General features: G+C 42.7%; 14 protein-coding genes and 1 non-coding gene across 35 annotated transcripts; 8 read left to right on the top strand and 7 right to left on the bottom strand.

The window, feature by feature from the left end:
* Window positions 1–4,268: 4,268 nt before the first annotated feature.
* Window positions 4,269–61,225, bottom strand: EVA1A (eva-1 homolog A, regulator of programmed cell death). Of its 2 annotated transcripts, XM_035110345.2 has the most exons (8): window positions 61,088–61,225; window positions 42,350–42,513; window positions 19,939–20,071; window positions 19,721–19,845; window positions 16,855–17,016; window positions 13,975–14,101; window positions 11,720–11,782; window positions 4,269–7,246 (listed from the first exon to the last, which is right to left on the bottom strand). In XM_035110345.2, exons 2-8 carry the CDS (start codon window positions 42,414–42,416, stop codon window positions 7,117–7,119), a joined length of 807 nt encoding a protein of 268 aa, XP_034966236.1. In that variant the 5' UTR covers window positions 42,417–42,513; window positions 61,088–61,225; the 3' UTR covers window positions 4,269–7,116. The 2 variants fall into 2 exon arrangements, with proteins under 2 accessions (XP_034966236.1, XP_034966238.1); XM_035110347.2 differs by lacking the exons at window positions 4,269–7,246; window positions 11,720–11,782; window positions 13,975–14,101; ... (1 more) ...; window positions 19,721–19,845; window positions 19,939–20,071 and adding an exon at window positions 30,794–34,496.
* Window positions 61,226–68,931: 7,706 nt separating this feature from the next.
* MRPL19 (mitochondrial ribosomal protein L19) lies at window positions 68,932–75,427 on the bottom strand. 2 transcript variants are annotated; one of them, XM_060272356.1, is made up of 6 exons: window positions 74,390–75,169; window positions 74,096–74,213; window positions 73,885–74,003; window positions 73,117–73,251; window positions 71,050–71,231; window positions 68,932–69,757 (listed from the first exon to the last, which is right to left on the bottom strand). In XM_060272356.1, the coding sequence occupies exons 1-6, from the start codon at window positions 74,418–74,420 to the stop codon at window positions 69,530–69,532; spliced, it is 813 nt and encodes a 270-aa protein (XP_060128339.1). In that variant the 5' UTR covers window positions 74,421–75,169; the 3' UTR covers window positions 68,932–69,529. The 2 variants fall into 2 exon arrangements, with proteins under 2 accessions (XP_060128339.1, XP_034966250.1); XM_035110359.2 differs by lacking the exon at window positions 74,390–75,169 and adding an exon at window positions 75,216–75,427 and having other exon boundaries at window positions 68,936–69,757.
* Window positions 75,428–75,444: 17 nt separating this feature from the next.
* ITSN2 (intersectin 2) lies at window positions 75,445–148,224 on the top strand. Of its 3 annotated transcripts, XM_035110351.2 has the most exons (40): window positions 76,478–76,616; window positions 82,438–82,501; window positions 85,161–85,253; window positions 87,016–87,079; window positions 89,601–89,764; window positions 90,924–91,118; window positions 93,595–93,691; window positions 93,889–94,031; window positions 94,868–94,931; window positions 98,042–98,179; window positions 98,268–98,356; window positions 98,967–99,229; window positions 99,970–100,119; window positions 101,946–102,086; window positions 102,951–103,038; window positions 103,649–103,788; window positions 106,515–106,595; window positions 107,652–107,788; window positions 108,966–109,393; window positions 109,742–109,863; window positions 110,033–110,211; window positions 110,873–111,014; window positions 111,517–111,722; window positions 112,605–112,669; window positions 113,736–113,902; window positions 115,911–115,956; window positions 116,944–117,065; window positions 119,559–119,655; window positions 123,259–123,450; window positions 137,014–137,135; window positions 137,994–138,100; window positions 139,096–139,279; window positions 140,880–140,978; window positions 141,319–141,486; window positions 141,711–141,923; window positions 142,465–142,586; window positions 142,674–142,756; window positions 143,327–143,410; window positions 144,844–145,017; window positions 145,560–148,224. In XM_035110351.2, exons 2-40 carry the CDS (start codon window positions 82,474–82,476, stop codon window positions 145,715–145,717), a joined length of 5,355 nt encoding a protein of 1,784 aa, XP_034966242.1. In that variant the 5' UTR covers window positions 76,478–76,616; window positions 82,438–82,473; the 3' UTR covers window positions 145,718–148,224. The 3 variants fall into 3 exon arrangements, with proteins under 3 accessions (XP_034966240.1, XP_034966242.1, XP_034966239.1); XM_035110349.2 differs by lacking the exons at window positions 76,478–76,616; window positions 106,515–106,595 and adding an exon at window positions 75,445–75,574; XM_035110348.2 differs by lacking the exon at window positions 106,515–106,595.
* On the top strand, window positions 135,697–135,883 carry LOC118083271 (U2 spliceosomal RNA). Its single transcript, XR_004692353.1, has one exon. It is a non-coding gene; the product is annotated as a U2 spliceosomal RNA (small nuclear RNA).
* On the bottom strand, window positions 146,774–178,690 carry LOC118082609 (protein FAM228B). 7 transcript variants are annotated; one of them, XM_060272353.1, is made up of 11 exons: window positions 178,489–178,690; window positions 175,331–175,441; window positions 173,907–173,990; window positions 171,927–172,031; window positions 169,900–170,016; window positions 168,677–168,751; window positions 165,607–165,804; window positions 156,647–156,724; window positions 155,369–155,456; window positions 153,753–153,897; window positions 146,774–148,573 (listed from the first exon to the last, which is right to left on the bottom strand). In XM_060272353.1, the coding sequence occupies exons 1-11, from the start codon at window positions 178,585–178,587 to the stop codon at window positions 148,522–148,524; spliced, it is 1,152 nt and encodes a 383-aa protein (XP_060128336.1). In that variant the 5' UTR covers window positions 178,588–178,690; the 3' UTR covers window positions 146,774–148,521. The 7 variants fall into 7 exon arrangements, 5 of the variants coding, with proteins under 5 accessions (XP_060128336.1, XP_060128335.1, XP_060128338.1 ...); XM_060272352.1 differs by having other exon boundaries at window positions 146,774–149,017; XM_060272355.1 differs by lacking the exon at window positions 165,607–165,804 and having other exon boundaries at window positions 146,774–149,017.
* A 4,044-nt stretch (window positions 178,691–182,734) lies between these two features.
* KCNRG (potassium channel regulator) lies at window positions 182,735–186,033 on the bottom strand. The gene is made up of 2 exons (XM_035110360.2): window positions 185,444–186,033; window positions 182,735–185,102 (listed from the first exon to the last, which is right to left on the bottom strand). The coding sequence occupies exons 1-2, from the start codon at window positions 186,016–186,018 to the stop codon at window positions 184,850–184,852; spliced, it is 828 nt and encodes a 275-aa protein (XP_034966251.1). The 5' UTR covers window positions 186,019–186,033; the 3' UTR covers window positions 182,735–184,849.
* Window positions 186,034–188,445: 2,412 nt separating this feature from the next.
* On the bottom strand, window positions 188,446–191,112 carry TRIM13 (tripartite motif containing 13). Its single transcript, XM_035110352.2, has 2 exons — window positions 191,007–191,112; window positions 188,446–189,678 (listed from the first exon to the last, which is right to left on the bottom strand). Exon 2 carries the CDS (start codon window positions 189,670–189,672, stop codon window positions 188,446–188,448), a length of 1,227 nt encoding a protein of 408 aa, XP_034966243.1. The 5' UTR covers window positions 189,673–189,678; window positions 191,007–191,112.
* A 534-nt stretch (window positions 191,113–191,646) lies between these two features.
* On the top strand, window positions 191,647–203,033 carry SPRYD7 (SPRY domain containing 7). The gene is made up of 5 exons (XM_035110361.2): window positions 191,647–191,996; window positions 197,219–197,335; window positions 198,248–198,414; window positions 198,950–199,052; window positions 202,174–203,033. The coding sequence occupies exons 1-5, from the start codon at window positions 191,861–191,863 to the stop codon at window positions 202,269–202,271; spliced, it is 621 nt and encodes a 206-aa protein (XP_034966252.1). The 5' UTR covers window positions 191,647–191,860; the 3' UTR covers window positions 202,272–203,033.
* Window positions 203,034–210,635: 7,602 nt separating this feature from the next.
* KPNA3 (karyopherin subunit alpha 3) lies at window positions 210,636–247,440 on the top strand. The gene is made up of 17 exons (XM_035110362.2): window positions 210,636–210,774; window positions 219,238–219,282; window positions 224,292–224,381; window positions 226,352–226,381; window positions 226,470–226,522; window positions 226,611–226,706; window positions 227,601–227,686; window positions 229,422–229,508; window positions 229,846–230,015; window positions 232,327–232,371; window positions 238,037–238,168; window positions 238,967–239,095; window positions 240,750–240,854; window positions 240,958–241,029; window positions 241,112–241,274; window positions 243,820–243,914; window positions 244,822–247,440. Exons 1-17 carry the CDS (start codon window positions 210,691–210,693, stop codon window positions 244,918–244,920), a joined length of 1,581 nt encoding a protein of 526 aa, XP_034966253.1. The 5' UTR covers window positions 210,636–210,690; the 3' UTR covers window positions 244,921–247,440.
* A 5,360-nt stretch (window positions 247,441–252,800) lies between these two features.
* RCBTB1 (RCC1 and BTB domain containing protein 1) lies at window positions 252,801–287,296 on the top strand. Of its 6 annotated transcripts, none has more exons than XM_035110366.2 (12): window positions 252,801–253,087; window positions 256,212–256,414; window positions 259,577–259,727; window positions 260,850–261,016; window positions 261,567–261,725; window positions 264,334–264,441; window positions 265,210–265,352; window positions 273,623–273,813; window positions 278,440–278,566; window positions 279,054–279,205; window positions 280,302–280,432; window positions 283,434–284,323. In XM_035110366.2, exons 2-12 carry the CDS (start codon window positions 256,289–256,291, stop codon window positions 283,485–283,487), a joined length of 1,509 nt encoding a protein of 502 aa, XP_034966257.1. In that variant the 5' UTR covers window positions 252,801–253,087; window positions 256,212–256,288; the 3' UTR covers window positions 283,488–284,323. The 6 variants fall into 6 exon arrangements, with proteins under 6 accessions (XP_034966257.1, XP_034966255.1, XP_034966256.1 ...); XM_035110364.2 differs by lacking the exon at window positions 283,434–284,323 and adding an exon at window positions 286,037–287,296 and having other exon boundaries at window positions 252,802–253,087; XM_035110365.2 differs by lacking the exon at window positions 283,434–284,323 and adding an exon at window positions 286,037–287,296 and having other exon boundaries at window positions 252,802–256,414.
* Window positions 287,297–287,510: 214 nt separating this feature from the next.
* Window positions 287,511–329,294, bottom strand: SETDB2 (SET domain bifurcated histone lysine methyltransferase 2). The gene is made up of 24 exons (XM_060272260.1): window positions 327,476–329,294; window positions 327,256–327,378; window positions 327,013–327,078; window positions 324,501–324,603; window positions 322,920–323,477; window positions 321,787–321,906; window positions 319,552–319,721; window positions 317,932–318,142; window positions 317,012–317,117; window positions 316,136–316,235; window positions 314,961–315,283; window positions 313,455–313,543; window positions 311,783–311,897; window positions 310,924–311,057; window positions 309,369–309,655; window positions 305,339–305,472; window positions 304,769–304,876; window positions 301,878–302,011; window positions 294,620–294,666; window positions 292,181–292,245; window positions 291,668–291,737; window positions 290,367–290,489; window positions 289,812–289,883; window positions 287,511–289,179 (listed from the first exon to the last, which is right to left on the bottom strand). The coding sequence occupies exons 1-24, from the start codon at window positions 327,507–327,509 to the stop codon at window positions 289,016–289,018; spliced, it is 3,456 nt and encodes a 1,151-aa protein (XP_060128243.1). The 5' UTR covers window positions 327,510–329,294; the 3' UTR covers window positions 287,511–289,015.
* Window positions 329,295–331,133: 1,839 nt separating this feature from the next.
* Window positions 331,134–343,422, top strand: RAB20 (RAB20, member RAS oncogene family). The gene is made up of 2 exons (XM_035110369.2): window positions 331,134–331,545; window positions 341,255–343,422. Exons 1-2 carry the CDS (start codon window positions 331,374–331,376, stop codon window positions 341,773–341,775), a joined length of 693 nt encoding a protein of 230 aa, XP_034966260.1. The 5' UTR covers window positions 331,134–331,373; the 3' UTR covers window positions 341,776–343,422.
* Window positions 343,423–343,818: 396 nt separating this feature from the next.
* COL4A2 (collagen type IV alpha 2 chain) lies at window positions 343,819–489,633 on the bottom strand. 2 transcript variants are annotated; one of them, XM_035110370.2, is made up of 48 exons: window positions 489,563–489,633; window positions 489,248–489,336; window positions 489,081–489,141; window positions 460,769–460,849; window positions 432,132–432,266; window positions 432,009–432,053; window positions 430,693–430,809; window positions 427,369–427,440; window positions 426,416–426,451; window positions 426,251–426,313; window positions 425,927–425,962; window positions 422,660–422,701; window positions 421,663–421,749; window positions 416,701–416,745; window positions 413,528–413,590; window positions 412,823–412,867; window positions 411,599–411,652; window positions 409,829–409,895; window positions 408,854–408,955; window positions 406,261–406,416; window positions 402,364–402,456; window positions 398,257–398,423; window positions 397,010–397,082; window positions 396,810–396,916; window positions 392,231–392,432; window positions 386,650–386,709; window positions 385,533–385,595; window positions 384,112–384,219; window positions 382,123–382,344; window positions 380,941–381,102; window positions 378,338–378,508; window positions 374,216–374,359; window positions 372,742–372,867; window positions 372,184–372,365; window positions 371,196–371,259; window positions 370,534–370,608; window positions 369,945–370,052; window positions 367,630–367,737; window positions 362,540–362,611; window positions 361,590–361,715; window positions 359,856–359,972; window positions 357,904–358,065; window positions 357,716–357,814; window positions 356,762–356,908; window positions 355,856–355,972; window positions 352,532–352,723; window positions 348,907–349,193; window positions 343,819–345,743 (listed from the first exon to the last, which is right to left on the bottom strand). In XM_035110370.2, exons 2-48 carry the CDS (start codon window positions 489,289–489,291, stop codon window positions 345,489–345,491), a joined length of 5,160 nt encoding a protein of 1,719 aa, XP_034966261.2. In that variant the 5' UTR covers window positions 489,292–489,336; window positions 489,563–489,633; the 3' UTR covers window positions 343,819–345,488. The 2 variants fall into 2 exon arrangements, with proteins under 2 accessions (XP_034966261.2, XP_060128341.1); XM_060272358.1 differs by lacking the exon at window positions 426,416–426,451.
* Window positions 489,634–489,770: 137 nt separating this feature from the next.
* On the top strand, window positions 489,771–671,816 carry COL4A1 (collagen type IV alpha 1 chain). Its single transcript, XM_035110373.2, has 52 exons — window positions 489,771–489,992; window positions 525,978–526,028; window positions 539,344–539,433; window positions 539,526–539,570; window positions 539,965–540,009; window positions 540,106–540,168; window positions 540,260–540,313; window positions 540,507–540,533; window positions 543,598–543,681; window positions 547,311–547,373; window positions 550,553–550,588; window positions 552,185–552,226; window positions 555,726–555,815; window positions 557,262–557,297; window positions 557,932–557,991; window positions 559,482–559,526; window positions 560,810–560,863; window positions 560,978–561,019; window positions 565,705–565,798; window positions 573,401–573,436; window positions 574,337–574,501; window positions 576,835–576,930; window positions 577,456–577,539; window positions 578,636–578,706; window positions 581,452–581,643; window positions 583,341–583,509; window positions 591,613–591,705; window positions 592,004–592,108; window positions 594,900–594,997; window positions 599,909–600,059; window positions 600,927–601,040; window positions 601,803–601,970; window positions 615,492–615,581; window positions 616,304–616,456; window positions 618,812–618,910; window positions 619,088–619,177; window positions 619,313–619,452; window positions 625,335–625,461; window positions 625,561–625,641; window positions 626,810–626,908; window positions 629,440–629,490; window positions 638,558–638,743; window positions 641,472–641,605; window positions 650,101–650,173; window positions 650,531–650,602; window positions 651,256–651,384; window positions 659,749–659,847; window positions 660,214–660,426; window positions 661,161–661,338; window positions 665,260–665,374; window positions 669,699–669,871; window positions 670,915–671,816. The coding sequence occupies exons 1-52, from the start codon at window positions 489,888–489,890 to the stop codon at window positions 670,994–670,996; spliced, it is 5,052 nt and encodes a 1,683-aa protein (XP_034966264.1). The 5' UTR covers window positions 489,771–489,887; the 3' UTR covers window positions 670,997–671,816.
* Window positions 671,817–687,055: 15,239 nt separating this feature from the next.
* IRS2 (insulin receptor substrate 2) lies at window positions 687,056–711,958 on the top strand. Of its 5 annotated transcripts, XM_060272362.1 has the most exons (5): window positions 687,056–690,754; window positions 707,503–707,555; window positions 707,664–707,768; window positions 707,887–707,989; window positions 711,160–711,958. In XM_060272362.1, exons 1-5 carry the CDS (start codon window positions 687,733–687,735, stop codon window positions 711,228–711,230), a joined length of 3,354 nt encoding a protein of 1,117 aa, XP_060128345.1. In that variant the 5' UTR covers window positions 687,056–687,732; the 3' UTR covers window positions 711,231–711,958. The 5 variants fall into 5 exon arrangements, with proteins under 5 accessions (XP_060128345.1, XP_060128344.1, XP_060128343.1 ...); XM_060272361.1 differs by having other exon boundaries at window positions 707,887–711,958; XM_060272360.1 differs by having other exon boundaries at window positions 707,664–707,989; window positions 711,160–711,217.
* Window positions 711,959–1,153,433: the final 441,475 nt, after the last annotated feature.

Below are 1,153,433 nucleotides of genomic sequence, written 5' to 3' on the forward strand. Positions count from 1 at the left end.
CCTATAGCTCTCAAACATGGGCACACTTTTTTAAAAAGTACCTTTTGGTAGAACTGTTTCCTTTGTTGCACGAATTTTGCTCTGAAAGAAACAAACTTTGCAGTGCTAGATGGAAGAAAATTTCAACATGTCCATTTATCTGACTGAGCTATACACATAATAGAAGAACAATTATTTAAAGATCCAGTCATTCTTGCTTTAAAGGTAAAGGTACCCCGACAGTTACCGGTAAGTACAGTCACAAACGACTCTGGGGTTGCAGCACTCATCTTGCTTTACAGGCCGAGCCAGAGCAGCACACGGAAATGCTGTTTACCTTCCCGCTGGAGCGGTATCTATTTATCTACAGTACTTGCACTTTGAGGTGCTTTCGAACTGCTAGGTTGGCAGGAGCTGGGACCGAGCAACGGGAGCTCACCCCGTCGCGGGGATTCGAACTACCAACCTTCCGATCGGCAAGTCCAAGTGGTGCAGTGGTTTAAACCACAGCGCCACCCGCATCCCCATTCTTGCTTTATTTTCCACTGATAATTTTCTAGGGATGTTGCTAAATTCTCCTACAACAAAATTATATTGGATTTTGGAGGAAGGGGTGATCTAGTTCAGATGGAATTGGATTACTGAAATATGTCAGTGGGTCTGGTGACTTCCAGTGGTTTATTGATGCAAATGAGACTTCATGACACAAGCACACAGGGTCTAGTTCAGCTCCTGGAATTGTAATTCTGGAACCCACAACATCCCATATTCAGTCAGGAAATACCGTAACAACAAATTTGGATTGAAGAATCCAGTTCTACCAAAATAATTCTTCAGCAGAACAGGGTAGTTTATCAAAGTCTGCTGCTTTAAAGAGGCATTTTCCCCTGTCTAGAGCATTGGTTAGCTAGCATGTGAGGCTACTGAAAATAATGTGGGAATGTCCCTTAGGATTGACAGGACTTAAAGATATGTCAATCGTCTTCAAAGGAATGCTATAAAAGCATGTCACACCATGAAATGAGTTTTCTAAGGGACAAGTGTGAGTACAGCATTTGTATGAGGAAAAAAATGGATATCTGCCATTAAGTAATGCCATTGCTCTGTAGCACCTCCAGGAAATGGTGGTAAATTCTCAGATTCATAAATACAATTAGAGATGCATGAGAATTTTGCCAAGTTCAGGACTGGATTATGTATTCTGGATCCCTGAATTCTGCTCCAGAGTCGAATCATCCTTCACTGTAATTTTCAAAAATGTGCTCCTATTCCTTTTCATGTTGACCCACCCTTTCCTCTCAACCTAGCACCTGAGGGAGCAGACCACTGGCCCCTCTCATCCAGCACGCTGCTCTCACAGAGGCTGTGGGGAGCCCCCAGGCAGGGGGGGAGAGCAAGAACAGCTCTTTCCTTGGAGGTTTTGAAGCAGAGGTGGGATGGCCACCTGCCACAGATGCTGGCAGCCCTGCATTGCAGGAGGTTGGACCAGATGACCCTTGAGGTCCCTTCCAACTTTACAATTCTATGATTCTATGACACAACTTTGAAAAAACATTTGAATTATAAATGTAAAACCTTAAAAACATACAGCATGGTGTGTGTCGTCTTTCTATAGTAAGCCATATGTATAAAAATCGAATATATTTTAAACAAGTAAATGATGGGGTATATTAAAGTGTTCATTTTCTTTTAAAGCTCCTGTCCCAGCCCCCAGGTGGTTGTTGTTTAGTCGTTCAGTCGTGTCCGACTCTTCGTGACCCCATGGACCATAGCATGCCAGGCTCTCCTGTCTTTCACTGCCTCCCGCAGTTCGGTCAGACTCATGTTCGTAGCTTCGAGAACACTGTCCAACCATCCCATCCTCTGTCATCCCCTTCTCCTAGTGCCCTCCATCTTTCCCAACATCAGGGTCTTTTCCAGGGAGTCTTCTCTTCTTAGACACTTAGAAGACACTTAGTTACACTCAGTTACATGTTAAGTAGGGATAGAGTTACCTTTTCTGAACCTGTTGATCTTCAGACTTGGTCTGTAGCACTTCACATTTTGTAAAATTTATATGATCTCAGCCTGGTATGCTGATTTGCAACAGCAGTTATAGGTTCCTGTTAACAGAATATGGCACACCTCCCCTCCCTCCCTGGCCTCTGCTGCATTGACAAAGCTTGATTCAGAGATCTACAGAATGACCCCTGCAGAGAATCAAAACCCGCCCTTTTGGAGGAGGAAGAAGAAAGAGATTTACTACAGCAACTACCATGGTAATCGGTCATAACTGGAAGCAGAGACCAACTACAACTGAGGAATGGGATGACTAGAAACTGGAAAACTCAGAACAAGCATGGGGCAAAAGGTTTACTAAACAAATCGGTTCTGTTGCATCATCACAAAACATTATTATATCATTATGGTAAAAAAAAAAAAGGTAAAGGACCCCTGACAGTTAAGTCTAGTTGCAGACAACTCTGGGGTTGTGGCGCTCATCTTGCTTTACAGGCCGAGGGTGCCGACGTTTGTCCGCAGACAGTTTTTCTGGGTCATGTGGCCAGCATGACTAAGCCGCTTCTGGCGCAATGGAACATCGAAACCAGAGCAGCGAACGGAAATGCCGTTTATCCTCCTGCTGGAGCAGTACCTATTTGTCTACTTGCACTTTTTGGCGTGCTTTCGAACTGCTAGGTGGGCAGGAGCAGGGACCAAGCCACCTACTTCACACATGGAAACAGCAAGGAGTCAAGCCTGTGAAGTTTTGATGTAGTGCTTGATAAGCTTCATCAATATTTTTTAACTCTCTTGTTCCAGTGCCAGTTTTGACAAAACATTGAGTGGTGTTTCAAGTTTTGAAGAGTGAACCAGTTTTGAGAGCCCATTTATGGGCCAGAATGGCACCATCCTTCCATTGCCACAACATCTTGGGCACAAGGGACATGGAAGGCAAGCCCTTCTCTCCGGTGTCTTATCACATGAGCTCCAAGACAAGCTGAGCCTCTTTCAAAATGGGGCTGGAATGACCAACATGAGGGGTTGTTTCAGTTGAGTTGAAAGCTTTTGAACTGACCTTTCATGCAGAATCCATGCCTCCCACAGCACCCTAGTTTTTCAAAGCCTCATGATTCATTAGTCACTTCCTAAATGTTCCTCTCATTCAGGAAATGAAAGGTCATACCAATTAATAAGATCAAGTCAGCTTCTGTTACACACACAAGTATAATAGAGATGAGACACACAAGCAATAAATAAGTCTCCTTCTTTGGAGGTCTTTAAGCAGAGGCTTGACAGGCATATGTCAAGAATGCTTTGATGGTGTTTCCTGCTTGGCAGGGGGTTGGACTGGATGGCCCTTGGGGTCTCTTCCAACTCTATGATTCTATAAATACGGAACTAGGTCTGCACTGCAGCTTGACCTCATTGTAAGGGAAACTATGGATGACAGTTACGTCAACTAGCTGCTTTAAATATCTCTCACTGATCTCTCAACCATTTATTGTTACATAAGCACTTCATTGTTTTCAGTATAACATAACAATGATCTCATAAACAATGTTCATGACAGACAAATACAAAAATGTAGAAAATAAATGTGAGCCTACAACAGTCTTGTGGCTCCTTAGAAATGTTGTCCATTCTCTGCCCTGCCATTTCCACCAGTTCTGAAATGTGCATGGTGTATTACTGTACTTGCAGCTTCCAGACCTTCTTCAAAGGGAGACCAGGAGAGCCTACATAGGAGTTGACAAGGGCCTACAACACCCTGGCAAAGCTATCTTTATTCAGGAACACCCATAGCCAGCCAAGCAGATGGAGCTGGGAAAAGGCACTCCTAGAGGTCAAAGCCACCTAGACCTCAGATGGCAAAACTCAACCCCAGATTAGGATCCTATTTGTGCAGGGGGGGCAACATTACCAGGAACCCCCAGTTCCCAGACATGAGAAGCTCCTGCCCAAAGTGCCTCCATCTGATGATTGCACCACATGATTTTATATAGATGTTATGTAGAACTGGAGACAGAAAAGAACCTTGCTGCTCTGTGCTGCTGCCTCCATATTTTTCTTAAAACAAAACTGTAATATTCTTCTTCTTTAATATGCACATTGACCAATTCACTGGGGGATAAATACAAAGCCATGAAATTTGTGTTCTGCACCACTCTGCAAAAGCTTAAGGAAATTATTTAAATGATTAAAGACATAGTAAGCCAATCAGTACAGACTTCAACTAGAAATTGTACTGAGTGTGAAACACCACAGACAGACAGACAGACATTCATCAGCTTGTAGAATTGGTAGAATTTTTTTTATTTTTCCCCCTTTTTTCTTTTATTTTTTGGTAAAGTTTATTATTGTTATTAATTCATCTTATAATACATATAAAACAAAGAGAACAATAGAAAAAAATTAAAAGATGGAAAACAAAACTATAAAATAGGCACATAGATCAAGAAGTTGCACAAGAGTTAAAGTAATAATGTCCAAGTAAAGAGGTTTCTTTCCTATTTCTGATCTCAAGCAAACATATAAACAGCCACCAATATTTGAACACCTATTCTATTTCCCTCAGTGAATATAGTTTTTCAGGTTTTTTAATCCCTGTTTAGCTGGAATACATTTGTCAAACAGATTTCTTATCAGACTCATTTGACAGGTTTCATAAATAACAATTTTTCAAAAGCACAAGTCGAACTTCTGAAATGGAACGTTTCTATGGGACAGAGAGCCTGGAAGGGAACTTGTGCAGGAGAGAGCCCCATTATACACCCTCGGTAATTTCAGAAAAAATGCAAAAGCTGGAACAAAATTGGAATCCCTTTGAAGCATTGCTCCTTGGGCCGTGTCACTTGCACAACCCACGTTAGCCCCACAGCTGCAGCCCAGTTACCTGGGAAAAATCCTCAGTGAACACAGCACGATTTACTGCTCAGTGGGGATGCTGAGAGTTATGCTGCCTATCTTTCCTTTCCAAAGCCAATATAGTTTTTTCATAGTCTGTAAGTTTCCAAATCATTTTTGTGTACTGTGCATTTTTGGTAACAGTTGTCATTCCTTTGCTCATTTCATATTTCTTTTCTGTGATCTAATTATTTACATACTAGCTTAGCTTTGTGATTATATACTACATATAAATTACTTTTTTATTTTTTTAACTATCTGTGGAAAGTTGTGGGAATCCTAGGAAGGCTGTGGCTGTTGGAGATTTATTCCCTGTGTGCAGTCCTGGGTTTGTTGTCTATCACATGACTGTATATGTGTTTCCTTTCCATAGGAATGGGAAGTGATGTAGACAGGATGTTTGTCTTACTGTAGGACTATTGTCCTTTGTTCTTTCCCTTTGCTGCCTGATGCTAGAGAGAGAGGGAGCCATGTTGCAGTGCTCCATGTGTGTTTAGACACTGTTTCCTTAGAGAAGGAAGCAGAATCACGTTCAGAGGCCGTGTGTGCCAACACTGATTCCTCAGAGAGGAACGAGGCTAGGGTTCGAGTCCCAACAAAGCCAAGTGTGAGACTTCCTGATAGTCAGAAGGGCTATGATGCCAAGACTAGTCAGAAGTGCAAGATGGTAAGGCCCAAAGCTAATCCAGTTGCAGGTAGTTCCAAGGGTGGAACGGGTGATACAGAAGTATACTGTGCGTATGACATCTGTATGGTTGTGGCAGTTACACTGATGACTGCAGCACAGTTCATGAATCGGGGGGGGGGAGGTTGTTGGAGTTTCATTCCTCGTGTGCAGTCATGGGTTTGTTGTCTATCACATGACGGTATGTGTTTTGTTTCCGCAGGAATGGGGTGTGACGTAGACAGGATGTTTGTCTTACTGTGTGTTCCTGAATTAGGACTATTGTCCTTTGTTCTTTCCCTTTGCTATCTGATGCTAGAGAGAGAGGGAGCCATGTTGCCGTGCTCCATGTGTGTTTATATGTAAATAAAGTAGATTAGCCAAAATCCTGTGCTACTGAGTTCTGTTATGCAACTGCGCAAACCTCTGCGGATCCGAAGTGTGCTGATGTCTTCTGGCATCAGTCGCTGTGATGTTTGGGCTGAGGAATGCTTTTGAAGTTCCCGAACGATCGCCCAGGAGGGAGGGAACATGCCAGTCAGGCATGTGTCTCTGCCAAGGTTCTACTCGTGTGTAGGACAGCCTGACAGTGGCAGTGCAACCTCAGTGGCTGGCAGCTCCTCCTCCTGCTGCTGTGGAGGGGAAAGAGGGGGGAAGCAGGCCCTGGCCCAGAGGAGGAGCGGCCCACTGCCATGTTCCTGACGTGACGTCAGAACGTTGTGGACAATGTCAGCCCCAATCTCCCTCCCGTTGGCGCCTGTTTGTAGCTGTCCTACCACGGCCCTCTCCACCAGCTTCCCCCAAAGTGGGTACTTGTAGCTGCTCAATAGTTGCTCCGGTCCAAATGGGTCCAGAGCCAGTTTCTTTAGGAGCTGCTGCATCACTGCCTCTGTCAATGCAGCAGGGACCACCTCTCTCTCTCTCTCTCGGGCATCCTGAAGGGTGGGTGCTGGCTGGAGTTGTCACTTACTTGCCTTAATGGCTGTATGAAATGACTAAGGCTCTGGTTTTTAATTGTATGCATTTATTGAAGGTTTCTTTAAAATTAAAAAAAAGTGCTTGGATCTCTGCAGCTTCTCAGCGCAGGAACCACCACCTAGAATGACCATGAGAGGATTTCACATCACAAGTGGCTGAAAATCCTTGGCTGAAATTATCAGAAGAGAATGAGATGATATCCAAGTTCCTTCTAACTCTAAATTCTCTGTTCCATGTCCACTTTCTATACAAGAGTTGTATGCAAATCTGCTATGCAAACTGTTGGCATCTAAACTCCTGGCATCTACCGGTAATTTAATGTCTGGGTTCAGCCTTAGAAGATATTAACTTTGAATAGATGAAGGTACCACTGAGCAAGTGTAAAGTGTATTATTTTCATTTGTGAATGCAGACTAATCGTTTCAAGAAAGTAACGTGATTTATACTAAAATGGCTAACGTCTAATTTTGTTTTTAAAGAAACCTGTACCTGGGCTTCTACAAATAATGACAATTGTTCTAGGACAATAAATTGTTAGCAGGTATATTCCCAGGGACCTTATGACATGCGACCAGAAGCTGCATTTACGTCTAAAAATATTGAAAAGTCGATCATTTGGTCGGTCCAGTTGTAAACAAAGACTGCAGCAGAGACGGAGAAGGCTTCCATATGTCCAGGCGTTTCACTTCCAATTTTTCCCTTTCTAATTCTTGCTGCTTCTCCTTTATGCGGAAAGGGATGCTAGAGAGGGAGCCCACAATGGGAGAGATAAAAAATACACAAATTAATTGTAGAGTTTCACTGTCACAACAGAGTGAATTCAAAGCTGTGCACCCAAAGTTCATGCTCCTTGGCATGTAAATACACATGTAGGTGACTCATAAAACTCACCTCAAAAAGCAGACAGGCATTACAAGCTCAGAAATTCGTGCTTTGTCTACTCAGAATAGCAGTATTAGAGACATTTCATAGAATCAAAGAATCGTAGAGTTGGAAGAGACCACAAGGGCCATCCAGTCCAACCCCCTGCCAAGCAGGAAACACCATCAAAGCATTCTTGACATATGGCTGTCAAGCCTCTGCTTAAAGACCTCCAAAGAAGGAGACTCCACCACACTCCTTGGTAGCAAATTCCACTGCCGAACAGCTCTTACTGTCAGAAAGTTCTTCCTAATGTTTAGGTGGAATCTTCTTCCTTCTCTTCTCCAGGCTAAACATATCCAGCTCCCTAAGCCGTTATTTCATCTCTGGTTCTACTTTAGACATGTTTTTCACCTGGGACTGCTGCCTAAGCTCCTTGAGGCTGTTTGTCCCCTCCCTTCCCTTTGGTGCAATCTGAAGGGCAAGGGCTACAGACCTGTTGCTTTTTGCATGTGGTCTGAAGCTTCAGATCTCTGCAAGGGGAGCAAGAGCCCAGGGGGTTCCACCAAACAGGGAAGGTACTGAAGTTTTTTCCAGCTGGAAAAATGATGTCAGACAATCTGGATCTTCGAAGGAAGCTGCTCACCCTGACTCTATGGAGATAGCCCAGAACTGACCAATTCTCCATGGGTGGAAAGTGAGGAGGACTAAAGAAAGAGAAGGACAATGCCAAAGAGTGGCAAATGTTGCTTGAAAATAAGTTCTATCCATACCCCAAGATATGGATTATGTGGGGGCAGAAGCAGAATGACTGGAATATTTGCTGTCCTCCCACTCTGATAAAAAAGGCCATGTTGCCAGTACAACTGAGACAACTGACCAACTTTCACTGCTTCATGTTTATGTCATCAGTTCCTCTCAACGGGAAAGTCAGCAGGAAGTCTTTGTAGATCTCATGCCTCAGCTGAGATGGTAACAGAATCACTAGGAGCTATTAAACTTGATCAAATGCCCCCAAAGAAGCCTGCTATGGGTCCTAGTGTTCCACCAGTTTTCTTGGAATCCAATATAGATCCATTAGCAGTCAGGCTGCAGAAAGAGAAAGAGTAATAATAGATCCATTAGCAGTCAGGCTGCAGAAAGAGAAAGAGTTGGCTCCTTCTGAGCTACAGCCATTCCCTGATGAGGTTGAGAAAGAACTGTTTGGTTCCTTCAAAATGACTTTGGCCACAATGCAGGATGATATCGTAAATAGACTGAGCAAAGATACAAAGTAAGAGGTCAAAAGTCATAAAGACAGTAGTGAAACAGTAGAACAAAAGCTTATAGAAACAAGAATTCAGGAATTGAGGGAAATGAAGGAAGGATGCAGTGTTGTTAGTCAGGACAAGCCTGAAGTTGCTGCTTCACAAATGGCAGAGGGACGTGCACAGCAGCACAAACAGAATTTCCGCTATGCACGAAACCTGGATGTTTATAGAAACTGTAGTTAACTGTAGTTAATCTACAATTTACTGTTTGTTGGTATACTATACTAGTATAGTATACTATGCTCCATGGGTGGTATACTATACTATACTATACTATCATTAGTGCTACCAAAAGTAACTCCCATAAAGAGTGGCAGACCCTTTGAGAGCCACAACATCCTAAGACACAGTAACCTCTAGAAGCTCTTGGCCCTATTGCATGGTATCTCCTGGTGAAAATACAATCCTTGCCACTTATTCAGCATCTATTCTACCTCAGAGCTCCACATTTACTAATTCTGCAAAATGAGTATCCAAGTCCACAGGTTGTATCAATGGTATATTTTAGTGTCTGAACTGATGACTTGGGTTGCAATGAGTCTTAACCGGACTCATCTTGAATTCAGCAGGATTTGCTTTTGAGCAAGTGAGGATTCTGCTTCTGGGTGCCTTAATTAGTATGGAGAAGGTCTTTTCAGATGAAGAGCATAGGGAGAGGAGGAGGAGGAGGAGGAGGAGGGTGGTGCTGGTAGTGGTTTCCTCCCAAAGCACCCAGGCTGAGCAATCGGACCTCAAAGGACTGGTGAACTGTTGTTTTTGCTGCAAAAGACTCTTTGGAAATTCATTAACTGTGCAAGGGAACACCCAGGAAAACTGATTGATTTGCAAGTACTGTATCTCTTGATGACTGAGCTAAATGCATGTATTGTAGTTTACGATATACATTTTTTAAAACTCCATATATCAGACAACAAAACAGAAGACAGACTTGTAAAAAATAAAACTGCAGCAGTTTGGAAAATACCAGCTGGAAGTGGGAATGAATTTTGGAACCACTTGAAGCACATCCATATAACCCTAAGTGAATGTAGAGAGGATTTCATGAGGCCTGTGCAAGAGGCATTTGTGCAGCACAGCAGATTAAAGGTTTCAAAAATGCAAATGACCTTGCACTAACATTTTTGTGATCATCTCCAACATGATCTATCAATCAAAGGAGAAATCCATTGTATATTCAGGTCAATCAAAGGGAGTTTTAGGCAAAAAGGGATTACAGGTATATATTTAAAATGCCTCTTTATATAAGCCTGAATTCTTTGTGGATGCTGTCCCTTTTATATTCTCGCTATAAGCTGCAAAGGGCTTTAGCCACCACAGGAGGGTGGTAAAGCTACAGTTTTCCAGCTTGCACGATGAAAACTAAAGAATTGGAAACTAAAATCAAGGAAGTAGAACAATGAAATATACATACTCTCCTCTCTTTTACACTCTAAAAATTATAAAACCTCATAACTCCAAGGTCTTATTCTATTCTATTCTATTCTATTCCAGCTGTTTCAGGATTGGAGAAGTGTTTTCTAGGGCCATTTCACATGAAACAAAATATCCTAGCAAAAAGTTAGTTTTGTTAGTTTGTCAGGTGTGTGTGTGTGATTAACATAAGTATTTTCCAAGTATCCAGCAGAGTGCCTCTACCAAGCGTGGCTTCCTATTGTTGCTGTTTTTCTGTGGCAAAACAGATACATTAATTCATCATGCATTTCCTACAAGAAAGGCCTTCTTCTTGCATGAAGAATCCTAGAGGGTCCCGGCATCCTGCCTGAGACATTGTGAAGCAAAGTAGGACTGAGCTCATTGCATGGTTGGTGTATCAGATGTGGGAGCACACGCTACCCAAAGTCACTCTGGGACACCCATTCCCAACTGCTACCACCCACCCTGCCTGCTGAAATATACCCAATGCCTGAGCCTAAGTTCCACCAACACATGTAATCAATAAAGTTGTGGCCATTTGAATTCCAGATCATTGTCTGCCTGAGTCTGTACTCTCCCTCTTTGCCTTAGAATGAGAGCAGGGGGCGCGGGGAGGCACTGTGACTGAGACTGCAATTGCTGGTCCTTATATCTGGCTGTTGAATACTAGGTTTTAATACACTAGTTTTTGGTTTTAAGATATTGAAAACTTGCTTTTAATACTTTTGCTAATTTCCTTTATTTGTTAGTTGGATTTCAAGATATAAATAAATCACCAACTGAATCACATACACAAAAAGTAAATAGTTACTTTCTTAGTTTTTCGTTGCAACCCTGTTTCTCATATTTTAAGACATACCCATAAAATAAGCCATAGCAGGATTTTTAAGCATTCAAGGAATATAAGCCATTCCCCAAAAATAAGACATAGTGATAGGCACAGCAGCAATGCCGGCCGCGGCAGGAGGAGGAGGAAAAAAATAAGACATCCCTTGAAAATAAGCCATAGTGTGTTTTTTTGAGGAAAAAGGAATATAAGACGTGTCTTATAATATGAGAAACACGGAAGTTTAACAGCTAGCTTGACCTCTTCATGTCATGCTTAAAATAAGCTCTTAGAAATCTCTTTACTAGAGGTGCAAGTGACTCTTAAGTGCTTCACCAAAAGCCCCTGAAAGCATAATCTGGATACTCTGTGACTTAGTTCTACAGATAAACGTCTGAACCAGGACAGTGGCATATCAATTTCCCTTGCTGCTCTCTAGCTAGGGACAAAGGCTAAAGTTTGCATTTAAAGGTGAATCGACTGAATTCACACTTTCCAATGAGAACCAAAACTCAATCATTATGCAAATTTTGCACTTGTTCAAATTTTTCAATTCTCCAACCAACCCATGGATTGTATTAGGAGAAAATGCTTGCAAAAATGTATACATTAGTTGAAACTGCATATGAAACTGTGTTTATTAGGATAAATGAACATAAAGCGCTGATTGAAAAATGAGAAGCAGAGAGAACTGAAATTGGCATATCCTCCCCTATTCTCCAAAGGTAGGATTACTTTGTTTTAGAGCATAAAACAACAAAAGCATACAATGGCAGAGTATTAAATGAAATGCTAGATACATACCAAGGAACTCCTGGCAAGTGCTGGAGAGGAATAAACGTATCTGACTGCTTTATATACTTGGAACTATTAAAAAGAAAACAAAAGCCATTTGGAAACAGACACATCATTGATTTTGATTTGATTTGGTATTGCATAGAATCATAGAGTTGGAAGAGACCACAAGGGCCATCCAGTCCAACCCCCTGCCAAGCAGGAAATGCCATCAAAGCATTCCTGACAGATGGCTGTCAAGCCTCCGCTTAAAGACCTCCAAAGAAGGAGACTCCACCACACTCCTTGCACTACATGTGCAAAATCCTAATGCAGTTCCTATGAGGTGCAAGTTCTTTCAATAATAGAACCCACATTTCTTGTTCAAGACTGTAGAAGATATATGGATTTGTTTTTTCTTGGCAATAAAATGAGTTCACTTGTAAAGATTGCCTCTGAGCTTCTACAAGTTTGGAAATTTCTCTACGTTATTTAAATCTATGGCTTTTTGCTTTGATTCCAGAAAGTCACATACAGGTCACCATAGACATCAAATATTTCTCACAATATATGTACTTAAATAGACTGCAGATTGATGTTTTTTTAGAAATCTCTATTGAAAATAGCAAAACAATAGCATAAATCCTACTAACCACATCAAACATCATTATTGCAAAAATCTCTAGGTTCTTAATTCTCCTTTCTTTTCACAGGCATTGTCATGCACAGGTATCCTGTCTGTCTTTTTTAAAAAGGACCATCAAAAGGATGCTTAGGAGATATCTGCAAGTCACAGTAACAGTTTAGATTTTTTGCCAAAGAAATTTATAATGTGGTGGGACTGGCTTGTCTTTGCCCATTCCTTTAGTAAAATTGATTAGTTAATAAAATGAAACCATGCATCATACAATGAATCCACTTCAAACTGGCCTCTTACCTTCTTTGAGATGGTATGTGATACATCCCATTGCCACCTTGCAGTTTTTGTCCCACCCCCCACGTTAGTTCTGCAGCATTTTCTCAGTGAGATGAACAATCCAGCAGCCAACAGCTGCATTTTCATTATCAAAATCAGATAGCCAGTTTAAGGGTTCAGACTTTTCATTGTGCATCTTCATTCCAAAAAGAGTGCAAAAGAGGGTTTTGATGACCAACAGTGACACAAAAGGCATGTGTTAATGCCCATGAGACAACTGTCATGCTGGGGGCAGGAAATCTGGGTTAAACAATGTAAAGACAGATCTCTCCTTTGGGAAGACAAAGATTTACAGGACCAGTCTGACAATATTTTATTCCATTATCAAGATGTAATTTCCTCTCCAAGATCCCATTCCCATTGTAACTTTAAGTTTATGAAAGACTTGTGTATTAGCATCTAACATTAAGCTATACATTTTTTAAATGAAACCTTTGCAATGCTGAACAGGGTGTAAAATAAAGGATTCAAAACAATAGCTTGGGCCTTAATAGGGATGTTAGTCATAAAGTAGGATATGTGATGGGATTGCACTCCAGGGACCTCTTGCCTGCTCTGTAGTTGAGGCCCACTTAGAGGCATAGGCTGAGTATAAAAGGTTGGCATGAAAAACAAGCACTGTTTTCCAAGGTGGAAGATACAGATATTTGTCTAAACAAAAAGGATGGTGACACAGTAGTAACAAAGGGGAGAGACTTGAAGAAAGTCTAGATCAAGGTGGGGAAACTCCATCCTGCGGCCCTACTTAGAGCTGACATGGGTCCCAATTTGGGCTGCAAATACTCACCTGACACTGTACGTCACCATGTGCGGGAAAGGAAGGGATGCAGCAGCCAAGGAACAACCAGGAGTCTTAGAATTATGTCATTTGATTGAGATCGATATTTTAGTCATGTTGGACTCAGGTGCTGTATCTTATTGCATTTGTACCTTTGTATATGATTCACTTTTTATAAATGTGTGTACGGTCGTACCTTGGTCGTGGAACGGAATTTGTTCTGGAAGTCTGTTTGACTTCCGAAAACGTTCAAAAACCAAAGTGAAGCTTCCGATTAGCTTCAGGAGCTTCCTGCACTCAGTCGGAAGCTGCGTCGGATGTTTGGCTTCCAAAGAATGTTAGCAAACTGGAACACTTCCTTCTAGGTTTGTGGCATTCAGGAGCCAAAACGTTCAAGTCACAAGGCGTTTGGGAACCAAGGTATGACTGTATATTGTTTAGAGAGATTTATCACTTAATTGTGTCACTTTAAATGTGGAATGTGATTATCACTGTTATCATCAGCCATCATAGGCTGCGTGTGGAACTTGCCTCCCAAAATTCACTGGAGGCACGGTTGGTCCCAATTTGTGGAAGTCTTTGCTTTGTTCTGGATAGGCGTAAGGGTGGTCTCCCAGTGTCACCAGTGGAATACCATTTCTGGAGGCATCTTTAGTCACTGTGATGACAAACAAAAACACAACTAGATAGGACACTGGGGGCAAAAGTTTAGTTTCTATCATTTGAACAGTAGAAAAAGATCCATTTGAGTCATGCACATACGTAGATAACATTAATTTAGAGCTATGTATGGCACTATAACCCCTTCATTGTTGTGGTGAAGAGGCTTGAATAACTCCAAGAAGCTATGAACTATGCCGTGCAGGGCCGTCCAAGACGGACAGGTCATAGCCAAGAGTTTAGACTAAATGTGATCCACCTGGGGAAGGAACTGGCAAACCACTCCAGTATTTTGCCAAGAAAACTCCATGGGCATAAAAAAGGAGAAGCTTTGAGAAGAAAGTGAGAGTTTCCAAGGCATGCTCTGGTTCATGGGGTCACGGAGAGTCAAACACGACTAAACAACAAATGCCACTATAAACCTAAAACCACTTTCTTAAATTTTAAATAGAAGCATCTGCAGTACCAGATTATGGTGAAATCTACACACATATACCGTAGAAAATGCTGTGAAAATGTTCTTTTAAAAAGTGTTTTGAAAAATCCATTGAATTTGGCATAGGTCACTGTTGCTATCTAGTGTCACTTTTGTATATTGCACTTTACAACACATTTATTTGCAGCTGTGTAGATGAGTCCACAGTCACTCTTGAAATGCTACAATTCTGACCCATGATGCCTGATGTCCTTCTTTAGGAGAGGGTCAGAGGGGGTGGGGGCAATGCAGTTGCTCTCGCGTGATCTCCTAGTGGCCTTTGATACCTTGGTGGCATTGGATCTGCAACCAATCAGGGCAATGAATAACAAGGAACTAGCAAAAAAGTGGCAGGTTTTCAGAAACCTTTCAGTAAACATTTCAGGCCCACCTTCTTGATCACAAAAATATTCAAGCCAAAGCATTTGCTGTATTTAATTAACCCCATTTTCACAGAGTATAAAGCACCTCACAGAAATGAAAACAAAATTTAAAATAACGTAAATAAACAAAAAACAATGTTAAAACAGCAACAGATTTTGAGAGCCTTGGAGGCAGGGAGCAAGGCTATAGATATGGGAAAAAATGATAATCATCTATACCAGGGGTAACTAACCAAGGGCTTGAAGGTGGCACTCAGTCCCCTAAGAGATGTTGTGACCCCTGAACCATCAACATTTCTCATTTGAAGATTGCTTTGTTCTAACAAGTGTTGACTGCTCCGATGGATCCACAGCAGTTACAATATGCTGTCAAATGGGTGTGCATGGGTGTTCACTTCCAACCCTGTTTAAAAATCACTAAAAAGTTGTAAACTTTTTTTTTTAATGCTCATTGTTCCCACATCTCCCATTGCAATACTGTGGTGCCAGAGGTTTTATATATATATAAACTGGGCGTGTGTTCATCTCCAATGTTCAATGGAACCGCTTGACTGATTGTGTTCAAATTTTGACACAAAGTCAAATGTGACTACAAGAGCAAGCCCATACCATTTTCAAAGACAGATGTCACACCTGTGCAACGCAAAACCCCGTGTTCAAAACCTCCCCACTCAGACGAAAGTGCATGCTAGGAAATAGAACGGAGAAGCAGCGTCTCCATTGGCTGCAGACAATTGGTGACATCACAAAATTCCACGGCAACCAACTGAAAACAGGCCTTTTGCAGCAACAAGGCCCAGCATTGCCCAGCCAACTGAATAGGCCGCAGCATCGCCCAGCTGGGAGAACTGACTAGGCTGCAGCATTGCCGAGCTAGGAAAACTGACTAGGCCGCACCATTGCCCAGCCAGGAAAACTGACTAGGCCGCACCATTGCCCAGCCGGGAAAACTGACTAGGCCGCACCATTGCCCAGCCGGGAAAACTGACTAGGCCGCACCATTGCCCAGCCGGGAAAACTGACTAGGCCGCACCATTGCCCAGCCGGTAAAACTGACTAGGTCGCACTATTGCCCAGCCGGGAAAACTGACTAGGTCGCACCATTGCCCAGCCAGGAGAACTGACTAGGCCGCAGGCAACAACAAACTAAATATGGGCCTTTTACAGAGCCATGCCTTTGGGTAGGATAAATGTGTCGGGGGGATTTTACAGAACACACGTGGGTAGGGGAGTCAGGGTTGGGACAGGGAAATTTTTTACAGAACACGCGTATTGGTGGAAATGATTGTGTGCAAAATGAAGGGGGACTCTGAAGGGAGACTCTGAAGGTCCATTTAACAGAAAAAGGTCCATTTAACACAAAAAGCCACAGCAACGCGTGGCAGGGCCAGCTAGTGTGTGTGTGTGTGTGTGTGTGTTTTACTTATGGTACACACACCCCACACCCACACCCCACACACTGTAATGCGTCAGCTTTGTGGCTTCCCAAGGAGCCCCAAAGTGGTACTATTTGAACTGTTTTATATTATCTATCTATATTTACAGAGCACTCTTGTGGGGCCCCGATGCAATTTGGTGATGCCAAAATGTTTTGTGACACCCCTCCCCTCATTCCTCCTTTTTAAAAATGGCAAATTTGGGGCACATACACTTTAACACCCCCCACTTCACTTTCAGCTGTGGCTCACAGAGACTTGACCTCAGTGCAGTTTTTGGCCTGAAAAAAGTTGAGTGACCTATACATTGAAAAATGAAAAGGAGACAAAACTCACATGTTGCTGGTTCCACCTTGGAAAATGTGTATGAAAACATGAAAACTGAACCTCATAGTTTTGGTAGCCCAAAACTTTTAAGATATTAAGATAAAGAATTAAAAGTTTTCTGTGGTGTTACCATGTTTCTTCTTTCCAAAGCACATTTCCAGTGTCCTTTCAGATGTTGTGGTTTTGGTTCTGAGGTGTACACCCTCAAAGAAACATTTTTTCCCCGTGTAATAAGTGTGACCAAAGGAACTTGGATAAAATGTCCATTCTGTGTCTGAATTCTCATTATCTCCTAAAAAAGAGAGAGAAATTGTAAGAATGGCCGAGCTTTCTTTTCTTTTTATCTATTTACAGTAATATGAAAAATAAAGAATAATTCAACAACATTTCAAATTTAACATTCAGTCATTCAGCCTACGACTTCCCATCCATCCCTCCATGGTTCCCCCAAAATTCCAACTCCTGCTGCATATTATAATTATTCGAAGTCTTCACTTCTTCCCCAAAAATCCCTTCACCATACAGTTGTACCTTGGATCTCAAACACCTTGGCTTCCGAACAAATCGGCTCCCAAACGGTCAAAACCCGGAAGTGAGTGTTCTGATTTTCGAAAGATTTTTGGAAGCCAAACATCCAGTGTGGCTTCTGTGGCTTCCAATTGGCTGCAGGATGCTCCTACAGCCAATCAGAAGCTGCACCTTGGTTTTCAAATGGTTCCAGGAGTCAAATGAACTCCCGGAACGCATTCTGTTCGAGAACCAAGGTAGGGCTGTTCTTTGCACTGCTGTCCTTTCTCAAATCCTACTTGCGTTTTATCATGTTTTCATGGAGTTTTTAAGGAATCTTATCTCAAATGTATACATGCTTGCCATGAGGTAGAGCAGTGTTTCTCAACCTTTTTTGGGCCAAGGCACACTTGTTCCATGAAAAAAATCACGAGGCACACCACCATTAAAAAAGTTAAAAAAATTAACTCTGTGCCGCCCTATATTGACTATATAATTATGACTGTAAGAAACACTTGCCAATTGCTGTGTTGGTTGCAATCTCCTGTAATAAGGCTTCACAAGCCGCTGATTTCTCTGCCAGCACAATCCTTTGCTCAGCAAGTTTCAGGTTGAGCTCATCCAGCCAGCTTCTTTAAGTTTGTCTAAAACCACCCTCCCGTGGTGGTGGCTGTTGAGAGCTGCGCTTGCCCCGCGTCGTGACCCGGCCGGCTTCCTTTCCGGCGGGTCAGTGCTGCATATTGGCGGCCGCCAGGCACGTGACAATGCAAATTGCCCTTCTCGTCGCCGCACGTCGCGGCACACCAGCCAGCGTCTCGCGGCACACTAGTGTGCCGCGGAACAGCGGTTGAGAAACGCTGAGGTAGAGGACATCACATACTCTACACAATGCCCAGAGGGAAATTGGCTTCCAGGTCGATTCGCACAGGAAGTGCCTGTTGAACCCCTAGCAGATAATCTCCCAAACATCTTTAGCCACTTTACATGTCCACCACATGTGGGAAAATAAACCTTCTTTACATTTCCAACAGACATTTGATGCTGATTTATACATCTTTGCCAATTAATATGGTGTTAGGTACCACCTGTATATCATTTTCAGGAAGGTGGGCAAACCATACTAAGACTATGGTTTCTTCCTGGACTTGCTCCAGGGCATGGGAATTGGGGCCACAGTCTTATAGGACCAAGTCACCTCTCAGCAGCTATTTAATACCTTTATGAAGCTGCTGGGAGCTGTTATTAGAAGTTTGGGGGCAAGGTGCCATCAGTTTGCTGATGACCATCCGCTCTATTTCTCCACCACACCTGAATCAGGAGAGACCATGCACTCCCTGGACACAGAGGTGAAATGGGTGAGACAAAACCAGCTGAGCTTGAATCCTGGCAAGACAGAGACACAATGGTTGAGTAGCTCCCATGTCTGAGAAACTGGTCAGTTGGGGCTGCAGGGTTGCAGTTTGGGGGTGCTTCTAGCACCAGCTCTGTCCCTAGAGACTCAGGCAGCCTCGTTGGCTAGAAGAGCTTTTTATCAGCTGCAACTGGTTGGGCAGCTGTGGCCCTTCCTGGACCCGGAAAGTCTTACTGCAGTACTTCATGCATTGGTGATTTCAAGACTGGATTCCTGCAGTGCGCTGCATGTTGGGCTCCCCTTGCACCTGAGCCAGAAGCTGCGTTGATTGGCGGAATTGGCACTAAAACAGGTGCCAGGTGACACCTGTTCTGCATTTGTAAGAACTCAGTCATTTCATATGGCAGCAGCTCCACTCTGGAACTCCCTGCCTGTTGAGGGAGTTTGCTGTACAGGACTCATTTTGGCTCTTGCTAAAAACATCATTGTTTAGACAAGCCAACCCAGATGCTTAGAAAGTTGAGGTAGCTTTCATTTGTTTTAGCATTTTAACTTGTATGGCTTTTAAGCCCAAATCCAATTTGTCATGACCGGTGGCTAGTACAAGAAAGTTATTTGGATTTGGCTTTAAGTATAGTTGTGATTTTTTTCCTCGATTTTATTGTCTGAACAAAGAAACACTTTGAGGTTTCTTACAATCAAGCGGTGTATACATTTTCTGAAACAAATAAGATGTAGGCTAGGAATGATTTCTCTGGGAGGTGGAGACCTGCAATTGAGGACCCCGAATCATCAGCAATTTCCCACACAGGCCACCTCGACACACGCCAACATTGTAATGCTGCCCCCAAGAGGTCATGTCGCCTCCTTTGTTTTGGCTTCCACAAGATGCCGGAGGAAGCCGGTGACAAATGTATTTGCCATTCCAGCCTGCTAGGAATGCAGTCAGGGCCCCTGTAATGCCACAGCCCTGGAGCAGCCCTGGAGGGGAGTCTCACGGTGCCAACTGGGAGTCATTTCCATGTGAGCCGCTTGGACCTTTGTGCACATTGGGGTGGCTTCATGTCTGGAGACCTTGGCAGAGACCTCCATGCAAACTGCCAGAATTTCCTGGGACTATTTCTTCAGCGTTACTCACGAGAGGACTTCTTCTGCAGTTGGACCTCCGCAAATCGGTCGCTTTCTTTCACCAGATTTGTTTCAGCTGAAGGTTCACTGGAATGCTTAAGAGAGGCTGAAGAGGAATTTTGAGAAGGATCATGCCTGACAAAAACAAAATGGAAGAAAAGGATCACTTACTTATTAGTCATCAGAATAAACCAATACTGGCTGAATATTTATGCATCTGGAACCTACCCAGAAGGATCTGCTTCTTGGGAGGGCTTACAGGATACATCTGGATTTTCTTGACTGCCATCGTGCTGGAGGGATGTTAATATTGCGTCTTGTTTCTGGGGCTCAGTGGAATTTCTTGTTGTGTTGCTTAGTTCTGGAAGGCAAGCAGCAATAAGTAAACTTCCTCTGAAGTCAGCTGAAGATGCCTAGACACATGGCAAATAAATAAAAAACACTTCTGACTTTGCAGGATCCTGGTATTATACTTGCAGGAAGAAAACACCCTTTTGTGGAAACATACAAGACTACAACTCTTTTGCCCTGCCTTGACCAATTGCAGAACCACAGTTGTACTTCATGTTAAAAGGCTGCATGTTTCCCGTTACATGGAGGCAGCGAAAGGTAAAGGTAAAGGGACCGCTGACCGTTAGGTCCAGTTGCAAATGACTCTGGGGTTGCGGTGCTCATCTCGCTTTACTGGCCGAGGGAGCAGGCATTTGTCCACAGACAGTTTTTCCGGGTCATTTGGCTAGCATGACTAAGCCGCTTCTGGCAAAACCAGAGCAGCACACAGAAATGCCATTTACCTTCTTGTTGCAGCGGTACCTGTTTATCTACTTGCACTTTTGACGTGCTTTTGAACTGCTAGGTGGGCAGGAGCTGGGACCGAGTAACGGGAGCTCACCCCATCACGGGGATTTTAACCACCAACCTTCTGATCAGCAAGCTCAGTGGTTTAGACCACAGTGCCAACCGCGTCTTTACTTACTTACTGGCAGCTAAAACATATAAAAACATATAAAATATATTAGTTAAAAAGTAATTAAACTACAATAAAATTAAAATGATTTCAAAACAAGCCTATAAAAATACAGAGAGTAACAACCAGGGCAGTCTCTAGCAGGTTGTGTGCCCTGGTGCTGAGGGGCGGAGATCGCTCTGGCGCCCCCGCCCTTGCAGGGTGCAGCATGGTTTCCTACCGGCCCGGCACCCTAGCGCACTGCGCCACCGGGGGTCTACCTAGAGCCGGCCCTGGTAACAACTGCACAGCACAGTTCAAAGCCTTTTCCTTCAAATCAGTTGGTTCCCCAAAGCCTGTCAAAATGAAACTGTCTTCCCCTGCAGGTGGAAGAACCATGAGGAAGGAGCCGGTTTGGCCTCCAAAGTCTGGGAACTGCTGCCAAAAAGGCCCTCAGGTGAAGCCCTCCCCCCCTCTGTGCCTCTACATGAGGTTCCTCTGGAATTGGGGTCCAAGGGTGGTGTGGCCTTGACACTCCTTTGTTTTGATTGGTTCATGACACACTCTGATTTCTTTTAATTGCACAAGAGACTTGTGTCCCTTAGCATCCAGCAAATTTTATTTGCCCTGTGTGACATACCCTCCAACATTTCTGCGATGAAAATAAGGACGTCCCATTCCATAATGATAATTTTACTATTTATACCCCACACATCTTACTGGATTGCTCCAGCAATTCAGGGCAGCTTCCAACATATATAAAAACATAATAAAACATTAAACATTAAAAACCTTCCCTAAACTGGATTGCCTTCAGACGGCTCGGGGTTCAGATAACTCAACATTTTTCCAGTGAAAATTAGGACAGCCTAAGGGAAAGTGGGGCATTCCGGGATCAAATCAGAAACTGAGATGGCTTCTCTAAATCAGGGACATTCCTGGAAAATGGGGACACTTGGAGGGTCTGCTGTGACCCCCACCTTTTCAGAATGCAGTGGAAACTCGGTTTATGAACACCTCGGTTTATGAATTTTCAGTTTACGAATGCTGCAGACCCGTCTGGAACAGATTAATTCACTTTCCATTACTTTCAACGGGAAAGTTCGCTTCAGTTTATGAACGCTTCAGTTTATGAACAGACTTCTGGAACCAATTGTGTTCATCAACCGAGGTACCACTGTATCTCCTTGTGCTAGAGATTGGCAAACCCTCGCTCAACAACCAAGCAAACAAAACAATAAACAATAAAACCAAAAACAATAAAAGTTACACACACATCAAAATTACAAGCAGAGCAGCAGCGGCAATGTTCCAGGCCTCCTAGGAGCCTTAAAAGCTGTGGTGGAGTGTGGGGCCCACACACACCCCAGGCCCAAGGTGGAAAGTGGGCTTCGGGGGGAGCAGTCCTTCCAGTACTCACAGGCAGAGCAGCAGCAGATGGCACAAACACATGGGAATATGTCTCGTCCCAAGTCAGAGCATTCCACACTTGAATTCACTTGTTAAATGCAGCAGTGCAGCAATTCAACATTAAGCCACGGAAGGCACAGGAACACAGGAAGCTGCCTTGCACTGAATTAGACCAGGGTTGTCTGCACTGACTGCCATTGGCTCTCTAGGGTTCCAGGCAGGAGTAATTCCCAGCCTTTCCTGGCAATGCTGGGTTCAAACCTGGGACTTTCTACACAAAGCATGAGCTCTGCTGCTGAGTTATGGTTCCCCCCAAGTCCTAATGGCAGGCAACAAAATCATTCTGATTCAAGCCTTCCTAGTTTCATTTTGCCCTATTAGAAGCAACACATATCTACCTATTTGCAATTTCTGAACAGTGGTCTCCTAACCCATTTTACTAATCTCATAGTCCTCAGAAGGCTCTGAGCTTCCTTTGGGCTTCATTGTGGCGCCCATGTGGTTGGCATTCAAAATTTAGCTTGAGACCAAGAAACAATGCATTACCAGCAGCCCTCCCCATGCTTGTTCTGCTGGGCACTCATTGGATTCTAAGCTGCAAGGGCCCAGGGGGCTTTGCAACAGGGAGTTTCAGTACAAACCCCCACCTGCCCCCACCATCCTGTTGTCCCTGGGTGCCAAGGAAACAGAAGCAAACAAAAGAAGGGAATTCCGCTGAGATTGTCTGCTCCCTACTTGGATTTCTCAAGGACTGTTCTCATTCAACATGGTCAGGTTCATGACCTTGTTCCTTCAAACACCCTGCAAAATAGACATCCTGTAACTAGATGCAAAATTTACAAAAACCATTCATCAAAATATATAAACAAATCCAAACTTATGATTTTAGCATAACCTACAGTGGTACCTCTACTTATGAATAACTCTACTTATGAATGTTTCTACTTACGAATGGAGCTCCGTCCGCCATCTTGGATGCGGTTTAGATAGGATTTTTTCTACTTACGAATTTTTTCTCCCAATGCATTCCTATGGGATTCGACTTAAAAAAATTTTCTACTTACAAATGTGTGTTTGGAACGCATTAAATTCATAAGTAGAGGTACCACTGTATATCCATACACAAACCTATGGCCACCACAGTCCTGAGATAAAGTCCTGAGGAGTCTGTGCTACTAGGAGAAGGCTGCTCTGACCTGTTTTTGTGCAATGAACCAATCAGTGGCCCTCCTGGTGCCCCCTACGCCCAGAAGCTGAAATGGGGATGGGTCCCTGAGGGAAACGTGTCTAAGGGCATAGAAGTTATGGAAGCGTTTGACCCAGCAGATCAGGCCAAGGGGGTGAAGGACCTGGGAGCTGACATGGCATCTCTCCAACCTCCAGGAGAAGCCCTGCACCCAGCGAGGTATCCTGTCAATGGTCAGTGGCTCATTCGGCCCCTCGGGGCCCGCATCTCCTGCGACTCTTCAGGGGAGAAGGCACCTCTCAAGAAGGCTTTCCTTGGGAACTAGGGATCGGGATGAGCCTCTTCCTCCTGACCAGAGGCAGGAATGGAAGAGAAGCGCCCTTGAGAGCCTGCAGGTGGTGCACATTCTGCATACTGGTGTGCCCACGCCTCCTGTTGCCGCTTCCCGCAAAGAACTACACGTGTTTTCAGTTGCATCGACTAAAGCAATAGCAGCCGTGGGGTTTCTAAGGGCACACGGGTTTTGTCTTGGGAAAAGCCAAGCCGGCCCTTTAAGAAAGGATTGTGCCTTCCCCCCTTTTATACCCCAAGTCAGGTTGAGAAACGTAGGCACAGTCATAGTCTACTTTCTATTTCTATTAGCGGAAGAAGCCTCCCTCCCTGCTTGGTTTCAGTCTAGTAGTGCTTGCATAAGCAGGAAGAGGGGCGAACTCGCTCGTTCTTGCAGAGCTCCACAAGGAGCTTCATAAAAAGCTTCCAACCACTTTCATTCAGAGCCAAAGAGCAGCCTATTGGAATGTGTTATGTATTGGTGTATATAGTTTTCCCTCAGGTTCTTGGCAGGTGTTTTAGGAGGGAACTTTTGGGGGGATCTTTGAATTATGTTTTGTTACATTCTTTGAGCCAGCCTCTCCAAAAGCAGGCCAGGTCAGCATTCTGTTCAGTTCTGTTCCAGCCTCCAAATAAAGAGCAGCTCATGATGAATCACTGTGTCGTCGACTCAATATTTAATAGAATGTGAGTAAATGTTGCTACATGTGTCTTGATTCTCTTCAATAAATCTATGTATGAGAACTTCGTGAAGGTTTGTTGAATGCTATCCAGATTGAGAGAGAAGCCTCAGGACATAATAGATGCCTTACCTTCTAGCATCCAATCAGTGATATAACTTGCAGGTCACATCACAGCAATTCATCATTAGGCAAGTAAGTGCATATAGGGATGTACTAAAACAGTGATTCATCCCAGAGTTTGTGGAATTTTCGTCCCCTCTCCAAATTTTAAATTATGATCAGGCCAGAAAAAATAAAAAGAGAATAGATTCAAAAGGAATTGTTTAGGTGTGATTCCTGCATTACAGGGGGTTGGACTAAATGACCCTCAGGGTGCCTCTAGTATTCTCTGATTCTGTGATTCTAAGTTGGCCCACTAGCAAAAGCCAATGCAATGGAGCTTTTCCCTCAGGGTCCCCCCAGTTCTGCCCCCCCCCAATAAAACACTGCAGAATCAGAAGAACCATGCAGGAGAAATGCTGGTGAGTGACGGAGAGAAGGCGGAATTGCGCAGCACCTACTTTGCAATTCTTCATCTGGCAAGCAGAAATGCTTGTGCTGGCTGAACAATCCTCATAGTGCAATGTTGAATTCCACCCTTAATTTTCAGTTCTAGCAAATTGTTCTTTGCCATTCCTCTTGGATATATTTGCGCAGTTGCAACTTACCCCACCCCATTTGCCTTGTTGCACATTGAGAGTCTTGGCCACCACACGGGGGTTCCTTTGCACCCATCAAGTATTTCAGTCATGTTGAGAATTTTCCAACCCTCTTTGGAGGATGTTCCTTTGCTTGCTTTTCTCAAAAGGTACTGAGCCATTTCCCCTTCTCACTGTAACTCAGCCCTATTTGCAAATGGGTGATAGTCTAGTGTAACCATTTATTAATTTGGGGGAGTTCTCAGGGTGCTGTGCCCAAAGCAAGGCCTGGATGTTCAGGGCTCTAATGCCTCTCCCTTTCCTGCTCAATCTGCATCTACAGTACGTCAGCCAGTTCAACTGAGGTGCAAAGCTTTTAAGATTATGCAACTGAATTATTTCAGGTTAATTTGGCTGCGGTTCAGGCTGCAAGTAACAAGAGCTGTCAGCCTTAAGTAGGTCGATTTGTTTATTTAAGCCAATTCATTTTTGGCATTTTACAACTGATGGCTAAAACAACAAAAATGTACCGAGTGCTACACACACACACACACCCTCAACATAACTATGTACTGAACAAACCTGGAGTAAGTTTAAGTCTTAGTACTTTGGCTTACTTATAAATCACTCTTCATAAAATGTGGTATTTTCATAATCACGACTACAGATAAGCCATACCAGGCATATTACAGTTCCGCTAATGGTTGGATTCATCTAAATGTGACGAATCCCACTCATGTCTTTCCTCTTAGAATAAAAGTTAATCATAATACACCAAATGTGCGGACAGTGAGCAACAGTGACCTGACTAAAAAATTATGTAACTGTCCCAAAAACTAAATGAGAAATGGCTTTGTGACTCCTCCGCCAATCTTCCTGCCACCTTGCCTGCCCGCCACTGCCATTTTCACAATTTCACAGGGCATTGACTGGCAGAACCATTCTGAGTCAAAAGAAACACTATCATTCTCTGATTTCTTTCATTCCCCAGAGGGGACAATGCATTCTTGGACAGAGCTTTCCAAACCACCTGCTGCCACTGGCAAGACTCTTGAGAAGAGGCAGAGCTTCTGTTTAATACTGTTTATTAATTTTCAATTATTAAAGTCCAATATAAACCACATTTTATCAATGTCAAATTACAACTCAGATTCAAATATATATATCAATTATAAAGCCAATTATACATTTTGTGACTTTCCGCTTGCTAGATTTCTAGGTGAAATGATTTTATTTCATCCTGCTTCCAAGTTTTGATTCTCCTTCTTCTTCTCTTCTTTGGCGATCACTCGTAGCCGAGTAAGATTGTCTTCCATAAACACGGTTTTAACAATTCTGGATCCACATGTCCTTCCACACTGGTTTCCAGGCGGGAATTGATCACGGTGTGGATTTGCCAAGCGTGCCTTCCTCTTAGACATTTCTCCCTTGCGTCCTGAGATTGAGTGTCTTCAAAGCCCATGACACCTTTGGTAAAGGCTGTTCTCCAACTGGAGCGCTTGCAGGCCAGTGTTTCCCAGTTGTCAGTGTATATGCTACATTTTTAAAGATTTGTCTTGAGACAGTCTTTAAACCTTTTTTTGACCACCAGCATTACACTTTCCATTTTTTAGTTCGGAATAGAGTAGTTGCTTTGGAAGACGATCATCAGGCATCTGCACAACATGACCAGTCCAACGAAGTTGATGTTGAAGAATCATTGCTTCAACACTGGTGATCTTTGCTTCTTCCAGTACACTGATATTAGTTTGCCTGTCTTCCCAAGTGATGTGTAAAAAAATTTGGAGACACCGTTGATGAAATATTTCGAGGAGCTGGAGATGGCATTTATAAGTGGTCCATGTTTCACAAGCATATAGCAAGGTTGATAAAACAATAGCTTTGTCAACAAGCATTTTGGTTTCCCTGTGAATGTCCCAGTCCTCACACACTCTGCACTTCAATTGGGAGAAAGCCGCACTCACAGAGCTCAGGCGATGCTGGATTTCGGCATCACTGTTGGCCCTTGTGGAAAGTTTTGATTAATCCCATTACATTCAGTCTTTATCAACAGCTACAGAGTTTTTGACTTCCATTCGAAAAACACATTTAATTTTAAAAAAATCCTGCAAGAAGAGTTCTGTGTCCCAAATATTTCCTGCGTGTGATGTTTATCTTATCCATATTGTCTTTATCCTTCCTGTTCTCCATTTGTTTTGCGCAGCAACTCTACTTCTGCTCTTTCACTCTTTCTTTTCCTTTGTTCCCAGAAAATGAGGCTGTATTTTCGACTGCGTCACATGCCATCTTTTTTTGTTTGTTTGTTATTGTTTGAGTCTAAATTAAGAGTGAACTGCATCCCACCAACACTTTAACAAGACTACAGTTTCTCCTCCTTGGCCAACTCTCTCAATAAAGATCTGGTGTCCCACCAAAGCTTTGGCAGATCTTCTAAGCCCAAAGTCCAGGTCACCCCATAGCACCCAGTACAGTGAAAGTTTGATGCTTTAAATCCATTTCAATTTTCTCACACAGTTCTAAATTTATTTGTAATCCATAAATATAATCCCATTCTCTCTTATCTCTTCTTGCCTTTTAGCAGTTTATTAGCATTCAAGGGGTGTGTGTGTGTTGCTGAATCATTTATGTAGCAAAGGGTAAAGGCTCCCCTATACACACATACCGTATTTTGCATCGAAGGAAGGCTTCTTTTCAATTTGAGTCGTAACGGCTTTGTAGCTGTTTCAGTTTGGCAGTTTATGATCTTGTCCCATGTATTCAGGCTAGCATCTATATATTAGTCCTAATTTCACTCTAATACACAGAAGTGCCTCTGCTTCATTAATGGCTGTGTAGGGGGGTTACCGAGAGGCGAAATGCTTTTGCACTCAGCAACTCCCTGCCTCCCAAATTCCATGCCAGACAGAGAGCCAGGTACTGAGACAATCTGCAAGTGAAGCTCACTCCCCCTGGGCCCTGGGGGGAGCTTGCAAGGACAATTACCCTAAAATCATCCTTGTTTATCTTCGCTAACGGTCTCTGCAATCGTGGGAGCGGCATCCGTAAGGCAGACCGGAACCGGAAGTGAGAAGAGGCAGAGCTTCCACCATCTCTGCCACCTGGACTCTAAGGGTGGTGGCAGTGGAAGGAAGGAGGGCAGGCAGGATGAGGCCAATTCCTGTGCCAACTTGAGAGCCCTGGCAGAGGGATAGGCCAGCACCAGCTGGGAGAGCAGCTAGTAGATTCCCAGCTAACTCAGACCCGTCCTCAGAGAGCTGCACTTCAGCACCTTCCACTGAGCTCCACTGGCAGGAATACCAACGAGCTTTCTGCCTGTGTGCATGTTTGGGAGGCAGAAGGCAGAGGTCTGCGTTGGTGGAGGGATGCAAGTTTCTTTTTTTTTTAACATAATTTTTATTGATTTTACAAGTTACATAAGATGGTACATACATGAACACCTTTTCCACCTTCTTCCCACCCCCCTCCATGGGTCCTCCCCTGCCACAGAAGTATCCCACGCAGGTGAACAGTCAGAAGTGGTCCATTTTATGATTGTATTTCTGTCCTCCTCCCCCTCCCCTGCCCCCGAAGCCCCCCCCCCTGCCACCAGGAAGCTCCAGTAAACCAGGGCAGTACGCAGGAGGTCATCCATCCAACCATCTATTGTCATACCGAAAAAAGAATAAAAAAAAGAGAAAAAGAGAAAAAAGAAGAGAGAAAAATGACAAAAAAGAAAAAAGACAACAAAAAAGAAAAAATCTTTCTTCCATTCATAATTGTTAAACCATATTTTGTGGGCTTCCCCACCCTCCCCCCTTTCCCGGTTTTCCTCCCTTATTTATCATCTTCAACAGTTTCATGTTTTATAAAATATACCTTTATACCTTATACCACTTTTAAACTAACTATTATCATTCTCACCTAATATCCAATCACTGAAAAATCAAACTCCCATTTTTCTTCCCGTGCCTAGTTTTTACCCCCTCTATAGGCCTCCATATTTTCACCTTTTTCCAAAATCAATTCACTTTTAAAACTATAACTATTCCCAATCTAACCTTACACCCCCGAGTACCGGCTCCACCCCACCAATCCAGTAAGTTCTGTAGTCAGCAGTCCAGTTATAATCCTATTAATCCATCCTTACAATCACCACTTCACTTTCCCTTCACCCCACCCCCTGTTTACAGTCTTTTGCCATCCAGGCCTCCATACCAGACCCCTGAGCTTCTTCTCTTCTCTGCTTAATTTTTCCTTCTTCCCTGTGGGCATTCTGGAGTTCCAGTAAATCCAATCGTGCCCCCCTTGAAGGGGAGACACTCCATCCGACTTTTTGTAGAATAAAATCATCCTTTTTTTCCTGGTGGGCTTCATTTTGTGTTATATTATCACAGTCCTCATCTTCCTCTTTTCCTTCCAAATCACCGTCCCCATCATTGTCATTCTCTCTCTCGTCTTCTTCAGTTTCAATAGCTTCATCCTCTATAAAGTCATATTCTGCCATCACCATCCGGAATTGTTGCTGTAACTCTCGCTGTTGTGTCTCCTCTTGACATAGTTCTATTCTTACTTCCCACATTAAGGTCAAAACAGTCCGCTGGAACTCAGGCGAGTACCTTTTTGTTGACATAGTTCAATCCTGTCAAGGTCAAAACTTGTCACATGGGGTGGAATATGATCACAGTTTATTTTCACGACTCCATTTTAACAAGCTGGCTGCATTCTTCAAGTCTTTTTAAAAATAAAGTTCGAACTCACATTTCAAAAGCTTATAAACCAAAAAGGAATTTCCAAAAAGTCCAGAAATAAAGATAGAAATAAAATTTGACTTATAAATCCTGATCAGCTCACTGGGTTGTCTGGGCTGCCGGCTCCCGAGGAAAAGAAAGGTCTTTCTTGGTCTTAACCTCTTTCTGCAGGGCACTCACAACCACAGTCTCTCTCCCCTTTTACCCTGCATTTAGGGGAGATTCTCTTTGATGCCTTTGAGGGATCCTTATAAGTTAAGATCTTCTGTTTACGGCTTCGGGTTTCTGTTTACTGTCTCTTATGTTACCGTGGGGGGGGGTGTGGCTTCCTCTTTTCCCCCTCTCTCCCAGGTCCAAATTATTGCCTTAATTTAAATTCCAGACAATCCAAATTACTCACAGTCTATTCTTTTGCTGAATATTCTTGGAAGAATTGACCGCCTCCACTTCCCAGACACGCAGCTTCGCGCTCTCAGAGCAGCAATGTCAGCCTGTCCACCGCGGTTCACCTCCTCGCTCTCGGGGGCTTAAACAAAGCCGATCCGGGGGGGGAGAGAGCCCGCTTTTGGCGCCGCCAGGCAAAATCCGTCCCCAAAAAGCTCGATTTGGGGCTTTTAAGGAGGTTTCGCTTTGCTGGAGCGATTCCCTCCACCTCTGAAGCGCCGAGGTCAGCTCCGCTGAACGGACCCCCATCTGATCAAGATGGCGCGGTCAACCGGAAGCTCCGGAGGGATGCAAGTTTCACTTTCTTAATCACTGCCCATTCTTGGAAGGGCTCTGCAACACGGCCTCTCTCAAGGAAAATGTACTTCTGGAGCAATTGCCTTCTCTGTAAAAGTGTGCATGTGTCTGCAGTGGATCTCTAGTTAGCATCTGCTCTTACCACTATTACTTTCCAAACTCATCTCCAAACTACTTTTTTGTGTCCAGGGGATAAACCCTTCAAGAACATGAGCAACTGGGAGAATTTAGCTCAGATGCCCATTTCCCTCTGCAGCTCTGCCTCTTTTCCAGAAAACAAGCTGCTGTCTGTTGGTTAGAGCTTAATCACAACCAGCATATATATTTTCATCCAAAACAGAAGAATCAAGGGATTGTGTAGTCAAAAAAGTTGAGATCAGAACTTTTCTGGAAACTTTAGTTTTTATTGAGAAAGTCTTACAAAATAGCAGCTGAATGGGTAACGACTGGAGGCTTCCCATGAAGGGAGGGAGAAATTGAGGGAAATTTGCACTAAAGGCAGAGATTCAGCGAAGGAGATCATTGTAGCCAAGCCTTTATTCAGTTCTGCCAAGTGCAGGAGACAAAGAGGAACGCTTCAATGGGATCCCATGGCCATTTCATCAACAAATTGGCAAACCAAAATAATCCCTGGTGATCGTGGTCATTTCAAGCCAGCCCCAACTTTGTTTCCTCTTGCTGATTCATAAGTCCCATCACACTCAGTGGGACGTTTATGTACCGAATGTCTACTGCTGCTCCATAACATAAAGTCTCTGGGAAGCTTACAGAACAAATATAACAATTAAACACAGCACAATATGGGGAGTGGGGGGTGGAAACAGGTAGAGTCCTGGACTTCTGCCGCAATTGGTACCAAAGATTATCGGAAGTGGTTAAACACATAGGACTTGCCTGGAATGTGGCTAAAGATTCCCTAAATTTATGGACATCAAAGAGAAGCAAGCTCATTAGCAGTTGGAAACTTGTCAAGAAATTTCTGAGATATGACGCAGTTACAAAACCAGCCTCCGCCATCTTGGAGACAGAGCCGGCCACAACAACAGTCAAAGGGGGAGGGAGCCATAAATAATGACAATAGATGTGTGTATACGATTGTGACCTGGCAAAACCTCCCCCGGAAAGGCTGTTTTGAGTAGCGGCTTGGAGAAATCATCACAGAGGCTTAAAGATCTGATTTACTAGGATTATTTGAAGATCGTGGCTGCCGGCTGTGAAAAGGATTTTTGGACGGACTTGGCAAGATACCAGCGTGCGAGGAGACAGTGCTAAATTTACAGAAGGGAAATATAGATATAAATTCACACAGAATCATATATGGTTTGATTAAACTTGCTTGCTGGAAGAACTCAGTGACTTGAAAAAAGAAGAAAGATAATAATAGATGATGGAATAAGACCTGGACTATATTGAAAAGAATTGCAGCGACTATAAGAGGACTAGGCCTTCTGAGCCTGAAGCAGGGGAAGTCGATAAATTTGTATAATTTGGCAGAGGATTGGGATTAATTGTTTACAGTAATTGATATTTGCATAATTTGTTTAATTTGAAAATGGATTAGATATTTAAATTGGAAAATCTAATAAAAATGTTTATTAAAAAGAAACGCAGAAAACATTTCATCACCTTTAATATATCTAAGGCCACTGAGCAGTTTCACATCCGGGATCCGTGTATGCAAACCAGTCAACAACTTCCAGCAGAAATGACTTGAACCGGTTATAAAAGCAAGGAGCCTAGTTAATGTTTACAGGATGGGGCATGCTCCAATCCTGCTGAAATCTTGGGCTGTGCCTTCTGAGAATGCTTCACCACCGAGGAAAATTTTGGTTGTGTTCAGGCCCTAAGGCTAGATGAACAGGATAAAACCGCTGTTTTCTCAGTTGCAGCAACTTCATACCCTCCAAGGGCCTTGATTTTCCAGGGACCATCATGGAATTACAAAAGCCACCCCGGCTCCTGATTTGATCCCAGAATGTCCCTATTTCCCTCCCACCCCCTCCAGTGCTCCTGAGTGATGGTGGCTGCAAGGGAGCCCCCCCCCCCCCCCGGTGGCTTCTCCACCCTTGGACAGCTTGTAGTGGCTGCTGGAGAGCAGGTGAGGAAGAGGAGGAGAGGATGCCGCCACCAGCATGATGCCCTTGCTCTAAGGGGCAGGCAGAGGGCAGGGCCACCTGGGTGGCAAAGAATCTTGATTTTTTTAATTTAAAAAAAACCTGTTGTGCATCCATGTCTAGCCTTGCTCCTTTGTAAAATGTAAGTTTTGGTGTGTGCTTTTCTTGTTGTGAATGTAGCAAAGAGTAAAACAAAACAAAATCAGGATTAAGGGGTTTTCTCAGGGCGCTGGAGGTGTGCTGTGCCCCATTGGCATAGGGGTGACAACACTCACCTTTCTTCAGACAGGAAATGCTCCTGGAGGGAGGAAACAAAAATGGGAGGGGAAATGTCCCTATTTTCATCTAAGGAATGTTGGAGGGTATGCAGCTTTGGGGAACCTGTACAAAAATAATTTATGTTCTACTGCATTTACCTGAAACAGAAGATTGATATTTTTAAAAAATTGAAGCAAGTAAATTCATTTGGCATCAAATTCTTATCCTTGTGTGGTTTTTTAAGCCACTCTTGCTCCCATTGTCTTCCTGCAATGCAACTGTGAAAAAAACTATTTTTGGTGGGAAAGGGGGGATATAATACATATCTGAAATACTGATGCATAACTGCTAATATGAAAACTACAATTTAGTATCAGTAAGGCACTGCACAGCGTGCACACTCTCACAAACACAAATCCTTTCAAACTCTTTGAGGTTTTAAACAGTTTAGTCCTCACTGACAACTTCTGCAATAACAAGCCCCCATTGGAAAATATTGGATGGGGGGAAAGGATGGGGGAACTTGAATTGGGGGAAGGATTTTTTCCCTGAGATAACAGTTTTTTTATTAAAAAAAAATTGCTGCCACTAAAGCAAGATTTGAAACAGCCTTAAATAACAAGACAGAATATTGAGCACCCAAGCACCAAAATAGTTTCATAGTGTGAGAATACTCAGTTCTGAAGGTTTGGGTTTTTTGTACATGGGTTAATTCCACAATTTCCCAATGTTGCAAACCTTATCATGACTTACTGCTTCAGTTTCCTCTTCACCATCATTGTATTTTAATCACCTCTAGTCAGAGCCATAGCCAGGGGATCCGGCCCCCCCAGCCACGGAGAAATTAGCTCTTCTTTCTGCCTCTCTTTCACCACCACCCTTCCACCCATTCAATTCACCCTCTATTTAAAACCATTTCTTATGAGGCAATAATCAATATTTATATTTATGGACATATTTTTCAGACGATTTTGCTCCTCCCAACTGCCTATGCCTCTGGCAGGGCCCCCCTCACCACCCCCTAGCTACAGCCCTGCCTCTAGTAGGATCCTTATTGTTAAAACAATATACAAGCAAATCTCATCCTTGCCAGGTATGTGGTAACAAAAATCCATGATAAAGATGCTTTCAAATCAATATAAAGTGAGTTTTTTTGTCTGGTATGTCCCCTCTGTTCCAAAAAAGCAGCAACAGCAATAGATGTCTGTGAGCAAAATGCTGGCTGGCAATTTGCCTGGGGAGAGTGGAGACAAGGCTTTGGGTTAGCTTGCCTTGGGAACTCTGGAGTGCTCCCTCTTCCCTGAGTAGCAACAAGTTTAGAGGATGCTGTGACTGCTGGACCAGGGGGTAGCATTGGCCAACTGTTAGTAGTAACGGTTTAGGCTCCTGGTCCCTGGGATATCTGGCTGCCCATTCATCCAAATCTCTCGTATGATGCGCTCCCTTTCTTCCAGCCTTTGAGCTCGCTCTAGCTCCTCAGCCGAGGTGAAGATGTTCATATTCAGTGTTCTTTCAAACCTGCGGTGCCGTCGAACAGACAGGTCGGACGCAGTGTCTGAGTCATCGTCGCTGTCGCTGCCCCACGATGGCTTTTTGGTTTGCAATGGTTTGCAATCAGTTTGACAGGAGATTCGGAGTACTAAAACCAGCAAGGTCAGGAGAAGGCCTGCACAAATGCCAGACACAAAATACAAAGCAGCTCGCTCAGGATTTTCTGAAATGTAGAAGAGGAAATGCTTTTTAAAGTGTGCAGAGGGATAAAATGAAATGCCCAACAGACAAAGAAAACATGAATTCTAAACAGCTTTGTAATCATTGCTTTTCCACCAGACAAGGTGACAGAGATAAGTTTGAGCTACATGACAACATGACCTGTGCCTTTCATGGTTTCGACCACAGCGCCAAATCTAGCCAAATGCTATAATTCTATAATGCTATAATTCTTCCACTGAAAGAAAGAGCAGTGAGCATATCAGAAAAGCATTTTAGCAATAATTAATATGAATGATAATGGAGGCAAGGTCATAAAATGGCACCATCCACATAGGTTATACTGAATTTGTGCTGAGCTTCAAACAACCCTGGCCGCTATGGCAGACCTACTGCTGTGGGCCGGACACAGGACAGAGGTACCAAACCCATACTATCGGCTTCCCTCTGCACCAGATTACTTGAGGGACAAAGTGAGACTGCAACCCGAAACACACACATGCCAATCATGCAGCCAAAAGCAGCTCCATGCCCCCTGCCTATCATGCAGTGCCTCCAAGAACACAGATCCCCATCGCAGCTGCAGGAAGTTTGACTGAAGGGAGCCCCATGAGCTAAGCACAACAGAAGCACCCACGTGGGGAGGAGCCAAGCTAACCTCTTCTTCTTTGGCGATCACTTGTAGCCGAGTAAGATTGTTTTCCATAAACACGGTTTTAACAATGAGTCCGTAAGTGACTGTGGAAGCCAATTCTGGATCCACACATCTTTCCACAGTGGGGACATTGGTTTCCAGGCAGGAGTTGATCACGGTGTGGATTTGCCAAGCATGCCTTCCTCTTAGCACGTTTCTCCCTTGCGTCCTGAGATCAAGCTTCTTCAAAGCCCATGACACCTTTGGCCAGAGGCGTCCTTCCCATAGGGGGTAGTGGCTCATTGCGCCAGGGCGCTGGCCTCTCAGGGGCGCCCCAGCGAGGCGCAACAAGCCACTAAGCTCTATGGCTCCTCCTCTGCCGCCTCCTCCTCTCCCTCAGCCACGGGAATCCCCTGCCCGCTGAGCCGCTGTCGCCTGAGGGAGCAGCGGGTAGCTAGGGGAAGAATATTGCAGGTGGGGGAGCCGTGCAGCATATGCCAGGCATCCCCAAACTGCGGCCCTCCAGATGTTTTGGCCTACAACTCCCATGATCCCTAGCTAACAGGGCCAGTGGTCAGGGGAGATGGGAATTGTAGTCCAAAACATCTGGAGGGCTCAAGTTTGGAAATGCCTGGCATATGCCTTAGGGATGAAAGGCTCCCTACTGCTGCTGTTTTTGTTTTAAAAAGAGTGAAACTATAGGGGCAGCCTTAGTTTTAATAGACAGAATCCTCACAACACTGTGTAACCTACTTATATACTGAAAGAATAAGAATATACTGTATTAACTTGAAGCCTAGAAGTTAAAAGGCTCTCTCCTGTGGCACTTGTGCAATTCAGCAGAGAGGCTCTGTTTATAAAAAGCCGAAGGAAGAGGCATTTCCTCCTTTCATAGAAACAAGGTTTTGTTTTGTTTTCTCCTTGGCAGTGGAGTAGAACCCAAGAAGGAGCAGAAAAGCAACAGAATAATGCAATAAAACGGGGCAATCTAGCAAATTTAAACATAGGTATGAAACCCATACGGTGTCAGGAGTATGGGCAGGAGTCAGGCTCTGGGGCCTGTAGTGCTTTGCAGGACTGGGGCCTGCCTCAGCTTGTGCTGGGGAAGCAAGGCGTGGCCACACAGGTGAAGACCTCAGCTTGTGCTGGAGAGGCAAGGAGTAGTCACCCAGGTGAGGCCACTTGAGATCTCACTGCACCTGGTGGCAGGAGCTGGGAGGGATAAAAGCCCAGCATTTCCCTTCAGCTCTTTGCCACAGCAACGCTATCCCTGCCTGGTTGCATCTGGCCTCCTGCTCCTTGGACCCTCGCCTTGTCGACGCCTTGCTTCTCGACCCTTGGACCTTCGCCTTGCTTCTTGTTCCTTGGACCTACTGAGGGGTACAGAAGCAGTGATCTGTGGGCCTGACAAGATGTCTCGAGAGGTGTGCTGTCTACCTGGGGCCAAGATCAAAGATGTAACAGAACGGCTGCAAGGAATCATAAAACCCACCGACAAATACCCCTTCCTTTTGGTGCATGTGGGAACCAATGACACTGCAAGCCATAGCTTACAGAAGATCAAAAATGATTATGAGGCTCTGGGCAGGAAGTTGAAGCAATTAGATGCACAAATTGTCATCTCTTCTGTCCTCCCAGTTGAACGACATGGCCCAGGGAGAGAGGGAAAAATAGGGGAAGTGAACAACTGGCTTCGCAAATGGTGCAAACAGGAACGGTTTGGATTCCTAGATCACGGTCTGCAGTTTCTTGAAGATGGACTTCTGGCAAGTGATGGACTGCACCTCACAAAAGTTGGGAGGAATGTTTTTGCCACGAAACTCAAAAACCTCATCAGGAGGGCTTTAAACTGACTTATGTGGGGGAGGGAGACAGTGGTCCTGAAGGTAGGAGTCTATCAAATGCTGAAGATGATCATCCAAATGTCAAGGACCAAATGGAGCAAGCAGCATGCAGATCTAGTGGTGGGACGAAAATATCCTTAAATAAGAGACATGGGGGAATGATCAATGGTCTTCAATGTCTGTATACTAATGCACAGAGCATGGGAAATAAACAAGATGAACTTGAGCTCTTGGTACAGCATACTAAATATGACATAATAGGCATCACTGAAACCTGGTGGGATGAGTCTCATGACTGGAATGTAGTAATAGAGGGATACAATCTATTTAAGAGAAATAGACCAAACAGGAAAGGAGGAGGAGTAGCTTTATATGTTAGGGATATGTATACCTGTGAAGAGATCCAGGATTTAAAACTTCAAAGCCAAATTGAGAGTATCTGGGTCAAAATTAAGGGAGAGAAAAACAACAGTGATCTCATTGTGGGAGTTTACTATAGATCCCCAAGCCAAACTGAGGACACAGATGATGCCTTCCTGGAACAGATGGCCAAGCATTCCAAAGGAAGTGAGATAGTAGTAATGGGGGATTTCAACTATCCTGATATTTGTTGGATGTCAAACTCAGCCAAGAGCATAAGGTCGAACAGATTCCTCACTGGCCTTGCAGACAACTTCATTGTCCAGAAAGTGGGAGAAGCAACAAGAGGATCAGCCATTTTAGATCTGGTCCTAACCAATAGTGATGACTTGGTTAGTGGGGTAGAAGTGGCAGGATCATTAGGTGGGAGTGACCATGCTCTTCTGGAGTTTATTATCCAGCGGAAAGGAGCAACCAAGCATACTAAGGTCCACATTCTAGACTTTAAGAAAGCCGACTTCAGAAAACTTAGGGAAACGCTGGGTGAAATCCCATGGACAGTAATACTAAAAGGGAAGGGAGTTCATGATGGTTGGGAGTTTGTTAAAAGGGAGATATTAAAAGCACAACTTCAGGCAATACCAATGAGACGGAAACATGGAAGGTGCCTAAAGAAGCCAGGCTGGCTATCTAAAGAACTTTTGACTGAGTTAAGATTTAAAAGGGATATGTACAAAAAATGGAAAAGGGGGGAAATCTCCAGAGAGGAATTCAAACATATAGCCAGCACGTGTAGAGACAAAGTCAGAAAAGCTAAAGCACAGAATGAACTCAGGCTCGCCAGAGAGGTTAAAAGCAACAAAAAGGGCTTTTATGGGTATGTCCGTAGCAAAAGGAAAAACAAGGAAACAGTGGGGTCACTCAGAGGAGAAGATGGTGAAATGCAAACAGGGGACAGAGAAAGGGCAGAACTCCTCAAAGCCTTCTTTGCCTCAGTCTTCTCCAAGAAAGAAAACAACGCCCGACCTGAAGAATATGGAGCAGATGATTCAGCAGGGGAAACACAGCCCAGAATAAGTAAGGAGGTAGTACAAGAATACTTGGCTAGTTTAGATGTATTCAAGTCTCCAGGGCCAGACGAACTACATCCAAGAGTATTAAAAGAACTGGCAGAGGTGATTTCAGAACCACTGGCAATAATCTTTGAAAATTCCTGGAGAACAGGCGAAGTTCCAGCAGACTGGAGGAGGGCAAATGTTGTCCCTATTTTCAAAAAGGGAGAAAGAGAGGACCCAAACAATTACCGCCCAGTCAGCCTGACATCAATACCAGGAAAGATTCTAGAGCAGATCATTAAGCAAACAGTCTGTGAGCACCTAGAAAGAAACTCTGTGATCACTAAAAGTCAGCATGGGTTCCTGAAAAATAAGTCATGTCAGACTAATCTGATCTCATTTTTTGACAGAATTACAAGCCTGGTAGATGAAGGGAACACTGTGGATGTAGCCTATCTTGATTTCAGCAAGGCCTTTGACAAGGTGCCCCATGATATTCTTGTAAAGAAGCTGGTAAAATGTGGGCTAGACAATGCTACCATTCAGTGGATTTGTAACTGGCTTACTGACCGAACCCAAAGGGTGCTCATCAATGGCTCCTCCTCATCCTGGAGAGTAGTGACTAGTGGGGTGCCACAGGGTTCTGTCTTGGGCCCAGTCTTGTTCAACATCTTTATCAATGACTTGGATGATGGGCTTGAGGGCATCCTGAGCAAGTTTGCAGATGACACCAAATTGGGAGGGGTGGCTAACACCCCAGAGGACAGGATCACACTTCAGAATGACCTTAACAGATTAGACAACTGGGCCAAAGCAAACAAGATGAATTTTAACAAGGAGAAATGTAAAGTACTACACTTGGGCAAAAAAAATGAAAGGCACAAATACAGGATGGGAGACACCTGGCTTGAGAGCAGTACACGTGAAAAGGATCTAGGAGTCTTGGTAGACCACAAACTTGACATGAGTCAGCAGTGTGATGCAGCAGCTAAAAAAGCCAATGCAATTCTGGGCTGCATCAATAGGAGTATAGCATCTAGATCAAGGGAAGTAATAGTACCACTGTATTCTGCTCTGGTCAGACCTCACCTGGAGTACTGTGTCCAGTTCTCGGCACCACAGTTCAAGAAGGATACTGATAAGCTGGAACGTGTCCAGAAGAGGGCAACCAAAATGGTCAAAGGCCTGGAAACGATGCCTTATGAGGAACGGCTTAGGGAGCTGGGTATGTTTAGCCTGGAGAAGAGAAGGTTAAGGGGTGATATGATAACCATGTTCAAATATATAAAAGGATGTCATATAGAGGAGGGAGAAAGGTTGTTTTCTGCTGCTCCAGAGAAGCGGACACGGAGCAACGGATTCAAACTACAAGAAAGAAAATTCCACCTAAACATTAGGAAGAACTTCCTGACAGTAAGAGCTGTTCGGCAGTGGAATTTGCTGCCAAGGAGTGTGGTGGAGTCTCCTTCTTTGGAGGTCTTTAAGCAGAGGCTTGACAGCCATCTGTCAGGAATGCTTTGATGGTGTTTCCTGCTTGGCAGGGGGTTGGACTGGATGGCCCTTGTGGTCTCTTCCAACTCTATGATTCTATGACCTTCGCCTTGCTTCCTGTTCCTTGGACCTTCGCCTTGCTTCCTGTTCCTTGGACCTTCGCCTTGCTTCCTGTTCCTTGGACCTTCGCCTTGCTTCTTGTTCCTTGATCCTTCGCCTTGCTCCTTGCTCCTGGGACCTTCGCCTTGCTCCTTGTTCCTTGGACCTTCGCCTTGCTTCTTGTTCCTTGAGCCTTCGCCTTGCTTCTTGTTCCTTGAGCCTTCGCCTTGCTTCTTGTTCCTTGAGCCTTCGCCTTGCTTCTTTGCCCGTGGACCTTCGTCTCTGCCTTGCTCCTTGACCCTGCATCTGCCTGCTGCTGGACCCTCAGCCCTGCACCTGTTCCTGCTTCTTCACCACCATCTTGCCTCTGGTCCTGACGCCTGCCGACCGGACCGTGACATACGGTAATTCCCATGTTGCAAAGGAATAATTATATGGGGAAAGGAACTGAAATATATCATGCAAGGAGTACCGTATTTTTCGTTCCATAAGACGCACTTTTTTCCCTCCTAAAAAGTAAGAGGAAATTCTGTGCGTCTTATGGAGCGAATGCGTGGTCCCTGGAGCCGAATTGCCCAGGGGCAAAAAACAGATCGTGCTTTTGTTAAAAAAAAAGAGAAAGAAAGAGCTAAAGGCTAACAAGAGGGAAAGAGAAAGGAACCCGCTCAGCAGCTGATTGCAAGAGATCAGGGAGGGAAATCCTGGGCCCTTGCCTAGGCCTCAGTTGTTGTCTGCAGAGGGAGACATGTGACTGGCTGATTAGATTATCTGTCTGGAAACTATAGAAATGGGTCCCTTTCCTTTCCTTTCCTTTCCTTTCCTTTCCTAGAGAAACTGCAGAACTGTGAGTTGAACCCCATAAAACAGGATTTTTTCCCCTTTGCAAGGAAACTCAGCAATTTTGAGCTGATCCTAAAAATGGAGCTTTCCCCCTTTGCAAAATGATGCACAACTCTGAGCTGACACCCCCCCCCAAAAAAAAAACCGGGGCTTTTCCCATTTGCAAAAAAAGATGCACAACTTTGAGCTGATCCTTTAAAAAATGGAGCTTTCTCCCTTTGCAAAATAAGCTTCCTCAAATATTTAATTGGTGGGGGGCAAAGGCACCTAGGCCTCTAGGAGTTGGCTGCTATGCCTAGGACAATTCAAGAAAGCAATTTTTTTTCTTGTTTTCCTCCTCTAAAAACTAGGTGCATCCTATAGTCAGGTGCGTCCTGTGGAGCGACAAATGCGGTACAACACAAGGGTAGATGAAAGATAAATGTTGTAAGCCGAGGAAACATTTATTCAAAATGTTGACATTCCATCAATTACTTAATTTTCACACTTCAGTTGAAGAGAAACCAAGTTTTCTTGAGCCAAGTAAATATACCTGTATCATTAATTCTCTAAATTACAGGACAGAGAGTTGGCTCCTCAGTGAGGAGGTCTTTAATCTTAAGAATAAAAAAGGAATGTTTGCCACTTTGAAGTTCATAAGGGGATAAACTTCAAATAAGAGCACATTAATAAATCGCTACTACTACTGAAATAACACAGCAAAATAGAGTACAGTGGTACCTCGGTTTATGAACACAATTGGTTCCGGAAGTCTATTCATAAACTGAAGCGTTCATAAACTGAAGCGAACTTTTACATTGAAAGTAATGGAAAGTGAATTAATCCGTTCCAGACGGTTCTGCGACGTTCGTAAACCGAAAATTCGTAAACCGAGGTGTTCATAAACCGAGGTTCCACTGTAGTATGATCAAGTGTGAGTCCTCTTCTGTCCTCTCTTGGTGAAGCATAAGTGTGTACAAAACACAATGAGCTAGCATGGCATCAGAAATCACAGAAAATACACACAACACTCCCTTTTCTGGACTCCTTTGGTTCACCAGTTGCAAAAACAAATCAAAAGGCTATAATAATAATAATAATAATAATAATAATAATAATAAATAATTCATCCAGCCTTGAAATGTGATCTTCAGATACCCTGCTACAGCCTCATGAAACATCCATTAAACACAGGGGTTGGCAAACTAAGGCCCGCGGATCCTGCCGCCTGCTTGCTCAGTCCCCACACGCTAAGGATGCCTGGTGTAGCTTTGGGTCGGCTGCAGGAGCTTCCGAAGCCATGAACGGCCCTGGGCAGGCGGCAACGCTGGCACAGCTTCAGAGTTCCTACAGCCAATCCTTGCCTTGCCACCAGTGCGCTGTGGGAGACGCCTCCAGGTCCGGAGGCAGTTGCATGACAGCTTGCAGGGTATTTATATTTTTCAAAATATAGTCCGGCCCCCCACAAGGTCTGAGGAAAAGTAGACCAGCCCCCTGATGAAAAAGAAAGCTGACCCCCGAGTAAACAGAAGTAGTGGCCAGAGGGGGGCCCTACCTGTGACAAAGGAATAGGCTGCCAGGACGTTGCTGAGCAAAGCCATCTCGGTCCCCACAGGCTCCATCGTCTGGCTGAATACTTCCTTGGTGCCTCATTGACAGGAAGGAGGACGGTCTGGGTGTTTAGTGGGCAAAAGGCAGCATGCCTCCCTTTCTTCTTTTCTGTTTGGGAATGCAAAGCAAATGGGGTGAATCACGCCTGCTCCTAGGTTCAAGCAAAGTCTTCCTTCTGCCTTTAGACACCCACATTTAGGAACTGAATCCGTGCTGTGAAATGCTTTGGGATGAAGTCTGCTGTTTGCCTTTAGTCAGTGTCTGTGCTTGGTAGCTGGTTCGTTCACTTTCAATCCCTCGGGAAACACACCTGAATGATTTAGTACAGCACATACATAAACAGAGGCCCGTTTTTTCTTTCCTTCCTCTTTTCAAATCAAAAGATATGGTCATGAGAGCCGAGTTCCCTCAAACTGGTAATAATTCAGTGCTGCTTTAGAAATATTAGAGAGGGCAAGTGGCACTCTTTTTGCAATTGCAATGGCAATTCTATAGTTTGAGATATCGGGTTCTCCATTCATTGAGAGTACGTGTTGCGGAACCTAGCAGTTCCCTTTCCCTCCAGCCCCTATTAATCCGAGGGAGAATCTGTAACTCCCAGCATGGCTTCCTGGAGGAGCTAGCATTCTTAATGCCTCCCCTTGAGCACAGAAGAAGAGTGCAGTGGACATACCTTTTGTTTTGTTTTGTTTTGTTTTGTTTTGTTTGAAGGTGGTTAAGTCTTTGATCCTGAAAGCCAACCTTTCTGATCTACTCAGATCACTACTGATAACCTACCACATCTTGATTGGTTTGGTGACAGCCCAGTCACCTGGGGAAACCACGATCATTATAAAACATGTTAGACAACCAGGCTGGTCGCCTATCCCCCAAAAGAGGGGCGGACAGGGTCCATATATGTAAGACAGAGAGCCTTATAAGGTTGTTTGTCAAAATGCCCTTGTTTCAATAGCTACGTACGTGCGCTCAAGGAATCAACCACGTGTTATCCTTTGGTCCAATTTCTCACAGAAAGATGACAAATAATTGATTACAAACAACTGGCGCTAGAGGTGCAGAAGATTGTGAATCCCAAACTGGTTGATTTAAAGGGATTCTGGGCTATTCTCAGACAAAGCACGATCCGTATGAAGCACCCCAAACCAGAGTGGGAACCCCAAAGCACACTTAATGATGCCTCAGCGATTTTTTTTTTAGATTTTAGAGCTTTGGCCAGGAATTGATATTTAGTTATGGATGGGACTGAAGTAATCATACTAAAGGAGATTCCACCGAGGCTGATTCACAAAAGGAAAAAATATCAATTCCTGGCCAAAGCTCTAAAATCTAAAAAAGTCTTCTTCAAATGGGAATACCCGCAAGGGATGGCATTCTCCTTCAAAGGTAGATGGAGGAGATTCGACAATCCAGAAGCAGCAGATAGATTCTTCAGAACCTATTCACAAGAACTGGGTGGCGATAAAGTGAAAGGGAACAGAGATCGAGCTCCCAAGTCAGAAGAAGAAAACGACGACGACATTAGCGGAGAGGAACAAGAAGGAGAACAAATAGAAGACGAAGAAACATCAGCAGCAGAAGAAGAAGAAGAAGGAGAAATGAAAGAATAAATCAAAGTGAGCGACTGAAAAAAAAAAACACAACAACAAAGACTGCAACCCTTGTAAATTTGTAAATTAATTATGAAATTTAACAATTAAAATCAATGTAAATCACTGCTTAAGAAAATGACAGCAAACCCTATGAACCCCTCGATTCTGCTTAGTGTAGGTATTTGTTTTTTCTGATATATTTTTTTCTCTTCTTTCTCTTCCCTCTTCCCCTTTCCTCCTTCTCCGTTTCCCCCTCCCCCCCCCCTTTCCCACATTCTCCATTCTTCTCGGTATTCTATTTTCTTTTCTTTTCTTTATCCATCTTTTTAGAGAAATTTGACTAGATTAGTATTAAAGCTTTTGTAGAATTGTCTAATAAATATGAATTTTAGAATAATATCTTGGAACGTTAACGGCTTGAATAACAAGAAGAAAAGAAATAGAGTGGGACACTTATTGAGAAAACAAAACTGGGATGCGATCTGCCTGCAGGAAACCCATATAAATAAAAAACATTCGAGGGTATTGAAAAATGAAAAATTGGGGAAAGAATTCATTGCGGCTGACGAGAGAAAAAAGAGAGGAGTGGTAATTTATATTAAACAAAAATGGAATCCCGAATTGATCTGGACCGATAAGGAAGGTAGAATAATAATGGTTAAAACAACGTATGAAGGACAAGACTGGATATGGGTGGGAGTATATGCCCCGAATGGAAGTAAAAAAGCGTTTTTGCAAAATTTAGAAAAGCAATTAATAAAATATACAGGAGAAAAGTTGATAGTGATGGGAGATTTCAACGGAATTATTGATCCGGAACTGGATAAAAAGAGAGATGAAGGTGGCAAAGGGAAAAAGATAATAACACTCCCAAAAAAATTTATGCAAATAATGGATAATGTAGACTTAACAGATGCATGGAGACATAAAAATCCTGTAGCAAAAGAATACACACACATATCTGCACGCCATCACACGGCAAGCAGAATTGACGCCATTTGGATTTCAAAATAATTATTAACCAAAATCCAGAAGATAGAAATAGGACCCCAGACCTTGTCGGACCATAATCCAATGGTTTTAACATTAAAAGAGGAACCGACAGAAAAAAGATGGAGATTAAACACCTTCCTTCTAAATAACTCCCAAATAATCCAGGAAGCAAAAAAACATTTAAAAGAATATTTTATGTGGAATAACAATGGGGAAGTGGACCTGCGGACTGTATGGGACGCAGGAAAAGCAGTAATGCGTGGGTATTTTATACAACAAAATGCCAATTGGAGGAAAGCTAAAGAGGCCAAGAAAGAAATGTTAATACAGGAAATTAGGAAAAAGGAAAAAATATTATTTAAAAATTATTCCAAAAAAATAGATCAGGAATTAAAAATATTAAGATTGGAATTTGAGAAAATAATAGATCAAGAAATAGAATATCAAATACAATTTTGGAAATATAAAAATTTCCAGTGGGCCAACAAACCCAGCAAATTATTGGTTTGGCAAATAAAAAAGAGAAGGAGTGAAAAAATAATAAGTAGAATTAAATCAGAGGGGAAATATGTCACCAAAACTGAAGAAATCATGGATGTATTCCAGAAATTTTATGAAAAATTATACCAAGAAGAAGAAACCCCCGAGCAGGAAATAGATGATTTCTTTAAAAAATATAGATTACCACAAATACCTCCAGAAAAAATTGCACAAATAAATAAAGAAATCACAACCTTTGAAATAGTCGAAGTAATTAAAACCATGAAAAAAGAAAAAGCACCAGGTCCTGACGGATTACCATTAGAATATTATAAAGAGGTACAAGAAATTATATTAGACCCCCTGAAAGAGTTAATGAATTTATTGTTAAAGAAAGGATCTATCCCCAAATCATGGACTGAAGCACAAATTATTCTAATCCCCAAACCTCAGACTGACACTGACAACCCTGGTAATTACAGACCGATTTCACTATTAAATAGTGATTATAAAATCTTCACAAAAATATTGCCCAATAGATTGAGCACAATTTTGACGGATACAATACATAAAGACCAAGTAGGGCTTATTAAAGGAAGATTTGCAAGAGACAACATAAGAAATGTAATAAACATCCTGGAATGCCTGGAAAACCGAAGGGACAAAAAAGCAGCACTACTTTCCATAGACGCAGAAAAGGCTTTTGACAGGGTCTCATGGCCCTTCATGCTGAAAACACTAGGGAAGATGAAAATAGGAGAGGAAATGGAAAATGCGATAAGAGCAATTTATAAAGTCCAGAAAGCAAATATAGTAATTAATGGAAGATTGACAAATAAAATAAAGATAACGAGAGGCACCAGCCAAGGTTGCCCTCTATCCCCCATCTTGTTTATTATAACTTTGGAAATATTATTAAAAAATATAAGGGAGGACGAGGAAATTAAAGGAATTATAATTGGCAATAAAAAATACAAAATTAAAGCTTTCGCGGATGATATAATAATAACTACGGAAAACCCTATACATTGTATCCCCAGAGCAATCGATAGAATAAAAGAATATGGACAGGTAGCAGGCTTAAAAGTAAATTATGAAAAGACTAAAATGCTTGTAAGAAATTTGGAAATAAATGAGAGAATAGAACTTCAGGAAAAATCGGGCTTAAAAATTGTAAAAAGAATAAAATATTTAGGTATACAGACTACAGTCAAGGGTATTGACCTGATACAAGAAAATTATATAGAGATTTGGAAAAAAAGTTTAAAAAGATCTGGAGATATGGAGTAAGTTAAATTTGTCATTAATGGGGAGAAATTCTTTAGTAAAAATGAATGTGGTTTCCAGGATGATATATTTGTTCCAAAATTTGCCACTATTGGGAATAAGTAAAATTTTTAAGGAGTGGAAAAGAGACATTACAAAATTTATATGGAATGGTAAGAAGCCAAGGATAAAATATAAAATTATGATTGATCATAGGGAAAGAGGAGGGTATGGGTTGCCTGATTTGGAAATATATCACGATGCAGCAGCCTTAATATGGTGTAAAGAATGGATGGAACTTAAAGACAGTGATCTATTAGACCTGGAAGGTCAAGGGCTTGGTTTCGGATGGCATCATTACCTAATGAGAGAGAAAATTGAAAGAAAAAATGTCTTTATGTTAAATATTATCAGAAGATCTCTTTATTCAATTTGGACAAAATATAGAATTGAAATTTTGGCGGTACGAAGAACCAACATGGAAGACAACTGGCCAACATATAAAATATTATTAGAAGAAAAAGAGGGAAATTTAAAATTAAAGGAATATAATGAAATAAAACCATATTTAAAAACCTGGCTACAATATTTTCAAAATAAACAAAGATGGCAATTAGATAAAAAAATTGGCTTCGAAAAAGAAATATCTAAATTAGATGAAATACTATTGGCAAAAAAAGATAAATATATGAAAAATCTTTATCAAATAATACTAAAATGGAAAACAGAGGAAGAATTAACTAAGGACTCCCTGATTAAATGGAGTCAAGATTTGGGTAAATCGATCACAATGCAAAAATGGGAAAAATTATGGAAAATTGATTCAAAATACACACCTAATTATGATTTAAAGGAAAATCTATTAAAAATGCAGAATAGATGGCATTTAACACCGGCCAGATTGGCGAAAATATACCCAGATACGAACAACACATGTTGGAAATGCAATAAAGAAGTTGGTACCCACATACATATGTGGTGGAGATGTGATAAAATCAAGGTGTTCTGGGAAATGATATATAGGGAATTAAAGAAAATTCTGAAATATTCATTCAAGAAACTACCGGAAATGTTTTTGCTGGGTATGATACCAGATGACATCAAGATACAAGATAGATGTTGCATAAGCTATGCTACAGAGGCTGCAAGAATATTGATCGCGAAAAATTGGAAATCGGCAAAGGTCCCGGAAAAAGAAGAATGGCAACAAAAATTATATAACTATTATAAGTTGGCAGCAGAATATGAACGAATCAAGGGGATTAAATCAGAAAATTCAAATAATAATTGGAAGCCATTCTTTAATTACATAAAAGATACAATAGAAAAACCAATCCTCATATCAGATATTTAAAAGTTCTGTAACTAATTAATTATTAACCAATCATTAATTAAAGACTCTTATAATACCATTTAGGTATGGTACAAATAAACAATATGAAGATGAATTTGGAAAACAGTATGCAGAGATTATACACGGAATCAAAAGGGAAAAACTCAAGAACGGCTGAGAAGTCGCCGGGGATGGGAGGGAGGGCTCAGAGGGGAGGGAGGGGGGTAATTTACAAATAAGACACATGTAACACAATGTTATAGATGTATTTTATTTTCTTGATTTTTATTGAACCTGTTTTGTCTGTTGTATATTGGGAAAAAATAAATAAAGGTATTTTATTTAAAAAAAAATGATGCCTCAGCGATTTGGACATTAAAAATAAAAACTCACAGGCAAGTATCTGCTGAAAGCGACACCAGTGTCTGTAACCTTACCATAGAAAGAAAACACCAGGGTGGGGAAAGATCCATAGTGACTGACAGATTTATTTTGTCATCACAGAAAAAAGCCAATGCACAGCTCTGGGAGAGCCCTCCCCCAGCCATGTGGTCAGAGAACTCCTTGGCAAAGTCCTTCCCTGATTGGAAGCCAGGGCTGTCAGCCACAAGATCACACTGCCCTCCTGGCCCTTCTCCCTGTCTGCAACTACATGGCAGAATATGTCCCAGGCCTGCTAACAGCACCGTAGGCAGTGCTTGGAGCCAAAGCTGAACCTCGCGGAGGAGCTTCCAGTAATTCTGTGCCACATTTCTCAGAACCACATGCATTCTCCAGAAAGCACATCCCCTCGTCCCTGGGCTGTAGCTCTTGGACACAGAGCAAAGGAAGCCTCTCCCCGTTTTCTGCTTCTGGAAGGAGACCTGCTCACAGCCTGCAAGGCCAGTCTGGGTCAGACAGGCAAAGAATTCTCCCCCCCCCCTTGCCTTGGCTTTCCCTCCGCTCCTCTACTATGGTTATTTGTTCCCTCCCCCCCCCCCACCAGCACTGCAGTTACGTCTTTTGACAACAGCCCTTCAAGGTTGGTCTCAGTCACTCGCATACATTTGGAGGCAAAGACTCATTCCTCTCAACCCAAAGCCCTGTTTGGATGCTTTTTGGCCTGCATGCTGATGAAGGGGACCGTGCAGTGATTGAGAATATCATCATTTATTCATCATCATTTATCGTTATTTACCCTTAAGTAGTAGCAGTTGCCAGGATGTTATCCTGCTTGCCTCTGCATAATTCCATCCTTATTTCAGACATCATGATATATTGCAATGTTTTGCTGGTGATATATCGCAATGTTGAAAACCAGATATCACCGAGCCCTCACAAATGTTGTGATTCGCGATATATTGCCAGGTCAAATATTATGAAACAGTTATCATGAAGTAAAATTCAAGCCGGTTTTTGACGCTATATCACCTAGTTCTAATGTCAACAAATGCCACTTGCATTTCCACTAAGTAAATCCAGTTCTGACCACAAGCACATACGTAATCTGAACTGCGGTGGTTTCCCTGCCTGCTTTCGCTCCCTTTCAGTGCCATTTGCCATGATGCCCTTCTGAGCCCTCCTTGCTTCACACTCTCCTGGTGCATATCTTGGCCCAGATCACCCAGTAGAGCGGCCAAGGTGCTATCCGTGCCACAGTGATGCTGAAGGCTAGACTGGAAGCAATATTGATCATCCGTTCCACCCAAAACCTCTTCGAACTGTGCCACAACCCCGCTTGCACACATCCCAGAAAGGATGCTGGGTGCTCAAAACAGACGGGTCCAGAGATTTTTCTTTCACTATCAAGGTTCTGGAATCCTCTCTAAGGAAAGCCCTTACAGCTGCCAACCTGGTAGACAGTCCTGGCAAGGGCTGGGCCACTTTCACAGTAAAAGCCTCTGCACAACTAGCATTGATTGAGGTTTAAATTATTAAGTACAGTAGCGGGTTTACCCTAAGAAAAGGAAATGTTAGCAATTGAATTTTAAGACAACAACCACAACCACATGGAACCATGTGAGGAAAACAACTCTTCCTCTCCTCAAAGGAAAGGCACCTGCCTAGAAATCCTGCTGGGCAGAGAAGCAAATCTGTGCCGTTAGAGACAAGCGGATTGTTTCCATGCGCATGGTAGGATTCTTCCAGTGGCGCATTCATGCGTGCGTAACTGCTGCTAGCATTGGCAAACAATTCCTGAGCACAACGACAAGGACAGAAACACTTTGTGACAGATCTAACTAGAACACTGTAGTTTCTTGAACCGTTAAAATATATGTTCCATTACAGTAGAGCAGCAGTCCAATCCTATACATGTCTCCTCAGAAGTAGGGGCTGTTTTGGGATTGTAGACTTTGCTGCAAGTGTGCTTTGCATTCAGCAATAAATCATGTTGCGTTTTCCCTTATTTAGCCTTTTTGTAGGTTGGGATCATTCAACTGAAAAGAATTAGGGCTGGCTGAGCCAGAGGCTGCTGGAGCTGGGAAAGAATTAGGGCTGCCTTAGACATCAAAACGCCTGGAGGGGAATGAACACTTGTCTGGCCATGCCAGGGGTCCCAATTCTGCTGGCCAGACAAGAGGCTCTCCTCCTCCTGAGCAGCCAGCATCAAGAGAGTCAAGACAATGCCAGCGCCCTCTCTTTTTCAGCTGGCATGCTTTGGTGATGCTGCCCAGCTTGCAGGCATTTCTTATCTATGCCAGCTGTGGCTTCTGGTGAGATTTTGCCAGCACTCTCTTCACTCTGGCAGCGCTGGTGGAGGGAGTGATGAGCAATCTGTTGGGGGGGGGGTCAGATTGGCTGTCCCTGTGGCTCTAGCTGCCTGAAGTGGACTGCTGTGTACTTGTTTGCCCAACAGACTGGCGTCTCTATAAATTAAGGTACGTTCAGAAGTTCAGAAGGAGTTCAGAAGTTTGAGAAACTCTGACTTCACCCACAGAGGCATGGGCTGGTTCAGAAAAGCCCTCCACAAGGCACAGAGGCTCAAGGACACAAGCAGCTAGACAGCTACTGATCCCTCTGGCACCCAGGCTATGCCTACTCGGCAGGAAGGCTGGCTGAGATTGCTGAGAATAGGTGAAACAATAGGTCCATAAACCTGTTAAGCCTAGTAATTTATAAACAGACACATTCAACAGCTCCAACATCCTACCAGCAAGGTTGTTACTTGTCAAAACAAAACACTTAACTGAAAGGTTCTCTGAACAAACTGTAAGTTTAAGAAACTTGTTCCCTGTTCTTTCCTTTCAGAACCCAGCATGCCCTAAACACTCCTCATGCATTGCAGACTATTGACATGTTGAATCCTGCCTTCCGTCTGCCAACAATGCCAGATTGTATCACACTTTGAGCAAAAAACTCCTAGCTGGCACCTTTGCTTATTTTCCATTCCCACCCCACGTGGGAGGCATGTACACAATGATCAAATATTTTTCTATAATGCCTTTTCCCTAAAAATGAACCACAGAGGATGCGCCTGTTGCCACACTGACCCATTTTTTGAGTCTTCCCTATAGGTGCCCTTTCAGTTTACTTCCCGTTTCTGGGTTTATGCTGATCCCTGGTGGGCAAGGTGACGGCTGGCAGCTACAGCATCTACCTCTCCACCCATGATGCAGTCTGACTTTCTTTTGGGCATGATGATGTTATAAAATCATATTGGGGGGGGGGTTGCAGGACACCACTATTAATGAACAGAGAGGGGTGACAGAATTTGACAGCTGCAATACCCAGAATCCTGTTCAATGCCATCTTCCCTGTCTCCCCACCCCTCCCGCTAGGACGTGACCCTGCCTGAAGGAAGGCTTAAGGATCTGCATATGCACAACAGTTAGCATAAACTCACACATTTCCCCTCTCCACCTCCCCTCTGCCCAGAACAAAACAATGTTTCCAGAAGAAGGGGGGGGAAACCGCCCAAATCCAAAGTGACACTTTTCTACTCAAGTTAATAATACTGCCTATTATATGTTCTCTTACCATGAAATCTCTATCCGCTGCCTCTGTATTAGAATTGCTAGTATCTCTCTGTATTGGAATTGCTGTTTTATATCTTAGAACTGTATATGTCAGGACTGCTACCTTTTAATTAGAAATCCCTGTATTAGGTATGTTTTCCAGGTATATTTTCTGTATGAACCCTGTATGATCCCAACCCACCTGAACCTTGCCCTACTACCACCCTATACCCATTCAAGGACACACGGACAATAGAGGGATTAGCTGGAACAACTTTATTCAAATAAATTGCCATCCTCAACGTAGCCCACCCTTCCATGGCCTGGAGGAAAACACCTGCCGGGCGGACTTCCACCCCACGGAAATTGCCAGGAACTGCCCCACCTCTGCACCCATCTCGACTGATTGCCCTTCCTGCCAAACAACAGGGAGCACCATCAGCAACAGGAGAAGAGTGATTGACATCTCTCCATCTGAAAGGAAAAGTCATCTCCGCACCCAGCTAATCCGATCCCCCACCCGTCGCCCTTGTCTCCCCCTCCCTCCCAGTCCAGAGATTTCCATGCAGGGACAGGAGGGTATATAAGGGGACTTTACCATTTTCCGGGGTCCTTCCTTTTTCCAGAGGCAGGGACCCTACAGCTGTAGTTCTACATTTTTGCAATAAAGGGATCTGTTTGTTTTTCCTGACAGCATCGTGTGGTCTCTGTCATTTTCCTGGCGGAGCTGAACTTAGTGCAAATTTTGGAGCTTCCGACCCGCGTCTGTCCTTCTTAAAAGGCAACGCATTTTGGGGTACATTTTTCATAACAATGACAACTCCCCAGCTTGCCAGCTCCTACTAACTCCTTTCCAAGCCTCCAGGTGCAGACAGCAGAAAAACAGCCTTGCCTCAAAGCATTTGAGGACAACTTCCAGATCACCCTTTGGAGATAAAGTGATTAACAGTCAGACTGTTATCAATCACCATGTAGTTATCTTCTGTCAACAGGAGCAGAGAGACAGTCAAACATGGATTTCTACACTAATTATTCAACAAATGTCTAATATTCAGCTACATTTATGGTATTTTGTTGGAATCCTCATGAACCTACCTAAAGATACAAAGAAAACAAAAAACTGAGCCAAGCACTTGGAAAAACCTAGTGAAACCAGATGTTACAAGTTCATTTTAGTTTGGGTAGTTTGTAAGTTTCTGTGGCATTGTGTTAGGTTTTGCCTTTGTCTCATAAGATCGATAAACAATGTATATCATTTTGGCAATAATTGTGTGAATATTTTTCGCCAACGTGTTGCATGAGTTGTACTACTACTTTTGCACAGGTTGCATTTTTCTAGCACTCTTGAATTCAATGGCACTTATTCTTAGGTAAGCAGGGTGTGGGCTGTTACAGAACAAGCAGGGTATAGTCATACAAAGACCAACGAAGCAGGTTTCTTCATTGAGCCCTTCTCAGATTGCATTGGGCTGATGAAGCAATAAGGGGGACGTCACTCGAACCAGATAATCGGTTGGCTGAGGAGAAAGACACAACATTCATCAGGATCTGGTCCAAGAAATGAGGCTGTCTAAAGTCAAGAAGATTGTTACTCCTTGTGCTATAGAGGAGGAGGAGCTGGAGTAAATTGTGCTGTCCTCTTTTAGGTGTCCTTTCTAAAATTTGCTATAGATATGGGGTTCCCAATTGGTCTTGCTCAAAGCATGCAAGGAGGGGAGGTTTATTTCTTCTTGCCCACTGCTGCAGTTGGGATGAAAACACACACACACACACACACACACACACACACCTTGCCCGGGCCGGATGCCTATGATATGTAATGAGGATGGGAGAGGAGAATTTTTCTTAGAGGGAGGTAGAGAGAAATCCCCCCTCCCCACAAACTTAGATCAAAAGGGAGCCCCTCATCGGCAAGGAATTTTATAATAATTGAAGGTGCAACAGTGTGCTGTGCATTTGACAATGTGCAGTTTGGTCTTGTTCTGAAGACCAGTGTAAAACTTTCACCACCCTGGACCACTCAGCAGAAAGACCCTTCACACTTCGTACTTCACACAAAATATTGCTGAATTTCTTCCCCACTTTTCAAGGCAATTCCTTTTTGCCATCCCCTTCCAGAATGAAAACAGTCAGATTCTGTTGGCCTGTCTTAGTCTAAAGTCCACCTCCTTGCAACTTAGCCTTCAACCTTTCAGCCCCAAACTGCTCCCTCTCTAGCTCAAGGGAACTCCAGAGCTCACAGACTCCCTGCTTTTCCCATCCAGTTCAGCTGGGCTAGAGAGAAAGCCCCGTGGCACGAGGGAGAAGGGCAAGCTTGCTGGAGGACGCAGAGAGGGACAGAAGGACATTGAGGTGACACACATCTGCAAGAGAAAGTAGGCAGGGCTGATCTGAAAGTCCTCACAGTGGAATATTGGTCATTTTTCGGTGGGAGAGCAAAATCCATCCCAAAGATAGCAAAGGGAGCTACGTTCCCCAGGTGGGCTTTTGAGTGGGGGGTACAACTTTGCTTACAATAATGTGAGGTGATGCACAAGCCCCACTCCCAGTCATTCCCCCCCTTAAAACTTCTGTAAAGGTCAGTTCTGCAGCTGCTAGAAAGCCCAGAGGTTCTGCAGCAACGGCAGCTGAGGACACGCAAGTCTCTTTTCAGAGGCAGCAAGTGATGCTACCTGCATTTCTTGGGACAACCTGTCCACAGGAAAGCCAAGCCACCTGGGAAGTGGTGGTGGCTGGCCTGAACAAAGCAGCCAGGATCGCTAATGCCTTCAGAACTGGCTTTAGAGAAGGCTGCACACACACACACACACACACACACACACACACACACACACGTACCTTCTGCCACCACCTTTTCTAAAAAGAGAAGACCCAATCCCTGAACACTAAAGGAGAGTGGGAGGAGGGCTCTCCCTTCCTCAGCTCATCTGCTGGATCAGAGGAGGAGGGGAGGCCTGGAGAGCACTACAAGCCTCCCTTAGCCTGAGCTCTTATAGAGTGAAGAAGATATAGGCTGCAACATGTATTAAGGTGTGCTATACTACTGACTAGGGTCAGTGTGGTCCCCACCTTTTAAGGCGGGGGTGGGAAGCCACTGCACCACAGGACACATGCCAGGGTCTTGCAAATTTGACCTGCAAGGCCATTTCCCCCAAGCCATGCCTACCTGCCCATCAGGTGTGGTGGAGGTAGAGACAAGAACTGAGAGCCTTCAAGTGTGCTCTCGGTTGTGCATTGGCAAGGGGCAGCAGGAGCTACACAGCTGGAGCTGTCCATAAACTTGGGGAGCTGATGCAGATGGAAAGCAGGCTTTGGCTTTACCACTTACCAGCTGATGGGCAGCACCTCAAATGCTTTAAAGGGCTCTTTGCAAGTCCTACATGATGCTGTGAAGTCCCAACTTTGGGACTTCAAAGCACCCAAACACCAGGTGTCATTATGATGCCAAGTCCCTAGAGACTGGTCCATTGGGGCAGGTAGGGCACTGCCCACCCTAAACCTTACATGTTCCTTACATGCATATCCAATATCTTACATTAAGAGATGCTCTGGACTTGTTTCTGACCATCTCCTGGGCTGGATACTCATCTCTGGACAGCACACACAACCGCAACCATGTCTATGTCCCATCCCTGTCTCCAGGGTTGAAAACAACATTCCAGCATATTTCATTAGGAGTGGCTTAGGAAGGGCAGGGGACCCTCCTGAGCCTCTATTTTGATTTAATTCCTTGGGGAAAAATTGAGATATGAATGCAATAAACAAACAAGCAAGAAAATCTCAATTAGCTGCTAAGTATTAATAAGTGAGGGACACGGGTGGCGCTGTGGTCTAAACCACAGAGCCTAGGGCTTGCCGATCAGAAGGTCGGCGGTTCGAATCCTCACGATGGGGTGAGCTCCCGTTGTTTGGTCCCTGCTCCTGTCAACCCAGGTGGCACTGTGGGCTAAACCACTGAGCCTAGGGCTTGCTGATCAGAAGGTCGGCGGTTCAAATCCCTGCGACGGGGTGAGCTCCCGTTGCTTGGTCCCAGCTCCTGCCAACCTAGCAGTTCGAAAGCACATCAAAATGCAAGTAGATAAATAGGAACCGCTATAGTGGGAAAGTAAACGGTGTTTCCGTGCGCTGCTCTGGTTCTCCAGAAGGGGCTTTGTCATGCTGGCCACATGACCTGGAAGCTGTATGCTGGCTCCCTCGGCCAATAATGTGAGATGAGCGCGCAACCCCAGAGTCGGTCACGACTGGACCTAATGGTCAGGGGTCCCTTTACCTTTATTAATAAATGCCTTCTGTTTCTTTGCAAATGGAGAGGATAGAGAAAGAATCAGAAAAGATGGAGAGAAGCGGCACTTTTCAGTTTAGTTAGCTGCTATTTGTAAAAGTGCTTAAGTATCCACAATATGTTTGCAAGGGAGGAAGGTAGGGAGAGAACCAGAACTTGGCCTCTTCTTTGGGGTCTCATGCTGAGGCGGCTTTAGGGTAGCTCAACTGGTTCTGCCGTACTAGATAGATGAGTGTGTTGATGTGTTTTTTAAACTAAGGGGCTGCTGCTGCTACTACTACTGCTGTTAATTTTAGAAATCTCCTTTCTGCCACTTTACATATCACAGATACCTGATCAGTTTTATATCTTAGTGCTTTTCCCAAGCCCTGGCCCTCCAATCATGACCCAGAAAGCAAAGCAGAGTTTACAGCTTATGATCTATTATCACAATTGAGCCAATGTTTGCTTGTGCTTCTCTCCTCCAGGGAGAGCTGTGGGGAGAGAGAGAGAGTCAGCCAGGCAGAAAGACATAAAATTAATAGTAATTATGATTCATCTTTATGCACCCATTTTAGAAACTGGATTAAGAGTCTGTAATGAGGGGGAAGCCCACATATCTGATGGTGATGCTTGATGGTAAAGTGAAAGTAGCTGAAATCCTGGCGGGATGTCTCCCTTGCCTGTGGGTCTGTCATGAAGACATCCTGAACGTTTCTCAGCTAGATACGTTCTGTCCATGCTGACAGACTCTTAATCCAATTTCTAAAATGGCTGAATAAAGATGAATCACTCACTTAAAATGTTTGGTCTGCAGTTCTGGTTACTGTAATTGCATCTATGTTCTTATCATTTCTGTTTTCTTATGCACATGACTTTGAAACCATGTGCATCACATTTGAGAGACATAAACATTGTAGCAGGAGTAATAACAGCAGCAGCAGCAACCTGGAAGCAGAGCCATCCTTGCAGCAGGCCCACTTTCTAGAGCAGGGGTCGGCAACCCACGGGGGTCATTTAACTGGCCCATGAGCCGCCCCTGAACCGAACCCCCTGCTCAGCAAGTCCCCACGCGCTACACTAAACCAGCACAGGGACTTGCTTCCGCAGCGCCAGAAATTGTGTCTGTGCAATCCGGCCCGCAGAGGGATCTCCGCTAGAGTGAACTGGCCCAGGGGAGGTAAACCTTGCCGGCCCCTGTTCTAGACCACCCACTACAACTATGCAGTTGCCATATAAGCACCATCATATGTCACAAATGTACTGACTGCTGCAAATCTCTGTAGGCAGCAAGCTTCTGCTCAGCACACGGCACACTGTCCCTTGTCTAGAGCTATTTGTTCTAGCTTGTCTGACAAAGATCCACAATCAAGAAAAGGAGGCAAACGGATACCTGGGAGATCATTTCCAAATCCAGAAAAGAAAGTGACAGAATACCACTTGTTATCTACAGCAAACACCAGAGCCAGAGCTATGGGGGAGCAAGGGAGAGGGAACAGAGATTTATTTATTTATTTATTTATTGCTCTGGGTAACGCCTCTGGGACGCGGGTGGTGCTGTGGGTTAAACCACAGAGCCTAGGGCTTGCCGATCAGAAGGTCGGCGGTTTGAATCCCCGTGACAGGGTGAGCGTCCGGTGCTTGGTCCCTGCTCCTGCCAACTAAGCAGTTCAAAAGCACGTCAAAGTGCAAGTAGATAAATAGGTACTGCTCCGGCTGGAAGGTAAACGGTGTTTCCGTCCGCTGCTCTAATTCGCCAGAAGCGGCTTTGTCATGCTGGCCACATGACCCGGAAAAACTGTCTGCGGACAAACGTCGGTTCCCTCGGCCAGTAAAGCAAGATGAGTGCTGCAACCCCAGAGTCCTCCGTGGCTGGACCTAATGGTTAGGGGTCCCTTTACCTTTACCTTTAACGCCTCCAGAAGGGGCTCCCCTGAGGCTCCCAGCCTGTGTGTGTACACAAATGCACATGGGGGTTGCCAAACTGCATCTTTGACTCAGGTGAAATGAAACCTAGATTCACCCCTGCCTGTGACAACACCATATTATCAGTGACATACACCCCATTCAGTGTGACAACATTTATTTCACAAAGGCAGAGCCTCCAAAATTTCTCTGATGAAAATTCCTTAATGATGATTTTACTGTTCATACCCCACACATCTTACTGGGTTACCCCAGCTACTCTGGGCAGCTTCCAACATATATAAAAATAATAATAAAACATTAAACATTAAAAAAATCCCTTTACTGGATTACCTTCAGAGGGATCAGGGGTTGGATAAATCCATACCCTCCAACATTTCTCCAGTGAAAATAGGGACGTCCTAAGGAAAATCAGGACAGTTTTTGTAAATCAGTGCTGTCCCTGGAAAATAGGGGCACTTGGAGGGTCTGCATAGGCAAAGGCCCTCAGTCATATGCTTGCCCTGGTTTACAGAGAGACCTGAAATCAAAACTTGCTATTTAGGCGCAACAACAGGCAACTGAAGCAAAGGCTCCAATACAGACCCTGCAAATAAGATGCACCCAAACACCAGACAATTACAAGGCCAAGTAGCAGAGCATGAACTTTAGGCTTGGTAGTAACGTAAATTCTAGGAACTGTTCTGCCCAGGGAAGTTCAGCTGGCGCCTTCATTAGACATCTTTAAGTGCCAGGCAAAAACGTTTCTCTGCAGTCAGACAGATAAATATTCTACAGCTTTTTAAATGTTTTTGTGGCACGAGGTGGGTGTTGTTTTTGTTTTAACTACCGTATTTGTTTTGTGCTTTTATCCTGTACTTTAATCTTGTGAACCACCCTGAGATCTTCGGATGGAGGGTGCTATAATAAATGAACAAACAAACAAACGAATGAATGAATTTATGTTCTAACAATCCCAAAAACAGTAACTACCGTGTTTCTCTGAAAATAAGACACCGTTCTTATATTTATTTTTCCTCTCCTCAAAAAAACCAAAAAAAACCACTATGGCTTATTTTCAGGGGATGTCTTTTTTTTTTCCTCCTCCTGCCACGGCCGGGATTGCTGCTGCGCCTATCACTATGTCTTATTTTCGGGGTATGGCTTATATTCCTTGAATGCTTAAAAATCCTGCTATGGCTTATTTTATGGCTACGTCTTAAAATAGGGGAACCAGGGTATCTCTTAGCTGTAATAGATGAACTAGCAAAAACTACTTAAAAGGCAGAACAGGAACAAAAGCATTTTTGAACACATTTGTTATTTATCCAAGTATTTCTATTACTGCACAGCCTCAAAATATTAAACACCGTTTAAGAATAAAAATACAGTTAATAATTACTGTGACTGGCTAATCAGAACAAAAAACAAAAAACCCAATCAGCTGCAAAGGTCAGTCCACATTAGCAGGAGAAAGGTCCCTTTCTTGGGCAAATGACAGGCAACCACAGACTGAGATCCAGGCAGCACATCAGCCGGTGCCTCAGGGAAGCCTCCATGCTCCTAAGTCAGGGCTTAGCAAAGCCGTCAGACCAGTCCAGGAGACTCCAATGGGAGCCTCTGATCCCCTCAATAGGCTCATGAATGCACATCTCTAAGGGCTTCTTTCCCCTATGTTTGGGAATGCCTCTTCATTTCTTACTCGATCACAAAGGGTTCTTGAGTCCAGAGCTGAGTGATATTCTCATTCTTCGTCTGAAACCAGTATGAAATTCACATCGTGATACCAGTTTCAGACTTCTTGAGCTGGCAATATTACTTTATTAGATATAAGCTGTTTATTTTAAAGTTATTGTGTCTTTTTGTGTTGGATCAGAATGTGATTATGTGTGTGATCTTTGCTGTCTATTTTCTTGTATCTTCAGCTTGTAAACCACCTTGAGAATAGTAATATAGAAAGGCAGTATACAAATTAAAAGTGAAAATGCAATTATGGGATCCTAGGATGTCCCTATATCCCCCGCCAGTGCTGTTTGTAAATCTACCAAAGAAAAAAATGAAATCAGGATTCAGGATTCAGGGACTTTCTCCGGACAGTGGAGGGGGGGGCGTGCTCTGTCCCATCGGTGTAGGGGTGGTGGAAATGCTCTGCAGCAGCAGGGGGTTGACAAAAAATGGTGGGTCAAGGAGGGTCAGTTGGCAGGGAGTGATAAATGTCCCTATTTTCATCTGATGAATGCTAGAGGGTATGTATTAAGCACAAGCTCTGAAGACCTGTCCAAAACTAAAGCAGTGTCGTAGGTCCATATATTCTCCTGGAAACAACCATATACAGAAACTAAATAGCACACATTTCGAGCGCCATGCTTGCTGGTATTCACAGCTTCTTTCCAGCTCTGAGTGCTGCTTTTTCTCCTGAATTCGTCTTTTCTCGAATTATTCCACGGCGAATGAGCCACTGCTTGCCAAACAAGCCTTGAAAGAGGTCTCGCTCGAGACCTCTTCCAAGGCTCTCCTGAGGAACCTCCCCTCCCCTCCCCTTGGGGTCTTTCATTCTGAACTGCTGCCTTCAGCTTTTCCTCCTCTTAATCCAAATGGAAAGTTAGTCCGGAACCTGCTTCTGACCAGACGGGAAATCCCTGGTTCTGGAAGCAAACTCCGGGTGCTCAGCAGCCAGCGCCCCACCAAAGGGACCTCAGGCCCCCAAGTGCTAGCCTCGGCTCCCCGGCCTTTTCTTGGACGGATCTCGCGGAGTGCCCGCCCGGCCATTGCTCTCCTCCTCTAAGAGCGGCAGACCTGGAGCTGTCAAAGGTCCCAGTTGCTCCGGGGAAAAGCAACGCACGCGCCCCGCTCTCCCTCCCAGCCCCCTCCCGTGGCTTTGTTCTCCCAGGAGAGACAGGGCTTCCTCGTTCTTTTTTACCTTTCACGATTCCTCTCCGCGGAGCTGCGCGCAACCAAGGAAGCCTCGCCGGAGACCCCCGGCAGCAGGAAGGCGAGCGCCAAGGGGGTCCTCTGCACGCATCCGAGAGAGAGAGAGAGAGAGAGAGAGAGAGAGAGAGAGAGAGAGAGAGAGAGAGAGAGAGAGAGAGAGAGAGAGAGAGAGAGAGAGAGAGAGAGAGAGAGAGAGAGAGAGAGAGAGAGAGAGAGAGAGAGAGAGAGAGAGAGAGAGAGAGAGAGAGAGAGAGAGAGAGAGAGAGAGAGAGAGAGAGAGAGAGAGAGAGAGAGAGAGAGAGAGAGAGAGAGAGAGAGAGAGAGAGAGAGAGAGAGAGAGAGAGAGAGAGAGAGAGGTGTCTGGGGCAGAAAGAAAAGAGGGAGCGCGCATTTCAGGAGAGCCTGAAATGTGGGTGGGTCATGCTCTGCTCAGGAGGGCAGCAACAGGAAATGACATGGAAAACTTCGCCAGCCTCGTCTAATCTAAACTTGGCCCTGACATGTCGGGGGGGGGTCCCACTTCTTCGTTAACCAGGTCAAAAAAAAGAGAGAGATCTGCCGAGTGAAAGCATATAAAAAGGAACACAGCAGCGAGCCGTTTTAAGAGAGGAATGAATGAACAGAGGGAGAAAAGAGAAAAATCCCCTGCGAACCCCAGCGAGGGGGCTGCCAGCGCCCCAGCCAAACGCCAAGGGGAAGCTGCACCCAGAGGACACCCCCCTTTTCCTGCTGAGCAAAATAAAAGTTTGCATCGCCACCCCCGACACTCACCCCCCCACTGGCACCCCCCTCCCCACCCCGTGTCATCCCCGCATCAGGAGGAGCCCCGAGCGCTTCCCCGGAGACGCGCGCGCGTCCTCTGCAGTCCAAACGATCCTTGGCCCGCCGAGAGCGCGCCTTGCTCCCTCGCTTGCCAGACGCGCTGCCTTTGGCTTGGGTGCCCTAGCTAGACACGGACTTTCATCTCCAACGCTTTTGTAATCGAAAACAAACAAAAAATAGCAAGCTGTATTTTTAAAATTCTACGTGACAAAGAATTGGCTTGTGAAAGTTTGCAGGAAACTGAGAAACACCCTCTGGCCCTCCATCAGGCTCTTGTTGGAGGGATCAGAGACATTGCGGCACCATTTCAAAGCTGCTACAGAAAATGGAATGTGCTCACACTCCTCTCAACCCTAAATACGTAGTGCGCGCCCTATCTAAACACTGCTACGTTTTGATGCACATTTTAGGCCCTTGAGCCCCACACTGGGCAAAAGATCCCTGCATGGCCGGGGTTGGACTAGATGACCCTTGTGGTCCCTTAAAACTTTACAGTTCAAACGAATTTAGGGCACAATTCTAAGTGTGTGTGTGTGTGCTCGTGCATGTGCAAAAATAACACCATCAACAACAATAATAATAATCTGCCACTGCTATATAAAATATGCCAAAGCAACCTTTGGCTGTGCTGTCAGAGCACTCTGGCCCTGCTCTGCATCTTCTATGCCAACAAAACTCCATCTGCAAAGCAGGCGAAATGGGGCAGAGTTGTGGGTGAGATATGGAAAGCAGAGAGACTTACACCATAGCTCTATGCTTCTCCTGAAGGCGAGGCCAGCAGAGCCACAGAGCAGCCCCGGGAGGCTACGGAAGAGGACTCGCCATCATTGCCCGCCTGGCATTTCCCTCCTGCTGCTGCCGCCACCACCTCTGTAAATCATCTAGCCTGGGGAGACGCTCTGAACTCCTCAGAGTACAATGAGACCAGCACCAGAAACGTTGTCTATTGCTTTTTGCTCTGTACTGTGTTGTTGTTGTTTAGTCGTTTAGTCGTGTCCGACTCTTCGTGACCCCATGGACCAGAACACGCCAGGCACTCCTGTCTTGCACTGCCTCCCGCAGTTTGGTCAGACTCATGTTCGTAGCTTCGAGAACACTGTCCAACCATCTTGTCCTCTGTCATCCCCTTCTCCTTGTGCCCTCCATCTTTCCCAACATCAGGGTCTTTTCCAGGGAGTCTTTTCTCATGAGGTGGCCGAAGTATTGGAGCCTCAGCTTCAGGATCTGTCCTTCCAGTGAGCACTCAGGGCTGATTTCCTTCAGAATGGATAGGTTTGATCTTCTTGCAGTCCATGGGACTCTCAAGAGTCTCCTCCAGCACCATAATTCAAAAGCATCCATTCTTCGGTGATCAGCCTTCTTTATGGTCCAGCTCTCACTTCCATACATCACTACTGGGGAAACCATAGCTTTAACTATACGGACCTTTTTTAGGCAAGGTGATGTCTCTCCTTTTAAAAAAAGCAAAAAAAGCAAAAAAAAAAAGCAGAAAAAGAACATACAGTAACCTGGTTTTTTTAAAAGAATCTTCCTAAATCTCCTCTGTAAAATTGTACAATAAGAAAGTGCTGAATCTGGGGGGGAAATAAACCCCTGTATGTTTCAATACTCAGTCTTTTGTTGTTTTCTAAATGTTTCCCTGCCCCTTTATCTTCCTTAATTGTCAGATTAGGAGTGAGATCCAACACTCCCCTTTCATAGTGTGGCCATATAAAGTGAGTGGCATCATGAAGTGCGGGGCTCAAGTGAACAAAACAGTTTTTGACTTCCGGTTCACTTCCTTCCATGTTTCCTAATGCCACAAGACAGTATGATGTCAAAAACTGAATAAAAGGAAACGGAAGGATGTAAATGTGTCACTTTTTCTTAACGGTTGTGCTTGTAGATGTCGCCAAGCTCAGTAAGAACCAGATAAACCCAAAGGCCCTCTTATAAGATAAGTGGGTACACTAAGTCATTGGGTGGCTACAGGCTTCCTTTTCCAAAGCCACAGCTCCTTCTACAACCTGTGAGCTGTACTCACCTTGTCAATTGGCTTTTAGTAGCAAGTTTACAGACAACATCTGAATCATGAGCAGGTAGCTAAGCTCAGCTTTTCAGCTTTTTCATGCAGCTTTTTTTTTCATGCAGGTCCAGGCATATCTGTTCCATAAAGTCCAAAATTCAGGGGCATCCTTTCCCTGACCTGATGGCTTAAACTTGGGACAATAATTTTCAAGCATTTATTTTGGAAAGGTTGATAGGATTTTCTCCTTTAAAACACTCCAGCTGCTACGGTTAAGTCCCCTTTTTAAACACCCAACAGTTGAGCTAACTAGAGCTCTCCTTTAGAAGGGAGTTGAGGAGCCTGTTGCTTTTTTGTTTCTTCCATTTCTCCCCATTTTTCCTAGTTCCTCAAAATTCCTAAAAGTTGCTCCCCAAAATCACTGCAAACCACTCTCCACTCCGCATGCAAAACCACAGCACTCCAACAATTTAAAAATGTTTCTAGGAAGCGCAAAAGGAAAAAGGGACAAGTCTGCCTTGAGTCCTGAAGTGGTCATTGGGGTTGGTGCAAGCAAGGCAGCGTTTTGAACCCTGGGCATGGCTGCCTGTTCCTGAGAGGGAAAGTGGGAGGTGCAAGGCATGGAGAGCTCAGTGCAGTGGGTGGAGCCTAGGATGGGCCGAGCCATGTTGCCTTACCTGCCCCCCCCCGACATAAAACACCCTCAACTAAGGAATTCTTGGCCAAGATAGGTGGCACACACCTCTTCACACAACTGCAGACCACCCCATGTTCTGGGAATAAAGCTTTCTGGAACACAGCTAATTGGGGGGGGGATTCATTTAAAATATGTATAGGGATCTGTTTCCCACTAAGACCCTGGCTCTGCTCCGCTGGAGGGCAACCGTGCCTTTTTTCAATGGCCCAGAAACACAACAAAACAGCCCAGAGGAGGAGAGCAGCAGTAACACTGGATCATGCAGTTCACATAGCAAATGGCCCTAGTAAAGTACATGGAGCAGCAATACAGGCAAGATTGGAATTTCCTGGGACATTTGAGTTTTCTTGAGAAAATATAATAAAACAGCAATCTATTAGTTAACCAAGAAAGTACTCCCAGAGGAGGGATGGAGGAGAGAGAAGGAAGGGAGGGTGCAGGGAAAGCTGCCCTCTGCTGCACACTTTTCTCTCTGAATACCATTTTAGATTAAAAGGAGGTAGGGGGGATGCTACTCGAATTGCAAAGCTGAAACCAACTTTCATCAGTTCTAGAGCCTTTTCCATGAACCACAGAAAATTTAGTAGTCAACATTTTGGGTGTGAGAATTGACATATTTGTTCTGAAGAAATGTGATGCTCATTAGTGGATGCTTTCAATTTTGGGTGGAAATACAACTACAGTACGACCTGAACTCAAAATAGCTGATGCTGAACAAAGCATCAGGAGGAAGAACCACACACACACACACACACACACACACACACACCCTCTGACTGCCAGACCAGCAACCACAGCCCTCCGTTTCTGGTGTTATTTTAGCTGGCATGAGTGACATGGCTGCAGAGCAGGAGAAAGAAGAAAATGTCACTGCAGCTGAATGACATTTTGCAAGTCTGGAAATGCGACACTTCCTCCTTCTGCCACTTCTTCCATTCTAGTTTGGAGGGAGGCTGAGCTAACAGTATTTTGCACATCTGGCCAACGAGAGCCAGGAATGTTCTGGGTGTCAGCTGACTCTTGTCTGTACCTGCATCCGGCAGAGAGGCAGCTTTGATGTGCACCAATACACAGCTGCACCAAACATCAGCCCTCCTAAACCAGAAACCAGCACAGGAAGCAAATGCAAAATAAATTGACATTTCACTCTAAAGTCTGTGCTAAAGGCAATGGACGTGTGTGTGCATGCTGCTCCTGTAAAGAAGGTTTCCATGTTTGTTCTGGATTTCCAATGCAAAATGAAGAAAGAGAGCCAAATTGCAGGGGCAGCTAATATGGTAGAATGTGGGGACGGAGTAGTCATAATCAACAGCACACTTAATACAAACTGGATAATTATTAATAATAATAGAAATAAATAAATAAACAAATAGCACATAGACTGGCAGAGGAAGGTGTTCTCACCTCTGCTTCTCCTCACTTTGCTTAAGGTGTGTGCAAAAGACAATGCATACAGTGCCTGGTGTCTGTTGTTTGAAAAGGAGCCACATGCTGCAATACTAAACAGACATATTTAGAAATAAGCTCCACTGAAATGATGCTCTGAGTAAGCATACTTTTAAATTTTGGTTTCAGTCCCAAACCTAAAACAGAATAAGTCTATTGAGCTCAGTAAGTAAATAGGTTTAGGGCTTATTACTGAAAACATTTATACCCTATACCCTGCCATTTTGTATACTTAGAATCATAGAATCATAGAATGATAGAGTTGGAAGAGACTACAAGGGCCATCCAGTCCAACCCCCTGCCAAGCAGGAAACACCATCAAAGCATTCTTGACATATGCCTGTCAAGCCTCTGCTTAAAGACCTCCAAAGAAGGATATTCCACCACACCCCTTGGCAGCAAATTCCACTGCCGAACAGCTCTTAGTGTCAGGAAGTTCTTCCTAATGTTTAGGTGGAATCTTCTTTCTTGTAGTTTGAATCCATTGCTCCATGTCTGTTTCACTATGACCATAAATTTGTGTCCTTGTTTCCACACTGAAAATTAAACTTTCTCCTACATCCCTCTCCAAAAATACATGTCGTTTGTATGTTGACCCAAAATATAATTTGCACTTTAGATAAGGGAAACATTGGGAGACTTCAGACTGTTTTTTGAGCTTGTGTTTGTTTCTCCCTCCCCTCCGGTGTTTATGGGATCCACCAGAGTCTGGGGTCACACTGTGGCTCCACCATTCTGATTCTTCATCTGTGATTCTTGCATTGCCGGAGGATGGACTAGATGACCCTCAGGGGTTCCGTCCAACTCCAAAATTCTACAGTTCTAAAGTTGAATTGAAAACAGCAGAAAACCAGCTGCCTCCCCCAGCTCTCCAGAATTTGGGAATGAGGCGGGAGGGAGAGCAGCGAGCTGGGGGCGTCCCATCTGAGATTTGTGCCTCTGGTTCTTCCTGCCTGAATGCAGAACCTGACATTTGTCCCTGTTGAAGGTCACTTTGTAAGCTGGGACCGAGTTCTCCAGCTGGGGAGTGTGCCGATTCTTTTACATTGAATAGATTCACAGAATGGCCGAGTTGGAAGGGACCCCGAGGGTCATCCAGTCCAACTCCCTGCAATACAGGCATCTTTGTTTTCCTCATGTGGTGTTCGAACCCACGATCCTGAGATCAAGAGTCTCCTGCTTTACCAACAGAGCCATTTGCTCCCTAGGGACTGGTCTCTCTCAAGTACCCTCCTAATATTGTATGTTGACCCAAAATATAATTTGCACTTTAGATAAGGAAAACATTTGGGAGACTTCAGACTGCTTTTTGAGCTTATGTTTGTTTCTCCCTCCCCTACGGTGTTTATGGGATCCACCACTCTGGGGTCGCACTGTGGATCCACTCTCAGCCAGGCACTCTCAGCCAGTGTCACTTTTCTTGGATGGGAATTGGAGGCATTCAGTGATTACAATGCTACCTGGAAGATAGTTTTCAAAACATGGTATTAAGAGATTCCTACTGCATCCTGCGTGGGTGGCGCTGTGGGTTAAATCACAGAGCCTAGGACTTGCCGATCAGAAAGTCAGCGGTTCGAATCCCCGCGACGGGGTGAGCTCCTGTTGCTTGGTCCCAGCTCCTGCAGCTTGAAAGCACATCAAAGTGCAAGTAGATAAATAGGTAAAGGTAAGGTAAACGGCGGGAAGGTAAACGGCGTTTCCGTGCGCTGCTCTGGTTCGCCAGAAGCGGCTTTGTCATGCTGGCCACATGATCTGGAAGCTGTACGCCAGCTCCCTCGGCCAATAAAGCAAGATGAGTGCCACAACCCAGAATCGGTCACCACTGGACCTAACGGTCAGGGGTCCCTTTACCTTTACAGTACTTTGAAAGAGATAAAATAAAAAGTGTAACACTGTAGTTAACTTCAGTAACTCCACTATAAACAATTTATGAAAATTGACATGACCTATTTAGTTGCCTCTGTTAATACTCAAACTGATATTCTATAAATTTATAGGGTAGGCTAAAGCTTGGGTCTTATTTTTGTATAGTTTATAGTGTATATTAAATTATACATATTAAAGGTAACTCGTAACTCAGTGTCCATTTATTTCTCCTCCTCCTGTGCTTTAATTTGCTTACTCACAAAAACAGCTGCTCATCCCTCCTTTACTACAGTATTTTGCAATTTCCTTTTGGTATAAAATTGTGAAATTGTTAAGCTTCCTTGCCGCTTCATGCACATGCAAATGACATGAGATTCTGCAGTGCGGTTTCTGACAATAGCTGTGCCCCCCATGGGAAGTTGTGTTGTAATATATGCAATGTTTTGTACCACTTAGCTCTGTGGCATAGGCCGCTTCTTACAGTAATAATACTGAATGACTCTACTAATTAAAGAGCGGGGAAGTTCTAGAAAGTATACTAATCAACTGCTCTCCTTTGGACCTTCAGTGAAGAAACCTCTTTTTTACAAATGTAGTTGGATGCATATGAAGAGTTGTAGTGAGTCAACATTAACACCTTATTTCTTCTTTAACCAACTCATTGTCAGCATTAGGTTATTGTATTTGCAACTAAAGCTAAACTTGACATGATTAAAGTAATGATGATTGGCAAATCCTATGCCTCAGAGGAAGGGCATCCACCTATCTCCTTACAAAATCTCTAGGAAGAACTGTCTCAAATTATTACTGTACACGCTTCACTGTCATCTTCATCATTACAACTTAATAACATCTTCTCTTATGTGAGCACAGAGCCTGGCTCTGACAGTGGCTCTGAGGAGACTCTTGAGAGTCCCATGGGCAGCAAGGTCAAACCTATACATTCTGAAGGAAATCAGCCCTGAGCGCTCACTGGAAGGACAGATCGTGATGCTGAGGCTCCAATACTTTGGCCACCTCATGAGAAGAGAATCCTTGGAAAAGACCTTGATGTTGGGAAAGATTGAGGGCACAAGGAGAAGGGGACGGCAGAGGACGAGATGGTTGGACAGTGTTCTCGAAGCTACGAACATGAGTTTGACCAAACTGCGGGAGGCAGCGGAAGACAGGAGTACCTGGTGTGCTATGGTCCAGGGGGTCACGAAGAGTTGGACACGACTAAATGACAACTGCTATCAGTGTTGACATGCTACTGGCTTTTTCATAGTTCCATCTAAACCTCATAAAAGTTAGTAGACACATCCACTGTTCATAAATTGGAGTTCTACACCTAACTTCAATCCAGTTTCCTATGATCATAGATGAAAAAGTATTCTGCATGCCCTACAAGTATTTCTTGATCATCTTATTAAACACAAAATGAATTTATTGAAGAATATAAAGCAAACAGCAATAGTTGGTGCTTTGAATATACAAGTACAGCTGACACTGCAAAAAGCTAACAGTTTGAAAATGATCATACGGGTGTTTATTATTCAACATAAAAAATGCTAAAATTAATGGTGATAGTTGTTACATGTAGTTTTCCACAATTTCTATACCTTTTTTTTCAGCTCTTCATTCACTTCTTCCCAGATTTTCTTCTCAATTTCTACTGTATCGTACTTTTTCAGCATATCAAATTCATCCCAAGGCATTTGCCATTTTTCTACTTTTGCTTTGTGTCTTTCATTAAGATACAAGTCAAAATTAATGCCCTGGATATTGAATTTTGGATGTTCCCAGCGTTTTGACCATGGTTTCGGTTTCATTCGGACTTTCATCTAGCATAATTGAAAGAAATGTATGTCAGATCATATATTTGATATTCAGCGAGTAGTTTTCTTTCAGTTATATGTACTCAATGGACCAGGGATGTTGGTGGCGCTGGGGTCTAAACCACCAAGCCTCTTGGGCTTGCTGATCGGAAGGTCAGTGGTTCAAATCCCTATGACGGGGCGAGCTCCCGTTGCTCTGTGCCAGCTCTTGCCAACCTAGAAGTTTGAAAGCATGCCAGTGCAAGTAGATAACTAGGTACCACTGCAATGGGAAGGTAAATGGCATTTCAATGCGCTCTGGTTTCTGTCACGGTGTTCTGTTGCACCAGAAGTGATTTAGTCATGCTGGCCACATGACCGGGAAAGTTGTCTGCAGACAAACACTGGCTCCATCAGCCTGAAGCAAGATGAGCGCTGCAACCCCATAGTTGCCTTTAACTGGAATTAACTGCCCAGGGGTCCTTTACCTTTTACCTTGTTTACTCTATGGACCTTTAATGACATCCCATTTATACCTGCTTGGCATAAGCAATGCTGTATGCACAGATACTTCCAACGATCCCCTGGACTGCCCACTGAGTTTCTTTCTCAGTTTGGTGCCAGTTATGCTCAAATTCTTATGACATTTTAGCACTTAGCAATATTTTTTGGGAACGACATTTTAGGAACAATTCCCATCTTTGTGCACGTAAATTAACATCTTCTTTATTTTGCTATGGCCTACTTGAAGACCTGCAGGTGTTTATCATGGTTGCCTTCAAGAACGGCTATAGCAGAATGGAGATGTAGAGGACAGAAACTAATTAAGGATATGTAGCAAAGACAGCAACTAAAATATATATATTATAGAAGATAGCAATTAACCATATTACTGATAGCAATTAACCAATTACTGATAGCAATTAACCATAGAGCTAAACTGCAATATCCAAGCTTGATAACAAGGAGTTAAGAACTCTGTACTTCAACCTTTCTGCTGTGTTAGAACTCCAGTCAACATCTAAAGGTAACCATTTCAGACAGCTCAGGAGTTCATTGGAGCTCTAACGTGCCATTGCTTGCTAGCAAGAAGAAAACGCTGTTCTTTTCTGCTGGTTTTGCGCTCTAAAGGAACTAAGCCATCTCGAGTGTAATGTAATCTAATGACCAAAGGGCAGAAAGACATTCCCATGGGGGCCTCTTCCACTATCACAACACCAAAACAAATTAATAGAACAATGCAACAACTTCATATTACAAAACAATGTTTCAGAATAACTAGTTGCCAGTCACAAACACCAGTTATTCCTTGCTACTACCTTGTTGATAGGAACTTCTTCCATAGCTGAAAGTGGGACAGCCTTCATGTTAACATCAACAGTGCTGTACTCTGGAAGGGCATCTCGTAAATACATCAGGTTATCATCCAATCTTTTCTCCAGTTTCAGAACCTTGATCTCTTGGATTAGAGGATTGTATAGTTCAAAGCAAATTTCAATACCTAAAATGAAAATTTTATTTCTCTATCAATACAGAAAATTACAGGTAGGTAGCCATGTTGGTCTGACGTAGTCGAAACAAATTTTTTTTAAAAAAATCCTTCCAGTAGCACCTTAAAGACCAACTAAGTTGGTCATTGGTATGAGCTTTCAGTGTATCTGAAGAAGTGTGCATGCACACGAAAGCTCATACCAATGACAAACTTAGTTGGTCTCTAAGGCAGTGTTTCTCAACCAGTGTGCCTCCAGATGTTTTGGGACTACAACTCCCATCATTCCTGACCACTGGTCTTGCTAGCTAGGGATGATGGGAGTTGTAGTCCCAAAACATCTGGAGGCACACTGGTTGAGAAACACTGCTCTAAGGGGCTACTGGAAGGACTTTTTATTTTTTTGTTTCGAATACAGAAAATGATATTATAAAAGTAGGTGACAGTACTCATTGTTATGCTACGGGAAGCAGTGGAAGACAAGAGTGCCTGGCGTGCTCTGGTCCATGGGGTCACGAAGAGTCGGACATGACTAAGCAACTAAACAACAACAACAACTCTTTGTTATGAACCAACTTTTGTTGGTAGAAGAATAAACAATATTTGGAGTTATACAACATTTGGGGGCTGATGGAATGGAGAGTTAACTAGATTGTCAAGAATAAAAAGTGTTCCTAACACTTCAGGTAATAGACTGGATCTGCAATACAATGCATATTTTTAACTAAAAAATCTAGACATCCCAATCCAGTGTTTTCCTGCATGCAACCTAATGCCAACTTAATTAATTCTTGGTAACATTATTTTAATTGTTTGAACCTGGCTTCAGAGCCGTCCTTCCCATTGGTTTTACTGGCATGTTGCTACAGGGCGCTGGGTGCTGACAGGCGCTGAGGGGCGCCCCAGCAAGTGGGGGAGCTGCGTGGCCGCCTGCACACCCGCCAGCTGCGCCCCATCAACCATATGGCTGGCGGGAGTGCAGAGAAAAAGGTTGCGAGAAGCAAAGAAAAGGGGAGGAGAGCTTGGAGGCAACCCAATCTGTGCATGCCCCGTCGGTCTTTGTGCTGACTGTGCACACGCCGACACTGCGCTTGGGACCCTGCCCCTCCCTCCCCTCAGCAACCTTCACTTTCCTGCTGTTGCTGGGCAGGGCTTCCCTGGTGCCTGGAAAGAGGCGGAGGCTGGACACGGCGTTCTCGGCCGCCGCACCGAAGCAGCGCTGCGCCCGGAGCCTCCACCTGCCATGGCCACCGAGGCACGGGTGCCAGGGAAGAGGCGGAGGCTGGATCCGGCGCCCTCGCCCGCCACACCGAAGCAGCGCTGCGCCCGGAGCCTCTGCCTCTTCCCTGCCAGAGGAGCCGCCCTCCAGCCCGGCCGGGATGGAGAGGCGAGTGCTGGTCCCAGTTGGCGGACCTGGTGCAGCGCAGAGGAAGAGGAAGGAGAGGCAGGCCCCACGCTCCCTCCCTCCGCCCCTCCCTGCCCTCCTGCTCCCCCTTTCGTTGCACGCACCCCCGGTGGCTCCTGCACCGCGCAGCGCGGCAGTGAAGCCAAGCCGGAGGGGAGGGACCAGAGCAGAGAGGAGGCGGAGGGTGCAGGGAGGCGAGCCTGGACTCCTGGGTCTGCTCTATTCCGCACATGCACACACGCACCCCAATAAAGGGGGGGAGCAGCACGCTCCTCCAGCCCCAGCAACTATGGGAATGGGGGCGGTGCACGGAGGGCTCCTTGAACCACGGCCCTGCCTGGCTTAAGGACATCCAACAGTTACCCTGTATGGAATATATTTTCATCAAATCCACATAATGTTGCTGAAAAGCCATTAAAGCCATTGTTGGGATTCCAGGACTTCCCTCAGCCCATAAGCTGGAAAACACTGATCATTAAAGTATGCACCCACCTTGTCCTTCTATTATATTGCGAAGTATGAAGGTTGCACCAAGTCCTTTTCCTGATCGCTGAATACAAAGTCCTACAAAGGTGCTGCTTTTCCCACTAGCATGGGGATCTGCGGTAGAAACAGCAAGTATACTTCCTGCCAGAAAAGAAACCATTTAAAGCTTAGACACTCAACAACAGAGGCAGAAAGGATTAAAAAAAAACTTAGTTTTTAGTACATTAAGAAGCATGGCATTTATTATTATTTACCTTGGCATATGATTTGATATTAGGCAAAAAAGATTAGTTCCATATAGTTTCTTTTGCATGTTGACTGTTTTTGGCATAATGGAATGGTTGCTTTGCAATAGCATTCAAATTATTGTTTCAATAGTACACACAATCATACAGCTCTACAGTGATGTGGAATGATGAGTGAGGCAAAGTTTTCTAATTTCTAAAGCTTTCCTATAGCTTCACATTTCATCTTTTTCCCACTAAAATGTGCTCAGGAAAACAACAGGGACAAATACTATGCACCATACCAGGGGAGATGTAGGTAATGTAATTAAGGGACCATTAATTATCCCATTCAGGAAAATTCAAACTGATTGATAATCTCAATGGCCAAGTACAGAATTCCGCAAGACTCAACAGTTGTTTTGTTAAAATATTTGGGAATGTCTTTTAAATTAAAGATAAAATACCAAAAGAATTGGTATTGAATTCATTATTTTTGGTAACATATCCAACACACTATTATGAAAGTTTCACTTTAGACATAACTGACCAACATAGAACTCCGGAATATTCATTACTTTTCTCCTCTGTATCATGTCACTTCTTTCAATGTAGAACTTGAAAGGATTTGTTCTCTGCCGAGGAGGGATGAACTCAGGACTCAAGAATCTGTCAGACACACAAATAATGCAAATGCTAACTTGCTATTATAATAAATAACAAATGCGATACAGCTGAACATATAATTAAAAATTCATTACCGTGTCTCTGTTGTTTGGGTTTTTGATTCATCAACAATGACTGGCTTTGGAGGTGGCTTAAATTTTGCCGGTTCTCCATCTTTAGACTTGAGGTGTCCAACCGAGAAAGAAAAGTTCCCTTCAACAGACAAAATTTGGTTACAACATGGCTGGAAATAAATCATTCAGCTTCCATGATCCTTTTTGCATTACAGCAAAACAGCCTTGTGCTACATCTTATGCATTTTTTTAAAAGAAAAGATCAATTTGATTGAATGGTGGTTATCGGGAGGAGAAAGTGTAAAATCAACCCACCTGTTGAGGAGATATCTGTGCTTAATCGCATTTGAGAAACATTTGGACTAGTAGTGATGGCAGGGCATGACGCTGGGTCACAACACCAATTCACAGGGTTTCAGATATACTCCAATACCCATAACAGGCAGAAGAAATTATGTTATAGCTACACATGAAACACTTGCAAGTATCATCCTGTATTTTAAACTGAGGCCTAAGAAGCAAACTCCAACCGTGACACAGAAATAAGATGGGTTGACATGTTGACACTGGACCACGCACATAATATAACTAGTAGAAGTTGATGTACACTTCAATAAATCATGAACAATGATGAAGCTTGTCATCTGTACACATTGCCACTACAGAATGACTGTTCTACATATAAACAAGGTGCAGAGTTTTAGTGTGTACAATTCAATTAAGGAGCCCTTTCAATCTGCGCTGAGAAATTATGGATACATCCTTAGGCATTACTGTATCTCCAGGATAAATGTTACCCTGCATTCTGTTCCAAAAGAAAATTGTAGCTTTCATTACAAAAAAAGAAAAAGAGCAATTTGAGTTGTGCTTAAACTTGTCTGGGATTGCATATTGCCAAAACATCTGGAGGGCCGCAGTTTGGGGGTGCCTGTTGTAGCCCTTCGAGCCCCCGCCGGGCACGTGGCCGAGGGGTCGGCAGCTGCTCGTTTAGCAGCTTCTTTGAAACGCTAACTCACACAAATAGCAACCCTCGAGAATTGTCTGACACCTTCCGGTTTTGTGAGCAGAAAACCATTTTATCCGCTCCCCCCAAAACATCGCCTCCGTCTCCCCCCCCCCCTCCGGCCCCATCCCCACTTACTGCATCGCAGGCCAAGCAGAGGCGGGAGCCTCCTGCGAGCAGCTGCCATGACAGCTACGGGCAAGCGCTTTCGCCAGCAATAGGAGTGCGCATGCGTTACGCGCGGCTACGACAGCCTCAGCGGGAACAATCTTAATCCAAACGCGAGCCCACTCGCGCTGCGCCTGCTCGGAGCCGATAGTGAACACAGAGCTATTCGTTCGCGAAGAGACGCGCTTCTGCCGCCTTCGTCTCGTTGCCGAGTTCGGCTGTCGCACTTTTCTCTCCGGCGGGACGGAGCATCGCGGCCAGAAATTCCGCGAAGGAATCGCGACTGGGAACACAGCAAAACACAGTTTAAACAGAAGGCAACAACCAAGGTCCTTTTTCTTTGCTGTTTTTATGGCCTTTACTTTATTTTATTTGATAAATTTCTATGCCGCCGCCCTTCGCCCGAGGATCACAAGGCGGTTTGCGATATGAAACACAAAAATGCACAGCCTCGTAACACACGAAACGACGGGGTTTAGCCTAGAATCTTAGCGAGGGGTCTATCTCGCCCCACTCGCCCAAGGCCCAACGGGAGCCGGCCTTGCCGTTCGAACAGTGAGCGCGCTCCGGAAGGGGGCTTAGGTGGGGCTCGGCTCCCCAGTAAGCACAACTTCAGCACAACTTAGCTGGGGCTCCAAGGTGCCCCCCCCAATCCAGTGGTATCAGCCTGCTCCCCCACCCACGCAGACCTCCGCGCATCCCATCCTCAAACTCCGCTTCAGAGGGTAGTGGGATCCCTGGAGCAGATGGGGGGTGTTGCAGGGGGAGGAGAGGAAGGGGGAACCACCTGCTGCATCCACCGGCATCGCCTGTCGCACACTGATCCCCCGTCTTAGAGAGCGACTACCGGACCCGACTACCCGGTTCCACGAAATGGGCCCGTTCCTGCGCACGCGCGCGGGGGGAATGTGCCGCTGCCCCCGGGGAAGCAGACAGGTCTGCTGAGACTCTGAAGCGAGGCGGCGGGAGGTTCTCGGCGGCTCCGAGTGCGCAACCTGAGGGATAAGCCGGACGGGTTCGCCCTCGGCTGCAGGTGCTTGAGGGGAGCCTTCCGAAGCGGGGCTGCCTGCCTCCGACGGGGTCCGAGCCCGGGTCCCAGACAGAAAGACCCTCGCTTCCCGCGTGGGGGGGGGCGCCCCCGGCCAGCCCTTGCGAGGCCCGGCGGCTCCGCTCCCTCCCTCCCTGGGCCGCCTTCCCGCGAATCCCGCCATCTTCGGAGGTTTGACGCAGCCCTCACAGCAGCCAGAGGAGGAGCGGGCGCGGCCGAGCAAGGAAGGGAAGGAAGGCAGGCAGGAAGCCGCCCGGCCGCGCTCTCGCTCGGAGTAGGCGAAGGAGGAAGAGGGGCCACCGGCAGGCGAGCGAGCGCAACAGGTAGGTGCTGGGTGGGCGGCCGGCCGGCCGAGGCCTCTGCCTCTCGCTCCTCCGCGGCCCCGCTCGCTGCAGAAGGTTCCGGGCGGCCGGGGCCAGGCCGGCAGCGAGGCCGCGTCTCTGGGCGGGAGCGTCGCGCGGCCTGTGGGCGCCGGCAAAGGGCCCAGCCGAGCGCCGAGAGCCCCCCTGTCTTGCGCGGCCTCCCTCGCTCCTTGGCCGCCGGTGCCTTCGCTTGGGCGCTTTGGGCAGCTGGAAACATCGGCCTGGCACGCCAACAGTTAAAACGCCTGCGCCCTAAAAAAACAAAACAAGGCCTTTCTCGCGCTTCCTATTAAGATGCGCTTTTCTGTCCTGTTCGAGAGCGGCGCGGCACAAAAGGTACCTCCGTTAAAATGCGGTTAAAATGGGTCGGAGGTCCCTGTGAGATAAAGCATGGAGAACGATGGTAGTAAGAGCATATTCTGGTCGCCCCCTTCCCACATGTGTGGCATCTTTCCTCGGGTGGCAACGAGACGAGGGAACAAGGCAAGGAAACATAGGCATTTATATTTTCAATGGAGTAAAAACAAAATAATTTTTTTAAAAAAATCCTTCCAGTAGCACCTTAGAGACCAACTAAGTTTGTCATTGGTATGAGCTGTTGTGTATCTGAAGAAGTGTGCATGCACATGAAAGCACAACAGCTCATACCAATGACAAACTTAGTTGGCATCTAAGGTGCTACTGGAAGGAATCTTTTTATTTTTTGTTTTGTTTCGACTACGTCAGACCAACACGGCTCCCTACCCGTAATGAAGGAGTAAGTTTGTTTTATTTATTGACATTAATCCCCATTTAATATACTGGAAAGTATCATCAAACATAAAGGGACGCATGCATAAGGATTCTGATAGTATTGGAAGTCCTTGCCAAACCAGGTCGTCAGAATTATATTCTATTTTTAAAAAATGAAAACCACCATGGTGGTAGTAACAGAAAATGAGATTTGCCAGGAGTAGAATGACTGTATCCTATTGATCATGATGATCAGCAGTAGCTGAAGGTGTGATGCATATTTAACTTTAAGAGTTAAATTTGTATTTTTGCAATCATGGGGATGTTTTTTGATGTAGAGTGCACACCTTTTCTACAGGTGATTATGGGGAAGAAGTTGTGGTTCTGAGTTTACAATTGGATATAATAGTTTGTGGTGGACAGAGCTTGTCTTGTCAGTGTTCAGAATGCAATCCAGTGCTTTTTTTATCCAGAACTTGTTAGAACTCTGTTCCAGCAGCTTTCAGGCGGCCACCATTGCCATTATAAAAAAACAATGGGTGGAGGCATTTGTTGTGAGTTCCAGCACTTCTTTTTCTAGAAAAAGAACACTGACAATAACCTTTTAAAATTGTAAGGATGCAAAAATACAATAAAGATAGGGGCAAAAAGGTCCCGTCCCCCCCCCCCGCCCGGGCTGTGATTTCGGCGTCAGTGATTGGTTATTTCAGTGTCACCTGCAACCAAAAGGTCTGGAAACTTTATTTTTGAAACATGAAAGACAACATTGCAGTACTAATATTCAAAGTTCCTTGTGGCTTGTATGTCATAGCTTTCCCACAAAAGGGGGATGTGTGGGTTTCCGTAAATCACTCAACCCTGCCCCCCCCCAATGAATAGGACAACCTTAACAGGCATATTGAGAATTAACCTTAACAGGCATAATGAGAATTCACATTTTATGTAATTGTACTTATCTATATGCTTTGTATAAGATGCTATACTTTCATGAGAACAGATATAAAGATCAATAAAAGGTCATATTTAAAAATAATAAAATGAAGGAAATGGTCAGGGTGATCCTATGATCTCACCACATCAGAGTTTCATCTAATAGTAAAGCCAACTGCATAGGCCCTGTAGAAACTATAATTAAGCAGTCAGCAAACATGTCCACAGTATTCCTGGTTACTACAGCACCTCCCACCAATCGGCACTGCAACAATAGCTACCGGTATGTAACAGAAGCTGCAATCCACGCTTTTTTGTCTCAGGCATGATGGTTGCAGAGTATGAATCCAAAACATGAGTTTTGCCTTGATTCCACATTTTTCCATGGTGGGATTTAAACGAAATCCTATTTCAGTGCTTTTCTATTGACCTACCAAGGAAGACATAGGTTTGTTTCCAATGAGTGTGCAGTTGTGTTGGCCCTTGTTGATTCATTGTCATGGTGTCTTGCTGCCCCTGCACAGTGGTGTCATGGGGCTCATAGACCTTGAGGTTGTATTTACGGGTATCTAATTTTGAGACCTGCTAAGGAACAGATGATTGTTATTATGTCCTGATATGTAAAACCACAGAATTCAAATAAGGTGTACTTTCTTTTCCCCATGACTGTCTACTCATGGTGGACTCATTGAAATAATCCAGTCCCGTCTATTAATTTCATTGGTCTACTCTGAGTATGAATAACATTGGATAACATGGAAACTAAGAACAGGATAGGAAGAGAGTTCTGCTGTCTAAACTTTCCTGATACAGTACTTTTGAGAGGCAGACCCACATGGAGCATGTTACACTTGCTCATTGAATTGACGAGGGCATCTGTGGTAGTGATCATATCTGTTTTAACAAGCCAAAGTTCTGCTTGCTACAGTTGCCACCTGAGGATCAGGCACCAAGGACAGGCCCACAAGGATTCCTAAGCTGTGGACCTTATCTATCACTCCTCCCTATTCAGCTGTCCTACTTACCAGTGACCTGCCTCTTGCCAAAGTTAAGCTTCCATTTTATTAGCTCACATCCAGTCCATTATTGCACTCAAAACACCACTTCAGAACTTCCAGAGTTTCCTCAATATGAAATTAAAAAGAGAGAAAGTTGGCTATCATTCACATATTGCTGAAAACTAAACCCTGTGGTTTTAAGATTTTAAGAAGCATAACAGAATCATAGAATTGTAGAGTTGAAAGGAATCCCAAAGGTCATCACTTCCATTCAGATTGTCATCCAACCTCTGCTTCAACACCTCCAACAAAGGAGAGGCCATCACATTCCAAAGTAGTCTGTTCAACTGTCGAACAGCTCTTGCTGTCAGAATCCCTTTCTACCAGCTGCAGGATTGTTTCGAGAGAACCAATTGGGACATTTTTGATCATCCAGACCTGGAGGAGCATACGGTGGCAGTTCGGAGCTATATCAATCACTGCACAGATTCTGTCACAGTAAATAAATAAATATATCCGGGTTTATCCCAGTCAGAAACCCTGGATGAACAGAGAGGTCCAGTGCCTGCTGCGGGATAGGAACAGGTCTTTCAGGCTTGGCAAAGAGCAGCTTTACAGCACCGCAAGAGCTAACTTGAAGAGAGGTATTTGACGGGCAAAGCTGGACTATAAGCAGAGGATTGAGGGTAACTTTAGTAGAAACAACACGAGGCAGGTGTGGCAGGGGATTCAGCAGATTACCAACTACAAACCGAACCTTGGTGCCATCGATGGTGACCCTTCACTGGTGGAGGAGCTTAATCTCTTCTTCACTCACTTTGAGAGAGCCACCAGAGACGGCTGTATTACAGCTACCAGCCCAGAGTAGCCCCCCATTTATTGTAGAGGAGCATGAGGTGAGGCAGGTACTGAGGTCGGTGAATCCAAGGAAGGCTGCTGGCCCTGATTGCATCACTGGACAGGTGTTGAAGGGCTGTGGGGATCAGCTGGCAAGGGTCTTTACTAAGGGCAAATAGATCCATGGAGGATGCCATCACTACCACTCTCCATGCCGCTCTGGAGCAGCCAGGGAGTTATGTGAGGCTGCTGTTCGTGGACTTTAGCTCTGCTTTTAACACTTATCCTCCCTCATAGACTGATGTCCAAACTAGAAGCGCTTGGACTATCTAACTCCATTTGTCTCTGGGTTTTGAATTTTCTGTCAGACCGCTCCCAGAGGGTTAGAGTAGGATCATATATGTCCACAGCGCTTAGCCTTAACACTGGCTTCCCACAGGGTTGTGTGTTGAGTCCCCTGCTCTATACCCTCTACACGTATGATTGTACAGCTATCCACTCTAGCAACAAAATCATCAAGTTTGCTGATGACACCACTGTGGTGGGGCTCATTTCTGGGGGGGATGAGTCCGCCTATCGGGACGAGGTGGAGCGGCTCTATGGTTGGTGTGAAGATAATAATCTGGTCCTTAATACTGCCAAGACCAAGGAACTGGTGGTAGACTACAGGAAGAAAAAGGCGGACATTCAGCCCCTGTATATTGGCCGGGACTGGGTGAAGAGTGTGGCTGTATTTGAGTTTTTGAGTGTTACCATCGAGCAGAGTATGACCTGGAGTGCAAATACCACTGCTCTGGCGAAGAAGGCCCAGCAGAGAATATATTTCCTCAGACTTTTAAAAAGGAACAAGCTGAGTGAGAGAATGCTGGTGTCCTTCTACCGAGGCGCCATAGAGAGCATTCTTACTGTATCTGTGCTTGGTTTTCCAGCTGCACAGTCATGGATAGGAAAGTGCTCCAGAAGGTCATAACCATAGAATCATAGAATCATAGAGTTGGAAGAGACCACAAGGGCCATCCAGTCCAACCCCCTGCCAAGCAGGAAACACCATCAAAGCATTCTTGACATATGCCTGTCAAGCCTCTGCTTAAAGACCTCCAAAGAAGGAGACTCCACCACACTCCTTGGTAGCAAATTCCACTGCCGAACAGCTCTCACTGTCAAAAAGTCAACCACAGCCCAAAAGATTATCGGTCATCCTCTCCCACCTCTGGAAGAACTATACAATTCCCGTTGCCTTAAAAAAGCAAATAATATTTTACAGGATTCATCTCATCCTGGATATAGTCTTTTTGCACCGTTGCCTTCGGGCAAGAGATACAGAACAATTAAATCAAGAACTAATAGATTAAAAAACAGTTTCTATCCAAGAGCTATAACCATCTTAAATGTTGTAACTAAATAATATGATCCCAGGGTGTTGTGATGGGTGTGTGGCTGTGGCTGTGTTTGTATTTCCTTTTTTAAGGGATGGCATTCGATTTCGTTCTACTATGTACAATGACAATAAAGTATTCTATTCTACTCTGTTCTATTCTATTCTAATGTTTAGTCGTAATCTCTTTTCTTGTAACCTGAATCCATTGGTTTGGGTCCTACCTTCTGGAGCAGGAGAAAACAAGCTTGCTCCATCTTCCATGTGACAGACCTTTAGATCAGGCGTCCTAAACTCGGCCCTCCAGATGTTTTTGGCCTACAACTCCCATGATCCCTAGCTAGCAGGACCAGTGGTCAGGGATGATGGGAATTGTAGGGCATAGGAATTTGTTCATTTTTCCCCAAAATATAGTCTGGCCCTCCACAAGGTCTGAGGGACAGTGGACCGGCCCCCTGCTGAAAAAGTTTACTGACCCCTGTATTGGAGCTTCAGCTTCAGGATCTGACCTTCCAGTGAGCACTCAGGGCTGATTTCCTGAAGAATGGATAGGTTTGATCTTCTTGCAGTCCATGGGACTCTCAAGAAATATAGCTGCAATATTTATTCTTGTTCCAAGTTGGTTTTTTGTGTTTTAATCTCCATCTTTTATTGGTTTTCATCATTCCACAATTGGTCCCATTCTCCATTTAAGAAAAGCTTTCCAGTTTCCATACTGCATCATATACCTAGTAAAAATCACATTCCCCACCCCTTGTCAATTCAGCAACTTTATTGGTGGTATAAAATGCTGTATGGTTTGTTGTCAGACATGTCAGCTGAAGGGGTAGACCTTGGTTTTGCTTAGCAGGAGCTGAGTGACATCCTGCCCTTGCTGCATTATTCATGGTCCAATGTTGTTATGTTGCAGATGGCTGAGAGCTAGGAAGAACCATTCCAGAGCAGGATGACTCACATTCCCACAGCCATGAATGGTAAGGAGCTCTTGTGCAGGGTATCCTCTGAGGAGGAAGATCTTTTGTCTTTCTCGTATATTACAGTATTATTGAATAATTCTAAGATTGATATGCCTCAGAATTTGGGTAAATTTGCTGAATAGCTACTTTTGCCTACAGAATTTTGTTCTGGGTGTTTTCCATGATCCTTCTGCAGGAGCTAAGTAGCTGCTAATTTTACTGTATTTTAAGGCTTGAAACATACCCTATGAAGAGTGTGACAGCCTTCAGAGCTCTTCAGCTGTGTCCTCGGTCATCAGGCCGTGTCACATAAATGGTACCTCCCCCCACCCCAATTTCCAGCTAAAATTGGCTTCTCTGCAACTTCCACCCATTGGATCTTGTCCTGGCTTCTGGAGCAACAGAGAGCAAGTCCCCTCCATCACATGAGCTGCAACACTTTAGAAATTTAAAAAGCTCTGTGATAACGTCACTGTATTTTTTCCACTGACTACTAAAAACATTATTGATTAGACATGTCTACCCAGATGCTCAGAAAGCCACGGCAATTTTAATCTGTTTTAGTATTTTAAAGTAGATTTGTATGTACATTTTTGTTTCTTTTGCTGTTTTATCTTTGTGTAAACCATAAATAGATGTGGCTCTTAACCTCGTAGGGTATGCGACATTCTAGCCACACAGAAGTCAGAGCTTTCTGCATTTCTCTCTCTAGGCAAGCTAGAGGTGCAACCACAATTCAGGGCCCACAAGAGGAGTGGCCTGTGGAGAGTCCTGGAGGCTGGGAGAAGGGGGAGCTGCGGGTGGGGAGCTCCATTTGGCCTCCAGGCTGGGAGCTCCCACCTTCAGTCTGGGAACAAGGCTTCTGTTAATGCAGTCTAAGGTGGCAGTGGCTTTTTAAGAACAGCCTCCCACTGCTGGTTTATGTTCAGATTATTTTTTAAAATAAATGAAAGACTAAAAAATTGTGCACGCAGTAAATCAGATCTTCAAAAAATAATTTTTATTGTTAATATTATCTTTAAAAATGAAGATGTCAGCACCACTTTAGAAGCATGCTTCTTCTCTCACACATATGAAAGGAAGGTCTCTTCTAAGATGATGACTGCTCTGACACGTACATTGTATCACCAAAAGCTAAAGTCAGTACAGGTATGCTTCATGTGACAGAAATGCTGCCACAGTGTAAATGCAAGTTTAATCAATACAGTGGTACCTAGGTACATAATCTGTTCTGGAAGAGCGTTGGCCTTCCAAAACAATTGAAAACTGAGGTGCAAAGGGCGGGCTGCCAATTCAATAGAGAAAATTGTGTAAAACAACAGATAAACACAGTGGAAGGTGTTTGACTTCCAAGGTGCGTTCGAAAATGGAAGCATTTACTTCTGGGTTTTCAGCATTCGAAAAACAAAACGTTCAGCAATGGAAATGTCTGAAAACCGAGGTACCACTGTATATTTTTAATAGACTAAGGCTTCAATCCTAATCCCATTTACCTGGGAGTAAATGGAATTCACTAGGACTTACTTCTGAGAAAACATGGTTAGGATTGTGCTTTTAGAATCATAGAATTCTAAAATTCTATGATTGGAAGGGACCCCAAGTGTCATCTAGTTCATGGGTAGGCAACCTAAGGCCCGGGGGCCGGATCCGGCCCAGTCGCCTTCTAAATCTGGCCCGTGGACAGTCTGGGAATCAGCATGTTTTTACATGAGTAGAATGTGTCCTTTTATTTAAAATGCATCTCTGGGTTATTTGTGGGGCATAGGAATTTGTTCTTTTTTCTCTCTTTCAAAATATAGTCTGCTCCCTCCCCCCAAGGTACAGTGACAGTGGGACAGTGGACCGCCCCCCTGCTGAAGAAGTTTGCTGACCCCTGATCTAGTCCAACCCCCTGCAATGCAAGAATCTCGGCTAAAGTATCCATTATAGATGGCCATCCAACCTCTGCTTAAAATCCTCCAAGGAAGGAGAGCTCACCTCCTCCCAAGGGAGACCGTTCCACTGTAGAACAGCTCTTAGTGTCAGAAAGTTTTTCCAAATGTTTAGTCAGAATCTCCTTTCTTGTAACTTGAAACCATTGCCTTGAGTCCTATCCTCCAGAGTAGGAGAAAACAAGCATGGTTATACATTTCAATCACATTACAGCCTGATTTATAAGGTCATGAGCTGGTAGCTAGTGCCTATTTGGAATGGTAGTATTGGGCAAGAAGTAAGTAAAATGCTGAAACACTTCCTGTTCCAAATTCATGATCTTGAGAAAGAGAGAGAGAGAAGGAGAAGGGGCTGAGATAAGAGTAACTGTCTTCCAAAAATCATTTGAATGGTAGGGATTTCTGAGATGGTGTTTGAGCATACATAGATCAAATGTAAATAATGTTTAACTGAAAAGTCAACAATGGTGAAAGCATGTCCGCTAATGCTGTAAAGTCCATATAATTGTGTTAAAGCTGAAAAAACCTTGAGAGAAGAACAGTCAGCAAATACCGGTACGTAATTGCACATCTAGGGAACAAGATACCATGAATCATAAAAGCATTCCTGCCAAACTGGTGAGGGTAAAGTGTGTTAAAAGCTCGTGAGCTTAATAGTATCACTTAGGAAATAAAGGTTCGTTTCCCCCGGTTGATTATACCCATTTAAAACTACTTTTTAAAAAAGCATTCCCTTTTGCTTTCAGGAGGATCAAACATTTGGGCCATCACCTTGGAAGAGAGAGTGAAGTATGACAAGCAGTTTGATGGCCTTAAACCAGTTGGGGGATATGTCACAGGTTGGTGTGTGCTTCTGCAGTGAATTGCCTTCCTCATTATAATCTGAAGATTTAAATCATGAATTTGCTCTTGGTTGAAAATTGGCATAAAATGCCTCTTGAAGGAAGCAAGGGGTTCCTCCAGATTGATAGCAGTTACAAGTACAGGACGGCCACACCTTACGTGGGAACTCTGTTCCAAGAGTTCAGTGTATACAAAAAGGTGCATATTCAAGCCGTCGCCTTGGAACTTGGTCTTCTACCATCAGTTGGTGCTCGGAGTGAACCTCGCTCCACAAGTTCCCCACCTTGCTTGGGGAAGGCCCGTTCAACGCACGGGCTCTGAGATGCTCTCATGAAAACTCGCAGAACTGCCCAAGTTCCCGTGAACGAGCATCTCCCGGCATCTGGAGCCAACGTGCTGAGAGGGCCTTGCCTGCCCCCCAAGCAAGACAGAGAGCTTTTCACCTTAGTTTAAAGAGGTAAAGAGTCTAGTCTGGTAAAAAGGGGGTTGGTGCTTGGAAGTAGGGCTGGCTCTGGGTGATTTGGGGGTGTTGTGTCCCCATCCTCAGCTGCATGCCTTTCATTCCCCACATTCTTCCAGTCAACCCAACCCTCCCCACCATGCTTTCAAGCAAGGGTGGTATACAAATAATGATCAGATAACTCACGGAATGTGGAAAATTGGCCCCTGTATGCTACCTGGTGAGACCATTCATATTGCTTCTCTTCCTGGGGAGTTCAGTAGGGAAGGTTTGCCTCACTTGGCAGGCAATTAAACCCAGAATTGGAGAATCATGACAGCCTTTTATTGGCTTTTGGAAAATTGGATGTAAAATTGCTTCTGTTATGTGATTTATGTGTTTGATTAGAAAGTACTAATTTTTATGCATTTTCTTTATCTTTATGCATTTTCACTTGATTTAGTCTGGACTTTATATAAAATTGGATATGCTTAGATTGTATTCATATTTTTGTAAAATTGTGTATGTTTGTTCGACTTGCTTGCAGTGTGTATGTGTGTGTGGTGCCGGGTGTAGGGGGCAAGGGGCTTCAGCCCTCTCCATATTTTGAAGAAGGGGGCCCAAGCATCTCACCTATCAATCACAGCTCCAACACTCATTGGCTAAAACTACTGATAGGCAGGACCATCCAGTCTGGCTCCTTCCCCAGAAGTCACTTGGAAGGGTGCCTGCACATTTTGCTTCATAGCTTTTCTTCTAGGAAGCCTAGATATGTTTTTTCCTTTTCCCCCCCTTTTAAATAAAAGCTCAGAGTCTGCATTCCCTGCTCAGGGACATAGTGTCTATGGGCCAATGTTGGTGAACACCGATCAAGGATATTGTTGGTTCCTATGTTCACCACTCAGATATAGATACCATTAGTCCTCATTGTTCCCTCTGGGTCTTTACGGTGCCCTAATGGCAGTGCCGTCACTTTGGAAGGAGATGAGCAAAGGAAATCTAGTATTTCAGTAGGCTGATGTGGAGCTGTGCAGCTGTGCTGTGTGCCTGCTGGAATAGGTGTTTACAAATACATATGTCCAATTAATAATAGTTCTTTCTCATTGTTACAATTTTCATCAATTGATTTGAGAATCAAAACATTAAATCCACTCAGTAATTTTGCATTTGCAATGTCAAATAGTTGAAGCACTTTGATAACTTTTAAAAACATGGTACAGTATATTAATGAGTCCTTTAAGGAAAAAATCACCAATGGAAAGTAGAGAATTGTATTAATGATGATGACTCACCTTGTCCCATTTTTTCCTTCCACATAGGTGATCAAGCACGTACCTTTTTTTTACAGTCGGGTCTGCCGTCTCCAGTCTTGGCTGAAATATGGTAATACATACATACATACATACATACATACATACATACATACAGATACATTTAATATTGTTACATTGATAGCACAAACATCTATATGTTGACTGAATGTGTTTAACTTAGCTTCTCACAATGAAGGAACCATCAGAAGGCCCTTAGAGCTGGACCTCAGTGTCTGGGCAGAACGATGGGAGCTGATATAGGTCTTTCAGAACCAGTGTTATATGGTCTTGGCGGCCACTCCCGGTCACCAGTCTAGTTGCCGCATTCTGAATTAGTTGTAGTTTCCGGGTCCCCTTCAAAGATAGCCGCACGTAGAGCGCATTGCAGTACTCCAAGCTGGAGATAACCAGAGCATGCACCACTCTGGCAAGACAGTCTGCAGGCAGGTAGGGTCTCAGTCTGGGTACCAGATGGAGCTGGTAGACAGCTGCCATGGACCCAGTATTGACCAGTGTCTCCATGGACAGCTGTGAGTCCAAAATGATTCCCAGGCTGTGCACCTCCTCCTTCAGGGGCACAGTTACCCCACTCAAGACAAAGGAGGCTCGATGTTGAGCTCTCCGTGTCCGGTCTGATTCAGAATGAGTTTTCCGCCATTGGCGCTCTAACCATCTCAGCGATTGTTTCATTGCCCTCAGATCCGTGGAAAACCACGGGGCTGTCCAGGTTCCATGCAATTGGAGAGGGTGCTTTGTAGCCAGAGGTGCGTCCCATGCTGGCTGTGCGCGGCAAGGCAGCGGGGGGGGGAGCGCTTCTCCCTGCCGCCGCCTCGCCTGCCTTCCCCGGCATGGGACGGACCTTTGGAGACCACCGAAGCAGCGTTCCATGCCGGCTGTGCGCGCCGAGGCGGTGGCAGGGAGAAGCTCTTCTCTCCGCCACCGCCTCCTGCCTGCCTCCCCCGGCATGGGACGCGGCTTCGGAGGTCTCCGAAGCTGTGTCCCATGCCGGCTGTGCGCGGCGGGGGGGAGAAGCGCTTCTCCCCGCTGCCGCCTCGCCTGCTTTCCCCCCACCCCGCCTGTCACACAGCAGGGATCAGACAGGTGGCGAGGGGAAAGCGGAGGAAGGAACGGATCCATTCCTCTGCTTCTTCCCTTGTTAGTGTTCTGCTGGTCTCTGCCGGTTGCCCCTCACTGCTCTTGGCAACCAGCAGAGACCAGCAGGACACAAAGGGGAACCAGCTGCAGCACGGAAAGAAGGCAAAGGAAGATCAGCTGAGAGGCGCTGACAGCTGATCTTCCTTTGCCTTCTTCCCTTGCTACAACTGGTTCCCCTTTTGCTAGACAAATGCCTTTTGCAAATAGGTTTTGTGATCGGAGGTTTTTATGGCCACACTTCGCAAGACAATGCGACGGCCATAGAAAACCTCATCGGCTTACGAGGCAACCTCTGATCGCAAAACCTATTCGTATAGCGAAAAATTCGTCTAACAGAGCATTCGTTTAGCAAGGCACCACTGTATAATGTTTTGGAGCACACTCTGAATTTAATGCAGCTGTGGTGCTAGCAGCCTCTGAATGTGCCATGTGCTGTTAACTGAGTTTGGAGTAAAAGCACAAAAACTGTAAACAAGCAGCAGAGTTTTCATGCTTCCTGCCATGATGGTTGCATTTTCTGATCCTTGAGTGGTGCATAGTACCCTTATTGCCTTAGGTATATGGTCTGCCGTTTTTATTAATCACTTACTAGAATATACAGCATTATGCTCTTATCACTCTGCAAAATTCTTTCTGGCAACGGGATGAAACAGAACAGATTATATTGTTTTTGCTTCTTGGGATTCTGAATAGAAGCAACTGCTGAAGACTTAAACTCTGTCAGCATATGTAAATTGCTTTTCTGCTGTGTAGGGATTTTAAAATCCCTACTGTTGTGTAGGGATTTTAAAAAATATTTTGGAACTTTTAAACTGCAGTAGGCCACTCTCGGCTCTGTTTCTAATATGGAAGGGTGGAATATAAAACCTAATGTTCTGCGCCAAGTGATTAGAGCTGCTATCCCACTTCCATATAAAGGATGCGGTGGAGTTTTTGAGCTTAGAGCAACTCAGGTGATTAATGTCCCTAATCTACTCTTGCCCAATTTCTATCATTCTCTGCTCTGTTGTTACCTCTCTCCAACCTAGGTGAAGGATAAAATTCGGTAATTCATAGGTTTGCCTATAGCAACCTTGCTTTCTTTTCCCGTAGATGCTGCTCCTGAAGAGTTAACCCAGGGGGTGGGGGTGGAAATACTAAGAGCTCCCTGCCAAATAGGAGTAATTGGCAAGCACAATAGTCTTCTGCTACTAAACTATAGAACATATACAAATACAGTCATATCTCAGTTTAAGTACGCTTCGGTTTGAGTACTTTCAGTTTAAGTACTCCGCGGACCCATCTGGAAACGGATTAATCCACTTTCCATTACTTTCAGTGGGAAAGTTCGCTTCAGGTTAAGTATGCTTCAGGTTAAGTACAGACTTCCAGAACCAATTGTGTACTTAAACCGAGGTACCACTTTATATAGACATTGTTGTATTGTTGTTTTTAAGGGCACTTTCAGACCTGAACAAGGATGGGAAAATGGATCAGCAAGAGTTTTCTATAGCTATGAAACTCATCAAACTAAAGCTACAAGGCCAGCCTTTGCCCGTGGTTCTCCCTCCACTGATGAAGCAGCCTCCAGCATTCTCTTCCTTGATTTCTGCTCGTTTTGGTAATCATGAATATGAATCAATGTACAGGTGTTTGGAGAAAGACTGCCCCTCTTAAATTACCGTATTATTGATAAAGAAAAATAGCTATGTGCAAATGTATTATATTAGACCATAGATCATGATGTTAAAGATATGTACAGAAAATATAGCTAAATATTATCATAGATTTTTGTCATAAAAATGAATAATGAGCATAGCTGCCAAGTTTTCCCTTTTCTCGCGAGGAAGCCTATTCAGGATAATGGAAAATCCCTGAAAAAAAGGGATAACTTGGCAGCTATGATAATGAGTACTTTTGAGGTGAATCTCCTGTGCTCTGATGGGCCTCAGAAGAATGGGCCTCAGAAATAGTGCAGCTAATTCTATGTGCTGAAAAGGGGTTAGGATTTGCATGTTTCAAAGTGCAACCATGCTTGCCATACGGCACGCTCCTTTAAAAAGTAGGGTGAGTTTTGAAAGCAGTTTGTGATATGATGTTGGCACCTGTCTGTCTCGAGAGACAATGGAGTGTGCATCGGGGGGTGAAGGCAAGCCACTGGAAAATTGCAGCGCCTGCTGTGGCTGCAGAGACCACAGAACAACTCGTAACTCCTGCCTCCTGCATTGGTCTGCTGTTCTAAGTGGGTTTACAAAAAACAACCCTACTTTTTTAAGGCAAACCTTTCAATGTGCCTAAAGTAGCTCTTTAGATGCCATTGAACAAAATTATTATCTTCCTCTAGAATCGTACTGTATATTAGACATCTATTGGTTTAAAACAAGTACTTCGAGCATATTGCTTGTTCTTTTTATCTGAAGCCTGTGGCAACAGAGATGTGTTATGATTTTCTAAAGTATTAGGGAGGAAACCATGGCTGTATAACTGCTCGAATGAAGCAAACGTGTGTGAGCATAGACCTCTTAACTAAAACTAGTGTGTGTAGCTCAGGGTTTTCCCCAAACTTGGGTTTGCAGCTGTTTTTGGACTACAACTCTCATGCTCCCTAGCTAGTAGGACCCATGGTCAGAGATGATGGGAATTGCAGTCCAAAAACAGCTGGAGACACAAGTTTGGGAAACCCTGGTGTAGATCTCTCTAGAAAAAGTGAGTCATGGCTCCCCAATTCCTGGCTGTTCACAGCTATATGACTATAACTAAAAACTTGGTTTCTCTTCCAGGCATGGGCAGTATGCCAAACCTGTCTCTTCCACCATCTGTTCCTACAATGGCACCTTTGGCTCCATTGTCCTCTTTTGCTTCTGTGACGTCCATCCCCCCCCTTATTATTTCTGCTCCCCTGCTGCCTTCCACCAGCACACCTGCATTGCCAAATGGAACAACCAGCCTCCTCCAGCCACTACCATACTCTTCAAGTAAGTATCATCATGACCGACAATAGACATACTTCCAGTCTGGACAATCTGAGTTGGATGTCGGCCAGTGCCTTGATTCTGAATGCAAAATCTCCTCCTAGAAAATACCGTATTTTTCGCTCCATAAGACACACTTTTTTCCTCAGAAAAAGTAATAGGAAATGTCTGTGCGTCTTATGGAGCGAATGTGTGGTCCCTGGAACTGAATTGCCCAGGGGCTAAAGTCAGATCCTGCTTTTTAAAAAGAAAGAAAGAAAGAAAGAGCTAAAGACTAACAAGAGCTGATTGCAAGAGATCAGGGAGGGAGATAAGAGAGCTAGCTCCCCTCCCGGCCCCTTGCCTAGGCCTCAGTTGTTGTCTGCAGAGGGAGACATGTGACTGGCTGATTAGATTATCTGTCTGGAAACTGTAGAAATGGGTCCCTTTCCTTTCCTATAGAAGAAGCTGTAGAACTGTGAGTTGAACCTCATAAAAACAGGATTTTTTTCCCTTTGCAAGGAAACTCAGCAACTTTGAGCTGATTCTTAAAGATGGAGCTTTCCCCCTTTGCAAAAGAAGTTTCCTCAAATATTTAATGGGGGGGAGGCAAAGGCACCTAGGCCTCTAGGAGTTGGCTGCTATGCCTAGGACAATTCAAGAAAGCAAAAATAAATCTTGTTTTCCTCTTTAAAAAAAACTAGGTGCGTCCTATGGTCAGGTGCGTCCTATGGAGCAAAAAAATACGGTGCTAAACTGATTGTTTTTCCACCTAAAATTCCTTCTTCTTGCTACACTAACCTCTTTCCACTAGAAATACTGTAAATTTTCCTGAGGGCTAAACTATGCATGATATGCAACAACAAATATTTTGTTGTTTTAATGAAAGTTTGGATGTTGCTATGGAGAGCAAGATGGAGGTGGTACTCAGCCTTTTCCCTTGCCCTGTTTTCCCACTCAAGGTCACACATCCATGGAAGCTATTTCTTTGCTTGTGGGGAAAAGAGGAGGAGATTAGTTTTGAGGGGACAAATGTCAGGAAGGTAGAGGATTAAGCACCCCCTTACCTCGCAAGTCCTCCTGCTCAGTCTCTGAGGCTCACTGTTATTCAAGAAGAGCCCTGCCAAATCATGGTGCTGCCCATAGAGAGTGTATTGAAGGAAATGAAAAAATAAAATGGGGCTATGAGTTAGGCATAAATTATTAGAGTGTTGTAGTTAGACTAGTTCTCGAAGCTCGTCAGGTTTGTGGTATGGAGTCAATTTTTTATTGTTTTGCTTTTTTCTCTTTTTTGTTATTTTTTATTTTTCTTTCTTCTTTGTTTGCTCATTTACCCACGTAATTTTTTGAGCTTTGTGTTTTGCACTTAGTTTTTTTTAAAAAAAGTTTTGTTCTATGTTTATTTATCCATTTTATTCACTCACGTAAGCACAGTTTAAAATAATTCTTATTATTTACTTAAGGTTTATTTCTGGGAAATAGAGTGTGCATATATCTAATAGAATCAAAATTAAAAGTTAAGCTTAGTGTTTGTGTAATTTCTGAATTTGTTAGAAATTCTAGGAGTTATGTTGTATATTTAAATACAGGGGAGAAATTGAAATTTGGTTTATACGGTTAATTAGTAAACTGATGAATGGAAGAATGTTCATAAAGGGGCCAAAACTGATAATCCAAGAAGCAAAAGCTAATTTTGACATATTTGAGCTCAGTTGGTAGAGCATGAGACTCTTAATTTCAGGGTCATGAGCTCAAGCCCAACATTGGGCAAAGATTCCTGCCTTGTATGGGGTTGGACTAGATGACCTTTGTGGTCCCTTCCAACTCTACAATTCTATTATTCTGTGATTGCAAGCTGGCATAGCTTATCTACAAGAGACCCATTTAATTGATAATTTATTATAGAAAGACTGGGTGGGGTAAGTTTTTCTTGCCGGAAATGCAACCAGTGCAAGAGGGGTCACCACTTTGGTCAGAAGTGGATTTCCAAATGATGTACTTATGAAAATAAGCTTAAAAATAAAAGACAGAACCATCTGAAAAATGAGTTGAAAGAGTTATGGGCACAAATGTTTAAAAATACGCTTGAAAGATAATACTATTGTCCCCTTTGAACAATGTGTATAAGATAGGACAACATTTGTAAGATACAAACGGATTGGGTATGGATAAATATAATGATGTTTGGAATGCATATGGAATGATATTTGTAATGTGTTTATAAAAAGCATATTGACTTTTTAATAAGTTTATACTTGTTAGAATAATTGTAATACTTTTATACATTTTAATATACTTTCAGTAATTTTCTCTCATTTTGTTTTTGGTTCATGTTCACTTTTCCTCACTTCTTTACTTTATTTCTCTACTGAAAGTTTTCAATAAAATAGTAATAATTTTTAAAGTTTTTGGTATGGAGTTAGGTTGCTGCCCAAGTGATCCATGGAGATCCTTTTGCCTTGCAGTGTGGACTATGGACTCTGCTCTTCTCTTGTTTCAGCTTTGCCTCACTTTAGTTCATACAGTCCCAGGACGGGAGGATTTGGTGGTGCCAACATCCAGAAGACACAGTCCCTGATAGATCTTGGCTCTAGTAGGTAGGGATCTTCAGGCAAATTTATGTCTCAATTGCAATCTAACTGGTTCCCCACAAAAGTGAGTACTTGGAAAGACAGAAGTCATTTATTCACATAAACTGTTGCTGCACAAAAACATAGGAACAATGTCCCAGTTTGAACATATCTTTATATAATACCAGATTTCTAGAAAATGTGACCTTCTTTTCATATTGCAGTTCAAATTCTTCTTCTACTACCTCACTAACTGGGAATTCACCAAAGATTGGATTTTCAGACTGGGCAGTTCCTCAGGCTTCCAGATTAAAATACAGGCAGAAGTTTAATAGCCTTGATAAAGGGATGAGTGGATACCTGTCAGGTTAGTATCACAGTATTACAGTATTATATTTAAGCTTGCAAAGGTAAAGATTCTTGAAATAATCTTTTAAAAATGTATACACATTTCAGCCAGCATTGTTTAGAGTTTCTAAGAGAGAACCTTTTAGCTGGTTCTTTGGCAAGAGTGATTAACCCTTGTAGAAATTGCAGTAACTTTACTTGTAACTTTATTTGTGGTTTATGAGTTAATTGACAAAAGGTTTTCCTCCTGTGCATAATGCAGTATGTTCTAAGGGGGATTTCTTTTTAAAGGAAAGGGATTGCCATTGAAGATTAAGTTTGTAATTAATTGATTGATTTTCCTATATAAGAAAATGAAATCCCAGTATAAATGTAATATTTAACTGCACTTGCGTGTTTGAAGATTTTTATAAATAAGTGTATCTTTGCAGGCTAAGACTTTTAAATTCCATTTTGAGTTAAACCCCATTTCCCTTTGGCCTGAGGCTTGTAGGCCTAGGTCTGAGAGGTATTCTTTGGTTCCATCGCTTTCCCTGGGAAACCCTGCTCTTCATGGCTGAATCAGAGCAAACGCACATCCGGTTTTCTGCAGACTGACATTTGCTCCAGTCCAGCAGTAATCAGCAAGTTTTCATCGGGGAAAGTGCGGGACAAAAGAAAAACCTCTCAAACCCGTGTCTAGAAACCACAGACCAAACGGAATAAATCACGGGACAAAGGAAAATGTGGGTGAGCCTTGGCCTGTAGAGGGTAAAAAATAGCACTGGTTCTTGGGTGCAATTAGATTTATATATTAACATGACTTATATATTATATTACTTGACTTATATATTAACATACTTTTGATTTACTCAGGGTTTCAGGCAAAAAATATTCTTCTGCAATCAAACCTTGCCCAGACACAATTAGCTACTATCTGGTAAGTCTACACATAAATTGATGAGACTTTGATGTTTTTGTGCTGCTCAATGTTAATAAGCATAGAGTAATTTTTAAAGAAATATAATAGTCTACATTGCATACTGTATTGGTGTTATTGCGGCTACTCTTGAGTAAAGACGCCCAAGTCCGCTCTGTCTTTAAGAGTTTTATTGTGCATAGTATTTACAGTGCAGAGATAGCAGAAAACATGACCTCTTAGTCACTCGCAGAATCTAGGAGTGGACGTTTCCGGCTATGGGGCCAGCATAAGAGTTTGGCCATCCCGAAACACCTCCTCCCGACCTTATGTTTGGTGGTGCGCCTTAATTCAGGCGCCAGAAGAGGCTGTCTGCTCCCCTCCACCTCTTGGTCCTGGCGACGCAAGGGCTTTCCAACATCGTTGAGCCCTGACATCTCCATCCTGCTCACTTCCTGATTCCCCTCACCTGACCCACTGCTGCTGCTCTCACTGGGCGAAGTGCTGAGGAGGCTCCCTGTAGGAAGGCCCCCTGACGCATACTTAACGCTGTACTCTTTTATTTTATGCTTATTCTTGAATTGCAGAATTCTGGTGTTGAGATTATATCTGTTTAATTTCTTTTGTTTTATTATCTTTAATTTATCTATTTTACTTTCTTTTGTGATGTTTATTACAGGGGCACCTTGGTTCTCAAACTTAACCCATTCCAGAAGTCTGTTCCAAAGCCAAGGAACGGACATTACTTTCCTATAAAAAGTCATACCTCTGGTTGCGAACGTGATCCGTGCAGGAGGCACGTTCGTAACCCGCAGCGTTCGCACCCTGAAGCGCCACGTCTATGCGCTTGACGTGATTCGGAGCGCATGCACATGACATCATTTTGTGATTCTGCGCATGCGTGAGCGCTGAAACCCGGAAGTAACCTGTTCGGTGCGGTCCGCAACCCTAAAACTCGCAACTTGCAGCGTTCATAATCCGAGGTATGACTGTAATGCAAAATGGATTAATCCATTCCAGTTCCGAGTTTTCGGCGTTTGAGAACCAAGGTACACCAGTTTTTCATTTATGTAGATATCATTTATGTAGATATGCATCTCTGAGTAGGTAGCAGTAAACTATAAAAAGTCTGTTTCTTTTTCCAAATGAAACATTTAGTAAAATCCTACTGCAGGGGTCCTCCAACTCTAAACCGGGGGCAGGTTCACTGTCCCTCATACACTGTCGGGCCCGGACTATAGTTTGGAAAAAATAGGAACGAATTCCTATGGATGCTGCACATATTTTATTTGTAGTGCACACAAAACAGGGAAAACAATACAATATTTAAAATGAAGAACAATTTTAATCAACATAAACTTAAAAGTATTTCAATGGGAAGTATGGGCCTGCTTTTGGCTAATGAGATGGTCAATATCTGGTTAAAAATCCACAATAATAAGTAGCCTTTAGGTTTAGATGCCAGACTGGCACCCTGGTTCTGCACTCCACCTTTTAAAATTTGAATATCAAAACAGATCCTGACTTTCAGAGCATGTACTGACCCAGCTTTCCCAGCCTGGATCACTCTCTTTTTCAAGGGTTGAACGCCCCGGCTCATTTGCATGCCCTGATAGGGTGGCCACATGCAAACGAGCCAAGAGACAGTTGGCTGGGGCTTGGAAGAATAACTCTGGCCCGGGGAGCATTTTTGCCCCTCAGAGTGGAAGCGCTGTGTGGGGAGAGGGAGGAGTGGGGAAGTGCACGAAGGGATCGGCCTGGGCAGAGGGGCTGCAAGTGCCCAGGTGGGCGAGGAAGGCAAAGCAGCAGCAGCAGCAGCAGCGGTGCCCTGAGGATTTGACTGCTGGGGTGACACTTACCATGGGTTCCCCTGAGGGCAGCCAGAGGACCAAAAAAAGCAAGGGAGCAAAGCGAGGAGGAGGAGGAGGATTAAAAGCTGCCTCTCCTGTCCCCCCCGTTGGATTTGTTCCTTTGCAGGGATTTGCAGCTTCAATATGACTTCAGAGGAGCTTTCGGAAAGTGCACGATAGCAGCAGCTGCAGCTTGGCTTTGCGATGTATGGTGGGTGGGGTGGGGGGACAGGAGTTTGCCTGGTTGCGTGGCAGCAGCAGCTCTACCAATGAAAGGTCGTGTCGGGGTTTACCACGGGGACTCCAATTGGCTGCAGGAGCTTCCTGCAGCCAGTTGGAAGCTGCAGAAGTGTCGCCGCCCACACAGTCAGTCCCCGCGAGGCGACGCGTCCGTGGCTTCTTTTCAAAGAAACGCCTTGCAGCGCCAGGTTTACCTCAGCGTGCGGGGACTGACTGAGCAGGCCCCAGGGTCTGCGGGCTGGATTTACGAGCCTAGTGGGCCAGATCCGGCCCACAGGCCATCATTTGAAGACCCCTGTCCTACTACTTCACATCACATGCCTCTGGGAGAATTAAAACGGGTGTTTAATTCTCCAGTTAAAATCAGCTGGACTCCAAATTAATATCCTTCAATGCATTAAACATCAAAACATTAACGATGTATGGGTTTAGAACAAGAATGGGGCTAAATTTGACCACAGGATGGACTGCTCACCTGACATCAAGAATTGGGGCATGTAGACATTCTCACAGTTGTCAGCGCACCGCACAGGACATTGATCATCAGCTTTCCAGAGTGCTGCATAAGGGCCTTTGCAAAGCCCTTCAAGGATCAGCTGCACCAAGAAGTCCCACGTTGGGAACTCAGTGGCACAGCCAATCTCACACAACTTGGAACCAACGCCTGTTACCTGACTTTGAGTTCCACCTCAGCTGCACAGACAGTCCCAGTGGGCTTGCTCTCACTGTCAGTCAGCCGCTTGGCAGGGAGAGCAAGCCTCTCTTGCCAGTGCAGAGTTGGGAGCCCATTTCAAGACTCTTTGTTAGAGCCTCAACTTTCCCCTCACCCAACGTCACATGTGAATTCGGGTGTGGGGCAAATGAGCATGATTTGGGGGGAACTGCCATGCAGGCCCAATTATGTTTCAAATGTGCTTTTGTGGGTATTTGCTTTTTCAGAATTGTTCGAGTTAATAGGAGGTATCTTGAAGATATTGTACTAGAATGTTGCATTGAAGTTTCAGATTTCCTCGGTTCTTCTAATGCAACTGTCTTTCCTAGGTCACTTGCTGATGTTGATGGTAATGGACAGCTGAAAGCAGAGGAATTCATACTAGCCATGCATCTGACTGATATGGCCAAAGCTGGGCAGCCTCTCCCACTAACTCTGCCTCCAGAGTTAGTGCCACCTTCTATGAGGTGCATAACACAAGATGGTATGTTATTAAAATTGTATAATAAATGGAAAAGATGCCCTTTTAAAAAAATCCCTGTTTCTTCTCGCTAGAAGTGGAAAATGTGCTGAAAATACTGATTGTGTTCTGCCAACATACCAGAGAATAATGCAGGAAGAGGAACCCCCCCAAAAACCTCCAGGTAACAGTTGGGTTCTTTTTTATGTTAAGAGTGCAAAGTTGACTTTAAAAAGGCATTAGAGCTGAAAGAAACATTGTTTTATCCCCTATATTAGATATTATGTGTGCCTGACTTCAATTTGCTTGATAGAAGCCATTTGAGCACTTAATAATAATTGTAGGACTTGAGTATACATTGTTTACAGTAGCAGTGGTACGTTGTCAGGACCGAAGAGCAGCAGTACATTGGGCTATGTGGAGTCAGAGTGGTTGGACTGTGGCAGTGTTTCTACAACTTGATCCCCCAGCTGTTGTTGGACTGCAACTCTCATCATCCCTGGCTGACAGGACCAGTGGTCAGGGATGATGGGGACTCAAGCTTGAGAAACATGGAGCTATGAGAGCAGCAGGCAGGGTGAAGAAACCCCAAACTACGTTTATTTACTTAATTTCCTTTTTGAATCGCTTCAGTATCAAAGCCCTGTGCATATAACAAATGCTTTTCCATTTGTCAGTGATCTTATTTGAGTGTTATCTACCTCCTTATTTCATACTGCTGTACTTGTTTTAGAAATGAACCTGCATTAGATCAATTTTTGCACTCTGGTGCCATTTCCTATTCTTTAATCTAGTTACATTTGAGGACAAGAGGAAAGCAAACTATGAGAGAGGCAACATGGAGCTGGAGAAACGCCGCCAGGTGTTGTTGGAGCAGCAGCAGAGAGAGGCGGAGCGTAAGGCTCAGAGGGAAAGAGAAGAAAAGGAGCAAAGAGAGAGGGAACGGCAGGAGCAGGAGCGAAGGAAACAACTTGAACTGGAAAGGCACTTGGAAAAACAGCGGGAGATGGAGAAACGGAAGGAAGAAGAAAGAAAGAAAGAAATAGAAAGGCGGGAGGTTGTTCTACTAATTGCTATTGTTTTTAATCTGTTCCATTTATTGCTGTTTATTGATCTTCACTTTAGCATGCTTTTGCCCCCATGCTGGAACCCGCTTGTCCCTAAAGATGACACCAAACCCAAGAGCCCCAGCTGTGTCTGGGGCAGCTGAAGCTTAACCTCCAGCAGCTTAACACTCCATTGAAGTGTTCCAGGCAGTCAGCACAAATAGCTGGGCTGCCTTCATTTTGAGGTGAAGGCCCTTTCAGGGCATTGCCTAAGCACCTCCAGAAAGAGCCTGCCAGGTGCCTGGCACACAGAATTGCAGTGCCGTGCATGCGCTAGCAACCTTGTCCAGGTAGGCAGTCCTGAGTCCCTCAGTGACCTCGACAGGAAGTCCAAGGCTGTAGTGTCACCAGCTAAGGGGCGAGGCTGAGTTCCTCATGGTGAGACAGATGCTGGTAATCAAGGAACCCCTGAATCTGAGGCCCAGAGGGAGGAGTACATGGAACTTCCTGCAGCAGAACCAGGACCCTCATGGCATGGGCCCCTTCTTCTGGGCTTGGAGAAGTAAGGGCTTCCTGTATGACATTGCCAGTGCAATAGGACAAGGTGGGAGGCTATGGAAAGGTAGAATAAATGCTTGTCTTCAGACCAGAGGCTCGACCTTTAAAGAAATTGAAATGCACATTCTCCACAATTCATTGCCCTTTAACACTTTGGAAAGAACTGAACATTTAGTGGTTATTTTATCTGCAGGCAGCAAAGCAGGAGCTTGAGCGCCAACGGCGTCTGGAGTGGGAGAGGATTCGGCGTCAGGATCTTCTTAATCAGCGTAATCGAGAACAAGAAGAAATGGTCAAACTGGCCTCTAAGAAGAAGAGCCTCAATCTTGAGATGGATGCCTTGGTGAGTGATAGCACTGCAAAGGACCTAGGGAACTCCACTGGCAGGAGTAGGTAACACAGCTCCTGGTCAGGTGGGATGGGCATTCCAAGCCAGCAGCACCTGGAGGACATCCCCTGGGCTCACCCAAACAACAACAAATGGTCTTTTCAAACATCTTTCTGTATTCAGGTAGGTAGCCGTGTTGGTCTGACGCAGTCAAAATGGAAAATTAAAAAAATTGTACAGTAGCACCTTAGAGACCAACTAAGTTTGTTCTAGGTATAAGCTTTTGTGTGCATGCACACGTCTTCAGTGGCTATTGACCCTGAGAGTATCTCCCAGCTTATATAATATTTTATCTTAAAAATTCTTGTTAATTGGTTTTGACTAACTTTCTGTTTTAGGGGTAGTGATTAGCTGATACTGTTTATATTAGAGGCATGATTTTATTTTCTCAAATCAGATGTTTGATTTTAGATTATTTTCATTTGTTGTTTAGTCGTGTCCAATTCTTTGTGACCCCATGGACCATAGCACGCCAGTACTCCTGTCTTCCACTGCCTCCCGCAGTTTGGTCAGACTCACGTTCGTAGCTTCGAGGACACTGTCCAACCATCTTGTCCTCTGTCTTCCCCTTCTCCTTGTGCCCTCCATCTTTCCCAGCATCAGGGTCTTTTCCAGGGAGTCTTCTCTTCTCATGAGGTGGCCAAAGTATTGGAGCCTCAGCTTCATGATCTGTCCTTCCAGTGAGCACTCAGGGCTGATTTCCTTCAGAATGGATAGGTTTGATCTTCTTGCAGTCCATGGGACTCTCAAGAGTCTCCTCCAGCACCATAGTTCAAAAGCATCAATTCTTCGGCGATCAGCCTTCTTTATGGTCCAGCTCTCACTTCCATACATCACTACTGGGAAAACCATAGCTTTAACTATACGGACCTTTGTCAGCAAGGTGATGTCTCTGCTTTTTAAGATGCTGTCTAGGTTTGTCATTGCTTTTCTCCCAAGAAGCAGGCGTCTTTTAATTTCGTGACTGCTGTCACCATCTGCAGTGATCAAGGGGCCCAAGAAAGTAAAATCTCTCACTGCCTCCATTTCTTCCCCTTCTATTTGCCAGGAGGTGATGGGACCAGTGGCCATGATCTTGGTTTTTTTGATGTTGAGCTTCAGACCATATTTTGCGCTCTCCTCTTTCACCCTCATTAAAAGATTCTTTAATTCCTCCTCACTTTCTGCCATCAAGGTTGTGTCATCTGCATATCTGAGGTTGTTGATATTTCTTCCGGCAATCTTAATTCCGGTTTGGGATTCGTCCAGTCCAGCCTTTCGCATGATGAATTCTGCATATAAGTTAAATAAGCAGGGAGACAATATACTGCCTTGTCATACTTTCCCAATTTTGAACCAATCAGTTATTCCATATCCAGTTCTAACTGTAGCTTCTTGTCCCACATAGAGATTTCTCAGGAGACAGATGAGGTGATCAGGCACTCCCATTTCTTTAAGAACTTGCCATAGTTTGCTGTGGTCAACACAGTCAAAGGCTTTTGCATAGTCAATGAAGCAGAAGTATGGTAGACGTTTTTCTGGAACTCTCTAGCTTTCTCCATAATCCAGCGCATGTTTGCTATTTGGTCTCTGGTTCCTCTGCCCTTTCGAAATCCAGCTTGCACTTCTGGGAGTTCTCGGTCCACATACTGCCTAAGCCTGCCTTGTAGAATTTTAAGCATAACCTTGCTAGCGTGTGAAATGAGCGCAATTGTGCGGTAGTTGGAGCATTCTTTGGGATTGGGATGTAGACTGATCTTCTCCAATCCTCTGGCCATTGCTGAGTTTTTTTTTCATTACAGGATGACAAACACCAACAGATCTCTGGGAGATTGCAAGATGTTATAAAAAGAAAACAAGCTCAAAAAAATGAGCTGGATGTTCTGGAAAAGAAATGTGATTTGGAAATTATTGAAGTCAAGGAGCTACAACAACAATTTCAAGTATGAAATCTCACTTTAAGTTTCAACTTGTTGTCTTGTGGTTCCAGAGAATGAAGGACATAAATGAATTGGAGGGGGGTATTTTTAATGCATCTGTATTGAGGTGTAGCTACAAAATAATAACAGTTTTTGCTTCTGATCAAACAGTTCTCCTCAAATAACTAGATTTCTCAAAATAATACAATTAAACTTTGGTTTTTAACGCTACAAATGACCTAACAAGGATAAAGGCTAGTGATGGGTAAATTATCAGGTTTTTCTAGTTTTTACAAGGTACAGCTTACAGAATCTTAAATGCATGTTGTTGCATGTAACGATATTTGTTATGCCAATATGTTAAAGTGTTAAGAAAAAACTGTCAAATCCTAAATCTTTCTTTATTCTTGGACGTGTCTCTTATATAAGCTGGTTTCTCCATTTCTCTTGTGGGGTCATAAAATACTATCTATAAATAATTTTCACCTGAGAGTTCTTTACATTTAAGCATATCAAAATTTTATCTGAAGTATGGAGAATCTGTGTCACTCTTATTTGAATTGATAGGTCTCCATATTGACCATAGTACAATATCAGGATGTACTGTGAAATACCAGAAATGGAGAAATACCAGAATCAAGGCTGATGTTGCACTTGTCCCAAGTTTCTCTAACTTCCTGTAGAATTACTATTATTGGGTGAAATGCAGTTAAGTCATACTCAGCATAAATCTGGTGAAATCAAAGGGCAGTTGATTTCAGGAGATGTCCCGTGGTTACATACCATATATATTTCTAAGAAGGTAGGGCTGTAATGCATTAAGTTATTAAATATGTGAAGAAATTATACTGATGATAACTCTCTAAAATTTTATCCCTGTCTCTGCAGGAATATCAGAATAAGCTGATCCTTCTCATTCCTGAAAAACAGCAGTTAAGTGAGAGAATGAATCATATGCAGATGGGCAATTCTCCTAGTAAGTATATTCAGCATTATTTATCTTTATCCTTCTCAGTCATTCTTTATTTTTAATTACCAAAACAGTGATGGGAAGGAAGGAAGGAGAAAATGAAGGTGAGGGATTGCAAAAGACAGTTTGAGCCTCAATCTAGAAGGGGACCCTTGGAACATGGGGTGCTCAGAAAATGCAAATACATAGAACTGATAGATGGTGATGTACTTCTGATTTGCCCCTGAGGACCCCTGCTGGATCAAAACATGTCTGGCTATGGAAAATATCTGCCTAGTGCAAACTGCATCTCCTCCTCCTCTGGAGGAATTATAGGTGCTGAACCATCTGCTGGAGATACTCAAGCATGGAATTCCCTGTGTCAAGCAGGGGGTGAACTAGATGGAAAACTAGGCATGCTCCAACTCTTAACAATTCAGGGTAAGATTAAGCCATCAGCTGAAATCTCTTTCCCAACATGGATTTATTGACTTCAAAGAGTATCAAATGATTAATGAGCTGATGAGATTGTGGCAGGGATTAGTAAATGTAAAGCAGGTTATTAATTACAAGGGCCATATAAATGAAGGGGGGGAGTTCTTAAGATGAAATATTGAATTTTGGCTTTCATCGGCAGAAACAGACCTTAATTCAATACAGAAGAAGTCCTCAGAAAAGGAAAAATTATGCCAAAGACTTAGAGAACAACTAGATGCACTAGAAAAAGAAACGGCTACCAAGCTTTCTGAAATGGATGCTTTTGATGATCAACTTAAGGTACAACCTTGCCTCCTATTTGTGAATCAGAGTAATAATTTGTTGTATTCCCTCCCCTCCCTCCCTCCTATGAAAAACTTTCTTGCTTCTGGTTTTTCTTCTGTTTCTCAAGCTTAGTTCAGTATTTCAGCCAATGAAAGGTTGCGTGCCGTTTCTGTCCTTTCCATTCATACTGTTTAGATGTTCACAGATTGGTTTCTTATTTGACATTTATAATGTACTAGCTGGCCCTGCCATGCGTTGCTGTGGCTTTTTGTGTTAAATGGACCTTTTCCTGTTAACTGGACCTTCAGAGTCTCCCTTCAGAGTCCCCTCAGTTCTCCCGGCTGGGCAATGGTGTGGCCTAGTCAGTTCTCCCGGCTGGGCAATGGTGTGGCCTAGTCAGTTCTCCCAGCTGGGCAATGGTGCGGCCTAGTCAGTTTTACCGGCTGGGCAATGGTGCAGCCTTGTCAGTTCTCCCGGCTGGGCAATGGTGCGGCCTAGTCAGTTCTCCCGGCTGGGCAATGGTGCGGCCTAGTCAGTTCTCCCGGCTGGGCAATGGTGCGGCCTTGTCAGTTCTCCCGGCTGGGCAATGGTGCGGCCTAGTCAGTTCTCCCGGCTGGGCAATGGTGCGGCCTAGTCAGTTCTCCTGGCTGAGCAATGGTGCGGCCTAGTCAGTTCTCCCAGCTGGGCAATGGTGCGGCCTAGTCAGTTTTCCCAGCTGGGCAATGGTGCAGCCTAGTGAGTTCTCCCGGCTGGGGAATGGTGCGGCCTAGTCAGTTCTCCCGGCTGGGCAATGGTGCGGCCTAGTCAGTTCTCCTGGCTGGGCAATGGTGCGGCCTAGTCAGTTCTCCCGGCTGGGCAATGGTGCGGCCTAGTCAGTTCTCCTGGCTGGGCAATGGTGCGGCCTAGTCAGTTCTCCCAGCTGGGCAATGGTGCGGCCTAGTCAGTTTTCCCAGCTGGGCAATGGTGCAGCCTAGTGAGTTCTCCCGGCTGGGGAATGGTGCGGCCTAGTCAGTTCTCCCGGCTGGGCAATGGTGCGGCCTAGTCAGTTCTCCTGGCTGGGCAATGGTGCGGCCTAGTCAGTTCTCCCGGCTGGGCAATGGTGCGGCCTAGTCAGTTCTCCCGGCTGGGCAATGGTGCGGCCTTGTCAGTTCTCCCGGCTGGGCAATGGTGCGGCCTAGTCAGTTCTCCCGGCTGGGCAATGGTGCGGCCTAGTCAGTTCTCCTGGCTGGGCAATGGTGCGGCCTAGTCAGTTCTCCCAGCTGGGCAATGGTGCGGCCTAGTCAGTTTTCCCAGCTGGGCAATGGTGCAGCCTAGTGAGTTCTCCCGGCTGGGGAATGGTGCGGCCTAGTCAGTTTTCCCGGCTGGGCAATGCTGCGGCCTATTCAATCTTCTGGGCAATGCTGGGCCTTGTTGCTGCAAAAGGCCTGTTTTCAGTTGGTTGTTGTGGAATTTTGTGATGTCACTGATTGTCTGCAGCCAATGGAGACGCTGCTTCTCCGTTCTTTTTCCCAGGATGCACTTTGGGGTGAGTTGTGTGTTCTGGAACACGTTTTTGGGGTTTTACGTGGCGCAGGTGTGACATCCGTCTTAGGTAACTTTCTAAGGTCCTTCGGACATTTGCATGTGATGTTGTGTCAAAATTTGAGCGCAATTGGTCAAGCGGCTTCGATGAAAATCGGCTACCCACCCACATGCCATTTTTATATATATAGATGGGTCAGCATTTTGCAATACGGGCCTCATGGCCATAAATTGGTATGGGTGCCATTTTGAATGTTGTAAACTGAATTAAACTGTTTGTCATTGAATACTGCCATCCCAAAGTGGGTAACAATGAAATAAAATTATAATAAAAATATACAGGGGGAAATATAACATTGTGCAAAAATGGCAGAATTCATAAAATTATTAGATATCCTATTCAGAACAAAACTGTGGGATATGCAAATTAATAATTTGAGATATTTTTCTCTCTGGGCATAGTTAGGAAGGCCATCAATTATTCTCGACCTCTTCACCATCTAAGCAACGACCAAGCCAGTTCTCATGCAGCTTAACTCTTTCTGTCTGGTGCATTATGGCACTGGTGTAAACAGATAGCGCCATTCCGTATGTAGCAAAATCAACTTCATCACATATAAGAGGGAGTTGGTAAAAGGCTTCAGGGAGACCCCAACCTTTGCTGAAAAACCTCAGAGAGAACCCAACAGCCCAGTAGAAATGAAAAACCGTAGGGGCATAGACTATGTAGTGAAGTAAATTGGAAAAAACTATGACGGAACAAGAGCACTCTACTTTTCCAACACATTTTGTTTCGGGTTGCACTTAAAAACAATTAATAGTATTGTGACAAGTTCTGTCTAATGGAGACATACATTTTAGTGTTGATACCTGCTGAAAGGTTAGTGGCAGAATTTGATTTTTTAATTTATTTAAAAATTATATTCCATTTGCTTATACTAAAATCTTTAAATGGTGTATGGGAAACATTAAAATTCTCACTAAAACAGTTAAAACATTTTAAAATAATTAGAAATTAAAAAAGATTAAAACACATCAGTAACTGTGTCTGGATAGAATTGATATACTCTTCAAGAAAATAATGTTGAGATTGCATGATTCATACCTAACATGCTAATTGAGAGTAATTTAAATCGACCAGTTACAACACCATAAGTTCCCTATATATAAAAAGATTGCTGTGCAAAGTGTAACAGCTTTTTATCTGCCTTATCTTACAGTCTGAGACTATGGATGCGTCTGTTCTTCAGTGCCTTTTGTGTCTGCTAAGCTGTCTCAACAACCTCTTCCTCTTACTTAAGGTTACTTTCTAATCTTTGGCTTTGTTTGCTTATAATCATTTCATAGTTTTTTATTTTTTTTAATTGCATTTAAATCCCTTAACTCAAAATCCTGCCTATTCACTATAAGTGCAGTACAGCACAGTTTGTTTTTTCCTTCACATTTCTGTTTGCTTTCAAATCTTGTCTGCTCAACAAATGCTTGAAATTATGTACAGGGGGTACGAATCAAAGTACTGTATTAATAATAAGCTTGCTAGCTTACTAACTACTACCAGATACTTGATCTGATTGTCATTGTTTTTTATGTGAGATTTAGTTGCACACAGCTTTTCCTTCATTATTTAACTCTTACTAGCACTTCTGAAATGGAATCAGTTCTAGTGCTCCAGATTGATTACGGAAAGGTCTGAAATTGTCACGTTATTATCACATCTCAACATTTCTCTTAGTAAAGTGAGTGTCTCATGTCTGAATATCACAATGGGTCCACAGAGAAGTTGAGAGCGCACAGATTCACCTCCTGCTCTAAGGTCACCCACTTCCCCCACCTAAATGTCCCTGTCTGTTTTGTTCAGCTCTTGTCTCCGCAGCCTCTTAAATCTCCCCGTGTTCAGTCTAATGGAGTGAAATATAAATTATCAGAGAAGATTTGGGGGACTTGTGTCTCCTTACACACCATTTGTTGCACAAGATTCCTCTGCTCAGTATCTAGTAGTTGTCCCCCGACCCCCCAAGCCCATTACAATGCAGCTCACACAGTTTAGGAGAGCCCCCCTCCCCCACCTCTGGAGAGGCTTTTCATTGCACACAAGCATCAGCTAGAACCACTCTTCTAATTTCTTCCATAATATCTTGCTTCCTCCAGTAGCTAAAAGAAAGTTGTGTTGGAAATGTAAACTTCAGATGTATTCTATTTAATTTTGAACCTGCTCTCTTGATTGTATTAATACAGAGATTGAACACTTCTCAATGTAGGATTGCCTGACTCTTCATACCCAGACTTGGATTGCAGAACACTAAATCAAGTTTCCCCCCTGATTTGCTCATTTGATGTGTGTTATATTTTCTTGTTAGGAGCTAAGAGAAACCTACTCTACACAGCAGTTAGCTCTTGAGCAGCTCCACAGGATCAAACAAGATAAAATCCAAGAACTAGAAAGAAGAAGAGCTGAGCTTGCACAGAAAAAGAAAGTGGAAGATGAGGCTGCACGGTAACAGGATAAATTACAACAATGCAGGCTTTTCTTTTTAAGGGCCTCCGCTGCACTCGCTTAGATGACAGGCTTAGACCTCCTCTTACTACGTGGGCTGTCATTCTGGGTTTGATTTCCCGCCCCAGTACATTTATGTACCTTGGTTCCATTTTTGTGTTGTATTGGATATTGCATTTTAAAATGTCACTCTTTTTATTGATGCAGTTGTGACCCACCTTGATTGATGCTATCAGTATAAAAGTAGTCACAACTTTTCCCCCCTTTTTTTAGCATGGGTTCTTTTTAATTTCTTGGCAAACACAATTCTAACTACATTGAAATCTCATTGGGCAATTGTACATTTTTAGAGAACTGCACTTCAACAAGAAATGTTCAAATAATATTGAAACTGCGACTCCAAAAAAATTGCTAACTGTGAATTACAAAATTAACTTGGATGAAAGATTTCCATTTTATGTGACATAATGAGCCTCACAGTAGTTTTGTTTTAATAATAATAATAAAAACCTTTGGAATTGATTCTGAAACGTACAGGTTAGCAAGCCTAACTTCAGCATATGGCAACAATCTTTGCAAAAAGTTGCTGTTTCTGAAGATGCTTATGGAGCCTGTATTTTCTATACCCTACTGCAGGGGTCAGCAACCTAAGGCTCATGGGCTGGAAGCAGCCCGCAGAGGTCATTTGACTGGCCCACGAGCCACCGCCCCCCAACCGAGCTGCCGCTCGCATGCTGCGCTAAACCAGCGTGACGCGGGGACTCACTTCCGTGGCACTGAAAATCACATCTGTGCATGTGCAGACGCCGAAAATCACAGGGCGGCGTCTGATCCGGCCCACGGAGGGATCTCCGCGGGGCCGATCCGGCCCAGGCATGATAAACCTTGCTGACCCCTGCCCTACTGGTTCTTTTTCTGTGACAAAAATAAATAAAGTGCCAGTTCTTAACCATTGTAAGATTGCATAACTGAAAAGTTTAGGGCAGCACATATCCTCTTCAGCATTCCTATCGCTATTATGATGCTTAAGTTGTCCTAGGACTTTCAGAGCTTACAGGAAGATAATAATGTAAACTGAGAGCAGCTGATTTAAGGATCTGTGGCAAGTCTTTTCTTTTCAGTATCAGCATAAGAAATACTTTTTTTGACAGTGTTTTCACTGCTTTTTTTTCTTAAGAAAAGCAAAGCGGGAAAAAGAGAACTTGTGGCAGCAGAATATCCGGAGGGAGGAAGAAGAGAGGAGAAAGCGACTACAGGAAGAGCGAATGCAGGGAAAAATCCAGGAGGAAAGACAAAAAACGGAGGAGGCAGTTGCGCAAGAAAGGGAAGCCCAGTTGCAAAAATTGGCAGAGGAGAAACTTGAAGAGGAAAAACAGAACAAACAGGCTGAGATGTTGAGAGATACTGAGCAGCAATGGCAGAAGCAAAAAGAAGACAAAAGAAGGCAGGAGCAGCTGGCAAAAGAAGCTGAGGAGAGGCATAAGCACTTTGATGAAGAGAAGAGAAGAAAAGACATGGCCAATCAGCAAGAGTCTGAGAAACCCAATGTAGACATTCTTAAACAGACAAAGGGACAAAGTCATAAGTCACCATTGAAAAATGAAGGTATCTTACTCACGTTTTTGTAAGGATATTAGCTACCATAGTTTAAAACACTGAAGTTTGGTAGTCCCACACTGTCTACTGGTGTTGTTGTTTAGTCATTTAGTTGTGTCCGACTCTTGGTGACCCCATGGTGTTACCAGTCCATTAATATGTGTGGCCTTAATGGGAGAGATCAGTTCACAGGTCTAAATTACGCCTTAGCTAATGTTAATATTCAGCTTTTCTCATGGCTTGAAAGGCCAATGTTGTGCAGTTATGCAAATCCCAAAGTGGGCACTGACTGCTGCTTTGAAATGAACATAACTGACAAGATTAGTAGTCAGTAATAGTTCCTCCTTGACTTTCCAGGCCATGCTGTGGGTTCCTCTGAGTCTAGGAAATCTGTTGCCTTTGTGAATTATAGAGCTTTATATCCATTTGAAGCAAGGAATAATGATGAGATGAGTTTCAGTTCTGGAGACATAATTCAGGTAAGAAATGGCTGATAATCCTTGAATTCTTAATAGGGTATTTATTTCAAATTAAATCCTTTGTATTCTCTGCAAAATACCCAGAGTGCCATGCAGTAAAATAAAGAATTAAAACCTATCCAATAAGCTAGTTGATAACATTTTGTCACGCTTTCATCCTTTTTTCCAGGTTGTTGAGAAAACTGAGGGAGAGCCTGGTTGGTTATATGGGAGCTTCCAAGGCCATCAGGGCTGGTTTCCAGGCAATTATGTAGAAAAAATTCCTGAAAATGAAAACACCCTTTCACCTCCAAAGAGAGCCTTACTTCCTCCTACGGCATCCTTACCAACTGTCTCAGTTCCTGTACAGTAAGTGCACCTTAATACTCTGCTACCACACAAAATTGATGATGATGATTCACCCTAAAGTCCTCGGGTTTAAAATAACTTAGAGTCTCAGAAATAAAGTGGGTTCTAAAAATATGCTTCTCAAGTGTCAAAAGCCAGAGAAGGGTAAAGAGGCGCACCTTGAGCATTCAACAAAAGCTGAATAAGGAAGATGCCTGAGGCACCTCTGTGGTCAGTTCCACAACTTAGTGGCTGCCACAGATCATACCCTCTCGCAGGCCACGGCCAGACGGGTTTTGAGGACACAATTTGACAGAGGTCTACAGAACAGCTTTGGCCAACTCAGTTGGCATGCTGCTTATAGTGGCTTCAGTCTAACAAAGATTTAGGCTCTAACTCTGTGATGCTTAACTCTGTGTTGGAATTTTTGCCATTGTGTACCAGTTTATGCAAAAATGTGCTCTGTATATTAAGAAATAGTGGCAGTTATTGTAGTTGTGCTGCTTTTCAGTTCAGAAGCGATCTTTCCCTTGTTTAACTTAAGGCTTAATGGCAGTGATTGATTTGAAATTCTGCACACAGCTTCATAGCTTATGAATCTTACATGCATTTTGGAGGCTTTGCTGCTTCACAACTATGTGCTTTAAAGTGCTACCTTTATTGTCCTATATTGAATTCGCAGGCCGCTTTCGCCAAGTAAGCCAGCGGACGAATCCGATTACCAAAATATATCTTTTTCAAGTTTAAATGTCAACACATGTCAGAAAAAATCTGCTTTTACTCGTACGGTCTCCCCAGGATCTGTTTCTCCCATCCATGGCCAGGTATGTTCTTCCTATCGAAGGGTGATTTATGTCCCAGTATCTTTGTATCCTGCACTGTTCCCCCACCACTGAATACTTGGGGGTATAAGGCTTAGGGTCTGCAGAGGTGGAATTGGCTAACCATTTATGTTTATTAAAGGGATTGCTTTAGTTGAGATTCCAGCATTGCAGAGGGTTGGGCTAGATGACCCTGGGGTCCCTTCCAGTTCTACAATTCTGTGATTCCTAACTTGCCCTTCAAATAAATTTGCAGAGAACCTGTGGCATCAAATTTGTCACAACTGTATTTGCTGAAATATGTGTAACAGAAAAACATAAGTTGTGGCAGATGAGGAAACTATTGATAGTATCCTAAGCCTACCTCCTTCCTGAGTATCTGGTTTGGTTTTAAATAATCATGTACAAGTATTTCTTCTAGAAATTACTCTGTCTAATAAAGTTCTTTAAAGCAGAGAAACTTGCGTAAATGATTGGCACCTGAAACCTTTTTGTTTTTTAACAGGGGCAAGTTGTAGAAAACCTAAAAGCACAAGCACTCTGTTCCTGGACCGCAAAAAAAGATAACCACTTGAACTTTTCAAAAAATGACATTATTACTGTCTTGGAGCAGCAGGAAAATTGGTGGTTTGGAGAAGTAGGCCGAGGAAGAGGGTGGTTTCCCAAATCCTACGTGAAGATCTTGTCTGAACATGAAAGCCAGAAAGAGGAGTAAGGCTCTGGGAATTTTGGGGCTGAAGATGCATGAAAAATGTATTGGGTGGTATTTTAAAGGATGAACGGAAACATGGGCTGAGGTTCAGAGCAGTAGGCACACAACATTTGCTCCCTGGAGAGTCTCTTTCAGAAAGTATCCCTTGTTGTTAAAACTGCAGGCTACAAATAACAGATTTGGGAATTAGGTAGGCAGGCATAAGAACAGTTAAAAGTGCCCTTTGACTTTTTATTCTAGGCTTCCCTTTCATTTCTTATTGCATTAAATCCCCAAGCTCTTTTGAACTTAAGCGATTTAGAGATAAATTTGGGGATGAAGGATATATTTTGAGAAAGGAAGCACCAGAAAAGGTGCATGCCCGCCCCCGCCCCCCTGCACCCATCAGTGTCTAGGCAGGAAGCCTTTCAGACATGCCTTTTACTTCTGTTCTTTTTAAATAAATAAAATCATGAATGCTTTCATCCTAGCTATGTGAATTCAACTGGCAAATCACATAGATTTCTAATTATGGTAACCTTTGTACCCATCCCAGAGTTTGCTCTGAATGCCCATAGCCGGATTTAGTACTATCTGGTTTATTATATGGGTGCTTGAAAAATGTAATTGGAGACAAAGAGATAAGGCTCTGTTGAGATGCTTTTAGATGCCTAGTTCTTGGAGTAGCAGATGGTGGATGATGATGATAATAATAATAATTTTATTATTTATATCCCACTCATCTGGCAGGGTTTCCTCAGCCACATAGTAAAATATCAAACATTAAAAACTTCCTGGTACACAGATGAGTTGCTGTGTAAATTTTGAGTCACTGAATAATGAACATTGTATCTTGCAGTTGCCAAAATGACTTTATTTTTATCTTTATAAAAAATCTGCAGGCCAGAAGCTGTTTATGCAGCTGTAAATAGGAAACTCCCAGCATCGTCTTACACGTTGGACGAGGGTAAGATTTTGAATTTAAATAAACCTTTAGATTTCTATGTGTTTAAGGAAAGGTTACAAATTCTTTGAGACTTCTGCACCTCAAAACTGGCATGCCTTTAACTGTGTGCTATTGTAAAAGCCTCGAAATTATGAGACTTGTAACAAACTAGCAATGAAAAACTCTGTATTGCGGTCTGTATGTATTCTATTTGAATACTTTTTTTACACCTTTTTTTAGAAAATGAGAAAAAATGTAGGTCAGTGCAAGCTAGTGGGCAAGGAACGGAAAGAGCATAAAGGTTTGTGAAGAGGTGGCCTTGGGCATAGGTAGAAGGCATATAGAGGAAAGACTGACAAGACACACAACACTCTGAGCTCCTCTAGAGATTGCTTGCCCTCATGTTCGACAGTTTTCTACTTCAACTGAAGTGGGTAATAAACTTGCAATGCCAACCCTGCTGGTCTTGAAGTATGCAGTGCATGCTGTCTTGCCTGCTGTTCTGACGATAACTATGCCCTCACAAATTGATTACTTTTAAATTTTTAATATTTGTATTGCCTTTTGTATAATAGCAAGTATAACATCCTTCCCCCCCCACCCCAGCCCCCTACCCCATCACAGGTGTTCAGTTATACATTAGCAGGAATGTTTGGATAATCCACATGTGCGCGTTGATTTCAGTGCTTCACTTGATTCCATGGTGAAATTCACTTTCATTAGATGTAGTGGTCCACCAATTAGGATATCTTTAAAAGAGGATTAGATTAGGGTCTTGACTTCTAGCTATGACACTGGAAGTCACAAGTGTGGAGAGCCTGCAGTTGCACCCAGTTCCCGTTTGCAGGTTTCCTATGGAAATCTGGCTGGTCACTAAGATAGCAGGATGTTAGACTAGTTGGGCCTTTGGCCTGACCAAGAACCTCTCATCTTATATTCTTAACTTCCCGCAGTGTTGTTGTTGTTGTTGTTGTTGTTATCTCATCAAACAGCTGTTGGTTCAGAGTTTGAAAAGTGAAATGAATTGTGTGGATAAATATGTTCATGTCCTCAACAATGTCTTCATTACATTATTCTTCTTTTCCAGAATATATAGCGCTATATTCTTACACAGGTTCTGAACCTGGTGATTTAACTTTCATTGAAGGTGACGAAATATTAGTTACTCAGAAAGATGGGGAGTGGTGGACTGGAAGCATCGGTGATAAAATTGGAATATTTCCTTCAAACTATGTCAGACCAAAAGATCATGAAGTAAGGATTGTGTAGTCTTTTCTTTTTCTTTGGGGTGTGGGGCAGTATGGTATCCCAAGATGAACTCAGAGGCCCTAATCCTAAAACATCCTAAAATAGCTTTTCCTTCTCCCTTTTCATATGTCTCAGATGATCAAGTGATCACAGGAGAGGCGGGGAAGAGGGCAATCACTGCTTTGCAGCAGAGATGTTCAATATGCTGGACTCTGAATGTCCCATTGGGGCAGAGTTGCGACCAAGTCTAATACCGTGTTTCCCCCTTTTTAAGACGTAGTCATAAGATAAGACGTAGCAGGATTTTCAAGCATTTGAGAAATATAAGCCACACCCCGAAAATAAGCCATACCTAAGACGGCCCTGGATAGAGCTCCTGAGGGTGGCCAGCCTCGCTATCGCCACCTCCGCCACCCCGCACGCTCTTCGTCCCCCTGTTGTTGTTTTAGTTAGTTTAGTTTTTGGGCGCCTGCCGCATTCGCAGAACGCGAGAGAGTTTTTATCTCTGCTGAAGCGGGCCCTCCCCCCGCTCCCTCTTCCGAAACCACCACCAAAACCTCCGAGCCGGGTCCGCAGCATGGTGGTAGGGGCGGAGGCGGTGGGTTTGTCAGGGGGCTGTGAAGGGAGGACGCGAAGGCGGAGGGAAGCCCCCCGTGCTGCTGCCGGGCATGTGCGGCGCCCCAGAAAAATGGCAGAGGCGGTGTGAATCCAAGCGATGGGGGCAGCTAACAGACACGCGAGCCACGTCGCCAGCATGCTGGGTCCTTTCCCTTCAGTGAGTGCCGGCTGGCGGCTCCCGAGCCCGAGGTTCTGCCTTCCGCTGGGGCTGCCAAGGAGCCTTGCAAGGGAGGAAAGGAGGCGAAGCCGGAGCCACCTCCACCGCCTCCTCCTCCTCCCCCTTTGCCACCGCTGCCTCTTCTCCCCGCTGCAGCGTCTCCCGGGTCCCGCATGCTGAAGCACGGGCAGATGAAGGGTCGCTCCGCAAAGGATCGGCCTGCCGCGGCTGCAGAGCGGAGCACCGAGCCAGCGGCCTAGCTTCTTCTTCTTCTTTTTTTTGCCCAGCCGAGGAGGCCTGCAGCCCCGCCGCCGGAATCGGCGGCTGCAGGGCGGAGTGCTCCGCAGCGCCGAGCGCTCGGAGCGCCCAGCAGCAGGCGGAGCGCCGAGCCAACAGCCTGGCCTCTTCCTGCCCCAGCCGAGGAGGTCTGCCGCCCCACCGCCGGAATCGGCAGCTGCAGAGCAGAGCGCTCCGCAGCGCCGAGTGCTCGGAACGCCATGCAGCGGGCGGAGTGCCGAGCCAGCGACCTGGCCTCTTCCTGGCCTGGCCGAGGAGACCTGCCGCCCCGCTGCTGGAATCGGCGGCTGCAGAGCGGAGCGCTCCGCAGCGCCGAGCGCTCGGAGCGCCCTGCAGCGGGCGGAGCGCCGAGCCAGCGGCCTGGCCTCTTCCTGGCCCAGCCGAGGAGACCTGCCGCCCCGCCGCTGGAATCGGCGGCTGCAGAGTGGAGCGCTCTGCAGCGCCGAGCCCCCGGCAGCGCTGGGCAGAGCAAAGAGCCAGTGGCCTGTCGCCTCGGTGCGTGGAACCTGCTGCTGCTGCAGCGCCACGCAGAGCGCCCAGCAGCACCATGCAGAGCACCCAGCAGCACCCCGAGCCCTCGGCCCGGCCCGGCTAAGGAGGCCTTAAGGTACCATAAAAACATAATTAAAAAAATAAGACATCCCCTGAAAATAAGACACCGTGTGTTTTTTTGAGGAAAAAAAGTTATAAGACGGTGTCTTAAAAAAGGGGAAACACGGTAGTTACTGCCCCTGGACCACTGAGTCAGAAAAAGAAGAGCTGCTGAAGGGTTTTCTTAAAACTATTTGCAAAACAGCAAGAAACACAGACACACTCCCTTATTTGTTAACCCCCCTCCTCCCCCAAGCAAGAGCATGTCAGCTGAGTAGGCTGTCACTAAGAAAGTTGAGTTGTGCTACTGCTACAGATTAAAGTGGATTGTTTTATTTCATTTTCTCGTAGAATTCTGCTACTGCTAGCAAAACAGGGACATTAAATAAAAAACCTGGTGAGTATTACCAGTTTTAGAGTACAGTGGTACCTCGCAAGACAAAATTAATTCGTTCCACGAGTTGTTTCGTGTTGCAAAAATTTCGTCTTGCGAAGTGCGGTTTCCCATAGGAATGCATTGAAATTTAATTAATGCGTTCCTATTGGGGGGGAGCGCAAAAAAAGACGCCGACTCACCCGCCACGGCTGGATGTTTTTAAGGGAAAGCGGGCACCTGAGCTGGACAGAGGGCCAGGCGGTGGTGGTGGTGGCGGCTTCACTGCTTTTGGCGTGGCGGTGGGGAGGCGCGGACGAGGCCTGCTGCTGGCTGCGCTACCCACCCGCAGCTCAGGGCGGTTCCAAAATGGCCGAGGGCCGAGCCCAGCCCACAGGCCTGAGCCCGTCTCCTCCAACCCTCATTGGCCAGCCAAGCCGGACTTGCAGTAGCGATTGGCTGCCTGGGAGACGGTTGCGTGTGTGGCGGAAGCCCGGCCCAAGATCCACGGCACGGCTGGGGAATGTGGAGAGCGGGGATGGCTGGCGGGGAAGGCCTGGGACCGGCGCTCAGGGCAGTCCAGGAGTGGGTGGAGCAGGCGGCGGTCAGCAGGCCAAGGTGCAAGGCGGGCGGGGAACACGGTGGCGGGCAGGCGGTTCCTGCCCTGGAGGCGGCAGCTTCACTTCTTTTGGCATGGTGGTGGGGAGACGCAGACGAGGCCGGCTGCGCTGCCCACTCCGGCCGGCCGGAGGGCCAGGCGGCGGCTTCACTTCCCGTCGCCGTCAGAATCCAAACCACGGCCTCTTCTGGAGCGCAGGGTGGCAAGGCTACTGTACTTCGTCTTGCGAAGCACGGGCATAGATGACTTCGTTTTGTGAGTCTTCACAAAAATCGCAAAACGTTTTCGTCTTGCAATTTTTCCGTTGCCCGAGGCGTTCGTCTTGTGAGGTACCGCTGTATGTTAGCTCATTGTAATGATTCAATTTTTCATGGATACTTGTCTCCTTTCAGAAATTGCTCAGGTTACGACAGCCTATACGGCGTCCGGAACAGAACAGCTGAGTCTTGCCCCAGGGCAGCTGATCCTTATTTTGAAGAAAAATTCTAGCGTATGGTGGCAGGGAGAACTGCAGGTAATAGGAAGGGGAATTATTGTACATTTGCCAAGCTAAGTAGGATTTCAGATTGGATGGGGGTGGAGTGTTGAGATTCCTGCATTGCTGGGGGTTGAACTAGACGGTCCTTGGGGTCCCTTCCAACTCTACAATTCCGTAACTCTAAAATTGAAACTTCCAGCTGAGTGAAACATGTATTTTCTACTGTGTATGGTTTCTACAGATGAAAAGCAAAAATGTGTTTTTAACAAAGATGCACTGACACTTCAAAAATAAATTTCTTCCTGACAGTAAGAGCTGTTCGGCAGTGGAATTTGCTGCCAAGGAGTGTGGTGGAATATCCTTCTTTGGAGGTCTTTAAGCAGAGGCTTGACAGGCATATGTCAAGAATGCTTTGATGGTGTTTCCTGCTTGGCAGGGGGTTGGACTGGATGGCCCTTGTGGTCTCTTCCAACTCTAGGATTCTATGATTCTATGAAATTTGGAAATTAAAGTGCTTTGAAAACAAGGGGGGAGCAAACAAAGCCCCATGTCATGTGTTTTTGTTTTTAAAGCACTTTTCATCCTGAAAGATAATCGGCCATCTTAAGATATACTGGCTTTGCATAATTGTGCTTACCACACACATTGGTCACTTTTAGTTACTTTGTGTGTTTATTCCAACTATTTATATCCCACTTATCACCCTGATATCATAGTCTGGTAGGAGAAACAGAAAAGCCCTAATGGTGGCAGGATTGTTGAGGTGGCATTTCCTGTCCTCCATGGTGGTGTAGCCCTTTGGGACCAGGGAGTGATGTTTACTGTGTAATGATTTATCCACAATGACTCCTATATATGCCACATAAATAGCAGTAAGTCAATATTTTCTATGATAACATTTGCATATCCCTAACCTTGCATATTTTTAAATTTTAGTATGCTCTCATAAGTTTGGCTTGCAAAAAGCTTGATGTGTTCTTATTAAAATCTAGGCCAGGCATCCCCAAACTGCGGCCCTCCAGATGTTTTGGCCTACAACTCCCATGATCCCTAGCTAACAGGACCAGTGGTCGGGGAAGATGGGAATTGTAGTCCAAAACATCTGGAGGGCTGAAGTTTGGGGGTGCCTGATCTAGGCGCCTTTTAATGTCATTCAGGCTATAAAACCCAGAGTGTCATGAAACTTAAAGGTAAAGGGACCCCTGACCATTAGATCCAGTTGCGAACGACACTGGGGTTACGGCGCTCATCTCGCTTTACTGGCCGAGGGAGCCAGCATGACTAAGCCACTTCTGGCAAACCAGAGCAGCGCACGTAAACACCATTTACCTTCCTGCCGGAGCGGTACCTTTTTATCTACTTGCACTTTGACGTGCTTTCAAACTGCTAGGTTGGCAGGAGCTTGGACCTAACAACGGGAGCTCACCCTGTCATGGGGATTCGAACTGCCAACCTTCTGATCAGCAAGCCCTAGCTCTGTGGTTTAACCCACAGCGCCATCCGCATCCCTATCATGTAACTTACCTGCAGTTAATTTCAGCTGATTTACTCACAGTACTTGCAACTGATGCTACTTTCCTCTGAGCTTTTAAGAAGCTGGGAAACTTAATAATAATAATAATAATAATAATAATAATAATAATAATAATAATAATAATAATATATTATTTATACCCCGCCCATCTGGCTGGGTTTCCCCAGCCACTCTGGGCGGCTTCCAACAGAAAAATAAAACACAATAATCTATTAAACATTAAAAGCCTCCCTGAACAGGGCTGCCTTCAGATGTCTTCTAAAAGTCTGGTAGTTGTTTTCCTCTTTGACATCTGTTGGGAGGGCAGGTGCCACCACCGAGAAGGCCCTCTGCCTAGTTCCCTGCAACTTGGCATCTCGCAACGAGGGAACCGCCAGAAGGCCCCTCGGTGCTGGACCTCAGTGTCCGGGCAGAACGATGGGGGTGGAGACGCTCCTTCAGGTATACTGGGACTACTTTAACTTATTTATTGCATATTGCATATATATTGCACCTTTCCTTGAAGGAGGTCAAGGTGGTCTACTTTGGGGAAGGGGAACTGGATCCAGCCACTTTGACAGGTGGGCATTGTGAGAACTGGTGACAACTTCAAATGGGCTCACCATCAGCACTGGTCGGCACTGATAGAAGCTCGGATTTAGATTCAAAGCATAACTGCAAGTAGGCATCTTCCACCTGCACATCAGGAAAGCTGGTCTCAATTTTTAAACATGTCCTATTGCAGGCACAATTTGAGTCCAAACTGTGCAGGCAATTCTGAGTGCACTTTTATGTTCACAGTTGCTCCTTTACAGCTGTGTCTTACCTGACATCTTTCCTGATATCCGTTGTGGGGCAGGCAAGTGTTGTTTGGGGAAAACAGCCTCATAAGCCAATTTAGGACCTGGCCAGACCCAATTAGGCCTCCAGGTTGGAGGTTCCCCAAGCTGGCCTGCTTGGTTCTTCCTTCTGTGGTTTGCATGTTGGCTGACAAAAGCTTAAAATTCTCCTTGCAGGCAAGAGGGAAAAAGAGGCAGAAAGGGTGGTTTCCTGCTACCCATGTGAAGCTGTTGGGTCCAAGCAATGAAAGGAATACACCGGCTACTTACCCAGGTGCGTGGCTAAAGCTTACTTTCCCTTGTGTTTAGATGTAGGGGTGAACCACGCAATATGCTGCATGTGTTGGCCCCAGTAGCTGTTTTTGTAAAAGGCAAACAGCTTCATGGCGCAGCAGTTCTGAGTGGAGAAGTAGCAGAGGGGAGGACTAAATGGTTTCTTTCTCAGTTGTTTCTGTGGAGTCATTTCCTCAAGCTGGGTTTTGCCATGTCCCCCAGTGTCTGTGCAGGGCATAGCTGAGGTAATTGAAGCTGCTTCCATGGGGAGAAATTCTGAGCACACTGTGCCAAGTGACAGTGAGCTCCTAAGCCCAGGCTTCCGTTTTTGGTGCTCATTCAGCCCTGGTCCAACACTTGAGCAGCCTTTCCTCTAAGTCACTTGGAATGGAGAGAGTTTGGCGTCATCCGCATCCTGTTGGCACTTTACCCCAAAACTCCAGATGACAGCTCCCAGTAACTTTATATAGTAACTTTATATAGATCCCAGTAACTTTATATAGATGTTACTTGATGGACAGGATGGCACCCTTCAGAACCCTACAGCTTAAAAGCCATGGGGCTAAGGATCTATCCCCTAAACTGTGTTTTAGAAGGATGTGGCCCTGCAGGTGGGAGTGAAACTACTGCAAATTTAGTCTCCCAACTCCCATCCTGCCAAGCCATCCCAGAAAGAGACTGTGGTCAACATTATTGAAAACCACTGACAAGAAACAGCTGGGAAGTACTCTGCAACCAGATGTGGAGAGCTGAGTCTTTTTGGGGCCCCTGCAGTTCCTTTCTCATTGCTTGTTTCTGATGTGTTCTTGCCTAATCAGTTCTGGGACACTTGAAAGGAGTACAGTTTTTACTAGCTTCTGAAAGAGGAGAAAGGAGATTTCTAGACTTCCACCCTGAGGTGGTTCTTCTTTCATTTCTAAAAAGTAGCTGGGACACAGAATTAATTTTCTTCAGTGATGGAGTGCTTAGAATAGAATAGAATAGAATAGAATAGAATAGATCTTTATTGTCATTGTCCCCTTGCGGGAACAACAAAATTTCTCCTGGGCCTAAAAAATAGGTATGAAATGACAAGTGGGCAACCTTCCTCTGTTACCAAATCATCCCCCTGTTACCTCCCTTCATCCATTGATATGAAGCCAGCTGGTTATGGCAATGGGGTGGGTGCTCTAGCAGGAGAAATAAAAGTACCATATTTTTCTGTGTGTGTAACACACCCCTGTGTATAAGACACCCCTATTTGGGGGGATTCTGGGGAAGATTGCCCAGTGTTGTTGAGCTTTTTTTATTTTTATTTTTTTCAAATAATATTTATTGATTTTCAAACATTACAAATTACAAAAATTCATAAAAACAAAAACAAAACAAACAAAAAACAAGAATAAAAACATAAAAAAGAAAAACATATCAATTCTAACATTTTAATTAACATTGTAGACTTCCTCGATTCCCCTTGCACTGGGTCCATTTTTAACTCCAAATTAAGCAATTTTCATTTATTATCTTAAATCATTCTAACACATTTTTTCATTATCTCACAACTATTTCTATCTATCTTCCACCCATAATTCCTTTTAGTCCAAATCTAAATTTATTTTCCCATCCATCCCATCCATCTATCCTCTATTTCTCCCCTTAGCCTCAAATTTATACCCAAAATTTTTCCATACATTCAAATATTATTTCTTTTATCATAATAACATTTAAACACTTAAATCTAATTCAGCCCCCCCTCCCCTGGACTCAGGGTCTCCCAGATGAATCAGCCAGTTCCAAAGGTCATTCCAGTTTCGGGCCATCTTGATCAGTCAAAAAAATAACATCCATTATTACCCCTCACCCCACTTTCACCACCTATCCACCACTCTCCGTTCTTCGTCCCCTGCTGCCTCCCCAATTTCCTAGCTGTTCCACAATACCATCCAACTACATTTCCACTTTTCAGCCCTGTCTCAATTTTGGTTCCCCTTAAGTTCTGGCCCCAGTATGGATCCTGTCCTCCCTCTCTCATTGGGAGGGCATTATTCCATGCCGGTTCTTCTTTGAAGGCTCTTTGAATCAAGCATGAGTCCTGTTCTCCCCCCCCCCCCTCACTGAGGGAACAATGTTCCATGCAGCTTCTTCTTCATCTTTAAATTCAATTACATTGTCTGTGGCTGATTATTGTTCATCTTGCTTCTCTTCATACTTTGTTGGGATTAGTCCTTTTTCACTTTCCGCACAGTTCTGTTTTATTTTATCAATCTGTATAGTATTCTGACGCAGTTCACTTTCAAAATCCAAAAGCAATTCCAAAAGTTCCTTTTGAAAGTCAATAAAGTCAGATGATGTTGTGTCTACTGACATCCTGGTCATCTCCAATTTCGTGGGAACAGCACAGATTACAGCAGGAAATGGCACATTTTGTATTTCCAAACTTCAGAAACAGAAATTATGCCCGATCTGGTTTCAAACTCTCATTTTAATTCTTCTTCATATCTTAAAACTCATATATCCATTTATGAAAAGAGCATCTGTCAAACGTCTTATTCACAACCTTATATTTTACGCTCTCTTCAATGTTGACAGTTTTCAGCCTCAAAGAGATAAACAAATTCCATCCTATTGTGATGTCATAATGGTGGCTCGCTGATCCCTCCAGGGACCCGACTCCAGCTTCCAGGGGGACTTTCCCCAGACCAAATTAAATAACCTTTACAGGGATTTTGCGAAGTTCAACTTTTCTCCCCTTTACCCTGCCTTAGGGTGAAAGTTTTAAGTCAGATTTTGGGTAATTAAAAACTTCCTGTCAGCTTCCTGGCTTCGGGCAAGCTATCTGTGTCTCAATTCGCTCAATGGGGGAAATCGACTTCCTTTTTTAATCTCCCGTGTCCAAATCTTTTCAATTGAAATTTTAAAAAGCATTTTCCTTTACTCACGGTGTCCAATGTTTTCAAATCCTTTGAATCTGGAAAAATCCACCACTCCACAGGCTGCCGGCTCGGAGCTTCACGTTGCGAGGGTAGCAGATTAACTCAAGGCTCCACATCTCCACTCTGCTCGCTCTCGGCTCCCTTAATAGGGCTTACTGTGGAGCGGAGGAGACAGAAAAAGGTGCTGCTGAGTCCCCACGTCTCCAGAACGCTCGATCTGGAGCTCTTTTGGGGGTCCGCGGCGCTCTCGTGGCTCCCCCCCTCCCTCAAAGCACTAGAGAATCTCGGAGCTCGAGATTCTCCTGCCGGTCAGCAATGGCGGTAGACCGGAAGTCGTTGTTGAGCTTTTTTTAGGGGGGATTGGCAAAGATCACTCACCCGCCAAACCTACGCTCACATTTGCATGCATCCCAAACGCAACCAATCGGCTGCTCAATTTCCACGGCAACAGCCAATAAACACCAGCCCTTGCCACAGCCACCAGTAGCCAATTACAGCAACAAATTTGACGTCCATGTATAAGACGCCCAATTTTCAACATTCTTTTTTTTGGGGGGGGTCTAGTCTTATACACGGAAAAGTATGGTACTTTCCCTCTGCTTTGGAAAGGACCTGGAATTCTGAAAGAATGCTGGGTATCTTTGCTGATTCAGGATAACACAGCTGCTATTGTGGGTTTCTATTTCTTCTAGTGTGTCAAGTGATAGCAATGTATGACTACAGGGCAAACAATGAAGACGAGCTCAGTTTCTCCAAGGGGCAGCTTATCAACGTACTGAATAAAGAAGATGCAGATTGGTGGCAAGGAGAGATCAATGGCTCTTCAGGCCTCTTTCCTTCAAATTATGTTAAAATGACCACAGACTGTGACCCAAGTCAGCAATGTAAGTGAAATTTGTTTAATGCATCAATTCATTTGTTTTCTCAGCTCACATGCTTGTAGTTCAGGATCATTATTATCATTGTTATTATCAGAGAGTTCTAGTTCACCAGAACATCCTTCAGTCACTTCATTCAGATCCACAGGTAGATGCACATGTTTGCCTTTTTCCTGTGTGTTCAGCAGCCGCGGCTGCATTTCCCTGTAGTAGTAGTAGTAGTAGTAGTAGTAGTAGTACAGTGGTACCTTGGTTCTCAAACTTAATCCGTTCCAGAAGTCTGTTCCAAAGCCAAAGCATTCTAAAACCAAGACGTGCTTTCCCATAAAAAGTAATGCAAAATGGATTAATCCGTTCCAGATAATTAAAAACAACCCCTAAAACAGCAATTCAACATGAATTTTACTATCTAATGAGACCATTGATCCATAAAATGAAAGCAATAAACCAGGCTGCAATCTACTACCCAGGATCAAAAACTGGCAGTGATCTACCCATTGCCATTGGAGGGCCGAGGTGGTGGTGGAGTTTAAGGGGGGCAGACACAAATTGGAGGGACAAGGACCGCGTGTGGGGAAGGAGGTGGTTAACTGGATGCGGGGAAGGGGAATTTAAGTGGGGGGGAGGAAAGGGAGGCAAAAGTTCTCTCCCCCCGCCCAAGCCAGCCCTCCCCCCCCCAAGCAGCTTGCTTGCTCATTCTCCCCCCTGCATGCTTTTTGGCATCTGCCCATGCTCCCCATGCTCCTGGGCGAGTCCCAGGGATTCTTGCCTCCACTTTGGGTTGCATGACAAAGTGGCAGCCGCAGGCCGGTCAAGGCGGTGCTGCCTGCGCACCCCTGGCATGGTGACACCAGGATGCGTGCAGCACCGGAGCGTGAAGAGGAGGAGGAGGAAGCGACGGCTGCTCTCAGCTAGAGATACACAACCAGACTCTATCTCCAGGCACTGTGATCATCTGCCAGGGATTCACATATTTTTGCCAACCTTCATGTCATGTTTGCAGACATTTTTGTAACACAGAGTTGGTCTGTCAATGGGTCTGGTGTCTGAAGCCATCTCCCCTCCTAGAGCGGGTCCTTGGGGATCTTGCCATCTTCCGTTCTGTGAACATGACCAAGCCAGTGTAGATGTCATTGATACAGAAGTACAAACATGCTGGGAATGTGGGATTTGGGAGAGCACATTTTTGCTTGAGGCCTGTCCTGCCATGTGATGACCAAAATCTTCCTGAAGCAATGCATGTGGAAGGTATTGAGGCGTCGCTCCTAGCAGTTGTAAGTTGTCCATGACTCTTTATTACCGTTCTTTATAATGAAGGCATCTGAGGATGAGCTGTTTTACTGGACAGTCGTGCTTATTCTCATGGAAGGGTGCAATCTTTTTGTGAAGCTTTTGTGAAGCTTAGGCAGACATCCTACCTTGGGGAGCCGTGTCAAGAGTCTTTTTTGGCTGATGAGGTCAGGTCTATGAAGGCGATATACAAGGGGCATCTCTGTTCTCGGCATTTCTCCTGTAGCTGGCGCAGTGAGAGAATCAGACAGCTGTTGACCTCGGCTCTAAAGCTGCATTGTGACCCAGGATAGACCCTGTCAGGGAATGACTGTAATCTCTTGAGAAATACATTAGTGAAGGCTTTCCTCATGGTGCTCAGCAGGGAGATCTCACGGTAGTTGTTACAGTCTTGATGGTCGCTTTTGTTCACAATGCTGGAGTTCTGCATGTCGCGTGGCATGGATCCTTGTTCCCAACACTGCAAGTGGTTTTGTGGAGGTGCGTCATGAGGGAAGAATTTGAGCCAGCTTTCAGCTCTTCTGCTGGGATTCTCTCCTGTCTTACTGGACTGGCTGGACAAAGAGAAGTGGTCGGAGGCACCAGCCAGGGAAGCCTCCTATGAGGAAGGCTCAGAGCCTGGGGTGTGGTGGTGGGACAAATGAGAGGATGGAGGGGGGCAGAAGGGTTGGAAGCTGAAGAAGCAACAGGCTGGAGTGAGAAAGAAGAGCCAGATGCAGAAAGCAGTGCAGACTCAGCACATGAAGCAGATAAGGAGGGACCAGCAGCTGCAGACGCATACATGGAGTTTGCCTGTCCTACTGTAGTTGGCTCCCCTCCCCGCTTGTCTCCAAGGTCAGGGAGAGCTTTGCACATAGCAGAAGAAAGAGCACAGGTGGCCCCTCCCCAGCATAATTTAAGGCTTCTTGGGAGACATCTGGCAGGGAGGAGACTTGGGGGGGGGGGAAGTAGGAGATAGCTCCCACCCAGTGCTGTCTGTCAACTTGCCCTTTTTTGCGGGAAATTCCCTTATTCAGCGCCCTTACTTTCCTATCTGGGAGTTGACAGCACAATAGGATTTCCTTATCTTCAAATCCGGAGGTTGACAGCTATGCAGTCCCACCGTGGATGAAGAGCCAGGTGAAAATCTGTGATTGTCTCACTTTGTACCATGAATCTGTGCAGGTGCCTCAAGACTCTCTAGATATTAGGGAGTATTGTTCTGTTGGAGGAACACCATAAACATTTTTCAAATGTCAAAAGCCCACTGAGCAATCTTAGAAATTTTCCTGCTTCCCTTATTCTCCAGTTAAGCAGTTGGCAGCCTTGTAAAGCTGAGCCATTTAGTATTGGACAGATAGTAAAAATCAGCAGCGCATTATTTGCCCATATCGTTTTCATTGAAAACATCACAAAGCAATGAGGCATGGTAATTCCTTGTTAATAAGAAATTGTTTTTCTCTGCCATCTGATTGGCTCCTTGCAAGGTTTCACTCAGAAAATCTAGTTGTGGTCTTTTATCTCTAATTTTCTTTTCTTTTGTATTTTTTAAGGATCCCATGTTGTCTTCCAGTGTGAAAGCACCTCAGAGACCCACTATCCAACTTTGACTATAGCATGGAGGCAGGTGGACAGCCTGCTCAGATCTCTCTGAAACAATTGATTTGCTTCGCTTCAATATTAAATCCACTCAAGACTTCAAATTTTGTTCTGTATTGTACAGTTACAGTTTCTGCAAACTGACTAGATAGTGGGTCTTTGTGTGGCTTTCTGCACTGTCCTATCTTGTTCTCTCTACTCCCTTTATTTAGGAACAATTAGTGCACTTGTCAAGGTATCTCTTGATGTGGTGCAGCGTTAGGCACACAAAGACCTACTACTGATTGTACTGTTTCACCTGCTTAGTTGTGCTCTTGGGATGTTGCACCTTTCTTGATTTGTGGTTTGCTGATCTCTCCCCATGCACTTCATGTATGATTCTGGACACGATGACTGGGCTATTGAACCGAAAAGGAACAGAGGTGGAATAAAACTTGGTGTGCTTCTTATGCACTTTACACTTCCACTGTATCTGCTGGCTTTCAGATCTTAAAACTCTTTTGTCTGACTCAAACACCAACTTGTCTGTAACATGCTTCTTTATATATGGATTTTGAGAAAAGTCTCTATCTCTCTAAAAACCCATTTTATTATGTGTTAAAGTAGAGAGCAAACCCGAACCACACCTATTTTGGTGGGCATTGTTTTTTATGTGGTCCCATTTTAGATTGAAAAGAGATGTGGGGAAAGGTCTCTCTTCTGTTCCTCCCACTGCTCCTGACAACACCATTAGGAGCCTAATGGGCTTTGGGCTCTTAGGCTTGGCTCATCCCTTGCCAGATGCATCAGTGCTGATCCTTCAGGTGATGCTGGGTGCGGGGAGCAGCAGGGGAGGGAGGGGAGGGCCAGTCAGCTACTGGATGGGGGCAAGCTTCTAGGCCCCATTGTGTTCCCAGGGGTGTAAGAAGGAGCACGACAGGACCCCCAGGCCTTTCTCTCAGCTGCTCCTCTTCCTTTTCCAACCCAACTTCACATTACTTAGTATAGAGTCCCATGCAGCATGGTGGGCTGCAGAGAGACCCCCGGACACCCCTGCACCAACGCTATTTGGCCAGGTTTTCCATCTGAAAGCTGGTTGAGGGCAGCAAGTGGCTTGAAGCATGGAGATTATTAGGAGCCTGGAGGCTCCGCTCCAACTTGCCCTCTCGCAACGGTTCTTCCTGGATAAAAACAAAATGCCTCTGTGATTCAGTGACACATACTTAAATGTGATGTGTAGTGGAACCCTGAGAAACAGCAAGCTATTTCCTTTTAACATTCTATAGCTACACTTAGTGCCAAAGTTAACTATCTCTAACAATAAAACATGGTTCTAGATTCAGGTAGGTAGCCGTGTTGGTCTGACGCAGTAGAAATATATAAAGAAATAAAAAAATTGTCCAGTAGCACCTTAGAGACCAACTAAGATTGTTCTTGGTATGAGCTTTCGTGTGCATGCACACTTTCAGATACACAGATAAAACATGGTATTAATGTTGTCTCATACTGAATATTTTATAGATCTGCAATTGGCCTCTGGCAATTTCCTAGTCAATGACACTGTCAAAACGAGATTCCTACTGAGAGCTGCTATTATTATTATTATTAATTATTATTATTATCCTGCAGCCGTTCAAATATCAGTTGAAGTTCCCTGTTTCTGCCTCTCCCTCTCCCTTGGAAGGGGAGGATAGGATGGCAAGATAGATCTAGAACAGAGGCAGTCTGACAGAATGGCCCTTTTCACCAAATTTAGTACATATCCACAAGTGATTGGATCCCCAGTTTTAGGGAAATTTCCATTTAGATTGGTCATTTTAAGGCATCATTAAGCTAACATGTGGTAGAGTAGTATTTTGGTTGTAATTCTTTAGTGATTTAAATATGTTATTTTCTATCATGCATACCACTTCAGTAATTTAACTTCTTTACGATTACGGAATGTCTTGGGGAAAGCTAGTATTTTTTTAAAGGATGACAATTTTGTTAGGCAATTAATTGAGGTAAGACAATTAATTTCTTAGAATTTGAGAGTGCAAGCAACAATTGTGATATGTGCAATCTGAAATGTTTACAGTTTGGATATGCAAAACTTAGGCGGTACTATCAAAAAGTGTTAATTTCATTAACTCGGAAGTATTTTGTTCAGCATTCTAACAGTGTAATCCTGTTACTTGGAAAAGAGTTCCATTTAAGTTTGTTTAGGGTTCTCACCTCAATAAAATGAATATTATGTATTCTTAATAGACTTTTATCAAAGAAAGAAAGAAGGAAAGAAAAAGATTCCTGTATATACTTTTATCAAGTAACAGATTGTGGGGAGGGTTTTATGTGCAATTCAGGAGAGTTATGTGCCTCAATAAATTATGAATGGGTTTTCTCTTACTTGTGTTTTCCTGTGATCATATCTCAAAGAATCAAATTATCAATATTGGTTGTTCAGCTGGTTCCCCCTCCCGTCTTTCTGCTGGATAGTGGACATTTAGCAAATGTTATGATGCTATATCAATAAAAATGCTAATTGTGCAGTATTGCATCCTCTTCTCACAAACTGTGATTGCGGCTTAGCAACTTTCAGCCAAAAGATCTCTGATGTGCTCTTCTGGAAATGTTTCTAATCCAAAGTCCAGCCTTCCAGCCCCACATGGCGACTTGACGGGCTGGAGCTCTCTGTTTATAGCATCTCAATCACGAAGTTCATCAAGCCCTTGGCAGACTTCAAACATTGGTGCTGCCATTTTTGCTGACCTGAATTTAGCCACATACAAGGGTTCAGACAAAATCTGAGTTCCCAGTAACTTGTGAAAGGGTTTTGTTTTCTGTTTTTTATTTGTTGGCTAATCATTCAGAAACTGCTGATCAAACCAATTTAGTTGCTGGATGAATTATCTTTGAAAAGTCCTGCCTGCTGAATTGCAGGGTGAGATTAAAGAACCTCTTCATGCCAACTGTTAGAAGAAAAGCCAAAAACATAAAGCTTTTAAATCCATACACTGTATTGAGTAGAGTTTTTAAACTCCTGCACCCCAGAGAGCAGTAATTTAACAATTGCCTATTTACAAATGCATATCAGGCAGCTCTGACAGTTCCAAAAGTTTCTAGGTTGCCTCTGCTTTTCAAACCAAAAGCCAAACGTTCTGGCAGACAGACTTACTGTAGCTTTTAGGTGTGCATACATTGGGCTCTCTGAACTGTAGGCCTTTCGCTTTAAATACAAATGGCTTTGTTCTTGCAGATTACTTTGGGTACCTGTTATTGTTATGTCTACCCACTTGTGCAACAGAATAAGCTTTCCCTCCTCACCTTGCATCCTTGCACTCCCAAAATCTCCCTCTGAGGCAGATTTTGGTAGTATGCTTTTTGGGTGTGGTGGGGTGAGAACAAGAGGAGAATTAGCCAAAGAGTAGGATGCCCATAAAGATCTCACAAAAGTAAGGGGGGAATTAGGAATTGAGGGTTCTTGGCTAAACCTGGAAATTACAACCCAGCCTAATTAAGAGTTCTGGAGAACTCAAAAGATGGTTCATGATTTTGTGGATATTTTGGATGGGCACCTAAGCAGCTAGAAAACTACAATTTTTATTTTATTTTATAGTTCAACATAAAATGATTGAACCACATCATCAAATTGTGATTTGTTTTAACAGTTATACCAGGACTTGAGGCTTTGTGCTCCTTCTATGCAATCCAACCATAAACTGATGTCAATCAATCTGTTACAAGAATGCTGACAGACGTATGATTTGTAGTGGTGTTTTTGGCTGCCACAACATGCTGCTGCTTTACAGTGCAATCTTGCGCATGTGTCCTCATGGATGAGCCCCGTCGAGATCAGTTGGGTTGCTTCCAGTTAAAGATGCATTTTGACTGCAATTCTTTACACACCTGAGAGCAAGATCCTCTAAACTCGACGAGTCTTAAGTCTAAGGACACATAAATAGGGTTGTATTCCTTTTATGAGCTATGTTAAATTCTTACATATTATAGTGTTGTATGCTGCCTTAATAACTTTTTTCTTCTTGGACTCTGTAGTATTTGAAATAATGTTTAGTGTCTCACCACGCAAGCACAGCATATGCTGTATATGAGATTATGGTTATTTGTTTTTGTTTTTTGAAAACTGGAAATAACTATGCAAAAATACTTTATTAAAGAGACACACAAAGTTATATGCTTGTGTATGATTTCTTTTCCATTACGGTTAGCCTAATTAAATTTATCTCTGGGCGTGGAGAGCTATTGTGCTAGAGTGGTTCAGTGGTCAAACTAGGAGGGTCAGACCGTGTTGACAGTGTCAGTAACTCGACTTACCTTACTCAAAGAGTTGTGTCTCTAGAGATGGTGAGCTGTCACTGCCAGCCAGCAGAGTCAAGGGGGTTTCTCCCAGCTCCCATCAGGCTCAGCCAAGTGTGCTCAAATGTGCACTCAGTGACTGATGGCTCAATTCTAACCATGAAAGCCCTCTTGAATTCAGTGGTGCTTACTCCCAGGGGAATGGAGCTAGGATTGCACCCAAAGATAGCAACTGTTTCAACAAAACAACTATAAAGGCCCCATTTCTTCATGCACCAGTGGGTTGAATTTAATTGGTTAATAGTTTTGCGTCAATATGTTAGACCTTTCTAAGATTTAGAAAACTTGGGTTATGGAAGAGGTTAAGGTTAAAGGGTCATGGAAAGCTTGATGATTCCCCTACAATTTGGTTCCACTTTTCTTTGTCGGTTATCCTTTGAGAAAGAAATGGAAAATGTTTCTAGTAGCAATTGTACTGGGGAAAGTTGAAAGCTTTCCCCACAGTTCAGGTTTGCAGCATGGAGGTTCTTACAGAGCCAATATGCTGAGGCCAAGTCAGCAGAGGCCAAGTCAGCACCTGTTACCACCTTTGACGGGGCTTCGGAGAAACCTGGATGGAGACAGCTTGCCCTCCACTGCCCAGGCCGAGGTAACCTCGCAAGTTTATTGCAATACATTGCATATGGGCCTCTGAAAATGGTTCTGAAACGTTTGGCTGGATTAGGGCTGCAAGAGGGCTTTGTAGGATTCCCTGGTTTCCAGTACAGCAGGGGTACAATTAAACTTGACTCTTTAAACATCACGATAGCAAATTGCATTTACTGCCCGTCAGTAAGTTGCTTTGCTCATCAAGGAATAACTGTGTGCTTTACTAAGACAATATGTGAGTTTTTCGATGGAAACGAACGTGTATTATATGCCTGGGAGTCTGAGGGCTTATATAGACTGTCCTTTCAGAGCTATTCACAACCACCTGTAAATTGCAAAGTAATACAGTCAAGACAGGGGTTGAAAAATGTAAAACCACATTCTGGATGTATCCATGAAGCACACAAACTTCTAGAACATTTGAACTTTGCTGACGTGATAAAGACAAAGAATATTGTTGATGGACTGAATTTAAAGCCATTTAAATACTATATGCAATGTATATCCTGTTGTAAGAATAAGATAAAGGTTGCACGCAAGGGTAAATGCTCAGACAGAAAAGTATCAGGGCCATTTGAGCACGTGCATTGTGATTTAGTTGAGCCACTCCCACCATCATTAGGAGGTTCAAAGTATTGGTTAACTCTGATAGATCAGTATAGTAAATTTTCCTGGGTTTATACAATTGCTGAGAAGTCACAAGCATTTGAGAAGTATAAAGTTTTTTGCAACTGGGTAAGAACACACTTTAACAAACCTATAAGGAATCTTTTTTCTGACTGGGGAGAATTTGTTTCTGAAGAGTTTGAGCGTTTCCTGGAAGCGCAGGAGTTATCTTGCCCCCGAAGTCCTTTCCAGAATGGGCTTGTTGAGGTTGTGCAATGTGACTTGCAGGCAGGTGTTAAAACTTATCTGTATGATGCTAATTTGCCCAAAGGGTTTGGGGCTGAAGCTCTCATTGCCTATTGTTATGTGAAGAACCGCAGTTATCATTCTGGTTTAGATGTCACTCCTTATGAAATGTTGTTTGGAAAACGCCCTAACCTAAAATATCTACGCATTTGGGGTTCAAATCTTATCATGCATTACCCTGCTATTCAGAAATTGGATGAGCATAGTGCTCAGGGAAGATTAATGGGCTACCAGGAGTTTATATACCAGCCACTGGCATGTTTCATATAACCAGAAGCATAATCCCAACTGTAAATTGGAATGCAGTTGCTGTTTTCCAAGATACTTATGGTATAGATGATACTGAGGAGGAAATAGAAGTAGCAAGAGAAGAAGGAGCAGCAGGGGATAGTGGTGATGCTGAAGACAGAAAACCTGTTGGGTCTGGTGATTTATTTGAAATTTTAAAGCTACAGACACCCGAGCGGAGGTTAAGTTCTTTTGAGTTTCCCGATCGTAAACGAAGCCCTCAGGAGTTTCAGCAGTCCGACAAAAATGATTCAAATCTGAGACTAGTAGTTCAAACGGTTCCACTGAGTCTGAAGGGTCAAGTTCTCCTTCTGGACTCAGACGGTCAGGTAGAAAGAGACAAGAGCCTAAACGTTTTGCAAATGAACAGTTTAACACTGTGTATGCCAAGAAGGCAATTTTTGAGCCTAAAAGCTACCATGAAGTTCAAAACTTACCTAAGCAAGGAACTGTGAATTGGTATAAAGCAATGGATTCTGAGATAACTTCTTTAAAAGAGCATAACACTTGGTCTCTTGTACCACAAACCCCAGATATGAGAGTAATTGACTCAAAGTGGGTTTATAAAGTTAAAATGAATGACAAGAATGAAGTGGTAAGGTACAAAGCAAGATTAGTAGCCAGGGGATTTCAACAAGTTCCAGGCGAGGATTATGATTTATGTTACTCACCAAGTGTAAAATATGAGACAGTTAAGCTTTTGTTAAAAGACGCATCCCAGCGTGGACATTCTGTTTATCATTTAGATATAAAAACTGCATATTTGTTTGCAGATTTAAAAGAACAAATTTTTATGCGAGTTCCTGATGGCGTAAATGCCGCTGAAGGATTGGTATGCAAACTAAATAAATCTCTTTATGGTTTGCACCAGAGTGGAAGAAACTGGCACCAAACATTGGCGAAAGAATTACTGGATTTTGGTTTTTTGCAAGGAAAAGCAGACAACTGTGTGTTTGTAAAAGGAAATGCAAATTCTGTAACAAAAATATGTGTTTATGTAGATGATGTGTTAATTTCTACAAAAACTAAGCAGGAATATAAACAAATAGTGTCACAGTTACAGAGAAAATTTGATGTGGTTGAATTGGGCATAGCTAAAAATTACTTATCCATGCAAATTGAGAAAGGCAAAAATGGATCTTTTCTAGTTCATCAAACTGTGAAAATTGATGATCTTACAGAAATGTTATGTTTAGACAATGCAAATGGAAAAGAAACGCCTGTGGTGTGGGGTTTCACATTTACAGATGAAGATAAGCCATTTCTTAACAAAACTTTGTATCGTTCTGCCATAGGCAAGCTTAATTTCATTCAAAGAATTTCAAGACCAGATATAACGTATGCTTTTCATTTTCTGGCAAAATTTGTGGAATTTTGAGCCCACTACGCAATGTTTTCCTGCTCTTAAAAGAGTGGTAATGTATCTCAAACATACAAAACATTATAGGTTGCAGTTTGCATCATGTGTTGACAAAGGTTTTGAAATTTTCTGTGATGCATCTCATGCAGTGGAGCAAAATAATTACAGAGGTGTGTCTGGTATGATGTTTTGTTATAACGGGTGTCCTTTTGAATGGAAGTCTCGAAATCAAACAATTATTTGTCTCTCCACAACTGAGTGTGAGCTATGCGCATGTGTTCAGGCCATTTGTGATATTGAATGGTATTTACAAGTATTTGAAGATTTGAAGATGCAAGTAACATTACCAGTGAAAGTTTATCTTGATTCCCAGAGTGGACTCACTATTCTGTGTTCAGAAACTAATACACAGCGCACTAGAGTATTAAGATTACGTTTGCAATTTGTAAAGAAAATGATTGCTGACGAAACAATTGTATTTCAGTATGTTCCAGGTGAGTCCAATTTTGGATATTTTCACTAAAGTGCTTCCGAAGGTCACACATGAAAGACATTTACAAAATATGCTTAATGTTGTTCCACAATAATGAACCGCAGGGGAAATGTTGAGTGATTTACAGTTTGAGGTTCATTACTGTTCCACAGAAATGTGTATCTCTTTAAAAGAAAGAAGGAAATGTAATGACCTAGTTTTGCAGCTGTGGGGCAGGACAGCAGTTGTTGTTAAGCTTGTATTGATTTAAGGCGTGTCAGCAATTGCATACAGTATATGAGGAGGTCTGCGTACCTCGCTCAGTACCCTGGGTGGTGGGTCATGATTCTGTAATGTTCTTATGATTAGTGTAACTTGTTCTTTAATTAAATCCACTCCTGATTATACTTTGCAGTTTCCTCAAAACACTTTTTGTTGTGCAATAGTTACTCTGCTTAAATACGCCAACATTTACTGGGCTCTAAATTACCCCCCCCCCCCAACAGATGGCTACTCTACCATTAAAACTCCAGGAATTATTTTCTTCAGCCCGCAGTTAGAGAACAGAGTCCTTCATTTTACCAAATTAGTCTCTTGTCCACTCCAGCCCAAAGATAATTTCAATATTGTCTATTTCAACCTTGGTTGGAAGGAGAAGGTATATAAAATCATTGTGAGAATCTTTGTAGAGAGTGTTTCCCCTTTCTTCCCTCAGTATTAGACAGAACATAGCGACTGCGCACGATTCTTTCATTTAGCAGGGGAGGTCAAGAAAGAAAAAGACAATTTAGTAATCATCATAACAAGCATTGCCTTGCCTTCCACTCCCGTTCTGGCTGCTGCAAGTATTTTTGTGCTTGTAAAAAGTCATTCAAATACCTTCACAGCTCAAGTCCAGTCCTTTTGGCAGCTGATTAATTGCAGCCCATTATCATATGCCCTTTCAGGAGCACCCCTTAATTAAAGCCCATGTTCCAGATTCTTGGGGAACTGATCATAGCTCATGCCGGAGACGGAGGTTCGTCCATGGCAGGGACACACTTCCCAGGTCGCACCTGTTCTGCCTTTCCAGCTGGCAGGTACAGGCTTAAGCGACACCGCAGGATAACCCTGAGGAGCATTGCCAGGAATTTTACCTCGTAAATCCTGGCTTCCCCCTGCACAGACAGCTACACTGCCCCGACATGGCCATGATGTCAGGCCAGAAACCCATTTTAAAGTTAAGAGGAGCTGCCGCCTGCCAGCAGAGAGAGGCTGGGTTCATTTTTTTTATTAAAAAAACCCCAATGTGTTGTTCTTCACAAAAACAAAATGTGTGCACACAAACACGGAGGGAGGGAGGGAGACACAGACAATTGCACACCCACAATCAGCGATCCCAGCAGGGGAAAGAGGGAAGCAGCTCTTATGTTAAAGCAGCATCTTTTTCATTTTCGCTTCTTGGCTTTTTGGCTAAGATCATGTGTAGTATGTGCTCTTATCAGTTTAATATCTGACATGTTGAGGACTATATATTAAATTGAATTTTGATGCTAGGGAAGTTTTTTAATGACTGTTTTAATGTATTTTTAATATCCTGTTGGAAGCTGCCCAGAGTGTCTGGGGAAACCCAGACAGATGGGTGGGGTACAAGTAATAAATTATTATTATTACTATTACCCCAGTTAATATTTTTATGTGAGAACAGGGGAAGAAAAGGGGCTCCAGATTCCAGAAGCCATGCTTCTCCCGAAGCCACCTACCAGCCTGGTGTCTCTGAGGGAGGGACGTTCCTGCTTGCAGGCTGCTCAGCTCCACCTGCTCAGGAGACAGAGCCCCCAGGAAGAGTTAGGCTGCACATGCACGCACACACACATAATATACAGTGGTACCTCAGTTTAAAAACAGTCTGGTTTATGAACTATTCGGTATAAGAACTCTGCAAAACCAGAAGTAGTGTTCCGGTTAGCAAACTTTACCTCGGTCTACAAATGGAAGCCGAATGGTGGAAGGACCCTGGCAGTGGGGGGCCTCTTCAGGGAAAGCGTGCCTTGGTTTAAGAATGGACTTCCAGAAAGGATTAAGTTCATAAACCAAAGTACCACTGTATCTCCAAGGACGATTTGTGCCTAGGGAGTTAAGGCAGAGAATGACCCTGCAGCGCACACACCATTTCTCAAAGAGCAGCGGAGGCAGAATTCACAATTGCAACGGCTGCCCAGGACAGGAAGAAGCATCGGCTTCCCAATTTTTGCAACAACGTCCTTTTTGACTATCACACACAAGCACACACACAATTCACAATAGATTGCCAGGTTATTTTTTTAAAAAATGGTTATCACAATTTGCTCTTAATATAAATATAAGACAATATATTGATATATCGCCCAGCCCTACTGTGTAGGAAGGAGAGGGGCAATTCATCCTCTTCTGCCATGTCTCACCGAACAGATTCTAACGTTAGCATCACCACATGAAGGCTCCTGGAAGCACTTCTCCAAGCCTTTACTGTGACAAGAGCAGTGCTGCATTACATGATTCTTCTGTCGAGAGCAGATGCTTTGCCTCCTCTCCTGTCCCAGGGCTGGTGAGAGACCCACAGGCTGCTCATGGAGAAACTCTGCCACAAGCCACACGTTGGGGTTCCTACCCAGCTATTTCAAAGCCAGTTTTCTTCTCCACATTTATCAAAAGCGTTCCCTGTCTATTTTTTGCTTGGTGTTAAGTTGGCACTTGGGCTCCAAGTGACTCGGACTGTTTCCTCCCCCAGGGTGTGCAGATCTCCAAAGTCTTGACACAATGCAGCCCATGGAAAGGAAGAGGCAGGGCTACATACATGAGCTGATCCAGACCGAGGAAAAATACATGGAAGACCTTCAGCTTGTCCTAGAGGTGAGATTTCCCTGAACACAAAAGGTAGTGATAAATGTATTGCCTTGAATCCCTTATTAAAGGTAAAGGACCCCTGACAGTTAAGTCCAGTCACAGATGACTCTGGGGTTGCGGTGCTCATCTCGCTTTACAGGCCGAGAGAGACAGTGTTTGTCCACAGACAGTTTTTCCGGGTCATGTGGCCAGCATGACTAAGCTGCTTCTGGCGAAACCGTTTATCCACTTGCACTTTGACGTGCTTTCGAACTGCTAGGTTGGCAGGAGCTGGGACCGATCAACAGGAGCTCATCCCATCGTGGGGATTTGAGACGCCGACCTTCTGATCAGCAAGCCCAAGAGGCTCAGTGGTTTAGACCTTGAATTTGGTTTAGACCATTAAGACCTTTTTTCTCAAATGAAAGCTGTGCAAAAGCTTTAACACAAATTCACAGACTGCACCTTCAGCTGCAGTTTTTGTTTCTATTTCCCCTGATGATCAAAGAATGTCAGGCAGTCCCTGAGACAGGATCTCAATTCAGGGATCCATCACAATAAAAGTACCATTGGGACTCATTGCCACTGCTTAATATACATTGTCAACATGAGTTACTAGGATCTTTAGATATCTTGTGGTCTCTAAGGAGATCACCCATAGCAGACTGGATCTGTGGAAACCTTTTGATCCTGCTCTTATTTTCTGATCACCTCAATTAGACTAAGTGTTTTGGAAGAAATATCTGGCAGCAAAGAAACAATAATGTTAGGAACAAAGGAAAACTTAAGTTTTGTGACTGTGAGTTATCAAACAGTTCTTAATTTGAGAGGGGAACATCACACTGTATTTAAAATTCCTTTTCCCCTCCTTGTATCTGACTGTAGGTTTTCCAGAAACAAATGACTGAAACAGGCTGTCTCTCAGAAGCAGAAATGGGATTAATTTTTGTTAACTGGAAAGAACTCATCATGTCTAATACAAAGTTACTGAAGTAAGTGCTACTACTCCTTTCTTAGCTTTTGTGGCTTTAGCTGTTTCAGTCCAAATAAACAAAATAGAACCATTGAGGCTACAGTCTACACCCACTTACATAGGAGTAGGCTATACTGAACTCAATGGTACTTATGTCTGTGTGGACATGTATAGCACTGTGGGCAAGCCAAATTTGGCCTTAATATTTTTCTCTTAAAATCATTCAGAAAGACTAGGGAGATTGACAAATATGTTGCCTGCACTGACTCCTCTACAGGGTCTCCGAAGTGTTTTCCAGTCCTGCTACTTGAGGAATCAGAGGTGCAGGGGATGGAACCTGGCACGTAAAACATGTCTTCCACAATTGGGCTGAAAGAAAAGTATTTCGGACATCTCCGAAGCATCTTAGCTGTACTTTTTAACGTTTTGTCAGAAAAAAATGAAAGTGTCTCTCTCTGCTCCTCAGTTTCTGTTTGGGAAGCTTTTGGTTCAATTTGTAGTCTTATGTGATATGATTTCAAATTCACTAAATGCAACCTTGATTGAGAAGAGTAAAAAAACATCCCTGAAGAAATGAAGTACCAGAAGCAAATAAAATAAGCACATGTACAATGCAGGGAAAGCAGAAATCTGGGCTTTTGAAATGGCCTTTTTAAAAAGCTTGTTTTCACCGTGACAGTGGATTGTCTTGCTGGGTGTATCAGTCTATAAACGCCACAACCAAATAGGAATTGGGTTAGCAGTCCCTGTGTTCTTGGATATGTCCAGCCTTCCTTTAATGGTTCCTTAAAGAGCCGTCAAACAGCAAGTTAGGTTGTGACCGTGGGTGTGACCTCCAGGTTCTGAATGAGCTCCTGGGTGAGGTAGCCAGAGCCACTTACTTCATCTTCTCAACAGAGTTGACCCTGCCACATGGGATCTCTGTGTGACAGTAACTGGTGAGCCCTTCCGTAGCTTGTTCCTGTTGAAAGCTCTGGATTCAAACTGCTTCCCTGTCGTTTTATTTTCTTCCAGAGCCCTGCGTGTGCGTAAGAAGATGGGGGGTGAAAAAATGCCCGTGCAGATGATTGGTGACATTCTGGCTGCTGAACTGTCGCAAATGCAAGCCTATATCCGGTTTTGCAGCTGCCAGCTGAACGGGGCTGCCCTCCTGCAGCAGAAAACGGATGAAGAACCAGATTTCAAAGAATTTATGAAAGTACAGTAGCTTCCTAATTCAATCATGTCTCTTTTCTCTCTGAGGCTGTGGCAGATGTAACACAAGCTCTCCAATAGCCACATCTACCTTGGGAACAGGCTCTTCCTTCTTTTGTACAGTATATCACACCAGTCTCTGCCCAGGCATTTAGCTAAAAGTGCCCCTTGGCTGCATGCTCACTTGACTCTCAGCCAGCTTCTCTGCCACGCTATCAAACCTCAATTCTCCTTGTTCTTTGAATAGGTCTGACTGTGGCTGCAAGTAGTCTCCACAAATGGAAAGGCTCCTTAGGAGGAGCGGGGATCTTGCAGAATCTCCCACTGGAGTACAAGGGAGAGCAGATCTTCCCTTCCCCCACAGCCCTCTGTGCTGTTCCAGAGAGGTCACCAACCCTGCAGAGCGGATTCTTGAGGGAGGGAGGATCAAGAGAAAATGCTGCCCCTTCCATGTAACAACCAAGGAAACAGGGGAAATGTGACCAAGGAAACGGAGGCATCTGGCAGGCCCCCAGCTGGCTCCAGCCCAGCCGGCCAACATGCCGGGCAATCTCCGGTCCTTGGTGCAGCATAAATCAGTGACCCAGACTTGCTCAGAAGCCTGGGCGCACTCTCTTCCAACAGATTCCACTATGCAGCAAATGTAGCCAGAGAGAGAGAGACTGTGGTAGCATATTTACAAGCAGTTTATTAAGCGCAAGTCAGGACAAAAGGGAAACATGTCTGATCTCCTTTGTGTCCTGTCAGAGATGCTGGTGGCTACCCTCGAGTAACAACGCTCCACACCGTCGTGTCTTTAAGACTTTTATTGGTGCATGCTTATTTACAGTGCAAGAGATAAGAGAAACATGACTGTTCAGTCTTCATCAGAATCTCGCAATGGCGCTTTCCGGCTATGCGCCCAGCAAAGTAGTTTGAGGATCCCAAAGCGCCGCCCCTTGCTCCTACGGGAGCTGCCACGCCTCAAATCAGGCGTTGGGGGGAAAGGGCGCCTGTCCGATGCTCCTCTGCTGGCCATTTCCTGTATAGGAGCTCTAGGCTGCAGTCGCGGCTCTTGGATGCTGCTGGAGCCCTGGACCGACCTGCTCACTTCCTCCTGCCCTTCACTGGACCCGCTGCTGGAGCTCTGACTGCTGGAGGAGCTGGACTTTATGATGGGGGGGGCTGTTCTCTGTAACTCCGCCCCCTTACATGTCCAGAGCAAAGCAGAAAGTTATACACAAATGGAAGTTCCAGCATGCAGCGCTGGTGTGTGTTAGGCAGACGCAACACTTCCATGTCTGCTCTTAAGGTGGAATGGAAAGACCTCTTTACTAGAACTCCACTCATGTAAAGAGTTTTGCTTCCCTTGGGAAATGCTGCAGGGAATGGAGCCTTGTTCTAGCTCTGCAGCAGGTTTTCCTTTTTCTAACGGAGCAGCCTGAGATAAGTCACACTCTCCCCCTTCATATTCTCCCTCTAGACAACAGAGACCCAAGGGGCTGCTCTTTTGCAAAAGATAACAAACTGAAGCTTGTACAACTGTTTGCACCTTTTAAAGCCCTCTGTCAATGTTGATCAGTAGCAATAATGCAGCCTCTCAAAAATACCGGTTTACCTTGTAGAAATTGGCTTCGGATCCTCGCTGTAAAGGAATGCCACTCTCCAGCTTCCTGTTGAAGCCTATGCAAAGAATCACTCGCTACCCTCTTCTCATAAAGAGTGTGAGTATCAGCATAATTGTTCTCTGAAGCACTGAGGGATCCTTTGCGAGGAAGGGTGGGATGGAAATTAAATAAACTAACTTGATTGACAATATTGTGTGAGAACAAGCAGAGAACTCCAAGTGTATTTATTAAAAAAATCAGAAAAACTGCTCATATTGGTGTGGATAACACCTAGGTTTGATCCCCATAAGGGACAGCTGTATATTTCTGCCTTGCAGGGGTTGGACTGGATGATCCTCAAGGTCCCTTCCAACTCTATGATTCTATGATATCTCTCCCCACCCTCCCCCCATTTAACTAATACTGCACTTTTCTTTGTCTGTTTTTTTCTAACCAGATTCTGGAAAATTCCCCTGAAACTCACCCAGATCACAGTAATCTGAAGCTGGCTCTTGAGCGGGCTGAGGAGCTGTGTTCCCAGGTGAATGAGGGAGTGCGAGAAAAGGAGAATTCAGACAGGCTTGAATGGATCCAGTCCCATGTTCAGTGTGAGGGCCTTGCTGAGGTAACTCTCTGGGGTGGGAAGGACTGGATAAAAAGGAGGAAATAGGTGCTGGGAATGCTATTATTAGGGGTTCTTGATAGAAGTGGCCCTGTTGATGACAGTTCAATGGGTATAGCCCAACAGCGTACATTAAGGGTAGCAAAATGGCTTTGGTTTGGAGTAGAATTTTCTCTCTGATGGTGAGAAGTCATTGTATTGCCGCATTGGTTTTCTTTTCCTTTTAGCAACTGATTTTTAACTCTCTGACCAATTGCTTGGGACCAAGGAAGCTTTTGCACAGTGGCAAACTCTATAAAACAAAAAGCAACAAAGAATTATATGGATTCCTCTTCAGTGACTTCCTACTTCTCACCTACATGGTCAAGCAGTTTGTATCCACGGGGTCAGATAAATTGTTCAACCCAAAATCAAATACTCAGTTCAAAATGTACAAAACGGTGAGTAAATTAAAGCATCTTAATTGTGCATTTGGAAAGGGGAGGAGAGGGATGTTTTCTTTAATAGAAATAATAACCTTTTTACTATTTAATAGAGTTTCTTGATCTACTAGGATGCTGAAGTTAACTGTACAATTTCAGTCTCCTATCAGTACTAATTTTGACTGTCAGTAGAGACAGATCTTCTATAATTAAAACAAAATTAAAAAATTCCCTCCAGTAGCACCTTAGAGACCAACTAAGTTTGTCATTCGTATGAGAAGTGTGCATGCACACTTCTTCAGGTATCTAAAACTAAAACAATCCAGGAGAAACAATTTACATTATGAGTTGCCAACTGAAGACGGTTTTCGCCCTCTGTGTATGCCCAGCCCCATGGGAAATAAGTTCCCTTAAAGATCTGGGGCCTCTTCCCCAGTGTAGCAGGGGATTCTCTCTCAGTGGTAGCTGCAGTGGTCTCTTCGGACACAATAAATTTAATTATAATTTCGTTTCAGCTTGTCCAAGTGTTTTTTTGAAGCTGCCTTTGTGTTTCTTTCAGCCTGTTTTTCTTAATGAAGTCCTAGTGAAACTGCCGAGTGACCCTTCCAGTGAAGAGCCAGTTTTCCACATCTCCCACATTGATAGAGTATATACACTAAAAACAGACAACATCAATGAAAGGTGAGCTCAGAGAATGTTCATCTCGCTTTGTTTTTGTTGTTCTTATTTTTGTAAAAAATAAAAATAAAATAATGTTCACTTCTGCAGAACTGCCTGGGTCCAGAAAATTAAAGGAGCATCAGAACATTATATTGAAACAGAAAAGAAGAAACATGAAAAGGCTTACCAAGGTGCTGAACGTTGGTTGATGGGAACTTGAAGGAACATTGGATTCTGGTGTGAATGGAAGCCTACCTCATGGGCTTCTTGGGGACATCTCCTGGCCTGAATCTAAATGCCACATATTCCTATTCCCACATCACATTTTCAGGCTTCTGGACATGTGGGCACATTCATAAAATAAGCCTCTGGCTTTACAAGTGGCATGAAGGGGTTTTGAGTTGCAAAACAGTTGTGCTGTGGAAAGGATTCTGTTCATGCAATGAAAGAATGTTGGTGAAACTGAACAGGGAAAGTTTGTATTTTGTAGGTCTACACTTCTGCCCTGCCCAGGCAAATTTATACAAATTGCAGATGGATCCTGCTTCCTCCAGGGTAGTTTTTAAACTTAATGAGATTTCAAAGCAGCTAGTTGGCATGTGTGCATAATGCAGACAGATACCATAAGTTGGCTGCTGCAATCCAGCTTCTGCGCAAACATGCCAATTTAGATGCCTTGCGTTTTGTTCCATATGTTGCTCGGCCAGCTTTCTTTTTCCGTCCAAGTGATTTACTGATTGAAAATTGGTTTTGTTTTTCAGCTCGGTCACAGAAGAGTTCAGGAATAGGACGTTTGATGGTGCATGTGATTGAAGCAACTGAATTAAAAGCATGCAAACCTAATGGTAATAATTTAGGGGCGGATGTTTGTCTTTGGTGATATAATTCCAAGTTCAGCAAGCTAATATGAGAGTGTCTAGTGCTACAAATAAGTTGTTGCCGAGCAATTTTCTGGAACTGAAATACCTGTGTATTTATATAGTTAGAGAACTATGGGGGGGGGAGATAGATTTGCAAACAACCTGAGCAGGGACTGGTTGTAATGGTTGCAATTGGAGCAACAGCATCAGGGCTCACGCCCACACTTGGAACTTTCAGTTTTGTTTTGCTTTTTAAGTCTCTAGCCCTTCTCGAAAGTAAGTTATGAAGCTTAATTTGCAGGCAACATTCCAAGCAATTTATGTGCAAGGAACCATGCTGACATTTCAGGCTTTTCTTTTTTAAAAAAATTTCAAGTAAGCCAAAACTATGCAATAAAAATAATAGAGGTACAAATACAAAAAAAACAGAAGCAGCCAAGTATCTCTGGAAGAAACTTAAATCAGATAAGTAGAGTACTTGAGACAATTCTTTTCAAAGCCTGGATTTCACAAGTATGAGGCATGGTGCTCGTAGACAAATAAACCATTTCGCAAAAGGAATATTGATTATTATTTTTTGGGAAGGTGGTGGGTAGATTCACACCTTCTATACGATATGGTATCCATTTATTGACTTTGTTATGGCAACCGAACATGGTTTTCACCCACCCAATTAATGGAACCTTATGGAGGTACACTTTGATTGAATTGCCTTTTGGGGGCTGTCTAAAACTATAACCATCAGCCACTATTTTTCTTTCTTTTCAGTACAACTACAAAGCTCTGTTTTCCTGGTGTGAATAAGTTTTGTTACTTGAAATTAAAAATCTTTTTTTTTTTTTACAAAAAAATAACTAAAATTTTATGCCTATGATACGAGCACTAAATCCCATATTGCAGCCATTTAACACCTCCTCCTATATCTTCATGACAGCTGCATGAAGTAGGTTAGGCTGAGAGTTTATGCCTGGCCCAAGGCAGGAAGTGAACAAAAACAGTGGGTGTTTTAAATGTGAACATGAGCATGTTCAGAGTTTTTTTTTTTATTTTTACTGTCAAGTTTGGTAAAATGTTGTGTTTTGCCTTGAAAGTTGTAAAATTGCACATGCTCTGAGTATTTTATTTTTATTTTTTGTAGTCAGACAAAGTTTATGTATCCCATAATAAATTTGATAAGTCTTTTAAGACCCTACAGGATTTAGTTTGTGGCACCTTATTTCAGGAATGCTTTTTCGGGACCTGTCTGGAGAACTGCACCAGGGCTCCCAGCTGCTTTAATCTGAACTTGAATCAGAGCCATATAAATACAAAGTTGTTGTTTTTTACCCTCTTGTGAAAATAGTGTCCTTAACTCTGCTCTGATTTGCCTACATTGTTCTTTTTGAAAGTTTATGTGTACACTTCTGTTTTATGCCAAGGGAAGAGCAACCCCTACTGTGAAATCAGCCTGGGGTCTCAAAGCTACACCACAAGAGCGCTGCCGGACACTTTGAACCCCAAATGGAACTTTAACTGCCAATTCTTCATCAAGGATCTCTATCAAGATGTTCTGTGTCTCACCATGTTTGACAGGGACCAGTTCTCACCCGATGGTAAGTGCTGCATTTTGTCTGTGAGAGAGATCATGCTTTGTCCCTTGTTAAGGATTATGAGGTGAAATGGCGTGGGCTGGAGCTTAAGCACAGTGGCCCCATTTGGGCTGTTTGTTGTGTACTCTACACCCCAATAGAGCTATTTGGGAAAGAAGAGAGGTGCTCACTGCCAAGCCCATCTGTACCATTCGTTTGTTGCTCCAGTGCATTATAAATACACCCCATTTTCAACAAACAGATCTTTATTCCCTGACTCCGACCATGTTTGTTTACTGTGTCCCAAGCGTGAAGGAGCCCATCATCAACTGTTTTGAGGTTCTTTTCCCACATGACAAATTACCTGCCCCGCTGCTTTTTGCTCCTCCTTCGAGTTCCTTTTTTGGGGTTCCCATTTTTGTTGCATTTTGTCTGTTAGGGGAACTAAAGATGAACAAATAAGCTATAACTTTCATTGAGTTTAATCTCAAATTAGTGTGCATTGGGTTGAAGCCTTCGTTATTCAACACAGATTTGAGTATGATTTGTGTGTTGTTGTTAAACAGATTTTTTGGGTCGCACGGAAGTTCCAGTAGCCAAAATCAGAACAGAGCAAGAAAACAAGGGACCTACAACTAAACATTTACTGCTGCATGAGGTACCAACAGGGGAAGTTTGGGTACGCTTTGATTTGCAGTTATTTGACCCAAAAACACTTCCCTGAAAAGAAGTGTTTTTTTTGTAATATTAGGAACTACAAACTGCTGCCATTTGAATTGAGTGTTTTGCAAATAATCCTTCCTTCCAGGCAGGTATTGCAAAATCACTTCACCTGATCACTTGTACATTATTTCTCGGGGGGGGGGGTGCTTACGTTTGTGACAATATGCAATGTAAAATGTACTGTATATAGAGATCCTGTAGCAGTGCCTTTCTTTAGAATACGGAAATTTTTGAATGCTGACGCCAATGTATCTTTTCAATGTAATTTTCAGAGCTCTTTAAAGTTTTAATTAGGAATGTGGCATTAAAATGTTTAAAGTGTCGCCACTTGGATTAATATGTGTGTGTGTGTATGCACATGTTACTGACATACATGCTGAGGGAATGATTTCGTTCAGGGCTAGAATAATTGAATCTCACGCCTGAAAAATGTAATCTGCTTGAATCTCACCTCAGGATATTAATTGTAGGAAATATATGCTGAAGTCTTAGCACTTCGCGATCCTTTAAATACTGTTTATCATTAATAGGAAGTTTATTACAAAATAAAAAAATTCCTTCAGTAGCACCTTAAAGACCAACTAAGTTTTTATTTTGGTATGAGAAGTGTGCATGCACACGAAAGCTCATACCAAAATAAAAACTTAGTTGGTCTTTAAGGTGCTACTGAAGGAATTTTTTTATTTTGTTTCGAATCAGACCAACACGGCTACCTACCTGCAACTAGGAAGTTTATTAGTTATTAGTTTATTAGGAAATTTCAACAATTTCTTCAGTTCTGTTAAGCATTTTATAACCAGATTTTGGTTATAAGAAGGAAAAACTATAAAATATTCATTTAAAATACTTGTTGATAATCATGAATATGTTTCATGTGATTTGTTTAATATATTTATGTAAATAAATACTTGGGTTTCCTGGAAGATGCCCGTAAAATGTGCACCTTTAAGCTTCGCCAATGGGCCCAAGGCAGTGAAGGTTACGTCACCCTTGGATCGGCATAGAGAATAAAATGAGCTTATTAAAATGATTTGTCTAGATTCATATGGAGGCATACTGATTTTCAAAAGTATATTTTATTGTACCTCTGAATGTGAAAAAACACAGGAACTAAATTCAAGAAAATATAAACAAAATGTAAATCATATTTGTTACGGGTACTGCTCATAGGATATAATGGAATTAAATAGATCTTCCTCTTCGACGCGAACAGGCAAAAGTGCCCACCGGATTGCCCTTCTGTGCAAAAGACCTGCAGCACAGCTGCACCTTGTAGAAGAAGTACAAAAAGGCTGGCAGCAGTAGTTGCCAGTTTCAGGCATTTGACAAATAGGCGGGCCCTCCTGTGCATTGTTAAATCGACTCTCTGCTACTTAAGTACTGTACTGCTTTCAATGCAAAGTTAGTGCGAGTTGTATCCTTTAGGTGCTATATTGCTTAACAAGTTTTAACAGAATTGCAAACTTGACCTGAATAAAAGTTTTCTGTGTTTAAGTATTTATATTTTTATCTTATCTTATTTTATTTTAATGCAATTTTCCTAGAGCATCTATTCAATTCAAAGTCAGATCCCACATTCCAAAAACTGACTTGTGACAACTTTTCCTGGGCGGGAATAAAAACAAAACTGCTATTTCACATTTACTTGTGCAAGTATCTACATCTAACTCAATACATACTTGAAATATAACAAAATCACCACACTTCTGCAATGAGTAAACAAATGAATGGTACAAATTTTAAATCAACAAAGGCCTTCAATATTACTATCTTAACAATACCACTATTAATCATTTCAACTAGTTTGCCTAAATTGTGTGTATGTTGCAAGGTATCTGCAAAAATTTCTCAACAATTGACACACTCCTCCTTTATATACGGTATCTATTTTGTACAGCTGCCATGGTCATGCCAACCGGATGATACCTGAGCAAATGGTATCTTTCACATTACAAGGGACTAACAACTGTTGTAAGAGTACTGTGTCCTGAATAACTTGGCTGTCTCTTACAAGATCAGTAACCTTTTAGGACCTGGTTTTGGGTCACACAAGGTCAACATCACCAACTGTTAGAGACCAGTGCATAATACTTGGTCTAATGCTCCCTTCTGCTTTTCAACTGAACCAACTGCAGCAAGGTAAGTGGATGATCTACACCAAAAGCATCTTCTTCTCCACAAGCCCCTCATTTTGGAAAGTAGATTCCATGAAAGAGTCTTGTCTTCAATTAAATAGTGCATTTAGTTGTGTAGATAGAAGAGTGTAATATATCCCTCACTTCCCTACTGTTAATAGGTTTGTGCTTTATGTTATTGTGCTGTGGCCAGAATCAGTAACTGCTCTAGTGCTCAGGTTTGTGCACATCTTTAGAGGACCTAATCCATGTGTTCCTGGAACATTATGCCAGACAAAAACAGTTTTTGCTCTAGGATGTTTCATATGTATGGCACTGCTATACTCAAAAGTAAAAAAGTGCTATACACAGGGTAGGACTCCTAACCTGGGGGGAATAAATATACAGTATCACTGCTGTTGCTTGCCATGCATCTTCCTGAGCTATCTGTCTAATGCAAAAGCTGAGGCTCTATCCTGGTAACTGTGGCTCAGAATCCACACTGCTTTTGGTTTGCATCTTAGATAAGGAATCCATTTCAAAGGCATATCATTGGGAAGCAGATTTTATTGCTGGTTTCCAAACTGATGAGCCAGTTAGTATCTGATTTGTCAAAAGACTGGGCATGCAGGTGAAATCTGGTTTCCTGGCAGAGCCATCTCTCGTTCAGCAGAAGCCAGGACGGGTCCCCCTACCTCTTGAAATCCACAGAAGTCAGGTTTCTAGATGTGCGCATTTTTCTCCTTTTAACAGAACGAAATTAGACCATTATCAGGCACTAATGCTTACTGCTACTGCAACAGTTGTTCACTGTTGTGTTGAGACTGTGTGGCACAGAATAAAATGTAAAATGGCAAACGGACCAGTACTCTTAACATTCCCTTTCCACTTCATTGACATTGAGAACAAAACCTTGTTAATGTGTAGATATACTGGTGAACAACACATAGCTATTCTATTAGGGGTGGAGTGGTAGGAAAATCATCTTCAGTGGGCCATCTCCTTCCCTCGTCTTAGAAGGCAGACGGCTATAATGCTGGCAGGAGGAGTGGGGTTAGGCCAAGACCAGTCCGTGCCTCTCAGGGCTCCTGGCTTTCCCGGTTGGTGAGCCCCTACTGGCTAGGATATTTTTCTTCTTTTGTGTTCTCGCTTGCTCTTTACCTTTCCTAGCTCTCATATGTGCCTTCCTACAAAAAAGAAGAAGGAGAATAGGAACGACTCACCTTGCCGAGGGTCTACTCTTGTCACATCCCTCCCCTGCTTCCGAAGGATGAGATTGCAAGTGCTGTCTACCTGCTATGGGAATATGCCTAGGCCAGTTGGGAGTCCAACTCCCAATAGCTCCAACTCCCAATTGGCCAGCATGGCCAATGCTCAGGATGAAGAGAGCCGTGATCCAGCAACAGCTGGGGAACCACAGATTCCCCATCCCTGCCCTGCATACTTCTGTTGTCCCTACAAAAAACAGGGAAACCTGGGACTATGTGCTTTATAGTCAAAGGTGCTCTGCTCTAGCTGGGGTGACTGAATCTGTGTGGAAGAGAGCGGCCAGGCTGGTAATAAAAAGAACCTTTCACAATGGAAAAACATCATTTACCTACTAGATTGGTGTAATGGGGACAAAACTATTGGGGTGAGAAAGGAAATTATCTTGCCACTTTTAAAAGTTCTCTCTCACTCTAAATTATGAAAAAAGGAGAGAAGAAGGATCACACCAGGCCCCCAATTCCATTCATTGCTCTCCTGAGATGACCTCTAGGATGACTTTCCAGAGCCAATGCACCAAACAAGACTTAATTCCCCCAAGCAAAGCAGAGAGTTTTAAGTTATCTACCTTGCTTACTGGTTTCTGAAAATCTCTCATGAGATTTCACAAGGCTGAAGAGATCTCACGAAAGCCTCCCTGCACCTAGGAAGCAAGGCAGGGAACTTAAAAAGTTTGTATCCACTTCCGGTGCTTTCCGACATGGTGAAAAGTGGCTCCCACACTAGCGGAGATAGTTTGTGCAGCTAATTAAGGATAATTTGAGAGTAATTATCCTTACAAACCCCCCTGCCCCCAAGTCGGGTAGGGGGAGAGGGACTTTCCAAGCCATAGTGTGTAACATGAAGCACTTACAGATCCTCAGAATCATAGAATTGTGGAGTTGGAAGGTAACCCCCCCCCAATGGGTCATCCAGTCCAACCCCCCGGAAAGCAGAAATCACAGCTAAAGAATCCTGACAGATGATCATTCAACCTCTGTTTTAAAAACCCCAGTGAAAGAGAGAGGTCACCATCTTCCAAGGTCATCCATATGTTCAGAAAGTTCTTCATAATTTTTAGTTGGAATCTCCTTGCTTATTTGAATCCATTGGTTTGAGTCCTACCCTCGAGCAGCAGAAAACAAGCTGGCTCCATCTTCCATGGAAATCTGAAGACAGCCATTATATCTCTCAGGTTCCTCTTTTCCAGGCTAAACATACCGAGCTCCTTCAACCATTCCTCATAAGGCTTGGTTTCCAGATCCTGGATCCCCTTGGGCACATGTTCCAGCTTGTCAATAGCCCAGAACCAGACACGGCACTCCAAGTGTACTCTGACCAAGGCAGAGTAGAACAGTACTACAACTTCCCTTGATCTGTACACTAGGCTTCTGTTGATGCAGAGTTCTCAAAGAGATTCTATTATGACTGAGCCACTGGCTCATAAGAACATTTGCCCAAGACCTGAAGACTCTTTGCAGCCCTGACTTTGGAAAGAGATTATTTCCAGAAAACCACTACAGTGGTACCTCAGTTCTTGAACGTAATCCGTAACATTCGAAAACTGAGGCGCAAAGGGCTGTCTGCAAATTCAATTGAGAAAATTGAAAAACGCAGTGGAAGCCATTGGACTTCCAATGCATATTCGAAAACAGAAGCATTTACTTCTGGGTTTTCAGCGTTCGGGTTCTGAAAGTTTGTCAACAGAGACGTTCGAGAATCAAGGTACCACTGTACCACAAAAGGCACTCATTTGCCAAGATGAAGGCCTCTTCCTCGCTCTTGTATTGCAGCTGTAACTTTCATCTCTACACATTAATAGTCTGCATACTGCCCAACCTCATATACATTTCCATTGGAACTGGAAGACAAGAGTGCTGAAAACAAACCAGTTTCTTGCACCATGTATTTCTCAGCTGAGCTATCAACTAAGCCTTCTAAGATTTAAAAAGCCTAGCAAACTAATTTTGCTAGAGATCAAACCTGAATCTCCTGGCATGACTCAAAAGATCTACTTTCATATCACATAACTGCCATTGGACTATACCTGTCAGACCAAGGATTAGACACCTGAATGCTTTCCTACCTAACATTCTCCCTTTGAATATTTATTTATTATATAAATACCTCACTCTTCTCCAAAAGGTAATTGTTCAAAACAACTTAAAATTCTCCATCATGTGCTAGTTGCCAATACGCTCCCAGGCTAAGTTTAAAGTGTTGTGATTAGTATATAAAGCCCTTGACAGCTTGGGGCCCCATATATTTGGAGAGAGGTAGCCTCCACTGTGGGAGCAGGGCCGGGGCGGGAGAGTGCTAGAGTCCTGTCTAGTCGAGTTGCATGGAATCAATTCTAATCTGTTACCTCCAAGGGTTCTGTCTTGGGCCCAGTGTTATTCAACATCTTTATCAATGACTTGGATGATGGGCTTGAGGGCATCCTGAGCAAGTTTGCAGATGACACCAAATTGGGAGGGGTGGCTAATACCCCAGAGGACAGGATCACACTTCAAAATGACCTTAACAGATTAGACAACTGGGCCAAAGCAAAGAAGATGAATTTTAACAGGGAGAAATGTAAAGTACTACACTTGGGCAAAAAAAAATAATGGAAGGCACAAATACAGGATGGGAGACACCTGGCTTGAGAGCAGTACATGTGAAAAGGATCTAGGAGTCTTGGTAGACCACAAACTTGACATGAGTCAACAGTGTGATGCAGCAGCTAAAAAAGCCAATGCAATTCTGGGCTGCATGAATAGGAGTATAGCATCTAGATCAAGGGAAGTAATAGTACCACTGTATTCTGCTCTGGTCAGACCTCACCTGGAGTACTGTGTCCAGTTCTGGGCACTGCAGTTCAAGAAGGATACTGACAAGCTGGAACGTGTCCAGAAGAGGGCAACCAAAATGGTCAAAGGCCTGGAAACGATGCCTTGTGAGGAACGGCTTAGGGAGCTGGGTATGTTTAGCCTGGAGAAGAGAAGGTTAAGGGGTGATATGATAGCCATGTTCAAATATATAAAAGGACTAGCTGGCCCTGCCACACGTTGCTTTGGGTTATTTGTGTGATTTCCCCTACCCTGTGTCGATCCCTGAAGTATCCCTGTGATTCCCCCACTCCTCCCCTCACCCCCCCCGACTTTACCCTGTGATCCCCCCTCATCCCTGAGAATCCCCCAACTCTGTCCTGATCCATGACCTATTATGCCCCCTCTTCCCCCACCCCGGCATATCCCTGTGATTTCCCCCCTCTACTCCCCCTAACCCCCATTTAACCCTGTGATTTCCCTCCTCTCCTCCATCCACCCCCACCCCCCCGGGTTATTCCTGTGACCCGTTCATTGCACACAATCACTCCCCCAATGCGCGTGTTCTATAAAATTTTGCCCTGTCCCAACCCTGACTCCCCTACCCACGTGTGTTATGTGAAATAACATTTATTCTACCCAAAGGCACGGCCCTATAAAAGGCCCATATTCAGTTGATTCTATGCTGCAGCCTATTTGACCCCCCCCCCCCATCCCCGACCCAGGCAGGCCCCTAAAGCCACTCAGCCTAGTCTGCAAAGCCGAGGCGAGACACTGTGGAGAGGGCAGGTTTCATCCCTGTGTCTCCCCCACCCTGTTCTGACCCATTACCTATCCCTGCCCCCTATTCGGGGGGCCCATCCCCCCCCCAGGCAGGCCCCTACCTCCACTTGGCAATGACGGGCCTTGTTGCTGCAAAAGACCTGTTTTCAGTTGGTTGCTGTGGAATTTTGTGATGTCATCTGGTGGCGCGGCTTTCGAGGCAGCAGTGGGCAATCTGCCTTTCTATTGAATGCTGCTGGAGTATTCAGAGGTTCTGCTGGAAACATCTAATTTAGGCGCCACTTTTTGTGTTTAATCATTATTTTAGGTATGAAAGGTTTGGTTTTTTGGATTTTTTTATGCCAGATCCCTCACTGATGGGCATGGAACGTTGTGGCCAAATTTGTTACATTACAGTTCAGCAGTTACGGAGAAAGGCTGTGACCTCTGCGCACACAATGCCTACGTTTATATATATATAGATGTCATATAGAGGACGGAGAAAGGTTGTTTTCTGCTGCTCCATAGAACAATGGATTCAAGCTACAAGAAAGAAGATTCCACCAAAACATTAGGAAGAACTTCCTGACAGTAAGAGCTGTTCGACAGTGGAATTTGCTGCCAAGGAGTGTGGTGGAGTCTCCTTCTTTGGAGGTCTTTAAGCGGAGGCTTGACAGCCCTCTGTCAGGAATGCTTTGATGGTGTTTCCTGCTTGGCAGGGGGTTGGACTGGATGGCCCTTGTGGTCTCTTCCAATTCTATGATTCTATAAATAAACAAATGAGTGGTCAAACAAGGAAATGCCAGCCAATTCCTGGTTAATGATGGTTTCAGGGGGGGAAATAGTACAGATGAATGCAATTATGCTTTGTGATTATGACAGCATTTAAAAGATGGAGAGTTCAGATGATGAAACATCTTAAGTGTAACCAACAGCCCCTTCTTCAACGGAAAAGAAAGTATGCACACATTTAAGCTTTTATATTAAAGCCACTGGCTATGTTATTCACATGTTCCATGGTAAGTACATAAAACAGCTCTATTCCCCCTCTTGTGTGAAATATGGAATAAAGAGAATTTGTTTAAAAAGCAGTGACAAACTTTACCGGCTCTTTTGACGAATCTCACTTTCTATGTACCCAGCTGGAATTTTTAACCACTCTATTGGATTCATAAGTTGCCGACTCAATGGAAGGAGTGGCAGTTCTGCCTTATGGAGCTCACTCATCTCTTTGGAGGAAAATAATTTTCCTGTAGGAAGTCAAAAGCATGAAGGTTATTTCCATAAACTGGAGTGACTACTTTCAGAGATAAAGGCAAAACTATGGTCAAATTCGGGACGCAGGTGGCGCTGTGGGTTAAACCACAGAACCTATGGCTTGCTGATCAGAAGGTCAGCAGTTCGAATCCCTGCAGCGGGGTGAGCTCCTGTTGCTCGGTCCCAGCTCCTGCCAACCTAGCATTCGAAAGCAAGTCAAAGTGCAAGCAAATAGGGACCACTACTGTGGAAAGGTAAACGACGTTTCCGTGCGCTGCTCTGGTTCGCCAGAAGCGGCTTTGTCATGCTGACCACATGACCTGGAAGCTGCACGCCGGCTCCCTCGGCCAATAGTGCAAGATGAGCGCACAACCCCAGAGTCGGTCACGACTGGACCTAATGGTCAGGAGTCCCTTTACCTTTACCTATGGTCAAATTCACCCCTCCCAGATATATAGCACCACCAGCTTTACCACTTCATAAACTTTGGGGGAAGACCAAACGACCCTAAGTGATTCTATCTGCATCCTTCAGTTCCTCCATCCTGCATCTTGAGTCAAAGGGCCATAGCCAGAGGATGGAAAACAGATCCTGACTTTTATATCCACCCTTGGTATAGTTGCCTAGCCCCTGTGGAAAGGCTAGCCGATGATGTGTGGTGGGCTGAGGGCCAAGCCAAGCCAGACATGTTTCATGCAGCAAAGTTCCCACTCTTTATAAATACTTCCTCCAAGAGTCTGAAGCCATCCAGTGCTCATGCTGGGTTCTGGAGAAGATACATCAGATAATTCTCCTTTTAAGTGCTTTTCTGTCCTTATTAGAGACGAGGGTGGCGTTGTGGTCTAAACCACAGAGCCTAGGGATTGCCAATCGGAAGGTTGGCAGTTTGAATCCCTGCAACGGGGTGAGCGCCCGTTGTTCAGTCCCAGCTCCTGCCCACCTAGCAATTCAAAAGCACGTCAAAGTGCAAGTAGATAAATAGGTACCACTCTGGCGGGAAGGTAAATGGCATTTCCGTGTGCTGCTCTGGATCGCCAGAAGTGGCTTAGTCATGCTGGCCACATGACTCGGAAGCTGTCTACGGACAAATGCCAGCTCCCTCGGCCTATAGAGGGAGATGAGCGCGCAGCCCCAGAATTGTCCGCAACTGGACCTAACGGTCAGGTGTACCTTTACATTTACCTTTCTACTGTCCTTACTTATGGGATTTAACGATGTAAAATTATTTGTGAGAGACCAGGGTGTGTGGGTTTATTCGTGTTGCCTATATTCTATTGTTTTTTACAAAATCAATAGAACATATCGGGGGCGGGGCTAGTCTGACTAACCTGACAGGTTGGTGCAGAGAGGGAAAGAAGAAGAGAGCAGGGCAAGGGCCCTTCCTTACCTAGGCTATTGGGCATTAAGTCTCGAAACAGAATGTGCCACAGAAGCCCATAGCCAAGCACTGCAGCATAGAAATACCTGAGTCACACTGCTGAATAATGCCAGCCTCAAGGTATCTTCCTCGTATCTCCTTTAACAAAGGATCGTATAAAGGTGGAACTGAAACCTATTAAAAATACAGGCAAGTTCTTACTTCCTTCCCCTTTTTAAAATTATTTGTGAAGTATTAACATTCATAGCACATGAACAACCAAACATAAATGTTACACAGTGCACAGTAATTTTTCCAGCTTGTTTTATTATTATTATTATTAGTAGTAGTAGTAGTAGCAGCAGCAGCATTAGTAGTAGTAATAGTAGTTCTTTGCCCATCTTACTGGGTTGCCCCAGCCACTCCGGGTGGCTTCCAACATATATAAAAACATTGTGCATTAAAAAGCTTCCCTATACATGACTGTCTACTCATTTCCTTGACATCTGCTGGGTGTCCCACAGGGAGGACGCCACCACTGAGAAGGCCTTCTGCCTGATTCCCTGTAGCTTCACTTCTCACAGTGAGGGAACTGCCAGAAGGCCCTCGGAGTTGGACCTCAGTGCCCGGGCTGAACAATTGGGGTGGAGATACTCCATCAACTATACTGGGCCAAGGCCATTTAAGGCTTTAAAGCTCAATACCAACACTTTGAATTGTGCTCAGAAACGTATTGGAAGCCAATGTGGGTCTTTCAGGACCATCTAGAATAGACAGTATATTAGTACATAGGTCCAATCCATGCATATAGAACAGCAGACTCAAATCCAAACACATCTAAGTATTTGTAACTCATGGCATACTTGAGAGTGGGCATTCTAAGGATCTGGGGGTCCACTTAAAAATCCCTTCAAAACATCCATTTCAGAAGAGAAGTTTTGGTTTATGGCATATATAGTTTGGTGCTTAAGAGTAAAAGTTCAGATTTGGGAGTTTCTTGTGAAAGTACTATGGTCACTCCCACTTCCCACTCTTCTTCTCCCCCCCCCCCCCGAGTCCAAATTCAAGCCACTGGGAACTGAGAAAAGAAAGTCCACAGCCACAGTACTGTGGGGAATTCATCTAACGGCACAAAATGTGAATTGTGTATGTCCAAGGGAGGGGAAGAAAATGTGAAGATCCTGATGAGAAAGGAGGTCAAGTGTGTGAAGATGTGTTTACCAGTGGGCAATTCCCTAAACTGCCAAATAATTCACAATGTGTTAATTATCTAATTTGTAAATATTGTTAATGCATACACATCCCTTCACCGGCTCTGCCTATGATGCCAAGAAACCAATACAATTCTCATCAGTGCAATAAATTCAGCATGTTGGCTCTCCTACCTTGCAAGTGTCTGTAGAACATTTCAGAAAGAAAGGATCATAAGAGGAAGTATTATAGCTTTCTAAAAATGCACTGCCCTGTAAAAGAAGAAAAAGTGGAAGTCAAGCAAGCTATGGATGCAACATAATATTTACGTAGCAGGTAGCTAATATTTTCTATGTAATCCCTAAAGTGGGACGCAGGTGGCGCTGTGGGTTAAACCACAGAGCCTAGAGCTTGCTGATCAGAAGGTCAGCGGTTCGAATCCCTGCAACGGGGTGAGCTCCCGTTGCTCGGTCCCAGCTCCTGCCAACCTAGCAGTTTGAAAGCACGTCAAAGTGCAAGTAGATAAATAGGTACCGCTCCGGCGGGAAGGTAAACGGCGTTTCCATGTGCTGCTCTGGTTCGCCAGAAGCAGCTTTGTCATGCTGGCCACATGACCTGGAAGCTATACGCTGGCTCCCTCGGCCAATAATGCGAGATGAGCATGCAACCCCAGAGTCGGTGACGACTAGACCTAATGGTCAGGGGTCCCTTTACCTTTACCTAATCCCTAAAGTACACCTTTCAGATAAAGTATCACAGATGAATATTCACAGTACCTCAACATTTAGCTAGCATTTACTCCATCATCTTAATGCATAAATGGCACCATTCATTTCATAAATCAAGTCACAATAGTAACTTTTTTATCTTTTTTGTCTTTCAGCATTACCGAGGTTGTCATTTTTTGTACAATAGTCCCCAAATTATGAATTATGTGTATTAAGCAGGTGTCTCTGTTACCAAAAACAGGTTTTGTGGTCACTAAGCATCAAATTACATAATGCATGAAGCACGTATTTTTAAAGTGTACTTATCACCAGCAATTCTCCGCCCCCCCCAAAAAAAGCATCCGCCCCCCCCCAAAAGCCCTCATTCCACAAAGGTGGAACAAGGGCCACCCAAAAAGGCCTCATGGGCCACATGCGGCCTTCGGGGTGTGGGTTGGACCACCCTGAGAGAAACCTTTCTCCTCGCACTGCTTTCTTCTCTAAGTTTTTATCAAAAGGTGCTATTTGCAGTATGTAGAAACTTCAGAGTAAAAATAAGTTGTGAGGTATTTTCAGGAGGAAAACAGCATGTGTCCATGAGGCAAGAGATAGGTTTTTTAAAACAAATATTCCCATCTGACATGGTCCTGATCAAGAGCAAGACCCCCCACAGAAATAATTTGTCTGAAAAAATGAAGTTGTCAGTGCTAAGTATGCTAAAAAAATTGTGCTGAACATAACATTTGATTTGAAGGACTTCTTAATCAAAGAGTAGGACACATGACAAAACTACACGGTTTTAAGCCTGTATATCTGCTCCAAAACAAGAAACCTTGCAATCTGCAGCATCATGGAGGAGCTAACGCTTTCCAACAAAAACGAGTTAGCATCCCCACTTAAGTGCAACACAGGATCTTTTGCCAATGGCACTCACAGGAGAAACCACACCACAAACCAGGTAGCACAGGTGTTATCACATCCAGGTGGGGCCTTCAAGACACAGCTTGGAAACACAAGTTAAGCTTTCATTTCATTGCAAGGATTGTAGGCCCGCAAACAAATGTAGGACACACCCCTGCTCCAAGGAGCTTACAATCTTGTATGGTGTACACCTTTGTGTAGTACACACCTTTTGGAGTCAAAGTGTTGCATCAGACAGTTGATAAACGATGTCCTTAACTGTCCCGCTTGGTTCTCTCTTTCACTTCATGATATCCATAGTGCAGGTAACACTGAATACAGAACATCTCACCACACAATTCAGCAGCAGCATTGACAGAACATGTGAGAAACCTTAGAAAGTGTGAGCCCCTGAACCTTGTCTACCGTGGCTGGCGCTTTTGCAGGCCATGGCACTGAAGGGACCCCAAGCGTCTTCCGTCTTCAAGGATATTTTGTGGTGTCACTATTCTTTTGCCGAGCCTGATATCTCCTGTAGGACTGGATGGGTGGAGGTATAGGGAGAAAGAAAGGGTTATGGGAATGGTAAGCGCTGAAGTCACGAAGAGGCTCGTGTTCTGAAGGTGGAGGCTGCTGTGCAGGCAGAGAGAGTTCAGAAGCTGACGCATCGGAAGGCGGCTCAGAAGCAGCAGCTGGAGGAGGAGCAGGAAGCTGCAAAGCAGCTGAAGGACTGGGCGGTTGTGAGGAGGTCAGCTGTAAGAAGGGAGACTGAAAGAAAAGAGAAGGCGAGTGGAGGAAAGGGGGAACGGGAGGAAGCAAGTGAAAGAAATGAGCTGGGACTGAGGGAGGAAGCATGACGGAGGGGAGAACGACGATTGGTGGAGAAGTGGAAGGGGAGACGGAAAGGAGAGAAAATGGAAACGGGGGCAGAAAAGAGGGAAAGTATGAGCCAGAGGAAGAAGACTCAAAAAGTGGGTGGAAAGGAGGAAGAAGCACACAAAGGGAGGCTGGGGGGCCAGGATCAGATGAAGCCTAACGGAACAGAAGACACAAGCAAAGGACAAAACAAATACATGAACAGAAAAGCACAGGAGGCAACAGCTAATACAAGGAAGTTACAATTCCAGCATGGTAAGCGCCGCTCTTCCTTTGTACAAAAGGTGCATACTGATTTATTTTAGCCATGTTGGTCTGATACAGTCGAAATAAATAAATAAATTGTGTGCATGCACACAAAAGCTTATACCCAGAACAAACTTAGTTGGTCTCTAAGGTGCTACTGGACAATTTTCTATATTTATTTTATTTTATTTGTATACCACCCTTCATCCAAAGATCACAGGACAGTTCACAACATAAAATTAGAAAATATGGACACAGTCCTAGGAATCATTTGTAAATATCCCTCCACCTGTCCCTATTTACGTGGGGCAGCCCCTTTTCCCTACTACATTACATTCCCCAATAAATCAAATCACTGACCCAATTTTTGCAGATGTTTTGTTGAAATGTCATTAGTGTGAACAGCTGGTTCTCAGTTTTCAGCTTCAGCAACCTGCACCTGGTCTTCAAAAATATCTGAATGGGAGGTTGAAGTTTGCCTCAGGCGCACAAGTGTGTGCACTCTAAGGGAATTTCACACAGCAGTAGCTGAAGTTCATTATGAACAGACTGCAGGACATTCAGTTTCGTTAATATTATCTTTTATAGCCAAAAAGGGAACAAGTTGTTGAAGCATAAATTATATAATATGCAGCAGATAGGTTAGCATCTTCAGCCACATGTAAACATAACTACTTTTCTAGTTTCATCTGTAAAAAAAATGGCTGGGTAGGTAATTGCTTGCTTTGTGTTCCAAAAGAAAAGGACTCTTGTCCTTCAAAACTGTGTCTGCCACAAACATGCAAACAGATAAGCAACCACAAGTAATTTGATATGGTAGTACACAGCCCTAAAGAGAGTATGAAATCTGAAAACTGATTTTTAAAAACTGGAAGCTGTGTACATTGGAAAATGTGCCATCATATGTTTTCAATATTGGATTATGTCTTTTTGTTTAATCCTGTGGTCTTGAGTCTCTCTCTCTACAAAACCCAACCACTGATCAGCCACTGGCCTCTGTGGTTATTTGCTAATTTTGTGGTATTTTCATTAGCAAGAAGCAAAGCCAGGAGGAGAGAGCAAACGATGAGACTGCTTACGTAGAACAGCATTATATTTCAAAGAACAGTGACTTGAGCTTTGTCCATATTAGGGTGTAAACATGCATGTGGATTGAAGAAATCTGATTTTTCTGTGTGTGCTTTCGCCCACATATGAGAACTTTGAATTTTATGCCTCTGTCTATCTCAATCTTTCTCACTGACCATTGTGGGCAGTGCTTGAGGAGATCTATCTGTGCTGCGTTCTTGTCTGCTCAGCTTCCCCTAGATTACTGCTTCCGCAATGTCCATTTCCCCCTATTTAACTTCTTTCTTGATTTTGGTGCATTTATCTGGAAGTTCCAGACATCAGGTCCTTCATGACACAGGTGCACACACCATTTTTGTCCACAGCATTGTGCACCCAAGAACTTCCAGTAAAGCAAACATTTCCAACATGTTTCACAGTGGGCAAAATGAGGGTTTGGTGTTCTTAAAAATAAAGGAATGAAAATAGATGCATGGGGTTTTTATTTTTTAGTTAGTTGTTTAGTTATTAACCTTGTTAGTCATGTGTTATACAAAAAGATCTCAAACAACTTACAACACATTTAAAACATAAGCATGAAAGGCCCTTCTTGATTCCTCCCCACATCTGCAGCTATGGAGGGACCCAGCAGTACCAGCAAAGAGCAACTAGGGGGGAGGAGTTGTGGGTCCCTCCAGTCTCCCGGCCCTCCCCCACTTCAGAAAGACACCATGCAGTGTGGAAAACATTGCCTCTAACAACCATTGGAAGTAGCATCAGGTTTGTGCATTACAAATACAAACATGCATTACAAGTAAAAAGAAAGTAAAAGTAAAATCCATGCAGTCACAAGCGTGTTCAAGGCAGGACAGGGAGAGAAGACCTATAGGGGGAGGAATTTGGAGAGCGTTTGTTCTTTGTTCTTCTCATTCCCCTCCTCCTATACCTGCTTACATCCTAAGGGGACATGTGCAAGCTGGATAGGTTAATAGGAAGCACAAGGTTCTGAAGAAGACAGGAAGTGCTGGTAGTGTATTTCGCCACTTGAGTTAATGAACTACAAGCTCCATGATTCCAAGAAAATGACAATGCCAGTGCCACTTGCCTTAAAGAAGAAAGACATCAGACCTCTGCCATGACTCACAAGCCAAAGACCTGCACTGTGTCCATAGGCTGAAAAGGACAACGTTCTGATCCCATCCTTGGGGAAGAACTGCCAGGACTATCTTCAGGACTCACAGACCTGAGGATGCCACCCTAACACCCACCTATGATTCAGAGGAGCACTCTCTCATGGTACCCGTCACCTCAGCCAATGGCTGCAAGGGCACTTAAGCCACCCAGCTCCTCTGGGCAGACAGAGCCAATCTATTGTAGGCTTTAGTCAAAAGCAGGCATCCCCAAACTTCGGCCCTCCAGATGTTTTGGACTACAATCCCATCATCCCTGACCACTGGCCCTGTTAGCTAGGGATCATGGGAGTTGTAGGCCAAAACATCTGAAGGGCTGCAGTTTGGGGATGCCTGGTCAAGAGACGCAGCTCACGCATACACATAGCTGTCAACCCTCCCTTTTTTTGCTGGAAATTCCCTTATTCCAGCGCCGCTTCCCACTGCTATCCTGGATTGTCAGATATACCGTAGCGTAGACTGTCCCCAGGACAGGTGAGGCTGCTGATCCCTTATTTTCAAATCCGAAAGTTGACAGCTATGCACATGCAGCTACCATAGTAGGACCCTGAGAACTCTCCAAGGTGCTGCAGGGGACTTCAACTCCTGACCTGACCTCTTGACTGGGCACCAGCAGGCTTCTCCTGTGTGCCTTGAGCTCACATAGAACATGGCACCTTGCTGACTACTATCCCTTCCCCAACATTAGTGTAGCAATAGAATAGACAGTGTAGAATAGACAGCGTAGCAGCTAGCAGAGGTCCTGGGGAGTGAGCAGAACCATGATGACGGGCTGTTTGACATGGGTTAGGCTCACTCCAATTCTCCTTGCAAAAATTGAAACAGATGCTCTCAAAGTTAAGCATCCCTGCTTTAAATTTCTGCCTCATTCCTTAAAACAAACACCATGGATTACTGCAACATGCTCTATGTGGGGCTGTCCTTGAGACCTTGAGGATAGTCCAAAAGCTGCAGTTGGTGCAAAATGCAGCGGCTCAACTGCTCACAGGACAGATATCACCAACATGTTACCCTATTGTTGAAATAATTGCACTGCCTGCGAATTAGCTATGAGCTGAGTTCAGGCTACTAGTCTTGGTGTATAAAAGTGCTATACACCTTCGGACCAGGGTACCTAAAAGATTGTCAATTGATAACTGCACTCTGCAGGTGAGGGCCTCCTGCAGTTACTTATCAGGAAGATCTTATCGGGAAATTCATTTCACACGGTGTAGGAATCAGGCCTTTAATGTTGTGGCACCTAGCCTTTGGAATTCCCTGCCCTTGAATATTTGATAGCCACTGTCTCTGTAATCTTTCTGGTGCCCATTCAGCTAGCCTTTTAAGCTGAGTTTTCCCCTAAATTCAATTGCTTGAGCCTTTGGAAGCAGACTGATAACTTTCAAATTATTCCTCCGCAGCTGAGATTCCAGTAGGGTGATATGTTTATCTGAAATGCTTTGATACATTTCAGTAATCCTCTCGTGTGTTTTCAAACACTGCACAAAATCATCCATTTTTTATGCATCTCCGAAACTTCTATTTTAAGAGCGGTCATATCAGACTCAACCTCAGCTGGATCTTTCTGAATTGGCTTGAGAGCTGCTAAGATCTCTTATACAGCACCAGAGCTCAGGTCTGTTCCAGTCTCCCCTGCCATTACTTGTGCAGTTGAACTGGCAGCAGCTCCCGTTTCCTTCCTTTGGTATTCCTCTTATCAAAGATAGCGTAGAGAAGCAAAGAGAATATCTGCCCAATTTGTGAAGTTTTTTTGCTCAAACAGTCTGGTAATCAAGTTGTCCTGAAGGCAGTTAGAAGACAGGAGAAGGGAGTCACTGCTTATGGCGCCATGTGCAGACCAGAAGATTTTTTTCAAACAGGACATTGCCAACACTATAGACATCAGCTTTGATTACCACACACTTGAAGTGTAGGCAATTTTGTCTACCTGGGATCCACCATAACCAGCAACCTTTCCATTGATGCTGAGCTGGACAAACATATTGGCAAGGTAGCTATGGCAATGGCTTGCCTCTCCAAAAGAGTTTAGGAGCATGTGATGCTAACTTCCAATACCAAGATGGAGGTCCACTGTGTTCAGCTTGCTGCTTATGAAGTGAATAATGGGCACCTTACACCCACCAGGAGGGATGTCTCAATGCCTTCCACGTGGGCTGTGCCAAAATCAGATGGCAGGGCAGTGTCTCAAACAAAAATGTTCTCTCCTGAGCCCACATTCCCAGCATGTTCACACTTCTATCTCCACAATGTCTATGCTGGCTTGGTCAAGTATGCAGAATAGAAGATGGCAGGATCTCCAAGGACAGGCTCTATGGAGAGCTGGCTTCAGGCACCAGGCCCATTGTCAGACCCTCTCTGTGTTCCAAAGATGTCTGCAAATATGACATGAAGGCTGGCAACATGAACCCTGCCATGAGGGAATCCCTTGCAGATGATTGCAATGCCAGGAGACAGACAGGTTGTGTATCCACAGCAGTGACCAGAGAAGAATTGACTGCTGGAAGGAGTGCTGAGAAGAAATGCCAGGCTGTACCTGTAGCAGCAAAACAAGACTCCTTCATTTGCCCCACCTGCAAAAAAAAAATGTCTCTCCTGTATCAGTCTCTATAGCCACAGCAGGTGCTGTAACTCTCCAACAGTTTGACTCATCCCCCAATGCTTCACTCTTCCACTGTCTCCCAAGACAGATGAGTGACAACAACGATTCTATACCTGCCTATATAGCACTTTTTCACCCTCACAGCAACCTGTGAGATAGGTTACTATTATTCCCATTTTACAAATGGGGAGTGAGGATGGAGAATAGCTGTCAGGGATGTCAGGCAATAGCAATGCTCAAAGCTATGCAATGAGTCCATAATATCAACCTGAACCTGATTATCTGTTTCAAATCCAAATATTTATCTGACAGTTCATGGCTCCATGGCTAGGCTTTTTGTTCCATCCTTTAAGGTATACTTGTCCAGTTCCATCTACTTCACTGAGTTTGCAAATTGGAATTTTCAATCCAGTTCCCTTTGCTCTGCATTAATGTTCCCACACCATTTCCCTCAAAAATATGGGCTTGTCTTCCCTCCAGTTATGTTGACAGTTTTCTGCATTTGTCTTGCAACTATATTTTCATAGTTCTGTATACAAAGTCCTTTGTGAAGAAGTCATCTAATTCTTTGAAGAAGAAAAATGTATCCAATTTGATGAACCAACAATACACTTGGCAATTCTGTTGGCAAATGATGAAATATATACAACTAGCAAAGAACATGCCACACATCCAACCTCCATGTTTCCCTCTCTGCTAGTCACACACATCTGCTGAAAGGAAAACAGTAGGTGGGTCCCACTCATTCTGGAATGTAGCAAAGGGAAAGCAAACACTGCCAGCCACTAAGGAGCCTGACTGCCATACTCTGCACTCTTATGCTCTTGCACCTATAACTTGCTCTTCCCTATATGACCAAATCTCCCCCAGAGTGAGAGGCTGGGAAGAAAAAGGAGGGATCCCAGGGGAGAGCTTGGGGGGGGGGGCTGAGAATTGCCTCCAGGAGAGGACTCCATATTCTACTTGTTCTGCTTTTAGTTTTTGGAGCTGTTATTTTAGTGTATTGTGAAAATCTTTAATAGAATAATTGATTTACAAAATAAAACCAAATCAATCTTCAGTGCAGAAGGAAATGTGTCTTTATTTGTTAAACAAATTGAATAGAGTCCTCAATTTGTCTGTTCAAACCCAGATAATGCTGAAGATAATGCTTGTTTAAGAAATGGCACCACAGTTCAGATTTATGCTTCAGATAACACTGTATCCTCCCATTGCTCGTAAGCTGTTTTGAATAAAAAGGACACAATCTAAGTCTACTGAGCCATTCAATTGTCTAGACTACATGTAAACATTATGAGGGTTACATTAACCACTGGGGTTGCTCATTACAGCACCTGAATTTTTGATTCTTTTCACTCTTCATTGGTACAACAAACAATATATTTTCCTCACACAAATACACTTCTCTACGATGAACCTGTAAGAGCTCAAGGCATGTTCTGTGAGCCTTTTGTTATTAAAATAACTATTAATTCTTTGCAGACAATTTTGATCCCAGCCTTAGTCAAAGGAAACAAACTCTACAATTTTGCTAACATCCCTCCAAGTGCCTTTCAGAAGAAAAAAAACATTTTTTTCTTTACCAATACCTTCTTATTACAGTAGTTTAGGTAAAGGGAGAGCTGCTTTCGCTTCCTTTCCTCTATTTCTTCACTTGACTGGTTGTCAACTTTGTCCTGAATTTTCTGTAGTAGCGGGCTTGAAACATTCTCAAACCACTTCTTGTACAGCATTTCCCTCCTCCTTAGAGCTAAGAAATCATTGTGCTTCAAATACCTGTCTACTTCCTAATTGATAGAGAGACTATTGTTAACAAAGCTGGGTCGCTGTTGAAACAAATTACTTTAAATCAGACACTATTCAAAAATGATATCTGAAAGAGGCAAGTCATTACTGTAATCAACTAAAACCTAAGGGGTGCTTGACACACTGAAATATCTGTACACAAACGACATGCATTTTAATCAAATGTGTAGCCCATTTATGCTGAAAATTGCATAGTTTGTTTTTTTGCTGCACCAATCTCTGCTTTGAAACCATAGCCAATCATATGACAACTGAATGTGAAGATTGCTACTCTGTATGGTTTGCTACATGGAAACAGCTTATCTGTAGGACTTTTGTAACATGTAAAGCAACACAATGTTCTCAACTAGAAAAGGTGCATACTGTATTCAGAAAAGGTTGCTTTGCAGATAGGAATAAACTAATTAACAGCAATGCTAGAATTTCATAGTTGAGAGATGCAAAATATACAGACCACATGCCACAATTCTGTTTGGCCTTAAGGACTCCTGAATACTTTATGAGAATCTTGATGATTTTTGAAAATTTACATTTCTTGCTATTATAGTTTTGAAGAAAATCTTGACAGCCTGGCTTTCACAGGTGGTCTGACAAGAATGAGGGTGGGTTTAGGAGCTAGCCCAGCCTCCCTCAACCTTGAGTCCCCAGATGTTGTTGAACTACAACGCTTGTCACCCTGGACCACATAGCTAGGGATGGTGGGAGTTGTAGTCCAACAACACCTGGGGACTCGATGCTGAGAGAGGCTGGGCTAGACTATGCCTGAAATTCTGGAATGGAGCGGATTGTCATACTAACTGGCTGGAAGGACCCAAATAAGAAGCCAGAGCAGCTAAAGATATGATGACACTATGATATCCTGATGTCCTCTCTGGCCAAGAACCACCTTAAAGAACAAGGTGAGGCATGTTTGATGGGCAAATACATCGCACATAACGGCGTTTTCCAAAAGTAGCATACAAGACTAATAAAGGCACAGAATTGTAGTTGGAAGGGACCACAAGGGTCATCTAGTCCAATCCCCTGCAATGCAGGAACATGCAACTGTCCCATACGGGGATCAAACCTGCAATCGTGGCATTATCAGCACCACGCTCTAACCAACTGAGCTAAACAACTCCATTATTCTTATGTGAGTAGTGGAGCCAACCACAAGAAGACGCACACAGCCCAGCAGCTGATGCATTCGCAACAGCTCACTTCTAGGAGCTGGAAACCTACGATACCCCATTCTTCACCTAACTGAACTATGACCAACAACACCTGGTGCAGAGTGGCCAAGAACAGGTGTCAGACTCAGTCCCAGGGCCCAAGTAAGTAACACAGAGTGGAGGTAACACAGCAAAGTTTGTAAAAGGAACTTAAGGTGATGCAATTGTAGAACTGTACAGAAGAAGAATAAAGGAGCAGGGAAGGAAATACATGGGCTAAATATATCCAAGGGTAAGTTAACACAAACGGAATAAGGCAACCTCCAATTCTTTCTAGCTAATAGGAGAGATGGCATGCATGACTGCATGAGACTCTCATGTTCAAACTAATGAAAACTGATGTTTAAGGTTTTTAAAAATTTAAATCTTTTTTTAAAACCCACATAATTTGGGTCTTTAAAAAAGCAAATTATTTGTTAACTCCGTTTCTTACAGGGGAAAAGACACATGGGATTTCTATAACCAACACATTTAACAGTCCTAATTTTGTTCTTTAAATAGCATGCATGAGAGAGGCAATCACAGCACTTGGGGAGGGAGCCTTTATCTCTTTTCCCCACACTGTGTGGTCCTGATGGAAACTACCCTCTTTAGCCCCAGGACAGTTTTCTCCACTCATGGCTGCTGCTTATGGAACAAAATGCAGACATGCTAACCATTACATACATTTAACATCATGGCTAGTTTGTCCCACAGTAGTTTCCACATACCACATCTATAATGCCACTAGAAAAACAACATTTCAAGACCCAAATCAAACATATGAAAGGTATCAGATTCAAAAGATATTTCAGCAACCATTGTTGTAGGCGAAGGCATGAAGGCTGGGCGATACTCCAATTTACTGTCTGAAACTGGGATGGTGTTCACTCCCCAGCCACCATGATGGATCGGGAGCTCAAATTGCCTTTGCACAAGCAGGCAAGCTGCACCTTTCCTCTTGGGTCAGTTGGTCGCTCCAGGAAGAAAGACGCAGTCTGCCCACTCAGGTGAATGTGCTTCTCAGGCTCCGTGCCTGCCTGCCTTTGCCCGGGAGGGCAGGCTGCATCTTTAATCCCGGAGCAACCACCCACTCCAAGAGGAAAGACAAAGCCCGCCCGCTTGGGCAAAGGCAGGCAAGTGCCTTTGAGGGAGTTCCAATGCCCTACCAGCTTGCGTATGAGCCAGAGCGGAATCAGGGCCACCCTCGAACTGCTCAGCTGGGCAGGGGGAAGCCTCTCGACCCCCAGCTGAGCAAGCGCTGACACCTTTCCAGCTCGTGACAGAGCTTCCTTGAACCACTCAATTGGGAGGGAAGCATAGACGCTCACTTAGCTGTGGGGCAGAAGGCTCTCCCCTCAGCTGAGCAGTTCAAGGAAGTCCTGGGCTCGTGCAAACTGGAGAGGCATTGGGGCTCACTCACCATGTAGGGCTGGGCAATGTATCTCAGCTGCTTTTTCCATCCTAAGATGGGGAGGAAGAAACAGCCTAGACACATTCAAGACATCATGCTATATCAGCATATCGCAGTATTTAGCTGCTGATATATCACAATGTGGAAAGCCAGGTATTGCCCAGCCCTACTAGGCTTCTTCATAGCTGTAGGTCTTCCTCAAACGTTAGAAAGACATATTGCAAACTGACACTGTATTTTGTTTCTTACCCTCACAAAGCAGTTCTCTCTTTCCAGCAGGGCCTGGGTGGAACCAACAACATCCTGTCTTTCATTAACTATAGCCTAATAAAATACCAGCAAAATCTGTGAAGTAAAACTGCTGAATGAAAAGCAGTAATTAAGAATTAATTCTATGAGCAGGACAGCACTGTAGGATAAGTAGATCCATGATTAAAGAAGACACAGGAAATAAAGCTACATAAACATCTTTTAAAAATTAATGGGATTTGGGTGCAACTTTGAGGCTATATTGAATTATAGATAATCTTGGAGTAGAATAAAAAGTGCAAAGAGAAACAAAAAGTGGTGAAAGAAGTTGCCATTATTACTTCTTGTACAGATCAGAAGGTTAGAAGGAAAGCAGACTTTTCTGGTTGGAGCTATTAATCCAACATGCTTTAAGATATTTTATATTAATTTAGAATAAGTAGAATACATATTTAGAATATTTAATACTATTAGTATTTACTTTGAGAATACATCCTAAAATTGTATAATAAACATATAAATAAAACATTCTTATTTTGAGTTTTAGCACAAGTCAAAAAAAATTCCCCAGAGTCTACAATAGTGTGCTCCACTTCAATCCTATTTTAGAAATGCTGCACCACTGAATCAAAAGGTCAATAATTTGGTGATAAGCATCTATTCTTAAGGAAATTCAGGGGCAAACTTACAATCTTTCTTTTGCAAAGCAGACCCAAAATAATTCTAGTCATTAAATCGTCCTGTGGGAAGGATCCTGGTGTCTTTTTATTTTTTTTGTTGCTGTTTTAAATTGTGTTTTAAAGCTTCTTGTAAACCATATTGGAAATATTGCAGAACATAAACAACTGTAATAAATGAATAAATAACTTGCAGTCCTACATACATATATTATTTACCCAAATAGATGTCACATTTAAAAAGTTGTTTCATTTTAATTTTAAAAAATAATTAAAATATAACTACAGTATAAAAATCCCCATGCAGAGCAGACAAGAACTGAGCTTTATCTGAACCCCAAACTATATGGAACTCAAAGTACAGATGACTTTACAACAACAAAGTGGCTGTCAGTCCTTGTGTACCTTGTAGTAATATATTTTGTCAGCCTCATGCTCTACGAAACCTCTTAACAAGAGTATCCACCTTCTCTCCAAAGCTGAGAAAGCTTTATTAGAGTAGTGCCAGTACTGATTTCTTACTACTGCCGCCAAACTCAGGTGTACCTGCGCTATGGAAAAATGTTTCAGCCAGTTTTCAGAATCTTTGGTCCCTCCAGGTTGAAGACTTCTGCCAGCCTTGCTGGGTGATCTACTCAAGGGTGTAGAGACTGCTGGAAGAGACTTACAAGAAAGCAGGGTGGAGTGAGGAATCACAGTGAATACACCATATTCTATCAACCCAAGATTCAAATTTGCCTACACAAAGTATTATCCTCAGCATTCATCCAAAAGAAAATAAAAAAATTTCTTCAGTAGCACCTTAAAGACCAACTAAGTTTTTATTTTTTTTATTTTTTTGGTCCCTCCACTACCATGGAGGGACCTGGTTTGAACAGAGATATCGGATTCTTATCTCATTATACATGATAAGCGATCTTCAGCCATCTCAACCCTTGCTTTTTCATGCAAAACCATTTGCAGTCGTTTTCGGTCATCAACAGCTATCGGTCCACCACCCTTCTGAGTGATCCCCCATCCCCACCCCCTCCCCACCCCTTCTCTACATAAGTGCCTGGGGACTCCTATTTCACTGTATCTGAAGAAGTGTGCATGCACACGAAAGCTCATACCAAAATAAAAACTTAGTTGGTCTTTAAGGTGCTACTGAAGGAATTTTTTTATCCAAAAGAAAGTTGAGAAGGATGGAACACTACATCCTGAAATCTTTTGCTTTCAGTTCAGTGCAGTCAGTACTTAAATGAAATGTAATTCCTTTCCCATGTCTCTAGAAAATGGAGTGCCCCTCTCCAAATGGAAACAGGGCCACATGTAGGCCACCATAGTCTTCTTGCTCACACCAGAATCTGGCCACCATTTCAGGGCTATAATGGTCTGGCAGCCACATTCTGCAACCACTGACACACCTGCACTTAATCAACTGACCTGCTTGATTTTTCTTAAAGAAAAGACTAGCTTAAGACTAGCTTTCCCACCCACCCCCACCACCCTCTGTATATATACATAAGGGTCTGACTCTTCTGTTTCAAGTGTATCTGACGAAGTGTGCATGCACACAAAAGCTCATACCAAAATAAAAACTTAGTTGGTCTTTAAGGTGCTACTGAAGGAATTTTTTTATTTTGCTTTAGACTACTGTATGACTTACAAAGTAACCACATAAACATTGTGAATAAATAAAATCCTGTGCATTTCTCTGCTACTACAAACATTTGGAAACTAAACAGGACTCTTTTTTGACATGATGAGTAATTATATAAATTGCCTTCAATATATAACTGCCTTAGCTTAGCCACCGATGGAGCTGACAGTCCATTAACAGGAAAAGCATGCAGCTCAATAACAATGCTCAGCATTTGTACAGTACTTTGAGTCTAATTCCTTGCAATCCCTGTCACCCCCCTGTGTCCGATGGGGGCCTGAGGCTGAGAGAGAAAAGCGTGGCCAAGGCCATGTGATGCAGTCATGGCAGAGGTGACATTCAAAGCCAGGATGCAAATGCTTAGCTCAGTGCATTATTTTTATTATTTATTTCAAGTATTTATATACCACTTTTCATCTGAAAATTTCCCAAAGGAGTTCAATAGCCATTGTGTTATGCCTGCTTGTAAATATGAAGATAACCCTTCTGAGCAGGATAAGGAAAATTTCCCCAGATTCTTATTTATATTCCAGCTTTTCTCCAAGGACCTCAAAGTGGTGCACACACTTTCCCCTCCCCTCTCTGTTTTATCCTCACAGTGACCCTGTGAGGTAGGCTAGACTGAGAGACTGTGAGTGCCCCACGGTCATCTTTGGGGAAGAGTGGGGATTCAAATCCTGGTTCCCCTGGTCCATCACTCTTGCCAGTACACCACCATTGGCTCTTTTGAAATGTAAAGAATCAAGGTCTAGCTAAGGAATTTGGCTACTTATGTTGAAATCAGTTGACCTCACAATGGGAGTTTTAGATTTATTAATTTTTTAAAGAAACTTAATTAAATCAAAATGAAACGCTGTTTTAACTGTTTTGCACAGCACTGCCTATTTTGTGATAGTGGATATGGTCCCACGTTAAGCACCTAGTCACTCACTTGTTTCCGCTCCGCCCTCATCTGCTCCATTTGGGCCCTTGGACAGCGAAGTCTTATGAGCCACTCCAAGTCTGTACTTTCCTGCCTTGGCACTCCAGGATAGACCTAGGATGAAATGGTTAACTTTGCAAAAAGGGAAAAAAAAGAGCCCACTAGTCTTAACAAACAAAAATATCCAGAGGCCTTTAAAGAATATACTGGCTCCTCTCAACAGCTCCAGATCACAGCTTGTCAAGCCAGACGTCAACTTTCTAATAACTCACTCTAAAACTATATGTATCTTGTAGGCTACTGAGTGGAATGGGGAGCCTGCACTTAGTACAACAGAACTTCTCTACAATAGACAATAAGTGTTCCAAAGTTAGGTCATAGGACTGTGACATCAGTCCTGAATTCCAACTTATTCAATTCTTTGTGATGCTTTTCTTTATTCCCTAAAAGTTCTTTCTACCTGAAAGAACATGGCATAATAGCAAAGGATATGTAGAAATTAGATAAGGTGACTAAGCAGAATGTATTTGGCATAGTGTTATGGAAAGTGCTGTATCTTAGAAGTACAATGCACACATACAGTGCTTCCCAAAATTCTCGTCTTCTGCTATAGTTCTGAGAAACTAAGAAACAGGCCAATTACAGCACAAACATGCAATACATCCTTAATGATACATAAGAAACTAGTTTAACAATGTTTCTATGTAGCTATCACACTAAGATTTAAATAGCTGTACAGTAGTACCTCGGCTTACGAACAGTCCTGCTTACGAACGCTTCGGGTTACAAACTCCACAAACCCGGAAGTAGGTGTCCCAGGTTGCAAACTTTGCCCCAGGATAAGAACACAATCTGCTTCCGGGGCCGCAGGAGGCCTATGTAGGGAATGCACACCTCGGATTAAGAATGCTTTGGGTTAAGAATGGACTTCCGGAATGAATTAAGTTTGTAACCTGAAGTACCACTGTAAACGACTGCATTACCACATCTCAATTTTTATGCTTTTTTTTTTAAGATGCTCTGGGAGCTACAACCAAAAAAATGGCTAATACTGTATATGTTTTAAACATATAAATAAATAGTCCTTAAGGGAGCTGAAAGGGGGTGAAAAGAATTACAGCTTCCCATGTTTAATTTGCCTCACTTATAACACTTTCAAACAGATGTTCCAAGTTTTGTAATCAACACAAAACCCGTAAAACCTATTTGTTGAGTTGAAAGTTAAATGTATAAACAACCAACAAACCATAATTCATTTCCAAATCACCAGCTCTAAAAATACTAGCATCTGTCACCAACCTTAGCCACAACAGGTTTCTGAAAATTAATTTCAGTTTAACTTGTATCTGTTTCCCTTCACATAACATGTGATAAAGAATATATAACAAATAAGTAAATGATTATTTTTTAACAATATCCAGCTCCTTCTTATCATTTATCTTTAATTGCCAGTTTAGTTTACTTATAGAATGTGTTGGCTGCTTTTCCATCCAAAGGTGCCCAAAGACAATATTTATTGCTATTTATTGAGCAGATGAAGTTTTGTGGTACATTCTGTCTCTTTAATGTTATTGTTGCTTACTAAATTTGTATACCACCCTTCTTCCATAGATCTCAGGGCGGTACACAACATAAAACAAGATACAGAGGATTGCTTCATGGGATCAGTAGGAAACTAAGTAGCAGTGCTCTCTGAAATCCCCCTCCCAAATCAGACACAGCTTCTCCTAACAAATTTCAGGAGACAATAAAAGCCATGTATTTAAGAAGGGATAGCATTTTTGAAAATTTTAGAAGCATTGTGGAGACATATATAACACAAATCTTAAATATTGTGAAAGAAAGGAAAAGCAAACAGAAGAAGGCTCTTATGAACTGATGCACTGTTACCATCATCATATCCATCAAGAATTAAAAATCAGTATGTCTGGAATTCAGAATGCATCAGCTTTATTGCATTTATTCAAGAAAACATTTGACCTTCTGTACCTGGTAAGGTGTAATGGGCATCCATTCTGTAAGCGCTATAAAATCCTCTTCTTTATCCAAATGTGAGAATCCAGTCTTTGTAGGCTGTAATGATATTTGATGGATAAATTTGAAGTAAAAAAAGCATCTAAAGCAATGCTTGCTTGAGAGTATGTCTCATTGTCACATCTTTCTGACTTAAGAGTGAGCAGTGACAGGCTGATGTGCTTTAAGTTCCAAGAGATCTCCCAGTTTCCTCAAAACAAGTGTGTTTCTTTAAAAAGCGTGAGAGCCAATGTAATGCAAGTATCACACAAGGGTTTTTTTTTCTTTCCTCTCCTCCCTCCTGAGTCCTCCCAACCCCCTCAAACAAGGGGGCTAGATGCAGAAGAGAAACTGAAAATCATGTTGCACAAGCTGATTTCCGTTGAACAAAGGGACATACTGTATATCACCGCATGTTACCCCAAGAGTATAAACTTAGTTTCTTTCAGTCATTAAAAATATCATTTAATTGGCTTGGGGAAAATGCCAAAAAATTTCACCTTCACAGGACAACCAAGCACTGAGGAAAATAAAGTCAGTGTTGGAGTAGGAATTTTTAAAAAAATCTGAGTAGAAAAATTGTCTTCTAAATCAGATGCTTTAAAAAATCAGACTATATGCATTTTAAAAATCATACTATATGGTTGGAGATATTGTGTGTGTGTGTGCATCTGACGTGGCACAGCCCTTACTACTTTATGCTCACAAGGTAAAGGAAGCCCCAGCTGACACAGTGTCCAGGCGAATTAAGCAGATGTGCAAGAAGAGGGTAGGTAGAGCCCCTTAGGTTAATTAAGTTTATTAAAATAAACAGTGAGACAGCTCAGAATAGTAAGGGCATTATGTGCCAAGACCCAAATCTAGGGGGGAAAAACTTTTAACTCAGGAGCTAAATTCTAAGGGTAGGAAGTCTTGAGAAAAGCTCTCAGGGGAGGGGAGTTCTCACATGCCCATGTGCTGCTTGCAGGTTTCCCACAGACATGTGACTGGCCAGATCCGGCAGAATCTTATGTTCGTATGACATGGGAATTTCATGGTGTCTCCTACATTTTCATGTATCATATTAAATTTATTTTGAAATATTCAGTGTTGTTAAGATGCTATACTTTTGAACTGCATATGCAGTCAACTGGATCCAGAAGGAATTTAGAGCAAGAGGAAATGAGTTTATCCCAACTGCATGTTGAGTATATGTGGCACATGAATTTGGCTAATTTTTAAAAGCAAAATCTAAATATAGAGGCAGAATTCGATCAATTATGTAGTTCTTTACTAAATCAACCCAATGCCCAATTATCCAGGTTGCACACTGAGAACTGTTGTGTCACAAAGGTTCATACACATTGTTGTCCTCTTCTCAAGTCTTAGATACATAAACGTCAGGTTACTAAAATATTGACCTTTTTTGCTTGGGCATATCTACGATATCGATGCCGGGCTTTTGGACAGCAAACTTTTATAAGCCAGTCTTCTCCTGAGTTGTCACTATCTAAAGATGTTGCTGAATCAGTCTAGAAAAAACAACAAACACATTAAAGTGAATGATAAACAATGGAAACTTTCTGCATAGATGGCTTTCCCCAACCAACTAGAACTGCCATTTGTAGAAATGCCGGTTTGTTTAGAAGCCTACAAAGAATGTTCTTGATAAAATTCTTCTCAGATGTCAACTGCTAAAAGTAATGGGGAAATCCTCATAACTAAATAATCAGGTGTGATCCCTACCTCTTGCTGAACTGCCCATTCTAGAACAGGGATGGGGAACTTGAGGCCCTCCAAAGAGTTCCTGGGACTACATGCCTCACCACTGGCCATGCTGATGAGGCCTGCTGGGAACTGAAGGCCATGGAGATCTGGAGGACCAAAGGTTCCCCATCCATGTTTAGAACAATATCATTTATAGAGGGAGTTGGGTTGGGAACACGACTACCTCAGTGCTTACCGAACATACGTAAGCTGCAGGGATACATACACCACTTTGAGAAAATCTGCTGTCTACTTCATGGGGGTGGGGGAAGAAAAAAACCTCTTTGCGTATTCATGTTATCACTAGCAGGGTATTTATAACAATGATGATTTTGCAGCTTCTGATGTTTTGTTGTTTATTATTACATTTTTGTGCTTGTAATTATGTATTTTTTCACATGGCTTTATCTATTGAAAGGCGGCTAAGGAATAAAACGATGAATGGATGGGTGTAAAATACAGATACTTTAGATTATCTGTGCAATTATGTGCATGTTTCCTCAGAAGTCAGCCCCACTGTACTCAATAAGATCCCCCCCCCCAGGTTTAAGATTGGAGCTCGTCACCGTTTGCCCTTTGTAGTTTTAAGCACACATGTAAATATTTTGCCCAAGCTATGTGCTTTTATGGTTCTGAGACTCTTAGCCCCGAGTTTAAACTTTTATGTCAGTGGTTTCCTCAACCTGCCTTGCCTTGTAGATACAAAGGAAGGTCTTATCCCAAAGATGCTTCGTGTGGTTTAAAATCTGCAAGCGACAGAATGTGATGCTTGTACCTTTCATGAACTTCAGATACTTGCTTAGATATGCTTTTAGTAGCAATGTTTACTCGTTTTTGGAAGCCAGCAAGTTGCCCAGGAAGCCAACTACACAACTTCAGATGAAATGTGCAATGGGTAGTGCCTAATACCAGTATATCGGCATTTCTTTTAAATCAGGATTGGTTTAAACTTAAATGGGGCTTATGGTAAGTTATCTTGCCAGTGGTGTTTTAAGTATTACACATGGATTTTATTATAGTTTTTGAGTGGAAGCATAACTGTAATTCTGCTTCCAGCTGGTTATGGATGGGCAATGCTTCAGCAGTGCTAAAGAGTCCTAGTGCTCAAATGACCGAAATCTACCGGTAGTTTGTGTGTGACAGACAGCAGAGCCAGAGTCTCAGAAATTCCAGCAGAGGGCTGAAGCCTCTCTCTGATTGGCTACCCAGCCAGCCTGCCAGGTGGAGCCAGCAGAATTGTGGCATGTGGTTAGGGTTGCCAGACTTAAGAGAGGACAGGACTTCTCTGCCTTTAATTGCCCTGCTCTCTTTTGAATCTGGAAACCTTAGAGAAACCAGCAGACCCTTTGTTTGGAAATTAAACAAAGGGTCTGCTGGTTTCTCTTTAAGGTTTCCAGACTCAAAAGAGAGCAGGGCAATCAATTAAAGGCACAGAAGTGCTGTCCTCTATTGAGTCTGGCAACCCTACATGTGGTCTGTATATTTTGCATCTCTCAACTATTAAATTCTAGCATTGCTGTTAATTAGTTTATTCCTATCTGCAAAGCAACCTTTTCTGAATATGCACCTTTTCTAGTTAAGAACATTGTGTTGCTTTACATGTTACAAAAGTCCTAAAATAAGCTGTTTCCATGTAGCAAACCATACAGAGTAGTAATCTTTGAGGGGTCAGACAGGGTTCAGGCTGAGAAATAGGGCTTGGTCTGAGATGGGAGGGTGAAAGAGGAGAGCGCAAAATATGGTCTGAAGCTCAACATCAAAAAAACCAAGATCATGGCCACTGGTCCCATCACCTCCTGGCAAATAGAAGGGGAAGAAATAGAGGCAGTGAGAGATTTCACCTTCTTGGGCTCCTTGATCACTGCAGATGGTGACAGCAGTCACGAAATTAAATGACGCCTGCTTCTTGGGAGAAAAGCAATGACAAACCTAGACAGCATCTTAAAAAGCAGAGACATCACCTTGCCGACAAAGGTCCGTATAGTTAAAGCTATGGTTTTCCCAGTAGTGATGTATGGAAGTGAGAGCTGGACCATAAAGAAGGCTGATCGCTGAAGAATTGATGCTTTTGAATTATGGTACTGGAGGAGACTCTTGACTTGAGAGTCCCATGGACTGCAAGAAGATCAAACCTATCCATTCTTATGGAAATCAGCCCTGAGTGCTCACTGGAAGGACAGATCCTGAAGCTGAGGCTCCAATACTTTGGCCACCTCATGAGAGGAGAAGACTCCCTGGAAAAGACGTTGATATTGGGAAAGATGGAGGGCACAAGGAGAAGCGGACAACAGAGGACGAGATGGTTGGACAGTGTTCTCGAAGCTACGAACATGAGTTTGACCAAACTGCGGGAGGCAGTGGAAGACAGGAGTGCTTGGTGTGCTATGGTCCATGGGGTCACGAAGCGTCGGACACGACTAAACAACAACAACTGAGATGGGAGAAAGGGATGAGGGGAGTGTCCCAGACGTGGTTGGACTACAGCGCCCATCATGCACTGCGGTGGGGGGGAGGTGCAGCCCAAGGGCGGCCCAGCTGCTTAGAGCGCAGGTGCTGAACACGCCGAGGATGCAGGTTCGATCCCCGTGTGGGACAGCTGCTTCTTCCTGCCTTGCAGGGGGTCGGACTAGATGTCCCCCAGGGTCCCTTTCCAACTCCACCGTTCTAAGGTTCTGTGCCCTCTGAGGAACCGCTTCTCAAGACTGAGAAGGGCCGGTCCGCAGGGGCGGCTGCGGAGATTCGGCGGCCTTAGGAAAGCGAGGCTGAGCCGGTCAGCCCGGCCCCGGGGGTCCCTCTGGCCGTCGCCACTCACTCGGTCGGGGAGGCCCGGAGGAGGATGGTGCTCTTTGGGCGTGGATGTCATTGGCCCCCGCTTCCCTCCGGGGCTCTCGCTTCCCTCGGGGGCCTCCATGCCCGCCGGCCCGGCCCGGCCCGGCCTCGCCCAGCACAGCACAGCCCGCCGGGGTTGGACGCCTCTTCGCCGCGCGCCGAGGAAGGACGCCGCGCGCCGGCCTCGGAGCGTCCCTCCGCCGGGGAAAAAGAGTCCCTCGGGTTCTCCTTCCTGGAACTCCCTACGGAGTTCCGTGGCCCCCGCGAAAGGCTTCTCCCGGGTAGTGGTTGCCTCTTACCGGGCTGGGAACGGGGCTTCGGTTGGAAACACACGCGAGTCCCACCAGCCCCAAGAAGAAAACGGCAAGTCGCCTTGCTGTATTCATCCGCGCAAGGCGGCATCGTAGCCATGGCGATTTGGGGCGAGGAAGGAGCTCCAATCAAAAGGGAGCGCGCTGCCTGAGGAGCCAATCGCTGGCCTCTGCCATTCATCCGCTGAAGAGGCTCGTGGTTGCAGCGATTGGCTTTGGAGAGACGACGGGGCGGGCTGGTCCTGCAATCCGCTTGCATGTACTTTACTGTAATTATTTATCACTCAGCCGGGGATGGTGCGCCTGAGCATGTGCAGAGAGCCAGCCCCTCCCCAAGTGCCTCCCTGAAACAGCTGGCAGCAAGGATGTGGGGACTAGCCACTTGATAACTAGTTATAAATTATCTGGAGAAACCAGAGTTTCCATAGCAGTGGAGACGCCCAGCGGACACATACGGACATTACCCAAACATCATGGATAAACAACAGGAAACATTGATTGATCTGAGGTGACTGTTTAATTTCACAAAGTCACAGTGTTCTCTTGCAGTGTGTTGGCCGGGTATTGCACAAATAGGTAAGAGTTTGCAGAGAAAGAAGATAGTTGGGTTTTGGATTTGCATCAGCAAAACCCTGACAGAAATGAGGTTCTGGCCAATCAACCTTTTGTGGGCTATGCTTTCTCAAGCAAGCAATTAAAAAAAAAACATGTGTTCCAATTATTGCTTCCAAAACTAATGAAGAACTAGATAAAGAAGTTTCATCTTGGGGAGCTTTGAAGACCTATGCTATACCAGCCCATCCAGTCAACCAGTGTTGTTACCTTGCTGGCCTTGTCGCCTAACCTGTGCAACAGCAAGCAGGCCATCCGAATACTGGTGGTGAATTGGTGACCATGAATAAAAACTATCCTTCACAAACTTTTGGCTGCCCCCTCTTTTCCTCTTGCTCATATCCTTCATTTACGTTGCTGTTTCTCAGGCCTATCTTCCTTTAGAATGACCCTTCCTGAGCTCCCTGCCTATTTGCTTCCTTATCTCACCCTTCTTCCTTGACTTTCCCGTTCCTGCCCGCAATGCTACTTCTTTCTTTGGGTTTGTTATAAGCAAAGTGGCCTTTCATGGTTCTATCATCAAGAAGCCAACTTGCCTATGATGCCTGATTTGATTTACAGTAATTGATTTATTATATTTCTTTGCCGCTTTCCATTCACATGAACCGCAAAGCGGCTTATAAACAAAAAATAAAAATAGCAGAATAGAACATAACAAATATAACATAAATCACATAGAATAATTAACAAATCATTAGTATAATGATTACAAATCACCAGTAAACCAAATACAATCTATATAGCACAAAACAAAACAACAACAAAGCTAATCAGCACATTTACAACAAAAGTTATTAAAGCTTTCTGCACCCAGGGATAGAAAGATGCAGAAAGCTTTAATGGCTTGGAAAAATAGCCAAGGGGACTGGGTTGTCAGCTGAGGAGCCTCTCAGGAAAGAAGAAGGAACACCAGATAGCTATGCTGAACTAAAGTAAACCCACAGAAAACAAACACTCCCGCAGCCTTGGAATTAGTAAGAAGGGCAGCACTATGAAAAGAAGAAAATGAAAAATATTTTGATAAAATGAACGCACAGAATAAAACTCATGTGTTGTAAGAGGAAGGGGTATGTTGCTGTTGACCATGGAGAGGAGTGCTGAAAGAAAGTCAATTTTGTGAATCTGCAGCCCTTTTCCACCTGCTGCACCCTGGAAAGCTTTCAAAGCCACCTTGAGACAGGAAATGAGTTGCAATCCAGACACTTAATGGCCAATTCTGGATCAAACTTAAGGCCATGTTCATATGTCAGGTTTTCATGCTGCTTGGTAAATTTGGTGAGGGGTGTTATTTTGGGGGGTGGGACACAGTTGACTGACAGTTCCTTCTCATACTAACATTCCTCCCATTGCTTCAGACTGAATGATTGTGTTTATACAACCAAATACTATTTTTAAAAATGGAGTGTGGCAGACAAGAGAGTTTGTGAAGCTGCATAGGATATAAACATCTGAATTACAGTAGGATGTGGTAGCAATGCAGTTTTTGTAAAGCAGTGAGATGTTCAACAAGTGTGCAGATTCCAAGGGGGTGAAAGACCACATAGGAAGGCTCCAACTAGATCAAAACCATGGGCAAAGAGTTGATGTATTGCTGCACTTTGCCATTTGAAACAATAATTCTACCATGGAATCTGAACGGTTGACCATTAATAATATCAACCAGGATCCTATTTCTAAGAGCTTCCTGCAAAATCTCATCTTGGGATCTCAATGGGATCACATTATTAAAAAAAAATGCTTTGAAAGAATTATTGGTATTACTTCATCTCATGAACATTACATGTGTATCAAACAAAATTATTGGGGGGGGGGGGCTTACACGTGAAATGTGTCTGGAAACATTTACAGTCTTCTTCCATTATTTATACTTTACACCAAACACTTTTCAAGAGCATTTGTTGCACACATTTCATTTTTGGTGGTTTTAGTTTTGACATATCTCAGTCCTGGGCTGAGCTTTAAAGGTTTTTGCGTAGGCCAAAATTATCTCTCTCTCTCTTTACATTTCATACCCTCATAATGGGATGAGATGAAAAATTGAAATTTGGACGGCATGAGGTAACAAAGTTGGATCACTTGATATGGAATGACCCAGATAGCAGAACTTGCAAACATAGATTTGACACAAAGATTGCAATGTAGCCACAGGTAGATGAGATGCAGGCTATGATCTGAATTGTGATGATATATGTAGAATGCTGATAAAACAGCAGACTAATTATTCATCTGTTGAATTTTAAAACTTTTCCCTTTAGCTGAACTCTGGAAAGTGTAGTCTGCTGACACTCTGGAATTGCTTAGTGGAATGCTGATCAAGGGGAAAACCCATTCCAATGGGCAACAAAACAATGGAGAAAACCACACACATTTTAACCTAGCCAATGTTTTTCTGCTGACATAAACATTGTGGCCAAATTAACCTGTGGAGGAAGATTTGTAGGGCCACAGATTTACAACTCCTTCATTCCCAGATAGGAAAGTACTTGGACAGGTGATACCTCTCTCCCAATAGCACCTGAGATTCTGGGAAGGATTCGGCTGAGGGATTCCTGGGGAACAAATGGTGGTGGGCTGGCTCCTAGGATCGAAAAGAGGCAGGTGAAAGATCTAGCACTAGTGTGGGTTGCCAACCACAACATAGCCTGGGAGTAGCAGATATTGCAGAATGGCTGAAGTGATGCAGGTTGGAAGAAAGACCACTGACCAGGGCTGGCCCACCCATCAGGCCGCTGCTTCAGGCAGCAGGATCCACAGGGTCAGAAGGTCCCAATGCAGCCCTTCATTCACCCCTTGTGCCTAAAGTAGGTCGTCACTCTCTTCTTCCTCCCTGATGGGGAGAGGGGCACCATTTTGTGGTTCACCTCAGGCACCAATATGTCTTGGGCTGGCCCTACCACTGGGAGCTCCATGAAAGAGCTGGCTGTCGCTTCCTCCCTTAATGTCATGCTTAAATAATAGAATTGTAGAGTTGAAGGTACCATGAGAGAAATCTAGTTCAACTCCCCTACAATGCAGGAATCTTTTGCCCAACATGGGACTTGAACCCACGACCCTGAGATTAAGTGTTTCATGCTTTGCCCACTGAATTATCCTCCCATTCCAGCATTTGCTTCCGGCCTCAGTATCTTTTTGTGTCGTATGACAGAGAGGTAGACTCCAATAAAGACAGGATACATTTTGAAAAAGTGAAAAATTATCCTGCAATGGAAAAGTTAAAAACTGTTTTGAGTCCCCCTTTAAAACAAAAATACCGAAACTTTATTTATTTTATTTATTTATTTATTAGATTTATATACCGCCCTTCATCATAAGATCTCAGGGCAGTTCATAGAATAAAAAACAGGATAAAAACAAGTAAATAATTAAAAACAAAACAGCAAAACAATAACCCCCCTTCCCACAGACACATTTAAAAGACTGTAGAATATTAATCAGCCAAAGGCCTGGTTGAAGAGGAAAGTTTTTGCCTGGCGCCTAAAATATATAATGAAGGCATCAGGCAAACCTCCCTAGTGAGAGCATTCTACAAACAGGGAGCCACTACAGAGAAGGCCCCGTTCTCATGTTGCCACCCTTTGGGCTGCACATGGAGAACGGCCTCAGATGATGAACATGGAGTCCAGGACGGTTTATATGAAGAGAGGTGGTCCTTCAAGTATTGCGGTCCTGAGCCATTGAAGGCTTTATAGATCAAAAGCTGAGGAGGTCTTTGTCTCCTACCCAATGTGTGTTTGATTTGGTCACCAAACTTTGTTTTAAAAGTACAGTTTACACCCCTCTCCATAATACTGGGAGACAGCGGTCTTTTGTCTCCCAGAAGCCCTGCATTATTGCATCCTTCTAGCTCAAGAGCTTTTGGTGTTTCCTTTCAGTCATAAGGATGCTTAGGAAAAATATTTCTACTACAGTACACTTATGAAGAAGTTGTGCTCCCCCCCCCCCGTACTTTACAAACACGTTGTATCATACCTATACGAGTCCTTCACACTTTAATCTGTTTCTTTCTTCCTTGTAGCATCATCCTGTTATCTCTCCTACACAGAAGGGCGGCCTTGGTTTGGGACAAAACACAAATGGGCAGCCTGGAGTTGACAGTGCCAACACTTAGGTCCTTCTTCCTTTCCTGTTGGAAAGGACAAAATGGGCTACCTACGTCTGCCTGCATACTGGTAGGAGCCATCTCCTAGGGCTGAGGTTCCTTCTTCCTCCACCCCAATAAAATATTTGAGGGGGGATTGCCATTCAAATGGTGTGTGTGCACCATGTCATGTGATTATGTGGGGTGGGGCAGGGCTTACCTCCCCCAACCCCAATATTTTATTCAAGTTGGCTCCCCTGCCTGCCTGCCTAATCCTGCACTAAGGCAAGGTATATATCCAGTGTCCCAGGTGGGAATGGGTGATAGACTGATAGGTGTGGAAATTCGTTGATGACTGTTAACGACGGCAATTGGTCCTACAGGAAAAAGCAAGGGGTGAGATGGCTTTATAATGAGATAATAATAACAACAGAATGAGATAATAATAATAACAGAAGTTGCTGAACTGCAACTCATTACCAAACTTAAAACCATGGAAAGACCTGGTCTGAATAAAGACATTGGATTCTTATCTCATTATACATGATAAAGCTTTCTTTAGCCATCTCACCCCTTGATTTTCCCTGTAAGACCAATTGCAGTCATTAACAGTCATCAACGAGTTTCCACACCTATCAGTCTATCACCCATTCCCACCACCCTTCTGAGTAATACCCCCACACACCCTCTTTATACATAAGGGTCTGGAGACTTCTGTTTCAGTGTATCTGAAGAAGTGTGCATGCACACAAAAGCTCATACCAATGACAAACTTACTTGGTATCGAAGCTGCTACTGGAAGGATTTTTTTTTTTTTGTTTCAACTACGCCAGACCAACATGGCTGCCTACCTGTATTTAGGACAACATGCAGGCTTAGGGGGTGTGGGGATCTCCATTCAGAAATCAAAGATTACAGATTTCAGTTCCTTTCCTAACCAGAAAATTCACATGAAGTATAATCCTGATTACTGTAATGCTGTGATACAAGATGGTTGCTAAATATGGAAAGTGCAAATGAAATGTCTTGGTGCACTTATTTCAGGTCAACCATTCAGACCATGATGCCCTTGTTCTCTCACTGGATTTTCCTTGCAATAGTAGCATGTGGTAAAAGCAAATAAATATAGTAGATAGAAAACTATTTTTTCATTGGATGTGAAAAACTTGGGTTATTGTAAGTTAATGAAGTAATTTAGACAAACTTCCATATTTACCATTCAAATATCCAGTATCAGAAATCCAACAAATATGGCATATTGACAGCAAAAATATGTGTCCTGCTATTGTACTCATTCTTAGCCTTGTTAATTTCACACTCGGCTTAAAAAAAATCTTCATTATTCATTTCTGTTTATGCACTTGGATTGGCTGTGTTTGTGATATAGTGGTGCCTTGTTGTGTTTGGCACATACTAATGGAAAAGGTGTCTGGCTGCCTTTTTCTTTCAAAACTATAACATTCAATTTTTTCTTCAGCGGAGACGGTCCTAGTGCTTATTAAACGAAATCCTTCTTTGAGTAATAAGTCAACCAGCAGGCCAAGCACATTTGTTCCATTAATCAATTTCCTCTGATCAGGTTTTATAGAAACATATCTGGAAAAAATCATGAATAAATGTTAGTGCCAACATGTACCCAGATAGTATACACCTACACTTGGTATTTTGCCTACCAGTGCAATAAAAATGATCAGTAGCAGTCTTGCCTTAGTTATTGCACATGCCTAAATATAAACTAGAAATGGATTAAAGCAGACAGCTGAGGTGTAAGGTATATAATGAATGTATATAATGAATGTAGTAGAATTAGGAAGAACCTATTTGTATGAAGCAGGGTTTAAAAGAGAAAGTCTGAAAAAGGTATGAACATTTGTCAGAGTTGCATGAGAGTACATATGCTATTTGTATTGTGTTAGCTTTGGAATCTAGAAAAATACCTTGCTATAAACTGATCACTGTAGTCAGTGCCACACTGGAAAATGACATCATGATGGGAAGGCCTCTCCAAAGAAAGGGGAATCAGCGACTTCTGTGAAGGGTCATTATGGCTTTTCCAAGTTGTTCCAACAAGCTTTTCTGAAAATACAGTGATTCGTCCAGCCAGTTCACCAACAGTGATGCTACAAGAGCCAAACACCCGGAAAAAAGCTTGACTTTCTTGGAGCAAGAATCGTATTTCCAAGATCTCTAGCTTTGGTTTCAACAAACTTTCTCGACTCAGAAGGTCAGCCAGAGAGGAAATTTCATAGAAATCAGCCTCTCTCTGCAGCCTCTGGTAGTCTGAGAAGTCACTGGGCAGAGAAAGCTGCCGTGTTCTTAAGAAGTCCAGAATATAGCTGAACAGAACTCCATCACGGTCTATAAAGAACTGGCCATTCACCAACCTACATTCTAAGTCATTGCCACCCAACATCCTTGCCAATCTAGATTCAGGGAATTGCTGTAGCGTAGAACGCCATGTTGTGAATTTCACTCCTCCCACATTCAAAATGCTCACATCTTGATTGTTCATTTTTCTCTTCTCCACAGGAAAACAGTGTCTTCTGGCAGAGTGTCTCCAAACTACATATGTAGAGGCAAAGAGCAAATCCTGTCCTGTGTTATGGGAGAGAAAGGCTGAGCAGACAGGATTCCCCAGCAACAACGTTGAAGTGTATAGTTTTGTTTACAAGGCTGGGCTGGTTGCTTGGGAACCAAAATACTGCAACTGAAATAAAGCATCATTATAAAAAAAAACATGTTGAAAGCCAACCAGTGAGATCCTGACTGGCCAGAACGGCATCCAGTTTAGGACAGATCATGACCTACTTCCTTCACCCACCACAACAACCTACCCAAATAAGCTGCCTATTTGTGAGGCAGATATTCACAAATGCTACTATAGCTCAGATTTATAATCAAGGAGATACATAGGTCTGTCCTGGAAGCAAACAAATTTTTAAATTCCTATCTTGGGCTACAATTCTAACCCCTTACGTGGGAGTAAAGACTTACTTCTAAGTAGACATGGTGGATATTTCACTTTACAGCCTTTGGGGACAGCAGCTGATCTTAGGAACAAGTTCAACATTTTTGTTAGATAAGCAGCAATTTGGTATTGGAGTTCTCAAAGAACTCTCAGGTCACTCTAAAGGATACTAATATGCCAAACCCTGGGTATGTGTGGGGTCAGGGGATGGGTAGTACCTCTGGTGGGGGACATGTCATGTTCATTTGGGGGCAGTTTGTCCACCTCTGGGCCCCACCCTGTACTTCGCTCTTACCCGCAGCTCCTAGCTGTCAGCATGAGAGTGGCCACAACTCAGGAAATGCCTTCGACTTGCCAGTTAATCCAGGTAGGGGTAGCCAATGGGTCTCAAAATCCTTTGTGGGTTAGGGGCTTCCTTTGCATGTGAAGACTGCCTCCAGTAGATTAAGCAGACAGGAATAATAGTGGGTCCAACAGTCAAGGAGGTGGTTTCTGCACATGCAAGTGAGGGGCAGATGGGGGTCGTCAGTCTGGGAAGGGAGCCCATGTACTCATCTAGGAGGACAACTCTCTGATCCTAACCATCTGCTGACTTGTAGGATATCTTTGGGAGAAGAATAAGTTAATGTGGAGAGGACTAAGATGGCTTCTTGTATGCCTCCTTCCACAGTTCCTGCAGCCAGGCTGATGCCAAACATAGTGCTCTGCTTTCCTTTGGACCCCATCAGTGAGGCCGGTGGGTGGGTTTGTCTGGACAGCGCTGGACCTCCAGACCCCCTTCCCCGCTATGCTGGCAATCAGCCCAACACCATCAAGTGACAATAATGGGTCTGACTCAGAAACAAATGGATCCCAAGCTGGCTGAGTGTCTCCCAGAATGCCCCATTTTGGAGCTTCCCATCAGCGGTATTTTCACTGTACTTTTAAACTAAGGATTTCTGTACTTTATAGGACAGAGCTGTTTTGAAGAGGGCAGAGGAAGACTTTCCCTCCATCGAAACCTCTGGAACAGTGTTTGGACAGCAGGCTAAGATGGCCTGATCAGCACCAGCAGCCTTTTTTCTTCCTCCACCTTTTAACATCCATCCTGAAGTTTTCTCAGGAATTCAAAAGATTGCACACCACTTTGTAACAATTTGGTTGGCCTAATTTATTTCCCTAATATGAATTTAGATCATATATTTTGGGTGGCATTCACCTAAACAGACCTGTCAGCAGAATCCCTGCATAAGGACTTCCACAACAGGGCTTACCCCCTCTTCTGCCCCTGGTACTCCCTGGAATTGGCTTGGCAGCATGAGGGAACCCCCAGAACAGCACGTGCAGGGGAAGGGGTTATCACTCTGCCTGGCAAGTTGGGAGTATTTGCACGGAATGAACAACTGGAAAAGTGTGAAGTTGAATTCCACCCTTTTGGATCAACACAGCTACCTTTAAAGCCAGCGAGACTTACTTCCAAGACGGGTACCGTATATTTAGGATCAGAGTCTAACTAGAAACTATTTTTTAGAAGTTAATAGTATGTATTTGTTCTTTCACATGTACAGCCAAATCAGAAATTGTTTTGCAATGTGCCATACTTCTGAAGTTTGGTACACCAGTGGTTATTACTTATATACTTGACCTCACAACCTATTACTTACACATTTTCTCCCCCCCCCCCAAATGTGTCCTTAACATTGAAAATCACTCAACAACAATGCACATATTTCATGAATTCTTTTACATAATCTGCAATGCCTGTTGATTCATACTGTACACAGAACTGATGCCTTTCACCTTGGGAAAAACAAGATAAATTGGCACTTTTTACCTAAGTAGGTAGCTCCTTTCAAATTCAATGTGCAAAATATTTTGAAGTATCAGTGGTTGCACCATAGAAAAATGACATCATGATTGCTTAATCACTTTTTTAAAAACTTCCAAAGTAATCACTTCGAACATACTTTTCTTATTATACAAGGGTAGAAGTTACAAAATTTTGTATTTGCACATAAATTGGGCAATATTATCCAACATCACAAGGGTGTAATTTACACATGTTTCACTTAGAGTGGCGGCACCATCAGTCATCTTCTCCCAGTAGATGATAGCATGATCTGCCATCTCTGCTGTGTCTGCCAGATAACTTGTGCCAAATGCAGATATAAGTATTTTCCAGTGCTGGAGAGTGTTAGATAGAAAGTCCATAAAAGACATCTGTGTGGCAGCAAGTATAAGGAAGGAAAGCAAAACCATCACAATAAACTTATGTAAGGACAATGGAGAAAATGCCCAGTTAAAAGTACTTTTCTCCTGAGGTAAAGAAAGTTTGTCCACATCTGCAAGCTTAAATTGTTCCCACTGGCTTGTATCAAATCCTTTCATTGTGGAACTGATGTTGACAGTAAGACAAGGCAATTTGGTTTCCTTGATCACTTTGATTTTCTCTCGGAATTCTTGCATCTGTTGCAAAAAAACAATGGGTTCAGACACCTCTTTAAAGGCTTCGGCAATATTAAAAGCGGTTCGTTGTTCTCGTATAATAGTGTTCAGTTTATTAATTTCTGGATCGTATGCCTGCATGACTGCAAGCTTCATTGTCTCAAAATCTGAAAGTATCTCATTCTTTTTTTGTTCCAATGTATACTGCAATTTCTCAAAAAAATCTTTTACTCTGTCATAGTCCTTTGTCAGCATCTGGAGGGCTTTGCGCTTGCTGGCTTCCAGGGTGTCTAGCCGAGAAAGTGCATCCCCACAACGCCATGATTCAAAACCCTGGAACAATGTTTCAAAAGCAAGTTTTTCCTGAAAATAAGCATCTTCAATAGAACAAAACACATGTTTTATATGATCTCCTCGAGTTGCACAGATACCACATATCAACTGTGTGTCTGTTTGGCAGAAAATGTTGAGAGGCTGACCGCTGTGTACTTTGCACACAGGCATCTTTGAGGTGACCTTAATCTTGTTATATTTCTCTACGATACCTTTGAGGGAATAGTTGACTTGCAGGCTGTTAACCCCTGTCACAGTGGTTTCCTTCCGACATGTTGGGCATTTGAAGAGAGACTGTCTCCAAATTACAGTCCGAGCATTTCCCTCCAAAATCCCTTCCAAACATTTCTTACAGAAGTTATGTGAGCAGGGTAGGGCTCGGGGATCCTCAAACAAACTACAACAAATGGGACATGTAAGATCTTCTTCAAGGAGCTCCATTGCGGTCTGTAATAAAAGGAGAGAATTCAGAGAATTATATGATGATCACAATCTAAGAAAGTCCAGTATCTTGTCTGCCATCCTACAGGTGTATAACTTCAGCCAAAGCAGTGAATGTTTAAACACTTTATTTTACAAGAGATGTGGATAACAGAGCAGCTAGAGGCGAGGAAGAGTGTTTTTAGAAGAGTGATAAGATTTGGCCTGGCTATTTTCTCGCTGGAAAAGCTGTAAATCTGTCTTCGGAGGAGCTATGGAGTAGAAATTTGGACATGATGTGTAATTTGTGTGCTTTGTTGGATTCAGATGACCAGCGATCAGAGGGAGACTAAAGACACAATTCCACGCAGCAACAGAAAACATTTTGGTAAAACCTGGCTGGCAACACAACTCAGAGGCTTGAAGAAGATTGAAGGATGTCAACAAAGACTGTTAGCAAAGGACTGCATTATTTTGGGACAATATGTGAAGGTTTATATCAGAGGCTGAATAACAAGGGAGAAATTATTAAAAGCAAATGGCAGTAGTGATTAGCAGGTAGCTCTAGAATCTGAGGCATGGGGACTCGGAAAAATTCAATATAATTAGGCATAATTGGAATGTTTCTTTTAATTAGAATTGTATAATTAATTTGGATAAAGTGTAATTGGGAATAATTTCAATGTGATTTGATGTTTAATTGGAAAATTTAATAAAAAATATTTTTAAAAAGAGAGATGTGGATAACAAATTCTACACCTGTAAAAATTCTACATTTGCTTTTCACCTTCCTTTCTCAGAGCTAGGTAGGGCACAACAGGGATGGGGAGGGGCCTGGTTCATCCCCCCCTGATTGTGCGCCAGGGGCAACGGGCCCAACGGCAGCCTCCCCCTATTATATGCTGTTGATTCGAGCCCCCCACATTGGGCAAAAGATTCGCGCACTGCAGTGGGCTGGAGTAGATGACCCATGAGATTCCCCCCCCCCTTCCAGCTTAACACTTCGGCGATTCACTTTCGGCGCTAGGCGAAAATGTTCCCATATAACCTGTAGCCTTTCCGAAGCGGGTGGGGGCGTTTTTAACGCCTTTCTCTGGGGGATTTATTCTCTTCGTCGCTCTGGGCCACATAAGGAGACCCGCCCATTCAAGGAATAAAAGGAAAGTAATGTCGCCGCCCCCCCCCCCGAATGACCAGACCGGCCCTCGCGCGAGGGGCTCCTGCGGGAAGGAAAGGGAGCCGAAGGCCGCGCCGCCTCCTTACGCCCCGTCTGCCTCCTTACGCCCTCCCTCCTCCGGGCGCCGCCTCCCTCGCGTAGCCCCGCCACTTCTCCTTCCCGCTCGAGTCCAGCTCACCAGCCCGTAGCTCAGGAGGCCGCGCCGCTGAGCCGCCTCGGTCGCCCCGGGAAGCGAGTAGGCCCGTCTCTAGGCGCCTCGCCCGGCCCCGGCCTGCGCTGCTGCGCCTGCGCACAAGTGCTCCCTCCCTCTCTTCCCGCCTCAGAGATGCTTGACGTCGCGCGCGGCTCCGTGACAGCGCTGGAGCCACAGTGAAGTCCCCGTCCCACCCCCGTGGTTTGTGGCACAAAAAAACCCACGGCGACCCCTTATAATTATTTATTCAATCATTATTAATAAATTCACATGCTGCCCTTCTGCAAGGAAACCCCTTCGGGGCACAGCGGGGAATGCGGCATGGAAGGAAAGTCCGCCGCTTAGCGACGTGACAGGGTGGGTAGCGCCTGAGTGACGCGGGGCTTCTGTGGGGATCTGGCGCAATACGGGGCTGTTCGGGGGCAGACGCGGGCCAAGAGCCTCGGGAGATGAAGGGCGAGTCGTTTCGTGGGGTCGCCCGTCCTTCGAAGCCCCCGGGAGTCAGTCTTTCGAGAGACTCAGCCCAGCCGGGGGGGGTGTCCCCGATGTCGCCGGGACTACAGCTCCCATCATCCCCGGCGGCTGGCCCTTGTCGCTGGGGTTGATGGGAGTTGCAGTCCTGGCGACGTCGGAGGCCGAGCCAGGGCACCCGCGGGCGGTCGTGTGGGACTCGGGCTCGCGCGGATACGGTGCGGGCGGCGATGCGGAGCCTCTCCCGGCAGGGCCAGCAGTACCGGGCGGGCGCCTAGGCCGGGGCGGCGAGGGGCGGAGGGCGCTTCCTCCACATGGCGGCTCCAGCTGCGCTCTGAGCGGAGAAGCCGAGGGCAGGAGAGGCGGCCATGGCGGGCTCGTCGGGCTCTTCGGCGCCCGGCCCCGTGTGGTGCTGCCTGCGCTGGGCCTGCTGCGGAGACGCCGGCGGAGGACACATTGCCCTCAAGGAGATGCCGCTCGTTCAGCTGGACACGCACAGGATGGGTAAGCGGCGGCGAGGCGGGCGAAGGGGCTCCGGAGCATGAAGAAAGAAGCCGCGCAGCTGTGGCGGGCGAGGAAGGACCCGTCGCCGTGGCCTTAAGGCGCAGTCCGGGGGGAAGGCGGCCTTCAAACACACATAGCATGATCAACAACAACAATACCCCCCCCCCCATTTTTCAAACGAGCTATTGCAGCGAGCCTTGGGGTTGAGGCAAGATTTCTCTGCCCCCTGCCAGCCGAGAGCCCGACTCTCCCCACTGGGCCTCACTGCCTCCCACACTTAATATCTATCGGCTCTCAACACAGCTAAGGGATGGTGGGAGCTGTAGAACAACAACATAGTTGAGAAAGGACGGTAGATTTTAGTAATACTGTTTAATGTTAGACTAGAGTGAATAACTTTGAACACCCCCCACCACCCCAGAGGGGAGGACACACGGCCCACCTGGGGAAATGCTTCGGCTCTGGCAGGTCCTGCTCTATATTTTCTCTCAACTGCAAAGGGTGCTAGTCTGGGAGAGACAACGATAATTTCCTCCCATAAATTGTTACCCGCCCACCCTGTCATGTCAGTTGGGAGATAAATTCTTCCTTTTATTTTACACCTTCCAAGGCTTAGCAGAAGAACAGAGGCTACCTTGTTATCTTATTTATTTTATTTTTTATTTCTTTAACTTGTACACTGTCCTTCATCTGTAGATCTTGGGGCAGTTCAAAACCTCCACTCGCACTAGGAACATCTGGTCAGAATCCCAGTTCCATCCTATTAAAAAAATAGGTTTGATTAGCAAGAAAATTAAGTGGATGCCAATAACTGATTCAGCCCTGACTCCTCTTTTGATACCAGGCTGTGTCCAGTGGTATCTTGTGTTGCATAACCTCCAGGTTACGGCATCTTATGGTTACGGCCGCGGCAAACCCGGAAGTGTATACTGAATCAAATTCTTTGCTGAACTTCAAATAAACTGGATCTACTGCATTTTTCTGGTCTGGAGCACTAGACACCCTCTCATTTCTATTTTCATCCACATCTTTACTTTGTTCTTTGTTCTAAGGTAGCAGTAGGGAATCTGTGATTACCCAGGTGTTCATAGAATCATAGAACTGAAATGACCACAAGGGTCATCTCTGGCTCAACCCCCTGCAATGCAGGAATCTTTTGACCAATGCGAGGCTTGAACCCACGACCCTGAGATTAATATTACAAGATTGAGAATCTCATAATCCCTGGCCACTGACCATGCTGTCTGGGGCTGATGGGAGATCTGATCTGGAGGGACAGAAATTCCCTATCTCACTGACCATGGCAGGTTTGAGATAATGGGGATAAAACAAAAGGGGTAGTAATTTGAGCATCTTTTTTCTCAGCTGTGGGGTAGGCAAAGCAGAACCACACAGATCCAAAACACACTTTCTAGATCCTTCTGAAAGAGAAACTAGGAAAGTTTCATAAGGAACAAAAGATGTCAACTGAACTGTAGTGATAATCAAAACAAAAACAAATGGGCACATAACTTCTTTCACTGCCCTGGCAGGTAAGTTTTTGATCCTTTCACTCTTGATTTGAAAGATAAAGTAGGAACTCCTGCTTTCTATTTCTTCCCCATCCGTGTTTTTTCTAGGGAAACATATTTCACAACCTGGGGACTGCTTCACACTTGTTGAATTTCATACTCTGAAGTGATGTCTGTGTGTGCTCCTCTGTGTGTGCTCCCTTGTGTGACAACTCAAAACACCTCTTTCACAGCGTGAACATTAAAGCATGATTGCAGATGTATACTTTTTCTACTTTTTAAATGTGGTAGGAGCAGTCAGGGTTCATTCACTCCAGGAGTGTATATAATATGTTAAATGCTATATTTAAAAAATCATTCCAGTAGCATGCACACGAAAGCTCATACCAATATCAAACTTAGTTGGTCTCTAAGGTGCTACTGGAAGGGGAAAAAATTATTTTGTTTCAACTACAGCAGACCAACATGGCTACCTACCTGTAACTAGAGCTATAAAAAAATAATTGTGTAATTGTCATGTGAGCAACCATGGGCCTTCATCATGTCCAGGAGTGCCTGTCCTGTGCATATCAGGTTTCCTCATCTTGGATTTTTGCCCCCTTCTGTTACAAAACAATGTGAATTATTGCTGAACAGTGTGAGGAAAATCTAAGGACAAAACTGGAGTTATACTGGGAACAGTTTTTTCTCTGTCGAGGCGTTCCAGTCTCTTTGGATTTTGAATGCTTAACTGGAATGAATTTAGAGTACTGTAAGCGTCAACCCTGTCTTGTTTTGGGAGACTGCATGGATTTAATTCATAGACAAATGAATCCTTAGAATTTTACAGTTTAAAATTAAGGTAATTCAAGGGCACCTATAATCCTTAACAAACTATCACACAGTATAAAGACTGGGCAGAAATTGTAACTCCCTTGCCTTCCCAGGGCTTGTCCACGGTGGAATTTAATGAGGGTTTGAAGCTTTTTGGATTCTCTAATAATTTTTGTCAGCAGCAGCCTCACAATAACCTCTATCCAAGTGGCAGCCTGCTCTCCCCCCACCCACACCAAATACAGATGTTCCCACAGTTCAAGGCTACATTCTTAAACATATTTATAAGGTAGAAAGACACAATGAACATAGTATGACTTAGTTCTGACTAGATAGGAATAGGACTGAGCTGCAGAGCTGCAATCCTAACCATACTTTAAAAAAAATTGTGACAAAAACAGAACAACAATAAAGAGGGGACATTTCTCTTGAAACTTTCATTTTGTCTTTTAAAAATTGTTTCTGTCTTTTGGGTCAGTTTTCCCATCTGCGTCATTCCATGGTAACTCATATTACATTTGACGTATGATTACAACAATTAAGTAATATTTAAAGATAGTAATTGAGAAGCAATCTTGAATAAAATAATTGTGTATATAATACATACCTGGTTATTATAAAAGCTTATTACCTTTTTCATATTAATTTCAAAATATGAAAAATAAAAATATGAAAAATAAAAATAAAAATTACCATCATTTCGTACTACTGTTTTTACATCCTTTCTTCCTGTCGACTTATTTCATCGCGGTTATAGAAATTTTCTACTTTATTAATAGTTTCAGTCCTCAATGCAGACTTAGATTGAACAGCTTTCTTTGCTAATGGTTTCTGTGATCCTAAACTTTCAAAAAGTTTACATATAACTTTACGCTTCTTGCGTGGTGACTTGGGTAGAGCTCGACAAGCCTTAGCTCGGTCGACGGCCTCGGTCCAGTATACCTGAAGGAGCCCCCCCCGTCTCCACCCCCATCGTTCTGCCTGGACACTGAGGTCCAGCTCCGAGGGCCTTCTGGCGGTTCCTTCGCTACGAGAAGCCAAGTTACAGGGAACCAGGCAGAGGGCCTTCTCGGTAGTGGCACCCACCCTGTGGAATGCCCTCCCACTAGAGGTCAAAGAGAACAACAATTGCCAGACCTTTAGATGGCATCTCAAGGCAGCCCTGTTTAGGGAAGCTTTTAATGTTTGATGGATTTCTGTATTTTAGTGTTTTGTTGGAAGCCGCCCAGAGTGGCTGGCGGAACCCGGCCAGATGGGCGGGGTATAAATAATAAATTATTAATTATTATTATTATTATTAGCTGTAGCCTTGCCCAGGGCAGAGTTGTATTTGAATGCTGATGGTGAGTCTTTCTTTGTCCCAATAGGAGTAACTGGGACTTTCTTCTTCAACTCTCTATGTTTGGAAACTCTTTCTCTTACATTCTTTCTTCTGGCACTTTGCAATTTCAACTGTTCAGCCTTTGGCAACTTGCTTTCTTTGGCATTTTTCTTCTCTCTGCTTTTCTTCATAAATTCTTTTTGCTTGGCTTTGTATTCATTATATTTTCTTCTTTCTTAATTTTTCCCTCCTACGTTTCATCTTTTCAGCAGGTGTAAGGGCCATTTTAAAATATTTGCTTTAATTCCTAAATAAATATAAAGAGAGCGATAAGAATGCAAAATTTGAGCACTGTAACGTGAGTTACCATAATTGCAGTAACTTACATTACACATTTTGACAGTGTTTGTAGGGCACAAACTGCAACATAAAATTAAAATGTTTACATGATTACATTGCATCTACTGCGTAGAAGGAAAATGCAGAAAAGTTTAATTCTGAAGCTCCCATTCAGAAAGATATTCTAAAAATAACTTGTTTTGGTAGCTCATGTTACAGCTTCATAATCTATAATTAAAATCAATCAATACCAATTAAAAATGTAATTGGAGCAATATAGACCATTTGCAATCAAAAGATGACATTTTAAGCTTTCAATATACATATTACAATAATGGTTTTGTCAGAGGGCCTGATGTGGCTACTCTAGAGTAACGACTCCAGCATGGTCTTTTTAGGCTTTTATTAAGTGCTGATTATTTACAGTGTTCAGAGCGGTTAATATACATCCTTAAGGTGAGGTGTCAGAACCTCGGAATGGTGATTGGCGGGTTTTCCTCCAGCATAGAAGCTTTGGAAGACCCAACCTCTTCCCCCTACGTTTGCGTCGCAATTCCGGAGTTGGGGGAATTGGCCTTCCCCCCCTGCTCCCATCTTCCTGTCCCACCTGGGGCATGGGCTCCGCAACCTTGCCTGAGCCTCGGACACTACTTCCTGACTCTCCGCTGGAGGCAGAGCTCTCCTTGCTCTCTCCAGCGCTTGGGGATGGGCTGGAACTTAAGATGGGAGGGACTTCCCTGTATCCCTTGTCCCTCACAGGTTTGAATAGATTTTATCTTACCTTTAGTGTATGTCTAACTTCAAAAACAAAATTCATTTGCAATATGTGCTACCGGTACATTCAGGTGGTGGCCATCTTGGAATGAAGCATTCTGGGAATAATTTGTTTTGTTGCCAAAACACTTTGATATACATATGCACACAAACTTACCATGTAAAAAAAGTATTACATTTTTTTTTACAACCCCCCCCCCCTCATTTTCATGGAATGACCCATCTATGCAATTATCCAATTTTGCTGGTATCACTCATATACCAAATTACCGTATCTCCTAAATCTTTCTGCCTTCTGTCAAGCATGCTGCTGATAGTAAGAATTTTAATAAGTTCTTGCTTAAATGGGAGTAAGTTCCTCTGAAATCAGTTGGACTTATTTCCAAACATACTTGTGCAGAATTGTGCTGCATGTCTTAAATGGAAGTTCAGAATGTTTCAGTTTGATGCTTTTAATTCTGCAGGAACAGATGTTGTCATTGTCAAAAATGGACGACGAGTATGTGGTACGGGAGGCTGCCTAGCCAATGCCCCTTTGCATCAGAACAAGAGCTATTTTGAGTTTAAAATCCAATCTACAGGTCAGTCAAAAAGTTGACGCTCGCAAAAATTCATCATGTTTTGCTCAGATTGGATTCAAGTCGCTGAGTAAAATTAATTGTTGCATGAACAGGCTCCTGCTCACACCCTGGAACTTCATCCTCCTCTCCCCTTCCATCCTGTAGCCCCTTACTGCTCTTCAATTCTGAGAATCATAGATTTATATGAATGAGAGCTGAGACACTGTTAGTGGGCAGTTTCCTAGACTGGTTGAGGACTTTTACCCTTTTCATTAAATTATTCACACCAGGATAGCAGTTCACAAGATACTTTCTAATGTAGCTATTGCAATAAAGTTTTTTTTTCCAGGGAGGTGTCACGAAGAAAGCTCCTTGCTAAGGGTGCAAGGTATCCTAGAGAGGCTTCCGCTGGTTCAGTCCTAGCACCTCTACTTAAAGGGTCAGAATGCCTGAGGCCTTGGAGAGCCACTTCCAGTCAAAGTAGAACCAGTTGGAGCTGTTGTTAGCCATGCTGATTTGCAAAATGCTTTGCTGGCAACCAAGGGTTCCTTCAACTTCCTTATGGACCCAAGTTGCAGCACCTCATTGTCCAGAAATGCTCTACAAGGTGGCATTTCTCATAATTCAGTGTAGTTGGGACCAGTTCAAGATGCGGGTTCATTAAAAAAATGGCAAGGGCTTTTTAAAGGGTTCTGTTGCAGTTGAGCAGGGGCGGGATGATAAAGGTTTAGTTTGATTTCCTGATCAATATATGCTCATTATTTCACTTACTGTCATGACATAGCACAGTCAGATGTTGTTTAATTGGAAGTAAACTATTTGGGCAAGGCTGGGGGAATGTCTTGCACGGTACTGCACTAAAGTACATTCTCTCTCTCTCTCTCTCTCCTCTCTTCTCCCATGGCTGTGCCATTCCATTTCACCCCTCGCCAGGAATCTGGGGTATTGGTGTTGCGACTCAGAAAGTCAATTTGAATCAAATTCCTCTTGGGTGTGATGTGAATAGTCTAGTACTGAGAAATGATGGAGCCCTGTACTACAATAATGATGAGAAGAACAGGTTGCCAGCAAACAACCTTCCACAAGAGGGTGATATTGTGGTGAGTTTCTTTCAGTATTGCTTATATGAATCTGACCAGAATTGATGGTGTTTCCTCCTAGCCAAAGCTAACTTCACAGCAAATGTGATAATCTCTGCTATATTTTTCACCAACACAGTCCAGTTAAGCTGGTCTTTATGGAAAGTTGGACCCAAAGATCCTTAAAAGGAACCTGTTGCCATAATTCAGGCCAAAGGAAGAGCACATAATCAAATTTAATTCATAATAATAAATCTATGGCCTTTACAAGGTGGTGGGGTGCGTGGGCTTTTATGTATTTTGTATTCTCATTTTGTATTTTTATGTTGTGAACCACCCTGTGATACTCAAATGAAGAGTGCTATACAAAACAAACAAGGAGGGCTATGGGTACTTGATGTAGTAGGGTACTGGATGCAAGTAGCTCCCTGAAAATGTTCATATTTTTAAAGTAAGTTTGTAAGATAATGTTGAAATGTTGTCCACAACATTCAGATTTAGCTATGTTTTTCAAAATGAATAAAAGTGGAGTCTAAATGTCACATTTCCCTTACAGGGAATTACATATGACCATGTAGAACTAAATGTTTATTTGAATGGGAAAAATATGCACTGTCCAGCCTCAGGAATTAGAGGAACTGTCTTCCCTGTGGTATATGGTAAGTTGGGGTTCTCAGGAGTTGTTAACACTTTGACCTCCCTACTACACAGCTTCCTATTTTCCACATAGTCCAATATTCTGAGAATGGGCTTATCTATATACAGTGGTACCTCTACTTACGAATAACTCTACTTACAAATGGAGCTCCGTCCGCCATCTTGGATGCGGTTTAGATAGGATTTTTTTCTACTTACGAATTTTTAGATAGGGTTGCTTCTACTTACGAATTTTTTCTCCCAATGCATTCCTATGGGATTCGACTTACAATTTTTTTCGACTTACAAATGTGCGTTCAGAACGCATTAAATTCGTAAGTAGAGGTACCACTGTATATAAAAATGTAAAAATGGTGAACTGCAGGTTCCACTTTTCTCCATAACCGCTTGACCGATCGTCCTGAAATTTTGACACAACGATCCAGGCCACTCCCCGAGCGTTGTTGGAGACAAAAATCCCTCAAATCACACACCTGCCCAGGTATAGACCTGGTTTTCCACCAAGTCAAACAGCGCCCTCAAGTGGAATTCCTCCCACAGTACACCCCCTCCCTTCCTGTGAAATCTAAGCCTCACCCACAAACCAAATGACATCATCAACCAAGCAACTGAAACCACCAAGTCGGCCATTATCAGACCCCTAGGCCCTGCTATGCTGCTAGGCCTCCACTAGGCCCGGGGGGGGTAGATAACCCACAGCAACGCACTTGGGGGCACGGCAAGGGTTTTTACTTTACAATTTAGCACCACTATCCCCCCCAAAAAAATCCCCCACCAAATAACCACAAGACAAAAATAAATACCATCCTTCAAAACGTCATGAAATACACCAGTCATTGGGGGGGGGGGGACAAACAGAATAGATCATGGATCGGGTCACGTGGGGGCACTCACAGGGATTAGCCACAACAACGCGCCACACCCATAAACCCCGCCTCCGCCACGAGATCCTGTAAAACAGGAGGCCTTGGCTCCATTTTACAGACTAGGCCTCAGCTCTACAGCCCTTTAAATACTATCCCGAATGGAACCCTGGGTGGGAGGAGGAGCCCAAATAGGTCATGGGCTGACGTAGGGTGGGGGGAGCAACTGTCCAACAGCCACCAAAACAGCCATTCCACCCCAAGCCCAAAACCTCTCCCGGCGGCTGCATTAATAAACGCCTGGCAGCATTAGGCAGTCGTTCATCATTTTTCCTAACACACACTTGGGGGCACAGCGAGGGGTTTTCGCTTTATAATTTAGTGGGTGTTGTGTCACATGTGAGGCTCCGGTGGCCATTTTAAGTAAGGGCAATCGTGACCCTTTTAACCTAGGCTTTACCGTGTTTCTCCAAAAATAAGACACCGCCTTATATTTATTTTTCCTTAAAAAAACCCCACATTGGCTTATTTTCAGGGGATGTCTTATTTTTTATTACGCGTCCAGCCTTGCCTCTTCCTTGGGGCCCTCCAGAACTACGCCTATCACTATGTCTTATTTTCGGGGTATGGCTTATATCGCGCAAATGCTTAGAAATTCTGCTATGGCTTATTTTATGGGTATGTCTTATTTTAGGAGAAACAACTGATTGTAAGCCTCTGTGTCTTTAAAAAAAAACAATTGCACTTTCTCTCACCAGTTTAAGTCCTCAGATATTTGCAGTGGCCACCCCCACCCCATTTATAATCCCCTACCTTCCCCTTGCCAATTCCTGGGTTTTTTATGGAACTGAACAACTCGGGTGCTTCAGAACGCGCCTTCTGTTGCCAGGCCCTACAGGGCCCGGTCCAGGTAGATAATGTGGCCCTGTTTTTAAACCTTTTGTTACTTTTTTCATTTTACTCATTGTGAATATGCTGACCGAGGCCCCCTTTAGATTCGGAGGCCCGCGCCAAGTGGCCCATATGACCCCCCTCCTTCTGTCTGGGCCTGTCTGTTGCTACGGGGCTATGGGGCATCGCTATTTGACCCCCCCCCCCGGGTTGGGATTCTTTAAGTAGTTCTCTGTGTCCCAGGGCGCATCATCACCCCCGATCCTTAATCTAAATATATAGAAATGTTCACGATGCATGCACAGGGGCCAATGTATGGAGACACAAGGGGGAGGGGACAACAGAGGGCTCAGACGAAAGTAAATACTGGGAAATGGAACCCAGAAACTGACAGCTCCTTCTCCAAGGCTGGGGGCCAATGTAGGAAGATACCGGGGGTAGGGGCCAACACTCCCCAGGGACAACAGAGGGTTTAGACAAAAGTGCATGCTGGGAAATAGAACCCAGAACCTAACAGTTCCTTTTCGAGGGTGGGGGCCAAGGTATGGAGATACAGGGGGGAGGGGCCAACACTCCCCAGGGACAACAGAGGGAAGGGTATCCTACCGAAACACAGGGATGAGCCGGGGTGGAGGGAGGAGGGGCAGGATACGTCATGGATCGTGACAGGGTGGGTGGGGGTCACAGGAAAGAACCACAGTAACGCGTGGCCGGGTCAGCTAGTATTTTAATAGAACACTCCTAGCCCCAATGTAAGGTTCCTTGTAGTCTCTAGGGTGGTCTGGTGGAGAGTTGGACAACAGCTTTTCAGTACATCCACTTGAGACTTGTTGATCAAGAACTTGGACCGATGGCCATAGCTGCTATTCTTTTCTAACCCAAAAAGGTTCCTATCATTGCTCTGCATAATCATAAGGACCAAAGGTGGTGGTTCCTTTGGGATTCAGGCCACATCATCTTTTCCCCCTGCCTTAGCAACAACAAAAAGTAGTTCTTTGTGCTCAAGTGGGTAGTGCTGGGTGAATTTTCCTATTATGCAAAGGTAATTTGCTGTTAAGTGCTACTCGCCTGCTCACTTGTAATGTGTAAGAATTGCTTTCTGGTGTACAGGTAGAGAGGCTTTTGCAAGTTGGATGAGAACAGGTCAGCTCTTGATGTGCCACAAATATTTGTGAGCTATTAACTTTTGCTGTTTGAGTTGCAAGGCTTTGTTAGACTCCATCCTAATTTCCAAGAGTATTGTTCTGCATTTTGTCAACATAAGTAATATTTTAATCAAGAAAACAAAGGGAAAGTCTCTGCCAAGGCTAGTTGAATGTGAAGTATGCATATATGCAAGTTTTTCACTATTTTCTTCTTCTTTTTCTAGTGGATGACAGTGCCATTTTGGATTGTCAGTTCAGTGAATTTTATCACACTCCTCCAGCAGGGTTTGAAAAGATACTCTTTGAGCAACAGATTTTCTGAATGTTCCTACTGAGGATTTACTCCCTAGCACTTTCTACAAAACCTATTCTTTCAAAGCTTCACATTATTCCTAGGACACAAACTTGTATTTAGTAATGTTTAGGTGCTTGGGGTGGACAACTGTATTACCAGGGAAGTATGTTGCAAGTGTTAGATTTGACTATGGTTTTGTAACATGGACAATATTTCCATTTGATGTAAAGGGATGCAGTCCACTACACTGTGATCCCTGCATACCCATGGTGACACTGTGCAATACATTAGTGTTCTATGCTGTTATGTTCTTAACAAGTCTGAGAAACCACACAACAATTTATGAATTTAAATATTGTCCACAGCAGCTCACTATTTCACTACTGTCAGGTGTTTTATCTTATTTTCTAACGGGATTTTAATAACATGTTTAGTTCTGAGTGTTCTTGTGTTAAAAAAATTAGGGCAAAATGCCAACTATAATAAGCGAAGCCAACCTCTCCCTTAAAGTCTGCTTACTGGAACAAGCAACAGTGGTGAATAAATTATTTGATTTATAAATTGTTTCTTTGGAACTCTTTAATTATTTGGGGAGGTATTTCATTTACTTTCCCCCAGAAAATAATAAAAAAAATAGGTTGCTTTTTCTTCTGTTTTTGTGAATGTTTTAGGTTGATTTTCTGTGTACTCAGAATATCAAGAATTTTGTAAAGCTAATACCTGTACTATAAATCCAGCAATCTGAAGCATGTTGTACATGGACTGCTACATTAAACTAAATACTTTTTACCTCTGAGAAAGATTTATTGGGAATAGTACAGCAGTTTTTTTTTAAAAAAAGTTTGTACTTCAACATAGTTGCCCCCCTTTCTCTGCTATTTTTTTATTTGCTAATTGTTGAAAATTATGTCTTTACATTTCAGACCCTTGAATATATTATCTTAATTCTGTTTGCAAGTAGATTGAAACAGCTAATTGCTTTATTGTTACAGTTAACACATATGCCTACCCCGGCAGGTTTTTCAGCCTTATGAAGGAAATTATTTTGGATTCTTTATAATCCACTGATACTAGAAATACTTATTTTTCTGTGCTATTCTCCAGAGAAGGATCTTTTCACAGCTTTATTGGACTAGTGCTAGAAGCTATGTTTATGCCAAAGGCTTATTAATCCAATTCCTATCAATGGAGAAGATATTCAGAATTCCTACATTCTGCTTTTAGAAAGATGTTTGTGCAACTACTTTTGCCCACTACTTTTAAGATTCGGCATGTATTGCAAAAAAACCCCAAAACACAACTTTACATCAGCCAGACTTTTAAGAGCTTTACTTATAATGGTGCAGGAGCTTGAATTAAAATCAGTGTACATTGCCAAGGGGGGAAAACTTGCACTAAAGCTACTGAATATGTGTTGAGTGCTTGCCCCAATGAAGCATGTGCGGCAAATGCTATTCGCTGGTTTCCTAAGCCAGGAAGGTGTTTTCCCAGGGGACAAACATATATTTACATTTTGTGTATCTCCGCATCAACATCATGAATAGCCACGTTATGACCTTGGTACAGCAGCATTTTCTTGCTACTAGCTCCCAACACCTTCAAGACTGGGACAAGCTACAAACCAGGAGGGGGGTCCAGGTTGCTGATTTGCACATTTGAGATGCACCGTATATTTATTCACAGGTAGCTGAGACATGGGTGCCAACTCCCTGGGTGCCCAAGCACCCACAAAATTCCCCCTGAAGGGCCAGGCACCCATGGTTGCAGGGCCAAGCTGGCACTCACTCCTGCTAAGAGCACTTCAAGCATTAACTCTGAATGCTCAGCTGACCCATAAATTTGGGCTGGGCACAGAACAACTTTTCAGAATATCATGGGTTTTCTTAATGCTGCACATGATGTATGCACTCATCCCTAATGCATCTCTACTTTAAAAAAAATTATTTCAAAATCTTAAAAAACTTATTTGATAGGAAAGAGGTATAAAAAGAGTGTACACATCAAAGCAAAGCAATGCCTCTATCAGAAAAAGTTGTCTCCATTCTAAAAAGGAAACACTAGCAGTACACCAAAATGAACAAGCTGGAATGTCGCCTGTCAAAACAAAATTTAAGAACCCAGCAATTCGGGATTAAGTACCACTGGTATACATATTCCGCTTCCACTAACCTTGTTAGCTGAACACTTTGAGGGCCAGGCAGAATCTTGCATGGGTATGGAGAGCCAAATGTTTTTACTGCCCCTCAATGCTTCCCCTTCCCCTTAAAATTGAGAGTGCAAATCAAATACATGCAAACAAAGTCAAGTGCACAGAGCAGAAAGCTCCAAGGAACACAGAGAGTACAGTAATCTCATAATTTACATGGTTACATTCCAGGGGGATTGTAAGGTTACCAGACATCCCTGTTTCCTGGGAGCAGTCCCCGGATTTGCAAATCAGTCCCCTGACAAAATCCATTGAAGTTGAAAAGTGTCCCGATTCATTGGGGGAAAAAACCTGGTAACCTTAGCCTAAAGCCAATGTTGTGTTTGGTCAAAATACATTGGGTTCATTGGCGGGCAGGATTGCAGGGTCTCACCGGATTTTTGTTAAGTAAATAAAGTTCAATGTGCGCAAGTTGTGGGCTTGCTGTGTAGTACATATTTACAGGACACATTTTGGGGAATAGTGGCTTAGTTCTGGTATTTAACAACTTGACGACCGTCTTATTAGTTGTTAATCTGCTACAAAAGCAGCCACCTTTGGTGCCAAAATCAGGTCCTTGAAGAATTAAGGATGTGGACATCAAATAATTGCCATTTTGCTTTATGGTGGAAGTGAAATGCCAACATTGCTCCAAGACTTTGGTGAACCCAGATTGGCAGCTGTGAAATACTGGTAGGGGAGGTGTTATTTTCATCAGCAACTCTATTTAGTGAATAAAGCTCTCCAAAAACCAACAGGCTACTATTCTAAGCGCTTATGCACCAACACTGGATGCCGATGAAGACAAAGAAATTTTTTACTTTCAGCTGGATTTCATTTCACATATACTACGACTGAATGCAACCCTCTGCATCTTTTTTTTTTTAAAAAAAAACACCAACCATGCACTTTCTCTCCCCAGTTTAAGTCCTCGGATATTTGCAGTGCCCAATTCCCCCCCCTTGATTTACAATCCCCTACCTTCCCCTTGCCACGTCCTGGGTTTTTTATGGAACTGAACAACTCGGGTGCTTCAGAACGCGCCTTCTGCCCCACAAACAGTACTTCTGTCTTGTCAGGATTCAACCTCAACCTCAATCTGTTAGCCGCCATCCAGCCTCCAACCGCCTCCAGACACTCACACAGGACCTTCACCGCCTTCACTGGTTCTGATTTGAAAGAGAGGTAGAGCTGGGTATCATCCGCATACTGATGAACACCCAGCCCAAACCCCCTGATGATCTCTCCCAGCAGCCGCATGTAAATGTTGAAAAGCATGGGGGAGAGGACAGAACCCTGAGGCACCCACAAGTGAGAGCCCAGGGGCTTATAGCTTGTAATCCATTGTTGTGTGGGATCTTGGTGTACTGGGATTCCACATCCATAGTGGCTAGTATAGTATTGTTAGGTAGATTGTTCAAAGACTGTATTTTCCTCAGAAGGTCTGTGGCTAGGAGTACTGATGGCATATGCTTTCAGGTTCAGAACAGAGGCCATATATCCAGAAATACCCACTGTGATAGTGCCGATACCTGAGATGACAGGGCGCCCTAAGGCAGTGGTTTTCAGCCAGTGTGCCATGGCACTCTGGGGTGCCTTGAATGATGTTCAGGGGTGCTGTGGGCAACATTAGACTCTGTCCCTCTTTCCTTCCCTCCTTCCTCTGATGCCCTCTTGCTTCTCTGCCTCCCAACAGCCTGCACAACTGTTTATTGCAGCAGCCCTGGCTACAAGCTCCCCAGGCAAATGATGCCTCTCTTTGGGGCAGGGGGGCACCTCAGAGAGGCTGTTCACATAAATTGTTACATCCACATGTAACAAGAGGACCCCCAAGGAGGGGAGGAGAGAAGCCTCCACAAGGAAGGGTGTTTGAGAAGGTTTGAGGGGGTGCCAGTTCTGCAGGCAAGGGGTGACCTAAATGGGCTTTTGAGCCCCACGGGGGCCCTGCAGAAAGAAGGTAGGTAGTCAAGGGAGCCATGGACCCAACAAGGTTGAAAACCTCTGCTCTATCACATAGCATAAAGACTGGCCAGAAACTGTGACTCCCTTGCCTTTCCAGGGCTTGTCCACAATGGAATTTAATGTGGATTTGAAGCTGATTAATAATTTTTGACAGCAGCAGCTTCACAATAACCTCCATCCAAGTGGCAGCCTGCGCTCTCCCTGCCCCCCCCCCTAGGGATTTTCCAGATCCACAGCTAATACAACATGGGGATAAAATCCAGTGTTGAAGTGCATGTTTCCCAGGGGATGGTCTATTGCCACACCCTCTACTCCCATGTTATTTCCTTTAGTTTGATGGGAAGGATGTGTCATGTGACAAAGACGCATGAGAGCAGGAACAGCAAAGCAGGCTAGAATCCCAACTGTCATAACTAACTGCCTCAACTGTCATTCTAGGCTCAACTGCCAGTTCCAGGCTGTGTGACTAAACTGAACAGTCATGTTTATCTTTGTCTCAGAGTATGTGCCAGTATAGAGCTGAGTCTGTGTTCTGTAACTGTTTACTATTTTATGAAGAACTTTATTTTAAACTTAATAAAGCTTTTATTATTTAAATGAAGTACTCTGCTTAAATAATTCTCGCTGTGCGTCAGGTTATGGGCCCAGAGTTTGTCTTTGTCACATGGAAAAGCTGGATGAGAAGGCCGACCGGGGGAGTTCCAGTCGCTCTGTCTACCAGAGACCCAGATTCTCAGGAGGAGATGGGACCAAAGTACGCTCCACGGATCATGCCATGTTGGCGAATAAATGTTTCCAGTGTAACAAATTTGAACACATGAAGAAAAATTGAAAATCCCAGCAAGAGCGAGTGGTTCATGTGAGACAGAAAAGTGGACGCATTTCGTCTCAGCCGCTGCAAGAAAAGAAAAGAACTTTTCCCCCAGACAGCTACATTTTGGACTCTGGTTCTTCCAGAATCATAATGAACAGCCCTGACTGTTTTACCTCAGCAAATTACCAAAAGGCAAGGACAGCATTTGTCTTGCTGATGGAATGCATTGCTCAATTTCAGGTATAGGTACGGTTTTTCGACCAGGTCTAGATGTAGAATTGAGTGATGTGTTGTTTGCTGAAAAATTAGAATTTTATTTAATGTCCATTTAATGTCTTAGAAAGGTTGGTTTTGCATTTATTTTTGTGGGTGATTCTTTAACTTTACCTAGTGTTTTATTAAGAAACAGGGAAAGGCGATTACTTCTACAAAAATGGTGGATGGTTTGTACTGTTTACAGAATTTTTTGTGATGGGGTCACAGAGAGATCTAAAACTGTAAAAAAAAAAGATGTGTTAATAACTGAGCTATGTCAGCAAAACTCTAACTGCCTACATAAAAACTGCATTCATGTTCTACACAGAAAAATGGGGCATGCAAGTTTTAAATATATGGTGAACGTGCAAAAAAGGTAAAGGTTTAAAAGTTACCAGTGCAGCACCTACCTTGATTGTGCTATTTGCAAGCAAGCAAAATCAAAGTTGCAACCAATACCAGGTATAAGTGATAGAATTTCTACACATGTTCTGCAAATTGTTCATTCTGATTTAATTGGTCCTTTTCCAGAGAGTGAGGGAGGCTCTAGATTCGGTCTGATTATTGTGGATGATAAAACAAGATATTCATGGCTATATTTATTGAGAAACAAATCAGAATGTGCTGATGTTTTTAAGTCCTGGAAGGTATGGGCAGGAAAATGTTTTCAAAGGCCAGACATTCAACTCCAAAGTGACCAAGGAGGCGAATATTTAAGTAATCATTTCCAGGCATGGCTTAAAAGCCATGGAATAACACATCACCTCACATGTCTAAATAGTCCTTGGCAAAATGGGCTTGCAGAAGGACATGGGGGCATTATACAAATCGTAAAGGACAGCTTGCTAACTGATGCTGGATTGCTCTTGGCTGAGTTTGACATCCAACAAATATCAGGATAGTTGAAATCCCACATTATTCAGGGGTAAAATATGCAGAGAAGCAGATGGAAGTTTCTTAATATGCCAAGAACAAAAGATTAAAGATTTGCTTGAACAGCTAGAAATGCAGAATTGTAATGCTGTGCTATGACTGTAGATTTTCAAAAGACTGAAAGTGATGTTTTGTTTGATCAACCAGATTTATATCAATCAGTAATAGGATCTCTTTTGTACCTGAGGTCAAGGCCTGATATTTCTTTTCATGTAGGTATTCTAAGTAGAAAAGTGAGTAAGCCTAGTTTAAATGATTGAGCTGCTGTTAAGCGAACTTTGAGATATTTGAAGGGTACACAGAATAAGTGTATAAAATTATCTGCATCCAATTCAAATGATTTACAGGTGTTTGTGGACAGTGACTTCGCAAATTGTCCATCCATGAGAAAATCAACCAGCGGATTAGTGGTCATGTTTAGAAATTCACTAATTGGTTGGAAATCCAAAAAGCAAGGATTTGTTGCCACATTGACTTGAGAGGCAGAATTTTATGCATTATCTGATGCGTGTAACGAAGTCACATGGTACATCCAGGTATTACATGATTTGGGATATAAAGTACAGCAGCCTGTGACAATCTATGAGGATATTAAAGCTTGTATTGCAATCGCTAATTCAGGAAACACTTCAACACGTGCAAAACATGTAGCAATTACCGTAAGTTTTTCAATGTTAAAGATTATATACAACGTAATGTGATTAAAGTTAGTTTATTGTCAATCACATGATAATTGTCTGATTTATTTACAAAAGCGTTTCCTAGAGTACAACATGGTGATTGGATTGCAAAGCCGACTCTTGTAGACAAAAGTATATACTGTAAATAAGTTAGTTTTCCATGTTTATATTACTGCTCTCCAGGTCCTTGGGGGAGTGTCGTGACAAAGACGCATGAGAGCAGGAACAGCAAGGCAGGCTAGAAGAATCCCAACAGTCATAACTGTAACTACATCAACTGTCATTCTAGGCTTAACTGCCAATTCAAGGCTGTGTGACTAAACTGAACAGTCATGTTTATCTTTGTCTCAGAGTGTCTGCCAGTATAGAGCTGAGTCTGTGTTCTGTAACTGTTTACAATTTTATGAAGAACTTTATTTTAAACTTAATAAAGCTTTCATTATTTAAATGAGGTACTCTGCTTAATTAATTACCGCTGCGTGTAAGGATAGGGAAAGGTAAAGGGGCCCCTGACCATCAGGTCCAGTCGTGTATGACTCTGGGGTTGCGGCGCTCATCTCGCTCTATAGGCTGAGGGAGCCAGCGTTTGTCCACAGACAGCTTCCAGGTCATGTGGCCAGCATGACTAAGCCGCTTCTGGCGAACCAGAGCAGCGCACGGAAACCGTTTACCTTCCCGCTGGAGCGGTCCCTATTTATCTACTGCTAGGTGGGCAGGAGCTGGGACCGAGCAACGGGAGCTCACCCCGTCACAGGGATTCGAACTGCCGACCTTCTGATCGGTTTAACCCACAGCGCCACCTGGGGATACTATTTATTAAAACAGCTCGCCTGGCACACACATCTTTTGCGCGAATCTGGCACATAGTAAAACCTTTTATTTCAAGGTTGTTGGTTTTAAAAGAACATTAAAAAGCATGCATGCCTAGGTCAACAATTCCCTGGGTTCAGATGTCAGGTTTCCGGACCATATTGTGTGCAAGGAGTGAGCGAAGGGACAGCAGCGCACCGCCTCCCTGCCGCGGCCATCGCAGGGAGCGCAGGGGCGGGAGCGAGGACCCGGGCGAGTTACCGAGCGGCGGTGATCTCGCTTGGCGCTCGCCTCGGAGCCCCGCGGAAAGGCCCTCCGGAGGCGGCGGCGGCGGAGCCTGACGTGCCAGCGCCGGACTTGGGCCACCTCCCTTCCGGCCTCCTTCAGGCCAAAGCAGCGCCGCGCCCGGGACTCCCTCGCGGGGCTGTCGGGGAAAGACACGCTCGGCTGCATGGGGGCCACTTCTGGACGGTTGTTTGCAACCGCCTCCTGTCCCTTGGCGCTGCTTTTCCCGGCCCTGAGCCCTCTTTCTCCCCGGGCGCCACGCCCTTCGAGGGGGCCGTCCGCTCCTGAGCAGCAGCGCCCAGGGGATCCCGGAAGCGAGGCCTTGACTCAATTCCGCTGCCGCTCTGGTCTTTCTCGCTCTTCGGTAGCCACCCTGCCGTCGGGACACGTCTGCGCAGGCGCCCAGGAAGCCCCGCCCTCTCGTCACTGGGCGTCACCCCCGTTGCCCCGCCCCTGCCCGCCTTCGCTCCCGCGCGCGTGCGCGCGCCGTCTCCGCCTCAGCCCGGAGCCTCTGCCGCCTTCATGGCTGACAACGCCGCCCCCGCGGCCGCCGGCCTGGAGAACCACCGCTTCAAGAGCTTCAAGAACAAGGGCCGAGACGTGGAGGTGGGTGCCGGCCGGCCGGGCCGGGAAAAGCCGCTCTGCGTAGGCCGCAGCCTGCCTCGTGGGGGGACGGGACGGGCGCCCCGCCGGAATCTCGCTTCTCCGGCCGCCTCCCTCCCTGCCTGCCTGCCTGCCTGCCTGCCTGCTTGCCGGGGCGGCGCTGCGCCCTTTGGCGGGACCCCCAGGCGCCTCCCCGGCGCCGGTGCCGAGGCTCCCTGAGGCGGAGGCCGGGCAGCGGGGTTGGCGGGGAACCCTTTGTGCTTCTGCGCCTCCCCCCCTCCCGTGGCGGCGGGGCTTTCTTCTTTCCCTCCCGGCGCCTGGCGCTGCCCTTTCTCCCTGTCGGCGCCGGAGACGGGACCGAGGGCTCGGCCGTGTCCCTCTGGCCCTCTTTGTCCTTCGCTGTCGTCTGGGACGCCGCCTCCGGGGCTTCAATGATCCCGGGGCGCGGGAAGTGGCGGCGCCTCTGGGGGCTTCCAGCCGCCGCCGCCGCCTCTGCGCCGCTTGGGGATCCTGACAGCCAGTTTGCACCTCCACGGATCTCTCCTCGAGCTCGGCCCCATCCTCCCTGGAACTTTGGACAAATGCACACATGTCCTTTCCCATGTGTTGGTTTTGACAGGCGCCCCCCCTCTCTCTCAGAATAGCGGTGTTTACTCCTACCTGGGCTGTGGGTCAGTTAAGTGCCCAATGAACCCAGATACAGTAATACAGTAACTGTATTTTGAAGACGGGTGATATTTACTGCCTCCAAATAGCAACGCACCCCCCCCCCCCCTGGTTGTCCATCATCACCTACAAATGTGAAAGTGAAGAAGAACCCATTCCATCTCCCTGTTAAACACTCTATTTCCAATATGCAGGATTGGTAGGAGCTGACATTTAATGGGAACTCCTTTGTTTAGCCCTGTAGGCCTCCACCCAGCTGCAGGCTGGAATATCTCAATGTACCTGGAACTGAGTTTATAGAGACACAATGTATAATGAAAAAGATAATGGTTTACTTGCTTAGGCTGCCATTGTATGCATACGTACCATATAATTTAATGTGGGTTTTCTACTTTTAGTAAGAATGCAGAGCATTGTATTGTTAGTTTTGTGATTCTAAGTAGCAGCTAGTTTACAAGATGGTCACTTTGGTGAAGAGATGGAATAGTAACAACAGAATAGCTGACTATTGCCATAGATGTCAGTGCTTCCTCTCCAACCTGCCTTTGGGTTGTTAACGGTGGATCCAGTTGGCATGGAGCTCAGTTTGGTTGCTGGTTCTCCAGTTGCTGCTCCCTATAAAAGAGAAGCAATTGCAAGGGTACAGACACACTGTACTATTTCTTTAAATTATAGCAGATCAGTAGTGGTGTTTTTTCTTTGATAAATAGATGTAGTGTGGCCCAAAGGGAATATTTGCTTCTAAGCCAAGTGATATTGTGGGGAGGGGGGCCCTATTCCACCCTACAAGGGCTCTGGAGGGCCTAAATAAAGTCAATGTGGCTTTCACTGTGTTTTCAAATTGATTGCTATAATTGATAATGCCCTCAGAAAAGGGTATATATGCATATTATTTACTAAAATATTTATACCTGCCTTTGATTTGAATCCCTAAGGCAGCCTTCCTCAATCTGTAGCTGTCCAGGTGTTATTGGACTCTTACCAGCCTCATCCAGCATGGCCAGTCTTCAGGGGTCATGGGCATTGTAGTCCAAACCATGTGGAGGGGCCTATGTTGGGAAAGGATGTCTTCCAAGATAATCCAGAAAGATGCCAGGGTTAATGATGCAAGATTGCCTAGACGAGCAGGAGAACCAACGAGAACGCCCCTGTCCATTTTCTACTATTGATGTTAGCGGGGTTACCAAGGCACTCTTAGTTTATTGAAGCCAGACTGAACAGCATCTAGGCTATTTTGCTTTGCTTAGTGGTGAGTATCATAACACCATACATGTTTGAAGGCAAGAACTTGTAATAGTTCTCATGTGGTACTAGCAGAGTGCATTTCTAGTAGGCTTAAGTTCTTGCCTATTCTAAATCTCAAAAACCTAGTTCTTACAATCAGTAGATGAGATGGTAAGCTTATTCCTGGAAGGTCAGGCTATTGAAATGTATTGGACAGCAGCTGGAGTGTAGGTGGCATCAGGCACACAGTGAGGACAACCAGACACACTAGGGCACATAATTGTGATTTTTGCATGGTTATTTGGGTGGCAAGAAAGCTTGCTTTGCCGCCTCAATTACATGCTCAAATTCTAGGCAAGTTTTTCCAACTGATGGGAGGATTGTTCTATATCTCAACAAATGGGATGATCAAACCCTTGAAAGCCCATTGTGATACATTTACTGGGCCCTTTGATAACATTGGTTGCCTTCATAGGAACTTGAACACCGTGGTTGTGACAGGTCCAAATAATGTGATAAACATATCAGCTTGTCCAGTTCCAGCTTGGTGATGTGTACAAGGTACTTAAATGACTTGCCCAAATGAAAACATGCCCCTTTGACCCTTGCCCATCTTGACCATTTCAAACTAGCTGAGGGGAGCTGACAAGGTGTTTTCACAATATGGCCAATGCTCTTTTAAGGTATGGAGAAAGAGGTGGGAGTGCATCCACTCCTAAAGAAATGTGACTTGGACCCTGTGGGTTTTTTGACAACTACTAACTTCATAGGATGGGTACTTGCGAGGTGGCCGCTCTTACATGACATAAGATCAAAGGCATGTAAGACTCCTTAGAGGTTCTGATGGTTAAGCAGCATATAAATCCTGTTCATAAATACAGTTGTACCTTGGTTCTCAAGTGAAATCCATTCCGGAAGTCCGTTCGACTTCCGAAAACATTTGAAAACTCAGGCACGGCTTCCGATTGGCTGCAGGAGCTTCCTGCACTCAATCGGAAGCTGTGGAAGCCGCAACTTCCAAAAAACGTTTGCAAATTCCAGGTTTGTGGTGTTTGGGAACCAAAACATTTGAGTCACAAGGCGTAAATGGATCCTTCCCAATCTGGGTGTGGGACTGGACTTGGTTGTTCTTGACATGTATCACACCGTTGTTTCTGCTTGATATCTCAGAAGCTTTTAACACAGTGGTTTTCAAAGTTTTGTTCTTTGGGCCATGCTCTCAGAATAAAAATATGCTCATGCCACACCAATTTTTTAATTTATATGAAATACATTGGGAAACAAAGAGAAACAATTCCAGCTCTAGGGAAGCTACAGGATCATAGAACTGTAGAGTTGGAAGGGACCACCAGGGTCATCTTGTTCAACCCCCTGCACTTGTACTGTGGGGTGCTGCAGGGAACTGAAACTGAATTTTGAGGCCCTCAGACTTCGAGAACACTGTCCAACCACCTCATCCTCTTTCGTCCCCTTCTCCTTGTGCCCTCCATCTTTCCCAACATCAGGGTCTTTTGCAGGGAGTCTTCTCTTCTCATGAGGTGGCCAAAGTATTGGAGCCTCAGCTTCAGGATCTGTCCTTCCAGTGAGCACTCAGGGCTGATTTCCTTCAGGATGGATAGGTTTGATCTTCTTGCAGTCCATGGGACTCTCAAGAGTCTCCTCCAGAACCATAATTCAAAAACATCAATTCTTCGGCGATCAGCCTTCTTTATGGTCCAGCTCTCACTTCCATACATCACTACTGGCAAAACCATAGCTTTAACTATATGGACCTTTGTCGGCAAGGTGATGTCTCTGCTTTTTAAGATGCTGTCTAGGTTTGTCATTGCTTTTCTCCCAAGAAGCAGGCGTCTTTTAATTTCGTGACTGCTGTCACCATCTGCAGTGATCAAGGAGCCCAAGAAAGTAAAATCTCTCACTGCCTCCATTTCTTCTCCTTCTATTGGTTGAACACAATTTGCTTTTAAAAAATTAGCCTGACTTATTTTTCATTTTTGCACAAGTTAACACCAGTCCAGGTACAGATCTATGGTGGTAACTACACTCCTCTTTTATTTTGAGAATGGTTTAATCCTGGTATTTTCCTTTTAGTTGACTAGCTCTTAACCACTTATTCTAGGTTTGTTTATTTATACAAAACTATTTATGTATACATTGTGGCCCTCTGGTAAACCTCTTAGAAAGGTCCTTTACATCAATGGTCCTCAACCTTGGGCCTACAGATGTTTTGAGACTACAATTCCCATCATCCCTGACCACTGGTCCTGCTAGCTAGGGATCATGGGAGTTGTAGGCCAAAAACATCTGGAGGTCCAAGGTTGAGGACCACTGCTTTAAATGATGGGTTATAAAGCTGCTAAATTAACTAGGGTTTGTTTTAAACCTAGCCCAAACAGAATGCTATTTGAGAATGCAAGGAGAAAAAAAATGAGCAGAATTTTAAAAAACACATGAAACTGTGTGGGAAGGCCAGGGAAGAGGGAGCATGAGAGCTTGTGCTTTGCTTGGGCTTATTCAGCACAGTGCTAAAACCATGGTTTAGGGTTTAGCATTATGCACAAATGTGGTCGATATAAAGTTACTCTACATACATACATACATACATACATATATATATAATTATCAATATAAATTGTAGTCAGACAAATCATATAAAAACATAAAACATGGAACATATGTTAATCAAATTGGGCTTTCATCTATAGTAGAGTAAACAATAAAAACTTACTATTTTTAACTACAAAACTCAGTAAGCATGAAGTGCACAAATCGACTCAAGACAAAACTAGTAGTATAATTAGTACAGGTCCTTTACATATAATAAACTAAAAGGAAAGGTTGTATTGTGAGCATGTGTGGGGAAAATTTTTCAGGTCAAGGGCCACATCACCGTGGTGGAAAGATGTCAGATGAATTTCAGTACCAGAAACAGCAATAGACCAAGACAAAGCTATTTCCCATGGAAGCAGGCATATACGTAATTCTTAGTAACTCCACTCAAGTTTTATCTTCCATTTTCACTACAGACATTTCAAATAAAGTTTTTTTTTCAAAAAAGAAAAAAAGCTCCCCATACCCTTTATCATAGCTGCCAAGTTTTCCCTTTTCTCGCGAGGAAGCCTATTCAGCATAAGGGAAAATCCCTTAAAAAAAGGGATAACTTGGCAGCTATGCCCTTTATGTCCTTGCTCAACAAATAAGTTAATAATCCCAGCAAAAGAATAGAAATAATGACACTGCAGAGTTGAACTCTAAGCACTGCCTTAAAGCTATTTAAAGCCTCAAAAATACAATTGCAGCCTAATAATTGCATGCATGTGATTGCAAAATGTGTGGCACTTTTTGCATATTTGCAAGGAATACAGATCTTCCTCTCTGTTGAGACAGTTTCTCTCATAAGAAGAGCCTGCTGGATCAGGGCAATAATCCATCCAGCCCAGCATCCTGTTCTCACACTGGGCATGGGCAACCAGAAGGTTGCTGGAGACATGCAAGCAGGACATGAACATAAGCACTCTTTCCTCAGGTAGTTTCCAGCAGCTGGCACTCAGAGCAGCAATTGCACATTATGCACAGCACCAACACCTTCCCCTCTGTCAGGTGCTCCTTGCTGAGCAGTTGATGGGGAGGAAGGGACCAAGGGGAGAAGATTGTGTTGGGCCTATGGGTTGAAGTTTATTCACTCCTTTCTTAAATTCTTTTTTTTAGAATATTTAAATGGAGGGAATTAAAAGACAACATATATAAGCAAAACCAGAAATAGCATATATATACACACTTATACTCAATGACAGCAGAATAATAAATATTTTCATCCAAATCAATTGCTGCTGCACAGTTAAATTTTCATATCCACATACCGTAGCTGATATGCACACACACACACACACACACACACACACACACACACACAGTGCATTGAATTAAGGTTCTGTTCCCCTGAGGAAGGTTTCTATTAAAACACATCAGATGGTTGATCTTTTTATTAAAGTTCTTCATATATTTTGACAACATTTTGAAGCTTGTCTCTCTTTTCTGTACTGGTTTTTTTTTATGCTGGCCTCTTCTTTCTTTTGAAGTGAATGTTTACCACCTCATCTCCTTTTGTGTGAACCAAATGTAATTTCCCAAAACAATGGTTCAGATGTGTGTGATCTCTCCAGCAAATTTCGTACAATTATTCTACAATTTTTCTGTTGTCCTGCCAGGGGCGTAGCCAGGATCAAAACTAGGGGGGGGCAAGCCATGGTCATACAGGGGCGGGGCCACGAAGTGGGAATGTGGGCGGGGCTACAGGGCCAGCTGGCCTGACGAAATTGTGGTGGCGGCGGCGGGGGTGACAGGGTGGGCGAGGGCGAGGCAAGGCACGTCCGCAGTCACGACGGCTCTGAGGCGTTGCTGCATATCAGCATAATATTTCAACCATGTTGTGGGTTCAAGCCCCACCTTAGGAAAAAATTCCTGCATTGCAGGGGGTTGGACTAGATGACCCTTGTGGTCCCTTCCGACTACAATTCTATGATTCTATTGATATATTGCCATAGCATATGTATCATTCTGCTTTCTTGAATTGTCCTACTCCTAGGCATAGCAGCCAACTCCTAGAGGCCCAGGTGCCTCTCCCCCCCCCCCAATTACTAGTAAATACCGTATTTGAAAGAGCCATCCCCCCCATCTAGATGGGCTTTCTATGTGAGGCTTATCTGCCCCCCCCGTATTTTATTAAGAATGGAAGAGGGAGGGAAGGAAGGAAGAACAGAGAGAGGGATACCTCATATTTGTGGGTGCCTCTGGGTGGTGCTGTGATGCTGGAACTCTGCAGCAAGAGGACGGGAGGGTTGGGCAGGGGAGAGGGGGTGGCAGGGCGAGGGCGAGGCAAGACAGGGCCACAGTCACGATGGCTCCGAGGCGTTGCTGCGATGGCTCCGAGCCGTTCCTAAAGAGTCATCCCCCCCCCATGTTGATGGGCTTTCTATGTGGGGCTTATCTGCCCCCCCCAGTATTTTATTGAGGATGGAAGAGGGAGGAAAGGAAGGAAGAAATAGAGAGAGGGATAACTCACATTTGTGGGTGCCTCTGGGTGACGCTGTGATGCTAGAACTCTGCAGCAAGAGGAACACTGTACACCTGTACGGGAGCCTTGTAAGCAGCTTTCTCTCTGCTTGATTTACAGCAGGCACGTCCAACAGGTAGATTGTGATCTACCAGTAGATCACTCGATGTCTGTGGTAGATCACTGCTAGATCACTGGCACCCCTAAAAAAAGCTCACCCAAAATTTTCCTCCTCCCTAAAAAAAGCTGATCTATGACCTGAAGCCCTAAACAAAAATGGGCCTCCCTCCCTCCTAAAAGAAGCTCAACAAGTTTGACCTAAACCCCCCCAAAACAGGGCTTCCCTTCCTTAAAAAAAACTCAACAGCTTTGACCTGAACCCCCCCAAAAGGGGGTAGATCACTCCCAGTTTTTAACTCTGTGAGTAGATCAGAGTCTCTTGGGAGGTGGCCACCCCTGATTTACAGTATACAGGTGCAGGAGGAGGGGCAGACTGGAACACCACTGCTTTTTATAAACATCACTGTGTCTATCAAAGCTACAGCCCCCCCTTTCTTGTTCACTTCCTTTTAGCCTTGCAGGGCCACCTTAGTCAAATTGAATCCTCTGCGCCCTCATTAAATCGCCAATAGAACTGTTTATGCGATCCCTGAATGCTCATTAACAACTCCCACTGAAGAACAATAGGGTGAATAGGGTGAACCTTGCCTGAAGGGATATTCTGCTCCATTGTCTTAACTGCTTAAGTACCAGTAGCCACCTTGCTTTATTTATTTGATGTGTTTTTGTTACAGCTGTGTTCCCGCCCCGCCCCCCGCCCCCAGCAAGTGGAGAGCTGCTCTTGCTAAAGCAAAGCCCTTTCCACTTGTTTTTGGAGGGGGAAAGTGCTGGTTATGGTCTGTAAAATACAATATTTTTTTGCTTCTGGGGGGGAGGCTGCCCCCTCCTGCCCCCCCGTCTACACCCATGTGTCCTGCATTGCTACATTTTGCATGTCTTTTTTCACCGTTCAAGATTCATATGCAAGGCAGACCAAACAAGAAGCTACATTGCTGCATTTGGTGTGTCACGATGTCAGCTGTGCCCGTTTCCTTTGAGGTGGTGCTGGTGGTAAATGCAGGCACAGCAGCACTGGGATGGGTGTACAGAGCTCTTCCCGCATGCAAAAATTCTCCTTGAAATTTCCTCAGCTATTTTTTCTCTCAGTGAAAGTTACTTTTGGGTTCACTGCAGAAAAACAACTTGAGCAAAATAGTTTATGGGAGGATAAAATGATGGCATTAGGGATGGTTGTGGTATTCCTCCCCACCCATGTTTTACTTGAAATGGTCTCCTCACTCTGCTTTGTAGAAAATTAGTATGACCCATCTCATAATCTGTGGAATAAAGTTCTGTAACATCTAGCCTGGTGTATAGTTGTAAGTTCCCTAAAATTGGTTAAAGAGAGTTAAACTGAATCATCATAGGCTTTGGTACTATTACTTCATTTGTGTGTTGTATGTTTCTATTTTTCTCCTTTGCAGACTATGCGACGACATAGAAATGAGGTGACAATTGAACTTAGAAAGGTGAGTACATTACTTTGATTTTTTTATGCTTTGTTTAAAGCAGCCATGGGAGGTTTCAGCTATGGAGGTTCATGTGTGACTTGGGAGAGCACTGAAACGATTGTGTCCTCACCAGACACTATTATGTCATGTATCTACAAGGAAAGCATCAAGTGCAGTATTGTGTCCAGATTTCTGAATCTGGCAGAGCAATGGTTTGTTTTTGTAAGATATTCTGCCAGAGTTCCATTATGTTCTCCGCATTTTTAATTTGTTTCTGAGGCTTTGCTTCCTTTGTCTGTGGTTGTCTGTGTTGATGGTGCCTTTCCTCTTTCTCAGAAGGACACCACCCACATTTGTGCTAAGGCCCCAAACCCCTTAAGCCTATGAACAGTGTTTCACTGGGTCAGACTTCTGAAAGAAAGAGCTGGAACTGTTTGGTTATAATCCTGTACACACTTTCCTGGGGGTAAATCCTGTTGAATGCAGTGGGATGTACTTCTGAGCAGATATGTTTAGGATTGTACTGTGAGTAGTTCCTAAATAAAGCATGAATTAGTGAAGCAGTGTGTGAAGTACAAACAATAGTGAATACTGGCGTGATCAGTTTCACTATGTTTGCTTACACAGGATTAAGATACATAGTATTGATATCTGAGTTTGAAATACTCCTGCTCATAACTAAATTTAAATGTGTTTTTCATTACTAATGGTTTTAAATATGAATATCTAGTAAATAATTTGTTTTCAATAGACTATATACTAGTGGTCAGCAGTCGGAGGCATCTGGGCCAAATCTCTTGCGGTCTCTGAAATAGTCAGTCAGAGGCAAAAGAAAGCTGTTGAATTGTAGCTACCTAATTTGCGATCAGACATTGGGCTTTGGGCTTTGGCCCTCTATCACTGAGTCCATTCTCAAAATGTCCCAACAGAAAATCTAATTGCTTATCAAACAAAGATCAGTTAGTTGATTAAGTAGCCCATCTAGGAGAACGAAAACTCTGATCCTAACCTTCTGCTGCCTTGCGGGAGATCTTCAGGAAACAAAAAGGCCAAGGAGTACTAAACCCTACACAAATCCGGATGGCACCTTGTTTGTCTCCTTCCAGCAACTATTGCAGCCAATCTGGTGCCAATCGTATAGCTCTGCTGTCCTTTGAACCACATCAGTGAAGCTGTGAGGGGTGTATGTGTGTCTTGTCATCTGGGCAGCCTAAGACCTCCATACACATCTCCAAGGCTTCCACCCGGAGGAGGTCACTTCGGTGTTGCTAATACAGCAGTTTGACTCCCCCCCCCAAAGGTGCACTCCATTGTCTCTCAAGACAAACAGATGCCAGCAAGTTGACCAGTTTGTTGGATTATATTGATTTAGCACTCATTTGAGACCAGTTTTCTTTCCCACTATACTTCATAAATTAACATAGTAGTAACTGAAAATCTCTCTCACAAATCTTGATTGCTCTGTATAACCAGAGACCAAATAGCAAACATGCGCTGGATTATGGAGAAAGCTAGAGAGTTCCAGAAAAACATCTACTTCTGCTTCATTTACTACACAAAAGCCTTTGACTGTGTCGACCACAGCAAACTGTGGCAAATTCTTAAAGAAATGGGAGTGCCTGATCACCTCATCTTTCTCCTGGGAATCTATGTGGGACAAGAAGCTACAGTTAGAACTGGATATGGAACAACTGACTGGTTCAAAATTGGGAAAGGAGTATGACAAGGTTGTATATCGTTTCCCTGCTTATTTAACTTATATGCAGAATTCATCATGCGAAAGGCTGGACTGGATGAATCCCAAACCGGAATTAAGATTGCTGGAAGAAATATCAACAACCTCAGATATGCTGATGAAACAACCTTGATGGCAGAAAGTGAGGAGGAAATAAAGAACCTTTTTAATGAGGGTGAAAGAGGAGAGTGCAAAATATGGTCTGAAGTTCAACATCAAAAAATCTAAGATCATGGCCACTGGTCCCATCACCTCCTGGTAAATAGAAGGGGAAGCAATGGAGGCAGTGAGAGATTTTACTTTCTTGGGTTTCATGATCACTGCAGATGGTGACAGCAGTCACGAAATTAAAAGACACCTGCTTCTTGGGAGAAAAGCAATGACAAACCTAGACAGCATCTTAAAAAGCAGAGACATCACCTTGCCGACAAAGGTTCGTATAGTTAAAGCTATGGTTTTGCCAGTAGTGATGTATGGAAGTGAGAGCTGGACCATAAAGAAGGCTGATCACCGAAGAATTGATGCTTTTGAATTATGGTGCTGGAGGAGACTCTTGAGAGTCCCATGGACTGCAAGAAGATCAAACCTATCCATTCTGAAGGAAATCAGCCCTGAGTGCTCACTGGAAGGACAGATCCTGAAGCTGAGGCTCCAATACTTTGGCCACCTCATGAGAAGAGAAGAATCCTTGGAAAAGACCCTGATGTTGGGAAAGATGGAGGGCACAAGGAGAAGGGGACGACAGAGGACGAGATGGTTGGACAGTGTTCTCAAAGCTACCAACATGAGTTTGACCAAACTGCGGGAGGCAGTGGAAGACAGGAGTGCCTGGCATGCTATGGTCCATGGAGTCACGAAGAGTCGGACACGACTAAACAACAACAAGCAGAGGCTTGACAGGCATATGTCAAGAATGCTTTGATGGTGTTTCCTGTTTCACAGGGGGTTGGACTGGATGGCCTTGTGGTCTCTTCCAACTCTATGATTCCATGATTCTAAGGGCTGGGCAATGGGCTCTGCGGGGTAGTCAATGCTGCTCTCTGTGAGGGAGCATTCCCAGACCCACTGAAAGAGGCAGTCATTAAATAGCTTCTTAAAAAACATCTTTAGATCTGGCCAGTATGGCCAACTATCGCCCAGTCTCAAATCTTCCATTCTTGGGCAAGGTTATTGAGCGGGTGGTTGCTGAACAACTCCAGGCACGCCTGGAGGATGCGGACCATTTGAATCCCTTCCAATTGGGATTCAGGCCTCATCATGGAACTGAAACTGCCTTGGTCGCGCTGGTCGATGATCTCCGGTGGGCTAGGGACAAAGGTGAGAGTTGTTTCCTAGTTCTGTTGGATCTCTCAGCAGGTTTTGACACCATCCACCATGACATCCTTCTGGACCGTCTAGAGGGGTTGGGAGCTGGGGGCACTATCATACAGTGGTTCCGCTCCTTCCTCCTGGGCCGTGTCCAGAAAGTGGTGGTGGGGGATGAGTGTTCAGACCCCTGGGCCCTCACTTGTGGGGTGCTTCAGGGTTCCATCCTCTCCCCCATGCTTTTTAACATCTACATGAAGCTGCTGGGAGGGATCATCAGGGGTTTGGGCTGGGTGTCCATCAATATGCGGATGATACCCAGCTCTACCTCTCTTTTAAATCGGAACCAGTGAAGGTCTTATGTGAGTGCCTGGAGGCGGTTGGAGGATGGGTGGCGGCTAATGGATTGAGGTTGAATGTTTAGCCTGGAGAAGAGAAGGTTAAGGGGTGATATGATAGCCATGTTCAAATATATAAAAGGATGTCATATAGAAGAGGGTGAAAGGTTGTTTTCTGCTGCTCCAGAGAAGCGGACACAGAGCAATGGATTCAAACTACAAGAAAGAAGATTCCACTTAAACAGTAAGAGCTGTTCAACAGTGGAAATTGCTGCCAAGGAGGTCTTTAAGTGGAGGCTTGACAGCCATCTGTCAGGAATGCTTTAATGGTGTATCCTGCCTGGCAGGGGGTTGGATTGGATGGCTCTTGTGGTTTCTTCTAACTCTATGATTCTATTCTGTGAATCCTGATAACACAGAAGTACTGTTCTTGGGGGACAGGGGGCTGGCTTGTGTAGAGGACTCCCTGGTCCTGAATGGGGTAACTGTGTCCCTGAAGGACCAGGTGCGCAGCCTGGGAGTCATTTTGGACTCACAGCTGTCCATGGAGGCGTAGGTCAACTCTGTATCCATGGCAGCTGTCTACCAGCTCCACCTGGTACGCAGGCTGAAACCCTACCTGCTTGCGGACTGTCTCGCCAGAGTGGTGCATGCTCTAGTTATCTCTCGCTTGGACTACTGCAGTGTGCTCTACGTGGGGCTACCTTTGAAGGTGACCCGGAAACTACAACTAATCCAGAATGTGGCAGCTAGACTGGTGACTGGGGGCAGCCGCTGAGACCGTATAACTCTGGTCCTGAAAGACCTGCATTGGCTCCCAGTATGTTTCCGAGCACAATTCAAAGTGTTGGTGTTTACCTTTAAAGCCCTAAATGGCCTCGGCCCAGTATACCTGAAGGAGCGTCTCCTCCCCCATCGTTCTGCCCGGACACTGAGGTCCAGCGCCGAGGGCCTTCTGGCAGTTCCCTCACTGCGAGAAGCAAAGCTACAGGGAACCAGGCAGAGGGCCTTCTCGGTAGTGGCACCCACCCTGTGGAATGCCCTCCCAACAGATGTCAGAGAGATAAATAAGTACCTGACATTTAGAAAACATCTGAAGTCAGCCCTGTTCAGGGAAGTTTTTAATGTGTGACATTTTTATGTATTTTAATTTTTTGTTGGAAGCCGCCCAGAGTGGCTGGGGAAACCTAGCCAGATGGGCAGTGTACAAATGATAAATTATTATTATTATTATTATTATTATTATTATTATTATTATTAATATTCTCAGAGAGGCCCACCTGGAATTTACCTGATGCTCATTCTGGTGCCAGGTGAATACTGTTTTTAAGCGCTGGGGAAATTAAAAACAAAACGAAAACCCTGTGATTTTACTTTTTTAAGATAATAAAAATGTTTAGGTGTTGTGATTTTTTTAAAAAGTAATTTGATTTTATTCTGCTAGAAATGTTTTAGACAGAGTGTTTTATGATACTGCTATTTTATCATACTGTATTTCATTATATTCTACCATATTATGTTTGTGAGTCACTGTTACTGGGCAGTCCTGTAAAAATATAATTGTTGTTAACATTAGCATTTTAATAAATTTACAGACAAACAAACATTAAAGGCATTCAAATGCACTATCTTGGTTCTTTGTTCTTCAGAATAAAAGAGATGAACATCTTCTGAAAAAAAGAAATGTGCCCCAAGAAGAAAGTTTAGAAGATTCAGATGCTGATGCTGATTTCAAAGCAGTAAGATTGCATCTACATTGATGTGGCATTGATGTGTATGTGGGTCTATGTGGAATATGTATGGTATATGGTATTTATGTGCATACACACACACACACGCCTTTTTCAAGGCAGTTCACAGCTAAAAAGCAGAGTCACTAAAAACAGAGGAAACTGTCATTAAAAACAATTAAACATTGATAGAATTAAAACTACATACATATATAAAATTATTCACACCATGCAAATAATTAGAATTAAAACAGCACAGCACCAGCCCTTTCACGAAAATGAGCCAGTTTCCAAAATCCTCTTGGAGCAATAAAGGCTTCCCTTGCACCTGTAGGATACATGGGATTTGCATGACGATCTCCTTGTTGGGCCAACGTTGTGGGCCTGTCTAAAGTTGCAGTGAGCTCCTGGTGAGACTGGAAAAGGCAAGAGAGTCAGAGAGAGGGGTGGGCGAGGTCTTCAGGGACACTGTAGTTCTGCTCCGCTCCCATGATGAGAGCTGCCATGCTGTTGAGAATGAGGGTCTTGGGGGAGGAGGGTCTTGAGGAAGAGGAAAACATTCCCTTAGAACGGTAACCCGTTCCTTGGGGAAGAACATCTATTCTCTCATGCTGAGCGTACTTCTCTGGTAGGTGCAGGGAGTGTGCTAATTGGGCGATACGATCCTTAGGAATCCTCCTTTCCCTCCACCTAGATAGCCTGGTACATAGCGCTGGGAAGGAGTCAGTGGTCGTAGTGCATGTTGGCACAAACAACGGGGAAATGTAGTTGCGTGGTCCTGGAAGCCAAATTTAGGTTGCTAGGTAGGATATCTCCAAGATTCTTTCTCTGAAATGCTACCAGTTCCATGCACAGGGCCAGCTGAGGCAGGCACATCTTTGTGGTTTCAGTGCATGGAGGAGATGATGGGGTCAGGAGAAGCAGCTTGGATTTGCTAGGCTCTGGGGAAACATTCTGGGGCAAGTCAGGCCTGTACAAAAGGGATGGGCGCCACCTGAACTGGGATAGAACCAGACTGTTGGCAGTTAAAACCAAAACGGTCACAGAGCACCTTTTAAACTGATTGAGGGGGGAAAGCAGACAAGCTGAGGCGACTCTGGTTTGAAACTATCCTCCCTGGGATGACATAACTGATGAAAATTTAAATGGGAGTGCAGGAGCCCAGGGTAGTAAATAAAGGTAAAGGGACCCCTGACCATCGTGACCGACTCTGGGGTTGCAGCGCTCATCTCGCATTATTGGCCGAGGGAGCCGGCATACAGCTTCCAGGCCATGTGGCCAGCATGACAAAGCCACTTCTGGCGAACGAGAGCAGTGCACGGGAACGCCATTTACCTTCCTGCAGTACCTACCCTGTTTCTCATATTTTAGGACATACCCATAAAATAAGCCATAGCAGGATTTTTAAGCATTCAAGGAATATAAGCCATACCCCAAAAATAAGACATAGTGATAGGCACAGCAGCAATGCCGGCCGCGGCAGGAGGAGGAGGAGGAAAAAAATAAGACACCCCTTGAAAATAAGCCATAGTGTGTTTTTTTGAGGAAAAAATAAATATAAGACGTGTCTTATAATATGAGAAACACGGTATTTATCTACTTGCACTTTGACGTGCTTTCGAACTGCTAGGTGGGCAGGAGCTGGGACCGAGCAACGGGAGCTCACCCCGTCACAGGGATTAGAACCGCCGACCTTCTGATCGGCAAGCCCTAGGCTCTGTGGTTTAACCCACAGCGCTACCCACAGGGTAGTAATTGTGAGAGACCAAAACACTGTAAGTTAAAATGCAAGTGTTAAAGACACTTGAAGAGAGACAGACTGTATCTGAGTGTTCAGACACTAATGCTGGAAGCCGCTGAGCCAAGATGGGTGAACTGGAGTGCTTGGTCTTAGAGGATGACACTGATATATTTTGCAGAGAATAGTTGATTTATAATAAGAATTGTAACTAAAACTAAAATTTGTCTTTTGTTTAAAGCAAAATGTAACACTAGAAGCTATATTACAGGTAAGTTGCTAAACAATATATTATTTCCTTCAGTTGAATTTGTTAATGCTTAACTCCTGAACTTACTGAAATCTATGTGGTGTTGCAGAATGCTACAAGTGACAACCCTATTATCCAACTAAGTGCTGTCCAAGCTGCAAGGTAGGCATCTATTTTTTTTTGTGGACTAAAAGACATGAATGTTGTCTATACTATCTTTTTATTCACCACCTTCACTTTAATTTTACAGAAAGCTGTTATCAAGCGACAGAAATCCTCCTATTGATGACCTAATAAAATCTGGAATTTTACCGATATTGGTTAAATGTCTAGAAAGGGATGATAAGTAAGTAATGATTCCTTTTTCTCAGTACTTCCTCAGACATAATTTGAATGGTTATCAGCTGAGGGTTGCAGCTAGCTTGCAGTTTTGAACATTGTAACTGGGTATTTACTTTTGATATGCTTCAAACTCTACTGAAGCTTATGTCAACATTCTGGTTAGGAGCAGGTTCTACAAAGTGTCTTGCAGGTCTGACACAGTCATTCTAGAAGACTGTGCACAAGTTGTGATCCTCCAGGCCAGACGCAGCCCACAATCCTTATATTTTGACCTGCCCAGTACTTAAGAACCCTCCTGTGTGTGTATTCTTCCCCTTCCTCACTGCCCAGAGGGCACATGAGGACTGTTTTCAGATTCTAACCTGGGGAAGGGTTCCTCATATTAGCCCAGTCTTTGGGGCAGAAAAATCAAGCCCCCCCTTTAAAGTCTCTTGAGCTTTGGCCTTTTCCTTCACACTTTTCCTTCTTGTTTTTGAAGAGCACCACTCTTCTATCCTTATTCAGGGGTTGTTCTGTTGTATTATTGTGACTAAATACTTAGCTTTGGAAGTCTGATGTGAATGTCTTGTGCCAGTTTATTCTGTTCTAGGGTATTCAGGTGATGTAGCTATCAAAGAAAAAGTGTCACAAGTTTTGTATGTGTTGATGTTATGCAAAAAATCTTGATAGAAGGGCTCATAATTTTCAGAAACAATAGTTCAATGTTGGATTGCATTTTCTACCTTTATTTCAAGGAAGTTGTAGCAGGCATAAGAGGTAGAAATACATAATGGCATCTGATTACAGTATATAGAATTATTATTTCAATAGAAATTTGGCATGTACTTTTCTGCTGGTATTTTTTGTGAGTTGCAAATATTATTGCTATTCTGGTGTTTTTGTTTTTTTGTTTTTTTAGTCCTTCCTTACAGTTTGAGGCTGCATGGGCCCTGACTAACATAGCTTCAGGCACTTCTGCACAGACCCAAGCTGTTGTACAGTCTAGTAAGTGCTCTAAGTGTTTAACTTTGGGAGTGGGTGCATTTTGCAATTGAAGATATAACTTCATAGAATCATAGGATTGTAGAGTTGGAAGGGACCCCAAGGCTTAGCCAGCCTAACCTCCTGCACTGGAGGAACCATAGCTAAAAATCCCTGACAGATGGCCATCCAGCTTCTTCTTAAAAACCTCCAGTGAAGGAGGGTCCATCACCCAGCATATGGGCAGGTGAGGAAGCTGGTGGTCTGGTTTCTGGGAGCAGTTGCTAGACCTCCACCTGCCCATTCCTCTGAGCAAGACGGAAGCTGGATTAGGAGCCTGACACTGAAGTCTCACAAGACAGAACTTCAGTTGCTGGTGCAGTGAACCAGCCTGCTCTGGATGAGGTTACTCTCTCCGCATAGGGTCGTTTTGCAGTCTGGGGTTGCTGACAGATACAGCTTTCTCAAAAGAGCCCCGGGTGGCACCTGTGACACAAAGTACTTCCCCTCCAGGCAGAGGTCACCCTGCCACAGTCACCCATGTTCTAAATTGGACTACTGGCATGTGTTGCACATGGGATTGTCTTTGAAGAGTTCTTCTTTGTAAAACTGCTGTTAGTCCAGAACAGAGCTGTTAGGCTCTACAAATGGGTACGTATCACAACCATTCTTAAACAACTGCACTGGCTGTCAGTTTGTTTCTGAACAGAAATTCAAACCTTACCCTAGAGACCTTAAAGCAAGCCGCCTGGCGGTGCATTGAGACCATCTAGTAGACATTTCGCCTGCCTTTTGAGATTAGGTGGTATCAACCTAATGCCACCTGATGTGAAATTTGTTGTTCATTTCCAGAGGAAGACCTTTTGATTTTCCAAGACTTTTTAATACAGTCCTGGTTGTTTTTAATCTTGGTTCTTTGTGCTTCTGTTGTGCTGCCTTAAGTTGTTTTCTTTTCATTTTTTTGTATCCTGTGATTGCTCGCCACTCTAGCTTTTCCATTCTGGAATACATAAAGCATTGCTGAGAGTAGCAGGCCTCGTTTTGCTCATGGCAATAGTCTTAGGGATGGCTAGTTAAGGCTCTTTATTGAGGCCACTGCTGTAAGGTCAAGCAAGCGACTAGGTGAAACCAGCTTTTACAGACCATGCTGTACCTCAGACATCAAAGTGGAAAATGCAGTCTGGCAGAGATTCGGATAGGGAACATTTTACCTGATCATACAGACTGGTATTTGGAAGTATGCAGGGGGTATACAAATTACTCTGACCTTGGTTAGTTCTTGGGTTGGGGTGGGGAGAAGCTTTAGAGATACATCCCTTGCAAGGTGGGAGATGGAGAAGGGAGGCACTGAGTCTGAAAGAAGTTTCTACTAGTTGAAGCCCATGGGTTTCCGATACTTAAAATTGTCCTCCCACAGTTTGGCTTTTGAAGGGGGACATGAATAATTAATTTGAAGGGGGTGGATAGGCCCTTTGACAAAATATACACAGATCTTTGTAATGTGAGAAGACAGTTTTAACTTTCTTGAAAAGCCTTCATGTTACTTCAAATTTTCATTTAGAATGGGAATGTCAATATCTTCTTTCTGTCTGAAAAAATTAATTATGCAAAGGTGCACTTCTAGTTTAATTTTGAACAAACATCAGAATAATTTCCTGAAATTGTAACGGTATAACAGTATAATTCAGTTATGTGAAATTTATCTATCAAAAGAGCTGCATTTTATCATTTCAATGAATCGAGTTTTCTGCTGTTCTAGATGCAGTACCTCTCTTCTTAAGACTGCTGCATTCACCACATCAAAATGTTTGTGAACAAGCTGTTTGGGCCCTTGGAAATATTATTGGTAAGTGTCAACTATATTTTTTGAAAATAAATCACAGGCATTGAAGGCTTTTAAATCATACATTGACATTACCCCGTAAAACTATGTTTCCTCTAAATTGTCTTAATAGTCCAGTTGATTTAAATAAGAAAACACCCTCAGTTTCAAAAACTTAGACAAAGTTATTCTACAACAAATTGTGTTCTTCAAATTTCCATTGAATCGTAACTTTTGTAGTGTTCGTAGGTTACCAGTGGGGGAAACATAGCGCATCAGGACCCCAACATAAGTCACTGCATACATTTCAAGGTTTCTCCATCATGAATGTAATTTTTTTGTGAAATTTTCACTTTTGTAGGTGATGGTCCTCAGTGTAGAGATTATGTCATATCACTGGGAGTTGTCAAACCGCTTCTATCCTTCATCAACCCCTCCATTCCCATCACTTTCCTCCGGAACGTCACATGGGTCATTGTAAATCTCTGCAGGAATAAGGATCCCCCACCACCTATGGAGACAGTGCAGGAGGTAAATAAAAAATTACATCTAAGATTTGTTCCACCTTAGCTTCACTGCAAATCAGTTTTCCCATGATGGCATATGTACTGTGTGCACTTTCTTAATGTGTATTTATTTGTACCTCATTCTACTTAAAGGTAAAGGTACCCATGACGGTTAGGTCCAGTCACAGACGACTCTGGGGTTGCGCGCTCATCTCACTCTATAGGCCAAGGGAGCCAGCGTTTGTCTGCAGACAGCTTCCAGGTCATGTGGCCAGCATGACTAAGCCGCTTCTGGCGAACCAGAGCAGCACTCGGAAACGCCGTTTACCTTCCTGCCGGAGCAGTACCTGTTTATCTACCTGCACTTTGACGTGCTTTTGAACTGCTAGGTAGGCAGGAGCTGGGACCGAACAATGGGAGCTCATCGCATCACGGGGATTTGAACCGCTGACCTTCTGATCGGCAAGCCCTAGGCTCTGTGGTTTAGTCTTGATTTGAAGTCAGAATCTAATTTCAACAGCTAAACAGTACAGACTAATGAGGCATGTAGTCTTCAAAGAGACAAGAGACCTTGCAGGGAACTACTTATTTACAGATTGTTACAGATGTAGGCCTAAAGCACAAGCAGCACTAACTTACATGAGAATCCTTTTAGTCAGTGGGATGTGTATCTTATATAAGGATATATAGGGTTATGGGCAATGTCAACAGTCTTTAAAATGAAGCAGTTTCACTGAGCGGTGAGTGTGAGAGAAGTCTCCTTCATTCCTCCCAGAAATGCTGGGATGCAGGTGTAGTGCCTTCCTTGTGGGTTATTCTTGTGATAAAATTCCCTATTCCCCAAGCTGCTCTCCTCCTCACAGGAAAAAGATACAGGGAATCTATGTCTCTTCATGTGTGAGTGGGAAAATAAGGTGGCAGTTCTGATTTTAGTTAGAATGTTAGATAGATCAGCCTGCCTGCCTACAGGAAAGGATCAAATATTGTCACCACTGTTCCAAATAAATTCACAGCCCTGTGCAGCTGCTTTTTAATTAAAAAAACACCCAAACAAACTGTTGAAAGGACTGATGGCATCTATAATATGATAGAGGGAGTGATTTAACACTACCTCTGCTTTCCCATGTAGTGGATTCTGTGGCTCAGTGGTAACATCTACATTCAGGAATAATGTGAGATGCCAGAATGTTAGCTTTGTACTTCTGGGCCCAAATAGGGAACAAAACAGATTTATGGGGCAGTCTTAACCATGTCTGGGACGCAGGTGGCCCTGTGGTCTAATCCACAGAGCCTAGGCGTTGCCGATCAGAAGGTCGGCGGTTCGAATCCTCCCGACGGGGTGAGCTCCCATTGTTTGGTCCCTGCTCCTGCCAACCTAGCAGTTTGAAAGCGCGCCAAAGTGCAAGTAGATAAATAGGTAAGGTAAACGGCGTTTCCGTGCGCTGCTCTGGTTCACCAGAAGCGGCTTAGTCATGCTGGCCACATGACCCGGAAGCTGTACACCGGCTCCCTCGGCCAATAACGTGAGATGAGTGCCGCAACCCCAGAGTCGGTCACGACTGGACCTAACAGTCAAGGGGTCCCTTTACCTTAACCATGTCTACTCAGAAGCAACTCCTATTTAATTCAGTGAGGCATACTCCCAGGTAAGTGTGTTTAGGGTTGTAGCTTTAGTCCTGCATTGCAGGGGGTTGGACTAGATTACAATTCTGTGACTCGACCAAGAGTGGAATTCACATTGCATGCCGCGCTAAAGCAAGTGTCTCATAGCGCAAGCATTTCTGCTTGCTAAGACCAAACCATCTCCTTCCTGCATGCTGTTCTGAGGGTTCTCCCGCCTCCCCAGATCCAATTAAGGGGGTGCAGGGGGAAGAAACAGGGAAAGCCGCATTGTCCCAAGGGGACTTGAGCTGGCTTCCACTGGGGCAACCATATTTTTATCTCCAGCCCTAAATTTCACTACTGCTCTCAGAAAAGATCACAATATGTAGCTAACTGAAAAACAACATAATTAAAAACATTAAAGTTTGTGTGTAAAGGAGAAGCACTGACTGTGGGCTAAAAATGTGTTAGCCATTGGCAAACTGGTTGATAAATATAAATTTTCAATATTATATGTGTGAGTTGCTTGTTATTGCTTGTTACTGCAATAAGTAATTGACAGTGCAATCCTGTGCATGTTTATTCAGATGTAAGTCCCGCAGTGCTCAGTGGGGCTTACTTCCGGAAAAATGTGCACAGGATTGTAACCACAGATTTGCTTGAGGTTTTATCCACAGTGTACTTTGGCTTTCCTTAGGATTAATGACCCATTATAATAAACTTATCTTTACCAGATCTTGCCGGCCTTGTGTGTTCTCATATACCATACAGACATAAATGTAAGTAAATTCTGAAATACCTTATTCTCCAATCTAAGGTTTCCTTTTAGTATTTGAGAGTTTTCTTACTTAAATTTTGTTTGCCTTGTGCCATACAGTAGCTTCTTTGTCTAGAGAGTCTTTCCCCAACTTGTTGTGCACTAGATGCCTTAGACTACCATGACCAGGGATGGTGGGAGGGTAATTTCATGAAAATGTCAACTTACAGAACCAGCCTTCATTTCCATATACAGTGGTGCCTCGCTAGACGAAATTAATTTGTTCCAGGACTCAATTCGTCCTATGAAAATTTCGTCTAGCGAGGCACCGTTTCCCATAGGAATGCATTAAAAGTCAATTAATGCGTTCCTATGGGCTCCGGGGGAACTGGTGGCGGTGGCGGCGCTTGCTCTCTTGGCTCGGGGAAGGCAGGCAGGCGCTTCCCTGAGCCAAGAGAGCAAGCGCCGCTGCTGCCAACGACAGAGCCGGATCGGACGAGGCTTCAGAAGCTTCGTTGGATCTGGCTCTGTCGGGCGAGGTGGGGGAAAGGCGAAGGAACGATCCTGCGCCTTTCCCCCACCGCCGCCAAGCCAGTGCCAGAGCCGAAGTGCGGCGCTGTGGCCAGGGGCTTTTCGCCGTCTGCCTCCCCTTGGCTGGGGAAGGCAAATGGCGAAAAGCCCCCGCACCGCTGCACTTCGGCTCCGAGGGGCGCTGTGTCAGTCGGGATGGGGGGACTCCGCTTTCCCCTCCCCTCGACTGACACAGCCTTGTCCCATCCCCGCAGTGTCTGGCGGTGGGGGGGGGAAGCGGAGCATCATCCGCTTTCCCCCCCCACACTGCCCGGGGATCGGACGAGGCTTCAGAAGCCTTGTCCCATCCCCGCAGTGTCGGGCGGTGGGGGGGGGAAGCGGAGCACCGTCCGCTTCCCCCCCCCACTGCCCGGGGATCGGACAAGGCTTGAGAAGCCTTGTCCCATCCCTGCAGTGTCGGGCGGTGGGGGGGGGAAGCGGAGCATCGTCCGCTTTCCCCCCCACACTGCCCGGGGATCGGACGAGGCTTCAGAAGCCTTGTCCCATCCCCGCAGTGTCGGGCGGTGGGGGGGGGAGCGGAGCATCGTCCGCTTCCCCCCCACACACTGCCCGGGGATCGGACGAGGCTTCAGAAGCCTTGTCCCATCCCCGCAGTGTCGGACGGTGGGGGGGGGGAAGCGGAGCATCGTCCGCTTTCCCCCCCCACACTGCCCGGGATCGGACGAGGCTTCAGAAGCCTTGTCCCATCCCCGCAGTGTCGAGCGGTGTGGGGGGGAAGCGGAGCATCGTCCGCTTCCCATCCCCGCAGTGTCGGGCGGTGGGGGGGGGAGCGGAGCATCGTCCGCTTCCCCCCCACACACTGCCCGGGGATCGGACGAGGCTTCAGAAGCCTTGTCCCATCCCCGCAGTGTCGGACGGTGGGGGGGGAAGCTGAGCATCGTCCACTTTCCCCACACACACTGCCCGGGATCGGACGAGGCTTCAGAAGCCTTGTCCCATCCCCGCAGTGTCGGGCGGTGGGTGGGAAAGTGGGATGTCAAGCCCTCTACGATCCCCGCTGTGTGACCGGGGGGGAAATATCCTGCCTTTCCGCCCTATCCCGGCCGACACACAGTGGGGGATCGTAGGGGCGCCGGGCGGGTCTCTTTTCCTGGGGAGGTGCGCTTAGCCTCCCGCCGCCGCCTGTCAGCTGTTGAGCGGCTTCAGGCCGCTCTCCAGAGGCGCATGCGCACCTCAGGAGAGCGGCTTGAAGTCGCTCAGCAGGTGACAGCTTTCTCAGGGAGGCAAGCGGGGGACACGTAGCCCGCCCGCTTGCCTTCCCAGAGAAGGCGCCTGGCTTTCTCAGGGAAGGCAAGCGGGGGACACCTAGCCCGCCCGCTTGTGTTCCCTGAGAAAGCAGGGCGCTTTCTCGGCGAAGAAAAGCGGGCGGGATAGGACGTCTCTGAACTTGCCTTCCATGTCGGGGGAGGCAGGTGGGAGGTGGCGGAGGGAGACCACCGCCTCCTCCCGCCTGCCTCCCCCAACACAGAAGGCAACTTCGGCCGTCTCTGAACTTGCATTCTGTGTCGGGGGAGGCAGGTGGGAGGCGGCAGAGGGAGACCGCCGCCGCCTCCCCCGACACGGAAGGCAACTTCGGCCGTCTCTGAACTTGCCTTAGGTGTTGGGGGAGGCAGGCAGGAGGCGGCGGTGTTCCCCTATCGCTAGATGAATGCCCTGATTTTCTGATAGGAGATTTTTATGGCCACTTTCGCAAGACGAAGCGGTGGCCATAGAAAACCTCGTCGTATAGAGAGGCAACCTCCGATCAGAAAATCCTTTCGTAAAGCGGAATTTTCGTCTAGCAGGGCATTCGTCTAGCGAGGCACCACTGTACTGTATAGTTAACATGCTATATCACTTGAAATATAATTTTACAAAGTTTCATTATCTGGCTACAGTTTTTCAAAATGGCATTTTACACACGAGTAAACCAGCCAGAAGCATTACATGCAAGGTGACTCAGGGGTGGGGAATCTTTTCTGGTCGCTTCCGTTTAATCACTTGCATTTGCCCGGAACTCTCTGAAGCCTCGTGAGAGCCTCCCAGAGCCCTATAAGCAAGGCAGAGCAGTTAAAAGCTTTTTGCACTGGATAAACTCTGCACAAAAAGAGCTTTAAAAGTCTACCATGTGTTTAATTTGTGTGATTTCAACTAGCTGGCTATGAACCACATAAAGTTGAAATCGTGCAAGTTATGTGCATATAAGCTGTGAGTTAAACTTAAACTTTTTTTACTATTTAATTTGGCTGCCATCCTATAAACACTTAGAGGAGAGAAATTGCTCTTGAGCACCCTGGGCCTGTCTTTCAAATAGACAGATAAAGAATTGTGTACAGTTTACGCTTTGTTTAATCACAATGCGTATTTTGCTAGTTCTTTTTTAAAAATAAAAAAAACAGTACTAAAAAGATTTTTGTCTTATGTATATTACAAACTTACATTACAAACCACAAGACTGGTGTTGTTCCCAGTTTATCTGGAAACTTAGTTCTTGTAAGACAGATGATTTGCCTGAGAATATTGAAATATATATATATATATATTGTGTGTTCAACCTGGTTTCATCTCAGGTACCTGTATATATTCAATGTTCCTTGTAATTAGAGAGGTCAAACCTCCTTCCTGAGACTCTTATTTCTCCTCAATCATGATATGGCATCCAAAACTGCTGTTACCGGTGTGTTCTAACATACCAAATTTAATTCTTAATACTTTTTATTAAATTGTTAAGATTTTATTTTCCACATTTATGCCCCACATTTCTGACAAATGCTTGGTGTGGCTTACAGCAGTGTTTCTCAACCTTTTTTGGGCCACGGCACACTTGTTCCGTGAAAAAAATCACGAGGCACACCACCATTAAAAAAGTTAAGAAAATTAACTCTGTGCCGCCCTATATTATAATTATGACTGTAAGAAACACTTGCCAAATATTGCTTTCCGGCGGGTCAGCGCTGCCGAGTTCTTAGAAGATCCGGGTTTCTGATCCACCCCACCCGACCCCGCCGTCCCGTATCTTACCCTGTGCGTGTTCTCGGACTTGTGAGAGGACAATTTGGTCTTCATGCCTCCGTGAATTAGCAACAAACTACCTTTTGAATGATGGAGATTGAATATTTTAAAAGTAGCTACTTGAAGTCCGCTCGATTTTCCAAAAAAGAGACACACGTGCGGCATTATTAGCTGCTAGGGGCTGCCATCTTGGCTAAAGGATTCTGGGATGATCCTGTCACGTGAGGCATGGGGAAAATGGAAATAATGAAAGCTGATTGGTCTGTGGAAACTAGAAGGGGCGAAGAAATAGGACGCCCAGGGAGGTGGAGTTTGCAGCTGCAAAATTGCCCTTCTCGTCGCCGCACGTCGCGGCACACCAGCCAGCGTCTCGCGGCACACTAGTGTGCCGCGGAACAGCGGTTGAGAAACGCTGGCTTACAGTCTTGTTTACAATAATATATATAACGTGTGTGTGTAAATACAGTGGTGCCTCGCTAGACGAATGCCCTGTAAGACTAATTTTTCGCTTAACGAAGAGATTTTTTCGAGCGGAGGTTGCCTCGCAAGACGAATTCGTTTTGTGAAAAATTTGTCTAACGAATCGCAGTTTCCCATAGGAATGCACTGAAATTCAATTAATGTGTTCCTATGGGCAAAAAAAATATATTTTAAAAAAATTCAGTGCATTCCTTTGGGATTCGCTAGACGAATTTTTCACAAAACGAATTGACTCACAGAACGAATTAAATTCGTCTAGCGAGGCACCACTAAACAGCAGATGATACTTAGACAAATATAAGGAGATAGGAGTGTGGGTAAAGGTAAAGGGACCCCTGACCATTAGGTCCAGTCGCAGACGACTCTGGGGTTGCGGTGCTCATCTCGCTTTATTGGCGGAGGGAGCCAACCTACAGCTTCTGGGTCATGTGGTGAACCAGAGCAGCGTACGGAAACGCCGTTTACCTTCCCGCCGGGGTGGTACCTATTTATCTACTTGCACTTTGATGCACTTTCGAACTGCTAGGTTGGCAGGAGCTGGGACCAAGCAATGGGAGCTCACCCCGTCGCAGGGATTTGAACCACCAAACTTCTGATCGACAAGCCCTAGGCTCTGTGGGTACACACAGTCAATAAGAGGGCATGGATGCTTTGGTTTTTTACAAGATGCAAAGACCGTGTTTGTGTAGCTGCCCAAGTGCCTAGGCCTCCCAATGAGATGCTTTTGTTGATATACCACGAGTTCAAAAGTAGTTAGTGCACAATCTCATGCTATTTCTACAGTGATGGTTAGATTCCTGCATCCTATTGCAACATTGTTCTGCACTGGTTTTATCTGAATGTCTGTTTAATCCAGAGCTTTTACGTTAGAAATACATTTCTAGTCACTTTGGGGGTAGCTGACCTGCCCTTAGGGCTGTTGAGACAGTTTTATTATGGTGCTAAAAGAAGGCCTAATAAAAAAATCAATTCTGCCTTTAGAAAAATAGGTCTATGCTGAGGCAGGCTAAACATATTTTATTCCTTTGCTGGAATTTCCTAAGGTCATGCTGATATCATTGCTAATCTTTGTGCCAACAGCGCCATCTACGGTGGCACCTCGGTTTTCAAACGTAATCCGTTCTGGAAGACTGTTCGAGTTCCAAAATGTTCGCCAACCGAGACACAAAGGCTGGTCTGCAAATTTAATAGAGAAAATTGAGAAAAATAACATATACACTCAGCGGACGCCATTCGACTTCTGAGGTGCATTCAAAAACGGATGCATTTACTTCCGGGTTTACGGCGTTTGAAAACCGAAACATTTGTCAACGGAGATGTTCGAAAACCGAGGTACCACTGTACCTTGTTTTCAGAATAAATTATATAAATTCCCCCAGAGTGGCTGGGGGAACCCGGCCAGATGGGCGGGGTATAAATAATAAATTATTATTATTATTATTATTATTATTATTATTATAAAATTCCTTAAACAGTGTGGAGAAAACACAAGAAAACAATTTGAACATGCAGAATCCTCTTTCACAGCATGTAATTCATTTCAGACATGTTGTGTAGGGGAATCAATCCCATTTGGGTGTCTATTGCAATCTTACATTGACAAAGGAAACTTCCCTTCTCTGCAGATCCTTGTGGACACTGTTTGGGCTTTGTCCTACCTGACAGATGGTGGTAACGAGCAAATTCAGATGGTGATAGATTCTGGTGTGGTACCTTTCCTAGTTCCCCTTCTGAGCCACCAGGAGGTCAAAGTTCAGGTAATCGTTTTTTGGATGCATTTTTTAATAACTGAAATTATCTCCTCTGTATTGTCCAGCTTTATTGTTGTACATAAAAACTAAAGTCATTAATTCAAATGTTAAATCCATTTGTTTAAAGACACTTAGACAATGCTTTTTAATTATTCATATGGTCTCCTAAAGCTTCATTAAAAATAGGACAATTTATATTTCTTTTTAAATGTAACCCACGTTTCATTCCACTGTGGGTTAAACCTGTCCTGGGTAATATGCCTGTTCTGGGTGAGGTTGTCCTCCATCCTGCAGCCCGAGTTAGGCCTGCCAGGCTTCCCCATTTGACCACCTGCCATACACCTGGTACCATAGATGATGCCCAGTGTGGGGCAGGTGAAGCCCTGACTCTGCTGAAAGTGGGATTGCAGGTTGCAAAGCTCTATGCTTCAACGGGATGTCATGGTCATGTAGTTGGCAGGTCTTGCTGAGCCTCTTGCAAAACACCGTGCAAAAAGCGGTCATTTGATGTCAGGTGATTGACAGGGGGACGGTTCTGTCTGCCTGTTGGAGGGCCTCTGGGCTGTGCCACAATATCGTGGCAAGGACAATATTATTTTGTCCTTTTTCCAAGGAGCTCGAGGTGGTGTACATAGCCATGGAATGCTTCCCCTATTTGTTTTTAATTTAAAACAAATCCACTTTTAATAATCTTACACTTTGGGTGAATTCAAATTTTAACCCATATGAACTAATCTAGGGAATGAAGCCTGGACCTTGTAAGGCAATCAAAGATATTACTAATATTTTTTTCTTCAAATGTAGACAGCAGCATTAAGGGCAGTTGGCAACATAGTAACTGGTACTGATGAACAGACACAAGTTGTTCTCAACTGTGATGTCCTCTCCCATTTCCCAAATCTTTTGACACATCCAAAAGAGAAAATAAACAAGGTTAGTACTCATTGAATTTTTTGTATACAGTAATCTGTTCTTTAGCTACAGGTGTCTGGAAGGAATTTTTTTATTCTGTTCTTTAGCTTAGCAGAACAAGCAGTCTCAGCTTTTGCACTGAACAGGAAAAATGACCCTCTTTTGGAAGAATAATTTAAATGTTTACTCCGTCCCAGTGCTCCTGGAAAATACATTGTGAAGGGCAGTATACAATTGCCATCAGTAAATAAATAAGGGATCTAAAAATGCCAAAGGAAATGTTTCCCTCATTCTCCTTTATATTCCATTGATGCACTTTTAATTAGTATGTAGTTGCGTGCTCCCATGAAGTATCATTGTTTGTTTCTGCCATAGCAACAAACTTCTGTAGGGAATTGACTGTGCAGATCCCATTTTGTACACCAACACTGGAGCAGTGTAAACCTTGAAATCCTCCTTAAGAATTGGGATTAAGCTTCTCAGTGGTAAAGACTTCCAGATATCCCTTTAAGAGACGCTCATGGTACTCTGATAACTTTTCTTTCTGTGTTAAAAATGGATGCAGCTGCTTCAGAGGCCGGAGGATATGGCTCTGTTTTAGTTGATTTCATATAGAGTCCTCTGTTCCTTTTCTCTCTTTTTTACTTCTCATTACTTTGATTTCTCTCAATGCAGACTCATTAACTTTTATTTGAAACAAAATAAAAATACTCCTTCCAGTAGCACCTTAGAGACCAACTAAGTTTGTTATTGGTATGAGCTTCCGTGTGCATGCACACTTCTTGGTATCTGAAGAAGTGTGCATGCACACAAAAGCTCATACCAGTGACAAACTTAGTTGGTCTCTAAGGTGCTACTGGAAGGATTTTTTTTATTTTGTTTCAACTATGTCAGACCAACACGGCTACCTATCTGTAACTTTTATTTGTTACTTGAGGCAGTCTGGGAAAACAAATGTCTGATATCAAGTCATTTGGGTTTTTATGTGTGGTTAATATACACTCACATATTTCAATCCATTTCACACCTTGAAGCTTGCTTTCCAAGAAGCTGTTACTCATTCCCTGCTTTAGGAACATGTCTTCATGTACTTCTTCCCCGCTCCTCTCATGAAGTGTAGAAGTGAACACTCAGACTGGTCGATCAGTGCTTCTCCAATGGTTTGAAACAGGACCCCACCTTTGGAGGACCACTTCTACAGTCACTCCACGTTTTGAAAGGCAACACACCTTCCCTCTTGCCAAAGCACATCCTGACTCACAGTCTACCACAGTTACCTCACTAAGGGGACACACACACACACACACCGCCCAAATTCTGTCTTAAATTTAAAACAGATTATACAATATGCACAACATATCCCTTCCTGTCCTATTCCCACAACTCATGAACATCCATAAATGTATCATCCACTCAGTTTTTATTAACAAATTTCCAGAAGAAAAGTATCAGTTGCTTGAAATCTCATTTTGTCACCATGCAATGTTTCTAACTGGAAACAGGCTGAAATTAAAAGTTTAAAAGCTTGTTGATAAAGCATGGTTTTTTTATGTCGAAGATTCTACGTTCAATCCCTTCTATCTCTAGTTAAAACTGTCAAGTTAGCAGGCACTGGTAAATGTCTCTGTCTAAGACAACTTCACATGCAGGGGTTTTTTCCCTCCCCACCCCCCAGGAAGCAGTTTGGTTCCTTTCCAATATCACTGCAGGAAATCAGCAACAAGTTCAAGCTGTAATAGATGCTGGACTTATCCCTATGATCATTCACCAGCTGGCTAAGGTAAGTCAAATGCTGAATCTGACTGTTTGTCTCATTTTGGTTGCAAGATCATATGTCTACACATATTACTTTGCAAATTCAAATCACCTTTTATATCCTTTAGGGAGACTTTGGCACACAAAAGGAAGCTGCTTGGGCAATCAGCAACTTAACGATAAGTGGTAGAAAAGATCAGGTATGTGTCTTAAGTAGTCAAATTAGTAAACTTGGAACCATTTCTAAGGAAGAAATTAATCATAAGTATCTCTTCTGTTTAGGTTGAATACCTTGTGCAACAGAATGTGATCCCACCATTCTGTAATTTGTTGTCAGTCAAAGATTCTCAAGTGGTTCAGGTGGTTCTGGATGGGCTGAAAAACATTCTAATAATGGCTGGTGATGAAGCAAGCACAATAGCAGAAATTATAGAAGAATGTGGAGGTAAGATGTCATTTGGTAAATGCGATATGCATGGGATTTCACTTCACCTCCAAATAGAGTGTGTTTGGGGTGTTTTCGGTCTTACGTGAACAGCATTGATAAAGGTGGTGAAACAGAAACCTGGTGGAATAGAGAGAACCAGTGGGGCATTGTTATTTCTGGATACTAACTCTACAGGAAGTACATTTGAGAAGATTACAGACACAATAGCCAGGAGTCCTGAACTAAAGTATTACCATTCAGGTTTGCAGTTTGTGTGTGTGTGTGTGTGTGTGTGTATTCATTCATTAATCCATTCCCTGCCCATCTGGCTGGGTTTCAGTGTGATGCACCTGAGACAGGGCTAGGAGCTGCCCTGCTACAGAAACTGCAGCCAGTAGCATTGCCCAGTAGAGCAGTATCAGAAACTGAAATAGGATATGCACAGATTGAAAAAGAACTGTTGGCTGTAGTGTTTAGAATGGAATGCTTCTGTCAACTTACATTTGGCCAGACAGTAGACGTCCAATTGGACCATAAGTCACTGGAAACCACTCTGCAGAAGCCATTGTTGAGCACCCCAAAAAGGCTTCGGCACATGTTGATGCAATGACAAAATCCTGATGTGCACATCCAGTATCACCCAGGCAAAGATGTTGTACTTGCAGACACTTGCAGACATTCCTGCACAATTGCACTTAGACATAATGAAAAGGGTACACTTCTCACACATAGGAATTGAAAGCTCTCTCTGAAGCACAAGGAAATGTGTATATTGGCCTGGCATGAATGCCTAGCTGTCCAGCTCAAGGGAAGTCACAGTACCACCCTATAATTCCACCTGGAGTCCTGTGTCCAGTTCAGGGCACCACTGTTTAAGAACAATATGAACAAGCTGGAATGTGTGCAGAGGAGTTAGACCAAGATGACCAAGGGTCTGGAAACCAAGCCTTATGAGGATTGGACTCAGTTGAGGGAGCTGGACATATTTAGCCTAGAGAAGAGAAGGCTAAAAGGTGACATGAAAGCCATCTTCCAGTATCTAAAGGTCTGTCATGTGGAAGATGGAGCAGCAAGCTTGTTTTCTGCTGCTCCGGAAGGTAGGACCCAAACCAATGGCTACAAGTTATAAGAAAGGAGATTCTGACTCAACAGCAGGAAGGACTTTCTAACAGTAAGAGCTGTTAGACAGTGGAAGGGTCTCCCTCAAGAGTCTGGGGACTCTCCTTCCTTGGATGCTTTGAAGCAGAGGTTGGGTGGCCATCTGTCATGGATGCTTGAGGTGAGATTCCTGCATCGCAGGGGGATGAACTAGATCAGGGGTCGGCAACCTAAGGCCCATGGGGGTCGTTTAACCGGCTCATGGACCCCCGCTGCCCGCTCGGTCGGCTCCCATGCACGCTAAACCAGCGCGGAGCAGAGTGAGGACCACCTTCCACAACACTGGCTGGCTTCCCATTGGCTCCAGGAAGCTCCTGCAGCCAATGGGAAGCTGCGCACGCCTCCTCCGCACCAGAAGGAGCGCCGGAAATAGTGTTTGCACATGCGCGCGCCCACACACGCACACACACACACACACTCCAGCCCACTGTGGCATCTGCGGGACCGTGAACCGGCCCAAGCCACAAAAACTTTGCTGACCTCTGATTACTAGATGACCCTTGTGGTCTCTTCCAACTCTACATTTCTGTGATTCCATGTCTTCATTCCCCTGGCAAAGTGCTGCATGCTGCTTTGTGTATAAAGAATATACACACATTTCCTTGGGCGCAGACCAAGGAATTTATTTTTTTCAACAAAAATGAAAGGCACGAATACAGGATGGGTGACACCTTGCTTGAGAGCAGTACATGTGGAAAGGATCTAGGAGTCTTGGTAGACCACAAACTTGACATGAGTCAGCAGTGTGATGCAGCAGCTAAAAAAGCCAATGCAATTCTGGGCTGCATCAATAGGAGTATAGCATCTAGATCAAGGGAAGTAATAGTCCCACTGTATTCTGCTCTGGTCAGACCCCACCTGGAGTACTGTGTCCAGTTCTGGGCACCACAGTTCAAGAAGGATACTGACAAGCTGGAACATGTCCAGAAGAGGGCAACGAAAATGTCAAAGGCCTGGAAACGGCTTAGGGAGCTGGGTATGTTTAGCCTGGAGAAGAGAAGGTTAAGGGGTGATATGATAGCCATGTTCAAATATATGAAAGGATGTCATATGGAGGAGGGAGAAAGATTGTTTTCTGCTGCTCCAGAGAAGCAGACACGGAGCAATGGATTCAAACTTCAAGAAAGAAGATTCCACCTAAATATTAAGAAGAACTTCCTGACAGTAAGAGCTGTTCGGCAGTGGAATTTGCTACCAAGGAGTGTGGTGGAGTCTCCTTCTTTGGAGGTCTTTAAGCAGAGGCTTGACAGGCATATGTCAAGAATGCTTTGATGGTGTTTCCTGCTTGGCAGGGGGTTGGACTGGGTAGCCCTTGTGGTCTCTTCCAACTCTATGATTTTATGATTCTAACTTGCAATTTCTTAATTCATTAAACTTTTCATTTTTCTTGCTTCTCTTTGACCAGGCTTAGAGAAAATTGAAGCATTGCAACAACATGAGAATGAAGACATTTATAAGCTAGCATTTGAAATAATAGATCAGTATTTCTCTGGTGATGAAGTAAGTACCTCTGACTTCTAAAATGTAACAGCAGTAAGTGGCTGCTTTGAGTACTCTGCACATATATTGGTGTGGGCCAATGTAAAATGCTTTGAAAAAACACTTTTTCCTGTACACCGGAGGCACAGTTTCCATTCAGTGTTCTATTCCAGCCAGTGTTACATCTGTGCAGTACTTCATATTACCAGCAAAACAGAAACGTGCTGGCTTGTTAAAACAGGATGCAAGAGCCTCTGCTGAGGTTCCTAAGATATGCATTACTTGCAACTGAGATAGGTGCTCTGCACATAGTTTACAGCAGCACCTGAGGATGGAGATTATGAAAACTTTAAAATGTGGAACAAATACATATGCACACAGCGTCTCGTTCCTGAGACTGCATGCATGCTGGGTAATGCTGGAAGACTACGCTTAGCACCCTCTCCCCAATAACTTACAAATAATTTGCCGGTACTTTGCTAAACAAAGATAAAATGATACCCTAGCTTTCTCAAAGCCTCAAGTTGGTTTCAGAACATCACTTGATGTATTTATTTGAGGAATTAGTAGCTCTCTTCATGCATTACTAATAACATTTAAGTTACTATTTGAAGGTGAGCTGCAGGGTCTAGTGTGTTAGGTCCATCACCAACTCATTGTCAGGAGCTAGCCAGCCCGGTGTAATTATTGGCATTAAAAAGGAGTTGGGAGGAGCTGCCACCAGCTCAATGCCCCAAGAGATTGCTCATAAGAGTAGCAGTTTTGAAAATGTCTCAACTTTTGTAACATGTCCAAGCCTTCTGTATGCATGGTGTGCATTTTTGATACCTGCTCTTGTACTGTTGGGCGGAATATGTTGTCTGTGAGTGGGCCTATTTATAAGGTGAACAATGAAATCCCATGGTATGCACTTTCTTTACTTTTGTAGATTGATGAAGATCCCAGCCTCATTCCTGAGGCAACACAAGGAGGTACTTACAATTTTGATCCAACGGCCAATCTTCAAACAAAAGAATTTAATTTTTAAGTTCCATACAATGCAGCTTTTCTATTCCACACCTGTAAAATGTACCACCTGATGGTTGCCGTTGAAAAAAGGACTCCAAGCATATGCCTCTTTGTCTGATGCTTCTAAAGCAAGTTGTATCTCCGTCACTTTGCCGTTGCCAAAAGTAACTCACACGGACCATAAATGCATATGCATGATCTCATAAACTGTTCAGAGTAGTTGTTTTTTAGCAACCCCTGCTACCTTTCCTCTCTTGTTTTTGCCTTTTTTGCCCCTGGTGCCACAAGCTGACAACTGCAGTCTGCAGTTTTCAGAATATCCCTTTGTGGTGGCGGCTCATTGGCTTCCCACAGAAGTGTAGCTTTCTTTCTAAAATAGTGCACTGTGGATCAAGACTCTTTAGTATGATGCTTACATTTTGGAAGACTTCCAAGAGGCCCTGTTTATTTTTAAAGCCTCTACTGTTGTCCTCTACAAACATATTTTCATATATTTAATGTGGAAGAATAAACAAAGAAAATGCAAGTCAAATTATTTTCATTGGTGAAATTGAAATTTTAAAAGAACTTGGTAATTGATTAGTGTAAAAACAGACTACATATATCAGTAATTGTGTTCATTACTGCCTTAGAAGCTTGGGTTTGAAGAATGAAATTTGCATTTGGACTAGTAAAACATGACCAGTATACCTAATTTTTGAGAACAGCAAGCTGTACTTGACCACTCTTCAGCCTGTGTGTTCCTCCTGTTTTGGAAATAATGAAAATGCTGTGCATGGTATTTTACCTGAGCTACAATCTGTTACGGACTTGAACTTCGTTTTAAGTTGAAAGCAAAATCCCATATTAAAGAAACAAAGCTACCCCAAATGAGCATTGGATAGCAAGAATCTTGCTTTCATCTTTTAGTAGGCAATGCATTATTTTTGTTTTAAATTTATAACTGAATAATGTTGATTTATATTGGTTTAAACTGTGGAGCTTTCATGTTTACTGTAATTTAGTCTTAAACTATTTTTTTACTTGCCAGTGCTTATGATGATGGGGTTGGCAACAAACTAGCAACTATTTTAGGAGCATCATAAAAGCTTCATTCTTGGAGTATTGGAAGGATAATAGAAAAATTAGTCTCTAAACCTATTCATATAGTTAAGATATGTCTTTGTGGAAGCTGCTACTATTCAGAATAAGCGTAACATGCAGCTCACCTTGAATAAATTTGCATAAGCTGGTAACTTGGGAGATGATTAATATTGGGGTAATGTCCAGCCTGGCTTTTCAGATGATCCTGGATTGCTGTGGGTAAAGATGAAATTTAAACTTTGTAACCTGTCACACAAACTGGTATTGTTGCTGTTGTTCACTGGATGTACTTTCCCCAATGCCTTGATGTGAAGGGATACTGAAAACGTTAAACTAATGTAGTTATTGGATGTGGGTTGTATTTACTGTGATGAAGATAAGGACAGATGCCATCACAAGCTTTGTTGATCAGCTGTTTTTCCACTGATGAGCAAAACATTGCAGGTGTTCATTCATTAAATCTATCTGCCAAGGTGGAGCCACTTTAAAGAGTGAGTTGTATTGTATCTTAAAATGATACAAGTATGTAACTGCAAGATTTTTACTTGCTAGATACTCTGTTTTAATACAGTGGTTTGGCCTCTATTTATAGGTTTTATAAATTTTAAAATCAATTTCTCTTTAAGGTGGCTCAGACTTTTCAACTCTTGTGCACATAAAATTGAGTTGAAGTTCATTGTGCCTTTTTTCTTTAACCAGACATTAAGTTCATTTGGTAACTGTGTCCTATATTAACACATTTTACTGGAATTGTGTTGTGCTTGCTAAAAACTAGACATTTCAAAATCAGAATTAGATCTGGTCATAGGTTTTGGAATTTCAAAGCAGGTATGCAGTTGATGATGTGAAAAAATGCCCCTCATTTTATAGTATGCCTGTGTCCGCTGTCTTAGATGCTACACACAAAATGAGATGATTTTTTCACTACTGTGAAGACTGAGATGAACATAGGAAAACTTGTTTGAAGCAGTAACTTAGATTTTTCTCATTCTTCTGTCACCTTATCAGCCCTTGATTGGGATCCAACCATTTTATAGTTAAAGGAAACAAAGGCTTGAATCCAAATATCCTGCTGTGCAAGAGTGGGAGATTTTTGCAGTTGGGCTGAGAGAGTTGCCCCCCCCACCTACTAATATATGTGATATCAGAGTGTCAAGAGGCCTCCAGAACAGGAGGCTGCAGATGGAGGAAATGGTCTCCCTTCTCTCTTACCCCTCTTGCAGAGTTTCTTCCAGTCATGCCATTTATTAGGATCTTTGTATGCAAGCCAAAAGTATATTGCTGCACTTTTAAGTTTTCAGAAGTGTTTTAAAATTGCATTGTGTTATTTTTTTAACTCTCAATTAATAGATTAAATTGTTACTTCAAAAGAGGCATCTAAATGTGTTCCTAATTTTGTATATGGGCTTAGGTTTTATAACCAATAAAAAGCTGCTATCAAATACTGTACTACAAACCTGTAAGACCTTATTTTGAAAACAGTGATGTGCTTTAAGTGGATTTGTAGGCTTACTTTTCTCTGACCATTTTCAAATGACAATATGTCCTCTAGTGACCTGAACTGACTTCTTAAAGCATTACCAAAAATAAAACAGTATTTACAGTGGTCGCCGTAATATATAATAATTCTTTTTTTTTGAATATGCATCTAATAAGAAGCTTTGTATTTGGCAGAGTTGTACACATTCATGTACAAGAAGGTGTCATAACTTTTGTCTGATATCTTTGTTCTGTTAAAGAGTCGTCTGTCTGAAGGAAAAATACAGTGCCGCATAGCAATTTGTGGTCATTGTCAAATTAATCAATCCTCAGTTTGATGTAAAATGACAATGGCAGGAATGTGTTTTTTTTTAAAGACATAGTAGAGTTCTGAGTATTGTCCTATTCTGTATGTGATAGGAAACTAATCTCAGGGAATATACTTGCAGTGTTCCACATATGCAGTAATCCAACACTAGTGTAACACAGAGGATAACTGTTGCATCCGCATTTCCTAGACATGTTGCCAAACTAGTTTTAATAACTTTTCAATGAGTGCTCGGTTTGTCTGCAGTACTATGGTCAGACCCAAGCACTGAAGTTCAAGGGATCTGTCCACTGCTGCAGAAATGCGAAGGGCTGAAGTGGCTTACTGTATTTTAAGATCCAATCCTCTGTACAGTCAATTTTAACGTACCTTGGAATGTGGTGTGGAACTATTTGGGACTTGGATTTTTTTTAATGTTCTGTCACCCTCAATTTTGGTTTTGGAGGTTTCTTATTACTTCAGGCAGTACTTCAGAAAAACCCAAACTAGCTCCCAACAGCATGACATATACACCTGCAACAGGTGTAAAAGTCTATCAGAAGCAACTGGGGGTGGAAATAAGGGGATGTATATGCAGCCACCATATCTGACTAGACTGAAACTGCTTCTCAACCAATCTGGTAAATTTCACAATTTTGGTGACTGGAATGGAGCCCAGATAAGCTGTTGAAGTCAGATAAGGGGTAGAGGTTTCCTGTGCAACAGGCCCCCACCATTACGTTTGCAACAATTACTAAGCTAATAACATTACTTGTATTTTATAATGGCATTTTTTAAATGTAAGCTCCCCTGAATCCCAATGTAGATTAAATAAGATACATTAAATAAAATACTTATAAAATGATCCCAATGCTCAGTGATAGACCATCTCCAGTTAGGAGTCAGGTAAGAAGGGGACGGCGAGATGCTGATACTCTGGAGCGCTATTGCGAGTCAGATGATGCTTCCTCACTATTTTTGTATATTCATTAAAAGGTTTACATCCCACTTTTCACATAAGTATCAAAGCAGTGTGCAATAATAAACAGGATGTTTAATGTGGAATTGTCTTGCTTTGTTCATTCCCTTTTAAAGCGCATTGTCAAATTGTCCTGTGTTTTTGCTGTGGTTCTTCTGTCTTTCTTGGGGTGCTTCCAGACAAAGCTTTAAATGTACCATCACCTTGCCTCCTTGCCACAATTGTACGGTGGTCCAACGAACATTGTAAGCAAATTGTGATCTCAGAAAATCCATTAAGGAAAAAATGGAATAGCTGCACAATCTCTTTGCAGCTGTGAATAGGGAAATGTGCAAGTGGGAGAAGCAGGAGCAGTTATCCCTAGGGAAGGTGGATAACCACTCCTTTCTATTGCCTCTCATGTATTTCTGGTTTCACAGCCATCTCATGCTTTGCATATCTTTTCCCATGAACTATTATCACTTAGCCTTAATTGTTTCCTGGAATAAGGGTTACTCAATGTACACACTATTTAATTAGTGGATTTCAATGAAAACAGCAGTGGTTACCGTACTTCCAAATACAGATGTGTGTATGGAAGTGAGAGCTGGACCATAAAGTAGGCTGATCACCGAAGAATTGATGCTTTTGAATTATGGTGCTGGAGGAGACTCTTGAGAGTCCCATGGACTGCAAGAAGATAAAACCTATCCATTCTTAAGGAAATCAGCCCTGAGTGCTCCCTGGAAGGACAGATCGTGAAGCTGAGGCTCCAATACTTTGGCCACCTCATGAGAAGAGAAGACTCCCTGGAAAAGACCCTGAGGTTGGGAAAGATGGAGGGCACAAGGAGAAGGGGATGAGATGGTTGGACAGTGTTCTCGAAGCTACCAACATGAGTCTGACCAAACTGCGGGAGGCAGTGGAAGACAGGAGTGCCTGGCATGCTCTGGTCCATGGGGTCACGAAGAGTCGGACACGACTAAACGACTAAACAACAACAACAGAATGAACACTGCAGTCATTCTGCCCTGTGCTGCAGACACGGTTTCTTAATCTGCATTTCCCTTCTGTTAAGGTAGAATTGTGTAACTAACAAGTACACAATTCACAAAGTAACAAGTTTCCTATCTGGGTTGTGAAACTGATCAAATCAGGTGGTTCCACTAGATCCACATGACAGATTCTCAGGTGAAATGAATACGGCTTGTAGCTCAACTTGCAACCATGTTTACTTAGAAGTACCGTGTTTCCCCTCGGTGCCTGGAACCCAGCAGTGCCGCGCAGAGCGCCCAGCAGCACCCGAGCCAGTGGCCTGGCCCCTCCAAGGAGGCCTTAAGATACAATAAATCCCCTGAAAATAAGACACCGTGTGTTTTTTTTTAGTAAAAAAAGGTATAAGACGGTGTCTTAAAAAAGGGGAAGCACGGTATATATGCAGCACTTTAAGCCTCTGATGCAGAAACTTTTTTAAAAACACACACCTGTAAACGAGTATTTGGCAATTGTGAAGGCCCACACAGAAGGTGCAGTAATGGTTTTGAGAAGCACCTGCTTTAAAATGTCAGCAGGGTATATAGAATCAGAATTGTAGAGTTGGAAGGGGTCCCAGGGTCATAAAGTTGCACCCCCAATATGCGGCTAGTAGAAAGGGGGGGGACACAACGGTGCCCACGCAACCAGCATTTCTACCGGGAGAGGAACATCGTGTGATGTGCCAAAAACACAATGAACTGAGTGTGTCAAATTGGTAATGTAAACAAAATGCCCGTATTCCTTTATGGGGTATACAAGAGCCCTTATAGAGTTCTTTGTAGGTTCTCCATTGGTAGGAGAAAATAACAGAGGCCATCCAGAGAATCTTGAGAAGCAAAGCAGCTAGTAAGCCTGATCTTTATTAGAGCTGTTGCAACAGGGTGCTACCCTCACATGCAGGAGAGAGGAGGAGGACCCAGAACAAAGGTGTGCCTGCCCTTATATAGACATTTTTAAATTCCCTGCCCTGGAGCTCAAGACCACCCCTCCATACATCATACAAACATCATAGAAAAGGTGGTCTACAACAGAAATCTGAGTGCTTTATCTCCTGTCTGCCAGGTTATCTGATAATGCCTTATCTGATTGCCTTTCCTGGTAGTTTGGCTATTCCTTTGAGATGGTAATCACTTAATTCCTGAGACAAAGGGAAGGTTCCCTCACCCCCTCCCTCCTTGCAGAGAAACATTTGGTCAGTTTGGGAGTCAAAATGGTTTCAGGACTGTCTTTCTGTGCTGCTCCAGACATGTGGTTTATATATTTACTAGCTGGCCCGGCCACCTGTTGCTGTGGTTCTTTCCTGTGATTCCCCCCACTCTGTCCAGACACATGACTTATCCTGCCCCACCCCTCTGGCACATCCCTGTGACTGCCCCACCCTGTCCTGACTCATGAGCTACCCTTCTCCCCCACCCCCCTGTCTGAGCCCTCTGTTGTCCCCGGGGAGTGTTGTCCCCCCCCCCCCCCCGGTATCTCCATACATTGGCCCCTGCACACACATTGTGAACATATATCTATATCTATATATAACATTTTTTGAAGTAAGAACGTGAGAAGCAGAAGTTACTATTATTTTACTTTATTTTTGGAGTTGTCATTTATTTTGGTGGGTACTGTATGATTTGGGCGTTGTTGTGTGTTTTGTGGTTTGTTTGTTATTTGGTTATTTGGATTTTCTAATTTTGGAGTAGGTGTTTTGAATGTAGGATGTGGTGTTAGTTTTTTTTTTATTGTGCTGTTTTGCAATGTTTTATTTCCCCAGTTGGGGTTGTCATTTATTTTGGCGTGTAGTGTATGATTTTGGTGTGGGTGGTTGTTTTTTGGTTTTTTTATTTTTGGTGTAATTTTTGGGAATGTAAGATGGGATGTATTTTGTTTTTTAATGTCTTGTCAAATTTGTTACATTATGGTTCAGCAGTTACGGAGAAAGGCTGTGACCTCCGCGTGCGCAATGCCTATATATATATATATATATATATATAGATAGATAGATAGATAGATAGATATAGATATATAGATGTACATGTGTGTTTGCTACATTTATGAACATTTATTATATATCTATGGGACGCAGGTGGTGCTGTGGGTTAAACCACAGAGCCTAGGGCTTGCTGATCAGAAGGTCGGCGGTTCGAATCCCTGCGAAGCGGTGAGCTCCTGTTGCTTGATCCCTGCTCCTGCCAACCTAGCAGTTTGAAAGCACGTCAAAGTGCAAGTACATAAATAGGTACTGCTCCGGCAGGAAGGTAAACAGAGTTTCCGTGTGCTTCTCTGGTTCGCCAGAAGTGGCTTTGTCATGCTGGCCACATGACCAGGAAGCTATACACCGGCTCCCTCGGCCAATAATGCGAGATGAGCGCCGCAACCCCAGAGTTGGTCAAGATTGGACCTAATGGTCAGGGGTCCCTTTACCTTTTATTGTATATCTAGGACCTTAAAATTCTTATAACAGTACTGTAATTACAGGTAGGTAGCCGTGTTGGTCTGAGTCGAAGCAAAATAAAAAAATTCCTTCAGTAGCACCTTACAGACCAACTAAATTTTTATTTTGGTATGAGCTTTCGTGTGCATGCACACTTCTTCAGATACAGTACACACTTCAGATACAGTACACACAGTACAGTACTGTAATTGTGCTTGTTGCTTGCCGGTGGTACATCAGGAGAGCAGTGCTTGGAGCTCCGCATCCTCAGAGAGAAGGATCTCTGATGGTTGCGGTGGCTGGAAAGAGTGGAAAGGAAGGGAGTGCGAAGGGACCAGGAAAGCGTCACTCTTGATTTCCACTCTTAGTAGCTCTACGGCGATAAAAGGGGCGGGGCACACGAGCAGCTTCTTTCCCGCCACGCGGAAAATTCCAAGGCCGCGCATGCGTCTGTGTAATCGTCGGGATTCCGCCTTTCCCGCGTGTTTGATTGGCTGTGGGCCCCACAGAGGAGGCGCGTGATAGGTTCAGGCAGCGGAGCCCGAGGGAGGGGGCAGAGCTCTCTTGGTCGCCGGGAAAGAGCCGAGCGGCGCCTGTACGCGCGCCTTCCGCTCGCCGCTAGGTGGCCGCGCGGGTCCTTGCGCCGGGCGTGCCTCTTCCGCCTCCGCCTCGGGGCTCCGTCGAGCGGCGCCCTTTGGCTCGGGGCGCAGGGTTTTCTCGGGGCGGGAGCGAAGGCGCGTCTCTCCCGGGAGATCCCTCCCTCGGGGCGGACTCGGAGCCGCGTCTCCAGGGGGCGGGCGGGCCTGTCCTTCGCGCACCAAAGACCAAGCCGGGCCTCGCCGTCGCCTCTCAGGATCCCCCGGACGCTCAAGAGGCTTCCGGGCTGAATGCTTCGCTTTCTGGTGAGAAATGGGCCGCGTGGAGATGCTTGGGCCCTTGGTGCCTCGGAGCCTCCTGCCCGCCCCTTTCGGCCTCCTCCCTGAAGTCCTCTGGTCCTCGCCGTCCACTTTCCTAGTCAAGGCCCAGGGCCATATTCCGCAGCCCTTCATGATGTTGGTGGCGGGGCGAAGGAGAGCAGCTCTTTTTTCATCCCCCAGAGGCAGGATGGGCGTCGGCTTTCAGGGCACTTAACTAATAAATAGAGTTGGAACAGGAGCAAGTCCTGCCTGCCTTCCTGGCAAGAAAGCAGAGTAATGTTTGCTGCTTATCAGGTGCTGTAGCATAAAAGACTAAAAATCTGAAGGTGTGCTTTGGATTTAAGCAAAGTTAACAGGCAGGAGTGTTTTTGTGGCTGCTGTTAGTAATGAAGGCGATAGAAGTTACATATGTGTACAAATTATAAACGCAGTGCTTGCCTCCGAGTATAATAGAAGGGATCAAGATGGCTTTTCTGACAACTTGACAGTTTCGCTATTCAAGCTCTTGCAGGATACGTCCATATTTATCCTTAGGCTATGTCTGAAAGAATTTAGAAATGTCACATGTTTAGATGGGCAGCTAAGACAGGAGTGTACTCAAATCTGTTTTGCAGTGTGTAATTAACACTCTATATCTTCCTTAATGGTTCAAATGATGTAACATATTCTGATTTAAAATGGAACCCAAACCAGTAGTATCTGATGGGGACTGGGGCTGTGGTTGTGTTTAGGTTGGGGAGGAGAAGATTAAGGGGGACATGATGACAATGCTTTTTAAATATCTGAAGATCTGCTCTGGAAGGCAAATCCAGAGCCAGTACCGGTAGGTGGAAACTACAGGGAAGCAGATTTTCAGTGGGAGACAGTAGGCTCTGCTTCCCTAAAGGTTTGCCTGTGTTGCTAAATGGTGTTGGAAGGTAAGTCCTGCCCTGAGCAAAAAGGCTGCCAGGCTATGGGACTTACAAGGTACCCACCTTCCAACACCATGGTTTGCATTCAGCAATGCCCTTTTCAAGGTAACCCCATGGAAATGAATGTACCTAAGCTGGTCATGTCCATGAGTCTAGTGGGATGCTTGAATCATTTCATGTTTTGTGCAAACAAATGCTTTGATTTCCTGGGGAAATGTCAGGCCCCGAGTTTTTTTATATCAAAACTTAAATGTCTTGCTTTGTTCTTTCTTTTCTTTTTTTTCAAATAATATTTTGTTGTTGTTGTTTAGTCATTTAGTCGTGTCCGACTCTTCGTGACCCCATGGACCATAGCACGCCAGGCGATTTTCAAACATTTCAAAATACAAAAATTCACAAAAACAAAAGCAAAAAAATAAAATAAAAATAAAACATAGACAAAAAGGGAAAAAGAAAGGAAAAACATATCAATTCTTACATTAACTTGACATTGTGGACTTCCTCGATTCCCCCCACACTGGGTCCATTTTTAAATCTAAATTAAGCAATTTCCCTTTATCATCTTAAATCATTCTAACACAATTTTTCCATTATCTCACAACCAATTCTAATCTATAAAAAAATAAAAATCAACTATCCTCAACCTATAATTCATTAATTAATCCAAATCTAAATTTATTTTCCCATCCATCTCTATTTCTTACCTTAGCCTCACAATTTATACCCCCAAAATTTCATTCAACAGAAGTCACCAGACCCTTATATATAGTGAGGGGGTGGGGAGGGGTATTACCCTTCTGTTTCAGTGTATCTGAAGAAGTGCATCCACACGAAAGCTTATACCAAGAACAAACTTAGTTGGTCTCCAAGGTGCTACTGGACATTTTTAAAAATAGATATATATTTTGACTGTGTCAGACTAACATGGCTACCTACCTGAATTTTCAATCCTAAAAACAGCTCAACAACTTTGGTCGGCCCTCACGCATGTTCACTTCATCAAATCTGGCCCTCTTTGAAAAAAGTTTGGGCACCTCCTGGTGTAGGGGAACAAAAAGCATGAGCAGAATTCAAGGCCTGGTAAAAACACGGACCCTACTTACCGGTAGTACCCTCCTTGAGCAAAGGATGTGGCTGTGAATGAGGTGAGGTCTGGAGAGAATCCTGCATTTGGTCTCTGCGCTTGACCATTTTGGGCCAGTGGATAGAGCCTGGGTTTGGGAGGCTGAGGATGCCTCTTTGCCACAGGCAGGTGGTGACCAGTTAGCCTCCTTTTTTGTTACATAATCACTTGCCTTGGTCCACATGTTTCTAGCCTAGTGTCTGGAGCCATACAGATGTGTTGGCTGCTTGTTTCCTGATTCATAGTGTCTTTCACATGTTGCAATTCCCAGCAGCCGTTGCAGGAAATTACAGTGTGTGCAGAACATGTTTCATGTGACATTATCTCAAAGGTTTGTGCTGCACACAGGTTTTATCAACAAGGTAAGATTAAAAAAAAACCCCACAATACTGAGATATGGAAACAACTTTTGTCACTCCTGGTATTACAGAGAGTTAAAGCTTTAGGTTTGAAACATCCTTTTGTTTCATGTAAACATGGTTGTCTCTGTTTAACTTTCAGTGGTACTAAACTTGCAGGCTTTCTTGTTTTGAGCTGGTTTGTACACTAGCATTGTTGGGTCATTTCAGAGATGTCATCTGAGCAAAGGCAACAAAGCTTGCTTTTGATGTTTGTGCTGCTGCTTTGCAACAGTGGAATGCCGTTTCTCAAGCCTTTTCATGTTCTGTTCAGCACCAGATTTAGTACCAGATTTAGTAAGTCTCCATAGCAATGTTGTAGAGGCTGCCTGCACAGACTTAGCTGACGTTTTTGTCCGAAATGAAATGGCAGCTGCAACTCTGGCAACTCCCTGTAGAAATGGGAAGACAAAGAGTAGTGGACGGTCTGTAGGGGATAGTAACTCCCTCTCTGCTTTGGGAATGGGCTGGCGGGTTAACAGGTGCATCAGGAGATGTGTGACTGCTATCTCTGATTATTTGCAGGGCTGCCTAGGAATACATCCCTGCAGCTGCACTACACGCCTGTGTAAATCTGTGTAACCCAGAGTTAGGCATCACTGTGTCTACACCACAATTTAGAAATAGGTTTTCCATATCTGAAAATCCAGTTCTGTCTATCCTTTCTTCTCTTCCAGGTGATGCCATGATTTTGTTTTAATTGGAGACAAAATGCCAGCATAATTATAAGTCTGGTATAAGGAACTGTGGAGTCATGATGGATGTTGGAAAGTGGCCGATATTTACTTTACTTTCGCCACAAGAAATAGCAACCATCCAAAAAGCATGTGTGTTTGGAACATCTGCCAATGAAGCAATATACATCACCCACAGTGATGAGGTAAAGATTGGGTTGTCTAGGTTAAATGGCTTAACTTTTTAAAAAAAGTTTGTATATCTGGCGCATAAGCCAGAAACAACGCAAGTGATTTGCAAATGTATGTATGCTTGGATATATTTTTTTAAGATAGTCTTAAGGCTTTAAAAAAGTTGTACCGGTATATTAGCTGATAGAAACAAATCTCAAAACCACGTTGCTGGTTGAACAACATCAGAATATTTCTTTAAAACTATTTGAAAAAGTTCTTTAAAATAAATTATGAGATCTTCTGGTTCATTTCCTCTTCTGTTTGTTTTACTAGGGCATTCAGTATGATATTAAATAGATTGAGAAGAGACTGTGTATTTTAAATGAGAAGAAAAAAATGATTAAATTAAAGTTAGTTGAGAATGAAGGGGGCAGCCGGTCTCATGGAGGCTGCCCTGGCTATCAGAGGTGTTGGCAGACACACACCTACGCCACTGAGGCCAAGATGCATGCCTGAACCATAGTCTCTGGCTGATGGAGCTATCCAACAGAACAAGAGAGAGGACAAGGAGTGCCAGCCCCCTTGGGGTTCTGGCCCTGTGGCCCACAGCTGCCCTGTGGCCTGCAACCGGAGGAACGAGGCCCTTCGTAGAAACAAGTAGTTATTATTATTATTATTATTATTATTATTATTATTATTATTATTAATACACCGCTCACCAGCCACTCTGGGCGGCTTCCAACAAAACATTAAAATACACTTAATTCATGAAATATTAAAAGCTTCCCTAAACAGGGCTGCTTTCAGATGTCTTCTAAAAGTCTGGTAGTAGTTGTTCTCTTTGACATCTGGTGGGGTGGCGTTCCACAGGGCAGGTGCCACTACCGAGAAGGCCCTCTGCCTGGTTCCCTGCAACTTGGCTTCTCGCAGTGAGGGAACCGCCAGAAGGCCCTCGGCGCTGGATATCAGTGTCCGGGCAGAATGATGGGGGTGGAGACGCTCCTTCAGGTATACTGGGCTGAGGCCGTTTAGGGCTTTAAAGGTCAGCACCAACACTTTGAATTGTGCTCGGAAACATACTGGGAGCCAATGTGGGCTGCTCCCAGTCACCAGTCTAGCTGCTGCATTCTGGATTAGTTGTAGTTTCTGGGTCACCTTCAAAGGTAGCCCCACATAGAGTGCATTGCAGTAGTCCAAGCGAGAGATAACCAGAGCATGCACCACTCTGGCGAGACAGTCTGCAGGCAGGTAGGGTCTCAGCCTGCATACCAGATGGAGCTGGTAAAGTTATCTTCCTTTAAACTTCATGTTGCGTCAAAATCTCTCAGCCAACGAACAAGAAACCTGAATTGCTCACTGCTCATTCTTAGAACCTTACATTTGTCCCTATTGAAATTGACTTTGTTAGTTTTGTCCCAGTTCTCCAAGAGTTGGTAAAGATTCATGGCTTCCTGTATCAATGTTATAAACATGTAAGAATAAGAAAAATAAAATATTTCTCAGTCTAAATGATGTGTATGTGGAATAATTTCAAAGAAAGAAAATTGAACATACAGGGGCTAGTTAAGTAAATTGTACAGTGGCTTTCATGGGTATAATTCCAGCCAAAATGCGTTTTGACCTTGGATGTTTAAAATCAGAGTGTTCCTTCCATATTATAAAAGAAATCCAATTTCATAAAATGATCATAGCTCCAGCATTCCTTATTCCTTATCCATCGCATACTATGTTGAGTTTGGGAGATTTTGGCCAGTCAGCCTTCAATTGTGAATCCAGGTTGTAAGGACTTTTAACATGTTTGTTTATTACATTTAGAGTTCATTGCATAAGGAAATCATGATTAAAAATTTGGAAAAAACACAAAAGTATATTAGAACCAAGGACGCCGTGGTGGATATCACCAATGGAGATAATAGCAGTAAAAAGGAAAAATTTAGAAGGAAAGTGGCTAACATATAAAGTATTATTGGAAGAAAATGAAGGGAATATAAAATTAAAAGAATATGAAAAGGTTAAAAAATATTTAAATGTTTGGCTGGAATATTTCCAAATCAACCAAAGATTACAGAAAGATAAAATATTGGGATTTGAAAAAGGATATTCAAAATTTGATAAAATATTACTAGAAGGGGATAAAAAATATATTCAAAATTTATATGATTTGTTATTAGAATGGGACACTAAAGAGGAACAAGTGAAAGAAGTCATGATTAAGTGGGGACAAGATTTAGGAAAAGTAATAATGGTAGAGAAATGGGAAAAATTATGGATTAGAGATATTAAATTTACCCCGAATTACGATTTAAGGGAGAATGTCCTAAAAATGCAATATAGGTGGCATCTCACCCCGGCGAAACTGGCAATAATATACAAAGGAAGTGATAATACATGCTGGAGGTGTCATGAGGAGGTGGGCTCGTATATACATATATGGTGGCAATGCAAAATGATCAGAGAATTTTGGGATAAGATCTATATAGAAATGAAAAATAAAATAAAATATTCTTTTTAAAAAGTTCCTGAATTATATCTGCTAGGAATGTTAAGTGAAGATATAAAGGAAAAAGATAGGTGCTTAATAGGGTGATGACTTTTTTACAACCTCATTTCCCCGTATCATAATTTGATGATCTTACATTAAAGATTAGATAAAATGGATATCATAGCAGAAAATTGATCAAGATTGAAAGAAATTTGATGAATACAAAGCAAAAATTGTGAAAAATGCTGATCTTTTAGCAGACAGGTGAAGGCAAGCAAAATAAACAGAATGAAATTAATATGCAAAAGGCATACAAAAGAAATTTGGATATGTAAACTGAAACAGAGAATAGGCTGGAAGTTAGCACAGGGTGGAGGGTGAGAAAGGGTGGGTAAGGGGTATTTCCTCTCTTGTCAGTAAATATCTTTTTTATTTGAATCTGTATTTTTGAGTTTGTATTTTCTGATTTGATCTGAGTCTGAATCTGATTTTTGTAAAATTATTGAAGAATAAATAAAAAAAATTGAAGAAAAAAAATAGAGTTCATTGCAAAACCATGCTATCGTTATAAAGACACTATAGCTGAAATGTATATAGTAAGAATCCTATTAAATCTTACAAATTGTATATTTACCCTGATTCACTTTCATCTTGATGACTGTTGCTATAAATATATGTATTGAAATATAGTGTGATTGGTCTCTCTTTCCAGGTATTTGTATTTGGACTAAACTGTAGTAATTGTTTGGGAACTGGAGATAACCAGAGTACCATTGTGCCAAAGAAACTTGAATCTTTATGCGGAAAGAGGATTCGCAGCCTCAGTTATGGAAGTGGACCACATGTAATACTTAGTACAGAAGGTACTTTTGCTCTTGAGCAATACTAATTGTATGCTCCCTAAATTTAAGCAAAGGTCATTAGAAATGGGGCCCAAGGGTGGTTGTGGCCTTGCGCTGTTGGCAAGTCCATTCCAACAACAGGTTGTTCCATCTTAACCTCCCTGTGTGGCTGCATCTTCCCCTCAACTCCTACACACAGTATATTGATACTCTTTCCAATCCAGTCTCCCATGTCAAAGAATGCATATCTTCTCTTCTCATCTGATTTTAAGTAAATTGGATGAATAAATTGGAATAGCTGTAATTGGATGAATGAGTGAAAGTGTATATTGTTCCTTCTCTGTGGCCATGAAAGTTGATTACTTTGTCGGGCAAGACACTAAATTACTTAACTATGTTGCTTCCAATGGGATGTGGACATGGTTTTAAAAATATTTGCCCAGCTTAAATATTTGTGGTAAGCTTGGGCTGCACATTTCTGTTAGGCACTTCCCTCTCGCCAAGGGTGGGAACCTGTGGCTCTCCCGACGTTGTTGAATTGCAACCCCCATGGATCTTTTCCTGCCTTCACACAATGTTGTCTCCAATGTCAACCCTAAGAATGAGAGCAGTCTTTTGACATCTTCCTTTGATGCTTGCCTGCAGCTTGTGCTAAAGGTGGAGCCTGTGGGTGCAGTTCTCAGTGTTTTCCTTTGTGCTGCAGCATTCAGCAGACCAGGGAGGAGTAAAGTTATGCAGATGCTGCAGTGCTTCCTAGGAAAAATAAAATCTAAAGGTGTCTCACTCCATGTGTGTGTGCACACCCCACTCCCTCAAACCTTTGGGTTGTAATTCAGGTACTTCTCTTAAGACTTAGGGCTGTGTTCCACACCGTACAAGCAGAATTCTGCTTGTGAAATAGGACATGCATTTCTTATCCTCTCCCCGACATGCCCCAAAATTCTGCTTTGGAGCAGATTTTGAAGCCACATGGTGGCCTGGAGGGGGCAGAAGAGGAAGTTGCATTGTGGGCGTGCATGCTCTGGATGCAGTCCCTTATATTTTTTCTGACCTGCTTTTGTCTGGTGGTGTTTGGAATTGGGAATCATCTTCTAGGGTTAGATAGATAAATTATGGACATTTGTGCTTTTGTGCCTTGCATAGATGGTGAAGTTTATGCCTGGGGACATAATGGATACAGTCAACTTGGAAATGGGACCACCAATCAGGGTGTTACACCCATTCAAATCTGTACCAATTTGCTAATTAAGAAAGTAATTGAAGTAGCTTGTGGCTCCCATCATTCTCTAGCACTATCATCTGATGGAGATGTAAGTCTTTTATATATGTATATTATTACTTACTAAACTTTTGCATTTGAGAACCTCCTGTTCTGCAAATGTCTCCCTGTATTTATTTATTTATTTAAAAGCATTTATATCCTACTTAATATTTCAAAAATCTCTCAACTGTCTTAAATTTTGGGAAGCCCTCAGAGAAAAGTGAATCTGATGTTGCTCTTAATCATTGTATTGCGTTTTCCTAGTGAAATATTTTGGACTGAAATCTTACCTTAACAGATGTAACATGATGTTTCATGATGTAAAGTTACATGATGTAACTTCACATCACGAAGCATGTTTGCAGAAGGAACAGACTACCTGTGGGCACATGGCAGTGTCTGTTTTTGGGCAAGACTTTTGATGTGACACCTGCATATCTGAAGCAGTGGAGTTAAAATCGGAAGAATTCTAGGGTAAATTTTAAAAAAAAGGTAAAAGGAGATAATCAAGTCAAAGCTATTCAGGCAGTATTTTTGTTCTGAAGGAAGTTTGGAGTGTGTTCCCATGATGTCTTTTCATCTTCTTTCCTTGTGGCAAGGTATATGCCTGGGGCTATAACAACTGCGGACAAGTTGGGTCAGGCTCCACGGCAAACCAGCCTACTCCCCGCAAGGTTTCCAACTGTCTGCAGACGAAAGTGGTGGTCGGTGTTGCATGTGGCCAAACCTCTTCCATAGCTGTAGTGGACAATGGTGAGGTAAGCATTTCAAGGTGGCTCTGCTTCTAGCTATGGAAAATGCTATGGAAAGTGCAGAACAAAGGGCTAATAGAAGATGCCCCAGAAATGTTTGTGAAGCTGATGAGCTGCAGTGGCTTTAAACTAGACACCTGCTGGCTGTTCATTGCCATTAGGACTTGTTCCGGCACCAATATGTTCACTTCATCATCTAAAATTCATTTCTGAAGGTGATGCTGGATCACCTGGGAGAGCAAATCTTGTGGTTAAAGGGAAAAGTAGGATTTGTGATTCATTTGATAATTATTGAAAGCTCAGATGCAGTTGGTAAATAATTAGTCAAGGCTTAAGTCAGAGGAAGTTTATCCTCAGGAAATGGGGAGACTTGAGCTATAAATGGACGACCGCCCTGCCTCGGCCCCGGACACACTGACCAGGTGTTTGGAAGCTGTGGCTGGATGGCTACGTGGGAGCTGGTTGAAGTTAAATCCTTTGAAGACAGAGGTCCCCTGGCTGGGTCGGGACGACATGGGGTTGGGGGGGCAACTCCCATCTTTTGCAGGGGCTCAACTAGTGCCAGCACCTTCTGTCAAAAGTTTGGGTGTAACCTTCAATGCCTCCCTTTCCATGCAGGTTGCAGCCACAGCTAAGGTGGCATTTTTCCATCTCCGCCTCATTAAGCAGTTGGTCCCTTACCTCTCTCGCCCTGATCTGGCCACAGTGATCCATGCAATGGTCACCTCCAGGCTTGATTATTGTAACTCGCTTTAAGCAGGGCTGCCCTTGAAGCTGACCCAGAAACTCCAGCGGGTGCTGAATGCCGCGGCGAGGCTCCTTACGGGGTCCCTGCCGCTGAACCATATTCATCCAGTGCTTTACCAGCTGCACTGACTCCCAGTGGAGTACAGGATCAGATTTAAGGTGCTGGTTTTGACCTTTAAAGCCCTATGCGGCCTAGGACCCTCGTACCTACGGGACCGCCTCTCCACGGTATGCCCCGTGGAGGACGTTAAGGTCCACAAATAGATTTGAACAGATTTGACATCTTTCCACAGGGCCTGCAAGACGAAGCTGTTCCGCCTGGCCTTTGGCCTGGACTCAGTCTGACCCCTATGTTTTCCTCCCTTAAGGTTTTTGAATTGGGTCTTTTAAAAAATGAGGCTGCATTTAAAATTTTAAATGTAAATTGTATTTTAACCTGTATTTTAACTAATTGTTTTCTTTCTTTATGTCTTATTGTAATTTTATTGGTGTCAACCGCCCTGAGCCCGGTTTCGACTAGGGAGGGCGGGGTATGAATAAAAATTTACTATTTATTATCTATATATATAAAAATGTAGGCATAGCGAGCACGGAGGTCACAGCCTTTCTCCGTAACTGCTGAACCGTAATGTAACAAATTTGGCCACAACGTTCCATGCCCATCAGGGAGGGATCTGGCATAATTCCCCCCCCCAAAAAAACCACACCTTTCACACCTAAAATAATGATTAAACACAAAAAAGTGGCGCCCAAATTAAACATCACCACCAGAAGCTCTGAAGACTCCAGCAGCATCCAATAGAAAGGCAGATCGCACACTGCTGCCTCCAAAGCTGCGCCGTCAGATGACATCACAAAATTCCACAGTAACCAACTAAAAACAGTCCTTTTGCAGCAACAGGGCCCAGCTTTTTCAGTAGGCCGCAGCATTGCCAAGCAGGGAAAACTGAGTAGGCCGCACCATTCAGTAGGCCACAGGCAAAACTGTGGGCCTACAGAATATGGGGCTTTCACAGGGTGGGGGAATCACAGGGATGAGGCACAACAAAGGGAGGGGGGGAACACATAACCATGGTGGGGAGGTAGGACCCTGAGTCAGCCAAAGCAGTGGGGGGGTGGGGACATTTTCAGGAACACACGTGGGGGGAGTCTTCTTTTTGAAACTTACAGTAGGGGAGTCAGGGTTGGGACAGGGCAGGTGAGGGGACTCTAAAGGGAGACTCTGAAGGTCCATTTAACACAAAAACCCACAGCAACGCGTGACTGGGCCAGATAGTTATTATTATAAATAGTGTTGACATTGCTGCTTCCTTGCTCTTAAGTGCTGGAAAGTCAAACTTGTTTTCTTATGCTATGAATCCAGTACATTCAAAACTGTCCTGTAACATGTAGGGGAAGGGCAGAGTAACCAAGTAACTCTGTAGGCAGATTAAACTAAAAGGGACAAAACCCTTCATTTTACACTTTAGGGGTCAATATGCAGTGTTCATTGTTCACAAAAGGAAAAATGAGTTGGCAACAGGTAGAAAAAAATAGTTGAAATGTATGTAGGTGCATTTTCAGCCTGCCTTTCTCAACATCTCTCCCTGAATTAGAGCTATTGTAAATTCATTTTTATTGTTACATTTATATCCCACCTTCAAGGAGTTCCATGTTTCTCCCTCCTAACCATTTTACCTTCACACCAACCCTGAGAGGTAGGCTAGAGGGAGAGACTGGCCCAAGTTACCCACTGAGCTTTGTGACTGAGTGGGGCTTTGAACCCGGGTCTACCAGATCATAGTCTAACGCTCTCACGAGCACACTGCACTGGCCACCTCTTTCCCTGGACTGCATCCAGATTAACTGTTCTTTCTCCTGCATGAAGGTATATGGCTGGGGTTACAATGGCAATGGTCAACTAGGTCTGGGAAACAATGGCAACCAGCTAACCCCATGCCGAGTGGCTGCGCTCCAAGGCCTCTGTGTAATGCAGGTGAGTACAAAATGGTGTAAGTTGTGTTGCTTAATGGTCCCCTGGTTTATTATGAGCTTCTGTTTTGAAGAGGCCTAGTAACTATGAAACTGTAAATGGCTGCCATCTTCACTACAGCTGGGGCAGCTTTCAGTTGGTGGTTTTCGCCAAGGGCAGGAAAGGGAATAGCCAAGATGCAGCTACCTCTTCCAGACCTTAGATTGTGTCAACATTTTATTGGTGGTCTTTTGGAGACAAAATGTCTTGGGTTATTTCTCAGTTGTTCTGCAAGTATTTTACCAAGCCATCAATAATCAGTGAAACCTTTTCATACCTGGGCCAGGGAACCTACAGTTCATGTGATGTTTGTTGGGCTCTCTCCACCCCCAGCCTCAGCCAGTAGTCAGAAATAACAGGAGTTGCAGTCCAACAGTATCTGGAGAACCGTAGGACACCCCCCTCCGCATTTCACAACCTGTGTGCAGACTCCCTTGGTGTTTAAAACTGGCCATCTTAGAGAGTTTGGATTTGGATTTGATATCCCGCTTTATCAGTACCTGAAGGAGTCTCATAACATTCTCCTTTCCCTTCCTCCCCCACAACAAACACTCTGTGAGGTGAGTGGGGCTGCGAGACTTCAGAGAAGTGTGACTAGCCCAAAGTCACCAAGCAGCTGCATGTGGAGGAGCAGGGACGCGAACCCGGTTCACCAGGTTACAAGTCCACCACCTGGCTAGACCACACTGGCTAGAGTGATGCTAGCATTGATTTCCATTTTCTTTCTTGAAGGTTGCCTGTGGCTATGCACACACAATGGTGTTAACGGATGAGGGCTTGCTCTACGCCTGGGGAGCAAACACTTATGGGCAGCTGGGAACTGGCAGTAAAAGCAACCAGCTAAGCCCTGTGCAGATCATGATGGAAAAGGAGAGGTAAATCTTGCTGTGACTAATCCTTGGAACTGGGAGGCAGGGATGTTTGAGGTGTCTGTTCATGGCCCTGAAATGCCTTTGACTGAATGCCTTGCTCCGTCTTTGGTGTAAAGGGTAACTTCTCCTCGCAGGCTCTGTGGGCAGGTATTCACCTGTCTTCCTTTCTTCTCTGATCCCCTCTCAGTTTCCACCCTCCCTTCAGACCATGAAGTCTGTGCGGCAAGACTGGTTATTTCCACTCTGCAAAAAATGTGTGTCTTGTCTCAAATGCAGCTTTGGAATAAACTTTACTTTTAGTTAAAGCTAGGCAACTAAAATGAATGAAAACCACCTTAAGTTCAGGACAATCTGTTTTTGTTTTCTACTCTAGTGATGTAGGGAGGAAAAGACTGGTGTCACTTGCTATACCTGCCTAGGGACCGGATTCTTTCTACTGGGTTGGTTGATCCAATAGCCCTCAACTGGTGTGATTCTGTGATTGTCAGGTAACTGGATGAGAATGCTCTGGAGTCGGAGGAAGGAGAAGTGTCTGAGCAGGAGCAGGAAGGAGGGGGAGAGCAGGAAGTGACGCAGGGGGGAGTCATGAGGTGTTAAGGCTCTCGGATGCGGAAGCAGAGGGTCAGCACCACCCAGCCAGCTCTAGCACTGACATAGAGATGCTGCCAGTCCCTTCAGCCCAGCAAAGGAGGAGGTTAAAGAGCAGGGATCAGAGGCGTCCTTTGAGGCTGAGGAGACTGTTATGTTGGAGGCGGAGTCAACAAGCAGCACTCCCTGATTCTGACTCTGATGGGGAAACAGCATGAAAGGGAACTGTGCTTTGTACATATATAAATAAAGCCTTGTAAATAAATATCTTTCTAGCTCAGCCAAGTGATTTGCGAAGGGGAGCTACAAACCTTACAGTGATGCACCATGAGAAGCTTCTTTCAAGTCTCCATCCATTCAGAGTTTCCTGCTCCTCTCCTGCTTCAAGTGCCCCTAGTAAACTGTATGCCATTTCATAGTCAAGGGACATAAAAGTTAATTTTGTCATGTTTTAAATGTGTTCTATATTTTCACATTTAAACGCTTGCCCAAAAAACCTGATGCTACGCTGTGGTAACCAGATACGGACCCTGAGGTATCGGGCACAACCTCACAATCTTCCTTCCTCTCATTGAACGTCCTCAACATGGCCTTGGAGGTAGTGGCAAGGGGGCTGGCCATTGTCAGAGCTCTCAGAGAACATGTTGGGACCCCAAGGTGAGGAACACGGATCTTTACCATCTGAATCTTCTCTCTGCTCTCCTGGCATCCATCTGGGGCTAAGGGGTCACTTTTTCATGTCTAATGGCAGTGGCTCAAAGTCAGTTCATTTTTGGTTAGGATTTTGCCTGTTGTTGTTGTTGTTTAGTCGTTTAGTCATGTCCGACTCTTTGTGACCCCATGGACCATAGCACGCCAGGCACTCCTCTCTTCCACTGCCTCCTGCAGTTTGGTCAAACTCATGTTCGTAGCTTCAAGAACACTGTCCAACCATCTCGTCCTCTGTCGTCCCCTTCTCCTAGTGCCCTCCATCTTTCCCAACATCAGGGTCTTTTCCAGGGAATCTTCTCATGAGGTGGCCAAAGTATTGGAGCCTCAGCTTCAGGATCTGTCCTTCCAGTGAGCACTCGGGGCTGATTTCCTTCAGAATGGATAAGTTTGATCTTCTTGCAGTCCATGGGACTCTCAGGAGTCTCCTCCAGCACCATAATTCAAAAGCATCAATTCTTCGGCGACCAGCCTTCTTTATGGTCCAGCTCTCACTTCCATACATCACTACTGGGAAAACCATAGTTTTAACTATACGGACCTTTGTAGGCAAGGTGATGTCTCTGCTTTTTAAGATGCTGTCTAGGTTTGTCATTGCTTTTCTCCCAAGAAGCAGGCGTCTTTTAATTACGTGACTGCTGTCACCATCTGCAGTGATCAAGGAGCCCAAGAAAGTAAAATCTCTCACTGCCTCCATTGCTTCCCCTTCTATTTGCCAGGAGGTGATGGGACCAGTGGCCATGATCTTGTTTTTTTTGATGTTGAGCTTCAGACCATATTTTGCGCTCTCCTCTTTCACCCTCTGGGACCCAGGTGGCGCTGTGGTTAAACCACTGAGCCTAGGGCTTGCTGATCAGAAGGTCGGCGGTTCGAATCCCTGTGACGGAGTGAGCTCCCGTTGCTCGGTCCCAGCTCCTGCCAACCTAGCAGTTCGAAAGCACGTCAAAATGCAAGTAGATAAATAGGAACCGCTACAGCGGGAAGGTAAACGGTGTTTCCATGTGCTGCTCTGGTTTGCCAGAAGTGGCTTTGTCATGCTGGCCACATGACCGGAAGCTATACGCCGGCTCCCTCGGCCAATAATGCGAGATGAGCGCGCAACCCCAGGGTCGGACACGACTGGACCTAATGGTCAGGGGTCCCTTTACCTTTACCTTTCACCCTCATTAAAATGTTCTTTAATTCCTCCTCACTTTCTGCCATCAAGGTTGTGTCACCTGCATATCTGAGGTTGTTGATACTTCTTCCGGCAATCTTAATTCCGGTTTGGGATTCATCTAGTCCAGCCTTTTGCATGATGAATTCTGCATATAAGTAAAATAAACAGGGAGACAATATACAACCTTGTCGTACTCCTCTCCCAATTTTGAACCAGTCAATTGTTCCATATCCAGTTCTAACTGTAGCTTCTTGTCCCACATAGAGATTTCTCAGGAGACAGATGAGGTGATCAGGCACTCCCATTTCTTTAAGAACTTGCCATAGTTTGCTGTGGTCGACACAGTCAAAGGCTTTTGCATAGTCAATGAAGCAGAAGTAGATGTTTTTCTGGAACTCTCTAGCTTTCTCCATAATCCAGCGCATGTTTGCTATTTGGTCTCTGGTTCCTCTGCCCTTTCGAAATCCAGCTTGCACTTCTGGGAGTTCTCGGTCTACATGCAGTGGAACCTCGGTTTATGAACACCTCGTTTTACATATTTTCGGTTTAAGTACTCCGCGGACCCATCTGGAACGGATTAATTCACTTTCCATTACTTTCAATGGGAAAGTTCGCTTCAGTTTATGAACAGACTTCCGGAACCAATTACACCCATGCTTCGGGTTAAGTACGTTTCAGGTTGAGTACTCCGCGAACCCGTCTGGAACGGATTAATCCACTTTCCATTACTTTCAATGGGAAAGTTCGCTTCAGTTTATGAACAGACTTCCGGAACCAATTACACCCATGCTTCGGGTTAAGTACGTTTCAGGTTGAGTACTCCGCGAACCCGTCTGGAACGGATTAATCCACTTTCCATTACTTTCAATGGGAAAGTTCACTTCAGTTTATGAACGCTTCAGTTTATGAACAGACTTCCGGAACCAATTGTGTTCATAAACTAAGGTACCACTGTACTGCCTAAGCCTGCCTTGTAGAATTTTGAGCATAACCTTGCTAGCGTGTGAAATGAGCGCAGTTGTGCAGTAGGTGGAGCATTCTTTGGGGCGGCCATTCTTTGGGGCGGCCCTTCTTTGGGATTGGGATGTAGACTGATCTTCTCCAATCCTCTGGCCATTGCTGTGTTTTCCAAACTTGCTGGCATATTGAGTGTAGCACCTTAACAGCATCATCTTTTAATTTTTTTATAGTTCAGCTGGAATATCATCACTTCCACTGGCCTTCCACTTCACTCTCCAGGATGTCTGGCTCAAGGTCAGCAACCACACTACCTGGGGTGTACGAGACCTCCATATCTTTCTGGTATAATTCCTCTGTGTATTCTTGCCACCTATTCTTGATGTCTTCTGCTTCTGTTAGGTCCTTACCACTTTTGTCCTTTATTATGGTAATCTTTGTACGAAATGTTCCTTTCATATCTCCAATTTTCTTGAACAGATCTCTGGTTTTCCCCATTCTGTTGTTTTCCTCTATTTCTTTGCATTGCTCATTTAAGAAGACCCTCTTGTCTCTCCTTGCTATTTTTTAGAAATCTGCATTCAGTTTCCTGTATCTTTCACTATCTCCCTCGCATTTTGCTTGCCTCCTCTCCCCCGTAAGGCCTCATTGGACAGCCATTTTGCTTTCTTGCATTTCCTTTTCCTTGGGATGGTTTTCGTTGCTGCCTCCTGTATAATGTTACGAGCCTCCATCCATAGTTCTTCAGGCACTCTGTGTACCAAATCTAAATCCTTAAACCTGTTCCTCACTTCCACTGTGTATTCATAAGGGATTTGATTTAGATTGTATCTTACTGGCCCAGTGGTTTTTCCTACTTTCTTCAGTTTAAGCTGGAACTTGGCTATAAGAAGCTGATGATCTGAGCCCCGGTCAGCTCCAGGTCTTGTTTTTGCTGACTGTATAGAGCTTCTCCATCTTTGGCTGCAGAGAATATAATCAATCTGATTTCTATGCTGCCCATCTGGTGATATCCATGTGTAGAGTCTCTTGTGTTGTTGGAGAAGAGTGTTTGTGATGACCAGCTTGTTCTCTTGACAGAACTCTATTAGCCTTTGCCCTGCTTCGTTTTGAACTTCAAGGCCAAACTTGCCAGTTGTTCTTTTTATCTCTTGACTCCCTATTTTAGCATGCCAATCCCCTATAATGAGATGAACATCCTTCTTTGGTGTCATTTCTAGACGGTATTGTAAGTCTTCATAGAATTGGTCAATTTCAGCTTCTTCAGCACCGGTAGTTGGTGCATAAACTTGGATTACTGTGATGTTAAAAGGTCTGCCTTGGATTTGTATCAAGATCATTCTACCGGTATCATTTTTGAGATTTTTTTATTTACCGTGTTTCTCATATTATAAGACACGTCTTATAATTTTTTTACTCAAGAAAATAAGCCTATGGCTTATTTTCGGGGGTGTCTTATTTTTTTTAAAAAAATTACAGTATGGTACCTCCCCTGTCGCGGCTCGGCACCCGGAACTGGCTGCTGCTGCGCTGCTGGGCGCGTTGTCGGCGCTTCAGCAGGGCACGCTGCTGGGTCCCGCTGGGTCGGGGCTTCACGCGGTGCGCGCTGCGGCTCTTGCCAGTCCCGCCGCTGGGTCGGGGCTTGGAGCGGCGGGCGCTGTGGCTCTTGCCAGTCCCGCCGGCGGGTCAGTGCTTGGCGCGGTGCATGCTGCTGGGCATTTTGGAGGGGCAGCAGCAGCCGGTTCCGGGCGCTGACAGGCACCTTCCTCTTCCATGGCGCCATCCAGACCTGCTCCCACCACTACGCCTTATTTTTGGGGTATGTCTTATATTTCTTCAACTCAGGAAAATCCTGCCATGGCTTATTTTGTAGGGATGACTTAAAATATGAGAACCACGGTATTAATTTTTTATTATTTATTATTTATACCCCCGCCCATCTGGCTGGGTTTCTCCCGCCACTCTGGGCGGCTTCCAACAAATACCAAAATATATTAAAATATCACAGATTAAAAACTTCCCTAAACAGGGCTGCCTTTAGGTGTTTTCTAAATGTCAGGTAGTTTTTTATCTCCTTGACCTATGATGGAAGGGCGTTCCACAGGGTGGGCGCCACTACCGAGAAGGCCCTCTGCCTGGGTTCCCTGTAGCTTTGCTTCTCGCAGTGAGGGAACCACCAGAAGGCCCTCAGCACTGGATATCAGTGTCCGGGCTGAATAATGGGGGTGGAGACGCTCCTTCAGGTATATAGGACCAAGGCCATTTAGGGCTTTAAAGGTCAGCACCTTGCATCCCAGTACAGCTTTTGCCACTCTTTGGTTGACTGTGAGGGCCACTCCATTTATTCTATGGGATTCTTGCCCACAGTAGTAGATATGATAGTCATCTGAACTGAATTCGCCCATTCCCTTCCATTTTAGTTCACTGATGCCCAGGATGTCAATATTTATTCTTGCCATCTCATTTTTGACCACATCCAGCTTACCTTCCTTCATGGTTCTTACATTGCAGGTTCCTATGCAATATTTTTCTTTACAGCATCGGACTTTCCTTTCGCTTCCAGGCATATCCGCAACTGAGCGTCCTTTCGGCTTTGGCCCAGCCGCTTCATCAGCTCTGAATCTACTTGTACTTGTCCTCCGCTCTTCCTCAGTAGCATGTTGGATGCCTTCCAACCTGAGGGGCTCATCTTCCAACGTCATAACTTTTATATGCCTGTTGTCTTTGTCCATGGAGTTTTCTTGGCAGGGATACTGGAGCTTGCCAGTTCCTTCTCCAGGTGGATCACGTTTGGTCAAAACATAACTTCTCTAAGTTATTTAAGCCCCTTCGGCACGACAAGGCAGTGATCCATGAAGGGGATTTTGCCATTTATCAAATCTATTACAGGCCATGCAATCCTTTTTAGGCCCTCTAGTGATACTGTCCCGTGGAATGCATTGGCTACATGTACCTGTCGTACGTTTTTTTATCCCTGTAGAATGCAAGAGCATTAGATGTCCATTTATAGCAGCATAGGGGGAGGGATTCTAGTATTTGAATGTATGGTCAACATACATGCCCACCTAGCAGTTCGAAAGCACGTCAAAGAGCAAGTAGATAAATAGGTACTGCTCCGGCAGGAAGGTAACCGGCGTTTCCATGCGCTACTCTGGTTCGCCAGAAGCGGCTTAGTCATGCTGGCCACATGACCCAGAAACTGTCTGCGGACAAACGTCGGTTCCCTCCGCCAGTAAAGCAAGATGAGCGCCGCAACTCCAGAGTCGTCTGCAACTGGACCTAATGGTCAGGGGTCCCTTTACCATTACCATTATGGTAAACATGATTCTGTCTTCAGTGACTTAGTATTTGGCAATGTGGTCTTTTCATACCTTCGCTTAAAACAAAACAGTACTGAGAGAGAGAGAATAGCACTGAATGTGTGCAGGCAGCTGTAAGCCTCAGCAATACCTTTGATGCTCAAAGCTGAAAATATTGGAATGGCTTGGTGATGAAGCTGCTGGGATTGTACAATATTAGAAGCCTTGCCTCCCCCCCCCCCCGCCCTCCATAGTTATCTGCAATTAGCATAGCAGGACTTGTTGCTTCTAAGTAAATATGTATCGGGTTGTGTGACACAGATCTGTTGCTTACAATGCTGTAGTGATAGAATAAGATTTCTGATAATGCTTGCATATACGGCAGTTCTGCCACTTTATACTGAAATGCTACTGTTTGGGCTTCTGTAGATGAGGGGGAAAAGAGATAACAGGTTTTAGATAAAACAGCCATAAAAAAGCAGAAGCTTGAGTTTTATGGACATCATACTTCATATTCAGGTATGTAGCATTTTACAAAATGCTGAACTTCCAAATTATTGGCTACGGTCAAGTGTCCAGTCCCAGGCTGCCATCTATTCCATTGTTGAAGTGATGGGCACTTGCAGCAAACACTGCATGGAAAGTCTGCTCATGTGGTTTTAAATCATGCTGCATCAACAAAGGATATGGGTTCTGTAACCTCCACCAATCCACTGCTGCAAATCCTGCTTTGGTTGCCGTTGTGCTTTGATTTCACATCACGTGGGCAAAGGAAGCATAAAGGGAAACGGTTCCTTTGCCTGCCCTCTCTGAAATCTAGGAGGCTTGAAGGCCAAGACAAATCTGCCTCCTGTTTGCAGAGGCAACGGGAGGGAGGGAGGGAGCGAAGGGGAGGAGGACTTCTCTCTTCCTGCCATTTGCAGATTTTGGTGTTTTTGGCAGGTTCCCAGCTGGATTATTTAATTGCTTAGATCTGGTGGAACAGGCACACTCCGCACCCCCCCCAAGCAGGGAGGGGGAACCTGTGGCCTTGCAGATGTTAGCCGACTGCAGTTGGTGCCTCCTCTGTGTCTCCCGCAATAGGCAGCCGGAGGCAGTTGACCTTCTTTGCCCATTACCACTTATATATGGCAGTTGTTCATTGATGCACATCACCTCTTAAACTGGGAATGAGGCAATAAATGTGTTAATTAATTTTATTAAAGGGTAAATATTCCTTCTTGGGCAATTGAGCATAAATACTGTGATAAATGCCTTGAGGTACATGTACTTTTAGAAGAAGAGGGTGTGCATCGCAAAGATATTATGAATCTCCCTTTTTCAGCTACTAGTTATGTGATAATTGAATTTTTTTATGTCTTGCGTAGTCTGTTATGATACTTCCTGTAATCTCCATGTATACCTTCACGACATATTATGCAATTCTTTGTGTATTGTAAATGTCTGGTGTCAGCAGCTGACTAACCCATAGCCTGCTTTCTTTCTTTCTTTCTTTCTTTCTTTCTTTCTTTCTTTCTTTCTTTCTTTCTTTCTTTCTTTCTTTCTTTCTTTCTTTCTTTCAGAGTAGTAGAGATTGCCGCTTGCCATTCTGCTCACACTTCTGCTGCCAAGACCCAGAGTGGCCTGGTATACATGTGGGGTCAGTGTCGGGGGCAATCGGTGGTTCTCCCCCATGTTACCCACTTTTCCTGCACTGATGATGTGTTTGCTTGCTTTTCCACTCCTGCTGTGATGTGGCGTCTTCTCTCAGTAGGTGAGAACATGCTCAACTTTTTATTATAAAACACTGACAACAAGCTTCTAGTTTCGCTGGCTTGGGGTGGGAGGAAGCACTGGCTAAAGTCTGTCAAAGGAGGCAAATGCCAAAAAGGGTTTGAGTCAGAAGGCACAGCTTTGCTTGCTTTCATTGCTGCTTCCCCCTTGTCCTCCTCTATGGTATTATTATAGAGTGAATTTCATGGCAGGACCAGGGGTGGGCAGGCAGGGAATTGAACTTCTATTGTTGACCAACATGCTAACCTCCAGGCTGCAGTGGCTCTAACACAGCTGCTGTTTATTTTTACGGAGCGTGGAGACTCTGTCCAGGCTTGATAGTCAAGCAATCGCTTCTGGTACCCAGTGAAAAATAGTAAAAATGTCTCTCACCCCATTCAGAACAAGTATAGCTGGCTGCTCCCTGCACAGAATAATGGTGAGGAGGTTATAGGACCAAAGGCATTACTCTCGTATCTCTCTCTCTCTCTCAAGTCTCAGTCCCTGTGTGTCCTTTTAAAGAATTTCAGCACTCTTCTCTCCACCCTGGGAGTGTACCATACATAAAGAACACCTCCAAAATCTAGTCCTGCTCTCAACCACTGACACTTCACAAAATGCTTTCCTCTCTTCCTATAGGCAGGCTCTTGGTTCTTTGCACCCGCCCTGGCACAACATCATTTGTACGAGAGCAGAGTCCAACACCAGAGCTAACAAGGCTAGGGAATACCATCTCCACAAAAAGTCCCCTCAGTGACTTTCTGCCAACTGCACCACCACAGTTTTCCCCAAGTCTCTTGGTTAACATCTCTCTGTGTTGTCCACCCGAGGCTTCCAATAGCAAGATTTAGCAGAGTCTCCAGCTTTAGATCCCTTAAGGGTGAGCTGTCCATAGAAGGCAACCATGTAGCGCAGTTGTGATTGGACAGCAGTGCTCCTTAATTGAGCAAAAGGAAGGAGCAAAGATGAAAGTTCACGCTATTTAGCATGGAAAATGTAATTTTGGTTTGTTTTTTTTAAAAATCCTTAAAAGTGCATCATGTCCATATGTAAAGAACAGAAAGCCACGCAGTTTCAGCTGAGAGAAGACCTGAGAGGGACTGACCTCTTGCTGCAATGTGAGAGCTTTGGGCTAGATGTTCAAAACAGCCTCAGCCCCATCTCTGATTTGCAATATTAATACTACAGTTCTCAGTGATAACACACACCTGCCACCTGCACTATTGCATTTTTTCAAAATGCTTGAAACTGAAACTTAGATCATCCTTTATGTGGGAAAATACAACTTGAAGTATTAACTATTCTCTTTTTTGTTCTAGGCAGGCCCACTGATGCTCAATTACAGCTGTGCTAATGAACATCCTGGGTTTCTTTCCATTTTCAATGGGCAGCTTTCACTTATTTCTATGAGAGGGGGAAATAGCCTCAAATGAACCAAAAAGTTCTTTTTTTTATAATCTATTTTTATTAATTTTCCAATTAAAACACGATTATATCACATTCATTATTTCGAATTATACAAATACATATCAATTAAACCGAATATTATGCCAAATCATATAATATTTTCTGGAGTTCCCATGCTTCAAAAATTTGGGGATTCCTCGCACCCGTCTACTGCCGTCTTTTTCTAAAGTCCAAATCTTCTCTCAAAGTCCAAAATAAGCCCGATCATTCCCCACCAGTCACTAAAATATTTTCTTCATTCATCCGATTTTTCCACAGCTGCTGAAATAAGTATCAAACGAGAGTTCACATATATTCTTTCTCCTGTGTGAGTTTTAATCGTCCTGCCCCCCCCCCCATATATCTTCTGTCTGGAATGTCCTGTTGCGCCAGCCTTTCAACACGGAGCAGCGCCATCTTAAAAAGCTTAGATCACTTTCGTTTTCTTAAGCTTTTTATTTTTTAAACCACCGATCTTTGTAAAATTTACAGCTTTTTCAGGCAAAGAAACAGCAGTCACTTTATGCATAGACTCTTGATAAGTTTATAGCTCTCCTTGCCCTGTAGCTGAGCTTAGCTTCAGATCGCTGTTCAAATTCAAAGTGCGTCACAACCATAAATCCACCGAGCGCATTCCAGGGACTCCGACCATCCAGTTAAAGGGGGGCTTCTCTCTTCAGTAGTTTTCCAACTTCAAAGGATATGCTCAATAAAATAGTTTATAAAGTTCATTACTCACTCAGGTATTCTTTATCTCTCATTTGTTCCAAACAAACAAGGACGTCCCGTCCGGGAAGGTATGGAGTAACTCGTAGAGTATATGAAAAAAAATAAAAAAGTTCGCTTCCCTTCTCGTTACGTCCCCATCAATCTTTCTTCCAGATAAAATACAGCTTTGACTTCTCGCCCTCAGCAGCACAGATTCCTTGGCAGTAAACAGAGCTTCTTCCCCTCCTTCTGAAGCATGTCCATGAATACGCCTAATTATCTTCTTTAATCATGGAGATCCCGCCATGCAGGTTAGCGTCCGGGAGTGCCGACATTTCATGAGTGCTCTCAGCCCAAGCCCCCCCCCCCACTCCTTAAACAGTCGGAGTGGGTTTGGGGGCATCGCGGGCCCGCGGCCCCTCTCCGTAACCCCCGGAGAGGTAGGGGGGGTTGCCTTTAACTCCCCTGGCAACCGCCGAATTCCTCATGAAGGTCGGAGAGATGGAACAAGGGTCAGCCATTCCTGCAGGCGGAAGCGGAACTCCTAAATGAACCAAAAAGTTCAGCCTCCAAACCATTGGATTGTCACTCTTGGCTTTTCCTGTGGATAGTGCAAAATACCCGTTGCCTTTGATACAGTGGGGTGTGAGAGAGGTCAGCTAGTGGCACCCGCCCTGTGGAACGCCCTCCCAGCAGATGTCAAGGCAATAAGTAATTATTTTACTTTTAGAAGACAACTGAAGGCGGCCCTGTTTAGGGATATTTTTAATATTTGATGCTGTACTGTTTTTAATATTCGGTTTTAATATTCGTTTGGAAGCTGCCCAGAGTGGCTGGGGAAACCCAGCCAGATGGGCGGGGTATAAATAATAAATTATTATTATTATTATTATTATTATTAGCTACAGTGCATTTTAGCAGAGGGCGCTTGCTGGGAGAAGTTATCAGAACTGGGGGAAAGGGATGGAGCAGGATTCTGTTCAAGGTTTGGTCACACCTGGCCCCATTCCAGCCACCACACATTTGGACTGTTGGCTTGTCAAGATTCCCTGTTTTTAATTTAAAAGAAAAAGCAAGTCTCCAGCTATTTTAGAATAGTAAATAAGAGGCAAAATATTTGCATTTGATCCATCTATTTTATAGGAAACAAGAACTTACTCTTGTCTTTCATTGCAAGAAATAAAACCTTTAGTGACATGCCCACTGTCTGGAGAAAGGACTTTTGGTTCATTTTAAAACTCTTATTTGCTCTTCCTGTGGTAGAAGCATCCATAGAGAACAATGGAAAGAGCTAGAATTTTAGTGTCGCTCTGGGCAGAAAGAGCGACGAGAGAGAGCAGCCAAGGCAGGAGGTCCGGATCCCTCCCTCAAGTTTTACTTGGGCAAAAAAATGTGACTTCTCATTTGTAAAAGTAGCCTGACAATGAAACTGTGAATGCCGGCCATGATTATTATCTCCATATTGGGTTTTTTGGCAGGCAGTGCTGGGAAGCTTTAGCTGAGAGACTTTTAATGCGCTCTGCTCATTGCTGGAATGGGAAGCTGAGGGAATACTGTTGTGTTTCCATTCTCCTGGCCAGGAATAGGAAAACCCCGGCCCTCCAGATGCTTGGGACTACAATTCCCATCATCCCTAGCTAACAGGACCAGTGGTCAGGGATGATGGGAATTGTAGTCCCAAACATCTGGAGGGCAGGAGTTTGCCTATGCCTGCTCCTGGCTTTGGATTTTTTTAAAAAGAGGGGCATGTATTTGTGTGAGGTGCTGTGAAGTTAATTGCGGCAGCAGCACTTGGGAGAATAGGAGGACTCTTGCAAGTGGCTTTCAGCAGTTTTAAAAACAAACAGCTCCCCTAGTGCCGCTCCAAGCAAATTCATGTTCCCAGGAGTGCATTTTCCTTTTTCTTAAAAAGAAAGAAGAAGTAGATTGGGTCTCAGGGCTGTTTTGCCACAATCTTTTAACACACTCTTTAAGTTGTTATTGCAGCTGCCACCCTCACCCAGTAAAGCAAGCAGCAGTGGAAATGAAAAGGCTAAGGAAAATGAATGCTATTTTAAAATGACAGAGTGGGAGACTAGGGACACAACAGCAGAGGCTGGTAACTTAATTTACCTCCTGCTCACTTAGAGCAAATGCTGGCCTGGTTTTTTTTTAAAAAAAGGAACACATGAACAACAGAACATATTTTTCCTTGATAGAGATTGCCCCCAATTATGACAGCCAGAATTTAAACAGTCAGCTAATCAATGACAATTCTGTGGATTCCTGCTTAATGAACGTGTGGAAAACTATCCCCTCTCTTTTTAACATGTATTTGCATCTTTAATTAAGATTGAAGCTGCTTTGTGGGGGAAAGCGCTGTGTGTATGTTGCTTCTCAAACCTGCAGTGAAAGCACCTTGGATGCAGAGTAGACCGGACTGTGAACGGAGCCTTAATGTTGCTTTTCGTATAATGATGTTTCATCTTTGCAGAGCATGAGGACTTCTTAACAGTGACAGAATCCCTGAAGAGAGAGTTTGATAGCCCTGAAACCTCGGATCTAAAATTTAGAGTAGATGGAAAATTCATTTATGTACATAAAGCTGTCTTGAAAATCAGGTAAGACTTGTGTCTAATGCCCTTTGGGCAAGTGCTAATGCTATGTCCAAAGTGTCTAAACAACTTGATTGTTCATCTTTGTTTCTTTAATCAACCAGCCCTTTCCCACTCCTTTTATTTTAATTTGTTTTATTCTCATGCCAGGTTCATCCAAACTTCACCAGTCTCCCACTTCCTATTGCAGATCTTAGTGCAGTATACACTTTCAACAACATTAAATTAACATTTCATAGAAATTAGATAAAAACAAAAGGCAATTGAGTAGGGTACAAAACAAAACAAAACTCCACTTTTGCAAATGTAAGTGCTTTTTTGGGGCACAACGGCACCATCGGATACAACCCCCTGTCATGATGAGTATGTCCCTAACTATTGGGGGCAGGGGAGGATTACAGAACATTGCGATGAATTCTTGGGTGGTACTTTCCCATGTTCCTAATGTACTCTGCAGAATCTGGAATGTAGTTTTTTCCCTCCCCCCCCCCAGATGTGAGCATTTTCGTACTATGTTCCAGTCCTATTGGAATGAAGACATGAAGGAGATGATAGAAATTGACCAGTTTTCCTACCCGGTATACCGTGCTTTTCTGGAGTATCTCTACACAGACAGCGTTGATCTGCCACCTGAAGACGCAATAGGTAGCACTTGGGGACTGGGGCTAAATTGTGTAGAGAAAGGAGGTTTCCCAGAGAGCTGACTTTGTTTCAAGGAAGGGAAGGGAAGAAGAAGTAGACGTGGAGGCACATCCCCAGTGGCAATTAAACTAGACAATTCAGCCAGTGCACCGTCACCTGCCCTGCTTGCATTTTGACCAGGGATGGGGTTTGGGAAGAAGGTGTCTGCAACAGCTCTTGAGGCCTCTGTTGTCTTACGGACCCTGTCAGCCAGCAGTGCTGGTCTGGGGTGAACCGACCTTAGGTGATGGAAGTAGAGCAGCTTGCTTCAAGAAAACAGATCTGGGCTCTGAGCACTGTTGTTTCAAATTGGTGCTAAAAATGAAAATTCATTTGGAGAGTTTTTACTTCAAAAAGAGCAGCTTGCAATTATGGAATCATTAATTTGCTGTATTTATTTGCCAATACATGGGTGGTTCCTTCTAGGCCAATGGAAGCTAGTTTTAAGTGGGGGGCCCTTTTAAAAACTGGATTCTATCTTGATGAAACAGCAGGGGGGAGGAAATCTAGGTGCTAGAAATGAGCAGGGTTTTTTCTGGCAGTACTCAATGGTATTGAGAGTGTGAGAGAAAACGGGGGGGGGGAGGATTATGCAGCACCTCCCCCCCCCGAAAAAAGCACTGGAAATGAGTTTTTTCTGGCATGTTTCAAGGGAAGAAATCCTTTCTTCAGTTCATGTTTCCAGCAGCCACTCTCAGATTCAAAGGACAGTTGACCCAAATGCAATGGACTCAACAGGAGACGCTGTAATGTTGCTTGTATAATTGCTGTGGGAAATGTCCCTCTGAGAAAGGATCTCCCCCCCATCCTTGAGCATGGAATAACTCTTGTATTTCATCTTTACTGCCTGCTGATTCCCGCCCCCTTTTTCCTAGCCTTCCAATGCTGCTATCCTAGTTTTGTGGTTGGTTTCCTACCCAGTGGGGTGAGACGTATTTACCTCTTACTGTTATTTTATGATTCAGCTTCCTATGTCCTAAGTTGAGTGTACAGAGAAATGCTGCACTGGAGCTGCTAAGAACAGAAAAAATAACATTTTAATGTGGCATTTTGATTTTAGGGCTTCTGGATTTGGCAACATCATATTGCGAAAACAGACTGAAAAAACTCTGCCAGCATCTTATCAAAAGAGGGATCACTGTGGAGAACGCTTTCTCCTTGCTCTCTGCAGCTGTTCGCTACGATGCTGAGGTAAACTATTAGAGCCACCAGTGAGCAAAGTAACACTTATTTTTCCTTACAGATAAAATAAAACCAAAGCACTCTGTAATTCTGCAATCAGAAATGTGAAATGTGATACTGTACTTAAGATGTACTTGGTGAAGAACTAAATTTTGGTGGAGATTTTAACATTTCTGTATGCAGAGATTTAATCTAGTTTATTGGCTGAGGCACAGTAGCAAGCATTCCTCCCAGCTCCTGCCAACCATTTTCTGGATATCTCACACAGAGCAGCCATTGGGTGCTGTAGCAACTGTATGTCAGCTGCTGAATTTCATGCAGTCAGTCAGTCAGTCAGGAGGTGTTTTAATGAGCATTGCTCTATGGTGCTGTGGTCTAAACCACAGAGTCTAGGGCTTGCAGATCAGAAGGTCAGCGGTTCGAATCCCTGCGATGGGTGAGCTCCCGTTGCTCGGTCCCAGCTCCTGCCAACCTAGCAGTTCAAAAGCACGTCAAAAATGCAAGTAGATAAATACAGGTGAAACTCGGAAAATTAGAATATCATCAAAAAGTGCATTTATTTCAGTAACACAACTTAAAAGGTGAAACCTATATATGAGATAGATGCATGACATGCAAAGCAAGATATGTCAAGCCTTTATTTGTTGTAATTGTAATTATTTGTCGTTAGGCAGGTCAATTATAAATGGAATGTAATTAATGAAATGTAATAGCGATGTTTATTTTTGTTTATTTTTGTATTATTGTAACTACCGGTATTTGTTTTATTACTGTGGAATTTCCAAAAGAAAGCATTTGTAAATAATAATAATAATAATAATAATAATAATAAGTTGCATTACTGAAATAAATGCACTTTTCAATGATATTCTAATTTTTCAAGTTCCACCTGTAGGTGGGAAGGTAAACAGCGTTTCTGTGCGCTGCTCTGGTTCGCCAGAAGCGGCTTTGTCATGCTGGCCACATGACCTGGAAGCTGTACGCCAGCTCCCTCAGCCAATAACGCGAGATGAGATGAGCACCGCAACCCCAGAGTCATCCGCGACTGGACCTAACGGTCAGGGATCCCTTTACCCTTTACTTTTATATGCCCATAGCTAGTTCAGGTGCCGAGTCTTGGTGATGTCTGTGCTGTGGATATGGGGCTTCTGAGGAACGAGTGTGGGCCTCCTCAGTCCGTGAGGCAGGTGGCAACTGTTGTTGATGGGCACTTTCAGGGTCCCTCTTTTCCATTTTCAGGATTCTCTGCCTTTAAACTAGGCAGCTCTTCCAATGGAGGACTGCAGCTGTACCAAGCCAGACTTTCTCCAGTTTGAGGGGAAAGTAGATTTCACAGCAGTGCCATGTAGACCAGCCTTAGAGGGATTCTCCTTCACATCCTCTGCTTGGAGGCCTTTTTAGCCTTGCTGTGGACATGTGTTTGCTGGGCTATGATCTGATGCAAACTAAACGGAGAGGCTGGCAAGAACACAAGGCTGGCTTGAAGAACGGAAGAAAGGGGCCCCTTTCAGTTGTTCAGAGTTATTGGGTGGGAGTGAGGAAAAAGCAGAAGCGAGCTTCAGATGAGGGTTCTCTAGGTGTCTATATTGAATGGTTAAGGGATGTGGGGACATTTCCTAAAAGAGAAAAGCAAGTGCCCCTTGTCCTGTTGGCCTTTCTCCTTTGTTCCACTTGCTGGGTGCAAAAGCTCAGAGGCTCTTTGTATATTTCTGGTAGGTTGGCTGCAAGCCCAGCCACAACTTGCATAACTCCTGCTTATAATTCTGTCAATCCGATCAAATTACTTTATTCTTTTACTGCTTCCCTTCACCCAAAGATTTCAGGGCAGTCCACAGCATAAAAATACAAGATAAAAACACAAAATACACAATAAAAACAGGAACAAAAGGAACAAACCAACAACCTCCCCCCCCAACACATTTAAAACAAAACAAAACAATACCTGCCCCGCAAACACACATTAAAAGGTGTATCGAATGTTAATCAGCCAAAGATGAAGAGGAACATTTTCATCTGGCACCAAAAGGCGTATAATGAAGGCACCAACCAAATCTCCCTGGGGGAAACATTCCACAAACAGGGAGCACTGCTCCAAAAGCCTGTTCTCATGTTGCCATATTCCAGACCTCTCATGGAGGAGGCACATGAAGAAGGGCCTCAGAGGAGGATCTCAGGGTCCAGGCCAATTCATAGGGGGAGAGGCAGGCCTTGAGCTGTTTAAGGCTTTATAGGTCAAAGCCAGCATTTTGAATTGGGCCCAGAAACTAATTGGTGGCCAGGGCAGTCAGACCAGGATCGGTGTCTTATGCTCAAACTGTTTTGTCCTGGTGAGCAACCTGGCTGCCAAATTTTGTATTATTTTGGTTATTAATTCTAATTACAATAATCCAATAGTAACCACATTAACACAATACCAAATCAAAATACAAAAGAGCCAATTACTCCAACCAAATTTTGGGTGACTTCCCGTGTGCTGGGTTTCAAAGTTCTTATTACAACAGTTCTGATCTTGATCCTTTATTTGACAGCCACTGTTTTCATGACTTTCATTCATAATTTCATATTTAATAAATTTTATTTCTGCAAAATGGAGTTTATATCCTGTAAATTTCTGAGTGAGATGTTTATTTTAGTCTTTAAAGAAGCTTTTAGTCTTTATCATCCAGACTTCATTGAGCAAGCATTCATTCCAACTTGCTTGTGGAGTGTTTGCAGGTTTTTCCATTGACAATTTGTTCATCCCACAGTTCTCAGTGGATTTCAAGTTTCCAAACAACACAAAGTTCCAATTAAAAAAACAAAGTGGTTTTGTTGCACTAGGACAACACAGCTCTTTAATCCACTTTAATTGTGCCAAACTTAAAATTGCAATATGCTCTCGAGTCCCCTGTCCTGAGGTGCCAAAATTTTATCTTTTTAGCAATTTCTGGAAGATGGCAGGAATGTGTACCGGTATATTGACACCTAAAAGCAGCCATTTATCATTTTTCTCTATCCCCCCCATAACCAGCCAGAAACAACCCCCAGACAAGATGGCTGCAAAAAGAAGGAGCTATACAGTTGAGTACAAGAAAGGAATTGTGGAGGACTCCCAGGGCAAGAATCTTACAGCTTCTGCAAGGAGAAGAATTTGGATATCCAAATGGTCCAAAAATGGGGGGCAGAATACGATAACCTCAGTCTACAGGTGGTCAGAGGAAATGCTAAGAAGCGTAAGTGTGGTGCAGGTCGGCAACCTTCAGTTCCTGAGCTGGAAGACATGATCAGTGAGTGGATCGCTGAAAGGAGAGCAAAGGCTTTGGTTGTGCGCAGGGCTGATATTCAAGCATTTGCCCTTGAAATGGCATCACAATTTGAAGTATCCCCTGACTTCAAAGCATCACAACACTGGCTGGATGGCTTCCTTCAGCGATATGAACTGTCTCTCAGAAAATCAACAACACTGTTTAGGTTGGAAGATGCTGAAGTTGTTAAGCGAGCACTTGCATTCAAGCCCTTTGTTGATGGCATCGACTTTTCTAAATACCAACTTTGCAACATGATTGCTATGGATGAAACTGCAGTGTTTATGGGTCAAGGAGCCCAAACGACAATTGAACAGAAGGGTGCCTCCTCAATCTACGTTCCCTCCACTGGTCATGAAAGTTCTCGAGTTACCTGTATTTTGGCAATTCGTCTGGATGGAAAGAAAGCCACACCTGTTATCATCGCTAAGGGCAAGAAAGAGAAGATTGAACGTGTTTCCGGCATTTATGTTCTTGAATCCGAAAAAGCCTGGTGCACACAAGCAGTTATAAGGAGGTGGCTTGATTTAATGCTGCCACTTGTTACGCGAGGTGGCCAAAGAGGTCTGCTAGTCTGGGATTCAGCCAGCACTCATCGTGCTAAAGGCATGAAGAAGTTCCTTCCAGAGAGAAGAATAGATCAAATAATGATTCCTGCAGGAATGACTGCCTATCTGCAGACTCTTGATATTGCAATAAACAAGCCATTCAAAGACCATTTGCATATGGAAATCAACGACTACATTGACAACAGAATGACAAGAAATCAGTGTGGAAACTTTGTGAAACCTAACCTGCAAGAGGTCGTGAATTGGGTGAAGAATTCATGGGATAAAATCACTGACAGTGTTGTTGCCAATGCACTCTGAGCAGGTTACCTGGATAAGAGGTGCTCATTTACTGAGAGCTCTATTGCTCAACATGAAAGACTGGGGCCAGTGGTTCTAAAGGAACTGGAATTGCAAGAAATGAAGGATGGAATTCCGGGTTTGGAGAGTTATGATGATGTTCCAGAAGAAGACGACTTAACTATAATTGAATAAATGTTGGTTGCTGTATGCTCCAGAAGAAGATGACTTAATTTTAATTGAAGAAATGTAGATTGCTGTACCGTACCATACTGACGCAATAAAAACAAGACATCCCACCGAAAGTAAGCCACCCTGTGTTTTTTTGAGGAAAAAAGTTTTAAGACGGTGTCTTAAAAAAGGGGAAACATGGTAAATGGGGGGGGGGCTTGGCTACTGCAAGGAACTACTTGTTTATTTCCTCTGATGGGAGGGCGTTCCACAGGGCGGGCGCCACCACAGAGAAGGCCCTCTGCCTGGTTCTGCATCTTAGGCCAGGGATGGGGAACTTCTTGATCTGCAAATGTTATTGGATTTGCAACTCCTAGCATAGCCACCAGTCAAGGATTATGCGGTTAGTAGTCCAGCAACATTTGGAACCACCCCCACTTTAAGATGAAAAGTAGCTACTACATATAAACTCATACTGAGGTATTAAACCATTTCTACCAAATGACGCAGGAGTTGTTATTTACTTAGTGGATAAGCACATTGACCTGGATCCAGACTTTATGCTTAGAATAGGCCTATTGAAATCAATTGGATATGTCATTAATGTGCTTGATCTGTAAAATGTGACTGTTTCCTTGCAGAATTCTGAAGACAAACGAATGTCTATGTGCAATACATATTTTATCCTAGAATAAAAATATCTTTCAATACATGATTGTTCTTTGTTGTTTTTGCTCTGTAATTTTCAGTTTCTAATCTTACATTTGCATTTTTTAGAGCTGTATAAATGTAACATGGTAGTTAGAAAACAACTCTATGTAACAGACTAAACTTTAAAATCTGCCTTTGCGTACAAATGCAGCTAACACCAACTCCCTGGCCCACTTGTGTGTAAAGGCCAACTCCCTGGCCCACTTGTGTGTAAAGGAAATGTTCACTGCACGTTAGCAAGTGAGAGAAGGTGGGTGTTGTTTCTTGTATCTTGTGGCTGGAACAAAGAATTGTCATATGGCATGGTTAAAACTATTAATCAATTCTAAATACAGCCATACCTCGGTTTAAGTATGCTTCGGTTTGAGTACTTTCAGTTTAAGTACTCTGCAGACCTGTCTGGAACAGATTAATCCACTTTCCATTACTTTCAATGGGAAAGTTTGCTTCAGGTTAAGTACAGACTTCCGGAACCAATTGTGTACTTAAACCGAGGTACCACTGTACGTAACTTTTTAATGCTGACTTCATTTGAACATGGATGAGAGAAAATTTATAAACTTTGAAGCTAATAAAAAGGTTTTTTGTTTTGTACCTAGGATTTAGAAGAATTCTGCTTTAAGTTTTGTGTCAATCACTTGACTGAAGTCACCCAGACTGCAGCTTTTTGGCAAATGGATGGTTCTCTGCTAAAGGAATTCATTGCTAAAGCCAGTAAATATGGAGCCTTTAAGAACTGAATGGATATTGCAGCCATAGCTGGTGTGATTTCATGGCCAGTGAGATACATCACATGCTGTATAAAAACACTTGTCCAGCAGTTGTTTTTAAAGGAGTTCCAAATCACAGAATGGAAGATTTGATTCTAAATTGCTCTAGATAGCTGGATACCTCTACAAAGGTTTGAACAACTTTGGAAAGAAAAAGATGGAAGGAACTGAAGGAGGGTGAAGAGAAGACTGTGATCAATCTTTCAGAAGTTGGGCTTGCTCAATTGTTAATCTATGTGGTATAATTTAGGATTTCAGGGACTCTTACTGATTTTTGCTGGCATGAAAATGCTTCATCACCTGGAACTACGGTATGTAGCAGCAGTGTGAGAAGGAAGCATCTTTGCCTTTTTGTATCTTCCATTTGCATGCATATGAAGGAAGCTTGCAGAACCTGCCAGTAACAAAAGACTTACTTGTCTGTGAAACAATTATGTATTGAATCTGTTGAACTATGTATCTTAAAAAGACTTGATGAATCAGTTATATGGTGTCTCAAAATCTATTTGGAATTAAATTATTGCCTCCACAGCTTTTTGACATATAAGCTGTGACAGGCAGCCTTGTTGTAGAGATTTAAAGTTGTTGAAAGCAGAATACTCTTGGAAAATAGTTTGCATTAAAATTATTATGAATTCTGTACAATTTTTTGTGTAAAATGTGTGTTCTAAATGTATCCCATTAAAATAATGCATAAAATTATTTTTAGCAGAGGGTGGTGCTTCTGAGTTAGAAAGGACATTAAAACATCTGTTCCTGCATTGCAGGGGATTGGCGATGACCTTTGGGGTTCCTTCCAACTCTGCAATACTATGATTCTATACTGCTGTTTGTTTTGGTAGCCTTCACCAGAAAGGGGCGAGGCAGAGTGTGTAGTAAACATTAGTAACTTCTGCAGTGTTGCTGAAAGAAAAAAAATCCTTGATAAATCAAAACTTTATAGGACTGTCTACCTTTCATTATTGAGGGTTATATACCCAAGCCTAATATCTAGACACATATTCTTTCTTCCTCAAAGCTGTTGTGAGGCTGGACTTTCTTGATGTAGAATAGTGGTGATGCTCAAAATAAAAACTTGATCGATGCAAATACTGAGGTAGAAAATGTATTAGATCTGTGTTGTGTTGTATGAAAATGTTGATGACTTTCTTAGGGGGGGAAACAGGACTTAAGGGCACTTTTCAAAGCATATTCTTGTAGAAACAGAAAGTGACCAGAAAACCCCCCACTAACTTCTGCAAAGGAATTGTGCCCATGCAGGCAAAGTTCTCATTGATTATTCCAGTATCCACAGTAAATGTGCAGCAGCCACAATGAAGATACAGCTTTTGGTGCATCTGCTAGGATTCAGGTAGAGTCTAACAGAGATCTCTCTCACACACAAAATACACAGCAACTTTTATGTCTGTATTAGCAGTGCAAATTCTGAAGTATAACTTCTAAAGACTAAATTATAAAAACCCACAACCCTCCTTGTTTGAAGCTGGCCTATAAAAACATATCTGGTGTTTCTCCTCAGTGCTGCAGTGCACATCTCCAAGCTGCAGTTGATTCTTAGTGCCACCCCATCAACATATATTTTCACTAATGGGACAAAAACTGCAATGGAAAATATTATTAATTCCCCTCACAATTTGCATCAGAAACTTCAACCAGCTACTTGCATCATCAGTTTGTTAAAAGTTTCCACATTCACAATCTCAGTCCTGTGTATTTTGGCTGCTTGAATGTATACATCCGCCAGACAGATGACTGGTGTGATTTATGTTTTGAAAGCACTTAGATGGCAAGGTGGGAGGGATGAGAGGGCTGGATTTTGCCTTGTCCTATCTCCCCCCTCCCTCAATCCCTTATTGAAAGTTAGCAGACCATGTTTCTGAAATGGGAAGCATCCTGTGACACCCTAAAGCCTCCTCTATAGACAGTAGTTGAAGGTAGAAAACACAGATTTAAATCGCTGTACTTTGTTAAAAAAAACCCCACTTTTATTAAATGATTATTTACAATTCTATAATCAAACAATTGCAAATATTCTTTACACACACACACACACAACTACCTATTATTCTAAGAAACTGATTCTCTGAAACATTTTAACATTAAGCCCTCCTGAGGTATCTGAAACATCTAAGGTTTGGGCTCCTCCTGCAAGCCCAGGGTCATTTTACAGACAGGATCTATTCTGTAAAACTGCAAGTAGGACTTTCTCTTTGGAAAGTGAAACTAGGGTGTTTAATTTCAGTCCCAATTGTGGCCTTGAAGGAACAAATAGAAGATATTTCCATTGATTTAAAAAGTATGTGTAGTGACAACTATTATAGCACCACAGTGCAATCCTTTCCTGTGAGAGTAGAGTGGCTGACCTTTGGTTCTCCATCCCATCCCGGATGCCTCCTGGCCCTGCTGGCTGGGGCTGATTGGAGTGGAGAATCAAACAAGAAGTGGAGAGCTGCCCTGGTTCTAGAGACTCAGTTGCAAAGAACATGTGGTAAATACATCTGATTCTCCCTCTACCGGAATAGATGAGAAAGACGACGATACAGCCATGATCTTGGAGATTGCTATTATCATAAGGACACAGGCTTTCCCTTGCCTTTCCAAATAATCACATAAATGAATTGGCAATAGACAAAAAAAGAATTTGACTATCAAAACCAAAAGGAAAAAATGTCTTTGCTGGAACAAAAGTGTCTCACAGTCATGATTAGTGGAAAAGAGCAGTTATAACAAATGTGATATATAAGGGCAAGCAGACTTATCTAACTGGAAAGTTGATTTTATGCAAGAACCAGATAGGAGAAATCATGATCAAGTATTACAGAAAGATGCAGGTTGTCCAGAGATACTATTAGATACACTAGCTGTGTCTTCTGGGGCAGGTAGTACTACTTCCTTCAAATCTTTCAGAAGCTCAATCTGAGTATCCAGACTTTCCCGTGTGTGCAGTAGCTGCTGAATTTTTTCTTCAGCTCCTGTAGAATTTACAATTGATGCTTAGTATTAATGTAAAATGCAAAACTTTGTTATTTTCAAATGATTCCTTTTGTGAAAAGTTCTCTAATATCTTCTCCATTGTGACTGTCCTTTCAATCAACTGATTTCTTAAAGGCAATTTCAGTTGCCTGAATACACAAGCATAATTCTACAAAAGGTCAAAATATTAACCCCCTCCCAAAAACTTTTTACAGGGAAATGTATATAACTATTATTCATGCCTGAAAAGGCACAAAGGGGGAGTATGGATTGGTAGAGCAATGTAGCAGTTATGCCAGGCAGCCCCTTCTTACAGCAGGAAATATATATTACTGATCACTCATTTCCTTCTCCTTCCCACTCCTTAAAAATGAACAATGGCATATATATCTACTTATTGAGTTCCATAAGACTTAGTCCCAGAAATGCAGCCTAATGAGCAGACTAGGCAAGTGGTTTTCTTCGTAAGATCAAAAGAATAATCAAGCCAAATGGTCTGAATTATTTCCGCACCAAGTAACTGATCTATTCTACTTTGGTGCTGGGACATTTGTGCTTGGGTTTTAGTGCCAAACCAGATTGCCCAGGCTCATCTGAGAGAAGTTCCAATTTTTGCTTCATGCATACATACCAGAGTGAGCCGTTGCAAGTATATTTTCAAAAAGGCCACAATCAAAGAGTGACATTACTGTTTCTTCATATTCTGAGGGTAGAGACAAAATCATGAACACAGATTTTAATATACAGTACACACAAGGATATACTCAGTAAAAATAGGTTACTGAGCTGTATGTAACCCACCCTGGACATGCTTGGTGAAGGCTGGGCTATGAATGCATAAAATAAATAAAGTCCTGCCAGTGTATAAAATGGTCATGCCCTCCCCCCCCTGCACCCAGGGGTCTTGGGACTGTTGCACTTCACCAGTCTTCTCTTTCTGTTTGCACTAAAATCTGTTGCAAGGGAAGGTCACAGGGTGCCCCAAAGTCCAGTTGCACATATGTGTTCTGTAGGGGAGAGTCAAATACTCATCCTGCAACAATAGGCTTGGGTAATAAACAGGGCCAAGCAGTCTTGTTCCTGAGAGGTAAGCCCTACTGAAGCACTCACAGGTCATGACTAGGACCAAAAAGCTAAAATTAGCAACTGACCCAAATGGCTATGACTCAAAAGCACTCTCCAGTACCTGCTTCAGGAGTGTTGTCATCCATCAGCTTTTCCTGCGCAAGGTGAAGAGTGTCTAACATTTCCTCAAAGATTTCATCAAGAAGCCCAGCCTCCTTGCACTTCCTTAAAAAGTCTATCCTTACTGTTAAGAGATAAATACATCCTTTTTCAGTTCCATACCTACTGGCATTGTGAAGCTCTTTCTAGCAAGAGTAGTAATTTACTTCCAAGACATTTTGTTTTTTAGCTTGCAAGATACTCTCAAGTCATAGTTACACTAAAATCCTGGATGCTTTAAATATTTTTTGAAGCAGCGATCACTTCTCCACCAGGGAAAAGCAGCAGCAGAAGAGGCTCAAGAACAAGCCAAAAGTTTAGATAATGGGTGTTTCCCCTGTGGCTTCCCCCTCTGCCACAGAAACCCAGGGGTCCAGGTTATTGATCTGCTGCTAGTGGTCACAATGTGATTATGCTATTTTTGCATTATAGAAAAAAGTGAAAGTAAAGTATAGAGTGTGATGATGCCTGAAAAAAGATTATCCTATAATGTGCAAGGCCTGGAAACTCCTATGAAACAGAATTGAAGGTAAATTTAAAACCAGTGTCATGTGAAGATTACTCAAAAGCTGAAGACTAGACCAGGGGTCCCCAGACTTACCGGGCTTCGGGCCGGTGCCCGCCGCGCCAACCGTGCGGCGGGCCAGAGGGCGGGGGAGTGTGCACCCGTGCGCATGCGCACATGCACACGGGCGGGGGGAAAATCGCCGAAAATCGCTTGTGCGCATGCGTATGGGCCTCCCCCGACCCGGAAGTGCATCGGAAATGACCTCTTCTGGGTCGGGAGAGGCCCATACGCATGCGCACAAAGGATTTTCGGTGATTTTTTACCGATTTTGAAGATCGCCGCCGCGCCGCGCGCTGTAAGAGCGGGCGGCGGCAGCGGGCGGCGGGGATCGTCGCGGGCCAGATTGGGAGGCCTAAGTGTCCGAGACCATCCAGCAATGAATTAGGAACAATTCTGGGAGAAGAGAAGAGAGAAATGCTGAAATCAATGAGTTTGGTGGGAATGTTTGCAAAGGAAGATTTTTTGGCCCAAATGTCTAAGTAGTAGTTTGCCTAACTGTATACTTCTCAGAAGAAAGTATGTTTCTGTATCAAGTCACATTTATATATATAGGAAATGGTCTCTATAATAATCATGAGTGGCCAAATTAATTGCTCTACAGCCATCTTTGTAATTTGAGTCACATTCCTGGCAAAAAGCTGCAGAACAGGCTATACTAGAAATTGTAACAAGTGCCAAACACAGTGAAGTCCTACCTTTCTGCTGGTCATTTTTTCTCCTAAGGACCTGTTGTAGGCTCTCTTCTGCAACTGTTTCATTATCATTCTGTCAAAAGTGTTTTTAAAAACAAGTTTGCATATTTATCAGTATTGTTCAGAACACTAACAACAATGTTCATGTTTTTTCCAGTGTAACAATCCCCACCTTTACACGTTAACAAGCTTGGAGCTGAATCCTATCCATGCTCTGCATTTGGCATATGCTGTATCTTAAGCTAAATTATCTCCCAAGTAATCCATGTATTAATTCATATCACTTTTCCTCCAAGCAGCTCAAAGTGGCACACACAGTTCAACTATGCATATTTTATTTTCCAAGATTTAGCACCTAGCAGCAGTCAGAAACTAAAATAGGTCAAAAAAGAACAAACTGAATTAGAACTCAGTCTTAAATCACATGTGAGACCAACGTAGCAAGGAAGCATGGCTCATTGGAGGAAACTTGCTGTGGAATGTAGACATTAAAAAAGGCTTTAAAATATATATTACCATTTTTTTTCTACTGCAGGAAGAGTTCATTAGGATTGGGGGCCGTCCCTTCTTGCTGTCCTCATCTAGGAATAAGATAGCTGCTGCTTATATTGATTTATTATAGTACTTCAGTAAGTTATAGCAAGATACACTATAAAAACAGACAGAACACATTAGAATTACTTCTTTTTAAATTCCTCTTAAGAGTTACGATGATAAGGACTTAGGAATCACCCAGTGAATTGACATAATGGCAAAATGGAGATTTAGTGTGTTTTTATTTGTTAACAAATACTACTTCTTGTATCTTGAATATCTAAGTAATACTGGCACAAAAGAGTGCAATAAATTATTTCCCCCTCTTTGCACCTTGGGCCAAGTCAAAAAACTACCCTATGCGGTCACACACCAGTCTTGAAAAAACAATCACAGAATTGTGGGACAGTATTGTTAAGTTTCATGCTATTCATGCTTTTACTTTTTAGCCACAGAACACACTGTGTCCACAACCTGAGTCTCTCTCTCTCTCTCTCTCTCATTTCAGTTATGAGCCAAGTACTAAAAGCTTCTCCCAGCACAATTCTATCCAGAAACAAGAAAAAGGAAAACATGGGTCAAATCAGAATGAGTTGGTGGTGGAAGTACTCTCTGAAAAGTGTCTTGGAATTGGCAGGAGCAGAAACAAGAATGAATAAAAGTATTTTGGTGTGTAATACAATTCGGCGGATAGGAAAATACCACCATTTGAAAGAACCAACATTTACTTTAAACTGTAAACAACAATTTTAAGAAAGCTAGATAAGCAGCAACAATAACCATTCTTGAGATGTTCCCATCTCAGTGGCCAGCTGCCCTTTCGCCCTCAACTGTCCCTCCGTCCTACACAAAATGTGAAGTTCAGAGTCTCTGAGCAGCTGCACATATTTTGTAGGTGCAATGAGCAGAGAGACAATATCAGGCTGCCTTGTGGGCAATTTGTGTGGGCTTTTTGAGAAAATTAGTAATTTTCTGTGTCTTGGAATCTGGCCATTTTCTGAATAATTAGGAATAATGTCAGCTGATGCGTGATGCCAACCTAAGTGAGCAGGGAATTATCTACAAGGCACTAGTTGATGTGGAGGGCAGAAGAGAGGGGGGCTTTGCTTTTCTGAAGAGCTGCACAGAGACAAAATCAGAAAAACAACATTTGTTGGGTCCAGTAATGAGCACCAACCACTGGAAAACTCTTCCAGGTGGAACTTGAACTGGATAAATCACTGCTGAACCAGACCAACCTCTGACAAAAAAAAACCACAAAATCTGCTATGGTATAGTGAGTATTTTGTAGTTCTCTTGTTCATATGGGTAGGAGAAAAAATACATTGGTTTTCAGGGTTCTATAAAAGCACTGTTGACACATTTTTTGTCACGTTTCAATAGTGGGGTATGTCTAAACCAGTGTTTCTCAACCTTTTTTGGGCCAAGGCACACTTGTTCCATGAAAAAAATCACGAGGCACACCACCATTAAAAAAGTTTAAAAAATTAACTCTGTGCCGCCGTATATTGACTATATAATTATGACTGTAAGAAACACTTGCCAATTGCTGTGTTGGTTGCAATCCATAGCTGCCAAGTCCGGATCGTAAAGATCCGGGATCGGCAGCGCATGCATGACCGGAAGTTGCGTGACGCAACTTCCGGTGGCGCTTTGCCCTTCTATGGGCACCAGAAAATGGCGGCGCCAGTGCCAGAAGTCGCTTCCGCGCATGACCGGAAACACGTAAAAGCGACTTCCGGTGCTGGCGCCGCCATTTTCTGATGCCCATAGAAGGGCGGAGCGCCACCGGAAGTCGCGTCACGCAACTTCCGGTCATGCGCGGAAGCGACTTCCGGCGCCGGCGCTGCCATTTTCTGGTGCCCATAGAAGGGCAAAGCGGCACCAGAAAAATGGCTGCCGGGAAAAAGCGAATTTAAGGGACAATGCCGGGATTTTCTGCCAAACGGGAGACCGCCGGGAAACGGTGAGAAAAAAGGGGTTTTCCCGGCGGATACGGGATACTTGGCAGCTATGTTGCAATCTCCTGTAATAAGGCTTCACAAGCCGCTGATTTCTCTGCCAGCACAATCCTTTGCTCAGCAAGTTTCAGGTTGAGCTCATCCAGCCAGCTTCTTTAAGTTTGTCTAAAACCACCCTCCCGGTGGCTGTTGAGAGCTGCGCTCGCCCCGCGTCATGACCTGGCCGGCTTCCTTTCCGGTGGGTCAGTGCTGTTTATTGGCGGCCGCCAGGCACGTGACAATGCAAATCGCCCTTCTCGTCGCCGCAGGTCACGGCACACCAGCCAGCGTCTCGCGGCACACTAGTGTGCCGCGGAACAGCGGTTGAGAAACGCTGGTCTAAACAAACATTCCATTACTGCATCAGCTAAAAATGACTATTTGAAGCATGGAGAAAAGTCTGATGAGGAAAAAAACTCACCATAAAAGCTTGTCTTCTTGACTGGGTCATGGTTTGGACAGAACATTCTAATACATTGGAGAAATAATGAGAGAAAATAAATTGAATTAATATATAAACAAAAACATTCATTGCTATTAAAATGTACATAAAGGTAGTAAGACACAGTGAAAAGAGTTCAGTTCTGCAAGAATGGTAACACTGGTACTTGCCTGAAAGGAGCACTAAGACACCCCCAAGTGCCGATTCAAGAAAGGGTTTGATGTGCTATTTTTGCAAGAAAGAGTCATGAGTGTCTGGCAAGCTATGTAGAGTGGAGTGATCAGTGTTTACCAATGAAATAGTGATATTGTTTTTCAGAGAAAAGAAAATTCCTTACTATAGAAGTACGTAAGTTCTCCATTCCAGAAACTTTCAGAAGTAGGCACCTCTCCTTGACGAGGAGACAAAGCCCAAAAGCTTCTGAGTTGTATCCAAAGCAACACTAAGTCAAGGTCCTGTCAAGGCAAGGATTTTCACTTGTGCCCTGGCCTTCTCCTTCCCTTGCACTGTTGCACACAGAAGGGTGAGGGCAGGCTCACAGAGCAACAAGTCCCAAAGGCAGGAAGGGAAAAGGGGGAAATATCGTAAGGGAAAATTTCAACATCCTCCCACCAATCACTATTGCTCTGATGATTAAAACTAGAGCCCCACACGCCTGCTTTTAAGTTTTAAAACTATTTTAACATCTCATGGACCCTCTTCCTACCTCCGTGTGCTCAGTCTGTCTCCTGAGCTTGCTGCATTTATCAGACTCAAAGAATCATAGAATCATAGAGTTGGAAGATACCACAAGGGCCATCCAGTCCAACCCCCTGCCAAGCAGGAAACACCATCAAAGCATTCCTGACATATGCCTGTCAAGCCATATGCCTTAAAGACCTCCAAAGAAGGAGACTCCACCACACTCCTTGGCAGCAAATTCCACTGTCGAACAGCTCTTACTGTCAGGAAGTTCTTCCTAATGTTTAGGTGGAATCTTCTTTCTTGTAGCCTAAGTCCATTGCTCCGTGTCCGCTTCTCTGGAGCAGCAGAACACAACCTTTCACCCTCTTCTATACAACATCCTTTTATATATTTGAACATGGCTATCATATCACCCCTTAACCTTCTCTTCTCCAGGCTAAACATACCCAAGTTGTGCTTTTAATATATCCCTTTTAACAAACTCCCAACCATCATGAACTCCCTTCCCTTTTAGTATTTCTGTCCATGGGATTTCACCCAGCGTTTCCCTAAGTTTTCTGAAGTCGGCTTTCTTAAAGTCTAGAATTTGAGTCTTAGTATGCTTGGTTGCTCCTTTCCGCATTATAAGAAGAGCATGATCACTCCCACCTAATGATCCTGCCACTTCTACCCCACTAACCAGGTCATCACTATTGTTTAGGACCAGATCCTCTTGTTGCTTCTTCCACTTTCTGGACAATGAAGTTGTCTGCAAGGCCAGTGAGGAATCTGTTCGACCTTATGCTCTTGGCTGAGTTTGACATCCAACAAATATCAGGATAGTTGAAATCCCCCATTACTACTACCTAACTTCCTTTTGATTGGTTGGCCATCTGTTCCAGGAAGGTTTCATCTGTGTCCTCAGTTTGGCTTGGGGATCTATAGTAAACTCCCACAATGAGAGCACTGTTATTTTTCTCTCCTTTAATTTTGACCCAGATACTCTCAATATGGCTATGAAGTTTTAAATCCTGGATCTCTTCACAGATATACACATCCCTGACATATAACGCCACTCCTCCTCCTCTCCTGTTTTGTCTATTTCTCTGAAATAGATTGTATCCCTCTATTACTACATTCCAATCATGAGACTCATCTCACCAGATTTCAGTGATGCCTATTATGTTGTATTTAGTTTGCTGTACCAAGAGCTCAAGTTCATCTTGTTTATTTCCCATGCTCTGTGCATTAGTATGCAGACATTGAAGACCATTGATCTCTTTTTAAAGGAATTTTTCCTCCCACCACTAGGTCTGCGTGGTGTTTGCTCCATTTGGTCCTTGACATTTGGATGATCATCTTCAGCACTTGATAGACTCCTACTTCAGGACCACTGTCTCCCTCCCCCACATAAGTCAGTTTAAAGCCCTCCTGATGAGGTTTTTTTTAGTTTCATAGCAAAAACATTCCTCCCAACCCTTGTGAGGTGCAGCCCATCACTTGCCAGAAGTCCATCTTCAAGAAACTGCAGATCGTGATCTAAGAATCCAAAACGTTCCTGCTTGCACCATTTGCAAAGCCAGTTGTTCACTATTTTTCCCTCTCTCCCTGGGCCACGTCGTTCAACTGGGAGGACAGATGAGATGACAATTTGTGCATTTAATTGCTTCAGCTTCCTGCCCAGAGCCTCATAATCACTTTTGATCTTCTGGAGGCTATGGCTAGTAGTGTCATTGGTTCCCACATGGACCAAAAGGAAGGGGTATTTGTCAGTGGGTTTTATGATTCCTTGCAGCCCTTGTTACATCTTGGATCTTGGCCCCGGATAGCCCAAGATATTGACTACCTATATTAAAAAGGTATACCAGAGATTGTATTTCTTGCAACAATTAAGGAAATTTAATCTACCCCAAGAATTGTTGGTCCAATTTTATAGAGGTACTATTGAAACTGTTCTCTGTAATTCCATTACTGTCTGGTATGATACAGCCTCTAAGCTGGATAAGAAGAGGCTTCAACGAACAGTAAGAACTGCAGAGAGGGGAATTGGTGTTAGTTTGCCTCCAATAGAGACACTTTATGCCACTCGAGTTAGGAAGAGAGCAGAGAGAATTGCTGTACCCTTCACATCCTGATCATCACTTGTTTGTTTTACTCCTATCCGGATGTCAGTACAGGACTCTATATACAAAAATGTCTAGGCACAGGAGTAGCTTTTTTTCCTTGTGCTATCAAAATGTTGAATCTGTAGTTGTGGGTGGAAGGGAGGCCAGTTGGTGGTATGGGGTCTTTTCACTGTGCTGTTGTATTTTGAGGGGAATACTGTTTGTATGAGGCACGCTTTTCCTTTACATTGCAATGTAGTCGAAGCAAAATTCCAAGTATGGTTGATACTTGGCCAATAAATTATTCTACAGTGGTGCCTCGACTTACGAATCTAATCCGTTCCGAAGGCACCTTCGTAAATCGAAAAACGCCATTGGAAATGCGATTTCCCATAGGAATGCAATGAAAAGGGAAAAATTCGTAAGTCGAAGCAACCCTATCTAAAAATTCCAAAGTCGAAAAATCCCTATCTAAAACCGCCATGGTTTTTCCCCAGATGTCGAGACATTCGTAAGCGTGCGACCATTACCCCCATTCGTAAGTCGAAAACTTCGGTTGTCGAGTCGTTTGTAAGTTGAGGTACCACTCTGTCTGTCTGTCTGTCTGTCTGTCTGTCTGTCTGTCTGTCTGTCTGTCTGTCTGTCTATCTATCTATCTATCTATCTATCTATCTATCTATCTATCTATCTATCTATCTATCTATCTCCCTTCTCCTTTCAGTGTTGTGTCTTTTAGCTTGTACACTTCTAAGCCATTATGGGATGCTTTAAATAAACAAAACAAACTATTGTAGAAACGAAAACTAGTCAGGTCTGTAAAATTCCATTCAAATTAGCTCTCGCTAGCTATAAATTTCAATTCTGCCAGACAAGGAGCTCTTCACAATTTAGAAGGTGAAAACAGACAACTTGGTGACCACTTGAAAACAGCTGCACCCTGGCATCTCAATTGCCTCTGGCCCCTCCATCATGCCAGTAGCCCAGTGACTCCAAAACAAGAGAGGACATTCCATTATCTGAATTCTTAAGACTAGTCACAAGAGTCTCCACCTTCTCATGACAAAAGTTCCTGCACTTCAAGTTACAAAGACTCACATCTCTGTCTATCAAGCCAGCTAATCAAAATTATTTAAAATGAATAGATTGGGTTTTTCCTTGGCCCTCTCTGCTTAGAATTTATTCAGCATATTTCCCATGAAATCCAATACAAGACTTTTAATGCCTACTGAGACGTAAGCAGGTATAGAATGGCATCCTAAATGAATCACTTTTGTTGACTCTTCAGTATCTCCGAGTTCATACCAAGTGCTTGATTCTGCCACCTTGTAGGTGGATTTGACAGCCAAGGTGAGCAACTTATAAAAGCGGGCATACCATGAATTTGCTTACTCACATCTTATTCTGGGGGATATAAAAAGCTTATTTTGCTGGTTCTCAGCAAAGCTTGAGACATTTCAGGATTGTTTAGGTTCGGATATTGGGTGGTAGCCAATTGAAAGGTTTTTGGACTGCAGAGGAAGCTTCTGTGAAAAGAATGAGGGCCAATTTTTCTACCTTCCCCTTATTTCTGCAACTCTGCTGGGCTTCCACAAACTTCCTTGAAGCCCCTGAACTGAGCTGCCCCTGTGCTGCACTAAATTGGCGCAGTGCGGCACAGGGACTTGCTTCCTGCGCTGACACCGATGCTGGAAATCGCGTCTGCGCAGAAACCGGAAAATGCAGGCGCACACGCGATCTGGCCCACGGAGGGATCTCTGCTGGAGTGAACCAGCCCAGGCAAGGAAACCTTGCCGACCCCTGGTCTATTATCTGGCCATTAGGTGCCACAGCAGGTGCTGTGATCTTCCAGCAATTTGACTTCCTCCTCCATTGTCTCCCCAGACAGACGGGTGCCACCAACAGGCAAAGAGAATACCACCCAACTGTCAGGGGACCATTGGGGTCAGGGGAGAGTCCGGTGAATCGCGAGTGGCCTCAGACGCTGCCAGAGCCCCAGAGCTTAGCGACCGGTAACTTCCTCCGGAAGGTGAGATAGGGGCTCAGGAGGAGGAGCAGACCCTGGGGGATGTTGAGAGGAGGTTTCCAGAGACAGAGCTGCAGAGGGCAGACCAAAGCACTCAAGAGGGGGAGGATCCACAAGGGGCAGCTCTAGTGGAGAGGGCGCTCCACCAGCACCCTCACCCCAACAGAGAGGGGGGGAAGAGGAGGGACCAACGGAGGAGATTCCTGGGTGCCCAGGAGGTCACGAAGGGAGGTGCTTCCGGATTCTGGATCGGATTAGAACGGTCATGCTTTTTGACGCTCTGTCTTGTACATACCGTGTTTCTCATATTATAAGACATGTCTTATATTAATTTTTTCCTCAAAAAAACCCAACATGGCTTATTTTCAAGGGATGTCTTATTTTTTAATAAAGTGCACGCGGGCGCTGTTTGCCGGGCTTGTCAAGCCCAGCAAACAGCGCCCGCCGATCTTCGGTGACAGGCGGGGGTGGGGGGAGAGCGGAGAACGATCTCCGCTTTCCCCCCCACCCCGCCCGTCACACAGCACAGGGCCGAAGATCGGCGGGCGCTGTTTCCCGGGCTTGTCAAGCCCAGCAAGGAGCGCCCGCCGATCTTCGGTGACAGGCGGGGGTGGGGGGAGAGCGGAGAACGATCTCCGCTTCCCCCCACCCCCGCCTGTCACACAGCACAGGGCCGAAGATCGGCGGGCGCTGTGTGCCGGGCTTGTCAAGCCCAGCAAACAGTGCCCGCCGATCTTCGGTGACAGGCGGGGGTGGGGGGAGAGCGGAGAACGATCTCCGCTTCCCCCCCACCCCCGCCTGTCACACAGCACAGGTCCGAAGATCGGCGGGCGCTGTTTCCCGGGCTTGTCAAGCCCAGCAAGGAGCGCCCGCCGATCTTCGGCTCTGTCCCCCGATGCGCTACAGCTCGGGGAAGCAGGCAGGGAGCTCCTGCTGGGTCCCGCGGCTTCGCCTCTCGCTCGGTCGGGGCTTTGCGATAGTGCTTATTTTCGGGGTATGTCTTATTTTTCACCAACCCTTTGAAATCCTGTCATGGCTTATTTTTTGGGGATGCCTTAAAATATGAGAAACACGGTATCCTATATAATAATGTCCAAGTTGTCCCTGCGTCCAGTTGTCCCGTGTGTCCCTGGGGTACTGCGCATGTACCCCAGAGACACAGGGATTGGATGGAGGGACAACGGCCAACCGCCGCTCCGCCAACTGCCGTTCCGAAGCCCAGTCTCATGCTGGAGGTGCGCGGCGAGGCGGCGGGGGAAAGAAGCGCTCCCCCCCGGCAGCCTTGCCGCGCACCTCCGGCATGGGACGGCGCTTCCTCGGCCGAAGCGGCAGCGGGCGCCGAGGGAAGCCGGCTTTGGCTTGGCGGCGGCGGGAAGAAGAGGAGGAATTCCTCCTCTTTTTCCCACCGCCGCCAAGCCAGTCCCCAAGCCGAAGTGTGGCGCGGTGGGGGCTTTTCGCTGTTTGACTTCCCGGAGTGAAGGGGGGGGGAAAACGGCAAAAAGCACCCGCCGCGCCGCACTTCGGCTCGGGCCTGGCTTGGCGGCGGCGGGAAGAAGGGGAGGAATTCCTCCCCTTCTTCCCGCCGCCGCCAAGCCAGTCTCCAAGCCAAAGTATGGCGCGGCGGGTTTTTTCGCCGTTTGCCTCCCCCTGGGGGGAAGGCAAACGGCGAAAAGCCCCCACTGCAGACTGGCTTGGCGGTGGCGGGAAGAAGGGGAGGAATTCCTCCCCTTCTTCCCGCCACCGCCAAGCCAGTTCCGGAGCCGAATTGCGGCGTGGCGGGGGCTTTTTGCCGTTTGCCTCCCCCTTAGCTCGGGGAAGGCAAACGGCGAAAAGCCCCCCCCCGCGCCGCAATTCGGCTCTGTCCCCTGCGCGCTTTAGTTTGGGGAAGCAGGCAGGGAGACGCAACAGCCCGGGAAGCTGCGGGCTGTTGCGTCTCCCTGCCTGCTTCCCCGAGCCGTAGCGCATCGGGGGACAGCCGAAGATCGGCGGGCGCCGTTTGCCGGGGTTGACAAACCCCGGCAAGCGGCGCCCGCCGATCTTCGTGTGACAGGCAGTGGGGAATGCAGGCAGGCAATAGAGCAAGCGCCTGCCTGCCTTCCCCGCTGCCAGTCCCCCGGTGCTTCGTGCAGCGCTGCTGGGTGCCGACCCGGCAGGCCGCTTCCTTGATCTGGCGGCCTGCCGGGTCGGCGCTGATCAGCGCTGCGCGGAGCACCGGATCGAGGAGCCGGCATGCATTCTAGCGCCCGTTTATTTAACGGGCTGAAGACACTAGTGTATATAATAAAACCCTGTAAAAACCAAGCACGGGGTTTGGAGCCGCTTACTCGTGAGGAAGCTACCAACACCATTACACCAACCCCCCCCCCAATAATGGTGTCAAAGTAAAAGATAAATGGAAGAAAATTCTCAAAATGCCACAAATTTTAGAAAAGAATTTGTTAAATACCGGTAAATGCCTTGAATTTCATTTGTTTCTATTGCAGCATCATCACACAAAGCACAGAAATAATGGTAACTTCTGCGACAGGTTTTTATCTCACAGCCAACAGTAGCTCCTTTCTTGCGACAGAAATTGCATATCTGCAAAAAATGGATTTTTTAGTCTAACAAACTATACCATATCAGGTTGGTTCTGATGTTAGCAATCCTAGCTTTCAGTGAACCAAAAATTTTAAACCACAGTCTTTGGCATGGCTACTCATAAGTAAGTCCTACCTGAATTCAATGCAGCTTACAGCCAGGAACAGGGGTTAAAATTGCAGTCTAACTTTGTCCAATCATTACTAACTTTCTTTTGCAATTTTAACTACAGAGAAACATTTTTGGTTAAGAGAAATGCTGTGCTTCTGTCAAGCTAATGGTTCGGCTAGCCTATGCCGCTACCCCACACTTCATTACATTTATATTCTTTAATTTAAAAGCATGTGGTCGCAGCCTTCATGGTATCTCCATACTATTATTAGTCAGCATTATTATTAGTCTATTGATAGCATCCCATATATTCAATTTGTGGGGTGCCATGAGTGGGGTAGTACCTCTGGTGGGGGACATGTCCTGCTCCTTCTGGGGTAGTTGGTCCACCTCTGGCCCTCACCCTGCCCTCAGCTCTCACCTCTTAGAAGCTGTCAGCGTGCAACAGCAGCCCCAACCCAGGAAATGGCTTTGACTGGGTGGCTAAACCAGATGTGGAGCCAATGGGTCTCAAACTCTTAGTGGGTTAAGGACTTTCCTTACATGCAAAGAGAGGCTCCAACAGATTGAGCAGACAAGACCAAGAGTGGGTCCAATGCTTAAGAAGGCGGTTTTCTGCATGTGCTGTTGAGGGCAGTGAGGGGCAGATGGGGCTCATCAACCTGGGAAGGGAGCCCATCAAGGAGGAGCCTTCTGCTGCCTTTGTACCGTGTTTCTCATATTTTAAGTCATCCCTACAAAATAAGCCATGGCAGGATTTTCCTGAGTTGAAGAAATATAAGACATACCCCAAAAATAAGCCGTAGTGGTGGGAGCAGGTCTGGATGGCGCCATGGAAGAGGAAGATGCCTGTAAGCGCCTGGAATCGGCTGCTGCTGCCCCTCCAAAATGTCCAGCAGCATGCACCGTGCCAAGCGCTGACCCGGCGGCGGGACACAGCAAGAGCCGCAGCGCGCGCTGCTCCGAGCCCCGACCCGGCGGCGAGACCCGGCAAGAGCCTCAGCGCGCGCCGCGTGGAGCCCCAACCCGGCGGGACCCAGCAGCATGCCCTGCTGAAGCGCCGACAACGCGCGCAGCAGCCGCCAGTTCCGGGCGCCGAGCCGCGACAGGAAGAGGAGGGACGCAGCGGGACGCAGCTACAACGACAAAAAACACCCGGCCGAGCCTTCATTGGCCGCCGCGGCTGCCACTCGCTGGTCCCTCCTCTTCCTGTTGCGCGCGCTGCAGGTCCCCGCCGGTCCCGCTGCTGGGTTGGCGCTTGGCGCTGGCGCTACGGGACGCAGCAAGAGCCGCAGCGCGCGCTGCTCCGAGCCGGGATCCGGCAAGAGCCTCAGCGCGCGCCGCGTGAAGCCCCGACCCGGCGGGACCCAGCAGCGTGCCCTGCTGAAGCGCAGACAACGCGCCCAGCAGCGCAGCAGCAGCCGGACAGGGGAGGTACCATACTGTAATTTTTTAAAAAAATAATAAGACACCCCCCGAAAATAAGCCATAGGCTTATTTTCTTGAGAAAAAAAGATTATAAGACATGACTTATAATATGAGAAACACGGTAGGATACCTTCGGGAGAAGAAAAATCCAAGGAACAGTAAACCCTACATCAGCGTTTCTCAACCGCTGTTCCGCGGCACACTAGTGTGCCGTGAGACGCTGGCTGGTGTGCCGCGATGTGCGGCGACGAGAAGGGCGATTTGCATTGTCACGTGCCTGGCGGCCGCCAATACACAATACTGACCCGCCGGAAAGCAATATTTCTCCTCCTCTTTCCCAAGGCTCAGTGCAAACGAGCCTGGCGGCCGCCAATAAACAGCACTGACCCGCCGGAAAGCAATATTTGGCAAGTGTTTCTTACAGTCATAATTATAATATAGGGTGGCACAGAGTTAATTTTTTAAACTTTTTGAATGGTGGTGTGCCTCGTGATTTTTTTCACGGAACAAGTGTGCCGTGGCCCAAAAAAGGTTGAGAAACACTGCCCTACATAAATCTGGAGTGTAGTCCCAGGACAGTTGGATGGTGCCTTGTATGCCTCTGCTTTCCTTTGGACCCCATCAGCGAGACTGAGAGGTGCAGGGGACTTGTTGTCTGAGCAGCCCAGGACCGTCAGACCCATTGCCCAGGCATGCGCCCAGGGAGGTCACTTTGAGACAGACAGGTGCCAGCAGCAGCTATTACATTTCTAGTAGCAAAGCATTAGATAATGTAATTTGCAATCAAGACTACAGTTACCTTATATACAATGGGATGTTGTTAAGGATCACAATCTGATGATGTAAGAATTCAGACTTCAAATTGGCGCGAACATTGTTTATCCCTTTGATGGCATTTTAGGTACAGTTCTTAGAGTGCACAAGGGATGCTTTGAGGGAAAAAGCCAGACATTTAGCCAAGACTATTGCTTCTCCCTTCATTTCAGAGAAATCTAGTGAGGAAGAGTGGTTGCCAAAGCAAGTCTTTCATTGCTATTACAATGGCAGGGTTTGTTTTTTTGAGCAGCATTACGTTAAAGTGTTCTTTTCTCAGAATACTTGCCAGTATATGCCTCTTAACTAAACACCCCTGACCTAAGCATCAAAAGAAATAATTCTGAACTAATTCTTCATAATCTGCTTTTATACACATAAAAATGTAAAAGGTTGGTGTCTCACCAGCCTCTTTCCTCTTTTTATCTCACTCGTTACTGAAGCCACATCAAACCTTATATCGAGATTCTCAGGGTTATGTTCTTCAGATTCCACAAATCCGGAGGAATATAGCTAAAAATAAAAACATAAATGAAAAGAAGTAAAAAATCAAACCAGGAGATACTACAATGAAGCAATAAGGAACAGCAGCAACAGTTGGGAAGTGATTTAATTTAGTGTTCTATCATATATTTGTTTCTTTTGCATGGTTCTCTGCATCTTATCCGCAATTAAGAACCATTCAAAATAATGTATATACAGTACTTGGATTTTATTTTAACTACCACTTTTCCAGGTTGAGCATGCAACAGCCCTCCCCAGCCTTATGCCCTCAAAATGTTTTGGAGTACCAACTTGTTTAAATTATTGTTTAAATTAAATTATTGTTTAATATGGAGGAATGGTTGTAGAAGTTATTGTAGATAAAGTTGATGTGTTTATTAGAGAAAAAACTATTGCTGAAATTTATTAGTAACAATAATTAGCGAACCATTTTTGGTTTTTCTGTAAAAAGCAAAATGAAGTAATCCTCACCAAACAATCTTGATGAACTGCAAGGTTCTGTCCTTCAGCCACATACATAATGGCACATTCTTCACCATCTGGGCAAAATGCACATTGTCTTCTTACCATCTTTGCCATTATCCAAATTAGCTTAGCAAAGTCACCTTAGAAAAGGATTTTAAAGATTAGCACAACACAAACACCATCCCTGAACTCTAGATGCATATAACTAGAATATCCTCAATGTTATCAGTGAACTTCTTTAAAAGCCTTACTTTACTCCCCAAATGTAATGGAACTAGAGGCCTTTGATCCAGTGGAGGGATCCAGCGGCAAAAGGGAAGAGATTTCGCTGATCTCTCCCAACTCTCCAGAGCTAATTTTGGGTACAAGGCACTGCAGGGGGAAGGAAATCAGCAGTCATCATCTCTCTCTCCCTTCTGCTGGTAAAATTATTCCCTGAGCAGAACTCTACTTATAGGTGCTACTATGGATTTTAGCCAATGAAGGAGATAGTCTACATGATATATTTTACATTTTATTTAAAAGCATTTACTTAATTTTTTAAAAAGCATTGCTTAAGTTTTTAGAACAAAGAACAGTACAAATAAAAATCTTAACTGCAACCACTGAGCATCTGAATACAGGTCAAAATAGTTATAAATATACTAATAGATCTTAAATATGTACACTTGACATAGGGGAAAAGGTAGGCAAGAAAGGAACATTCCATAGATGAAGACCCTCAGGAATGTTGAAGGAAGACTCACTGTGTTTTGTTTCTGATTTTTCATTTATAAACAAGATACAAAAAAACTGCAACAAAAAATCAAAGCACTCAGATATTAATTCATATAATGAAGACATAAAATACGAAGCATCCAATGCTAGATGTTTGAGGGATAAAAGGTAAAGGGACCCCTGACCATTAGGTCCAGTTGCAGACGACTCTGGAGTTGTGGCGCTCATCTCGCTCTACAGGCCTAGGGAGACGGTGTTTGTCCACAGACAGCTTCCGGGTCATATGGCCAGCATGGCTAAGCCGCTTCTGGCGAACCAGAGCAGTGCACGGAAACACCGTTTACCTTCCCGCCGGAGTGGTACATATTTATCTACTTGCACTTTGACGTGCTTTCGAACTGCTAGGTTGGCAGGAGCAGGGACCGAGCAACGGGAGCTCACCCCATTGCGGGGATTCGAACCACCGACCTTCTGATCAGCAAGCCCTAGGCTCAGTGGTTTAACCCACAGTGCCACCCGCGTCCCGTTTGAGGGATAGAATAGAATAGTAATTTATTTGCCAAGTACTTACATACTTGGAATTTGCTTTGGCTAATTTTACAATGTAAACATACTTTATACAAAATACTTTATACAAAATATCTGTGTGAGGATCAGAGTATGCAGAACACTATTTCAAGCAAAGAGGAGCCACTCCGACTGCGCCTGGAGCTTTTGCTTTCTGTCCCTGTAGTGACTTCAGAACAGGTTGAGGTGGTTGTTGGTGCCTCTGGCGCCGAGTGAATTGCTCTAGTAGTTGATAATGCTTGACTTTGCTATAAAACGGATTCAGGTCATTTGCCAATTTTTGACTCTCCGGAGCAGAAGAATATGTTCTCTTATATTCAGTAAAAGTTGTTCTCTTATATTCAGAAATGTTCTGTAAATTCTTCTGAAGAGTAGCCGAGACATGTTTGAGAATTGAGTCCGAATCATAGGTTCGTTTTGCCACTATAATCTCCTTCGTCAGTGCGCTCTTAGCTTGGTTGTACAAATTTCTGTCTCCTTTCCTCGAACCCTGCTGTCAGGGAGGTTGCTGGCTACCCTCGAGCAACGACACTCCAAACCATCTTGTCTTTAAGACTTTTATTGTGAATATTATTTACAGTGAAGAGCTTCATGAAAACATGTCTACTCAGTGCTATCAGATTCTCCCAATGGCGCTTTTCGGCTCCTCCCACAGCAGAGTAGTTTGGGGACCCCAAATCTCCCCCCCTGTGTTTGCAAGCCGCTGATCGCCTCAGTTCCGGGGTGAATTTGAAAGGACGCCCCTCTGGTGTTTCCCCGCTAGAAACCTCTGCTGGCCCCTCCTCCCTTGCTGGTATCATGGGCTGTAGGCGGGGCTCCTGGATGCTGCCTGAGCCCTGGACCCCTCTGCTCACTTCCTCCTTCCTGTCTCCTGCCCCTCCTTTGAAGAACTGGATTTGATGAGGGGTGGCTGTTCCCTGTAAGCCCACCCCCTTACACCTCCTCTTTAGCATATCAGAGTTTCCTTGATTAATAAGGTGCAGATCATCCATTTTATTGTCAAGTGTTTGAAGATTTAAGAGGTACAGTATATAGATGGTAAAGCCTATCTCATTCCTCGCCTTTGTAGCTTAATCAAAGCGCTAGCACTTTTTTGACGTCGTATCCAGATCCTGCAAGGAGGTACAACTCCTTCATCCAAAATGTCTTCGCAATTTCCCTTAAAATTGGAGCACAAGTACATGAAAAGGCTGCTCTGGTGTTTATAATCTCAACCCTGGAAAATGTAATCCGGGGTGGTTAGCCATAAGCCATAAGCAGTGATAATAATAGTAAAAAATCCCTTTCACTCTAACAATTCCGTTAGGCAGTGGCCTCTTTAACGGCTCACTCCTTAGCAGTCCTTATCTCCAATCCTTGTCTAGACGCTGTCATAAGAGGCAGTAGGAGCCATAAAACCGTAAACTCCTAAACTCTTAAAACAAAAACAGTGAAACAGCACCTTAAAAACATTCATAAGCATGTAAAAAAGCCAGGTACGTTACAGAGCAAAAGCCATGGCTGCCCTTCTCTGCGCCATTTTTAACTATCTTTCTAAAAAGCCCCCACAAGATGCTCCACAGTTTCCAATGACTGCTCTTCAGCTGCATATACATGTTTTAACAGCTTTGGAGACAAAACCCCGTCCCACATGTACTATGGGGTCAAGGAGCCATCCTTCAATGCCACTCTTGGGAACTCAACTGTGCAGGTCGGAATGGTGCCACTGGAATACCTGCCTCCAATACAAATCACACACAGCTGATCCAGCAAGATGAGTGAGAGATCAAGAGAAAAAGGTCACCCCCCCCCAAGATAAATCCAAGAATAATTCAGTTTCAGGTCACCCAGCAACACTTGAAATAGGTAGTTTTGCTCTAACCCTCTCCACCCCCCCACTCCCACCCCTGGGTCCAGTGTAGGCTTTTTAAGAAGCAGGCACCCCATGGCCACGTAAGACAGTGAGCCCCAGCCCAATCCTCCACGAGGCAGGCACAACCTGGTGGACCCAGGAGGGCACCCAGAGAGCTCCTGGTCAGAGGGGGAAGGGAGGGTGGAAATGTCCGGGGATGGCTTGAAAGGGAGAAGGCGCTCAGCGCAATGGGGAGAGAGGCATCCCAAACAACGAGGCCTCTACCTTCCACTTCTGCAGCCGCCGCCCCCCAGTTTCCCCTTCTCTTTCTCACAGGCACCGGCTACCCCCTCCCCGCCTTTCTCCCCCTCCTGAGGGGTCCCTGCCCTGACGGAGCAGCCCTTCGGACGGGCAGTGCAGGCGAGAGAACGAGGGCGGCGGAGACGGGGCCGGGCCGCCCTCCTCCCTCGCGCCCCCAGAGGCCTCCTCCTCCTGCCGCCTGAGGGGCAGCCGGAGCCCGCGGAGCAACGCCTCCCCCAGAGGCCCGGGTCCCGGGGAGGCGGCGCGCACAGCTTCGCGCGGGAGGGAGAGGGAGAGGCAGCAGCAGCCGCGCGCCCGGGCCTCCCCTCGCCGGGAGCAAAAGCGCGCGACGAGCCCGGGCCGCCGGAGGGAGCTGGCGGGGCAGCCGAGAAGGCCGAGACCGCCCGAGGAAAGGAGGGGGGCAGCCCGTCCCGCCCCCCCCCGGCACTCACCGTTCTGCAGTGGCCCCAGCGGCGGCTTCCGCAGCGCCTTTTCCGCAAGGCCCGGGTGACGTCACCGGCTGAGGACGTTTCCGCTGCGCGCGCACGGGCGGGGGGGCGAGGCGGGGGGGGGATCCCGCACCGCTCGGGGTGTTTCCCGCCCGCGGAACCCCGAGCCAACGTGGCGAGGCAAACACGCCGAGGTAACCCCGGAGGGAAGATCGCAGCGCGGTGGGCTTGGCACTGTGTGAGCTGCTTCGCGGCCTCAAGCCTTCGCGGGAAGGCGAACAAGCCGAAGAGAGGAGCCGCAAGCCTTTCCGCCGAGACTGCCGGCTCCCCGACACGCCGAGGCCAAGGACGCGAGAGGGGCGCTGCTTCACGGCTGCATGGCGGGCAGTGAAACGCCCGTTCCAGCCCGATTTCAGCCCTTTCCAGCCCAAAGGCTTGAGCCGCGAGTATTGGGGGTGCCTAGAATGGGAGCAGCAGCCAAGAAGGGTTAATTTAACCCAAGTTAGGAAGAACGTCAATGAGTCAACATTGGAGAAGACTACACTTAGTCATAAGTTAGGAAGAATTGTTGCGGAGCTGGAAAACACCCCAGCACATGCGCTTTGCCTAAATTCCCAATTGGCTTCGATTTGCCAGTGGGTTGTAACTACTACAGAGTAACCATAGAATTGGCTAATAGTAGACGCACATGGAGCACAGAAATGTGTAAGAGTACTGTTGAGGTCAGTTCTCTGCTGACTTTCCAGCATACAGTGGTACCTGGCAAAACAATTTTAATTCAATTCGTTTTGCGAAAAATTCGTATTGCGAATTGCGGTTTCCCATAGGAATGCATAGAAACTTAATGCATTCCTATTGGCTCCGGGGGACTAGCGGCAGTAGCGGGGCTTCCTCTAGGAAGGCAGGCAGGCGGCAAGCAGCCCCAGAGCAGCGGGCGCTGCTTGCCGCCTGCCTGCCTTCCCCGAGGAAGCCCCGCTGCCACCACCAGATGGCGGGGAAGGCAGGCAGGCGGCAAGCAGTGCCTGCTGAGCTTCGGCTCCGGGGCTGTTGTCGCCTGCCTGCCTGCCTTCCCCGAGCTTCACTTCGGCTTGCACTGACAACTGTAGCACGGCAAGAAGGCAAAGAAGATCAGCTGTCAGCCTTCTTGCCACACTATAGCTGGTTCCCCTTTGCATTCTGCTGGTCTCCGCCCATTGCTGCTTGCGGAGAGCAGCTGTTCTGCAGCTTCGTCTTGCGAAGCGCGGCCATAGAAGGCAAAGCGCGGCCATAGAAGGCTTCGTCTTGTGAGTTTTTCATTGCGCGATGCATTCGTCTAGCGGGGTACCTCTGTACACTAGTAGTAATAAAGGCCTAACTTCACTGAGTCTCATGATTGGAATGTAGTAACAGAGGGATACAATCTATTTCAGAGAAATAGACAAAACAGAGCCCGGAGCTGCGCGGCCGGGCTGGCGGGCGAGCACAGCGCGGCGGGCGGGGGTGCAGCTCCGCAGTGGGCGGGTGGGCGCAGCTGTGCAGCGACCCCCTGGCGGGCTGGTGCCCTGCGCCACCCACCCTGGCCATAGGGCCGGCCCTGAGAGTGCCTGTCAATTGGATGCACAGCTACTAAGAACACAACACACCTGTTCTGAAACTTCCAAAATGGTTTACCACTTTATTTGGATGACAAGCACAAGGTGATAGTTGTTACTTTGGGGAAATCATGAAGATCTGTAAGAGCATCTCACAGAATGCCTTTTCCCACACAGATTGGCAAATAACGCCATGCTCCGTATTCCTTTATCTCATAAAGTAAGTATTGGTGGATCTTACGCCGATCCTCCTTCAGCAGACACCCTGCAAGGCTGTGCAGCCCAGTGCACTGGTTCAGGAACAGAACTTCAGGAACAGTAACTTGATTTCCAGTTGCTTTTATTATATACAGCAGAGCAAAACCAAAAGCAAAGTATTTACAAGTTACCATACTCATCTAACACACACCAACTATCTCCAGACTCACTCAAAACTCTCAAAACAACCTTGCAGTATCATGCTGCTTATCAGGAAACTTTAATCCAATCACAGCCTGTTGCTAGGCCTCTAGGTTGCTGGGCCAACTTTAGTCACATAGTCCAGCCAATCTGGCTGCTTGCCAGCTTTCTAATCGCTTCTCCAAAGCTGCCTTACTTTCTCAGATTTTAACAGTAAGATGGTCATCTACAAGGTAAAGGTAAAGGCCATCAGGTCCAGTCGTGTCCGACTCTGGGGTTGCGGCACTCATCTCGCTCTATAGGCCGAGGGAGCCGGCGTTTGTCTGCAGACAGCTTCCGGGTCATGTGGCCAGAAAGTTTGAAAGCACGTCAAAGTGCAAGTAGATGAATAGGGACCGCTCCGGCGGGAAGGTAAACGGCGTTTCCGTGCGCTGCTCTGGTTGGCGAGAAGCAGCTTTGTCATGCTGGCCACATGACCTGGAAGCTGTACGCTTTACCTTAAGGTGCTACTGGAAGGAATTTTTTTATTTTGTCCCAAAATATGTTTGGGTTCAAAGTGAGTATTGGGTCTGGAAAACGTTGAAGATACCTCAACTAACAAGACTAAAAAACTCTATAATATTTTTTTCCTGCAGTTATGAGCGCCACACTGACAAGTAGTCTCTGTCTCAGGCATGCTTCCAGCTTCATAGCCATAATCCCATGTGAGTTCTGTTCCAGCCTTTACATGCCTAGGATGCAAACATATCACACAGTGAATAGAACAGCAACCAAAGGCAGTTGAATATTTTATGCTCAACAGCTAAAACAGGGTGTAAAACTACCCACAAGCCCAACTTCACACACACCTATTGCAATGGGATTATTCTGCGGTGAGGGAAAGGCACTCTACATAAGATCAGTCACTTTTACCTCGTGAGCAAAATTTGGGGAGGTAAGAAGTTGACAGTATCATGCAGAGAGGTCTTTTGCCACGAGGGTCCCATACAAATGGGGACCCGGTGGTGTGATGCCTCCTCTCCTTTCCTAAAACCAGCCCACTGTGCCAGCCTTTTCTATGCATAACACAGCCTGACCAAAATGAGGGACGATTAAACCTATGTGCGCTCTTTCTCTGTGGCTTTCCTCAAAGCAAGAGCAGGGAGGGAAGAAAGGTCTGGATTACCAAACAAGGAATAGTGACACCTAAAGGAATTGGGACCTTTTCTTTTGCAGTACCTTCTGACTGAGTCTTGGCTCAGCATGACCAAGAGATGGCAAATTTATCATGTGGGATCTTCCAGATTTGGAGGAGATTTGGGGGCTGAGCAAACCCTACCAAATTTCAAGCTGGGAACTTTCAGCAACACAAAACAGAACAGTGAATATTTAATAAACTAAAGAAGCTGGTCAGAAAACTGTCTAGTGAAGTGTCTTTCAACTGAAAAACGAAGTCAGTAAATTCTTGTGTCCTGAGCTGAAAGCCAAATCATGAACTGTACGGACATTATCTTTTAGCCTCAGTTTGCAGATCTGTCAAACTACAATTCATTTTGCAGGGTTGGGCAACTAGAGATTATAATTTCAACAAAATTTCTTACATTTTCATTTACAAAACATTGGCTACACAAAACAATTATAGTTATCAGCAAGCCAACATTCCCAATATGCAACTGAAGAGATAGTAGGTAATTGAGAAGGGAGAATTTTTAGTTATGTACTTGCAGCCCCTTTAAGCAGGGAAACAAACCAAGAATTAACCATAGCTTCCCATTACAATAGTTTGTTCATATCTGAATTCCGGCTTCTTTGTGAGCCATACCATACTTCCTGATTTGCATGCAGTGGAAAACTATAATTAATTGCAGTTTCTTGGTTTCCTTTTCCTTTTCTACAGGTACACAAAGCTTGTGCAAATCCAGTTATGGCTTAATTATGGCTTGTTTCCTTAACCAGGATGAAGGAAACAAATCATTAATCAGTTTAGTGTACTGAGCTGTTCCTTGAAGTCATGTTAGTTAATCACCCACTTCTGTCATAGTGATGCACGCAGAGATGTGCCATTATGGCTTAAGCAGCAACCGACAATCACACAGACACACATTTTGTCTTTATAAAAAGAACTCCTGCCACAGTATTTTTCTAGCAAAATAAAGTACTGTTTGGATGGCAGCAAAGTGTGTGCTGAAACCTAGGCTGTAAAGATCAACATCAAAGGGGGATGACAACTCCTTCCCCCCCCCCTAGTTGGAAACATTTTTTTTTCTCTTTCAGCGGGATGAAGATGAAAGCAAGAAAATACATCAAACCTGTTTGTGAAGAATGCCACCCACTGGAAATTTCTGTTGTGGGTCTCTACAAATACACTCTGTACAAAGAGATTAGGGGAGCAGCTGTGCTGTAAACAGAACAAACCAAGGAAAGTTAAAATGACAGGTTCTGCTTTTAAGATACTTTCTTGTGTAAATGTTAGTTTAGAAAAACATCTCTAAAGTGCTCTTGTTTTACAGTAAGATCTTCCCTTTGATCCCAAAACAGATACTTAACATCAACAGTACAGGAGGCAGAGCAGAGATCTACTTTTAAACGAGTAATATTTTGTGACAATAATATTGAGATGACTATGCATTGCTTTATTGCCCGTGTTCCTGAAGAATCTTGATCTGACAGCCAAGGGCAATCCTGCTAGAACAACACAGTGTGGGTGCTTGAAAATGGGGGAGAGGGAGAGAGAGAGAGAGGCACCCTTCTGAGTGCCAAACTGCAAAAGCAAAAGGATCACTCTCTCTGGGATGCTAGGCAGTAAAAGGGAAGAACATTGCTCAGGGACCACGACCTCTGGCTCCGTGGAGGGGGCTGCCAGCACAGGACTGGGTTGGAATAGCAGCTGCAGACATGCAGAGCAAATAACAGCTGTGCTAGTAGCCATAAATCCTAGTTAACTGTTGAATGCAGCAAGCCTCCTATGTCCGAGCAAAACAAGCATTTCAAACCTGGAGCCTGGAGAAGAGAAGGTTAAGGGGTGATATGATAGCCATGTTCAAATATATGAAAGGATGTCATATGGAGGAGGGAGAAAGATTGTTTTCTGCTGCTCCAGAGAAGCGGACACGGAGCAATGGATTCAAACTTCAAGAAAGAAGATTCCACCTAAACATTAGGAAGAACTTCCTGACAGTAAGAGCTGTTCGGCAGTGGAATTTGCTACCTAGGAGTGTGGTGGAGTCTCCTTCTTTGGAGGTCTTTAAGCAGAGGCTTGACAGCCATATGTCAAGAATGCTTTGATGGTGTTTCCTGCTTGGCAGGGGGTTGGACTGGATGGCCCTTGTGGTCTCTTCCAACTTTATGATTCTATGATTCTATGAAACTATCTTGCAAGCTAGGCCTTGAGGGTGAAACACCCAGCCACACTCAGTATGAAGGAGGACCTCCGTGAACTGCAGGCAGAAGGCCAGGCATGAGATGCACAGGCCAACTGGAAAACTGACATGGGTGCTGACTGAGGATCTTGGGTGTTAATGTAGGGAAGGGTGGGGAACCTGCTGGACTACAGTTCCCATCATCACCGACCACTGGCCTTGCTGGCGGGAGCTGATGAGAACTGCAGTCCAATAACATCTGGAGGGCCACATATTTCATGCCTCCTCGCCTTGTAGGGAAGCAGTAAGCCAAGGACAAGACAGATACTGGCATGGGGCAGCCCTAATGCCAAAAGCAAAAATGGGGCCTGGGGACCAGATGTGCACTATTTTCAAGGGAGGGAGGTTGTTCATATTCAGAATAGATTTCTGCAACACAATACCACTGTCACTTACATTAAGAAATCTGCCCACATTGCCTTCCTTGGTTGCATCCAGCAAACATGGGATCTCCTTATTCTTTAGGAATGCTTTGCTATCTTCCGTTGCTTGCTTCTCATGAGCAGATTCTCTTCTCCCTCTCTTGAAACTTTTCTTGTGTGTGTCTTGAGTCCAGAATAGGTCCTTCCTTTTCTTTTTAATCTCTCTGTCATCTTGCACAGCTGGCTTACTGCTCAAAGTGGTGATGAAAAGAGGATTCTCTTTAGGGCACTTTAGGGCACTCCCTTCGGACTGTACGGGGCTCACTATTTCACCAAGCTCTTCTTGTAGACTTGATTCTGTCAACACACATTTCAGGACAGGATATCAATAGCGAACATCAAGTTAAACTTGTCCAACAGTTTCAATATCAAACATTCATGCCGTTATTTAAAGTCTCCAGTGTACAATGACAAGTTGCTGTTTGGATGTTGAACTCTCTTTTCCAGTCTCTATAATAAGGATCTTTGTTCTGATTGAAGTTTCAAGTCATGCCAGACTACTGCTCTTTCTTTTCTTTTTTTGACAAGAGTGGATCGGGGGATGCTGTGGACGTAGCATATCTTGATTTCAACAAGGCTTTCAACGAAGTGCCCCACAATATTATTGTGGAGAAGCTGGTAAAATGTGGGTTAGACAATGTTATTGTTACCTAACCCAATCATTCCTCACTGTCCTGGGGAAAAAACTGACGAGTGGGGTGTCTCAGGGTTGTGTTGAACATCTTTTTAAATAACTTTGATAAAAGAATTGAGGGGATACTCATCAAATTTGCAGATGACACAAAATTAGGAGGGGTAGCTAATACCTCAGAAGATAGAATTAGGATTCAAAATTACCTGAACAGATTGGAGAACTAGGCCAAAATGAATTTCAACAGGGACAAATGTAGAAAGCATAGGGACAAATGTAAAGTTCTATACTTACGCAGGAATAACCAGCTGCACAAATATAGGATGGGAGACACCTGGCTTGAGCACAGTACATGTGAAAAAATCTAGAGGTTTTAGTAGACCACATGCTTAACATGAGTCAACAGTGTGATGCAGTAGCAGTAAAAGCTAATGCTATTCCAGGCTGCATCGACAGAAGTACAGGGTCCAAATCAAGGGAAGTCCAAGTGCCACTGCATTCTGCCTGGAGTAACTTACTTTCATCTCCTTTCTTGGCTGCAGCAGTTAGTTTACTTCTTGCTGATTTCTGGCACACAGAACGTCCATCATCATCATCTGAACTGGCATCAGCAATTCCCTCAGAATAAAAATTCATAATCAACTGTTTGCTCTTTGCCCAAAGCCTACACTTCTTTTCTTAACAGATTACCTTGACATGGTGAGGAATAAAATGGCCACTTTCCAGAGCCCAATGCCTTGCACACTGTCATGCAGAATTACCTGAAAATAGGGTCTGGAAATAAAAGGTATTTTATTTACGCTCCAATGTGCGGAAAGTATGTGATAGAAATCACTTTCCCCACTCCTCCTAGCAAGACTTAAACATTCTGTGAATATTCTTTTGCCACCGTGATGTAATCAACTAGTAAGATTTGCTAAGACATCCTCAGAGTAGACTGTAAATTTCAAAGGGTCTACCCTAAGGATGACATAGCTGGATACAATTCACTGTCTACTGTAGTATCTTTCCCATGATCCATAGGAATTTTAGAATAGTATTTTCTGCCCACTGCACTCCCCTTTTCAATGGGCAGACTGAACAAGAAAGCTTTTATCCACTCTCTTTATCACTTCGCCTATGGTGACTTGAGGAGTAGAAGCAGCAGCAGCCGTCGGACGACATAGACTTGGCTACCTGCACCCTGTAATAGGAGTGGGCAGGTCATCCCCTCACTTCTCACAAAACAAGGGTGCACTTGTTTTGTAGAAATACACATTTTACATTGGGGGGGGGAGAGAAGGAAGTAGCAAGCTAGTAACAGATTTTACAAATCATTTTGATATCTGAAAAAAGAATAGACAGAGAAAGCAGGTGAAAACTCATTGAAGACAAAAAAAATGTAGAATTTTTACTAGTTGCTGCCGATGTTTCTGAAGAACAGGTGTTCGAGTTTTCGGTCTTGTGACAGCTTCGTAAGTCTGAGTACTGTTACAGTTGTAGCTTTGACAACACTGAATTCTAAAGAGAAATAGATAAAGGACTTTATGCAACTTGCACAATGAATTATAAAATATTCTTCCTATAAATTTTACCATTTCAAAAGGACAAACAAATTTTCCTAATAAACATATTTATGTACACTTAAAAAAAACAAAAACAAAAAAACCCTTAATATTGGCAAGTGTGTTAACCTTTAGCCTGCTTTAAAACTGTGTGATAGGAAATTGTCTTCAAAGTATAAATGTTCTAATATGCTAGTGTTTCTGTCTTGCAAAACTTCCATATAATAACTTCTGGAATCTCAGATAAATGAGGGAGTTGGGGCATTAGGACCGAGTGTTCAAAATCCTTTGTGGCTTTTAATTCTGAAGATGCAATCATACTGGAAGAAATGCTGAACTGAAGTTGACAAGCTGTCCTCTACTATTTCATTAGATATGTGAAATGTTATTTCTAGCCTGAAAGGTTTCCAACAAAAGACATTTCTAGCCTGAAAGGTTTCCAACAAAAGACATTACCATGCTGCCACTACTATTGTTATTAATATTTTTTGTGCCAGTGGAATTGGGAAGGAACAACACAAAATATAAACGGCTGACCACTGCACTAGCTGGACAAGGCCAGGGTCAATGTCAGCAACTGATAAGGCCAGTCCTTCCTTCCCAAGTGAGGGAGGAGGATGACCAGAAAAAAGGAAGGGAAGCCTGGGGGGAAAAGAATGCCTGAGATATTCACTTGCTGTGTTGCTGAGCTTTCCTTTGATGGAGTTTCCTGGCCATGGAGATCTTGGATAGCACTCACATTGACTCCTAAAATTGTTACTTGAACTTACACACTTTGCTGATCTTCACCTTTTACGGGCAAAGATTTTTGCTTTCTAGTGGTTTGGAGAACTTCAGTCTCTGAATCAGAATAGAGCATATCCAGTTTTATCCTTTTTTTAAATAAAGTGTGGCTTCTGTCACCATTCCCTGTATCTTCCTCTTTAACCTCACCACCTTTATCTTTAGGTTGCCTAGATTCATCTTTGCTCATCAGTTTGCCTAAAGAAAAAAAAGGATATATTCAATATTCTAGTATTTGCAGTGAAAAAGATGGTTATGGGTGCTTGCAGAAGCAATGAATGCATTCAGATCTTCCAAATGTAAGTATTAATCCTAACATTACTGACTCTAAAAGTGAGCTCAGGTGATTAGTTCCAACATAATAGTCCAAATGGGGCTGCTGAGAAACAAGAGAAAAATATCAGTATGTTCAGGGGAACTTCAGGGTCAGCACAACACAGTGTGTGCTCTTGAAAGGTTTATGGCGAAACTCTAATGAAGACTGAGGATGCTCAGCAGTCACAGAATGTGAAAAATGGGCAGAGGAAACCAGGCTGCCGGTGGAGCAGTGTGTTCTGGAGGTCAGCATGGCTGCCTGGGTCCCTGTCCATTTATTCCCTTGAGTACTTGAGTTCCCATGGGTTTGGAAGTGAAACTGGTCCATCCAGTCCATTCAGTGTGGTTTACATCCCATGGTCAGGATAATTGTGGTTGTTTAAATGAATCAAATTGATTTCTCCATATATGGAGGGATCCATGCTGGCTGCAGGCAACACCAGCCTTACATGTTTCTTACAATGGGTATCTGGGATTTGGACTTCCTTTTAAAAAAACTAAGCAGGAGTTGGGGCATGATCTATTCAAGTGTGGGCAAGACACCCACCTGTCTTCTCTCTTGCTGTGAATGCCAGAGGTGCTGGGCCATTATGCAGACTGAGAAGACTTCGTGCATCTCATGTAGGTCTATCCAGTCCTCCCTTTGGACCTCGTGTTTGGTTGTTTGAACTTGGAAGAGGGCCAGCACATAGTTAAAACTACAGAGTTAGTTCCCACAAGAGGTAGGGATGCCCACCCAAGAAGAGGGATGGGTTCTGCCATGTTTACTGTACATATGTATAAGCTCATAACACTTGGAACCTATTTTTACCATCCATTTCCTTTTTGGATACTCAATATTCCAGTTACTGCCTCTCAAGTGTCTAATGTTAACTGTGAATTTTATACCAAGTTATATCAAGTTACAGGTAGGTAGCCGTGTTGGTCTGGGTCGAAGTAAAATAAAAAAATTCCTTCAGTAGCACCTTAAAGACCAACTAAGTTTTTATTTTGGTATGAGCTTTCGTGTGCATGCACACTTCTTCAGATACAAGTTATATCAAGTTTGCTTTGAACTATTTGAAGGACAGTTGTTCCCCCCTCCAAGGTGACTTTTGGGTGGGATTTGTATTTTGGTGACTATTTTAGTATGTTGAAAAGGAAAATGCAATGAATGTAAGTAAGACTATAGTTTATATAACTAAAGGAAATGGAAGAAGATATTTGCATATGCATATCTATTTGTGAAAAAGCAAGTAAAAAATAAAAATAAAGTATGAATTTCCATCCCTTCCTGGACTACATTAAATTACCTGCGTATGTACAAACAAAAGTTCCTTTGTCAATGTCATCAAGGCAACGGACTCCCCAGCCCTTCTTTTCAGTTTTGAAGACCTGCAGCCGAACCTGAAGACCGTGCTGCACTAATCTGTTCTGGCACATCATCTTGTCACAGCTGCATAACACGCTGCATTCATAAATTCTGCCACAAAAAGAAAACAGCAGCATTACAGGTTGAATATTTCAGAGAGTGAACAACATTCAGGACAAAAGAGGATCCTCTTGGAGCTCCAGCACTTTGCTCAGGAGCTGCTGCATGTTTTGATGAGGAAGCTGAAGCAGCAATAGGCACTGCTGGCATAACTGCTAGCACCTACAAGACTTGGAACACCTACAGAAGGAAATGCAAGCCTCACTGCAAGAGATCCACATTGCTATAGGAATCAGCAAATTTACGAATAGTATGAGGCTGAGTTACGCTTAATTAGTGCAAGGAAATGAGAAAGCAAGAGGAGTAGCAATCTATATAAATAAAAATGTAAATGTCTGTTTGGACATGGCCAAAAATCTTCGAAAGTGCTTGACTGATTGCGTTGAAATTTTGACACAATGTTGCATGCGAATATGCGAGTGTTTGTGTATACTTGGATTATATAGATGTCACACCTGTGACAGGTAAGAACATGCTTTTGTGCAAAACAGTGCCATCTGTTGGACATCAAAGCAACACACACTATAGTACATTCTTGACTCCCAGGACGCCGTGGGGAAGGCGGTGGTGTCCTTCTGACGCGAGCGTGCAGAGGGTACTGGGAGTAAAGAGGCATGTTTTCCAACTCAGTATGTTATGCTGTAGATTGGATAATATGTTTGGGGGGAGACTGTTGGGTGCAAGGCTCTATTTTGAAGCAGCAGGTTTCTCTGACTTTATTCAGTTCGGGGGGAAACATGGGAGACGTTCTCAGTTTGATGCTGGGAAAAGCTAAACAAAAGAAAGGTGAAGACGATTAAATCTGGGATGGCGGGATCGGGATCCTGTCCCTCCGCCACCGGCGCCTCAGCTCTCCCTGCCGCCCTCGACATGTCCGCCTTCCCCAAGGAGCTGCAGCTGGACCGCCTGCCCCCTCTCCCCCGGAATCTGCCAGGGGAACCAGGCAGACCCTCCCCAACATGTCCATACGGGATGCGAGGGGGAGAGAGGGGTCGGGGTGGAGGTGGACGTCACGCAGGGGGAATATGACGTCACACACCGGGGGCTACAGAGGGAGGGGTGTTGGTACATCATGTGTCTGTCCTGGGAAATCGGGCCCCTGACGGAGCCTAGGGCTTGCTGATCAGGTCAGTGGTTCGAATCCCCGCAACGGGGTGAGCTCCCGTTGCTTGGTCCCTGTTGGTACCTAACACAACATTTCAAATACTTCAAAAAGATAAAGCAGTATTATTAACTTAAAGTACTCATCTTGCAATAACATATAAACTTTTATCTCAGCTTACTAAAAGTTGAACATCAATGCAGGTTAGAATATCATACTATTTGACCCCAATTAAGAGTCAAATGCAGGAAATTACTTGCCTGGCATCTAAACGTTGATACTGATGGTGCTAGGCCAATGTATCTTGCAATAAATTTATAATATAAATAAAAGAAGTGCTAGCACAGGGGTCCCCAGACTTACCCGGCTGCGGGCCGGAGGGCGGGGGAGTGCGCGCCCGTGCGCATGCGCACACGCACACGGTCGGAAAAAAAATCGCTGAAAATCGCTTGTGCGCATGCGTATGGGCCTCCCCCGACCTGGAAGTGCACCGGAAATGACCTCTTCTGGGTCGGGAGAGGCCCATACGCATGCGCACAAAGGATTTTCAGCGATTTTTTTTCGAATTTTGAAGATCGCCGCCGCGCGCCGTAAGAGCAGGCGGCAGCAGCAGTCGCCGCGGGCCGGATTGGGAGGCCAATTGGGCCGCATCCGGCCCGGGGGCCGTAGTCTGGGGACCCCTGTGCTAGCACATGAGAAATACAATTTCCATCATATTTGTTGCCCAATATTATCTAGGATCCAGGATACCTTTTTAAAAAAGTTTTTTTCTTCCTGGGGCAAATTCAATGCTACAGTTTCCTTCTGTTAAGCTGAAAGCTGCCACTTAAAATAGAACAGCAAAGCAATGGGGTTCCCACCTTCTACATGACCAAAACAAGACACCTTGAATCAAGGACACAATGGAACCACCATGTCTGGCCTTCAGGTAAAAATAAACTTGGGGTTGCATACCCACTGGGCACAGGTCCATCGAGTCTTTTATAATTATATCCATTAGATGCTTCTTCTCCTGAAGACACAGAAGCTTCATGGCAGTTTCTTTCAGTAAGAAGCAGACATGCACATTTTGTCCTAGAAAGCACACAGTAGATCTAGTGCAAATAAGGATATGAAATAAAGCAATATAGCCCCTTTACTCTCTGGACATGGGTTTAATCATTAAATTTTCAAAGGAGCTGATAGGTAGCACAGCAAGCCAATAGCTGTCTCAAGAAAGACAGCTTAGCCAGCAAGTTAAATATTACGGTCCTTTCCATGTAACAGAGCTGCTTATTTAAAACTTTTTATCTTCTCTCCATGATTAAAAAGACTTTTCAGTAAACAGTTTTGAAAAGTACACTAGTGTACCCCACTGTCAGGCTTCAAGGTATCCAATTCCTCCCCCGGTGGCAGCCAAAACGCAGATAAACAAGAAGAGTTCTTGCCACATAATTTATTCAGTATTCAGAGAGAGAAAGAGAGACAAAGGAATGCAGTCTCTATTAAATAATGACATTGCTCAGAGTAAAGTCCAACCCCCTCCCGTCTCTCCTATTCTACGTCATCGCTGCACCAGCTAATCTGAGCTTTCTGCCTCTGAGCTTTCTGCCCTACTACTCAATGCCCGCCTGGACCTGGGAGACGGGGGATCAGGAATGCTTTCCAAGGACATGGAGTCTGCCAGCTGTCTCTTCCCCAGTGCTTCTTCCTGTTGTTCCTCTCCCAATATTTCCTAGCTTTTCTCCTCTGCAGCCTCTGAACTATGGCCTTCTGCAAACCACTGTTCTAAATCTATACTGTCCTCCTGTTCTTGGGAGAAGGGGGGCAGCTCCCACCACTCCTCCTCAGTCCAGCCCCCGACACCCACTCTTTAAATTAGACCCAGGACAGGGATTGCACTGGTCTAGGCCCTTTTTATGAAAAGCATAAGAAGAGAATACAGTGTCCATGCTTGAACTCTGATTATTTGTAGAAATCCGTAAGTCCTCACCTTTGGTAATGCAGTTTAAAGCTGCTAACTCTTTGCAAATCTGTAGATTAAATGCTGCACACCACTCTGCCTCAATATACATGTAAATATGTCCAAGGGTATTTGCAATACATACCTGTCTGTGCAGCCATCTGTGCAACTGCAAGAGTCCAAAAACAGGCTGGAGAAATTGTTCAAGAAGTATCCATGAGGCCATGAGACCTTCCGATATTTAAAGGAAGGGAGTCGATCGTGGTCTAGGTCATTACAGAAAGAAACTGGTATTGTCTCTGCCCCGTTGCTGATATCAAAATCAAACACAAAGGGCTGGCAACTAGGATGGTTTCTAAACACCTGTACATAGGTATTGAAAGAAAAGTGATCTAAATATAAGTAAGTGCACTCTGTCTGAAACAAATAATTCTGAACATCTTGAAAATTTCTCAGACTCCTTCCACAGGGAGCTTTGTATATCACATTGTGTGACTTGGACACAGAATCTGGTTTGGCATGCCATCTTTGGAAGCGACACAGCATTGGCCGATTAAGAGGGTTTTCATCCTTGTATGAATTCCATGGCCTTTTGGCAAGACATTCTTTAGAGCAGACATGATCCTCATAGGGGAATTTTGAAGACACTTCTGCAAGTTCGCCTTTACTCCTTGAATGTATCGCCTCCTTTATCTCCATTCTTCTGTTTACAAGCACACATGCAAGTGTTGAAGAAAAATATGTCAGACAATCAGTAAGTTAGTTAAGATTTTGTTCAGATACAAATGTTGATTGGATTCACTCATTTCGATGCGCATGTTTGGTATCAGCCACACAACAAGCCACAAAAGTGAGCATTTTGATCAAATTTGCATTCTGCATCTATCTTATTAATAATGGTCATAGGAGAACATGTGTGGCAATTGCCGACATCAGTTATGAATGTTTTTCATTTGGTATCCAGAAACCTCTGCTAAAGGAACTCCGGGGTGGGGGTGGAGGAAGAAGGGTTTAATCCAGCATGCCCCAAGCACTAGATTCTGACTTTGTCCACCTGAGCCAAATTCACTTTCTGGTGGGGAGGAGAGAAAGGGATCCCTAGAGGCCTCTGTGTCACCTTTAGCCTACAGAATGAGGATTGGGTCCTTTCCTCCTCCTAAGCAGAGCTGCTCAGATCCTGAAGGGAGGTTAGACAGGAAGACTGGTTTAGAAAACGAGGCAGAATTAGGGAGGAGGGAGCCCAGAAGCGGAAGGCCATCTGGGGAAATGAATGGGCAGAACAGAAAGGGGCAGGCACTGCGCTAGAGAGGACGAAAGTCTATATGCAGGTCTTGCATAACCAGTCACTCTTGGACTAGGGATGAATGAATCACCACTTCACTACATTTCCGTATCGGTGATCCATTCCTTCCTTCCCATTATGGTGCTACAATGAAGGGCAAGCATACTAAAATGTGACCTAAAATAGAAATTTTGGGCCATATTCCATGCATTTTAGTCTGTACTCTATGAGGTGCTGTTATCCTACTGACTGCTTTGTTTACATTCTGCACAGTATTCAGGTGGCTTAAACTGGTTTTGTCTACCTCAAAATGTGGCATGAACAAAATCCTCAAGCATCCCTATATCTGACTGCAAGGTTCTAGTTGGTTTTGTTGTTCCTAATTTTTAGAGTAACAGAACAAACTCCTAAGAAATAAAAGCAACGAAAATATGGTTTACTCACAAAGAAAAATCATCTCCAGGATTTTCTATAATTTCACTTGAGGCAGAAGGATGTAAACCAGGCTCAAATTTCTGTGTATCTTCTTCAGCAACAGCATTATTTACTTTGAAAAGTAAAATATAAACTCTAGCAATATACATTTTAGATTACAATTAAGAACAGTCTTAGGACAGCAAAGACTATTTTAAGTGCATTGTTTTAATACTGAATTATTTCCCACATGACAAGAATCTTTTGCTGTCATCAGCTTGAGTGTCTTCAGTTGTATTACGCCAATCCCACCCTCATGCTTCAAATCATTGTGAAACTTAGTGGATCTGAGGACATATGGGGTATATTTTATCCTACCTCATCCCAGACTCCAAGAGAGCTGGTGATTTTAAGGCAAAATAATTATGTGACTATTGTCAAAACAGAAATCAAAACAGAAATCAACATAATGGATTAATTTGCCACTCCCAGGACTGCAATATATTTGCACAGAATGGGGAGTGGTGGCTTTGTCTTTTGGAAAGATAAAATATGTCAAACACTGTGAGTGGCATTCAACCACGTTTTGCTCAGAATAGAATCATTAAAATCAATGAACAGGACCAAGTTAATTAATTTCAGTGGGTGTGCACTGAGTAAAACTTAGTTGAACACCACCCAAATGTTAAAGATTTCTTCCAACACTTCCAAGAGTTCAACGTTAAGGCCAAAACAGAGGCAAGGTTGGTGATTGATGTGTTGGTGATTGTACACCAGGGTGGATTTGATTTAAATCAAATTGATTTACGTAAATCATGATTTAAATCACTAGTCAGTAAGACTTGATTTTTTATAGAAAAAATCTTTCTATAAAAAGAAAGTCTTTCATTTTTATAGAAAGACTCATTCTTGCTGGTATAATCTTAATATTTACAACCAGATGAAGGTTTCATTTTTGGAATAATAAATTTTCAGAGTAGTTTTTACAGTTATATCAAAAATTACTGATTAGGTTATACTATTGAAATACATAGACAGATAATTGTGAAATTATTGTGAGGTTTAATAAGTTAACTGTTTATATTTGGACAACATTTCTGCTGTACTTTATTGGAAGGAGAAAAATAATAATTTCCTTAATAACAATTTAAACAATTTATTTAACTAAAACAATAGCATTATAGCATATGTATTCATGTTTGTTAACTGATGTGGTTAAATGTTTAAAAACTTAAGACTGAATTTTAGCACACATGAAAAACTTAAAACAAATTCTTATTTCCTTTGGACTATAATGTAACTTAAATAGAAAACTATATTTAAAAAGATTTTTCCTCCAAAAGCATTTTATTTTAAAAATCCAATTTAAATTTTAAAAAACCTTTTTTTAATTAAAAAAAATCATTGGTTTTTATTCACCCTGTTATACACTATGCGCAAGTGGGGAACAATGATTAAATTCAGTGTTTAATTATTACACAAGGAGATTAAGCAGTATGGCCTGGAAATTCCTTCACCAGAAACTCTGGAAAACCACTAACTGCCTTCAGTTGGATGGAATATTAGTCTGACCCAGTAAAAGGGGAACAATTACGTCCCACCTAAACAGAACTCATGTGACCTTCAAAGCAGGGGTGGGAAACCTCAGGCCCAGGGGTAAAATGTGGCCCTCAAAACTCTCCCCAGGCGGCCCCCTCCCTGGCCCAGCTTCACATGCTGCGCTTTGGCCTGACTGGAATGCGTCCTTGAACACTGATAATGCCTCTTGCTGTCTGGATGTGTAAACTAGTCTACTGCAAAAAGGTAAAATTTAAATTACCATATTTTTCCATGTATAAGACTATTTGGGGGGACTCAAAATTAAGAAAATGGGGGAAGATTGCCCCTGTGTATAAGACTACCCCCTTTTTAACATTATTTTTAGCAAAAAAACCAAACACCTAGTCTTATACACGGAAAAGTACGGTAGTTGCTCTGCCCACCTTTTCATCTGACCCCACCCACCAGTAGCATGCGGCCCTTGGAAGGCTGTCTAGAAGAGAACGTGGCCCTCAGATTGGATAGGTTCCCCATTCCTGCTTTAAAGCTTTGGGATGCAGAGCCCAGAGGAAAGGCAGGGCCACCACCGATGCCTTGCAGCTGTAGGTTGGCCGACATGGATGTCACAACTCTCAGCATTCCTAACCTTCTCACGAGAAAATCTAAAATTATTCTCCAAGTTATATACCGCAGACAGATTAAAAGATGTCTGTAACTTGTCAGTGGGGATCAGGAACATATACACCTGCCTGACTTCTACACATTGGACACTATGTTTGAATGGAACAGAGCCCAAGCATCCGTAATCCTAATACTCGAAAGAGAATTGAACAAATCAGGCTACACAATTAGGCTCCCATAGCAACAGGAAGCTCCAACATGCAGGCCAAAGGATAGGGATGGACATCATCCACATCCCAAAACCCAAGGAGTGCCATATTAGAATGGGTTTTCCAGCTTAGTAAAAACCAACACACAGAAAATATGGAAACACTTTTCATACCATTTGTCAGAGGCAGGAGGTTAGTCATATCCACTTGATTCACAAATGCCAAAGCTTGGCAGTACTCTGTTTAAATAAAAGTAACATTGACTTTTAAAAAACTGTACAGCATTAAAAATACGGTCTCTAAAAATGATAACCATACAATAAATGCATGGTAAATCTTAGCTTGCAGCGTTTATTTTGTGTGCAGTATCAATTAAGCCATTCAAGGTTTGACTATGATAACAAAGGATTCCAAACCTTCCTGTGTTGCAGTTCTGTCCTTGATCTTCTGCTTTAGAGACCAAAGTACCTTCTGCATTTGCTCAAATATCAAGTCCACCCGGCTATCTTCCATCTGCCTCCAAAACACTGTTGCATCATCTGTGGGGCAGGGGGGAGTTCTAAGTTACAACAGTTTTTTCTTTAGAAGAAACACCCAAATACCGCCTCTCCAGGTTTATTTCATTGTAAACCTCACCTTCAATCAACTGGGATTCCAGCGCAGTACCCATCCCATCTAAACTCAAATGAACAATTCTAGAAAAACCATTTTTAAAAATTACCGTATAGGTTCTTCTCTTTCCTACTAAAGTCAGCGGACTAACAGCAGGTGCTGTAACACCCCAATGGTTTGACTTCTCCCCAAGGCACACTCCTCCCGAGATAGGCGAATGCCAACATCAAAAATACAGTAGTGCCTGTGTTGGCACCAGGTAGATTTCCAGAGACAGGGAATTCCAAACCCATCGAAGTCCTTTTGTGAGTTTCAAGGTACTGTACATGCCTCACTCAGCAATGGAGAAGAAAGGCATCCACAGCAGATCTTAACATATGGGCACAATGACAGCAGGAAAGGCATCCCTTCAAGTAACTGTGTGCCAAGTCATTTGACTCCTTCTAAATTAGCATTAGGACCCTGAGTAGCTTACAGGCAGACAGTGCAGGATTTTCAGAACTGGTGTTATATAAGCTCAGCTAGACAAGTCAGCCAATACTCTTGCTGCATTCTATACTAGGTGCAGTTTCTAAACAGTTTTAAAGGGCAGTCCATGTAAAGCATATTACAGTAATCTAATCTGGAGTCACCAAAGCATGGATCACTGTATCCAGGTTATTTTTGCCTCCAGTGTTAGAAATTAGTCAGGCGCATTTTCCAGCTGGCACAGGTCCAATAGCAACCGTGTGGAGATCTCTGGGTGCCAGGTTGGCAACTGACATCCCCATCTCCGGCTGGCTTTTAGAAAGTAAGCAGGTAAGCAGAGGAGCTTATTTTTTGCATTAAATCCCACCTTTTTCTCCAAGGACATGGTTCACACACACAGACACACACACATCCCGCAGTGACCCTGTGAGGTAGAGGTTAAGAGGCTGTGACTGGCCCCAGGTCACCCAGTGAGCTACATGATCGAGTGGGGATTTGAACCCTGATCTCCCAGGTCCTCGTCCGACACTCCAGCCTCTGAATGCGAGTTATTGGGGTTCATAAGTGGATGGGCTATGCTTGCTGGCCTCCAATAAGTATCTGGCTGGCTAGTGTGAGAAATGGATGCTGGACTGGATGGGAAAAGAGGGCCCTTCTGGCATTGTTAGAATGTGCAGTGAATTGACACTCCCTGTTGCTTAACAACAGACACAGCTGTTTCCATAATGGAAAAGCATGGAGACCCGAAAGAGCCATTACATTTCAATGCTGTTTTGGTGAGATTTTATTACTCGCTAATAAAAAAGAATCTTCCAAGAATAGTGGAATTGTAGAGCTGGAAGGGGCTCCGGGGGTCCTCTAGTCTAGTCCAACCTCCTGCGAAGCAGGAATCGCAACTAGATCATCCCTGACAAGTGGCCAGCCAAGCTCTGCTCAGAAACCTCCAAGGAAAGGAGGCCACCACCTTCCGAGAGAGTTTATACTGTCAAACAGCTCTGCCTGTCAAGACTCTTATTTTTCGGTTTTTTTAGACTGCCACCTGTGTTTTGCATTCCCTACAAAACCGAACAAAACCATTTTTAAAACAACAACAACAACCAGCTGCAACTAAAAAGTCCCCTTTTTCCTGTTCGGAAACATGGCCGGGGTTCGGGCAGGAGAAGCGGGACGTGGTGGCTGCCCACCCGGTCCTAACGCTGGCGCCGGTCCCGTGGGTTGTGGGAAAGGGCTGCCTGACGCGCAGCGGCCGACGCGCGTCCTGTGAGGGAGGGGCTTAGCAGGCTGCCTCGCGGGTCCCCCCCCCTCCGGCTCAGGCAGCTGCGAAGGGGAGAGAGCGAAGTGCGCGGAAACGGAGGTGGCCAAGCGGGATTTATGCCCCCCTCTCCCCGCCCGCCCGGTCGGTACCTGCCAGGGCCATGGCCGCCCGCCCGCCTCCCTCTCTCTTCCCGGCGGCCCTCGCTGGGCCCCGCCTCCCGCCTCCGGAACACCGCCTCTCGTCGCTTTCTGCGCACGCGCACCGGAGCCCAAGCCCCGCCCCCGCCGCGCTCTGTGACATGCGCAGTAAGCAACTGAGCCCACGGACAGAAAACCGATCCTCGACGGGGGAAATCTGCGCTTGGAAGAAAGACCAAGGAGCCGCGCTCTCAAAGAACGCGAGAAAGGCTTTCCAAACAAGCGCTCACCTCAGTGTCGTCTTGAATTCCATGCTTTTTTTCCAGGGCAACCGAAAGAAACCAGCAAGACTTTAAGGAAGAAATAAACGCACACGCGTCCACACGTGCTTTAAGGCCAGCATTAAAAAAAAAAGAAACCGTTCTTTTTTTTGCAAAAGAAAAAAACAACCACCTCTAGACGAAAACACGATCCCAACCCCTCAGAAAAGACACCGGCCATTCAAAGCCAAAGGACTGATTTCCACCCCGGGGGCGGCGGCGGGAAGGAGGAGGGTGGAGGGCCGCCTGCCTGCCTGTCACAACAACCCTGCAAGGCAACCAGTGCTCCCTTTCCAGAAAAAGGGGCTGGAACCGGGGATGTAGCCAGGATTTGGGTTGGGGGTGGGGCAGAACTTGGGTCAGCTATGTATTTTTATTTATTTTTATTGATTAGAGAATGGCTCTGGCGCCCACCTGAGAAGGGCCAGCTCAATTCTGGCTGAAGAAAAGCTCCAGAGGTCACCCACTGAAGTCAGGCCTCTCTCCTACAGTAAGAGCTGACAGTAAGAGCTGTTCGGCAGTGGAATTTGCTGCCAAGGAGTGTGGTGGAGTCTCCTTCTTTGGAGGTCTTAAAGCAGAGGCTTGACAGCCATCTGTCAGGAATGCTTTGATGGTGTTTCCTGCTTGGCAGGGGGTTGGACTGGATGGCCCTTGTGGTCTCTTCCAACTCTATGATTCTAATGAAATATGATAGCGATGTTTATTTTTGTATTATTGCAACTACCGGTATTTGTTTTATTACTGTGGAATCTCCAAATGAAAGCATTTGTAAAAATAAAAATAAAAAAATAAGTTGCATTACTGAAATAAATGCACTTTTTGACATTATTCTAATTTTCCGAGTTTCACCTGTATTCTGGATATATAGTGACAATAACCACTGAAGAACCATTTTTGGACTTTTTATGTAGAAAGGAAAATGAATGAATCTGAAGCGACTGGGATTGAAAATTGATAAAACAACGTTTAGCAGATTGAGGAACAGTTGGGCATTGCCCTGGTATACAGCTGGACACTATTCTAGAGTGGATGTTTGGAATACTTTGAATAATCAGATATCCATAATGGAAGTGCTTTCGACTTCTTTCCTTTCTCTCTCTTTCCCCATTTTCTTTTTTTCTGATTTATAAAATGCTATTCAGGCAGAGACTGAATGCAGCTCTTTGGGTTTCTCTGCCGTTAGACGGCTCCCTTTTCCTAGGTGCCCCCTTCCTGGGACTCTGACGCGACGCCCCCTGTCTTTTGTCTGGGGAGGGAGGGAAGAGCGAGTGGGTGTCTGCAGAAACTCGCCTAGGGCCAGGGGGGGCAGCTTCTTTGCCCACCCACTTTTGCGCCTGGCCTGTGGCTCCCTCCAGGGGGTCCGGAGAAGGTTCCTCCCTTGGGCTCAGCCTTTCCCGCTGCCCGTGGGAAACGACCCACGTCTCTCCTCGACTCCAGGGATGGAAGGCGCCCAGCCAGGATGCTGATTCCTTGGGCTGGGAGCCCCGACAGCCTCCCTTCCGCGCCTGGCTTGGCTGGCGGCCCAAGAGGGATGGAGCTCTTCTTCCCTCCGGCCTCCCGTCGGGGCTCCCCGCCTGAAGCCGAGCGAGAGGCGGGAGAAGAGCCTGAAGGCGCCCGCGCCAGGGCCCCGGCCGGCGGCAGGAGGCGACCAGCGAAGCCCCTGCCCAGCGCCCGCCCCGCCCGGCACCGCCCTTCCTCTTCCGCGTCGAAGTTCCCCTCGGCGGCTCCGGGCCGGAGCGAGCATGAAGAAGCCCGACGGGAAGGTGGTGCTCCTGGGCGACGTGAACGTGGGCAAGACGTCGCTGCTGCAGCGCTACACGGAGCGCCGCTTCCTCGAGACCGCCAGCACCGTCGGCGGCGCCTTCTGCCTCCGCCAGTGGGGGCCGCACAGCATCTCCGTCTGGGACACGGCAGGTGAGCGGGACACCACGCCGGCCCCGGACCGGGAGCGCTCTTGCCCGAGGAGAGGACAGGCCGGCCACCGGCCGCTCTTCTACCTGCTCCTCGCCCGGTGCCCTCGGAGGGGAGGGGCCGCGGCCTCGCTCGGAGTCGGGGAAGAAGCGCTTCGACGGCGCCTTGCGTGGCTCTGCGGAGCGGCGAAGGCGCCCTCCCAAGGCCGGTCCGTCCTCTTCCCGCCCCGGCCTCCCTCCCTGGCAGCGAAGACGCCAAGAGTCTCGTCACGTCTGAAAAACGGACGACGACGCCTCCGACCTCGGGGCCTCTTGCCCCAGAAAGAGGACGCGTCCGTCCGTCGGTGTCACGAGACTCTCCGCAGGTTTTCCTGCCATGGACTGGATAACATTGCTGAGCGCTAAGCCTGTGGCATTTAGAAGGGCAGGAGCTTTTGCGGAGCAGAGTCCGCTCTAACAGAAGCTTCCATGTTGCGCTCAAATCGCAAATATGCACGGGGGCAGAAGGGGGGGGGAAGTAAACGGAGAGACACAACGGCCGTGAGATGCAAGAGGCACAAGTCCTTGGCAATGCAAAATAATCTTAGTGTGGATTCATCCTACTTCCTCGCCTCCAGAACGCATAAAATGTTTTGTTTTGATTGCAGCCTGCATGCTTTTTTACCTAATACTGCAGCAGCATTGGGTACATATTTGGGTATACAGTAGGCTTCCTCTGTGGATGCACAAATTGTCTTTGGCAAGACATCTCTGGCCTTATCTCTAGTGTGACATGTTGTTGACATCTGTCTGGAGAGACAATGGAGTGTGCCTCGGGGGGGGGTGAAGTCAAACTGCTGTATTAGCAGCACCCAAGTGACCTCCCTGGGGAAGAAGCCTGGGCAGGATGTCTGGATGACAAGACCACCCTCTTGACCTCACGGATGTAATCCAGCGGAAACCAGAGCAATACATTTGGCACCAGCTTGGTTGCCGGAGTTGCCGGAAGGAGGCATACAAGGTGGCATTCATGGGCATAGCCAAAGCGGGGCAGGGGGCAGAAATACTTAACTGACCAATCACTTTGGTTCTGCCCGGCCAAAACAAAAATCCTGGCTAAGCCCATGGCGCCACCCAACTGCCTTAGGGACTCCACTCCAGATTTGTGTAGGGTTTACGAATCCTTTTTCTCTCCCAAAGTTATCCTGCAAGGCAGCAGAGGTTTAGGGTCAGAGTCTTCCTTCTCCTCGATGGGCTCCCTTCCCAGGTGGATGAGCCCCACCTGCCCTTCACTTCCCTCTACAGCAGTGGTTCCCAATTAGGGACTCAGGGACCCCAGGAGGTCCACAGAATGCCCCGGGGGTCTACAGCCCCATCTCTTGCCTCCCCCAACTAAATGTTTGTCATTTTTGCATTGCAATATCACAAGTTTTTTATGGTCTGTTTTAACGCTGTGAGATTTTTCAATGTATTGGCCAAAATTGGTTTTGAAATCACACCGTGATAACGATTTTGACCCGGCAATACGCAGCAATATATCTCTCCTTGTGAGAGGGAGAGCAAGGCAGCCGATGTCGAGGCACCGCTGATATCAAACGATGATCTCAGCTGATAACGCTGCTGATCTGAGCTGCCTTCCCTGAAGCTGAGGAAGACCAGGGCAGCTGTCGCCCTCCCTTCAAGGCCCCGTGCCACCACCTCCCCCTGGCACTGAGGTGGAGCAGCTTTTCTCAGCCAGCAGGAAATCAAACATTAAAAGCTTCCCTAAACAGGGCTGCCTTGACATGCCTTCTAAAGGCCTGGTAATTGTTGTTCTCTTTGAGAACTAAGAGTTTGAGTTTGCCCTCACCTGGTTTAGCCGGCCAGTTGAAAGCATTTCCTGGGTTGTGGCCACTGTGCCATGCTGACAGTTTCTAGGAGCCGCAGAGGAGAGCTGAGTACAGGATGGGACCAGAGGTGGACCACCTGCCCATGAAAGAGCATATGTCCCCCACCAGAGGTACTACCCCTCCCTTAACAACCAATACACCCCATTTCATCAGTTGAATGATTTCATTAATGTTAGCATCTTTTATTTTTCAGTTTTAGGAGTTGAGTTGACTGAGACAGGCCTGTGCCTCAGTGGAAGAGCCCATTTTGGCAGGGCTGGGAAAGGACCCTGCAGGAAAACCCTGGAGAGCTTTTGCCAGTCTGTAGGTGATACTGAGCCTAGATAGGAAGGTGGGGTGGACACTTACCGTGTTTCCCACATTTTAAGACACCGTCTTATATTTATTTTACTCAAGAAAATAAGCCTATGGCTTATTTTCGGTGGGGTGTCATATTTTTTAAATTAAGCAATCTACATTTTGACCTTTGGAGCTGGGCGCACGTCATACTTTTTCACAGGCGAGCGTGGTCAGAGCCAGGAGCGCGCCCAGTGCTGCCCGCGCTCCTCCTGGGGCCGCCACGCTCAACTCCCATGCCCAGCCAACCCAGAGATCCTCCCTCATTGCCGCGGGGCATTTCTTTTCATAGAATCATATGATTCTATGCCTCTTTTCAGGAGGAGGAGGCAGATGCCCGGAACCGGCTGCTGCAGCTGGGCCAGGCGGAGGCGAGGCCGCTGCTTGCCCCTGGGGGCTGCGGAGGCGGCTGGGCGGGGACAGCCGGAGCCCAGCCAGGTACCGGTAGCAGCAGCAGCGGGAGGACGAGTACGGTGCTGCTGCTGGCCACGGCAGGAGGAAGCTGGCGCCCGAAAGCGGCTGCTGCTGCAGTGCCGCTCCTCCCGAGGCAGCAGGACCCAGCAGCAGCGCCGCCCTCGTCCTTCCGCTGCTGCCTGGCTGGGCTCCGGCTGTCCCCGCCCAGCCTCCTCTGCGACCCCCAGGAGCCACCTGGCCCGGCAGCAGCAGCAACAGCAGCGGGAGGATGAGGACGGCGCTGCTGCTGGGTCCCACTGCCTCGGGACGAGCGGCGCTGCTCCGCGCTCTGTTGGGACTGCAGCAGCCGCCGCTTTCAGGCGCCTGCTTCCTCCTGCCGTGGCCAGCAGCAGCGCCGTCCTCGTCCTTCCGCTGCTGCCTGGCTGGGCTCCGGCTGTCCCCGCCCAGCCTCCTCTGCGACCCCCAGGGGCGAGGCGAGCAGCGGCTCGCCTCCACCTGGCCCGCTTTCGGGCGCCTGCTTCCTCCTGCCGTGGCCAGCAGCAGCACCGTACTCGTCCTCCCGCTGCTGCTGCTGCCCGGCTGGGCTCCGGCTGTCCCTGCCCAGCTGCCTCCGCAGCCCCCAGGCGCGAGCAGTGGCCTTGCCTTCGTCGGGCCCAGCTGTGGCAGCCGGTTCCGGGCGTCTGCCTCCTTCACCCGAAAAGAGGCAGACAACCTCCTCCTGCTGCTGCGGCTAGCATGCTCTGTATCACTGGCTGGCTGGGCGCTCGTGGTCTCACTCCGCGCAGCGCGGAGGTATGGCTTATTTTCAGGGGGTGTCTTCTATTTAACAAATACTTTAAAAGCCTGCTACGGCTTACTTTATGACTACGCCTTAAAAAGGGGGAAACACGGTAGGAGTGTCTTTGGTCTTAGACGTAGGTGCTTCAAATTATTAGTGTTGTTTATGTAAGTCTACTTCTGTGGCATAGGGACGCAGGTGGCGCTGTGGGTTAAACCACAGAGCCTAGGGCTTGCTGATCAGAAGGTCGGCGGTTCGAATCCGTTGCTCCCGTTGCTCGGTCCCAGCTCCTGCCAACCTAGCAGTTTGAAAGCCTGTCAAAGTGCAAGTAGATAAATAGGAACCGCTACAGCGGGAAGGTAAATGGTGTTTCCGTGTGCTGCTCTGGTTCGCTGTACGCCGGCTCCCTCAGCCAATAATGCGAGATGAGTGCTGCAACCCCAGAGTCGGTCACGACTGGACCTAATGGTCAGGGGTCCCTTTACCTTTACCTTTACTTCTGTGGCACATGGCTTTTATTTTCTCACATTGTTTGGGTGGCATCTAGAATGAGTTGGAAGTATCTTGACTGTAAGTTTCACATCTTTTACAGCAATTTATGTGTGTCCTAAAAAACAGAATGCTGCATGTTCACAAAATAATTTAACAGTTGCTCTTTTGAACTTCTCATTTTAAGAGGTTTCACTGGCTGTCCATCAATATGCAGATGATACCCAGCTCTCCCTCTCTTTTAAATCAAAACCAGGGAAGACAGTGAAGGTCCTGTGTGAGTGCCTGGAGGTGGTTGGAGGATGGATGGCGGCTAATGGATTGAGGTTGAATCCTGATAAGACAGAAGTACTGTTCTTGGGGGACAGGGGGCAGGTGGGTGTGGGGGGCTCCTTGGTCCTGAATGGGGTAACTGTGCCCCTGAAGGACCAGGTGCACAGCCTGGGAGTCATTTTGGACTCATGGAGGTGCAGGTCAATTCTTTGTCCAGGGCAGCTGTCTATCAGCTCCATCTGATACGCAGGCTGAGACCCTACCTGCCTGCAGACTGTCTAGCCAGAGTGGTGCATGCTCTAGTTATCTCCCGCTTGGACTACTGCAATGCGCTCTACGTGGGGCTACCTTTGAAGGTGACTCGGAAACTACAACTAATCCAGAATGCGGCAGCTAGACTGGTGACTGGAAGTGGCCGCCGGGACCATTTAACACCAGTTCTGAGAGATCTACATTGGCTCCCAGTACGTTTCCGAGCACACTTCAAAGTGTTGCTGCTGAGCTTGAAAATCCTAAACAACCCAGTATCCCTGAAAGAGCGTCTCCACTCCCATTGTTCTGCCTGGACACTGAGGTCCAGTGCCGAGGTCCTTCTGGCGGTTCACTAACTGTAGGAAGTGAGGAAGACCCTCCCAGCACATTTCAAGGCAATAAGCAACTATCTTACTTTGAAAAGACATCTGAAGACAGCCCTGTTTAGGGAAGTTTTTAATGTTTAATGCTGTACTGTGTTTTTCATATTTGATTGGGAGCCGCCCAGAGTGGCTGGGGAAACCCAGCCAGATGGGTGAGGTATAAATAATATATTATTATTATTATTATTATTATTATTATTATTAATCACACCCTTAAGCCACATACTTCTCACTGAAACGACATGTTTCATAGTCACAAGGAACTTCTATAGAAGATAAGGCATCTTTTGTACTTAGTCTTGTGGAAATGCAAGATCCATCACATGTGATCTTAAGAATGTGAGGATTTAACTTGAACTCTCTCTTGAGTGATGTGTAAAAACATGCATAAGATATGAGTGAAGTTCAAATTGCTGTGCAAGAAAGAAAAAGCAGCTCACAGGGAAGGAGGTCTCCTTTGCCACCAAACTAGTAACTTAGACGTGTACTTTTTCTGTTTCTTATTTCTGTAGCACTTTCCCTTTCACACCCAGTTAAGATAATTGAGCTTTACTGTCAGATGTCCCATTCTTAAATGGCAGTTTTAAGGATATTTATATATAGTTAGGAGCTTGAGATCATTTAGGGTGGATACGGAATGTTTCAACACACCAAAAGTTGGCCAGAATATATGGAACTTAGGTGAACACTTAGAGCCTCTCACCTTTCTCCTCTTCCTCCTAGCAAGATGTGCTTGTGCACCCCCTTGAGCTCCTTGGAAGATAAAGGTAGTAGATAAATGTAATAAATGAAATAAAATGAAAGACTTCTGCTTCTGCAGTGGGGCTTTCTTCCCCTCCTCCGCAAGCCCCCTGAAATTGGCTTGGGGTTGGAATTGGGAGTGCCCACCCCATGTGTGGCCAGAGAGGAGGGGATTGTTCCATTTGGCAAGTCAAAATGATGTTTGTGTGGTGCTGAATTCTATCCTTTAAAAATCAGTGAGGCTGTTTATTTATGGCGGTGGTTTTGGTTACTATTTTGACTAGACACTTCACTGTGGCCACTGTCCTCTAGGCTCAAGGTGCCATGTGGCACCCAGTTTATATATCTTGAGTTTCTAACAATGCGCAATAACTACTGCCTAGTTCATTTGGTTTGGTGTTTGGGCTGTGTATAGGTGAAATGTTTTATTAGCACTGTTGTGCAAACTTAACAACAACAACAAATATATTTGCTTACCTTTTGTTTTTGAGTGCAGTGAACCAGGACGTGAGGTGGACCCATGATTCATACCCATCATATTGGATATGATGGAGGCTCTGTTTTCCAATGCAAAAAACATCCCAGCCTGGCTGCCCCACGGAGACTCTCACAGAGACAGGCCTAACACTGCCTGCTAATACATCTTCTAATTTCTTGTAATATACAGCTGAGAAGCCATCCGAGGCAGAGGATTTCCCTGATTTTGCCTTAGATATTGATTGTTGTATCTCCATCATCGTTATTGTTGAATTTAATTGTTCAATTTTCTCACCATCTACTGTTGGTAGTCTATTCTGAGTTATATATATATTTTCATTTCTTCCTGATCTTCTTCGGCAAGATATAATTCCTTATAATAATTTATAAAAATTTATCTGATTTCTTTAGGTTCATCTATTATTTTCCCTTCTACTATTTTCTCCTTTTGTCTTTTCTTTAATTGCCATGCGAGCAACCTGCCTGGCTTATTTGCGAATTCATTTGTGTGTGTGTCTTGCCCTCTTTATCTTTTGCTCAATTTCCTGGTTCAAAATCATGGAGATTTGTGTTTGCAATATCTTAATATTATTTTTTGGCCCTTCCTCCATCGGATTTTTAGCCAATTCCAAGCATTATCTCTTATCTCTTTCAAAAGCTTTTTGTTGAATGAAGAATCCTCACATAACTGCCTTGGTTGCATCCCAGACAGTGTTGATATCTGTTCCCTTATTCAAATTAAATTCAAAATATTCTCTTAAAATTCATTTTGCTTTTTCTAATAATTTTTCATCATTAAGAATGGATTCATTAATTCTACATCTTCTTACTGTATTCCTTCCTTCCTTTATTTCTAAAGTAATTGGATTATGATAAAATACTGTCTTTGAATAAATTTCAGCCTTCTTACATTTTAATAATATTTCTTTTGATACCCATATAGCATCTATTCTTGCCACTGATTTTTTTTGCTTCTGAATGATATGTGAATTGTTTTTCATTTGGATGTTTAACCCTCCAAATGTCTCATAAGACTAGGTTTTCTACTAGCTGTAGGAAATTTTATGGCAATCTTTCTCTTGTGTTGTCCTATCCATCTCCAATGAAGTAACTCCATTAAGGTCTCCCATTAATATAATTTTTGATTGCTAAATTCCAATAATTTATCTTCCATCTTCTTATAAAATTCCACTTTTTTATCATTTGGCGTGTATATTCCCACTATAATTATTTTCTCTCTTTGGTTTGGGACTTTTATCGCCATCCTCCTCCCTTCTTCATCTCTGAAAACCTGCTCCGGATTTAGTTTTGGGTTTGCATAGATAATGAAACTTTTTTTCTTTACCACATCCGAGGAAATAAACTCATCCCGATTTTTTTATTAACACCCTTCTGTGTTTTCTCATAACATGCGTTTCCTGTAAACAAATTACTGTATATCCCATCTATTTGTTAAAAGTAAGTGTTCCACCTTGTTTATTTTTAGTCTTATTGTTTAAGCTGTTAACATTCCATTAAATGATTTTGAGGTCCATTGGATTATGAATCGTCAACACCTTTATTTTTAGTATCTTACAATGAACAGTTAAAGTGTCTTTGGGCAGGCAAAATGATTAAGGGACTAGTGAAATTCTCCTATGAAGAAATGTTACAATAGTGGGGGGGGTGTCATCTTGCTTGGAGGGCAGGAAGTGAATAAATGTATAACATTATCATGCTGTGGAGAAGCTTTTCTCCCTCTTACATAAACAGTTGTTTAGGGCTGAGCTTTGGCACTGAAATATTTCCCAAAGATCCTTTCAGTCATGGGAAACTTCTGAGGAGCAGCTGCATCTAGCAGTTCTTGGGCTGGAGAAAGTGTTGGGTGGAGTTTGAGACCCCTGTTTGCAGCCTGCCAAGACTGGGAGGGGCTTGGCACTCAGCCAGGGACATGTTTTACCCACTCCCACAAGGGAGTGAAGGAGGGAGCCTGCAAGGCGCTCCTGTCTCTGTAGTGAATGGCAGGAATAGTTCCAAAGGTTGTGGGACGCTCTTCTGGAGAACAAGGGAGGGAATAACGTAAGCATCAAAATCTGGTAGCAAAGCTGCTCTCTGTGGTGGAAGCCGAGTTTGTTATGAGTTTGTACCGGTAAGTGCAAGACACTCTAAAATCCAGATCAAGCTAGTGTTAGAATTGAATTAAGGCTTCTGTGTTAAAACTATGTGTTGGACTTCCACATATCAGAATCTAGTTCATTATTAAGCTGTGTGCCAGACACCTCTTTAAACCAAGGGAATTGTTAAACATGCTAGCAGCTAATTAATTCAAGCTCCTTTCCTTTTGGGAGGATAGCATGGCACCGCATTAAGACAATACAAAGGATCAAGGGCAAATCTCATTTGCAAATAGTGGGCTCCCTCCTTCCTTCAACAGAATTAGTTTAAAAGACAATGCCAGTTTTAGGTTAGAGTTCAGGTAGGAGTTATGCAACGGAGATAGGAAGCAGCAGACTGGAGAGAGTCAGGACACAGAGCAATGGATTCAAACTTCAAGAAAGAAAATTCCACCTAAACATTAGGAAGAACTTCCTGACAGTAAGAGCTGTTTGGCAGTGGAATTTGCTACCAAGGAGTGTGGTGGAGTCTCCTTCTTTGGAGGTCTTTAAGCAGAGGCTTGACAGGCATATGTCAAGAATGCTTTGATGGTGTTTCCTGCTTGGCAGGGGGTTGGACTGGGTGGCCCTTGTGGTCTCTTCCAACTCTATGATTTTATGATTCTATGATACAAGTTTGAGAGCCATGTTTGAGGTCTGCTTAAAAGTTCAAAGCTGAGCTGGAGCTATGGGGGAAGGCAGAACCTCTTGGGGGGTGAATGCTGGGAGCCCCTCCATCATAGAATCAGGTGATATATCTGTGTAAATAGACCATAGATCATAAAGAAAAAGAGAAGAGTTTGGATTTGATATCCCGCTTTATCACTATCTGAAGGAGTCTCAAAGTGGCTAACATTCTCCTTTTCCTTCCTCTCCCACAACAAACACTCTGTGAGGTGAGTGGGGCTGAGAGACTTCAGAGAAGTGTGACTAGCCCAAGGTCACCCAGCAGCTGCATGTGAAGGAGCGGAGACGTGAACCCGGTTCCCCAGATTACAAGTCTACCGCTCTTAACCACTACACCACACTGGCTCTCAACTCCAGAGTTGCCACTGTGCCTCATTTCCCAAAGTACCTGGAACCCCTGGAATCTCACCCTGCTGTGGGGATTGGGGTGGCATCATGTAACAATATGTTGTGCAAGGCTGAAGGCCCAAATATGTTTTTGGAGGGGGTCCTCATGGCATAGTGAGCTAAGAGACTGCTCAGTATTGTCAGGTAACGCCTTCCATTTCTGTCTTCTGTGGATGTCAGGTTGGGGTGGCAAGTTCAACTCAGTTTAAAATCACCCAAGGTCCTCTACTGAGCAAGTGAGAGAGATATTGTTCCCTAGCTGGAAAGAAGGAGGTTAAAGGGGACAAGAAGCCCAGAAACCCTGTGACTGAGCGGCAGAGCAAAAAGAATTAGGGAAGACTCACTAGGGGAGAGAGGGTGGCCAAGGCAGACTTTTCTCTCATACAACATGCTTCTGTGATGCTGCTGGCGAATCTGTTTGTTTGATATATACGTAATTGAATATAGACTGAATGAAGTTGTGCTTCATACATCCATGCTATTTTCTGTCTTCTAGGTCATGAGCAATTTCATGGACTTGGATCTATGTACTGCAGAGGAGCAGCAGCTGTTATCCTCACTTACGATGTAACCAACTTGCAGAGCATCTGGGAACTTGAGGATCGGTTCCTGGCCTTGACAGACACGGCCAGTGCAGACTGCATCTTTGCTATTGTGGGGAACAAAGTGGATCTCACAGATGCTTTTGCCTTTTTGCCAGAAGCAGGTGAACGTCAGCCCGACAACAGTCTCATTTCTACCAAGTTGAAAAAACAAGTGCATATGAGTGATGCCATAGCACTTTATAAGAAGATCCTAAAATACAAAATGTTGGATGAGAAGAATGCTCCAGCAGCAGAAAAAATGTGTTTTGAAACTAGTGCAAAAACTGGCTATAAAGTGGACCACGTATTTGAAACTGTATTTGAGATGGTGGTACCAGTAATTTTGCAGCAGAAAACTGAAGGGTCACTGCAAACTGTAGATTTAAATAATATCAAGACAACTAAAAACATACCATCCAGCTGCTGCAAATAAATAACAAATGAAGGATATATAAAAATATATATAAAGATGAACCAGATCAGCTACTTTTTTGGCAAAACAGATCTATGAAACTGAACTTGATTAATAGAATGGATTAGCAGAGGCAAACACTTAATTGGGGAAGATTTGAAACAATGGTATAAAATTTGATTTTTAAGTAATGTTTCCCTCTAAAGTAATTATTTAAAACTTCTATATTTAGCTGAGTGTGATTTATCCACATTAAATATGTTATATTCACCTGTCTACTGTTTTTCACATTCTTCTGTCCTGTCCATTTTAGCAGTGCCACATATTTTTGCATACAGTGTGTAGCAAGAGAGAGTTGCTAAATTGTACTTTTGCACAAGTACTAACTAGAAAAGACTGATGTGCAGAAAAGATACGAGTGCAGAAACAGAATTTTTTTTTAGTTTCTTAGAATCATAAATTGTAGAGTTGGGTGCTTTGGATATGTAGCCGTCCTGATTCAAACTGGTTAACCCCCCCCCCCACTTCATTCTCATAAGCTGTAAGGTTGGAGCCACAGTTGGAAGGGAAAAGTCCCGCACACTTCTGTCAGCATAATGTACAAGAGCAGTGATAATTTAGAAAGCTGTCTGTAATCTTAGTCTGGAAGGTTCCCAAAACCTTTATCGCCATGTGTCACATTTCAAACGCGAGAACCCCCCAAGTTGGTTGAGGATCTTTGATCAGGTCATGAGAATTTCTACCCGCCTATAATTATATAAGACAAGTATTTGCATTTTTTAGAGTTACTGGGAATGGCATTCTGATGGAACTGCTGAGATATGCTGTGGTTTCCTATATAAAGCACTATGTGAATTCAAGCGAGACTTAGCTAGGAGCACCTGCAGCTTTTGATATTGACCATGGTATTGTCATGGATTGATCCTGACTACCTACGTACCGTATTTTTTTGCTCCATAGGACACACTTTTTTCCTCCTAAAAAGTAAGAGGAAATGTCTGTGCGTCTTATGGAGCGAATACGTGGTTCCTGGAGCTGAATTGCCTAGGGGCGAAAAGCAGATCGTGCTTTTAAAAAATAATAATAATAGAAAGAGCTAAAGGCTAACGAGGGAAAGACGGTGTTGAAAGGAAGCAGCTCAGCAGCTGATTGTAAGAGATCGGGGAGGGAGATAAGGGACACTAGCTCCCTTCCTGGCCCCGGCCCCTTGCCCAGCCCTCCATTGTTGAATGTTCTGCAGATGGAGGATGTTTATTTCCCCAGCGACATGTGACTGGCTGATTAGATTATCTGTCTGGAAACTGTAGAAATGGATCCCTTTCCTAAAGAAGCTGCAGACCTGTGAGTTGAACCCCATAAAAACAGGATTTTTTCCCTTTGCAAAGTAAGCTCAACAACTTTGCGATGATCCTCAAAAATGGAGCTTTCCCCCTTTTAAAAGACAACTGAAGGTGGCCATGTTTAGGGAAGTTTTTAATGTTTGATGCTGTAATGTTTTTAATATTCGGTTGGAAGCCGCCCAGAGTGGCTGGGGAAACCCAGCCAGACAGGCAGGGTATAAATAATAACTTCTTCTTCTTCTTCTTCTTCTTCTTCTTCTTCTTCTTCTTCTTCTTCTTCTTCTTCTTCTTCTTCTTCTTCTTCTTCTTCTTCTTCTCCTCCTCCTCCTCCTCCTCCTCCTCCTCCTCCTCCTCCTCCTCCTCCTCCTCCTCCTCCTCCTCCTCCTCCTCCTCCTCCTTACCCTTATCTTTATCATTATATAAAGATACCAGTCTCCAACATCATTCAAAGGACATCAGACCCTGAGTAAGTGCCTGGAACCCCTGGAATATTGCACCACTTGGAGTTTGGCATGGTGTGCAACAATATTTACACACATAAACTAAATGTGCTCATTGGCAAAGTGTGAAAACAGCAGTAAAACCCCTATGGCTTGGTGGGTTTGGGAGTGCTAGACTTTCATGCTGAAATGCTTTCTTTTGCTAAACTCAGGCCTAGTATGTTTGTTTCATCATATGAGATTATTTATGGCTTAAATACTGCAATAAATCCAAACACAATAAATACAATTTTAAAATACAATCTTTTATTTATGATACAAAATCAAAACTCATTGATCACTATTTGTTCTGTAGGTCTTGCCAAATAATTGCCCAGAACCACAAATCAAATCATAGTCGTGTGGAAAGTGGTGCGTTCTAAGGTCTCTCCAGATGAGTGTTTTTTGCAGATGTGTTCTGCAACATATTGATGCAATATTATTAGTGAATTGGTACTGAACTGCTTATGCATCAGTCTGCTATATTAGTCTTGCTGTCTAGAGGGGGACTCTTGTGCTACAGCACAAACAAAGCGGAGTGAACACAAACACACACACGCCCAAACGTATGTGATAAGGAAAGCTACAGGATTTCTCAAGAAAGCTGTGGGACATTCACCTGTGGGAAATGAAGCAATATGTCCACCCTGGAACTTCTGTAGGCACAAATAGTACTGAAAGCAGAATGGTGTACAACTGCCTCAGTCATGAATGTGTAATAGACAGGATCTCTGTAGAGGCCCTAACTCTCCTTGGGTGGTGAAAATTGTGCCATTTGCAAAATTTGCTTCCCTTCCCTGTGGTTCCCATCTGCTTGCACCTGGGAGCAGTGGAGGAAAAGATTGGCAGCACAATCCTAAGCATTCAGAAGTCCCTCTTGGGTACAATGGGAGAGAGCATGTATGTTTTGAATTAAAGAATGATCCACTCCAGGGAAGGAGCTCAAAGGCACCTCCTGAGCCTTATGGTCACCTGGGAGCGGCAGCAATAAAGGCAACATTTTCTTATGTGTTCGGTGGCATGGCTGAAGAAAGCCTTGCTGGTATCTAACTTCCTGCAGCAATATTGAGGGACAACTAAACTCTCCGCTTGGTGCAGTGCATCTGTTGGTTGAGTTTTGGGCCTCAGTGAGCACAACATATATTTTATTTTATTTATACGTTATTCTTCCCAAAGCAGCTCAGGGCAGGCTACAACCCCACACTTGGTTAAATATGTCAAAATTTTTGGTGTGTTACCTGTCAAAAGCAACACTTATGTAGGTTCTGTAAGCTATAGAGACAATTATGCATATGAAGCAACATATTGTGTAATAAAAGCATTTAGGTGGAAAAATGTGGCCCTGAAATGAAGTTTCAACATAAATACAGCAAGTAGGTGCAGGTTTAAAGTTCTATTGATGTTGGTGGCTCTGAAACATGCTGGCTGAATTGTAGCCTGGCTGAATTGTAGCCAAAGTCCTACAGAGGCAGAGCGCAACTTCTATTTTCATCATTTTTATGTTCCAATATGGTACTTAAACTTCAGCTCTTTGAGCCAATTCCCATGTACGTTTGCACATCCATTTTAATGTATGGTTACTATTCAATGACTATGAGCTGTTTTCAGTGGTTAAGTATACAGTAAAAATGCATAAAATCCTTTTAGTGCTATAAATCAGACCTAGTGGTCAGCAAATGTGTTAGGGAATTATATCCTGTCAGTTATTCCAACCCTGAAAAGAACCTTTTTGCAACAATAAAAAGCTACTTAGAAAATGATGGGAATGAAAGCGGAACCAACTTGGTTGTAAACGCTTGCAGTGGTTTGTTCTATAGGATAAATGGCGATCAACTGATAGTTCAGTTTTTGAGGTAACAAAGTTAAAGCACCAACAAGATTTGTTCCTTGCCATTGCAAGATGACTTACTTTTTCTTACAAATTTTTCATACAGACTTGGCATCGGCTGATGTGTGATCGGATGAGTCCAGCCTTGAGTGTATCTGCTGAAGGGGAGTGTTGAAATTGATTGTCAATGGTGGTCAGCCAGAAACTGTATTTGTTTGCAAAGTAGTGGCAGGTTCCCTGAGCACCGTTGCATTCAATGAATGGTGTTGCTCGGAAGTCTTCCAAACAGCTACCTGGAGACACAAGTGACTGTCCGCCACCTTCGGCACCAGCTGCAGTGTGCTAGGAGAGAGCAGATAGGAGGCTCAAATACAAGGCAAGTAAATAATCTGTACTAGCACCATCATTGACTTGAATGTCCGGTTCCACAGGACTCTTTTTTGTCTCCTACACTTCTAACGTCAATATGAAACTGCTGAGTGAGAACAGACATTTAGAGGGAGGTGACACCACTATGCTAATGACACTCAGTACTATTTATCTTAATTGGAGTCAGGTAAAATGGTAGAAGTGCTGAATCTAGAATCAATAATGGACTGGATAAAAGCTGATAAAACGAAACCCAATCTAGAAAAAAATAAGAGATTATCTCAGTAGGTAGCCCATCTGGTCAGGGTACAATCTTCTCTCTTGCAACTTAATGATCAAAAGGTCACCAACAAAGGGGGGGACGACACACATCTGCACAAGCAAACTGCATCCGGACACATTTGCAGATACACTTTACCGAGGGAAATTCCTTCCAGTGCTTCTTGGAAAATCTACTTGAGACTACTCTGTGGGAACTGGAAGAGACGTAATTGCAAGACCTTTCTTCATTAAGTATTGAGATAAATTTTCCTTGATATACAGAATTATTAAAAATGAGTCAGATACCAATATACTTCAGCATTGTGAGAATCAGTGTGAGAAAGCTGTAAGATCTGGCCCTTCCTCCAGATGCTGACGTGGCAACAGCTTTCTGGCAGCTGAGGCTGGTGTGGCAGCTGTGCCTTGTACAGACCCAGGCCAGACTACTGCTATGAAAATTGGTCCAAAACGTATCACGTCATCTGATTGCTGGCAAAGCTCATGGTCCCCCGTTCAAGCAGCTTCCCTGTCTTCCTGTGTATTTCTGAGTGCAATTCAAGGAAATGTTCACAGTGCTAACTGTGCTCTCAAGCCAAAGAGGGCTTTCACACAAACACAGGAGATTTGGTGAGGCCCTTCTTCAGGTTTCTGAGATCTGATGCCAGAATCCAGGGATGGGTGAAAAGGCTGCTTGCCCAATGCTAGAAGAGGCCAGGCATGCCTTTCCTGTGTTTTTCCATTTACTGAAGACAGCAGCACTTTTTTTCCTACTGAGAACAAAGGGGACTGAAGTTCAATTCTCTGTTGCCTGGTGGAAAAATGCACTCCTAGAATTGTCTAAAATGAAAATAAATATAATTAAATTGCAAGGAACTGAGAAGATCTTCAAAGGAACCTCCAATGTTTGGTATTCCTTCCTGGCACCCAACTTCCTGCTAACAGAACAAAAGTGGACTCTGCTGTTCACCTGGATTCTGTCTGCAGAATGTAAGAACCTCTCCTTGATTTCTCACAGCACCAAAAATGGGTCGTCTCTGTAGTTGCAGATGTTTTTGCTCCCTAGCCAGCTGCGTTTGGATACGTCAATAGCAGAATTCTGAGTATGGGAAGGTATTGAATTGTACTGCTCCTGTTTTTATTCTCTGGTTTTTATTTGAATTTATTCAGATTTGTCTTGCTGTTCTGATTTTTATATGGTTTACTTTCTGCTATTATATATTTACATATCTTTTCTGAACGGACTTTCATAAGAGGCGAGTTATAAAAATAATTAAACAAGTAAAATAAGAATCAAAGTGGGTTGGGAAACTCCTATACTTTAGATGCACATAAAAGTTACTGAGTTACTAGGGAGAAATTGAGACGTTTGGTCTTGAGCATTTCCGCGTCAGCAAAATCTGGGAAATGCTAAGATAAATCATAACTCTGTAGCTGAAGTTCACTGTAGCCCTTGGAATATATGTACATGTGGCATTGCCCATTCCTTGTGATTTTGTTTGTACAGGGGGGTGGAAATGGGGGGGTCCAGGTCAAAGTTGTTGAGCTTTTTCAGGTAGGAGGTAAAATGTTGAGCTTTTTTTTAGGGGAGCCACAGTTGTTCAGCTTCTTTGGGGGAAGCCAATGATCTACCAGTGATCTACCGCAGATGTCCAATGATCTACCGGTAGATCACGATCTACCTGTTGGACATGCCTGCCCTAAAGGATGCCCTGACTACCGGACCAGTCCTTGTCGCGCCAAACTACGACCTGGAGTTCACGATCTTCACAGATGCATCGAATGCAGGGATCGGAGCCATACTGTGCCAACCGGGAGAGGGAGACACCTTACATTCAATAACATATGCCAGCAAAAAGTTGTCACCCAGGGAGAAGCACCTCTCCACGACTGAGGAGTGTTTTGCCATTGTCTGGTCCCTACAAAAGTTAAAGCTATACATCTGGGGCCAGAAATTTGTACTGTGCACTGATCATTCACCCTAGCTGTGGTTAAGGACTATGAGATCCAACAGAGCCAGTAAGACAAACATAGCGGTTGTGACAGCTAGAGTGAGAGACGGCTAGAACTGAGAGAGAAGAGTGTGAGAGTGTGAGATAGTGCCACATCTAGTTAAGGGCACAGATTTGAGAAACCGTTCTGAATATGTTTAAAACTCGTTGTTCTTCAATAAACTTTAATCTTCGTTGTTGACTTTACAACCTGACTGAGACTCAGTATTTCACCAGAAGAAACCTGGTTGGTGGCAGCGGAATAATAAAGCAGTAGTGTACAGGTCAATAGTCTGTGAAACAACCGGGGGCTCTGTACGAATGCCACAGTACATGATTTAAACATGTGATATCTTCTTGGACGCAAGCTATACTTAGCATTTTAGATAAGTTATCGTGCTTTGACCAATGATTCATTTGTCACATTCCTGTATATGTGGGTTGTGATCCATGCCATGAAAAGCAGCTCAGCACAAACCCAAAGGCACTCTCAATTACAGTAATATTTTTATCACCATAGGGGAACTTGGGTTCCCCTCTTGGCAATCAAATGGTTATATTTAGATGCCTCAGAGGCCACCAGCAACTTTGGGTTTCCAGTTTGGTTTTAACATTGCTATTGGTTTAATACTACTACTACTACTACTACTACTACTAATAATTTATTATTTCTACCCCGCCCATCTGGCTGAGTGAGAATTTATTTCTTCCCCTCGAACACTGAACATCTCTGTTCATGAAACACCCCCCTTCTCATTCCCGCTTGGAAGAGCTGCTTCTCGCTGTGCCAACTTTCAAAGTGCAGGGAAGGGAAGGCATGCATGAAGGCAGGACATAGTGATATATTTTAAAATCTTTGTTTCCCAATTAAGAAAACAAGCAAATACCATGAGGAAGGAATAGCCGATCCACAAACTGCGCCATCCTTCAGGACAGTGTGGAATATTGGCATCTTGGCTGTGAATGGCTATGGCAACAGCTGGAGCTTCACAGACGGAGCAGCGGCTGATATATGGCTGGATTTCGTCCTCTTGCACAGGCATCATTGGAAGAGGGGCTGTCGTTGAGAGCCAGTAAGACTTATCATTGCGACTTGCGTAATAGCAGACGTCCCCAGGATTGCAGTAAAGAAAAGGCATAGTGCTGAATCGAGTCAAACATGAACCAGCTAGACCTGAAAAAGTCAAACACAAACCTTCATTAGTTCTGGTTTTAGATAATACATTTATGGTTCTAGCCAAAGGCCATGACAAACTTGTAGCAATAGTTTTTGGCACCTGTCTTTCTCAAGAGACAATGGAGTGCACCTCTGGGAGTAAAGTCAAACCGCTGCATTGGCAGCACCAAACTGACCTCCCTTGGGAACAAGTCTGGGCAGTGTGTGTGGGGAGGTCCTGGGCTGCCCAGATGACAAGGCCTCACTGATGGGGTCCAAAGGAAAGCAGAGCAATATGTTTGGCACCAGCTTGGCTGCAGGAGTTGCCAGAAGGAGGCATACAAGGCACCATCCAATGGCCTTAGGGACTCCACTCTGGATTTTTGCAGGGTTTACTCTTTAGCCTTTTCTTCTCCCGAAGATATTGCACAAGGCAGCAGAGGGTTAGTATCAGAGTAGTCCTTCTAGATGGGCTCCCTTCCCAGATTGACAAGCCCCATCTGCCCCTCACTTTCCTCTACAGCATGTGCAGAAACCGCTTTCTTGACCATTGAACCAACTATTGGTCTTGTCTGCTCAATCCACTGGAGCCTGTCTTTGAATGCAGGGCAAGTCCCTAACTCACTGAGAGTTTGAGACGCATCAGGACTTCCAGTCTACCGCCAGTGCTGATTGGCGAGGAACCCTCAAGCTCTGAGGTTCCTGGCACTGTGAGGGAGGGGGGAGCCGCGAGAGCGTCGCGGACCCCCCGATTAAAAACCCAGATTGAACTTTCTGGGGACGCGAGAGCTCGGGTGCGCCCAAAAGTGACTCCTCCACTCCCCGGTAAGCTCTTTTAAGAGCCCCGAGAGCGAGCGGAGTGCAGAGTTGCAGCCGCCATTTTCGAGCAAATCGCTACCCTCACAGAGCGAAGCTCTGAGCCAGCAGCGGAGGAGTGGTGGATTTTTCCTAAAACAAAGGATTTGAAGACATTGGACACCATGGGTAAGGGAAATAAATTTTAAAAATTGTTAATTGAAAGGAATTGGCCATGAGAGGAGATTGAAAAAGGAAGTCGGTCTCCCCCATTGAGAGAACGGTGATGCAGTTAACTTGCCTGCAGCCGGAGAGTTTGTCAGAGGTTTAATAACTTCCAAGGATTGGACTTAAAACCTTCCCCCTGAGGCAGGGTAAAGGGGAGAAGGATTGATTACATTAAAATCCCTGTAATTTTTTTAAGTTGGACTGGGGGAAGTCCTCCGGGAACTGGAGTCTGGTCCCTAGAGGGATCAGCCAGCCGCCATTATGACATCACAATAGGAAGGAATTTGAGGCTCTTTGAGGCTGAGAACTGTTAACTTTGAAGAGAGCGCAAATATAAGGCTATGTACAAGAAGTTTGACAATGCTCTTTTCAGAAATGGACATAAGATTTTAAAAATATGAACAAGAATTAAAAATGAGAGTTGATAACCAGATCGGACGCAAACTTTGTTTCTGAGGTTTGGAAATACGAACAGCGCCACTTCCTGCATTGCAATATGTGCAGTTCCAATGGAATTTGAGACGAGCAGGATTCAGTAGACACAACATCATCTGGCTCTTTAGACTTTGTGGACTTTCAAAAACTTCTGGAACTGATTTTGGATGTGAGAGATGAATTGCGGCAGAATTATATACACAGTTGCAAAATAAGACAGAACTGTGTGGAAAGTGAAGGTGGATTGGTTTCAGTGGAGAATGAAGCAAAGCAAGATGAATAAGCACCAGCTGAGGACAATGTAAATGACTTTACAGAAGAGGAGGAAGATTCATCAGTCCTGGACAATATAATTGAACTTAAAAAAGAGGAGGAACCAGCATGGAATATTGTTCCTCCAGTGGGAGAGGGGGAACAAGACTTATGTTCAATTCAAGGAGTCCCCAAAGAAGAACCAGCATGGAATAATGTCCTCCCAGTGAGAGAGGGAGGGCAGGATCCATGCTGGGGCCTGAGCTCAAGTGGAATAAAAATTGAGATAGGGCTGAAAAGTGGAAACATAGCTGGATGGTACTGTGCTACAGTTATAAAATTGGGGGGGGGGCAGAGGGGAGAGTGGTGGATAGGTGGCGAAAGAGTGGAAATAGGGTGAGGAGCAACAATGGGTTATTTTCTGATTAATTAAGATGGTCCAAAACTGGAATGTTTTATGGAGCTGGTTGATGCATCTGGGAGATCTGGAGTCCAGGGGAGGGGGGGGGGGTAGAATTAGACAAATGTGGTTAAAGGTTATTCTGATAGAAGAAATAATATTTGAATGTATGGAAAAAATTTGGGGTATAAATTGTGATGCTAAAGGAAGAATTAGAGATGGCTAAAGGAAGAATTAGAGATGGATGGGAAAAGAAATTTAGATTTGGATTAATTAATGAATTATAGGTTGAGGATAGTTGATGTCCCCCCCCCCCTTTGTGTAGATTAGAATTGGTTGTGAGATAATGGAAAAATTGCGTTAGAATGATTTAAGATGATAAAGGAAAATTGCTTAATTTAGATTGAAAAATGGACCCAGTGGGGGGGGGAAATCGAGGAAGTCCACAATGTCAAGTTAATGTAAGAATGGATATGGGTTTTTTTCCTTCTTTTTCTATTTTGTTTATGTCATGTTGTCATTTTTTTTGCTCTTTGTTTCTGTTTTGCTCATTTTCTATTTTTGTGATTTTTTTGTATTGTGAAATGTTTGAAAATCAATAAATAGTTTTTGGGGGGTGGGGAAAGAGAGAGAGAGAGTTTGAGACGCATCGGCTCCCCTCACCTGGTTTAGGCAAAAGCATCTCCCCTGTCACCTGCTGACAGCTTCTAGGAGCCACAGGTGAGAGCTGAGTGCAGTTTGAGGATGAAAGGTAGGCAAAGTACCCCAGAAGGAGCATGATGTGTCCCTAGCAGAGGTACTACACCTCCCCCAACACCCCACACAATAGCTTTTGGATGCTGCTGGAGTCTTCAGAGCTTCTGGTGACGACGTCTAATTTGGGCTCCACTTTTTGCGTTTAATCATTATTTTAGGTGTGAAAGGTGTTTTTTTGTGTGTTTTTTTAATGCCAGATCCCTCCCTGATGGGCAAGGTACGTTGTGGCCAAATTTGTTACATTACGGTTCAGCAGTTACAGAGAAAGGCTCTACGCGCTCAATGCCTAATATATATAGATAAATTTATGCTTGTACCTAACATCTCAAAATAGCTTTTCTTCATCCACATATGTAATTTCTATTAGTTGCCTGGAAATTATTTGTTAGGTTTTAAATGCATGTTGTTGTTGTTGTTGTTGTTGTTGTTGTTGTTGTTGTTGTTGTTGTTACAAAATCATGTGAAGAGTGCTCAGCTCCTAAATGCATACCTAGATCCTGATTGTGTGCCTTATCTTGTCCTTCAAAGTAGAGCAAGCTGTATCCACTCCAGAGTTTGCTCATGCCCACTGGACACATGGGCTCTTGATCCGCCTGGCTGTGCTTCACCAAAAGATATCCCATGTTGATGCTGCGGCCGGGCATACCTGGCAGCCCAGGAGTACCTGGGTCACCTGCTGCACCTGCAGAGAGGAAAAAGGAGCATAAATGTTGCAGGAAGTAAACTTCACTGCTTATGGAAAGAATTCCATAGGAACCTCTGTCTGCTCAGTGCTGAATAAACTAGGAGAAGAGGTTAGGTGTTCACAGCTACTAAGCTGAAGCCATTTTCACAGTGGCTCTGACATCCAAGGATGAGAGTGTTTGCTTTATGTGCATAAAAACCCTCCTCAGTGTCACCTGACATCATGTCGTCCTCTTCTACCCTTTTGTTTTTTTAAAAATAATTTTTATTAGTTTTATACAAACAAGACAAACAAAACATATAATGTAGACTCTGTCCCTTCCTTTTCCCTCCACCCACCAGTCCACTTCTGCCACCAGTAGAACCCGCGGGCGTTGAGAATCAAAGGGGTCCCTTGTAAGCTGGGTTTAACCTCCCCCCTCCCTCCTCCCCCCTCCTCCCCTCCCTGCCACTGAGAGGACAGGGATGGTGGAGCTCTGAGGTTTGGTTTCCCCCCCAGCTGTTTCTTCAGCACAACAATCAATTTAACAATACACAACAAAAAGAAAAAGAAAAAGAAAAAAGAGAAAAAAGAAAAATACAATAAAATATCCAGTTCTTATTTTGTTAACATTATAATTGTGACTTCCTCGACTCTCTTCCTCCTGGTTTTCCTAACTTCTTTAATTAATTATGGCGGGTTTTCTTTTCTAGTTCAAAATCTTATATCTTATAATATTAACTTAATCCTCCTCCTTCTTCATGCTGCCCCCCCACAAGTCCCCTCCTGCCACAAGAGTAACCTGCGGGACACCGCACTTCAAAGGATCCATTTTTTGTGTCTGGGTTTCCCTCCACCCCCTCCCCTCCCCTCCCCTCCCCTCAGAGCACCCCCTGCCACTAGGTGCCTCCGAACAAGGAGGGGAAGACAGGCGGCTCTCTACCCAAACACCTATCTAAACACAGAAATATTCATACTTATCTAAAATTTATTTCCTCAACCATTCTTCTTCCTCCCTCCAGAAAACTCTTAACCTTAAAGCTAAAAACACTCTCCTTCTCCTCTCCCACTGCCTTTTCCCCCAATTGGATCAGCATTTCCTTTAACAAGCCAAGATTTCAGAAACCGTTGTTTAGCAACCAAAAAAAGCCTTTTAACTAAAGTTGTCACCCCACACCAGTTCTTTCCCACTCCCAACTCCAGGCCCTTGTCCCCCCCTCCCCCTGCCTGTCCCATCCCTCAATAACACCACTCCACATTTCAGTCTCTCCAGGCTCCTCATTTCCGTTAATCTTCATTTCACTTTGGTTCTCATTGTCGGCCTCTTCTTCCTTTTCCAGTCCTTGTTTTACCTCGTCCAGAAGAAATTTTTTATGGTCCAAGTCATTTTCCTCAAATTGTTGCTCCTCACACCCAGTCTCAAAATCAAAATTATCCTCTGTGTCCTGGTCTTGAACCTCAATCTCCAAGGATGATGAATTAAAATGTTGCCGTTCCTTGTATATATCCTCCCATATTTGTAGATAGTTCAGCACAGCCTCCTGGAAAGCTCGAGAGTACTTTGTTTTCATTATTCTCTTAACCACAGGCAGGCAGAAGATAGGGGACAAAGGGTGCTGGAAAATTCCTTCCTACAACGTGGCCGCCTGCATCTTGGCTGGTCTTCTCCTTTGTCTTTAACTCCATCACAAATCCACTGAAATCATAATTCCAATAGCTTACTTCTGTCTCATCTTCACATAAATTTTGCCATCCACAGCCAATATAATGAATTTTCTTAATCTTTTGACAGCTTGACAGCTTTTGACAGCTGTCAAAACACTTTCCCCTTATTAATGCTGAGCCTCAAGGGGTGCCAGCGTCGGGAGCTGAGAAGGGTTAGAGAAGTCTTTCTTTCTCTCGGGTCCACAGTCCAGAAAACTTTTCCCCTTCGGCTTGGGAATATTTAATGCGCCTCCCGATTAGCCATTAGGAAGAGATCGACTTCCGTTTTTTAAAATCTCTCCCTATTTTCCAGATTAAATTTTTTAAAGTCCAAATGGAAATTTCACTTACTTTCTAAAAATCTTTTATTTTCTTGGAAGAATCCGCCGCTTGCCGGGTAAGGACTCGGAGCTTCGCTTCTAGGAGGTAAGATGTAACCCAAAATGGCTCCCGCGATTCCACTCCGCTGGCTCTCGATCGCTCTACTGAGCTCTCGGGCAGCGGAGGATTCGCAAAACGGAGCAGCCGCTGGGTGAATAAGTCACCGGGACGCTCTACCCGGTGTTTCTACGGGGAGTCCGCTCGCTCTGCGGACTTCCCCCCCCTCCGCGAGGCCAGGGACTTCGGAGCGCGACGAACCGGAAGCCCCCTCTTCTACCCTTTTGGCCTGTAATGCTGGGTGCTGTGTGGCTGAATATTCTCATGCCAGTAGCTCTTATCATCTTCCAAGTTTTCCATATGCAGGGAGTTTAAGTGGGGAGCAGTAGCAGAATTACTCTTACTTTCCTGTCACAACTTTGAACTGAAGTGTGACAGTTTTGGCGGGGGAAGGGGGGGCTATATCTCCCACAGCTCCATGTCAACAAGTTACATTTTGATTTCATTCTACCCTGTTACCCTATCCAATTCTATTGCAAAGCACAAGAACTTCACTGCATGTATTGTGGTCTCCCATGCTGGAGTTGTCCCTAAATGAGGTTGACAACAAAGGAGTTCACCACTTTGTGTTTCTTTTCGGGGAGGGAATGGGAACTGTGAGCCAGGCACTGCAGGATAATCTGAAATGCATTTGTTTGGGGTTTATTCTTAAATCCAGGTACTTCTAAAGCTACAAACTGAAAATGGGTCCCCCGTTTGTTTAGGAGAGAAGGTGGGACCCCTCTTCCAAAATGATGCCCTGCTGCAACGACTACTAACAAAGTGAACTTTTTAAAAAATTTAGAATGACTGTTTCCCCCTCATATGGAAATAAATTTATGCAGATTTGGTTAACAATTAAGGCTGCAATCCAGTGCCACTTACCTGGGAATAACTTCTGAGTAAACATGCATAATATTATGCTGAAAACTCATATAATTTGTTGATGTAGATTTATTTTCAAGTGAGCGAAAACCCTAGTGGATAAGAAAGGGGGTGGGGGTGGGGAGTTCCAGGACCAGTACTTACCTTCCAAGCCCCCTGGGCCCTGCAGTCCTGTTCTCCCTTGGTCACCTCGGAAGCCTGGAGCTGCAGGTATCCCCCCTCTTCCTTGCAGCCCTTGCTTACCCATGGGGCCTCTAGAACCTTGAAAGTAAATTTAAACAGAATCATAATCCATACCATGTTGGATTAAAGATGTCAGAGGGAACAGAGTTCATTCAAGCTCTCTGAATACTAGATGTGCAGATATGAAGTCCAGACAGTCATGTTTTTATGAAGGAACAATGCAATGCGGCTTGCATGCAGAAATGGTTGAATAAGGATGGAAGAGGCACACATTATTTGAAGGAAGAGGAAACCATCCTATTGAGGCCTCTTTGTCATCAACAAGAGCAGTGCACTGAAGGCAAATACCTCTGACTGCAATTATGGCATACATGGTTTGAATGAGGGTGGAATTGCCTACAGATTTCAGTCTTATCAGGGACAGGGACAGGCGACATAGCTGTGCCAGAATGGGATCTGGAGAAATAAGAAAAGATTGAATGTGTTTTTTTTTGTCTAAAGCTCAGAAGGACAGGTCAGAAAGTACTGAGCATCATTTCTGAAGCTTGGCATGCCAGCAAAACAACACTAGCTTGAGTCATATGGGGGCAATGATCACATAATGGTTTTTCCCCTTCAGGGAAGTACTTCTGGAATGATTCCAAAGTGGCAGAAATATGAAACGTATTGGTACAGAGTTGTACATTCATGGGGAGTTTTCAGTTAGGTTCCCCAAAGTCACCAACTAAATTTCTGTGAGCCCCTGACCTGATTTGGAGAATCACTGCATGAGCCTTCTTCATTAAAATTCCAATTTATTGGGAGAAAATGTTATATGCAAAACAGGATTGGGCTCACTAAGGCCATTTTGCATATCCATGTTCCTACCTGGAGATCCTGGTGGGCCTTGAGGACCCATCTCACCCAACGTGCCAGGAAGCCCTCTGTTTCCAGGAGCACCGGAGATCCCTTGTTCTGAAACCAGTTTAGGAAGGACAGGAGGTGGTCCAGGGGAACCTGGAGGTCCCTGAAATCCTGAAAGTTAAAAATGCACAACAAAGTAACAGACAGAATATTCCACTTGCCTTGGCGCTCTTTCTCGTTAGTTGACCCAGGAGCTTATTGCTCATGTTCGAAAGCAGTGTTTGAAACTCCCATTGTTCTAGACGCATTTTGTGACAGGGAATTTCATCAGCGCAAGCAGTTTCTGAGCTCTGGGCGCAGTACTGTGCTAAGATTTCAGATTAAAACTGCAGAGTGGAAGGAAAGGAGGACCGTTTTCTGCCTCCTCACTTCCAGCTACTCTCTGAACACTGGAGAAGAGACCCTCTGAAGAATATTAGGGGGGTAGACCATGTGAAAAATGAACACAATACTTTAGCTGTAGTTCATTCATTTTCAGCTTTGTATTCTTGTTATAAAAAAGTATGCCTAGACATTCTGTTGTTGTGCCCATACCTTAGGTTTAAAGTGCCATTTAGCTCCTAGCTTTCATATCTCAGTTTCTAGCACTGGTTAGAAGCAGTGGTGGTGTCATGGCAGACTTAGACATGGAAGTCCAAGAAGTCCAGCAGAGTAAGTAGGAGGCCTTTAAACCAGAATCTATGTCAGGCTTCCTCAAACTCGGCCCTCCAGATGTTTTTGGCCTACACCTCCCATGATCCCTAGCTTTCAAATTCCCCTCTCATGTTTCACCTTCAAATTTCTGCTGAGATTTGTAGGAGAAATGTGGTGTGAGGTGAAAGCCCAGCGGTCTGTGCTGTGTTTTGGTCTATAAAATGCAATAGCTTTTGAAGATTTATAATAACTGCATGAACTGGCATAGTAGAAATAGTTACTCACCAGGAAATCCTCGGTCTCCTTTGGGTCCAGTGGGGCCAAAGTCACCAGGCATTCCCAATATGCCAACAAAGCCCATGACTCCTTGTTCCCCTTTATATCCTTCAAGGCAAAACAATGGTATGGTGTTACTGCATGTCTGCTTAATCTGTTTCGGTAGCTGCTCTTAATACTAGGTTCTGCCATCATACCTTTTGCCCCAGGGAACCCTGGAATTCCAGGTCTCCCATCTGGGCCATGGTCTCCTCTAAATCCTTTTGAACCATCTTCTCCAATTATGCCGATCTGCCCCACTTCTCCTTTGCTTCCAGGCGGAGCAGCTATTCCTGGTGGTCCTGGTGGTCCTGGGTAGCCTATAATATATACACAAAGCTTAAAACTTGGACTGAAAGACCACTTAGGCAACATCTTGGGGGGGCTGTCTTCTCCTGATTGTAGCAAGTTAATGTAGAGCTGAATTAAATGGAAGGTGCAGCCTACCTGCAGCATCTGTGTCAATGAGCAAAAGGAAAAGGCGGACAAGCTCTGCATTTCTGATAGTGGGAGAGCAGTTTATATCACATTTCCAGACAAAAAGCTTTTCCTTGGGGTAGCTTCCAATGCTAAAATTCTATGTCTACGTTTGTGCATCTGGTTATTCCCTGTATTCCTTCTGATAGTGCCTTCTGAATACAGTGTCTCTGAAGCTTCTGCTTTGCTCAGAGTGGCTGGGGCAACCCAATAAATGGAATAAAATATATATATGATTTTTTCATCAGGCCAAGACTTGTGCCCTGAACCAAAACTTGTTCCTAAGACTAAGCCTTTCATTGGTATCAAACTGTTGTCTTAATATCAATTTATCCAAAACCCATACAACCATGTATTGGATGTATCAATACATCTTTGCATATACGTAGCTCATACAACTCAAATAAAGAAAAAAAGGAGTCTCTCTTTGTTCCCTCCAGAGACTCCTCATTGGGGAAGAACACCCCCAAACCTAGTCTAGACCCAGAGACTAGCAAATGCTGCATAAGGAAAAAGCCTTCCTGCAGGGAATGATGGATTGTTCGACCCATGATTGATGTGCCCTCTGGAAGGGGAGGGGCTGCAGAAGGGAAGGGGCATCATAAATTTGTATCCTGCTCACAGAACAGCCTTCCACCAGAGGGAGGAACACCACTGTATACATGACAAATGTGTAAACATAGGCAGAAGTTACAAAACAGACACCTATGGCAAAATTGTCCATAAACTCATTCTATGCATAAGCACCCAGTCCATCTGCTGAGACCCAGGACAAACCAGTTAGAAGCCACATGGTCCCCGCTACTCGCCACAAGTAGCTATATAACCAGATATATGCTGCTCTCTGTAATCCATCTTCCACCTCCATTTCTAACTCTGATCTCTCTCTCTCTCTCCCCTCCCCACCATACTCTGTCGGTGCAACCCAGAGCGGCCCAGGTGGGGTGGCAAGGAAACACCTTACAAATCAGAGAAGCAGTAGCATTAAACACGAGGGGGCTAGGGAACCCTGTCAAAAGAAAACATATTGTCTTCCTACAAGAGATACACAAACCGCTTAAGGTAAAAGGTAAAGGTAAAGGACCCCGGACGGTTAAGTCCAGTCAAAGGTGACTATGGGGTGTGACAATCATCTCACTTCAGGCCAAGGGAGCCGGCGTTTATCAACAGACGACATGTGGCCAGCATGACTAAACCACTTCTGGCACAACGGAGAACTATGACGGAAGCCAAAGTGCATGGAAACGTCCTTTACCTTCCCACCACAGCAGTTCCTATTCATCTCCTGCACCGGCCTGCTTTTGAACTGCTAAGTTGGCAGGAGCTGGGACAGAGCAACAGGAGTTCACTCCGTTCCACAAATTGGAACTGCTGACCTTCCGATCAGCAAGCCCAAACCGTCTAAAGGTAGCAAACTTCTAAACAAACCCTGCTTATCCAACAGTGGGTGCCCCCCAGCACCGGAAAAGCATAGTGCTCAGTAGAGACCTAATGTTGAAGCCACAATGCTAAAAGACAAAAAGAAAAAGAAAAATATTCATTTTGACCAAGGGAACACTAGGTGGCAAAACATCAAGATAAATCACCACTAAAAGATCTCTGTATCAACTGAAAGTAGTGGGATTGTGTTTACCTGGCACACCATCCAAACCTGGTGATCCCTCATCGCCAGGTGCTCCAGATATGTTTGAAACCCCAGGAAGGCCTGGTCTTCCCTCAGGTCCAGGGCTGCCGGGTGAGCCTCTCTGTCCTGCCAGTCAGAATTCAAAGAGTTACTCCTGGAGATTGATGCACAGGGAAGCTGAAGCGCACCCTTTGTTAAATATTTTCAGAAATTCTGAGACTATGTTGTTTGTTTTTAACAATGCTGTCATTGTGGCTGCTTTCCATCACAAGAAATTAAGTTTCACCTATACTCTTGTCTGCAGTTTTTGTTATCATGATTGTGTGTCTTTTTTGCTTTTTTCTGGTTTGGTATTGTGAGGGGCAAGGGATATCGCAAAGCCCCTCCCCTCCTGAGTTCCAGCCCAGCCCAGAGCACGGCGGGATCCAAGGCTCTGGCAGGGTAGAAGAGCCATCGTCTCAGGTGGGACAGGAAGGAGGAAGAAAGGGGGGCAGACCCATCCCCCCAACTCCGGAACTTCGCAGAAAGCGTCGGGGGAAGAGGATGGGTCTCCCCAAGTTGTTATGCTGGCGCAAGACGCGCCAAACGCCATTCGGAGGTACTGATTCAAGCTGAGAAGATGTGTCTCTGTAAATAGCTCCACCTTCAGCACTGTAAATACGCAGCACCAATAAAAAGATAAAATGCAGAGCGGTGTAGAGTCGTTACTCTGAAGTAGCCCCATCCGGCCACTGTGACAGGTATTATATGCTCGTTTTATTTATTGTTTATTTGTATGACGCATAAGTGTCAATAAAGTAGTTAATAAAAAATAAAAAGAAAGAAAAAATAAAAAAAGAAATTAAGTTTCACCATATCTGGAGGTGACGCAAAACATATTGTTTCTTCCACATGAGATTACTATACATGCAGGTCTTGCTATCAGAACACTCTTTAGCCCAAACACAAAGACCTCTCCAAACACAATTATACCAAAGCATGATTCAGTTGATACTTGAACAGACAGAGTTTGCCCACTCCCTTACCCGTTGGTATTTTACTGGTCGGCAGCAGCTGTGTGGGCAGAAACAATGCAGCGAAAGAGAGACATCAGACAAATCACAGATTAGAAGTGTTCCTTCCCATAGGAAATAATGGAAATAATCAGCTTGTTATGTGAACGCTTGCTTAACAAACAATTTCCTAGGAATGCCTTGTGTTCGGAAAGCGGAACCTGCATGTAACTTTGTGGGATGCCAAATAATATAATGGTAGCAAGTGATGTAGGATTACCAATCTTGATAACAATATTTTCTTTAATAACTATAAATTAATATTATAAATATATTTAAAATTCAGGGGTTCACATTTTCAGATTACAGGGATAAATTGAGCATTCGGTTTTAAATCAGTTGTTAGGAAGCATTTTTATCCCTCTGCATTCCTACTCCTTGCCTTGGCCCTTTGCTTTGCTCTGCCCTCCCCCCTTCTCCTGGAGGGGAGTCCCTAAGGCGGTTGAGGGGGCCCTGGTGCGCCTCCTTCTGGCAGCTCCTGCAGCCAAGCTGGTGCCAAACGTCTTGCCCTGCATTCCTCTGGACTCTGCCAGCCAGGCAGAGAGCCACACATTCTGACTTCCATGTGCCTCTACCCTTTTCACACACTAATTTGCCATGAGAGTACTTTCTTAAATGAAACCTATAATTTGTTAAATATATTTTGCTAATTGGTGGTGCCATGTATGAAACCAGTGAACCAAGGACTGACCTGGATCTCCTCTTTCTCCTTTCGAACCAGGAACTCCTCTGCTGCCTTCAATTGGGCTTGGCTCTCCTACAGTACCTTTGTCACCCCAAATACCTGGGAAACCTGGCGGGCCATATCCATCTGGACCTGTTGTACAAAAACTTAGATAAATTAATATCACTTTTCCAGACCTGGAAATGGGCATCTTAGCAATTTTCATTTTAAACCAGGCATCCCCAAACTGTGGCCCTCCAGACAGGGCCATCGCTACAGGGGGGCGGGCCACCCCAGGCACTGCCCTGGAGGGGGTGACAGACACTCACCGGGGCCCCGCCCCCACGATCAGCGACTCAGCCGATCCCAAAAAGCAAGGAGGGGCGTCACACCAGCCTCAAGCATCGCCTTGCTGGCCCGCCCCTCAACTCCACCCAGGGAGAGTGCGTGCTGTAGCAGGAAGGGAAAGCGCGCGTTGGCCGAGGGAGCAAGCTGGTCCCGGGAGCCGCCCGGCAAAAACATTGCTAGGCACTGCAGGGCTTGGCTTACTCAGCCAATGCGTGCTCTCCCTTCCTGCTGCGGTGCGCGCCAGGGCGGAGTCGAGGGGCGGGTCAGCGAGGTGGCGTCACGTCCGCACGTCATGATGTATGCGCCGTGACGTCATGATGCTGCGGAGCGGTGCCCCGCCCCCGGGGGTGCCTCCACATTTGCTGCCCCGGGTGACGGAGCGGCTAGCAACGCCCCTGCCTCCAGATGTTTTGGCCTACAACTCCCATGATCCCTAGCTAACAGGACCAGTGGTCAGGGATGATGGGAACGATAGTCCAAAAAATCTGGAGGGCCGAAGTTTGGGGATGCCTGTTTTAAACTATCCTATGCATCCTGTGTGGAAAGCTGAAATGTTTAGAAAGACTCCCCAATTAACCTACAATGCAAGATAGCCAACCTCATTAACCGTCAACATAATGTGAACATACCTGGTGATCCTGGAAAGCCCTTGGTACTTGGCAAACCATGTAATCCAGTGATTCCTCTGGTGCCAGCAGCGCCTGCCAAAAAGCCACTCATTATTTGTTATTCTTCAATGTGATTTACCAAACGTTACAGATTTGTCTGGAGGCACTGCAGTTTTTGAAATGAAACATCTTCATGTGAGCCATTTGCTTTGGACTGATTGCTGTATCAGAAAAGCTTGCTGCAATTACTTTAAACAATTGTGCTCACTAGGATGAAGCAATTAAAGTATTTCTGCTTCAGATGAAATGTTTTACCTCAAATTTAAAACTTGAGTGCTTTATACAGTAGCTCATGAATGACAGTTTGGCTGTTGCTTTTTAAAAACAAATTTCTGACTGGTCAAAACCAAACCATCCTGGAGGCTAAAGTGAGTCTTTACAAGTTTTTAGTCTGTCTGATTCACTGACTCTGAGAAAACATTTAAATTGATTTTATACAGCAGCAGCATTTTAGCAATAAGATCATAACAAATATTTCAAAAAGATGGAACTACATTGTTAACTGTACAACCTCATGTAACCAAGACACTTCACTCAGTGGCGTAGCGTGGGTTGTCAGCACCCGGGGCAAGGCAAGTAATTTGCGCCCCCTAACCCGTGGATTTTAGCACTCGAGTCTCTTCCACTAGATTAGTTAAAGAAACCCTTACCCCCTAAGCACATGTATGAAAATACTGATGTAATTAAAGTAAAATGCATCTAAATACAAGTTTATTTTCAAACACTTTATTGAGTGCGAACATGCATTACACATTCTCCACATTCATTATCTTTGTCCTTCTCCAAGTGTCCCACCCGTGACAATGGAATGGCCCAAATGCAATTTAAGGTAAGAAGCTGGGACAGTGATAAGAGAAGTAAGATCTTCTCAGTGATGACCGCAATACTTCATAATTATTTGCTCATGAAAGACACTTCAGCCCAAGTTTGTTTATTTTTCAAAAGCAAAGTTTTACTACAACAAATTTTAACTGGGGAACTTAAAAGGGTGTTTTAATGTGCTCCACTGATTAATAGTGGAATATATAGGCTGTCATGTTTACTTTTTTGTATTTGTGATTCTATGCATAGCTGCCAAGTTATCCCTTTTTTTAAGGGATTTTCCCTTATGCTGAATAGGCTTCCTCACGAGAAAAGGGAAAACTTGGCAGCTATGATTCTATGATTTTATGTATGGAAACCATATATAGAGCCCTGCTGGATCAGATCAAAGGACTCCAGTTCAGCATTATGCTTCCCACAGTGACTACCAGATGCCTATGCAAAGCCCATGAGTAGGACATGACTGCAGTAGCACTATCTTCCAACTCTACAATTTTATGATTCTATGATTCAATCCTATTATTATACCCAGCTGGCATTCAGAAGCATACATACTAGCTCTGATACTGGAGGAAATATAGCCAATACTTAAAAAGCCATTGATATTTTTATATCCCAAGATAACCTGTGGAAGTAAGTAAAGTATAAATATAATATAGAATGACATAGTAGATCTCACCTTATGAATATGCAAAGTGTTTAAAAAATATCTTTCATTCACAGAACTCTAATATACATGACACTCCACAGTAACAATACAAAATCAAGGAGCTTATAATCTAAATTTCAGCAGGAGGAGTTGGGAGAACAGAAAAATACATCAGATGGAATAAAATGCAGTTACACTAACATAAGGAGGGCTGTAAGCACTCTGCACTTAAAAAATAAACCCTGAAAATCTGCTCCAAGGTGACCCCAAATCTGCATCACACACACACACACAAATATCTTGTGATCTGTGTGAGTTATGCAAGTGTAGGAGAGTTGCTTATTTTCTTGTTTTAAATATCATTCCGTCACCACTTTAGGTTCTGAGATTCCATAAGGCATTAACCATTCATTTTCATACCTATATTTGTAGTCAACAAGGGCTAGAAACACTTTTAAAAAAAATCTGGAAGCTAAATTCTGTATCCACTACCATGTACATGTCAGAGCCCTGAACTTCAACTTCTTATAATCCATGCAAATTTGTTATTCCTGAGGTTGACTGCAACAGGGATACCTCTCAATCATGGTCCCCCCCCCCTCCCTAGAGAAGAGACACACACTATGACCTTAGAAGGATGTTGGCTTAAGCAGAAGTCAGTGAGGAAGGTTAATCATGAAAATTGCAGCTAAACAATCTATGTTCTCACTTAAAAATCCTCTCCTTTCAGGAGAAAACCAGTGTTCTTGTGAAATCCTTGCTTTCAGTTGTTTCATTTGAACTTATGCTTTTGTAACTATCTTATTTACATGGGTAAACAATGTTATAAAAATGAATAATTGCATCTTATAAAAATATAAAGATGCATATGCAAAAATATGATGGGGATGAATATTTACGTGTTGAGCTTGAACATGTGTAAGACCCACTTTCATTATTCCCGCTCAGTTTCAAAATTTATTGCACAGCCTTGGGCAAATCACCCTCTACCAGTTTAACCTGAATCATGACATTGTTTTGGAGCTACATGTATCCTTGCCGTACATGTGCCCGGCCACCTGGTGCGACAGCGGCACGCAGCCGTTGAGCAGCCAGGCGCTCCTCCCTCCTCCCTCCGCCGCCGCCGAGGAGCCCGGAGGCACGTCCGCCTTGGCTCCCCGAAGAAGCCGCTCGGGCTCCCTGCTCGCCGCACAGCGCGGGGGCTCGGTGGCCATTTCCTCGGAGGCTCCCGCCGCTGCCGCCACGTCCTCCTCCTCCCTGCCTTCAAGGGCCTCCTCCGCTGTTGCCTCCACTGCCACCACCCGCCGTTCGCAGCCCAGGCCAGGCCCGCGGCTCCATGGCGTGCACCCCCGCCCGCAGTGCTTCCACCCCCTCAGGCGAGCGGAGCGGAGGCTTCCCTCGGCCGCCTCAACCGCTCGGGTCGACTGACTAAGCGGCACTGAGGAGAGAGATAGGCAGCACCTCGGCGCTACTGGGCCTGCGCGGCTCGCAGCGAGACTGCGCAGTAGTGGCGACTGAAGCCGCTCGTCCCTGGCTTGGGTGGGGGGCGGCTTCTGAATGGTTTTCCCTACGCGGCTATTCGGAACGCGAGGAAGAGGCAGTGCTGCTGTTATCAAGAGAGCCCCTGGGCTCAGCGCTACGGTAGGGGCAGAGAGCTGCGAGTGCGAGCGCGCCCTCCCCAGATGTGCGCCCGGGGCTCCGGCCCCCCCTGCACCCCCCACGCTACGCCTCTGACTTCACTTAACTTATGAAGGGTTATATATCCTGCCAGGCTTATCTAGGCTGCACTCCCTCGCCTTGGAAGGAAGAGTTACCAAACTTTTCATCCTCGCTTCTTCCCACCAGGTGAACCTTCCAGTAAGGATGTCTAAGCTAAATGCTCCAAGCTTAGATGGCATGGCTTAAGAAACCCACCTTTGTGCTTCTATACAAATAATATAGGAACTCTTACTGCTGTATGGAAAAGCCAGTGAAACTGATCTATGATGTGTTTTTAAGTAAACCATTTTTAACTTACCAAATGTCTCTTTCTATGCTAAGGGAAGTGGGGGGCTTTGTAAATGACATAAAATGGGATATTTTAAAGGTCTAATAGCCTATATTTCCACACTTTACTTTGCTGCATGTTTTCATCTTTTGTTCTTCTAAATTCAGGGAATATTATCCCCTCTCCTCCTTCCATCACATTCCTGAGAAGCGGGAAGCACACACCCCCACGATATAGCAGCGCCAGAGCAGCTGGAAGTCCCCGAGCCAGCTGGCAGTCCCCCGGAGCCCATAGGAACGCATTGATTAAGTTTCAATGCATTCCTATGGGAAACCAGGACTTTCTAGACGAGTTTTTCGTAGGACGAATTGAGTCCTGGAACGAAATAAATTTGTCTAGCCACTGTAGTTGTTTATCTCTTTGATCTCTGATGGGAGGGCATTCCACAGGGTGGGCGCCACTACCGAGAAAGCCCTCTGCCTGGTTCTCTGTAGCTTTGCTTCTCACAGTGAGGGAACCGCCAGAAGGCCCTCGGCGCTGGACCTCAGTGCTCAGTGTCCGGGCAGAACAATGGGGGTGGAGACGCTCCTTCAGGTATACAGGACCGAGGCTGTTTAGGGCTTTAAAGGTCAGCACCAACACTCGGAAACGTACTGGGAGCCAATGTAGATCTTTCAGGACCGGTGCTATATGGTCTCAGCGGCTGCTCTCAGTCACCAGTCTAGCTGCCGCATTCTGGATTAGTTGTAGTTTCCGGGTCACCTTCAAAGGTAGCCCCACGTAGAGCGCATTGCAGTAGTCCAAGCAGGAGATAACTAGAGCATGCACCACTCTGGCGAGACAGTCCGCGGGCAGGTAGAGTCTCAGCCTGCGTACCAGATGGAGCTGATAGACAGCTGCCCTGGACACAGAATTGACCTGCGCCTCCATGGACAGCTGTGAGTCCAAAGTGACTCTCAGGCTGCACACCTGGTCCTTCAGGGGTACAGTTACCCCATTCAGGACCAGGGAGTCCTCTACGCCAGCCCGCCTCCTGTCCCCCACAAACAGTACTTCTGTCTTGTTAGGATTCAACCTCAATCCATTAGCCACCATCCATCCTTCAACCGCCTCTAGGCACTCACACCTTCACCGCCTTCACTGGTTCTGATTTGAAAGAGAGGCAGAGCTGGGTATCATCCGCATATTGATGGACACCCAGCCCAAACCCCCTGATGATCTCTCCCAGTGGCTTCATATAGATGAAGCATGGGGGAGAGGACAGACCCCTGTCTTGTTATATTACTGGCTCAGTAGTTTGGTGAAATATATCTCTGACAGTTTGCCAAGTTGCTTCTACAAACTTGTGCCAAGATATGTCTGTTTGCAGGACAATTAGCAGAAAGGTTGCTGTCAGAAAGTCATTTAAAGAGACAGAAATGTGTCTTTTTCATAATGTGTAGATTAACTCTAATTTAAAACTTGTGTATTAGAACATCAAAGAAAGTATTACTAGCATGTGCTGGAAATAGGCAAGACAAGAGCACATAACTTCTCCTTAAGTCTAAAATATACAATGATGTGTTACTGACAACTAGGATGAATATAATTTACCTTTACTTCCTGGAAGCCCAATCCACCCAGAACTTCCTTTTTCACCTGCTGATCCAGGAAATCCTGGATCTCCAGATAAACCTTGTTCACCAACCTGGCCTGGGAATCCTGTAGAACAAGTAGAGAACCATCACTAAGCAACCTTTGAATTGTTACAATATAAGTCAAATGGTGGTGAAAGTGATACAGTGGAACCTCTACTTACGAATTTAATCCGTTCCAAATGTACATTTGTATGTAGAAACATTCGTAAATTGAAACGTGGTTTCCCATAGGAATGCATTGGGAACGGATTAATTCGTTCCGGACCCTCACCTCCCTCGCTGCCCCGCGCTCACTGCCGCCGCTGCGAGGCCGGCCTTCTGCCGGCCTTGCAGGATCGGGCCCTTGCCGCCACCGCAAGTCCACGGCGACGGGTCCTTCCTCGCCCGCCACAGCTGCGCGGCTTCTTTCTTCGTGCTCCGGAGCCCCTTCGCCCACCTCCGCTTACCCATCCTGTGCGTGTTCAGCTGCACGAGCAGCATCTCCTTGAGGGCGATGTGTCCTCCGCCAGTGTCTCCGCAGCAGGCCCAGCGCAGGCAGCACCACATGGGGCCGGGCGCCGAAGAGCCCGTCGAGGGCGCCATGGCCGCCTCTCCTGCCCTCGGCTTCTCCGCTCAGAGCGCAGCTGGAGCCGCCATGCGGAGGAAGCGCCCTCTGCCCCTCGCCGCCCCGGCCGAGGCGCCCACCCGGTACTGCTGGCCCCGCCGGGAGAGGATCCACATCGCCACCGCTGCCCGCATGAGCCCAAGTCCTACACGGCCGCCCGCGGGTGCCCTGGATCGGCCTCCGACGTCGCCAGGACTGCAACTCCCATCACCCCACCGGGAGAGGTGGCAGCGAGGGTCCGATCCAGTAGCGGCGGCAAGCACAGGGCAGCGAGGCCATTCGGATGTTGAAAATTTTGTAAGCGCGCCGCTATTTGTTACTATTTTTTTCTCTTCGTAAGTAGAAAATTTCTTAAGTAGAGTCATTTGTAAGTAGAGGTACCACTGTATTGGATTTCTTACAAGAGTGAACTATTCTAAAACTCTTAATGATCTGATGTGAAAAAATCTGATTTGGCCTGTATTTGACTAAAAATATCTTATACAAATCATTTTAAGATTTAATAAATAGGACTCTTCATCAGTCAAATCTCCCTTAAAGCATAACTGTAGGTTCTATAGTTAATTTAAATCCTGCAATTTCTTATATAATATTACATTAATCCAATACTGCTTTCTTACGTTGCAGTCCCACTAAATATGTCTATAATGTGTGAGATATTGTTTGTATCTCCAGCAATATACTGTGCATCAGAAAGCTGAAACTTTTTTGAAGTCTATGTAGAAAATATCACCATACATAAATATAGTTGTGATTTCCCCCTCTGCTGCAATGAGATCCCTTGAGTAATTAAAACCTGCAAGTGGTAAATATATTGGTACAAACATCTTTTTCCTTTTAATGAAGGCTCTTTATTCTGGGTTGTCTTATCTCTTATAGAACTTTGTTTTAAAATGGCCTACAGCTGATTGGAAATTATATGAAGTCTATGAAAAAAGGAAGCAGTAACCATAGGTAAGGGAGATTTCTTCCACGTATGGTGGAATTGTACAAAGAATTGTGTTTACAGAACCTGGGGGTTCCCTAGTTGGTGCCTCCCACCGTTCCGAGGCATCCAGGCAGTTGTTTGGGGTCTGGTAGTGGAGCCACTGGGTCCATAGCTGGTCCATTTTCTGAAGAGGTATCCAATGTGGGCCCCTCTGCTGCCCCTGTTTAGAGCTAGTACAGTACAACCCCCCCACCATTATCTTCCGCCCTGTGGCTGCAGCAGTCGCTTGATTGCTCTGGTCACCACAAGGGCTGAGCTGGGATTGCTCTGCTTATAGTGAAAGCCAGTGCTTTTTGTTCTGGGGGGACGAAGGGGTACACATGCCCCTAAACATTTCGTGAATCTAAGTTTGGCTTCATTGAGAGGCAGTATTTCAATATGGGTAGGAAAATGAGAGTGACCCTAAACATTTTTTTAGAAAAGAAAGGGAAAAAAAACACTGGTGAAAGCAAAACAGGGGTTAAAAAAATGCCCTCATAGCCAAATGGACTGCTTTAAACTTCAGAATATGCATCAAGTATCAACATCTGTTTTAAAGTCTATAATGAAAAAGCATTCAGTATCCAGTATTGCTTTTACTTTGCTGTATTTTTAATCAACACTTTGTTATTCACTTTTAGTGTATTTTTTTAAAAAGTGTTTTATATAAGCACATTGTATACAAAACAGGGAATCCCACCTCTTTGCCCTTGCAATCCAGGGGAGCCTGGGGAGCCCCTCATGCCCTCAAGGCCAGGAAAACCTGGATCTCCAGCATCACCTTTTCCTCCTTTGGCTCCTTCTAGCCCTGCAAAAAACAAAGAGAAATATGTACGGTTTCCCACCCTTATACTGTATGCATGTATTGCTAAACCATATCCTTGGAAAACAGATTTTTAAATTTATCCTTTTATCTTTTTAAAACAATTTTTGAATTAGATGATTTCTGAATTTATAAGAAACAACTCAAATGCTGTTATATTTCTGTTCACTCCTTACTGTGCTAAAAAGTTTAACTTGAAAATAGAAATGGTCAAAACCTTACAATTAACCAGCACTCTGCGCAGAATTTTTTATCCATACCCTATAACCAGTATATTGTATTGATTTTTTTTTAAATAAGACACACTGTGGTAGTTAATTTTCCCTTCTTTACAAGTTTCCTGTTAATGTTGTTATCTTGGTGAAATTGTTGCCATGTTGGAACCTGTTTATATTTGAGCTTTTACCAATGGATATTTATCAATATACCGTAGACAATATCTCCTTTTATACAACATGCAAAATACCTGTGGCTCCAGTTATGCCAGCATCTCCTTTTGAACCTGCTCTTCCTGGCAAGTTTATAGTATCTCCCCAATCACCTGTAAGAGGCAGAAAATTGAGATAATACACACAGAGATTTATATATACCAAGTATATATATCAAGATCATCTGTTGAACATCTTTTAATGTGATAATTGTAAACTCCTCCATTTACATGTTTTTGGTATATGCACAACCACCTACCCACCCATCACGCTGAACCCATAAGTGACCCAAAAAGCCACAAAAGGGTCGGAACAGGGTGTTTGCAGGCCTTTTCAATGGGGTTTCAAATATACACAATTTCACTGATGTGCACAGTGCCTCAGAACGTTACACCCACTTAAATGGGGGGTGGGGTGGAGGGTGGTTGCCTGTATTATTTTCTCTACAATTCAACAAGACTATATATACTTCCATTTTGACTTCATCAAAAGAATGAAAAGATCTGAGAAGTCAAGATCAGTGACTCACAAAAATGAGAGAAATCTTTCCTTGTAGTGGACTGGGTCACTAGCCTTTCATTTTATAAACAAGTCTCTCTCTCTCTCTCTCTCTCTCTCTCTCTCTCTCTCTCTCTCTCTGTGTGTGTGTGTGTGTTTTACATACACATAGTTTAGATGTACAGAATATAAATGGACTCACCAATTTCCCCAGGCTGGCCACTTTTGCCAAAAATACCATCAATCCCTGGAATTCCCTTTTCCCCCTGTCACATAGATAAAAAGAACATCAAACTTTTAATCAGAATATTAACCAAAGTTCTCATTCTCTCTGGACTTCCTCCTCAACTATCTGAATTTGTTTTTCTGTCATAAATCTTGAATGTACTCTTGTTGAACAGAGTGTGCACCTGAAATCAACTTTATTTAAACTAAAAAATAACTCAAGGGTGGGGGACTATATCTGCTTGCTGGGCTGGATACAAACACCCCCCCCAACTCCAGTGGGCCATTTTGAATGGGTGTCAAACATGACACCACAATGACACTGGGTGATATGCTTTCCTTTGCCAGGGCAGTCTGAAATCAAAGCACAGGGGGTACTGATTGGCAATATCTGCAAACCCTCCTCTCAGCAGGGAACTATGGAGAGAATTAAATTTAATGCCAAGGCAATTACTGGTGTTTTGTCAAGGAAAGCCTTGTGGTTTGCCAGATGGAACTATCTCTACTCTTATGCCCCTGAGTTCTCTTGACCCCCTTCTGAGCCAATTTCATGGGTGCACAAGGGGAAGAGAGGAGGAAAATCTCACTGTGCAAAAGAGCTCCTCATGCAGGATGCTGACAGGACTCATTACCTGAATCCTGCCCAGCGTCTTTACCTGCCCCAGACCTGTTGTCATATATGTCAAGTGTCAGGCAGGTGAGCATGGCTTTTGGAAAATGTCCTCATGGACCTAGTTAGGGCTCTTGCTAGACTCAATTAGGCCTGCAGGCTGGAGCCCCCATTACACCCGAAATAAAGGAATCAAATGCATAATTTGCATGCATTGAATAATCTAGTCTGCTTTTGATGAAATCACAGGATTTGGTTTTTGAGGTTCTGGTATTTTGCTTTTCAAACTACTAGAGTAAACATACCAGAGAAAACAAAACTTGGTAGTTTGAGTCAAACAACAATATCTGCTCACCCTCCTTCCCGTTGCTCCAGGGAAACCAGAAATACCACGACCTCCTGAAACACCTATATATCCTGGTATGCCTTTTGTTCCTTTAATTCCATAGTCACCTTTTTGACCTTTTTCATAACCTGGAAAGCCAGGTGAACCTGGCCTTCCTGTCTGCCCAGGGTAGCCTAGTGCTCCTTTTGTGCCTGTAGGAAACACAGTTCAAAATGTTAAGTTAGGCTGAACCTGGCAACTAGCTGAACTTCAGGAGAGCAAATGTTGGTTTCAGCTGCCTGAAGTATTCATTATGGGGAATGAAGCCCTCGGCTGCATTCTCCTAATTAACTACCACTAAAAATTGCATTGTTAGGGGTATATATATTTCTATATCATTTTGTGGTCATTTTCTATTATTTATAATCTGAATAAGGGCTTTAGAATGTGTGCATTTTGTAATACAGAATGAAATGTTTGTAAATAAAGATTAAATTCTCATTTGCTTCATGTGACAAATGTTCAAATGCTGTAACACCAGTTTGTAATATATTCTACTCCTTTTCTGAATATGGCATTGCTCCTTACCTTTGAAACCAAAGCTCCCTTGGGCCCCACTTTCTCCTTCAATTCCCTTTTCGCCTTTCACATCAAGCATCATACTTGGCACTATTTTAGGGGGTGATCCTGGTGGGCCACGTTCACCACGGTCACCTATGGAGAGAGAATACATTATATATCCAGATTGCCATGTCAATATAGAAAACTGTTTGCAGGAGTCCCCAAACTTTTTTCAAAGAGGGCCAGATTTGATGAAGTGAACACGTGTGAGGGTCAACCAAAGCTTTCTTTAGGGTTGAAGTTGTTGAGATTTTTTGGTTTTTTAGGGTTTTACCCCAAAATTGTTGAGCTTTTTTTTTTTTAGGAATGAACAGGGGACAGAGAAAATGGACTTTGGACATGCCTGGTTTACAGCATTGATCCATCCTTACAATTTAAAGGCAACACATTTGGGAGGAACGGAAAGGTAAGAATGCTTTGTCTCCTTAAGTGTCTCCTTTTTTATGAAGTGATTGTGATCAGCCCTTCTCATGTCTCCCAGTGTGGAATAGTGGTGAGATGGTTGTATTGGAATTAAGGAGACCTCGGTTCAAATCCCTACTCAACCATGAAACTCTCTGGGGAATCTTGGTCTCTTTCAGCCTAACCTCACAGAGTTGCGTGGATAAAATGTGAGCAGGAAATAATACTAATACTTTACTACAGGGGTCAGCAAACTTTTTCAGCAGGGGGCCGGTCCACTGTCCCTCAGACCTTGTGGGGGGGGCCGGACTATATTTTGAAAATATATATGAATGAATTCCTATGCCCCACAAATAACCCAGAGATGCATTTTAAATAAAAGGACACATTCTACTCATGTAAAAACATGCTGATTCCCGGGCCATCTGCGGGCCGGATTTAGAAGGCGATTGGGCTACATCCGGCCCCCGGGCCTTAGTTTGGGGACCCCTGCTTTATTATTTACATCTTCAAACCTGTGTACTAAGGATGCCTTACAACAGAATATACAGAATAAAATACAGTAACAATAACAAAAACCATACAGTGAGTAGAAAATCACTCCTTGCAGGAAGTGTGGAATTTTTTTATTTAAAAAACCCTACATAAATTATTTAAATAAATGTTCTCAAAAAAGTATATGAGAATGTAGCAATAAAGAGTGCAGCCCAGCAGCTACTCCCTTTCCAATCATAGTCCTGAGATTTTGTTAGGAGAGAGCAGCCAGGGGCCTTTCTGCTGACTGATGCTGCTGAAAGCAAGTCCCTCTGGAAACTAAGGCAGTAATAAACCTTCCCTGCTTGATGAACACCCTGATTAATTACCAGCAAAAGCCAGCAATAGACTGAAAACACAGTAAGCTGTGAGATTAAAGCTGCCAAGAGAATTTTTTGTATAAAGAGAACAATTATATTTAATAACCTTTCTTTCAAACTGCTTTGCCATTGTGTCTCACGTACACTGAAAGACAAGCAATACTTCACAATATGAAGGGCAATACCTTTCAATCCCGAGTCCCCAGGTAAACCTCGAATCCCTGGCAGGCCAGTGAAGCCAGGCTCTCCTTTGATTCCATTCTGCCCTAGTCGCCCTCTGACGCCCATCGCACCTTTGAAACCTCCAATTCCAGAGGACCCTTTAGCACCTGTTGGTGGAAAACATAAAAGAAAACTGTTCCTGTTCATTGAAATGGAGATTAAATTCTTTGTTCTAAGGTTCTACTTTGTTCTAAGGTTCTAAATTTAAACTTTTTGTTTTTCATTTTCATTTTAAAATACAAATGCAAAAGTAAGCAATAAGTAAGGCACCTGCCCTGCATGCTGAAGGCCCCACATGTTGCAGGAAGGACTCCTGCCAGAAAATGCAAGGCAGCCACTGCCAATCAGGACAGATAATGCAGAGGGAGACTGTATGCTGAGTCAACCCCTGGTCTACCCAGCAGCTAGAGATACCAATGGCCTGACTGTAGTGCACTATGACTTTAGGCCCAAGATTTTAGGAAACACATTTTTATAGAGAGCATATGTTTACATGCATGTTAGCATGTCCTGTGTGATTGGGAATGTGTCAATGCTAACAGCTACCCATGGCATCACATCTGAAGAAGGGCCTCTGAAGAAGAGCTCCAGGGCCAGGGAAGTGGGAGGGAGGGATGTGGCCACGGAGCACGATCCTTGAGAGAGGCTTGATCATTGAGAGGTATAGGGGGAAGCACAAGGGCGCTGTGCACCCCCAGAAGAAACCCAAAGGGGAATTTTGGGTGCTTGTATTGGCAGCGCAAAATTATGAGCTCTCCTGTCATTCCTGAAGCTCCAAAAGGAACGGGGGAGGGGCAGGATTGCGCTGAAAGCATGGCTATCTACAGCAAACTCCCGACAAGAAGCCCCCAGCCTTTGACGTGGTAACTTTTTCAATTAATGCAAAGCAAGAGAACTTTAAAATTGATTGAATAAGATAATTAGGACGATTTTGCATAGTGACGGGGTGAAAGAAAGGAAGTCCGCCCTGGTCATGGCTTGCTCTACTCTGCTTGGGGACACTTTCCTGCTAAAAAAAACTTGGGCAAACTCTATAAGCAGTGAACTAAAGAAAATTGGAATTTGAACCCCACCCCCGATTCCAATAGGAAGGGGGGACGTATATGGTTACTTTCGTTCCTAGAACTGGTCTTTCTGGTGGAAAAAGCAATTGAAACAAGATATTTCTTTATATTAATTTAATTTTTATTTTGGACTCTGGGAGAAATAAAGTGGTACCTCGGTTTAAGAACAGCTCTGTTTAAGAACAATTTGGTTTACAAACTCCACAAAACCGGAAGTAGTGTCCCAGTTTGCGAACTTTACCTCAGTCTAAGAATGGAATCCGACCGTTGGAAGGGCACCAGCGGCAGGAGGCCTCAGTAGGGAAAGCGCACCTTGGTTTAAGAATGGTTTCGGTTTAAGAACACGGATTAAGTTCGTAAACCGAGGTAGTTGGCGGATCTGACTTCTTTTGGTGGGTGAAATAATTGAAACAATTGAAACCTGTGTGTCTGGACTGACACTTTCTATTTTATTGGTTTTTTCCTTTTCTGAAAACACTTTTTTACTATTATCATTGTTAATTTTGTAACTGAAGGTTTTTTTTTAGACTGTTGGATAACAATTTGGATTAGACTTTAGAATAAGTCAAAGAAGACTGGGCTTTATTTGTTCCTACTATCTTCTCCCCCCATTTTCTAAGGGAGGGGGAAGAGAAATAGACGGAACTTTGTTCTTTCTTTTTTATTTTTGCCTAAAACTATGCCTGTGGGTTGCCTTGCAAAGTTGGATTGGCTTTATGAAAAATGCTGAAGAATATCATTAATTTGGATTTACTTTTTCTCTCTCCCCCCCTTTTGTCAGTCCCCCCATTTTTTTGTGGATTACAAAAATACAATGGTGCAAGGAGTTGTAGAGAAGTAGAGAGATTTGTTTTGAAAAGATGGCCTTGCTTTGAGAACTCACCTTATCAGCAGGCAACAATGAGTAGACCAAACAAGTTAAAATAGAAAGGAAAGGGAAAATAGAGAGGAGTTGGAGGGGGAAGATAGGAAGGGGTGGGGAAGAGAGAGAAGAAAGGACACCTCGTGGCAAAAAGAAACAACTGCAGGAGGAAGGAATTATTTTTATTTTTATCAGAGAAGGAGTAATATTTAAGGAATATTTAAGGAATGGGAAATATAGAAGATTGGAGATGAATTATATAAGTGGGATTGGTGAATAAATGTTACAATCTTTAAAATATTGCATCAAAAACAACTGTTGGTGGCTGGAAGTATAACTACCACACAAACAAGAAGGGGATCCTCCCTAGAGATGGAACCTAAGGTAGATATAGCAGATATATTAATGGATCTGAAAAAAAGACTTAAGAGAGAATGCAGATAAATTGGAGAAAATGACTGGGAAAACAGAACAGAACACCAAGACTGTGGAGGGCTAACGGTACAGGTTAAAGAATTTACAACTAAAACATCAGATTTGGAAAAATCCATGCAAGAGTTGAGGGGAAAAACACAGGGCTTAGAGGAAACAACAAAAAAGACTCAAGCAGAAGGAAGAGAGCTGAAAATGGAACAGGAGAGGAAACAACAGAATTAGTGAAGGCACAGGAAGCAACATGGGACTCAATGGTGGTTCTGGAAATGCAGCAGAAGGAACAAGCTATACACCTCAGAGGGATCCCTGAGGAGGCAGAGGAAGACGAAAGAGAGAAAATCATAATGGGACTGGCTAGTTGGCTGGAGGTAGAAGAAGAGGGATTGGACCAATTGATTGACAAAGCCTTTAGAGTAAAATAAAGTTTTGCAAAAAACAAACAAAAAACACTACCATGGATTGCCTGATGATTAAAATAACATCATAATCCTTAAAGAAATCCCGAATATATTGCTTTAAAAAAGGAGAAACCATAACATTCCATATAGATGGGAGGTCCCTGAGGGTGTCTCGTTTACATATAAAGGGAAAAAGCAAAGATACAAAAATGTACAAGATATGGAGAAATTTTGGAGAAAATATTAAAAAAAAACCTTGGAGGAAAAAAAGCCTGAAGCAGTAGGTGCAGAAGGGGGGAAAGATCTGTCAGAAGAAGAAGAAGATAAACAACACCACATTTAATTTGACCTTTTTAATTATAAAATATATAAATAAAAGAGAAAAATGAATTTGAAATTTTTAACTTGGAATGTTAGCGGGCTAAATAATAAAAGGGAATAAAATAGAACATGTATTACAAAAAGAGAATTTGGACATAATATGCTTGCAAGAAACACATGTAGCAAGAAGACACAGAAGAGTCTTGATAAATAAACGATTGGGGATGGACTTTATAATATTAGACAAAAAAGAGGGGTGGTAATTTATGCTAAAAATAAATATAACCCGAAAAAGTTATTTAAAGATGAGAATGGAAGGATGATAGCAATAGAAATAACCTTACGTGGCAATTATTATTTTTGTGATAATGGAATCTATTCGCCAAATGATTAAAAATTGGATTTTTTTAAAAAAAGAACTGAAAGAAACGTCGTATGAGTTTATGGCTCAAAAGATAATATTAATGGGTGATTTAAATTGACAGGACAATTCAAAAGAAGGCAAACTACCTGTCACTTTCTTTAATATGGTAGAGAACTTAAAATTGACATTTGGCGATTTAGACACCAATCTGAAAGAGAATATACCTTTCAACTATATGACATTTGGAAGACTGGTAATGGTAACCATGGAAGAGGGGAGGGGAGTCGAAGGATTCAGGGAATCCTAAATGATGATGGGGATGTTTTGTTTGAATTTAAATTTGTTATGTAAAACTCAATAAAAATGTATTTTTTAAAAAAGAGAGACCAAGCATAACTTCAGGTAACTGGTCCCAAACTGTTCAGGGCTTTAAACATCAAAAGCAGCACCTAATGTTGTACTGCAGATGGAAAAGTCCCCGGGAGCTTTTGGAGTAAAGAGCCTGCACGCAACCAGTGGCTTCCCCACTTGCATTACCGCATCTCTTGAATCTATAAATACTTTGCACAAGATGTATTATGTATTACTCTGGGAGCAACTGCTCATGTAATTCTGGGCTCAGAATTGTTTTGTTGTTGTACCTTTTACACCTGGAAGACCGTGCATTCCATCCAGCCCAGGGAGACCAGGCTCACCAGCCTTGCCTTTAGTTCCAAAGAAACCGGCTTCACCTCTGTCACCTGCCAGACCTTTCATTCCCACAGGACCAGGTTTCCCTGGGTCTCCTGCATCTCCTCTGGCACCTGGTGAGCCTATAAATATATGTAGAAAAGAAACAGAAGAATATAATGGATATAATGCAGCCACTGGAAAGCAGTCATTGTGCAGCTTGTACTGATAGAAAACACATCAAATAAAGAACAAAACCAGGAAATTATTGATGGATTTTTTTTTCCAAATTCTAGACATGCCCCCCTTGGCCTCATCCCACCTTGAACAGCTGTGAGTCCTCCACTCGCTATGTCCTGAGTGGTGCAAAGCCTATTTCTGTCTGTACAACATGGCAGTCAAGGAAAAAAGCAAAATGGGACACGGAGGGAGGGAAGGTGTGGCTCCCAATACCTTTGGCCCTGCCTCTTGCCGACTTTGGCCCCTCCCACCACTGGTGGGCAGTCCTAAAAAGTTACTATTAAGGGAATGCTGCTCTTGATATAAAGTTTCCCAAACCCTATTTTAGACCTCAAAAACCTGCAAAGCAAATCTGGTTACAGTTTATAAATTTGTGAACTAGGGAAATTCACTGACTTTTCTTTCCATTTGATGGTGAAAAAACGACATAGTCCTGTCATCTATGCATTACTTATGTAAGAGAGACTCAGATGCAGAAGACTCAGGGATAATAAATTATGTTAGACGTAAGTATGATTTTCTAAGCTATTATACACCTGTGGTTTGTTGTCTGTGGTCAATCAGAAGCCACGCTTTGGAAGTCAAACGTTTCAGAAGTCAATGGATGTGTATGGATATAAATGACTGTTTGACAATATACTGTAGCAAAGATCTATCTGTATATCTAAAACACACACACACACACACACACATGCATGGAAGGATACTACTTTTGTTTCTAAGACAATGCAGTCATGTGTTACAGCAGCCGCTGTAATAAGGCACCTTATTTTTTCACACACAGAAGTGAATGTCCCTTAAGACCTGCAGTTATTATAAATACATATCGTATTTTTCGCTCCATAAGACACACTTTTTTCCTCCTTAAAAACAAGAGGAAATGTCTGTGCATCTTATGGAGCAAATGCATGGTCCCTGGAGCCAAATTGCCCAGGGGCAAAAAGCAGATTGTGCATATATATATATATATATATATATATATATATATATATATATAGCTAAAGGCTAATGAGAGGGAAAAAGAACCCGCTCAGCAGCTGACTGCAAGAGATCTGGAGGGAGATAAGAGAAGCTAGCTCCCTTCCCTGCCCCACTCCCTTGCCCAGGCCTCCATTGTTGTGTTTCCCCAGCGACATGTGACTGGCTGATTAGATTATCTGTCTGGAAACTGTAGAAATGGCTCCCTTTCCTTTCCTTTCCTTTCCTTTCCTAAAGAAGCTGCAGAACTGTGAGTTGAACTCCATAAAAACAGGATTTTCCCCCTTTGCAAGGTAAGCTGCACAACTTAAAGAAGCTGCACAACTTTGAGCTGATGCCCAAAAAAATGGAGCTTTCCCCCTTTGCAAAAAAAGCTGCACAACTGTGAGCTGATCCCAAAAAACCCAGGGATTTCCCCCTTTCCTCCTCTAAAAATTAGGTGCGTCTTTTGGTCAGGTGCATCTTATGGTGCGAAAAATACGGTATATGTGTATGTATGTATGTATGTATGTATGTACATATACATGTGTGTGTGTGTGTGTGTGTGTGTGTGTGTAGCATTTAATTGGTGACAACTCATTAGTAAGCCTGAAGTCTGTAAACCACCAATCCAATAAATATGGCATCCTCAGTAATAATGCTCATGTGCAGTCTACCATATGGTTCAGACTGGACTGAATTATAGTGTAGTCAGCATACAAACATCCCATCTAGCTAGACGGACAACTGACAAGCAACAACATTTTGCAAGGATCTCTGCATTGGTAGCATAACATTTGAATCATGTAAGAAGCTGGTATAATGCAAACGTTAAAAGTGTGCACCGAATTGATGCTTTTGAATTATGGTGCTGGAGGAGACTCTTGAGAGTCCCATGGACTGCAAGAAGATCAAACCTATCCATTCTGAAGGAAATCAGCCCCGAGTGCTCACTGGAAGGACAGATCCAGAAGCTGAGGCTCCAATACTTTGGCCACCTCATGAGAAGAGAAGACTCCCTGGAAAAGACCCTGATGTTGGGAAAGATTGAGGGCACAAGGAGAAGGGGACAAAAGAGGGCGAGATGGTTGGACAGTGTTCTTGAAGCTACCAATATGAGTTTGACCAAACTGCGGGAGGCAGTGGAAGACAGGAGTCCCTGGCGTGCTCTGGTCCATGGGGTCACGAAGAGTCGGACACGACTAAAGGACTAAACAACAACAACAACAACAACAATGAAAGTTTAATGGAATGACACTGCACTCCCAAAGGTCCCACACCAGTAGTTTGAGATCATCTTTCCCCAGAAAAGTGCTAAAGATGCCCAGGCAAAGTACGAGGAAAATCCCATTTGGGAAGCACGCAGGATGATACTCACCCACAAACCCTGGTGAGCCGGCTCTGCCCATGATGCCTTGCTGGCCTGGCAGTCCAGGGAATCCAAATTGTCCTTGTGGTCCTGGCAAACCGGTCAAGCCAGCAGGGCCAGGAGATCCATGATGCCCTTTAGCTCCAGGCTGACCTGGAATGCCATCACTTCCTAAAAATAATTACAAGTGTCATTAATTGTTATGCTTTGGATATTGAGTGCATATAGATACAGAGTTGGATCAGGATTTAATTAATTAAACTCAGCCCCCATTTAAATCAGTGAGATTTCAAGGTCATGACTAGCTTAGCTCCAACTCACAGTCCAGAAAATATTTATAAACATTTATTCTGAAGCCTATGAATATGAAAAGCTGCCTTCTGAATAGGTCCTACACCAGGCATCCCCAAACTTTGGCCCTCCAGATGTTTTGGACTACAATTCCCATCATCCCTGACCACTGGTCCTCTTAGCTAGGGATCATGGGAGTTGTAGGCCAAAACATCTGGAGGGCCGCAGTTTGGGGATGCCTGTCCTACACACTCATAAGGAAAACCAGCTTTCTGGTTTGCAGTCTATACACAATGGGACTTATAGAGTTCTGCTTTCTTAACAATCAGTAATTTTCAATTCCTCTACTGGTATTATGTGCAACATCTTAGGTGAAAAATCTGGTAATACTGATGATGGCAATGGACCAGGCTGCTCATTTTCAGCAAAACTGCAGGACTGCTGCTGGCTGCAATGCAGAGAACCTTCTTAAGTATATGTTGCTTGGGAGCAAACACGGTGGCTTCACTATTTCTCCAGCTACAGCTCTTTGTGCAAAATCACAAACTGATTTTGAAATTCTCCGGAATACCAAAGCAACATGACAGGGTGCAGAGGCCTGTTTGAAACTAGGCTACAGAACATTTGCCGCATGCAGAACTCATTGCATAACTCTGCATCATCATAATTGCTGTCACCAAATTTCCTGAGTCTCTCTAAAGAATCATTCCCATCAAAGGTTTGAGAGAACCTTTGGGCACAGAATTTCACATAGATGCAAGAGTGCAACTGAAGTGATTTTCATTTCTGGTCCAAAGCTGGTGGAGTGAAAACCAAGTGGCTGGATTAACATAATAGAGCCTTTTCTAATAAATGCCACTCTTCTTTAAAATTCTCCATTGGCCAAAGCAGGAGCCTTACCTCTCAGTCCTGGCAAGCCGTGATCTCCTGAGGGGCCTTTCAGTCCCGGGATTCCTGGTGGCCCAGCATCCCCTTGGGGGCCTGGGGGCGCTCCAAGTCTATCACCTGCAGCTCCTTTCACTCCTGGAGGGCCTGGCCAACCTGGCAATCCTGGACTCCCAGGAAAGCCCTGCTCCCCAGGCAATCCAGGTGAACCTCTATTTCCTCTGGGCCCAGGAAATCCTAAATAGAAAAAAGAATCCAGTTTCGGTCCATCTTACATCAAAAAATAATATCCATTATTACTTCTCACCCCACTCCCATTCTGTCACAACCTAACAACCACACTTCCTTCTTCCCCCCTGCTGCCCCCCCAATTCTCTAACTGCCACACGATGCCAACCACCAAAATTACCACTTTTCAATCCTTTGACAGTTTTTATTCCCCTTAGGTTCTGACCCCAGTATGAATCCTGCTCTCCCTCTCTCACTGGGAGAGCAATGTTCCATACTGGTTCTTCTTTGAAGACCTTTTGTCCCAGGCATGGGTCTTGCTCCCCTCCTCTCACTGAGAGAACAATGTTCCATGCTGGATCTCAATAGTTTTTTTCAACGATTTGGTCTAACCCTTCCTCTTATTCTTTATAATCATTTGCATTGTCCAGGACAAATAAGTGTTCAATTTTCTTCTCTGGACTCTCTGGTACATCCATTATTTTTTCAATTTCCACACACTTCTGGTTTATCTTTTCAATCTGTATTGTGTTCTGTTGTACCTCACTTCTAATTTCCCATAACAATTTTAAGAATTCCTCTTGGAAATCAGAAAAGTCAGATGTTGTTATGTCTGCTGGCATCTTGCACGTCTCAGATTTCATGGGCACAGCCAAGGTTGCAAAACAGGAAATGGCGCAGTTTATATTTCCAGACTTCAGAAACAAAAATTATATTCGAACTGGTTGCAAATTAGCATTTTCAGTTCTTTTTCATACTTTAATACTCTTATAACCATTTATGGAAAGAGCATTTACACAGTCCTATATTCTGAGCTCTCTTCACTGCTGACAGTTCACGACCTCAAAGAGGTAAACAAATTCCTTTCTTTTGTGACATCATAATGGTGGCTTGCTAATCCCTCCAGGGACCCGACTCCAGCTTACAGGGGGATTTTCCCCAGTCCAAAATAGATCTTTGCAGGGATTTTACTTAGGTTCAGCCCTTCTCCCCTTTACCCTGCCTCAAAGGGAGAATTTAAGTCCTATCTTTGGAAATTTAAAACTTCCTAACAATCTTTCCGGCTTCGGGCAAAATAACTGCTTCTCACTTCTCTCAATGGGAGAGATTGACTTCCGTATTTAAATCTCCACCCGTGGCCAATACCTTGAATCTTATAATGTTGATATCCCTTTTCTTTTACTCACAGTATCCCAATGTCTTCAGATCCTTTTAATTTAGAAAAATCCACCGCTCAACAGGCTGTCGGCTCGGAGCTTCATGCTGCGAAGGTAGCAATCAACTCACAGGCACCCACGTCTCCACTCCGCTCGCTCTTGGGGCTCTTATTAGAGCTTGCCGGGGAGCGGAGGAAACGTGTCTGGGTGCAGCTGAGTCCCCCCAACCCCAGAAAGCTCAATCTGGGGTTCTTTTGGGGGTCCGCAGCGCTCTTGCAGCTCCACCCTCCTTCACAGTGCTAGGAAACCTTGGAGCTCGGGATTTCCTCACCACTCAGCAATGGCGGTAGACCGGAAGTCCCAGTGATTGCTTTTTGCCAGGGTCTTGGCCTCAGAGCCATGCAATATTTTTACATGTTGAAACTACATCTAAAACCACCCTCAGTCTATAATCAATTACATTGTTCTATACTGTATATTTTGCAATTCTATTTGTGTGCATGACCAACTTGATTTTTATTGGAGAGGCAAAATACAAATGCAATATATAAACATGGATACATAAATTGAACACTTCAGTTGTCTACAGTACGAAGTGTGTTTTGGTTTTTAACCATACCTGGTGGGCCTGCTAAGCCCTCGCGACCTTGATCTCCCAGAGAGCCTTTCAGCCCTTTGGATCCATGCAGACCCAGTTCGCCTGCAATCCCTCTTGTACCTTTGGCACCTACATTATTGAAGATATTATGCTAATGAAATGCAATAAATAAAAATATGTACATATTAAAGGAGAAAATACAAAATAATAATAGTAATATTGGTAATAGCTAGCCTTAGGTAAGTTATATCTTTTAGGGCATTTCCAGATGATGAGAGAACTATTCCTAGTGGTGGAATATCTTATTTCTATGTAATGTAGATTTGCTGCATGCCAGTTCTAATGTATATATTTTTAAGGGCAACTGAAGGAGGGCTGCAGTGTTACAATTTGCATAATATGGGTAATGGGAATACCTTTGGAGACATTTTAAAATTATTTGTCATGTAATTTAAGTGCTGGGGTATTGTAATAGTGATTTTGTTGCAGAAGCTGTCTACAGGAAAGTTGAAAGAACAGTTAAAACAAGAAAACCAGATCGTCAGTTCAGGAAAATGCATCTCCAGGAGCTAGAAGAAATCCAATACTGACAGCCCCCGCTCCTATTTCTGCAGTGAGGACACCCCACAGCGCTGCTGCCACCAGTGAGAAAGCCTACCTCTACATCACCACAAGCCAACCATCATCAGGCCAAACTAGCCAGGTTCCTTGAGCTGACTGTGGTGGCCTGGCAGCGAAGGGGAGGCTGGCTTTCCAGTTCATGCCTAGTGAAGAAAGCAGCCTCCAAGACCGAGGCAAGGAACTGAGGCTGTTGACTTTGGACAGACACTTTACCAAAGTACTGTAAAAACAAATACTTGCAGGGGGGGGGGGAGAATCCTCTGAACTGTTGAAATTTTGGATTGGAATATTTAGCCTTTTGCCTTCCTCTTAGGATTACATGTAAAGCAGTATTATTCATAAAGGACACGTGAGACGACCCATGACTGGCAGGCTGTAAGTATTTGGGTAACAATTGTAGCATTGTTAAATAAACAAGCAAACAAACAAAGAACAAATCTTATTAGTTGCAGATTATTCAGATAAACATTTTGATAGCAAGCAGGAAGATAGAATTCAATGTGCTGCTGTACTTTTACATTACTTTCAAAGCTATATTTGCAGACTGATCTGCAAGCTAATCCTAAATCTTTTGACTGAAGCAAATATTTTAGTTCCTCATTCCTGGAAGTTGCTGTCTGCAAACTCTCCAATAAAATGTGAAATAGCACAGATATACAAACAAACATTGTCAACTATAGATATGGGCAAATAAGAGCTAATAATTATTTTTATAAATAGTTTCAATTTATTTCCTTTTGGAATCATAATTATGGTTTAGAACGATTTGATTACATATTGTGCATTGTAACGTACTGTATTGTTATTGTTATGGCATTTACCTCTTGGTCCTGGAATCCCTGGAGTTCCTGGAGTTCCTTTAGGTGCCTGAATACAGCTAGTTCCTGCAGATAAACAATACAGATGAAAACAACAAAGTGGCTCTTCAAAGACTTAACAAATGTATTGTGGCAAAAAAATGTAGGCCAGGGGTCTAAGGGTGGGGGAGAAATTTTGTTCCCATCTTAATGCAAATCTACCAGATTCACCCACATGAACCAAAATGCAGCTATTCTTTGAAATTCATGGTGCAGTTTTCCAACACAAAAATGTATACAAAAACGTGTGTAGTAGGTCTTTGACTCGGGTGAATTAAGCATAGTTTCACCCCTGTGTCTGTGCAACCTTTTAACGGTAAAGGTAAAGGGACCCGTGACTGTTAGGTCCAGTCGTGGACGACTCTGGGGTTACGACACTCATCTCGCTTTACAGGCTGAGGGAGCTGCCGTTTGTCTGTAGACAGTTTTTCCGGGTCATGTGGCCAGCATGACTAAGCCACTTCTGGAGAACCAGAGCAGCGCATGGAAATGCCGTTTACCTTCTCGCTGGAGTGGTACCTATTTATCTACTTTCACTTTGACATGCTTTTGAACTGCTAGGTTGGCAGGAGCAGGGACCGAGCAACGGGAGCTCACCCCATCGCAGGGATTCAAACCACCAACCTTCTGATCGGCAAGCCCTAGGCTCTGTGGTTTAGACCACAGTGCCACCCGTGTCCCGTGCAACCTTTTACTCAGCAGCAATACTGTCCAAACTAAGGGCTAAAACTATCCAGTGTCCTCTGGAAGGAAGGAGGACAGATGGTGTTGGTGGTCAAGGAATCTGGCATATCAGGTAACATGTGAAGGAGACAGAGGGGAGGACGTGGCAATGGACTGGGCTGTCTGCTAAAAGCTTGATTAGACTGGATGTAAAATAGTAAGATTAATGAAGTTGTATAATACTATTCACTGGAGTTTTCAACAGTTGCATGGTAATACATTTTGTTTTTAAAAAATTGGTGTGTCAAATTAAAACCCTCTTCAGTTTGCATTAACTTCTTCAAAATACAATTCTTGTTATCATTCAGAACCACAAATTCTGCATACAAATTTACATTTTTTAATTATCTTATTTTACCTGACTGAATTGGCTCAGTTCTGTTACCTCTGAAAAAGACTTTGACTGTCTGTCCACAATCTGAAATATAAAAAATTAAAACAAAATAAATTTGGATTTCTTAAATTATGACCGGACACAGCAACTGTATCTGCAGTGATCTCTTGAAATAAACTTGTTTATTTTGTGAACCACCCTGAGATCTTCAGAAGAAGAGTAGTATAACTTTAATAATTAAAAATAAAAATAAATAAACAGGACTGTTCTGGGGAATGTATTTATTTATTTATATTTTATTTATTAAATTTATAGACCTCCCTTCATCAAAAAGATCTCAGGGCAGTTCACAGAATAAAATACAAGAACAACATTATCCACCGCAGTTCTATCCCATGAAATGGGATTGCCATAACTGCTCCATGGCATGCCAGCAACTGCCTTTGATTTTTGAATTTGCTGGAAATACTTGCAGCAGTGGAGGAAAGAGTATACGGCTTTGTTGGGGGGGGGGGGAAACAGTCATGAATGGGCCCTTCTAAGTCTACAGAGTGAGACATCCACATCAAGCGTTGTATGCTCTGATTCTCCCAAAGCAGGAACATGTGACTTAAAGGCTTGCAGAAGGTTCCCTTTCCTTTTTCGTCCAGGACCAAGTTCAAGCAAAGCAGACAATTCAGAGTTGCTTCTGCTCCTCCTGCTTCCACCCTCGCCTGGTTCTGGGAGACAGTGGAGCAGGAGAACTGGGGGCAGGAGGAAGAGGAGGTGGGGAAGCCCTTGGATCTCCACCTGCAGACCCATCTCACCCTCCTCCTGCCCCTGTTCCTCACTCTTCAGTCCCGCAGCTTCTCCTTCCTCCAACTCTCGTCTCCTGGCTGTTACAGGCTCCTCTCCCAGTTCATGGACCCCTTCTTCCAATCCAGTCCTGACCTCTGCCTTCTCGTGGTGCCTACTCATCAGTGTCCAGCCAGGGCCTGACACTTGGGTGAATATGAGAGATATCTGGATGTTCTGAGATCAGGGTGCCAGGTGCACTGGGTCACTGCAGCAACATCAGTGAGGTTGAGTCATTCACCCTCCCATTGGATGGAGGCATCCTTGGTCAAACCACTGGCACCTCTTAGACTATGTTATTGTCCATGCTAAAGATCGCTGTGATGTGCTCCTTGCCAGAGCTATGACGAGTGCCGACGCCTGCTGGACAGATCACAGACTAATACGCTCCACAATGGCTATCAGGATTATACCTCAAAGCAGGCTTCAAGGAAGGAAACCAAGGCACAAAACGCACACTCAAGGCCTTCAAGACCCCATTAAGCGGGATTGCTTCCAAACGACTCTTAAGGACCACCTGCTTTCAGAATTCCCTGATAACATTGAGGAACACTGAATCAAGCTAAAAACATCCATTATTGCAGCCTGTGAACAAACTATTGGATACCAAACCAATAAACACCAGGACTGGTTTGATGAGAATGACAGTGAGATTGAACGCATGATTGACAAGAAAAGGAAGGCCTTTCAGATCTGGCAAAGAGATAGAAACTGTGCCACTAAGAAAAAACCTATGCCAACGCTAAGGCTGAGGTTCAGAGAAGAACCAGAGAACTAAAAACACCTGGTGAATAAAAAAAGCTCAAGAGATCCAGCACTTAGCCGACACTCATGATGCACAGAGTTTCTTTAAAGCCACAAAGACCATCTATGGGCCAATAAATTATGGCATATGCCCCCTACGCTCAGCAGACGGTATCACACTTCTAAAAGATAAAGGGCCAACATTGATGCCGAAATTCAGCATCGCCTGAGCTCTGCGAGTGCGGCTTTCTCCCGATTTTAAGTGAGGGTGTTTGAGGACCGGAACATTCGCAGGGAAACCAAAGTGCTTGTTTACAAAGCTATTGTACTACCAACCTTATATAATAATTTTTATTGGTTTTTTTATAGAGACAAAACAAACAAAACACACAATACATGCTCTGTCCCTCCAATTTCCCTCCCCCCACAAGTCCACTTCTGCCACCAGTCGTACCCGTGGGCATTGAGAATCAGAGGGGTCCATTGTAAGGCTGGGTTTGACCTCCCCCTCCCCCCTCCCCCCTCATCCCCTCCCTGCCACTGAAAGGACAGGGATGGAGGGGCTCTGGGGATTGGTTTCCCCTCAGCTGCTCCTTTAACACAAGCCTTAAACAAAACATAAACACAATACCTATAGAAAAAAGGAAAAAAACAACACCAAAAAAGAAAACAAATAAAAAATTTAAAAATTTCCAATTCTTATTTTCTTCACATTATAATTGTGACTTCCTCAAATCTCTTCTTCCTGGTTTTCCTAACTTCTCTAATTAATTGTGGCGGATTTTCTACTTCAATTCCAAATCTTATCCTTATAATATTGACTTATACCTCCTCCTTCTTCATGCTGCCTCCCCACAAGTCCCCTCCTGCCACAAGAGGAACCTGCTAGGCGCAGCACTTCAAAGGTTCCATTTTTGTGTCTGGGCTTCCCTCCCCCCCCTCCTCTCCCCCCCAGAGCACCCTCTGCCACCAGGTGCTTCTGAGAAAAGAGAGGGGGGAAGGCGGCCCTCCATCCAGACACTTATCTGAACACAAACATGTTACTACAAATCCAAAAATTGTTTTCCAAGCCATTCTTCTACTCCCCTCCAGAAAACTAAATTTTTATATCTATTCACTCTCCTTTCTCCTCCCGGTGTCTTCCTTTAAGCAGGCCAAGATTTCAGAAACCGTTAGTCAATCACCAAAATGCTTTTTGACTAAAAATTTTCAGCCCACACCCGTTCTTTCCCACTTCCAAATCCAGGCCTCTGCCTTTCCTTTTCCTCAGTTACCCATGCCCAATTTTTAGTCCCTCCAGGAGCCTTCTTTTCTTGATTCTTTAATTCATTTTGTTGCTCTTGACAGCTGTCCTTTTCCTTTTCAAGTCCTTGTTGTGCTTCCTCCAAGTCGCATTTTTTATAATCCACCTCAGTTTTTGCAAAATCCACTTCTTGTTCTTTGCACTCAAATAGACTTTCCACATTATCCTCTAAGTCCTGATCTTGAGCCAAAGTCTCTGAACATGTTGGACTGGAGTGTTGCAATGTCCTGTGAATGTCCTTCAGAATCTCTAAATAGTTCAAAACTGTCTCTTGGAAGCTTGGTGAATACATTGTTTTCATTCCTTCTAACCACAGACTGGCAGGAAAATAAAAAAAATTCCTTCAGTAGCACCTTAAAGACCAACTAAGTTTTTATTTTGGTATGAGCTTTCGTGTGCATGCACACTTCTTCAGATACCAAGACTGGCAGGAGATTAGGAGGCAGGGTACACTGGAAATTTCCATTCACTCACGCTTTCCTCCATCTTGGCTATTCCTTCCATTGTCTTTAACTTTTCCACAATAAATCCTCTCTTAAGTCCAAATGCTTCTCTTTTAATAAGATCTTACAGCCAGTTAAGCTCTCAACGAATTTTTATAAATTTTTATTGTCTTTTAGCAGTTTTGACAGCTTTGACAGCTGTCAAAAAAAATTCCCCCTTAACGCACTTGCTGTTCCTCAGGAGGTGCCGGCGCCGGGGTTTGAAAAGGGGTAAAAAGATTGTTTCTTTCGGATACAGAAGAATAAAGTATCCCTTTCGGCTTTCGGCTTTGGAATATTTAATAGCCTCTTGATTGACCATTAGGAAGAGATCGACTCCCGTTTTTGAATCTCTCCCTGTTTTCCGAATTGTTTATTTTTAAAGTCCACAAGTCCAATGAAGATTTCACTTACTTTAATCAAATCTTTTATTTCTTGGAAGAATCCGCCGCTTGCCGGGTGAGGACTCGGAGCTTCGCTTCTAGGAGGTAAGTTGGACCCCAAAATGGCTCCTGCGGCTCCACTCCGCTAGCTCTCGATCGCTCTACGGAGCTCTCGGGCAGCGGAGGAGCCGCGAATGGAGCAGCTGCTGGGCGCTTCAGTCACCAGGACGCCCTTCCCGGTGCTCTTGTGGGGAGTCCGCTCGCTCTGCGGACTTCCCCCCCCTCCGCGAGGCCAGGGACTTCGGAGCGTGAAGTCCCTGCGTCCTTCTTTGCCGGCGCGACGGACCGGAAGTCACTACCAACCTTACTATATGCTTGTGAAACATGGACCACTTATAAACGCCATCTCCAACTCCTTGAAAGATTCCATCAATGGTGTCCCTGAAAATTTTTACACATCACTTGGGAAGACGGGCGAACTAATATCAGCAACGGTCACCAGTGTTGAAGCAATGATTCTTCAACATCAACTTCGTTGGACTGGTCATGTTGTGTGGATGCCTGATGATCGTCTTCCAAAGCAACTACTCTATTCCGAACTTAAAAATGGAAAGCGTAATGCTGGTGGTCAACAAAAGAGATTTAAAGACTGTCTCAAGGCAAATCTTTAAAAATGTAGTATAAACACTGACAACTGGGAAACACTGGCCTGCGAGTGCTCCAGTTGGAGAACAGCTTTTACCAAAGGTGTCGTGGGCTTTGAAGAAACTCGATCTCAGGATGCAAGGGAGAAACGTGCTAAGAGGAAGGCACGCTTGGCAAATCCACACCGTGATCAACTCCCTACTGGAAACCAATATCCCCACTGTGGAAGGACATGTGGATCCAGAATTGGCCTCCACCATCACTTACGGACCCATTGTTAAAATTGTGTTTATGGAAGACAATCTTACTCGGATACAAGTGATCGCCAAAGAAGAAGAAGAAGAAGAAGGTGGTTCAGGAAATATGTCTATGTGTAGGTATAACAGTTTCTAGGGCATTGCTTTCATTACGTCTTGCCTATGTCCTATCCTGTTTGATGTCAGGGTCTGACTCTGAATCTGAATCTGTGAGAGTCAGGGAAGAGGCTGTGGGTTTCATGCAGCAGCATTAGCTAACATGGTGATAGTGTTAGCGGATCTCTCTGTGCATACACATCTTTATTTCAAAGACCAGGAGAACAGTACATGGTAGATAGCAGTGTTTCGCTTTGTCTTGTGTCTGGAGACAGTGAATACTTTGCTACTTTGAACTGTGTGGAAGAGGAGTTTCCCCCTTAACTGAGGATTCTGGAAGAAGCTGTTCTGCTGGGAGCAGGAAATCTCTAAGGCCTCTGCTGGGATTCCATATACCCTGCGGATACATCACACCGGCTGAAGTACCAAGTGACTTCTTTCACAAATCACCAACAGAGCATGCAACCCTCAGTGCGGATGACTCACGTGGCAGCCTGAAGAGTTGCTTGATGGGAACAGTGACAGCAAGCACAAACCCTCAGTGCCTGCAGAGCACTTCTCCATAGGCCCTCACAATTTTTACCTGATTTATGAAGGGTGTTACTAAAAAGTAAATTGTTGCAAAACACACGAAAGAAAGTGGTGTCTAAGAAATACACAAGCTATGTAGATTTTGAAGACACAACTCAACAAATGTTCCCAGAAGGCAGTAAGGAATTTTTGTATCAGACCAAGTCTAATAGGTTTTCAGTGATGTAATCCTATGGCAGTGAGGCAAGGGCAGGTGAGGCTCCCCACCTCAAGAATCCCCCTATTTTATATGCGACACAATCACAGTTTCTGACTAGTTTTCATACATACCTATTTCAGCAGGAGCGCCTGGAGGTCCTGGGGAACCTTGGAAGCCAGGACTCCCAGGGACCCCAGGGTCACCCAGAGGGCCAGGATATCCCTTTGGGCCTGGCAAGCCAACACCTGGCAAGCCTTCTTCTCCGGGAAAACCCTTTGGACCTAATGGACCAGGTTCACCAGGATCCCCTGGTTCACCTCGTACACCATCACCCTGCAGGGGAAGGAAACACACCTCAGCCTGCTTACAACATATTAATCTCTTTTAGCACTGAAATTTCATTCTTCACTTTCTCAGCAGCCTCACTAGCATTAAACAAGAATTCTGAGCCAGAGGATATTTTGGCTTTTTTGACCCAGCGATCACTATAACAACCAGCAACAAGAGAACCATAAGCATAAGCTTATGTTCTTAGATTATGCTACCTGATCTTCCAAAGAAAGATTTCTCATGCTTATCATGCTGGTGGCTTTGGTCAGGGTATCCTCCTAGAAAGGTATTGGGAATTGTAGTCTGAGGTCCAGTGCTGAAGGCCTTCTGGCCGTTCCCTCACTGCGAGAAGCGAAGTTACAGGGAACCAGGCAGAGGGCCTTCTCGGTAGTGGCACCCATCCTGTGGAACACCTTCCAATCAGATGTCATAGAAATAAACAACTATTGAACTATGACATTTGAAAGACATCTGAAGGCAGCCCTGTTTAGGGAAGTTTTTAATGACTGATTTTCTGATGTATTTTTAACCATCTGCTGAAAGCTGCCCAGAGTGGCTGGGGAAACCCAGCCAGATGGGTGGGGTAGAAATTATTATTATATTATTATTAGTCTGACACCATCAAGAGAGTTACAGGTTGCCCAACCTGTCAGTTTGCATTTCTTAGTACAGAAAGTATTGATCTGATGTGTAGAGATCTTTCCTATTCTAATTAATTCAAGAGGGTTCTGGAAGCTTCTCTGTGTGAAAGAAAGAAGCAGAAAGTTCATGATGTTTGAGTTATTCCTTCAGAGAAGTTGAGTACAGCAGGCCTAAGCTGGTTCTGTTATCTCTTCTTCAAGGTCATACTGACTATAAAAGTAAGGCCAGAAGGAGCCTGGGTTTCGGTTTCCCTTTCTATCTCTTTTCCTTCTGGTGTTCTGTACATACGGTAGTATGCTTAGTGTTAAGATAAATTATTGCAAGTTTAAGTTAAGTCTGCTGCAACTGGATTTCTTATGGACAGTGCTAATCCTGAATGTATTAGATTTGTGACCATTATGCTCATTCAGTAGCAGTAAAGCTCTGCTCGATGAAATATAATTGCCTCTGGTCTATTTTTGGGGAATCCTGAAACGTGTTTCAGTTTTTAGTCTGCTAACTATACATTGGAGTTCTGCTCTGTCCATGACACAACCCTGAGACTAATTCTAATCGGCCAGATGCTTGACACTCAACGCCCCTTCACTCCTCATATTTACAGTCCTGGTTGACTGTCTGATGATATGCTGGCTGTGAGTGTATTTCTCCTTAACTCAGAACAAATCACATAAAGCATATGAAAACTAAATCACAATGAGAATGTTAATTCATTATTTGGCATTATGCATGAGGAAAATAACAAGAGGTGGCTTTAAAACATAAAACTTGTCCTTGAACATACTTTTGCCCCACAGAGTTTAAAGCTATGAACATACATGCTGAATCAGATCCCAGTGCCATCTAGTTCAGCACCATGTTCCCTCGGATGGCTGTGTCAAACCCACATGCGGGTGTGAGGGCAAGAGCTCCACTTGGGCTCCCTAGCAATTGGTATTTAGAGACCTCCCACCTCCACAGATGCTACACAGCTTTCATGACTAGCAGCCACTAATAGATGGAGAAAAACTGATCTATATCCTTTCTCCCCACATCTTACATAATTGTACGCACCTCTATCATGTCCTTCCTTGTGTGCTTTTCCCCTAAATTAAAAAGCTCCACATGCCACCTTTCCTCATAGGGGAGTAGCTCAAGCCCCTTGATTATTTTGATGCCCTTTTCTGAACATCTACTTTCCAACTCTACTATATCTTTTTTCAGGTGCAGAAATCAGAAGTGTACACAGTATTCCAAGATTTATGTAGCAGCATTATAATATTGGTAGTTTTATTTTCAATCACTTTCCTAATGATCTCTAAAATGGAATCCAACTTTTTTGCAGCTGCTGCACACGAGGTTGACATTTTTACTGAGTTATCCAGCAGCACCCCCAAAGTCTTGTTCCGGGTCAATTACCATCAGTTTAGGACTCATGAATATATATGTGAAATTATTCTTGTGCCTCACTTTACACTTGCTTCTGCTGAATAGCACTTGCCATTTTAATGCCCATTTATCCCATCTGGAGACATTCTTTTGGCATGCCACACAATCCTCTCTTTTTTATCAGACTGAATAATTTGGTGCCACCAGCAAACCTGGCCATCTTACTGCTCATGCCTAACTCCAGATCATTTAGAAATGATCTCAATGCAGATTATGCCTGGGGGAACCTCACTTTCCATATCCCTCCACTGGGAGAACTGCCCATTTCTCGGTGTTTGCTTCCTGTTATTTAAACATTTCTGGCTATCCCATGGCTTCTAAGTTTACTCAGGAGTCTTTAGTGAGGCACTTTATCTAAAGCTTTTTGAAAGTCCAAGTACACAATGTTTAGTAGAATACCTCTATCAATATATCTGCTGACACTCTCAAAGACTCCACAAGGTTAAATAAAAAAATATATTAAAAATGTGTTTCCTGCATGGCAGGGGGTTGGACTGGATGGCCCTTGTGGTCTCTTCCAACTCTATCTATGATTCTTTTATTTATTTATTTATTTAGACTGCATCAGACCAATACGGCTACCTACCTGAATCCACAAGGTTAGCTAGGCCTAACATGCAAAGTTGTGGAATTCTGTGCCAATAGAGGTCATGATGGCTAACATTATATTTGGGTCTCAAAAACAACGCTGAATATAAGAGCAGGTTATTAGTTAAGACAGTCAGCTTCAATTGGCCTCCTGTTGGAAGCAGGATATGCTTTATTTATTTCATAAAATTTACACTGCTTGATTGAAGAAAAAACCTCAAAAAAGATAAAACAATAAAACAATGCCTTAAAAATTACAACTATAATTTAAAACATACAGAAAGTTAAAACTGCAGTAGAATAAACTACTGTAAAACTAAAACTCATTAATCTTTCTAAACACCTGGGTAAAGGTAAAGGGACCCCTGGCCATTAGGTCCAGTCCTGACCGACTCTGGGGTTGCGGCGCTCATCTCGCGTTATTGGCTGAGGGAGCCAGTGTACAGCTTCCAGGTCATGTGGCCAGCATGACAAAGCCACTTCTGGCGAACCAGAGCAGCGCACGGAAACGCTGTTGACCTTCCCGCTGTTGCGGTACCTATTTATCTACTTGCACTTTGACGTGCTTTTGAACTGCTAGGTTGGCAGGAGCAGGGATCAAGCAACAGGAGCTCACCGCTTCGCAGGGATTCGAACCGCCGACCTTCTGATCAGCAAGCCCTAGGCTCTGTGGTTTAACCCACAGCACCACCCGCGTCCCCAAACACCTGGGTAGGCTTGTCTAAAAGAATGCAGTGAAGCTACCTGCCTAATATCAACAGGCAGGGAGTCCCAATAGCTCTTACAGACTATTTGTGCACAGGTCTGAACTTATGCTCTCATGAACAACAACCTGAGTCTGAAGCACATTAATGTTTAGTATAGGATGTACCTACTGCTATGTCAAGGATATGAGAGAAACCACCATGTTACACTAGCACTACAGAGATCTATTTTGACCATTATGTAGGCATGTCTGAATTAACAAATGGCCTTCAATGTGACCAATTAATATACAGTAGAGGAAACAGTAGCTCTTCAGATGTTGTTTATCATTTATTTAAAATATTTCTTAAAAATTAAACAAATAAATATAACAATATACAGAAGGTGGCGCTGTGGGTTAAACCACAGAGTCTAGGGCTTGTTGATCAGAAGGTCGGCGGTTCGAATCCCTGCAACGGGGTGAGCTCCTGTTGCTCGGTCCCAGCTCCTGCCCACCAAGCAGTTCGAAAGCACATCAAAGTGCAAGGTAAGGGAAGGTAAATGGCGTTCCCGTGCACTGCTCTGGTTCGCCAGAAGCAGCTTTGTCATGCTGGCCACATGACCCGGAAGCTGTCTGCGGACAAACGCCGGCGCCCTCGGCTTATAGAGCGAGATGAGCGCCGCAACCCCAGAGTCAGACACGACTGGACCTGATGGTCAGGGGCCCCTTTACCTTTAAGAGGCAAGCTTAAAAAACCCCTTAAAACTAAGGAGTAAAATAGGGAAAAATTACAAAACACAACCTAAAATGCCTGGGCAAAGAGCATGGTGCCAAAAATATTGTAATGCCAGCACCAGGCATGTCTCTTTGGGGAGGGCATTCCAGAGACATCACAGAAAAGGACCTTTGGAATGGTTAGAGATGACGAATGAGGAGTGTTAGACCAGCAACAGCTGCTAGGCTATGGACTCCCCATCCCTGAATTCAAATAATTATCTTCCTTGTCACATTGATAAGAAGAAGGTGAAGTGGTTACTTACTGGAAGCCCAGGTAGTCCTGGCAAACCATCTGCGCCGTCTCTTCCTGGCAAACCATCTTCTCCTTTATATCCAGGAATTCCTGGAATTCCTTGGTCTCCTTTACTACCTAAGTGAAACACACCTCATATAGTAAATATACTGCTAAATGTGGTACGTTTGCAGAAATAAAAATAAATTGAAATGCAGAGTTAGGCCATACCTCTCGTGGTCACATATCGTGAATCTCCTTTTGGCCCTTGTTGTCCAGGTGGCCCAGGTACACCAGGGAATCCCTAATAGTCAATATTATGAGAATTAAGTTAATCAATCATATTAGTAACATACAAAAGTGTAAGGGTAAACCCGTTTCCTCTTGCACGAAAAAGGCATAACCCTCTTGACAAGATGCAGAGAAAATAGGTTTCAGGTGAAAAGATGAAGAGGCAACATCAATTTCCTGTGTGTCTGTATGTGTGCGAGAGAAGTAATTGCTCTGTTGCAGGCAGACTACGTCACATAAAGTTGGTTTATAGTATGATCATATTTATGCTTAAAATGTGAGGGGAATTAGGCAGAGTATGGAAAAATATTTTTTCACAAGGTTACAAATCAGTTTAGAAAGCAATGGTTAGCTTGGCCTAGGTTTAGGCTGAGTGTGTGTCAAAAGGTAGAATACCCACACCTCTGTCCCTACAAAAGCAAACAATATTCCAAAAACTGCCCTGAGCACTGAAAAAAGAATTATCACACACAGACAAGCACACCAAAAGTATCCTCAGTAATTAAAAGAGATTAAAGCAAAATAATTAAGAACTAATGCAAATTACAAGAAAGGAACAGAATAAAAAAATTCCTTCCAGTAGCACCTTAGAGACCAACTAAGTTTCTCATTGGTATGAGCTTCAGATACACTGAAACGAAAGTCAAAAACAAGAAAGGAGAGTTTCTGACTAAACATCAGGAAGAACTTTCTGACGGTGGAATCAGCTGCTTTGGAATGTGGTGGACTCTCCTTCCTTGGAGGCTTTTAAGCAGATGCTTTAGTCATGCACAGCAGGAGCTTGGACTAGATGACCTTTGGGGCTCCTCCCAACTCTGTCATTCTATCATTCCTTTCATGACTCATTGATATTTTACAAACGGGATCATGATATGTGTGTGCAAGTGGAATTGATATATTTTTTTGTGGTACGGTGGAATATATGCCTAATCAAAATAAATCCACATTTAAATAAATTGCATAGGAAACATAGTTAATGGTATGTGAAAAGGTGTTTAATAATAATAATAATAATAATAATAATAATAATAATAATAATATATTAATTGTACCCCACCCATCTGGCTGGGTTTCCCCAGCCACTCTGGGCGGCTTCCAACAAAAAAACAAAATACACTAAAATGTCACACATTAAAAACTTCCCTGAACAGGGAAGTTCATTTACATTTACAACATAAATGCCATACTTTTGCACCAGGAAAGCCAGGCACTCCATGTGGGCCTTGATCACCAGGGTCTCCTTTTCTCCCCGCCTGTCCCATTGGACCCGGAAATCCTGGTGGACCAGGTTGCCCAGCAGGGCCTCTTTTTCGTTCGGTACAATTACAAGAACATTTACAATCTCCTGGCTCTCCTGCAAAACAATATTCAGAGAAGGAGACCTAAGAATTGCCCTCTTGAAAGCATATTGTGTAGAACAGTGATGGCGAACCTATGACACACATGTCAGACGTGACACACAGAGCCCTCACTGCTGGCACGCGCCCCATCGGCCCATTCATGTTGTTGTTGTTTTCCCCCAATTTGTTCTCCCGCTCCTCCTACAGCTTGTCTCTGCTAGAGCTTGTCTCCGCTGTTAAAATCCAGATCTTTTTCGTTGTTGTTGCTGCTGGTAGCCAGAGATTTTTTTAACCCTTTCTGTGCTGTTTTTTCTGGCGCTTTGGCAGACTATGATTGGGTGTAACAGTGTTCGTTTTTTAACCCGTTCTGTGCTGGGTTTTTTGCTGCTTTGGCAGACTATGTTGGTGCTTTGTGTTAGTTCCAGAAAAGGTATTATTTGTCATTTATTTCTGTTCTCTCCCCCCCAAAAAGCGCAGCAGTTTGGGGCACCTCCCCCAAAAGCAAAGCAAATTTTGCACCCCACAAAAAAACCCTCCAAAACTTTGGTTAGCAGCTCCCCCAAAAAAGCTCAACAACTGTGATAAATAAGGGTTTTTTGTTACAGGTAGGTAGCCGTGTTGGTCTGAGTCGAAGCAAAATAAAAAAATTCCTTCAGTAGCACCTTAAAGACCAACTAAGTTTATATTTTGGTATGAGCTTTCGTGTGCATGCACACTTCTTCAGAAGGGTTTTTTGGTTTGGTTTGGTTAAATAATTAGTTTTTGGTTATATATTACAATTATACATTTTTGTTATTTAAACTATAAATATGCGAAATTATGCTTTTTTTCTCGAAGTGACACACCACCCGAGTTATGCTTGGTTTTTTGGTGAATTTTGGCACCCCAAGCTCAAAAGGTTGCCCATCACTGGTGTAGAAGGTAAGAGTGAGCAGGGGCTAAAGTGCTCAAGGTCGGCTTCTTTGCCCTTTGGAGCCTCAGGGACCAGAGGGCTACGTCAGTGTCTGGATTTACTATAATTTAAGGTTATTTTTTACCTTTTAAAAAAAGTGGTAATTTCTACCATGGGAACTTTGGTATAAATTAGTCTACACTTCCTTATGTTTTATCATTGCCTCAATAAATCACATTGCTGCATCCTATACTTCTTTACTGGCAATGGTGACAACTTATCATTAAAAACAAAAGTATTTCATTTCTTGTTTGTTTATATTAACATTGAATTAAAAAGAAGAAGAAGAAGCCAGTCTTGTTCCTGTAAATTACAAAAAATCTCTAATGTTTCCCTGCAAAAGAGGCAGAATTTACAGTGCATCTGCCTTGATACCTGCAAACCACTTCTCCAAGCACTGCAGTTATTAGCCAGGAGTCATTTTGGCTTCATTTGGTAACTGATCACTGGATATATGAGTTTGTTTTCTTCTATTATGGTTGTTGTTGTTAAATAAGAACAACAACAAACCAATAATCCTCACTCCCACAACACATTTAAAAAGGCATCGGATGTCAAAAGGCCTGGTTGAAGAGGAACGTTTTTGCCTGCGGCCCGGGGAGAGTATTCCACAAGCAGGGAGCCACTGCAGAAAAGGTCTGTTGCCACCCTCTGGACCTCTAGCTGAAGCTTATTTGCAAATCATCTCTCCATCCTTGAATACTGTTAGACTGCAGAGCCTAAAAATTCAGCTCAGCTCTCTGTCTCCCTCTCAGGCCAGCACACCCCTAATAATAATAATAATAATAATAATAATAATAATAATAATAATAATAATATTCCCCAGCCACTCTGGGCGGCCTCTATTGTTTTTCATTCACAAATAGCTTACGCCTCCCTTTGACTAGTGGGGTGGTGGTGGAACAGGAAATATTTCTCTTTTCCTTTTTCCAGCCTTCTTAGGCTATTTTTACCCATTGTTCCCCCAATAAAATATGTTCCTGGTAAGGTTGCCACCAACTATTAAGGGAACTACAGCTGTCTTTCTGGTTCCATTAACTTCCTCCTGTCCAAACTCCTAATCCTACAACAGTAATCTCCCTTCATGAAGAAGTCTAGTTCTCCAGACTGTCTTTAAAATATAACAACAGATAATCAGAATATATCAGAGTAGTCCTGTATCAAAAAGCATCTTCTAACAATTGGCACCTATGGAATCAAATCCTGGGCTATTCACAAATCTTTGTCAAGTCCGTAAGGCAAATTTACAATAGCAACCCTATTCACAGGTATTTTATAGCAAAACCTATAATGTTCAGAATTATCCGATTCAATTTATGGGTGCATTAAAACTTTGAGCTGCTATTTGCACATTTAGGGTTCTGTCCAGATTCAGAACAGTATTATTTGGGCACAAATACATGTTAACTCTGAAAACTTGTATCTGGAATCCCATGGCAAGTTGAATAGATCTCTATTTGTATGTGTGTGTGTGTGGGGGGGGGAAACTATTTTGGGGAGGTGACAAGTGAAGAAACATCTCCCCCCCTCCTCTTCTGCTTCTACTACTACCACTATTGAATTGGTTTGATTCTTTATCCCACACAGGTAAATACTATTCAGGCTGCAAAAAAGTTTGTCTCCTGAAAATAAGGGAATCTTGTGATGGGACTGAGATTTCAGGGGTTGCTGGGTCCTGGATTGTGAATTATTTCAGCATTATCTTTTACTTATTGTTAACCTTTATACCTCCCCCCCCCATAAAGTCACATGTCAAATTACAAGCGACATAAATATTGTCATTAGTCACAAAAAGAGGGAGGTCTTCAACACAGCACTAAGCAGATCACTCCACCAGTGCAGGAAGCTCTGCTGGTCTGATGGAACAACCTCCCCTCCCCTTATGTGCTGTTCTGATGACCCCCCAACCCCTAAGGAGAGTGGGGGGGAACCCCACTGGGCTTTGTTAACTGAATCTAGCTATAAATAATCAACCCCCCCTAAAACTAGTAAATCCAACGCCATGGGCGTACCCAGGATCAAAACTAGGGGGGGCAAGGGGAGGGGCCAAGGCACGGAAGGGGAGGGGCCACAAAGTGGGTGGGAACGGCGAACTCGCGCTCCGCCGGGCTGTGCCCCTCCCTAGAAGCAGGGCTGGTGGGCGGAGGCGGAGCCCAGCCCAGCGGAGCGCGAGTTCGGCGTTCCCGCCCACCGCGCCGCGCTCCCTGGTTCCCCGCCGCGCTTGGCCTTGCCTGAGGGCGCGCCGGGGAGCTGGAGGGAGGGTGCGGCCCGGCGGGAATGGCGAACTCACGCTCCGCCGGGCTGTGCTCCGCCTCTGCCCACCAGCCCTGCTTCTAGAGTAGGGCAGCTGCCCTAACTTGCCCCGTGGTGGGTACGCCCTTGTCCAACGCCCTCACTCACAGTATTTCTCACATCTGAAAAACAGACAATAGGCAGTGCCGGAAGCCGGAAGTGGATCCTGGAAATGGGGAGCACCCTGGAGATTCCTGGTCTGCGAGGAGACCCTTCCAAGAGCCCAAAGAGGAAATCCTCTTCAGGCTCTGGGGAGGGTCTCCTAGTGAGCAGAAGACCTCCCTGCTTAGCAGTTGATGTGTGAGGTAGCGCAGAAGCCACCGCTTCCTCACACGTCAGCTTTGCAAGCCACACTGCACCTCTGGCTTCCTTGACAAGCTCAGCTGCCGTGCTGGGAAGAGGCTTCCCGGCGTGGCTCCATGGAGCGGCAAAGCTGCTTCAGGCGACTCCCCACCTTAGACACTGTCCCTTCAGCTTCTGCGCAAGAGTCAGAAGGGCAGTCCAGCTCTGTGGACCAGCATAGCTGGTGTGGAGGGAAGAAGGGTTTTTTAAAGAAAGGTTTTAAATGAGGAAGGCTGAGACAGGGATAGTATAATCTAAACAAGGAGAAAAGTTGCCTGGTCTCAGGATATTGTGCAAATTAAGCCTCTCCCTTTCACGACAATCCACAGCAGACACCGCATGAAAGCACCAGTCCATGTGTGCCTTACCTTTCCACCCCTTTGGCCCTCGTGGTCCTGGGTAACCTTGGTTTCCTGGAGGACCAGGAAACCCTGGAAGACCCTTCACTGCAACAGAAGTATCTGTAGAATGGGATCATTCATTTATTAGATTTTGCAAATGTAACAAGAAGGGAAATAAAGCAACAGCATTAGGTCATTTTAACAATAAACATAATCAATTACTCCTGACTTAAATATACAGATCAATATAAGCAGTCCATATAATAGATATCCAAATGGAATACCTATTTTCCAATGGAAGCCAAATGCAGGGGAAAGTGGACAAAAAGATTAGACCTCCAATTAAAGCAGGTTCTAGCCGACAAATCCATTATTAGGCTAAGTCTAAGACAACAAATGATGCTATCAGATCAAGAACAAAATCCAGTAAGGCCTTACGAAAATTTGGTGCAAGAATTATTACCCTACTTAGGCCGTGATGCAAAATTGACGCCTCTGTGTCTCGACCTTGGTTCGACATGGATTGCATCAAGGGTAAAGATGATCTTATGTCAGCATACTCAAGCTTTAAAGCTAACAAATCAATAACACCAAATATGGACATTGCACAAATTTATGAACTCTAAAAATGCTACAAAAGTACCCTGAAGCAGAAAAAGAAGGAGGCAATGATGGACACATGGTTCCGTCTAATCCAAGCTGCCAAGAAAAAAGATTCGACACTATTCTGGCAAATTGCCTCCAACAGTAAGAGCAGACAGCCAATGCTAGAACAATATATTTCACCTGATAGATGGGAGCACCATTTCAGGCAAATGTACGCTGATACAGACTGTGGAGAGACTTTTGATGCACCGAATATGGAAGACCTCGCAAAATGGAACCCGGTCACCTTGTCAGATATAGAATCTCTATTGTCAAGATCTCGGACTGGGAAAGCGCCTGGCGTAGATCTAATCCCACTTGAGCTCATCAAGGAAAACAAAGAGTGGTGGAGCCCTGTATTATCTTTGCTTATGTATATCGACAGTACGGGACATATTCCAAAAGACTGAGGGGTGGCCGTTATAATTCCCATATACAAAAAAGGGAGTAAGTCAGATCCTGGAAATTATAGGACTATTAGCCTACTTAACATCGTTAGGAAATTGTATGCGTTACATCTCAAAGATAAATTGCTAGATTGGCTTGAGAAGGAGTAAAAAATCGCGGACGGACAGGCTGGTTTCTGAAAAGGGCGAGCAACTATGGACCATTGCTTAGTGTTACAACACCTTATTAAAAAAATATTCAGCCAATAAAGCTTCCGCCCCATATGTGGCTTTTATAGACTTAAAAACTGCTTTCGACTCCATTTCAAGAAGTAAACTCTGGGAGAAGATGAAATCCTCATCTATAGATCCATGCCTTTTTGTTGAATACGAGTACAAATACTAGCCTCATGGTCTGCTGTTCCCATCAGGGCCATCTATCCCATCGGATACGTCAAGCAGGGATGTGTATTAGCTCCCCTATTGTTTAACTATTACATAATTAAAGGGATCAGAATTTCATTCTCCCAAACTGGCAGACAGGACAATCTCTATTCTCTTATATGCGGATGATGCTCTGATTTTATCCAGGACTCCAGTCGAGCTACGGCGGGCACTACGGTCATTAGCTGAACATTGCAAAGAGGCCCATCTTATCATAAATTATCAGAAGACAAAAGTAATGTCTTTTGCCAAACGCCCTAAGATTTGTCCGTGGAGCATAAATGGCCGGAAAATTGAACAAGTTCACTGCCTAAAATACCTAGGTGTGGTTTTCCATGATAAAGGGCTGAAGAAAGCCCATATAACACAGGCAGCGGCAGCAGCCCATAAGTCCTCCGTAGCTATTTAAAGTTTTTTCAGATCAAAGGGGGCACAATATATACCTGCGGCCCTAAAACTTTTTGAGACAAAAGTGATGACCCAATTGTTCTACGAGGTCCCACTATGTGTCCTGCCACCGAATCTGATTCCACTTGAAAGAGTCCAGTCAAAATTTATTAGAGCAGCTCTTCAAATGCCCCCCTGCATGGCAAATGCTGTTCTACGTCTAGAAACAGGCACGATCTGTGTGAATCATAGAGTTGGAAGAGACAACAAGGGTCATCCAGTCCAACCCCCTGCCAAGCAGGAAACACCATCAAAGCATTCATGACAGATGGCTGTCAAGCCTCTGCTTAAAGACCTCTAAAGAAGGAGACTCCACCACACTAATGTTTAGGTGGAATCTTCTTTCTTGTAGTTTGAATCCATTGCTCCATGTCTGCTTCTCTGGAGCAGCAGAAAACAACATTTCTCCCTCCTCTATATGACATCCTTTTATATATTTGAACATGGCTATCATATCACCCCTTAACCTTCTCTTCTCCAGGCTAAACATACCCAGCTCCCTAAGCCGTTCCTCATAAGGCATCGTTTCCAGGCCTTTGACCATTTTGGTTGCCCTCCTCTGGACACGTTCCAGCTTGTCAGTATCCTTCTTGAACTGTGGTGCCCAGAACTGGACACAGTACTCCAGGTAAGGTCTGACCAGAGCAGAATACAGTGGTACTATTACTTCCCTTGATCTAGATGCTATACTCCTATTGATGCAGCCCAGAATTGCATTGGCTTTTTGAGCTGCTGCATCACACTGTTGACTCATGTCAAGTTTGTGGTCTACAAAGACTCCTAGATCCTTTTCACATGTACTGCTCTCAAGCCAGGTGTCACCCATCTTGTATTTGTGCCTTTCATTTTTTTTGCCCAAGTGTAGTACTTTACATTTCTCCCTGTTAAAATTCATCTTGTTTGCTTTGGCCCAGTTGTCTAATCTGTTAAGGTCATTTTGAAGTGTGATCCTGTCCTCTGGGGTATTAGCCACCCCTCCCAATTTGGTGTCATCTGCAAACTTGCTCAGGATGCCCTCAAGCCCATCATCCAAGTGGCACATCCCTGTGGCACCCCACTAGTCACTTCTCTCCAGGATGAAGAGGCGCCATTGATGAGCACCCTTTGGGTTCGGTCAGCCAGCCAGTTATCAAATCCATTAAATGGTAGCATTGTCTAGCCTGCATTTTACTAGCTTCTTTACAAGAATATCATGGGGCACGTGGATCTCCCACCGTGGATCTCCCGCCCTTCCACCCTTTGTTCAGGCTGCATCATTGGTCTTGCTACAGACTTCGGTTGGTTGCCGTTGAGGGGCTTGGTAGGACTTTTTCCACTTGACAAATTGGCACTGGCACTGGTGACTTGGTTTTCGCCCACCTCGTTGCAATTATCACAACTTTGTAAGATTAAGTGGTTAGGCATTGGAATAGCAATGTGTGGGGGAGGGGAGGTGTGGCCATCACCTGCCCCTCTGTGCTCAAGGGTATTCCGTTAAAGGAATCCGGGGGTGTGGATCTCATCCGAAGCCCAGGGAGGGGCTAGGGCCATGCCACAACCCCAGCAGGAACCCAGAGGATGCTCGAGTCGATCCACATCGGCGGGGCTCCCCCTACTGGTGGCTTAACCTTACCAGACTCCCTGCAAGGGGGCCAGGAGTCAGATATAGTCTGTTGATGCTACTGCCTAAGCCAATACCGCTCACATTCTGTAACCAATAAAGTTGTGGCCTAAATTTTGCCCATTAACATTAACCTAAAATTCTGTGTCCTTATGTCTTTATTCTCATAGGGGTGGCTTGGGCCTTTGACACTCAACAGTCCATGCAACCAGTACAAGACAGAAAAGTCTCGTTCCTTCACACTCTGCTTTAGGATTCATTACCAAGTGGAAAGTTTAAAATTCTCACTCGTCTTCTAAATAGTTTCTCAATACTTAAATAGGAAATTTCCAAGAATATTATTGTCAGCACTATCATGTAACTTTTTAATATTAATTGCTGTAAAAAGTTCTGGGTTCCTACCTGGACTTCCTGGAGGGCCAGGGACACCCGGTAATCCAGGTAATCCAATATCGCCATCTAATCCTGGAGGACCTGGATAAACAGCTGCAAAACCTGGATCGCCAATCAGGCCTTTGGGACCCATTTCTCCAGGCAAACCTCTTCCCACAGAGTTATCTGAAATGAGGAAAGCAGGTAGGTATGCATTACTTTAAGAATGCTCTAGATAAAAAAAAGATACATGTCAAGGCTGCAGGGATGTGCACAATTATGTACTTCAGATACCTGTCAATACCCAGACACTAAATTTTGATCAGAATAGTAATAAGAACGGAAGAAGCAAACTAGGGTTTTCATTTACTCACATAGAAAACAGAGGCGAAGCCAAACTGCAAACAACTCTCTCCAATGCCTCTGGGATATATTTCTTTAACACGCAATTGCTACACAATCTTTTACAAAGATTTTCAGGGATGCATTGTATTAGCACTTCAAAAATTACATAATGTCCATTGGTCCTGGCTATAATTCAGCTGAAGCATTGTCTATTAACTAATACTAAGCTCCTCTTTAAAAAAAAGAAAAAGAAAAAGTATAGATTGTGAATAATGGTAGAATCATAGTTCTATAAAGAACCAAAAGTCCAGATCCATTCCTAATGGGTAAAGTCAGGTTAATTCCTACAAAAACAGAATGCCAAAGGTGTTTTTCATTATTTTTCTAAGTTAATCACTCCCCCGAGCTGATTTCTCAACTGAAATCTAAAAATCCAAGCTACACTTATGTAGTTTGTGTGTATACGTGTATGTGTCACACACACGCACACGTCCAAAATGGTCTTTTGTGTGTGTGTCCCAAAACTGGGAAAACTTTTTGACCTGAGAATAAGCCGGTTCACCACACCACAAACTGGCGGAGGAGGAAGGAGCAGCCCGAAAGGGCTACTTTCAGGCTGCTCGTTCCTCTGCCAGCGCAACAGCGGCAAAGGCAGCAGAGGAGGAAGGAGTAGCCTGAAAGGGCTCATTTCGGGCTGCTCATTCCTCCCCCGCCACCTCTGCCACTGTCGGCAGCGACGGGAGAGGACCGAGCAGCCCGAAAGCAGTCCTTTCGGGCTCTTTGGTCCTCCCCCGCTGCCTCTGCCACTCTCAAGAGCAGGACTCCCAACCGCGGCTGCTGTGCCTGCCCTTGCGAGAGGTGGGCGGCGGCAGCGGGACCAGCAGTGAGAAATTTCTCCTTTCTCGCCGCTCGTCCCTCCGCTGTTGCCCGCCTCACTCGAGTATAAGCCGAGGGGGGCTTTTTCAGCACTATATATATATATACACTCTCATATATATATGAGAGAAGTCATGGCATGTCCAGCTTCCATTAGGCTGTGGTCTATCCAATATTTGACATCTTTCCACAGGGCCTGCAAGACAGAGCTGTTCCGCCTGGCCTTTGGCCTGGACTCAGTCTGAGGCTGCATTTTAAAATTTAAAATGTATTTTAACCTGTATTTTAATTGTTTTTCTTTCTTTCTTTTATGTCTTATTGTAGTTTTACTGGTGTCAGCCGCCCTGGGGAGGGCGGGGTATAAATAAAATTATTATTACTATTATTATTTGAAAAATGGGCAGTGATTTACTACCCTCTCCCATTGTCATTCTTCAACTGATACATATTGTATTTGGCTGGGGAAACCCAGCCACATGGGCAAGATATAAATAACAAATGATGATGATGGGGGGGGGGAATTGTTTTTACTCCCACACCAGCCCCCTCCCAGGGCCCTTGGTGCACATGGGAAGCCAACACCCTCCAAAATGTTCAATTCCTCCTTTTCCAGACAAAGAGCTCCATGGGGGGGGGGCAGCGGTTTACTTTCGCGTAAACACAGCTAGGCTGGAGCTGGAAAGTTGGGGAAAGTTCAGCATCCACACAGAACTAGGAGGGAGAGGGCGTTTTCTTTCCATGGGAACCAGTGGGGGGGGGGAGAGGGTTTAGGGATGTAATTGTCTCTCTCGCACGCTGCCCTTCCCACGGCTCCCTCCGCAGCACTGCAGCCCATGTGGAGCCCACGCGCCTCCTGGGGCTTGGCTTGCAGGGGCTGTCTGGGTGGCTCTGCAGCGCTGCAGCCTGTGTGGAGCCTGCGCGCCTCATCTTTGCCTCCCTGCCCCGGGGCTGCAGCTTGCAGGGGGCAGAGGCAGGCACCTCCCGCCTTCCCTGGCCAAGCCACCTGACTGGCCATTGGGCAAAGCTGGCAGCTGGATGCTTGAGGTGGCCAGTGCCAGCCTGAGCGCTTGCTGCAGCAGCCTGGCTAAATGTAGCCTCAACTGCCCATGCGGAGTTTCTCCAGTCGCGGCCAAGCATGTGCTGAGGGCACCTGGTGACCATGGGAGAGAGCGGTGGGCAGAGGCGTGCTGAGGCCTTGGTCGGGATCGACAAAAATCCATTGCACGATTGATGTGTTGGACGTGTCTGCTGTAGATGATTCAAGCTGCATAATTGTTTGCTGCGATTCAGATAAGAGCAACAAATATGAGAATGAAATAAAAATAGTGTAAATGTGAATGTGAAATAAGTAAATTTACTATTCCCAAGTCAATATTGGCGTAAGAAAGTGGCTGGAAATTACCATCTGATGATCCTGGCGGACCAGGACTTCCAGGACTGCCTTGCTCGCCTCGGTTTCCCTCGGGCCCAGGAGCACCATGGAGTCCCCAGTCACCTCTTGCACCTGAAAATATTCCCCAAAGTACAGGCTTAAAGATACAGATATAGAGATGTATCATGTCTCCCAGATGGGCATTTAGCCACTACCCATTTTTGCATGCATACTACACATTCTCAGAGCACACGCAACACCATCACAACCATAGTCCAGCTGGATCAAGGTCCATGGAGAGGAATCCATCAAGTTTCTGTGGCCCATACTGTAACCCACTTTCTCCATCTCCCACCAGTCCCCCAAATCTAATGTCACTGAGTCCTCTCCACCCCTTGGGAAATGCTGGTTTCCCCATTGTGGCATGGAGTGTGACAAGTGGGGAGGGTCTGGGTGCACAGCTCTGTGCCCACATTGAGTAATTAAACTCACCCACAATAAGCTCCATTTTCTGTATCTGGACTGTTCAGTTACTTTCCGTCATGGTTTGGCTTAGTATGCCATCCTTGCATATGTAAGAGCCAAGAAAGTTTACTTTGGCCACTGCACTAATAACCCTGGCAAGTACTTCATACTGTCACACAATATAATCTAATAGGGATGTTGCCTTCTTAAACCCAAGCAATGCACATGCCTCCCAAGCAGTGGACATTGAGGAAGGTTAGTTGCCCCAAGAGGAGCCAGCCATGTATCAAACTAGGTTTACTAAAGAGTCACAACTCCCACCCCACTTTATTGCATGAAAATAATAGGCTGCTTCAAACATATTCAGCTGCACTAAAATAAGGGGTTTTGTGACTATACACAATGGCAAGGAGTGCCAGTACCTCTTTTTTCACACCAATTACAACCATTTTGTGCTGGCACCTGTGGAATTCTTATCAAGATATGACTACAATAATATTTTTTTAAAAAAAAATCAGAAGAAGGACTGAAAAGCAATACCTTTTATTAGTTTGGGGTGTGGTGCATAAGCTGGTGGTCCTTGAGCACCTTTGTCTCCTGGCTCTCCCTGTGTAATTGCAAATTCAGTTCACTGGTTTTATTTGTGGTTGTATGTAAAAGACTTTACTTATTCTGAACAAATAAAAGAAATACAAACATCTCCCCTCATGCGGCAGGAATATGTCTAAGATTGCCTCTCATTCCCCACAAATTTCTGTAATTTCTCTTTGTCGTCTTTCTGCACATGATCCATGTGAGTTAGAATGTCTGTACCAAAGTAGATTATTGCTAAAATAAATATATTTTAGGAGTGCCATCTCCTCTGGAGTGAGCAACACATTGAAACCTCCTATCTTCATTAAAGATGGATGCTGTATTTCTGTTCTCTTTTCTTTTTATTCTTGTAAAAGGTAAAAATAACATTTACTCACTCACAATACTTGTTGAAGAGTAACAAATACAGCATCTTTTTTCAGGCAGGCTTAAAATGGTAATTCGGTTAAAAAGACATACTTAAGTCTAGCTTAAAATGGAGTCTGAGTTTGGAGATCAGACACGGCGGGTGTTTTCACATTGCTGGTAGAGTAGATGAAGAATGGCAAGGGCAGGATGTAAGGAGGGTGAGGACTGCGACAGGGGAGAGACTGGGCTGGAACCATCAAGGGAGGCCTCTGCCTGGCCCCACAACCCCAAACATTTTTTGAAATGTTAAGATATCCTTTTATCATATGTATTGTTCATATTTGAATTTGTGGATTACTTTTGGGGGCAAAATAAATAAAGAGTAATGTAACATAAAAAGTTCCAATTTCATCAAGCTGCATGTCTTGGACACCACTTGCTCCACCCTGGGATGGACACCACGGGTAAGCAAAGCAGCTGGCGCCAGGGCACAAACGTATCTCCCACAGCAGACAGGGCAGCTCATGGACCTCTCCCAGGCATGGTTCATACATAGAACTCAAACCATGCTTTTTTCAACCACTGTTTATTAAACCATGATTTAGCGTTATTTGTGAACCTAGCCCAGCATCTTAACTATGCTTTATTAACTATGGTTAAGAGTTGCTTTCAAGTTAACGTTTGCAGTTGGTTTGAACATTTACCATTGATCAGCGTTATGTGTGAACCTGGACCTTCTCCTTAAGCAGCTGTCGTTACCCAGAAGCTACAGAGAGAAGAGCGGCAAAACATTCACCTGCATTCCAGGCTCAGCAGCTCTCACTGGTGCTTTTAACAATTCTGTTTAAGTGACTGTCAGCCAGATGCCTGAGTTTTAACTATCACTTACATATGACTAACACTGACTGTTACATATGACTAACCCACTGACATCCCTCCAGCTTGTTCTTGGCCGGTCTCTCCTTCCACGGACACTCAGGCCAACCCCCTCCATTGCAGGAGACATGTGGGCTGCGTCTTCCTTCCTGCCTGGGATGTCCAGGTTTGGTTTTATTTGCCGCACTGGGATTGTCTGGCTTACCCGAGCCCTACTCTTCCATCTGTGCTTGGGTGCTATGCAGTTGTTGTACCTCCCGCCTGGGTCTCATGGCTGGCCAGACTCTCTTGTGCTTTCCTACGGGGTCCGGAGTATAGTGAAGGAATGGAGTGCTCAGGTGATCCCCTACAAGGTGTTTCTCACCTTCACCAGGCCACAACACTTGGGATATCGACCAATGAGGCACAGAATTTGAAAAGAGCCATTCTATACAACTTGCTCCATCCCTGGAATTAACATTGTGCAAGCAACATATTAGAATAACAAGCTACCTTAATTCCTTTTTGACCAGGGATGCCAGGGAAGCCGTCATGTCCTGGGAAACCCTGAAATACAGTTCAAAACAACTGCAGGTAATTTCAGGATTTTATCAAAACCCATCTCTCCATAGAAAATCTTTCATGCTTCACCTCACCTAAATTCGCTCTCTAAACTCTCTCCCCACCCCCATTTGTTAGTTGCTGCTGTCTCCTTTTTAAGATAAGCTTTCTGCAGGGCCGTCTTAAGCTTATCTGGCGCCGTGGTGCAGGGATCCCTCGGGCGCCCCCACCCCCACAGGGGTCCCCCCACCCTCCCACATGCGTGCCCGCCGCCTGAATCCCAGTATGGGACAGCTGCATATTCCTGTCTTAATAGGCACCCCACCCTCAGAAATCCCATCGTGGGAATGGGGGTGCACTGGGCAGAGCCAGCTGAGAATAAAGACCCCGGCATTTCCACTGGGCATCTAGGGGGTCACTCATGCAGAGGGGGCGGCTTGGATCTCTATTAAGACTTTCACTTGGATCAGTCCATAGCCACCCCCAAAACACTGGACCACCCTGGAGCAATGCAGCGTGGCCATGATCCAGACAAGGGAGCCGGGCGGGCAGGCAGAGCCGCCACCCCGGAAGCCTCCTCTGGCAGCTCTCGTGAGCCCCTCCAAGGCTGGGAAACTGCACCAGCTGCACCCACTATAATTACAGTGAGAGGCGCGGGTGTGGCGGTAGCAGCCCCTACTCCGAGGCCCTGGCAGGAGAGCAACTCCCTCGCTCGGCCCCTTGGGCCTGCTGGAGCGCTGAGCAGCACTTGGCCCGGCGTGGCATGGTGGAGGCGCTCTCCAGAACTTCGTGCCGTTGTGCCTTGCGCCAGTAGCCTCTGTGGCTAAGATGCCCCTAGCTTTCTGGATATTGCACAAGTATGCACTGCAGCAGAGGAAGAGGTGGGAATTAAGACCATTTTATTGGCTGTGCTAAAGGAGCTCTGAACTGTTTTCATCCAATCTGTGTGGGATAACCACACAGCCTCATATAACCAGCATGCAAAAGTCTAATGAATGCATGAAGAGGGTAATACCATAGAGTAAGCTGTCCTGCCAGGCTTAGCTAAGTCCACTTCCCCTCACCTTGGGAGGGCACAAGTGGGGAGGGAAAGGAGATGGAATGGGAATTTTCCCTCCAACTAGTTCCTTATTTCAAGATCCAAGCCACAATCTGATTTCAGGGCTACAAACTTACCACATCCCCTTCTGTTCCTGTGAGACCGTTGATTCCCGGCAAACCCTAGGAAATTATGCTTGGTTATTTATTTATTTATTTATTTAGTAAGTAAGTAAGTAAGTAAGTAAGGTAAGTATCCTGTCCTTCCTCCCACAGGAGCGCAGGGTAGTAACTATCAAAATGCTAAAACAGAACGATTTAAAACAAAATTATATAAAACCATTTAAAAATAAATTAGAACTAAAAAACATAAAAAACAAGCACATGCCCTCATAGTTACTAATTTCACAGTTGGTGTGTAATTTACCAGTCATCAAATGCCCTGGTGAACAGGAATGTTTTTTCCATTTCCACGGAAAGTCAATAGTGAGGAGTTAGAAAGAACCACAATAGCCCTTGAGTCCAACCCTCTGCAATTCAGGGTATTAATGGGGGGCTTTATTTGAACCTGCAACCCTGAGACTAAGGGTCTCATGCTCTACAGACGGAGCTATCCTAGCATGGGGGGGGGGATTCGTTTCTGATGCCAAATATGGTAAAAAGCCAGAACCAACAGTATCATCCAAAATAAAATTTGACTGGATGCATTCTTTAAATCCACACTACACAAAATGTTACATTTGATTGTGACACTCTCTGATGGTCTGGTAGAATGACAGGGAAAATATCATACAGTATTGGGAATGGCAAACCATTTGCTCTTTATTTTGACCAGATACTTACTCGTTGTCCTGTAAAGCCTGTTATTCCTTCCTCTCCCTTTTCTGCTGGAAGTGCATGATGACCCTAACAAAGGAAGAAAGAACTATTTGCTCTTATTTCACATCACAATTAGATTTAGCACGATAATCAAATTGTACGCATTGCTCGCCTCCTTCTGGCAACTCCTGCAGCCAAACATATTGCTCTGCTTTCCTTTGGACCCCATTGGTGAGGCTGAGAGACTGGTCCTGTTGTCTGGGCAGCCCAGGACCTCCAGACAGACAGGCCAGGCTTGCCAATGCAGTGGTTTGACTTCACCCCAGAAGGCATACTCCATTGTCTCTCAAGACAGATGAATGCCAACAATCCAATTGCATGGAGAGGATCTTGACAATAGCAGAGAGAGCAGTTCCATGAACAAGTATGGGCCAAACATACTCTCTTAAGCATATGTTTGTTCTGTTCACATATAAAGCACAGGCCTCCTTTTTACAACAAAAAGGAGTGTGAGAGGGAAGCCTCCCCAGCGAGCTTTGCTGTCTGCTGCTGCTTTAAAGCAGTTTTCTCCAGTCCTGCTCCCATTGAGCAAAGCAGGAAGAACTTTGCAGAAAGATAGGAAGTTGTGACAGACAGCAGTGCAAGGCCAGAGTCTGGTGATAAAGCGCCTCAAACTTCCACCAGAGGGCGAGAACCTCTCTGGGATTGGCTACCCGGAGCGGAGGGGCGGAGCAGCACTTTCAGAGGGCCAATGACAGGTCTTGGTCTAAGATGGGGGAAAGGGATGAGGAGAGTCTTGGACGGAGGGAGAACTGGCTCTGATCCGAGTGGTACATCCGCTCTGAGGAGACCAGAGGAAGGAGGAGGAAGAGCGGCTGGAGGGTCTGGGGAAAGTATTCTGACAGGAACTAACTGGAGGGCTGAGTCTGAGCCAGGAGAGGGAGAAGATGGAGGAAGACAGACTCAAGCCCTTGGGAGGGGAGAGATCTTCTAGGCCGGAGCTTGATGACACACTTTAAAGAGATGCCTCATTTGTGACACACGACTTCAGATTTACTAGCAAACTGGAGGGGAAACAAACTCCTTTCTAGCACGACACACGTCTTTGGAAAGCTCTGTTCTAGGCAAAGAAGACCCCTAAGCCAGTAACAAGGGGGGGGGGGATCCCCTGGGTCTGTTATACTATTTGGAAATACCTCCGCAGTGGGAACTGAGGGAAAGTGCCCCTCACTTATGAACCAGGGTATTCAATTGGGAAACACTGGCCTGTGAGCAGCGTTCCTTTGCTCAGGTACCAAATTTATAAACTGTGTTAAAAGCAATGACCTTAAGCATCTGCTTGAGCTAAGCATAAGGACAAAAAAAAGGAGTAACACAAACTGAAGCAGAACAACAGGTTTTGAGTAAAGGGAATTGAAGAGAAGCTATGCCTCTAGTGTTGTGTTTAAGCCTGTGACATCTTTAACCTTAGTTTAAGTAATAAGTTAACTTCTCCCTGAAAAAACATGTCTCCTGACTCAAATTTGTTTCACAAGCTTCTTTTTGTAAATAAAACTTTTCTTGTTTGATCTTGGCTAAAACTCGAAATTACTAGGTTTTTCCTCACACAAGACCTGTGGTAAATTGTAGACTTCTATTTAATTGGCATACTGTGAGGTGGGTCCGCTATATTTAATTGGGGGCAGTTAGAGGGGTGAATCTGCTGCATTTTAATTGGGAGTTAGCGGTGGGATCCACTACAGAAGTGCGTCAAGATAGCGAGGATCCCACATGCTTTCCCTTTCCATTTATGAAATAGATCCTCCTCCACTTTAATAATTTTTAACAGTGAAATAGCTCCATAAACAATGGGAGGAAACTGCAATTAAAATCTCATGTACGAACAGAAACTAATGCTGTGGCAAACAAAAGGAACTATTGAAGGGACAATTAGGAGGCTATTAATCAAACCACCAATATATATTCAACAAGTAATAAAATTATGGTAGTTGAACAAGAGAACAGAACATATTTAATGACAGACACCAGAACCCTTAAAAGTCTCAATCCTGTTTCACCTGGTGCTGTAATTGCATTTTATTATAAAAATGGCCACAACTCAGGCCTTAACATGCATGGGAGGACAATGTAGGCAATACTGGACTGCAACAGGTTGACAATTTCATTGTAAGAAAAGGGTGGATCGGGTGGGGGCCTCATCCATCCATCCCCTGAACTTTTTATGACCCACAAAGACCCCACTGATTTTGGAGGTGTCAGCAAAAGGAAAAAAAAACTCAACATCATTTAAGTAGTGAGTTAAGATCCACATCAGGAACAAGTGGGCAATAAAGATCTGCATCAGAAACAAGAGGGGAATAAAATCAACAGCTGAAGTGGGAATCAAAGGTGACTGTTTTTGGGGGGAGGGAGAAGAGGCCCCCTCTTAATCACACTGGATGCATGCAGACCCCAGGAGACCCCAGAGGGCAGCCCTTCCTATTCGCCCTGAGGCCACTGTAGAGGTGGCACCGGGGGGGGGGCATCGAGGCGGGGACAGATCCAGCCTCCAAGGAGTGCACCACAGTCATTGCTCATTGCTACTGCTGTGGAGGCTGCAGCAGGTGATGCCCCTGTGGATCCAGCAGCCTGAGGAGGCCGCCTCACCTTGCCTCATGGGTGGACTGGCCCTGTCCCAGATCAGCTGGTGAGGGGGCCGGTGGGCATGTGAGAGTGTGCCTGGGTTTACATGAGAGGATGAGGTGGCCACCTCCTATTGGCATACATTATACAGTGGAAAGGGAAAGCTGAGTGTAGTCGGACACGGACTCTGACTTTAAGAAATGTCATTGCAGGGAGAAGGCAGGCAGGCCAAAGCTCAGAAGGAGCTCAGGCTTGCAAGAGAGGTTAAAAATAATTTCTAAATGTTTATTCGGCTATATTCAAAGCAGGAGGAAGAACAATGAAGTAACAGTTCCTCCTCTGTGTGGAGAAGATGGAGAAATGCTACTGACAGAGAGAAGCCAGAACTGCTTGACACCAACTTTGTTCCTGTCTTCTCGACCTGGTGCTCATAACCAATCCCATTTCATTAGGGAGAAACAAAATGGATGAATCAAAGTATGGCATATGGTGCCTTGGCTCTTTCCCATGGACATACTACTGATTATCTTGAACAGAGGAGTATAATTGTGCTGCATTTCTTTCTGTGTACTTACCGGAATTCCAGCGTCTCCCCTTTTACCTTTTATTCCTTTCTCACCCTAACAATATATTAAAAAGAACAGTTAATGCTTGAGCAAGACATTTGTATTAATCAAAAATCAAATTTAGAGTTCTGTCCTAGGCTAAATTTACACTGGATAGAATATTTAGATGCAAGTAACCTGTTACAGTGGGATGCAGGTGGCGCTGTGGGTTAAACCACAGAGGCTAGGGCTTGCCGATCAGAAGGTCGGCAGTTCGAATCCCTGTGATGGTTGTGAGCTTCCATTGTTCGGTCCCTGCTCCTGCCAACCTAGCAGTTTGAAAGCACATCAAAGTGCAAGTAGATAAATAGGTACCGCTCCAAGCGGGAAGGTAAACGGCGTTTCCGTGTGCTGCTCTGGTTTGCCAGAAGCAGCTTTGTCATGCTGGCCACATGACCTGGAAGCTGTGCGCCGGCTCCCTCAGCCAATAACGCAAGATGAGCGCTGCAACCCCACAGTCGGTCACAACTAGACCTAATGGCCAGGGGTCCCTTTACCCTTTACCTTTTAACCTGTGACAGTGCATCTTTGATACAACAACAACAATCTTTATTACGGTCCATAGACCCATCAATTCGTTACAAAGCAATACCCAATAAAGACATCCTGCTTTCAGGTTTCAGAAGCATTTTGTTCAAACTTAGAGTTGGGATCATTGATTCTTGCAACCACCAATAGAAACTTCACCACTGCTAATGTTCTAGCATTTGATACACTGACGGTGACGGCAATGCCACCAGCAGAGGAACCAAAATGGATCAGTACTAGGAACAGACAGTACCCAGTTTGAACCCTTACATGCAGTGCCAAGCCCTTACACTGGCATAACATTACCCGAGGAGAGAAGGTAGTATAAAATAGAAGAATCTTGCTGAACCCAATGGAGAGCAAAACATTGCCCCCATCTCTTCTACTCCACCCACGGTGCAACAAAGGAGCATAGGATTCAAATGAATTCTGTACCCAAACAAACCCACAACTGCATGTAAATCCTGGTCAAAATTCATCACTCAGATGCGAAGGCACAAATCTCTCTCTCTGGCCGCATGTCATGCAGATTTACAGCAGACATGGAATCTGCTTTGTTTTTCTACTAGAACCCTGAGATGTACCAGGAATCAGAGCCAGGAATTCTTTGCTGAGTTTAAGAACTGAATGTTACTTACAGTCCTTCCAGAAAAGAAATCCATCCCTTGTTATCACCTCACACCCCAGCCAGCCTTTTTTTCATTTCCGCAGTATAACATGGGGAGGTGGAGAATCATTGTGTTGTTGACTGATAAAAAACCTTTATTGCCTACTTCAGATTGCTTGGAGATGTACTGTCAAATCCTAATCCTATAGCATGTGTGCCAGAGAGGGCACTCAGAGCCCTCTCTGGGCACGTGCACTGTCGCCCCAGCAGGGCTGTAGCTTCTGTGCGGGGGGGGGGGGCTCACGCCTGCTGTCCAAAGCCTGCAGCACCAGGGCCTGGCAAGCATCGAGGGGGTGAGCAGGCATTGACTTTTGATGCGCCAGGGCCTCCCGCTGGTCTGTTTCTCCTACTCGGGAGTAATCCGCCTTGAGTTCAGCAGGGCTTAACTCCCAGGTCAGTAAGCATATAAAGATGGCAACCTAAAAAGGGGCTGCTGGGTTTACATGTTCACTGGGCTTTCCCGTGGATGCCAACAGAGAAAGTCATTCCATGGAGGCTGTGATCAAAAGGAAGCCGAAGAAATGGCAGATAATAATAATAATAATAATAATAATAATAATAATAATTTTATGCCCTGCCCATCTGGCTGGGTTTATTTATTTATATTTATTTGTATGTGAGCACGCAGAGAATCATTATTATCTCATATTAAAAATTGGGAGAGGGTGGCTCTTAGTGCAGTCTTGCAGTGTACACTAGTGGCCAAACTTGTGGAACCTTCTGGAAAAAATGTATTTCTGAGGTTTGATGGCTCACTTTGATTTGGAGTAATACCAGTGCTTTTTTTCTGTGGGGACACAGGGGGAAGCATATCCCTAAACATTTTGTGAATTTAAAGGGAGAAGAAATTCACTGTATTTATTTCCCCCGATTTGAACTGTATTTTCCCCTGGTGGTAATTTTCTTGAGTCAAAATGAAAGTACCCCTAAACATTTTTTAAAGAAAAAAAGCACTGAGTTATACCATAAAATTATATATCAATGGAAAGATAATTTAATGAAGAATGTAATGCAATAACTTTTATGAAGGATTATTACTTGCAAACCAACATTCATAAAGTCCTGCAGCAACCACTATGTCATATGATATACTATAAACAAACATGTACAACTAATGAAGCCCAGGAGGGTAAAACAAGGCCATTATTCTGGAAATCCTTGTCAAGATTCTGTGGAACTGTAGCAAGCTCCTATTTGGACTTTACGAATATACAAAGACATAACGTGGAACGTTGTTGTTTAGTCTTGTCCAACTCTTCGTGACCCCATGTACCAGAGCACACCAGGCACTCCTGTCTTCCACTGCCTCCCGCAGTTTGGTGAAACTCACATGGAATAATGTGGAATAGAAACTAGCAAATAATTGGACTTTATGAACAAACTGAACTATTGGGATTTCTGTTTACTTTGTTGAACTTTATATGTTGATTATGTATGAGAGAAATATTTGATGCTGTGGAAAATATAGAAGAGCAGTATTTATGTGAATATACAACCAGTTACGTATTGTGTGTTTGTTGGATTATTTATTACAACAGCAGTCATAAAGAAGAAACGTGAAACACACAGAAAAAAATGAGATATACAGCTTAAGTTGCCGTGTTGACAATTGATAAATAAGTGGGTTTCGGGTTGCAGTTTGGGCACTCAGTCTCCTATATTTTGCCCATCCCTGACTTAGGACATGTAAGAAGAAACTTTGTTGCTGAGAACCATGGGAAAAGACCCTTTGCATAGTGCAAGGACAAAGCACTCACACAGGTCAAGCAAGGAAAGGGGGAGTCCATGATTCAGTCTGGTTGTTTAAAGCACTATAAGGTCAGAACACAGATCTTTGGTCAGTCATTTCTTGACATGTATTTTAACTAGCAAAATTTCTGGAGTAAAACCTTGTACAGTGGTACCTCGGTTTCTGAACAAAATTGGTTCCGGAAGTCTGTTCATAAACTGAAGCGAACTTTCCCATTGAAAGTAATGGAAAGTGGATTAATCCGTTCCAGATGGGTCCGCGGCATTCGTAAACCGAAAATTCGTAAACTGAGGTGTTCATAAACGGAGGTTCCACTGTACCAGCATTGAAGAGATCTGGCTGTACAAAATATAGAATACTTGCTGTGGCCCAGTGAGGGGGCGATATCCCAGTGGAGGACGGTAGGATAGTCCCCCCTCTGTTGTCCCCGGGGAGTGGTGGGGTCTCCCCCCTGTATCTCCACACCTTGGTCTCCACCCCTGGGGTGGTCTGGGTCTCTGGGTGGTGTGGGTTTTTGGGGGGTGGAGGGGAGGGTCGATGAGAGGGCAGGGGTTCTGGGGTTTCCTGGTCCTGGTATTGTGGGGTAGTGGGGAGGGATGAGGTGTGAGATGGGTTTGTGGAGGGTGGGGGTGGGGGTGGTGAGGGATGAGGAGGGTGTTTTCTCTCGGGGTGGTGTGGGTTTTGGGGGGCTGGAGGGGATGGTTGAGGAGAGGGTAGGATTTATGGGGGGCCCTGGTCCTGGTATTGGTGGGGGGTGGGGAAGGAGGAGGTTTGAGATGGGTTTGTGGAGGGTTGTGGTCTGGGGTGGGGGTTGGGGAGGGATGAGGAGGGTGTTTGGTCTATGGATGGCCCTGATGTGGGTCGGAGGGGAGAGGTTTATAGTGGTCTGGGTCCATTTCCATCGGGGGTCTTGGGTGGAGGTGTGGTCTCTTCAAAGGGGTAAGTCTGTGTGTGGTCAGGATTTACGGAGGAGTTGCAGTCTGTTGAACGATCCAGGGAGTGGACGGTTGTGGTTTCGGGAACCGTAGCAGGGTATGGATCGGGCTGGGTTTGTGGGCGTCGGGAGTTTGGGGCGGCAGTGAGGCTTGTGGCAGGGTGTGTGGCAGGGTCCAAGGGAGGGGACTTGTTCCCGAGGAGGCGGCATTGGTCCCGAGGAAGCGGCCACGGTGGTGTCAGGGTCTGTCAGGTGGTGTGGGAGTGTCAGAGGGAGCGGCCTGGCTCCCGAGGAGGCGGCCGTGGTGGTGTCGGCTGTGTTCGATATTGTTGGCGGATGGATCTCCCTGGCTGGCATAGCTCATGGCGGAGGTGGGGTCTGTGGGGTGTGGGAGGAGGAGGAGCTGTGGAGATTATGCCACTGGAGGGCGCTATTTTTGTTTGTGTTTGTTTGTGTAAAAACACGTTTTTACCTTTGTTAGGTCCCCTAACAAAGATGTGAACAATCCGAGGTTATACAAACACACGGGTAGTAGCGTGGACCGTTGTGTCCAAATTTCAACACAATCGGTCAATCGGAGAAAAGTGGAGCCCACAATTCCGCCGTATCTACATTTACATATATATATATATAGATTTCTTGAATGATTCTGTGATTATTTAATCACAATAGAAAATATAAAGCTATTGAGTCCTTAAGATTAGGGTTTCATTTAAAAATGTGTTTTGGGAGGAAGGAAATCTAGGCAGATCATTCTTTTATTTCATTTACAGCAGGCATCCCCAAACTGCGCCCCTCCAGATGTTTTGGCCTACAACTCCCATGATCCCTAGCTAACAGGACCAATGGTCGGGGAAGATGGGAATTGTAATCCAAAACATCTGGAGGGCCGAAGTTTGGGGATGCCTGATTTACAGCATATGAGATATGGCCACAGGATAATATTCACCTGCTGTTTTGATGAATAAGAGCACTCAGGAAACATGCTTTGCTCATTTCTGTACTCTATGAAATGAATAACTGGGAGTAATTTTCTGTAAGATTTTTAATTACCTTATATTCACTTGAAATTACATCTGTTGAAGTGACAAACTCTCCTGTTGACGGGCGCCCAGGGAGACCAGGAGGCCCAATCTCACCCTGCAGGAAAGCCACAATAATATAGTCAACAACAAGTAAAGGAAAGGTTTAAAAGTGGTAGTACATTTTTTTGAACTACACCAGAATGAACAACATAAAGAAAACAGTCGTAGTTATACTGATTTCAAATCTGAAAAGCTGGATGATCTGCTGCTATAAATATACCAAAGTGCTAAGGACAACAAATGGATTCTGGTCTCATCATATCAGGAAGGATTTCATGTGACAAAACTAGAATTGCGTTAAAACTCTCCAATCACTAGAAATGTTACTTTTGTTTGCTTGTTTCCTGCAGTTTCACTTTGGGCGTGGCTTTGCTTTTAAATCATCATACAATTTCCTGCTAAAGAAGATCCTTGGAGGGCTAACATATTTCTCCTTTTGATATTGTCATTTATATATATGCACTGCCCTATTATTTTAGGTTCTCCAATGTTCTTTATTGTGGATTGATATTTTGGTTGGTGGTGTAGATAAATTTAGCTTAATAGATTACATGCTGTTTCTATATTTGTTCGTTTGTGCTACAACTCCTATCACCCCTGACTATAGTCCTTGCAGGCCGGGGGTGACTGCAGTTCAGAATCCAAAAGCCCCTGTATCCCTTCCCCATGAGCACTTTGGGATGCCTGGACTAGACAAATTATTATAGAATACATCTTTTGAAGCCAAATAGAAATTCCATTTTCAGAAACATCATAGATACATGATAACCAACTACTGAAGACAAACAGGCAAGGACCATCAATTTCATGCCTCCTGTATGTTTTTTCAGAGGCCACTGGGCAAGCACCACAAATTCTCTAACCGGTAACAGCTGTGCTTCTGGCACAAGTCAATGAATTATCACTCAAAACTGTATTCATCATATTCCGATAGAAATGCAAACTAATTAGAATATTCCCTTTACCTTGTCACCCTTTTCTCCATAAAAGCCAAGGCCTCTGTTGCCCTGAAATGACAAGTACTTATTATTAAGTGGGTGTTTTTCCGGCATATGAAGTACTTTTCCAAATGGTAATCTGGAAATGGTTTTTCTCTCTGTTTAACTGTTTTACCAACAATTAAAATAATTCTATGACATTTAGACTATAAACTATCGGTTGTGACTGGCATTTCCTATAGTATCTCCTAAATCTATACTGATTAAGAAGTAGAATAGTCAATACATGCTTGATGATGATGATGATAATATATTTATTTATACCCCACCCATCTGGCTGGGTTACCCCAGCAACACTAGGCAGCTTCCAACAAAGATAAAAAATACATTAAAACATCAGTCATTAAAAAACTTCCCCCAACAGGGCTGCCTTCAGATGTCTTCTAAATGTCAGACAGTTTGACATCTGATGGGAGGGCATTCCACAGGGCGGGCGCCCTCCGCCTGGTTCCCTGTAACTTGGCTTCTCGCAGTGAGGGAACCGCCAGAAGGCCCTTAGTGCTGGACCTCAGTGTCCTGGCAGAATGATGGGGGTGGAGATGCTCCTTCAGGTATACTGGGCCGAGGCCACTTAGGGCTTTAAAGGTCAGCACCAACACTTTAATTGTGCTTGGAAACATACTGGGAGCCAATGTAGGTCTTACAGGACCGGTGTTATATGGTCTCGCCGGCCACTCCCAGTCACCAGTCTAGCTGCCACATTCTGGATTAGTTGTAGTTTCCGGGTCACCTTGAAAGGTAGCCCCACGTAGAGCACATTGCAGTTGTCCAAGCAGGAGATAACTAGAGCATGCACCACTCTGGCGAGACAGTCCGCGGGCAGGTAGGATCTCAGCCTGTATACCAGATGGAGCTGGTAGACAGCTGCCCCGGACACAAAATTGACCTGTGTCTCCATGGACAGCTGTGAGTCCAAAATGACTCCCGGGCTATGCAGCTGGTTCTTCATGTCAGGGATGAGCCAGAGGTCTCGTTTCCCAGAGGGAGGGGGAGACGTAGGGGTGGAAGGAGGAGGAGGTGTGCCCGAGGGGGGTGAGGAGGAGAGAGCTATTGAAGTCAGGCTACAGGAACAGCCAGGAAGTTCACAGGAGCAACAAGGGTTAAGTTCTAGTTCAGAGTTGGACGGAAGGTTTAAGCCAGCTCCCGCGAGGCATGTTGAGAAGAAGAGAGGCGAAAGATGGAGCAAGAGGGTTCACCATTTTCTTGCGTGCTGGCAGGGATCTGAACTGAGTGACTCTGATGAATGATCATTATGTGCTAATGACCACTTGTAAATACTGTAAATAAAGACTATAAAAATGCCAGAAGGCTCTCGTGGTGATTGTGTGAAGAGAGGAAACCTGTCAGCTGACACTTCAGGACCAAGGAGGAAGGGATCCAAATGGTCCGCTTCTTCCAGGCGTGCCTGGAGTTGTTCAGCAACCATCCAGTCAATCACCTTGCCCAAGAATGGAAGATTTGAGACTGGGCAATAGTTGGCCATATTGGCCAGGTCTAACGATGTGTTTTAAAGAAGTGGTTTAATGACCGCCTCTCTCAGCAGGTCTGGGAAGGCTCCCTCACAGAGGGAAGCATTCACCACCCCACAGAGCCCAATGCCCAGCCCTGCCCAGCTCGCTTTTATAAGCCAGGATGGGCAAGGATCAAGAAGACAGGTGGTCGGTTTCACTCGTCCAAGCAGCCTGTCCACATCCTTGGATTGAAATTGATCCCACACAACTTGACTAGACAGGACTCTAGTACTTTCCCACCCCGGCCCTGCTCCCACCTTGGAGTCTACCTCTTTCTGAATCTGAGCGACTTAATCTGCAAAAAAACCTTGGCAAAATCGTTGCAGGAGATCTTGGGGTCTTTACAAGGCCCCGATTGTGAAGGTGGTTTACCATCTTTGTTTCAATTGGAAAACCGTAAGACGAAATTTTCGCATTTCAAAATGACTCGCGGAACGAATGAATTTCGTCTTGCGAGGCATCACTGTATTGATTTCCCCCAGAATTGATGTCCTTGCCAATGGCCATTCCTGCCTTCAGGCGTGGCAGCCCTCTGTGGCGCACTCTTTTTCTTTCCCTCTGCAGCATCAGCCATTTTTCTAGGGTTGAAACTGTATTTATTTCTTCCGCTTCGGTGTGCGTGTGGTTATGTGCTACTTGTGTGACTGCTGGTGTGGTGTTTGCATTCTCCTGCCCTAATTTAAAAACGGCTTGGCCACCTCCTCCTGGTTCACTGTTTTTACACTAGCAACAGAGTGAGTGTTCCTATTACGTCCCTGCCTGCCTGCTTCTATTGGCCTTTGAGATTGAGTCCTGCCCGCCTGCCTGCTGGTTCGCTTTGGTGGCGATGGAGGGCCTGCCCCTCGTCCTGGTCGGCAGCTGTGGCAAGGAGTGTGTGTGTAGCTTCTGTTTCCCCCCATTCCCAGTTCGCAGAGCGGCAAACAGAGTGTGTGGTTTGGTGTGAGGCTTTTGCCTGCCTCTTCTCCAGGTCCATGGAGTGGTATTCACCACTCTGGAGACCTCTGGGGCTGAATTTCTATAATCCTCCTCCGGGTCCACAGTTTAGTTTATTTGGTGAAAATCAGAGGCTATCTGTGTGCACCTCTTTGCTGTCTTAATGACAGCCATGGAGAACGCTTGTGGCTTAATTGACCCGCCTCTGAAAAAGCAAAGCAAAAACTGAAACACTTAGGTGTCCTCTAAAGCTGAGGGATGCGCTAAGACTGCTCCCCCAGCGCCTTTCTTCCACAGTTTTACCTCAGTCCCAGGCTCGCAATACAGAGCAGGCCTTAGCTCCTAAAAGTGCTTCCATTCAGTCAAATGCTAAGACTGCACCACCATCTGCGGGTGAGGTGCAGATTGATCCTTTATCTTATTCTGAGCCAGAACGTTTAGGTTTTTCTGAGGATCAGAGACAAAAGCATCATGACCCCTCTCCAGCTACTCCAGATGCTCCACCTCCCATTTCTCAAACCTTTCCAGCCTCATTGATTGAGCAGTTGAAGGAAGTCCATATTGCTCCACTGTCCTCTGAATTGCATGTAAACTTATCTCCAAAGAAGCAGCCTAGGTCAAAGAAAGTAACCCATTCTGCCACCCAGAATTGTGCTATTCCACTTTATCTTGATGGCTTAAACTCCTCAACTGACCAAAGGAACTTCTATAGCAAATTTGTATTTGCAACAGACCTGTGGATCATGTTCTATGGACCCAAGATGGTCCCAGTCATCAGAAAGAGACTTACCTGAAGTCCTGGAGATCCTGGTGGCCCTGGAGGTCCCTGAAAACAGAAGTTAGACAGTAATGGATCCCTTCGGAGTGTTCATATAAATATATGTATTTCACAAATGGCTTTTAAAATGTAACTAGAATCTAAATATTTTAATAACTGTTTCAGCACTCCAGGGTCCTTTCATGTTTTAATACTAATTAAAAAGCATTAATTCTAACTAGAGGAGTTCTGAGATTTGCCCATGTGCAGTCATCTGGATACCCCGCTATCTGCATTAGTGTAGCCATTCCCCAGGGCAGCCGATGAATTATAATTTATGCATTTCATTATACTTACAGGTAGACCTGTGCTTCCAACTGGACCATATATACCCACTGCACCAGGAGCACCTTGAGGTCCCTAGACAGCAAGATAATTGAATGTTTTAAAAGTCAAACTGTTCCTTAATAGTTTATCATAAAGCCACTCTTAAAAATTGTTATTTATCATGTTAGTACTTACCGGGAAGCCCCTCAAACCTGGGTCACCAGTGTCTCCCTAGAGAAAGATATCTGAGATAGTAAATGCAAGTCTAACATAAACAGCAATTTCTACTACATTGAAACAAAAGGTACACATACATTATTTACAGAGCTTTGTGATGATTTGCAAAATGCAAAATATAAAAGTAATTAGAAAAGTAATACTTTGTAAGTATGACAATGTCTTCAGTTCATATATGTAACAGAAACAAAACATTTAACAACTAATATGCAAATACTTATTTCCTGTAAAACATTAAAGCTATGTCTATACCAGGGGTAGGCAACCTAAGGCCCGTGGGCCGGATGCAGCCCAATCGCCTTCTCAATCCGGCCTGCGGACGGTCTGGGAATCAGCATGTTTTTACATGAGTAGAATGTGTCCTTTTATTTAAAATGCATCTCTGGGTTATTTGTGGGGCATAGGAATTCGTTCACCCCCCCAAAAAAAATAGTTCGGCCCACCACATGGGCTGAGGGATCGTGGTCTGGCCCACAGCTGAAAAAGGTTACTGACCCCTGGTCTATACAGTATACGATTTGTTTCAATATTCACTTTCACTTGAAAGAGCATGGAAAAGGACTTTTCTTGACCAAAAAGATTTGTATTGCTATGATTAACTGTTACAGAACTTTCATAGGATGGTTTTACTTGCATTGGATAGAATCCATCTCTATAGATACACACTGAAAAATGAGACGCAAGATTTTCAATTGACAGTCTACATTTGGGCACATGATGAAAAAGCCTTCCTCCTGAAAATGTGGCTTCAGAACATAACTGGAAGGTTTCAATCTTCTCACAAATTCAGGAAGAGCTGAGACTCTCAAAACATTTGAAAGGAGGTAGAGTAACCAAAAAACCATGGTACCAGAAAACATGCTAACTTTGTACAACATCTTATTAAGTTCTTAACAGCAGTGCAAACTTACCCTGAACTGCACGGCTAATTCCGGAGTAAAAACAAAGGGCTCTCCCTTCTGACCTTTGGGTCCTTGGATTCCCTACAGTGGTTGAAAACAAGTATTTAGCTCTCTGCCCATGATCACTAACAGCACAAGGGTTTTATGGAGCTGTTTCAGTAAATCTATGCATATCCATATGTAAGCACTACCATTTCTCTTCTGATACCTGGGTATGGAGTAAAAGCCTTCCTAAACCCTCCCTCAAGCCAACAGAAGGTAGTGTGGTAAATTTAAATGAAGGTAGGATTTGTGGCCCATATTGGCACTACTCCACATGCCACATAATACTTGTTCCGCATTTGTAATAACTTGGGTGTTTAGTGTGGCAGAACCTGCAATATGGAACTCCCTGCCAACTGAGATGAAGAAGGCACCTTTGTTCGGTTTCTGGCTTCGTCACGAGTCAATGGTGTTCACTCCTCACTGCAGGGGAAGTTCAGGCAGGGGAAAGTCGGGATTTACGAGGCAAAAATCCTGACCATGTTCCCCAGTGGGGTCTGGGGAGCTCACTGCATCCTGTTGTGCCACTCAAGCCCGTGTCTGCCAACTTGAAAGGCAGAACGGGTATGACCTGGGAGCGTGTCCCTGATGTGGACGAGCCTTTGTTTCTGGCATGATTTGGGTTGGTTCATCCTTAATCTGGAATTGGCGTTTAATCAAGAGGTGCTCCTGGATTGACATATGGTAATGGGCTACAATCAATTAGCTGCCAAAAGGACTGGGCCTGACTTTTTGAAGGTATCTGAATGTTTTTTCTAAAGTTTGAAAATCTTCACAACAGCCAAGAAAGGAAAGGGGAGGACAAGGTGGTCTTCTTTTTCTTGTCCTCCCCATATAATGAAAGAGACGTGTATAGCCACGGCTATGTTATTCTGCCTGTTACCATGGAAAAGAGGAGGGAAACTTTTGATTTATACTCAACAATGAATTTAACAAGGTTTTATTATGCCCTCCTCCCTCGACCAAGGTTGAATGGACTCTATTTAAAATTATCTTTGGATTGGACCAGGAGTGCATAGCTGCCAAGTTTTCCCTTTTCTCGCGAGGAAGCCTATTCAGCATAAGGGAAAATCCCTTAAAAAAAGGGATAACTTGGCAGCTATGGGAGTGTGAGGGAGCAATGCAGAGCAAGAGGAACGAACGACTGCTGAACAGATCTGGCAAGAGGCCGAGTTTGATAAAAGATCTTGCATTTAACTGTGTGCCAAGGAAGAACTCCAGAGTGGAATTTTAATGGCAGAGACTGGACATGTACTCTGTGAGTCATTTCTGGCCACAGCCCATATGCTAGTTGGTGAACAGTGGAAGGAATGGAATATGACCTTGAACCATCCAGATAAACACAGCAAAGAACTGAACAATGGAAGATAGTAATTAATTCTCCCAGCACACCAGGTCTGAAACAACAATGTACATGAAGGACTACACACGTAGGCACTGTTTGTAAGGAGGGGGAAAATGTGGTCAGCTGCAAGAATGGACTAACGCTTAGTGAAGGATGACAACCGGAGATGATGTGGCTATGGGAAGAAATGATTGACATGTTTGCAACAGGAGTGGGAAACCCGATTTTAAAAAATTAAAATTTTATTTGTAATAATTTAGAAAATTAATAAAAAATAATTTTAAAATAAAGAAAAAAGGTGCCTTCATTGTATACTTTTCGGCACCTGCTATAAAAATGTTCCTGTTTCCAATCCAATCCAAATAACTTTATTGCATGGAGATCTAAATAGAGACTATTATTTGTGGCACGACATCCCTTTTGCTTGTAATTAATTTTTATTCAGATTTGTCATGGCCAAATACTAGCACAATAAAGTTATTTGGATTGGATTGGCAAGCCTAGCTAGATGCTTAGAAAGTCTATGTGAATTTTAACTTTTGTATGGTTTAAACCATGGTCGTGAAAATTTCTCATTTTTTGTTCTATCTTTTGGAAATTGTTTTGAGGATTTTTACAATCAAACAGTGTATACATTTTATGAAATAAATAATAAATATTAACATTCACCCTTTAAATCTGGCAGGGGATGGCCATCTTTCTTTAGATGCCATGCTGTTCTCTTAATGTCTTTTGCTGCCTGCTGGCTCTCAGCCAGCAGCACATGGGCTCAATCCCCATGTGGGATTAACTCACACTTTGTTATGTAATTACAAGCTAAAGCCTGCTTCAGGGATCATACTGTGAATTGAATGTGAGTAAACATCATTACTTTTAAAAATAATAATAATAAAATAAATCTGGTAGGGGAACCCCCCCCCCATCTTTAATATCTATTAGCAATTTATGTTTAACCCTGGGGCTTTCCCCCTGCCAGGTAAATCTAGAGATGTCCCTCTGCTATTCCTTGAATCAGCCTGCTCCCCCAATCACAGGAATTGATTTAAACAGAAAAATCATCTTTGATAGCACGTTCATCTTTATGATAGTTATTCTCCTCCAAAATGATAGGTTAAGTCTATTCCAGATCACCAGGTGTTTTTCTCTTTATAAGTCCTAATGTAATTGTCTTGGAATAAATTAATGGGGTGTTTTTTTTGCTCCAAAAGTTGTTATCAAAGGCTTTTCCCATGATTTGAAATTATATTATGTGGCAGCCTGTCTCACCTGGATTCGTGAGTGGTTGTTATTCCTGGTTCCCAACCTTTTTTTGGCCATGCCCCACCTAAGCATCTCTAAAATCCTGGTGCCCCCCCGACATATAATTCTTATTATTGAATAAGTGAACCCCCATTCACATGTAGGAAGCCTAAAAGGTCTAAACAACATGGTCTAAACAAGCTTCCAAATTGCCCCCCCCATAAAAATCAAATTGCCCCCCTGTGTGTGGGGGGGGTGCACTTGAGCAAGGTGTGGAGAAGGAGTGTGGCTTGGAGAAGATGTGGGACCTAGAGGGGGCGAGGCTCCCTCACGCTGCCTCCCATGGCAAAGTGAATGCATGGTTTTGGTGGTCCATGATTTGTGACTGCACAAGTTGAGGGAGCTCCATGTTAGCCTAGAAGCTATTGCTGTACAAGATGAATGCTAGGGATCCTGGGATTTATCACGAAGCAGAGCTATGGAGGAATTATAGTTTTTGCAGGATTTTAAGACATAATGCTAACAAGACAAATTCACAGAAACACTCCACCAGGCTTCCTCCCATGAGGGAAAATCTACTACTCTTCTCCTGACACTGGTGATAAGGACCAGCGTACATTCTGCTGTGGTTTACAAAACATTTGCAAAGGTTGCATTAACTAAGATGTAGTTCCATTCCATTTATTCATTCAGTGTTAGCAACTTACAAAGAATCCGGGCATGCCTCCAGGTCCCTGGCTTCCCTGCTGACCAGCGTCCCCCTTGGTCCCATTGCAGCCATCATGGCCTGGTTTGCCCCTTGATCCTGCTTGACCCGGATGACCCTGCAGAGACAGAACAAACACAACAATGTTGATCCAACCATCTGTTTCTAGTTTCTACTTCCTAGTCTTCACACAGCTCTTAAATGTTCTCACCATTACCCTAAGCAATGACTCCATGAGAAAACTGAGTGGGGGGAAATTCTTTAAAATATCACTGTAGTTTAAACCAGATACGCCAGAAAACTTGAAAAGCCATCAGTGGGAAAGGGAAGTGGACACATGGACAATCAGTGGGCTGGGAAGAGTGGAGAAACAAAAGAGAAAAAAAGAGATGTCAATCTATCATCAGTTCCCTCTCTTCTATTTCAAAAAGGAAGCTCACTGAGGCAAAAGTCAAATGTGCACAAGAAGAACTGCATGAATCCAGGCTCTGCTTTGAGCCAAGTCACCTTCTCTAGGCCCCAAACCTGGAGTGCCAACTTGGACAGGCCCAGTGGTGTGCAGTGCATTCAAATTCAGCTTAAACTGTCTGGTTCCATATTTAAAATTGGGCTTGAGAGATTTTGTGTCAAGAATCAGGGGAAATCAGTATGGAGTAAGCCAGTTCTGGGCTACAAGTCTGGGTAGCTCTGGAAAAGAGTCAAACCTCTTTGTTTATTATTTTACACAACACATTATCAATTAGAAAGTTCAAAACCAAGTTTTACTTTGACAATAATGCCTCCTCATTAATTTGTCATGTTCAGAATTTGGTGAAAGCTATTTTCACCATTTGCCCAAGGTTATTTGCACTTTAAATATCCTCCAAAACTTTCACTATCTGTAACACAAAAGATTGATTTTTATTTCATAAAATGGCTTGTATACCTTCACTCTGTGAAATTAGACAGGTAGGCAGGAGAGACGGGGGTGGACTGGGAAACTGGTGGAGATCCATGAAACTTTTTTTAAAAAAAATCCAGTCAGCTTTTACTACAGAATCTACAGTTTTAAATTAATATTTAGTTTTCTATTACTATCTGTTTAAACTCTATTTATATCTTGCTTTCAACCTTCATTTTATTTTGTTTATATTTCTGATGTGTTTTTAAGTTATGTTTGGCAACCACATGGTTGTTTTAGAGAAACGGGGGGCTATTTTTACATGTTACTGAACTCAATAGGCAGCAGATATTTCATATTGGAAAGATTATTTGAAACCAGTCTGAACTATTTACAGAAAGACTTTATTTCAGTAGATTAAATGAGTGTCTACTTACAGGAATGCCATCTGCACCAGAAAAACCAGTGATGCCTCTTTGCCCCTAAGAAGAAAAAGGAAACATGATGAAAAAGCCCAGTCTTCCTTTACAGTTAAGTTAGCCTAATGGAAGTTGTATTACCGCTTCTCCCTTTGGTCCAGTTATTCCTGGTTGGCCTCTTTCGCCTTTATATCCTTTGTGCCCTGGAAGTCCTGGGATACCTCCCACTCCAGGCGGTCCTGGGAATCCCTGCTGCCCAAGAAGTCCTGGTTGGCCCTGAAAATCACAACAAACACCATTTTTAGAAACTACGCTAATGCATGCAACACTTGATCTCTGCAGTAATGAAGAAACCTGTGCTTCTCTTAATAAAGAAAGAAGCTACCGGTAGCAAATTTTACAGAAGTCTAATCATAGCTGCCAAGTCTCCCGTTTTCCCTGGGAAATCCCCGTTTTTCCAGCTGTTCCTAGCTGAAAAAACGGATTTTTTTGTTTTTCCCTGGTTTATTCTAGCGCGGTGGCCATTTTGGAACTGGGCGGAGCATGCTCAGAAGCGACTTTTGATGCTGCTCTGCCCAGTTTCAAAATGGCTGCAGTCCCAAAATGGCAGCAACACTACTTCTGGTCTGCTATTTCTGGCCCGGTCCCTTATTTCTCTGATAGCAACTTGGCAGGTATGAGTCTAATTCCTCTGAATAGTAACATCCACCTAAATATTTTGCAGTGCAAATGAGTAACAAATGCAAGGAAGCCCTATATTTCACACTGTATTCTAGAGAAGTCTTTCTGCTTGTTGACCAAGCATTAGAGAAGTCTCTTTTGCTATTGCATTTCAACAGTACACACCAGTGCGTCAATACCATACAGGTTTACTTAGAAATAAGTCTCACCGTATCCAATGAAGCTTACCCCCAGGTAACTGTATAAGGTTGCAACATGTATAGAATTGTGAAGCCCACTTAATTGGGGAGTGGTTTAAAAAAATATAATTATATATATAATTATATACATATATACATATACATATACATACACACACACACACACACACACACACACACACACACACACACACACAGTAATACCTCTGTGAAAGTCTGCCTTGTCTAGCGTCCGTTCCAGTGAATGTCCACGGCAAACCCAGAACTACCGGAACGCGTTACTTCTGGGTTTGCTGCTCGCGCATGCACAGAAGCGTTGAATTGCGTTTCGTGCATGTGCAAAAGCACAAACAGCTCCACATGCATGTGCAGATGCAGCGCTTTGCCTTGCGTCCTTTTCGGCTAGTGGCCAGGGCTCCGGAACAGATCCCGGTCACAAGACAAGGTACAACTGTATTAAAACAGTATAAAAATACACAAAAACTGGGGATTCGCTTAAGCAGTCTGAAACAGAACAGTATGGTGGCTGGAAAACTGGAGAGAATTCGGGATCATAGAATTGTAGCGAGGGAAGGGACCCCAAATGTCATCTAGTCCAATCCCCTGAAATACAGTGGTACCTCGAGTTAAGTACCTAATCCGTTCCGGGGTGCTGTTTGCACCCCAAAAAGTACTTAACCCAAGCGGCGCTTTAGTGCATGTGCGAAGCGCCAATAGGGTGCTTCTGCGCATGCGTGAAGCGCGCAGAATGCTTCTGCGCATGTGTGCGGGCGGAACCCAGAAGTAAATACTTCCGGGTCCGTCGAGTATGCAACCCAAAAGTACGCAACCTGAAGCATACTCAACCCGAGGTATGACTGTACAGGAATATCAGCTAAAGCCTCCATGACCAATGACCATCCAACCTCTGCTGAAAACCCCCCAGAGGCTGTTGCAGCGGAAGGAAGTATCCTCCATCCTTAATGTCGGGCTACCAGGCACACAATGCATGATACAACACACTCACTCCGTATATGATTTACCACAACCAGCCTCCGAGCAAGTCAAGCCTGGGAAAGGCCTGTGGGACACATCCATTACTTTGCCTTCTAATCCCTAGGAAGGGACTGTTATAGGAGGGGCTGGCTGAAGGGAAACCTCCATTCTTCAGGGAATCACAGAGACTCTTGGGGTCTGAAGGAACCTGGAAATCCTCATAGATGTAGTTCTATTTTCTTGTGGTCTTCCTCCCTGTTTTGGTTTGTGCTACTCAATTGAGCTACCTTTTGAAGGGGAGTAGCTGAATGCTGATACCACCCCCACCCTGTTATTAAAAGGTTGTGGTACTCTGCCCCCCCCCCCAGGGTTGAGGAAATACCACCAAGCTCTCTGGTGCCTCATCCACACACCCTCTGTTGGGTGTCTTGCAGACTGCAATCCTGGCACACAACTCCAAAGCAGCCGTTATTATTTATTTTACAAAAGCATCTCCTGCAGACAACTAAAGGTAAACGCTAAACGCTTGTCCCATTTGTTGCTGGCAGAAACATCCTAAGAGTCATTGCACATTATTTAGAATTTTCATGCGAGGCAATCTTCCAATAGTAATAATAATAAAAATAACAACAACAATAATTGTCTGTCTCTCTGTCTGTCTGTATGCTGCTCATCTGATTGGGTTGCCCCAGCCACTCTGGGCAGCTCAGTGTCCAGGCTGGAGGAGGGGGGTGGAGACACTCCTTCAGGTGTATAGGGCTAAGGCTGTTTACCGTATTACAGATGACAAAATAGATAAATAATTTTTATTATTAATTAAAGTTGTATACCACCCTTCATCAGAAGATCACAGGGCGCGTCATAACATAAAAATACAAAATAAACAAGTAAAATAGATCCTTTACATTTTGATAGTTTTATCTTTAAAACAGACCTGTAGATGGCACTCATCAACTGCATCAATAGCAACATCAGAAAACTAGAACCACAAATGCACTTTTAAGGAATACTTCCACTAAATTCATGACAGTTTGAAGTGCAAGACTGTTTAGTAGGCAAGCAGGTCAGGCTTGGAAGGGAGGCATTAGTCTAGTCTGGTCCCACGTCACCGTGACTCTTAGGCAAGAAGATTTGTCCCTAAAATGGTCACCAACAGCCTGCCTCTTGTTGCCATATATTACAGAAAGGAAAGCAATGTCTTGCGTAATGAAATGTGATCCTGAATAAACAGACAGCGCCTTACATGGGCAATGTAAACGAGAGCAGAACAGAAGGACTGAAGCACAAAGGAAAGTGTGCATTAATAAGTCTGATGCGGCTGTGTTGGGAAGTTGTATTTAGACAAGAGAAGCGTTACTGTTTATCTACCGCCATCTCAGGTATTCATTAAACAGTGTCAGAAGCCCAAACTACTCCACAGATGTGGCCGTCCTGATATTGCTGGAGTCCAATTCCCTTCAGCTCCAGCCTGATGGCCAATGGAGAGGGATGATGGGAATTGTAGTTCAACAGCTTCAGGAGGACTATAGGTTCCCCCTCCCTGCTACAGAAGATCCAGCAAGGAGATGGGGCTCTTGGGTCAAGAAACCAAGGCCAAAATGACAAAGCTTCCCTACCCCGAGAGCCCAGGGACTTCTCAAAATAATATGTTAGTTATTTATGTTTACAAAGGTATTTGTATACCTTTATCATAAAAACATATTAAAGCAATTTCCAGCAATAAAACCATAAAACCATGCAGCAAAAGCAAAACAAGCGAAAAACAAGAGAGTTGAAAAACAAACATCAGTAAACCATTGCTAAGGGATGAACTGTTAACTGCCTACATAGGCCTGGCAGAATATAAAGGATTTCAGCAGGAGTTTAAAAGTTGGCCCAGAAGGCACCCAATGAATCTCTAGTGGCAGGGTGTTCCACAGAACTGGGACCGCCACCCCCAGCAACTGGCTTCAAATCTTTCCCCTTTACCAACTGGGAAATGTTGGAGGGTAACAGTAGTGTATGGGATTTATTCCTGTGTGGTTTCTAGTGCCAACAGCAAGACTCCTGCTGCATAAGAGCAGGGCACTCTTTGACAAACCCCCCCCCCCCCGCCTTGCTATTTACCATCCCAGTCTGTGTGGACTGGAACCACCGATTCTGGGAGAACATTTCTTTGTGTGTGCAGAATAAACTTCTGTAGCTGCTTCCTGGCTGTATGCCTTTCCCACCATGGGGAATGGGGGAGTAAAATGTTCCCCTTGGGAGAGATTTGACCCAGGGATCCTAGAGTACCAGTATGTTGCAATAACATGTGTGCCAATGCAACTGTTGCGGCTATTCATAGCATCATAGAGTTGGAAGAGACCACAAAGGCCATCCATTCCAACCCCCTGCCAAGCAGGAAACACCATCAAAGCATTCCTGACAGATGGCTGTCAAACCTCCGCTTAAAGACCTCCAAAGAAGGAGACTCCACCACACTCCTTGGCAGCAAATTCCACTGTCGAACAGCTCTTACTGTCAGGAAGTTCTTCCTAATGTTTAGGTGGAATCTTCTTTCTTGTAGTTTATTGTAGTTTCATCATGTCAGACTAATCTGATCCCATTTTTTGACAGAGTCACAAGCCTGGTAGATGAAGGGAATGCTGTGGATGTAGCCTATCTTGATTTCAGCAAGGCCTCTGACAAGGTGCCCCATGATATTCTTGTAAAGAAGCTGGTAAAATGCGGGCTAGACAATGCTACCATTCAGTGGATTTGTAACTGGCTGACTGACATGGTGATTCCCTTGCTAGCTGTTCATACAGTAGGAACATCAGAAGGACTGCTGGATGTGCCCAGGGGCCCATCTAATCCAGCCTCCTGTCCTCACAGTGGCCAACCAATTGCCCCAAAGGGAAACCCACGAACAGGATGCAAACCATTCTGCGGTTTCCAGCAACTGGTATTCCGAAGCACAACTGCTTCCCCTGTGGTCGCCCTCTTGTCCTCCATGAATCTGCCTGATTCTCTTTTAAAGCCATCCAAGCTGGTGGCCATTGCTGCCTCCTGTGGGTTTAACTCTGTGCTGTGTTATCTGTCCTGAATCTTTCAAAATTCACTTTCATTGGACATCCGCAAGTTCTAGTGTTGTGAGAGAGGGGGAAAACTTTTCTCTATCCACCTTCTTCATGCCACACACAGTTTTATAAACTTCTAGCATGTTGCCTCTTACTTGCCTTTTCTCTAAACTTAAAGGTCCCAAATGCAGAGGTGTTTGTTTTGTGCTTCAGCAGACAAGGCCACAGGCTCCCCAGGAGGTCCATGGCCATGCCTGGCTGTCTCCTTCTGCGGAGCTGGAGGCAAGGCAACGTGGGCCGCCTCCCTCCGTCTCTGTGCATATGGGATTTTGCCATGTTGGGGGTGCACTAGTGGAGTTTCTAGGGGTGTGGTGGGCATGCCTGCCACTTTTCCTACTGATTTGCTGTGTTTGGGTCGTTTAGGTTTCCCCTTCCCTGTTGGGCTAGAAGAGCATAAGAGCATAAGGTAGAGTGACAGCATACACCCCCACCCTGCATAATGAGGGTCTGGGGGTGATCAAGTAGCAGCTTGATACTAAGCATGTTGATACTTGGGATGGAGTCCGGAATTTGTCTCTTTTGCTGCTCTAATTAATATGTTGGACCCTTCAGACACTGCTGCATTCATTCGCTGCCAGAAATTAAAGCTTATACATGAAAAATAAAGGCAAATTAAAATTTATTTTTCTAAAATGCTAAAGAATAAAATCTCACCAAGTTTAGTCTAATAGTCAGGTAATTTACTGTTCATTTAAACTGAGTCATCCAGACATATGACATTTACTCCCAGGAAATTAAATAAATTCCAGGGAGTGATTCAGCCCTTAGAATGATTTTTAAAATTGCAAATAAGGTCAAAATTAACATTAAATTCTCATAAAAGTGCCTGCTAAGAAATTCTCTCCACTGAGATTCTAAAAGTCATGTTCTTGTTTGTGAGCAGTAAATTTGACAGTCATCCAAACAACTGAAGAGGCTCTCCTTTCTCATGATTCAAATTCATTTATCAGATGCTTCCCCAGACTGTTTCATCCTTTGGAAAATAATCATGTCACCATATAATGTCACCAATTTGTATATTCTAAGTATTTTTTATCTTAATTTTCACATCAGAAGTCACATAAAATAGTTCCAAAAGATCACAATAGTAGAATAATGAAAAATATAACATACTGTATACTATTTGTAAAATTTAGCATTACTCTCAAAAACCTTGGCCTAGGATTATTCTTGTGTATATTAGAATCACTGGCCCCAATCCAGAGTGCAGCATGCACCTGGGGCTCCCCATTGTCATCTATGGCAGCTGGACCGCTTTGAATATATGGGTTCCTCTTTCATACCTGGCAAGAGGAAGCAGGTGTGTGCATCTCCTCTGATGTGGATCACAGTCCTTCTGTTTACACAAATTTAGTCAAGCCACTTATCCAGATAGGATTTACAACTATCACTCATGCATGTTTTTCCAACATTCTCACCTAAATTTATTGAGCATCTTGCCCAATTACCAAACTATTCTACAGGAACCAAAACAAATTTTGAAGCCTGAAAGGGTAACAAATGGGTGGTTTTAGAGATGTGACGAGTGAGCAAGAGCTGTTATCTTAGACTCCCTCGGCGCAAAACAGGTGAAAGGGAAATGTTATTGGTCAAAAGAGATTCAGGGCAAGTTGAAACACAACCACCAAGCTTAATGCTGCCCTCACACACAGCCTCTGCGGCAATGGCAGAGCACAGGATGCTAACTCTCTTGGCAGTCAAGGCATGCCTGCTCTGCCTGGGCCTGCTAATGGAGCGGATGAGGCCCATGGAGCTGAAACTCAGTTATGAGAAGAGCTGGTTCTCCAGCCCTGCATAGAGCTACAGGATTTGGAGCCTGGAGGTAATTTATCCAGCATTTAAAATGAAGGCCCAAGTAGACATTGTGGCATACAATGCCTTTGGCCCACTTCTGCGGACAGCCCATTAGCCACCCTTTCTAGACAGTTAATCCTGCTCTGCTAAAGGGCTGCCTTTGAAGCTGCGCATCCACAACAACAGGCCCCAGACAGACGCTGAGTGAGGCAAACCACTTGCCACTTTTTAAAAATCAGCGCTTGATATCCAAGTTCAAATGCTTTCAGTGACCTTTTTCTGGGAAGTGGCTTTTAATCTAGTCATAAAGAAAATTGGTTATAAATTTTCAAATATGTAAATGCTGCTTGGTTCATTAAGACAGCATCTGGCACCCGTATCTTGCATTAAAACACTCCTGCCTGGCCAGCTCATGGCTTCCTTTTCAGGCTGTGTGGGAGTTGTTCTCAAGGCTGAGAATGTTCAGGAAGTTTAGCACAGATGTTTTCTTTCAGGAGGCATTAAAGACACCAGTAACAACATCTGTTCTTTTTGGTTGTTGTTTAAAAACATTATGAGAACATAATTTTCCTTCAAAGCTACTGATCATTGAAATTTCCAAACTATGCTTGTGGTGAAACTTGTAATCTTAGACAAGAATCTCAGACATGAACTGTGCAGTTTCTATAAGGAATAATTTCATTACTTCTGTTCTGTTTAAACAGTACATGCTGGGAACAATCTTCAAGAATTTAACAGACACTAATTAAGCCAGGCATTCCCAAACTTCGGCCCTCCAGATGTTTTGGACTACAATTCCCATCATCCCTGACCACTGGTCCTGTTAGCTAGGGATCATGGGAGTTGTAGGCCAAAACATCTGGAGGGCCGCAGTTTGGGGGTGCCTGATTTAAACAGCCAATCTTATGTCTCTTGGGAGGGAATTCCAGAATCTCTTGTGTCACCACCCAACCGTGCTTCTGAGAGAGAGCAAAAGAAACCCGCAAATGAGACCCATTTACATTCTCCTTTCATGTATTTAGAATTCCATGGAGAGAGTTGGAGGCTCTGCTTGCTGATCCTGCTCCCACCCCCCCATTCTGCCACTCCTCCATCCATGTATAGAGGAGGAAGGCCTGGTGTGGAAAACCTCTTGTGCTTGTGGAAGCTCTCCATGCAGTGTAGAACCAGCCAGGATTCCAAATCATGCAGGGAGATTTAATGAGGCTCCCATCTTCAGAACTTTGATCGCACATTCACAGAGTGCTGTTAGCATGTGCCAGATCAGGCAGGGCTTAGAAAGGCATCCCTGCTCTCCTCTGCAAACTTGTTGACATGCAAGGAGGATGAATGTCCAACTATGACTACAGTCAGAAAATTAATTGCCCAAGACCAAAGTGATTGTCAAAGACCTAAGGATTTAAATAACAAGACGGCTTTGTTTAGTAACAGCTCAGCAACAGAATAAACTTTCTAGATATTTGGAAATATTTTCCACCTCTTATATTGCTGAGACTAGGCTTGACTTTCAAATCCTATTTAGTGTCCTGAGTCCCAAGGAGACATCTGGGAGAGGCTGGCTGGGTCAGGACAATAGCTGCCAAGTTATCCCTTTTTTAAAGGGATTTTCCCTTATGCTGAATAGGCTTCCTCGCGAGAAAAGGGAAAACTTGGCAGCTATGGTCAGGACAATGGGTTAGAGGAGCTCAAGGAGGAAGCCAACAGGTTGGGACAAGCCATATAATGCCTTGAGAATCACCTGAGGTTGGCAGATAACTGGAAACCAAGATGGCCATACAGCAGTGGTTTTCAATCAGTATGCCATGGCACCCTGGGGTGCCTTAAATGCTGCTCAGGGGTGTCGCGGGCAGAAATAATGTAGCTGGTCAAGGGAGCCATGGACTCAAAAAGGTTGAAAACCTCTGCCATACAGTGATTAAACATGTTCATGTATTATAATATTGTTACATAAAAATATGAAACAATGTACAGTACGTCATTATTGTTCAGTTGAACAAGAGAAGAAAATGGAAACAGGGGATTAATTTAGCTTGTGATGAAAACATAGTAGTGTTTATAAAAAGGCAAAATCTTCCATTTATGAGTAAGTGGAGAGTAGTTTTTCCCATTGCCCATTGTTAAAACTGTTTAGCAACATGTACTTGTACAAATCCCGGGGGGGGGGGGGTGAGATTAGAAAACCAGATGGCTGCATTTCTTTCCTTCTGAATTTCTGGATAGTTCTCACTTTGGTTTCTACCCATGGTCAGATTAGATGAATTGTAAACATGGAACTAATTCCAAACTTTCAGGATTCTCATAGTCTCATGAGGATTACTCAAGTCAGGAAGAATTTTAATGGAGCATTATACAAAGGCAGTTGTGTCACTATCAAATTGTGGAAGTAAATGCCAAAGAAACTGCATCAAACACTTCCCCTCTCAAAATCAAATGAAATGACATGTGTCTCGTCCCTCCAAGAAACAGGGAGGTTTTGCCATAATACCCAGCTGAGTTCATCATCATTAACATTACCATCAAAATCATTATTAATTTATTATTATTATTTTCCCTGTATCAGGAAATTTTTAATGTCTGATGTTTTACAATTTTTATACCGGTATGTGCTGTAAGCCGCCCAGAGTGGCTGGAGCAACCCAGTCAGATGGGCGGGGTAAAAATGTTATCACAGAATCATAGAGTTGGAAGAGACCACAAGGGCCATCCAGTCCAACCCCCTGCCATGTTGTTGTTGTTGTTGTTGTTGTTGTTGTTGTTGTTGTTGTTGTTGTATACCCCACCCTTCCTCCCAAAGGAGCCTATTGGAGGCAAGTTTCGCCAAACATACTCTGGCTATCCCTCTTGGTACTTGAGCAAGTTTTAGGTGCGCATCACCCATAAGATATTTCTTTTACTCAAGAAAATGCTTTGCTGGTGCTTTTTAGTGAGAATGCAGCTAATGTAGGCTAGAGGTTATCATTTGAAATATTGTTGTCTTTATTTGTATCAAGCAGGGCAAAAACAGTATTAAGGAAGATGTGCTAAGAAAAAAAATGCCTATCTGAAGGCATATGTTTTATGTAGTGTATTTTATGGAAAAGAAAAAGAGGTTGTATGAGGGGAAATGAATAAAGAAAGAAATATGTTTCTTCGAAAACAGATACCACAACATGAAAAAGGAACAAAAAACCTGCAAATCCTGAAGGATTAAAAAATGCCTTTTTGAAATGTAAAATATAAATGAGCTCAAGTGGTACAGAATCAAATTTTAATATGCCTGGATAGCTAGGAAATAAAATAATCCCTCACCTTGTCCAAACATGCCATGGCATAGGGGTCCAGAGATGTACCCAGCACCGTTCTGCTAGCTGGGGAGGTTGTCGGTGGGAGGCAATCCTCGCCACTCCTCTCTCCTCTCTCCTAGAGGGACTGGCAGGACAAGGCTGACCCCTAGCAGGGCACCAGGCCAGAAGACCTCAGCACCTCTGTGGAACAGAGAGAGGTGTCAGAGGAACTAGTGGATGAGGGCATGGAATACCAGGAGCACAGTGAAGGAGAGATTATACAGCCCTCCAACACGGGGAGAGGGGCACAAGGACCCTGGAGGAACATAACTCTCCTGCCCACACGGTTTCCAAGGTTCAGAAGGGGCATTTGGAGGGCAGAACAACAGGGGCAGCCTGTCCAAAGGAGTGCAAGATTGAGCGCAAGGCTGAGTGCATGAATGACAACCTGAAGCCAATTAAGAGCCAGGCCTGGGTCTCGGTGGAGTGTCTCTGCCCAGCAGCTGAGGACTCTATAAGAGGAGAGATAGCAGGCAGGCCCTCAGGGGTAGCACACAGTTTCAAGGTGGACGTTTGCTCAATGCAAGGGACCCTGGAGAGCAGTGGCGGCAATTGTGAAGGAGGCAAGGCAGAAGAGCATTGCCAGAAGAGTGGAGGAGGCATGCCAGAGAGCGGCTGTGATGCTGGGCTGCGGAAGGAGGTGAAGGCAAGGGGTGCTTGGGAAGAGCCACGGTTGGTGGCACCTGGGAATCACCGGGGCAGTCAGCTGCAGCATAGCTAGCCACTGACCCTGGCACAGGCACTGAGAACACGGACCTCAGCAGCAAGCGTCTGCCGGGACAAACTGATAGCTCATACTGCTCCATCTTGTGATAAAGGAATTTAGCATTCTTTTCCCTGGTCGTATTCTGTAGACATTTGTGTTCTTAATTTATGTTTTAGAGGTTTGGCACTTCTATCAGGAAACTACTTTTGAATTACTTTTTATAGTAATTACTTTTTATAGTAAGTTGTCTCTGGAAACTAGAAGCAGAAGGAAAAGTGGGAAGAAAAAGTAATGAAGTGGCATTTGATTATTTATATAATACACAATTAAATCATTTGCAATATAATATGAATTTTTAGAGAATATTATAAAGACATAACTTCAATTTGGAAGTGTGCTGGTACTTTAGTGAACATTGGGTTGTAGTGTGCAATATGTACGGTGTAAACTGTGTTTGTGTGTTAATATAAATAAAAATATCAAATGTTTTTTTAAAAAAAGTGCAGTTGGAAGTGTTTACCAGGAATCTGTTTACTAGACTAATAATAATAATAATAGTAATAATAATTTTATTATTTATACCCCAACCATCCCCAGCCACTCTGGGCGGCTCCCAATCAAATATTAAAAACACAGTACAGCATTAAACCTTAAAAACTTCCCTAAACAGGGCTGCCTTCAGGTGTCTTCTAAAAATCAGATAGTTGCTTATTTCCTTGGCATCTGATGGGAGGGCGTTCTACAGGGCGGGCACCACTACTGAGAAGGCCCTCTGCCTGGTTCCCTGTAACCTCACTTCTCGCAGGGAGGGAACCGCCAGAAGGCCCTCAGCGCTGGACCTCAGTCTATTTCCTTCCCCATAACTAACTGTCAGGAGATGATATTGCCTCCATGCAAGCGCAGAGCAGAGTCCCCACCGTTCTGCAGCTGGAGGCAGCCAAAGTCAGCAGCAGGAGAGGCAGCACCTGGCACCCCAGAGGCCAGTCTTTCTGGCTGTGCACTGCCTCTCTTGAATGAAAAGAGAGAGACTGGGATGATGCAAGCCTCTGAAACCTTGAATCCCAAAATGAAACCAGCTGCACTCGGGATGCGGAGTGTCCTAAGCAAGGCCGGTGGGACTTGGCCTTGCTTGACCCAGCATTCAGGAAGATGCAGAAGACTTCATGTGAAGAAAGACAAAGGGTTGCTGAAAAAATAGAAATATCAGAACGCATGTCTCTTTCACTTCCTGTGTTGCAACTTTCTCTCATAAGAATGCTTTCATAGATAAGCCAGAAATTCAGCCAGTTGCATATAACTTGTAATAATGATTTTCATTATACATGATCCATTTTATTATTTTCTTCCTTGAATGCCTTTCAGCAACACTTTCATCAGCAACAATGATTATACAAGAGTCCACTCATACTAAGAACAACCTTGTGAAAGTCACGCGAAAAGGAGGCCATGGTCTTGCTGAATAAGATGTGCATTTAAAAAAATAACCCATTTTTGATAAAAGTTCCAAAGCATTAACCAAACATTGTGTTTGCGATGCTGATGGGAGACAAACTATTATCTTAAACTCACTTTGTGAAAATACTTTAGGCTGCAATCGTAACCCAACCTACTTGAGAGTAAGCCCCACTGAATTCAATAGGATTTTCTTCTGAGTAGGTGTGGTAAGGACTGTGCTGTTAGTTTCAGTAGAGATGGTTTTTACATAATTTGTTTAAGATTAGTGTATAAAGCATTTTAGGAGATCAAGTAACGTCTGGTTTCGAGATCACTAGCATTTAGAATTTGTATAAATATACCATTTCCCCTGTTTTAAGACGTAGTCATAAAATAAGCCATAGCAGGATTTTTAAGCATTCAAGGAATATAAGCCATACCCTGGAAATAAGACATAGTGATAGGCGCAGCAGCAATGCCGGCCGCGGTAGGAGGGGGGGGAAATAAGACACCCCCTGAAAATAAGCCATAGTGTGTTTTTTTATAGGAAAAATAAATATAAGACGGTGTCATATTTTTGGAGAAACACGGTACTAGCTGACCCGGCCACGTGTTGCTGTGGTTCTTTCCTGTGATTCCCCCCACTCTGTCTGGACAAATGACTTATCCTGCCCCCTCCTCCCCCCATCCACTGGTTCATCCCTGTGACTGGCCCCACCCTGTCCTGACTCATGAGGTATCGAGCCCCCTCCTCCCCCACCCCCTGTCTGAGTCCTCTGTTGTCCCCTCCCCCCTGTATCTCCATATCTTGGCCCCCGCGCAGGGCTGAGAATAGGTTAGGGTCCTTGGGGGGGTCTTGGTGTTGAGGGGAGGGTTGAGGAGAGGTGAGGGTCCTTGGGGGTCTTGGTCTTGTGGGGGTGGGAGGGTTGAGGAGAGGTGAGGGTCCTTGGGGGTCTTGGTCTTGTGGGGGTGGGAGGGTTGAGGAGAGGTGAGGGTCCTTGGGGGGGTCTTGGTCTTGGGGGAGGGGAGTGTTGTGGAGAGGTCAGTGAGTTTAGAGGGTATTGTTGTTGGGGGTGAAGGTTGTGGAGGGGGTTTGTTGTGTGGGGGGAGTTTAGAGGGGATGGGTCTGCGTGGGTATGTGAGTGGGGTGAAGTTTATGGAGGGGGTAAGTCCGTTCTGGCTGGGTTTTGTGTTTTGTAAGGGGTTGGTTGAGCGGATTACGTAGTTATCGTGGGGGGGGTAGGTTTGTGGAGGATCCCGATCCGTTGCGGACATGGGTCTCCGGTGGGGAGTTGGCCTCCGGAGCGGTGAGGTTTGTAGAGGGGTAAGTCTGTTCTGGATGCGGTTTGTCTTGTGTAAGGGGGGGAAAGTCCATTGTGGCTGGGTTTGGGGTTTTGTAAGGGGTCGGGTGAGTGGAGGATACAGTTATCATGTTGGGGGGGGGAGGTTTGTGGAAGGTCCCGATTTGTTGCGGACGCGGGTGGAGGGCTCCAGAGGGCTCTCTGGTGGTGTGGAGGGCTCCGGAGAGGCCCGTGTGACTGGTTGGGGCGGTTCTCGGGCGACGTGGGTGGCGGATCGAGTAGGGGCCGTGGGAGAGTTGGGTCCGGGGTGTCAGTGATTTAGTTTTTGTGGCCTGTCTCTTTTGCGGCTGTTGGGCGGTGACGTGGTCAGCGGAATGGTCAGGAGTGCTGGGAGGTTTGGTTCTGGGGTGGGGGAGAATTCTTTCTTGAGGCCTGGCTCCCTGTTGGGTAGGTATATTGTCCGACGGTGGCGATTTGGGATGGTCTGTCTCCCGGTAGTGGGGCCTTGTTTGGAGGAGAGATTTCTGTAGGGTCCTGATCTGTGGCCGCGGGGATGATGGCGCGTTGGAGGAGATGGTCTCAAATGGCGGGTAGCCGTTTGAGGCTGGAAAGTGAGGTCCCAGTGGCGGGAGGCAGTGGAGGGCGGCGCGTCGGAGGAGGTGGAGGCGACGGTTTGTGGCCGCAAATGGTGGGTAGCCACTTGAGGTAGGAAATGGCGGGCAGCGAGTGTAAGTTGTTGCCTTGGGAGGTGTGCGCCAATGTCGGAGAGGGTTTGCAGGCGGCAGCGCGCGATCAGCCTTTCCCTTGGATGCTGCTGGATTCTTCAGAGCTTCTGCTGGTGATGTGTAATAGGGGCGCCACTTTTTGTCTTTAATCATTATTTTAGGTGTGAAAGGTGTGGTTTTTTTGATAATTTTTAATGCCAGATCCCTCCCTGATGGGCATGGAATGTTGTGGCCAAATTTGTTACATTACGGTTCAGTGGTTACGGAGAAAGGCTGTTACATCTGCGCACACAATGCCTACATTTTTATATATATAGATAGCATAATACATGGAATCAGTAGAATCTAAACATTTCTCAAGAAAGTACACCAAATATCTTCACAACAGATGAGACATAATATCCACATTTAAATTATGGGACATGAAATACAAAGCCAATTGTATAAACTCTCCTACCCCAGTCCAATATACTCCTCCTTCTGTTTTCACATCAACAAGCGATTCATTCACAACCATTGGATATAGTTGTCCAGATTATTTTCAGTCATGCTCCATTCTGCCTCCTGTTCAATTACTTACAAATAACAGCTGTGACAAAATAATGCCGTCAGCTTTTTTCCTGCTAACATGCACTGGACTGCCTACATTTCCAGAGCTCTCAAACACCCACAACTAACGTAATGATGCTTTGGTTTCGGAACAACGTATCATAAGCGTATTTTGAACAGGTGGATCCAACTCTTTCACAGGCAACACATGGAAGCAGAAGAAATGTGGTGGCTCAACTACTGTCCCAATACATGTTAGGCTCTCAGGAATGTTGCTATGACTCACTTTTTCCACCGTCTACCTTTACCTCTGCTTTTCATGAACACAAAATACTAATAATCCCTAGCCAAACTTTTCACTCCTTGTATTAAGGCCCTGAGGTCCCAGCAGAAGTCAGCTCTTGGCTGTACTTGCTCTCATCAGGCTGCTTGCTCAGCTAACTAGTTATTAGATTTTTATATCACCTGTCAATAAAAAATATCTCGCAGGTTTCAAAACGTTATTCTCTTCCTGCTACCTAAAGTCCTGTCAACCAAGTAATTGTATTTTCCAATTGCAAGCTACTACCATATAATTTCATTAGGGCTGCACTAAATATTATGGAGCGATCTTTGGGTTAAAAATATTTTATTATATATTAAGACACTCAAAATTCACCTTTTTTGCACCTCTAAGCACTTCAGCAATAATGTATATTATTCACTACAGCCGCTTCCTCTTCACAACAGCCAGTCAGTGAACACAGGGTGAATATTGTGGCAGCGCCATGCTAAACAGCCATTCACTTCTGGAATTTGGGCAGCATCACCAAAGATGAACATGGCCAATCTTTCCTGTACCACTTTGCCTTCCCTTTGGGTGGCTGGAGGGCGCAGTGGAGCTGTGGGTGTCCTTCATGTTGAGGAGGAACATGGGAAAGTGGCTGCTATTGTAGCCGAAGCACTTGAGCTTACTGAGCGTATGGCTATTGCTTCTAGCCCCTCCTAAGAAGGGGAAAGTATTATTCCTCTTTACAGCCCCCCCCCCCAATCACAAAAGGGGAGGTGCTTTTCATTGTCTGCAAACACATCTGCCAAATTTAGAGGAGCCTGCCCCACCCAAAATAGTCCCAAACATGTCCTCAACTCAACAGCCGCATTGCAAGTGTCATCCAGAAAAATCAAATCTGCTCATTCTGCCTGTTAACATCTTGACAAAAACTGTGGCTAAACAGCACAGATCTGGTTTCCCTCTGACTGCCTGGTGTTTCCAACCCCCCCCCCTTCCCCTGTGCCGCTGTGCCCCTCCCTCACCTGCTATGCAAGTTCCTATTTATGGGTTTCTGAGAGAATGGGCTTCGATAACCATGGAAAGAAAAAAACATTGTGCTGACAGTGAATGGATGAGGCAGGATTGGGGTGGGATTAACACATAGGTTAATAACAATGTATTAAGTTTCCAGCCTTCAGCAAAAAAAGTGAGAATGAGCTACTATTCTCAGTTATGATGTATGAGCAATTGGGGGAGGTGTTAGAAATCTGCTCTGCAAAGGCAACCATGGTGTCCTCTGACGCATTTATGAAACTGGAGCTATAAAGCATCTCCTGACAGAGCAAAACACAGTCTGCAGGGGAGCTCCGCAAAAGAGATTTGGGCTCTCTTCAAATGTTTACAAGAATGTGACGTGCTCTTGGCAGCAGAACTTTGAGCAATGCTATGACCATGGATGGTAAGGACAAAATCAGCCCCAGAAAGCGATGCAAGAAGGCATTCCTCCCCCCCCCCCATGAGAAGGAACTCCACTTTTCATGGCAGGCATTGCTTGTTCAAGAAATATTTGTATAGACACACCAGTAGGCCCAAAATTAACACATGAAATGCTGTAAACTCTGCAGTTGCCTAATAAAACAATGTAAGATTTATTTATTTTATTTTTTTCAAAAGTCTTTGAAAGAACAGTACACCCGAAATTACCTAAAAACATTCAAGAAATATGGTGCTGAATTTTCATATGTGGGAGAACATGGTTCTTCCCATGGACTGCTAGAAGATCAAACCTATCCATTCTTAAGGAAATCAGCCCTGAGTGCTCCCTGGAAGGACAGATCGTGAAGCTGAGGCTCCAATACTTTGGCCACCTCATGAGAAGAGAAGACTCCCTGGAAAAGACCCTGATGTTGGGAAAGATTGAGGGCACTAGGAGAAGGGGACGACAGAGGACGAGATGGTTGGACAGTGTTCTCGAAGCCACCAACTTGAGTTTGACCAAACTGCAGGAGGCAGTGCAAGACAGGAGTGCCTGGCGTGCTCTGGTCCATAGGGTCACAAAGAGTTGGACACGACTAAACGACTAAACAACATGGTTCAAATGCTTGAGACAGAAGAGGAAATGAAGGGAAAATAAGTAGAGAGCAAGAACTGTTTTTACCTCTCAGTCTCCCATAATTCTGCAATAAAATAAAAAATTCCTTCAGTAGCACCTTAAAGACCAACTAAGTTTTTATTTTGGTATGAGCTTTCGTGTGCTTTAAGGTGCTACTGAAGGAATTTTTTTTATTTTACTTTGACCCAGACCAACACGGCTACCTACCTGTAACCATAATTCTGCAATGTTCAGATGTTAACTGCGATCACACCTAAGAATAGCAGTTCCATCAGCCTTTCCCAAGCTCACAAGTGAGCTTTTTAAAAATCTTTTCTTTTTACTATTGGATCCATCCTCCTAAAACACAGTGCTTATACTGAATACTTTTTCATCTACCTTCTAGTTCCACTATTTATTTTATGTGAAATTATTTTATTAATGTGAACCCATTTGTTCTTTACTTTGAATTGAATGCAATACAGTATATTACTAGCTATTTATTTGAAACCACAAGATTGGACTTTTCTGTTTTTCTATGCAAGTAAAATAAGGATCTTTCTGTGGCAATGTGGAGTGTAAATATTTAATTACAAAGAGCGTCTTCTACCCTGCCTTGTTCCACCTTGCAGATAATAATCAGGCTGACAAACAGGAACCTGCCACCATGAAAAATAATCTCCTCAGTGTGACTTCAGTCTGTGGGAATATCAGAATGCCATTTGTTAGAGAGAAAGCAGAAAATTTCAAAATAGCTTTTGCCAATTTAAAGGCTTGCAATTCAATATTGGACAGCTGTGCATTCCAAGATGCCGTTTCTGAATAAACCAATCCCAGGTATTTGAACGTCTTTACTTGGTTTATGATGTGTTCATCCAGGTGACAAACATGCTTTTTAGGGTGCTTCCCAAATACAATGACCTGTGTTTTATCGTAATTTATGGATAAGGCATTCCTTGTGCAATATGAGCTTATTTTTGCAAGCAATCGTCTCAGGCCCACCTAGGTTCTAGATACAAGTACTGGGTCATCGGGCATACATTAAAACTGAGAGTTTTTGATCAAGAATTGTGACAGGGGCAAACTGCAGGCCCTCCAGTTCTTTAACTATGTCATTAATATAAAAATTAAACAAGAAAGGCACCCAAATGCACCCTGTTTAACACCAGTAGCGGTCTTAATTCTTGTAGTAAGATGGCTGGCAAGATCCACCTTTACTTGTATTGATGCTTTTATTGATCTAAAATCAGCTTTTGGTACGATTCCGAGACACGCATTGTGGCAGAAATTGGGAAAGGCAAATATAGATCGCCGTCTATTATTTCTTATCAGAACATTGTACCCTTTAGAAAGCCCATTCCTATTCTAAAGTGGGCTTTAATTTACGATAGCTAGAAAATCTCTTATGACAAACCAGCTAAGGAATAGCATGGGAAATGGAATTAAGGAGACTGGACTGACAGGGAATAGCATTTCAATTTTTCACATGCTTATCCCACACCCACACTGTAGAGAATCCTTCTGTTGTGAGCGTTCAAAGAATGTGCCATTCATAGTTAAAATGAAGTCAAAGAGCATGAGAGACTTTATGGCTGGATCCCAAAAGAATTGGTCCAAATTGCAGCAAGAAAAAAGTCTACAGAGCAGGATAAGGTCAAAGTAACTTAGGCAAGAATTCTTCTGTAAATCTCATTAATGTGTTGTTAAATCTGCAGAGTTCATCCACATCCACAAGCAACACCATTTATAAAATTTGCTTAGCGTCTTTGGAAACACAAATGTAGCTTACATGACAGTGGCATGAAAATCTGTAATATTCTGTTCTTACTAAAACCCTGATTAAATAATTAAAATGGCTAAAATACAATTTTAAATATTATAATGTCCGCTCCCCACATAAAATGGGGGGGGGCGCATTTTGCATGGCTGTGCGCACCTTGCCAGGCAGGATGCAGGGGGTCTCCGCCTACCCCAGCCAACTGCCCAATCCTGCCTGGGGGAGGTGTTGTGGCCAAATTGTAATCCTATGGCACGTTGTCTTGCATTATTATTCTGCTCAAGGTTTGCATGGGGTTTGGGGGACTCTGCCTGTCCATGCAAAATTGAGATTACAAGTAGAACTGCTGAGTATTATGCAACTAACTTGAATTAGTATATAAAATCATATAATTGTAAAGTTGAAAGAGACCCTGAGGATAATCTAGTCCAACCCCAGCAATGCAGGAATATGCAGCTGTCCTATATGGGGACTGAACCTGCAACCTTGGTGTTATCAGACCATGATCTAACCAACTGAGCTATCCAGTGCAATATAATAATAACAGAGTGCGGTCACCTTTCATGCATCCGATTCATCACTTTCAGATTCTGGAAGTGGAGATTTACGACTTTTCCTCCAACAGAGGAATTTGGGTAATCCCACCCTCCTTCTCTGCTCCTGTCACTTCCACCCCCTTCGCTCCTGTGCAGAGGGAATTGGCAGCCCCTCCCCTTCAAGAGGTGCTGAGTCTCCCTGCCTGCCTGCCTCTCAGACCCCCTCCGCCTCAGAGTCTTCTTCCATTAACTCCTTGTCTCCTGGCACTAGAGGCTCCTCTTCGCCTCCCTGGCAGCCCTGTGAAAAGATGGAGCTCTGGAGAAAGGTCACCTCATGGGGCTCCTCCCTCCCTCCCTCCCTCCCTCCCTCCATGGTCGTTCCCAGGAGCTGCATCAACCCCTGAAAGCTCTTCTAATGAAGGTACCAGACGGCATAGATGGGATCTGTAAGCAAGCCCCTCCATACTCCCCTCTTGCTGGGAGGGAGAGACCAAAGAGACAACCATGGTGGCTCTTTCACAACTAGAGGCTGTCGTGTGTCCAATTGCACCCAGTGAGGCTTGTTTTTAAACAGGCTTACATAGGATTCTTGTGACATATGCCTGTATTTCAGGACTCCTTAAATGTTAACTTTAACATTTCCAGCAGCTCTGCCTTTTGCAGACATAGGGCAATTTCATGAAGTAGATTCAACTTTGCTTTGGGTTTTTGTGCATGTCACACACAGTCAATTGTATTTAACTTATAACTAATCAAATCAAATACCCTTTATTGGCATCACAGTATAAAACATTTCTTTTCTTTTTTTTAAATTCATTTTTATTGACTTTTCTGTACATACATCAGCAAAAATGAGTAAGGAACACACAATACAAAAAGAGACAAATAAAAGATATACAAATTCCAAAGTGTGCCTTGTCGTTTTTGAGTAAACTAAAGGTTATTACCGTTTGTCACCTTCATTTTATAGCTTGTTTATTTCAGTTCCTTTTATCATTCAAAAATTTATTTTTGTTCTTCTTCTCTTGACCTCGACTTCCACCTCTCTCTCTTTTGGTTTTATTCTTCCATTTATTTAGTTTTGCGCTCTATAAAGTTGTATCCGTCACAAGTTATCTCTCAGATTAAACATGAGTTTATGACTTAGGTTACTTAACTCTGTTGCATTTTATAATGATAGCCAACTGGCTTTTCATATCTTACCATACTCCTTCAAATAAACTATAAATTTGTCCCATTCTTTTTGAAATTTTTGTTCCTTTTGATCCCTTATTCTTCCCGTTAGCCTAGCCAACCCCAAATATTCTAGCATTTTCTCTCTCCAGTCCTCTATAGTCGGTATTTCGTTCGTTTTCCACCTTTGGGCCAAGATAACTCTTGCGGCGGTGGTGGCATACATGAAAAGTTTATGATCCTAAAACATTTCAGGTCACTGGTATAATTAAAAGGACAGGGGAAGGCTGTCAAGGACATAAGCCTACACTCTGATCATGTGCGCTAAGATATTCTGCTTCACCCTGTCTGTTCCCCAAAAGGATGGTTCGCTGGGAACCCTTTTGGGTAAAATTATAACTTATAACTAATTGTGTTAACCTTTAATAGTTTTGTTAATACGGTTATTTAATTAATTTGTGCATAACATTTTTATTTCATTTCATTCCAGTACATGTGTCAGGACGGCCCTTAGTAATGTTAGGTAGTTATTAATTCAACAGTCTGCCGTTTCATTTTCTAAGACAATGAAAGCAGTATTTAAGCCAGCTAGATAATCAAATGATCATTTATTTTCATTAGGACTTCAGTTTGTTCTCTGTTTACTAGCAAATGTGAAATTCTTTCCCTGGAATTTCCTGTTTTACTTTAGCTTCCTAATTTGTAAATTATGTTCTGCATCAGCAATGTCAACCATTTAAGTCATTAGCATGTACTGAATTATTTTGAATAACTCTCCTAAGGTTACTTAAAATTTTGTCTTTCCCTCTGTGAAAAGGCTCTGGGTTGTTGCTTTCCGCCCTCATCACAAATATTTGTAGACTCTCAAAGTTTGCTTACTTTTGTTTGACCCTCTCTGTGCAAAAATAAATGAGGAAAAAAAATCTTAAACATTTAACCACCCTGTTAGTATTATATCACATGCCTTTTCTTCCTGTAAATGGATTGTTTCCATAATTTCTGCTTAGAATAGTTTCTGTAGTCTGACAATTCACATCCATACAGGCTGATAAATGTGAAAAAGTCAGCTTCCGGCATTCCCTCAATATCAGGGCATTACTTTGATTCTGAAAATGAATATATCTCTTGCACCACTGCCAGCTGAATAAATTCATGATTTCATAGTGATACCATTTTCGTTAGAGCCAAACTAGATGTTACATGGCAGATATACTCAAGTTTCCTGATGTTTTCCATATTTATTTTCTTCTTAACAGCAAGCAGCTGCAGAAAGTACAACTGGGAACAGTGTGTGTGGGAGCTGCTTAACCCTTCCCACCACGGCAATATTCCTGCTGAAAAATGTCTCATTCAAGCTGTTTTTCTACTCAAATGATCTTTTTAATCAACAACAACTTGCCACCGCTGGTCCCTAAACTGTGACAAGGCCTGCTGGAGGGGGGGGGGGATGACCTATTTCCCCCATCCCACGGTTGGTGTGTGTGCTTGGGGACCCTTACAGGGCATTGCAGCTGAGATGGACTGAGGCTGAAGAAATTGTGCAATGGATAGGAACATCTGGCAAGATGGATTTGCTGAGATTCATGAGATTTGGTAGTATAATCTCTGGAAGATGTCACCATAGGTGTCTCAGCCCCATGAAGCCATGACATCTCCCTCCCGCCTGATTCAGGGTCATGCCAGGTCACAGCTTGGCTGCCTCTTGGATGGCCATGCAAGGCTGCTAATAACAAGTAGAGAGGCGACCAATGTGCTGGGCTTGCATGTCAGAAGTGGGCCTGGACTCGGAGCTGATATACATCTTAGAAGGAAAGATACAATGCAAAATGTGTAGGCAAATTCCAAGTCATCTCCGTGAGATGGTGAGCTGGCTTCACTACTCCTGTCTCTCAGTGTTTTCAGAGAGTAATCTATTCATGAAAAGTATGATTTGTTAATATTTCAAATAAATATAATCAATGTCTTTTGACACCATGGAGCCAAGCAAAGAGATCTCCTTGAGGTCAAGGAATTCACATTACTGCCTACCTATGTTCTATAGCAGATGCCAGATGGTCTGAAGTACCACTGTTCCCCCCCCCCTTTTGCAAACACCTGGTAGGATTATCAAGGGCATGATCAAGTCAGCTAAAGTGACACCAATGCAGGTCAATGATGATGGGAGTTGGAATGCCACACTGGCTACCCCTACTCTAGACTTTATAAGATTTGCTACATGCAGAACCGGTTGATATATTTGGCAAAGATCCTTACAGAAAGACAATTTTCTTTCGCATGCAATCAGCTCTGCTTCTCTCAAGCCACTGGGGTGCCTGGGGAGGGAAAGCTAGAGGGTGGGTTGTGCTGCTGGAAGTGCGTCTCTCCCAGGCCACCTCCATGTGGGGGGGCGGGGCGTGTGCCAGCCCTGCCCCTGCCCAACCTGCAAAAGCGGTGTGGGGCTAGGGGACAAGCCACCATGTTCCTCCTGGGCGCCCTCAAACTGGAGGGTGGCTGACGGAGAGGTGGCAGGTGGATGCCAGCCCCATGCTGCTTTTTTGGGCAGTGCGGGGCCTGTAGGCGCCCAAGCCACTGCGTCACTCCCAGGTGCCCTCCTGCTTGTGGCTTGGGCACACCACAGGCCCAGCACTGCTCTCAGGGCTAGCGCATGCCAGTCATGTTGTTCTTGGCTGCCCTCTGGTGGCTGGGGGGGGGGTGCAGCAGCTCAGTGCGCTGAGAACCCAGCCCCAGGCCATGCTGCTTTTGGGAATGGTGCACTGGGCTCTGGAGCACCTGGACTTGCGTGTCACCTTGGGCTCCAGCATGCCGCCACAAAAGGTAAGTGCCACTGGGGGCGCCCCACACCCCATAGCTACACTACTGGCTTCTCTTTTGTTTATTTTATCTCTCTGCCTTTGTTTTTCAACAGTCAGCTTCTCTAGCAACTGCATCTTTTTACATAGCGTGCCTCAATATTGCTATGCAAGGATCCTTCTATCTTATTTTTACTTGCATTTCCACAGGCCCTAATACAGTGAGAAAACACTGAATTGTGGGTTTGCTATCTGTCTGTGTAGTGCATAGCTGTCAACTTTTGAATTTGAAAATAAGGGATCAGCAGCCTCACCTGTCCTGGGGACAGTCTACGGTATATCTGACAATCCAGGATAGCAGTGGGAAGCAGCGCTGGAATAAGGGAATTTCCAGAAAAAAGGGGGAAGGCTGCAGGGCCGTCTTAAGCGCCCTGGCGCCGTGGTGCGACAGATCCCTTTGGCGCCCCCCACCCTGTTTCCCAGCACGGCGGGCGGGCAGGCACAGCGCGGTTGCAGTGGGCGCGGTTGCAGTGGGCGCAGCTGCGCGGCGGACCGGCCGGTCAGCGGGCGGGCGGGCGCAGCTTGCGGTGCTCCCCTGGCGGGCCGGCGCCCTGGTGCCCTGCGCCACCCAGCTTGGCCGTAGGGGCGGCCCTGGAAGGCTGACAGCTGTGGCTTGGAATAAGGGAGTTTCCCGCAAAAAAAGGGAGGGTTGACAGCTATGGTGTAGTGATTCCAGACCCTCATTCCTACTATGTGCCCACATCTGCATGAGGCTGTTTCAGAGTGGGGGTGAGGAATGGGGTCTGGCCAGTAGGCTAGATTGTAAACCCTCCCCAACCCTTGTGGGCCAGGTTTGATAGGTGGCTGGAGCTGCCCACTTGCCAGTCATCTAATGTCACAATGTCACATGACCTTTCACTACTTGGCAAAGTGCTCTGCAAGACAGAGCTTTGAAACCCTCCCAGATAGGCGGGGTATCTATATATATAAAAATGAAAAAAGGGGCCTGCGTGTGCGTTGACCTTTCGCCAAAACTGCTTGACCGATTTTGACACAACGTCAAATGTGCCTGGCGTGCTCTGGCCCATGGGGTCACAAAGAGTTGGACACGACTCAACAACTAAACAACAACAGAAGCTTACCTGGGAGACATGACTGATGTGACCATCTGGCTCTGGATCTTGTTTGTCAGAAAGAGCGATGGGTCACTGCTCCCAGGAGAGAGGAAAGAGACTTTAAAAAGCTGAGCTGCCCTGGCAGTGTTGTTCCCTCCCCCCATCAGGGATCCAGATCGGACTTTCTATGAAGCTGACCATCTTCGCTGCTGGCTTGTAAGCCAAACAGCTCTATTATAGTGAATAGGCTAGCATTAGTCCAGTTTTAGAGCCACAGGGCTCTGGTTTATTGTCTGGCCTGTTTTGACCGCCTACCTGCTTTCCCCCTAGCTTTTATTTTTAATGAAGTTTCCTAATTTGACCACTGAAGTGTGTGTGGTTACCAACCTCAGGACTCTAGAATCCCCAGCCCCAGCCCCCATGTCTAGATGATTGGAGTCCATGCCACTGAAAGTTTAGGCTCAGAGTTGTGAGAGTCCAACATGCTCTTCTGAGATCTGGGAGAGACTTGGGGAGTTTTGGCCGCCTTTAAACTCTAACTTGCAAGGGAACTGCTTGGGAAACACAGGGTGTCTTGGTCTCAAGAGTTCCTGGAGTTTAAGAAGTTTAGGAGGGTCTGCCAGGGAAACAAGGAAGCAGCTTGAATATTGGCCTAAGACAAAGCAACTAAAAGCTGGTCCTACTTTCTCCAGCAATTTGTGTGCAGGTTTCACCGAGGAGTGCTGGGTGCACTGGCTTGGAACCTTTTGAAAAATGACTGCTTTCATTCCAGGTCCCCTCCCATCCAGGCAGCAAGAGTTAAGTGGGAGGGTGGTGGTAGCAACTACCTGAGAGTAAGAGCCACTGAGAACAGTACAGGGTTGTGGTGTTGCAGCTGGATAAGGAGAGGGGTGGAAGAAGCATTCTTGGGCATCCCATCATCATAGCAGCACCTGGAAAGCCAGGATTTTCTCGGCCCCTCACCTTACATCTTATGGGTAGGTGAGCATGGCCTGGCCAAAATGGTTTCCCCACACTTGCTTTGGGGATGGACAGGCAAGTTGCTGCCATTTGTCTATCATGTAGGACAACTTGAATCAGCCAAGTAGGACTCAAAATATACCTAACACAATTTTTTTTTTTGAAAAAACATTTCCTGCAGTTGTTGGAGAAGGTAAACAGTCTGCAACTGTGCCAAGGTTTCAAACTGACATTATCTAATATGCTGAGTGTTATGTAATGGAATGCTATGTTATGAGACCTCTGGGTACAGAGCAGTATACAAATTTAATAAATAATAGTAATAATAAAGGAAAGGGTGTTCTGTTTCCCTTAGCTCAAAAGGTTCCCCTTCTGTACGTTATGTGATGTCTTCCTACATACTTTGTTTATCCAAAATATTCTGCTGTTGTGAAAATGGAGCATACTTCCGACAAGTCAATCACTTTTCAATCCCACTGATCTCAACAAGAGAAAGTTACACATGTTCTCCTCTCCCACCACAATCAATGGTGCTCAGAAGTGTGTAGCTTTGAGTGAATTGTGCCCTCACTTAGTTCTCAAGGAAGGAAAAAGACAGTTTCAAAGGAAGTAAAATATCTAATTTCCAAGAATTTCTCTGGGATACATAGTACAATGTGTAACAATACGGAACTATCTGTACAGATTTTGAGCTTGGCAAAGATTATTTTCAGGTGTTTTTCATCAAATCTGCAAATTAACCAAAACATTCAGGAAATACTAACATTGCTAGTGCTTCCAGTTTACTTGTTTGTGATAACAGTTTTAGTTTCTCAGTGTCTAAATACGAATTGGTAATATTTAATATTTTTGTCAACTGGGGTGTTTTCCAACCAGAAATGCTGATAGGATTTCCAAAATGCAGAGAAGCAGATTTCAAAAGATGTCAAAATATCAGTAATACAAAGGCATCCTTAAAAAGAAATGGACAGTGGAGTTGTCACTGTCAAATAGAGGATAAGATATGATTGGAACTTATAAAGAACTCGAAGTGTAAATCTTTGCACAATCATTTGTGCAGACACACTCATGAGTTCTCTCCCCATGCAGAGCTGCATCTGGGAAACTTCTCAAACCATACTAGAGATTTGGTGGGCACCTCAATGCCACCCTCTCTGTCTAGGGCCGTAGGTCCTGCCTTCCTGCTCAGCTCAAATCTTCAACCCACACAGGAGCTCTCTAGAAGGACCATACAGAAGACACACGATAATAAGTATCATAGTACTAAAATTTGGGTGCTCATCTGGATGTGGTGGAACTAACAAAAAAAAATATCACTATTTTGAAGTAGAATAGAGTAAGTAGTGTTTCTATAGCCTAGAAAGAATATATTTTGATGGACAGAGATACAGTGGTACCTCTACTTACGAATTTAATGCGTTCCGAACGCACATTTGTAAGTCGAAAAAAATTGTAAGTCATTTGTAAGTCAAATCCCATAGGAATGCATTGGGAGAAAAGTCGAAGCAACCCTATCTAAAAATTCGTAAGTAGAAAAAAATCCTATCTAAACCGCATCCAAGATGGCGGACGGAGCTCCATTCGTAAGTAGAAACATTCATAAGTAGAGTTATTTGAAAGTAGAGGTACCACTGTACAATAATGTAGCATAGTAAGAAGCCTAACTTAACTGGAAAATATGTGGAACAAATATATTACTATTCTTTAATATATGTATGTTTCTTAATTTTTGAGAAGAATTTGCATCAGAATGAAATCAAGTCAAAAGCCATCAACAATCCTTCCCCCCAAAAGCTCACCAACTCTGGGCCATCTTCCCCCCATCTTCTTAATTTTGAGTCCCCCCCCCCCAAATAGGGGGCATCGTATACACGGGGGCGTGTTAAACAGAGAAAAATACGGTAATCAGAAGTCCCACAATGTAATTTCCCATACCATTTTTAACCATCTCTAACCACTATTATAGGCAGTCAATAATTCAAAAATAAAGTCAGCGCCATTGAACATTAAAACTCTACAGTTGCACCCAGAACCATTTTTAGACATTATTACCAGAAGAATGACCCATTAAACTCAAGCACTGCTGGACCTATGACTCACATGGAAAACTAAAAAAGGAAAATTTTATTTAATTAGGCCTCATTTTCTTATACTCCATAGTAAGACAAAAACATTTCCATTAATTTTGGTCACCTCTGAAAATTCCAGATGATCTTATGATGAAAGTGGCTACACAGCTGCCAAGTGCAATGTTATAAGATGCTGAGAAATGCAACCTATTATTCAGGAAGTGCTGCTAGTAAAGATTTTACGTTTAAAGAAAAAAAATTACAACATTCTGGACAAATTAGATGGCTTGGAAGTATGCTTGCATATCAAATAAAATAATTTTTGTTCATTGCTTGAGAAGCTAGGGTATTAAGTCCATTTCCCAATATTAAAATTCAATATTCTTTGGTTGTAAAGTGCTGTTGATTCAAAAATGATATAATTCTAATTAAAAACCACTGTTCATTTCAAATATAATTAAAACAATGTAACTGGAGAATATTCAAATTGTTGTGTAGATGTTCACTTGTAATTAATTTTGACAGTTTTCCAATATCACATGGATGTACATTTCAATAACAACAGCTGAATAAATGCAAGAGCTCTCAAATAGTAGTGCCCAAATCACATTTAATAAGGATTTACTTTGAGATTTACTTTGATGCAAAGATACTGAGGAACAGACTTTTTAATGCAGTTATAAAACGGTGCCACCGTGAGAAGGTGGCATGAGGCATGATTTAGAACTTGAGCTAAGCGTGTACCAAACAACTTGCCTCCAAATGCTGTAGTCTACAGGAACCTGTCATGTGATACCTTTCTTTCTGGCTTAAATCTGAAATGTCAAATGCAATTATAGGCAATAGCTGGACCTATAATTTCATGAGTGGAATTCTGCTCACAAAGCTGGATGCTCTTGGATCTCTGCTGCCACCAAAAATTTGCTCGGGTTTGGGAGCCCTTTGGAGCAGTGTGGGTGGGCAGCAGGTGACTCCATTTCATTCATGGAAGTGACCACTTGGAACAAGCCCATTCAACCAACAGATTACCCCTTCTGTTCAGAGAAGGCTCCTTCTGTTCATGGAAGGACACATTTTGCATTGCTAGTATTGCATTGTTGAAATGTTTTGTTATTATTTTTGTATTGTTTTGTTGCTTATATCTTAAGTCCTAAATCTAGGGGCAATTGTTTGATCCCTAGGATAAAATGGTGAGAATTCTTATGTGATTAGAAAAAGTGGTACTCACACGGGCTCCTTTTTCTGGGAAACATTCACAACCCCCACTGCAGTCTCTTCCTGCACAAGGTCCTGTATAAGACTTCCCTCCCTGAAAAATAAAATAGACATTCAAATGACAGTTAAACAGCATGGCAACAGCATTTCAACTAAAGCATCTCTGTCAGATAGCTAGCCAACCTCTGCTAAAAACCTCCAAGGAAGGAAAGTCCACCATCTCCACAGGGAGTCTGTTCCACTGCCAAACAACTCTTACCATCAGAAAGTTCTTCCTGATGTTTAATTGGAATCACCTTTCTAGTAACTGGAAGCCATTGGTTCAAGTCCTACCCTCTAAAAGCAGGAGGAAACAAGCTCGCTCCAACCTCCAGGTGACAACTCTTTACAAATCTGAATATGGCTATATCATCTCCTCTCATTCTCCTTTTTTATAGGCTACACATACCCAGCTCCTTCAACCATTCCTCATGAGGCTTGGTTTCCAGACCCTTGATCTCTGGTCACCTTCCTCTGCACACCTTCCAGTTTGTCTTAAATTGTGGTGCCCAGAACTAGACACAGCATTCCAGGTGTGGCCTGACCAAGGAGAATAGAGTGGGACTATTACTTCCCTAGAAGAACATTTTAAGTGATTATTTATGATTGGGGACTCATTAACCAATCCTAAATTGAATACCATTTAATACTTGGAGGCATAGTAAATAAAAAAATGACACTGAAACAAAAATGTTTTAAATTACAGTATTAAAAAAATCAGAAATCAATGCTAAGTATAAAGCTGAAATTACAAGTACCGTAGGTAGCCATGTTGGTCTGGTGTAGTCGAAACAAAATAAATAAAATTTTAAAAAAATCTTCTTCCAGTAGCACCTTAGAGACCAACTAAGTTTGTCATTGGTATGAGCTTTCGTGTGCATGCACACTTCTTCAGATACACTGAAACAGAAGTCACCAGATCCCCACATATAGTGAGAGGGTGGGGGATCTGGTGACTTCTGTTTCAGTGTATCTGAAGAAGTGTCCATGCACACGAAGGCTCATACCTAGGACAAACTTAGTTGGTCTCTAAGATGCTACTGGAAGAAGAGTTTTAATTTTTTTTTTAATTTTTGTTATAAAGCTGAAATTTGCCAACAAAAAAGAGAGAAGACAATTGGAAGCTGCTGCAGCCTCTGTTGCTGAATGAGAAGTGGTTATGCTAAAAGAAAAGACATCACTGAAAATTTTATCAGCCTTACAAGCAGTAAAGTTATGTACACTGTATCCATGCTGGAGACGCTGGTATGAGCTACATGTGTGTTTGGAAAGAAGAGCAATATTAAATAGAACAATATTTATGCAGATGGGAACAGAGCTTACCATTTATGTACAAACAACTCAAAGAATGTGAAACTGCAAGTGACGCCTGAATGCTTTTCTTAGTGAAAAATGGGAGCTCATCTTATTCACCAAAAGATTTTTGTTGGAATGCAAACTTTGAAACTATGCATTGCAAAGCAAAGGACAAAACATCCTTCCTCTTCCGGGTTCACATCAACCTGTTGCTCCAATGTATCATTTCTTACCATATGGTAGGGCAGCGAGATGCTGGCTGGTGTGCCGCGACGTGCGGCGACGAGAAGGGCGATTTGCATTGTCACGTGCCTGGCGGCCGCCAATAAACGGGTCTCACCCGCGAGAAAGCAATATTTCTCCTCCTCTTTCCCAAAGTTCAGTGCAAACGAGCCTGGCGGCCGCCAATACACATCGCTGACCCGCCGGACGGCTTGTGAAGCCTTATTACAGGAGATTGCAACCAACACAGCAATTGGCAAGTGTTTCTTACAGTCATAATTATAGTCAATATAGGGCGGCACAGAGTTAATTTTTTTAACTTTTTAAATGGTGGTGTGCCTCGTGATTTTTTTTTCACGGAACAAGTGTGCCGTGGCCCAAAAAAGGTTGAGAAACACTGTGCTAGGGTTCCCAGTAAACTACAGGCAATTCTCTTAAAGCTAGTTGCAAAGATGTTAAGGTTTTTTTCAATCTATTTTGTCAAAACAAAGCATAGGGCAGTACAGTATCAATAATACAATACAGACAGAGATGTACCATGTCTATATATAACTGTTCTTTGCTTACATATCTATGATTGGCCCATCTGCTTAACTCAGGAAAGTCCTAAGAAGAATTACATCATTAGCCTCACACAACAGGAAACGAGGAAGTCTGGGCTCTCTTCCCTACATGGTGCTTTGAGGCAGGTCTATTTATAACCTACTTTGCATCTGACTACTGTAGTTTGCCCACCTGCACAATTTGGCTATTCTATGGAGTTTTCACATATAATTTACAATTCATTTGCTCTTATTATGTACACATATGTACATACATACATGACACTGTACAGCTCAGATACTGTTTTTGGATGATGCAGAAATTTTCTGCAGTACTTTACTTCAAAAGCTGCATAAACATTGTATCAGAACTGCAGTGAGTCTTGCAGTTTACTTTGCAAACAAAACGTTCTTATCAAAGGACAAGCTAACATACTGAGATTATAAACATCCAAATAGTCAACTTCCTTTAGCAGACTCAAACAATATCATCTTGTCGGTTCACATCCTCTCTCATTACGTTCCAAGCTGAACTGCTTAACAGATTCAGGAAATGTCTGTTCTGGGAACAAACCGAAATATTTGAAGACCTACATTGTAGTGCACCAAAAATAATGTTGCTTGTTTGCAATCATGGTGCAAATATTACCAAAAAATGTGAGCATTTCTCACTGAACTTTAGAATATCAAGAAAATAATTATTTTTAAATAGCCACCTGATCTTATTTTGGATTATTTCACCTCAGAATCCAAAAGCATATCTAGTTATGTAGATATGCTTTTAGACTTAGGTCATGTACACAATAGTGGCTCAGGAAGTAGCTGTCATTCCCCCCTGCTGTGTTTCAAGTTGTGTTTTACATTGCTGCACATGAAGGGGAATTTCCTATCTGTCTATATCCTTTTAGGACTCAACTTAGGATTCCATTTTGTTTGCTAAAACCAGTGCCAGAAAAGAGGTGCCAGAACTCACCATGAAACTCCCTTATAATGGCAATGACACCCACCTGAGAGGTGCTGGTACAGTGGTGCCCCGCTAGACGAATGCCCTGTTAGACGAATTTTTCGCTAGACGAATGGGTTTTGTGATCGGAGGTTGCCTCGCAAGACGACGAGGTTTTCTATGGCCGCCGCTTCGTCTTGCGAAGCGGGGCCATAAAAACCTCCAATCACAAAAACTATTTTAATAGTTACAGGTAGGTAGCCGTGTTGATCTGCCGTAGTCGAAACAAAATAAAAAAATTCCTTCCAGTAGCACCTTAAGACCAACTAAGTTAGTTATTGGTATGAGCTTTCATGTGCATGCACACTTCTTCAGATACCTGTGTGCATGTCTCTAAGGTGCTACTGGAAGGAATTTTTTATTTTGTTTTGACTATTTTAATAGCTCATTTACACAGATACAATAATACCTCGGGTTACGAACGCGATCTGTTCCGGATCGCAGTTCGTAACCCGAATAGTTCGTAAACCGAACGCGATGGGCGCCGCCATTTTGCGCAATCGCGCGCGCGCCGCTTCTGCGCACGCGGCGAAAACACTTCCGGGTTTGCGCAGTTCGTAACCCGAACTGTTCGCAAACCGAGGTGGTCGTAACCCGAGGTACGACTGTAGATAGTTTTAATTATATCACTGTTTAATAACTTTTTCCCATGTTTTTAGCTGCTTCTGTTTTATCTGTAAGCCCCCTTGAATCCCATTCTAGGCAAAAGACAGAATACTGTATAAATGAAGAATTAGAATGATTTATCTTGAATTAGCTTTAATTTAGCATTAACTATAGTAATCATTTCATGTTCTTCACATATTAAAGCAAGGATTTCTTATATTTATATGAAAGCACCCACTGCTCATCTCTAGGTCACTGAAGATGGAACGTAACATAACATGAACAGAACATTTTAAAACTTCTCTCTGTGTGATAGACATGGAATTCTCCAAAAGAATCTGTTTCCCAGCTGTTTCTAGCCAGGGTCAGTCAAATGGATGACTGAGTTCTGTTAGGGAAAACAAATAACTGTGCTGTGACACTAGTTCCCCAGCTGTTTTTATAGCTCTTTTGTGTATCAGCATTTGGATGTTGCCAATAAAATGCACAACAGGGAAAAACAACTTCTGGTGGTTGACCAATGTATGATGATCATTTCTTGATGAATTTTTAAAACTAGTTTTGACCTCTTGTCTTCTATGTAAGTTTGACATACAGTTTTAAACACCACCATAAAATTAGTAGCTTTGCCTAAAATTCTTTGTGTTCCTTCTTCTGTAGGTCTTCTTTGCCCAGGTCCCTGGGCAGGCAGGCAAAGTGGGAACAGCTGCTGCCCCAGCTGGGGGGTGGGTCCAGCTGCTGGAGCAGCATTATAAAGCCTGCCGGTCTTCGGGGGCGGGGCTACTCCCAACAGGGGGACCCCAAAGGGGCTCGTCCCTTGGGGGTGAGACAAGGGCGAGGGCCAGCCCCCCTGTGTCAATGTTATTAAGTAATTATATAAATGTTTCTAGGTCTTCTAAATTGTTTTTAATCTGTGGTATTTTGAATTTTGGTTTGTTTTTTGTTCATTTATTTTTGTTGGGGTGGGATAGATGTTTGGTTGGGGCTGGGGACTGGTTTAATTTTAGTATGATTGTAAATTATTATTATGGGTGTTTTGCTTTTTTACTGTTTTATTAGTTTGTTGTATGGTTTGTGTTCTGTTCTGAAGGGGAGAGGGTCAGGGCTGCCTGGGAGTGGGCCCCAGCCAACAGAATGGCTGCGGCAAGTTCCACAGGGAGGGATTCTCTGGGACACCCAATCTCAGTGATCACAGGCAGGAGGAGGAGCTACACCAGGACCAGACCATGTCATTACCGAGGAGGCAGGTTTAGTTGTTGTTGGAAGACTATCCCTGCCTCCAGGTCTGATCCTGACCGGAAGTATCCTGGAATCAACAAGGGAGACCCACACGACCTTAAGGAGCCGTTGTGCAGTGCCAGGTCAATGACTCACATGACAGCTGTCATCCACGACTTGATTGTGGATGGAGGACTTGACCTGGCCTGTGTAAGAGAGACTTGGTTGGATGAAGCAGATGGGACTGTCCTTGCCACTGCTTGTCCACCAGGTTTCTCTTACACACAGCAACCCAGTGATTTTTAGGAAGCCATTAGTTTGCACCAGGAGTCCTATTGGGAAGACCCAGTTCTCTGAGTGTAAGTCCTGGAATAATAATAAATAATAATTTTTTATTTATACCCCGCCCTCCCCAGTCAAAACTGGGCTCAGGGCAGCTAACACCAATAAAATTACAATAAGACATAAAAGAAAATAAAGCAATTAATTAAAATACCATGAGGGAGGAAAACACAGGGGTCAGACTGAATCCAACCCAAAGACCAGGCGGAACAGCTCTGTCTTGCAGGCCCTGCGGAAAGATGACAAATCCCGCAGGGCCCTGGTCTCCTGTGAAAGAGTGTCCCACCAAGTCGGGGCCAGTACTGAAAAGGCCCTGGCCCTAGTCGAGACCAATCTAACCACCTTATGGCTCGGAATCTCCAGAATGTTATTTGTGGACCTTAAGGTCCTCTGCGGGGCATACCAGGAGAGGCGGTCCCATAGGTACGAGGGTACTAAGCTGCATAGGGCTTTAAAGGTCAAAACCAGCAGCTAAAACCTGATCCTGTACTACACCGGGAGCCAGTGCAGCTGGTAAAGCACTGGATGAATGTGATCCCGCGGCAAGGACCCCGTAAGGAGCCTTGCTGCAAAAATTCTGCACCAGTTTCTGGGTCAGCTTCAAGGGCAGCCCCGCGTAGAGCGAGGTACAATAATCAACCCTGGTGGTGACCATCGCATGGATCACTGTGGCCAGATCAGGGCGAGAGAGGTAAGGGACCAACTGCTTAATACAGCGGAGATGTATTAATGCCACCTTAGCTGTGGCTGCAACCTGCACCTCTATGGAAAGGGAGGCATCGAAGGTTACACCCAAACTCTTGACAGAAGGCGCTGGCACTAATTGAGCCCCTGCAAGAGAAGGGAGTTGGCCCCCCAACCCCATGTTGTCCCGACCCAACCAGAGGACCTCTGTCTTCGAAGGATTTAACTTCAACCGGCTCCCACGTAGCCATCCAGCCACAGCTTCCAAGCACTTGGTCAGTGTGTCCGGGGCTGATGCAGGGCAGCCATCCATTAATGAATAGAACTGGGTATCATCAGCATATTGATGACAACCCAGACCAAATCTCCGGACAATCTGGGCACAGCGCCGCTGTGAGGGGGCGAAGTGGCGGCGGGCGGCGGCGGCGACCAGAGGCTCAGCGCACTTCCCCGGGCAAAGAGACCAGCGTCCATGGCGGCGGGTCTCTTTGCCCAGGGAAGTGCGCTGTGAGGGCGGCGCAGGCGGTAGCACGGCCGGCCGGCGGAGGGCAGGCTCGCCAGCGCCCCCTCCATTTCAGGGGCGGAACCGAGGTGGGCAGTGGGCGGCAGGCAGTGGGCAGTGGGCGGCGGGCAGGCTCGACAGGGCCCCCTCCATTTCGGCGCCCTAGGCCATGGCCTACTTTGCCTAAATGGAGGCGCCGGCCCTGGCTTCAGGGTTCTGTCCTCTCCCCCATGCTTTTCAATATCTACATGAAGCCACTGGGAGAGATCATCAGGGTGTTTGGGCTGGGTGTTCATCAGTATGCGGATGATACCCAGCTCTACCTCTCTTTTAAATCAGAACCAGTGAAAGTCCTGTGTGAGTGCCTGGAGGCAGTTGGAGGATGGATGGTGGCTAACAGATTGAGGTTGAATCCTGGCAAGACAGAAGTACTGTTTTGGGGAGACAGGGAACAAGCAGGTGTGGAGGACTCCCTGATCCTGAATGGGGTAACTGTGCCCCTGAAGGACCAGGTGCACAGCCTGGGAGTCATTTTGGACTCACAGCTGTCCATGGAGGCGCAGGTTAATTCTGTGTCCAGGTCAGCTGTCTACCAGCTCTATCTGGTATGCAGGCTGAGACCCTACCTACTCACAGACTGTCTCACCAGAGTAGTACATGCTGTAGTTATTTCCCACTTGGACTACTGCAATATGCTCTACATGGGGCTACCTTTGAAGGTGACCCGGAAACTGCAAATAATCCAGAATGCGGCAACTAGACTTGTGACTGGGAGTGGCCACCGAGACCATGTAACACCAGTCCTGAAAGGCCTACATTGGCTCCCAGTATGTTTCTGAGCAAAATTCAAAGTGTTGGTGCTGACCTTTAAAGCCCTAAACAGCCTCGGCCCAGTATACCTGAAGGAGCATCTCCACTCCCATCGTTCATCCCAGACAGTGAGGTCCAGCACCCAAGGGTCTTCTGCTGGTCCCTGCAAGAAGTGAAGTTACAGGGAACCAGGCAGAGAGTAGTGACACCTGCCCTGTGGAACACCCTCCCATCAGATGTCATGGAAATAAACAACTATCTGACTTTTAGAAGACATCTGAAGGCAGCCCTGTCTAGGGAAGTTTTTAATCTGGCCTGGCTCTAGGTGCCCTCCCAGTGGCGTGGGGCGCTGCGCGGCAAAGCCGCGCAGAAGCCATTCTGCACACTTCGAGGGTGGGGGTGCTGGAGCAATCTCTGTGCCTCAGCGCCAGGGCGCCCAACCTGCCCTGTTTTTAATGTTTGATGTTTTATCGCTGTTTTATTAACATTATTAATATTCTGTTGGGAGCCATCCAGAGTGGCTGGAGAAACCCAGCCAAATGGGTGAGGTACAAATAATAAGTTGTTGTTGTTGTTACTACTGCTATTGCTATTATTATCATATGGTCTTGCTTGGTTTTGCAGCTGCTAAATTGTGCTAATTAGTGTTTTATCTGTAAAGAGAACCAACAGTATTCATAACCGATTCATTGTTAGCCACTTTGAAGGTCCTGCTTGGATGAAAAGATAGGTTGAAAATGTATTAATAATGAATAAACATAGCTACGAAGTTTCTGTAGATTGTGGAAGACTTCTCTGAAGTATGGTAGCATCACCAGCACTGATGCTAGCTGCAGAGTGTAATACGGTATGCAGACTGTGAATGAAGACTACTGGGAGAGCAATGGACCCTCTTTCCCAATAAAACCCAGTGTATAGGATCTGAAACAGGATTGTGATCTGAACTCATAGAGTCCAAGATCCACTCAAGCAAATCTAAGGCTGTTGATTACAAATGAGAGGTATGAATTCAATGCAATGAGATAATGAATAATTATTCATGATTGTAATGTATGTATTTATTTGGCAGTTTTATTAGCTACCCTTCAGCATAAGCTCTGAGGGCAGCAAACAATTAAAAGTAAAATTCAGTAAGGTAGAACAACAAACTAATAAAAGCTTAGAGAAGGAGCAAAACCAATTAAAAAACAGCTGAATAATACAATTAAAACCATCTATACAAGATGCTGCTTACATGCCTCTGCAGTTAAAGGTTTTGCCTGGTGCTGGAAAGACAGCAACATTAGCAAGGAGATGAGACACTCCACAACAAACAATAAGGAAGGAAGAAAAGACCTATTTCTAATAAGACAAGTGGCAAAAACAACCCAAAGCTTGGATCTACTGAGCATTTTATCCATCTCTCATTGATACCTCCCATCCCATCCTGTGGCTTAGGTCATTCACACTACATACTTCCAGACTCACATCTTGCGCTGATTTGTTCCTACCTCTTTTTAAAATGGAATTATTAAAAGAGGAAAACATCCCTACATTAAAAGAATGGTTAAAGAAGCTGTGGGAAATTGCTTTGGTGACCAAACTGATCCACTTCTTTTTTAATTAAGTTTTTTTATTATACAGAAGTTATCACCTAAGCTACTTACACTCACCTTGAAAGGTGGATTAAAGAGCCTGGAATTGTCAGGAAAAAAGAAATCAATCTCAATGGAAGATTGCTAAATCATCTACAATATGCAGATGATATAGTCATAATAGCCCAAAGTCAACAAGAACTGCAAGAAACATTGGAAGAACTAAACGAAGAAACAAAAAAGGCAGGGCTGAAGATGAATCTAGGCAAGGTTTAAAGAAGAGAATGATGTACAAATAGAAGGCAAAGAAATAAATCAAGTTGAATAATAGATCTATTTACAACAAAAAGATATACTGGGAAGAGAAAACCAAACAGTGTTAATAAAGAGGAGACCCGAACAATCATGGGTAGCCTTTGGAAAAAACAGCTTCGTAATGCAAAATAAAATTATTTACTTATACTTGAAAGCTGAAGTTGAATATGTTCATATTACCTGTGATGTGTTGTGGAGCAGAGAAGTGGACCATGAGCAACATGAGCAGCTTAAGAACAACACAGCATGTACCATAACACAGAATGTTAGAAAAACTAGTAATTGTATACAACAAAGATAAAAAAATTAGGGGTGCTGTGAAAATGGACATCTGCAGGACATGTTGCAAAGGGCAATTTAGGCTGATGGACAAAAGCATTGTTAATATGGAAACCTTACATTTCTATTGCTGGGATAGCTCAGTTGATAGAGCATGAGACTCTTCATCACAGAGTCGTGGGTTTGAGCCCCATGTTGGGCAAAAGATTTCGGTATTGCAGGGGGTTGGATTAGATGACCATTGTGGTCCCTTCTAACTCCACAATCCTATGTTTCTAAAGATGATGGGGCAGCCACCTATGTGATGGGTGGGCTATCGAAAACAAACAGTAGGGCTTATGTGGCTGCAAAGAGCAAGCAAGAAAGAAGGATGGAGAGAACTTGGAAAAGGTCTATATCTAAAGATGGATGTGAGATGCTGCAAAAAAAGATGATAAAACAGAACTAAACATACAAATGTAAAATAATACAAGAACCTCAGGGGACAATAAAAAGGAAAGTTAACATATACCTTCCTAGAACATAAAAGGTACTCCAAGCGCAAGAGACTGAGGGCATATTTACGTACGGCAAATCTTAAGAGATATAGCTTAATATTGATGTTAAAGATTGTTGTTCCCTCTTCTTCGAGGGAAGAATATAGAGCCTGCTTTTCAAGCTACAGATCCCCAAAATGACTACCGGTAAATACTGTACATTTTTTTAAAAAAGCACAATGATTCCAAGCCAGATTGAAGTCTTGGATGATACCTTTCTAGAGAAGATTACCAAATATTCAAAAAGAAGAGAGATAGTGGTCATGGGAGACTTCAACTACCCCAATACCGGATCTGTTGAGACTGAAACTCGGTCAAGAATATCAGGTCCAACAAATTCCTCCATTGCCTTGCTGAGAGGAGATATCACAGCAATCTACAAGTATCTAAAGGGTTGTCACATGGAGGATGCAACAAGCTGGGTTTTCTTTGCTCCGGAGGGTAGGACTCGAACCAAAGCAGGAGTTTCCGACTAAACACCAGGAAGAACTTTCTGACAGTAAGTGAAACAGACTCCCTCCAGGGGTGGTGGGTCTGCCATCATTGGAGGATTTAAAGCAGAAGGTTTTTTTAAGCAGAAGGTCATCCACCATGGATGTTTTAGTTGAGATTCCTGCATTGGAGAGGGTTGGACTAGATGACCCTTGGGACCCCTTCCAACTCTACAATTCTATGATTCTTTGATTCAGATGTTTTCATCGGGAGCTTTCATTAATCACCACTGAATATACATAGACTAGATATAGGCACATTCTATAGACATATGTAATTCACAGACAGTATAAAGGGGAAAGTCTACAATATATGTTGCTGTAGAATTTATTAATGTGCAATTTACGGCACACATTGATTTAATGTACAAGTGGTCAAAGTACAAGAATCCCAGAATGAAAGAAAGAGCCCATAGTGAAAACCTCTTTCTTCCATCTGGTCCATCAGGCCATACAAGGTGATGGTGGCTTGAGCATCTGGGTTTGGCTCCCATCAGGCTGATAAAGTAACAGCTGAAATTCCAAAACAGACAGATGTTAAGAGAATCTTAATAATGGTTCCCAGAATAGTTATTTCTTGTCCCATTTAAGTATATTAAGTAAATAAAATATTTATAGAAACAAACACCTAAAATCTGACTTGTGTAAGTGCAATGCTTCTTCTGGTATAACTTCATGACTTTATATTTTTAATAAAATCTACTTTTCCTTTTAAATGTATCTGCTTTTTATGTTTTAACTTTATGTTTTTTACTTTACACCACCTGAAGATGACTGCATAGAAGGCAATCAGTAAATTAAAAATAAAGACGTACTATTAAAAACAGCTAGGGACTTCCCCTGCATGTGAAGACAGGCTCCAGCAGATTTACCCAATGAGACCAAGAGTGGATCTAACAGGCAAGAAGCATAGCTGCCAAGTTATCCCTTTTTTACAGGGATTTTCCCTTATGCTGAATAGGCTTCCTCGCGAGAAAAGGGAAAACTTGGCAGCTATGGCAAGAAGGCAGTTTCTGCACGTGGTTTAGAGGGCAGTGAGGGACAGATGGGGCTCCTCAACCTGGGAAGGGAGCCCATTTAGGAGAAAGAAAACTCTGACACTAAACCCCCTCTTGTCTTTGGGAGAAGAAAACACTAAGGAGTAGTAAACCCTAGGCAAATCCAGAATGGAGTCCCTAAGGCGGTTGGATGCCTTGGAGGAAGTCTTGTCATCTAGGCAGCCCAGAACTTCCATACACACTGGCCAGGCTTGCACCCTGGGAAGGTCACTTCAAGGTTGCAAATGGAGCAGTTTGACTTCACCCCTGGAGGCACACTCCATTGTCTCTCAGGTGAGGTCAAGAATGGCAGAGCTTCTGGAATGGAATGGAATGCAACAAATCTGTCATCAGCCACAAGGTTTACAGGGCCAGTCACTCTCGCAGCTCAATTTCATGAAATGAGTTTCTAGGCAACTTGCAAGATCTCTCTCTCTCAACCCTTCCCCTCTGCAGGGAGGTGGGACCAATTTGAATGGCCCGCCCCCACCACTTAATGGATCCAAATGGTTTCCAGAGAAACATTTATCTCATGTTGATGGCCTTTCAGCTGATTCCCTGGTGAGAGAGGAAGGTGTCTCAAGAGATTCTAAAATTCCAGATATTAAAAGGAAGGTCTGCAGAATGCATTCGCATTTACAAAGGTAGTTTGCCATGGTAAATGTGGCAGGATTTCAAAGACTCAGCCATACAGGCAGTTCTTCCAATAATTTTGATATATTAGGCATTTTTTTTTTTGAAATCCCACTCAAATATGTAAAGCTGACATGTATTTTAATGTGTAATTTTATCTTATATATACGGTATTAACTAATTTTATTTCTATTTACAATTTTATGTTAAATTTTTAACTGACATCAATAATTTTAATGTATACTTTATATAGTAGCAGTATACAAATTTTTATTTTAAGATAAATAGGTCTACCTACCATGACCTATTTTTCTTTTATTAAAATAAAAATTTGTATACTGGCGCTGTGGTTGAACCACTGAGCCTAGGGCTTGCTGATCAGAAGGTCGGCGGTTTGAATCCCTGTGACGGGGTGAGCTCCCGTTGCTTGGTCCCAGCTCCTGCCAACCTAGCAGTTCGAAAGCACGTCAAAATGCAAGTAGATAAATAGGAACCGCTACAGCGGGAAGGTAAACGGCGTTTCCATGTGCTGCTCTGGTTTGCCAGAAGCAGCTTTGTCATGCTGGCCACATGACCTGGAAGCTGTACGCCGGCTCCCTCAGCCAATAATGCGAGATGAGCGCCGCAACCCCAGAGTTGGTCACGACTGGACCTAATGGTCAGGGGTCCCTTTACCTTTACCCATGACCTAGCTTTCACAGTTTTGACAGTTGAGTTTATAGATGCATTCAGACCCTAATCCAGGCATCCCCAAACTGCGGCCCTCCAGATGTTTTGGCCTACAACTCCCATGATCCCTAGCTAACAGGACCAGTGGTCAGGGATGATGGGAATTGTAGTCCAAAAATCTGGAGGGTCGAAGTTTGGGGGTGCCTGCCCTTATCTGTTCTTGTGTGATTGGATGAAGACATCCAGTTTTGGAGGCTGGGATTTCCATATGCAGATAAGATTTTTGGTCAAAAAACTTCAAAGGGCAACTCCAGAATAAAACGGCTGACTAAAATTTATTTAAAAGTTTGGTTCTACTCCTTTTGTACTTGAGACCTGAGGTTTATATTCTACAATGCAAGTTACATATTGCAAAGATAGGAAGAGAATGCTGTTGCTCATTACAGTGGTCCCTCTGGTTAAGAACTTAATTCGTGCCGCAGGTCCGTTCTTAACCTGAAACTGTTCTTAACCTGAGGTACCACTTTAGTTAATGGGGCCTCTCGCTGCCACTGTGCCGCCGTTGTGCGATTTCTGTTCTCATCCTGAAGGAAAGTTCTTAACCCGAGGTACTACTTCCGGGTTAGCGGAATCTGTAACCTGAAGTGTTTGTAACCTGAGGTACCACTGTACTGATGCAGTGAATAAATCCTGCACCTGCAAACATTTGAGCTTTGCTTAGAAATGTCAGCATATATCTCTTGAAGGTTTGACCCCATATCTCCCTCCTCCACTCTCACACACTTGTGGAATGAGTGGAATGTCAGGCAGTACCAGGTCAGAGGTCCCATCTTTGCAGAAAATACCAGGAAAGGAACCTACCGCCAGTTTCCCCTAGCAGGGTTTTATGGCAGAAGTAGCATCAACAGGGAGGTAGGGTGGAAGGAGAAAGAGATGGTCTGAAAAGAGTGATGAAGTACCATGTTTTGGGGGAGATGTATGTGTGGTAGGGAAGCAGAATAGACTGGGAAGGAAATGTGGAGCCAGAGGAGGAGCATGTAAGTAGGCCTTGTGTGGCATGATGCTAGAGGACAGAATATAATACTGTATAGGGCACACATTGGGGTGGGGGTGCACAGTTGTGGGGCGATCATACAAAAACAAGCATGAAGTTCCAGGGAGGAAGGAAGGGTATCTAAGGCAGATGGAGCCTTCCATCCTATATGATCCCAGATTGAGGTAGGGGAAAGGGGAGCCCAGGAAAGCTATTACCTTGTTCTAAAAATGAAATTCAATAGGGGCAAATGTAAGCTTCTACAGTGAGGCAAGAAGAACCAGCACCAATATAAGATGGGAGACACCTGGCTTGCCAGCAGTACATGTGGAAAGGATCTAGTGGTCGTGGTGGACAAGCTTAACTTGAGTCAACAGGGTGATGGTGATGCAGCAGCAGCAAAAAAAAAAAGGGGGGGAGCTAATGCTATTCTAGGCTGCATCAACAGAAGTTTGGGTCCAGATCAAACCCAAAAGCTTGTTTACAAAGCTACTGTACTACCAACCTTACTGTATGCTTGTGAAACATGGACCACTTATAAACACCATTTAGTGAAGGAACTATCATTTGACATCATCTTCTTGCTTTAGACTCTGAAGCACAAGCAACAGCATCTTGTAAGACAACATTTGACTCAGCTGGTACTTCAAAGAAAACTCTCACAAAATAGGCAGAAAGACCTGACTCCCTGCAGTCCTTCCATGTTCCCCTTCCCCCAATACTCTACTGAATGAAACCCCCAAAACAGGGCTTTTGTTCCTAAATAAAGCTCAACAACTTTGACCTGAACCCCAAAAAAGCGGGTAGATCACCGCCAGTTTTTAACTCTGTGAGTAGATCACAGTCACTTGGAAGTTGGCCACCCCTGTACTACAGTATACTGGAAGAAGCAAAGATCATCCATTTGGAAGTGATGATGCTTCAACGTCAACTTCGTTGGACTGGTCATGTTGTGCTTGATGTGCCTGATGATCGTCTTACAAAGCAACTACTCTATTCTGAACTTAAAAACGGAAAGCGAAATGCTGGTGGTCAACAAATGAGGCTTAAAGACTGTCTCAAGGCAAATCTTAAAAAGATGTAGTTTAAACACCGACAATTGGGAAACCCTGGCCTGCAAGCACTCCAATTGGAGAACACCCTTCACCAAAGGTGTCATGGGCTTTGAAGACACTCAAACTCAGGACAAAAGGGAGAAACATGCTAAGAGGAAGGCATGCTTGGCAAACCCTCACCATTATCAACTCCCGCCCGGAAACCCATGTCCCCACTGTGGAAGGATGTGTGGATTCAGAATTGGCCTCCACAGTCACTTACACAGGCACTGTTAAAACCATGTTTATGGAAGACAATCTTACTCGTTTATGAGTGATCACCAAAGAAGAAGTGTCCAGATCAAGGGAAGTCATAATACTGCTGTATTCTACCTTGGTCAGACCACACCTGGGATACTGTGTCCAATTCTGGGCACCACAATTTAAGAAGCATATTGTCAAGCTGGAAAGTGTGCAGAGGGCAACCAAAATAATTCATGGGTCTGGCAACTTAGCCTTATGAGGAACAGTTGAGGAAGTTGGGTATGGATAGCCTTGAGAAGAAGAGTCCGAGGAGATATGATAGCCATCTTCAAATATCTGAAGAGCTGTCACATGGAAGATGGAGCAAGGTTGTTTTCTCCTGCTCTGGAAGGTAGAACCTGAACCAATGGATTCAATTTATAAGAAAGGAGTTTCTGACTAAACATCAGGAGGAAATTTCTGACAGCAAGTGCTCTTTGACAGTGGACTGGACTCCCTTGAGAAGGTGGTGGCCTCTCCTTCCTTGCAGGTTTCGAAGCAGAGGTTGCCCTGGATGTTTTAGCTGAGACTCCTGCATTGCAGGGGGTTGGACTAAATCACCCTCAGGGTCTCTTCCAACCCTTCATTTCTATGATTATATGAACTTCCATAGAATGATGGTCTTAGTATTACTGACTGGACCTGCAATTATGCTTGAGACTATTTTGGAGCAGCAGCAGCAGAGCCTATTTCGTTCCCAAGTGTTTGGTTCTGTGGAGGAAGTTATTTTGCTACTTTACTTTTAAAACACACAAGTCTGTTAAGATATCTAAACATAGTTCTAGGAAAATGTTTGGGCTCTATCCAGCAGACAGTATTGGCTGATGGCCCAAGGAAGAGCTGCAGGTTTCCCATGCTCTGAAACCCCCAGGGTCCCGATTCTGAAGGGGAGTTACACATTCCAATCTACCCACTTCTTATTTTATGGCTCAGGGTAAGCCGCACTCAGGAGGATGTTCATTAACTCAATACACATGTGAATGGATTTCCCTTATTTCTTCTTTTGTGCCTTTGTTCAGGGAGATGCAGACTTTTAAGTACTTACAACTAGTTACCACCATGTGCCTTCCTCTATAAGGGGGTGAGTTTGTGGCCACTTAAGCCAGGGCACAGCAATGTAGCCATATGAGACACAACCACTACAAAGCCTGCCACACATCACCACCATAGAAACAATTTGGGGGAAGCTATGTTGCTCCTTATAATTCTGCCCAAAATTAAATTTGTTAAACTTCCAATAGCTACAAGGCATGAAACATGAAAAATACTGAACTGAGGAACTAAAGGTTACAAGATTGGAAAGTGAGGAGCTAACTGTGGGATGTATTTTCTCTTTGTAAGTTTTGAAACTCTCAGATGGAAATAGTTTTTTTAATGTTTATGATTTTTGAAGTAGACCACACTTTAGCAGGGAGTAAGTCAACTTCCTGCAAGTAAAAGAATCTTGGCCTCCCGGGGCATTACATTTCAGACACTTACGGAAAGTTCTCTCTCAGGGTCCTTGTAACCACTTGTAAGAAACTGTTCTAGTACAAAATGTGTGCATGTTTTCATTTCCCACACACGTGTATTACCAATGCAGATAAGTAATTCCACATGTCCTGTGAAGCTCAGAAAAATTAAGGAGGGATAAAAGCCACAGGCCCAGCAGAATGAGGCACTGCAGATGGAAAGAAATGCTTTAATGGATTAGGTCAATGTTCTAGAGAGTCCAGCATTCTGTCCCTCATCCTGGACAACCAGCAGCCCCTGCCCCTTTTGACACTCCAGCAACTAGGATCTGGAAGAATGTGGCATGTTCTGTATAGCCATGGATGGCCTTATTCCCCATGGATTTGTCTAATCCCCTTTTTAAAGCCACGGAAGGTTGTGGCCATTACTACATTTGATGAAAGAGAATGCCATAAAATAGATATGCACTTTGTGCCTTAGTCCTTCCTTTTGCTGGTCCTGAATATTCCACCATTCAGCTTCCTAGGATAACCCCAGGTTTCTGTATTATGGGAGAAAAACATTTTTCTCTCTCCACACAATGCATAATTTTATCCATCATCTGTTTTTAAACTGAATAGTCTCAGATGTTGTGATTACACAAATGTTGTTCCTTGTATAGCATTTCAGCACCTTTTCAAGCTCTAAAATCTGGTAGTTTAGCTTAGTAGAAAGAAGGCTTGGGAATGAAGAGGAGGAGGAGGAGAAGGCCTTGAGACAGAACAATGGTTCCCACATTGGTTTCTGGTATTCAGCCAGCAGTTTCAAATCCCCTGGAACGCATTCCACTTCAGGGCTAAAAGAGAACTCATCACATATCTGCCCTTTCTAATACAGTGCCAGAGCTCTTCCTTCACTTTTCCTGCCCCTCCCCACTCCTTTGATTTATGTGTCAATGAGGTTTGCTAATCCCACCTACATGTTACACTCAATATGCTATGCTATGCTACACTATGCTATGCTATGCTATGCTACACTCAATATGCCAGCAAGTTTGAAAAACTCAGCAGTGGCCAAAGGATTGGAGAAGATCAGTCTACATCCCAATTCCAAAGAAGGGCAGTGCCAAAGAATGCTCCAACTATCGCACAATTGCGCTCATTTCACACGCTAGCAAGGTTATGCTTAAAATTCTACAAGGCAGGCTTAAGCAGTATGTGGACCGAGAACTCCCAGAAGTGCAAGCTGGATTTCGAAAGGGCAGAGGAACCAGAGACCAAATAGCAAACATGCGCTGGATTATGGAGAAAGTTAGAGAGTTCCAGAAAAACATCTACTTCTGCTTCATTGACTACGCAAAAGCATTTGACTGTATCAACCACAGCAAACTATGGCAAGTTCTTAAAGAAATGGGAGTGCCTGATCACCTCATCTGTCTCCTGAGAAATCTCTATGTGGGACAGGAAGCTACAGTTAGAACTGAATATGGAATAACTGATTGGTTCAAAATTGGGAAAGGAGTACGACAAGGCTGTATATGGTCTCCCTGCTTATTTAACTTATATGTAGAATTCATCATGTGAAAGGCTGGATTGGATGAATCCCAAACTGGAATTAAGATTGCCGGAAGAAATATCAACAACCTCAGATATGCTGATGACACAACCTTGATGGCAGAAAGTGAGGAGGAATTAAAGAACCTTTTAATGAGGATGAAAGAGGAGAGTGCAAAATATGGTCTGAAGCTCAACATCAAAAAAACCAAGATCATGGTCACTGGTCCCGTCACCTCCTGGCAAATAGAAGGGGAAGAAATTTAGGCAGTGAGAGATGTTACTTTCTTGGGTTCCATGATCACTGCAGATGGTGACAGCAGTCACAAAATTAAAAGATGTCTGCTTCTTGGGAGAAAAGCAATGACAAACCTAGACAGCATCTTAAAAAGCAGAGACATCACCTTGCCGACAAAGGTCCGTATAGTTAAAGCTATGGTTGTCCCAGTAGTGATGTATGGAAGTGAGAGCTGGACCATAAAGAAGGCTGATCGCCGAAGAATTGATGCTTTTGAATTATGGTGCTGGAGGAGACTCTTGAGAGTCCCATGGACTGCAAGAAGATCAAACCTATCCATTCTGAAGGAAATCAGCCCTGAGTGCTCACTGGAAGGACAGATCCTGAAGCTGAGGCTCCAATACTTTGGCCACCTCATGAGAAGAGAAGTCTCCTTGGAAAAGACCCTGATGCTGGGAAAGATTGAGGGCACAAGGAGAAGGGGACGACAGAGGACGAGATGGTTGGACAGTGTTCTCGAAGCTATGAACATGAGTTTGACCAAACTGCGGGAGGCAGTGGAAGACAGGAGTGCCTGGCGTGCTCTGGTCCATGGGGTCACGAAGAGTCGGACACGACTAAACGACTCAACAACAGCAATCCCACCTAATAAAGCCTCAGGCCTGCTAAGGATGGAATATTTAGAAATAAAAGCCGACCTTGAGCTGAAACAATATGGACTGCCTGAAAGGGTCTCTGCTTCACCCCATGAGACATAATGCAATATATTTATTAAATAAATAAATAAACAAACAAACAAGTCCCTGCAGAAATACACAGAAATACGAGCTAAGGGAAATGTTAGGCATTTAACTCCTCAGTTCTGTGTAAAGATGTAAAATTTTCGGAAATTTTGAAGCTCAGGAAAAAAACAACCGGTTTCCCCCCCGGTTTTTTCCAGAAAAAAACGGAAATTTTTGGAAAAATTGAAAAAAAAATGCTACATTACCAGATTGAAAGTCATTCTGTTACTTTAGAAACATAAAATATAACTATGGATAATTTTAATGGGCATAAAATTATCACAACTAGCATATTAAAATATAGTGTATCCAAACAGGAACTGAAATTTAACTTGTCATGTTTGCTATGCAACATACTACACCTCCCATGTTTTGCCCATGAGACCTTATGTATATCCTCACACTGATGTTCTGGTTACAGGTAGGTAGCCGTGTTGGTCTGGGTCGAAGTAAAATTAAAAAATTCCTTCAGTAGCACCTTAAAGACCAACTAAGTTTTTATTTTGGTATGAGCTTTCGTGTGCATGCACACCTCTTCAGATACACTGAAATAGGAGTCCCCAGGCACTTACCTATGTGGAGAAGGGGTGGGGAGGGGGTGGGGTGGGGAGGGGGTATCACTCAGAAGGGTGGTGGAAGTGGGTGATTGACTGACTGATAGCTGTTGATGACTGAAAACGACTGCAAATGGTTTTGCATGAAAAAGCAAGGGTTGAGATGGCTGAAGATCGCTTTATCATGTATAATGAGATAAGAATCCTATGTCTCTGTTCAAACCAGGTCCCTCCATGGTTTTGAGCTTGGTGATAAGTTGTAATTCAGCAACTTCTCTTTCTAGTCTATTTCTGAAATTCTTTTGTAGTAAGACAGCTACTTTGAGATCTTGTATAGAATGTCCTGGGAGATTGAAGTGTTCTCCTACTGGTTTTTCTGTCTTGTGGTTCCTGATGTCAGATTTATGTCCATTTATCCTTTGGCGTAGGGTTTGGCCTGTTTGTCCAATATAGAGAGCTGAAGGGCACTGTTGGCATTTGATGGCATACACAATGTTAGAAGATGAGCAATTAAATAGTCCTGAGATGGTATGTTGGATGTTGTTGGGGCTAGTAATGGTGTTGTCTGGGTGTATGTGGCAGCAAAGTTGGCATCTGGGTTTATTGCAGGCTCTGGTACCAGTGTTTTAGTCTGGACAACAGACCCTGGAAACCTTCCACCAGACATTCAATGACTTTCACCCTACCATCAACCTAACAATGAACCAATCTATGCAAGAAATACATTTTTTGGACACTACTATAAAAATACAGGATGGACGTATAGACACCACCTTATACAGAAAACCAACTGACCGACAAACATATCTACATGCTTCTAGCTACCATCCCAAACATACCAAACAATCCATCATATACAGCCAGGCCCTACGTTACAACCACATCTGTTCCAACTCTACAGACAGAGAATCTCACCTAAGAGATCTACAGCAAACCTTTTTAGAACTAAAATATCCACCTGATGAAGTCAAACAACAGATCAACAGAGCCAGACTGATACCTAGAGAGAACCTACTGCAAGACAGACCCAAAAAAGAAAATAACAGACCACTAGTCATCACATACAGCTCCCAAGTTAAAACAGTACAACGCATCATCAGAGATCTACAGCCTCTCCTGGACAATGACAGCTCCCTTTCTCAAACTCTGGGAGGAAGACCTTTCATTGCCTACAGACAGCCACCCAATCTTAAACAACTCCTCACCCACAATAATACAACCACCAGACTTAACATGGACATAGATAAGATCTTTAGAATCAAGACTGATAGAACGAAGTAAAGTAAAAGACCAGGAGACTATCTGGTGTTTTTCAATTCAAGATTGTTGAAGGTCAAGATATTGCAGAAAAGAAAACTGAGGATAGACGACAGGAACATTACTGTGTATATGAAGAAGTTTGCATGCACACGAAAGCTCATACCAATGACAAACTTAGTTGGTCTCTAAGGTGCTGCTGGAAGGATTTTGTTTGTTTGTTTCGACTACGTCAGACCAACACAGCTATCTATCTGTAACTAGGAACATTACAGACTTTAAAGAAATCCCAAAGAGGATCCTGAGAAAAAGACAAAACTATAAAACACTGACAGATGCAATAGACTAAGGAAATAGGATATAAATGGGAGTTCCTTCACTTACAAAGATAGAATAAAGATCCTCAGAAATGCAGAAGAAGTTGGGAAATTCTGGAGAAAATGCAAGAGAGAACTAAGAGGAGATACTACACAGGAGAGAGAAGAAGAGGTGGAAAGCCCAAGGAGAGAGTAAAAGAGCCAGTGCTCAGAAATATAATAAGACATAATTTATTAAATTAAACTTGATTCCTTTCTTTGATACTTATTCTGAATTGATTCTAAAAATAGTGACCAGTAATAGTGACCAGTTAGCGGGGTAGAAGTGGCAGGATCATTAGGTGGGAGTGACCATGCTTTTCTGGAGTTTATTATTCAGCGGAAAGGAGCAACCAAGCATACTAAGACTCAAATTCTAGACTTTAAGAAAGCCGACTTCAGAAAACTTAGGGAAACGCTGGGTGAGATCCCATGGACAGAAATACTAAAAGGGAAGGGGGTTCATGATGGTTGGGAGTTTGTTAAAAGGGAGATATTAAAAGCACAACTTCAGGCAATACCAATGAGACAGAAACATGGAAGGTGCCTAAAGAAGCCAGGGTGGCTATCTAAAGAACTTTTAACTGAGTTAAGATTTAAAAGGGATATGTACAAAAAATGGAAAAAGGGGGAAATCACCAGAGAGGAATTCAAACAAATAGCCAGCACGTGTAGAGACAAAGTCAGAAAAGCTAAAGCACAGAATGAACTCAGGCTTGCTAGAGAGGTTAAAAGCAACAAAAAGGGCTTTTATGGGTATGTCCGTAGCAAAAGGAAGAACAAGGAAACAGTGGGGTCACTTAGAGGAGAAGATGGTGAAATGCAAACAGGGGACAGAGAAAGGGCAGAACTCCTCAATGCCTTCTTTGCCTCAGTCTTCTCCAAAAAAGAAAACAATGCCCGACCTGAAGAATATGGAGCAGATGATTCAGCAGGGGACGCACAGCCCCGAACAAGTAAGGAGGTAGTACAAGAATACTTGGCTAGTTTAGATGTATTCAAGTCTCCAGGGCCAGATGAACTACATCCAAGAGTATTAAAAGAACTGGCAGAGGTGATTTCCAAACCACTGACAGTAATCCTTGAGAATTCCTGGAGAATAGGTGAAGTCCTAGCAGGCTGGAGGAGTGCAAATGTTGTCCCTATTTTCAAAAAGGGGGAAAGAGGGGACCCAAACAATTACTGCCCAGCCTGACATCAATACCAGGAAAGATTCTAGAGCAGATCATTAAGCAAACGGTCTGTGAGCACCTAGAAAGGAACGCTGTGATCACTAAAAGTCAGCATGGGTTTCTGAAAAATAAGTCATGTCAGACTAATCTGATCTCATTTTTTGACAGAATTACAAGCCTGGTAGATGAAGGGAATGCTGTGGATATAGCCCAGGCATCCCCAAACTGCGGCCCTCCAGATGTTTTGGCCTACAACTCCCATGATCCCTAGCTAACAGGACCAGTGGTCAGGGGTGATGAGAATTGTAGTCCAAAACATCTGGAGGGCCAAAGTTTGGGGGTGCCTGATATAGCCTAACTTGATTTCAGCAAGGTTTGACAAGGTTGCTCCTTTCCGCTGTATAATAAACTCCAGAAGAGCATGGTCACTCACACCTAATGATCCTGCCACTTCTACCCCGCTAACCAGGCCATCACTATTGGTTAGAATCAGATCTAAAATGGCTGATCCTCTTGTTGCTTCTCCCACTTTCTGGTCAATGAAGTTGTCTGCAAGGCCAGTGAGGAATCTGTTCGACCTTATGCTCTTGGCTGAGTTTGACATCCAACAAATATCAGGATAGTTGAAATCCCCCATTACTACTATCTCACCTCCTTTTGAATGCCTGGTCATCTGTTCCAGGAAGGCATCATCTGTGTCCTCAGTTTGTCTTGGGGATCTATAGTAAACTCCCACAATGAGATCACTGTTATTTTTCTCTCCCTTAATTTTGACCCAGATACTCTCAACTTGGCTTTGAAGTTTTAAATCCTGGATCTCTTCACAGGTATACACATCCCTGACGTAAAACGCTACTCCTCCTTTCCTGTTTTGTCTATTTCTCTGAAACAGATTGTATCCCTCTATTACTACATTCCAGTCATGAGACTCATCCCACCAGGTTTCAGTGATGCTTATTATGTCGTATTTAGTTTGCTGTACCAAGAGCTCAAGTTCATCTTGTTTATTTCCCATGTTCTGTGCATTAGTATACAGACATTGAAGACCATTGATCTCTTTTTAAAGGAATTTTTCCTCCCACCACTAGGTCTGTGTGGTGTTTGCTCCATTTGGTCCTTGACATTTGGATGATCATCTTCAGCACTTGATAGACTCCTACCTTCAGGACCACTGTCTCCCTCCCCCACATAAGTCAGTTTAAAGCCCTCCTGATGAGGTTTTTTTAGTTTCATAGCAAAAACATTCCTCCCAACCCTTATGAGGTGCAGCCCATCACTTGCCAAAAGTCCATCTTCAAGAAACTGCAGATCGTGATCTAAGAATCCAAACCGTTCCTGCTTGCACCATTTGTGAAGCCAGTTGTTCACTTCCCCTATTTTTCCCTCTCTCCCTGGGCCACGTCGTTCAACTGGGAGGACAGATGAGATGACAATTTGTGCATTTAATTGCTTCAACTTCCTGCTGAGAGCCTCATAATCACTTTTGATCTTCTGAAGGCTATGGCTTGCAGTGTCATTGGTTCCCACATGGACCAAAAGGAAGGGGTATTTGTCAGTGGGTTTTATGATTCCTTGCAGCCGTTCTGTTACATCTTGGATCTTGGCCCCAGGGAGACAGCGCACCTCTTGAGACGTCTTATCAGGCCCACAGATCACTGCTTCTATACCCATCAGTAGGGAATCCCCTATCACCACTACACGCCTCCTCATAGGCTTGGTCGGGATTCTTCCATGTGCTGTCCCAGATCCAGAATTGAGTATACCCAAAGTGTTGGGGGAAAATATTAGCATTTGGAGGTTTCTGGATTTAAACTTAACAGATCAAAAGCTACAGGATAAAACGGGTTTGATGATAGTGAAATAAGCATTGGAATTGAAATAGCAGTGAAAAATATCGATCTTTTTGATGACAATGATAACAAAATCTTGAAATCTGTTTCGGGAAGTTTTTAATGTGTGACATTTTAACGTATTTTAATCTTTGTTGGAAGCCGCCTGAGTGGCTGGGGAAACCCACCCAGATGGGCAGGGTACAAATAATAAAATATTATTATTATTATTATGGAAAGAAATTTTAAAAGATTTGGAAATTTGGACTAGATTAAAACTTTCATTTTGGGGAAGAATTTCGGCAATAAAAATGATAGTGCTCCCCCAAATGCCTTTCCTTTTTCAAATGATCCTGATCATAGGCAAAATGGAATGTTTCGATAGGTGGAGGAAAGACCTGACAAGGTTTATCTGGCTTAATAAGAAACTGCGTATAAAACATAAAATATTGACGTATAAGAAAGGGAGAGGGGGCTTTGCCCTACCAAATTTAAGAACGTATTATGAGGCAGCGTGCCTAACTTGGATAAAGGACTGTATTTTATTAGAGAAAACAGAGCTATTTGACTTGGGAAGCTACAACAACAGATATGAGTGGCATGCCTACCTTGGCTATAATAAGGTCAAAGTCCACAGTGGGTTTATTAAACACTGTTTATTAACCCTTTACAAGGTGTGGACCAGATATAAACCACTATTAGAACCTCAAACGCCATGGTGGCTGTCTCCATTAGAGGCATTTGCAGTTTAAAAAATAAATATGGAAAGTAATTGGGCAACATACAGTCAATTACTAAAAGAAGAGAAAGGGCATCTGAAACTAAAATCATTTGAGGAGATAAGACATTACCTCACCAATTGGCTCCAATACCAACAGCTACATAATGTATTTAATTTGGATCAAAAAATAGGTTTTGGAAAAGAAGAATCTAAATTACAAATGATATTATTAAAAACAATAATAAATTATTATCCAAGATTTATAACCTATTACTGGAATGGGGCCTGAAAGATGAGCAAGTAAAAGATGTTCTGGTAAAATGGGCCCAGGCTATCGGCTACACAATACAGATGGAACAGTGGGAAAGACTATGGAGGTCAGACATCAGATTTACCGCCTGTTACACCATCAAAGAAAATCTGATGAAATGTTATATAGGTGGTATATGACACCCTCCAAACTAGCCAAGGTTTATAAACTAAGATCCAGAGGGGACAATGTTTCATGTATGGTGGGGCTGTGAGAAAGTTAAAAAAGATGTTCAAAACCTCTATAGAAAAGAAACCTGAGGCATTTCTATTGGGCATTATAGGAAATGACATCCCACAGGATAAGAAAAGGCTATTTTTATACGCCACAGCCACAGCAAGATTATTACTTGCTAGAAACGGGAGACATTATTACCACTAAGGAAGACTGGATAAGTAAAGTATGTGAATTCATAAGATTGGTTAAATTAACGGCAGCTATAAGAAATCAGCCCAACCAGAAATTAAGGAAGGAATGGCAATGTTTTGAGGACTATACAAAAAAACACCGTTCTAAGCATAACATATTAATATGCATAGAATACAGTGGTACCTCGGTTTACAAACACAAATTGTTCCGGAAGTCTGTACTTAACCTGAAGCGTATTTAACCTGAAGCGAACTTTCCCATTGAAAGTAATGGAAAGTGGAGTAATCCGTTCCAGACAGGTCCGCAGAGTACTTAAACTGAAAGTACTCAAACCGAGGCGTACTTAAACCAAGGCGTAAGTATGTAAAGATGTTTCACACTAAGGTAAAATGAATAATGGATATATACAGTATTGATTATTACAAAACACAATGTTAAAGTATTTATAACATAAAAGATGTTGAGTTGCGGTGGAGGTGTATATTGTAGTTTTTTATTTTCGTGTATAAGGATTTTGTTGTTTACATTTTGCTTTTCTTGAATAATTAAAAAAGGGGGGGAAAAGAATTTGCCATAAGTTAGAAGGCACTGAGGTATCCAGAAGAGCGTTCACAGGCCACCAGCTTACTGCTCAAGTATTCCTTGCAGGATGAAAAACCACTTTTGCCTCTCTTGGCATACTTCATTTTCACTTCATTTCATCCAGTGACATGAGCAGACATGAGGCAAGGTGAGGCAGCTGCCTCTGGTGGCAGGATCCACAGGGGCAGGAGGTCTGCACAGTCCTTGAAGGCCAGATTTGCCACCACTTTGGCAGCCCCACCAATGCCCGCCATGCCACCTCTACTTTAGCCTCTTGGCAAATAGGAGGCACCCCCAGGGAGGAAATGGCGGGGGCTGCCTTCTGAAGTTTCCTGGACTCTGCCCCTGCCAAACTGATCCAACAGCCTTAGATTCCCACTTCACCTTTTGGGTGAATGTTCCTAATGTTGATCTCCACTCGCCTCCTTGTTCCCAGTGTAGGTCTTTATCCTACTCACCCCCTTTACCTCCTGATGGAGATCTTCACTCACCCCTCCCTCCCTGGTAGGGAATGGCCCAATTTGTGCCCAAATATCTTGGGCTGGCCCTGTCTTTGGGCAACAGCACACAGCCCCATGGACTGAAGCAGCATGTGAGCTCCTTGAGCAACATGCCTATATTGGCTCCATGCTGGGTGGCCATTTCATGGGGCAGGAGCAGGGAACAAAATAAAAAAGGAGTCATGGTAAATAAATAGATATAGCACTATGAAGAATTCAGAAAGGGTTCATTTATAAACATATTTATATTTGTACAATAGCAGCTCATAATATTTAGTTAGGCCAAACTTTCAGTGCCAAATGGGAAGGGAAGTGAAGAGAAACACCACTTTTAATGCCAGTAAGAAACACCAGGTTCAAACAGGAATCAAGCTGATATGAATTCTAGTATGATCAGTGCTATTTTTCTAGATAGAGAGGTGCCAGAACTCACCATGAACTCATTCCATTAGATTGGCAATGGTGCTCACCTGAGAGATGCCAGAACTCGCCAGAGAGGTGCTGAAACTGAGTTCTGGTGAGTTCAAGCTGAAAAAAAGCCCTGAGGATGATACCGGTAACCAAATAAACACACAGCTGCAATGCTGAGAAAAGCTTCACCGCCTGAATTTTAAGGGACAGAAGCCCTAGACGGTCATCTTTATGTCTTGCCCTCACCCCCACTTACTTCTTATCTAGCGCTACTAAAATGGGGCTTTGATCCCAGGAAACCCCATGCATGCAATAGATGCATTCACTGAACTCAGAAAGGGGGAGCAGGGTTGTGCATGCCCCCTTCAGCAGAAGACAGGAAAGGTTGCACAGTATGGGCATCGATTCTGCCATGTAATTGGGAACTCTCTGGTATCAGGGTTCCCAATGACAAATACAGCTCCACAGATAAGAGTCCCCTTTGCACCTTCCACTAAACAATCATGTGAATTCATCCAAAGTCCTATGGGTGTGATTGAAACTCCAGGTGTAAACAGAAACAGGAAAGGGCTTTTGGCTAAGCTCAAGTGTGAATGGCACCTCCTTCGATGAGGATGTTTAGCCAATGGGAATATCTCTTCATTAACTTTTATAACTACAGGTATGCCTAGAAATCTCTGCATAAACTCTAAATGCAGGGCGCAAATATGCACACATAGCGAAAAGATGCTAACCCAACCATCTTAAATACAATTAGGAAGCAAATCACACAAGTCACTTTTTAAATTTCCTTAAGTCACGTCATGTACATGCCTAAAAATAGGATTTTGAGCATGGTTTTAACAATGGAAAGGAGGCGTACACATGAAATGATGTAGGAATGCATTTTTGAACAGAAAAAATAGAAAATATCCCAAACTCTTTTATAGCTGAACGCATACTAACCATTCCAGTTTATAAAACAAATTAAAACACTTTCCTTAAAAAGTAGGGCGATGGCAGTGTTTTGGCAATAGCTTAATTCTAAAGCAACTCTAAAGAAGTTACTGGCGCGGATAGAAAAGAAACGTACTTCCAAAAAGTTTTACTTACAGCTTGCACCTTACCACTAAGCAGCAGCACCAATCCCAGAAAGAGCGTAATTTGTGAAACCCTGCACAGAAAAGACAAAATCGCCATCGTTACAGTGCATGCCGTCCCCGGCGCTACCAAGCGCCTGAAAAGCGGCCCGTCCCCCCGGGGAGGAAGGCGCCACTTACCGGCCAGTGGGGCGGGCGACGCGCAGCGGCGGGGGGCGCCTCATCCTCGTCTCTGGATCCGCGCACGGGAAGGCGCCCTGCGAGTCAGACTGAGAGGAGCAAGCGACACGCGCGTGAGAAGGGCAACGGGGCGCCAGCCGGCCACGCCCCATCCCGGGCCGCGCGCGGGGCAGGGCAGGGCAGGGCAGGGCAGGGCCGCCGGACGAGCCACCCGGCCGGGAGAGACCACCGCTCCCTCCCCGCTCCCGCAAGCGCAGCGCCCTCCCGGCTCCGCCCTGGGCAAGCAAGAGGGAGCCAGCCCCGCGCTAGACTCACCTGCTGCCCTCTCTCTCTCTCTCTCTCTCTCTCTCTCTCTCTCTCTCTCTCTCTCTCTCTCTCTCTCTCTCTCTCTCTCTCTCTCTCTCTCTCTCTCTTTCTCTCCTCGCGCGGTCCGGAGTGCGGCGGGAGCGGCCCTCGGCCAGCTGCTGGCGCCTCCCCGCGGCCCCCGGCCGGGGCGGGACAGGGCGGGGCCTGGGCAGCGCACAAGCGGCGCCGGGCAGCGAGGTCGCCTTTCCTCCTCGACAGGCGCCGGAGGCGGACGCAGGATCGGGGCCGCCGCGCACGTGCGAGTGTCCGGAGCAGCAGCAAGACGAGGACGAGGATGGGCCGCCCCGCGCGGGAATCGCCGCTCGCGCTCCTGATGGCCGCGCTGCTGCTGCTGCCGCTGCTGCTCCTCGAGCAGCGCTGGGCGGCCGAAGCGAAGGCGGTGAGTAGTAGGCTGTGCCCCACCGACCCCGCCGCGCCCAGAGTCCTGGGTCCGCCCGGGGAGAGGGGATCAACGCTCCGGGGAGCCTTCGAGGGGCGCGCAGGCAGCTGGGGTCCTTTCCAAGGAAGGCTGACTCGGGTCTCGGGCGGCGTGCGAATAGAGGCGCTGCTGGGCTGGCCAGCCCTGGGCGCATTTGCCTGCTGGAGAACATGCAGAGCGTCTCGATTTCGTGCCATTTCTCTCTAGCTAGACTTTTGCCATATGTCGATATGGATAGGATAAGGAAATGCCTCCCGGGGTTGCGGAAGCAGTCAGCTAGGTGGTCCGTGTTCTCGGCATGCTTCCAAATGATCGGTCCTCCTGGTGTGAATCTGGTTCCCTTGGCTGCATTTCCCTAAGATCCCACAATTGCCACCGCCAGTGGTCCAGACCCAGTTGTGGGCGCCTGTGGCACAAAGATCCACTGCGAGGGTCACTGGTGGAACAACTTTAAAGTCATTTCACTGTCAGCTCCAGTTTTTGATAAGTCTGGAGCAGTAATGGATTGGAGACAAGCAGGGCCGTCTTTACCCAGAAGTGCAAGAGGCGCCGAATTCTGGGAGGCGCCAGGCACCCACTGCTGAAGCCGCATAAGCTCTTAACTATCTACCTGTTATGAAATAATAAATAATTTTGATCAAGGTAGAAAAACAAAATACAAATATATACCTAGGTATTACCAAAATGTATACCTACTGTTTCACCCAAGGACTTTCGACTTTGTGTGCTCATTTGCCAAAGACGCGTTGTGCTTGTCATTCACAAGGACAGCGCTTGTCAGACTCAACAATGGCGCTTGTAATTCTCAACATGCGAAATTAACTCTTACATCAAAATACTATGTTATGTATTGTATTGAGCTGCTATGTCTTGACACGACTGAAGTTTCGCTAAACTCAATTTGGGGGTGCTGTGCAGATCTTTGCACCCTGGCGGTGCATATGCGAAAGACGGCCCTGGAGACAAGAACCAGACTTGGAGGCTCTGTTGGTGGGTTTTCTGACTAGGAAAGTGCCAGTCAAACTGCCGTGGGGGGGGGGTGCCCTTGCCCTCAAGTCTTGGCTTTGGAGACCCTCATTGATCGCTGTCATTTGAGGCCTAAGAGGCTTCTATAGCATGCAGATGTGACCCGCCTGTCCTTGACAGGGAAAGGCAGACTAGCGTATGGCTGGGGCTGCTTTTGAAATTTAAGTTGCTGTAAAATACAACAGCTGGCTCCCACTGGAACTGGCCACTGAGGACATAACTTCTTAAACAAGCACTTCAACTTCTGTTGTGCTTTCAGGCACAAATCAAAGTGCTTCACTTTTAAACCATTTAGACATCGATGCCTCCTATTACAGCAGCATTCTTCAGCCACCTTGAACCCACACATGAATTGGGGGACTCGTTTCTCAAACCATTTCATACGTGTTTAAGGTGCTGCTGTTTTGACCCACCTAGGCTGCAACCTGGCAAGGGATTAGGGGGCAGCATGAGGCTTCCTGAACTTAATGTTTGCCATACAAGGCCTTCCTCTCTGAGGTCCCCATGCCACTGAAATGAGGTGGGTGGTGACAGGGCAAAAGGGTTTCTTGGCGGTGGTAGCTTGAGGTGTAGTCCCCTCGTGAGGAAGGTGTGCCTAGTGCAGAATTTGATGTCCTTTTGCTGAAGCTGCAAGGCAGACGTGCACATCAGGCAGTCCGAGGCAGCCACCTTTGGCGGCAGAACCCCAAGATGCAGCACCCTTTCTGGCGGGGAAATCACATGAGATCTCATGCGAGCACCACAAGATCTCATGAGATCTCACTGAAACCTACTGCTGTCAATGCTGCTTTGCGGGCACTGCCACACAACCCAGGTAAGGGAGCCAGGCAGCACCTTGGATGTTTTGCCTCAGGCATCAAAATGGGATGCGCTGCTCTTGTGCAGCTGCCATTGTTTTATGGCTTCTGCTGGATTTTGCCACGGCTGTTGCTTGCTATGTTTAACATTGGGTCTTATTCTATATGTGTTTTATCATAATTATGTAAGCTACCCTTGTATAGTTAAAAACAAAACAAGACTCTTGAAAGGTGATGTATAAATATGAACAAAAAGTGTCTGTGTCTCTCTGGGATTACCAAGGATTACTGAAAAATGTAAAATAGTAGTAGAAATACAACAGATCCTTAATGGTTTATAAATATCATCATCATGCTCAGTAATGTAGGCCAAACGTCTGAGGAAAATTGCTTTCCTGGTTTCCAGCAAACAGACTACTTGCATACTGCAGTTTCTTTTTCTTTTTCAATGGTTCAAGCTTACATCCACCTGAGCTTGCTACCGGTATGTGATCATTTCCTCTAGATAAGGATGATCTGCTAAGTATTCATTATTACATATAACCTCAAACTGCATTAACTAGAGCCTGTGCTTTGCATTACAAGCAGCAACTGTTTTGTGGAGGGATTATGTTCCATGGCATGTGAAATCGCATATAATCAACACCAATTGAAAAAGTGTGTTGGGATTGGCTACATGGCACCCATTGTCTTCCCATTTTTTCTGTCTGAAATTGATCAAAGCATTTTATTGCTTGACCGTTGAAACCACTATTGGTCTTGTCCACTCAATCCACCTGAGCCTGTCTTCGCATGCAGGGGAAGTTCCTAACTCAGAGGGTTTGGGGCCCATTGGCTATCCTCACCTGGTTTAGCCAACCTGCCCAAGCCGTTTTCTGGGGTGTGGCTGCTGTTGTAGGCTAACAGCTTCTAGGAGCTGGAGGTGTCAGGATAGGAGTCAAGTGCAGGTCAGCAATAATGGCAGCAATGCACGGGTGCCACTGACATTACGTAACTCTGTTCAAGGGGAAAAAATACAGCTTGGCCTAGTGGCCTCAGCAACCCTTTCTAGCAGGTGTTGCCCTATGGAGAAGTTGCCAGGACTGAAGGTCCCCACCTTGCTCCCTCTTCTCGTTAAAACTCCCCCTCTCCAGGATGTTTCCCAAGCAGTCTCAAACTGTGTCTATGCACAACTAATCTGGATTTTGCCCTCTTCATTTCTCTGTGTGTACTGGGAGAATGGGTGGGGAGAGAGGAGGGGAGCTGGACACAGCAGGAGGCGGAGTCTGAACTTCTCCCTATCACAGGTTCTTCCTGCTCACTAAATCCTGTTGCCCCCCTCTTCCCCCGTCTTCTCCCTTTGACTGCTCCTCAGTGCCCCACCCCCAATCCCCTAGCTCTGAACCTTCCTCCTCTGGGGGTTCCCTTGGGTGCCTCCCACCATTCCTTCCTCTTCATCCAGCTAGTCCTGGACAGCAGGTGAGATCTGAGTGCAAGGTGGGGACCAAAGGTGGACAAACTACCCCAGAAGGAGTATGACGTGTTCCCCCTCCCCTGAGATCCCGTACACCCCAAAAGAACTGTATCAATATATGATACTATATTGTAAAAATACAATTAGGTTTTCAAAAGGAGTGGTGAATGTAGGCAATTTAAATCAACTGGAGTAGGCTTCAAGTCAATCAGACCCTGATGCTTAAAATTGGATAGTGCTCCCAAAGAACTATGATAAATTAACTGTGTGATATTTAGACACAAAAAACCAATATAGTTTAAAGCAGGGTCCCAAAACTAAGGCCCGGGGGCCGGATGCGGCCCAGTCACCTTCTAAAGCCGGCCTGCAGACGGTCCAGGAATCAGCATGTTTTTACATGAATTGAATGTGTCCTTTTATTTAAAACTAGCTGGCCCGGCCACGCATTGCTGTGGGTCATCCCTGTGATTCCCCCCACCCTGTCCCGATCCATGACGTATCTCGCCCCTCCTCCCTCCAACCCCCTGGCTCATCCCTGTGTTTCGGTAGGACACTCTTCCCTCTGTTTTCCCCGGGGAGTGTTGTCCCCTCCCCCCTGTATCGCCATACATTGGCCCTTGCGCACGCATCGTGAACATTTTTATATATTTAGATTAAAAATTTTTGAAGTAAGAACATGAGAAGCAGAAGTTATTATTGTTTAGTTTTATTTTTGGGGTTGTCATTTATTTTGGTGGGTATTGTATGATTTGGGTATTGTTGTGTGTGTTTGGGTTTTTTGTTTGTGTGTGTGTGTTTTGTTATTTGGATTTTCTAATTTTGGAGTAGGTGACCCAGAGAACCTAGAGAACTACTTTAATAATCCTGACCGGGGGGGGGGGATCAAATAGCGAAGACCCACAGCCCCGTAGCAACAGAAGGCGAGTTCCGAAGCACCCAAGCTGTTCGGTTTCATAAAAAACCCAGGAAGTGGCATGGTGTGACGACCCGTGTCCCACTCTACCTTACTATCACTGCGACACAGGAATCCAGAGGGGAAAACACCCACCCTCTGCTCCTGCCGCCTCAAAAATCAACCCCTTTTACTAATGGGTTTCTTAGTAAGGAGAGCCTTCCAGCTTGCGTGGCCTGGTACCTTAAGAAACTCTAGGCTGTCCCCCAGGAATAACCTCTTGCCTCCAGTAAAGGGTCTCCCTCAGTTGGATTCCCCCACTGTAAAAGTTTGCCCTATGCACTCTGGCAACTTCTTGGCACCTCAGGTTACCCTTCTAAGCCTCCTCCGTGTGACTTCAGGACACAAACTGCCACCTCCCTGCCTGAGGTGAGTTTTGCCCTCTCTTGAGCCACCACGGTTGTGAGTCCTGGTACCTCGCTGAAAAAATAAAGACGGACCTTTTTGGCAAAAACAGAGATGAAGTTTTATTGTGTTAAAAACATAAGTGTTTCTTTAACGTGTCATTTATTAATTAGCTTTGTTCCAGTTGTACAAAATAAACTCAGTCAAACATTTAACTTTAAGTTTTCCTAGCCTCTTCACTGTCTTCATACAAGACACCACATAACACCACACCACACCTTCCTCCCTCTCCCTCCAAAACTGACCAAACCGACACTCCCTCCTTTCAAACCGGGCACAGTCCCGCCCCCATCAGAGTTCTATGCCAGTCAGGCTGGAGGTGGGTTAACTCTTTGCCAGCCGGGCAGAAATAAACATTTTAAAAGTGCTTCAATTTGTCACATATCTCCCCCCACCACAAAGACATTGCGTCGGCTTGCTCTTAATTAACTGGAGCAATGCCAAAGCAATGGGCTTGGGGTCAAAAATACTTCAATGCATTCTATAACATTCATATTACAAAGTCAACTAAATTAACATCTCATAAACTTGTACACAGATAAACCCTGTTTGGCATGTGTCAGATTATAACGCCTAAGCACAAATGTTCTGCTAGGGTTCCCGCCATTTCATATAATAATTTGCACCATCCTATACCTCTCAAAAATACCTGGATAAAGCGTCCGCTATGATGTTTTCCTTCCCACTTATGTGCTTGACATCAAATGTGTAATCCTGTAACTGCATGCTCCACCTGATTAACTTGCTGTTGTTACCCTTCATTTGGTTTAACCATTTCAGTGGTGAGTGATCGGTATATAGGGTAAACTTTCGGCCCCACAGGTAAGGCTTCAGTTTACCTACGGACCACAAAATCGCTAGGCATTCGAGTTCTATGGTAGAGAGGTGCTTTTCCCTCTCCAATAGCTTCCGGCTGATATATAACACCGGGTGTAAAAAACCTCCTTCTCCCTCCTGTGCCAGTACTGCACCTAAACCAACACCTGATGCGTCCGTCATTAAATTAAAAGGGCAAAAGAAATCAGGTGCTTTCAAAATGGGCTCTGTCATCAGAGCAGCCTTTAGAAGTTCAAAAGCTTGTTGACACTGTGATGTCCAGATAATCTTGTCCGGGCGGCTTTTCTTCGTACAGTCACTCAACACAGCCGCGTGAGTGCTGAACTGGGGGATAAAACGCCTATAATAACCTATAGCTCCTATAAAGGCACGCACCTGCTTCTTAGTTTTGGGAGCCGGCCAACTTCTGATGGCTTCCACTTTGTTAGTATCTGGCCTGATCACTCCCCCTCCGAGAACATGGCCTAAGTATTTTACCTGTCTTTTCCCCATCTGACACTTAGCCGCTTTTATCCTCTGGAAGACCACACTTAGGTGTTGTAAGTGATCTCTCCACGATGGGCTAAATACCGCTATGTCGTCAATGTAAGCAAGGGCGAACATTTTCAGACCCCTTAGCATCCTATCGATGAGTCGCTGGAACGTGGCTGCCGCGTTCTTTAACCCAAAAGGCAACACTTTAAATTCAAACAACCCATCTCTAGTGATGAAAGCGGTTTTGGGCTTGTCTAAGGGATCCATTTCCACTTGCCAGTACCCTTTTGTTAAGTCAAGTGTAGATATATAATTCGCTTTTCCTATGGTCTCAACCAAGTCGTCCACCCGTGGCATGGGGTAAACGTCCGGCACGGTCACCTGGTTCAACTTTCTGAAGTCCACACAGGGACGAAAGGTATTGTCTGACTTCCTGACCAAGAGCAGGGGCGATGACCAGGGGCTGTAAGAGGGCTCAATCAATCCCAGTGCAAGCATCTCCCTGATCTCTGAAGAGACCAAGTCAGCATGCTCTCCCGTCACCCTGTAAGGGGGGGTAGCTATGGGCTTTGCTTCCCCCGTATCTATTTTATGAGTTGCTAGGCTGGTCCTCCCTGGGATGTTTGAGAAGATCTGAGCAAACTGAGCAAGGACTAATTTTAACTGCTCCTTTTGCTCTGGGGTCAGACTTTCATCGAATGACACCTCTGCTAGAGTTGTGCCCTTACTCAGCTCTCCCCACCCAGTTAAATGAATTCCTTGTGTCACCTTCCCCTTTACTTGTAACACCAACTTATTTCTGTCAAAATAAGGCTTAAGTAAGTTTACATGAAAATTTTTACATCGGTTCCCTTCCCCATCTAACTCTACCAAATAGTTCACCGCAGATATCCTCTCGACCACTTTGAAGGGACCGTCCCACGACACCTCCAACTTCTTTCGACGTCTTGTTCTTAACACGAGCACACTGTCACCGGGCTGGAAAGATCTGTCACTTGCGTGTGCATCATACCACTGCTTCTGTCGACGCTGTGCCTGCTGCAAGTTGTGAGCAGCTTGCTCCCGTAACTCTTGGAGGTTGCTCTGCAGCTCCTGTAGATACGTCACAACATCAGGGCTGTCGATCTGCTCCTCCCCCGACCACGCTGCTTTCATCAAGTCTAGGGGTCCTCGTGGCTGTCGTCCAAATAGGAGTTCAAAAGGACTGAACCCTGTGCTCTCCTGCGGCACTTCGCGATAACCAAATAGGAAGTGTTGCAGCCTCTCATCCCAGTCGTTAGGATGATTGATGGAATAGGTTTTTAGCATCCGGCTCAGGGTTGAGTTAAATTTCTCCGTCAAGCCATTCGACTGCGGATGGTAAGCCGTAGTTTTAACATGCTTAATCCCACAAAGAGTTAAAAGCTCTTCCATGGTCTTGGACGTGAAGGATGTCCCTAAATCTGTTATAATTTCTTTGGGGAATCCCAGCCTTAAGAACACCGACATGAGGGCTTTTGCTACAGTCTTTGAGTCAATGTCCTTTAGAGGTATTGCTTCTGGATAGCGCGTAGCATAATCCACGAGGCATAAAATAAATTTATTCCCCCTTTTCGTAACTCTGGAGATAGGCCCGAGGATGTCCACTCCTACTCTGGAAAAGGGCTCAGTAATTACAGGAATAGACTGTAACAAGCCTCGCGTTTTGTCCGCTCTTTTGCCTGCTTTTTGGCAGATCACACAGGACTTGCAATACTCTTTGATGTCTTTGCCCATCCCAGGCCAGTAAAATCTTGCTTGGATTCTATCACTAGTCTTTCTAATGCCTAGATGCGCTGCTGAGGGTGCGTCGTGTGCCATTTGTAGCACTTGCAACCGGTAAGCTCTTGGCAACACTAACTGTTTCTTCCTTTCCCAAACAGCAGCAGTTTTCCTCCTCCTAGAAATTCTATACAGTGTTCCCTCAATGGTGGTAAATAAGCAGGGGTTCTCCACAGTTACTTCTGCAGTAGGACTTTGTGCTTTACCCCACAGCTCTTTTATAGTTTCATCCTCTTTTTGATCACTCAAGAATTGGGCACCGTGCTCCTGAACCACTGGCACGCTAATCACCCCTTCATCCTCACCAGGCTCTATGGGTGACTCTATAACTGCAGGAGGATTACTCTCAGTGACTTGAGACTGTGACCTAGTTATCACTTGAATACGGTGCTTCTGACTAGCTAGGTCATTCCCTATTAAAAAGGGCACCTCCAATTCATTTAGGATTCCTACTCTCCACTTGCCACAAAATCCTTTGTAGGTAATATCAACTTCAGCTAATGGTACTTCAAAATGTGGGCCCCATATGCCTTTTAAACTATAGGACTGACCCTTGAGGTACTGCTCCTTTGGAACGAATTGTGATTTGACAAGTGAGACTTCTGCTCCTGTGTCCCTCAAACCTAAACAAGACTGACCATTTAATTCAATTGGCTCCATGTAATCTTGGTTGCACTCCTGCTCAGCCCTCCAGACCTGCAAGACCTTAGAAGTAGTCTCAGCTGGACTGTCTGCTTTCTCTGAGCCTTCTGTCTGAGGCGAGCTATTTTCCTGTGACTGCGTTATCAGTTTTATTTGTTTAGCTGCAGTAGGTGTAGTTTGCGACTTAACCAGCAGGGGGCACCTGGCACGTACATGGCCCTCACGATTACAGAAAAAACAAGTGATTTTCTTAGACCCTGTCTTGTCAGAAACTGATTCCCTGACAGGAAAATTTTCTTGCCTGTCTTTATTTTCTCTGTTTCTCCATGGATTACCCTTCTGTGAGTGTTTTGGGAATGCTATTTCATTGAAATCTCCTTGTAGTTCGTCTAAGACCTCAGCAACCTCTGCCACAGTTTTCAGTTTTTTATCCCTCAAGAACCAACGTAAATTGCTAGGGATTTGCTTAAAAAATTGTTCTAAACAAATTAATTGTTTTAACTCATCAAAGGCCTTCACTCCACTCCCTTGAATCCATCTGTCAAGTAATTTATCTAAGCGGCTAGCTAGTTGGGCATAAGTCTCTTTATGTTCCTTTTTTGCCTCACGAAAAGCCTTTCTGCTTTGTTCAGCCGTGAGCCCACATCGAACCCTGACCCTTTGCTTAAATACTTGGTAACTTGACAGCTCTTCTTCCCTCAGGTCAGCATAAATTTCACTTAGTATCCCACAAATTTGAGGTCTTAAATAAAGCATCCAGTTCTCCTCAGGTATTTGAAATTCCACACAAACGCGTTCGAAGGTAAATAGAAACGATTCGACATTATCGTCTTTTCCAAATTTGGGGAACCTTTTTAAATTAATTGCGATACTATCATTATTAACTGAGCTACTAGTTAATTCTGATCGCAAACGTATCTCTTCAAGCTTCATTCTGTCCTGTTCTAATTGAACCCTTAACCTCTCGGACTGCATTCTCTCCTCAGCTTCAATTCTAGCTTTTTCTCCCTCACTTTCAATTCTAGCTTTTTCCCTCTCACTTTCAGCTTCAATCCTAGCTTTTTCTCTGTCACTTTCAATTCTAGCTTTTTCCCTCTCACTTTCAGATGCTATCTTTTCCCTCTCAGCTTCAATTCGGGCCATCTCAATTCGTAGTTTCATCAGTTCTACCTCAGAACCTGGGCTTCCCTCAGCCCCTTCCGTTCTTTCATCTCCTTTTGCCTTTCTGGGTTTTCTTACGTGAGTCATTTTCCTCACAGGAAAATCCTGACAGACCCAAACCAAACTAGGCGCGTGAGCTTTGAATTTCGATCACGACGCTGCCACCAAAAATGTGACGACCCGTGTCCCACTCTACCTTACTATCACTGCGACACAGGAATCCAGAGGGGAAAACACCCACCCTCTGCTCCTGCCGCCTCAAAAATCAACCCCTTTTACTAATGGGTTTCTTAGTAAGGAGAGCCTTCCAGCTTGCGTGGCCTGGTACCTTAAGAAACTCTAGGCTGTCCCCCAGGAATAACCTCTTGCCTCCAGTAAAGGGTCTCCCTCAGTTGGATTCCCCCACTGTAAAAGTTTGCCCTATGCACTCTGGCAACTTCTTGGCACCTCAGGTTACCCTTCTAAGCCTCCTCCGTGTGACTTCAGGACACAAACTGCCACCTCCCTGCCTGAGGTGAGTTTTGCCCTCTCTTGAGCCACCACGGTTGTGAGTCCTGGTACCTCGCTGAAAAAATAAAGACGGACCTTTTTGGCAAAAACAGAGATGAAGTTTTATTGTGTTAAAAACATAAGTGTTTCTTTAACGTGTCATTTATTAATTAGCTTTGTTCCAGTTGTACAAAATAAACTCAGTCAAACATTTAACTTTAAGTTTTCCTAGCCTCTTCACTGTCTTCATACAAGACACCACATAACACCACACCACACCTTCCTCCCTCTCCCTCCAAAACTGACCAAACCGACACTCCCTCCTTTCAAACCGGGCACAGTCCCACCCCCATCAGAGTTCTATGCCAGTCAGGCTGGAGGTGGGTTAACTCTTTGCCAGCCGGGCAGAAATAAACATTTTTAAAGTGCTTCAATTTGTCACACATGGGGAAGGTAGGAGATTGAAAATGGGGGGGGGGTTGGCCACTGCAAATATCCAAGGACTTAAACTGGGGGGAGAAAGTGCATGGTTGTTGTTTTTTAAAGACGCAGAGGCTGGCAACCAGTCATAGTATGAAGCGTAGGTTAAAAGGGGCATGTCTGCCCTTACTTAAAATGGCTACCGGGGCCTCGCATGTGACACAACGCCCGCTAAATTTTAAAGTAAAAACCCCTTGCCGTGCCCCCAAGTGCGTTGCTGTGGGCTATCCCCCCCGGGCCTAGTGGGGGCCTGGCAGGGGACTACATAAAACAAAGGCCGTGCTGCGGCCTGCGATCCAGGCACTCCCCTCACCCCCCCGGGCCTAGTGGGGGCCTGGCAGGAGGCTATGTAAAACAAAGGCCATGCTGCGGCCTGCGGTCCAGGCACTCCCCCCCGGGCCTAGTGGGTGCCTAGCAGCCTGGCAGAGGCCTAGGGGTCTGGTAATGGCCGCCTTGGTGGTTTCAGTTGCTTGGTTGATGATGTCATTATTTGGTTTGTGGGTGTGGTGTAGATTTCACAGGAAGGGGGGGTGTACTGTGGGAGGAAATCCACTTGAGGGCGCTGTTTTACTTTGTTGAAGTAAAACACCTGCGGAGATGTGAGATGTGTGGGGTTTTTTACTAACAACACTCAGGAAGTGGCCTGGATCGTTGTGTCAAAATTTCAGGACGATTGATCAAGTGGTTACGGAGAAAAGTGGAGCCCGCACTTTCAGGATTTTTACATTTTTATATATATAGATGCATCTCATCCCTGGGTTATTTGTGGGGCATAGGAATTAGTTCATCCCCCCCCCAAAATATAGTCCGGCCCCCCACAAGGTCTGAGGGACAGTGGACCGGCCCCCTGCTGAAAAAGTTTGCTGACCCCTGGTTTAAAGGAACACAGTCTCACACAAGACAATACTTGTAAATTAAGAGGAAGCATGTTTCCCCCTTCAAAACTAGACTCTGGGTTTTAAAAAAGGATGAACTAAAAATAATACATTTGGAGTTATAAATCAAACAAAACAGCATAATGTTAAACAAATAAAGAAGAAACAGAGAAAAGCTATTTGTGCATGCTGTTCCTCTCTGCAAGCACTCTGACTGGAGCATTCTGTGAGATTCTAGCCCTTGATGGACAGGTCTAGCTTCCAATCAGCACACTTCAGTTCCCCTCCCACCCCCGCCACACTGGAATCACTCTTCCCACCCAGGGGTTGCATTTTAGTTGAGCTTATTTTGGAGATGGGATTTGGTTGGTTATCTTAGACAAGGATCGGTAGCACAGCGCTAGTACTGATTTGGCGTGGATGCCTTGCTGAGCCTGACTTTGGATATGCCTGGCAAGCCTTATGACTTCATTTGAAACCTACCTAGTTCCCCCCTAAACCATTTCAGAGTAGAAGAGAGTTTCCAGAGTTACAGGCTCCACCCAGTTCCTCTGTATGTGTGGAGCAGCTGCCTGGCTTTCCATTCCATGTATGTTTTTGAATGGCAAGTTTCAAAGTCCTAGGCATGTGTTGTTTAAGTATCTTTTCCCTTCTCCAGAGTTTGTTATTTTATGTCTTTCGGCCTCTGCTGTACAGTTTCCTTCCTCTGGACTAAGCACTGCTCTTTTCACCCCAATTCAAACTGCTTCCTGGAATGCATCTCCAAGGTACTTAAGACTGAGTCACTTAAAACCTCCTTTGGGATCTGAATTGTACAGATCTCTATCACTTCAAGGGGATTCATCAATGTCCTCTGAACACTGTCCTGGCAAACTGAGGCCGTGTCTATAGGCCTGTTTGGGCAACTCTCTGCACTTGGAATGTTTCCGGAAGACAGTTCCCACCCAAACTGAAAGAGGCCACAGGAATGGGTGGATCATAGGGATGGCAGACTGGACCAGACCTCCACCCTGACTTTTGTTTCCGTTTCCTGCCTAAGGGAAGAGATGTCCGAAGAGACATAAATAATCTCACAGTAGTTTTGAAATGTTAACAATGCAGCAGAACTAATCTGGCAATAAACGTGCTTGTTAATTGTGAGTTATCTTAGTTCAAAATGTGACTATCTGTGTGAAGGAGTAATTGGCCCATGTTGTTGTTGTTTAGTCGCTTAGTCGTGTCCGACTCTTCGTGACCCCATGGACCAGAGCACACCAGGCACTCCTGTCTTGCGCTGCCTTCCGCAGTTTGGTCAAACTCATGTTCGTAGCTTCGAGAACACTGTCCAACCATCTTGGCCCATATATGTTTGTAACTGCTTTCCCCCGTACAATAACCCTTTTCTTTCTTTTGTCTCTTTTGCATTCTTTTACCTCTAAAACCACAATATATTGTGTAAGAAGCTTTCTAGCAGATCAAAAAGTACCCACCAAAGTCAAGTCCTAATTAACTAAGTGTTCCATTGTCTTCACTTCAATTACAGTATTCATACCTTTTAAAATAGGTTCACTGTCATAGAATCATAGAATCGTAGAGTTGGAAGAGACCACAAGGGCCATCCAGTCCAACCCCCTGCCAAGCAGGAAACACCATCAAAGCATTCTTGACATATGCCTGTCAAGCCTCTGCTTAAAGACCTCCAAAGAAGGAGACTCCACCACACTTCTTGGCAGCAAATTCCACTGCCGAACAGCTCTTTACTGTCAGGAAGTTCTTCCTAATGTTTAGGTGGAATCTTCTTTCTTGAAGTTTGAATCCATTGCTCAGTGTCCGCTTCTCTGGAGCAGCAGAAAACAACCTTTCTCCCTCCTCTATATGACATCCTTCTATATATTTGAACATGGCTATCATATCACCCCTTAACCTTCTCTTGTCTAGGCTAAACAAACCCAGCTCACTAAGCCGTTCCTCATAAGGCATCGTTTCCAGGCCTTTGACCATTTTGGTTGCCCTCCTCTGGACATGTTCCAGCTTGTCAGTATCCTTCTTGACCTGTGGTGCCCAGAACTGGACACAGTACTCCAGGTGAGGTCTGACCAGAGCAGAATACAGTGGTACTATTACTTCCCTTGATCTAGATGCTATATTCCTATTGAGTACTCCTGTTGAGTCTCTGTGCATCTTCTGAAGTTTGAGAGAAAAATCTTTGTTGAGGCCAGGTATATGGGACAGTAGTTGAGAAGCAGATCAGTTAAAGCAGGGAAGACCGAATTGACATTACTGGGATTTCAAAGGCGGAATTGACATCTGCGGAGAATTTCCGAAAGTTGGCACTTTATTCTAGCTCTTAGGCAAGTCAATTGAAAAATTGCATTCTTTTGGCACAACAATTTTGGGGTCTTTTTTTAAAAAAGCTCAACAACTTTTTGGGTGTCCTGGTGGCCTTTACTTTTTGAAATATGGCAACCCTGATGGTAACCCATAGACCCCCAGAGTAACTGTCTGGCCTGCCTAATTTTTAACCAAGGCTGGATATAAAGCCTGTTTACCATTTGCAAAATAAGGGGGAAATACCTTCACAAATGTGTATCATGTGTGTAACCAGGGTTTATGCTGGTGGGGGACAGAACCTCAGTTAAGTATTTTTATGGATTTATTTGATCTTGGGGGCAGCTGCCCCTTCCTCCTCTCCCCTTTGGCTACGCCCATGTTGTGTATGTGAGAGAGAATGCTTTGTGTGAGAACTAAGGATGCTCATTTCAGATAAAATTGGACCACAGTCCCCCTTCCCCAGCCTCAATTCTTATCCAATTCAATCCAAATGAGAGATGAACTCTCCCAACCCTCCTTCCCTCCCGTCTCACTTACTAGGCTAAGGCTGATGGCAGTGGCAAGCTGTGACCAGCAGGAAGGGGCGAGGGACGTCTTTTCCTTTTCCTGCTATTACCAGAGGAAGGGGAACAGCCCTCTTTTTCCTTGACTCTCTCTGCTTGCTGTGGCTTGCCACTTCAGCCCAGTAAATGGAATAATTCACAAGAACTCCATATCCTAATAAGAAGATTGACATCTTCATAATTTGAGAATACCCGAGTCTTTTTTTTCTTTTGAATTACTTTATTGAGAAATATTAAAAATACATCAAATTACCAAATTGTTGTTGTTGTTTAGTCGTTTAGTCGTGTCCGACTCTTCGTGACCCCATGGACCATAGCACGCCAGGCACTCCTGTCTTGCACTGCCTCCCGCAGTTTGGTCAAACTCATGTTCGTAGCTTTGAGAACACTGTCCAACCATCTCGTTCCCTGTCGTCCCCTTCTCCTAGTGCCCTCAATCTTTCCCAACATCAGGGTCTTTTCCAAGGATTCTTCTCTTCTCATGAGGTGGCCAAAGTATTGGAGCCTCAGCTTCACAATCTGTCCTTCCAGGGTGCATTCAGGGCTGATTTCCTTAAGAATTGATAGGTTTGATCTTCTTGCAGTCCATGGGATAAATAAATTAAATAAATTACCAAATATAAAGTACAAAATACAAAATAATGTACTTCGGATATAATTCAACTCTTACACATATAAACATAAAATTATATACAACCAAATACAGAGCTTTTGGCAAGTAGACACAAAGCTAATTGTTTATTATGCATGGCCTCTTCAATCTCTTTACCATTTTCCCATATACATCCCAGAACCTGATGGGCATTTAGCTAGCTGTTAATATTCCTCTATTGTATTTGCTGCTTATGGCAACTTCTTGACCCTTATTTTTAGGTATGCAAGAAAGGAATGCTTTGGTGCTGGCTCTGGGCACTCCATCTAAGCATCTATCTTTTACATAAAACAGATCTGAGTTAACATCCCAGAAGTTTCCTGCCTGCTTTCAGTGTGTGCGAACTGCGTTGGGCTACAGGATGTACTATTAGAGTAAATTAGGCATCTCGAATATGAAGTTCCATGTGCTGCTATCTCATGAGATTTATCCAGAAAAGCAAGCAAATATGCAGCTGTAGAATCTTAAAGCTGTGGGATAATAAAACCTTCCCGGAAGCGGGGGAATGCCTTGACCCTGGTCTAAATATTACAGATGAAGTCTGGTCCAGTGATTGAAGTGCCTGGTTGTGTGAGCCTAGTAATGTGATACAGAGTTTCCTTGATCTCCCACAGATTCTTTCCCAGCCCCTTAAAGAGTCAATAGCTGGTTGTTGTTTTTGTATGTATTTTAACAGTCATACCCCTAGGTCTAATTATGTTGTTATTCCCGGTTTGGAAATGGGAAGTAGCACTTTATTTATTTATATATCTATTTTGAAAAGTGTGATAAATATAAAGACTGTTGTTGATTCAGCAAAGCTAACAGCTAAAATAAGAGAATCTAATGATGATTTGGGTTTTTTTAAGAATGGAAGCCTTTTCAGATTATTTGAAGAAATACTACAGCATGAAGAATCTTTGAGCAGGTTTTGAACTATGAGCAACAGAAAGAATTAAAGATTATTGTGTTCTGACTGATAAAAAAGAGGGAAGGCAAGGTGCAGCAAATGAGGGATTCATTCATTCATTTATTCATTATGAGTAGATCATAGCTGCCAAGTTATCCCTTTTTTACAGGGATTTTCCCTTATGCTGAATAGGCTTCCTCGTGAGAAAAGGGAAAACTTGGCAGCTATGGAGTAGATACACTGAAATCAGTGACCCACAGGTCTGTTTCAGCTGGACTTCAGGCTGCCTTGCCCCATGGCCACAGCTTTTTAGTTGGACCAGTGCTAGCACCAGAAACTCCCTCTAGTAAAGGGAAGGGCCAGAGATGGTACTGAAGGTAATGAGAAAAACATGTTGTTAATGCTGATAATTTTAAGGTCTCTGGGATTGGCTACCCAGAGCGGAGGGGCGGAGCAGCACTTTCAGAGGGCCAATGACAGGACTTGGTCTGAGATGGGAGAAAGGGATGAGGAGAGTCTTGGACGGAGGGAGAACTGGCTCTGATCCGAGTGGTACATCCGCTCTGAGGAGACCAGAGGAAGGAGGAGGAAGAGCGGCTGGAGGGTCTGGGGAAAGTATTCTGACAGGAACTAACTGGAGGGCTGAGTGAGCCAGGAGAGGGAGAAGATGGAGGAAGACAGACTCAAGCGGGGTCTCCTTCCCCTTGGGAGGGAGGGGAGAGATCTTCCAAGCGTTTCATCTTGATGACACACACAAAAGAGATGCCTCATTTGTGACACACTACTTCAGATTTACTAGCAAACTGGAGGGTAAACAAACTCCTTTCTAGCACGACACACGTCTTTGGAAAGCTCTGTTCTAGGCAAAGAAGACCCCTAAGCCAGTAACAAGGGGGGAGGGGATCCCCTGGGTCTGTTATACTATTTGGAAATACCTCCGCAGTGGGAACTGAGGGAAAGTGCCCCTCACTTATGAACCAGGGTATTCAATTGGGAAACACTGGCCTGTGAGCATCCAGTTGGAGAACAGCCTTTACCAAAGGTGCTCGAATTCAGGACACAAGGGGGAAACGTGCTAAGAGGAAGGCGCATTTGGCAAAACCTCACCGGGATCAACTCCCTTCCGGAAACCAATATCCCCACTGTGGAAGGATGGGTGGATCCAGAATTGGCCTCCACAGTCACTTACGGACCCATTGTTAAAACCATGTTTATGGAAGACAATCTTACTCGGCTACGAGTGATCGCCAAAGAGGCAGCAGCAGCTGTGTCAAAAGTATTTAACTGTAACACCTATAACAGCTAAGTAAAGAAACAAGAGGGAAATAGCAGAAACTCAAGAAACTTGAACATCTACCTGAAGTGTAACAACTGATTTTTAATATCCGAAGTTTAAGAAAACTCTTCATGACCCCCTGGACCAGAGCACGCCAGGCACTCCTGTCTTCCGCTGCCTCCCGCAGTTTGGTCAGACTCATGTTGGTGGCTTCGAGAACACTGTCCAACCATCTCGTCCTCTGTCGTCCCCTTCTCCTAGTGCCCTCCATCTTTCCCAACATAAGGGTCTTTTCCAGGGAGTCTTCTCTTCTCATGAGGTGGTCAAACTATTGGAGCCTCAGCTTCAGGATCTGTCCTTCCAGGGAGCACTCAGGGCTGATTTCCTTCAGAATGGATAGGTTTGATCTTCTTGCAGTCCATGGGACTCTCAAGAGTCTCCTCCAGCACCATAATTCAAAAGCATCAATTCTTCGGTGATCAGCCTTCTCTCTATGGTCCAGCTCTCACTTCCATACGCCACTACTGGGACAACCATAGCTTTAACTATACGGACCTTTGTTGGCAAGGTAATGTCTCTGCTTTTTAAGATGCTGTCTAGGTTGGTCATTGCTTTTCTCCCAAGAAGCAGGCGTCTTTTAATTCCATGGCTGCTGTCACCATTAGGATATTGTAATTTGGGCTACAGGATTTCCTCTCACATCTAAGAGCATCTTTCTTGACATTTATAACTATTCCTGTCTCAGTGCAGGATGTCATTCTTTAAGCAAAGATACTGAATGGTGTTGTTAGTTCTATGCTTTTATGTTGCTCCACTTGGTATAGGATAATCAAAAGGTTGCTTTAATTTCTCAGAGTTCCTTGATAAAATACATTGACTATTTAGAAACAATAGTCCTTTTATTGCCGTTTCTGTTTCAATTTTGGAACATATTTTTAGCATAAGAGAGTGATTGTTTTAACATTTCAAAAGAATAAGGATAACATTGTATTACATGCTAGATAATTTCTAGTATAGAAATGTGTTTTATTTTAAGGTTGCTTGGAATCTGAAAGAGGCATTTCACTTTTGACCTTTACACGAAATCAACTGTTGCTCCCTCTCTGCAGCTTCTGGGTTAATGGAAATACTTCCTTGTTTCAGTTCAGTACAAAGCTTAACTGTGTGTAAAAAGGAGAGACGATAAATAACTTCTCTGCATGTAAAATATATCCTACTCAAGTTAGGGTCAAACTAGACATGATATTAACTGTAAATTTCTCAGCATTAGCTGAGGAAACTGATTGTTACTGAGATTACTGCAAGTGTGGAGGGGCAATGCAATCCTTTCCTCCGCTGCTGTGATTCTGGAGAAAATTCTTCTTCTGGCATTTGCTTTGGAAGAAAATTATCCATTGTTCAGCACAGACCTGGGCTGCTGAAAGAAGATGCTAGAGAAGATTGCCTTAGGGGACAATTGGCACCTGATGCCAATGAGTTGTATGTTTGTCTGTCCTTCATGGAAGTAACAGAGGCAGCAGGATGGCCTGTCCCATTTGACCACCTAAGGTGGAATGGGAATGTACTGCTCCCTGCTGCTGCTGCTGCTGCTGCTGCTGCTGCTGCTGCTGCTGGAATCCCCCCTGTGAGGGACAGGGGATATCGCGAAGTCCCTCCCCTCCTGAGTTCAAGCCAATCACCGAGCACAGGGGAAAGCAGAGAGAGTTCCGATTCCAGTGGGGAAGCAGGAAGTCGTGTCCGAGGCTCAGGCAAGGTAGAGGAGCCAGGGTCCCAGGTGGGACAGGAAGGGGCGAATAAGGGGGGGAGACCCATCCCCCCAACGCCAGAACTACGCAGGAAGAGGAGGGGAAAGAGGATGGGTCTGCCAAAGCTTTTGTGTTGGAGAAAGACGCGCCAAAAGCCATTAGGAGGTTCTGAAACCGACTGATCACATCACTCCGTGTAAATAGTAATGACTTCAGCACTGTAAATACGCAGCACCAATAAAAGAATAAAATGCAGAGCTGCGTAGCGTCGTTACTCTGAAGTAGTCCACTCCGGCCACTGTGACACCCCCCATCTCACCCAACTCCTTGCCACTTGTCTTCTTTGCCCCAGGGGCAATACTGCACCCTGGAACACCCCCCTCTCACCAGCGAGAAGGGGCAGCGAAAGCCGTGGGGAGGACCATCTCTTGCGCTTCTGCCCCCTGAGGCAAGTGCTTCACCCACCTCATCAGTGGACCAGCAATAACCTAACTTTAGGACATTTCCCCCTCTTGGAATGACAAGATAGGTGATCTGATAAGCTAGGAGACATGAAAATATATTGGAAGATCAATACAGTGGGGGTAAATAGTTGTTTATGAAGGAAATAATTGCTGGTTATTGTACAGGAGCTTTTAGAGAAAACCTCTGGAGTTGATATAATGGGTAGAAGGGCAAGGGCACACCATACATGCTTGAAATTAGCAATGTTTCTAAGTTGTTTCCAGTGATGCAGTTGAACAGTTTTTGCAGGAAACACATTGATTAAGGAGCCTGGGTGCAGGACTGAAAAGAGGGGAGGGGGTCTCCAAAGCAACAACAACAAAGGAATGGATCCATTGTGAATCCCAGAACAATTCCATTTGAGAGAATTCCATGCAGCTGTGCAAGTACTTGCATTTTAGCCAAACATATTTGGCAAGGACTAAGGCATCTATAAACTACTCGTGGTTTCACAAAAAGGAAATAGAAATTTGCAAAGAATGCCAATGGCTTGAACTTACACAAATGAGTTGTGTCCCAAATATATTTTGCAATTCTTGGGAAATTATATATTAATTCTAGAAACAATAAATTAAGAATGTAGGATGGTATTAGAAAAAAGCAACATGATTCTTCTACTAGGTTAATGATTTGAAAGCCCACTGCACCAAAGGATCCTTGGGGTTCATAGAACATGCCCCAATTCCAATCCATTTCTAGGAGCTCTGGGCATTTAACTTCCATCTATTCAGCCTATTGGATTTTCAGCCCTGTCCAGTTTAGAACTTGTGCCTATATGCTTATCCCTGCTGCGTTAAATATTCTCTGGCAGTCTGAGAGCAACATACATTCTCATCCATCGTCTTTGGCTTGGGGAAAATGGGGGGATTTGAAGATCCCCAGTATTTTCCACAAGGGTAGAGAAACTTTACTGTTGGTATGCTTGCTATCTTCTTGAACGCCTGTTCACCACAGCTGTTCTAAAATAATGCAACAAAAAGCCTTTTATTTATATTTGTTTGTACAACCAGCATCCATGGCTATAGTCCCAAGGGGGGATTTCTGTGATAATTTCTTCATGTGGGAATAAAAATTAAAAAATTCCTTCAGTAGCACCTTAAAGACCAACTAAGTTTATATTTTGGTATGAGCTTTCGTGTGCATGCGCATGCACACGAAAGCTCATACCAAAATATAAACTTAGTTGGTCTTTAAGGTGCTACTGAAGGAATTTTTTTATTTTGCTTCGACTCAGACCAACACGGCTACCTACCTGTAACTTCATGTGGGAATGTTTGTGAAAGGTGAGGGAACGGAATCCTATCATACATGTGCTTAACAGCTGTGCTAATTAAGATAGTAGTTCTCATCTGGGAGACCACCTTTTTCTTGTCTCTCACCCAGGGTCCTCCATCAACCATCTCCCACCCCCAGGAGGATACAATCTTAATAAAGGCACCAGACATAGGACTCCAAAGAAAAAGAAGGAAAAAAAGAGAGCGAAAGAAAGGGGATTGTTTAAGACATTCAGTCCAGGTCTTCAGGTCTTCTGCCCCTCATGCATAATGCTAACTAACACAAGCCTGCACGTTCTATTTAGGGTATCTTTAAGTGTTGGTGTTTCAGCCCATATTAAATTAATTTGTCTCTAGTCGTTAACCAGATTTAAGCCGACAATTTGGTAGTCTGTTAAAGTTTGTGGTAACTCTGCTGACATTGAGAGACTGGAATGAACCTTGGTGCATATGCTAAGGGCACAATTCTACATGCTGAGTTTCAATATCAGTTTGATCTCCACACCCATTTTTAAGCAGGGGGCAATGAGCTATCTCCCTTGAAGACTAAAATATCTGAATTAAGTTTTGTGTGCAGCAGTGGTGCCTCAGTATTCAAGAAACACTGAATATTCGGCTGGTATGTTTTTCACTTTTTTATTAGAACTTAATATTTCTCACTTTGAGCAGAAGCAAAGAAGGCTGTAATGGAAATGTCACCCATATATGTAACCAAGTAAATGCAAAGATTAAAGTGTGTAAGGCAAGGTGGGCCTTATTTGGGATATAGAATAACAAGGGTGCATATGATTGCAGGAACACCTTCCAAATGCTCCTTGTGTCTGAATGATCCTGGGGGTTCTCTGTGCAGAGATACAAATATCTGTGTTACTCTGTGATAATCTAGGTCACTTGTTTTAAAAAATCTATAATGAAATGTATGCCTTTGGTGCGGTCTGTTTTAATCAATAAATTAAAACGCAGAACAATAAAATCCATTATAAACTTTGTGGAAATAGTAAAAGAAGTTTTAAACCTAAATTCTGAAACAATAGCTGAAAACAAACCACCATCAACTGCCAGGAAAGGATTTCCAGAGCAGGAGAGTCTTTACATGTCAGCAGAAACAATATAATAAGGGTACCTAAATGGCCTCGGTCCAGTATACCTGAAGGAGCGTCTCCACCCCCATCGTTCTGCAGTTCCCTTCTGGCAGTTCCCTCGTTGCGAGAAGCCAAGTTGCAGGGAACCAGGCAGAGGGCCTTCTCGGTGGTGGCGCCCGCCCTGTGGAACACCCTCCCATCAGATGTCAAAGAGAAAAACAGCTACCAGATTTTTAGAAGATATCTGAAGGCAGCCCTGTTTTTAATGTTTAATAGATTATTTTATTTCATTTTTCTGTTGGAAGCTGCCCAGAGTGGCTGGGGAAACCCAGCCAGATGGGTGGGGTATAAATAATAAATTATTATTATAACATACCTAGTTGATCTCCCTGAACAGGTATTTCATAGTGAGAGTGCCACAAAGGTGAGGGTCCTGTTCTGTGTCCCTATAAAGTCCCTAATTGACAGTCAGTGCATATAAGGAAAAGTCAATGTGATATGTGCTCTTTGTTCATCTTTATATTTTGCACCAACTGAAGCTTCCAAATTCTGTTTAAGGGCAAACCTAGTTGAAATTCAACACAGCAATCCAAAGCATGGATAATGATGGCAAGATCTCGATCAGTCATAGCAAATTCACAAGCTTCTTCTGCCTTTGAGAATAACAAAGCATAATAATAATTCAGGAGTGGACCCAAGGCATGAATCTTGTTTCTTCAAGGAGAAATTCTGGCTCTCTTTTGATTACTAAAGTGTTCAGATGGAGGATCACCCCCAATTCCCCTGCAATGTGCCAGGAGAAGCTTCAACAGCCTCCAGCCTTAAGAATGGAGCCAAAAAAATATGCATGTGAATATTTAATAAGTTAAATGAAAAGGTTTATGTACATATGTATATTTATTAAAAAATAATTTTGCTTTCAAGATAGAATTTCAAGATAAAGGGGAATTTTTTCAAGTTAAAGGAGCACACACACACACACACACACACACACACACGGGAATAAATAATAATAATGTGGAAAGGACAAACTTCTTAACATGATAGTCAAAAACAATATTCTAATAAACACCACATAATACTGTATCATATGATTATTTTCTGAAGCCAACACATCTGTAAAAACACTTTCAAATTGTCCACTCAGAACATATTGTTATGCTAATGCACCAGATGTATTCCCAGTGTGCTTCCTAACATGGACAACTTACTTAACTTTATTTCTAAAACATTTCTTTAAAATTAAGTTTTTTGTGATAAATATTAAATGTCAGCTATATGATGAAAATTGTAATGGATACAGGAATCAGAAAGAGGTCTCAAACCAAATTTCAGCATGTAGCTCTGTAAGTATGAATGGAACCCCTGGGAATATGTGCAGTGACGCAATCAGGAAGCAGATTCTTTTAATGCTTAACATTGAGATGCTTGAAAACAAGTTAGAAGCTTAAATAAGAAGCCAAATAAGCCATGGATGGGAACCATCTGTGTAAACTGGCATCCTGTCTTTTGGCGTTTCACAGTTTCAGGGTGGCCAGGACTCCACAAAAGCTCCAAAGGCAGTCCTAGGCCAGGAGGGTTCTTGCAGACAAATCCTCAAAAAAATGAGCACGCCTTTTGCTTTACAATTGTGAGTCTAATTTGAGAAAGCCTGGGTCCTTTTTCACATCTCGTGTTAATCCAATACAACAACAAATTTGGGGTGGGGTGTGTAATAAATCTAACATGACCAGACTAGATTCTCACTCAGCTGTGGAGTTGCTGAGTGGCCGTTTTATGGTCTCATTTTCATATCAGTTCAAACTATAGTTAAAGTATAGTTAAGTAACTGTGATTCAGTGGCCAGTTTGGTCACCGGAGCAAGACTGTTTGAGCATATTTACACTGACCCTGGTCCGACTGCACTGGCTACTGATTAGTTTCCAGGCCCAATTTAACAACAACAACAACAACAATCTTTATTACGGTCCATAGACCCATCAATTCGTTACCAAGCGATACACAGCTGGGACACCCCGCCCTCAAACCACTCAGACATTTTACTCAAATTCGGAATAGGAAACATTAGTTCTTGTGACCACCGATAAAAACTTTGCCACTGCTAGTGTTCTGGCATTTGACCGGTCTTCCAATAGGAACCTGATATAGAAATCCTCTGATTTTCCTGGGAGCAAGGCTAGCAGGGGTGAAATCACTTCAGCCCTAGCTTGCTCAAACTTCCCACAGTGCAGCACAATGTGTTTTATAGAATCTACATCATGGGTGCACGAGCACAGTCTTTCCTGGTAGGGTACTCCTCTCATCCTGCCCTCCAGCACTGCAGAGGGGAAAACATTCAGTCTTGCTTTTGTGAACAGCCTTCGGTAGTTTGGCACTGTCAAGTTTTGAATATAGGCTGCTGGCTTAAAGACATGCCCATATTGTACTCCTACTGCCAATGGACTGCAGATCGCAAGTGATTGATGTCGTAGATCACTGTGTGAATTATCCCAAAGTCTTTGCTTTAAGGTCTTTAGGGCACCTTCATATCCCAGGCAATAGAGTTGGGTGGGTGACAGACCTAAAGCAGTGGCTTTTCTCGCCATGGTTTTCTGCCATTGGCTGATGTATTCCTCATTGTTCAGGTATTTATACAGTCCCTCCCCAAGTTCAAATACTACAATCTTGAGCCAATGTTTTAGTGCAGCCCACCATGCCTTTGTTGAAATTGGGCATTCACCCGTTTCTAGCAGGAGTATGGAATTTCGAACACAATTGGGCACCTGAAGCAAGGATCGAATAAATTGTGCTTGGAAGCAATCTAGCTTAGGGAGGTCCCCATTCTGCCAGACATTTGCTGCGTACAGGATTTGGGGGACAGTTTTTGCATTGAATACTTTTAGAGCTGCTGGTACATACTTGCCGCCCTTTGTATGGAAGAATCGGAGTATGGCTAGTTTTGTAATCTCCGCCTTTTGAAGGGAGGTTTGCCAGTGGTACTTCCATGATCTTGTATGGTGGAATGTTAGTCCTAAATAGCTGAAATGTTTAATCTGTTCAAGTTCATGGCCATCCAGCGACCAGTTTAACCGGGCCCAATTTAAAGTGCTGGTTTGGACCTATGAAGCCTTAAACGGCTCAGGATTGCAATGCCTCAAGGACCACCTCTTTCCCTATGAACCTACCCAGGCACTGAGATCATCTTCTTAGACCCTCTTTCGTATGCAACACAAGAAAGGGCCTTTTCTGCAGTGGCTCCCTATCTGTGGAGTGCTCTCCCCAGGGAAGTTCGCCTGGTGCCTTCATTATACACCTTTAGGCGCCAAGCAAAAACTTTCCTTTTTAACCAGGCCATTGGCTGATCTGTTTGACATCCTATGCCTTTTTAAAATGTGGCTCTTTTCTGGAGGGGGTGTTATTGGGTTGTTGTTTTTATTCTGATTATATACCGGTATGTTGTGATCTTTTCTGTGAACCACCTTAAGATCTCTGAGTATAGGGCGGTATATAAACTCAATGAATTAATTAATTGATTAATTGAATTAATTCATTCATTCATGTGCAGGGCTAAAATCTAGGTGATGCTGATAGCTAAGCTGTGTTTGGCTCAGGGTTACGTCTGGACCAGCTTGTTGCTTACAAGCTGGAAGCAAGGTTTGCCCTTGGCTTACTGCTCATGGTTTGGGGAGAAACAAATCCTGACCCTGGGTGGGTTGAGGCATAATGGGAAGTGCAATGAGGGCTTAACTCCCAGCCATTACTGCATGCATCTGGGTTCATCTTGGAACTAGCTTTTTAAACTTAAAACTGTGATTTAAAGTGACAAAAGAACCAGGTCAGAAACTAAGGCTGAGAGATACTTGGTAAGTTATCTTATCTATAAAATGGCATTGACAGTGAAGGGCCTGCAAAAGCTCAATTGATGCCCATGGACAATGCTCTCTTCTGCTCCCGTGGCAATTTTAAGAGAGGTAATTTCCTGGTTACTATAGTTATTATTAATTATAACATTTATATATCACTCTTCATCTGAATTTCACAGGGCAGTTTATTATCCTGCCAAAAATTAAATGATCTTTTAAAAGTGAAGACAATTATATTAATATGTCATATTTATGTAATACATTGTGAAATTTTCACAGAGAATTATGAAACATGTTTTTATTTAACAACACCCAGCTGGAAACATGGATTTTTTAAAAAGTGTTTTTCCTTTAAGGGGAAAAGTTCAGTTTTTGCCAGTATCCTGTCTAGTTGACAGTGAAGCAGAAAAGGGAATACTGTATTGACAAAAAGAATTACTGGTGTGTATAAGAGCAAGTATGGGATGCGGGTGGCGCTGTGGGTTAAAACACAGAGTCTAGGGCTTGCTGATCAGAAGGTCGGCAGTTTGAATCCCCACAACGGGGTGAGCTCCCATTGCTCAGTGTCCCTGCTCCTGCCAACCTAGCAGTTCGAAAACACGTCAAAGTGCAAGTAGATAAATAGGAAGGTAAGGTAGATAAATAAATAGGAAGGTAAGGTATAAAAGTGGGAAGGTACGGTAAACGGCATTTCCGTGCGCTGCTCTGGTTTGCCAGAAGCAGCTTAGTCATGCTGGCCACATGACCCAGAAAAAACGTCTGCAGACAAATGCCAGCTCCCTCAGCCTGTAAAGCGAGATGAGCGCCGCAACCCCAGAGTCATCCGCGACTGGACCTTTTAAGAGCAAGTAGAATAACCAGAGCAGGATTTCCCAAAAGCTAAAGACACTGAGAGAAATTCTACATCACACTATTCTGATTGTTCCATAATCACAAGCATTTTGGGTTGCCAGATGGAACACAAGCATTTTGGGTTGCCATCCTCCTTCTGCGTGCTGTTCTAGAGGTATTCCCAACTCCCCTGACCCAGGCTCAAACACTTCTTGGGGGGCCCAATTACACCTCGCCCATCCCATCTCCGGTGTGAAGAACAGCTTTCTTTTGTTCATTTGAAGTTAATCCCTTGATCTTCCTGTCTTGAAATAGAGTTTGGAAACAGAGATTAACATTGTGGCTATCATTAACCACCACATAATTATCTCAGTTGCCGGCGTTTCGGCAGCAGATGACTAGTCAGCCATCTAGTCAGCCATCTTTCCTGCCGGACTTTGTTTTCTCTATGTTTTATTATCCCATCCGTGATCTAGATCTTAATTCCGAATTTGATTTTTACACTGTATCACATTTTATTGTGGTAGTCATTTAACTTTTGTTTTTATCCTGTAAGTTGCTTGAGAAGTTTCTGTTTTAGGATACACATAGATACAGTAATTTAAAGACATCAAGAGGCTTTATTGCTGTAGTCCAAAATGTTGAGGTAAGACTGAATGGGATGCAAGATGTAATTATGCATAATTTGAGCAAGAACTTTGGCAGCCCTGCCCTTCAAGGCTGTGCACCTGAGTCCAGGAAAGCATAGATGAAGGAGCGCCAACTGGAAGCAGGCCTAAGCCCAGTGTGACCAGGGCTCCTAATGGCATTATCATTTGTTCTAACAGAAGGCATTTCACTTCAGAATAGCCAGGGTCCCAGCATCTACCAGGAAAAATCACTCTCTGCCTATCCACAGAGCTGTCCGGAGGGACTGGCTTAGACTTGCATTTCCAGCATTTCGTATCTCCTGACTTCTACATTTTGTGTAACTTAGTTGGTGTAAGGTACCACCTGTATATCATTTTATATATATTTTCTTTTAAGATTGTACTCCTACATTCCAAAGTTTAAACCACTCTGCATATTCAATATTGTGGCCAAGGTCCATTGCCCATTTGATCATAATGCTCTTAGTTTCTTCATCTTTAGTGTTCCATTCCAGTAGGAAGTCGTAAAATTTTGATATATTTTTCAGCTCACTTGATAATACTGTTTTTTCTAATATCGTCTTAGAGTACTTGAATCCTTTTGATTTCCTATCCTTTATGAACGCACTATATCTTTGTTGATATTCCCACCACCCCTGTAAATGACCTTTGAGTTCTTCATATGGTTTCATCTTTAACTCATTATCTTGCTCTATCAGTATATCTCTGTACGTTAACCATTTTGTTTTCATATTTATTTTTTTCACCGACAAAGCCTCCTGGGGTGATAACCAACCTGGTGTTTTTCTCTCAAACCATTCTTTATATTTGGACCATATTTGTAACATAAAAGATTTTCCAAGATTTTACTTGCTTGCTTATTTAATTTCTGTACCACTTAATATATTAAAAAATATATCTCAGCGGTGTACAGAAAACTGAAGCAAGAACAAACAGCTTAAATAAAATATTACAAAAATATAGTTGCATATAAAAATGTTGCGTTAATACATTAATGTCATGTAGATGAGTGGAGACTACACTTAACATCTGTAGGGGAGACTGGGGCACGTTTTCCAACTTTCTTTTAATTTAATTTTTGGTATTTTTTATTTATTTTATTCTTGTCTATTTTGAGGTAAACAGGATATCATTGTATTTCCTATACCTTTATCTACAAACTAGCACAATTGTTTTTCAAAGAAGTAAATATAGTTTTTGACAGCAAATGGTTAAGTCTGATCATGTCAAATTGGAAAATGTGCAGGGGCAAATTTTCCAACTACAGTGGTACCTCGGTTTATGAACACAATTGGTTCCGGAAGTCTGTTCATAAACTGAAGCGTTCATAAACTGAAGCGAACTTTCCCATTGAAAGTAATGGAAAGTGGATTAATCCGTTCCAGACGGTCCGCAGAGTAACCGTTCATAAACTGAAGCGAACTTTCCCATTGAAAGTAATGGAAAGTGGATTAATCCGTTCCAGATGGGTCCGCGGAGTACTTAAACTGAAGCGTTCATAAACTGAAACATGGGTGTAATTGGTTCCGGAAGTCTGTTCATAAACTGAAGCGTTCATAAACTGAAGCGAACTTTCCCATTAAAAGTAATGGAAAGTGAATTAATCCGTTCCAGATGGGTCCGCGGCGTTCATAAACCGAAAATTCATAAACCGAGGTGTTCATAAACCGAGGTTCCACTGTATACTGTACTTTAAATGGTAAAACACAGGTAACAAATCTTGCTTGTTACTTAATATGTATTTTTTATTGTAAACTAAAGAGGCATAATAATAGTAGCTAAGATAATAATAGACTAATAGAGAAAGTAATAGAGAAAGTAATTGGAAACAAATGCCACTTAATGTTTTTACAAAAAATGTCACTTAACAATTTAACAAAGACATTTTTTTTTTGAAACAAAAGTCATCATTGTCTGAATCACAACGCAAACAAAAAATGTGACATCCCCTTTGGTGCAGTCTTCATGCACCCATTTTCCAATGAGACACGTGTTGGAATATGTGTTGGAAAACCTGCCCCGTCACCATATTGGAACTTTGACACTACCTCGACGAGTAGTGGTGTAAGTTATTTGCAAAACAAAGGCATAGTTACGTGAAGAAAGAACCCCCCTTTTAGTACATGCAACGTCAAAACAGTAAGTTTAATACTAGTACATTTATTTTAAGTTTCAATAAAGACCTGAAAGTTTACTGAAAGTTGAAAAAATGAAGAAAACAGCTCTTCCAACGATGAGACAGCAACTACTAAACTACAACCTCTGTAGATGATGTGTGCTGTGATGCTACTTCAGCCAGTTTGCCCCCTGGCGTCATCTAGTGGCTCATTTCAAAACTAAAGCGAGTTGGGAAATGTGCCCCTTTGGGAAATGTGCCCCTGCCTCCCCTACATGTAATTGCCTTGTAAGACAACACTTTGAAAATTTTAAAATCACTCACCAAACACAATCAAGTTTGTAAAAAATAATTTAAAAATAATTGGTTATCAGTTTGAAGCAACTAAATTGAAGTCTAGCCAGCAGGTGTTATTTGTGTTGATTTAGTGTGGAGTTCAAAGAAAGGTAGTTAGGAGCATGACTTTTTGGTATGGTTACTCCAAAACTGTGCAATCGTTTCCCAGAAGAACCGAGGAAAGGTGATTTTTTTTTTGAAAAGGCTGCAAGAACTATCTTTCATGAGGTTTTTAATTCTAATATCCTGTTCCTGTGGATTCTCAGATATATGGATAATGTCTGATACTGTTTTTAGCAATTTTGTTAAAATGCCATCCTACCTTTCCCCCCAAATAAACCCACAAAACAGTACATCCCCCCCAGCTAAACACCTAAACCATTTAAAATATTTAAAAAACAGTAAAAACATTGGAAAATAGTCACATACCACTTTCAGAATTAACAACAATTGCCAGGAACAGTAGATTTTAGCCATCAAATGTCTGAGTGAACAGTAATGTTTTTAAATTTCTCCTGAATGTTCATAATGAGGGTTCTGTATAATAATGTGAGTCCAGTGAGCTGCTGTGAGGTAGCATTATCAGCCACCAGCTCTGGTCCTCCCCACAGTTGGTGACACCCACTTTCATTTCCGACCTTTTCGCCACTGGCATTTAACTCCTCACCAAAGGTTGACCACAAGGAAATGGCAGCCGTTGGGTTGAGAGCTATTCCCCATCCCTGCTATACAGGCTACCCAAAAGGGAGAGAGACAGCCCCTTGCCTGTCATCGGTTCTCCCTGCCTCTATTCATAGCATATACTCATCCTGGAAAAATCACAGAAAGCAGGGGAGACCATTTTTAGCAAGCAACCTCTCTTTTAGCTCAGTCCTAGTTGCAGCAGACCAGTAAGTCTGTTTCCTTCATTGCAGGAAGGAAGTCATATCCCTGAGAAGATAGCATTAGATTGACATATATGCAAGCACAGATGAGAGTTTCCAGGAAGGAAAGCGGGGCGATTAAGGCCCAGCAGTGTTGATAGCTAAGCTTTCTTTAGTTTCCATCCAAGGACATGGGATAGCCAGCTGCTTTGCAATGTTACAGACACTGCAGTAGCAGTGATTTTGAAAGTCTATTCCACACTTCACCATGAATTTGATTTCTAATGGCTTTCTTGGTATGGCCTGTAAGTGCCCAGAATGCCAATTCATTTCCCCAGCTGTTGAACCTGATAGGAATCAGGTGATCAGTAAGGGAGGGACAGGCAAAAGACAAAGAAGGAACCAATGGCTACCATAATAAAGCACATAATTGAAAGAAAAATGCTTTCCCCCATGCCAGCATGAAGTGGCCCTGAGTGAAAGCGCTTGTGCTCATGGAACACCGCCCATTTGTAGCAGAATTGGCATGCTGAAATCCTGGTTGCGGGAGAAGCATCAGTCCGCAGTGGTGATTTGGACACTGACGGCATGGCCAGTGAATTTGTCAGCATATCATCTGTCATATATCTTTATCTCATCATCTAACAAACTAAGGAGGCCTTTGCTACTGGGATGAAGGCAAGGAGAGGATCATAGACAGTTGGCAGCATCCCCAGAGAGTTAAGGAACGCGATGAACTCCCTTAGGCTCTGGGTGTGAGCCATCTTAGTTTCTCGTCAACATTAGCTCATGTGGTAGGTTCTAAGACTTCAGCATAAGAACACAGACTCCATTATATTAAACATTTGTTAAAGAATGAATATCCTAATTCATGTAATACCAGCAAAGAGAGTAGGGTGGGGAAAGAATAATTTTCTGTGAGTTTTCTAGAGAGATGGAACATTTTGTTGTCTCCTTGGAAAATTACAAGGAAACAATTATTTGAATAATTCGAAACTCAATTTATTTATTTAATTTTGACATAGCTAGGCTACTTTTTCACTAGAAATGCCTTTAGAATGGCTGAAAATAATAATAACATAAGGCCAGATATGTAATTTATATAATGTAATATCAAATGCTTCAGCCTCATTGCTCAGCTAGCGCTCAGTTTCCAAGAATTTTTGGACAAAACAAATTGTAGCACAACAGTTCTTCAACTATCAAGAAATTTATGCTATGAACTAATATTAAGAAATCTCATTAGAATCATAGAGTTGGAAGAGACCCCAAGGGCCATCCAGTCCAACCCCCTACCAAGCAGGAAACACCATCAAAGCATTCCTGACAGATGGCCGTCAAGCCTCCGCTTAAAGACCTCCAAAGAAGGAGACTCCACCACACTCCTTGGCAGCTAATTCCACTGCTGAACAGCTCTTACTGTCAAGAAGTTCTTCCTAATATTTAGGTGGAATCTTCTTTCTTGTAGCTTGAATCCATTGCTCCATTGCAGCTGCTTGCAGGGGCTCCATAAGCTCTGTTGGTGCTGGTCAATGATGCATCCAATTCCCGTTTTGGTGCAGAGGTGCCTGAGGACAGCTGGGTGGGGCAGTAGATCCTGGACCCCCCAGGGTAATGCTGCTTGCCTCCTCCTGCACTTGTAGCCTGCCCGCCACCACTGTTCTCCCACACCACCACCTCTCTGGCCTGCTTTTCTTTCTCCTGCTGCCTTCAGCGTGCCGGGGCTTCCCTGGTGCTGGGAGGTACCTTATTCTGTTTTGCCTGAAATGGAAAATGTCCTGGGCTGGCCCTGCCTTTACCTGCCCCATAGCAGGTGGCCATGGGGAGTCAAATAGCAAGCTTAATCAGCAGTTCTTCAACCCTGGCCTGTATGAGCAAATTTTCAATATTTGTGGCAGTTAAATCTTAAATCTGCTGGTGGGTAACAAAGATAAAATATTGCTGTACTGCCTTTCCTCAGATGGCAAAAAGTCCAAGTTATTTGAAAGAATGAAAGAGTAGCACGGTCCTTGCCAATATAGCAGTTTTTAGATGATTGTTTTGTCTATGTTTTAGTGATTCTTGTTTTTATCTGTAACCCACAGAATCAGAGAATTGTAGAGATTAGTACTCCTCTTTTTTTGACTTTATCAGAAGAAATATATTCCTGGCCCAACACATCTAAATTCTGTTTTAATAATACAGTGGTGCCTCGCTAGACGAATTTAATTCGTTCCAGGACTCAATTCGTCCTACGAAAAATTCGTCTAGCGAGTCCCGGTTTCCCATAGGAATGCATTGAAACTTAATCAATGCGTTCCTATGGGCTCCGGGGGACTGGTGGCAGGGAAGGCAGGCAGGCAGGTGCTTGCTCTCTTGCCTGCCTGCCTTCCCCACTGCCTGTCACACGAAGATGTGGGGGACAGAGCTGAAGATCGGTGGGCGCTGCTTGCCGGGGTTGACAAGCCCCAGGCAGCAGCGCCTGCCGATCTTCGTGTGACAGCCGGGCTGGGGGAAAGCCTTTCTCCCCACCCCGCCTGTCACACCGGGGATCGTACGAGGCTTCTCAAGCCCCGTACAATCCCCGTTGTGTCAGGTGGGGTGGGGGGGAAAGTGGAGGAAAGATCCTGTGCTTTCCCCCCACCCTGCCTGCGCTTCGGCTTCCTCGGCGAAGGCAAGCAGGCAGACAGCCCGCCTGCTTGCCTTCGCCGAGGAAGCACCCACTGCCGCCGAGCCGAAGCAAGGCGGGGGGAAGAAGCAGAGGAACGGATCCGTTCCTCCGCTTCTCCCCCCTTCTCCCCTCTCCTACAGCTGGTTCCCCTTTGTGTTCCGCTGGTCTCTGCTGGTTGCCCCTCACCGCTCGCGGCAACCAGCAGAGACCAGCAGAACACAAAGAGGAACCAGCTGTAGCGCAGGAAGAAGGCAAAGGAAGATCAGCTGACAGGCACTGACAGCTGCTCTTCCTTTGCCTCTTCCCCGCTAGACAAATGCCTTTTGGGATTGCGATCAGAGGTTGACAAAGCAAGACAAAGCAGCGGCCATAGAAAACCTCGTCGTCTTGCGAGGCAACCTCCGATCGCAAAACCCTTTCGTCCAGTGAAAATTTCATCTAGCAGGGCATTCGTCTAGCGAGGCACCACTGTACATGATGAATCTGGTTCCTCTTGGGTTGTGAGTTAAGTCCATTAACATTCCAAGTCAAAATTCTTAGAGCCATGTTTTCTTACACTGGTGCACTTGCTCCTGCTCCCAAAGGTCCTAAGTCTATCTCTGCTCCCAATGCTGTTGCTGCTCCAGATGGTTCTCCAAGTCCCAGTCCTAATTCAGCTTCAAAATCCTTTCCGTCTTTCTCAAGGAACTTCCTCATTTCTTCTGGTGTTTTGGTGTCTGGTGTTAGCCCAATAGGGCTAAGGGTTTCAATATTTTCTTAAGTAAATAAATCATGCCATTTCTTCACAGATCTCCCATGCCAAATCTGTTTTGAATCTTATAACGAAAAGCCAGAAATTGAAATGCCAGAAAATATCCCAGCCAAGGTGCTACTTGCTGCCTCTGTGATGTGCATTAGCTTTGTTCCATATGTATGCACACTTGTATTTGTATTTTTGCCATGCAATAGGTGTTACAGGATTTTGGGGTTCCTACCCATCACCATGCAGACAAGCCAGACAGCCCACAGTGGAATCCAAACCTCTCTATCTCCCAATAACAAACATCAGGCTCAGGGCATAATATTGGATTTTTCCTTTCTGTGGTGCACTCAGAGACATTGCCTTCCCCAAAAAGATGCTTTACATATTTTGATAAGTTTATCCCAAGGCCTTTAAAAATTTGAATGAAAAGAACTCTGCATATGCTCAGAGCAGGGATAGCCAGCCTGGTGCCCTCTTTATCTTTTGGATTTCAACCCCCATCGTCTGTGGCTACTGGATTGAGGCTGGTGGGAGTTGCAGTCTCCAAATTCTGGAGTCTACCCCTGACTTACGAGACACTTGATGTGGCATCCGGAAGTAAAAAGCAGCCCCAATCCACTTTGCAAACCTTTGATAGACTTGGTGGCTGAATTAGTTGTTAACCTGGGGAATTCAAGAAAAACTAATGTCTGTCCTTTTTCATCACTCCGTGGGCCAATTGACACCTGCCAGTTGCACACACTAGCACTTCTCCCATAGCCTGGCACCTTAAACTTTGGGAAGGCAGCATGAGGGCTGGAGTGTGTGGAAATGTTGGCCTTGCTCCAACAAAGTTGGTACTTTTGTGACCCACTTGGTATGGAAAGTTGGACCGCTCTGCCTTATGGTTTTTGAGGGGATATTCCCTGCAACCTTTTGTAAGCATCATTGGAGACACTGTTGCAGGGCCGTCTTTAGCATATGTGGTGCTGGGGTGCAAATATCCGCCCAGCGCCCCCAAATTACCATGGATAGTGTTGGGGTGGCCGTAGCTGCGCAATGCCAGCCATCCGGGGGGGGGGGAGGCACAACTCTCCTCTTAGTGTTTTTAAGTGTCAGGTGTAACTTCAGCCTGAACACAGCAGAGTTTGCGCAGGTTTTTCCGGAAGCTTCTGGCGGTAACTTAAATGACTAGACGTCTGGACGCAGAGTAAACTATATACAGGATTTATTAAAATAAAAGAAATCCAGAGTTTCTATGTACAACTTTAGAACTCAAAAACAAAGTAAAATAAATCCTTTCCTCTCTCTCTCTCTCTCTCTCTCTCTCTCTCTCTCTCTCTCTCTCTCTCTCTCTACCGATACAGCACCTCTCCTCCTACACTCACCACACTCACCACACCACACCACACACTGTGCTAGCTTTCACTGATAACAGGTCTCTGTGCTGATCTCAACCAATGAGAGTGCAGTTACTATGGCAGAAGTAGACCTTGGCTTTCTGCCCAGTGTTAATTGCTTGTCCTAGAGTTGATTGTGTGAAGAAGCAATCTGATTGTTTCTCATCCTACTAATTTAGCAAAACCCGAACATCTCCCCCATGCCGCTGCAGGAGAGCGATCCCCGCAGAGGCTTGAGAGGGAAGCTGCACAACCACCAGCCTTATGGATGGTGGGGCACTGCTGGTGGGTGTGCAGGGAAAGGGGAGGCTGCCGGCAAAGCCACTCAGCTCCCCCACTTGCTGGGGCTCCCCTGAGAGGCTGGCACCCTGGCGCGATGCACCACTAAGCCCTATGGGTAAGACGGCTCTGCACTGATGCCCTCAGGCATTGTGTTGGCAAAGGTAAAGGTAAAGGGACCCCTGACCATTAGGTCCAGTCATGACCGACTCTGGGGTTGCAGCACTCATCTCACTCTATTGGCCGAGGGAGCTGGCGTGCAGCTTCTGGGTCATGTGGCCAGCATGACTAAGCCGCTTCTGGCGAACCAGAGCAGCGCACGGAAATGCCGTTTACCTTTCCGCCGGAGCGGTCCTTATTTATCTACTTGCACTTTGACGTGCTTTCGAACTGTTAGGTTGGCAAACCATGTCCTAATACCAGTTCCATAGTTCTACATATATTTCTAATAGAGTAAACTACTTTATGTTTCATACTTTGGGTTACCAGTTTTATTCTTATTACCTCTTTACCATATGTTGCAGCTTATTTTGAATTCTAGAATTAATTAATTTTCTCTTTTTAACCCATAGGCTTGTTCTGGCTGTGGAAAATGTGACTGTAGTGGAGTAAAAGGGCAAAAAGTAAGTACCCAGAATACTTAAACTCTTTTTTTCTTGTTAAGTTGGTACACAGGGTAGGGACAAAATTAGATGACATTAAAGATGGATCCAAAAAACTAGCCTTATTCATATATATGGCTCATATAATGTTATATCCTTATTCTAAACATAGAATCATCGAACTGTATGTTCCGTGTTGGAAGGGGCCCTGAGTTCATCTAGTCCAACCCCCTGCAATGCAGGAATCTCAACAAAACATCCACGACAGATGGCCATCCAACCTCTGTTTAAAAAGCTCCAAGGAAGGAGAGTTCACAATATCCCAAGGGAGACCATTCCACTGTGGAACAGCTCTTAATTTCATAATGTTCTTCCTGATGTTTTAGTTGGCAGCCATTTGTTCAAGTCCTACTCTCTGCCTCCAGAGCAGGAGAAAACAAGCTTGCTCCCTCCTCCATGGGACAGCCCTTCAGATATGTGAAGATGGCTATTGCATCTCCTCTCAATCCCCTCATCTCCATGCTAAACACTCCTTCAACCGTTTCTCATAAGGCTTGCTTTCCAGACCCTTGACCATCTTGATCGCCTTCCTCTGCACATGGCTCCAGCTTGTCAACATTCTTCTTAAATTGTGGTGTCCAGAACTGGACACAGTATTCAAAGTAGAATCAGACCAAGGCAGAATTGAGTGGTACTATTAATTCCCTTGATCTGGAAGGCAAAGGAATTAATATTATTGAATTAGGACGGAATTTTTTTTTGAAACTGAGGAAAAACAGAGGAAATAGGGGGTGAAACTGCAACATGTCATCACCCCAACTCAGTGTGGAATTGGACAGCTATTTTCCCCCACCAGACCAACAGCTGAGATGTTTTTAAGGCTAAAACCTGATGTGAGGGACCAAGAATTTGGATTTGTGGCTTTTCTGTTGGTAATTACACAGTCTCTATTTACCCATCATTTATCAACTGAAGTCAGAAATCCTTGTTGACCTCCAAGTATAGGGTGGTATATAAATTCAATAAATCCATATAAATAAACTACAAATCTACAAATAAATCCCAGTCTACCTTCTCCTGACTCCTGCCCAGAGTGAAAAGAGCTTTCTAGGGGATGCTTTTTCTCTTCTCTCTACTATCCATGGAGCAATTCTCAAAGGTTGGACTATATGCAATTTTTGCACATACACTCAACCCTTGAAACCAAACTCCCATGACAAGATACGGGATTATTATATCATACAGTAATATATTATTGGTAAAATGTGCATGACCATTGTTTGGCTAACAGATGAATTTAAACAGCACCTAGCATATCCATATACATAATAGGCTCAGTTAAGAAAAAACTGAATTACCTTATTTAAGATGTCAAAAATTGTTCTTAGTCCTCCCTCTTGTGGTGAATGCACAGTTTCAACTAAGAAAACATGCATAAATAAACTTGTAAATAAACTTCTAAAGAAGTGTGCATGCACACGAAAGCTCATACCTGTGACAAACTTAGTTGGTCTCTAAGGTGCTGCTGGAAGGATTTTTTTATTTTGTTTTGACTGCGTCAGACCAACACGGCTCCGTACCTGTAACTTGTAAGGGGGGTCAGCTGTGTAGCTGCCATGACACTGGGCCTGAAACAGCTTCAGAGTGAGATGCAGCCAGGTTTTGAAGAGAAATCCATCAAACAGCTGGGCAGACAGGCAAGAATAAAGCCATTCCATATACAGCGGAACCTCGGTTTATGAACACCTCGGTTTATGAATTTTCGGTTTACGAACGCCACGGACCCATCTGGAACGGATTAATTCACTTTCCATTACTTTCAATGGGAAAGTTCGCTTCAGTTTATGAACAGACTTCCGGAACCAATTACACTCATGCTTCGGGTTAAGTACGCTTCAGGTTGAGTACTCCGTGGACCTATCTGGAACGGATTAATCCACTTTCCATTACTTTCAATGGGAAAGTTCGCTTCAGTTTATGAACGCTTCAGTTTAAGTACTCCGCGGACCATCTGGAACGGATTAATCCACTTTCCATTACTTTCAATGGGAAAGTTCGCTTCAGTTTATGAACGCTTCAGTTTAAGTACTCCGTGGACCATCTGGAACGGATTAATCCACTTTCCATTACTTTCAATGGGAAAGTTCGCTTCAGTTTATGAACGCTTCAGTTTAAGTACTCCGCGGACCATCTGGAACGGATTAATCCACTTTCCATTACTTTCAATGGGAAAGTTCGCTTCAGTTTATGAACGCTTCAGTTTAAGTACTCCGCGGACCATCTGGAACGGATTAATCCACTTTCCATTACTTTCAATGGGAAAGTTCGCTTCAGTTTATGAACGCTTCAGTTTATGAACAGACTTCCGGAACCAATTGTGTTCATAAACCGAGGTACCACTATATACACAGAGCTAGCAGATGGAAATCCAAACAGAGAAAGTAAACCCTATTGGCCGCGCTAGGAAATTGTTGATGGGGAACGGATGTAGCTGATCTCAGTGGTACTGATCATCACTGGTATCTGAAGAAGTGTGCATGCACACGAAAGCTCATACCAATGAGAAACTTAGTTGGTCTCTAAGGTGCTACTAGAATGGATTTTTTTATTTTGTTCCGACTACGTCAGACCAACACGGCTCCCCATCTGTATCTGATCATCACTGACAGAGCGCCCTGCTTACAAAGAAACACTTTACGCTCCCAAATGTTTATTCTTATTCTTCTTATTTTATTTATACCCTGCCCACCCAGCTGGGTTTCCCCAGCCATTCTGGGTGGCTTACAGCATATTTAAAAACATAGTAAAACATCAAGCATTAAAAACTTCCCTACAAAATGTTCCTTTCTAGCTGCATCTATTTCTGCTACATATGACAGCAGATGTGGGGCAGCACAAGAAGAGTTTCCAAGCCTTGCTTGAAAGCCTTTGTCACAGTGGCCGGAGTGGACTACTTCAGAGTAACGACGCTACGCAGCTCTGCATTTTATTCTTTTATTGGTGCTGCGTATTTACAGTGCTCAAGTCATTGCTATTTACACGGAGCGATGTTGTCAGTCGGTTTCAGAACCTCCTAATGGCTTTTGGCGCGTCTTTCTCCAACACAAAAGCTTTGGCAGACCCATCCTCTTGCCCCTCCTCTTCCTGCGTAATTCTGGAGTTGGAGGGATGGGTCTTCCCCCCTTGCTTGCCCCTTCCTGTCCCACCTGGGACCCTGGCTCCTCTACCTTGCCTGAGCCTCGGACACGACTTCCTGCTTCCCCACTGGAATCGGAACTCTCCCTGCTTTCCCCTTTGCTCGGGGACGGGCTTGAACTCAGGAGGGGAGGGACTTCGCGATATCCCCTGTCCCTCACATCCACCCCCCTCCCACGCTCTCCTTCACCCCTCCCCAGGCCCCCCCCATGTGTCGGTGACGACTGGAAGCCTAAGAACTCAGTGCTCTCCGAGCCCGTTGGTGTGAATACCTCCCCCCAGTCCTGCGAGCCCCCCCCTTCCGCCTGGGCGGACGGGAATCCCAAAAAGTCCGTGGCGTCCGAGCTGGTGGGGGTAAAAACGTTCTGCCAATCTGCTCCTTCCTCTGACTGGGTGGATCTCGGTGACACCCATACCTCATCCTCTGGTTCCTCAAACTCCGCTTCCCAGCGCCATGGTGAGCTGCTCTCCCGTGCCTCCTCCTCCTCCCCCTCCCTTTCCATGTGCCAGGGCTTGGGTCTGTGGGGAAAGAGGGCGTGAAATTCTTCCACCAAGAATTCCTCCTGTATCTGAGTGGCTGGGACCCATTCATTCTGGGACGGTGGAGCATCCTCCCATGCCATGAGGTACTCCAGTCCCCCCACCCCCCACCTTGAATCCAGGATGGCCGTGGCCTCATTGAGTTGCTCCCTGCCTTCCCTCTCCCCCCCTCCCTCGGGGGTTTGTTCGCTGTCTCGGAGCCTGCTGCTTTCCCTGTACGGCGACAGCAGCGATCTATGAAACACTGGATGCACCCTCATGTCCTCTGGCAGTGCCAGCCTGTATGCCACCGGGTTTACCTGTTGCGTGACCGTGAAGGGGCCCAGCCTTTTGGGTGCCAGCTTTTTGCACCTCCCTCTGGTGGGAAGGCCCTCCGAGGACAACCACACCTTGTCCCCCACCCTGATGACCTCCCCTTGTCGCCTGTGGCGATCTGCCCCCTTTTTGTACGCTTCCTTGGCCCTCTCCAAGTGTTCTCTGAGCTGCTGGTGCACCGTCTCCAGTTCCTCTGCCCAATCCTCAGCCTGTGGGCCCTCCTCCTCCTCCTCCTCCCTCTCCCTCTCTGGGAAAGATCTGAGGTCGCGCCCGTAATTGGCCTTAAAGGGCGACACCCCTGTGGAGACGTGCACTGCATTGTTGTAGGCAAATTCTGCTAGTGGCAAGCGATCCACCCAGTCCGTTTGCCGCTGGCTGACGTAGCATCTCAGGTACTGCTGCAGAATGGCGTTGACCCTCTCCGCTTGTCCGTTGGTCTGCGGGTGTCTAGCCGTCGACAAGCTGACCTCCACCTGCAGGAGGTTCATGAGCCGCCGCCAGAACCTGGACACAAATTGGCGGCCACGATCCGAAATAACCCTTAAAGGTAATCCATGCAGTCTGAAAATGTGATCAACAAACAGTTTGGCTGTCTCTTCTGCCGAGACTGCCCTGGCACACGGTATAAAGTGACACATTTTGGACATAAGGTCCACCACCACCAACACTGCAGTCTTACCCCTGGACGAAGGCAGATCTGTGATGAAGTCCATGGACACCACTTCCCACGGCCTGTGTGGTGTGGCTAAGGGCTCCAGCAACCCTGGTGGCGCTGCTCTGACCACCTTCGCCCGCTGGCAGGTGGTACAGCCCCTTACATAGTCTCGAACATCTTCCCGCACCCCTGGCCACCAGAAGTGTCTCATGACTAGGTGAGCGGTTTTGTCCCTTCCAAAATGCCCCGCTGTAGGGTTGTCGTGCATCTGCTTGAGGACCGTACGTCGAAGCTGGGTGGTGGGTAGGTACAGCGCACCCTTGTAGAAAAGCAGCCCTCTGCGTTCTGCAAAGTCTTTTGCCTGCTCCCTCCCCCCTCTCAGTTCTCTGAAGATGCGGTTGGCAAATTCATCCGCTGCCGTCAGTGCTGTGAGTTCTGCCTCGCTCACCACAGCTGCTCCGCAGGACCATGCCGACGGGGGGAAAATGTGCCTTGGGGCTGGTGGCGCCTCCTCCTCCATGTACTCTGGCTTGCGGGAGAGGGCATCCGCCCTGACATTCTGCTCCCCCGGGATGTAGTGGATGGAGAAGTTGAAGTTCGAGAAGAACTCTGCCCACCGTATCTGCCGCTGGTTGAGCACCCTGGCAGTTCTCCAGAACTCCAGGTTCTTGTGGTCTGTGCACACCTGGATGGGGTGCTTCGCGCCCACCAGGAAGTGTCGCCAGTGCTGGAACGCAGCGTAGATCGCAAGAAGTTCCCTATCAAACACTGTGTAGTTGCGTTCAGGCTGTGTCAGCTTCCTGGAGAAGAAGGCACAGGGTCTCCACTCCCTGTTGGCGTCCAGTTGCAACAAAATTGCGCCCACAGCTTTTTCAGAAGCATCTGTCTCAATGCGTAGGGGCGCGTCCTGCACCACATGGAACAGGTTTTGGTCTGAGGCGAACACTCTCTTGAGGCTTTCGAACGCTGCTTGCGCCTCTGGTGTCCACTTGAACTTCTGCTTGCCTCTCAGGCAGTCCGTGATGGGAGCCGTAACGCGAGAGAAGTTCTTGATGAACTTCCTGTAGAAGTTAGCGAAGCCTAGTAGGCGTTGGGCATCTTTGCGCGTCCTGGGGCTGTGCCAGTCCAGGATGGCCTGCACCTTGTCCTTGTCCATCGCCAGCCCCTTGTCTGACAGCTTGTAGCCCAGGAAGTCCACCTCTTTGGTGTGAAACTTGCACTTCTCCAGCTTCACATACAGGTGGTGCTCCTTCAGGCGTTGCAACACCTCTCTGACATCTTTCACATGCTGCACTGGGTCATTCGAGTAGATAAGGATGTCATCTAGGAAGACCAAGCATTTCCTGAAGAGGAGGGACCCCAGGACGTGGTGCATGAAGGCCTGGAAGCATGCTGAGCCCCCTTGCAAACCGAAGGGCATCACCAGATATTCAAAAGAGCCCAGAGGCGTGAACATCGTGGTTTTCCATTCATCTCCTTCCCGGATCCTGATCAAGTTGTACGCCCCCCTTAGGTCCAGCTTGGTGAAAATCTTGCCCCTGCGTGCCGCTGTCAGGAGATCATCCACTCTGGGCATGGGGAAAGCCACGGGCTCTGTCACCGAATTCAGCCGTCTAAAGTCCACCACAAGACGGCGCTGTTGCGTGTCTTTCTTGTCCACCCAGAAGACCGGGCTGCCCCCTGCTGCCTTGCTTTCCCTTATGAACCCCCGCTTGAGGTTCTTGTCGATGAAAGCGCGCAGATCCTCCAGCTCCTGGTCTGACATGGCGTACAGCTTGGCTGGGGGTATCGTCGCCCCTGGCACCAGGTTGATCTGGCAGTCAAAAGGCCTGTGTGGGGGTAGGTGGTCGGACTCCGCTTCGCTGAAGACCTCCTGCAGGTCCCAGTACTGCTTGGGTATTGCCTCACCCCCTTTGATATGCATGGTGGCCACCGTGGCTATCGGAGGCCCCTCCCCTGGTTGGTGCTGCATGCAATGTTCCAGACAAAAGTCTGACCCAAACGTGATGCACCTCTGGTGCCAACTGATGGAGGGGTCGTGGCGCGCCAGCCAGCTCATGCCCAAGACGATGGGGGGGTCTGAGATGGTGGTGACGTTGAACGCCAGTGTCTCTGAGTGCCTTCCCACCGTCATTCTCATGGGGGGGGTTTGATGTGTGATGGCCCCTCCCAGCAGCTCCCTGCCGTCAATGGTTGCTACGTGCAGAGGAAAATCCAACTGCAAAAGCTGGATTTGGTGCTCTTCTGCAAAGCTTCTTGAGAAGAAGTTGGCGGACGCCCCACTGTCAATTAAGGCGAGGACCGTCAGGGGATAGCCATTTGGGAGCGTTAGCGTCACTTCTAGAACCACTCCTGCTCTGGGAGGGGTGGGCTGGCTCTGCACCTCTCTGTGCGGGTGGGCGGGCTGGGGCTGTTGTCTGCTGACTGTGCCTGGCTGCTGCCCCTTGTCTCCTGCAGCCAGGCTTTCCCGTTTCCCTGCTGTGGTGCTGCGTCAGTGGGGGAGGGCACCACCGTTCCCGCCTTTCCTTGCCACTCCCTGCGATGTGGGCAGTCTCTGACGAGATGCTGGGGTGAGTTGCAGAGAAAGCAATTCCCGCCCCTTCCCTCCTTGCGTCTTGGCGCCGCTGGGGTTTGAAAAGCCCGCGCGCGCGCGCTATCAATCTGCATGGGCTCCTGGTCCTGGCTGGCTCCAGGCGTGGCCTGAAAGGGTTGTTGAGGGAGTGGCTTCTCCTGCGACCGTGGGAACCAAGCCCGCTTTGCGCGCGTCGCTTGCTTGTCGTTCCACCGGGATTCCTGCCTCACCCCCACCGCCAGAGCTGCTTTGCTCAGCTGATCCATAGTACTGGGCTTTGGACCTCTCGAGAGTTCATCCTTCACCTCCTCGCTCAAACCCAAGTAAAACGCGGCTTGCATGGGAGGCGAATCCAAAACCCACCCCAGTCTGTGCACCAGCATGGTGAATTTCGCCCAATATGCGCGAACTGTCATATTTCCTTGGCGTAAATTATGCAGTTCCTCCTTAGTCTGGTCCAAATGACTATCGGACGAATACATCGTCCTCAAACCTTCTAGAAATTGTTGGACATTTTTCATGCAAGGATTCTTGGTTGCGATTAATGGTCTTAGCCACTCCCTGGCTGCTCCGGTGAGATGTTCCACAATAAACGCTACTCTGTGCTCATCATCGGGGAACTCATTCTGGTGCAGCTCAAGAGCATACACGATCTCAGTCTCAAAGCCCTGAAACTCCTTCGGGTCTCCATTGAACTTGCTTACAAGGGTCCCTGCTCTCCTTCCTGGCAGCACTTGGACTTGGGGAGCCCCTCCCGCCTTGTTTTTCTCTGCATCCAGCTTGTTTTGGAGGTCTACCGCCACCGCCCTTAAATGCTGCTCTTTTTCCTGGAGCTCTCTCACCTGTTCCGCAAGTTGTAGCCGGTCGTCCTGGACCTTCTTAGTCTCCTCTTTAGCTGCCTTCAATTCTCCCTGCGCCTGCAGCGACAGCTGTTGCAGTTCTAGCTGGGCTTGCTCAGCGATCTGCCGCCACTTCTCCGCCTCGGACACGCTCATCCCGGCAACTCCGAAGTAGCCCAAAAATGATTAGGAGGTTGCTGTCACAGTGGCCGGAGTGGACTACTTCAGAGTAACGACGCTACGCAGCTCTGCATTTTATTCTTTTATTGGTGCTGCGTATTTACAGTGCTCAAGTCATTGCTATTTACACGGAGCGATGTTGTCAGTCGGTTTCAGAACCTCCTAATGGCTTTTGGCGCGTCTTTCTCCAACACAAAAGCTTTGGCAGACCCATCCTCTTGCCCCTCCTCTTCCTGCGTAATTCTGGAGTTGGAGGGATGGGTCTTCCCCCCTTGCTTGCCCCTTCCTGTCCCACCTGGGACCCTGGCTCCTCTACCTTGCCTGAGCCTCGGACACGACTTCCTGCTTCCCCACTGGAATCGGAACTCTCCCTGCTTTCCCCTTTGCTCGGGGACGGGCTTGAACTCAGGAGGGGAGGGACTTCGCGATATCCCCTGTCCCTCACATCCTTGCTGCAATATCATTTTCCATTTATGGGATGCAAATAGTAAAAAGTTAATTTTTACAGTTGTGGCCTGTTCATATGTATTAAAAGTGAAAAATCAGAGAGACAGAAACTGAAGAATGTGGTTGAATGCCCTCAAGAATCAAGCTCAAGTATCAATGACAGATGGCCATCCAACCTCCATTTGGAAACCTCCAACAAGGGAGAGCTCACCATCTCCCATGTTCTATAGTCAAAAAAACTCTCTCTTACCGTAGAAAGTTGTTCCTGATGTTAAGTCAGGATCTCATTTCTTGTAATTTGAATCCATTCAGGCCCTACCCTCTGGAGCAGCAGAAAACAAGTTTATTCCACCTTCCATGTGACAGCCCTTCAAATATTTTAAAATATCTCTCATAAGCCTTGCTTTCCAGATGCTTTATCACCTTGGTCACCCTCCTCTGTACATGTTCCAGCATGGTCTGACCAAAACAGAATAGAACACATGGGTGTAGTTGGGGAGGAAGGAAGGGGCAGCTCCCCCCCAAATAAATAAAAAACAATAAAAAACAACTGAGGTTCTGCCTCTCCTAACCATAGCTGCCAAGTATCCCGTATCCGCCGGGAAAACCCCTTTTTTCTTACCGTTTCCCGGCGGTCTCCCGTTTAGGTTAAAATCCCGGTATTGTCCCTTAAATCGGCTTCGGCCCGGCGGCCATTTTTCTGGTGCCGCTTTGCCCTTCTATGGGCACCAGAAAATGGCGCCGCCGGCGCCGGAAGTCGCTTTTACGTGTTTCCGGTCATGCGCGGAAGTGACTTCCGGTGCTGGCGCCGCCATTTTCTGGTGCCCATAGAATAATAATAATAATAATAATAATAAATTTTTATTTATACCGCGCCCTCCCCAGTCAAAAACCGGGCTCAGGGCGGCTGACACCAACAGAACCACAATAAAACATAAAAACAATTAATTAAAATACAGATTAAAATACAGTATTAAAATTTAAAGTGCAGCCTCATTTCAAGTAGGCCATAAGTGGCTGACACCAACAGAACCACAATAAAACATAAAAACAATTAGTTAAAATACAGATTAAAATACAGTATTAAAATTTAAAGTGCAGCCTCATTTCAAGTAGGCCATAAATCCAAGCCATGAGGGAGAAAAAACACAGGGGTCAGGCTGAGTCTAACCCAAAGGCCAGGCGGAACAGCTCTGTCTTGCAGGCCCTGCGGAAAGATGACAAATCCCGCAGGGCCCTGATCTCCTGGGAAAGAGCGTTCCACCAGGTTGGGGCCAGTACTGAAAAGGCCCTGGCTCTAGTAGAGGCCAATCTAGCCATCTTATGACTCGGGATCTCCAGAATATTATTGTTTGTGGACCTTAAGGTCCTCCGCGGGGCATACCAGGAGAGGCGGTCCCATAGGTACGAGGGTCCCAAGTCGCATAGGGCTTTAAAGGTCAAAACCAGCACCTTAAACCTGATCCTGTACTCCACCGGGAGCCAGTGCAGCTGGTAAAGCACTGGATGAATGTGATCCCGCGGCCGGGACCCTGTAAGGAGCCTCGCCGCGGCATTCTGCACCCGCTGGAGTTTCTGGGTCAGCTTTAAGGGCAACCCTGCGTAGAGCGAGTTACAATAGTCAAGCCTGGAGGTGATCGTCGCATGGATCACTGTGGCCAGATCGGGGCGAGAGAGGTAAGGGACCAACTGCTTGATGCGGCGGAGATGGAAAAATGCCACCTTTGCTGTGGATGCAACCTGCGCCTCCATGGAAAGGAGCGTCACGCAACTTCCGGTCATGCGCGCGCTGCCGATCCCGGATCTTTACGTCCGGAACTTGGCAGGTATGCTCCTAACAAAAGGCCTTCCTTCAAACAAAGGCCTGCCCCCCCCCACCTAAAATCCTGGCTACACCCATGATAGAGCAGTATGATTATTTTCCTTGATCCAAGCACTATACTTCTGTTGATGCAGCCTATAATTGCATTAGTTTTTTGCTGCTGCACCACACCGTTGACTCATGTTAAGCTTGTGGTCTACTAAGGCCCCTAGATCCTTTTCACAGGTGCTACTGGCAAGGCAGGTATTCCCTATCCTTATATTAGGGCAGCTGATTATTCCTAAGTAAAGAATATTACATTTGTCCCTGTTGACAAGGACCAGGTCCAAAGTAGATGATCCCCTTGTTGCTTCTTCCACCTTGTGGGAAATTGTCAGCAAGGCAATGGAGGAGTTTGTTGGACCTTACATTCTTGGCAGAGTGAGTTTCAACAGATAAAGGGGAAGTTGAAGTCTTCCATCTCCTTTTTTAATGTTTGGTAATATGCTGTAGGAAACCTTCCCTCTAACTCCTCAGTCTGGCTTGGAGCAGACACTCACAGTGAGGCCACAGTTGTTTGCCTCACCTACAATTTTTACTCATACATTCTCAATCTGCCTTCCATGCTCCATGTCATGGATCTCTTCACAAGTATACACATCCTTTACATATAATGCTACTCGCCCCACCCCACCCCCTGCTGCTTTTTGCTCTTGCCCTTTAAAACAGTTTCTACACCCCATCATGAGTCTCATCCCACCAGGTTTAATTAATGCCTACTAGGTCATATTTCCCATCCTGTATTAAGAGCTTCAATTTGTTTTGCTTGTTTCCCACACTCTGTTGCATCAATTGCAGTGCACTATGTTTGTAGTGGGTGGCGCTGTGGGTTAAACCACTGTGGGTTAAACCACTGAGCCTAGGGCTTGCCGATCAGAAGGTTGGCGGTTTGAATCCCCGCGATGGAGTGAGCTCCCGTTGCTCGGTCCCAGTTCCTGCCCACCTAGCAGTTCGAAAGCACATCAAAGTGCAAGTAGATAAATAGGTACCACTACAGCGGGAAGGTAAATGGCCAGAAGCAGCTTTGTCATGCTGGCCACATGACCTGGAAGCTGTATGCCTGCTCCCTCGGCCAACAGCACGGGATGAGTGCCACAACCCCAGAGTTGGTCAAGACTGGACCTAATGGTCAGGGGTCCCCTTACCTTTATGCTTGAAGCTGTACGTTTTAAAAATTGTAGTTTTATTTCTTATTTTATTTTTTAATACAGGCAATCTTTATTTTTAATACAGGCAATCTTCATTTTGCGTGGAGGTTCCATTCTGAATCCCCATACACATCGATGGAGCACATGAAAGCCCATTCTGCCCCATTCTGCCTTTTTTGTGGCATTTTGGGGCTACTTATGAGTTCGGCACTGTGTGCGATTGCACATTATTCAGCCTCACATAAATTGGGAGTTGTCAATACCGTAAAATACAATATGAAATTTTAAAAAATAAAAATGCAGTTAAAAAACAATATTTAATGCAGACATGTCATGGACCACACCAGAATTGTGGGGAGCAAACATCCCTAAGTAGATGCTTCCATTCTGGAAGTGGAGGGAGGCAATTTCTGCATTCCCCTTACAGAACTCTGCACATCTGAACAATCTGCTAAGAGAAGAGGAGGAGGAGGAGTTTGGATTTGATATCCCGCTTTATCACTACCCTAAGGAGTCTCAAAGCGGCTAACATTCTCCTTTCCCTTCCTCCCCCACAACAAACCCTCTGTGAGGTGAGTGAGGCTGAGAGACTTCAGAGAAGTGTGACTAGCCCAAGGTCACCCAGCAGCTGCAGGTGGAGGAGCGGAGATGCGAACCCAGTTCCCCATATTACGAGTCTACCGCTCTTAACCACTACACCACACTGGCTCTCAGGATTGAGGGGACCCCAACAACAACAACAACAACAACAACAACAGTGTGGGAAAGAATCATAATAGAATTGTAAGAGCTGGAAGGGGGACCCACAGGGCCATCTTTAGATGTGGTGCTGTGAGTTGTAAAGGGAAGGTGGAGCCTGTCTCCCTGCCCCCTTCTGTTTGTGGAAGAGAAGAAAGTTCCCTGGATCCAATCCCCTGTAGTTTTTAGAAAATATCCTTGGTTCTAAGTTGCTAGCCACTATTTCATATTCAGTTAATTCTCTGCAATGATTTCTTTGCACATTTGATATTAAAGACATTATCTCCCCGCACCGATCCAAGGGCTCAGTTCTAAGAGTGGTTGGTGTGTCAGTAAGGTGGCACCATCAAATCAAACAACCTTCTGTTTGAGGAATCCATTTCCAGCTGCATAGAGAGAGCCTAAGTGTATGGGACTCAGTGATCATAGTATCCTTTTCAGCAGCATAAAACTTTTTTACATATGCACATAGCAGCCACTGGGTGGGACTTTAATCCTCAGACTGTTAACCCTTGCTTCCCCGCAATGAAAACTGCTTCCCAGCTGCTATTTGCATAATAGCCAGGGTGGTAGAGTGTTGGACTAGGACCTAGGAGATGAGCATTCAAATCCCCACTCAGCCCTGAAGCTCACTGGGTAACCTTGGGCCAATCACTGCTTGTCAGCCTAACCTACCTCACAGGGTTGTTGTGCAGATTAAATGAAGAGGGGCAGATAAGTACCCCACTTTGGAGAAAAGGTGGGATATGAATACAAATAAATGAATAAGAGGAAAACGCCAACTCCTGCCAATATTTTTTGTTAGGTTGCATTTTGCTAAATTTGCTATTTTCTTGCTGTTCACAGGGTGAAAGAGGTTTGCAAGGTTTACAAGGTTTGGTTGGATTTCCTGGAATACAAGGACATGAAGGTCCTTCCGGCCCCCCAGGAATGAAGGTAGGATTCATTCTGTAGCTAAAAAATTTAACCTGAATAGTTTTTCTTCATACCATGCTAAAAACACCTTCTTTCCCCATCTTTTAAAATAGGGTGATATTGGAGAACCGGGACTACCAGGAACAAAAGGAACAAGAGTGAGTATGCTTGAAATTATTTTGACCTGTTTTAAACAGTGGTTTGTCAGTATTTCCATTCATAGAAACTTAGGACCCAGCCACCCTACTCCCTCTTATCTGTTATTTACATATATCACAGCATTTTGTATCCTAACAAAGCCCACATCTGAGTAATATTGGTGATATTCCCATGAAGAACAGTTGTGCTGTGACAATCTATGCCTACCCATAACTCAGCTGCTCAAAAATTTCTTCTTTATGTTCTGACCAGTTAATCAATTTGACATATTTTTGTGAACTGGAGGTATCTCCCATGCATCTTTAAGAGAAATGTCTGCTTAATTTTCTTCTTGTTAGAACTATTCACCTCACATAGCCCCAATTACCTTTATTATAATTTTATTAATTCCAGGGTGCACCAGGACCAGCTGGCTACCCAGGAAATCCTGGCCTTCCTGTATGTATGGTACTTAATTTGCAACTATCAAAATTTCAGCAGTGATGTCCACCCAAAATTAATCTAGCAGTTTTTGTGTATCTTCCCTAATCTCAGGGCATCCCTGGAGGAGATGGCCCCCCAGGTCCTTCTGGTATCCCAGGATGCAATGGAACAAAGGTGAAACAGCTAAAACAAACATTTTCTTGAAATATTGTTCAAACAAGTATTATTCAGATAAGAAGTGATGTCACTTTCTCTGTCCCATTAGGGTGAAAGAGGTCCTCTTGGTCCCGCAGGTTTACCTGGATTACCCGGAAATCTAGTAAGCATTTCTTTTAAAAAATCAAAACAAAAAGTACAAGGGTAAGCCTTATAAAAGAAAAAAACAGGTAAGAAAATGTATAGATTGAGAATTCAGTCTTTTACTCTGATTTCAAATATGCACTTTTAAAACAATGCTTAAAATGTCTTCTTGATTTCTTAATATCTCAGAAAATATAATATTTCTTTTCTAGGGACCTCCAGGACCTCCAGGAATAAAGGTATATCTTACAATTAAAAACGTTATTTGTTTTGTTTACAATAACAAAATATGCAAATAACTTCAGTACAGAAAAAATCCAACAGGTAAAAGTAGCTTTGCTCAGCATTAGGAACAGCCACAAGCTGCACCAGTCAGGGCCTCTGCTTAAGCTATAACTTTTATTTTGCTGCTATTAACTGCAAGCAGCCCCTTTGGAGTCTACAGCAAGTGGGGAGCTGATTTGTGTGCAAAACAATACAAAAAGAATATTAGTGATGGGCAGGAAACTGGTGTGGGGCTTCAATTCAGATTGGAAGCATGTTTTAGGTTGGGGCCTAGCCTAGTTTTCATTCAAAATAAAATAGCCCATTCAGCGTTTTGTTTTATTTTTAAAGACATATCTGAATATTGCAATGTGTGTTTTGGCCCAAAGAAGCATGAAATAGCAGCAGATCAGCCCATTTTGAAAAATATTCACAATCTGGACCCTCTAATGCAAAAGATCCTGTTCTTTCTTTGTCCCAGTAGCCCTTGGTGCAACTGGGAATTTGTTTTGTACTTGACAGAGTTTAATCTAATGAAGACTTCATAACCCCCCCCCCCTGCACTCCCTTTTAAGTCTGCTTCTGGCAACCGACTTTCTCTCCTCTCCTTGGATTTGCTTAATGCCCAGCCTGAAGATGAGTTCTAGTAATAACGCTGTACTGTGACAGTAAAATGAGTAATTATAATTTAGGAGATAGCTAATGACCACAAAGACAATTGTTATATATTGTGGATCACTCCACTCAATAAAGAAGACCTCAGAACAGAATTAGCCATGGTGGTGACTTTGCACTTTTAAGTAAAGAAGCTGAGAGCCACGACATGCAGCAACCTGAGTAAACAGGTTCTCTGAAGCAAGTCTAAAAGTTTAAATGAATCTCTTTGTTTAGAGAGATGTGTCCCTCTTTCATTCTGATGTCTCACACCAGTGAAACCTCCGTGTCTGTCCAGGATAGTCAACATGGTGCCCTCTAGGCTTAAGCTCCCATCAGCCATGATGGGAACAAGTCCAGCAACATATCTATGACACCCTGATGGGTACATGTACATGAACAGCTGCATAAAGTGCTCCATGGCTCTGAAGGAGGAACTAAGCAGAGAGTTTTATGAGCATGAGCATGAAGGTGTCTAAGAAAGATCCAAGACACACAACTTTTCTGAACTAAAGCATGTGATGTTGGCATCTGTCTGTCTGGAGAGACAATGGAGTGTGCCTGGGGGTGGGGTGAAGTCAAACTGCTGTATTAGCAGCACCCAAGTGACCTCCCTGGGGAAGAAGCCTGGGCAGGATGTCTGGATGACAAGACCACCCTCTGGACCTCACTGATGGAATCCAACGGAAACCAGAGCAATACATTTGGCACCAGCTTGGTTGCCGGAGTTGCCGGAAGGAGGCATACAAGGTGGCATTCATGGGCATAGCCAAAGGGGGGCAGGGGGCAGAAATACTTAACTGACCAATCACTTTGGTTCTGCCCCCCCCCCAAAACAAAAATCCTGGCTAAGCCCATGGCACCACCCAACTGCCTTAGGGACTCCACTCCAGATTTGTGTAGGGTTTACGAATCCTTAGCCTTTTTCTCTCCCAAAGATATCCTGCAAGGCAGCAGAGGTTAAGGTCAGAGTCTTCCTTCTCCTAGATGGGCTCCCTTCCCAGGTGGATGAGCCCCATCTGCCCCTCACTTCCCCCTACAACAGTGTTTCTCAACCTTTTTTGGGCCACGGCACACTTGTTCCGTGAAAAAAATCACGAGGCACACCACCATTAAAAAAGTTAAAAAATTTAACTCTGTGCCGCCCTATATTATAATTATGACTGTAAGAAACACTTGCCAAATATTGCTTTCCGGCGGGTCAGTGTTGTGCATTGGCGGCCGCCAGGCACGTGACAATGCAAATCGCCCTTCTCGTCGCCGCACATCGCGGCACACTAGTGTGCCGCGGAACAGTGGTTGAGAAACGCTGCCCTACAACACATGCAGAAACCACCTTTTTGACAATTGGACCCACTATTGGTCTCTCCTTCTCAATCCACTGGAGCCTGTATTTGCATGCAGGGCAAGTTCCTAATTCACTAAGGGTTTGAGACCCATCAACTAACCTTACCTGGTTTAGCTGGCCAATCGAAGTCATTCCTGGGGTGTGGCTGCTGTCTCATACTGGCAGCTTCTAGGAGCCACAGGTGAGAGCTGAGTGCAGAATGGGAACCAAAGGTGGACAAGGTACACCAAAAGGAACATGGTGTCCACCCCACCAGAGGTAATTACCCCTTCCCTAACACCCCATGTACCCCCAAAGCATTTCAAACATTTTGCAGTGTCTGTAGCAATCAGGGAACCTCCTCCTCCTCCAGATAGCTGACCAGTTTTTCATTCAAAGTCCTTTTTGTGAGTCATGGAGAGAGATTCCCAGAGTCTTAACGACATAATGTGAGATCTTGGATGACCCTAAAATAATTATTGGGAGCCTGCTGGAACCTGTGTGGGACCTTCCCATAGCCCAGTAAGCAAGGCAGACAGCTAAAGCAGGCATCCCCAAAGTGCGGCCCTCTAGATGTTTTGGCCTACAACTCCCATGATCCCTAGCTAACAGGACCAGTGGTCAGGGATGATGGGAATTGTAGTCCAAAACATCTGGATGGCCCAAGTTCGGGGATGCCTGAGCTCAGGGCCGCCCACGGCAACCGTGCCGTGCCTGCCTGCCTGCCGCGCAGCAGTGCTTGTGGCAGCTGCGCTGCGTCCGCCCGCCCACGCGCCGTGCTGGGAAATGGGGCAGGGGGGCGCCAGGGGCGCTTAAGATGGCCCTGCCTGAGCTAGAGCATGTAAGCTCTTCACCTTGCATGCATTCAAGTTGTGTTACGTCAGTTGATGGCTGCCAAGCACACAAGGTGTGAGTCAACTGTACAGTCCTGTATTTTTTGACACAAAATTGAAGAGACATGATCTGTCATTTGTATATTAGCAAGTAAAAGAGGTGACCAGTACTCACAGTATCCATGCAGAACTATAGAATCTCTTTTTCTAATTCATGTCATGTAGGGAGACCCAGGAGAAGTTATTGGACTGATACCTGACGGTGTGCTAAAAGGTGAAAAAGGCTTTCCTGGTCACCCTGGATTACCGGTAATGCCAATAAAATTTACCTTCATTTTGATGGCTGAGGTGGAAGGAGGGTTAAAAGGGAAGCCTATATTGCAGAAGTTTGGAGAGGCCGTTTCAGCGCATCTGTGTGCACTCTGTGTAAAAAGCCACATGGAATCCCTTGTGGGCCGTGGCAGGGCTGGCCCATCCAGGAGGCAGCAGATGCTGACGCAGGTCTTGGTTCCCCCTTTGTTCCTGCTTTCAGTCTTCCCTCACCCCTTCTTCCCAGGCAGGAAGAGGGGCCATTTTGTGGGAGTTTCTGTCTTGTTCTTTGCCTGGGTGCCAGGAAGTTGTGTCTTGGGACAGTTTCCACTGTGGGAGGTGATGTCTCAGCATTGCTTCCTCAAGGCTGTCTAAGTTTCTCCTTTAGAATATTTGCAGGGTCTGTGCTGTGCTCCCTTCTCCTCTATTCTGCATCTTTCCCCCCACCCCCGCAGGAAAAGGTATTTTGTTGCAAAGCACCCAGATTCAGTGCTCACCTGCAGTTGTCCCAAGGAGGGAGCCTTTCTCCTGCTTATGGTGCTTTGCAAGGGGTGTTTAGGGGAGAAGGAGAAGGGTGCAGCTTCCACTTACTTAGAACTAGAGATCCATATTCCAAGGCAGAGCAGTCAACCCAGGAGGTAAAGGGAGCCAGCTGCTTCAGGCCAATGGCCATCTTTCTTCCCCACCTTGATCCTGATGTAGATCTTGTCTCCCCCCCTCCAATTCACAGGTAGGGAGAGAGGTGCCATTTTGGGGTCTGACTCAGGTACCAAAATGACGTGGGCTGGACCCGAGTGCAGGGATGAGCCTCCCTAAGGAGAGAACATGTGGGACCCCACCAGTGCTTTTTTCTAAAAAAATGTTTAGGGGTACTCTCATTTTCCTACTCATATTGAAATACTGGCCCTCTAAGGGCAAACTAAGATTCACAAAATGTTTATGGGGTATGCGTACTCCTGTGCCCCCCCCCGAAAGAAAGCACTGGATCCCACAATAGAGAAGCTCCTTTTCCTTCCCATTTCTCACCTCAGATGGCAAGGGCAACTGGATGGAAAACCTCCTGAGGCGACAGGCTTAGTTGGTTAGTTGCCTGGATCCAAGTGTGTAGGGCAGGGCCCCTTTCTCATTTTCTTATGTAGTCATAAGAATTTTATATTGCTCCATGAAATATCTGTGAGCAATTAACACCCAAGTCTGCTCCTGTCTCCAATGTGCAGTTCTGTCCTAGATTCAGTGTCTTAAAACATGTCATGGGTGATCTGACCACACACCTCATGACATTATTTTTGTCCTTAAAACAGCCATGGTGAGGGATAGATGCCTGATCTTTATTGTTTACAGCACTGTGAATTCTATGTTTTAATTATTTTTCTGGTATTATTTTACACAATGTTTTTATTTCTATATTTTGTTTATGTTTGGTAAGCTCTGAAGGAAGGAAGGAACAGAAATCTAATAAATGGGTCGACTCATTGAAATCAAGATTCAGAGTTGACCTATTGAAATCAATGGACTTGTGATATAGAGTTAACTTATACTGTTGCTCCAGCTACATATAGGTGGCGCTGTGTCCAGCTAAGTCATGCTGCTGTTCTAGATGGTTCTTTTATAAGAAAGCTGTTCCTTTTGGCCTTGCTGCTTCCCTGAAATAACCTGACAGGGCTAAAGCTAATTCCGACTGATTTGAGTCCATTGATTTCAATGTGTATGCTCCAAGTATAAATAACTTAGTTGAATACGACCCAATAAACTTAGAATGATGCCATGGTTCTGGTCATAGCTGCAACGGTGCGGCACCGGAAGTCGCTTCTACACATGTCCAGACATGCGCAGAAGCGACTTCCGGTGCCGGGCTGCCCGTGTCTGCATGTCTGGGCACCAGAAATCGCTTCTGCGCATGTCCAGACATGCACAGACAGCCGGGAGCCGGGACATGGCCGCCGGCAGGAGCTGCATTCCAAATCCGGGGGATTTACGGGATATAAATCCATTTGGGATAACAGCGGGAAACGGTAACAAAATATGGGGGTTTCCAGCGAAAAACGGGAGACTTGGCAGCTGTGGTTCTGGTAGTAATTCTGCAATAAGTGATACATAGGCAGCACTACACAATCGCTAAAACTACATATAGGGGAACACAGATCTAAAATTCGAAACAGAGTTTTAGAGGCGCCTCTGACTCAGCACTACCTTCAGATGCAACATAGTGACACTGATTTTCTGTTCTTCGGAGTATGGCAATATATGCCCAAGAAATACAGCAAACAAGATGTCCAAAAAAATTTGAGGCAACAAGAATCTAGATTGATCTTTTTGTTTAAAACATTACAGCCGGAAGGATTGAACTCAGAATTTGATCTCTCAGTGTTTATTTAAACAAGGCCTTGAACAGTGCAACTTGTATGTGCAATACAAACTCTGCAAGTAGTGTCAGTATTCACTCTCACCTGTCCCTCAGCTTCTCCCACACTTCCTCGCTCCTCACCAATGATTAACACCTGTTGAACAATTCCCTATGCATATATAGCTAAATCCAAACAGGGTAACCTTGCTAAGCAATCTCAATTCTTCAGCTTAAGCCAATAAACAGTACTCTATATGAGATTGAATATCAAAATATACACATTTAAACTTCAAGAACTACTGAAGAAGCCCAGGAATTATTGTGGGAGTGAGCTACCTGCAAACCCCAGTTAACAAGCCCCATTGGTAGGGTTGCCAGACTCAATAGAGGACAGGACTTCTGTGCCTTTAATTGCCCTGCTCTCTTTTGAGTCTGGCAAATGGTGGGATTCTAAATATGGTAAAAGGACTGCCAGGGCAAAACAGGAGGAAAACGCCGGCACCCTTTCTCTCCATTTACATCTGTTCCTCATGCTTATCTTCAGCAACATCTGTTTACAACATCTTTAGCACCTCACGCTATTGGAAACAACTTCAAATTCATATTCGTTGGTATCTCTATGAACCTATCCAAAAGAATATCTAAAGACTGAGTTTTACATCTGGAAAACACATCAGAAGTGGACATTCAGATCAAGTTAAACATTTAACAGCATATTGGTATTAGATATCAACAGATTGTTTTTGGAATTGTCAGTTTGTAAGTTTCTGTGGCTTTCACATAAGACTTTTTATATACAGATCTGTCTCAGAAATTTGATAAATAACATATGTGGATTTAGCATAATTGTTTCACAGTTTATTGCATGTCGCCCATGTGTTGCACGTTTTATGTTACACTATTATTTGTACTAGCAGCACAGGTAGTACATTTTTTTCAGTATGGTTCTGGTAGTGGCAGTCTTCTGCCAACTGCTTCCCTGATGGAAATTGCTCCTGACGCTTCTGCCAGCTGCAGACTGGAAAATGTAACTTCAATATAGACTTCTTCCCACCCCCTGTCCCTGTACTGTACTTGGGGGTGGGGGTGGGGTGTTAAGCCAGGGAAACAAAGCTGGAGGAAAGGATAAACCCTCCACTGCCACACTCCAAATCACCTTGGCTGCTTTTCAGTGCAAAAAAGTTGTTACCTCTGTAGTTTGCCCTGAATCATACTAGGGTACAAGACAACAGAATGACAGATAAATGGGAAAGATACTGTGTTTAATGGTTTTTGTCATATACAGGGAACACCTGGTTTACCAGGTATTGCGGGCCCTGTTGGACCACCTGGACCTTCCGGAAGACCTGTAAGTGTCTGCTGATAGTTCTTTATTCATAGATGCTTTCGGCAAACATAAGGCCGCTGCCTTCCTTCCTTGCTTCCGATACTCCCTTGAGAGGTGGCGGACTCTCCGTCCTTGGAGATTTTAAAGCCATCTGCCATGGATGATCTAGTTGAGATTCCTGCATTGCAGGGGCTGGACTAGATGACCCTTGGGATCCCTTCCAACTCTATGATTCTATGTACTGCTGTTTATAACTCAAACATAATATATAACATCATGTATAACAGATATGCAAAAGTAGGAGAAAGGAAGAGAAAGGAGACAACATGGCTAGAGGGATAGAACTAAAAGTTGGTTAGCTCAAAAAAGATATTGCAGAAGTGAAAAAGACATGTTTACTTACTGCTCTGCAAAATAAAAATAATTATTTCTCAATAAGAACACCACCATAGGAGCCTGTGCATGTCTCCTTGAGCTCCATAAGGGAAGAAATGTGGGATATAATAAAATAAAATAAATATTTTTGTACATCCTGCAGTTAGACATACAATGTGAGGGTCTGGAAGAAAGCCTGAAGGATTAGAAGATCCCGTGGAATGCCCTGCATCTAGTTTTGCACATTAATGTTTAGGAAAGATGAATTAATAATGAAACATGTGCAAAAGAAAGCAATCAGCATGCCTTTTTTGGGAATGGATAACCTCTTGAAGGAGTTTAAAGATCTTGGCCATGTGGAGTTGTTTTTGAGCAGATAGGTGAAAAGTATAATGGTGGTATTAGAATTGCTAACACAATATATCTGAAAAAACTACTTGACTGAATGCAAATTTGGAATGAGATTCAACATCGTACAGGCAGGTGTCTATTTCCACAGCCAGGCTTCTCCTTCCTTTCTTATACCCAAAATAGAGGGAGGGGGATACAAATTTAGGAATTCTGCTGAGTGTTCCTGTCCTTTTAACATATCTCAGAACCAGATAGAATCATTCCCCTTTTCGGCAGGGAGAAAGGTGGCATGTGACTTTCTAAATAGCCAATTTATTTCAATCAGTTCATTTTATTCTATTCAACTCCCAGAGAGGCTTAATTAATATCTTTACTTGCCTCGGACCTGAGCTCTCTTCTCAGCTTAGCCTTTAGCACAAGGTGGATTCCCCCCCTGCTTTACCTCATTTCGGTCCCAGTCTCAGAATGTCACCCCCCTCTAATTCTGAGGTGAAGTGAGAGGGCACAAATATAGGTAGACAATGACCTGGAATTAAAATGGCCACAACCTTATTGATTATAGGTGTAGGTGAAACCTTGGCTCACCTGGCATTGGGTGTATATCTATTCCAGCTTCCCAGCGGAAGGCTGCTTCCACTTCAGGCTCACGCCAAGGATTATGGCCTCCCTAAGATGTCAATCAACTGAGGTGGCCATCCTTAAGGCTGCCACTGGAAGCCCTATGGCCCATCTGCCCCATGTTGGCTTCTGGACAGGGACATCCTTTAACAGGGTACCCTGGAAATACGGCTGATTCCATACTGGTTGATGCATCACTTCACCCGACGCTCAAAGACTAGGATTCCAACCAATGCCTTACCCGCCAAAGTTGTGATGTTTTGCCATGGGGGAGGCAAAAGCGCCAGCCTGGCCAATTTGTCTACAAATCACCTACAAATTCCTTCCCGGCTTTGAATACAGCAAGCATTAGCAACCATAGCAAAGTCAGGAGATAGGAGAAAACAAATTGTTAATCTGGGAATGACCTAGGGAAGCAACATTAATGCTGGATCTGAAAAGGAAAATAATATTAGCAATGTGATAAGGATTAAGCTGAGTTCAAAGCATCCTAAGGAGAAGGAGGGGCAGGAGGGGTTTTGCTTCTGGGCTGGGCTGCAAAGTTCCACCTCACGAATGACCCTTTTATGTATTGCTGCTCTGGTTTTATGAGCACCAACTGGGCCATTGTAAGGGGCCACCCCTAGATCCCCAGGCCATGGGGAATTCCCCACAACAGCTGGGAAGCGAGTGCGGCAAGGTGGCAAGGATCAAGGGTGGAGTGCAAAGGAACCGCAAACCTCAGCCCCACAGGAAGGCGGTGAGCAAAGCACCTTGCAGCACACAGGTAGCATAAGACTAGTGAAAAAATAATTGACAGGCAAGATTACCACTTTAAATATTAACTCTATCCACCCTGAATAAAATATTTTTATTTACTGTAGGTGTTTTTCAAGAGGTTTTCCTCACAGGGAAAGCTTTGTGTACTTCAAGAGTCTGGGGGTTGGTTGCAGCCTGAGATAGTTGAATTTAAGTTCCATCGAAAACAGTGGGACAAGTTAAGACTAAGTTGTTTGACTTCAAAGGAACCTAGGTTCAACTTACATATCCATACATATTTCTATAGGCTATTCAGGTGTGCAGTATATGCATATCCTGAACACAGTGCCCTTTTGCACCTTGCACAGAATGGATGGCGGCAGGGGCAGAACCCCCCTCTCCCCTCCCTCCATGTGGTGGGCAGGCAGGCAGACTGAATGCCTGAACAAGGCCCATCTCTGAGGCAAATATTTGTAGTGCTGTGTATTGAACATGCACTTCCGGCTGATACACCACAACTTCACCCAAAGGGAACTTATCAGAGGTTCTACTTTTCCTAAATCCATAATTAGAATGAGTAGCAATCAGAAGGATTTGGTCTGACTACATATAGAGCTGCTCTTTTCTCCTTTGTGATTTTTTTGAAGCAACCTGTGGGTACCATAAATATGAACAAAATAAAAAATATAAAAATTCCTTCCAGTAGCACCTTAGAGACATATGAGCTTTTGTGTGTATGCACACTTCTTCAGATACATGTTATAGACATGGTAAGCCATCTCCTGAGTTTGATGGTTCAGCCGAAAGCGACTGGGAATACAAACAGGAAGTAGGGTGTAAATTCATCCTCTACTTAGGGAGAGCAGCTTCTTCTGTGGACTTTGACTTAAGGATTAATCTAGTACAGAATTGACTTGGCCACATCTGTTCCTTGAAAGCTGGTATTTCTATTCAGTGAGAATTGTGTTCAAGATAAGACAATTCAATGACTTAATTCACTGATAGAAACGGCATGAAATAAAGATTCCATTTATAATATTATCCTTTGTTAAAGAATTGAGAAGGCTGAAACAAGCATATCAGTATTAATAGTATTAATAAAACACTCTCTTTTTCAGGGTTCTCCAGGGCCACCTGGCCCCCCGGGTGAGAAGGTAAGACTATTCACAGTCAATGGTGCTTTGGGGGAGTTGATTTCCTTCAGGAAGTGTGTGTGTATTTGTATACTGATCTAGATGTCCAGAGGGCGGGAGTAACAAATCACTGGGTTTCTCATTTCCTTGAGTTTCTAAAATAGCATTACTTGAACAACTGAAGTTTGCCTTTGTTTTCATATGCAGCCTTGTGTCTAAAAGTTTCTACTTGAGTACTGTGTAGGACTGCAGTCAGATCTTGAGAATCAAAAATATAACGAGCAAGTACTCTTGGCATTTTAAAGGTTTATGAGAAGGAAATTTCGAAAGTAAATTTGCTGATTGTAAAAATGCACATACTATATATTGTCATGATGTATGGCTGGTGACTGTGCCCTATGCATCAGCGAGCTCAGAGGAGGAGGCTGCTTCATCTCTGTACTTAGGGGAAGAACTTCTACCACCTTCTTCATGACCTTCCTGGCTAGATGACACAGCCATATCACCCTTCTCTGATTCAGAGGAGGCATCTTCTGCACACACACACCCCGGTCTTACAGGGGCCAAAGTCTGCAAAATAAGGCAAAGGGTTTGTAGAAAACCAGCCAGCTCCTCTCGGGAGGCAGGGCTTACTAAACTTACAAATCCAGTCAAATTCTGTAGGGTTCCAGAGACAACAGCTGCATTCACATGAGCATTTATTCAATTTCATTACATTCTCCTAACTGTTAATTTCTGCATTATATTTGAGCTTTCACAGGATGTGAAATATATTGCAAGTTCAGTGGTCATTTCCATGTTATTCACTTCTAGAAATAATCACTTTACAAATAATATGGAATGACTGCTGAATGTGTTGCATAGTGTTCATAATATGTTGAAGATGCACCTCTTACCCATGGCCTTAAATATGGGTATACTGTATATTTTTAGGACTCACTCTATTTTTTAATTGTAAAAATTGTTTTAACTCATTTTAACATTCCAATTGTACCTTTTTGTAACCTGCCCGTGAGTTGTAAACTTTAGGGGAAGAATGGCTAAGAATTCTAATAAATAATAATAAAATTGAAAGCTTAGTAATAATGGCTGTTTTCTTGCAGTATCTTGTAGTATCAGCTGCTGGTGTACAGTTACCATGGTGACTGTAGTTAGCACAATAACTCTGTGTCATAGCAATATGCATTGTTGCAAAGTGTGCAGTTTGCATGCAAGCCTGCAATTCTCACATGCAATCTGACACTCAGTTCTAGGTATATTTTGACATTGAGACCTGGAAACGCTCCACACAGACACAGATGTAAACCAAAAGTGAATTCGTTGTGTAAAGAGGAAAATTAGCTAACCTATAAGGAGGGTAGGACTTGAATCAATGGCTTCAAGCTACAAGAAAGGAGATTCTTACTAAACATCAGGAAAAACCTTTTGACAGTAAGAGCTGTTTGACAGTGGAATGATCTCCCTTGGCAGGGAGGTCTTCAATTCAAATCCCACCTCACGCATTGGGTCTTTGCATTCTAGTGTGTTTGCATGTATGCGAGGGAGCACTTTTATATACCGGGTAGTTGCTTTGATTAACTTATTTTGTTATAAAATGCCTCTTCTTTGTGTCATCAGGGTCATATGGGGTTAAGCTTCCAAGGACCAAAGGGTGATAAGGTAAGTTTGTTCTTTTGAAAGTCATAACCAAATATGCTATGTACCTCTATAATCCTTCGCTACAGTATGTTAGGATGCCCACTTCAATAAAAGCATCTTTAAATTGGGTCTGCATTTGTGCACAGTGCTTTTTTCTGGGGGGACTCAGAGGTATGCATACCCCTAAACATTTTGTGAATCTAAGTTTGGCCTCTTTGAGGGGCAGTATTTCAATATGAGTAGGAAAATGAGAGTACTCCTAAATATTTTTAAGAGACAAAAGCACACACACAGCTGTATTTATGGGGTAAGCTCAGTGATTTCCTATTGCCTGTGTTGGTCATTGGATTAGGCTGTGGCTCCACCTAGTGGATGAGGCAGGGTAGGCTGGGCTCCCAAACCAGTTTGTTCCTGCCTTCTGACAAACCAGCCATGTTGCTTGTGGCCTCTTGTATACATTTCATCTTCAGGCTTGTTATTCTAATCCTTTTGCTTAATTCTACCCTCATCTGCTCCTGAATACTCTCCCTTCCACTGTGTCCTAGCCTTCCTTTCTCTGAATCAGCAGCTTTCTCCCACCCTTTTCTACCTTTGAAAATACTTTCCTCCACTCCTCTTACTATAGGCAAAGACCAATTTAGGTGCACCAAATGACGCACAATCCCACGCGCACGCACGGTGCCCAACCTGGAAATGTCCCCCCAGACCTCATAAAGAAGCCCTGTTTAGGGAAGCTTTTAATGCTTTTAATTTCTGTATTTTAATGTTTTGTTGGAAGCCGCCCAGAGTGGCTGGGGGAAGCCGGCCAGATGGGTGGGGTACAAATAATAAATTATTATTATTATTATTATTATTACTAGTCACGAAAGGGGGCTGAGCGATCTTACACATGCCTCACTGGTGTGTGTGTGGGGGTCGGTCCAAAATGGAACCCCCATGCAAAACAAGGATTGCTTGTATATAAAATCTTTAAATTCTTCCAAATTCTCCCCCTCTTCCTTTCCTCTGACTGACTGTGCTCGAAGGAAAAGGTTGCAATTTTTCACACATACATCTCTTAGCTCCTAGGAGAGCTGGTAAGAGCAGGGCCCCATCAATGCCTGACACACCGACTGCCATTTGGGAGACCCTCTTGGAGCAGATAGCAGCGCTGAGTTCAGATGAGAGACAGGCTGCCCACACATCCTGCACAGCCTCATTCTTCACTGCACGTCTCCTCAGGACCGCCCTGCCCAGCTTCGCTGCTTCAAAGCCTTGAAGGAGGGCTCCATTTCTCTCCCTCGTGGCTTGTTTTGTAGCACCGGGGCTGCGCAGGAGACACTTAGCTCTTGCCTAGCCCCGCTGCTTTGGGGCGAGCGGCGAGGGAGGGCTCCGTCTGGGCCGCTTTCCCTCCCCCCCCCCCGCCCCACAGTGAGCCAGGGAGAAGAGAGACGCGGCCGCCCCTGTGAGAGGTGGCGACAGGATCAGTGCCCCGAAAGCGCTCCTTTTGGGGCACTCATCCCATCACCACCTCTCACAAGAGCAGGCTTCCTCCCCCCTGTCTTTTTCTCTCTCCCTTCTTTCTCTCTCTCTCTTACCCACCCCTTCCTTCCTTCCCTCTCTCTTCCCTCCCTCCGTCCCTCCCTCTCTCTCTCTCGCTATTTCCCTCTCACCCCCTCCTCCCCCCAAAAATGAAATGCACAAATACAGGATGGGTGACACCTGGCTTGAGAGCAGTACATGTGAAAAGGATCTAGGAGTCTTGGTAGACCACAAACTTGACATGAGTCAACAGTGTGATGCAGCAGCTAAAAAAGCCAATGCAATTCTGGGCTGCATCTAGATCAAGGGAAGTAATAGTACCACTGTATTCTGCTCTGGTCAGACCTCACCTGGAGTATTGTGTCCAGTTCTGGGCACCACAGTTCAAGAAGGATACAGACAAACTGGAACGTGTCCAGAGGCGGGCAAACAAAATGGTCAAAGGCCTGGAAACGATGCCTACTGGAGGGCGGTTCTGGATCTCAAATAATCTACAAAACATGTCAGATGGACTCCATCTTATTGATCCACAAATATCTTCACACCAATAATTGCCTCATCTCCATAGACCTTCAGAACACCTATCTCAGCCACCACAAATATATCTAGATTACTATAGAAGCACACCACTTTCAATACAGGGACCTCCTGTTCATTGGGGCCTTCCCACCATGTCTTCACCCTCACTCAGAACAGGCCTGGGACCCCCTGAAATTCGGGAGGGTGTGAGGGAAAGCCCAGCGAGACTTTGGCATCTGAGCAAAGTTTTCACGCAGGTCCACTGACACACCACCCATTGGGAGCCAACTTCCCGGCTACTACACAGCCACACAGGGTGGGAAATGCCCACCCCACTGCTGTGCCAAAGCCCAGAAATGGCTGCACACAGTGGCAGCCCTGGATCACAAACGCCACTCCTCATGAGGCTACTGGGAGTCCTCCCAAGAAAGCCAGGGCCCTTGCCCATGGAGAGCTGGGGAAGAGAATTGTGGATAATTGTATGTCATTATATTTTGGAAAGACTTAGAGAAATTCTTTTTAAAAGGTAAGCTACAGTAATAACCAGTGGGGTGGAGTTGCAGATGTACTGGTGTGAGTACTAGGTTGGCTCTAGGAGTGTCTCCACACAACCCTCATGTGCTGTTTGGGTAAGCTGCAGTGACACTCCCCCCCCCCCCAACCCCTGTTCAACTGGCCGCTGCTGGTAAGCAGGCAGGTAAAATACAATGAGTTTCTATGTTGTTGTTGTTCACAGCATCATATCTGTGGTTGAGTTTTGATAGGAGCATCACTCAGCCAAGCAGCCCATGTATCGCAAACTGATCTCTTTGTGCTTGGCCTCCTCTTCCAGATGCTTGGAATCACTGAGACATGCATTTACTTTCAACCTAGTAATTCAGAAACCCCCTCCCCTCCCAATATTATCTCATTGACTAGTGGGAATATTTAAGAAATACTTCCCTGAAAATTTATTCCCTAGATTTGGGGATTCAGCATTACCAGAACTGTGCTGAACCGATACTGTTGGCATCTATGGTTTGTCCAGATTTTTATTTTTGAGAATGTGAAAGTCTCAATCCTTTTTTAAAAAAAAATTGGGGGGAGGGGGAATCACGAGCCAGTATTAAATGGAGTTTCTTTTATTTAGTGTGTTTTTTCAAGGGAACTGGTAGGCTTCTATAAAAAGGCAAGAAAAAATAATAGAAGGTTTTTCTTTCTGAGAATTGATGCTATTTATCTCTCATTTTTGAAGGACTCGTTACCACTAAGAACAAATTTCTCTTGGATAAGTTATGCTGCATTATCTCCTGAAATGATAGGATTGAATACACTTAATTTTACCTTTAAAATTTTAGTACCTTCAAATTTGTTTGATAATAATGAGCTTTAAAACAAAACAATTTTTTTGAAGAGAATCAAAGTCTTAAGTTAATTTTACGCTTTCTATTATTCCTCTTGTAGCTAATTTTATTTTAATTTTTCTTGCATGCAACTCTAGGGTGAGCGGGGTGCCATGGGCCCTCCAGGTCCCCAGGGAAGTGTTCCTCAACAGCAAGAGAAAGGAACCATAGTGATACGGGGAGAGACGGTGAGTGTCTGCATTTTGTTCTTCTGATGTCAGTGGCATTGGGCTGCATTCACAAACTTTTACTCAGAGTAGACATGCTGAATTTAATGGCCACAACTCACAGGTCAATTTATTTCAATGGGTCTACTCTGATTAAAAGGAAGTCAATTACAATCATTAATTTCCAAAAGCTATCAGTTGTGATAGAGATTACTGAGGTCCATCAATTTTCTCCTTTTCCTTTTTTTTTTGGTAAGTAAATTATTCTCTCTGGAATATTTGTTCATTCTTTGACCCACTCCCACCACTCATTTGCCATGCTCTCTGTGAGTGCACAAAAGACCAAACTAGATGTGACAGCATGAAAATAGCTCAATGAGATGTAGGTTAGCAGCTCCATAGACCAACCCAATTTATTCCAGTGGGAGATCCATAGGGAGGGGTTTCTCATCTCTTCAACTTGACGTGGTCACAAACCACGAATCTTTGGAGACAGAGTGGCAGCTGCCTTTTGGAAGAGAGATCTAAGCCTGCAACTGTCTGAAGCCTGAGGAGACACCTCTGCTGCCAGACTTGACAGACCCCTCTGGGGAGCAGGAGAGCCCTAAAGCTCGGAAGCCCACAGCCTAGAAGAAGCCAACAAACTGCAGAGGAGGGGCCTTGCCCTTTTAACTGCCTAGATGCAGAACCAAACCTTGGTGCTGATCCGGGCTTTGCTAGCCTTACTGTCTTCCTGGAACCCTGAGGTGCCTCATCTCCCTCTTGTTTGGACCATCACCTCTCTGCAGCAGTGTTCATCCCCATGGACCAGGACATAGGACTGCCATTGGATGGGCATTTCTGCATTCAGGTTAGTCAACAGATTCTGGGCACTGTTTTAAGGCAGGAATTGGAAACCTCCAGCACATGGGCCAAATTGGTATGGTAGAGATGTGGCTGCCAGTGCACAATGGGAACATTAAACTGCATTCCTAATTGGGCATTGACAAGGGAAAGCAGGCTTCAGATTCACTACCTGTCAGCTGATAGCATTTTGCAAGCTCTGTGTGGTACTTTGAAGTCTCAACTTTGGGCCATCAAAGCACTCAATCACCTGACTTCATGGTGGCACCAGGTGATTGACAGGAAGTATGCCCCCCACCTGTCAAATTTGGCCCATATGCTACAATCCAATAAAGATCTGGCTCACAGAGCCCATAAGGTTCCTCACTTCTGATTCAAGGGGACTGAAGGTTCTCTGATCACAATTGATCTGTGAACCTGTTTTCTTTTCAGCAGTTTTTTATAAGCAGATTATATCAGAGAATCTGAAACTTTTCAAAAACAAATCATTACGCAAGACAGTAACCCTAACATTTTCAAGGTTTGGAGACTCTTCAAAAATTACTGTGTTTTAAATGGAGGATCATAGGAGGGTATAGCTGATGCCTCATTATATTAATCTACTTTGTTTTGTCATTCCATTAGGGTGCTCCTGGTGAAAAGGGTGACCCTGGCTTTCCAGTAAGTTTAAAACTGATCTGTATTTTGGGGGTCCTGAATTCATTTTACTGAGCAATGCTATAGCTGCTGTGTCCTATATTGTACATGCTCACCCCAGGAGGGGTGGAGAGACCACAGCACTCAAAAATTCCAAAACGCTGCATAAACAGCAGCCAGACATGAGCTCAGAAATTCCCAGCAATCAGAGGTTGTTGTGGCAATGATGCCTACATGACCCCCCAATCATGGAGGGAGCCAATGAACTCATGGTAACAAGCTGAGCCCTCCTCCCTGCACCCCAGCTTGCATAGCGCTAGCACAGCACCCCCAGTTAATGACCTCCTATAGCCCAAGCAGTAGCAGCCCCACTCCTGAGAGTCCCCCGACATCCCAACAGGCAGGACTTTGAGTCTCTCTCTACCTCTCGCAACCACAGTTTTTGAACACAGCATGCAAAAGGAAGGAAGGAAGGAAGGAAGGAGAGAGCACCCAACACAGCACTCACATGGGAGTGCTGAACTGGTGAAGAAAATCTATGCCAATGAGCAAAAGAAAGGGTTAAGAGGACACACAGTGGCATTGGCAATGCCTAGTGGCCCTATGTTTGTAACTCGAGGTACCACTAACATGCACTAATGGCATTATTTTTTTTAAGGGCTCACCAGGATTAAGTGAGAAAGGGCAGAAAGGTGAACCTGGGAAGCCTGGTCCACGGGTATGTATGCTTAGTGTTTATTCATCCCTTTGCTTTTGCTTCTCCAGCCATTCAGTGATTTCTGTTAAACATATTAGTCATCTCAACGAGATGTAAATCTGAAAGCAAGATTTGTACTGCAGGGAATTTTGTTGGTAGGTGTGAGATTTGAAGCTCCCCTTCGCAAATCAATTGGCAGAGCCAGGATGGTATTTACAAGGCTTCAACTACATACAGTGGTACCTCGGTTTCAGTACACAATTGGTTCCGGAAGTCTGTACTTAACCTGAAGCGTATTTAACCTGAAGCAAACTTTCCCATTGAAAGTAATGGAAAGTGGATTAATCCGTTCCAGGCGGGTCCGCGGAGTACTTAAACTGATAGTACTCAAACCGAAGCGTACTTAAACCGAGGTATGACTGCATATACAAAGCACAGCTACATTTCATGCTGCTTTGCCTTCTAAGTCAGAATCTTCTGCTCCACCTCCAGCATAACAGTCTTGTGAGCTTCAGAGGCCTCCTCTGTTCCCTGCTCTTTATCCCCCTCCGTTCCTGGGCTGAAGGCACTGGCTGCATCTCAGGATCAGTGCTGGAGCTGACCTTCTGTGTCAGCATCTGAGAACCTTCACACCTCCTGACTCCCCCCCCCCCCCCGCTCTCTCCACCCTCACTTCCTGCTCTCCCCCTCCTGCTTGTTCCCTCTACAACAATTCTCCTCCCTCTAACTCCAGAGGATCCTCGGGCAGTTCCCTGACAGTAAGGTTGGTTTCTGATTGAAATAGTGTGTTGTCTTTTTTTAAGGGAGAAATGATTTCAATGCAGAAAGAATTTGATTACTTTTGACATATGAATCAATCAAATAAAAATGATAAAACATGCTTATTTTTTTAAAAAATGTGAATTTTACTAGAATATTTTTAACAAATATTTTATTTTACTTTATTTTGAGCTTAAAAGTTACATTTTGTCACTCAACAGTTCTACCCAATTCTACAATACCAATCCATCATCAATGTTTATAATCAAGAATACAGTCAATTGCATTTTATAATTCCACCCTATCCGCTTTCATCTTCTTTAACAGGTTTCTTAATATGTTCTGCTATTTTTTCCCTTAATCTTCAAACCCTGCTGTGGACTTCACATATGGAAAATAACTCTTTAAATTGACCAGAAAAGGGATTCCGGTCCTTCTTCAATGATTCTAGATTTGTATCTCTAATCAGTGCTGTCAGTTTTTGCCATTTCTGCATAGTCCAAGGTTTTCATCAGCCATTCTTCCCTTGAGGGTGTTCTCACATCCTTCCACTTCCTTGCCACTGTGGTTACATGCAGCTCTACATTTGAAGCTTTCTCCAGGTTTTCCCCATGAGACTCTGAGAAAGCGTGGAAAAACTAAATGCTTTCTAAGACCAGCTAGGGAAGGACACATGCCACTTACTCTGCAGTTTCAACATTTTTTTTTAAAAAAAAGTAGTAGGAATTTATATGAAACTATTTACATTTCAGGGAAGACCTGGAAAGGATGGAGAAAATGGAGAGAAGGGAAGAACTGTATGTATTTTCAATTTTCTTCAATATTGCTTTTACATACTTCTAAAAGCTTTTATCTCTGGTATTTAATTATTACAATTCTATACAACCCTTCATCAGATGATCACTGCATAGTTTACAATGTAAAAACACAAAAATACATACCGTACCATAATAACAAACAAAAACAAGAACCCTGCACCACACAGTTTAAAAGGCCATGGACCAAACACGGAGGAGAGCTCAACATTGAGCCTACCAAGTAGCAGTGGTGACAGCAAAGAAGACCTTTGTTGCCCCTTTACTGCATTTGCGGAAAACATTTCCAGGAGACTCCTTCGGGTGGCTTGGGGTCTGCTAAAGACTCTAATATCTCCTGTAATGATTTTCCAAAGGCTTTTTTTTGCAGATAAAATTGCTCAAATTCAGAAGGAAGCAGACTCTACCATGATAGCAGTGCTGGGTCGGGAGAGTCCTGGTGCTCTCTCTGGTCAAGTTGTATCAGTTTCAACCTGTTGTTTCTGAGGATGTCTACAGGCTGCTTGGATGACTGAAACTGACCACCTGTCTCCTTGATACTTGCCCAATGCCCATCCTGGCTCATAAAAGTGAGCAATGGACTCTGTGTGATAGCAAATGCTTCCCTCTGTGAGGAAGTCTTCCTGGAACCCCTTAAGTGGTTATTAAATTACTTATTTTTTTAAAAAAAAAACTTACTTGGACCAAGCCACTATGGCCAGTTATTGCCCAATCTCAAATCTTCCATTCCTGGGCAAGGTGACTGAGCGGGTGGTCGCTGAACAACTCCAGGCATGTCTGGAGGATGCGAACCATTTGGATCCCTTCCATTCAGGCCTGAAACTGCCCTGCTCATGCTGGTCATTGGTCTCCAGTGGACTAGGGACTGAGCTGAAAGCTGTTTCCTGGTTCTGTTGGATCTCTCAGCAGTTTTTCATACCATCAACCATGGAATCCTTCTGAACCATCTACAAGGGTTGGGAGCTCCTTCCTCCTGGCCCGTGTCCAGAAAGTGGTATTTGGGGCTCTCACCTGTGGGGTGCCTCAGGGTTCTGTCCTCTCCCCCATGCTTTTCAACATCTATATGACGCTGCTGGGAGAGATCATCAGGGGGTTTGGGCTGGGTGTCCATCAATATGCGGATGATACCCAGCTCTACCTCTTGTTTAAATCAGTTGGAGGATGGATGACAATGAATGGATTGAGGTTAAAATAATCTTAAGGAGCTTGTCTTGATTTACAAATACCACAGTTAATGAAAACTATTATTATTATTATACGTGTAGGGAGAAACTGGCCCCTCGGGATTTCCAGGACTGCCCGGAATAAGTGGTCCTAAAGTAAGTAGATCCATTTGAAAATGTACCTTAGCTTTCCTTCACAATGACTATATTGCAATTAATAATAATGTTTCCTTTAGTCAGCTTTAGAATGTAACTCTTTGTTTTTTTCAGGGAGATAAGGGTGCAGCAGGTCCTTCAGGACCTCCAGGAATAGTAAGTATTAAACCTATGTGCTTAAATGAATGTCTCTTTTAACTATAATAAATGGAAGATAGGAAAGTGCCCTAGGCTGGGTCAGGCTATTTGCCCATGTAGCCCAGAGCTGCCCACTCTGACTTGCAGCAGCTGTGGAAGGTCCTAGGCAAATATCATTCCCAACAGCTGCTCTGATCATTCCAACTGGAGACCCCAAGGGATGTAATCCATATGAAGGTGATGTGATCCACCACTAGATTACAGCTTTTCCCAGGGCTTCTTAATTTAATGCTTAGAAAGGGACTGTGTAAAAATATTGATTCATCTGTGATGCTTTCTTTTTTGATGTGATCAAAATTTGATATTTCCTTATATGTAACAAATTTGTGTTTGAATGGCACAAAAACAGTTTTGCTTACTTTCCAGTAGTACTGTGCATCCACTTCAGAAGAATCATAGAATCACAGAATTGTAGAATTGGAAGGAACCCAAGAGTCATCTAGTCCAACCCCCTGCAATGCAGGAATCTAAACTAGATCATCCATGGCAGATGGCCATCCAACCTCTGCTTAAAAACCTCTGAGGAAGGTGCACAAACGCCAGAGGGAAACCGTTCCACTGTCAAACAGCTCTTACCATCAGAAAGTTTTTCCTGACCTTTAGTCGGAATCTCCTTCCTTGTAACTTGAAGCCATTGGTTCGAGTCCTACCATCCAGAACAGGAGAAAACAAGCTTGCTCCCTCTTCCATGTGATAGCCCTTTAGATACTTGAAGATGGCTATCCTATCTCCTCTCAGTCTCCTCTATTCCAGGCTAAACTCCTTCAACCATTCCTCATAAGGCTTGGTTTCCAGACCCTTGATCATCTTGGTTGCCCTCCTCTGCACATGTTCCAGCCTGTCAACATCCTTCTTACATTTTGGGGCCCAGAATTGGACACAGTATTTCAGGTGTGGTCTGACCAAGGCAGAATGAAGTGGTACTACTGCTTCCCTTGATCTGGACACTAGACTTCTGTTGATGCAGCCTAGAATAGCATTACTGTAGTCTTCTTTTGCTGCTGCATCACACTGTTGACTCATGTTCAGCTTGTTGTTCATTAAGGCCTTTAGACCCTTTTCACATGAACGGCTAGAAAGGCAGTTGTCCCCCATCCTATATTTGTGCACTTGGACGCTGCCAGAGCCCCAGCACCTAGTGCATGGCAGCTTCCTCCGGGAGGTGGGACTGAGGCTCAGGAGGAGTTGCAAACCCTTAGGGATGTTGTGGAGATGGGAGCTCCAGAGGAAGAGTTGCAGAGAGGAGGAGGCTCCAAGAGTCACAGCGCCGGCCGCTCAACAGACCAGCTCTAGTGGAGAGGGTGCTCAACCAGCACCCTCACCCCAACAGAGGATGGGGGGAAAGAGGAGGGAACAACGGAGGAGGTTCCGGGTGCCCCAGGGGTTATGCTGGTGTAAATCACGAAGGGAGGTGATTTCGGATTCTGAATCAGATTAGTACAGTCATGCTTGTCGATGCTCTGTCTTGTACATATGTATATAGTGTTGTTGTTTTTTAGTCCTTTAGTCGTGTCCGACTCTTTGTGACCCCATGGACCAGAGCACGCCAGGCACTCCTGTCTTCCACTGCCTCCCACAGTTTGGTCAAACTCATGTTCGTAGCTTCGAGAACACTGTCCAACCATCTTGTCCTCTGTCGTCCCCTTCTCCTAGTGCCCTCAATCTTTCCCAACATCAGGGTCTTTTCTAGGGAGTCTTCTCTTCTCATGAGGTGGAAAAAGTCGTGGATCCTCAGCTTCACGATCTGTCCTTCCAGTGAGCATTCAGGGCTGATTTCCTTCAGAATGGATAGGTTTGATCTTCTCAAGAGTCTTCTCCAGCACCATAATTCAAAAGCATCAATTCTTCGGCGGTCAGCCTTCTTTATGGTCCAGCTCTCACTTCCATACATCACTACTGGGAAAACCATAGCTTTAACTATACAGACCTTTGTTGTCTCTGCTTTTTAAGATGCTGTCTAGGTTTGTCATTGCTTTTCTCCCAAGAAGCAGGCGTCTTTTAATTTCGTGACTGCTGTCACCATCTGCAGTGATCAAGGAGCCCAAGAAGGTAAAATCTCTCACTGCCTCCATTTCTTCCCCTTCTATTTGCCAGGAGGTGATGGGACCAGTGGCCATGATCTTGGTTTTTTTGATGTTGAGCTTCAGACCATATTTTGCGCTCTCCTCTTTCACCCTCATTAAAAGGTTCTTTAATTCCTCCACACTTTCTGCCATCAGTTGGTGATCTCCGGCGGGCTAGGGACAAAGGTGAGAGCTGTTTCCTAGTCCTAGTCTCTCAGCGGCTTTTGACACCATCGACCATAACATCCTTCTGGAACGTCTAGAAGGGTTGGGAGCTGGGGGCACTGTTATACAGTGGTTCCGTTCCTTCCTCCTGGGCCGTGTTCAGAAAGTGGTAGTGGGGGATGAGTGTTCAGACCCCTGGGCTCTCACTTGTGGGGTGCCTCAGGGTTCTGTCCTCTCCCCCATGCTTTTTAACATCTACATGCAGCCGTTGGGAGAGATCATCAGGGAGTTTGGGCTGGGTGTTCATCAGTATGCGGATGATACCCAGCTCTACCTCTCTTTCAAATCAGAACCAGTGAAGGCAGTGAAGGTCCTGTTTGAGTGCCTGGAGGCGGTTGGAGGATGGATGGCGGCTAACAGATTGAGGTTGAATCCTGACAAGACAGAAGTACTGTTCGTGGGGGACAGGAGGTGGGCAGGTGTGGAGGATTCCCTAGTTCTGAATGGGGTAACTGTCCCCCTGAAGGACCAGGTGCGCAGCCTGGGAGTCATTCTGGACTCACAGCTATCCATGGAGGCGCAGGTCAATTCTGTGTCCAGGGCAGCTGTCTATCAGCTCTATCTGGTACGCAATGAAAAGGTAAACCACCATGAGGTGCAAATATTTAAATGTATAAACAACCTTCACATATACAAGGAGATTCAAAAATGTGTGCAAAGTCTCATACTCGAAGTCTTAAAAGTCCAGTATAAAGTGCAATAAAGTCTGACAATAAAGTGCTATGATGTATCATCTGTCCACCAAATCTAAATCCTTAAACCTAGAAACATAGAATCATCGAGTTGGAAGAGACCACAAGGCCATCCAGTCCAACCCCCTGCCAAGCAGGAAACACCATCAAAGCATTCCTGACATATGGCTGTCAAGCCTCTGCTTAATGACCTCCAAAGAAGGAGACTCCTTGGCACTCAAATTCCTTGACAGCAAATTCCACTCTTTGGCAGCAAATTCCACTGTTGAACAGCTCTTACTGTCAGGAAGTTCTTCCTAATGTTTAGGTGGAATCTTCTTTCTTGTAGCTTGAATCCATTGCTCCGTGTCCGCTTCTCTGGAGCAGCAGAAAACAACCTTTCTCCCTCCTCTATATGGCATCTTTTAATATATTTGAACATGGCTATCCTATCACCCCTTAACCTTCTCTTCTCCAGGCTAAACATACCCAGCTCCCTAAGCCGTTCTTCATAAGGCATTGTTTCCAGGCCTTTGACCATTTAGGTTGCCCTCCTCTGGACATGTTCCAGCTTCTTCTTTTTTTATAATAATTTTTATTGATTTTATAGAAATATAGAAAAAAATAGATAGAATAACAAAAACATACAATAAAAGAAAATACATAAAAAGAAAATCCAAATTCTTTTAACATTGTATGTGGGGACCTCCTCGAGTTCCCTCACTCTGTGCTTCATTTCCTTTTTATCTTTTTATCTTTAGCAATTTCCAATACATTTTTATATAAATTTCTTAGGGTTTCAACTCTTTCAAACCTCTATATACTTCCCAAATTCTCCAAATCCACAGCTTCTATACAATTCTAAATCTAATCTTAATATTGAATTTTAGCATATTTTTTCAAATAAAATTTAAAGTCTTTCCACTCTTCTTCTGTCGCTTCTTCTCCCTGGTCGCGAATTCTTCCGGTCATCTCAGCCATTTCCATGTACTCCATCATCTTCATTTGCCAATCATCCACTGCTTGTCAGTATCCTTCTTGAACTGTGGTGCCCAGAACTGGACACAGTTTTCTAGGTGACCAGAGCGGAATACAGTGGTACTATTACTTCCCTTGATCTAGATGCTATACTCCTATTGATGCAGCCCAGAATTGCATTGGCTTTTTTAGCTGCTACATCACACGATTGAGCCATGCTAAGCTTGCGGTCCACTAAGATCCTTAGATCCTTTTCACCGGTACTGCTAGTAATCCAGGTGTCCCCCATCTGGTTCTTCCTGCCAAAGTGCAGGACCTTACATTTGTCCCTGGCGCTCAGTTCTCCAGTCTTTACTTAAAGTAAAGTTGCTTTACTTAAAGCACCTGGGTGGTGAGGTCTCTGTAGTATGTGGCATCGCAGCTGACCTTGGAGTCAAAACCCCTCATCCCCACTTACTCTTACAAGGACTATTTTTAGCCACTGTAATTAGATAAATGTATAGAACTGAAGGGGTTTGAGGTTGTGCTAAAAACAAACCCTTGCAAGCCTAAACTTTATGATAATGCACAGAGTAGAAGTCAGAGTAGAAGATTTTAGCAAGCCACTTGTGTACAGGATTGAACCCTATAGTTCTTATCTGTTAGAAGGCTGAAAGCATTTTTTAAAAAAATTAATCTACATCACACTATTTCCCCTGTTGTTCAGGTTATAGGGATAGGAGATCAAGAAGTAATAGGTGAGAAAGGCGATTCAGGTCCTCCCGGAATTCCTGGACAAAAAGGTGAACCAGGTCAAAAAGGTAAATATTGCTAATTGCTAATTGTTTCATTAAATTAACTTGGTCAAGAAAGTAATTCAATTTGGTTTAAAAAATGATTTAATTGACTTCCTGGTGAGATTGTAGCTGATTCTTTCTTTCTCTAAATTCAGTGCATTCATTCAATAGATCAGGAAAATGAAGTGCATAATTAGATAAAGTGCCTGCTATACATTATAATTAATATATAAGGCAATAGGTAAAGGGAGGTAAAGGGACCCCTGACCATTAGGTTCAGTCGCGGATGACCCTGGGGTTGTGGCACTCATTTCGCTTTACAGGTCGAGGGAGCCGGCGTACAGCTTCCAGGTCATGTGGCCAGCATGACTAAGCCGCTTCTGGCAAACCAGAGCAGCACATGGAAACGCCGTTTACCTTCCCGCTGTAGCGGTCCCTATTTATCTACTTGCACTTTGAGGTGCTTTCGAACTGCTAGATTGGCAGGAGCTGGGACCGAGCAACGGGAGCTCACCCCGTCACAGGGATTTGAACCGCTGACCTTCTGATCGGCAAGCCCTAGGCTCAGTGGTTTAACCCACAGCACCACCCGCATGACAATAAGGCAATATCCAACCATTATTCCCACTCAGGATAAGTCCATTGATTTCAACAGGTCTAGTATTGGGTATGACTTAATTGGCCCCAACTCATTTTTAATAAATAATACAATAAAATTGTACATGATTAGATCCACATTTGATATCATGCCCAGTTGATGTTGAGCTTTTTCATGAATTATATGTTTGCCATGATATGGAGGTGATAATTAGACCTATACAAACCCTCCAATATTTCTCAGATGGAAATTGGGACCTTCTAGTCTACATCAGGAAGCCTTTCCTGCATTTGATCTCACTGCACACAAATAATAATAATAATAATAATAATAATAATAATAATAATAATAAAATTTATACCCCGGCCTCCCCAGCCAAGGCCAGTCTCAGGGTGGCTAACACTAGATATAGAACAACTGATTAAAATACAACTTAAGAGCAAGATTAAATACATTAAAATTAAAATTAAAATGCAGCCTCATACAGAAGGAAAGGGAAAGGGAAAAGGGGGGAGGGGATTAGGTTGGCACTAAGCTAAATGCCAGGTGGAAGAACTCTGTCTTACAGGCCCTGAAGAAAGAAATCAGGTCCCGCAGGGCCCTGGTCTCAGGAGACAGAGCGTTCCACCAGGTCGGGGCCAGTGTTGAGAAGGCCCTGGTTCTAGTTGAGGCTAATCTGATTTCCTTTGGGCCCGGGACCTCTAAGGTGTTACTATTTATGGACCTGAGGGTCCTCCACGGGGCATACCAGGAGAGGCAGTCCTGTAGGTATGAGGGTCCTGGGCCGCGAAGGGCTTTTTTTTTTTTTAATTAAAAACCATCTTTATTGAAAATCTTTAAAATTCAACATATAGAAAGAATAAAGTATAAATAGCAAGTATGACAGACATAACCAAACAGAAATCAATGTCAATTCAAAATTACTTGAAATGAAATGAAAGGAAAAGAAAAAGGAAAAAAAAAACTTAACTTAAAAAACCTAACCTAACATAACATAACATAACATAACAAACATATAACAATATTTAGCATAACCTAATATAACTTATATAATCTCAACATATCTTAACAAATACAATTTAAGGAAAAGAAAAAAAAGGAGAAGAAAAGGAGAAAAAGAACAAAGAAAACATATATATTTCAAAACACTTTAGCATTTACACTTACTAAAACCTACTGTCCCCCCACCCTTTCCCCCCTCCACCGTATCATGACTTCCAACCACTCCTGTATTCTGATTTTGGTTTCACTGATATTCCGCATACCTTTCTCTAATTTAATTTATTTTCTTAATATTGTGCCCCTCATGAATCCGCTATTAACTGCGCCTTTTCCACTTGTTTTTGTAGATAAATCTTGAGCGGTTTCCATTCTTCTCCTGCTTTTTCTTCACTTAAACCTTTAGATATTCCAACTCTAATTGCTAAATTCTGATAATTTATTAATTTGGTCAACCACTCTTCTTTATTTGGAACTTTTTTACTCTTCCAATTTTTGGCGATTAAGAGTCTACCCGCTGTTGTCGCGTGCATTAGCACGCATTGTATGCCCAAATACTTTATTTTCTTTCTAATTTCAATACCAGTTTTTTCTTGTAATTCTCTTTTATCTCTTTCTTCTAAATTTCTTACTAACAAACTACTTTTTTTATAATTTAAATTGAACCCTGCTAATTTCCCAAATTCGTTTATTCTTTCTAATGCTCTTGGAACACTTTTTAATGGGTTTTCTGTCGTGATCATAACATCGTCAGCGAAGGCTCTGACTTTATATCTTGTGGTCCCTATCTTTATCCCTTCGATTTCCTTATCCTCTCTAATATTTTTAAGCAGAATCTCTAGTACTATTATAAATAATAGAGGGGACAGGGGGCAGCCCTGTCTCGTACCTTTTTCTATATTAATTTCTTCTGTTGTTATTCCATTAATTATTATTTTAGCTTTTTGTTTACTGTATATCGATTCGATTGCTCTATTCATTTTTTCTCCAATCTCTAGATGTTGCAATGTTTTTTTCAAGAAGGCCCACGACACGTTGTCGAAGGCCTTCTCGGCATCAATTGACAGAAGTGCTGCCTCCTTCCCTCTATTATTTTCAAGACATTCAATTATATTTATTATGTTTCTTATATTATCTTTTAGTTGTCGCCCTTTAACAAATCCAGATTGATTTTCATGTATTATTTCTTTTAGGAACCAATTGAATCTATTTGCCAAAACGCCAGCGAAAATTTTATAATCACAGTTTAATAAGGAGATGGGTCTGTAATTTGTGGGTTGATCTGGGTCGGCATCTTGTTTAGGTAGAAGGGTTATTGTGGCCTCTCTCCAAGAATCTGGTACCATTCCTCCCGTTAATATTCCATTCATAACTTTCTTCAATGGGGCTAACAATAGATCTTCCATACTTTTATAAAACTCTATGGGGATCCCATCCGGGCCTGGCGATTTGCCAATTTTCATCGTTTGTATTACCTCTCTTATTTCTCTATCTGTTATCATCTCATTTAATGCTGTAATTTTATCATCCGAAATTCTGGGTAACTTATATTTATTTAAAAAACTCTCTATCTCTTCTTCTTTTTCCCCTATGTTTTGATATAAATTTGCATAAAATTTTTCAAATATTCCTCTAATTTCTTTAGGTTTTTCAATCAATTTTCCTTCTACTTTTAATCTATTTATCCACCTCTCATTTTTCCTTTTTTTTAATTGCCAGGCTAACATCTTTCCCGGCTTATTCGCCCACTCGAAATTCTTATATTTCCAGAATCGGGTTTCCCTTTCCATTTCTTCTTCCACCATTCTCTCATACTCGCCCCTTAAAATTTTAATCTCTTTATTGAGTTCCTCTTTCTTGGTTTTATATAATAGCTTCTCCTTCCTCTTAATTTCGTCTTCCAACTGTTTTTTCTTTTTCTCTTTGGCCATTTTATCGATCTTATTTTGTTGTAAGAAATATCCTCTTGTCACAGCCTTCCCCGCATCCCACACTGTTTTTTGGTCTACCTCCCCATTATCATTTTGTTCAAAATATTCTTGTACCATTTTGCGAGCCCCCTGTAGAATTTTTTTATTTTTCAATAGAAATATATTCATTCTCCATCTTCTCTTTATATCCTGTTCTTTTTTTTCTATGTTTAACATTACGGGATTATGATCAGTCATTGTTCTGGGTAATATTTCCGTTTTCCCTATTCTTATTATCAAATTTTTTGAGATCCAGATTCCATCTATTCTAGTGGCCGATTTATGTATGGAAGAATAAAATGTGTATTCTTTTTGTATCGGATGTTTATATCTCCAAACGTCAATCAATTCTAAATTTCCCACCATCTCTTCAAAACTTTTTGGTAATTTGCGACCCTTTTCATTCTTCCTAATTACTGATTTATCTAATTCTGGGTTTAAGACTCCATTTAAATCTCCCATTACTAAAATTTGCTTATCTATATGTTCTAATAATTTCCCTTCTAATTCCTTAAAAAATTCCATTTTACTCCCATTAGGCGCATATATCCCCACAAGTAACCACGACTCTCCTTCCACCTTTATTTCAACCATCATTATCCTTCCCTCTGTATCTTTCCAAATTAGCTTTGGTTCCCATTTCCCTTTGACATATACCACCACTCCTCTCTTCTTCTTTTTACCTGCAGATATAAACTCTTTCCCCAATCTATCATTTTTTAAGACTCTTTCATGTTTATTATTTATATGGGTTTCCTGAAGGCAAATTATATCCCAATTTGATTTTTTCAAAATGTGTCCTAATTTATTTCTTTTTTTCTTATTGTTTAATCCATTCACATTCCATGATATAATCTTTAATTTCATTTTGATTTATTTGTAATTTATTAGGAATTTTGTTTTTTTAAAAAAGGAATTTCTAATCATACACAACTGCAAAAACAAAAACAAAAAAAGCAAAACAAAAACAAAACAAAAACAATCTAAATATGGTGTGTCTGAACATCGGAAGCCTGTTTCAGGAGAGAGTCCTTTTTCATTTTGTCTAATCATATTGAAGCGTTTAGATCCTATAACCCCATTCCTATCACAATCACTGTCTATCCCTTATAACCTTATTTACACCTTGTTTGACTTAAAGTTTTTATGTTGTCACTGCATCTTGATCTTCTTTTTCCTCGTCTTCTTTCTCTTCCAAACCAATGTCGTCATTTTCTTCTTGATTGCTGTCCTGTGGTTCGTCTATCGGCCGGACTTTTTCACCACCCAGTTCCTGCCAATACTTTCTCCAAAATATATCAGCCTGGCCTAAGTTCTCAAATTTCCTCCGTCTCCCTTTATAGAAAAAAGACAAGCCTTCTGGGTATTCCCAGCGGAAGGGGATTTTTTTAGCATTTAGAATTTTAGTAAGAAATCCATATCTCTGTCTTTTTTTTATCAGTCTTGGTGGCACTTCTTTTAATATGAAAATCTCTACTCCTTCTATCCTCAATTTCTTTTTTCCTTTTGTCTGTAGTATCTTCTCTACCAGCCAGCTTGTATTGAAACTCACTATGCAATCTCCAGGCCAGTTGTTTTCTCTCGCCTTTTTCGAATTTACTCTAAAGATTTTTTCGACTCCTCCTTCTATTTCTTCAGGTTCCATCTCTAGCCATCTTGCTAATTCATCCATTAGCCATTTTTCTATATCTTCATTATCTTTTTCTGGAATGTTCCGGAACCTCAACGTCTTTTCCCGGAGTTTAAGTTGTAACATGGCGAGGGCATCAAGGGCCACCTCTTGCATTATTCTTTGTTCTTCTAATTCTTTTTTCATTCTATCCATTTCCTTTTTCTCTTCCCTTTTTTCCTTGGCTGCTTTTTTGAGGTTGTTTTCCAACATCTGGATTTTTTCCTTCATTTCTTGTATTTCCAATTCTGCTGCTTTACTTCTTTCATCCATTTCCCCCAGCTGGGTTTTCATTTCATTCCTTTCTTTCTCACCAGTCTCTACCCTCTCCTCTATATTATCCATCTTGTCTTCCACTCTATCGCTCATTTCTTTTTTAATCTCTGACAGTTCTTTCTTTACTTCCCCAATGTCACCTTTCAAACTCCAAATAAGTTCTTTTAAGTCCATTTCTTCTATTGCGGAGTTCCTTCTTTGCTGGGAACTCCCTGTCCCTGTCCTTTTCAATCTCTCATTCATGGTTGTCAGTTATATTCAGTTGTATTCCCAAGCTGCAGGATCTTTCCTCACCACACGATGGCGCTGCACTAGATTTCGAGTAGACTTATAACCGTATTTTATTTTGCCACTAGATGTCCTTCTTTCCCTCTGCGTCGGACTTGGATCCCTCTTTACTCGCTTCTTTTATCTATGTTTCTCTCCTTACTTCCGGCTTCTTCATTCGGATTTTTGCTTCATCATTTCTGTGGTGGGGGTGCCCGCCATTTTAGATAGCCCTACTCTCTTCCACCCTCTCCCACTCCGTTTTTAAAATCGTTCTGCCGTTCACCGGGTTAGCGTTTAATTGGTAAAATTAGTCTCTTCCCTTCGACTCTCTGTCGCAGCGCATAAGCGGTTGCTCAAGTAGTTGATCTTTTATCACAGGCGCAATTTATTGTATGCGTATTGTTTTTATCAGAATGCGGATGGTTTCAAGAATAAAGTCCTTAATTTAATGTCTTTTATCTCATTCCTTTTGTTTTCCAGGCGGCGTCTCTTAAAGTGTTAAAAAAGGTTTTTTTGTATCCGCACTTCCGTCCTCCCCCTTCAGCGAGTAACTCTGTTTCTGTCTCTGTTTTAGCTCACAGTTCAAATGGGGGGGATTTTCCAGTCTCTCTCCCTTCTTAATTTCACGCCCCTGGGTTAAGGCAAGGTAACAATGTAATGAAATTTTACCGTCAGGAACGCGTCGGAGACGCAGCTTCTTGCTGGAAAAGTTGATCGTGTCGTCTTAGTGCTCTGGGTTCTCCCCCACCTCTGCTCCTCCAGCGGGAGGGCGAGGGGTGCCGAGACTCCTCCAAACACCACCGACGCTTTCAGGTCGAGATCGCCTCCCGACCCTTCTCTTGGGGGTGCGTTGAGCCTTCCGCTACCCCTTTTTTTCCCAGCAAAATACCCCGGGGGTCGGAGACCTCACGGAGCGCGTCCGATCGCGGCTGCGGCGAAAACCGGAAGTGCTTTAAACCGCGAAGGGCTTTAAAGGTCAAAACCAGCACCTTAAATCTGACCCTGTACTCCACCGGGAGCCAGTGCAGCTGGAAAAGCACTGGATGAATATGCTGCCATGGCAGGGACCCCGTGAGGAGCCTCGCTGCAGCATATGTGCACATATACATCTGTCACCTTGAGCCAGTTGCAACCTCTCCACCTCACCTACCTCGCAGGATTGTTGTAAAGAAAAAAATGTGCAAGGAGGGATCACGTACAACACCTTCCACAGATATGTAAATGGAATGAAATAAAAATTTAGCGTTAAGCTGCCTGTCAGGGGAAAAGGCAGGATACAATGATGATGGAAACATAACAGAGAGTAAATCCTGAGTGGGACTCAGTTCTGAGTAAAAATGTTTAGGATTGCAATCTAAGGTTGTGCAGACTTTACCCAGTTACCTGGGAATAAGCTCCATTGAATACAGTGGGACTTCTGAGTAGACAGTGTAAGGCTCCATTTACAATAAATAAATGAATGAATAAACAGTCTATGAATCTCCTTAAAAATGGCTGGTTGTGGAAGTATTGCAATTAAATAATTTAAAGTGGATTAGCGGCATTTTCCTTCAAAATTATAGGAAGGGCTTTGTATGCCAGCTTCACCATTTCCTTCATTTGGTTCAGGTATTTCATTTTCAGGATAAACAGGACTCTGTTTTTGCACCTACTCACACACAGCCACACCCCAGCACCACTTTTAATTGTTCTCTAAGACGTGCAGGTGGGGGAAAAGTAAAACCGGCACATTCTGAGATCAAATCAGAAACCAGGGTCTTCTCTAATTCTAGGACTGTCCCTGGAATTATACCAAGCAGTTCAAATCTTTACTACCTGAGAATCCACTACCTTTGCTTTTGCAGGTTTTCCAGGTCTAGCAGGGGCACCAGGTCTACCAGGTAAGACTGTTTCATTATTTGGTTGTCTTGTTTTAGGGTGTGTATTGGCTTTCCATGTAAATTCTAAAACTTTTTGCACAAAAAGATAAAAGTGTTGGTCCACCAAAAGAATTCCAAAATCCATATTAGGGCAATACATTTCTAAGGCCACCAAAATATCACAAAATAGCACAGAAGCTTTTAAGTTCTCATGATCTCTTCATCAGGATGGTTAACAGAGCAATGTGGGGAGAGGGAAAACATGTTTGGATGATGCTGGAGACTTAATTCTACATTTGGTCACAGTCTTAAGATGAAATGGGTTGCACCAAGGTCTGCTGGGAACAAGAAAAAACTTTTAGATAAACGTCAGTGCCCAGTTTAACACATTTCTGCAAAATTTTCTCTTGGGCATATTGCTTCAGTACTGCACACTCTGCATGTTTGAACTTCACGAGTGGAATCCAGCATAGCACTATGGCATTTGTTCTGTCAGTACAGAAATTTCTGCATGTGCAGTGGAATGTTCTCCCCTTCTCCTCTCCCTGTTTGCTCCCTAAATCTGTTCTAGGGGTTCCCCATATCCTCTGGAGGAGATTTGGGGAGGGTGCAGGGTGCTCACGGGGGCTGGGGGGGGGCAACACTTGCCCTGGTGGGACTCATTAGGAAAATACTGCCCTCAGTAGGCCCTATGCATGTGGATGTTTCTAGGAATTAGGTTGAACAAGTAGCTCTGATAAATAAGCTATCTTGCTATTGTTTGACCTCATGAGGTAGTTTAGGATCAAATTCAGTATGGTATCTCAGATTTAGCTGTTATTATGGTGTTGCAATTATTTTATTGTTATTAAACAACTTATTGGTCAATATTTCTTCTGTTGGTTTTATTGATGCCTACTTCACTGCATTATTGTAATCAAGGGCAACCCAGTCCTGGGATAATAGGGGCACCTGGTTTTCCGGGCGAGAGAGGAGAAAAGGGTGAACGGGGGTATCCTGGATCTTCATTGCCTGGGCCAAAAGGAAGAGATGGACCTCCAGGACTTCCCGGTGTACCAGGGCTTCCAGGCCCACCTTTTGCAACAGGCAAGTCAAAATGCAGCTCAAAGTATGCTGTTGTTGTTGTTTAGTCTTTTAGTCGTGTCCGACTTTTAGTCGTGTCGTGACCCCATGGACCATAGCACACCAGGCACTGCCTCCCGCAGTTTGGTCAAACTCATGTTGGTAGCTTCGAGAACACTGTCCAGCCATCTCGTCCTCTGTCGTCCCCTTCTCCTAGTGCCCTCCATCTTTCCCAACATCAGGGTCTTTTCCAGGGAGTCTTCTCTTCTCATGAGGTGGCTTCAGGATCTGTCCTTCCAGGGAGCACTCAGGGCTGATTTCCTTAAGAATGGATAGGTTTGATTTTCTTGCAGTCCATGGGACTCTCAAGAGTCTCCTCCAGCACCATAATTCAAAAGCATCAATTCTTTGGCGATCAGCCTTCTTTATGGTCCAGCTCTCACTTCCATACATCACTACTGGGAAAACCATAGCTCAAAGTATACAGTCCTTTTAAAGTGCAAAAGAATCTAGATAGTAAGAAATGTTAAGCCTGTGGTCATAATAATGGTTAAAAAGAAAATTCTGGGTTTTTTAGAATTGGTTAAATGAATTTGTTTTCAGATGTGGTGCCTCATTCTAGAAGAAATTTCTGTTTCCTGTTTCAAAATCTTGACTTTGGCTTGGTTAAGTAGTTTCACAAGTAAGTGTCTTCATATTTGCTTCCTGACTGAGCTCTATGGCGTCTCTTCTCGATCTTCTGGGATGTGTCCTGATGGGATGTGTTCAGAAGGAAGAGGCCCAGAGCAGTCTGAGGGGGAGGGTCTTAGATCAGCTTCCCAAGGCCCTTTTAATCCTCTCCATATGTCAGAATTTAGTCTGACATACAGGTTTCAGATTCACCTCCTAACTACTGCATAGCCTCTTCTTCTGAAGCAGAGCATCCTGTTCCATAAGAGCTTGAGGCTCCAAGCAGAGAGCAAGCAACAACTATAGGCCTCTAGTCTAGGAGGCTATGAAGGGGTTCTGCTGGCTGAAACAGTCTCCTGAAGCAGCTGCAGAATAAGTTGTCCCTTCAGGTATCACAATTAATTCCTCGAGTTCTGCTTCTTTTGCAGTTTATAGAACTTACCTTTTAGTTTACAGGCGGTGATATGAAAACTTGTCCAAACCTTCACTATTACAGCCACACACTTGCCTTCTCTGGCAAAGCCTTTGGTCAATGTCTCTTCCAAAATATTGTGTCCCACAGATGAGACTATTGAATTGCTTTTCTAAAGACACCTCCCACCCCAATCACTGGAGAAATTAATAATTGAAGCGTACTGTAAATGTCCTTTCTCAAGAGGTTCCCTGGTGGAGAATTTCCCCACCCATATATGAAAGAGAGGCAGACGATCTTCACAATCAGAGCCTGTAGCCTCTGGATTTATCAGCATTCAACTACTAAGATATTCTCAGGACAGTGTTTCTCTGTCTTCAATGTGTGGCCTTTGGTTTTTATATACAAGTTCGCTTGATAGGGCTATATGTGGTTTGCTGTCAGGTGCTGGGCTCCTTAGTGTCATTCTGACAGAAACCTAAGAGGAGGTATATCCCACCCCACCCCAAGCTCCTGAGAACAGAAATGTACAATCAGTTCAACTTTTTCCTTTGCTGCTGCACAAAATATTGAACTGTATGTTTGCAGAAATTGATATATTCACACAAACACATACAAATTGTCCTACTGTAAAGGGAATTGTGTATACTGTTTGCCAGATATGGGAAGTAAATGAACTTTTGGTGCAAAAAAACCCCTGAATTTGGAAAAGAATCTTAGAACTGAGACTATTAGCATTATTTTGACTTAAATATGCTGTGGGCTATTTTCAAGCCAATTCGGCCTCCCGAGCAAATTTAGCAAGCAGATAAAATCTATAGGATTTTGTGGCATCTCAATTCAGGTTTTTGCATGCTAATGTGTATGGAACAGCTCTGGTTTACATATTATTTTTATTCATTTATTATTTTATTTATAATTGTTTCATTTTAGTTTACTTTTTATTATAAATACATGTTTTAGAGGAATTTACTTCAGTGGGTGCCTTAAGGCCATGCAGGCAGTCCAGGTCCATACTGAGTCATGTTAATGCTCTGGTTTCATGGAGAAATGTCCCATGTGAAGGATCTGGTCGCAGAGAGAACCAGCAGCAGTTTCTACAACTACAGTAGCTCTTTTCCCAGCTACCCCAGTTGTGAGAACTGGTCCAAGCAGCACCTGTGATTTACCATTTCACTCAAGTAAGAGTGATCCATGTCACTGACATATATTTCTTAGAAATAGGATTTGCCATATAGAAACAATTCTGTGTCTTTTCTCCCCATTCAAACTGCAGATGGAATTCTGGAGTGCCAACCTGGGCAGCCTGGTGATCCAGGCCCTCCTGGGCCTCCTGGCCAGCATGGCTTCTTGGGAGAAAGGGGAGAAAAAGGTACCAACGCTGACCTTGGACATACATAGATTTAGAACCTTCCGGGTAAATGAAATAGAGCTTCTTCTAGACAACCAATTCTATGAACCTGCTATTCCAGGGGGCTACTTATACCAGCATGGCATGGGCACCTTCAGGCAGTTCAGGGGGCAGCAAAGACATAATGGAGCCGTATCAGCAGATATCCCACAAGGTCCATTCTGCACTTCACTCCCAACACTGCAGCCATCCTTCAAGCATGACATTCCCTGCCAACATGCTCCTTTTTCAAGGCACTCTGGGTTCGGTCAGTCAACCAGGAAGCTTTTGTTGTCACAGTAACCTTTGGGATATTCTTTAATTACTATCCACAATCTTAACATGATTCAACAGTGTGATACAGTCAAGTAAAAGCTGAGATAATATGTAAAAATGTCATATTTCTTGAGTGAAAACATTAGGGTTATTTTCTGTGGGAATTACTGTTTGGTTTGCAAAGGTCTTAAGCATAACCTTCTGATAAATATCTCTGTATTTTTAATATAGGGGTAAAAGGTGATGGCTGTTTGACCTGTGATGTACCCAGCCTAGCTGGTGAGCCAGGCCCCCAGGGGTTTCCAGGAGAACCAGGTAAAGTACAAAATAAGCACTGTGCTAAACTCCTCCAGGATTTGCATCGCCTTCCTCTTATTCCATCAATCACATTGCTTCATATACAAAATGGTGCAGGCAGCAAGCTTCAAAGATGTTGATATCTACTGTAACACAATGGCTGATGAAAAAATTGCTTCAGTATTCTGATGGTCCCCCTCATTTGCCACCCCCCTTCTCTGCTTCTGGAGGAAATCCTTGATCTTTCCTGTCTGATCTGGAAGCACCTCCTCAACAGAGCCATCAAAAGTTCAGCAAAGTACAATTCAGCTCTTCTTTCTTCAGATTAGAAGAGTGTTTCCTGAAGGATTGAGAATGCCCTCCTATTACAGGGACCTCCTATTACAGGGGTCCCCAAACTTATCTCGCTGCAGGCCAGTGCCGCTAGTGCCGATTGTGTTGCGGGCCGGAATGCACAGGAGCATGCGTCCATACGCACGCGCACACATGATTTTCGCCGCACTTCCGGGTCGCCGGAAAAATGGAAATAGCTTGTGCGCCTGTGCATGGGCCTCCTCCAACCCGGAAGTGCGCTGGAATTGACGCTTGCGCATGTGCACAAGCTGTTTCTCTGAGCTGCCCCACCCCACCCCAAAGAGAGGTGCCTCCTCACACTGCCCCACAGGGGGCTGGGAAGCACCCCCTGACCAGCCCCAGAGGCAACATTTGCCTGGGGAGCTTGTAGCCAGGGCTGCTTCAACAAACAGCTGTGCAAGCTGTTGGGAGACAGAGAAGCAAGAGGACATCCGAGGAGGGAGGGAGGGAAGGAAGGAAGGAAGGAAGGAAGGAAGGAAGGAAGGAAGGAAGGAAGGAAGGAAGGAAAGAGGGCCAGAGGGCAGGGTTGCCCATGGCACCCCTGGCTATCTATCATCCAAGGCACCCTAGGATGCCACGGCACACGGGTTGGAAACCACTGTAATAGACAGGGCTTTCTCTATTTCTGGAAATATTTTATATATTTAAATGAATTTTCTTAGAATATCAAATTATAAAAGAGCAAATGGCATGAAAAATATTTATTAGCAGAACCTCTCATACTTGTAAGTTACATTTATCTTTTCCTGTTCTTTGCAAGGTGTTGCAGGACCAAAGGGTGCTAAAGGTGACAGGGGCCTTTCTGGATTTGAGGGTATTTCAGGAATGACAGTAAGTCAATGATCCAAATATTTCTCAGCCATTTCTTCAGCAGCATATAATATAAGATCATGGCTTTATAACTGTAATTGGTTTCAAGGTACATCATCTCAGTAAATGAGCTAAGGAAATGTATTTTATTATTTGGTATATAATTCCTATTCTCTTATCCCCATGGAACTGTCATTGGGTAAACAGCAAATGATAGTCTCCCATCTCCATTTCTCCAGAATGGCTTGTCCTCAGACTGAACACTTTTTGAAGGCAGGCATACACCCTCTCTAGGCTGTTACCCAAAATCTCATAGTCCTTTTCCCCCCATAAAAAAATTATTGAAACTTTTTCATGATTTTGTTGTTGTTTAGTCATTTAGTCATTTAGTCGTGTCCGACTCTTCGTGACCCCATGGACCAGAGCATGATACAGAGCAATAAAAAACAAACTAATATAAAGGAAGATAAAAAAGAGAAAAGAATCACCACATAATTATCTCTGAGCTGTTGACAGAAAATGTCTAGTCCTCCATCTTCTTTCCTGGAAGTCAACTCATCTCACCCTTTCCTGAAGTGCATCCTCAGAGGGGCAACTCTGCTCTCACCTCTGGTTCAGCATTAATTTCTGTCCTCAGACCTATACACCACCCTGTCAGCAATTGAGAGCCTTCCACTTGAACCACTTAAGTCAGGGCTCCCCAAACTAAGGCCCGGGGGCCGGATGTGGCGCAATCGCCTTCTAAATCCGGCCCGCGGACGGTCCGGTAACCAGCATGTTTTTACATGAGTAGAATGTGTCCTTTGATTTAAAATGCATCTCTGGGTTATTTGTGGGGCATAGGAATTCATTCAGATTTTTTTTCAAAATATAGTTCCCCCCCCCCACAAGGTCTGAGGGACAGTGGACTGGCCCCCTGCTGGAAAAGGTTTGCTGACCCCTGACTTAAGTTGATTCCACTTCACATTATATTCTTCAAAATGCTATCACTGGTGGCCATCACCATAGTACTCTGCACCTCAGAGCTAAACACTGTATTGGTGCACCACAACTATTGCACCTTTCATTGCAACCAGGTAGTCTGGGGCATCACCCTATCCTTCAAACCAAAGGTTCTGTCTTCCTTCAATTGCCAACAGGATATGATCTTTCCATCTTTCTGACCCAACCTAGTCAACCATCAGAAAAATCATGGCACTCACTAGATGCCTGAGGCCCTCTAAAAGTCTGCATCAACAGGCCAAAGGCCTTCACTAGTTCCCGTTTCATCTCCTTCCGCCCACCACCTCTAGAAAAGAGAGTGTCCACTGCAAAGCTAGCCTGCTGGCTGAAGGGCAGCATGTCCCTTACCCATGTCTTCCACAAACTCATGCTGCCCCCCCCCCCCAGATCCTAGCTCACTCGGCAGCGATTTCCGCTGCATTTTCCTTGAATGCTCCCCCTTCTGAGATTTGCTGAATGGTGACCTGTTCCACCTGTTCTGGTTCATCGGCCTTTATCAAGCATTTCAAGATAGATTGCAATGCCTCTGCAGAGGCAACCTTTGGCTGGCCAGTGCTCCAGCCCATTCTAAGCACCTCAGCAGCAGCAGCACAGCAGTAATCAGGGGTCAGTCGGCTCTGGGGTGTCCCATTCTCCGATCACAGTTCTACAGGGATAAAGAGAAGAGATCATTCTGGCTTACCTTGAACAGGATTTCTTACACCCATGGATACTGCCATCAAACCCCACCCAGACCTACTTGCTGTTGCTTTGCAGACCTATCTATTCTCTTCACTCTGTGTCTCCAGTCTCTGAGTCCTCTTTCCAGGAGTCCTCAAAGAGGCATTCATGGTTTTTTCCTAATTATGCTCATTCATGTCAGTTGTAGTATAAGCTCTCTTGCTTCTGTCTTGTCATTAAAAAAAATGACTAGATCCAGATCAAACAGGGAGGAGTTGACTAATTTTTTTTACTTTAGCTTATAATTTTGCCCATTAGCCACATGGTGGAGCTGTTTTCCCATTCTTCTCTGATGGCCGTGTCCTTGGGTATAATAAATCCCACTCATAGTAAGTAAGAACAGTCTCTCTTGTCACATCATGTCTTAGGAGAACAGTATTTTTTACTTTCATGTGCATGTCTTTTCAGTTATGGTATTCATGCTTAAATAATTGTGATGGAAATTACAGAAAGGATATTTAGCAAAATGTTTTTTAGGCCTACTTTGGACCTTATTTAAATGGCTGGCTGTTACATTTGCTTCTGGCAGCTGATTGTGAATGTTATGAAAGGGCAACAGATTTTTCTTTAATCTGTGGTTGTTGTATTTTTACACTCGGGGAAAGTTGCTGTAACGGAAGGGTCGTACAGGGAACGACCCTTCCGTATCCCTTACGATGCAGCTCCAGCAATGAGGTGGACAGCAGTGAGGAGGGGGAAGAGAGGGAACGGCTCAGAAAGACGGAGGGCCAGGGCTCTGGCAGCATCAGAGAACCAAGAGAGGGAGGGGGAGGAGTATCCAGGATCATCGAGTGGAGAGGCATCCAGGGGACGTCCTTTCCAATTCCTGCCGGAACTCAGGATTCTCATGGTTCTCCAGAAATTTAAAGGTCTATTTCATAGCAATGCACACAGAAAAACAGAATATGAGCAATCTAGGCATTTCATTATTTGTCACCTGAATATCTTGCACTAAAACCTGGGGTGGTTTAGGTTTTTTTCCCTGATTTATTAAAGTACTGTATATTTTATTAGGTATTTAATGATGCTATAATGTTATTTCAGGGACCTCCAGGTGTACCTGGACTGGCAGGAAGCCCAGGAGCAAAAGGGGAACCTGGAGATGTTTTTTTTGACTCCGATTTAAAAGGTGATAAAGGAGATCCAGGATACCCTGGACCTCCAGGTGTTCCTGGAAGAGAAGGAAGCCCAGGGCGGGATGGCCTGCCAGGTGCCCCAGGTCTTAAAGGTGCATCGGTAGGTGTATGTCTGTGTTTGTCCATTCTACTGTCTACTATATTAACTGTAGGGTATTACTGTCACAAGAGGTCTGCACATTCACCCTATCTTTCTTACACACATCTGATAGCAACACTCCATGTTACAGTTCTCATTCACTGGAACGCTCTTGCAGATAAATCCCATTACAATATTTCTGCATGCAATGCAGAATACCTGCAACAATACCTGCTTGGAAGTAGACTAGGCAGCTCTCAACGTTTTTGGTGCACTTACTGTGTTTAAACATCAATGTTAACCTGAGTTTACTTTTTTCCCATGTTGATATTTTCAAGAATGGGTCTGACACTTTGTTCTTCTTATTTTATTACTACATGTATCTATTGTGCAATGGCCCTGATGTCACACTTTCACCCAGTCTGCGACATTCTGTGACAGCCAAACCTTTGTCACTCATTACCACAAAAGATGTAGGTTTGATGAGTTTATGGCAAACTGCATAACCGGTTGGTTGTCCAAGGGCTGACAGGAAGAGCAGGTCAGAGAGGGAGACGCAGGGCTACCTGGCAGTTAGTTTCTGTGTTAAGGAAAGGAAAAATACAAGGAGGCTCATAAACACAAACTCCCCTAATTAAGAAGTTGCTCGAACCGGCATGCAGCCCCTCCTTCGCTCTCGAGCCTTCTGAGTTAGGGCTCTTTCCCTGTAATTTTCCTCTACAGCGAGCCCCAGGAGCCTCTCTCTATGCCTGTCTGGCTCGTTGCTCGGCAACATGTAACATCCTAGGGGTAAGTGGGGCCGGAGAGCTGTCAGCAGAGGAGCTGTCAGGATGGAGAGATGTAGGACCTGGCTCCCCTCTGTTGTCTCTGTTGCAACCTGCATCCAAACTGGAAGCCTCATCATTCTGCCCTGTTCTGGGCCATTTGCCTGCTTCTGCCTCTTCATGATCCCTCAAGCTTCCTGCTTCTAGTACCTCCCAACTTGTGCCCTCCTCTGGGGGTCTCTTGAGTGGGAAGCTTCCACCACTCTTCCTCATCCAAGCAGTCCCTGACACCTGTAAATGGGGCTGTACATCAGGGGTAGCCAACATAGGGCTCCATAGATATGGTTGAACTTCCCATCAGCTCCAGCCAACAGGACAGTGGCAGCGATGATGAATGTTGTAGTCCAACAACATCTGGAGGGCACAGTGTTGGCTTTACATCCTACATATGATCCCTTTTAAATGAAGAATAGCTACAAATATTCTAAATATACCCACATCTGTAGACTGGTGGTGGCTGAGCTCTCAACCTGCACTTTGGATTATGTTGCATCATCTTGAAAACAAGCTGTTACTTTCTTCCTAAAAAGTCTGTGGATACCTTAGCTTGTTTCCAAGGCAATCTAAATCCATCCCACCCTTTCAACCTCACTCTTTTCCAAGCATAACAAAATGGGTCTCAGCCACATCCCTACTGGAAACCTAGTTGCTTTTGTCTTGTAATGAGGGGCAACTATATTCTGAGCAGCAAGTAATTTTAAATGATCCCCTTTCAGGAACAGAATTTATGCACATTGGAAAACATTTATTCATAATCCAGTGTGGCTGGAGCTTGTTTATAGTAATGGTTAATCCAGCTACCTTGGTTAAACTAATGCAATATCATAAAATAAAATCTTACCCTTTGATGTGTAAGGCAAAGAGGTTATTGTTTTCTTGTTTTCTTAAAACCAGGGAACAATTGGGTTAAAAGGAGAGCGTGGCCTCCCAGGAATAAGTGGTTTTCCAGGACCCCGTGGAGACAGAGGTTTTCCTGGTTCCCCAGGGATTGGGCCGTCTGGGCCACCTGGTGATAAAGGGGACAAAGGTCTTTCAGGGATTCCCGGCACACCAGGATTTCCAGGTAACAAAACTGATGGTTGTTGTTGCTGTTTAGTCGTTTAGTCGTGTCCGACTCTTCGTGACCCCATGGACCAGAGCACGCCAGGCACTCCTGTCTTCCACTGCCTCCCACAGTTTGGTCAAACTCATGTTCGTAGCTTAGAACATTGTCCAACCATCTCTTTCCCCCCCAAATAATATTTATTGATTTTCAAACATTTCAACACAAAAACTAAACACAAAAAAGCAAAAATAAAACATAAAACATAATGAAAAAAAGAAAAAGAAAGAAAAAAACATATCAATCCTTACATTAACTTGACATTGTGGACTTCCTCGATTCCCCCCACATTGGGTCCATTTATTAAATCTAAATTAGGCAATTTTCCTTTATCATCTTAAATCATTCTAACACAATTTTTCCAGTTACAGGTAGGTAGCCGTGTTGGTCTGAGTCGAAGCAAAATAAAAAAATTCCTTCAGTAGCACCTTAAAGACCAACTAAGTTTTTATTTTGGTATGAGCTTTCGTGTGCATGCACACTTCTTCAGATACACTTGAAACAGAAGTGTCAGACCCTTATATATATACAGAGGGTGGTGGGGGTGGGTGGGAATGGGTGATGGGCTGATGGGAGTGGTAAACCTGTAGATGGCTGTTAATGACTGCTGATGACTGCAATTAGTCCTGGGGGGGGAAAGCAAGGGCTGAGGTTTTTCCATTATTTCACAACCAATTCTAAAAGTGCTACCTTTTGATTTTTACATTTAAGAGTAAGAGTGTCTGATAGTTTCCTGTACAACTACAGTGGTACCTCGCTAGAAGAAAGCCTCGTGGCATGGAAAAATCGCAAGACGATGAATTTTTTTGGCAGACTCGGAAGACGACGTTTTCTATGGCCATGCCATAGAAAACTTTGCAAGACGAAAGTCCTGCCGCCTTGCGCTTCCGCCACCGCCATCGCCCAGAGCCTGGCCGCCTCGTGCTTCCGCCGCCCGCTATCGCCCGGCTTCCACAGCAGCCAGATCCCCCCTCACTCACCTTTAGCCTGCCTGCGCGCGAATGGGCTGTCTGTCTGGGTGCGAGGGTCCGGCTGTTGGGGAAGGAGGGAGGGAGCCTCTCTCTGGCCCTCCTCCTGCTTCCCCCTCCCCAGAGCCTTAAAAACTTCCAGAACGGCCATGGCGGGTGAGTCGGCGCCTTTTTTTGCACTTTGTTTTCCCCATAGGAACACATTGATTAAATTTGGAAAGACAAAATTATCGCAACACAAAACAACTCGTGGAACGAATTAATTTGGTCTTGCGAGGTATCACTGTATTATTTATTTTATACCCACTTCATCCTTGCTTCTTGGGACAGATTGCAACAATTAAGACACAATGTTAAAAACAGTTTAAAGCCACTTACAATCAGAAAAACAAGGTGTCCTTAAAATATATATCTCAGGTGTCAGATGCCAGGGTAAAGAGCATTGGCAGAAAGCTGTATAATGAAGGTGACAGGTGTATCTCTGGGGAGAGAGCTGCACAACTTAGAGTCTCTCCTAAGCAACCAGCCCTCAAGCTTCTGAGGTTGGAGGAGCTAAGAAGAGGGCTCTTCTGCTTTCCTTACCACTTGAGGGTGGCTGAAGTGAAGGGGGTGGTCTTCCAAGTGTTTGGGGCCTAAGTCATTTAGGGCTTTAAACCCCAACATAAACATCTTGAATTGGGCCTGGAAAGAAACTGAAAACCAGTGAAGCTGTTTGGGTTATGTTAGATCTAAATGGCACCTGACTGGTGCATTTTGAACCAATTGAAGTTTCCAAATTGTCTCCATGGACAGTCATTTCTATCTGCGTGTCATCTGCATATTGATGGCACTTCAGATCTCCTGGTGAATATTTTCAGTGGCTTTGTATATATGTTAAATAGCATGTGGAACAACCTGGACCCCTGTGGGACACTACAAGACAACTCCCATGGTGATGAATTGTAGCCTTCTATGACTACTTTCAATGCCTGGCATCTGCAGGGAGGGCTGGAATAAAACCCTGCCTAAAATCCTGGGGAGCCTCTGCCAATCAGTGTAGACTATTCTGAGCTAGATGGACGAATAGTCTGACTCAGTATAAGGTACCATCCCATGGAGTCCTTCTGAAACCACAAAACAGTGTACAAGGTACCAGTATGTGAACAGGCAAGGAGAAGTGAGGTCCTGCATTCTCAAAAAAGAGTTGTTGAAAGGGGGAAAGAAAATGAATCACAGATATATGAAATGGAAAATGGAAATGGAGGCTACCTAGAGGCTTCAGACCAAATCAATGAAAAGCTGGAAGGACTGGATGATCACAGAATCATGGAATTGTAGACTTGGAAGGGACCACAAGGGTCATCTAATGCAACTCCCTGCAATGCAGGAATCTTGCCCAATGTGGGGCTTGAACCAAAAATCCTGAGATTAAGAGGCTCATGTTCTGCCAACTGGACTACTTAACAATTGGCATGGAATAGCTTAATTCAAGAAAACAGATACTGAAATGGAAATGCCTTCCATACAAGGATTTGGAGGAGGAGGAGATAATATCACAAATGATGAAAGGAGAATTATCTGGATATTACATTGATGGAGTTGAGATAAAAAAAAACTTTGGGAAAACATCAGTCTTTCAGTTCTAGCAGAAAGAATTTATTTTGCATACGATTTGGAGCAAATTCAGAGAATGATGGTACTAAATTTATGGGGAAAAGATTGGAAAAAATGAAAATGGAAGGTCCTAGAAGAGGAGATCAGGATATTATCATAAATACAACAGGAAATGGAAATACAAGAAGAAATGGAATTTGAGCATACAAAACTGGGCATGAACTGAAGGATGTACAATAATAAAAAATATGGAATATTAGCCCAATATGTGACCACAGTGGAGAGATTTTTAAATGGACATGGATGGGAGAATTTATTATCACTGAGTATGGTAATGGTGGCAGGAATTAATGGAGATAAAGTGAAAAGAAAAAATGTGATTGACATTTACCAATTGGACTTTGCTTGGGAAATAGAAATGAATGATTCTGAGACACTTTGACGTGCTTTCAAACTGCTAGGTTGGCAGGAGCTGGGACCAAGCAACAGGAGCTCACCCCATCGTGGGGATTCGAACCGCCGACCTTCTGCTCGGCAAGCCCTAGGCTCTGTGGTTTAATATATTTTTTTGTCAACCCCCCCAATTGAAATTATTAAAAGAAGGAAAAATACGATACCGTTAAAAGCTCTTTGTACAGAAAATGTTGCACTGTATTTTTCTGCTGCTGATCATGTCGAATTAAAAGGCCAGAGCTGTTTTGTCTGCGTGGGCAAAAGGGTGTGTGATTTGCAAGTGTGCATAAGCTTGCAGCCTGGCTCCTCCTCCATCCCTCTCCCTCTAGTCTAGTACGAAGGCTGTTCTTTATGAAAGCATTAAGATTTACTCTGATGTTTTCTCAACCCTGACAAAAACTACCCTAAAGCACTTTCTAAGCATAAAATTACGGTGCATCTGTTGAGAAATAGCAATTATAAATATAATCTGGAAAGACAGAATGGGTGAAGTCCACACAGTATTATATAACTTTATATGAAATAAAATTTTAAGCTCAAATCCCTCTGCTACCACAGGCCTATTTGTTCAAGTGATACATAGCGAAGAGCCAAAATTAAATCCCCAAATAATGTTTAAAGGTAAAGGGACCCCTGACGATTAGGTCCATTCGCAGATGACTCTGGGGTTGTGGCGCTCATCTCGCTTTATTGGCTGAGGGAGCTGGCGTACAGCTTCCGTGTCATGTGGCCAGCATGACTAAGCTGCTTCTGGCGAAACCAGAGGAGCGCACGGAAACGCTGTTTACCTTCCCACCGGAGCGGTACCTATTTATCTACTTATTGATTTTTCCATGTGCTTCACATATGTAACTGTAATCCTGATCAAATTCTATAATATGAAGCTCATATTGATTCCATCTTTCTGTAAGCACCTGTCTTACTTAACTGAGGATGTTGGGCAGAAGGCTATATTTATGGTGTAGCTTTTATATAAAATTTAATCCAATTATCAGACAATGCAACATATTCCAACAAAACATGGATTATTTTATATTCCAAATGTGTTTTTTTTAAATCTGCCATTCAAAAGCTTCGTTACCAAAGGCTCCTGATTAAACTTAGAGGTGATAATAGGACATATAATCTGATAGATCACTGAATGGTTAAAAAAAAAAGGAAGCAGCAAGTAGACTACGTAAATGGATAGTTCTCACAACAGATGTATGTAAGAAGTGAGGCTCCCTCAAGGATCCATTTTGTGCTTTTTCATAATGACCTGGACTCAAATTATTCAGGGTGGTAAAAAGAAAAAGGGATCACAAAGAGGTCTTTCTCCAAACAGGGCAATGTCAAATGCAGTTCCGTTTAAGTGTAAACTGATGCATAGTAAGGCAAAAAATTAAAACCCACAAAAATTATACACACCAATGGTGAGCTAGTGATGACTGACCAGAAAAAGGGTACTGAGGTTGTGGTGGGGAGCTCAGTTAAAATGTTGAGCTGGTGTGTAACAGTTGCGAAAGAGGTGGATTCTGTATTAGAGATCAAAATAAAACTGCCAATATTGTACTGCCTTTATACAAGTTTATGGTGCAACCACGTTTGGAATATTATATACAATTCTGATTCACACATTTCAAAAAATATATTTCATAGCTAGAAAAGGGTGCAGAAAAAGGCAACCATAGTGACTAGGGGTTAGAACAACTCCCCTACAACTTTTGGGGCTCTTCAAATTTGAAAAATAGATGAGGGAGGAAGACACGATAAAATGCACAAAATTATGCAGTGTGTTGAAAGAGGATAGGGAGAAGGTGCCAGAAGACACTTTAGAATTACACCTCCATAAACAATCCTAGAACCCATCCTGTGACACTCAGAACAGACAAATGCACCGATTTAGACACACAGCAGATAAACTATGGCATACAGGCTGGACTGCACTGCCCTTGAGCACGAGCAGAGTGCGCACCCCACCCAGACCCCCCACGACCGTGGGGACAGGCACCGGAGAGGGCAGAGGAGGGCGGGGTGCTGAGCCGCGGAAAGAGTCCCCCTTGCGGGGGGGGTGTGTGTGGAGATTTCTAGATGTTGGGAATCTTTACTTTGCTATTGCTCTGGCATTCAGCCGCTCGACTCGCTTAACCAGTGGTTTAACCCCACCACTTTGGGGAAGAGCAAACACGCGGGATGTCACAGGAGCAGCATTCCAAACCCACGTTTGTGGAAAGCGCCCAATGAAAGTGGGAACGAAAGTGTCGTTCCGGCACTCTCACTTTCCCGCTTGCACACACAGCCTCCTCCCCCACTCAGCTTCGGAAGCGATTAGGATGGGCAGATGATCCAGGATTCAGACCGCAATCCTCCTTCGTCGTGTCTATTCGGGAGCAAAGCCCACTGAAATCAAGCGGGGCTTATTCCCTGGTAAAGGAGTTTTGAAGGAATGCAGCCTGAATCGTCAAAGTAAATGCACTCAGGGTCTGCAGCCTTCATAGAAATGGAGAGAGCAGGGGGAGGGAGAGCGAGAGAGAGCGATCCAAGCGCATTTCTGCCCTTTCTCCTCGATAGTGAGAGTCTCAGCAGAGAAGCAGAGGGGAAATATCTTTCTTCTCACTCACTCACTCTTAAACACCTCCTCACCCACAATAATACCACCACCAGACTTAACATGGACACTGGTACCAGAGCCTGTAATAAACCCAGATGCCAACTTTGCTGCCACATGCACCCTGACAACACCATTCCTGGCCCCAACAACATCCAACATACCATTTCAGGAATATTTAATTGCTCATCTTCTAACATTGTGTATGCCGTCAAATGCCAACAGTGCCCTTCAGCTCTCCATATTGGACAAACAGGCCAAACCCTACGCCAAAGGATAAATGGACATAATTCTGACATCAGGAATCACAAGACAGAGAAACCAGTAGGAGAACACTTCAATCTCCCAGGACATTCTATACAAGATCTCAAAGCAGCTGTCTTATTACAAAAGAATTTCAGAAATAGACTGGAGAAGTTGACCATAGGGAGACCTGGTCTGAATAAAGACATTGGATTCTTATCTCATGATAAAGCTGTCTTTAGCCATCTCACCCCTTGCTTTTCCCTGTAAGACCAATTGCAGTCGTTAACAGTCATCAACGAGTTTCCACACCTATCAGTCTATCACCCATTCCCACCACCCTTCTGAGTAATACCCCTCCCCACCCTCTCACTATATATAAGGGTCTGGTGACTTCTGTTTCAGTGTATCTGACGAAGTGTGCATGCACACAAAAGCTCATACCTATGACAAACTTGGTTGGCCTTTAAGGTGCTACTGGAAGGATTCTTTTTATTTTGTTCCAATGGTTTGATTATTTAAAGTGCCAATATCAGGGGAAACAAAGCTGTGAACCATCTCCCGGCAGGAGCTGCAGAGGGTAAAGGGAGCAGCGAGAGCTGCGAAGAGACAGAGAATCAATCACCGGCCACCAGTCCTCCATTCCCAGGAGCGAACCTGTCACCCAGCGTGCCGTCCCAGGCCGCCAGCCTCCCGGTAAAAAGACACTGCTCGACACTGCAGCCAGCTTGCACACTGAGCTGCTTGGCCGGCGTGGCTTTGCTTCTGGCTCTGCCCAGCAGCAGGAACCAAGAAGAAAGGGCCCCCTGCTTAAAGAAGCAAAGCGTGCGCTGAGCAAGTGAGCGAACAGCCAGCCGCCGAGCGAGGTTTTTTACCGGGCGGCGGCTGGCTGCTCGCTCGTAGGGGGTGCCAAGTGTCACCCCCCCCCAGAGTGGAACCCGGGGCACAGCGCCCCCTATGCCCCCTTGCTACGCCCCTGACTCATGAGGGTGGGAAATGATTGATGGAGGACCCTGGGTGAGAGACAGGAAAATGTTGGTCTCCCAGTTGAGAGGCTGGGAGGAGAAAGGAAAGAGCCCATGTGAGAGCTGCGAGGAGCTACTTACTTTCTTCTGTGGGGATAAGAATTACTTTTAGAGAAGACTCCGTATTTTATTTATCCTTATTTGTATTTTTTTTGCTTCTATTTTATTGTATTATGAAAAAGTTAAATAAAAATCTAATTCAAAAAAAGACTTGGAAAAAATAAAAATAGGTTACTCTTACTTGAATTTTGCTTTTTTTAAATGATGTTATTGCTTTCAGACTGAGACTGTTGCTTCAGAGAAGTAGCTATATTATTTCTCTAGTTCTTACCCCTTTGCACAGCTAATAGGCTCTTTACACTTTTATTCTCCTAGAGGACTTCCCTTGACGTATGCCATGTAGAGCAGAGTCTCTCAGTGCCACTTCTTGCTCTAGCTGCCCTCTGATCTGGCCATTGAAGACTGTTCTTTGTTTCGGTCAGAAGCGAGCTATTATTTATCTCTTCACACAGTTAAAACTTCCCCTCCCAGCAATGTTTATAACTAAGTTTAAATTTTAAACATTATTTTTTCTCTCAGAGTGTAACCACTTCTTCATAGCAGCTGCCACAAACCAGACAAGGTGGTCTCTCCCATTGGAGAAGAATTTGAGCAAGTGATCTTGTGTCCTCCAGAGGGAGGGACCACCCCCAGGTTAAGGAAAGCCTTGGTAGCACCGCAGAGAACAAAAATGCACAGGTTAAAAAAAATAGTCTATTTCTCACAACTTCTATTCATGTGTAGGTGTTATAATATTTTCAGCTTTATATATAGGGAAGCAACTTAAAACATTATTTGCTGGTGTTCTTGGGGGGAAAGAACCAACGTAAAATGCCAGAAAGCTTATTTGGGAAAATAATCAAAATGACTATGTGCTAGTAATAGTGTAACAATATGGTAAAATGTTATTCTTAGCTGGGTGTCCTATTCATGTTTGTCCAGAAATAAGTCTTGCTGTGTTTAGTGGGGCTTACTTCCTAGTACCGGTATGTATGTTTAGGATTTCAACCTGAGTTACTCTTCTCTTCTTCCTCTTTCATCCATTAAATGTAGGAGAGTATATTCTTGAGATAAAGTTACTGGTACTTATTATGAAAAGCAACTGAGTGATAACATAGCAAATTAACAAGCATGTATCTTTTTCATGCATTACAAGGACCCAAAGGTGAAGCTGGGCGTGTCATTTCTCTGCCTGGTTCTCCAGGAGCAGCTGGTATTCCTGGCCCCCCTGGAATTCAGGGCATCCAAGGTAGTTTATCTCATATTAATGTGGGGAATTGTTCTGTAGCTCTCCCGTTCCACCCAAATTCTCTTGTTTGTGTTAGAACCAGTACTTTTTCTTCTTAAAATGTGTTTAGGGGTACTCTCATGTTGACTCAAGAAAATCACAATTTTATAGCTCAAATTGGGGGAAATAAATATAGTAAATGGACAAAAGTACAAAGATTCACAAAATGTTCAGGGGTATCCATACCCCTGCGTACCCTCCCCCCCAAAAAAGCACTGGTTAGAACTAAACATGGGTCATTTTGTTTTTAAATGCACAGGTGACAAGGGAGATCCAGGGATCCCAGGAAGGCCTGGCCTGCCTGGTGAAAAAGGCCAGACAGGTCCACCAGGAATAGGGTTTCCTGGCTCACCAGGGCTCCCAGGTATGTTATGCTTTATTTTGTGGTTGTAAGAGAAGGCGTAATCCGATAGGAAGCCTATAAATAATAAAATAAAAATTAAATAATGTAAAATGTTATTTGTAGTAAAACATGGTTGGCCGTTTAACAACTGGAGAGCACCTCTGCTTCTTGAGAGTGGTGTAAATCTAGGAAATCCTGCTATGTAGGGAAAGGTAGAAGACTAAAACTGTTGTTCTGGAACAAATAATAACAGAATAAATGATGTGGGGATGGAACTGTAGCCGGAGATAGGAAAAGAGGTGGTAAAGGAACACGTAGGTACTTTAAACAAATTCAAGTCTCCATGGCCTGATGAACTGCATCTAAGGGTACTAAAAGAACTTGCAGATTTAACCTCAGGGCCTCTGTCTGTAATCTTTGAGAATTCTTGGAGAACAAGGTGAGGCCTCTGCAGATCAGAGGTGGGCAAATGATGTCCCCATATTCAAAAAGAGGAAAACAGAAAACCTAAGTGATTACTGACTGGTGAGCTTATTGATACCAGGAAAGGTCCTAGAAAAGGATGCTGTGATTACTAAGACCCAGCATGGATTTTTCAAAAACAAGTCATGCCAGACAAATCTCATCCCCCCCCCCTCTTTTTTATGAACAATGATCAAGATTCTGGAAACCAAGCCTTATGAGGAACTTGAGGGAGTTTAGCCTGGAATAGAGGAGACTGAGAGGAAATATGATAGCCATCTTCAAACATCTTTAGGGCTGTCACATGGAAGAGGGAGCAAGCTTATTTTCTCCTGTTCCAGGACACAAACCAATGGATTCAAGTCATAAGAAATGAGATCCCAACTAAACGTTAGGAAGAACTTTTTGATGGTAAGAACTGTCAGACAGTGTAACCGACTCCCTCAGAAGTTGGTGGATTTGCAAGAGTGGATGGCTCCTCCAACTGGAGGGTTTGGGTAGGCAGGGTCCCCTGAAAAGGATTGCCTCCTCTTCCAGGGGGAGGAGCCATCCTGCTCTCCAGATCTTCCCTGCCTCTGATTGTATAGGTTGGGTCTCCTATTCTCTGCAGAACTTAATCCTTTTTCACTTTTTAGAGTGGTTTCTGATTGTTTTGGTTGCTTCAAATCCTCTGCCAGTAGTTGTTGTCTCTGTCTGTTGTCCTGCGTAATAATAATAAGTAGAGGGGGTTTAGGAACAGGAGAGGAGAGCCCTTCCCTGTTTCCCATTGTAGAAAAGAAAAGAGAAAAGTTTCCTACTATTTGTCCCTGTTTTTTCTCCTGGGTTTATATTTGGCCCCTTTTTTGCCAGCACGAGGATTTTTTCCTTGCAGTGCATTGCAACTGGGACTGTCAGGATTGTGTTGCAGCAAAGCTTGCTGCTCAGTCTCCCTGTCAGAAGTGTTTGTTTCCCCCGTTTGTATGAAAGCCAACAGTCTTTGTTGAACAGGAGAAAGAAGTGGCTCAGGTCACAGTATCTGCATAGAATTGAAGGAAAGAGATCAGCTTTGCCAGCAAAGCTCCTTTCTTCTCCCAATCAGTTCTCAGTGATCTTAGCTAATGTGTCTACCACTGTTGCAGCCACCCAGTGAAGCAAGAGTGATGCAATGCTTGTTGTTCCTTTGACAGGAAAGGCCATTGTCTCAGTTTTTATAGTGGGAGAGGCATCGGTGATATATAAGGAAGGCACCTGATGAATCTCCCTGGGGAGAGCATTCCAGAAACAGGGAGCCACTGCAGAAAAGACCTGTTCTTGTGTTGCCACGCTCTGGACCTCATGTGGAGGAGGCACACAAAAGGGGGCCTCAGATGATGAACACAGAGTCCAGATCTATTTATATGGAGAGAAGTGGTCCTTGAGGTATTGTGGTCCTGAGCCATTTCAGGCTTTATAGGTCAAAACCAACACTTTGATTGGGCCCAGAAGCTAATTGGCAGCCAGTGCAGTTGAGCCAAACTGCCTTGCCATGGTGACCAATCCTGGCATCCAAGTTCTGCTCCAGCTGAAGTTTCTGAACTATTGTTAGTGGCAGCCCCATGTATAACACATTGCAGTAATCCAGCCTAAAGGTTATCAAAGCCTAGACAACAGAATTTAGGCTACCCCTGTTCAGATAGGGGTGCAGCTGGGCCACCAGCTGAAGCTGATAGAAGGCACAACATGCCACTGTGGCCACCTGAGCCTCAAGCAACAGCAGAGGATCCAGGAGTACCTCCAAGCTACCTACCTGCTCCTTCAGAGGGAGTGTAACCCCCTCAAGAGCACATCACCTCCCAGCAATCTGGTCTGGGGAAGCACCCACTAACAGTGCCTCTGTCTTATCTGGATTGAACTTCAGTTTGTTGGCTCTCATCCAGTCCATTACCAAGGCAAGACATTGGTCCATTATTGTGATGTGTGAATGCAGCCAAAGAGTGTGGGTTAGCTTGGGTCGCACCCTCCGATAGTATGCAGCCCTGGCAGACTGCTCTTCTAGGCAGGGGGGGGGGAAGGTTCCCCGCCCCTGTCTTTAAAAATGAGCAGGTTGATGTAGAAGCAGTAGGTACTCCGTCAGATACCAAGCACCCTCTCTGTTTTAGTATTTATTTAATAGAATTTATACACTGCTTGATTATAAAACAACAACAACTTGAAGTGGTTTGCAAAAGATAAAACAGTAAAAGCAATAAATATTTACAACCCTACTTTAAAACATACAAGTTAAAATACTAAAACAGATTAAATTACTGCTTTAAATTCCCTGTATTTTTAAAAACTGGATTTCTAACTTAACTGCGTATTGAGTCATATTATCATGTCTTTGATTTTGTAGGTTTTCCTGGTCAGTCCGGCCCACCAGGTGTAACTGGAGAAAAGGGAGAATCCGGTTCTCCAGGGTTACCAGGTGCACAAGGGTCACACGGACAAAAGGTATTTGTTAAGAGCTTCATCTAACTTCTACCAATAGCTGCAGGTACTTGCAGTCATGGAGGTTCAGACGTTGGCCATCCAGGGAGGCACTGCTGATGCATGGCTTGACAACCTCTCCTGGATTATTCAGGCATGCTTTGTGTTTCTCCAGATGGTGGGGCTCTCACCTGACACCAGCTCTGTCTCATTTGGGCAAAGTTGGAGCTCTTAAGAATCCAATTCCATTTCATGCACAATTGTATTTTTCCTTTTTCTTTTTTGGCAGGGACTTTGGGGCTAGATTTATTTGATTTCTTACCCACTCTTCACCATGAGATCCAAGGGCGGGTTAAAACAATTTTTTAAAATACAATATTAAAATCAATTATGACAACTTTAAGTCAAGAGAATAGGATGAGTTCACACACACATGGATGTTAGGGCGCTAACAGGTCAGGAACACTGGAATCAGGAACAGGATGATCAAGGACAACCACACACTTCAGCACAGCAGTTGCAGGTGCTGGCGAAGGGGGCAGCCAGCCTTCCTTAAGTAGCCAGCTCATCACCACGACTTTTACGAGCTGCAGCTGCCTTCACCTGTACCCTCCGTTTCTCAGTTCTACGCTCTACAGCTGAGAAGGGAGGAGGGGAGGGGGCCCACCGGCTCCTCTCCTCACAAGGGCCTGATTCCGCCTCAACTCCTTCCTCCTCCTGCTCTGGTCTTCCCTCTTCCCTATCTGATTCTTCCTCTTCTGAGGAGTGCCGCCACCAGTCTTCTCCAGGTATGAATTCCTCCATTCCCCCAGACTCTTCCGTGGTTGCTGCTTCGCCTAGGGGGGCTTGCCACCACTCCTGCTCGCCTGGCGCAACCCTGACAGTAGAGTGCCAAAGGTGAGAGGAAGGAGATGACTATTACCACATGTCAAAAGCTACATAAGGAAGGTGCCAGACACACATCTCTAGGGAGGAAGTTCCGCAGCTTAGGGGCTCCCGTGAATAATGCCATCTCCTGGGCTACCACCCCTGAACTTCCTTAGTGGTGGAACTTCTTCTCAATTTTTTCTGTTTACCAGTAATTTCTGAACCTTTCTTGCTATCTCCATTAGCCTCTTCTGCTGACATGATGCATCTTCTCCCACCCTAGGTCCTATGGGAAATGTTTATTCCTTCCAAATCAATTCTTCATCTCCCTCACAAAATTGTATGAGAAATTTCTTCTGCTGGCACCTTGGTTCTGTGATATTACAAAGTTCGTGATTATTCTACAACTTCACAGTAGATTAACGAGTGATTTGGGAATGGCAGAAAGATGGTGGACAGTTTTTTTTGTTTTTGTTTTTACTTTTTAGCTTATTAGACATACAGTCATACCTTGGGTTAAGTATGCTTCAGGTTAAGTACACTTCAGGTTAAGTACTCCACGGACCCGTCTGGAACGGATTAATCCACTTTCCATTACTTTCAATGGGAAAGTTCTCTTCAGGTTAAGTTCACTTCAGGTTAAGTACAGACTTCCGGAACCAATTAAGTACTTAACCTGAGGTACCACTGTATTTATCATTAGCATTTGAATTTTTTAATTAATACACAAAAAATACAACACCAGTTACACCGTTACCAAACGAAAAACAAGTAGAAATCGTAATAAAAGAACTAAAAAACACAAAACGTTAAAGCGAAAAATAATATTTTAACTATAAGCCCGACCTCCCACCTACTTCTTAATTCAATTACACATAACTTGCTGCCGATACAAACTATCATCATATTTTAACTAATTCTTAATTTGTCTTAGGTCTCACATCATTTTTAAGGCTACTACTGAAATTAGTCAAATGCTGCAACAGAATTCAAGCTACTGTAAACATTTTTCAAATATATTTTAAAGACTTCCTATTTTGATACAAATGTCTGTTTTGGTTTATTCTTTATTTTTTCAGATAAGCTATCTAGTTCTGCATATTCAGTCAATTTTTGGATCCATTCTTGTGTAGATGGAAGTTTATCAGATTTCCAATTTGTAGCAATTAGAACTCTTGCTGCAACCGTGGCAAATAAAAAGATATCTTTTTTTTAAAGGAATGTCCAAATCTGTAATTCCCAGAAGATAAGCTTCTGGTTTTCTGTCGAAGGAGATTTTTAACATTCTTTCCAATTCTAAGTGGTTGTCTTCCCAAAATGCCTTAATTTTATTTGCATTGCCACCACATGTGGTAAAAAGTGCCTGGTTTTTCTCCACATCTCCAGCAATCGCTTGGGACACTTTTATACATCTTAGAAAGTTTCCAGGGTATTAAACACCATCAATGTTGCATTTTTTGTTTTAAAAAAACTCTCTTAGGATATAACAAGCTGTGAACTTCCGATTATTTTTCCAAAAAATTCCCATTGGGACATAGTTATTGCATACCCGAAGTCTTGCAACCACTTGACCATGGCCACTGTAACCTCCTCCTCCTTGACTTCCCAGTCAAGGAGGAGTCCTTACATTTTAGAGAGGGCTTTGCTTTTGGAATTTACTAGCTCAGATTCAAATCTTGAAGTTTGACATTTAAACTTGATAAACAAAACCTTTTTGTTTAAATTTCTCAAATATTTGATGGTATTGGAACCAATTGGAAATATACTCTCTTAGTTCCTCAAAGCTTTTTAGTTTTATTTGGTTGTCTTCTTCCTTTAAGAGTATTTTATATGTAGGCCAGATTTCCTGAGTATTTCTCCTTTTCACTGCAGAGGCTTCTATAGGAGATGTCCACCACGGGACTGTGGGTTCTAACAAATTTTTGTATTTCTCCCAAACTGCAAATAACAATTTCCTGATCATATGATTCGTACAATTTCTATATATTTTGGCTCTCCCGTAAATTAGGTATGCATGCCATCCCCATTGATTACCAAAACCCTCTGAGTCTAGGAGATCTGGGTCTTGCAAAGTACACCACTCCTTTAACCAAGTGAAGCAGGCTGCCTCATAGTATAATTTCAGATCAGTTAGGGGAAAGCTCCTATGTCCTTTATATCAATTAAAATTAGGTGTTTGATTCTGGGTCTTCTCCCTTCCCATAAAAAACTTGGAGATATCCTTTCGCCATGTCTTGAGGCAGCCTGCTTTACCCAGTATTGGGATCATTTGAAATAAAAATGTTAATTTGGGGAGGATGTTTATCTTTATAGTGGAAATCCCCAGAAATGAAAGCTTCAGCCTACTCCAGGTTTCAAGGTTGTTGTTGTTGTTTTATGTCTAACCAAGTTTTTGTATAGTTATCCTGGAATAGGTTTATAATTTTTTTTGGGGGGGGGGTGATCCAAATGTCCAAGTAGTTTGCTTTTTGGCATATTAGCATTTGAATTGAATTTTGCTATAAGATCCCCTAAATAATATTTATTGATTTATATTTGTATGCTGCTAACTCATAAAGAATACACACACACACACACACACACACACACACACACACACACACATATGTTGCACGTTGACTTTAGGCATATACATGTAAATTACATGCATTTAATTTGCACTGTTTCAACTTTACATGCTTGATGGCTGGCTGGCACAAATGAAACACATGGAAAGCTTAAAAGCTATTTCCTGGTGCCAAAAGAGCTTTTAAGCTCTCCACCTTGCTTACTGGATCTGGGAGACTCTTCTGAGATGTCAGGTGGCCCCTTGCTTGGGGTGGGGTACGAACTGTTGGGTGTTCCATTGCCACATGACCTGGAAGCTGTACACCAGCTCCCTTGGCCAATAATGCAAGATGAGCACCGCAACCCCAGAGTCAGTCATGACTGGACCTAATGGTCAGGGGTCCCTTTACCTTTATATACCATTTTGGCTTTACATGCTATCACTGGAACATGACCCCTGTGCAAGTTGTGAGTTGACAATAAAACATAAAACAACATAAAAATAATACAAAATAGTAATTCAAAACAAGAAAGTTTTAAAAAGCTCCATAAGCATAAAAAGGTTTTAAGGAGACACCTGAAAGTCAGTAAAAAGGATGCCTGCTGAATCTTTGATGGAAGAAATTTCCCACTGCCTAGAAATGGCTAGACTAGATGCTCGGCTTCTAGCTGAACTCAGTCAAACCTCTGTAATAGGGGGGACAAGTAGCAGTGCTCCACTGGATTATCTCAGTAATCGAGCCAAGCTATAACTCTTGTCAGGCCATAAGGTATCGTGAACCCAACTCATTTGGGACTTTACACAAGAACCTTGGACCTGGCTCGGGAAGATATAGCCAGCTAGTGTAAATGTTTAGCAGAGGTCACTGGTTAATTGTAAAAAGAGAGAGAAAACCCTCAAAGGGGTTTACAAAAATATACTGATGGAATTTACCCCCATCAGCGGCCTCACAGCTGCATTCTGCACTAGGTGGAGCATCCAGAGCACGTTGCAGTAATCCATTGTGATGGATAGCCATGCCTGGACTGCAGCAGCTAGGTTATCCCAATTCAGATTCATCTATAGGTGGCATACCAAATGGGGCTGGTAAATGTAGGCCTAGCTCACTTGGGCCTCTGATGACAAAGATGGACCTCCCCACAAGCTGTGTCCCTCTTCTTTAAGAAGAAGTGCAATCCAATCTGGAATGCAACTAGTCTATCTTCCAGACCCAGGAATCACTTGCCCACAGAGCTTCCATCTTCTCAGGATTCAGACTCAGTTTGTTGTCTCTCATCCGCCACTGTAAAATAGCAGTAGAGACTAAATAGTGCCCTGCAGAACCCCACAGAACAAGAACACTCTCCTCTTGCTACTCTCTGGACTCAACCATGCAAGGAACTGGGCCTCCAATGCCCTTCCTACACACCACTTGATCCAGGACACTGTAAGAATCCTCTCTGGATTGCACTGTTGTCCTTATTTGTTGATGGGATGCTTGCTATCATTTTAATAATGTATGATTATTCTAATATGTTAAGGGTGAACCTGGATTAGGTCTCCCAGGCCCTAAAGGTTTTCCTGGTCCACAAGGGCGAGATGGACTTCCCGGATCAAAAGGTGATCGAGGTTTGCCTGGCATACCAGGAGAAAAAGGATTTCCAGGTGTGACTGGCCAGCCAGGATCCCGTGGTAAGCGTTTTGCCATTACTAGCTAAATTGTTATGATGCAGGGTTTCCCCCCTCCATCAATAATTCACATTAGGTGACATTTATGGCCAAACATAACCTGGGTGGCCTTATACCTCATTTATTTCCCACATTACTCTCAATCTCTCCCTTGTTATTTCTTCTTTCTTCACTTCAGGGAAGTCTGTGCACCTTTTTTCTCCCATTTGATTTTTCAAAATACAACAATGGAAGCACCATGTTGGCTCTATACAATAGATTGACTCAGTTGTAGGTTCCATTAAATTAAATGGGACTCCCAAATAAGTGTTTGTAAGGTTTTAGCCTTAGTGACGTTGAGGGTATATGGAGTATTGTAAATCACTTGGGATACCTCATGGGAAATGAAATAAATAATTCACTCATTCATTCTACAACGAGTTGTTGACATCCATCTATCTCAAGATACAATGGAGTGCATCTCGGGGGGTGAAGTCAAACTGCTGGAAAATCTGAGCACCTGCTGTGGCTGCAGAGACCGGGAGCTCCTGCATTGTTTTTGCTGTGTTTGCAGTGCCAAAGTGACCTCCCTGGGGTGCAAGCCTGGGCAGTGTGCATGGAGGTCCTGAGTGTATGGAGGTCTTGGTCTCACTGCTGTGGTCCAAAGGAAAGCAGAGCAATGTGTTTGGCGCCAGCTTGGCTGCAGAAGTTGCCAGGAGGAGGGGTACAATGTGCCATCCAACCACCTTAGGGACTCTACTCCAGATTTGTGTAGGGCTTACTCCTAAACCATTTCTTCTCCTGAAAGGCAGCGGGTAAAGAGTCAATGGCAAATAATCTTTCTAATTAGGAATACCCAAGTTAACTATCACTGTTTGACTTTCCACTTAGGTGACCCTGGTCCTTCTGGAATACCAGGTCTACAGGGCTCCCCCGGTTTACCAGGAATAGGCCCTCCTGGCCCTCCTGGGGTTCCAGGACAATCTGGTCCTCCAGGACCAATAGGTAAATTGTTCCTTTTGTATTGTTCCATTTCCATTTATGTTTGTAAGATGTACAGTGTAATATACCGTACATTTAAACAAAATGCATTCATTTGGATGTGCACTGTGCAATTCTCTTTTTAAGGAACTGTATGGATATTTATGTTTCTGAGTTTTGTCAGCACTCTGAATAAAACTGTATGTAGGATGATTGATTTTAGAACGTTTATGTACTCCTCCTATAAGGGTAAGTCGCATTGAACAATGTGCAGCTTATGTCTGAGTAGACATGCATGGAATTACAGTATTGCAGCAGTCCTTAGCCCTCCAGAATTGGCCTGCACAGTCACTTACGAACTCACTGTTCATGGAAGACTATCTTACTTGGCTACAAAAGATCGCCAAAGAAATTCAGTGGACCTTACTTCCAGGAAACTGTGTACAGGATTGCAGTCTTAGCATTCTTCTAAAACAATACATTCAAATTTGACAGAAGATTTCATTTAGGAAAATTCAAGTTTTGTTTCATTATTATTATTTGAATAATGGATGTTTGTACACTTTTTTCTTTTGCAATAATTGTTGCATTATAAGTTTCTTTACATTCATCAGTAACCTGACATGAATAGTAGCAGGAGAACAAAAATGGATAGGGTAGCACAATTACTCCAAAAGCAAGGATTTCCCCACCCACATTTTTGAGCCATGTGTCTTTTGTTCTTACTTGTGTTGGACATTTTATTATCAAGAGCCACATTGTATCATTTTCTCTTTATTCCTGCAGGACCTCCAGGAATCAAAGGGGAAAGGGGCTACCCGGGTGTTCCTGGGCTAGACATGCCAGGGTCCAAAGGAGATAAAGGTAGCCAAGGATCTCCGGGGCTGCCAGGATTACAAGGACTGCCAGGCCTACCTGGCCCACAAGGACAAGAAGGACGCCCTGGTGCCCCAGGTACACATCCTTCCTTCCTTCCAGTGACTAGTTATTGTCTGTCATATGATCCCCTCTTTTACAGAGTGAAATATCATGAGAAAGAAGGAAATGGAGTTGCATAGAACTCTGTACTTTTTCCTCCTTTGTTTAGAGCACTTTCATTTCAAAAATACAAAGGGATACAAAGTGCTGAGTGTCTTTATTATGCTTGAAAAAGAAACGCATGCCTGACCAAAAAAACCCCACAAAAACCAAAGAGCAATTAGGATGTTGTCAATGTGAGGAGGAACAAGTAACCAAAGAGTTAACTGTGTACTGTCCACCTGACCACTGAGGAAGATATCATGTTACAGAATGTACTGGAAGTGTTTCTGTGTGTATCAGTTGGTTTCGTTTTTGCCTGGGAGACGGTCGCAAGATGTCTGCGAGCTCACCAGGTTGTTTGTTGTTTTCTCTGTAAAATAAACTTCAGTAGTTATTAGAACACCTTGGACTCTGTGTGTTCTTAAGAGGCTTTTTATCCAACGGCTATACAAGTTTCCGCTGTGTGTGAGAAGAAGAAGACTCTGCTGTTTGTTTTCACTGCCAGCCCGGGTCTACGGAGCAGAGGCGCTAGAGAAAGCGTGCCGGGCGGTTTTTAGTGGCTCCTAATTGAGTCATAAATAACTCAAAGGAGTCCTATATTCGTCACAGGTTATGGATGACAGGTTCTGGGAGATAAGAGGTCCTGAACCTAATCAATCACCAAAGCAATAAAAGGTGATTGCAGCTGTAAAAGCCTTGGAGAAAGCCGGTGTAAAGAGCTAGCTGGGAGAAACCTGTTGTTTTGCAGTCGGCAATTAACAGATGCACTCGCTAGCAGAAAGACCCTGGACTGGAGGCTGGGATCCGCAGTCTACCCAGAGGAGCAACGTCAGCTATTCTGAGTGAGTACAGTACAGTGCTGGACACGGAGCCCGGGGGTGGACAAGATGGCGTAGCAGCTCCAGGAGTCATTTGTCGTGCCGTTCCAGAGGTTGAATGGCGACAACTATGCAGAGTGGAGAGAAAGGGCAAGAATGTGGTTGCTAGGAAAGGATTTGTGGACTTGTGTGTCAAATCCTCCAACCCCTGCCGCTGATAATTCAGCAGCTGAAGCGCAGAGGTTTGCGGCAGAAACCAGGAAAGACAATAAGGCTCTGTGTGCCATTGCCATGAGCTGTGATACTACGCAATTGCCCTATGTGCAAAATGCTGAAAATGCTAAGCAAGCCTGGGACAGTCTGGAAAGGGTCCATCAGAGAAAAACAGCTGGAGCTAAGCTGCATGCTATGAGGCATCTCTTTGAGTTGAGACTGAGACCAGGGCAACCCATTAAGGAGCACATTGGCAATGTGATTGATGCATTCCATAAGCTGCAGCGGCATGAGCTTGTGTTCAAAGAGAAGGAAAAAGTTTATATCTTGCTGTCTAGTCTGGGAAACGTCTATGAGCATTTGTGCCTAACGTTTGAGGCAATGCCTGAAGATGAGCTTACGCTTGCTTACGTTTCTGGTTGTTTGGCGGATGAGGAACTGCGACGCCAGAAAGAATCGGCTGAGAAGGGGGGCCGTGGGCGCAGAGAAGCCAGTGGGGGTGCAGTAAAAAGCACTGAGGAATCCACTGTGAGTGCGTGCGCAACAAGGCTTTGTTTTCGGTGCCAGCAGCCTGGGCACGTAGCGAGATTCTGCCCAGCTCCGGAAGCAGCCAAGGTCACTCAGCCAGGTGCCAGGCAACCCAGCGGACGTGGTCGTGGGACCAGCCAGCAGCGCCGAAGCAGAGGGCGTGGGAAGACTACAGATAAGCCTGTCAGCCAACATCTTTCTGCTGCCTTAGCAACGGTTAGAAACAAAGGACAGGACAGTTTCACTTTTATTATCGACTCAGGCAGCAGCCATCATCTTGTACCGCCTTCAGGACAGATCCTGAACTGCAGGCCACTTGAAGATGAAAAAAGCCTGCATCTTGCTGATGGTTCTTCTGGAACAATTAAAAGCAAGGGTGTTTTTTATATGCAATGCTTAGACACTAACCTTGATGTTTATGTTGTACCAGGCATGGAGAATGGTCTTTTAAGTGTGTCTTGCTTGTTACGTGAGGGCTTTGAAATACGTTTTGCCAATGGTGTTTGCAAAATTGCCAGAGATGGGGCTGAGCTGGTAAGCGTTACTGTTGGGTCTGATGGTCTGTTTGTCCTAGATGGGAGGGGGCAAGCAGGTGGAAGTAACACTGGTGATGCTCAGGCTAAAAGCGCTAATACCCCTAAGGGCACAGAGGGCGCTATCCATAAGGATTGTATTCATGCTTGGCACAGAAGATATTGTCACATGTCTTTTCCTTATGTGAAAAAAGCCCCTGATTTTGTCAAAGGTTGCAGGTTCAAGCCATGCCATAAACACCTGCAGTGCCGCGCATGTGCGAAAGCGAAGACGAAGAGATGCTCTTATCCTAGGTCTGAAAGGAAGAGCACAAAACCATTTCAGTTAGTGCACATGGATATTTCTGGGCCTATATCTACGTCAAGTTTAGGTGGTTCAAAATATGTTTTGTGTCTTCTGGATGATTTCAGCCATTTTTCTTGGGTCATAACACTGAAAGAGAAGGGGGAGGCTGCCAGAGTGATACAAGAGTGGGTAGCCGAAGTAGAACTACAGTTCTCCGTCACTGTCCAGTGTTTTCAGAGTGACAGGGCGGGAGAGTTTTTGAGTGCAGAACTACAAGGGTTCTTCCGCAGCAAGGGAATTAGGCACAGGAAGACCGCCCCTTTTAGTCCACAAGAGAATGGTTTAGCTGAAAGAAAATTTAGAACACTGTCTGAACTGGTAGAGGCAACGTTGTTTGATGCAGGACTACCCCAGAAGTTTTGGGGGGAGGCTTATAAATTTGTGAATTATTGTTCAAACCGCGCTTTTAATTCAGTTGTGGAAAACACACCCTACTACATGTTGTATGGCAAAGTTCCGAAGGTGCACTATTTCAGAACTTTTGGGTGTGAGGCTTGGGTTCTAATTCCAAAGCAGAAGCGCAGAAAGGGAGGATCAAGATCCAGGAAAATGATCTTCTGTGGTTACGAACCAAACTCAAAGGCTTGGAGGTTTGTACCAGCAGAGGGGGACCAAACCCGCGTTCACATTAGCAGGAGTGCTACGTTCTGTGAAGAGGGCTGGAGACGCATTCATGCTAACCCCGAAGTTCTTCTTGACTGGTCTTCAGGTTTTGACCAGGAAGGAAACTCAGGTGGCTGATGCTGGAGTTCCAGGTGCTGCAGGACCAAATCCAGGTCAGGCAGCTGGTCCAAGTGGTGTAGCTCCTAGGGAAGTGAAGCAAGTAGTCAGAAGCGCACCGACTTCACCCCAGGTCAAGCCTGGGAAGTACAGCAAACGTGGTAGGTCACCCACTTCACCCAAAGCAAGCCCAGAGGGGGCTGCAAAGCGTAGTAAGTCTCTTGACAGTGCTGCTAGTCCGAGAGAGCCACAGTCAGAGACAAGCAGTTCGGATTTAGAGGGGGAAGATGTGGGACCAAGGCGTTCAAAACGTACCACAAAAGGTAAACCACCTGAAAGGTTTTCAGCTGTCAATGTATGGGCGAACCTAGCAGTGTGTGAGCCTGAAAGCTTTGAAGAGGTGCAACAGTTGTCAGTAGAGGAAGCTGGTAAGTGGAAAGTTGCAATGGAGAAAGAGTTGAACTCCATGCAATCTCTTGGTGTGTATAGTCTAACACAGTTGCCAGAAGGCAAGAAAGCAGTCAGTTGTAGGTGGGTCTACAGGCTGAAACCCACAGTGACTGGAGAGCCTCAGTACAAGGCTAGATTAGTGGCTAGAGGTTTTACTCAGAAGAAAGGAATCCACTACACAGATGTCTTTAGTCCGACTTCGAGGAGTGAATCTTTCAGGATGCTTTTAGCGACTGCAGCGCAGAGAGGCCTAGTGGTCAACCACTTTGATGTGGACACCGCTTATTTGAACTCTGACCTCCAGGAGGAGTTGTACATGTTGCCTCCTCCAGGGTTTGAGAGTGACGTGCCAGGTCAGGTGTGGAAGCTGCACAAGTCGATCTACGGTCTGAAGCAATCCGCTAAAAATTGGAATTCATGTCTTGATTCTGTTTTGAAGAGCCTAGGTTTCAGGAAGAGTCTAGCTGACAGTTGTCTGTATCTCAGAGGTGAAGGAGAACAGCAAGAACTGTTGCTTGTCTATGTAGATGACCTGATCTGCTTAGCAAAAAGCCAGATGCAAGTGCAGAAGTTTGCAAAAGAGCTAGGCAAGAGGTTCAAACTCAAGAATCTAGGTGCAGTGAATGTTTATCTAGGTGTGCAGATAGACAGAACTGAGGATGGAAGTTTTTTGCTCAGTCAGAAAGGCAAGATTGAACATTTGCTTGAGAAGTTCAGAATGTCTGACTGTAAAGGGGTCAGAACACCCATGGAGACAAACTTTGTGAAAGAGTCACAAGTGAAGGACAAAGTAGCGTTTGAGAGTCCTGAAGTGTTTCAGTCAGCGCTAGGGAGTCTGTTGTATTTGTCACAATGGAGCAGACCAGATATTGCTTTTGCAGTCAATTTGCTCAGTAGAGAAGCATCGAAACCTAGCGTGCATGCTTGGAATGGCATTAAGAGAGTGCTTAGGTATTTGCAGGAGACCAAAGAGTATTGTTTGGAAATGTCAGCGCAAGGTGAGCCACAACTCACTTGTTTTGCAGATGCTGATTGTGCCAATCAGGAGGACAGGAAGTCAGTGACTGGTTTGGTAGTCAAGTTTGGAAATGCCCTGATTGGTTGGCGGTCGCGCAGGCAAAGCCTAATAGCCATGTCTTCCACGGAAGCCGAATTCTGTGCGTTGTCTGCGACATGCACTGAGTTGGAGTACTACAGATGTTTGGTCCAGGAAATCTGGGGTGATTGTAGCCAGCCCATCACTGTTTGGGGCGACAATCAACCATCTTTGAGACTGGCAGAGTCTGGACAGTTCAAGGCCAGAACCAAACACTTAGACATCCGCTTCCCAAACGTATGTCAGAGCATACAGGCAGGCTTGGTAAAGTTGAGGTATTGTCCAAGCCAAGAGAACCTAGCAGATGGGTTCACAAAACCCTTGAGTTTCCAACGGCATGGGGAATTCTGTGAAGGGTTGGTTTTGGGGTAAGTTTGGATACCCGCTATCCCCAGTGTTCAGGTGAGAGGGGGTGTGAGGAGGAACAAGTAACCAAAGAGTTAACTGTGTACTGTCCACCTGACCACTGAGGAAGATATCATGTTACAGAATGTACTGGAAGTGTTTCTGTGTGTATCAGTTGGTTTCGTTTTTGCCTGGGAGACGGTCGCAAGATGTCTGCGAGCTCACCAGGTTGTTTGTTGTTTTCTCTGTAAAATAAACTTCAGTAGTTATTAGAACACCTTGGACTCTGTGTGTTCTTAAGAGGCTTTTTATCCAACGGCTATACAAGTTTCCGCTGTGTGTGAGAAGAAGAAGACTCTGCTGTTTGTTTTCACTGCCAGCCCGGGTCTACGGAGCAGAGGCGCTAGAGAAAGCGTGCCGGGCGGTTTTTAGTGGCTCCTAATTGAGTCATAAATAACTCAAAGGAGTCCTATATTCGTCACAGTCAAAGGGTTTCAGAGTGAAGTGCTCTTGAGGTTTTAAGCTGTGTTCAAGAGATGTACATTCACAGTAGTCCATTTTACACTGCCTTCTTCCCTGACCCTGCTTGTGTAATTCATAAATATGAGTGGGAAAAACCTTGCATATATGCCTATTCTTTCTACCTACTTCCTACATTTCTGCTCTAAAGCAGGCATCCTAGAACCTGAATGTCATGTAAGAAGTGGCAAATTCAGTGAAAACTTCACATCCCGATGGAACTATAAGCACACTCAGCATCCCATACGAATAAAAAATATATACAAAGTTCAAACAAATTATATTTCCAATGTTATTGGTTTATTCTGTTGTTTGAATAGTTTATATCTTGCCATTCAATGCTCCAGTCATTTCAAACAATAAGAAAACATATGGTTTTAATCTAGTTAAAGAAAATATAACTATTCAAAATCAAATTTAACCCAATGTGCAGCAAATAATAAAACCCAGAAATAATCTTATGTGGGTTTCATTGTTGTTGTTGTTGTTTTTTAAAAAAACTTCATCCACCTTCAGAGGTGTGGGGAATGGCAGGGCTTTCTCTGTGGCAGCCCCTAAATGGTCCTCTCTGCAGAATTCTTGCTAGTATGTTCAGTATCCCTTTCACGGATCACTGCCTTGTCGTGGCGAAGGGGCTTGAATAACTCGGAGAAGCTATGAGCTATGCCATGCAGGGCCACCCAAGATGGACAGGTCATAGTGGAGAGTTTTGACTAAATGTGATCCACCTGGAGAAGGAACTGGCAAGCCACTCCAGTATCCCTGCCAAGAAAACTCCATGGACAAAGACAACAGGCATATAAAAGTTATGACGCTGGAAGATGAGCCCCTCAGGTCGGAAGGCGTCCAACATGCTACTGAGGAAGAGCGGAGACCAAGTACAAGTAGATTTAGAGCTGATGAAGCGGCTGGGCCAAAGCCAAAAGGTCGCTCAGTTGCGGATATGCCTGGAAGCAAAAGGAAAGTCCGATGCTGTAAAGAAAAATATTGCATAGGAACCTGGAATGTAAGAACCATGGATAGAGGTAAGCTGGATGTGGTCAAAAATGAGATGACAAGAATAAATATTGACATCCTGGGCATCAGTGAACTAAAATGGAAGGGAATGAGTGAATTCAGTTCGGATAACTATCATATTTACTACTGTGGGCAAGAATCCCGTAAAAGAAATGGAGTGGCCCTCATAGTCAACAAAAGAGTGGCGAAAGCTGTACTGGGATGCAATCTCAAAAATGATAGAATGATCTTGATACGAATCCAAGGCAGACCTTTTAACATCACAGTAATCCAAGTTTATGCACCAACTACCAATGCTGAAGAAAGTGAAATTGACCAGTTCTATGAAGACTTACAAAACCTTCTAGAAATGACCTCAAAAAAGGATGTGCTTCTCATTTTAGGGGATAGAAATGCTAAAGTAGGGAATCAAGAGATAAAAGGAACAACTGGCAAGTTTGGCCTTGGAGTTCAAAATGAAGCAAGGCAAAGGCTAATAGAGTTCTGTCAAGAGAACAAGCTGGTCATCACACTCTTTTCCATTAACACAAGAGACGACTCTACACATGGACATCACCAGATGGGCAGCATCGAAATCAGATTGATTATATTCTCTGCAGCCAAAGATGGAGAAGTTCTATACAGTCAGCAAAAACAAGACCTGGAGCTGACTGTAACTCAGATCATCAGCTTCTTCTAGCAAAATTCCAGCTTAAACTGAAGAAAGTAGGACAAACCACTGGGCCAGTAAGATACAATCTAAATCAAATCCCCTATGAATACACAGTGGAAGTGAGGAACAGGTTTAAGGATTTAGATTTGGTGGACAGAGTGCCTGAAGAACTATGGCTGGAGGCTCGTAACATTATACAGGAGACAGCACCGAAAACCATCCCAATGAAAAGGAAATGCAAGAAAGCAAAGTGGCTGTCCAATGAGGCCTTACAAATAGCGGGAGAGCGAAGGCAAGCAAAATGTGAGGGAGGTAGTGAAAGATACAGGAAATTGAATGCAGACTTCCAAAAAATAGCAAGGAGAGACAAGAGGGCCTTCTTAAATGAGCAATGCAAAGAAATAGAGGAAAACCACAGAATGGGAAAAACCAAAGATCTTTTCAAGAAAATTGGAGATATGAAAGGAACATACAAAGATTACCATAATAAAGGACAAAAGTGGAAAGGACCTAACAGAAGCAGAAGACATCGAGAAGAGGTGGCAAGAATACACAGAGGAATTATACCAGAAAGAGATGGAGGTCTCGTACACCCCAGGTAGTGTGGTTGCTGACCTTGAGCCAGACATCCTGGAGAGTGAAGTCAAATGGGCCTTAGAAAGCACTGCTAAACGGAAAAGGTCAAGAATTAAGTATAAACATTTAAGAGATGCTAAAGAAAGAGGCGGTTTCTCCCTGCCAGATTTGAAGTTATATTTTGAAGCAGCAGCTTTTTGTTGGTTGAAAGAATGGTTTTTGCTAGACAATGATGATATACTTGACTTGGAAGTATATGATAATGTTTTTGGTTGGCATGCATATTTATAGTATGACAAAGTGAAGGTTCATAAAGGCTTTAAAAGTCATATTATTAGAAAATCTCTGTATTATGTATGGAATAGGTATAAAGATTTGTTGGAAACAAAAACGCCCAGGTGGATTTCACCAGCAGAAGCGAAGGCACATAAAAGATTGAATATGTCAACAAAGTGGCTAAAATACAGTGATTTATTGGTTGAGGAAAGAGATGAAGTTAAAATCATATGAAGTGTTGAAGAGTAAAGTAAATGATTGGTTTCAATATTATCAAATTAATGAAATGGATAAAATGGATTAAAAAGTTGGTTTTCAAATGAAAAAGTCAAAATTGGAGATGGAATTGTTAGAATCAAAAAGTAAAAATTTGTCAAAAATGTATAATTTATTGTTGGAATGGCATACGAAAGATGAACAAACAAAATTGGTAATTATTAAATGGGCATATGATGTAGGGCATAATATAATAATAATAATAATAATAATAATAATAATAATAATAATAATAATAATAATAATATATTATTTATACCCCGCCCATCTGGCCGGGTTCCCCCAGCCACTCTGCGCGGCTTCCAACAAAACAGTAAAATACAGAAATCCATCAGACATTAAAAGCTTCCCTAAACAGGGCTGACTTGAGATGCCTTCTAAAGGTCTGGTAATTGTTGTTCTCTTTGACCTCTAGTGGGAGGGCATTCCACAGGGTGGGTGCCACTACCGAGAAGGCCCTCTGCCTGGTTCCCTGTAACTTGGCTTCTCGTAGCGAGGGAACCGCCAGAAGGCCCTCGGAGCTGGACCTCAGTGTCCGGGCAGAACGATGGGGGTGGAGACACTCCTTCAGGTATACCAAGGCCGTTTAGGGCTTTAAAGGTCAACACCAACACTGAATTGTGCTCGGAAACGTACTGGGAGCCAATGTAGGTCTTTCAGGACCGGTGTTATGTGGTCTCGGCGGCCGCTCCCAGTCACCAGTCTAGCTGCCGCATTCTGGATTAGTTGTAGTTTCCGGGTCACCTTCAAAGGCAGCCCCACGTAGAGCGCATTGCAGTAGTCCAAGCGAGAGATAACTAGAGCATGCACCACTCTGGAGAGACAGTCAGTGGGCCTGTGCCTCCATGGACAGCTGTGAGTCTAAAATGACTCCCAGGCTGCACACCTGGTCTTTCAGGGGCACAGTTACCCCATTCAGGACCAGGGAGTCCTCCACACCCGCCCGCCTCCTGTCCCCCACAAACAGTACTTCTGTCTTGTCAGGATTCAATCTCAATCTGTTAGCCACCATCCATCCTCCAACCTCCTCCAGACACTCACACAGGACCTTCACCGCCTTCACTGGTTCTGATTTAAAAGAGAGGTAGAGCTGGGTATCATCAGCATACTGATGGACACCCAGCCCAAACCCCCTGATGATCTCAAAAGCCGCTGAGAGATCCAGCAGAACAAGGAAACAGCTCTCACCTTTGTCCCTAGCCCGCCGGAGATCATCGACCAGTTTCAGTCCCATGATGAGGCCTGAATCCTGACTGGAAGGGATCCAAATGGTCCGCTTCTTCCAGGCGTGCCTGGAGTTGTTCAGCAACCACTCGCTCAATCACCTTGCCCAAGAATGGAAGATTTGAGACTGGGCGATAGTTGGCCATATTGGCCGGATCTAAAGATGGTTTTTTAAGAAGCGGTGTAATAACCGCCTCTTTCAGCGGGTCTGGGAAGGCTCCCTCATGGAGAGAAGCATTTACCAACCCGCGAAGCCCATCGCCCAGCCCTTCCCGGCTAGCTTTTATAAGCCAGGATGGTCAAGGATCAAGGAGACAGGTGGTTGGTTTCACTCGCCCAAGCAGCCTGTCCACATCCTCGGAGGTAACAGATTGAAATTGATCCCACAAAACTTGACTAGACAGGGCTCCAGCACTCTCCCGCCCCGGCCCTGCTCCCACTGTGGAGTCTACCTCTTCCCGAATCTGAGCGACTTTATCTGCAAAAAGCTTTGCAAAATCATTGCAGGAGATCATGTGGCCCGTACTGGGCCCGGATGGAGCAGATGGTTCCGCTAAATTGCGAACCACCTGGAAGAGTCTACTGCTGCTGTTTTCTGCAGATGCGATGGAGACGGTGAAGAAGGTCCTCTTCGCCGTCGCCATTGCCACTTGGTAGGCTCGAACTTGAGCTCTAGCCCGTGTCCGGTCTGATTCAAAATGAGTTTTCCGCCACCGGCGCTCTAGCCGTCTCAACGACTGTTTCATCGCCCTGAGCGCCGGGGAAAACCACGGGGCTGTCCGGGCTCCATGCAATCTGAGAGGGCGCTTCGGGGCCAGACAGTCAATAGCGCTGGTTAACTCCACATTCCAGCGGGCCACCAGGGAATCAGCCAATTGGATCCATTAAGTAGCGGGGGCGGACCATCCAAATCGGTCCCACCTCCCTGCAGAGGGGAAGGGTTGCGGAGAAGTCCAGTTGCACCAGAAAGTGATCTGACCATGGCACTTCTTTTGTTTCGCTTTTACTTAATGTCAGATCACCAACATCCATAGAGGTAAACACCAAGTCCAAGGCATGTCCGCGGCTATGAGTTGGGCCAGACTTATTCAGGGACAGCCCCATGGTGGCCATGCTTTCCACGAAGTCCTGAGCGGCTCCTTGTAAGGTCGTGTCGGCATGGATGTTAAAATCCCCTAAGACAACCAAGCTAGGTGTCTCCAGGAGCACATCCGACATGACCTGAAGCAGCTCGGGCAGGGAATCCTTGGTGCAGCAGGGAGGTCGGTACAACAAAAGGAATCCTGTACTGCCCCTATTGCCCAACTTCCAGAACATGCACTCAGAAAACTCAGTCTTACCAATAGGACGCCTGGTGCAAACTAATGACTTCCTAAAAATCACTGCAACCCCCCCTCCCCGCCCAGATGGCCTGGGTTGCTGTGCATAAGAGAAACCTGGTGGACAAGCAGCGCCAAGAACGGGCCCATCGGCTTCATCCAACCAGGTCTCTGTCACACATGCCAGGTCAAATCCTCCATCCACAATCAGGTCGTGAATGGCAGTGGTCTTATTCATCATCGACCTGGCATTGCACAGCAGCACCTTCAGGTCATGTGGGTATCCCTTGCTGATTTCAATATCCGTCCGGTCAGGACCAGACCCGGAGGCAGAGATAGTCCTCAGACAACGACTAAGTCTGCCTCCTCGGTAATGACATGGTCTGGTCTTAGCGTAACTCCTCCTCCTACCCGTGACCACTGAGATCAGTTGTCCCAGTGCATCCCCCCCTGTGGAATCTTCCCCAGCCATTTTGCTTGCTGGGACCCCCTCCCGGGCAGCCCTGACCCCTCCCCTTAAAAACAATATAAAACCTCTGTAAAAACAGCAAAGAATGTGTCACGGTGGCCGGAGTGGACTACTTCAGAGTAACGACACCAAGCAGCTCTGCATTTTATTCTTTTATTGGTGCTGCGTATTTACAGTGCTCAAGTCATTGCTATTTACACGGAGTGATGTGGTCAGTCGGTTTCAGAACCTCCTAATGGCTTTTGGCGCGTCTTTCTCCAACACAAAAGCTTTGGCAGACCCATCCTCTTGCCCCTCCTCTTCCTGCGTAATTCTGGAGTTGGGGGGATGGGTCTTCCCCCCTTGCTTGCCCCTTCCTGTCCCACCTGGGACCCTGGCTCCTCTACCTTGCCTGAGCCTCGGACACGACTTCCTGCTTCCCCACTGGAATCGGAACTCTCCCTGCTTTCCCCTTTGCTCGGGGACGGGCTTGAACTCAGGAGGGGAGGGACTTCGCGATATCCCCTGTCCCTCACAGAATGGAACAAAAGAAAAACACTAAAAACACAATAAAACAATAAAACCAAAAACAATAAAAATTACAATACACCAGAATTTAACAGAAACACCACACCCAACTGAAAATCCCTCCCACCTACCACCCCAAAGAAAATAAAAACATAAAAAATTCTTTTAAAAGCATTTTAAAAAGAACTCTGTGCAGTTTTAAGTTCCCCTGGGCACTACCAGCAGCAGAGCGGAGCAGCGGCGGCAGTCCTTATGAGGCCCTCCAGGCCCCGCCCTAGACCAGGTGGAGAGAGGCAGGGGCAGGGCCTGTGGGCACACACAGCAGGAGAGATTGGGTGGAAGATTGGGAAAGGTTGTGGAAGCAAAGTATGAAATTTACCGTGTGTACAGTTTTGAGAGAAAATTTGATGAAAATGATGTATAGATGGTATTTGATCCCGGTAAAGTTAGCTAAGATTTATCATAAACAAGATAATAAATGTTGGAAATGTAAAAACCAAGGAGGAACTTTCTTCCACATGTGGTGAGAGACAGAAGTGAGAGACTTCTGGGAAAAGATTTACAATGAATTGAAAAAAGTGTTGAAAAACACATTTGTTAAGAAACCAGAAGCCTTCTTACTTGGGATAATTGGAGATGAAATACCTAGGAAGGGTGTTACCTTTTTTCTGTATGCCACAATAGCTGCAATAATTTTAATTGCAAAGAATTGGAAGAATGAAGAATTAACAACAGTGGATGAATGGCAGAAGAAGTTGATTGAATATATGGAACTGGCTGAGTTGACCGGGAGACTTCGGGACGGGAGTGAAGAAGCAGTGGAAGAAGACTGGAAGAAATTTAAATTTTTTTTAAAGAATAAGCATATAATAGAATAGGATTAATGGAAGTGAGGGAGATACAAAGAGGCTGTAGTTAATACAATGGTGAGAGGTGGGGTGGGGGAGTCACAGGGATGAGCCGATGGGTGGGGGGAGGAGGGGGCCCACGGAGACCTCACCACTCCCCGAGAACCATCCCGGAGATAGGGGCTCGCCTGGGCTGGGGGTGGGGACAGGACGGGTTTGGGACGCTTCATGAATCGGGCCGGGGTGGGGGGAATCACAGGGATGACCCGAGGGTGGGTGGAGGAGGGGGTACAGGAATGGGGTCGAAACAGTCACAGGGATGTGCCGGGGGATGGGGGGGCACAGCAATGCGTGACAGGGTACAGCTAGTAGAATGATAAAACAATACCCCCTCTTCTCTCAGCCATAAGATGTCCATGACATTAACAAACTGTGGGAAAGACTAGGAATTGAAAGTGGAGACACTATATGTACAGTACTTTATATTGTCTAGTGTTGTTTATTTTTTTAACACAAGAAAAAATTCAATGAAAACTATGTCAGTATATGAGATCATGCAATATTTACTGGGAATAGAACACATAGTTAAGATGATTGTCACATAGATACATGGAACTGGTCTGAGCTCAGCAATAAAGCCTTCCGGGCAGAACTATTATAGTGAAATTGAAATGTATTAGAAAAGTCACAGAAATGTAAACCGTTGTTCTAATTTGGGTTTAGGAATTAAAGGAGAAATGGGAGTTATGGGCACACCTGGAAGCCAGGGTCCTCCTGGTCCTTCAGGATCTTCTGGAGCTCCAGGTGAAAAAGGTAAGAGCAATTTGTAGATTAACTCCCAGCTTGTGCCCCTTTGTCCCTGAATACCCTCCTTCTCCACAACTGACATCATCAGGTGTGGGACAGGCTGCCAACAAGCAATCGGGATCTTTTAAGTATGCTCTGGATTGTTCCTTGGCAAAGGATGCTGTAACAGCAAGCTTGCTGGGATTGGCTGCGCTGCAGAGTTCCTCATGAGGAACACCATAGTGCACCTGACTCCTGCCAAAGCCTATCAGCTGACCAGCACTGGCTTCAAGCTCTGTTTGGATCTTACTTTGCAGATTGAACTACAAAGGAAAATTGCCTTACACCAGGATCCAGCTTGCCAGCTGGAAAAAGTTCTCCACCCCTGGTTTAATTCCATCACTCTGCAATCTTCTTACAAGTAGGAGGTACAGAAAAATGTTGCAGTTTATGTGTACCTCCTAGCACAGGGATACAGAACTGGATATTGTTACAGGGCCAGGGCCAGAAGCAGGCAGCCCTTTGCAGGCACCTTTGATTGGTGGACAGAGCCACCCACCCTCCCGGCAATCACCTGGAGCCACATAATTGCTCTCCCAAATTTTGTTTTGTAGCCTGTTCCTGAATTCAGTACTTGTAGAACGGATTACCTTTTTCTGTCACTGTGCAAAGCTTGGAAGTAAATCCTGTTTTTTCTGTGCTTTGGGAGGGAAGGCTTATTGTGCTCAATTAACACATGCTTTTTGCAGGTGACAGGGGTTTTCCTGGAGCTGTGGGGCTCAGAGGTGATCCTGGCTCAAAGGGTGAAAAGGGTGAAGCTGGTCTACGAGGAGAGCCAGGAAAAATGGATCATGTGGACATGGAAAGCATGAAAGGCCAAAAAGGAGATAAAGGAAGTAAAGGTCTGTAAAATTAAATAGCACCTGCCTTTTGCATGTGACTTCTCTTCTATTTTGAACATATTTTGATGCACTGAACCCCCTCCCTCAAAGTTTGGCTTGCCTCAAAAACCAGCTGAGGTTTGCAGGCACTCCTGCAGAATAAAGAAATAAAAAAGAACCTCAAGGAGGTTTGCTAGCTCCTTTACCAGAAAAATACTCTTCTTATCTTTGCATATGGTCTAACAGAAAGTGAGTAACATGCATACTAACATGGACTGAATGTCTTAAATCATCCTTTTCTGATGCAACCGGCAGACAGAGGTGTTTTTTTCTCTTTGATGTTTTGTCTCTTTGTCCTCCCCTTTTATTTGTTTTCTTGTTCTCCTATCCTCTCTTGTCTTTTTTATTCTAATTGTTCTAGATTGTTTGTTTTATTGTGAAAACTTTACTAAAAATTAGTTTTTAAAAGTGACCAAATATTTTCAGGTTTATTGAAGTTCTGGGTGGTGGCTGCAGCTTTAAATTTCCCAGGATGTCCCATTCCAAGGGACACTTGCGGGGTGGGGAAAGGTGACCACAAAAAGTTATAGTTTTCATTGGTGGTCATGATTTTATTTCCTCAGTCCTGAAAAAGGCTCTTCTAGACTTCATTGAACCATAGACTTGTAGACCTGAGGGTCATCTAGTCTAGCTGCCTGCAATGCAGGAATCTCCAATGAAGCATCCATGACAGAGGGCCATCCAACATCTGCTTAAAAACTTCTGAGAAAAGACAGTCCACCACCCTCCAGGGGAGTCTTTTTCCACTGTCAAACAGCACTTGCCATCAGAAAGTTATTCCTGATATTTAGTTAGAATCTCCTTTCTTGTACCTTGAATCCATTGGTTCTAGTCCTGCCCTCCGGAGCAGGAGAAAACAAGCTTGTTCCATCTTGCATGTGACAACCCTTAAGATATTGGAAGATGGCTATCATATCTCCTCTCAGTCTCCCCTTTTCCAGGCTAAACATACCCAGGCTCCTTCAGGTTTGCAGATCCTTGATCATCCTAGTTGTTCTCTTCTACACACACTTTTATCAATCTTAAATTGTGGTGCCCAGAACTGGACACAGTATTCCAGATGTGGTCTGACCAAGGCAGAATAGAGTGGTACAATGACTTTCCTTGATCGGGACACTCAACTTCTGTTGAGGCAGCCTAAAATAGCATTAGCTTTTTTTGCTGCTGCATCACAGTGTTGACTCATGTTAAGCTTGTGTCCCCCAGATCCTTTTCACATGTACTACTAGTTTCACATGTAAATGTACTACTAGTTTCACATGTACTACTAGTTTGGAAGTGAGAGCTGGACCATAAAGAAGGCTGATCGCCGAAGAATTGATGCTTTTGAATTATGGTGCTGGAGGAGAATAACATGAAGATCAAACCTATCCATTCTGAAGGAAATCAGCCCTGAGAGCTCACTGGAAGGACAGATCCTGAAGCTGAGGCTCCAATACTTTGGCCACCTCATGAGAAGAGAAGACTCCCTGGAAAAGACCCTGAAGGGGACGACAGAGGACGAGATGGTTGGACAGTGTTCTCGAAGCCACCAACATGAGTCTGACCAAACTGCGGGAGGCAGTGGAAGACAGGAGTGCCTGGCGTGCTCTGTTCCATGGGGTCACAAAGAGTCGGACACAACTAAACAACTAAACAACAGCAACAACAACATTTTCTTATGATGCTATTCATGAAATTACTGTGTACCTTCATTTTTTCTTCCAACAAATATGCGTGCCATTCAAAACCTAAGCTCACTCCTTCTAAATCCAACACATCGGTATTTTTTAGTTCTATCCATTTCTTTATCCACGTTAAACTGGCCACATTGTGATATAATTCCATATCTGGCAGATTGAACCCTCGTCTCTCCTTTTTATCTATCAATAATTTGTACTTTATTCTTAGTTTTTTGCCATTCCATATAAATTTTGATATGTCCTTTTTCCAATATTTAAAACATCTTGCGCCTCCTAATATTGGTAAATTTTGGAAGAGATATATCATTCTTGGTAAAACACTCATTTTTATAACTGATACTCTGCCTAATAATGACATACTTAGAGATACTTGTGCCTCTGCTGCCATTTCACATGTTTTGTTGCTCAGTATTAGTGTTGAAAACTGAAATTTAGATTTAAATCCTAATGAGGTCAAGCTGTAGTTCAGTTCTGTATTCTGTATAAACTCTTGATTTATTTGTTTATTATAGTAGTAGAATAACTAAATTCATATCAACTGATTTGTTATGCTATTCTCAGAGTGATTCTCTCACACAACTTCAGATGTGGTGGAAAGAGAACCATCATGAAGCAACATTTTTATGCTTTCTAGGACAACTGGGACCATTAGGAGAGAAGGGAACTGCAGGGGACCCTGGCACACCAGGAATGGCAGGGAAGGATGGGGAGCCTGGTCTACCTGGACAAGCAGGTATGAAACCCTGACTTTCTTTTCATCACTAATGTGAAGCCTCTGGGAGTGACTACTAATTACAGTTCTACTTTCTTAGCATTGCTGGGCTCTTTCATAATCTAGCAGGCACCTTACATTGTATTTTAATGAGTCATGCAGTTCGATATATTTTTTAATATCCCCTTTCCATTTTAGGGCCAAAAGGGGACCAAGGCCCTCCAGGATACCAGGGTGAACCAGGAGCTCCTGGACAGAAGGGGTCCATAGGAGAAATGGGTCTCCCAGGTAATATTAACTTTGGCCATTTGGAATTATGCATCAGCTGATTTTCCACCAACCAAAATGTTCAGAGTAGTTTTAAACACATTATGTTACTTTTAAGAAAGAAAAATATAATATAATCCAAACTTTTATTTTTAGGACCATCAGGAGAAAAGGGTGTGCAAGGCCTTCCTGGTGAGGCAGGGAAACATGGGTTACCTGGAGCAAAAGGTGTGAAAGGTGAAAAAGGGCAGGCTGGGCTTCCAGGAATTGGCTTCCCCGGGGCTCCTGGTGAGAAGGTATCCATCCACAGTTGTTCATAAACTATGTTAAATATCCTAAACAATGTAAAGGTTACTTTGCACAATGCATCTCTTCCTAATTAGAAGGCATAAGACTGATGTGCAAGAGTACAGGCTGTATTCAAAACAATTGTTGAGGAAAGAAGGACATTTGCATTGGAAGCTGCCTTCTCCCAAGTCAAAGCATTGCTCTAACTCAGGGGTTTTCAACCAGTGTGCCATGGCACCCTGGGGTGCCTTGAATGATAGTCAGGGGTGCTGCGGGCAACACTAGACTCTGTCCCTCTTTCCTTCCCTACCTCCTCTGGTACCCTCTTGCTTTTCTGCCTCCCAAAGCTTGTGTGGCTGTTTGTTGCAGCAGCCCTGGCTACAGGCTCCTCATGTGAATGGTGCCTCTGGGGCTGGCCAGGGGGTGCTGGTTTCCAGGAGCTGAGGTGGCCAGAAATTTAAAAGGCACTAGTCTTTATGACACTTTCATGGATCACTGCCTTGTTGTGGCGAAGGGGTTTGAATAACTCAGAAAAGTTATGAGCTATGCCATGCATGGCCACCTAAGATGGACAGGTCATAGTGGGGAGTTTTGACTAAATGTGATCCACCTGGAGCAGGAACTGGCAAGCCACTCCAGTATCCCTGCCAAAAAGTCTCCATGGACAAAGACAACAGACATATAAAAGTTTTGACGCTGGGAAGATGAGCCCCTCGGGTCAGAAGGTGTACAAAATGCTACTGAGGAAGAGCGGAGGACAAGTACAAGTAGATTCAGAGCTGATGAAGCAGCTGGGCCAAAGCCGAAAGGTCGCTCAGTTGCGGATATGCCTGGAAGCGAAAGGAAAGTCCGATGCTGTAAAGAAAAATATTGTATAGGAACCTGGAATGTAAGAACCATGAACCTTGGTAAGCTGGAGGTGGTCAAAAAGGAGATGGCATCAGTGAACTAAAATGGAAGAGAATGGGCAAATTCAGTTCGGATTACCATCATGTCTACTACTGTGGGCAAGAATCTCGTAGAAGAAATGGGTGGTGACAGCTGTACTGGGATGCAATCTCAAAAATGATAGAATGATCTCGATACGAATCCAAGGCAGACCTTTTAACATCACAGTAATCCAAGTTTATGCACCAACTATCGGTGCTGAATAAACTATAAACTGAAATTGACCAATTCTATGAAGACTTACAATACCTTCTAGAAATGACACCAAAGAAGGATGTTCTTCTCATTGTAGGGAATTGGCATGCTAAAGTAGGTAGTCGAGAGATAAAAGGAACAACTGGCAAGTTTGGCCTTGGAGTTCAAAACGAAGCAGGGCAAAGGCTAATAGAGTTCTGTCAAGAGAACAAGCTGGTCATCACAAACACTCTTTTCCAACAACACAAGAGATGACTCTACACATGAACATCACCAGATGGGCAGCATTGAAATCAGATTGATTATATTCTCTGCAGCCAAAGATGGAGAAGTTCTATACAGTCAGCAAAAACAAGACCTGGAGCTGACTGTAACTCAGATCATCAGCTTCTTCTAGCAAAATTCCAGCTTAAACTGAAGAAAGTAGGAAAAACCATTGGGCCAGTAAGATACAATCTAAATCAAATCCCTTATGAATACACAGTGGAAGTGAGGAACAGGTTTAAGGATTTAGATTTGGTGGACAGAGTGCCTGAAGAACTATGGATGGAGGCTCGTAACATTATACAGGCAGCAACAAAAACCATCCCAATGAAAAGAAAATGCAAGAAACCAAAGTGGCTGTCCCATGAGGCCTTACAAATAGCGGGGGAGAGAAGGCAAGCAAAATGCGAGGAATATAGTGAAAGGTACAGGAAATTGTATGCAGATTTCCAAGAAATAGCAAGGAGAGGCAAGAAGGCCTTCTTAAACGAGCAATGCAAAGAAATAGAGGAAAACAACAGAAGGGGGAAAACCAGAGAACTGTACAAGAAAATTGGAGATATGTAAGGAATATTTTGTACAAACATTACAATAATAAAGGACAAAAATGGAAAGGACCTAACAGAAGCAGAAGACATCAGGAAGAGGTGGCAAGAATACACAGAGGAATTACACCAGAAAGAGATGGAGGTCTCGTACACCCCAGGTAGTGTGGTTGCTGACCTTGAGCCAGACATCTTGGAGAGTGAAGTCAAATGGGCCTTAGAAAGCACTGCTAATAACAAGTCCAGTGGAAGTGATGATATTCCAGCTGAACTATTTAAAATTTTAAAAGTTGATGCTGTTAAGGTGCTACACTCAATGTGCCAGCAAGTTTGGAAAACTCAGCAGTGGCCAGAAGATTGGAGAAGATCAGTCTACATCCCAATTCCAAAGAAGGGCAGTGCCAAAGAATGCTCCAACTACCGCACAATTGCGCTCATTTCACACGCTAGCAAGGTTATGCTTAAAATTCTACAAGGCAGGCTTAAGTAGTATGTGGACCGAGAACTCCCAGAAGCTGGATTTCGTAGGGGCAGAGGAACCAGAGACCAAATTGCAAACATGCGCTGGATTATAGAGAAAGCTAGAGAGATCCAGAAAAACATCTACTTCTGCTTCATTAACTACGCAAAAGCATTTGACTGTGTCGACCACAGCAAACTATGGCAAGCTCTTAAAGAAATGAGAGTGCCTGATCTGTCTCCTGAGAAATCTCTATGTGGGACAAGAAGCTACAGTTAGAACTGGATACGGAATAACTGATTGGTTCAAAATTGGAAAGGAGTACGCCAAGGCTGTATATTGTCTCCCTGCTTATTTAACTTATATGCAGAATTCATCATGCGAAAGGCTGGACTGGATGAATCCCAAACCGGAATTAAGATTGCCCGAAAGAAATATCAACAACCTCAGATATGCAGATGACACAACCTTGATGGCAGAAAGTGAGGAGGAATTTAAAAACCTTTTAATGCGGGTGAAAGAGGAGAGCACAAAAGATGGTCTGAAGCTCAACATCAAAAAAAAAACAAGATCATGGCCACTGGTCCCATCACCTCCTGGCAAATAGAAGGGGAAGAAATGGAGGCAGTGAGAGATTTTACCTTCTTGGGCTCCTTGATCACTGCAGATGGTGACAGCAGTCACGAAATTAAAAGACACCTGCTTCTTGGGAGAAAAGCAATGACAAACCTAGACAGGATCTTAAAAAGCAGAGACATCACCTTGCCGACAAAGGTCCGTATAGTTAAAGCTATGGTTTTCCTAGGAGTGATGTATGGAAGTGAGAGCTGTACCATAAAGAAGGCTGATCACTGAAGAATTGATGCTTTTGAATTATGGTGCTGGAGGAGACTCTTGAGAGTCCCATGGACTGCAATAAGATCAAACCTATCCATTCTGAAGGAAATCAGCCCTGAGTGCTCACTGGAAGGACAGATCGTGAAGCTGAGGCTCCAATACTTTGGCCACCTCATGAGAAGAGAAGACTCCCTGGAAAAGACCCTGAAGTTGGGAAAGATGGAGGGCACAAGGAGAAGGGTACGACAGAGGATGAGATGGTTGGACAGTGTTCTCGAAGCTACGAACATGAGTTTGACCAAACTGCGGGAGGCTGTGGAAGACAGGAGTGCCTGGCGTGCTATGGTCCATGGGGTCACAAAGAGTCGGACACGACTAAACGACTCAACAACAACAACAACAACAACAACAAACCTTTATGAACATGCAAAATTTAGTTCTTTTCACTTCTGTGTCCTCCTTTCCACCGAGAGCATAGACCTCCTTCTGTCCTCAGGACTTTACCTTGGTTCAAACATTACCCCAAATCTCACTAACTATTCCATAGCTCTCTAGCCCTCAGATCTCCCAGCTCCTAAACCCATTTCCCAGTGAAAGACAATCTACACATTACAATGGAGCTATATATAATATTAGTCCACTTCTCTGCTTCAAATTGTATTGGGAAGTGATTTGCAGTGAAGAAATGGGTGGTGGTGGGGAGATGCTTTGCTCACCTTATGTTTCCCCCTTGAACTACCTCTAACTGATTTTTCCTTGAAGGGTTTGAGGTTAAGCATGGACTCAAAGCCCCACAGTGATAAAAGAATCTGGGAAGCAAGTTTCAGGAGAAACTTCAGGATAATCAATTGGTGGGGGGAGTGTTTAAGCAGCCCCGATCCACCCTATTTCTCAACTGCATAAATCACGTTTCATAGAATTGTAGAGTTGGAAGGGACCCCGAGGGTTATCTAGTCCAACCCACTGCAATGAAGGAGTCACTGCTAAAGCATCCCTGACTAAGGGCCATCCAACCTTTGTTTAGAAACCTCCAATGAAGGAGAGTTTCCAACTTCCCAAGGGAAACCATTTCACTGTCAAACAGCTCTTACCATCAGAAAGTTGAAATTAAAAAAACAAACAAAAAATTGTCCAGAAGCATCTTAGAGACCAACTAAGTTTTGTTCTAGGTATAAGCTTTCGTGTGCATGCACATTTCTTCAGATATGAAAGCTTATACCCAGAACAAACTTAGTTGGTCTCTAAGGTGCTACTGGACAATTTTTTGTTTTTTTATTTATTTCAACTGTGTCAGACCAACACGGCTACCTATCTGCATCAGAAAGTTCTTTCTTATGTTTAGTTGGAATCTTCTTTCATGTAACTTGAATCCATTGGTTCTAGTCCTACCCTCTGGAGCAGGAGAAAACAAGCTTGCTTCATCTTCCATGTGACAGCCCTTGAGATGTCTGAAATCCCTTTTCCAGGCTAAACATAACCATCTCCCTCATTGGTTCCAAGAGAGTCTGTTCTGCTTACTTCTATAAAGTTCTTCCTAATGTTTGGTCAGAATCTCTTTTCTGGTAATTTAAACCCACTGGTTCAGGACCTATTCTCTGGAGCAGCAGAAAACAAGCTTGCATTTATCTGAGTGTTTATTGTTGTTTTATTTTTAATTTTATGTAATTTTATGTCATATGCTCTAATATATATCTCAGTGCAACCATGTTAAACAGTTTAAAGAGGAAAAGTAATAAAAAACTATGTTACCAAAAAAAGAGAAAGCTTGCTTTATCTTCCATGTTAGTCCTTCAGATATTTGAAGATGTCTATCATATCACTTGTCAGCCTCCTCTTCTCCAGGCTACTGTAAATGTACCCAACTCCCTGAAACATTCTTCATAAGTTGTGGTTTCCAAATCTTTTATTATATTGGTTGCCCTCCTCTGCACACGTTCTAGTTTGTCAATATCCTTCTTAAACTGTGTTCACTGGTGGAGAAAGGGGGATGCGGTGGGTGCAGCCCACCCCGGGTGTCATCCTTGGGACGCTTGCTGCCACTGGCACAAATCCCTGGACGCTAGCCCCTCCCCTGTGGGTGGCTAGCCCCGCCCCTGCCACTCCAGGTGCCGGAGCAGCTAGCTCCGCCTCTGACTGTGTTGCCCAGAACTGAACCCAGGACCCAGTATAGTCTGACCAATGCAGACCAGAGCAGTACTACTACTTCCCTTGATCTGGACACTATACTGTATTTATGTTGATGCAGCCTAGAATAGCATTAGCTTTTTTGCTGCTGCATCACACTGTTTACTCCTGTTAAGGTTGTGGTCTGCTAAGACCCCTCAATCCTTTTCACATGTGTCACCCATCCAATTTTCCCAATTGAAGTACATTTTGTTGGTTTTGGCCCAGTTCTCCATTCTTTTAAGGTCATTTTGAATCCTCCCAGTTTTGTGTCATCTGCAGATTTGATGAGGATCCCCCCCCAGTCCTTCATCCAGCTTGCTTTGTAGTGGAGAGGCAGCTGGGATGCTAACTGTACATGCAGTTGGGCTGTAAAACATGGTTCCAACATTAGATATGAATAGTATAATGGTTTTAGAATGCATATTGTAATTGTTAAATGTTTGCAGATTTTACTGTTCATTTTTTTACCCTACAGGGAGACCCAGGAAAGACAGGTATTCCAGGCGTGCCTGGAGGGAAAGGTGAAAGAGGTGTTCCAGGAATTCCAGGCATCCCTGGCTCCCCAGGTGCCAAAGGGCTACCAGGTCTTCAGGGTTCTCCAGGTAAGTGGTTCAAAGCCTCTTTCAGTATTTTATGATAAAGCTAAGCCTAGCAAGTACTCAGCTGATAACACTAAAACTTTATGCTTCTTTATTATAAAGGTATTCCAGGAATCCCAGGTGAAAAAGGTGGAAAGGGATTACCAGGCTTAGATGGTTTTCCTGGCTTAAAAGGAGAAAAAGGTAAATAAATCATATTTTTGAAGTCAAAATTGCTATTTCACTCTAAAAACAGCAACATAATGGTTACTCTTTGTGATTTACACAGCATATTTTTTATTTTTTAATGGATGTTAAGGGCATGTGGATTTTTAAAATTAGAAGGCAAAAAGATAATTTGACAAGTATGTTAGAAGTGCAACAACACAGATAATTCAGTGTATAATTTAAGAGTGAATTCTGTTTTCAATAAAGCAGCTAATGGGGTAAATGAGGTGTTTCTCTCTGTAGTTTGAGCTGCACTTAGGGAGGTTCTCTCTTTCTTACTTCAGGCTTTCCTCTTTCTTTCTCTTAAAATTATACAATATGTTTGTTCAATTCCCTCAGTAAAGTGTTATCAGAATTTCTTTTCTCTCTGGATTTCAGCTGCCTTTTGCTAACAAAAGAAAGCCAAGCTTTGCAACCCAGCTGATGGAACTCTTCTGTCTTGCAGTTCTGACTTTATCCTATCTAATAAAGTGCAAGTGTCTCTGCGTCTAGTATCCCCTGTGTCCCTGGGTTTGCGCTACTGCGCATGTGCCCCACAGACACAGGGATTGGACGCAGAGACTTGGAACGCACACTCGCGCACACGCTCCCCCCACAATAAAGTTAGGCAATAGCAATAAAGTTAGGCAACAGAAAAATTGGCAATCTACATTTTAAGATTCAGGACACTTTCTTGATGAACAGACACCATTTCTTCTTGTTGTTGTTTATACACCATCCTTTATCCGAAGATCACAGGGCGGTTTACAGTATAAAAACACGTAACATAATAATAATTTTAAAAACCAATAACTCACACACCCTGACATATTTAAAAGGCTGTAATTTTTTAAATTTTTTAATGATGTTTCCACTTGGTGCCTAAAGATATAAAATGGAGATGACAGGCAAGCTTCACTGGAGAGAGAGCATCCCACCAATGGGGAGCCATGGCAGAAAAGCCCCAGGTCGGTTCATATGGGGAGGGACGGTCCTTGAAGTGTTGCAATCCTGAGCCATTTAAGCCTTTATAAGTCAAAATCAGCATTTTGAATCTGGCCAGGATAAGTGCCCCAGTGAGCAGTCTGCCCATTGAATTCTGCACCAGCTCTTTCCACTGTTCCACCATTTTGTTCCCCAAAATTTGTCTGTTTATCTTTTGCAGGTGACCTTGGGCCTGAAGGTCCCCCAGGTGCTCCTGGAGAAAGGGGCCAGCCAGGACACGATGGAATCCCAGGCTCACCTGGTGCAAAGGGTGACCCAGGTGAGATATTTCTTTTCTTTTTCTTCTAGTATGTAATATTTTTACTACAGTAGATGCCTGATCATATACTTTAAACAATTCTTAATATATATTTTTAAGCAAGTGAAGATTGATGTTTTGGCCCTGCCAGTATCCTGAATTGTCCAGATTCTGGGGGCAATCTAGAAAATTTAAACACAATTAAATTCCCCTAGATTGTGCATGCTGCTCAGTATGTACACTGCAAATGCAACTATTTTTAACTGTTCAAATGAAAGTACCCTTTACACAGGGGACCCATATACATAGCCACAAAATAGCTCTTCAATTTTTAGGCAAAATGATTATTGAAATGGTTTTGTCCTTGGCAAAATGTGCAAAAATGAAATTAAATAAAATTGCTACAGAAACTTGTATGCACACGTCCTTATTTAGAAAGATTATCTTTAGTAGGTTGAATTTTGGATTGTTATTTCCCTGTTCGTGCTATTATTTCTACTTATAATGAAGTTTCCAGGGCAGCTGACATCTTCCTTTGTGGCGGTTGGGAATTGTCACCTAAATTAATGCACTACCCACTGGCAGAGGAAGAGGAGTGTGGGGGGGGGCGCACTGCCCCCAGCAACGCAATCCCGGTGGGGTGCCATCACGGCTGCCCCCCCTAAGACGCGCGCAAGCCCCGCCCCGCATGAAGCTCTGCCGCTGGCACTACCCCAAGTCTTCTTGGTACCTTTTGTGAACTCCAACCCAACTGAAGGAGGGTTTTCTTTCTCTCTTCTGTCCCCTATTTAGGTTGAGCCAGCAAGTGAAAGGAGCTTTAATGCATCCATTAGCTCTGCTCCTATCTTCATTCCCCTCAGCTCTGGAGGTTTCCCCTGTAGCAGTGGCAGACTTTGGGTTCTCAAATTTCAGCAGCCCCCTGTGTGACACTAAAAGTCTGCTCAGCCCACCACCTCTGGCACTCCGTTCCACAGCTTTGTTGTGGTTCCCCCTGCAGCGTGGCACCCAGTGTGGCTGAATCGGTTGTGCTGCCGCAAAACCACCTCTGCCTGCAGCTGTAGAGTACACACCTTCCATGGCCTCACTTTTCACTCAGATCTATTTCCCTGTATTCTGCCCCTGGTTGCCTGCCTTCTGCTCTCTCACAGTCTCCAGAGATGTGGGTAGAGAAATATGAGTTCCGTAATGCTCCCCCATTCTCCCCCTACCCATGCTGTGTCCAGGCAAAACTTGTGGCCTACAAAAAGTGACATCATATTGCAGAAGGAAAGGCCAGAGAGAGACTTTGTGAAAGTCTAACACAATAATATGAGCTGGAGAAATAGAATTCCCAACTTCTTCCCACCCTAAATACTATAGTTTGTGTTAGGATCTCCTACACACGAGTAGGACCCTGGCAGAGACACATGCCCGACTGGCACGTTCCCTCCTTCCTGGTCGATTGTTCGGGAGCTTCAAAAGCTTTCTCCAGCCCGAACACCACAGCAACTGATGCCAAGAAACATCAGCACACTTACGGATCCACAGAGTTTGCGCAGTTGCGTAACAGAACTCAGCAACTCAGCATTTTGGCTAATTTACTTTTATTTACATATAAACACACATGGAGCACTGCAACATGGCTCCCTCTCTCTCTAGCATCAGGCAGCAAAGAGAAAGATTAAAGGACAATAGTCCCACTTCAGGAAACACAGTAACACAAACATCCTGTCTTCATCACTTCCCACTCTGTGAAATGAAAACATACACAGTCATGTGATAGACAACAATCCCATGACAACAGACACGGGGAATGAATCTTCAACAGTTTGCTCAGTTTAAGAACCCAGCAGGATTGGGGTGGGTGGGTGATAGATCCTTATAGCTTGCTCTCAGTCACATAAAACAGCTTTTGCATGTGAGGCTGCAGTTCCAAAACTTGTCTATACCACTCATTCCTAGGTTCCTCCTTCTGTCCTTAGTGTTTTTCTCCTTATTCTCTACAATTGAGCATTGGTGACGTACAATAGCATGCCATGCACTCTTTTGGAGTGGAGGGGAAATGGTTCTTGCTATAAAATGGTAATATGACCTGTCTCATTAACAAAAGCACCATGAGTAATCTCAGGTTAAAACTGCTCTCTCCAGCATTTAATTCAGGATACTTTTAAGGTCATTAGCCAACTGCTACATCAAAGAACTTTTGGGGTTTTGGCTCTGCAGTACAGGAGAGGATCTGCTTCTGTATACAGATGGTCCCCGATTCAACTCCAGGTAGGGCAGGGACAGATGCCTGAAACCCTGAAAAACTGCTCTATAGAATTACAGCTGTTCTTGGTTGTGTTGCCAACATCTGTGTGGAGCCAGAATATGGTTCAACACAGAAGTTGGTTTTTGAAAGGATTTGAAGTGAAAGAGGAGAGACCACAATAGTGTTCTGGGATAAAGTTCCAGGATAATAGTTCATTTCTAATGTGTGAACCAGCACCAGGGTATTTGATACAACAGTGAGATTTAATTTATGGAGAACATTTAAATTGCCTTACCTCGGTGCTACTATCTTCATCTTACAGGTATACCTGGTAGAGGACTTCCTGGACTTCCAGGTGCAAAGGGAGAACGAGGTAATATAAAGAACATCTCATGTAAAGAGTACAGCCAAATAAAGAACCAGTTACATGCAAAACTAAAATATATTTATTAGGCTGATGTGTCATCATAAAATTGGGAATAGAGTGTGCATGCGTTGACACACTTGAAGATAATGCCTGACTAATTTTAAAAGGCAGATTGCTGTCTGGAAAGCTGGGACATGAATACAGTAGGTTCTGTGAGACTCTTGGCAGGATCAGCTTTGTAGATAGAACAAGATGCCAAAGCAGTAGTTGGTACGTTGAGTTGCTGTGGTATAGGGTTAGTTGTGGTATAGGGTGTTGGATTAGGACCTGGGAGACCAGAGTCCAAATCTCCATTCAACCATGAAGTTCCCTGGGTGACCTTGGGCAACTCTCAGCCTAACCTACTGTACATGGTTACAGGTAGGTAGCCGTGTTGGTCTGGGTCGAAGTAAAATAAAAAAATTCCTTCAGTAGCACCTTAAAGACCAACTAAGTTTTTATTTTGGTATGAGCTTTCGTGTGCATGCACACTTCTTCAGATACCTGAAGAAGTGTGCATGCACACGAAAGCTCATACCAAAATAAAAACTTAGTTGGTCTTTAAGGTACTACTGTACATGGAGAGTGGGAGGAGCTATGTATGCTGCCTCAAGCTCCTTGAAGGAAAAGTGGGATATAAAAAAGCAAAAAGGAATCAAAGAAAGAAACACATCAATGACACCTGAGTACTCTACCCCTTGTTCATTTTTACACACACTGTGATCCTCAACTGATGAGAAATTTAAGGGGTATCAGCACATACCTTGGGTTTGATTTCCTTAGAGTGACTGTAACAGGGGACTGTGGTGTCTTTGTGATATATGGAGTGCTGTGAATTATTTCAAGGAGTGCTCCCCAATGCTCACAGAAAGCAAGATCTTCTGTGTCTTTCTATCTCCACCTCCAATATGATGCTGGCTCTTATTCTTTCATATTCACCCCTCAACCAAAGGAGGAAGGAAAGCTGAGCTGCATTCCCAAACCATTCTCTCCTTCCAGAATTGCCTTTTCATTGACAGACAGTTCCTTAAACAAAGAAGGGTCATTAACTACTTTGCCAACGGCATTATTATTATTATTATTATTATTATTATTATTATTATTATTATTATGCTGCCTTTCATCCAAGGATCACAGGGTGATTTATTATTACTGTATTATTACTTATTGAATAACACACGGAGGTCTCAGGGCAATTCACAGAAAAGATTAACATAAAAACCACAGTACGTATATATAATCAAAATAAAAACAACAACCCAATAACACACAACAACCAGAAAAGAGCCACATTTTAAAAGGGTATAGGATGTCAAACAGATCAACCAAAGGCCTGGTTAAAAAGGCACATTTTTGCCTGACGCCTAAAGTGCGAGGCGAACTTCCCTGGGGAGAGCATTCTACAGATGGGGAGCCACTGCAGAGAAGGCCCGTTCTCATTTTGCCACCCTCCAGACCTCTTGAGGAGGAGGCACATGAAGGAGGGCCTCAGAAGATGATCTCAGGCTCCAGGTAGGTTCATATGGTAAGAGGCGCTCCTTGCGGTCCTAAGTTGTTTAAGGCTTTATAGGTCAAAGCCAGCACATTGAATTGGGCCCAGAAACTAATTGGTAGCCAGTGCAGTTGGACCAGGATCGGTGAAATATGCTCAAACCGTCTTGCTCCGGTGAGCCACGTGGGGGATAGGATTGAGCCCTGCGGAACCCACATTGAAGGTTCCACAGGGCTGCAAAGCACTCTCCAAGTAACACCATCCAAGTAGGACTGCAACCACCGCAAAGCGGTGCCACCTACCCCTAGTTCAGAGAGTCACTCCAGAAGGATACCATGGTCAATCGTATCAAAAGCCACTGAGAGGTCGAGAAGAATTAACAGGGACATGTATGTTTTCCTTCTCTCTCTCTCAACAGAGGTCATACAGGGTGACCAAAGCAGTTTCTGTGCCAAAACCATACCTAAACCCCGATTGAAATGGATCCCGAAAATCAGTTTCTTCGCAAAGCACCTGTATCTGGTCCGCGACCACTTGCTCCAGAACCCTGCCCAGGAAAGGGAGATTAGAAACTGGCTGGTAGTTAGTTAGTTAGGTTTTCTGAATCCAGGGAAGATTTTTTAAAGAAGCAGTTTTACCACTGCCTCCTTCAGACAGGGACCACCCCCTCTCATAAAGAGGCATTGACCTCCCTGACCCAACCAGCTGCTCCCTCCCTGCTGGTTTTTATCAGCCAAGAGGGGCAAGGGTCTAGATCCAAGCACCTTGTCCACATCCTCGAGCCTTACCAACTGAAATTCCTCCAATGCAATAGGACTAGACTGTGCTCTGGCCACCCCATGAGATTCATTTTATCCTCAAAATGCTTTGCAAACAAGACACAGTAAGCCAATATCTCCTGCAATGCTTTTGCAAAGTTTTTTTGCAGATAAAGTCGCTCAGATTCGGAAGGAGGTAGACTCCACCATGGGAGCAGGGCCGGGGCGGGAGAGTGCTGGAGCCCTGTCTAGTCACGTTTCATGGGATAAATTTCAATCTGTTACCTCCGAGGATGTGGACAGGCTGCTTGGGCGAGTGAAACCAACCACCTGTCTCCTTGACCCTTGCCCATCCTGGCTAATAAAAGCGAGCCGGGAAGGGCTGGGGGATGGGCTCCGCGGGGTGGTAAATGCTTCCCTCTATGAGGGAGTATTCCCAAACCCCCTGAAAGAGGCGGTCATTAAACCGCTTCTTAAAAAACCATCTTTAGATGCGGCTAATATGGGCGATAGCCCAGTCTCAAATCTTCCATTCTTGGGCAAGGTGATTGAGCGAGTGGTTGCTGAAAAACTCCAGGCACGCCTGGAAGAAGTGGACCATTTGGATCCCTTCCAGTCGGGATTCAGGCCTCATCATGGGACTGAAACTGCCCTGGTCGCACTGGTTGATGATCTCCGGTGGGCTAGGGACGAAGGTGACAGCTGTTTCCTAGTCCTGCTGGATTTCTCAGCGGTTTTTGACACCATCGACCTTAACATCCTTCTGGACCGTCTAGAGCAGTGTTTCCCAACCTTGTGCCTCCAGCTGTTTTCGGACTACATTTCCCATCATTCCTGACCACTGGTCTTGCTAGCTAGGGATGATGGGAGTTGTAGTCCAAAAACAGCTGGAGTCACAAGGTTGGGAGACACTGGTCTAGAGGGCTTGGGAGTTGGGGGCACTGTCATACAGTGGTTCCGCTCCTTCCTCCTGGGCCATGTCCAAAAAGTGGGAGGAGATGAGTGTTCAGACCCCTGGGCTCTCACTTGTGGGGTGCCTCAGGGTTCTGTCCTCTCCCCCATGCTTTTTAACATCTACATGCAGCCGATGGGAGAGATCATCAGGGGGTTTGGGCTGGGTGTTCATCAGTATGCGGATGATACCCAGCTCTACCTCTCTTTCAAATCAGAACCAGTGAAGGCAGTGAAGGTCCTGTGTGAGTGCCTGGAGGCGGTTGGAGGATGGATGGCGGCTAACAGATTGAGGTTGAATCCTGACAAGACAGAAGTACTGTTCGTGGGGGACAGGAGGTGGGCAGGTGTGGAGGATTCCCTGGTTCTGAATGGGGTAACTGTCCCCCTGAAGGACCAGGTGCGCAGCCTGGGAGTCATTTTGGACTCACAGCTGTCCATGGAGGCGCAGGTCAATTCTGTGTCCAGGGCAGCTGTTTATCAGCTCCATCTGGTACGCAGGCTGAGTCCCTACCTGCCCACTGACTGTCTCTCCAGAGTGGTGCATGCTCTAGTTATCTCTCGCTTGGACTACTGCAATGCGCTCTACGTGGGGCTGCCTTTGAAGGTGACCCGGAAACTACAACTAATCCAGAATGCGGCAGCTAGACTGGTGACTGGGAGCGGCCGCCGAGACCACATAACACCGGTCTTGAAAGATCTACATTGGCTCCCAGTACGTTTCCGAGCACAATTCAAAGTGTTGGTGCTGACCTTTAAAGCCCTAAATGGCCTCGGTCCAGTATACCTGAAGGAGCGTCTCCACCTCCATCATTCTGCCCGGACACTGAGGTCCAGCACCGAGGGCCTTCTGGCGGTTCCCTCGTTGCGAGAAGCCAAGTTGCAGGGAACTAGGCAGAGGGCCTTCTCGGTGGTGGCGCCCGCCCTGTGGAACGCCCTCCCAACAGATATCAAAGAGGAAAACAACTACCAGACTTTTAGAAGACATCTGAAGGCAGCCCTGTTCAGGGAGGCTTTTAATGTTTAATAGATTACTGTGTTTTATTTTTCTGTTGGAAGCCGCCCAGAGTGGCTGGGAAAACCCGGCCAGATGGGCGGGGTATAAATAATAAATTATTATTATTACTAGTCTCATTCAGCCCGTTAAGAAAACGGGCACTAGAGGTGCGACGGGGCCGCGGCCTTCCCTCCCTTTCTGCACTCGGCCGCGGGGCGCGCCGGGAACGCAATTCAACAAAGCGCTCTCCCGTCGTGTCCCGCGGCCGAGCACAGAGAGGGAGGGAAGGCCGCGGCCCCGCCGCTCCTCCCACGGGTCAGGAGGAGGAGGAGGAGGCGGACCAAGATGGCGGCATCGGGCTCCGGGGCTGTGGCCCGCGGTGGTGGGAGCTGGACCGGGCTCCTGCCGCCGCGGCCCCGGAGCCCAATGCCGCCATCTTGGTCCAGCGCCGCAGGGGAACGGGAGGCAGAGGGTTGAGGGGGGAGAGAGCGTGTGTGTGTGTACGTCCCGCCTCTTCGTCCAGTCCCTGTGTCCGTGGGGCACATGCGCATTAGCGCAAACCCAGGGACACAGGGAATACTGGACGCAGAGACACAGGGACTTTATTATATAGGATTGTTATTATTATTATTATTATTATTTATTCTATCACCTCCTTTGGGCCAGCATGTAAAAGGCAGGTACTACCCAGAAAAGCTCTGCCGGACGACATAATGAGGATGCAATGGAGGCAGCAAAATATGCTTTCTTTGCTGTCTTCACTGCCACTAGGTAGACTCGATAATGAGCCCTTACCAGTGTTCAGTTTCATTCATTCAGATCTTTCCTCCACTTGTATTCAACTGTCTCCCAGCTTGCTTCCTTGCCCTAAGCTCTGGAGTATATCAGGGGGCCAATTGGGCTATGTGAAGTGGGAGAGGGCACTCAACAGGCGATTGTGTCTTCCACTGGATTTCACCGTGAATTCCACGGGATCCATCAGCCTCCGAGGGCAGACCTTCCTAATAGGTCCCCTGCCCCTTTGGAGGGGGAAAGGTGCTGATATCCTAAATCTCATCAGAAAGTGATTGACAAGGGACTGATGTCAATGTCCACCACCTTCAAATCACCCTCTTCCTGCCTAGTTAAGAAAACAAGGTCCAGAGTGTGGCCTGCCATGTGCTTTGAGCCGGTGACATGTTGGGACAGCCCCATGGTTGTCATGGTGGCCGTGAGGTCCTGAGCCGCCCCAGAGCCTTGGCCTCAATACTCTGTCAGCTCAAGCAGGGAGACTCCTGGGCAGCGAGATGGGCGGGAAACCAGCAGAATCCCTAGTCTGTCCCCATTGCCCAATCCTGGAATACACACTCTGGATCCCCCCCCCCAAAAAAAAACCTGGACAGAGAGCCTGGAGATAGAGAGAGAATCTCTATAGACCACAGCAACTCCTCATCCCCAACCCTTGAGTCTGGCCTGATGCTGCACTGAGTAGCCACTCCACCCTCTTCACCCACCCAGGTTCCAGTGATACATGCCAGATCATAATCAGATGATGGATGAGGGAGATTTATTCTGGGCTGACCTGGCATTCAAACGCAGCAATCACAGACCCAAGGGCTGGCTGATATGACAACCACAATTCCCCAAGTTGGAGGAGGGGCTGGCACAGTCACTAACTCCCTGTCCCTCCTTGCAAGCCCAGAACCACTGAAATTGGGCCACCCCCTACTCTCCCCTGCTCCTCTCTTCCCAGCACATCCTACCAAGTACCCTTAAGGTAAAGGTAAAGGGACCCCTGACCAGTCCAGTCATGATTGACTCTGGGGTTGCAGCGTTATTGGCCGAGGGAGCCGGCGTACAGCTTCCAGGTCATGTGGCCAGCATGAAAAAGCCACTTCTGGCGAACCAGAGCAGCGCACGGAAACGCCGTTTACCTTCCCGCTTGGAGCAGTACCTATTTATCTACTTGCACTTTGATGTGCTTTCAAACTGCTAGGTTGGCAGGAGCAGAGACCGAGCAACGGGAGCTTACCCCGTCGCGGGGATTCGAACCGCCGACCTTCCGATTGGCAAGCCCTAGGCTCAGTGGTTTAACCCACAGCACCACCCGCGTCCCTACCAAGTCCCCTTACAATCCAGTTAAAACACACAAAAAAGAATTTAAAAGGATATAAAGCAGCAGTCCTTATAAAACCTGTCAGGCCCCACCCTGGGCCCAGTCTTATTCAACATCTTTATCAATGACTTGGATGATGCGCTTGAGGGCATCCTGAGCAAGTTTGCAGATGACACCAAATTGGGAGGGGTGGCTAATACCCCAGAGGACAGGATCACACTTCAAAATGACCTTAACAGATTAGAGAACTGGGCCAAAGCAAACAAGATGAATTTTAACAGGGAGAAATGTAAAGTACTACACTTGGGGGGGGGGAATGAAAGACAAGATGGGGGACATCTGGCTTGAGAGCAGTACATGTGAAAAGGATCTAGGAATCTTGGTAGACCATAAACTTGACATGAGTCAACAGTGTGACACAGCAGCTAAAAAAGCCAATGCAATTCTGGCCTGCATCAATAGGAGTATAGAATCTAGATCAAGGGAAGTAATAGTACCACTGTATTCTGCTCTGGTCAGACCTCACCTGGAGTACTGTGTCCAGTTCTGGGCACCACAGTTCAAGAAGGATACTGACAAGCTGGAATGTGTCCAGAGGAGGGCAACCAAAATGGTCAAAGGCCTGGAACAATGCCTTAAGAGGAACGGCTTAGGGAGCTGGGTATGTTTAGCCTGGAGAAGAGAAGGTTAAGGGGTGATATGATAGCCATGTTCAAATATATGAAAGGATGTCATATAGAAGAGGGTGAAAGATTGTTTTCTGCTGCTCCAGAGAAGCGGACACAGAGCAATGGATTCAAACTACAAGAAAGAAGATTCCACCTAAACATTAGGAAGAACTTCCTGACAGTAAGAGCTGTTCAGCAGTGGAATTTGCTATCAAGGAGTGTGGTGGAGTCTCCTTCTTTGGAGGTCTTTAAGCAGAGGCTTGACAGGCATATGTCAAGAATGCTTTGATGGTGTTTCCTGCTTGGCAGGGGATTGGACTGGATGACCCTTGTGGTCTCTTCCAACTCTATGATTCTATGATTGAACAGAGTTTCAAAACCCCACCCATGGCAGCAAAATTAAAAGCATAGAAATTAGGCTGTAAAACCTTATTTTGAGCAAGTCCAGCTATGGAGCAAGCTATCGCTCTGCCTATCTTTCTCTGATTAACAAAGAATCAGGCAACAACTTGGGGTATCTTATTTTTTTATTAAGTATGGTACAGTTTAAGAAGATTAAGAAGATTAAGGGGTGATAGGATAGCCATGTTCAAATATATAAAAGGACTAGCTGGCCCGGCCATGCGTTGCTGTGGGTTTTTCTGTTAAATGGACCTTCAGAGTCTCCCTTCAGAGTCCCCTCACCTGCCCTGTCCCAACCCTGACTCCCCTACTGTAAGTTTCAAAAATAAGATTCCCCCCACGCGTGTTCCTGAAAATGTCCACACCCCCCACTGCTTTGGCTAACTCAGGGTCCTACCTCCCCCCCCATGGCTATGTGTTTCCCCCTACCTTTGTTGTGCCTCATCCCTGTGATCCCCTCCCCCATTGTTGTGTCTCATCCCTGTGATTCCCCCACCCTGTGAAAGGCCCTATTCTGTTTGTTTTTCCCTGCTTGGCAATGCTGCAGCCTATCTAAAAAGCTGGGCCTTGTTGCTGCAAAAGGACTGTTTTCAGTTGGTTTCTGTGGAATTTTGTGATGTCATCTGGCAGCGCAGCTTTGGAGGCAGCAGCGTGCGATCTGCCTTTCTATTGGATGCTGCTGGAGTCTTCAGAGCTTCTGGTGGTGACGTTTAATTTGGGTGCCACTTTTGTGTGTGTTTAATCATTATTTTAGGTGTGAAAGGTGTGGGTTTTTTTGGGGGGGGAAATTATGCCAGATCCCTCCCTGATGGGCATGGACCGTTGTGGCCAAATTTGTTACATTACGGTTCAGCAATTACGGAGAAAGACTGGGACATCTGTGCGCGCAATACCTACATTTATATATATATATAGGGGTCATCTAGAGGAGGGAGAAAGGTTGTTTTCTGCTGCTCCCGAGAAGCGGACACGGAGCAATGGATTCAAACTACAAGAAAGAAGATTCCACCTAAACATTAGGAAGAACTTCCTGACAGTAAGAGCTGTTTGGCAATGGAATTTGCTGCCAAGGAGTGTGGTGGAGTCTCCTTCTTTGGGGTCTTCAAGCAGAGGCTTGACGGCCATATGTCAGGAATGCTTTGATGGTGTTTCCTGCTTGGAAGGGGGTTGGACTGGATGGCCCTTGTGGTCTCTTCCAACTCTATGATTCTACGATTCTAGGTAGATAGAGGCAGGAGCAGGGCCCTCAGGTTCAACCAATAATCACAGGGTGTGAGGGCTCCTCAGGTGACATCTAGACAAACTTTGATAGTTATCTTTTCCTTTGAAGAGGTCTGTTCCAGAGCTACAAACAACAGAACAGGCAGCTTTCTCTGTAGAGTGAGAACACAGAATGGCTATTGCATTGAAAGCATCCATGGTTGTCAGAGCACAGTTACACACACACACACACACACACACACACACACACGCGCGCGCGCGCTAAGTTAAACTGTTTCTCCATCCCCAAAACAAGTTTCCAGTTAAATGGCATCTCTTAAGCCTTCCATCTTTTTTCTTGGTCCTGACCAACAACACTTTAGATGACTCAGTTCCAGACATTTACTAGTCTCCACACTTCATATGCCTAAGATAACGAGTTTCCTAAATGATTGTCATTTTACATCTTAGGTGCAAAAGGAGATGTGGGCTTCCCTGGCTCCCCAGGAAGTCCAGGGATTCCTGGTACAAAGGGAGAAGCAGGATTTCCTGGCGCTCAGGGTCCTTCAGGCCAACCAGGTGTTCCTGGATTACCAGGCAAAATTGGAGAGGGACCTAAGGGTGACCGGGGACCTCAAGGCCGACCTGGGCTTCAAGGTAAGAGTATTTGTAGACAACATACAGTTGTACCTTGTAAGTCAAACAGCTTAGTTCCCAAACGTTTTAGCTTCCGAACGTCGCAAGCCCGGAAGTGACTGTTCCAGTTTGCGAACTATTTTTGGGAGCTGAATGTCCCACAGAGTTTCCACATTTCCGCTGGGCTCAGCCAATCAGAAGCCACGCTTTGGTTTTTGAACGTTTTGGCAGTCAAACGGATGTCTGGAACAAATTCCGTTCGACTTCCAAGGTACGACTGTACCTATATGTGTTTTTACAAACTTAATGAGCACTTAATGTACAAAGATCGTCCAACAGTACTTATTCAAGAACAAAAAAAAAAGAGTGAAAGATTTTCACACTGGGCTATTCCCAAAATGGAAATGTTGATGTTCTGCATCGTTGGATGAAGGAATTGAGAGTGTGTTCAACCATCCAATTTGCAGATGACACCAAACTGGGAGGGGTAGCTAATGCTGCAGAAGACAGAATCAGAATTCAAAATGACCTTAACAAAGGGAGAACTGGGTCGAAGTTAACAAAATTAATTTCAATAGGGACAGATGGAAGGTTCTGTACTTAGGCAGGAAGAAGCAGCTGCCCAAATATAAGATGGGGGACCTCTAGCTTACTAGTAGTACATGTGAAAAGTACAGTACACGTGACATGAGTCAACAGTATGGTGCAGCAACAGAAAAGCTAATGCTATTCTAGGCTATATCAACGGAAGTATAGTGTCCCAATCAAGGGAAGCCATAGTCCCACTCTATTCTGCCTTGGTGAGACCACACCTGGAGTCCTGTGTCCAGTTCTGGGCACCACAATTTAAGAAGGATGTTGACAAGCTGGAAAATGTGCAGAGTTGGGCAACCAAAATGACCAAGGGTCTGGAAACCAAGCCTTATAAGAAACAGTTGAGAGGGTTGGGTCTGTTTAGAGGAACGGCTTAGGGAGCTAGGTATGTTTAGCCTGGAGAAGAGAAGGTTAAGGGGTGATATGATAGCCATGTTCAAATATATAAAAGGATGTCATATAGAAGAGGGTGAAAGGTTGTTTTCTGCTGCTCCAGAGAAGCAGACACGGAGCAATGGATTCAAGCTACAAGAAAGAAGATTCCACCTAAATATTAGGAAGAACTTCCTGACAGTAAGAGCTGGTCAACAGTGGAATTTGCTGCCAAGGAGTGTGGTGGAATCTCCTTCTTTGGAGGTCTTTAAGCAGAGGCTTGACAGCCATCTGTCAGGAATGCTTTGAAGGTGTTTCCTGCTTGGCAGGGGGTTGGACTGGATGGCCCTTGTGGTCTCTTTCAACTCTATGATTCTAATAATTGTAAATGTGGAAACCAATCCAAAATGGAAGGAAGGAAGGAAGGAAGGAAGGAAGGAAGGAAGGAAGGAAGGAAGGAAGGAAGGGGGAAGAGAGAACAATAAATTCTGCTTCTCTTCCTCATGGAGCTTTGTCTCCAACATCTAACGGGGTTCGCCTCATCCCCCTGAGAGCTCCACTATCGGAAGCTTATGGTGCCTATTTAAAAAGCTGGGCCTTGTTGCTGCAAAAGGACTGTTTTCAGTTGGTTACTGTGGAATTTTGTGATGTCATCTGGCAGCCCACTTTGGAGGCAGCAGCGTGCGATCTGCCTTTCTATTGGATGCTGCTGGAGTCTTCAGAGCTTCTGGTGGCGATGTTTAATTTGGGCACACTTTTGTGTGTGTTTAATCATTATTTTAGGTGTGAAAGGTGTGGGGTTTTGGGGGGGGGATTATGCCAGATCCCTCCCTGATGGGCATGGAACGTTGTGGCCAAATTTGTTACATTACGGTTCAGCAGTTATAGAGAAAGGCTGAGACATCTGCGCACGCAATGCCTACATTTTTATATACTGTATATAGATGTCATCTAGAGGAGGGAGAAAGGTTGTTTTCTGCTGCTCCTGAGAAGCGGACACGGAACAATGGATTCAAACTACAAGAAAGAAGATTCCATCTAAACATTAGGAAGAACTTCCTGACAGTAAGAGCTGTTCAGCAGTGGAATTTGCTGCCAAATAGTGTGGTGGAGTCTCCTTCTTTGGAGGTCTTTAAGCAGAGGCTTGACAGCCATCTGTCAGGAATGCTTTGATAGTGTTTCCTGCTTGGCAGGGGGTTGGACTGGTTGGCCCTTGTGGTCTCTTCCAACTCTATGATTCTATGAATCAATGCCTTCAAGTGTTCAAAAAGAAGATTCTGACTAAATATCAAGAAGAACCTTCTGGTGCTCAGAAAGGACTCCCTTGGGAAGGTGGTGGACTCTCCTACCTTGGAGATTTTTAAGCAGAGGTTGGCTGGCCATCTGGCATGAATAATTTAGCTGCATTATCCTGCATTGCGGGGAGTTAGACTAGATGTCCAACTCTACAATTCTATGGTTCTATTTTAATTAAAGAATGTCAAATGGCTTAAGAGTTTCATTAGGTACATTATTGTTATTTGGAAAGCAGAATGTATCAATGAATCTTTTGTTAATGCGGTAGATAGGTGTACATCTCAAATGCTGTTGTTTCCAGGTTCCACAAAATTATTGAAATGGAATTGTGAAAGTCGCATTCATTTTGGATTTTATTGCTCCCGGCCACTTCTTTGGTTTTACCTTGGGCAAGAGTGAGGCACAGTCAGCCATTATTTGGCCAGACTCATTTGCTTTCTTCTAACAACAATATTGCCCATAAGTAACTTTTCCATTCCTGTTTTAGGACTTCCTGGGCCGCAAGGCTCTCCAGGTGCTCCAGGATTACCAGGAGCCAGAGGAGAAAAAGGAAGCCCAGGATGGCCAGGAACACCAGGAAGACCTGGACTCAAAGGTGACCAGGGGCTGCAAGGAATCCCTGTAAGTCAATTTCAGGAGTGCTGTATTAATGGATTTATCTATTATTACATAATGAAATAGTGTTTGTTAATTTGTTCATTTCATTTACTAAATTAATTGGTTTTGAATAATACTCTTTTTCAAACCAGTATGTATGTGTTTTAAAAATGTACTCCCCTGTACTAAATAGTTGCTGAAGGGGGCACATGCTGGAGCAACAGGGTGAGTCCAGTGCTCAACTTCCTGCACTCCCCCCCCCCATTGAGCCTTCAAATTTGTTACAAGTACCAGTAGGTACACCTGCTAGCATATGCTGCCTAGCACAGCTGGGACCGAGAGCAAGGATTAAGACCTTACCTACTTCTCTAACCCTCTCTCATGCATTTTGGAAAAGGCATGGCCCCAAATCCATCTCTAAACATGGTAGCTAAGGTGGGAAAAGGAGGAAATGACCAAATGATCCTTCAAAGATTGCCAACATGCATGCTGACCTCATCAAGAATGGCAGGGCAGTTTCAAAACCCGACCTAGACGATAAAACCACAGCTTTAACATCCCACCCCTCCAATACAGGAAAAAACAGCTTCAGAAGCATTTGTTAATTGATCTCACAATCCAGATGAAATTAAGGATTTAACTAAACATCAAGGAGCTTTATTAGTAAACTTGGGTGATCAGGAAAACTCTGGACACCAAAATAATATTTTGTTTTTTTTAAAAAAAATATTTTTATTAATTTTCCAATTAAAACCAATTATATCACATTCAATATTTCAAATTATACACATATATATATCAATCAAACCGAATGTTATGCCAAATCATCTAAAGAATTTTTTATTTGGGTTCCCATGCTTCAAGAAATTGGGAATTCCTCGCAACTGTCCACTGCCGTCTTTTTTCTAAAGTTCAAATCGTCCTCCAAGTTCATAATAATCCAGATCTTCCCCTTACAGTCACATAGATGTTTTCCACTTTCATCCGATTGTTTCCCAGCTGCTGAGATAAATATCAAACAAAGTTTCACAGATGTTCTTTCTCCTGTGTGAGTTAATCAGTCCAGCCTCCCCATAAATCTTCTTAATGGAGCTCCCTGTTGCGTCGAAGCAGCACGAAGCAGCGCCATCTTAAAAAGCTCAAATCACTTTCGTTTTCTCTCATAGCCATGAAGATTTACGATCATTATAGAATTTACAGCTTTTCCAGGCAGGAGACCCAAACATCAAACCATAAACTCTTGGTAAATTAATGGATCTCCTTGCCCTATAGCTGAACTTAGCTTCAGGTCGCTGCTCCAATTTAAAGTGCGTCACAGCTCATAAATCCTCCGAACGCGTCCAGAACTCCTTCCGTCCGACTAGGGGGGGGGCTTTTCTCATCGGCAACTCCACATCTTTAAAAAATATGCTCAGTAACAACAGTTATAAAGTTCAACTCACACAGTCTTTTGCTTCTCTTTCACTCCAAACAAGCCAGGACATCGCGTCCGGGAAGGTACGAGGCAACAATATGGAGGAAAAAAAATAAAAACTCACTTCCCTTATCGCTCCGTCCCCATCAATCCTTCTTCCAGATGCTGTACAATCTTTGACTCCTCTCCCTCAGCAGCATAAATTTCTCAGCAGTAAACAGCGCTTCTTCCCCTCCTTCTGAAGTATGTCCATAGATTTAAGCCTAATTATCTTCTTTAACCATGGAAATCCCCGCCATGCAGATTAGCGTCCGGGAGTCCTGGCCCTCGTAAGTGCTCAGCCCAAGCTCCCCCCACTCCAAAAACAGTCGGAGTGGGTCTGGGGGCATCGCGGGCCAGCGGCCCCTCTCCGTAACCCCCGGAGAGGGTAGGGGGTTGCCATTTACTCCCCTAGCAACCGCCAAATTCCTTACGAAGGTCAGAGAGATGGAAAACAGGTCCGCCATTCCTGCAGGCGGAAACCGGAACTCGACACCAAAATAATATTTTGGTTCACAGTCTAATTGAACGAGGGCGGGGAGCAAAAAAGGACTAATTTATGTTTTTCTAAGATGGTGAGCTAAATTAACACCAGAGGTGGAAATTAATAAGCTTGGCCACAGGAATCTAGGCCCCTGCCCAAAAGAATGCTCCTCCCAATGACATGATATTGCTGCTTCTTTTTTTACATGATTATTGCTTTCAACAACTTTGCTGTTGTGAGGGACAGGGGATATCGCGAAGTCCCTCCCCTCCTGAGTTCAAGCCCGTCCCCGAGCAAAGGGGAAAGCAGGGAGAGTTCCGATTCCAGTGGGGAAGCAGGAAGTCGTGTCCGAGGCTCAGGCAAGGTAGAGGAGCCAGGGTCCCAGGTGGGACAGGAAGGGGCAAGCAAGGGGGGAAGACCCATCCCTCCAACTCCAGAATTACGCAGGAAGAGGAGGGGCAAGAGGATGGGTCTGCCAAAGCTTTTGTGTTGGAGAAAGACGCGCCAAAAGCCATTAGGAGGTTCTGAAACCGACTGACAACATCGCTCCGTGTAAATAGCAATGACTTGAGCACTGTAAATACGCAGCACCAATAAAAGAATAAAATGCAGAGCTGCGTAGCGTCGTTACTCTGAAGCAGTCCACTCCGGCCACTGTGACAGCAACCTCCTAATCATTTTTGGGCTACTTCGGAGTTGCCGGGATGAGCGTGTCCGAGGCGGAGAAGTGGCGGCAGATCGCTGAGCAAGCCCAGCTAGAACTGCAACAGCTGTCGCTGCAGGCGCAGGGAGAATTGAAGGCAGCTAAAGAGGAGACTAAGAAGGTCCAGGACGACCGGCTACAACTTGCGGAACAGGTGAGAGAGCTCCAGGAAAAAGAGCAGCATTTAAGGGCGGTGGCGGTAGACCTCCAAAACAAGCTGGATGCAGAGAAAAACAAGGCGGGAGGGGCTCCCCAAGTCCAAGTGCTGCCAGGAAGGAGAGCAGGGACCCTTGTAAGCAAGTTCAATGGAGACCCGAAGGAGTTTCAGGGCTTTGAGACTGAGATCGTGTATGCTCTTGAGCTGCACCAGAATGAGTTCCCCGATGATGAGCACAGAGTAGCGTTTATTGTGGAACATCTCACCGGAGCAGCCAGGGAGTGGCTAAGACCATTAATCGCAACCAAGAATCCTTGCATGAAAAATGTCCAACAATTTCTAGAAGGTTTGAGGACGATGTATTCGTCCGATAGTCATTTGGACCAGACTAAGGAGGAACTGCATAATTTACGCCAAGGAAATATGACAGTTCGCGCATATTGGGCGAAATTCACCATGCTGGTGCACAGACTGGGGTGGGTTTTGGATTCGCCTCCCATGCAAGCTGCGTTTTACTTGGGTTTGAGCGAGGAGGTGAAGGATGAACTCTCGAGAGGTCCAAAGCCCAGTACTATGGATCAGCTGAGCAAAGCAGCTCTGGCGGTGGGGGTGAGGCAGGAATCCCGGTGGAACGACAAGCAAGCGACGCGCGCAAGGCGGGCTTGGTTCCCACGGTCGCAGGAGAAGCCACTCCCTCAACAACCCTTTCAGGCCACGCCTGGAGCCAGCCAGGACCAGGAGCCCATGCAGATTGATAGCGCGCGCGCGCGGGCTTTTCAAACCCCAGCGGCGCCAAGACGCAAGGAGGGAAGGGGCGGGAATTGCTTTCTCTGCAACTCACCCCAGCATCTCGTCAGAGACTGCCCACATCGCAGGGAGTGGCAAGGAAAGGCGGGAACGGTGGTGCCCTCCCCCACTGACGCAGCACCACAGCAGGGAAACGGGAAAGCCTGGCTGCAGGAGACAAGGGGCAGCAGCCAGGCACAGTCAGCAGACAACAGCCCCAGCCCGCCCACCCGCACAGAGAGGTGCAGAGCCAGCCCACCCCTCCCAGAGCAGGAGTGGTTCTAGAAGTGACGCTAACGCTCCCAAATGGCTATCCCCTGACGGTCCTCGCCTTAATTGACAGTGGGGCGTCCGCCAACTTCTTCTCGAGAAGCTTTGCAGAAGAGCACCAAATCCAGCTTTTGCAGTTGGATTTTCCTCTGCACGTAGCAACCATTGACGGCAGGGAGCTGCTGGGAGGGGCCATCACACATCAAACCCCCCCCATGAGAATGACGGTGGGAAGGCACTCAGAGACACTGGCGTTCAACGTCACCACCATCTCAGACCCCCCCATCGTCTTGGGCATGAGCTGGCTGGCGCGCCACGACCCCTCCATCAGTTGGCACCAGAGGTGCATCACGTTTGGGTCAGACTTTTGTCTGGAACATTGCATGCAGCACCAACCAGGGGAGGGGCCTCCGATAGCCACGGTGGCCACCATGCATATCAAAGGGGGTGAGGCAATACCCAAGCAGTACTGGGACCTGCAGGAGGTCTTCAGCGAAGCGGAGTCCGACCACCTACCCCCGCACAGGCCTTTTGACTGCCAGATCAACCTGGTGCCAGGGGCGACGATACCCCCAGCCAAGCTGTACGCCATGTCAGACCGGGAGCTGGGGGATCTGCGCGCTTTCATCGACAAGAACCTCAAGCGGGGGTTCATAAGGGAAAGCAAGGCAGCAGGGGGCAGCCCGGTCTTCTGGGTGGACAAGAAAGACACGCAACAGCGCCGTCTTGTGGTGGACTTTAGACGGCTGAATTCGGTGACAGAGCCCGTGGCTTTCCCCATGCCCAGAGTGGATGATCTCCTGACAGCGGCACGCAGGGGCAAGATTTTCACCAAGCTGGACCTAAGGGGGGCGTACAACTTGATCAGGATCCGGGAAGGAGATGAATGGAAAACCACGATGTTCACGCCTCTGGGCTCTTTTGAATATCTGGTGATGCCCTTCGGTTTGCAAGGGGGCTCAGCATGCTTCCAGGCCTTCATGCACCACGTCCTGGGGTCCCTCCTCTTCAGGAAATGCTTGGTCTTCCTAGATGACATCCTTATCTACTCGAATGACCCAGTGCAGCATGTGAAAGATGTCAGAGAGGTGTTGCAACGCCTGAAGGAGAACCACCTGTATGTGAAGCTGGAGAAGTGCAAGTTTCACACCAAAGAGGTGGACTTCCTGGGCTACAAGCTGTCAGACAAGGGGCTGGCGATGGACAAGGACAAGGTGCAGGCCATCCTGGACTGGCACAGCCCCAGGACGCGCAAAGATGCCCAACGCCTACTAGGCTTCGCTAACTTCTACAGGAAGTTCATCAAGAACTTCTCTCGCGTTACGGCTCCCATCACGGACTGCCTGAGAGGCAAGCAGAAGTTCAAGTGGACACCAGAGGCGCAAGCAGCGTTCGAAAGCCTCAAGAGAGTGTTCGCCTCAGACCAAAACCTGTTCCATGTGGTGCAGGACGCGCCCCTACGCATTGAGACAGATGCTTCTGAAAAAGCTGTGGGCGCAATTTTGTTGCAACTGGACGCCAACAGGGAGTGGAGACCCTGTGCCTTCTTCTCCAGGAAGCTGACACAGCCTGAACGCAACTACACAGTGTTTGATAGGGAACTTCTTGCGATCTACGCTGCGTTCCAGCACTGGCGACACTTCCTGGTGGGCGCGAAGCACCCCATCCAGGTGTGCACAGACCACAAGAACCTGGAGTTCTGGAGAACTGCCAGGGTGCTCAACCAGCGGCAGATACGGTGGGCAGAGTTCTTCTCGAACTTCAACTTCTCCATCCACTACATCCCGGGGGAGCAGAATGTCAGGGCGGATGCCCTCTCCCGCAAGCCAGAGTACATGGAGGAGGAGGCGCCACCAGCCCCAAGGCACATTTTCCCCCCGTCGGCATGGTCCTGCGGAGCAGCTGTGGTGAGCGAGGCAGAACTCACAGCACTGACGGCAGCGGATGAATTTGCCAACCGCATCTTCAGAGAACTGAGAGGGGGGAGGGAGCAGGCAAAAGACTTTGCAGAACGCAGAGGGCTGCTTTTCTACAAGGGTGCGCTGTACCTACCCACCACCCAGCTTCGACGTACGGTCCTCAAGCAGATGCACGACAACCCTACAGCGGGGCATTTTGGAAGGGACAAAACCGCTCACCTAGTCATGAGACACTTCTGGTGGCCAGGGGTGCGGGAAGATGTTCGAGACTATGTAAGGGGCTGTACCACCTGCCAGCGGGCGAAGGTGGTCAGAGCAGCGCCACCAGGGTTGCTGGAGCCCTTAGCCACACCACACAGGCCGTGGGAAGTGGTGTCCATGGACTTCATCACAGATCTGCCTTCGTCCAGGGGTAAGACTGCAGTGTTGGTGGTGGTGGACCTTATGTCCAAAATGTGTCACTTTATACCGTGTGCCAGGGCAGTCTCGGCAGAAGAGACAGCCAAACTGTTTGTTGATCACATTTTCAGACTGCATGGATTACCTTTAAGGGTTATTTCGGATCGTGGCCGCCAATTTGTTTCCAGGTTCTGGCGGCGGCTCATGAACCTCCTGCAGGTGGAGGTCAGCTTGTCGACGGCTAGACACCCGCAGACCAACGGACAAGCGGAGAGGGTCAACGCCATTCTGCAGCAGTACCTGAGATGCTACGTCAGCCAGCGGCAAACGGACTGGGTGGATCGCTTGCCACTAGCAGAATTTGCCTACAACAATGCAGTGCACGTCTCCACAGGGGTGTCGCCCTTTAAGGCCAATTACGGGCGCGACCTCAGATCTTTCCCAGAGAGGGAGAGGGAGGAGGAGGAGGAGGAGGGCCCACAGGCTGAGGATTGGGCAGAGGAACTGGAGACGGTGCACCAGCAGCTCAGAGACCACTTGGAGAGGGCCAAGGAAGCGTACAAAAAGGGGGCAGATCGCCACAGGCGACAAGGGGAGGTCATCAGGGTGGGGGACAAGGTGTGGTTGTCCTCGGAGGGCCTTCCCACCAGAGGGAGGTGCAAAAAGCTGGCACCCAAAAGGCTGGGCCCCTTCACGGTCACGCAACAGGTAAACCCGGTGGCATACAGGCTGGCACTGCCAGAGGACATGAGGGTGCATCCAGTGTTTCATAGATCGCTGCTGTCGCCGTACAGGGAAAGCAGCAGGCTCCGAGACAGCGAACAAACCCCCGAGGGAGGGGGGGAGAGGGAAGGCAGGGAGCAACTCAATGAGGCCACGGCCATCCTGGATTCAAGGTGGGGGGTGGGGGGACTGGAGTACCTCATGGCATGGGAGGATGCTCCACCGTCCCAGAATGAATGGGTCCCAGCCACTCAGATACAGGAGGAATTCTTGGTGGAAGAATTTCACGCCCTCTTTCCCCACAGACCCAAGCCGTGGCACATGGAAAGGGAGGGGGAGGAGGAGGAGGCACGGGAGAGCAGCTCACCATGGCGCTGGGAAGCGGAGTTTGAGGAACCAGAGGATGAGGTATGGGTGTCACCGAGATCCACCCAGTCAGAGGAAGGAGCAGATTGGCAGAACGTTTTTACCCCCACCAGCTCTGACGCCACGGACTTTTTGGGATTCCCGTCCGCCCAGGCGGAAGGGGGGGGCTCGCAGGACTGGGGGGAGGTATTCACACCAACGGGCTCGGAAAGCACTGAGTTCTTAGGCTTCCAGTCGTCACCGACACATGGGGGGGGCCTGGGGAGGGGTGAAGGAGAGCTTGGGAGGGGGGTGGATGTGAGGGACAGGGGATATCGCGAAGTCCCTCCCCTCCTGAGTTCAAGCCCGTCCCCGAGCAAAGGGGAAAGCAGGGAGAGTTCCGATTCCAGTGGGGAAGCAGGAAGTCGTGTCCGAGGCTCAGGCAAGGTAGAGGAGCCAGGGTCCCAGGTGGGACAGGAAGGGGCAAGCAAGGGGGGAAGACCCATCCCTCCAACTCCAGAATTACGCAGGAAGAGGAGGGGCAAGAGGATGGGTCTGCCAAAGCTTTTGTGTTGGAGAAAGACGCGCCAAAAGCCATTAGGAGGTTCTGAAACCGACTGACAACATCGCTCCGTGTAAATAGCAATGACTTGAGCACTGTAAATACGCAGCACCAATAAAAGAATAAAATGCAGAGCTGCGTAGCGTCGTTACTCTGAAGCAGTCCACTCCGGCCACTGTGACAGCTGTTAAAGAGAATCTCACCAAGGCATTGTGCACTAAAGGGCAGGTAGAATATGAAGGAAAATCCATATTGTTTCTGCAAGACGCCAAGCATGGAAACATCAATGTGCCAGAAGGCCTATAAGCCTGCTATTGATCTCATTTGTGATGTTAGTATTAAGTATACATGAGATTTGCCCTTCACTCTAATTATGGAGGTGGACAAAATACAGCATAAGGCGACATCTAAAAGTGATAGGGTGAACATCCTGACTCTCCTTAATTTGAACATTGTGTGGAAGGAAAAGGATTGGAAACAGGACCGAAAAGAAATGAATGTAACATGGGAAATATAGACAATCCCATCCACTTCAGCTAGAAAACACCATCACTTGTGCCATGTAGCAGATCCTTTTTTATGCATAACTTACTTGTCTATTCAATTTCAGGAGATACATGTTGACTGCTTGACTTGTTGTGATTTTAGAAATTGTCCACAAAATCTGTGTGTCACTTGTGTACAAAGCCATAACTGAGGGCTGTTTTCTCTTCTGCAGGGCAATGCTGGCTTTCCAGGAGCTGCTGGCCCAAAAGGTGACATGGGGCCTTCTGGAATTCCAGGCCCTCAAGGTACCGTATGAAGGACGATATAATGGCCAGCAGAAACTACATTGTGACAATAAAGAGGAAATAGATTTTCATTCTAACTCCCTTGCAAGGTGGTGGACTCTCCTTCACTGACGGTTTCTAAGAAGAGGTTGGATGGCCATCTGTCATGGATGCAATGCAGTTGAGAATCCTGCATTGCAAGGGGTTGGATTAGATGAACCTTGAGGTCCCTTACAACTCTATAGTTCTATGATTCCATGATTGTACTCAAGTAGAATGTATAAAATAGTTCTCAAGTATTTGGTATATAGAAAGTGTGGTTTAGAATTATAAATAAGCAGAAGAGTTGCCTATACTGAAAGTTTAATTTCTATCCAGGTCCAAAAGGTTCTTCGGGCGTTCCTGGACTCAAAGGAGAACAAGGTGATCAAGGGTTTCCAGGAGCTAAAGGTATGTCATAACTTTGTCCATTTTATCTTCAGGTTTGATGACAAGGACAGGCTGGTGTCTGAGGGGTGGGCAGAAGAGGTGGGGGCAGGAGAATAATCCAGGGGAAGGGGCCAGTGATTTGAGGGGTTCTGTGCCACCTCTGGTCACTCAGAGATGGAGGAAGAGGGAGTGAGGGAAGAGTTGCAGGGAGGCACAGTCCCAGAGAATTGACCATTAGTGTTTTCCTCGTCCCTTCCTCCACTATGTCCAAGAACGAGGAAGGAGCATCTGGAGCTGCTGCACAGGATAAATTGCTAGTTGCTTGCATAACCCATGTCAGATGAGAGTGTTTAAGTAAACTGGAAGGGGTCGGAGCCCAAGTCTGAAGAAGTAGATGCCTAGCTAGCTAATTAGCATGAGTGGTGCTTATATCCCCTGTACTTCGGGAGTTGACATAATGGAGTACTTTGCCAACATAGAGCTAAACTTTCAAACGTGTGTCTTCATTGGGACTGGGTATGCTCAGCACGTTTGATTATTTTGATGTCAAGGAGCAGAAATATGTTCCTAAGGGGCCTCTCCAATTAGCACCTTTGTTTGTGATTCCCTCAACATAAAATATTGACACAATGTAATTTGCCGAGTGGGCAGTATTTACTCTTAATTTTTTCCAGGTTTTCCAGGTCCTCCAGGTCCTCCAGGCCCCTACCAGCTCTTGAAAGGGGAACCAGGTGAACCTGGCCCCGCAGGCCCAGTAGGCCCTAAGGGATTTCCTGGTCCTCCAGGCCCAAAAGGCCAACAAGGTGAGAGGCTTTTTAGTTCTTCTAGAATTCATAGGTCTTCAACCCATAGAGATGGTTTGTGAAGCCAAATCAGGTGAGTCGCAACAAAGCTGTCACCACCATGTTGGAAATCAGTTTAGGCTGTCCCGATGAGGCACATGGTGCCTCGGCTCAGATGCATTCTTCCAATGAGAAATGCATTTTGTCCATTTCCACGAGGGCTGCAATGTGGCTGGAGAAAGGCACAAGCCTTTTTCAATAAGATACATATTTCTGGTTAACCTATTGCCCCACTTTCTTCTAGTTCAGGAGCTCCTACAGATGAAGGGCAGTCTTTATCACTTTCTAGTGTATTTCTATGGCTTTCTGCACTTGTACCAGAATGGAATTATTCTAGGGACAGATGCTGAGATTTCATTTGCAGCAGAGAAGCTCAGTTGTTCCCTGGTAGGCTGCTGGTGTGGTAATTAAAGAAGAAATAACGTGAAAAAATGATTAATAAATTGATTGTGGACGGAGAAATAATTGAGGAACCAAAAAAGATAAGTAACAGCTTCCTGGCATATTTCAGGGAACTCTACAAAGAAGGTAAAGAAAAATCAAGAAAAAATGAACGAGTTCTTAAACCAAAATGAACTCTGGAAGATTTCAAAAGAGGAAGTGGCTCAGCTAAAGCCCCAATCAGCATGATGGAAATCCAGCAGGCAATGAAAAAGATGAAAGTAGGGAAAGCTCCAGGTCCAGATGGATTGCCGGCCAAATATGATTTAAAAAGTAGAAGAATTATTGTCATTACCATTTAAAGAAGTAGCAAATAACATCTTAAATACAAGAAAGCTGCCAGAATCATGGGAGGAAGTCTATATAACCCTGATTCCAAAGGGAACAGAGCCATCAGCTGTTAAAAATTACAGACACATCTCATTACTTAACAATGATTATAATATCTTTGCAGACATTTTAGTGAGTAGACTGAAATGGACACTGAAGAATTATATTCATGATTGCCAAGCAGGATTTCTCCCAGGCCGCCATGTGAAAAATAATATAAGACATGTGACAGACATCTTAGAGTATCTAGAAGCAAGAAATTATGAACAGGAGGCACTGGTGTTCATCAATGCAGAAAAGGCCTTCAATAATGTATGAAGAAAACCTTAAAAATGATAGGAGTAGGAGAAAATTTCTGCAATATACTCGCAGCAAAGAGCTAAATTAATTATTAGCAATAATCTAACAGAGTACTGTGGCATTAAGAAAGGAACAAGACATCTCCATTGTTATTTATATTAGTGTTGTAGATCCGAAACATGAATATCAGAAAAGAAAAAAATATAAGGGGCATAGTGGTTAGAAGTAAGACCTTCAAGGTAAAAGCATTCACCCATGACTTGATAATAACAAAAGAAAACCCAAGAGAAAGTGTGCCAACAGTTTCAGAGAATTTAGGTCAGTCACAGGCTTCAAATTAAATAGAGATAAAACCAAAATGTTAGTTAAAAACATGAAAGATGAGGATAAAAGAGAATTACAGCAGTTTACTGGCCTTACGATCACCAAGAAAATAAAGTATTTAGGTATATGGATGACAGTTAAAATAAAAATTTGTACAAATATAGTTACATACCAATCTGGAAAGAGATAAAAAGAAATATGGAAATATGGGACAGGTTAAAATTATCATTTTGGGATAGGATCTCCACAATAAAAATGAATGTTTTGCCCAACATATTTCAAGCCATTCCAGTAGTAGGAAGCACAAGGCATTTTAAGACCTGGCAGAAGAACATAACAAAATTCATTTTATTAAATAGTGGGTAGACGAAACAGCAATTCTTCAAGAAGCTCCTTATTTGGAAGCCAGAACAGAACTGAACTGCATTGCCGAGCTGGCCTGCTTTTATAGAGGCTGGCTCAAACAATGTATCAAACATAATTCAAAGTTCCCTCCTAAAGTTCCCTCCTAAAACAACTGTCAAGGACCTGAGGGAAAACTATGTACACTAATACATAACACCCCTCCCCACCGAGAAAAGGCATTAGTTACATTTGTAATGGTTTCAATTAGGTACAAGAGCATAACAGTTTCAAGGTACTTAGCTTCTATTTACAATGCAACGTTTCTAATGCAATTACTAACATAGTCTCGTAAGTCATAGCTGTCAAGTTTCGGATTTGAAAATAAGGGATCAGCACCCTCACCTGTCCTGGGGACAGTCTACGATTCTCAGGGACAGTCCACGCTGCGGTAATCCCCCCCCCCCAGGCTACAAATTAATTTACACCAGGCTACACACCATCATCTTTCCCCACCTCAACTCGCTCTCCAACCACAAGTATTTCATCCTCCACAGCTACAGCCAACTTCAAGATTTTCTAATTAAATATTTTCCAAGTTTTGAAAAGGAAGATAATACAAACATTTGGAGAAAGTAACTCATTAAGAAGCACAAAGCTGATCACAACCAACATCATTAATATCCATTTTAGCATGCAACCAGCTGGAAGCGACATAAAAAGGACCAGCCTCTTAACCACACACACAAAAACTACATTCACTATCCTGCAAAGATGGAGACCTAGGACTGCATTTCTGAAAGAAACAGTCCCTGACAGAACAACTTTGCCACCCAGGACCCTCTAATAATGACAAATAAATTCTAGGACAGAGCAGGATCCTGAAGCAAGCTCTGATTCGTGCCTCTCCCAGCCTACACCTAGTTAGTAAGGTTGAATATTCCCAAACAAAGGGTCCTCATTGATTCACACTTTGCAGAAGGGCCATCACTTAGTGACAGAGCACCTGCTTGGCATGTAGAAGGTCAATCATTGTAGACAGGGCCTGCCAGTGTAGCTAGGTAGATCAAGGCAGCTTCTTATCAAGATGGGGCAAGTAGCGTAGTTTGGAGGGAAAGAGCTTTCTGGTTTCAACAAGTCTTAGAAATTTTACCTTATCCTGTGCCTATCGCATAGAAGCAGAATAAGAGAAGCAGAATAAGAGAAACAGTGACCCCCCCCCCAAATAGCAGCCACATAGTCTACTGATGTGTTTTAAATTTTTATAAAGCAGGGAAACATATAAAGGATCTCCATAACACTTAATTTGTGTAAAGCGACTCCTGAAAGTGGAATCTGGTGCAACAAGAGATGTGGCTTTCTGGAAAAGGCCAAGATTCATCTGGTCTGTCATCCTTTTGCAAAAATCCCAACAGGTGCTGCTACCCCAGTTGGCCATTAAGTCACCGAGGTTGAGTTTACATCACCATTTCATAGAATCATAGAATCATAGAGTTGGAAGAGACCACAAGGGCCATCCAGTCCAACCCCCTGCCAAGCAGGAAACGCCATCAAAGCATTCCTGACAGATGGCTGTCAAGCCTCTGCTTAAAGACCTCCAAAGAAGGAGACTCCACCACACTCCTTGGCAGCAAATTCCACTGTCAAACAGCTCTTACTGTCAGGAAGTTCTTCCTAATGTTTAGGTGGAATCTTCTTTCTTGTAGTTTGAATCCGTTGCTCGGTGTCCGCTTCTCTGGAGCAGCAGAAAACAACCTTTCTCCCTCCTTTATATGACATCCTTTTATATATTTGAACATGGTTATCATATCACCCCTTAACCTTCTCTTCTCCAGGCTAAACATACCCAGCTCCCTAAGCCGTTCCTCATAAGGCATCGTTTCCAGGCCTTTGACCATTTTGGTTGCCCTCTTCTGGACACGTTCCAGCTTATCAGTATCCTTCTTGAACTGTGGTGCCCAGAACTGGACACAATACTCCAGGTGAGGTCTGACCAGGGCAGAATACAGTGGTACTATTACTTCCCTTGATCTAGATGCTATACTCCTATTGATGCAGCCCAGAATTGCATTGGCTTTTTTAGCTGCTGCATCACACTGCTGACTCATGTCAAGTTTGTGGTCAACCAAAACTCAAGTGTAGTACTTTACATTTCTCCTTGTTAAAATTCATCTTGTTTGCTTTGGCCCAGTTGTCTAATCTGTTAAGGTCATTCTGAAGTGTGGTCCTGTCCTCTGGGGTGTTAGCCACCCCTCCCAATTTGGTGTCATCTGCAAACTTGCTCAGGATTCCCTCAAGCCCATCATCCAAGTCATTGATAAAGATGTTGAACAAGACTGGGCCCAAGACAGAACCCTGTGGCACCCCACTAGTCACTACTCTCCAGGATGAGGAGGAGCCATTGATGAGCACCCTTTGGGTTCGGTCAGTAAGCCAGCTACAAATCCACTGAATGGTAGCATTGTCTAGCCCACATTTTACCAGCTTCTTTACAAGAATATCATGGGGCACCTTGTCAAAGGCCTTGCTGAAATCAAGATAGGCTACATCCACAGCGTTCCCTTCATCTACCAGGCTTGTAATTCTGTCAAAAAATGAGATCAGATTAGTCTGACATGACTTATTTTTCAGGAACCCATGCTGACTTTTAGTGATCACAGAGTTTCTTTCTAGGTGCTCACAGACTGTTTGCTTAATGATCTGCTCTAGAATCTTTCCTGGTATTGATGTCAGGCTGACTGGGCGGTAATTGTTTGGGTCCTCTCTTTTCCCCTTTTTGAAAATAGGGACAACATTTGCACTCCTCCAGTCTGCTGGAACTTCGCCTGTTCTCCAGGAATTTTCAAAGATTATTGCCAGTGGTTCTGAAATCACCTCTGCCAGTTCTTTTAATACTCTTGGATGTAGTTCATCTGGCCCTGGAGACTTGAATACATCTAAACTAGCCAAGTATTCTTGTACTACCTCCTTACTTATTCTGGGCTGTGTTTCCCCTGCTGAATCATCTGCTCCATATTCTTCAGGTCGGGCGTTTTTTTCTTTCTTGGAGAAGACTGAGGCAAAGAAGGCATTGAGGAGTTCTGCCCTTTCTCTGTCCCCTGTTTGCATTTCACCATCTTCTCCTCTGAGTGACCCCACTGTTTCCTTGTTTTTCCTTTTGCTACGGACATACCCATAAAAGCCCTTTTTGTTGCTTTTAACCTCTCTGGCGAGCCTGAGTTCATTCTGTGCTTTAGCTTATCTGACTTTGTCTCTACACGTGCTGGCTATATGTTTGAATTCCTCTCTGGAGATTTCCCCCCTTTTCCATTTTTTGTACATATCCCTTTTAAATCTTCTCAGTCAAAAGTTCTTTAGATAGCCAGCCTGGCTTCTTTAGGCACCTTCCATGTTTCCGTCTCATTGGTATTGCCTGAAGTTGTGCTTTTAATATCTCCCTTTTAACAAACTCCCAACCATCATGAACTCCCTTCCCTTTTAGTATTACTGTCCATGGGATTTCACCCAGCGTTTCCCTAAGTTTTCTGAAGTCGGCTTTCTTAAAGTCTAGAATTTGGACCTTGGTATGCTTGGTTGCTCCTTTCCGCTGGATAATAAACTCCAGAAGAGCATGGTCACTCCCACCTAATGATCCTGCCACTTCTACCCCACTAACCAAGTCATCACTATTGGTTAGGACCAGATCTAAAATGGCTGATCCTCTTGTTGCTTCTCCCACTTTCTGGACAATGAAGTTGTCTGCAAGGCCAGTGAGGAATCTGTTCGACCTTATGCTCTTGGCTGAGTTTGACATCCAACAAATATCAGGATAGTTGAAATCCCCCATTACTACTATCTCACTTCCTTTGGAATGCTTGGCCATCTGTTCCAGGAAGGCATCATCTGTGTCCTCAGTTTGGCTTGGGGATCTATAGTAAACTCCCACAATGAGATCACTGTTGTTTTTCTCTCCCTTAATTTTGACCCAGATACTCTCAATTTGGCTTTGAAGTTTTAAATCCTGGATCTCTTCACATTTGCTGTTGTTGCCGCAGTTTTGCAACTGCAGCATACTTTTCATGGGCAATAAATGGAGAAATAATAGCATGTCAGCATGCTCACTTCTTGCTAGCACAGAAGTCAACTTGTGGGGGCCAAGGTCCCTTCACCCCACCAATAAAATATTTGAGGGGGCTGTTGTCGTCCCCAAGTTGATGGGCATTGCCATTCAAATAGTGTGTGCTGCCTCATGCGATCGATTATGCCCCCCAATCCCCAATATTCTATTCAAGTTTACTCTCTTGCTAGCTAGCTATCCCATGTTGGGCAAAAATATTCGTCCACTAGAGGGGGTTGGACTGGATGACCCTCGTGGGTCATAGGGAATTTACGAACCATGTAATAATAATAATAATAATAATTTATTATTTATACCCCACCCATCTGGCTGGGCTTCCCCTGCCACTCTGGGCGGCTTCCAACAAACATTAGTGCAGTTTGGGTAAAAAATAAGGGTATTTTGGAGCAAAAAACACTGTGGTGGTTATCACCAATGGAGGCTGTGACTGTAAAAAAGGTTAACATGAGAAACAATTGGGTAACATATAAAGAAATTCTCCAGGAGGAAGATAATCAATTAAAACTTTAAAATTTTGACGAGATAAAAAATAAAGTGACAAGCTGGCTAGTGTATCACCAAATTTGTTATTTATTTAAGCTAGATACAAAGAAGGGATTCAGCAAAGAGCTTTCAAGATTTGAGAAAGACCTGATACCCAGTGAACAGAAAACTTTATCTAAAATGTATACATTTTATTAGAATGGTCAGTAAAGGGTGAGGAGGTAAAGTCAGCCATGGTGAAGTGGGCAGTGGACTTAGGTCATACTATACAGTTGTCAGAGTGGGAGAAATTATGGAAGGAGGATCTTAAGTTCACAGCTATTCAAGTGCTACTACATGAAGATTTTATACAGGTGGTATCTAACATCGAGTATTTAATGTATTTAATGTATTTTAAAAATGTATTTAAAATGTATTTTAAAAATTCGGACAGGTGTTGAGAATGCAAAAAAAGCACAACATATCGTGTTTGGTGGACATGTAAAAAGATGAGGGAATACTGGGATTTAGTTTACAATGAATTAAAAAAAGATGTTCAAACTCTTATTTACCAAAAGCCCAAAGCATTTCTCTTGGGAATGATTGGGAGTGATATACCAAGAGATCTAAAGAAAGGATTCATGTATGGTACCGCGGCAGCAAAAGTTTTGATCGCTCAGAATTGGAAAATGGAGACCTTGCCAACAAAAAAAGACTGGCTGCTTAAATTGATGGAGTCCACTGAGATGGATAAGCTGACAGGGCAGATAAGAGATCAAACGAAGCAAAAATTCAAAAATGATTGTAATACATTTAAACAGTATTTGAAAGACTACCATGGATAAATAAAAATTTTGACTGGTTTAGAACAACTCCTGTAAGGAAAAATATTAAAATACAGTGGAAAAATTAGATGACCAAATATATACAGTAGATGCATTATGAGGGGCATTCAACTAAGTAAAACAAAGGACCCAAGTAAGAAGGGTGCAAATGGAGTACAAATGAATCAGATGAAGTGCACATTTTATTTTCTTATGTTTTAGAATCACATGTTTAGTTACAGGAAAATCGAGAAGTTACAAAGTGATTTCATGAATGTTTGTTTTTAAAGAAATCAATAAAGATGCATTGCAAAAAGAGAGAAAGAGAGAGAGAGAAGCTCCGTTGCCCAGTGGTTGCCAATGGTGGGGCCCCAGGAAGTGATGGTGGAAGTTGGGTAGCTGCAGCAGATGAGAGTTGGAGGGAGTGGGGATTCTACAGCTTTCTTACTTATCCCACACTCTGCAACCTGAAATAGGGCTGTGCCAGGGAAAAATAGGCATTTGCTGGGCAGAGAAGGGGTTCTATTTAGGGGTCTCTGTACAGTTGCCATGGCTCTGCTTCCATTTCCCTCTTCCCACATCACATACATGCTCAGTGTTGCCTCCTTCCATCTCACACCACATGCCCACTCCAGCCAGCCCCACAATGGTGAGCGGCACTGAGCCTCTTGTACCCGCTGATCGGTAGGTCGGCAATTCAAATCCACACAACGGGTGTTGAGCTTCTGCCAACCTAGCAGTTCAAAAGCACACCAGTGCAAGTCAATGAATAAATAACACTTGGGCGAGCAGGTAAACAGCACTTGAAGTAGTTGCTGACTACATGACCTGGAAAGCTATCTGTGGACAAACACTGGCTTCCTCGGCCTGAAGCAAGATGAGTGCTGCACCCCATAGTCACATTTGACCGTCCAGGGGTCCTTTACCTTTACCTTTTTTAGTACCACGAAGTATATAAAGAAGTGAAAATAGGGTGTGGATAAAAACAGGCCCATGGTGGGTGGGGAAGATAAGGATCCACCCCACTGGCTGGATCCAGATCCCACTACTGATGTAGCAATTCTCTGTACACACTTGGAAGCTGCTCCCCAGGTGTCTAGAATACTGGTTTGCCCATTGTACATCTTATTTCAAATGAGAGCGACTCCATAAATCCACTGTAAAGACACATCCTTATTTCAACAGGTGTAACAGGACCTGTGGGTGTGACTGGTCTCCCAGGCACTCCGGGATTTGATGGAATGCCTGGTCAGAAAGGAGAAACTGGTCCTGCTGGTCCTCCAGGCAAGTCCAATCTTCTTCCATTGATGATGATGATGATGATTTTATTTTTACCCCACCCATCTTTCTGGGTTGCTATGTTCTGTATGTAGTCCAGTGCCAAACCCTAAGGAGTTTAACAGAGACTTCAATAAGTCAAGCGCAATGATTTATTATTTAAAGGCACATTTATTCAGAAGTTAGTCCCAGTGGTACTTATTCCCAGGTAAGTGTGTTTAGATTTACTGCTGTGTAACACAAACATTGCCAATCCATGTATGTTTACTTTTAAATGTGCCCCATTGTTTCCATGCTCAGCCATGGTTTGGCTCTGTGGGAGGTACATACAAATTCACTGTCAGTTAACTGTCTTAGATTTTTCTCTTGCAGGTCCTAGAGGCTTTCCTGGCCCACCTGGTCCTGAAGGCATGCCAGGGTCAATGGGTCCACCAGGGAGTCCCTCTGTAGCTCACGGTTTCCTTGTGACCAGGCACAGCCAAAGCACAGAGGAGCCAACCTGCCCATCTGGAACAAGACTGATGTTCCACGGCTATTCTTTGCTTTATGTACAAGGAAACGAACGGGCCCATGGTCAGGACTTGGGTAAGAGAGCACAAAACAAATTGAGTCAAATGAGCATATTACATTAGAGAAAAACACCTTTGTTGCAATTGCCTTCCCTAAATCGAGTAAAATTGTAGTGGACAATTTCGTTTTGTCAACTGCTGCAGCATCTAAAAGGTGCCATTAAGCTCCTTTCTGCCTCAAAAAGCCAGTCTGGATCAATGGGATCCTGGGCTGTTTGGGGAAGTCTTAACCTGTCACTTGAACCTGTGTTCTTCCTGTACTTGTTCATCCCCCACTGCGCTGCGTACATTCACAGAATGTAACATTTTAATTCATTATTCCAAGAATAATTTGGAAAATGTGAAAACCTAAAATTATTTTATTTTCTTTAACCAAAATAAAAACAGCCACCTTAAGCCCAGACCTCACAAGCAGAGCAGCTGTGCCCAGTTGTTTGCTGCTTCAAAAGCCCAAGCATATTTTCATCAGTTTTTAGGAATGGCATTTTAGCCCACAATCCCCAACCTTCCCTCTTCTCCACCTGTATGCTGTTCTGCGGGTTCTCCCCACAATTTCAGAGGGACATGGAGAGGAGGGGAAGATCCATGTCTATGCAGAAATCCTTGTGCAGTCCTTCTAGGGCTCATTAGCTGAATCCTGACCATAGTTCTCTAGCCTTGTATAAATTGCTTTGGTTTTATAGAAAACCATTTTTTTTGTAAAAAAACAAAAACAAAAAAACAAACCATCTTTTATTTTTGCTATTTTAGGCACAGCTGGGAGCTGTCTACGTAAATTCAGCACAATGCCTTTCTTGTTCTGCAACATTAACAATGTATGCAATTTTGCCTCAAGGAATGATTATTCTTACTGGTTATCTACCCCTGAGCCAATGCCAATGAGTATGGCTCCTATTACAGGAGACAACATCAGGCCTTTCATCAGTCGGTAAGCATTGAGAAATTTCATATTTACAAATTCCTATATGAAGATTTTCCATTTCTCCAGACATTGCAACACAATTTGATAAATGTATTCCAGAGCAGTTGAAAGGAGCTCCCTCGCTATCCAGATGTTCAGGCCAAGGATATGTGGGTGGCAGGTGGATTGTTGCTCAGAGAGGGATAGAAAAATCAGGTAGTGGAAGGCACAGGACAAGTCAGGTGGAGCAGAGCAGAGATGCCAGCCAATCATAGCCTTGCAACCTTGAGGGGGAACTTGCTTCCACCAGTCCACTGGTGGAGCACACCGTATGGAGCCTGAAGCTCAGCACAGAAACCCCCCCCCTTCCTCTCCAGCTCCTGCCTCTCAGTCTGGACTTGTAATAATAAGAAGAATAAGAATATTTATTTATTTATACTCTGCCCATCTGGCTGGGTTTCCAAAATATTTTCAAAAAAATATTAAAAATACAATAAAACATCAAACATTAAAAACTTCCCTAAACAGGGATGCCTTCAGATGTCTTCTAAAAGTCAGATAGTTGTTTATTTCCTTGACATCTGATGAGAGGGCATTCCACAGGGCAGGTGCCACTACTGAGGTCCTCTGGTTCCCTGTAACTTCTCACAGTGAGGGAGCCACCAGAAGGCCCTCGGAGCTGGCCCTCAGTGTCCAGGCTGAGCGATGGGGGTGGAGACACTCCTTCAGGTATACTGGGCTGAGGCTGTTTAGGATGGGGGTAGGCAACCTAAGGCCCATGGGCCAGAAGCAGCCCACGGGGGTCGTTTAACCGGTCCATGAGCCCCCCCCCGAATTGAGCTGGCGAACCAGAGCAGCGCACGGAAACACCGTTGACCTTCCCGCCTATTTATCTACTTGCACTTTGATGTGCTTTCAAACTGCTAGGTTGGCCTTTATTTAGGGGGGAAAAACAAAAACCCAAATTTAAAAAACAACAACTCATAAGTAATAAAGCAGTTGAAAACAATTTAAAACACTTAGGGCAATAATAACAGCAACATAACACCCAATCAAACCTCTAAACCAGAGTGGTCCAACCTCTCAGACCAAGTTCGCCACTATAGTATTTTGACACAGACCCCACACTGAATTAAATTTCCATATCATAAAGTGTCCCCTTCATGGATCAATGCCTTGTCGTGGCGAAGGGGCTTGAATAACTCAGAGAAGCTATGAGCTATGCCATGCAGGGCCACCCAAGATGGACAGGTCATAGTGGAGAGTTTTGACTAAACGTGATCCACCTGGAGAAGGAACTGGCAACCCACTCCAGTATCCCTGCCAAGAAAACTCCATGGACAAAAACAACAGGCATATAAAAGTTATGACGCTGGAAGATGAGCCCCTCAGGTCGGAAGGCATCCAACATGCTAGTGAGGAAGAGCGGAGGACAAGTACAAGTAGATTCAGAGCTGATGAAGCGGCTGGGCCAAAGCCGAAAGGTCGCTCAGTTGCCGATATGCCTGGAAGCAAAAGGAAAGTCCAATGCTGTAAAGAAAAATATTGCATAGGAACCTGGAATGTAAGAACCATGAATGGCGGTAAGCTGGATGTGGTCAAAAAGGAGATGGCATCAGTGAACTAAAATGGACGGGAATGGGCGAATTCAGTTCGGATTACCATCATGTCTACTACTGTGGGCAAGAATCTCGTAGAAGAAATGGGTGGTGACAGCTGTACTGGGATGCAATCTCAAAAATGATAGAATGATCTCGATACGAATCCAAGGCAGACCTTTTAACATCACAGTAATCCAAGTTTATGCACCAACTACCGATGCTGAATAAACTGAAATTGACCAATTCTATGAAGACTTACAACACCTAGAAATGACACCAAAGAAGGATGTTCTTCTCATTACAGGGGATTGGAATGCTAAAGTAGGGAATCAAGAGATAAAAGGAACAACTGGCAAGTTTGGCCTTGGAGTTCAAAATGAAGCAGGGCAAAGGCTAATAGAGTTCTGTCAAGAGAACAAGCTGGTCATCACAAACACTCTTTTCCAACAACACAAGAGACGACTCTACACATGAACATCACCAGATGGGCAGCATTGAAATCAGATTGATTATATTCTCTGTAGCCAAAGATGGAGAAGCTCTATACAGTCAGCAAAAACAAGACCTGGAGCTGACTGTAACTCAGATCATCAGCTTCTTCTAGCAAAATTCCAGCTTAAACTGAAGAAAGTAGGACAAACCACTGGGCCAGTAAGATACAATCTGAATCAAATCCCTTATGAATACACAGTGGAAGTGAGGAACAGGTTTAAGGATTTAGATTTGGTGGACAGAGTGCCTGAAGAACTATGGATGGAGGCTCGTAACATTATACAGGAGGCAGCAACGAAAACCATCCCAATGAAAAGGAAATGCAAGAAAGCAAAATGGCTGTCCAACGAGGCCTTACAAATAGCGGGGGAGAGGAGGCAAGCAAAATGCGAGGGAGATCGGGAAAGATACAGGAAACTGAATGCAGATTTCCAAAAACTAGCAAGGAGAGACAAGAGGGCCTTCTTAAACGAGCAATGCAAAGAAATAGAGGAAAACAATAGAATGGGGAAAACCAGAGAACTGTACAAGAAAATTGGAGACATGAAAGGAACATTTTGTACAAACATTACAATAATAAAGGACGAAAGTGGAAAGGACCTAACAGAAGCAGAAGACATCAAGAAGAGGTGGCAAGAATACACAGAGGAATTATACCAGAAAGGTATGGATATTTCGTACACCCCAGGTAGTGTGGTTGCTGACCTTGAGCCAGACATCTTGGAGAGTGAAGTCAAATGGGCCTTAGAAAGCATTGCTAATAACAAGGCCAGTGGAAGTGATGATATTCCAGCTGAACTATTAATATTATTTAATATACACAATAATTAAATATATATAATTAAATGTACTGTTAATAGATTTAATATATTTATTTATTAAACAAATTCAGTACAGGAAAGAAAACAGGAAAGAAAACAGAAAGGTTAAACTTTTTAGTTATAAAAAAAGGAAAGTTAAGAGAAGACACAGTAGAGGTGTATCCGCTAATACATAGTGTCAAGAGAAAGTGGATAGAGATTTGCTTTTTTCCTTCTCTCACAGCAAACACTGTGTTGTTTCATGTCCTACTTGTGTAAGTGCATCTCCACCTGCCAAGATGACATTTGAGGGAGGCAATATATGTGCCTAATGAACAAATGGTCCTGTTTCTATGGGGGGGAGGGTAGATGTGTGAGCGCACCAAAGCCATGAAGGAAAGCAGGAGAGGAGAGGAAGAGAAGAGACCCACATCATGGGCCAAAGACGGGTGTGGAACCCCCTCCTCTCATGCCCCCTGCTCTGGGTAAATGCCTTGGTGGCCCCCCCCAAATGTAACTCCACCCTGCCCATTTCTCCCCAAACACAACATGATGGGGGTGTGGAGGTGAAGTCAGAGGAAAGAAAGGATGTCACATGAACAACACCTCCCCCCCTTTAAAATCCAAAACCAAAAAGGGACAAGACAGTGGGGTGAGAGAGAGGGAAATTTAAACTCTACTCCCCCCTCATGGCCCCCTCATCCCAGCTGGATGTGGTCAGGGGGGGGTCAAGGCCACCAACCTGAGCCTCACCTCACATGTGTAAGCGGCTGCCGCTTTCTTTCCGTGCAGGGAGAAGGGATGCATGGGGCTGCTGTGCCTCCCTCCTCCCTCCTCCCTCCTCCCTCCTCCCTGCATGGAAAGGTTTGTCGCGGGGGTGTCCATAGCGCACACGCGTTGTGACGAGCGACATATATGTGCTACGGACGCCACACCCCCTGGCAGGCTGCCTTCGGGTTTGCTACCCCAGGTGGCCAGGAAGCTAGCTACGCCGCTGCTTTGAAGGGTATTCAATCTATATGTATTTTTTCAACTTTGCATTATACTTTTCTCAGGTGTGCTGTATGTGAAGCGACTGCAATGGTGATGGCAGTTCACAGTCAAACAATTCAAATTCCGCCATGTCCAGAAGGATGGAGATCGCTGTGGATAGGCTACTCCTTTGTGATGGTAAATTATACCTGAATCAGGACAATTCATTTAATTCTATTTCTACTACTCCATGTTCCATTCTTTTTCACACAATCTAAAAATAACCCATTCTTTTTAAGACATATGAGCAAGTTCCCTTTTAAAGTTCTATTTTTGCTTGTCTAGCTGTCCAGATTTCTTCAGGGTGAGCCTGGTGACCATGCAAGCTGCCATTTCGTAGGGAATAAATTGAATGGACTTTGATTTTCTGAGTTCATCCACACTTCTGCCACTGGGGCAAGATGTGTGGTGAAACTAAACTGGGTTTCAGAACTTACCTTAGAGGGCAACAGCAATTGTGCCTATCCCCATTAAGTGCTGTATTGCTGTGGATGCCACTGCTTTGATTGTGTGACCTGGAACAACACAAAGAGTAAAGCAGTTAACCAACGAACTCAAACTTGCACAGGGACAAACAAAGGAGGCAGCCTTCGCGCCGGTGTAGCCTTTGCAAGTCTATGACCCGCCACTTGCGTGGACTAAATAAAACACAAGGGTGCATGATTTTAGGTTAATGGGCAAAATAAGGCCACAACTTTATTGGTTACAGCATGTGAGTGGTATTGGCTCAGGCACTGGACAAGAGCACAACACTTGACTCCACCCTGTCCGGCGGTGAGTCACTTTGGGGTTAACAACCAGTGGGAGGAGCTTGTTGATGCAAATACAACTGAAAGCTTCCCCTGACGTCACCAGGGGTTGTGCCATGGCCCCCCCCCCCGCCACCATCAGGGGCATTGGACAGGATCCATGACTGCCGGATCCCTTTAACGGGATACCCAAAGGAGGGGGTTGATGGCCAAGGAAGAGGGTCACAAGCAGCAGCGGCAATATGGGCAGGTGGGGACACAGAGCAATAAAGGGACTCAAACGCAGGGGAAGAGAGAGGAATGCTCAAAATTTGAAGCCCCTGGATGCGCTTCCCCACACCAGCTCGACTCCAAACGTCCCGATTAGAGCAAAGTCTGCAACCAGCAGCCGCTCAACAATTGCGCTGAAATTGGAAGCCTCGGAGCAAGCTTGAATGGATCTTGATCTCGAAGGGGTCTTAATCCGTGATCCTGGCGAGGTCTTGATCTGCTGCAGATCCGATGCATGCAGGAAACTGAGAGGAGAATTGGCACCGCTGCTGCTGCTTAAATGCCGCCAGGCTCTGCCCCCCAGTATTTGCCAGCCGCCAGTATTTGCTGCTGCTTAAATGCCGCCAGGCTCTGCTCCCCAGTATTTGCCAGCCGAACACGCCCCCCTGCAAGTGCGGGAAACGGCTCCCACTCGCAACTCCTCCCCTCTACAAGGAGGAGAGGTCTTGTCACACATGTGGCACAACAAGACAATGTCCTACCCCCCACCCCACCCCCGTAAACAGCAGACAAATCAATAGGGTTGATCCAACAAGCCCCCCCCCCACAAAAACAAACCACACTGCAAGCAACTGAATGCAAGCAGCGAAGCTCTGGACCCTCTAATCTCTCAAAATAATCTCTCAACATAAATAAATAAATAAATAAATAAATAAATAAATAAAGGACCTATTCAAGTGATGCTGACACAAAAACCCTGCACAAACACCATGCAATAGAATGAAAGATCATTATCCCTGCTATCTCTCCCTCTCTTCTTCCCCAACTGCAAAATGTAAATGAACAATGAAAAAGACTCTATGAATTGAAAGTGAAGACACTATATGTACTTTTTTGTTACACAAGAAAATCTTTAATAAAAATTAAATAAAAAAGGAAAGTAGCTCACTTCAGTAAAAACCTTGAAATAATAGAAAAAAATAGAAGACACAAAGTGTAAATACCTTTGGAAAATAATGAGGAATTCAGAGCTTTTCCTTCCTTATTGCCCCTTCCCCAACTTCTTTTAAGCTCAAAAGAAATTGGTTGCATTTTAATAACAATAACATTAACTTTATGACAATATTTTAAAAATGCAAATATATAAAGCCCCTGAAATGCATAGATATTAGGACAGAACAAATAACTAAGCGGATGTGCATGCACAATTTGAGGGCCATACCTTGGTAAGCTAAGCTCTGGTCACCCTGGTACTGAGACTGGAATGAGAAGAGTGGGACTCTGGTTCTGGATCTCTCGACAACTTTTGATAGCATTGTCATAGCCAGTCCTGGTCATGACTCCTGGACTGGCTCTGTGGGGTGGCTATTAGGAGCTCTCTTTCACAGTTTTTCCACTCCTGCTTGCACATTGGGAGATTGCTTCAGTCTTATGGTCCTTGCACTATGATGTCATAGAGCACAACCTTGTCCTCCGTGCTGTTTGCCACTGAGAGGAGTCATTAGGCATTTTGATTCGAAGTGTCAATGGTATCCTGATCCTGGTTTCCATGGTGGGTGGTCTCCAGGACACTAGCTTGTGTTGGATGGGTAAAGCAACCACAGAATTATCTTAAAATGTACCTTTAATGAATTTCTATTTGATAGCCAGTGGGGTGGGTGGTAAAACCTGGGCTTTGAGCACCATGTGCTTTTGTGGTTGCACGTTTAATACAGGGTAAGCCTAATTTGAACATAGTGGTACTTTTTTCTAGGTAAAATTTAATGCTTTTTGTTGTTGTTTTTTAATTAAATTTTGGAGTCCCCTTCTCAAAAATGGCCCAACTTATCAAGATATAAAACCAAGGAGGAATCAGCATGAATCCATAGAATACTAAAAGTACACACCTTATAAGCAAAATAAAAACTGGCAGCATGAACAATTAAAAAACAAATCAAAGCATTTATGATCAGTAAGAAAAACAACAGCAGCCCATCACATGCCATTGAACACCTTGGAACAGAGGGAGATTTTCACCTGGTGACATTGGCAGTGGGCAGGCCTCACTGGGAAAGGCTTTGTCAGCTTTCTCCAAATGTCCCTCAGAGGCGGCACATGGAGGGCTCCACTAATAGGTTCATATCAGAAAAGACTGTGCTGTCAACCATTGTGGTATCTGTATAGGATGTACTGTAAGTCACTGTTCAGAGTTGGCAATAAGCTTTGTGACCAGCAAAATCCACTCCAAACTCTTGCTCTTTGGAATCTCCCCTGCAGACTCCCTAAAATTAGATCTTGTTCCAGCAAAAAGACTTATCAACCAAAGACTGGATGACATTGAGTTACAACATAATTCCACGTTGGGTGGGGGGGGGGCTGTTCACCTCGGAACATAGGCATTACTCCAATACACCATATTCCAACATATCTATCCTCCCTTTCCACTGTTTCCCACCAATTTGTGTTTATTAAAGCGAGGTTTAATGTGTTTCCCTCCAATGTTTTGAGACATAGATTCTCCAAGGGTCTAGTTTCTGCTTTATGCGCTTGCGACAATAAGTCGACGGAATCCCTCCATCATATAATTTTTACATGTCCGTTGCACAGAGATGCTCGGGCAAACCTACTAAGACCAATAATTCAGAAATTGGTTGGTTTGCCAGTAGAGTCACACCTTGTCCTAATCTTGCAAGACAATGATCCTCATACAACCTTGCAGGTGGTAAGGTTTTTAAACTCTGTTCTGTCCCCAAAAAGGCGAATTGGTCAATTACACGACCATTAAAGGCTTCTGTTATCCTTTCGACTTTTGCCTTAATATTCCTGTGTTTATGGTTATTTTGGATGGCCGTGGTTGTGTTCCTTGTGAATTTTGTGCTTTTATGCTTTCTGCTCTGTGCTTTTATGCTTTATGTTTTTATGTTTATATGGGCTTATAGCCGCAATAAACTTTGAATTGGAAATTGGAAAAAAAATCAGTAAGAAAAACAACAGCAGCCCATCACATGCCATTGGACGCCTTGGAACAGAGGGAGATTTTCACCTGGTGACATTGGCAGTAGGCAGGCCTCACTGGGAAAGGGTTTCATAAATCCCTTGTCAGCTTTCTCCAAATGTCCCTCAGAGGCGGCACATGGAGGGCTCCACTAATAGGTTCATATCAGAAAAGACTGTGCCGTCAACCATTGTGTAGGATGTACTGTTCAGAGTTGGCAATAAGCTTTGTGGCATCTTAAAGACAAACAAATTTTATTATAATATAAATTTTCAGAGACTAGAGTCCACTTCACCTGATGCATCAGATACACAAAATATTTTTGCATTTCTTGTGTCCATAATTTAAATGTAACAGCTAAATTGGTAAAAATAACTATTTTCAGCTTCTAGTCCCATCTATAGAATACAAATAACAGTTATTTACCCCACTGAATTGTTATTAAATACTAAATGTACTGTTGAATTATATGTAACTAAAAACAACAATATTTTCTTATCAACTGATGCATAACCTGTATTTTTGGCAGCACACCAGTGCTGGTGCAGAGGGCTCGGGGCAAGCTCTGGCATCTCCAGGTTCCTGTCTGGAAGAGTTCCGCAGTGCTCCCTTCATAGAATGCCATGGCAAGGGCACCTGCAATTATTATGCAAATGCTTATAGCTTCTGGCTTGCAACTATTGAGAGAAATGAAATGTTCAAGTAAGTTGGGAGCATCTTCTGCATTGACAATACCTGCACAAGGATATAAAAATGCATTTGAAATCAGCTTTTTAAATAGTTACAATTAATGTACCAGTAACTAGATGTGACAGAGTGAACTTACTTTGCATTTTTGTCCTTTTTTTGGTTTGTTTCTGTTGTGCTTCTACCTGACCAGATTCTATCAGTCAGATTCCCACTGCAATCACAGTTCAGATACAAGTTGTCTGCATGCTTTAATGCATATTTTGCTCAAACTATTACTTTGGACCTGATACAGATTCAGCCTAGAGAAGAAGTGCATTACAGCCAGTTATGGGTCAGGAACAGAAGTGTGCTCAGATAGCAGCAGAGGCACATCCCCAAAGAGGACAGAAGCAGAGGGAGCCTGCTGTGGCTCGCCTCACAAAGCAGTGTGCGGAGTACACTTGCACACCGCAGCCCAGTTGAGGAGAGGGGCCTGACCCAGGAATGGAACTGTGGCCAACTGGCGGCATTGAGGTGTCATGCAGGGAAGCTGTCTAATGAGGGAGCCTGTCGTGGGGGCCCATGGTCACAATGGCCCTCAATGCCATGGCCCCCCAGCCCCTCATGCTATGCCATTGTGCCCTGAGCATTACAACCCAAATCACTTCATTGGTCTAATGCGACTTGTCAAGAGCTCCTTATCAAGTGCTTTCATTGTCTATTTTAGGGATAGTTCTTTCATGTTCCACTTCCATGTGGTAACTTAAATATTGTACTTTGAATACAAGAAGCTATGTCAGGAAGCTATGTCATTGTGATTACTTTCAAGGACAGTATCAAGGAATAGTGTGGGAATCAATCCCATAGGAGTAGGAATTCCTAAAATTTAAGAACTGGCTTCAAGAAGGAGACAGAGGTTAAGCTCATTAATTTCTGTCCTTTTAAATCACTTCATTATAGAAAGCATCCTAGTTATGATCTGACAGTTTCAGTATGTGACTAAGCTCAGTAACTGAGTTCCTTCAAAACAATTTTCTTCACTGGTCACTTATAGCTTTTTTGTTTTTAATTTTCAGGAAACCTACTCCTTCCACACTAAAAGCAGGAGATCTACACTCAAATGTTAGCCGTTGCCAAGTATGTATGAGAAGAACATGAGATTCCAGTTGTACCTAATATCACAATATGGTGCTATTGTGTTAACAGCGTGAAGCTTAGACATATATTCTATGTACCTCATTGTCACCCAGCATGAAAACTGTCAAGTGCCTTACAGGATCCTGCCTAACGAAACTCTACTTTCTTGGCTCTTTACTTGCTGAAGATGAAGATGATACGCTTCAAATATCACTTTTGAATAAACATTATCTTATAAATGAATGTGATGCACTGATACTCTAAATCCCCCCCCCAAAAAACCCCAAAGGTGCTAAGAGGGATACACAGCTCTGCCTCAGGTGTGTAATGCCCCTTTTCAATTTCTGTGCATTATTATATATAGAATTACTTTATCATTCTATCTTGAATTCTCAGGCTCTTTTTAATATACTTAAGGTTGTTGTACAAATTAATACTAATGTAAAGAAGAGTTCTGGGGAAAGAGAATGATTAAGCACCAATATTCCTTATGGACATAACAGAGGATACTGACATACAAACACTTTTTCTTGACTGAATTGTGTATGGCATTAAGGAGCCTGCATGCAAGAAGAAACATAATTCTTGCTGATCAATGAAATGAATATGCCCTCATGTTCTATATTGCATTTTTGTTGTTTTCCTGTGGAATACAGAATGGTCTGATGTATTTATTTATTGGGTTTCTATAAAGTATGCTGATATTTTAGACATTTATGTCTAAAATAGATTGCATCATTATAATCAAGCCAACAAAATTTATAAAGGCCTTATAGGAAACTTACTTGACTGTATACTTCATAAAAAATATAATTTGTAATAAAGCTCTTTGTTTTAACAATGGTCTCTTGTTTTTAATAAGATGTGTACGTACAATACATATAAACTCAGGTCTTTTTTTATTTCAGATACACAACAATATGTATAGGAAAGAACAGGTACCAAAGAAAAGTTGCTTACCTATACCCATTCATATTGTTTCAGTGAAGTAGAAGTACCAAACAAATATTTCATCCCATTAATGTTTTCACACACAAAAATTACTGTGTTTTTTTATGCATTGTGTGGCAATGTCCCTCCTTCCCAATGGAAATAAAACACAAGACACAAAATATAGATTTTAATGGGTGAAAAGGCCACAACTTTATTGGTTACGGATGTTGAGCGGTATTGGCTTAGGCATTGGATCCTAACCAACTATGTCTGACTCCAACCCGTGTGTTGAAGCCTGGGAGAAGTTAACCACCAGGAAGGAGCTCAGTGATGTACATCAACTAAAACTCCTCCTGTGATCACCGTTAGGGGCGTGCCTTGTGGCCCTGGCCCCGCCCCCAGAAACCTTTAACGGAATACTCCTCCATTTCCTGGGCAGGTGATGGTGCTACCTGCCCCCCCCTTTCATCTTTTATTGTAATATCCAGTGCCTAACCGCCAATCGAGCCCATCCAAAGGCTCGTCGCCAATACCCTCACACCCGCAACCAATGTCTTATACCCCTAATCATGTCGTCTAACCAAATATCGCTTCCTACTGTTGAGAGATGCACGCCATCATTACGGTAAAGGGATGCTTCACTGCGTTTTAAATCTGGGTGCTGGACAACCTGTCCACTCAGTTATAGCACCCTGCGAGCCACAAAAGAGTTCAGGAGCCTCCTTGATTTGTTCAAAGCATTGGGGCAACGGCCATCACGCCACGAGCGCCTCTCAAGCAAAGAAGACCACAGGAGGGTCAGCCCTGGATAGGCAACCAAAAGCTTGTCAAAGTCCTGGAAAATATTCCACTTCAAATCAACGGCGTTCCGGTAAGCTAAGTCGTTTTCCCCGAGTTGTATGACCAAGGCGTCAGGGGGCCCCCAGTGAAGCAGCCCTGGCCTGGATGGCTGGCAGGAGTTCGTTCCACTGCATTCCCCTCCTAGTAATCCAGGACACTTCAACATTTCCTGGCAGGCTGAGACCACTCCCAAGTAAATTATGCTGTGCCCAGCTATCCAGACACTCACGTGATGACAACCTGGAAAAGAGGATGACGGGGATCAGACTGACCGCCAAAGCTAATGTGTGGCCCACAGGTACCCTTTGTAAGCATTAGACTTCTACCTCCCAAGGTCTTGAATCCTTTCAGATGACAGCCCTAGTTGCATTGCAGGGGTAGCGACGCCAATTCGGAATGAATGGGCAGAGAAGTCACCCACGTTAAGGCCACAAGAGGCAATGGCCTTGCGCAAAACCTGCGTGAATTGATGACGTGTGAGTCTGGAGCTGTCCTGATGAATTAGCAGTGGCCCTGGGCCAGCTGGCCTCAAATAAAAGAAGCGCCTAGTGTCCTTCACTGTGCAAGGTCCCCTGCCACCTGTCACCAGGAGGCAAATGGTGGCACCTTTCCTTTTCTGATCTGTTTTGGAATGTAAAATATGAACTAGAGTTTGAGAACTGGACAGCGATACGTCCTGCACCATAATACCCCAAGTGGTTCCGTCAGGGTGGTCCTAACATACCACCTCGCCAAACCTAAGTGCTTCGAAGTAGGCTATAGAAAAAGCCGTGGAGAAGAGTCGCGCTTCAAATTTGGACCAACAGAGACTCCTGAGCTGTTTGTGGATCCGACATAATAAATCAAGTGTGATGGGTCTCCTAGGATCACTGGTCGGCAGCTGAAGCCTGCGCCAGCCCTCCATAGCTCTGCACACGTGAAAATTGTCTCATGGGTCGATGGAATAAAGAGACTTACAGAAAAAGGAAATAGCCACAGTATGAATATTGAGTGTCTTTGCAGCACAACCCAACTCTCTCAAATGAACTAAGTATTGTAAGACCTCCTTCTTAGTTGGGGGAACCCTCGGCAAGAGAGGAGGAACCTCTGAGCCTAAACTGAGTAAAATCTGCCCACGCTCGTTTGTAAGAGCTGAGCGTGGAGGGGGCCACCGATGCTAATACTCCCTTTAGGATTTCGCGCTCCCAAGGCTCCATAGGTGTTCCGGGAACGGCTCTGGCCACTGATGCGCCTCTGGTGCTAACAAATGGAAACGGTCCATCTGGAAACGAGACAAAGAATCCGTGATATCATTATTCAGCCCTGGCACAAATTTGGCAGAAATTTGCATGTTCAATTCCAGACAGCATAACACAAAATGACGCAGGAGGGCTGACACCCTCGATAAAACGCTGACCACTGCTTGATTGTCCGTCCAGAAGCAGACCCGACGATTCCTGAAGTCATCCATCCACAAGTGTACAGCCACCACTATTGGGAAGAATTATAAGAATATTAAATCGTGCGTGATATATGTGCCTTGCCAACAGGTAGGCCATCGCTGGCCCCTGAAATATACTGCAAAACCTACGGAACCCGCCGCATCGGATTGCACCTGAAAATCGGCCCGCAAGTTCAAATTGTCCTGCCATAAGGATACTCCGTTAAAGCCCTCCAGGTATGTTAGCCAAGCTTCGAGGTCAGCTTTGACCCCTCGCGGTAAGCGAACCCTATGGAAAGGCTGCTTTAAACCTACTGTAAGTCTAGCCAGAAGCAAACAAAATGGGCACCCCATAATATCACCCTGCAGGTGTCCCAGAAGTGATTGAATCTGCCTGAGTGTAACCCTTTTAAGGGGGAGAAGCTGCCGAATTAATTCTTTGAGGGCCATTAGTTTGTCCCTTGGCAAGCGAGACATTTGCGCTAGTGTATCAAGTTCAATGCCCAATTATGTCAATATTGCTATGGGCGGTGCAGAGAAGGGGCCAGCAACCCGTCCGGCTGCAATCTCTTTATTAATTTTCTTTAGGGCAATGTCTGGCCATTCACGAATTGATTTTTGGTTAGGTGGATCACCCGTAAAGGGTGGAGTATGTACAGGGATTCTAAAGCCTGATGAGAACCCCTCCCAAAGGTATTTGGCTGCACTTCTATCAGGGTAATGGTATAAATGATTTCAAGGAATCAAGCCATGGATAGTGACCTATTAATACCTATTTTGGCCAGCGGCTGCTCCTTGGGAGGCCCCCGGGGGATTCCTGGAGCCCTGGTGCGAATTCCCCCTCCCGCCATGAAAGGACTGCTTCCCCTTGTAGCAGGAGACCCCTGGGTGCTGGCCTAAGCATTTTTCACACTCGTGCATGTACTTACAATTAGGCCTTTTGCAAAGGCCCTTGTTGTATTCCCAACAGACCCTACGGCGCGGATCCCTCCTGGGTTCAAATCGACTAGGTTTAGGGGGCTCCGCCTGTTTCTTCTCAACATACGGCACCACATGATTGCTCCAGTAATATTGATGTCTCAGGTCCCAACGTGTCTTTGCATTCTGTGAGGCATTTCTATGAAAGTCCTCATCGTAATTTAAGGCTGCTGCCTCCCCCGCCATGGCATAAGCCATCAGCTATATAAGCCCATAAGTGCATTGTTCTCTTTGGGTATGCCGCAGGGATCACCGCTGCCCATATATGGATACCATCCAGCCAATTCTCAAATGTGCGCTCAGCGCGGGGGGACCTATACCTACACCTGCCGTATTGTTTTCTCTTCTCCTCTTTTCCCAACATCTGTGCAGGTGGTAAAAGGGTGAAAATGTCAATATAATCCCCATTTAGTATCTTTTCCCATTTCCTATTGGATAAATGGGACCCCAGAATGATGTCAATGTCAGAGTTAGTAGCGGACTTCACGTCCGCCACTAGCACTCCCCCCTTCCACTCCAGTGTGCCATTGAACGATTTCCAATGGGAGCTCGCTCATCTCTTGTGCACCCACAAAGGGAGTCCTGCCTGATCCTCCCCGATCCCCCAGTAGTCCTCCATCGGAATGTCTGCCTCGGAATCTGAAGACATACCTGAGTCATAGCCTTTCCTCCACATTGGCATTCTTCATCATCCCGTGGCCTGCGCCCGCCAAAGAACAAGGAACCTCCTCATCCACGGACGACTCGGAACCCGCAGCCTCCTGACATGTTCCTGATTGGCCCTGAGAAGACTGTAGCCTAGGACAATCTGTAATAGACTGAGCAGACCTAAGGGGAGAGACTGAAGAGCGAGAGCCAGTACCACCGGTTTGAGAACTGGGGGTGTTGGAGCGCGACACCTGAGAACGCGTTTTTGGGCCCTGTGTTGCAAACTAGGGAATAAATTCCCGTTGCAAACTAGGGAATAAAGAAGCAGAAGTACAAGGCAACTCCCCATCGCTTGGTGCGGTGTCCGGAATACAATCCTGTGTATCCGTAACTCTATCCTAAGAGTCTCTACATGCTGAGGCCAGCGTACTGCACAGGGGGCCCAACTATTTACAAATGGATTGAAGCGTGGAAACCACCTGCGCCAAATTGTCCCCAGAGGAGGGACCCTTGGAAGCTGCACGCTGACTGCGCTTTGATGCCATTATCCTAATTAATAAACGCCAAGTGTTGACGCTAAACCAAAATGAAATGAGCTAACAGATTAGCAAAGCGATGTAAATGAGTGAATCAGTTGATGAGATTAGCACTTAAATGCCTATGTTATCTTACAGTGAACTAATAAACTTGAATTAGAAAGCGCACGTCCCCCTAGATTCACTGATAATAAAGAGAGTATAATGACTTAATGAGACGTAATGACCTGAGTATTTAAGGAAATCACTGTAAATGAGGAAAGGAGTTTTACAGAGCAATCCTCAGTAAATGAAATCAGCCTTGAAATAACTATAAACTTGGATAAAATGACTGCAAGTCTCTCTAGACAAACAATTAGTTGAACAAGGCAGTGAAAATGAGCAAGCACTTTAAATGAGTCAATTAGCTGCGCCAGTAATCCAGAATAAATGAGATCAGCCCCAAAATATCTATAATTTGAACAATAAAGCTCACTTCTCCTTAGTTCCACCAATTAATTCCGATAAGAAAGCAATCGCGATAGCATAGAACGAAAGAGGCCTAAGGAATGATATAAATGCTCCTGGTATGAGCTAGCTGATGTTATGCTGCTTAAGGCAAAAGAGCAAGCAAGATGCAAACTCTGTTGGGCCGCATTTGCGCCCTTCCTCCAATGGCTGCCGCTACCAAGCAGAAGGCCACACACAAAATGGCGCCGCACACATGTGGGAAATCAAATGGCGGGCAACAAAATGCCCTTCTCAAAATGGCCGTCGCTGTTTAGCGCAAAAGGCCACCCTCAAGATGGCACCACGCACGTGGAGACAACAAAAATGGTGGGCGCCATGTAACCAAGGCAACAATTGAATGCCCTCCCCCCCAAACAGGAAGAGCAATTTGCTAAGCCCTGTAGCTTATTTAGTTTACTTACAATTTAGTTTACTGTTAAAGGGATTTTTGGACCAGGAACGGGAACAACAACCAAAAAGGAACTTGGAAAAGGAGAAAGTAGATGAAAAGCCTGTTCCAGTGGGTGACGGGCAAGAAAATAAACAAAAGGAACCAGGAGTAGCTCGACAAGAAGAAAAGAATGAACAAGAGTCAATCTGGAACTTTGTTATAACGGGTTTTGAAATGGAAAACCAAAACCAAAAAATGAATGGGAGATTGGGGGAAAGATGGGAATCAAAGATCAAGAGGTGGCAGAAAGAGGGGAGGAACAAAAGAAGGATTTCAGACTGGGAAAGAGTGGGGGTGGGATGAGAAAGGTTGTGTGTATCTGTGACAGGACAGAAATTTTAGGTTTTGAAATCTTGGCTGTATCATGGTTTGCTGTATTGAATGGGGGGAAATTCTAGGGAGAAAAGGATGAGATAGAGTTGTAATATCAGGTTTAATGTTTGAATAATCAAGTTTAATTTAGGATAATCCTCTTGGAGGAGAGATTAGGCGGGGGGATTTTATAAATTTGAAAAAGAAAAATTAGGGGTATGAGATGGAAAGTTGAATAGTTTAGCAATTAAATAGTGGAATATAGAGATAGTAGCTTGGTGGCTCGCTGTCTCTTTCCCTCCCTTTCCTCTGGGGCTCCTTGGTGGCAGGGAGGGCTCCGGGGGGGAGGGGGGCGGTGAAAGACCAGGCTATAAAATGGATCATCTCCAACTGCCCACCACGCATGGGACCTTCTCGTGGCAGGAGTGGGGGGGGGCAGGAGAAGATGAATTTTAAGGTAACCAGAATAAGAGATAAAGTATAAGGATAATGATTAGCTGTACGAATCTATGTTAAAGATTAGGAGTGGAAATTATCAGAATGAAACTGCAATCAGTAAGTGGTATAATAAGATATGAAAATCAATAGGGGAGAGACACGGGGAAGTCACAAAAACAATGTCAATTAAAGGAGGGTAGAGTTTATATGAGGTTTTTCTTTTTTCTTTTTTCTTTTTCTATTTTTTTTCTACTCCCTTTTTTCTTTTTCTTTTTTCTTTTCCTTTTTTAAGGACATGTATGGATGGGTGGATATCCTCCTTTGTCTTCTCTCATTACCCTAGGCCTAGGGCCCACTGGTGGCGGAGGTGGACTCAGGGGGGGAGGGGGGGATAAACCCAGCCATAAAATAGACCACCTTCGACTACTCGCTCTGCATGGGACTCTCTCGTGGCAGGGGAGGCCTGTGGGGGGTGGAAAAGGGTGGATGTACTTGATATGTCTGTGTTGGTCTATTCATGTAAAATTAATAAAAAATTATTTTTTAAAAAAGATAGTTTTATTGTTCTTTAGGTGGCAGGTACTTAAGGTGTTGGAAACTTGATCTGATAACCAGGGCAAGTTGATGAACTTGGGTAAGCAGGGCCAGCTCTAGGTAGACCCCCGGTGGCGTGGTGCACCAGGGCGCTGGACCGGTAGGCAGGGCGCCGCGCCCTGCGGGGGGGCGCCAGAGCGATCTCCGCCCCTCAGCGCCAGGGCGCGCGACCTGCTCAAGACTGCCCTGTGGGTAAGCTCATGACTCCCCTCCCTCCTTGTGACATGATGTATCAGTGATGTATCAAGGATGGTTCTGGATATGTATTCTGGGTAGAAAGGGAAGGTCTGTAAAGTGTTGTTCAGGGTTCTTACTCTGTGTGGAGACCTGTGGTCTACTGACCGCTGTTTTGCTCCTGTAATTGGCTGGAACTTCCTTCTTCTGCTAACCGCAGAGACCTGCAGGGACTTTCACCCTGCTGAGCTGGGCTGCTGAGTATCTTCACACCCCAGAATTTTCCATCTCAGAATCCAGAGCCAACAGGCCCAGAGTCAACAACCAGCTGCACAGCCTTCCTCAGCTCAAGGGTCAGGTCAGTAGTGGTACGTGCTGCATTATAATCAGTGGGAGAGTGCGAGTGGGAGGCCGCATGAGGCAGATAGACTAGGCAAACAAGCTCTCCTAGTCTCTTCCATTCCTTCCCTCCTCCTTGGCTTGAACAGAGCAAGGTAACTGTGACTGACACTGGCCTTGCCCCTCCCGGGCAGGGAAGTCTATCTTTCACACTTCACAGAGCCCTGCAGATTGCCCACAGGCAGTGAGAGGTCTTGGGGATCAGGGAAGGCAGCAGTGGAAAAGGATCCTCGGAGGGATCCAGAACTACCTGTAATAGGCAGGAGGCCAGGCTGCAGGTTGGTAACTGGACCTCATATTGACTCTGACGTTAATGGGAAGGGGGAGACCAAGCTCCAAGCTAACAATCTTTTGCAGAAAATGGAAGAGCTGGAATCTGTGTTTATGCTGCATTTTTGGACCCGTGTGCTAGGTCATTTTCACAAGGTCAGCAAAGCCTGACCTTGTTATTGTTATTGAGTTCTTGTGCAGTTCACTTCTGGACTTTTTAAGGAAAATTAGAGGTGATTTTGATTAGCTTGAGAAACAAGCAAAAGCCACCTTGTCAAATGTCAACTACAAAAAAAGGAGACAAAGAGTGAGGGAATGGCAAAGAAATGACAGAAGTGCACCTTATGCCCTAGATGCACTTTCTTCAAGAGATAAGTTTAGGATAAAATCCATTATTCCTAAATTAGATGCACTTGAAGCCAATTTAAAAAGAAGTAGTACTGTGTACAATGATGTTGCACAATTGTTTGCCATTCTTGCTAATTTGACAGCATCAGGTGGCGCTGTGGTTAAACCACTGAGCCTAGGGCTTGCTGATCAGAAGGTCGGCGGTTCGAATCCCTTGTCGGAGAACCAGCCGACTCTTAGGTGCGAGGAAATCATGAGACGAGAGTCAGGAGTTTCAGATAGAGAGCATGAGCAGAGTGCTGAGCGAAGTGCTGACTGCCTCTCAGCCTCAGCTCCTTTATTATGGATCCTATCCTCGTAAAAAACATTAACCTTTAACTTATACATGACTCATGCAAACAAGGAAGATGTGTAAACAGACAGGCTGGCGCCAGTGGTCCTGTGGTAAATCACTTGATTGATTACTCCCCAATAAACCTGTGCCTTACACAGAGAACTCCACCCGCACACCCCCACATCACCTCTTTCTGTTTATTTTTAAGCAACAGGGTAAATTAACACGTGGGAAGCCTGATAGGGAGTCGCTGATACCTCACAAGGAAGGCTCCACGTGAAATTCCAGTGGAGGGGCGTGCAGCCTGAAACCAGGTCATGCATTGACCAAAGAGGGAGGGTAAACATTGAATGCAGCAACATAACATAACCAAGCCACAGGCTAATCCTATAACCGTCAAAAGTGTTTTCCTGATCCAGGCACCGTTAGGCAACCAAGACAGCAGCCATTCCCATGGATCAAAACCCACGGCAGGTTGGAAGGGCCGTGCAGCCACCAAGTTCTCCATTTCTTGTATAGTATGAGTAATGTCAGGACCATTATCTTGCACATACATGCAACAATGACTATGTATTAAGGCACATACGCCTCTTTTCGAGGCTAAAATCACATCCTGTAATTCTGTATTGATCAGTTTCATGCCTTTAACTGTGTCATTGAACAAAGCCTCTGTCCAGTTAGCTAAGTGATGCAGATCTCTATAATTCATTTTGCTACTCCTAATAATGGCAAAATACTACGAGCTATCTGAGTATCAGTATATTGTGTTATAGGGGCATTGACTTCGTGTTTATTGCGCAAGCGGGTGTGAGGAAGAACATCTAACTTATACACCAGTTGTATCACTACCCCTAGAGTGCAAGTCCCTGAAAAAGCAGAGGGAATCTCTTTGTATGCTTTCTTACCACACAAAAGCCACAGATTTGATTGTAACACGCATGTGGATCTCCAACTCTTCTTCATCCAATCAAACCATGAATGAAAATCACGGCATGTAGCCTGTTGGTAATATGTCATGTATCTGGTAACATTATTAATTGTTACCTTGGGCCTGCCGCTTTGGGTAGTGACGTTAAGAAAACAAGAGCTACCATTAATATATAAGTCCAATTACAATAAGTGTAATGACCTAAAAATCTGCTACTATCGTGATTAAAACGAAAACATCGTGGAGCTACTTCTAATAATGATAATATAACAGGGGGTGAACTAATACGATTATCTCTCATATTATTACTAATTCTAAAAGAGTCATTGATAGGAATACCATGCAGTAATATACCCGTGTTGTGACTACGAGGGAATATGTAAGCAAATCCAACAATCAGAATAGTTAAGCAATTTCGCAAACTGAGAAATATCCTGTACATAGGTATTATTATTCCATATGGAATGATAAGAGTCATGTCTTTGATACTTCTGTAAAATGGCAGCACGCCTAGAGCGATTATGGCTTGCAGATCAAATAAATGGAAGGTGATCTTAACGGAGTGCAGCCATATTTAGAGCACGATGCCGCCAGATGCAATGGTGTGTCAGACCGGGTGACAGGTGCTGTCCTCCAGAAAGAGTGTAGAAAGGTCTGCCTCCTCCCTCAGCGGCATCTGCGACTGAATGGGCTGAAGAAGAAGCTGTAGATGATCGCCAGGGTCGTACACAGCGTGCTGGCACCCACAGAGGGTCCCCATCGATGGCATATCCACGTCCCCAGGTAATCAACAGTACAAGGCCACGCCATGCTGGATCCGGATGTTTCCTGAAAGACACAAGGGAGCGAGGCAGCTCCTCCTCTTTTCTAAAATGTAATTCTGCTGGAGGAAGCTGCTTATAATGTGGATATAAAAGATTAAAAAGCACTTGATGCACAATATTAGATATTTCAGCAATAGGAGCGTTCTTTCCACTAAGTTGTGGAAAAAGCAGAGATTTAAAAGTTGAATGCTCAACAATTGCTTGTCCTGTAGAATTAAAAGGAATACCATGAGTTAATTTCACATTCCACAATTTACAGAAATCAGAAAATCGCTTAGAAATATACGCAGGGCCATTATCCGTTTTGATGCTGCTAGGCTTTCCCATGACTGAAAAACAGCGCAGAGTGTGCTGTATTACGTGCCTGGCTGTCTCCCCTTTTAAGGGCGTCGCCCAGATGAAGCCCAAAGACGTGTCCACCGTGAGGTGCAGTCTTGAAAAAAGAGGCTAACAACGGGGTGAGAGTGACATCCATTTGCCAAATTGAGAGAGGGGCAATCCCTCTGGGATTGACAGCATCAGAAGGAAACATGGTAGGGGCTTTAGAACAAGAAAAACATTGCGAGATAATGTCTCGTGCCTGAGAAATTGATATTTGAAAAGACTTGGCAAGAACCTTGGCGGATTGATGAAAGGTGGCATGGCTCAGCAGAGGGTCAAAAAACAAAGAAAAGACCTGCTCTTGCTTCAAAGCAGCATCTGCTACAGCACCTTGTAGCAGACGCTGCAAAGAGAGAAACAATTGCAACAAAATCATCATCCAGAGCAGGGAAATGTATGCCACTGACAAGAATGTCAAAAATCTGGAGACAAACTGAATACAAACAATCAGGTTAAACTTCACATTCTGAAACAGATCAAATGCCAAGATCACCACAGCCAATTCAGAACGCTGAGCGGAGTTCTGCTCCGTAGTAAATCTTGTCTTCCAGGCCCCCACCTCCCTCCACACAACCACCCCCCTTGTCTTTGTCCCATCTGTGAAGAGGGTAAGAGCAAAGGGGATAGGGGAGGGGGAGCACAGGGAACGGAGGTAATAGGAGACAGAGGAAAGAAAGATCAATGCCACAGCACATTGTCTTCCCTTGATAACAACGTCCATAACAGCTGCTGGAGAAGTATAGACATTTTGCAGTGGTGCATGGGGCAGGTGTAGCCATTCAACAAGACAAACGCGAGACTGAGAAAATTCTGCAGGCCGGTAGAGAACAGCTGTGGGCAGCAATTTTGTGGCAAAAACAGCCAATGACAATAGTCCTGTGGAATCCAGGCGATCCACCATAGATTTTTGCAAATGGTGATTAATCGTTGCCAGGGCTGATGCCATATCCTGTATGATGTCTGCCGGTTGCTTATGTCCTTTCAGGGCAGTGTACAAAGGTGATAGTACACATGTTGGCAGGTCTATGTATGATTTTGCCCAATTCGAATGTCCTAACAGCAGTTGTAGATCCACCAGCCAGAGTACCGCTGGAAAATGCAGCTGCAGTATCAGGGGTGCTGCTGCTTGTTGTGTATCCTTGTGTTCCAGGTATGTGATAGGCAGGGTGCGTTGAATTTTTTCCGGGGCGATTTTAAGCCCTGCAGAGGTGAGATCCTCTGTCAGCTGGTGCACCCATGTTTCAGGAATGTCTTTAGCGGCAAGCAATTTTGCTGTGTGGGATTCAGAGCCGATTGATTGACAGGCTTTTAACATGTCGGCTATTGCCACATCAGGTGTAGCTACCAGCGGGCGCAAAGCTTGTTTACAGTCATCATTGGCATTATCAAAGGCTAATTGTCTGATGATTACTTCTTGCGCTGCTGTATCTTGAACCTGGCGTCTAAGGGTATTGTACAGTCTATCTATGAAAGCGCCATAAGGTTCAGTGGGTCCTTGCTGCACGCTCCCCCATCGCCCCCCTTTTCCTAACTTCACAGGAGGAACAGACATCAAAGCCTCCTGGGCAGCTGAAATTGTGGCGTCCCAGTACTGAGGATCCAGAGCCAATTGCTGCGCAGTTGTTAAAAAATTTCCAGCCCCTGTGAGACCATCCAGGACATCTGCAGATGTTAACATAACAGGGGGAGGGAGGGGGGGTGCCCCTGCTGCCAAGGCTGCAACGGCATTGGCATGTGCTGCCAGTGTAGCATTATTCAAATATGTTTGGATATCATGGACTCGGCGTTGACAAGCCCAGGTCCAACTTTGCATAAAAACCATCATTTGATTTGGTTTGAGCACTGTTCTAGCCAGTAATTTAATATCCTCTGGCAATAATTGCTGTTGAAAAATAGTGCCAAAGAGACCAAGAGTATACGGGGAATGCAATCCATTGTCTCTTACTGACTGATACAATTCTTTGATGTATCGGAGTTCAAATTGCTCGTGCCGTGGTGCCCCACCCCCAGGTCCCGCAGGCACAATCACAGTAGACTCAAAAGCCAGCAAAGGAGCTGCTGCTTTAAGAGATTCCTGGAGCTTCGTAGTATTCCCCCCCTCCTGCTTCACAGTGGGCCTGGTACTTTGAAATGCAGGCAAAACCTGAGAGACATAAGCTGGAGGGGGTGGGGTGGCAGACAAAGAAAGTTGCTGTTTTCCTGGCGGAGCTAAATTAGGTGGGTCCGGACCAGGAGGGATGGGGGCAGGCAATGCCGGAGAAACAGAAGGCTTCAGTGGGGGAGGCATGCATGCGGGCGGTGCAGAGGGGAGGCTTGGAGCAGCTGCCAGAAAGATATTCTTTGGCACGACTAGTGCCAAGCATGCTCTTATTTTTCCCCACGTAATTAAGACACGTACTCCAATGCTGGGATGAGCATGAAAATGTTCACCAAGTTTGTCCCAAAAATCTAATTCCCAAGTTCCATCCTCTGGAAACCATGGACAGTGCTCATAAGCAGTATGAATAAAAGCAATAAGATCGTCTTCTGAGGCATGCTGATTGTTAGAAGTCAGCAGGTATTTTAAGTCTTTAAGAAAACGTTTCTGTGGCACAGAAAGCGAAGAGCCCATTGTAAATGCAGGAAGAGAAAGATAAGCAACAGCTGGGAGCCAACTCACCGGGGATCCTAAGATGAGGTAGACGTCTGAACCCTTGCCGGGCGGGTGAGTAGCTGATGCAGGACCACGACGTGCGTCCTTTCAACAATGGCGTAGAACTTTTTAGCCTCACACGGGGCACCACTTGTCGGAGAACCAGCCGACTCTTAGGTGCGAGGAAATCATGAGACGAGAGTCAGGAGTTTCAGATAGAGAGCATGAGCAGAGTGCTGAGCGAAGTGCTGACTGCCTCTCAGCCTCAGCTCCTTTATTATGGATCCTATCCTCGTAAAAAACATTAACCTTTAACTTATACATGACTCATGCAAACAAGGAAGATGTGTAAACAGACAGGCTGGCGCCAGTGGTCCTGTGGTAAATCACTTGATTGATTACTCCCCAATAAACCTGTGCCTTACACAGAGAACTCCACCCGCACACCCCCACAATCCCTGTGACGGGGTGAGCTCCCGTTGCTTGGTCCCAGCTCCTGCCAACCTAGCAGTTCGAAAGCACGTCAAAATGCAAGTAGATCAATAGGAACCGCTACAGCGGGAAGGTAAACGGCGTTTCCGTGTGCTGCTCTGCTTCGCCAGAAGTGGCTTTGTCATGCTGGCCACATAACCTGGAAGCTATACGCCGGCTCCCTCGGCCAATAATGCGAGATGAGCGCGCAGCCCCAGAGTCGGTCACGACTGGACCTAATGGTCAGGGGTCCCTTTACCCTTTACCTTTAAGCAAGAAATTTAACAAGGTATTGAACAGTTGATGGAAGCATACCCCAAAGATATTGACCTGAAACTTATTAATGAACTTTTGCACTTTCGCCTGTACATGACACAAAGCCATAGACCTACAGCAGAGCATTCTCTGTCTCATACAGACTTTTATCAAATTATATACAAGGACAAAATTCCTATGGCCTTTCCTGGAAGCAATCCTGCAGCTATTTCTTACTCTTATAGTCACTAACTGCTCAGGAGAGAGGAGTTTTTCAAGACTCAGAAGAATTAAAAATGAATTAAGGGCCACAATGTCTCAAGAGAGGTTGTCCACACTGAGCATTCTGTACATTGAAAGTGACAAACTTAGACAAACAAATTTTGATGCAGTTTTGGATTTGGCTAGGGGGGGAATGTTTTAGCCTTACTGTATTTGATGGCTGTAGTTTACTTCTCAATATGTATTTTAAAACTGACTTTTTAATGACAACATAAAGTAGATTCTAAAAGTGCCACACTGTCAGGTAATCACAGTCATATTATTTACACTTCCCAGGCAATATAATTTGTAAACTCAAGGTTTTGTTTTTTTAAGAATAACATTACAACTTCATTTTCCTAAAAATTAATGGTTATTCCACAAAAGGTTTACAAAGTTCAGTTATTGCAAAAGTTTTTCAGTGTTAATTTTATGCATTTTTAAAAATCACCCTGGTATTTAACAATAACATCTTATGTACTTTAGAGGAGAAATTGAGAATTGCAGAATTTTAAATCCCGTCATGATCCTTGGCTTCACCCAATTTTGTTTATAACACTCTTCCATTTTCTTCTAGTTGTGAGGGTGGGGGAGGGGAGGGGCCTCACAAGTGGAGTAGCCTAGCACCTCTCTTCATCTAAATCCGGCCCTGCTTCCTCCCCCCCCCCCCCGTGTGTGTGTTTGAATAGAAAACTAATTGGGCAAAGAGAAAAAAATATTTAGCCAGCAAGCAGTTGCCTTCCTGTCATTTTTCTTGTGTAGGCTCTTAATTCCACTATGCTCAGATCTGGTCTTCGAGTAGTTTGGTGTGTGCTTTACTGGAGGATGGGAAAATGGACCAAAGGACAAAATGCCACTGAGTGTTGCAATGTACCTTTAGTCATTGAAAACTCTCATTTGATGAAATGGATAACTGTTCCTTTGTCACCTTTCTTCTTAACAGAGTGCCTGCTTATTTATATTTCAATGAAATATAGCAGTATCACTGTAAAAATATTTTAATCACTTTAAACAGAAAGCAAAGGGCTAAGAATTCTATCACAGTTAGCAAAGCACCTCTATTTTCTTCTTTCCTCTTTACTGTCCTCTTTACTGTTTATATTTCGCTATTAAATGAATAAGCACATGCACATCGACAGCAAACGCGCTGGATAAACTGCGGAAACTCTCCGTGCCATCCGAATGACCGAAGCGCCGGCCGGCGAAGTTGTTGCACGTGATCCAGGCTCACGGCGCGAAGGCCTGAGGACCTAGTGCTAGGAGCCCCACTCCGAGTCCGGCAGGCAGCCCTCTCCCCACCGGCCCCGTGGCGTCCCGGCGACGGCGTGGAATGTACTCCAGGGAAGGCGCTCGCTCGCTATCTAGACGCGGCTTTGTGGCTGGCGGCGGATTGTTGCTTCCGAGGGAGAGCAAGAGACATTGTCGCAGCAGGGCGACAGGTCGTGAGAGGCTCAGGACGAAACAGGCGAGGCGGGCCAGAGATGCCAGCTGGAAACCCAATCGCAGCCGAGGGGAGCTTTCTCCCTGCAGTTCATTGGTGGAGCGCGCTGTCCTTTTACGCGGAGGCAGGCTGAAGCTCGGCGCGGGAGGATGAAAGGACCTGGGCGGCTTCTCTCCGCAACGCCCCTTCTCCTACGTGAGCTTGTGGGTAAGCCGGCGGGCGCGTCACAGGTTGTTTTGCTGCTGGCTGAGGCGAGCGGAGGGAGCGCGAGAAGTTGCCTGCTGCTGCTGCATCTCTGCTGCATCTCTGGACGGACTGAGCGGCTGGCCAGAGCGAGCGACCTGCGTGCGGTGTGTGCACAAGCGCTGCTCGGAATAGCCGCCCCGCAGAAGGAGAGGGGATGGCGAGTCCCCCCGCGGCGGAGCCTCCCGACCGCCCGCGGGGCAGCCTCAACCGCAACAACAACAACAACAACCAGCCGCCGCCGCCGCTGGGCGTGCGCAAGTGCGGCTACCTGCGCAAGCACAAGCACGGCCACAGGCGCTTCTTCGTGCTCTGTGCCGCCAGCGACGGAGCCGCCGCGGACGAAGCGCCGCCTCAGCCCGCCCGGCTGGAGTACTACGAGAGCGAGAAGAAGTGGCGGAGCAAGGCGGCGGCGCCCAGGCGCTCCATCGCGCTCGACTCTTCCCTCACCATCCACAAGCGGGCCGACGCCAAGCACAAGCACCTGGTGGCTCTGTACACGCGCGACGAGTATTTCGCGCTGGCAGCCGAGAGCGAGCCGGAGCAGGAGGCCTGGTACGCGGCGCTGACGGAGCTGCTCCGCCGGAGCCAGCCCGCCGCCGGGCCCGGCTCCCCTGGGCGCGAGGAGCCGCCGCCGCCGCCCGGGGCCTGGGCTTACCGCGAGGTGTGGCAGGTGACGCTGAAGGGCCGGGGCCTCGGGCAGAGCCGCCACCTGGCCGGCGTGCACCGGCTGTGCCTAGCGGCGCGCGCGGTGGGGCTGGTGCGCCTCAACTGCCAGCGGCCCTGCGTGACGCTGCAGCTCATGACCATCCGCCGCTGCGGCCACTCGGACAGCTGCTTCTTCCTGGAGCTCGGCCGCTCGGCCTCGACTGGGCCCGGCGAGCTGTGGATGCAGGCCGACGACGCGGTGGTGGCGCAGAACATCCACGAGACCATCCTGGAGGCCATGAAGGCGCTGCGGGAGCTGGCCGAGTTCCGCCCGCGCAGCAAGAGCCAGTCGTCGTCGTCGTCGTCGTCGTCGTCGTCGTCCAATTCGTCGCCGTCGGGCGCCGGCGCCAGCGGAGCATTGACGGCTATGTGCAGCCGACCCATTTCGGTTCCCGGCCGCCGCCGCCGCCGCCCTCACCAGCCGCCCTCTCGGACGGCGCTGTCCCCCAGCCAGGCCGGGCTTCTCCGCCGGTCGCGTACGGACACTCTGGGGGCGGGCAGAAGCAGCGGGAACCGGAGCCGAACTGCGAGCGAGGGCGACGGGGGCAGAGCTGGCAGCCCCTCGGGGCCCGAGGCTGGAGAGCCCCTGCTCGGCCGCTCGCACACGCCTGGGGCAGCCTGCTGCAGGCTTGCTCGCTCCCTGGCCTTGGTGCACTCGCCCTCCTTGGTTACAAAGCCAGGCATGTTCTCCCAGCGGCGCCCTTCCAGCAGCAGCAGCAGCACCTCTGGCTCCCCTTGCGATCCTGCTAGCTTCCTGGCCTTTGAGGAGTTGGGTCCAGCTAGTAACCACAGCAACACACCTGAGACTCCTCCTGGCCTGCAGCTGGATGGCTACATTGCCATGGAGCGGGGACACCTTTTTTATTGGCCCTACATATGGGAGAGCGCTGGAGGGGGCAAGGTTCCCAGGAAGCGCACTTACTCCCTGACAACACCAGCATCTCGACACCCCATGCCAACTCTTCTCTCCTCTGCCTCCCTGGGTGAGTACATACTCATGCGGGCTACCTTACCAACAGCAGGGGCCTCTTCAAGGGGAACCTATACTCCTTATCCTGAGGACTACTGTGATGTGGACATTGGCTCTGGCGGCACCAGCAGCAGTAGCAGCAGCTCACTTCTAGGTCATAGTGGTAGTGGGGAGGAGGGCTACATGCCCATGAGGTCTGGGGCAGCAGCTGTTATGCCATTGCAAGGTGGTCCTGGTGGTTATATGTCTATGAAAAGTGTGTCAGCCCCACAGCAAATTTTGCATCCTCACTCCCACAAGTTCAGCAGTGATAACTCCCTAGATGACAGTGACTACATGCGCATGTTGGGTACTAGGTGGTCTGGGGAGAGTCCTGATGGGAGAATTACCAGTGGTGACTACACTGAAATGTCCCCTTTGCTGTTGCCTCCTGTGCATGGATCTGCCTCACCTGTGCCCTCTCCTGATGGCTTTGCAGGCCAGGGGCCAAGGGACCAGACCAGCAACTTCTATAACCCACTGTCTCATGCCTGCCAGAGACAGCCAAACTCTCTGGGTGAGAAAAAGAACAGTGACCAGTACGTATTTATGAACTCACCTGTTGAGAGATTAACTCTCACACCCAAAGGGGAGTCCTTCCTTGCTATCTGCAACCACACAATGATGCCTTCACCCATTTACTACAGCCAAACTGAGTGCTCTCTTACTCCCTACATGAATGAGCAACCCCCTACAAATGAACCACAAAGTCCCCATAAAGAGTATGTCAACATTGGATATTCATTGGCCTATGGCAGCTCAGCTTCCTCACTTGGCTCTGGGTTGAATGATTCCCTCATCCCCAGCTATATGAACTTTGATGGGTCACAATCAGCAGCTGTGGAAACCTTGGAAGATGTGCTGATGCCAGGATCCTGCCCTAGCCCTGGGCAGCCCGACAAACATTACTTAAAGGTTGAAATGAAGACAACTTTTACAACAGCCACCCCAACCCAGCCCATTTTACAGAAGCCAGAAAATATTCATGAAAGCAGCCCTGTTACTGAATTGAAGCAACTTACACTCTCTGAGGTGCAGGCCTTCATCTTTGCCAGTCCTCCTCCTGATCCTAATCATGGAGCCAAAGTGATCCGTGCTAATCCTCAGGGACGATGGAGACACAACTCAGAGACTTTTTCCTCTACTACTACAGTGACGCCTGTTTCTCCTTCCTTTGCACACAGTCCCAAGCGACACAATTCTGCCTCTGTGGAAAATGTGTCCCTCAGGAAAAATGGCTTGTTGGAAGAGCAGACCAGCAGCACCATGTGCCGGGAGACCTCAGCTGGCTTCCAGAATGGCCTCAACCACATTGCTGTTGATGTCTTGGAAGAAGACTATCTGGCAAGTGGTGGCCAAGGCAAGCACAAAGGCAGACACCCCTGTAATGAAAGTATCAATGGTACTTATACCAGTATAGACTTCTTGACCCACAATTTGAAAGAAGCTTCTTCAGTGAAAGGTAAGCTTCCTTACTTTAACCTTTTTTTCTTTTTCTTTCTTTTCTTTTTTGGATAATGGATTGAAAGACTCATTTCACAGAGGTTTTCTTTTTATCTGTAATGAGAGCGCTGCCAGTTCAATCTTTCTTGCTACAGTAACACCTTTAGGCTGAATTTCTGTGCACACTGACCTGGGATAGGAGGACTTCTAAACAAATATGAAGATGAGTGTTCTTTTGATGGGTTTTCTTGCCATGCTGATATTTGCAAGTCAAGTTTATATTGTTTCTCTAAATGTAGCATTATTTTTCAGAAACAATTTTTGTATCTGATATGCACTGTTAGGAACTTTTGCTGCAAGTTTCAAACAAATACTCTTATCTAGATGGAGAGCCTGCAGGAAATAAACATGTTGAGAATCTGAGCATTCTCAGAGTTCACTACAGATTTCATACCCTGATGCTGAGATGCTTGGTGTGAAAGCATAGCATTCATGCAATATAGTTGTTGTTTTGTCCTAGGTGTGTATGCTACAAAAAGTTTAATTTAAAAAGGTCAGATACCCAGAACAGTACTTATAAGGGGGGGAAAGCCCCAACAATTAAAAATTAATCTGTAACAAAATTAATGTTGTATGGTTTATTTGACAATTATTATTGGTATATTTCTCCCGGATGAGTAAAGTATCAGATGAAAACAGCTAAGCACAAAATCTGTCAAGAATAAAAATTGACACTACTGAACTTTTAAAATACATTTGAAGCACATTCTTTCACTCAAACAATTCTGGGCAGTGTAGTTTGTTAAGGGTTCCCAGGAATTGTACCTTTTCAAGGAGTGAGCTGCAGAGGGGGGAAATGTGCTTCAAATATGCTTTAAGGTATAGTGTGTACACAGACTGAAATAATGTAGATTTCTACATTTCCTAAAATAGTATCATCTTCTGGAATAAAGAAGGAGGTATATTAGTAAATTCAGGTGGTTGAATTTAGTCTTGCTGCTAGGATTTAGAGAACAATGAGATGGCAATTGTAGGAAGAAGGAAACAGTAGGGGGAATGAACCTTGAGGGTTCCCCGTCTGTGGAATCCTCTCCCCAGGGGAGGCGTCTTCATTATACACCTTTAGGCACCAGGCAAAAATCTTTCCTTTCAACCAGGCCTTTGGTTGATCTGTTTGACATCCTATGCCTTTTTAAAATGTGGCTCTTTTCTGGAGGGGGTGTTATTGGGTTGTTTTTATTCTGATTATATATGTTGTGATCTTTTCTGTGAACCATACTGAGACATCTGGCTATAGGGCAGTATATAAATTCAAGAAAGAAAGGTTAGAGAATCCTGTCCCTAATTCCTCCCCTGTCCTAGTCTGGGCTGTCCTAGGAGGAAAGAACTACAAAGCAGCTTCTCAGACATCCCTCACATGCTGTATATAGCTACAAGTTTGTAGGAAAGTCTGAGGTCCTTTTTTCTTTTCTCCTGAAATCCTGCTTTCCCAAGAGGACTGAACCGACACTATGAGGGCTTCTGTTCCAGGCTGTAACCAAATGGCTAAACACTTTGAGGATAAAGCTGCTTGGCTCTGATTTAGATTTCCCTCTTCCCTCCCTGTTCCTTTCCCCCTATATGTCATGCTTTTTTAGGTTGAAAGCCTGGGGATAAGAACTATTGTTTTGATTACTGTATATGAAAGCCTTTCTGGGAGCCTTTTTTGGGTACAAATGCTTCAAACAACAACAATTTAGATATTAGATAATACCAGCTGAGATGTCCAACATGACATCAAACCAAGTATTGTGGGATAAGTTCCACTTAATGTGGCATGAAGACAATGTAAATATGGCCTGTTCCTAGTTCAGAGGTGGAAAACATCAGGTCTGAGAGCCAAATGCAGCCCTCAAGGCCTCCTGAGAGAACACTTCATGAGCCCTGCTTCATGCCTGGTTGGAATGTGACCATGAATGGTGATAATGCCTTTTCCCTGTCCGTGGCTGGAGGGTGGCCTACTGTACAAAGTTCAGAGTTGCACATCACCTTGTCTGGTTTGCACCCCTCAGAAGGTTGCCCATGAAGCAATGTGGTCCTCATGCTTGAGGAACATAAGGAAGGTTATGACATAAGAAAGGCATATTACAGTACTCCAAGCCTCTATTTTGACAGCTTAGTCATGCTGGCCACATGACCTGGAAGCTGTTCGCCAGCTCCCTTGGCCAATAAAGCGAGATGAGCACTGCAACCCCAGAGTTGTCCGCGACTGGACCTAATGGTCAGGGGTCCCTTTACCTTCACCTTTACACACCAAGAGAGTAACAGGCAAAAGTAATTCACCAAGGCCATCCTTCTGCATGTTGGTATGTGTCCTCAGAGAACTGGGTCATTCTAAACATGTAAATGAGTAGTGAAGGAGTTCTGACTGCACCTGCATCTTTATTTGGCTAGAGTTTAGTGATGCCTTTACTTTCTCTTTCTTTTCAGAATGAAGAAACCAGTATTACCACCATGAAAACTGCTTGATGGAATTTAAAACATTTTAAAATCTTAATACACTTTTTTCAGTTCCATGGTTCTCATTATATTGAAGGGGAATTATCCCATCTCATTCATTGAGTTTGCAACACTGTGCTGCTGTTTGCATAAACTATGCTTTAGAACTTTGGACCTCTTCAGTAGGCTGGTTGAGTAATTGCCATTGTTTTTTCAGCACAGTTGACTGTATTTATTTTTCAACGTGTTAGGAGGCTGTGTTTACAACTGCTACAGCAGTAAAATCTGGTTTTTTACTTTCAAACCTCTACAGCCCCCCTTTCAAACCTCTACAGCACTACCTCAGTTAAAAGTGAAACTGGATTTGTAATGCTGGTGTATTATGGCTGGCAATATCTTTTATCTCAGAGCTGAATGTTGTCATCAGCCTTAATGATCATATCAAGAATCCTGCTGCCACCTGGTTGCATCTTAGCCATTGGCTCCTCTATTTAGTTATCAGGCAAAGTCCAGGATAGGAACTGAAAAATTTAAGCCAAAACGAACTTTAAAGTTTAGGCTTCTTATCAGAATATTTATAATGGTTTTAAAATATGTAATGGAACATAGTACATTTAAACTATATTCTTTACCTTGTGACATAGTTTTATGATTGTGTCTGTTTAGTTTTTTAAGTACTTCAGGTCTTCTGTTTGTATGCTTTCATTTATCAGCTAATCGTGATACAGTATAGTTGAATTTCTTGTAACCAAAACCAGATCAACATGCTAATACCGGTAATTGAAGAGTATTTGTTGTTTTTGGACCAAATGAATATGTTCAGAACAGAATAATACATTTCATTTTAAAAAGACCTAATATTTTCCTTCTAATAGGAACAATGTTTTTCATAAAAAGAATTTGGGGAGAGGGCAAAAACAAGTTATTCTAGAAATTCTCACAAGTATATATACGCAATGAAAACCAACAATGTCATAGCTGCTCTTTTATATAAAATGGTAAAGGACCCCTGACAGTTAAGTCCAATCGCAAACGACTCTGTGGTTGCGGCGCTCATCTCGCTTTACTGGCCGAGGGAGCTGATGTTTGTCCGCATACAGTTTTTCTGGGTCATGTGGCCAGCATGACTCAGCCGCTTCTTGCAAAACCAGAGCAGTGCATGGAAATGCTGTTTAGCTTCCCGCTGAAGTGGGATATGCACTTTGAGGTACTTTCGAACATGCACTTTGAGGTGCTTTCGAACTGCTAGGTTGGCGGGAGCTGGGACAGAGCAATGGGAGCTCACCCCATCGCAGGGATTCAAACCGACGACCTTCCGATCGGCAAGCCCTAGGCTCAGTGGTTTAGACCACAGTGCCACCCACATCCCACTCTTTCATATATGTCACCTCAAAAGCTTGCACTATGATGGGTTATTTTTCACTCTCTTGTTACTTCTAATCTCTATTTGTTTAAAGAGATTATTTAAAAATGTATAATTATTTCAACTCTTGTCTGGGACAACATCATAGAAGTTTTTTTCTTGAGAATTTTTTGTACTGTTATCAGAAACAATGTATTACGTCTTTATTGAGGTAGACAAAGCATCTAGAGTCTTATTGCTCAGTTAAATGGAATAAGAGATATCTGAATGTAATCTTCAGGGCAAGGGAAGGGGAATATTATAATGCTTATGCTAGTAAACTTATTGAAGTATCATAAAATATTACTTTTAGTCATATCTGTTCTCCTAAACAATCTCCTAAATAATCAACCTTTGTTGATTATAATGTCCTCAACTGATGAGGACATTATAATGTCTATTACTATTGCTGAAACCAAAATGTTATTGCCACAATAATGAATTTAGCCAGACAATATCTAAAACAGGCATTCCCAAACTGCAGCCCTCCAGATGTTTTTGCCTACGACTCCCATGATCCCTAGCTAACAGGACCAGTGGTCAGGAATGATGGGAATTGCAGTCCAAAACATCTGGAGGGCCGAAGTTTGGGGATGCCTGATCTAAAACAAGGGAGCTTGAATATATACCAAGTTCTATACTACAGTATACATTTCACAAAAAGCTTATGCAACTATTTATGTTCCTAGTTTACAATGTAGAACCAAAACTTTGCTAAAACTTTGCAGTGTGTACTGGTTGGTTCTTTGTACACCTTGCCTGGTTTTGATTTCTAAAAGTTATAAGCAGTGTTTTCTTTTTTGATATGGAATTGTTTCTAATTATCAAGATGTTAAATTATTTCTTGCCATTGTGACAAACAATTACCTTACCTGGCTGTGTCTTCCAGTGTACACTCTGTATATAGGAGTAAATCAGTGATGCTGCTAGGGATGAGAATAACATGGAACAAGAATAGTATTTAATCTTTACTTGTTAATAGAAACATGCAATAAAATATGTTATTTATTAAAGGAATAGATTCTTTGAGGACCTGCTCTTTGTAGAGATTTTTTGTCTATAAAATTATTCTTTAAGGATTGTTAAAATTTATTTTTATAGCTTTTCTTCTAACAGAAGTAACTATTCTCTCCCTCTGTAAATAAAAGAAAAAATATCACACCATTAGGAATCAAAGCAGTCAAAATATTTTATATGCTGTAGGAAGTCCCCTGATGTCCATCTTGTTGATATGTGTAATAAAACAATACAATTCCACCATGACTTTGTCTGTGGCTCCCCCCCCATGACATTTTTATCTTATCTGCCACTTTTTGGTACCAAGTGATAAGAGTTGCCCCTTCTAGTCCCTTCCAAAATCTGTTAATCTGCATTCAGGCCACTACCAGTAAATATCCAATTAATGGTTTAAAGTGAACATTCAAGTTTTAATCTAGAAACAAATTCAACAAAGCCTTTTGTTGCCTATTGACTAGTATAAATGCCAATTGACTAGTAATTTTGTGGATCTCTGTAAAGATAGAATCTAAAAATATGGCAAATTTGTTGCATTCCCGCCACATGTGCAGGAAGGATCCTCCTTCAACACTTTGTCCCCATCTCAGTTATTAATAACACATTGTATAACTTTGAAACTAACATAATCTTATAAACATGGTGTAAGAGAGAGGGCTTGCAGAGAGCAGCCCACTCTGCTTACTTCCACCAGATGGGAGAGCAGCAGCAAGTCTGGGAGTTCAAATCAGGAACAGGAAGGGTTAAGACGGGTCCAGGGCTCTGCAGAGTCCTGGTGGCTCAGCTCCAGGTTGGTAGCAGGGAAGCAGGGGAGGAGCTAGCTTCAGCAGGGGCTGGAAAGGAGGGAGGAGAGAGAACGGCACCTCAGGAGCCTGGTTTGGGACCACGGAGGACCCATAGAGCAAGGAGGAGGGGCGTTTGGAGTCTTAAAAGGGGGGTCAGAGCCCACGAGAGGCCATTGTGGGCTTCTGCCCCATGCAGAGCAGACATGATTTGAGACATCTCACCACTGTATATAGCATGCACAATAAAACTATGAAAATCCAGAGGATATGTGGAGTGCTTACTCGGGAGTAGCCAACACCCCATCTGTGACAGCAAGCCCACAATCTCTTGATGGCTACCCCGAGGGAAGAGGGCTGCAAATGTAGCAGCCGGCATGAAGTTGGCAGCATCTAAAGCAGAAGAGAGAGATGCCGAGGGAGGATTGGCATGAGTTGCCAGCACCCTGCAACTATGGAACGGCTCAAGCACCAGGTAGGCACCCGGGCACAGGGGAAGCCAAGCTTAGTGAACCGAGCAGCTCGGAACACAGCCAAGCCAGAGGAGCGGAGGCTGGACAAGCAGAGAGGACACTCTGGACGGGCCAGCACTTTGTAGGGCGACCCTCAGCACAAGCTGGCTCTAAGACTGAGAGGCATGGTGGCGTGGAAGTGCAGGAGGCTGAGAGGCGAGTCCGGGCAGAGGGGACAGACGGAGGGGAAAGGCAGCGGCCACAAGTTCCCATACAGTCCCGGGGAGGCAGCTGCAGCACAGCACAGCCCCCTCCAGCCAGATGTGATGCAGAGGGACAAAGCCCGCGCGCGGGTACTTTCAAACGCTGACGCGGGAAAACAGAGGGAAGAGAAAGGCGGGAGATGCCTTTACAATGCACCCAGCCACTGGGTGGAACACTGCCCCCAGAGGAAGGAATGGCGAGAGCAGGCAGGCACAGACACAAGCCTGGATGCCAGATCAGGAGGGGAGGGGCCAGGCAGAGCACCAACAACTGAGCCCTCCTGTAACACCCCACAGCACGACAAAGAGATGGAAGTGAGTCTGCAGCTGCCAAGAGGCCAGACCCAGGAGACAGTCGGGCTTCTCCGCAGGGGCAGCAGCAACGATTTCCTATCGGTGGACTTGGCTAAGCAGGATCAGATTCCCATTTTCCCAAGGGAGCTGCCCATGAGCGTCTTGACCGTAGGCGACCGGGAATTGCAGGAGGGTGAGGTCACGCAACAGACCCCCTCTCGGAAGATGACAGTGAACAAGCACGCAGAAGTGCTAGCTTTGGACTTAATGGACAATGACCCTGTGGGCAGCCAGCGCCGGGGAGATCTCACCTTTGGAGATGCAGACGGCAAGGAGCACTGCAGGAAAGAAGGAGAATCCTCAGGATCGCACCACATCAGCTCCCCAGGCGGATGGAACGACGCAGAGGCGGGGATGCAGGAAGAGAAACTGAGCCAACTCACCAAAGAGGACACTTTTACCCAGAACATACAGAGGGACTTGAGGGAGAAAAAGGGGGCAGGGGAAGGGCTTGCCGAGAAAGAGGGGTTACTCTTTAGCAATGATGCCCGGTATATGCCCCAGGACTCCCTCAGAGGGAAGATTCTCAGGCAATATCATGACAACCCCACGGAGGGGCATGCAGTACATGTCTTCACGAGGCTCACACCCAGTAAGGCCAGTCTTGGGCGAAACCCCAGAGCCTTCCCAGAGCAGGGGGAGGGGGAGATTGGGGGACCACCTATTGAGGCATGGGGTGAGAGGAGGGAGACAGTACACCAACAACTGGATGGAGACGTGGCAAGGGGCAATGAGGCTTACAAGGAGGGGGCAGACCATCACAGGGGACTGGAGAAGGTCTTCCACGGAGGGGACAGGGTCTGGCTGTGGTCAGAAGGCCTTCCCATGGGGGGAAGGGGGAAGAAGCTGGCACCCAGAAGGCTGGGGCCCTTCAAGGTTCTGACACAGATCAACCCTGTCACCTTCAGGGGGGAAGCACCTACAGCGAGAAAGGTCCATCCCGTGGGTCACAGGTCTTTGCTCTCACACTTTAGGGAAAGCCCAAGGTTCCGAGGACGTGACACACATCCAACACAAGACGCTGACAGGAGGGAGGGGGAAGAAATCACACAAAAGACACTAGACAGAAGGGTGGAGGGAGAAGGCAGCCAAGAGGTTCCAGAAAGAAAGGAAGAGGAGGAGGTCTACAGTGCCACAGCGAGCCCGGGCTCCCGGTGGGGGGAGGGGGGGTTAAAATGTCTGATGGCCAGGCAGGGCACTCCTGCTTCCCAAAACGCGGAGGCAACCACGCACACCATGCAAGGGGAGGACCGCACACTGGAACTGCACGCTCCTTTCTCCCACAGACCCAAACCACCACACGTCAGTAGCACAGGGAACACAGAGGGGGAGGGCGATCCCAGGTGGGGAGCAGGGGAGACGCAGACCCAAGGAGCCCTCCGGGAATCGGAAGCAATTTTCCAGAGGGAGGAGGAGGATGACAACGGAAGGAACTACACGGACCAGCCACCCAGCACCGACGGGGAACAGGATTTTACACACACTACAGAGGAGGAAGACCTGTCAGGCTTCCAGCCCTCTTTACAGACATCAGACCAGGCAAACCAGGCCTCAGAAAGGGGGGGGGAGCCTGGAGGGGGGGTGGATGTAAGAGAGAGGGCTTGCAGAGAGCAGCCCACTCTGCTTACTTCCACCAGATGGGAGAGCAGCAGCAAGTCTGGGAGTTCAAATCAGGAACAGGAAGGGTTAAGACGGGTCCAGGGCTCTGCAGAGTCCTGGTGGCTCAGCTCCAGGTTGGTAGCAGGGAAGCAGGGGAGGAGCTAGCTTCAGCAGGGGCTGGAAAGGAGGGAGGAGAGAGAACGGCACCTCAGGAGCCTGGTTTGGGACCACGGAGGACCCATAGAGCAAGGAGGAGGGGCGTTTGGAGTCTTAAAAGGGGGGTCAGAGCCCACGAGAGGCCATTGTGGGCTTCTGCCCCATGCAGAGCAGACATGATTTGAGACATCTCACCACTGTATATAGCATGCACAATAAAACTATGAAAATCCAGAGGATATGTGGAGTGCTTACTCGGGAGTAGCCAACACCCCATCTGTGACACATGGCTATTTTCTTTCTTGCAACATCAGACTTGCAAGAGATGTTTAAAATATTTTAAAACGTTATTCAAAAGGAAGAGCAAGCAAGTAGTAGGTCCTCTGCATGGAGAAGATGTAGAAATGCCAGTAGGTGACAGAGAGACGGTGAAACTGCTTAATACCTGTGTTGTCTCTGTCTTCACCCAAAAGGAAAGCAGTGCTCAACCTGACGATAACAACAGATGATGCAAGGGAGGAACTGTAGCCCAAGATATGGGGACACCTAGCTACTTTAAATGAGTTACAGGGCCTCATGAGCTACTGCTGCTTCTTTGGCGATCACTTGTAGCCAAGTAAGATTGTCTTCCATGAACATGGTCTTACTGTGGAGGCCAATTCTGGATCCACACGTCCTTCCACAGTGGGGACATAGGTTTCCACCGTTGGTCAAGGTGAGGGTTTGCCAAACGTGACTTCCTCTTAGCACGTTTCTCCCTTTCTTCCTAAGTTCAAGCATCTTCAGAGTCCATAACACCTTTGATAAAGGCTGTTTTCCAACTAGAGTGCTCACAGGCCAGTGTTTCCCAGTTGTCAGTGTTTATAATACATCTTTTATATTTGCCTTGAGAGAGTCTTTAAACCTCTTTTGTTGACCATCAGCTTTACACTTCAATTTTTAAGTTTGGAATAGAATAGTTGCTTTGGAAGACTAATGAGGCATCTGAACAACATGACCAGTCCAACAAAGTTGATGTTGAAGAATCATTGCTTTAACACTGCATTAGTTCACCTGTCTTCCCAAGTGATGTGTAACATTTTTAGGAGACACCTTTGATGGAATCTTTCAAGGTGTTGGAGATGGCATTCATAAGTGGTGCATGTTTCACAAGCATACAATAAGCTTGGTGGTACAATAGCTTTGTAAACGAGCATTTTGATTTCCCTGCAAATGTCCCAATCCTCAAATACTCTGCACTTCAATTGGGAGAAAGCTGCACTCGCAGAGCTCAGGTGTTCTGGATTTTGGCATCAATGTGGAAAGATAACTGCCCAGGTAGGAAAAGTGATACAGTATACACTTTCCAACATTACACCATTGAGTTGGATTTGTGGTGCTGCAGAGGAGTTGTTTTGTGCTTGTTGGTGCACTTTGGTTTTGTGGATGTTGAGCAATAAGCCAATCTTTTCCTAAACTTCTGCAAAGGTAATTAGGATGGTTTGGAGGTCATACTCTGAGTATGCACACACTACGTTATCATCAGCATATTAAAGCTCTGTGGTGGAAGTTATGGAAGTATGCTTTCAACCTACTCAAAGAGCTTTCCATCCGTAGGGGAGTTTTCCTTCAACCAAGTGTAGGATCATGGCAATGAAAATAATAGAGGTGGTGCAATAACACAACCCTGGTTAACACTTGATGCCACTGTAAATGGTCATATTATCATGGAGGAGCTGGGCAGCCAATTTTCAGGACAATCCACAAGATTAACAGTGGTCAAAGGCCTTAGGTAAATAAACAACATATACAGTCATACCTCGGGTTGAGTACGCTTCAGGTTCCGTACTTTCAGGTTAAGTTACTCCCTGGACCCGGAAGTGTTTACTTCTGGGTTCCGCCGCGCGCACATGAGCAGAAGTGCTTTGCACATGCGCGCTATCGCTGCTCAGGTTAAGTACTTTTCAGGGTGCAAATGGCACCCCGGAACCAATTAAGTACTTAACCCGAGGTACCACTGTACAGGGGAAGGTTTTCTTCTTAGTGGCACACTTTCTATCTCTTTACTAGATCTGAAAGGCCTTCCTTTTCTTGTCAATGTGTTCACTCTCACTGTCATTCTTATGAAACCAGTCCTTGGTTTGGTACCCAACAGGCTGCAATAATGGACGTTATCAAGGAACTCCGAAAGCAGATGGTCCTTAAAGTCGTTTGGAAGCAATCCCGCTTAATAGGATCTTGAAGGGCTTGAGTGTTCATTTTGCACCTTGGTTTCCTTCCTTGAAGCCTGTGTTGAGGTATAATCTTGATAGCCATCATTGATCTGTCCTGCAGTTGTCGGCACTCGTCATAGATGAGCACATCATGGCAATCTTCAGCTTGGACAATTACATAGTCAAAGAAGTGCCAGTGGTTCGAGCGAGGGTGCTTCCATGATGTTTTAAATTTATGTATTTTGTCAAAGGAGTGTGTTGGTAATAACAAGGCTGTGCGCTGCACATATAGTCAAAAGTAAGATTCCCTATTGGTTGCCGTTGCCAATTCCTTCTTTCCCTATTTTCCCAGGTCACAGATTGAAATCTTGCCCAACTCTTGCATTAAAATCACCCAGGAGGATTTTTAAAATCCTCCTTAGGCGTCTCTGATAGGATGGTATCCAGCTGAGAATAAAAAATTTCTTTCATGTCTTTATCGGCATCCAGTGTTGGTGCATAAGCACTTAGAATAGCCTGTTGGTTTTTAGCAAGTTTTATAGGAAGTTGCTCATTAATGCGGGTTCCGGGACTTCTGACAGAGCTTCACAAGATCATTTCTGATAGCAAAGCATACTCCATGTATTCAAGGTTCTTGTTCGGGTAGATCTTTCCAGAAGAATGTGTAGCCTCCTTTTTCTTCCTTCAGTTGTCCCTCTCCTGCTCTTTGAGTTTCTTGAAGCGCTGCAATATCAGTGTTAAAATGTCACAACTCTCTTTTCGGGGTGAACAGAGTGGACCCTAAATAGAACTGCTTAGTCATGAAGCTACTCAACTGCCTCATTCCTTGAGTAGAACGACTGAGCCTGTTTCCACCACTGATATGCCTGTTAGCCTTAAAAATATTTATATTCTTGACTGTTAGCCATATCCCAAAATATTTCACCTTTTTCTCAATCATCAATTGTGTTGCTAGTTGTAGCTCATTTTTATTTTGTTCTGTCATATTTTTCACCAGTACTTCCGTTTTATTTTTATTTACCGTAACTTGAATCCCACCACCTGTCTGAACTCAGTTACAGTGGTACCTCGGGTTAAGAACTTAATTCGTTCTGGAGGTCCGTTCTTAACATGAAACTGTTCTTAACCTGAGGTACCACTTTAGCTAATGGGGCCTCCTGCTGCCACGGCTTCTGTTCTCATCCTGAAGCAAAGTTCTTAACCCAAAGTACTATTTCTGGGTTAGCGGAGTCCTAAAGCGTCTGTAACCTGAAGTGTCTGTAACCCCGAGGTACCACTGTATTTTGTCTAACACCCTTGGTATACTCACCAACAGGTTTCCTATTGTTATTAGAAGTTCATCTGCAAATGATCTCAGTTTATCCTCTTTGTTATACCTTTCATTTCTTCATCAGATCTTTTGTTCCTTGCCAGGGTCTCTAATACTAAAATAAACAATAACGGTGACAGGGGGCAATCTTGACCTATCTTGTCCCTTTTGTAATTTTACATTATCCTGTACCTCATTACACCAGTACATTGTAAAAAGACACAATTTCTAAATTTTCTTCACATGGCCTGCCCATTCTAGTTCTCACCATATACCGTATATATAAGCTTAACCAGGCATACTCTGTCCCACATTATAGATATTCATTCTCTCATAGATGGTGTTCTCATCCCACCCACTACCAACCTCCATGCTGTAGTTTTTAGAAATTAGGAGCAGTTAAGAAGTGTTGCATTAATTCCCTGTCCTCTCTTCTTTAACATATCTGAGTACAGTAGTACTTCTAGTTACAAACTTAATTCATTCCGGAGGTCCGTTCCGGAGAGAGGAGAAGCACTTTGTAAAAATGTTTTATTGCCACCTATCCTTCAAAGACCCCCCCCCAAGCACCACCACCATAGAAATACAGGGGCTTTTGAAAGCAATTGATTACGGGGTGTGTGTGTGTTAGCATAGCATTACCTTTAAGGAAGATCCTCCCCATCTTCCAGGCTGATTTCCAATATTTGATCCTCGTTGAAATCAATTCCCTGTCCATGAGAAAAGAGAAACAGGAACGTCAGAATGTGAAGAATGGATCAGACCCATTCATGTTTTTGTGTTGATCAGGAAAGCGCAGATGAGGTAGGTTGGGAAACAAACTGAAAATCTCTGTCCTCCATTTCCTTAGAGACCATATTCATCCATCCATCCATTTAGAGCATTTGTACCCCTCTCTTAAGCCAAAAAGGCTCCAAGAGAGCCATCCATGAAATCAAATGCAAGAAAGTCCCTAATGGCAGACTTCTATTGTAATAAACAATCTGACCAACAGAAAACAACACACAAGGAAAGGGGGCAAGGAGGGCAGAGGAAAGGACAACTCACAAGCTCAGGCCCCAGTGTCTAGAATGCTATTATTTGTATCCTGCTTTGCAGACTTTTGACAGGTCAGGGAGCCTTCCTACAGTGAGAGCAGCAGCAGCGGGTCAGGTGAGGGGAATCAGGAAGTCAGTGATGCTGGAGAGCCTTTGCAACAGGTGGAGGGGAACAGGCAGCCCCTTCCGGCGCCCAAATTAAGGGGCGCCACTAAATGTAAGGTCAGGAGGAGGTGTTTCGGAGCCCAAACACTTATGCTGGGACGCAGCCGAAAACGTCCACTCCCGGATTCTGCAAGTGACTGAGAGGCCATGTTTTCTGTTATCTCTGCACTGTAAATACTATGCACAATAAAGCTCTTAAAGACAGAACAGACTTGGGCGTCTTTATCAAGAGTAGCCGCAACAGCACCACTACATCTCCTAAAGCATCTGATATTGATTAAAAACCTGTCCTTGGGTTTGGAAAGTCCAAAGACAAGACACCCAATGGAAGGGATGTGGAGGAACAAGGCAGAGGAAGAGCCCCTTTCACAAGGCCCAAGGAGAGGCCTGAGATGTCCCCAGGCAAGTCCTGTCCTGCTGGGGCCAAGCTGCCCTTCCCCACCCACAGCTCTTCTTGGACAGAGACGCAGCAACTGACCCTGTAGGCCTTCATGCCCACCTTCAGGGGGGCTGTGGGGCTCAAGCCCCTCTCAGATTCCCCTGGGGGGGCAGTGCCTGCAGGCAGTGCCTGGCAAATGCTTCCCACCTGCTGAATTTCTGCCTGCCAGAATAATTGTAAATGTGGAAACCAATCCAAAATGTAAGGAAGGAAGGAAGGAAGGAAGGAAGGAAGGAAGGAAGGAAGGAAGGAAGGAAGGAAGGAAGGAAGAACAATAAATTCTGCTTCTCTTCCTCATGGAGCTTTGCCTCCAACATCTAACGGGGTTCGCCTAACCCCTCATCCCCCTGAGAGGTCCACTATAGGAAGGTTCTGGTGCTTGAATGCCCAGGGAATGACAGGGGGTGGTGATGATTTCTTCTTCAATTTGTATGCCACCCTTCATGCCAGCCATTTCAGGGACAGAACCCTCAAGGGAAGAAGGCCTCCTTTGCAGCCTCCCCGTGATCCATTCTAGAGGTGGAAAGGAGCCCAGAGACCTCTGAGACCCCCAGCGAGAGGCCGAGGGAGACATAGCTTTGCATGCAGAGGCTGCTGCTCCAGGAAAGGTCTGGCTGCTTCTCTGCCCACCTCCGAAGAGCCTGCTGGTTGATGAGCACTATTGGCTAGCCTGGAGCGTCAATCAGCCAGCTAGGGAGGTGCCTAGCCAGGGAGGCTGGATGAGGGGAAACCTTTTACATTTTATTTCTATTGACTTCAATAACGTGACCAAAGGCATCCCAAAGGGAGCAGGGGACTCTGTGCGCCCGAAAGGGAACCAATCCATCTTTGGAAGGCCAGGTGGCCACCAGGTGGCTTTGCTCCTGGATGAGGCCCTTCTGTCCTGTCCTGAGGGTCAGGGAGCCTCTATCCAGCCAGGCCTTGGGCAACCCCTGATTCCCAAGGAGGACCTCCAGGCTCCCTGGCCCTTCTGGCCTTCTTCTGGGAGAGGCTGGTTCTCCATCCTCGGCCACCTGGGCCTTGGGACACCCAGGACTTGGCAAAGCCTCCCTCCATCTCTGCACAGCTCCTTCCTGTGGCATAGACTCTCCAAGTGTCCCTCTTTTCCAGGGGCTGTCCAGGATTTACAGAAGCCACCTTGGTTCCTGATTTGACCCCAGAATGTCCCACTTTTACTTAGGATGTCCCTATCTTCAGAGAAATGTTGGAGGGTATGGAATTATATGACCCCCTGAGCCAAGGAGAGCAGTAGCTATACAGCCTTTAGAAGCAATCTGAAGGGAGCCCTGTATAGGGAAGTTGTTTAGTGCTTAATGTTTTATTATGTTTTTATATACAGCGGTATCTCACAAGACGAAATTAATTCGTTCCGCGAGTCATGTTGTATTGCGAAAACATCGTCTTACGAGGCACCACTGTATTCCCACTGTGGCTTTAGAAAAAAAATTCATCTTGCAAAGCACGGCCATATAAAACTTTGTTTTGCGAGATGCCTTGTGCAACGCAAAACGCTGTCGTCTTACGAATTTTTCGTTGCACGAGGCATTCATCTTGTGAGGTACCACTGTATCTTTAAAGCAGCCCAGAGTGGCCTGGGACAACCCAGTCAGATGGGCGGAGTACTGTATAAATAGAACAGTAGTAATAAGAACAGTAGTAGTAGTAGTAGTAGTAGTAATAGGACGTCTGTATTTCCAACAGAGAAATGTTGGAGGGTATGCAATCAGCCGAGAGGGAAATACGGAAATACACAAGGGAGTGTTTGTGTGTGAGGAGGAGGAGGCATTAAGACATATTTGGGCCCTTCCTTGGAGCACTGGCCCAACTTGGTGGTGTGCAAATGTGGAGCCCTATGTTAGAGGGCAAACCTGCTCCTTTTCCCTCTAACATAGAGTCTTTAAGTGGGTTCCCTATGGGTAGGAGAAAATAACAGAGGCCAACCAGAGAATATTGAGAAGCAAAGCAGCTAGTAAGCCTGATATTTATTCAACTGTTGCAACTCACCACATGCAGGAGGCAGGAGGAACCCAGTACAATGGTGTGCAAGCCTTATACAGTATAGACTTTTGAAATTGCCCACCCTGTAGCTCAAAACTACCCCCAAAAAACAGCATACTGTGCTGCTCACAGTACCCTTGACCATCATTCAAGGCACCCCAGGGTGCCACGGCACACCAGTTAAAAACCACTGCCCACCCCAAAAGCATCATACATACATCAAAGGAAGAGGCAGTCTCTCTCCTGGCTTGTCTCTTGTCATGATACCTGACAATGCTTGCTGGTTGCCCTTTCCGGGCCACTCTGGGCCATTCCCAAATACCTCAGTTTTTGAATCTATTGTCACAGATCTATCCCTATTTATGTGAGATGTGTATAGGTTTTGAAGCATTTTTTAAGTGAAAAGAACTATTGGGAAATGTTTTTCCTTCCACTGCAGAGTAAATATGTGGGGTCATTAAGACAGTTGAGATGGCTTCGGGATTGCTCTGTGAACTGAAATAAAGTGTCTTTTTTTCAGGGAATATTTTATAACAGGCATCCCCAAACTGCAGCCCTCCAGATGTTTTGGCCTACAACTCCCAGTGGTCGGGGAAGTTGGGAATTGTAGTCCAAAACATCTGGAGGGCCAAAGTTTGGGGATGCCTGTTTTATAACTTTTGAATGGTGTTGGATTGGTTTTTCACTAGGGTGTGTGTCTGCTGTGTATGCACCTTAACATTTGTGTACCACTCATGCCATCTTCTGTTGCCCAGCGCCTGCAAGCCCCCTACTGTGACATAGAATGCTTGCAGTTTTTTTCATAAACCCCACCAGCAACTGCTCATCAGGAGCAGAAGTGAGCAGCTTCTGTGAGTGAAGTGAAGGGCTGTTTCTCAGAAGAGGAAGTCCTGAGCGAGACTAGGGTTCAAATACCTCCTTACTCAGCTATGCAGCTCACTGGGTGACCTGGGCCAGGTTGTGGGGATTAAATGAGAAGGAGAGAACTATGTATGGCAACTTGAGCTCGTTGGAGGAAAATATGGGATATCAATTCAGAAGGTGGTGGGCTCTCCTTCCTTGGAGGTTTGCTTTAAACCAAGGTTGGGTGGCCATTTGCATTCTTTAATTGGATTTCTGTTTTGCAGGAGATTGGACTAGATGCCTCATTCACCTTGAAGACGAGGATGAGGTGGCCAAGGTGAGGGCAAAGCAGGTGGACTTCTGCAGTAGGAGGGAGGGATTGTTCTCAGGAGCTTCCAAGACTATGTCCTGCAATTTGTAACCCTCTTCTCTTATTGTGTTGCAGGCCGCAAGGAGGGCTCTTTCCCATCTAGCCCCACAAGTCAGGTGGTGGGCACATCCCAACAAATTTAGCCTCCACTTTGCTCTCCACCAGGCTGCCAAGCATCTGGTAAGGTCCCTCTGCTTCGTTGGCAGCTTTGCCCAGGGATGTCTTTGTGGGTGGCAGGCTCTTCTGCCACGCTCTCAAGCCTCTCTGATGCCACTTCTCCTTTTGTCTTTGCCGGCAGAGCAAGACCTTCAGCAAGGTCCTTCAGAGTGCTGCCTTGACATGTACGAAGCCGTCTGCCAACAGGCTGCCAGCAGTCTCCAGGGTGGCAGCTCTGCTTCTGGGTATGTCTGCTTCTGGGTATTCCCTGGTAGGGATGGACAGAAACATCTTGGTAATAATGGCAGTGCCCAGGCCACCTGCTAGGAAGGGCTCCATCTGCGCCCAAATCTTGCTTTGAGTGCTCCGCAAGGGTGGAGTCCTCTAGACGCATCAGAGCATACCTGTCCTCCTGCCGAGCTGCCTCTGTCTCCGCTTGCTTTGCACCCCTTTTCTTTCATTTTTTACAAACAATTTTTATTAAATTTTCCAATTACAAACCAATTATATGGACTTCCTGTTCCGTCCGCCGACCGGGAAGGAGCGTGGGGCGAGCTCTTCGGAGAAACCCCAAACTTTGTTAAGGAAAAAAAAGGTGTTGCTAGGACTAAGCAAACCTCGTAACTCAGGGATAAAATCCCTGGGGTCCAAGGATCTGTCAGCGCTCAAACGACTCTCCGGCTCGGAGACCAGGCTCGGGAAGAGAGACTGGAGGGAGCGGGATTGAAGTCGAGAACGCCAAGATCCACTCTGCTTTTCAAAGCACAGCCTCTGAGCTTCTACGGAAGAGTGGACAAGCATCCCAAAACCGAAAGCCACCCGGGGTCGTAGGAATAAAGAAGGAAACAATAAACAGATAAAAGAGAAGTCAACGAACGCCGGGACGGAATTAAAGGTACGACCTTAAGGGAACCTACCAGAAACCGCCAGGCAAAATGGCGCAGGACGCGGAGTTATGTGAGTGAATGTGAATGTGTGAGACTAATCTGCTGATAAATTTCACCAGCGGCAACAGCGGCTGGAGTGTAAAATACGCTTCGTTGGTGAAGAGAGGGGGGATTTAAAGTCTAGCATACTCAACTGAGAAGCTAGCAACAGGTACAGACTCTTTGAAATTTATCAATATAACCAGAGCTCACTTAACTGGGCTTTTTATAATTGGGAGACTGCTACTGTTACTGGTGCGGGGAGAGAAACTATTGTAACTAAGAGACGACATCAATCACGAGGTATCCATTTAAGACTGCCAAGGGAAGTGAAAGTAACTGCCAAGAGGACATTGACTTGGGACTGTTGCAAAGAAGATAAGCTTTAGTAGCAACTTAACAACATAAGAACGCTACTGGGAGAGGGACAGGAGCGGATCCGCAGCTTGAAACCCCTGACTTGAGACTGTAACAAGGGAGACAAGATACAGTAACAACTTAAAACTGCTACTAGGGACCATATAAGACCGGATCTGCTGCTTTAAACTATCAACCAGAATCCACTGCAGGGGAACTGTTGCGGTAGGAGCAGAACTGTTGCTTCTAACTTTTGACTGCAGACTGCCTCAAGAGGAGAAGATACAACAACAACCTAAGATTGTCATTGGGGGAAGTTAAGAGAAGTATAACAATAGAACTGCTGCCCAGAACTGCTGGTTGATGAAGTCAAGGGGAAGAGAAATAGACAATTTTGGAGAAGAATTTTGACCAGATATTTTGTTAAATAGCTTTACCATCTTGGGGGGAATTATACCAGTGTTTTGTACATGAGGCCAACCAGTGGCAGAAGAAGGGTATTACATATATACAGTGGTACCTGTCATGGTCCGGTTGGCGGGCGTCAGGACCAGAGGCAAGATGGTGGTGAAGAAGCAGGGTCGAGGAGCAAGGCAGAGGCGAAGGTCCACGGGGCACGAAGCAAGGCGAAGGCGAAGCAAGGGTCCAAGGAGCAAGGAGCAAGGCGGAGGATCCAGGAACAAGAAGCAAGGCGGCAGCAAGGCAAGGGTCCAAGGAGCAGGAGGCCAGATGCAACCAGGCACAGATAGCGTTGCTGTGGCAAAGAGCTGAAGGGAAATGCTGGGCTTTTATCCCTCCCAGCTCCTGCCACCAGGTGCAGTGAGATCTCAAGTGGCCTCACCTGGGTGACTACTCCTTGCCTCTCCAACACAAGCTGAGGACTTCACCTGTGTGGCCGCGCCTTGCTTCTCCAGCACAAGCTGAGGCATGCCCCAGTTCTGCAAAGCACTACAGGCCCCAGAGCCTGACTCCTGCCCATACTCCTGACAGTACCTCTACTTACGAATTTAATGTGTTCCGAACACACATTTGTAAGTCGAAAAAAATTGTAAGTCGAATCCCATTGGGAGAAAAAATTCGTAAGTAGAAGCAACCCTATCTAAAAATTCGTAAGTAGAAAAAAATCCTATCTAAACCGCATCCAAGATGGCGGACGGAGCTCCATTTGTAAGTAGAAAAATTGGTAAGTAGAGTTATTTGTAAGTAGAGGTACCACTGTATATATATTTTACCAGGCAGGATATTCCAACAAACAGAGTCCCAAATAGAGCCAAAACTTAAAAATGACACACAATAAAGGTTCAAAGGTGGTAGGATTGAGCGAAAGAAGAGCTTCAAGATCTGAGGCAGAAGGGGAAGGTGTATCCTTCCAGTAGAGACCAACTTAGTTTTTCATAGGTATGAGCACACTTCCTCAGATAAACCTTGTTGTTGTTTGTTGTTGTTGTTTAGTCCGACTCTTCGTGACCCCAGTGCACACCAGGCACTCGGCATAGCTCATAGCTTCTCTGAGTTATTCAAGCCCCTTCGCCACACAAGGCAGTTATCCATGAAAATCACTAAATTAAAAATCCCCAAATGCTATAACCAAATGCTATCACAGGGGAGTTACGAAGGCATACAAAGCTTCAGCAGGAGCTCCATACTTATCGTTTCCTGCTTTGCCCAGGGCAGCTCCCACCCTTTGCTTAATGGTACAGCTGACAGTTAAGGAACCATAACACTCTTTGTTGTTATTCCTCAGTGGATCAGCAAACAAATGAGGGAAATGTGTAAAGAAAGCAATGCATTATTTTTTAAAGATAGCTCTTCTTTTAAAAAAAAAACCCAAAATGTTCATTTTAAGATGATTGCTTCCCACCTGTTATCCAAGGAAATCAGGGCAGTGCCAGTGAACATGGTTTTTCTCCCTGCCTCTTTTATCCTCACAACAATTCTGTAAGGTAGGTTAGGCTAAGATATAGTGACTGCTCCCAGCTAATCCAGTGAGCTTCGTAGCTGAAGGGCAATTTTCCTAGTTCAGCATGCTAAATACTACACAAAGGGTGCTCCCCTGCAGACCATTTTGACAGCTGGCAGGGCCACATACCTGTCAATCAACTGACTCCAGGCTTTCATTTATTCTTTTTCAGACAAGCTTGAACTCAATGAGGGGAAACCTGGAACACAGGTTTGCTCTCAGCAACAATCAGCAAACCCCTGATTTTGGCAGGGATCAGCTGCACTCGGGATTTTTCAGTTGGAAGCTCCCTAGTGCAGTTGATACCAGAAGGAATTATTGTTAGCGCTGATCAGCAGAACCAGAGGTCAGATGCTCATCCAGAACCAACAGAGGTGTCCCACCAATAAGACTGTCCTACTTCACAGGGTCGGCGTTTCCACAGGAACCTTCCACATGGGAAGAGATAAAGAGATGCCAGCTCCACAAGCCAGTCTCTGGAAGAAGGTCGCGGAGGAAGAGATGAACGCACTGCATCAAAACAAGACCCGGACACTGAGCTGCCTCCCGGCAATAAGGCCATTGGCAGTAAATAGGTGTTCAAGGTTAAGAAGGGGTCAGGAGGAGACGTTCAGCGCTCAAAATGAGACTTGAAGCACAGGGATTTTCACGACGTTTTGGTGAAGACTACAATGAGGTTTTTGCACCATCCGTGAGGTACAGCAGCGTAAGAATGCTTTTGAGCATTGCAGCCTCCAAGCAAATGGGGGTGAAACACATTGATATTGCCACTGCTTTCCTTCACAGGCAAATTAATGAGGAAATGTATATGAAACAGCCCAAAGATTTTGTAAAAGCAGAAGAGGCACATTTAGGAAGCTGCAAAAGGGACTATGGACTTAAGCAAGCTGCTAGAGCCTGGAACCAAAAATTGCATAAAATGCAGATGCTACTTGGGTGCAAGCAAGGCAATGCTGACAAGTGCTTGTACAGTAAGTCAAATAATGGACAATTCTCATATGTTCTAGTATTTGTTGATGACATAATAATAATAATAATAATAATAATAATAATAATAATAATAATAATAATTTATTATTTATACCCCACCCATTTCCAACAGAAAAATAAAACACAATAATCGATGACCTGACAGCAAGTGAAACTGACTATGCACAGATAGTAAAACACCTTAGCAAAGAGATTGAAGTCAAGGAACTAGATGTCCAGTACTACCTCGGGATTCAAGTGGATTCTTCTCAACCAAAGACAAAAGATGAACTGATTGAATGCATGCAGATGCAAGATGCAAACCTGGTTGCGATCCCCACAGCATTTGCTAAGTCAGGTCTACATGTGGTAACTAAATACATGTGGTAACTAAATACAGACGTCTTGAAGAATCAGCAGGATTTGAAGCCGTTACCAGACAACAGTGAATACAGGTCGGTGATTGGTAAACTTTTGTATTTAGTTACCACATGTAGACCTGACTTAGCAAATGCTGTGGGGATTCTTAGTAGAAAGGTGAAGTCTCCCACTGAGCATGATTGGGCAGGTGTAAAAAGGGTGGTGTAGTATTTGAAGAGTACCATGAATTGTAAATTAAGGTTACCAGCTGTCAGAAACCCTAAGCTGGTTGGGTATACCGATACGGATTGGGTTGGGGACAATGCCCAACACAGGTGGATTTATTTTTGTTTGGAGATGGAGATGGACCTGTCGCATGGGGTAGATAAAAACAGAGCTGTGTAGCATTGTCTTCCACAGAATCAGAATACATTGCAGCGACAGAAGCGTGCAGAGGGGTTGCCTGGCTCGATCAACTCATCAAGGACTTTGGAATGGTGAGAAAGGAACCTGACAGCTTACTAGAGGACAATCAGAGTTGCCTGAAGCTGGCACAGAGTGAGAAGTTCCACATAAGGACAAAACATATTGGCGTAAAGTACCATTATATACGTGATGGACTTTTGGGACTGTCTTACTGCAGCACCAAAGAGATGGCTGCTGACATCCTGATGAAACCCCTGCAAAGAGAGAATTTCCAGAACCTATGTGTCAAGCTGGGACTCTGGGTGGTTGAATAAAGTTATTTACATTTTGTGCATGTTGTATTGCCTGAGATGTGGGATGTGAAACACAGAGCAGTCAAGTACAACATCCCTAGAGTGGACATAAAAAAGAGATGTCTAGACCAGCCAGTCAGAACTTCCTGTTTCCTCCTAGGCTGGGACAGACTTCCTCTGCATGTGACCAGAGGTGAGGTGGACATGGCCTCATCTCTCTCTCTCTCTCTCTCTCTCTCTCTCTCTCTCTCTGCTTAGCCTAAGATGCTCTCTTGGCAGCCAAGAGAGGACAAAGGAGCTGTCTCATGGGATAGTTTCCAGGTATATTACTTTTCTAACTTAAGCCTGCCTTCTGGAATCCATCTGTGAACAGAATGAGTGAATGAGTAAACTCTTTTTATACTTTTATAGAAGACTGTGTTGTGTCTTTTTCTTTTATGAGGGACTAAAGGGGAAATTACCAGGTAACTAATTTTAGAGGCTTTAGCGAGCCTGAGCATCTGCTGTGCAAGTTTAAAAAGAGGAATGTTACTCTGCTAAATTGTAGAACTTGTTAACACAAGTTGGAAAGGATATAATCAAACAATATATATGGCCTAAGGACAAAAGAAGGGAAGCGGGTGGTGCTGTGGGACTAAGGCTTGCCGATCAGAAGGTCGACGGTTCGAATCCCTGTGACGGGGTAAGCTCCTGTTGTTCGGTCCCTGCTCCTGCCAACCTAGCAGTTCGAAACCATGCAGTGCAAGTAGATAAATAGGGGGGAAGGTAAACAGTATTTCTGAGCGCTGCTCTGGTGCACGAGAAGCGGCTTAGTCATGCTGGCCACATGACCCAGAAGTTGTACACCGACTCCCTCGGCCAGTAAAGCAAGATGAGCGCCACAACCCAAGTCATCTGTGACTGGACGCAACGGTCAGCGGTCCCCTAAGGACTAAGGAGAGAAAGAAGGAAAGAACTGAAAATCCAAAAGTGAGCTAAATTTGCTCAGGTTACATTCAGGTGACTGACAAAAAACACAGCAGATATAAGCTGAGATATAATCTCTCCCTATAAGCAATTCCAGAGGACCATTTTTTCAAATGAGAAGCACTTCCATGGAACTATGAACAGGGAGTCCTTTTTACGGCAGCACTCACACAAAATTTGCTTTTGTGTGAGTTGTCATAAATTTGAGCACATCTCCACCTGCCCCGAAAACAACTGTACCATGCTGGGTTTGCTGTGCGTCTTTACTTCTCATACAGCACATTGTTGCTGGTGTTCGTAGGAAGCTGGCAAGGGGCGTTATGTATGCAGATGCTCTACCAGTGAGATCTTCCTCCCATGCATTGATTACCCACAGCCAGCCAGTTTCCTAAGGCACACACAGTGAAAAAGCTATGTGACAAAAAAAAAACACCTAACAACTTCAGGTAGTCTCCCTTCTTCTGTGTTTCAAGCGCCAATATGGACCATTTCCTGCTTCAGCAATAGAACAGGCTGTGTCAAAAATAACATCTATGGGCACAATCCAAAAGTTAACCCAAGTCCTATGGGTTTCATTCAGCGCCAGAGATTTAAAACACACATGTATTTCTATCACCAAAACCAATGCAATATGCTTTGCTCTCTGCGCATCGAGCCCTATAATAAAATAAATCCAACTTAGGAACCATAGGAAAACAATAGCCTGCTGCTACTTTCTCTTCCTACAAAACTTCGCAACTCTTGGGAATTTGGGGTCTCTCTCTCTCTCTCTCTCTCTCTCTCTAAAGGAAGGAAAGCCCCTTGTCCTGCTTTCCCAGCATCAGGATGCGCCACCAAGCTTGGCTCCTTCCCCCTTCCTTCCTTCCTTCCTTCCCTCCCTCCGACACATCTGAGGGACACCCATCAGCACAAAAGGACTCATCCGCCACTGAGAAACAAAAGAGCGTGAAAAGCGGCAGAAAGAAGACAAGGGCGCAGCCGGCTGCGTGGCAAAGAAAGAAAACAGGAAAACCAAACAAACCTCAGTCTTAATCTCAGGGTTGTGGTTTCAAGCCCCATGTTGGGGAAAAGATTCCTGCTTTTGGGGGACTAGATGACCCTAGTGGTTCCCTTCCAACACTGTGAATGGTTCTGTTATTCTGTTGTATCTGAAGGGCTGTTCACAGGGAAGATGGAGCAAACTTGTTTTGTGAGAGATGCTTGTGCTGTGATTCCTGCACTGGTTGGTCCCTTCCAACCGTCCAGTTCTGTGATACTATGATAAAAATACTCCAAGAAATAAATAAACGGGCTTCTCTGTGGAAAGGGCTCCAGGGGGGGCATCCCACAGAAAGTTTGGTATGTGCCCTGCCAAACCACCCTCTAGCCTTCAGGTTTATTTTATTTTTATTTACTACAATCGATTGTAAAATAACAACAGCAACAACCTCAAAGCAGTTTACAAAAGGATAAAACAAGAAAATTGGGGGGGGGGATCACAAAAATTTAAAACGTACAAAAAGTTAAAATATTAAAATAGATTGAATTTCACATCCACTTTATTGGATATTCCCTGGTTCTAGTATTATGAGAAAAAAACTCATTCCCACCCACTTTTTTCTAAAAGTTTCTAAAAGTTAAAATGCCCCAGATTTTGTAACATTTCCTCATAGGGGAATTGCTCCAATCCCTGGATCATATTGGTTATACTCCCCACCATCACCAAATAATGTGATTATCTGCCATGGCAATAGGTATGCTCTCAAGAGACCCAACCTTCAGCAAAGTAGCCTGTCAGTTTTGTTCAGTGTACATGCTGTCAATTACCGGGGTCCGGGGCGGGGGGGGGGGGCACAATGTCCTCTGCCATGCTGCCTGATAAACTGCAAATATAATGCTCACAGGTACATGATCCACTGAGTCAACCATTGATCCTATTATTTAATGTAAACTGCTTAGCTGCTTGTTTATAGGAACAAGGGAGTTGCCATACTAAGTCAATCTTGTTTAGTGCCTACACTGACTGGCAGCAGCTTTCCAGAGTTTCTGACTCTACCTGGACATGCCTGCAACTGAACCTGGGGCAATGCAAGGCAGGTGATCTATACTGAGCTACAGAGGAGCAATTACAGGAAGAAAGGACAGTAACAGTTTGCTATAATTTGGCAAGTTTTGGCTACCTAAACCAGCTCAAGAGAGTGGCTTGCAAAAGACACCTTTTGTTTATTTGAAACCAAAGAATGTCATGGATTTGCAAGATGCAAATTGAATCCCTGCCCCCAGGCAAATCTACTGTACTTGGGGTGCAAATTGGATTTGAGCTCACAGTTCCTTCTTTTATGTGGCTGGGCACAGGAGGAGGTGCTGCTAAAAAGATATATTAAAAAGCAAAACTTTTGAGGCCATTTATCATAATAATTTTCACAACTTGCCAGATGGAAGTGAACTAAAGTGAACTCTTCACAAGAGGAAGAGTTCCTGGGCATAAAAGACAGAGGGAGGGAGGGAGCTTGCAGGAAAAGCCTGACAGATCTCTTCCCCACCCATCCTATCGATCCCTCACCTTAATGGGCAACAGGGATCACTCACCTTTTTTACTCTCTGGGCCATAAAGAGCCCAGCCCATTTTGAATGTTAGATGACTTCAAGGCAACCCTGTCCTGCACGTACATGCCCAGCATGTTGTACTATTGGGAGGGAGGGGGGTTTACTAGTGTAGCCTCTTAAACGGGGGAAGGGATCCAGACGCAGGAGCATTGCCAGCCAGCCGCTGGGGGAGGTGGTGTGTGCAGGGCCAAAATGGAGGAGTGCTGGCCAGCCTGCCCTCCGCCCCCCCCCCCCGGTGCTGCCTGGGGCCGTCTCCACTGCGCCTGTCAGCTGTTGAGCAGCTTCAGGCCGCTATCCCGAGGCGCGCGCGTTTCAGTTGTCGCGCCTCTCAGTTGTTGTTTTCCCCCTACTTTTTTCTTCTATTTTTTATTTTTATTTATTTTATTTTTTATTAATGGGGTGATCTCGCCTAGGGAGCAAAAAACCCTAGCACCGGCCCTGGGTGGGTGGGTGAGAGAGATGGGGGGGGCAGAAAGTGTCCCCGTGCCTGTAAGGGAAGCGCGTCCTCCTGCAAGTTCTTTCCCAAAGTTGCAGGACTGACCTCATCCCTTGCCAGAAAGGCAGGATCAGGCTGTGCAAAGCGAGGATTCCTTTCTATCAGTGTCTATGCAGCGAACTGCTTAGCTGCCTTCTCTCTCCCCATCCCCCTTTTCCCTTTTGGCAGAGAGGGAGGGAGGGAGGGAGGGAGGGAGGGAGGGAGGGAGGGAGGGAAAGAAAGAAAGAAAGAAAGAAAGAAAGAAAGAAAGAAAGAAAGAAAGAAAGAAAGAAAGAAAGAAAGAAAGAAAGAAAGAAAGAAAGAAAGAAAGAAAGACGCAGAGCAAGGAGCCACACAGGCGTCTGACCCCCGCCACTTGCAGCCACTGGTAGGGAACTGCCTCCTTCCTGGCCGGGAAAGGAGCCAGCTGCAAGCAGATGCCGGAGAATCAGCTGGGGGGGGGGCTGCGAGACAGTGAAGGAGCCAAAGGGAGAGGAACAGCTTTGCCAAGGCAGCAGCTCCTGACTCAAGCCGCTGCCTTGCAGGAGTTGGCCCAGGAGCGGGGGGGGGGCGCTTTGCAGGGAGCTCGTGGGACTGGCAACGCGCCAGTAACCCCAAAGGAAAGGAAGGCTCTGCAAGGACCCTTCTGTTGGCAGGCAGGAAATCCGGGGGATTTACGGGAATTTTTTTTAATCAGGGCTGCCAGCGGGAAATGGCTTTAAAAACAGGGGTTTCCCGCGAGAAACTGGAGACTTGGCAGCTATGCTAAGGAGTGGTGGAGAGGTATACTTTTGAATATTTAATAATTCCATAACATTTGCAGTATCAGATTGAGGTCTGCTGCTTCACGCCAACAAGCTGAATGGATTTATGCTTTCCTTAATGGTAAATATTAAGTAGGGTAGACAAATGGCAACACTGAGCTATTGTAGTTCCCATGCCAATATTGTAGTTCCCAATTTAAAATCCCTTCTTGCTCCCTATCAGTGGAGGCTTGTCCTTAAGGGGGACTGGGGGACTGCTCCACCAAGTTCAATTGTTTTTGGCTGTCCTCCTAGAGCCTGCTTCCTTCTTACATCCTCTCTAGGGTTGGCATGAGCAGTGAGCTCTTTCCTCCTCAGTCTCAGGGCTGCCTTTGCATAACTGAACAAGGGGGGGGGGGGGAGACCAGGGCAGGAGAGGGGCAGAGAACCTGCTGCTCACTCTCCTTGAGTGTGCCAGGTCAGACGTGACCCAGAGGCAGAACTGATGCTGTGACAGGCAGTGAGGTGACTGTGGCCACCCACCCTCCTTCTCTCCTCCCTGGGTCAGGCCTGACCTAAGGACAGAGCTGTGGCCTGGAAGAAGAACAGCACCTTAGGTGCAGCTCCTTCTCATGCGGAGCCAGGGTCCAATGAGGGAGACTGCTGTGGGGGCACCTGTTTGTGCCCCCTCACAAAATTGTACCCAGGGCCACAAGTTTGTGCCCCCATGGCCCCCACATGCTATGCTTCTGGGTGGGTGCTTTTTCATGAGTAGATATGCATGCTCACTCAAGAAACAAGGCACTATGTAAACAAGCCAACATGAAGTGAAACACATGGTTGGTGTGTCAGAATGCATAGATAGAAGCCAAATAAGCGTTCTAGGGGTTTATTTCACTTACTTGCTTACTCTTGAGTAGAACTGCATGTTCACTCGAGAAATAAGCACCTTTGTAAAATGAGCCAAATTGAAGCAAAACACATTGTTGGAGTGTCAGAATGCATAGATAGAAGACAAATAAGCGTTCTAGGACCTTCTAGAAATGACACCAAAGAAGGATGTTCTTCTCATTACAGGGGATTGGAATGCTAAAGTAGGGAATCAAGAGATAAAAGGAACAACTGGCAAGTTTGGCCTTGGAGTTCAAAATGAAGCAGGGCAAAGGCTAATAGAGTTCTGTCAAGAGAACAAGCTGGTCATCACAAACACTCTTTTCCAACAACACAAGAGACGACTCTACACATGGATATCACCAAATGGGCAGCATCGAAATCAGATTGATTATATTCTCTGTAGCCAAAGATGGAGAAGCTCTATACAGTCAGCAAAAACAAGACCTGGAGCTGACTGTAACTCAGATCATCAGCTTCTTATAGCAAAATTCCAGCTTAAACTGAAGAAAGTAGGAAAAACCACTGGGCCAGTAAGATACAATCTGAATCAAATCCCTTATGAATACACAGTGGAAGTGAGGAACAGGTTTAAGGATTTAGATTTGGTGGACAGAGTGCCTGAAGAACTATGGATGGAGGCTCGTAACATTATACAGGAGGCAGCAACGAAAACCATCCCAAGGAAAAGGAAATGCAAGAAAGCAAAATGGCTGTCCAACGAGGCCTTACAAATAGCGGAGGAGAGGAGGCAAGCAAAATGCGAGGGAGATAGGGAAAGCTACAGGAAACTGAATGCAGATTTCCAAAAAACAGCAAGGAGAGACAAGAGGGTCTTCTTAAATGAGCAATGCAAAGAAATAGAGGAAAAAATAGAATGGGGAAAACCAGAGATCTGTTCAAGAAAATTGGAGATATGAAAGGAACATTTCGTACAAAGATTACCATAATAAAGGACAAAAGTGGTAAGGACCTAACAGAAGCAGAAGACATCAAGAAGAGGTGGCAAGAATACACAGAGGAATTATACCAGAAAGATATGGAGGTCTCGTACACCGCAGGTAGTGTGGTTGCTGACCTTGAGCCAGACATCTTGGAGAGTGAAGTCAAATGGGCCTTAGAAAGCACTGCTAATAACAAGGCCAGTGGAAGTGATGATATCCCAGCTGAACTATTTAAAATTTTAAAAGATGATGCTGTTAAGGTGCTACACCCAATATGCCAGCAAGTTTGGAAAACTCAGCAATGGCCAGAGGATTGGAGAAGATCAGTCTACATCCCAATTCCAAAGAAGGGCAGTGCCAAAGAATGCTCCAACAATTGTGCTCATTTCGCACGCTAGCAAGGTTATGCTTAAAATTCTACAAGGCAGGCTTAGGCAGTATGTGGACCGAGAACTCCCAGAAGTGCAAGCTGGATTTCGAAAGGGCAAAGGAACCAGAGACCAAATAGCAAACATGCGCTGGATTATGGAGAAAGCTAGAGAGTTCCAGAAAAACGTCTACTTCTGCTTCATTGACTATGCAAAAGCCTTTGACTGTGCCGACCACAGCAAACTATGGCAAGTTCTTAAAGAAATTGGAGTGCCTGATCACCTCATCCTGAGAAATCTCTATGTGGGACAAGAAGCTACAGTTAGAACTGGATATGGAACAACTGATTGGTTCAAAATTGGGAAAGGAGTACGACAAGGTTGTATATTGTCTCCCTGCTTATTTATGCAGAATTCATCATGCGAAAGGCTGGACTAGATGAATCCCAAGCCAGAATTAAGATTGCCGGAAGAAATATCAACAACCTCAGATATGCAGATGACACAACCTTGATGGCAGAAAGCGAGGAGGAATTAAAGAACCTTTTAATGAGGGTGAAAGAGGAGAGCGCAAAATATGGTCTGAAGCTCAACATCAAAAAAACCAAGATCATGGCCACTGGTCCCATCACCTCCTGGCAAATAGAAGGGGAAGAAATGGAGCCAGTGAGAGATTTTACTTTCTTGGGCTCCTTGATCACTGCAGATGGTGACAGCAGTCACGAAATTAAAAGACGCCTGCTTCTTGGGAGAAAAGCAATGACAAACCTAGACAGCATCTTAAAAAGCAGAGACATCACCTTGCCGACAAAGGTCCGTATAGTTAAAGCTATGGTTTTCCTAGGAGTGATGTATGGAAGTGAGAGCTGGACCATCAAGAAGGCTGATCGCCGAAGAATTGATGCTTTTGAATTATGGTGCTGGAGGAGACTCCTGAAAGTCCCATGGACTGCAAGAAGATCAAACCTATCCATTCTTGAGGAAATCAGCCCTGAGTGCTCCCTGGAAGGACAGATCGTGAAGCTGAGGCTCCAATACTTTGGGCACCTCATGAGAAGAGAAGAATCCTCGGAAAAGACCCTGATGTTGGGAAAGATTGAGGGCACTAGGAGAAGGGGACGACAGAGGACAAGATGGTTGGACAGTGTTCTCGAAGCTACGAACATGAGTTTGACCAAACTGCGGGAGGCAGTGCAAGACAGGAGTGCCTGGTGTGCTATGGTCCATGGGGTCACGAAGAGTCGGACACGATTAAACGACTAAACAACAACAACAACAAGCATTCTAGGGGTTTATTTCTCTTACTTGCTTTCTCTTGAGTAGACCTAAAATAAAGCAACATGAAGTGAAACACATTGTTGGTGTGTCAGAATGCATAGATACAAGACAAATAAGCATTCTATTGGTTTATTTCACTTACTTGCTTTCTCTTGAGGAGAACTGCATGTTCACTCCAGAAACAAGCAACTACCTAAAATAAGCCAAAATGAAGTGAAACACATTGTTGGTGTGTCAGAATGCATAGATCCAAGACGAATATGCGTTCTATCGGTTTATTTCACTTACTTGCTTTCTCTTGAGTAGAACTACATGTTCACTCCAGAAAAAAGCAACTACCTAAAATGAGCCGAAATGAAGTGAAACACATTGTTGATGTGTCAGAATGCTTAGATAGAAGACAAAAAAGCATTCTATTTCATTTACTTGCTTTCTCTTGAGTAGAAGTGCATGTTCACTCCAGAAACAAGCAACTACCTAAAATAAGCCAACATGAAGTGAAACACATTCTTGGGGTGTCAGAATGCATAGATACAAGACGAATATGCGTTCTATTGGTTTATTTCACGTACACGCTTTCTCTTGAGTAGAACTGCATTTTCACTCCAGAAAAAAGCAACTACCTAAAATGAGCCGAAATGAAGCGAAACACATTGTTGGAGTGTCAGAATGCATAGACATGAGACAAATAAGCGTTCTGGAATTTTTTTTTCGCTTATTTGCTTATTTCGCTTATTTCGCTTATTTGCATGTGCACTCCAGAAATGAGCACCTTTGTAAAATGAGCCAACTTGAAGTGAAACACATTGTTGGAGTGTCAGAATGCATAGATAGAAGACGAATAAGCGTTCTATTGCTTTATTTCACTTACTTGCTTTCTCTTGAGTAGAACTGCATGTTCACTACAGAAAAAAGCAACTTCCTAAAATAAGGCAACATGAAGAGAAAAACATTGTTGGAGTGTCAGAATGCAAAAATAGAAGACAAATAAGCGTTCTGTGGGTTTATTTCGCTTATTTGCTTACTCTTGAGTAGATATGCATGAGCATTCCAGAAATAAGCACTTGTAAAATGAGCCAACTTGAAGTGAAACACATTGTTGGAGTGTCAGAATGCATAGATAGAAGACAAATAAGCGTTCTATGGGTTTATTTCGATTATTTGCTTACTCTTGAGTAGATATGCATGAGCATTCCAGAAATAAGCACTTGTAAAAATAGACAACTTGAAGCAAAACACATTGTTGGAGTGTCAGAATGCATAGACACAAGACAAATAAGCGTTCTATAGGTTTATTTCGCGTAGTTGCTTACTCTTGAGTAGAAGCTGGTAAAATGTGGGCTAGACAATGCTACCATTCAGTGGATTTGTAGCTGGCTTACTGACCGAACCCAAAGGGTGCTCATCAATGGCTCCTCCTCATCCTGGAGAGTAGTGACTAGTGGGGTGCCACAGGGTTCTGTCTTGGGTCCAGTCTTGTTCAACATCTTTATCAATGACTTGGATGATGGGCTTGAGGGAATCCTGAGCAAGTTTGCAGATGACACCAAATTGGGAGGGGTGGCTAACACCCCAGAGGACAGGATCACACTTCAGAATGACCTTAACAGATTAGACAACTGTGCCAAAGCAAACAAGATGAATTTTAACAAGGAGAAATGTAAAGTACTACACTTGGGCAAAAAAAATGAAAGGCACAAATACAGGATGGGAGACACCTGGCTTGAGAGCAGTACACGTGAAAAGGATCTAGGAGTTTTGGTTGACCACAAACTTGACATGAGTCAGCAGTTTGATGCAGCAGCTAAAAAAGCCAATGCAATTCTGGGCTGCATCAATAGGAGTATAGCATCTAGATCAAGGGAAGTAATAGTACCACTGTATTCTGCTCTGGTCAGACCTCACCTGGAGTATTGTGTCCAGTTCTGGGCACCACAGTTCAAAAAGGATACTGATGAGCTGGAACGTGTCCAGAAGAGGGCAACCAAAATGGTCAAAGGCCTGGAAACGATGCCTTATGAGGAACGGCTTAGGGAGCTGGGTATGTTTAGCCTGGAAAAGAGAAGGTTAAGGGATGATATGATAACCATGTTCAAATATATAAAAGGATGTCATATAAAGGAGGGAGAAAGGTTGTTTTCTGCTGCTCCAGAGAAGCGGACACGGAGCAACGGATTCAAACTACAAGAAAGAAAATTCCACCTAAACATTAGGAAGAACTTCCTGACAGTAAGAGCTGTTCGGCAGTGGAATTTGCTGCCAAGGAGTGTGGTGGAGTCTCCTTCTTTGGAGGTCTTTAAGCAGAGGATTGACAGCCATCTGTCAGGAATGCTTTGATGGTGTTTCCTGCTTGGCAGGGGGTTGGACTGGATGGCCCTTGTGGTCTCTTCCAACTCTATGATTCTTTGATTTTATGATTCTTGAGTAGAAATGCATGTGAACTCCAGAAATAAGCACCTTTGAAAAATGAGCCAAATTGAAGCAAAACACATTGTTGGACTGTCAGAATGCAGAGATAGAAGACAAATAAGCGTTCTATGGCTTTATTTCGCTTAGTTGCTTACTCTTGAGTAGAACTGCATGTTCACTCCAGAAAAAAGCAACTACCTAAAATGAGCCGAAATGAAGTGAAACACATTGTTGATGTGTCAGAATGCTTAGATAGAAGACAAAAAAGCATTCTATTGGTTTATTTCATTTACTTGCTTTCTCTTGAGTAGAAGTGCATGTTCACTCCAGAAACAGGCAACTACCTAAAATAAGCCAACATGAAGTGAAACACATTCTTGGGGTGTCAGAATGCATAGATACAAGACGAATATGCGTTCTATGGCTTTATTTCACGTACTTGCTTTCTCTTGAGTAGAACTGCATGTTCACTCCAGAAAAAAGCAACTACCTAAAATGAGCCGAAATGAAGCGAAACACATTGTTGGAGTGTCAGAATGCATAGACATGAGACAAATAAGCGTTCTGGCGTTTTATTTCGCTTGTTTGCTTACTCTTGAGTAGATATGCATGTGCACTCCAGAAATGAGCACCTTTGTAAAATGAGACAAATTGAAGCAGAACAAATTGTTGGAGTGTCAGAATGCATAGACAGAAGACGAATAAGCATTCTATTGCTTTATTTCACTTACTTGCTTTCTCTTGAGTAGAATTGCATGTTCACTACAGAAAAAAGCAACTTCCTAAAATAAGGCAACATGAAGAGAAAAACATTGTTTCAGTGTCAGAATGCATAAATAGAAGGCAAATAAGCGTTCTATGGGTTTATTTCGCTTATTTGCTTTCTCTTGAGTAGATATGCATGAGCATTCCAGAAATAAGCACTTGTAAAATGAGCCAACTTGAAGTGAAACACATTGTTGGAGTGTCAGAATGCATAGATAGAACACAAATAAGCGTTCTATGGGTTTATTTCGATTATTTGCTTACTCTTGAGTAGATATGCATGAGCATTCCAGAAATAAGCACTTGTAAAAATAGACAACTTGAAGTGAAACACATTGTTGGAGTGTCAGAATGCATAGATAGAAGGCAAATAAGCATTCTCTAGGTTTATTTCGCTTAGTTGCTTACTCTTGAGTAGAATTGCATGTTCACTCCAGAAATGAGCACCTTTTTAAAATGAGCCAAATTGAAGCAAAACACATTGTTGGAGTGTCAGAATGCATAGATAGAAGACAAATAAGCATTCTCTAGGTTTATTTCGCTTAGTTGCTTACTCTTGAGTAGAACTGCATGTTCACTCCAGAAATAAGCAACTTCGTAAAATGAGCCAAATTGAAGCAAAACACATTGTTGGAGCGTCAGAATGCATAAATAGAAGACAAATAAGCGTTCTATGGCTTTATTTCGCTTAGTTGCTTACTCTTGAGTAGAACTGCATGTTCACTCCAGAAATAAGCACCTTTGTAAAATGATCCAAATTGAAGCAGAATACATTGTTGGAGTGTCAGAATGCATAGATAGAAGACAAATAAGCGTTCTATGGCTTTTTTTCGCTTAGTTGCTTACTCTTGGGTAGAAATGCATCTGCACTCCAGAAAAAGCACCTGTGTAAAATGAGCCAAATTGAAGGAGAACACATTGTTGGAGTGTCAGAATGCATAGATAGAAGACAAATAAGCGTTCTATGGCTTTTTTCGCTTAGTTGCTTACTCTTGAGTAGAAATGCATCTGTACTCCAGAAATAAGCACCTTTGTAAAATGAGCCAAATTGAAGGAGAACACATTGTTGGAGTGTCAGAATGCATAGATACTCTTGAGTAGAAATGCATCTGCACTCCAGAAATGAGCTACTTTGTAAAATGAGCCAAATTGAAGCAGAACACAGATAGAAGGCAAATGAGCTTTCTATGGTATTGCTTTTTTTTGCTTAGTTGCTTACTCTTGAGTAGAACTGCATGTTCACTCCAGAAATAAGCACCTTTGTAAAGTGAGCCAAATTGAAGCAGAACACATTGTTGGAGTGTCAGAATGCATAGATAGAAGGCAAATAAGCGTTCTATGGCTTTATTTCTTCATCATGCGAAAGGCTGGACTAGATGAATCCCAAGCAGGAATTAAGATTGCCGGAAGAAATATCAACAACCTCAGATATGCAGATGACACAACCTTGATGGCAGAAAGTGAGGAGGAATTAAAGAACCTTTTAATGAGGGTGAAAGAGGAGAGCGCAAAATATGGTCTGAAGCTCAACATCAAAAAAACCAAGATCATGGCCACTGGTCCCATCACCTCCTGGCAAATAGAAGGGGAAGAAATCGAGGCAGTGAGAGATTTTACTTTCTTGGGCTCCTTGATCACTGCAGATGGTGACAGCAGTCACGAAATTAAAAGACGCCTGCTTCTTGGGAGAAAAGCAATGACAAACCTAGACAGCATCTTAAAAAGCAGAGACATCACCTTGCCGACAAAGGTCTGTATAGTTAAAGCTATGGTTTTCCCAGTAGTGATGTATGGAAGTGAGAGCTGGACCATAAAGAAGGCTGATCGCCGAAGAATTGATGCTTTTGAATTATGGTGCTGGAGGAGACTCTTGAGAGTCCCATGGACTGCTAGAAGATCAAACCTATCCATTCTTAAGGAAATCAGCCCTGAGTGCTCCCTGGAAGGACAGATCGTGAAGCTGAGGCTCCAATACTTTGGCCACCTCATGAGAAGAGAAGAATCCTTGGAAAAGACCCTGATGTTGGGAAAGATTGAGGGCACTAGGAGAAGGGGACAACAGAGGACAAGATGGTTGGACAGTGTTCTCGAAGCTACGAACATGAGTTTGACCAAACTACGGGAGGCAGTGGAAGACAGGAGTGCCTGGCGTGCTATGGTCCATGGGGTCACGAAGAGTCGGACACGACTAAACGACTAAACAACAACATGGCTTTATTTCGCTTAATTGCTTACTCTTGAAAAGAACTGCATCTGCACTCCAGAAATGAGCACCTTTGTAAAATGATCCAAATTGAAGCAGAATACATTGTTGGAGTGTCAGAATGCATAGATAGAAGACAAATAAGCGTTCTATGGCTTTTTTCGCTTAGTTGCTTACTCTTGAGTAGAATTGCATCTGCACGCCAGAAATAAGCACCTTTGTAAAATGAGCCAAATTGAAGGAGAACACATTGTTGGAGTGTCAGACTTCATAGATAGAAGGCAAATAAGCGTTCTATGGCTTTATTTCGCTAAGTTGCTTACTCTTGAGTAGAAATGCATCTGCAGTCCAGAAATGAGCACCTTTGTAAAATGAGGCAAATTGAAGCAGAACACATTGTTGGAGTGTCAGAATGCATAGATAGAAGACAAATAAGCGTTCTATAGGTTTATTTCGCTTATTTCGTACTCTTGAGTAGAATTGCATGTTCACTCCAGAAATAAGCACCTTTTTAAAATGAGCCAAATTGAAGCAAAACACATTGTTGGAGTGTCAGAATGCATAGAAAGAAGACAAATAAGCGTTCTATAGGTTTATTTTGCGTAGTTGCTTACTCTTGAGTAGAACTGCATGTTCACTCCAGAAATAAGCACCTTTGTAAAATGAGCCAAATTGAAGCAGAACACATTGCTGGAGTGTCAGAATGCATAGATAGAAGGCAAATAAGCGTTCTATGGCTTTATTTCACTAAGTTGCCTACTCTTGAGTAGAACTGCATGTTCACTCCAGAAATAAGCACCTTTGTAAAATGAGCCAAATTGAAGCAGAACACATTGTTGGAGTGTCAGAATGCATAGATAGGAGAAAAATAAGCGTTCTCTAGGTTTATTTCGCTTAGTTGCTTACTCTTGAGTAGAACTGCATGTTCACTCCAGAAATAAGCAACTTTGTAAAATGAGCCAAATTGAAGCAAAACACATTGTTGTAGCGTCAGAATGCATAGATAGAAGGCAAATAAGCGTTCTATGGCTTTATTTCGCTTAGTTGCTTACTCTTGAGTAGAACTGCATGTTCACTCCAGAAATAAGCACCTTTGTAAAATGAGCCAAATTGAAGCAGAATACATTGTTGGAGTGTCAGAATGCATAGATAGAAGACAAATAAGCGTTCTATAGGTTTATTTCGCGTAGTTCCTTACTCTTGAGTAGAACTGCATGTTCACTCCAGAAATAAGCACCTTTTCAAAATGAGCCAATTTGAAGCAAAACACATTGTTGGAGTGTCATAATGCATAGATAGAAGACAAATAAGCGTTCTATAGGTTTATTTCGCGTAGTTGCTTACTCTTGAGTAGAACTGCATGTTCACTCCAGAAATAAGCGCCTTTGTAAAATGAGCCAAATTGAAGCAAAACACATTGTTGGAGTGTCATAATGCATAGATAGAAGACAAATAAGCGTTCTATAGGTTTATTTCGCGTAGTTGCTTACTCTTGAGTAGAACTGCATGTTCACTCCAGAAATAAGCGCCTTTGTAAAATGAGCCAAATTGAAGCAAAACACATTGTTGGAGTGTCATAATGCATAGATAGAAGAAAAATAAGCGTTCTATAGGTTTATTTCGCGTAGTTGCTTACTCTTGAGTAGAAATGCATGTTCACTCGAGAAATAAGCACCTTTTTAAAATGAGCCAAATTGAAGCAGAACACATTGTTGGAGTGTCAGAATGCATAGATAGAAAGCAAATAAGCGTTCTATGGCTTTATTTCGCTTAGTTGCTTACTCTTGAGGAGAAATGCATCTGCACTCCAGAAATAAGCACCTTTGTAAAATGAGCCAAATTGAAGCAGAACACATTGTTGGAGTGTCAGAATGCATAGACAGAAGACAAATAAGCGTTCTATTGCTTTATTTCGCGTAGTTGCTTACTCTTGAGTAGAACTGCATGTTCACTACAGAAAAAAGCAACTTCCTAAAATAAGGCAACATGGAGAGAAAAACATTGTTGGAGTGTCAGAATGCATAAATAGAAGACAAATAAGCGTTCTATGGGTTTATTTCGCTTATTTGCTTACTCTTGAGTAGATATGCATGAGCATTCCAGAAATAAGCACTTGTAAAAATAGACAACTTGAAGTGAAACACATTGTTGGAGTGTCAGAATGCATAGATAGAAGACAAATAAACGTTCTATAGGTTTATTTCGCGTAGTTCCTTACTCTTGAGTAGAACTGCATGTTCACTCCAGAAATAAGCACCTTTTTAAAATGAGCCAATTTGAAGCAAAACACATTGTTGGAGTGTCATAATGCATAGATAGAAGACAAATAAGCGTTCTATAGGTTTATTTCGCGTAGTTGCTTACTCTTGAGTAGAACTGCATGTTCACTCCAGAAATAAGCGCCTTTGTAAAATGAGCCAAATTGAAGCAAAACACATTGTTGGAGTGTCATAATGCATAGATAGAAGAAAAATAAGCGTTCTATAGGTTTATTTCGCGTAGTTGCTTACTCTTGAGTAGAAATGCATGTTCACTCGAGAAATAAGCACCTTTTTAAAATGAGCCAAATTGAAGCAGAACACATTGTTGGAGTGTCAGAATGCATAGATAGAAAGCAAATAAGCGTTCTATGGCTTTATTTCGCTTAGTTGCTTACTCTTGAGGAGAAATGCATCTGCACTCCAGAAATAAGCACCTTTGTAAAATGAGCCAAATTGAAGCAGAACACATTGTTGGAGTGTCAGAATGCATAGACAGAAGACAAATAAGCGTTCTATTGCTTTATTTCGCGTAGTTGCTTACTCTTGAGTAGAACTGCATGTTCACTACAGAAAAAAGCAACTTCCTAAAATAAGGCAACATGGAGAGAAAAACATTGTTGGAGTGTCAGAATGCATAAATAGAAGACAAATAAGCGTTCTATGGGTTTATTTCGCTTATTTGCTTACTCTTGAGTAGATATGCATGAGCATTCCAGAAATAAGCACTTGTAAAAATAGACAACTTGAAGTGAAACACATTGTTGGAGTGTCAGAATGCATAGATAGAAGACAAATAAACGTTCTATAGGTTTATTTCGCGTAGTTCCTTACTCTTGAGTAGAACTGCATGTTCACTCCAGAAATAAGCACCTTTTTAAAATGAGCCAATTTGAAGCAAAACACATTGTTGGAGTGTCATAATGCATAGATAGAAGACAAATAAGCGTTCTATAGGTTTATTTCGCGTAGTTGCTTACTCTTGAGTAGAACTGCATGTTCACTCCAGAAATAAGCGCCTTTGTAAAATGAGCCAAATTGAAGCAAAACACATTGTTGGAGTGTCATAATGCATAGATAGAAGAAAAATAAGCGTTCTATAGGTTTATTTCGCGTAGTTGCTTACTCTTGAGTAGAAATGCATGTTCACTCGAGAAATAAGCACCTTTTTAAAATGAGCCAAATTGAAGCAGAACACATTGTTGGAGTGTCAGAATGCATAGATAGAAAGCAAATAAGCGTTCTATGGCTTTATTTCGCTTAGTTGCTTACTCTTGAGGAGAAATGCATCTGCACTCCAGAAATAAGCACCTTTGTAAAATGAGCCAAATTGAAGCAGAACACATTGTTGGAGTGTCAGAATGCATAGACAGAAGACAAATAAGCGTTCTATTGCTTTATTTCGCGTAGTTGCTTACTCTTGAGTAGAACTGCATGTTCACTACAGAAAAAAGCAACTTCCTAAAATAAGGCAACATGGAGAGAAAAACATTGTTGGAGTGTCAGAATGCATAAATAGAAGACAAATAAGCGTTCTATGGGTTTATTTCGCTTATTTGCTTACTCTTGAGTAGATATGCATGAGCATTCCAGAAATAAGCACTTGTAAAAATAGACAACTTGAAGTGAAACACATTGTTGGAGTGTCAGAATGCATAGATAGAAGACAAATAAACGTTCTATAGGTTTATTTCGCGTAGTTCCTTACTCTTGAGTAGAACTGCATGTTCACTCCAGAAATAAGCACCTTTTTAAAATGAGCCAATTTGAAGCAAAACACATTGTTGGAGTGTCATAATGCATAGATAGAAGACAAATAAGCGTTCTATAGGTTTATTTCGCGTAGTTGCTTACTCTTGAGTAGAACTGCATGTTCACTCCAGAAATAAGCGCCTTTGTAAAATGAGCCAAATTGAAGCAAAACACATTGTTGGAGTGTCATAATGCATAGATAGAAGAAAAATAAGCGTTCTATAGGTTTATTTCGCGTAGTTGCTTACTCTTGAGTAGAAATGCATGTTCACTCGAGAAATAAGCACCTTTTTAAAATGAGCCAAATTGAAGCAGAACACATTGTTGGAGTGTCAGAATGCATAGATAGAAAGCAAATAAGCGTTCTATGGCTTTATTTCGCTTAGTTGCTTACTCTTGAGGAGAAATGCATCTGCACTCCAGAAATAAGCACCTTTGTAAAATGAGCCAAATTGAAGCAGAACACATTGTTGGAGTGTCAGAATGCATAGACAGAAGACAAATAAGCGTTCTATTGCTTTATTTCGCGTAGTTGCTTACTCTTGAGTAGAACTGCATGTTCACTACAGAAAAAAGCAACTTCCTAAAATAAGGCAACATGGAGAGAAAAACATTGTTGGAGTGTCAGAATGCATAAATAGAAGACAAATAAGCGTTCTATGGGTTTATTTCGCTTATTTGCTTACTCTTGAGTAGATATGCATGAGCATTCCAGAAATAAGCACTTGTAAAAATAGACAACTTGAAGTGAAACACATTGTTGGAATGTCAGAATGCATAGATAGAAGACAAATAAGCGTTCTATAGGTTTATTTCGCTTAGTTCTTACTTTTGAGTAGAATTGCATGTTCACTCCAGAAATTAGCACCTTTTTAAAATGAGCCAAATTGAAGCAAAACACATTGTTGGAGTGTCAGAATGCATAGATAGAAGACAAATAAGCATTCTCTAGGTTTATTTCGCTTAGTTGCTTACTCTTGAGTAGAACTGCATGTTCACTCCAGAAATAAGCAACTTTGTAAAATGAGCCAAATTGAAGCAAAACACATTGTTGGAGGGTCAGAATGCATAGATAGAAGGCAAAAAAGCGTTCTATGGCTTTATTTCACTTAGTTGCTTACTCTTGAGTAGAACTGCATGTTCACTCCAGAAATATGCACCTTTGTAAAATGAGCCGAATTGAAGCAGAATACATTGTTGGAGTTTCAGAATGCATAGATAGAAGACAAATAAGCGTTCTATAGGTTTATTTCGCGTAGTTGCTTACTCTTGAGTAGAACTGCATGTTCACTCCAGAAATAAGCACGTTTTTAAAATGAGCCAATTTGAAGCAAAACACATTGTTGGAGTGTCAGAATGCATAGATAGAAGACAAATAAGCGTTCTATGGCTTTTTTCGCTTAGTTGCTTACTCTTGAGTAGAATTGCATCTGCACGCCAGAAATAAGCACCTTTGTAAAATGAGCCAAATTGAAGGAGAACACATTGTTGGAGTGTCAGACTTCATAGATAGAAGGCAAATAAGCGTTCTATGGCTTTATTTCGCTAAGTTGCTTACTCTTGAGTAGAAATGCATCTGCAGTCCAGAAATGAGCACCTTTGTAAAATGAGGCAAATTGAAGCAGAACACATTGTTGGAGTGTCAGAATGCATAGATAGAAAGCAAATAAGCGTTCTATGGCTTTATTTCGCTTAGTTGCTTACTCTTGAGGAGAAATGCATCTGCACTCCAGAAATAAGCACCTTTGTAAAATGAGCCAAATTGAAGCAGAACACATTGTTGGAGTGTCAGAATGCATAGACAGAAGACAAATAAGCGTTCTATTGCTTTATTTCGCGTAGTTGCTTACTCTTGAGTAGAACTGCATGTTCACTACAGAAAAAAGCAACTTCCTAAAATAAGGCAACATGGAGAGAAAAACATTGTTGGAGTGTCAGAATGCATAAATAGAAGACAAATAAGCGTTCTATGGGTTTATTTCGCTTATTTGCTTACTCTTGAGTAGATATGCATGAGCATTCCAGAAATAAGCACTTGTAAAAATAGACAACTTGAAGTGAAACACATTGTTGGAATGTCAGAATGCATAGATAGAAGACAAATAAGCGTTCTATAGGTTTATTTCGCTTAGTTCTTACTTTTGAGTAGAATTGCATGTTCACTCCAGAAATTAGCACCTTTTTAAAATGAGCCAAATTGAAGCAAAACACATTGTTGGAGTGTCAGAATGCATAGATAGAAGACAAATAAGCATTCTCTAGGTTTATTTCGCTTAGTTGCTTACTCTTGAGTAGAACTGCATGTTCACTCCAGAAATAAGCAACTTTGTAAAATGAGCCAAATTGAAGCAAAACACATTGTTGGAGGGTCAGAATGCATAGATAGAAGGCAAAAAAGCGTTCTATGGCTTTATTTCACTTAGTTGCTTACTCTTGAGTAGAACTGCATGTTCACTCCAGAAATATGCACCTTTGTAAAATGAGCCGAATTGAAGCAGAATACATTGTTGGAGTTTCAGAATGCATAGATAGAAGACAAATAAGCGTTCTATAGGTTTATTTCGCGTAGTTGCTTACTCTTGAGTAGAACTGCATGTTCACTCCAGAAATAAGCACGTTTTTAAAATGAGCCAATTTGAAGCAAAACACATTGTTGGAGTGTCAGAATGCATAGATAGAAGACAAATAAGCGTTCTATGGCTTTTTTCGCTTAGTTGCTTACTCTTGAGTAGAATTGCATCTGCACGCCAGAAATAAGCACCTTTGTAAAATGAGCCAAATTGAAGGAGAACACATTGTTGGAGTGTCAGACTTCATAGATAGAAGGCAAATAAGCGTTCTATGGCTTTATTTCGCTAAGTTGCTTACTCTTGAGTAGAAATGCATCTGCAGTCCAGAAATGAGCACCTTTGTAAAATGAGGCAAATTGAAGCAGAACACATTGTTGGAGTGTCAGAATGCATAGATAGAAGACAAATATTTTTTTTTAAATAAATTTTTATTCAATTTCCAATTTAACCAATTAAAGAAAAAACATTTCTTTATACAAAACATTATAAATTTTCATCTAACATTTTACTCTGCCGAGCAACGACTTCCCCCCCTCCCTTCATACGGGTTTCTTGTTGACTACATTTTAGCAGTTCCTTTTTGACTATTTGGTCAATTCGTAGGATTTATTTCAATCCTGCAAGTGTTTTTAAAGATCTACAGTTTTTCTCCATATACTCCACATATTTACTCCAGTCTTTTTGAAACCTTGTCTCCCCCTGGTCGCGGATCTTGCAAGTCATCCTTGCGAGTTCAGCATAGTCCATCATTTTAGTCTGCCACTCCTCAATCGTTGGAAGTTCTTGTAATTTCCATTTTTGGGCTAACAAAGTCCTAGCCGCGGTTGTCGCATACATAAACAATATTTGATCTTCTTTTCTAATCTCTCCTCCCATTATTCCTAATAAAAATGCTTCAGGTTTTTTTGGGAAAGTATATTTAAACATCTTTTTCAACTCATTATATAACATCTCCCAAAATCTTTTTACCTTATCGCATGTCCACCACATATGATAAAATTCACCATCTCTCTCTTTACATTTCCAGCAAGTTTTGTCACTCATTCTATACATTTTGGCTAATTTAACTGGTGTTAAATACCATCTATACATCATCTTATACACATTTTCTTTCAGAGCGGTACATGCTGTAAATCTCAAAGTTTGAGTCCATAATTTCAACCACGCATCATAATCAATATTATGCCCAAAATCTTTTGCCCACCTAATCATCGCTTCTTTTGTCAACTCATCTTTCGTAAACCATTCTAATAACATATTGTACATTTTTGACAGAAGCTTTGTTTTGCCTTCTAGCACTTCTATTTGAAATTTGGACCTTTTATCCTCAAATCCAATATTCCTATCTTCCCTAAGAACATCATTTATTTGATGGTATTGTATCCATCCTGTTAAAACTCCTTTAATTTCTTCATAGGGTCTAAGTCTCCATCCTTTGTCAGTCCTTATCAGGATTTCCTCATAAGTGGCCCACCTCCCCTCCATATTTACTTTCTTTACTGTTAATACCTCTGCTGGTGAAACCCACCATGGTTTTTTGGTCTCTAACAGCATTTTATTTCTTTCCCACACCTCGTACAGAGATCTTCTTATCACATGATTAGTGAATCCAGTATGAGACTTCTTTTTATCATAACATAAATATGCATGCCACCCAAATCTATTGTTGAAGCCTTCCAAATCTAGCAGATCTGTATTTTTTTAACGTTATCCACTCTTTAATCCAACACATACAAGACGCTTCATAGTAAAGTCTTAAATCTGGCAGAGAGAAACCACCTCTTTCTTTTCTATCTATCAAAATTTTATGTTTTATTCTAGGTTTTTTCCCCTGCCAGAGGAATCTCGACAAAATCTTTTGCCATTCTTGAAATTGTCTTGTACCCTTCACCACCGGTATGGTTTGAAATAGGAATAACATTTTAGGTAGGATATTCATCTTAATTGCTGCTATTCTTCCTAAGAATGACATGTTCATATTAGTCCACCTTTCCAGATCTTTCTTTATTTCTCTCCACACTGGTTCATAGTTGTCGCTATATAAGTTAATGTTCTTTGCTGTCATCCATATTCCGAGGTATTTTACTTTCTTTGCCACTTCAAAACCATATTTTAGATGTAACTCTTGCTTTTCCTCTTTCGTCATATTCATTGCCATTACCTTTGTTTGATAGATAGCCATGACTCTGATCTAAGATGGCGGAGTATCAACATCTTCCCTTCTGACCTCCGTACTTTACTGGTTTGTTTTAAGTTTTTTTACTGTTTTATACCGTGTTTATATTTTATTTTCGTTTTATTCTTATCTACTTAATTTAGCTCAGTTTTAAGTTTTAAGTTTTAGTCATAGGTTTTAAGGAATTAAAGTACAGCAGGGAGTTGTTTAAAGTCTTCCTGACCTTCACTTGGGGGAGCGTCTGGGCCTCAGCGTTTTTTAAAAGAAGAAACCTTTCAAGTTGTGACTGCTCTTATCGTTATCTCCCTGCATTTACTCCCTGCTCCACCATTCTACTAACCAAGCAAATGAACTGAAGCGAGACTTTTACCAACCTGATTTTTACCAAATAAATAATGGTGACGACCCGGAGTGGCTGTAAAACCTCGGGCCTTCCTCGGAGTGATATAAGACCTCTCTCTAAAAGAGCTACTCTAAAGGAAGCACAAACAAAAATCACTCGGCCCTATAAGAATAGGGGCAAAGTGGAGCTAATTGAGAATCAGCAGAAAATTGAAACTTCCCCCCTCTGCACCGAGTCCTCTGCCAGCCACAACGAAGGGCCGGCAGTGCAGAGAGAGGATTGTGCAGAGGAATGCCACAACAATGGGCCGATAAAGCTCAAAATAAATTCAAATATAATTGGTACAGACACCGAAGTACTCCCGAAACAGAGACTTAAACCCCTAGCTTCTCCTGAACCATCCCAAGACCGAGAAGTGGAGGAACTGATGTTAAAACAAATTGCAGAGCTGTCTTCGGGAAACTCTAAAACATCAAAAGATTCTTGCTTCCAATCCCCTGAGACAAATGGTGAGGATTTATCCGTTATCAAATGGCTTGTGCTTTTAACTGAGGATATTGAACATATAAAATCCTACCTGGGCACCTGTACAAAAATCCTCACTATAATGATGGACACTTGTAAAATCCTCTGCAGGGAACCTGGCGGAGTGACTGCAGAATTGGAAAGTAACAACAACTTCCCTCCTACCACCTGCAAAAATAGATCATCAAGGAATGTAAAGAGATCCAGCAGGGCTATCGCCTTGAAAAGGAGGCCCATAAGTGCAAAAAAGAGCAAAAATGTTAAAAATTTCAAGGCAGTGCGTTACAAAAAAATGGATTTTAAAAAGCTCTTTAAACTCCTCAAGAGTTCCCCAATAACCGGGATCAGTGGGAACACCAAGAAACTTCCTGCCAGGAAGCCTTCTAAGCAAGAACTTTCTATAAACCCTTGCCCTGATGCTGCATTGGAATGCTTGGAACCCCTAACGCCTACCCCAACACCTAACTCCAAGGAAGACCTTTTGATTCAAGATCCATGGTCTCACGTTTTATCTGCAGATAAGACCAATCCCTCTAAGAAGAGGAACCTGACAAATAATAACTGGAATCTGGTGCTGTACCGAAACAAGCTCGTTCTATCAAATTATCCTAAACCCCCAGGATTCCTGTCACAAGAAGAGCGTAAAGCCCATCTATTGAACTTTCTAAAGCTCTATATGCCAGGTATCCTTAATAACCCTACTGACTTGGCCCAAGTGGAATATCTATACTTCGACGGATTCCTTGCCAGAGCAGTGGTCTCATTTTATGACGGGAGACTGGCAAAACTGGTGTACAAATGTAGAGAACACCTGAAGACAAGTGGCGTAAGAATCTCAAGGTACTTTAAAAATGAAGCACCCCCAATTCCACTTATTCCCCATACTGTAATTTTGCCAAAAACTCTCCAACATAAGATTGACCAATATGTTCTAATTGATATAAACTCTGTGGATGACATCCTTAATCACCCTACTGGTCTGGTAGCCAAGGACCCTCAAAAGTTGGACTCCCTTGGGCCCACGTATGCGGTGAATCAGGGAACCGTCCTTGACAGCTTTGAAAATAACTTACTTCATTCTTATAGTGCTCTCCCACAAGAAGCTCAGAAAGAAATACTTCATAAAATGGACACTCTCCGCCTTTGCCTGACAAAAGTGATGAAGGAACAGCTGAGACTACCTAAACAAAACATGCCTGACTGTGTTTCAGATTCTGCCCCATTCTTATACCACCAAGAGCTGGACCTGTGGGTTGGGAAGGCACCCACCCCTTCCAGCCAACAGGTTGTTGCTGAGATGAACCCACTCTTCCATAATCTGGAGGCGAAAACCTCTCCACCAGACTCATGCACCACGCAACCCCCCTCTGAGGCAAATATGGCCACAACATCTGCCTGGGATAAAATGAGAGAACTTAATGAGGCCGAATTGGGCTCTCCATATAAAGTGCCCTATATGAGTGCGCTTACTTGCAACTTTATTAACCCACTCTCTTCCAACGTGAGCAAGCTGAATACATCCATAGATATCATCGAACTGGTAACAGAACCAGCTGAACCAGCTCAACAAATGAGAGACGACCCTATTTTATTCTCAGCCCCGAAGAGTGATCTGGTTGAAGACCCAACGGGTCGTATTAACAAAATTACTCAAACAATTAATGAAAATCCAACTAGTGGCACTACTTCTGTTGACTTAATTTCTCTCTCCCTAAGTAATACCCCTCTAATTCTACCATCTGACTCTGAAGAGCCGACTATTTTAGGCCTAAAACCTGCCTCTAGTGAGACGAGTGGCTTGATTTTACAGTCAAACCATCCCAGTAAATCTAAACGATTGGGATGTATAACACGATTGCCACCTTCTCAAAGAAAAATAACTGAATTTTTTGAAGCTGAAACTCCCCCGAACTCAGAATCCCATCCCCACTCGATTTGACTACCTAACGACCAACCTAGTCACCCTCTGATGTCATTTCTATGCTGGAATATTGCGGGATGGAGGGGGAAGAAACTTGATCCAGACTTCTTAAAATTTGTTAACTTATTCCAAGTAATTCTTTTACAAGAAACTTGGGAAGAGGAGGTGATTGATATAAACGGATATGTGAGGGACAGGGGATATCGCGAAGTCCCTCCCCTCCTGAGTTCAAGCCCGTCCCCGAGCAAAGGGGAAAGCAGGGAGAGTTCCGATTCCAGTGGGGAAGCAGGAAGTCGTGTCCGAGGCTCAGGCAAGGTAGAGGAGCCAGGGTCCCAGGTGGGACAGGAAGGGGCAAGCAAGGGGGGAAGACCCATCCCTCCAACTCCAGAATTACGCAGGAAGAGGAGGGGCAAGAGGATGGGTCTGCCAAAGCTTTTGTGTTGGAGAAAGACGCGCCAAAAGCCATTAGGAGGTTCTGAAACCGACTGACAACATCGCTCCGTGTAAATAGCAATGACTTGAGCACTGTAAATACGCAGCACCAATAAAAGAATAAAATGCAGAGCTGCGTAGCGTCGTTACTCTGAAGTAGTCCACTCAGGCCACTGTGACAGCAACCTCCTAATCATTTTTGGGCTACTTCGGAGTTGCCGGGATGAGCGTGTCCGAGGCGGAGAAGTGGCGGCAGATCGCTGAGCAAGCCCAGCTAGAACTGCAACAGCTGTCGCTGCAGGCGCAGGGAGAATTGAAGGCAGCTAAAGAGGAGACTAAGAAGGTCCAGGACGACCGGCTACAACTTGCGGAACAGGTGAGAGAGCTCCAGGAAAAAGAGCAGCATTTAAGGGCGGTGGCGGTAGACCTCCAAAACAAGCTGGATGCAGAGAAAAACAAGGCGGGAGGGGCTCCCCAAGTCCAAGTGCTGCCAGGAAGGAGAGCAGGGACCCTTGTAAGCAAGTTCAATGGAGACCCGAAGGAGTTTCAGGGCTTTGAGACTGAGATCGTGTATGCTCTTGAGCTGCACCAGAATGAGTTCCCCGATGATGAGCACAGAGTAGCGTTTATTGTGGAACATCTCACCGGAGCAGCCAGGGAGTGGCTAAGACCATTAATCGCAACCAAGAATCCTTGCATGAAAAATGTCCAACAATTTCTAGAAGGTTTGAGGACGATGTATTCGTCCGATAGTCATTTGGACCAGACTAAGGAGGAACTGCATAATTTACGCCAAGGAAATATGACAGTTCGCGCATATTGGGCGAAATTCACCATGCTGGTGCACAGACTGGGGTGGGTTTTGGATTCGCCTCCCATGCAAGCTGCGTTTTACTTGGGTTTGAGCGAGGAGGTGAAGGATGAACTCTCGAGAGGTCCAAAGCCCAGTACTATGGATCAGCTGAGCAAAGCAGCCCTGGCGGTGGGGGTGAGGCAGGAATCCCGGTGGAACGACAAGCAAGCGACGCGCGCAAAGCGGGCTTGGTTCCCACGGTCGCAGGAGAAGCCACTCCCTCAACAACCCTTTCAGGCCACGCCTGGAGCCAGCCAGGACCAGGAGCCCATGCAGATTGATAGCGCGCGCGCGCGGGCTTTTCAAACCCCAGCGGCGCCAAGACGCAAGGAGGGAAGGGGCGGGAATTGCTTTCTCTGCAACTCACCCCAGCATCTCGTCAGAGACTGCCCACATCGCAGGGAGTGGCAAGGAAAGGCGGGAACGGTGGTGCCCTCCCCCACTGACGCAGCACCACAGCAGGGAAACGGGAAAGCCTGGCTGCAGGAGACAAGGGGCAGCAGCCAGGCACAGTCAGCAGACAACAGCCCCAGCCCGCCCACCCGCACAGAGTGGTGCAGAGCCAGCCCACCCCTCCCAGAGCAGGAGTGGTTCTAGAAGTGACGCTAACGCTCCCAAATGGCTATCCCCTGACGGTCCTCGCCTTAATTGACAGTGGGGCGTCCGCCAACTTCTTCTCGAGAAGCTTTGCAGAAGAGCACCAAATCCAGCTTTTGCAGTTGGATTTTCCTCTGCACGTAGCAACCATTGACGGCAGGGAGCTGCTGGGAGGGGCCATCACACATCAAACCCCCCCCATGAGAATGACGGTGGGAAGGCACTCAGAGACACTGGCGTTCAACGTCACCACCATCTCAGACCCCCCCATCGTCTTGGGCATGAGCTGGCTGGCGCGCCACGACCCCTCCATCAGTTGGCACCAGAGGTGCATCACGTTTGGGTCAGACTTTTGTCTGGAACATTGCATGCAGCACCAACCAGGGGAGGGGCCTCCGATAGCCACGGTGGCCACCATGCATATCAAAGGGGGTGAGGCAATACCCAAGCAGTACTGGGACCTGCAGGAGGTCTTCAGCGAAGCGGAGTCCGACCACCTACCCCCGCACAGGCCTTTTGACTGCCAGATCAACCTGGTGCCAGGGGCGACGATACCCCCAGCCAAGCTGTACGCCATGTCAGACCAGGAGCTGGAGGATCTGCGCGCTTTCATCGACAAGAACCTCAAGCGGGGGTTCATAAGGGAAAGCAAGGCAGCAGGGGGCAGCCCGGTCTTCTGGGTGGACAAGAAAGACACGCAACAGCGCCGTCTTGTGGTGGACTTTAGACGGCTGAATTCGGTGACAGAGCCCGTGGCTTTCCCCATGCCCAGAGTGGATGATCTCCTGACAGCGGCACGCAGGGGCAAGATTTTCACCAAGCTGGACCTAAGGGGGGCGTACAACTTGATCAGGATCCGGGAAGGAGATGAATGGAAAACCACGATGTTCACGCCTCTGGGCTCTTTTGAATATCTGGTGATGCCCTTCGGTTTGCAAGGGGGCTCAGCATGCTTCCAGGCCTTCATGCACCACGTCCTGGGGTCCCTCCTCTTCAGGAAATGCTTGGTCTTCCTAGATGACATCCTTATCTACTCGAATGACCCAGTGCAGCATGTGAAAGATGTCAGAGAGGTGTTGCAACGCCTGAAGGAGCACCACCTGTATGTGAAGCTGGAGAAGTGCAAGTTTCACACCAAAGAGGTGGACTTCCTGGGCTACAAGCTGTCAGACAAGGGGCTGGCGATGGACAAGGACAAGGTGCAGGCCATCCTGGACTGGCACAGCCCCAGGACGCGCAAAGATGCCCAACGCCTACTAGGCTTCGCTAACTTCTACAGGAAGTTCATCAAGAACTTCTCTCGCGTTACGGCTCCCATCACGGACTGCCTGAGAGGCAAGCAGAAGTTCAAGTGGACACCAGAGGCGCAAGCAGCGTTCGAAAGCCTCAAGAGAGTGTTCGCCTCAGACCAAAACCTGTTCCATGTGGTGCAGGACGCGCCCCTACGCATTGAGACAGATGCTTCTGAAAAAGCTGTGGGCGCAATTTTGTTGCAACTGGACGCCAACAGGGAGTGGAGACCCTGTGCCTTCTTCTCCAGGAAGCTGACACAGCCTGAACGCAACTACACAGTGTTTGATAGGGAACTTCTTGCGATCTACGCTGCGTTCCAGCACTGGCGACACTTCCTGGTGGGCGCGAAGCACCCCATCCAGGTGTGCACAGACCACAAGAACCTGGAGTTCTGGAGAACTGCCAGGGTGCTCAACCAGCGGCAGATACGGTGGGCAGAGTTCTTCTCGAACTTCAACTTCTCCATCCACTACATCCCGGGGGAGCAGAATGTCAGGGCGGATGCCCTCTCCCGCAAGCCAGAGTACATGGAGGAGGAGGCGCCACCTGCCCCAAGGCACATTTTCCCCCCGTCGGCATGGTCCTGCGGAGCAGCTGTGGTGAGCGAGGCAGAACTCACAGCACTGACGGCAGCGGATGAATTTGCCAACCGCATCTTCAGAGAACTGAGAGGGGGGAGGGAGCAGGCAAAAGACTTTGCAGAACGCAGAGGGCTGCTTTTCTACAAGGGTGCGCTGTACCTACCCACCACCCAGCTTCGACGTACGGTCCTCAAGCAGATGCACGACAACCCTACAGCGGGGCATTTTGGAAGGGACAAAACCGCTCACCTAGTCATGAGACACTTCTGGTGGCCAGGGGTGCGGGAAGATGTTCGAGACTATGTAAGGGGCTGTACCACCTGCCAGCGGGCGAAGGTGGTCAGAGCAGCGCCACCAGGGTTGCTGGAGCCCTTAGCCACACCACACAGGCCGTGGGAAGTGGTGTCCATGGACTTCATCACAGATCTGCCTTCGTCCAGGGGTAAGACTGCAGTGTTGGTGGTGGTGGACCTTATGTCCAAAATGTGTCACTTTATACCGTGTGCCAGGGCAGTCTCGGCAGAAGAGACAGCCAAACTGTTTGTTGATCACATTTTCAGACTGCATGGATTACCTTTAAGGGTTATTTCGGATCGTGGCCGCCAATTTGTTTCCAGGTTCTGGCGGCGGCTCATGAACCTCCTGCAGGTGGAGGTCAGCTTGTCGACGGCTAGACACCCGCAGACCAACGGACAAGCGGAGAGGGTCAACGCCATTCTGCAGCAGTACCTGAGATGCTACGTCAGCCAGCGGCAAACGGACTGGGTGGATCGCTTGCCACTAGCAGAATTTGCCTACAACAATGCAGTGCACGTCTCCACAGGGGTGTCGCCCTTTAAGGCCAATTACGGGCGCGACCTCAGATCTTTCCCAGAGAGGGAGAGGGAGGAGGAGGAGGAGGAGGGCCCACAGGCTGAGGATTGGGCAGAGGAACTGGAGACGGTGCACCAGCAGCTCAGAGAACACTTGGAGAGGGCCAAGGAAGCGTACAAAAAGGGGGCAGATCGCCACAGGCGACAAGGGGAGGTCATCAGGGTGGGGGACAAGGTGTGGTTGTCCTCGGAGGGCCTTCCCACCAGAGGGAGGTGCAAAAAGCTGGCACCCAAAAGGCTGGGCCCCTTCACGGTCACGCAACAGGTAAACCCGGTGGCATACAGGCTGGCACTGCCAGAGGACATGAGGGTGCATCCAGTGTTTCATAGATCGCTGCTGTCGCCGTACAGGGAAAGCAGCAGGCTCCGAGACAGCGAACAAACCCCCGAGGGAGGGGGGGAGAGGGAAGGCAGGGAGCAACTCAATGAGGCCACGGCCATCCTGGATTCAAGGTGGGGGGTGGGGGGACTGGAGTACCTCATGGCATGGGAGGATGCTCCGCCGTCCCAGAATGAATGGGTCCCAGCCACTCAGATACAGGAGGAATTCTTGGTGGAAGAATTTCACGCCCTCTTTCCCCACAGACCCAAGCCCTGGCACATGGAAAGGGAGGGGGAGGAGGAGGAGGCACGGGAGAGCAGCTCACCATGGCGCTGGGAAGCGGAGTTTGAGGAACCAGAGGATGAGGTATGGGTGTCACCGAGATCCACCCAGTCAGAGGAAGGAGCAGATTGGCAGAACGTTTTTACCCCCACCAGCTCTGACGCCACGGACTTTTTGGGATTCCCGTCCGCCCAGGCGGAAGGGGGGGGCTCGCAGGACTGGGGGGAGGTATTCACACCAACGGGCTCGGAGAGCACTGAGTTCTTAGGCTTCCAGTCGTCACCGACACATGGGGGGGGCCTGGGGAGGGGTGAAGGAGAGCTTGGGAGGGGGGTGGATGTGAGGGACAGGGGATATCGCGAAGTCCCTCCCCTCCTGAGTTCAAGCCCGTCCCCGAGCAAAGGGGAAAGCAGGGAGAGTTCCGATTCCAGTGGGGAAGCAGGAAGTCGTGTCCGAGGCTCAGGCAAGGTAGAGGAGCCAGGGTCCCAGGTGGGACAGGAAGGGGGCAAGCAAGGGGGGAAGACCCATCCCTCCAACTCCAGAATTACGCAGGAAGAGGAGGGGCAAGAGGATGGGTCTGCCAAAGCTTTTGTGTTGGAGAAAGACGCGCCAAAAGCCATTAGGAGGTTCTGAAACCGACTGACAACATCGCTCCGTGTAAATAGCAATGACTTGAGCACTGTAAATACGCAGCACCAATAAAAGAATAAAATGCAGAGCTGCGTAGCGTCGTTACTCTGAAGTAGTCCACTCAGGCCACTGTGACAGGATATGATATTATTTTACTTCCAGCTTGTCCCTCTCTTAAAGGTGGACGCCCCAGAGGAGGTTTGGCGATAGCCATTTCCCTCAAATTGCAAGCAAAACTTACACTTGTGAAATCACTCCCTCCTTACGCGATCACAGGCTTGATTTCAGGAGGGAAATTTGAATACTGGTAACAAATGTTTATTTCCCCCCTGGGGGGCAAGCAGCGGACCTCCACTCCAAATGGGAAGCACTTGAAGAACATCTAGCTTTCTGCTATACTAAGTATCCGAATACCTCATCAGTCTTGGGAGGTGATTTCAATGCTCGTACAGCTGCAAACTGGGAAGCGTTAGGCAAGGCCAAATGGTGGGTCCCCCCTGATCACCAGAACTTGGACCTATCCCCCCACGTACAAAGAAAATCGAAAGATAATAGGGTCAATGAAGCGGGCACCCTTCTTTATCAGCTGATTTTACGTATGAATTTAATAATTTTAAACGGGAACTGTCCCCCGGATATTCCGGGTGATTTTACTCATTTGAGCACACATACAAATAGTGTTCTTGATTATTTTATTGTCTCCAGAGATTTATTCCCAAATTTTTCTTATTTTAAAGTAGAAAACGTTCAAATGAGCGACCATCTTCCCTTGAGTGCCAAGCTTTCCCTAGACTGGCAGCCAGTCAAGTCTAGGCACCCCATATATATGGGAATAAATGCTGCAGAACAAGTGAGAGGAACAAAATGGTCTGTAAGTCAAGCCCAGAAATATACGGAATTTTTCCAACAAGAGATAGTTCAAACCCATGCTGTTTTAGATTTAGATCTGTATGGGTATGAACAAATTATTAATTCATTCTCTCTGCTTACGGAAGATCTTATGTCCTTTTTTACAGTACCAGCTATTCAGGTAAATTGGGCCCATTTTAAGACTGGTGCCCCCTGGTTTAACTTACATTGCAAACAAGCTAGACAGCATCTTTGTGCCATTTACAAAGAATATAAATCTTCTGGTGCTTTAGTATTACCTAGAAATTACCAACAAGCAAAAATAGCATATAAGGAAGCTCAGAGAATGGCTAAACAAGAGTGGCAACAAAATCGCTGGCAGGCACTCATAGTCGCCTCTAGCTCACGTAGTTCACGGCAATTTTGGCAATTGGTTAATAGAAGATCAAAGAGGTACCCCCTAACAATTATTCCTGCCCCAGTCTGGGAATCCTTCCTTAGGAAATATTTTGCATCAACAGAACCCAATACCAACGCTCTTGATGATGTATTTGAGCATCTCCCCATTTGGTCCCCTATTGATCCTGACGAAATCTTGGATCTAATTTCTAAACTTAAAATTGGCAAAGCCCCCGGGCCAGATTTGGTTCCAGCGGAAGCCATAAAACTACATTCTGACTGGTGGGCAAAAATCTTGGCTGTCACCTTCGATGCCATTAATGCAACTGGAAGGGTACCAAAAATATGGAAGGAGGCTATAATAATTCCGATATATAAAAAAGGCTCCCCAGATGATCCGGAGAATTACAGGAATATTAGCCTATTGTCAATAATTGGAAAGATATACGCACGTTTTCTGTTGAGTAGACTTACTCAATGGGCTGAAGAAAAGAAACTGATAGGCCCTGAGCAAGCAGGATTCAGACCGAACCAGTCAACAACGGACCATGTTTTAGTTTTGCACCATCTAGCCCGAAAATATTCTTCTTCAAACCAAGGCCAACTCTGTGCGGCCTTTATCGACCTTAAGGCTGCATTTGACAGCATCCCCAGAAGGTTACTCTGGGAAAAGTTGGTTCGATGGGGAATTGACAGACGACTTCTGTGGCTAATAATTCAGCTGCATGAGGGGTCGGCTGCTAGGGTGAGAATAACCCCAGCCGGCGATCTCACAAACTCTGTGCCCATCAACAGAGGAGTCCGTCAAGGTTGTATCCTAGCTCCTTTTCTTTTCAATTTATTTATTAGTGACATGAGGATACCATTGGCTGAATCTGAGACAACTATTCATGCCCCCCGTCTTGCAAACTATCGATGCCCATTACTACTCTATGCTGATGATGCAGTAATTTTGTCATTTTCAAGAATTGGCCTCAGGAGAGCACTTAAAATATTTGTTTCATACTGTAAAACCAATTCCCTTACTATAAATCAATCTAAATCAAAAGTACTAATCTTCTCAAAAAGTCGAAAATCCTATAAGTGGCAATTAGATGGAAAACCTATTGAACAGGTTTATAAATTTCAATATTTGGGAGTTTTTCTCCAATACAATCTGGGTTGGAAGGCGCATATTGCATATATTTCAAATAAGGCTAAAGCCCTTTCTTTTGCGCTTTTGCGCTTTTTCTTTTCCGATGGGGCTCTTCATGTGCCATCCGCCCTGAAGGTATTTAAAGCCAAAGTGATCGCGACACTGGCATACGCTGTCCCTTTATGGGGGACCGCAGTAAATTTGATGCCATTGGAGGTAATTCAAAACCAATTCCTAAGACGGCTGTTAAAACTCCCTCAGTGCGTTAGCAATGCGGCTATTCGCTTAGAATTAAAAACTGCATCTTTAGAAAATACTCTTTGGAGGCGCAGCCTTTGCTATTGGTTGTCCTTATGGCATAGACTCCCGAATCTGTACCTGATTCAATGTCTTTGGAGGGATGATTTTCCCAGCCCATGGGCAAGAGAGATCCATTCTAAAGTCGTGACCTATGGATTGTCCCCATCAGAACTATTAAAACTGGACCTAGCCACGGCTAAAAGAACCCTCATTCAAAAACTTGAGGAGATTGACCTCCAACAAAACACCATTCTGGGTAGTGGCACTTGCTCACCACTAAATCTTGGCATAGTGCCTTCCCAGCAGATACCATCTTATTTGACTTCCTTGTCTGTAGCGGTCCACAGATACGCCTTTATTAAGGCAAGATTTAATGCCTTTCCTTCCAATGTTATGAACAATAGATTTTCCAAAGGTCAGATTTCAGCTGTGTGTGTATGTGATAATAGATCTATTGAATCCTTACAACATATACTATTTTGCTGCCCACTGCATTCAGTTTCTAGGACCAGATTTTTGTTCCCTTTATTATCGGAAACCTCGGGTGACTCCTTGGAAACACAGTTAACACATTTACTGCAAGATTCTGATCCGAGTAGGTCCCTTTTTGTTGCCAGGTTTCTGATTACAGTCTTAGCTTATAAGAGGAAAAATGGATTACTTTATGATTATTGATCTCGCTTATATAATACTGATTTATAGTTATAATCTGATATTTTAAGTGCTGTATTGCTCTTATTTTAATGGAATCTAGAAATTTATGATTTTAGATATGTATTTTAATTTTATTAATTTTATTTTGTCATATTTGCTTTGTTGTACAATGTATATTGGTATTGAATATGGGCCTATGGCCGTAATAAACTATCTATCTATCTATCTTTGTTTGATAGAAGACAAATAAGCGTTCTATAGGTTTATTTCGCTTAGTTCGTACTCTTGAGTAGAATTGCATGTTCACTCCAGAAATAAGCACCTTTTTAAAATGAGCCAAATTGAAGCAAAACACATTGTTGGAGTGTCAGAATGCATAGAAAGAAGACAAATAAGCGTTCTATAGGTTTATTTTGCGTAGTTGCTTACTCTTGAGTAGAACTGCATGTTCACTCCAGAAATAAGCACCTTTGTAAAATGAGCCAAATTGAAGCAGAACACATTGCTGGAGTGTCAGAATGCATAGATAGAAGGCAAATAAGCGTTCTATGGCTTTATTTCACTAAGTTGCCTACTCTTGAGTAGAACTGCATGTTCACTCCAGAAATAAGCACCTTTGTAAAATGAGCCAAATTGAAGCAGAACACATTGTTGGAGTGTCAGAATGCATAGATAGGAGAAAAATAAGCGTTCTCTAGGTTTATTTCGCTTAGTTGCTTACTCTTGAGTAGAACTGCATGTTCACTCCAGAAATAAGCAACTTTGTAAAATGAGCCAAATTGAAGCAAAACACATTGTTGTAGCGTCAGAATGCATAGATAGAAGGCAAATAAGCGTTCTATGGCTTTATTTCGCTTAGTTGCTTACTCTTGAGTAGAACTGCATGTTCACTCCAGAAATAAGCACCTTTGTAAAATGAGCCAAATTGAAGCAGAATACATTGTTGGAGTGTCAGAATGCATAGATAGAAGACAAATAAGCGTTCTATAGGTTTATTTCGCGTAGTTCCTTACTCTTGAGTAGAACTGCATGTTCACTCCAGAAATAAGCACCTTTTTAAAATGAGCCAATTTGAAGCAAAACACATTGTTGGAGTGTCATAATGCATAGATAGAAGACAAATAAGCGTTCTATAGGTTTATTTCGCGTAGTTGCTTACTCTTGAGTAGAACTGCATGTTCACTCCAGAAATAAGCGCCTTTGTAAAATGAGCCAAATTGAAGCAAAACACATTGTTGGAGTGTCATAATGCATAGATAGAAGACAAATAAGCGTTCTATAGGTTTATTTCGCGTAGTTGCTTACTCTTGAGTAGAACTGCATGTTCACTCCAGAAATAAGAGCCTTTGTAAAATGAGCCAAATTAAAGCAAAACACATTGTTGGAGTGTCAGAATGCATAGATAGAAGAAAAATAAGCGTTCTATAGGTTTATTTCGCGTAGTTGCTTACTCTTGAGTAGAAATGCATGTTCACTCGAGAAATAAGCACCTTTTTAAAATGAGCCAAATTGAAGCAGAACACATTGTTGGAGTGTCAGAATGCATAGATAGAAAGCAAATAAGCGTTCTATAGGTTTATTTCGCGTAGTTGCTTACTCTTGAGTAGAACTGCATGTTCACTACAGAAAAAAGCACCTTTTTAAAATGAGCCAAATTGAAGCAAAACACATTGTTGGAGTGTCAGAATGCATAGATAGAAGAAAAATAAGCGTTCTACAGGTTTATTTCGCGTAGTTGCTTACTCTTGAGTAGAAATGCATGTTCACTCGAGAAATAAGCACCTTTTTAAAATGAGCCAAATTGAAGCAGAACACATTGTTGGAGTGTCAGAATGCATAGATAGAAAGCAAATAAGCGTTCTATGGCTTTATTTCGCTCAGTTGCTTACTCTTGAGGAGAAATGCATCTGCACTCCAGAAATAAGCACCTTTGTAAAATGAGCCAAATTGAAGGAGAACACATTGTTGGAGTGTCAGAATGCATAGACACAAGACAAATAAGCGTTCTATAGGTTTATTTCGCGTAGTTGCTTACTCTTGAGTAGGAATGCATGTTCACTCGAGAAATAAGCACCTTTTTAAAATGAGCCAAATTGAAGCAGAACACATTGTTGGAGTGTCAGAATGCATAGATAGAAAGCAAATAAGCGTTCTATGGCTTTATTTCGCTTAGTTGCTTACTCTTGAGGAGAAATGCATCTGCACTCCAGAAATAAGCACCTTTGTAAAATGAGCCAAATTGAAGCAGAACACATTGTTGGAGTGTCAGAATGCATAGACAGAAGACAAATAAGCGTTCTATTGCTTTATTTCGCGTAGTTGCTTACTCTTGAGTAGAACTGCATGTTCACTACAGAAAAAAGCAACTTCCTAAAATAAGGCAACATGGAGAGAAAAACATTGTTGGAGTGTCAGAATGCATAAATAGAAGACAAATAAGCGTTCTATGGGTTTATTTCGCTTATTTGCTTACTCTTGAGTAGATATGCATGAGCATTCCAGAAATAAGCACTTGTAAAAATAGACAACTTGAAGTGAAACACATTGTTGGAATGTCAGAATGCATAGATAGAAGACAAATAAGCGTTCTATAGGTTTATTTCGCTTAGTTCTTACTCTTGAGTAGAATTGCATGTTCACTCCAGAAATGAGCACCTTTTTAAAATGAGCCAAATTGAAGCAAAACACATTGTTGGAGTGTCAGAATGCATAGAAAGAAGACAAATAAGCGTTCCATAGGTTTATTTTGCGTAGTTGCTTACTCTTGAGTAGAACTGCATGTTCACTCCAGAAATAAGCACCTTTGTAAAATGAGCCAAATTGAAGCAGAACACATTGCTGGAGTGTCAGAATGCATAGATAGAAGGCAAATAAGCGTTCTATGGCTTTATTTCACTAAGTTGCCTACTCTTGAGTAGAACTGCATGTTCACTCCAGAAATAAGCACCTTTGTAAAATGAGCCAAATTGAAGCAGAACACATTGTTGGAGTGTCAGAATGCATAGATAGGAGAAAAATAAGCGTTCTCTAGGTTTATTTCGCTTAGTTGCTTACTCTTGAGTAGAACTGCATGTTCACTCCAGAAATAAGCAACTTTGTAAAATGAGCCAAATTGAAGCAAAACACATTGTTGTAGCGTCAGAATGCATAGATAGAAGGCAAATAAGCGTTCTATGGCTTTATTTCGCTTAGTTGCTTACTCTTGAGTAGAACTGCATGTTCACTCCAGAAATAAGCACCTTTGTAAAATGAGCCAAATTGAAGCAGAATACATTGTTGGAGTGTCAGAATGCATAGATAGAAGACAAATAAGCGTTCTATAGGTTTATTTCGCGTAGTTCCTTACTCTTGAGTAGAACTGCATGTTCACTCCAGAAATAAGCACCTTTTTAAAATGAGCCAATTTGAAGCAAAACACATTGTTGGAGTGTCATAATACATAGATAGAAGACAAATAAGCGTTCTATAGGTTTATTTCGCGTAGTTGCTTACTCTTGAGTAGAACTGCATGTTCACTCCAGAAATAAGCGCCTTTGTAAAATGAGCCAAATTGAAGCAAAACACATTGTTGGAGTGTCATAATGCATAGATAGAAGAAAAATAAGCGTTCTATAGGTTTATTTCGCGTAGTTGCTTACTCTTGAGTAGAAATGCATGTTCACTCGAGAAATAAGCACCTTTTTAAAATGAGCCAAATTGAAGCAGAACACATTGTTGGAGTGTCAGAATGCATAGATAGAAAGCAAATAAGCGTTCTATGGCTTTATTTCGCTTAGTTGCTTACTCTTGAGGAGAAATGCATCTGCACTCCAGAAATAAGCACCTTTGTAAAATGAGCCAAATTGAAGCAGAACACATTGTTGGAGTGTCAGAATGCATAGACAGAAGACAAATAAGCGTTCTATTGCTTTATTTCGCGTAGTTGCTTACTCTTGAGTAGAACTGCATGTTCACTACAGAAAAAAGCAACTTCCTAAAATAAGGCAACATGGAGAGAAAAACATTGTTGGAGTGTCAGAATGCATAAATAGAAGACAAATAAGCGTTCTATGGGTTTATTTCGCTTATTTGCTTACTCTTGAGTAGATATGCATGAGCATTCCAGAAATAAGCACTTGTAAAAATAGACAACTTGAAGTGAAACACATTGTTGGAATGTCAGAATGCATAGATAGAAGACAAATAAGCGTTCTATAGGTTTATTTCGCTTAGTTCTTACTCTTGAGTAGAATTGCATGTTCACTCCAGAAATGAGCACCTTTTTAAAATGAGCCAAATTGAAGCAAAACACATTGTTGGAGTGTCAGAATGCATAGATAGAAGACAAATAAGCATTCTCTAGGTTTATTTCGCTTAGTTGCTTACTCTTGAGTAGAACTGCATTTTCACTCCAGAAATAAGCAACTTTGTAAAATGAGCCAAATTGAAGCAAAACACATTGTTGGAGGGTCAGAATGCATAGATAGAAGGCAAAAAAGCGTTCTATGGCTTTATTTCGCTTAGTTGCTTACTCTTGAGTAGAACTGCATGTTCACTCCAGAAATATGCACCTTTGTAAAATGAGCCGAATTGAAGCAGAATACATTGTTGGAGTTTCAGAATGCATAGATAGAAGACAAATAAGCGTTCTATAGGTTTATTTCGCGTAGTTGCTTACTCTTGAGTAGAATTGCATGTTCACTCCAGAAATGAGCACCTTTTTAAAATGAGCCAAATTGAAGCAAAACACATTGTTGGAGTGTCAGAATGCATAGATAGATGACAAATAAGCATTCTCTAGGTTTATTTCGCTTAGTTGCTTACTCTTGAGTAGAACTGCATGTTCACTCCAGAAATAAGCTACTTTGTAAAATGAGCCAAATTGAAGCAAAACACATTGTTGGAGCGTCAGAATGCGTAGATAGAAGGCAAATAAGCGTTCTATGGCTTTATTTCGCTTAGTTGCTTACTCTTGTGTAGAACTGCATGTTCACTCCAGAAATAAGCACCTTTGTAAAATGAGCCAATTTGAAGCAAAACACATTGTTGGAGTGTCAGAATGCATAGATAGAAGACAAATAAGCGTTCTATAGGTTTATTTCGCGTAGTTGCTTACTCTTGAGTAGAACTGCATGTTCACTCCAGAAATAAGAGCCTTTGTAAAATGAGCCAAATTAAAGCAAAACACATTGTTGGAGTGTCAGAATGCATAGATAGAAGAAAAATAAGCGTTCTATAGGTTTATTTCGCGTAGTTGCTTACTCTTGAGTAGAAATGCATGTTCACTCGAGAAATAAGCACCTTTTTAAAATGAGCCAAATTGAAGCAGAACACATTGTTGGAGTGTCAGAATGCATAGATAGAAAGCAAATAAGCGTTCTATAGGTTTATTTCGCGTAGTTGCTTACTCTTGAGTAGAACTGCATGTTCACTACAGAAAAAAGCACCTTTTTAAAATGAGCCAAATTGAAGCAAAACACATTGTTGGAGTGTCAGAATGCATAGATAGAAGAAAAATAAGCGTTCTACAGGTTTATTTCGCGTAGTTGCTTACTCTTGAGTAGAAATGCATGTTCACTCGAGAAATAAGCACCTTTTTAAAATGAGCCAAATTGAAGCAGAACACATTGTTGGAGTGTCAGAATGCATAGATAGAAAGCAAATAAGCGTTCTATGGCTTTATTTCGCTCAGTTGCTTACTCTTGAGGAGAAATGCATCTGCACTCCAGAAATAAGCACCTTTGTAAAATGAGCCAAATTGAAGGAGAACACATTGTTGGAGTGTCAGAATGCATAGACACAAGACAAATAAGCGTTCTATAGGTTTATTTCGCGTAGTTGCTTACTCTTGAGTAGAACTGCATAATCACTCCAGAAAAAAGCACCTTTGTAAAATGAGCCAATTTGAAGCAAAACACATTGTTGGAGTGTCAGAATGCATAGATAGAAGACAAATAAGCGTTCTATAGGTTTATTTCGCGAAGTTGCTTACTCTTGAGTAGAACTGCATGTTCACTCCAGAAATAAGCGACTTTGTAAAATGAGCCAAATTGAAGCAAAACACATTGTTGGAGTGTCAGAATGCATAGATAGAAGAAAAATAAGCGTTCTATTGGTTTATTTCGCGTAGTTGCTTACTCTTGAGTAGAACTGCATGTTCACTCGAGAAATAAGCACCTTTTTAAAATGAGCCAAATTGAAGCAGAACACATTGTTGGAGTGTCAGAATGCATAGATAGAAAGCAAATAAGCGTTCTGCGGCTTTATTTCGCTTAGTTGCTTACTCTTGAGGAGAAATGCATCTGCACTCCAGAAATAAGCACCTTTGTAAAATGAGCCAAATTGAAGCAGAACACATTGTTGGAGTGTCAGAATGCATAGATAGAAGGCAAATAAGCGTTCTATGGCTTTATTTCGCTTAGTTGCTTACTCTTGAGTAGAAATGCATCTGCACTCCAGAAATAAGCACCTTTGTAAAATGAGCCAAATTGAAGCAGAACACATTGTTGAAGTGTCAGAATGCATAGATAGAAGGCAAATAAGCCTTCTATGGCTTTATTTCGCTTAGTTGCTTACTCTTCAGTAGAAATGCATCTGCACTCCAGAAATAAGCACCTTTGTAAAATGAGCCAAATTGAAGCAGAACACATTGTTGGAGTGTCAGAATGCATAGATAGAAGGCAAATAAGCATTCTATGGCTTTATTTCGCTTAGTTGCTTACTCTTGAGTAGAACTGCATATTCACTCCAGAAAAAAGCACCTTTGTAAAATGAGCCAAATTGAAGCAGAACACATTGTTCGAGTGTCAGAATGCATAGATAGAAGGCAAATAAGCGTTCTATGGCTTTATTTCGCTTAGTTGCTTACTCTTGAGTAGAATTGCATATTCACTCCAGGAATAAGCACCTTTGTAAAATGAGTCAAATTGAAGCAGAAAACATTGTTGGAGTGTCAGAATGCATAGATAGAAGGCAAATAAGCGTTCTATGGCTTTATTTCGCTTAGTTGCTTACTCTTGAGTAGAAATGCATCTGCACTCCAGAAATAAGCACCTTTATAAAATGAGGCAAATTGAAGCAAAACACACTGTTGGAGTGTCAGAATGCATAGACACAAGACAAATAAGCGTTCTATAGGTTTATTTCGCGTAGTTGCTTACTCTTGAGTAGAACTGCATGTTCACTCCAGAAATAAGCACCTTTTTAAAATGAGCCAATTTGAAGCAAAACATATTGTTGGAGTGTCAGAATGCATAGATAGAAAGCAAATAAGCATTCTATGGCTTTATTTCGCTTAGTTGCTTACTCTTGAGGAGAAATGCATCTGCACTCCAGAAATAAGCATCTTTGTAAAATGAGCCAAATTGAAGCAGAACACATTGTTGGAGTGTCAGAATGCATAGATAGAAAGCAAATAAGCGTTCTATGGCTTTATTTCGCTTAGTTGCTTACTCTTGAGTAGAACTGCATATTCACTCCAGAAAAAAGCACCTTTGTAAAATGAGCCAAATTCAAGCAGAACACATTGTTCGAGTGTCAGAATGCATAGATAGAAGGCAAATAAGCGTTCTATGGCTTTATTTCGCTTAGTTGCTTACTCTTGAGTAGAACTGCATATTCACTCCAGAAAAAAGCACCTTTGTAAAATGAGCCAAATTGAAGCAGAACACATTGTTGGAGTGTCAGAATGCATAGATAGAAGGCAAATAAGCGTTCTATGGCTTTATTTCGCTAAGTTGCTTACTCTTGAGTAGAAATGCATCTGCAATCCAGAAATAGGCACCTTTGTTAAATGAGCCAAATTGAAGCAGAACACATTGTTGGAGTGTCAGAATGCATAGGTAGAAGGCAAATAAGCGTTCAATGGCTTTATAGAATCATAGAATCATAGAGTTGGACGAGACCACAAGGGCCATCCAGTCCAACCCCCTGCCAAGCAGGAAACACCATCAAAGCATTCCTGACAGATGGCTGTCAAGCCTCTGCTTAAAGACCTCCAAAGAAGGAGACTCCACCACACTCCTTGGCAGCAAATTCCACTGCCGAACAGCTCTTACTGTCAGGAAGTTCTTCCTAATGTTTAGGTGGAATTTTCTTTCTTGTAGTTTGAATCCGTTGCTCCATGTCCGCTTCTCTGGAGCAGCAGAAAACAACCTTTCTCCCTACTTTATATGACATCCTTTTATATATTTGAACATGGTTATCATATCACCCCTTAACCTTCTCTTCTCCAGGCTAAACATACCCAGCTCCCTAAGCCGTTCCTCATAAGGCATTGTTTCCAGGCCTTTGACCATTTTGGTTGCCCTCTTCTGGACACGTTCCAGCTTATCAGTATCCTTCTTGAACTGTGGTGCCCAGAACTGGACACAATACTCCAGGTGAGGTCTGACCAGAGCAGAATACAGTGGTACTATTACTTCCCTTGATCTAGATGCTATACTCCTATTGATGCAGCCCAGAATTGCATTGGCTTTTTTAGCTGCTGCATCACACTGCTGACTCATGTCAAGTTTGTGGTCAACCAAAACTCCTAGATCCTTTTCACATGTACTGCTCTCAAGCCAGGTGTCTCCCATCCTGTATTTGTGCCTTTCATTTTTTTTGCCCAAGTGTAGTACTTTACATTTCTCCTTGTTAAAATTCATCTTGTTTGCTTTGGCCCAGTTGTCTAATCTGTTAAGGTCATTCTGAAGTGTGATCCTGTCCTCTGGGGTGTTAGCCACCCCTCCCAATTTGGTGTCATCTGCAAACTTGCTCAGGATTCCCTCAAGCCCATCATCCAAGTCATTGATAAAGATGTTGAACAAGACTGGGCCCAAGACAGAACCCTGTGGCACCCCACTAGTCACTACTCTCCAGGATGAGGAGGAGCCATTGATGAGCACCCTTTGGGTTCGGTCAGTAAGCCAGCTTCAAATCCACTGAATGGTAGCATTGTCTAGCCCACATTTTACCAGCTTCTTTACAAGAATATCATGGGGCACCTTGTCAAAGGCCTTGCTGAAATCAAGATAGGCTACATCCACAGCGTTCCCTTCATCTACCAGGCTTGTAATTCTGTCAAAAAATGAGATCAGATTAGTCTGACATGACTTATTTTTCAGGAACCCATGCTGACTTTTAGTGATCACAGAGTTTCTTTCTAGGTGCTCACAGACTGTTTGCTTAATGATCTGCTCTGGAATCTTTCCTGGTATTGATGTCAGGCTGACTGGGCGGTAATTGTTTGGGTCCTCTCTTTTCCCCTTTTTGAAAATAGGGACAACATTTGCCCTCCTCCAGTCTGCTGGAACTTCGCCTGTTCTCCAGGATTTTTCAAAGATTATTGCCAGTGGTTCTGAAATCACCTCTGCCAGTTCTTTTAATACTCTTGGATGTAGTTCATCTGGCCCTGGAGACTTGAATACATCTAAACTAGCCAAGTATTCTTGTACTACCTCCTTACTTATTCTGGGCTGTGTTTCCCCTGCTGAATCATCTGCTCCATATTCTTCAGGTCGGGCGTTTTTTTCTTTCTTGGAGAAGACTGAGGCAAAGAAGGCATTGAGGAGTTCTGCCCTTTCTCTGTCCCCTGTTTGCATTTCACCATCTTCTCCTCTGAGTGACCCCACTGTTTCCTTGTTTTTCCTTTTGCTACGGACATACCCATAAAAGCCCTTTTTGTTGCTTTTAACCTCTCTGGCGAGCCTGAGTTCATTCTGTGCTTTAGCTTTTCTGACTTTGTCTCTACACGTGCTGGCTATATGTTTGAATTCCTCTCTGGAGATTTCCCCCCTTTTCCATTTCTTGTACATATCCCTTTTAAATCTTAACTAAGTCAAAAGTTCTTTAGATAGCCAGCCTGGCTTCTTTAGGCACCTTCCATGTTTCCGTCTCATTGGTATTGCCTGAAGTTGTGCTTTTAATATCTCCCTTTTAACAAACTCCCAACCATCATGAACTCCCTTCCCTTTTAGTATTACTGTCCATGGGATTTCACCCAGCGTTTCCCTAAGTTTTCTAAAGTTGGCTTTCTTAAAGTCTAGAATTTGGACCTTAGTATGCTTGGTTTATCCTTTCCGCTGGATAATAAACTCCAGAAGAGCATGGTCACTCCCACCTAATGATCCTGCCACTTCTACCCCACTAACCAAGTCATCACTATTGGTTAGGACCAGATCTAAAATGGCTGATCCTCTTGTTGCTTCTCCCACTTTCTGGACAATGAAGTTGTCTGCAAGGCCAGTGAGGAATCTGTTCGACCTTATGCTCTTGGCTGAGTTTGACATCCAACAAATATCAGGATAGTTGAAATCCCCCATTACTACTATCTCACTGCCTTTGGAATGCTTGGCCATCTGTTCCAGGAAGGCATCGTCTGTGTCCTCAGTTTGGCTTGGGGATCTATAGTAAACTCCCACAATGAGATCACTGTTGTTTTTCTCACCCTTAATTTTGACCCAGATACTCTCAATTTGGCTTTGAAGTTTTAAATCCTGGATCTCTTCACAGGTATACATATCCCTAACATATAAAGCTACTCCTCCTCCTTTCCTGTTTGGTCTATTTCTCTTAAATAGATTGTATCCCTCTATTACTACATTCCAGTCATGAGACTCATCCCACCAGGTTTCAGTGATGCCTATTATGTCATATTTAGTTTGCTGTACCAAGAGCTCAAGTTCATCTTGTTTATTTCCCATGCTCTGTGCATTAGTATACAGACATTGAAGACCGTTGATCATTCCCCCATGTCTCTTATTTAAGGATATTTTCGTCCCACCACTAGGTCTGCATGCTGCTTGCTCCATTTGGTCCTTGACATTCGGATGATCATCTTCAGCATTTGATAGACTCCTACCTTCAGGACCACTGTCTCCCTCCCCCACATAAGTCAGTTTAAAGCCCTCCTGATGAGGTTTTTGAGTTTCGTGGCAAAAACATTCCTCCCAACTTTTGTGAGGTGCAGTCCATCACTTGCCAGACGTCCATCTTCAAGAAACTGCAGACCGTGATCTAGGAATCCAAACCGTTCCTGTTTGCACCATTTGCGAAGCCAGTTGTTCACTTCCCCTATTTTTCCCTCTCTCCCTGGGCCATGTCGTTCAACTGGGAGGACAGAAGAGATGACAATTTGTGCATCTAATTGCTTCATCTTCCTGCCCAGAGCCTCATAATCATTTTTGATCTTCTGTAAGCTATGGCTTGCAGTGTCATTGGTTCCCACATGCACCAAAAGGAAGGGGTATTTGTCGGTGGGTTTTATGATTCCTTGCAGCCGTTCTGTTACATCTTTGATCTTGGCCCCAGGTAGACAGCACACCTCTCGAGACATCTTGTCAGGCCCACAGATTACTGCTTCTGTACCCCTCAGTAGGGAATCCCCAATCACCACTACACGACTCTTCATAGGCTTGGTTGGGATTCTTCCATGTGCTGTCCCTTCCAAGGTTACCTGCATATTCCCAGAGGACTGACTTGGTTGCTTGTCGTCATATTCCTCATCATATTCCTCATCAACTTTATTTCGCTTAGTTGCTTACTCTTACTGCATATTCACTCCAGAAAAAAGCACCTTTGTAAAATGAGCCAAATTGAAGCAGAACACATTGTTGGAGTGTCAGAATGCATAGATAGAAGGCAAATAAGCGTTCTATGGCTTTATTTCATTTAGTTGCTTACTCTTGAGTAGAAATGCATGTTCACTCGAGAAATAAGCACCTATGTAAAATGAGCCAAATTGAAGCAAAACACATTGTTAGAGTGTCAGAATGCATAGATAGAAGGCAAATAAGCGTTCTATGGCTTTATTTCGCTTAGTTGCTTACTCTTGAGTAGAACTGCATGTTCACTCCAGAAATAAGCACCTTTGTAAAATGAGCCAATTTGAAGCAAAACACATTGTTGGAGTGTCAGAATGCATAGATAGAAGACAAATAAGCGTTCTATGGCTTTATTTCATTTAGTTGCTTACTCTTGAGTAGAAATGCATGTTCACTCGAGAAATAAGCACGTATGTAAAATGAGCCAAATTGAAGCAAAACACATTGTTAGAGTGTCAGAATGCATAGATAGAAGGCAAATAAGCGTTCTATGGCTTTATTTCGCTTAGTTGCTTACTCTTGAGTAGAACTGCATGTTCACTCCAGAAATAAGCACCTTTGTAAAATGAGCCAATTTGAAGCAAAACACATTGTTGGAGTGTCAGAATGCATAGATAGAAGACAAATAAGCGTTCTATAGGTTTATTTCGCGTAGTTGCTTACTCTTGAGTAGAACTCCATGTTCACTCCAGAAATAAGCACCTTTGTAAAATGAGCCAATTTGAAGCAAAACACATTGTTGGAGTGTCAGAATGCATAGATAGAAGAAAAATAAGCGTTCTATAGGTTTATTTCGCGTAGTTGCTTACTCTTGAGTAGAAATGCATGTTCACTCCAGAAAAAAGCGCCTTTGTAAAATGAGCCAAATTGAAGCAAAACACATTGTTGGAGTGTCAGAATGCATAGATAGAAGAAAAATAAGCGTTCTATAGGTTTATTTCGCGTAGTTGCTTACTCTTGAGTAGAAATGCATGTTCACTCGAGAAACAAGCACCTTTTTAAAATGAGCCAAATTGAAGCAGAACACATTGTTGGAGTGTCAGAATGCATAGATAGAAAGCAAATAAGCGTTCTATGGCTTTATTTCGCTTAGTTGCTTACTCTTGAGGAGAAATGCATCTGCACTCCAGAAATAAGCACCTTTGTAAAATGAGCCAAATTGAAGCAGAACACATTGTTGCAATGTCAGAATGCATAGATAGAAGGCAAATAAGCGTTGTATGGCTTTATTTCGCTTAGTTGCTTACTCTTGAGTAGAAATGCATCTGCACTCCAGAAATAAGCACCTTTGTAAAATGAGCCAAATTGAAGCAGAACACATTGTTGGAGTGTCAGAATGCATAGATAGAAGGCAAATAAGCCTTCTATGGCTTTATTTCGCTTAGTTGCTTACTCTTCAGTAGAAATACATCTGCACTCCAGAAATAAGCACCTTTGTAAAATGAGCCAAATTGAAGCAGAACACATTGTTGGAGTGTCAGAATGCATAGACAGAAGGCAAATAAGCGTTCTATAGGTTTATTTCGCGTAGTTGCTTACTCTTGAGTAGAACTGCATGTTCACTCCAGAAATAAGCGCCTTTGTAAAATGAGCCAAATTGAAGCAAAACACATTGTTGGAGTGTCAGAATGCATAGATAGAAGAAAAATAAGCGTTCTATAGGTTTATTTCGCGTAGTTGCTTACTCTTGAGTAGAAATGCATGTTCATTCGAGAAACAAGCACCTTTTTATAATGAGCCAAATTGAAGCAGAACACATTGTTGGAGTGTCAGAATGCATAGATAGAAAGCAAATAAGCGTTCTATGGCTTTATTTCGCTTAGTCGCTTACTCTTGAGGAGAAATGCGTCTGCACTCCAGAAATAAGCACCTTTGTAAAATGAGCCAAATTGAAGCAGAACACATTGTTGGAGTGTCAGAATGCATAGACAGAAGGCAAATAAGCATTCTATGGCTTTATTTCGCTTAGTTGCTTACTCTTGAGTAGAACTGCATATTCACTCCAGAAAAAAACACCTTTGTAAAATGAGCCAAATTGAAGCAGAACACATTGTTCGAGTGTCAGAATGCATAGATAGAAGGCAAAAAAGCGTTCTATGGCTTTATTTCGCTTAGTTGCTTACTCTTGAGTAGAACTGCATATTCACTCCAGAAAAAAGCACCTTTGTAAAATGAGCCAAATTGAAGCAGAACACATTGTTGGAGTGTCAGAATTCATAGATAGAAGGCAAATAAGCGTTCTATGGCTTTATTTCGCTACGTTGCTTACTCTTGAGTAGAAATGCATCTGCAATCCAGAAATAGGCACCTTTGTTAAATGATCCAAATTGAAGCAGAACACATTGTTGGAGTGTCAGAATGCATAGGTAGACGGCAAATAAGCGTTCTATGGCTTTATTTCGCTTAGTTCTTACTCTTGAGTAGAATTGCATGTTCACTCCAGAAATAAGCACCTTTTTAAAGTGAGCCAAATTGAAGCAAAACACATAGTTGGAGTGTCAGAATGCATAGATAGAAGACAAATAAGCATTCTATAGGTTTATTTCGCGTACCGGTAGTTGCTTACTGTGAGGGACAGGGGATATCGCGAAGTCCCTCCCCTCCTGAGTTCAAGCCCGTCCCCGAGCAAAGGGGAAAGCAGGGAGAGTTCCGATTCCAGTGGGGAAGCAGGAAGTCGTGTCCGAGGCTCAGGCAAGGTAGAGGAGCCAGGGTCCCAGGTGGGACAGGAAGGGGCAAGCAAGGGGGGAAGACCCATCCCTCCAACTCCAGAATTACGCAGGAAGAGGAGGGGCAAGAGGATGGGTCTGCCAAAGCTTTTGTGTTGGAGAAAGACGCGCCAAAAGCCATTAGGAGGTTCTGAAACCGACTGACAACCTCGCTCCGTGTAAATAGCAATGACTTGAGCACTGTAAATACGCAGCACCAATAAAAGAATAAAATGCAGAGCTGCGTAGCGTCGTTACTCTGAAGTAGTCCACTCCGGCCACTGTGACAGCAACCTCCTAATCATTTTTGGGCTACTTCGGAGTTGCCGGGATGAGCGTGTCCGAGGCGGAGAAGTGGCGGCAGATCGCTGAGCAAGCCCAGCTAGAACTGCAACAGCTGTCGCTGCAGGCGCAGGGAGAATTGAAGGCAGCTAAAGAGGAGACTAAGAAGGTCCAGGACGACCGGCTACAACTTGCGGAACAGGTGAGAGAGCTCCAGGAAAAAGAGCAGCATTTAAGGGCGGTGGCGGTAGACCTCCAAAACAAGCTGGATGCAGAGAAAAACAAGGCGGGAGGGGCTCCCCAAGTCCAAGTGCTGCCAGGAAGGAGAGCAGGGACCCTTGTAAGCAAGTTCAATGGAGACCCGAAGGAGTTTCAGGGCTTTGAGACTGAGATCGTGTATGCTCTTGAGCTGCACCAGAATGAGTTCCCCGATGATGAGCACAGAGTAGCGTTTATTGTGGAACATCTCACCGGAGCAGCCAGGGAGTGGCTAAGACCATTAATCGCAACCAAGAATCCTTGCATGAAAAATGTCCAACAATTTCTAGAAGGTTTGAGGACGATGTATTCGTCCGATAGTCATTTGGACCAGACTAAGGAGGAACTGCATAATTTACGCCAAGGAAATATGACAGTTCGCGCATATTGGGCGAAATTCACCATGCTGGTGCACAGACTGGGGTGGGTTTTGGATTCGCCTCCCATGCAAGCTGCGTTTTACTTGGGTTTGAGCGAGGAGGTGAAGGATGAACTCTCGAGAGGTCCAAAGCCCAGTACTATGGATCAGCTGAGCAAAGCAGCTCTGGCGGTGGGGGTGAGGCAGGAATCCCGGTGGAACGACAAGCAAGCGACGCGCGCAAAGCGGGCTTGGTTCCCACGGTCGCAGGAGAAGCCACTCCCTCAACAACCCTTTCAGGCCACGCCTGGAGCCAGCCAGGACCAGGAGCCCATGCAGATTGATAGCGCGCGCGCGCGGGCTTTTCAAACCCCAGCGGCGCCAAGACGCAAGGAGGGAAGGGGCGGGAATTGCTTTCTCTGCAACTCACCCCAGCATCTCGTCAGAGACTGCCCACATCGCAGGGAGTGGCAAGGAAAGGCGGGAACGGTGGTGCCCTCCCCCACTGACGCAGCACCACAGCAGGGAAACGGGAAAGCCTGGCTGCAGGAGACAAGGGGCAGCAGCCAGGCACAGTCAGCAGACAACAGCCCCAGCCCGCCCACCCGCACAGAGAGGTGCAGAGCCAGCCCACCCCTCCCAGAGCAGGAGTGGTTCTAGAAGTGACGCTAACGCTCCCAAATGGCTATCCCCTGACGGTCCTCGCCTTAATTGACAGTGGGGCGTCCGCCAACTTCTTCTCGAGAAGCTTTGCAGAAGAGCACCAAATCCAGCTTTTGCAGTTGGATTTTCCTCTGCACGTAGCAACCATTGACGGCAGGGAGCTGCTGGGAGGGGCCATCACACATCAAACCCCCCCCATGAGAATGACGGTGGGAAGGCACTCAGAGACACTGGCGTTCAACGTCACCACCATCTCAGACCCCCCCATCGTCTTGGGCATGAGCTGGCTGGCGCGCCACGACCCCTCCATCAGTTGGCACCAGAGGTGCATCACGTTTGGGTCAGACTTTTGTCTGGAACATTGCATGCAGCACCAACCAGGGGAGGGGCCTCCGATAGCCACGGTGGCCACCATGCATATCAAAGGGGGTGAGGCAATACCCAAGCAGTACTGGGACCTGCAGGAGGTCTTCAGCGAAGCGGAGTCCGACCACCTACCCCCGCACAGGCCTTTTGACTGCCAGATCAACCTGGTGCCAGGGGCGACGATACCCCCAGCCAAGCTGTACGCCATGTCAGACCAGGAGCTGGAGGATCTGCGCGCTTTCATCGACAAGAACCTCAAGCGGGGGTTCATAAGGGAAAGCAAGGCAGCAGGGGGCAGCCCGGTCTTCTGGGTGGACAAGAAAGACACGCAACAGCGCCGTCTTGTGGTGGACTTTAGACGGCTGAATTCGGTGACAGAGCCCGTGGCTTTCCCCATGCCCAGAGTGGATGATCTCCTGACAGCGGCACGCAGGGGCAAGATTTTCACCAAGCTGGACCTAAGGGGGGCGTACAACTTGATCAGGATCCGGGAAGGAGATGAATGGAAAACCACGATGTTCACGCCTCTGGGCTCTTTTGAATATCTGGTGATGCCCTTCGGTTTGCAAGGGGGCTCAGCATGCTTCCAGGCCTTCATGCACCACGTCCTGGGGTCCCTCCTTTTCAGGAAATGCTTGGTCTTCCTAGATGACATCCTTATCTACTCGAATGACCCAGTGCAGCATGTGAAAGATGTCAGAGAGGTGTTGCAACGCCTGAAGGAGAACCACCTGTATGTGAAGCTGGAGAAGTGCAAGTTTCACACCAAAGAGGTGGACTTCCTGGGCTACAAGCTGTCAGACAAGGGGCTGGCGATGGACAAGGACAAGGTGCAGGCCATCCTGGACTGGCACAGCCCCAGGACGCGCAAAGATGCCCAACGCCTACTAGGCTTCGCTAACTTCTACAGGAAGTTCATCAAGAACTTCTCTCGCGTTACGGCTCCCATCACGGACTGCCTGAGAGGCAAGCAGAAGTTCAAGTGGACACCAGAGGCGCAAGCAGCGTTCGAAAGCCTCAAGAGAGTGTTCGCCTCAGACCAAAACCTGTTCCATGTGGTGCAGGACGCGCCCCTACGCATTGAGACAGATGCTTCTGAAAAAGCTGTGGGCGCAATTTTGTTGCAACTGGACGCCAACAGGGAGTGGAGACCCTGTGCCTTCTTCTCCAGGAAGCTGACACAGCCTGAACGCAACTACACAGTGTTTGATAGGGAACTTCTTGCGATCTACGCTGCGTTCCAGCACTGGCGACACTTCCTGGTGGGCGCGAAGCACCCCATCCAGGTGTGCACAGACCACAAGAACCTGGAGTTCTGGAGAACTGCCAGGGTGCTCAACCAGCGGCAGATACGGTGGGCAGAGTTCTTCTCGAACTTCAACTTCTCCATCCACTACATCCCGGGGGAGCAGAATGTCAGGGCGGATGCCCTCTCCCGCAAGCCAGAGTACATGGAGGAGGAGGCGCCACCAGCCCCAAGGCACATTTTCCCCCCGTCGGCATGGTCCTGCGGAGCAGCTGTGGTGAGCGAGGCAGAACTCGCAGCACTGACGGCAGCGGATGAATTTGCCAACCGCATCTTCAGAGAACTGAGAGGGGGGAGGGAGCAGGCAAAAGACTTTGCAGAACGCAGAGGGCTGCTTTTCTACAAGGATGCGCTGTACCTACCCACCACCCAGCTTCGACGTACGGTCCTCAAGCAGATGCACGACAACCCTACAGCGGGGCATTTTGGAAGGGACAAAACCGCTCACCTAGTCATGAGACACTTCTGGTGGCCAGGGGTGCGGGAAGATGTTCGAGACTATGTAAGGGGCTGTACCACCTGCCAGCGGGCGAAGGTGGTCAGAGCAGCGCCACCGGGGTTGCTGGAGCCCTTAGCCACACCACACAGGCCGTGGGAAGTGGTGTCCATGGACTTCATCACAGATCTGCCTTCGTCCAGGGGTAAGACTGCAGTGTTGGTGGTGGTGGACCTTATGTCCAAAATGTGTCACTTTATACCGTGTGCCAGGGCAGTCTCGGCAGAAGAGACAGCCAAACTGTTTGTTGATCACATTTTCAGACTGCATGGATTACCTTTAAGGGTTATTTCGGATCGTGGCCGCCAATTTGTTTCCAGGTTCTGGCGGCGGCTCATGAACCTCCTGCAGGTGGAGGTCAGCTTGTCGACGGCTAGACACCCGCAGACCAACGGACAAGCGGAGAGGGTCAACGCCATTCTGCAGCAGTACCTGAGATGCTACGTCAGCCAGCGGCAAACGGACTGGGTGGATCGCTTGCCACTAGCAGAATTTGCCTACAACAATGCAGTGCACGTCTCCACAGGGGTGTCGCCCTTTAAGGCCAATTACGGGCGCGACCTCAGATCTTTCCCAGAGAGGGAGAGGGAGGAGGAGGAGGAGGAGGGCCCGCAGGCTGAGGATTGGGCAGAGGAACTGGAGACGGTGCACCAGCAGCTCAGAGAACACTTGGAGAGGGCCAAGGAAGCGTACAAAAAGGGGGCAGATCGCCACAGGCGACAAGGGGAGGTCATCAGGGTGGGGGACAAGGTGTGGTTGTCCTCGGAGGGCCTTCCCACCAGAGGGAGGTGCAAAAAGCTGGCACCCAAAAGGCTGGGCCCCTTCACGGTCACGCAACAGGTAAACCCGGTGGCATACAGGCTGGCACTGCCAGAGGACATGAGGGTGCATCCAGTGTTTCATAGATCGCTGCTGTCGCCGTACAGGGAAAGCAGCAGGCTCCGTGACAGCGAACAAACCCCCGAGGGAGGGGGGGAGAGGGAAGGCAGGGAGCAACTCAATGAGGCCACGGCCATCCTGGATTCAAGGTGGGGGGTGGGGGGACTGGAGTACCTCATGGCATGGGAGGATGCTCCACCGTCCCAGAATGAATGGGTCCCAGCCACTCAGATACAGGAGGAATTCTTGGTGGAAGAATTTCACGCCCTCTTTCCCCACAGACCCAAGCCCTGGCACATGGAAAGGGAGGGGGAGGAGGAGGAGGCACGGGAGAGCAGCTCACCATGGCGCTGGGAAGCGGAGTTTGAGGAACCAGAGGATGAGGTATGGGTGTCACCGAGATCCACCCAGTCAGAGGAAGGAGCAGATTGGCAGAACGTTTTTACCCCCACCAGCTCTGACGCCACGGACTTTTTGGGATTCCCGTCCGCCCAGGCGGAAGGGGGGGGCTCGCAGGACTGGGGGGAGGTATTCACACCAACGGGCTCGGAGAGCACTGAGTTCTTAGGCTTCCAGTCGTCACCGACACATGGGGGGGGCCTGGGGAGGGGTGAAGGAGAGCTTGGGAGGGGGGTGGATGTGAGGGACAGGGGATATCGCGAAGTCCCTCCCCTCCTGAGTTCAAGCCCGTCCCCGAGCAAAGGGGAAAGCAGGGAGAGTTCCGATTCCAGTGGGGAAGCAGGAAGTCGTGTCCGAGGCTCAGGCAAGGTAGAGGAGCCAGGGTCCCAGGTGGGACAGGAAGGGGCAAGCAAGGGGGGAAGACCCATCCCTCCAACTCCAGAATTACGCAGGAAGAGGAGGGGCAAGAGGATGGGTCTGCCAAAGCTTTTGTGTTGGAGAAAGACGCGCCAAAAGCCATTAGGAGGTTCTGAAACCGACTGACAACCTCGCTCCGTGTAAATAGCAATGACTTGAGCACTGTAAATACGCAGCACCAATAAAAGAATAAAATGCAGAGCTGCGTAGCGTCGTTACTCTGAAGTAGTCCACTCCGGCCACTGTGACACTTACTCTTGAGTAGAACTGCATGTTCACTCGAGAAATAAGCACCTTTGTAAAATGAGCCAAATTGAAGCAGAATACATTGTTGGAGTGTCAGAATGCATAGATAGAAGACAAATAAGCGTTCTATAGGTTTATTTCGCGTAGTTGCTTACTCTTGAGTAGAACTGCATGCTCACTCCAGAAATAAGCACCTTTTTTAAATGAGCCAATTTGAAGCAAAACACATTGTTGGAGTGTCAGAATGCATAGATAGAAGACAAATAAGCGTTCTATAGGTTCATTTCGCGTAGTTGCTTACTCTTGAGTAGAACTGCATGTTCACTCCAGAAATAAGCGCCTTTGTAAAATGAGCCAAATTGAAACAAAACACATTGTTGGAGTGTCAGAATGCATAGATAGGAGAAAAATAAGCGTTCTATAGGTTTGTGTGGCAATGCACGCGGTCTCCCCGGAAGAAATAAAGACACAGGACACATAGCTTAAGGTTAATGGGTCGAATAGGCCACAACTTTATTGATTACGGAAGAAGAGAGGTATTGGCATAGGCATTGGATCTAACCGACTATATCCGACTCCAGCCCGCTCTGCTGGCAGTCTGTGAAGGGTTAACCACCATTGGATGGGTCCTGCGATGCACATCAACTAGGTACCCATCCTGGGGCCACCATTCGGGGTCGTGCCCTCAGGCCCTCACCTTCCACGGTTTCGGACTTGGCAACGCCCCTTGGACTCCTTAAGGGAGTACCCCTCCGCATTTTGGGGAGGTGATGGCAGCAACCTCCCCACCACATCTGGACCCTTCGAGAAATAATCCAATGCCTACCGCCAAAACCAAGTTGTGACGATTACCACGAGGTAGGCGAAAACCACCTGGCCTGAGCCAATTTGCCAGGTGGGAAAAACTCCTACCAGGCCCCGAATACGGCGACCAACCGAAGTCCGTAGGCAACGTCAAGGACGGAAACCCTGCCTGAACGGGGGGAGGTGGGTGGGAAAAGGTGAGGTGAGCCGAAGGCAAGAGGACGAGCTCCTGCCGCGGGCCCGCTTATATTGCCAAGCCACGCCCACGAGGTGTGCCCTGATTGGTCGCACCGTAGGCGCGCCGCGGCAGGAGGGGAACCAATGGGCTGGGGGGAATGCTAGCCATCCCCCCCCCACGTGAAGCCCGCGTGCAGCCCACAACCCCTCCTCCCTTCAAGCCGGGAAGAGGCTTTGTGTGGCAATGCACGCGGTCTCCCCGGAAGAAATAAAGACACAGGACACATAGCTTAAGGTTAATGGGTCGAATAGGCCACAACTTTATTGATTACGGAAGAAGAGAGGTATTGGCATAGGCATTGGATCTAACCGACTATATCCGACTCCAGCCCGCTCTGCTGGCAGTCTGTGAAGGGTTAACCACCATTGGATGGGTCCTGCGATGCACATCAACTAGGTACCCATCCTGGGGCCACCATTCGGGGTCGTGCCCTCAGGCCCTCACCTTCCACGGTTTCGGACTTGGCAACGCCCCTTGGACTCCTTAAGGGAGTACTCCTCCGCATTTTGGGGAGGTGATGGCAGCAACCTCCCCACCACATCTGGACCCTTCGAGAAATAATCCAATGCCTACCGCCAATCGGGCCCGAAAGGGCTCGCCGCCAATACCTTTACCTCCGCAACCAATACCTAATAGCAACCAGGATATCAGTCAGCCAGACATCGTTGCCATCATCTGACAGATGCACGCCATCATTGCGGTAAAAGCGTTCCTCTCGGAAGGTTATAGCAGGGTGTGGTATCACAAGTCCATTCAAGGCCCGGATCTTTTTGGCCACAGCCAAATCCAGAAACTTCCTCGCTTTGTTCACAGCGGCTGGTGAACCGCAATCGCGCCAAATGCGCCTCTCGAGCAGTGAAGACCAACAAATGGTCACGTTCGGGCAAGCAGCCAACAGATCGTCAAAGTCCCGAAATATATTCCATTTTAAATCTTGGCCTTTCCGATAAGCCAGATCGTTCTCGCCAAGTTGCACGACCAGGATGTCGGGGGGACCACACGAGGCAACCTTGGCCATTACAGCTGGTAGGAATTCGGACCAGCGCATGCCCCGTCTAGTAATCCAAGTGACTCTGAAACAGCGTGGCAGCCCAAGATTAGGACCAAGGTTTTGGTCGCAGGCGCGTGCGCGGGCCCAATGCATGATGCTATGACCCACCATCCAAATCTTAATTAGCGGTCCTGAAAGCGAAATAAAGGAGAAGACATAAGTGTGGCTGCCATGTGTAAGACACTACTTAGCGGGGCGGAGGTATCCCTTGTATGCTTTGGACTTCCACCGGCCCATATCCTTAATCCTTTCAGCGGACAATCCCATGTGCACCGCAGTAGTGGCGGCCCCAATTCGAAAGGAATGGGCTGCAAATTCGGAGGGGGATAGGCCACAAGACGATATTGCCTGGCGCATGACGCGCGTGAATTGGTGGCGTGTCAAGGGGGAACGATCTGCATGAATCAGTAGTGGGCCTGGCGAAGGGGGCCTTAGATGTAGAAAACGTCTGGTGTCCTTTACTGGGCATGGGCCAATCTGGCCCGTAGCGGGTAACCGCATTAAGGTACCCTTCCCTTGCTGGTCAGTCTTAGATTGACGAATGCAGACTACCAATTCAGTGCTGGATAATGACAAGTCCGAAAGCAGAATGCCCCTTCTGAATCTTTTGGACGGGCCCTCACACACTACTTCGCCAACCCTAAGGGCACCGAAGAAGGCGATTGAAAAGGCTGCGGAGAAAAGTCTAGCCTCATATTTGGACCAGCAAAGGTCCCTGAGAAGTTTGTGAATTTTCATCAAGATATCAAAGGTTATTGGCTTGCGACAATCCTTACGCGGAGGCTGAAGTCTGCGCCAACCCTCTAGAGCCTTCCGGACTAGGAAATCCGCACAAGGGTCAATAGAATAGCTGGCCTTACTAAAGAAGGAAATTGCAGCAGTTTGAATTTGAAGGGTCCTTGCGGCCCTGCCCAATCGCCTTAAGTTTGTAAGATACATCAGGACCTCATGCTTATTGGGAGGGAGATTAGGACCTGACCCCAATTTTTTAATCCTAAAATCACTGAAGTCGGACCAAGCTCTCTTGTAGGTGTTAAGAGTGGAGGGGGCAACCGACGCCAATACTCCCTCTAAGACATCTCGTTCCCAAGATTCCAAAGGTGTTCCGGGAAAGCTTCCGGCAACTCCTGAGCCTCTGGCGCTAGAGAGCGGAAACGGTCCATCTGGAAACGAGATAAAGCGTCCGCAATATCGTTATTAACACCTGGCACGAATCTGGATGAGAAATAAATGTTTAATTTTAAGCACAGAAGGACGAAGGCACGTAGCAAGGCAGAAACCCTAGAGGATCGGGAGGATTGCCTGGAAAGGACGCCAACAACAGCCTGGTTATCAGTCCAAAAGCATACACGGTGGTTCTTGAACTCCTCTGCCCATAAGTGCACAGCTACAACAATGGGAAAGAATTCCAAGAAGGTTAAATCGCGGGTAATAGGCTTATTTTGCCACGCGAGTGGCCACCGTTGCGCACACCACCGGCCACGAAAATAAACACCAAACCCGAGGGAGCCGGCAGCGTCCGACTGCACCTGGAAATCCACCTGGAGCCTTAGATTATCCTGCCAAAGGGAAACCCCGTTATAATTCTCAAGGAATTCTAACCATACCTCCATGTCAGACTTTACCCCCTTGTTAAGGCGCACCCTATGATGAGGTTTTTTGATACCTGCAGATAATCTGGCCAATCTGGCACAGAAGGGGCGCCCGGGAGATACCACCCGACAAGCGAAGTTAAGATGGCCCAGGAGGGACTGGATCTGTTTAAGGGTCACTTTTTTCAGGGGTAGCAGCTCTGAGATAGTTCGCTTTAAAGCTGCCAACTTTTCTCTTGGTAGCCGTGAAGTCTGCGCAACTGTGTCCAGTTCGATTCCCAGGTATGTTATAGTAGACACAGGTCCCTCTGTCTTTTCCGCGGCCAGAGGTACCCCCAAATAAGCAGTTAAGGAGGCAAAGGCTTCTAGGAGATAAGCACAATCTTGGTTATTTGCTCCGCCACAAAAGAGAAAGTCATCCAGGTAGTGTGTGACACCCTCCAGACCTGTTCTAAAACGTAGGGCCCAATCCAGGAAGGTGCTAAAGGCCTCGAATGCGGAACACGCCACAGAGCAGCCCATGGGCATGGCCTTGTCCACAAAGTAGGCCCCTTCAAATTTGAAGCCTAGCCACCTGAAATCATGGGGATGTACCGGTAGAAGGCGGAAAGCCGATTCAATATCGCATTTGGCCAGAAGGGCGCCCTTGCCAAACCGCCTGATAAGTTTGATAGCCTGATCGAAAGAGGCGTACTTGACAGTGCACAGTTCCTGGGGGATGCCATCATTGACTGAGAAACCCTTAGGATAAGAAAGATTGTGAATGAGTCTAAATTCCCCGGGGTTTTTTTTTGGAACTATACCCAATGGTGAAATATGTAAATTTGACATGGGGGGTGCTTTGAATGGGCCAGCAACCCTTCCCGCAGTAACCTCCTTAGATATCTTTTTCCTAGCAACCTCGGGCATCTCCCTAACAGATTTCTGATTAGGTGGTTCGCCTGACAAGGGGGGGATAGCAACTGGGATTCTGAAACCTGAGGAAAAACCCTCCCATAGATATTTGGCTGCTGCGATGTTAGGATAAAGTTGTAGCAGGGACTTAAGGGGGTCTAGTTTAATCGGGGAGTAAGCCAAGGCCAAGGACAGATCAGTAGCGGTTACCTGACATGCCCTGACCGGCAGCTGATCCACCCCTTGACCCCTGCTGAAAGTTACCCCGCCTCCCTCGAAAGGACTGCCTGCCTTTGAAGCAGGCCGTGGCTGGGTGTGAACCCTGGCATTTTTCGCACTCGTGGCTGTATTTGCAATAAGCCCTGCCACAGGTGCCCTTGTTGAATTCCCAGCACACAAGGCGGCGGGTAGATTTTTTATATTCCGTCTTTGCTGATCGAAATGTGTCTGGCTGTTTCTTCTCAATGTATGGGCCCACATGCTCGCCCCAGAAATTCTGGTCCCTCAAGTCCCACCTAGTGCTGGACAACAGGGAGGCATTCCTATGAAAGTCCTCGTCATACAGTAATGCAGGACCCTCGCCGGCTAGGGCATAAGCTTTTCTGACATGAGCCATGTAGGCCAAGAGGTGCATTGCTCTTTTTGGGTAGCAAGCCACAATGGTGCCCATATAAACTTGAAAACCATCCAGCCAGTTTTCGAAGGTCCGCTCGGCCCTAGGTTCCCGGTATCTACGTTTGCCATAAATATTCTTCTTTTCCCCTTTTCCCTTTATCTTAGCTGGCGGAAGGAGAGTAAATATGTCGACATAATCCCCATTAAGGATCCTGTTCCGCTTTTTATTAGACAAATGATTACCTAAAATGAAATCTGAAGACGCGAATGTGGATTTCTTTACTTCCGGTACCAATGCACCGTCTCTCCACTCGAGCGTACCATTGAAGGTCTTACGATGCGAGTTTGCGCGCCTCTCGTGCGCCCAAACAGGCAAGCCCACAAGTTCCTCACCCTCGCCCCAATAACCCTCTAAGGTGGGGTCTTCATCATCAGAGCTAGAAGAAGAAGTACCTGAGTCATCATGGGGATCCATATGCTTGGTCTTCTTGGTCTTCTTTTTGCTGGTTTTTTGTGGTGCTTCTTTTTCCGACCTGTCCGACTGTTCCGTATTCTTCTTGGAACTCGTGGGTTGCGCAGGATCCTGATTCTCGCCATCGGAGGTGGTGTTTGAAGACAAGCTCCTTGACCTAGACTGAGTACCCTGAGAAGGATCGCGCAAACAAGTGGGGGTACCAAGGGATAACTGAGAAACAGAATTATTACTGCTAGGCGTAGAAGGCCCAGTGCCCACAGGATCAGAGGAGGTTGTAGGCGCAGTAGAAGCAGATTGGGATCTGGTTCCAATGCGACCAGCCCTGGCTGTGTTACAGGAAGCAGAGGTGCCAGGGCGCACCTCATCTTCTCTTGGCATGTCTGCGACGAAGTCCTGGGACCCCTCGGCAGGGAGCCCCTGTATTGAAACCCCCGGCTTTGATACCTGTTGAAAGAAGTTCTGGAGACCTGAGAACAAGTTAGCCATGGCTTCCGAAGGGATGGAAATAGTGGTGACCATAGGAGCACTGGAGGCAGTGTTTGCGTTGGTGGCGGGCCTTTTGCTAGGTACAGCTGCAGGCCCGGTCTGTTTGCGCTTTGGGGCCATCACACCTGGTCACAGCGCGATCCGAAATGTAAAGGCAAAAGCAACAGAGGTAACACACTCAATCCGAGGGCTGAATGGGGAAGTTATAATTAGTGGCAAGATGTGATTTCTTGTAAAAGTGTAAAGCTGTAAGGTGCCTACTCTACAATTTCAACTTACCAGGCACGCAATACGGCAAAATGGAGATTAAAATGCTACCTGTGGAGGCAAGGAAGCCTCCTGGGGGCAAGGCAACTGACAAACCGTTCTAATTGAAAGAAGCGCTATATCCCGCGTATGAGATCCTAGAATAATTAAGTAATGAACCCAAATAAGCCTGTTAACTGGCCCGGTGTACTTGCACTTTAACGTGCTTTCGAACTGCTACGTTGGCAGGAGCTGGGACCAAACAGCAGTAGCCCCCCGATGCGGGGATCCGAACCGCCGACCTTCTGATCAGCAAGCTCTAGGGAAGGTGGTTTAACCCACAGTGTCCCACAAATCCCAGGAATTGATTCTAGGATTCAATTTATCAGAAAAAAAAAACCTGAAGCGATTTAAAAGGAACTAAAACGGAAGGCCACTATAAACTATCTACTAAATACCCTGATCAGTTATAAGGGGGCCAAATTATAGCATTCGAAATGACTGATGAATAAGGTAAGCAGCTAAACAATTTCAAACAATTACTATGGTGTAGTGGTTAGTTCAGGCAAACTCATAAAACAAGCAAAAATGTCTGTTGGATGCGCTGGAGAATTGGTTAAATGACAGCAATCACCAATGAAAAGCCCCCTGGGTTTACTTGATAGCAAATATCTAACTTTAATAGCACCAATCTAATTGAGATAAACGGAGAGGCCAGGCAAGTAGCGTATAAATTTTGGTATAAATCTAACAAAGGCAGCAAGGAGACCACATGCAATCCCTAGCCAATGCAAACAGGCGGGGAAACCTGAAAAAATTCCCTTAAAATATGACAACGAGTGGGAAAAGGCTTGGAAATGGGGTGGGTGGAGGGGGATGGCTACACGTGCCACTCACAAAATGTCGACCAGCAGGATGCGTGAGCAACGACCTTCCCAAAATGACGATCCAAAATGGGTGCACGTGGTCCACTCAAAATGGCTACCGACAAGGTGGCAAAAAGACCTCTTCAAAATGGCGGACCGGGAGGGAGGTGCAGTGGTGACCCACTTAAAATGGCCGCCGGGGAGGCCCACGTGGCCACACCAAAGATGGCGACCTACCAGAGTACTTCCTACAGGAACAGGCTACTGGCGTCGCGGGAAAAGCTGGGACGCTTGAAAAGCGAGACTTTTCCTATGGCGATCCCACCAGCCCTGGCAAGCTCAGGCCAGAGGTAACAGAGTGCTCATAAAGGCACTGCGCATACGGCTAATAAGAGCCTTGGTATCGCACAAGCCCCAGGAAAGGAAGCAGTCAAACGAGATCGTTGCTATGGCAACCCCCACAAACGTTCAGAAGCGCGGCCGAAAGCAGCAGCGCGCCGATAAGGCAATGCACACCCAGCTAAGAATCCCACAGCCCCGTCACGATACAAAAGCAGAACCTGGAGGGAAAGTAAATAACGATACCCTGCGTTCCGTGAGAGCTCCGGGAAAGAATGCCGTGCAGGAGAGGTTCCCCGATGCGAAGCGCGGCGTTCCGCTTGGAAGAGGCAAGCCGGAAGTGTCCTCGGCACAAGGAAGCAGCTGGGCGGCCCCGGGCACAGTAATCGGCGGGCGCGAGCCCCGCACGTGAAGGGGTGGCTTTTTTGACTAAAAGCAGAGGCTCCCACCGCAGCTTCTTCCGATCAGCGTGGGGCGAAGCAGCGCCTGTTCAGGGGGGAGCGAATTCAACGATGGAGCGCACGGCTGGGCGCCGGGCAAGCTGCGCGATCCGAGCGGCACCTAAGGAAAGCCTGTCTCGGTCCCAGTGAGGTCGCCGCCTGCTAGAAGAGAAAGGTGGCGTTTAAAAACGCCGTTTTTTAAGTGATTTCAAGTGATTTTCAGCAATCCAGGAGGTCCGCACTGCAGCGATTTCTGCAGCGATCCACCCAGCGATTAAAAGGTGAGGTGAGCCGAAGGCAAGAGGACGAGCTCCTGCCGCGGGCCCGCTTATATTGCCAAGCCACGCCCACGAGGTGTGCCCTGATTGGTCGCACCGTAGGCGCGCCGCGACAGGAGGGGAACCAATGGGCTGGGGGGAATGCTAGCCATCCCCCCCCACGTGAAGCCCGCGTGCAGCCCACAACCCCTCCTCCCTTCAAGCCGGGAAGAGGCTTTATTTCGCGTAGTTGCTTACTCTTGAGTAGAAATGCATGTTCACTCGAGAAATAAGCACCTTTTTAAAATGAGCCAAATTGAAGCAGAACACATTGTTGGAGTGTCAGAATGCATAGATAGAAAGCAAATAAGCGTTCTATGGCTTTATTTCGCTTAGTTGCTTACACTTGAGGAAAAATGCATCTGCACTCCAGAAATAAGCACCTTTTTAAAATGAGCCAAATTGAAGCAGAACACATTGTTGGAGTGTCAGAATGCATAGATAGAAGGCAAATAAGCGTTCTTTGGCTTTATTTCACTTAGTTGCTTACTCTTGAGTAGAAATGCATCTGCACTCCAGAAATAAGCACCTTTGTAAAATGAGCCAAATTGAAGCAGAACACATTGTTGGAGTGTCAGAATGCATAGGTAGAAGGCAAATAAGCGTTCTATGGCTTTATTTCGCTTAGTTGCTTACTGCATGTTCACTCCAGAAATAAGCTCCTTTGTAAAATGAGCCAAATTGAAGCAGAATACATTGTTGGAGTGTCAGAATGCATAGATAGAAGGCGATAGATAGAAGGCGAATAAGCGTTCTATAGGTTTATTTCGCGTAGTTGCTTACTCTTGAGTAGAACTGCATGCTCACTCCAGAAATAAGCACCTTTTTAAAATGAGCCAATTTGAAGCAAAACACATTGTTGGAGTGTCAGAATGCATAGATAGAAGACAAATAAGCGTTCTATAGGTTTATTTCGCGTAGTTGCTTACTCTTGAGTAGAACTGCATGTTCACTCCAGAAATAAGCGCCTTTGTAAAATGAGCCAAATTGAAGCAAAACACATTGTTGGAGTGTCAGAATGCATAGATAGAAAGCAAATAAGCGTTCTACGGCTTTATTTCGCTTAGTTGCTTACTCTTGAGGAGAAATGCATCTGCACTCCAGAAATAAGCACCTTTGTAAAATGAGCCAAATTGAAGCAGAACACATTGTTGGACTGTCAGAATGCATAGATAGAAGGCAAATAAGCGTTCTATGGCTTTATTTCGCTTAGTTGCTTACTCTTGAGTAGAAATGCATCTGCACTCCAGAAATAAGCACCTTTGTAAAATGAGCCAAATTGAAGCAGAACACATTGTTGGAGTGTCAGAATGCATCGATAGGAGAAAAATAAGCGTTCTATGGCTTTATTTCGCTAAGTTGCCTACTCTTGAGTAGAACTGCATGTTCACTCCAGAAATAAGCACCTTTTTAAAGTGAGCCAATTTGAAGCAAAACACATTGTTGGAGTGTCAGAATGCATAGATAGAAGACAAATAAGCGTTCTATAGGTTTATTTCGCGTAGTTGCTTACTCTTGAGTAGAACTGAATGTTCACTTGAGAAATAAGCGCCTTTGTAAAATGAGCCAAATTGAAGCAAAACACATTGTTGGAGTGTCAGAATGCATAGATAGGAAGCAAATAAGCGTTCTATGGCTTTATTTCGCTTAGTTGCTTACTCTTGAGGAGAAATGCATCTGCACTCCAGAAATAAGCACCTTTGTAAAATGAGCCAAATTGAAGCAGAACACATTGTTGGAGTGTCAGAATGCATAGATAGAAGAAAAATAAGCGTTCTATAGGTTTATTTCGCTTAGTTGCTTACTCTTGAGTAGAAATGCATCTGCACTCCAGAAATAAGCACCTTTGTAAAATGAGCCAAATTGAAGCAGAACACATTGTTGGAGTGTCAGAATGCATAGGTAGAAGGCAAATAAGCGTTCTATGGCTTTATTTCGCTTAGTTGCTTACTCTTGAGTAGAACTGCATAATCACGCCAGAAAAAAGCACCTTTGTAAAATGAGCCAAATTGAAGCAGAACACATTGTTGGAGTGTCAGAATGCATAGAGAGAAGGCAAATAAACGTTCTATGGCTTTATTTCGCTTAGTTGCTTACTCTTGAGTAGAAATGGATCTGCACTCCAGAAATAAGCACCTTTGTAAAATGAGGCAAATTGAAGCAGAATACATTGTTGGAGTGTCAGAATGCATAGATAGAAGGCGAATAAGCGTTCTATAGGTTTATTTCGTTAAGTTGCCTACTCTTGAGTAGAACTGCATGTTCACTCCAGAAATAAGCACCTTTGTAAAATGAGCCAAATTGAAGCAGAATACATTGTTGGAGTGTCAGAATGCATAGATAGAAGGCGAATAAGCGTTCTATGGCTTTCTTTCGCTAAGTTGCCTACTCTTGAGTAGAAATGCATCTGCAATCCAGAAATAGGCACCTTTGTTAAATGAGCCAAATTGAAGCAGAACACATTGTTGGAGTGTCAGAATGCATAGGTAGAAGGCAAATAAGCGTTCTATGGCTTTATTTCGCTTAGTTGCTTACTCTTACTGCATATTCTCTCCAGAAAAAAGCACCTTTGTAAAATGAGCCAAATTGAAGCAAAACACATTGTTGGAGTGTCAGAATGCATAGATAGAAGGCAAATAAGCGTTGTATGGCTTTATTTCGCTTCGTTGCTTACTCTTGAGTAGAAATGCATCTGCACTCCAGAAATAATCACCTTCGTAAAATGAGCCAAATTGAAGGAGAACACATTGTAGGAGTGTCAGAATGCATAGATAGAAGGCAAATAAGCATTCTATAGGTTTATTTCGCTTAGTTCTTACTCTTGAGTAGAATTGCATGTTCACTCCAGAAATAAGCACCTTTTTAAAGTGAGCCAAATTGAAGCAGAACACATTGTTGGAGTGTCAGAATGCATAGATAGAAGGCAAATAAGCATTCTATGGCTTTAATTGGCTTAGTTGCTTACTCTTGAGTAGAACTGCATATTCACTCCAGAAAAAAGCACCTTTGTAAAATGAGCCAAATTGAAGGAGAACACATTGTTCGAGTGTCAGAATGCATAGATAGAAGACAAATAAGCGTTCTATAGGTTTATTTCGCGTACCGGTAGTTGCTTAATCTTGAATAGAACTGCATGTTCACTCGAGAAATAAGCACCTTTGTAAAATGAGCCAAATTGAAGCAAAACACATTGTTGGAGTGTCAGAATGCATAGATAGAAGGCAAATAAGCGTTCTATAGGTTTATTTCGCGTAGTTGCTTACTCTTGAGTAGAACTGCATGCTCACTCCAGAAATAAGCGCCTTTGTAAAATGAGCCAAATTGAAGCAAAACACATTGTTGGAGTGTCAAAATGCATAGATAGAAGAAAAATAAGCGTTCTATAGGTTTATTTCGCGTAGTTGCTTACTCTTGAATAGAACTGCATGCTCACTCGAGAAATAAGCACCTTTTTAAAATGAGCCAAATTGAAGCAGAACACATTGTTGGAGTGTCAGAATGCATAGATAGAAAGCAAATAAGCGTTCTATGGCTTTATTTCGCTTAGTTGCTTACTCTTGAGGAGAAATGCATCTGCACTCCAGAAATAAGCACCTTTGTAAAATGAGCCAAATTGAAGCAGAACACATTGTTGGAGTGTCAGAATGCATAGATAGAAGGCAAATAAGCGTTCTATGGCTTAATTTCGCTTAGTTGCTTACTCTTGAGTAGAACTGCATAATCACGCCAGAAAAAAGCACCTTTGTAAAATGAGCCAAATTGAAGCAGAACACATTGTTGGAGTGTCAGAATGCATAGAGAGAAGGCAAATAAACGTTCTATGGCTTTATTTCGCTTAGTTGCTTACTCTTGAGTAGAAATGGATCTGCACTCCAGAAATAAGCACCTTTGTAAAATGAGGCAAATTGAAGCAGAATACATTGTTGGAGTGTCAGAATGCATAGATAGAAGGCGAATAAGCGTTCTATAGGTTTATTTCGTTAAGTTGCCTACTCTTGAGTAGAACTGCATGTTCACTCCAGAAATAAGCACCTTTGTAAAATGAGCCAAATTGAAGCAGAATACATTGTTGGAGTGTCAGAATGCATAGATAGAAGGCGAATAAGCGTTCTATGGCTTTCTTTCGCTAAGTTGCCTACTCTTGAGTAGAAATGCATCTGCAATCCAGAAATAGGCACCTTTGTTAAATGAGCCAAATTGAAGCAGAACACATTGTTGGAGTGTCAGAATGCATAGGTAGAAGGCAAATAAGCGTTCTATGGCTTTATTTCGCTTAGTTGCTTACTCTTACTGCATATTCTCTCCAGAAAAAAGCACCTTTGTAAAATGAGCCAAATTGAAGCAAAACACATTGTTGGAGTGTCAGAATGCATAGATAGAAGGCAAATAAGCGTTGTATGGCTTTATTTCGCTTCGTTGCTTACTCTTGAGTAGAAATGCATCTGCACTCCAGAAATAATCACCTTCGTAAAATGAGCCAAATTGAAGGAGAACACATTGTAGGAGTGTCAGAATGCATAGATAGAAGGCAAATAAGCATTCTATAGGTTTATTTCGCTTAGTTCTTACTCTTGAGTAGAATTGCATGTTCACTCCAGAAATAAGCACCTTTTTAAAGTGAGCCAAATTGAAGCAGAACACATTGTTGGAGTGTCAGAATGCATAGATAGAAGGCAAATAAGCATTCTATGGCTTTAATTGGCTTAGTTGCTTACTCTTGAGTAGAACTGCATATTCACTCCAGAAAAAAGCACCTTTGTAAAATGAGCCAAATTGAAGGAGAACACATTGTTCGAGTGTCAGAATGCATAGATAGAAGACAAATAAGCGTTCTATAGGTTTATTTCGCGTACCGGTAGTTGCTTAATCTTGAATAGAACTGCATGTTCACTCGAGAAATAAGCACCTTTGTAAAATGAGCCAAATTGAAGCAAAACACATTGTTGGAGTGTCAGAATGCATAGATAGAAGGCAAATAAGCGTTCTATAGGTTTATTTCGCGTAGTTGCTTACTCTTGAGTAGAACTGCATGCTCACTCCAGAAATAAGCGCCTTTGTAAAATGAGCCAAATTGAAGCAAAACACATTGTTGGAGTGTCAAAATGCATAGATAGAAGAAAAATAAGCGTTCTATAGGTTTATTTCGCGTAGTTGCTTACTCTTGAATAGAACTGCATGCTCACTCGAGAAATAAGCACCTTTTTAAAATGAGCCAAATTGAAGCAGAACACATTGTTGGAGTGTCAGAATGCATAGATAGAAAGCAAATAAGCGTTCTATGGCTTTATTTCGCTTAGTTGCTTACTCTTGAGGAGAAATGCATCTGCACTCCAGAAATAAGCACCTTTGTAAAATGAGCCAAATTGAAGCAGAACACATTGTTGGAGTGTCAGAATGCATAGATAGAAGGCAAATAAGCGTTCTATGGCTTAATTTCGCTTAGTTGCTTACTCTTGAGTAGAAATGCATCTGCACTCCAGAAATAAGCACCTTTGTAAAATGAGCCAAATTGAAGCAGAACACATTGTTAGAGTGTCAGAATGCATAGGTAGAAGGCAAATAAGCGTTCTATGGCTTTATTTCGCTTAGTTGCTTACTCTTGAGTAGAACTGCATAATCACTCCAGAAAAAAGCACCTTTGTAAAATGAGCCAAATTGAAGGAAAACACATTGTTGGAGTGTCAGAATGCATAGATAGAAGGCAAATAAACGTTCTATGGCTTTATTACGCTTAGTTGCTTACTCTTGAGTAGAAATGCATCTGCACTCCAGAAATAAGCACCTTTGTAAAATGAGGCAAATTGAAGCAAAACACATTGTTGGAGTGTCAGAATTCATAGATAGAAGACAAATAAGCGTTGTATAGGTTTATTTCGCTTAGTTCATACTCTTGAGTAGAATTGCATGTTCACTCCAGAAATAAGCACCTTTTTAAAGTGAGCCAAATTGAAGCAAAACACATTGTTGGAGTGTCAGAATGCATAGATAGAAAGCAAATAAGCGTTCTATGGCTTTATTTCGCTTAGTTGCTTACTCTTGAGTAGAACTGCATAATCACGCCAGAAAAAAGCACCTTTGTAAAATGAGCCAAATTGAAGCAGAACACATTGTTGGAGTGTCAGAATGCATAGAGAGAAGGCAAATAAACGTTCTATGGCTTTATTTCGCTTAGTTGCTTACTCTTGAGTAGAAATGGATCTGCACTCCAGAAATAAGCACCTTTGTAAAATGAGGCAAATTGAAGCAGAATACATTGTTGGAGTGTCAGAATGCATAGATAGAAGGCGAATAAGCGTTCTATAGGTTTATTTCGTTAAGTTGCCTACTCTTGAGTAGAACTGCATGTTCACTCCAGAAATAAGCACCTTTGTAAAATGAGCCAAATTGAAGCAGAATACATTGTTGGAGTGTCAGAATGCATAGATAGAAGGCGAATAAGCGTTCTATGGCTTTCTTTCGCTAAGTTGCCTACTCTTGAGTAGAAATGCATCTGCAATCCAGAAATAGGCACCTTTGTTAAATGAGCCAAATTGAAGCAGAACACATTGTTGGAGTCTCAGAATGCATAGGTAGAAGGCAAATAAGCGTTCTATGGCTTTATTTCGCTTAGTTGCTTACTCTTACTGCATATTCTCTCCAGAAAAAAGCACCTTTGTAAAATGAGCCAAATTGAAGCAAAACACATTGTTGGAGTGTCAGAATGCATAGATAGAAGGCAAATAAGCGTTGTATGGCTTTATTTCGTTTAGTTGCTTACTCTTGAGTAGAAATGCATCTGCACTCCAGAAATAAGCACCTTTGTAAAATGAGCCAAATTGAAGCAGAACACATTGTTGGAGTGTCAGAATGCATAGATAGAAGGCAAATAAACGTTCTATGGCTTTATTTCGCTTCGTTGCTTACTCTTGAGTAGAAATGCATCTGCACTCCAGAAATAATCACCTTCGTAAAATGAGCCAAATTGAAGGAGAACACATTGTTGGAGTGTCAGAATGCATAGATAGAAGGCAAATAAGCGTTCTATAGGTTTATTTCGCTTAGTTCTTACTCTTGAGTAGAATTGCATGTTCACTCCAGAAATAAGCACCTTTTTAAAGTGAGCCAAATTGAAGCAGAACACATTGTTGGAGTGTCAGAATGCATAGATAGAAGGCAAATAAGCATTCTATGGCTTTAATTGGCTTAGTTGCTTACTCTTGAGTAGAACTGCATATTCACTCCAGAAAAAAGCACCTTTGTAAAATGAGCCAAATTGAAGGAGAACACATTGTTCGAGTGTCAGAATGCATAGATAGAAGACAAATAAGCGTTCTATAGGTTTATTTCGCGTACCGGTAGTTGCTTAATCTTGAATAGAACTGCATGTTCACTCGAGAAATAAGCACCTTTGTAAAATGAGCCAAATTGAAGCAAAACACATTGTTGGAGTGTCAGAATGCATAGATAGAAGGCAAATAAGCGTTCTATAGGTTTATTTCGCGTAGTTGCTTACTCTTGAGTAGAACTGCATGCTCACTCCAGAAATAAGCGCCTTTGTAAAATGAGCCAAATTGAAGCAAAACACATTGTTGGAGTGTCAAAATGCATAGATAGAAGAAAAATAAGCGTTCTATAGGTTTATTTCGCGTAGTTGCTTACTCTTGAATAGAACTGCATGCTCACTCGAGAAATAAGCACCTTTTTAAAATGAGCCAAATTGAAGCAGAACACATTGTTGGAGTGTCAGAATGCATAGATAGAAAGCAAATAAGCGTTCTATGGCTTTATTTCGCTTAGTTGCTTACTCTTGAGGAGAAATGCATCTGCACTCCAGAAATAAGCACCTTTGTAAAATGAGCCAAATTGAAGCAGAACACATTGTTGGAGTGTCAGAATGCATAGATAGAAGGCAAATAAGCGTTCTATGGCTTAATTTCGCTTAGTTGCTTACTCTTGAGTAGAAATGCATCTGCACTCCAGAAATAAGCACCTTTGTAAAATGAGCCAAATTGAAGCAGAACACATTGTTAGAGTGTCAGAATGCATAGGTAGAAGGCAAATAAGCGTTCTATGGCTTTATTTCGCTTAGTTGCTTACTCTTGAGTAGAACTGCATAATCACTCCAGAAAAAAGCACCTTTGTAAAATGAGCCAAATTGAAGGAAAACACATTCTTGGAGTGTCAGAATGCATAGATAGAAGGCAAATAAACGTTCTATGGCTTTATTACGCTTAGTTGCTTACTCTTGAGTAGAAATGCATCTGCACTCCAGAAATAAGCACCTTTGTAAAATGAGGCAAATTGAAGCAAAACACATTGTTGGAGTGTCAGAATTCATAGATAGAAGACAAATAAGCGTTGTATAGGTTTATTTCGCTTAGTTCATACTCTTGAGTAGAATTGCATGTTCACTCCAGAAATAAGCACCTTTTTAAAGTGAGCCAAATTGAAGCAAAACACATTGTTGGAGTGTCAGAATGCATAGCTAGAAGGCAAATAAGCCTTCTATGGCTTTATTTCGCTTAGTTGCTTACTCTTCAGTAGAAATCCATCTGCACTCCAGAAATAAGCACCTTTGTAAAATGAGCCAAATTGAAGCAGAACACATTGTTGGAGTGTCAGAAAGTATAGATAGGAGAAAAATGAGCGTTCTATGGCTTTATTTCGCTAAGTTGCCTACTCTTGAGTAGAACTGCATGTTCACTCCAGAAATAAGCACCTTTGTAAAATGAGCCAAATTGAAGCAGAATACATTGTTGGAGTGTCAGAATGCATAGATAGAAGGCGAATAAGCGTTCCATAGGTTTATTTCGCGTAGTTGCTTACTCTTGAGTAGAACTGCATAAACACTCCAGAAAAAAGCACCTTTGTAAAATGAGCCAAATTGAAGCAAAACACATTGTTGGAGTGTCAGAATGCATAGATAGAAGGCAAATAAACGTTCTATGGCTTTATTTCGCTTAGTTGCTTACTCTTGAGTAGAAATGCATCTGCACTCCAGAAATAAGCACCTTTGTAAAATGAGGCAAATTGAAGCAAAACACATTGTTGGAGTGTCAGAATGCATAGATAGAAGGCAAATAAGCATTCTATGGCTTTATTTCGCTTAGTTGCTTACTCTTGAGTAGAACTGCATATTCACTCCAGAAAAAGCACCTTTGTAAAATGAGCCAAATTGAAGCAGAACACATTGTTCGAGTGTCAGAATGCATAGATAGAAGGCAAATAAGTGTTCTATGGCTTTATTTCGCTTAGTTGCTTACTCTTGAGTAGAACTCCATATTCACTCCAGAAAAAAGCACCTTTGTAAAATGAGCCAAATTGAAGCAGAACACATTGTTGGAGTGTCAGAATGCATAGATAGAAGGCAAATAAGCGTTCTATGGCTTTCTTTCGCTAAGTTGCTTACTCTTGAGTAGAAATGCATCTGCAATCCAGAAATAGGCACCTTTGTTAAATGAGCCAAATTGAAGCAGAACACATTGTTGGAGTGTCAGAATAAATAGGTAGAAGGCAAATAAGCGTTCTATGGCTTTATTTCGCTTAGTTGCTTACTCTTACTGCATATTCACTCCAGAAAAAAGCACCTTTGTAAAATGAGCCAAATTGAAGCAAAACACATTGTTGGAGTGTCAGAATGCATAGATAGAAGGCAAATAAGCGTTCTATGGCTTAATTTCGCTTAGTTGCTTACTCTTCAGTAGAAATGCATCTGCACTCCAGAAATAAGCACCTTTGTAAAATGAGCCAAATTGAAGCAGAACACATTGTTAGAGTGTCAGAATGCATAGGTAGAAGGCAAATAAGCGTTCTATGGCTTTATTTCGCTTAGTTGCTTACTCTTGAGTAGAACTGCATAATCACTCCAGAAAAAAGCACCTTTGTAAAATGAGCCAAATTGAAGCAAAACACATTGTTGGAGTGTCAGAATGCATAGATAGAAGGCAAATAAACGTTCTATGGCTTTATTTCGCTTAGTTGCTTACTCTTGAGTAGAAATGCATCTGCACTCCAGAAATAAGCACCTTTGTAAAATGAGGCAAATTGAAGCAAAACACATTGTTGGAGTGTCAGAATGCATAGATAGAAGACAAATAAGCGTTGTATAGGTTTATTTCGCTTAGTTCATACTCTTGAGTAGAATTGCATGTTCACTCCAGAAATAAGCACCTTTTTAAAGTGAGCCGAATTGAAGCAAAACACATTGTTGGAGTGTCAGAATGCATAGCTAGAAGGCAAATAAGCCTTCTATGGCTTTATTTCGCTTAGTTGCTTACTCTTCAGTAGAAATCCATCTGCACTCCAGAAATAAGCACCTTTGTAAAATGAGCCAAATTGAAGCAAAACACATTGTTGGAGTGTCAGAATGCATAGATAGAAAGCAAATAAGCGTTCTATGGCTTTATTTCGCTTAGTTGCTTACTCTTGAGGAGAAATGCATCTGCACTCCAGAAATAAGCACCTTTGTAAAATGAGCCAAATTGAAGCAGAACACATTGTTGGACTGTCAGAATGCATAGATAGAAGGAAAATAAGCGTTCTATGGCTTTATTTCGCTTAGTTGCTTACTCTTGAGTAGAAATGCATCTGCACTCCAGAAATAAGCACCTTTGTAAAATGAGCCAAATTGAAGCAGAACACATTGTTGAAGTGTCAGAATGCATAAATAGAAGACAAATAAGCGTTCTATGGCTTTATTTCGCTTAGTTGCTTACTCTTGAGTAGAACTGCATAATCACTCCAAAAAAAAGCACCTTATTAAAATGAGCCAAATTGAAGGAAAACACATTGTTGGAGTGTCAGAATGCATAGATAGAAGGCAAATAAACGTTCTATGGCTTTATTTCGCTTAGTTGCTTACTCTTGAGTAGAAATGCATCTGCACTCCAGAAATAAGCACCTTTGTAAAATGAGGCAAATTGAAACAAAACACATTGTTGGAGTGTCAGAATGCATAGATAGAAGACAAATAAGCGTTGTATAGGTTTATTTCGCTTAGTTCATACTCTTGAGTAGAATTGCATGTTCACTCCAGAAATAAGCACCTTTTTAAAGTGAGCCAAATTGAAGCAAAACACATTGTTGGAGTGTCAGAATGCATAGATAGAAGGCAAATAAGCCTTCTATGGCTTTATTTCGCTTAGTTGCTTACTCTTGAGTAGAAATGCATCTGCACTCCAGAAATAAGCACCTTTGTAAAATGAGCCAAATTGAAGCAGAACACATTGTTGGAGTGTCAGAATGCATCGATAGGAGAAAAATAAGCGTTCTATGGCTTTATTTCGCTAAGTTGCCTACTCTTGAGTAGAACTGCATGTTCACTCCAGAAATAAGCACCTTTTTAAAGTGAGCCAATTTGAAGCAAAACACATTGTTGGAGTGTCAGAATGCATAGATAGAAGACAAATAAGCGTTCTATAGGTTTATTTCGCGTAGTTGCTTACTCTTGAGTAGAACTGCATAATCACGCCAAAAAAAAGCACCTTTGTAAAATGAGCCAAATTGAAGCAGAACACATTGTTGGAGTGTCAGAATGCATAGAGAGAAGGCAAATAAACGTTCTATGGCTTTATTTCGCTTAGTTGCTTACTCTTGAGTAGAAATGGATCTGCACTCCAGAAATAAGCACCTTTGTAAAATGAGGCAAATTGAAGCAGAATACATTGTTGGAGTGTCGGAATGCATAGATAGAAGGCGAATAAGCGTTCTATAGGTTTATTTCGTTAAGTTGCCTACTCTTGAGTAGAACTGCATGTTCACTCCAGAAATAAGCACCTTTGTAAAATGAGCCAAATTGAAGCAGAATACATTGTTGGAGTGTCAGAATGCATAGATAGAAGGCGAATAAGCGTTCTATGGCTTTCTTTCGCTAAGTTGCCTACTCTTGAGTAGAAATGCATCTGCAATCCAGAAATAGGCACCTTTGTTAAATGAGCCAAATTGAAGCAGAACACATTGTTGGAGTGTCAGAATGCATAGGTAGAAGGCAAATAAGCGTTCTATGGCTTTATTTCGCTTAGTTGCTTACTCTTACTGCATATTCTCTCCAGAAAAAAGCACCTTTGTAAAATGAGCCAAATTGAAGCAAAACACATTGTTGGAGTGTCAGAATGCATAGATAGAAGGCAAATAAGCGTTGTATGGCTTTATTTCGTTTAGTTGCTTACTCTTGAGTAGAAATGCATCTGCACTCCAGAAATAAGCACCTTTGTAAAATGAGCCAAATTGAAGCAGAACACATTGTTGGAGTGTCAGAATGCATAGATAGAAGGCAAATAAACGTTCTATGGCTTTATTTCGCTTCGTTGCTTACTCTTGAGTAGAAATGCATCTGCACTCCAGAAATAATCACCTTCGTAAAATGAGCCAAATTGAAGGAGAACACATTGTTGGAGTGTCAGAATGCATAGATAGAAGGCAAATAAGCGTTCTATAGGTTTATTTCGCTTAGTTCTTACTCTTGAGTAGAATTGCATGTTCACTCCAGAAATAAGCACCTTTTTAAAGTGAGCCAAATTGAAGCAGAACACATTGTTGGAGTGTCAGAATGCATAGATAGAAGGCAAATAAGCATTCTATGGCTTTAATTGGCTTAGTTGCTTACTCTTGAGTAGAACTGCATATTCACTCCAGAAAAAAGCACCTTTGTAAAATGAGCCAAATTGAAGGAGAACACATTGTTCGAGTGTCAGAATGCATAGATAGAAGACAAATAAGCGTTCTATAGGTTTATTTCGCGTACCGGTAGTTGCTTAATCTTGAATAGAACTGCATGTTCACTCGAGAAATAAGCACCTTTGTAAAATGAGCCAAATTGAAGCAAAACACATTGTTGGAGTGTCAGAATGCATAGATAGAAGGCAAATAAGCGTTCTATAGGTTTATTTCGCGTAGTTGCTTACTCTTGAGTAGAACTGCATGCTCACTCCAGAAATAAGCGCCTTTGTAAAATGAGCCAAATTGAAGCAAAACACATTGTTGGAGTGTCAAAATGCATAGATAGAAGAAAAATAAGCGTTCTATAGGTTTATTTCGCGTAGTTGCTTACTCTTGAATAGAACTGCATGCTCACTCGAGAAATAAGCACCTTTTTAAAATGAGCCAAATTGAAGCAGAAGAACACATTGTTGGAGTGTCAGAATGCATAGATAGAAAGCAAATAAGCGTTCTATGGCTTTATTTCGCTTAGTTGCTTACTCTTGAGGAGAAATGCATCTGCACTCCAGAAATAAGCACCTTTGTAAAATGAGCCAAATTGAAGCAGAACACATTGTTGGAGTGTCAGAATGCATAGATAGAAGGCAAATAAGCGTTCTATGGCTTAATTTCGCTTAGTTGCTTACTCTTGAGTAGAAATGCATCTGCACTCCAGAAATAAGCACCTTTGTAAAATGAGCCAAATTGAAGCAGAACACATTGTTAGAGTGTCAGAATGCATAGGTAGAAGGCAAATAAGCGTTCTATGGCTTTATTTCGCTTAGTTGCTTACTCTTGAGTAGAACTGCATAATCACTCCAGAAAAAAGCACCTTTGTAAAATGAGCCAAATTGAAGGAAAACACATTGTTGGAGTGTCAGAATGCATAGATAGAAGGCAAATAAACGTTCTATGGCTTTATTACGCTTAGTTGCTTACTCTTGAGTAGAAATGCATCTGCACTCCAGAAATAAGCACCTTTGTAAAATGAGGCAAATTGAAGCAAAACACATTGTTGGAGTGTCAGAATGCATAGATAGAAGACAAATAAGCGTTGTATAGGTTTATTTCGCTTAGTTCATACTCTTGAGTAGAATTGCATGTTCACTCCAGAAATAAGCACCTTTTTAAAGTGAGCCAAATTGAAGCAAAACACATTGTTGGAGTGTCAGAATGCATAGCTAGAAGGCAAATAAGCCTTCTATGGCTTTATTTCGCTTAGTTGCTTACTCTTCAGTAGAAATCCATCTGCACTCCAGAAATAAGCACCTTTGTAAAATGAGCCAAATTGAAGCAGAACACATTGTTGGAGTGTCAGAATGCATAGATAGAAGGCGAATAAGCGTTCCATAGGTTTATTTCGCGTAGTTGCTTACTCTTGAGTAGAACTGCATAAACACTCCAGAAAAAAGCACCTTTGTAAAATGAGCCAAATTGAAGCAAAACACATTGTTGGAGTGTCAGAATGCATAGATAGGAGGCAAATAAACGTTCTATGGCTTTATTTCGCTTAGTTGCTTACTCTTGAGTAGAAATGCATCTGCACTCCAGAAATAAGCACCTTTGTAAAATGAGGCAAATTGAAGCAAAACACATTGTTGGAGTGTCAGAATGCATAGATAGAAGGCAAATAAGCATTCTATGGCTTTATTTCGCTTAGTTGCTTACTCTTGAGTAGAACTGCATATTCACTCCAGAAAAAAGCACCTTTGTAAAATGAGCCAAATTGAAGCAGAACACATTGTTGGAGTGTCAGAATGCATAGATAGAAGGCATATAAACGTTCTATGGCTTTATTTCGCTTAGTTGCTTACTCTTGAGTAGAAATGCATCTGCACTCCAGAAATAAGCACCTTTGTAAAATGAGGCAAATTGAAGCAAAACACATTGTTGGAGTGTCAGAATGCATAGATAGAAGGCAAATAAGCATTCTATGGCTTTATTTCGCTTTTGTTGCTTACTCTTGAGTAGAACTGCATATTCACTCCAGAAAAAAGCACCTTTGTAAAATGAGCCAAATTGAAGCAGAACACATTGTTCGAGTGTCAGAATGCATAGATAGAAGGCAAATAAGTGTTCTATGGCTTTATTTCGCTTAGTTGTTTACTCTTGAGTAGAACTCCATATTCACTCCAGAAAAAAGCACCTTTGTAAAATGAGCCAAATTGAAGCAGAACACATTGTTGGAGTGTCAGAATGCATAGATAGAAGGCAAATAAGCGTTCTATGGCTTTCTTTCGCTAAGTTGCTTACTCTTGAGTAGAAATGCATCTGCAATCCAGAAATAGGCACCTTTGTTAAATGAGCCAAATTGAAGCAGAACACATTGTTGGAGTGTCAGAATGCATAGGTAGAAGGCAAATAAGCGTTCTATGGCTTTATTTCGCTTAGTTGCTTACTCTTGAGTAGAACTGCATAATCACTCCAGAAAAAAGCACCTTTGTAAAATGAGCCAAATTGAAGGAAAACACATTGTTGGAGTGTCAGAATGCATAGATAGAAGGCAAATAAGCGTTGTATGGCTTAATTTCGCTTAGTTGCTTACTCTTCAGTAGAAATGCATCTGCACTCCAGAAATAAGCACCTTTGTAAAATGAGCCAAATTGAAGCAGAACACATTGTTAGAGTGTCAGAATGCATAGGTAGAAGGCAAATAAGCGTTCTATGGCTTTATTTCGCTTAGTTGCTTACTCTTGAGTAGAACTGCATAATCACTCCAGAAAAAAGCACCTTTGTAAAATGAGCCAAATTGAAGCAAAACACATTGTCGGAGTGTCAGAATGCATAGATAGAAGGCAAATAAACGTTCTATGGCTTTATTTCGCTTAGTTGCTTACTCTTGAGTAGAAATGCATCTGCACTCCAGAAATAAGCACCTTTGTAAAATGAGGCAAATTGAAGCAAAACACATTGTTGGAGTGTCAGAATGCATAGATAGAAGACAAATAAGCGTTGTATAGGTTTATTTCGCTTAGTTCATACTCTTGAGTAGAATTGCATGTTCACTCCAGAAATAAGCACCTTTTTAAAGTGAGCCGAATTGAAGCAAAACACATTGTTGGAGTGTCAGAATGCATAGCTAGAAGGCAAATAAGCCTTCTATGGCTTTATTTCGCTTAGTTGCTTACTCTTACTACATATTCATTCCAGAAATAAGCACCTTTGTAAAATGAGCCAAATTGAAGCAAAACACATTGTTGGAGTGTCAGAATGCATAGATAGAAGGCAAATAAGCGTTCTATGGCTTAATTTCGCTTAGTTGCTTACTCTTGAGTAGAAATGCATCTGCACTCCAGAAATAAGCACCTTTGTAAAATGAGCCAAATTGAAGCAGAACACATTGTTGGAGTGTCAGAATGCATAGATAGAAGGCAAATAAACGTTCTATGGCTTTATTTCGCTTAGTTGCTTACTCTTGAGTAGAAATGCATTTGCACTCCAGAAATAAGCACCTTCGTAAAATGAGCCAAATTGAAGGAGAACACATTGTTGGAGTGTCAGAATGCATAGATAGAAGGCAAATAAGCGTTCTATAGGTTTATTTCGCATAGTTCTTACTCTTGAGTAGAATTGCATGTTCACTCCAGAAATAAGCACCTTTTTAAAGTGAGCCAAATTGAAGCAAAACACATTGTTGGAGTGTCAGAATGCATAGATAGGAGAAAAATAAGCGTTCTATGGCTTTATTTCGCTAAGTTGCCTACTCTTGAGTAGAACTGCATGTTCACTCCAGAAATAAGCACCTTTGTAAAATGAGCCAAATTGAAGCAGAATACATTGTTGGAGTGTCAGAATGCATAGATAGAAGGCGAATAAGCGTTCCGTGGCTTCATTTCGCGTAGTTGCTTACTCTTGAGTAGAACTGCATGTTCACTCCAGAAATAAGCGCCTTTGTAAAATGAGCCAAATTGAAGCAAAACACATTGTTGGAGTGTCAGAATGCATAGATAGAAGAAAAATAAGCGTTCTATAGGTTTATTTCGCGTAGTTGCTTACTCTTGAGTAGAAATGCATGTTCACTCGATAAATAAGCACCTTTTTAAAATGAGCCATATTGAAGCAGAACACATTGTTGGAGTGTTAGAATGCATAGATAGAAAGCAAATAAGCGTTCTATGGCTTTATTTCGCTTAGTTGCTTACTCTTGAGGAGAAATGCATCTGCACTCCAGAAATAAGCACCTTTGTAAAATGAGCCAAATTGAAGCAGAACACATTGTTGGAGTGTCAGAATGCATAGATAGAAGGCAAATAAGCGTTCTATGGCTTTATTTCGCTTAGTTGCTTACTCTTGAGTAGAAATGCATCTGCACTGCAGAAATAAGCACCTTTGTAAAATGAGCCAAATTGAAGCAGAACACATTGTTGGAGTGTCAGAAGGCATAGATAGAAGGCAAATAAGCGTTCTATGGCTTTATTTCGCTTAGTTGCTTACTCTTCAGTAGAAATGCATATTCACTCCAGAAAAAAGCACCTTTGTAAAATGAGCCAAATTGAAGCAGAACACATTGTTGGAGTGTCAGAATGCATAGATAGAAGGCAAATAAGCATTCTATGGCTTTATTTCGCTTAGTTGCTTACTCTTGAGTAGAACTGCATATTCACTCCAGAAAAAAGCACCTTTGTAAAATGAGCCAAATTGAAGCAGAACACATTGTTGGAGTGTCAGAATGCATAGATAGGAGGCAAATAAACGTTCTATGGCTTTATTTCGCTAAGTTGCTTACTCTTGAGTAGAAATGCATCTGCAATCCAGAAATAGGCACCTTTGTTAAATGAGCCAAATTGAAGCAGAACACATTGTTGGAGTGTCAGAATGCATACGTAGAAGGCAAATAAGCGTTCTATGGCTTTATTTCGCTTAGTTGCTTACTCTTACTGCATATTCTCTCCAGAAAAAAGCACCTTTGTAAAATGAGCCAAATTGAAGCAAAACACATTGTTGGAGTGTCAGAATGCATAGATAGAAGGCAAATAAGCGTTGTATGGCTTTATTTCGTTTAGTTGCTTACTCTTGAGTAGAAATGCATCTGCACTCCAGAAATAAGCACCTTTGTAAAATGAGCCAAATTGAAGCAGAACACATTGTTGGAGTGTCAGAATGCATAGATAGAAAGCAAATAAATGTTCTATGGCTTTATTTCGCTTCGTTGCTTACTCTTGAGTAGAAATGCATCTGCACTCCAGAAATAAGCACCTTCGTAAAATGAGCCAAATTGAAGGAGAACACATTGTTGGAGTGTCAGAATGCATAGATAGAAGGCAAATAAGCGTTCTATAGGTTTATTTCGCTTAGTTGCTTACTCTTGAGTAGAACTGCATATTCACTCCAGAAAAAAGCACCTGTGTAAAATGAGCCAAATTGAAGGAGAACACATTGTTCGAGTGTCAGAATGCATAGATAGAAGGCAAATAAGCGTTCTATGGCTTTATTTCGCTTAGTTGCTTACTCTTGAGTAGAACAGCATATTCACTCCAGGAATAAGCACCTTTGTAAAATGAGTCAAATTGAAGCAGAAAACATTGTTGGAGTGTCAGAATGCATAGATAGAAGGCAAATAAGCGTTCCGTGGCTTCATTTCGCTTAGTTGCTTACTCTTGAGTAGAACTGCATATTCACTCCAGGAATAAGCACCTTTGTAAAATGAGTCAAATTGAAGCAGAACACATTGTTAGAGTGTCAGAATGCATAGGTAGAAGGCAAATAAGCGTTCTATGGCTTTATTTTGCTTAGTTGCTTACTCTTGAGTAGAACTGCATAATCACTCCAGAAAAAAGCACCTTTGTAAAATGAGCCAAATTGAAGCAAAACACATTGTTGGAGTGTCAGAATGCATAGATAGAAGGCAAATAAACGTTCTATGGCTTTATTTCGCTTAGTTGCTTACTCTTGAGTAGAAATGCATCTGCACTCCAGAAATAAGCACCTTTGTAAAATGAGGCAAATTGAAGCAAAACACATTGTTGGAGTGTCAGAATGCATAGATAGAAGACAAATAAGCGTTGTATAAGTTTATTTCGCTTAGTTCATACTCTTGAGTAGAATTGCATGTTCACTCCAGAAATAAGCACCTTTTTAAAGTGAGCCAAATTGAAGCAAAACACATTGTTGGAGTGTCAGAATGCATAGCTAGAAGGCAAATAAGCCTTCTATGGCTTTATTTCGCTTAGTTGCTTACTCTTCAGTAGAACTGCATGTTCACTCCAGAAATAAGCACCTTTGTAAAATGAGCCAAATTGAAGCAGAACACATTGTTGGAGTGTCAGAAAGCATAGATAGGAGAAAAATAAGCGTTCTATGGCTTTATTTCGCTAAGTTGCCTACTCTTGAGTAGAACTGCATGTTCACTCCAGAAATAAGCACCTTTGTAAAATGAGCCAAATTGAAGCAGAATACATTGTTGGAGTGTCAGAATGCATAGATAGAAGGCGAATAAGCGTTCTATAGGTTTATTTCGCGTAGTTGCTTACTCTTGAGTAGAACTGCATAATCACTCCAGAAAAAAGCACCTTTGTAAAATGAGCCAAATTGAAGCAAAACACATTGTTGGAGTGTCAGAATGCATAGATAGAAGGCAAATAAACGATCTATGGCTTTATTTCGCTTAGTTGCTTACTCTTGAGTAGAAATGCATCTGCACTCCAGAAATAAGCACCTTTGTAAAATGAGGCAAATTGAAGCAAAACACATTGTTGGAGTGTCAGAATGCATAGATAGAAGGCAAATAAGCATTCTATGGCTTTATTTCGCTTAGTTGCTTACTCTTGAGTAGAACTGCATATTCACTCCAGAAAAAAGCACCTTTGTAAAATGAGCCAAATTGAAGCAGAACACATTGTTGGAGTGTCAGAATGCATAGATAGAAGGCAAATAAGCGTTCTATGGCTTTATTTCGTTTAGTTGCTTACTCTTGAGTAGAAATGCATCTGCACTCCAGAAATAAGCACCTTTGTAAAATGAGCCAAATTGAAGCAAAACACATTGTTGGAGTGTCAGAATGCATAGATAGAAGGCAAATAAGCGTTGTATGGCTTTATTTCGTTTAGTTGCTTACTCTTGAGTAGAAATGCATCTGCACTCCAGAAATAAGCACCTTTGTAAAATGAGCCAAATTGAAGCAGAACACATTGTTGGAGTGTCAGAATGCATAGATAGGAGGCAAATAAACGTTCTATGGCTTTATTTCGCTTAGTTGCTTACTCTTGAGTAGAAATGCATCTGCACTCCAGAAATAAGCACCTTTTTAAAGTGAGCCAAATTGAAGCAAAACACATTGTTGGAGTGTCAGAATGCATAGATAGAAGACAAATAAGCGTTCTATAGGTTTATGTCACGTACCGGTAGTTGCTTACTCTTGAGTAGAACTGCATGTTCACTCGAGAAATAAGCACCTTCGTAAAATGAGCCAAATTGAAGCAAAACACATTGTTGGAGTGTCAGAATGCATAGATAGAAGAAAAATAAGCGTTCTATAGGTTTATTTCGCGTAGTTGCTTACTCTTGAGTAGAAATGCATGTTCACTCGAGAAATGAGCACCTTTTTAAAATGAGCCAAATTGAAGCAGAACACATTGTTGGAGTGTCAGAATGCATAGATAGAAAGCAAATAAGCGTTCTATGGCTTTATTTCGCTTAGTTGCTTACTCTTGAGTAGAAATGCATCTGCACTCCAGAAATAAGCACCTTTGTAAAATGAGCCAAATTGAAGCAGAACACATTGTTAGAGTGTCAGAATGCATAGGTAGAAGGCAAATAAGCGTTCTATGGCTCTATTTCGCTTAGTTGCTTACTCTTGAGTAGAACTGCATAATCACTCCAGAAAAAAGCACCTTTGTAAAATGAGCCAAATTGAAGCAAAACACATTGTTGGAGTGTCAGAATGCATAGATAGAAGGCAAATAAACGTTCTATGGCTTTATTTCGCTTAGTTGCTTACTCTTGAGTAGAAATGCATCTGCACTCCAGAAATAAGGACCTTCGTAAAATGAGCCAAATTGAAGCAAAACACATTGTTGGAGTGTCAGAATGCTTAGATAGAAGGCAAATAAGCGTTCTATGGCTTTATTTCGCTTAGTTGCTTACTCTTGAGTAGAACTGCATATTCACTCCAGAAATAAGCACCTTTGTAAAATGAGCCAAATTGAAGCAGAATACATTGTTGGAGTGTCAGAATGCATAGATAGAAGACAAATAAGCGTTCTATAGGTTTATTTCGCGTAGTTGCTTACTCTTGAGTAGAACTGCATGCTCACTCCAGAAATAAGCGCCTTTGTAAAATGGCCAAATTGAAGCAAAACACATTGTTGGAGTGTCAGAATGCATAGATAGAAGAAAAATAAGCGTTCTATAGGTTTATTTCGCGTAGTTGCTTACTCTTGAGTAGAAATGCATGTTCACTCGAGAAATGAGCACCTTTTTAAAATGAGTCAAATTGAAGCAGAAAACATTGTTGGAGTGTCAGAATGCATAGATAGAAGGTAAATAAGCGTTTCGTGGCTTCATTTCGCTTATTTGCTTACTCTTGAGTAGAACTGCATATTCACTCCAGGAATAAGCACCTTTGTAAAATGAGTCAAATTGAAGCAGAAAACATTGTTGGAGTGTCAGAATGCATAGATAGAAGGCAAATAAGCGTTCCGTGGCTTCATTTCGCTTAGTTGCTTACTCTTGAGTAGAACTGCATATTCACTCCAGGAATAAGCACCTTTGTAAAATGAGTCAAATTGAAGCAGAAAACATTGTTGGAGTGTCAGAATGCATAGATAGAAGGCAAATAAGCGTTCTATGGCTTCATTTCGCTTAGTTGCTTACTCTTGAGTAGAACTGCATTTTCACTCCAGGAATAAGCACCTTCGTAAAATGAGTCAAATTGAAGCAGAAAACATTGTTGGAGTGTCAGAATGCATAGATAGAAGGCAAATAAGCGTTCTATGGCTTCATTTCGCTTAGTTGCTTACTCTTGAGTAGAACTGCATGTTCACTCCAGGAATAAGCACCTTTGTAAAATGAGTCAAATTGAAGCAGAAAACATTGTTGGAGTGTCAGAATGCATAGATAGAAGGCAAATAAGCGTTCCGTGGCTTCATTTCGCTTAGTTGCTTACTCTTGAGTAGAACTGCATGTTCACATCAGGAATAAGCACCTTTGTAAAATGGGTCAAATTGAAGCAGAAAACATTGTTGGAGTGTCAGAATGCATAGATAGAAGGCAAATAAGCGTTCTATGGCTTCATTTCGCTTATTTGCTTACTCTTGAGTAGAACTGCATATTCATTCCAGGAATAAGAACCTTTGTAAAATGAGTCAAATTGAAGCAGAAAACATTGTTGGAGTGTCAGAATGCATAGATAGAAGGCAAATAAGCGTTCTATGGCTTCATTTCGCTTATTTGCTTACTCTTGAGTAGAATTGCATATTCACTCCAGGAATAAGCACCTTTGTAAAATGAGTCAAAATGAAGCAGAAAACATTGTTGGAGTGTCAGAATGCATAGATAGAAGGCAAATAAGCGTTCCATGGCTTTATTTCGCTTAGTTGCTTACTCTTGAGTAGAACTGCATATTCACTCCAGGAATAAGCACCTTTTTAAAATGAGTCAAATTGAAGCAGAAAACATTGTTGGAGTATCAGAATGCATAGATAGAAGGCAAATAAGCGTTCCGTGGCTTCATTTCGCTTAGTTGCTTACTCTTGAGTAGAACTCCATGTTCACTCCAGGAATAAGCACCTTTTTAAAATGAGTCAAATTGAAGCAGAAAACATTGTTGGAGTGTCAGAATGCATAGATAGAAGGCAAATAAGCGTTCCGTGGCTTTATTTCGCTTAGTTGCTTACTCTTGAGTAGAACTGCATATTCACTCCAGGAATAAGCACCTTTGTAAAATGAGTCAAATTGAAGCAGAAAACATTGTTGGAGTGTCAGAATGCATAGATAGAAGGCAAATAAGCGTTCCGTGGCTTCATTTCGCTTAGTTGCTTACTCTTGAGTAGAACTGCATATTCACTCCAGGAATAAGCACCTTTGTAAAATGAGTCAAATTGAAGCAGAAAACATTGTTGGAGTGTCAGAATGCATAGATAGAAGGCAAATAAGCGTTCTATGGCTTCATTTCGCTTAGTTGCTTACTCTTGAGTAGAACTGCATTTTCACTCCAGGAATAAGCACCTTCGTAAAATGAGTCAAATTGAAGCAGAAAACATTGTTGGAGTGTCAGAATGCATAGATAGAAGGCAAATAAGCGTTCTATGGCTTCATTTCGCTTAGTTGCTTACTCTTGAGTAGAACTGCATGTTCACTCCAGGAATAAGCACCTTTGTAAAATGAGTCAAATTGAAGCAGAAAACATTGTTGGAGTGTCAGAATGCATAGATAGAAGGCAAATAAGCGTTCCGTGGCTTCATTTCGCTTAGTTGCTTACTCTTGAGTAGAACTGCATGTTCACATCAGGAATAAGCACCTTTGTAAAATGGGTCAAATTGAAGCAGAAAACATTGTTGGAGTGTCAGAATGCATAGATAGAAGGCAAATAAGCGTTCTATGGCTTCATTTCGCTTATTTGCTTACTCTTGAGTAGAACTGCATATTCATTCCAGGAATAAGAACCTTTGTAAAATGAGTCAAATTGAAGCAGAAAACATTGTTGGAGTGTCAGAATGCATAGATAGAAGGCAAATAAGCGTTCTATGGCTTCATTTCGCTTATTTGCTTACTCTTGAGTAGAATTGCATATTCACTCCAGGAATAAGCACCTTTGTAAAATGAGTCAAAATGAAGCAGAAAACATTGTTGGAGTGTCAGAATGCATAGATAGAAGGCAAATAAGCGTTCCATGGCTTTATTTCGCTTAGTTGCTTACTCTTGAGTAGAACTGCATATTCACTCCAGGAATAAGCACCTTTTTAAAATGAGTCAAATTGAAGCAGAAAACATTGTTGGAGTATCAGAATGCATAGATAGAAGGCAAATAAGCGTTCCGTGGCTTCATTTCGCTTAGTTGCTTACTCTTGAGTAGAACTCCATGTTCACTCCAGGAATAAGCACCTTTTTAAAATGAGTCAAATTGAAGCAGAAAACATTGTTGGAGTGTCAGAATGCATAGATAGAAGGCAAATAAGCGTTCCGTGGCTTTATTTCGCTTAGTTGCTTACTCTTGAGTAGAACTGCATATTCACTCCAGGAATAAGTACCTTTGTAAAATGAGTCAAATTGAAGCAGAAAACATTGTTGGAGTGTCAGAATGCATAGATAGAAGGCAAATAAGCGTTCCATGGCTTTATTTCGCTTATTTGCTTACTCTTGAGTAGAACTGCATATTCACTCCAGGAATAAGCACCTTTGTAAAATGAGTCAAATTGAAGCAGAAAACATTGTTGGAGTGTCAGAATGCATAGATAGAAGGCAAATAAGCGTTCCATGGCTTTATTTCGCTTAGTTGCTTACTCTTGAGTAGAACTGCATATTCACTCCAGGAATAAGTACCTTTGTAAAATGAGTCAAATTGAAGCAGAAAACATTGTTGGAGTGTCAGAATGCATAGATAGAAGGCAAATAAGCGTTCCATGGCTTTATTTCGCTTATTTGCTTACTCTTGAGTAGAACTGCATATTCACTCCAGGAATAAGCACCTTTGTAAAATGAGTCAAATTGAAGCAGAAAACATTGTTGGAGTGTCAGAATGCATAGATAGAAGGCAAATAAGCGTTCCATGGCTTTATTTCGCTTAGTTGCTTACTCTTGAGTAGAACTGCATATTCACTCCAGGAATAAGCACCTTTGTAAAATGAGTCAAAATGAAGCAGAAAACATTGTTGGAGTGTCAGAATGCATAGATAGAAGGCAAATAAGCGTTCCATGGCTTTATTTCGCTTAGTTGCTTACTCTTGAGTAGAACTGCATATTCACTCCAGGAATAAGCACCTTTTTAAAATGAGTCAAATTGAAGCAGAAAACATTGTTGGAGTATCAGAATGCATAGATAGAAGGCAAATAAGCGTTCCGTGGCTTCATTTCGCTTAGTTGCTTACTCTTGAGTAGAACTCCATGTTCACTCCAGGAATAAGCACCTTTTTAAAATGAGTCAAATTGAAGCAGAAAACATTGTTGGAGTGTCAGAATGCATAGATAGAAGGCAAATAAGCGTTCCGTGGCTTTATTTCGCTTAGTTGCTTACTCTTGAGTAGAACTGCATATTCACTCCAGGAATAAGTACCTTTGTAAAATGAGTCAAATTGAAGCAGAAAACATTGTTGGAGTGTCAGAATGCATAGATAGAAGGCAAATAAGCGTTCCATGGCTTTATTTCGCTTATTTGCTTACTCTTGAGTAGAACTGCATATTCACTCCAGGAATAAGCACCTTTGTAAAATGAGTCAAATTGAAGCAGAAAACATTGTTGGAGTGTCAGAATGCATAGATAGAAGGCAAATAAGCGTTCCGTGGCTTCATTTCGCTTAGTTGCTTACTCTTGAGTAGAACTGCATATTCACTCCAGGAATAAGCACCTTTGTAAAATGAGTCAAATTGAAGCAGAAAACATTGTTGGAGTGTCAGAATGCATAGATAGAAGGCAAATAAGCGTTCTATGGCTTCATTTCGCTTAGTTGCTTACTCTTGAGTAGAACTGCATTTTCACTCCAGGAATAAGCACCTTCGTAAAATGAGTCAAATTGAAGCAGAAAACATTGTTGGAGTGTCAGAATGCATAGATAGAAAGCATATAAGCGTTCCATGGCTTTATTTCGCTTAGTTGCTTACTCTTGAGTAGAACTGCAAATTCACTCCAGGAATAAGCACCTTTGTAAAATGAGTCAAATTGAAGCAGAAAACATTGTTGGAGTGTCAGAATGCATAGATAGAAGGCAAATAAGCGTTCTGTGGCTTCATTTCGCTTAGTTGCTTACTCTTGAGTAGAACTGCATGTTCACTCCAGGAATAAGCACCTTTGTAAAATGAGTCAAATTGAAGCAGAAAACATTGTTGGAGTGTCAGAATGCATAGATAGAAGGCAAATAACCGTTCCGTGGCTTCATTTCGCTTAGTTGCTTACTCTTGAGTAGAACTGCATATTCACTCCAGGAATAAGCACCTTTGTAAAATGAGTCAAATTGAAGCAGAAAACATTGTTGGAGTGTCAGAATGCATAGATAGAAGGCAAATAAGCGTTCCATGGCTTTATTTCGCTTAGTTGCTTACTCTTGAGTAGAACTGCATATTCACTCCAGGAATAAGCACCTTTGTAAAATGAGTCAAATTGAAGCAGAAAACATTGTTGGAGTGTCAGAATGCATAGATAGAAGGCAAATAAGCGTTCCATGGCTTTATTTCGCTTAGTTGCTTACTCTTGAGTAGAACTGCATATTCACTCCAGGAATAAGCACCTTTTTAAAATGAGTCAAATTGAAGCAGAAAACATTGTTGGAGTGTCAGAATGCATAGATAGAAGGCAAATAAGCGTTCCATGGCTTCATTTCGCTTAGTTGCTTACTCTTGAGTAGAACAGCATATTCACTCCAGGAATAAGCACCTTTGTAAAATGAGTCAAATTGAAGCAGAAAACATTGTTGGAGTGTCAGAATGCATAGATAGAAGGCAAATAATCGTTCCGTGGCTTCATTTCGCTTAGTTGCTTACTCTTGAGTAGAACTGCATGTTCACATCAGGAATAAGCACCTTTGTAAAATGGGTCAAATTGAAGCAGAAAACATTGTTGGAGTGTCAGAATGCATAGATAGAAGGCAAATAAGCGTTCCATGGCTTTATTTCGCTTAGTTGCTTACTCTTGAGTAGAACTGCATATTCACTCCAGGAATAAGCACCTTTGTAAAATGAGTCAAATTGAAGCAGAAAACATTGTTGGAGTGTCAGAATGCATAGATAGAAGGCAAATAAGCGTTCCGTGGCTTCATTTCGCTTAGTTGCTTACTCTTGAGTAGAACTGCATATTCACTCCAGGAATAAGCACCTTTGTAAAATGAGTCAAATTGAAGCAGAAAACATTGTTGGAGTGTCAGAATGCATAGATAGAAGGCAAATAAGCGTTCCGTGGCTTCATTTCGCTTAGTTGCTTACTCTTGAGTAGAACTGCATGTTCACTCCAGGAATAAGCACCTTTTTAAAATGAGTCAAATTGAAGCAGAAAACATTGTTGGAGTGTCAGAATGCATAGATAGAAGGCAAATAAGCGTTCCGTGGCTTTATTTCGCTTAGTTGCTTACTCTTGAGTAGAACTGCATATTCACTCCAGGAATAAGCACCTTTGTAAAATGAGTCAAATTGAAGCAGAAAACATTGTTGGAGTGTCAGAATGCATAGATAGAAGGCAAATAAGCGTTCCATGGCTTTATTTCGCTTATTTGCTTACTCTTGAGTAGAATTGCATATTCACTCCAGGAATAAGCACCTTTGTAAAATGAGTCAAATTGAAGCAGAAAACATTGTTGGAGTGTCAGAATGCATAGATAGAAGGCAAATAAGCGTTCCATGGCTTTATTTCGCTTAGTTGCTTACTCTTGAGTAGAACTGCATATTCACTCCAGGAATAAGCACCTTTGTAAAATGAGTCAAATTGAAGCAGAAAACATTGTTGGAGTGTCAGAATGCATAGATAGAAGGCAAATAAGCGTTCCATGGCTTTATTTCGCTTAGTTGCTTACTCTTGAGTAGAACTGCATATTCACTCCAGGAATAAGCACCTTTGTAAAATGAGTCAAATTGAAGCAGAAAACATTGTTGGAGTGTCAGAATGCATAGATAGAAGGCAAATAAGCGTTCTATGGCTTCATTTCGCTTAGTTGCTTACTCTTGAGTAGAACTGCATTTTCACTCCAGGAATAAGCATCTTCGTAAAATGAGTCAAATTGAAGCAGAAAACATTGTTGGAGTGTCAGAATGCATAGATAGAAGGCAAATAAGCGTTCTATGGCTTCATTTCGCTTAGTTGCTTACTCTTGAGTAGAACTGCATTTTCACTCCAGGAATAAGCACCTTTGTAAAATGAGTCAAATTGAAGCAGAAAACATTGTTGGAGTGTGAGAATGCATAGATAGAAGGCAAATAAGCGTTCTGTGGCTTCATTTCGCTTAGTTGCTTACTCTTGAGTAGAACTGCATGTTCACTCCAGGAATAAGCACCTTTTTAAAATGAGTCAAATTGAAGCAGAAAACATTGTTGGAGTGTCAGAATGCATAGATAGAAGGCAAATAACCGTTCCGTGGCTTCATTTCGCTTAGTTGCTTACTCTTGAGTAGAACTGCATATTCACTCCAGGAATAAGCACCTTTGTAAAATGAGTCAAATTGAAGCAGAAAACATTGTTGGAGTGTCAGAATGCATAGATAGAAGGCAAATAAGCGTTCCATGGCTTTATTTCGCTTATTTGCTTACTCTTGAGTAGAACTGCATATTCACTCCAGGAATAAGCACCTTTGTAAAATGAGTCAAATTGAAGCAGAAAACATTGTTGGAGTGTCAGAATGCATAGATAGAAGGCAAATAAGCGTTCCATGGCTTTATTTCGCTTAGTTGCTCACTCTTGAGTAGAACTGCATATTCACTCCAGGAATAAGCACCTTTGTAAAATGAGTCAAATTGAAGCAGAAAACATTGTTGGAGTATTAGAATGCATAGATAGAAGGCAAATAAGCGTTCTATGGCTTCATTTCGCTTAGTTGCTTACTCTTGAGTAGAACTGCATTTTCACTCCAGGAATAAGTACCTTTGTAAAATGAGTCAAATTCAAGCAGAAAACTTATTGGAGTGTCAGAATGCATAGATAGAAAGCATATAAGCGTTCCATGGCTTTATTTCGCTTAGTTGCTTACTCTTGCGTAGAACTGCATATTCACTCCAGGAATAAGCACCTTTGTAAAATGAGTCAAATTGAAGCAGAAAACATTGTTGGAGTGTCAGACTGCATAGATAGAATGCAAATAAGCGTTCTATGGCTTCATTTCGCTTAGTTGCTTGCTCTTGAGTAGAACTGCATATTCACTCCAGGAATAAGCACCTTTTTAAAATGAGTCAAATTGAAGCAGAAAACATTGTTGGAGTGTCAGAATGCATAGATAGAAGGCAAATAAGCGTTCCATGGCTTTATTTCGCATAGTTGCTTACTCTTGAGTAGAACTGCATATTCACTCCAGGAATAAGCACCTTTTTAAAATGAGTCAAATTGAAGCAGAAAACATTGTTGGAGTGTCAGAATGCATAGATAGAAGGCAAATAAGCGTTCCGTGGCTTCATTTCGCTTAGTTGCTTACTCTTGAGTAGAACTGCATATTCACTCCAGGAATAAGCACCTTTGTAAAATGAGTCAAATTGAAGCAGAAAACATTGTTGGAGTGTCAGAATGCATAGATAGAAGGCAAATAAGCGTTCCATGGCTTTATTTCGCTTATTTGCTTACTCTTGAGTAGAATTGCATATTCACTCCAGGAATAAGCACCTTTGTAAAATGAGTCAAATTGAAGCAGAAAACATTGTTGGAGTGTCAGAATGCATAGATAGAAGGCAAATAAGCGTTCCGTGGCTTCATTTCGCTTAGTTGCTTACTCTTGAGTAGAACTGCATGTTCACTCCAGGAATAAGCACCTTTTTAAAATGAGTCAAATTGAAGCAGAAAACATTGTTGGAGTGTCAGAATGCATAGATAGAAGGCAAATAAGCGTTCCATGGCTTTATTTCGCTTAGTTGCTTACTCTTGAGTAGAACAGCATATTCACTCCAGGAATAAGCACCTTTGTAAAATGAGTCAAATTGAAGCAGAAAACATTGTTGGAGTGTCAGAATGCATAGAAAGAAGGCAAATAAGCGTTCCGTGGCTTCATTTCGCTTAGTTGCTTACTCTTGAGTAGAACTGCATGTTCACATCAGGAATAAGCACCTTTGTAAAATGGGTCAAATTGAAGCAGAAAACATTGTTGGAGTGTCAGAATGCATAGATAGAAGGCAAATAAGCGTTCTATGGCTTCATTTCGCTTAGTTGTTTACTCTTGAGTAGAACTGCATTTTCACTCCAGGAATAAGCACCTTTGTAAAATGAGTCAAATTGAAGCAGAAAACTTGTTGGAATGTCAGAATGCATAGATAGAAAGCATATAAGCGTTCCATGGCTTTATTTCGCTTAGTTGCTTACTCTTGCGTAGAACTGCATATTCACTCCAGGAATAAGCACCTTTGTAAAATGAGTTTAAATTGAAGCAGAAAACATTGTTGGAGTGTCAGACTGCATAGATAGAAGGCAAATAAGCGTTCTATGGCTTCATTTCGCTTAGTTGCTTGCTCTTGAGTAGAACTGCATATTCACTCCAGGAATAAGCACCTTTGTAAAATGAGTCAAATTGAAGCAGAAACCATTGTTGGAGTGTCAGAATGCATAGATAGAAGGCAAATAAGCGTTCCGTGGCTTCATTTCGCTTAGTTGCTTACTCTTGAGTAGAACTGCATGTTCACTCCAGGAATAAGCACCTTTTTAAAATGAGTCAAATTGAAGCAGAAAACATTGTTGGAGTGTCAGAATGCATAGATAGAAGGCAAATAAGCGTTCCGTGGCTTCATTTCGCTTAGTTGCTTACTCTTGAGTAGAACTGCATATTCAATCCAGGAATAAGCACCTTTGTAAAATGAGTCAAATTGAAGCAGAAAACATTGTTGGAGTGTCAGAATGCATAGATAGAAGGCAAATAAGCGTTCCATGGCTTTATTTCACTTATTTGCTTACTCTTGAGTAGAATTGCATATTCACTCCAGGAATAAGCACCTTTGTAAAATGAGTCAAATTGAAGCAGAAAACATTGTTGGAGTGTCAGAATGCATAGATAGAAGGCAAATAAGCGTTCCATGGCTTTATTTCGCTTAGTTGCTTACTCTTGAGTAGAACAGCATATTCACTCCAGGAATAAGCACCTTTGTAAAATGAGTCAAATTGAAGCAGAAAACATTGTTGGAGTGCCAGAATGCATAGATAGAAGGCAAATAAGCGTTCCATGGCTTATTTCGCTTAGTTGCTTACTCTTGAGTAGAACAGCATATTCACTCCAGGAATAAGCACCTTTGTAAAATGAGTCAAATTGAAGCAGAAAACATTGTTGGAGTGTCAGAATGCATAGATAGAAGGCAAATAAGCGTTCCGTGGCTTTATTTCGCTTAGCTGCTTACTCTTGAGTAGAACTGCATTTTCACTCCAGGAATAAGCACCTTTGTAAAATGAGTCAAATTGAAGCAGAAAACTTGTTGGAGTGTCAGAATGCATAGATAGAAAGCATATAAGCGTTCCATGGCTTTATTTCGCTTAGTTGCTTACTCTTGAGTAGAACTGCATATTCACTCCAGGAATAAGCACCTTTGTAAAATGAGTCAAATTGAAGCAGGAAACATTGTTGGAGTGTCAGAATGCATAGATAGAAGGCAAATAAGCGTTCCATGGCTTTATTTCTCTTATTTGCTTACTCTTGAGTAGAATTGCATATTCACTCCAGGAATAAGCACCTTTGTAAAATGAATCAAATTGAAGCAGAAAACATTGTTGGAGTGTCAGAATGCATAGATAGAAGGCAAATAAGCGTTCCATGGCTTTATTTCGCTTAGTTGCTTACTCTTGAGTAGAACAGCATATTCACTCCAGGAATAAGCACCTTTGTAAAATGAGTCAAATTGAAGCAGAAAACATTGTTGGAGTGCCAGAATGCATAGATAGAAGGCAAATAAGCGTTCCATGGCTTATTTCGCTTAGTTGCTTACTCTTGAGTAGAACAGCATATTCACTCCAGGAATAAGCACCTTTGTAAAATGAGTCAAATTGAAGCAGAAAACATTGTTGGAGTGTCAGAATGCATAGATAGAAGGCAAATAAGCGTTCCGTGGCTTCATTTCGCTTAGTTGCTTACTCTTGAGTAGAACTGCATGTTCACATCAGGAATAAGCACCTTTGTAAAATGGGTCAAATTGAAGCAGAAAACATTGTTGGAGTGTCAGAATGCATAGATAGAAGGCAAATAAGCGTTCTATGGCTTCATTTCGCTTAGTTGCTTACTCTTGAGTAGAACTGCATTTTCACTCCAGGAATAAGCACCTTTGTAAAATGAGTCAAATTGAAGCAGAAAACTTGTTGGAGTGTCAGAATGCATAGATAGAAAGCATATAAGCGTTCCATGGCTTTATTTCGCTTAGTTGCTTACTCTTGAGTAGAACTGCATATTCAGTCCAGGAATAAGCACCTTTGTAAAATGAGTCAAATTGAAGCAGAAAACATTGTTGGAGTGTCAGACTGCATAGATAGAAGGCAAATAAGCGTTCCGTGGCTTCATTTCGCTTAGTTGCTTACTCTTGAGTAGAACGGTATGTTCACTCCAGGAATAAGCACCTTTGTAAAATGAGTCAAATTGAAGCAGAAAACATTGTTGGAGTGTCAGAATGCATAGATAGAAGGCAAATAAGCGTTCTATGGCTTCATTTCGCTTATTTGCTTACTCTTGAGTAGAACTGCATATTCACTCCGGGAATAAGCACCTTTGTAAAATGAGTCAAATTGAAGCAGAAAACATTGTTGGAGTGTCAGAATGCATAGATAGAAGGCAAATAAGCGTTCCATGGCTTTATTTCGCTTAGTTGCTTACTCTTGAGTAGAACTGCATATTCACTCCAGGAATAAGCACCTTTGTAAAATGAGTCAAATTGAAGCAGAAAACATTGTTGGAGTTTCAGAATGCATAGATAGAAGGCAAATAAGCGTTCCATGGCTTTATTTCGCTTAGTTGCTTACTCTTGAGTAGAATTGCATATTCACTCCAGGAATAAGCACCTTTGTAAAATGAGTCAAATTGAAGCAGAAAACATTGTTGGAGTGTCAGAATGCATAGATAGAAGGCAAATAAGCGTTCCGTGGCTTCATTTCGCTTAGTTGCTTACTCTTGAGTAGAACTGCATATTCACTCCAGGAATAAGCACCTTTGTAAAATGAGTCAAATTGAAGCAGAAAACATTGTTGGAGTGTCAGAATGCATAGATAGAAGGTAAATAAGCGTTTCGTGGCTTCATTTCGCTTAGTTGCTTACTCTTGAGTAGAACTGCATATTCACTCCAGGAATAAGCACCTTTGTAAAATGAGTCAAGTTGAAGCAGAAAACATTGTTGGAGTGTCAGAATGCATAGATAGAAGGCAAATAAGCGTTCCGTGGCTTCATTTCGCTTAGTTGCTTACTCTTGAGTAGAACTGCATGTTCACTCCAGGAATAAGCAACTTTTTAAAATGAGTCAAATTGAAGCAGAAAACATTGTTGGAGTGTCAGAATGCATAGATAGAAGGCAAATAAGCGTTCCATGGCTTTATTTCGCTTAGTTGCTTACTCTTGAGTAGAACAGCATATTCACTCCAGGAATAAGCACCTTTGTAAAATGAGTCAAATTGAAGCAGAAAACATTGTTGGAGTGTCAGAATGCATAGAAAGAAGGCAAATAAGCGTTCCGTGGCTTCATTTCGCTTAGTTGCTTACTCTTGAGTAGAACTGCATGTTCACATCAGGAATAAGCACCTTTGTAAAATGGGTCAAATTGAAGCAGAAAACATTGTTGGAGTGTCAGAATGCATAGATAGAAGGCAAATAAGCGTTCTATGGCTTCATTTCGCTTAGTTGTTTACTCTTGAGTAGAACTGCATTTTCACTCCAGGAATAAGCACCTTTGTAAAATGAGTCAAATTGAAGCAGAAAACTTGTTGGAATGTCAGAATGCATAGATAGAAAGCATATAAGCGTTCCATGGCTTTATTTCGCTTAGTTGCTTACTCTTGCGTAGAACTGCATATTCACTCCAGGAATAAGCACCTTTGTAAAATGAGTTTAAATTGAAGCAGAAAACATTGTTGGAGTGTCAGACTGCATAGATAGAAGGCAAATAAGCGTTCTATGGCTTCATTTCGCTTAGTTGCTTGCTCTTGAGTAGAACTGCATATTCACTCCAGGAATAAGCACCTTTGTAAAATGAGTCAAATTGAAGCAGAAACCATTGTTGGAGTGTCAGAATGCATAGATAGAAGGCAAATAAGCGTTCCGTGGCTTCATTTCGCTTAGTTGCTTACTCTTGAGTAGAACTGCATGTTCACTCCAGGAATAAGCACCTTTTTAAAATGAGTCAAATTGAAGCAGAAAACATTGTTGGAGTGTCAGAATGCATAGATAGAAGGCAAATAAGCGTTCCGTGGCTTCATTTCGCTTAGTTGCTTACTCTTGAGTAGAACTGCATATTCACTCCAGGAATAAGCACCTTTGTAAAATGAGTCAAATTGAAGCAGAAAACATTGTTGGAGTGTCAGAATGCATAGATAGAAGGCAAATAAGCGTTCCATGGCTTTATTTCACTTATTTGCTTACTCTTGAGTAGAATTGCATATTCACTCCAGGAATAAGCACCTTTGTAAAATGAGTCAAATTGAAGCAGAAAACATTGTTGGAGTGTCAGAATGCATAGATAGAAGGCAAATAAGCGTTCCATGGCTTTATTTCGCTTAGTTGCTTACTCTTGAGTAGAACAGCATATTCACTCCAGGAATAAGCACCTTTGTAAAATGAGTCAAATTGAAGCAGAAAACATTGTTGGAGTGCCAGAATGCATAGATAGAAGGCAAATAAGCGTTCCATGGCTTATTTCGCTTAGTTGCTTACTCTTGAGTAGAACAGCATATTCACTCCAGGAATAAGCACCTTTGTAAAATGAGTCAAATTGAAGCAGAAAACATTGTTGGAGTGTCAGAATGCATAGATAGAAGGCAAATAAGCGTTCCGTGGCTTTATTTCGCTTAGCTGCTTACTCTTGAGTAGAACTGCATTTTCACTCCAGGAATAAGCACCTTTGTAAAATGAGTCAAATTGAAGCAGAAAACTTGTTGGAGTGTCAGAATGCATAGATAGAAAGCATATAAGCGTTCCATGGCTTTATTTCGCTTAGTTGCTTACTCTTGAGTAGAACTGCATATTCACTCCAGGAATAAGCACCTTTGTAAAATGAGTCAAATTGAAGCAGGAAACATTGTTGGAGTGTCAGAATGCATAGATAGAAGGCAAATAAGCGTTCCATGGCTTTATTTCTCTTATTTGCTTACTCTTGAGTAGAATTGCATATTCACTCCAGGAATAAGCACCTTTGTAAAATGAATCAAATTGAAGCAGAAAACATTGTTGGAGTGTCAGAATGCATAGATAGAAGGCAAATAAGCGTTCCATGGCTTTATTTCGCTTAGTTGCTTACTCTTGAGTAGAACAGCATATTCACTCCAGGAATAAGCACCTTTGTAAAATGAGTCAAATTGAAGCAGAAAACATTGTTGGAGTGCCAGAATGCATAGATAGAAGGCAAATAAGCGTTCCATGGCTTATTTCGCTTAGTTGCTTACTCTTGAGTAGAACTGCATATTCACTCCAGGAATAAGCACCTTTGTAAAATGAGTCAAATTGAAGCAGGAAACATTGTTGGAGTGTCAGAATGCATAGATAGAAGGCAAATAAGCGTTCCATGGCTTTATTTCGCTTAGTTGCTTACTCTTGAGTAGAACGGTATGTTCACTCCAGGAATAAGCACCTTTGTAAAATGAGTCAAATTGAAGCAGAAAACATTGTTGGAGTGTCAGAATGCATAGATAGAAGGCAAATAAGCGTTCTATGGCTTCATTTCGCTTAGTTGCTTACTCTTGAGTAGAACTGCATTTTCACTCCAGGAATAAGCACCTTTGTAAAATGAGTCAAATTGAAGCAGAAAACTTGTTGGAGTGTCAGAATGCATAGATAGAAAGCATATAAGCGTTCCATGGCTTTATTTCGCTTAGTTGCTTACTCTTGAGTAGAACTGCATATTCACTCCAGGAATAAGCACCTTTGTAAAATGAGTCAAATTGAAGCAGAAAACATTGTTGGAGTGTCAGACTGCATAGATAGAAGGCAAATAAGCGTTCCGTGGCTTCATTTCGCTTAGTTGCTTACTCTTGAGTAGAACGGTATGTTCACTCCAGGAATAAGCACCTTTGTAAAATGAGTCAAATTGAAGCAGAAAACATTGTTGGAGTGTCAGAATGCATAGATAGAAGGCAAATAAGCGTTCTATGGCTTCATTTCGCTTATTTGCTTACTCTTGAGTAGAACTGCATATTCACTCCGGGAATAAGCACCTTTGTAAAATGAGTCAAATTGAAGCAGAAAACATTGTTGGAGTGTCAGAATGCATAGATAGAAGGCAAATAAGCGTTCCATGGCTTTATTTCGCTTAGTTGCTTACTCTTGAGTAGAACTGCATATTCACTCCAGGAATAAGCACCTTTGTAAAATGAGTCAAATTGAAGCAGAAAACATTGTTGGAGTTTCAGAATGCATAGATAGAAGGCAAATAAGCGTTCCATGGCTTTATTTCGCTTAGTTGCTTACTCTTGAGTAGAATTGCATATTCACTCCAGGAATAAGCACCTTTGTAAAATGAGTCAAATTGAAGCAGAAAACATTGTTGGAGTGTCAGAATGCATAGATAGAAGGCAAATAAGCGTTCCGTGGCTTCATTTCGCTTAGTTGCTTACTCTTGAGTAGAACTGCATATTCACTCCAGGAATAAGCACCTTTGTAAAATGAGTCAAATTGAAGCAGAAAACATTGTTGGAGTGTCAGAATGCATAGATAGAAGGTAAATAAGCGTTTCGTGGCTTCATTTCGCTTAGTTGCTTACTCTTGAGTAGAACTGCATATTCACTCCAGGAATAAGCACCTTTGTAAAATGAGTCAAGTTGAAGCAGAAAACATTGTTGGAGTGTCAGAATGCATAGATAGAAGGCAAATAAGCGTTCCGTGGCTTCATTTCGCTTAGTTGCTTACTCTTGAGTAGAACTCCATGTTCACATCAGGAATAAGCACCTTTGTAAAATGGGTCAAATTGAAGCAGAAAACATTGTTGGAGTGTCAGAATGCATAGATAGAAGGCAAATAAGCGTTCCGTGGCTTCATTTCGCTTAGTTGCTTACTCTTGAATAGAACTGCATATTCACTCCAGGAATAAGCACCTTTGTAAAATGAGTCAAATTGAAGCAGAAAACATTGTTGGAGTGTCAGAATGCATAGATAGAAGGCAAATAAGCGTTCCGTGGCTTCATTTCGCTTAGTTGCTTACTCTTGAGTAGAACAGCATATTCACTCCAGGAATAAGCACCTTTGTAAAATGAGTCAAATTGAAGCAGAAAACATTGTTGGAGTGCCAGAATGCATAGATAGAAGGCAAATAAGCGTTCCATGGCTTATTTCGCTTAGTTGCTTACTCTTGAGTAGAACAGCATATTCACTCCAGGAATAAGCACCTTTGTAAAATGAGTCAAATTGAAGCAGAAAACATTGTTGGAGTGTCAGAATGCATAGATAGAAGGCAAATAAGCGTTCCGTGGCTTCATTTCGCTTAGTTGCTTACTCTTGAGTAGAACTGCATGTTCACATCAGGAATAAGCACCTTTGTAAAATCGGTCAAATTGAAGCAGAAAACATTGTTGGAGTGTCAGAATGCATAGATAGAAGGCAAATAAGCGTTCTATGGCTTCATTTCGCTTAGTTGCTTACTCTTGAGTAGAACTGCATTTTCACTCCAGGAATAAGCACCTTTGTAAAATGAGTCAAATTGAAGCAGAAAACTTGTTGGAGTGTCAGAATGCATAGATAGAAGGCAAATAAGCGTTCCGTGGCTTCATTTCGCTTAGTTGCTTACTCTTGAGTAGAACTGCATATTCACTCCAGGAATAAGCACCTTTGTAAAATGAGTCAAATTGAAGCAGAAAACATTGTTGGAGTGTCAGAATGCATAGATAGAAGGTAAATAAGCGTTTCGTGGCTTCATTTCGCTTAGTTGCTTACTCTTGAGTAGAACTGCATATTCACTCCAGGAATAAGCACCTTTGTAAAATGAGTCAAGTTGAAGCAGAAAACATTGTTGGAGTGTCAGAATGCATAGATAGAAGGCAAATAAGCGTTCCGTGGCTTCATTTCGCTTAGTTGCTTACTCTTGAGTAGAACTCCATGTTCACATCAGGAATAAGCACCTTTGTAAAATGGGTCAAATTGAAGCAGAAAACATTGTTGGAGTGTCAGAATGCATAGATAGAAGGCAAATAAGCGTTCCGTGGCTTCATTTCGCTTAGTTGCTTACTCTTGAATAGAACTGCATATTCACTCCAGGAATAAGCACCTTTGTAAAATGAGTCAAATTGAAGCAGAAAACATTGTTGGAGTGTCAGAATGCATAGATAGAAGGCAAATAAGCGTTCCGTGGCTTCATTTCGCTTAGTTGCTTACTCTTGAGTAGAACAGCATATTCACTCCAGGAATAAGCACCTTTGTAAAATGAGTCAAATTGAAGCAGAAAACATTGTTGGAGTGCCAGAATGCATAGATAGAAGGCAAATAAGCGTTCCATGGCTTATTTCGCTTAGTTGCTTACTCTTGAGTAGAACAGCATATTCACTCCAGGAATAAGCACCTTTGTAAAATGAGTCAAATTGAAGCAGAAAACATTGTTGGAGTGTCAGAATGCATAGATAGAAGGCAAATAAGCGTTCCGTGGCTTCATTTCGCTTAGTTGCTTACTCTTGAGTAGAACTGCATGTTCACATCAGGAATAAGCACCTTTGTAAAATCGGTCAAATTGAAGCAGAAAACATTGTTGGAGTGTCAGAATGCATAGATAGAAGGCAAATAAGCGTTCTATGGCTTCATTTCGCTTAGTTGCTTACTCTTGAGTAGAACTGCATTTTCACTCCAGGAATAAGCACCTTTGTAAAATGAGTCAAATTGAAGCAGAAAACTTGTTGGAGTGTCAGAATGCATAGATAGAAAGCATATAAGCGTTCCATGGCTTTATTTCGCTTAGTTGCTTACTCTTGAGTAGAACTGCATATTCACTCCAGGAATAAGCACCTTTGTAAAATGAGTCAAATTGAAGCAGAAAACATTGTTGGAGTGTCAGACTGCATAGATAGAAGGCAAATAAGCGTTCCGTGGCTTCATTTCGCTTAGTTGCTTACTCTTGAGTAGAACGGTATGTTCACTCCAGGAATAAGCACCTTTGTAAAATGAGTCAAATTGAAGCAGAAAACATTGTTGGAGTGTCAGAATGCATAGATAGAAGGCAAATAAGCGTTCTATGGCTTCATTTCGCTTATTTGCTTACTCTTGAGTAGAACTGCATATTCACTCCGGGAATAAGCACCTTTGTAAAATGAGTCAAATTGAAGCAGAAAACATTGTTGGAGTGTCAGAATGCATAGATAGAAGGCAAATAAGCGTTCCATGGCTTTATTTCGCTTAGTTGCTTACTCTTGAGTAGAACTGCATATTCACTCCAGGAATAAGCACCTTTGTAAAATGAGTCAAATTGAAGCAGAAAACATTGTTGGAGTTTCAGAATGCATAGATAGAAGGCAAATAAGCGTTCCATGGCTTTATTTCGCTTAGTTGCTTACTCTTGAGTAGAATTGCATATTCACTCCAGGAATAAGCACCTTTGTAAAATGAGTCAAATTGAAGCAGAAAACATTGTTGGAGTGTCAGAATGCATAGATAGAAGGCAAATAAGCGTTCCGTGGCTTCATTTCGCTTAGTTGCTTACTCTTGAGTAGAACTGCATATTCACTCCAGGAATAAGCACCTTTGTAAAATGAGTCAAATTGAAGCAGAAAACATTGTTGGAGTGTCAGAATGCATAGATAGAAGGTAAATAAGCGTTTCGTGGCTTCATTTCGCTTAGTTGCTTACTCTTGAGTAGAACTGCATATTCACTCCAGGAATAAGCACCTTTGTAAAATGAGTCAAGTTGAAGCAGAAAACATTGTTGGAGTGTCAGAATGCATAGATAGAAGGCAAATAAGCGTTCCGTGGCTTCATTTCGCTTAGTTGCTTACTCTTGAGTAGAACTCCATGTTCACATCAGGAATAAGCACCTTTGTAAAATGGGTCAAATTGAAGCAGAAAACATTGTTGGAGTGTCAGAATGCATAGATAGAAGGCAAATAAGCGTTCCGTGGCTTCATTTCGCTTAGTTGCTTACTCTTGAATAGAACTGCATATTCACTCCAGGAATAAGCACCTTTGTAAAATGAGTCAAATTGAAGCAGAAAACATTGTTGGAGTGTCAGAATGCATAGATAGAAGGCAAATAAGCGTTCCGTGGCTTCATTTCGCTTAGTTGCTTACTCTTGAGTAGAACGGTATGTTCACTCCAGGAATAAGCACCTTTGTAAAATGAGTCAAATTGAAGCAGAAAACATTGTTGGAGTGTCAGAATGCATAGATAGAAGGCAAATAAGCGTTCTATGGCTTCATTTCGCTTATTTGCTTACTCTTGAGTAGAACTGCATATTCACTCCAGGAATAAGCACCTTTGTAAAATGAGTCAAATTGAAGCAGAAAACATTGTTGGAGTGTCAGAATGCATAGATAGAAGGCAAATAAGCGTTCCATGGCTTTATTTCGCTTAGTTGCTTACTCTTGAGTAGAACTGCATATTCACTCCAGGAATAAGCACCTTTGTAAAATGAGTCAAATTGAAGCAGAAAACATTGTTGGAGTTTCAGAATGCATAGATAGAAGGCAAATAAGCGTTCCATGGCTTTATTTCGCTTAGTTGCTTACTCTTGAGTAGAATTGCATATTCACTCCAGGAATAAGCACCTTTGTAAAATGAGTCAAATTGAAGCAGAAAACATTGTTGGAGTGTCAGAATGCATAGATAGAAGGCAAATAAGCGTTCCGTGGCTTCATTTCGCTTAGTTGCTTACTCTTGAGTAGAACTGCATATTCACTCCAGGAATAAGCACCTTTGTAAAATGAGTCAAATTGAAGCAGAAAACATTGTTGGAGTGTCAGAATGCATAGATAGAAGGTAAATAAGCGTTTCGTGGCTTCATTTCGCTTAGTTGCTTACTCTTGAGTAGAACTGCATATTCACTCCAGGAATAAGCACCTTTGTAAAATGAGTCAAGTTGAAGCAGAAAACATTGTTGGAGTGTCAGAATGCATAGATAGAAGGCAAATAAGCGTTCCGTGGCTTCATTTCGCTTAGTTGCTTACTCTTGAGTAGAACTCCATGTTCACATCAGGAATAAGCACCTTTGTAAAATGGGTCAAATTGAAGCAGAAAACATTGTTGGAGTGTCAGAATGCATAGATAGAAGGCAAATAAGCGTTCCGTGGCTTCATTTCGCTTAGTTGCTTACTCTTGAATAGAACTGCATATTCACTCCAGGAATAAGCACCTTTGTAAAATGAGTCAAATTGAAGCAGAAAACATTGTTGGAGTGTCAGAATGCATAGATAGAAGGCAAATAAGCGTTCCGTGGCTTCATTTCGCTTAGTTGCTTACTCTTGAGTAGAACTGCATGTTCACTCCAGGAATAAGCACCTTTTTAAAATGAGTCAAATTGAAGCAGAAAACATTGTTGGAGTGTCAGAATGCATAGATAGAAGGCAAATAAGCGTTCCGTGGCTTCATTTCGCTTAGTTGCTTACTCTTGAGTAGAACTGCATATTAACTCCAGGAATAAGCACCTTTGTAAAATGAGTCAAATTGAAGCAGAAAACATTGTTGGAGTGTCAGAATGCATAGATAGAAGGCAAATAAGCGTTCCGTGGCTTTATTTCGCTTATTTGCTTACTCTTGAGTAGAATTGCATATTCACTCCAGGAATAAGCACCTTTGTAAAATGAGTCAAATTGAAGCAGAAAACATTGTTGGAGTGTCAGAATGCATAGATAGAAGGCAAATAAGCGTTCCATGGCTTTATTTCGCTTAGTTGCTTACTCTTGAGTAGAACTGCATATTCACTCCAGGAATAAGCACCTGTGTAAAATGAGTCAAATTGAAGCAGAAAACATTGTTGGAGTGTCAGAATGCATAGATAGAAGGCAAATAAGCGTTCTATGGCTTCATTTCGCTTAGTTGCTTACTCTTGAGTAGAACTGCATTTTCACTCCAGGAATAAGCACCTTTGTAAAATGAGTCAAATTGAAGCAGAAAACTTGTTGGAGTGTCAGAATGCATAGATAGAAAGCATATAAGCGTTCCATGGCTTTATTTCGCTTAGTTGCTTACTCTTGAGTAGAACTGCATATTCACTCCAGGAATAAGCACCTTTGTAAAATGAGTCAAATTGAAGCAGAAAACATTGTTGGAGTGTCAGACTGCATAGATAGAAGGCAAATAAGCGTTCCGTGGCTTCATTTCGCTTAGTTGCTTACTCTTGAGTAGAACGGTATGTTCACTCCAGGAATAAGCACCTTTGTAAAATGAGTCAAATTGAAGCAGAAAACATTGTTGGAGTGTCAGAATGCATAGATAGAAGGCAAATAAGCGTTCTATGGCTTCATTTCGCTTAGTTGCTTACTCTTGAGTAGAACTGCATATTCACTCCAGGAATAAGCACCTTTGTAAAATGAGTCAAATTGAAGCAGAAAACATTGTTGGAGTTTCAGAATGCATAGATAGAAGGCAAATAAGCATTCCATGGCTTTATTTCGCTTAGTTGCTTACTCTTGAGTAGAATTGCATATTCACTCCAGGAATAAGCACCTTTGTAAAATGAGTCAAATTGAAGCAGAAAACATTGTTGGAGTGTCAGAATGCATAGATAGAAGGCAAATAAGCGTTCCGTGGCTTCATTTCGCTTAGTTGCTTACTCTTGAGTAGAACTGCATATTCACTCCAGGAATAAGCACCTTTGTAAAATGAGTCAAATTGAAGCAGAAAACATTGTTGGAGTGTCAGAATGCATAGATAGAAGGTAAATAAGCGTTTCGTGGCTTCATTTCGCTTAGTTGCTTACTCTTGAGTAGAACTGCATATTCACTCCAGGAATAAGCACCTTTGTAAAATGAGTCAAGTTGAAGCAGAAAACATTGTTGGAGTGTCAGAATGCATAGATAGAAGGCAAATAAGCGTTCCGTGGCTTCATTTCGCTTAGTTGCTTACTCTTGAGTAGAACTCCATGTTCACATCAGGAATAAGCACCTTTGTAAAATGGGTCAAATTGAAGCAGAAAACATTGTTGGAGTGTCAGAATGCATAGATAGAAGGCAAATAAGCGTTCCGTGGCTTCATTTCGCTTAGTTGCTTACTCTTGAATAGAACTGCATATTCACTCCAGGAATAAGCACCTTTGTAAAATGAGTCAAATTGAAGCAGAAAACATTGTTGGAGTGTCAGAATGCATAGATAGAAGGCAAATAAGCGTTCCGTGGCTTCATTTCGCTTAGTTGCTTACTCTTGAGTAGAACGGTATGTTCACTCCAGGAATAAGCACCTTTGTAAAATGAGTCAAATTGAAGCAGAAAACATTGTTGGAGTGTCAGAATGCATAGATAGAAGGCAAATAAGCGTTCCGTGGCTTCATTTCGCTTAGTTGCTTACTCTTGAGTAGAACTCCATGTTCACATCAGGAATAAGCACCTTTGTAAAATGGGTCAAATTGAAGCAGAAAACATTGTTGGAGTGTCAGAATGCATAGATAGAAGGCAAATAAGCGTTCCGTGGCTTCATTTCGCTTAGTTGCTTACTCTTGAATAGAACTGCATATTCACTCCAGGAATAAGCACCTTTGTAAAATGAGTCAAATTGAAGCAGAAAACATTGTTGGAGTGTCAGAATGCATAGATAGAAGGCAAATAAGCGTTCCGTGGCTTCATTTCGCTTAGTTGCTTACTCTTGAGTAGAACAGCATGTTCACTCCAGGAATAAGCACCTTTTTAAAATGAGTCAAATTGAAGCAGAAAACATTGTTGGAGTGTCAGAATGCATAGATAGAAGGCAAATAAGCGTTCCGTGGCTTCATTTCGCTTAGTTGCTTACTCTTGAGTAGAACTGCATATTCACTCCAGGAATAAGCACCTTTGTAAAATGAGTCAAATTGAAGCAGAAAACATTGTTGGAGTGTCAGAATGCATAGATAGAAGGCAAATAAGCGTTCCGTGGCTTTATTTCGCTTATTTGCTTACTCTTGAGTAGAATTGCATATTCACTCCAGGAATAAGCACCTTTGTAAAATGAGTCAAATTGAAGCAGAAAACATTGTTGGAGTGTCAGAATGCATAGATAGAAGGCAAATAAGCGTTCCATGGCTTTATTTCGCTTAGTTGCTTACTCTTGAGTAGAACTGCATATTCACTCCAGGAATAAGCACCTGTGTAAAATGAGTCAAATTGAAGCAGAAAACATTGTTGGAGTGTCAGAATGCATAGATAGAAGGCAAATAAGCGTTCTATGGCTTTATTTCGCTTAGTTGCTTACTCTTGAGTAGAACTGCATATTCACTCCAGGAATAAGCACCTTTGTAAAATGAGTCAAATTGAAGCAGAAAACATTGTTGGAGTGTCAGAATGCATAGATAGAAGACAAATAAGCGTTCTATGGGTTTATTTCGCGTACCGGTAGTTGCTTACTCTTGAGTAGAACTGCATGTTCACTCGAGAAATAAGCACCTTCGTAAAATGAGCCAAATTGAAGCAAAACACATTGTTGGAGTGTCAGAATGCTTAGATAGAAGGCAAATAAGCGTTCTATGGCTTTATTTCGCTTAGTTGCTTACTCTTGAGTAGAACTGCATATTCACTCCAGGAATAAGCACCTTTGTAAAATGAGTCAAGTTGAAGCAGAAAACATTGTTGGAGTGTCAGAATGCATAGATAGAAGGCAAATAAGCGTTCCGTGGCTTCATTTCGCTTAGTTGCTTACTCTTGAGTAGAACTCCATGTTCACATCAGGAATAAGCACCTTTGTAAAATGGGTCAAATTGAAGCAGAAAACATTGTTGGAGTGTCAGAATGCATAGATAGAAGGCAAATAAGCGTTCCGTGGCTTCATTTCGCTTAGTTGCTTACTCTTGAATAGAACTGCATATTCACTCCAGGAATAAGCACCTTTGTAAAATGAGTCAAATTGAAGCAGAAAACATTGTTGGAGTGTCAGAATGCATAGATAGAAGGCAAATAAGCGTTCCGTGGCTTCATTTCGCTTAGTTGCTTACTCTTGAGTAGAACAGCATGTTCACTCCAGGAATAAGCACCTTTTTAAAATGAGTCAAATTGAAGCAGAAAACATTGTTGGAGTGTCAGAATGCATAGATAGAAGGCAAATAAGCGTTCCGTGGCTTCATTTCGCTTAGTTGCTTACTCTTGAGTAGAACTGCATATTCACTCCAGGAATAAGCACCTTTGTAAAATGAGTCAAATTGAAGCAGAAAACATTGTTGGAGTGTCAGAATGCATAGATAGAAGGCAAATAAGCGTTCCGTGGCTTTATTTCGCTTATTTGCTTACTCTTGAGTAGAATTGCATATTCACTCCAGGAATAAGCACCTTTGTAAAATGAGTCAAATTGAAGCAGAAAACATTGTTGGAGTGTCAGAATGCATAGATAGAAGGCAAATAAGCGTTCCATGGCTTTATTTCGCTTAGTTGCTTACTCTTGAGTAGAACTGCATATTCACTCCAGGAATAAGCACCTGTGTAAAATGAGTCAAATTGAAGCAGAAAACATTGTTGGAGTGTCAGAATGCATAGATAGAAGGCAAATAAGCGTTCTATGGCTTTATTTCGCTTAGTTGCTTACTCTTGAGTAGAACTGCATATTCACTCCAGGAATAAGCACCTTTGTAAAATGAGTCAAATTGAAGCAGAAAACATTGTTGGAGTGTCAGAATGCATAGATAGAAGACAAATAAGCGTTCTATGGGTTTATTTCGCGTACCGGTAGTTGCTTACTCTTGAGTAGAACTGCATGTTCACTCGAGAAATAAGCACCTTCGTAAAATGAGCCAAATTGAAGCAAAACACATTGTTGGAGTGTCAGAATGCTTAGATAGAAGGCAAATAAGCGTTCTATGGCTTTATTTCGCTTAGTTGCTTACTCTTGAGTAGAACTGCATGTTCACTCCAGAAATAAGCACCTTTGTAAAATGAGCCAAATTGAAGCAGAATACATTGTTGGAGTGTCAGAATGCATAGATAGAAGACAAATAAGCGTTCTATAGGTTTATTTCGCGTAGTTGCTTACTCTTGAGTAGAACTGCATGCTCACTCCAGAAATAAGCGCCTTTGTAAAATGAGCCAAATTGAAGCAAAACACATTGTTGGAGTGTCAGAATGCATAGATAGAAGGCAAATAAGCGTTCCGTGGCTTCATTTCGCTTAGTTGCTTACTCTTGAGTAGAACTGCATGTTCACATCAGGAATAAGCACCTTTGTAAAATGAGTCAAATTGAAGCAGAAAACATTGTTGGAGTGTCAGAATGCATAGATAGAGGCAAATAAGCGTTCCATGGCTTTATTTCGCTTAGTTGCTTACTCTTGAGTAGAACTGCATATTCACTCCAGGAATAAGCACCTTTTTAAAATGAGTCAAATTGAAGCAGAAAACATTGTTGGAGTATCAGAATGCATAGATAGAAGGCAAATAAGCGTTCTATGGCTTTATTTCGCTTAGTTGCTTACTCTTGAGTAGAACTGCATATTCACTCCAGGAATAAGCACCTTTGTAAAATGAGTCAAATTGAAGCAGAAAACATTGTTGGAGTGTCAGAATGCATAGATAGAAGGCAAATAAGCGTTCCATGGCTTTATTTCGCTTAGTTGCTTACTCTTGAGTAGAACTGCATAATCACTCCAGGAATAAGCACCTTTGTAAAATGAGTCAAATTGAAGCAGAAAACATTGTTGGAGTGTCAGAATGCATAGATAGAAGGCAAATAAGCGTTCCGTGGCTTCATTTCGCTTAGTTGTTTACTCTTGAGTAGAACTGCATGTTCACTCCAGGAATAAGCTCCTTTTTAAAATGAGTCAAATTGAAGCAGAAAACATTGTTGGAGTATCAGAATGCATAGATAGAAGGCAAATAAGCGTTCTATGGCTTTATTTCGCTTAGTTGCTTACTCTTGAGTAGAACTGCATATTCACTCCAGGAATAATCACCTTTGTAAAATGAGTCAAATTGAAGCAGAAAACATTGTTGGAGTGTCAGAATGCATAGATAGAAGGCAAATAAGCGTTCCATGGCTTTATTTCGCTTATTTGCTTACTCTTGAGTAGAATTGCATATTCACTCCAGGAATAAGCACCTTTGTAAAATGAGTCAAATTGAAGCAGAAAACATTGTTGGAGTGTCAGAATGCATAGATAGAAGGCAAATAAGCGTTCCATGGCTTTATTTCGCATAGTTGCTTACTCTTGAGTAGAACTGCATATTCACTCCAGGAATAAGCACCTTTGTAAAATGAGTCAAATTGAAGCAGAAAACATTGTTGGAGTGTCAGAATGCATAGATAGAAGGCAAATAAGCGTTCCGTGGCTTCATTTCGCTTAGTTGCTTACTCTTGAGTAGAACTGCATATTCACTCCAGGAATAAGCACCTTTGTAAAATGAGTCAAACTGAAGCAGAAAACATTGTTGGAGTGTCAGAATGCATAGATAGAAGGTAAATAAGCGTTTCGTGGCTTCATTTCGCTTAGTTACTTACTCTTGAGTAGAACTGCATATTCACTCCAGGAATAAGCACCTTTGTAAAATGAGTCAAATTGAAGCAGAAAACATTGTTGGAGTGTCAGAATGCATAGATAGAAGGCAAATAAGCGTTCCGTGGCTTTATTTCGCTTATTTGCTTACTCTTGAGTAGAATTGCATATTCACTCCAGGAATAAGCACCTTTGTAAAATGAGTCAAATTGAAGCAGAAAACATTGTTGGAGTGTCAGAATGCATAGATAGAAGGCAAATAAGCGTTCCATGGCTTTATTTCGCTTAGTTGCTTACTCTTGAGTAGAACTGCATATTCACTCCAGGAATAAGCACCTGTGTAAAATGAGTCAAATTGAAGCAGAAAACATTGTTGGAGTGTCAGAATGCATAGATAGAAGGCAAATAAGCGTTCTATGGCTTTATTTCGCTTAGTTGCTTACTCTTGAGTAGAACTGCATATTCACTCCAGGAATAAGCACCTTTGTAAAATGAGTCAAATTGAAGCAGAAAACATTGTTGGAGTGTCAGAATGCATAGATAGAAGACAAATAAGCGTTCTATGGGTTTATTTCGCGTACCGGTAGTTGCTTACTCTTGAGTAGAACTGCATGTTCACTCGAGAAATAAGCACCTTCGTAAAATGAGCCAAATTGAAGCAAAACACATTGTTGGAGTGTCAGAATGCTTAGATAGAAGGCAAATAAGCGTTCTATGGCTTTATTTCGCTTAGTTGCTTACTCTTGAGTAGAACTGCATGTTCACTCCAGAAATAAGCACCTTTGTAAAATGAGCCAAATTGAAGCAGAATACATTGTTGGAGTGTCAGAATGCATAGATAGAAGACAAATAAGCGTTCTATAGGTTTATTTCGCGTAGTTGCTTACTCTTGAGTAGAACTGCATGCTCACTCCAGAAATAAGCGCCTTTGTAAAATGAGCCAAATTGAAGCAAAACACATTGTTGGAGTGTCAGAATGCATAGATAGAAGGCAAATAAGCGTTCCGTGGCTTCATTTCGCTTAGTTGCTTACTCTTGAGTAGAACTGCATGTTCACATCAGGAATAAGCACCTTTGTAAAATGAGTCAAATTGAAGCAGAAAACATTGTTGGAGTGTCAGAATGCATAGATAGAGGCAAATAAGCGTTCCATGGCTTTATTTCGCTTAGTTGCTTACTCTTGAGTAGAACTGCATATTCACTCCAGGAATAAGCACCTTTTTAAAATGAGTCAAATTGAAGCAGAAAACATTGTTGGAGTATCAGAATGCATAGATAGAAGGCAAATAAGCGTTCTATGGCTTTATTTCGCTTAGTTGCTTACTCTTGAGTAGAACTGCATATTCACTCCAGGAATAAGCACCTTTGTAAAATGAGTCAAATTGAAGCAGAAAACATTGTTGGAGTGTCAGAATGCATAGATAGAAGGCAAATAAGCGTTCCATGGCTTTATTTCGCTTAGTTGCTTACTCTTGAGTAGAACTGCATAATCACTCCAGGAATAAGCACCTTTGTAAAATGAGTCAAATTGAAGCAGAAAACATTGTTGGAGTGTCAGAATGCATAGATAGAAGGCAAATAAGCGTTCCGTGGCTTCATTTCGCTTAGTTGTTTACTCTTGAGTAGAACTGCATGTTCACTCCAGGAATAAGCTCCTTTTTAAAATGAGTCAAATTGAAGCAGAAAACATTGTTGGAGTATCAGAATGCATAGATAGAAGGCAAATAAGCGTTCTATGGCTTTATTTCGCTTAGTTGCTTACTCTTGAGTAGAACTGCATATTCACTCCAGGAATAATCACCTTTGTAAAATGAGTCAAATTGAAGCAGAAAACATTGTTGGAGTGTCAGAATGCATAGATAGAAGGCAAATAAGCGTTCCATGGCTTTATTTCGCTTATTTGCTTACTCTTGAGTAGAATTGCATATTCACTCCAGGAATAAGCACCTTTGTAAAATGAGTCAAATTGAAGCAGAAAACATTGTTGGAGTGTCAGAATGCATAGATAGAAGGCAAATAAGCGTTCCATGGCTTTATTTCGCATAGTTGCTTACTCTTGAGTAGAACTGCATATTCACTCCAGGAATAAGCACCTTTGTAAAATGAGTCAAATTGAAGCAGAAAACATTGTTGGAGTGTCAGAATGCATAGATAGAAGGCAAATAAGCGTTCCGTGGCTTCATTTCGCTTAGTTGCTTACTCTTGAGTAGAACTGCATATTCACTCCAGGAATAAGCACCTTTGTAAAATGAGTCAAACTGAAGCAGAAAACATTGTTGGAGTGTCAGAATGCATAGATAGAAGGTAAATAAGCGTTTCGTGGCTTCATTTCGCTTAGTTACTTACTCTTGAGTAGAACTGCATATTCACTCCAGGAATAAGCACCTTTGTAAAATGAGTCAAATTGAAGCAGAAAACATTGTTGGAGTGTCAGAATGCATAGATAGAAGGCAAATAAGCGTTCCGTGGCTTCATTTCGCTTAGTTGCTTACTCTTGAGTAGAACTGCATGTTCACATCAGGAATAAGCACCTTTGTAAAATGAGTCAAATTGAAGCAGAAAACATTGTTGGAGTGTCAGAATGCATAGATAGAAGGCAAATAAGCGTTCCGTGGCTTCATTTCGCTTAGTTGCTTACTCTTGAGTAGAACTGCATGTTCACATCAGGAATAAGCACCTTTGTAAAATGGGTCAAATTGAAGCAGAAAACATTGTTGGAGTGTCAGAATGCATAGATAGAAGGCAAATAAGCCTTCTATGGCTTCATTTCGCTTAGTTGCTTACTCTTGAGTAGAACTGCATATTCACTCCAGGAATAAGCACCTTTGTAAAATGAGTCATATTGAAGCAGAAAACATTGTTGGAGTGTCAGAATGTATAGATAGAAGGCAAATAAGCGTTTCGTGGCTTCATTTCGCTTAGTTGCTTACTCTTGAGTAGAACTGCATGTTCACTCCAGGAATAAGCACCTTTTTAAAATGAGTCAAATTGAAGCAGAAAACATTCTTGGAGTATCAGAATGCATAGATAGAAGGCAAATAAGCGTTCCATGGCTTATTTCGCTTAGTTGCTTACTCTTGAGTAGAACAGCATATTCACTCCAGGAATAAGCACCTTTGTAAAATGAGTCAAATTGAAGCAGAAAACATTGTTGGAGTGTCAGAATGCATAGATAGAAGGCAAATAAGCGTTCCGTGGCTTCATTTCGCTTAGTTGCTTACTCTTGAGTAGAACTGCATGTTCACATCAGGAATAAGCACCTTTGTAAAATGGGTCAAATTGAAGCAGAAAACATTGTTGGAGTGTCAGAATGCATAGATAGAAGGCAAATAAGCGTTCTATGGCTTCATTTCGCTTAGTTGCTTACTCTTGAGTAGAACTGCATTTTCACTCCAGGAATAAGCACCTTTGTAAAATGAGTCAAATTGAAGCAGAAAACTTGTTGGAGTGTCAGAATGCATAGATAGAAAGCATATAAGCGTTCCATGGCTTTATTTCGCTTAGTTGCTTACTCTTGAGTAGAACTGCATATTCACTCCAGGAATAAGCACCTTTGTAAAATGAGTCAAATTGAAGCAGAAAACATTGTTGGAGTGTCAGACTGCATAGATAGAAGGCAAATAAGCGTTCCGTGGCTTCATTTCGCTTAGTTGCTTACTCTTGAGTAGAACGGTATGTTCACTCCAGGAATAAGCACCTTTGTAAAATGAGTCAAATTGAAGCAGAAAACATTGTTGGAGTGTCAGAATGCATAGATAGAAGGCAAATAAGCGTTCTATGGCTTCATTTCGCTTATTTGCTTACTCTTGAGTAGAACTGCATATTCACTCCGGGAATAAGCACCTTTGTAAAATGAGTCAAATTGAAGCAGAAAACATTGTTGGAGTGTCAGAATGCATAGATAGAAGGCAAATAAGCGTTCCATGGCTTTATTTCGCTTAGTTGCTTACTCTTGAGTAGAACTGCATATTCACTCCAGGAATAAGCACCTTTGTAAAATGAGTCAAATTGAAGCAGAAAACATTGTTGGAGTTTCAGAATGCATAGATAGAAGGCAAATAAGCGTTCCATGGCTTTATTTCGCTTAGTTGCTTACTCTTGAGTAGAATTGCATATTCACTCCAGGAATAAGCACCTTTGTAAAATGAGTCAAATTGAAGCAGAAAACATTGTTGGAGTGTCAGAATGCATAGATAGAAGGCAAATAAGCGTTCCGTGGCTTCATTTCGCTTAGTTGCTTACTCTTGAGTAGAACGGCATATTCACTCCAGGAATAAGCACCTTTGTAAAATGAGTCAAATTGAAGCAGAAAACATTGTTGGAGTGTCAGAATACATAGATAGAAGGTAAATAAGCGTTTCGTGGCTTCATTTCGCTTAGTTGCTTACTCTTGAGTAGAACTGCATATTCACTCCAGGAATAAGCACCTTTGTAAAATGAGTCAAGTTGAAGCAGAAAACATTGTTGGAGTGTCAGAATGCATAGATAGAAGGCAAATAAGCGTTCCGTGGCTTCATTTCGCTTAGTTGCTTACTCTTGAGTAGAACTCCATGTTCACATCAGGAATAAGCACCTTTGTAAAATGGGTCAAATTGAAGCAGAAAACATTGTTGGAGTGTCAGAATGCATAGATAGAAGGCAAATAAGCGTTCCGTGGCTTCATTTCGCTTAGTTGCTTACTCTTGAATAGAACTGCATATTCACTCCAGGAATAAGCACCTTTGTAAAATGAGTCAAATTGAAGCAGAAAACATTGTTGGAGTGTCAGAATGCATAGATAGAAGGCAAATAAGCGTTCCGTGGCTTCATTTCGCTTAGTTGCTTACTCTTGAGTAGAACGGTATGTTCACTCCAGGAATAAGCACCTTTGTAAAATGAGTCAAATTGAAGCAGAAAACATTGTTGGAGTGTCAGAATGCATAGATAGAAGGCAAATAAGCGTTCTATGGCTTCATTTTGCTTATTTGCTTACTCTTGAGTAGAACTGCATATTCACTCCGGGAATAAGCACCTTTGTAAAATGAGTCAAATTGAAGCAGAAAACATTGTTGGAGTGTCAGAATGCATAGATAGAAGGCAAATAAGCGTTCCATGGCTTTATTTCGCTTAGTTGCTTACTCTTGAGTAGAACTGCATATTCACTCCAGGAATAAGCACCTTTGTAAAATGAGTCAAATTGAAGCAGAAAACATTGTTGGAGTTTCAGAATGCATAGATAGAAGGCAAATAAGCGTTCCATGGCTTTATTTCGCTTAGTTGCTTACTCTTGAGTAGAATTGCATATTCACTCCAGGAATAAGCACCTTTGTAAAATGAGTCAAATTGAAGCAGAAAACATTGTTGGAGTGTCAGAATGCATAGATAGAAGGCAAATAAGCGTTCCGTGGCTTCATTTCGCTTAGTTGCTTACTCTTGAGTAGAACTGCATATTCACTCCAGGAATAAGCACCTTTGTAAAATGAGTCAAGTTGAAGCAGAAAACATTGTTGGAGTGTCAGAATGCATAGATAGAAGGCAAATAAGCGTTCCGTGGCTTCATTTCGCTTAGTTGCTTACTCTTGAGTAGAACTCCATGTTCACATCAGGAATAAGCACCTTTGTAAAATGGGTCAAATTGAAGCAGAAAACATTGTTGGAGTGTCAGAATGCATAGATAGAAGGCAAATAAGCGTTCCGTGGCTTCATTTCGCTTAGTTGCTTACTCTTGAATAGAACTGCATATTCACTCCAGGAATAAGCACCTTTGTAAAATGAGTCAAATTGAAGCAGAAAACATTGTTGGAGTGTCAGAATGCATAGATAGAAGGCAAATAAGCGTTCCGTGGCTTCATTTCGCTTAGTTGCTTACTCTTGAGTAGAACTGCATGTTCACTCCAGGAATAAGCACCTTTTTAAAATGAGTCAAATTGAAGCAGAAAACATTGTTGGAGTGTCAGAATGCATAGATAGAAGGCAAATAAGCGTTCCGTGGCTTCATTTCGCTTAGTTGCTTACTCTTGAGTAGAACTGCATATTCACTCCAGGAATAAGCACCTTTGTAAAATGAGTCAAATTGAAGCAGAAAACATTGTTGGAGTGTCAGAATGCATAGATAGAAGGCAAATAAGCGTTCCGTGGCTTTATTTCGCTTATTTGCTTACTCTTGAGTAGAATTGCATATTCACTCCAGGAATAAGCACCTTTGTAAAATGAGTCAAATTGAAGCAGAAAACATTGTTGGAGTGTCAGAATGCATAGATAGAAGGCAAATAAGCGTTCCGTGGCTTCATTTCGCTTAGTTGCTTACTCTTGAGTAGAACTGCATGTTCACTCCAGGAATAAGCACCTTTTTAAAATGAGTCAAATTGAAGCAGAAAACATTGTTGGAGTGTCAGAATGCATAGATAGAAGGCAAATAAGCGTTCCGTGGCTTCATTTCGCTTAGTTGCTTACTCTTGAGTAGAACTGCATATTCACTCCAGGAATAAGCACCTTTGTAAAATGAGTCAAATTGAAGCAGAAAACATTGTTGGAGTGTCAGAATGCATAGATAGAAGGCAAATAAGCGTTCCGTGGCTTTATTTCGCTTATTTGCTTACTCTTGAGTAGAATTGCATATTCACTCCAGGAATAAGCACCTTTGTAAAATGAGTCAAATTGAAGCAGAAAACATTGTTGGAGTGTCAGAATGCATAGATAGAAGGCAAATAAGCGTTCCATGGCTTTATTTCGCTTAGTTGCTTACTCTTGAGTAGAACTGCATATTCACTCCAGGAATAAGCACCTGTGTAAAATGAGTCAAATTGAAGCAGAAAACATTGTTGGAGTGTCAGAATGCATAGATAGAAGGCAAATAAGCGTTCTATGGCTTTATTTCGCTTAGTTGCTTACTCTTGAGTAGAACTGCATATTCACTCCAGGAATAAGCACCTTTGTAAAATGAGTCAAATTGAAGCAGAAAACATTGTTGGAGTGTCAGAATGCATAGATAGAAGGCAAATAAGCGTTCTATGGCTTTATTTCGCTTAGTTGCTTACTCTTGAGTAGAACTGCATGTTCACTCCAGAAATAAGCACCTTTGTAAAATGAGCCAAATTGAAGCAGAATACATTGTTGGAGTGTCAGAATGCATAGATAGAAGACAAATAAGCGTTCTATAGGTTTATTTCGCGTAGTTGCTTACTCTTGAGTAGAGCTGCATGCTCACTCCAGAAATAAGCGCCTTTGTAAAATGAGCCAAATTGAAGCAAAACACATTGTTGGAGTGTCAGAATGCATAGATAGAAGGCAAATAAGCGTTCCGTGGCTTCATTTCGCTTAGTTGCTTACTCTTGAGTAGAACTGCATGTTCACATCAGGAATAAGCACCTTTGTAAAATGAGTCAAATTGAAGCAGAAAACATTGTTGGAGTGTCAGAATGCATAGATAGAGGCAAATAAGCGTTCCATGGCTTTATTTCGCTTAGTTGCTTACTCTTGAGTAGAACTGCATATTCACTCCAGGAATAAGCACCTTTTTAAAATGAGTCAAATTGAAGCAGAAAACATTGTTGGAGTATCAGAATGCATAGATAGAAGGCAAATAAGCGTTCTATGGCTTTATTTCGTTTAGTTGCTTACTCTTGAGTAGAACTGCATATTCACTCCAGGAATAAGCACCTTTGTAAAATGAGTCAAATTGAAGCAGAAAACATTGTTGGAGTGTCAGAATGCATAGATAGAAGGCAAATAAGCGTTCCATGGCTTTATTTCGCTTAGTTGCTTACTCTTGAGTAGAACTGCATAATCACTCCAGGAATAAGCACCTTTGTAAAATGAGTCAAATTGAAGCAGAAAACATTGTTGGAGTGTCAGAATGCATAGATAGAAGGCAAATAAGCGTTCCGTGGCTTCATTTCGCTTAGTTGTTTACTCTTGAGTAGAACTGCATGTTCACTCCAGGAATAAGCTCCTTTTTAAAATGAGTCAAATTGAAGCAGAAAACATTGTTGGAGTATCAGAATGCATAGATAGAAGGCAAATAAGCGTTCTATGGCTTTATTTCGCTTAGTTGCTTACTCTTGAGTAGAACTGCATATTCACTCCAGGAATAATCACCTTTGTAAAATGAGTCAAATTGAAGCAGAAAACATTGTTGGAGTGTCAGAATGCATAGATAGAAGGCAAATAAGCGTTCCATGGCTTTATTTCGCTTATTTGCTTACTCTTGAGTAGAATTGCATATTCACTCCAGGAATAAGCACCTTTGTAAAATGAGTCAAATTGAAGCAGAAAACATTGTTGGAGTGTCAGAATGCATAGATAGAAGGCAAATAAGCGTTCCATGGCTTTATTTCGCATAGTTGCTTACTCTTGAGTAGAACTGCATATTCACTCCAGGAATAAGCACCTTTGTAAAATGAGTCAAATTGAAGCAGAAAACATTGTTGGAGTGTCAGAATGCATAGATAGAAGGCAAATAAGCGTTCCGTGGCTTCATTTCGCTTAGTTGCTTACTCTTGAGTAGAACTGCATATTCACTCCAGGAATAAGCACCTTTGTAAAATGAGTCAAACTGAAGCAGAAAACATTGTTGGAGTGTCAGAATGCATAGATAGAAGGTAAATAAGCGTTTCGTGGCTTCATTTCGCTTAGTTACTTACTCTTGAGTAGAACTGCATATTCACTCCAGGAATAAGCACCTTTGTAAAATGAGTCAAATTGAAGCAGAAAACATTGTTGGAGTGTCAGAATGCATAGATAGAAGGCAAATAAGCGTTCCGTGGCTTCATTTCGCTTAGTTGCTTACTCTTGAGTAGAACTGCATGTTCACATCAGGAATAAGCACCTTTGTAAAATGAGTCAAATTGAAGCAGAAAACATTGTTGGAGTGTCAGAATGCATAGATAGAAGGCAAATAAGCGTTCCGTGGCTTCATTTCGCTTAGTTGCTTACTCTTGAGTAGAACTGCATGTTCACATCAGGAATAAGCACCTTTGTAAAATGGGTCAAATTGAAGCAGAAAACATTGTTGGAGTGTCAGAATGCATAGATAGAAGGCAAATAAGCCTTCTATGGCTTCATTTCGCTTAGTTGCTTACTCTTGAGTAGAACTGCATATTCACTCCAGGAATAAGCACCTTTGTAAAATGAGTCATATTGAAGCAGAAAACATTGTTGGAGTGTCAGAATGTATAGATAGAAGGCAAATAAGCGTTTCGTGGCTTCATTTCGCTTAGTTGCTTACTCTTGAGTAGAACTGCATGTTCACTCCAGGAATAAGCACCTTTTTAAAATGAGTCAAATTGAAGCAGAAAACATTCTTGGAGTATCAGAATGCATAGATAGAAGGCAAATAAGCGTTCTATGGCTTTATTTCGCTTAGTTGCTTACTCTTGAGTAGAACTGCATATTCACTCCAGGAATAAGCACCTTTGTAAAATGAGTCAAATTGAAGGAGAAAACATTGTTGGAGTGTCAAAATGCATAGATAGAAGGCAAATAAGCGTTTCGTGGCTTCATTTCGCTTAGTTGCTTACTCTTGAGTAGAACTGCATATTCACTCCAGGAATAAGCACCTTTGTAAAATGAGTCAAATTGAAGCAGAAAACATTGTTGGAGTGTCAGAATGCATAGATAGAAGGGAAGTAAGCGTTTCGTGGCTTCATTTCGCTTAGTTGCTTACTCTTGAGTAGAACTGCATGTTCACATCAGGAATAAGCACCTTTGTAAAATGGGTCAAATTGAAGCAGAAAACATTGTTGGAGTGTCAGAATGCATAGATAGAAGGCAAATAAGCGTTCTATGGCTTCATTTCGCTTATTTGCTTACTCTTGAGTAGAACTGCATATTCATTCCAGGAATAAGCACCTTTGTAAAATGAGTCAAATTGAAGCAGAAAACATTGTTGGAGTGTCAGAATGCATAGATAGAAGGCAAATAAGCGTTCTATGGCTTCATTTCGCTTATTTGCTTACTCTTGAGTAGAATTGCATATTCACTCCAGGAATAAGCACCTTTGTAAAATGAGTCAAATTGAAGCAGAAAACATTGTTGGAGTGTCAGAATGCATAGATAGAAGGCAAATAAGCGTTCCGTGGCTTTATTTCGCTTAGTTGCTTACTCTTGAGTAGAACTGCATATTCACTCCAGGAATAAGCACCTTTGTAAAATGAGTCAAATTGAAGCAGAAAACATTGTTGGAGTGTCAGAATGCATAGATAGAAGGCAAATAAGCGTTCCGTGGCTTCATTTCGCTTAGTTGCTTACTCTTGAGTAGAACTGCATATTCACTCCAGGAATAAGCACCTTTGTAAAATGAGTCAAATTGAAGCAGAAAACATTGTTGGAGTATCAGAATGCATAGATAGAAGGCAAATAAGCGTTCTATAGGTTTATTTCGCGTAGTTGCTTACTCTTGAGTAGAACTGCATGCTCACTCCAGAAATAAGCGCCTTTGTAAAATGAGCCAAATTGAAGCAAAACACATTGTTGGAGTGTCAGAATGCATAGATAGAAGGCAAATAAGCGTTCCGTGGCTTCATTTCGCTTAGTTGCTTACTCTTGAGTAGAACTGCATATTCACTCCAGGAATAAGCACCTTTGTAAAATGAGTCAAACTGAAGCAGAAAACATTGTTGGAGTGTCAGAATGCATAGATAGAAGGCAAATAAGCGTTTCGTGGCTTCATTTCACTTAGTTACTTACTCTTGAGTAGAACTGCATATTCACTCCAGGAATAAGCACCTTTGTAAAATGAGTCAAATTGAAGCAGAAAACATTGTTGGAGTGTCAGAATGCATAGATAGAAGGCAAATAAGCGTTCCGTGGCTTCATTTCGCTTAGTTGCTTACTCTTGAGTAGAACTTCATGTTCACATCAGGAATAAGCACCTTTGTAAAATGGGTCAAATTGAAGCAGAAAACATTGTTGGAGTGTCAGAATGCATAGATAGAAGGCAAATAAGCGTTCCGTGGCTTCATTTCGCTTAGTTGTTTACTCTTGAGTAGAACTGCATGTTCACTCCAGGAATAAGCTCCTTTTTAAAATGAGTCAAATTGAAGCAGAAAACATTGTTGGAGTATCAGAATGCATAGATAGAAGGCAAATAAGCGTTCTATGGCTTTATTTCGCTTAGTTGCTTACTCTTGAGTAGAACTGCATATTCACTCCAGGAATAATCACCTTTGTAAAATGAGTCAAATTGAAGCAGAAAACATTGTTGGAGTGTCAGAATGCATAGATAGAAGGCAAATAAGCGTTCCATGGCTTTATTTCGCTTATTTGCTTACTCTTGAGTAGAATTGCATATTCACTCCAGGAATAAGCACCTTTGTAAAATGAGTCAAATTGAAGCAGAAAACATTGTTGGAGTGTCAGAATGCATAGATAGAAGGCAAATAAGCGTTCCATGGCTTTATTTCGCATAGTTGCTTACTCTTGAGTAGAACTGCATATTCACTCCAGGAATAAGCACCTTTGTAAAATGAGTCAAATTGAAGCAGAAAACATTGTTGGAGTGTCAGAATGCATAGATAGAAGGCAAATAAGCGTTCCGTGGCTTCATTTCGCTTAGTTGCTTACTCTTGAGTAGAACTGCATATTCACTCCAGGAATAAGCACCTTTGTAAAATGAGTCAAACTGAAGCAGAAAACATTGTTGGAGTGTCAGAATGCATAGATAGAAGGTAAATAAGCGTTTCGTGGCTTCATTTCGCTTAGTTACTTACTCTTGAGTAGAACTGCATATTCACTCCAGGAATAAGCACCTTTGTAAAATGAGTCAAATTGAAGCAGAAAACATTGTTGGAGTGTCAGAATGCATAGATAGAAGGCAAATAAGCGTTCCGTGGCTTCATTTCGCTTAGTTGCTTACTCTTGAGTAGAACTGCATGTTCACATCAGGAATAAGCACCTTTGTAAAATGAGTCAAATTGAAGCAGAAAACATTGTTGGAGTGTCAGAATGCATAGATAGAAGGCAAATAAGCGTTCCGTGGCTTCATTTCGCTTAGTTGCTTACTCTTGAGTAGAACTGCATGTTCACATCAGGAATAAGCACCTGTGTAAAATGAGTCAAATTGAAGCAGAAAACATTGTTGGAGTGTCAGAATGCATAGATAGAAGGCAAATAAGCGTTCTATGGCTTTATTTCGCTTAGTTGCTTACTCTTGAGTAGAACTGCATATTCACTCCAGGAATAAGCACCTTTGTAAAATGAGTCAAATTGAAGCAGAAAACATTGTTGGAGTGTCAGAATGCATAGATAGAAGACAAATAAGCGTTCTATGGGTTTATTTCGCGTTCCGGTAGTTGCTTACTCTTGAGTAGAACTGCATGTTCACTCGAGAAATAAGCACCTTCGTAAAATGAGCCAAATTGAAGCAAAACACATTGTTGGAGTGTCAGAATGCTTAGATAGAAGGCAAATAAGCGTTCTATGGCTTTATTTCGCTTAGTTGCTTACTCTTGAGTAGAACTGCATGTTCACTCCAGAAATAAGCACCTTTGTAAAATGAGCCAAATTGAAGCAGAATACATTGTTGGAGTGTCAGAATGCATAGATAGAAGACAAATAAGCGTTCTATAGGTTTATTTCGCGTAGTTGCTTACTCTTGAGTAGAGCTGCATGCTCACTCCAGAAATAAGCGCCTTTGTAAAATGAGCCAAATTGAAGCAAAACACATTGTTGGAGTGTCAGAATGCATAGATAGAAGGCAAATAAGCGTTCCGTGGCTTCATTTCGCTTAGTTGCTTACTCTTGAGTAGAACTGCATGTTCACATCAGGAATAAGCACCTTTGTAAAATGAGTCAAATTGAAGCAGAAAACATTGTTGGAGTGTCAGAATGCATAGATAGAGGCAAATAAGCGTTCCATGGCTTTATTTCGCTTAGTTGCTTACTCTTGAGTAGAACTGCATATTCACTCCAGGAATAAGCACCTTTTTAAAATGAGTCAAATTGAAGCAGAAAACATTGTTGGAGTATCAGAATGCATAGATAGAAGGCAAATAAGCGTTCTATGGCTTTATTTCGTTTAGTTGCTTACTCTTGAGTAGAACTGCATATTCACTCCAGGAATAAGCACCTTTGTAAAATGAGTCAAATTGAAGCAGAAAACATTGTTGGAGTGTCAGAATGCATAGATAGAAGGCAAATAAGCGTTCCATGGCTTTATTTCGCTTAGTTGCTTACTCTTGAGTAGAACTGCATAATCACTCCAGGAATAAGCACCTTTGTAAAATGAGTCAAATTGAAGCAGAAAACATTGTTGGAGTGTCAGAATGCATAGATAGAAGGCAAATAAGCGTTCCGTGGCTTCATTTCGCTTAGTTGTTTACTCTTGAGTAGAACTGCATGTTCACTCCAGGAATAAGCTCCTTTTTAAAATGAGTCAAATTGAAGCAGAAAACATTGTTGGAGTATCAGAATGCATAGATAGAAGGCAAATAAGCGTTCTATGGCTTTATTTCGCTTAGTTGCTTACTCTTGAGTAGAACTGCATATTCACTCCAGGAATAATCACCTTTGTAAAATGAGTCAAATTGAAGCAGAAAACATTGTTGGAGTGTCAGAATGCATAGATAGAAGGCAAATAAGCGTTCCATGGCTTTATTTCGCTTATTTGCTTACTCTTGAGTAGAATTGCATATTCACTCCAGGAATAAGCACCTTTGTAAAATGAGTCAAATTGAAGCAGAAAACATTGTTGGAGTGTCAGAATGCATAGATAGAAGGCAAATAAGCGTTCCATGGCTTTATTTCGCATAGTTGCTTACTCTTGAGTAGAACTGCATATTCACTCCAGGAATAAGCACCTTTGTAAAATGAGTCAAATTGAAGCAGAAAACATTGTTGGAGTGTCAGAATGCATAGATAGAAGGCAAATAAGCGTTCCGTGGCTTCATTTCGCTTAGTTGCTTACTCTTGAGTAGAACTGCATATTCATTCCAGGAATAAGCACCTTTGTAAAATGAGTCAAACTGAAGCAGAAAACATTGTTGGAGTGTCAGAATGCATAGATAGAAGGTAAATAAGCGTTTCGTGGCTTCATTTCGCTTAGTTACTTACTCTTGAGTAGAACTGCATATTCACTCCAGGAATAAGCACCTTTGTAAAATGAGTCAAATTGAAGCAGAAAACATTGTTGGAGTGTCAGAATGCATAGATAGAAGGCAAATAAGCGTTCCGTGGCTTCATTTCGCTTAGTTGCTTACTCTTGAGTAGAACTGCATGTTCACATCAGGAATAAGCACCTTTGTAAAATGAGTCAAATTGAAGCAGAAAACATTGTTGGAGTGTCAGAATGCATAGATAGAAGGCAAATAAGCGTTCCGTGGCTTCATTTCGCTTAGTTGCTTACTCTTGAGTAGAACTGCATGTTCACATCAGGAATAAGCACCTTTGTAAAATGGGTCAAATTGAAGCAGAAAACATTGTTGGAGTGTCAGAATGCATAGATAGAAGGCAAATAAGCCTTCTATGGCTTCATTTCGCTTAGTTGCTTACTCTTGAGTAGAACTGCATATTCACTCCAGGAATAAGCACCTTTGTAAAATGAGTCATATTGAAGCAGAAAACATTGTTGGAGTGTCAGAATGTATAGATAGAAGGCAAATAAGCGTTTCGTGGCTTCATTTCGCTTAGTTGCTTACTCTTGAGTAGAACTGCATGTTCACTCCAGGAATAAGCACCTTTTTAAAATGAGTCAAATTGAAGCAGAAAACATTCTTGGAGTATCAGAATGCATAGATAGAAGGCAAATAAGCGTTCTATGGCTTTATTTCGCTTAGTTGCTTACTCTTGAGTAGAACTGCATATTCACTCCAGGAATAAGCACCTTTGTAAAATGAGTCAAATTGAAGGAGAAAACATTGTTGGAGTGTCAAAATGCATAGATAGAAGGCAAATAAGCGTTTCGTGGCTTCATTTCGCTTAGTTGCTTACTCTTGAGTAGAACTGCATATTCACTCCAGGAATAAGCACCTTTGTAAAATGAGTCAAATTGAAGCAGAAAACATTGTTGGAGTGTCAGAATGCATAGATAGAAGGGAAGTAAGCGTTTCGTGGCTTCATTTCGCTTAGTTGCTTACTCTTGAGTAGAACTGCATGTTCACATCAGGAATAAGCACCTTTGTAAAATGGGTCAAATTGAAGCAGAAAACATTGTTGGAGTGTCAGAATGCATAGATAGAAGGCAAATAAGCGTTCTATGGCTTCATTTCGCTTATTTGCTTACTCTTGAGTAGAACTGCATATTCATTCCAGGAATAAGCACCTTTGTAAAATGAGTCAAATTGAAGCAGAAAACATTGTTGGAGTGTCAGAATGCATAGATAGAAGGCAAATAAGCGTTCTATGGCTTCATTTCGCTTATTTGCTTACTCTTGAGTAGAATTGCATATTCACTCCAGGAATAAGCACCTTTGTAAAATGAGTCAAATTGAAGCAGAAAACATTGTTGGAGTGTCAGAATGCATAGATAGAAGGCAAATAAGCGTTCCGTGGCTTTATTTCGCTTAGTTGCTTACTCTTGAGTAGAACTGCATATTCACTCCAGGAATAAGCACCTTTGTAAAATGAGTCAAATTGAAGCAGAAAACATTGTTGGAGTGTCAGAATGCATAGATAGAAGGCAAATAAGCGTTCCGTGGCTTCATTTCGCTTAGTTGCTTACTCTTGAGTAGAACTGCATATTCACTCCAGGAATAAGCACCTTTGTAAAATGAGTCAAATTGAAGCAGAAAACATTGTTGGAGTATCAGAATGCATAGATAGAAGGCAAATAAGCGTTCTATAGGTTTATTTCGCGTAGTTGCTTACTCTTGAGTAGAACTGCATGCTCACTCCAGAAATAAGCGCCTTTGTAAAATGAGCCAAATTGAAGCAAAACACATTGTTGGAGTGTCAGAATGCATAGATAGAAGGCAAATAAGCGTTCCGTGGCTTCATTTCGCTTAGTTGCTTACTCTTGAGTAGAACTGCATATTCACTCCAGGAATAAGCACCTTTGTAAAATGAGTCAAACTGAAGCAGAAAACATTGTTGGAGTGTCAGAATGCATAGATAGAAGGCAAATAAGCGTTTCGTGGCTTCATTTCACTTAGTTACTTACTCTTGAGTAGAACTGCATATTCACTCCAGGAATAAGCACCTTTGTAAAATGAGTCAAATTGAAGCAGAAAACATTGTTGGAGTGTCAGAATGCATAGATAGAAGGCAAATAAGCGTTCCGTGGCTTCATTTCGCTTAGTTGCTTACTCTTGAGTAGAACTTCATGTTCACATCAGGAATAAGCACCTTTGTAAAATGGGTCAAATTGAAGCAGAAAACATTGTTGGAGTGTCAGAATGCATAGATAGAAGGCAAATAAGCGTTCCGTGGCTTCATTTCGCTTAGTTGTTTACTCTTGAGTAGAACTGCATGTTCACTCCAGGAATAAGCTCCTTTTTAAAATGAGTCAAATTGAAGCAGAAAACATTGTTGGAGTATCAGAATGCATAGATAGAAGGCAAATAAGCGTTCTATGGCTTTATTTCGCTTAGTTGCTTACTCTTGAGTAGAACTGCATATTCACTCCAGGAATAATCACCTTTGTAAAATGAGTCAAATTGAAGCAGAAAACATTGTTGGAGTGTCAGAATGCATAGATAGAAGGCAAATAAGCGTTCCATGGCTTTATTTCGCTTATTTGCTTACTCTTGAGTAGAATTGCATATTCACTCCAGGAATAAGCACCTTTGTAAAATGAGTCAAATTGAAGCAGAAAACATTGTTGGAGTGTCAGAATGCATAGATAGAAGGCAAATAAGCGTTCCATGGCTTTATTTCGCATAGTTGCTTACTCTTGAGTAGAACTGCATATTCACTCCAGGAATAAGCACCTTTGTAAAATGAGTCAAATTGAAGCAGAAAACATTGTTGGAGTGTCAGAATGCATAGATAGAAGGCAAATAAGCGTTCCGTGGCTTCATTTCGCTTAGTTGCTTACTCTTGAGTAGAACTGCATATTCACTCCAGGAATAAGCACCTTTGTAAAATGAGTCAAACTGAAGCAGAAAACATTGTTGGAGTGTCAGAATGCATAGATAGAAGGTAAATAAGCGTTTCGTGGCTTCATTTCGCTTAGTTACTTACTCTTGAGTAGAACTGCATATTCACTCCAGGAATAAGCACCTTTGTAAAATGAGTCAAATTGAAGCAGAAAACATTGTTGGAGTGTCAGAATGCATAGATAGAAGGCAAATAAGCGTTCCGTGGCTTCATTTCGCTTAGTTGCTTACTCTTGAGTAGAACTGCATGTTCACATCAGGAATAAGCACCTTTGTAAAATGAGTCAAATTGAAGCAGAAAACATTGTTGGAGTGTCAGAATGCATAGATAGAAGGCAAATAAGCGTTCCGTGGCTTCATTTCGCTTAGTTGCTTACTCTTGAGTAGAACTGCATGTTCACATCAGGAATAAGCACCTTTGTAAAATGGGTCAAATTGAAGCAGAAAACATTGTTGGAGTGTCAGAATGCATAGATAGAAGGCAAATAAGCCTTCTATGGCTTCATTTCGCTTAGTTGCTTACTCTTGAGTAGAACTGCATATTCACTCCAGGAATAAGCACCTTTGTAAAATGAGTCATATTGAAGCAGAAAACATTGTTGGAGTGTCAGAATGTATAGATAGAAGGCAAATAAGCGTTTCGTGGCTTCATTTCGCTTAGTTGCTTACTCTTGAGTAGAACTGCATGTTCACTCCAGGAATAAGCACCTTTTTAAAATGAGTCAAATTGAAGCAGAAAACATTCTTGGAGTATCAGAATGCATAGATAGAAGGCAAATAAGCGTTCTATGGCTTTATTTCGCTTAGTTGCTTACTCTTGAGTAGAACTGCATATTCACTCCAGGAATAAGCACCTTTGTAAAATGAGTCAAATTGAAGGAGAAAACATTGTTGGAGTGTCAAAATGCATAGATAGAAGGGAAGTAAGCGTTTCGTGGCTTCATTTCGCTTAGTTGCTTACTCTTGAGTAGAACTGCATATTCACTCCAGGAATAAGCACCTTTGTAAAATGAGTCAAATTGAAGCAGAAAACATTGTTGGAGTGTCAGAATGCATAGATAGAAGGGAAGTAAGCGTTTCGTGGCTTCATTTCGCTTAGTTGCTTACTCTTGAGTAGAACTGCATGTTCACATCAGGAATAAGCACCTTTGTAAAATGGGTCAAATTGAAGCAGAAAACATTGTTGGAGTGTCAGAATGCATAGATAGAAGGCAAATAAGCGTTCTATGGCTTCATTTCGCTTATTTGCTTACTCTTGAGTAGAACTGCATATTCATTCCAGGAATAAGCACCTTTGTAAAATGAGTCAAATTGAAGCAGAAAACATTGTTGGAGTGTCAGAATGCATAGATAGAAGGCAAATAAGCGTTCTATGGCTTCATTTCGCTTATTTGCTTACTCTTGAGTAGAATTGCATATTCACTCCAGGAATAAGCACCTTTGTAAAATGAGTCAAATTGAAGCAGAAAACATTGTTGGAGTGTCAGAATGCATAGATAGAAGGCAAATAAGCGTTCCGTGGCTTTATTTCGCTTAGTTGCTTACTCTTGAGTAGAACTGCATATTCACTCCAGGAATAAGCACCTTTGTAAAATGAGTCAAATTGAAGCAGAAAACATTGTTGGAGTGTCAGAATGCATAGATAGAAGGCAAATAAGCGTTCCGTGGCTTCATTTCGCTTAGTTGCTTACTCTTGAGTAGAACTGCATATTCACTCCAGGAATAAGCACCTTTGTAAAATGAGTCAAATTGAAGCAGAAAACATTGTTGGAGTGTCAGAATGTATAGATAGAAGGCAAATAAGCGTTTCGTGGCTTCATTTCGCTTAGTTGCTTACTCTTGAGTAGAACTGCATGTTCACTCCAGGAATAAGCACCTTTTTAAAATGAGTCAAATTGAAGCAGAAAACATTCTTGGAGTATCAGAATGCATAGATAGAAGGCAAATAAGCGTTCTATGGCTTTATTTCGCTTAGTTGCTTACTCTTGAGTAGAACTGCATATTCACTCCAGGAATAAGCACCTTTGTAAAATGAGTCAAATTGAAGGAGAAAACATTGTTGGAGTGTCAAAATGCATAGATAGAAGGGAAGTAAGCGTTTCGTGGCTTCATTTCGCTTAGTTGCTTACTCTTGAGTAGAACTGCATATTCACTCCAGGAATAAGCACCTTTGTAAAATGAGTCAAATTGAAGCAGAAAACATTGTTGGAGTGTCAGAATGCATAGATAGAAGGGAAGTAAGCGTTTCGTGGCTTCATTTCGCTTAGTTGCTTACTCTTGAGTAGAACTGCATGTTCACATCAGGAATAAGCACCTTTGTAAAATGGGTCAAATTGAAGCAGAAAACATTGTTGGAGTGTCAGAATGCATAGATAGAAGGCAAATAAGCGTTCTATGGCTTCATTTCGCTTATTTGCTTACTCTTGAGTAGAACTGCATATTCATTCCAGGAATAAGCACCTTTGTAAAATGAGTCAAATTGAAGCAGAAAACATTGTTGGAGTGTCAGAATGCATAGATAGAAGGCAAATAAGCGTTCTATGGCTTCATTTCGCTTATTTGCTTACTCTTGAGTAGAATTGCATATTCACTCCAGGAATAAGCACCTTTGTAAAATGAGTCAAATTGAAGCAGAAAACATTGTTGGAGTGTCAGAATGCATAGATAGAAGGCAAATAAGCGTTCCGTGGCTTTATTTCGCTTAGTTGCTTACTCTTGAGTAGAACTGCATATTCACTCCAGGAATAAGCACCTTTGTAAAATGAGTCAAATTGAAGCAGAAAACATTGTTGGAGTGTCAGAATGCATAGATAGAAGGCAAATAAGCGTTCCGTGGCTTCATTTCGCTTAGTTGCTTACTCTTGAGTAGAACTGCATATTCACTCCAGGAATAAGCACCTTTGTAAAATGAGTCAAATTGAAGCAGAAAACATTGTTGGAGTATCAGAATGCATAGATAGAAGGCAAATAAGCGTTCTATAGGTTTATTTCGCGTAGTTGCTTACTCTTGAGTAGAACTGCATGCTCACTCCAGAAATAAGCGCCTTTGTAAAATGAGCCAAATTGAAGCAAAACACATTGTTGGAGTGTCAGAATGCATAGATAGAAGGCAAATAAGCGTTCCGTGGCTTCATTTCGCTTAGTTGCTTACTCTTGAGTAGAACTGCATATTCACTCCAGGAATAAGCACCTTTGTAAAATGAGTCAAACTGAAGCAGAAAACATTGTTGGAGTGTCAGAATGCATAGATAGAAGGCAAATAAGCGTTTCGTGGCTTCATTTCACTTAGTTACTTACTCTTGAGTAGAACTGCATATTCACTCCAGGAATAAGCACCTTTGTAAAATGAGTCAAATTGAAGCAGAAAACATTGTTGGAGTGTCAGAATGCATAGATAGAAGGCAAATAAGCGTTCCGTGGCTTCATTTCGCTTAGTTGCTTACTCTTGAGTAGAACTTCATGTTCACATCAGGAATAAGCACCTTTGTAAAATGGGTCAAATTGAAGCAGAAAACATTGTTGGAGTGTCAGAATGCATAGATAGAAGGCAAATAAGCCTTCTATGGCTTCATTTCGCTTAGTTGCTTACTCTTGAGTAGAACTGCATTTTCACTCCAGGAATAAGCACCTTTGTAAAATGAGTCAAATTGAAGCAGAAAACTTGTTGGAGTGTCAGAATGCATAGATAGAAAGCATATAAGCGTTCCATGGCTTCATTTCGCTTAGTTGCTTACTCTTGAGTAGAACTTCATGTTCACATCAGGAATAAGCACCTTTGTAAAATGGGTCAAATTGAAGCAGAAAACATTGTTGGAGTCTCAGAATGCATAGATAGAAGGCAAATAAGCCTTCTATGGCTTCATTTCGCTTAGTTGCTTACTCTTGAGTAGAACTGCATTTTCACTCCAGGAATAAGCACCTTTGTAAAATGAGTCAAATTGAAGCAGAAAACATTGTTGGAGTGTCAGAATGCATAGATAGAAGGCTAATAAGCGTTCCATGGCTTTATTTCGCTTAGTTGCTTACTCTTGAGTAGAACTGCATATTCACTCCAGGAATAAGCACCTTTGTAAAATGAGTCAAATTGAAGCAGAAAACATTGTTGGAGTTTCAGAATGCATAGATAGAAGGCAAATAAGCGTTCCATGGCTTTATTTCGCTTAGTTGCTTACTCTTGAGTAGAACTGCATATTCACTCCAGGAATAAGCACCTTTGTAAAATGAGTCAAATTGAAGCAGAAAACATTGTTGGAGTGTCAGAATGCATAGATAGAAGGCAAATAAGCGTTCCGTGGCTTCATTTCGCTTAGTTGCTTACTCTTGAGTAGAACTGCATATTCACTCCAGGAATAAGCACCTTTGTAAAATGAGTCAAATTGAAGCAGAAAACATTGTTGGAGTGTCAGAATGCATAGATAGAAGGTAAATAAGCGTTTCGTGGCTTCATTTCGCTTAGTTGCTTACTCTTGAGTAGAACTGCATATTCACTCCAGGAATAAGCACCTTTGTAAAATGAGTCAAATTGAAGCAGAAAACATTGTTGGAGTGTCAGAATGCATAGATAGAAGGCAAATAAGCGTTCCGTGGCTTCATTTCGCTTAGTTGCTTACTCTTGAGTAGAACTGCATGTTCACTCCAGGAATAAGCACCTTTTTAAAATGAGTCAAATTGAAGCAGAAAACATTGTTGGAGTGTCAGAATGCATAGATAGAAGGCAAATAAGCGTTCCGTGGCTTCATTTCGCTTAGTTGCTTACTCTTGAGTAGAACTGCATATTCACTCCAGGAATAAGCACCTTTGTAAAGTGAGTCAAATTGAAGCAGAAAACATTGTTGGAGTGTCAGAATGCATAGATAGAAGGCAAATAAGCGTTCCATGGCTTTATTTCGCTTATTTGCTTACTCTTGAGTAGAATTGCATATTCACTCCAGGAATAAGCACCTTTGTAAAATGAGTCAAATTGAAGCAGAAAACATTGTTGGAGTGTCAGAATGCATAGATAGAAGGCAAATTAGCGTTCCATGGCTTTATTTCGCTTAGTTGCTTACTCTTGAGTAGAACTGCATATTCACTCCAGGAATAAGCACCTTTGTAAAATGAGTCAAATTGAAGCAGAAAACATTGTTGGAGTGTCAGAATGCATAGATAGAAGGCATATAAGCGTTCTATGGCTTTATTTCGCTTAGTTGCTTACTCTTGAGTAGAACTGCATATTCACTCCAGGAATAAGCACCTTTGTAAAATGAGTCAAATTGAAGCAGAAAACATTGTTGGAGTGTCAGAATGCATAGATAGAAGGCAAATAAGCGTTCCATGGCTTTATTTCGCTTATTTGCTTACTCTTGAGTAGAATTGCATATTCACTCCAGGAATAAGCACCTTTGTAAAATGAGTCAAATTGAAGCAAAACACATTGTTGGAGTGTCAGAATGCATAGATAGAAGACAAATAAGCGTTCTATGGGTTTATTTCGCGTACCGGTAGTTGCTTACTCTTGAGTAGAACTGCATGTTCACTCGAGAAATAAGCACCTTCGTAAAATGAGCCAAATTGAAGCAAAACACATTGTTGGAGTGTCAGAATGCTTAGATAGAAGGCAAATAAGCGTTCTATGGCTTTATTTCGCTTAGTTGCTTACTCTTGAGTAGAACTGCATGTTCACTCCAGAAATAAGCACCTTTGTAAAATGAGCCAAATTGAAGCAGAATACATTGTTGGAGTGTCAGAATGCATAGATAGAAGACAAATAAGCGTTCTATAGGTTTATTTCGCGTAGTTGCTTACTCTTGAGTAGAACTGCATGCTCACTCCAGAAATAAGCGCCTTTGTAAAATGAGCCAAATTGAAGCAAAACACATTGTTGGAGTGTCAGAATGCATAGATAGAAGGCAAATAAGCGTTCCGTGGCTTCATTTCGCTTAGTTGCTTACTCTTGAGTAGAACTGCATGTTCACATCAGGAATAAGCACCTTTGTAAAATGAGTCAAATTGAAGCAGAAAACATTGTTGGAGTGTCAGAATGCATAGATAGAGGCAAATAAGCGTTCCATGGCTTTATTTCGCTTAGTTGCTTACTCTTGAGTAGAACTGCATATTCACTCCCGGAATAAGCACCTTTTTAAAATGAGTCAAATTGAAGCAGAAAACATTGTTGGAGTATCAGAATGCATAGATAGAAGGCAAATAAGCGTTCTATGGCTTTATTTCGCTTAGTTGCTTACTCTTGAGTAGAACTGCATATTCACTCCAGGAATAAGCACCTTTGTAAAATGAGTCAAATTGAAGCAGAAAACATTGTTGGAGTGTCAGAATGCATAGATAGAAGGCAAATAAGCGTTCCATGGCTTTATTTCGCTTAGTTGCTTACTCTTGAGTAGAACTGCATAATCACTCCAGGAATAAGCACCTTTGTAAAATGAGTCAAATTGAAGCAGAAAACATTGTTGGAGTGTCAGAATGCATAGATAGAAGGCAAATAAGCGTTCCGTGGCTTCATTTCGCTTAGTTGCTTACTCTTGAGTAGAACGGTATGTTCACTCCAGGAATAAGCACCTTTGTAAAATGAGTCAAATTGAAGCAGAAAACATTGTTGGAGTGTCAGAATGCATAGATAGAAGGCAAATAAGCGTTCTATGGCTTCATTTCGCTTATTTGCTTACTCTTGAGTAGAACTGCATATTCACTCCGCGAATAAGCACCTTTGTAAAATGAGTCAAATTGAAGCAGAAAACATTGTTGGAGTGTCAGAATGCATAGATAGAAGGCTAATAAGCGTTCCATGGCTTTATTTCGCTTAGTTGCTTACTCTTGAGTAGAACTGCATATTCACTCCAGGAATAAGCACCTTTGTAAAATGAGTCAAATTGAAGCAGAAAACATTGTTGGAGTTTCAGAATGCATAGATAGAAGGCAAATAAGCGTTCCATGGCTTTATTTCGCTTAGTTGCTTACTCTTGAGTAGAACTGCATATTCACTCCAGGAATAAGCACCTTTGTAAAATGAGTCAAATTGAAGCAGAAAACATTGTTGGAGTGTCAGAATGCATAGATAGAAGGCAAATAAGCGTTCCGTGGCTTCATTTCGCTTAGTTGCTTACTCTTGAGTAGAACTGCATATTCACTCCAGGAATAAGCACCTTTGTAAAATGAGTCAAATTGAAGCAGAAAACGTTGTTGGAGTGTCAGAATGCATAGATAGAAGGCAAATAAGCGTTCCGTGGCTTTATTTCGCTTATTTGCTTACTCTTGAGTAGAATTGCATATTCACTCCAGGAATAAGCACCTTTGTAAAATGAGTCAAATTGAAGCAGAAAACATTGTTGGAGTGTCAGAATGCATAGATAGAAGGCAAATAAGCGTTCCGTGGCTTCATTTCGCTTAGTTGCTTACTCTTGAGTAGAACTGCATATTCACTCCAGGAATAAGCACCTTTGTAAAATGAGTCAAATTGAAGCAGAAAACATTGTTGGAGTGTCAGAATGCATAGATAGAAGGTAAATAAGCGTTTCGTGGCTTCATTTCGCTTAGTTGCTTACTCTTGAGTAGAACTGCATATTCACTCCAGGAATAAGCACCTTTGTAAAATGAGTCAAATTGAAGCAGAAAACATTGTTGGAGTGTCAGAATGCATAGATAGAAGGCAAATAAGCGTTCCGTGGCTTCATTTCACTTATTTGCTTACTCTTGAGTAGAATTGCATATTCACTCCAGGAATAAGCACCTTTGTAAAATGAGTCAAATTGAAGCAGAAAACATTGTTGGAGTGTCAGAATGCATAGATAGAAGGCAAATAAGCGTTCCATGGCTTTATTTCGCTTAGTTGCTTACTCTTGAGTAGAACAGCATATTCACTCCAGGAATAAGCACCTTTGTAAAATGAGTCAAATTGAATCAGAAAACATTGTTGGAGTGTCAGAATGCATAGATAGAAGGCAAATAAGCGTTCCGTGGCTTCATTTCGCTTAGTTGCTTACTCTTGAGTAGAACTGCATGTTCACATCAGGAATAAGCACCTTTGTAAAATGGGTCAAATTGAAGCAGAAAACATTGTTGGAGTATCAGAATGCATAGATAGAAGGCAAATAAGCGTTCTATGGCTTTATTTCGCTTAGTTGCTTACTCTTGAGTAGAACTGCATATTCACTCCAGGAATAAGCACCTTTGTAAAATGAGTCAAATTGAAGCAGAAAACATTGTTGGAGTGTCAGAATGCATAGATAGAAGGCAAATAAGCGTTCCGTGGCTTCATTTCGCTTAGTTGCATACTCTTGAGTAGAACTGCATATTCACTCCAGGAATAAGCACCTTTGTAAAATGAGTCAAATTGAAGCAGAAAACATTGTTGGAGTGTCAGAATGCATAGATAGAAGGTACATAAGCGTTTCGTGGCTTCATTTCGCTTAGTTACTTACTCTTGAGTAGAACTGCATATTCACTCCAGGAATAAGCACCTTTGTAAAATGAGTCAAATTGAAGCAGAAAACATTGTTGGAGTGTCAGAATGCATAGATAGAAGGCAAATAAGCGTTCCGTCGCTTCATTTCGCTTAGTTGCTTACTCTTGAGTAGAACTGCATGTTCACATCAGGAATAAGCACCTTTGTAAAATGGGTCAAATTGAAGCAGAAAACATTGTTGGAGTGTCAGAATGCATAGATAGAAGGCAAATAAGCCTTCTATGGCTTCATTTCGCTTAGTTGCTTACTCTTGAGTAGAACTGCATATTCACTCCAGGAATAAGCACCTTTGTAAAATGAGTCAAATTGAAGCAGAAAACATTGTTGGAGTGTCAGAATGCATAGATAGAAGGCAAATAAGCGTTTCGTGGCTTCATTTCGCTTAGTTGCTTACTCTTGAGTAGAACTGCATGTTCACATCAGGAATAAGCACCTTTGTAAAATGGGTCAAATTGAAGCAGAAAACATTGTTGGAGTATCAGAATGCATAGATAGAAGGCAAATAAGCGTTCTATGGCTTTATTTCGCTTAGTTGCTTACTCTTGAGTAGAACTGCATATTCACTCCAGGAATAAGCACCTTTGTAAAATGAGTCAAATTGAAGCAGAAAACATTGTTGGAGTGTCAGAATGCATAGATAGAAGGCAAATAAGCGTTCCGTGGCTTCATTTCGCTTAGTTGCATACTCTTGAGTAGAACTGCATATTCACTCCAGGAATAAGCACCTTTGTAAAATGAGTCAAATTGAAGCAGAAAACATTGTTGGAGTGTCAGAATGCATAGATAGAAGGTACATAAGCGTTTCGTGGCTTCATTTCGCTTAGTTACTTACTCTTGAGTAGAACTGCATATTCACTCCAGGAATAAGCACCTTTGTAAAATGAGTCAAATTGAAGCAGAAAACATTGTTGGAGTGTCAGAATGCATAGATAGAAGGCAAATAAGCGTTCCGTCGCTTCATTTCGCTTAGTTGCTTACTCTTGAGTAGAACTGCATGTTCACATCAGGAATAAGCACCTTTGTAAAATGGGTCAAATTGAAGCAGAAAACATTGTTGGAGTGTCAGAATGCATAGATAGAAGGCAAATAAGCCTTCTATGGCTTCATTTCGCTTAGTTGCTTACTCTTGAGTAGAACTGCATATTCACTCCAGGAATAAGCACCTTTGTAAAATGAGTCAAATTGAAGCAGAAAACATTGTTGGAGTGTCAGAATGCATAGATAGAAGGCAAATAAGCGTTTCGTGGCTTCATTTCGCTTAGTTGCTTACTCTTGAGTAGAACAGCATGTTCACTCCAGGAATAAGCACCTTTGTAAAATGAGTCAAATTGAAGCAGAAAACATTGTTGGAGTATCAGAATGCATAGATAGAAGGCAAATAAGCGTTCCGTGGCTTCATTTCGCTTAGTTGCTTACTCTTGAGTAGAACTGCATATTCACTCCAGGAATAAGCACCTTTGTAAAATGAGTCAAATTGAAGCAGAAAACATTGTTGGAGTGTCAGAATGCATAGATAGAAGGCAAATAAGCGTTCCATGGCTTTATTTCGCTTATTTGCTTACTCTTGAGTAGAATTGCATATTCACTCCAGGAATAAGCACCTTTGTAAAATGAGTCAAATTGAAGCAGAAAACATTGTTGGAGTGTCAGAATGCATAGATAGAAGGCAAATTAGCGTTCCATGGCTTTATTTCGCTTAGTTGCTTACTCTTGAGTAGAACTGCATATTCACTCCAGGAATAAGCACCTTTGTAAAATGAGTCAAATTGAAGCAGAAAACATTGTTGGAGTGTCAGAATGCATAGATAGAAGGCAAATAAGCGTTCTATGGCTTTATTTCGCTTAGTTGCTTTCTCTTGAGTAGAACTGCATATTCACTCCAGGAATAAGCACCTTTGTAAAATGAGTCAAATTGAAGCAGAAAACATTGTTGGAGTGTCAGAATGCATAGATAGAAGGCAAATAAGCGTTCCATGGCTTTATTTCGCTTATTTGCTTACTCTTGAGTAGAATTGCATATTCACTCCAGGAATAAGCACCTTTGTAAAATGAGTCAAATTGAAGCAAAACACATTGTTGGAGTGTCAGAATGCATAGATAGAAGACAAATAAGCGTTCTATGGGTTTATTTCGCGTACCGGTAGTTGCTTACTCTTGAGTAGAACTGCATGTTCACTCGAGAAATAAGCACCTTCGTAAAATGAGCCAAATTGAAGCAAAACACATTGTTGGAGTGTCAGAATGCTTAGATAGAAGGCAAATAAGCGTTTCGTGGCTTTATTTCGCTTAGTTGCTTACTCTTGAGTAGAACTGCATGTTCACTCCAGAAATAAGCACCTTTGTAAAATGAGCCAAATTGAAGCAGAATACATTGTTGGAGTGTCAGAATGCATAGATAGAAGACAAATAAGCGTTCTATAGGTTTATTTCGCGTAGTTGCTTACTCTTGAGTAGAACTGCATGCTCACTCCAGAAATAAGCGCCTTTGTAAAATGAGCCAAATTGAAGCAAAACACATTGTTGGAGTGTCAGAATGCATAGATAGAAGGCAAATAAGCGTTCCGTGGCTTCATTTCGCTTAGTTGCTTACTCTTGAGTAGAACTGCATGTTCACATCAGGAATAAGCACCTTTGTAAAATGAGTCAAATTGAAGCAGAAAACATTGTTGGAGTGTCAGAATGCATAGATAGAGGCAAATAAGCGTTCCATGGCTTTATTTCGCTTAGTTGCTTACTCTTGAGTAGAACTGCATATTCACTCCAGGAATAAGCACCTTTTTAAAATGAGTCAAATTGAAGCAGAAAACATTGTTGGAGTATCAGAATGCATAGATAGAAGGCAAATAAGCGTTCTATGGCTTTATTTCGCTTAGTTGCTTACTCTTGAGTAGAACTGCATATTCACTCCAGGAATAAGCACCTTTGTAAAATGAGTCAAATTGAAGCAGAAAACATTGTTGGAGTGTCAGAATGCATAGATAGAAGGCAAATAAGCGTTCCATGGCTTTATTTCGCTTAGTTGCTTACTCTTGAGTAGAACTGCATAATCACTCCAGGAATAAGCACCTTTGTAAAATGAGTCAAATTGAAGCAGAAAACATTGTTGGAGTGTCAGAATGCATAGATAGAAGGCAAATAAGCGTTCCGTGGCTTCATTTCGCTTAGTTGCTTACTCTTGAGTAGAACTGCATGTTCACTCCAGGAATAAGCACCTTTTTAAAATGAGTCAAATTGAAGCAGAAAACATTGTTGGAGTGTCAGAATGCATAGATAGAAGGTAAATAAGCGTTTCGTGGCTTCATTTCGCTTAGTTACTTACTCTTGAGTAGAACTGCATATTCACTCCAGGAATAAGCACCTTTGTAAAATGAGTCAAATTGAAGCAGAAAACATTGTTGGAGTGTCAGAATGCATAGATAGAAGGCAAATAAGCGTTCCGTGGCTTCATTTCGCTTAGTTGCTTACTCTTGAGTAGAACTGCATGTTCACATCAGGAATAAGCACCTTTGTAAAATGGGTCAAATTGAAGCAGAAAACATTGTTGGAGTGTCAGAATGCATAGATAGAAGGCAAATAAGCCTTCTATGGCTTCATTTCGCTTAGTTGCTTACTCTTGAGTAGAACTGCATATTCACTCCAGGAATAAGCACCTTTGTAAAATGAGTCAAATTGAAGCAGAAAACATTGTTGGAGTGTCAGAATGCATAGATAGAAGGCAAATAAGCGTTCCGTGGCTTTATTTCGCTTAGTTGCTTACTCTTGAGTAGAACAGCATATTCACTCCAGGAATAAGCACCTTTGTAAAATGAGTCAAATTGAAGCAGAAAACATTGTTGGAGTGTCAGAATTCATAGATAGAAGGCAAATAAGCGTTTCGTGGCTTCATTTCGCTTAGTTGCTTACTCTTGAGTAGAACTGCAAGTTCACATCAGGAATAAGCACCTTTGTAAAATGGGTCAAATTGAAGCAGAAAACATTGTTGGAGTATCAGAATGCATAGATAGAAGGCAAATAAGCGTTCTATGGCTTTATTTCGCTTAGTTGCTTACTCTTGAGTAGAACTGCATATTCACTCCAGGAATAAGCACCTTTGTAAAATGAGTCAAATTGAAGCAGAAAACATTGTTGGAGTGTCAGAATGCATAGATAGAAGGCAAATAAGCGTTCCGTGGCTTCATTTCGCTTAGTTGCATACTCTTGAGTAGAACTGCATATTCACTCCAGGAATAAGCACCTTTGTAAAATGAGTCAAATTGAAGCAGAAAACATTGTTGGAGTGTCAGAATGCATAGATAGAAGGTACATAAGCGTTTCGTGGCTTCATTTCGCTTAGTTACTTACTCTTGAGTAGAACTGCATATTCACTCCAGGAATAAGCACCTTTGTAAAATGGGTCAAATTGAAGCAGAAAACATTGTTGGAGTGTCAGAATGCATAGATAGAAGGCAAATAAGCCTTCTATGGCTTCATTTCGCTTAGTTGCTTACTCTTGAGTAGAACTGCATATTCACTCCAGGAATAAGCACCTTTGTAAAATGAGTCAAATTGAAGCAGAAAACATTGTTGGAGTGTCAGAATGCATAGATAGAAGGCAAATAAGCGTTTCGTGGCTTCATTTCGCTTAGTTGCTTACTCTTGAGTAGAACTGCATGTTCACTCCAGGAATAAGCACCTTTTTAAAATGAGTCAAATTGAAGCAGAAAACATTGTTGGAGTATCAGAATGCATAGATAGAAGGCAAATAAGCGTTCTGTGGCTTTATTTCGCTTAGTTGCTTACTCTTGAGTAGAACTGCATATTCACTCCAGGAATAAGCACCTTTGTAAAATGAGTCAAATTGAAGCAGAAAACATTGTTGGAGTGTCAGAATGCATAGATAGAAGGCAAATAAGCGTTTCGTGGCTTCATTTCGCTTAGTTGCTTACTCTTGAGTAGAACTGCATATTCACTCCAGGAATAAGCACCTTTGTAAAATGAGTCAAATTGAAGCAGAAAACATTGTTGGAGTGTCAGAATGCATAGATAGAAGGCAAATAAGCGTTCCGTGGCTTCATTTCGCTTAGTTGCTTACTCTTGAGTAGAACTGCATGTTCACTCCAGGAATAAGCACCTTTTTAAAATGAGTCAAATTGAAGCAGAAAACATTGTTGGAGTGTCAGAATGCATAGATAGAAGGTAAATAAGCGTTTCGTGGCTTCATTTCGCTTAGTTACTTACTCTTGAGTAGAACTGCATATTCACTCCAGGAATAAGCACCTTTGTAAAATGAGTCAAATTGAAGCAGAAAACATTGTTGGAGTGTCAGAATGCATAGATAGAAGGCAAATAAGCGTTCCGTGGCTTTATTTCGCTTAGTTGCTTACTCTTGAGTAGAACTGCATATTCACTCCAGGAATAAGCACCTTTGTAAAATGAGTCAAATTGAAGGAGAAAACATTGTTGGAGTGTCAGAATGCATAGATAGAAGGCAAATAAGCGTTTCGTGGCTTCATTTCGCTTAGTTGCTTACTCTTGAGTAGAACTGCATATTCACTCCAGGAATAAGCACCTTTGTAAAATGAGTCAAATTGAAGCAGAAAACATTGTTGGAGTGTCAGAATGCATAGATAGAAGGCAAATAAGCGTTCCGTGGCTTTATTTCGCTTAGTTGCTTACTCTTGAGTAGAACAGCATATTCACTCCAGGAATAAGCACCTTTGTAAAATGAGTCAAATTGAAGCAGAAAACATTGTTGGAGTATCAGAATGCATAGATAGAAGGCAAATAAGCGTTCCGTGGCTTTATTTCGCTTAGTTGCTTACTCTTGAGTAGAACTGCATATTCACTCCAGGAATAAGCACCTTTGTAAAATGAGTCAAATTGAAGCAGAAAACATTGTTGGAGTGTCAGAATGCATAGATAGAAGGCAAATAAGCGTTCCGTGGCTTCATTTCGCTTAGTTGCATACTCTTGAGTAGAACTGCATATTCACTCCAGGAATAAGCACCTTTGTAAAATGAGTCAAATTGAAGCAGAAAACATTGTTGGAGTGTCAGAATGCATAGATAGAAGGTACATAAGCGTTTCGTGGCTTCATTTCGCTTAGTTACTTACTCTTGAGTAGAACTGCATATTCACTCCAGGAATAAGCACCTTTGTAAAATGAGTCAAATTGAAGCAGAAAACATTGTTGGAGTGTCAGAATGCATAGATAGAAGGCAAATAAGCGTTCCGTGGCTTCATTTCGCTTAGTTGCTTACTCTTGAGTAGAACTGCATGTTCACATCAGGAATAAGCACCTTTGTAAAATGGGTCAAATTGAAGCAGAAAACATTGTTGGAGTGTCAGAATGCATAGATAGAAGGCAAATAAGCCTTCTATGGCTTCATTTCGCTTAGTTGCTTACTCTTGAGTAGAACTGCATATTCACTCCAGGAATAAGCACCTTTGTAAAATGAGTCAAATTGAAGCAGAAAACATTGTTGGAGTGTCAGAATGCATAGATAGAAGGCAAATAAGCGTTTCGTGGCTTCATTTCGCTTAGTTGCTTACTCTTGAGTAGAACTGCATGTTCACTCCAGGAATAAGCACCTTTTTAAAATGAGTCAAATTGAAGCAGAAAACATTGTTGGAGTATCAGAATGCATAGATAGAAGGCAAATAAGCGTTCTATGGCTTTATTTCGCTTAGTTGTTTACTCTTGAGTAGAACTGCATATTCACTCCAGGAATAAGCACCTTTGTAAAATGAGTCAAATTGAAGGAGAAAACATTGTTGGAGTGTCAGAATGCATAGATAGAAGGCAAATAAGCGTTTCGTGGCTTCATTTCGCTTAGTTGCTTACTCTTGAGTAGAACTGCATATTCACTCCAGGAATAAGCACCTTTGTAAAATGAGTCAAATTGAAGCAGAAAACATTGTTGGAGTGTCAGAATGCATAGATAGAAGGCAAATAAGCCTTCTATGGCTTCATTTCGCTTAGTTGCTTACTCTTGAGTAGAACAGCATATTCACTCCAGGAATAAGCACCTTTGTAAAATGAGTCAAATTGAAGCAGAAAACATTGTTGGAGTGCCAGAATGCATAGATAGAAGGCAAATAAGCGTTCCATGGCTTATTTCGCTTAGTTGCTTACTCTTGAGTAGAACAGCATATTCACTCCAGGAATAAGCACCTTTGTAAAATGAGTCAAATTGAAGCAGAAAACATTGTTGGAGTATCAGAATGCATAGATAGAAGGCAAATAAGCGTTCTATGGCTTTATTTCGCTTAGTTGCTTACTCTTGAGTAGAACTGCATATTCACTCCAGGAATAAGCACCTTTGTAAAATGAGTCAAATTGAAGGAGAAAACATTGTTGGAGTGTCAGAATGCATAGATAGAAGGCAAATAAGCGTTTCGTGGCTTCATTTCGCTTCGTTGCTTACTCTTGAGTAGAACTGCATGTTCACATCAGGAATAAGCACCTTTGTAAAATGGGTCAAATTGAAGCAGAAAACATTGTTGGAGTGTCAGAATGCATAGATAGAAGGCAAATAAGCGTTCTATGGCTTCATTTCGCTTATTTGCTTACTCTTGAGTAGAACTGCATATTCACTCCGGGAATAAGCACCTTTGTAAAATGAGTCAAATTGAAGCAGAAAACATTGTTGGAGTCTCAGAATGCATAGATAGAAGGCAAATAAGCGTTCCGTGGCTTTATTTCGCTTAGTTGCTTACTCTTGAGTAGAACAGCATATTCACTCCAGGAATAAGCACCTTTGTAAAATGAGTCAAATTGAAGCAGAAAACATTGTTGGAGTGTCAGAATGCATAGATAGAAGGCAAATAAGCGTTTCGTGGCTTCATTTCGCTTAGTTGCTTACTCTTGAGTAGAACTGCATGTTCACTCCAGGAATAAGCACCTTTTTAAAATGAGTCAAATTGAAGCAGAAAACATTGTTGGAGTATCAGAATGCATAGATAGAAGGCAAATAAGCGTTCTATGGCTTTATTTCGCTTAGTTGTTTACTCTTGAGTAGAACTGCATATTCACTCCAGGAATAAGCACCTTTGTAAAATGAGTCAAATTGAAGGAGAAAACATTGTTGGAGTGTCAGAATGCATAGATAGAAGGCAAATAAGCGTTTCGTGGCTTCATTTCGCTTAGTTGCTTACTCTTGAGTAGAACTGCATATTCACTCCAGGAATAAGCACCTTTGTAAAATGAGTCAAATTGAAGCAGAAAACATTGTTGGAGTGTCAGAATGCATAGATAGAAGGCAAATAAGCCTTCTATGGCTTCATTTCGCTTAGTTGCTTACTCTTGAGTAGAACAGCATATTCACTCCAGGAATAAGCACCTTTGTAAAATGAGTCAAATTGAAGCAGAAAACATTGTTGGAGTGCCAGAATGCATAGATAGAAGGCAAATAAGCGTTCCATGGCTTATTTCGCTTAGTTGCTTACTCTTGAGTAGAACAGCATATTCACTCCAGGAATAAGCACCTTTGTAAAATGAGTCAAATTGAAGCAGAAAACATTGTTGGAGTATCAGAATGCATAGATAGAAGGCAAATAAGCGTTCTATGGCTTTATTTCGCTTAGTTGCTTACTCTTGAGTAGAACTGCATATTCACTCCAGGAATAAGCACCTTTGTAAAATGAGTCAAATTGAAGGAGAAAACATTGTTGGAGTGTCAGAATGCATAGATAGAAGGCAAATAAGCGTTTCGTGGCTTCATTTCGCTTCGTTGCTTACTCTTGAGTAGAACTGCATGTTCACATCAGGAATAAGCACCTTTGTAAAATGGGTCAAATTGAAGCAGAAAACATTGTTGGAGTGTCAGAATGCATAGATAGAAGGCAAATAAGCGTTCTATGGCTTCATTTCGCTTATTTGCTTACTCTTGAGTAGAACTGCATATTCACTCCGGGAATAAGCACCTTTGTAAAATGAGTCAAATTGAAGCAGAAAACATTGTTGGAGTCTCAGAATGCATAGATAGAAGGCAAATAAGCGTTCCGTGGCTTTATTTCGCTTAGTTGCTTACTCTTGAGTAGAACAGCATATTCACTCCAGGAATAAGCACCTTTGTAAAATGAGTCAAATTGAAGCAGAAAACATTGTTGGAGTATCAGAATGCATAGATAGAAGGCAAATAAGCGTTCTATGGCTTTATTTCGCTTAGTTGCTTACTCTTGAGTAGAACTGCATATTCACTCCAGGAATAAGCACCTTTGTAAAATGAGTCAAATTGAAGGAGAAAACATTGTTGGAGTGTCAGAATGCATAGATAGAAGGCAAATAAGCGTTTCGTGGCTTCATTTCGCTTCGTTGCTTACTCTTGAGTAGAACTGCATGTTCACATCAGGAATAAGCACCTTTGTAAAATGGGTCAAATTGAAGCAGAAAACATTGTTGGAGTGTCAGAATGCATAGATAGAAGGCAAATAAGCGTTCTATGGCTTCATTTCGCTTATTTGCTTACTCTTGAGTAGAACTGCATATTCACTCCGGGAATAAGCACCTTTGTAAAATGAGTCAAATTGAAGCAGAAAACATTGTTGGAGTCTCAGAATGCATAGATAGAAGGCAAATAAGCGTTCCGTGGCTTTATTTCGCTTAGTTGCTTACTCTTGAGTAGAACAGCATATTCACTCCAGGAATAAGCACCTTTGTAAAATGAGTCAAATTGAAGCAGAAAACATTGTTGGAGTGCCAGAATGCATAGATAGAAGGCAAATAAGCGTTCCATGGCTTATTTCGCTTAGTTGCTTACTCTTGAGTAGAACAGCATATTCACTCCAGGAATAAGCACCTTTGTAAAATGAGTCAAATTGAAGCAGAAAACATTGTTGGAGTGTCAGAATGCATAGATAGAAGGCAAATAAGCGTTCCGTGGCTTCATTTCGCTTAGTTGCTTACTCTTGAGTAGAACTGCATGTTCACATCAGGAATAAGCACCTTTGTAAAATGGGTCAAATTGAAGCAGAAAACATTGTTGGAGTGTCAGAATGCATAGATAGAAGGCAAATAAGCGTTTCGTGGCTTCATTTCGCTTAGTTGCTTACTCTTGAGTAGAACTGCATATTCACATCAGGAATAAGCACCTTTGTAAAATGGGTCAAATTGAAGCAGAAAACATTGTTGGAGTGTCAGAATGCATAGATAGAAGGCAAATAAGCGTTCTATGGCTTCATTTCGCTTATTTGCTTACTCTTGAGTAGAACTGCATATTCACTCCGGGAATAAGCACCTTTGTAAAATGAGTCAAATTGAAGCAGAAAACATTGTTGGAGTGTCAGAATGCATAGATAGAAGGCAAATAAGCGTTCCATGGCTTTATTTCGCTTAGTTGCTTACTCTTGAGTAGAACTGCATATTCACTCCAGGAATAAGCACCTTTGTAAAATGAGTCAAATTGAAGCAGAAAACATTGTTGGAGTTTCAGAATGCATAGATAGAAGGCAAATAAGCGTTCCATGGCTTTCTTCGCTTAGTTGCTTACTCTTGAGTAGAACTGCATATTCACTCCAGGAATAAGCACCTTTTTAAAATGAGTCAAATTGAAGCAGAAAACATTGTTGGAGTGTCAGAATGCATAGATAGAAGGCAAATAAGCGTTCCGTGGCTTCATTTCGCTTAGTTGCTTACTCTTGAGTAGAACTGCATATTCACTCCAGGAATAAGCACCTTTGTAAAATGAGTCAAATTGAAGCAGAAAACATTGTTGGAGTGTCAGAATGCATAGATAGAAGGCAAATAAGCGTTTCGTGGCTTCATTTCGCTTAGTTGCTTACTCTTGAATAGAACTGCATGTTCACTCCAGGAATAAGCACCTTTTAAAATGAGTCAAATTGAAGCAGAAAACATTGTTGGAGTGTCAGAATGCATAGATAGAAGGCAAATAAGCGTTCCATGGCTTTATTTCGCTTAGTTGCTTACTCTTGAGTAGAACTGCATAATCACTCCAGGAATAAGCACCTTTGTAAAATGAGTCAAATTGAAGCAGAAAACATTGTTGGAGTGTCAGAATGCATAGATAGAAGGCAAATAAGCGTTCCGTGGCTTCATTTCGCTTAGTTGCTTACTCTAGAGTAGAACTGCATGTTCACTCCAGGAATAAGCACCTTTTTAAAATGAGTCAAATTGAAGCAGAAAACATTGTTGGAGTGTCAGAATGCATAGATAGAAGGTAAATAAGCGTTTCGTGGCTTCATTTCGCTTAGTTACTTACTCTTGAGTAGAACTGCATATTCACTCCAGGAATAAGCACCTTTGTAAAATGAGTCAAATTGAAGCAGAAAACATTGTTGGAGTGTCAGAATGCATAGATAGAAGGCAAATAAGCGTTCCGTGGCTTCATTTCGCTTAGTTGCTTACTCTTGAGTAGAACTGCATGTTCACATCAGGAATAAGCACCTTTGTAAAATGGGTCAAATTGAAGCAGAAAACATTGTTGGAGTGTCAGAATGCATAGATAGAAGGCAAATAAGCCTTCCATGGCTTCATTTCGCTTAGTTGCTTACTCTTGAGTAGAACTGCATATTCACTCCAGGAATAAGCACCTTTGTAAAATGAGTCAAATTGAAGCAGAAAACATTGTTGGAGTGTCAGAATGCATAGATAGAAGGCAAATAAGCGTTTCGTGGCTTCATTTCGCTTAGTTGCTTACTCTTGAGTAGAACTGCATATTCACTCCAGGAATAAGCACCTTTGTAAAATGAGTCAAATTGAAGCAGAAAACATTGTTGGAGTGTCAGAATGCATAGATAGAAGGCAAATAAGCGTTCCATGGCTTATTTCGCTTAGTTGCTTACTCTTGAGTAGAACAGCATATTCACTCCAGGAATAAGCACCTTTGTAAAATGAGTCAAATTGAAGCAGAAAACATTATTGGAGTATCAGAATGCATAGATAGAAGGCAAATAAGCGTTCTATGGCTTTATTTCGCTTAGTTGCTTACTCTTGAGTAGAACTGCATATTCACTCCAGGAATAAGCACCTTTGTAAAATGAGTCAAATTGAAGGAGAAAACATTGTTGGAGTGTCAGAATGCATAGATAGAAGGCAAATAAGCGTTTCGTGGCTTCATTTCGCTTCGTTGCTTACTCTTGAGTAGAACTGCATGTTCACATCAGGAATAAGCACCTTTGTAAAATGGGTCAAATTGAAGCAGAAAACATTGTTGGAGTGTCAGAATGCATAGATAGAAGGCAAATAAGCGTTCTATGGCTTCATTTCGCTTATTTGCTTACTCTTGAGTAGAACTGCATATTCACTCCGGGAATAAGCACCTTTGTAAAATGAGTCAAATTGAAGCAGAAAACATTGTTGGAGTCTCAGAATGCATAGATAGAAGGCAAATAAGCGTTCCGTGGCTTTATTTCGCTTAGTTGCTTACTCTTGAGTAGAACAGCATATTCACTCCAGGAATAAGCACCTTTGTAAAATGAGTCAAATTGAAGCAGAAAACATTGTTGGAGTGCCAGAATGCATAGATAGAAGGCAAATAAGCGTTCCATGGCTTATTTCGCTTAGTTGCTTACTCTTGAGTAGAACAGCATATTCACTCCAGGAATAAGCACCTTTGTAAAATGAGTCAAATTGAAGCAGAAAACATTGTTGGAGTGTCAGAATGCATAGATAGAAGGCAAATAAGCGTTCCGTGGCTTCATTTCGCTTAGTTGCTTACTCTTGAGTAGAACTGCATGTTCACATCAGGAATAAGCACCTTTGTAAAATGGGTCAAATTGAAGCAGAAAACATTGTTGGAGTGTCAGAATGCATAGATAGAAGGCAAATAAGCGTTTCGTGGCTTCATTTCGCTTAGTTGCTTACTCTTGAGTAGAACTGCATATTCACATCAGGAATAAGCACCTTTGTAAAATGGGTCAAATTGAAGCAGAAAACATTGTTGGAGTGTCAGAATGCATAGATAGAAGGCAAATAAGCGTTCTATGGCTTCATTTCGCTTATTTGCTTACTCTTGAGTAGAACTGCATATTCACTCCGGGAATAAGCACTTTTGTAAAATGAGTCAAATTGAAGCAGAAAACATTGTTGGAGTGTCAGAATGCATAGATAGAAGGCAAATAAGCGTTCCATGGCTTTATTTCGCTTAGTTGCTTACTCTTGAGTAGAACTGCATATTCACTCCAGGAATAAGCACCTTTGTAAAATGAGTCAAATTGAAGCAGAAAACATTGTTGGAGTTTCAGAATGCATAGATAGAAGGCAAATAAGCGTTCCATGGCTTTCTTCGCTTAGTTGCTTACTCATGAGTAGAACTGCATATTCACTCCAGGAATAAGCACCTTTGTAAAATGAGTCAAATTGAAGCAGAAAACATTGTTGGAGTGTCAGAATGCATAGATAGAAGGCAAATAAGCCTTCTATGGCTTCATTTCGCTTAGTTGCTTACTCTTGAGTAGAACTGCATATTCACTCCAGGAATAAGCACCTTTGTAAAATGAGTCAAATTGAAGCAGAAAACATTGTTGGAGTGTCAGAATGCATAGATAGAAGGCAAATAAGCGTTTCGTGGCTTCATTTCGCTTAGTTGCTTACTCTTGAGTAGAACTGCATGTTCACTCCAGGAATAAGCACCTTTTTAAAATGAGTCAAATTGAAGCAGAAAACATTGTTGGAGTGTCAGAATGCATAGATAGAAGGCAAATAAGCGTTCCATGGCTTTATTTCGCTTAGTTGCTTACTCTTGAGTAGAACTGCATAATCACTCCAGGAATAAGCACCTTTGTAAAATGAGTCAAATTGAAGCAGAAAACATTGTTGGAGTGTCAGAATGCATAGATAGAAGGCAAATAAGCGTTCCGTGGCTTCATTTCGCTTAGTTGCTTACTCTTGAGTAGAACTGCATGTTCACTCCAGGAATAAGCACCTTTTTAAAATGAGTCAAATTGAAGCAGAAAACATTGTTGGAGTGTCAGAATGCATAGATAGAAGGTAAATAAGCGTTTCGTGGCTTCATTTCGCTTAGTTACTTACTCTTGAGTAGAACTGCATATTCACTCCAGGAATAAGCACCTTTGTAAAATGAGTCAAATTGAAGCAGAAAACATTGTTGGAGTGTCAGAATGCATAGATAGAAGGCAAATAAGCGTTCCGTGGCTTCATTTCGCTTAGTTGCTTACTCTTGAGTAGAACTGCATGTTCACATCAGGAATAAGCACCTTTGTAAAATGGGTCAAATTGAAGCAGAAAACATTGTTGGAGTGTCAGAATGCATAGATAGAAGGCAAATAAGCCTTCCATGGCTTCATTTCGCTTAGTTGCTTACTCTTGAGTAGAACTGCATATTCACTCCAGGAATAAGCAGCTTTGTAAAATGAGTCAAATTGAAGCAGAAAACATTGTTGGAGTGTCAGAATGCATAGATAGAAGGCAAATAAGCGTTTCGTGGCTTCATTTCGCTTAGTTGCTTACTCTTGAGTAGAACTGCATATTCACTCCAGGAATAAGCACCTTTGTAAAATGAGTCAAATTGAAGCAGAAAACATTGTTGGAGTGTCAGAATGCATAGATAGAAGGCAAATAAGCGTTCCGTGGCTTTATTTCGCTTAGTTGCTTACTCTTGAGTAGAACAGCATATTCACTCCAGGAATAAGCACCTTTGTAAAATGAGTCAAATTGAAGCAGAAAACATTGTTGGAGTGCCAGAATGCATAGATAGAAGGCAAATAAGCGTTCCATGGCTTATTTCGCTTAGTTGCTTACTCTTGAGTAGAACAGCATATTCACTCCAGGAATAAGCACCTTTCTAAAATGAGTCAAATTGAAGCAGAAAACATTGTTGGAGTGTCAGAATGCATAGATAGAAGGCAAATAAGCGTTCCGTGGCTTCATTTCGCTTAGTTGCTTACTCTTGAGTAGAACTGCATGTTCACATCAGGAATAAGCACCTTTGTAAAATGGGTCAAATTGAAGCAGAAAACATTGTTGGAGTATCAGAATGCATAGATAGAAGGCAAATAAGCGTTCTATGGCTTTATTTCGCTTAGTTGCTTACTCTTGAGTAGAACTGCATATTCACTCCAGGAATAAGCACCTTTGTAAAATGAGTCAAATTGAAGCAGAAAACATTGTTGGAGTGTCAGAATGCATAGATAGAAGGCAAATAAGCGTTCCGTGGCTTCATTTCGCTTAGTTGCATACTCTTGAGTAGAACTGCATATTCACTCCAGGAATAAGCACCTTTGTAAAATGAGTCAAATTGAAGCAGAAAACATTGTTGGAGTGTCAGAATGCATAGATAGAAGGTACATAAGCGTTTCGTGGCTTCATTTCGCTTAGTTACTTACTCTTGAGTAGAACTGCATATTCACTCCAGGAATAAGCACCTTTGTAAAATGAGTCAAATTGAAGCAGAAAACATTGTTGGAGTGTCAGAATGCATAGATAGAAGGCAAATAAGCGTTCCGTGGCTTCATTTCGCTTAGTTGCTTACTCTTGAGTAGAACTGCATGTTCACATCAGGAATAAGCACCTTTGTAAAATGAGTCAAATTGAAGGAGAAAACATTGTTGGAGTGTCAGAATGCATAGATAGAAGGCAAATAAGCGTTTCGTGGCTTCATTTCGCTTAGTTGCTTACTCTTGAGTAGAACTGCATATTCACTCCAGGAATAAGCACCTTTGTAAAATGAGTCAAATTGAAGCAGAAAACATTGTTGGAGTGTCAGAATGCATAGATAGAAGGCAAATAAGCCTTCTATGGCTTCATTTCGCTTAGTTGCTTACTCTTGAGTAGAACAGCATATTCACTCCAGGAATAAGCACCTTTGTAAAATGAGTCAAATTGAAGCAGAAAACATTGTTGGAGTGCCAGAATGCATAGATAGAAGGCAAATAAGCGTTCCATGGCTTATTTCGCTTAGTTGCTTACTCTTGAGTAGAACTGCATATTCACTCCAGGAATAAGCACCTTTGTAAAATGGGTCAAATTGAAGCAGAAAACATTGTTGGAGTGTCAGAATGCATAGATAGAAGGCAAATAAGCGTTCTATGGCTTCATTTCGCTTATTTGCTTACTCTTGAGTAGAACTGCATATTCACTCCGGGAATAAGCACCTTTGTAAAATGAGTCAAATTGAAGCAGAAAACATTGTTGGAGTGTCAGAATGCATAGATAGAAGGCAAATAAGCGTTCCGTGGCTTTATTTCGCTTAGTTGCTTACTCTTGAGTAGAACAGCATATTCACTCCAGGAATAAGCACCTTTGTAAAATGAGTCAAATTGAAGCAGAAAACATTGTTGGAGTGCCAGAATGCATAGATAGAAGGCAAATAAGCGTTCCATGGCTTATTTCGCTTAGTTGCTTACTCTTGAGTAGAACAGCATATTCACTCCAGGAATAAGCACCTTTGTAAAATGAGTCAAATTGAAGCAGAAAACATTGTTGGAGTGTCAGAATGCATAGATAGAAGGCAAATAAGCGTTCCGTGGCTTCATTTCGCTTAGTTGCTTACTCTTGAGTAGAACTGCATGTTCACATCAGGAATAAGCACCTTTGTAAAATGGGTCAAATTGAAGCAGAAAACATTGTTGGAGTGTCAGAATGCATAGATAGAAGGCAAATAAGCGTTCTATGGCTTCATTTCGCTTATTTGCTTACTCTTGAGTAGAACTGCATATTCACTCCGGGAATAAGCACCTTTGTAAAATGAGTCAAATTGAAGCAGAAAACATTGTTGGAGTGTCAGAATGCATAGATAGAAGGCAAATAAGCGTTCCATGGCTTTATTTCGCTTAGTTGCTTACTCTTGAGTAGAACTGCATATTCACTCCAGGAATAAGCACCTTTGTAAAATGAGTCAAATTGAAGCAGAAAACATTGTTGGAGTTTCAGAATGCATAGATAGAAGGCAAATAAGCGTTCCATGGCTTTATTTCGCTTAGTTGCTTACTCTTGAGTAGAACTGCATATTCACTCCAGGAATAAGCACCTTTGTAAAATGAGTCAAATTGAAGCAGAAAACATTGTTGGAGTGTCAGAATGCATAGATAGAAGGCAAATAAGCGTTCCGTGGCTTCATTTCGCTTAGTTGCTTACTCTTGAGTAGAACTGCATGTTCACATCAGGAATAAGCACCTTTGTAAAATGGGTCAAATTGAAGCAGAAAACATTGTTGGAGTGTCAGAATGCATAGATAGAAGGCAAATAAGCCTTCCATGGCTTCATTTCGCTTAGTTGCTTACTCTTGAGTAGAACTGCATATTCACTCCAGGAATAAGCAGCTTTGTAAAATGAGTCAAATTGAAGCAGAAAACATTGTTGGAGTGTCAGAATGCATAGATAGAAGGCAAATAAGGGTTTCGTGGCTTCATTTCGCTTAGTTGCTTACTCTTGAGTAGAACTGCATATTCACTCCAGGAATAAGCACCTTTGTAAAATGAGTCAAATTGAAGCAGAAAACATTGTTGGAGTGTCAGAATGCATAGATAGAAGGCAAATAAGCGTTTCGTGGCTTCATTTCGCTTAGTTGCTTACTCTTGAGTAGAACTGCATATTCACTCCAGGAATAAGCACCTTTGTAAAATGAGTCAAATTGAAGCAGAAAACATTGTTGGAGTGTCAGAATGCATAGATAGAAGGCAAATAAGCGTTCCGTGGCTTTATTTCGCTTAGTTGCTTACTCTTGAGTAGAACAGCATATTCACTCCAGGAATAAGCACCTTTGTAAAATGAGTCAAATTGAAGCAGAAAACATTGTTGGAGTGCCAGAATGCATAGATAGAAGGCAAATAAGCCTTCCATGGCTTCATTTCGCTTAGTTGCTTACTCTTGAGTAGAACTGCATATTCACTCCAGGAATAAGCAGCTTTGTAAAATGAGTCAAATTGAAGCAGAAAACATTGTTGGAGTGTCAGAATGCATAGATAGAAGGCAAATAAGCGTTTCGTGGCTTCATTTCGCTTAGTTGCTTACTCTTGAGTAGAACTGCATATTCACTCCAGGAATAAGCACCTTTGTAAAATGAGTCAAATTGAAGCAGAAAACATTGTTGGAGTGTCAGAATGCATAGATAGAAGGCAAATAAGCGTTCCGTGGCTTTATTTCGCTTAGTTGCTTACTCTTGAGTAGAACAGCATATTCACTCCAGGAATAAGCACCTTTGTAAAATGAGTCAAATTGAAGCAGAAAACATTGTTGGAGTGCCAGAATGCATAGATAGAAGGCAAATAAGCGTTCCATGGCTTATTTCGCTTAGTTGCTTACTCTTGAGTAGAACAGCATATTCACTCCAGGAATAAGCACCTTTGTAAAATGAGTCAAATTGAAGCAGAAAACATTGTTGGAGTGTCAGAATGCATAGATAGAAGGCAAATAAGCGTTCCGTGGCTTCATTTCGCTTAGTTGCTTACTCTTGAGTAGAACTGCATGTTCACATCAGGAATAAGCACCTTTGTAAAATGGGTCAAATTGAAGCAGAAAACATTGTTGGAGTATCAGAATGCATAGATAGAAGGCAAATAAGCGTTCTATGGCTTTATTTCGCTTAGTTGCTTACTCTTGAGTAGAACTGCATATTCACTCCAGGAATAAGCACCTTTGTAAAATGAGTCAAATTGAAGCAGAAAACATTGTTGGAGTGTCAGAATGCATAGATAGAAGGCAAATAAGCGTTCCGTGGCTTCATTTCGCTTAGTTGCATACTCTTGAGTAGAACTGCATATTCACTCCAGGAATAAGCACCTTTGTAAAATGAGTCAAATTGAAGCAGAAAACATTGTTGGAGTGTCAGAATGCATAGATAGAAGGTACATAAGCGTTTCGTGGCTTCATTTCGCTTAGTTACTTACTCTTGAGTAGAACTGCATATTCACTCCAGGAATAAGCACCTTTGTAAAATGAGTCAAATTGAAGCAGAAAACATTGTTGGAGTGTCAGAATGCATAGATAGAAGGCAAATAAGCGTTCCGTGGCTTCATTTCGCTTAGTTGCTTACTCTTGAGTAGAACTGCATGTTCACATCAGGAATAAGCACCTTTGTAAAATGGGTCAAATTGAAGCAGAAAACATTGTTGGAGTGTCAGAATGCATAGATAGAAGGCAAATAAGCCTTCTATGGCTTCATTTCGCTTAGTTGCTTACTCTTGAGTAGAACTGCATATTCACTCCAGGAATAAGCACCTTTGTAAAATGAGTCAAATTGAAGCAGAAAACATTGTTGGAGTGTCAGAATGCATAGATAGAAGGCAAATAAGCGTTTCGTGGCTTCATTTCGCTTAGTTGCTTACTCTTGAGTAGAACTGCATGTTCACTCCAGGAATAAGCACCTTTTTAAAATGAGTCAAATTGAAGCAGAAAACATTGTTGGAGTATCAGAATGCATAGATAGAAGGCAAATAAGCGTTCTATGGCTTTATTTCGCTTAGTTGCTTACTCTTGAGTAGAACTGCATATTCACTCCAGGAATAAGCACCTTTGTAAAATGAGTCAAATTGAAGGAGAAAACATTGTTGGAGTGTCAGAATGCATAGATAGAAGGCAAATAAGCGTTTCGTGGCTTCATTTCGCTTAGTTGCTTACTCTTGAGTAGAACTGCATATTCACTCCAGGAATAAGCACCTTTGTAAAATGAGTCAAATTGAAGCAGAAAACATTGTTGGAGTGTCAGAATGCATAGATAGAAGGCAAATAAGCCTTCTATGGCTTCATTTCGCTTAGTTGCTTACTCTTGAGTAGAACAGCATATTCACTCCAGGAATAAGCACCTTTGTAAAATGAGTCAAATTGAAGCAGAAAACATTGTTGGAGTGCCAGAATGCATAGATAGAAGGCAAATAAGCGTTCCATGGCTTATTTCGCTTAGTTGCTTACTCTTGAGTAGAACTGCATATTCACTCCAGGAATAAGCACCTTTGTAAAATGGGTCAAATTGAAGCAGAAAACATTGTTGGAGTGTCAGAATGCATAGATAGAAGGCAAATAAGCGTTCTATGGCTTCATTTCGCTTATTTGCTTACTCTTGAGTAGAACTGCATATTCACTCCGGGAATAAGCACCTTTGTAAAATGAGTCAAATTGAAGCAGAAAACATTGTTGGAGTGTCAGAATGCATAGATAGAAGGCAAATAAGCGTTCCGTGGCTTTATTTCGCTTAGTTGCTTACTCTTGAGTAGAACAGCATATTCACTCCAGGAATAAGCACCTTTGTAAAATGAGTCAAATTGAAGCAGAAAACATTGTTGGAGTGCCAGAATGCATAGATAGAAGGCAAATAAGCGTTCCATGGCTTATTTCGCTTAGTTGCTTACTCTTGAGTAGAACAGCATATTCACTCCAGGAATAAGCACCTTTGTAAAATGAGTCAAATTGAAGCAGAAAACATTGTTGGAGTGTCAGAATGCATAGATAGAAGGCAAATAAGCGTTCCGTGGCTTCATTTCGCTTAGTTGCTTACTCTTGAGTAGAACTGCATGTTCACATCAGGAATAAGCACCTTTGTAAAATGGGTCAAATTGAAGCAGAAAACATTGTTGGAGTGTCAGAATGCATAGATAGAAGGCAAATAAGCGTTCTATGGCTTCATTTCGCTTATTTGCTTACTCTTGAGTAGAACTGCATATTCACTCCGGGAATAAGCACCTTTGTAAAATGAGTCAAATTGAAGCAGAAAACATTGTTGGAGTGTCAGAATGCATAGATAGAAGGCAAATAAGCGTTCCATGGCTTTATTTCGCTTAGTTGCTTACTCTTGAGTAGAACTGCATATTCACTCCAGGAATAAGCACCTTTGTAAAATGAGTCAAATTGAAGCAGAAAACATTGTTGGAGTTTCAGAATGCATAGATAGAAGGCAAATAAGCGTTCCATGGCTTTATTTCGCTTAGTTGCTTACTCTTGAGTAGAACTGCATATTCACTCCAGGAATAAGCACCTTTGTAAAATGAGTCAAATTGAAGCAGAAAACATTGTTGGAGTGTCAGAATGCATAGATAGAAGGCAAATAAGCCTTCTATGGCTTCATTTCGCTTAGTTGCTTACTCTTGAGTAGAACTGCATATTCACTCCAGGAATAAGCACCTTTGTAAAATGAGTCAAATTGAAGCAGAAAACATTGTTGGAGTGTCAGAATGCATAGATAGAAGGCAAATAAGCGTTTCGTGGCTTCATTTCGCTTAGTTGCTTACTCTTGAGTAGAACTGCATGTTCACTCCAGGAATAAGCACCTTTGTAAAATGAGTCAAATTGAAGCAGAAAACATTGTTGGAGTATCAGAATGCATAGATAGAAGGCAAATAAGCGTTCTATGGCTTTATTTCGCTTAGTTGCTTACTCTTGAGTAGAACTGCATATTCACTCCAGGAATAAGCACCTTTGTAAAATGAGTCAAATTGAAGGAGAAAACATTGTTGGAGTGTCAGAATGCATAGATAGAAGGCAAATAAGCGTTTCGTGGCTTCATTTCGCTTAGTTGCTTACTCTTGAGTAGAACTGCATATTCACTCCAGGAATAAGCACCTTTGTAAAATGAGTCAAATTGAAGCAGAAAACATTGTTGGAGTGTCAGAATGCATAGATAGAAGGCAAATAAGCGTTCCGTGGCTTTATTTCGCTTAGTTGCTTACTCTTGAGTAGAACAGCATATTCACTCCAGGAATAAGCACCTTTGTAAAATGAGTCAAATTGAAGCAGAAAACATTGTTGGAGTGTCAGAATGCATAGATAGAAGGCAAATAAGCGTTCCATGGCTTATTTCGCTTAGTTGCTTACTCTTGAGTAGAACTGCATGTTCACATCAGGAATAAGCACCTTTGTAAAATGGGTCAAATTGAAGCAGAAAACATTGTTGGAGTGTCAGAATGCATAGATAGAAGGCAAATAAGCCTTCTATGGCTTCATTTCGCTTAGTTGCTTACTCTTGAGTAGAACTGCATATTCACTTCAGGAATAAGCACCTTTGTAAAATGAGTCAAATTGAAGCAGAAAACATTGTTGGAGTGTCAGAATGCATAGATAGAAGGCAAATAAGCGTTTCGTGGCTTCATTTCGCTTAGTTGCTTACTCTTGAGTAGAACTGCATGTTCACTCCAGGAATAAGCACCTTTTTAAAATGAGTCAAATTGAAGCAGAAAACATTGTTGGAGTATCAGAATGCATAGATAGAAGGCAAATAAGCGTTCTATGGCTTTATTTCGCTTAGTTGCTTACTCTTGAGTAGAACTGCATATTCACTCCAGGAATAAGCACCTTTGTAAAATGAGTCAAATTGAAGGAGAAAACATTGTTGGAGTGTCAGAATGCATAGATAGAAGGCAAATAAGCGTTTCGTGGCTTCATTTCGCTTAGTTGCTTACTCTTGAGTAGAACTGCATATTCACTCCAGGAATAAGCACCTTTGTAAAATGAGTCAAATTGAAGCAGAAAACATTGTTGGAGTGTCAGAATGCATAGATAGAAGGCAAATAAGCCTTCTATGGCTTCATTTCGCTTAGTTGCTTACTCTTGAGTAGAACTGCATATTCACTCCGGGAATAAGCACCTTTGTAAAATGAGTCAAATTGAAGGAGAAAACATTGTTGGAGTGTCAGAATGCATAGATAGAAGGCAAATAAGCGTTCCATGGCTTTATTTCGCTTAGTTGCTTACTCTTGAGTAGAACTGCATATTCACTCCAGGAATAAGCACCTTTGTAAAATGAGTCAAATTGAAGCAGAAAACATTGTTGGAGTTTCAGAATGCATAGATAGAAGGCAAATAAGCGTTCCATGGCTTTATTTCGCTTAGTTGCTTACTCTTGAGTAGAACTGCATATTCACTCCAGGAATAAGCACCTTTGTAAAATGAGTCAAATTGAAGCAGAAAACATTGTTGGAGTGTCAGAATGCATAGATAGAAGGCAAATAAGCCTTCTATGGCTTCATTTCGCTTAGTTGCTTACTCTTGAGTAGAACTGCATATTCACTCCAGGAATAAGCACCTTTGTAAAATGAGTCAAATTGAAGCAGAAAACATTGTTGGAGTGTCAGAATGCATAGATAGAAGGCAAATAAGCGTTTCGTGGCTTCATTTCGCTTAGTTGCTTACTCTTGAGTAGAACTGCATGTTCACTCCAGGAATAAGCACCTTTGTAAAATGAGTCAAATTGAAGCAGAAAACATTGTTGGAGTATCAGAATGCATAGATAGAAGGCAAATAAGCGTTCTATGGCTTTATTTCGCTTAGTTGCTTACTCTTGAGTAGAACTGCATATTCACTCCAGGAATAAGCACCTTTGTAAAATGAGTCAAATTGAAGGAGAAAACATTGTTGGAGTGTCAGAATGCATAGATAGAAGGCAAATAAGCGTTTCGTGGCTTCATTTCGCTTAGTTGCTTACTCTTGAGTAGAACTGCATATTCACTCCAGGAATAAGCACCTTTGTAAAATGAGTCAAATTGAAGCAGAAAACATTGTTGGAGTGTCAGAATGCATAGATAGAAGGCAAATAAGCGTTCCGTGGCTTTATTTCGCTTAGTTGCTTACTCTTGAGTAGAACAGCATATTCACTCCAGGAATAAGCACCTTTGTAAAATGAGTCAAATTGAAGCAGAAAACATTGTTGGAGTGCCAGAATGCATAGATAGAAGGCAAATAAGCGTTCCATGGCTTATTTCGCTTAGTTGCTTACTCTTGAGTAGAACTGCATATTCACTCCAGGAATAAGCACCTTTGTAAAATGAGTCAAATTGAAGCAGAAAACATTGTTGGAGTGTCAGAATGCATAGATAGAAGGTACATAAGCGTTTCGTGGCTTCATTTCGCTTAGTTACTTACTCTTGAGTAGAACTGCATATTCACTCCAGGAATAAGCACCTTTGTAAAATGAGTCAAATTGAAGCAGAAAACATTGTTGGAGTGTCAGAATGCATAGATAGAAGGCAAATAAGCGTTCCGTGGCTTCATTTCGCTTAGTTGCTTACTCTTGAGTAGAACTGCATGTTCACATCAGGAATAAGCACCTTTGTAAAATGGGTCAAATTGAAGCAGAAAACATTGTTGGAGTGTCAGAATGCATAGATAGAAGGCAAATAAGCCTTCTATGGCTTCATTTCGCTTAGTTGCTTACTCTTGAGTAGAACTGCATATTCACTCCAGGAATAAGCACCTTTGTAAAATGAGTCAAATTGAAGCAGAAAACATTGTTGGAGTGTCAGAATGCATAGATAGAAGGCAAATAAGCGTTTCGTGGCTTCATTTCGCTTAGTTGCTTACTCTTGAGTAGAACTGCATGTTCACTCCAGGAATAAGCACCTTTTTAAAATGAGTCAAATTGAAGCAGAAAACATTGTTGGAGTATCAGAATGCATAGATAGAAGGCAAATAAGCGTTCTATGGCTTTATTTCGCTTAGTTGCTTACTCTTGAGTAGAACTGCATATTCACTCCAGGAATAAGCACCTTTGTAAAATGAGTCAAATTGAAGGAGAAAACATTGTTGGAGTGTTAGAATGCATAGATAGAAGGCAAATAAGCGTTTCGTGGCTTCATTTCGCTTAGTTGCTTACTCTTGAGTAGAACTGCATATTCACTCCAGGAATAAGCACCTTTGTAAAATGAGTCAAATTGAAGCAGAAAACATTGTTGGAGTGTCAGAATGCATAGATAGAAGGCAAATAAGCCTTCTATGGCTTCATTTCGCTTAGTTGCTTACTCTTGAGTAGAACTGCATATTCACTCCAGGAATAAGCACCTTTGTAAAATGAGTCAAATTGAAGGAGAAAACATTGTTGGAGTGTCAGAATGCATAGATAGAAGGCAAATAAGCGTTTCGTGGCTTCATTTCGCTTAGTTGCTTACTCTTGAGTAGAACTGCATATTCACTCCAGGAATAAGCACCTTTGTAAAATGAGTCAAATTGAAGCAGAAAACATTGTTGGAGTGTCAGAATGCATAGATAGAAGGCAAATAAGCGTTCCGTGGCTTCATTTCGCTTAGTTGCTTACTCTTGAGTAGAACTGCATGTTCACATCAGGAATAAGCACCTTTGTAAAATGGGTCAAATTGAAGCAGAAAACATTGTTGGAGTATCAGAATGCATAGATAGAAGGCAAATAAGCGTTCTATGGCTTTATTTCGCTTAGTTGCTTACTCTTGAGTAGAACTGCATATTCACTCCAGGAATAAGCACCTTTGTAAAATGAGTCAAATTGAAGCAGAAAACATTGTTGGAGTGTCAGAATGCATAGATAGAAGGCAAATAAGCGTTCCGTGGCTTCATTTCGCTTAGTTGCATACTCTTGAGTAGAACTGCATATTCACTCCAGGAATAAGCACCTTTGTAAAATGAGTCAAATTGAAGCAGAAAACATTGTTGGAGTGTCAGAATGCATAGATAGAAGGCAAATAAGCCTTCTATGGCTTCATTTCGCTTAGTTGCTTACTCTTGAGTAGAACTGCATATTCACTCCAGGAATAAGCACCTTTGTAAAATGAGTCAAATTGAAGCAGAAAACATTGTTGGAGTGTCAGAATGCATAGATAGAAGGCAAATAAGCGTTTCGTGGCTTCATTTCGCTTAGTTGCTTACTCTTGAGTAGAACTGCATGTTCACTCCAGGAATAAGCACCTTTTTAAAATGAGTCAAATTGAAGCAGAAAACATTGTTGGAGTATCAGAATGCATAGATAGAAGGCAAATAAGCGTTCTATGGCTTTATTTCGCTTAGTTGCTTACTCTTGAGTAGAACTGCATATTCACTCCAGGAATAAGCACCTTTGTAAAATGAGTCAAATTGAAGGAGAAAACATTGTTGGAGTGTCAGAATGCATAGATAGAAGGCAAATAAGCGTTTCGTGGCTTCATTTCGCTTAGTTGCTTACTCTTGAGTAGAACTGCATATTCACTCCAGGAATAAGCACCTTTGTAAAATGAGTCAAATTGAAGCAGAAAACATTGTTGGAGTGTCAGAATGCATAGATAGAAGGCAAATAAGCCTTCTATGGCTTCATTTCGCTTAGTTGCTTACTCTTGAGTAGAACAGCATATTCACTCCAGGAATAAGCACCTTTGTAAAATGAGTCAAATTGAAGCAGAAAACATTGTTGGAGTGTCAGAATGCATAGATAGAAGGCAAATAAGCGTTCCGTGGCTTCATTTCGCTTAGTTGCTTACTCTTGAGTAGAACTGCATGTTCACATCAGGAATAAGCACCTTTGTAAAATGGGTCAAATTGAAGCAGAAAACATTGTTGGAGTGTCAGAATGCATAGATAGAAGGCAAATAAGCCTTCTATGGCTTCATTTCGCTTAGTTGCTTACTCTTAAGTAGAACTGCATATTCACTCCAGGAATAAGCACCTTTGTAAAATGAGTCAAATTGAAGCAGAAAACATTGTTGGAGTGTCAGAATGCATAGATAGAAGGCAAATAAGCGTTTCGTGGCTTCATTTCGCTTAGTTGCTTACTCTTGAGTAGAACTGCATGTTCACTCCAGGAATAAGCACCTTTTTAAAATGAGTCAAATTGAAGCAGAAAACATTGTTGGAGTATCAGAATGCATAGATAGAAGGCAAATAAGCGTTCTATGGCTTTATTTCGCTTAGTTGCTTACTCTTGAGTAGAACTGCATATTCACTCCAGGAATAAGCACCTTTGTAAAATGAGTCAAATTGAAGGAGAAAACATTGTTGGAGTGTCAGAATGCATAGATAGAAGGCAAATAAGCGTTTCGTGGCTTCATTTCGCTTAGTTGCTTACTCTTGAGTAGAACTGCATATTCACTCCAGGAATAAGCACCTTTGTAAAATGAGTCAAATTGAAGCAGAAAACATTGTTGGAGTGTCAGAATGCATAGATAGAAGGCAAATAAGCCTTCTATGGCTTCATTTCGCTTAGTTGCTTACTCTTGAGTAGAACTGCATATTCACTCCGGGAATAAGCACCTTTGTAAAATGAGTCAAATTGAAGGAGAAAACATTGTTGGAGTGTCAGAATGCATAGATAGAAGGCAAATAAGCGTTCCATGGCTTTATTTCGCTTAGTTGCTTACTCTTGAGTAGAACTGCATATTCACTCCAGGAATAAGCACCTTTGTAAAATGAGTCAAATTGAAGCAGAAAACATTGTTGGAGTTTCAGAATGCATAGATAGAAGGCAAATAAGCGTTCCATGGCTTTATTTCGCTTAGTTGCTTACTCTTGAGTAGAACTGCATATTCACTCCAGGAATAAGCACCTTTGTAAAATGAGTCAAATTGAAGCAGAAAACATTGTTGGAGTGTCAGAATGCATAGATAGAAGGCAAATAAGCCTTCTATGGCTTCATTTCGCTTAGTTGCTTACTCTTGAGTAGAACTGCATATTCACTCCAGGAATAAGCACCTTTGTAAAATGAGTCAAATTGAAGCAGAAAACATTGTTGGAGTGTCAGAATGCATAGATAGAAGGCAAATAAGCGTTTCGTGGCTTCATTTCGCTTAGTTGCTTACTCTTGAGTAGAACTGCATGTTCACTCCAGGAATAAGCACCTTTGTAAAATGAGTCAAATTGAAGCAGAAAACATTGTTGGAGTATCAGAATGCATAGATAGAAGGCAAATAAGCGTTCTATGGCTTTATTTCGCTTAGTTGCTTACTCTTGAGTAGAACTGCATATTCACTCCAGGAATAAGCACCTTTGTAAAATGAGTCAAATTGAAGGAGAAAACATTGTTGGAGTGTCAGAATGCATAGATAGAAGGCAAATAAGCGTTTCGTGGCTTCATTTCGCTTAGTTGCTTACTCTTGAGTAGAACTGCATATTCACTCCAGGAATAAGCACCTTTGTAAAATGAGTCAAATTGAAGCAGAAAACATTGTTGGAGTGTCAGAATGCATAGATAGAAGGCAAATAAGCGTTCCGTGGCTTTATTTCGCTTAGTTGCTTACTCTTGAGTAGAACAGCATATTCACTCCAGGAATAAGCACCTTTGTAAAATGAGTCAAATTGAAGCAGAAAACATTGTTGGAGTGCCAGAATGCATAGATAGAAGGCAAATAAGCGTTCCATGGCTTATTTCGCTTAGTTGCTTACTCTTGAGTAGAACTGCATATTCACTCCAGGAATAAGCACCTTTGTAAAATGAGTCAAATTGAAGCAGAAAACATTGTTGGAGTGTCAGAATGCATAGATAGAAGGTACATAAGCGTTTCGTGGCTTCATTTCGCTTAGTTACTTACTCTTGAGTAGAACTGCATATTCACTCCAGGAATAAGCACCTTTGTAAAATGAGTCAAATTGAAGCAGAAAACATTGTTGGAGTGTCAGAATGCATAGATAGAAGGCAAATAAGCGTTCCGTGGCTTCATTTCGCTTAGTTGCTTACTCTTGAGTAGAACTGCATGTTCACATCAGGAATAAGCACCTTTGTAAAATGGGTCAAATTGAAGCAGAAAACATTGTTGGAGTGTCAGAATGCATAGATAGAAGGCAAATAAGCCTTCTATGGCTTCATTTCGCTTAGTTGCTTACTCTTGAGTAGAACTGCATATTCACTCCAGGAATAAGCACCTTTGTAAAATGAGTCAAATTGAAGCAGAAAACATTGTTGGAGTGTCAGAATGCATAGATAGAAGGCAAATAAGCGTTTCGTGGCTTCATTTCGCTTAGTTGCTTACTCTTGAGTAGAACTGCATGTTCACTCCAGGAATAAGCACCTTTTTAAAATGAGTCAAATTGAAGCAGAAAACATTTTTGGAGTATCAGAATGCATAGATAGAAGGCAAATAAGCGTTCTATGGCTTTATTTCGCTTAGTTGCTTACTCTTGAGTAGAACTGCATATTCACTCCAGGAATAAGCACCTTTGTAAAATGAGTCAAATTGAAGGAGAAAACATTGTTGGAGTGTCAGAATGCATAGATAGAAGGCAAATAAGCGTTTCGTGGCTTCATTTCGCTTAGTTGCTTACTCTTGAGTAGAACTGCATATTCACTCCAGGAATAAGCACCTTTGTAAAATGAGTCAAATTGAAGCAGAAAACATTGTTGGAGTGTCAGAATGCATAGATAGAAGGCAAATAAGCCTTCTATGGCTTCATTTCGCTTAGTTGCTTACTCTTGAGTAGAACTGCATATTCACTCCAGGAATAAGCACCTTTGTAAAATGAGTCAAATTGAAGGAGAAAACATTGTTGGAGTGTCAGAATGCATAGATAGAAGGCAAATAAGCGTTTCGTGGCTTCATTTCGCTTAGTTGCTTACTCTTGAGTAGAACTGCATATTCACTCCAGGAATAAGCACCTTTGTAAAATGAGTCAAATTGAAGCAGAAAACATTGTTGGAGTGTCAGAATGCATAGATAGAAGGCAAATAAGCGTTCCGTGGCTTCATTTCGCTTAGTTGCTTACTCTTGAGTAGAACTGCATGTTCACATCAGGAATAAGCACCTTTGTAAAATGGGTCAAATTGAAGCAGAAAACATTGTTGGAGTATCAGAATGCATAGATAGAAGGCAAATAAGCGTTCTATGGCTTTATTTCGCTTAGTTGCTTACTCTTGAGTAGAACTGCATATTCACTCCAGGAATAAGCACCTTTGTAAAATGAGTCAAATTGAAGCAGAAAACATTGTTGGAGTGTCAGAATGCATAGATAGAAGGCAAATAAGCGTTCCGTGGCTTCATTTCGCTTAGTTGCATACTCTTGAGTAGAACTGCATATTCACTCCAGGAATAAGCACCTTTGTAAAATGAGTCAAATTGAAGCAGAAAACATTGTTGGAGTGTCAGAATGCATAGATAGAAGGCAAATAAGCCTTCTATGGCTTCATTTCGCTTAGTTGCTTACTCTTGAGTAGAACTGCATATTCACTCCAGGAATAAGCACCTTTGTAAAATGAGTCAAATTGAAGCAGAAAACATTGTTGGAGTGTCAGAATGCATAGATAGAAGGCAAATAAGCGTTTCGTGGCTTCATTTCGCTTAGTTGCTTACTCTTGAGTAGAACTGCATGTTCACTCCAGGAATAAGCACCTTTTTAAAATGAGTCAAATTGAAGCAGAAAACATTGTTGGAGTATCAGAATGCATAGATAGAAGGCAAATAAGCGTTCTATGGCTTTATTTCGCTTAGTTGCTTACTCTTGAGTAGAACTGCATATTCACTCCAGGAATAAGCACCTTTGTAAAATGAGTCAAATTGAAGGAGAAAACATTGTTGGAGTGTCAGAATGCATAGATAGAAGGCAAATAAGCGTTTCGTGGCTTCATTTCGCTTAGTTGCTTACTCTTGAGTAGAACTGCATATTCACTCCAGGAATAAGCACCTTTGTAAAATGAGTCAAATTGAAGCAGAAAACATTGTTGGAGTGTCAGAATGCATAGATAGAAGGCAAATAAGCCTTCTATGGCTTCATTTCGCTTAGTTGCTTACTCTTGAGTAGAACAGCATATTCACTCCAGGAATAAGCACCTTTGTAAAATGAGTCAAATTGAAGCAGAAAACATTGTTGGAGTGCCAGAATGCATAGATAGAAGGCAAATAAGCGTTCCATGGCTTATTTCGCTTAGTTGCTTACTCTTGAGTAGAACAGCATATTCACTCCAGGAATAAGCACCTTTGTAAAATGAGTCAAATTGAAGCAGAAAACATTGTTGGAGTATCAGAATGCATAGATAGAAGGCAAATAAGCGTTCTATGGCTTTATTTCGCTTAGTTGCTTACTCTTGAGTAGAACTGCATATTCACTCCAGGAATAAGCACCTTTGTAAAATGAGTCAAATTGAAGCAGAAAACATTGTTGGAGTGTCAGAATGCATAGATAGAAGGCAAATAAGCGTTTCGTGGCTTCATTTCGCTTCGTTGCTTACTCTTGAGTAGAACTGCATATTCACTCCAGGAATAAGCACCTTTGTAAAATGAGTCAAATTGAAGCAGAAAACATTGTTGGAGTGTCAGAATGCATAGATAGGAGGCAAATAAGCGTTCCGTGGCTTTATTTCGCTTCGTTGTTTACTCTTGAGTAGAACAGCATATTCACTCCAGGAATAAGCACCTTTGTAAAATGAGTCAAATTGAAGCAGAAAACATTGTTGGAGTGTCAGAATGCATAGATAGAAGGCAAATAAGCGTTCCGTGGCTTCATTTCGCTTAGTTGCTTACTCTTGAGTAGAACTGCATGTTCACATCAGGAATAAGCACCTTTGTAAAATGGGTCAAATTGAAGCAGAAAACATTGTTGGAGTGTCAGAATGCATAGATAGAAGGCAAATAAGCGTTCTATGGCTTCATTTCGCTTATTTGCTTACTCTTGAGTAGAACTGCATATTCACTCCGGGAATAAGCACCTTTGTAAAATGAGTCAAATTGAAGCAGAAAACATTGTTGGAGTGTCAGAATGCATAGATAGAAGGCAAATAAGCGTTCCGTGGCTTTATTTCGCTTAGTTGCTTACTCTTGAGTAGAACAGCATATTCACTCCAGGAATAAGCACCTTTGTAAAATGAGTCAAATTGAAGCAGAAAACATTGTTGGAGTGCCAGAATGCATAGATAGAAGGCAAATAAGCGTTCCATGGCTTATTTCGCTTAGTTGCTTACTCTTGAGTAGAACAGCATATTCACTCCAGGAATAAGCACCTTTGTAAAATGAGTCAAATTGAAGCAGAAAACATTGTTGGAGTGTCAGAATGCATAGATAGAAGGCAAATAAGCGTTCCGTGGCTTCATTTCGCTTAGTTGCTTACTCTTGAGTAGAACTGCATGTTCACATCAGGAATAAGCACCTTTGTAAAATGGGTCAAATTGAAGCAGAAAACATTGTTGGAGTGTCAGAATGCATAGATAGAAGGCAAATAAGCGTTCTATGGCTTCATTTCGCTTATTTGCTTACTCTTGAGTAGAACTGCATATTCACTCCGGGAATAAGCACCTTTGTAAAATGAGTCAAATTGAAGCAGAAAACATTGTTGGAGTGTCAGAATGCATAGATAGAAGGCAAATAAGCGTTCCATGGCTTTATTTCGCTTAGTTGCTTACTCTTGAGTAGAACTGCATATTCACTCCAGGAATAAGCACCTTTGCAAAATGAGTCAAATTGAAGCAGAAAACATTGTTGGAGTTTCAGAATGCATAGATAGAAGGCAAATAAGCGTTCCATGGCTTTATTTCGCTTAGTTGCTTACTCTTGAGTAGAACTGCATATTCACTCCAGGAATAAGCACCTTTGTAAAATGAGTCAAATTGAAGCAGAAAACATTGTTGGAGTGTCAGAATGCATAGATAGAAGGCAAATAAGCCTTCTATGGCTTCATTTCGCTTAGTTGCTTACTCTTGAGTAGAACTGCATATTCACTCCAGGAATAAGCACCTTTGTAAAATGAGTCAAATTGAAGCAGAAAACATTGTTGGAGTGTCAGAATGCATAGATAGAAGGCAAATAAGCGTTTCGTGGCTTCATTTCGCTTAGTTGCTTACTCTTGAGTAGAACTGCATGTTCACTCCAGGAATAAGCACCTTTTTAAAATGAGTCAAATTGAAGCAGAAAACATTGTTGGAGTGTCAGAATGCATAGATAGAAGGCAAATAAGCGTTCCGTGGCTTTATTTCGCTTAGTTGCTTACTCTTGAGTAGAACTGCATATTCACTCCAGGAATAAGCACCTTTGTAAAATGAGTCAAATTGAAGCAGAAAACATTGTTGGAGTGTCAGAATGCATAGATAGAAGGCAAATAAGCGTTCCGTGGCTTTATTTCGCTTAGTTGCTTACTCTTGAGTAGAACAGCATATTCACTCCAGGAATAAGCACCTTTGTAAAATGAGTCAAATTGAAGCAGAAAACATTGTTGGAGTGCCAGAATGCATAGATAGAAGGCAAATAAGCGTTCCATGGCTTATTTCGCTTAGTTGCTTACTCTTGAGTAGAACAGCATATTCACTCCAGGAATAAGCACCTTTGTAAAATGAGTCAAATTGAAGCAGAAAACATTGTTGGAGTGTCAGAATGCATAGATAGAAGGCAAATAAGCGTTCCGTGGCTTCATTTCGCTTAGTTGCTTACTCTTGAGTAGAACTGCATGTTCACATCAGGAATAAGCACCTTTGTAAAATGGGTCAAATTGAAGCAGAAAACATTGTTGGAGTATCAGAATGCATAGATAGAAGGCAAATAAGCGTTCTATGGCTTTATTTCGCTTAGTTGCTTACTCTTGAGTAGAACTGCATATTCACTCCAGGAATAAGCACCTTTGTAAAATGAGTCAAATTGAAGCAGAAAACATTGTTGGAGTGTCAGAATGCATAGATAGAAGGCAAATAAGCGTTCCGTGGCTTCATTTCGCTTAGTTGCATACTCTTGAGTAGAACTGCATATTCACTCCAGGAATAAGCACCTTTGTAAAATGAGTCAAATTGAAGCAGAAAACATTGTTGGAGTGTCAGAATGCATAGATAGAAGGTACATAAGCGTTTCGTGGCTTCATTTCGCTTAGTTACTTACTCTTGAGTAGAACTGCATATTCACTCCAGGAATAAGCACCTTTGTAAAATGAGTCAAATTGAAGCAGAAAACATTGTTGGAGTGTCAGAATGCATAGATAGAAGGCAAATAAGCGTTCCATGGCTTTATGTCGCTTAGTTGCTTACTCTTGAGTAGAACAGCATATTCACTCCAGGAATAAGCACCTTTGTAAAATGAGTCAAATTGAAGCAGAAAACATTGTTGGAGTGTCAGAATGCATAGATAGAAGGCAAATAAGCCTTCTATGGCTTCATTTCGCTTAGTTGCTTACTCTTGAGTAGAACTGCATATTCACTCCAGGAATAAGCACCTTTGTAAAATGAGTCAAATTGAAGCAGAAAACATTGTTGGAGTGTCAGAATGCATAGATAGAAGGCAAATAAGCGTTTCGTGGCTTCATTTCGCTTAGTTGCTTACTCTTGAGTAGAACTGCATGTTCACTCCTGGAATAAGCACCTTTTTAAAATGAGTCAAATTGAAGCAGAAAACATTGTTGGAGTATCAGAATGCATAGATATGTATGTATCAGAATGCATAGATAGAAGGCAAATAAGCGTTCTATGGCTTTATTTCGCTTAGTTGCTTACTCTTGAGTAGAACTGCATATTCACTCCAGGAATAAGCACCTTTGTAAAATGAGTCAAATTGAAGGAGAAAACATTGTTGGAGTGTCAGAATGCATAGATAGAAGGCAAATAAGCGTTTCGTGGCTTCATTTCGCTTAGTTGCTTACTCTTGAGTAGAACTGCATATTCACTCCAGGAATAAGCACCTTTGTAAAATGAGTCAAATTGAAGCAGAAAACATTGTTGGAGTGCCAGAATGCATAGATAGAAGGCAAATAAGCGTTCCATGGCTTATTTCGCTTAGTTGCTTACTCTTGAGTAGAACAGCATATTCACTCCAGGAATAAGCACCTTTGTAAAATGAGTCAAATTGAAGCAGAAAACATTGTTGGAGTGTCAGAATGCATAGATAGAAGGCAAATAAGCGTTCCGTGGCTTCATTTCGCTTAGTTGCTTACTCTTGAGTAGAACTGCATGTTCACATCAGGAATAAGCACCTTTGTAAAATGGGTCAAATTGAAGCAGAAAACATTGTTGGAGTGTCAGAATGCATAGATAGAAGGCAAATAAGCGTTCTATGGCTTCATTTCGCTTATTTGCTTACTCTTGAGTAGAACTGCATATTCACTCCGGGAATAAGCACCTTTGTAAAATGAGTCAAATTGAAGCAGAAAACATTGTTGGAGTGTCAGAATGCATAGATAGAAGGCAAATAAGCGTTCCGTGGCTTTATTTCGCTTAGTTGCTTACTCTTGAGTAGAACAGCATATTCACTCCAGGAATAAGCACCTTTGTAAAATGAGTCAAATTGAAGCAGAAAACATTGTTGGAGTGCCAGAATGCATAGATAGAAGGCAAATAAGCGTTCCATGGCTTATTTCGCTTAGTTGCTTACTCTTGAGTAGAACAGCATATTCACTCCAGGAATAAGCACCTTTGTAAAATGAGTCAAATTGAAGCAGAAAACATTGTTGGAGTGTCAGAATGCATAGATAGAAGGCAAATAAGCGTTCCGTGGCTTCATTCCGCTTAGTTGCTTACTCTTGAGTAGAACTGCATGTTCACATCAGGAATAAGCACCTTTGTAAAATGGGTCAAATTGAAGCAGAAAACATTGTTGGAGTATCAGAATGCATAGATAGAAGGCAAATAAGCGTTCTATGGCTTTATTTCGCTTAGTTGCTTACTCTTGAGTAGAACTGCATATTCACTCCAGGAATAAGCACCTTTGTAAAATGAGTCAAATTGAAGCAGAAAACATTGTTGGAGTGTCAGAATGCATAGATAGAAGGCAAATAAGCGTTCCGTGGCTTCATTTCGCTTAGTTGCTTACTCTTGAGTAGAACTGCATATTCACTCCAGGAATAAGCACCTTTGTAAAATGAGTCAAATTGAAGCAGAAAACATTGTTGGAGTGTCAGAATGCATAGATAGAAGGTAAATAAGCGTTTCGTGGCTTCATTTCGCTTAGTTACTTACTCTTGAGTAGAACTGCATATTCACTCCAGGAATAAGCACCTTTGTAAAATGAGTCAAATTGAAGCAGAAAACATTGTTGGAGTGTCAGAATGCATAGATAGAAGGCAAATAAGCGTTCCGTGGCTTCATTTCGCTTAGTTGCTTACTCTTGAGTAGAACTGCATGTTCACATCAGGAATAAGCACCTTTGTAAAATGGGTCAAATTGAAGCAGAAAACATTGTTGGAGTGTCAGAATGCATAGATAGAAGGCAAATAAGCCTTCTATGGCTTCATTTCTCTTAGTTGCTTACTCTTGAGTAGAACTGCATATTCACTCCAGGAATAAGCACCTTTGTAAAATGAGTCAAATTGAAGCAGAAAACATTGTTGGAGTGTCAGAATGCATAGATAGAAGGCAAATAAGCGTTTCGTGGCTTCATTTCGCTTAGTTGCTTACTCTTGAGTAGAACTGCATGTTCACTCCAGGAATGAGCACCTTTTTAAAATGAGTCAAATTGAAGCAGAAAACATTGTTGGAGTATCAGAATGCATAGATAGAAGGCACATAAGCGTTCTATGGCTTTATTTCGCTTAGTTGCTTACTCTTGAGTAGAACTGCATATTCACTCTAGGAATAAGCACCTTTGTAAAATGAGTCAAATTGAAGGAGAAAACATTGTTGGAGTGTCAGAATGCATAGATAGAAGGCAAATAAGCGTTTCGTGGCTTCATTTCGCTTAGTTGCTTACTCTTGAGTAGAACTGCATGTTCACATCAGGAATAAGCACCTTTGTAAAATGGGTCAAATTGAAGCAGAAAACATTGTTGGAGTATCAGAATGCATAGATAGAAGGCAAATAAGCGTTCTATGGCTTTATTTCGCTTAGTTGCTTACTCTTGAGTAGAACTGCATATTCACTCCAGGAATAAGCACCTTTGTAAAATGAGTCAAATTGAAGCAGAAAACATTGTTGGAGTGTCAGAATGCATAGATAGAAGGCAAATAAGCGTTCCGTGGCTTCATTTCGCTTAGTTGCTTACTCTTGAGTAGAACTGCATATTCACTCCAGGAATAAGCACCTTTGTAAAATGAGTCAAATTGAAGCAGAAAACATTGTTGGAGTGTCAGAATGCATAGATAGAAGGTAAATAAGCGTTTCGTGGCTTCATTTCACTTAGTTGCTTACTCTTGAGTAGAACTGCATGTTCACATCAGGAATAAGCACCTTTGTAAAATGGGTCAAATTGAAGCAGAAAACATTGTTGGAGTGTCAGAATGCATAGATAGAAGGCAAATAAGCCTTCTATGGCTTCATTTCGCTTAGTTGCTTACTCTTGAGTAGAACTGCATATTCACTCCAGGAATAAGCACCTTTGTAAAATGAGTCAAATTGAAGCAGAAAACATTGTTGGAGTGTCAGAATGCATAGATAGAAGGCAAATAAGCGTTTTGTGGCTTCATTTCGCTTAGTTGCTTACTCTTGAGTAGAACTGCATGTTCACTCCAGGAATAAGCACCTTTTTAAAATGAGTCAAATTGAAGCAGAAAACATTGTTGGAGTATCAGAATGCATAGATAGAAGGCAAATAAGCGTTCTATGGCTTTATTTCGCTTAGTTGCTTACTCTTGAGTAGAACTGCATATTCACTCCAGGAATAAGCACCTTTGTAAAATGAGTCAAATTGAAGGAGAAAACATTGTTGGAGTGTCAGAATGCATAGATAGAAGGCAAATAAGCGTTTCGTGGCTTCATTTCGCTTAGTTGCTTACTCTTGAGTAGAACTGCATATTCACTCCAGGAATAAGCACCTTTGTAAAATGAGTCAAATTGAAGCAGAAAACATTGTTGGAGTGTCAGAATGCATAGATAGAAGGCAAATAAGCGTTCCGTGGCTTTATTTCGCTTAGTTGCTTACTCTTGAGTAGAACAGCATATTCACTCCAGGAATAAGCACCTTTGTAAAATGAGTCAAATTGAAGCAGAAAACATTGTTGGAGTGCCGGAATGCATAGATAGAAGGCAAATAAGCGTTCCATGGCTTATTTCGCTTAGTTGCTTACTCTTGAGTAGAACAGCATATTCACTCCAGGAATAAGCACCTTTGTAAAATGAGTCAAATTGAAGCAGAAAACATTGTTGGAGTGTCAGAATGCATAGATAGAAGGCAAATAAGCGTTCCGTGGCTTCATTTCGCTTAGTTGCTTACTCTTGAGTAGAACTGCATGTTCACATCAGGAATAAGGACCTTTGTAAAATGGGTCAAATTGAAGCAGAAAACATTGTTGGAGTGTCAGAATGCATAGATAGAAGGCAAATAAGCGTTCTATGGCTTCATTTCGCTTATTTGCTTACTCTTGAGTAGAACTGCATATTCACTCCGGGAATAAGCACCTTTGTAAAATGAGTCAAATTGAAGCAGAAAACATTGTTGGAGTGTCAGAATGCATAGATAGAAGGCAAATAAGCGTTCCATGGCTTTATTTCGCTTAGTTGCTTACTCTTGAGTAGAACTGCATATTCACTCCAGGAATAAGCACCTTTGTAAAATGAGTCAAATTGAAGCAGAAAACATTGTTGGAGTTTCAGAATGCATAGATAGAAGGCAAATAAGCGTTCCATGGCTTTATTTCGCTTAGTTGCTTACTCTTGAGTAGAACTGCATATTCACTCCAGGAATAAGCACCTTTGTAAAATGAGTCAAATTGAAGCAGAAAACATTGTTGGAGTGTCAGAATGCATAGATAGAAGGCAAATAAGCGTTCTGTGGCTTCATTTCGCTTAGTTGCTTACTCTTGAGTAGAACTGCATATTCACTCCAGGAATAAGCACCTTTGTAAAATGAGTCAAATTGAAGCAGAAAACATTGTTGGAGTGTCAGAATGCATAGATAGAAGGCAAATAAGCGTTCCGTGGCTTTATTTCGCTTATTTGCTTACTCTTGAGTAGAATTGCATATTCACTCCAGGAATAAGCACCTTTGTAAAATGAGTCAAATTGAAGCAGAAAACATTGTTGGAGTGTCAGAATGCATAGATAGAAGGCAAATAAGCGTTCCGTGGCTTCATTTCGCTTAGTTGCTTACTCTTGAGTAGAACTGCATATTCACTCCAGGAATAAGCACCTTTGTAAAATGAGTCAAATTGAAGCAGAAAACATTGTTGGAGTGTCAGAATGCATAGATAGAAGGCAAATAAGCGTTCCGTGGCTTCATTTCGCTTAGTTGCTTACTCTTGAGTAGAACTGCATATTCACTCCAGGAATAAGCACCTTTGTAAAATGAGTCAAATTGAAGCAGAAAACATTGTTGGAGTGTCAGAATGCATAGATAGAAGGCAAATAAGCGTTCCGTGGCTTCATTTCGCTTAGTTGCTTACTCTTGAGTAGAACTGCATGTTCACTCCAGGAATAAGCACCTTTTTAAAATGAGTCAAATTGAAGCAGAAAACATTGTTGGAGTGTCAGAATGCATAGATAGAAGGCAAATAAGCGTTCCGTGGCTTCATTTCGCTTAGTTGCTTACTCTTGAGTAGAACTGCATATTCACTCCAGGAATAAGCACCTTTGTAAAATGAGTCAAATTGAAGCAGAAAACATTGTTGGAGTGTCAGAATGCATAGATAGAAGGCAAATAAGCGTTCCATGGCTTTATTTCGCTTATTTGCTTACTCTTGAGTAGAATTGCATATTCACTCCAGGAATAAGCACCTTTGTAAAATGAGTCAAATTGAAGCAAAACACATTGTTGGAGTGTCAGAATGCATAGATAGAAGGCAAATAAGCGTTCCGTGGCTTCATTTCGCTAAGTTGCTTACTCTTGAGTAGAACTGCATGTTCACTCCAGGAATAAGCACCTTTTTAAAATGAGTCAAATTGAAGCAGAAAACATTGTTGGAGTGTCAGAATGCATAGATAGAAGGCAAAAAAGCGTTCCGTGGCTTTATTTCGCTTAGTTGCTTACTCTTGAGTAGAACTGCATATTCACTCTAGGAATAAGCACCTTTGTAAAATGAGTCAAATTGAAGCAGAAAACATTGTTGGAGTGTCAGAATGCATAGATAGAAGGCAAATAAGCGTTCCATGGCTTTATTTCGCTTATTTGCTTACTCTTGAGTAGAATTGCATATTCACTCCAGGAATAAGCACCTTTGTAAAATGAGTCAAATTGAAGCAGAAAACATTGTTGGAGTGTCAGAATGCATAGATAGAACGCAAATAAGCGTTCCATGGCTTTATTTCGCTTAGTTGCTTACTCTTGAGTAGAACTGCATATTCACTCCAGGAATAAGCACCTTTGTAAAATGAGTCAAATTGAAGCAGAAAACATTGTTGGAGTGTCAGAATGTATAGATAGAAGGCAAATAAGCGTTTCGTGGCTTCATTTCGCTTAGTTGCTTACTCTTGAGTAGAACAGCATATTCACTCCAGGAATAAGCACCTTTGTAAAATGAGTCAAATTGAAGCAGAAAACATTGTTGGAGTGTCAGAATGCATAGATAGAAGGCAAATAAGCGTTCCGTGGCTTCATTTCGCTTAGTTGCTTACTCTAGAGTAGAACTGCATATTCACTCCAGGAATAAGCACCTTTGTAAAATGAGTCAAATTGAAGCAGAAAACATTGTTGGAGTGTCAGAATGCATAGATAGAAGGCAAATAAGCGTTCTATGGCTTCATTTCGCTTAGTTGCTTACTCTTGAGTAGAACTGCAAATTCACTCCAGGAATAAGCATCTTTGTAAAATGAGTCAAATTGAAGCAGAAAACATTGTTGGAGTGCCAGAATGCATAGATAGAAGGCAAATAAGCGTTCTGTGGCTTCATTTCGCTTAGTTGCTTACTCTTGAGTAGAACTGCATGTTCACTCCAGGAATAAGCACCTTTTTAAAATGAGTCAAATTGAAGCAGAAAACATTGTTGGAGTGTCAGAATGCATAGATAGAAGGTAAATAAGCGTTTCGTGGCTTCATTTCGCTTAGTTGCTTACTCTTGAGTAGAACTGCATATTCACTCCAGGAATAAGCACCTTTGTAAAATGAGTCAAATTGAAGCAGAAAACATTGTTGGAGTGTCAGAATGCATAGATAGAAGGCAAATAAGCGTTCCGTGGCTTCATTTCGCTTAGTTGCTTACTCTTGAGTAGAACTGCATATTCACTCCGGGAATAAGCACCTTTGTAAAATGAGTCAAATTGAAGCAGAAAACATTGTTGGAGTGTCAGAATGCATAGATAGAAGGCAAATAAGCGTTCCATGGCTTTATTTCGCTTAGTTGCTTACTCTTGAGTAGAACTGCATATTCACTCCAGGAATAAGCACCTTTGTAAAATGAGTCAAATTGAAGCAGAAAACATTGTTGGAGTTTCAGAATGCATAGATAGAAGGCAAATAAGCGTTCCATGGCTTTATTTCGCTTAGTTGCTTACTCTTGAGTAGAACTGCATATTCACTCCAGGAATAAGCACCTTTGTAAAATGAGTCAAATTGAAGCAGAAAACATTGTTGGAGTGTCAGAATGCATAGATAGAAGGCAAATAAGCGTTCCGTGGCTTCATTTCGCTTAGTTGCTTACTCTTGAGTAGAACTGCATATTCACTCCAGGAATAAGCACCTTTGTAAAATGAGTCAAATTGAAGCAGAAAACATTGTTGGAGTGTCAGAATGCATAGATAGAAGGCAAATAAGCGTTCCGTGGCTTCATTTCGCTTATTTGCTTACTCTTGAGTAGAATTGCATATTCACTCCAGGAATAAGCACCTTTGTAAAATGAGTCAAATTGAAGCAGAAAACATTGTTGGAGTGTCAGAATGCATAGATAGAAGGCAAATAAGCGTTCCGTGGCTTCATTTCGCTTAGTTGCTTACTCTTGAGTAGAACTGCATATTCACTCCAGGAATAAGCACCTTTGTAAAATGAGTCAAATTGAAGCAGAAAACATTGTTGGAGTGTCAGAATGCATAGATAGAAGGCAAATAAGCGTTCCATGGCTTTATTTCGCTTATTTGCTTACTCTTGAGTAGAATTGCATATTCACTCCAGGAATAAGCACCTTTGTAAAATGAGTCAAATTGAAGCAAAACACATTGTTGGAGTGTCAGAATGCATAGATAGAAGGCAAATAAGCGTTCCGTGGCTTCATTTCGCTTAGTTGCTTACTCTTGAGTAGAACTGCATGTTCACTCCAGGAATAAGCACCTTTTTAAAATGAGTCAAATTGAAGCAGAAAACATTGTTGGAGTGTCAGAATGCATAGATAGAAGGCAAAAAAGCGTTCCGTGGCTTTATTTCGCTTAGTTGCTTACTCTTGAGTAGAACTGCATATTCACTCCAGGAATAAGCACCTTTGTAAAATGAGTCAAATTGAAGCAGAAAACATTGTTGGAGTGTCAGAATGCATAGATAGAAGGCAAATAAGCGTTCCATGGCTTTATTTCGCTTATTTGCTTACTCTTGAGTAGAATTGCATATTCACTCCAGGAATAAGCCCCTTTGTAAAATGAGTCAAATTGAAGCAGAAAACATTGTTGGAGTGTCAGAATGCATAGATAGAAGGCAAATAAGCGTTCCATGGCTTTATTTCGCTTAGGTGCTTACTCTTGAGTAGAACAGCATACTCACTCCAGGAATAAGCACCTTTGTAAAATGAGTCAAATTGAAGCAGAAAACATTGTTGGAGTGTCAGAATGCATAGATAGAAGGCAAATAAGCGTTCCGTGGCTTCATTTCGCTTAGTTGCTTACTCTTGAGTAGAACTGCATTTTCACTCCAGGAATAAGCACCTTTGTAAAATGAGTCAAATTCAAGCAGAAAACTTGTTGGAGTGTCAGAATGCATAGATAGAAAGCATATAAGCGTTCCATGGCTTTATTTCGCTTAGTTGCTTACTCTTGCGTAGAACTGCATATTCACTCCAGGAATAAGCACCTTTGTAAAATGAGTCAAATTGAAGCAGAAAACATTGTTGGAGTGTCAGACTGCATAGATAGAAGGCAAATAAGCGTTCTATGGCTTCATTTCGCTTAGTTGCTTGCTCTTGAGTAGAACTGCATATTCACTCCAGGAATAAGCACCTTTGTAAAATGAGTCAAATTGAAGCAGAAAACATTGTTGGAGTGTCAGAATGCATAGATAGAAGGCAAATAAGCATTCCGTGGCTTCATTTCGCTTAGTTGCTTACTCTTGAGTAGAACTGCATATTCACTCCAGGAATAAGCACCTTTTTAAAATGAGTCAAATTAAAGCAGAAAACATTGTTGGAGTGTCAGAATGCATAGATAGAAGGCAAATAAGCGTTCCGTGGCTTCATTTCGCTTAGTTGCTTACTCTTGAGTAGAACTGCATATTCACTCCAGGAATAAGCACCTTTGTAAAATGAGTCAAATTGAAGCAGAAAACATTGTTGGAGTGTCAGAATGCATAGATAGAAGGCAAATAAGCGTTCCATGGCTTTATTTCGCTTATTTGCTTACTCTTGAGTAGAATTGCATATTCACTCCAGGAATAAGCACCTTTGTAAAATGAGTCAAATTGAAGCAGAAAACATTGTTGGAGTGTCAGAATGCATAGATAGAAGGCAAATAAGCGTTCCATGGCTTTTTTTCGCTTAGTTGCTTACTCTTGAGTAGAACTGCATATTCACTCCAGGAATAAGCACCTTTGTAAAATGAGTCAAATTGAAGCAGAAAACATTGTTGGAGTGTCAGAATGCATAGATAGAAGGCAAATAAGCGTTCCATGGCTTTATTTCGCTTAGTTGCTTACTCTTGAGTAGAACTGCATATTCACTCCAGGAATAAGCACCTTTGTAAAATGAGTCAAATTGAAGCAGAAAACATTGTTGGAGTGTCAGAATGCATAGATAGAAGGCAAATAAGCGTTCCATGGCTTTATTTCGCTTATTTGCTTACTCTTGAGTAGAATTGCATATTCACTCCAGGAATAAGCACCTTTGTAAAATGAGTCAAATTGAAGCAGAAAACATTGTTGGAGTGTCAGACTGCATAGATAGAAGGCAAATAAGCGTTCTATGGCTTCATTTCGCTTAGTTGCTTGCTCTTGAGTAGAACTGCATATTCACTCCAGGAATAAGCACCTTTGTAAAATGAGTCAAATTGAAGCAGAAAACATTGTTGGAGTGTCAGAATGCATAGATAGAAGGCAAATAAGCATTCCGTGGCTTCATTTCGCTTAGTTGCTTACTCTTGAGTAGAACTGCATGTTCACTCCAGGAATAAGCACCTTTTTAAAATGAGTCAAATTGAAGCAGAAAACATTGTTGGAGTGTCAGAATGCATAGATAGAAGGCAAATAAGCGTTCCGTGGCTTCATTTCGCTTAGTTGCTTACTCTTGAGTAGAACTGCATATTCACTCCAGGAATAAGCACCTTTGTAAAATGAGTCAAATTGAAGCAGAAAACATTGTTGGAGTGTCAGAATGCATAGATAGAAGGCAAATAAGCGTTCCATGGCTTTATTTCGCTTATTTGCTTACTCTTGAGTAGAATTGCATATTCACTCCAGGAATAAGCACCTTTGTAAAATGAGTCAAATTGAAGCAGAAAACATTGTTGGAGTGTCAGAATGCATAGATAGAAGGCAAATAAGCGTTCCATGGCTTTATTTCGCTTAGTTGCTTACTCTTGAGTAGAACTGCATATTCACTCCAGGAATAAGCACCTTTGTAAAATGAGTCAAATTGAAGTAGAAAACATTGTTGGAGTGTCAGAATGCATAGATAGAAGGCAAATAAGCGTTCCATGGCTTTATTTCGCTTAGTTGCTTACTCTTGAGTAGAACAGCATATTCACTCCAGGAATAAGCACCTTTGTAAAATGAGTCAAATTGAAGCAGAAAACATTGTTGGAGTGTCAGAATGCATAGATAGAAGGCAAATAAGCGTTCCGTGGCTTCATTTTGCTTAGTTGCTTACTCTTGAGTAGAACTGCATATTCACTCCAGGAATAAGCACCTTTGTAAAATGAGTCAAATTGAAGCAGAAAACATTGTTGGAGTGTCAGAATGCATAGATAGAAGGCAAATAAGCGTTCCATGGCTTTATTTCGCTTAGTTGCTTACTCTTGAGTAGAACTGCATATTCACTCCAGGAATAAGCACCTTTGTAAAATGAGTCAAATTGAAGCAGAAAACATTGTTGGAGTGTCAGAATGCATAGATGGAAGGCAAATAAGCGTTCCATGGCTTTATTTCGCTTAGTTGCTTACTCTTGAGTAGAACAGCATATTCACTCCAGGAATAAGCACCTTTGTCAAATGAGTCAAATTGAAGCAGAAAACATTGTTGGAGTGTCAGAATGCATAGATAGAAGGCAAATAAGCGTTCCGTGGCTTCATTTCGCTTAGTTGCTTACTCTTGAGTAGAACTGCATGTTCACTCCAGGAATAAGCACCTTTTTAAAATGAGTCAAATTGAAGCAGAAAACATTGTTGGAGTGTCAGAATGCATAGATAGAAGGCAAATAAGCGTTCCATGGCTTTATTTCGCTTAGTTGCTTACTCTTGAGTAGAACTGCATATTCACTCCAGGAATAAGCACCTTTGTAAAATGAGTCAAATTGAAGCAGAAAACATTGTTGGAGTGTCAGAATGCATAGATAGAAGGCAAATAAGCGTTCCATGGCTTTATTTCGCTTAGTTGCTTACTCTTGAGTAGAACAGCATATTCACTCCAGGAATAAGCACCTTTGTAAAATGAGTCAAATTGAAGCAGAAAACATTGTTGGAGTGTCAGAATGCATAGATAGAAGGCAAATAAGCGTTCTATGGCTTCATTTCGCTTAGTTGCTTGCTCTTGAGTAGAACTGCATATTCACTCCAGGAATAAGCACCTTTGTAAAATGAGTCAAATTGAAGCAGAAAACATTGTTGGAGTGTCAGAATGCATAGATAGAAGGCAAATAAGCGTTTCGTGGCTTTATTTCGCTTAGTTGCTTACTCTTGAGTAGAACTGCATATTCACTCCAGGAATAAGCACCTTTGTAAAATGAGTCAAATTGAAGCAGAAAACATTGTTGGAGTGTCAGAATGCATAGATAGAAGGCAAATAAGCGTTCCGTGGCTTTATTTCGCTTAGTTGCTTACTCTTGAGTAGAACAGCATATTCACTCCAGGAATAAGCACCTTTGTAAAATAAGTCAAATTGAAGCAGAAAACATTGTTGGAGTGTCAGAATGCATAGATAGAAGGCAAATAAGCGTTCCGTGGCTTCATTTCGCTTAGTTGCTTACTCTTGAGTAGAACTGCATATTCACTCCAGGAATAAGCACCTTTGTAAAATGAGTCAAATTGAAGCAGAAAACATTGTTGGAGTGTCAGAATGCATAGATAGAAGGCAAATAAGCGTTCTATGGCTTCATTTCGCTTAGTTGCTTACTCTTGAGTAGAACTGCATTTTCACTCCAGGAATAAGCACCTTCGTAAAATGAGTCAAATTGAAGCAGAAAACTTGTTGGAGTGTCAGAATGCATAGATAGAAAGCATATAAGCGTTCCATGGCTTTATTTCGCTTAGTTGCTTACTCTTGAGTAGAACAGCATATTCACTCCAGGAATAAGCACCTTTGTAAAATAAGTCAAATTGAAGCAGAAAACATTGTTGGAGTGTCAGAATGCATAGATAGAAGGCAAATAAGCGTTCCGTGGCTTCATTTCGCTTAGTTGCTTACTCTTGAGTAGAACTGCATATTCACTCCAGGAATAAGCACCTTTGTAAAATGAGTCAAATTGAAGCAGAAAACATTGTTGGAGTGTCAGAATGCATAGATAGAAGGCAAATAAGCGTTCTATGGCTTCATTTCGCTTAGTTGCTTACTCTTGAGTAGAACTGCATTTTCACTCCAGGAATAAGCACCTTCGTAAAATGAGTCAAATTGAAGCAGAAAACTTGTTGGAGTGTCAGAATGCATAGATAGAAAGCATATAAGCGTTCCATGGCTTTATTTCGCTTAGTTGCTTACTCTTGAGTAGAACTGCAAATTCACTCCAGGAATAAGCACCTTTGTAAAATGAGTCAAATTGAAGCAGAAAACATTGTTGGAGTGTCAGAATGCATAGATAGAAGGCAAATAAGCGTTCTGTGGCTTCATTTCGCTTAGTTGCTTACTCTTGAGTAGAACTGCATGTTCACTCCAGGAATAAGCACCTTTTTAAACTGAGTCAAATTGAAGCAGAAAACATTGTTGGAGTGTCAGAATGCATAGATAGAAGGCAAATAAGCGTTCCGTGGCTTCATTTCGCTTAGTTGCTTACTCTTGAGTAGAACTGCATATTCACTCCAGGAATAAGCACCTTTGTAAAATGAGTCAAATTGAAGCAGAAAACATTGTTGGAGTGTCAGAATGCATAGATAGAAGGCAAATAAGCGTTCCATGGCTTTATTTCGCTTAGTTGCTTACTCTTGAGTAGAATTGCATATTCACTCCAGGAATAAGCACCTTTGTAAAATGAGTCAAATTGAAGCAAAACACATTGTTGGAGTGTCAGAATGCATAGATAGAAGGCAAATAAGCGTTCCGTGGCTTCATTTCGCTTAGTTGCTTACTCTTGAGTAGAACTGCATGTTCACTCCAGGAATAAGCACCTTTTTAAAATGAGTCAAATTGAAGCAGAAAACATTGTTGGAGTGTCAGAATGCATAGATAGAAGGCAAAAAAGCGTTCCGTTGCTTTATTTCGCTTAGTTGCTTACTCTTGAGTAGAACTGCATATTCACTCCAGGAATAAGCACCTTTGTAAAATGAGTCAAATTGAAGCAGAAAACATTGTTGGAGTGTCAGAATGCATAGATAGAAGGCAAATAAGCGTTCCATGGCTTTATTTCGCTTAGTTGCTTACTCTTGAGTAGAACTGCATATTCACTCCAGGAATAAGCACCTTTGTAAAATGAGTCAAATTGAAGCAGAAAACATTGTTGGAGTGTCAGAATGTATAGATAGAAGGCAAATAAGCGTTCCATGGCTTTATTTCGCTTAGTTGCTTACTCTTGAGTAGAACTGCATATTCACTCCAGGAATAAGCACCTTTGTAAAATGAGTCAAATTGAAGCAGAAAACATTGTTGGAGTGTCAGAATGCATAGATAGAAGGCAAATAAGCGTTCCATGGCTTTATTTCGCTTATTTGCTTACTCTTGAGTAGAATTGCATATTCACTCCAGGAATAAGCACCTTTGTAAAATGAGTCAAATTGAAGCAGAAAACATTGTTGGAGTGTCAGAATGCATAGATAGAAGGCAAATAAGCGTTCCATGGCTTTATTTCGCTTAGTTGCTTACTCTTGAGTAGAACTGCATATTCACTCCAGGAATAAGCACCTTTGTAAAATGAGGCAAATTGAAGCAGAAAACATTGTTGGAGTGTCAGAATGCATAGATAGAAGGCAAATAAGCGTTCCATGGCTTTATTTCGCTTAGTTGCTTACTCTTGAGTAGAACAGCATATTCACTCCAGGAATAAGCACCTTTGTAAAATGAGTCAAATTGAAGCAGAAAACATTGTTGGAGTGTCAGAATGCATAGGTAGAAGGCAAATAAGCGTTCCGTGGCTTCATTTCGCTTAGTTGCTTACTCTTGAGTAGAACTGCATATTCACTCCAGGAATAAGCACCTTTGTAAAATGAGTCAAATTGAAGCAGAAAACATTGTTGGAGTGTCAGAATGCATAGATAGAAGGCAAATAAGCGTTCTATGGCTTCATTTCGCTTAGTTGCTTACTCTTGAGTAGAACTGCATTTTCACTCCAGGAATAAGCACCTTCGTAAAATGAGTCAAATTGAAGCAGAAAACTTGTTGGAGTGTCAGAATGCATAGATAGAAAGCATATAAGCGTTCCATGGCTTTATTTCGCTTAGTTGCTTACTCTTGAGTAGAACTGCAAATTCACTCCAGGAATAAGCACCTTTGTAAAATGAGTCAAATTGAAGCAGAAAACATTGTTGGAGTGTCAGAATGCATAGATAGAAGGCAAATAAGCGTTCTGTGGCTTCATTTCGCTTAGTTGCTTACTCTTGAGTAGAACTGCATATTCACTCCAGGAATAAGCACCTTTTTAAAATGAGTCAAATTGAAGCAGAAAACATTGTTGGAGTGTCAGAATGCATAGATAGAAGGCAAATAAGTCAAATTGAAGCAGAAAACATTGTTGGAGTGTCAGAATGCATAGATAGAAGGCAAATAAGCGTTCCATGGCTTTATTTCGCTTAGTTGCTTACTCTTGAGTAGAACTGCATATTCACTCCAGGAATAAGCACCTTTGTAAAATGAGTCAAATTGAAGCAGAAAACATTGTTGGAGTGTCAGAATGCATAGATAGAAGGCAAATAAGCGTTCCATGGCTTTATTTCGCTTAGTTGCTTACTCTTGAGTAGAACTGCATATTCACTCCAGGAATAAGCACCTTTGTAAAATGAGTCAAATTGAAGCAGAAAACATTGTTGGAGTGTCAGAATGCATAGGTGGAAGGCAAATAAGCGTTCCGTGGCTTCATTTCGCTTAGTTGCTTACTCTTGAGTAGAACAGCATATTCACTCCAGGAATAAGCACCTTTGTAAAATGAGTCAAATTGAAGCAGAAAACATTGTTGGAGTGTCAGAATGCATAGATGGAAGGCAAATAAGCGTTCCATGGCTTTATTTCGCTTATTTGCTTACTCTTGAGTAGAATTGCATATTCACTTCAGGAATAAGCACCTTTGTAAAATGAGTCAAATTGAAGCAAAACACATTGTTGGAGTGTCAGAATGCATAGATAGAAGGCAAATAAGCGTTCCATGGCTTTATTTCGCTTAGTTGCTTACTCTTGAGTAGAACAGCATATTCACTCCAGGAATAAGCACCTTTGTAAAATGAGTCAAATTGAAGCAGAAAACATTGTTGGAGTGTCAGAATGCATAGATAGAAGGCAAATAAGCATTCTATGGCTTCATTTCGCTTAGTTGCTTGCTCTTGAGTAGAACTGCATATTCACTCCAGGAATAAGCACCTTTGTAAAATGAGTCAAATTGAAGCAGAAAACATTGTTGGAGTGTCAGAATGCATAGATAGAAGGCAAATAAGCGTTTCGTGGCTTTATTTCGCTTAGTTGCTTACTCTTGAGTAGAACTGCATATTCACTCCAGGAATAAGCACCTTTGTAAAATGAGTCAAATTGAAGCAGAAAACATTGTTGGAGTGTCAGAATGCATAGATAGAAGGCAAATAAGCGTTCCGTGGCTTTATTTCGCTTAGTTGCTTACTCTTGAGTAGAACAGCATATTCACTCCAGGAATAAGCACCTTTGTAAAATGAGTCAAATTGAAGCAGAAAACATTGTTGGAGTGTCAGAATGCATAGATAGAAGGCAAATAAGCGTTCCGTGGTGTCACAGTGGCCGGAGTGGACTACTTCAGAGTAACGACGCTACGCAGCTCTGCATTTTATTCTTTTATTGGTGCTGCGTATTTACAGTGCTCAAGTCATTGCTATTTACACGGAGCGATGTTGTCAGTCGGTTTCAGAACCTCCTAATGGCTTTTGGCGCGTCTTTCTCCAACACAAAAGCTTTGGCAGACCCATCCTCTTGCCCCTCCTCTTCCTGCGTAATTCTGGAGTTGGAGGGATGGGTCTTCCCCCCTTGCTTGCCCCTTCCTGTCCCACCTGGGACCCTGGCTCCTCTACCTTGCCTGAGCCTCGGACACGACTTCCTGCTTCCCCACTGGAATCGGAACTCTCCCTGCTTTCCCCTTTGCTCGGGGACGGGCTTGAACTCAGGAGGGGAGGGACTTCGCGATATCCCCTGTCCCTCACATCCACCCCCCTCCCAAGCTCTCCTTCACCCCTCCCCAGGCCCCCCCCATGTGTCGGTGACGACTGGAAGCCTAAGAACTCAGTGCTCTCCGAGCCCGTTGGTGTGAATACCTCCCCCCAGTCCTGCGAGCCCCCCCCTTCCGCCTGGGCGGACGGGAATCCCAAAAAGTCCGTGGCGTCAGAGCTGGTGGGGGTAAAAACGTTCTGCCAATCTGCTCCTTCCTCTGACTGGGTGGATCTCGGTGACACCCATACCTCATCCTCTGGTTCCTCAAACTCCGCTTCCCAGCGCCATGGTGAGCTGCTCTCCCGTGCCTCCTCCTCCTCCCCCTCCCTTTCCATGTGCCAGGGCTTGGGTCTGTGGGGAAAGAGGGCGTGAAATTCTTCCACCAAGAATTCCTCCTGTATCTGAGTGGCTGGGACCCATTCATTCTGGGACGGTGGAGCATCCTCCCATGCCATGAGGTACTCCAGTCCCCCCACCCCCCACCTTGAATCCAGGATGGCCGTGGCCTCATTGAGTTGCTCCCTGCCTTCCCTCTCCCCCCCTCCCTCGGGGGTTTGTTCGCTGTCTCGGAGCCTGCTGCTTTCCCTGTACGGCGACAGCAGCGATCTATGAAACACTGGATGCACCCTCATGTCCTCTGGCAGTGCCAGCCTGTATGCCACCGGGTTTACCTGTTGCGTGACCGTGAAGGGGCCCAGCCTTTTGGGTGCCAGCTTTTTGCACCTCCCTCTGGTGGGAAGGCCCTCCGAGGACAACCACACCTTGTCCCCCACCCTGATGACCTCCCCTTGTCGCCTGTGGCGATCTGCCCCCTTTTTGTACGCTTCCTTGGCCCTCTCCAAGTGTTCTCTGAGCTGCTGGTGCACCGTCTCCAGTTCCTCTGCCCAATCCTCAGCCTGTGGGCCCTCCTCCTCCTCCTCCTCCCTCTCCCTCTCTGGGAAAGATCTGAGGTCGCGCCCGTAATTGGCCTTAAAGGGCGACACCCCTGTGGAGACGTGCACTGCATTGTTGTAGGCAAATTCTGCTAGTGGCAAGCGATCCACCCAGTCCGTTTGCCGCTGGCTGACGTAGCATCTCAGGTACTGCTGCAGAATGGCGTTGACCCTCTCCGCTTGTCCGTTGGTCTGCGGGTGTCTAGCCGTCGACAAGCTGACCTCCACCTGCAGGAGGTTCATGAGCCGCCGCCAGAACCTGGAAACAAATTGGCGGCCACGATCCGAAATAACCCTTAAAGGTAATCCATGCAGTCTGAAAATGTGATCAACAAACAGTTTGGCTGTCTCTTCTGCCGAGACTGCCCTGGCACACGGTATAAAGTGACACATTTTGGACATAAGGTCCACCACCACCAACACTGCAGTCTTACCCCTGGACGAAGGCAGATCTGTGATGAAGTCCATGGACACCACTTCCCACGGCCTGTGTGGTGTGGCTAAGGGCTCCAGCAACCCTGGTGGCGCTGCTCTGACCACCTTCGCCCGCTGGCAGGTGGTACAGCCCCTTACATAGTCTCGAACATCTTCCCGCACCCCTGGCCACCAGAAGTGTCTCATGACTAGGTGAGCGGTTTTGTCCCTTCCAAAATGCCCCGCTGTAGGGTTGTCGTGCATCTGCTTGAGGACCGTACGTCGAAGCTGGGTGGTGGGTAGGTACAGCGCACCCTTGTAGAAAAGCAGCCCTCTGCGTTCTGCAAAGTCTTTTGCCTGCTCCCTCCCCCCTCTCAGTTCTCTGAAGATGCGGTTGGCAAATTCATCCGCTGCCGTCAGTGCTGTGAGTTCTGCCTCGCTCACCACAGCTGCTCCGCAGGACCATGCCGACGGGGGGAAAATGTGCCTTGGGGCTGGTGGCGCCTCCTCCTCCATGTACTCTGGCTTGCGGGAGAGGGCATCCGCCCTGACATTCTGCTCCCCCGGGATGTAGTGGATGGAGAAGTTGAAGTTCGAGAAGAACTCTGCCCACCGTATCTGCCGCTGGTTGAGCACCCTGGCAGTTCTCCAGAACTCCAGGTTCTTGTGGTCTGTGCACACCTGGATGGGGTGCTTTGCGCCCACCAGGAAGTGTCGCCAGTGCTGGAACGCAGCGTAGATCGCAAGAAGTTCCCTATCAAACACTGTGTAGTTGCGTTCAGGCTGTGTCAGCTTCCTGGAGAAGAAGGCACAGGGTCTCCACTCCCTGTTGGCGTCCAGTTGCAACAAAATTGCGCCCACAGCTTTTTCAGAAGCATCTGTTTCAATGCGTAGGGGCGCGTCCTGCACCACATGGAACAGGTTTTGGTCTGAGGCGAACACTCTCTTGAGGCTTTCGAACGCTGCTTGCGCCTCTGGTGTCCACTTGAACTTCTGCTTGCCTCTCAGGCAGTCCGTGATGGGAGCCGTAACGCGAGAGAAGTTCTTGATGAACTTCCTGTAGAAGTTAGCGAAGCCTAGTAGGCGTTGGGCATCTTTGCGCGTCCTGGGGCTGTGCCAGTCCAGGATGGCCTGCACCTTGTCCTTGTCCATCGCCAGCCCCTTGTCTGACAGCTTGTAGCCTAGGAAGTCCACCTCTTTGGTGTGAAACTTGCACTTCTCCAGCTTCACATACAGGTGGTTCTCCTTCAGGCGTTGCAACACCTCTCTGACATCTTTCACATGCTGCACTGGGTCATTCGAGTAGATAAGGATGTCATCTAGGAAGACCAAGCATTTCCTGAAGAGGAGGGACCCCAGGACGTGGTGCATGAAGGCCTGGAAGCATGCTGAGCCCCCTTGCAAACCGAAGGGCATCACCAGATATTCAAAAGAGCCCAGAGGCGTGAACATCGTGGTTTTCCATTCATCTCCTTCCCGGATCCTGATCAAGTTGTACGCCCCCCTTAGGTCCAGCTTGGTGAAAATCTTGCCCCTGCGTGCCGCTGTCAGGAGATCATCCACTCTGGGCATGGGGAAAGCCACGGGCTCTGTCACCGAATTCAGCCGTCTAAAGTCCACCACAAGACGGCGCTGTTGCGTGTCTTTCTTGTCCACCCAGAAGACCGGGCTGCCCCCTGCTGCCTTGCTTTCCCTTATGAACCCCCGCTTGAGGTTCTTGTCGATGAAAGCGCGCAGATCCTCCAGCTCCTGGTCTGACATGGCGTACAGCTTGGCTGGGGGTATCGTCGCCCCTGGCACCAGGTTGATCTGGCAGTCAAAAGGCCTGTGCGGGGGTAGGTGGTCGGACTCCGCTTCGCTGAAGACCTCCTGCAGGTCCCAGTACTGCTTGGGTATTGCCTCACCCCCTTTGATATGCATGGTGGCCACCGTGGCTATCGGAGGCCCCTCCCCTGGTTGGTGCTGCATGCAATGTTCCAGACAAAAGTCTGACCCAAACGTGATGCACCTCTGGTGCCAACTGATGGAGGGGTCGTGGCGCGCCAGCCAGCTCATGCCCAAGACGATGGGGGGGTCTGAGATGGTGGTGACGTTGAACGCCAGTGTCTCTGAGTGCCTTCCCACCGTCATTCTCATGGGGGGGGTTTGATGTGTGATGGCCCCTCCCAGCAGCTCCCTGCCGTCAATGGTTGCTACGTGCAGAGGAAAATCCAACTGCAAAAGCTGGATTTGGTGCTCTTCTGCAAAGCTTCTCGAGAAGAAGTTGGCGGACGCCCCACTGTCAATTAAGGCGAGGACCGTCAGGGGATAGCCATTTGGGAGCGTTAGCGTCACTTCTAGAACCACTCCTGCTCTGGGAGGGGTGGGCTGGCTCTGCACCTCTCTGTGCGGGTGGGCGGGCTGGGGCTGTTGTCTGCTGACTGTGCCTGGCTGCTGCCCCTTGTCTCCTGCAGCCAGGCTTTCCCGTTTCCCTGCTGTGGTGCTGCGTCAGTGGGGGAGGGCACCACCGTTCCCGCCTTTCCTTGCCACTCCCTGCGATGTGGGCAGTCTCTGACGAGATGCTGGGGTGAGTTGCAGAGAAAGCAATTCCCGCCCCTTCCCTCCTTGCGTCTTGGCGCCGCTGGGGTTTGAAAAGCCCGCGCGCGCGCGCTATCAATCTGCATGGGCTCCTGGTCCTGGCTGGCTCCAGGCGTGGCCTGAAAGGGTTGTTGAGGGAGTGGCTTCTCCTGCGACCGTGGGAACCAAGCCCGCTTTGCGCGCGTCGCTTGCTTGTCGTTCCACCGGGATTCCTGCCTCACCCCCACCGCCAGAGCTGCTTTGCTCAGCTGATCCATAGTACTGGGCTTTGGACTTCTCGAGAGTTCATCCTTCACCTCCTCGCTCAAACCCAAGTAAAACGCAGCTTGCATGGGAGGCGAATCCAAAACCCACCCCAGTCTGTGCACCAGCATGGTGAATTTCGCCCAATATGCGCGAACTGTCATATTTCCTTGGCGTAAATTATGCAGTTCCTCCTTAGTCTGGTCCAAATGACTATCGGACGAATACATCGTCCTCAAACCTTCTAGAAATTGTTGGACATTTTTCATGCAAGGATTCTTGGTTGCGATTAATGGTCTTAGCCACTCCCTGGCTGCTCCGGTGAGATGTTCCACAATAAACGCTACTCTGTGCTCATCATCGGGGAACTCATTCTGGTGCAGCTCAAGAGCATACACGATCTCAGTCTCAAAGCCCTGAAACTCCTTCGGGTCTCCATTGAACTTGCTTACAAGGGTCCCTGCTCTCCTTCCTGGCAGCACTTGGACTTGGGGAGCCCCTCCCGCCTTGTTTTTCTCTGCATCCAGCTTGTTTTGGAGGTCTACCGCCACCGCCCTTAAATGCTGCTCTTTTTCCTGGAGCTCTCTCACCTGTTCCGCAAGTTGTAGCCGGTCGTCCTGGACCTTCTTAGTCTCCTCTTTAGCTGCCTTCAATTCTCCCTGCGCCTGCAGCGACAGCTGTTGCAGTTCTAGCTGGGCTTGCTCAGCGATCTGCCGCCACTTCTCCGCCTCGGACACGCTCATCCCGGCAACTCCGAAGTAGCCCAAAAATGATTAGGAGGTTGCTGTCACAGTGGCCGGAGTGGACTACTTCAGAGTAACGACGCTACGCAGCTCTGCATTTTATTCTTTTATTGGTGCTGCGTATTTACAGTGCTCAAGTCATTGCTATTTACACGGAGCGATGTTGTCAGTCGGTTTCAGAACCTCCTAATGGCTTTTGGCGCGTCTTTCTCCAACACAAAAGCTTTGGCAGACCCATCCTCTTGCCCCTCCTCTTCCTGCGTAATTCTGGAGTTGGAGGGATGGGTCTTCCCCCCTTGCTTGCCCCTTCCTGTCCCACCTGGGACCCTGGCTCCTCTACCTTGCCTGAGCCTCGGACACGACTTCCTGCTTCCCCACTGGAATCGGAACTCTCCCTGCTTTCCCCTTTGCTCGGGGACGGGCTTGAACTCAGGAGGGGAGGGACTTCGCGATATCCCCTGTCCCTCACACGTGGCTTCATTTCGCTTAGTTGCTTACTCTTGAGTAGAACTGCATATTCACTCCAGGAATAAGCACCTTTGTAAAATGAGTCAAATTGAAGCAGAAAACATTGTTGGAGTGTCAGAATGCATAGATAGAAGGCAAATAAGCGTTCTATGGCTTCATTACGCTTAGTTGCTTACTCTTGAGTAGAACTGCATTTTCACTCCAGGAATAAGCACCTTTGTAAAATGAGTCAAATTGAAGCAGAAAACATTGTTGGAGTGTCAGAATGCATAGATAGAAGGCAAATAAGCGTTCCATGGCTTTATTTCGCTTAGTTGCTTACTCTTGAGTAGAACTGCATATTCACTCCAGGAATAAGCACCTTTGTAAAATGAGTCAAATTGAAGCAGAAAACATTGTTGGAGTGTCAGAATGCATAGATAGAAGGCAAATAAGCGTTCCATGGCTTTATTTCGCTTAGTTGCTTACTCTTGAGTAGAACAGCATATTCACTCCAGGAATAAGCACCTTTGTAAAATGAGTCAAATTTTTATTTTTATTTTTTTTTTATTAAAGGTTTTCTCAGTTTACAAAGACATGGGCAGTGTCTCTCATAGCATTTTTACAGATCAGTTTCAATTGTTGAGACATTGGGGAGGAAAAGGGGGAGAGCGGTAGATAAGGGAAGGGGGTGGGGGTAGTGTGACAATGTTTCTAGTTTACTTAAAGTGTGCTGGGGGGGGTTGTCAGCATTGGTTGTGCAGGTTCTTTGTTGTGCATTTGTTTTCCTTTGATGGTGAGAGTTGTTGGGGTTGGCCTAGGATATAGTTTTTTTTTTTTTTTGTGGTTGGCTGTGGTGGTCTGTTTTATGTGAGTAGGGTGGGCGGGTCAGGTTAGCCATATTGATTTGTATGCTGTTGGTGGATTTCTGTCGTTGTCGTGTTGCGCTGTGTATGTGATAAAGGGGAACCATACTGGGGTGAAGCCGTCTTCTTCTATTTGACCCCGTGTCAATTTCAACTTATTGGTTAATTTTTCTAATAGGGCTATTTCCCATACCGTCTGGTACCATTGGTCCATGTTTACTCCTGCCAGGTCTTTCCAGTGTCTGGTTATGGTGTTTCTGGTAGCTGAGAGTAAGTGGGTTATGAGTTCTTTGTGATGTAGGTGGGCATTATTGTCCTGGAAGATGTTTAGCAAGGCCAGTTCTGGGGTAAGTTCTAATGTTTGTTGGGTTATTTTACCTACTTCTCTTACGGTTGTTCTCCAGAATTGTTGGGCTTTGGGGCATTCCCACCACATGTGGAAATATGTGCCTGTTGATGTGCATCCTCTCCAGCATTTTGATGAGGTTCCTGGGCGTATTAGTGCTAGTTTTCGTGGTGTTAGGTACCACCTGTAGATGGTTTTCAGAGTGAGTTCTTTCCTTTTTGCTGATATGGATTTAAATGGGGGTTTAGACCACATTCTGGTCCATTGAGTGGGGTTGATTTCATAGCCTATATCTTCTTCCCATTGTTTTTTTATTGCGTCTGAGTTTGTGGAATTTTGGTGCAGTATTTTATATATTGCAGATACCATACCTTTGCCGTGACCCTTTGTCGTTAGAAGGAGGTTTTCAAAAGGTGTCAGGGGTCTTGTTGCTGCTGATTTTATTACTGGCTTGTTTAAGAGGGCATGTAATTGGTGTTGTGCTAACCAGGGTATTTGGGTGTCTTCTAGTTTATCCTGTATTTCTCGTGTTGTCAGAGGTATGTTATTTTTATAGAAGTCTGTTAGGCGATATAGGCCTTTGGTTTGCCAAGTTTTAGTTTGGATGTTTTGTGCTGCCTGGTGGAATAATGGATGGTAGACCAGGGGGAGTAGTGGGGATGTGGTTGGGGTTAGTTTGTCCGTTTCTGTTTTCCATGCTTTGAACATGGTTTGTGTGTACCTATTAAGTGTTGTGGGGATCCTTCTTAGTTTGTTTGGGAGGAATGGGTATGCTGTGGTGCTGATATTCTCAATTGTGTCTCTCTCTAAGTGTATCCATTGTTTTGTCTCATCTTCCAGTATATACGGGATTATATGTCGTATTTGATTGGCCCTGTAATATGTTTCTATGTTAGGGATTCCCCATCCTCCTTGTGAGGTGGGGAGGTGCAGGTATTTGGTGCTTATTCTTGGTTTTTTATGTGAGAAGATGAAGGAGTGCAGTTTTCTCTGCCATCTGCGGAGTTGAATTGGGGGGATCCAGACTGGGAGGGTTTGGAATAAGTAGGTTAATTTTGGGAGGGTGATCATTTTGATCATTGCCATTTTATCTGAGAGGGTGAAATTCATGGTGTCCCATCTCTTCAGGTCTTTGTTTATTTGTCGCCACAAGGGTTTATAGTTGTGTAGGTATAATTTGTTGAGATTTTTGGTTATTTGTACCCCTAGGTATCTGAACTTGGTGTGGCAGAGTTTTATTTTGGTGATATTAGTGAGTTCTTTCTGGGTGTGGGGAGGAGTGTTGAAGCACATGGCTTCTGATTTTGCAAAGTTTACTCGCAGGCCTGACACCGTTGCGAATGTGTTGAGTTCTCTGGTTAGGGAGATTGCTGTGTTTAAGGGGTCTGATGTTGTGACCATTAGGTCATCTGCAAAGAGCCCTATTTTATATGTTCTGCCTTTTATTTCCACTCCTTTGATGTCTGTGGCTGCACGGATTCGGATTGCTAGCGGTTCTAGGGCCAGTATAAATAGGAAGGGTGATAGTGGGCATCCTTGTTTTGTGCCCCTTTGGATTTTTATGCTATTGGAGTCTATGTTGTTGATTCTGCATTTTGCTGAGGCTTGGGAGTATATTTGTTTGAGGACTTGTAGAAAGTTTGGGCCAAATTTCATGCTAGTTAATACTGCTAACAGGTATTTCCATTCTAGGCAATCAAAGGCCTTGAGGATGTCTAGAGACATGATTGTCAGTGGGGTTTTGGTTGCCTTGCTGTGTTCGATTAGGTTCAGCAGTTTCCTGATGGGGTCTGTGATATTGCGACCAGGGACGAAGCCAGTCTGATCTGGGGCTACTAAATTGCATAAGAAGTTTTTTAAGCGGTTGGCCAGGATTGATGTGAATATCTTGTAGTCTTGGTTTATTAATGAGATTGGGCGATATGATTCGACTTTGAGATTGTCCTTCAGTGGTTTTGGGATGGAGACTATTTTGGAGTGGGTCCAGGTTTGGGGGATGGGCCCCCCTTTCATGATGTCGTTAAATAGGCGAGTCATGTGTGGCATTAGGGGTTCTTTGAATTTCTTATAGAATTCTGCTGTGAAGCCGTCTGGGCCTGGGGCTTTGTGTGGTTTCAGGTTTTTTAGGACCGTGTCTATTTCCTCTGGGGTGATGGGCCTGTCCATGTATTCCTGTTCTTCATCTGTTAAGGTAGGCATGGTCAGCCCTGCTATGAATTCTTTTATTCCCTTCTCAGGTGGGTTGTGGGATGTGTATAGACTAGAGTAAAATTCTGCAAATTCTGAAGTTATTTCTTTGGGGGAGAATGTTGTGTTGCCGTCTTTTTTGGTGATACAGTGTATTCTTGTTTTGAGTGTTCTTTTCCTGCATCTATTCGCTAATAGTTTGGAGTTCTTCCCTCCATATTCGTAGAAGCGTTGTTTAGAATATAGAATGTTGATCATTGTTTTATTAATTTCTAGGGAATCTATTTCTCTTCTCTTTTGTTCTATAAGTTTAAGAAGTTTTTTGGATCCTGTTTGTTTGTAGCGTGATGAGAGGGTTGTAATTTCTTGTTCCAGTTTACTAATCTTTGTGGTGGTTTGTTTTTTAAGGAGTGTTTTCTCTTTTATGCAAGCTCCTCTGGTGACTGCTTTCATTGCGTCCCATAGGAGGGGGGTTGTTATGTTGTCTACATCATTTTCTTTGAAGTAATTTTGGAGGGTTTTTGTGAGACTTTCTCTAATTTGTTTGTTTGTGGTTAGGATGGGGTTAAAGGACCATGATGGGGTATTATGTGTTCTCTCTCCTATTTTAATAGTGACTTCTACTGGGGCATGATCTGTGATTTTAATGTTGCCTATGTTTGATGATTCTACCCAAGGGATTAGACTCTGTGTGAGCAGAATGCTGTCCAATCTGGACGTTGTGCCATGCCGTCCAGATTGGAATGTGTGGGTAGTGTCTCCCGGGTTTTGTTCACTCCAAATGTCGTAGAGACCCCTGTCTTTTAGCAGTTTTATTAACTTGTAAGAGTCCCTAGTTATTGGGGGTTTTCCACGAAGGAAAGTTGCCCATGGGGTTGTAGATTGGATGTTTTTTAGGGATATGCCTTTCATATTTAGGTTGAGGTCGCCTCCTAGGATTGCTTCCCCTTCCATGAAGGAGAGAAGTTTGTTCAGTGTCTTCTGGAAGAATTCTAGTTGTTTTGAATTTGGGGCATATATAGAGCCGATTGTCAGTTTAATTTTGCCATCTAGTGTTCCTTTGATGAAAATGAATCTGCCCTTTTTGTCCTTCAGGACTGTTGTGGCTTTGAAGTTTAGGTCTTTATTAAGTATTACAGCTACTCCGCGGGCCTTTCCTGAGCCTTGTGCCACCCATTGTTGACTGAAGCGGGGGTCGCTCAGAAGTTTGTTCCCTTTGGGGGGGTTGTGTACTTCTTGTAGGAAGGTGATGTGTGGTTTCATGGTGTTTATGTATGAGGTAATGCGTTTTCTTTTAATGGGGTTTCCCAACCCCCTCACATTTAGTGTAATCGCTTTTAAGCTAGCCATCACGTCTATCTGTTGTGTAAGGCGATTCCTTGCCAACCCGTCCAGGTTGTCCTGTGTCTCTCACTATGTGTTGTTTACTGAACCATTGGGGTTTCGCTGACCTAGGGTGTGGTGGGTAGGGGGCTAGTGGGGTTAGAGTTAGATCTGGGTTAGAGAGTAGGGAGTAAGTTGTATAGAGTTTCCTATGTGTAGTCTTATGGGTGTTCATCTGGGGTATTTTGGGCCGTCCGGCCCTTGGCCGGTTGGCCCTGGGTCTCAACTGATGTGGAGAGCCGTGTTCAGAGACAGGCCTTCCCCCTTGTCGTTTACGATGGGGGGTGATCAGCGAGACAATGTAAAGCGTCTTTGCGACATGGATGTCGGGTATAAGGTTTGGGAACAATGTTGCCAGTATTAATAGCAACATCATTTTTGTGTTAGGGTGTAGGTGTGAGTGTTGGTGCGCTCTCTGGTGCCACCATTGTGCTGATTGGGTTTTATCTTTTAGCCTGATCGTAGGTTGGGTAGTGTAGGTTGCATTTGTTATTTTTCCTTAGAATGGGTGGGGTGTGTGTGTTGAGGGTGTGTGTTGTGAGTTGTTGGGTGATGGGGGGTGTGGTTGAGGTTGTTTGGACTGGTGTTGGAGTGGCAGTTTCTGTGGGGGTGTGGGGCTGGGGGGAGAATGTTGTTGGTGTCAGTGTTGTTCATAGCCTAGGGGGGAGGGGGGGGGGAGGGGAGAGTCACCAGTCCTTCAGTTTGGGATGTCTTCCGGCTGCTTCATTTTGCTGCGGTTGTTGTTGCAGTAAGGTCGTTCCTCTGTGCTGTGTTGTCTTGGTCGGTCTTGGTCAGGCTCCTCGTGTCGTACGGTCGGCCGGAAGGTTTCGCGCCTGATGGTGTTGTTTGGCTGTATTGGCGCGCTTTGTGTTGCTCTCGATTCTTTGCCTTTTTCTTCTTGTTGTTTTGGACTTTTGTCCAGCCATTTGCTGTTGTTTCATTGTCTTGGTCTTGGCTGACGCTTGGTGGGTCCTCTTGGAGCCATTCCGGTGGGGTGCTGAGTCCGAGGTCCTTCAGTAGTTGCCTGGCTTCTGTTTTGTTGGTAGCTGTGTATTGTTCTGTGTTTTTTGTTGCAATGAGGCGGAAGGGGAAGCCCCAACGGTATTTGATCCCTGCTTCTTGGAGGCTTCGGGTGCATGGGCGTAAGGTTTTCCTCCGGTTTAGGGTATCTTGGGACAGGTCTTGTAAGGCCAGTATGTGATTGTTTTTGTATTGAAGGTTGGTCGAATTTCTAAGGTAGTTCCAGATTTCTTCCTTCTTTTTGTAGCGTGCGAAGCACACGATGATGTCCCTTGGGGGGTCGTTGGGTTTTGGCATGGGTCTTAGAGCTCTGTGCGCCCTTTCCAGGTCGTCTATCTCAATTTTCAGGTTTGGCACTGTGTCTTTTAGCCAGCTTACTATTAGGTTCGCTGGGCTTTTCTCTTCCGCTTTTTCCGGAAAGTTGCGAAAGCGGATGTTGCAGCGTCTATTCCGGTCTTCAAGGTCCGCTTGTTTGATTTTCAGCTCTTCGTTTTCTGTTTCCAGTTCGTTCAGTTTCTTTTTTATATGTGTGTTTTCCTCCTGGTGTTGCTCTATTGCCCTTTTTTGTGTTTGGTTCTCATTCTCCAGAGCTACCAGTTTGGATGTTAGTTCATTGATTTGTGCCTGTAGGGGGGCCACTGTGTCCTCCAGTTGCTTTGTGAACTGTTTTGTTAATTCTTTCGTTATTCTCTCTATTAGTCTTGTTTCCAGGTCCCTCTGATCTTTTTTAGTCATTGGGTGGTCGTCTTCTTGGAGGGGCGTTGCGTTCTCAGCGCTGTTTGCCATTTTCCCGGTTGGTGTTGTCGTGGTTTCCCTGGGGTTTTCGGTTTGGGGTCTGCTTGGTGACTTCTTGGAGTGGGGTTTGTTGTGATTGGGAGTCGTGGTGTTAGGTTGTTGGATTGATCAGGCGTTGATTGGTGGCTATTCAGAGCGTTTGAATTAGGCGGTCATTTGTGTGTCGCCTGGGTTGTGTATTGCAGGCTTCTCTGGAGTTCTCGCGTTCTCCTCAGTGGTGCGCCCTCGTGTGTTCAGGGTGTGTGTGTTGGGGTCCAGTTGGGGGTGGAAGGTGGGGTTGTGGAGCCACAACAGGTAATTAAAGGGTTTGAGCTTGGCAGGGTCGTTTTCAGGTAGATTTAAGCAGAACTGTATAGTGTCAGAGGGTGGGAAAGAGGATGGAGAGGGGATTTAGGAGGAGGGAAAAAGAAGGGGGAGGGGGAGGAGACTGGAAGGTAAATGGGGGTTGGAGGGAAGTGGGGGAGTGGGGAGGAGGGAAGGGGTGAAAGGGCGGTAGAGAGAGAGGGAGGAAGGAAGGGAGGAAGGAGGGAAAGTAGTAGCAGTGGTGGTATATTGTATTGGTGCTTTTAGGTTTGATGTGGGGTAAGGGTTTGCTGGGGGGTTGTTGATGAAAGTGGGTGGGGGTATAGGTATGTAGTTGTTGGGGATCAGGGGGGAGGGAGCGGGGAGCAGGCACACTTTAGGTGAGGTATAGGTTGGGGGCTGGGGCTGGGGTGGAGAACAGTGTATTTGAAAGTGTGAGGGATGGGGTATTAGCAATAAATCAAAGTAGGGATGACTGCAGTGGCAGAGGTCCCCTTTTAAACAGAGAGGTGCTGGGGTTAGGTATGGGGTGGATTTAAGAAATAAAATAAAGTGGTCGTGCAAGCATGTGGGGGGCGGGAAGCGGGGTGGCTGGGGTGGTGGGAGGGAGAGTTAAGGGAAATGCATAAAGGGGGGGATTGGGTATTAGTAACTAAGGGGGGGGGTTCTGTATGTTAAGGGTGGGAGTGGGATGTTATAGGTGGTGTAAAGATGCTGGTGTGGGGGGGAGAAGAGTAAGGTGGGTTTAAAAGGTAAAATGGAGATAAAAATTATAGGTCACACACACACACACACACACACACGCACACACACACACAAGACAGAGCCAAAAAGGGGGTAAAAAAAGCAAAATTCTGTGGAGGAGGTGGCTGCAATGGCAGCGCCTCCCTTAAAAAGGGGGATACTAGAAAAAAAAAGGGGGGAAGAGGAAAAGGAGGGGGGAAATGGGGGGGCCTTTCCTGTTTTTATTTTGTTTTCCAAATTAGAAGGACTAGAGAGTGCTGGGGGGGGGGGGCTAATGTAACAATAGAGATTGCAAAATGGGAGTTATATAAAAATTGAAAAGCTAAAAAAGATAGTTGGTAAAAATGGGAGAAGCAATACAAAACAAAAACGAAGACAAAAAATAAGCAGAGATCTCCTTGGGTGATCTCAAGCAGTGTTCTTTCTCCCTTCGGGAGTCCTATCTCCCGCTGCCTCTCTCTGGGTCTCGCCCGTTGAGAGCAGCAATTAATATATGTATATATGTAAAACGACAGCAACGACAAAAATCAGGTTTTAAAGAGTGTTTTTTTTTAAATAGAAAAAATAGGGGGAAATAATAGTAATAGTAGTAAAAAATTGGAGGAAAAATATTTATAAAGAAAAAAAAAGAGTGAAAAAATAAAATGAAAAATAAAAATAAAAATAAATTCAAGAAATTGCAAACGCAATGTCTTTTCCGACGGGCCTCGTTGGTGGGATGAGAGCTGGGCTGGGCTGGGGCCTGGGTTTTTTGGCCTCGTGTTTCCCCCACGGCCTTTGTCCTCCTACCTCGCCTCTTCTCCCTTGTTAGTGGTGGGGGATCCCTCGGTAGGGCTGCTAGTCCAGAGCGCGATGGTGGGGACAGCAGGACGGGTCCTTTCTCCTTCTTCTCCCTCCGTCCCGGTGGGGGAGAGGGCGGCTGCAGCCGCAGCCGCGGCGGTGCACGTGGGGACTCTCCTTCCCCTCCGGTATGTTTTTTTCTCTCTCTCTCCTCCCTATGTCCCAGGGGGGAGAGAGTAGTGGCGGCGGCGGCAGCGCGCTCGGGGGTTTTTCCTTTTACACCGGAGCGTCGGCGCTCCGGGATGCAGGTTTCAGCGCTCTCCTTTTCGCCGGAGCGTCGGCGCTCCGCGGTGTAGCTTTCCCTGAGCGCCACGGAGCTTTGCTCCGCCGGTGGCCGGGTGTCCTTGGGGCCGATCCGACGTGGTCGCTGGGGAGGGATGTCGGCTTTCCAGGTGGTCCACCGGGACCACTGGGTTCTTGTGCAGCAGCTGCTGCAGTCTTGGTGGCTTTTCGGTGTCCGGGGGCTGTTTTGGCGGCGCTGGCACGTTGGTCGTCTTTAGGAGCTCCGTGCCAGCGTGCCCGTCGCCATCTTGCCTCGCCGGAAGTCCAAAAATGAGTCAAATTGAAGCAGAAAACATTGTTGGAGTGTCAGAATGCATAGATAGAAGGCAAATAAGCGTTCCGTGGCTTCATTTCGCTTAGTTGCTTACTCTTGAGTAGAACTGCATATTCACTCCAGGAATAAGCACCTTTGTAAAATGAGTCAAATTGAAGCAGAAAACATTGTTGGAGTGTCAGAATGCATAGATAGAAGGCAAATAAGCGTTCTATGGCTTCATTTCGCTTAGTTGCTTACTCTTGAGTAGAACTGCATTTTCACTCCAGGAATAAGCACCTTCGTAAAATGAGTCAAATTGAAGCAGAAAACTTGTTGGAGTGTCAGAATGCATAGATAGAAGGCAAATAAGCGTTCCGTGGCTTCATTTCGCTTAGTTGCTTACTCTTGAGTAGAACTGCATGTTCACATCAGGAATAAGCACCTTTGTAAAATGGGTCAAATTGAAGCAGAAAACATTGTTGGAGTGTCAGAATGCATAGATAGAAGGCAAATAAGCGTTCTATGGCTTCATTTCGCTTATTTGCTTACTCTTGAGTAGAACTGCATATTCACTCCGGGAATAAGCACCTTTGTAAAATGAGTCAAATTGAAGCAGAAAACATTGTTGGAGTGTCAGAATGCATAGATAGAAGGCAAATAAGCGTTCCGTGGCTTTATTTCGCTTAGTTGCTTACTCTTGAGTAGAACTGCATATTCACTCCAGGAATAAGCACCTTTGTAAAATGAGTCAAATTGAAGCAGAAAACATTGTTGGAGTGTCAGAATGCATAGATAGAAGGCAAATAAGCGTTCTATGGCTTCATTTCGCTTAGTTGCTTGCTCTTGAGTAGAACTGCATATTCACTCCAGGAATAAGCACCTTTGTAAAATGAGTCAAATTGAAGCAGAAAACATTGTTGGAGTGTCAGAATGCATAGATAGAAGGCAAATAAGCGTTTCGTGGCTTTATTTCGCTTAGTTGCTTACTCTTGAGTAGAACTGCATATTCACTCCAGGAATAAGCACCTTTGTAAAATGAGTCAAATTGAAGCAGAAAACATTGTTGGAGTGTCAGAATGCATAGATAGAAGGCAAATAAGCGTTCCGTGGCTTTATTTCGCTTAGTTGCTTACTCTTGAGTAGAACAGCATATTCACTCCAGGAATAAGCACCTTTGTAAAATGAGTCAAATTGAAGCAGAAAACATTGTTGGAGTGTCAGAATGCATAGATAGAAGGCAAATAAGCGTTCCGTGGCTTCATTTCGCTTAGTTGCTTACTCTTGAGTAGAACTGCATATTCACTCCAGGAATAAGCACCTTTGTAAAATGAGTCAAATTGAAGCAGAAAACATTGTTGGAGTGTCAGAATGCATAGATAGAAGGCAAATAAGCGTTCTATGGCTTCATTTCGCTTAGTTGCTTACTCTTGAGTAGAACTGCATTTTCACTCCAGGAATAAGCACCTTTGTAAAATGAGTCAAATTGAAGCAGAAAACATTGTTGGAGTGTCAGAATGCATAGATAGAAGGCAAATAAGCGTTCCATGGCTTTATTTCGCTTAGTTGCTTACTCTTGAGTAGAACTGCATATTCACTCCAGGAATAAGCACCTTTGTAAAATGAGTCAAATTGAAGCAGAAAACATTGTTGGAGTGTCAGAATGCATAGATAGAAGGCAAATAAGCGTTCCATGGCTTTATTTCGCTTAGTTGCTTACTCTTGAGTAGAACAGCATATTCACTCCAGGAATAAGCACCTTTGTAAAATGAGTCAAATTGAAGCAGAAAACATTGTTGGAGTGTCAGAATGCATAGATAGAAGGCAAATAAGCGTTCCGTGGCTTCATTTCGCTTAGTTGCTTACTCTTGAGTAGAACTGCATATTCACTCCAGGAATAAGCACCTTTGTAAAATGAGTCAAATTGAAGCAGAAAACATTGTTGGAGTGTCAGAATGCATAGATAGAAGGCAAATAAGCGTTCTATGGCTTCATTTCGCTTAGTTGCTTACTCTTGAGTAGAACTGCATTTTCACTCCAGGAATAAGCACCTTCGTAAAATGAGTCAAATTGAAGCAGAAAACTTGTTGGAGTGTCAGAATGCATAGATAGAAAGCATATAAGCGTTCCATGGCTTTATTTCGCTTAGTTGCTTACTCTTGAGTAGAACTGCAAATTCACTCCAGGAATAAGCACCTTTGTAAAATGAGTCAAATTGAAGCAGAAAACATTGTTGGAGTGTCAGAATGCATAGATAGAAGGCAAATAAGCGTTCTGTGGCTTCATTTCGCTTAGTTGCTTACTCTTGAGTAGAACTGCATATTCACTCCAGGAATAAGCACCTTTTTAAAATGAGTCAAATTGAAGCAGAAAACATTGTTGGAGTGTCAGAATGCATAGATAGAAGGCAAATAAGCGTTCCGTGGCTTCATTTCGCTTAGTTGCTTACTCTTGAGTAGAACTGCATATTCACTCCAGGAATAAGCACCTTTGTAAAATGAGTCAAATTGAAGCAGAAAACATTGTTGGAGTGTCAGAATGCATAGATAGAAGGCAAATAAGCGTTCTGTGGCTTCATTTCGCTTAGTTGCTTACTCTTGAGTAGAACTGCATATTCACTCCAGGAATAAGCACCTTTTTAAAATGAGTCAAATTGAAGCAGAAAACATTGTTGGAGTGTCAGAATGCATAGATAGAAGGCAAATAAGCGTTCCGTGGCTTCATTTCGCTTAGTTGCTTACTCTTGAGTAGAACTGCATATTCACTCCAGGAATAAGCACCTTTGTAAAATGAGTCAAATTGAAGCAGAAAACATTGTTGGAGTGTCAGAATGCATAGATAGAAGGCAAATAAGCGTTCCATGGCTTTATTTCGCTTGTTTGCTTACTCTTGAGTAGAATTGCATATTCACTCCAGGAATAAGCACCTTTGTAAAATGAGTCAAATTGAAGCAGAAAACATTGTTGGAGTGTCAGAATGCATAGATAGAAGGCAAATAAGCGTTCCATGGCTTTATTTCGCTTAGTTGCTTACTCTTGAGTAGAACTGCATATTCACTCCAGGAATAAGCACCTTTGTAAAATGAGTCAAATTGAAGCAGAAAACATTGTTGGAGTGTGAGAATGCATAGGTGGAAGGCAAATAAGCGTTCCATGGCTTTATTTCGCTTAGTTGCTTACTCTTGAGTAGAACAGCATATTCACTCCAGGAATAAGCACCTTTGTAAAATGAGTCAAATTGAAGCAGAAAACATTGTTGGAGTGTCAGAATGCATAGATAGAAGGCAAATAAGCGTTCCGTGGCTTCATTTCGCTTAGTTGCTTACTCTTGAGTAGAACAGCATATTCACTCCAGGAATAAGCACCTTTGTAAAATGAGTCAAATTGAAGCAGAAAACATTGTTGGAGTGTCAGAATGCATAGATGGAAGGCAAATAAGCGTTCTATGGCTTCATTTCGCTTAGTTGCTTACTCTTGAGTAGAACTGCATTTTCACTCCAGGAATAAGCACCTTTGTAAAATGAGTCAAATTCAAGCAGAAAACTTGTTGGAGTGTCAGAATGCATAGATAGAAAGCATATAAGCGTTCCGTGGCTTCATTTCGCTTAGTTGCTTACTCTTGAGTAGAACTGCATATTCACTCCAGGAATAAGCACCTTTGTAAAATGAGTCAAATTGAAGCAGAAAACATTGTTGGAGTGTCAGAATGCATAGATAGAAGGCAAATAAGCGTTCCATGGCTTTATTTCGCTTATTTGCTTAATCTTGAGTAGAATTGCATATTCACTCCAGGAATAAGCACCTTTGTAAAATGAGTCAAATTGAAGCAAAACACATTGTTGGAGTGTCAGAATGCATAGATAGAAGGCAAATAAGCGTTCCATGGCTTTATTTCGCTTAGTTGCTTACTCTTGAGTAGAACAGCATATTCACTCCAGGAATAAGCAGCTTTGTAAAATGAGTCAAATTGAAGCAGAAAACATTGTTGGAGTGTCAGAATGCATAGATAGAAGGCAAATAAGCGTTCTATGGCTTCATTTCGCTTAGTTGCTTGCTCTTGAGTAGAACTGCATATTCACTCCAGGAATAAGCACCTTTGTAAAATGAGTCAAATTGAAGCAGAAAACATTGTTGGAGTGTCAGAATGCATAGATAGAAGGCAAATAAGCGTTTCGTGGCTTTATTTCGCTTAGTTGCTTACTCTTGAGTAGAACTGCATATTCACTCCAGGAATAAGCACCTTTGTAAAATGAGTCAAATTGAAGCAGAAAACATTGTTGGAGTGTCAGAATGCATAGATAGAAGGCAAATAAGCGTTCCGTGGCTTTATTTCGCTTAGTTGCTTACTCTTGAGTAGAACAGCATATTCACTCCAGGAATAAGCACCTTTGTAAAATGAGTCAAATTGAAGCAGAAAACATTGTTGGAGTGTCAGAATGCATAGATAGAAGGCAAATAAGCGTTCCGTGGCTTCATTTCGCTTAGTTGCTTACTCTTGAGTAGAACTGCATATTCACTCCAGGAATAAGCACCTTTGTAAAATGAGTCAAATTGAAGCAGAAAACATTGTTGGAGTGTCAGAATGCATAGATAGAAGGCAAATAAGCGTTCTATGGCTTCATTTCGCTTAGTTGCTTACTCTTGAGTAGAACTGCATTTTCACTCCAGGAATAAGCACCTTTGTAAAATGAGTCAAATTGAAGCAGAAAACATTGTTGGAGTGTCAGAATGCATAGATAGAAGGCAAATAAGCGTTCCATGGCTTTATTTCGCTTAGTTGCTTACTCTTGAGTAGAACTGCATATTCACTCCAGGAATAAGCACCTTTGTAAAATGAGTCAAATTGAAGCAGAAAACATTGTTGGAGTGTCAGAATGCATAGATAGAAGGCAAATAAGCGTTCCATGGCTTTATTTCGCTTAGTTGCTTACTCTTGAGTAGAACAGCATATTCACTCCAGGAATAAGCACCTTTGTAAAATGAGTCAAATTGAAGCAGAAAACATTGTTGGAGTGTCAGAATGCATAGATAGAAGGCAAATAAGCGTTCCATGGCTTTATTTCGCTTAGTTGCTTACTCTTGAGTAGAACAGCATATTCACTCCAGGAATAAGCACCTTTGTAAAATGAGTCAAATTGAAGCAGAAAACATTGTTGGAGTGTCAGAATGCAGAGATAGAAGGCAAATAAGCGTTCTGTGGCTTCATTTCGCTTAGTTGCTTACTCTTGAGTAGAACTGCATGTTCACTCCAGGAATAAGCACCTTTTTAAAATGAGTCAAATTGAAGCAGAAAACATTGTTGGAGTGTCAGAATGCATAGATAGAAGGCAAATAAGCGTTCCGTGGCTTCATTTCGCTTAGTTGCTTACTCTTGAGTAGAACTGCATATTCACTCCAGGAATAAGCACCTTTGTAAAATGAGTCAAATTGAAGCAGAAAACATTGTTGGAGTGTCAGAATGCATAGATAGAAGGCAAATAAGCGTTCCATGGCTTTATTTCGCTTATTTGCTTACTCTTGAGTAGAACTGCATATTCACTCCAGGAATAAGCACCTTTGTAAAATGAGTCAAATTGAAGCAGAAAACATTGTTGGAGTGTCAGAATGCATAGATTGAAGGCAAATAAGCGTTCCATGGCTTTATTTCGCTTAGTTGCTTACTCTTGAGTAGAACTGCATATTCACTCCAGGAATAAGCACCTTTGTAAAATGAGTCAAATTGAAGCAGAAAACATTGTTGGAGTGTCAGAATGCATAGATGGAAGGCAAATAAGCGTTCCATGGCTTTATTTCGCTTAGTTGCTTACTCTTGAGTAGAACAGCATATTCACTCCAGGAATAAGCACCTTTGTAAAATGAGTCAAATTGAAGCAGAAAACATTGTTGGAGTATCAGAATGCATAGATAGAAGGCAAATAAGCGTTCCGTGGCTTCATTTCGCTTAGTTGCTTACTCTTGAGTAGAACTGCATATTCACTCCAGGAATAAGCACCTTTGTAAAATGAGTCAAATTGAAGCAGAAAACATTGTTGGAGTGTCAGAATGCATAGATGGAAGGCAAATAAGCGTTCTATGGCTTCATTTCGCTTAGTTGCTTACTCTTGAGTAGAACTGCATTTTCACTCCAGGAATAAGCACCTTTGTAAAATGAGTCAAATTCAAGCAGAAAACTTGTTGGAGTGTCAGAATGCATAGATAGAAAGCATATAAGCGTTCCGTGGCTTCATTTCGCTTAGTTGCTTACTCTTGAGTAGAACTGCATATTCACTCCAGGAATAAGCACCTTTGTAAAATGAGTCAAATTGAAGCAGAAAACATTGTTGGAGTGTCAGAATGCATAGATAGAAGGCAAATAAGCGTTCCATGGCTTTATTTCGCTTATTTGCTTAATCTTGAGTAGAATTGCATATTCACTCCAGGAATAAGCACCTTTGTAAAATGAGTCAAATTGAAGCAAAACACATTGTTGGAGTGTCAGAATGCATAGATAGAAGGCAAAAAAGCGTTCCGTGGCTTTATTTCGCTTAGTTGCTTACTCTTGAGTAGAACTGCATATTCACTCCAGGAATAAGCACCTTTGTAAAATGAGTCAAATTGAAGCAGAAAACATTGTTGGAGTGTCAGAATGCATAGATAGAAGGCAAATAAGCGTTCCATGGCTTTATTTCGCTTATTTGCTTACTCTTGAGTAGAATTGCATATTCACTCCAGGAATAAGCACCTTTGTAAAATGAGTCAAATTGAAGCAGAAAACATTGTTGGAGTGTCAGAATGCATAGATAGAAGGCAAATAAGCGTTCCATGGCTTTATTTCGCTTAGTTGCTTACTCTTGAGTAGAACTGCATATTCACTCCAGGAATAAGCACCTTTGTAAAATGAGTCAAATTGAAGCAGAAAACATTGTTGGAGTGTCAGAATGCATAGATAGAAGGCAAATAAGCGTTCCATGGCTTTATTTCGCTTAGTTGCTTACTCTTGAGTAGAAAAGCATATTCACTCCAGGAATAAGCACCTTTGTAAAATGAGTCAAATTGAAGCAGAAAACATTGTTGGAGTGTCAGAATGCATAGATAGAAGGCAAATAAGCGTTCCGTGGCTTCATTTCGCTTAGTTGCTTACTCTTGAGTAGAACTGCATATTCACTCCAGGAATAAGCACCTTTGTAAAATGAGTCAAATTGAAGCAGAAAACATTGTTGGAGTGTCAGAATGCATAGATAGAAGGCAAATAAGCGTTCTATGGCTTCATTTCGCTTAGTTGCTTACTCTTGAGTAGAACTGCATTTTCACTCCAGGAATAAGCACCTTCGTAAAATGAGTCAAATTGAAGCAGAAAACTTGTTGGAGTGTCAGAATGCATAGATAGAAAGCATATAAGCGTTCCATGGCTTTATTTCGCTTAGTTGCTTACTCTTGAGTAGAACTGCAAATTCACTCCAGGAATAAGCACCTTTGTAAAATGAGTCAAATTGAAGCAGAAAACATTGTTGGAGTGTCAGAATGCAGAGATAGAAGGCAAATAAGCGTTCTGTGGCTTCATTTCGCTTAGTTGCTTACTCTTGAGTAGAACTGCATGTTCACTCCAGGAATAAGCACCTTTTTAAAATGAGTCAAATTGAAGCAGAAAACATTGTTGGAGTGTCAGAATGCATAGATAGAAGGCAAATAAGCGTTCCGTGGCTTTATTTCGCTTAGTTGCTTACTCTTGAGTAGAACTGCATATTCACTCCAGGAATAAGCACCTTTGTAAAATGAGTCAAATTGAAGCAGAAAACATTGTTGGAGTGTCAGAATGCATAGATAGAAGGCAAATAAGCGTTCCATGGCTTTATTTCGCTTAGTTGCTTACTCTTGAGTAGAACAGCATATTCACTCCAGGAATAAGCACCTTTGTAAAATGAGTCAAATTGAAGCAGAAAACATTGTTGGAGTATCAGAATGCATAGATAGAAGGCAAATAAGCGTTCCGTGGCTTCATTTCGCTTAGTTGCTTACTCTTGAGTAGAACTGCATATTCACTCCAGGAATAAGCACCTTTGTAAAATGAGTCAAATTGAAGCAGAAAACATTGTTGGAGTGTCAGAATGCATAGATGGAAGGCAAATAAGCGTTCTATGGCTTCATTTCGCTTAGTTGCTTACTCTTGAGTAGAACTGCATTTTCACTCCAGGAATAAGCACCTTTGTAAAATGAGTCAAATTCAAGCAGAAAACTTGTTGGAGTGTCAGAATGCATAGATAGAAAGCATATAAGCGTTCCATGGTGTGAGGGACAAGGGATACAGGGAAGTCCCTCCCATCTTAAGTTCCAGCCCATCACCAAGCGCTGGAGAGAGTAAGGAGAGCTCTGCCTCCAGCGGAGAGTCAGGAAGTGGTGTCCGAGGCTCAGGCAGGGTTGTGGAGCCCATGCCTCAGGTGGGACAGGAAGTTGGACGCACGGGGGGGGAGGCCAATCCCCCCAACTCCCGAATTGCGACGCAAACGTAGGGGGAAGAGGTTGGGTCTGCCAAAGTTGTGGTGCTGGAAGAAAACGCGCCAATCGCCATTCGGGAGTTCTGACACCTCACCTTAAGGATGCATTTTTACTGCTCTGAACACTGTAAATAGTCAGCACTTAATAAAAGCCTTAAAAGACCATGCTGGAGTCGTTACTCTAGAGTAGCCATACCAGGCCCTCTGACAGCAACTCCCGAATCTTTTTTGGCTACTTTGGAGTGCAGCGATGAGCGCTCAAGAGGCTGAGCATTGGAGGCTGGAGGCTGAAGCAGCGAAGCAGGAGCTACAGACCCTCACAGCGCACGCACAGCAGCAATTGCATGCCGCTCAGGAGGAAGCGCGAGGGGCGCAGGAGGAGCTGAACAAGCTGGTGGACCAGGTGAGGACAAAAGAGGAGACTGAGAAACAGCTAAGGGTGATGGTATTAGACCTGCAGAAAAAGTTGGAAGAGGAGAAAGCCGCTAGAGGTGGGGGGGCACCCCAGCCGCAGCTAGTCCAAGTGAGAAGGGGACAGAGCCTAGTCACCAAGTTCAGCGGAGACCCGAGGGAGTACCTCGGATTCGAGACTGAGATAAATTATGCGCTGGAATTGCATGCAGCAGAATTCCCAGATGACGCGCACAGAGTCTACTTTATCATAGAGCATTTGACGGGGGCCGCCCGGGAATGGGTAAGACCGCTCATCGCGCAAAAAAATCCTTGCATGAAGAACGCAACTTTATTTCTAGAAGCTTTAAAATTAATGTACGCTAGCGACAGTGAAATGGAGGCCACTAAACAGGAGCTTCATGACCTAACACAAGGAAAATCGACAGTTAGAGACTACTGGGCGAAATTCACCATGCTGGTGCACAAACTGGGGTGGGATCTGAACAGTGAGCCAGTGAAATCAGCCTTCTACCTAGGTTTGCATGCAGACGTTAAGGATGAGCTGGCAAGAGGTCCTAGACCGCAGACTATGGATCAGCTCAGCAAAGCGGCGCTAGCGGTGGGGGTGAGGCAGGAATCCAGATGGTATGACAAACAAGCGACGCGCGCAGCAAAACCTTGGTTCCCACGCTCTCAGGACAGACCACATCACCAAAACCCACCCCAGGGACCGCCCCCAGACCCGCCCAGACCAAGCCCAGAGCCGGAACCGATGGAGATCGGGGGAGCGCGCGCGCGGGCTTTTCAAACCCCGGCGGCGCCAAAACGCAAGGAGGGAAGAGGAGGGAATTGCTTTCTCTGCAACTCCCCCCGGCATCGCGTCAGAGACTGCCCTCATCGCAGGGAGTGGCAAGGAAAGGCGGGAACGGTTGTACCTTCCCCCACTGACGTAGCACCACAGCAGGGAAACGAGACAGCCTGGCTGCAGGAGACAAGGGGCAGCAGCCAGGCACAGTCAGCAGTGAACAGCCCCAGCCCGCCCACCCGCACAGAGAGGAGCAGAGCCAGCCCACCCCTCCCAGAGCAGGAGTGGTTCTAGAAGTCACGCTGACGCTCCCAAATGGCTACCCCCTGTCAGTCCTCGCCTTAATTGACAGTGGGGCATCTGCCAACTTCTTCTCGAGAAACTTTGCAGAAGAGCACCAAATCCAACTTCTGCAGCTGGATTTTCCCCTGCATGTGGCCACCATTGATGGCAGAGAGTTGCTGGGAGGGGCCATCACTCATCAAACCCCCCCCATGAGAATGACGGTGGGAAGGCACTCAGAGACACTGGCTTTCAACGTCACGACCATCTCAGACCCCCCCATCGTTTTGGGAATGAGCTGGCTGGCGCGCCACGACCCTTCCATAAGTTGGCACCAGAGATGCATCACGTTTGGGTCGGACTTTTGTCTGGAACATTGCATGCAGCACCAACCTGGGGAGGGGCCTCCGATAGCCACGGTGGCCACCATGCACGTCAAAGGGGGTGAGGCGATACCCAAGCCGTACTGGGACCTGCAGGAGGTCTTCAGCGAAGCGGAGTCCGACCACCTACCCCCACACAGGCCTTTTGACTGCCAGATCAACCTGGTGCCGGGGGCAACTATACCCCCAGCCAAGCTGTACGCCATGTCAGACCAGGAACTGGAGGATCTGCGCGCTTTCATCGACAAGAACCTCAAGCGGGGGTTCATCAGAGAAAGCAAGGCAGCAGGGGGCAGCCCGGTCTTCTGGGTGGACAAGAAAGACACGCAACAGCGCCGCCTGGTGGTGGATTTTAGACGGCTGAATTCGGTGACAGAGCCAGTGGCTTTCCCCATGCCCAGAGTGGATGATCTCCTGACAGCGGCACGCAGGGGCAAGATTTTCACCAAGCTAGACCTGAGGGGGGCGTACAACTTGATCAGGATCCGGGAAGGCGATGAATGGAAGACCACGATGTTCACGCCTCTGGGCTCTTTTGAATATCTGGTGATGCCCTTCGGGTTGCAAGGGGGCTCAGCCTGCTTCCAGGCCTTCATGCACCACGTCCTGGGGTCCCTCCTCTTCAAGAACTGCCTGGTCTTTCTGGATGACATCCTTATCTATTCCAATGACCCAGTGCAGCATGTGAAGGATGTCAGGGAGGTGTTGCAGCGCCTGAAGGACAACCACCTGTATGTGAAGCTGGAGAAGTGCAAGTTTCACACCAAGGAGGTGGACTTCTTGGGCTACAAGCTGTCAGACAAGGGACTGGCAATGGACAAGGACAAGGTGCAGACCATCCTGGACTGGCACAGCCCCAGGACGCGCAAAGATGCCCAACGACTACTAGGCTTCGCTAACTTCTACAGGAAGTTCATCCAGAACTTCTCTCGGGTCACGGCTCCCATCACCGACTGCCTGAGAGGCAAGCAGAAGTTCAGGTGGACACCAGAGGCACAAGCAGCGTTCGAAAGCCTCAAGAGGGTGTTCGCGTCAGACCAGCACCTGTTCCACGTGGTGCAGGATGCGCCCCTACGCCTGGAGACAGATGCTTCTGATAAAGCTGTGGGAGCGATTCTGTTGCAACTGGACGCCAACAGAGAGTGGAGACCCTGTGCCTTCTTCTCCAGGAAGCTGACCCAGCCTGAACGCAACTACACAGTGTTTGATAGGGAACTTCTCGCGATCCACGCGGCGTTCCAGCACTGGCGACACTTCCTGGTGGGCGCCAAGCACCCCATCCAGGTGTGCACAGACCACAAGAACCTGGAGTTCTGGAGAACGGCCAGGGTGCTCAACCAGCGGCAGATACGGTGGGCAGAGTTCTTCTCGAACTTCAACTTCTCCATCCACTACATCCCGGGGGAGCAGAACGTCAGGGCGGATGCCCTCTCCCGCAAGCCAGAGTACATGGAGGAGGAGTTGCCACCAGCACCCAGGCACGTTTTCCCCCCATCTGCATGGTCATGCGGTGCAGCAGTGGTGAGCGAGGCAGAACTCACAGCACTGACGGCAGCGGATGAATTTGCCACCCGCATCTTCAGAGACCTGAGAGGGGGGAGGGAGCAGGCCAAAGACTTTGAGGAGAAGAGGGGTTTGCTTTTTTACAGGGGAGCCCTGTACCTCCCGACCAAACAGCTGAGAGGTAAGGTTCTCAAGCAGATGCACGACAACCCAACGGCGGGTCATTTCGGAAGGGACAAAACCACTCACCTAGTCATGAGACACTTCTGGTGGCCAGGGGTGCGGGAGGATGTTCGGGATTATGTCAGGGGATGTGACACCTGCCAGCGAGCAAAGGTGGTCAGAGCGCCACCAGCAGGTTTGCTGGAGCCATTAGCCACACCGCACAGGCCGTGGGAAGTAGTGTCCATGGACTTCATCACAGACCTGCCGTCGTCCAGGGGCAAGACCGCAGTGTTGGTGGTGGTGGACCTCATGTCCAAAATGTGCCACTTTATACCGTGTGCCAGGGCGGTCTCGGCAGAAGAGACGGCCAAACTGTTTGTGGACCACGTATTCCGACTGCATGGATTGCCTTTAAGAGTTATTTCGGATCGTGGCCGCCAATTTGTTTCCAGGTTCTGGCGACGGCTCATGAACCTCCTGCAGGTGGAGGTCAGCTTGTCGACGGCTCGGCACCCGCAGACCAATGGACAGGCGGAGCGGGTCAACGCCATTCTGCAGCAGTACCTGAGATGTTACGTCAGCCAGAGGCAAACGGACTGGGTGGATCGCCTGCCACTGGCAGAATTTGCCTACAACAATGCGGTGCACGTCTCCACAGGGGTGTCGCCCTTTAAGGCCAACTATGGGCGCGACCTCAGATCTTTCCCGGAGAGGGAGGGGGAGGAGGAGGAAGAGGGCCCACAGGCCGAGGAGTGGGCAGAGGACCTGGAGACGGTGCACCAACAGCTCAGAGAACACTTGGAGAGGGCCAAGGAAGCGTATAAGAAGGGGGCAGATCGCCACAGGCGGCCGGGAGAGGTCATAAGGGTAGGGGACAAGGTTTGGTTATCCTCGGAAGGTCTTCCCACCAGGGGGCGATGCAGAAAGTTAGCACACAGGAGGCTGGGCCCCTTCACGGTCACGCAACAGGTCAACCCGGTAGCCTTCAGGCTAGCACTGCCGGAGGACATGAGAGTGCACCCAGTGTTTCATAGATCACTGCTGTCGCCGTACAGGGAAAGTACCAGGTTCAGGGACAGCGATCAGCCTCCAGAGGGAGGGGGGGAGACGGGAAACGCCCGACAGCTCAATGAGGCAACTGAGATTTTAGACTCAAGGAGAGGGGTGAGAGGACTGGAGTACCTGATAGCATGGGAGGACACTCCGCCATCCCACAATGAGTGGATACCGGCCACGGAAGTACCTGAGGAATTTTTAGTGGAAGAATTCCACGCCCTGTTCCCCCACAGGCCCAAGCCCTGGCACATGGAAAGGGAGGGAGAGGGGGAGGAGCAGGAGGAAGGGATAGCAGGCAGCAGCTCCCCATGGAGATGGGAAGCGGAATTTGAGGACACGGAAGAAGAGGTGTGGGTTTCACCGAGGTCAACGACGTCAGAGGCAGGAGAGGACTGGCAGAACATTTTTACTCCCACCAGCTCTGATGCCACTGACTTCTTGGGATTTCCGTCTTCTCAGGGGGAAGGAGAGAGATCGCAGGATTGGGGGGAAATTTTCACACCCACAGGCTCGGATGCCACAGACTTCTTGGGATTTCACTCGTCCCCAGCAAGCAGAGAGCCACTGGGGAGGAGGAGAGAGGAGCCTGGGAGGGGGGTGGATGTGAGGGACAAGGGATACAGGGAAGTCCCTCCCATCTTAAGTTCCAGCCCATCACCAAGCGCTGGAGAGAGTAAGGAGAGCTCTGCCTCCAGCGGAGAGTCAGGAAGTGGTGTCCGAGGCTCAGGCAGGGTTGTGGAGCCCATGCCTCAGGTGGGACAGGAAGTTGGACGCACGGGGGGGAGGCCAATCCCCCCAACTCCCGAATTGCGACGCAAACGTAGGGGGAAGAGGTTGGGTCTGCCAAAGTTGTGGTGCTGGAAGAAAACGCGCCAATCGCCATTCGGGAGTTCTGACACCTCACCTTAAGGATGCATTTTTACTGCTCTGAACACTGTAAATAGTCAGCACTTAATAAAAGCCTTAAAAGACCATGCTGGAGTCGTTACTCTAGAGTAGCCATACCAGGCCCTCTGACACATGGCTTTATTTCGCTTAGTTGCTTACTCTTGCGTAGAACTGCATATTCACTCCAGGAATAAGCACCTTTGTAAAATGAGTCAAATTGAAGCAGAAAACATTGTTGGAGTGTCAGACTGCATAGATAGAAGGCAAATAAGCGTTCTATGGCTTCATTTCGCTTAGTTGCTTGCTCTTGAGTAGAACTGCATATTCACTCCAGGAATAAGCACCTTTGTAAAATGAGTCAAATTGAAGCAGAAAACATTGTTGGAGTGTCAGAATGCATAGATAGAAGGCAAATAAGCATTCCGTGGCTTCATTTCGCTTAGTTGCTTACTCTTGAGTAGAACTGCATGTTCACTCCAGGAATAAGCACCTTTTTAAAATGAGTCAAATTGAAGCAGAAAACATTGTTGGAGTGTCAGAATGCATAGATAGAAGGCAAATAAGCGTTCCGTGGCTTCATTTCGCTTAGTTGCTTACTCTTGAGTAGAACTGCATATTCACTCCAGGAATAAGCACCTTTGTAAAATGAGTCAAATTGAAGCAGAAAACATTGTTGGAGTGTCAGAATGCATAGATAGAAGGCAAATAAGCGTTCCATGGCTTTATTTCGCTTATTTGCTTACTCTTGAGTAGAATTGCATATTCACTCCAGGAATAAGCACCTTTGTAAAATGAGTCAAATTGAAGCAGAAAACATTGTTGGAGTGTCAGAATGCATAGATGGAAGGCAAATAAGCGTTCTATGGCTTCATTTCGCTTAGTTGCTTACTCTTGAGTAGAACTGCATTTTCACTCCAGGAATAAGCACCTTTGTAAAATGAGTCAAATTCAAGCAGAAAACTTGTTGGAGTGTCAGAATGCATAGATAGAAAGCATATAAGCGTTCCATGGCTTTATTTCGCTTAGTTGCTTACTCTTGCGTAGAACTGCATATTCACTCCAGGAATAAGCACCTTTGTAAAATGAGTCAAATTGAAGCAGAAAACATTGTTGGAGTGTCAGACTGCATAGATAGAAGGCAAATAAGCGTTCTATGGCTTCATTTCGCTTAGTTGCTTGCTCTTGAGTAGAACTGCATATTCACTCCAGGAATAAGCAACTTTGTAAAATGAGTCAAATTGAAGCAGAAAACATTGTTGGAGTGTCAGAATGCATAGATAGAAGGCAAATAAGCGTTCCGTGGCTTCATTTCGCTTAGTTGCTTACTCTTGAGTAGAACTGCATGTTCACTCCAGGAATAAGCACCTTTTTAAAATGAGTCAAATTGAAGCAGAAAACATTGTTGGAGTGTCAGAATGCATAGATAGAAGGCAAATAAGCGTTCCGTGGCTTCATTTCGCTTAGTTGCTTACTCTTGAGTAGAACTGCATATTCACTCCAGGAATAAGCACCTTTGTAAAATGAGTCAAATTGAAGCAGAAAACATTGTTGGAGTGTCAGAATGCATAGATAGGAGGCAAATAAGCGTTCCATGGCTTTATTTCGCTTATTTGCTTACTCTTGAGTAGAATTGCATATTCACTCCAGGAATAAGCACCTTTGTAAAATGAGTCAAATTGAAGCAGAAAACATTGTTGGAGTGTCAGAATGCATAGATAGAAGGCAAATAAGCGTTCCATGGCTTTATTTCGCTTAGTTGCTTACTCTTGAGTAGAACTGCATATTCACTCCAGGAATAAGCACCTTTGTAAAATGAGTCAAATTGAAGCAGAAAACATTGTTGGAGTGTCAGAATGCATAGATAGAAGGCAAATAAGCGTTCCATGGCTTTATTTCGCTTAGTTGCTTACTCTTGAGTAGAACAGCATATTCACTCCAGGAATAAGCACCTTTTTAAAATGAGTCAAATTGAAGCAGAAAACATTGTTGGAGTGTCAGAATGCATAGATAGAAGGCAAATAAGCGTTCCGTGGCTTCATTTCGCTTAGTTGCTTACTCTTGAGTAGAACTGCATATTCACTCCAGGAATAAGCACCTTTGTAAAATGAGTCAAATTGAAGCAGAAAACATTGTTGGAGTGTCAGAATGCATAGATAGAAGGCAAATAAGCGTTCCATGGCTTTATTTCGCTTATTTGCTTACTCTTGAGTAGAATTGCATATTCACTCCAGGAATAAGCACCTTTGTAAAATGAGTCAAATTGAAGCAGAAAACATTGTTGGAGTGTCAGAATGCATAGATAGAAGGCAAATAAGCGTTCCATGGCTTTATTTCGCTTAGTTGCTTACTCTTGAGTAGAACTGCATATTCACTCCAGGAATAAGCACCTTTGTAAAATGAGTCAAATTGAAGCAGAAAACATTGTTGGAGTGTCAGAATGCATAGATAGAAGGCAAATAAGCGTTCCATGGCTTTATTTCGCTTAGTTGCTTACTCTTGAGTAGAACTGCATATTCACTCCAGGAATAAGCACCTTTGTAAAATGAGTCAAATTGAAGCAGAAAACATTGTTGGAGTGTCAGAATGCATAGATAGAAGGCAAATAAGCGTTCCATGGCTTTATTTCGCTTAGTTGCTTACTCTTGAGTAGAACAGCATATTCACTCCAGGAATAAGCACCTTTGTAAAATGAGTCAAATTGAAGCAGAAAACATTGTTGGAGTGTCAAAATGCATAGATAGAAGGCAAATAAGCGTTCCGTGGCTTCATTTCGCTTAGTTGCTTACTCTTGAGTAGAACTGCATATTCACTCCAGGAATAAGCACCTTTGTAAAATGAGTCAAATTGAAGCAGAAAACATTGTTGGAGTGTCAGAATGCATAGATAGAAGGCAAATAAGCGTTCCATGGCTTTATTTCGCTTAGTTGCTTACTCTTGAGTAGAACAGCATATTCACTCCAGGAATAAGCACCTTTGTAAAATGAGTCAAATTGAAGCAGAAAACATTGTTGGAGTATCAGAATGCATAGATAGAAGGCAAATAAGCGTTCCGTGGCTTCATTTCGCTTAGTTGCTTACTCTTGAGTAGAACTGCATATTCACTCCAGGAATAAGCACCTTTGTAAAATGAGTCAAATTGAAGCAGAAAACATTGTTGGAGTGTCAGAATGCATAGATGGAAGGCAAATAAGCGTTCTATGGCTTCATTTCGCTTAGTTGCTTACTCTTGAGTAGAACTGCATTTTCACTCCAGGAATAAGCACCTTTGTAAAATGAGTCAAATTCAAGCAGAAAACTTGTTGGAGTGTCAGAATGCATAGATAGAAAGCATATAAGCGTTCCATGGCTTTATTTCGCTTAGTTGCTTACTCTTGCGTAGAACTGCATATTCACTCCAGGAATAAGCACCTTTGTAAAATGAGTCAAATTGAAGCAGAAAACATTGTTGGAGTGTCAGACTGCATAGATAGAAGGCAAATAAGCGTTCTATGGCTTCATTTCGCTTAGTTGCTTGCTCTTGAGTAGAACTGCATATTCACTCCAGGAATAAGCACCTTTGTAAAATGAGTCAAATTGAAGCAGAAAACATTGTTGGAGTGTCAGAATGCATAGATAGAAGGCAAATAAGCATTCCGTGGCTTCATTTCGCTTAGTTGCTTACTCTTGAGTAGAACTGCATGTTCACTCCAGGAATAAGCACCTTTTTAAAATGAGTCAAATTGAAGCAGAAAACATTGTTGGAGTGTCAGAATGCATAGATAGAAGGCAAATAAGCGTTCCGTGGCTTCATTTCGCTTAGTTGCTTACTCTTGAGTAGAACTGCATATTCACTCCAGGAATAAGCACCTTTGTAAAATGAGTCAAATTGAAGCAGAAAACATTGTTGGAGTGTCAGAATGCATAGATAGAAGGCAAATAAGCGTTCCATGGCTTTATTTCGCTTAGTTGCTTACTCTTGAGTAGAACAGCATATTCACTCCAGGAATAAGCACCTTTGTAAAATGAGTCAAATTGAAGCAGAAAACATTGTTGGAGTGTCAAAATGCATAGATAGAAGGCAAGTAAGCGTTCCGTGGCTTCATTTCGCTTAGTTGCTTACTCTTGAGTAGAACTGCATATTCACTCCAGGAATAAGCACCTTTGTAAAATGAGTCAAATTGAAGCAGAAAACATTGTTGGAGTGTCAGAATGCATAGATAGAAGGCAAATAAGCGTTCCATGGCTTTATTTCGCTTAGTTGCTTACTCTTGAGTAGAACAGCATATTCACTCCAGGAATAAGCACCTTTGTAAAATGAGTCAAATTGAAGCAGAAAACATTGTTGGAGTATCAGAATGCATAGATAGAAGGCAAATAAGCCTTCCGTGGCTTCATTTCGCTTAGTTGCTTACTCTTGAGTAGAACTGCATATTCACTCCAGGAATAAGCACCTTTGTAAAATGAGTCAAATTGAAGCAGAAAACATTGTTGGAGTGTCAGAATGCATAGATGGAAGGCAAATAAGCGTTCTATGGCTTCATTTCGCTTAGTTGCTTACTCTTGAGTAGAACTGCATTTTCACTCCAGGAATAAGCACCTTTGTAAAATGAGTCAAATTCAAGCAGAAAACTTGTTGGAGTGTCAGAATGCATAGATAGAAAGCATATAAGCGTTCCATGGCTTTATTTCGCTTAGTTGCTTACTCTTGCGTAGAACTGCATATTCACTCCAGGAATAAGCACCTTTGTAAAATGAGTCAAATTGAAGCAGAAAACATTGTTGGAGTGTCAGACTGCATAGATAGAAGGCAAATAAGCGTTCTATGGCTTCATTTCGCTTAGTTGCTTGCTCTTGAGTAGAACTGCATATTCACTCCAGGAATAAGCACCTTTGTAAAATGAGTCAAATTGAAGCAGAAAACATTGTTGGAGTGTCAGAATGCATAGATAGAAGGCAAATAAGCATTCCGTGGCTTCATTTCGCTTAGTTGCTTACTCTTGAGTAGAACTGCATGTTCACTCCAGGAATAAGCACCTTTTTAAAATGAGTCAAATTGAAGCAGAAAACATTGTTGGAGTGTCAGAATGCATAGATAGAAGGCAAATAAGCGTTCCGTGGCTTCATTTCGCTTAGTTGCTTACTCTTGAGTAGAACTGCATATTCACTCCAGGAATAAGCACCTTTGTAAAATGAGTCAAATTGAAGCAGAAAACATTGTTGGAGTGTCAGAATGCATAGATAGGAGGCAAATAAGCGTTCCATGGCTTTATTTCGCTTATTTGCTTACTCTTGAGTAGAATTGCATATTCACTCCAGGAATAAGCACCTTTGTAAAATGAGTCAAATTGAAGCAGAGAACATTGTTGGAGTGTCAGAATGCATAGATGGAAGGCAAATAAGCGTTCTATGGCTTCATTTCGCTTAGTTGCTTACTCTTGAGTAGAACTGCATTTTCACTCCAGGAATAAGCACCTTTGTAAAATGAGTCAAATTCAAGCAGAAAACTTGTTGGAGTGTCAGAATGCATAGATAGAAGGTACATAAGCGTTTCGTGGCTTCATTTTGCTTAGTTGCTTACTCTTGAGTAGAATTGCATATTCACTCCAGGAATAAGCACCTTTGTAAAATGAGTCAAATTGAAGCAGAAAACATTGTTGGAGTGTCAGACTGCATAGATAGAAGGCAAATAAGCGTTCTATGGCTTCATTTCGCTTAGTTGCTTACTCTTGAGTAGAATTGCATATTCACTCCAGGAATAAGCACCTTTGTAAAATGAGTCAAATTCAAGCAGAAAACTTGTTGGAGTGTCAGAATGCATAGATAGAAGGTACATAAGCGTTTCGTGGCTTCATTTCGCTTAGTTGCTTACTCTTGAGTAGAATTGCATATTCACTCCAGGAATAAGCACCTTTGTAAAATGAGTCAAATTGAAGCAGAAAACATTGTTGGAGTTTCAGAATGCATAGATAGAAGGCAAATAAGCGTTCCATGGCTTTATTTCGCTTAGTTGCTTACTCTTGCGTAGAACTGCATATTCACTCCAGGAATAAGCACCTTTGTAAAATGAGTCAAATTGAAGCAGAAAACATTGTTGGAGTGTCAGACTGCATAGATAGAAGGCAAATAAGCGTTCTATGGCTTCATTTCGCTTAGTTGCTTGCTCTTGAGTAGAACTGCATATTCACTCCAGGAATAAGCACCTTTGTAAAATGAGTCAAATTGAAGCAGAAAACATTGTTGGAGTGTCAGAATGCATAGATAGAAGGCAAATAAGCGTTCCGTGGCTTCATTTCGCTTAGTTGCTTACTCTTGAGTAGAACTGCATGTTCACTCCAGGAATAAGCACCTTTTTAAAATGAGTCAAATTGAAGCAGAAAACATTGTTGGAGTGTCAGAATGCATAGACAGAAGGCACATAAGCGTTCCGTGGCTTCATTTCGCTTAGTTGCTTACTCTTGAGTAGAACTGCATATTCACTCCAGGAATAAGCACCTTTGTAAAATGAGTCAAATTGAAGCAGAAAACATTGTTGGAGTGTCAGAATGCATAGATAGGAGGCAAATAAGCGTTCCATGGCTTTATTTCGCTTATTTGCTTACTCTTGAGTAGAATTGCATATTCACTCCAGGAATAAGCACCTTTGTAAAATGAGTCAAATTGAAGCAGAAAACATTGTTGGAGTGTCAGAATGCATAGATAGAAGGCAAATAAGCGTTCCATGGCTTTATTTCGCTTAGTTGCTTACTCTTGAGTAGAACTGCATATTCAGGAATAAGCACCTTTGTAAAATGAGTCAAATTGAAGCAGAAAACATTGTTGGAGTGTCAGAATGCATAGATAGAAGGCAAATAAGCGTTCCATGGCTTTATTTCGCTTAGTTGCTTACTCTTGAGTAGAACAGCATATTCACTCCAGGAATAAGCACCTTTTTAAAATGAGTCAAATTGAAGCAGAAAACATTGTTGGAGTGTCAGAATGCATAGATAGAAGGCAAATAAGCGTTCCGTGGCTTCATTTCGCTTAGTTGCTTACTCTTGAGTAGAACTGCATATTCACTCCAGGAATAAGCACCTTTGTAAAATGAGTCAAATTGAAGCAGAAAACATTGTTGGAGTGTCAGAATGCATAGATAGAAGGCAAATAAGCGTTCCATGGCTTTATTTCGCTTATTTGCTTACTCTTGAGTAGAATTGCATATTCACTCCAGGAATAAGCACCTTTGTAAAATGAGTCAAATTGAAGCAGAAAACATTGTTGGAGTGTCAGAATGCATAGATAGAAGGCAAATAAGCGTTCCATGGCTTTATTTCGCTTAGTTGCTTACTCTTGAGTAGAACTGCATATTCACTCCAGGAATAAGCACCTTTGTAAAATGAGTCAAATTGAAGCAGAAAACATTGTTGGAGTGTCAGAATGCATAGATAGAAGGCAAATAAGCGTTCCATGGCTTTATTTCGCTTAGTTGCTTACTCTTGAGTAGAACAGCATATTCACTCCAGGAATAAGCACCTTTGTAAAATGAGTCAAATTGAAGCAGAAAACATTGTTGGAGTGTCAAAATGCATAGATAGAAGGCAAATAAGCGTTCCGTGGCTTCATTTCGCTTAGTTGCTTACTCTTGAGTAGAACTGCATATTCACTCCAGGAATAAGCACCTTTGTAAAATGAGTCAAATTGAAGCAGAAAACATTGTTGGAGTGCCAGAATGCATAGATAGAAGGCAAATAAGCGTTCCATGGCTTTATTTCGCTTATTTGCTTACTCTTGAGTAGAATTGCATATTCACTCCAGGAATAAGCACCTTTGTAAAATGAGTCAAATTGAAGCAGAAAACATTGTTGGAGTGTCAGAATGCATAGATAGAAGGCAAATAAGCGTTCCATGGCTTTATTTCGCTTAGTTGCTTACTCTTGAGTAGAACAGCATATTCACTCCAGGAATAAGCACCTTTGTAAAATGAGTCAAATTGAAGCAGAAAACATTGTTGGAGTGTCAGAATGCATAGATAGAAGGCAAATAAGCGTTCCATGGCTTTATTTCGCTTATTTGCTTAGTCTTGAGTAGAATTGCATATTCACTCCAGGAATAAGCACCTTTGTAAAATGAGTCAAATTGAAGCAGAAAACATTGTTGGAGTGTCAGAATGCATAGATAGAAGGCAAATAAGCGTTCCATGGCTTTATTTCGCTTAGTTGCTTACTCTTGAGTAGAACTGCATATTCACTCCAGGAATAAGCACCTTTGTAAAATGAGTCAAATTGAAGCAGAAAACATTGTTGGAGTGTCAGAATGCATAGATAGAAGGCAAATAAGCGTTCCATGGCTTTATTTCGCTTAGTTGCTTACTCTTGAGTAGAAAAGCATATTCACTCCAGGAATAAGCACCTTTGTAAAATGAGTCAAATTGAAGCAGAAAACATTGTTGGAGTGTCAGAATGCATAGATAGAAGGCAAATAAGCGTTCCGTGGCTTCATTTCGCTTAGTTGCTTACTCTTGAGTAGAACTGCATATTCACTCCAGGAATAAGCACCTTTGTAAAATGAGTCAAATTGAAGCAGAAAACATTGTTGGAGTGTCAGAATGCATAGATGGAAGGCAAATAAGCGTTCTATGGCTTCATTTCGCTTAGTTGCTTACTCTTGAGTAGAACTGCATTTTCACTCCAGGAATAAGCACCTTTGTAAAATGAGTCAAATTCAAGCAGAAAACTTGTTGGAGTGTCAGAATGCATAGATAGAAAGCATATAAGCGTTCCATGGCTTTATTTCGCTTAGTTGCTTACTCTTGCGTAGAACTGCATATTCACTCCAGGAATAAGCACCTTTGTAAAATGAGTCAAATTGAAGCAGAAAACATTGTTGGAGTGTCAGAATGCATATATAGAAGGCAAATAAGCGTTCCATCGCTTTATTTCGCTTATTTGCTTACTCTTGAGTAGAATTGCATATTCACTCCAGGAATAAGCACCTTTGTAAAATGAGTCAAATTGAAGCAGAAAACATTGTTGGAGTGTCAGAATGCATAGATAGAAGGCAAATAAGCGTTCCATGGCTTTATTTCGCTTAGTTGCTTACTCTTGAGTAGAACTGCATATTCACTCCAGGAATAAGCACCTTTGTAAAATGAGTCAAATTGAAGCAGAAAACATTGTTGGAGTGTCAGAATGCATAGATAGAAGGCAAATAAGCGTTCCATGGCTTTATTTCGCTTAGTTGCTTACTTTTGAGTAGAACAGCATATTCACTCCAGGAATAAGCACCTTTTTAAAATGAGTCAAATTGAAGCAGAAAACATTGTTGGAGTGTCAGAATGCATAGATAGAAGGCAAATAAGCGTTCCGTGGCTTTATTTCGCTTAGTTGCTTACTCTTGAGTAGAACAGCATATTCACTCCAGGAATAAGCACCTTTTTAAAATGAGTCAAATTGAAGCAGAAAACATTGTTGGAGTGTCAGAATGCATAGATAGAAGGCAAATAAGCGTTCCGTGGCTTCATTTCGCTTAGTTGCTTACTCTTGAGTAGAACTGCATATTCACTCCAGGAATAAGCACCTTTGTAAAATGAGTCAAATTGAAGCAGAAAACATTGTTGGAGTGTCAGAATGCATAGATAGAAGGCAAATAAGCGTTCCATGGCTTTATTTCACTTATTTGCTTACTCTTGAGTAGAATTGCATATTCACTCCAGGAATAAGCACCTTTGTAAAATGAGTCAAATTGAAGCAGAAAACATTGTTGGAGTGTCAGAATGCATAGATAGAAGGCAAATAAGCGTTCCGTGGCTTCATTTCGCTTAGTTGCTTACTCTTGAGTAGAACTGCATATTCACTCCAGGAATAAGCACCTTTGTAAAATGAGTCAAATTGAAGCAGAAAACATTGTTGGAGTGTCAGAATGCATAGATGGAAGGCAAATAAGCGTTCTATGGCTTCATTTCGCTTAGTTGCTTACTCTTGAGTAGAACTGCATTTTCACTCCAGGAATAAGCACCTTTGTAAAATGAGTCAAATTGAAGCAGAAAACTTGTTGGAGTGTCAGAATGCATAGATAGAAAGCATATAAGCGTTCCATGGCTTTATTTCGCTTAGTTGCTTACTCTTGCGTAGAACTGCATATTCACTCCAGGAATAAGCACCTTTGTAAAATGAGTCAAATTGAAGCAGAAAACATTGTTGGAGTGTCAGACTGCATAGATAGAAGGCAAATAAGCGTTTTATGGCTTCATTTCGCTTAGTTGCTTGCTCTTGAGTAGAACTGCATATTCACTCAAGGAATAAGCACCTTTGTAAAATGAGTCAAATTGAAGCAGAAAACATTGTTGGAGTGTCAGAATGCATAGATAGAAGGCAAATAAGCATTCCGTGGCTTCATTTCGCTTAGTTGCTTACTCTTGAGTAGAACTGCATGTTCACTCCAGGAATAAGCACCTTTTTAAAATGAGTCAAATTGAAGCAGAAAACATTGTTGGAGTGTCAGAATGCATAGATAGAAGGCAAATAAGCGTTCCGTGGCTTCATTTCGCTTAGATGCTTACTCTTGAGTAGAACTGCATATTCACTCCAGGAATAAGCACCTTTGTAAAATGAGTCAAATTGAAGCAGAAAACATTGTTGGAGTGTCAGACTGCATAGATAGAAGGCAAATAAGCGTTCTATGGCTTCATTTCGCTTAGTTGCTTGCTCTTGAGTAGAACTGCATATTCACTCAAGGAATAAGCACCTTTGTAAAATGAGTCAAATTGAAGCAGAAAACATTGTTGGAGTGTCAGAATGAATAGATAGAAGGCAAATAAGCATTCCGTGGCTTCATTTCGCTTAGTTGCTTACTCTTGAGTAGAACTGCATGTTCACTCCAGGAATAAGCACCTTTTTAAAATGAGTCAAATTGAAGCAGAAAACATTGTTGGAGTGTCAGAATGCATAGATAGAAGGCAAATAAGCGTTCCGTGGCTTCATTTCGCTTAGTTGCTTACTCTTGAGTAGAACTGCATATTCACTCCAGGAATAAGCACCTTTGTAAAATGAGTCAAATTGAAGCAGAAAACATTGTTGGAGTGTCAGAATGCATAGATAGAAGGCAAATAAGCGTTCCATGGCTTTATTTCGCTTAGTTGCTTACTCTTGAGTAGAATTGCATATTCACTCCAGGAATAAGCACCTTTGTAAAATGAGTCAAATTGAAGCAGAAAACATTGTTGGAGTGTCAGAATGCATAGATAGAAGGCAAATAAGCGTTCCATGGCTTTATTTCGCTTAGTTGCTTACTCTTGAGTAGAACAGCATATTCACTCCAGGAATAAGCACCTTTTTAAAATGAGTCAAATTGAAGCAGAAAACATTGTTGGAGTGTCAGAATGCATAGATAGAAGGCAAATAAGCGTTCCGTGGCTTCATTTCGCTTAGTTGCTTACTCTTGAGTAGAACTGCATATTCACTCCAGGAATAAGCACCTTTGTAAAATGAGTCAAATTGAAGCAGAAAACATTGTTGGAGTGTCAGACTGCATAGATAGAAGGCAAATAAGCGTTTTATGGCTTCATTTCGCTTAGTTGCTTGCTCTTGAGTAGAACTGCATATTCACTCAAGGAATAAGCACCTTTGTAAAATGAGTCAAATTGAAGCAGAAAACATTGTTGGAGTGTCAGAATGCATAGATAGAAGGCAAATAAGCATTCCGTGGCTTCATTTCGCTTAGTTGCTTACTCTTGAGTAGAACTGCATGTTCACTCCAGGAATAAGCACCTTTTTAAAATGAGTCAAATTGAAGCAGAAAACATTGTTGGAGTGTCAGAATGCATAGATAGAAGGCAAATAAGCGTTCCGTGGCTTCATTTCGCTTAGTTGCTTACTCTTGAGTAGAACTGCATATTCACTCCAGGAATAAGCACCTTTGTAAAATGAGTCAAATTGAAGCAGAAAACATTGTTGGAGTGTCAGAATGCATAGATAGAAGGCAAATAAGCGTTCCGTGGCTTCATTTCGCTTAGTTGCTTACTCTTGAGTAGAACTGCATATTCACTCCAGGAATAAGCACCTTTGTAAAATGAGTCAAATTGAAGCAGAAAACATTGTTGGAGTGTCAGAATGCATAGATAGAAGGCAAATAAGCGTTCCATGGCTTTATTTCGCTTAGTTGCTTACTCTTGAGTAGAACAGCATATTCACTCCAGGAATAAGCACCTTTGTAAAATGAGTCAAATTGAAGCAGAAAACATTGTTGGAGTGTCAGAATGCATAGATAGAAGGCAAATAAGCGTTCCATGGCTTTATTTCGCTTAGTTGCTTACTCTTGAGTAGAACTGCATATTCACTCCAGGAATAAGCACCTTTGTAAAATGAGTCAAATTGAAGCAGAAAACATTGTTGGAGTGTCAGAATGCATAGATAGAAGGCAAATAAGCGTTCCATGGCTTTATTTCGCTTAGTTGCTTACTCTTGAGTAGAACAGCATATTCACTCCAGGAATAAGCACCTTTGTAAAATGAGTCAAATTGAAGCAGAAAACATTGTTGGAGTGTCAGAATGCATAGATAGAAGGCAAATAAGCGTTCCGTGGCTTCATTTCGCTTAGTTGCTTACTCTTGAGTAGAACTGCATATTCACTCCAGGAATAAGCACCTTTGTAAAATGAGTCAAATTGAAGCAGAAAACATTGTTGGAGTGTCAGAATGCATAGATGGAAGGCAAATAAGCGTTCTATGGCTTCATTTCGCTTAGTTGCTTACTCTTGAGTAGAACTGCATTTTCACTCCAGGAATAAGCACCTTTGAAAAATGAGTCAAATTCAAGCAGAAAACTTGTTGGAGTGTCAGAATGCATAGATAGAAAGCATATAAGCGTTCCATGGCTTTATTTCGCTTAGTTGCTTACTCTTCCGTAGAACTGCATATTCACTCCAGGAATAAGCACCTTTGTAAAATGAGTCAAATTGAAGCAGAAAACATTGTTGGAGTGTCAGACTGCATAGATAGAAGGCAAATAAGCGTTCCATGGCTTTATTTCGCTTATTTGCTTACTCTTGAGTAGAATTGCATATTCACTCCAGGAATAAGCACCTTTGTAAAATGAGTCAAATTGAAGCAGAAAACATTGTTGGAGTGTCAGAATGCATAGATAGAAGGCAAATAAGCGTTCCATGGCTTTATTTCGCTTAGTTGCTTACTCTTGAGTAGAACTGCATATTCACTCCAGGAATAAGCACCTTTTTAAAATGAGTCAAATTGAAGCAGAAAACATTGTTGGAGTGTCAGAATGCATAGATAGAAGGCAAATAAGCGTTCCGTGGCTTCATTTCGCTTAGTTGCTTACTCTTGAGTAGAACTGCATATTCACTCCAGGAATAAGCACCTTTGTAAAATGAGTCAAATTGAAGCAGAAAACATTGTTGGAGTGTCAGACTGCATAGATAGAAGGCAAATAAGCGTTTTATGGCTTCATTTCGCTTAGTTGCTTGCTCTTGAGTAGAACTGCATATTCACTCAAGGAATAAGCACCTTTGTAAAATGAGTCAAATTGAAGCAGAAAACATTGTTGGAGTGTCAGAATGCATAGATAGAAGGCAAATAAGCATTCCGTGGCTTCATTTCGCTTAGTTGCTTACTCTTGAGTAGAACTGCATGTTCACTCCAGGAATAAGCACCTTTTTAAAATGAGTCAAATTGAAGCAGAAAACATTGTTGGAGTGTCAGAATGCATAGATAGAAGGCAAATAAGCATTCCGTGGCTTCATTTCGCTTAGTTGCTTACTCTTGAGTAGAACTGCATATTCACTCCAGGAATAAGCACCTTTGTAAAATGAGTCAAATTGAAGCAGAAAACATTGTTGGAGTGTCAGAATGCATAGATAGAAGGCAAATAAGCGTTCCATGGCTTTATTTCGCTTAGTTGCTTACTCTTGAGTAGAACAGCATATTCACTCCAGGAATAAGCACCTTTGTAAAATGAGTCAAATTGAAGCAGAAAACATTGTTGGAGTGTCAGAATGCATAGATAGAAGGCAAATAAGCGTTCCGTGGCTTCATTTCGCTTAGTTGCTTACTCTTGAGTAGAACTGCATATTCACTCCAGGAATAAGCACCTTTGTAAAATGAGTCAAATTGAAGCAGAAAACATTGTTGGAGTGTCAGAATGCATAGATAGAAAGCATATAAGCGTTCCATGGCTTTATTTCGCTTAGTTGCTTACTCTTGAGTAGAACAGCATATTCACTCCAGGAATAAGCACCTTTGTAAAATGAGTCAAATTGAAGCAGAAAACATTGTTGGAGTGTCAGAATGCATAGATAGAAGGCAAATAAGCGTTCCATGGCTTTATTTGCTTAGTTGCTTACTCTTGAGTAGAACTGCATATTCACTCCAGGAATAAGCACCTTTGTAAAATGAGTCAAATTGAAGCAGAAAACATTGTTGGAGTGTCAGAATGCATAGATAGAAGGCAAATAAGCGTTCCATGGCTTTATTTCGCTTAGTTGCTTACTCTTGAGTAGAACAGCATATTCACTCCAGGAATAAGCACCTTTGTAAAATGAGTCAAATTGAAGCAGAAAACATTGTTGGAGTGTCAGAATGCATAGATAGAAGGCAAATAAGCGTTCCGTGGCTTCATTTCGCTTAGTTGCTTACTCTTGAGTAGAACTGCATATTCACTCCAGGAATAAGCACCTTTGTAAAATGAGTCAAATTGAAGCAGAAAACATTGTTGGAGTGTCAGAATGCATAGATAGAAGGCAAATAAGCGTTCCATGGCTTTATTTCGCTTAGTTGCTTACTCTTGAGTAGAACTGCATATTCACTCCAGGAATAAGCACCTTTTTAAAATGAGTCAAATTGAAGCAGAAAACATTGTTGGAGTGTCAGAATGCATAGATAGAAGGCAAATAAGCGTTCCGTGGCTTCATTTCGCTTAGTTGCTTACTCTTGAGTAGAACTGCATATTCACTCCAGGAATAAGCACCTTTGTAAAATGAGTCAAATTGAAGCAGAAAACATTGTTGGAGTGTCAGACTGCATAGATAGAAGGCAAATAAGCGTTTTATGGCTTCATTTCGCTTAGTTGCTTGCTCTTGAGTAGAACTGCATATTCACTCAAGGAATAAGCACCTTTGTAAAATGAGTCAAATTGAAGCAGAAAACATTGTTGGAGTGTCAGAATGCATAGATAGAAGGCAAATAAGCATTCCGTGGCTTCATTTCGCTTAGTTGCTTACTCTTGAGTAGAACTGCATGTTCACTCCAGGAATAAGCACCTTTTTAAAATGAGTCAAATTGAAGCAGAAAACATTGTTGGAGTGTCAGAATGCATAGATAGAAGGCAAATAAGCGTTCCGTGGCTTCATTTCGCTTAGTTGCTTACTCTTGAGTAGAACTGCATATTCACTCCAGGAATAAGCACCTTTGTAAAATGAGTCAAATTGAAGCAGAAAACATTGTTGGAGTGTCAGAATGCATAGATAGAAGGCAAATAAGCGTTCCATGGCTTTATTTCGCTTAGTTGCTTACTCTTGAGTAGAACAGCATATTCACTCCAGGAATAAGCACCTTTGTAAAATGAGTCAAATTGAAGCAGAAAACATTGTTGGAGTGTCAGAATGCATAGATAGAAGGCAAATAAGCGTTCCGTGGCTTCATTTCGCTTAGTTGCTTACTCTTGAGTAGAACTGCATATTCACTCCAGGAATAAGCACCTTTGTAAAATGAGTCAAATTGAAGCAGAAAACATTGTTGGAGTGTCAGAATGCATAGATAGAAAGCATATAAGCGTTCCATGGCTTTATTTCGCTTAGTTGCTTACTCTTGAGTAGAACAGCATATTCACTCCAGGAATAAGCACCTTTGTAAAATGAGTCAAATTGAAGCAGAAAACATTGTTGGAGTGTCAGAATGCATAGATAGAAGGCAAATAAGCGTTCCATGGCTTTATTTCGCTTAGTTGCTTACTCTTGAGTAGAACTGCATATTCACTCCAGGAATAAGCACCTTTGTAAAATGAGTCAAATTGAAGCAGAAAACATTGTTGGAGTGTCAGAATGCATAGATAGAAGGCAAATAAGCGTTCCATGGCTTTATTTCGCTTAGTTGCTTACTCTTGAGTAGAACAGCATATTCACTCCAGGAATAAGCACCTTTGTAAAATGAGTCAAATTGAAGCAGAAAACATTGTTGGAGTGTCAGAATGCATAGATAGAAGGCAAATAAGCGTTCCGTGGCTTTATTTCGCTTAGTTGCTTACTCTTGAGTAGAACAGCATATTCACTCCAGGAATAAGCACCTTTGTAAAATGAGTCAAATTGAAGCAGAAAACATTGTTGGAGTGCCAGAATGCATAGATAGAAGGCAAATAAGCGTTCCATGGCTTATTTCGCTTAGTTGCTTACTCTTGAGTAGAACAGCATATTCACTCCAGGAATAAGCACCTTTGTAAAATGAGTCAAATTGAAGCAGAAAACATTGTTGGAGTGTCAGAATGCATAGATAGAAGGCAAATAAGCGTTCCGTGGCTTCATTTCGCTTAGTTGCTTACTCTTGAGTAGAACTGCATGTTCACATCAGGAATAAGCACCTTTGTAAAATGGGTCAAATTGAAGCAGAAAACATTGTTGGAGTATCAGAATGCATAGATAGAAGGCAAATAAGCGTTCTATGGCTTTATTTCGCTTAGTTGCTTACTCTTGAGTAGAACTGCATATTCACTCCAGGAATAAGCACCTTTGTAAAATGAGTCAAATTGAAGCAGAAAACATTGTTGAAGTGTCAGAATGCATAGATAGAAGGCAAATAAGCGTTCCGTGGCTTCATTTCGCTTAGTTGCTTACTCTTGAGTAGAACTGCATATTCACTCCAGGAATAAGCACCTTTGTAAAATGAGTCAAATTGAAGCAGAAAACATTGTTGGAGTGTCAGAATGCATAGATAGAAGGTAAATAAGCGTTTCGTGGCTTCATTTCGCTTAGTTACTTACTCTTGAGTAGAACTGCATATTCACTCCAGGAATAAGCACCTTTGTAAAATGAGTCAAATTGAAGCAGAAAACATTGTTGGAGTGTCAGAATGCATAGATAGAAGGCAAATAAGCGTTCCGTGGCTTCATTTCGCTTAGTTGCTTACTCTTGAGTAGAACTGCATGTTCACATCAGGAATAAGCACCTTTGTAAAATGGGTCAAATTGAAGCAGAAAACATTGTTGGAGTGTCAGAATGCATAGATAGAAGGCAAATAAGCCTTCTATGGCTTCATTTCTCTTAGTTGCTTACTCTTGAGTAGAACTGCATATTCACTCCAGGAATAAGCACCTTTGTAAAATGAGTCAAATTGAAGCAGAAAACATTGTTGGAGTGTCAGAATGCATAGATAGAAGGCAAATAAGCGTTTCGTGGCTTCATTTCGCTTAGTTGCTTACTCTTGAGTAGAACTGCATGTTCACTCCAGGAATGAGCACCTTTTTAAAATGAGTCAAATTGAAGCAGAAAACATTGTTGGAGTATCAGAATGCATAGATAGAAGGCACATAAGCGTTCTATGGCTTTATTTCGCTTAGTTGCTTACTCTTGAGTAGAACTGCATATTCACTCCAGGAATAAGCACCTTTGTAAAATGAGTCAAATTGAAGGAGAAAACATTGTTGGAGTGTCAGAATGCATAGATAGAAGGCAAATAAGCGTTTCGTGGCTTCATTTCGCTTAGTTGCTTACTCTTGAGTAGAACTGCATGTTCACATCAGGAATAAGCACCTTTGTAAAATGGGTCAAATTGAAGCAGAAAACATTGTTGGAGTATCAGAATGCATAGATAGAAGGCAAATAAGCGTTCTATGGCTTTATTTCGCTTAGTTGCTTACTCTTGAGTAGAACTGCATATTCACTCCAGGAATAAGCACCTTTGTAAAATGAGTCAAATTGAAGCAGAAAACATTGTTGGAGTGTCAGAATGCATAGATAGAAGGCAAATAAGCGTTCCGTGGCTTCATTTCGCTTAGTTGCTTACTCTTGAGTAGAACTGCATATTCACTCCAGGAATAAGCACCTTTGTAAAATGAGTCAAATTGAAGCAGAAAACATTGTTGGAGTGTCAGAATGCATAGATAGAAGGTAAATAAGCGTTTCGTGGCTTCATTTCGCTTAGTTGCTTACTCTTGAGTAGAACTGCATGTTCACATCAGGAATAAGCACCTTTGTAAAATGGGTCAAATTGAAGCAGAAAACATTGTTGGAGTGTCAGAATGCATAGATAGAAGGCAAATAAGCCTTCTATGGCTTCATTTCGCTTAGTTGCTTACTCTTGAGTAGAACTGCATATTCACTCCAGGAATAAGCACCTTTGTAAAATGAGTCAAATTGAAGCAGAAAACATTGTTGGAGTGTCAGAATGCATAGATAGAAGGCAAATAAGCGTTTTGTGGCTTCATTTCGCTTAGTTGCTTACTCTTGAGTAGAACTGCATGTTCACTCCAGGAATAAGCACCTTTTTAAAATGAGTCAAATTGAAGCAGAAAACATTGTTGGAGTATCAGAATGCATAGATAGAAGGCAAATAAGCGTTCTATGGCTTTATTTCGCTTAGTTGCTTACTCTTGAGTAGAACTGCATATTCACTCCAGGAATAAGCACCTTTGTAAAATGAGTCAAATTGAAGGAGAAAACATTGTTGGAGTGTCAGAATGCATAGATAGAAGGCAAATAAGCGTTTCGTGGCTTCATTTCGCTTAGTTGCTTACTCTTGAGTAGAACTGCATATTCACTCCAGGAATAAGCACCTTTGTAAAATGAGTCAAATTGAAGCAGAAAACATTGTTGGAGTGTCAGAATGCATAGATAGAAGGCAAATAAGCGTTCCGTGGCTTTATTTCGCTTAGTTGCTTACTCTTGAGTAGAACAGCATATTCACTCCAGGAATAAGCACCTTTGTAAAATGAGTCAAATTGAAGCAGAAAACATTGTTGGAGTGCCAGAATGCATAGATAGAAGGCAAATAAGCGTTCCATGGCTTATTTCGCTTAGTTGCTTACTCTTGAGTAGAACAGCATATTCACTCCAGGAATAAGCACCTTTGTAAAATGAGTCAAATTGAAGCAGAAAACATTGTTGGAGTGTCAGAATGCATAGATAGAAGGCAAATAAGCGTTCCGTGGCTTCATTTCGCTTAGTTGCTTACTCTTGAGTAGAACTGCATGTTCACATCAGGAATAAGGACCTTTGTAAAATGGGTCAAATTGAAGCAGAAAACATTGTTGGAGTGTCAGAATGCATAGATAGAAGGCAAATAAGCGTTCTATGGCTTCATTTCGCTTATTTGCTTACTCTTGAGTAGAACTGCATATTCACTCCGGGAATAAGCACCTTTGTAAAATGAGTCAAATTGAAGCAGAAAACATTGTTGGAGTGTCAGAATGCATAGATAGAAGGCAAATAAGCGTTCCATGGCTTTATTTCGCTTAGTTGCTTACTCTTGAGTAGAACTGCATATTCACTCCAGGAATAAGCACCTTTGTAAAATGAGTCAAATTGAAGCAGAAAACATTGTTGGAGTTTCAGAATGCATAGATAGAAGGCAAATAAGCGTTCCATGGCTTTATTTCGCTTAGTTGCTTACTCTTGAGTAGAACTGCATATTCACTCCAGGAATAAGCACCTTTGTAAAATGAGTCAAATTGAAGCAGAAAACATTGTTGGAGTGTCAGAATGCATAGATAGAAGGCAAATAAGCGTTCTGTGGCTTCATTTCGCTTAGTTGCTTACTCTTGAGTAGAACTGCATATTCACTCCAGGAATAAGCACCTTTGTAAAATGAGTCAAATTGAAGCAGAAAACATTGTTGGAGTGTCAGAATGCATAGATAGAAGGCAAATAAGCGTTCCGTGGCTTTATTTCGCTTATTTGCTTACTCTTGAGTAGAATTGCATATTCACTCCAGGAATAAGCACCTTTGTAAAATGAGTCAAATTGAAGCAGAAAACATTGTTGGAGTGTCAGAATGCATAGATAGAAGGCAAATAAGCGTTCCGTGGCTTCATTTCGCTTAGTTGCTTACTCTTGAGTAGAACTGCATATTCACTCCAGGAATAAGCACCTTTGTAAAATGAGTCAAATTGAAGCAGAAAACATTGTTGGAGTGTCAGAATGCATAGATGGAAGGCAAATAAGCGTTCTATGGCTTCATTTCGCTTAGTTGCTTACTCTTGAGTAGAACTGCATTTTCACTCCAGGAATAAGCACCTTTGTAAAATGAGTCAAATTCAAGCAGAAAACTTGTTGGAGTGTCAGAATGCATAGATAGAAAGCATATAAGCGTTCCATGGCTTTATTTCGCTTAGTTGCTTACTCTTGCGTAGAACTGCATATTCACTCCAGGAATAAGCACCTTTGTAAAATGAGTCAAATTGAAGCAGAAAACATTGTTGGAGTGTCAGACTGCATAGATAGAAAGCATATAAGCGTTCCATGGCTTTATTTCGCTTAGTTGCTTACTCTTGAGTAGAATTGCATATTCACTCCAGGAATAAGCACCTTTGTAAAATGAGTCAAATTGAAGCAGAAAACATTGTTGGAGTGTCAGAATGCATAGATAGAAGGCAAATAAGCGTTCCATGGCTTTATTTCGCTTAGTTGCTTACTCTTGAGTAGAACTGCATATTCACTCCAGGAATAAGCACCTTTTTAAAATGAGTCAAATTGAAGCAGAAAACATTGTTGGAGTGTCAGAATGCATAGATAGAAGGCAAATAAGCGTTCCGTGGCTTCATTTCGCTTAGTTGCTTACTCTTGAGTAGAACTGCATATTCACTCCAGGAATAAGCACCTTTGTAAAATGAGTCAAATTGAAGCAGAAAACATTGTTGGAGTGTCAGACTGCATAGATAGAAGGCAAATAAGCGTTTTATGGCTTCATTTCGCTTAGTTGCTTGCTCTTGAGTAGAACTGCATATTCACTCAAGGAATAAGCACCTTTGTAAAATGAGTCAAATTGAAGCAGAAAACATTGTTGGAGTGTCAGAATGCATAGATAGAAGGCAAATAAGCATTCCGTGGCTTCATTTCGCTTAGTTGCTTACTCTTGAGTAGAACTGCATGTTCACTCCAGGAATAAGCACCTTTTTAAAATGAGTCAAATTGAAGCAGAAAACATTGTTGGAGTGTCAGAATGCATAGATAGAAGGCAAATAAGCGTTCCGTGGCTTCATTTCGCTTAGTTGCTTACTCTTGAGTAGAACTGCATATTCACTCCAGGAATAAGCACCTTTGTAAAATGAGTCAAATTGAAGCAGAAAACATTGTTGGAGTGTCAGAATGCATAGATAGAAGGCAAATAAGCGTTCCATGGCTTTATTTCGCTTAGTTGCTTACTCTTGAGTAGAACAGCATATTCACTCCAGGAATAAGCACCTTTGTAAAATGAGTCAAATTGAAGCAGAAAACATTGTTGGAGTGTCAGAATGCATAGATAGAAGGCAAATAAGCGTTCCGTGGCTTCATTTCGCTTAGTTGCTTACTCTTGAGTAGAACTGCATATTCACTCCAGGAATAAGCACCTTTGTAAAATGAGTCAAATTGAAGCAGAAAACATTGTTGGAGTGTCAGAATGCATAGATAGAAAGCATATAAGCGTTCCATGGCTTTATTTCGCTTAGTTGCTTACTCTTGAGTAGAACAGCATATTCACTCCAGGAATAAGCACCTTTGTAAAATGAGTCAAATTGAAGCAGAAAACATTGTTGGAGTGTCAGAATGCATAGATAGAAGGCAAATAAGCGTTCCATGGCTTTATTTCGCTTAGTTGCTTACTCTTGAGTAGAACTGCATATTCACTCCAGGAATAAGCACCTTTGTAAAATGAGTCAAATTGAAGCAGAAAACATTGTTGGAGTGTCAGAATGCATAGATAGAAGGCAAATAAGCGTTCCATGGCTTTATTTCGCTTAGTTGCTTACTCTTGAGTAGAACAGCATATTCACTCCAGGAATAAGCACCTTTGTAAAATGAGTCAAATTGAAGCAGAAAACATTGTTGGAGTGTCAGAATGCATAGATAGAAGGCAAATAAGCGTTCCGTGGCTTTATTTCGCTTAGTTGCTTACTCTTGAGTAGAACAGCATATTCACTCCAGGAATAAGCACCTTTGTAAAATGAGTCAAATTGAAGCAGAAAACATTGTTGGAGTGCCAGAATGCATAGATAGAAGGCAAATAAGCGTTCCATGGCTTATTTCGCTTAGTTGCTTACTCTTGAGTAGAACAGCATATTCACTCCAGGAATAAGCACCTTTGTAAAATGAGTCAAATTGAAGCAGAAAACATTGTTGGAGTGTCAGAATGCATAGATAGAAGGCAAATAAGCGTTCCGTGGCTTCATTCCGCTTAGTTGCTTACTCTTGAGTAGAACTGCATGTTCACATCAGGAATAAGCACCTTTGTAAAATGGGTCAAATTGAAGCAGAAAACATTGTTGGAGTATCAGAATGCATAGATAGAAGGCAAATAAGCGTTCTATGGCTTTATTTCGCTTAGTTGCTTACTCTTGAGTAGAACTGCATATTCACTCCAGGAATAAGCACCTTTGTAAAATGAGTCAAATTGAAGCAGAAAACATTGTTGGAGTGTCAGAATGCATAGATAGAAGGCAAATAAGCGTTCCGTGGCTTCATTTCGCTTAGTTGCTTACTCTTGAGTAGAACTGCATATTCACTCCAGGAATAAGCACCTTTGTAAAATGAGTCAAATTGAAGCAGAAAACATTGTTGGAGTGTCAGAATGCATAGATAGAAGGTAAATAAGCGTTTCGTGGCTTCATTTCGCTTAGTTACTTACTCTTGAGTAGAACTGCATATTCACTCCAGGAATAAGCACCTTTGTAAAATGAGTCAAATTGAAGCAGAAAACATTGTTGGAGTGTCAGAATGCATAGATAGAAGGCAAATAAGCGTTCCGTGGCTTCATTTCGCTTAGTTGCTTACTCTTGAGTAGAACTGCATGTTCACATCAGGAATAAGCACCTTTGTAAAATGGGTCAAATTGAAGCAGAAAACATTGTTGGAGTGTCAGAATGCATAGATAGAAGGCAAATAAGCCTTCTATGGCTTCATTTCTCTTAGTTGCTTACTCTTGAGTAGAACTGCATATTCACTCCAGGAATAAGCACCTTTGTAAAATGAGTCAAATTGAAGCAGAAAACATTGTTGGAGTGTCAGAATGCATAGATAGAAGGCAAATAAGCGTTTCGTGGCTTCATTTCGCTTAGTTGCTTACTCTTGAGTAGAACTGCATGTTCACTCCAGGAATGAGCACCTTTTTAAAATGAGTCAAATTGAAGCAGAAAACATTGTTGGAGTATCAGAATGCATAGATAGAAGGCACATAAGCGTTCTATGGCTTTATTTCGCTTAGTTGCTTACTCTTGAGTAGAACTGCATATTCACTCCAGGAATAAGCACCTTTGTAAAATGAGTCAAATTGAAGGAGAAAACATTGTTGGAGTGTCAGAATGCATAGATAGAAGGCAAATAAGCGTTTCGTGGCTTCATTTCGCTTAGTTGCTTACTCTTGAGTAGAACTGCATGTTCACATCAGGAATAAGCACCTTTGTAAAATGGGTCAAATTGAAGCAGAAAACATTGTTGGAGTATCAGAATGCATAGATAGAAGGCAAATAAGCGTTCTATGGCTTTATTTCGCTTAGTTGCTTACTCTTGAGTAGAACTGCATATTCACTCCAGGAATAAGCACCTTTGTAAAATGAGTCAAATTGAAGCAGAAAACATTGTTGGAGTGTCAGAATGCATAGATAGAAGGCAAATAAGCGTTCCGTGGCTTCATTTCGCTTAGTTGCTTACTCTTGAGTAGAACTGCATATTCACTCCAGGAATAAGCACCTTTGTAAAATGAGTCAAATTGAAGCAGAAAACATTGTTGGAGTGTCAGAATGCATAGATAGAAGGTAAATAAGCGTTTCGTGGCTTCATTTCGCTTAGTTGCTTACTCTTGAGTAGAACTGCATGTTCACATCAGGAATAAGCACCTTTGTAAAATGGGTCAAATTGAAGCAGAAAACATTGTTGGAGTGTCAGAATGCATAGATAGAAGGCAAATAAGCCTTCTATGGCTTCATTTCGCTTAGTTGCTTACTCTTGAGTAGAACTGCATATTCACTCCAGGAATAAGCACCTTTGTAAAATGAGTCAAATTGAAGCAGAAAACATTGTTGGAGTGTCAGAATGCATAGATAGAAGGCAAATAAGCGTTTTGTGGCTTCATTTCGCTTAGTTGCTTACTCTTGAGTAGAACTGCATGTTCACTCCAGGAATAAGCACCTTTTTAAAATGAGTCAAATTGAAGCAGAAAACATTGTTGGAGTATCAGAATGCATAGATAGAAGGCAAATAAGCGTTCTATGGCTTTATTTCGCTTAGTTGCTTACTCTTGAGTAGAACTGCATATTCACTCCAGGAATAAGCACCTTTGTAAAATGAGTCAAATTGAAGGAGAAAACATTGTTGGAGTGTCAGAATGCATAGATAGAAGGCAAATAAGCGTTTCGTGGCTTCATTTCGCTTAGTTGCTTACTCTTGAGTAGAACTGCATATTCACTCCAGGAATAAGCACCTTTGTAAAATGAGTCAAATTGAAGCAGAAAACATTGTTGGAGTGTCAGAATGCATAGATAGAAGGCAAATAAGCGTTCCGTGGCTTTATTTCGCTTAGTTGCTTACTCTTGAGTAGAACAGCATATTCACTCCAGGAATAAGCACCTTTGTAAAATGAGTCAAATTGAAGCAGAAAACATTGTTGGAGTGCCAGAATGCATAGATAGAAGGCAAATAAGCGTTCCATGGCTTATTTCGCTTAGTTGCTTACTCTTGAGTAGAACAGCATATTCACTCCAGGAATAAGCACCTTTGTAAAATGAGTCAAATTGAAGCAGAAAACATTGTTGGAGTGTCAGAATGCATAGATAGAAGGCAAATAAGCGTTCCGTGGCTTCATTTCGCTTAGTTGCTTACTCTTGAGTAGAACTGCATGTTCACATCAGGAATAAGGACCTTTGTAAAATGGGTCAAATTGAAGCAGAAAACATTGTTGGAGTGTCAGAATGCATAGATAGAAGGCAAATAAGCGTTCTATGGCTTCATTTCGCTTATTTGCTTACTCTTGAGTAGAACTGCATATTCACTCCGGGAATAAGCACCTTTGTAAAATGAGTCAAATTGAAGCAGAAAACATTGTTGGAGTGTCAGAATGCATAGATAGAAGGCAAATAAGCGTTCCATGGCTTTATTTCGCTTAGTTGCTTACTCTTGAGTAGAACTGCATATTCACTCCAGGAATAAGCACCTTTGTAAAATGAGTCAAATTGAAGCAGAAAACATTGTTGGAGTTTCAGAATGCATAGATAGAAGGCAAATAAGCGTTCCATGGCTTTATTTCGCTTAGTTGCTTACTCTTGAGTAGAACTGCATATTCACTCCAGGAATAAGCACCTTTGTAAAATGAGTCAAATTGAAGCAGAAAACATTGTTGGAGTGTCAGAATGCATAGATAGAAGGCAAATAAGCGTTCTGTGGCTTCATTTCGCTTAGTTGCTTACTCTTGAGTAGAACTGCATATTCACTCCAGGAATAAGCACCTTTGTAAAATGAGTCAAATTGAAGCAGAAAACATTGTTGGAGTGTCAGAATGCATAGATAGAAGGCAAATAAGCGTTCCGTGGCTTTATTTCGCTTATTTGCTTACTCTTGAGTAGAATTGCATATTCACTCCAGGAATAAGCACCTTTGTAAAATGAGTCAAATTGAAGCAGAAAACATTGTTGGAGTGTCAGAATGCATAGATAGAAGGCAAATAAGCGTTCCGTGGCTTCATTTCGCTTAGTTGCTTACTCTTGAGTAGAACTGCATATTCACTCCAGGAATAAGCACCTTTGTAAAATGAGTCAAATTGAAGCAGAAAACATTGTTGGAGTGTCAGAATGCATAGATAGAAGGCAAATAAGCGTTCCGTGGCTTCATTTCGCTTAGTTGCTTACTCTTGAGTAGAACTGCATATTCACTCCAGGAATAAGCACCTTTGTAAAATGAGTCAAATTGAAGCAGAAAACATTGTTGGAGTGTCAGAATGCATAGATAGAAGGCAAATAAGCGTTCCGTGGCTTCATTTCGCTTAGTTGCTTACTCTTGAGTAGAACTGCATGTTCACTCCAGGAATAAGCACCTTTTTAAAATGAGTCAAATTGAAGCAGAAAACATTGTTGGAGTGTCAGAATGCATAGATAGAAGGCAAATAAGCGTTCCGTGGCTTCATTTCGCTTAGTTGCTTACTCTTGAGTAGAACTGCATATTCACTCCAGGAATAAGCACCTTTGTAAAATGAGTCAAATTGAAGCAGAAAACATTGTTGGAGTGTCAGAATGCATAGATAGAAGGCAAATAAGCGTTCCATGGCTTTATTTCGCTTATTTGCTTACTCTTGAGTAGAATTGCATATTCACTCCAGGAATAAGCACCTTTGTAAAATGAGTCAAATTGAAGCAAAACACATTGTTGGAGTGTCAGAATGCATAGATAGAAGGCAAATAAGCGTTCCGTGGCTTCATTTCGCTAAGTTCCTTACTCTTGAGTAGAACTGCATGTTCACTCCAGGAATAAGCACCTTTTTAAAATGAGTCAAATTGAAGCAGAAAACATTGTTGGAGTGTCAGAATGCATAGATAGAAGGCAAAAAAGCGTTCCGTGGCTTTATATCGCTTAGTTGCTTACTCTTGAGTAGAACTGCATATTCACTCTAGGAATAAGCACCTTTGTAAAATGAGTCAAATTGAAGCAGAAAACATTGTTGGAGTGTCAGAATGCATAGATAGAAGGCAAATAAGCGTTCCATGGCTTTATTTCGCTTATTTGCTTACTCTTGAGTAGAATTGCATATTCACTCCAGGAATAAGCACCTTTGTAAAATGAGTCAAATTGAAGCAGAAAACATTGTTGGAGTGTCAGAATGCATAGATAGAAGGCAAATAAGCGTTCCATGGCTTTATTTCGCTTAGTTGCTTACTCTTGAGTAGAACTGCATATTCACTCCAGGAATAAGCACCTTTGTAAAATGAGTCAAATTGAAGCAGAAAACATTGTTGGAGTGTCAGAATGTATAGATAGAAGGCAAATAAGCGTTTCGTGGCTTCATTTCGCTTAGTTGCTTACTCTTGAGTAGAACAGCATATTCACTCCAGGAATAAGCACCTTTGTAAAATGAGTCAAATTGAAGCAGAAAACATTGTTGGAGTGTCAGAATGCATAGATAGAAGGCAAATAAGCGTTCCGTGGCTTCATTTCGCTTAGTTGCTTACTCTTGAGTAGAACTGCATATTCACTCCAGGAATAAGCACCTTTGTAAAATGAGTCAAATTGAAGCAGAAAACATTGTTGGAGTGTCAGAATGCATAGATAGAAGGCAAATAAGCGTTCTATGGCTTCATTTCGCTTAGTTGCTTACTCTTGAGTAGAACTGCAAATTCACTCCAGGAATAAGCATCTTTGTAAAATGAGTCAAATTGAAGCAGAAAACATTGTTGGAGTGCCAGAATGCATAGATAGAAGGCAAATAAGCGTTCTGTGGCTTCATTTCTCTTAGTTGCTTACTCTTGAGTAGAACTGCATGTTCACTCCAGGAATAAGCACCTTTTTAAAATGAGTCAAATTGAAGCAGAAAACATTGTTGGAGTGTCAGAATGCATAGATAGAAGGTAAATAAGCGTTTCGTGGCTTCATTTCGCTTAGTTGCTTACTCTTGAGTAGAACTGCATATTCACTCCAGGAATAAGCACCTTTGTAAAATGAGTCAAATTGAAGCAGAAAACATTGTTGGAGTGTCAGAATGCATAGATAGAAGGCAAATAAGCGTTCCGTGGCTTCATTTCGCTTAGTTGCTTACTCTTGAGTAGAACTGCATATTCACTCCGGGAATAAGCACCTTTGTAAAATGAGTCAAATTGAAGCAGAAAACATTGTTGGAGTGTCAGAATGCATAGATAGAAGGCAAATAAGCGTTCCATGGCTTTATTTCGCTTAGTTGCTTACTCTTGAGTAGAACTGCATATTCACTCCAGGAATAAGCACCTTTGTAAAATGAGTCAAATTGAAGCAGAAAACATTGTTGGAGTTTCAGAATGCATAGATAGAAGGCAAATAAGCGTTCCATGGCTTTATTTCGCTTAGTTGCTTACTCTTGAGTAGAACTGCATATTCACTCCAGGAATAAGCACCTTTGTAAAATGAGTCAAATTGAAGCAGAAAACATTGTTGGAGTGTCAGAATGCATAGATAGAAGGCAAATAAGCGTTCCGTGGCTTCATTTCGCTTAGTTGCTTACTCTTGAGTAGAACTGCATATTCACTCCAGGAATAAGCACCTTTGTAAAATGAGTCAAATTGAAGCAGAAAACATTGTTGGAGTGTCAGAATGCATAGATAGAAGGCAAATAAGCGTTCCGTGGCTTCATTTCGCTTATTTGCTTACTCTTGAGTAGAATTGCATATTCACTCCAGGAATAAGCACCTTTGTAAAATGAGTCAAATTGAAGCAGAAAACATTGTTGGAGTGTCAGAATGCATAGATAGAAGGCAAATAAGCGTTCCGTGGCTTCATTTCGCTTAGTTGCTTACTCTTGAGTAGAACTGCATATTCACTCCAGGAATAAGCACCTTTGTAAAATGAGTCAAATTGAAGCAGAAAACATTGTTGGAGTGTCAGAATGCATAGATAGAAGGCAAATAAGCGTTCCATGGCTTTATTTCGCTTATTTGCTTACTCTTGAGTAGAATTGCATATTCACTCCAGGAATAAGCACCTTTGTAAAATGAGTCAAATTGAAGCAAAACACATTGTTGGAGTGTCAGAATGCATAGATAGAAGGCAAATAAGCGTTCCGTGGCTTCATTTCGCTTAGTTGCTTACTCTTGAGTAGAACTGCATGTTCACTCCAGGAATAAGCACCTTTTTAAAATGAGTCAAATTGAAGCAGAAAACATTGTTGGAGTGTCAGAATGCATAGATAGAAGGCAAAAAAGCGTTCCGTGGCTTTATTTCGCTTAGTTGCTTACTCTTGAGTAGAACTGCATATTCACTCCAGGAATAAGCACCTTTGTAAAATGAGTCAAATTGAAGCAGAAAACATTGTTGGAGTGTCAGAATGCATAGATAGAAGGCAAATAAGCGTTCCATGGCTTTATTTCGCTTATTTGCTTACTCTTGAGTAGAATTGCATATTCACTCCAGGAATAAGCCCCTTTGTAAAATGAGTCAAATTGAAGCAGAAAACATTGTTGGAGTGTCAGAATGCATAGATAGAAGGCAAATAAGCGTTCCATGGCTTTATTTCGCTTAGGTGCTTACTCTTGAGTAGAACAGCATACTCACTCCAGGAATAAGCACCTTTGTAAAATGAGTCAAATTGAAGCAGAAAACATTGTTGGAGTGTCAGAATGCATAGATAGAAGGCAAATAAGCGTTCCGTGGCTTCATTTCGCTTAGTTGCTTACTCTTGAGTAGAACTGCATTTTCACTCCAGGAATAAGCACCTTTGTAAAATGAGTCAAATTCAAGCAGAAAACTTGTTGGAGTGTCAGAATGCATAGATAGAAAGCATATAAGCGTTCCATGGCTTTATTTCGCTTAGTTGCTTACTCTTGCGTAGAACTGCATATTCACTCCAGGAATAAGCACCTTTGTAAAATGAGTCAAATTGAAGCAGAAAACATTGTTGGAGTGTCAGAATGCATAGATAGAAGGTAAATAAGCGTTTCGTGGCTTCATTTCGCTTAGTTGCTTACTCTTGAGTAGAACTGCATGTTCACATCAGGAATAAGCACCTTTGTAAAATGGGTCAAATTGAAGCAGAAAACATTGTTGGAGTGTCAGAATGCATAGATAGAAGGCAAATAAGCCTTCTATGGCTTCATTTCGCTTAGTTGCTTACTCTTGAGTAGAACTGCATATTCACTCCAGGAATAAGCACCTTTGTAAAATGAGTCAAATTGAAGCAGAAAACATTGTTGGAGTGTCAGAATGCATAGATAGAAGGCAAATAAGCGTTTTGTGGCTTCATTTCGCTTAGTTGCTTACTCTTGAGTAGAACTGCATGTTCACTCCAGGAATAAGCACCTTTTTAAAATGAGTCAAATTGAAGCAGAAAACATTGTTGGAGTATCAGAATGCATAGATAGAAGGCAAATAAGCGTTCTATGGCTTTATTTCGCTTAGTTGCTTACTCTTGAGTAGAACTGCATATTCACTCCAGGAATAAGCACCTTTGTAAAATGAGTCAAATTGAAGCAGAAAACATTGTTGGAGTGTCAGAATGCATAGATAGAAGGCAAATAAGCGTTCCGTGGCTTCATTTCGCTTAGTTGCTTACTCTTGAGTAGAACTGCATGTTCACATCAGGAATAAGGACCTTTGTAAAATGGGTCAAATTGAAGCAGAAAACATTGTTGGAGTGTCAGAATGCATAGATAGAAGGCAAATAAGCGTTCTATGGCTTCATTTCGCTTATTTGCTTACTCTTGAGTAGAACTGCATATTCACTCCGGGAATAAGCACCTTTGTAAAATGAGTCAAATTGAAGCAGAAAACATTGTTGGAGTGTCAGAATGCATAGATAGAAGGCAAATAAGCGTTCCATGGCTTTATTTCGCTTAGTTGCTTACTCTTGAGTAGAACTGCATATTCACTCCAGGAATAAGCACCTTTGTAAAATGAGTCAAATTGAAGCAGAAAACATTGTTGGAGTTTCAGAATGCATAGATAGAAGGCAAATAAGCGTTCCATGGCTTTATTTCGCTTAGTTGCTTACTCTTGAGTAGAACTGCATATTCACTCCAGGAATAAGCACCTTTGTAAAATGAGTCAAATTGAAGCAGAAAACATTGTTGGAGTGTCAGAATGCATAGATAGAAGGCAAATAAGCGTTCTGTGGCTTCATTTCGCTTAGTTGCTTACTCTTGAGTAGAACTGCATATTCACTCCAGGAATAAGCACCTTTGTAAAATGAGTCAAATTGAAGCAGAAAACATTGTTGGAGTGTCAGAATGCATAGATAGAAGGCAAATAAGCGTTCCGTGGCTTTATTTCGCTTATTTGCTTACTCTTGAGTAGAATTGCATATTCACTCCAGGAATAAGCACCTTTGTAAAATGAGTCAAATTGAAGCAGAAAACATTGTTGGAGTGTCAGAATGCATAGATAGAAGGCAAATAAGCGTTCCGTGGCTTCATTTCGCTTAGTTGCTTACTCTTGAGTAGAACTGCATATTCACTCCAGGAATAAGCACCTTTGTAAAATGAGTCAAATTGAAGCAGAAAACATTGTTGGAGTGTCAGAATGCATAGATAGAAGGCAAATAAGCGTTCCGTGGCTTCATTTCGCTTAGTTGCTTACTCTTGAGTAGAACTGCATATTCACTCCAGGAATAAGCACCTTTGTAAAATGAGTCAAATTGAAGCAGAAAACATTGTTGGAGTGTCAGAATGCATAGATAGAAGGCAAATAAGCGTTCCGTGGCTTCATTTCGCTTAGTTGCTTACTCTTGAGTAGAACTGCATGTTCACTCCAGGAATAAGCACCTTTTTAAAATGAGTCAAATTGAAGCAGAAAACATTGTTGGAGTGTCAGAATGCATAGATAGAAGGCAAATAAGCGTTCCGTGGCTTCATTTCGCTTAGTTGCTTACTCTTGAGTAGAACTGCATATTCACTCCAGGAATAAGCACCTTTGTAAAATGAGTCAAATTGAAGCAGAAAACATTGTTGGAGTGTCAGAATGCATAGATAGAAGGCAAATAAGCGTTCCATGGCTTTATTTCGCTTATTTGCTTACTCTTGAGTAGAATTGCATATTCACTCCAGGAATAAGCACCTTTGTAAAATGAGTCAAATTGAAGCAAAACACATTGTTGGAGTGTCAGAATGCATAGATAGAAGGCAAATAAGCGTTCCGTGGCTTCATTTCGCTAAGTTCCTTACTCTTGAGTAGAACTGCATGTTCACTCCAGGAATAAGCACCTTTTTAAAATGAGTCAAATTGAAGCAGAAAACATTGTTGGAGTGTCAGAATGCATAGATAGAAGGCAAAAAAGCGTTCCGTGGCTTTATATCGCTTAGTTGCTTACTCTTGAGTAGAACTGCATATTCACTCTAGGAATAAGCACCTTTGTAAAATGAGTCAAATTGAAGCAGAAAACATTGTTGGAGTGTCAGAATGCATAGATAGAAGGCAAATAAGCGTTCCATGGCTTTATTTCGCTTATTTGCTTACTCTTGAGTAGAATTGCATATTCACTCCAGGAATAAGCACCTTTGTAAAATGAGTCAAATTGAAGCAGAAAACATTGTTGGAGTGTCAGAATGCATAGATAGAAGGCAAATAAGCGTTCCATGGCTTTATTTCGCTTAGTTGCTTACTCTTGAGTAGAACTGCATATTCACTCCAGGAATAAGCACCTTTGTAAAATGAGTCAAATTGAAGCAGAAAACATTGTTGGAGTGTCAGAATGTATAGATAGAAGGCAAATAAGCGTTTCGTGGCTTCATTTCGCTTAGTTGCTTACTCTTGAGTAGAACAGCATATTCACTCCAGGAATAAGCACCTTTGTAAAATGAGTCAAATTGAAGCAGAAAACATTGTTGGAGTGTCAGAATGCATAGATAGAAGGCAAATAAGCGTTCCGTGGCTTCATTTCGCTTAGTTGCTTACTCTTGAGTAGAACTGCATATTCACTCCAGGAATAAGCACCTTTGTAAAATGAGTCAAATTGAAGCAGAAAACATTGTTGGAGTGTCAGAATGCATAGATAGAAGGCAAATAAGCGTTCTATGGCTTCATTTCGCTTAGTTGCTTACTCTTGAGTAGAACTGCAAATTCACTCCAGGAATAAGCATCTTTGTAAAATGAGTCAAATTGAAGCAGAAAACATTGTTGGAGTGCCAGAATGCATAGATAGAAGGCAAATAAGCGTTCTGTGGCTTCATTTCTCTTAGTTGCTTACTCTTGAGTAGAACTGCATGTTCACTCCAGGAATAAGCACCTTTTTAAAATGAGTCAAATTGAAGCAGAAAACATTGTTGGAGTGTCAGAATGCATAGATAGAAGGTAAATAAGCGTTTCGTGGCTTCATTTCGCTTAGTTGCTTACTCTTGAGTAGAACTGCATATTCACTCCAGGAATAAGCACCTTTGTAAAATGAGTCAAATTGAAGCAGAAAACATTGTTGGAGTGTCAGAATGCATAGATAGAAGGCAAATAAGCGTTCCGTGGCTTCATTTCGCTTAGTTGCTTACTCTTGAGTAGAACTGCATATTCACTCCGGGAATAAGCACCTTTGTAAAATGAGTCAAATTGAAGCAGAAAACATTGTTGGAGTGTCAGAATGCATAGATAGAAGGCAAATAAGCGTTCCATGGCTTTATTTCGCTTAGTTGCTTACTCTTGAGTAGAACTGCATATTCACTCCAGGAATAAGCACCTTTGTAAAATGAGTCAAATTGAAGCAGAAAACATTGTTGGAGTTTCAGAATGCATAGATAGAAGGCAAATAAGCGTTCCATGGCTTTATTTCGCTTAGTTGCTTACTCTTGAGTAGAACTGCATATTCACTCCAGGAATAAGCACCTTTGTAAAATGAGTCAAATTGAAGCAGAAAACATTGTTGGAGTGTCAGAATGCATAGATAGAAGGCAAATAAGCGTTCCGTGGCTTCATTTCGCTTAGTTGCTTACTCTTGAGTAGAACTGCATATTCACTCCAGGAATAAGCACCTTTGTAAAATGAGTCAAATTGAAGCAGAAAACATTGTTGGAGTGTCAGAATGCATAGATAGAAGGCAAATAAGCGTTCCGTGGCTTCATTTCGCTTATTTGCTTACTCTTGAGTAGAATTGCATATTCACTCCAGGAATAAGCACCTTTGTAAAATGAGTCAAATTGAAGCAGAAAACATTGTTGGAGTGTCAGAATGCATAGATAGAAGGCAAATAAGCGTTCCGTGGCTTCATTTCGCTTAGTTGCTTACTCTTGAGTAGAACTGCATATTCACTCCAGGAATAAGCACCTTTGTAAAATGAGTCAAATTGAAGCAGAAAACATTGTTGGAGTGTCAGAATGCATAGATAGAAGGCAAATAAGCGTTCCATGGCTTTATTTCGCTTATTTGCTTACTCTTGAGTAGAATTGCATATTCACTCCAGGAATAAGCACCTTTGTAAAATGAGTCAAATTGAAGCAAAACACATTGTTGGAGTGTCAGAATGCATAGATAGAAGGCAAATAAGCGTTCCGTGGCTTCATTTCGCTTAGTTGCTTACTCTTGAGTAGAACTGCATGTTCACTCCAGGAATAAGCACCTTTTTAAAATGAGTCAAATTGAAGCAGAAAACATTGTTGGAGTGTCAGAATGCATAGATAGAAGGCAAAAAAGCGTTCCGTGGCTTTATTTCGCTTAGTTGCTTACTCTTGAGTAGAACTGCATATTCACTCCAGGAATAAGCACCTTTGTAAAATGAGTCAAATTGAAGCAGAAAACATTGTTGGAGTGTCAGAATGCATAGATAGAAGGCAAATAAGCGTTCCATGGCTTTATTTCGCTTATTTGCTTACTCTTGAGTAGAATTGCATATTCACTCCAGGAATAAGCCCCTTTGTAAAATGAGTCAAATTGAAGCAGAAAACATTGTTGGAGTGTCAGAATGCATAGATAGAAGGCAAATAAGCGTTCCATGGCTTTATTTCGCTTAGTTGCTTACTCTTGAGTAGAACAGCATATTCACTCCAGGAATAAGCACCTTTGTAAAATGAGTCAAATTGAAGCAGAAAACATTGTTGGAGTGTCAGAATGCATAGATAGAAGGCAAATAAGCGTTCCGTGGCTTTATTTCGCTTAGTTGCTTACTCTTGAGTAGAACAGCATATTCACTCCAGGAATAAGCACCTTTGTAAAATGAGTCAAATTGAAGCAGAAAACATTGTTGGAGTGCCAGAATGCATAGATAGAAGGCAAATAAGCGTTCCATGGCTTATTTCGCTTAGTTGCTTACTCTTGAGTAGAACAGCATATTCACTCCAGGAATAAGCACCTTTGTAAAATGAGTCAAATTGAAGCAGAAAACATTGTTGGAGTGTCAGAATGCATAGATAGAAGGCAAATAAGCGTTCCGTGGCTTCATTCCGCTTAGTTGCTTACTCTTGAGTAGAACTGCATGTTCACATCAGGAATAAGCACCTTTGTAAAATGGGTCAAATTGAAGCAGAAAACATTGTTGGAGTATCAGAATGCATAGATAGAAGGCAAATAAGCGTTCTATGGCTTTATTTCGCTTAGTTGCTTACTCTTGAGTAGAACTGCATATTCACTCCAGGAATAAGCACCTTTGTAAAATGAGTCAAATTGAAGCAGAAAACATTGTTGGAGTGTCAGAATGCATAGATAGAAGGCAAATAAGCGTTCCGTGGCTTCATTTCGCTTAGTTGCTTACTCTTGAGTAGAACTGCATATTCACTCCAGGAATAAGCACCTTTGTAAAATGAGTCAAATTGAAGCAGAAAACATTGTTGGAGTGTCAGAATGCATAGATAGAAGGTAAATAAGCGTTTCGTGGCTTCATTTCGCTTAGTTACTTACTCTTGAGTAGAACTGCATATTCACTCCAGGAATAAGCACCTTTGTAAAATGAGTCAAATTGAAGCAGAAAACATTGTTGGAGTGTCAGAATGCATAGATAGAAGGCAAATAAGCGTTCTATGGCTTCATTTCTCTTAGTTGCTTACTCTTGAGTAGAACTGCAAATTCACTCCAGGAATAAGCATCTTTGTAAAATGAGTCAAATTGAAGCAGAAAACATTGTTGGAGTGCCAGAATGCATAGATAGAAGGCAAATAAGCGTTCTGTGGCTTCATTTCTCTTAGTTGCTTACTCTTGAGTAGAACTGCATGTTCACTCCAGGAATAAGCACCTTTTTAAAATGAGTCAAATTGAAGCAGAAAACATTGTTGGAGTGTCAGAATGCATAGATAGAAGGTAAATAAGCGTTTCGTGGCTTCATTTCGCTTAGTTGCTTACTCTTGAGTAGAACTGCATATTCACTCCAGGAATAAGCACCTTTGTAAAATGAGTCAAATTGAAGCAGAAAACATTGTTGGAGTGTCAGAATGCATAGATAGAAGGCAAATAAGCGTTCCGTGGCTTCATTTCGCTTAGTTGCTTACTCTTGAGTAGAACTGCATATTCACTCCGGGAATAAGCACCTTTGTAAAATGAGTCAAATTGAAGCAGAAAACATTGTTGGAGTGTCAGAATGCATAGATAGAAGGCAAATAAGCGTTCCATGGCTTTATTTCGCTTAGTTGCTTACTCTTGAGTAGAACTGCATATTCACTCCAGGAATAAGCACCTTTGTAAAATGAGTCAAATTGAAGCAGAAAACATTGTTGGAGTTTCAGAATGCATAGATAGAAGGCAAATAAGCGTTCCATGGCTTTATTTCGCTTAGTTGCTTACTCTTGAGTAGAACTGCATATTCACTCCAGGAATAAGCACCTTTGTAAAATGAGTCAAATTGAAGCAGAAAACATTGTTGGAGTGTCAGAATGCATAGATAGAAGGCAAATAAGCGTTCCGTGGCTTCATTTCGCTTAGTTGCTTACTCTTGAGTAGAACTGCATATTCACTCCAGGAATAAGCACCTTTGTAAAATGAGTCAAATTGAAGCAGAAAACATTGTTGGAGTGTCAGAATGCATAGATAGAAGGCAAATAAGCGTTCCGTGGCTTCATTTCGCTTATTTGCTTACTCTTGAGTAGAATTGCATATTCACTCCAGGAATAAGCACCTTTGTAAAATGAGTCAAATTGAAGCAGAAAACATTGTTGGAGTGTCAGAATGCATAGATAGAAGGCAAATAAGCGTTCCGTGGCTTCATTTCGCTTAGTTGCTTACTCTTGAGTAGAACTGCATATTCACTCCAGGAATAAGCACCTTTGTAAAATGAGTCAAATTGAAGCAGAAAACATTGTTGGAGTGTCAGAATGCATAGATAGAAGGCAAATAAGCGTTCCATGGCTTTATTTCGCTTATTTGCTTACTCTTGAGTAGAATTGCATATTCACTCCAGGAATAAGCACCTTTGTAAAATGAGTCAAATTGAAGCAAAACACATTGTTGGAGTGTCAGAATGCATAGATAGAAGGCAAATAAGCGTTCCGTGGCTTCATTTCGCTTAGTTGCTTACTCTTGAGTAGAACTGCATGTTCACTCCAGGAATAAGCACCTTTTTAAAATGAGTCAAATTGAAGCAGAAAACATTGTTGGAGTGTCAGAATGCATAGATAGAAGGCAAAAAAGCGTTCCGTGGCTTTATTTCGCTTAGTTGCTTACTCTTGAGTAGAACTGCATATTCACTCCAGGAATAAGCACCTTTGTAAAATGAGTCAAATTGAAGCAGAAAACATTGTTGGAGTGTCAGAATGCATAGATAGAAGGCAAATAAGCGTTCCATGGCTTTATTTCGCTTATTTGCTTACTCTTGAGTAGAATTGCATATTCACTCCAGGAATAAGCCCCTTTGTAAAATGAGTCAAATTGAAGCAGAAAACATTGTTGGAGTGTCAGAATGCATAGATAGAAGGCAAATAAGCGTTCCATGGCTTTATTTCGCTTAGGTGCTTACTCTTGAGTAGAACAGCATACTCACTCCAGGAATAAGCACCTTTGTAAAATGAGTCAAATTGAAGCAGAAAACATTGTTGGAGTGTCAGAATGCATAGATAGAAGGCAAATAAGCGTTCCGTGGCTTCATTTCGCTTAGTTGCTTACTCTTGAGTAGAACTGCATTTTCACTCCAGGAATAAGCACCTTTGTAAAATGAGTCAAATTCAAGCAGAAAACTTGTTGGAGTGTCAGAATGCATAGATAGAAAGCATATAAGCGTTCCATGGCTTTATTTCGCTTAGTTGCTTACTCTTGCGTAGAACTGCATATTCACTCCAGGAATAAGCACCTTTGTAAAATGAGTCAAATTGAAGCAGAAAACATTGTTGGAGTGTCAGACTGCATAGATAGAAGGCAAATAAGCGTTCTATGGCTTCATTTCGCTTAGTTGCTTGCTCTTGAGTAGAACTGCATATTCACTCCAGGAATAAGCACCTTTGTAAAATGAGTCAAATTGAAGCAGAAAACATTGTTGGAGTGTCAGAATGCATAGATAGAAGGCAAATAAGCATTCCGTGGCTTCATTTCGCTTAGTTGCTTACTCTTGAGTAGAACTGCATATTCACTCCAGGAATAAGCACCTTTTTAAAATGAGTCAAATTAAAGCAGAAAACATTGTTGGAGTGTCAGAATGCATAGATAGAAGGCAAATAAGCGTTCCGTGGCTTCATTTCGCTTAGTTGCTTACTCTTGAGTAGAACTGCATATTCACTCCAGGAATAAGCACCTTTGTAAAATGAGTCAAATTGAAGCAGAAAACATTGTTGGAGTGTCAGAATGCATAGATAGAAGGCAAATAAGCGTTCCATGGCTTTATTTCGCTTATTTGCTTACTCTTGAGTAGAATTGCATATTCACTCCAGGAATAAGCACCTTTGTAAAATGAGTCAAATTGAAGCAGAAAACATTGTTGGAGTGTCAGAATGCATAGATAGAAGGCAAATAAGCGTTCCATGGCTTTATTTCGCTTAGTTGCTTACTCTTGAGTAGAACTGCATATTCACTCCAGGAATAAGCACCTTTGTAAAATGAGTCAAATTGAAGCAGAAAACATTGTTGGAGTGTCAGAATGCATAGATAGAAGGCAAATAAGCGTTCCATGGCTTTATTTCGCTTATTTGCTTACTCTTGAGTAGAATTGCATATTCACTCCAGGAATAAGCACCTTTGTAAAATGAGTCAAATTGAAGCAGAAAACATTGTTGGAGTGTCAGACTGCATAGATAGAAGGCAAATAAGCGTTCTATGGCTTCATTTCGCTTAGTTGCTTGCTCTTGAGTAGAACTGCATATTCACTCCAGGAATAAGCACCTTTGTAAAATGAGTCAAATTGAAGCAGAAAACATTGTTGGAGTGTCAGAATGCATAGATAGAAGGCAAATAAGCGTTCCATGGCTTTATTTCGCTTAGTTGCTTACTCTTGAGTAGAACTGCATATTCACTCCAGGAATAAGCACCTTTGTAAAATGAGTCAAATTGAAGCAGAAAACATTGTTGGAGTGTCAGAATGCATAGATAGAAGGCAAATAAGCGTTCCATGGCTTTATTTCGCTTAGTTGCTTACTCTTGAGTAGAACTGCATATTCACTCCAGGAATAAGCACCTTTGTAAAATGAGTCAAATTGAAGCAGAAAACATTGTTGGAGTGTCAGAATGCATAGATAGAAGGCAAATAAGCGTTCCATGGCTTTATTTCGCTTATTTGCTTACTCTTGAGTAGAATTGCATATTCACTCCAGGAATAAGCACCTTTGTAAAATGAGTCAAATTGAAGCAGAAAACATTGTTGGAGTGTCAGACTGCATAGATAGAAGGCAAATAAGCGTTCTATGGCTTCATTTCGCTTAGTTGCTTGCTCTTGAGTAGAACTGCATATTCACTCCAGGAATAAGCACCTTTGTAAAATGAGTCAAATTGAAGCAGAAAACATTGTTGGAGTGTCAGAATGCATAGATAGAAGGCAAATAAGCATTCCGTGGCTTCATTTCGCTTAGTTGCTTACTCTTGAGTAGAACTGCATGTTCACTCCAGGAATAAGCACCTTTTTAAAATGAGTCAAATTGAAGCAGAAAACATTGTTGGAGTGTCAGAATGCATAGATAGAAGGCAAATAAGCGTTCCGTGGCTTCATTTCGCTTAGTTGCTTACTCTTGAGTAGAACTGCATATTCACTCCAGGAATAAGCACCTTTGTAAAATGAGTCAAATTGAAGCAGAAAACATTGTTGGAGTGTCAGAATGCATAGATAGAAGGCAAATAAGCATTCCATGGCTTTATTTCGCTTATTTGCTTACTCTTGAGTAGAATTGCATATTCACTCCAGGAATAAGCACCTTTGTAAAATGAGTCAAATTGAAGCAGAAAACATTGTTGGAGTGTCAGAATGCATAGATAGAAGGCAAATAAGCGTTCCATGGCTTTATTTCGCTTAGTTGCTTACTCTTGAGTAGAACTGCATATTCACTCCAGGAATAAGCACCTTTGTAAAATGAGTCAAATTGAAGCAGAAAACATTGTTGGAGTGTCAGAATGTATAGATAGAAGGCAAATAAGCGTTCCATGGCTTTATTTCGCTTAGTTGCTTACTCTTGAGTAGAACTGCATATTCACTCCAGGAATAAGCACCTTTGTAAAATGAGTCAAATTGAAGCAGAAAACATTGTTGGAGTGTCAGAATGCATAGATAGAAGGCAAATAAGCGTTCCATGGCTTTATTTCGCTTATTTGCTTACTCTTGAGTAGAATTGCATATTCACTCCAGGAATAAGCACCTTTGTAAAATGAGTCAAATTGAAGCAGAAAACATTGTTGGAGTGTCAGAATGCATAGATAGAAGGCAAATAAGCGTTCCATGGCTTTATTTCGCTTAGTTGCTTACTCTTGAGTAGAACTGCATATTCACTCCAGGAATAAGCACCTTTGTAAAATGAGGCAAATTGAAGCAGAAAACATTGTTGGAGTGTCAGAATGCATAGATAGAAGGCAAATAAGCGTTCCATGGCTTTATTTCGCTTAGTTGCTTACTCTTGAGTAGAACAGCATATTCACTCCAGGAATAAGCACCTTTGTAAAATGAGTCAAATTGAAGCAGAAAACATTGTTGGAGTGTCAGAATGCATAGGTAGAAGGCAAATAAGCGTTCCGTGGCTTCATTTCGCTTAGTTGCTTACTCTTGAGTAGAACTGCATATTCACTCCAGGAATAAGCACCTTTGTAAAATGAGTCAAATTGAAGCAGAAAACATTGTTGGAGTGTCAGAATGCATAGATAGAAGGCAAATAAGCGTTCTATGGCTTCATTTCGCTTAGTTGCTTACTCTTGAGTAGAACTGCATTTTCACTCCAGGAATAAGCACCTTCGTAAAATGAGTCAAATTGAAGCAGAAAACTTGTTGGAGTGTCAGAATGCATAGATAGAAAGCATATAAGCGTTCCATGGCTTTATTTCGCTTAGTTGCTTACTCTTGAGTAGAACTGCAAATTCACTCCAGGAATAAGCACCTTTGTAAAATGAGTCAAATTGAAGCAGAAAACATTGTTGGAGTGTCAGAATGCATAGGTAGAAGGCAAATAAGCGTTCCGTGGCTTCATTTCGCTTAGTTGCTTACTCTTGAGTAGAACTGCATATTCACTCCAGGAATAAGCACCTTTGTAAAATGAGTCAAATTGAAGCAGAAAACATTGTTGGAGTGTCAGAATGCATAGATAGAAGGCAAATAAGCGTTCTATGGCTTCATTTCGCTTAGTTGCTTACTCTTGAGTAGAACTGCATTTTCACTCCAGGAATAAGCACCTTCGTAAAATGAGTCAAATTGAAGCAGAAAACTTGTTGGAGTGTCAGAATGCATAGATAGAAAGCATATAAGCGTTCCATGGCTTTATTTCGCTTAGTTGCTTACTCTTGAGTAGAACTGCAAATTCACTCCAGGAATAAGCACCTTTGTAAAATGAGTCAAATTGAAGCAGAAAACATTGTTGGAGTGTCAGAATGCATAGATAGAAGGCAAATAAGCGTTCTGTGGCTTCATTTCGCTTAGTTGCTTACTCTTGAGTAGAACTGCATATTCACTCCAGGAATAAGCACCTTTTTAAAATGAGTCAAATTGAAGCAGAAAACATTGTTGGAGTGTCAGAATGCATAGATAGAAGGCAAATAAGTCAAATTGAAGCAGAAAACATTGTTGGAGTGTCAGAATGCATAGATAGAAGGCAAATAAGCGTTCCATGGCTTTATTTCGCTTAGTTGCTTACTCTTGAGTAGAACTGCATATTCACTCCAGGAATAAGCACCTTTGTAAAATGAGTCAAATTGAAGCAGAAAACATTGTTGGAGTGTCAGAATGCATAGGTGGAAGGCAAATAAGCGTTCCATGGCTTCATTTCGCTTAGTTGCTTACTCTTGAGTAGAACTGCATTTTCACTCCAGGAATAAGCACCTTTGTAAAATGAGTCAAATTCAAGCAGAAAACTTGTTGGAGTGTCAGAATGCATAGATAGAAAGCATATAAGCGTTCCGTGGCTTCATTTCGCTTAGTTGCTTACTCTTGAGTAGAACAGCATATTCACTCCAGGAATAAGCACCTTTGTAAAATGAGTCAAATTGAAGCAAAACACATTGTTGGAGTGTCAGAATGCATAGATAGAAGGCAAATAAGCGTTCCATGGCTTTATTTCGCTTAGTTGCTTACTCTTGAGTAGAACAGCATATTCACTCCAGGAATAAGCACCTTTGTAAAATGAGTCAAATTGAAGCAGAAAACATTGTTGGAGTGTCAGAATGCATAGATAGAAGGCAAATAAGCGTTCTATGGCTTCATTTCGCTTAGTTGCTTGCTCTTGAGTAGAACTGCATATTCACTCCAGGAATAAGCACCTTTGTAAAATGAGTCAAATTGAAGCAGAAAACATTGTTGGAGTGTCAGAATGCATAGATAGAAGGCAAATAAGCGTTTCGTGGCTTTATTTCGCTTAGTTGCTTACTCTTGAGTAGAACTGCATATTCACTCCAGGAATAAGCACCTTTGTAAAATGAGTCAAATTGAAGCAGAAAACATTGTTGGAGTGTCAGAATGCATAGATAGAAGGCAAATAAGCGTTCCGTGGCTTTATTTCGCTTAGTTGCTTACTCTTGAGTAGAACAGCATATTCACTCCAGGAATAAGCACCTTTGTAAAATGAGTCAAATTGAAGCAGAAAACATTGTTGGAGTGTCAGAATGCATAGATAGAAGGCAAATAAGCGTTCCGTGGCTTCATTTCGCTTAGTTGCTTACTCTTGAGTAGAACTGCATATTCACTCCAGGAATAAGCACCTTTGTAAAATGAGTCAAATTGAAGCAGAAAACATTGTTGGAGTGTCAGAATGCATAGATAGAAGGCAAATAAGCGTTCTATGGCTTCATTTCGCTTAGTTGCTTACTCTTGAGTAGAACTGCATTTTCACTCCAGGAATAAGCACCTTTGTAAAATGAGTCAAATTGAAGCAGAAAACATTGTTGGAGTGTCAGAATGCATAGATAGAAGGCAAATAAGCGTTCCATGGCTTTATTTCGCTTAGTTGCTTACTCTTGAGTAGAACTGCATATTCACTCCAGGAATAAGCACCTTTGTAAAATGAGTCAAATTGAAGCAGAAAACATTGTTGGAGTGTCAGAATGCATAGATAGAAGGCAAATAAGCGTTCCATGGCTTTATTTCGCTTAGTTGCTTACTCTTGAGTAGAACAGCATATTCACTCCAGGAATAAGCACCTTTGTAAAATGAGTCAAATTGAAGCAGAAAACATTGTTGGAGTGTCAGAATGCATAGATAGAAGGCATATAAGCGTTCCGTGGCTTCATTTCGCTTAGTTGCTTACTCTTGAGTAGAACTGCATATTCACTCCAGGAATAAGCACCTTTGTAAAATGAGTCAAATTGAAGCAGAAAACATTGTTGGAGTGTCAGAATGCATAGATAGAAGGCAAATAAGCGTTCTATGGCTTCATTTCGCTTAGTTGCTTACTCTTGAGTAGAACTGCATTTTCACTCCAGGAATAAGCACCTTTGTAAAATGAGTCAAATTGAAGCAGAAAACATTGTTGGAGTGTCAGAATGCATAGATAGAAGGCAAATAAGCGTTCCATGGCTTTATTTCGCTTATTTGCTTAATCTTGAGTAGAATTGCATATTCACTCCAGGAATAAGCACCTTTGTAAAATGAGTCAAATTGAAGCAAAACACATTGTTGGAGTGTCAGAATGCATAGATAGAAGGCAAATAAGCGTTCCATGGCTTTATTTCGCTTAGTTGCTTACTCTTGAGTAGAACAGCATATTCACTCCAGGAATAAGCACCTTTGTAAAATGAGTCAAATTGAAGCAGAAAACATTGTTGGAGTGTCAGAATGCATAGATAGAAGGCAAATAAGCGTTCTATGGCTTCATTTCGCTTAGTTGCTTGCTCTTGAGTAGAACTGCATATTCACTCCAGGAATAAGCACCTTTGTAAAATGAGTCAAATTGAAGCAGAAAACATTGTTGGAGTGTCAGAATGCATAGATAGAAGGCAAATAAGCGTTTCGTGGCTTTATTTCGCTTAGTTACTTACTCTTGAGTAGAACTGCATATTCACTCCAGGAATAAGCACCTTTGTAAAATGAGTCAAATTGAAGCAGAAAACATTGTTGGAGTGTCAGAATGCATAGATAGAAGGCAAATAAGCGTTCCGTGGCTTTATTTCGCTTAGTTGCTTACTCTTGAGTAGAACAGCATATTCACTCCAGGAATAAGCACCTTTGTAAAATGAGTCAAATTGAAGCAGAAAACATTGTTGGAGTGTCAGAATGCATAGATAGAAGGCAAATAAGCGTTCCGTGGCTTCATTTCGCTTAGTTGCTTACTCTTGAGTAGAACTGCATATTCACTCCAGGAATAAGCACCTTTGTAAAATGAGTCAAATTGAAGCAGAAAACATTGTTGGAGTGTCAGAATGCATAGATAGAAGGCAAATAAGCGTTCTATGGCTTCATTTCGCTTAGTTGCTTACTCTTGAGTAGAACTGCATTTTCACTCCAGGAATAAGCACCTTTGTAAAATGAGTCAAATTGAAGCAGAAAACATTGTTGGAGTGTCAGAATGCATAGATAGAAGGCAAATAAGCGTTCCATGGCTTTATTTCGCTTAGTTGCTTACTCTTGAGTAGAACTGCATATTCACTCCAGGAATAAGCACCTTTGTAAAATGAGTCAAATTGAAGCAGAAAACATTGTTGGAGTGTCAGAATGCATAGATAGAAGGCAAATAAGCGTTCCATGGCTTTATTTCGCTTAGTTGCTTACTCTTGAGTAGAACAGCATATTCACTCCAGGAATAAGCACCTTTGTAAAATGAGTCAAATTGAAGCAGAAAACATTGTTGGAGTGTCAGAATGCATAGATAGAAGGCAAATAAGCGTTCCATGGCTTTATTTCGCTTAGTTGCTTACTCTTGAGTAGAACAGCATATTCACTCCAGGAATAAGCACCTTTGTAAAATGAGTCAAATTGAAGCAGAAAACATTGTTGGAGTGTCAGAATGCAGAGATAGAAGGCAAATAAGCGTTCTGTGGCTTCATTTCGCTTAGTTGCTTACTCTTGAGTAGAACTGCATGTTCACTCCAGGAATAAGCACCTTTTTAAAATGAGTCAAATTGAAGCAGAAAACATTGTTGGAGTGTCAGAATGCATAGATAGAAGGCAAATAAGCGTTCCGTGGCTTCATTTCGCTTAGTTGCTTACTCTTGAGTAGAACTGCATATTCACTCCAGGAATAAGCACCTTTGTAAAATGAGTCAAATTGAAGCAGAAAACATTGTTGGAGTGTCAGAATGCATAGATAGAAGGCAAATAAGCGTTCCATGGCTTTATTTCGCTTATTTGCTTACTCTTGAGTAGAACTGCATATTCACTCCAGGAATAAGCACCTTTGTAAAATGAGTCAAATTGAAGCAGAAAACATTGTTGGAGTGTCAGAATGCATAGATTGAAGGCAAATAAGCGTTCCATGGCTTTATTTCGCTTAGTTGCTTACTCTTGAGTAGAACTGCATATTCACTCCAGGAATAAGCACCTTTGTAAAATGAGTCAAATTGAAGCAGAAAACATTGTTGGAGTGTCAGAATGCATAGATGGAAGGCAAATAAGCGTTCCATGGCTTTATTTCGCTTAGTTGCTTACTCTTGAGTAGAACAGCATATTCACTCCAGGAATAAGCACCTTTGTAAAATGAGTCAAATTGAAGCAGAAAACATTGTTGGAGTATCAGAATGCATAGATAGAAGGCAAATAAGCGTTCCGTGGCTTCATTTCGCTTAGTTGCTTACTCTTGAGTAGAACTGCATATTCACTCCAGGAATAAGCACCTTTGTAAAATGAGTCAAATTGAAGCAGAAAACATTGTTGGAGTGTCAGAATGCATAGATGGAAGGCAAATAAGCGTTCTATGGCTTCATTTCGCTTAGTTGCTTACTCTTGAGTAGAACTGCATTTTCACTCCAGGAATAAGCACCTTTCTAAAATGAGTCAAATTCAAGCAGAAAACTTGTTGGAGTGTCAGAATGCATAGATAGAAAGCATATAAGCGTTCCATGGCTTTATTTCGCTTAGTTGCTTACTCTTGCGTAGAACTGCATATTCACTCCAGGAATAAGCACCTTTGTAAAATGAGTCAAATCGAAGCAGAAAACATTGTTGGAGTGTCAGACTGCATAGATAGAAGGCAAATAAGCGTTCTATGGCTTCATTTCGCTTAGTTGCTTGCTCTTGAGTAGAACTGCATATTCACTCCAGGAATAAGCACCTTTGTAAAATGAGTCAAATTGAAGCAGAAAACATTGTTGGAGTGTCAGAATGCATAGATAGAAGGCAAATAAGCATTCCGTGGCTTCATTTCGCTTAGTTGCTTACTCTTGAGTAGAACTGCATGTTCACTCCAGGAATAAGCACCTTTTTAAAATGAGTCAAATTGAAGCAGAAAACATTGTTGGAGTGTCAGAATGCATAGATAGAAGGCAAATAAGCGTTCCGTGGCTTCATTTCGCTTAGTTGCTTACTCTTGAGTAGAACTGCATATTCACTCCAGGAATAAGCACCTTTGTAAAATGAGTCAAATTGAAGCAGAAAACATTGTTGGAGTGTCAGAATGCATAGATAGAAGGAAAATAAGCGTTCCATGGCTTTATTTCGCTTAGTTGCTTACTCTTGAGTAGAACAGCATATTCACTCCAGGAATAAGCACCTTTGTAAAATGAGTCAAATTGAAGCAGAAAACATTGTTGGAGTGTCAGAATGCATAGATAGAAGGCAAATAAGCGTTCCGTGGCTTCATTTCGCTTAGTTGCTTACTCTTGAGTAGAACAGCATATTCACTCCAGGAATAAGCACCTTTGTAAAATGAGTCAAATTGAAGCAGAAAACATTGTTGGAGTGTCAGAATGCATAGATGGAAGGCAAATAAGCGTTCTATGGCTTCATTTCGCTTAGTTGCTTACTCTTGAGTAGAACTGCATTTTCACTCCAGGAATAAGCACCTTTGTAAAATGAGTCAAATTCAAGCAGAAAACTTGTTGGAGTGTCAGAATGCATAGATAGAAAGCATATAAGCGTTCCGTGGCTTCATTTCGCTTAGTTGCTTACTCTTGAGTAGAACTGCATATTCACTCCAGGAATAAGCACCTTTGTAAAATGAGTCAAATTGAAGCAGAAAACATTGTTGGAGTGTCAGAATGCATAGATAGAAGGCAAATAAGCGTTCCATGGCTTTATTTCGCTTATTTGCTTAATCTTGAGTAGAATTGCATATTCACTCCAGGAATAAGCACCTTTGTAAAATGAGTCAAATTGAAGCAAAACACATTGTTGGAGTGTCAGAATGCATAGATAGAAGGCAAAAAAGCGTTCCGTGGCTTTATTTCGCTTAGTTGCTTACTCTTGAGTAGAACTGCATATTCACTCCAGGAATAAGCACCTTTGTAAAATGAGTCAAATTGAAGCAGAAAACATTGTTGGAGTGTCAGAATGCATAGATAGAAGGCAAATAAGCGTTCCATGGCTTTATTTCGCTTATTTGCTTACTCTTGAGTAGAATTGCATATTCACTCCAGGAATAAGCACCTTTGTAAAATGAGTCAAATTGAAGCAGAAAACATTGTTGGAGTGTCAGAATGCATAGATAGAAGGCAAATAAGCGTTCCATGGCTTTATTTCGCTTATTTGCTTACTCTTGAGTAGAATTGCATATTCACTCCAGGAATAAGCACCTTTGTAAAATGAGTCAAATTGAAGCAGAAAACATTGTTGGAGTGTCAGAATGCATAGATAGAAGGCAAATAAGCGTTCCATGGCTTTATTTCGCTTAGTTGCTTACTCTTGAGTAGAACTGCATATTCACTCCAGGAATAAGCACCTTTGTAAAATGAGTCAAATTGAAGCAGAAAACATTGTTGGAGTGTCAGAATGCATAGATAGAAGGCAAATAAGCGTTCCGTGGCTTCATTTCGCTTAGTTGCTTACTCTTGAGTAGAACTGCATATTCACTCCAGGAATAAGCACCTTTGTAAAATGAGTCAAATTGAAGCAGAAAACATTGTTGGAGTGTCAGAATGCATAGATAGAAGGCAAATAAGCGTTCTATGGCTTCATTTCGCTTAGTTGCTTACTCTTGAGTAGAACTGCATTTTCACTCCAGGAATAAGCACCTTCGTAAAATGAGTCAAATTGAAGCAGAAAACTTGTTGGAGTGTCAGAATGCATAGATAGAAAGCATATAAGCGTTCCATGGCTTTATTTCGCTTAGTTGCTTACTCTTGAGTAGAACTGCAAATTCACTCCAGGAATAAGCACCTTTGTAAAATGAGTCAAATTGAAGCAGAAAACATTGTTGGAGTGTCAGAATGCAGAGATAGAAGGCAAATAAGCGTTCTGTGGCTTCATTTCGCTTAGTTGCTTACTCTTGAGTAGAACTGCATGTTCACTCCAGGAATAAGCACCTTTTTAAAATGAGTCAAATTGAAGCAGAAAACATTGTTGGAGTGTCAGAATGCATAGATAGAAGGCAAATAAGCGTTCCGTGGCTTCATTTCGCTTAGTTGCTTACTCTTGAGTAGAACTGCATATTCACTCCAGGAATAAGCACCTTTGTAAAATGAGTCAAATTGAAGCAGAAAACATTGTTGGAGTGTCAGAATGCATAGATAGAAGGCAAATAAGCGTTCCATGGCTTTATTTCGCTTAGTTGCTTACTCTTGAGTAGAACAGCATATTCACTCCAGGAATAAGCACCTTTGTAAAATGAGTCAAATTGAAGCAGAAAACATTGTTGGAGTATCAGAATGCATAGATAGAAGGCAAATAAGCGTTCCGTGGCTTCATTTCGCTTAGTTGCTTACTCTTGAGTAGAACTGCATATTCACTCCAGGAATAAGCACCTTTGTAAAATGAGTCAAATTGAAGCAGAAAACATTGTTGGAGTGTCAGAATGCATAGATGGAAGGCAAATAAGCGTTCTATGGCTTCATTTCGCTTAGTTGCTTACTCTTGAGTAGAACTGCATTTTCACTCCAGGAATAAGCACCTTTGTAAAATGAGTCAAATTCAAGCAGAAAACTTGTTGGAGTGTCAGAATGCATAGATAGAAAGCATATAAGCGTTCCATGGCTTTATTTCGCTTAGTTGCTTACTCTTGCGTAGAACTGCATATTCACTCCAGGAATAAGCACCTTTGTAAAATGAGTCAAATTGAAGCAGAAAACATTGTTGGAGTGTCAGACTGCATAGATAGAAGGCAAATAAGCGTTCTATGGCTTCATTTCGCTTAGTTGCTTGCTCTTGAGTAGAACTGCATATTCACTCCAGGAATAAGCACCTTTGTAAAATGAGTCAAATTGAAGCAGAAAACATTGTTGGAGTGTCAGAATGCATAGATAGAAGGCAAATAAGCATTCCGTGGCTTCATTTCGCTTAGTTGCTTACTCTTGAGTAGAACTGCATGTTCACTCCAGGAATAAGCACCTTTTTAAAATGAGTCAAATTGAAGCAGAAAACATTGTTGGAGTGTCAGAATGCATAGATAGAAGGCAAATAAGCGTTCCGTGGCTTCCTTTCGCTTAGTTGCTTACTCTTGAGTAGAACTGCATATTCACTCCAGGAATAAGCACCTTTGTAAAATGAGTCAAATTGAAGCAGAAAACATTGTTGGAGTGTCAGAATGCATAGATAGGAGGCAAATAAGCGTTCCATGGCTTTATTTCGCTTATTTGCTTACTCTTGAGTAGAATTGCATATTCACTCCAGGAATAAGCACCTTTGTAAAATGAGTCAAATTGAAGCAGAAAACATTGTTGGAGTGTCAGAATGCATAGATGGAAGGCAAATAAGCGTTCTATGGCTTCATTTCGCTTAGTTGCTTACTCTTGAGTAGAACTGCATTTTCACTCCAGGAATAAGCACCTTTGTAAAATGAGTCAAATTCAAGCAGAAAACTTGTTGGAGTGTCAGAATGCATAGATAGAAAGCATATAAGCGTTCCATGGCTTTATTTCGCTTAGTTGCTTACTCTTGCGTAGAACTGCATATTCACTCCAGGAATAAGCACCTTTGTAAAATGAGTCAAATTGAAGCAGAAAACATTGTTGGAGTGTCAGACTGCATAGATAGAAGGCAAATAAGCGTTCTATGGCTTCATTTCGCTTAGTTGCTTGCTCTTGAGTAGAACTGCATATTCACTCCAGGAATAAGCAACTTTGTAAAATGAGTCAAATTGAAGCAGAAAACATTGTTGGAGTGTCAGAATGCATAGATAGAAGGCAAATAAGCGTTCCGTGGCTTCATTTCGCTTAGTTGCTTACTCTTGAGTAGAACTGCATGTTCACTCCAGGAATAAGCACCTTTTTAAAATGAGTCAAATTGAAGCAGAAAACATTGTTGGAGTGTCAGAATGCATAGATAGAAGGCAAATAAGCGTTCCGTGGCTTCATTTCGCTTAGTTGCTTACTCTTGAGTAGAACTGCATATTCACTCCAGGAATAAGCACCTTTGTAAAATGAGTCAAATTGAAGCAGAAAACATTGTTGGAGTGTCAGAATGCATAGATAGGAGGCAAATAAGCGTTCCATGGCTTTATTTCGCTTATTTGCTTACTCTTGAGTAGAATTGCATATTCACTCCAGGAATAAGCACCTTTGTAAAATGAGTCAAATTGAAGCAGAAAACATTGTTGGAGTGTCAGAATGCATAGATAGAAGGCAAATAAGCGTTCCATGGCTTTATTTCGCTTAGTTGCTTACTCTTGAGTAGAACTGCATATTCACTCCAGGAATAAGCACCTTTGTAAAATGAGTCAAATTGAAGCAGAAAACATTGTTGGAGTGTCAGAATGCATAGATAGAAGGCAAATAAGCGTTCCATGGCTTTATTTCGCTTAGTTGCTTACTCTTGAGTAGAACAGCATATTCACTCCAGGAATAAGCACCTTTTTAAAATGAGTCAAATTGAAGCAGAAAACATTGTTGGAGTGTCAGAATGCATAGATAGAAGGCAAATAAGCGTTCCGTGGCTTCATTTCGCTTAGTTGCTTACTCTTGAGTAGAACTGCATATTCACTCCAGGAATAAGCACCTTTGTAAAATGAGTCAAATTGAAGCAGAAAACATTGTTGGAGTGTCAGAATGCATAGATAGAAGGCAAATAAGCGTTCCATGGCTTTATTTCGCTTATTTGCTTACTCTTGAGTAGAATTGCATATTCACTCCAGGAATAAGCACCTTTGTAAAATGAGTCAAATTGAAGCAGAAAACATTGTTGGAGTGTCAGAATGCATAGATAGAAGGCAAATAAGCGTTCCATGGCTTTATTTCGCTTAGTTGCTTACTCTTGAGTAGAACTGCATATTCACTCCAGGAATAAGCACCTTTGTAAAATGAGTCAAATTGAAGCAGAAAACATTGTTGGAGTGTCAGAATGCATAGATAGAAGGCAAATAAGCGTTCCATGGCTTTATTTCGCTTAGTTGCTTACTCTTGAGTAGAACTGCATATTCACTCCAGGAATAAGCACCTTTGTAAAATGAGTCAAATTGAAGCAGAAAACATTGTTGGAGTGTCAGAATGCATAGATAGAAGGCAAATAAGCGTTCCATGGCTTTATTTCGCTTAGTTGCTTACTCTTGAGTAGAACAGCATATTCACTCCAGGAATAAGCACCTTTGTAAAATGAGTCAAATTGAAGCAGAAAACATTGTTGGAGTGTCAAAATGCATAGATAGAAGGCAAATAAGCGTTCCGTGGCTTCATTTCGCTTAGTTGCTTACTCTTGAGTAGAACTGCATATTCACTCCAGGAATAAGCACCTTTGTAAAATGAGTCAAATTGAAGCAGAAAACATTGTTGGAGTGTCAGAATGCATAGATAGAAGGCAAATAAGCGTTCCATGGCTTTATTTCGCTTAGTTGCTTACTCTTGAGTAGAACAGCATATTCACTCCAGGAATAAGCACCTTTGTAAAATGAGTCAAATTGAAGCAGAAAACATTGTTGGAGTATCAGAATGCATAGATAGAAGGCAAATAAGCGTTCCGTGGCTTCATTTCGCTTAGTTGCTTACTCTTGAGTAGAACTGCATATTCACTCCAGGAATAAGCACCTTTGTAAAATGAGTCAAATTGAAGCAGAAAACATTGTTGGAGTGTCAGAATGCATAGATGGAAGGCAAATAAGCGTTCTATGGCTTCATTTCGCTTAGTTGCTTACTCTTGAGTAGAACTGCATTTTCACTCCAGGAATAAGCACCTTTGTAAAATGAGTCAAATTCAAGCAGAAAACTTGTTGGAGTGTCAGAATGCATAGATAGAAAGCATATAAGCGTTCCATGGCTTTATTTCGCTTAGTTGCTTACTCTTGCGTAGAACTGCATATTCACTCCAGGAATAAGCACCTTTGTAAAATGAGTCAAATTGAAGCAGAAAACATTGTTGGAGTGTCAGACTGCATAGATAGAAGGCAAATAAGCGTTCTATGGCTTCATTTCGCTTAGTTGCTTGCTCTTGAGTAGAACTGCATATTCACTCCAGGAATAAGCACCTTTGTAAAATGAGTCAAATTGAAGCAGAAAACATTGTTGGAGTGTCAGAATGCATAGATAGAAGGCAAATAAGCATTCCGTGGCTTCATTTCGCTTAGTTGCTTACTCTTGAGTAGAACTGCATGTTCACTCCAGGAATAAGCACCTTTTTAAAATGAGTCAAATTGAAGCAGAAAACATTGTTGGAGTGTCAGAATGCATAGATAGAAGGCAAATAAGCGTTCCGTGGCTTCATTTCGCTTAGTTGCTTACTCTTGAGTAGAACTGCATATTCACTCCAGGAATAAGCACCTTTGTAAAATGAGTCAAATTGAAGCAGAAAACATTGTTGGAGTGTCAGAATGCATAGATAGAAGGCAAATAAGCGTTCCATGGCTTTATTTCGCTTAGTTGCTTACTCTTGAGTAGAACAGCATATTCACTCCAGGAATAAGCACCTTTGTAAAATGAGTCAAATTGAAGCAGAAAACATTGTTGGAGTGTCAAAATGCATAGATAGAAGGCAAGTAAGCGTTCCGTGGCTTCATTTCGCTTAGTTGCTTACTCTTGAGTAGAACTGCATATTCACTCCAGGAATAAGCACCTTTGTAAAATGAGTCAAATTGAAGCAGAAAACATTGTTGGAGTGTCAGAATGCATAGATAGAAGGCAAATAAGCGTTCCATGGCTTTATTTCGCTTAGTTGCTTACTCTTGAGTAGAACAGCATATTCACTCCAGGAATAAGCACCTTTGTAAAATGAGTCAAATTGAAGCAGAAAACATTGTTGGAGTATCAGAATGCATAGATAGAAGGCAAATAAGCCTTCCGTGGCTTCATTTCGCTTAGTTGCTTACTCTTGAGTAGAACTGCATATTCACTCCAGGAATAAGCACCTTTGTAAAATGAGTCAAATTGAAGCAGAAAACATTGTTGGAGTGTCAGAATGCATAGATGGAAGGCAAATAAGCGTTCTATGGCTTCATTTCGCTTAGTTGCTTACTCTTGAGTAGAACTGCATTTTCACTCCAGGAATAAGCACCTTTGTAAAATGAGTCAAATTCAAGCAGAAAACTTGTTGGAGTGTCAGAATGCATAGATAGAAAGCATATAAGCGTTCCATGGCTTTATTTCGCTTAGTTGCTTACTCTTGCGTAGAACTGCATATTCACTCCAGGAATAAGCACCTTTGTAAAATGAGTCAAATTGAAGCAGAAAACATTGTTGGAGTGTCAGACTGCATAGATAGAAGGCAAATAAGCGTTCTATGGCTTCATTTCGCTTAGTTGCTTGCTCTTGAGTAGAACTGCATATTCACTCCAGGAATAAGCACCTTTGTAAAATGAGTCAAATTGAAGCAGAAAACATTGTTGGAGTGTCAGAATGCATAGATAGAAGGCAAATAAGCATTCCGTGGCTTCATTTCGCTTAGTTGCTTACTCTTGAGTAGAACTGCATGTTCACTCCAGGAATAAGCACCTTTTTAAAATGAGTCAAATTGAAGCAGAAAACATTGTTGGAGTGTCAGAATGCATAGATAGAAGGCAAATAAGCGTTCCGTGGCTTCATTTCGCTTAGTTGCTTACTCTTGAGTAGAACTGCATATTCACTCCAGGAATAAGCACCTTTGTAAAATGAGTCAAATTGAAGCAGAAAACATTGTTGGAGTGTCAGAATGCATAGATAGGAGGCAAATAAGCGTTCCATGGCTTTATTTCGCTTATTTGCTTACTCTTGAGTAGAATTGCATATTCACTCCAGGAATAAGCACCTTTGTAAAATGAGTCAAATTGAAGCAGAGAACATTGTTGGAGTGTCAGAATGCATAGATGGAAGGCAAATAAGCGTTCTATGGCTTCATTTCGCTTAGTTGCTTACTCTTGAGTAGAACTGCATTTTCACTCCAGGAATAAGCACCTTTGTAAAATGAGTCAAATTCAAGCAGAAAACTTGTTGGAGTGTCAGAATGCATAGATAGAAGGTACATAAGCGTTTCGTGGCTTCATTTCGCTTAGTTGCTTACTCTTGAGTAGAATTGCATATTCACTCCAGGAATAAGCACCTTTGTAAAATGAGTCAAATTGAAGCAGAAAACATTGTTGGAGTGTCAGACTGCATAGATAGAAGGCAAATAAGCGTTCTATGGCTTCATTTCGCTTAGTTGCTTACTCTTGAGTAGAATTGCATATTCACTCCAGGAATAAGCACCTTTGTAAAATGAGTCAAATTCAAGCAGAAAACTTGTTGGAGTGTCAGAATGCATAGATAGAAGGTACATAAGCGTTTCGTGGCTTCATTTCGCTTAGTTGCTTACTCTTGAGTAGAATTGCATATTCACTCCAGGAATAAGCACCTTTGTAAAATGAGTCAAATTGAAGCAGAAAACATTGTTGGAGTTTCAGAATGCATAGATAGAAGGCAAATAAGCGTTCCATGGCTTTATTTCGCTTAGTTGCTTACTCTTGCGTAGAACTGCATATTCACTCCAGGAATAAGCACCTTTGTAAAATGAGTCAAATTGAAGCAGAAAACATTGTTGGAGTGTCAGACTGCATAGATAGAAGGCAAATAAGCGTTCTATGGCTTCATTTCGCTTAGTTGCTTGCTCTTGAGTAGAACTGCATATTCACTCCAGGAATAAGCACCTTTGTAAAATGAGTCAAATTGAAGCAGAAAACATTGTTGGAGTGTCAGAATGCATAGATAGAAGGCAAATAAGCGTTCCGTGGCTTCATTTCGCTTAGTTGCTTACTCTTGAGTAGAACTGCATGTTCACTCCAGGAATAAGCACCTTTTTAAAATGAGTCAAATTGAAGCAGAAAACATTGTTGGAGTGTCAGAATGCATAGACAGAAGGCACATAAGCGTTCCGTGGCTTCATTTCGCTTAGTTGCTTACTCTTGAGTAGAACTGCATATTCACTCCAGGAATAAGCACCTTTGTAAAATGAGTCAAATTGAAGCAGAAAACATTGTTGGAGTGTCAGAATGCATAGATAGGAGGCAAATAAGCGTTCCATGGCTTTATTTCGCTTATTTGCTTACTCTTGAGTAGAATTGCATATTCACTCCAGGAATAAGCACCTTTGTAAAATGAGTCAAATTGAAGCTTAAAACATTGTTGGAGTGTCAGAATGCATAGATAGAAGGCAAATAAGCGTTCCATGGCTTTATTTCGCTTAGTTGCTTACTCTTGAGTAGAACTGCATATTCAGGAATAAGCACCTTTGTAAAATCAGTCAAATTGAAGCAGAAAACATTGTTGGAGTGTCAGAATGCATAGATAGAAGGCAAATAAGCGTTCCATGGCTTTATTTCGCTTAGTTGCTTACTCTTGAGTAGAACAGCATATTCACTCCAGGAATAAGCACCTTTTTAAAATGAGTCAAATTGAAGCAGAAAACATTGTTGGAGTGTCAGAATGCATAGATAGAAGGCAAATAAGCGTTCCGTGGCTTCATTTCGCTTAGTTGCTTACTCTTGAGTAGAACTGCATATTCACTCCAGGAATAAGCACCTTTGTAAAATGAGTCAAATTGAAGCAGAAAACATTGTTGGAGTGTCAGAATGCATAGATAGAAGGCAAATAAGCGTTCCATGGCTTTATTTCGCTTATTTGCTTACTCTTGAGTAGAATTGCATATTCACTCCAGGAATAAGCACCTTTGTAAAATGAGTCAAATTGAAGCAGAAAACATTGTTGGAGTGTCAGAATGCATAGATAGAAGGCAAATAAGCGTTCCATGGCTTTATTTCGCTTAGTTGCTTACTCTTGAGTAGAACTGCATATTCACTCCAGGAATAAGCACCTTTGTAAAATGAGTCAAATTGAAGCAGAAAACATTGTTGGAGTGTCAGAATGCATAGATAGAAGGCAAATAAGCGTTCCATGGCTTTATTTCGCTTAGTTGCTTACTCTTGAGTAGAACAGCATATTCACTCCAGGAATAAGCACCTTTGTAAAATGAGTCAAATTGAAGCAGAAAACATTGTTGGAGTGTCAAAATGCATAGATAGAAGGCAAATAAGCGTTCCGTGGCTTCATTTCGCTTAGTTGCTTACTCTTGAGTAGAACTGCATATTCACTCCAGGAATAAGCACCTTTGTAAAATGAGTCAAATTGAAGCAGAAAACATTGTTGGAGTGCCAGAATGCATAGATAGAAGGCAAATAAGCGTTCCATGGCTTTATTTCGCTTATTTGCTTACTCTTGAGTAGAATTGCATATTCACTCCAGGAATAAGCACCTTTGTAAAATGAGTCAAATTGAAGCAGAAAACATTGTTGGAGTGTCAGAATGCATAGATAGAAGGCAAATAAGCGTTCCATGGCTTTATTTCGCTTAGTTGCTTACTCTTGAGTAGAACAGCATATTCACTCCAGGAATAAGCACCTTTGTAAAATGAGTCAAATTGAAGCAGAAAACATTGTTGGAGTGTCAGAATGCATAGATAGAAGACAAATAAGCGTTCCATGGCTTTATTTCGCTTATTTGCTTAGTCTTGAGATGAATTGCATATTCACTCCAGGAATAAGCACCTTTGTAAAATGAGTCAAATTGAAGCAGAAAACATTGTTGGAGTGTCAGAATGCATAGATAGAAGGCAAATAAGCGTTCCATGGCTTTATTTCGCTTAGTTGCTTACTCTTGAGTAGAACTGCATATTCACTCCAGGAATAAGCACCTTTGTAAAATGAGTCAAATTGAAGCAGAAAACATTGTTGGAGTGTCAGAATGCATAGATAGAAGGCAAATAAGCGTTCCATGGCTTTATTTCGCTTAGTTGCTTACTCTTGAGTAGAAAAGCATATTCACTCCAGGAATAAGCACCTTTGTAAAATGAGTCAAATTGAAGCAGAAAACATTGTTGGAGTGTCAGAATGCATAGATAGAAGGCAAATAAGCGTTCCGTGGCTTCATTTCGCTTAGTTGCTTACTCTTGAGTAGAACTGCATATTCACTCCAGGAATAAGCACCTTTGTAAAATGAGTCAAATTGAAGCAGAAAACATTGTTGGAGTGTCAGAATGCATAGATGGAAGGCAAATAAGCGTTCTATGGCTTCATTTCGCTTAGTTGCTTACTCTTGAGTAGAACTGCATTTTCACTCCAGGAATAAGCACCTTTGTAAAATGAGTCAAATTCAAGCAGAAAACTTGTTGGAGTGTCAGAATGCATAGATAGAAAGCATATAAGCGTTCCATGGCTTTATTTCGCTTAGTTGCTTACTCTTGCGTAGAACTGCATATTCACTCCAGGAATAAGCACCTTTGTAAAATGAGTCAAATTGAAGCAGAAAACATTGTTGGAGTGTCAGAATGCATATATAGAAGGCAAATAAGCGTTCCATGGCTTTATTTCGCTTATTTGCTTACTCTTGAGTAGAATTGCATATTCACTCCAGGAATAAGCACCTTTGTAAAATGAGTCAAATTGAAGCAGAAAACATTGTTGGAGTGTCAGAATGCATAGATAGAAGGCAAATAAGCGTTCCATGGCTTTATTTCGCTTAGTTGCTTACTCTTGAGTAGAACTGCATATTCACTCCAGGAATAAGCACCTTTGTAAAATGAGTCAAATTGAAGCAGAAAACATTGTTGGAGTGTCAGAATGCATAGATAGAAGGCAAATAAGCGTTCCATGGCTTTATTTCGCTTAGTTGCTTACTTTTGAGTAGAACAGCATATTCACTCCAGGAATAAGCACCTTTTTAAAATGAGTCAAATTGAAGCAGAAAACATTGTTGGAGTGTCAGAATGCATAGATAGAAGGCAAATAAGCGTTCCGTGGCTTTATTTCGCTTAGTTGCTTACTCTTGAGTAGAACAGCATATTCACTCCAGGAATAAGCACCTTTTTAAAATGAGTCAAATTGAAGCAGAAAACATTGTTGGAGTGTCAGAATGCATAGATAGAAGGCAAATAAGCGTTCCGTGGCTTCATTTCGCTTAGTTGCTTACTCTTGAGTAGAACTGCATATTCACTCCAGGAATAAGCACCTTTGTAAAATGAGTCAAATTGAAGCAGAAAACATTGTTGGAGTGTCAGAATGCATAGATAGAAGGCAAATAAGCGTTCCATGGCTTTATTTCACTTATTTGCTTACTCTTGAGTAGAATTGCATATTCACTCCAGGAATAAGCACCTTTGTAAAATGAGTCAAATTGAAGCAGAAAACATTGTTGGAGTGTCAGAATGCATAGATAGAAGGCAAATAAGCGTTCCGTGGCTTCATTTCGCTTAGTTGCTTACTCTTGAGTAGAACTGCATATTCACTCCAGGAATAAGCACCTTTGTAAAATGAGTCAAATTGAAGCAGAAAACATTGTTGGAGTGTCAGAATGCATAGATGGAAGGCAAATAAGCGTTCTATGGCTTCATTTCGCTTAGTTGCTTACTCTTGAGTAGAACTGCATTTTCACTCCAGGAATAAGCACCTTTGTAAAATGAGTCAAATTGAAGCAGAAAACTTGTTGGAGTGTCAGAATGCATAGATAGAAAGCATATAAGCGTTCCATGGCTTTATTTCGCTTAGTTGCTTACTCTTGCGTAGAACTGCATATTCACTCCAGGAATAAGCACCTTTGTAAAATGAGTCAAATTGAAGCAGAAAACATTGTTGGAGTGTCAGACTGCATAGATAGAAGGCAAATAAGCGTTTTATGGCTTCATTTCGCTTAGTTGCTTGCTCTTGAGTAGAACTGCATATTCACTCAAGGAATAAGCACCTTTGTAAAATGAGTCAAATTGAAGCAGAAAACATTGTTGGAGTGTCAGAATGCATAGATAGAAGGCAAATAAGCGTTCCGTGGCTTCATTTCGCTTAGATGCTTACTCTTGAGTAGAACTGCATATTCACTCCAGGAATAAGCACCTTTGTAAAATGAGTCAAATTGAAGCAGAAAACATTGTTGGAGTGTCAGAATGCATAGATAGAAGGCAAATAAGCGTTCCATGGCTTTATTTCGCTTATTTGCTTACTCTTGAGTAGAATTGCATATTCACTCCAGGAATAAGCACCTTTGTAAAATGAGTCAAATTGAAGCAGAAAACATTGTTGGAGTGTCAGACTGCATAGATAGAAGGCAAATAAGCGTTCTATGGCTTCATTTCGCTTAGTTGCTTGCTCTTGAGTAGAACTGCATATTCACTCAAGGAATAAGCACCTTTGTAAAATGAGTCAAATTGAAGCAGAAAACATTGTTGGAGTGTCAGAATGAATAGATAGAAGGCAAATAAGCATTCCGTGGCTTCATTTCGCTTAGTTGCTTACTCTTGAGTAGAACTGCATGTTCACTCCAGGAATAAGCACCTTTTTAAAATGAGTCAAATTGAAGCAGAAAACATTGTTGGAGTGTCAGAATGCATAGATAGAAGGCAAATAAGCGTTCCGTGGCTTCATTTCGCTTAGATGCTTACTCTTGAGTAGAACTGCATATTCACTCCAGGAATAAGCACCTTTGTAAAATGAGTCAAATTGAAGCAGAAAACATTGTTGGAGTGTCAGAATGCATAGATAGAAGGCAAATAAGCGTTCCATGGCTTTATTTCGCTTAGTTGCTTACTCTTGAGTAGAACTGCATATTCACTCCAGGAATAAGCACCTTTGTAAAATGAGTCAAATTGAAGCAGAAAACATTGTTGGAGTGTCAGAATGCATAGATGGAAGGCAAATAAGCGTTCTATGGCTTCATTTCGCTTAGTTGCTTACTCTTGAGTAGAACTGCATTTTCACTCCAGGAATAAGCACCTTTGTAAAATGAGTCAAATTGAAGCAGAAAACTTGTTGGAGTGTCAGAATGCATAGATAGAAAGCATATAAGCGTTCCATGGCTTTATTTCGCTTAGTTGCTTACTCTTGCGTAGAACTGCATATTCACTCCAGGAATAAGCACCTTTGTAAAATGAGTCAAATTGAAGCAGAAAACATTGTTGGAGTGTCAGACTGCATAGATAGAAGGCAAATAAGCGTTCCGTGGCTTCATTTCGCTTAGTTGCTTACTCTTGAGTAGAACTGCATATTCACTCCAGGAATAAGCACCTTTGTAAAATGAGTCAAATTGAAGCAGAAAACATTGTTGGAGTGTCAGAATGCATAGATGGAAGGCAAATAAGCGTTCCATGGCTTTATTTCGCTTAGTTGCTTACTCTTGAGTAGAACTGCATTTTCACTCCAGGAATAAGCACCTTTGTAAAATGAGTCAAATTCAAGCAGAAAACTTGTTGGAGTGTCAGAATGCATAGATAGAAAGCATATAAGCGTTCCATGGCTTTATTTCGCTTAGTTGCTTACTCTTGCGTAGAACTGCATATTCACTCCAGGAATAAGCACCTTTGTAAAATGAGTCAAATTGAAGCAGAAAACATTGTTGGAGTGTCAGACTGCATAGATAGAAAGCATATAAGCGTTCCATGGCTTTATTTCGCTTAGTTGCTTACTCTTGAGTAGAATTGCATATTCACTCCAGGAATAAGCACCTTTGTAAAATGAGTCAAATTGAAGCAGAAAACATTGTTGGAGTGTCAGAATGCATAGATAGAAGGCAAATAAGCGTTCCATGGCTTTATTTCGCTTAGTTGCTTACTCTTGAGTAGAACTGCATATTCACTCCAGGAATAAGCACCTTTTTAAAATGAGTCAAATTGAAGCAGAAAACATTGTTGGAGTGTCAGAATGCATAGATAGAAGGCAAATAAGCGTTCCGTGGCTTCATTTCGCTTAGTTGCTTACTCTTGAGTAGAACTGCATATTCACTCCAGGAATAAGCACCTTTGTAAAATGAGTCAAATTGAAGCAGAAAACATTGTTGGAGTGTCAGACTGCATAGATAGAAGGCAAATAAGCGTTTTATGGCTTCATTTCGCTTAGTTGCTTGCTCTTGAGTAGAACTGCATATTCACTCAAGGAATAAGCACCTTTGTAAAATGAGTCAAATTGAAGCAGAAAACATTGTTGGAGTGTCAGAATGCATAGATAGAAGGCAAATAAGCATTCCGTGGCTTCATTTCGCTTAGTTGCTTACTCTTGAGTAGAACTGCATGTTCACTCCAGGAATAAGCACCTTTTTAAAATGAGTCAAATTGAAGCAGAAAACATTGTTGGAGTGTCAGAATGCATAGATAGAAGGCAAATAAGCGTTCCGTGGCTTCATTTCGCTTAGTTGCTTACTCTTGAGTAGAACTGCATATTCACTCCAGGAATAAGCACCTTTGTAAAATGAGTCAAATTGAAGCAGAAAACATTGTTGGAGTGTCAGAATGCATAGATAGAAGGCAAATAAGCGTTCCATGGCTTTATTTCGCTTAGTTGCTTACTCTTGAGTAGAACAGCATATTCACTCCAGGAATAAGCACCTTTGTAAAATGAGTCAAATTGAAGCAGAAAACATTGTTGGAGTGTCAGAATGCATAGATAGAAGGCAAATAAGCGTTCCGTGGCTTCATTTCGCTTAGTTGCTTACTCTTGAGTAGAACTGCATATTCACTCCAGGAATAAGCACCTTTGTAAAATGAGTCAAATTGAAGCAGAAAACATTGTTGGAGTGTCAGAATGCATAGATAGAAAGCATATAAGCGTTCCATGGCTTTATTTCGCTTAGTTGCTTACTCTTGAGTAGAACAGCATATTCACTCCAGGAATAAGCACCTTTGTAAAATGAGTCAAATTGAAGCAGAAAACATTGTTGGAGTGTCAGAATGCATAGATAGAAGGCAAATAAGCGTTCCATGGCTTTATTTCGCTTAGTTGCTTACTCTTGAGTAGAACTGCATATTCACTCCAGGAATAAGCACCTTTGTAAAATGAGTCAAATTGAAGCAGAAAACATTGTTGGAGTGTCAGAATGCATAGATAGAAGGCAAATAAGCGTTCCATGGCTTTATTTCGCTTAGTTGCTTACTCTTGAGTAGAACAGCATATTCACTCCAGGAATAAGCACCTTTGTAAAATGAGTCAAATTGAAGCAGAAAACATTGTTGGAGTGTCAGAATGCATAGATAGAAGGCAAATAAGCGTTCCGTGGCTTCATTTCGCTTAGTTGCTTACTCTTGAGTAGAACTGCATATTCACTCCAGGAATAAGCACCTTTGTAAAATGAGTCAAATTGAAGCAGAAAACATTGTTGGAGTGTCAGAATGCATAGATGGAAGGCAAATAAGCGTTCTATGGCTTCATTTCGCTTAGTTGCTTACTCTTGAGTAGAACTGCATTTTCACTCCAGGAATAAGCACCTTTGTAAAATGAGTCAAATTCAAGCAGAAAACTTGTTGGAGTGTCAGAATGCATAGATAGAAAGCATATAAGCGTTCCATGGCTTTATTTCGCTTAGTTGCTTACTCTTGCGTAGAACTGCATATTCACTCCAGGAATAAGCACCTTTGTAAAATGAGTCAAATTGAAGCAGAAAACATTGTTGGAGTGTCAGACTGCATAGATAGAAGGCAAATAAGCGTTCCATGGCTTTATTTCGCTTATTTGCTTACTCTTGAGTAGAATTGCATATTCACTCCAGGAATAAGCACCTTTGTAAAATGAGTCAAATTGAAGCAGAAAACATTGTTGGAGTGTCAGAATGCATAGATAGAAGGCAAATAAGCGTTCCATGGCTTTATTTCGCTTAGTTGCTTACTCTTGAGTAGAACTGCATATTCACTCCAGGAATAAGCACCTTTGTAAAATGAGTCAAATTGAAGCAGAAAACATTGTTGGAGTGTCAGACTGCATAGATAGAAGGCAAATAAGCGTTCCATGGCTTTATTTCGCTTATTTGCTTACTCTTGAGTAGAATTGCATATTCACTCCAGGAATAAGCACCTTTGTAAAATGAGTCAAATTGAAGCAGAAAACATTGTTGGAGTGTCAGAATGCATAGATAGAAGGCAAATAAGCGTTCCATGGCTTTATTTCGCTTAGTTGCTTACTCTTGAGTAGAACAGCATAATCACTCCAGGAATAACCACCTTTTTAAAATGAGTCAAATTGAAGCAGAAAACATTGTTGGAGTGTCAGAATGCATAGATAGAAGGCAAATAAGCGTTCCGTGGCTTCATTTCGCTTAGTTGCTTACTCTTGAGTAGAACTGCATATTCACTCCAGGAATAAGCACCTTTGTAAAATGAGTCAAATTGAAGCAGAAAACATTGTTGGAGTGTCAGAATGCATAGATAGAAGGCAAATAAGCGTTCCATGGCTTTATTTCGCTTAGTTGCTTACTCTTGAGTAAAACTGCATATTCACTCCAGGAATAAGCACCTTTGTAAAATGAGTCAAATTGAAGCAGAAAACATTGTTGGAGTGTCAGAATGCATAGATAGAAGGCAAATAAGCGTTCCATGGCTTTATTTCGCTTAGTTGCTTACTCTTGAGTAGAACAGCATATTCACTCCAGGAATAAGCACCTTTGTAAAATGATTCAAATTGAAGCAGAAAACATTGTTGGAGTGTCAGAATGCATAGATAGAAGGCAAATAAGCGTTCCGTGGCTTCATTTCGCTTAGTTGCTTACTCTTGAGTAGAACTGTATATTCACTCCAGGAATAAGCACCTTTGTAAAATGAGTCAAATTGAAGCAGAAAACATTGTTGGAGTGTCAGAATGCATAGATGGAAGGCAAATAAGCGTTCTATGGCTTCATTTCGCTTAGTTGCTTACTCTTGAGTAGAACTGCATTTTCACTCCAGGAATAAGCACCTTTGTAAAATGAGTCAAATTCAAGCAGAAAACATTGTTGGAGTGTCAGAATGCATAGATAGAAGGCAAATAAGCATTCCGTGGCTTCATTTCGCTTAGTTGCTTACTCTTGAGTAGAACTGCATGTTCACTCCAGGAATAAGCACCTTTTTAAAATGAGTCAAATTGAAGCAGAAAACATTGTTGGAGTGTCAGAATGCATAGATAGAAGGCAAATAAGCGTTCCGTGGTGTGAGGGACAGGGGATATCGCGAAGTCCCTCCCCTCCTGAGTTCAAGCCCGTCCCCGAGCAAAGGGGAAAGCAGGGAGAGTTCCGATTCCAGTGGGGAAGCAGGAAGTCGTGTCCGAGGCTCAGGCAAGGTAGAGGAGCCAGGGTCCCAGGTGGGACAGGAAGGGGCAAGTAAGGGGGGAAGACCCATCCCCCCAACTCCAGAATTACGCAGGAAGAGGAGGGGCAAGAGGATGGGTCTGCCAAAGCTTTTGTGTTGGAGAAAGACGCGCCAAAAGCCATTAGGAGGTTCTGAAACCGACTGACAACATCGCTCCGTGTAAATAGCAATGACTTGAGCACTGTAAATACGCAGCACCAATAAAAGAATAAAATGCAGAGCTGCGTAGCGTCGTTACTCTGAAGTAGTCCACTCCGGCCACTGTGACAGCAACCTCCTAATCATTTTTGGGCTACTTTGGAGTTGCCGGGATGAGCGTGTCAGAGGCGGAGAAGTGGCGGCAGATCGCTGAGCAAGCCCAGCTAGAACTGCAACAGCTGTCGCTGCAGGCGCAGGGAGAATTGAAGGCAGCTAAAGAGGAGACTAAGAAGGTCCAGGACGACCGGCTACAACTTGCGGAACAGGTGAGAGAGCTCCAGGAAAAAGAGCAGCATTTAAGGGCGGTGGCGGTAGACCTCCAAAACAAGCTGGATGCAGAGAAAAACAAGGCGGGAGGGGCACCCCAAGTCCAAGTGCTGCCAGGAAGGAGAGCCGGGACCCTAGTAAGCAAGTTCAATGGAGACCCGAAGGAGTTTCAGGGCTTTGAGACTGAGATTGTGTATGCTCTTGAGCTGCACCACGATGAGTTCCCTGATGATGAGCACAGAGTAGCGTTTATTGTGGAGCACCTTACAGGGGCGGCCAGGGAGTGGCTAAGACCGTTAATTGCAACAAGGAATCCTTGCATGAAGAATGTCAAACTATTTCTAGAAGGTTTGAAAACGATGTATTCGTCCGATAGTCATATGGACCAGACTAAGGAGGAACTTCATAATTTACGCCAAGGAAATATGACAGTTCGCGCGTATTGGGCGAAATTCACCATGCTGGTGCACAGATTGGGGTGGGATCTGGAGTCTGCCCCAATGCAAGCGGCGTTTTACTTGGGGTTGCATGAGGAGGTGAAGGATGAGCTCTCGAGAGGTCCAAAGCCCAGTAATATGGATCAACTGAGCAAAGCGGCTCTGGCGGTGGGGGTGAGGCAGGAATCCAGATGGAGCGACAAGCAAGCAACGCGCGCAAAGCGGGCTTGGTTCCCACGGTCGCAGGAGAAGCCACTCCCTCAACAACCCTTTCAAGCCACGCCTGGGGCCAGTCAGGACCAGGAACCCATGCAGATTGATAGCGCGCGCGCGGGGGCTTTTCAAACCCCAGCGGCGCCAAGACGCAAGGAGGGAAGGGGTGGGAATTGCTTTCTCTGCAACTCCCCCCAGCATCTCGTCAGAGACTGCCCACATCGCAGGGAGTGGCAAGGAAAGGCGGGAACGGTTGTGCCCTCCCCCACTGACGCAGCACCACAGCAGGGAAACGGGAAAGCCTGGCTGCAGGAGACAAGGGGCGGCAGCCAGGCACAGTCAGCAGACAACAGCCCCAGCCCACCCACCCGCACAGAGAGGAGCAGAGCCAGCCCACCCCTCCCAGAGCAGGAGTGGTTCTAGGAGTGACGCTCACGCTCCCAAATGGCTATCCATTGACGGTCCTCGCCCTAATTGACAGTGGTGCCTCAGCCAACTTCTTCTCGAGAAACTTTGCAGAAGAGCACCAGATCCAGCTTCTGCAGCTGGATTTTCCTCTGCACGTGGCAACCATTGACGGCAGAGAGCTGCTGGGAGGGGCCATCACTCATCAAACCCCCCCCATGAGAATGACGGTTGGAAGGCACTCAGAGACACTGGCATTCAACGTCACCACCATCTCAGACCCCCCAATCGTTTTGGGCATGAGCTGGCTGGCGCGCCACGACCCCTCCATAAGTTGGCATCAGAGATGCATCACTTTTGGATCGGACTTTTGCCTGGAACATTGCATGCAGCACCAACCAGGGGAGGGGCCTCCGATAGCCACGGTGGCCACCATGCACGTCAAAGGGGGTGAGGCGATACCCAAACCATACTGGGACCTGCAGGAGGTCTTCAGTGAAGCGGAGTCCGACCACCTGCCCCCACACAGGCCTTTTGACTGCCAGATCAACCTGGTGCCTGGGGCAACTATACCCCCAGCCAAGCTGTACGCCATGTCAGACCAGGAACTGGAGGATCTGCGCGCTTTTATCGACAAGAACCTCAAGCGGGGGTTCATCAGAGAAAGCAAGGCAGCAGGGGGCAGCCCGGTCTTCTGGGTGGACAAGAAAGACACGCAACAGCGCCGTCTTGTGGTGGATTTTAGACGGCTGAATTCGGTGACAGAGCCAGTGGCTTTCCCCATGCCCAGAGTGGATGATCTCCTGACAGCGGCACGCAGAGGCAAGATTTTCACCAAGCTAGACCTGAGGGGGGCGTACAACTTGATCAGGATCCGGGAAGGCGATGAGTGGAAAACCACGATGTTCACGCCTCTGGGCTCTTTTGAATATCTGGTGATGCCCTTCGGGTTGCAAGGGGGCTCAGCATGCTTCCAGGCCTTCATGCACCACGTCCTGGGGTCCCTACTCTTCAGGAAATGCTTGGTCTTTCTGGATGACATCCTTATTTACTCCAACGACCCAGTGCAGCACGTGAAGGACGTCAGGGAGGTGTTACAGCGCCTGAAGGAGAACCACCTGTATGTGAAGCTGGAGAAGTGCAAGTTTCACACCAAGGAGGTGGACTTCCTGGGCTACAAGCTGTCAGACAAGGGGCTGGCAATGGACAAGGACAAGGTGCAGACCATCCTGGACTGGCACAGCCCCAGGACGCGCAAAGATGCCCAACGCCTACTAGGCTTTGCCAACTTCTACAGGAAGTTCATCAAGAACTTCTCTCGAGTTACGGCTCCCATCACTGACTGCCTGAGAGGCAAGCAGAAGTTCAGGTGGACACCAGAGGCGCAAGCAGCGTTCGAAAGCCTCAAGAGGGTGTTCGCCTCAGACCAGAACCTGTTCCACGTGGTTCAGGACGCGCCCCTACGCATTGAAACAGATGCTTCTGATAAGGCTGTGGGCGCCATTTTGTTGCAACTGGACGCCAACAGAGAGTGGAGACCCTGTGCCTTCTTCTCCAGGAAGTTGACCCAGCCCGAGCGAAACTACACAGTTTTTGATCGGGAACTTCTTGCGATCCACGCGGCGTTCCAGCACTGGAGACACTTCCTGGTGGGCGCCAAGCACCCCATCCAGGTGTGCACAGACCACAAGAACCTGGAGTTCTGGAGAACTGCCAGGGTGCTCAACCAGCGGCAGATACGGTGGGCGGAGTTCTTCTCGAACTTCAACTTCTCCATACACTACATCCCAGGAGAGCAGAATGTCAGGGCGGATGCCCTCTCCCGCAAGCCAGAGTACATGGAGGAGGAGGCGCCACCAGCCCCAAGGCACATTTTCCCCCCGTCGGCATGGTCCTGCGGAGCAGCAGTGGTGAGCGAGGCAGAACTCACAGCACTGACGGCAGCGGATGAATTTGCCAACCGCATCTTCAGAGAACTGAGAGGGGGGAGGGAGCAGGCAAAAGACTTTGCAGAACGCAGAGGGCTGCTTTTCTACAAGGGTGCGCTGTACCTACCCACCACCCAGCTTCGACGTACGGTCCTCAAGCAGATGCACGACAACCCTACAGCGGGGCATTTTGGAAGGGACAAGACCACTCACCTAGTCATGAGACACTTCTGGTGGCCAGGGGTGAGGGAAGATGTTCGAGACTATGTAAGGGGCTGTACCACCTGCCAGCGGGCGAAGGTGGTCAGAGCAGCGCCACCAGGGTTGCTGGAGCCCTTAGCCACACCACACAGGCCGTGGGAAGTGGTGTCCATGGACTTCATCACAGATCTGCCTTCGTCCAGGGGTAAGACTGCAGTGTTGGTGGTGGTGGACCTCATGTCCAAAATGTGTCACTTTATACCGTGTGCCAGGGCAGTCTCGGCAGAAGAGACAGCCAAACTGTTTGTTGATCACATTTTCAGACTGCATGGATTACCTTTAAGGGTTATTTCGGATCGTGGCCGCCAATTTGTTTCCAGGTTCTGGCGGCGGCTCATGAACCTCCTGCAGGTGGAGGTCAGCTTGTCGACGGCTAGACACCCGCAGACCAACGGACAAGCGGAGAGGGTCAACGCCATTCTGCAGCAGTACCTGAGATGCTACGTCAGCCAGCGGCAAACGGACTGGGTGGATCGCTTGCCACTAGCAGAATTTGCCTACAACAATGCAGTGCACGTCTCCACAGGGGTGTCGCCCTTTAAGGCCAATTACGGGCGCGACCTCAGATCTTTCCCAGAGAGGGAGAGGGAGGAGGAGGAGGAGGGCCCACAGGCTGAGGATTGGGCAGAGGAACTGGAGACGGTGCACCAGCAGCTCAGAGAACACTTGGAGAGGGCCAAGGAAGCGTACAAAAAGGGGGCAGATCGCCACAGGCGACAAGGGGAGGTCATCAGGGTGGGGGACAAGGTGTGGTTGTCCTCGGAGGGCCTTCCCACCAGAGGGAGGTGCAAAAAGCTGGCACCCAAATGGCTGGGCCCCTTCACGGTCACGCAACAGGTCAACCCGGTGGCATACAGGCTGGCACTGCCAGAGGACATGAGGGTGCATCCAGTGTTTCATAGATCGCTGCTGTCGCCGTACAGGGAAAGCAGCAGGCTCAGAGACAGCGAACAAACCCCCGAGGGAGGGGGGGAGAGGGAAAGCAGGGAGCAACTCAATGAGGCCACGGCCATCCTGGATTCAAGGTGGGGGGTGGGGGGCCTGGAGTACCTCATGGCATGGGAGGATGCTCCACCGTCCCAGAATGAATGGGTTCCCGCCACTCAGATACAGGAGGAATTCTTGGTGGAAGAATTTCACGCCCTCTTTCCCCACAGACCCAAGCCCTGGCACATGGAAAGGGAGGGGGAGGAGGAGGAGGCACGGGAGAACAGCTCACCATGGCGCTGGGAAGCGGAGTTTGAGGAACCAGAGGATGAGGTATGGGTGTCGCCAAGATCCACCCAGTCAGAGGAAGGAGCAGCTTGGCAAAACATTTTTACCCCCACCAGCTCTGACGCCACGGACTTTTTGGGATTCCCGTCCTCCCAGGCGGAAGGGGGGGGCTCGCAGGACTGGGGGGAGGTGTTCACACCAACGGGCTCGGAGAGCACCGAGTTTTTAGGCTTCCAGTCGTCACCGACACATGGGGGGGGCCTGGGGAGGGGTGAAGGAGAGCTTGGGAGGGGGGTGGATGTGAGGGACAGGGGATATCGCGAAGTCCCTCCCCTCCTGAGTTCAAGCCCGTCCCCGAGCAAAGGGGAAAGCAGGGAGAGTTCCGATTCCAGTGGGGAAGCAGGAAGTCGTGTCCGAGGCTCAGGCAAGGTAGAGGAGCCAGGGTCCCAGGTGGGACAGGAAGGGGCAAGTAAGGGGGGAAGACCCATCCCCCCAACTCCAGAATTACGCAGGAAGAGGAGGGGCAAGAGGATGGGTCTGCCAAAGCTTTTGTGTTGGAGAAAGACGCGCCAAAAGCCATTAGGAGGTTCTGAAACCGACTGACAACATCGCTCCGTGTAAATAGCAATGACTTGAGCACTGTAAATACGCAGCACCAATAAAAGAATAAAATGCAGAGCTGCGTAGCGTCGTTACTCTGAAGTAGTCCACTCCGGCCACTGTGACACGTGGCTTCATTTCGCTTAGTTGCTTACTCTTGAGTAGAACTGCATATTCACTCCAGGAATAAGCACCTTTGTAAAATGAGTCAAATTGAAGCAGAAAACATTGTTGGAGTGTCAGAATGCATAGATAGAAGGCAAATAAACGTTCCATGGCTTTATTTCGCTTAGTTGCTTACTCTTGAGTAGAACAGCATATTCACTCCAGGAATAAGCACCTTTGTAAAATGAGTCAAATTGAAGCAGAAAACATTGTTGGAGTGTCAGAATGCATAGATAGAAGGCAAATAAGCGTTCCGTGGCTTCATTTCGCTTAGTTGCTTACTCTTGAGTAGAACTGCATATTCACTCCAGGAATAAGCACCTTTGTAAAATGAGTCAAATTGAAGCAGAAAACATTGTTGGAGTGTCAGAATGCATAGATAGAAAGCATATAAGCGTTCCATGGCTTTATTTCGCTTAGTTGCTTACTCTTGAGTAGAACAGCATATTCACTCCAGGAATAAGCACCTTTGTAAAATGAGTCAAATTGAAGCAGAAAACATTGTTGGAGTGTCAGAATGCATAGATAGAAGGCAAATAAGCGTTCCATGGCTTTATTTCGCTTAGTTGCTTACTCTTGAGTAGAACTGCATATTCACTCCAGGAATAAGCACCTTTGTAAAATGAGTCAAATTGAAGCAGAAAACATTGTTGGAGTGTCAGAATGCATAGATAGAAGGCAAATAAGCGTTCCATGGCTTTATTTCGCTTAGTTGCTTACTCTTGAGTAGAACAGCATATTCACTCCAGGAATAAGCACCTTTGTAAAATGAGTCAAATTGAAGCAGAAAACATTGTTGGAGTGTCAGAATGCATAGATAGAAGGCAAATAAGCGTTCCGTGGCTTCATTTCGCTTAGTTGCTTACTCTTGAGTAGAACTGCATATTCACTCCAGGAATAAGCACCTTTGTAAAATGAGTCAAATTGAAGCAGAAAACATTGTTGGAGTGTCAGAATGCATAGATGGAAGGCAAATAAGCGTTCTATGGCTTCATTTCGCTTAGTTGCTTACTCTTGAGTAGAACTGCATTTTCACTCCAGGAATATGCACCTTTGTAAAATGAGTCAAATTGAAGCAGAAAACATTGTTGGAGTGTCAGAATGCATAGATAGAAGGCAAATAAGCGTTCCATGGCTTTATTTCGCTTAGTTGCTTACTCTTGAGTAAAACTGCATATTCACTCCAGGAATAAGCACCTTTGTAAAATGAGTCAAATTGAAGCAGAAAACATTGTTGGAGTGTCAGAATGCATAGATAGAAGGCAAATAAGCGTTCCATGGCTTTATTTCGCTTAGTTGCTTACTCTTGAGTAGAACAGCATATTCACTCCAGGAATAAGCACCTTTGTAAAATGATTCAAATTGAAGCAGAAAACATTGTTGGAGTGTCAGAATGCATAGATAGAAGGCAAATAAGCGTTCCGTGGCTTCATTTCGCTTAGTTGCTTACTCTTGAGTAGAACTGTATATTCACTCCAGGAATAAGCACCTTTGTAAAATGAGTCAAATTGAAGCAGAAAACATTGTTGGAGTGTCAGAATGCATAGATGGAAGGCAAATAAGCGTTCTATGGCTTCATTTCGCTTAGTTGCTTACTCTTGAGTAGAACTGTATATTCACTCCAGGAATAAGCACCTTTGTAAAATGAGTCAAATTGAAGCAGAAAACATTGTTGGAGTGTCAGAATGCATAGATGGAAGGCAAATAAGCGTTCTATGGCTTCATTTCGCTTAGTTGCTTACTCTTGAGTAGAACTGCATTTTCACTCCAGGAATAAGCACCTTTGTAAAATGAGTCAAATTCAAGCAGAAAACTTGTTGGAGTGTCAGAATGCATAGATAGAAAGCATATAAGCGTTCCATGGCTTTATTTCGCTTAGTTGCTTACTCTTGCGTAGAACTGCATTTTCACTCCAGGAATAAGCACCTTTGTAAAATGAGTCAAATTGAAGCAGAAAACATTGTTGGAGTGTCAGAATGCATAGATAGAAGGCAAATAAGCATTCCGTGGCTTCATTTCGCTTAGTTGCTTACTCTTGAGTAGAACTGCATGTTCACTCCAGGAATAAGCACCTTTTTAAAATGAGTCAAATTGAAGCAGAAAGCATTGTTGGAGTGTCAGAATGCATAGATAGAAGGCAAATAAGCATTCCGTGGCTTCATTTCGCTTAGTTGCTTACTCTTGAGTAGAACTGCATGTTCACTCCAGGAATAAGCACCTTTTTAAAATGAGTCAAATTGAAGCAGAAAACATTGTTGGAGTGTCAGAATGCATAGATAGAAGGCAAATAAGCGTTCCGTGGCTTCATTTCGCTTAGTTGCTTACTCTTGAGTAGAACTGCATATTCACTCCAGGAATAAGCACCTTTGTAAAATGAGTCAAATTGAAGCAGAAAACATTGTTGGAGTGTCAGAATGCATAGATAGAAGGCAAATAAGCGTTCCATGGCTTTATTTCGCTTATTTGCTTACTCTTGAGTAGAATTGCATATTCACTCCAGGAATAAGCACCTTTGTAAAATGAGTCAAATTGAAGCAGTAAACATTGTTGGAGTGTCAGAATGCATAGATAGAAGGCAAATAAGCGTTCCATGGCTTTATTTCGCTTAGTTGCTTACTCTTGAGTAGAACAGCATATTCACTCCAGGAATAAGCACCTTTTTTAAAATGAGTCAAATTGAAGCAGAAAACATTGTTGGAGTGTCAGAATGCATAGATAGAAGGCAAATAAGCGTTCCGTGGCTTCATTTCGCTTAGTTGCTTACTCTTGAGTAGAACTGCATATTCACTCCAGGAATAAGCACCTTTGTAAAATGAGTCAAATTGAAGCAGAAAACATTGTTGGAGTGTCAGAATGCATAGATAGAAGGCAAATAAGCGTTCCATGGCTTTATTTCGCTTATTTGCTTACTCTTGAGTAGAATTGCATATTCACTCCAGGAATAAGCACCTTTGTAAAATGAGTCAAATTGAAGCAGAAAACATTGTTGGAGTGTCAGAATGCATAGATAGAAGGCAAATAAGCGTTCCATGGCTTTATTTCGCTTAGTTGCTTACTCTTGAGTAGAACTGCATATTCACTCCAGGAATAAGCACCTTTGTAAAATGAGTCAAATTGAAGCAGAAAACATTGTTGGAGTGTCAGAATGCATAGATAGAAGGCAAATAAGCGTTCCATGGCTTTATTTCGCTTAGTTGCTTACTCTTGAGTAGAACAGCATATTCACTCCAGGAATTAGCACCTTTGTAAAATGAGTCAAATTGAAGCAGAAAAAATTGCTGGAGTGTCAGAATGCATAGATAGAAGGCAAATAAGCGTTCCGTGGCTTCATTTCGCTTAGTTGCTTACTCTTGAGTAGAACTGCATGTTCACTCCAGGAATAAGCACCTTTTTAAAATGAGTCAAATTGAAGCAGAAAACATTGTTGGAGTGTCAGAATGCATAGATAGAAGGCAAATAAGCGTTCCGTGGCTTCATTTCGCTTAGTTGCTTACTCTTGAGTAGAACTGCATATTCACTCCAGGAATAAGCACCTTTGTAAAATGAGTCAAATTGAAGCAGAAAACATTGTTGGAGTGTCAGACTGCATAGATAGAAGGCAAATAAGCGTTCCATGGCTTTATTTCGCTTATTTGCTTACTCTTGAGTAGAATTGCATATTCACTCCAGGAATAAGCACCTTTGTAAAATGAGTCAAATTGAAGCAGAAAACATTGTTGGAGTGTCAGAATGCATAGATAGAAGGCAAATAAGCGTTCCATGGCTTTATTTCGCTTAGTTGCTTACTCTTGAGTAGAACAGCATAATCACTCCAGGAATAACCACCTTTTTAAAATGAGTCAAATTGAAGCAGAAAACATTGTTGGAGTGTCAGAATGCATAGATAGAAGGCAAATAAGCGTTCCGTGGCTTCATTTCGCTTAGTTGCTTACTCTTGAGTAGAACTGCATATTCACTCCAGGAATAAGCACCTTTGTAAAATGAGTCAAATTGAAGCAGAAAACATTGTTGGAGTGTCAGAATGCATAGATAGAAGGCAAATAAGCGTTCCATGGCTTTATTTCGCTTATTTGCTTACTCTTGAGTAGAATTGCATATTCACTCCAGGAATAAGCACCTTTGTAAAATGAGTCAAATTGAAGCAGAAAACATTGTTGGAGTGTCAGAATGCATAGATAGAAGGCAAATAAGCGTTCCATGGCTTTATTTCGCTTAGTTGCTTACTCTTGAGTAAAACTGCATATTCACTCCAGGAATAAGCACCTTTGTAAAATGAGTCAAATTGAAGCAGAAAACATTGTTGGAGTGTCAGAATGCATAGATAGAAGGCAAATAAGCGTTCCATGGCTTTATTTCGCTTAGTTGCTTACTCTTGAGTAGAACAGCATATTCACTCCAGGAATAAGCACCTTTGTAAAATGATTCAAATTGAAGCAGAAAACATTGTTGGAGTGTCAGAATGCATAGATAGAAGGCAAATAAGCGTTCCGTGGCTTCATTTCGCTTAGTTGCTTACTCTTGAGTAGAACTGCATATTCACTCCAGGAATAAGCACCTTTGTAAAATGAGTCAAATTGAAGCAGAAAACATTGTTGGAGTGTCAGAATGCATAGATGGAAGGCAAATAAGCGTTCTATGGCTTCATTTCGCTTAGTTGCTTACTCTTGAGTAGAACAGCATATTCACTCCAGGAATAAGCACCTTTGTAAAATGATTCAAATTGAAGCAGAAAACATTGTTGGAGTGTCAGAATGCATAGATAGAAGGCAAATAAGCGTTCCGTGGCTTCATTTCGCTTAGTTGCTTACTCTTGAGTAGAACTGCATATTCACTCCAGGAATAAGCACCTTTGTAAAATGAGTCAAATTGAAGCAGAAAACATTGTTGGAGTGTCAGAATGCATAGATGGAAGGCAAATAAGCGTTCTATGGCTTCATTTCGCTTAGTTGCTTACTCTTGAGTAGAACTGCATTTTCACTCCAGGAATAAGCACCTTTGTAAAATGAGTCAAATTCAAGCAGAAAACTTGTTGGAGTGTCAGAATGCATAGATAGAAAGCATATAAGCGTTCCATGGCTTTATTTCGCTTAGTTGCTTACTCTTGCGTAGAACTGCATATTCACTCCAGGAATAAGCACCTTTGTAAAATGAGTCAAATTGAAGCAGAAAACATTGTTGGAGTGTCAGACTGCATAGATAGAAGGCAAATAAGCGTTCTATGGCTTCATTTCGCTTAGTTGCTTGCTCTTGAGTAGAACTGCATAGTCACTCAAGGAATAAGCACCTTTGTAAAATGAGTCAAATTGAAGCAGAAAACATTGTTGGAGTGTCAGAATGCATAGATAGAAGGCACATAAGCATTCCGTGGCTTCATTTCGCTTAGTTGCTTACTCTTGAGTAGAACTGCATGTTCACTCCAGGAATAAGCACCTTTTTAAAATGAGTCAAATTGAAGCAGAAAACATTGTTGGAGTGTCAGAATGCATAGATAGAAGGCAAATAAGCGTTCCGTGGCTTCATTTCGCTTAGTTGCTTACTCTTGAGTAGAACTGCATATTCACTCCAGGAATAAGCACCTTTGTAAAATGAGTCAAATTGAAGCAGAAAACATTGTTGGAGTGTCAGAATGCATAGATAGAAGGCAAATAAGCGTTCCATGGCTTTATTTCGCTTATTTGCTTACTCTTGAGTAGAATTGCATATTCACTCCAGGAATAAGCACCTTTGTAAAATGAGTCAAATTGAAGCAGAAAACATTGTTGGAGTGTCAGAATGCATAGATAGAAGGCAAATAAGCGTTCCATGGCTTTATTTCGCTTAGTTGCTTACTCTTGAGTAGAACAGCATATTCACTCCAGGAATAAGCACCTTTTTAAAATGAGTCAAATTGAAGCAGAAAACATTGTTGGAGTGTCAGAATGCATAGATAGAAGGCAAATAAGCGTTCCGTGGCTTCATTTCGCTTAGTTGCTTACTCTTGAGTAGAACTGCATATTCACTCCAGGAATAAGCACCTTTGTAAAATGAGTCAAATTGAAGCAGAAAACATTGTTGGAGTGTCAGAATGCATAGATAGAAGGCAAATAAGCGTTCCATGGCTTTATTTCGCTTATTTGCTTACTCTTGAGTAGAAGTGCATATTCACTCCAGGAATAAGCACCTTTGTAAAATGAGTCAAATTGAAGCAGAAAACATTGTTGGAGTGTCAGAATGCATAGATAGAAGGCAAATAAGCGTTCCATGGCTTTATTTCGCTTAGTTGCTTACTCTTGAGTAGAACTGCATATTCACTCCAGGAATAAGCACCTTTGTAAAATGAGTCAAATTGAAGCAGAAAACATTGTTGGAGTGTCAGAATGCATAGATAGAAGGCAAATAAGCGTTCCATGGCTTTATTTCGCTTAGTTGCTTACTCTTGAGTAGAACAGCATATTCACTCCAGGAATAAGCACCTTTGTAAAATGAGTCAAATTGAAGCAGAAAAAATTGCTGGAGTGTCAGAATGCATAGATAGAAGGCAAATAAGCGTTCCGTGGCTTCATTTCGCTTAGTTGCTTACTCTTGAGTAGAACTGCATGTTCACTCCAGGAATAAGCACCTTTTTAAAATGAGTCAAATTGAAGCAGAAAACATTGTTGGAGTGTCAGAATGCATAGATAGAAGGCAAATAAGCGTTCCGTGGCTTCATTTCGCTTAGTTGCTTACTCTTGAGTAGAACTGCATATTCACTCCAGGAATAAGCACCTTTGTAAAATGAGTCAAATTGAAGCAGAAAACATTGCTGGAGTGTCAGAATGCATAGATAGAAGGCAAATAAGCGTTCCATGGCTTTATTTCGCTTATTTGCTTACTCTTGAGTAGAACAGCATATTCACTCCAGGAATAAGCACCTTTGTAAAATGAGTCAAATTGAAGCAGAAAACATTGTTGGAGTGTCAGAATGCATAGATAGAAGGCAAATAAGCGTTCCATGGCTTTATTTCGCTTAGTTGCTTACTCTTGAGTAGAACTGCATATTCAATCCAGGAATAAGCACCTTTGTAAAATGAGTCAAATTGAAGCAGAAAACATTGTTGGAGTGTCAGACTGCATAGATAGAAGGCAAATAAGCGTTCCATGGCTTTATTTCGCTTAGTTGCTTACTCTTGAGTAGAACAGCATATTCACTCCAGGAATAAGCACCTTTGTAAAATGAGTCAAATTGAAGCAGAAAACATTGTTGGAGTGTCAGAATGCATAGATAGAAGGCAAATAAGCGTTCCGTGGCTTCATTTCGCTTAGTTGCTTACTCTTGAGTAGAACTGCATATTCACTCCAGGAATAAGCACCTTTGTAAAATGAGTCAAATTGAAGCAGAAAACATTGTTGGAGTGTCAGAATGCATAGATGGAAGGCAAATAAGCGTTCTATGGCTTCATTTCGCTTAGTTGCTTACTCTTGAGTAAAACTGCATTTTCACTCCAGGAATAAGCACCTTTGTAAAATGAGTCAAATTCAAGCAGAAAACTTGTTGGGGTGTCAGAATGCATAGATAGAAAGCATATAAGCGTTCCATGGCTTTATTTCGCTTAGTTGCTTACTCTTGAGTAGAACTGCATGTTCACTCCAGGAATAAGCACCTTTTTAAAATGAGTCAAATTGAAGCAGAAAACATTGTTGGAGTGTCAGAATGCATAGATAGAAGGCAAATAAGCGTTCCGTGGCTTCATTTCGCTTAGTTGCTTACTCTTGAGTAGAACTGCATATTCACTCCAGGAATAAGCACCTTTGTAAAATGAGTCAAATTGAAGCAGAAAACATTGTTGGAGTGTCAGAATGCATAGATAGAAGGCAAATAAGCGTTCCGTGGCTTTATTTCGCTTAGTTGCTTACTCTTGAGTAGAACAGCATATTCACTCCAGGAATAAGCACCTTTTTAAAATGAGTCAAATTGAAGCAGAAAACATTGTTGGAGTGTCAGAATGCATAGATAGAAGGCAAATAAGCGTTCCGTGGCTTCATTTCGCTTAGTTGCTTACTCTTGAGTAGAACAGCATATTCACTCCAGGAATTAGCACCTTTGTAAAATGAGTCAAATTGAAGCAGAAAAAATTGCTGGAGTGTCAGAATGCATAGATAGAAGGCAAATAAGCGTTCCGTGGCTTCATTTCGCTTAGTTGCTTACTCTTGAGTAGAACTGCATGTTCACTCCAGGAATAAGCACCTTTTTAAAATGAGTCAAATTGAAGCAGAAAACATTGTTGGAGTGTCAGAATGCATAGATAGAAGGCAAATAAGCGTTCCGTGGCTTCATTTCGCTTAGTTGCTTACTCTTGAGTAGAACTGCATATTCACTCCAGGAATAAGCACCTTTGTAAAATGAGTCAAATTGAAGCAGAAAACATTGTTGGAGTGTCAGACTGCATAGATAGAAGGCAAATAAGCGTTCCATGGCTTTATTTCGCTTATTTGCTTACTCTTGAGTAGAATTGCATATTCACTCCAGGAATAAGCACCTTTGTAAAATGAGTCAAATTGAAGCAGAAAACATTGTTGGAGTGTCAGAATGCATAGATAGAAGGCAAATAAGCGTTCCATGGCTTTATTTCGCTTAGTTGCTTACTCTTGAGTAGAACAGCATAATCACTCCAGGAATAACCACCTTTTTAAAATGAGTCAAATTGAAGCAGAAAACATTGTTGGAGTGTCAGAATGCATAGATAGAAGGCAAATAAGCGTTCCGTGGCTTCATTTCGCTTAGTTGCTTACTCTTGAGTAGAACTGCATATTCACTCCAGGAATAAGCACCTTTGTAAAATGAGTCAAATTGAAGCAGAAAACATTGTTGGAGTGTCAGAATGCATAGATAGAAGGCAAATAAGCGTTCCATGGCTTTATTTCGCTTATTTGCTTACTCTTGAGTAGAATTGCATATTCACTCCAGGAATAAGCACCTTTGTAAAATGAGTCAAATTGAAGCAGAAAACATTGTTGGAGTGTCAGAATGCATAGATAGAAGGCAAATAAGCGTTCCATGGCTTTATTTCGCTTAGTTGCTTACTCTTGAGTAAAACTGCATATTCACTCCAGGAATAAGCACCTTTGTAAAATGAGTCAAATTGAAGCAGAAAACATTGTTGGAGTGTCAGAATGCATAGATAGAAGGCAAATAAGCGTTCCATGGCTTTATTTCGCTTAGTTGCTTACTCTTGAGTAGAACAGCATATTCACTCCAGGAATAAGCACCTTTGTAAAATGATTCAAATTGAAGCAGAAAACATTGTTGGAGTGTCAGAATGCATAGATAGAAGGCAAATAAGCGTTCCGTGGCTTCATTTCGCTTAGTTGCTTACTCTTGAGTAGAACTGCATATTCACTCCAGGAATAAGCACCTTTGTAAAATGAGTCAAATTGAAGCAGAAAACATTGTTGGAGTGTCAGAATGCATAGATGGAAGGCAAATAAGCGTTCTATGGCTTCATTTCGCTTAGTTGCTTACTCTTGAGTAGAACTGCATTTTCACTCCAGGAATAAGCACCTTTGTAAAATGAGTCAAATTCAAGCAGAAAACTTGTTGGAGTGTCAGAATGCATAGATAGAAAGCATATAAGCGTTCCATGGCTTTATTTCGCTTAGTTGCTTACTCTTGCGTAGAACTGCATATTCACTCCAGGAATAAGCACCTTTGTAAAATGAGTCAAATTGAAGCAGAAAACATTGTTGGAGTGTCAGACTGCATAGATAGAAGGCAAATAAGCGTTCTATGGCTTCATTTCGCTTAGTTGCTTGCTCTTGAGTAGAACTGCATAGTCACTCAAGGAATAAGCACCTTTGTAAAATGAGTCAAATTGAAGCAGAAAACATTGTTGGAGTGTCAGAATGCATAGATAGAAGGCACATAAGCATTCCGTGGCTTCATTTCGCTTAGTTGCTTACTCTTGAGTAGAACTGCATGTTCACTCCAGGAATAAGCACCTTTTTAAAATGAGTCAAATTGAAGCAGAAAACATTGTTGGAGTGTCAGAATGCATAGATAGAAGGCAAATAAGCGTTCCGTGGCTTCATTTCGCTTAGTTGCTTACTCTTGAGTAGAACTGCATATTCACTCCAGGAATAAGCACCTTTGTAAAATGAGTCAAATTGAAGCAGAAAACATTGTTGGAGTGTCAGAATGCATAGATAGAAGGCAAATAAGCGTTCCATGGCTTTATTTCGCTTATTTGCTTACTCTTGAGTAGAATTGCATATTCACTCCAGGAATAAGCACCTTTGTAAAATGAGTCAAATTGAAGCAGAAAACATTGTTGGAGTGTCAGAATGCATAGATAGAAGGCAAATAAGCGTTCCATGGCTTTATTTCGCTTAGTTGCTTACTCTTGAGTAGAACAGCATATTCACTCCAGGAATAAGCACCTTTTTAAAATGAGTCAAATTGAAGCAGAAAACATTGTTGGAGTGTCAGAATGCATAGATAGAAGGCAAATAAGCGTTCCGTGGCTTCATTTCGCTTAGTTGCTTACTCTTGAGTAGAACTGCATATTCACTCCAGGAATAAGCACCTTTGTAAAATGAGTCAAATTGAAGCAGAAAACATTGTTGGAGTGTCAGAATGCATAGATAGAAGGCAAATAAGCGTTCCATGGCTTTATTTCGCTTATTTGCTTACTCTTGAGTAGAAGTGCATATTCACTCCAGGAATAAGCACCTTTGTAAAATGAGTCAAATTGAAGCAGAAAACATTGTTGGAGTGTCAGAATGCATAGATAGAAGGCAAATAAGCGTTCCATGGCTTTATTTCGCTTAGTTGCTTACTCTTGAGTAGAACTGCATATTCACTCCAGGAATAAGCACCTTTGTAAAATGAGTCAAATTGAAGCAGAAAACATTGTTGGAGTGTCAGAATGCATAGATAGAAGGCAAATAAGCGTTCCATGGCTTTATTTCGCTTAGTTGCTTACTCTTGAGTAGAACAGCATATTCACTCCAGGAATAAGCACCTTTGTAAAATGAGTCAAATTGAAGCAGAAAAAATTGCTGGAGTGTCAGAATGCATAGATAGAAGGCAAATAAGCGTTCCGTGGCTTCATTTCGCTTAGTTGCTTACTCTTGAGTAGAACTGCATGTTCACTCCAGGAATAAGCACCTTTTTAAAATGAGTCAAATTGAAGCAGAAAACATTGTTGGAGTGTCAGAATGCATAGATAGAAGGCAAATAAGCGTTCCGTGGCTTCATTTCGCTTAGTTGCTTACTCTTGAGTAGAACTGCATATTCACTCCAGGAATAAGCACCTTTGTAAAATGAGTCAAATTGAAGCAGAAAACATTGCTGGAGTGTCAGAATGCATAGATAGAAGGCAAATAAGCGTTCCATGGCTTTATTTCGCTTATTTGCTTACTCTTGAGTAGAACAGCATATTCACTCCAGGAATAAGCACCTTTGTAAAATGAGTCAAATTGAAGCAGAAAACATTGTTGGAGTGTCAGAATGCATAGATAGAAGGCAAATAAGCGTTCCATGGCTTTATTTCGCTTAGTTGCTTACTCTTGAGTAGAACTGCATATTCAATCCAGGAATAAGCACCTTTGTAAAATGAGTCAAATTGAAGCAGAAAACATTGTTGGAGTGTCAGACTGCATAGATAGAAGGCAAATAAGCGTTCCATGGCTTTATTTCGCTTAGTTGCTTACTCTTGAGTAGAACAGCATATTCACTCCAGGAATAAGCACCTTTGTAAAATGAGTCAAATTGAAGCAGAAAACATTGTTGGAGTGTCAGAATGCATAGATAGAAGGCAAATAAGCGTTCCGTGGCTTCATTTCGCTTAGTTGCTTACTCTTGAGTAGAACTGCATATTCACTCCAGGAATAAGCACCTTTGTAAAATGAGTCAAATTGAAGCAGAAAACATTGTTGGAGTGTCAGAATGCATAGATAGAAGGCAAATAAGCGTTCCATGGCTTTATTTCGCTTAGTTGCTTACTCTTGAGTAGAACAGCATATTCACTCCAGGAATAAGCACCTTTGTAAAATGAGTCAAATTGAAGCAGAAAAAATTGCTGGAGTGTCAGAATGCATAGATAGAAGGCAAATAAGCGTTCCGTGGCTTCATTTCGCTTAGTTGCTTACTCTTGAGTAGAACTGCATGTTCACTCCAGGAATAAGCACCTTTTTAAAATGAGTCAAATTGAAGCAGAAAACATTGTTGGAGTGTCAGAATGCATAGATAGAAGGCAAATAAGCGTTCCATGGCTTTATTTCGCTTAGTTGCTTACTCTTGAGTAGAACTGCATATTCACTCCAGGAATAAGCACCTTTGTAAAATGAGTCAAATTGAAGCAGAAAACATTGTTGGAGTGTCAGAATGCATAGATAGAAGGCAAATAAGCGTTCCATGGCTTTATTTCGCTTAGTTGCTTACTCTTGAGTAGAACAGCATATTCACTCCAGGAATAAGCACCTTTGTAAAATGAGTCAAATTGAAGCAGAAAAAATTGCTGGAGTGTCAGAATGCATAGATAGAAGGCAAATAAGCGTTCCGTGGCTTCATTTCGCTTAGTTGCTTACTCTTGAGTAGAACTGCATGTTCACTCCAGGAATAAGCACCTTTTTAAAATGAGTCAAATTGAAGCAGAAAACATTGTTGGAGTGTCAGAATGCATAGATAGAAGGCAAATAAGCGTTCCGTGGCTTCATTTCGCTTAGTTGCTTACTCTTGAGTAGAACTGCATATTCACTCCAGGAATAAGCACCTTTGTAAAATGAGTCAAATTGAAGCAGAAAACATTGCTGGAGTGTCAGAATGCATAGATAGAAGGCAAATAAGCGTTCCATGGCTTTATTTCGCTTATTTGCTTACTCTTGAGTAGAACAGCATATTCACTCCAGGAATAAGCACCTTTGTAAAATGAGTCAAATTGAAGCAGAAAACATTGTTGGAGTGTCAGAATGCATAGATAGAAGGCAAATAAGCGTTCCATGGCTTTATTTCGCTTAGTTGCTTACTCTTGAGTAGAACTGCATATTCAATCCAGGAATAAGCACCTTTGTAAAATGAGTCAAATTGAAGCAGAAAACATTGTTGGAGTGTCAGACTGCATAGATAGAAGGCAAATAAGCGTTCCATGGCTTTATTTCGCTTAGTTGCTTACTCTTGAGTAGAACAGCATATTCACTCCAGGAATAAGCACCTTTGTAAAATGAGTCAAATTGAAGCAGAAAACATTGTTGGAGTGTCAGAATGCATAGATAGAAGGCAAATAAGCGTTCCGTGGCTTCATTTCGCTTAGTTGCTTACTCTTGAGTAGAACTGCATATTCACTCCAGGAATAAGCACCTTTGTAAAATGAGTCAAATTGAAGCAGAAAACATTGTTGGAGTGTCAGAATGCATAGATGGAAGGCAAATAAGCGTTCTATGGCTTCATTTCGCTTAGTTGCTTACTCTTGAGTAAAACTGCATTTTCACTCCAGGAATAAGCACCTTTGTAAAATGAGTCAAATTCAAGCAGAAAACTTGTTGGGGTGTCAGAATGCATAGATAGAAAGCATATAAGCGTTCCATGGCTTTATTTCGCTTAGTTGCTTACTCTTGAGTAGAACTGCATGTTCACTCCAGGAATAAGCACCTTTTTAAAATGAGTCAAATTGAAGCAGAAAACATTGTTGGAGTGTCAGAATGCATAGATAGAAGGCAAATAAGCGTTCCGTGGCTTCATTTCGCTTAGTTGCTTACTCTTGAGTAGAACTGCATATTCACTCCAGGAATAAGCACCTTTGTAAAATGAGTCAAATTGAAGCAGAAAACATTGTTGGAGTGTCAGAATGCATAGATAGAAGGCAAATAAGCGTTCCGTGGCTTTATTTCGCTTAGTTGCTTACTCTTGAGTAGAACAGCATATTCACTCCAGGAATAAGCACCTTTTTAAAATGAGTCAAATTGAAGCAGAAAACATTGTTGGAGTGTCAGAATGCATAGATAGAAGGCAAATAAGCGTTCCGTGGCTTCATTTCGCTTAGTTGCTTACTCTTGAGTAGAACTGCATATTCACTCCAGGAATAAGCACCTTTGTAAAATGAGTCAAATTGAAGCAGAAAACATTGTTGGAGTGTCAGACTGCATAGATAGAAGGCAAATAAGCGTTTTATGGCTTCATTTCGCTTAGTTGCTTGCTCTTGAGTAGAACTGCATATTCACTCAAGGAATAAGCACCTTTGTAAAATGAGTCAAATTGAAGCAGAAAACATTGTTGGAGTGTCTGAATGCATAGATAGAAGGCAAATAAGCATTCCGTGGCTTCATTTCGCTTAGTTGCTTACTCTTGAGTAGAACAGCATATTCACTCCAGGAATAAGCACCTTTGTAAAATGAGTCAAATTGAAGCAGAAAACATTGTTGGAGTGTCAGAATGCATAGATAGAAGGCAAATAAGCGTTCCGTGGCTTCATTTCGCTTAGTTGCTTACTCTTGAGTAGAACTGCATATTCACTCCAGGAATAAGCACCTTTGTAAAATGAGTCAAATTGAAGCAGAAAACATTGTTGGAGTGTCAGAATGCATAGATAGAAGGCAAATAAGCGTTCCATGGCTTTATTTCGCTTAGTTGCTTACTCTTGAGTAGAATTGCATATTCACTCCAGGAATAAGCACCTTTGTAAAATGAGTCAAATTGAAGCAGAAAACATTGTTGGAGTGTCAGAATGCATAGATAGAAGGCAAATAAGCGTTCCATGGCTTTATTTCGCTTAGTTGCTTACTCTTGAGTAGAACTGCATATTCACTCCAGGAATAAGCACCTTTGTAAAATGAGTCAAATTGAAGCAGAAAACATTGTTGGAGTGTCAGAATGCATAGATAGAAGGCAAATAAGCGTTCCATGGCTTTATTTCGCTTAGTTGCTTACTCTTGAGTAGAACAGCATATTCACTCCAGGAATAAGCACCTTTGTAAAATGAGTCAAATTGAAGCAGAAAACATTGTTGGAGTGTCAGAATGCATAGATAGAAGGCAAATAAGCGTTCCGTGGCTTCATTTCGCTTAGTTGCTTACTCTTGAGTAGAACTGCATATTCACTCCAGGAATAAGCACCTTTGTAAAATGAGTCAAATTGAAGCAGAAAACATTGTTGGAGTGTCAGAATGCATAGATGGAAGGCAAATAAGCGTTCTATGGCTTCATTTCGCTTAGTTGCTTACTCTTGAGTAGAACTGCATTTTCACTCCAGGAATAAGCACCTTTGTAAAATGAGTCAAATTCAAGCAGAAAACATTGTTGGAGTGTCAGACTGCATAGATAGAAGGCAAATAAGCGTTCCATGGCTTTATTTCGCTTATTTGCTTACTCTTGAGTAGAATTGCATATTCACTCCAGGAATAAGCACCTTTGTAAAATGAATCAAATTGAAGCAGAAAACATTGTTGGAGTGTCAGAATGCATAGATAGAAGGCAAATAAGCGTTCCATGGCTTTATTTCGCTTAGTTGCTTACTCTTGAGTAGAACTGCATATTCACTCCAGGAATAAGCACCTTTGTAAAATGAGTCAAATTGAAGCAGAAAACATTGTTGGAGTGTCAGACTGCATAGATAGAAGGCAAATAAGCGTTCCATGGCTTTATTTCGCTTATTTGCTTACTCTTGAGTAGAATTGCATATTCACTCCAGGAATAAGCACCTTTGTAAAATGAGTCAAATTGAAGCAGAAAACATTGTTGGAGTGTCAGAATGCATAGATAGAAGGCAAATAAGCGTTCCATGGCTTTATTTCGCTTAGTTGCTTACTCTTGAGTAGAACAGCATATTCACTCCAGGAATAAGCACCTTTTTAAAATGAGTCAAATTGAAGCAGAAAACATTGTTGGAGTGTCAGAATGCATAGATAGAAGGCAAATAAGCGTTCCGTGGCTTCATTTCGCTTAGTTGCTTACTCTTGAGTAGAACTGCATATTCACTCCAGGAATAAGCACCTTTGTAAAATGAGTCAAATTGAAGCAGAAAACATTGTTGGAGTGTCAGAATGCATAGATAGAAGGCAAATAAGCGTTCCATTGCTTTATTTCGCTTATTTGCTTACTCTTGAGTAGAATTGCATATTCACTCCAGGAATAAGCAGCTTTGTAAAATGAGTCAAATTGAAGCAGAAAACATTGTTGGAGTGTCAGAATGCATAGATAGAAGGCAAATAAGCGTTCCATGGCTTTATTTCGCTTAGTTGCTTACTCTTGAGTAGAACTGCATATTCACTCCAGGAATAAGCACCTTTGTAAAATGAGTCAAATTGAAGCAGAAAACATTGTTGGAGTGTCAGAATGCATAGATAGAAGGCAAATAAGCGTTCCATGGCTTTATTTCGCTTAGTTGCTTACTCTTGAGTAGAACAGCATATTCACTCCAGGAATAAGCACCTTTGTAAAATGATTCAAATTGAAGCAGAAAACATTGTTGGAGTGTCAGAATGCATAGATAGAAGGCAAATAAGCGTTCCGTGGCTTCATTTCGCTTAGTTGCTTACTCTTGAGTAGAACTGCATATTCACTCCAGGAATAAGCACCTTTGTAAAATGAGTCAAATTGAAGCAGAAAACATTGTTGGAGTGTCAGAATGCATAGATGGAAGGCAAATAAGCGTTCTATGGCTTCATTTCGCTTAGTTGCTTACTCTTGAGTAGAACTGCATTTTCACTCCAGGAATAAGCACCTTTGTAAAATGAGTCAAATTCAAGCAGAAAACTTGTTGGAGTGTCAGAATGCATAGAAAGAAAGCATATAAGCGTTCCATGGCTTTATTTCGCTTAGTTGCTTACTCTTGCGTAGAACTGCATATTCACTCCAGGAATAAGCACCTTTGTAAAATGAGTCAAATTGAAGCAGAAAACATTGTTGGAGTGTCAGACTGCATAGATAGAAGGCAAATAAGCGTTCTATGGCTTCATTTCGCTTAGTTGCTTGCTCTTGAGTAGAACTGCATATTCACTCAAGGAATAAGCACCTTTGTAAAATGAGTCAAATTGAAGCAGAAAACATTGTTGGAGTGTCAGAATGCATAGATAGAAGGCAAATAAGCATTCCGTGGCTTCATTTCGCTTAGTTGCTTACTCTTGAGTAGAACTGCATGTTCACTCCAGGAATAAGCACCTTTTAAAAATGAGTCAAATTGAAGCAGAAAACATTGTTGGAGTGTCAGAATGCATAGATAGAAGGCAAATAAGCGTTCCGTGGCTTCATTTCGCTTAGTTGCTTACTCTTGAGTAGAACTGCATATTCACTCCAGGAATAAGCACCTTTGTAAAATGAGTCAAATTGAAGCAGAAAACATTGTTGGAGTGTCAGAATGCATAGATAGAAGGCAAATAAGCGTTCCATGGCTTTATTTCGCTTATTTGCTTACTCTTGAGTAGAATTGCATATTCACTCCAGGAATAAGCACCTTTGTAAAATGAGTCAAATTGAAGCAGAAAACATTGTTGGAGTGTCAGAATGCATAGATAGAAGGCAAATAAGCGTTCCATGGCTTTATTTCGCTTAGTTGCTTACTCTTGAGTAGAACAGCATATTCACTCCAGGAATAAGCACCTTTTTAAAATGAGTCAAATTGAAGCAGAAAACATTGTTGGAGTGTCAGAATGCATAGATAGAAGGCAAATAAGCGTTCCGTGGCTTCATTTCGCTTAGTTGCTTACTCTTGAGTAGAACTGCATATTCACTCCAGGAATAAGCACCTTTGTAAAATGAGTCAAATTGAAGCAGAAAACATTGTTGGAGTGTCAGAATGCATAGATAGAAGGCAAATAAGCGTTCCATGGCTTTATTTCGCTTATTTGCTTACTCTTGAGTAGAATTGCATATTCACTCCAGGAATAAGCACCTTTGTAAAATGAGTCAAATTGAAGCAGAAAACATTGTTGGAGTGTCAGAATGCATAGATAGAAGGCAAATAAGCGTTCCATGGCTTTATTTCGCTTAGTTGCTTACTCTTGAGTAGAACTGCATATTCACTCCAGGAATAAGCACCTTTGTAAAATGAGTCAAATTGAAGCAGAAAACATTGTTGGAGTGTCAGAATGCATAGATAGAAGGCAAATAAGCGTTCCATGGCTTTATTTCGCTTAGTTGCTTACTCTTGAGTAGAACAGCATATTCACTCCAGGAATAAGCACCTTTGTAAAATGAGTCAAATTGAAGCAGAAAAAATTGCTGGAGTGTCAGAATGCATAGATAGAAGGCAAATAAGCGTTCCGTGGCTTCATTTCGCTTAGTTGCTTACTCTTGAGTAGAACTGCATGTTCACTCCAGGAATAAGCACCTTTTTAAAATGAGTCAAATTGAAGCAGAAAACATTGTTGGAGTGTCAGAATGCATAGATAGAAGGCAAATAAGCGTTCCGTGGCTTCATTTCGCTTAATTGCTTACTCTTGAGTAGAACTGCATATTCACTCCAGGAATAAGCACCTTTGTAAAATGAGTCAAATTGAAGCAGAAAACATTGCTGGAGTGTCAGAATGCATAGATAGAAGGCAAATAAGCGTTCCATGGCTTTATTTCGCTTATTTGCTTACTCTTGAGTAGAACAGCATATTCACTCCAGGAATAAGCACCTTTGTAAAATGAGTCAAATTGAAGCAGAAAACATTGTTGGAGTGTCAGAATGCATAGATAGAAGGCAAATAAGCGTTCCATGGCTTTATTTCGCTTAGTTGCTTACTCTTGAGTAGAACTGCATATTCACTCCAGGAATAAGCACCTTTGTAAAATGAGTCAAATTGAAGCAGAAAACATTGTTGGAGTGTCAGAATGCATAGATAGAAGGCAAATAAGCGTTCCATGGCTTTATTTCGCTTAGTTGCTTACTCTTGAGTAGAACAGCATATTCACTCCAGGAATAAGCACCTTTGTAAAATGAGTCAAATTGAAGCAGAAAACATTGTTGGAGTGTCAGAATGCATAGATAGAAGGCAAATAAGCGTTCCGTGGCTTCATTTCGCTTAGTTGCTTACTCTTGAGTAGAACTGCATATTCACTCCAGGAATAAGCACCTTTGTAAAATGAGTCAAATTGAAGCAGAAAACATTGTTGGAGTGTCAGAATGCATAGATGGAAGGCAAATAAGCGTTCTATGGCTTCATTTCGCTTAGTTGCTTACTCTTGAGTAAAACTGCATTTTCACTCCAGGAATAAGCACCTTTGTAAAATGAGTCAAATTCAAGCAGAAAACTTGTTGGGGTGTCAGAATGCATAGATAGAAAGCATATAAGCGTTCCATGGCTTTATTTCGCTTAGTTGCTTACTCTTGTGTAGAACTGCATATTCACTCCAGGAATAAGCACCTTTGTAAAATGAGTCAAATTGAAGCAGAAAACATTGTTGGAGTGTCAGACTGCATAGATAGAAGGCAAATAAGCGTTCTATGGCTTCATTTCGCTTAGTTGCTTGCTCTTGAGTAGAACTGCATATTCACTCCAGGAATAAGCACCTTTGTAAAATGAGTCAAATTGAAGCAGAAAACATTGTTGGAGTGTCAGAATGCATAGATAGAAGGCAAATAAGCGTTCCGTGGCTTCATTTCGCTTAGTTGCTTACTCTTGAGTAGAACTGCATGTTCACTCCAGGAATAAGCACCTTTTTAAAATGAGTCAAATTGAAGCAGAAAACATTGTTGGAGTGTCAGAATGCATAGATAGAAGGCAAATAAGCGTTCCGTGGCTTCATTTCGCTTAGTTGCTTACTCTTGAGTAGAACTGCATATTCACTCCAGGAATAAGCACCTTTGTAAAATGAGTCAAATTGAAGCAGAAAACATTGTTGGAGTGTCAGAATGCATAGATAGAAGGCAAATAAGCGTTCCATGGCTTTATTTCGCTTATTTGCTTACTCTTGAGTAGAATTGCATATTCACTCCAGGAATAAGCACCTTTGTAAAATGAGTCAAATTGAAGCAGAAAACATTGTTGGAGTGTCAGAATGCATAGATAGAAGGCAAATAAGCGTTCCATGGCTTTATTTCGCTTAGTTGCTTACTCTTGAGTAGAACAGCATATTCAGTCCAGGAATAAGCACCTTTGTAAAATGAGTCAAATTGAAGCAGAAAACATTGTTGGAGTGTCAGAATGCATAGATAGAAGGCAAATAAGCGTTCCATGGCTTTATTTCGCTTAGTTGCTTACTCTTGAGTAGAACAGCATATTCACTCCAGGAATAAGCACCTTTGTAAAATGAGTCAAATTGAAGCAGAAAACATTGTTGGAGTGTCAGAATGCATAGATAGAAGGCAAATAAGCGTTCCGTGGCTTCATTTCGCTTAGTTGCTTACTCTTGAGTAGAACTGCATATTCACTCCAGGAATAAGCACCTTTGTAAAATGAGTCAAATTGAAGCAGAAAACATTGTTGGAGTGTCAGAATGCATAGATGGAAGGCAAATAAGCGTTCTATGGCTTCATTTCGCTTAGTTGCTTACTCTTGAGTAGAATTGCATATTCACTCCAGGAATAAGCACCTTTGTAAAATGAGTCAAATTGAAGCAGAAAACATTGTTGGAGTGTCAGAATGCATAGATAGAAGGCAAATAAGCGTTCCATGGCTTTATTTCGCTTAGTTGCTTACTCTTGAGTAGAACAGCATATTCACTCCAGGAATAAGCACCTTTGTAAAATGAGTCAAATTGAAGCAGAAAACATTGTTGGAGTGTCAGAATGCATAGATAGAAGGCAAATAAGCGTTCCATGGCTTTATTTCGCTTAGTTGCTTACTCTTGAGTAGAACAGCATATTCACTCCAGGAATAAGCACCTTTGTAAAATGAGTCAAATTGAAGCAGAAAACATTGTTGGAGTGTCAGAATGCATAGATAGAAGGCAAATAAGCGTTCCGTGGCTTCATTTCGCTTAGTTGCTTACTCTTGAGTAGAACTGCATATTCACTCCAGGAATAAGCACCTTTGTAAAATGAGTCAAATTGAAGCAGAAAACATTGTTGGAGTGTCAGAATGCATAGATAGAAGGCAAATAAGCGTTCCATGGCTTCATTTCGCTTATTTGCTTACTCTTGAGTAGAATTGCATATTCACTCCAGGAATAAGCACCTTTGTAAAATGAGTCAAATTGAAGCAGAAAACATTGTTGGAGTGTCAGAATGCATAGATAGAAGGCAAATAAGCGTTCCATGGCTTTATTTCGCTTAGTTGCTTACTCTTGAGTAGAACAGCATATTCACTCCAGGAATAAGCACCTTTGTAAAATGAGTCAAATTGAAGCAGAAAACATTGTTGGAGTGTCAGAATGCATAGATAGAAGGCAAATAAGCGTTCCATGGCTTTATTTCGCTTAGTTGCTTACTCTTGAGTAGAACAGCATATTCACTCCAGGAATAAGCACCTTTGTAAAATGAGTAAAATTGAAGCAGAAAACATTGTTGGAGTGTCAGAATGCATAGATAGAAGGCAAATAAGCGTTCCGTGGCTTCATTTCGCTTAGTTGCTTACTTTTGAGTAGAACTGCATGTTCACATCAGGAATAAGCACCTTTGTAAAATGGGTCAAATTGAAGCAGAAAACATTGTTGGAGTGTCAGAATGCATAGATAGAAAGCATATAAGCGTTCTATGGCTTCATTTCGCTTAGTTGCTTACTCTTGCGTAGAACTGCATATTCACTCCAGGAATAAGCACCTTTGTAAAATGAGTCAAATTAAAGCAGAAAACATTGTTGGAGTGTCAGAATGCATAGATAGAAGGGAAATAAGCGTTCCGTGGCTTCATTTCGCTTAGTTGCTTGCTCTTGAGTAGAACTGCATGTTCACTCCAGGAATAAGCACCTTTGTAAAATGAGCCAAAATGAAGCAGAAAACATTGTTGGAGTGTCAGAATGCATAGATCGAAGGCAAATAAGCGTTCCATGGCTTTATTTCGCTTAGTTGCTTACTCTTGAGTAGAACAGCATATTCACTCCAGGAATAAGCACCTTTGTAAAATGAGTAAAATTGAAGCAGAAAACATTGTTGGAGTGTCAGAATGCATAGATAGAAGGCAAATAAGCGTTCCGTGGCTTCATTTCGCTTAGTTGCTTACTTTTGAGTAGAACTGCATTTTCACTCCAGGAATAAGCACCTTTGTAAAATGAGTCAAATTGAAGCAGAAAACATTGTTGGAGTGTCAGAATGCATAGATAGAAGGCAAATAAGCGTTCTATGGCTTCATTTCGCTTAGTTGCTTACTCTTGAGTAGAACTGCATTTTCACTCCAGGAATAAGCACCTTTGTAAAATGAGTCAAATTGAAGCAGAAAACTTGTTGGAGTGTCAGAATGCATAGATAGAAAGCATATAAGCGTTCCATGGCTTTATTTCGCTTATTTGCTTACTCTTGAGTAGAATTGCATATTCACTCCAGGAATAAGCACCTTTGTAAAATGAGTCAAATTGAAGCAGAAAACATTGTTGGAGTGTCAGAATGCATAGATAGAAGGCAAATAAGCGTTCCATGGCTTTATTTCGCTTAGTTGCTTACTCTTGAGTAGAACAGCATATTCACTCCAGGAATAAGCACCTTTGTAAAATGAGTCAAATTGAAGCAGAAAACATTGTTGGAGTGTCAGAATGCATAGATAGAAGGCAAATAAGCGTTCCATGGCTTTATTTCGCTTAGTTGCTTACTCTTGAGTAGAACAGCATATTCACTCCAGGAATAAGCACCTTTGTAAAATGAGTCAAATTGAAGCAGAAAACATTGTTGGAGTGTCAGAATGCATAGATAGAAGGCAAATAAGCGTTCCGTGGCTTCATTTCGCTTAGTTGCTTACTCTTGAGTAGAACTGCATATTCACTCCAGGAATAAGCACCTTTGTAAAATGAGTCAAATTGAAGCAGAAAACATTGTTGGAGTGTCAGAATGCATAGATAGAAGGCAAATAAGCGTTCCGTGGCTTCATTTCGCTTAGTTGCTTACTCTTGAGTAGAACTGCATGTTCACTCCAGGAATAAGCACCTTTTTAAAATGAGTCAAATTGAAGCAGAAAACATTGTTGGAGTGTCAGAATGCATAGATAGAAGGCAAATAAGCGTTCCGTGGCTTCATTTCGCTTAGTTGCTTACTCTTGAGTAGAACTGCATATTCACTCCAGGAATAAGCACCTTTGTAAAATGAGTCAAATTGAAGCAGAAAACATTGTTGGAGTGTCAGAATGCATAGATAGAAGGCAAATAAGTGTTCCATGGCTTTATTTCGCTTATTTGCTTACTCTTGAGTAGAATTGCATATTCACTCCAGGAATAAGCACCTTTGTAAAATGAGTCAAATTGAAGCAGAAAACATTGTTGGAGTGTCAGAATGCATAGATAGAAGGCAGATAAGCGTTCCATGGCTTTATTTCGCTTAGTTGCTTACTCTTGAGTAGAACAGCATATTCACTCCAGGAATAAGCACCTTTGTAAAATGAGTCAAATTGAAGCAGAAAACATTGTTGGAGTGTCAGAATGCATAGATAGAAGGCAAATAAGCGTTCCATGGCTTTATTTCGCTTAGTTGCTTACTCTTGAGTAGAACAGCATATTCACTCCAGGAATAAGCACCTTTGTAAAATGAGTCAAATTGAAGCAGAAAACATTGTTGGAGTGTCAGAATGCATAGATAGAAGGCAAATAAGCGTTCCGTGGCTTCATTTCGCTTAGTTGCTTACTCTTGAGTAGAACTGCATGTTCACATCAGGAATAAGCACCTTTGTAAAATGGGTCAAATTGAAGCAGAAAACATTGTTGGAGTGTCAGAATGCATAGATAGAAAGCATATGAGCGTTCTATGGCTTTATTTCGCTTAGTTGCTTACTCTTGCGTAGAACTGCATATTCACTCCAGGAATAAGCACCTTTGTAAAATGAGTCAAATTGAAGCAGAAAACATTGTTGGAGTGTCAGACTGCATAGATAGAAGGCAAATAAGCGTTCTATGGCTTCATTTCGCTTAGTTGCTTGCTCTTGAGTAGAACTGCATATTCACTCCAGGAATAAGCACCTTTGTAAAATGAGTCAAATTGAAGCAGAAAACTTGTTGGAGTGTCAGAATGCATAGATAGAAAGCATATAAGCGTTCCATGGCTTTATTTCGCTTAGTTGCTTACTCTTGCGTAGAACTGCATATTCACTCCAGGAATAAGCACCTTTTTAAAATGAGTCAAATTGAAGCAGAAAACATTGTTGGAGTGTCAGACTGCATAGATAGAAGGCAAATAAGCGTTCTATGGCTTCATTTCGCTTAGTTGCTTGCTCTTGAGTAGAACTGCATATTCACTCCAGGAATAAGCACCTTTGTAAAATGAGTCAAATTGAAGCAGAAAACATTGTTGGAGTGTCAGAATGCATAGATAGAAGGCAAATAAGCGTTCCGTGGCTTCATTTCGCTTAGTTGCTTACTCTTGAGTAGAACTGCATATTCACTCCAGGAATAAGCACCTTTGTAAAATGAGTCAAATTGAAGCAGAAAACATTGTTGGAGTGTCAGAATGCATAGATGGAAGGCAAATAAGCGTTCAATGGCTTCATTTCGCTTAGTTGCTTACTTTTGAGTAGAACTGCATTTTCACTCCAGGAATAAGCACCTTTGTAAAATGAGTCAAATTCAAGCAGAAAACTTGTTGGAGTGTCAGAATGCATAGATAGAAAGCATATAAGCGTTCCATGGCTTTATTTCGCTTATTTGCTTACTCTTGAGTAGAACAGCATATTCACTCCAGGAATAAGCACCTTTGTAAAATGAGTCAAATTGAAGCAGAAAACATTGTTGGAGTGTCAGAATGCATAGATAGAAGGCAAATAAGCGTTCCGTGGCTTCATTTCGCTTAGTTGCTTACTCTTGAGTAGAACTGCATATTCACTCCAGGAATAAGCACCTTTGTAAAATGAGTCAAATTGAAGCAGAAAACATTGTTGGAGTGTCAGAATGCATAGATGGAAGGCAAATAAGCGTTCAATGGCTTCATTTCGCTTAGTTGCTTACTTTTGAGTAGAACTGCATTTTCACTCCAGGAATAAGCACCTTTGTAAAATGAGTCAAATTCAAGCAGAAAACTTGTTGGAGTGTCAGAATGCATAGATAGAAAGCATATAAGCGTTCCATGGCTTTATTTCGCTTAGTTGCTTACTCTTGAGTAGAACTGCATTTTCACTCCAGGAATAAGCACCTTTGTAAAATGAGTCAAATTCAAGCAGAAAACTTGTTGGGGTGTCAGAATGCATAGATAGAAAGCATATAAGCGTTCCATGGCTTTATTTCGCTTAGTTGCTTACTCTTGCGTAGAACTGCATATTCACTCCAGGAATAAGCACCTTTGTAAAATGAGTCAAATTGAAGCAGAAAACATTGTTGGAGTGTCAGACTGCATAGATAGAAGGCAAATAAGCGTTCTATGGCTTCATTTCGCTTAGTTGCTTGCTCTTGAGTAGAACTGCATATTCACTCCAGGAATAAGCACCTTTGTAAAATGAGTCAAATTGAAGCAGAAAACATTGTTGGAGTGTCAGAATGCATAGATAGAAGGCAAATAAGCGTTCCGTGGCTTCATTTCGCTTAGTTGCTTACTCTTGAGTAGAACTGCATATTCACTCCAGGAATAAGCACCTTTGTAAAATGAGTCAAATTGAAGCAGAAAACATTGTTGGAGTGTCAGAATGCATAGATAGAAGGCAAATAAGCGTTCCGTGGCTTCATTTCGCTTAGTTGCTTACTCTTGAGTAGAACTGCATGTTCACATCAGGAATAAGCACCTTTGTAAAATGGGTCAAATTGAAGCAGAAAACATTGTTGGAGTGTCAGAATGCATAGATAGAAAGCATATGAGCGTTCTATGGCTTTATTTCGCTTAGTTGCTTACTCTTGCGTAGAACTGCATATTCACTCCAGGAATAAGCACCTTTGTAAAATGAGTCAAATTGAAGCAGAAAACATTGTTGGAGTGTCAGACTGCATAGATAGAAGGCAAATAAGCGTTCTATGGCTTCATTTCGCTTAGTTGCTTGCTCTTGAGTAGAACTGCATATTCACTCCAGGAATAAGCACCTTTGTAAAATGAGTCAAATTGAAGCAGAAAACTTGTTGGAGTGTCAGAATGCATAGATAGAAAGCATATAAGCGTTCCATGGCTTTATTTCGCTTAGTTGCTTACTCTTGCGTAGAACTGCATATTCACTCCAGGAATAAGCACCTTTTTAAAATGAGTCAAATTGAAGCAGAAAACATTGTTGGAGTGTCAGACTGCATAGATAGAAGGCAAATAAGCGTTCTATGGCTTCATTTCGCTTAGTTGCTTGCTCTTGAGTAGAACTGCATATTCACTCCAGGAATAAGCACCTTTGTAAAATGAGTCAAATTGAAGCAGAAAACATTGTTGGAGTGTCAGAATGCATAGATAGAAGGCAAATAAGCGTTCCGTGGCTTCATTTCGCTTAGTTGCTTACTCTTGAGTAGAACTGCATATTCACTCCAGGAATAAGCACCTTTGTAAAATGAGTCAAATTGAAGCAGAAAACATTGTTGGAGTGTCAGAATGCATAGATGGAAGGCAAATAAGCGTTCAATGGCTTCATTTCGCTTAGTTGCTTACTTTTGAGTAGAACTGCATTTTCACTCCAGGAATAAGCACCTTTGTAAAATGAGTCAAATTCAAGCAGAAAACTTGTTGGAGTGTCAGAATGCATAGATAGAAAGCATATAAGCGTTCCATGGCTTTATTTCGCTTAGTTGCTTACTCTTGCGTAGAACTGCATATTCACTCCAGGAATAAGCACCTTTGTAAAATGAGTCAAATTGAAGCAGAAAACATTGTTGGAGGTTCAGACTGCATAGATAGAAGGCAAATAAGCGTTCCGTGGCTTCATTTCGCTTAGTTGCTTACTCTTGAGTAGAACTGCATATTCACTCCAGGAATAAGCACCTTTGTAAAATGAGTCAAATTGAAGCAGAAAACATTGTTGGAGTGTCAGAATGCATAGATGGAAGGCAAATAAGCGTTCTATGGCTTCATTTCGCTTAGTTGCTTACTCTTGAGTAGAACTGCATTTTCACTCCAGGAATAAGCACCTTTGTAAAATGAGTCAAATTCAAGCAGAAAACTTGTTGGGGTGTCAGAATGCATAGATAGAAAGCATATAAGCGTTCCATGGCTTTATTTCGCTTAGTTGCTTACTCTTGCGTAGAACTGCATATTCACTCCAGGAATAAGCACCTTTGTAAAATGAGTCAAATTGAAGCAGAAAACATTGTTGGAGTGTCAGACTGCATAGATAGAAGGCAAATAAGCGTTCTATGGCTTCATTTCGCTTAGTTGCTTGCTCTTGAGTAGAACTGCATATTCACTCCAGGAATAAGCACCTTTGTAAAATGAGTCAAATTGAAGCAGAAAACATTGTTGGAGTGTCAGAATGCATAGATAGAAGGCAAATAAGCGTTCCGTGGCGTCATTTCGCTTAGTTGCTTACTCTTGAGTAGAACTGCATATTCACTCCAGGAATAAGCACCTTTGTAAAATGAGTCAAATTGAAGCAGAAAACATTGTTGGAGTGTCAGAATGCATAGATAGAAGGCAAATAAGCGTTCCATGGCTTTATTTCGCTTAGTTGCTTACTCTTGAGTAGAATTGCATATTCACTCCAGGAATAAGCACCTTTGTAAAATGAGTCAAATTGAAGCAGAAAACATTGTTGGAGTGTCAGAATGCATAGATAGAAGGCAAATAAGCGTTCCATGGCTTTATTTCGCTTAGTTGCTTACTCTTGAGTAGAACAGCATATTCACTCCAGGAATAAGCACCTTTGTAAAATGAGTAAAATTGAAGCAGAAAACGTTGTTGGAGTGTCAGAATGCATAGATAGAAGGCAAATAAGCGTTCCGTGGCTTCATTTCGCTTAGTTGCTTACTTTTGAGTAGAACTGCATGTTCACATCAGGAATAAGCACCTTTGTAAAATGGGTCAAATTGAAGCAGAAAACATTGTTGGAGTGTCAGAATGCATAGATAGAAGGCAAATAAGCGTTCCATGGCTTTATTTCGCTTAGTTGCTTACTCTTGAGTAGAATTGCATATTCACTCCAGGAATAAGCACCTTTGTAAAATGAGTCAAATTGAAGCAGAAAACATTGTTGGAGTGTCAGAATGCATAGATAGAAGGCAAATAAGCGTTCCATGGCTTTATTTCGCTTAGTTGCTTACTCTTGAGTAGAACAGCATATTCACTCCAGGAATAAGCACCTTTGTAAAATGAGTAAAATTGAAGCAGAAAACGTTGTTGGAGTGTCAGAATGCATAGATAGAAGGCAAATAAGCGTTCCGTGGCTTCATTTCGCTTAGTTGCTTACTTTTGAGTAGAACTGCATGTTCACATCAGGAATAAGCACCTTTGTAAAATGGGTCAAATTGAAGCAGAAAACATTGTTGGAGTGTCAGAATGCATAGATAGAAGGCAAATAAGCGTTCTATGGCTTCATTTCGCTTAGTTGCTTACTCTTGAGTAGAACTGCATTTTCACTCCAGGAATAAGCACCTTTGTAAAATGAGTCAAATTGAAGCAGAAAACTTGTTGGAGTGTCAGAATGCATAGATAGAAAGCATATAAGCGTTCCATGGCTTTATTTCGCTTAGTTGCTTACTCTTGCGTAGAACTGCATATTCACTCCAAGAATAAGCAACTTTGTAAAATGAGTCAAATTGAAGCAGAAAACATTGTTGGAGTGTCAGACTGCATAAATAGAAGGCAAATAAGCGTTTTATGGCTTCATTTCGCTTAGTTGCTTGCTCTTGAGTAGAACTGCATATTCACTCCAGGAATAAGCACCTTTGTAAAATGAGTCAAATTGAAGCAGAAAACATTGTTGGAGTGTCAGAATGCATAGATAGAAGGCAAATAAGCGTTCCGTGGCTTCATTTCGCTTAGTTGCTTACTCTTGAGTAGAACTGCATATTCACTCCAGGAATAAGCACCTTTGTAAAATGAGTCAAATTGAAGCAGAAAACATTGTTGGAGTGTCAGAATGCATAGATGGAAGGCAAATAAGCGTTCTATGGCTTCATTTCGCTTAGTTGCTTACTCTTGAGTAGAACTGCATTTTCACTCCAGGAATGAGCACCTTTGTAAAATGAGTCAAATTCAAGCAGAAAACTTGTTGGAGTGTCAGAATGCATAGATAGAAAGCATATAAGCGTTCCATGGCTTTATTTCGCTTAGTTGCTTACTCTTGCGTAGAACTGCATATTCACTCCAGGAATAAGCACCTTTGTAAAATGAGTCAAATTGAAGCAGAAAACATTGATGGAGGTTCAGACTGCATAGATAGAAGGCAAATAAGCGTTCTATGGCTTCATTTCGCTTAGTTGCTTGCTCTTGAGTAGAACTGCATATTCACTCCAGGAATAAGCACCTTTGTAAAATGAGTCAAATTGAAGCAGAAAACATTGTTGGAGTGTCAGAATGCATAGATAGAAGGCAAATAAGCGTTCCGTGGCTTCATTTCGCTTAGTTGCTTACTCTTGCGTAGAACTGCATGTTCACTCCAGGAATAAGCACCTTTTTAAAATGAGTCAAATTGAAGCAGAAAACATTGTTGGAGTGTCAGACTGCATAGATGGAAGGCAAATAAGCGTTCTATGGCTTCATTTCGCTTAGTTGCTTGCTCTTGAGTAGAACTGCATATTCACTCCAGGAATAAGCACCTTTGTAAAATGAGTCAAATTGAAGCAGAAAACATTGTTGGAGTGTCAGAATGCATAGATAGAAGGCAAATAAGCGTTCCGTGGCTTCATTTCGCTTAGTTGCTTACTCTTGAGTAGAACTGCATGTTCACTCCAGGAATAAGCACCTTTTTAAAATGAGTCAAATTGAAGCAGAAAACATTGTTGGAGTGTCAGAATGCATAGATAGAAGGCAAATAAGCGTTCCGTGGCTTCATTTCGCTTAGTTGCTTACTCTTGAGTAGAACTGCATATTCACTCCAGGAATAAGCACCTTTTTAAAATGAGTCAAATTGAAGCAGAAGACATTGTTGGAGTGTCAGAATGCATAGATAGAAGGCAAATAAGCGTTCCATGGCTTTATTTCGCTTATTTGCTTACTCTTGAGTAGAATTGCATATTCACTCCAGGAATAAGCACCTTTGTAAAATGAGTCAAATTGAAGCAGAAAACATTGTTGGAGTGTCAGAATGCATAGATAGAAGGCAAATAAGCGTTCCATGGCTTTATTTCGCTTAGTTGCTTACTCTTGAGTAGAACAGCATATTCACTCCAGGAATAAGCACCTTTGTAAAATGAGTCAAATTGAAGCAGAAAACATTGTTGGATTGTCAGCATGCATAGATAGAAGGCAAATAAGCGTTCCATGGCTTTATTTCGCTTAGTTGCTTACTCTTGAGTAGAACAGCATATTCACTCCAGGAATAAGCACCTTTGTAAAATGAGTAAAATTGAAGCAGAAAACATTGTTGGAGTGTCAGAATGCATAGATAGAAGGCAAATAAGCGTTCCGTGGCTTCATTTCGCTTAGTTGCTTACTCTTGAGTAGAACTGCATGTTCACATCAGGAATAAGCACCTTTGTAAAATGGGTCAAATTGAAGCAGAAAACATTGTTGGAGTGTCAGAATGCATAGATAGAAGGCAAATAAGCGTTCTATGGCTTCATTTCGCTTAGTTGCTTGCTCTTGAGTAGAACTGCATATTCACTCCAGGAATAAGCACCTTTGTAAAATGAGTCAAATTGAAGCAGAAAACATTGTTGGAGGTTCAGACTGCATAGATAGAAGGCAAATAAGCGTTCCGTGGCTTCATTTCGCTTAGTTGCTTACTCTTGCGTAGAACTGCATGTTCACTCCAGGAATAAGCACCTTTTTAAAATGAGTCAAATTGAAGCAGAAAACATTGTTGGAGTGTCAGACTGCATAGATGGAAGGCAAATAAGCGTTCTATGGCTTCATTTCGCTTAGTTGCTTGCTCTTGAGTAGAACTGCATATTCACTCCAGGAATAAGCACCTTTGTAAAATGAGTCAAATTGAAGCAGAAAACATTGTTGGAGTGTCAGAATGCATAGATAGAAGGCAAATAAGCGTTCCGTGGCTTCATTTCGCTTAGTTGCTTACTCTTGAGTAGAACTGCATGTTCACTCCAGGAATAAGCACCTTTTTAAAATGAGTCAAATTGAAGCAGAAAACATTGTTGGAGTGTCAGAATGCATAGATAGAAGGCAAATAAGCGTTCCGTGGCTTCATTTCGCTTAGTTGCTTACTCTTGAGTAGAACTGCATATTCACTCCAGGAATAAGCACCTTTGTAAAATGAGTCAAATTGAAGCAGAAAACATTGTTGGAGTGTCAGAATGCATAGATAGAAGGCAAATAAGCGTTCCATGGCTTTATTTCGCTTAGTTGCTTACTCTTGAGTAGAACAGCATATTCACTCCAGGAATAAGCACCTTTGTAAAATGAGTAAAATTGAAGCAGAAAACGTTGTTGGAGTGTCAGAATGCATAGATAGAAGGCAAATAAGCGTTCCGTGGCTTCATTTCGCTTAGTTGCTTACTTTTGAGTAGAACTGCATGTTCACATCAGGAATAAGCACCTTTGTAAAATGGGTCAAATTGAAGCAGAAAACATTGTTGGAGTGTCAGAATGCATAGATAGAAGGCAAATAAGCGTTCCATGGCTTTATTTCGCTTAGTTGCTTACTCTTGAGTAGAATTGCATATTCACTCCAGGAATAAGCACCTTTGTAAAATGAGTCAAATTGAAGCAGAAAACATTGTTGGAGTGTCAGAATGCATAGATAGAAGGCAAATAAGCGTTCCATGGCTTTATTTCGCTTAGTTGCTTACTCTTGAGTAGAACAGCATATTCACTCCAGGAATAAGCACCTTTGTAAAATGAGTAAAATTGAAGCAGAAAACGTTGTTGGAGTGTCAGAATGCATAGATAGAAGGCAAATAAGCGTTCCGTGGCTTCATTTCGCTTAGTTGCTTACTTTTGAGTAGAACTGCATGTTCACATCAGGAATAAGCACCTTTGTAAAATGGGTCAAATTGAAGCAGAAAACATTGTTGGAGTGTCAGAATGCATAGATAGAAGGCAAATAAGCGTTCTATGGCTTCATTTCGCTTAGTTGCTTACTCTTGAGTAGAACTGCATTTTCACTCCAGGAATAAGCACCTTTGTAAAATGAGTCAAATTGAAGCAGAAAACTTGTTGGAGTGTCAGAATGCATAGATAGAAAGCATATAAGCGTTCCATGGCTTTATTTCGCTTAGTTGCTTACTCTTGCGTAGAACTGCATATTCACTCCAAGAATAAGCAACTTTGTAAAATGAGTCAAATTGAAGCAGAAAACATTGTTGGAGTGTCAGACTGCATAAATAGAAGGCAAATAAGCGTTTTATGGCTTCATTTCGCTTAGTTGCTTGCTCTTGAGTAGAACTGCATATTCACTCCAGGAATAAGCACCTTTGTAAAATGAGTCAAATTGAAGCAGAAAACATTGTTGGAGTGTCAGAATGCATAGATAGAAGGCAAATAAGCGTTCCGTGGCTTCATTTCGCTTAGTTGCTTACTCTTGAGTAGAACTGCATATTCACTCCAGGAATAAGCACCTTTGTAAAATGAGTCAAATTGAAGCAGAAAACATTGTTGGAGTGTCAGAATGCATAGATGGAAGGCAAATAAGCGTTCTATGGCTTCATTTCGCTTAGTTGCTTACTCTTGAGTAGAACTGCATTTTCACTCCAGGAATGAGCACCTTTGTAAAATGAGTCAAATTCAAGCAGAAAACTTGTTGGAGTGTCAGAATGCATAGATAGAAAGCATATAAGCGTTCCATGGCTTTATTTCGCTTAGTTGCTTACTCTTGCGTAGAACTGCATATTCACTCCAGGAATAAGCACCTTTGTAAAATGAGTCAAATTGAAGCAGAAAACATTGATGGAGGTTCAGACTGCATAGATAGAAGGCAAATAAGCGTTCTATGGCTTCATTTCGCTTAGTTGCTTGCTCTTGAGTAGAACTGCATATTCACTCCAGGAATAAGCACCTTTGTAAAATGAGTCAAATTGAAGCAGAAAACATTGTTGGAGTGTCAGAATGCATAGATAGAAGGCAAATAAGCGTTCCGTGGCTTCATTTCGCTTAGTTGCTTACTCTTGCGTAGAACTGCATGTTCACTCCAGGAATAAGCACCTTTTTAAAATGAGTCAAATTGAAGCAGAAAACATTGTTGGAGTGTCAGACTGCATAGATGGAAGGCAAATAAGCGTTCTATGGCTTCATTTCGCTTAGTTGCTTGCTCTTGAGTAGAACTGCATATTCACTCCAGGAATAAGCACCTTTGTAAAATGAGTCAAATTGAAGCAGAAAACATTGTTGGAGTGTCAGAATGCATAGATAGAAGGCAAATAAGCGTTCCGTGGCTTCATTTCGCTTAGTTGCTTACTCTTGAGTAGAACTGCATGTTCACTCCAGGAATAAGCACCTTTTTAAAATGAGTCAAATTGAAGCAGAAAACATTGTTGGAGTGTCAGAATGCATAGATAGAAGGCAAATAAGCGTTCCGTGGCTTCATTTCGCTTAGTTGCTTACTCTTGAGTAGAACTGCATATTCACTCCAGGAATAAGCACCTTTTTAAAATGAGTCAAATTGAAGCAGAAGACATTGTTGGAGTGTCAGAATGCATAGATAGAAGGCAAATAAGCGTTCCATGGCTTTATTTCGCTTATTTGCTTACTCTTGAGTAGAATTGCATATTCACTCCAGGAATAAGCACCTTTGTAAAATGAGTCAAATTGAAGCAGAAAACATTGTTGGAGTGTCAGAATGCATAGATAGAAGGCAAATAAGCGTTCCATGGCTTTATTTCGCTTAGTTGCTTACTCTTGAGTAGAACAGCATATTCACTCCAGGAATAAGCACCTTTGTAAAATGAGTCAAATTGAAGCAGAAAACATTGTTGGATTGTCAGCATGCATAGATAGAAGGCAAATAAGCGTTCCATGGCTTTATTTCGCTTAGTTGCTTACTCTTGAGTAGAACAGCATATTCACTCCAGGAATAAGCACCTTTGTAAAATGAGTAAAATTGAAGCAGAAAACATTGTTGGAGTGTCAGAATGCATAGATAGAAGGCAAATAAGCGTTCCGTGGCTTCATTTCGCTTAGTTGCTTACTCTTGAGTAGAACTGCATGTTCACATCAGGAATAAGCACCTTTGTAAAATGGGTCAAATTGAAGCAGAAAACATTGTTGGAGTGTCAGAATGCATAGATAGAAGGCAAATAAGCGTTCTATGGCTTCATTTCGCTTAGTTGCTTGCTCTTGAGTAGAACTGCATATTCACTCCAGGAATAAGCACCTTTGTAAAATGAGTCAAATTGAAGCAGAAAACATTGTTGGAGGTTCAGACTGCATAGATAGAAGGCAAATAAGCGTTCCGTGGCTTCATTTCGCTTAGTTGCTTACTCTTGCGTAGAACTGCATGTTCACTCCAGGAATAAGCACCTTTTTAAAATGAGTCAAATTGAAGCAGAAAACATTGTTGGAGTGTCAGACTGCATAGATGGAAGGCAAATAAGCGTTCTATGGCTTCATTTCGCTTAGTTGCTTGCTCTTGAGTAGAACTGCATATTCACTCCAGGAATAAGCACCTTTGTAAAATGAGTCAAATTGAAGCAGAAAACATTGTTGGAGTGTCAGAATGCATAGATAGAAGGCAAATAAGCGTTCCGTGGCTTCATTTCGCTTAGTTGCTTACTCTTGAGTAGAACTGCATGTTCACTCCAGGAATAAGCACCTTTTTAAAATGAGTCAAATTGAAGCAGAAAACATTGTTGGAGTGTCAGAATGCATAGATAGAAGGCAAATAAGCGTTCCGTGGCTTCATTTCGCTTAGTTGCTTACTCTTGAGTAGAACTGCATATTCACTCCAGGAATAAGCACCTTTGTAAAATGAGTCAAATTGAAGCAGAAAACATTGCTGGAGTGTCAGAATGCATAGATAGAAGGCAAATAAGCGTTCCATGGCTTTATTTCGCTTATTTGCTTACTCTTGAGTAGAATTGCATATTCACTCCAGGAATAAGCACCTTTGTAAAATGAGTCAAATTGAAGCAGAAAACATTGTTGGAGTGTCAGAATGCATAGATAGAAGGCAAATAAGCGTTCCATGGCTTTATTTCGCTTAGTTGCTTACTCTTGAGTAGAACTGCATATTCACTCCAGGAATAAGCACCTTTGTCAAATTGAAGCAGAAAACATTGTTGGAGTGTCAGAATGCATAGATAGCAGGCAAATAAGCGTTCTATGGCTTTATTTCGCTTAGTTGCTTACTCTTGAGTAGAACAGCATATTCACTCCAGGAATAAGCACCTTTGTAAAATGAGTCAAATTGAAGCAGAAAACATTGTTGGAGTGTCAGAATGCATAGATAGAAGGCAAATAAGCGTTCCGTGGCTTCATTTCGCTTAGTTGCTTACTCTTGAGTAGAACTGCATATTCACTCCAGGAATAAGCACCTTTGTAAAATGAGTCAAATTGAAGCAGAAAACATTGTTGGAGTGTCAGAATGCATAGATGGAAGGCAAATAAGCGTTCTATGGCTTCATTTCGCTTAGTTGCTTACTCTTGAGTAAAACTGCATTTTCACTCCAGGAATAAGCACCTTTGTAAAATGAGTCAAATTGAAGCAGAAAACATTGTTGGAGTGTCAGAATGCATAGATAGAAGGCAAATAAGCGTTCCATGGCTTTATTTCGCTTAGTTGCTTACTCTTGAGTAGAATTGCATATTCACTCCAGGAATAAGCACCTTTGTAAAATGAGTCAAATTGAAGCAGAAAACATTGTTGGAGTGTCAGAATGCATAGATAGAAGGCAAATAAGCGTTCCATGGCTTTATTTCGCTTAGTTGCTTACTCTTGAGTAGAACAGCATATTCACTCCAGGAATAAGCACCTTTGTAAAATGAGTAAAATTGAAGCAGAAAACGTTGTTGGAGTGTCAGAATGCATAGATAGAAGGCAAATAAGCGTTCCGTGGCTTCATTTCGCTTAGTTGCTTACTTTTGAGTAGAACTGCATGTTCACATCAGGAATAAGCACCTTTGTAAAATGGGTCAAATTGAAGCAGAAAACATTGTTGGAGTGTCAGAATGCATAGATAGAAGGCAAATAAGCGTTCTATGGCTTCATTTCGCTTAGTTGCTTACTCTTGAGTAGAACTGCATTTTCACTCCAGGAATAAGCACCTTTGTAAAATGAGTCAAATTGAAGCAGAAAACTTGTTGGAGTGTCAGAATGCATAGATAGAAAGCATATAAGCGTTCCATGGCTTTATTTCGCTTAGTTGCTTACTCTTGCGTAGAACTGCATATTCACTCCAAGAATAAGCAACTTTGTAAAATGAGTCAAATTGAAGCAGAAAACATTGTTGGAGTGTCAGACTGCATAAATAGAAGGCAAATAAGCGTTTTATGGCTTCATTTCGCTTAGTTGCTTGCTCTTGAGTAGAACTGCATATTCACTCCAGGAATAAGCACCTTTGTAAAATGAGTCAAATTGAAGCAGAAAACATTGTTGGAGTGTCAGAATGCATAGATAGAAGGCAAATAAGCGTTCCGTGGCTTCATTTCGCTTAGTTGCTTACTCTTGAGTAGAACTGCATATTCACTCCAGGAATAAGCACCTTTGTAAAATGAGTCAAATTGAAGCAGAAAACATTGTTGGAGTGTCAGAATGCATAGATGGAAGGCAAATAAGCGTTCTATGGCTTCATTTCGCTTAGTTGCTTACTCTTGAGTAGAACTGCATTTTCACTCCAGGAATGAGCACCTTTGTAAAATGAGTCAAATTCAAGCAGAAAACTTGTTGGAGTGTCAGAATGCATAGATAGAAAGCATATAAGCGTTCCATGGCTTTATTTCGCTTAGTTGCTTACTCTTGCGTAGAACTGCATATTCACTCCAGGAATAAGCACCTTTGTAAAATGAGTCAAATTGAAGCAGAAAACATTGATGGAGGTTCAGACTGCATAGATAGAAGGCAAATAAGCGTTCTATGGCTTCATTTCGCTTAGTTGCTTGCTCTTGAGTAGAACTGCATATTCACTCCAGGAATAAGCACCTTTGTAAAATGAGTCAAATTGAAGCAGAAAACATTGTTGGAGTGTCAGAATGCATAGATAGAAGGCAAATAAGCGTTCCGTGGCTTCATTTCGCTTAGTTGCTTACTCTTGCGTAGAACTGCATGTTCACTCCAGGAATAAGCACCTTTTTAAAATGAGTCAAATTGAAGCAGAAAACATTGTTGGAGTGTCAGACTGCATAGATGGAAGGCAAATAAGCGTTCTATGGCTTCATTTCGCTTAGTTGCTTGCTCTTGAGTAGAACTGCATATTCACTCCAGGAATAAGCACCTTTGTAAAATGAGTCAAATTGAAGCAGAAAACATTGTTGGAGTGTCAGAATGCATAGATAGAAGGCAAATAAGCGTTCCGTGGCTTCATTTCGCTTAGTTGCTTACTCTTGAGTAGAACTGCATGTTCACTCCAGGAATAAGCACCTTTTTAAAATGAGTCAAATTGAAGCAGAAAACATTGTTGGAGTGTCAGAATGCATAGATAGAAGGCAAATAAGCGTTCCGTGGCTTCATTTCGCTTAGTTGCTTACTCTTGAGTAGAACTGCATATTCACTCCAGGAATAAGCACCTTTTTAAAATGAGTCAAATTGAAGCAGAAGACATTGTTGGAGTGTCAGAATGCATAGATAGAAGGCAAATAAGCGTTCCATGGCTTTATTTCGCTTATTTGCTTACTCTTGAGTAGAATTGCATATTCACTCCAGGAATAAGCACCTTTGTAAAATGAGTCAAATTGAAGCAGAAAACATTGTTGGAGTGTCAGAATGCATAGATAGAAGGCAAATAAGCGTTCCATGGCTTTATTTCGCTTAGTTGCTTACTCTTGAGTAGAACAGCATATTCACTCCAGGAATAAGCACCTTTGTAAAATGAGTCAAATTGAAGCAGAAAACATTGTTGGATTGTCAGCATGCATAGATAGAAGGCAAATAAGCGTTCCATGGCTTTATTTCGCTTAGTTGCTTACTCTTGAGTAGAACAGCATATTCACTCCAGGAATAAGCACCTTTGTAAAATGAGTAAAATTGAAGCAGAAAACATTGTTGGAGTGTCAGAATGCATAGATAGAAGGCAAATAAGCGTTCCGTGGCTTCATTTCGCTTAGTTGCTTACTCTTGAGTAGAACTGCATGTTCACATCAGGAATAAGCACCTTTGTAAAATGGGTCAAATTGAAGCAGAAAACATTGTTGGAGTGTCAGAATGCATAGATAGAAGGCAAATAAGCGTTCTATGGCTTCATTTCGCTTAGTTGCTTGCTCTTGAGTAGAACTGCATATTCACTCCAGGAATAAGCACCTTTGTAAAATGAGTCAAATTGAAGCAGAAAACATTGTTGGAGGTTCAGACTGCATAGATAGAAGGCAAATAAGCGTTCCGTGGCTTCATTTCGCTTAGTTGCTTACTCTTGCGTAGAACTGCATGTTCACTCCAGGAATAAGCACCTTTTTAAAATGAGTCAAATTGAAGCAGAAAACATTGTTGGAGTGTCAGACTGCATAGATGGAAGGCAAATAAGCGTTCTATGGCTTCATTTCGCTTAGTTGCTTGCTCTTGAGTAGAACTGCATATTCACTCCAGGAATAAGCACCTTTGTAAAATGAGTCAAATTGAAGCAGAAAACATTGTTGGAGTGTCAGAATGCATAGATAGAAGGCAAATAAGCGTTCCGTGGCTTCATTTCGCTTAGTTGCTTACTCTTGAGTAGAACTGCATGTTCACTCCAGGAATAAGCACCTTTTTAAAATGAGTCAAATTGAAGCAGAAAACATTGTTGGAGTGTCAGAATGCATAGATAGAAGGCAAATAAGCGTTCCGTGGCTTCATTTCGCTTAGTTGCTTACTCTTGAGTAGAACTGCATATTCACTCCAGGAATAAGCACCTTTGTAAAATGAGTCAAATTGAAGCAGAAAACATTGCTGGAGTGTCAGAATGCATAGATAGAAGGCAAATAAGCGTTCCATGGCTTTATTTCGCTTATTTGCTTACTCTTGAGTAGAATTGCATATTCACTCCAGGAATAAGCACCTTTGTAAAATGAGTCAAATTGAAGCAGAAAACATTGTTGGAGTGTCAGAATGCATAGATAGAAGGCAAATAAGCGTTCCATGGCTTTATTTCGCTTAGTTGCTTACTCTTGAGTAGAACTGCATATTCACTCCAGGAATAAGCACCTTTGTCAAATTGAAGCAGAAAACATTGTTGGAGTGTCAGAATGCATAGATAGCAGGCAAATAAGCGTTCTATGGCTTTATTTCGCTTAGTTGCTTACTCTTGAGTAGAACAGCATATTCACTCCAGGAATAAGCACCTTTGTAAAATGAGTCAAATTGAAGCAGAAAACATTGTTGGAGTGTCAGAATGCATAGATAGAAGGCAAATAAGCGTTCCGTGGCTTCATTTCGCTTAGTTGCTTACTCTTGAGTAGAACTGCATATTCACTCCAGGAATAAGCACCTTTGTAAAATGAGTCAAATTGAAGCAGAAAACATTGTTGGAGTGTCAGAATGCATAGATGGAAGGCAAATAAGCGTTCTATGGCTTCATTTCGCTTAGTTGCTTACTCTTGAGTAAAACTGCATTTTCACTCCAGGAATAAGCACCTTTGTAAAATGAGTCAAATTCAAGCAGAAAACTTGTTGGGGTGTCAGAATGCATAGATAGAAAGCATATAAGCGTTCCATGGCTTTATTTCGCTTAGTTGCTTACTCTTGCGTAGAACTGCATATTCACTCCAGGAATAAGCACCTTTGTAAAATGAGTCAAATTGAAGCAGAAAACATTGTTGGAGTGTCAGAATGCATAGATAGAAGGCAAATAAGCGTTCTGTGGCTTCATTTCGCTTTGTTGCTTACTCTTGAGTAGAACTGCATGTTCACTCCAGGAATAAGCACCTTTTTAAAATGAGTCAAATTGAAGCAGAAAACATTGTTGGAGTGTCAGAATGCATAGATAGAAGGCAAATAAGCGTTCCGTGGCTTCATTTCGCTTAGTTGCTTACTCTTGAGTAGAACTGCATATTCACTCCAGGAATAAGCACCTTTTTAAAATGAGTCAAATTGAAGCAGAAAACATTGTTGGAGTGTCAGAATGCATAGAAAGAAGGCAAATAAGCGTTCCATGGCTTTATTTCGCTTATTTGCTTACTCTTGAGTAGAATTGCATATTCACTCCAGGAATAAGCACCTTTGTAAAATGAGTCAAATTGAAGCAGAAAACATTGTTGGAGTGTCAGAATGCATAGATAGAAGGCAAATAAGCGTTCTATGGCTTCATTTCGCTTAGTTGCTTACTCTTGAGTAGAACTGCATTTTCACTCCAGGAATAAGCACCTTTGTAAAATGAGTCAAATTGAAGCAGAAAACTAGTTGGAGTGTCAGAATGCATAGATAGAAAGCATATAAGCGTTCCATGGCTTTATTTCGCTTAGTTGCTTACTCTTGCGTAGAACTGCATATTCACTCCAGGAATAAGCACCTTTGTAAAATGAGTCAAATTGAAGCAGAAAACATTGTTGGAGTGTCAGACTGCATAGATAGAAGGCAAATAAGCGTTCTATGGCTTCATTTCGCTTAGTTGCTTGCTCTTGAGTAGAACTGCATATTCACTCCAGGAATAAGCACCTTTGTAAAATGAGTCAAATTGAAGCAGAAAACATTGTTGGAGTGTCAGAATGCATAGATAGAAGGCAAATAAGCGTTCCGTGGCTTCATTTCGCTTAGTTGCTTACTCTTGAGTAGAACTGCATATTCACTCCAGGAATAAGCACCTTTGTAAAATGAGTCAAATTGAAGCAGAAAACATTGTTGGAGTGTCAGAATGCATAGATGGAAGGCAAATAAGCGTTCTATGGCTTCATTTCGCTTAGTTGCTTACTCTTGAGTAGAACTGCATTTTCACTCCAGGAATAAGCACCTTTGTAAAATGAGTCAAATTCAAGCAGAAAACTTGTTGGAGTGTCAGAATGCATAGATAGAAAGCATATAAGCGTTCCATGGCTTTATTTCGCTTAGTTGCTTACTCTTGCGTAGAACTGCATATTCACTCCAGGAATAAGCACCTTTGTAAAATGAGTCAAATTGAAGCAGAAAACATTGTTGGAGGTTCAGACTGCATAGATAGAAGGCAAATAAGCGTTCTATGGCTTCATTTCGCTTAGTTGCTTGCTCTTGAGTAGAACTGCATATTCACTCCAGGAATAAGCACCTTTGTAAAATGAGTCAAATTGAAGCAGAAAACATTGTTGGAGTGTCAGAATGCATAGATAGAAGGCAAATAAGCGTTCCGTGGCTTCATTTCGCTTAGTTGCTTACTCTTGCGTAGAACTGCATGTTCACTCCAGGAATAAGCACCTTTTTAAAATGAGTCAAATTGAAGCAGAAAACATTGTTGGAGTGTCAGACTGCATAGATGGAAGGCAAATAAGCGTTCTATGGCTTCATTTCGCTTAGTTGCTTGCTCTTGAGTAGAACTGCATATTCACTCCAGGAATAAGCACCTTTGTAAAATGAGTCAAATTGAAGCAGAAAACATTGTTGGAGTGTCAGAATGCATAGATAGAAGGCAAATAAGCGTTCCGTGGCTTCATTTCGCTTAGTTGCTTACTCTTGAGTAGAACTGCATGTTCACTCCAGGAATAAGCACCTTTTTAAAATGAGTCAAATTGAAGCAGAAAACATTGTTGGAGTGTCAGAATGCATAGATAGAAGGCAAATAAGCGTTCCGTGGCTTCATTTCGCTTAGTTGCTTACTCTTGAGTAGAACTGCATATTCACTCCAGGAATAAGCACCTTTGTAAAATGAGTCAAATTGAAGCAGAAAACATTGCTGGAGTGTCAGAATGCATAGATAGAAGGCAAATAAGCGTTCCATGGCTTTATTTCGCTTATTTGCTTACTCTTGAGTAGAATTGCATATTCACTCCAGGAATAAGCACCTTTGTAAAATGAGTCAAATTGAAGCAGAAAACCTTTTTGGAGTGTCAGAATGCATAGATAGAAGGCAAATAAGCGTTCCATGGCTTTATTTCGCTTAGTTGCTTACTCTTGAGTAGAACTGCATATTCACTCCAGGAATAAGCACCTTTGTCAAATTGAAGCAGAAAACATTGTTGGAGTGTCAGAATGCATAGATAGAAGGCAAATAAGCGTTCCATGGCTTTATTTCGCTTAGTTGCTTACTCTTGAGTAGAACAGCATATTCACTCCAGGAATAAGCACCTTTGTAAAATGAGTCAAATTGAAGCAGAAAACATTGTTGGAGTGTCGGAATGCATAGATAGAAGGCAAATAAGCGTTCCGTGGCTTCATTTCGCTTAGTTGCTTACTCTTGAGTAGAACTGCATATTCACTCCAGGAATAAGCACCTTTGTAAAATGAGTCAAATTGAAGCAGAAAACATTGTTGGAGTGTCAGAATGCATAGATGGAAGGCAAATAAGCGTTCTATGGCTTCATTTCGCTTAGTTGCTTACTCTTGAGTAAAACTGCATTTTCACTCCAGGAATAAGCACCTTTGTAAAATGAGTCAAATTCAAGCAGAAAACTTGTTGGGGTGTCAGAATGCATAGATAGAAAGCATATAAGCGTTCCATGGCTTTATTTCGCTTAGTTGCTTACTCTTGCGTAGAACTGCATATTCACTCCAGGAATAAGCACCTTTGTAAAATGAGTCAAATTGAAGCAGAAAACATTGTTGGAGTGTCAGAATGCATAGATAGAAGGCAAATAAGCGTTCTGTGGCTTCATTTCGCTTTGTTGCTTACTCTTGAGTAGAACTGCATGTTCACTCCAGGAATAAGCACCTTTTTAAAATGAGTCAAATTGAAGCAGAAAACATTGTTGGAGTGTCAGAATGCATAGATAGAAGGCAAATAAGCGTTCCGTGGCTTCATTTCGCTTAGTTGCTTACTCTTGAGTAGAACAGCATATTCACTCCAGGAATAAGCACCTTTGTAAAATGAGTCAAATTGAAGCAGAAAACATTGTTGGAGTGTCAGAATGCATAGATAGAAGGCAAATAAGCGTTCCATGGCTTTATTTCGCTTATTTGCTTACTCTTGAGTAGAATTGCATATTCACTCCAGGAATAAGCACCTTTGTAAAATGAGTCAAATTGAAGCAGAAAACATTGTTGGAGTGTCAGAATGCATAGATAGAAGGCAAATAAGCGTTCCATGGCTTTATTTCGCTTAGTTGCTTACTCTTGAGTAGAACTGCATATTCACTCCAGGAATAAGCACCTTTGTAAAATGAGTCAAATTGAAGCAGAAAACATTGTTGGAGTGTCAGAATGCATAGATGGAAGGCAAATAAGCGTTCTATGGCTTCATTTCGCTTAGTTGCTTACTCTTGAGTAGAACTGCATTTTCACTCCAGGAATAAGCACCTTTGTAAAATGAGTCAAATTCAAGCAGAAAACTTGTTGGAGTGTCAGAATGCATAGATAGAAAGCATATAAGCGTTCCATGGCTTTATTTCGCTTAGTTGCTTACTCTTGCGTAGAACTGCATATTCACTCCAGGAATAAGCACCTTTGTAAAATGAGTCAAATTGAAGCAGAAAACATTGTTGGAGGTTCAGACTGCATAGATAGAAGGCAAATAAGCGTTCCATGGCTTCATTTCGCTTAGTTGCTTGCTCTTGAGTAGAACTGCATATTCACTCCAGGAATAAGCACCTTTGTAAAATGAGTCAAATTGAAGCAGAAAACATTGTTGGAGTGTCAGAATGCATAGATAGAAGGCAAATAAGCGTTCCGTGGCTTCATTTCGCTTAGTTGCTTACTCTTGAGTAGAACTGCATATTCACTCCAGGAATAAGCACCTTTGTAAAATGAGTCAAATTGAAGCAGAAAACATTGTTGGAGTGTCAGAATGCATAGATAGAAGGCAAATAAGCGTTCCGTGGCTTCATTTCGCTTAGTTGCTTACTCTTGAGTAGAACTGCATATTCACTCCAGGAATAAGCACCTTTGTAAAATGAGTCAAATTGAAGCAGAAAACATTGTTGGAGTGTCAGAATGCATAGATAGAAGGCAAATAAGCGTTCTATGGCTTCATTTCGCTTAGTTGCTTACTCTTGAGTAGAACTGCATTTTCACTCCAGGAATAAGCACCTTTGTAAAATGAGTCAAATTCAAGCAGAAAACTTGTTGGGGTGTCAGAATGCATAGATAGAAAGCATATAAGCGTTCCATGGCTTTATTTCGCTTAGTTGCTTACTCTTGCGTAGAACTGCATATTCACTCCAGGAATAAGCACCTTTGTAAAATGAGTCAAATTGAAGCAGAAAACATTGTTGGAGTGTCAGACTGCATAGATAGAAGGCAAATAAGCGTTCTATGGCTTCATTTCGCTTAGTTGCTTGCTCTTGAGTAGAACTGCATATTCACTCCAGGAATAAGCACCTTTGTAAAATGAGTCAAATTGAAGCAGAAAACATTGTTGGAGTGTCAGAATGCATAGATAGAAGGCAAATAAGCGTTCCGTGGCTTCATTTCGCTTAGTTGCTTACTCTTGAGTAGAACTGCATGTTCACTCCAGGAATAAGCACCTTTTTAAAATGAGTCAAATTGAAGCAGAAAACATTGTTGGAGTGTCAGAATGCATAGATAGAAGGCAAATAAGCGTTCTATGGCTTCATTTCGCTTAGTTGCTTACTCTTGAGTAGAACTGCATATTCACTCCAGGAATAAGCACCTTTGTAAAATGAGTCAAATTCAAGCAGAAAACTTGTTGGGGTGTCAGAATGCATAGATAGAAAGCATATAAGCGTTCCATGGCTTTATTTCGCTTAGTTGCTTACTCTTGAGTAGAACTGCATATTCACTCCAGGAATAAGCACCTTTGTAAAATGAGTCAAATTGAAGCAGAAAACATTGTTGGAGTGTCAGAATGCATAGATAGAAAGAAGGCAAATAAGGGTTCCGTGGCTTCATTTCGCTTAGTTGCTTACTCTTGAGTAGAACTGCATGTTCACTCCAGGAATAAGCACCTTTTTAAAATGAGTCAAATTGAAGCAGAAAACATTGTTGGAGTGTCAGAATGCATAGATAGAAGGCAAATAAGCGTTCCGTGGCTTCATTTCGCTTAGTTGCTTACTCTTGAGTAGAACTGCATATTCACTCCAGGAATAAGCACCTTTTTAAAATGAGTCAAATTGAAGCAGAAAACATTGTTGGAGTGTCAGAATGCATAGAAAGAAGGCAAATAAGCGTTCCATGGCTTTATTTCGCTTATTTGCTTACTCTTGAGTAGAATTGCATATTCACTCCAGGAATAAGCACCTTTGTAAAATGAGTCAAATTGAAGCAGAAAACATTGTTGGAGTGTCAGAATGCATAGATAGAAGGCAAATAAGCGTTCTATGGCTTCATTTCGCTTAGTTGCTTACTCTTGAGTAGAACTGCATTTTCACTCCAGGAATAAGCACCTTTGTAAAATGAGTCAAATTGAAGCAGAAAACTAGTTGGAGTGTCAGAATGCATAGATAGAAAGCATATAAGCGTTCCATGGCTTTATTTCGCTTAGTTGCTTACTCTTGCGTAGAACTGCATATTCACTCCAGGAATAAGCACCTTTGTAAAATGAGTCAAATTGAAGCAGAAAACATTGTTGGAGTGTCAGACTGCATAGATAGAAGGCAAATAAGCGTTCTATGGCTTCATTTCGCTTAGTTGCTTGCTCTTGAGTAGAACTGCATATTCACTCCAGGAATAAGCACCTTTGTAAAATGAGTCAAATTGAAGCAGAAAACATTGTTGGAGTGTCAGAATGCATAGATAGAAGGCAAATAAGCGTTCCGTGGCTTCATTTCGCTTAGTTGCTTACTCTTGAGTAGAACTGCATATTCACTCCAGGAATAAGCACCTTTGTAAAATGAGTCAAATTGAAGCAGAAAACATTGTTGGAGTGTCAGAATGCATAGATGGAAGGCAAATAAGCGTTCTATGGCTTCATTTCGCTTAGTTGCTTACTCTTGAGTAGAACTGCATTTTCACTCCAGGAATAAGCACCTTTGTAAAATGAGTCAAATTCAAGCAGAAAACTTGTTGGAGTGTCAGAATGCATAGATAGAAAGCATATAAGCGTTCCATGGCTTTATTTCGCTTAGTTGCTTACTCTTGCGTAGAACTGCATATTCACTCCAGGAATAAGCACCTTTGTAAAATGAGTCAAATTGAAGCAGAAAACATTGTTGGAGGTTCAGACTGCATAGATAGAAGGCAAATAAGCGTTCTATGGCTTCATTTCGCTTAGTTGCTTGCTCTTGAGTAGAACTGCATATTCACTCCAGGAATAAGCACCTTTGTAAAATGAGTCAAATTGAAGCAGAAAACATTGTTGGAGTGTCAGAATGCATAGATAGAAGGCAAATAAGCGTTCCGTGGCTTCATTTCGCTTAGTTGCTTACTCTTGCGTAGAACTGCATGTTCACTCCAGGAATAAGCACCTTTTTAAAATGAGTCAAATTGAAGCAGAAAACATTGTTGGAGTGTCAGACTGCATAGATGGAAGGCAAATAAGCGTTCTATGGCTTCATTTCGCTTAGTTGCTTGCTCTTGAGTAGAACTGCATATTCACTCCAGGAATAAGCACCTTTGTAAAATGAGTCAAATTGAAGCAGAAAACATTGTTGGAGTGTCAGAATGCATAGATAGAAGGCAAATAAGCGTTCCGTGGCTTCATTTCGCTTAGTTGCTTACTCTTGAGTAGAACTGCATGTTCACTCCAGGAATAAGCACCTTTTTAAAATGAGTCAAATTGAAGCAGAAAACATTGTTGGAGTGTCAGAATGCATAGATAGAAGGCAAATAAGCGTTCCGTGGCTTCATTTCGCTTAGTTGCTTACTCTTGAGTAGAACTGCATATTCACTCCAGGAATAAGCACCTTTGTAAAATGAGTCAAATTGAAGCAGAAAACATTGCTGGAGTGTCAGAATGCATAGATAGAAGGCAAATAAGCGTTCCATGGCTTTATTTCGCTTATTTGCTTACTCTTGAGTAGAATTGCATATTCACTCCAGGAATAAGCACCTTTGTAAAATGAGTCAAATTGAAGCAGAAAACCTTTTTGGAGTGTCAGAATGCATAGATAGAAGGCAAATAAGCGTTCCATGGCTTTATTTCGCTTAGTTGCTTACTCTTGAGTAGAACTGCATATTCACTCCAGGAATAAGCACCTTTGTCAAATTGAAGCAGAAAACATTGTTGGAGTGTCAGAATGCATAGATAGAAGGCAAATAAGCGTTCCATGGCTTTATTTCGCTTAGTTGCTTACTCTTGAGTAGAACAGCATATTCACTCCAGGAATAAGCACCTTTGTAAAATGAGTCAAATTGAAGCAGAAAACATTGTTGGAGTGTCGGAATGCATAGATAGAAGGCAAATAAGCGTTCCGTGGCTTCATTTCGCTTAGTTGCTTACTCTTGAGTAGAACTGCATATTCACTCCAGGAATAAGCACCTTTGTAAAATGAGTCAAATTGAAGCAGAAAACATTGTTGGAGTGTCAGAATGCATAGATGGAAGGCAAATAAGCGTTCTATGGCTTCATTTCGCTTAGTTGCTTACTCTTGAGTAAAACTGCATTTTCACTCCAGGAATAAGCACCTTTGTAAAATGAGTCAAATTCAAGCAGAAAACTTGTTGGGGTGTCAGAATGCATAGATAGAAAGCATATAAGCGTTCCATGGCTTTATTTCGCTTAGTTGCTTACTCTTGCGTAGAACTGCATATTCACTCCAGGAATAAGCACCTTTGTAAAATGAGTCAAATTGAAGCAGAAAACATTGTTGGAGTGTCAGAATGCATAGATAGAAGGCAAATAAGCGTTCTGTGGCTTCATTTCGCTTTGTTGCTTACTCTTGAGTAGAACTGCATGTTCACTCCAGGAATAAGCACCTTTTTAAAATGAGTCAAATTGAAGCAGAAAACATTGTTGGAGTGTCAGAATGCATAGATAGAAGGCAAATAAGCGTTCCGTGGCTTCATTTCGCTTAGTTGCTTACTCTTGAGTAGAACAGCATATTCACTCCAGGAATAAGCACCTTTGTAAAATGAGTCAAATTGAAGCAGAAAACATTGTTGGAGTGTCAGAATGCATAGATAGAAGGCAAATAAGCGTTCCATGGCTTTATTTCGCTTATTTGCTTACTCTTGAGTAGAATTGCATATTCACTCCAGGAATAAGCACCTTTGTAAAATGAGTCAAATTGAAGCAGAAAACATTGTTGGAGTGTCAGAATGCATAGATAGAAGGCAAATAAGCGTTCCATGGCTTTATTTCGCTTAGTTGCTTACTCTTGAGTAGAACTGCATATTCACTCCAGGAATAAGCACCTTTGTAAAATGAGTCAAATTGAAGCAGAAAACATTGTTGGAGTGTCAGAATGCATAGATGGAAGGCAAATAAGCGTTCTATGGCTTCATTTCGCTTAGTTGCTTACTCTTGAGTAGAACTGCATTTTCACTCCAGGAATAAGCACCTTTGTAAAATGAGTCAAATTCAAGCAGAAAACTTGTTGGAGTGTCAGAATGCATAGATAGAAAGCATATAAGCGTTCCATGGCTTTATTTCGCTTAGTTGCTTACTCTTGCGTAGAACTGCATATTCACTCCAGGAATAAGCACCTTTGTAAAATGAGTCAAATTGAAGCAGAAAACATTGTTGGAGGTTCAGACTGCATAGATAGAAGGCAAATAAGCGTTCCATGGCTTCATTTCGCTTAGTTGCTTGCTCTTGAGTAGAACTGCATATTCACTCCAGGAATAAGCACCTTTGTAAAATGAGTCAAATTGAAGCAGAAAACATTGTTGGAGTGTCAGAATGCATAGATAGAAGGCAAATAAGCGTTCCGTGGCTTCATTTCGCTTAGTTGCTTACTCTTGAGTAGAACTGCATATTCACTCCAGGAATAAGCACCTTTGTAAAATGAGTCAAATTGAAGCAGAAAACATTGTTGGAGTGTCAGAATGCATAGATAGAAGGCAAATAAGCGTTCCGTGGCTTCATTTCGCTTAGTTGCTTACTCTTGAGTAGAACTGCATATTCACTCCAGGAATAAGCACCTTTGTAAAATGAGTCAAATTGAAGCAGAAAACATTGTTGGAGTGTCAGAATGCATAGATAGAAGGCAAATAAGCGTTCTATGGCTTCATTTCGCTTAGTTGCTTACTCTTGAGTAGAACTGCATTTTCACTCCAGGAATAAGCACCTTTGTAAAATGAGTCAAATTCAAGCAGAAAACTTGTTGGGGTGTCAGAATGCATAGATAGAAAGCATATAAGCGTTCCATGGCTTTATTTCGCTTAGTTGCTTACTCTTGCGTAGAACTGCATATTCACTCCAGGAATAAGCACCTTTGTAAAATGAGTCAAATTGAAGCAGAAAACATTGTTGGAGTGTCAGACTGCATAGATAGAAGGCAAATAAGCGTTCTATGGCTTCATTTCGCTTAGTTGCTTGCTCTTGAGTAGAACTGCATATTCACTCCAGGAATAAGCACCTTTGTAAAATGAGTCAAATTGAAGCAGAAAACATTGTTGGAGTGTCAGAATGCATAGATAGAAGGCAAATAAGCGTTCCGTGGCTTCATTTCGCTTAGTTGCTTACTCTTGAGTAGAACTGCATGTTCACTCCAGGAATAAGCACCTTTTTAAAATGAGTCAAATTGAAGCAGAAAACATTGTTGGAGTGTCAGAATGCATAGATAGAAGGCAAATAAGCGTTCTATGGCTTCATTTCGCTTAGTTGCTTACTCTTGAGTAGAACTGCATATTCACTCCAGGAATAAGCACCTTTGTAAAATGAGTCAAATTCAAGCAGAAAACTTGTTGGGGTGTCAGAATGCATAGATAGAAAGCATATAAGCGTTCCATGGCTTTATTTCGCTTAGTTGCTTACTCTTGAGTAGAACTGCATATTCACTCCAGGAATAAGCACCTTTGTAAAATGAGTCAAATTGAAGCAGAAAACATTGTTGGAGTGTCAGAATGCATAGATAGAAAGAAGGCAAATAAGGGTTCCGTGGCTTCATTTCGCTTAGTTGCTTACTCTTGAGTAGAACTGCATGTTCACTCCAGGAATAAGCACCTTTTAAAAATGAGTCAAATTGAAGCAGAAAACATTGTTGGAGTGTCAGAATGCATAGATAGAAGGCAAATAAGCGTTCCGTGGCTTCATTTCGCTTAGTTGCTTACTCTTGAGTAGAACTGCATATTCACTCCAGGAATAAGCACCTTTGTAAAATGAGTCAAATTGAAGCAGAAAACATTGTTGGAGTGTCAGAATGCATAGATAGAAGGCAAATAAGCGTTCCATGGCTTTATTTCGCTTATTTGCTTACTCTTGAGTAGAATTGCATATTCACTCCAGGAATAAGCACCTTTGTAAAATGAGTCAAATTGAAGCAGAAAACATTGTTGGGGTGTCAGAATGCATAGATAGAAAGCATATAAGCGTTCCATGGCTTTATTTCGCTTAGTTGCTTACTCTTGCGTAGAACTGCATATTCACTCCAGGAATAAGCACCTTTGTAAAATGAGTCAAATTGAAGCAGAAAACATTGTTGGAGTGTCAGACTGCATAGATAGAAGGCAAATAAGCGTTCTATGGCTTCATTTCGCTTAGTTGCTTGCTCTTGAGTAGAACTGCATATTCACTCCAGGAATAAGCACCTTTGTAAAATGAGTCAAATTGAAGCAGAAAACATTGTTGGAGTGTCAGAATGCATAGATAGAAGGCAAATAAGCGTTCCGTGGCTTCATTTCGCTTAGTTGCTTACTCTTGAGTAGAACTGCATGTTCACTCCAGGAATAAGCACCTTTTTAAAATGAGTCAAATTGAAGCAGAAAACATTGTTGGAGTGTCAGAATGCATAGATAGAAGGCAAATAAGCGTTCCGTGGCTTCATTTCGCTTAGTTGCTTACTCTTGAGTAGAACTGCATAGTCACTCCAGGAATAAGCACCTTTGTAAAATGAGTCAAATTGAAGCAGAAAACATTGTTGGAGTGTCAGAATGCATAGATAGAAGGCAAATAAGCGTTCCATGGCTTTATTTCGCTTATTTGCTTACTCTTGAGTAGAATTGCATATTCACTCCAGGAATAAGCACCTTTGTAAAATGAGTCAAATTGAAGCAGAAAACATTGTTGGAGTGTCAGAATGCATAGATAGAAGGCAGATAAGCGTTCCATGGCTTTATTTCGCTTAGTTGCTTACTCTTGAGTAGAACAGCATATTCACTCCAGGAATAAGCACCTTTGTAAAATGAGTCAAATTGAAGCAGAAAACATTGTTGGAGTGTCAGACTGCATAGATAGAAGGCAAATAAGCGTTCTATGGCTTCATTTCGCTTAGTTGCTTGCTCTTGAGTAGAACTGCATATTCACTCCAGGAATAAGCACCTTTGTAAAATGAGTCAAATTGAAGCAGAAAACATTGTTGGAGTGTCAGAATGCATAGATAGAAGGCAAATAAGCGTTCCGTGGCTTCATTTCGCTTAGTTGCTTACTCTTGAGTAGAACTGCATGTTCACTCCAGGAATAAGCACCTTTTTAAAATGAGTCAAATTGAAGCAGAAAACATTGTTGGAGTGTCAGAATGCATAGATAGAAGGCAAATAAACGTTCCGTGGCTTCATTTCGCTTAGTTGCTTACTCTTGAGTAGAACTGCATATTCACTCCAGGAATAAGCACCTTTGTAAAATGAGTCAAATTGAAGCAGAAAACATTGTTGGAGTGTCAGAATGCATAGATAGAAGGCAAATAAGCGTTCCATGGCTTTATTTCGCTTATTTGCTTACTCTTGAGTAGAATTGCATATTCACTCCAGGAATAAGCACCTTTGTAAAATGAGTCAAATTGAAGCAGAAAACATTGTTGGAGTGTCAGAATGCATAGATAGAAGGCAGATAAGCGTTCCATGGCTTTATTTCGCTTAGTTGCTTACTCTTGAGTAGAACAGCATATTCACTCCAGGAATAAGCACCTTTGTAAAATGAGTCAAATTGAAGCAGAAAACATTGTTGGAGTGTCAGAATGCATAGATAGAAGGCAAATAAGCGTTCCGTGGCTTCATTTCGCTTAGTTGCTTACTCTTGAGTAGAACTGCATATTCACTCCAGGAATAAGCACCTTTTTAAAATGAGTCAAATTGAAGCAGAAAACATTGTTGGAGTGTCAGAATGCATAGATAGAAGGCAAATAAACGTTCCGTGGCTTCATTTCGCTTAGTTGCTTACTCTTGAGTAGAACTGCATTTTCACTCCAGGAATAAGCACCTTTGTAAAATGAGTCAAATTCAAGCAGAAAACTTGTTGGGGTGTCAGAATGCATAGATAGAAAGCATATAAGCGTTCCATGGCTTTATTTCGCTTAGTTGCTTACTCTTGCGTAGAACTGCATATTCACTCCAGGAATAAGCACCTTTGTAAAATGAGTCAAATTGAAGCAGAAAACATTGTTGGAGTGTCAGACTGCATAGATAGAAGGCAAATAAGCGTTCTATGGCTTCATTTCGCTTAGTTGCTTGCTCTTGAGTAGGACTGCATATTCACTCCAGGAATAAGCACCTTTGTAAAATGAGTCAAATTGAAGCAGAAAACATTGTTGGAGTGTCAGAATGCATAGATAGAAGGCAAATAAGGGTTCCGTGGCTTCATTTCGCTTAGTTGCTTACTCTTGAGTAGAACTGCATGTTCACTCCAGGAATAAGCACCTTTTTAAAATGAGTCAAATTGAAGCAGAAAACATTGTTGGAGTGTCAGAATGCATAGATAGAAGGCAAATAAGCGTTCCGTGGCTTCATTTCGCTTAGTTGCTTACTCTTGAGTAGAACTGCATATTCACTCCAGGAATAAGCACCTTTGTAAAATGAGTCAAATTGAAGCAGAAAACATTGTTGGAGTGTCAGAATGCATAGATAGAAGGCAAATAAGCGTTCCATGGCTTTATTTCGCTTATTTGCTTACTCTTGAGTAGAATTGCATATTCACTCCAGGAATAAGCACCTTTGTAAAATGAGTCAAATTGAAGCAGAAAACATTGTTGGAGTGTCAGAATGCATAGATAGAAGGCAGATAAGCGTTCCATGGCTTTATTTCGCTTAGTTGCTTACTCTTGAGTAGAACAGCATATTCACTCCAGGAATAAGCACCTTTGTAAAATGAGTCAAATTGAAGCAGAAAACATTGTTGGAGTGTCAGAATGCATAGATAGAAGGCAAATAAGCGTTCCATGGCTTTATTTCGCTTAGTTGCTTACTCTTGAGTAGAACAGCATATTCACTCCAGGAATAAGCACCTTTGTAAAATGAGTCAAATTGAAGCAGAAAACATTGTTGGAGTGTCAGAATGCATAGATAGAAGGCAAATAAGCGTTCCGTGGCTTCATTTCGCTTCGTTGCTTACTCTTGAGTAGAACTGCATATTCACTCCAGGAATAAGCACCTTTGTAAAATGAGTCAAATTGAAGCAGAAAACTTGTTGGGGTGTCAGAATGCATAGATAGAAAGCATATAAGCGTTCCATGGCTTTATTTCGCTTAGTTGCTTACTCTTGCGTAGAACTGCATATTCACTCCAGGAATAAGCACCTTTGTAAAATGAGTCAAATTGAAGCAGAAAACATTGTTGGAGTGTCAGAATGCATAGATAGAAGGCAAATAAGCGTTCCGTGGCTTCATTTCGCTTAGTTGCTTACTCTTGAGTAGAACTGCATATTCACTCCAGGAATAAGCACCTTTGTAAAATGAGTCAAATTGAAGCAGAAAACATTGTTGGAGTGTCAGAATGCATAGATGGAAGGCAAATAAGCGTTCTATGGCTTCATTTCGCTTAGTTGCTTACTCTTGAGTAGAACTGCATTTTCACTCCAGGAATAAGCACCTTTGTAAAATGAGTCAAATTGAAGCAGAAAACATTGTTGGAGTGTCAGAATGCATAGATAGAAGGCAAATAAGCGTTCCGTGGCTTCATTTCGCTTAGTTGCTTACTCTTGAGTAGAACTGCATGTTCACTCCAGGAATAAGCACCTTTTTAAAATGAGTCAAATTGAAGCAGAAAACATTGTTGGAGTGTCAGAATGCATAGATAGAAGGCAAATAAGCGTTCCGTGGCTTCATTTCGCTTAGTTGCTTACTCTTGAGTAGAACTGCATATTCACTCCAGGAATAAGCACCTTTGTAAAATGAGTCAAATTGAAGCAGAAAACATTGTTGGAGTGTCAGAATGCATAGATAGAAGGCAAATAAGCGTTCCATGGCTTTATTGCGCATATTTGCTTACTCTTGAGTAGAATTGCATATTCACTACAGGAATAAGCACCTTTGTAAAATGAGTCAAATTGAAGCAGAAAACATTGTTGGAGTGTCAGAATGCATAGATAGAAGGCAAATAAGCGTTCTATGGCTTCATTTCGCTTAGTTGCTTGCTCTTGAGTAGAACTGCATATTCACTCCAGGAATAAGCACCTTTGTAAAATGAGTCAAATTGAAGCAGAAAACATTGTTGGAGTGTCAGAATGCATAGATAGAAGGCAAATAAGCGTTCCGTGGCTTCATTTCGCTTAGTTGCTTACTTTTGAGTAGAACTGCATGTTCACATCAGGAATAAGCACCTTTGTAAAATGGGTCAAATTGAAGCAGAAAACATTGTTGGAGTGTCAGAATGCATAGATGGAAGGCAAATAAGCGTTCTATGGCTTCATTTCGCTTAGTTGCTTACTCTTGAGTAGAACTGCATTTTCACTCCAGGAATAAGCACCTTTGTAAAATGAGTCAAATTCAAGCAGAAAACTTGTTGGGGTGTCAGAATGCATAGATAGAAAGCATATAAGCGTTCCATGGCTTTATTTCGCTTAGTTGCTTACTCTTGCGTAGAACTGCATATTCACTCCAGGAATAAGCACCTTTGTAAAATGAGTCAAATTGAAGCAGAAAACATTGTTGGAGTGTCAGACTGCATAGATAGAAGGCAAATAAGCGTTCTATGGCTTCATTTCGCTTAGTTGCTTGCTCTTGAGTAGAACTGCATATTCACTCCAGGAATAAGCACCTTTGTAAAATGAGTCAAATTGAAGCAGAAAACATTGTTGGAGTGTCAGAATGCATAGATAGAAAGAAGGCAAATAAGGGTTCCGTGGCTTCATTTCGCTTAGTTGCTTACTCTTGAGTAGAACTGCATGTTCACTCCAGGAATAAGCACCTTTTTAAAATGAGTCAAATTGAAGCAGAAAACATTGTTGGAGTGTCAGAATGCATAGATAGAAGGCAAATAAGCGTTCCGTGGCTTCATTTCGCTTAGTTGCTTACTCTTGAGTAGAACTGCATATTCACTCCAGGAATAAGCACCTTTGTAAAATGAGTCAAATTGAAGCAGAAAACATTGTTGGAGTGTCAGAATGCATAGATAGAAGGCAAATAAGCGTTCCATGGCTTTATTTCGCTTATTTGCTTACTCTTGAGTAGAATTGCATATTCACTCCAGGAATAAGCACCTTTGTAAAATGAGTCAAATTGAAGCAGAAAACATTGTTGGAGTGTCAGAATGCATAGATAGAAGGCAGATAAGCGTCCCATGGCTTTATTTCGCTTAGTTGCTTACTCTTGAGTAGAACAGCATATTCACTCCAGGAATAAGCACCTTTGTAAAATGAGTCAAATTGAAGCAGAAAACATTGTTGGAGTGTCAGAATGCATAGATAGAAGGCAAATAAGCGTTCCATGGCTTTATTTCGCTTAGTTGCTTACTCTTGAGTAGAACAGCATATTCACTCCAGGAATAAGCACCTTTGTAAAATGAGTCAAATTGAAGCAGAAAACATTGTTGGAGTGTCAGAATGCATAGATAGAAGGCAAATAAGCGTTCCGTGGCTTCATTTCGCTTAGTTGCTTACTCTTGAGTAGAACTGCATATTCACTCCAGGAATAAGCACCTTTGTAAAATGAGTCAAATTGAAGCAGAAAACATTGTTGGAGTGTCAGAATGCATAGATGGAAGGCAAATAAGCGTTCTATGGCTTCATTTCGCTTAGTTGCTTACTCTTGAGTAGAACTGCATTTTCACTCCAGGAATAAGCACCTTTGTAAAATGAGTCAAATTGAAGCAGAAAACTTGTTGGGGTGTCAGAATGCATAGATAGAAAGCATATAAGCGTTCCATGGCTTTATTTCGCTTAGTTGCTTACTCTTGCTTAGAACTGCATATTCACTCCAGGAATAAGCACCTTTGTAAAATGAGTCAAATTGAAGCAGAAAACATTGTTGGAGTGTCAGAATGCATAGATAGAAGGCAAATAAGCGTTCCGTGGCTTCATTTCGCTTAGTTGCTTACTCTTGAGTAGAACTGCATATTCACTCCAGGAATAAGCACCTTTGTAAAATGAGTCAAATTGAAGCAGAAAACATTGTTGGAGTGTCAGAATGCATAGATGGAAGGCAAATAAGCGTTCTATGGCTTCATTTCGCTTAGTTGCTTACTCTTGAGTAAAACAGCATATTCACTCCAGGAATAAGCACCTTTGTAAAATGAGTCAAATTGAAGCAGAAAACATTGTTGGAGTGTCAGACTGCATAGATAGAAGGCAAATAAGCGTTCTATGGCTTCATTTCGCTTAGTTGCTTGCTCTTGAGTAGAACTGCATATTCACTCCAGGAATAAGCACCTTTGTAAAATGAGTCAAATTGAAGCAGAAAACATTGTTGGAGTGTCAGAATGCATAGATAGAAAGAAGGCAAATAAGGGTTCCGTGGCTTCATTTCGCTTAGTTGCTTACTCTTGAGTAGAACTGCATGTTCACTCCAGGAATAAGCACCTTTTTAAAATGAGTCAAATTGAAGCAGAAAACATTGTTGGAGTGTCAGAATGCATAGATAGAAGGCAAATAAGCGTTCCGTGGCTTCATTTCGCTTAGTTGCTTACTCTTGAGTAGAACTGCATATTCACTCCAGGAATAAGCACCTTTGTAAAATGAGTCAAATTGAAGCAGAAAACATTGTTGGAGTGTCAGAATGCATAGATAGAAGGCAAATAAGCGTTCCATGGCTTTATTTCGCTTATTTGCTTACTCTTGAGTAGAATTGCATATTCACTCCAGGAATAAGCACCTTTGTAAAATGAGTCAAATTGAAGCAGAAAACATTGTTGGAGTGTCAGAATGCATAGATAGAAGGCAGATAAGCGTCCCATGGCTTTATTTCGCTTAGTTGCTTACTCTTGAGTAGAACAGCATATTCACTCCAGGAATAAGCACCTTTGTAAAATGAGTCAAATTGAAGCAGAAAACATTGTTGGAGTGTCAGAATGCATAGATAGAAGGCAAATAAGCGTTCTATGGCTTCATTTCGCTTAGTTGCTTACTCTTGAGTAGAACTGCATTTTCACTCCAGGAATAAGCACCTTTGTAAAATGAGTCAAATTGAAGCAGAAAACTTGTTGGGGTGTCAGAATGCATAGATAGAAAGCATATAAGCGTTCCATGGCTTTATTTCGCTTAGTTGCTTACTCTTGCGTAGAACTGCATATTCACTCCAGGAATAAGCACCTTTGTAAAATGAGTCAAATTGAAGCAGAAAACATTGTTGGAGTGTCAGAATGCATAGATAGAAGGCAAATAAGCGTTCCGTGGCTTCATTTCGCTTAGTTGCTTACTCTTGAGTAGAACTGCATATTCACTCCAGGAATAAGCACCTTTGTAAAATGAGTCAAATTGAAGCAGAAAACATTGTTGGAGTGTCAGAATGCATAGATGGAAGGCAAATAAGCGTTCTATGGCTTCATTTCGCTTAGTTGCTTACTCTTGAGTAGAACTGCATATTCACTCCAGGAATAAGCACCTTTGTAAAATGAGTCAAATTGAAGCAGAAAACATTGTTGGAGTGTCAGAATGCATAGATAGAAGGCAAATAAGCGTTCCATGGCTTTATTTCGCTTATTTGCTTACTCTTGAGTAGAATTGCATATTCACTCCAGGAATAAGCACCTTTGTAAAATGAGTCAAATTGAAGCAGAAAACATTGTTGGAGTGTCAGAATGCATAGATAGAAGGCAGATAAGCGTTCCATGGCTTTATTTCGCTTAGTTGCTTACTCTTGAGTAGAACAGCATATTCACTCCAGGAATAAGCACCTTTGTAAAATGAGTCAAATTGAAGCAGAAAACATTGTTGGAGTGTCAGAATGCATAGATAGAAGGCAAATAAGCGATCCATGGCTTTATTTCGCTTAGTTGCTTACTCTTGAGTAGAACAGCATATTCATTCCAGGAATAAGCACCTTTGTAAAATGAGTCAAATTGAAGCAGAAAACATTGTTGGAGTGTCAGAATGCATAGATAGAAGGCAAATAAGCGTTCCGTGGCTTCATTTCGCTTAGTTGCTTACTCTTGAGTAGAACTGCATATTCACTCCAGGAATAAGCACCTTTGTAAAATGAGTCAAATTGAAGCAGAAAACATTGTTGGAGTGTCAGAATGCATAGATAGAAGGCAGATAAGCGTTCCATGGCTTTATTTCGCTTAGTTGCTTACTCTTGAGTAGAACAGCATATTCACTCCAGGAATAAGCACCTTTGTAAAATGAGTCAAATTGAAGCAGAAAACATTGTTGGAGTGTCAGACTGCATAGATAGAAGGCAAATAAGCGTTCTATGGCTTCATTTCGCTTAGTTGCTTGCTCTTGAGTAGAACTGCATATTCACTCCAGGAATAAGCACCTTTGTAAAATGAGTCAAATTGAAGCAGAAAACATTGTTGGAGTGTCAGAATGCATAGATAGAAGGCAAATAAGCGTTCCGTGGCTTCATTTCGCTTAGTTGCTTACTCTTGAGTAGAACTGCATGTTCACTCCAGGAATAAGCACCTTTTTAAAATGAGTCAAATTGAAGCAGAAAACATTGTTGGAGTGTCAGAATGCATAGATAGAAGGCAAATAAACGTTCCGTGGCTTCATTTCGCTTAGTTGCTTACTCTTGAGTAGAACTGCATGTTCACTCCAGGAATAAGCACCTTTGTAAAATGAGTCAAATTGAAGCAGAAAACATTGTTGGAGTGTCAGAATGCATAGATAGAAGGCAAATAAGCGTTCCATGGCTTTATTTCGCTTATTTGCTTACTCTTGAGTAGAATTGCATATTCACTCCAGGAATAAGCACCTTTGTAAAATGAGTCAAATTGAAGCAGAAAACATTGTTGGAGTGTCAGAATGCATAGATAGAAGGCAAATAAGCGTTCCATGGCTTTATTTCGCTTATTTGCTTACTTTTGAGTAGAACTGCATGTTCACATCAGGAATAAGCACCTTTGTAAAATGGGTCAAATTGAAGCAGAAAACATTGTTGGAGTGTCAGAATGCATAGATGGAAGGCAAATAAGCGTTCTATGGCTTCATTTCGCTTAGTTGCTTACTCTTGAGTAGAACTGCATTTTCACTCCAGAAATAAGCACCTTTGTAAAATGAGTCAAATTCAAGCAGAAAACTTGTTGGGGTGTCAGAATGCATAGATAGAAAGCATATAAGCGTTCCATGGCTTTATTTCGCTTAGTTGCTTACTCTTGCGTAGAACTGCATATTCACTCCAGGAATAAGCACCTTTGTAAAATGAGTCAAATTGAAGCAGAAAACATTGTTGGAGTGTCAGACTGCATAGATAGAAGGCAAATAAGCGTTCTATGGCTTCATTTCGCTTAGTTGCTTGCTCTTGAGTAGAACTGCATATTCACTCCAGGAATAAGCACCTTTGTAAAATGATTCAAATTGAAGCAGAAAACATTGTTGGAGTGTCAGAATGCATAGATAGAAGGCAAATAAGGGTTCCGTGGCTTCATTTCGCTTAGTTGCTTACTCTTGAGTAGAACTGCATGTTCACTCCAGGAATAAGCACCTTTTTAAAATGAGTCAAATTGAAGCAGAAAACATTGTTGGAGTGTCAGAATGCATAGATAGAAGGCAAATAAGCGTTCCGTGGCTTCATTTCGCTTAGTTGCTTACTCTTGAGTAGAACTGCATATTCACTCCAGGAATAAGCACCTTTGTAAAATGAGTCAAATTGAAGCAGAAAACATTGTTGGAGTGTCAGAATGCATAGATAGAAGGCAAATAAGCGTTCCATGGCTTTATTTCGCTTATTTGCTTACTCTTGAGTAGAATTGCATATTCACTCCAGGAATAAGCACCTTTGTAAAATGAGTCAAATTGAAGCAGAAAACATTGTTGGAGTGTCAGAATGCATAGATAGAAGGCAGATAAGCGTTCCATGGCTTTATTTCGCTTAGTTGCTTACTCTTGAGTAGAACAGCATATTCACTCCAGGAATAAGCACCTTTGTAAAATGAGTCAAATTGAAGCAGAAAACATTGTTGGAGTGTCAGAATGCATAGATAGAAGGCAAATAAGCGTTCCATGGCTTTATTTCGCTTAGTTGCTTACTCTTGAGTAGAACAGCATATTCACTCCAGGAATAAGCACCTTTGTAAAATGAGTCAAATTGAAGCAGAAAACATTGTTGGAGTGTCAGAATGCATAGATAGAAGGCAAATAAGCGTTCCGTGGCTTCATTTCGCTTAGTTGCTTACTCTTGAGTAGAACTGCATATTCACTCCAGGAATAAGCACCTTTGTAAAATGAGTCAAATTGAAGCAGAAAACTTGTTGGGGTGTCAGAATGCATAGATAGAAAGCATATAAGCGTTCCATGGCTTTATTTCGCTTAGTTGCTTACTCTTGAGTAAAACTGCATTTTCACTCCAGGAATAAGCACCTTTGTAAAATGAGTCAAATTGAAGCAGAAAACATTGTTGGAGTGTCAGAATGCATAGATAGAAGGCAAATAAGCGTTCCGTGGCTTCATTTCGCTTAGTTGCTTACTCTTGAGTAGAACTGCATGTTCACTCCAGGAATAAGCACCTTTGTAAAATGAGTCAAATTGAAGCAGAAAACATTGTTGGAGTGTCAGAATGCATAGATAGAAGGCAGATAAGCGTTCCATGGCTTTATTTCGCTTAGTTGCTTACTCTTGAGTAGAACAGCATATTCACTCCAGGAATAAGCACCTTTGTAAAATGAGTCAAATTGAAGCAGAAAACATTGTTGGAGTGTCAGAATGCATAGATAGAAGGCAAATAAGCGTTCTATGGCTTCATTTCGCTTAGTTGCTTGCTCTTGAGTAGAACTGCATATTCACTCCAGGAATAAGCACCTTTGTAAAATGAGTCAAATTGAAGCAGAAAACATTGTTGGAGTGTCAGAATGCATAGATAGAAGGCAAATAAGCGTTCCGTGGCTTCATTTCGCTTAGTTGCTTACTCTTGAGTAGAACTGCATGTTCACTCCAGGAATAAGCACCTTTTTAAAATGAGTCAAATTGAAGCAGAAAACATTGTTGGAGTGTCAGAATGCATAGATAGAAGGCAAATAAACGTTCCGTGGCTTCATTTCGCTTAGTTGCTTACTCTTGAGTAGAACTGCATTTTCACTCCAGGAATAAGCACCTTTGTAAAATGAGTCAAATTCAAGCAGAAAACTTGTTGGGGTGTCAGAATGCATAGATAGAAAGCATATAAGCGTTCCATGGCTTTATTTCGCTTAGTTGCTTACTCTTGCGTAGAACTGCATATTCACTCCAGGAATAAGCACCTTTGTAAAATGAGTCAAATTGAAGCAGAAAACATTGTTGGAGTGTCAGACTGCATAGATAGAAGGCAAATAAGCGTTCTATGGCTTCATTTTGCTTAGTTGCTTGCTCTTGAGTAGAACTGCATATTCACTCCAGGAATAAGCACCTTTGTAAAATGAGTCAAATTGAAGCAGAAAACATTGTTGGAGTGTCAGAATGCATAGATAGAAGGCAAATAAGGGTTCCGTGGCTTCATTTCGCTTAGTTGCTTACTCTTGAGTAGAACTGCATGTTCACTCAAGGAATAAGCACCTTTTTAAAATGAGTCAAATTGAAGCAGAAAACATTGTTGGAGTGTCAGAATGCATAGATAGAAGGCAAATAAGCGTTCCGTGGCTTCATTTCGCTTAGTTGCTTACTCTTGAGTAGAACTGCATATTCACTCCAGGAATAAGCACCTTTGTAAAATGAGTCAAATTGAAGCAGAAAACATTGTTGGAGTGTCAGAATGCATAGATAGAAGGCAAATAAGCGTTCCATGGCTTTATTTCGCTTATTTGCTTACTCTTGAGTAGAATTGCATATTCACTCCAGGAATAAGCACCTTTGTAAAATGAGTCAAATTGAAGCAGAAAACATTGTTGGAGTGTCAGAATGCATAGATAGAAGGCAGATAAGCGTTCCATGGCTTTATTTCGCTTAGTTGCTTACTCTTGAGTAGAACAGCATATTCACTCCAGGAATAAGCACCTTTGTAAAATGAGTCAAATTGAAGCAGAAAACATTGTTGGAGTGTCAGAATGCATAGATAGAAGGCAAATAAGCGTTCCATGGCTTTATTTCGCTTAGTTGCTTACTCTTGAGTAGAACAGCATATTCACTCCAGGAATAAGCACCTTTGTAAAATGAGTCAAATTGAAGCAGAAAACATTGTTGGAGTGTCAGAATGCATAGATAGAAGGCAAATAAGCGTTCCGTGGCTTCATTTCGCTTCGTTGCTTACTCTTGAGTAGAACTGCATATTCACTCCAGGAATAAGCACCTTTGTAAAATGAGTCAAATTGAAGCAGAAAACTTGTTGGGGTGTCAGAATGCATAGATAGAAAGCATATAAGCGTTCCATGGCTTTATTTCGCTTAGTTGCTTACTCTTGCGTAGAACTGCATATTCACTCCAGGAATAAGCACCTTTGTAAAATGAGTCAAATTGAAGCAGAAAACATTGTTGGAGTGTCAGAATGCATAGATAGAAGGCAAATAAGCGTTCCGTGGCTTCATTTCGCTTAGTTGCTTACTCTTGAGTAGAACTGCATATTCACTCCAGGAATAAGCACCTTTGTAAAATGAGTCAAATTGAAGCAGAAAACATTGTTGGAGTGTCAGAATGCATAGATGGAAGGCAAATAAGCGTTCTATGGCTTCATTTCGCTTAGTTGCTTACTCTTGAGTAAAACTGCATTTTCACTCCAGGAATAAGCACCTTTGTAAAATGAGTCAAATTGAAGCAGAAAACATTGTTGGAGTGTCAGAATGCATAGATAGAAGGCAAATAAGCGTTCCGTGGCTTCATTTCGCTTAGTTGCTTACTCTTGAGTAGAACTGCATGTTCACTCCAGGAATAAGCACCTTTGTAAAATGAGTCAAATTGAAGCAGAAAACATTGTTGGAGTGTCAGAATGCATAGATAGAAGGCAGATAAGCGTTCCATGGCTTTATTTCGCTTAGTTGCTTACTCTTGAGTAGAACAGCATATTCACTCCAGGAATAAGCACCTTTGTAAAATGAGTCAAATTGAAGCAGAAAACATTGTTGGAGTGTCAGAATGCATAGATAGAAGGCAAATAAGCGTTCCGTGGCTTCATTTCGCTTAGTTGCTTACTCTTGAGTAGAACTGCATATTCACTCCAGGAATAAGCACCTTTGTAAAATGAGTCAAATTGAAGCAGAAAACATTGTTGGAGTGTCAGAATGCATAGATGGAAGGCAAATAAGCGTTCTATGGCTTCTTTTCGCTTAGTTGCTTACTCTTGAGTAAAACTGCATTTTCACTCCAGGAATAAGCACCTTTGTAAAATGAGTCAAATTGAAGCAGAAAACATTGTTGGAGTGTCAGAATGCATAGATAGAAGGCAAATAAGCGTTCCGTGGCTTCATTTCGCTTAGTTGCTTACTCTTGAGTAGAACTGCATGTTCACTCCAGGAATAAGCACCTTTGTAAAATGAGTCAAATTGAAGCAGAAAACATTGTTGGAGTGTCAGAATGCATAGATAGAAGGCAGATAAGCGTTCCATGGCTTTATTTCGCTTAGTTGCTTACTCTTGAGTAGAACAGCATATTCACTCCAGGAATAAGCACCTTTGTAAAATGAGTCAAATTGAAGCAGAAAACATTGTTGGAGTGTCAGACTGCACAGATAGAAGGCAAATAAGCGTTCTATGGCTTCATTTCGCTTAGTTGCTTACTCTTGAGTAGAACTGCATGTTCACTCCAGGAATAAGCACCTTTTTAAAATGAGTCAAATTGAAGCAGAAAACATTGTTGGAGTGTCAGAATGCATAGATAGAAGGCAAATAAACGTTCCGTGGCTTCATTTCGCTTAGTTGCTTACTCTTGAGTAGAACTGCATATTCACTCCAGGAATAAGCACCTTTGTAAAATGAGTCAAATTGAAGCAGAAAACATTGTTGGAGTGTCAGAATGCATAGATAGAAGGCAAATAAGCGTTCCATGGCTTTATTTCGCTTATTTGCTTACTCTTGAGTAGAATTGCATATTCACTCCAGGAATAAGCACCTTTGTAAAATGAGTCAAATTGAAGCAGAAAACATTGTTGGAGTGTCAGAATGCATAGATAGAAGGCAGATAAGCGTTCCATGGCTTTATTTCGCTTAGTTGCTTACTCTTGAGTAGAACTGCATATTCACTCCAGGAATAAGCACCTTTGTAAAATGAGTCAAATTGAAGCAGAAAACATTGTTGGAGTGTCAGAATGCATAGATAGAAGGCAAATAAGCGTTCCATGGCTTTATTTCGCTTAGTTGCTTACTCTTGAGTAGAACAGCATATTCACTCCAGGAATAAGCACCTTTGTAAAATGAGTCAAATTGAAGCAGAAAACATTGTTGGAGTGTCAGAATGCATAGATAGAAGGCAAGTAAGCGTTCCATGGCTTTATTTCGCTTAGTTGCTTACTCTTGAGTAGAACAGCATATTCACTCCAGGAATAAGCACCTTTGTAAAATGAGTCAAATTGAAGCAGAAAACATTGTTGGAGTGTCAGAATGCATAGATAGAAGGCAAATAAGCGTTCCGTGGCTTTATTTCGCTTAGTTGCTTACTCTTGAGTAGAACTGCATATTCACTCCAGGAATAAGCACCTTTGTAAAATGAGTCAAATTGAAGCAGAAAACATTGTTGGAGTGTCAGAATGCATAGATGGAAGGCAAATAAGCGTTCTATGGCTTCATTTCGCTTATTTGCTTACTCTTGAGTAGAACTGCATTTTCACTCCAGGAATAAGCACCTTTGTAAAATGAGTCAAATTCAAGCAGAAAACTTGTTGGGGTGTCAGAATGCATAGATAGAAAGCATATAAGCGTTCCATGGCTTTATTTCGCTTAGTTGCTTACTCTTGCGTAGAACTGCATATTCACTCCAGGAATAAGCACCTTTGTAAAATGAGTCAAATTGAAGCAGAAAACATTGTTGGAGTGTCAGACTGCATAGATAGAAGGCAAATAAGCGTTCTATGGCTTCATTTCGCTTAGTTGCTTGCTCTTGAGTAGAACTGCATATTCACTCCAGGAATAAGCACCTTTGTAAAATGAGTCAAATTGAAGCAGAAAACATTGTTGGAGTGTCAGAATGCATAGATAGAAGGCAAATAAGCGTTCCGTGGCTTCATTTCGCTTAGTTGCTTACTCTTGAGTAGAACTGCATGTTCACTCCAGGAATAAGCACCTTTTTAAAATGAGTCAAATTGAAGCAGAAAACATTGTTGGAGTGTCAGAATGCATAGATAGAAGGCAAATAAGCGTTCCATGGCTTTATTTCGCTTAGTTGCTTACTCTTGAGTAGAACTGCATATTCACTCCAGGAATAAGCACCTTTGTAAAATGAGTCAAATTGAAGCAGAAAACATTGTTGGAGTGTCAGAATGCATAGATAGAAGGCAAATAAGCGTTCCATGGCTTTATTTCGCTTAGTTGCTTACTCTTGAGTAGAACAGCATATTCACTCCAGGAATAAGCACCTTTGTAAAATGAGTCAAATTGAAGCAGAAAACATTGTTGGAGTGTCAGAATGCATAGATAGAAGGCAAATAAGCGTTCTATGGCTTCATTTCGCTTAGTTGCTTACTCTTGAGTAGAACTGCATTTTCACTCCAGGAATAAGCACCTTTGTAAAATGAGTCAAATTCAAGCAGAAAACTTGTTGGAGTGTCAGAATGCATAGATAGAAGGCAAATAAGCGTTCCGTGGCTTCATTTCGCTTAGTTGCTTACTCTTGAGTAGAACTGCATGTTCACTCCAGGAATAAGCACCTTTTTAAAATGAGTCAAATTGAAGCAGAAAACATTGTTGGAGTGTCAGAATGCATAGATAGAAGGCAAATAAGCGTTCTATGGCTTCATTTCGCTTAGTTGCTTACTCTTGAGTAGAACTGCATTTTCACTCCAGGAATAAGCACCTTTGTAAAATGAGTCAAATTCAAGCAGAAAACTTGTTGGAGTGTCAGAATGCATAGATAGAAGGCAAATAAGCGTTCCGTGGCTTCATTTCGCTTAGTTGCTTACTCTTGAGTAGAACTGCATGTTCACTCCAGGAATAAGCACCTTTTTAAAATGAGTCAAATTGAAGCAGAAAACATTGTTGGAGTGTCAGAATGCATACCGGTAGATAGAAGGCAAATAAGCGTTCCGTGGCTTCATTTCGCTTAGTTGCTTACTCTTGAGTAGAACTGCATATTCACTCCAGGAATAAGCACCTTTGTAAAATGAGTCAAATTGAAGCAGAAAACATTGTTGGAGTGTCAGAATGCATAGATGGAAGGCAAATAAGCGTTCTATGGCTTCATTTCGCTTAGTTGCTTACTCTTGAGTAGAACTGCATTTTCACTCCAGGAATAAGCACCTTTGTAAAATGAGTCAAATTCAAGCAGAAAACTTGTTGGAGTGTCAGAATGCATAGATAGAAGGCAAATAAGCGTTCCGTGGCTTCATTTCGCTTAGTTGCTTACTCTTGAGTAGAACTGCATGTTCACATCAGGAATAAGCACCTTTGTAAAATGAGTCAAATTGAAGCAGAAAACATTGTTGGAGTGTCAGAATGCATAGATGGAAGGCAAATAAGCGTTCTGTGGCTTCATTTCGCTTAGTTGCTTACTCTTGCGTAGAACTGCATATTCACTCCAGGAATAAGCACCTTTGTAAAATGAGTCAAATTGAAGCAGAAAACATTGTTGGAGTGTCAGAATGCATAGATAGAAGGCAAATAAGCGTTCCATGGCTTTATTTCGCTTATTTGCTTACTCTTGAGTAGAATTGCATATTCACTCCAGGAATAAGCACCTTTGTAAAATGAGTCAAATTGAAGCAGAAAACATTGTTGGAGTGTCAGAATGCATAGATAGAAGGCAAGTAAGCGTTCCATGGCTTTATTTCGCTTAGTTGCTTACTCTTGAGTAGAACAGCATATTCACTCCAGGAATAAGCACCTTTGTAAAATGAGTCAAATTGAAGCAGAAAACATTGTTGGAGTGTCAGAATGCATAGATAGAAGGCAAATAAGCGTTCCGTGGCGTCATTTCGCTTAGTTGCTTACTCTTGAGTAGAACTGCATATTCACTCCAGGAATAAGCACCTTTGTAAAATGAGTCAAATTGAAGCAGAAAACATTGTTGGAGTGTCAGAATGCATAGATGGAAGGCAAATAAGCGTTCTATGGCTTCATTTCGCTTATTTGCTTACTCTTGAGTAGAACTGCATTTTCACTCCAGGAATAAGCACCTTTGTAAAATGAGTCAAATTCAAGCAGAAAACTTGTTGGGGTGTCAGAATGCATAGATAGAAAGCATATAAGCGTTCCATGGCTTTATTTCGCTTAGTTGCTTACTCTTGCGTAGAACTGCATATTCACTCCAGGAATAAGCACCTTTGTAAAATGAGTCAAATTGAAGCAGAAAACATTGTTGGAGTGTCAGACTGCATAGATAGAAGGCAAATAAGCGTTCTATGGCTTCATTTCGCTTAGTTGCTTGCTCTTGAGTAGAACTGCATATTCACTCCAGGAATAAGCACCTTTGTAAAATGAGTCAAATTGAAGCAGAAAACATTGTTGGAGTGTCAGAATGCATAGATAGAAGGCAAATAAGCGTTCCGTGGCTTCATTTCGCTTAGTTGCTTACTCTTGAGTAGAACTGCATGTTCACTCCAGGAATAAGCACCTTTTTAAAATGAGTCAAATTGAAGCAGAAAACATTGTTGGAGTGTCAGAATGCATAGATAGAAGGCAAATAAGCGTTCCATGGCTTTATTTCGCTTAGTTGCTTACTCTTGAGTAGAACTGCATATTCACTCCAGGAATAAGCACCTTTGTAAAATGAGTCAAATTGAAGCAGAAAACATTGTTGGAGTGTCAGAATGCATAGATAGAAGGCAAATAAGCGTTCCATGGCTTTATTTCGCTTAGTTGCTTACTCTTGAGTAGAACAGCATATTCACTCCAGGAATAAGCACCTTTGTAAAATGAGTCAAATTGAAGCAGAAAACATTGTTGGAGTGTCAGAATGCATAGATAGAAGGCAAATAAGCGTTCTATGGCTTCATTTCGCTTAGTTGCTTACTCTTGAGTAGAACTGCATTTTCACTCCAGGAATAAGCACCTTTGTAAAATGAGTCAAATTCAAGCAGAAAACTTGTTGGAGTGTCAGAATGCATAGATAGAAGGCAAATAAGCGTTCCGTGGCTTCATTTCGCTTAGTTGCTTACTCTTGAGTAGAACTGCATGTTCACTCCAGGAATAAGCACCTTTTTAAAATGAGTCAAATTGAAGCAGAAAACATTGTTGGAGTGTCAGAATGCATAGATAGAAGGCAAATAAGCGTTCCGTGGCTTCATTTCGCTTAGTTGCTTACTCTTGAGTAGAACTGCATATTCACTCCAGGAATAAGCACCTTTGTAAAATGAGTCAAATTGAAGCAGAAAACATTGTTGGAGTGTCAGAATGCATAGATGGAAGGCAAATAAGCGTTCTATGGCTTCATTTCGCTTAGTTGCTTACTCTTGAGTAGAACTGCATTTTCACTCCAGGAATAAGCACCTTTGTAAAATGAGTCAAATTCAAGCAGAAAACTTGTTGGAGTGTCAGAATGCATAGATAGAAGGCAAATAAGCGTTCCGTGGCTTCATTTCGCTTAGTTGCTTACTCTTGAGTAGAACTGCATGTTCACTCCAGGAATAAGCACCTTTTTAAAATGAGTCAAATTGAAGCAGAAAACATTGTTGGAGTGTCAGAATGCATAGATAGAAGGCAAATAAGCGTTCCGTGGCTTCATTTCGCTTAGTTGCTTACTCTTGAGTAGAGCTGCATATTCACTCTTGAGTAGAACTGCATATTCACTCCAGGAATAAGCACCTTTGTAAAATGAGTCAAATTGAAGCAGAAAACATTGCTGGAGTGTCAGAATGCATAGATAGAAGGCAAATAAGCGTTCCATGGCTTTATTTCGCTTATTTGCTTACTCTTGAGTAGAATTGCATATTCACTCCAGGAATAAGCACCTTTGTAAAATGAGTCAAATTGAAGCAGAAAACATTGTTGGAGTGTCAGAATGCATAGATAGAAGGCAAATAAGCGTTCCATGGCTTTATTTCGGTTAGTTGCTTACTCTTGAGTAGAACTGCATATTCACTCCAGGAATAAGCACCTTTGTAAAATGAGTCAAATTGAAGCAGAAAACATTGTTGGAGTGTCAGAATGCATAGATAGAAGGCAAATAAGCGTTCCATGGCTTTATTTCGCTTAGTTGCTTACTCTTGAGTAGAACAGCATATTCACTCCAGGAATAAGCACCTTTGTAAAATGAGTCAAATTGAAGCAGAAAACATTGTTGGAGTGTCAGAATGCATAGATAGAAGGCAAATAAGCGTTCCATGGCTTTATTTCGCTTAGTTGCTTACTCTTGAGTAGAACAGCATATTCACTCCAGGAATAAGCACCTTTGTAAAATGAGTCAAATTGAAGCAGAAAACATTGTTGGAGTGTCAGAATGCATAGATAGAAGGCAAATAAGCGTTCCATGGCTTTATTTCGCTTAGTTGCTTACTCTTGAGTAGAACAGCATATTCACTCCAGGAATAAGCACCTTTGTAAAATGAGTCAAATTGAAGCAGAAAACATTGTTGGAGTGTCAGAATGCATAGATAGAAGGCAAATAAGCGTTCCGTGGCTTCATTTCGCTTAGTTGCTTACTCTTGAGTAGAACTGCATATTCACTCCAGGAATAAGCACCTTTGTAAAATGAGTCAAATTGAAGCAGAAAACATTGTTGGAGTGTCAGAATGCATAGATGGAAGGCAAATAAGCGTTCTATGGCTTCATTTCGCTTAGTTGCTTACTCTTGAGTAGAACTGCATTTTCACTCCAGGAATAAGCACCTTTGTAAAATGAGTCAAATTCAAGCAGAAAACTTGTTGGAGTGTCAGAATGCATAGATAGAAGGCAAATAAGCGTTCTATGGCTTCATTTCGCTTAGTTGCTTACTCTTGAGTAGAACTGCATTTTCACTCCAGGAATAAGCACCTTTGTAAAATGAGTCAAATTCAAGCAGAAAACTTGTTGGAGTGTCAGAATGCATAGATAGAAGGCAAATAAGCGTTCCGTGGCTTCATTTCGCTTAGTTGCTTACTCTTGAGTAGAACTGCATGTTCACTCCAGGAATAAGCACCTTTTTAAAATGAGTCAAATTGAAGCAGAAAACATTGTTGGAGTGTCAGAATGCATAGATAGAAGGCAAATAAGCGTTCCGTGGCTTCATTTCGCTTAGTTGCTTACTCTTGAGTAGAACTGCATATTCACTCCAGGAATAAGCACCTTTGTAAAATGAGTCAAATTGAAGCAGAAAACATTGTTGGAGTGTCAGAATGCATAGATGGAAGGCAAATAAGCGTTCTATGGCTTCATTTCGCTTAGTTGCTTACTCTTGAGTAGAACTGCATTTTCACTCCAGGAATAAGCACCTTTGTAAAATGAGTCAAATTCAAGCAGAAAACTTGTTGGAGTGTCAGAATGCATAGATAGAAGGCAAATAAGCGTTCCGTGGCTTCATTTCGCTTAGTTGCTTACTCTTGAGTAGAACTGCATGTTCACTCCAGGAATAAGCACCTTTTTAAAATGAGTCAAATTGAAGCAGAAAACATTGTTGGAGTGTCAGAATGCATAGATAGAAGGCAAATAAGCGTTCCGTGGCTTCATTTCGCTTAGTTGCTTACTCTTGAGTAGAGCTGCATATTCACTCTTGAGTAGAACTGCATATTCACTCCAGGAATAAGCACCTTTGTAAAATGAGTCAAATTGAAGCAGAAAACATTGCTGGAGTGTCAGAATGCATAGATAGAAGGCAAATAAGCGTTCCATGGCTTTATTTCGCTTATTTGCTTACTCTTGAGTAGAATTGCATATTCACTCCAGGAATAAGCACCTTTGTAAAATGAGTCAAATTGAAGCAGAAAACATTGTTGGAGTGTCAGAATGCATAGATAGAAGGCAAATAAGCGTTCCATGGCTTTATTTCGGTTAGTTGCTTACTCTTGAGTAGAACTGCATATTCACTCCAGGAATAAGCACCTTTGTAAAATGAGTCAAATTGAAGCAGAAAACATTGTTGGAGTGTCAGAATGCATAGATAGAAGGCAAATAAGCGTTCCATGGCTTTATTTCGCTTAGTTGCTTACTCTTGAGTAGAACAGCATATTCACTCCAGGAATAAGCACCTTTGTAAAATGAGTCAAATTGAAGCAGAAAACATTGTTGGAGTGTCAGAATGCATAGATAGAAGGCAAATAAGCGTTCCATGGCTTTATTTCGCTTAGTTGCTTACTCTTGAGTAGAACAGCATATTCACTCCAGGAATAAGCACCTTTGTAAAATGAGTCAAATTGAAGCAGAAAACATTGTTGGAGTGTCAGAATGCATAGATAGAAGGCAAATAAGCGTTCCATGGCTTTATTTCGCTTAGTTGCTTACTCTTGAGTAGAACAGCATAGTCACTCCAGGAATAAGCACCTTTGTAAAATGAGTCAAATTGAAGCAGAAAACATTGTTGGAGTGTCAGAATGCATAGATAGAAGGCAAATAAGCGTTCCGTGGCTTCATTTCGCTTAGTTGCTTACTCTTGAGTAGAACTGCATATTCACTCCAGGAATAAGCACCTTTGTAAAATGAGTCAAATTGAAGCAGAAAACATTGCTGGAGTGTCAGAATGCATAGATAGAAGGCAAATAAGCGTTCCATGGCTTTATTTCGCTTATTTGCTTACTCTTGAGTAGAATTGCATATTCACTCCAGGAATAAGCACCTTTGTAAAATGAGTCAAATTGAAGCAGAAAACATTGTTGGAGTGTCAGAATGCATAGATAGAAGGCAAATAAGCGTTCCATGGCTTTATTTCGGTTAGTTGCTTACTCTTGAGTAGAACAGCATATTCACTCCAGGAATAAGCACCTTTGTAAAATGAGTCAAATTGAAGCAGAAAACATTGTTGGAGTGTCAGAATGCATAGATAGAAGGCAAATAAGCGTTCCATGGCTTTATTTCGCTTAGTTGCTTACTCTTGAGTAGAACAGCATATTCACTCCAGGAATAAGCACCTTTGTAAAATGAGTAAAATTGAAGCAGAAAACATTGTTGGAGTGTCAGAATGCATAGATAGAAGGCAAATAAGCGTTCCGTGGCTTCATTTCGCTTAGTTGCTTACTCTTGAGTAGAACTGCATGTTCACATCAGGAATAAGCACCTTTGTAAAATGGGTCAAATTGAAGCAGAAAACATTGTTGGAGTGTCAGAATGCATAGATAGAAGGCAAATAATCGTTCTATGGCTTCATTTCGCTTAGGTGCTTACTCTTGAGTAGAACTGCATTTTCACTCCAGGAATAAGCACCTTTGTAAAATGAGTCAAATTGAAGCAGAAAACTTGTTGGAGTGTCAGAATGCATAGATAGAAAGCATATAAGCGTTCCATGGCTTTATTTCGCTTAGTTGCTTACTCTTGCGTAGAACTGCATATTCACTCCAGGAATAAGCACCTTTGTAAAATGAGTCAAATTGAAGCAGAAAACATTGTTGGAGTGTCAGAATGCATAGATAGAAGGCAAATAAGCGTTCCATGGCTTTATTTCGCTTAGTTGCTTACTCTTGAGTAGAACAGCATATTCACTCCAGGAATAAGCACCTTTGTAAAATGAGTCAAATTGAAGCAGAAAACATTGTTGCAGTGTCAGAATGCATAGATAGAAGGCAAATAAGCGTTCCATGGCTTTATTTCGCTTAGTTGCTTACTCTTGAGTAGAACAGCATATTCACTCCAGGAATAAGCACCTTTGTAAAATGAGTCAAATTGAAGCAGAAAACATTGTTGGAGTGTCAGAATGCATAGATAGAAGGCAAATAAGCGTTCCGTGGCTTCATTTCGCTTAGTTGCTTACTCTTGAGTAGAACTGCATATTCACTCCAGGAATAAGCACCTTTGTAAAATGAGTCAAATTGAAGCAGAAAACATTGTTGGAGTGTCAGAATGCATAGATGGAAGGCAAATAAGCGTTCTATGGCTTCATTTCGCTTAGTTGCTTACTCTTGAGTAAAACTGCATTTTCACTCCAGGAATAAGCACCTTTGTAAAATGAGTCAAATTCAAGCAGAAAACTTGTTGGGGTGTCAGAATGCATAGATAGAAAGCATATAAGCGTTCCATGGCTTTATTTCGCTTAGTTGCTTACTCTTGCGTAGAACTGCATATTCACTCCAGGAATAAGCACCTTTGTAAAATGAGTCAAATTGAAGCAGAAAACATTGTTGGAGTGTCAGACTGCATAGATAGAAGGCAAATAAGCGTTCTATGGCTTCATTTCGCTTAGTTGCTTGCTCTTGAGTAGAACTGCATATTCACTCCAGGAATAAGCACCTTTGTAAAATGAGTCAAATTGAAGCAGAAAACATTGTTGGAGTGTCAGAATGCATAGATAGAAGGCAAATAAGCGTTCCGTGGCTTCATTTCGCTTAGTTGCTTACTCTTGAGTAGAACTGCATGTTCACTCCAGGAATAAGCACCTTTGTAAAATGAGTCAAATTGAAGCAGAAAACATTGTTGGAGTGTCAGAATGCATACATAGAAGGCAAATAAGCGTTCCGTGGCTTCAATTCACTTAGTTGCTTACTCTTGAGTAGAACTGCATATTCACTCCAGGAATAAGCACCTTTGTAAAATGAGTCAAATTGAAGCAGAAAACATTGTTGGAGTGTCAGAATGCATAGATAGAAGGCAAATAAGCGTTCCATGGCTTTATTTCGCTTATTTGCTTACTCTTGAGTAGAATTGCATATTCACTAAAGGAATAAGCACCTTTGTAAAATGAGTCAAATTGAAGCAGAAAACATTGTTGGAGTGTCAGAATGCATAGATAGAAGGCAAATAAGCGTTCCATGGCTTTATTTCGCTTAGTTGCTTACTCTTGAGTAGAACAGCATATTCACTCCAGGAATAAGCACCTTTGTAAAATGAGTCAAATTGAAGCAGAAAACATTGTTGGAGTGTCAGAATGCATAGATAGAAGGCAAATAAGCGTTCCGTGGCTTCATTTCGCTTAGTTGCTTACTCTTGAGTAGAACTGCATATTCACTCCAGGAATAAGCACCTTTGTAAAATGAGTCAAATTGAAGCAGAAAACATTGTTGGAGTGTCAGAATGCATAGATGGAAGGCAAATAAGCGTTCTATGGCTTCATTTCGCTTAGTTGCTTACTCTTGAGTAGAACTGCATTTTCACTCCAGGAATAAGCACCTTTGTAAAATGAGTCAAATTCAAGCAGAAAACTTGTTGGAGTGTCAGAATGCATAGATAGAAGGCAAATAAGCGTTCCGTGGCTTCATTTCGCTTAGTTGCTTACTCTTGAGTAGAACTGCATGTTCACTCCAGGAATAAGCACCTTTTTAAAATGAGTCAAATTGAAGCAGAAAACATTGTTGGAGTGTCAGAATGCATAGATAGAAGGCAAATAAGCGTTCCGTGGCTTCATTTCGCTTAGTTGCTTACTCTTGAGTAGAACTGCATATTCACTCCAGGAATAAGCACCTTTGTAAAATGAGTCAAATTGAAGCAGAAAACATTGCTGGAGTGTCAGAATGCATAGATAGAAGGCAAATAAGCGTTCCATGGCTTTATTTCGCTTATTTGCTTACTCTTGAGTAGAATTGCATATTCACTCCAGGAATAAGCACCTTTGTAAAATGAGTCAAATTGAAGCAGAAAACATTGTTGGAGTGTCAGAATGCATAGATAGAAGGCAAATAAGCGTTCCATGGCTTTATTTCGGTTAGTTGCTTACTCTTGAGTAGAACAGCATATTCACTCCAGGAATAAGCACCTTTGTAAAATGAGTCAAATTGAAGCAGAAAACATTGTTGGAGTGTCAGAATGCATAGATAGAAGTCAAATAAGCGTTCCATGGCTTTATTTCGCTTAGTTGCTTACTCTTGAGTAGAACAGCATATTCACTCCAGGAATAAGCACCTTTGTAAAATGAGTAAAATTGAAGCAGAAAACATTGTTGGAGTGTCAGAATGCATAGATAGAAGGCAAATAAGCGTTCCGTGGCTTCATTTCGCTTAGTTGCTTACTCTTGAGTAGAACTGCATGTTCACATCAGGAATAAGCACCTTTGTAAAATGGGTCAAATTGAAGCAGAAAACATTGTTGGAGTGTCAGAATGCATAGATAGAAGGCAAATAATCGTTCTATGGCTTCATTTCGCTTAGGTGCTTACTCTTGAGTAGAACTGCATTTTCACTCCAGGAATAAGCACCTTTGTAAAATGAGTCAAATTGAAGCAGAAAACTTGTTGGAGTGTCAGAATGCATAGATAGAAAGCATATAAGCGTTCCATGGCTTTATTTCGCTTAGTTGCTTACTCTTGCGTAGAACTGCATATTCACTCCAGGAATAAGCACCTTTGTAAAATGAGTCAAATTGAAGCAGAAAACATTGTTGGAGTGTCAGAATGCATAGATAGAAGGCAAATAAGCGTTCCATGGCTTTATTTCGCTTAGTTGCTTACTCTTGAGTAGAACAGCATATTCACTCCAGGAATAAGCACCTTTGTAAAATGAGTCAAATTGAAGCAGAAAACATTGTTGCAGTGTCAGAATGCATAGATAGAAGGCAAATAAGCGTTCCATGGCTTTATTTCGCTTAGTTGCTTACTCTTGAGTAGAACAGCATATTCACTCCAGGAATAAGCACCTTTGTAAAATGAGTCAAATTGAAGCAGAAAACATTGTTGGAGTGTCAGAATGCATAGATAGAAGGCAAATAAGCGTTCCGTGGCTTCATTTCGCTTAGTTGCTTACTCTTGAGTAGAACTGCATATTCACTCCAGGAATAAGCACCTTTGTAAAATGAGTCAAATTGAAGCAGAAAACATTGTTGGAGTGTCAGAATGCATAGATGGAAGGCAAATAAGCGTTCTATGGCTTCATTTCGCTTAGTTGCTTACTCTTGAGTAAAACTGCATTTTCACTCCAGGAATAAGCACCTTTGTAAAATGAGTCAAATTCAAGCAGAAAACTTGTTGGGGTGTCAGAATGCATAGATAGAAAGCATATAAGCGTTCCATGGCTTTATTTCGCTTAGTTGCTTACTCTTGCGTAGAACTGCATATTCACTCCAGGAATAAGCACCTTTGTAAAATGAGTCAAATTGAAGCAGAAAACATTGTTGGAGTGTCAGACTGCATAGATAGAAGGCAAATAAGCGTTCTATGGCTTCATTTCGCTTAGTTGCTTGCTCTTGAGTAGAACTGCATATTCACTCCAGGAATAAGCACCTTTGTAAAATGAGTCAAATTGAAGCAGAAAACATTGTTGGAGTGTCAGAATGCATAGATAGAAGGCAAATAAGCGTTCCGTGGCTTCATTTCGCTTAGTTGCTTACTCTTGAGTAGAACTGCATGTTCACTCCAGGAATAAGCACCTTTGTAAAATGAGTCAAATTGAAGCAGAAAACATTGTTGGAGTGTCAGAATGCATACATAGAAGGCAAATAAGCGTTCCGTGGCTTCAATTCACTTAGTTGCTTACTCTTGAGTAGAACTGCATATTCACTCCAGGAATAAGCACCTTTGTAAAATGAGTCAAATTGAAGCAGAAAACATTGTTGGAGTGTCAGAATGCATAGATAGAAGGCAAATAAGCGTTCCATGGCTTTATTTCGCTTATTTGCTTACTCTTGAGTAGAATTGCATATTCACTAAAGGAATAAGCACCTTTGTAAAATGAGTCAAATTGAAGCAGAAAACATTGTTGGAGTGTCAGAATGCATAGATAGAAGGCAAATAAGCGTTCCATGGCTTTATTTCGCTTAGTTGCTTACTCTTGAGTAGAACAGCATATTCACTCCAGGAATAAGCACCTTTGTAAAATGAGTCAAATTGAAGCAGAAAACATTGTTGGAGTGTCAGAATGCATAGATAGAAGGCAAGTAAGCGTTCCATGGCTTTATTTCGCTTAGTTGCTTACTCTTGAGTAGAACAGCATATTCACTCCAGGAATAAGCACCTTTGTAAAATGAGTAAAATTGAAGCAGAAAACATTGTTGGAGTGTCAGAATGCATAGATAGAAGGCAAATAAGCGTTCCGTGGCTTCATTTCGCTTAGTTGCTTACTCTTGAGTAGAACTGCATGTTCACATCAGGAATAAGCACCTTTGTAAAATGGGTCAAATTGAAGCAGAAAACATTGTTGGAGTGTCAGAATGCATAGATAGAAGGCAAATAATCGTTCTATGGCTTCATTTCGCTTAGGTGCTTACTCTTGAGTAGAACTGCATTTTCACTCCAGGAATAAGCACCTTTGTAAAATGAGTCAAATTGAAGCAGAAAACTTGTTGGAGTGTCAGAATGCATAGATAGAAAGCATATAAGCGTTCCATGGCTTTATTTCGCTTAGTTGCTTACTCTTGCGTAGAACTGCATATTCACTCCAGGAATAAGCACCTTTGTAAAATGAGTCAAATTGAAGCAGAAAACATTGTTGGAGTGTCAGAATGCATAGATAGAAGGCAAATAAGCGTTCCATGGCTTTATTTCGCTTAGTTGCTTACTCTTGAGTAGAACAGCATATTCACTCCAGGAATAAGCACCTTTGTAAAATGAGTCAAATTGAAGCAGAAAACATTGTTGGAGTGTCAGAATGCATAGATAGAAGGCAAATAAGCGTTCCATGGCTTTATTTCGCTTAGTTGCTTACTCTTGAGTAGAACAGCATATTCACTCCAGGAATAAGCACCTTTGTAAAATGAGTAAAATTGAAGCAGAAAACATTGTTGGAGTGTCAGAATGCATAGATAGAAGGCAAATAAGCGTTCCGTGGCTTCATTTCGCTTAGTTGCTTACTCTTGAGTAGAACTGCATGTTCACATCAGGAATAAGCACCTTTGTAAAATGGGTCAAATTGAAGCAGAAAACATTGTTGGAGTGTCAGAATGCATAGATAGAAGGCAAATAATCGTTCTATGGCTTCATTTCGCTTAGGTGCTTACTCTTGAGTAGAACTGCATTTTCACTCCAGGAATAAGCACCTTTGTAAAATGAGTCAAATTGAAGCAGAAAACTTGTTGGAGTGTCAGAATGCATAGATAGAAAGCATATAAGCGTTCCATGGCTTTATTTCGCTTAGTTGCTTACTCTTGCGTAGAACTGCATATTCACTCCAGGAATAAGCACCTTTGTAAAATGAGTCAAATTGAAGCAGAAAACATTGTTGGAGTGTCAGAATGCATAGATAGAAGGCAAATAAGCGTTCCATGGCTTTATTTCGCTTAGTTGCTTACTCTTGAGTAGAACAGCATATTCACTCCAGGAATAAGCACCTTTGTAAAATGAGTCAAATTGAAGCAGAAAACATTGTTGCAGTGTCAGAATGCATAGATAGAAGGCAAATAAGCGTTCCATGGCTTTATTTCGCTTAGTTGCTTACTCTTGAGTAGAACAGCATATTCACTCCAGGAATAAGCACCTTTGTAAAATGAGTCAAATTGAAGCAGAAAACATTGTTGGAGTGTCAGAATGCATAGATAGAAGGCAAATAAGCGTTCCGTGGCTTCATTTCGCTTAGTTGCTTACTCTTGAGTAGAACTGCATATTCACTCCAGGAATAAGCACCTTTGTAAAATGAGTCAAATTGAAGCAGAAAACATTGTTGGAGTGTCAGAATGCATAGATGGAAGGCAAATAAGCGTTCTATGGCTTCATTTCGCTTAGTTGCTTACTCTTGAGTAAAACTGCATTTTCACTCCAGGAATAAGCACCTTTGTAAAATGAGTCAAATTCAAGCAGAAAACTTGTTGGGGTGTCAGAATGCATAGATAGAAAGCATATAAGCGTTCCATGGCTTTATTTCGCTTAGTTGCTTACTCTTGCGTAGAACTGCATATTCACTCCAGGAATAAGCACCTTTGTAAAATGAGTCAAATTGAAGCAGAAAACATTGTTGGAGTGTCAGACTGCATAGATAGAAGGCAAATAAGCGTTCTATGGCTTCATTTCGCTTAGTTGCTTGCTCTTGAGTAGAACTGCATATTCACTCCAGGAATAAGCACCTTTGTAAAATGAGTCAAATTGAAGCAGAAAACATTGTTGGAGTGTCAGAATGCATAGATAGAAGGCAAATAAGCGTTCCGTGGCTTCATTTCGCTTAGTTGCTTACTCTTGAGTAGAACTGCATGTTCACTCCAGGAATAAGCACCTTTGTAAAATGAGTCAAATTGAAGCAGAAAACATTGTTGGAGTGTCAGAATGCATACATAGAAGGCAAATAAGCGTTCCGTGGCTTCAATTCACTTAGTTGCTTACTCTTGAGTAGAACTGCATATTCACTCCAGGAATAAGCACCTTTGTAAAATGAGTCAAATTGAAGCAGAAAACATTGTTGGAGTGTCAGAATGCATAGATAGAAGGCAAATAAGCGTTCCATGGCTTTATTTCGCTTATTTGCTTACTCTTGAGTAGAATTGCATATTCACTAAAGGAATAAGCACCTTTGTAAAATGAGTCAAATTGAAGCAGAAAACATTGTTGGAGTGTCAGAATGCATAGATAGAAGGCAAATAAGCGTTCCATGGCTTTATTTCGCTTAGTTGCTTACTCTTGAGTAGAACAGCATATTCACTCCAGGAATAAGCACCTTTGTAAAATGAGTCAAATTGAAGCAGAAAACATTGTTGGAGTGTCAGAATGCATAGATAGAAGGCAAGTAAGCGTTCCATGGCTTTATTTCGCTTAGTTGCTTACTCTTGAGTAGAACAGCATATTCACTCCAGGAATAAGCACCTTTGTAAAATGAGTAAAATTGAAGCAGAAAACATTGTTGGAGTGTCAGAATGCATAGATAGAAGGCAAATAAGCGTTCCGTGGCTTCATTTCGCTTAGTTGCTTACTCTTGAGTAGAACTGCATGTTCACATCAGGAATAAGCACCTTTGTAAAATGGGTCAAATTGAAGCAGAAAACATTGTTGGAGTGTCAGAATGCATAGATAGAAGGCAAATAATCGTTCTATGGCTTCATTTCGCTTAGGTGCTTACTCTTGAGTAGAACTGCATTTTCACTCCAGGAATAAGCACCTTTGTAAAATGAGTCAAATTGAAGCAGAAAACTTGTTGGAGTGTCAGAATGCATAGATAGAAAGCATATAAGCGTTCCATGGCTTTATTTCGCTTAGTTGCTTACTCTTGCGTAGAACTGCATATTCACTCCAGGAATAAGCACCTTTGTAAAATGAGTCAAATTGAAGCAGAAAACATTGTTGGAGTGTCAGAATGCATAGATAGAAGGCAAATAAGCGTTCCATGGCTTTATTTCGCTTAGTTGCTTACTCTTGAGTAGAACAGCATATTCACTCCAGGAATAAGCACCTTTGTAAAATGAGTCAAATTGAAGCAGAAAACATTGTTGCAGTGTCAGAATGCATAGATAGAAGGCAAATAAGCGTTCCATGGCTTTATTTCGCTTAGTTGCTTACTCTTGAGTAGAACAGCATATTCACTCCAGGAATAAGCACCTTTGTAAAATGAGTAAAATTGAAGCAGAAAACATTGTTGGAGTGTCAGAATGCATAGATAGAAGGCAAATAAGCGTTCCGTGGCTTCATTTCGCTTAGTTGCTTACTCTTGAGTAGAACTGCATGTTCACATCAGGAATAAGCACCTTTGTAAAATGGGTCAAATTGAAGCAGAAAACATTGTTGGAGTGTCAGAATGCATAGATAGAAGGCAAATAATCGTTCTATGGCTTCATTTCGCTTAGTTGCTTACTCTTGAGTAGAACTGCATTTTCACTCCAGGAATAAGCACCTTTGTAAAATGAGTCAAATTGAAGCAGAAAACTTGTTGGAGTGTCAGAATGCATAGATAGAAAGCATATAAGCGTTCCATGGCTTTATTTCGCTTAGTTGCTTACTCTTGCGTAGAACTGCATATTCACTCCAGGAATAAGCACCTTTGTAAAATGAGTCAAATTGAAGCAGAAAACATTGTTGGAGTGTCAGACTGCATAGATAGAAGGCAAATAAGCGTTCTATGGCTTCATTTCGCTTAGTTGCTTGCTCTTGAGTAGAACTGCATATTCACTCCAGGAATAAGCACCTTTGTAAAATGAGTCAAATTGAAGCAGAAAACATTGTTGGAGTGTCAGAATGCATAGATAGAAGGCAAATAAGCGTTCCGTGGCTTCATTTCGCTTAGTTGCTTACTCTTGAGTAGAACTGCATGTTCACTCCAGGAATAAGCACCTTTGTAAAATGAGTCAAATTGAAGCAGAAAACATTGTTGGAGTGTCAGAATGCATACATAGAAGGCAAATAAGCGTTCCGTGGCTTCAATTCACTTAGTTGCTTACTCTTGAGTAGAACTGCATATTCACTCCAGGAATAAGCACCTTTGTAAAATGAGTCAAATTGAAGCAGAAAACATTGTTGGAGTGTCAGAATGCATAGATAGAAGGCAAATAAGCGTTCCATGGCTTTATTTCGCTTATTTGCTTACTCTTGAGTAGAATTGCATATTCACTAAAGGAATAAGCACCTTTGTAAAATGAGTCAAATTGAAGCAGAAAACATTGTTGGAGTGTCAGAATGCATAGATAGAAGGCAAATAAGCGTTCCATGGCTTTATTTCGCTTAGTTGCTTACTCTTGAGTAGAACAGCATATTCACTCCAGGAATAAGCACCTTTGTAAAATGAGTCAAATTGAAGCAGAAAACATTGTTGGAGTGTCAGAATGCATAGATAGAAGGCAAATAAGCGTTCTATGGCTTCATTTCGCTTAGTTGCTTGCTCTTGAGTAGAACTGCATATTCACTCCAGGAATAAGCACCTTTGTAAAATGAGTCAAATTGAAGCAGAAAACATTGTTGGAGTGTCAGAATGCATAGATAGAAGGCAAATAAGCGTTCCGTGGCTTCATTTCGCTTAGTTGCTTACTCTTGAGTAGAACTGCATGTTCACTCCAGGAATAAGCACCTTTGTAAAATGAGTCAAATTGAAGCAGAAAACATTGTTGGAGTGTCAGAATGCATACATAGAAGGCAAATAAGCGTTCCGTGGCTTCAATTCACTTAGTTGCTTACTCTTGAGTAGAACTGCATATTCACTCCAGGAATAAGCACCTTTGTAAAATGAGTCAAATTGAAGCAGAAAACATTGTTGGAGTGTCAGAATGCATAGATAGAAGGCAAATAAGCGTTCCATGGCTTTATTTCGCTTATTTGCTTACTCTTGAGTAGAATTGCATATTCACTAAAGGAATAAGCACCTTTGTAAAATGAGTCAAATTGAAGCAGAAAACATTGTTGGAGTGTCAGAATGCATAGATAGAAGGCAAATAAGCGTTCCATGGCTTTATTTCGCTTAGTTGCTTACTCTTGAGTAGAACAGCATATTCACTCCAGGAATAAGCACCTTTGTAAAATGAGTCAAATTGAAGCAGAAAACATTGTTGGAGTGTCAGAATGCATAGATAGAAGGCAAATAAGCGTTCCGTGGCTTCATTTCGCTTAGTTGCTTACTCTTGAGTAGAACTGCATATTCACTCCAGGAATAAGCACCTTTGTAAAATGAGTCAAATTGAAGCAGAAAACATTGTTGGAGTGTCAGAATGCATAGATGGAAGGCAAATAAGCGTTCTATGGCTTCATTTCGCTTAGTTGCTTACTCTTGAGTAGAACTGCATTTTCACTCCAGGAATAAGCACCTTTGTAAAATGAGTCAAATTCAAGCAGAAAACTTGTTGGAGTGTCAGAATGCATAGATAGAAGGCAAATAAGCGTTCCGTGGCTTCATTTCGCTTAGTTGCTTACTCTTGAGTAGAACTGCATGTTCACTCCAGGAATAAGCACCTTTTTAAAATGAGTCAAATTGAAGCAGAAAACATTGTTGGAGTGTCAGAATGCATAGATAGAAGGCAAATAAGCGTTCCGTGGCTTCATTTCGCTTAGTTGCTTACTCTTGAGTAGAACTGCATATTCACTCCAGGAATAAGCACCTTTGTAAAATGAGTCAAATTGAAGCAGAAAACATTGCTGGAGTGTCAGAATGCATAGATAGAAGGCAAATAAGCGTTCCATGGCTTTATTTCGCTTATTTGCTTACTCTTGAGTAGAATTGCATATTCACTCCAGGAATAAGCACCTTTGTAAAATGAGTCAAATTGAAGCAGAAAACATTGTTGGAGTGTCAGAATGCATAGATAGAAGGCAAATAAGCGTTCCATGGCTTTATTTCGGTTAGTTGCTTACTCTTGAGTAGAACAGCATATTCACTCCAGGAATAAGCACCTTTGTAAAATGAGTCAAATTGAAGCAGAAAACATTGTTGGAGTGTCAGAATGCATAGATAGAAGTCAAATAAGCGTTCCATGGCTTTATTTCGCTTAGTTGCTTACTCTTGAGTAGAACAGCATATTCACTCCAGGAATAAGCACCTTTGTAAAATGAGTAAAATTGAAGCAGAAAACATTGTTGGAGTGTCAGAATGCATAGATAGAAGGCAAATAAGCGTTCCGTGGCTTCATTTCGCTTAGTTGCTTACTCTTGAGTAGAACTGCATGTTCACATCAGGAATAAGCACCTTTGTAAAATGGGTCAAATTGAAGCAGAAAACATTGTTGGAGTGTCAGAATGCATAGATAGAAGGCAAATAATCGTTCTATGGCTTCATTTCGCTTAGGTGCTTACTCTTGAGTAGAACTGCATTTTCACTCCAGGAATAAGCACCTTTGTAAAATGAGTCAAATTGAAGCAGAAAACTTGTTGGAGTGTCAGAATGCATAGATAGAAAGCATATAAGCGTTCCATGGCTTTATTTCGCTTAGTTGCTTACTCTTGCGTAGAACTGCATATTCACTCCAGGAATAAGCACCTTTGTAAAATGAGTCAAATTGAAGCAGAAAACATTGTTGGAGTGTCAGAATGCATAGATAGAAGGCAAATAAGCGTTCCATGGCTTTATTTCGCTTAGTTGCTTACTCTTGAGTAGAACAGCATATTCACTCCAGGAATAAGCACCTTTGTAAAATGAGTCAAATTGAAGCAGAAAACATTGTTGCAGTGTCAGAATGCATAGATAGAAGGCAAATAAGCGTTCCATGGCTTTATTTCGCTTAGTTGCTTACTCTTGAGTAGAACAGCATATTCACTCCAGGAATAAGCACCTTTGTAAAATGAGTCAAATTGAAGCAGAAAACATTGTTGGAGTGTCAGAATGCATAGATAGAAGGCAAATAAGCGTTCCGTGGCTTCATTTCGCTTAGTTGCTTACTCTTGAGTAGAACTGCATATTCACTCCAGGAATAAGCACCTTTGTAAAATGAGTCAAATTGAAGCAGAAAACATTGTTGGAGTGTCAGAATGCATAGATGGAAGGCAAATAAGCGTTCTATGGCTTCATTTCGCTTAGTTGCTTACTCTTGAGTAAAACTGCATTTTCACTCCAGGAATAAGCACCTTTGTAAAATGAGTCAAATTCAAGCAGAAAACTTGTTGGGGTGTCAGAATGCATAGATAGAAAGCATATAAGCGTTCCATGGCTTTATTTCGCTTAGTTGCTTACTCTTGCGTAGAACTGCATATTCACTCCAGGAATAAGCACCTTTGTAAAATGAGTCAAATTGAAGCAGAAAACATTGTTGGAGTGTCAGACTGCATAGATAGAAGGCAAATAAGCGTTCTATGGCTTCATTTCGCTTAGTTGCTTGCTCTTGAGTAGAACTGCATATTCACTCCAGGAATAAGCACCTTTGTAAAATGAGTCAAATTGAAGCAGAAAACATTGTTGGAGTGTCAGAATGCATAGATAGAAGGCAAATAAGCGTTCCGTGGCTTCATTTCGCTTAGTTGCTTACTCTTGAGTAGAACTGCATGTTCACTCCAGGAATAAGCACCTTTGTAAAATGAGTCAAATTGAAGCAGAAAACATTGTTGGAGTGTCAGAATGCATACATAGAAGGCAAATAAGCGTTCCGTGGCTTCAATTCACTTAGTTGCTTACTCTTGAGTAGAACTGCATATTCACTCCAGGAATAAGCACCTTTGTAAAATGAGTCAAATTGAAGCAGAAAACATTGTTGGAGTGTCAGAATGCATAGATAGAAGGCAAATAAGCGTTCCATGGCTTTATTTCGCTTATTTGCTTACTCTTGAGTAGAATTGCATATTCACTAAAGGAATAAGCACCTTTGTAAAATGAGTCAAATTGAAGCAGAAAACATTGTTGGAGTGTCAGAATGCATAGATAGAAGGCAAATAAGCGTTCCATGGCTTTATTTCGCTTAGTTGCTTACTCTTGAGTAGAACAGCATATTCACTCCAGGAATAAGCACCTTTGTAAAATGAGTCAAATTGAAGCAGAAAACATTGTTGGAGTGTCAGAATGCATAGATAGAAGGCAAGTAAGCGTTCCATGGCTTTATTTCGCTTAGTTGCTTACTCTTGAGTAGAACAGCATATTCACTCCAGGAATAAGCACCTTTGTAAAATGAGTAAAATTGAAGCAGAAAACATTGTTGGAGTGTCAGAATGCATAGATAGAAGGCAAATAAGCGTTCCGTGGCTTCATTTCGCTTAGTTGCTTACTCTTGAGTAGAACTGCATGTTCACATCAGGAATAAGCACCTTTGTAAAATGGGTCAAATTGAAGCAGAAAACATTGTTGGAGTGTCAGAATGCATAGATAGAAGGCAAATAATCGTTCTATGGCTTCATTTCGCTTAGGTGCTTACTCTTGAGTAGAACTGCATTTTCACTCCAGGAATAAGCACCTTTGTAAAATGAGTCAAATTGAAGCAGAAAACTTGTTGGAGTGTCAGAATGCATAGATAGAAAGCATATAAGCGTTCCATGGCTTTATTTCGCTTAGTTGCTTACTCTTGCGTAGAACTGCATATTCACTCCAGGAATAAGCACCTTTGTAAAATGAGTCAAATTGAAGCAGAAAACATTGTTGGAGTGTCAGAATGCATAGATAGAAGGCAAATAAGCGTTCCATGGCTTTATTTCGCTTATTTGCTTACTCTTGAGTAGAATTGCATATTCACTAAAGGAATAAGCACCTTTGTAAAATGAGTCAAATTGAAGCAGAAAACATTGTTGGAGTGTCAGAATGCATAGATAGAAGGCAAATAAGCGTTCCATGGCTTTATTTCGCTTAGTTGCTTACTCTTGAGTAGAACAGCATATTCACTCCAGGAATAAGCACCTTTGTAAAATGAGTCAAATTGAAGCAGAAAACATTGTTGGAGTGTCAGAATGCATAGATAGAAGGCAAATAAGCGTTCCATGGCTTTATTTCGCTTAGTTGCTTACTCTTGAGTAGAACAGCATATTCACTCCAGGAATAAGCACCTTTGTAAAATGAGTAAAATTGAAGCAGAAAACATTGTTGGAGTGTCAGAATGCATAGATAGAAGGCAAATAAGCGTTCCGTGGCTTCATTTCGCTTAGTTGCTTACTCTTGAGTAGAACTGCATGTTCACATCAGGAATAAGCACCTTTGTAAAATGGGTCAAATTGAAGCAGAAAACATTGTTGGAGTGTCAGAATGCATAGATAGAAGGCAAATAATCGTTCTATGGCTTCATTTCGCTTAGGTGCTTACTCTTGAGTAGAACTGCATTTTCACTCCAGGAATAAGCACCTTTGTAAAATGAGTCAAATTGAAGCAGAAAACTTGTTGGAGTGTCAGAATGCATAGATAGAAAGCATATAAGCGTTCCATGGCTTTATTTCGCTTAGTTGCTTACTCTTGCGTAGAACTGCATATTCACTCCAGGAATAAGCACCTTTGTAAAATGAGTCAAATTGAAGCAGAAAACATTGTTGGAGTGTCAGAATGCATAGATAGAAGGCAAATAAGCGTTCCATGGCTTTATTTCGCTTAGTTGCTTACTCTTGAGTAGAACAGCATATTCACTCCAGGAATAAGCACCTTTGTAAAATGAGTCAAATTGAAGCAGAAAACATTGTTGCAGTGTCAGAATGCATAGATAGAAGGCAAATAAGCGTTCCATGGCTTTATTTCGCTTAGTTGCTTACTCTTGAGTAGAACAGCATATTCACTCCAGGAATAAGCACCTTTGTAAAATGAGTAAAATTGAAGCAGAAAACATTGTTGGAGTGTCAGAATGCATAGATAGAAGGCAAATAAGCGTTCCGTGGCTTCATTTCGCTTAGTTGCTTACTCTTGAGTAGAACTGCATGTTCACATCAGGAATAAGCACCTTTGTAAAATGGGTCAAATTGAAGCAGAAAACATTGTTGGAGTGTCAGAATGCATAGATAGAAGGCAAATAATCGTTCTATGGCTTCATTTCGCTTAGTTGCTTACTCTTGAGTAGAACTGCATTTTCACTCCAGGAATAAGCACCTTTGTAAAATGAGTCAAATTGAAGTAGAAAACTTGTTGGAGTGTCAGAATGCATAGATAGAAAGCATATAAGCGTTCCATGGCTTTATTTCGCTTAGTTGCTTACTCTTGCGTAGAACTGCATATTCACTCCAGGAATAAGCACCTTTGTAAAATGAGTCAAATTGAAGCAGAAAACATTGTTGGAGTGTCAGACTGCATAGATAGAAGGCAAATAAGCGTTCTATGGCTTCATTTCGCTTAGTTGCTTGCTCTTGAGTAGAACTGCATATTCACTCCAGGAATAAGCACCTTTGTAAAATGAGTCAAATTGAAGCAGAAAACATTGTTGGAGTGTCAGAATGCATAGATAGAAGGCAAATAAGCGTTCCGTGGCTTCATTTCGCTTAGTTGCTTACTCTTGAGTAGAACTGCATATTCACTCCAGGAATAAGCACCTTTGTAAAATGAGTCAAATTGAAGCAGAAAACATTGTTGGAGTGTCAGAATGCATAGATAGAAGGCAAATAATCGTTCTATGGCTTCATTTCGCTTAGTTGCTTACTCTTGAGTAGAACTGCATTTTCACTCCAGGAATAGGCACCTTTGTAAAATGAGTCAAATTGAAGCAGAAAACTTGTTGGAGTGTCAGAATGCATAGATAGAAAGCATATAAGCGTTCCATGGCTTTATTTCGCTTAGTTGCTTACTCTTGCGTAGAACTGCATATTCACTCCAGGAATAAGCACCTTTGTAAAATGAGTCAAATTGAAGCAGAAAACATTGTTGGAGTGTCAGAATGCATAGATAGAAGGCAAATAAGCGTTCCATGGCTTTATTTCGCTTAGTTGCTTACTCTTGAGTAGAACAGCATATTCACTCCAGGAATAAGCACCTTTGTAAAATGAGTCAAATTGAAGCAGAAAACATTGTTGCAGTGTCAGAATGCATAGATAGAAGGCAAATAAGCGTTCCATGGCTTTATTTCGCTTAGTTGCTTACTCTTGAGTAGAACAGCATATTCACTCCAGGAATAAGCACCTTTGTAAAATGAGTAAAATTGAAGCAGAAAACATTGTTGGAGTGTCAGAATGCATAGATAGAAGGCAAATAAGCGTTCCGTGGCTTCATTTCGCTTAGTTGCTTACTCTTGAGTAGAACTGCATGTTCACATCAGGAATAAGCACCTTTGTAAAATGGGTCAAATTGAAGCAGAAAACATTGTTGGAGTGTCAGAATGCATAGATAGAAGGCAAATAATCGTTCTATGGCTTCATTTCGCTTAGTTGCTTACTCTTGAGTAGAACTGCATTTTCACTCCAGGAATAAGCACCTTTGTAAAATGAGTCAAATTGAAGTAGAAAACTTGTTGGAGTGTCAGAATGCATAGATAGAAGGCAAATAAGCGTTCCGTGGCTTTATTTCGCTTAGTTGCTTACTCTTGAGTAGAACAGCATATTCACTAAAGGAATAAGCACCTTTGTAAAATGAGTCAAATTGAAGCAGAAAACATTGTTGGAGTGTCAGAATGCATAGATAGAAGGCAAATAAGCGTTCCATGGCTTTATTTCGCTTAGTTGCTTACTCTTGAGTAGAACAGCATATTCACTCCAGGAATAAGCACCTTTGTAAAATGAGTCAAATTGAAGCAGAAAACATTGTTGGAGTGTCAGAATGCATAGATAGAAGGCAAATAAGCGTTCTATGGCTTCATTTCGCTTAGTTGCTTGCTCTTGAGTAGAACTGCATATTCACTCCAGGAATAAGCACCTTTGTAAAATGAGTCAAATTGAAGCAGAAAACATTGTTGGAGTGTCAGAATGCATAGATAGAAGGCAAATAAGCGTTCCGTGGCTTCATTTCGCTTAGTTGCTTACTCTTGAGTAGAACTGCATGTTCACTCCAGGAATAAGCACCTTTGTAAAATGAGTCAAATTGAAGCAGAAAACATTGTTGGAGTGTCAGAATGCATACATAGAAGGCAAATAAGCGTTCCGTGGCTTCAATTCACTTAGTTGCTTACTCTTGAGTAGAACTGCATATTCACTCCAGGAATAAGCACCTTTGTAAAATGAGTCAAATTGAAGCAGAAAACATTGTTGGAGTGTCAGAATGCATAGATAGAAGGCAAATAAGCGTTCCATGGCTTTATTTCGCTTATTTGCTTACTCTTGAGTAGAATTGCATATTCACTAAAGGAATAAGCACCTTTGTAAAATGAGTCAAATTGAAGCAGAAAACATTGTTGGAGTGTCAGAATGCATAGATAGAAGGCAAATAAGCGTTCCATGGCTTTATTTCGCTTAGTTGCTTACTCTTGAGTAGAACAGCATATTCACTCCAGGAATAAGCACCTTTGTAAAATGAGTCAAATTGAAGCAGAAAACATTGTTGGAGTGTCAGAATGCATAGATAGAAGGCAAATAAGCGTTCCGTGGCTTCATTTCGCTTAGTTGCTTACTCTTGAGTAGAACTGCATATTCACTCCAGGAATAAGCACCTTTGTAAAATGAGTCAAATTGAAGCAGAAAACATTGTTGGAGTGTCAGAATGCATAGATGGAAGGCAAATAAGCGTTCTATGGCTTCATTTCGCTTAGTTGCTTACTCTTGAGTAGAACTGCATTTTCACTCCAGGAATAAGCACCTTTGTAAAATGAGTCAAATTCAAGCAGAAAACTTGTTGGAGTGTCAGAATGCATAGATAGAAGGCAAATAAGCGTTCCGTGGCTTCATTTCGCTTAGTTGCTTACTCTTGAGTAGAACTGCATGTTCACTCCAGGAATAAGCACCTTTTTAAAATGAGTCAAATTGAAGCAGAAAACATTGTTGGAGTGTCAGAATGCATAGATAGAAGGCAAATAAGCGTTCCGTGGCTTCATTTCGCTTAGTTGCTTACTCTTGAGTAGAACTGCATATTCACTCCAGGAATAAGCACCTTTGTAAAATGAGTCAAATTGAAGCAGAAAACATTGCTGGAGTGTCAGAATGCATAGATAGAAGGCAAATAAGCGTTCCATGGCTTTATTTCGCTTATTTGCTTACTCTTGAGTAGAATTGCATATTCACTCCAGGAATAAGCACCTTTGTAAAATGAGTCAAATTGAAGCAGAAAACATTGTTGGAGTGTCAGAATGCATAGATAGAAGGCAAATAAGCGTTCCATGGCTTTATTTCGGTTAGTTGCTTACTCTTGAGTAGAACAGCATATTCACTCCAGGAATAAGCACCTTTGTAAAATGAGTCAAATTGAAGCAGAAAACATTGTTGGAGTGTCAGAATGCATAGATAGAAGTCAAATAAGCGTTCCATGGCTTTATTTCGCTTAGTTGCTTACTCTTGAGTAGAACAGCATATTCACTCCAGGAATAAGCACCTTTGTAAAATGAGTAAAATTGAAGCAGAAAACATTGTTGGAGTGTCAGAATGCATAGATAGAAGGCAAATAAGCGTTCCGTGGCTTCATTTCGCTTAGTTGCTTACTCTTGAGTAGAACTGCATGTTCACATCAGGAATAAGCACCTTTGTAAAATGGGTCAAATTGAAGCAGAAAACATTGTTGGAGTGTCAGAATGCATAGATAGAAGGCAAATAATCGTTCTATGGCTTCATTTCGCTTAGGTGCTTACTCTTGAGTAGAACTGCATTTTCACTCCAGGAATAAGCACCTTTGTAAAATGAGTCAAATTGAAGCAGAAAACTTGTTGGAGTGTCAGAATGCATAGATAGAAAGCATATAAGCGTTCCATGGCTTTATTTCGCTTAGTTGCTTACTCTTGCGTAGAACTGCATATTCACTCCAGGAATAAGCACCTTTGTAAAATGAGTCAAATTGAAGCAGAAAACATTGTTGGAGTGTCAGAATGCATAGATAGAAGGCAAATAAGCGTTCCATGGCTTTATTTCGCTTAGTTGCTTACTCTTGAGTAGAACAGCATATTCACTCCAGGAATAAGCACCTTTGTAAAATGAGTCAAATTGAAGCAGAAAACATTGTTGCAGTGTCAGAATGCATAGATAGAAGGCAAATAAGCGTTCCATGGCTTTATTTCGCTTAGTTGCTTACTCTTGAGTAGAACAGCATATTCACTCCAGGAATAAGCACCTTTGTAAAATGAGTCAAATTGAAGCAGAAAACATTGTTGGAGTGTCAGAATGCATAGATAGAAGGCAAATAAGCGTTCCGTGGCTTCATTTCGCTTAGTTGCTTACTCTTGAGTAGAACTGCATATTCACTCCAGGAATAAGCACCTTTGTAAAATGAGTCAAATTGAAGCAGAAAACATTGTTGGAGTGTCAGAATGCATAGATGGAAGGCAAATAAGCGTTCTATGGCTTCATTTCGCTTAGTTGCTTACTCTTGAGTAAAACTGCATTTTCACTCCAGGAATAAGCACCTTTGTAAAATGAGTCAAATTCAAGCAGAAAACTTGTTGGGGTGTCAGAATGCATAGATAGAAAGCATATAAGCGTTCCATGGCTTTATTTCGCTTAGTTGCTTACTCTTGCGTAGAACTGCATATTCACTCCAGGAATAAGCACCTTTGTAAAATGAGTCAAATTGAAGCAGAAAACATTGTTGGAGTGTCAGACTGCATAGATAGAAGGCAAATAAGCGTTCTATGGCTTCATTTCGTTTAGTTGCTTGCTCTTGAGTAGAACTGCATATTCACTCCAGGAATAAGCACCTTTGTAAAATGAGTCAAATTGAAGCAGAAAACATTGTTGGAGTGTCAGAATGCATAGATAGAAGGCAAATAAGCGTTCCGTGGCTTCATTTCGCTTAGTTGCTTACTCTTGAGTAGAACTGCATGTTCACTCCAGGAATAAGCACCTTTGTAAAATGAGTCAAATTGAAGCAGAAAACATTGTTGGAGTGTCAGAATGCATACATAGAAGGCAAATAAGCGTTCCGTGGCTTCAATTCACTTAGTTGCTTACTCTTGAGTAGAACTGCATATTCACTCCAGGAATAAGCACCTTTGTAAAATGAGTCAAATTGAAGCAGAAAACATTGTTGGAGTGTCAGAATGCATAGATAGAAGGCAAATAAGCGTTCCATGGCTTTATTTCGCTTATTTGCTTACTCTTGAGTAGAATTGCATATTCACTAAAGGAATAAGCACCTTTGTAAAATGAGTCAAATTGAAGCAGAAAACATTGTTGGAGTGTCAGAATGCATAGATAGAAGGCAAATAAGCGTTCCATGGCTTTATTTCGCTTAGTTGCTTACTCTTGAGTAGAACAGCATATTCACTCCAGGAATAAGCACCTTTGTAAAATGAGTCAAATTGAAGCAGAAAACATTGTTGGAGTGTCAGAATGCATAGATAGAAGGCAAGTAAGCGTTCCATGGCTTTATTTCGCTTAGTTGCTTACTCTTGAGTAGAACAGCATATTCACTCCAGGAATAAGCACCTTTGTAAAATGAGTAAAATTGAAGCAGAAAACATTGTTGGAGTGTCAGAATGCATAGATAGAAGGCAAATAAGCGTTCCGTGGCTTCATTTCGCTTAGTTGCTTACTCTTGAGTAGAACTGCATGTTCACATCAGGAATAAGCACCTTTGTAAAATGGGTCAAATTGAAGCAGAAAACATTGTTGGAGTGTCAGAATGCATAGATAGAAGGCAAATAATCGTTCTATGGCTTCATTTCGCTTAGGTGCTTACTCTTGAGTAGAACTGCATTTTCACTCCAGGAATAAGCACCTTTGTAAAATGAGTCAAATTGAAGCAGAAAACTTGTTGGAGTGTCAGAATGCATAGATAGAAAGCATATAAGCGTTCCATGGCTTTATTTCGCTTAGTTGCTTACTCTTGCGTAGAACTGCATATTCACTCCAGGAATAAGCACCTTTGTAAAATGAGTCAAATTGAAGCAGAAAACATTGTTGGAGTGTCAGAATGCATAGATAGAAGGCAAATAAGCGTTCCATGGCTTTATTTCGCTTATTTGCTTACTCTTGAGTAGAATTGCATATTCACTAAAGGAATAAGCACCTTTGTAAAATGAGTCAAATTGAAGCAGAAAACATTGTTGGAGTGTCAGAATGCATAGATAGAAGGCAAATAAGCGTTCCATGGCTTTATTTCGCTTAGTTGCTTACTCTTGAGTAGAACAGCATATTCACTCCAGGAATAAGCACCTTTGTAAAATGAGTCAAATTGAAGCAGAAAACATTGTTGGAGTGTCAGAATGCATAGATAGAAGGCAAATAAGCGTTCCATGGCTTTATTTCGCTTAGTTGCTTACTCTTGAGTAGAACAGCATATTCACTCCAGGAATAAGCACCTTTGTAAAATGAGTAAAATTGAAGCAGAAAACATTGTTGGAGTGTCAGAATGCATAGATAGAAGGCAAATAAGCGTTCCGTGGCTTCATTTCGCTTAGTTGCTTACTCTTGAGTAGAACTGCATGTTCACATCAGGAATAAGCACCTTTGTAAAATGGGTCAAATTGAAGCAGAAAACATTGTTGGAGTGTCAGAATGCATAGATAGAAGGCAAATAATCGTTCTATGGCTTCATTTCGCTTAGGTGCTTACTCTTGAGTAGAACTGCATTTTCACTCCAGGAATAAGCACCTTTGTAAAATGAGTCAAATTGAAGCAGAAAACTTGTTGGAGTGTCAGAATGCATAGATAGAAAGCATATAAGCGTTCCATGGCTTTATTTCGCTTAGTTGCTTACTCTTGCGTAGAACTGCATATTCACTCCAGGAATAAGCACCTTTGTAAAATGAGTCAAATTGAAGCAGAAAACATTGTTGGAGTGTCAGAATGCATAGATAGAAGGCAAATAAGCGTTCCATGGCTTTATTTCGCTTAGTTGCTTACTCTTGAGTAGAACAGCATATTCACTCCAGGAATAAGCACCTTTGTAAAATGAGTCAAATTGAAGCAGAAAACATTGTTGCAGTGTCAGAATGCATAGATAGAAGGCAAATAAGCGTTCCATGGCTTTATTTCGCTTAGTTGCTTACTCTTGAGTAGAACAGCATATTCACTCCAGGAATAAGCACCTTTGTAAAATGAGTAAAATTGAAGCAGAAAACATTGTTGGAGTGTCAGAATGCATAGATAGAAGGCAAATAAGCGTTCCGTGGCTTCATTTCGCTTAGTTGCTTACTCTTGAGTAGAACTGCATGTTCACATCAGGAATAAGCACCTTTGTAAAATGGGTCAAATTGAAGCAGAAAACATTGTTGGAGTGTCAGAATGCATAGATAGAAGGCAAATAATCGTTCTATGGCTTCATTTCGCTTAGTTGCTTACTCTTGAGTAGAACTGCATTTTCACTCCAGGAATAAGCACCTTTGTAAAATGAGTCAAATTGAAGTAGAAAACTTGTTGGAGTGTCAGAATGCATAGATAGAAAGCATATAAGCGTTCCATGGCTTTATTTCGCTTAGTTGCTTACTCTTGCGTAGAACTGCATATTCACTCCAGGAATAAGCACCTTTGTAAAATGAGTCAAATTGAAGCAGAAAACATTGTTGGAGTGTCAGACTGCATAGATAGAAGGCAAATAAGCGTTCTATGGCTTCATTTCGCTTAGTTGCTTGCTCTTGAGTAGAACTGCATATTCACTCCAGGAATAAGCACCTTTGTAAAATGAGTCAAATTGAAGCAGAAAACATTGTTGGAGTGTCAGAATGCATAGATAGAAGGCAAATAAGCGTTCCGTGGCTTCATTTCGCTTAGTTGCTTACTCTTGAGTAGAACTGCATATTCACTCCAGGAATAAGCACCTTTGTAAAATGAGTCAAATTGAAGCAGAAAACATTGTTGGAGTGTCAGAATGCATAGATAGAAGGCAAATAATCGTTCTATGGCTTCATTTCGCTTAGTTGCTTACTCTTGAGTAGAACTGCATTTTCACTCCAGGAATAGGCACCTTTGTAAAATGAGTCAAATTGAAGCAGAAAACTTGTTGGAGTGTCAGAATGCATAGATAGAAAGCATATAAGCGTTCCATGGCTTTATTTCGCTTAGTTGCTTACTCTTGCGTAGAACTGCATATTCACTCCAGGAATAAGCACCTTTGTAAAATGAGTCAAATTGAAGCAGAAAACATTGTTGGAGTGTCAGAATGCATAGATAGAAGGCAAATAAGCGTTCCATGGCTTTATTTCGCTTAGTTGCTTACTCTTGAGTAGAACAGCATATTCACTCCAGGAATAAGCACCTTTGTAAAATGAGTCAAATTGAAGCAGAAAACATTGTTGCAGTGTCAGAATGCATAGATAGAAGGCAAATAAGCGTTCCATGGCTTTATTTCGCTTAGTTGCTTACTCTTGAGTAGAACAGCATATTCACTCCAGGAATAAGCACCTTTGTAAAATGAGTAAAATTGAAGCAGAAAACATTGTTGGAGTGTCAGAATGCATAGATAGAAGGCAAATAAGCGTTCCGTGGCTTCATTTCGCTTAGTTGCTTACTCTTGAGTAGAACTGCATGTTCACATCAGGAATAAGCACCTTTGTAAAATGGGTCAAATTGAAGCAGAAAACATTGTTGGAGTGTCAGAATGCATAGATAGAAGGCAAATAATCGTTCTATGGCTTCATTTCGCTTAGTTGCTTACTCTTGAGTAGAACTGCATTTTCACTCCAGGAATAAGCACCTTTGTAAAATGAGTCAAATTGAAGTAGAAAACTTGTTGGAGTGTCAGAATGCATAGATAGAAAGCATATAAGCGTTCCATGGCTTTATTTCGCTTAGTTGCTTACTCTTGCGTAGAACTGCATATTCACTCCAGGAATAAGCACCTTTGTAAAATGAGTCAAATTGAAGCAGAAAACATTGTTGGAGTGTCAGACTGCATAGATAGAAGGCAAATAAGCGTTCTATGGCTTCATTTCGCTTAGTTGCTTGCTCTTGAGTAGAACTGCATATTCACTCCAGGAATAAGCACCTTTGTAAAATGAGTCAAATTGAAGCAGAAAACATTGTTGGAGTGTCAGAATGCATAGATAGAAGGCAAATAAGCGTTCCGTGGCTTCATTTCGCTTAGTTGCTTACTCTTGAGTAGAACTGCATATTCACTCCAGGAATAAGCACCTTTGTAAAATGAGTCAAATTGAAGCAGAAAACATTGTTGGAGTGTCAGAATGCATAGATAGAAGGCAAATAATCGTTCTATGGCTTCATTTCGCTTAGTTGCTTACTCTTGAGTAGAACTGCATTTTCACTCCAGGAATAGGCACCTTTGTAAAATGAGTCAAATTGAAGCAGAAAACTTGTTGGAGTGTCAGAATGCATAGATAGAAAGCATATAAGCGTTCCATGGCTTTATTTCGCTTAGTTGCTTACTCTTGCGTAGAACTGCATATTCACTCCAGGAATAAGCACCTTTGTAAAATGAGTCAAATTGAAGCAGAAAACATTGTTGGAGTGTCAGACTGCATAGATAGAAGGCAAATAAGCGTTCTATGGCTTCATTTCGCTTAGTTGCTTGCTCTTGAGTAGAACTGCATATTCACTCCAGGAATAAGCACCTTTGTAAAATGAGTCAAATTGAAGCAGAAAACATTGTTGGAGTGTCAGAATGCATAGATAGAAGGCAAATAAGCGTTCCGTGGCTTCATTTCGCTTAGTTGCTTACTCTTGAGTAGAACTGCATGTTCACTCCAGGAATAAGCACCTTTGTAAAATGAGTCAAATTGAAGCAGAAAACATTGTTGGAGTGTCAGAATGCATACATAGAAGGCAAATAAGCGTTCCGTGGCTTCAATTCACTTAGTTGCTTACTCTTGAGTAGAACTGCATATTCACTCCAGGAATAAGCACCTTTGTAAAATGAGTCAAATTGAAGCAGAAAACATTGTTGGAGTGTCAGAATGCATAGATAGAAGGCAAATAAGCGTTCCATGGCTTTATTTCGCTTATTTGCTTACTCTTGAGTAGAATTGCATATTCACTAAAGGAATAAGCACCTTTGTAAAATGAGTCAAATTGAAGCAGAAAACATTGTTGGAGTGTCAGAATGCATAGATAGAAGGCAAATAAGCGTTCCATGGCTTTATTTCGCTTAGTTGCTTACTCTTGAGTAGAACAGCATATTCACTCCAGGAATAAGCACCTTTGTAAAATGAGTCAAATTGAAGCAGAAAACATTGTTGGAGTGTCAGAATGCATAGATAGAAGGCAAGTAAGCGTTCCATGGCTTTATTTCGCTTAGTTGCTTACTCTTGAGTAGAACAGCATATTCACTCCAGGAATAAGCACCTTTGTAAAATGAGTAAAATTGAAGCAGAAAACATTGTTGGAGTGTCAGAATGCATAGATAGAAGGCAAATAAGCGTTCCGTGGCTTCATTTCGCTTAGTTGCTTACTCTTGAGTAGAACTGCATGTTCACATCAGGAATAAGCACCTTTGTAAAATGGGTCAAATTGAAGCAGAAAACATTGTTGGAGTGTCAGAATGCATAGATAGAAGGCAAATAATCGTTCTATGGCTTCATTTCGCTTAGGTGCTTACTCTTGAGTAGAACTGCATTTTCACTCCAGGAATAAGCACCTTTGTAAAATGAGTCAAATTGAAGCAGAAAACTTGTTGGAGTGTCAGAATGCATAGATAGAAAGCATATAAGCGTTCCATGGCTTTATTTCGCTTAGTTGCTTACTCTTGCGTAGAACTGCATATTCACTCCAGGAATAAGCACCTTTGTAAAATGAGTCAAATTGAAGCAGAAAACATTGTTGGAGTGTCAGAATGCATAGATAGAAGGCAAATAAGCGTTCCATGGCTTTATTTCGCTTAGTTGCTTACTCTTGAGTAGAACAGCATATTCACTCCAGGAATAAGCACCTTTGTAAAATGAGTCAAATTGAAGCAGAAAACATTGTTGCAGTGTCAGAATGCATAGATAGAAGGCAAATAAGCGTTCCATGGCTTTATTTCGCTTAGTTGCTTACTCTTGAGTAGAACAGCATATTCACTCCAGGAATAAGCACCTTTGTAAAATGAGTAAAATTGAAGCAGAAAACATTGTTGGAGTGTCAGAATGCATAGATAGAAGGCAAATAAGCGTTCCGTGGCTTCATTTCGCTTAGTTGCTTACTCTTGAGTAGAACTGCATGTTCACATCAGGAATAAGCACCTTTGTAAAATGGGTCAAATTGAAGCAGAAAACATTGTTGGAGTGTCAGAATGCATAGATAGAAGGCAAATAATCGTTCTATGGCTTCATTTCGCTTAGTTGCTTACTCTTGAGTAGAACTGCATTTTCACTCCAGGAATAAGCACCTTTGTAAAATGAGTCAAATTGAAGCAGAAAACTTGTTGGAGTGTCAGAATGCATAGATAGAAAGCATATAAGCGTTCCATGGCTTTATTTCGCTTAGTTGCTTACTCTTGCGTAGAACTGCATATTCACTCCAGGAATAAGCACCTTTGTAAAATGAGTCAAATTGAAGCAGAAAACATTGTTGGAGTGTCAGACTGCATAGATAGAAGGCAAATAAGCGTTCTATGGCTTCATTTCGCTTAGTTGCTTGCTCTTGAGTAGAACTGCATATTCACTCCAGGAATAAGCACCTTTGTAAAATGAGTCAAATTGAAGCAGAAAACATTGTTGGAGTGTCAGAATGCATAGATAGAAGGCAAATAAGCGTTCCGTGGCTTCATTTCGCTTAGTTGCTTACTCTTGAGTAGAACTGCATGTTCACTCCAGGAATAAGCACCTTTGTAAAATGAGTCAAATTGAAGCAGAAAACATTGTTGGAGTGTCAGAATGCATACATAGAAGGCAAATAAGCGTTCCGTGGCTTCAATTCACTTAGTTGCTTACTCTTGAGTAGAACTGCATATTCACTCCAGGAATAAGCACCTTTGTAAAATGAGTCAAATTGAAGCAGAAAACATTGTTGGAGTGTCAGAATGCATAGATAGAAGGCAAATAAGCGTTCCATGGCTTTATTTCGCTTATTTGCTTACTCTTGAGTAGAATTGCATATTCACTAAAGGAATAAGCACCTTTGTAAAATGAGTCAAATTGAAGCAGAAAACATTGTTGGAGTGTCAGAATGCATAGATAGAAGGCAAATAAGCGTTCCATGGCTTTATTTCGCTTAGTTGCTTACTCTTGAGTAGAACAGCATATTCACTCCAGGAATAAGCACCTTTGTAAAATGAGTCAAATTGAAGCAGAAAACATTGTTGGAGTGTCAGAATGCATAGATAGAAGGCAAATAAGCGTTCCATGGCTTTATTTCGCTTAGTTGCTTACTCTTGAGTAGAACAGCATATTCACTCCAGGAATAAGCACCTTTGTAAAATGAGTAAAATTGAAGCAGAAAACATTGTTGGAGTGTCAGAATGCATAGATAGAAGGCAAATAAGCGTTCCGTGGCTTCATTTCGCTTAGTTGCTTACTCTTGAGTAGAACTGCATGTTCACATCAGGAATAAGCACCTTTGTAAAATGGGTCAAATTGAAGCAGAAAACATTGTTGGAGTGTCAGAATGCATAGATAGAAGGCAAATAATCGTTCTATGGCTTCATTTCGCTTAGGTGCTTACTCTTGAGTAGAACTGCATTTTCACTCCAGGAATAAGCACCTTTGTAAAATGAGTCAAATTGAAGCAGAAAACTTGTTGGAGTGTCAGAATGCATAGATAGAAAGCATATAAGCGTTCCATGGCTTTATTTCGCTTAGTTGCTTACTCTTGCGTAGAACTGCATATTCACTCCAGGAATAAGCACCTTTGTAAAATGAGTCAAATTGAAGCAGAAAACATTGTTGGAGTGTCAGAATGCATAGATAGAAGGCAAATAAGCGTTCCATGGCTTTATTTCGCTTAGTTGCTTACTCTTGAGTAGAACAGCATATTCACTCCAGGAATAAGCACCTTTGTAAAATGAGTCAAATTGAAGCAGAAAACATTGTTGCAGTGTCAGAATGCATAGATAGAAGGCAAATAAGCGTTCCATGGCTTTATTTCGCTTAGTTGCTTACTCTTGAGTAGAACAGCATATTCACTCCAGGAATAAGCACCTTTGTAAAATGAGTAAAATTGAAGCAGAAAACATTGTTGGAGTGTCAGAATGCATAGATAGAAGGCAAATAAGCGTTCCGTGGCTTCATTTCGCTTAGTTGCTTACTCTTGAGTAGAACTGCATGTTCACATCAGGAATAAGCACCTTTGTAAAATGGGTCAAATTGAAGCAGAAAACATTGTTGGAGTGTCAGAATGCATAGATAGAAGGCAAATAATCGTTCTATGGCTTCATTTCGCTTAGTTGCTTACTCTTGAGTAGAACTGCATTTTCACTCCAGGAATAAGCACCTTTGTAAAATGAGTCAAATTGAAGTAGAAAACTTGTTGGAGTGTCAGAATGCATAGATAGAAAGCATATAAGCGTTCCATGGCTTTATTTCGCTTAGTTGCTTACTCTTGCGTAGAACTGCATATTCACTCCAGGAATAAGCACCTTTGTAAAATGAGTCAAATTGAAGCAGAAAACATTGTTGGAGTGTCAGACTGCATAGATAGAAGGCAAATAAGCGTTCTATGGCTTCATTTCGCTTAGTTGCTTGCTCTTGAGTAGAACTGCATATTCACTCCAGGAATAAGCACCTTTGTAAAATGAGTCAAATTGAAGCAGAAAACATTGTTGGAGTGTCAGAATGCATAGATAGAAGGCAAATAAGCGTTCCGTGGCTTCATTTCGCTTAGTTGCTTACTCTTGAGTAGAACTGCATATTCACTCCAGGAATAAGCACCTTTGTAAAATGAGTCAAATTGAAGCAGAAAACATTGTTGGAGTGTCAGAATGCATAGATAGAAGGCAAATAATCGTTCTATGGCTTCATTTCGCTTAGTTGCTTACTCTTGAGTAGAACTGCATTTTCACTCCAGGAATAGGCACCTTTGTAAAATGAGTCAAATTGAAGCAGAAAACTTGTTGGAGTGTCAGAATGCATAGATAGAAAGCATATAAGCGTTCCATGGCTTTATTTCGCTTAGTTGCTTACTCTTGCGTAGAACTGCATATTCACTCCAGGAATAAGCACCTTTGTAAAATGAGTCAAATTGAAGCAGAAAACATTGTTGGAGTGTCAGAATGCATAGATAGAAGGCAAATAAGCGTTCCATGGCTTTATTTCGCTTAGTTGCTTACTCTTGAGTAGAACAGCATATTCACTCCAGGAATAAGCACCTTTGTAAAATGAGTCAAATTGAAGCAGAAAACATTGTTGCAGTGTCAGAATGCATAGATAGAAGGCAAATAAGCGTTCCATGGCTTTATTTCGCTTAGTTGCTTACTCTTGAGTAGAACAGCATATTCACTCCAGGAATAAGCACCTTTGTAAAATGAGTAAAATTGAAGCAGAAAACATTGTTGGAGTGTCAGAATGCATAGATAGAAGGCAAATAAGCGTTCCGTGGCTTCATTTCGCTTAGTTGCTTACTCTTGAGTAGAACTGCATGTTCACATCAGGAATAAGCACCTTTGTAAAATGGGTCAAATTGAAGCAGAAAACATTGTTGGAGTGTCAGAATGCATAGATAGAAGGCAAATAATCGTTCTATGGCTTCATTTCGCTTAGTTGCTTACTCTTGAGTAGAACTGCATTTTCACTCCAGGAATAAGCACCTTTGTAAAATGAGTCAAATTGAAGTAGAAAACTTGTTGGAGTGTCAGAATGCATAGATAGAAAGCATATAAGCGTTCCATGGCTTTATTTCGCTTAGTTGCTTACTCTTGCGTAGAACTGCATATTCACTCCAGGAATAAGCACCTTTGTAAAATGAGTCAAATTGAAGCAGAAAACATTGTTGGAGTGTCAGACTGCATAGATAGAAGGCAAATAAGCGTTCTATGGCTTCATTTCGCTTAGTTGCTTGCTCTTGAGTAGAACTGCATATTCACTCCAGGAATAAGCACCTTTGTAAAATGAGTCAAATTGAAGCAGAAAACATTGTTGGAGTGTCAGAATGCATAGATAGAAGGCAAATAAGCGTTCCGTGGCTTCATTTCGCTTAGTTGCTTACTCTTGAGTAGAACTGCATATTCACTCCAGGAATAAGCACCTTTGTAAAATGAGTCAAATTGAAGCAGAAAACATTGTTGGAGTGTCAGAATGCATAGATAGAAGGCAAATAATCGTTCTATGGCTTCATTTCGCTTAGTTGCTTACTCTTGAGTAGAACTGCATTTTCACTCCAGGAATAGGCACCTTTGTAAAATGAGTCAAATTGAAGCAGAAAACTTGTTGGAGTGTCAGAATGCATAGATAGAAAGCATATAAGCGTTCCATGGCTTTATTTCGCTTAGTTGCTTACTCTTGCGTAGAACTGCATATTCACTCCAGGAATAAGCACCTTTGTAAAATGAGTCAAATTGAAGCAGAAAACATTGTTGGAGTGTCAGACTGCATAGATAGAAGGCAAATAAGCGTTCTATGGCTTCATTTCGCTTAGTTGCTTGCTCTTGAGTAGAACTGCATATTCACTCCAGGAATAAGCACCTTTGTAAAATGAGTCAAATTGAAGCAGAAAACATTGTTGGAGTGTCAGAATGCATAGATAGAAGGCAAATAAGCGTTCCGTGGCTTCATTTCGCTTAGTTGCTTACTCTTGAGTAGAACTGCATGTTCACTCCAGGAATAAGCACCTTTGTAAAATGAGTCAAATTGAAGCAGAAAACATTGTTGGAGTGTCAGAATGCATACATAGAAGGCAAATAAGCGTTCCGTGGCTTCAATTCACTTAGTTGCTTACTCTTGAGTAGAACTGCATATTCACTCCAGGAATAAGCACCTTTGTAAAATGAGTCAAATTGAAGCAGAAAACATTGTTGGAGTGTCAGAATGCATAGATAGAAGGCAAATAAGCGTTCCATGGCTTTATTTCGCTTATTTGCTTACTCTTGAGTAGAATTGCATATTCACTAAAGGAATAAGCACCTTTGTAAAATGAGTCAAATTGAAGCAGAAAACATTGTTGGAGTGTCAGAATGCATAGATAGAAGGCAAATAAGCGTTCCATGGCTTTATTTCGCTTAGTTGCTTACTCTTGAGTAGAACAGCATATTCACTCCAGGAATAAGCACCTTTGTAAAATGAGTCAAATTGAAGCAGAAAACATTGTTGGAGTGTCAGAATGCATAGATAGAAGGCAAATAAGCGTTCCATGGCTTTATTTCGCTTAGTTGCTTACTCTTGAGTAGAACAGCATATTCACTCCAGGAATAAGCACCTTTGTAAAATGAGTAAAATTGAAGCAGAAAACATTGTTGGAGTGTCAGAATGCATAGATAGAAGGCAAATAAGCGTTCCGTGGCTTCATTTCGCTTAGTTGCTTACTCTTGAGTAGAACTGCATGTTCACATCAGGAATAAGCACCTTTGTAAAATGGGTCAAATTGAAGCAGAAAACATTGTTGGAGTGTCAGAATGCATAGATAGAAGGCAAATAATCGTTCTATGGCTTCATTTCGCTTAGTTGCTTACTCTTGAGTAGAACTGCATTTTCACTCCAGGAATAGGCACCTTTGTAAAATGAGTCAAATTGAAGCAGAAAACTTGTTGGAGTGTCAGAATGCATAGATAGAAAGCATATAAGCGTTCCATGGCTTTATTTCGCTTAGTTGCTTACTCTTGCGTAGAACTGCATATTCACTCCAGGAATAAGCACCTTTGTAAAATGAGTCAAATTGAAGCAGAAAACATTGTTGGAGTGTCAGACTGCATAGATAGAAGGCAAATAAGCGTTCTATGGCTTCATTTCGCTTAGTTGCTTGCTCTTGAGTAGAACTGCATATTCACTCCAGGAATAAGCACCTTTGTAAAATGAGTCAAATTGAAGCAGAAAACATTGTTGGAGTGTCAGAATGCATAGATAGAAGGCAAATAAGCGTTCTGTGGCTTCATTTCGCTTAGTTGCTTACTCTTGAGTAGAACTGCATGTTCACTCCAGGAATAAGCACCTTTGTAAAATGAGTCAAATTGAAGCAGAAAACATTGTTGGAGTGTCAGAATGCATACATAGAAGGCAAATAAGCGTTCCGTGGCTTCAATTCACTTAGTTGCTTACTCTTGAGTAGAACTGCATATTCACTCCAGGAATAAGCACCTTTGTAAAATGAGTCAAATTGAAGCAGAAAACATTGTTGGAGTGTCAGAATGCATAGATAGAAGGCAAATAAGCGTTCCATGGCTTTATTTCGCTTATTTGCTTACTCTTGAGTAGAATTGCATATTCACTAAAGGAATAAGCACCTTTGTAAAATGAGTCAAATTGAAGCAGAAAACATTGTTGGAGTGTCAGAATGCATAGATAGAAGGCAAATAAGCGTTCCATGGCTTTATTTCGCTTAGTTGCTTACTCTTGAGTAGAACAGCATATTCACTCCAGGAATAAGCACCTTTGTAAAATGAGTAAAATTGAAGCAGAAAACATTGTTGGAGTGTCAGAATGCATAGATAGAAGGCAAATAAGCGTTCCGTGGCTTCATTTCGCTTAGTTGCTTACTCTTGAGTAGAACTGCATGTTCACATCAGGAATAAGCACCTTTGTAAAATGGGTCAAATTGAAGCAGAAAACATTGTTGGAGTGTCAGAATGCATAGATAGAAGGCAAATAATCGTTCTATGGCTTCATTTCGCTTAGGTGCTTACTCTTGAGTAGAACTGCATTTTCACTCCAGGAATAAGCACCTTTGTAAAATGAGTCAAATTGAAGCAGAAAACTTGTTGGAGTGTCAGAATGCATAGATAGAAAGCATATAAGCGTTCCATGGCTTTATTTCGCTTAGTTGCTTACTCTTGCGTAGAACTGCATATTCACTCCAGGAATAAGCACCTTTGTAAAATGAGTCAAATTGAAGCAGAAAACATTGTTGGAGTGTCAGAATGCATAGATAGAAGGCAAATAAGCGTTCCATGGCTTTATTTCGCTTAGTTGCTTACTCTTGAGTAGAACAGCATATTCACTCCAGGAATAAGCACCTTTGTAAAATGAGTCAAATTGAAGCAGAAAACATTGTTGGAGTGTCAGAATGCATAGATAGAAGGCAAATAAGCGTTCCATGGCTTTATTTCGCTTAGTTGCTTACTCTTGAGTAGAACAGCATATTCACTCCAGGAATAAGCACCTTTGTAAAATGAGTAAAATTGAAGCAGAAAACATTGTTGGAGTGTCAGAATGCATAGATAGAAGGCAAATAAGCGTTCCGTGGCTTCATTTCGCTTAGTTGCTTACTCTTGAGTAGAACTGCATGTTCACATCAGGAATAAGCACCTTTGTAAAATGGGTCAAATTGAAGCAGAAAACATTGTTGGAGTGTCAGAATGCATAGATAGAAGGCAAATAATCGTTCTATGGCTTCATTTCGCTTAGTTGCTTACTCTTGAGTAGAACTGCATTTTCACTCCAGGAATAAGCACCTTTGTAAAATGAGTCAAATTGAAGTAGAAAACTTGTTGGAGTGTCAGAATGCATAGATAGAAAGCATATAAGCGTTCCATGGCTTTATTTCGCTTAGTTGCTTACTCTTGCGTAGAACTGCATATTCACTCCAGGAATAAGCACCTTTGTAAAATGAGTCAAATTGAAGCAGAAAACATTGTTGGAGTGTCAGACTGCATAGATAGAAGGCAAATAAGCGTTCTATGGCTTCATTTCGCTTAGTTGCTTGCTCTTGAGTAGAACTGCATATTCACTCCAGGAATAAGCACCTTTGTAAAATGAGTCAAATTGAAGCAGAAAACATTGTTGGAGTGTCAGAATGCATAGATAGAAGGCAAATAAGCGTTCCGTGGCTTCATTTCGCTTAGTTGCTTACTCTTGAGTAGAACTGCATATTCACTCCAGGAATAAGCACCTTTGTAAAATGAGTCAAATTGAAGCAGAAAACATTGTTGGAGTGTCAGAATGCATAGATAGAAGGCAAATAATCGTTCTATGGCTTCATTTCGCTTAGTTGCTTACTCTTGAGTAGAACTGCATTTTCACTCCAGGAATAGGCACCTTTGTAAAATGAGTCAAATTGAAGCAGAAAACTTGTTGGAGTGTCAGAATGCATAGATAGAAAGCATATAAGCGTTCCATGGCTTTATTTCGCTTAGTTGCTTACTCTTGCGTAGAACTGCATATTCACTCCAGGAATAAGCACCTTTGTAAAATGAGTCAAATTGAAGCAGAAAACATTGTTGGAGTGTCAGAATGCATAGATAGAAGGCAAATAAGCGTTCCATGGCTTTATTTCGCTTAGTTGCTTACTCTTGAGTAGAACAGCATATTCACTCCAGGAATAAGCACCTTTGTAAAATGAGTCAAATTGAAGCAGAAAACATTGTTGCAGTGTCAGAATGCATAGATAGAAGGCAAATAAGCGTTCCATGGCTTTATTTCGCTTAGTTGCTTACTCTTGAGTAGAACAGCATATTCACTCCAGGAATAAGCACCTTTGTAAAATGAGTAAAATTGAAGCAGAAAACATTGTTGGAGTGTCAGAATGCATAGATAGAAGGCAAATAAGCGTTCCGTGGCTTCATTTCGCTTAGTTGCTTACTCTTGAGTAGAACTGCATGTTCACATCAGGAATAAGCACCTTTGTAAAATGGGTCAAATTGAAGCAGAAAACATTGTTGGAGTGTCAGAATGCATAGATAGAAGGCAAATAATCGTTCTATGGCTTCATTTCGCTTAGTTGCTTACTCTTGAGTAGAACTGCATTTTCACTCCAGGAATAAGCACCTTTGTAAAATGAGTCAAATTGAAGTAGAAAACTTGTTGGAGTGTCAGAATGCATAGATAGAAAGCATATAAGCGTTCCATGGCTTTATTTCGCTTAGTTGCTTACTCTTGCGTAGAACTGCATATTCACTCCAGGAATAAGCACCTTTGTAAAATGAGTCAAATTGAAGCAGAAAACATTGTTGGAGTGTCAGAATGCATAGATAGAAGGCAAATAAGCGTTCCATGGCTTTATTTCGCTTATTTGCTTACTCTTGAGTAGAATTGCATATTCACTAAAGGAATAAGCACCTTTGTAAAATGAGTCAAATTGAAGCAGAAAACATTGTTGGAGTGTCAGAATGCATAGATAGAAGGCAAATAAGCGTTCCATGGCTTTATTTCGCTTAGTTGCTTACTCTTGAGTAGAACAGCATATTCACTCCAGGAATAAGCACCTTTGTAAAATGAGTAAAATTGAAGCAGAAAACATTGTTGGAGTGTCAGAATGCATAGATAGAAGGCAAATAAGCGTTCCGTGGCTTCATTTCGCTTAGTTGCTTACTCTTGAGTAGAACTGCATGTTCACATCAGGAATAAGCACCTTTGTAAAATGGGTCAAATTGAAGCAGAAAACATTGTTGGAGTGTCAGAATGCATAGATAGAAGGCAAATAATCGTTCTATGGCTTCATTTCGCTTAGGTGCTTACTCTTGAGTAGAACTGCATTTTCACTCCAGGAATAAGCACCTTTGTAAAATGAGTCAAATTGAAGCAGAAAACTTGTTGGAGTGTCAGAATGCATAGATAGAAAGCATATAAGCGTTCCATGGCTTTATTTCGCTTAGTTGCTTACTCTTGCGTAGAACTGCATATTCACTCCAGGAATAAGCACCTTTGTAAAATGAGTCAAATTGAAGCAGAAAACATTGTTGGAGTGTCAGAATGCATAGATAGAAGGCAAATAAGCGTTCCATGGCTTTATTTCGCTTAGTTGCTTACTCTTGAGTAGAACAGCATATTCACTCCAGGAATAAGCACCTTTGTAAAATGAGTCAAATTGAAGCAGAAAACATTGTTGGAGTGTCAGAATGCATAGATAGAAGGCAAATAAGCGTTCCATGGCTTTATTTCGCTTAGTTGCTTACTCTTGAGTAGAACAGCATATTCACTCCAGGAATAAGCACCTTTGTAAAATGAGTAAAATTGAAGCAGAAAACATTGTTGGAGTGTCAGAATGCATAGATAGAAGGCAAATAAGCGTTCCGTGGCTTCATTTCGCTTAGTTGCTTACTCTTGAGTAGAACTGCATGTTCACATCAGGAATAAGCACCTTTGTAAAATGGGTCAAATTGAAGCAGAAAACATTGTTGGAGTGTCAGAATGCATAGATAGAAGGCAAATAATCGTTCTATGGCTTCATTTCGCTTAGTTGCTTACTCTTGAGTAGAACTGCATTTTCACTCCAGGAATAAGCACCTTTGTAAAATGAGTCAAATTGAAGTAGAAAACTTGTTGGAGTGTCAGAATGCATAGATAGAAAGCATATAAGCGTTCCATGGCTTTATTTCGCTTAGTTGCTTACTCTTGCGTAGAACTGCATATTCACTCCAGGAATAAGCACCTTTGTAAAATGAGTCAAATTGAAGCAGAAAACATTGTTGGAGTGTCAGACTGCATAGATAGAAGGCAAATAAGCGTTCTATGGCTTCATTTCGCTTAGTTGCTTGCTCTTGAGTAGAACTGCATATTCACTCCAGGAATAAGCACCTTTGTAAAATGAGTCAAATTGAAGCAGAAAACATTGTTGGAGTGTCAGAATGCATAGATAGAAGGCAAATAAGCGTTCCGTGGCTTCATTTCGCTTAGTTGCTTACTCTTGAGTAGAACTGCATATTCACTCCAGGAATAAGCACCTTTGTAAAATGAGTCAAATTGAAGCAGAAAACATTGTTGGAGTGTCAGAATGCATAGATAGAAGGCAAATAATCGTTCTATGGCTTCATTTCGCTTAGTTGCTTACTCTTGAGTAGAACTGCATTTTCACTCCAGGAATAGGCACCTTTGTAAAATGAGTCAAATTGAAGCAGAAAACTTGTTGGAGTGTCAGAATGCATAGATAGAAAGCATATAAGCGTTCCATGGCTTTATTTCGCTTAGTTGCTTACTCTTGCGTAGAACTGCATATTCACTCCAGGAATAAGCACCTTTGTAAAATGAGTCAAATTGAAGCAGAAAACATTGTTGGAGTGTCAGAATGCATAGATAGAAGGCAAATAAGCGTTCCATGGCTTTATTTCGCTTAGTTGCTTACTCTTGAGTAGAACAGCATATTCACTCCAGGAATAAGCACCTTTGTAAAATGAGTCAAATTGAAGCAGAAAACATTGTTGCAGTGTCAGAATGCATAGATAGAAGGCAAATAAGCGTTCCATGGCTTTATTTCGCTTAGTTGCTTACTCTTGAGTAGAACAGCATATTCACTCCAGGAATAAGCACCTTTGTAAAATGAGTAAAATTGAAGCAGAAAACATTGTTGGAGTGTCAGAATGCATAGATAGAAGGCAAATAAGCGTTCCGTGGCTTCATTTCGCTTAGTTGCTTACTCTTGAGTAGAACTGCATGTTCACATCAGGAATAAGCACCTTTGTAAAATGGGTCAAATTGAAGCAGAAAACATTGTTGGAGTGTCAGAATGCATAGATAGAAGGCAAATAATCGTTCTATGGCTTCATTTCGCTTAGTTGCTTACTCTTGAGTAGAACTGCATTTTCACTCCAGGAATAAGCACCTTTGTAAAATGAGTCAAATTGAAGCAGAAAACTTGTTGGAGTGTCAGAATGCATAGATAGAAAGCATATAAGCGTTCCATGGCTTTATTTCGCTTAGTTGCTTACTCTTGCGTAGAACTGCATATTCACTCCAGGAATAAGCACCTTTGTAAAATGAGTCAAATTGAAGCAGAAAACATTGTTGGAGTGTCAGAATGCATAGATAGAAGGCAAATAAGCGTTCCATGGCTTTATTTCGCTTATTTGCTTACTCTTGAGTAGAATTGCATATTCACTAAAGGAATAAGCACCTTTGTAAAATGAGTCAAATTGAAGCAGAAAACATTGTTGGAGTGTCAGAATGCATAGATAGAAGGCAAATAAGCGTTCCATGGCTTTATTTCGCTTAGTTGCTTACTCTTGAGTAGAACAGCATATTCACTCCAGGAATAAGCACCTTTGTAAAATGAGTAAAATTGAAGCAGAAAACATTGTTGGAGTGTCAGAATGCATAGATAGAAGGCAAATAAGCGTTCCGTGGCTTCATTTCGCTTAGTTGCTTACTCTTGAGTAGAACTGCATGTTCACATCAGGAATAAGCACCTTTGTAAAATGGGTCAAATTGAAGCAGAAAACATTGTTGGAGTGTCAGAATGCATAGATAGAAGGCAAATAATCGTTCTATGGCTTCATTTCGCTTAGGTGCTTACTCTTGAGTAGAACTGCATTTTCACTCCAGGAATAAGCACCTTTGTAAAATGAGTCAAATTGAAGCAGAAAACTTGTTGGAGTGTCAGAATGCATAGATAGAAAGCATATAAGCGTTCCATGGCTTTATTTCGCTTAGTTGCTTACTCTTGCGTAGAACTGCATATTCACTCCAGGAATAAGCACCTTTGTAAAATGAGTCAAATTGAAGCAGAAAACATTGTTGGAGTGTCAGAATGCATAGATAGAAGGCAAATAAGCGTTCCATGGCTTTATTTCGCTTAGTTGCTTACTCTTGAGTAGAACAGCATATTCACTCCAGGAATAAGCACCTTTGTAAAATGAGTCAAATTGAAGCAGAAAACATTGTTGGAGTGTCAGAATGCATAGATAGAAGGCAAATAAGCGTTCCATGGCTTTATTTCGCTTAGTTGCTTACTCTTGAGTAGAACAGCATATTCACTCCAGGAATAAGCACCTTTGTAAAATGAGTAAAATTGAAGCAGAAAACATTGTTGGAGTGTCAGAATGCATAGATAGAAGGCAAATAAGCGTTCCGTGGCTTCATTTCGCTTAGTTGCTTACTCTTGAGTAGAACTGCATGTTCACATCAGGAATAAGCACCTTTGTAAAATGGGTCAAATTGAAGCAGAAAACATTGTTGGAGTGTCAGAATGCATAGATAGAAGGCAAATAATCGTTCTATGGCTTCATTTCGCTTAGTTGCTTACTCTTGAGTAGAACTGCATTTTCACTCCAGGAATAAGCACCTTTGTAAAATGAGTCAAATTGAAGTAGAAAACTTGTTGGAGTGTCAGAATGCATAGATAGAAAGCATATAAGCGTTCCATGGCTTTATTTCGCTTAGTTGCTTACTCTTGCGTAGAACTGCATATTCACTCCAGGAATAAGCACCTTTGTAAAATGAGTCAAATTGAAGCAGAAAACATTGTTGGAGTGTCAGACTGCATAGATAGAAGGCAAATAAGCGTTCTATGGCTTCATTTCGCTTAGTTGCTTGCTCTTGAGTAGAACTGCATATTCACTCCAGGAATAAGCACCTTTGTAAAATGAGTCAAATTGAAGCAGAAAACATTGTTGGAGTGTCAGAATGCATAGATAGAAGGCAAATAAGCGTTCCGTGGCTTCATTTCGCTTAGTTGCTTACTCTTGAGTAGAACTGCATATTCACTCCAGGAATAAGCACCTTTGTAAAATGAGTCAAATTGAAGCAGAAAACATTGTTGGAGTGTCAGAATGCATAGATAGAAGGCAAATAATCGTTCTATGGCTTCATTTCGCTTAGTTGCTTACTCTTGAGTAGAACTGCATTTTCACTCCAGGAATAGGCACCTTTGTAAAATGAGTCAAATTGAAGCAGAAAACTTGTTGGAGTGTCAGAATGCATAGATAGAAAGCATATAAGCGTTCCATGGCTTTATTTCGCTTAGTTGCTTACTCTTGCGTAGAACTGCATATTCACTCCAGGAATAAGCACCTTTGTAAAATGAGTCAAATTGAAGCAGAAAACATTGTTGGAGTGTCAGAATGCATAGATAGAAGGCAAATAAGCGTTCCATGGCTTTATTTCGCTTAGTTGCTTACTCTTGAGTAGAACAGCATATTCACTCCAGGAATAAGCACCTTTGTAAAATGAGTCAAATTGAAGCAGAAAACATTGTTGCAGTGTCAGAATGCATAGATAGAAGGCAAATAAGCGTTCCATGGCTTTATTTCGCTTAGTTGCTTACTCTTGAGTAGAACAGCATATTCACTCCAGGAATAAGCACCTTTGTAAAATGAGTAAAATTGAAGCAGAAAACATTGTTGGAGTGTCAGAATGCATAGATAGAAGGCAAATAAGCGTTCCGTGGCTTCATTTCGCTTAGTTGCTTACTCTTGAGTAGAACTGCATGTTCACATCAGGAATAAGCACCTTTGTAAAATGGGTCAAATTGAAGCAGAAAACATTGTTGGAGTGTCAGAATGCATAGATAGAAGGCAAATAATCGTTCTATGGCTTCATTTCGCTTAGTTGCTTACTCTTGAGTAGAACTGCATTTTCACTCCAGGAATAAGCACCTTTGTAAAATGAGTCAAATTGAAGTAGAAAACTTGTTGGAGTGTCAGAATGCATAGATAGAAAGCATATAAGCGTTCCATGGCTTTATTTCGCTTAGTTGCTTACTCTTGCGTAGAACTGCATATTCACTCCAGGAATAAGCACCTTTGTAAAATGAGTCAAATTGAAGCAGAAAACATTGTTGGAGTGTCAGACTGCATAGATAGAAGGCAAATAAGCGTTCTATGGCTTCATTTCGCTTAGTTGCTTGCTCTTGAGTAGAACTGCATATTCACTCCAGGAATAAGCACCTTTGTAAAATGAGTCAAATTGAAGCAGAAAACATTGTTGGAGTGTCAGAATGCATAGATAGAAGGCAAATAAGCGTTCCGTGGCTTCATTTCGCTTAGTTGCTTACTCTTGAGTAGAACTGCATATTCACTCCAGGAATAAGCACCTTTGTAAAATGAGTCAAATTGAAGCAGAAAACATTGTTGGAGTGTCAGAATGCATAGATAGAAGGCAAATAATCGTTCTATGGCTTCATTTCGCTTAGTTGCTTACTCTTGAGTAGAACTGCATTTTCACTCCAGGAATAGGCACCTTTGTAAAATGAGTCAAATTGAAGCAGAAAACTTGTTGGAGTGTCAGAATGCATAGATAGAAAGCATATAAGCGTTCCATGGCTTTATTTCGCTTAGTTGCTTACTCTTGCGTAGAACTGCATATTCACTCCAGGAATAAGCACCTTTGTAAAATGAGTCAAATTGAAGCAGAAAACATTGTTGGAGTGTCAGACTGCATAGATAGAAGGCAAATAAGCGTTCTATGGCTTCATTTCGCTTAGTTGCTTGCTCTTGAGTAGAACTGCATATTCACTCCAGGAATAAGCACCTTTGTAAAATGAGTCAAATTGAAGCAGAAAACATTGTTGGAGTGTCAGAATGCATAGATAGAAGGCAAATAAGCGTTCCGTGGCTTCATTTCGCTTAGTTGCTTACTCTTGAGTAGAACTGCATGTTCACTCCAGGAATAAGCACCTTTGTAAAATGAGTCAAATTGAAGCAGAAAACATTGTTGGAGTGTCAGAATGCATACATAGAAGGCAAATAAGCGTTCCGTGGCTTCAATTCACTTAGTTGCTTACTCTTGAGTAGAACTGCATATTCACTCCAGGAATAAGCACCTTTGTAAAATGAGTCAAATTGAAGCAGAAAACATTGTTGGAGTGTCAGAATGCATAGATAGAAGGCAAATAAGCGTTCCATGGCTTTATTTCGCTTATTTGCTTACTCTTGAGTAGAATTGCATATTCACTAAAGGAATAAGCACCTTTGTAAAATGAGTCAAATTGAAGCAGAAAACATTGTTGGAGTGTCAGAATGCATAGATAGAAGGCAAATAAGCGTTCCATGGCTTTATTTCGCTTAGTTGCTTACTCTTGAGTAGAACAGCATATTCACTCCAGGAATAAGCACCTTTGTAAAATGAGTCAAATTGAAGCAGAAAACATTGTTGGAGTGTCAGAATGCATAGATAGAAGGCAAATAAGCGTTCCATGGCTTTATTTCGCTTAGTTGCTTACTCTTGAGTAGAACAGCATATTCACTCCAGGAATAAGCACCTTTGTAAAATGAGTAAAATTGAAGCAGAAAACATTGTTGGAGTGTCAGAATGCATAGATAGAAGGCAAATAAGCGTTCCGTGGCTTCATTTCGCTTAGTTGCTTACTCTTGAGTAGAACTGCATGTTCACATCAGGAATAAGCACCTTTGTAAAATGGGTCAAATTGAAGCAGAAAACATTGTTGGAGTGTCAGAATGCATAGATAGAAGGCAAATAATCGTTCTATGGCTTCATTTCGCTTAGGTGCTTACTCTTGAGTAGAACTGCATTTTCATTCCAGGAATAAGCACCTTTGTAAAATGAGTCAAATTGAAGCAGAAAACTTGTTGGAGTGTCAGAATGCATAGATAGAAAGCATATAAGCGTTCCATGGCTTTATTTCGCTTAGTTGCTTACTCTTGCGTAGAACTGCATATTCACTCCAGGAATAAGCACCTTTGTAAAATGAGTCAAATTGAAGCAGAAAACATTGTTGGAGTGTCAGAATGCATAGATAGAAGGCAAATAAGCGTTCCATGGCTTTATTTCGCTTAGTTGCTTACTCTTGAGTAGAACAGCATATTCACTCCAGGAATAAGCACCTTTGTAAAATGAGTCAAATTGAAGCAGAAAACATTGTTGCAGTGTCAGAATGCATAGATAGAAGGCAAATAAGCGTTCCATGGCTTTATTTCGCTTAGTTGCTTACTCTTGAGTAGAACAGCATATTCACTCCAGGAATAAGCACCTTTGTAAAATGAGTAAAATTGAAGCAGAAAACATTGTTGGAGTGTCAGAATGCATAGATAGAAGGCAAATAATCGTTCTATGGCTTCATTTCGCTTAGTTGCTTACTCTTGAGTAGAACTGCATTTTCACTCCAGGAATAGGCACCTTTGTAAAATGAGTCAAATTGAAGCAGAAAACTTGTTGGAGTGTCAGAATGCATAGATAGAAAGCATATAAGCGTTCCATGGCTTTATTTCGCTTAGTTGCTTACTCTTGCGTAGAACTGCATATTCACTCCAGGAATAAGCACCTTTGTAAAATGAGTCAAATTGAAGCAGAAAACATTGTTGGAGTGTCAGAATGCATAGATAGAAGGCAAATAAGCGTTCCATGGCTTTATTTCGCTTAGTTGCTTACTCTTGAGTAGAACAGCATATTCACTCCAGGAATAAGCACCTTTGTAAAATGAGTCAAATTGAAGCAGAAAACATTGTTGCAGTGTCAGAATGCATAGATAGAAGGCAAATAAGCGTTCCATGGCTTTATTTCGCTTAGTTGCTTACTCTTGAGTAGAACAGCATATTCACTCCAGGAATAAGCACCTTTGTAAAATGAGTAAAATTGAAGCAGAAAACATTGTTGGAGTGTCAGAATGCATAGATAGAAGGCAAATAAGCGTTCCGTGGCTTCATTTCGCTTAGTTGCTTACTCTTGAGTAGAACTGCATGTTCACATCAGGAATAAGCACCTTTGTAAAATGGGTCAAATTGAAGCAGAAAACATTGTTGGAGTGTCAGAATGCATAGATAGAAGGCAAATAATCGTTCTATGGCTTCATTTCGCTTAGTTGCTTACTCTTGAGTAGAACTGCATTTTCACTCCAGGAATAAGCACCTTTGTAAAATGAGTCAAATTGAAGTAGAAAACTTGTTGGAGTGTCAGAATGCATAGATAGAAAGCATATAAGCGTTCCATGGCTTTATTTCGCTTAGTTGCTTACTCTTGCGTAGAACTGCATATTCACTCCAGGAATAAGCACCTTTGTAAAATGAGTCAAATTGAAGCAGAAAACATTGTTGGAGTGTCAGACTGCATAGATAGAAGGCAAATAAGCGTTCTATGGCTTCATTTCGCTTAGTTGCTTGCTCTTGAGTAGAACTGCATATTCACTCCAGGAATAAGCACCTTTGTAAAATGAGTCAAATTGAAGCAGAAAACATTGTTGGAGTGTCAGAATGCATAGATAGAAGGCAAATAAGCGTTCCGTGGCTTCATTTCGCTTAGTTGCTTACTCTTGAGTAGAACTGCATATTCACTCCAGGAATAAGCACCTTTGTAAAATGAGTCAAATTGAAGCAGAAAACATTGTTGGAGTGTCAGAATGCATAGATAGAAGGCAAATAATCGTTCTATGGCTTCATTTCGCTTAGTTGCTTACTCTTGAGTAGAACTGCATTTTCACTCCAGGAATAGGCACCTTTGTAAAATGAGTCAAATTGAAGCAGAAAACTTGTTGGAGTGTCAGAATGCATAGATAGAAAGCATATAAGCGTTCCATGGCTTTATTTCGCTTAGTTGCTTACTCTTGCGTAGAACTGCATATTCACTCCAGGAATAAGCACCTTTGTAAAATGAGTCAAATTGAAGCAGAAAACATTGTTGGAGTGTCAGACTGCATAGATAGAAGGCAAATAAGCGTTCTATGGCTTCATTTCGCTTAGTTGCTTGCTCTTGAGTAGAACTGCATATTCACTCCAGGAATAAGCACCTTTGTAAAATGAGTCAAATTGAAGCAGAAAACATTGTTGGAGTGTCAGAATGCATAGATAGAAGGCAAATAAGCGTTCCGTGGCTTCATTTCGCTTAGTTGCTTACTCTTGAGTAGAACTGCATGTTCACTCCAGGAATAAGCACCTTTGTAAAATGAGTCAAATTGAAGCAGAAAACATTGTTGGAGTGTCAGAATGCATACATAGAAGGCAAATAAGCGTTCCGTGGCTTCAATTCACTTAGTTGCTTACTCTTGAGTAGAACTGCATATTCACTCCAGGAATAAGCACCTTTGTAAAATGAGTCAAATTGAAGCAGAAAACATTGTTGGAGTGTCAGAATGCATAGATAGAAGGCAAATAAGCGTTCCATGGCTTTATTTCGCTTATTTGCTTACTCTTGAGTAGAATTGCATATTCACTAAAGGAATAAGCACCTTTGTAAAATGAGTCAAATTGAAGCAGAAAACATTGTTGGAGTGTCAGAATGCATAGATAGAAGGCAAATAAGCGTTCCATGGCTTTATTTCGCTTAGTTGCTTACTCTTGAGTAGAACTGCATATTCACTCCAGGAATAAGCACCTTTGTAAAATGAGTCAAATTGAAGCAGAAAACATTGTTGGAGTGTCAGAATGCATAGATAGAAGGCAAATAAGCGTTCCATGGCTTTATTTCGCTTATTTGCTTACTCTTGAGTAGAATTGCATATTCACTAAAGGAATAAGCACCTTTGTAAAATGAGTCAAATTGAAGCAGAAAACATTGTTGGAGTGTCAGAATGCATAGATAGAAGGCAAATAAGCGTTCCATGGCTTTATTTCGCTTAGTTGCTTACTCTTGAGTAGAACAGCATATTCACTCCAGGAATAAGCACCTTTGTAAAATGAGTCAAATTGAAGCAGAAAACATTGTTGGAGTGTCAGAATGCATAGATAGAAGGCAAATAAGCGTTCCATGGCTTTATTTCGCTTAGTTGCTTACTCTTGAGTAGAACAGCATATTCACTCCAGGAATAAGCACCTTTGTAAAATGAGTAAAATTGAAGCAGAAAACATTGTTGGAGTGTCAGAATGCATAGATAGAAGGCAAATAAGCGTTCCGTGGCTTCATTTCGCTTAGTTGCTTACTCTTGAGTAGAACTGCATGTTCACATCAGGAATAAGCACCTTTGTAAAATGGGTCAAATTGAAGCAGAAAACATTGTTGGAGTGTCAGAATGCATAGATAGAAGGCAAATAAGCGTTCCGTGGCTTCATTTCGCTTAGTTGCTTACTCTTGAGTAGAACTGCATGTTCACATCAGGAATAAGCACCTTTGTAAAATGGGTCAAATTGAAGCAGAAAACATTGTTGGAGTGTCAGAATGCATAGATAGAAGGCAAATAATCGTTCTATGGCTTCATTTCGCTTAGGTGCTTACTCTTGAGTAGAACTGCATTTTCATTCCAGGAATAAGCACCTTTGTAAAATGAGTCAAATTGAAGCAGAAAACTTGTTGGAGTGTCAGAATGCATAGATAGAAAGCATATAAGCGTTCCATGGCTTTATTTCGCTTAGTTGCTTACTCTTGCGTAGAACTGCATATTCACTCCAGGAATAAGCACCTTTGTAAAATGAGTCAAATTGAAGCAGAAAACATTGTTGGAGTGTCAGAATGCATAGATAGAAGGCAAATAAGCGTTCCATGGCTTTATTTCGCTTAGTTGCTTACTCTTGAGTAGAACAGCATATTCACTCCAGGAATAAGCACCTTTGTAAAATGAGTCAAATTGAAGCAGAAAACATTGTTGCAGTGTCAGAATGCATAGATAGAAGGCAAATAAGCGTTCCATGGCTTTATTTCGCTTAGTTGCTTACTCTTGAGTAGAACAGCATATTCACTCCAGGAATAAGCACCTTTGTAAAATGAGTAAAATTGAAGCAGAAAACATTGTTGGAGTGTCAGAATGCATAGATAGAAGGCAAATAAGCGTTCCGTGGCTTCATTTCGCTTAGTTGCTTACTCTTGAGTAGAACTGCATGTTCACATCAGGAATAAGCACCTTTGTAAAATGGGTCAAATTGAAGCAGAAAACATTGTTGGAGTGTCAGAATGCATAGATAGAAGGCAAATAATCGTTCTATGGCTTCATTTCGCTTAGTTGCTTACTCTTGAGTAGAACTGCATTTTCACTCCAGGAATAAGCACCTTTGTAAAATGAGTCAAATTGAAGTAGAAAACTTGTTGGAGTGTCAGAATGCATAGATAGAAAGCATATAAGCGTTCCATGGCTTTATTTCGCTTAGTTGCTTACTCTTGCGTAGAACTGCATATTCACTCCAGGAATAAGCACCTTTGTAAAATGAGTCAAATTGAAGCAGAAAACATTGTTGGAGTGTCAGACTGCATAGATAGAAGGCAAATAAGCGTTCTATGGCTTCATTTCGCTTAGTTGCTTGCTCTTGAGTAGAACTGCATATTCACTCCAGGAATAAGCACCTTTGTAAAATGAGTCAAATTGAAGCAGAAAACATTGTTGGAGTGTCAGAATGCATAGATAGAAGGCAAATAAGCGTTCCGTGGCTTCATTTCGCTTAGTTGCTTACTCTTGAGTAGAACTGCATATTCACTCCAGGAATAAGCACCTTTGTAAAATGAGTCAAATTGAAGCAGAAAACATTGTTGGAGTGTCAGAATGCATAGATAGAAGGCAAATAATCGTTCTATGGCTTCATTTCGCTTAGTTGCTTACTCTTGAGTAGAACTGCATTTTCACTCCAGGAATAGGCACCTTTGTAAAATGAGTCAAATTGAAGCAGAAAACTTGTTGGAGTGTCAGAATGCATAGATAGAAAGCATATAAGCGTTCCATGGCTTTATTTCGCTTAGTTGCTTACTCTTGCGTAGAACTGCATATTCACTCCAGGAATAAGCACCTTTGTAAAATGAGTCAAATTGAAGCAGAAAACATTGTTGGAGTGTCAGACTGCATAGATAGAAGGCAAATAAGCGTTCTATGGCTTCATTTCGCTTAGTTGCTTGCTCTTGAGTAGAACTGCATATTCACTCCAGGAATAAGCACCTTTGTAAAATGAGTCAAATTGAAGCAGAAAACATTGTTGGAGTGTCAGAATGCATAGATAGAAGGCAAATAAGCGTTCCGTGGCTTCATTTCGCTTAGTTGCTTACTCTTGAGTAGAACTGCATGTTCACTCCAGGAATAAGCACCTTTGTAAAATGAGTCAAATTGAAGCAGAAAACATTGTTGGAGTGTCAGAATGCATACATAGAAGGCAAATAAGCGTTCCGTGGCTTCAATTCACTTAGTTGCTTACTCTTGAGTAGAACTGCATATTCACTCCAGGAATAAGCACCTTTGTAAAATGAGTCAAATTGAAGCAGAAAACATTGTTGGAGTGTCAGAATGCATAGATAGAAGGCAAATAAGCGTTCCATGGCTTTATTTCGCTTATTTGCTTACTCTTGAGTAGAATTGCATATTCACTAAAGGAATAAGCACCTTTGTAAAATGAGTCAAATTGAAGCAGAAAACATTGTTGGAGTGTCAGAATGCATAGATAGAAGGCAAATAAGCGTTCCATGGCTTTATTTCGCTTAGTTGCTTACTCTTGAGTAGAACTGCATATTCACTCCAGGAATAAGCACCTTTGTAAAATGAGTCAAATTGAAGCAGAAAACATTGTTGGAGTGTCAGAATGCATAGATAGAAGGCAAATAAGCGTTCCATGGCTTTATTTCGCTTATTTGCTTACTCTTGAGTAGAATTGCATATTCACTAAAGGAATAAGCACCTTTGTAAAATGAGTCAAATTGAAGCAGAAAACATTGTTGGAGTGTCAGAATGCATAGATAGAAGGCAAATAAGCGTTCCATGGCTTTATTTCGCTTAGTTGCTTACTCTTGAGTAGAACAGCATATTCACTCCAGGAATAAGCACCTTTGTAAAATGAGTCAAATTGAAGCAGAAAACATTGTTGGAGTGTCAGAATGCATAGATAGAAGGCAAATAAGCGTTCCATGGCTTTATTTCGCTTAGTTGCTTACTCTTGAGTAGAACAGCATATTCACTCCAGGAATAAGCACCTTTGTAAAATGAGTAAAATTGAAGCAGAAAACATTGTTGGAGTGTCAGAATGCATAGATAGAAGGCAAATAAGCGTTCCGTGGCTTCATTTCGCTTAGTTGCTTACTCTTGAGTAGAACTGCATGTTCACATCAGGAATAAGCACCTTTGTAAAATGGGTCAAATTGAAGCAGAAAACATTGTTGGAGTGTCAGAATGCATAGATAGAAGGCAAATAAGCGTTCCGTGGCTTCATTTCGCTTAGTTGCTTACTCTTGAGTAGAACTGCATGTTCACATCAGGAATAAGCACCTTTGTAAAATGGGTCAAATTGAAGCAGAAAACATTGTTGGAGTGTCAGAATGCATAGATAGAAGGCAAATAATCGTTCTATGGCTTCATTTCGCTTAGGTGCTTACTCTTGAGTAGAACTGCATTTTCATTCCAGGAATAAGCACCTTTGTAAAATGAGTCAAATTGAAGCAGAAAACTTGTTGGAGTGTCAGAATGCATAGATAGAAAGCATATAAGCGTTCCATGGCTTTATTTCGCTTAGTTGCTTACTCTTGCGTAGAACTGCATATTCACTCCAGGAATAAGCACCTTTGTAAAATGAGTCAAATTGAAGCAGAAAACATTGTTGGAGTGTCAGAATGCATAGATAGAAGGCAAATAAGCGTTCCATGGCTTTATTTCGCTTAGTTGCTTACTCTTGAGTAGAACAGCATATTCACTCCAGGAATAAGCACCTTTGTAAAATGAGTCAAATTGAAGCAGAAAACATTGTTGCAGTGTCAGAATGCATAGATAGAAGGCAAATAAGCGTTCCATGGCTTTATTTCGCTTAGTTGCTTACTCTTGAGTAGAACAGCATATTCACTCCAGGAATAAGCACCTTTGTAAAATGAGTAAAATTGAAGCAGAAAACATTGTTGGAGTGTCAGAATGCATAGATAGAAGGCAAATAAGCGTTCCGTGGCTTCATTTCGCTTAGTTGCTTACTCTTGAGTAGAACTGCATGTTCACATCAGGAATAAGCACCTTTGTAAAATGGGTCAAATTGAAGCAGAAAACATTGTTGGAGTGTCAGAATGCATAGATAGAAGGCAAATAAGCGTTCTATGGCTTCATTTCGCTTAGTTGCTTACTCTTGAGTACAACTGCATTTTCACTCCAGGAATAAGCACCTTTGTAAAATGAGTCAAATTGAAGCAGAAAACTTGTTGGAGTGTCAGAATGCATAGATAGAAAGCATATAAGCGTTCCATGGCTTTATTTCGCTTAGTTGCTTACTCTTGCGTAGAACTGCATATTCACTCCAGGAATAAGCACCTTTGTAAAATGAGTCAAATTGAAGCAGAAAACATTGTTGGAGTGTCAGACTGCATAGATAGAAGGCAAATAAGCGTTCTATGGCTTCATTTCGCTTAGTTGCTTGCTCTTGAGTAGAACTGCATATTCACTCCAGGAATAAGCACCTTTGTAAAATGAGTCAAATTGAAGCAGAAAACATTGTTGGAGTGTCAGAATGCATAGATAGAAGGCAAATAAGCGTTCCGTGGCTTCATTTCGCTTAGTTGCTTACTCTTGAGTAGAACTGCATATTCACTCCAGGAATAAGCACCTTTGTAAAATGAGTCAAATTGAAGCAGAAAACATTGTTGGAGTGTCAGAATGCATAGATGGAAGGCAAATAAGCGTTCTATGGCTTCATTTCGCTTAGTTGCTTACTCTTGAGTAGAACTGCATTTTCACTCCAGGAATAAGCACCTTTGTAAAATGAGTCAAATTCAAGCAGAAAACTTGTTGGAGTGTCAGAATGCATAGATAGAAAGCATATAAGCGTTCCATGGCTTTATTTCGCTTAGTTGCTTACTCTTGCGTAGAACTGCATATTCACTCCAGGAATAAGCACCTTTGTAAAATGAGTCAAATTGAAGCAGAAAACATTGTTGGAGGTTCAGACTGCATAGATAGAAGGCAAATAAGCGTTCCGTGGCTTCATTTCGCTTAGTTGCTTGCTCTTGAGTAGAACTGCATATTCACTCCAGGAATAAGCACCTTTGTAAAATGAGTCAAATTGAAGCAGAAAACATTGTTGGAGTGTCAGAATGCATAGATAGAAGGCAAATAAGCGTTCCATGGCTTTATTTCGGTTAGTTGCTTACTCTTGAGTAGAACTGCATATTCACTCCAGGAATAAGCACCTTTGTAAAATGAGTCAAATTGAAGCAGAAAACATTGTTGGAGTGTCAGAATGCATAGATAGAAGGCAAATAAGCGTTCCATGGCTTTATTTCGCTTAGTTGCTTACTCTTGAGTAGAACTGCATATTCACTCCAGGAATAAGCACCTTTGTAAAATGAGTCAAATTGAAGCAGAAAACATTGTTGGAGTGTCAGAATGCATAGATGGAAGGCAAATAAGCGTTCTATGGCTTCATTTCGCTTAGTTGCTTACTCTTGAGTAAAACTGCATTTTCACTCCAGGAATAAGCACCTTTGTAAAATGAGTCAAATTCAAGCAGAAAACTTGTTGGGGTGTCAGAATGCATAGATAGAAAGCATATAAGCGTTCCATGGCTTTATTTCGCTTAGTTGCTTACTCTTGCGTAGAACTGCATATTCACTCCAGGAATAAGCACCTTTGTAAAATGAGTCAAATTGAAGCAGAAAACATTGTTGGAGTGTCAGACTGCATAGATAGAAGGCAAATAAGCGTTCTATGGCTTCATTTCGCTTAGTTGCTTGCTCTTGAGTAGAACTGCATATTCACTCCAGGAATAAGCACCTTTGTAAAATGAGTCAAATTGAAGCAGAAAACATTGTTGGAGTGTCAGAATGCATAGATAGAAGGCAAATAAGCGTTCCGTGGCTTCATTTCGCTTAGTTGCTTACTCTTGAGTAGAACTGCATGTTCACTCCAGGAATAAGCACCTTTGTAAAATGAGTCAAATTGAAGCAGAAAACATTGTTGGAGTGTCAGAATGCATACATAGAAGGCAAATAAGCGTTCCGTGGCTTCATTTCACTTAGTTGCTTACTCTTGAGTAGAACTGCATATTCACTCCAGGAATAAGCACCTTTGTAAAATGAGTCAAATTGAAGCAGAAAACATTGTTGCAGTGTCAGAATGCATAGATAGAAGGCAAATAAGCGTTCCATGGCTTTATTTCGCTTAGTTGCTTACTCTTGAGTAGAACAGCATATTCACTCCGGGAATAAGCACCTTTGTAAAATGAGTAAAATTGAAGCAGAAAACATTGTTGGAGTGTCAGAATGCATAGATAGAAGGCAAATAAGCGTTCCGTGGCTTCATTTCGCTTAGTTGCTTACTCTTGAGTAGAACTGCATGTTCACATCAGGAATAAGCACCTTTGTAAAATGGGTCAAATTGAAGCAGAAAACATTGTTGGAGTGTCAGAATGCATAGATAGAAGGCAAATAAGCGTTCTATGGCTTCATTTCGCTTAGTTGCTTACTCTTGAGTAGAACTGCATTTTCACTCCAGGAATAAGCACCTTTGTAAAATGAGTCAAATTGAAGCAGAAAACTTGTTGGAGTGTCAGAATGCATAGATAGAAAGCATATAAGCGTTCCATGGCTTTATTTCGCTTAGTTGCTTACTCTTGCGTAGAACTGCATATTCACTCCAGGAATAAGCACCTTTGTAAAATGAGTCAAATTGAAGCAGAAAACATTGTTGGAGTGTCAGACTGCATAGATAGAAGGCAAATAAGCGTTCTATGGCTTCATTTCGCTTAGTTGCTTGCTCTTGAGTAGAACTGCATATTCACTCCAGGAATAAGCACCTTTGTAAAATGAGTCAAATTGAAGCAGAAAACATTGTTGGAGTGTCAGAATGCATAGATAGAAGGCAAATAAGCGTTCCGTGGCTTCATTTCGCTTAGTTGCTTACTCTTGAGTAGAACTGCATATTCACTCCAGGAATAAGCACCTTTGTAAAATGAGTCAAATTGAAGCAGAAAACATTGTTGGAGTGTCAGAATGCATAGATGGAAGGCAAATAAGCGTTCTATGGCTTCATTTCGCTTAGTTGCTTACTCTTGAGTAGAACTGCATTTTCACTCCAGGAATAAGCACCTTTGTAAAATGAGTCAAATTCAAGCAGAAAACTTGTTGGAGTGTCAGAATGCATAGATAGAAAGCATATAAGCGTTCCATGGCTTTATTTCGCTTAGTTGCTTACTCTTGCGTAGAACTGCATATTCACTCCAGGAATAAGCACCTTTGTAAAATGAGTCAAATTGAAGCAGAAAACATTGTTGGAGGTTCAGACTGCATAGATAGAAGGCAAATAAGCGTTCTATGGCTTCATTTCGCTTAGTTGCTTGCTCTTGAGTAGAACTGCATATTCACTCCAGGAATAAGCACCTTTGTAAAATGAGTCAAATTGAAGCAGAAAACATTGTTGGAGTGTCAGAATGCATAGATAGAAGGCAAATAAGCGTTCCGTGGCTTCATTTCGCTTAGTTGCTTACTCTTGAGTAAAACTGCATGTTCACTCCAGGAATAAGCACCTTTTTAAAATGAGTCAAATTGAAGCAGAAAACATTGTTGGAGTGTCAGAATGCATAGATAGAAGGCAAATAAGCGTTCCGTGGCTTCATTTCGCTTAGTTGCTTACTCTTGAGTAGAACTGCATATTCACTCCAGGAATAAGCACCTTTGTAAAATGAGTCAAATTGAAGCAGAAAACATTGTTGGAGTGTCAGAATGCATAGATAGAAGGCAAATAAGCGTTCCATGGCTTTATTTCGGTTAGTTGCTTACTCTTGAGTAGAACTGCATATTCACTCCAGGAATAAGCACCTTTGTAAAATGAGTCAAATTGAAGCAGAAAACATTGTTGGAGTGTCAGAATGCATAGATAGAAGGCAAATAAGCGTTCCATGGCTTTATTTCGCTTAGTTGCTTACTCTTGAGTAGAACTGCATATTCACTCCAGGAATAAGCACCTTTGTAAAATGAGTCAAATTGAAGCAGAAAACATTGTTGGAGTGTCAGAATGCATAGATGGAAGGCAAATAAGCGTTCTATGGCTTCATTTCGCTTAGTTGCTTACTCTTGAGTAAAACTGCATTTTCACTCCAGGAATAAGCACCTTTGTAAAATGAGTCAAATTCAAGCAGAAAACTTGTTGGGGTGTCAGAATGCATAGATAGAAAGCATATAAGCGTTCCATGGCTTTATTTCGCTTAGTTGCTTACTCTTGCGTAGAACTGCATATTCACTCCAGGAATAAGCACCTTTGTAAAATGAGTCAAATTGAAGCAGAAAACATTGTTGGAGTGTCAGACTGCATAGATAGAAGGCAAATAAGCGTTCTATGGCTTCATTTCGCTTAGTTGCTTGCTCTTGAGTAGAACTGCATATTCACTCCAGGAATAAGCACCTTTGTAAAATGAGTCAAATTGAAGCAGAAAACATTGTTGGAGTGTCAGAATGCATAGATAGAAGGCAAATAAGCGTTCCGTGGCTTCATTTCGCTTAGTTGCTTACTCTTGAGTAGAACTGCATGTTCACTCCAGGAATAAGCACCTTTTTAAAATGAGTCAAATTGAAGCAGAAAACATTGTTGGAGTGTCAGAATGCCTACATAGAAGGCAAATAAGCGTTCCGTGGCTTCATTTCACTTAGTTGCTTACTCTTGAGTAGAACTGCATATTCACTCCAGGAATAAGCACCTTTGTAAAATGAGTCAAATTGAAGCAGAAAACATTGTTGGAGTGTCAGAATGCATAGATAGAAGGCAAATAAGCGTTCCATGGCTTTATTTCGCTTATTTGCTTACTCTTGAGTAGAATTGCATATTCACTAAAGGAATAAGCACCTTTGTAAAATGAGTCAAATTGAAGCAGAAAACATTGTTGGAGTGTCAGAATGCATAGATAGAAGGCAAATAAGCGTTCCATGGCTTTATTTCGCTTAGTTGCTTACTCTTGAGTAGAACAGCATATTCACTCCAGGAATAAGCACCTTTGTAAAATGAGTAAAATTGAAGCAGAAAACATTGTTGGAGTGTCAGAATGCATAGATAGAAGGCAAATAAGCGTTCCGTGGCTTCATTTCGCTTAGTTGCTTACTCTTGAGTAGAACTGCATGTTCACATCAGGAATAAGCACCTTTGTAAAATGGGTCAAATTGAAGCAGAAAACATTGTTGGAGTGTCAGAATGCATAGATAGAAGGCAAATAATCGTTCTATGGCTTCATTTCGCTTAGGTGCTTACTCTTGAGTAGAACTGCATATTCACTCCAGGAATAAGCACCTTTGTAAAATGAGTCAAATTGAAGCAGAAAACATTGTTGGAGTGTCAGAATGCATAGATAGAAGGCAAATAAGCGTTCCGTGGCTTCATTTCGCTTAGTTGCTTACTCTTGAGTAGAACTGCATATTCACTCCAGGAATAAGCACCTTTGTAAAATGAGTCAAATTGAAGCAGAAAACATTGTTGGAGTGTCAGAATGCATAGATGGAAGGCAAATAAGCGTTCTATGGCTTCATTTCGCTTAGTTGCTTACTCTTGAGTAGAACTGCATTTTCACTCCAGGAATAAGCACCTTTGTAAAATGAGTCAAATTCAAGCAGAAAACTTGTTGGAGTGTCAGAATGCATAGATAGAAAGCATATAAGCGTTCCATGGCTTTATTTCGCTTAGTTGCTTACTCTTGCGTAGAACTGCATATTCACTCCAGGAATAAGCACCTTTGTAAAATGAGTCAAATTGAAGCAGAAAACATTGTTGGAGGTTCAGACTGCATAGATAGAAGGCAAATAAGCGTTCTATGGCTTCATTTCGCTTAGTTGCTTGCTCTTGAGTAGAACTGCATATTCACTCCAGGAATAAGCACCTTTGTAAAATGAGTCAAATTGAAGCAGAAAACATTGTTGGAGTGTCAGAATGCATAGATAGAAGGCAAATAAGCGTTCCGTGGCTTCATTTCGCTTAGTTGCTTACTCTTGAGTAAAACTGCATGTTCACTCCAGGAATAAGCACCTTTTTAAAATGAGTCAAATTGAAGCAGAAAACATTGTTGGAGTGTCAGAATGCATAGATAGAAGGCAAATAAGCGTTCCGTGGCTTCATTTCGCTTAGTTGCTTACTCTTGAGTAGAACTGCATATTCACTCCAGGAATAAGCACCTTTGTAAAATGAGTCAAATTGAAGCAGAAAACATTGTTGGAGTGTCAGAATGCATAGATAGAAGGCAAATAAGCGTTCCATGGCTTTATTTCGGTTAGTTGCTTACTCTTGAGTAGAACTGCATATTCACTCCAGGAATAAGCACCTTTGTAAAATGAGTCAAATTGAAGCAGAAAACATTGTTGGAGTGTCAGAATGCATAGATAGAAGGCAAATAAGCGTTCCATGGCTTTATTTCGCTTAGTTGCTTACTCTTGAGTAGAACTGCATATTCACTCCAGGAATAAGCACCTTTGTAAAATGAGTCAAATTGAAGCAGAAAACATTGTTGGAGTGTCAGAATGCATAGATGGAAGGCAAATAAGCGTTCTATGGCTTCATTTCGCTTAGTTGCTTACTCTTGAGTAAAACTGCATTTTCACTCCAGGAATAAGCACCTTTGTAAAATGAGTCAAATTCAAGCAGAAAACTTGTTGGGGTGTCAGAATGCATAGATAGAAAGCATATAAGCGTTCCATGGCTTTATTTCGCTTAGTTGCTTACTCTTGCGTAGAACTGCATATTCACTCCAGGAATAAGCACCTTTGTAAAATGAGTCAAATTGAAGCAGAAAACATTGTTGGAGTGTCAGACTGCATAGATAGAAGGCAAATAAGCGTTCTATGGCTTCATTTCGCTTAGTTGCTTGCTCTTGAGTAGAACTGCATATTCACTCCAGGAATAAGCACCTTTGTAAAATGAGTCAAATTGAAGCAGAAAACATTGTTGGAGTGTCAGAATGCATAGATAGAAGGCAAATAAGCGTTCCGTGGCTTCATTTCGCTTAGTTGCTTACTCTTGAGTAGAACTGCATGTTCACTCCAGGAATAAGCACCTTTTTAAAATGAGTCAAATTGAAGCAGAAAACATTGTTGGAGTGTCAGAATGCATACATAGAAGGCAAATAAGCGTTCCGTGGCTTCATTTCACTTAGTTGCTTACTCTTGAGTAGAACTGCATATTCACTCCAGGAATAAGCACCTTTGTAAAATGAGTCAAATTGAAGCAGAAAACATTGTTGGAGTGTCAGAATGCATAGATAGAAGGCAAATAAGCGTTCCATGGCTTTATTTCGCTTAGTTGCTTACTCTTGAGTAGAACAGCATATTCACTCCAGGAATAAGCACCTTTGTAAAATGAGTCAAATTGAAGCAGAAAACATTGTTGGAGTGTCAGAATGCATAGATAGAAGGCAAATAAGCGTTCCATGGCTTTATTTCGCTTAGTTGCTTACTCTTGAGTAGAACAGCATATTCACTCCAGGAATAAGCACCTTTGTAAAATGAGTAAAATTGAAGCAGAAAACATTGTTGGAGTGTCAGAATGCATAGATAGAAGGCAAATAAGCGTTCCGTGGCTTCATTTCGCTTAGTTGCTTACTCTTGAGTAGAACTGCATGTTCACATCAGGAATAAGCACCTTTGTAAAATGGGTCAAATTGAAGCAGAAAACATTGTTGGAGTGTCAGAATGCATAGATAGAAGGCAAATAATCGTTCTATGGCTTCATTTCGCTTAGGTGCTTACTCTTGAGTAGAACTGCATTTTCACTCCAGGAATAAGCACCTTTGTAAAATGAGTCAAATTGAAGCAGAAAACTTGTTGGAGTGTCAGAATGCATAGATAGAAAGCATATAAGCGTTCCATGGCTTTATTTCGCTTAGTTGCTTACTCTTGCGTAGAACTGCATATTCACTCCAGGAATAAGCACCTTTGTAAAATGAGTCAAATTGAAGCAGAAAACATTGTTGGAGTGTCAGAATGCATAGATAGAAGGCAAATAAGCGTTCCATGGCTTTATTTCGCTTAGTTGCTTACTCTTGAGTAGAACAGCATATTCACTCCAGGAATAAGCACCTTTGTAAAATGAGTCAAATTGAAGCAGAAAACATTGTTGCAGTGTCAGAATGCATAGATAGAAGGCAAATAAGCGTTCCATGGCTTTATTTCGCTTAGTTGCTTACTCTTGAGTAGAACAGCATATTCACTCCAGGAATAAGCACCTTTGTAAAATGAGTCAAATTGAAGCAGAAAACATTGTTGGAGTGTCAGAATGCATAGATAGAAGGCAAATAAGCGTTCCGTGGCTTCATTTCGCTTAGTTGCTTACTCTTGAGTAGAACTGCATATTCACTCCAGGAATAAGCACCTTTGTAAAATGAGTCAAATTGAAGCAGAAAACATTGTTGGAGTGTCAGAATGCATAGATGGAAGGCAAATAAGCGTTCTATGGCTTCATTTCGCTTAGTTGCTTACTCTTGAGTAAAACTGCATTTTCACTCCAGGAATAAGCACCTTTGTAAAATGAGTCAAATTCAAGCAGAAAACTTGTTGGGGTGTCAGAATGCATAGATAGAAAGCATATAAGCGTTCCATGGCTTTATTTCGCTTAGTTGCTTACTCTTGCGTAGAACTGCATATTCACTCCAGGAATAAGCACCTTTGTAAAATGAGTCAAATTGAAGCAGAAAACATTGTTGGAGTGTCAGACTGCATAGATAGAAGGCAAATAAGCGTTCTATGGCTTCATTTCGCTTAGTTGCTTGCTCTTGAGTAGAACTGCATATTCACTCCAGGAATAAGCACCTTTGTAAAATGAGTCAAATTGAAGCAGAAAACATTGTTGGAGTGTCAGAATGCATAGATAGAAGGCAAATAAGCGTTCCGTGGCTTCATTTCGCTTAGTTGCTTACTCTTGAGTAGAACTGCATGTTCACTCCAGGAATAAGCACCTTTGTAAAATGAGTCAAATTGAAGCAGAAAACATTGTTGGAGTGTCAGAATGCATACATAGAAGGCAAATAAGCGTTCCGTGGCTTCAATTCACTTAGTTGCTTACTCTTGAGTAGAACTGCATATTCACTCCAGGAATAAGCACCTTTGTAAAATGAGTCAAATTGAAGCAGAAAACATTGTTGGAGTGTCAGAATGCATAGATAGAAGGCAAATAAGCGTTCCATGGCTTTATTTCGCTTATTTGCTTACTCTTGAGTAGAATTGCATATTCACTAAAGGAATAAGCACCTTTGTAAAATGAGTCAAATTGAAGCAGAAAACATTGTTGGAGTGTCCGAATGCATAGATAGAAGGCAAATAAGCGTTCCATGGCTTTATTTCGCTTAGTTGCTTACTCTTGAGTAGAACAGCATATTCACTCCAGGAATAAGCACCTTTGTAAAATGAGTCAAATTGAAGCAGAAAACATTGTTGGAGTGTCAGAATGCATAGATAGAAGGCAAATAAGCGTTCCATGGCTTTATTTCGCTTAGTTGCTTACTCTTGAGTAGAACAGCATATTCACTCCAGGAATAAGCACCTTTGTAAAATGAGTAAAATTGAAGCAGAAAACATTGTTGGAGTGTCAGAATGCATAGATAGAAGGCAAATAAGCGTTCCGTGGCTTCATTTCGCTTAGTTGCTTACTCTTGAGTAGAACTGCATGTTCACATCAGGAATAAGCACCTTTGTAAAATGGGTCAAATTGAAGCAGAAAACATTGTTGGAGTGTCAGAATGCATAGATAGAAGGCAAATAATCGTTCTATGGCTTCATTTCGCTTAGGTGCTTACTCTTGAGTAGAACTGCATTTTCACTCCAGGAATAAGCACCTTTGTAAAATGAGTCAAATTGAAGCAGAAAACTTGTTGGAGTGTCAGAATGCATAGATAGAAAGCATATAAGCGTTCCATGGCTTTATTTCGCTTAGTTGCTTACTCTTGCGTAGGACTGCATATTCACTCCAGGAATAAGCACCTTTGTAAAATGAGTCAAATTGAAGCAGAAAACATTGTTGGAGTGTCAGAATGCATAGATAGAAGGCAAATAAGCGTTCCATGGCTTTATTTCGCTTAGTTGCTTACTCTTGAGTAGAACAGCATATTCACTCCAGGAATAAGCACCTTTGTAAAATGAGTCAAATTGAAGCAGAAAACATTGTTGCAGTGTCAGAATGCATAGATAGAAGGCAAATAAGCGTTCCATGGCTTTATTTCGCTTAGTTGCTTACTCTTGAGTAGAACAGCATATTCACTCCAGGAATAAGCACCTTTGTAAAATGAGTAAAATTGAAGCAGAAAACATTGTTGGAGTGTCAGAATGCATAGATAGAAGGCAAATAAGCGTTCCGTGGCTTCATTTCGCTTAGTTGCTTACTCTTGAGTAGAACTGCATGTTCACATCAGGAATAAGCACCTTTGTAAAATGGGTCAAATTGAAGCAGAAAACATTGTTGGAGTGTCAGAATGCATAGATAGAAGGCAAATAAGCGTTCCGTGGCTTCATTTCGCTTAGTTGCTTACTCTTGAGTAGAACTGCATGTTCACTCCAGGAATAAGCACCTTTGTAAAATGAGTCAAATTGAAGCAGAAAACATTGTTGGAGTGTCAGAATGCATACATAGAAGGCAAATAAGCGTTCCGTGGCTTCAATTCACTTAGTTGCTTACTCTTGAGTAGAACTGCATATTCACTCCAGGAATAAGCACCTTTGTAAAATGAGTCAAATTGAAGCAGAAAACATTGTTGGAGTGTCAGAATGCATAGATAGAAGGCAAATAAGCGTTCCATGGCTTTATTTCGCTTATTTGCTTACTCTTGAGTAGAATTGCATATTCACTAAAGGAATAAGCACCTTTGTAAAATGAGTCAAATTGAAGCAGAAAACATTGTTGGAGTGTCCGAATGCATAGATAGAAGGCAAATAAGCGTTCCATGGCTTTATTTCGCTTAGTTGCTTACTCTTGAGTAGAACAGCATATTCACTCCAGGAATAAGCACCTTTGTAAAATGAGTCAAATTGAAGCAGAAAACATTGTTGGAGTGTCAGAATGCATAGATAGAAGGCAAATAAGCGTTCCATGGCTTTATTTCGCTTAGTTGCTTACTCTTGAGTAGAACAGCATATTCACTCCAGGAATAAGCACCTTTGTAAAATGAGTAAAATTGAAGCAGAAAACATTGTTGGAGTGTCAGAATGCATAGATAGAAGGCAAATAAGCGTTCCGTGGCTTCATTTCGCTTAGTTGCTTACTCTTGAGTAGAACTGCATGTTCACATCAGGAATAAGCACCTTTGTAAAATGGGTCAAATTGAAGCAGAAAACATTGTTGGAGTGTCAGAATGCATAGATAGAAGGCAAATAATCGTTCTATGGCTTCATTTCGCTTAGGTGCTTACTCTTGAGTAGAACTGCATTTTCACTCCAGGAATAAGCACCTTTGTAAAATGAGTCAAATTGAAGCAGAAAACTTGTTGGAGTGTCAGAATGCATAGATAGAAAGCATATAAGCGTTCCATGGCTTTATTTCGCTTAGTTGCTTACTCTTGCGTAGGACTGCATATTCACTCCAGGAATAAGCACCTTTGTAAAATGAGTCAAATTGAAGCAGAAAACATTGTTGGAGTGTCAGAATGCATAGATAGAAGGCAAATAAGCGTTCCATGGCTTTATTTCGCTTAGTTGCTTACTCTTGAGTAGAACAGCATATTCACTCCAGGAATAAGCACCTTTGTAAAATGAGTCAAATTGAAGCAGAAAACTTGTTGGAGTGTCAGAATGCATAGATAGAAAGCATATAAGCGTTCCATGGCTTTATTTCGCTTAGTTGCTTACTCTTGCGTAGAACTGCATATTCACTCCAGGAATAAGCACCTTTGTAAAATGAGTCAAATTGAAGCAGAAAACATTGTTGGAGTGTCAGACTGCATAGATAGAAGGCAAATAAGCGTTCTATGGCTTCATTTCGCTTAGTTGCTTGCTCTTGAGTAGAACTGCATATTCACTCCAGGAATAAGCACCTTTGTAAAATGAGTCAAATTGAAGCAGAAAACATTGTTGGAGTGTCAGAATGCATAGATAGAAGGCAAATAAGCGTTCCGTGGCTTCATTTCGCTTAGTTGCTTACTCTTGAGTAGAACTGCATGTTCACTCCAGGAATAAGCACCTTTGTAAAATGAGTCAAATTGAAGCAGAAAACATTGTTGGAGTGTCAGAATGCATACATAGAAGGCAAATAAGCGTTCCGTGGCTTCAATTCACTTAGTTGCTTACTCTTGAGTAGAACTGCATATTCACTCCAGGAATAAGCACCTTTGTAAAATGAGTCAAATTGAAGCAGAAAACATTGTTGGAGTGTCAGAATGCATAGATAGAAGGCAAATAAGCGTTCCATGGCTTTATTTCGCTTATTTGCTTACTCTTGAGTAGAATTGCATATTCACTAAAGGAATAAGCACCTTTGTAAAATGAGTCAAATTGAAGCAGAAAACATTGTTGGAGTGTCAGAATGCATAGATAGAAGGCAAATAAGCGTTCCATGGCTTTATTTCGCTTAGTTGCTTACTCTTGAGTAGAACAGCATATTCACTCCAGGAATAAGCACCTTTGTAAAATGAGTCAAATTGAAGCAGAAAACATTGTTGGAGTGTCAGAATGCATAGATAGAAGGCAAATAAGCGTTCCATGGCTTTATTTCGCTTAGTTGCTTACTCTTGAGTAGAACAGCATATTCACTCCAGGAATAAGCACCTTTGTAAAATGAGTAAAATTGAAGCAGAAAACATTGTTGGAGTGTCAGAATGCATAGATAGAAGGCAAATAAGCGTTCCGTGGCTTCATTTCGCTTAGTTGCTTACTCTTGAGTAGAACTGCATGTTCACATCAGGAATAAGCACCTTTGTAAAATGGGTCAAATTGAAGCAGAAAACATTGTTGGAGTGTCAGAATGCATAGATAGAAGGCAAATAATCGTTCTATGGCTTCATTTCGCTTAGGTGCTTACTCTTGAGTAGAACTGCATTTTCACTCCAGGAATAAGCACCTTTGTAAAATGAGTCAAATTGAAGCAGAAAACTTGTTGGAGTGTCAGAATGCATAGATAGAAAGCATATAAGCGTTCCATGGCTTTATTTCGCTTAGTTGCTTACTCTTGCGTAGAACTGCATATTCACTCCAGGAATAAGCACCTTTGTAAAATGAGTCAAATTGAAGCAGAAAACATTGTTGGAGTGTCAGAATGCATAGATAGAAGGCAAATAAGCGTTCCATGGCTTTATTTCGCTTAGTTGCTTACTCTTGAGTAGAACAGCATATTCACTCCAGGAATAAGCACCTTTGTAAAATGAGTCAAATTGAAGCAGAAAACATTGTTGCAGTGTCAGAATGCATAGATAGAAGGCAAATAAGCGTTCCATGGCTTTATTTCGCTTAGTTGCTTACTCTTGAGTAGAACAGCATATTCACTCCAGGAATAAGCACCTTTGTAAAATGAGTAAAATTGAAGCAGAAAACATTGTTGGAGTGTCAGAATGCATAGATAGAAGGCAAATAAGCGTTCCGTGGCTTCATTTCGCTTAGTTGCTTACTCTTGAGTAGAACTGCATGTTCACATCAGGAATAAGCACCTTTGTAAAATGGGTCAAATTGAAGCAGAAAACATTGTTGGAGTGTCAGAATGCATAGATAGAAGGCAAATAATCGTTCTATGGCTTCATTTCGCTTAGTTGCTTACTCTTGAGTAGAACTGCATTTTCACTCCAGGAATAAGCACCTTTGTAAAATGAGTCAAATTGAAGCAGAAAACTTGTTGGAGTGTCAGAATGCATAGATAGAAAGCATATAAGCGTTCCATGGCTTTATTTCGCTTAGTTGCTTACTCTTGCGTAGAACTGCATATTCACTCCAGGAATAAGCACCTTTGTAAAATGAGTCAAATTGAAGCAGAAAACATTGTTGGAGTGTCAGACTGCATAGATAGAAGGCAAATAAGCGTTCTATGGCTTCATTTCGCTTAGTTGCTTGCTCTTGAGTAGAACTGCATATTCACTCCAGGAATAAGCACCTTTGTAAAATGAGTCAAATTGAAGCAGAAAACATTGTTGGAGTGTCAGAATGCATAGATAGAAGGCAAATAAGCGTTCCGTGGCTTCATTTCGCTTAGTTGCTTACTCTTGAGTAGAACTGCATATTCACTCCAGGAATAAGCACCTTTGTAAAATGAGTCAAATTGAAGCAGAAAACATTGTTGGAGTGTCAGAATGCATAGATGGAAGGCAAATAAGCGTTCTATGGCTTCATTTCGCTTAGTTGCTTACTCTTGAGTAGAACTGCATTTTCACTCCAGGAATAAGCACCTTTGTAAAATGAGTCAAATTCAAGCAGAAAACTTGTTGGAGTGTCAGAATGCATAGATAGAAAGCATATAAGCGTTCCATGGCTTTATTTCGCTTAGTTGCTTACTCTTGCGTAGAACTGCATATTCACTCCAGGAATAAGCACCTTTGTAAAATGAGTCAAATTGAAGCAGAAAACATTGTTGGAGGTTCAGACTGCATAGATAGAAGGCAAATAAGCGTTCTATGGCTTCATTTCGCTTAGTTGCTTGCTCTTGAGTAGAACTGCATATTCACTCCAGGAATAAGCACCTTTGTAAAATGAGTCAAATTGAAGCAGTAAACATTGTTGGAGTGTCAGAATGCATAGATAGAAGGCAAATAAGCGTTCCGTGGCTTCATTTCGCTTAGTTGCTTACTCTTGAGTAAAACTGCATGTTCACTCCAGGAATAAGCACCTTTGTAAAATGAGTCAAATTGAAGCAGAAAACATTGTTGGAGTGTCAGAATGCATAGATAGAAGGCAAATAAGCGTTCCATGGCTTTATTTCGCTTATTTGCTTACTCTTGAGTAGAATTGCATATTCACTCCAGGAATAAGCACCTTTGTAAAATGAGTCAAATTGAAGCAGAAAACATTGTTGGAGTGTCAGAATGCATAGATAGAAGGCAAATAAGCGTTCCATGGCTTTATTTCGCTTAGTTGCTTACTCTTGAGTAGAACAGCATATTCACTCCAGGAATAAGCACCTTTGTAAAATGAGTCAAATTGAAGCAGATAACATTGTTGGAGTGTCAGAATGCATAGATAGAAGGCAACTAAGCGTTCCGTGGCTTCATTTCGCTTAGTTGCTTACTCTTGAGTAGAACTGCATATTCACTCCAGGAATAAGCACCTTTGTAAAATGAGTCAAATTCAAGCAGAAAACTTGTTGGGGTGTCAGAATGCATAGATAGAAAGCATATAAGCGTTCCATGGCTTTATTTCGCTTAGTTGCTTACTCTTGCATAGAACTGCATATTCACTCCAGGAATAAGCACCTTTGTAAAATGAGTCAAATTGAAGCAGAAAACTTTGTTGGAGTGTCAGACTGCATAGATAGAAGGCAAATAAGCGTTCTATGGCTTCATTTCGCTTAGTTGCTTGCTCTTGAGTAGAACTGCATATTCACTCCAGGAATAAGCACCTTTGTAAAATGAGTCAAATTGAAGCAGAAAACATTGTTGGAGTGTCAGAATGCATAGATAGAAGGCAAATAAGCGTTCCGTGGCTTCATTTCGCTTAGTTGCTTACTCTTGAGTAGAACTGCATTTTCACTCCAGGAATAAGCACCTTTGTAAAATGAGTCAAATTGAAGCAGAAAACTTGTTGGAGTGTCAGAATGCATAGATAGAAAGCATATAAGCGTTCCATGGCTTTATTTCGCTTAGTTGCTTACTCTTGCGTAGAACTGCATATTCACTCCAGGAATAAGCACCTTTGTAAAATGAGTCAAATTGAAGCAGAAAACATTGTTGGAGTGTCAGAATGCATAGATAGAAGGCAAATAAGCGTTCCATGGCTTTATTTCGCTTAGTTGCTTACTCTTGAGTAGAACAGCATATTCACTCCAGGAATAAGCACCTTTGTAAAATGAGTCAAATTGAAGCAGAAAACATTGTTGCAGTGTCAGAATGCATAGATAGAAGGCAAATAAGCGTTCCATGGCTTTATTTCGCTTAGTTGCTTACTCTTGAGTAGAACAGCATATTCACTCCAGGAATAAGCACCTTTGTAAAATAAGTAAAATTGAAGCAGAAAACATTGTTGGAGTGTCAGAATGCATAGATAGAAGGCAAATAAGCGTTCCGTGGCTTCATTTCGCTTAGTTGCTTACTCTTGAGTAGAACTGCATGTTCACATCAGGAATAAGCACCTTTGTAAAATGGGTCAAATTGAAGCAGAAAACATTGTTGGAGTGTCAGAATGCATAGATAGAAGGCAAATAATCGTTCTATGGCTTCATTTCGCTTAGTTGCTTACTCTTGAGTAGAACTGCATTTTCACTCCAGGAATAAGCACCTTTGTAAAATGAGTCAAATTGAAGCAGAAAACTTGTTGGAGTGTCAGAATGCATAGATAGAAAGCATATAAGCGTTCCATGGCTTTATTTCGCTTAGTTGCTTACTCTTGCGTAGAACTGCATATTCACTCCAGGAATAAGCACCTTTGTAAAATGAGTCAAATTGAAGCAGAAAACATTGTTGGAGTGTCAGACTGCATAGATAGAAGGCAAATAAGCGTTCTATGGCTTCATTTCGCTTAGTTGCTTGCTCTTGAGTAGAACTGCATATTCACTCCAGGAATAAGCACCTTTGTAAAATGAGTCAAATTGAAGCAGAAAACATTGTTGGAGTGTCAGAATGCATAGATAGAAGGCAAATAAGCGTTCCGTGGCTTCATTTCGCTTAGTTGCTTACTCTTGAGTAGAACTGCATATTCACTCCAGGAATAAGCACCTTTGTAAAATGAGTCAAATTGAAGCAGAAAACATTGTTGGAGTGTCAGAATGCATAGATGGAAGGCAAATAAGCGTTCTATGGCTTCATTTCGCTTAGTTGCTTACTCTTGAGTAGAACTGCATTTTCACTCCAGGAATAAGCACCTTTGTAAAATGAGTCAAATTCAAGCAGAAAACTTGTTGGAGTGTCAGAATGCATAGATAGAAAGCATATAAGCGTTCCATGGCTTTATTTCGCTTAGTTGCTTACTCTTGCGTAGAACTGCATATTCACTCCAGGAATAAGCACCTTTGTAAAATGAGTCAAATTGAAGCAGAAAACATTGTTGGAGTGTCAGACTGCATAGATAGAAGGCAAATAAGCGTTCTATGGCTTCATTTCGCTTAGTTGCTTGCTCTTGAGTAGAACTGCATATTCACTCCAGGAATAAGCACCTTTGTAAAATGAGTCAAATTGAAGCAGAAAACATTGTTGGAGTGTCAGAATGCATAGATAGAAGGCAAATAAGCGTTCCGTGGCTTCATTTCGCTTAGTTGCTTACTCTTGAGTAAAACTGCATGTTCACTCCAGGAATAAGCACCTTTGTAAAATGAGTCAAATTGAAGCAGAAAACATTGTTGGAGTGTCAGAATGCATAGATAGAAGGCAAATAAGCGTTCCATGGCTTTATTTCGCTTAGTTGCTTACTCTTGAGTAGAACAGCATATTCACTCCAGGAATAAGCACCTTTGTAAAATGAGTCAAATTGAAGCAGAAAACATTGTTGGAGTGTCAGAATGCATAGATAGAAGGCAAGTAAGCGTTCCGTGGCTTCATTTCGCTTAGTTGCTTACTCTTGAGTAGAACTGCATATTCACTCCAGGAATAAGCACCTTTGTAAAATGAGTCAAATTGAAGCAGAAAACATTGTTGGAGTGTCAGAATGCATAGATGGAAGGCAAATAAGCGTTCCGTGGCTTCATTTCGCTTAGTTGCTTACTCTTGAGTAGAACTGCATATTCACTCCAGGAATAAGCACCTTTGTAAAATGAGTCAAATTCAAGCAGAAAACTTGTTGGGGTGTCAGAATGCATAGATAGAAAGCATATAAGCGTTCCATGGCTTTATTTCGCTTAGTTGCTTACTCTTGCATAGAACTGCATATTCACTCCAGGAATAAGCACCTTTGTAAAATGAGTCAAATTGAAGCAGAAAACATTGTTGGAGTGTCAGAATGCATAGATAGAAGGCAAATAAGCGTTCCGTGGCTTCATTTCGCTTAGTTGCTTACTCTTGAGTAGAACTGCATGTTCACTCCAGGAATAAGCACCTTTTTAAAATGAGTCAAATTGAAGCAGAAAACATTGTTGGAGTGTCAGAATGCATAGATAGAAGGCAAACAAGCGTTCCGTGGCTTCATTTCGCTTAGTTGCTTACTCTTGAGTAGAACTGCATATTCACTCCAGGAATAAGCACCTTTGTAAAATGAGTCAAATTGAAGCAGAAAACATTGTTGGAGTGTCAGAATGCATAGATAGAAGGCAAATAAGCGTTCCATGGCTTTATTTCGCTTAGTTGCTTACTCTTGAGTAGAATTGCATATTCACTCCAGGAATAAGCACCTTTGTAAAATGAGTCAAATTGAAGCAGAAAACATTGTTGGAGTGTCAGAATGCATAGATAGAAGGCAAATAAGCGTTCCATGGCTTTATTTCGCTTAGTTGCTTACTCTTGAGTAGAACAGCATATTCACTCCAGGAATAAGCACCTTTGTAAAATGAGTCAAATTGAAGCAGAAAACATTGTTGGAGTGTCAGAATGCATAGATAGAAGGCAAATAAGCGTTCTGTGGCTTCATTTCGCTTAGTTGCTTACTCTTGAGTAGAACTGCATATTCACTCCAGGAATAAGCACCTTTGTAAAATGAGTCAAATTGAAGCAGAAAACATTGTTGGAGTGTCAGAATGCATAGATGGAAGGCAAATAAGCGTTCTATGGCTTCATTTCGCTTAGTTGCTTACTCTTGAGTAGAACTGCATTTTCACTCCAGGAATAAGCACCTTTGTAAAATGAGTCAAATTCAAGCAGAAAACTTGCTGGGGTGTCAGAATGCATAGATAGAAAGCATATAAGTGTTCCATGGCTTTATTTCGCTTAGTTGCTTACTCTTGCGTAGAACTGCATATTCACTCCAGGAATAAGCACCTTTGTAAAATGAGTCAAATTGAAGCAGAAAACATTGTTGGAGTGTCAGACTGCATAGATAGAAGGCAAATAAGCGTTCTATGGCTTCATTTCGCTTAGTTGCTTGCTCTTGAGTAGAACTGCATATTCACACCAGGAATAAGCACCTTTGTAAAATGAGTCAAATTGAAGCAGAAAACATTGTTGGAGTGTCAGAATGCATAGATAGAAGGCAAATAAGCGTTCCGTGGCTTCATTTCGCTTAGTTGCTTACTCTTGAGTAGAACTGCATGTTCACTCCAGGAATAAGCACCTTTTTAAAATGAGTCAAATTGAAACAGAAAACATTGTTGGAGTGTCAGAATGCATAGATAGAAGGCAAATAAGCGTTCCGTGGCTTCATTTCGCTTAGTTGCTTGCTCTTGAGTAGAACTGCATATTCACTCCAGGAATAAGCACCTTTGTAAAATGAGTCAAATTGAAGCAGAAAACATTGTTGGAGTGTCAGAATGCATAGATAGAAGGCAAATAAGCGTTCCGTGGCTTCATTTCGCTTAGTTGCTTACTCTTGAGTAGAACTGCATATTCACTCCAGGAATAAGCACCTTTGTAAAATGAGTCAAATTGAAGCAGAAAACATTGTTGGAGTGTCAGAATGCATAGATGGAAGGCAAATAAGCGTTCTATGGCTTCATTTCGCTTAGTTGCTTACTCTTGAGTAGAACTGCATTTTCACTCCAGGAATAAGCACCTTTGTAAAATGAGTCAAATTCAAGCAGAAAACTTGTTGGAGTGTCAGAATGCATAGATAGAAAGCATATAAGCGTTCCATGGCTTTATTTCGCTTAGTTGCTTACTCTTGCGTAGAACTGCATATTCACTCCAGGAATAAGCACCTTTGTAAAATGAGTCAAATTGAAGCAGAAAACATTGTTGGAGGTTCAGACTGCATAGATAGAAGGCAAATAAGCGTTCTATGGCTTCATTTCGCTTAGTTGCTTGCTCTTGAGTAGAACTGCATATTCACTCCAGGAATAAGCACCTTTGTAAAATGAGTCAAATTGAAGCAGAAAACATTGTTGGAGTGTCAGAATGCATAGATAGAAGGCAAATAAGCGTTCCGTGGCTTCATTTCGCTTAGTTGCTTACTCTTGAGTAAAACTGCATGTTCACTCCAGGAATAAGCACCTTTTTAAAATGAGTCAAATTGAAGCAGAAAACATTGTTGGAGTGTCAGAATGCATAGATAGAAGGCAAATAAGCGTTCCGTGGCTTCATTTCGCTTAGTTGCTTACTCTTGAGTAGAACTGCATATTCACTCCAGGAATAAGCACCTTTGTAAAATGAGTCAAATTGAAGCAGAAAACATTGTTGGAGTGTCAGAATGCATAGATAGAAGGCAAATAAGCGTTCCATGGCTTTATTTCGCTTATTTGCTTACTCTTGAGTAGAATTGCATATTCACTCCAGGAATAAGCACCTTTGTAAAATGAGTCAAATTGAAGCAGAAAACATTGTTGGAGTGTCAGAATGCATAGATAGAAGGCAAATAAGCGTTCCATGGCTTTATTTCGCTTAGTTGCTTACTCTTGAGTAGAACAGCATATTCACTCCAGGAATAAGCACCTTTGTAAAATGAGTCAAATTGAAGCAGAAAACATTGTTGGAGTGTCAGAATGCATAGATAGAAGGCAAGTAAGCGTTCCGTGGCTTCATTTCGCTTAGTTGCTTACTCTTGAGTAGAACTGCATATTCACTCCAGGAATAAGCACCTTTGTAAAATGAGTCAAATTGAAGCAGAAAACATTGTTGGAGTGTCAGAATGCATAGATGGAAGGCAAATAAGCGTTCCGTGGCTTCATTTCGCTTAGTTGCTTACTCTTGATTAGAACTGCATATTCACTCCAGGAATAAGCACCTTTGTAAAATGAGTCAAATTCAAGCAGAAAACTTGTTGGGGTGTCAGAATGCATAGATAGAAAGCATATAAGCGTTCCATGGCTTTATTTCGCTTAGTTGCTTACTCTTGCATAGAACTGCATATTCACTCCAGGAATAAGCACCTTTGTAAAATGAGTCAAATTGAAGCAGAAAACTTTGTTGGAGTGTCAGACTGCATAGATAGAAGGCAAATAAGCGTTCTATGGCTTCATTTCGCTTAGTTGCTTGCTCTTGAGTAGAACTGCATATTCACTCCAGGAATAAGCACCTTTGTAAAATGAGTCAAATTGAAGCAGAAAACATTGTTGGAGTGTCAGAATGCATAGATAGAAGGCAAATAAGCGTTCCGTCGCTTCATTTCGCTTAGTTGCTTACTCTTGAGTAGAACTGCATGTTCACTCCAGGAATAAGCACCTTTTTAAAATGAGTCAAATTGAAGCAGAAAACATTGTTGGAGTGTCAGAATGCATAGATAGAAGGCAAACAAGCGTTCCGTGGCTTCATTTCGCTTAGTTGCTTACTCTTGAGTAGAACTGCATATTCACTCCAGGAATAAGCACCTTTGTAAAATGAGTCAAATTGAAGCAGAAAACATTGTTGGAGTGTCAGAATGCATAGATAGAAGGCAAATAAGCGTTCCGTGGCTTCATTTCGCTTAGTTGCTTACTCTTGAGTAGAACTGCATTTTCACTCCAGGAATAAGCACCTTTGTAAAATGAGTCAAATTGAAGCAGAAAACTTGTTGGAGTGTCAGAATGCATAGATAGAAAGCATATAAGCGTTCCATGGCTTTATTTCGCTTAGTTGCTTACTCTTGCGTAGAACTGCATATTCACTCCAGGAATAAGCACCTTTGTAAAATGAGTCAAATTGAAGCAGAAAACATTGTTGGAGTGTCAGACTGCATAGATAGAAGGCAAATAAGCGTTCTATGGCTTCATTTCGCTTAGTTGCTTGCTCTTGAGTAGAACTGCATATTCACTCCAGGAATAAGCACCTTTGTAAAATGAGTCAAATTGAAGCAGAAAACATTGTTGGAGTGTCAGAATGCATAGATAGAAGGCAAATAAGCGTTCCGTGGCTTCATTTCGCTTAGTTGCTTACTCTTGAGTAGAACTGCATGTTCACTCCAGGAATAAGCACCTTTTTAAAATGAGTTAAATTGAAGCAGAAAACATTGTTGGAGTGTCAGAATGCATAGATAGAAGGCAAATAAGCGTTCCATGGCTTCATTTCGCTTAGTTGCTTACTCTTGAGTAGAACTGCATATTCACTCCAGGAATAAGCACCTTTGTAAAATGAGTCAAATTGAAGCAGAAAACATTGTTGGAGTGTCAGAATGCATAGATAGAAGGCGAATAAGCGTTCCATGGCTTTATTTCACTTATTTGCTTACTCTTGAGTAGAATTGCATATTCACTCCAGGAATAAGCACCTTTGTAAAATGAGTCAAATTGAAGCAGAAAACATTGTTGGAGTGTCAGAATGCATAGATAGAAGGCAAATAAGCGTTCTATGGCTTCATTTCGCTTAGTTGCTTGCTCTTGAGTAGAACTGCATATTCACTCCAGGAATAAGCACCTTTGTAAAATGAGTCAAATTGAAGCAGAAAACATTGTTGGAGTGTCAGAATGCATAGATAGAAGGCAAATAAGCGTTCTATGGCTTCATTTCGCTTAGTTGCTTGCTCTTGAGTAGAACTGCATATTCACTCCAGGAATAAGCACCTTTGTAAAATGAGTCAAATTGAAGCAGAAAACATTGTTGGAGTGTCAGAATGCATAGATAGAAGGCAAATAAGCGTTCCGTGGCTTCATTTCGCTTAGTTGCTTACTCTTGAGTAGAACTACATGTTCACTCCAGTAATAAGCACCTTTTTAAAATGAGTCAAATTGAAGCAGAAAACATTGTTGGAGTGTCAGAATGCATAGATAGAAGGCGAATAAGCGTTCCATGGCTTTATTTCACTTATTTGCTTACTCTTGAGTAGAATTGCATATTCACTCCAGGAATAAGCACCTTTGTAAAATGAGTCAAATTGAAGCAGAAAACATTGTTGGAGTGTCAGAATGCATAGATAGAAGGCAAATAAGCGTTCCATGGCTTTATTTCGCTTAGTTGCTTACTCTTGAGTAGAACTGCATGTTCACCCAAGGAATAAGCACCTTTTTAAAATGAGTCAAATCGAAGCAGAAAACATTGTTGGAGTCTCAGAATGCATAGATAGAAGGCGAATAAGCGTTCCCTGGCTTTATTTCACTTATTTGCTTACTCTTGAGTAGAATTGCATATTCACTCCAGGAATAAGCACCTTTGTAAAATGAGTCAAATGGAAGCAGAAAACATTGTTGGAGTGTCAGAATGCATAGATAGAAGGCAAATAAGCGTTCCATGGCTTTATTTCGCTTAGTTGCTTACTCTTGCGTAGAACTGCATATTCACTCCAGGAATAAGCACCTTTGTAAAATGAGTCAAATTGAAGCAGAAAACATTGTTGGAGTGTCAGACTGCATAGATAGAAGGCAAATAAGCGTTCTATGGCTTCATTTCGCTTAGTTGCTTGCTCTTGAGTAGAACTGCATATTCACTCCAGGAATAAGCACCTTTGTAAAATGAGTCAAATTGAAGCAGAAAACATTGTTGGAGTGTCAGAATGCATAGATAGAAGGCAAATAAGCGTTCCGTGGCTTCATTTCGCTTAGTTGCTTACTCTTGAGTAGAACTGCATGTTCACTCCAGGAATAAGGACCTTTTTAAAATGAGTCAAATTGAAGCAGAAAACATTGTTGGAGTGTCAGAATGCATAGATAGAAGGCAAATAAGCGTTCCGTGGCTTCATTTCGCTTAGTTGCTTACTCTTGAGTAGAACTGCATATTCACTCCAGGAATAAGCACCTTTGTAAAATGAGTCAAATTGAAGCAGAAAACATTGTTGGAGTGTCAGAATGCATAGATAGAAGGCGAATAAGCGTTCCATGGCTTTATTTCACTTATTTGCTTACTCTTGAGTAGAATTGCATATTCACTCCAGGAATAAGCACCTTTGTAAAATGAGTCAAATTGAAGCAGAAAACATTGTTGGAGTGTCAGAATGCATAGATAGAAGGCAAATAAGCGTTCCATGGCTTTATTTCGCTTAGTTGCTTACTCTTGAGTAGAACAGCATATTCACTCCAGGAATAAGCACCTTTGTAAAATGAGTCAAATTGAAGCAGAAAACATTGTTGGAGTGTCAGAATGCATAGATAGAAGGCAAATAAGCGTCCCATGGCTTTATTTCGCTTAGTTGCTTACTCTTGAGTAGAACAGCATATTCACTCCAGGAATAAGCACCTTTGTAAAATGAGTCAAATTGAAGCAGAAAACTTTGTTGGAGTGTCAGAATGCATAGATAGAAGGCAAATAAGCGTTCCATGGCTTTATTTCGCTTAGTTGCTTACTCTTGAGTAGAACAGCATATTCACTCCAGGAATAAGCACCTTTGTAAAATGAGTCAAATTGAAGCAGAAAACATTGTTGGAGTGTCAGAATGCATAGATAGAAGGCAAATAAGCGTTCCGTGGCTTCATTTCCCTTAGTTGCTTACTCTTGAGTAGAACTGCATATTCACTCCAGGAATAAGCACCTTTGTAAAATGAGTCAAATTGAAGCAGAAAACATTGTTGGAGTGTCAGAATGCATAGATGGAAGGCAAATAAGCGTTCTATGGCTTCATTTCGCTTAGTTGCTTACTCTTGAGTAGAACTGCATTTTCACTCCAGGAATAAGCACCTTTGTAAAATGAGTCAAATTCAAGCAGAAAACTTGTTGGGGTGTCAGAATGCATAGATAGAAAGCATATAAGCGTTCCATGGCTTTATTTCGCTTAGTTGCTTACTCTTGAGTAGAACTGCATATTCACTCCAGGAATAAGCACCTTTGTAAAATGAGTCAAATTGAAGCAGAAAACATTGTTGGAGTGTCAGAATGCATAGATAGAAGGCAAATAAGCGTTCCGTGGCTTCATTTCGCTTAGTTGCTTACTCTTGAGTAGAACTGCATGTTCACTCCAGGAATAAGCACCTTTTTAAAATGAGTCAAATTGAAGCAGAAAACATTGTTGGAGTGTCAGAATGCATAGATAGAAGGCAAATAAGCGTTCCGTGGCTTCATTTCGCTTAGTTGCTTACTCTTGAGTAGAACTGCATATTCACTCCAGGAATAAGCACCTTTGTAAAATGAGTCAAATTGAAGCAGAAAACATTGTTGGAGTGTCAGAATGCATAGATAGAAGGCAAATAAGCGTTCCATGGCTTTATTTCGCTTAGTTGCTTACTCTTGAGTAGAACAGCATATTCACTCCAGGAATAAGCACCTTTGTAAAATGAGTCAAATTGAAGCAGAAAACATTGTTGGAGTGTCAGAATGCATAGATAGAAGGCAAATAAGCGTTCCATGGCTTTATTTCGCTTAGTTGCTTACTCTTGAGTAGAACAGCATATTCACTCCAGGAATAAGCACCTTTGTAAAATGAGTAAAATTGAAGCAGAAAACATTGTTGGAGTGTCAGAATGCATAGATAGAAGGCAAATAAGCGTTCCGTGGCTTCATTTCGCTTAGTTGCTTACTCTTGAGTAGAACTGCATGTTCACATCAGGAATAAGCACCTTTGTAAAATGGGTCAAATTGAAGCAGAAAACATTGTTGGCGTGTCAGAATGCATAGATAGAAGGCAAATAATCGTTCTATGGCTTCATTTCGCTTAGGTGCTTACTCTTGAGTAGAACTGCATTTTCACTCCAGGAATAAGCACCTTTGTAAAATGAGTCAAATTGAAGCAGAAAACTTGTTGGAGTGTCAGAATGCATAGATAGAAAGCATATAAGCGTTCCATGGCTTTATTTCGCTTAGTTGCTTACTCTTGCGTAGAACTGCATATTCACTCCAGGAATAAGCACCTTTGTAAAATGAGTCAAATTGAAGCAGAAAACATTGTTGGAGTGTCAGAATGCATAGATAGAAGGCAAATAAGCGTTCCATGGCTTTATTTCGCTTAGTTGCTTACTCTTGAGTAGAACAGCATATTCACTCCAGGAATAAGCACCTTTGTAAAATGAGTCAAATTGAAGCAGAAAACATTGTTGGAGTGTCAGAATGCATAGATAGAAGGCAAATAAGCGTTCCATGGCTTTATTTCGCTTAGTTGCTTACTCTTGAGTAGAACAGCATATTCACTCCAGGAATAAGCACCTTTATAAAATGAGTAAACTTGAAGCAGAAAACATTGTTGGAGTGTCAGAATGCATAGATAGAAGGCAAATAAGCGTTCCGTGGCTTCATTTCGCTTAGTTGCTTACTCTTGAGTAGAACTGCATGTTCACATCAGGAATAAGCACCTTTGTAAAATGGGTCAAATTGAAGCAGAAAACATTGTTGGAGTGTCAGAATGCATAGATAGAAGGCAAATAATCGTTCTATGGCTTCATTTCGCTTAGTTGCTTACTCTTGAGTAGAACTGCATTTTCACTCCAGGAATAAGCACCTTTGTAAAATGAGTCAAATTGAAGCAGAAAACTTGTTGGAGTGTCAGAATGCATAGATAGAAAGCATATAAGCGTTCCATGGCTTTATTTCGCTTAGTTGCTTACTCTTGCGTAGCACTGCATATTCACTCCAGGAATAAGCACCTTTTTAAAATGAGTCAAATTGAAGCAGAAAACATTGTTGGAGTGTCAGACTGCATAGATAGAAGGCAAATAAGCGTTCTATGGCTTCATTTCGCTTAGTTGCTTGCTCTTGAGTAGAACTGCATATTCACTCCAGGAATAAGCACCTTTGTAAAATGAGTCAAATTGAAGCAGAAAACATTGTTGGAGTGTCAGAATGCATAGATAGAAGGCAAATAAGCGTTCCGTGGCTTCATTTCGCTTAGTTGCTTACTCTTGAGTAGAACTGCATATTCACTCCAGGAATAAGCACCTTTGTAAAATGAGTCAAATTGAAGCAGAAAACATTGTTGGAGTGTCAGAATGCATAGATGGAAGGCAAATAAGCGTTCTATGGCTTCATTTCGCTTAGTTGCTTACTCTTGAGTAGAACTGCATTTTCACTCCAGGAATAAGCACCTTTGTAAAATGAGTCAAATTCAAGCAGAAAACTTGTTGGAGTGTCAGAATGCATAGATAGAAAGCATATAAGCGTTCCATGGCTTTATTTCGCTTAGTTGCTTACTCTTGCGTAGAACTGCATATTCACTCCAGGAATAAGCACCTTTGTAAAATGAGTCAAATTGAAGCAGAAAACATTGTTGGAGGTTCAGACTGCATAGATAGAAGGCAAATAAGCGTTCTATGGCTTCATTTCGCTTAGTTGCTTGCTCTTGAGTAGAACTGCATATTCACTCCAGGAATAAGCACCTTTGTAAAATGAGTCAAATTGAAGCAGAACACATTGTTGGAGTGTCAGAATGCATAGATAGAAGGCAAATAAGCGTTCCGTGGCTTCATTTCGCTTAGTTGCTTACTCTTGAGTAAAACTGCATGTTCACTCCAGGAATAAGCACCTTTTTAAAATGAGACAAATTGAAGCAGAAAACATTGTTGGAGTGTCAGAATGCATAGATAGAAGGCAAATAAGCGTTCCGTGGCTTCATTTCGCTTAGTTGCTTACTCTTGAGTAGAACTGCATATTCACTCCAGGAATAAGCACCTTTGTAAAATGAGTCAAATTGAAGCAGAAAACATTGTTGGAGTGTCAGAATGCATAGATAGAAGGCAAATAAGCGTTCCATGGCTTTATTTCGCTTATTTGCTTACTCTTGAGTAGAATTGCATATTCACTCCAGGAATAAGCACCTTTGTAAAATGAGTCAAATTGAAGCAGAAAACATTGTTGGAGTGTCAGAATGCATAGATAGAAGGCAAATAAGCGTTCCATGGCTTTATTTCGCTTAGTTGCTTACTCTTGAGTAGAACAGCATATTCACTCCAGGAATAAGCACCTTTGTAAAATGAGTCAAATTGAAGCAGAAAACATTGTTGGAGTGTCAGAATGCATAGATAGAAGGCAAGTAAGCGTTCCGTGGCTTCATTTCGCTTAGTTGCTTACTCTTGAGTAGAACTGCATATTCACTCCAGGAATAAGCACCTTTGTAAAATGAGTCAAATTGAAGCAGAAAACATTGTTGGAGTGTCAGAATGCATAGATGGAAGGCAAATAAGCGTTCCATGGCTTTATTTCGCTTAGTTGCTTACTCTTGCGTAGAACTGCATATTCACTCCAGGAATAAGCACCTTTGTAAAATGAGTCAAATTGAAGCAGAAAACATTGTTGGAGTGTCAGACTGCATAGATAGAAGGCAAATAAGCGTTCTATGGCTTCATTTCGCTTAGTTGCTTGCTCTTGAGTAGAACTGCATATTCACTCCAGGAATAAGCACCTTTTTAAAATGAGTCAAATTGAAGCAGAAAACATTGTTGGAGTGTCAGAATGCATAGATAGAAGGCAAATAAGCGTTCCGTGGCTTCATTTCGCTTAGTTGCTTACTCTTGAGTAGAACTGCATATTCACTCCAGGAATAAGCACCTTTGTAAAATGAGTCAAATTGAAGCAGAAAACATTGTTGGAGTGTCAGAATGCATAGATAGAAGGCAAATAAGCGTTCCATGGCTTTATTTCGCTTAGTTGCTTACTCTTGAGTAGAACAGCATATTCACTCCAGGAATAAGCACCTTTGTAAAATGAGTCAAATTGAAGCAGAAAACATTGTTGGAGTGTCAGAATGCATAGATAGAAGGCAAATAAGCGTTCCATGGCTTTATTTCGCTTAGTTGCTTACTCTTGAGTAGAACAGCATATTCACTCCAGGAATAAGCACCTTTGTAAAATGAGTAAAATTGAAGCAGAAAACATTGTTGGAGTGTCAGAATGCATAGATAGAAGGCAAATAAGCGTTCCGTGGCTTCATTTCGCTTAGTTGCTTACTCTTGAGTAGAACTGCATGTTCACATCAGGAATAAGCACCTTTGTAAAATGGGTCAAATTGAAGCAGAAAACATTGTTGGCGTGTCAGAATGCATAGATAGAAGGCAAATAATCGTTCTATGGCTTCATTTCGCTTAGGTGCTTACTCTTGAGTAGAACTGCATTTTCACTCCAGGAATAAGCACCTTTGTAAAATGAGTCAAATTGAAGCAGAAAACTTGTTGGAGTGTCAGAATGCATAGATAGAAAGCATATAAGCGTTCCATGGCTTTATTTCGCTTAGTTGCTTACTCTTGCGTAGAACTGCATATTCACTCCAGGAATAAGCACCTTTGTAAAATGAGTCAAATTGAAGCAGAAAACATTGTTGGAGTGTCAGAATGCATAGATAGAAGGCAAATAAGCGTTCCATGGCTTTATTTCGCTTAGTTGCTTACTCTTGAGTAGAACAGCATATTCACTCCAGGAATAAGCACCTTTGTAAAATGAGTCAAATTGAAGCAGAAAACATTGTTGGAGTGTCAGAATGCATAGATAGAAGGCAAATAAGCGTTCCATGGCTTTATTTCGCTTAGTTGCTTACTCTTGAGTAGAACAGCATATTCACTCCAGGAATAAGCACCTTTATAAAATGAGTAAACTTGAAGCAGAAAACATTGTTGGAGTGTCAGAATGCATAGATAGAAGGCAAATAAGCGTTCCGTGGCTTCATTTCGCTTAGTTGCTTACTCTTGAGTAGAACTGCATGTTCACATCAGGAATAAGCACCTTTGTAAAATGGGTCAAATTGAAGCAGAAAACATTGTTGGAGTGTCAGAATGCATAGATAGAAGGCAAATAATCGTTCTATGGCTTCATTTCGCTTAGTTGCTTACTCTTGAGTAGAACTGCATTTTCACTCCAGGAATAAGCACCTTTGTAAAATGAGTCAAATTGAAGCAGAAAACTTGTTGGAGTGTCAGAATGCATAGATAGAAAGCATATAAGCGTTCCATGGCTTTATTTCGCTTAGTTGCTTACTCTTGCGTAGCACTGCATATTCACTCCAGGAATAAGCACCTTTTTAAAATGAGTCAAATTGAAGCAGAAAACATTGTTGGAGTGTCAGACTGCATAGATAGAAGGCAAATAAGCGTTCTATGGCTTCATTTCGCTTAGTTGCTTGCTCTTGAGTAGAACTGCATATTCACTCCAGGAATAAGCACCTTTGTAAAATGAGTCAAATTGAAGCAGAAAACATTGTTGGAGTGTCAGAATGCATAGATAGAAGGCAAATAAGCGTTCCGTGGCTTCATTTCGCTTAGTTGCTTACTCTTGAGTAGAACTGCATATTCACTCCAGGAATAAGCACCTTTGTAAAATGAGTCAAATTGAAGCAGAAAACATTGTTGGAGTGTCAGAATGCATAGATGGAAGGCAAATAAGCGTTCTATGGCTTCATTTCGCTTAGTTGCTTACTCTTGAGTAGAACTGCATTTTCACTCCAGGAATAAGCACCTTTGTAAAATGAGTCAAATTCAAGCAGAAAACTTGTTGGAGTGTCAGAATGCATAGATAGAAAGCATATAAGCGTTCCATGGCTTTATTTCGCTTAGTTGCTTACTCTTGCGTAGAACTGCATATTCACTCCAGGAATAAGCACCTTTGTAAAATGAGTCAAATTGAAGCAGAAAACATTGTTGGAGGTTCAGACTGCATAGATAGAAGGCAAATAAGCGTTCTATGGCTTCATTTCGCTTAGTTGCTTGCTCTTGAGTAGAACTGCATATTCACTCCAGGAATAAGCACCTTTGTAAAATGAGTCAAATTGAAGCAGAACACATTGTTGGAGTGTCAGAATGCATAGATAGAAGGCAAATAAGCGTTCCGTGGCTTCATTTCGCTTAGTTGCTTACTCTTGAGTAAAACTGCATGTTCACTCCAGGAATAAGCACCTTTTTAAAATGAGTCAAATTGAAGCAGAAAACATTGTTGGAGTGTCAGAATGCATAGATAGAAGGCAAATAAGCGTTCCGTGGCTTCATTTCGCTTAGTTGCTTACTCTTGAGTAGAACTGCATATTCACTCCAGGAATAAGCACCTTTGTAAAATGAGTCAAATTGAAGCAGAAAACATTGTTGGAGTGTCAGAATGCATAGATAGAAGGCAAATAAGCGTTCCATGGCTTTATTTCGCTTATTTGCTTACTCTTGAGTAGAATTGCATATTCACTCCAGGAATAAGCACCTTTGTAAAATGAGTCAAATTGAAGCAGAAAACATTGTTGGAGTGTCAGAATGCATAGATAGAAGGCAAATAAGCGTTCCATGGCTTTATTTCGCTTAGTTGCTTACTCTTGAGTAGAACAGCATATTCACTCCAGGAATAAGCACCTTTGTAAAATGAGTCAAATTGAAGCAGAAAACATTGTTGGAGTGTCAGAATGCATAGATAGAAGGCAAGTAAGCGTTCCGTGGCTTCATTTCGCTTAGTTGCTTACTCTTGAGTAGAACTGCATATTCACTCCAGGAATAAGCACCTTTGTAAAATGAGTCAAATTGAAGCAGAAAACATTGTTGGAGTGTCAGAATGCATAGATGGAAGGCAAATAAGCGTTCTATGGCTTCATTTCGCTTAGTTGCTTGCTCTTGAGTAGAACTGCATATTCACTCCAGGAATAAGCACCTTTGTAAAATGAGTCAAATTGAAGCAGAAAACATTGTTGGAGTGTCAGAATGCATAGATAGAAGGCAAATAAGCGTTCCGTGGCTTCATTTCACTTAGTTGCTTACTCTTGAGTAGAACTGCATGTTCACTCCAGGAATAAGGACCTTTTTAAAATGAGTCAAATTGAAGCAGAAAACATTGTTGGAGTGTCAGAATGCATAGATAGAAGGCAAACAAGCGTTCCGTGGCTTCATTTCGCTTAGTTGCTTACTCTTGAGTAGAACTGCATATTCACTCCAGGAATAAGCACCTTTGTAAAATGAGTCAAATTGAAGCAGAAAACATTGTTGGAGTGTCAGAATGCATAGATAGAAGGCAAATAATCGTTCTATGGCTTCATTTCGCTTAGGTGCTTACTCTTGAGTAGAACTGCATTTTCACTCCAGGAATAAGCACCTTTGTAAAATGAGTCAAATTGAAGCAGAAAACTTGTTGGAGTGTCAGAATGCATAGATAGAAGGCAAATAAGCGTTCCGTGGCTTCATTTCCCTTAGTTGCTTACTCTTGAGTAGAACTGCATATTCACTCCAGGAATAAGCACCTTTGTAAAATGAGTCAAATTGAAGCAGAAAACATTGTTGGAGTGTCAGAATGCATAGATGGAAGGCAAATAAGCGTTCTATGGCTTCATTTCGCTTAGTTGCTTACTCTTGAGTAGAACTGCATTTTCACTCCAGGAATAAGCACCTTTGTAAAATGAGTCAAATTCAAGCAGAAAACTTGTTGGGGTGTCAGAATGCATAGATAGAAAGCATATAAGCGTTCCATGGCTTTATTTCGCTTAGTTGCTTACTCTTGAGTAGAACTGCATATTCACTCCAGGAATAAGCACCTTTGTAAAATGAGTCAAATTGAAGCAGAAAACATTGTTGGAGTGTCAGAATGCATAGATAGAAGGCAAATAAGCGTTCCGTGGCTTCATTTCGCTTAGTTGCTTACTCTTGAGTAGAACTGCATGTTCACTCCAGGAATAAGCACCTTTTTAAAATGAGTCAAATTGAAGCAGAAAACATTGTTGGAGTGTCAGAATGCATAGATAGAAGGCAAATAAGCGTTCCGTGGCTTCATTTCGCTTAGTTGCTTACTCTTGAGTAGAACTGCATATTCACTCCAGGAATAAGCACCTTTGTAAAATGAGTCAAATTGAAGCAGAAAACATTGTTGGAGTGTCAGAATGCATAGATAAAAGGCAAATAAGCGTTCCATGGCTTTATTTCGCTTAGTTGCTTACTCTTGAGTAGAACAGCATATTCACTCCAGGAATAAGCACCTTTGTAAAATGAGTCAAATTGAAGCAGAAAACATTCTTGGAGTGTCAGAATGCATAGATAGAAGGCAAATAAGCGTTCCATGGCTTTATTTCGCTTAGTTGCTTACTCTTGAGTAGAACAGCATATTCACTCCAGGAATAAGCACCTTTGTAAAATGAGTAAAATTGAAGCAGAAAACATTGTTGGAGTGTCAGAATGCATAGATAGAAGGCAAATAAGCGTTCCGTGGCTTCATTTCGCTTAGTTGCTTACTCTTGAGTAGAACTGCATGTTCACATCAGGAATAAGCACCTTTGTAAAATGGGTCAAATTGAAGCAGAAAACATTGTTGGCGTGTCAGAATGCATAGATAGAAGGCAAATAATCGTTCTATGGCTTCATTTCGCTTAGGTGCTTACTCTTGAGTAGAACTGCATTTTCACTCCAGGAATAAGCACCTTTGTAAAATGAGTCAAATTGAAGCAGAAAACTTGTTGGAGTGTCAGAATGCATAGATAGAAAGCATATAAGCGTTCCATGGCTTTATTTCGCTTAGTTGCTTACTCTTGCGTAGAACTGCATATTCACTCCAGGAATAAGCACCTTTGTAAAATGAGTCAAATTGAAGCAGAAAACATTGTTGGAGTGTCAGAATGCATAGATAGAAGGCAAATAAGCGTTCCATGGCTTTATTTCGCTTAGTTGCTTACTCTTGAGTAGAACAGCATATTCACTCCAGGAATAAGCACCTTTGTAAAATGAGTCAAATTGAAGCAGAAAACATTGTTGGAGTGTCAGAATGCATAGATAGAAGGCAAATAAGCGTTCCATGGCTTTATTTCGCTTAGTTGCTTACTCTTGAGTAGAACAGCATATTCACTCCAGGAATAAGCACCTTTATAAAATGAGTAAACTTGAAG

The sequence above is a fragment of the Zootoca vivipara genome, chromosome 3, assembly GCF_963506605.1.
Source record: "Zootoca vivipara chromosome 3, rZooViv1.1, whole genome shotgun sequence".
Classification (NCBI taxonomy): Eukaryota; Metazoa; Chordata; class Lepidosauria; order Squamata; family Lacertidae; genus Zootoca; species Zootoca vivipara.

What these genes read in the sequence shown, in the direction of transcription:
- TRIM13 (XM_035110352.2), bottom strand. Translation starts at nt 189,672, where the DNA reads ATGGAGCTCCTTGAAGAAGATCTTACATGTCCCATTTGTTGTAGTTTG.
- KCNRG (XM_035110360.2), bottom strand. Translation starts at nt 186,018, where the DNA reads ATGAACAATCAAGATGTGAGCATTTTGAATGTGGGAGGAGTGAAATTC. An exon ending in AGTGATCAGTTTATAGCAAG is followed by an intron (nt 185,103 to 185,443) that starts GTATTTTTCTAG and finishes GATTTTTTCCAG; the next exon opens with ATATGTTTCTATAAAACCTG.
- ITSN2 (XM_035110351.2), top strand. Translation starts at nt 82,474, where the DNA reads ATGACTCACATTCCCACAGCCATGAATG. An exon ending in AAGAAATAGAAAGGCGGGAG is followed by an intron (nt 99,230 to 99,969) that starts GTTGTTCTACTA and finishes TTTTATCTGCAG; the next exon opens with GCAGCAAAGCAGGAGCTTGA. An exon ending in ATTTCAAAGAATTTATGAAA is followed by an intron (nt 139,280 to 140,879) that starts GTACAGTAGCTT and finishes TTTACCTTGTAG; the next exon opens with AAATTGGCTTCGGATCCTCG.
- COL4A1 (XM_035110373.2), top strand. Translation starts at nt 489,888, where the DNA reads ATGGGCCGCCCCGCGCGGGAATCGCCGCTCGCGCTCCTGATGGCCGCG. An exon ending in AGGGTATTTCAGGAATGACA is followed by an intron (nt 578,707 to 581,451) that starts GTAAGTCAATGA and finishes ATGTTATTTCAG; the next exon opens with GGACCTCCAGGTGTACCTGG. An exon ending in TGGAATTCCAGGCCCTCAAG is followed by an intron (nt 650,174 to 650,530) that starts GTACCGTATGAA and finishes ATTTCTATCCAG; the next exon opens with GTCCAAAAGGTTCTTCGGGC.
- RCBTB1 (XM_035110365.2), top strand. Translation starts at nt 256,289, where the DNA reads ATGATGGATGTTGGAAAGTGGCCGATATTTACTTTACTTTCGCCACAA. An exon ending in CACTATCATCTGATGGAGAT is followed by an intron (nt 261,017 to 261,566) that starts GTAAGTCTTTTA and finishes CCTTGTGGCAAG; the next exon opens with GTATATGCCTGGGGCTATAA. An exon ending in GTGGCGTCTTCTCTCAGTAG is followed by an intron (nt 273,814 to 278,439) that starts GTGAGAACATGC and finishes TCATCTTTGCAG; the next exon opens with AGCATGAGGACTTCTTAACA.
- IRS2 (XM_060272359.1), top strand. Translation starts at nt 687,733, where the DNA reads ATGGCGAGTCCCCCCGCGGCGGAGCCTCCCGACCGCCCGCGGGGCAGC. An exon ending in AGAAGCTTCTTCAGTGAAAG is followed by an intron (nt 690,755 to 707,502) that starts GTAAGCTTCCTT and finishes TCTGTTTTGCAG; the next exon opens with GAGATTGGACTAGATGCCTC. An exon ending in ACGAGGATGAGGTGGCCAAG is followed by an intron (nt 707,556 to 707,663) that starts GTGAGGGCAAAG and finishes ATTGTGTTGCAG; the next exon opens with GCCGCAAGGAGGGCTCTTTC.
- SETDB2 (XM_060272260.1), bottom strand. Translation starts at nt 327,509, where the DNA reads ATGGGTACTGCGCTGGAATCCCAGTTGATTGAAG. An exon ending in AGCCAAGAAAGGAGATGAAA is followed by an intron (nt 315,284 to 316,135) that starts GTAAGTTACTCC and finishes GTGTGTTGACAG; the next exon opens with AATCAAGTCTACAAGAAGAG. An exon ending in AAAAAATGACCAGCAGAAAG is followed by an intron (nt 290,490 to 291,667) that starts GTAGGACTTCAC and finishes ATCTCTTAACAG; the next exon opens with TAAGGATAGACTTTTTAAGG.
- RAB20 (XM_035110369.2), top strand. Translation starts at nt 331,374, where the DNA reads ATGAAGAAGCCCGACGGGAAGGTGGTGCTCCTGGGCGACGTGAACGTG. An exon ending in CTCCGTCTGGGACACGGCAG is followed by an intron (nt 331,546 to 341,254) that starts GTGAGCGGGACA and finishes TCTGTCTTCTAG; the next exon opens with GTCATGAGCAATTTCATGGA.
- MRPL19 (XM_035110359.2), bottom strand. Translation starts at nt 75,264, where the DNA reads ATGGCAGCTGCTCGCAGGAGGCTCCCGCCTCTGCTTGGCCTGCGATGC. An exon ending in TATTCCGGAGTTCTATGTTG is followed by an intron (nt 73,252 to 73,884) that starts GTCAGTTATGTC and finishes CTTTTCTGGCAG; the next exon opens with GAAGTATACTTGCTGTTTCT. An exon ending in CAATATAATAGAAGGACAAG is followed by an intron (nt 71,232 to 73,116) that starts GTGGGTGCATAC and finishes TTTTCATTTTAG; the next exon opens with GTATTGAAATTTGCTTTGAA.
- SPRYD7 (XM_035110361.2), top strand. Translation starts at nt 191,861, where the DNA reads ATGGCGGGCTCGTCGGGCTCTTCGGCGCCCGGCCCCGTGTGGTGCTGC. An exon ending in GCTGGACACGCACAGGATGG is followed by an intron (nt 191,997 to 197,218) that starts GTAAGCGGCGGC and finishes TTAATTCTGCAG; the next exon opens with GAACAGATGTTGTCATTGTC. An exon ending in TGTCTTCCCTGTGGTATATG is followed by an intron (nt 199,053 to 202,173) that starts GTAAGTTGGGGT and finishes TTCTTTTTCTAG; the next exon opens with TGGATGACAGTGCCATTTTG.
- LOC118082609 (XM_060272352.1), bottom strand. Translation starts at nt 178,587, where the DNA reads ATGGAGGCCCCCGAGGGAAGCGAGAGCCCCGGAGGGAAGCGGGGGCCA. An exon ending in CTCCGGGCCTCCCCGACCGA is followed by an intron (nt 175,442 to 178,488) that starts GTGAGTGGCGAC and finishes TGTTTTTTCTAG; the next exon opens with ACTGATTCAGCAACATCTTT. An exon ending in TGAGGGCGGAGCGGAAACAA is followed by an intron (nt 170,017 to 171,926) that starts GTGAGTGACTAG and finishes CTTTCTTGTAAG; the next exon opens with TCTCTTCCAGCAGTCTCTAC.
- KPNA3 (XM_035110362.2), top strand. Translation starts at nt 210,691, where the DNA reads ATGGCTGACAACGCCGCCCCCGCGGCCGCCGGCCTGGAGAACCACCGC. An exon ending in ACCAGGAGGTCAAAGTTCAG is followed by an intron (nt 238,169 to 238,966) that starts GTAATCGTTTTT and finishes CTTCAAATGTAG; the next exon opens with ACAGCAGCATTAAGGGCAGT. An exon ending in CAAAAGAGAAAATAAACAAG is followed by an intron (nt 239,096 to 240,749) that starts GTTAGTACTCAT and finishes CCCACCCCCCAG; the next exon opens with GAAGCAGTTTGGTTCCTTTC.
- EVA1A (XM_035110345.2), bottom strand. Translation starts at nt 42,416, where the DNA reads ATGGAGCCTGTGGGGACCGAGATGGCTTTGCTCAGCAACGTCCTGGCA. An exon ending in CAAGAAGCAGATCCTTCTGG is followed by an intron (nt 19,846 to 19,938) that starts GTAGGTTCCAGA and finishes TGTTTTTGTCAG; the next exon opens with GCATGATCCTTCTCAAAATT. An exon ending in CCTCCAGTGAATTTTGGGAG is followed by an intron (nt 11,783 to 13,974) that starts GCAAGTTCCACA and finishes TCTTTTTAATAG; the next exon opens with TTCCAAGTATATAAAGCAGT.
- COL4A2 (XM_035110370.2), bottom strand. Translation starts at nt 489,291, where the DNA reads ATGAGGCGCCCCCCGCCGCTGCGCGTCGCCCGCCCCACTGGCCG. An exon ending in CAGGCTTTACAGGACAACGA is followed by an intron (nt 412,868 to 413,527) that starts GTAAGTATCTGG and finishes ATAATTTCCTAG; the next exon opens with GGTTTGCCGGGAATCAACGG. An exon ending in GGCACACAATCAGGATCTAG is followed by an intron (nt 349,194 to 352,531) that starts GTATGCATTTAG and finishes TGACTTTTTCAG; the next exon opens with GTCTAGCTGGTTCATGTTTG.